The 1,153,433-nt window shown below is 37.7% G+C and overlaps 8 protein-coding genes, 2 long non-coding RNA genes, 2 other non-coding genes and 2 pseudogenes across 25 annotated transcripts; 8 read left to right on the top strand and 6 right to left on the bottom strand.

The window, feature by feature from the left end:
• Positions 1 to 187,904: 187,904 nt before the first annotated feature.
• On the bottom strand, positions 187,905 to 446,655 carry PHKB (phosphorylase kinase regulatory subunit beta). Of its 7 annotated transcripts, none has more exons than XM_042969771.1 (32): positions 446,454 to 446,538; positions 444,192 to 444,286; positions 401,746 to 401,835; positions 399,836 to 399,974; positions 379,877 to 379,976; positions 375,080 to 375,187; positions 371,370 to 371,450; positions 328,257 to 328,372; positions 296,197 to 296,260; positions 287,501 to 287,596; positions 286,029 to 286,226; positions 282,606 to 282,663; positions 281,980 to 282,057; positions 279,561 to 279,719; positions 269,301 to 269,395; positions 235,131 to 235,186; positions 234,513 to 234,606; positions 227,320 to 227,403; positions 226,679 to 226,783; positions 225,147 to 225,229; positions 224,853 to 224,943; positions 219,233 to 219,294; positions 218,984 to 219,146; positions 217,726 to 217,807; positions 215,770 to 215,827; positions 213,320 to 213,410; positions 210,306 to 210,508; positions 200,716 to 200,850; positions 195,472 to 195,601; positions 192,047 to 192,154; positions 189,330 to 189,470; positions 187,905 to 188,686 (listed from the first exon to the last, which is right to left on the bottom strand). In XM_042969771.1, exons 2-32 carry the CDS (start codon positions 444,244 to 444,246, stop codon positions 188,549 to 188,551), a joined length of 3,261 nt encoding a protein of 1,086 aa, XP_042825705.1. In that variant the 5' UTR covers positions 444,247 to 444,286; positions 446,454 to 446,538; the 3' UTR covers positions 187,905 to 188,548. The 7 variants fall into 7 exon arrangements, with proteins under 7 accessions (XP_042825705.1, XP_042825703.1, XP_042825707.1 ...); XM_042969769.1 differs by having other exon boundaries at positions 444,192 to 444,304; positions 446,454 to 446,532; XM_042969773.1 differs by having other exon boundaries at positions 444,192 to 444,281; positions 446,454 to 446,526.
• A 148-nt stretch (positions 446,656 to 446,803) lies between these two features.
• Positions 446,804 to 789,173, top strand: ITFG1 (integrin alpha FG-GAP repeat containing 1). The gene is made up of 18 exons (XM_007096707.3): positions 446,804 to 447,047; positions 448,759 to 448,831; positions 454,773 to 454,918; positions 456,747 to 456,804; positions 458,263 to 458,337; positions 483,442 to 483,536; positions 531,760 to 531,821; positions 547,028 to 547,109; positions 598,033 to 598,127; positions 600,360 to 600,532; positions 659,382 to 659,532; positions 662,302 to 662,410; positions 700,753 to 700,796; positions 725,275 to 725,353; positions 775,267 to 775,391; positions 782,165 to 782,247; positions 785,596 to 785,713; positions 788,953 to 789,173. The coding sequence occupies exons 1-18, from the start codon at positions 446,840 to 446,842 to the stop codon at positions 789,010 to 789,012; spliced, it is 1,836 nt and encodes a 611-aa protein (XP_007096769.1). The 5' UTR covers positions 446,804 to 446,839; the 3' UTR covers positions 789,013 to 789,173.
• LOC122234200 lies at positions 497,887 to 501,291 on the bottom strand. Its single transcript, XR_006211977.1, has 3 exons — positions 500,666 to 501,291; positions 500,404 to 500,474; positions 497,887 to 499,333 (listed from the first exon to the last, which is right to left on the bottom strand). It is a non-coding gene; the product is annotated as an uncharacterized LOC122234200 (long non-coding RNA).
• Positions 706,862 to 706,965, top strand: LOC122234449. Its single transcript, XR_006212237.1, has one exon. It is a non-coding gene; the product is annotated as a U6 spliceosomal RNA (small nuclear RNA).
• On the bottom strand, positions 775,298 to 800,337 carry LOC122234199. The gene is made up of 4 exons (XR_006211976.1): positions 800,237 to 800,337; positions 786,750 to 786,801; positions 782,722 to 782,823; positions 775,298 to 775,380 (listed from the first exon to the last, which is right to left on the bottom strand). It is a non-coding gene; the product is annotated as an uncharacterized LOC122234199 (long non-coding RNA).
• A 179-nt stretch (positions 800,338 to 800,516) lies between these two features.
• Positions 800,517 to 856,398, top strand: NETO2 (neuropilin and tolloid like 2). 2 transcript variants are annotated; one of them, XM_042969776.1, is made up of 9 exons: positions 800,517 to 800,922; positions 812,950 to 813,006; positions 815,763 to 815,903; positions 816,580 to 816,828; positions 820,640 to 820,663; positions 820,767 to 820,894; positions 837,697 to 837,925; positions 852,658 to 852,771; positions 854,559 to 856,398. In XM_042969776.1, exons 1-9 carry the CDS (start codon positions 800,889 to 800,891, stop codon positions 855,137 to 855,139), a joined length of 1,557 nt encoding a protein of 518 aa, XP_042825710.1. In that variant the 5' UTR covers positions 800,517 to 800,888; the 3' UTR covers positions 855,140 to 856,398. The 2 variants fall into 2 exon arrangements, with proteins under 2 accessions (XP_042825710.1, XP_042825709.1); XM_042969775.1 differs by having other exon boundaries at positions 820,640 to 820,684.
• A 63,922-nt stretch (positions 856,399 to 920,320) lies between these two features.
• On the top strand, positions 920,321 to 938,133 carry DNAJA2 (DnaJ heat shock protein family (Hsp40) member A2). Its single transcript, XM_007096709.3, has 9 exons — positions 920,321 to 920,498; positions 921,990 to 922,049; positions 922,334 to 922,557; positions 925,535 to 925,615; positions 925,867 to 926,000; positions 927,720 to 927,916; positions 935,296 to 935,440; positions 935,579 to 935,706; positions 936,298 to 938,133. Exons 1-9 carry the CDS (start codon positions 920,421 to 920,423, stop codon positions 936,487 to 936,489), a joined length of 1,239 nt encoding a protein of 412 aa, XP_007096771.1. The 5' UTR covers positions 920,321 to 920,420; the 3' UTR covers positions 936,490 to 938,133.
• Positions 938,134 to 959,166: 21,033 nt separating this feature from the next.
• On the bottom strand, positions 959,167 to 993,196 carry GPT2 (glutamic--pyruvic transaminase 2). Its single transcript, XM_042969248.1, has 12 exons — positions 993,106 to 993,196; positions 992,625 to 992,888; positions 985,065 to 985,154; positions 982,869 to 982,977; positions 978,157 to 978,290; positions 975,804 to 976,047; positions 971,888 to 971,967; positions 969,622 to 969,758; positions 966,027 to 966,201; positions 964,402 to 964,557; positions 963,201 to 963,313; positions 959,167 to 961,690 (listed from the first exon to the last, which is right to left on the bottom strand). The coding sequence occupies exons 2-12, from the start codon at positions 992,865 to 992,867 to the stop codon at positions 961,600 to 961,602; spliced, it is 1,572 nt and encodes a 523-aa protein (XP_042825182.1). The 5' UTR covers positions 992,868 to 992,888; positions 993,106 to 993,196; the 3' UTR covers positions 959,167 to 961,599.
• A 4,841-nt stretch (positions 993,197 to 998,037) lies between these two features.
• Positions 998,038 to 1,019,399, bottom strand: LOC102950653 (60S ribosomal protein L30-like). The gene is made up of 2 exons (XM_015544086.2): positions 1,019,308 to 1,019,399; positions 998,038 to 998,392 (listed from the first exon to the last, which is right to left on the bottom strand). Exons 1-2 carry the CDS (start codon positions 1,019,397 to 1,019,399, stop codon positions 998,038 to 998,040), a joined length of 447 nt encoding a protein of 148 aa, XP_015399572.2.
• Positions 1,019,400 to 1,019,526: 127 nt separating this feature from the next.
• On the top strand, positions 1,019,527 to 1,031,458 carry LOC107181039 (annotated as a pseudogene).
• Positions 1,031,459 to 1,047,340: 15,882 nt separating this feature from the next.
• LOC122234015 (histone-lysine N-methyltransferase SETMAR-like) lies at positions 1,047,341 to 1,102,423 on the top strand. 5 transcript variants are annotated; one of them, XM_042968154.1, is made up of 5 exons: positions 1,047,341 to 1,047,756; positions 1,081,153 to 1,081,249; positions 1,093,969 to 1,094,324; positions 1,101,966 to 1,102,142; positions 1,102,302 to 1,102,423. In XM_042968154.1, the coding sequence occupies exons 1-5, from the start codon at positions 1,047,691 to 1,047,693 to the stop codon at positions 1,102,329 to 1,102,331; spliced, it is 726 nt and encodes a 241-aa protein (XP_042824088.1). In that variant the 5' UTR covers positions 1,047,341 to 1,047,690; the 3' UTR covers positions 1,102,332 to 1,102,423. The 5 variants fall into 5 exon arrangements, with proteins under 5 accessions (XP_042824088.1, XP_042824085.1, XP_042824089.1 ...); XM_042968151.1 differs by having other exon boundaries at positions 1,101,966 to 1,102,423; XM_042968155.1 differs by lacking the exons at positions 1,101,966 to 1,102,142; positions 1,102,302 to 1,102,423 and adding an exon at positions 1,099,381 to 1,099,726.
• On the top strand, positions 1,089,885 to 1,092,474 carry LOC102969724 (annotated as a pseudogene).
• Positions 1,102,341 to 1,137,452, top strand: CE2H16orf87 (chromosome E2 C16orf87 homolog). 3 transcript variants are annotated; one of them, XM_042968157.1, is made up of 4 exons: positions 1,102,341 to 1,102,485; positions 1,111,277 to 1,111,373; positions 1,128,587 to 1,128,769; positions 1,135,439 to 1,137,452. In XM_042968157.1, exons 1-4 carry the CDS (start codon positions 1,102,420 to 1,102,422, stop codon positions 1,135,555 to 1,135,557), a joined length of 465 nt encoding a protein of 154 aa, XP_042824091.1. In that variant the 5' UTR covers positions 1,102,341 to 1,102,419; the 3' UTR covers positions 1,135,558 to 1,137,452. The 3 variants fall into 3 exon arrangements, with proteins under 3 accessions (XP_042824091.1, XP_042824092.1, XP_042824093.1); XM_042968158.1 differs by lacking the exon at positions 1,135,439 to 1,137,452 and adding an exon at positions 1,134,153 to 1,134,786; XM_042968159.1 differs by lacking the exon at positions 1,128,587 to 1,128,769.
• Positions 1,137,453 to 1,153,029: 15,577 nt separating this feature from the next.
• Positions 1,153,030 to 1,153,177, bottom strand: LOC122234402. Its single transcript, XR_006212197.1, has one exon. It is a non-coding gene; the product is annotated as a small nucleolar RNA SNORA57 (small nucleolar RNA).
• Between the last annotated feature and the right edge of the window lie 256 nt (positions 1,153,178 to 1,153,433).

The following is a 1,153,433-nucleotide window of genomic DNA, read 5'->3' as shown; positions in this document are numbered from 1 at the left end:
ATGACTAATTCATCCAAGAAACATCAATGGATGCTAAAATTAGTCCTTAAAATGTAACAAGGAACAGGATATTTACATAATATCAATGTATCTCCCTACAAAATACATTTATACAAAGTGTATAAATTACTAAAGATAAAAGAGTAGCTTTCTTTACAGTGGAAAAACTGGCAGACATCACCTTAATTAAGTAATCAGAGTTAACATTAGCAGTAATGGGACAAATCAACACATGTGCTCTCTGAGAGGATGCAGAGAGGAACGATATATCACCTCTGTGATATTTTGCCAAAGATGCATAATCTGGATCTAATCATGAAGAAATGTCAGACAAATGCAAATTGAAGGACACTTTACAAAATAACTCACCTGGGATCTTTGAAAGTGTTGAGATCATGAAAGTCAAGGAAAGACTGACAAACTGTTTCAGACTGAAAAAAAAAACTAAAGAGATATGACAACTAAATACAGTGAACTTAAACTGGATTATTTTGCTAGAAAAGATGTCTATTTTTGGTGCAATTGGTGAAATCTAATTGAGGGCTGTGACTTATAGGATAATTGCATCTCGGCATTAGCTTCCCAATTTTAAGGGTTATATTTGTGGTCATGAAGAGAATGTGCTTGTTTGTAGGAATTATAGTCAAATATTCAGGGGTGATGAGCTTCATGTCAACAACTTACTCTTCAATATGGAAAAAATATTATGTAAATTTCTTAAACTTATCTGTACATTTGAGGTTGGTTCATATTAAAGATTATTTTAGTTTAAAAAGAAAGTGACTATAAAATAAGTACAATGAAAACAAAATGTTAAATACTACATTGGGTTGCCTGCTAAGGGCTGGGAGCCTGAAGTCTCCACTCTCTTTTTTAAATGGAGATTAACAAGTGTTTGGTATTAAGGACATGCTTATTAGGGGTGCTTGGGTGGCTCAATAAGTTGAGCATAGGACTCTTCATTTCAGCTCAGGTGAGATCTCATGTGAGATTGAGCAGCCTGCTTGGGTTCTCTCCCTCTCTCTCTGCCACCGCCCCCCCCCCCCCCCCCCCCGCTCACTCATGCATGTGTGCACTGTCTCTCAAAATAAATAAATATTTTAAAAAGGACATAATTATAAAAAGATATTTTATTCTGCCATAAAAGAGTGAAAGAAATTAGAAAGGAAAATAACTTTCACTTGATAGGTTTGAATGTTATATAACCTTCTGTGTTTACTTAAAATCATTTCCTATGTCACTGTAAATGTTTGGTCTATTCTTTAGGAAACACTGGAATGCAGTGACCCAAATATATACTTAATAAATGCTGAGTAGATGTCTAAGGGTAACCTGCTTCTTCTTCTTTTTTTTTTAAAGAAGCACTATTTCTTTAAAATAGAGGAATGTGGGCAAAAATAATATTGTTAAGAGAAAGCCCCAAATTATCTCGAGACTTCACCCTATTTGTCTCATATTCTTTCACACCCAACCAAGGTAATGTTTAGTCTCCTTTTGTTAATACTCAATCTCTTAAACCCAGAGTGTCCATAGAATGTTTTACAGAGCCCCAGTCCCCAGTATTCAGCAGCCTATTGACATGTTCACTTATATATCCTACCCATATCACAATGCTTAAATATTCAAAACTAAGCATTTCTTTTTCCTATCTCTATCCCAAGTCTCAAATATGTCCCCCTTCCCCTCATGTCTGCCTTAGTGAGTAACACCTTCATACAACAGTTTTTCAAACTAGGACACAGGGCATCATTCTTGACACCTCTTTACTTCTTTTCACTACCCAGTAGACACTCTCCATAACTGAGTCCTATGAGCCTACCCTAGAATATATCATAGATGCACCCATGTTTCCCCAGAGTCACTGCCTCCATTCCAACCCAAACTCCTGACTGGCCATTCGACTTCCATTCCTGCCCTCTCCAATTTATTCTCCAGACTGCAGCCAGAGCTAATTTTTTTGAAAGATAAAACTGATCTTGTAACTCTCTTCCATAAAATCTTTCAAAGCTGCTCTAATATAATAGCCAGCAGCCACATGTGATTATTAAATTTAAATTAATTAAAATTAAATAAAAGTAAACATTCAGTTCTGTGTTGCACCAACCACATTTTGTGTGTTCAATAGTCACCTGTGGCAAGTGACTGCCATATTGAACAGCATAGACTATAGAACATAGGAACATTCAATTGGATAGTGCTGCTTCAAAGGTTTCCCACTGCTTTTGGACAAAGTTCAAACTTTTGTGAATATCTACAAGGCCCCTCATGACTGGATTTTAGCTCCTTTTCCAACTTTTTTAAATGCTTCTCCCCCAACTAGCCACCATACTCCAGTCATGTGGGATTTCTTCTCATTTCCTCAAATGGACAAATGGCTTGAGAGGGAAAGATGAGCAGGGGAGAGGCAGAGAGAGAGGGAGAGAGAGAATCCCAAGCAGGCTCTGCACTGTCAGCACAGAGCCTAATGTGGGGCTCAAACTCATGAACCGTGAGATTATGACCTCAGCCGAAACCAAGAGAGACACTTACCTGACTGAGCCACCCAGGTGTCCCCCACACACACACATCAAGAAACATTTTTAAAGCAGTTTTAGGTTTACAACAAAATTTAAGAAGAAGGAACAGAGATTTCCCATATACCCATGCCTCCATATATGCATAGCCTCTCCCATTCTTAACATCACATGGTACAATTTTTTTACCAAGGATAAAGCTACAGTGACATGTCATAATCACCTAGAGTCCTTAGTTTACCTTGGGTTTCGCTTTTGGTGATGTACATTCTATTGGTTTAAACAAATGTAAAATGTATAACGACATATCCACATGATAATATCATACAGAGTATATTCACTGCCCTAAAACTCCTCTGTGCTCTATCTATTCATCTAACTCCCACTCCCTGGCACTGATGTTTTTACTGTCTTCATAGTTTTGCCTTTTCCAGAATGTCATATAATTGAAATCATACAGCATGTAGCCATTTCAGTTTGCCTTCTTCCACTTACTAAGATACACTGAAGTTTCCTCCATGTCTATTCATAGCTTGATAGCTCAGTTCTTTTCAGTGCTGAATAAGATTCACTGTCTGGATGTGCCACAGTTTATGTATCCATTCACCTACTGAAGGACATCTTGGTTGCTTCCAAGTTTTGGCAAATACAAATAAAGCTGCTGTAAAAACATCCATATGCAGGTTTTTGTGTGGACATAAGTTTTCAACTCCTTTGCGTAAATACCAAGAAGCATGATTGTGGAATGTATGGCAAGCATATATTTACTTTTGTGAGAAACTGCCAAACAGTCCTCTAATGTGACTGTATACCTGCTTTTCTTTCTCTATGTCATTACCATATTCACAATGGTGATACGTTTAACTCTGTGTTTATGTAATGTCTACTTCCCTAATTCTGTAAAGAAAGACACCCTAATTTTTGCTTACCACTCTATTTCCATTGCACAACAGTGCCTGGCACATAAAATTTACTCATTATTTTCTGAACAAGAAGAAAGTAATTTTATAGCAATGCAATACTATAATCTACAGGTCTCTTTGGGGAATTAGGCTAGGTATAGGGTAGGTAGTAGAAATCAGGAAAACAATTTTCCACACATTTTCCTACCTTACTACTTCTTAACCATGAATTCTTGTTTCCAAGACTAGTTTTTTCTACTGAGGCAGTCCAGGAAAAGACTTTCTCTATTCTCTTGTCTTCATAATTCAGCATTAGTTCCTCATCTGTGAAATGGGGATACATTTTCTCTGCCTGATATCTGGGGCCACACTAGTAGATCTCTTTAGAGACATTTCTGCCCCAGCCTATAATTGTGTAATCTCTGTCTAGAAGGCTGGTTTCCCCCATAGGCAAATTTGTGACTAAGTAGCTTACTGCAGAGGTTAATTGCACAGAAAATGTGGTTTGCGGACCATCAACTTTTTTCCCTCCCATGTTTCTGCCATTAGGCTGCAATAAATGCTTGACTTAAATAAACCCTAAAAATATCAAGAAGGAAAAGAAAACAAGGAGAAATCTAATACCTGAAACACCCATAATCTGGACCATTTGCTGTGTAAAAGGGAGAGTTGATATTGCCCTAGAGAGAGAGCATGCGCTAATTGGAGCCATTCCTACACAGCATGATGAGTGAAACAAACCATCTCTCTTATAGAAGTACCCACCCCCTGGCAGGAGAGAGATGGGAGATAGGTCTCCTTAACATCACAAAACATCAGAGCTTGAGGGAATTTAGCAGACCTCAGGTTCAAGCACAAATGTTCACATTTGCAGAAGCAAGCCCTGAGGACTTGAACTCAGGTGTTTACACTTGCAATCCAGAGTCACTAAAAGGCAGCATTGCCACAGCACCAGATAATAGGGGGTTAAAGCTGATTGTGCATAAAGTCTCTTCACTGACTCCTACACCAAGTTTTCTGCATAGGAGTGACAGGAAAGGTATATATGATCATGATGCTGTCATCAGGATGTCAGGGGAAAGGTTCAATCCACACCAGCCCTGAGGCCTAACATCTGAATCTTGCTTTGGATGAAATCAGAGTCAGACATGCTCCATTTTTAAACTATACACCTACATCATGTCCTGAGTCAGCAAGACCTTTCTCTTACTCCTTTCCAAATGAGTGAGGGACTTAGGATCCTCATTTGGTCACAAATTCCTTCCTCATTACATATTTAATGCAAGGACCAGTTCTTTCCCTCTATGCCCTCAGGACTCTTAATTTGATGCCGGGGCCCAGGGCAGGAAAGTGGCTCTTTCCTATCACCATATCCATCCAACAGAATGATTGCAATTTACCTGATCTCCTACTTAGAAGCAGAGGATAGCCAAAGAAAAGACATTTCCTTCTCTTCCCTTCTCCCCTGGAATAATCAAGTTAGGCACTGGGGCTGGGGAAACAAGGGGCTTGGGCATGGAGAAATAAATATCAAAATAACTTTTTTTCTTTTTAAAAAACATTCACCTATTTTTGAAAGAGAGAGGGAATGCATGCATGAGAGGGAGAGGGGCAGAGAGAGAGGGGGACAGAGGATCCAAAATGGGCTCTGTGGTGACAGCAGAAAGCCTGATGCGGGGCTCAAACTCACGAACTGTGAGATCATGACCTGAGTCCAAGTCAGATGCTTAACTGACTGAGATGCTCAGGCACCCCTCAAAATAACTTTTATTTTTACTGAGATCTCATTCAGTCTGCAAATAATTCTGATCCAAAGTGGAAAATTGTCACAGTTTCAAAAATATGGTTTGGGAATCATGGTCAAAAAAGTCCCTGATAAAAGGACCACACATGAAAAATCACTAATTAAACATCCTCCCTCTCTCTCTCTCTCTCTGTCACACACACACACACACACACACACACACACACACACACAGAGTTATTCTTACAATACATTGCAACCTAGGAAATGGCTTCTCCATTGAAGAAATCTAATGATTTTTCTCAAAAGAAATATACTAGAATACATGGGCCATGCTGAAGGAATAAAGATATCCTAAATTAAGCACAGTGTGGTCATGAATTCAATTCTACCTGCCAGGGTCACTGGCTATAAACAGACAACTAGTGTTCTTTATTTTGCTACATAAACAGTGGCTTTTCATTGGATTTCCTGCTGCTAGTCTCTGAAAACCATTGCCTAGGCCACCAGCAGGGCTGCTAATTGAAGAGCTGAGCAGGTTTTTCCCCAAAAGTCAGGATGACATGGTGAAACTGGGCACATTGCCTCTGCTCCCCAAGCATCCTTTTGGAAAGCATGCTCTTCTAAACAGAAATGAAACTTGCAAGGCGCAGCAGACAGAAGGCTGAAGGTCAAGTGATAAATTCCAAGTGTTAAGACATGCTTTACTAACTAATCTTCTATGTTCCACCATGTCTCTGTGTATGTGAGGCAAAGCTGCTGGAGTGAAGAACAGAGATTCACAGGCTCAGGAAAAGCTAAAGAATTTGGGCCAGAACTGGAGGAAGGATGCTCTCTGACTAGGACCTACTTACTACTTGTTGAACACTTGCAATGTGCCAATTGGATTGATAAATGATAAATAGATGGTACCAGATAGACATGTAATATTTAATTTCACAAAGTAATATATATTTATATATATGCATATATGTACATATTTGTGTGTGTGTGTGTGTGTGTGTATACTTATGAGAAAATCAGACTTCAGGAAAGTTGACTAAGTATATTGGTTTGTCCCCACATCAGAACTTGAGAAAAGATTTGAGTGTAGTTACTTTATTTTAAGGTGATCCCAGTAAACAGGAGTAAGGGAGTGTAATATGAGGAAGGGAGAAAGAGCCAACATTGTTATTGAGCTAGTTCCTGCTGTGCAATGGGGCTCAATCCCACTAGAGAGTCTTTGAAGAACTGTGTAGGAATGTGCCTCAGAATTGTCCCTTCAAAGAATAAGAGGCTGGGCATTAATCCCTTGAACTTCTGGAATGTTCCACATTTGAGCTGAAAGAGGTCCCCTAGCTTTGGAGGAGACCTTTGAGGCAGGAAAGCTGATAGGCTGATTCAGCTGGCCTTTGAGAGAAATGTGTTCTGTATGTGTGTGGATCTGTATGTATGGCCATAATTACAGCTGAAATCAAAGCTGAGTGGAAATGATGCCAGTCACAAAAACCTGTTAGAGTTTCCAACCCGCCTGACTTCAAGACCCATGATCTTCGCACTCTATCATGGTATTTTTCTAGGACTGGGCATCAGCAGTGTCAGGACACCTTGTCTGTTCTAGGTATTCATCCTGTAGCCCATTCCTACAGTTCTTACTCTTAGGTAGAAGTCAAGCCTTAGTTGAAGACAATACAACATTTTCCCCATGCCAGGAGTTCTTACGGTTTGAGAGAGGATGCTAGAACAGCTCTTTTGAGGTATGCTAAATACACAGGTAATGAACTCTCCATCAATAAGATGTTCCATAAGCCCAGGATGAATGACATAAAGTCATAATGTGAATGTCTGCACCAGATGATGAATTAGATGTTAAAGGAAATTTCAGGATTAAATTCCAGTTCCAGGATTCTATTCCACTTTTTCATGGGGAGATTCATACCTATGCTTATATGTGCACATATGAATCATGTAAAATCATACTTATAAGGGAGCAAATTACAGTGTTTCACTTTTTTTTTTTTTTTATCCAACAATATACCTTATGGATTGTTTTAGTCAGTTTGGGCTGCCATAACAAAATGACATGGACTGGCAAGCTTAAAAAACAAATATTTATTTCTCACAGTTCTGGAGGTTGGGAAGTCCAAGAGCAAAGTGCCAGCAGATTTGGTGTCTAGTGAGAACCCACTTCCTGGTTTGAATATGGCTGTCTTCTCATTGTATCTTCACATGGCAGAGTGCAGAGAGAGAGGAAGCAAACTCTCTTCTGTCTTTTCTTATCAGGGCATTAATCTCATCATGTGGGCTCCATCCTCATGACCTAATTACCTCCCAAAGGATCCACTTCCAAATACTATCACATTGGGGATTAGGCTCAATATATGAATTCAAGGGGGGGTGGGGTGGGCACATTCAGTCCATAACACAGCTTAATCACTCTATATCAGCTTGTATCTATCTTAATATTTGGATATTGGCTCACTGTATAAGTAGTGGATGACTTATTTAACTAGGTCCTTCTTACATTTACATGGTTTCCAGTGTTTTGCTTCAGTGAACATCTTTACACATATATCATTTGTGAGGTATATCTTAGGATAAATTCCTAGTAATTTCTGGGAAAATTGGTATATGCATTTAAATTGATGGATATTGACAAAATTATCCTCCAAAGGGTGTCATACCAATTGATAATCATGTAAATATATGGCAGTGTGATATGAGGAAGGAAATATGTCACCAAAAATATGTCTCATCAATCTTTTGAACTCTAGGGAGACTTCTTTTTATTCTGATTATTTTTTACTAAGTGAAAAATGTTAGGAATTGGCATGAAATCATTGCTAGTCTTGGCACTGAAAATCACACATATGACCTTCATTTAGTGTCTGAACACTATTTCAGTTGTCTCTATATCCACCATCGTACCAGTTCTCTTTCAGTGTGTAACAAACCACTCCTTAGTGGCTGGAAACAATATTTATTTAACCCACAGTTCTGCAGGCTGACCATTTAAATATGGGCTCAACTGTTTGTTTCTTTTATCCTGGATGAGCTCACTCATGTAGGTCATGCTAGGTCAGCTCATCTCTGCTCCACATTGTCTCTCATCTTCCTGGAGCCTAGTTCGAGCTTGTTCGCATGGAAGCTAGCAGGATTTTTAAAGTGAGAGTGGAAACATGCAAGATGTCTTGAGGCTTAGCCTTAGAACTGGAACAATGTCTCTTCCATCACATTCTCTTGGTAAAAGCAAATCCCAAGGCCAGCCCAGACTTTTCCCATTGACCTTTTTTGGTGGAAGAAGCTACAAATTCTTAACTCTAGAATGAAGCCATGCATGATTATCTTGGGAACTTCTTTTGTTTTATAAATGAAGAAATGAGATTCACAGTGGATAGGTGACTTTTTCAAGGTCACACAGCTTTTAGAGGATATACCCCATTACCTGTAGTGGGTGAATACAAGTAGACAACACAGTAAAGGAATAAAATCAGTGAGTCAATCCAATGAGGAGGGCAAGATGAGTTATTGGTGCTGAGAATAATGAAAATTTCTGTTTCGTTTCCTTGCCCAGGGAAAGTCATGAAAAACTGCCCAGTCCATACTTCAAGCCACATTACTGCAGCTTTCCCTCAATGAGCCTATTCTTTATTAAGAATTAAATGATTTATAGCACAAAACCTGTAATTATAGGCATATTTTAAAGATCTCTTCAAGACAAATGGGGCAGGTATTGAAATTCTCTGATATGAGCCAATTTGGGTTTTTCAAAACAGAAAAAGGACACAAGGGATAGCAATTTTCAGTAAAGTTGTCATTTTTCATTAATATACCAAGAAGAATGTGGCAGTTCACTGCATGTAATTCATCTTTGTTCTTTTGTATACATTTTGATGAGCTTTCTTAAATTCCCTTGGTAAATAGCAGATATTATGGGATCTTTATTAAAACTTGGGAGCAGCTAAGCATAAAATTAAATATGACTAGTTTCCAACAAGCCCAACATTACCATTAATAGAAATGTTTCACCAACTCAGGTTGCACTTGTAGATTTTGCTGAGTTATATTTTTATACTTTACAGTTCTGATTTGAGATTAAGAAAAACAAGCTACCCCCATTAGACAGAGTACATAATTATAACAAGAAACAACAAAAATCTTTTATATTAACTATTCTGCAGAAACTACAGCCTTCAGCCACTTTTGCATCTAACCTCAGTGTTGAAAAGGTGTGCGTGCCCAGTGTACTATACATGTTTTGCCTTTTTTTTTAATTTAAAATTGTATCTGACACCTGAATTCTCATGGTAAAACTTAATACAACGTACAAGTAAGAATAAATATTCAAAGTGACCTTCACCCCTACATTTCCAGCCCCATGCACTTCAAATACAACTCACCTCCTAAAAGGTAACCATGATTTGCAATTTATTTTTTTATTTTTTTTTGTTTTTTTTATTTGCAATTTAGTATATAACTTTCTAGATATTTTTCTATCTATGCCTTCACATTTGTAACATAAACATGCTTTTTTGTTTTACATAACAACACTTTTCTTGAAACTTTTGTACTTAAATTCACTTTTTCACACTTAATCATATGACATAGAGATCTTTTCATGCTATTATATATAATTGTACATTTCTTTTACTGCTACATAGTAGTTCGTAACATGACAGGATCATAATTTGACCATCCTGCTATTGAGGACCCTATAGATAATTTCTGATCATTTTTTTACCACTATAAGTAGTGCTACAGTGAAAATTCATGTGCGTGTATGCACATGCACCAATGCTTGAGTGTTTCTGTAGTATAACTCCTTGAAATAGGATTGCCTGGTAGAGGCATTAGGCATGTTAACGTCAATAGATTTTTGTCAAATTACATCCTGAAAAGGCTGTACAAATTCTGTTCTGAGTTCAGTGCAGACAAGATTAGGCTCAGAAAACCCTGGAGTCAGATAGGCAGATTCACATCCAGCCACCACCACTTTCTAGGTAGATTCTTTGTGCCTCAGGTTCTTCATGCCTCCATTTACCCACTGCAAACATAAGACTTATGCACATCTTTAAAGGGTATTTGGGAGTTTTAAATCATAATGAATTGAAATGGAAGTTGTGGTCTAGGATGGGTACTCAGCTTTCCAAAAAACTAGTAATGTAGTTTTGAATAAAATATGCTCCAGAAAGCCAAACTTTATAGTAAGCAACTATAGTATACAACTATACTATATACTATATATATATATATATATATATATATATATATATATACTGGATTTTGATGTAGTCTTTGGACCGCAGGGGATTTTGATGTGGTCTTTGGACCGCATTTTAAGAATCAACTCATTACTAGGTACGTCCCAATTACGCTGATGAACCATTCTTGCTGAAAAGAATCCATTTCATATATTTAAATAGACAATTTCCCCTCCTTATTCCCAGCTGTTTGTCTTTATGCTTTACAGTAAGAGAGAGTAAGTCAGAAGCAGGGATTAGCATATCTGTATGTGTAATTTCTTAACCAGGCCTAGGAACCCCATAGACTTTGAGATATTTTTTGTTTTGAGACAGAGAAAATTTTATACCATAAGTTTATAATAATGATAATTGGTCTTGGAGAGAAATAGCCCTGCATTCAGCTGCTGAAAATGCCATATTTAATCAAATCTAAGATGCTAAGAAAGAAAAATGTTTGTCATTTGTAATTGTAAGATGTCTTCTATTGTAAATAGCATCCTAATTTCAGAGATGTTAAAATATGAGAAAATCTTCGTCTTAGAATTGATGAAATATAGAGATTTGTATGGGCTATTTTACATGCAAGGAGAGAAACACCAAATTATGCACAAGTATAAAAGATGATCATCAAACCATCTTCTGAAGGAAGGAGTCCAGTGGAGGCCCCTTGTTTGCCCAGCACCCAGGTAAGTCTGGGTATACACACTGGGGAGTAGGCAGAATTGCTATGCTTGATGGAAGATAGAGAAGTATAAAATTCTTGGAGGAATACCAGGAGATGGAAGAAAGGTGAGGATTCCGGGCACTGCAGGAAGAAGAACAAGAAGCTTTAAACACACAGACACATGCACACGGGTACATACACACACATGCCAGCACACGCATATTCATACATACACTCAGATATATACAGAGTCCCTTTGTAATATTCCTTAGGTGTGGGAAGTTCAATAAAAATCCCTCTCTCCTTCCCCTTGCCAGATCTTCAATAAAGTTAGCTTTGCTCGTTTATACTCTTCAGGTGAGTGGGTTCTTTCAGGATATTTAGATTTTGTTTCCATCTTGGTGGTAAGCAAAGACAAAGAAATTGCTGTCAGCTAGTTATCAGCATTGGGTTTTAACTTAATTCATAGGTGAGGAAACTTCACCAGAAGAGCTAAGTGGCTTGTCTGACATCATTTAATGTATCTGAATCCCTGTTAGACAGAGTACGGCACCCCTTGAATCCCTTCTGCTTCCAGATGTTGTCCTCCTTCCAAATTTAGGAAGTTGACCCTTCTGTAGGCTATATCTAATGTTTTGTTCATTAAAAGTGACTGTTCATTAAAAGTGGGGCAGAAACTTCTGGACTCCAAGAGACCCAGGACATTCAGTAAGTTATTCTGCTGCTCTTTTTTTTTTTTTTTTTTTTGTGCTCATACAATATTACATAATTTTTAGTCAGTCACAGTGGCTGCAGTCCTCTGAGATTTCTCTCTCTTTTCTCCCTATTGTCCATACAGGTATGTCCCCCCTGACCCTGGATTAAAGGTATGGGTAGTGATGGAAACAGAGTTTTGCTCACAACTGAGTATCGTGTGTGAAGAAGGAGCAGCATTTTGAGCACTCTTCTGAACCTCCCTATACTAGAGGACAAATGACTAGCCCTAGTGAGAGTCAAGCATCAGTCCAGGCATGACTTCTCTGTGAATGGACATAGCACAGTAACTTAGGCTGCAACTCCTGGTGCTTGGGTGCCCTCAGTTTAAGACTCCAACTGTCTTAATAGAGACCAGATCCATTGGTACTGATAATGTGGTTCTCAGCATTCATCCCAAAGGAGCCAAGCCATCAAGAAAACCTGTTCTACCTTTGCAAATTAGAAGGAATACTTAATAGTTCACATGAGGCAAATACAAAACCTGTAAACAGCTCTTTCAGGTTTAACAAGCTGAAGACTTAGCTGAATGTTTTCTGCAACTTGACTATTAGAAGTGACATCCACACAATAGAGTGTCACTCTTCTTAGCAGATCTTTTGTTTTCTCTGCTAATAAATGCAAGTGTCACATGGAATCCACTTTTTGTTTCATTTTCTGCAGCATAATGTAGAACTAAATCACCAGCACCCCAGTAGACTGCTAACATGCTCTCACAGGATGAATAGGGTCTCTGCAAAAGGATGCATTCCTCTGTGTACTGAATCCATTTTCTCACTGGGAAAATGGTGGAAGGAATGAGAAGAGTCATTTATAGACAGTCACACTAGTAGGTCTGTGCTGTTTGTTTTGATCAACATTATTGAGGTATAATGTACATTCAAAGGATTAGATCCATTTTAAGTGTTCAGGTTGGTAACTGACAAATATATGCACCCACATAACCATGCAATCAAAACATAGGGCATTAGCATAACCCTAGAAATTTCCCTTCTACCTCTTTGCAGCTAATCCTCACAAGACAGCCCCAGAAAATCACTTATCTGTTTCTCTTGCTGTAAATTAGATTTCCCTTTTTTTATAGTTTCCTGTAAATGAAACCATGTCACACATATTCTTTTGTGTCTGTCTTTTTCCCTCAGCATAATGTCTGTAAAGTTTGTTCCTTTTTTTGCTAGCATTGCACGAATGTATCACAATTTGTTTATCTGTTCATTAGGTAATGGGCATTTGGATTCTTTCCAGCTTGGATTATTATTATTAAAGCTGTTATGAGCTTTTGTGTACAACTGTTTGTGAGAAGTACGTTTTCATTTCTCTTGGGTAGTTATCTGAGTGGAATTGTTGGGTCACATTGTAAGAGCATTTTTAGCTTCACAAAATATTACCCACCTCATTTCCAGGATGCTTGCACTACTTTGTGGTTCTATATCAGTACTAACCCTTGGGATTTTCACTCTTTTTAACACCTCCTAGTGGGTGTGAAGAGGTATATCACAGTAGTTTTAATTTGCATTTCCTTGGAGACTAATGATATTGAACACATTTTCATGTGCTTTTTGGTCATTCTATATAGTATTAATTCAAATATTTTCTTTTTTTTTTTTGAGTTGTATCTCATTATTGAATTGTAAGAGTTCCTTATATATTCTGGATGCAGCTACTTTGCCAAATACATTTTACATATATTTTAGCCCAATCTGTGACTTGCCTTTTAAAATTCCTAAGGCTTTTTTTTTGAAAAGCACAGATTTTTAATTTTGATTAAATCCAAAGGTTTTTAAAAAAAAATTGTGTAAAAGCATAGCATGCCTAAGAAATCTTACCCCAGGGTTGTGAAAACTTTCTCCTATGTTTTCTTATAGAATTTTCATAGTTGTAGCTCTCATGTGTAAGTCTGTGATCCATTTGGAAAACACTTTGGAGTTTCTTATAAATTCAAACATATATTTTCCACATAACCCAGCAATTCCACTCCTATTATTCAAGAGCAATAAAAATATACACCACAGAAAGACTTGAATACAAATATTCACAGTAGCTTTATTCATCAGAGCCAAAAGCTATCAACATGCCAAATGTCCAGCAGTAAGTGAATTGATAAATAAATTATTTGTTATATCCTAATGTATATATTCAGCAACAGAAAGGAACAAATTACTCGTAAATACAATACTGAAGAATCTCATAGTTGGACTTAGTGAAAGAAGCCAGACACAAAAGATTAAATACTATACTATTTCATTTATGTGAAATTCTAGAGAAGGTAAAAATAACCTATAGTGATAGAAACCAGATCTGTGGTGGTAGATAGGCAGTTAGGATTTGGGCAGAAGGAGATTAGGAAGAGGTATGAGGAAACTTTTGGGAAGATGGAAATGTTCCAAGTTTTATTTGGCATGGTGGCTATATTTGTCAAATCATTGACTTGTATATTTAAAATATGTGAATTTTATTACATAAAATTTTATCTCAATAACACTGACTTAAATTTGACACTTACGAAATTTTGTAATTGTATTAGTCAGGGTTCTCCAGAGAAACAGAACCAATAGGATATATACAGAGAGATGTATATATGAGATTTAATACAGGAATTGTCTCATTTGGTTATGGAGACTGACAAGTTCCATTATCTGCCATCTGCAAGCTGGAGAACAAGGAAAGCTCAAATCTGAAGTCTCAAGAATTGGGGAGCAGTTGGTATAAGTCCCAGTTTGAGTCTGAAACCTTAAGAACCATGTGCCCTGAAGTCCAAGGACAGGAGAAGATGAATATCTCAGCTCAGGCAGAGAGAGCAAACTCACCCTTCCTCTACCTTTTTGTTCAATTCAGGCCATCAGTGGATAAGATAATGCCAACCCACATTGAGAAGGGCCTTCTGCTTTACTAAGTTCACCAATTCAAAAGCTAATGTCTTCTGGAAACACCCTCAGAGAGGTACCCAAAAATAGTGTTTCACCAGCTACATGGACAACTCTTAGACCAGCCAAGTTAACACATAAAATTAACCATCACACCTGTTTATTTGGAAGAATGCTATTTAACACATCTTCCTTCTTAGCCCTCAAGCTCTATTAAAGCCAAGAACCATGTATATTTTGCTTACCACTGAAACTCCAATACAGTGACTAGCAAATGGAAGGTATTCAACAAAGATTTGTTAAAAGGAGGAAAGAGGAGGACCTTATCATCTTATTCAGGAGAAACAATACAAGTAGTTAAATAACTGAGTGCAGAGTTGAATTCAAGTAAAAGGGAATAGGAGATCTGGGACAAGAGAATAAATCTGTGTGTTCTAATGCAGTTGAAGAAGACACTTTGAAATAGGTGAGTTTGAAAAATTAATAGAATTTGGAAAATAGGAGTATAGGAGACATGGAATTCCTGGTGGAGAAAACATCATGAATAAAGACGTTGTGGTAAATGAGTGATAAATAAGAAGGGAGCAGAGCTTCATGAATTTTCATCTCTCTCCCAGAATTTGCAGAAGAGACTCATCCTGCTACCCTAGACCCACACCGCAAATCCAGACCACTATCCTTCTCTGTCAACCTGTGCTGTGCGACCCCCCAGGTTGCTGCTGTAACAGAACATCCCACCCATGCTGAGAGTGGGATGACTTTGAACCTTTGTGCTGATAGTATGTGAGGCGCTGGTGCTTAATGGAAGTCCCAGGCCTGGGGCATGCAGTAAATGGGCTTCAGAGGGAGCATCTTGGGTCTTCTCCTCACTACACACACCGGAGACAGCAAATTACAAGCTGAAAATTCATTACATTTGTGAAAAACCTGAATTTATTTAGACAAAAGCAGATGGAGAGGATGGATAATCTCGTTACATTTCAGCACACTACACTTTATTCAGAAGAAATGAAACATAACGCATTATGCGTTCCTTTCTTTCCATCTGCTTTCCCTTCCCTAAGTTCAGGTTTATTATTAATATAATGAATTCGTCTTGCCTCCCTCTCAATTCCATTAGCCCGTACTCCTAATTAAGTTTTGTTCACATTGTCCTTTTCAACAGCTCAGAAACTCTCTTTCAATGTAGCTATTTTCCCCAGACCTCAAATCATTTCTACAGATGAACTGCTGCTACCAGACATATGAAATGTCTTAATCAAATTATAATTTCTCTCAAATGTTAAGAAATTATCTAGGGCTTCTGTTTCCCAAAACAGATCTGACTGACTTGAAGGACAGATTCTTCAAAAGATTGGGACCAACTCTTGACTTGGGTTGACTACACTTGACCCAGGGAAGGGGAGAATGGAGTCATCTTCCTTGGATTTCCAGGGTTTTGACCTTGGTCAGCTCACTATTAGCCAGAGCACTACTTTTCCCACTCTCCCCCAACCAATGCACTTTTTCCTCCAAATTTAATGGGTGCAGAAATTCTCTCAAGGAAAGTTCAAGCTTCAGGGACAGTAATGACAGATGAAAAGATTGTAAACCAGTGCTTAGAGGGACGTAGTGACTCAAAGACAAATCCCAGTTCTGCCCCACCTACTAGGGTGAACCTAGTCAAGTTAGTTTGTGGCTCCATTTTCTCAAGTGTCCAACAGGACTAATGATTCAAACCTACTTTCTAGAATTACTGGGAAGAGTAGATGTAAGAAAGTATGAAAAGCACTTATCACAGTGTCTGGTACATGAGTGCTAAATAAATATTAGTTGTCACAACTATGGCAGTCATTATGACCAGGTTACTATACAGGGAAAAGTTCAGGTCTCTGGCATTTGACCCCAACTTGTGCCTGCACACTCACTTCTGCACCCAAAGATTTAGAAAGTCAACCTATAACTAAAGTCACAGCCACTTACACCAAACATTAAAGAGACCAGCATTTCTCTCTTGGGTCAGTGCCACAGTCCATCCAACTGAGGAGGTCCCTCTGATAGGTTTACTGAGGGAGATTCAAGTATTATGATGATCCTCCTCCCAGAAGCCAAATCCCAGAGGAAGTTACTCTCTTCTACCTTATTTCAACCTCCCTCCAAAACTTTATGGTTTTGCTCAGAATCTCTATCTTGGGGCATTGTATTTCTCAGGCTGATAACACTAGGTTAGGCTGGTCTTTCATTTCTTTTTGTATCAAAGCTTCAAACACAGGTCCAGGAAGTCTTCTACTGGCATTGTGAAAATAGGCAAATAAGATCTGTTCACCTCTCTTTATGGAACTAGGATATGGATCACAGAGAAGCCATCCCTGCCTCTGGTCTTTCATTCCAATTGACTCCAGGAGCTCCATCACTGACCTCTGAAGTTGCAACAGCCCCAACATTGCAGCCTTGATTAATGAGCATTCTTGGAACTCTTTAGTCACTACCTGTCTTGTGCCTCAAGCAAGACACCTCTCTGACCAGGTGTTGTTCTTCTTCAAAGCAGGGGCAGAGCAAGCTGCCCACTGACCTGTGAGGCCAGTCACCCCTGAAGTCAGGGAACAGGAGAGTCACTCTCAACTTTATTACACCATTGAAAGGTTCCAGAATGAACCCACATAAACCACTGCTTGCTGGACTGGTGAGTGAGTTTTTTATGACTCTGTTCTTGGGCTCCTAGGAGAGAGCACATTTTCCCAAACTTAAATCTTCTAAATTGGAGTCGCCACCTTTAAAGGGTGAGCTGACCCAATGTCCTTGGTGGTCAAGGAAACTTCTAAGTGCAGAGGAAAAATTAACACCTTCTTTTTCACTCACTGGATGAAAAAGGCCATGTGTAGGTCAGAACATTGGCTCAAATCAAATTGTTGAAGTTGTTTGAGTTTATTTTTAGAGATAGAAAAATTGCAAAATGTCAGTCCCTTCTACTTCCTCCCACTGCTGAGGTCTCTCACTCATCCATCAAGTAGCTGTGTTTTGGCCTCAAAAACCTCCAGGATGAGCCTGCCTTCACCCCCACCCCCACCCCCCACCCCCAGGAATTGTCTGGCCACATTTGTCCAGAAAAGCCATATGCCTGCAAAACCCTCAGCTCCAGAAGGCAGGGAGCATGGACTGACTAAGGCAGGACAAAACATCACAGTCACTTCCCACCAGCACCTGTTCCTCTCTGCCCCCAGGATGTGCCCTCAGGCAGGCCAGCCCATTGCTCAGCACTGGGTGCTGTGGGAAGTAGAAAAAAGATGCAAGAATGTCTCTGACCTGGAAGAAGTGCTGGCAGGTGAGGATCCAGGGCACAGTCCTATGGAAATGACTTGAAGCTGCAGAAAATGATACAGCATGAAATCTGGGTCTCTGGAGCCAGACTCCCTGGGTTTGGATCCTGTATGTGCATGAAAATTGTGTTACCTTGGGAAGTTGCTTCCCATCTAAAACCTCATGAGGTTCTTATAAGGACTAAAAATTAGAACATGTATAATGTTTGTTACACACTTGGCTAAAAGCTCTTATTGGAAAGCTTAATCATCTCACATCCTTCCTCCACCAGCTTCCTACCACAGAGGGAACAAGATCCAGTCATGACTTACAAGTGCAGGCCCTGCACAATCTCACTCTGCTATCTCTCTAGCCTCATGTCCCCCACTCTCCTACTGTTCACTCAGCCCCAGGCACACTGACCTTCTTGTTGTCCCAATACAGAGACTTCCTCCCACCTCAGGGCCCTTGCTTGGCTGTTCTTCATCCAGATTGCTCTCACCACCCCAACCCATCCCCCATGTTCTCTTGGCTTATTCCTTAACTTCATTCAGCTAAGCCACCTCTTCCATGATCACTTTATCTAAAATAAAAAACATGCTGTCCCTGATGCTCTATCCCTTTACCCTCCTTTTACTTTTTTCATAGTACATCCCAACCTGAAATTATACTGTTTATTTATTTTGTACTATTCACTATAGTATCCTTAGAGTTGAGTCTGGAAGAGTATTTGACAAAAAGACTCTTGATGAGTGTTTGTTAATGAATGAGAAATAAATGATATGTAAGTACTCGATGAATGTTAGTTTCTTTTATTACTCCTGCAGCAGGTGCCTTGGCTATCCTGCTTCCCATTGCCCACTACGTCTGGTTTCAGCCACAGGTAGTGGATGGTCTTATGGCAGCCCTGACTTGTCTCTTGCTGGCTCTCACCTCAAGCACTCACAGATTTTCATTCTCTCCCAGAGTCTTCTCCCATACTCTGGGATTTCACTAGATCAGAACACAATTGTCGCCCCTGGTATGAGATTAGTGCCCCAGGGGCAAAATACAACTAACAGAGGCAGTAGCCTTCACTGCTCCCTTCACCCCACATGTCAGGCAGACATCCCTGGAAGGTGTTCTGCAGGTTATTTGGGAGGTTCTGGTGGAATCCACCCCAGTGCACATAACAATGATCTCAGTCATACATTATCATACTGTCTTTTCCTTACCTCCTGTCTTGCTCTCCCTAGTGCCTTACATGTCATCCCTGGGATCACCTCCCAAATGAAGCACCCACTCCCAAGTACTTGCCTCAGGCTCTGCTTTGGGGAGAATACCTGACATGGAGTCTAAAAGTGGCTTCAAGTGGGACACACAGAACATGACCAGGCTGTGGTAGATAAGTGGAGACGGCTTCCTGGAGGAAGTGAGCTCTCAATTTAATTTCAGAGAAGAGGAATATGAATTGTCAAATCAAAACAACAACAACACAAGTGAACAAACAAACAAAAGAACCCTTTTGGGCTGTAGAGATTAAACTCCCAAAGACTTAATACCAAAGAGCAGACCACGGACCACGAGGATTTTTCCTCTGGGAAGATAGTAACCATGGCTGCCAGTTTTCATGCTTTTCCATCTTCAGCCCTTCTTCATAGAGACAGAATTTATAAGAATGCTTTTGCCTTCCTAATGAAAATTTAGCCTTTCAAGTCTTATTAACTATAATGGGGAAAAAATACCTCAATCTCTTTTTTTCTGGAGGTAAGAGCAATGATATTAAATGATCCAATTTACCCATTTCTAATACCACTCTGGTCACTAATGAAGATGCATCTGCAGCATAATGTGTGGTTCACACGCAGGGCATCACTGCTCAGAGAGCATATTCTATGGAATAAGGAAACCGTGGATGCAAATTAAATTTTTGTGAATCAAATGTTGCTTTTCTCTTGATTCACAGGATTGTTTAAGAATCATAGTTTCTAACAAGCAGGGCCTAAGTGGAGGGCTTCCCCCCCTACTCCACCTCTCCTCACTGCCAGGTGGCTGACAGCCCATAAAGGAAATGCGTGCACAAGGGGAGAGCACCTTTGTCAAGTTTGATACAGTAATCAAAGCAGTATGGTATTGGCATAAAAACAGACACACTGACCAATGGAAGAGAAGACAGAGACCATAAATAAACCTACACATATATAGTCAATTCATTTATGACAAAGGAGGCAAGAATATACAGTGGGAAAAGAACAGTGTCTTCAATAATTGTTGTTGGGAAACTGGGACTGCTAGCTACATGCAAAACAACAAATAGTGGCTCACTATCTTACACCATATATAAAAATTAACTCAAATGTATCAAAGATTTGTATATAATACCTAAACCCATAAAACACCTACAAAAAAAGTACAGGCAGTAAGCTCCTTGACATTGTTCTTAGTGGCATTTTTTTTTCTTTTTGGATCTGACTCCAAAAGATAAGAGAAACAAAAGCAAAAATAAATAAGTGGGACTACGTCAAGCTAAAAAGCTCCTGCACAGTGAAGGAAATCATTAATAAAACAAAAAGGCAGCCTACTAAGTGGAAGAAGATATTGTCAAATCATATATCTGACAAGGGGTTAATATCCAAAATATATTTTATTTTTTTATTTTTTTTATATTTTTTTTAATGTTTATTTATTTTTGAGACAGAGAGAGACACAGCATGAGCAGGGAAGGGGCAGAGAGAGAGGGAGACCCAGAATGTGAAGCAGGCTCCAGGCTCTGAGCTGCCAGCACAGAGCCCGACGTGGGGCTCGAACTCACGAACTGTGAGATCATGACCTGAGCCGAAGTCAGACGCTTAACCGACTGAGCCACCCAGGCGCCCCTCCAAAATATATTTTAAAAACTCATACAATTCAATGACAAAAAACCCCAGTAATCCTAGTTAAAAAATGGGCAGAGGGTCTGAATGGACATTTCTCCAAAGAAGACCTACAAATGGCCAACAGACACATGGAAAAATGCTCAACATTGCTAATCTTCAGGGAAATGTAAATCAAAAGCACAATAAGATATCACATTATACCCATAATAATGGATATTATCAAAATACAAGAAATAAGAAATGTTGGTGAGAATGTAGAGAAAAAGGAACTTTTGTGCACTGTGGTAGAAATGCAAACTTGTGTAGCTACTCTGGAAAACAGTATGGAGGTTGCTCAAAAAGTTAAAAATAGAACTACCCTATCATCCAGCAAGTTCACTACTGGATATCTATCTGAAGAAAATAAAAACACTAGTTCAAAAAGATATATGCACCTTTATGTTCATTGCAGCATTATTTATAATAGTCAAGATACAGAAAGAACCTCAGTGTCCATCTTTGGATGAATAAATATTTCTCGAACAACTATGCAATGCCAGGTACTGGTATATAATTGTCACCTTTGACTAGCATTCTGTAGTTGCCTCTTAATGTTACATGCCTTATCTCATGTAATCGTCACAACAACCTTATTCCTATCCCCACTTTACAGATGAGGAAACAGATATAAAGAGGTTAAGTTCACAGGCAAAGTCACATAGCTACTAGCTGAGGAGATGAGATTCAGCCACGTAGACCCCAGAGCCACCTTTTTTGCCTAAACTCTAAACTCCCTCCCAAGGAGAGCAACTAAAATTCAAACCTGAGTAGTATGATTCCAAAACCTATGTTTTTGCTACTATGTCACCCGGTGACATAAGATTCACAAATGATATTATATACTTAGATGTGTTTATACTAAATATAGAGTTGTGGCTGCATTAGTAGATGCTCGGAACATAACTAAAATGGTAACCGTCATTTTCACAATTGAAGTCATCTGCCTGGTCTAAGGCCCATCACAAGTGAGAATTCTGACACCATGGTGTTTATGCCTCCTTGTTCCACTCACCCTAGAGGCATGCTGGATAAAAATTAAGACAGAATTCTGGGAGAAAAGCCCAATACATATGAGTCAAGAGTATATACCAAAACTTTGACCTGCTGGGAGACACTGGCTTGTCAGAGGGAGTCCAGTATCATAAGAACAAGGCATGAGATATGAGGCAGCTTCTCAAACTCAGGCTGTATGCACTTGTCCCTGCCTCAGACGAATCTTGCTCCCATGAGACGTCCAGCTGCCTTTGTGGTTCTGGCTTTAGTGGGAGCTCTGCATATAGTCCTCTTAAAATTAGCATCTATATAACAAACCCCAAATGAGTATCATTTCAAATGCTAATATGTGAGGTGAACAAAATAAAGGAGATGAAAAAATTCATCTGTATATATTTATTTGTAATGATACATGATGTCTGGTGTTTCAGGGAAGCCATTTTCTAAAAGGAAAGCTACCCATTATAACGTGAGTTGTCGGACAGCTGACTCAAAAGCTGAAGAGGCATGGGATTTTTCTGCATATTAAATGCACAATCAAAGAGCCATCTGCCCCAGATGATAGTGATGGAAATTGACAGACAATTCCATTAAGTATAATCTTCAAATTGAGACTTTCAGGAACAGCATGCAAGAAAAGGGTATGTTAAAGATTTATTATGCTTATAAACTATTTTTGTATAATTATTCAAAACAGACTGAGAGTAAATTATTTCATGAAATGTACTTGAAATGAGTGTGTACATTTAGGCCTTTAAAGTGTATGCATTTATTAAAGAGCTCTTAACATCCTGCTATTTTATTTGGCATGCAGTTTTTGTTTTTAAACATCAGTTAAGTATGTCTTTGTTTAGAGATATTTTTCAAACATTTTTATAGGAAATGGAAAACAAAATATGGCTGCTAATTTGGTAAAATTACATCTGGAAGGACAATGAACTCTGGGTGTGTGCTCTACCTATTTTATAAATGGTGCTATATCAAACAGTGGAGGCAGTCCGTATATTTTAAATATGATGGGAAATAAGTAAGACAGGAACTAGTATCTTTATATATTATTTATAATGCCCTAATCTCATGCTTTCAGGAACTTCTAGTCACATTCCTGTGCCATAATTCAAGCTACACTTCATTCACTTTCATATCTTCTTCCCCAGTGATCTTTCTCATCCCTTTGTGTCTCCAGGCAGATTCTGACACTTCTCATTACTTCATCCATTCCATCACTTTGTTTGATCTTGTAGGACTTGAGGGTACTGAAGCCTATTTCTCCTTCTTCTGAAGAGCTAGCTCTGAAATATTTGGATTTGATATATACAATTATACTCTTGAATCTGGTCCATTGTGTGCCTTCTGAGAGCACGTCCCTTTTCATGGAGGGAAGACCAGTGCCAAGGAAAGAGAAGTGCTGTGTGCTGTTCCTGTTCTATGGCCAAGCAATCCTTAAGAGTCTCTTATACCCTTCCTGTCTCCAGCTCTTGCATTCTCGAAGAAAGGAGACATAGTTCTCATGAATCTATCTTCTGGCAAACCTTTTGGAGGCTTACCACTAGCTATTAAAATAAATTCTCTTAGAATCAAATATCAGCTTAACTAAGAGAGAATGAAGAGGAAATGTGAATTAGGAGTTGTTGTACCACCAGAGTCAGCCACGAAGAGTGAGCCAGATTATTAATATTTTTTGTTTAATATTTAACAAACCAAGGTTCTCCACTTGCCAAAACTACTCCCTGGTTATAAATCTGGCCCAGATGGAATGAGAGGTTTCTTTTCCCTACTGCAGAATCTGATTTTTATTGTTCTCTTTGCAGTCCTATAAATTGTCCTATGCTCTAAATTTACTCTCTTCTCCATCCCAGTATACCAAACTCAACCTGTCCTTCACTTTGTCCTTGAGTTAAATAAATACCCAGTCATTGAAATAGTTAGGAGCATTTCCTACAGAGCCAGCAAGTCCTTTGCTGTTTTTTCCTCCTCTGTCTCATGGTGACTTCAGACACAAGGAAAGAATAGGAGCTTGTGACCAAATCAGAAGGTTAGAGCTGATAGAATCTTTGTAGATGTCAGCTGGGAAAACTGAAGCCCAGAGGGGAAGTGACTGAGCCAGGGTCACATGGCCAGCATGACCTGGGGCATATCTGCCAATATGGATGCATTAACTCTGGGATCTGGCTACCAGAGATCTAAGCCTGGTTCTACCTCTTGCTAGCTTAGTGTCTTCTTGGAGTCTCAGTTTCCCTACCCATAACTTAGGGATAATAACTGATACGTACCTGCTATGAGAGTTCTGTGGTATAATATAGGAATATAGGAAGAATCCAATCACAGTCCATGATTATTATTAAATGTAGAGTGACTATCCATTTCATTTAAAAAAAAAACTCTTTACCCAAATGTTGAACTCAATTTTCCTTTTTACCACCGTGGGATTTAGCATACCCACTTACTATTCTGCCTATAAAATTTGAGAATAATTGCTAAAGCAGCAATCTGCCATTCCTTCTGCCCCAGGTATTCCCAAATACATTAAATAATGTTCTCTCTTGCCCTTGGCAACTTGACAAACATGCAAAAAAATATGGGATACAGTCAAGGAAGAAAGGGAAAGGGAAATGAACTTCATAGGAGGGCAGTAGACAGAATGGGGAGGGAAGGAAAAAGAGAGCTCTACAGGAGCAGACAGAATTCCTTTCTGCCTAGAACTTAAGAAATCATCTAATCCATCCACTCACAATACATTTGGGGAAACTGAGGCACAGAAAGGGGATGCATCTCGCTGGGGCAAAGGTAGAATATAAACTCAGGATGCAGTTTTCCAAATGCTCTTCCCTCTGCCTACAATGCTTCTCATTCTGCACCACTGTCCCCATACCACCCTCTTGCCTAGTCAATGCCTATAAATTTTAAAATCTCAGCTCAAACATCCCTTCTTCTGGCAAGTGTTCTCTGACTTTCCCCCACCGCTTGATCCAGGCCCCGCTATGCACTCTCATAGCACCTGCCAACATGTTTCTTCCCCACGTCCCTATTCTCAACCCACCACACAGGACTGGTAATCTGCACCCCATAAACACATGAGTCAATTAGGGAGCAGGAAACACAGAGCATGTGCTCCACGTAGGATGCTTTTTACTACATCAGAGAAACATCTCCATATAATTCATTCATAAAGCAACAGACAGAAATAGTTTCCATTGATGCATCTTTCAATAGCAAGGTTCACATAGGATTCATTAAAGGACAGTGTTAATTGTGATGTTCCCTCCTGAGAGTCAATGTGACTCTTTCTCTACCCAGTTCCTTCTTTCAAGGCAAGCAGTGCTAAAGAGAACAAGAACTAATAAGCAAATCCATCAATTGTTCTAGAGCTTTATTTTTTTTTCTAACACTTGCTCTTATCACCCCAGACATACTTTATGTGGAACAAATTGATTAAAACATAAAAAGAGGATTCACTTTCTCTTAGGCTCTGTGGTATGTAGTTATTGGGATGTAAAAAGATCCAAGTGGCTTAACTAAATCCAAAAAAATCCATCTCCTACTGTCTTATCTTCAGCTGTAAAGTTTAAGCTCCTTGCTGAGAAGAGCAGAGGAAGAGAACTGACATTTATTGAGTTTCTACTACATGCTAAGCACTGGGTAAGACCATGTTCATCAAGATTATTCAGCTTGAATATTGCTCAACAAATATTTCAATATAGGCACTGTCATAGGGACTGGGGAGTCAGCAATGAAAAAACTAAAGTCCCTGCCACCGCTGAATTTCCAGTCCAGTAAGGGGAGACAGTAAGCCAAGGAAAACATGATATCATGTCAGATAGGAATGATTTCTATGTAGAGAATTGAAGCAGGTTGAAGACACAAGAGTGATGGGAGACATTTTGAGTTGAGGGTGTCAGGAAGGGCTTTCTGAGGAGGAAGCCCTGAAACAGTGGCCTGAATGATGTGAGCAAAAAGTCTCATGACTATTGGGAGGAAGAGCATTCTAGTCAGAGGAAGCAGCCAACACAGAGAGGTCCTGAAGTGAGACTATGTTTGAGTGCTGGAGAAACAGGGAGCAGGGCAATGTATGCCCAAGAAGCAAGACAATAAAGATTTAGAGACATGGACAAGGGCCAAATCACGTTGCCATGTTAAGAACTCTGGACTCTATTCCAAACTTCACAACAGTCTTTGGAGGGTTTTGAGTGAGGGCATGCCATGATCTGATTTACTTTTTACATGGTTGTGTGTCATTTAATCTTTGAAATAACCTTAAGAGAGAAGTAGCATTAACATCACTTTATAGAGGTAGGATTGCGGGTTGGGGAGATTAAATATCTTACCCAAGTTGGTACTGCTTGTTAATGGTAGATTTTCGACTCCAACTCACAGTCCTCAGCTTAAGGTTTTTCACACCTTCCCATATAATCTGAGGACAGGACCTGTGTCCTGAAGGATTTCGAAACATGGTCACAGCACCCAGCACAAAGCCACTGCCTGGTGGGTATTTCCTAAATGAATGCAGAAGACTCAAACTATCAAATTCCTGAGAAAGCTGGGTGTTTGGGTCATTGAAGGGGTAGATAGGGAGAATAAAGGGATTTTTATGATCAAAAAAGAGAATGAAAAACATTAAGATGTGCTTATCTGTTCTCTATTTCAGGCAATACCGTTCCATGGAAGAACATGATTTTTTTTCAGGGCTTCAGTGTTTACTTCATTTGATATTTAAATTTCTGTCTTCTACATACAGTTCTGTGTATACACACACACACACACACACACACACACACACACCAGCTTTAAACAGACAATTGCTTGCTGTTCAATCCAAAGGTCTACTGGAAATGACATCATTAAGATTTGAGTTTGCTCCTGATGGCTATTCACACACATCTATCATGTCTAAATGAGTAAACCATGACTGGATGGTGTGCCCTCCTTTTTCCATCTAACCCACCATAGAGTGGCTCCTTTTCCATCCTTTTCCCAGGGTCACTGAAAGAGAAAAGACCATTTTCAGGTGAGTACACATTATACATCCCACCTCTGACTCAAACCCACCCTGAATACCCCAAGGCTAGTCCCTCATAGTTGTCCCTGCAATAAAGATGAAGAAAAATAACTCCTGGGGTTAGGAACTGTCCTTGGTGCAATGCTAGTGAGCTAGGCTGGCTGCCCTTGCTCCCAGGAGACCATGGGCTTGTCTGGGGCAGGAGGCCAAACACATTCTCACACAAACATTAAATGGAAATGTGGAAAGGCACTGAAGGAAACAAACCAGAAATTCTTAGAGCTTCCAGCAGGGCCCTCACCCAATCTGGAGTGAAGGCATGGAGTGTTCTCTGATGAATGGCTTACAGAGCACAGGAGGGCATCAAGAAGATGAAGAGAAAAAGAAGGAACAATCCAGGCTGGGGGCTTTCTTGGAGCTCTGAAAAGGGCAGCATCAAGGGATGTGGGAGGAAGTGAAGAGGGCTATTGTGACTGGGTACAGAGACAGCACAGGAAGACTTCCAAAAGGAGGCAGGGACTTTCAGGGTCTGATCTCAGCATTGCCTTGCCCAGACTGAGTGTTGACACAGGCTCCAGGTAAGACAGCACAATAAACAAGCAAAAACAGGTTCGGGGAAATCCCAAAAGCTCCTGAGGCATCTAGACACAGTGGTTCTCCAATCCCGTAAGGAGACAGGGGGTGGAGAAGAATTTGCAAAGAAAGCCATTAATAGCACCTCCCCAGGGGGAGGAACTCCAGGTGAGGCTCCCAGGGAACCTGGCCATGAATAGTCCTTTACATCCCAGGGCTCCTGGATGAAATGAGAAGCAGTCATTAGCACAGCAAGCAACCCTCATCCTTCCTTCTCCATAATAACACTGTCACCAGAGAACGGAAAATTACCCTGACGTCTCTATATCTCTAAATTGCACTTTGGAGACAGACTGCCTAAGGCAAACAGACCCCGAGTGAAAACCTCCTGGCTAGACTTCCAAGCCAAGGACTAATAAATAACCCTGAAATATACAATCTGACTGCAGCTTTGCTCTGTAGCTCATGGCTTCTGCCCTAGGGAGGACTATGAATTGTGGGGCCTGACAGAAGAGTCAGAAATGTGGTGTCTGCCTGGTGGGTGGAGGACCTGCAAATTAACCCCAAGGTGGTGCCTTCAGAACAAATTGGCCCGTTTAGGCAAAGACTAACCTCTACTAGAGGAGCAGGCATGGAGGCAAGTCCTTCCGGGCATGAAAGGATCAACTCCAGCCCACAAAGTGCAGGATGAGACATCCTGCCTGAATGAGGGAGCTCTGTGAATCACAGAATGGAAGATTTTTAGCAGTGATTGAAAATGCTCATTAAGGGAGAGCCTGTGCAGCATTAAGTGAGCCCAATTGAAAGGTGTGAAATTTTCATAGTCTGTGTTTTTCTTTCTCAGTCAAAAACACTCTCAATTTGCCAAAGCACTTTTGCAATCATTTGTAAATTGGTCTGCCAGGGTCTCCGTGAGAATGTTAAATGACAAGAAAAGAATCAATATCTCATCGCTGACTTGAGAGTAGGCATCTGTGTAAAAAACAAGATGCAAAGCACCATAGAAGGATACAAAGATGTCAGTCTTCTGGGATGAAACATAGTTAAGCAAAAGGTGCCAAATGCCAAGCGAGAAAGAAGGATCTAAATAACTAATGCAAGTAAATCCAGCATAAGGCACCTATAAATGTTGAGGCTTTTTTTTTTTAATTTGATTTTGTCAGGCACTACTGAGAAGAATTACATCAAATAAGGATATCAAGAATAAATTGACTCACTGCAAAAAATTGTGATGTAAATTATAGAGAAAACACATGAACAACTTTGGAAACAGGAAATTTACAGAGAGTTAGGACAAAATCTGTTTCCTGGAAGAGGCACTGCTTTTGGGGTAGGGGCTGCTATTTGGGAGTCAACAATTGTTAACATTTGTTGGGTGTTAAGTACAACCCTTGTGGGTTTTTTGGGAACATTCAACAAACCCTATGAAATATGCAGATTATTATCCCTGTTCTGTCAATGAAGAAACTGTGGCACAGACAGGCTAACTATCTTATCCAAGGTCACACAGCAAATCAGGCCTGGGATTCTAGTCTCAGTCCCAGACTTGTTGCTATTCAAATCTACTTTTCATAATTTCCTAACCATTTGGCTCAGAAGAAAGGGAATATTGGAGGGGCTAGCCGATATTCCCACAAGAACAAGAAAGGAATAGTTAGATAGCTTTACCCAAGCAAACTGTTTTCTTTTTTTTTTTTTTTTTTTTTTTTTTCAACGTTTTTTATTTATTTTTGGGACAGAGAGAGACATAGCATGAACGGGGGAGGGGCAGAGAAAGAGGGAGACACAGAATCGGAAACAGGCTCCAGGCTCCGAGCCATCAGCCCAGAGCCTGACGCGGGGCTCGAACTCACGGACCGCGAGATCGTGACCTGGCTGAAGTCGGACGCTTAACCGACTGCGCCACCCAGGCGCCCCGCAAACTGTTTTCTGAGGGGAAAAATGAAATGCCATTGTGAAGAGAAAAGACTGGCATTGTTTCAGGCATGGACATCACTGAGGCTTTTTCCTTCCCCTCCATGCCAGTGTAGAGGCTTCAAGATTCTGGCTGGAACTTCAAAGATAATCCTTTGTTTTCTCTAAATGCAGTTATATTTAGCAAAATAAATATAAATTGGAAAGCAAGAGAGAGAAGTATTACTTATACATGTTCTTCTCAAGCTCCTTTAGGAAAAGGAAATTCAGCATAGTAATCATTTGAAATATTTTTAAATAATTGCACAATAACAAGGCAAGCAGCCAGAACATCCTCTTCTTTTTCAAGATACTATGACTCCTTCTGCATTTCTACTTCTTGGGGTAACAAACCATTGTCTCTTTTTATTTCTTTTCTATTTTAGAAAAGCTGTACAAATGCCTCTCAAGTTCATGTCATACTCTTCTAGCAAATTATCAGTGTCTCCTGAAATATTTCCTCAAACACTGTGAAGGCTGGTAATCATATTCTTCAAAAATAAACAGAACTTTTTTCTTTCTTTTTGGTTAATGGTTTTATAGCACTAGTGTCTTCTTTTTCCTCCAAACAAATTATGAATAAACTTCTCCATGACCATTTTCACGTTTTATATTAGAGGGAAGGTCTGGAGTGATTATTGACACAATTCAAGCCAACAGCCTCTACCAGTAGATGCCAATGACTCTGTTTTTCTATGTAGTTAGCAGCCACATTGCTTTTTTTTAATGGCTCTTTTGTTATGCAGACCTGCTTGGCAGTAAAGAAGGGCATTAAGTCAATTAATTGTGTTTGGATGCTGTGGGTCTTGTATTCGGTGAGCCAGCAGAGGATTATAAACTTGGCTGGGAGAAAAGGGTATCAGAGAGGGGGAAAGATTAGGTGGTTTTCTGGGGAAGGTACTGAAAGACAGCCCACTGCCCAAGTGACCCAGGTGTGAATTGAATAGTGATGGGGAGAAGACAGGCCTGCCAGAAAGAGCAGCCCTGGCTCCATGGGGATTTTCCTTTCCAACCAGCAACTAACTCAGTGCCTCCTTCAGGAGATCATGGGACACTCTCTTTTCTGGGTCTATCTTTCTCTTTTGTTTCCTTAGCCATTCAGAAAACCTTCTCCTTCACTCCCTCCTCTCCTTTTCTCCTCTTCTCACCTCCTCTGTCTCTGTCTTCTCTCTTACCTTTCTTTTATCACTAATGTTTTATAGGATATACTCCAATTGCCTGGCATTCCCCCCCCTCCCCTAGGATTTAATGTGCAATCTTTTGTTCTTCCAAACTGTTTTTGTTTCCAAGAGACAAAATACCTACCTTGTGTCATGTTCTCTTGTGTGTGACTAATGATAACAGAACAGTTATGAGCTGTATATATTTGTATTCTTGGAAAGCTTAAATTAGTACCATTTTTAATATAACAATTATATTAGCATAAATTGCTTCTAAAACAAAACATTTGAAAGCAAGTTAAATGGCTTAAATTATAGATGTCCAATGACTACTAAACCATTATAAAATAAAGATTTGTAAGTCTCAGTCCAAACTGTGGCACTATTTCTATTACCTAAATGTTTACAAGATGACTTCTGCCTTCTAAGAACTAAAGAATATCTGAGTGGGAAGAAACAACAAATGTCATCAAGGCCAATCAGTGCACCTGTTCTCATTTCTGATATTTATTTTCTGTGTTTTCTCTCTTGATATTTTTGATATAGCAATTAATATTAGTCATAAGATAAAAGGCTTTTTTTAAAGCTATAGATTATTGACATAATTGAACTAACTTTTAATAAACATTTACCTGGTGAATGAATGAATGGACAAGGTAGTTGGGTAGATGAATGGTGGCGGACAGATGGATGTATGGTGAGTAGATGGCTGGCTGGCTAGCTAGTAGATAGATAAAGGAGGATGGATGGGGGATAGATAGACGGATGATGGATATAAGCAGACTCTTCTAGTCATATCAGATCAATTGAGGAACACTACCATTAGGTTTGTTCGTTGTTCATCAAATGAGTCCCTGCTTTCTGCAAGACAAAAAGATGGTGGGTGTTTTGACACAATATGTAGGAGATATAGTCTAAGCCCTTAAAAAAGCTGCACTCGAATTCAGAAATAAGACAATATATAAGTTACAATACAATTTTAATTAAATGCAAAATTAGGTGGTATAAATTGTTCAGAGAAAACTTAGGTGGAAAAAGCAAAAAAGAATTACAAGTAAAGAATGAAGTATTCAGGGGAAGCCTTATAGAAGAGACCTAATCTGAGCAAGAGTTTAAAGGACAGATTAGGTTTGGACAAGTGGGAAGGAAAGGCCATTTCTAGGAAGTAACAAATGAAATTTGGTGGCACCAAGTCATTTCTCTTCTACCGATAGTTTTCCTGTTTAAACAGGAAAAGCCCTTAAGGGCTTTCAGCAGGAGGCATTATAACCTTGTCTTTTCTTTAATTGTACACTCAGTCCCTAGCACAGTATATTGCACACATTAGGATCTCAGCTGATACGGAGTGGATGAATGATGAAGAGATGAATGAAGAACTATACCCAAAGTCCCCATCCAGGATATGATCCCTTGTAGGGATTCTTGACATAAAACGAAGTTCAGCTATACCCTAGCTAGCATGGATTATATTTGATTAGACTCTTCCTGCAAAGAAGAGCCCTGAAAGCAAGTTTACAATATGGATTGACAATAGATAGATTAAATAAAATTTGTTCTCAGTAATAATGGAAAAAAATATTTTGTTTTACATTTTTCCAAGAGGAAACCTTTCATATTTTAGATGAATAGAAAAAGGCCAAAGGGAAAAATAGAGCCATGCTTTGACACAATCTTAATTAAATAGCCTCACTCCCAGCTTCTTAGAAAAATCAAATCTAGTAATATTTTGCTCACGGATTGTTCTTCAAGAGGATAATAACAAATCACTCCACTGGCTTTAGCCTTGCAACTGGCAATGTGCAGTAATTTAATTAGCTGATGTGCTGTATCAGCAATTTAGAGACTGCAATTGACTACTCAGACCTAAACAGGAAGCTTGACAGGGAAGTGGTAGGAAGTAATGTGGGGAATTTGTTAAAGACTTCAAGTGTTCTTAAGTAGTTGAACCTTGGATTCCTTAAAGTTTATCTCTTCTTGAAGTCCCTTTGAGAACCTTTAACTCCAAGACTGGAGAGAAAATTGAAAAAAGGAAAGAATATTATAGTCTCCAAGAAGATCCTGGCTGCCTCAGGTTCTTGGTATTGACCATACCTTCTGTTTAGAAGGTTCTTCCCACAGCAGCCGGACTTCCCTCACTTCTTCACTTCCCTCTGGCCCCTGCTCAAATGTCACCCCAATAGAGAGATTTTACTAGGTCATCCTATTTATTTTAACATTCCTTCTCATTTCTCTCCTTCCTGAACTCCTTTATTCTGCATACCCCTATACTGCCTTATGTTTTTTTCTACAGAACTTATTACCACATGATATAAAAATTTGTTTGTTGTGAGTTACCTCACATGAGAATAGATGGAGTAAAGACCTTGTCAGTTGATGGTTGTATTCAATACTTAACCTTCACTCAAGGCTGGAAGGCCCACAGAAAGCACTAATAACTGTTTCAGGACTAAAGGAATAGGTGCCTCATTAGTGCAATAGGTAGCGCTTCAGTCTCATAAGGACTAAAGGAGTGAATTCATTGCATTTTTGCCTTGCATAGTTAATCTCTTTACAGTGCTAAGTTGAAAGCAATGGCTCTAATAGGACTTGTAGTTAACATTTCTTGAATACCTACTGTAAGTGAGGCCCTGGGTTAGTCACCTCACATTCATTAGCTCATCCAATCTTCACAACAAATTTATACCCTTTTATAGGTGAGTTCACTCCTGCCACACAAAGGGAATTATATTCATGATCATCCTCTTAGTAGACCATGTATGTTGAAAGTAAAGAAACTACTTGGACTGAGTGATGATGATAAGCTGACATATAAAGTACTCACTATGTCTGGGCACTTTTCTGAGCACCCTACATTATACTGTACATCGTTAATTCATTTAATGTTCACCAAAGCCATATGAAGTAGCTCCTGATATTATCTCCATTTTACAGATCAGGAAAATGAGCCAGACAGAAATAACTTGTTCAAGGTCACACATTCAAACACAATGTCAGACTCCAGTACTGGAATCTGAGTCAGCTCCACAGATCCACAAGGACTTAGCAGGTGCTGTCAGAGGGGGTTTACAAAGGATCCAGAGACCAGAGCATTACTTTTCCCTGAATAAGCTTATATGATATTTACAGAAAAGTGTTCATTGAAGAGACCAGTAAAGGTGGAATCTTTACCAAAGGGGATTTTTATACCTAATAATCACTAGATAAGTGAAAAATTCATGCTCCATGGAGCTAAAAATTTGATCCCAAGGGGAATGGAAAAAGCAGTCCCTAAAATAAATAAATAAAAACAGACATGTAAGATAATCTTTATGCTAAATAATGTACATAACATAAAACACAAAATCTCCCAGTCCCTTGCATTTAGCTCAAGACTTTTTTTTAAATGAGTTTCTTTTACTTGCATCTAAGAAATTTCTTTTTCCACTTGAACTGCTGCAAAAAGCGCTAGTCAAAAAGAAAAGTTAGTGGGAATGAATTCAATAATATTTAGGGAGAAGTGAAATTAAATATTATTTGATGTCTCAATTCCTGGTTGGCCATACATAAGTTCCTGGCAGGGAGTTTACTTAGCTAAGCCTCAGGAAGCATGTTCAATGGGTTGTGATTTCACACACACACACACACACACACACACACGATGAGGGAGGAGAGATAGAAGGGAAAAAATAAAAAGTCTGAGTTCTCTAGTAGAATCAAGCATGTGGCTCAGAGACTATAGCTCAGACTTTGTGTCTATATTCATGTCACTCAGCCTACTAGAATCTTAATAACTTAAATATTAATAGTTATTTGTTGAGCACTTTCAATGAGCCCAGAACTATGCTAGGTGCTTTCTGATTATTATATCATTTAAATTCTCACAAGCCCATGAAAGAGATGAAGAAATTGGGGTCTAGAAAGGTGACAAAGATTAACCCCACCTTACAGCTGGTAACAGGTGCAGCTGAGATGTGCACTGTGGCAGATCTCACTCAAGAATCTGAGTTATCAGCAATGCCACAGTAGTGGTTAAGAATCCTTTTGGGGTAGCTTTAGCTCTCTTTAAATCCTACTCCCAAACCTCACAGAATGAGGTCAGATGAGAAACAGCTTTTCAAAATGAAGAATGGGCTCTTGTACCAGAATAGGTAATACTGGGAGAAGTGACAGATCCTTTCCAGCAGCTGTCAATTATGCAAGTCATAGATTTGTTTAGCAGGTCACTGGCCCTGAAATGATTGAAGAATAGTCAAGGGACACCATCCAGTTGTGATGACCTCCTGATAGTCCTAGGCATGGGTGTTCCATCTCAAGGCACAGCAACCCTAAAGACAAACCTCATGCTGCTCAGTGATGCTCAAGGCCACTTCTGCAGTGAAAGGAATGGCTTGTCACCTGACTTCTTGAGCATCTCCAGAGATGTTGTGATCTTGGAGGACACTGGAATAAGAAATACCTGCTACAGAGTCTTTCTGTCATTTCACTTTTGGGATAATTCAAGCATATTGTCTCAGGTTGAGCTTCTTCAGAAACAAATCCTGAGAGGATTATTTTTTCTAAAGTTCATTTATTTATTTTGAGAGAGAGAGAGAGAGAGAGATTGAGAGAGAAAGAGAGGGACAGAGATAGAGGAAGAGAGAATCCTAAGCAGGCTCTGCACTGTCATCATGGAGCCCGACATGGGGCTCAATCTCACAAACCATGAGATCATGACCTGAGCTGGAATCAAGTGTCAGATGCTTAATTCACCGAGCCACCCAGGTGCCCTGTGAGATGATTATTTAGTACAGTCACTTATTTGGGAGGTGATTCCAAGAAAACCAGGAGGAAAGCAAAGGGAAGGGAGCCAATGTGGAGTGTTTATGAACAGGTCCCACTGGGGTCAGCTGGGATTCAATCCTGCTGAGGGCCTCAGGCATCGCTTAGATTGTGCCTCAGATTCAGGGTATTTATCCACCAATTCCTGTCCATCATATTTTGAGAGCTGCTCCCAGGGGAAGCCCCCTGACATTTCTGGCCCACCCTATAGGTATGTGGAGAATGTTCAGGTGGCCAGAGAAAGCCCCAAGGAAAAGAATGACAGGTCAGAACAGCCCCAAGTTGTCTGGCTGGGGTGTGTGAAGACAGAACAGGCCCAGAGGAAGCAGGCCAGGTGCCAATGATGCCTGCCATAGGTACAGAATACTAGTTCTCTGCTATGCAAAAGGCAACAGACCGCATGTCAGCGAGAAACTGTAAGAGCTATTTAGCTCCAACCAATTGTTGGCCATGCAAGAAGATGGACCTAGTGTTTAAGAGAAACTACAAATCTAAGTTTTATTTGAAATCTTTTCATTTTCAAATATATCACTAATTAATTAAAACATTTAAAAAACACTATGCAGGCTAAACAAAGCTCATCTGCTGGTCCCAGTTTATAGCTTCTGATACAATAGGTACCTGTCACCTTACAAGGTCTTTATCACATCCCAGGAAAAAGCCCATCTTGAGGGAGGTTCCTGCATAGAGCACATCTCAGAGTTGTCCGATCTATTGATACAAAGTTTTGTCTTTTTCCCCAAGCCAACCAATTGTTTTGTGACACTACCACCTCCTGTAGGTGAGCCCCTCATCAGAGGGGTGGCAGCCTTAGATCAGGAGCTTCTGAAAGAATGAAGTTTTCCTATTCATTTTTCACCCCCCACACACAGATGGGAATTCTCAAGGGCAGTGACACCATCAATTGGTTTCTTCTAGCTCACATGCCAGGACATCTGCTTTCATAGCTTTCAACACTGTTCTTTTATTTAAGTAGGTGCCACTCCCAGTGTGGAGCCCAATGCGGGGCTCAAACTCATGACCCTGAGATCTGATCTAAGCTGAGATCAAGAGTCAGACACTTGACTGACTGAGCCACCCAGACTCCCCAACGCCATTCCAAAAAGAAGGGTTCAACAATCATCATGTGAATAATAAACATGACAGTGGTAATAAAAATTATTTTCCAGGCACCTACATACCACCATGCACCTCTTTAAATTTTCAGAGAGGCCATGGTCAGGGAATGAAGGCCAGACTTATTCACTCATTCAACAGATAATTATTAGTGCCCACTGTGTTCCAACCCATTAGTGCCACCTACTGTTCCGGGTGCAAGGCTGAACAAGATGGTGAGCTCCCTTCTCTCATGACACTTACATCTTATTCAGAGGAACACACACCTACATTGGAGAAGTTGAGAAAGCATCCCCATTAACTACCTATGGGACCTCCTTGATCAGGAGAGAGTAACACCCCCTGACCTGTTCACCCTACATATCTGTGTCCAGTTCAGGTGAGGTCATGGATGTGGAAGGAGTTGGGAAACTGAGGACAATGGAAGTATGTTCATCACTTGCCTGGTCTATCTCCTCAGCCTCTCCCAGGTATACCTTCTGATCACACAGGAGGAAGTGGTTGGGTAACATCTCCAGGGTTCACCCAGAAGTTACACCTGGGTTAGACAGCTGCTGTATCAGTGTTTAACATTCACAAGACAACAGACTCCCCTCCATAAAGATTCACTGTTTGACAGCAAATTAAGGTATTTTACCCTAAAAATTAGTTTTGGGGAATCTAAACCCAAGCATGAAGGCTTGGGTTTAGATTTTTCTTATAAAAGTGGGTTTAGGAAATTTTAAAGGTATTCAAAGATGAGAGTCTGGAAGTGTCATCTTGGCCACTCCCCATTTTACACCTGGGAACATTGAGGTCTAGAGAGAGGACCTGACTTGTCAGAGGTTGCCCAGCTGGTGAGAGCAGAGAAGAATAGGACCAGGACTTAGTCCAAAGCACTCTCCCCCACAAATGGCAAAAATGACCTTCTATGTGAATCATCTCACTCATTTAGTACATTCCTACTGAGCACCTTTTGATACACAGTCCTTAGGTAAGCACTCAGGACAAGAGATTTCTTAAAATAAGTTTCTCTGGTGCTTTTGCAGGGATTCTGATTCAGGAGTTCCAAAATGGGGCATGAGAACCTGTATTTATAAAAAAATGCCCCTGAATTATTCTGGGAGCCAGGCAAGCTGCAATACCAGCCTATCTTAGGATGCGGTTCTTATCCAAGCTAAACATGACCATCTTAAAGCACACATCCCTGGGACCCTCTCAAGTGACACTTCATAATAATTTCATTTTACCTGGATTTTCTGGGTGAGCCTGATGCACACCATGTGCCCAGGAACTCCTGACCACTGCTACAGAGGCCATACATCTGGATTCAAATCCCAGCTTCCCAATTACTGGCTGTGTCACCTGGGGTAAATGCACTTTTCTGCTGCAAACCACAAGGAGAAAGGCAATGGAACCTGTCTCTGAATGCTCTTGTGAGGATTAAATGAAATGATTCACGTTGAGCCCTTAGAGTAGCGTCTAGCATGTGGCACACAATGACTGTTAGCTATTATTTTATTTTATGTAGTCTGACAAACCTACACTTAACCAATAGGTAAAAACTCCATGTGAAGCTACAGTTCCATGGCCAAATGAAGACAAGTAAGGTTGGAAGAGAGCATGTAACCAAATGTTTAGTACTAAGCCAGAAAACAAAAGAGCTCTATACATATGGACTTTCAATATTGAACAAAGAGAACCTATTCTACATTGTGAAGACTTCCCTTCTCCACATCTAACTGCCAGTCTTTCTGTGTGTCCCCCCAACTTAGGGATGTGACCTACTACAAGCATTCCAGTAAAGGAAACGTTTGGAGTAACCTTTGCACTCAAGGCAAGGCACACATTATGGACTTCTCAGAAAATCCTCAAATCTTTCAAGGTTACCCACGAACACTGTTGAAGTGACAGGGATGCTCTGAATCAGGCCACTTTTTTTTTTTTTTTTTAGCAACTGTCCTAATCAGGGGTTACTGAGAACCATCCATTTGGTGCTCTGCAAAGAGACTATTCCATTTCAGGGAATAAAATTATTTCAAAGGAGCTAAGAAAATAAACACACTTTTCCTGTGTTAAAGCCTCTGCCTTCTTTGAACTTCTCATTTTTAGAATATCTCCACTGATAAGGACAAATGCAATTTTCACCATCAGTGGATCTGAACAGACAATTACATTAAGGCAAATAAGACAGGGTGAGGCCAATGATGTAAATCACATTGTGTGCATCTAATGTGCAAACAAACCCTCAGATAAAAATGAACCCTCAAAAAGCAGTCAACAATTATTATTCTTTTCTTCATCTAATCAGGATGCAATTTGCATAAACATTCCTCTACCTACTACCTCCAGAAAATCATTTGCTGGCATTGGAGGTCTGGGGAGAAGGTAGAATTCAGCCAATTTGCAAAAGAGTTTTTTCTAAGGAAACTGCTCAACCCCCTGGGAAGGTCTTACACACAGCTAACAAAGAGAATGTCCTCGCTATTACAGCATTTCAGGACCACAAGTCTTCCCCTTCGGTCCACCCCACAACCCAGTGAGCTTTACAAGAAAGATCTTCTCTTATCTTTATAATGGAAATAAAGCCAAGGTCAGGAGTGGTCTCACAGTAAGTGGCAGGACCAGAATTAGAGTCTTACTTTCCACTGGACCAGGCTAGGGCTGTCTCTAAGTCCATGCCCAGGGGATGAGCATTAGCTCATCTAGTAGATTCTCCCAGGCCTGATGCTGCTCTGACCCCTCAGCACAGAACCAAACAATGCTATAGAGTGAAGCAAGGAATTGGAAAGGGGCAGCAAAAACTGCACTCAGCGTCGCTAAGATTTACATTTTTGCAAGTGGCGTTTGAGCAAGCCAAGTGGGGGAAGCAAAAGGTCAAGCTCACAGAATAAACTCGTGTTGAGCTTTTGTGTTGCCAGAGAAAGGGAAAGAAATGATATTCAGGAAAAAGAGTGTCAGGGAAACCACGGGGAGGATAAGATGGAGCAAAGCATGAATGCACAGGCAGAGAAAGGCAACTGCCTGCTCTTTAAAACTCCCCAGTGCCTGGCATGAGAGAACAGAGACCCAGGCTGATATGCTTCTGAAAGGAAGCTGGAAGCTCATGGGGTATTTTTTGCAGGGCTTGCAGGCGTGGAGGTCAGTGTTTGATGAAGTTCTGAGGTGCCTAGCCAATGCTGGGGTGTACCAGTGTCACACAGAATGTAGGTTCTCCACAGCCCATCCCACTGCTTGGTCTCCAACATGCTTCTGCATCTGCTTGGCTCCTGAGGACACTTTTGCTGCTTGTCTGTGGAAGGGCCAAACATGAGGGTGCACATGGGACAGAGGGAGGAAGGAATTGGGGGAGAAGGTTCCAGTTTCTTGGGAGATTTGGCTTTCCCAGAGAAACAGGGAGAATCCATGAAAGAGTTCAGCCAGAGCAACCATGCTTTCTGCGGCTGTATATATCATCCCCAGCTTTAAAGAAGAAGAAGAAGAAGAAGAAGAAGAAGAAGAAGAAGAAGAAGAAGAATAGGGGGATGACAAAATGGTATCTATCATTTGTGGGGGAAAACAATAGCTTACAAACAACTGCCTATATTCTTACTAATGCCCTTTCCAGCTGTAAGATTCTCCCCTTTACAGCAAGAATAGGTCTGCTTCATTCTTCAGGAGAAGTGGGAATTAACATATTATCTGGGATTTTACATGATACTTGGAAAACATTGTTTAAAAATTATGCATTTATTTTAAAGTGCTATCTCATGTTTATAGCAACTGATGCTGGTTCTGCATTTATAATAGTGATATGAAATGCCATTTAAAAGTGAGTCATTTTCATTATTCAGTAATTATTAAGTAACAGTATGCATTGGACATGGAGTTGGCAAAAAGCATGCAGTCTGATTCCCAGCAGCTGGGGACTTGCTGTGCTCACCCTATCCATGGAGTGAGCTCAGCACTGGCATGGAAGCTAGCAGAGTGTCAGGCAGGCCACCCAGACCCACTGAGAGTCCTAGACCAAGTCACTGTGAAACAGTGGCTACCATGTGAGAATTCACAACTGGCCACTGCACACCTCCCATCCCAAGGACAGGGACAGGTTAAGACATGAGTCACAGGATGAGATAGCAAAGTCAAAGATCCTGCCCACAAAGGGTGGAGTAGGGAACATTGTGAGAGAAAAGAACAGATACCAACCTTTTGTGAGCTTACGTCTAACATATATTCTGCCTTCTAGCCAGGCTGGTCTAGCACTGTCCCATAACCATGCTGTTTATTTGCATCCCCATACTTTCATGTTTTCCTGCCAGAAATGACCTCTGCTCTCCACTCTGTCTTTCAGAACTCACATTCTACATTCTCCCTGAAACCTTCCTTGACCATTCTAATACTACAAATATTCTGGTGCCTCCCTTTGGCGTTTTCCATGCACTTATGTGTATTGCTCAACCTGCTTTCCCCCAGCAAGAAATGCACACTATTGATGATATGTTAGATAACTTAAGGGTAAACTGACTCAACCTCAAATAACATTAAATCACAGAGTGAGAAAGTTGATTCCTTTTTGCTTCTATGTCAGTGCACCTGATTAAGTCAAGAAGAAAGTCTTGGTGATACTAATGTGCTTTTAACAACACTTGCTAATCTTCCTTTTTAACAGAGAGGGAGCTCTGGATGAGAACCTTCATCTTGCGTTAATATCCATCTAGAACTTAATAGCATTATTTTGTTTTTATTGTATCTGTTTTTGTTTTGTTTTTTACATTAAGTCTGTGTTTAATTAAAGCAAAGTTATTCTGCTTTTTTTGCTTGGAATCATGATTTCTAAATCAATGTATTTAAATAAAATCTAATCAATTTGAAGAAAATATTATGTGGTAGCACATAACAATGCATTTATACATAAGGTGCCATGTGGACATGGCAAATATTTGGGAGTGCTATATCAAAGACTGAAATTTGGAAAACACTGTCAAATTTTTCCTGTGAACATCTGTTAATCTTCACATGGCAGGGGTCAACCAGAATGAGCATGAGTTAGAACTTGGCACCAGCCTGTCCTGGCCTCTTGATCCATTCCTTCATCACCTAGATACCATGGTCCACAGAATGTTCTCTTTCCAGTTCCAAAAACACCTCACTCATTCTTCTGTTAGGAATAATTAGGGTGCAGGTGACAGAAACAACCACCACCAACAAAACACAAACTGAGAGACAACAAATATACTGGAAGGAGAATAGGGACTTATAGAAACAAGAGATAGTTTCTAATTAAGGCATCCCCTGAATACCAAAAAGAGGAAGCACAAGAATTTCTGGCAGAATGAAGCCATCACTACCATGAAAGAGTCCTAATGGACCACACATCAGTGTGTCCCTCCCTCAAGATTCATAGCCTGGTGGTGGGTTCTAACTGGCTGAGCACAAGTCACAAGCAAGCCAGTGCACCATCTGCCAGAGGGAGGGAAGAAGAAAAACATTTTCCTCAGCTTCCACAGCCAGAGGCAGGGCACTGCCTCCTCCAAGACCATACTCAGTGGGAGAATTTCTCCAGCACAGGAGGATGGCTAGAAGCTGAACACCCAAAACATGGCAAATGTTCATTAAGACACACACACACCCTTGCCTATGCTCTGCATCTCATCCCTGTCCCACTTTGTAAAGTTCCTCTCTCTCTCAACCACCCTTTCTCTCGCAAGTATATTTAATTTCTCCCTCTGGTGGCCCTTTTCCTTTAGCCTATAAACATGTTTGAATCTCTCCCTTCATTAAAAAAAAAAAACTCCTTTACCAATTAACTGCCTATAATCTATTATCACCTAATCTTTCCCTACCAAGATTTGAGAAGCCATTCACTCACCACCTACACTTCCTCACTATCCGCTCACTGCTCATGCCCTTGCAGTCTGACTTCTGCCTCTTTCACCCTGGAACTTCCCTGAAACTACTTTCCAGAGTCCATGATGAACTTCTAATTATTCAATCTAAAGAGCAATTTCCAGTCTTAATGTCTCCCAGGCATTGATCACTCTCTGCTTTCCTGAAACACTCTTCCACCTTGGCTCTGGGGCACCTTCATCCATTTCTGCATGGAGTAACTGTGCATTAGTCATCACTACACACCAGAACAGGCACCGAGGTCAGAACTGGGGACTCACTAATAAGTAGGATACCCAGAGTCCGGCCCTGAAGCCACTAAGAATTCAGTGGGAAGACCAGTAAACAGGCCGATGTCATAACACTTGACATTGAGGCAGCAGATTGGGTTGTTGTCCCCAACTTTTCACTCTCTTCCTATAATGGAATTGTACATATGCCCATGTGCTCTGCCTTATGAATATGTGCTGTAGGTATTCCCTGCCCTCTGACTTTGGGCTTGACCATGTGGTTTGGTTTGGTCAATGGAATATGAGCAGACGTGAGAAGGTAGAGTCTTTAAATGTGCTCACACTGCTTGGCTTCTTGTACTTCTGCCACCTGCAGTGATAAAGAGGGTGTCTTCGAATGAGAGATATGAAGAACACATCTTGCCAACTTCAGTCTGTAGCAAAACTGCCCTAGATAACACCTCTACCCATGAGTAAGGAAATTAAATATTTCTGTGACTTGTTGAGGTTTGTCAGTTTGTTACACAACATTATAGTAGAAACCTGGCCCTCTGTGTGAAATCACTGACCCAATGGGAGCACAGAGGTGGAACCCAACCTTATTGTGGTTGATCAGGGAAGGAAGTGTTGATAACTAAGATGAACATGTAAACTCTGGTCAAGGGAAAGTTGAATGGGGGATGAAGGCAGCAAATGCACTGAGATGAGGGAATTCAGCAGGCTTGAAACATACCCGTTGTTTGCTTTGGCTAGAGCATGGACTGCAGTCTTGTCATCTACTTCTCTGGGCAATCGTAGCTAGTCCTGTGGCTTCCTTTATCATTTTTGTGCTGACTTTTAAAATATATCTCCAACTCAGACTTCTCCAACTGCCACTTCAAATGGGGCTCTCAACAGACAAATGAAAAGTTGCTCAACATCACTCATCATCAGGGAAATACAAATCAAAGCCACACTGAGATACCACCTCATGCCAGTTAGAGTGGCTACAAATAGACAAATCAGGAAACTACAGATGCTGGCAAGGATGTGGAGAAACGGGAACCCTCTTGCACTGTTGGTAGGAATGCAAACTGGTGCAGCCATTCTGGAAAACAGTGTGGAGGTTCCTCACAAAATTAAAAATAGAACTACCCTTCGACCCAGCAATAGCACTACTAGGAATTTACCCCAGGGACACAGGAGTGCTGATGAATAGGGGCACATGTACCCCAATGTTTATAGCAGCACTTTCAACAATAATCAAATTATGGAAAGAGCCTGAATGTCCATCAACTGATGAATGGATAAACAAGATGTGGTTTATATATTCAATGGAATACTACTTGGCAATGAGAAAGAATGAAATCATGCCATTTGCAGCAACATGGATAGAACTTGAAGGTATTATGCTGAGTGAAATAAGTCAGTCAGAGGACAGATATAATATGTTTTCACTCATATGTAGATCTTGAGAAACTTAACAGAAGACCATGGGAGAAGGGGAAGAGGGAAAATAGTTACAAACAGAGAGAAAGGGAGGCAAACCACAGGAATTCTTAAATACAAAGAACAAACTGAGGGTGGATGGTGGGCTGGGGGAGAGGGGAAAGTGGGTGATGGGCATTGAGGAAGGCACTTGTTGGGATGAGCACTGGGTGTTGTAAGTAAGTCAATTTGACAATAAATTAAATAAACTAATAAATAAGTTTTTTAAAATGGGGCTTTCATAGATACCATGTCCTAAGCTTTCTTTCTCAGCCCCCTTAGGCCTGCTATTACTGTGCTCCTAATCTCATCAATAACCATCCCAGCCAGGGGCCCTGGCCAGAAAGCGTAATCTCATCTCACAGTTACTTACCTCTCACCCAAGCCACATCCAATAGAGGATGAGGTTCTATTAAACATGGGTCTTTATCACCCACATTTGCTCCTCACTTTCCACACGTCTTTCCACTGCCAATATTCATAGCATTGGTGGACACTTTTACCTTGTTTCTGATTGTTAGAGGTGGCAAAACTATCAAATTGAGGGTTTTCCTTCTATTCTTAGCTTACTATGATTTTTTTAATATAAAACACATAGGTGTTGGTTTTATAAATTGTTTTTTTCCCCCTGAATTGATTGAAATGATCACATAGTGTTTATTCTTTAATCAGTTACTGAAGTAGATGTCTTGGGGCATCCATCAACCATACTTGGTCATGATGTAGTATACCTTTAACTCAATGCTTAATTTCATGGAGGGGTGGGTTTTGTTATCATTCCTGCATTGATTTCTCCCAGCCAACATCTCCAGCTCAGACTTTTTACATGCATGTTCATGGCCCATATAGACTTATGTCATTCATTCTTTGTAAGATTGTATATCACATGAAATATTTTAATAATACTATGATAAATTCAGACAATAGGTTAGAACCTTTGATACCATTTTCTATAATCCTGAAAGTGTGTGTATATGGTTAATGGCCACTGTATATGAATAAAAATAATGACAGAAATTACCCATTCTTTAATGACTTAGTAGAACTCACTTATTACATTATACTAGTATACTTTTAGGGATATATCTCTCATTGCCTTCCCAATTTCTTGCATGATTATTTGTATTCTCAGGTATTTTTTTAAATCTCTACTAAATTTGATCTTATTAATCAAGTTTAGTTATTTTCTATCTCATTAATAGAAATTAATTTTTATTGATTTTATTTAGCCTTTTAACTTTATTGGTTTATTTATTGTTTTTTCTAACTTCCTATGTTAAATATGAGTTCATTAATTTTCAATATTTCTCAGTTTCTAGTGTATGCTCTTAAAGCTACACATTATCCTCTGAGTACCATACTGGCCATCTCCCATTGTTTTTTATTTGTAGTCCTTTCATTGTCATTCATTAGAAATGGCTTGTAAACAATTTGGCAAAGCATTTCTCATTGTTTTTGGCTACTTTTGGGTATTGGCATTATGCAATAGGTAAAACTTTTTAAGTTTCTTATTGTAATTTTAATTGAGATTTTATAATTGAGAGTTTTTAGTTTAATTGGGAAGAATTCATATTAGATTTCCTAACAGTATGGTATGTATTGGGGCTCCTGGGTGGCTCAGTTGGTTAAGCATCTGACTTCAGCTCAAGTCATGATCTCACAGTCCATGAGTTCAAGCCCCGTGTTGGGCTGTATGCTGATGGCTGGGAGCCTGGAGACTGCTTCATATTCTGTGTCTCCCTCTCTCTCTGCCTGTCCCCTGCTCATTCTTTGTCTCTCTCTATCTCAAAAATAAAAAAAATATTTAAAAAAAATTTAAACAGTATGGTATGTATCTCCATTTATCTAGGTCTTCTTTCATGTCCTCAGTAAATTTTAGTGTTTCTCTTATGTAGGCCTTAATATTCAGTTTGTTCTTGCTTTTGTGAATGAGACCCTTTCCCCTTTATGTTTTTGAATTGGTTATTAATGATATAAGGATAACAATTTTTGTGGTGTTTGTATTTGACCATATTACCAAACACTTTTGAGAATTAATAGTTATTTGGCTTATTATCTTGCATTTTCTTCCAGGGAAAAGGCAATCAAACTATCTGCAAACTATTGTTCAAAGCAAGTGCTCAATAAATATTTGTGAAATTAACATTTGTTGACTTTCTGGGCTTGTCTTCCAGGCAGTATAGACAATCTTACACAATTTGGATGTCCTTTAAGAAACTTGCCCTACAGTAATCTTCAACTTTTCTGAATACACTCTGAATTTTCTCCACAAATTCTTTGTACCTCTGTGATTTATTTTACCACATTACACAAACTATTCTCTGACTTAATTTAGAAGAATCAGAATGTAAGGAATTCATGGAGCATTCTCACAAACATTGAAGCCTCAATGATAAATACTCTCATATTTCTGAAAGACCTTCTATATCATATGTAAGCATCAAAAGTGGAAGTGTCTCTATTCTTCCTCATTGCAAAAGGGAATTGTGGGAAAATGCTGCATCTTCTCTCAGAAAGCACAGAATGACCTTTTGGCTCTACATGCTCTTTCACACACAGACTCTTTCCATAGAGAAGGAGCAGAAAAAAGAAATACTGAAATTTACTTTAGTGGGCAGCACCAGTCCAGGAAGACTTGAAAGAGTTGAGAAACACAAACTGTCCTCCAACAGACAAATTTGCTTTTTCTATATTTGATTTAAGCAATCCAAACTTTAAAAAAATCAATGAGGGCTAGGGAGGAGAAAGGAGGCAGGAAAATGAGTCCTTTGAAAAATTCCTCTAGAGAGCCAGCTGAAGCCTATTAATATTAACAGGAGGCACCTCTACCCTTGGATGCATTTGGAGATTCATGGGCCGGCTCTAGGGAACCCTGCTGTGCATGGTTCTTTTTGAATGTTAGGAATGAAACCCAGAGCCTCTGAGTGAGACAGAAAAATGTCCATTTTCCTTTGTGTACACACGTTCTTAGGAAGCTGCCTGAGGCATAGAAAAGAAGAAGGAAAACAATGAGAATTTTTAACCACAGTTTGTTCCGTGGCAAGGAAAATCCTTATTTAAGAATCTTACAAGGTGAAGAATGAACAGGAGACAATTAAATAAAGTGCAAATTCATCTCAAAAAGTTATTTCTTTCTGAGATGGTCTCAATCACTGCTACTGCTTGGTGACTTGCAACCATTTGTACCCAAAGCAGTGCAGTGAAAGCAAAATGGAACCTCGGGGTCTAGACAGAAAATGAGTGGAGGGAAAGAAGACTTTAAAAAATTGAAAGAAAGGAAAAATAAATGGTTCAGCCATTCTCTTAGATACCTAAGGTTGCTTAGTAAGAATTCAGACTTGACCTTGAACACAAACAGATTCTCACCACTAAATGTCCAAACTCTTGGTCACACTGCTCTACTTTGAGTTCTCTGAAAAAGCCTACTTGTTTGCATGTCTCTGTCTGCCATGATCTCCCATTGCCTCTTAGCCTGCTAACTCCTACCAGTCTTTTGTTTTTTAGAAAGAGAGAGAGCACGAGTAAGGGAGAGGAACAGAGGGAGAGAGAGAGAGAGAGAGAGAGAGAGAGAGAGAGAGAGAGAATCTTAAGCAGAGCTCCATGCTCAGCATGGAGCCACATGCAGGGATCTGGCTAGGATCATGACCTGAGCCAAAACCCTGGGATCATGACCTGAGCCAAAGTCAAGAGTCAGATGCTTAACCTATGAGCCACCCAGGCACAGTCTTTAAGATCAGCTGAGATGTCACTTGCTCCAAAAATTCTCCTCTAATATTCAAGACCTCATGACTCCTTCTATTGTAGCATCTATCACACATGGTTATAATTGTCCACTTAGTTACCTGTCTTTTCTCCATAGACTCCGTGTCCATGGCACTGAATACTGCTCACCTGAAACAGTGCCTGGTACATGCTAAGAACTCAATAAATATTTCTTGAACGGAGTATAGACCAGCACAGCATTTCTGGAGGCAATAAGTCACCCTCTCACCCTGGGGCTGCATTTCTGTTTGAAATGAAAGCATTTTCAAGGTTAAATATATCCTGGACTCACATTTAATTGGCCAGCATCCCAAACACTAAATCATTTAGTTCCAGGAGGAAGATTTTTTTTCTCCCTCAGCAAACATTTCCTAAAGAAAAGTAGACGAGGTGACTGTTGGAAGAAAATGAAACATTACCATGGAGTGTGCAAAGACGTCCAAACACTGCCAAAGATGTCCCACGAGTTTGCCCACTCAGGGAATATCTATAAATATTTTCCTCGGTTAGGCTATTAAGACAAAATTATCTTGAAAACATCTTCTAAACATTAAGTCACAAATGTTTTCTAATAATTCGTTGCCCTTCTTAAAACTCCTTTCAACACTACTCGGTGTATCTCATTTCAGGACTGCATTGGAAATCTTTGGCCTTCCTTACCATCTCTCATAAGAAAAGGCAAACTTGAACAGTTAAACTTTAGGGTTTGGTCAAAACAGGCTTTAACCCTTAAATGAGGTATATTACTTTGCTAAGGCTGCCATAACAAAGGGCCACAAAAAAAAGGGGGGCACAGACTAGGTGACAACAACAGAAATGTACTTCCTCACAATTGTGGATGCTCAAAGTCTGAGACCAAGGTGTCAGTAGGCTGGTTTCTTCTGAAGCCTCTCTCTTAGCTTGCAAGTGGCCACCATTCCCCTGTGTCATCACATGGTCTTCCCTCTGCACATGTCTGCATCCAAATTTTCTCTTCTTATAAGGATATCAGTCATATTGGAATAGAAACCACCCTAATAACGTCATTTTAACTTAAATACCTTTTCAAAGTCTCTATGTTCAAATACAGTCACTTTTGGAGGTACTGGGGTTTAGAATCTCAACATAGGGATGGGGCTGGGGAGACACAATTCAGCTTCTACTTTCAGGATAGAGTTTATTTCCTCAGATATTTGTGGGCAGAAATGGAAGATACAGGAGCATAGATTCATTGGCTACATTTCTTCAAGAGTAAAAAGGGAAATGATCTCTGGTGGGAAGTCCCAAGAAGGGAAAAGCAGTGAGCTGATTCTTCCGTGATTTAGCAAGAATAAGAATAACTCAGACATTGTTGACTTTTATTTTAGATTCCCCTTTTTTTCCATTTCCAAAGTATCAAGACTCTGAGAACAAAGTGTAAGGTTGTCAGGGACAAATGAGGGATGACCTCTTCCGGTCTGTTCCCCATGACTGAGATGCCCATTATTAGCCCATCACTTTCCTCCAGGATTCAGGGTGAGGGTGAGGGACTGGTCCTCCCTAAGGAAGAGAATACAGAATGAAAAGTGACTTTTGGAAGTTGCAAATCACATCTGCCCTGACTTTGATTAAACACACTGCTGACTGTTTTTAGGAGATAAACAGTGTTTAATAAGATAGCCTAAACATGCCATCACTCTTCACCCAGACATGGAGATTTTTCTGAGCAGATGGGAAAGCAGGCTGTCACGAACATCACTTAGCCTCATTTGACAATAACAGGAAGACTTGGCAAGAAATGTCATGATGCCCAGAATGTGGCCCTGCAGTGGACATCTCTGAGTGCTCCTTGTGCTCTGTCTCAGGTCTACTTTACATGTTCAGAACACTCTGATTTTCCTTAGGGGAAAATCCCTGGTGTTCTTGCTCCTGAGAAATTGCCATAGATCCTGTCTTTTCCAAAGTTTTTTCATAATTACTTAGATTTTTGTGAACTATTTACATCTCCCACCCAGACCTCTCTCAAACTCCACTCATATATCCAACATAGGCATTTAGATAATTAGCAGACACCCAAAACTCCAATCTAGCTCCTGATCTTCCCCCTAAAGGTATTCTGGCCACAGCCTTCCCTATCTCATTGGTTAGCAATTTGATTCTTCCAGTCACTCAAGTCAATGACCTTGGAGCCATTTGTGTCTCCTGTCTTTCTCTCACCCTCCACATGCAACATATGAGGTCATCCTGAAGTATATTCAAAGCCTATTCAGAATCTAGCCCCTCACCACCTCCTGGCCACCATTATCTCTTGCAGGACTTATTGCAACTGCCTCATAATCGGCCTTCTTGCTTCTACAGCCTACTCTCCCAAAGTGTATCTTCCAAAGTGAAATTCAGAGCACATCACTCCTCTGTGCACACCTTCCAGGTTCACCATTTAACTCAGAGTGAAACCCAAAGTCCCTGCCATGGCTGGTAAGGGCCCAAATAGTTTGGGGACTCCTTTATCTCTCCAGCCTCCTCTATTGCCACCCTCCCCTCTCTCTGCTCCAGCACATGGCTCCGTTTGCTGCTCCTGGAACACACCAGGTATGTGTCTGCCTTCAAGAGCTCTGACTGGCATGGCTGATGCCTCACCAACTTCAAGCACCCCTTCTCAGTGTCGTCTGCCCTGGTCACCCTGCTAAAAGTGCAACCCCTGACACTTGCTTTGCTGTACTTTTGTTTGTTTTATTTAACATCACTTCTCATATATCCTGTAACTTATTTTTCCTCATTGTTTACTATCTGTCTGCCCAACAGCCCTTTCCCTTCCCCAGCAAGAGACTAAGTTCTATGAGCTCAGAGATCTTTGTCTGTTTTTTTTTTCTTCTCTGAAGTACCCCAACACCTAGAATAATGCCTGCCATATATTAGGTGCCCAATAGTTTTTCAGTGAATAATAATAAAGCACATACCCTTCCAATGAATCCTTTTTAATTCAATCTAGCCCAAGTCTGTTACTGTTGCTTGCAGTTCAGCTAAGAGAGTACCCTGCTCTGAGCAAACTGGTCCAAAAAGAAAACCTGTTATATATGTCCAAGTCTAAGAAAAATGATCAAAAACAGAAAGAAACAGAACAAATACATACTCTCTGCTTGTTTCTATATTGAATTCAGCTCTAACCTGAACAAGTGATCCTTTCTGCCTTCCATGTTGGTAAAAATCAGTGGAAAAATCACTGGACTTGGAAGCAGGAAACTCAGCAGAGTGCCTTGACCCTGCTGTTTATAAATGGTGTGATCTTGGGCATCACCCAGCCTGCTTAGACCTTAGTTTTTTCTTCTGTAGGGCAGAGCTAATAATGTCTATGCCTCAGGGTTGTTGCAAAGATTAAATGAGATAATGCATGTAACTCACAGCACAGGTCCTGGGTCTGAGGAGGGACCCCTACTCTCTGCCGTCGAGCGTCCCAGCATTGTAAGAGCATGAGCTCTGGGCCAGACAAGCCAGTTCAAATCCCACTTCCACCACTTATTTTGATGAACCGTGGACACATCATCTGGTCCTTCTGAGCCTCCATTGCTTCATCCTTCAAATGGGATAATAGAGTAACCTGCCTCAGAGGATGAGCAGAAGGGTCACTGATTCATGCCCATCAAGGATTGAGCACAGTGCCCAACATATGCTCAATAAATATTTGTTGTTGCTATGGCTGGGGCTCAGGAAAGGTTCCTTTTCCCTCCTGTGATGACAGCTCCAGCACGTGAGCCAGACCATTTATTTCTTTTCTATCCTTTGATGCCAACAATGACACAAAACTTGCCCCAACAACTTGGCTCCTCTGGAATATTTTGATGGGATAACAAAAAATGTGTTTCTTATGCTTTCTAAACCTACAGTCCTATGACTCCTGGCCCGGAACTGTCAAAATAAAATCGAAACACAGGTTTCATGCCAAGTCATCTTTGAGAGGGAGAGAGTTAGCATGCAATCCTTTTTTTCTCCCTGCACTGCCCCCCACCTCCACCCAACTCAGTTCTTTTGCCACAGCACACTGTGTCAGCCGTGCCTCAGAAGGCTGGTAAAACAATGACTTATTTTAGCTCCCTTGTCAGCGCACAAGGTAGTGTGTGGAGAAGCCCCATGGATAGAGACACATTAGAACAGTTCAGAAATGCCTATGAGCTGCCGTTTGGCCACATCAGGGCACTAGAGACAAAGGTTATGGATGCTGTGCCCTCATGACTGACTTGGAGTCACAGCTTATGAAAGCCTGCATGTTAATGAGGAATCAGAGCAGCTAAGGACAGACAAGGATTGCTGTCCACCTTGGAGAAGGTCTTGCAGGGCGATAAGAGTTGCCAGGGGCAGCATTTGGCTGCCAAACCATGTTGCCACATCATCATAGCTCCTTTGTCACTTCTGATTATGACATGAGTCCTGTAAAACAGACACCTTCTTGCCTCCTAAGACCTCAGAGTCAGGAATCTGTAAAACCAATTTTACCTCAAGCTCATACAAACACACCATTCCCAGGGCCTTTGCCCACCCTGTTTTGACCAGGAAGCCTGGACAATCATAGGTTAACCCTCCACATGAATAAACCGGACCCCTCTGAAAGCCACTGTGTTCTATCCATAAATTATCAGCTACACAAATGCAGACTTGTGGTTGACACAGAAACCACTCATTCAAATCTCCAGCAAGCATGTACATTTAGAGATAACTCACTGTCTTCCTGAGGTCCTCATTCTCACTTAGACAGGTTTATACTGGTCAGGACTCCTTGACTGCAGATGACAGAAACCCAACTGGAATTGGGTTAATCAAGGAAGGGGACATAGTGTCCTGTGATGGAGAAGCTTAGTGGTAGTCAGGCATCACTGGATCAACATGTCCAAAAACTACTGCCAGACAGACATGGGTTTCTCTGATTTATTCCATGCTACAAAGATGGATCCCAGCAGCTCCCCTTCCCAAGCTTGCATCATGCTGGTAGAGTCACCCTGAGACAGAGGTTTTCTTTGCTAATATGTCAGCAAAAATCCCAGCAAAAAATGGCCATGGTTCTGATTGGCCCTACTTGGATGACATGCTAACCCATGAACCAAGCACTGTGGCTAGAGGCACATAATGTTCTCACACAAAGCCAAATCCCATTTTGAGAGCTACTATTAATTTTCTATGATGTGCCAGGACTTTAAGCACTTTATCTCTTTATCAGTCCAGTTTCAGATGATGAAACAGAATTAAGGAGGTTAAATAACTTACCCAATGTCATATGCTGAAAATAGAGAAACCAAAATTTAGCCCTGTTCTTCTGAACTCCTTATCAGAGCACCAGTCTCCTTGCTGCTCTAGAGCAAGTGAAAGTGCTCACAGAATATGCATCCACTCCACAATTATTAGGCACCTACTCTGTGCTAGACACTGAGCCACGACATCAGTTACTACTGGAAGACCGTGAGGGCACTTTACACTCCAGGCACCAGCACTAGCTTCCTTGAGCCTCACATGGGCCCTTTCTGGGAAGTAAGCTGGTAGTACTAGGGTGAGACTAGGCTCATCAGGTACTCCTGGGTAGTAGGAATTCCCCAAAGAGGACTAAGTCGCAGTTTGCAACTTCTGCTCTTTCTGTTTGATTCACCCTTGAGAGGCTCACCATCTTAGGCGAGACAGAAGTGAAAAAAGGGTCACAAACTGTTTGGCCATATTTTCCTCATCCTATGTGGGTTTTTTTTCTAAATTGATTTATTGCCAATATTAAAAAGACAGGATGTTTTACATTCAATGCCACATTTTTACCTTCTAAACCTATGAGATGCGGCAATAACTGGCCATATTCACACATGGTGACATTCAGTGAGAACTGGCCACAACACTGGCTGCTGCTTTGGGGTAGGGCATGTGCTCCCTAGTTTTCTCTGGTCCCCTCCATTCCCTGCTTCCCTCCACCCAGTCTGCTTTACTCATTTACCTGTTAAGTGAGCAGAATGAATTAAATGCCAAAGAGCACAAACAAGAGTCTGTGGGCATGCAGAGAATGAAGCAATGGGTTCTGCATAGAGAAGAAATCAAAAAGAGGTTCCAGGAAGAGGTCAAGTTCAGGCCAGGCCTTAAAGGACCAGTAGGATTTTAAACACAAAAATCCTTGCCATATGTAAGGTAGGTTGTTATCATTAGCATGGAATGATGTGATGGTGTGGGGGAGGGGCATGGAGAAAGACACAGGCAGAATGCCCAGCTGAGATTTTGGGGAGTCCTGCCTACAGAAACAGTATTTTAGGAAATCAAACTATAGCATGCAAGCAAAGTGGAGACCAACGGGACTGAATTCTGCAGCATGTCTACCCGAGCCTCGAAGGAGCATCAGAATAGTTGCGGGAGCTCATGGGTCCAGAGATGCAGTTGAGTCCAGCTGTCCAGCCCATCCTATGGGCCAGGTTAGGGAGCCATGCTCCAAACTCAGCACCACCCCATTAATCTGTATAAATGTGACTGTATCCTCAGCAGGCTTGATAAGTGTCTTGACCCACATTCTGTTAGGATCAGGATCTCTTGCCTCTTCTTCCAACTTCTCTTCTGGCCACCCTGGATGCTTCTAAACCCCTAAGGTTCAGACACCTCAGCCCCACCCAGTGTCTCTCAGAAGAGAGAGAAGTACCCTAGCTGAATGTGGATTCCCAGGGTTTTGCATGGCCAGGGCCCTGCGAGGTGGATGAAGGCAGGGAAACAGGTGACCCTGTGCCCAGAACAGCTGGGTGATTTCTTCCAGTGCCCTTAGAGGGTTGGTAGAATTATCCCAAGTTTACAAAAGAGGATACTAGAGCTTGGAATGGTTAATGACCGTGACCCTGGGCACAGCCTCTCAGCTTCCATTTCATCCTCCAGATAATGAGGATAATTTACAAACCTTCCAGGTGGTTTTTGTGTGTGTGTGAAATTTAGAAATAGCGTGTAAAGTTCTGTCTTGATGCATTCATTTGTTTCAAATAATTAGGAAATGTCTTATACCCCAGGCATAGTGCTGGGCACAGAGTTACAACACTCAACAAGATAGACACAGTTCCTGCCTGTAGGGAGTTATAGTCAGTGTGTGTGTGTGTGTGTGTGTGTGTGTGTGTGTGTGCTGGGGTGAGGAGAGTGAAGAAAATGAGTGACAACCTCCAATACAGTACTTAAGTGACCATTGAGGAGTATTCAGGGATGATAATCCTGAATTTGGGAGTTCAGGAAGAATGTGCCATTTCAACATGGGGTTTACAAAACATTGAAAATCAATATGACTGGAGGAAATTGTGCCTGGGAGAGAGGTAAGATGGGAGAATGGGAAGAAGCATGGGCCTAGGGGAAGTCAGGTGAGGCAGGAATTTGTAGATTGTGTTCAGGAGTTGTACTTTATCCTAGGAGAACTAGGGTGTTGTTTTAAGTGTGCTGGGGAAGGGAATGAGGAGAAATGGGCGTTCCATGTAATAATTTTCCAACTGGTCCTTTGCACCACTGTGGTTCATTTCAATTTCACAGGCAAAACAATCCCATTAAAATGTCAGTAGGATCATGTCATGCTTCTGCTCAGTACTGTCCAAAAGCTCCCCATTTTCCCCTGTGTAAAAGCCGAAGTCCTCACAAGGCCCCCCGTGGCCTGGCCTGGTACGTCCCCACTCACTTCAGAAGACCTTCCCTGTAGCACTTTGCCTCTGGAGGCTGACTACACCTGGGATGCCCTCTCCACTTCCCCTCATGACCCTTACCTTCTCTGCACAAATCTCACCTTCCAGGTGAAGCTCACCATGAACGCCTATTTAGTACTGCAATCTGCTCCCGGGGTAACTCTAATGCCCGTCTTTATACCTTGCTTTGCTTTCTCTATAGCACTTCCCTCCTAATTGTCTATGCCTTCAAGCGAAAGACCAGAAGGCGGAAGTGGGACATGCTCAGCTTGTCACTGCTGCAATGACAGACATGATACACCAGGGGAGCCATGGGAATCTCTTTTGGTGCAGAGCAATAAATCCAACGTGCCCAAATACACCTGTGTTCCCAGTGCCCTCTGCCTGGGGGACGCTGACAATATTATAGGAATTACTGGTTTGTTGTGTTTATTTTGTCTCTTCTGGTTTCACAAAGGTAAGGCTGCTCTGACTGTTCTGTTAACTGATATATCCAAGGGCCTAGAACAATGTCTAATACACAGTAGAAGCCGAATTTGTATTTGTTGAAGGAATTAACTAAGTAATCCAAGAACTGACATGAGTTGGTGATTGGTTGGGAAAGGAGGCAAAGAGAGGAGTTACAGATGGCACCAGACTACTGGCTATGGTAATGGGTTGGCAGGGGGGTGGGGGTAGGGGAGAGTGTCACTTGCTAAGATGGAGAAGACTGTAAGATGGGCAGGTTTTGTGGGTGGGTGTGGAGGTGGGGAGAAACTGACAAGCTTGAACTATTTTCAGTCACTGAATCGTTAGCTCATCTTCCTGTGTCAGCCTCACCCACCTGCTTGCTGGGCTGCAATCGCACCCTTGTTCCTCCCAGGCATGCCTCAGTCCCCAGTGAGCTTCCCCAGCAGCACACATAATAACACAGTTGTAACATATGCCAGGCACCACTCTAAATGCTGGACACAGGGTATTTCATCTAGTTAACATACTTATGATTTTTAAAAATGAGGAAACCAAGGCACAAGGAGGGTAAGGAAACTGTGAGTGGCCAAGTTAGGATTTGAACATGGATGCAGCAACTTGAGGCTAAAACACTGTGGGACATCCAGCAGCCATGAATTCAGATGCCAGGAAACAAGGCAGGATTGAGGAGATGACATGGCACCAAGGCGAACTTGATTTTGGGGTGCAGCAAAGGAGGCTATTCTTTGTCTGTTAGGAGGGGGCAGTTTGCAACAAACACTACTCTGTGTCCCACAGGGAACCTCAAAGGCTGCCCAAAGCCCTCACAGCTGCTGGGTCTCATTCAGGCCTATCCCGCCCCACTGAATGAGTGAGCCCTGCTGGTTATGAAATAGGAAGGGACCAGTGCCTCTGACCCCATGCACCAACTGGGAAATTCATAAAAATTTAAAAATGAACCAAGCCCAGTCCTCTCCCCACCAGAGGAGAGCAGCTGAGATCTGAAAAACAGGGCTATTAACTCCATCAGGCACCCGAGTTGCCATGGATACCACCAACCCAGAATGACGCTTCTGCCCCTTGGTCCTGAAACTGCTTTGCGCTTCAGCCCTGACTCATGCTGGCAGAGAGGATTTTTCTCCCTTCCTCCCCAAAACTGGTCCCAAAAGTGCAAAAAGAAATTAAAGACTCAGAGCTAGAAGAGCTCGTTCTATTCCATGTGATCTTTTAAATCACTGACTTCTTTCAAAGTCTGTTGTGCATGATGCTAGTTGCATTCACATCAACACATCATGTGTGTGTGTACAACTCTGCTCTTACAAAGTATGCATCTATCTATTTCTACTAGAGTTGAAGATTAAATGCCTTGGAGGTCTGAAGAGAGGGAACGAAGAAGCAAATTAACTAGTTCAAATGTCAGTGTGTTTGCCTATTACAAAGATGGTCATTGGTGATCCCGAGGCTAAATTAAAATCACAGATATCGACACAGGAAAATGAAGCCAAACTTTGTCCTGGTGGTGAAGACTCTAAGTTCCTCCAATGCAGAGACAGTGATTGATCTTTGTGCCCCCCAGGACCTCACACAAAACTATGCCTATCACTGACATTCTCAATAAATATTTATCAGACAAGCATATTTGTTTTTTGTTTTTGTTTTTTCCTTAATTTGAGAGATAGAGAGAAAAACAACATGTGCAGGCATCAGTGGGGGAGGGGCAGAAAGAGAGAGGGAGAGAATCTTAAGCAGGCTCCATGCTCAGTGCAGAGCCTGACGTGGAGCTCAATCCCACATCCCTGAGATCATGACCTGAGCCAAAATCAAGAGTCCTCCAACTCAACCGACTGAGCCACCCAGGTGCCCCCAGCTCAGCATATTTGAATGCTCTGTTACCTTATCAAAAATTCCTCATTTCAGTTGAACTTCACAACTACATGAACTCAACATGAAGTACTAGTGTCCGACCCCAGCCAAAATCAGTAATGTAAAGGATAATCATCTAAAAGTGTCAGAGTGGAACTTTACATGAAATGTGCCAGTCCTAAGTGGCTTGATGGATGCACAGAGGAATGATAGATTGAGAGACATCCGAACAAGCAAATATAGCAGAATATCAATGATAAAATGCCCGGATTGGACAAATCTCAAAGGTCCTTTCCTTCCCCTAAATTCTGGTTTTATATTGATTTCCTCAGCACCCATCAGATATTTACTATAAAATGAAGATAAGTTGGCATTGGTCAGATAAGATCATTTAAGATTGAGCTTTGCAGCTAATCAGAAAAAAAGCTGAAGTGTATCAATCAGAGGCTAGCTTATGCTGTGGTAGCGAATAGCACTAAAATCTCAGGGCTTAAAACTACAAAGGTTTATCTCCTGCTCAGGCTCTGTGTTCCCTCCAGGTGAGCTGGGGGCTTTGCTTAGGCATCACCATCGACATTGTCATTTTTGTTGTTCTCACTCAGGGGTCAGTTGACAGAGAACTTCTGTACTGGCCTGAGGGAAAGAAGGAAGTCCAGCAAAGCACAGATGCCTCTTAGGCTCCTTCACATTTCATCAGCTAAAGCAAGTCATGTGGGGTTATGTGACCCAGGAGGGGTGCACGTCTGCTGCACAGTCACACAGTCCTTTTGGCAGAGTAATGAGCATGTTTTTTGCCCTTTCTCTCCTTTTAGATTGTAAGCTCCTTGAAGTCAGTCTCCATTTTTCCTCCTAATTATGCAAACTGTGTCTAAAGAATTCCCACCTCTTCGGACACCCACTAATTGGCCATCGACAGAGACTGAATTTCTAATAGCTTTACTCTCTGAGGAAAGAGGCACTTCTTTCTGCGAGATACCCTTATTTTGCCAGCTCCAGGATGAAATCCTGTGGACAGTGTTCCAGGTGGGTCTTAGAACCTGTGGAACAAAGGCCTGGTCTGACTTTCTTCGCCTGGTTAAGATTAGAGGCAGCAGTGGGACTGTCTCTCCTGGAAGCTCTCAACCTGACACTCTGCTATTGTGCCATTGCAGCAGGGAGCCGGGAAAGAGGGAACCATTTAAGGACCCCAGTGGCTCATGTGGAATTTCCACAAGACAAAGGTGATAATAAAAACTCAATGGAGTGGGACAACTGCAAGGGAGAATAGGATTAGCAGTCTCAGTTGGGGGTGGGGGGTGGGGATAGGGATTAAAAGAAACCCTGAGGTTTGTTTCCAAGGCCAAGATGTCATCTCCCCACTTGTGCGGCCCTCTCACCCCCAGTGACCTTTCTCTGGGCAGATGTCTTTGAGTCTATCTCATTGCAGTGCTGTCCAAGGCCAGGCCCCTCCTCAGAGGCCACTGAGCCAGATGATTCATGCTGTACAACCTGGTACATTCTGACACAGGCTTCTGTGAAAGCCAGCTTGGCTCTAAAGCAGCAAAGTACAAAGCCCTTTACAGCAAAAAGCCAAACAGGTACATAAATGAATCAATACTCAAACACTCAGCACATTCACACATATTTACTACAGAAACACACTGGCCAAGGCCCAGTACCTAGGCCCCTAACTGTGCTAGTCAATATCACTCGTCAATTAAGAACTAAAGGAGTTTTATCCTTCCTCCACAACACCCCAGACTCCTGGCTCATAAAATGGATTTCAAGTCAGTGTAAATAGCTTGCTTGCCCAGCAGCTGTGTTCCTGAAAAGTTTCTTGTAAATCAAATCCTCTTTTAAAATGCATGGAACTTTCTGCTTAAAAGGAACCCTGTGATTAATCCTTTTGTAAGGCAAAGAATCTTTCTGTAATATAAAAACACCACTACCACCTGCCCCCATCTCACTCTTCCTCTCCCTGCCACTCCGCCCCTCCTGGTGGTCACCTGCCCCTACCCACTCTATTCTGTAAGGTCAGCTCTAGGCATAAAGAACATTTTTAAAAGAGTGCTTATGTCTTTGTGACTTGGAAGCAAACCAAAGAACCATCTTTTTAACATGTATCTTACCAACATCCTGATAGAGAAGCCTGCAGAATATATATCACTTGTTTGCAGATACCACAATGTACAATCACCAGAAATGCTAATGAGCTCGGCTATGAAAGGAACGAGCTGATGTTCTCTGCAAGAATGCCTCATCATTCCTCACTCAGGATAAAACCGAAGACAGCATCTAGGAGGACAGGTGGAGACATGGTGAAGTCGCCTTCATTTCCCCTCCCCAGCTCACCCCATACCTGCTCTTGAAGACTGAAAAACAGAATAAATCATGCAAAATATTGTGATCCAAATGTCATTGGGGACATCAGTCTATAATTTTGCCCAAGGCTGGGGCCAAAGGGTTTGGCCCAGGGTTTCTCAATCTTTAGCTATTTGGGATTTTTACCATGGCCGTGTACCACCTGTAGCATGATTTACTAGATAATTTTAATTAAATTGACTCACTGCTTTTTACTTGGCCCCATGAGAAGCAATGAGATTCACGAATGCACAGGTTTAAGATGTAGGTATATTTTTTGGACACATTAAAATACATGTATAACTATTAAAAAAAAGTGTTCATCCAAGGTGCCACCTAAAAGTCACCCTGTAGGTCACTATTGATAAACACACCACACTTAGCCACTTTGCCAAGACTGGACTAAGTCTGGTTGAGTCATGAGAGTCTCAATTTCCTTACCTCTGTTTACATGCCTATGCCTACATGTGTTCAACAGGCATTACTGAGTATCTACTATACATGGGCTCTGTGCTAGGTGTAGGTGACAAGAGGAAGAGCCTTGTGCCTTTGGGAACTTATAAGTAGTGGAGGGAACAGGCTGAAAAAAGAGAGTCAAAACACAGTGTGTTATACAAAGAACTGTATAACTGTGTTATACAAAGAACAGACAAGGCGAAATGAACTCCCTGAGGATCAGGAGCCTTGAAGACAATATTTTGGGTGGACATTGAAGAATGGATGAGACTCCCTCTGATGGGAGGAGTGAAGTAAAGGTATTCCAGGAGACAGAACAGACATGTGCAAAGGCCAAGGGGCATGTGACTGACAGTATATGGTTAGAAGGGATGAGTGTTCTGGGAGCAGGAGAGGGGGCAGGTTCTAAAATAAAATCATAGAGGTCTTTCATATAGGACATTAGGTGATAATGTCCTCAAGGTTCACCATGTGGTTGCTTGTACCAGGATTTCCTCTCTTTTTAAGGCTGCATAATATTTCCTTGTGGGTTGTTATGGACTGAATTGTGTCTCCCCAAAATTCTTATGTTGAAGCTCCAACTTCCATGTGACTACATTTGGATATTGGGCCTTAAAAGAGGTAGTTAGGGTTAAATGAGATTATGAGGGTGGAGTTCTGATTCACCCTTAAGTAAAGGGAAGAGACACCAGGGAGGCATGGGCACAGGGAAAAGGCATTGTGAGGACACAGCAAGCTGGCAGCCTTCTGCAAACCAGAGAAGCCTCAGTAGAAACCAACCTTGCTTGCACCTTCTTCTTAGACTTCCAGCCTCCAGAACTGTGAGACAATAAATTTCTGGGGGCACCTGGGGTGGCTCAGTCGGTTGAGCATTCGACTTCGGCTCAGGTCATGATGTCATGGTTGGTGAGTTTGAGCCTCGCTCGGGCTCTTTGCTGTCAGCACAGAGCCTGCTTCAGATCCTCTGTCTCCCTCTCTCTCTCTCAAAAGTAAATACTAAAAGAATCTTTAAAAAAAAGAAAATAAATTTCTGTTGTTTAAGCCATTCAGTTTGTGGTATTTTGTTATGGCAGCCCTAGAAAATTAATACATATGTATATACTACATTTTGTTTATTCAATCATTTGTCAGTGGACATTTGGGCTGTTTTCATCTCATGGCTATAGGAAATAATGTTGCTATGAACATAGGGGTACAAATATCTCTTCAAGACCTTGCTTTCAATGCTATTGGATTTGTATCTAAAAGTGGAATTATTGGATCGTGTGATAATTCTATTTTTAATTTTTTGAGAAAACTCCATACTGTTTTCCAAAGAGTTCTAATTTCTCTACATCCTCACCAATATTTGTTATTTTGTGTTTTGTTTTGTTTTGTTCTTCTAATGTAGCCATACTAATGAGGGTGAGGAGATCACTCATTGTACTTTTGATTTGCATTTCACTAGTGATTAGTGATATTAAAAATCAGGGAACACCTGGGTGGCTCAGTCGCTTAAGTGGTGACTCTTAATCGGTTCTTGATCTCAGCTCAAGAACTGTGATCTCACAGTTCGTGGGATCGAGCCCTGCATCAGGCTCCATGCTGACAGCAAGTAGCCTGCTTGGGATTCTCTCTCTTTCTCTCTCTCTCTCAATCTCTCTCTCTCTCTCATTCTGCTCCTCCCCTGGTCACATGCTTTCTCTCAAAATAAATAAACATTTTAAAAAAATTCATGTTTTCATGTTAGACCATTTGTATATCAACTTTGGAGAAATGTCTACTCAAATCCTTTGCCAATTTTTAATCATGTTACTTGTTTTATGTTGTTGTTAAGTTGTAGCAATTCTTTATATATTCTGGATATTAGCCTCTTACCAGATACATGATTTGCAAATATTTTCTTCCATTCTGTATGTTGTCATTTCTGTTGATTGAGTCTTTTGATAAAGATAAGTTTGATGTAGTTCCATTTGTCCATTTTCACTTTTGTTGCCTATGCTTTTGGTGTCATATCAAAAAAATCATTGCCAAATCCACTGTTATGAAAAATTTCCCCTGTGTTTTCTTCTGGGAATGTTATAGTTTTGGATCTATATTTAGGTCTTTAATCCATTTGAGTTATTTTTTTTAATATGGTGTAAGGTAAGAATCCAATTTCATTCCATTGTATGTGCATATCATGTTTTCCTAAAACTATTTTTCCTTTCCCTATTAAGTGGTCTTGGCACTCTTGTCAAAAAATCATTTGACTGTATGCACAGAGGTGTACTTCTGGGCTCTATTCTATTCTGTCTTTCTATATGCCTGTCTTTCAGCTTTGTAGTATGTTTAGAAATCAGGAACCATGAGGCCTCCAACTTTATTCTTCTTTTTCAAGATTGTCTTGGCTTTTTGGGGTCCCTGGACATTCCACATGAATTTTAGCATGGATTTTTCTATTTCCATAAAAAGTGCCATTGAGATTTTGAGAGGGACTGCACTGAATCTACAGATTGCTTTGGAAGTATTGACATCTTAAAAAATATGGAGTCTCTCAGCCCATAAGCAAAAATATCTTTCCATTAATTTCTGTTTTCTTGCATCACTTTCAGTAATGTTTTGTAGTTTTTAGTGTATACATCTTTTATCTCCTTGGTTAGCTTTAAGTGTTTTATTCCTTTTCCATGCTATTGTAAATGGAACTGATTTCTTATTTTCCTTTTCTGATTGTTCATTGTTGATGTGTAGAAACATAGTTGACTTTTATGGGTTGATTTTGTATCCTATTATTTTGTTTAATTTATTATTAGTTCTAATACATGTTTTTGTAGAATCTTGAAGGTTTTCTACATATAATATCATGTCATCTTCAAACAAAGATAATTTTATGTCTTCCTTTCCAATTTGGATGACTTTATTTATTTTTCCTGGAGAATTGCTCTGGCTAGTAATTCTAGTACTTTGTTGAATGAAAGTGATGAGAGCAGGCATTCTTTTTTTTTTTTTTTTAATTTTTTTTTCAACGTTTTTAATTTATTTTTGGGACAGAGAGAGACAGAGCATGAACGGGGGAGGGGCAGAGAGAGAGGGAGACACAGAATCGGAAACAGGCTCCAGGCTCCGAGCCATCAGCCCAGAGCCTGACGCGGGGCTCGAACTCACGGACCGCGAGATCGTGACCTGGCTGAAGTCGGACGCTTAACCGACTGCGCCACCCAGGCGCCCCGAGAGCAGGCATTCTTATCTTACTCCTGATCTTAGAGGAAAAGCTTTGGGTCATTCACCATTGAGTATGATGTTAGTTGACATCTTTTCATACATATCCTTTATTATGTTGAAGTTATTTCACTTTATTCCTAATTTGTTGAGTGTTTTTATCATGAAGGGGTGTAGAATTTTATCACTGATTTTTTTGGATCAATTGAAATGGTCATGTGGGGTTTTCCCCTTCATTCTGGTAATGTCGTATATTAAATTGATTGGGTTTTTTTGTTCAACCATCCTTGATTTCAGGAATAAATCCAACTTGGTCACAGTGCATAATCATTTTAATATGGTGTTGATTTAAGCTTGCTAGTATTCTATTGGGGATTTTTGCAGCAGTAGTCATCAAAGACATTTTTATAAGCTTTTTGGATGTTTGGGGAAGTTTTATTTTTGTTTTTGCTTTTTGTTTGTTTTGTCTTATAGTATCTTTCTCTGGCCTTGATATCAGGGTAATCCTAGCCCCATGTAATGAATTTGGAAACTGCCCTCTTCTTCAGTTTTGTTTTTTTGTTTTGTTTTGTTTTTGCAAGAGTTTGAGGAGAACTGGTATTAATTCTTCTTTAAATATTTGACAGAATTCTCCAGTGATGTCATGATTCTGGGTTTCTTTGTTGGGAGGTTTTTGATTACTGCCTCAGTCTCACTAGTTTTAGGTCTATGTTGATTTTCTATTTCTACCTGATTCAATCTTGGTAGGTTATGTTTTTCTAGAAATTTATTCATTTCATTTAGATTATATAATTTGTTGCATTTAATTTTTCATGTTGCTCTCATAATTATTTTTGTTTCTGTGGCATTGCTTGTAATGTCCTCTCATTAATTTTGATTTTATTCATTTGAGTCTTCTCTCTCTTGTATTAAACTAGCTAAAGATTTGTCATTTTTGTTGATATTTTCAAAAAACTCTAAGGGCGCCTAGGTGGCTCAGTAAGTTGAGCATCTGACTTTGGCTCCAGTCATGATCTCACAGTTTGTGGGTTCGAGTCCCGCATTGGATTCTGTATCTCCCTCTCTCTCTGTCCCTCCCCTGCTCGCTCTCTGTCTCTCTGTCAAAATAAATAAACATTAAAGAATTAAAAAGAAAACCTCTTAGCTTCATTGATTTTTTTTTTCCTATTCTCTATTTACCCTTACTCTAATCTTTCATATTTTCTCTCTTCCACTAGATCTGGGTTTAGTTTGTTCTTCTTTTTCTAATTCTTTGAGGTGTAAGTTTAGGCTGTTGATTTGAGAGCCATTTCTCTTTTTTAATGTAAGCATTTATAGCTACAAACTTCCCTTTCAACTTTGATTTCACTGAATCCATAAATATATGTTGTGCTTTCATTTTCATTTGTCCTGAGATTTTCTAATTTCCCCTGTCATTTCTTCTTTAACCCATTGGTTGTTTTAAAAGTGTGGTGTTTGTATGGCCAACTCATCTTTGACAAAGCAGGAAAGAACATCCAATGGAAAAAAGACAGTCTCTTTAACAAATGGTGCTGGGAGAACTGGACAGCAACATGCAGAAGGTTGAAACTAGACCACTTTCTCACACCATTCACAAAAATAAACTCAAAATGGATAAAGGACCTGAATGTGAGACTGGAAACCATCAAAACCTTAGAGGAGAAAGCAGGAAAAGACCTCTCTGACCTCAGCCGTAGCAATCTCTTACTCGACACATCCCCAAAGGCAAGGGAATTAAAAGCAAAAGTGAATTACTGGGACCTTATGAAGATAAAAAGCTTCTGCACAGCAAAGGAAACAACCAACAAAACTAAAAGGCAACCAATGGAATGGGAAAAGATATTTGCAAATGACATATCGGACAAAGGGCTAGTATCCAAAATCTATAAAGAGCTCACCAAACTCCACACCTGAAAAACAAATAACCCAGTGAAGAAATGGGCAGAAAACATGAATAGACACTTCTCTAAAGAAGACATCCGGATGGCCAACAGGCACATGAAAAGATGTTCAACGTCGCTCCTTATCAGGGAAATACAAATCAAAACCACACTCAGATATAACCTCACGCCAGTCAGAGTGGCCAAAATAAACAAATCAGGAGACTATAGATGCTGGAGAGGATGTGGAGAAACGGGAACCCTCTTGCACTGTTGGTGGGAATGCAAATTGGTGCAGCCACTCTGGAAAGCAGTGTGGAAGTTCCTCAGAAAATTAAAAATAGACCTACCCTATGACCCAGCAATAGCACTGCTAGGAATTTATCCAAGGGATACAGGAGTACGGATGCATAGGGGCACTTGTACCCCAGTGTTTATAGCGGCACTCTCAACAATAGCCAAATTATGGAAAGAGCCTAAATGTCCATCAACTGATGAATGGATAAAGAAATTGTGGTTTATATACACAATGGAATACTACATGGCAATGAGAAAGAATGAAATCTGGCCTTTTGTAGCAATGTGGATGGAACTGGAGAGTGTGATGCTAAGTGAAATAAGCCATACAGAGAAAGACAGATACCATATGGTTTCACTCTTATGTGGATCCTGAGAAACTTAACAGAAACCCATGGGGGAGGGGAAGGAAAAAAAAAAAAAAGAGGTTAGAGTGGGAGAGAGCCAAAGCATAAGAGACTGTTAAAAACTGAGAACAAACTGAGGGTTGATGGGGGGTGGGAGGGAGGGTAGGGTGGGTGATGGGTATTGAGGAGGGCACCTTTTGGGATGAGCACTGGGTGTTGTATGGAAACCAATTTGACAATAAATTTCATATATTAAAAATAAATAAATAAAAATAAATAAAAGTGTGGTGTTTATTTTCCACATATTTGTGAATTTTCCAGCTTTCCTTCTGCTACTGATTTCTAATTTCACTCCACTGTGGTTAGAAAAGATACTCTGCATGGTTTCAGTTGTTTTAAAAATTTTAAGATACTGCAACGTCAATTAAAATTTTAGGAGTTGTTTTGTGGCTTAACAGGTGCTTGATCTGGAGAATGTTCCATACACACTTGAGCAGAATGTGTATTTTGCTGATTTGGGGTAGAGTGTTCTGTATGTCCCTTAGGTCTAATTGACTCATAATGTTATTCAACTCCTCTGTTTAATAACCTGATCTTCTATCAGGTTATTCTATCTGTTATTGAAAGTTTTCTATTATTACTCTAGCACTGTCTATTTCTCACTTCAGTTGTGCCAAGTTTGCTTCATATCTGTAGGACCTCTGATATTTGGTGCATATAGATTTATAATTGTTATATCTTCCTGGCAAATTGACCTTTTTTGTTATTATATAATGCCCAACTTGTCTCTTGTAACAATTTTTTTAATTTTTTTAACTTTTATTTATCTTTTTTTTAATATATGAAATTTATTGTCAAATTGATTTCCATACAACACCCAGTGCTCATCCCAAAGGATGCCCTCTTCAATACCCATCACCTACCCTCCCCTCCCTCCCACCCCCCATCAACCCTCAGTTTGTTCTCAGTTTTTAAGAGTCTCTTATGCTTTGTCTGTCTCCCACTCTAACCTCTTATAACAATTTTTTACTTAAATTCTGATATTAGGATAGATGCTCCTGCTCTCTTTTGGTTAATATTTGCAGGGAATATTTTTCTATCTTTTCACTTTCTGTGTATGTGTGTCTTTAGATCTAAAGTGAATCTCATACAAATGGCATTTAGTTGGAACTTGTTTAACTATCAGTTCGGCCTGTCATGTCTTTTGATTAGGAAGTTTAATCCATATATGTTTAAGGTAATCGCTGATAAGGAAGGATTTCTATTGCCATTTTAATTGTTTTCTGTGTATCTTCCAGCTTTCATGTCCCTTCTTTCCTTTCTTACTTACTTCCTTTGTATATCATTGATCTTTTTGTGGCGACTCCCTTCTCATTTCCTTTTGTGTATATTTCATAGATATTTTCTTTGTGGTTACTATTGTAATTACATAAAACATCTTAAAATTATAGCAATCTATTTTAAGCTAACAACAACTTAACTTTAATGACACACAAAGACTGCTCTTCTACAGCTCTACCCTCACCCCATTTCAAGTTACTGATGTCACAAATTACATCTTTATCTATTGTGTGCCCATTAATATAAATTTATAATTGTCTTTATGCTTTTTAAAACTTATATATAATAATTAGAAGGAGATTTATGCACCCAATTCAAATGCTACAGGCTGTATATTTTTTTGAATATTTACCTTTACCAGGGAACTTTACAGTCTCATGTAGCTTCATGTTAATGTCTAGCATCTTTTCATTTCAGCTTGAAGGATTCCTTGTAGCATTTATTGTGGGACAAGCCTAGTGGCAATGAACTTCCTCACCTTTTGCTCATCTGGAAAAGTCTTAATTTCTCTTTCATTTTTGAAGGACAGTTTCTGGATATAGTATTCTTGGTTGACATATTTTTTTTCTTTCTTTCAGTACTCTGAATATATCATCCTACTGCCTTCTGGCTTATAAAATTTCTGCTGAGAAATCCACTAATAATCTTGTGGAGACTCTCTTGTATATGATAATTCACTTTTCTCTTGCCAATCTCAAGATTCTCTCTTTGTTGTTGAAATTGACAGTTTGATTGTAATGTGTCTTGGTGTGGGAAATTTTGGGTTTATCCTACTTGAAATTATTTCACCTCTTGAATTTATGTCCATTTATTTTCCTCAAATTTGGAGACCTTTCAGACATTATATCTTCAAGTAAATTTTCTAGCCCTTTCTCTCTTCTCCTTCTGGGACCCCCATATTTATCTGTTTGATAGTGTTCCCTAAGTCCTTTAGACTCTCTCACTTTTTCCTGATTCTTTTCTTTTTTTGCTTCTCTGACTTGATAATTTCAAGTGACTTGTCTTCAAGTTTATTGATTTTTTTCTTTTGCCTGATCAAGTTTACTATTGAGCCCCTCTAGTAATTTTTTTAATTCAATTACTGTACCTTTGGGCTCCAGAAATTCTATTTGGTTCTCTTTTACAGTTTCTTTTTGTTAATATTCTCATTCTGCTCATGCACCTTTGTTCAGATTGATTTAGTTACCCATGTGTGTTCTCTTTTATCTCATGCAGCATTTTCAAGACAGTTGTTTTAAATTCTTTGTCAAGCAATTCAGAGATCTGTGTATCTCTAGGGCCAGTATCTGGTGATTTGTTTTATTCTTTTCATTTGTCTGAGTATCCCCAATTCTGTTTCCGTGTATTCCTTGTGATTTTTTGTTGAGGTTTGAGCATTTGACTAAACAGCCTCTTTATAGACTGATTTTGTACAAGGGAAGAACTTTACTAGTCAGCCTACCTTGAGATCCTGGGAGCTCTCAAAACTTTTTGTGGCATTCATAGTCTCTGTGCTTGTGTGTATAAATAGCAATATATTGCTATTTATATAGTGTCTCAGGAGGGGTGGGATATGATGGCCTGAAGCTTCTTACACCACCATCTTGCTCACATGACCCTCATCTATTGTTTTTTACACAAAGGTGAAAAGGCAATTCAATGGAGAAATCATAGTCTTTTCATTAAATTGTCTGTACTAATTGGGTATACATATGCAACAAAATGAATCTTTACCCATCCTTCATACCATGTACACAAATGTACAAATTGAATTATAAGCAAAATCATAAAACATACAACGATAAAATTTCTAGAAGAAAGGAGGAAAATCTCTGTGACCATGGGTTAGACAAAGGTTTTTTGGTATGATACAAAAACGTGATCCATAAAGAAAAATCTGATAAATTGGACTTCATCAAAATTTAAAACTTCTACTCTTCAAAAGAAAAGACATTTAATATAGTAGATTTTATGTAAATTAGAATGAATAGATGATATTGGTGTGAACTTAAGGTTTTTAAATATATATAAATTAATATGGAAATAAATATAGATGCAAACGTGTAAATATAAATTCCCTAACTCATCACTGTGAAGGCCTAGGATAGTGACACCCTAGTATCAATAGTCACACCAGATCTTGGTTTCTAAATACCATTCTTCTATAAAAGGACCAGGGGTCCTTGAAGAAATGATTTCTTTTAGGGCAGGATGAGGACAAGTACAAAATAAATCTAGGTGTTCAAATATTGATGGGGTCATGCCAAAGGGTCACAGAAGACATCTCAAAGGGGCTTCCACTCTTCAAATCTAAGATAATTAGTGCATCAAAATGAGCAATAGTAACAGGTTATAACTAATTTGCTAAATAAGAGATCAATTAACCCATATCAATGGACACAATAAATGAAAGTTTAAGGAGAAATAAAATATCAACCTAGTCTCAAAGTATCCACCAACCAAGAAAAATTTGTAAGTTACACAGGGAAAAAGAATAACTTTTGGGGCGCCTGGGTGGCTCAGTCGGTTAAGCGGCCGACTTCGGCTCAGGTCATGATCTCGCAGTCCGTGAGTTCGAGCCCCGCGTCGGGGTCTGTGCTGACAGCTCAGAGCCTGGAACCTGTTTCAGATTCTGTGTCTCCCTCTCTCTGACCCTCCCTCATTCATGCTTTGTCTCTCTCTGTCTCAAAAATAAATAAACATTAAAAAAAAATTAAAAAAAAAGAATAACTTTATAAATCCTAATAGGCAGCCCTTTATTAAGCGATCAAAGTTGACATCACCAGTAATGAGACAAGTCATCATGTGCCACCTTAAGGTACAATAAGACACACATTATATCCCTTCTGTCATACATAACCTGTCTAATCATGAGGAAATCAAAGATACATAAGCTGTCTAATCATGAGGAAACGTCAAACAAACCCAGATCAAGGGACGTTTTACAAAATAAGGGGTCTATAATCTTCAAAAGTGTCCAAATCTTAAAAATCAAGGAAGGACAGGCACTATTACAGTGTGAAGAAGACTAAATAGACATAACAACTAAATACATAATGCAATCCTGAGCTTCATCTTTTCACTAAAAAGGATGCTGAAACAAACTGGGAAAACTTGAAGTCTTAGGATTAAATTATAGTGATGTACCAATTTTAATTTCCTAAATTAGATGGTTGTATTATAGTTTTTGCAGTAACCACAATATTAAAGGGCAATGGAGCATCATATTAGCGACGTATTCTCAAATAATTTATATTGTTTTTACAACTTTATGAAAGTTTGAGGTTGTTTCAAAAAATGAAGGCTGACTGAATGATTGTTAACAGTTGTTCAGTTAAGGCTCAATGAAAATATAAGCATGGAGTTATCAGAGCCTTTACCAGAAAGAGGACAGGTTGGGGAAGGTGAAAACTGGCAGGACTCAGAAACTGTTGAGATAAAGGGGCAGCAATAGAGGTTGAGACTAAGATGACTGTCAGTTTTCGGGCCTGGAAGATTGAGAAGATATTGGTGCCCTGTTAGAAAAGAGAAAAGTGGAAATGCTTAAGTCAGGCAGAAGATTAGGGTTGAGTGAGGACAAGAATGAGTTTGTTTTTTGGATATTTTGGATATGTTGAGTTGAAAGAGTAGTTCACAGCCTGTTCAGACTCCAGGTTCCTCTGAGGATTTGGATAAGAACAGATGCTAAACACAGTATGTGTGTATTGGAGGGGGTTAGATCAATGCTGGGCTTGGCTTGTTCTGGGTCCACCTCCAATAACTGTCTGAATGTGCTGCATTCCCACTTGAGTTATCCTCTTTCCCAGCACCCTGATTGTCCACACCTGTGGGGAATGAGCCTAAATATATAACTGATTATTCTTGGAAGGTTGCCAAGAGTAAAAGCTAAAGCCAGAAACTCCCCAAGCTGTCTCCAGAGCATAATGTATTTTCAGCTCACACAAATCCCCTGTTGCCAAATGATCCATCAATGGCCTGGATAGTTAAAGAGATGGAATGCATTTTGGTTACACAAATGTGTCCTTTGATAACCTTGCTGTTTAGTTTCCTGTATAAAGGCAACTTGTGGCCCCAGTACCTTATCTTGGCGTTTGAGAGTCTCTCTACAATTTTGTAGCCCCATTTCCTTTCCTTTTCTAAGTCCCTATTGCAACCAGCCTGTCTCCTTTTCATTGTCAAACTTGTCTTGCATTTTCCCACTTTTGAGAGTTTACTCATCTTGTGGGTTGAAATTCAACTCATCATGTCCATTGAAAACATTGTGCTAGGCACTCCAGAGGCACTGAGTCAATGAAACCATGACCTGTGTCCTCAAGGAATTTGTAGTTACAATAGAAATAGAAGATACTATATGAGGGAGAGGAAAATCTTCATGAAGGCAGATATGCCAGAGGACAGAAATATGGAATCAAGGATGGACAGATGCTTACTTTTACAATTTTATATGAAGACATCAAACCAACCTGTTCCAAAATCTCCCATTTACAACTGGCTGTTCCCACCGCCTGGAGAGTACACATCATGTGCACCATCCTCACCACCCCTCATTCTTCATGCCTCAACTAAAAATAAACACTTTCCTCAGAGTAGCCTTTCCTGGTCCACTCCTACCACCAACTACACTACGATACACAAGATCTACATTCACGCTTCCTTTCTTTCTCATCAGGGAAAATGGCCAGGTGCATTATAAAGAATTGGAAGCAAAAGATTAAAAAAGTCTCAGAATCTCAGAGCCAGAATGGAGCTTAATCTTCCCAGCCCCTTGTGTGCAGATGAAGAAACTGAGGTTCAGATTGGGAAAGTAACTTACCATATTTGGCTTACCACATGGCAGTTCAAATGCTTTTGGTTGCAAAAAATATAAATCTCAACCCAAATTGGCTTACACAAAAAGAGAACCTATTGAATCATGTAGCCGAACCATCCAGGGGTATGTCTATCTTTAGATAAGACTTGATCTGGGACCCCAATGATGAGATTGATATCGGGATTAGTGTCTCTCTCTCTCTCTCTCTCTCTCTCTCTCTCTCTCACACACACACACACACACACACACACACGCACACACACATTCTCTCTCTCCCTCCCTCTCTCATTCTCCGGCTCTCCTATTGTGGTACCAAAATGGACCCTAAGACACCCCAGAACTACAACTACATATTTCCCCACTGGATTCCATTTCCCCAATAATTCAACCAATGCTCCAGAAGTTGGTTTTATTGGCCACAGCTTGGCCATCACCTGGCTTGGCATGTAGTATACCTCTGAAACCATCACTGTGGCCACTGCAATGGGATATGCAGACTTGTTTGAGGAAAACAGGGCCTAGCCCAAGAGCTGGAGGTAGAATCGGTTCACCCAAACCTCATGGCTGAGAAATGTTGGATGCTATTGTGAAGAGGAGAGAAAATCGATACAATCACAGTTGTCCATGACAGAAAGTTACTGGCAGAGTCAGGCCTATGAGCCTGATTCCCCAGATCTGTTTAATGATGTCATCACATTCTGGAAAAGCCAGCTAAGTTTCTGTGGCACCAAGACATCGCTACATAGCCAATGGAGCTTTGCATTCAAACAATTCTATACTGACTCTGGATTAGCAATGCTGAATTCACCATTCTTCAGGCAAAGAGAGTAACCCCAGGACCTGAGTCCAGACAGAGATGAGGTACAAGAAGAAAAGAAGTGATTAAAATAAGCTACAGACCTAAATCAGGAATGAAAAGTAGAGAACCTGGTAATAATTGTCCCACATGTGCTGCCAATGGAATTGAATCAGCATAATTGATTTGATCTACACAAAGTGAGACAGGTCTTCTGGAAAACTGCCCATGAGTAGATCAGCAAGACCTGTAATTGGCATATTAAGTGAAAATAAAGTGAGACTAAAGGTGGAGTTCTTCCAACCTGAAATACCCGGAGCAGAGACTGGCTTGTTGGAAGAGAACAGGAAGGATGGCAGGTGTGATTTATTCCATGGAAGGAAGAGAGCAGGAAGGATGGCAGGGGTCATGGTTCCCAGCTGGCTCCTTTGGGAATCTTTGTATATTGTATTAATAGTGAAGTTCACACAGAATACATTTTATTAATAGTAACATGCAATTTAAGATGTGCTTATTTCTTGTTTTAATCACAAAAATATTGCATCTGCTAATCCTCTTGGGGATTTCCAAGTCCCATAATGATAACCGCTTTTGGCACAAATACTATCACCAGATAAGCAGGAATGGCCCAAGTCTTTTGATAATTTTCATTTTCGTCATTCTTCAGTGTTCCCTTGGAGAGGAGGGCTATAGAGTTACGGGATAATTTTACCTTATGAGGACCCTTTTTTCTGGCATATACTCAATAAGAAGGAAAATTCCAATTATTTGGCAGATTAGATTCCCTAATCTAGTCCTGGCCTACCTTTTAAATTCAATCTCTCATTTCTCCTGTTCAGTCTCTATTGCAACAAATCCAGAGAAGAGTTTTATACAATTTTCATGTTTGTCTGATATGTTGTCTCATGCAGGCTGTATCCTTTACTGTTCCCACATCTATGGACTAGATTCAGATGTTGGCCTCCAGTTTGTAATCTCTGGATTAAAATTCCACCTTTTTAGTGAAGCCTCCTTTGGTTCCCAAGGAGAGGAGATGACCACTCTCTCCTTTGGAAACCTCATCATTTTGCCTCTCTCTCTCTCTCTCTCACCACTTGTTACATGTCCTGCCTGTGATTCACACATTCATCTTATTTTTTATGTTGATCTCTTGATTTCTAAGGCAGATATGACAGGTGATTCATCTCTGTAGTCCCATGATGCCTGGATGGATTTCTTGAAGATAATTCACAGGGCAGAAACTGTGTATATTTTATTAACTGCAGCATCTTGAACAAGTACAGTCAGATACCACATGAAGGATTTGAGGGTGAATAAATGGAGAGAGACCCTGGGTTCGTTCTCTGATGGGACTCCATAAAACCTTCTTTTCATTGCCCCATCCCTGAGCCTTTCACTGTGAAGGCTATTTGTCATCTAAAACCCAGAAGAACCTTCACTTACTAAATTACCATGACCCTGGACAGTTACTAATCTGTGAGGCAATTTCAAGCCAACATTCTTGGTGGCACTAATCATCTAGAAAAGTTATTGTGCAGTGACATCCAGCTGGTAACATGCCCTGGAGTGGGATATTCCCAAGAAAGTTGTCTAGATTAAAAAAAAAAAAGACTCTGAAGGCATCAGTTACAGAGTTAGATTCTGGTACTAGGGACCATTTGGGGGTTTCATTTTGTTTCTTTCTCCTGTGCTCCTGCTACCAACTCACACCAGGACTCCAGCTACCCAAACTGACCTACCCCTGTCCAAGGTGATAGTGCATCTCTCCAAAGCAAATGGCATACAGGAAGATCTGAAGACAAAAGACTCTTAGCTTCAGGCAAAACAAACCAGCAACCCATACGTGCCATTAAAATTAAAGTGGAAGAGTGCCTAGGTGGTTCATTTGGTTAAGTGCCCAACTCTTGATTTTGGCTCAGGTCATGATTTCACGGTTTGTGGATTTGAGCCCCATATCAGGCTCTGTGATAACTGTGTACCCTGCTCAGGATTCTTGCTCTCCCCCTCCCTCTGCCTCCCCCCCATTTCTCAAATTAAATAAATAAACATTAAAAAGTTAAATTAAATTAAAGTGGAATTTAGTGTTGTGTTAACAACTAAAAATATCTATTCTAGAGTTAAGGTTTAAGGTTTAGAACTAGCTACCTTAATTGAGGGACCTTGAGAAAGTTATCTGACCTCTCTGAAGCTTCAGTGAACCTATCTGTAAGGTGATGACAGCGATAGTGTCTACCATATAGAATTGTTTTCAAAATTCAGTGACATCATGCAAGGAAAGCTTCTAGCACAGTACCTGGCACATAATGGCATCAAAAATGTTAGCTGTTATTTTATCTGCTTTTATTCATCATTAGTAGTAAATTTCCTTGTGCTAAAATTCCTGACTGATAGCTAAGAAGAACCATGAGACAGGTTCTTAACCACCATCTTTCCTGAAACTGAAACACTCATAGGACATCAGGACCCCTCTTCTGCCTGCAGGAAGGTGTGTTCTCACACATCTTTGATAGAATGTCCCTTATCTTTTTGTCAGGCCCCCCTGATCTTTCATTCATAGATTCCAAGGATCAGAGCTAGAAATATCAGTTGGAAAATTGTGCCTCTGCATATTTTCAGGTATCATATACAGGATTGAACAAGAAGACCTTGAGAACTTTACTAACCCTAGGATTCAATGCTATCTCTTTTTTTTCACTCTTAATACTTTCTTACAGAAAAATGATTTGACAACATTGAAAAGCATCTAAAACACATTTCAGCTGGTGACTGCTTTGTGAAGCAGAGCATTCTGCAAAGCAAAAATCCCCAAAACTGTTATCTTTGGCTAATAGAAAAGGATTTCTAGTAAACACATTACCAACACCTATAAAACTCACACTTGAGAAGTCAAAGAAAATTCTATGTAGTAACTCTCATTTTAAAAAGGCATTCATTGAATTGCTAAGCTATATGCACCTTGAGCTGGATTAAGTTCAGAAGCAAAATATATTTTTTAAAAAAATACTTGCCTTCTGTCTTTTACTATACCATGCCTTCTGGCTTTGGAATGTGTCTTTTATCTTCTGGGGAGGATAGAATCTCTCATCCTAATCAAAGAGTACTTATTAGATGCGGTGGTATAATAATTTGTGTGCTCTATGTCACACTTTCCTGGAGAGAGCTTCCAAACCCTTGGGATTTCTTTTTTTTTTTTTTTTTAACTTTATTTAAATCCAAGTTAGTTAACATATAGTGTAATAATGGTTTCGAGAGTAGAATTTAGTGATTCGTCACTTACATATAACACCCAGTGCTCATCACAAGTTCCCTCCTTAGTACCCATCACCCATCTAGCCCATCCCCCACCCAACTCCCCTCCAGAAACCTGTGGTTTGTTCTCTGCATTCTTTTATGGTTTGCCTCTCTCTCTGTTTTTTTATCTTATTTTTCGTTCCCTTTCCCTATGTTCATCTGTTTTATTAAATTCCACATATGAGTGAAATCACATGGTATTTGTCTTTCTCTGACTTATTTCGCTTAGTATGATACATTATAGTTCCATCTACCCTTGGGATTTCTTAAGTGATAAGAGTGTCTTTGTTATGCTAATAAGGTGACTCTTGGTGGTTGCTTAAATAGCTTTAGGATGGAACTTGGTCACCATAAAAACCAGAAAGGTGATTAAAGGATAGTAACCTTGGGCCAGATCAATCTCTGGAGAAAAATACGGGCCTCGAGATTGAGTTCAATGACACGGGCCAAGAATTTAATCAATCCTTCCTATGTAATGAAACCAAATAAAAAGTCTGGATACCAAAAACATCGTGGAGGTTCCTCAAAAAATTAAAAATAGAACTACCCTTCAACCCAGCAATAGAACTACTAGGAATTTACCCAAGGGATACAGGAATGCTGATGCATAGGGACACATGTACCCCAATGTTTATAGCAGTGCTTTCAACAATAGCCAAATTATGGAAAGAGTTTAAAGGTCCATCAACTGATAAATGGATAAAGAAGATGTGGTTTATATATATAATGGAATACTACTTGGCAATGAGAAGGAATGAAATCCTGCCATTTGCAGCAACATGGATGGAACTGGAGGGTATTATGCTAAGTGAAATAAGTCAGTCAGAGAAAGACAGATATCATATGTTTTCACTCATATGTGGATCTTGAGAAACTTAACAGAAGACCATGGGGGAAGGGAAAGGGGAAAAAATAGTTACAAACAAAGAGGGAGGGAGGCAAACCACAAGAGACTCTTAAATACAGAGAACAAACTGAGGGTTGATGGGAGTGGGGGAGAGGGGAAAGTGGGTGATGGACATTGAGGAGGGCACTTGTTGGGATGAGCACTAGGTGTTGTATGGAAGCCAATTTGACAATAAATTATATTTTTAAAAAAAACTTCTGGATACCAAAGCTCAGTGGAGCTTCCTGGTTGGTGAACACGTTGATGTGCCAGGAAAGTGACATGGCCTAACTCCAGAAGAGGGCATAGAAGCTCTGTGTTCAGGACCCCACCAGATCTCGCCCTGTATAATGAAGTTGTAATTGTAAGTATAACACTTTCCTGAGTTCTAGGAGTCATTCTAGTGAATTATCAAACCTGAGAGTGTTGTGAGCACCCTCAAACTTATAGCCAGTTGGTCATAAGTACAGCCTGAGGACTCCTGAAGTGTGGCTGGGACCTCAAGCTCTGCTTTTCAAGTATTGTAGTGTTAATCAGATGTATTCTGAATGTGCTACCCAGGGGCCAGCTAAAGACCTGGATGGTGATCCACCACCAAAGTTCATTTGTCAAAGTAGTCAGTACACTATTTAAAATCAAATCCACCCATATACATCTTGGAGGTTGGGCCCAGGAGCTCACCCACAACAACTTTGTGGGATCTCTTTCTCAAGCTTCCTGCTCTTTACAACTCCACACTCTCTCCCAGGAGCACATTTCTATCCTCTGACTAGAAATCTAGTGTTTTTGTCTCCCTAGAGTGCTGTGCACTTCTCACCATTGGGTTTGTTTCCAAGGACAAATGGTGGAAGGACATATATAGAGAGAGAAGCAATGGATCCTCTCTTACTCTTCAGACACCAGTAGGGTTTAAGAGGAGGATTCATCTTCTTTAGTTTAGATGCCTGCCTGGTCACTGATGCCACCATTGCCTCCACCAAATTTCACTTTCAGGACGGGAGAGAAAAAGAAAAAATACAGGAAGTTTCCCCCATTCTCTGTCTAATACGAACTCCTCTTCCTATGCCTCTGACAAGAAAGGAGAGCTTCTCTTAGAGTGCTTTCTATCCATTCAATGAGCTGCTCCAGGATTCTGATGTGTTGGAACCAACACCAGAATATACGGAGGAGGGAAAAGGCAGGAAAATCACCAACATATCAATCTTACTTCAAGTTCATGTTTTCTTCCTCAGTCAGCCTGATATCATTTACTTTTTGGAGTCCTCAGATAGACATGCCATGTATTCTGCCCAGGGCTTTTACTTAACACTCAGTGGGAGAAACAGGATGGAGTGTGTTTACCCCATTGTAACTAGAAATACTTTGTGTATTTCTAAATTTTTGTATAAATTGTACCAGACTGTATCATTCACTTAATATTTTATTTAATTGCATATTACCATATTATCTCATATACACACATGTGTTAACTGCATTTCCTACCAATGAATGTTTGTTTCTAACTTTTTACTATTGCAGCATTGGAATGAACACTCTTGTACATATTTTCTTGTGTCCATGGTAAGAATTTTTCTAGAACATGTGCGTAGAATTGTCATTGCTGAGTAAAGAGATATATTCTATGTATTATAAAATACTCTCTAAAGTAGTTGTATCTGTAAGCACTCCTATTGGCAATGGATAGTCATTCTCTATTCTTCCCCCACATCCTTGCAAACAAATGTTATTAGATTTTTAAAATAATTTCCAGTCTGATGGGTGTGAAATGGTATCTTACGATTATTTTATTTTGTATTTCTCTTTTAAATCATTTTATGATTGCAAAAGTATATACTTACATTATAAAAGTAATACAGTTAATGAAGAAATACAAAAAACTTGAGACAAAATAAACAAGTATGAAGAAGGTTTTTTAAAAATCCGATACACCAAACTAATACAAGTGAAAATCTCAGAGGGGGAGGGCCAGTGCTTAGAACTGAGCACAGTGGTCAAAGGGGATTTAGCTCTTTTTTTTTTTTTTTTAAATAAAAAATGGTGTTTCTGGGTATTTCAGTCAGTTGAGTGTTGGACTCTTGATTTCAGCTCAGGTCATGATCCCAGGGTCATGGGATCAAGCTCTGTGTCAGGCTCCATGTTTAATGTGAAGCCTGCTTAGGACTCTCTTTCTTTCTCCCCCTCTGTCCGTCCCCCACTTAAGCTCTCTCTAAATTTTTTTTAAAAATGTATTAATGTATTTCTTATAATCAAAAATGAATTTACTATGTGTGGTGACAGATGTTAACTAGGTTTAGTGGTGATCACTTAGCAACATATACAAATATCAAATCATTATGTTGTACACCTGAAACTAACATAACTTTATATGTCAAATAGATCTCAATTTTTAAAATTAATTGAAAAATAAATTGTGATTATTTTGTTTGGCTATCTTTCCATTTTATATGTTATTATGTGTTATGTTATTACATAGATATGAATATACTATATTTGTAAACCAAAATCTTGAGTATTAGTAATCATGCCATAATAATTTATTTTTTAAAACTTTGTAAATGTTTTTAAAAATCTGCTAACAGAAGCTTTAGTTTTTAAGTTGAGACATAATTGACATTTAATAGTGTGTAAGTTTAAGGTATACAATGTGTTGATTGGCTACATTTATATGTAACTTGATGAATTTATATGTAACTTTATGCTACGTTTATGCAACTTTAAAGAATATGCAACTTTAAAGAATATAATAAACTGTGGTTGACTATAATCATAGTGCTAGGCATTAGATCTCCAGAACTTAGTCATCTTCTAACACTGTGACCAACATCTCCCCAATTTCACCATCTCCCATTCCCTCAGTTTCTATGATTCCCATGTAAATGAAATCATACAGCATTTGTCTTTCTTTCTGACTTATCTCACTGAGCATAATGTCTTCAAGATCCATCTATGTTGTCCCAAATGGCAAAATTTCCTTCTTTCTCATGGCTGAATAATATTCCAGTGTGTGTGTGTGTGTGTGTGTGTGTGTGACATCTCCTTTATCCGTTTATCCATTGACAGACACTTAGATTGTTTCCATATCTTGTCAACTATGAAGAATGCTACAAAAAAAAAAAACATGGGAGTTCAGATATCTCTTTGAGATATTGATTTCATTCCCTTGGGGTGTATGCTCAGAAGTATGATTGATGGATCATATGGCAGTTTTATTTACATTTTTTGAGGAACCTCCAAACTCAAACGGTTTTAAGGAACCTTTCCTTAATGGCTATAGCAATTTACATTCCTACCAACAGTTCACAAAAGTTTCTTTTCCTCCATGTCGTCACCAACACGTATTGCCTCTTGTCTTTTTGGTGATAACTATCCTAACAGGTATGAGGTGACATCTCATTGTGGTTTTGATTGACATTTTTCCTGATGATTAATGATGTTCAACATCTTTTCATGTATCTGTTGGCCATTTGTATGTCTTCTTTGGAAATGTGTGTATTCACTTTCTCTGCTCACTTTTAAGTTGGATTTTTGGGGTTTGTTGTTACTGAGTTGTACAAATTCCTTATATATTTTGATATTAACCTCTTATCCAATATAAGGTTTACAAGTATTTTCTACTATTCCATAGGTTATCTTTTCATATTGTTGATAATTTCTTTTGCTATGCAAACCCTTTTTAATTTGATGTAGTCCCACTTCTTTATTTTTTCTTTGTGTGTACGTGTGTGTGTGTGTGTGTGTGTGTGTGTGCTTTTGCTTCGTAACCCAAAAATTGTTGCCAAGACCTTACGTTTTCTTCTAGGAGTTTCATGGTTTCAGATCTTATGTTTAAATCTTTAATCCATTTTGTGTTAACTTTTGTGAGTGGTAGATAAGATTGGGGTCCAATTTCATTCTTCTGCATGTGATTGTCCAGTTTTCCCAACACCATTTATTTAAGAGACTATCATTTCTCCACTGAGTATACTTTGCTTCCTTGTCAAATATTAGTTGACCACATATGCAAGAGTTTAATTCTGGGCTCTCTATTACATTCCACTAGTCTATGTGTCTGTTTTTATGCCAGTACCATACTGTTTTAATTATTTTAGCTTTGAAGTATAGTTTGAAATCAGGAAGTGTGATACTTCTGGCTTTGTTCTTCTTTCTCACGATTGCCTTGATTATCAGTCTTTTATGGCTCCATACAAATTTAGCATTTTTTTCTATATCTGTGAAAAATGCCATTGGAATTTTGATAGGGATTGCAATGGAGATAGCTTTGGATAGTACAAACATTTTAACAATATTAATTCTTTTGACCCATGAACATAGGATATTTTTCCATTTGTGTGTGTCTTCTTCAATTTCTTTCACCAAAGTCTTGTAGTTTTCATTGTATAGATCTTTTGCTTCCTTGGTTAAGTTTAAGTACTTTATTGTTTTTGTAAACATCTTTAATGGTTGCACAAAGGCCCATCTGTGTATGTAAGTTATAATTTACTAACCATTCACTCCTAAAGGGCATTGGAGTTAGTTTCAGTTTTACCTCCTTGGCAGGGGAAATACCACTTCAAAGAACATCTTTGTCAACATTCTGGATAGTTTCCTTAAGTTAAATTCCCAGGACAGGAATTAACTTATTGAAGCATATAAACATTGCTAAGGCCTTTGATATATTCTGTCTTGTTGTTTTCAGAAAGATTGGGTTGCTTTAACCAGCAGTACATGAGAGCAGCTTATCAGGATTGGGAGGTTTTACTTTTTAACAATTCTCCAATTTCTTTTTTTAGGTTTCTCAGAAAGGAATTCTATAAAATAGTTCTTTAATTTGTCTAAGATATAGCTTCATTATAGAAAGAAGAAAGGGGTGTGTGTGTGTGTTTGTGTGTGACAGAGACAGAGACAGAGAGAGACAAAAAGAGAGATAGACACAAGAGAAATAGCACTCTTCTCCCAGCTAAAATAATGGCAGTGGGCAAACATTGAGTGAATCAGCTCCCAGGAAGGGCAGATAGAATAAAATCACTTACTTCTTGGCAGAAAGCTTTGTTTTTCAACTACATATTATTTCAATTGTCATGTTACTCTCTTAATCTGAGACCACCCTCCAAGCCCCAGCCACGTGTAGGCACAGAAACAAATGTTGTTGGTGTTGGCATCTGAGCTAAGTCCACTTGCTCCATCCTGCAAGAGAGTGGAAGAACCCGGAACTCCATCCTGTATGGGGAACTAACCTTTGTCCCAAACAACACAGAACGCTCATTTTATTTTACAAGACATTTTAAATACCTTGAGAAGTGCTTTTATCAAATGGTTGAATTCAAAACATTGTTTTATATTGTATAAACAAAAAACAGCTTTTTGCCCCCCAGGAAACACACTCACAATTGGTTTTTGTGGTGCTTGTCATTGCCGGCACCTTGCTTTTTACACATAATAATGCATGCTAGTGATTATTCCATGACAGTACAGAGATGGAGACCTCATTGCTTTATTTAGAAGCACATTTTTATATCGAGGTAAAGCACACAGAACATAAAACTAACCATCTTAACCATTTTAACTGTATAGTACAGTAGTGTTAACTATCTACACATGGTTGTACAACGGATCTAGGACTTATTTATCCTGCAAAACTGAAATTCTGTATCCATTGAACAACAGTTCCCTCCCCCTCCCCCAGGCCCTAGTAACCACCATTCTACTTCACTACAGGTTATTTTTGAAACATTCAGATCATATGAAAATCAAGCATACCTAAAATGTAGTCACACAAAGCAATTCATCATTCTAGAAGCCAGTATAAACCACTGAACATAGACCCACTTTGCAAAGATGAAAATAATTTGTGAGTTTACTACTGAGAATCCTGTTCACAATAATACTTCCAGTTTTTCACTATGCATATTTTTAAGTTATTGAGATAATAACATTTAGATAATTTTTATCTTGCTTTTTTACTTAACTTTTTAATGGAAGCATCTTACCTGCCTATCATCACTCATCATAGTGCTATTTTTAATAGCTGCACTATATATTTTAATTTATTCTTTGTCTTTTGTTATCTGGAGCGTTCCTATGAGGGAGGTACTTTGCTCATGTCCATTTTACAGATGAGACTGTTGCACAAAGTTTGGTATCCTATGTCAGGGATGAAAAAATTCATGATCTAAATAGTGATCCTTGACTGCAAACTGTGATTTCCATAGAAACTGAAGAATCCAAATAATCACTGTTTTAAAACCTCAGTTACCTTGTTTTAGTTGAGCTCATGTCCATTTCCATGGAAACAGAAGTGATAGCAGCAGAGGAGTGAGAATTGGCTTTAGTGAGCGTCAGAAACAATTGCTGCCTGAGAGCAAGACTGTCGCTTCCTAAATTGCACCTGCCCAGCCCGCGGCATAAGCCACACAGCTGGAGTTTATAGATTATTGACTTTGGAAAGTAAAAAGACTTCTGCCGTATTTGACACCCAACTCCCCAGCTAAGCCTCACCAGTCAGTCTAAATAATTTAGACAAAATTAGATTTGTTTTTATCCCAAATTTGCAGAGAGACTATGTAGCTGTCACCAATATTTTTAAGACAATTGATGACATTCTACTTCATTCATATGAAAAAAAGCTTACTTTTACCAAAATGTGCTTACTATTAGGTGACCTGTGTTCTGCATACAGCAACAGAGGGTAAGAATTTTGTTAACTATGGTTTCACTTTAAGAAATGATCACCTCTGGGGCGCCTGGGTGGCTCAGTCGGTTAAGCGTCCGACTTCGGCTCAGGTCATGATCTTGCGGTTCGTGAGTTCAAGCCCCGCGTCGGGCTCTGTGCTGACAGCTCAGAGCCTGGAGCCTGTTTCAGATTCTGTGTCTCCCTCTCTCTCTCTGACCCTCCCCCATTCATGCTCTGTCTCTCTCTGTCTCAAAAATAAATAAACGTTAAAAAAAAAAAATTAAAAAAAAAAATAAAAAAAAAAAATAAAAAAAAAATAAAAAAAAGAAATGATCACCTCTAACTTCAGGCACAAATATTTTCACGTTTTACCACAGAAGATTTAAAACGTCTACTAAACTAGATGGAATAAAGCATGGATTGGCAAATTTTGTCTCACAGGGCAAATCTGGCCTGCCACCTGCTTTGGTAAAGTTTTATTGGAATGCAGCCACATTTACACACTGTCCATGATTGCTTCCCTGCTACAAGAGCAGTGCTGGGTAGTTGCAACCAAGATTGGAGTCCTGAAAGCCTGAAATATTTACTATCTGGCTTTTTAACAGGAAGTGTACAGGCCGCTGATCTAATGAACCCCATCTATCCATCACGCAGCTGGAGCAACTCTCAACACATGAGAGGTGCACATGAGCAGGCGAGCTCTTCTAAGTCTCCCATTGTGCCATTTAAAAGGCACTCATTGATTTGTACAACATAAATACCAAGAGTTAAAAATAGTTGCAGCTACAAGGCATGATAATTAAATCAAGCAAATGTTGGGATAGCAACGTGGTCTTGCTGTCATCTCTCCCGCCCTCTTGCCTCATATCCCTCTAGTCTTGGCCTGAGGACAAAAGAGGGGATCAGAACCCAGGTCTGAGAGGATGTAAAGGTACTTCAGAGAGGTGCATGGCAGCTCAGAAGGGCAGGAAGAACTGAAAGCGAACAAGGACATCTCCAGAATCCTCTTTGCCTCACTGTAAGCTCTAGGAACCTGCCCAGCACACACTGCCAGCTCTGATTTCAAGATTCCTTTATGCCAAAACTTAGTATAGGCACAATGAGCCTGGTGGTGTGTGAATAGAACACCCAGGCAGCAGAGGAGGGCTCTGCTCTGTCCCCAGCGCTGTGCAATGTTGGGCATATCATTCACCAGCTCTGGGCAAATCAGTCCATGGGAGACTTGCTTTATCACAAATAAAGTGGCATCATCCCCGCTCTCAAAATTTGGAGGATCAGATGGGAGGGATGTGCATAAATGTGCTTTTTAGAACACTGCAGTTTGCCTCCTTGGTAGGGAGGGACAGCTTGTTGAGACCATCCAAAAGATACTCAAGACTCTGGAAGGAAATAAACTAACAACAACAAGACAAAGGGAGAAAACCCTTCCTTTGTTTTCCCCATGTCTTTTAACTTTTTTCAATGTGCTTTTAGACTTATCCATTTATTTTACCCTCAGATCCTGCCTTTAAGGCATGTAGGCAATTTATCTAAACCCACATTTTATAGATGAGAAATATGAGACACTGAGAAGTAAGCGCCATTTCTCAAGGCCACTTGAAGGCATGATAATGTTCACAGCACAGACGGCAAGAGCTCACCAATCAGACCTAGATTTCTGGCTCTAATACATGCCATTTCTGTCTTCTGGAACAAATTTCTTAACCCCTTTTTACCTCTTTTGTTTCTTCTGAAAAATGTGGATAATAGCTAACAGGTACTTAACAAATATTTTTTCCCAAAATGTGTATCTTGAGGGGAAAAAGCTTAACATGGTTTTTGTTTATGTGTTTGGGGCTTTTTATAGGAGAGGTATGTGGGGGAGACATGAAAGCAGAGTTCTGTCCTATCTCTGGGTGAGTTGTAAACATAGACTACTGCTTTGAATGACAAAGAAATATTCAGCATTTAAGAGAATCCTCTGTTCTGTTCTTGTCAAAACAGCAGCTCTAAATTATTAGACTACTTAGCCTGAGCTACTAAATGGACTTGACTTTTGGAAACTTAATCTTCACCCAAAACTTGAGCCTGATGACTTTTGGATTGGCTGAGTAAGGTGATATTCCCATCCAAAAGTTACTGAGGCATCAGGAATTCAGGGATATTCCTGCTCACAGGCTATAGGCCTCTCCAGCCATGATACCCCCCTTTTGGGATGCAGAGATTCTACAAGTTCCATGACAAAGATACCCAATGCAAACAGAGGCTAAGGTAGACCCACAAATGCTGTGGCACAAAATTAGCAGGACTGCAGGCTAGCACATAAATGGCCATGCACACAAACTATCAAAATCTTTCTGATCAACCTTCTGAGTCACATCTCTGCATTTTGTTTGCAATGGTGAGATTTTCTCCTCTTCAGCCTATTATCCTAGCATTCATTTGTCCTGTCAACACATCATAAATTGTTTATAATGCATCGCACCAGAACAGCACTGAAGTAATGAGAATAAATAGATCCTGATAGACATATTGCTACCCACCAAAATTGAACTGTTAAATAGCTCATGAATATTTAGAAAGTGTTGACTTGCTTCTCACCTCACAAGGCATTTGGGAAATTTTGCCACAAATAGGGATCTGCTGTTAGAAAGCCATGGAGAAGCGAGGAATAGAAAGAGTTGGGTGTGGGGCAGGTTCTAGGCTCTGTCATTAACTGGAACAACTGGTTGTGAGTTTATTTAGCAAGTCCGTTAAACTCTGTCTTTTAATTTGCTAATGAGAAAACTACCTCTAAGGTTTATTCTAGTTTTGAAATTCTAATTCTGGGTGAAATAGAGTCTTCTCCTCTGGGCCTCATGTGCCACAGCGCTTTGGGCCACTTGTTCTAGGCCAAGCCAACCAACACTGTGATGACCAACTGAGCCAAACTCAGCCTCAGCCTCACATGGACAGTGCCTTGCCTCAGGACTGCACTGCCTACCATCAGCCTCTTGTCCTGGGACTTCTCCACTTAGCACTGAGGTTAAAACACCCACACTGAAAGTACAAGGGCATTCAAGCCCTATTGGTCAAACATTGGACTGATGGGAGATGGGATCTGGCAGAAATTCTCCCTTACTCAGCCAGGTGGATTATTTTAAGAAGCATCTTTTTGTTTAGCATTGTAGAAGATGGCCCCATGAGATAGAGAAACCAGTTACACTTAGTAAGTGGTGGCCAGTTTTATCAAGACACCCTAATACTGGCTTTCTCTCCTCTGCCTCATTACCTTTGTCCCTCACTCCTGCTTCTTGGGATTTTATTCTCTAATAAAGAGTTAGTCCTTGAGCTTTGTCACAAGCTTTGCTCAGGGGAAACTGAGCTAAGATACTGAGAATATTCATGGATCAAATTAAGCAATGTGAGTTTATGATACAATGGAAATACCCAATGTTCTCTACTTGATTTGTGACAGTGTTAGAACAGAGCATCATTGGGCAATTTTGTCTATCTACCTAGAGAAAGAGATAAAGTTCCTTTCAGAAATTATCTTTAAATGAGGCAAGAAAAAGACATGGACTTTGTCATCACTGAGATTTCTATCTGAGTGGGGGGAAATAGCCAATATTCTTTCTTTCACTGCTGCCTTGGTTGGCTTGAACCCAATAAAACAATGATTCTTACCACTAGCTACCTCAGGCTTTGCCTGTCCTTACCATCACCATTCACTGCCAGCATATCTAAGGTTTTGATGTTGTCTATCTTTTGAAAATAATTCTGCCTGAAATTCTTAGACATTTCTTTGTGGCCTCACTAGGTTCCAGGTCATGAGAGAAAGTACAAGTTCCATTAGAAAACTGAATTCTAAGATCATACATAAAATAACCTCACTTCAGTATACTTTGGGTTATTGCCTTGGGTCCTGAAGATGCTCCCTGAGTTTGCACAAATGCATATTTTGATGCTTTGGTGCTACTATTGTCCTCTCCCCTGTATGCTTTCTCCTGTCTCAGACCCCACCTTCTTCTGGTTATAAACCTTGTTCCCTGCACAGGTTTGGGTATATGACTCAGGCCAGGCCAGTCTTAATGCTTTAACCTACTCCTTAAGCCAGAAATTGGTCCAGGGAAAGGTATTTGACCCAACCTAGGTCAATCAGAGTACTATTGTTTTTTTTCTTTTTTAATTTTTTAAATGTTTATTTATTTTTGATGAGAGAGAGAGAAAGAGAGAGGGGAAGGGGCAGAGAGAGAGGGAGACAGAGGATCCAAAGCAGGTTCTACACTGACAGTAGAGAGCCAAATGCGGGGCTTGATCTCACCAACTGCAAGATCATGACCTGAGCTGAAGTCAGACACTTAACCAACCGCCACCCAGGTGCCCTTGTTGTTTTTTCTTAATAGAACTGACATGAAAGACTCCCTTTTTCACTTTTTCACTTTTATATAAGTTTCAGAATTGTGATCCCAGAGTTTCCAGTAGTAGCATGATCACTGCCAAAACTTTTCTGATAATGCAAGAGAATAAAGCCAAGACAGAGAGAAAAACAAAGAGATGAATAGAAGAAGGCAAAGTCTTGGTATCAAGTCTTCAGCTCCAGTCTGAGTTTTGTGTATTCCTGCAATGTTTTCTTCCAGTATCATGTTACTAAATCCCTTGTTTGCAGCTGGCTGGAATTGGGTTTCTGTCACTTGCAATCAAAAGAATCTTGGTTAATATAGATGTGTACAAAAAGCAAAGCCCTTTCTCTACTTTAATACACCTTGCTATTTTTTTCTTTTTTGTGCAAAAGAATGAATTTGATGTAGAGATAGCAGGACCTTTCAGCTACCCTGTGAATTAGTTAAGCTGGATTTATGGATCATCTTTGGACTCTGATCTGTCATTCCTTTTTTCATGCCATGTACAAGTTTTATTTAGATGTCTACAAAAAACAGAATAGGAAGCCATAGCTTAAGATGACGAAGAAAAGTCAAACAAGCCAGTTTGTTCTGCTTTCTAATGCAAAATTTTGTCTGTGAGTATAGCAGATGGAGGAAAAACCCAAAATGTTCAAGTTTTATTTTTTTCTGATTCAGACACATTGTCAGGTAGATAGCCCATTCTTATTCTTTGGATGGAGGCTCTTCACTATGGACTTTCATGATCATTTATTCTCATATCTTTCAGAGGCACAGATAACTGAGTAATTACGCAGCATGGAATATCTAATTGTATTCAATAATTACATGGGAAGCTGCAGTGTGGAAAATAAAGAGTTACCAAAATAACACTTTGTTTCTGACAAAATGAGAGGAAAGTATAGTTCTGGCTCCAGCAGGAACAGCTGCCTGCCATGAGGCTAGTGCCCTTTCTGCTCATGTGGGCAGCTCTGCCGCCCATGTGCACAGATGTGAAACCGCCCAACACACTCTGAGAGCTGACTCTTGTGGCTGGGACATGTATTTCTCTGAAACAAATTATGTAGGCTCCTTTCATACTGAAAAAGGTTGTGTATCAAAAAATTGATTCTCAGACATCTGTCATTCTAGCTTCTGAAAAGTTTTCTTCAAAGATGTAAGCACTTCAGTATGGGGCCTTGCAGCTACCCTTCCTGATGTCTTAGTTATCCAGCTCTGGTGGACCTGCCGACCATGTGCTCTGGATCCCTGTGTGAGCCCTTTGCTCCAATAAACAGCAGGAAATCAAAATCCTTTACATTTGTATAGCACTGTCTGTCTTCTTGTCAAATTCCTTCCATTTTACTGTTGATTTCCACCCTATTTGGTTTATAAAGCAAGGATTATTATCACCATTTGATGGAGAAGAAACCTGTGGACCATGAAAAGGTCCAGGATGAGTTAAGATGGATCCTAACCCATACAGACAGCATGATATCCCTATTGCTACACACACACACACATACACACACACACATGCACATCAGTGGGAGGTATCAATTAGTAGTGATTATCTCCTGCCTGATTATTTCCCCCTGGAGATATGAGATTGTTCTCAGATCTTTCTTATCTTCACCATGGTTAATCCACCACTGAATAAAAAATTTAACTGTATTAATCAAAGTGTGAATCTATCTGTGATCTTCTTCCTTCCTGTAATCACTAGCCAATTTATAGTTGACTATAAATTATGTCAAACTTCACATCTTCATAAGAAGAAAAAATTCATAATGCTAGGCTATACCAGTCTACTTTGAGCCTCAGGATTCCTAGCATTGGTGTGTTAATTGCACAAAACTTAAAGTACCAAAAAGACCTTTAGAATATTCTTCTAAAGATGGTATAGAGTTAAGTAAGAAAATATAGATAAGGCACTAGATGGTCACTGAAAAAAGCAATTCTCTTCAATTATTATTAAATGAATACCAGCAAAATATTACCAAATATTTTGCAAAAAAATACTACCCCCAAATATTGCAAAGCCTCCTCTCATAAAATGTTTAAAGTCATTATGGTGAAACCTATCAAGGAGAAAACAAAGGCAGAGATGGCAGTTGAAGGCCGACATCCAAAATGAGGGAGGACTAGACCCCTGAGGGGTCTTGATATATCTTTGTGGTTTTGCACAATGAGAAATGTCACCACACAATAATAGTACTAGAGGGGTGGTGTTCAGAGATATCCCCACCTGCTCTGATGAAGCTTGGTGTCCACTAAGGGCCTAAGGTGGGTCTACCACTTAATGTCTGTGGGCCAGGCAAGCTGTGAGAAACTAAAACCTGAATTCATCAGACAGTGGGTCAGCAGAGAGATGCTGTCCCTGCTGCTCACTGTTCCATGACTTTCTAGCTAACTGGTTATTGTTCTTCTGGGTGCTTAGAGACCATTTCTGAGAGACACTTAGTAACTCACTAGCTTCAAAAGAAAAGGAAAAGAGGTGCTGAGTAAGGTTGTAAAGAAAATGGAAAGACAGTTTTCTGCTCAAAAAAGACAGTTTTAAAATGAGGGAACAGAGAGAGAGGGGTGAGAAAGAGAGAGAAACAGCCTTTATTTTCTTCATGTTTGGGGCATTATATTGTATATATTCAGATTGTCATTGTTGGTGTCTCAAGTCAACCCACATTGAGACAGAAGTGCCAGGACCATGCATAGATGCAGTAGGTGGATATCTACATAGTGTGATTTAAGGAGTGGGCAGGCTCCAGACCCTAAAATAGTTCTTCCTCTGGCTTCACAGGGCACATTAAGTAGTGATTGCTTCATGTTCCTCTCTGTTTAATGCAAATAACCGTGGGAAAGATAATGTATTGTTAGTCATTAAGCATTCATGTGATTTGCTTATTTCACCTCCCCACTAGATTCCTAAGAGATCCTGGTTCAAGATTACCTTGATTGGGGGACCTTGGTGGCTCAGTCGGTTAAGTGTCCGACTTCGGCTCAGGTCATGATCTCGTGGTTCATGAGTTCCAGCCCCGCGTCGGGCTTTGTGCTGACAGCTCAGAGCCTGGAGCCTGTTTCAGATTCTGTGTTTCCTTCTGTCTCTGCCCCTCCCCCACTTGCTCTCTCTCTCTCTCTCTCTCTCTCTCTCAAAAATAAAGATTAAAAAAATTTTTTTAATTAAAAAAAAAAGATTTACCTTGATTTAGGTACCTGTTTGTGATCTTGGGTAAGTCCATTAGCCTCAACGTGCCTCAGTTTCACCTGTTATACAGACACCATTGTTTGCCCCATCTGCCTCTTAGGACACTTGTAAGAATTGAAGGAAGTAATTTTAAGTAATAAAGCAACATAGGTACTAGTGAGTCATCATAGCTGGAATTGGAACAGCACTGGAAGCCTGAAGGAGAAGAACCTAAAAGGCAAGAACCACTTTTACAACCGAAGGATGCTTCCTGGACACATACATATTGTCTTAATAGCGATACCTTGTAATTTGAAGAAAGAGCATTGAATTTAGAAACAGAAGGCCTAGATTTCAAAACTCTCAAACAGGAAAGTAATAAAAGATCATGAGAAGGAAGTAAAGAAAAGAAAGATTCAAATGGCCTCAAATACTTTAAAAATATCCATCTCACCAATAATGTAAGAAAGGCAAATAAGAATGGCAAGATGTTATTTCCAACCATAAATTGTATTTATTTTATTTTATTATTATTTTTAAAATTTAAATCCAAGTTAGTTAACATATAGTGTAAGAATGATTTCAGGAATAGAATTTAGTGATTCATCACTTACATAAAACACCCAGTGCTCATTCCAACAAGTGTCTTCCTTAATGCCTATTGCCCATTTAGCTCATCCCCCACCCCAAAATCCTGCCAGCCACCCTCAGTTTGTTCTCTGTATTTAAGAGCCTTTTATGGTTTGTCTCTCTTTCTGTTTTTATATTATTTTTTCTTCCCTTCTCTTATCTTCATCTGTTGTGTTTCTTAAATTCCATATATGAGTGAAATCATGATGTTTGCCTTTCTCTGACTTATTTTGCTTAGCATAATGCACTCTAGTTCCATCCACGTCATTGCAAATGACAAAATTTCATTCTTTTCGACAGTTGAGTAATATTCCATTGTATATATATACCACATCTTATTTATCCACTTGTCACTCGATAGACATTTGAGCTCTTTCTATAATTTGGCTATTGTGGATAGTGCTGCTATAAACATGGGGGTGCATGTGCCCCTTCGAATCAACATTTTTGTACCCTTTAATACCTAGTAGTGCAATTGATGTGTTGTATGGTAGTTCTAGTTTTAATTTTTTGAGGAAACTCCATACTGTTTTCCAGAGTGACTGCACCAGTGCAAAAGTATTCCACTTTCTCCGCATCCTTGCCGACATCTGATGTTGGCTGAGTTGTTAATGTTAGCCATTCTGACAGGTGTAAGGTGGTATTTCATTGTGGTTTTGATTTGTATTTCCCTGATGATGAGTGATGTGGAGCATTTTTTCATGTGTCAGTTGGCCATCTGGATGTCTTCTTTGGGGAAGTGTCTATTCATGTCTTTTGCCCATTTCTTCACTGGATTATTTGGTTTTTGGGTGTTGAGTTTGATAAGATCTTTATAGATTTTGGATACTAACCCTTTATCTGATATGTCATTTGTAAATATCTTCTTCCATTCTGTCAGTTACCTTTTAGTTTTGCTGATTGTTTCTTTTGCTGTGCAGAAGCTTTTTATCTTGATGAGGTCCCAATAATTCATTTTTGCTTTTGTTTCCCTTGCCTCCTGAGACATGACAAATAAGAAGTCGCTGTGGCCAAGGTCAAAGAGGTTGTTGCCTATTTTCTCCTCTAGGATTTTGATTGCTTCCTGTCTTACATTTAGGTCTTTCATCCATTTTGAGTTCATTTTTGTGTACCTATAAATTAAAAAAAATTTTTTTTAAATAGTAATACTCACAGTGTATGAGTATTGAGGAAAATGAGGTGCCAATAGCTATACAAAGTGGACTATTGGATCAAAAGAACTTAAATTGTGTGATCCAGAAATTTTTCTTTCAGAATTTTTCTTGAGGAAATAAATAGGAATATGTATAAACATTTAGCTATGAGAGTTCTTATTAAAATATTGCTTATAATCACAAAGACAATAGAAATCATCTAAATGTGCAACAAAAATTGGTTATATAAAGTATGGTATAAACCCACAATCATATAGTATTCACCTCTTTTGAAAAGCTGTGAAAATATATTTACTAACATAGAAAAAGTATCTAATAATTTTCTAAGTGAAAAATATGGTTGTAAAACAGTGTACACAATATTAGATCATGTATCTTCTTTCCATCTATCTATGTATCTATATCAAGGAATATTAATCAAAATGCTAACAGTAGTTCTTTCTGGGTGTGGGAACTGTTTATCTGTCTTTTTGAAATTTCCACAATTAACTTTGTTTACATATGTAAAAAAATAGTTGTTTTAAGGGACATCTGTCAAGATGAAAGAAATTCCAATCAAAGTACAGGTTTGTAGATTCCAGCAAAGGATTCCAAGCGTATAAAATGTGGGGATAGCCACCTTCTTTACAAAGTTTACAAAACTCTCAGGAAGAAAACTAAGATATGTGTGAAAAGAGTTTTGAAACCCATAAATCTCTCTGTAGCATCAAAATGGATGATGGCAGAAATGTTATTTCCTATCAGTTGCCTGTTGAAAGAAAAATTGTTTCAGAACCACGAACAGTGAAGCTACTCAGTTACATTGAAAAACTCGGCCATACCAAAGCAAGTGAAGGAAGTTTTAACCAGGTTTTAAGTGCAGGTGTGTGTCATTTAATGCAGGAACTTATTTCATTAAAGTGGCTACCCAGAGTGATTTGTCAATCCACTCAGTCACTAAAATAACCCCTCTCTTCATAAGCATCTGCTACTCCTACCTCTGGTGTGAATAGGTAATGGCTGGCAAGAAATCCTATTATGCAGGGCTCTCTGGGAGCCTCATAATAGAGAGGACAGGATGCTCACAAGGAATTTGTTCAACAGCAACAACAACTACCTTTACCTCCTCAATAAAATGTAGTTCATTGCTTCATGTGAACACAATGAATTCCATAGTACAATGCTGCCACTGGTGTTGTACAACACCACCCATGGAGGGGCCCCCAAGCACCTTGAAGGGAACAGCGACACACATTTGTCAGTTCTCAGACTCCAACTACAGCTCCAGATTAGCAAGGCGTCTGGTACCAGAGCTAAGAAAGGGTCTGCACATCTAAAGATGAGGGAGAGGTGATGGGCTCCCTTCAGAGATATTCTCTGACTTCCAAATTTCTCCTCCCTTTTCCTGCTTCTACAAAGATCTGGACTTCACTTTTGAAGATGTTCATTCATTTCAAAGATGTTTAATGAGCACCTACTATGTGCCAGGCAGTGTTCTGGGCATGAGAGATACCAGCAGTGAAGAAGAAAGATAAGGTCCCTGCAATCAGAGAGTTTTACATCCTAGTGGGAGTTGACAGGTAGCACACAAATAACAAGATAATGATAAATGTTATAAATAAATGAAAAGATCAGCAAATAGAGAATGGCTTGGAATGGAAGACAGTTTGGAGTTAGGTGATAAAGGAAGACTTCTCAAAGTAGACCTGAAAAAATGGGAAGGAGGCAGCCATGGAAAATTTCCAAGGGAAAAGCATTCCAGGCAGTAGGAATGGTGGATGTGAGGCTCTGAGTTGTGAATGAGTCCGGTGTGTTCAGGGAATCAGGTTAGTAACCTGACAGTAAGGAGACAGTGGGATGAGTTGGAACCAGGGAGGCTGGCAGAAGCCAGATCTTGTAGACCCTTGTAGGCCATGGTGTAGAGTTGAAGTGTATTCCAAATGCAATGGGAGGCCAATTGGGAGGTTTTAAGATGGGGAATGACACTTGTGTTGTTGAGCGAACATATTTCAGTGACTTAAATCCACAAACATTCTTGATGGGTGTTAGCATCTTGATTGGAATCTATTGATCATATTCCTTTTCCCATTCCCATTGCAGTCCAGGAGGGGTGAAAGCACTGGATGTCTGAGGTTCTGAATGCAGGGAGAAGTCTTTCAAAAGGCAAAAACACATGTGCACCTGAGACCAAACAAAATTGCCAAGGACAGACCTTGGAAACAGATCCTCCAGCATGGTGAGAGAGAGAGAGACAGCCTTGGAATCAAACAGTACTGAATTCCAAATCTGATCCATCAGCCCTCCTACCTACTAACCTTGGGCAAACTCCGTCCTTAAAAGTTGGTTACAAAAGCACATAATATAGGTATCACTAAAGTGTTAGAAACTGAGTGTGTTCCCTCAAAATTTATATGTTGAAAGCCCCACCCCCAATGAGATAGTATAAGAATGGGACCTTTGGGAGGTAATCAGAATTAGATGATGTCATGGGGTTGGAGCCCTCATAATGGGATTAGTGCCCTTAGAAGGGTCACCAGAGAGCTTGCTTGCTTCCCCTCTCTGTTGTCCACCATGTGAGAATACAGTGAGAAGTTAGCAGCCTGCAATCCAGAAGAGTGCTCTCACAAGAACCTGATGGTGCTGGCACCTGGATCTGGGACTCTCAGCCTCCATAACTATAAGAAATACATTCTCATTGTTTATAAGCCACCCAGTCTATGGTATTCTGTTATAGCAGCCTAAAGTGGTGAACATTTGGAGGTGTACTGGAATTTATCTTGATTATCCTTGTGAATACCTGAATTGGCTACTGCACTAGAGGAGTGCTCTATGATTTAATTCAATATCATAACAACTGAGTGTTTACAATATGCCCAGAACTGTGTTAGGTGAGGGGGTTTCAAAATGAATGAGGCAGCAATAACAGCCACATGCTTCCATACACACTATTTTTCTCAGAAAGTGATGAAATTTTGGAAGCAGGCTTTGGCAAAGAAATCTTAAGCTAAAAATAACAGAGTGGATATTCCAAGCATTTTTAAATGTCTGTGTCACTCTCCACCAGTATGGAAGAGTATTGCTTTTTGGGATATCTTCTTGTTCTGAATTAATTAGCAAGGTGAGTTGGAATCCACATTTAATTCTTAGGGCATTTGGCAAGATGGCAGGAGTTCTGCAGTGTAAATTGTTTACAACTGATGCTAATGCCTGCTCATTTGATTTAATGTGTGGTGTGCTATTCAATTGCTCCTGGGGAGGTGGGAAGGGGGAGGATTTCTCCTAATAGTCAATCTTGTCCATAATTGCAATGTCTGCCTGCCAAATGAATTCACAAATATTAAAAAACAATTCTATGAAACAATGAATTGAGGAACCTGGAGAAAATTTGCCACAACATGAACAGGAATGTGGATGAAGAGGCAGAAGCTATATAGACTGCTAGAGAGAAGACGCCCTGCTGGAGTTGAGGGTCAAAAGTGAGGACCGAGTCCCAGGAAGGATTAGAGACAAAGGAAGTTATGTTAATTATAAAGAAAAAAATTGAAGGGAAGGAAGGAGGAGAGAGACTGTCCTTCTAACAAGAACTCTCCCACAGATTCTACCGGCCTTCCAGTGCCCCACCATAGCCATTCACATACTCAAAGCAAGGGAAATGCATTGTTGGGATGGAACATTCAGGGGCAAACACCACAATGATCGGATGTCTGACCAACTCCACATTTGCTACATCAAGTAAACAATTGGCACCTAGGTCCATGAATTAAAAATCCCGAACATACTTTGGCCCCCACTCCCAACCACAGCCTTGTCCTCAGTGACTTCCACTGATCTAGAGTAAACAGACTCCCATCCTTCTAACTCAGCTAACTAGGACAAAAAACATGTCTGGCCATAGCCATCTTTCCTCCAAAAGTTGGAATTTTTCTTTAAAGTTTTTAAGTTATCCTTTAAAAGTTAGCTAATCATGCCATTTGCATCAACATGGATGGAACTGGAAGGCATTATGCTAAGTGAAATAAGTCAGTTAGAGAAAGACAGATATATATTTTCACTCATATGTGGATCTTGAGACACTTAACAGCAAACATGGGGGAAGGGAAGGGGAAAAAATAGATACCAACAGAGAGGGGAGGAAGGCAAACCATAAGAGACTCTTAAATACAGAGAACAAACTGAGGGTTGATGGAGCGGTGGGGGAGAGGGGAAAATGGGTGATGGGCATTGAGGTGGGCACTTGTTGGGATCAGCACTGGGTGTTGTATGTAAGTGATGAGTTGCGAGAATCTACCCCAAAACAAGGAGCACACTGTACACACTGTATGTTGGCCAATTTGACAATAAATTATATTAAATCAATCAGTAAATCAATAAAAAATTTAAAAGTAATAAAAATTAAAAAAATAAAAGTTAGCTAATAGAGGAGACCAAAATGTTAATGTTTTCTGTCTTCTCCTAGTTTACCACTAACTATTTTATTTTCAGACTTCTGTCTGACAAAACAAATATGACTTTAAATAAGTGACACCTTAACAATCATTACAAAAATATCAATCAGGACATGGGTGAGGAGGTGTGACTATTTGGCAGTGGTCTTGGGGCTACTAACAAAATTCCAAAAATGACAAAAGAATCTTCAAGAATCTGTGGAGGAGATCTTGGCATCTGTGTCCAAGGAAGTATCTTCCAATGTAGTGAAAATATTGGGGTGGAACTCTAAGCCCAAGAACATTTGTCTTAGATCATTTCTCTGGAAAATAGACTCTGGAGATGGAGATTTACATGCTGAAAATGTATTTATTAGACAGTGTCTTAGGAATGAATACCTGTTAGGAGTGAAGGAAGGAGGAATGAGCAAGGAGAGAAGCTGAACTTTGTTGTGGATACCAAAAAAAGGCCTCAGCTGGCTCCATGTGGAGGTCTGGTGCTGGGAGGGCCCTTCAGCATTGTTCAGTCTCCAGGTAAGTGGGCTGGACCTCATTAACTAGTCAGTGGATGAGGGATACCTTCAGGAAGGGGCATGAACTTAGAGGAGGGCTTTCTTTGGCTGGGGACAATTCTCAGAGAGTGACTCAACTTAGAGCCAATGGCTGCCACACTTTCAACAGCTGGGGGAATGGCTTAGTCCTAAAGTGCAGATCTGGGCTGCAAGCCAGGGCATTTTTTATATCACTGAGGGCCAGTAGCATGCCTGGTTAGTCTGGGCTGGGAATCTGCCTTCACAGATTGCCTTCAAACATTTGAAATTTCCATCCTGCCTTCTTTCCTTGGATGAGATTCTTTTCCAGACAGTAGTCTGATTACTGATCCAAACTACATCTCTTACACACATTTCTATTCTCACTTTCTCAAGTTTCTCTTGTGGAGAGAAAGGTTTCATGATCTAGTGCATGTTGGCTCTCTCCTTATCCTCATTCCTCCATTCTAACAGCACTCAAAGGGTTTCTGAAGTTCTTGGCATTACACTCAGTCTGGGGCTTGCAAAGATAAAGAGGACACCAGCCGTCTCCATGAAGAGCCCACAGTGTGTTGAAGAAACAGTGAAAAAAAGATTTCAGAACAATGTGGCAAGAGCAGTGATAAATGTCATGAACAAATTTTTTTAGAAGGAATGACCAACTTCTGCTCAGAGAAAGCTTTCCTCTGGAACAGATGTTGAATCTTGGTTTTGAAAAGTGAGTTGAGGTCTTCCAGATGGGGAGATGGAAGTGAAATGTGAAGCAGGGCATGTACAGAGGTATGAGTAGGGTCTAGAGTCATTTAGGTTAGGGTTTGGGACCTATAAAATTTAGCATGGCTTGGGCATAGGGTGTGGAGTGTCTGTTGTGTCAAGCTAATAAATTCAGATTTTATTCTGTAAGAAATATGAAACTAATGTAATGGAGGTTTTCAAGTAGAGAATGACAAAATTTGATTTTTTATTCTTAAAATATTTAGTGGAATTGTGAAGTAGGGATATGAATGAAGGGGAACTTGCAAAAGGAGATCAGAAAAGAGACTTGTCACATTTTTATTACTAGATACTCAAAATACAAAAAAAAAAAAATAGATAATGTAATGAACATCTTATCCATACCAGATTCAACAAACCTCAACTTTTTAAGATATTTGTTTCAGGTCTTCTAAAAAGAAAAAAGAAAAAACTCAGAGACCCTGGTGGAGCCTCACTTGTAGCTCTCCCCTCAATACGGCCCTCCTCTCTTACTCAGCACCCTCCAGGTGAATGGCCTGTGATAGGAGACTTGGAACAATTCAGGGTGAAAATATAAGGGGTAGTTTAAGACAATGGCAACTATATAGAAGATGAGAGAACGGATTCAAAAAGTGTCTATATTATACACCTGAAACTAATATAACACTGTATGTTAGCTATACTGGGAAGAAAATAAAATAACATATAAAAAATAAAATAAAATAAAATAAAATAAAATAAAATAAAATAATAAAATAAATAAAATAAAATAAAAAAATAAAATAAAATAAAATAAAATAAAATAAAATAGAAAAAAAAAAACCACAAAGAAGCCTCCTGACGTGGAACTGACAAAATTTGAGGTGGATAGAATAAATGAAGGAGAAGAGGGTTGTCTGGGTCCTTTCAGGCTCCTATAACAGAATACCACAGACTACATGGCTTATAAACAACAGAATTTATTTCTCACAGTCTGGAGGCTGGAAGCCCAAGATGGTTGTGCCACCAGATTTGGTGTTTGGTAACCGCCCCCTTTCTGGTTCATAAACAAAGTGGTCTCACCTTGTTCTTGTCCTTGTCCTCACATGGTGGAAGGGACTAGGGATTTCTATGGGGTCTCTTTCATAAGGCCCTAATCCCATTCATGAGGGCTCTATGCTATATTTAAACACTTCCAAAGGCCCCATCTCCTAATACTGTCATCTGTGGGAGTTAGGGTTTTTAACATAGGAATTTGTGGTGTGGGGGTGGTAAAGGACACAAATACCTAGACCATGGCAAGGAAGAAAGGATAATTTCTAAGGTTTGGCTTGGATTACAATATAGCCTGTGATACCATTAATGAAACATGAAAATGAATGTGGCAAACCAGATTTGGAGAAAACAATGAAGAGTTCAGCTTGGGGTAGTTCTGGAACTCAAAAAAGAAGTCAGGGCTAGAAAAATGTTTCTGGTGTCCACACGGAAGTGATGTTCTAAACTTTGGTCACCTGTACCTTCTGTCTCCTTGTTTCAAATTTTTTCTTTATTGCAAACAGTATATAAATGTAGCCTCAGAGAGAATTGATTACCAGAACTGGAATTACAGAATTATAGGGAAAGGAACATTTGGCATCCGGGATTCGAACATACTTATGTGCAGGGATTCCTTTTGCAGCTCATTCTTGCCAGAATCAGCTATTACCATTTTGACAAACATTTACTAATCCGATAGTCAAAGAATGGTTCTCTTACTGTTGTTTAAATTTGCATGTCTTTGATTATACAGGAAGTTGCACATTTTTCCATATGTTTGTTTACTGCTTTGCATTTCTTATTTTGTGAATCATCTGTTCATGTCCTTTGCCCATTTATCTAGTTCAGTTTAAATGTTTTCATAATCAGTTTTAGGAGTTCTTTATATAACAAAGCTATTAACCCAATGTCATATGGCTTGCAAATATTTTTTCTCAGTGTGTTTGCCTTTTCATTTGACTTGTGGGTTTCATTTTTGCTTTACATACATATATTTTTTCATACTTATTCTTTTGTTTAAGATCTTTATGCACTCAACTTCTGAGCATGGTATGTAAGACCCTTTAGGGTTTGGTCCTTCTGCTTCTTCCCTGGAAATTCATCCCACAAAAAAATGCATGCTGTAGATGTCCTCAACTGCCTCCCGCTGTGTAAATGCAAAAAGCTCTCTCATACTTCTAGTCCGCAACACATATGCCCAGAACACATTTCCTGCCCCGTCAACCAAGATAACTTCTGGTCCTTCAGAATCCAGCTCCATCATCACCTTTAAGGCAGCGTCATGAAGTGGATGGTGCATGAATTCTGGAGTGAGAGGTTCTTAGTGGGATTCCCAGCTCTACAATTTCTTTACCTGTTAAGTGAGAATAATAGTGGTTACTCAAAATATTAAACATGGAGTTACTGTATAACCCAGAAATTCCATTCCTAAGCATAAATCCAAGAGAAATAAAAATATGCCTTCAAACAAAAACTTGTATACGAATGTTCATAGCAGCATTATTTACAATAGCCAAAATATGGAAACAACTCAGATGTCCATCAATTGATGAATGGGTAAGCCAAAATGTGGTATATCAACAAGATGGAATATTATTCAGGCACAGAAAGGGCTAAAATTACAGACATGCTACAACATGGGTGACCCTGGAAAACTTTATGTTAAGTGAAAGAAGTCAGACATTGAGAGCCACATATTGTATGATTGCATTTATATGAAATGTCCAGAATAGGCAAATTCATAGAGAAAGAAAGCAGAGATTACTGGTTTTTAGGAGGAATGGAGAGTGACAGGATTTCTTTTGGGGTGGTAAGAACATTTCGAATTAGATAGGGTGATGGTTGCACAACATTGTGAATGTACTAGAAGCTACTATATACCTTACTTAAAAATGCTTAAAATAGTGAATTTCATGTTATATAAAATTTACCTCCATGAAAAGAGAGTGCCTATTCCATAGTGAGATCATGTGACTGAAGGAAATTGAGTGTGTATGGAGCACATGGTATGGTTGGTCTGCTGTGCCAAGCTAACAGGGCACTTGGCATAGGAAATGGCACAGAGTGAGTGCCATCTCACTAAAAAGGGGACACACCTCTTGAAGCACTATTTACTCTCCTATAACCCAGCACCTATATGCATAGTAGCCTTTGCTTTATTTGTCTGGGGACTCCTTATGAGAAGGACTGGGTTGTGGTCAGCTATATGTCCCTGGTGCCCAACATGGGGTCTGGAGTATACATTTATTATTAGATAAGCTTAGAGAGTAACTGGGAATGAATCTGGATCTAAACCCCAGGAATATAGATGTCTGGTGACTATGAGTCTGAAGGGCCATCTGGAATCCCAGAATTGAGACAGATCAAAGATATCACTTTGTAATTCCAACTTTTATTACAGGAAGAAACCAAGACCTGAAAGGTTGTATAATATACTCACTCAGGTCACATGGGGGATGGAAAGGGAGGACTCCTTTCTGAGCACCACCCCCTTACACACACATACACTCAGCCCCTATAGGACTATGATTACTATAGTGGATTAAATTGTGTCTCTGAAAAATTCATATGTTGAAGCCCTAATCCTTAATGGGACTATATTTGGAGAGAAAGCCTTTAAAGAGGTCATTAAAGTTAAATGGGATCATAGGTGAAGCCCTAATTCAATATAATTTGTGTCTTTATAAGAAAAGGAAGAGATACAAGAATGTGTGTTCACAGAGAAAAGGCCAAGTAAGGACACAGTGAGAAGGTGCCATTTGCAAGCCAAGGAGAGAGGCCTCAGGAGACATCCACCTGCTAACACTCAGGTCTTGGACCTACAGCATCCAGGATTGTGAGAAATAAATGTTTGTTGGATAAGTCACCCAGTCTGTGGCATTTGTTATGGCAGCACAAGCAGATTAATATGGTCACCAAGAGGCTGTTGGATGCCTGCTCAGAAGTGTCTTACCCCAAGAAGAAGCCCCAAATGTTGAATCAAGGTGAAGGCAAATGCAAAGGGAGTGGAGTCTCCAGATGTTCCTATTCTCTTCCTTTCCTCTCACCTCCTGTCTTAGCCCACATCTGTGGCCTCTCTGACTACAGGAACATTTCTCTGGCATTGCTTAATGAAAGGAGAGCTGGCTCTGTGAAGAGCCAGGAAGGAGTAAGGTGGGACATATCTGAAGGCCAAAACCAACGTCCTGGCTTGTAATTCAGAGCAGCTTCCTCCTCCCACCCCTAGGGTGACCTTCTCCCTGTGAGTGGTTAATTAATCCCATGAATGGTTTAAGATACAGGCACTAAATTAAACAGATCATTTTCTATTGCAAATTCTCCTACTGTCTTAGTTACTTTTTATGCCTGAAATTAGTTTATTTTTAGTTAACACATTTTTAAAAAAAAAAACAGAATTAAATGCAAATCCTTAACAGAGCTTGTCTGACTCCTGTAATGCTTAACTACATAAAATTTTCAATGTATTATTTATACCAGATACGCTGCAGCTGAATTTTACACGTAAATGTTCAGAATTCCAAGTTCCTTAACTGGAAAAAAAAAAAAGAAGAAGAAGAAGAAGAAGAACATTTTCACTGCCACTTGCTTTCTCTCATCTTTTATTAAAGAGTCTGTTAACACTTTAAAATGTGGCCCTTATACACACCAGAGACTCCAAACCAAGTTAACATCTTGCTTTAATTCACAAAAGAATGAAAATTCAACATCTTAAAAATGTTCAACCTGTATGTAAATGCTCTAAGTGGAGAAAAATCAGCAAGAAATGTCCTGGGTCCTGAATAAGTACTCTCCTTACATTTAGGAAGACAAGAAAAGCTTGGCTTCTTCTAATAGCATCTATAATCTGTGAATTTGTACACTTAAAGTCAATTATTTAAGTCCTAAGTATGTGGTGAGACTCAATGAGAAATCAAACAGATAGACTGAGGCTCAAAATCTTCAGGCCAATTATAATCATGGAAGCAGTGATGCCAATGAGAGGCTAACCTGCCTCATAAAGAAGAACCAGGATGCGGGGAACAGCACCCACCATGCTGCAAGGAGAGGCAGAGCCAAGTTTCAGCAGTCAGTGAGCAGGGCTGGGTTGTGGGGGAGGAAGTCAAGAAATACCTCCCATCCCTATCCCCCACACTGAGAGAGAGAGAGAGAGAGAGAGGGAATGAAAGCCACACAGTTTCTGGAGAATGGGCTTGCTTGGGGTAGAGAATGGCTCTCCTAGCAGTTCTTCTGATCAGGAGAAGGAAGACTCAATTCTAGGTCACCTTTTTGCTCCAGCCATGTGATCCTGTTGTGTCCACATGATCTCAACAACCATATGAGTCTGTCTTTAGTCAAAGTGGTGATTGTTTGATGTTCCTTGAAATTCTGAGTTCTAGGAGTCTATGAGTTTGCATTAGGACCCTACAGCACTACAATAGGAGGATGCCAGGGAGATTCCTCTCTCTCCCTCTGACAGGTGATGGTATCCCCACAGGCCCCAGGAGTGACAGTCCTCAGAGGCAGTTTCTTCCCCAGCATGTGAAGACAAGAAGGACTTCTGAGTAGGCTGCATCCCTGGAGAGAACCGTCACTGTGCTGTCAGCTACTCAGACAGCATTTCCTGGAGGAGGTGGGTTGCAGGAGCAGGCAGCTAAAGAACTTTCAGTAAGAGTGAATGAAAAAGTCAAGAAGTCACAGAGAAGCCTGATGCAAAAGGGATGGGACTTTCTCCATAGAGGTAGAGAGGCTAAGAGATCAGACACACGCTGTAGGGAGCAGCTCCTGAGGTCAGCATGCTCTACAACCAGTGCAGGGCACAGAGGCACACGGATTCACATGGGGAGGTGTGTGTGTGTGTGTGTGTGTGTGTGTGTGTGTGGCCAGGCTGAGTGCACTCAATGCAAAAGTGGTCAATTTTTCCCAAAGGGCGAAGACTTGAACATTTTACTCCCAAGAGTCACAGGAAGGAAGCCCAAAGGGCTAGAAAGGGACCTTCCTGAATCATCAAAGTTCATGAGCCTGGAGAAATGAAAAAAACCCTATAATTACAAATACTAATCTAATAATAATAACAATATATAAAAATAAATAAAATAAATAAATAAAAAATAGCTCATGTTGAAGCACTTATATATGAAGAAATATACAAAGCACATTAGGTTTGTTTTGTCATTTGACCATCACAAAATTACTAAGATATAGATAATATTATACCGTATTTTAGATGACAACCTGGGGACATGGATGATTCAGTAATATGCCCATGACAACACAGTCAGGAAATTCCCAGACTGAGGTTTGATATCACAGAATCAAAGAGAATTTGAGTTTTAATCCTTATAAAAATTCTTTAAGCTTATTGTCATTGTTACCTCCTGCTGAGTTCCTCCTATACTTGCATAATAATACAAGTAAGTGGGTGTCTGTCTTAAGAAACAAGAAGGTGGGAGCTAGGGAGGTGTTGCCTTCAGGCAGCCAATTTTGGGTAAAGAAGTATTCCCTTCATGGGGGGTAAGGAAAGCACTGGGCAGAGACTCAGGGGCAGGATAAATGGTTACACTATCCATAAACTGTGTTCACAGCCCCCTTTCCTCAGATTAAGACTTCATTAAAATGGTAGAAACTGTTTACTACTGGGCTGCTATAGCATACGAAGTCCAGAAATTTGGGGGTTGGATCAGTCCTGGTCTGTTTGGAGCTGAATGTTTGTGTCTTCCCAAAATTCATATGGTAAAGCCCTAACTACCCCTGTACCATGGGGTGGTATTAGGAGGTGGGGTCTTTGGAGATAATTAGGTTTAGATTAGGTCACAAGAATGGAGCCCTCAGGATGGGATTAGCACCCTTAGAAGAAGAGAAAGAGACAAGAGACCTCTCTCTCCACGTGCTGGCAGAGAAGAGATCATGTGAACACACAGCAAGTACACAGTCATCTGCAAGCCAGGAGAAGAGCTCTCACCAAGAACTGAATCATCCAGCGCCTTGACCTTGGACTTCCCAGCCTCCAGAACTGTGAGAAATAAATGTGTGTTGTTTAAACCACCCTGTCTGTGGTATTTTGTTATGGCAGCCCAAGCTGACTAAGACAGGGTTCTTGGCTGTGAGCAACAAAAACAGAGAATCTGTTGAGGATTCCAGGACAGTTGTAGAATCCGTGCAACAGTGAACTTGGTAAAGCAGGAAACAAGAGGGTGTCACAATGCCAGGAGATGGGCATCAGGAAGCACAGCACCTTCTCACATCTGAAGAACCTACACAGGACAACAGTCACCCTCTCTGTGTGTTCTCTGCTCTGAGTCTGACTCCCAAGAAGTCATGTTCCATTGGCCAGTCCTCAGAAAACTAGGGTGGGGAGAGAAAGGCTCTGTCCTCAGTTTCTGCAATGGACACAGGACCTGAAACAGGCCTGTCCCTAAGGCAGCAAAATCCTGGGAAAGAGGAAACTTCCCGAGGAACCTGGGTGCTATTGGACAGGGAGATGAATTCTGGGAGGGCAGAAGTAAGAACACACAACTCAGATGTGAGATGTGAATGAACCTGAGCTGGGAGAGTCTGCTGCAAAGGCGAGCACCATCCTCCCTTGTCCACCCATCAGGGATGTAACCCCGCCCACTTCCAGATGCTGGAGCCTCTGAGTCCACAGGAAATCCCACCATCCAGGGGTATGGTTGTCTGTCCAGAGAGCAGAAGCCTGGAAGTAATGGAAGTGAAAACCAGGGAGATTCTAATCCAAAGGAAGCAGTAGGCAGGTCAGAAGGAACCCCAAGGAAGGTTCACCAAGATGGAGTGAATAAACCTACTCCAGGGAAACAAGGAGGTAAAAAGAAATCACTAAATTACACATTAAAATAAGACTTTTTAGCAGCATCTGGCAGGGTGCCAGGAACCCAAAGGCATCAACAGAGAGAAGCAAGCAGCACTCACCTGCCTCCTGAGGAGCCTCAGGAAGAGACAATCCCATCTTTCTCTATCTGTATACCTTTCTATCCCTGCCTGTAGAAGCCACTAATGCTTTTCTAAAGCCCATTACATTTCTGTTTTCACTTCCACTTGCCCTCCCTTTGCATTATTTTTTTCTCTTTCTCTCCCCAAGGCTATTGAATTTAGAAAACAGGGTGGGAAGGTTGTAGGCAGAGACTGAAAATAACTGAAGGTGGATAGGGACAGAGGACGTGGACAATGGGTATGATAAGTGAGCTTGCTGCAAGAGTTTGGAGACCTGGCCTCTCTTCCCAGTGATGGCCCTGACCCACCTCCCACCCTAGGCACTAGGCTGCATAAAGACTTCTGTTTCCTGCAAAACAGAAAAAGGTGTCCCTTCTCCCAGGTAGATGCAGCCTATGGACAGCCTGACTATCTAGTATAGATGATATTTCAGCTCTATTTACCTCTCTGCTCTGTTCCTTATACAGTGAAAAATCTGCAAAATTGGATGCGGCAACTCTGTTTAGTCAAGTTATTAACTTATGTGCCTCTATTTCCCCATCTATAAAAAGGGAATAATACCAGCCACCCCACTTGAATTGTAGATATGCATTCTTTTACCTTTTTTATGTTTGAAATATAATATACAAACAGAAAAGCAGATGAAATAAATGTACAATGACTGAGGGTTATTTCAGGGGAAAATGAAATAATGCCAGGGAAGAGATCTGGAGAGTTAAAAGTGCTAATTTAACTTTTATTGAGTCAGAGCCAAGGATTTTCACACTTTCAGAGTGAGAGTCTAGATTGAGTGTCTGCTTCCCATTCTTACTCAGTCCCTTCTGGGCTCTCCTAGGGGACTCCTGTCTCTCCTGAGTTAGGCCACAGTGGGGGCTCAGGGCTGAGGCAGTCAAGAGGGGTTGTCAAGAAGAATGATTAGCAGTAGTGGGGGACTCACCCCTTCCTCCTCCCAGCCTCAGTTGCTATTCTGTGGTGCTGGGTTTGTGGGCAGATGTTGCAGGAGTTGGCTGGCATAGCCTCCCTCCTCCTTTTCCTCCTCCCTACACAACCAAGTATGACTCACCATGGGGTGGGGAGCCTGAGTCACTCACCCACTCACACACCCAGCAACTCTCAACATCCCAGATAAGAACTTACAGGACAGAGTCAGATTGGCCTAACCCACTGCCTCTGAGCTGTGTGACCTGGGGGAGGTCACCTTACCTCTCTGAGCCTCCATGTCCACATCCACATGTCCTCCATGTCCACAGGAATAATAAGTCCTATTTCATAAGCTTATGACTGTTTTACATGAGATAAGCACTAGTCAGAAGCCAGCTATCATTATGATTGTGCAGAATTAGAATTCAGATCTCTTGGCAAACAGGCTTGCTGCTCTTCCTGACTCCATGTTGCTCATTATCCACCCCACACCCTGTGTGGGGTACTTCCAATAAAAGCTAGCTCTCCACCTTGCCCCTGGGAAGGAGCCACCAACAGAACTTCTTCTAGTCACCATGGCAATTTTTAATGAAAATAATCAACAGCTTGTAGGGGTAAGCAGCCATATGCTGATTCTGGCCTCTTTGAAAAACTCTCTTCTCCTTCTGACACCGAATGTGGTTGGAAAGAGGCTTTGCCCTCAGGAAATGTCTTTTTTCTTTACAGGAACAGGAAACAGCTCAATAGCAATATGTTCAGTGTTCATCCAGTATCTGGCAGAAGTCAATCCTTTCCTGGGTCTCTGGGAAGGAGTACCAGGACCTTCAACCCAACTCTCCTCATGCTTGCTCCGCATGGGCTGTGACAGCACAACAGCCACATTGGGTAGTTATCTGTGAACTATAGTTGAGTGCACTCCACCTCAGAGAAGCAGAAGATTGTCAAGAATCTCCCATCTCTAGGCCATCAAGTGGCCTTCAATATCATTTAAATGAAGGGCTTCATGCACTTCTGGGAGGACTCATCCATGGATGGATCCAGAGTGTTTGCTAAGTACCCTGAAATTATATGCAATATTTTATCTATGTGTGATATGTGAGTCATTTTAGGAAGAGAGTAGAAAGTTTTCACTGATTCTCATCATACATGGAGCATCATACACTCTAGCTCCATCCATATCATTGCGAGGCTCCACATCCCCCAAAATCTCAAGAATAAATGACCAAGAATCAGGAGTCAAGAGCACATACCAATAAGGACCACAAAGACAGTCTAAATGTATCAAACAGGTTAGGTGGAGATATGAAAGGGATACAGTGATCTGGAAGGCACATTCACATTTCAAAACATACATAGTAAAAGCAATTTTTTCTTCTAAAATTTTGTTTAAATTCTAGTTAGTTAACAAACAGTGCAATACTGGTTTCAGAAGTAGAATTCAGTGATTCATCACTTACATACAACACCCAGTGCTCATCACAATAAGTTCCCTCCTTAATGCCCATCACCCATCTAGCCCTTCCCCCACCTACCTCCCTTCATCAACCCTGTTTATTCTCTATCATTATGGTTTGTTTCCCTCCCTGTTCCCCACCCTTCCCATATGTTCATCTGTTTTGTTTCTTAAATTCCACATATGAGTAAAATCATGTGATATTTGTCTTTCTCTGACTGACTTACTTTGTTTAGCATCATACACTCTAGCTCCATCCATATCATTGCAAATGGCAAGATTTCATCTTTTTGATGGCTGAGTAATATTCCATTATGTTTATATACCACATCTTATTTATCCATTCATCAGTCAATGGACATTTGGGCTCTTTCTATAGTTTGGTTATTGTTGGTAATGTCTCTATAAACATTGGGGTGCATGTATCTCTTCAAATCTATATTTTTGTATCCTTTGAGTAAATACTTAATAGTGCAATTGCTGGATCATAGAGTAGTTCTATTTTTAACGTTTGAGGAAAATCCATACTGTTTTCCAGAGTGGCTGTGCCAGTTTGCACTCCCACCAAGAGTGCAAAAGTGTTCCCCCTTTCTTTGCATCCTCACCAACATTTGTTGTTTCTTGAGTTGTTAATTTTAACCATTCTGACAAGTGTGAGGCAGCAACTCATCATGGTTTTGATTCGTATTTCCCTAATGATGAGTGATGTTGAGCATCTTTTCCTGTGTTCATTAGTCATCTGGATCTCTTCTTTGGAAAAATACCTATTTATGTCTTCTGCACATTTCTTTACTGGATTATTTGTTTTTTCGGTGTTGAGTTTGATATGTTCTTTATAGATTTTGGATACTAACCCTTTATCAGATATGTCATTTGCAAATATCTTTTCCCATTCCATAGGCTGCCTTTTAGTTTTGTTGATTGTTTCCTTTGCTATGCAGAAGTTTTTTTATCTTGATGAGGCCCCAATAGTTCATTTTTCCTTTTGTTTCCCTTGCCTCCTGAGACATGTCTAGTAAGAAGTTGCGGCAGCCATGGTCAAAGAGGTTTGTGCCTGTTTTCTCCTCTAGGATTTTGATGGTTTCCCATCTCACATTTAGGTCTTTCATCCATTTTGAATTTATTTTTGTGGATGGTGTAAGAAAGTGGTCCAGTTTCATTCTTTTGCACGTCACTGTCCAGTTTTCCCAACACCATTTGTTGAAGAAACTGTCTTTTTTTTTTCTATTGGACATTTTTATCTGCTTTGTCAAATATCAGCTGACCATAGAGTTGTAGGTCCACTTCTGGTTTTTCTATTCTGCTCCATCATTCAATGTGTCTGTTTTTGTGCCAGTACCATACTGTCTTGATGACTACAGCTTTGTAATATAACTTGAAGTCTGAAATCATGAGGCCTCCTGCTTTGCTTTGTTTTTCAGGATTTCTTTGGCTATTTGGGGTCTTTTGTGGTTCCATACAAATTTTAGGATTGTTTGTTCTAGCTCTGTGAAAAATGCTGTTGGTATTTTGATAGGGATTGCATTAAATGTGTAGATTGCTTTGGATAGTATAGACATTTTACAATGTTTAGCAGCACTTTTTAGGACAAACAGAATATCTGGAACCAGATCTGGTCCATTGGCCCAGTGTGCAGACTCCACCAATCAATAAGAGAAAATATTTATCTAAAGTCTCAGAGCCATCTGGGGCCACACCACACCTGGACCCTCCCACACCCAGGTGGGGGTCTTTCTACAACACTTTTTGTCCACAACACTGCTCTTGTGTACTTAGAAGTGGAACAACAAAAGATTGGGCTTCGATATACCCTGTCACCAGAATAGAAGTAGGAATTAGGATGCCCAAGGAAGCCTGTCATCAAAAATGAACGTGCAGCTAGTTTTTGAAGGAAGGAGAAAAAATTATGTTTGACCAAGAAAATATAACTGAAACAGAGACCTGCAAGGCATTAAGAGTAAAAGTAAAAAGGGCCATCCAAAGCTTTTACTGAAACGTGTTATTGCCTAATTAACACAGAATGTTTTTAAGGGGACAGAGGCTTTTCAGGACAATAGTGCTCTCATGGGCATTGGATAGAAAGTTTTGAGGCAAATTTGTTTTTGAAATGGTTCCACCCAAAGATGCCAATGCCTGACTCACACCCTGTGCCAGACAGCAGCCCAGCCAGAGTGTTAGTCTCTATGGTCTGAGTCAGGAAAATAAAGGTGGATTTTATCCATCTCACCAGCTGTTTACATCCTGAAGAGAATGAGAGGCCAGTTAAATCCTTCCACAGGGAAATATGGCATTTCCAGGACCTTCCAGGTGACTGGATTGGCTTGGGACAGAGGGAGGGGTGGCCAAGGAGCATGGAGTGGACAGCTGAGGGGTGTCATTGAAAAGATAACATTCATCTTAGCCCAGCCTGCAGGCAAAGGCAGGGATAGTGTACCTGATTCATGACTGCAAGGAGTAGATCACAGAACACTACAAGTATGGGGAAGCCTGCACCCTTCCCTGCAGAAGTGGTAGTGCAGGGGAATAACATGAAGATATTAATGCAGCTGCCCCATCAAACTACCCTGACCAAGCAGGAGTAAGTGATTGTGGGATCTATGCCATTTATGACTACTCCTTACACAACGTTCACAAGTAATGTTCTCCTCTCCTGTCTTCTGTCTTTCTAGACTGAATTTTCTCCTTTGCCCCTCCAGGTCTCCTCTCCACACTGTGCTCTGTGCTGGGAGCCTGACCTGTGTCAGCCACATCAAGAGGCTTCCCTCTCAGCTGATGGGAGGCCCCAACAAATCAGTGACAGTGGGAAGGGAGGTCAAGGTGTTTACTCTCCCTCTCTGCAGGTCACCATACCTGGTTGCCAATTTAGTAGCATAATATTTATGAAAAAAGCTAGATATACACATATGTACAAATGCATAGGAAATTATTTGGAAGGGTTAAAAACACTGGTTAACTATGAAGAGGTTGGTAAGATTTGGTTGAAATAGGAGGTGAAGATAAACTTTTCTTCTTTAAGTATTCATGTTTGAAAATTTTTGATTAGCAGATATTTGAGATTTTTTTTGGTAACTCAAGAATTAAGTAATTTAATTGAACATTTGTTGCATTTTGTAATACCAAGGATCAACTCTCTTTCCAACAGCCCACAACTGCCTTTGGGGGCACTGTGGTTTGGCTCAAGCATTCCCACTGCATAAGACATACCTTTCTATACTGCAGAGGTTGGAGAGGTCAAATCTCTCCTCACAGTCTGGGGTTCTAGACATGGCTTAGCTTCCATCAGTTAGATACATTCATTTGAGACCCATTCAGAACAGTGTTTATGTGGACATGGAGTTTAAAGGAACAGGGTGTTCATTTTTTTGGCATGGATTACTGCTGAGGAAGCTATAGCTTTGGTGGTAACTTCCTGATTGGGCAGGGGCAGCAATTCCTTGGTTGGTCAGTGCTACAGTTTAGTTTTCTGATTTATTGCTGGAATATCAGCCTAGGCTTTTGTATTATTGTCTTAGGGCTCTCCAGAGAGGAGATCTCTTGAGAGATAGAGAGAGACAGAGAGACAAAGAGAAACAGAGAGAAAGAGGAAAGGAGAGAGAGAGAGAAAGAAAGAGAGAGAGATTTTTAATAAAGAATTGGTTACGTGATTATAAAGACTGGCAATTTCCAAGATTTGCAGGCTAAGTTGTAAACTGGAAACCCAGGAGAGATGATAGTTTAGTTCAGTCCGAATCAAGAAGCTTGAGAACAAGGAGAGCTGATCATGTGGTTCTTAAGGCAAGCAGAATTAAGACCCAGGAGCAGCCAATGTTTTACTTTGAGCCCAAACCCAGGAAAAAGCCAATATTCCAGCTTGAAAGCAATCAGGCAGGGAGCACTCTCTTTTACTTGGGGTCGGGGGTGCTGGCTTTTTGTTCTATTTGGGCTTTCAACTGATTGGATGAGGCCTACTCAGATTAGGGAGGGCAACCTGCTTTACTCAGTCTACCAGTTTAGATGTTAATCTCATCCAGAAGCACCCTCATGGCCCAGTAAAGTTAACACATAAAGTTAACAATCACAGTTCTGCTCATTAAGCCCTATAAATTATTCTGTGATATACCTATAGCTCTTAATCAATGTGTTTTCCTTAAACTAGCTTTGTGAGACTAAGAATTCCAAACATTAGAGTAAACCACAAGAGTGATTGCTTCAAGATCAAAAAAGTCCTCAAGGGGATGAAAATATGGAAGTATCTAAGTGATGTGATTGGGTTTGAAGACAGAAAATATCTAGTGACCTAGTGGTCCTTGGCTCCAAAGGTAAAAGTTATGAAGCCACTTGAAATCAAGAGTCTATTGACATCAGAACTTAGGTGGACAGAATGGCTGATGGGATATATCATCATGTACTCACAAAGAATGTAAGATATCTCTCACTGTATTAAAAACTTAAAGGGAAAAATTATAGGCTTTGAGCTATATACTTTTGGCTCAAAGCATGATAAGAGAGTTTTTATAACTACTACAAAAAAATCATTTTTTTATATATCCATAGGGTAGATATAAGCAAAAATGAGAAGCAAACTCTGACCCTATGGGCTGCCAAATTCATACACTTTTCTAACCCTTATGTGAGTGCTAAGACATTGAATGGGGGGAAATGGCACCTTGAGAACTGGATTGGTAATATTTGGGAGGAGTTAGCTGTCTTTGAATATTATCATCCCTGAAACCCCACTGATATCCCTTTTGCAGTAGATTCCATCTGAAGGTTGTGTTGCTTCAATTGAAGAGCCCATAATGACCTCACCTGAGGTGGTTACATTAGAAGGAGATCTTAATTCTCTTTAAATCCCACACCCAGCACTTCCCATTGTGTTTAGGCTGAACCCTAGACCTATTGGATCAAACTCAAAGTCAAATCCAGGTAAAGTCCAAAACACTAAAAATGAAGGCAGGATTTGCAAATTTATGAGCAAAAACTTGGGGGAAATGTAGGAAATAGATTCTGAAGGTGCTAAGCACAGAAGGCAGAAGAAGTTTCAGTTCAGGCTATATCTATCAATGTGAATGTTCTTACCAGAGACTCTGGATTCAGTGTGTTAGCTAGAGCTAATTGTGGTTGTTAAGTGTTTGCTTACTTGGTTGGGTAAAATTGGACTAATTGGTGACTGCACTGAATGTAGTATAAATGCCAGAAATTTCTTGGTATAATATAGCAGAAGAAATTCACAGACATGAGGATGGGAGTGTTGCTAGAGATTTATCATGTGTGACCAGCTCACACAATATTTTAGAATATTTTTTGAGGTGGCCCAGAGGAACCATCCTTCACTAAGCATTGAAAAATACATTACAGTTCCACACACCCAGACTTTGAATCAAGCTCATCTCCTCTTTCTCTATCGCACACCTAATCCATCAGGAAACCATGTTGGCTTTGCCTTCAAAATACATCCATAATCCAAACATGTCTCATCATGGCCACTTTCTGTGTCTTTCCTGGATTACTATACTAGGTTCCTGATTGGTCTTCCTGCTTTTTCCACTGTTGGTACCCTTCATATTGTCCTCCAACAGCTAACGTCAAACCATTCTGAATCTTTTCCCCACAATAACCAACTCTCCAATTTTCCAACACCATTCAGTGTCCTACAATTCTATTCAACTCTGACACTAACCACCCAGAGTTATCACAGACCCCACAAGTTAAGTGCTCAGTCTGACCAGACTACCTGCACTTCGGAAGCCATCTACAAACAGGATCCCTAGCCTACCCACATTTCTGCCCAGCAAACTACAAATTCAAGGGCTCCCATAACCTAGCCACCCTTCTCAAGTTTGACAATTGGAATTAGAATCAGAATTATACATAAAACTTAGGAAAGCACGGTACTTACTATTATAATTTTATTGTAAAGGATACAACTCAGGAGCAGCCACACAGAAGAGATGCACAGAGCAAGGTATGAGGGTGGGGGTACAGCACAGACCTTCCATGCTCTCTCCAGGCACTCTATCTTCTTAGCATATCAGTGTGATCACCAACCTGGATGCTCCTCTAGCTTAGAATTTTAATGTAGGCCTCATTATGTAAGCATTATTGATTAAGTCATTGGCCATTGGTGAATGAACTTAATCTCCAGTCCCACTCCTTCCCCAGAGGTGGGGGACAGTGGTGAAGTGAGATTGGAAGTTTTTATCCACTCTTATAGTCTCTGTCTTTTAATTGTATATTTAGACTTTCACATTTAGAGTAATTGTTTATATCATTTATTTCCACTATATTTATAACTTTTCTATTTGTTACCCTTGCTCTTTTTTTTCTTTTTCTGTCTTCCACTTATTTTTTCCTTTTGTGGTTTTAATTGAACATTTTATATGACTCCACTTTATCTCCTCTACTAGCATATTGGTTATACTTCTTTTTACATATTTTTAGTGGTTGCTCTAGAGGTTGCAATATACACTTTTGTCTAATCTAAGTCCACTTTCAAATAAAACTATACTGCTTCATGGGTAGTGCAAATAACTTGTAACAGAGTATTTCCAAATTCTCTCTCTCATCCCTTGTAACACCATAGTTATTTATTTCACTTATCTATAACCATAATCACCAAATTCATTATTGTTATTATTATTTTGAATAAACTCTTATCAGATCAGTTAAGAATTATAAAAATAAAAGATTTTATTTTACCTTTATTTATTCCTTTTCTATTGCTCATCCTCTCTTTATGTAGATTTATATCATTCCTTCTCTCTAAAGAACCTCTTTTAACATTTTTTTATGCAAGGCAGGTCTACTGGCAACAAATTCCCTCAATTCCCTCAGTTTCTATTGTCAAAGATAATGTTTATTTCTCCTCAATTTTTAAAGGGTAATTTTGCTTGTACAAAACTCTAGATTGGTGGCTTTTTTTTTTCTTTCAACACATTAAATATCTCACCCCACTCCTTATTTGCACAGCTTCTGAATCGAAGTTCAATGCAATTCTTATTCCTGTTTCTCTATAAGTTAAGTATTTTTGTCCCCTAGCCTTTTTCAAGATTTTCTCTTTCTCTTTATTTTTCTGTAGTTTGTATATGATATGCCTGGGTAGATATATATATATATATATATATATATATATATATATAGTATTTATCCTGCCTGAGTTTCCTGGATCTGTGGTTTGACATCTGTCATTAATTTTGGAAAATTCTCAAATATTATTGTTTCAAATATTTATCTCTTTCCCTACTAATATTTACAATATGTATATGTTACACTGTTTGTAAATATTGCACAGTTCATGGATAGTCTCCTCCATTTTATTTGTTCTTCCTTCTCTTTGCATCTCAGTTTTTGGAATTTCTATTGACATATCTTTAATTTGTCCTCCCTTCTTCTTGATTTGAGCTGATTTTTCTATTTTTTTTTTTTGAATCTTAAAGTGGGAGCTTAGATTATTGGTTTGAGATTTTTTCTGCTTTTCTAATGTATACATACAGTGCTATATTTCCATTTCTTCACTTCTTTAGCTGTGTTACACAAATTTTGATATGTTATATTTTCATTTTCATTCAGTTCAATGTATTTTTTGATCTGCTTAAGAACTTCCTATTTAGCAAATGGATTGTTTAGAAATACATTGTTTAGTTGCCAAATGTCTGGAGATTTTCCTGTTATCTTTCTCTTATTGATTTCTAGTTTGATTCTTTTCTGGTTGTACTCATACTCTGTATGACTTCAATTAAAAAATTTTTGGGGATTTGTTTTATGGCTCAAATTTGATCTTTCTTGGCATATGTTACAGGCACTTGAAAAGAATGTGAATTCTTCTGTTGTGGGTAGAAACTTCTATAAATATCTATTTATTCCTGGTAGTTGGTGATGCTGTTCAGTTCTTCTGTATGCTGACGTATTTTCTATCTAGTTGTTCTAGCACTTCTTGAGAGGTGTATTAAATCTCCAGTTATAACTGTGGATTTCTCTTTTAGTTCTATCAGTTTTTGTTTCACATATTTTGAAACTCTGTTGTTTGGATCATATACAGTAAGTAGACACTTTTATCATTATATAGCATCCCTCTCTGTCTCTGGTAATTTTCTTTGCCCTCAAGTCTACTTTATCTCATATTAATATAGCTATTTCAGTTTTCTTTTTATTAATTTTATGTAATATATCTTAATCTTTTTTTCTTTCAACCTATCTATATCATTATATTAAAAGTGAGTTTCTAAAAGGAATCCTCATGCTTTGCTGGTGACAATGTAAATTGGTGAAGCCACTATGGAAAACAGTACAGAAGTTCCTCAAAAAATTAAAAATAGAACTATCACATGATCCAGCAATTCCTCTTCAAGTATATACCAGAAGGAAACAAAAACACTAACTCATAAAGTTATCTGCAACCCCTATAACATTATTTACATTAGCCAAGATATAGAAGCAACCTAAATGGCCACTGATAAATAAAGAAAATGTGGTCTATATCCATAAGGATATATATTATTCAGCCATAAAAGAGAAGGGAAGTCTGCCATTTGCAACAACATAGGTGGATCTTGAGGGCCTTATGCTAAATGGAGTAAGTCAAACAAAGACAAATGCCACATGATTTTATTTATATTTGGCATCTAAAAAATCCCCTTGAATGCATAGACACACAGAGAACAGATTAGTGGTTAACAGAAGGGATGAGGGGTGGAGAGAAGGAGCTGATGAAAGTGGTCAAAACGTACAAACATCCAGCTATAAAATAAAAAAGTCCTGAGAATGTATAGCATGGTGACTATAGTTTACAATGCTGTATGGTATATTTGAAAGTTGCAAAGAAAAGAAATCCTAAAATTATTCATCACAAGGAAAATCATTTTTTGTAACTATATGAAGTAGTGGATATTGACTTATTGTGGTGATCGTTTTGCAGACTACTTGCCTGTCAAGTCACTATGCTGCACCCCTTAAACTTAGTGTTGTATGTCAATCTCAATAAAACTGGAAAAAATGATTCAAAAAGAAGTGCTTTTCTAGTAAGCATTGTGTCATTATCCAGCCTGCCAATCTCTTTTAATTGGATAATTAAGAACACCCTCCAGAAGATGGCGGCATAGGAGGACGCTGGGGTCACCGTGTCCTGCTGACCACTTAGATTCCACCTACACCTGCCTAAATAACCCAGAAAACTGCCAGAAGACTAGCAGAATGGATTCTCTGGAGCCAAGCACAGACGAGAGGCCCACAGAAGAAGATAGGAAGGGCGGAGAGGCGGTACACAATACACGGACTGGCGGGAAGGATCCGGGGCAGAGGGGCAGCCCACCGGCCAAGCAGAGGCCCCGGGTCTGGCTTGCAAAAGCGGAGGGGCTGGACAGAGTGTGTTCAGACAGCAAGCAGGACTCCACATCTGGGAGGTTATAAGTTAGCAGCTCTGCTCGGAGAGCAGGAAGGCTGGAGGAAAACAGGAGGGAGAGTTGAGCCCCAGACGACAGAGCTCAGCTTGGCGGGGAACAAAGGTGCTCACCAGCACCATCTCCCTCACCCATCCCCCAGCCAAAATCCCACAGGGAACCAGTTCCTGTCAGGGAACTTGCTTGCACCAAGCAAACACCCAATGCTGTGCTTCTGCGGATCCATCCCTCCAGCGGCAGGGGGGTCTGCCTCCCTCCCGGTGCCTCAGGGCCCCTCCCAAAGCGGATCACTGAAGCATAAGCAAGCTGAGCCTACCCCTCCCGCCCCTGTGCACGTTGCTGATCCACCCCAGCTAATAGCCAGATCCCCAGCACCACAAGTCTGGCAGTGTGCAAGTAGCCCAGACGGGCCACCCCACCCCACAGTGAATCCCTCCCCTATGAGAGGGGAAGAGAAGGTACACACCAGTCTGACTGTGGCCCCAGCAGTGCACTGGGGGAAGATATCAGGTCTGACTGTGGCACTGCCCACCAACACAAGTTATTCAAGACAGCACAGGGGAAGTGCCCTGCAGTTCCGCACCACTCCAGGGACTATCCAAAATGACGAAAGGGAAGAATTCACCTCAGAAGAATCTCCAGGAAATAACGACAGCTAATGAACTGATCAAAAATGATTTAAACAATATAACAGAGAGTGAATTTAGTATAATAGTCATAAAATTAATCGCTGGGCTTGAAAACAGTATAGAGGACAGCAGAGAATCTATTGCTACAGAGATCAAGGGACTAAGGAACAGCCAGGAGGAGCTAAAAAATGCTATCCATGAGCTGCAAAATAAAATGGAGACAACCATGCTCAGATTGAAGAGGCAGAGGAGAGAATAGGGGAAATAGAAGATAAAATTATGGAAAAAGAGGAAGCTGAGAAAAAGAGAGATGAAAAAAAAATCCAGGACTATGAGGGGAAAATTAGAGAACTAAGTGATGCACTAAAGAGAAATAATCTGAGTATAATTAGTACTCCAGAGGAGGAAGAGAGAGGAAAAGGTGCTGAAGGTGTACTTGAAGAAATAATAGCTGAGAACTTCCCGGATCTGGGGAAGGAAAAAGGCATTGGAATCCAAGAAGCACAGAGAACTCCCTTCAGACATAACTTGAATCCATCTTCTGCATGACATATCATAGTGAAACTGGCAAAATACAAGGATAAAGAGAAAATTCTAAAAGCAGCTAGGGATAAACGTGTCTAACATAAAAAGGAAGACTGAAAAGACTCGTGATGGATCTCTCTACTGAAACTTGGCAGGCCAGAAAGGAATGGCAGGAGATCTTCAATGTGATGAACAGAAAAAATATGCAGCCGAGACTCCTTTATCCAGCAAGTCTGTCATTTAGAATAGAAGGAGAGATAAAGGTAACAAACAAACAAACAAAAGAACAAACAAAAGATAAACAAAAAAAAAACTGAAGGAATTTGTCACCACGAAACCAGCCCTACAAGAGATCCTAAGGGGGATCCTGTGAGACAAAGTACCAGAGACATCGCTACAAGCATGAAACCTACAGACATCACAATGACTCTAAACCCATATCTTTCTATAATAACACTGAACGTAAATGGACTAAATGCACCAACCAAAAGACATAGGGTAGCAGAATGGATAAAAAAACAAGACCCATCTATTTGCTGTCTACAGGAGACTCATTAAAATGAGGACACCTCCTGATTGACACCTGAGGACACCTTCAGATTGAAAATGAGGGGATGGAGAACTATTTATCATGCTACTGGAAGTCAAAAGAAAGCTGGAGTAGCCATACTTATATCAGACAAACCAGACTTTCAGTTAAAGGCTGTAACAAGAGATGAAGACGAGCATTATATAATAATTACAGGGTCTATCCATCAGGAAGAGCTAACAATTATAAATGTCTATGCGCTGAATACCGGAGCCCCCAAATATATAAAACAATTACTCACAAACATAAGCAACCTTATTGATAAGAATGTGGTAATTGCAGGGGACTTTAACACTCCACTTACAGAAATGGATAGATCATCTAGACACACGGTCAATAAAGAAACAAGGGCCCTGAATGATACATTGGATCAGATGGACTTGACAGATATATTTAGAACTCTGCATCCCAAAGCAACAGAATATACTTTCTTCTCGAGTGCACATGGAACATTCTCCAAGATAGATCACATACTGGGTCACAAAACAGCCCTTCATAAGTATACAAGAATTGAAATCATACCATGCATACTTTCAGACCACAATGCTGTGAAGCTTGAAATCAACCACAGGAAAAAGTATGGAAAACCTCCAAAAGCATGGAGGTTAAAGAACACCCTGCTAAAGAATGAATGGGTCAACCAGGCAATTAGAGAAGAAATTAAAAGATATATGGAAACAAATGAAAATGAAAATACAACAATCCAAATGCTTTGGGATGCAGCAAAGGCAGTCTTGAGAGGAAAATACATTGCAATCCAGGCCTATCTCAAGAAACAAGAAACATCCCAAATACAAAATCTAACAACACACCTAAAGGAAATACAAGCAGAACAGCAAAGACAGCCTAAACCCAGCAGAAGAAGAAAAATAATAAAGATCAGAGCAGAAATAAACAATATAGAATCTTAAAAAAACTATAGAGCAGATCAATGAAACCAAGAGTTGGTTTTTTGAAAAAATAAAGTTGATAAACCTCTAGCAGGCTTCTCAAAAAGAAAAGGGAGATGACCCAAATAGATAAAATCATGAATGAAAATGGAATTATTACAACCAATCCCTCAGAAATAAAAGCAATTATCAGGGAATACTATGAAATATTATATGCCAACAAACTGGACAACCTGGAAGAAATGGACAAATTCCTAAACACCCACACACTTCCAAAACTCAATCAGAAGGAATTAGAAAGCTTGAACAGACCCATAACCACCAAGGAAATTGAATAAGTTATCAAAAATCTCCCAACAAATAAGAGTCCAGGACCAGATGGCTTCCCTGAGGAGTTCTACCAGACGTTTATTTATTTATTTATTTATTTATTTATTTATTTATTTTTTAACGTTTATTTATTTTTGAGACAGAGAGAGAGAGAGCATGAACAGGGGAGGGGCAGAGAAAGAGGGAGACACAGAATCTGAAACAGGTTCCAGGCTCTGAGCTGTCAGCACAGAGCTTGACGTGGGGCTCGAACTCACAGACTGTGAGATCATGACCTGAGCCGAAGTTGGACGCTTAACTGACTGAGCCACCTAGGCTCCCCTCTACCAGACGTTTAAAGCAGAGATCATACCTATCCTTCTCAAGCTGTTCCAAAAAATAGAAAGGGAAGGAAAACTTCCAGACTCATTCTATGAAGCCAGTATTACTTTGATTCCTAAACCAGAGACCCAGAAAAAAAAGAGAACTACAGGCCAATATCCCTGATGAATATGGATGCAAAAATTCTCAATAAGATACTAGCAAATCGAATTCAACAGCATATAAAAAGAATTATTCACCATGATCAAGTGGGATTCATTCCTGGGATGCAGGGCTGGTTCAACATTCGCAAATCAATCAACGTGATACATCACATTGATAAAAGAAAATATAAGAACCATATGATCCTGTCAATCGATGCAGAAAAAGCATTTGACAAAATACAGCATGCTCTCTTAATAAAAACCCTCAAGAAAGTTGGGATAGAAGGAACATACTTAAACATCATAAAAGCCATTTCTGAAAAGCCCACAGCTAACATAATCCTCAATGCGGAAACAGAGCCTTTTCGCTGAGATCAGGAACACGGCAGGGATGTCCACTCTCACTGCTGTTGTTTAACATAGTGTTGGAAGTTCTAGCATCAACAATCAGACAACAAAAGGAAATTAAAGGCATCAAAATTGGCAAAGATGAAGTTAAGCTTTCACTTTTTGCAGATGACATGATATTATACATGGAAAATCCGATAGACTCCACCAAAAGTCTGCTTGGACTGATACATGAATTTACCAAAGTTGCAAGATACAACATCAATGTACAGAAATCAGTTGCATTCTTATACACTCATAATGAAACAACAGAAAGACAAACAAACTGATCCCATTCACAATTGCACCAAGAAGCATAAAATACCTAGGAATAAATCTAACCAAAGATGTACAAGATCTGTATGCTGAAAACTATAGAAAGCTTATGAAGGAAATTGAAGAAGATATAAAGAAATGGAAAAACATTCCATGCTCATGGATTGGAACAATAAATATTGTCAAAATGTCAATACTACCCAAAGCTATCTACACATTCAATGCAATCCCAGTCAAAATTGCACCAGCATTCTTCTCGAAGCTAGAACAAGCAATCCTAAAATTCATATGGAACCACAAAAGGCCGCAAATAGCCAAAGTAATTTTGAAGAAGACCAAAGCAGGAGGCATCACAATCCCAGACTTTAGCCTCTACTACAAAGCTGTAATCATCAAGACAGCATGGTATTGGCACAAAAACAGACACATAGACCAATGGAATAGAATAGAAACCCCAGAACTAAACCCACAAACGTATGGCAACTAATCTTTGACAAAGCAGGAAAGAACATCCAATGGAAAAAAGACAGTCTCTTTAACAAATGGTGCTGGGGGAACTGGACACCAACATGCAGAAGGATGAAACTAGATCACTTTCTTACACCATTCACAAAAATAAACTCAAAATGGATAAAGGACCCAAATGTGAGACAGGAAACCATCAAAACCCTAGAGGAGAAAGCAGGAAAAGACCTCTCTGACCTCAGCCACAGCAATTTCTTAATTGACACCGCAAAGGCAAGGGAATTAAAAGCAAAAATGAACTACTGGGACCTCATGAAGATAAAAAGCTTCTGCACAGCAAAGGAAATATTCAACAAAACTAAAAGGTGACCAACAGAATGGGAAAAGATATTTGCAAATGACATATCGGACAAAGGGCTAGTATCCAAAATCTATAAAGAGCTCACCAAACTCCACACCTGAAAAACAAATAACCCAGTGAACAAATGGGCAGAAAACATGAATAGACACTTCTCTAAAGAAGACATCTGGATGGCCAACAGGCACATGAAAAGATGCTCAACGTCGCTCCTTATCAGGGAAATACAAATCAAAACCACACTCAGATATCACTTCACACCAGTCAGAGTGGCCAAAATGAACAAATCAGGGGACTGTAGATGCTGGAGAGGATGTGGAGAAACGGGAACCCTCTTGCACTGTTGGTGGGAATGCAAATTGGTGCAGCCACTCTGGAAAACAGTGTGGAAGTTCCTCAAAAAATTAAAAATAGACCTACCCTATGACCCAGCAATAGCACTGCTAGGAATTTACCCAAGGGATACAGGAGTACTGATGTATAGGGGCACTTGTACCCCAGTGTTTATAGCAGCACTCTCAACAATAGCCAAATTCTGAAAAGAGTCTAAATGTCCTTCTACTGATGAATGGATAAAGAAATTATGGTTTATATACACAATGGAATACTACATGGCAATGAGAAAGAATGAAATATGGCCCTTTGTAGCAACGTGGATGGAACTGGAGAGTGTTATGCTAAGTGAAATAAGCCATACAGAGAAAGATACCATATGTTTTCACTCTTATATGGATCCTGAGAAACTTAACAGAAGACCATGGGGGAGGGGAAGAAAAAAGAAGAGGTTAGAGAGAGAGGGAGCCAAAACATAAGAGACTCTTAAAAACTGAGAACAAACTGAAGGTTGATGGGGGGTGGGAGGGAGGGGAGGGTGGGCGATGGGTATTGAGGAGCGCACCTTTTGGGATGAGCACTGGGTGTTGTATGGAAACCAATTTAACAATAAATTTCATATATTGAAGAAAAATAAAGAAATAAATAAATTAAAAATAAAACTCAACACCCAAAAAACAAATAATCAAATTTAAAAATGGTCAGAGGACAGGAACAGACATTTTTCCAAAGAAGACATCCAGATGACACATGAAGATGCCTAACATTACTCATACTCAGGGAAATGTATGTCAAAACTACAATGAGATATCACCTCACACCTGTCAGAATGGCTGAAATCAACAACACAAGAGACAACAGATGCTGGTAAGGACATGGAGAAAAAGGAATTCTTGTGTACTCTTGGTAGAAATGCAAACTGGTGCAGCTGCTGTGGAAAACAGTGTGGAGATTCCTCAAAAAGTAAAAATAACACCACCCTACAATCCAGCAATTGCACTATTGGGTATTTGCCCAAAGAATACAAAACTATTTCAAAGGGATACATGCAACTCAGTGTTTATAGGAGCATTATTTACAATAGCCAAATTATGGAACCAGGTCAGCCCCATCAACTGAAGAATGGATAAAGAAGATAGATAGATAGATAGATGTAATGAAATATTATTCAGCCATAAAAAAGAATGAAAGCTTGGCATTGCAACAACATGGATGGATCCAGAGAGTATAATACTAAGTGAAATAAGTCAGCTAAAGAAAGACAAATACAATATGATTTCACACATATGTGGATCTTAAGAAACAAAACAGTGAGCAAGGAGAAAAAAAGAGAGAGAAAAAAACAAATCAAGAAACACTCTTAATTATAGAGAACAAACTGATGGTTACCAGAGAAGAGGTAGGTGGGGGCATGGGTGAAATAGGTGAGGGGGATTAAGGAGTACACTGGTCATAATAAGCACCAGATGATGTATGGTATTGTAGAATAACTATGTTGTACACCTGAAACTATTATAATATTGTATATTAACTAGAATTAAAATGAAAGTTTTTAAATTAAAAAATAAAAATTCAAAAAAATTGGATAATTAAAATTTAATTTGGATTATTCAGGACATTTATATTTAATGTAATTATTGATGTGTTAAGGTTTAAGTTGTTTTTTGTTTGTTTGTTTTCTGTTTGTTCTTTCCATTTTTTATTTCTCTAGTTTCTTTTCTCTGCCTTCCTGTGGGTTACCTCAACATTGTTTTAGAATTCCACTTTGATTGATCTATAGTGATTTTAAATTTATGAGTGTATTAAGTTCTTAGTATGGCTTCTTTAGTGGTTGCTCTAGGTGTAACATTTTATATACATAATTTGTCATAGTCTACTGGTATCATCATTTTACCAGTTTGAAGAACATATAGAAATTTCACCTCCTTTTACTTACTTTAAGCCCTACAATTTGTAATATAATTATCTTAAATGTTTGTCTTATATACATTTAGATCCACACCAGATAGTGTTATAATTTTGCTTCAAAAGTTAAACATCATTTTGAAAACTCAAGAGGAGAGGAAATTGTATTTTTTTTCTACTCATATTTTTCCTTTCTGATGTGCCTAGATTTTTGCTTTTATTATTTTCTTTATATTTAAAGAATTTTCTTTGGTCATTCTTTTAGGGTAAGTCTCCAGGCAACAAATTCTCTTACATACTTTATCTGAGAATATATTGATTTCCCCTTCATTCCGGAAAAATATTTTCATGGGATATAGGAATCTGCATTGATAATTTCAGCTCTTGGAAAATGTGCCACTTTTTTCTGACCTTTATTATTTCCTTTTTTTTTTTTAATTTTTTTAATGTTTACTTTTAAGAGAGAGAGAAGCAGAGCAGAGCATGAGCTGGGAAGGAACAGAGAGAGAGGGAAAAACAGAATCTGAAGCAGGCTCCAGGCTTTGAGCTGTCAGCATAGAGCCTGATGCGGGGTTCAAACCCATGAACCATGAGGTCATGACCTGAGCTGAAGTCGGATGCTTAACTGACTGAGCCAACCAGGTGTTCCAGACCTTCATTATTTCTTTTAGAAATCTGCTGTCATTCTAATTTTTTTTTTACATTTATTACCTTTGAGAGACAGAGAGAAATGGAGCATGAGTGGGGAAGGGGCAGAGAGAGGGAGACACAGAATCCGAAGCAGGCTCCAGGCTCCGAGCTGTCAGCACAGAGACAGACGCGGGGCTCAACTGTGATCTCAACTGTGAGATCATGACCTGAGCTAAAGTCAGACGCTCAACTGACTGAGCCCCCCAGGCGCTCCCTAATTTTTTTTTTTTTTATGGTTAAGGCGTGATATTTTTCTGACTTTCAAGACTTTGTCTTTTTCAGTTTAATTATGGTGTGTCTTGACATTGATTTTTTTGAGATTATCCCATTTGGAGTTTGTTCAGCTTGTTGAATCTGTAGGTTTACCTCTCTTGTCAAATTTGGGGAGTTTCCAGTCATTTTTTCTTTAGACACTTTTTTAGTCATGCTCTCTTTCTCCCTCCTTCAGAGACTCTGATGACACAAATGTTAGATCTTTTGTTATAGTCCCATAGATCGCTGAAGCTCTGTTCAATTGTTCTCACTCTATTTTCTCTCAAAATAGAGAGGTCTAAATCTGTTGTTTAGGTTGGGTGTTTTTATTTTTCTGTTTTCACTTACTCTTTCTTCTGTTCTCTCCATTCTGCTGTTGATCTTATCAACTGATTTTTTTTCTAATTATTGCATTTTTCAGTTCTAAAATTTGCATTTAATTGTTTTTTATAGTTCTATTTATTTACTGTTGCTTTCTATTTTTTCCCTTGTTACAAACATGTTCATAATTGCTCATTGAAGCATCCATATCATGGCTGCTTTCAAATCTTTGTCAGTTAATTCTAAAATTTCTGTCATTTTGGTGTTGACGTGTATTGATGACATTTTCATTCAATTTGGAATCTTTCTGTTCTTCCTGGTATGATGAGTGACTTTTTAGTTAAAAAATGGACATCTCCACATTTGTTATGAAACAGGATATTATTTACAATATTTTTTGGTGGGATTTTTTTGACACTGCTCTGGCAGGGGAATGGGGGCACTGCTTTGTTAGTACCAGATGGGAGTAGCAGTCTAGGTTCCCCACTCGGCGTCTGCTGACACCTGTGCATTGAGGGCTCCTCATTACTGCTGAGCAGCAGTGGGACTTCCAGCATCTTATGTGATCTCCACTGAAACTCTGGTGGGAGTAGCATCATTACCATTGGGCTACAGTGAAAGTCCTTACTCTCCACTAGTCCTGTTTTGACACCAATGAGTGTCTTTTAACTGCTGTGTGGAGTGGATATACAGGTGGTCCACTGATACCATAGGGGTTAGGCATCATTAGCTGCCAGCAAGCCACATTCCTACTTGGCCTTCCTTGACAACACCTTATTGGGTGTTGGGGTGCCTCTTTACAGCCTCATGAGGGTGGAAGTCTAGGCTCCCCACTATCTGTCTTTAGGTTAGTACACACCATTTTGATTCCTGAAGCTTTATAATAAGTCTAGAAACCAGGTAATAATGTCCTCTCTTTTTGTTCTTTTTCTTCAAAATAATTTTGGTTATTTCAGTTTCTTTGCATTTTTCCATAAACTTGTAAGTAAGTTTGTTCATTTCTACAAATAATGCCTGTAGGTTTTTATTGGGATTTAATTGAATCTGTAGATCAATTTGGGAAGAACTGATGATATCCTAATAATATTGAGTCTTCCAATGTCTAAAATGATATATCATTCCATTAATTTCTGTCAGCAATGTTTTGCAGCTTTTGGTGCACAGGTCTTGCACATACTTTGTCAATTTTGTCCCTAATATTTTTCATATGTTTTGATATTATAAGTGGTATCATTTTTTTAAATTTCTAATTAGATTTTTTATTCTAAGTATGTAGAAATACAGTTGACTTTTCTATACTGGTCTTGTACCCTGCAATTTGACTAAACTCACTTATTTGTTCAAATAGTTTTTGGGTAGATTCCATAGGATTATTTGCATAAATGATCATGCCATCTGCCAATAAAAAGTTAACCTCTTCTTTCTCAATATGGTTGCCTTTCATTTCTTTTTCTTGCCTTCTTGTGCTGGCTAAGACCTCCAACAAAATATTCAATAAAATTGGGGAGATTTTAGGAAGAAAGTATTCAGTTTTTCACTGTTAAATATGACATTTATATAAGGGTTTTTTGTAGGTGTCTTCTATCAGGTTAAGAAAATTCCCTTTATTACAAGTTTGGTGGGTTTTCTTTTATTTTTTATCATAACTAGATGATAGATTCTGTCAATTGATTTTTATGCATCTATTAAAATGTGGGGCTTTTTGTTTTCTGGTCTGTTCATAAATCATACATTGTTTATTTTCAAATGTTCAATGAGCTTTGCATTTCTGGCATAGGAATATATTTGTAAAGATACAGAAGCTATCTTTTGCAGGCAAGAGACTAAGATAGGAAAGCCCACCCTTCAAAAGAGATCCTCCTTTTTCCAGGAGGATGATGCTATCCAGGAGTGACAGAACAGAGCTGGCAGCAGTTAAATATTGCTGCTACCTGAGAATAGTAATAGACAGTGGAGTCCAAGTAGTAATTAGAAATATTTGAAATATTTGATGGAAGTCAATTGATCACTGGCGTCTCTAGGACCAAAACAGATGAACAGCTCTATAGTCCTTCTTGTTCAGTATGATTGAACATGCTATGTGTCTGGCAAAGAAGACTTACTTGAGTCAATATGAAGATAATCACAGCCCATTACTTAGTTCCAAGGATTGAATCAATTTATAGGCCTAGAATCCCTGGAATAAAGGGGAAGCCAGGAAACATTGAATATGAATGTTGATATAGCACAACTATGTACCAGAAATCTCCCTCCTTGCCATGGCAAATGTGTCTAGTGGCCAGGGTAACTGATCATAAAAGAAATGAAAATACTGAGATCATTCAGAAATTACTGGATTCCAGCTGTGAGTCTGTTCTAATTCCTGAAGATGTGGAGAAACAGGAACCCTCTTGCACTGTTGGTGGGAAGGCAAACTGGTGCAGTCACTCTGGAAAGCAGTATGGAGGTTCCTCAAAAAATTAACAATAGAACTACTCTATGACCCAGCAATTGCACTACTAGGTATTTACGCAAAGGATACAGGAGTGCTGATTCGAAGGGGCACATGCACCCCAATGTTTATAGTAGTGCTATTAACAGCCAAATTATGGAAAGAGCCCAGACATCTATCAACCAATGAATGGATGAAGAAGATGTGATATGCGTGCACACACACACACACACACACACACATACATTGGAATACTACTTGGCAATCAAAAAGAATGACATCTTGCCATTTGCAACAATGTGGATGGAACTAGAGTATATTATGATAAAAGTCAGGCAGAGAAAGACAAATATCATATGATTTCCCTCATATGTGGAATTTAAGACACAACAGATGAACATAGGGGATGGGAAGGAAAAATAAGATAAAAACAGACAGGGAGGCAAACCATAAGGTATTCTTAAATACAGTCAACAATCCAACTGGGGGTTTTTGGAAGGAAGCTGGTGGGGGTATGGGCTAAATGGGTGATGGGCATTAAGAAGGGAACTTGTTGGGATGAGCACTGTCATATATAAGAGATGAATCACTGAGTTCTACTCCTGAAGCCAAGACTACACTGTATGTTAACTAACTTGAATTTACATAAATAAATTCAAAATTTAAAAAAATTCTCCCTCTGTCTCATTTTTAAGTGAAAAGATACTTGGATGAAAGAAAGAAATTCCTGGAGCTCAGTCATTCCAGCTGTGGCACCCTATAAAGGAAACCACTATTTGTCCATTAATATCTATGCAACCATCTTCCATAGTAATGGAGTTGAATATGGGATGCAGCAACCCAGCTCTCATGATGCCAAATGACTAAGCTCTCAGAAACAGAATGAGAAGAACAATTCCTGCCTCACACATAAAAAACAAAAACAAAAACAAAAACAAAAACAAAGAGACCCAACCCTGAACTGTTCTTTCTCCCCTCCTGAGACAGGATTGGCAATGAGCAGAGGGACCTTAGAAGCGATATGTTGAAAACGTAAGCACTATCATAAACCTGAATCCTTGAATAGAGCACAGAACAAAGCTTCACCAACATTGGATCACACATCTTGGACTGTTGGGTGAAAAAGAAATTTATTTGTTTTTATAGCTACTTAATTACAGGATCTCTGTTATAATCCTAATACATTTCTAATAGTCAATTAATTTGCCTTGATCTCAGGTCTGATGTCCAGTCTTTATCAATTTTGTGACCTCTATAAATAATATAGTAATTACTGTTTTAAATACCTTCAGGGAAATAAATACCATAATCAGTATCCAGCCATTACATTACATAAAAAGAAATTACTTGATAGCCCTCTGAAAACAACTCTGTTAGAGGAAACACAAGTTCTGGCAGACACTACTAGTCATTGCCAGTATGTGTTCTCCTCTTTTCCCATAATAATTCACCCTCATTTAGCTGATCACATGGTTATAGAACTATAGGTACAGCTATAGGGCTAAATTATTGTCAATGAGATGTTAACAGAAGTGATATATGCAGCTTTCAGATTGTGCTCTTAAAATGTGGGGGGAATGCTCTCTCTTCTGACTGGAATGCAGTTCTGGTGTGTGACATGCTGTGCTAGTAGATGAGGTCAACTACTAGAGAGAGCAGAAAAATGACAGAAACAGCCTGGGTCCTTGACCGCATGGTCCCTAACACCTGGGACTGGTCCCGAACACCTGCTTGGAAAGAAAGAAAAAACTTCTACCTTGTTTAAAACACTTTGATTTGAGAGGGAATCTCATTAGAATGGCCAAAACAATGATGTAACTCATGTATAAATTATGCTCTCGAGTAAAACTGAGACATTAAAAAGGAAGCTAAACTGTGTGGATTGGAAGTCAGGAGAAGGGCTCTGGCTTCAACAGATCTGCTAACAAGGAGGTCAGTTCCCTTCTCTGAGCCTCAACTTCTCCATCTGAGAATGCAACACCTGCCAAGATGAACAGCTAATGAATACGCTGAGAACATAATGTGCTAAGCACAACAATGAAAAAGAATAGGCAAAATCAAGTCCTGCCAGCGGTGAACAAATCCTTGGAAAACATTAAAAACAAACAAAAAAAGCCATTCATATTATAGGGACAACTCCATCCCCCCCCCTTTCTGCTTTGATGTCATTCTCTAAGACATTTGTGTTTTTAAATAAATCTTACAGATTCAGTGCCAAAATTCCATCTGCCTCCTCCTGCTGAGAAGTCATAATGCCATGTTTATGACACCAGGCTCTGTTTCCATGGGGATGATTGTGTCAGTGTAATTCTAGCATTATGACTTCTGGGTATGTTTGAGAAGATGGTTGAAGGCAATGAAAAATCTTCGAATATACACATTTGTTGTTATTCTGATAACTCACAGCCACATGAATGATGATGCTGAAAATAGAGAGTAGGAACCAGACAGATGCTCACTGAAGGCTGAGATCATTTTTCTGACTGCTGAAAAGGTCATTTAACCCCTCAGCCCTTTCTTCTTGAAGTTTTCGTTCTGCTAATTTTTAATTTTTTTGTTAAGTTTTTAATAAAACATAATTTGCATGAAGCAACTGTCAAGCTTTATGTGTTCCATTTCACTGCCTAAATCGTTTAGCTGGGTGGGAACTGCATTAAGCTCAACCTGAATAATGGCTTCTATTATTTAAATCTATTATTTAAATTCAATTTTGCCAAGAAGCTATCACTCCTACTCTATCTGCAAATATGGAAACTTAAATGTAGAAGTTCCTCCTGAAATTTTCCATAGGGAAAAAAAGTCATCTTTTTAAATGCATGCCTTGAGCACTGCAAAATCTGTGAGCAAACAACTTTAAACAACCTATTTCTTTTTCATATCAAAATTGGGATTTTTAAAAATTTTGCTGATTGTAAAAGTAATTTGTGCTTACTATAAAAAACACTGAAGAATCTAATATAGAAAGCAAAGTGTACTCAAAATTGCTATACCTCAGAGAAACATTGTTTTGTCTTCATATTTTTCTAGATTTTTAAATATAAAGAAAAATCAATATTTATATATATCGAATCACATGATATTGTGGCAGACTTTGTTTTCCAAAGACAGCCACAGCAATATACCCATCCTGCATGTTTTTCTGCAAGTATCCTTATCACTCTCTCATTAAGAAACACTATTTCTCAGGGCACTTGGGTGGCTCAGTCAGTTGAGTGTCTGACTTCAGCTCAGGTCATGATCTCACTGTAGGAGAGTTCGAGCCCCACATGGGGCTCTGTGCTGACAGCTCAGAGCCTGGAGCCTGCTTCAGATTCTGTGTCTCCCTCTCTTTCTGCCCCTCCCCTACTGTGTTCTCAATCTCTCTCTCTCTCTCTCTTTCTCTCTCTCTCTCTCTCTTTCTGTCTCTCTCTCTCTCAAAATTAAATAAACTTTTTAAAAACTGCTGTTTTTCTACCCCCTGGAATCTGAGCAACTCTTTGGACTACTTCGATCAATTGAATAAGGCTACTGTGTTATACTAGTTCTGTGCATAGCCCTTAACTGGACTGGCAACTTCCACTCTCTTCTTCTTGGAAGCTGGACATCTTGTAAAAACAAGACTATCCTAAGACTGCCATGCTGTGAGGAAGCCCAAGGAGGCCTGGAGGATGAGATTCCTTGTTGAGAGATAAAGAAACCAAAGTTCACCAAGGCGGCAGTAAATTAAGTCATCTTGGAAATTGAAACTTTCATCCCAGCTGACCCAGCTGAATACATGTAACAAACCTTCCATCTGAGCCTTTTTTTCATTCCATGTACAGAATCATTGCAGAGTAAAATCATTTTTTTAAACTCAGAAGTTTCAGGGTTGAGTGTAACAAAGCAATTAGATAACCAAAGCATATTCTTTGAATATTTTTTATGTTAAAACAAATTAAATCCACCTTGTCTCTTTTAGTGGCTCTTATAGTATTTTATTATATGCATTTACCATATGTTAACTCATTCCTAATAATTATACTTTTAGACTGTTTTCCCTTTTATTTTTAATTTTTTAATGTTTATTAATTTTTGAGAGATAGAAAAACAGCATGAGCAGGGGATGGGGCAGAGAGAGAGGGAGACACAGAATCTGAAACATGTTCCAGGCTCTGAGCTATCAGCACAGAGCCTGATGTGAGGCTCAAACTCATGAACCCCGAGATCATGACGTGAGCTGAAGTTGGACTCAACCGACTGAGTCACCCAGGTACCCCTTCCCTTTTATTAATCATAAATAATACTGCAGGGAACATTTCTTTACCTATGCACATGTCTGATCATTTTCAAGGGTCCATTCCCCCCCCCTTTTTTTTTTTGATAAAGAGAAAGAGTGGACAAGAGACAAAGGAGGAAGAGAGAGAATCTTGAGCAGACTCTATGCCTAGCACAGAGCCTGATGTGGGGATCAATCTCAGGACTATGAGGTCATAACCTGAGCTGAGATTGAGAGCTCAATTGACAGAGCCACCCAGGCACCCCAAGGGTGAATTCTTTTAAGTCATATTACTGGGCCAAAAGATAATTCAAAACTTACACTTGATATCTAGCCTGATTATATTTCAGTACTGTACAAATTTATTCTCACACAAGGAACATATGAGAATTTCTCTTTTTCCCACACTTTCATCATCACCAGTCCCTATCAACATTTATAATCTTAATTAATTTGCATAAATTTATTTTTACTGATAATTTTCTTATAGCTTATAAATTTCTTGTTCATAAAGTCATTTCAAAGACATCTTAAAACTTAGTTACTTACTAAAAATAGAACTACCCTACTATCAAGCAATTGCACTATTAGGTATTTACCCAAAGGATACAAAAATACAGATTTGAAGGTGTACATGCATCTCAATGTTTATAGCACCATTATCAAAAAAATCACCATGATGGAGATAGCCCAAATGCCCATCAACTGACGAGTGGATAAAGAAGATGTGGTATGTACACACACACACACACACACACACACACACACACAATGGACTATTACTCAGCCATCAAAAATGAAATCTTGCCATTTACACGACATGAATGGTGCTAGAATGTATTATGCTAATCAAAATAAGTCAATCAGAATAAAACAATTATATGATTTCACTTATATGTGGAATTTAAGAAAAAACAGATAAACACATGGGAGGTGGGGAGAGAAGAGAGGGAAACAAACCACAAGGGGCTCTTAACAATAGAAAACAAACTGAGAATTGATGGAGGAAGGTGAATGGGAGATGAGCTAGATGGGTGAGGAGTATTAAAAAGGGCACTTGTTGTGATGAGCACTGGGTGTTGTATGTAAATGATAAATCACTGCATTCTACTCCTGAAAGCAATATTGCACTGTATGTTAATTTAAATTAAAAAAAAATTAGTTTCTTTATCCTGTATAAACAATTTCATAAATGTATATATAGTTAGACATTATTTCTTCTCACTAATATTTCCACTTCTTCTCCCCTTCCAGAGGAGCACAGGAGAAATAGATTTCCATAATTTCATGAATTTATATATGGCTATGTGCCCTGATTTGGAAAAAAAAAAAAAAGGAAATGACATGCATCAAATCCAGGCAAATTTTAATTGCTGGTACACAATTCTCCATTTTCTTTCTTCCTGAGCTGTAGCAATAATAAAAACACAAAGTTGATAGGAAGATTCTATAAAATCTAAGTGGCCTGGAGGTTTAAGCTAACCTGTTGAGAAAATTGCTCTGGAAAGTCTCCCAGACCCTCAGACTTTGTGTGAGCAAGAAGTAAATATTTTTTTATATTAATGCACTGAGATGTTGGACCATTTACTACTGGAGAATAAGCTAATCTATCCTGACTAATACAATACACATCTGATTATATAAATGCTTTCCAAATGCAGACTTTGTTGTTTGGCTTGCTTGTTGCTTGGCTCTACCCCTACCTTCATATATATCCACACAAATGACTTGGGTCACGTTGGTAGAAGGATTTAAAAATCTAGTGTGTATCCTTTCATATTTTTCCTTCATGCTCATAATACTATACAAATATATGTGGGATTTTAGTGTTTGCTTTACACAAAAAGAAAGAGGTATATATCTTGCATTTCTTGATCAACAAAAAGTGGTGAAATAAAGTCACCTACTATAGCTCTAATTCACTCATTTTACTGATTGCTGAATAAAATGTAGTACACACGCAACAGAATTTATTCAACCAGTCCCTTCTTGACCAAGCATCCACTTTAATCTAGTTTTGTGCCATTAGGAACAATGCTTCAATAAACACTTTAGTGCCCATGCCCCTTAATACATCTGCTTTTATTTCTATTGGCATTCTTGGGAGAAGCCTAGTAAGGTTAAATGATGTATGTGTTTTTATTTTTAATAAACGTTGCTATTTACTTCTGCCAAAGGCTATAACACTGCACATTTCCACCAGGAATATGAGAGTATTATTTTCTTTAAATTGCCAGGAGTATTAAGTGTGTAGCTCTTTCTAATGAATGTAAACTGCTATCTCATTGCTCTTTAAATTTGCATTCTCCTGGTTACCAGGGAATTTAAGCATCTTTTCATATATCTGTGACCATTTACGTTTGCTCTTCTATGACTTTTCCTTAGTCAATTATTTAACAGTGTTGTATTTTTCTTCTCAGTTTGGAGAAACACTTTGAATAATATGGACAGCTTACATCTTGTTTGCATTTGTATTACACTATTTTACCCCAATCAATTTATCCATTGATTTTAATTGCTCTTTTAACCACACAAGGTTATTACCATTTTTTATAGCACCCAAGTTTCTGCTCTTAAGTTCTCTTTGATCCCTACATTACAAGGTGTTCTTGCAAGAGTTGTTTTGGTTTTTTTTTTTTTTTTGGTTTTGATTTTTTATACTTGAGCATTTAAATCATGAGGAACCTATTTTTCCTTTTTTTTGATTTTTAAAAGTTAAAGTATAATTTATATAAAATTAAATGCATTTAAGTGTACAATTTGATGAATTGTGGTTAATTGTATATGATAAAGTAATTGCTTTATAGATGTAAAATAGTTTCATCACTTAAAATGTTTTCTTATGTCCCTTTATACCCCCTACCCTAGTCCCAGGCAACCACTGATCTATTTTCTGTTTTGCCTTTTTCTAAAATTTTGTATCAATGGAAATCATCCAGTATAGATTTCTGTGTTTGACTTCTTTCACTCACCATAATGTTTATGAGATTCAACGATGGTGCTGAATGCATTAATCTTTGGTTACTTTTTATTGTAGTGTAGAATTTCATAGTATAGATAAATCAAAATTTATTTATCCATTCACCAGTTTTTGTCTCTTATAGATTGTCCTGCTATAAACATTGCATACATGTCTCTGTGGATATAAATTTTTCTTTCTCTTGGGTAAATATCTAGAAGTGGAACTTCTGGGTCAAAAGGTAAGTGTATGTCATACAGTTAGGGATACTACCAGACTGTTTTTCAAAGTGATATAACATTTAGTATTTCAACAAGCAATTAATGAGACTTAACAATTATTCTATATCTTCACTAACATTTGTTATTGTCAATTTTTAATTCAGCCATTCTAGTATGCATGTCATTGTGTTTTTTAATTGACATTTCTGTGATAACTAATGATGTAGAGAATCTTTTCATATGCTTATGACTATTCATATATCTTCATTTGTAAAATATCTATTGACAATTTTGGTCCTTTCCTTTTGCTGGGATATTTGACTTCTTATTTTTGAGTTATAAGAGCTCTTTATGTATTCTAGATACAAGTCTTTTGTGTGATGTGTGTTTTGCAAAAAAATGTTCCCAGTATTTGGCTTGAACTTTTATTTTCTTAACTGTGTCTCTTAAAACCCAAAAGCTTTTCATCTGATGAATTCTATTTTATCACTTTTTAAATTTAAATTTTATGCTTTTTGTGTATTATTTAAGAAAACTTAGTATAACCAAAGGTCACAAAGATTTCTCCTATGCTTCCTTCCAGAGCTTTATAGGGTTGTTTTTGTTTGTGTTTTTGCTTTTGATAAAGAGAGGGAAAGAGATAGAGGGAGAGTAGGCAGAGGTATAAAGAGAGAGATAAAGAATCCCAAACAGGTTCTGCACCATCAGTGCAGAGCCTGATATGAGGCTCAAACTCACAAACTGTGAGATCATGACCTGAGCTGAAATCACAAGTCAGACACTTAACTGACTGAGCCACCCAGGTGCCCCAGAAGTTTTATACTTTTAATTCTTACACTTAGGTCTGTAATCCACTGGGAATAATTTTTGTATAATTTTAGGTAAGGATTGAGTTCTTTTTTTTATTTTTGCACATGAATGCACAAGTATTCCAGGACATTTTTTTAAAGTTTATTTATTTTGAGAAAGAAAGAGAGACAGAGAGAGGGAGGGGCAGAGACAGAGGGAGAGAGAGAATCCCAAGCAGACTCCACACTGTCAGCACAGAGCCCAATGAAGAGCTCAATCCCACAACTATGAGATCAAGACCTGAGCCAAAATTAAGAGTTGGACACCATCCAGGTGCCCCTCCAGCACATTTGTTAAAAAGCCTATCCTATGCTCCACTGACATGCCTTAACACTCATATAGCCATTTAAATGTGGTTCTGTTGGCCTTTGTTCTGTTCCACTGGTCTATATGACTGTCCTTATGCCAATCTGATTGTTATTGTTTTATAGTAAATTTTGAAATCAGGTAGTGTAAGTTTTCCAAATGGATTCTTCTTTTTCAAAATTATTTTAGCTTTTTATGTCTATTGCCTTTCTATATAAACTTTTAAATCTGTCACTTTCTTTAAAAAGTCTGTTGGTTTTTATCTTCTCAGATACTGGAGCATCCCAGATATAAAGTCCAAACTGGGAAAGGTGGCTATTGATGGGGCCCAGAGTAGATGGAATAACAAGAAATTGATTTCTTTTTCTGCCTGAAACACTAACAAATTGGACAAAATATATGAAAGAAGGTTTTTCAAGACATTGTACATCAAGTAAAGAAGGACACTGATCCCTTAAAGATGAGAAACAAATGAAATAACTATTACAGTTGCTCTAGCTATGGACTGGAGAGAATTTCTAGGTAGAAGCACCAGGAGGGGCAATTCACATGGAGCACAACTTCTTCCTAAGTTGAAAAGGATGGGGATCCAGGGATTCTAAGGCAGCTGGAATTAGCAGGGCAGGGTGTTGAAGAGGCAACAGCTACAAGGAAAAAAACTCTGAAGATCTAGGAGAGTCCCAGTCTTCTTCACACATGCATGTGAGAAAAGAACTAAAAGGATTAGGGGAGCAAGTCCTTGAAAACTACCAAGGGCCAGAATAGTGCCTGTTCAGACCGTCCAGAGTTGAAAATCCTTATACTTTAGTACTGGTAGAATGCTGAAGAGTTTTGCCTCAGTAGCAGGGAAAATTTTGTCCTTGACTAAACACTGCTCTGTGCCCTCCTAACAAAGCTGAAAGCCAGACTCAAAAGGATCAAATTATTTCCAAGTAACTTAACTGCCTCCCAAAATAAAGCTCAAGTATATTCATAGGAATACAATAATGTACATCATTCAACAAGGAAAAGTTCACAAAGCTATGGTATACATTCAAAACTTATGAAGCAAAGAGAGGGTCAAGAAGTTGGAGACAAAGGAGGGGAGCCTGATTGTCAAACCATGAGAGTACAGAGTTCTGAAACTACAGAATGGGTAGCTGGGTGATGCCATTTTCACCTCTCTGGTGCATGTGCATACACGCCTACACGCACCACAACAATCCACCCCAGTAAGCTAAGCAGTGCCATCTAGTGGAGAATGGAAACATTACATGAAGCTCCACCCAAATGGGCCAACAGTGCTCTTGAGGAACACCACAAGTCTCTCCACCTGCTTAGTTTACAGATTATAAAGTGCTTCGTAATTTGACTTCTAGGGGAAACTGGATGTAATTTGAATTTATTTCATTCTGTTCGCTGGTTCATCTATTTGATTTTTTTCTTTTTTCTTTCCTTTTCTTGAATACAGAAAGAGAAAAAAATCATTTTTATTTTCCATTTAAAAAAATTTTTTTAATGTTTTTATTTATTTTTGAGACAGAGAGAGACAGAGCATGAGCAGGGGAGGGGCAGAGAGAGAGGGAGACACAGAATCTGAAGCAGGCTCCAGGCTCTGAGCTGTCAGCACAGAGCCCAATGCGGGGCTTGAACTCACAGACTATGAGATCATGACCTGAACTGAAGTTGGACGCTTCACCGATTAAGCCACCCAGGCGCCCCTATTTTCCATTTTTTATATAAGAAAGATTTTTCTTTAATTGTTTCTACTATAATTTTCACTTCTTTGTAAATTTTTTATCTATATTACTTTCATCATCTCACTTTATTCTATTTTATTGTATTCATTTTCAAAATTTCAAATGTTTTTCGCTTTTTTCTTTCCCTTTTTTCTCTACTCTATCAAGCTTCTTTCAATAACCAGAACAAAATAAACATAAGATATAGCATCCTTTATTTGATTACTTTGGTGCTGTTTTTAATTTTTAATTGTTAGTTTTGTTTTTTACTTTATTAATTCCTTCCTTCAAAATGATGAAATGAAGGAAAAGAAAAGAAAGGACAGGAAGAAATGACAGCCAGGGACTTAACACAGATGTTTGAACCAGAATTTAAAATCACGATAATAAGAACACTAGCTGGGGTTGAAAATAGAATCACTTTCTGCAGAGATAAAAGTAAAACTAGTCAGGATGAAATAAAAAATGTTGTAACTGAGCTGTAATCTTGAATGGATGTCACAGCAGCACGGATGGATGAAGCAGAGCAGCGAGTCAGTGATATAGAGGACAAACTTTTGGAGAATAATGAAGCAGAAAAAAAGAAGGAGACTAAGGCAAAAGAATACAATATCAGAATTAAAGAACTCAGTGACTCACTAAAAGCAATAACATCAGAATTATAGGGGTCCCAGAAAATGAAAAGAGAGAGAAAAGGGGGTAGAAGTTTCATGTGAGCAAATCATAGCAGAAAACTTTCCTAACCTGGGTAAAGACACAAACATCAAAATCCAGGCAGTGCAGAGAACTCCTATTAAAATCAACAAAAACCAGCCATCGACAAGGCTTATCACAGTCAAATTCACAAAATACTCAGGCAAGGAAATAATCATGAAAGCAGCAAGGGGGAAAAAAGTCCTTAACCTGCAAGGAAAGACAGATCAGGTTTGCAGCAGACCTATCCACAGAAACTTGGCAGGCCAGAAAGGAGTAGCAGGATATATTCAATGTGCTGACCTGGAAAAATATGCAACCAAGAATTCTTTATCCAGAAAGACTGTCATTCAAAATAGAAGGAGAGAGAAAGAATTTCCCAGACAAACAAAAACTAAAGGAGTTTGTGACTACTAAACCAGCCCTGCAAAAAATTTTAAGGGGGACTCTCCAAGGGGAGATAAGATTAAAAAAACAAAAACAAAAACAAAAATACCAGCAGCAACAAAGACAAGCAAGGACAAAAGAACACCACCAGAAACTCCAGCTCTACAGGTAACATAATGGCAATAAATTCATATCTTTCAGCACTCACTCTAAACATCAATGGACTAAATGCTCCAATCAAAAGGCATGAGGTAACAGAATGGATAAGAAAATAAGATCCATCTATAGGCTGTTTACAAGAGACCCACTTTAGACCTAAAGACACCTTCAGATTGAAAGTAAGGAGATGGAGAACCATCTATCATGCTAATGGTCAACAAAAGAAAGCCGGAGTAGCCATACTTATATCAGACAATCTAGATTTTAAAATAGAGACTGTAACAAAAGATGAAGAAGGGCATCATATCATAATTAAGGGGTCTATCTACCAAGAAAACCTAACAATTTTAAACATTTATGCTTCAAACATGGAAACACCCAAGTATATAAGTCAATCACAAGCATAAAGAACCTCATTGATAATAATACCATAAGAGTAGGGGGCTTCAACACCTCACTTACAGCATGGACAGATCATCTAAACAGAAAATCAACAAGGAAACAATGCCTTTGAATGACACACTGCACCAGATGGACTTAACAGATATATTCAGAACATTTCATCCTAAAGCAGCAGAATATACATTCTTCTCAAGTGCACATGGAATGTTCTCCAGAATAGATCACATCCTGGGACATAAATCAGCCCTCAAAAACTACAAAAAGATTGAGATCATACTGTGCATAAATTCTGACCACAACACTATGAAATTCGAAATCAACCACACGAAAAAATTTGGAAAGATAACAAATACTTGGAGAATAAAGAACATCCTACTAAAGAATGAATGGGCTAACCAAGAAGTTAAACAGGAAATTAAAAAGTACAAGAAAGCCAATGAAAATGATAACACCACAACCCCAAACCACTGGGACACAGCAAAGGCAGTCATAAGAGGGAAGTATATAGCAATCCAGGCGTTCCTAAAGAAGGAAGAAAGGTGTCAGATATACAACCTAACCTTACAACTTAAAGAGCTGGAAAAAGAACAGCAAATAAAACCCCAAACCGGCAGAATACGGGAAATAATAAAGATTAGAGCAGAAATCAGTGCTTTCAAAACAAAAAAAACCCAAAAAACAAAAACCAGTAGAACAGATTAATGAAACCAGGATCTGGTTCTTTGAAAGAATTAACAAAATTGATAAACCCCTAGCCAGTTTGATCAAAAAGAAAAAAGACCCAAATAAATAAAATCAAGAATGAAAGAAGAGAGAGCACAACCAACACAGCAGAAATACAAACAATAATAAGAGAATATTATGAGCAATTATATGCCAATAAAATGGGTAATATGGAAGAAATGGACAAATCACTAGAAACATATACACTACCAAAGCTGAAACAGGAAGAAATAGAAAATTTGAACAGACCCATAACAAGTAAAGAAACAGAATTAGTAATCAAAACTCTCCCCAAAAAACAAGAGTCCAGGGCCACATGCCTTTCCAGGGGAATTCTACCAAACATTTAAAGAAGAGTTAACATCTATTCTTTTGAAGCTGTTCCAAAAAGCAGAAATAGAAGGAAAACTTCCAAACTCTTTCTATGAAGCCAGCATTACCTTGATTCCAAAACCAGACAAAGACCCCACTAAAAAGGAGAACAACAGACTAATTTTCCTGATGAACATGGATGCAAAATCCTCAACAAGATACTAACTAACCATATCCAACAATATATTAGAAGAATTATTCACCATGACCAAGTGGAATTTATACCTGAAATGCAAGGCTGGCTCAATATCTGCAAAACAATCAATGTGATACATCACATCAATAAAGAAAGGACAAGAACCACATGATCCTCTGAATAGATGCAGAGAAAGCATTTGATAAAATACAGCATGCTTTCTGGATAAAAACCCTCAAGAAAGTAGGGATAAAAAGATCATACCTCAAGATCCTAAAGCCATATATGAAAGACCCACCACTAATATCATCCTCAATGGGGAAAAACTGAAAGCTTTCCCCCTAAGGTCAGGAACACGACAGGGGTGCCCACTCTTACCACTGTTATTCAACATAGTATTGGAAGTGAGTCTCAGCAATCAGACAAAACAAAGGAATAAAAAGCATCCAAATCATCTAGGAGGGGGTCAAACTTTCACTCTTAGCAGATGACATGATATTCTATATGCAAAACCCAAAAAATTCCAAGAAACTGCTAAAACTGATCCATGTATTCAGCAAAGTCACAGGATATAAAATCAATGAACAGAAATCAGTTGCATTCCTATACACACATAATGAATTAACAGAAAGAGAAATCAAGGACTTGATCCCATTTACAATCGCACCAAAAAAACATAGAATACCTAGGAATAAATCTAACCAAAGAGATAAAAAATCTATACACTGAAAACTATAGAAAGCTTATGAAAGAAATTGAAGACACAGAAAAAAATGGAAAAATATTCCATGCTCCTGGATAGGAAGAAGAAATATTGTTAAAATGTCGATACTATCCAAAGCAATCTGCATATTCAATACAATTCCTATCAAAATAACAGCAGCATTCTTCACCAGCTAGAACAAAAAAAAAATCTTAAAATTTATATGGAACCAGAAAAGATTCTGAATAGCCAAAGCAATCTTGAGAAAGAAAACCAAAGCTGGAGGCATCACAATTCCGGACTTCAAGCTATACTACAAAGCTGTAATCATCACGACAGTATGGTACTGGCACAAGAACAGACACTCAGATCAATGGAACGGAACAGAGAACCCAGAAATGGACCTACAAACGTATGGCCAACTAATCTTTGACAAAGCAGGAAAGAATATCCAATGGAATAAAGACAGTCTTTTCAGCAAGTGGTCCTGGGAAAACTGGAAAGCAATATGCAGAAGAATGAACCTGGACCACTTTTCTTACACCATACACAAAAATAAACTCAAAATGGATGGAAGACCTAAACCTAAGACAGGAAGCCATCAAAATACTAGAGGAAAAAGTGGCAAAAACTTCTTTCACCTTGGCTGCAGCAATTTCTTACTCAACACATCTCCAGAGGCAAGGGAAACAAAAGCAAAAATGAACCACTGGAACCTCATCAAAATAAAAGACTTCTGCACAGTGAGGAAACAATCAGTGAAACTATAAGGCACCAACAGAATGGGGGAAGATATTTTCAGATGACATATCAGATAAAGGGTTAGTATCTGAAATCTATAAAGGTCTTATCATGCTCAACACCCAAAAACCAAATAATCCAGTGAAAAACTGGGAAAAAGACATGAATAGACCCTTCTCTAAAGAAGACATCCAGATGACTAACAGATACATGAAAAAATCTCAATATCACTCATCATCAGAGAAATACAAATTAAAGCCACAATGAGATATCACCTCACATTTAGTCAGAATGCTAAAATTAACAGTGCAGGCAACAATAGACGTTGGCGAGGATATGGAGAAAGAGGATCTCTTTTGCACTGTTGGTGGGAAAGCAAACGGGTGCAACCACTCTGGAAAATAGTATGAATATTCCTCAAAAAATTAAAAAATAGAACTACCCTATGACCCAGCAATTGCGCTACTAGGTATTTATCCAAGGGATACAGGTGTGCTGTTTTGAAGGGGCACATGCACCCCAATGTTTACAGTAGTGCTATTGGCAATAGCCAAAGTATGGAAAGAGCCCAAATGTCCATTGACAGATGAATGGATAAATAAGATGTGATATATAGATAGATAGATAGATATTCCTCAGCAATCAAAAAGAATGAAATCATGCCATTTGAGCCTACATGAATGGAACTAGAGGGTATTATGCTAAGTAAAATTAGTCAGAGAAGTCAAATATCATATGACTTCACTCATATGAGGACTTTAAGATACAAAACAGATGGGGGGCGCCTGGGTGGCTCAGTCGGTTAAGCGGCTGACTTTGGCTCAGGTCATGATCTCGCGGTCTGTGAGTTCGAGCCCCGCGTCGGGCTATGTGCTGACAGCTCAGAACCTGGAGCCTGTTTCAGATTCTGTGTCTCCCTCTCTCTGACCCTCCCCCGTTCATGCTCTGTCTCTCTCTGTCTCAAAAATAAATAAACGTTTAAAAAAAAAATTAAAGATACAAAACAGATGAACATAAGGGAAAGGAAGCAAAAATAACATAAAAACAGGGAGGGGGACAAAACATAAGAGAATCTTAAATATAGAGAACAGAGGGTTGCTGTAGGGGTTGTGTGTGGGGGGTGGGCTAAATGGGTAAGGGGCATGAAGGAAGACACTTGTTGGGATGGGCACTGGGTGTTATACATAGGGGATCAATCACTGGAATCTACTCCTGAAATCATTGGTGCAATATATGCTAATTAAATTGGATGTAAATTAAAATACATGCATACATACATAATTACAAAGCATGTGAAAAAGCAGAAAAAATATAACCCATTGTAAGGACAAAAGTAGATCAAATTTACCAGAAATGACACATATGATAGAGTTAGGAGATAAGGACATTAAAATAGTCATTATACCTGCATCCTGTATGTTCAAAAAGCTAGAGGAAGATTGAACATGATAAGTAGAGAAATGAGAAGTATTTCAAAATAACAACATATTGAAAACTGTTGAAAACAACAAAACTGTTTGTTTTTCAATCCTCTTTCTGTCCTTCTCCTTGGATAATTTTTTAAGTCTAACTTCAAATTCATCACATTTCCCTCTGTCATATCCATTTGGATTTTAAGGCCATCCAGTAAATTTTTAACTTCAGAAGGTGTATTTTTCATTTCTAGAATGTCTATTTGTTTCCTTTTACTGTGTCTATTTCCTCTCCTGAGATTTCCTTTTCCATGCTAAAGTTTTCACTAATTGAAAATGTTTTACTTTATCAAGGACAGTTATAATAGTCATTTAAATTACGTTGTCTGTTACAGCATCTGGTTCATCTTGAATGTCATGCTTGTATGATTTTTCTTCTCTTGAGAATATGTTCCATTTTTTAAATTATTTTAGATAATTTGGGATTATATCCTGAACATTATGAATGTTAAATCGTGAAAATTCTGGATCCTGTTATTTTCCTCTTATGAGTGTTTTTAGCAGATAATGTTCTTGCCTAGTTCTTAAACTTCAAATCTGTCCCTTGAGCAGTGACAGTAGTCTTGGTTCAGATCTTTTGTCTTTAGCTGAGCCGCTCTCAGTCTTCTGCATATGTGTAGTTTGAGAGCCAGAGATGTGGGTACATCACCATCCCCAACTCTCTTCAGTGTTCACAGGATTCCAGCTTCAACCTTCTGGTTCTTGAAAGAAGGCAAGTTTGTCCATGTGTACCCCCACAGCTGCTGTGTGCACCAGTGTGTGGAGCCACAGATAAGAATGTAGGGAGCATTTCATTTTCCCCACCCCAAGAAAATGTGCACTTCCCATTAGAATCTGTCAGCTTCTCTTCACTCACCCACACTTTCAGGTAATTTCTTTTTTTTTTAATATTTATTTATTTTTGAGACAATGTGAGAGACAGAGTGCAAGCAGCGGAGGGGCAGAGGGAGACACAATCCGAAGCAGGCTCCAGGCTCCAAGCTGTCAGCACAGAGCCCCATGCGGGGCTCGAACTCACAAACCATGATCATGACCTGAGCCGAAGTCAGATGCTTAATGGACTGAGCCACTCAGGTGCCCCAGGTCATTGCTTTTTGTATTAAGTCTATCTTTTATAATTTTTTTCTGTAGTGGAATGTGGACAGGTTACTTGGTATGGACTTAGTCCATAACAAACTTTTTTTTTAACCTGTGACAAATTTATCATTGGATATGGTATCAGATAAGATAACCCACCTTTTCCCATAGAAGTTACCATTTTTGTCATATGTTAAATTCTCAAGCATTGGTATTTATTTTAGAGTCTGTTTTTAATTTCTCTGATCCGTTCATTCTCATACAAGTACCACATTGGTTTAAATACAGTGACTTTGTGGCATATTAAAAAGCAAATCCTCTTCATGGTTATTCTTTGGGGCTTTCTAGGATATTCCTAGGTATTTATTCTTTTATGTATTTTCTAGAATTTCTTACCCATATTTTTAAAAGTATCTATATTACTAATTGAAATTGCATGGAGTTTCTATATTCAATTGGAATGAACCAACACTAACAAGAAGTCTTTATATTCAAGAATAAGTTTCTTGGAGAGACCTTTCCATTATCAGTAAGATTTTATAATTATCTTCAAATGGGTCAGTTCCTTTCTTTTAAATATATTCTAAACACTGTATCATCTGTTACTTATTTGATGCAAAAAAAAGGTTTTTATAGCAAATAGAGTCTAGCAATGGTTCTACAACTCATAAGCAAAATTGGCTGTTGACATTTTATATGAGAATTATCATTATTAGGTGTTAAAATTATGCTGTTTTGATAAAAAAGGTTCACATTTTTCCAATGATAAAACTTGAATAAAAGTTTAGTTTTTCCTATGATCATTATTTTATTCAAGTTTTCCAATTTCTGAGTCAAATTTAGTGATATCTACTTTGCTAGCAATGATCTATTTCCTTTAGGTCTTAAATTTGGATGTCATAGAGTTGCAGGCAAAATTCTTCTGTAAATTCTATTTTTATTTTGAGAGAGAAATCACATGCCAGTGGGGAAAGGGACAGAGAGAAAGAGAATTCCAAGCAGTCTCCACACTGTCAGCGCAGAAGCTGATGCAGGGCTCAATCCCACAAACAGTGGGATTATGTATGACCTGAGCTGAAATCAGGAGTTAGACGCTTAACTGACAGCCACCCAGACATCTCTCTTCTGTAAATTTTAAATGGTGATAGCCCCTTTACTCTTTCCAGATCTTGCCTATTTTTGCTCTCTGTCCCATCTTATTTATGCTTGCAAATGTTTCTGTTTTACATTTCCCCCCCCCCCCCAGCCCCCAAGGAACCACTTTCTGGATTTATTTATCTTTTCTTTTTTCTGTTTCATTGTTTCAGACTTTATCTCTATTAATTCCTTCTTCTTAATTACTAAGCTTATTTCTTTTCATAACTTTATATGATGAGTATTTTTTTACTTTATTTATTTATTTTTATATGAAATTTATTGTCAAATTGGTTTCCATACAACACCCAGTACTTATCCCAACAGGGGCCCTCCTCAATGCCCATCACCTACTTCAATAGACTTGTCTTTCTTCTTTAAAAATTAAGACACTTAAAGCTCTAGAGAATTCTGTTGTATTGGGTCATTTTATTTTACTAGCAATTTAAAAAATTTTCTCTCTGATTCAAGGTTTTCTAAAAGTATGTTTCTTAATTTCCAAGTAATTAAGATTTTTAAATCACTCTTTCATTATTATTTCCACATTTATTGGGTTATAATCAGAGAGTAAGGTGAAAAATTTTTAAGGTTTTCTTCATGGCCAAGTCCATTTTTTAAATATGTACATGAACATAGAAAAACTCCATTTTGCATTTGAAAGATACAAAGTTCTATCTATAGTTATCAAATCAAGTTTGAGTGTGATCAATTTCCACTATATGATTTCTTTAAAAAAATCTTTCTCACAGACTGGAGCCTACTGAAAGAATATCCAATTCCCAAAACTAGAACAAATTTGAGCAACAAAACAAATAGTAAGAAGTTATAACCTAAAATATAAAATAAAGCTTCATGAGTCCATACTAATACAAATAAATGATTGAATAAATAGGTAATTGGGGAAAGAATAGACAAATCTCCTGTGCAGAATTCCAAATAATTTATGTAACAACTTTACTCTCAAGGACATGGAGAATAACACCCACTTCTTAAGTGTGGGCTGTGCATGATGACTTTCTTCCTCAGAGTACAGTATGGAAGAAAGAGGGGGGGAAATAACCTTACAGTGGAGAAACATGACAAACACTACTTTATCCAGGTGGCCAAAGTTGACATCTACATGCTAAGTCACCCTGATAGTATATCCACCTTTATTTTTTAACATTTATTTATTTTGAGAGACAGAGAGAGACAGAGCATGAGTGGGGGAAGGGAAGAGAGAAAAGGAGACACAGAATCTGAAGTAGGCTCTAGGCTCTGAGCTGTCAGCACACAGCCCGACACAGGGCTTGGGTCCACAAACCATGAGATCACGACCTGAGTTGAATTCGGATGCTTAATTGAGTCACCCAAGTGCCCTTATAGTATGTCCCCTTGACCTGATCTAATAGGACATCACACTTTACCACTGTGATATTTCTCTCCAAGAACCATAACTCCAGTCTAATCATGAGAAAAAAAATCAGACAAATTCCACTTAAAGGACCCTTTACAAAATATCTGACTAGTACTCAAAACTGTCAAGATTGAGATATCAATAAAGAAGGCAGAATAAGGACTTACTACACCAAAGTTCTCCCTCCATAAAAGCCATGGGGAAAAACTGGCAAAAATGGTCAGAATCAACTTTCTTAAAACTCTGGAAACTAAAGGAACACTTGCTATAAATTTGAGAGCATTTAGCCAAAAAACAAAACAAAAAATGAAACAGAATCTCAGCAAAAGCAGCAAGTTTTGTCGCATTTTAACTTCTCATTTCCCACTCTTCAGCACTGTGGAGGCCGTGAAAAATAGTAGCCTGTATTCCTAGTATAAGAGGGAGCAAAATGGAGCTGGAGCTCTATCTCAAAGCCTTGTGACCAAAAAGGAATCATTATTTGATCAATTTGGTGGCTCCCTGGAAGACCTCACTCCAAAGGCTTGCCTTTATTTGATGTCACTCAAATCTAAAGTCAAGTGTTTTTAGCACTCAAGTGCTAAAATATTCTCCTTGGAAGACATTTGTCAAACATCTTTAAATGTTGGCTGCCTGAGGCAATGAATACTAGTTGGGTAAAACTATAGACTAATCAAAAAGTTTGAAAGAAAAAGCTGAGGAATAAGATGTCCATAAGGGCTAAAAGGTCATGTACATGTTTAGGGATATACACATGTTCAGGAAACACCAGACACTTGAGGAAAGTACTAAATTCTCACCACCGCTTGACTTTGAGGCAAGTGTAAGCAGCAAGTGAAGACCGAGACAAAGTTGGAACTCACTTTGGCTGAGTGTTGAAGACATTCCCAAACATGTACACAGAGCCCCCTTGGCAAATACCCATAGATTACAGGTTCTAGGCATTTAAGGAATCAGGAGAACAACTAGAAAATATCAATAAAAAGAAACTTTAGAAAGGAACCAAATAGAAAAGCTGGATTAAAGCATACTATCTGAAATTAAAAATTCACTAGATGGGCTCAGTATAAGATAAAAGGCAGATATAAAGAAGAAAAAGAATCAGAACATGAACATAGGTCAATTGAGTTTATTCTGTATGAAAATGTTTTTAAAAATGAAGCAAAATAAACAGAATCTCAAGGATATGTAAGGGTCTTTGATGGCACCATCAAGCATACCATCACAAGAATAATACAAATCCCAGAAAGAAAGAAGAGAAAGTAAGAGAAAAGGACAGAAAGAATATTTAAAGAAATAATGGGTGGAAACTTATCAAATATTGGTGAAAGAAATTAATATACACATAAAAAGCTCAATAAACTCCAAGTAAAAAATATATAAAGAGATCCACATCTAGATATCATAATCAACAGTTGAAAGCCAAAGACAAAAAGAGAATATGTAAAACAGCAAGTCGTAATTCATAAAAAGTGGTTGTCGATAAGATTAATGGTTGATTTCTCATCAGAAACCTTGGAGGCTAGAAGGCAATGGCATAGCATGTTGAAAGTGCTAAAACAAAAAAAACTTGTAAACCAAGAATTCTATATTCAGCAAAATTATTCTTCAAAAAATGAAAGGGAATTTTAGACATTCCCAGGAAAGCAAAAACTGTGAGTTTATTGCTTGCAGAATTAGAATTGTGCTACAAGAAGTATTGAAGAGAGTCCTTCAGGTTAAAATAAATGGACACTAGGCAGTACTTGAGTCCATATAAAGAAATAAAAAGCACTAGTAAAGTTAACTACATAGTTAAATATAAATGACATTACAAATGTATTTTTTATTTGTGACCCTTTTTTCTTGTCTTATTTAAAAAAAAAACTACATACAGCAAGAATTATAAACCTAGGTTGATGGGCACACTTTGTACAAAGATGTAATTTGTGACAATAACAGCATAAAGGAGTGAAGAAACAGAGCTTATATAGGAGGAAAGTTTTACATAAATTTAAATTAAGTTGATGTCGAAGTTAGATTATTATCAATTAAGACTGTTCATGGTAATTTTCAGGTAAGTTACTATGAAAATAATTCAAGAATATATATCTTTTTAGATAAGTTTCAAATGATTAAAGTTGGGAATGAAAGAGAGCACATTACTACCAACCTTACAGAAATAAAAGGGTGATAATGGAATACTATGAACAATTTATACCAACATATCATATAACTTAGGTGAAGTGGACACACTTCTAGAAAGAGGCAATTTAAAAACTGACTCAGGAAGAAATAGAAATTCTGAATGATAAGTTAAAGACTAAGTTACTAATCAAAATAATTCCCACAAAAAATTCTCAGAATCAGATCACTTCACTGGTTAATTCTACTAAACATTTAAAGAATATTTAATACTAATCTTCTCAAACTCCTTTAAAAAGGAAAGGAAGAAATACTGATTACTTTGATACCAAAACCAGACAGATACCATTATAAAAGAAAACTACATGAAAATATATGCAAAATCCTCAACAAAGTACTAGAAAACAGAATTCAGCAGCATATAGAAAGAATTATACATTATGAACAAATAGATTTTTATCCCAGGAATCTAAGATTGGCTTAACATCTGAACATAACATAATCAATATAACACACCATAACAATAGAATAATTTTTTAAAAACCACATAATCATCCTAATGGATGCAGAAAAACATTGAGAAAATTCAACATTCCTTCATGATTAACTAGGAAGAGACCTTCCTCAACCTTTCAAAGAGCATCTATGAAAAACACATAGTCAACATAATACTTACTGGTGAAAAAGTGAATGCTTTCCCAAAGATCAGGAGCAAAACATGGATGCCTGCTCTGATCACTTGTATTCAACATTGTACTAGAGGTTCTAGCCAGAGCAACTAGTCCAGAAAAAGAAATAAAAGTCATTCAGACGGGAAAAGAAGAAGTAAAACTATGTCTACATACAGATAATACGATCTTATAGAAAACTCTAAAAAATACATGCACACAAAAACTAGTAGACTAATAAATGTGTTCAGCAGGGTTGCAAGATAGAAGATCAATATGCAAAAACAATTGTATTTCTGTATACAGTTGACTCTTGAACAACACAGGTTTAAACTGTATGAGTCCACTTATATGTGGGTTTCATTTTTTATAAATACAGTATAGTACTGTAAGTGTATTTTCTCTTCCTTATGATTTTCTTAATTATATTTTATTTTCTCAAGCTTACTTTATTATAAGAATATGGTATATAATACATATACAAAATATGTGCTAATTGACTGTTTATGTCATTGGTAGGGCTTCCAGTCAACAGTAGGCTATTAGTAGTTAAGTTTTGGGGGAGTCAAAATATATACATAGATTTTTGACTGTATATGGCAGGGTTAGCATACCTGACTCCCATATGATTCAAAAGTCAACTGTACTTTCAATGAACAATTAAAAATGACATCAAGAAAAACAATTCTATTTATAATAGTATAAAAACAAATAAGATGCTTAGAAATAATTTAACAAAAATATGCAAAACTTGTACACTGAAAACTATGCAATGTTGAAGGAAATTAGTAGCAGTATTCATAATACTCATGAAATAGAAACCACCCCAATGTCCATCAATTGATGTTTGGATAAACAAAATGTGGTAAATACATACAGTGGATTGTTACTTGGTCATAAAAAGAAATGAAGTGCTGATATACAACATATGTGAATCTTTGCTAAGTAAGGCCATATATTATATATTCCATCTTTGTGAAATGTCCAGATTAGACAAATCCATAGAGACAGAAAGTAAATTAGTGATTGCATGGGGCTGAAGGGATAATAAGTTTGCTCAGGGAGGGTTGGGAGGACTAAAAAAAGAACAATGTTTATTTTTAGGGTTATTTAAATGTGATGATTGATTGCAGTAATAGTTATACAACTCTATAGATATACTAAAAAATATCGAATTTTATACTTCAAATGGTATGTAAATTGTATAATATATAAATTTTTTTTATTTTCATTTTCATTTTCATTTTTAATTTTATTTTTTTAATTTACATCCAAATTAGCATTTAGTGAAACAATGATTTCAGGAGTAGAGTCCTTAATGTCTCTTACCCATTTAGCCCATCCCCCTTCCCACAACCCCTACAGCAACCCTCTGTTCTCCATATTTAAGAGTCTCTTATGTTTTGTCCCCCCTCCCCTGTTTTTATATTATTTTTGATTCCCTTGCCTTGTGTTAATCTGTTCTGTGTCTTAAAGTCCTCATATGAGTGAAATCATATGATTTTTGTCTTTCTCTGACTGACTAATGTCACTTAGCATAATACCCTTTAGCTCCATCCACATAGTTGCAAATGGCAAGATTTCATTCTTTCTGATTGCTGAGTAATACTCCATTGTGTACCTATATACAACATCTTCTTTATCCATTCATTGATGGACATTTGGGCTCTTTCTATACTTTGGCTATTGTTGATAGTGCTGCTATAAACATTGGGGTGCATGTGCCCCTTCGAAACAGCACATCTGTATCCCTTGGATAAATACCTAGTAGTGCAATTGATGGGTCATAGAGTAGTTCTATTTTTAACTTTTTGAGGAACCTTCATACTGTTTTCCAGAGTGGCTGCACCAGCTTGCATTCCCACCAGCAATGCAAAAGACATCCTCTTTCTCCACATCCTCACCATCTGTTGTTGCCTGAGTTGTTAATGTTAGCCATTCTGACAGGTGTGAGGTGGTAGCACATTGTGGTTTTGATTTGTATTTCCCTAATGATGAGTGATGTGGGGCATTTTTTCATGTGTCGGTTGGCGATCTGGATGTCTTCTTTGGAGAAGTGTCTATTCATGTCTTTTGCCCATTTCTTCACTGGATTATTTGTTTTTTGGGTGTTGAGTTTGGTAAGTTCTTTACAGATTTTGGATACTAACCCTTTATCTGATATGTCATTTGCAAATATCTTCTCCCATTCTGTTGGTTGCCTTTTAGTTTTGCTGATTGTTTCCTTCACTGTGCAGAAGCTTTTTATTTTGATGAGGTCCCAATAGTTCATTTTTGCTTTTGTCTCCCTTGCCTCCGGAGACGTGATGAGTAAGACGTTGCTGCGGCCAAGATCAAAGAGGTTTTAGCCCGCTTTCTCCTTGAGGATTTTTATGGCTTCCTGTCTTATGTTTAGGTCTTTCATCCATTTTGAGTTTATTTTTGTGTATGGTGTAAGAAAGTGGTCCAGGTTCATTCTTCTGCATGTCGCTGTCCAGTTTTCCCAGGACCACTTGCTGAAGAGACTGTCTTTATTCCATTGGATATTCTTTCCTGCTTTGTCAAAGATTAGTTGGCCATATGTTTGTGGGTCCATTTCTGAGTTCTCTATTCTGTTCCATCGATCTGAGTGTCTGTTTTATGCCATGTATGGTATATAAATTATATCTCAGTAAAGCTGTTACAAAAACAAAACAAGTAAATAAACAATGGTCTAAGTCATCAAAAACAAGGAAATTCTGAGAAACTGTCATAGCTAAGAGGAGCCTGAAAACACATGATGAATAAATATAATCTGGTGTTCTGGATGGGATCCAGGTATAACTATACTCATATCAGATAAAATAGACTTTAAAGCAAAGACTGTGTGTGATAAAAGACAAAGAAGGGCATTCCATAATAATAAAGGGATCAATCCACCAAGAAGACATAACATTTGTAAATATGTAAGCACCCAAGATAAGAGCACCAAAATATATAAAGCAGATTAACAGACCTAAAAGGAGAAATTGACAGTGATACAATAATAGTAGAGGACTTTAATACCCACTTACATCAATGGATAGATCATCCAGACAGAAAGTCAATAAGGAAATATCCACCTTAAATGACACATTAAGCCAGATGGACATAATTGAATTATACTGAACATTCCATCCAAAACAGCAGAATACACATTCTTCTCAAGTGCGTATGCAGCATTCTCCAGGATAGATCATATATAAGGCCATAAAACAAGTCTCAGTAAATTCAAGAAGATAGAAATTTTATTTAAAAATGTTCTGTCTACAATGATATAAAACTAGAGATCAATTACAAGAAATAAACTAAAAAAAAGTGGAGATTTAACAACATACTACTGAACATGTTCAATAGGTCATTGAAGAAATCAAAGAAGCAATCAGAAAATACCTACAGACAAATGAAAACAGAAATACGACAAACCAAAATCTATGGGATACAGCACAGGCAGTTTTTTTTTAATTTCTTTATTCTGAGAGAGAGAGAGAATATGCAGAAGGGGCAGAGAGAGAGAGAGAGGAAGAGAAAGAGAATCCCAAGCAGGCTCTACACTATCAGCGCAGAGCTGGGTGCAGGGCTTGAACTCACAAACCTCAAGATCATGACCCAAGCCAAAATCAAGATCAGATGTCTAATTGACAAAGTCACACAGGCACCACAGCAAAGGCAGTTCTAAGAGGGAATTTCATAATTATACAGGCCTACATGAATAAACAAGACAAATATCAAATAAACAATCTAACTTTACACCTAAACAAACTAGAAAAAGAAAAACAAATTAAACCCAAAATTAGTAGAAAGAAAGAAATAATAAAAATCAGAATGGAAATAAATGTAATAGAGACTTAAAAGACAATAGAAAAAAATCAATGAATCTGAGAGCTGGTTCTTTGAAAAGATAAATAAAACTGATAAGCCTTAAGCTAGACTCATCAAGAAAAAAAGAGAGAAGGCACAAATAAAATTAGAAGTGAAAGAGAAGTTACAACTGATATCAAATAAATACAAAGGATTAAAATTGACTACTACGGACAGTAATGTGCCAGTAAATTGTACAACCTAGGAGAAACAGAAAAATTTCTAGAAACACAATCTTCCAAGACTGAATCATGAATAGAAAATTTGAATAAACTGATTGCTAACAAGGAGATTGAAACAGTTAAAAAAAAAACCCTCAACAAACAAAAGTCCAGGGCCAGATGGCTTTAGTGGTGAATTCTACCAAACATGCAAGATTGAATACCTATTCTTCTCAAGCATTTCCAAAAAACTGAAGTGAGGGAATGCTTCTAAACTCATTTTACAAGGCCAGCATTCCCTGATACCAAAAACATCACACACACACAAAAAAAGAAAATTATTAGCCAGTATGCCTGATGAATACAGATGCAAAAATCCTAGCAACATATTAGCAAACCAAATTGTTAAAATTTCCTTACTGCCCCAAGCAATATATAAATTCAGTGCAATTCCTATCAGAATTCCAATAGCATTGTTTCATAGAACTAGAGCAAATAATCCTAATATCTGTATGGAAACACAAAAGACCTGATGAGGCCAAAGTAATCTTGAGAAAGAAGAACAAAGCTGGAGGTATCATGCTCCCTGATTACAAACTATACCACAAAGCTATAGCAATCAAAACAGTATGATATTGCATAAAAACAGACATAGATCAGTAGAACAGAATAGAGAGCCCAGAAATAAACCAATGCATATATGGTTAGTTTACAGCAAAGGAGTCAAATATATAATGGGGTAAGGCCAGTTTCTTTGGTGGATGATGCTGGGAAAACTGGAAAACTACATGCAAAAGAATGAAATTGGACACCTTTGTACACCACATACAAAAAAAATAAGCCCAAAATGGATTAAAGACTGAAATGTAACTCCTGAAACCATGAAATTCCTAAAAGAATAGGCAGTAAACTCTTGGACATCAATCTCAGAAATATTTTTCTGTATCTGTCTTCCCAGGCAAGGGAAACAAAAGGAAAAATAAGCAATTGTGACTCATCAAACTAAAAAGATTTTGCATAGCGAAGGAAACCATCATCAAAAATGAAAAGGCAATGAATGGGAGAAGAGAATTGCAAATGATTATATCCAAGAAAGGGTAAATAAAAATACCTAAAGAATTCATAAAATTTAGCCTCAAAAATCATCGCCATCATCATCTGACTAAAAACGGGTAGAGAACTGAAGATACATTTTTCCAAAGAAGATACTCAGATGGCCAACAGACATAAAAAAGTGTTCAACATCACTAATCATTAGGGAAATGCAAACCAAAAACACAATGAGATATTACCTCATACCTGTCACAATGGCTAGTATCAAAAAAATAAGAAATACCAAGTATTGGTGGGGATTAGGAGGAAGATGGACCCTTCTGCACTGTTGATAGGAATATAAATTGGTGCAGCCACTGTAGAAAACAGTATGGAGGTTCCTCAAAAGATTGAAAATAGAGATTGTACTTCTCAGTATTTATCTGAAGAAAATAGGGGTGCCTGGGCGGCTCAGTTGGTTAAGTGTCCGACTTCGGCTCAGGTCATGATCTCGCAGTCCATGAGTTCAAGCCCCGTGTTGGGCTCTGTGCTGACAGCTTGGAGCCTGGAGCCTGTTTCAGATTCTGAGTCTCCCTCTCTCTCTGACCCTCCCCCATTCATGCTCTGCCTCTCTCTGTCTCAAAAATAAATAAACATTTAAAAAAATTTAAAAAAAAGAAAATAAAAACCTTAATTGGAAAAGATATATGCATCCCTGTGTTTATTGCAGCATTATTTATAATAGCTAAGATATGAAAGCAACCCAAATGTCCACTGATGAATGAATGGATAAAAAAGAAGTGGTATATATGTACAATGGAATATTACTTAGCCATAAAAAGGAATGAAATCTTGACATTTGCAACAATATGGATAAACTTAGATTGCATTATGCTAAGTAAAATAAGACAGAGAAAGACAAATATGTGCAATTTCACCTATATGTAGAATCTAAAAAAAGAATGAACAAACAAAAGAAAAACAGATTCATAAATACAAAGAACAAATTGATAGTTGCCAGAGGGGAAGAAGAGGGGGATAAGAGGAATAGATGAAGGGGATTAGAGGTACAAAATTCCAGTTATAAAATAAATACATCACAGGGAAAAGAAGTACAGCATAAGGAATATAGACAATAATGTAATAGCTTTGAATGGTGACAGAAGGTAACTGCACTTATTTTCTTGAGTATTTTTTAATGTATTTAATTGTCAAATCACTATGTTGTACACCTGAAACTAATACAATATTGTATGTCAAGTTTACTTTTATTAAAACTAAATATAAAGGAGCACCTGGGTGGCTCAGTTGGTTAAACATCCAACTTCGGCTCAGGTCATGATCTGCCAGTTCGTGAATTCGAGCTCTGTGTTGGGCTCTGTGCTGACAGCTCAGAGCCTGGAGCCTGCTCCAGATTCTGTGTCTCCCTCTCTCTCTGCCCCTACCCCACTTGCTCTCTCTCTCTCTCAAAAACAAATAAACATTTAAACAATTTTTATAAAAAATAAATATAAAAATTAAATTAAAAAAAAGATGGAAATAAGAAGTGTGGAAGAAAGACCAGAAAAGAGAAGACTTCTGTATTGTTTGTGGGAATGTAAATTGGTACAATCACTATGGAAAACATTATGGAGGTCTCTCGAAAAATTAAAACTAGAACTATCATATGCTTCAGCAATTCCATTTCTGGATATCTACCCAAAGGAACTCAAAATATTAATTTAAAAAGATATATGCACCCTGATGTTCATTGCAGCATTATTTACACAAGCCAAGATATGAAAACAACCTGAGTGTTCATCAATAGGTGAATGGATAAAAGAATATGTGATATATATATATATATACACACATATGTATACATGTATACATATGTATGTATACATACATATATACATATGTATACATGTATACATATGTATGTATACATACATATATATACATATGTATACATATATATATATATATATATATATGGAATACTACTCAGGGGATGCCAGGGAGAGGCAAAATGAATGAAGGAGACCAAGAGGTACAAACTTCACGTTATGAAATAAATCAAGTCATGGGGATGTAATGTAAGGCATAGGGAATACAGGCAATAATATGGTATTAATTTTGTGTGGTGACAGATGGTAACTAGACTTATTGTGGTGATTAGCTTGCAGCAGGCACAAATGTTGGGTCACTTTGTTGTACACATGAAATTAATGGAATATTATATGTCGATTATACTTCAGTTAAAATGATTAAATATATTGGTTAATTAATAGAGACAAATGTACCATAATACTGTTAAGATGTTAATAATAGGAGAAACTGAATGTGGGGTATAGGGGAACTCTCTATACTACACACAGTGCTTCTTTTATCTAAAACTATGCTAAAACTATAATTTACTTTTAAAACTATCATTACCAGGCACCTCGGTGGCTCTGTCAGTTAAGTGGCCAACTCTTGGTTTTGTGAGGTCATGATCTCACAGTTTGTGAGTTTGAGCCCCCCACGTCAGTCTCTGTGCTGACAATGCAGAGCCTATTTGGGATTCTCTCTACCTCTCCCCTGCTCGTGCTCTCTCTCTCACTCTGTCTCAGAATAAATAAACTTTAAAAAATAAAATAAAACTATCGTTAAGATTTTGAGAGAGATGGTTGAGTGCCCATTTTAAATTCTTTTCAGTTCTTCCTGACTATCTGTATTTAGTTACTATTATTTTTGGTACAAGCATATCTGATTTTATCATTACATAATATTCCTGTTGTATCCTGTTTAGTGTTTTAACCCTTAAGTTCCTCTTTGGTTTTAACTGAACTATTGTAGGGGGACCCATGGCACACACGGTTTCTACATGACCACGGTGACGTGGGATCTTTGCTCTGTTTTTACTTCATACCCTCACTCCCTCTTCTTCATAGTCTATTTCATACTCACCTCATTTAAGATTTCTGGAACTTTTCACTTCACCTGCATCTCTGCCTCCCAGCTCATCAATTTACTGAGCGTTTATCAGAATCCCCCCCCCCCACCACCATACACTTACTGTTTTCTCTTATTGCACAGCATCAATCCATCCATATATATTTATAGATATTCTGTCACTCACCTCATTTTCCTGGTTTTCCTCTATTCTTTTTTTGCACGTGTGTGGTTAGTCATTTCCTTATTCTTTTTCTTTAGATGAAGCATACAAAGCACAAAAAGAATATTTTTAGATCCGTTTTTGAAAGCATTCACTACTTCAGAAGTCACAAGGATCCTGAGTTTAAGGACAATTTAAGAAGTCACTAATGAAGAGAGTGATTCAAACTATCTGTTGATTTCTTCAGAAGAGTGCAAAGACCTATTTCCTGTCAAGAAAAGGTAGATGCTTCGTCTTCCATGAAAGACTCTTAAAAATCACCATGTGTGAAGGCAGAAACTTGAGGTTGCTGGAATTTGCCTGCTTGGAGTAGCCAGAAAGTGTTTAGAGCAAATGTTAATGTAATCAGCATAAGTGAAAGGGCAGTTTGGCTTTTCTGAAAGGGAGTGGTTAAGCACAATAGAGCAGAGTCCCACTCACTGGCTAAGGGAAGAGAGCCAGCTGTGCCAGCACAGGTAATAAGAGGCAGGTAGTCCTGCTCTCATTTCAGAGACCTCACCAAGCAGGATTTAGTTGTCTGCATAGCCTTGCTTGTGGAAAGAAGCCATGCCTCAATGAAAATGTATTCTTATTCTGGTACCACTCGGATTTATTTGAATGCATTGTTACGAGGGCCTGATTCTAAGTAAAGAAGGGAAGGAAGGGAAGGAGGAAAAAGGAGCCAGGGAGACATTTCCATGTCTTCTCCATGTGAATCCACTCGGCTTTTGTAGGAATCAAACCTAACCTGAGATTATTTGGGAGAAGGTACCACTTTTACTTTTCCAGAAAGAATGGCCAGTACCTATAGATTTAATACAAAGACAAATAGATAAGCTTTAGGACCCCTGACAAACTTAACTGAAGATTATACCCCAGAACAAATGGGATTTCAATATTTCCTCACTACATATGGATGTACATTCTCTCAGGCTTGTAAGTCACTGGTCTGTGCCCAATGACTCATTATAATTATTAGTACAATCACATTTTTTCAGATCTCAAGAAAGAGCCTTGGGGTATATTTAAACTTATAAGGTAGACTCATCATTTGGCCCTGTGCATTATAAAACATCTTGATCAAAGTCAGACAGGTGAGTCCTAGGACCAGGTGGGAGTATTCATATAGTCTTGTATGAGGCACTTTAGTTCCTTCTATCCTCAAATCTGCTCTCACCACGTCATTTGAATATACAACATCTGTGCCTTTGTTCTCAATTGCACTCTCTGATGGGAAGCTATACGACTTGATCTCTTACACATTATAGGTGTTTCATTAGGATTATCATTTGAAATAAGGAAAAATGGCACACTCTAGGGTGCCACATATTCAACATTTTATCTCTTCTCTTTAAAACAATCAGAGCTAAATGTTTTTACAGATAATCCCAGATCTCATTATAGGGGAGTAAACGCACGCTCTTGTGAACCACTTTTCAGATTTCTCAATAACCTGGCTTATTAACATTTTCCTCTTCTCTTTTCCCATTTTCACATTTCACCTAGTTTCCTCACCTTTTGAAATTCAGCAGGAGCATCTCTGCCTTGTGTACTTTTGGCTGAGTTCCCTTGAATTCATTTCCAGAGATGATTTCTGTGGGTTATTTACTTAATGCTACCCACACAGTCACACTCATAACCAAAAGTTTGCCTGTAGTGGGTTGTCAGGAAATGACATCTTTATGTCATTTTCATGCTTTGCATTGTGTTTTGGAGAGGAGAGAAATCAATGAAGCTAGTACCTGCTCCCTTTGCTTCATCCTCAGGTATTATTGTTATTATTACAGTTAACTCTGCAATTGGACCTTCCTCCTGTAAAGGGCAAAGATGCCTCATGAGTGAAGGAGTCCATAGACCTTCATGTCTGTCCCCTGCCTCTAGGTTGGGCTGGGGTCACTCTAGACTTCCGGATCATTAGTTCTGCCTCTCTGGTGGAAGGGTTCAACTTCCTGCTCAACTGCAGTAAGTTTTCTGAGAGTAACAGAAGCCTCTCAGGTCATCCTCCATGCTGAGCCATTCATAATCCCTTCCTCAGGAATATGGAGTGGGACTCGTAGCAAGATCCTCAGCATGTAAACCCAGTTATTGCTGGTGGCCATGTCTTACACCAGGTGAACTATAGAACAGAGGAAGCAAGGACATGGAATAAAGGAAGATGTGCAGAGGGCAGCCAGGATGAAGTCAAAGAGAAGGTCTGCCTTGATGACATCCATGTCCTTGAGTTTATTCTTTTCTGAAACCCAGCTGCATCGTGGATCCATGAGCTACCCATATATACTAAATTCCCCCTCAATTGTTTTCTCCCCTTAAAGAGATCCAGTAGGTTTCTGATGCAACCAATTAGGGTTCTTACTAATAAGCATATCTAAGTTTTAAGAAATTATTCTTCTTTTCCTCTCCTTTCACCTTTTCCCACTTCATTGCTTGGCTTTTGCCTTTATGGTTTTTGCTGAGCATGCACGTGTGCACTCATGTGTTGTGCCAGTCCATATGGAAAAAGATACATTTATACTATTCATAAACAAACACAGGGAAAAGCACTTCAAAGCCTCCCTTGGTGAATCACTTGCACCCTCTTATCAGGGGCAGTCGCTCTTCAGCGCTAATCTATGTGGAAATGCAGAGCTGGTATCATGAGATCATTTGCTTTTTTCATGAGAAATCAGAAATATGAATTTTTATGAGAAATCTCTCAATTTTGAAATGTTGACTCAATTTGTGTTTAAATATGCAATAGACCAACCAAAAAAAAAAAAAAAAAGCCCACAAAACTCTCTGTGGGCTGCTTGAGATCTTTAGATTCTTGTTTTTTGTAGTATGGTCTGAAAACCAACAGCATTGGCATCACTCAGGAACTCACTAAAAATGCAGAATCTCAGTCCCACCTTAAACCTGATGTATCTACATCTGAATCTCCAGGTCATTTGTCTGCATATCAAAGACTGAGACATCCTGGCTTAATCTATTTGTTCATAAATCGGGCTGTACGTTGAGATTACCCGAGGAGCTTTAAAAATATACTGATATCTGTTTTTCATTTCCAGGGATTCTGTTTTAATGAGTCTGGAACACAGCCTGGGCACTTTTTTAAAACTCCTCAGGTGATTTTAACATGTATCAAATGTCAGGAATTGCTAGTTTACCGCCGGATTCCCCTACTCTCTATTGCCTCTGAGATAACACACCCAGCAGTTCACTCAGACCTTATCTGCCTTGGTCAGTGAGTTGGCCACCCCTGGCCTGGAGTCTCAAGACACAACAACATGGATGGAGCTATAGGGTATACTGCTAAATGAAATAAGTCAGTCAGAGAAAGACAAATTCTATATGACTTCACTCATATATAGAATTTAAGAAAAAAATAAAGGAACAAAGGGAAAGAGAGAGAGAAACCAAGAAATAGACTCTTAACATGGAAAACAGATGGTTACCAGAAGGAAGGTGGGTGGGGGGATGGGTGAAATAGGTGATAGGGATTAAGTGTACTTGTCATGATGAGAACAGGGTGATGTAAGGAAGTGTTGAATCACTATATTATACACCTGAAATTAATATTACACTGTATCTTAACTATCCTGGAATAAAAATAAAATAAAATAAAACAAAATAAAATAAAATAAAATAAAAGACTTTCATGGTAGTTGCAAATTGAAGGTTCATGAATATTGCCAGATCTTTTTATTTTTCACTCAGAACACTGTTTCAAAAACATTTTTAATTTAATGGCACTAAATTAGAAGACAGGACTTTCTTAAATGCTGCAAAGAAATATTGAGTATAAACATCGTAGAAAAACTAAACTATTATAGCCAAAGAAAGCAATTACACAGAACAAAGATTCCAAACATACATTTAAGACCTGCATCTTAAATGATCTCAGGCATCTGAAAATCCTAGTTTTTTGAAAATGTAGCCAAATGAGAAGAGAGAGCAACAATAGCAAAATAACCAAGGTCAACCCCTGAGAGAAGGGACACCTAAAATTAGAATACAGGATAAACATTTTCTTTTAAATTATGACACCTAATTTTGCACTCTGATCATTGCTCCCACATTTCAGTAGCTAAAATATGATTTTTTGTTTGTATCTGTGTAAGATTTTCCCAGTGTGATAAACTGTAAACAAAAACCAAACCCATAATTCTTTACCTTCCTTGTACCCATGCTCTTTTCAATGTGACTTGCAGCCCCTCCCCTCCAGAGATAGAGTCTAATACTCCATCCTTTGAATCTGGGCTGGTGTGGTGAGTTCTTTTGCCCAACAGAGTAGGCAGAAGTGACACTGTGCATGTTCTGAACCTAAGCATCAAGAGACCCTGTTCACTGCTTCTCTGTCTTTGGATCCCTACTACTGCAGTGTGAGCAAGCTGGATTATCTGAACTTGGAGAAGACTCAAGGTCTTCCTAAACCAGCTGGCAGCCAGTTGACTCCCAACATTTAAGAAAGTCCAGCCAATATCTGCAGGTACCTATCTGACCCAGAGCTGACCAAAGGTGCATGAGCAAGCCCAGAGGAGAACAGAGAAATTACCCAACCAGTCCACAGAATCATGAGTTACATAAATGCTTGATTTTTTTTTTGGAGTGATTTGTTACATGGTAATATCTAAATGATATACTTAGCTCAGGGAATTGCCACTTAGATAGTAAATTTTTAAAGAGGGGCGCTGGATAGCTCAGACAGGGAATTTCCACTGAGATATTAAATTTCTTAGGAGGGGCGCTGAATAGCTCAGTCAGTTAAGCGATTGACTCCTGACTTGGGCTCAGGTCATGATCTCATGGCTCCTGAGCTTGAGCCCTGCATCAAGCTCTGTGCTGATAGCATGGAGCCTGCTTGGGATTCTCACTCCCTCTCTCTCTATCCCTCCCCCACTTCCTCTCTACCTCTCTCTCAAAATAAATAAACTTTAAAAATAAATTCCTAAAGAAATGGAGTCTATAGAAATAATTTAAAAAAATGGTTAAGCTAAGACCAAGAAAAGAATGACAAGGCTTTATCATCAACTTTGTCCCTCCATTGGGCCATATTGGTAATGCTGAATTACTTACCTAGGTCAAGGAGCTGAGCAAAAATGGAGCCAGCTCTTTGGAGGTGGTGCATATTCAGAGGATATCCCTAGTGACCAGCATCTGATAGTGATTTCTCTCTACTTCCTAATTCTACCATCACTACTACTCCTTTTATATTTCCAACCCCATGTTATTGAGCATCTTAATTTGGAGACTAAATTTAAATGTGAACAATGGCTCATATTCTGAATAACACTAAGTATATGGATTCAGACTTAGATAATTTCTATGACTTAGTAAGAATTACCATCTGAACCATACCTCTTTGCAGCACTGATCTATGCATCATTGTTCTCAGGTATGTCCATCTTGTAAAATTGGTATGATTTCCCAAACAATGGTAGCATTACATATCTTAAGGTTTTCTATAAACTTCCTAAGAAAACTGAACTGTTTCAGAAAAAAACTACTTTCAATATTCTCACTAGCTCTGAAAATCAGTTCAAAGTTGAGCTCAAATAGCAAAAGAATAGAAAAAAAAAGTCAGCATTTAAAAGATGCCACATGCACAACAGACTTGATGCTCCCCTCCTCTAACAAATTATGAGTGGTGTTCAATCATTTAACAGTAGACAGCTTTGTGGAAAAGAACATTATTCTGCATGTAGCTTCCTGTCATACAGGATGAAAGCCAGATTTCTGAAAACTCCTAGCCTTCATAGCTAACTTGAGTTTGTTAAGAAAGGAACAAAACCAGCCACATAATCCCAATTTCAGGCCGTCTGTGGCTTTTGAGGCTTTTAAGAAGCAGCCCAAAGATTAGCAAGATTCATAGTGAAAAGCCAGGTCTACATCAGTCTTAATTCCAGGTAAATAGAAAGCTTTCTTGTCAACTTTGCTTGCCTTTTCCCTCCTAATAGCGAGGCTAGTAAGCTAAGTACATGACCATGTGTATAGGTATTATGAGGAGCAGAGAAGCCATTTCCTATATAGTTACTGCTGTGAAGGAGCTAATAGGCTGACTAAGGAGACAAGAAGGACATACCTGAGATCAGTAGTGTATAGATCAATGCTGCTAGGAGGTGTGGTTCAGAAGGAGAATGGTACCAGAGTTACCAGAGCTAGGGGACAGCAGAGCCACTGTGAACTGGGCAGGTCAGGGAAGGCCATAGGAGAAATCAAGTAGTCCTCAAAGGACCCTGCCTGTTTGTTTATAACAGCATGGTTGAGATATCATTAACAAATAAAAATGTATATATTTAAGGTGTATAACTTGATGCTTTGATATATAGTGTGAATACTGTGAAATGATCACCACAAACAATCAAAATTAACATGTCACCTCACATAGTCACCATTTTCTTTTGTGTATGTGGGAAGAACACTGAAGTCTTCCCTCACTGCAAATGTCAAATATACACTTCAGTATACTATTCAGTATATACACTTCAGTATAGTCACCATGCTATACATTAGCTCTGCAGATCTTATTCATCTCGCATAACTGAAACTCTGCACTCCTTGAAAAGCCTCTCCCCATTTCCCCCTCCCCCAAAATTCCTGGCAATCACCATTCTTCTCTCAGCCTCTATGAGTCTCACTATTTTAGATTTCAAATATAAGTGAGATCAAGAGGATTCTGTCTTTCTGTGTCTGGCTTGTTTACTTAGCAAATGTCCTCCAGGTTTATCCACATGTTGTCACAAATGGGCAGATTTCCTTCTTTTTTAAGGCTAAGTAATATGCCAGTGTGCGTGTGTGTGTACACATATACACACATATTTTTTTTATCCATTCATCTGTTGATGGATATTTAAGTCATTTCCATATCTTGGCTATTGTGAATAATGCTACACTGAACATGGAAGTGCAGATATCTCTTCAAGATACTGATTTCATTTCCTCCGGATATATACTCAGAAGTGGGATTACTGTATCACATGACAGTTCTAGTTTTAATTTTTTTAAGTATAATTAATGCACTATGGTTATAGCAGCATTATTATCTATAATAGCCAAGATATAGAGGCAACTTAAATGTCCATTGACAGATGAATGGATAAAGAAGATACTATATATATTATACATACACAACAGAATATTACTCAGACATTAAAAACGAGGTCTTGCCATTTGTAACAACATGGATGGATCTAGAGGGTATAATGCTAAGTGAAATAAGTCAGAGAAATACAAATACCATATGATTTCACTGATACGTGGAATGTAAAAAGAAAAAAAACAAATGAACGACAACAAAAAGAGACCAAAAAAATAGACTCTTAATTATAGAGAACAAACTCATGGTTTCCAAAGGAGAGGTGGGTGGAGGGATAGGTAAAAGAGGTGAAGGAGATTAAGAGTACAGTTATCATGAGTACTGAGTAATGTGTAGAATTACTGAATCATTATATTGTACACCTGAAACTAATATAACACTGTATGTTAATTATACTTGAATTTAAAAAACAAAGCAAACAAACAAAAAAACAGACTCTTAAATACAAAAAATATCTGGTTGTTGCCAGAGGAGAGGTGGAGGGGGATGGGCAAAACATATTAAGGGGATTAAGAGGTACTAACTTGTAGTTATAAATAAGTCACAGAGATGAAAAGTACAGCATAGGGAATATAGTCAATAATATTATAATAACATTGTGTGGTGACTACACTTACCATGGTGAACATTGAGGTAATCTATAGAATTGTTGAATCATTATGTTGATAATTCTAGTTTTAATTTTTTTTCAGAGCCTCCATATTGTTTTCTATACGCCTCTACCAATATATATTCCCACTGACAGTGTTCAAGTGTTCCCATTTCTCCATATCCTCCCTGACACTTGTTATCTTTTGTCTTTTTGATAAGAGGCATCCTAACACGTGTGAGGTGGTATCTTATTTTGTTGAACATCTTTTCATGTATCTGTTGGCCATTTGTATGCAGGATCCTTTTTATTAAATACATATCTTTAGAGGTATGTCCTGGATATCTGTTTATTTATCCTCTCTCACACACACATGCACACACACACAGTGACAATGCTATATTTGTCTCATTGAATCATCCCTATCTCCTGAGAGGTAGGTCACTGTTGTCATTTCTTCACATTATCTTGAGCTGACATAATCTGGGATAGGTGAGCCCCCAGAGAAAGAAATGGTCCCAAGTGTAACCAATGAGACAAGAGCAACCCAGACATGTGACTCAGGATACACAACAAAAGCATTTTTTTATAAGTTCCTGTCAATACCAATTCTTAGAAAGCTTTCTATGGGATGCCATCTGGATGCATAAGTATCACCATGATAAAATAGTACTTACTTCCACCCTAGCCATGTACATATCTTATAATTATCTATACTCCCAAGTTTTCTGAGCATTTATTTTTAAAATTAAGGGAAACTTTATCTTTGCACATTTGGTTTTCAATACAATTGTAGCACATTTTCCAAAATAGCAAGTAATCTAAAAGTAATTTACATCTGAGCTAGGAATATGTTGAATTTTAAGGATACTTTCCTTCTTAACTTCCCGAATTGTGCTCTAATCTAGTAGTAAAATTAGTTAAATATTCAACTAGGCACAAACTGCATGATTAGAGAGGATAGCTGTGAGGGCTGGAAGGAAACCAGACTGATTTAAAATTTATCAAGAGATCATTTAATTCCATGCAATGACAATTTCCTGACTACCAAGGAACTGGTCATCATAATTCATTAAGACAGGACCCACATGGGGCTAGATTAAGGGGTGATCATTCAGAAGCCTCACTAGTTTTTACATACAAATGTAACCCCATAGTCTTAACAGCACAGACCAAACTACAGATGGCAATTTCACCTCGCAGGTTATTAAAATAAGCCTCTCTGAGCTTTATATAGCAGACAACTGCCTAGCCTTACTACAATCAACCTGAAATGTGCTGCACATTTCGCTGCCTTAATTAAAGGACACCAATCATCCAATTACACTGCATGATTTCTCAAGCCTCTCCTGAAACAAACCCCTAGAAAACCAGGAGGAAAAATAAAATTAAAGAAGGAAGCCCCAGGACTTCAATAGGCTTTAATCACAAAGGGTTCAATTTGCTCCTAGGTGTATGAGGGGTAGAAGTGAAACAAGGTTCTTCTTCTCCTGCATGGTCTTCACCAAGCAGAGGATGTGGTTCAGCCAAAGAAGGTAAATGTGAAGCTGCCCATGAATGCCTCATTGTGAAATCACACCTGGCCTCTCATTGTTTCTTACCCTCTAGGCTGACCAAGCTGGGTGGACTCACCTTGGCTACTAGAACATAAATCTTCGAGAGGAAACAGCTTACTTCACTGACATCATTCATTAGCAAGACTAGTCTTTACATTGGATAAAGTGACTTGTAAAAGGAATCTTTCACAGAATGTGTACATCCAAATGTCTCTAAACCAAGAGACATTTTAACATCCAAATGTTTTAAATGTTTTAGTTTAAAAACGAAGTATCCATGTAGAGGTTCCTCTTGAGAAATGTAAGTAGCATTTTCTGAATCTCTGCTCTGGCTGATACAACGTTGACAAAACACTCAGTGCATGTGATACCTTTACTTTTAACCACTCTATATGGGGACCTTGAAGTTCAGAGTGGGTCAATAATTTGGGACAGACAGGCAAGAGATAAGATGCAGAATAAGAAAATGCTGTTGGACAATTCGAGAAAACAAGTCTGGGGTTCAGTTCTTCCCAGAAAACTGAGACATGATTAAGAGCATGGACTCTGGAAGCAGACCAACTTGGGTTTGAATTCTAATTTTACCATTTATAACTCTATGACCTTGACAAAGCTGCGGAACCTGTGGAACCCCTCAGCTGTGGAACTGAGACTTGGTTTCTTCATCACTAAGATGGAGATACTCCCCTCTACCTTACAAAGTTGCAAGGGGGATTCAATTAAGTAATAATTCATGCAAAGTACTTAGCACATTACCTGACACACAACATATTCAGTCAATGCTGGCTATTATTATTTATTATATTATCTTCCTTGGTTTAATCTCCTTTCAATCCCTTTCTGGAGTAGCTTGAGAGCTTTAGCTAAAGCAACTTCCAACGGATGTGAAAAGCAACTGGAGATCATTTGCCATGATGGTGATAAAGCAGTAATTAAATGGGAATTACCACCCAAACTCAACCAGGCAGGAGGGATCGGGTAGGAAGTCTGGTCTATTGGTTTTTTGTTTTGTTTTGTTTTTGTTATTGTTTTTTATCAGAGGCAGAGCTGTGCTCTTGGTAATGCTGGAGCTGGAGGCAGAGGAATGTAGAGCTGGAGGCAGAGGAATGTGGAGCTGGAGGAAGTGGAAGCCTTATCACCTATGGCTTTCACTTTGATTGAGACTCCGTTCTTTGCACTGTACCCTTGAACAAGATGAACCTTGAACGCAGGGTGTGCTGTAAGAGACTCAATTTAGATCTGCTGGCTCCCCGGGCCAGCCATCTGCCACATCTGATTGGGGAGCAGAGACGAAATTAAATTGCTATGGCATTACTCCCCACTCCCTAAGAAACCCACTGAAGGATGGCAGCCTGGCCACTGCGGCCATTCATAGGGCAGACCATTCTGTGTTAATGGATCAGAAATAAGCAGGACAGCAAAACTTGGAGAGATGCATTTTTTGGTTTTTCGTGGAGAGACCTTGAGGAAAGACATCCCATAGCAAAGTGAGTAAAAGACATCAGAATTGGGGCATCTGGGTGGCTCAGTCAGTTAAGCATCTCTTGATTTCAGCTCATGTCATGATCTCCTGGTTCATGAGTTCAGTGTGGAACCTGCTTGGGATTCTCTCTCAGCTCTTCCCCCATCACGCTGTCTCTCACAGAGTACTAAGCTACTAATATGTGAGGCACCCTTCTAGGCACTGCAGAGCTTACAGAGCTGTAAGAGGGGGTGTGGAGGGGAATAAAATGAAGTGTTGGGACCAGATATGACAGAGTGTCACTTTCATGTACAAGCCACTGAACTAAGTGTTGTTTTTCCTATTTCACAGAGAGGAGCCTCAAACAGGGATAGAGAAAGAGTTGGTGTAATGTGTTTGTACATGCTCTCCCTCTGCCTCTTCAGAATTTATCTGGAAATGGGTAAATACATAGAGAAACCCAGATGTGTTCATGAAGCTGACATTTCAACAAATCTAAAGACTGCAACATAGAAAAGGAGATAAATATTTCCTATCATCTGTACCCATAGGCAAAGGGACGGGTGTGGTCTTGACAGTCCCTTCACTCTGCTTCTGGACCAAATGGGTTTCAGGACTCTCCCCTTAGAAGAGAGCTAGTCAGTTGCAGAGTACAGCTTTGGGACTTTTCCAACACACAATTTAGTAAGTCTGAACCCTATTCTGTAAACAGTGGGGATTCAAGAAATGTTTCTGAGCAGGAGGGGAACTGGTTGGATATGATGCTTGTAGGCAAGTTGGGCCTAAAAGATAAAACTCAGGTTTGCAAAGCTGGTGGGAAGAGGTAATTGGGAGGAGTGGAAATGAGAGGTTTTGAAGATGAAAATGCAAAGTGCAAATGGGTGGAAATTGCCTCTTGGCTCTGCCCTTAGGCAGCCTGCATGATGAATCCATGTCAATGAGGTTATATGGGTGAGAATGTCTGGAAAGGGGGCACTGAAGTTTCCCAAGCCCTGCTACATCATGTCTTGCTTTCCTTAGCTGGGAGAGGCCATACCCAGAGAACACCTTCTCCACTCACATTGACCAAAGACTCCTAAGAAAGGCAGAGACAGATGTCTTTTGCTGTTCCATCGTCTGAGTTCCTGTCCTTCCCTCTTGTGCCATCTTCTGATCCAGTGGTGGAGTTTAGCCACCAAAGCCTCCTTGCTGGTTCTTTGAAAAATTGGCAGAATCATGTCTTGCTTCTGAGGGACTATTATGAAAGCAATTTGATGATTAACTTTTTTTAATGTGCAGAATAGATTTTAAAATTGTCAGACCTATTACCGGACCCTGTCCCTGGGCTTCACTCAAAGCTAACCACGTGCTCTACTTTCTCCATCTATCATAGACCATAAAAGCTGGTTAAAGATCCATTTCCTCCTCCTGCCTCCCATTATTATTACCTTAGTTCTAACTGTCAAGAGACCTTGCTAAAGAAAAGAATGCTGTAATTCAGTATTAGGTTACTGGAAAACACTAGTGGGAGTTGAAAATCACAAGTAGGCAGAGAATAAAGTGGAACCAAAATTCATCATGCAGCCATTTTCGCCTCCCACACTCCACTCTGACCCAGACAGTACCTTTATTTGTGAAGAACATAAGGATGTGCTCCTTTACATCATAGGAAAAACATGATGGTTGGTTGCTGCAATTTTTAAGTGTAAAGATTTTTATTCCTCCCCTAGAAAAGAGCAATATGTTTTAAAATGCTTGGATCTCTTATCTGTAATCGGCAGAAAAAAAATTATAATTTAGTGTATTTGAGGATATGATGTTTGAACTAGATTCTAAAAGCAGACTACATGGCTAATTGAGAATTCTCTGCTTCTAAGAACCATGACAAATGTCACAGAAGAGCCTTGTCCAGCACTTTAATAAGAGGTCCCTAGAAGCCCTTAGGTGTTTACCCATCTCCTGACAGGGAGGCATAGAGAAAAGCAGCTTTTGGAGGTGGCTGGCTGGCTTCAGGCACCCAGCAATTTGGTGACAGTGGTTTTAAAGGTAGAATGTTAACTCTGCAAATATGGCCAAGTCATCTTAATTAAGGCCAGAGCCTCTTCATTAAAAAGAAATAGCACCTGAGTTTGGGAATCCAATATAAGTTGCCACAACAAATTGGAAAGGATGGAGGGCACTGATGAAATACACAGCTAAAGACACAAGATTTTTAGTTGCGTTTTCTTAAAGTTAGTCTCAACTTAAAGGCCAACTGGTTAACCAGTGCCAAAGGAGATGGTTTAGTGAGAGCTAGTATTTCTGGCCCTTGGCTGAGATGCTGGACAAACATCAACTGGCCTTGGCCTTACCAGGGGCTGTGCCTGTGTTTCCAACGCTGCAATGAGTCCTCCAAATTCTTCTTCACTCCGAGGCATTCACATCATCCCCTACACTCACTGCTTAAAACTGTCCAATGTCTTCCCACAGCACTTAGACTAAAAACAAAACCCCTAGCTGAGGGCTGCAGGGTCCCCACTTGATTTAGTTCCAGCCCTGCTCAAAACTCACATCTACCCATTCCCCTTTGTTCATGCTGGTCCAGCAACTCTGGACTTCTTTCTGTTCTATGCACACAACTAACATGTTCCAGCCCCAGGACCTTGGCATTTGAAGTTCCCTCCTCCTGAATTGCTCTTCTGTCTAATCAGGATGGCTGATGCCTTCCCATCATTTAGTTCAAATTCTACTTGCTCATAGAAGCCTTTCTGATGTTCCCTAAAATATTGTTTCTCCCTTCATAAGTCTCTAATCACTGTCCTGGTTTTGTTTCATTTTATCCTTAATCTCTGACATTATTGTATTTCTTGCCTTATTGTTCTGTCTCTCCACACTAGAATGTAAGCTCCTTGAGGACAGAGACCTCCCTTGTCCTGTTTGCCACTAGATCCCTAGTGCCTATAATGTGCTTAATCAAAATTTTTGAATGAATGAATGACTTTGTTAGGAGACTCACAACAATTAAAAATCTAGAAATAAATCGTTAAAGATCTCAGCAATTGGGCAAGTACATGTGGAAATATGCCAATCTGGCAGTATTGTATGGAGACTCCTGCATGTGTCTTGACCAAAGTCATTACTCCAGTTCCCCCAACCCTTGTGCTCCTGGATGGCATTTGATAGAAGACAGAAGTAATTTGTAGGAAATTGTTATATAGTAAAAAACCAGAAGTTCTAGCTTTCCCGCCCCAGAACTATTACATTCATTGGGGGGTATTTTTACCCAGAGATGCATCCTGCAATCAGCCCCATTAATATCCTACATAAACAAGCCACAAGGGGCTTCAGTTGGAAAGTCTTTTAGGTCTCAGGCAGTCTGCACAGGCAGTAATTTCAAAGTCAGAGTGATGCACTGCTTGGGAAAGGGATTTGTGATGAAAAGAAAAATTGCAATTGGAATCTCCTTCTGAAGTACACTTACCTACCTACTCTTCTTACACATCTATTTTGGTGTTGTCCCAGGCTGCCACATGCTCACCCAGGGAACACAAATAAGGCAGCTTTTCCAGCTATGATGCAAACTATGAGCATGCTCACTGGAGCATATTTTGTTTCATCTGGAGTCAGTGATAGAGAAAGGAGAGTAAAAAGAGATGGAACCAAATGGGATCAGACTCATTGTGTTTGGTTCCCTTTAGAATAATTCTAAAATAAATAAAGGTTAATGCTTTGTAGAAAGAAGGGTCTTTGGTCAGTTGGAATTCTCTCTGATGGCTCCCTCTGTGATTGATTTATATTGGTTACGGAATTTCCTCAGTGTTGACATGAATGTGTGTGGCACCTCTGTGGAGCCATACCAAACAACAAAGAAACCGGTCAGGAGATGTAAAACAGTAATGATAATGACAGTAATCAGCTGTGTTTCCTTAGGAACTGTAGGTAAGAACACTGTGTGGAGGACTGAGACACCTGACACCATTTCACTATATCTGCAGGTATAGGGTTGGCCTGGTGCTACCAGGCGCAGGCTTTCAGAGGGGAAATGCAAAAACTCCAGGTTCTGATGGGCTTGGAACCTCTAAACTCAGGGTCACGGCTTCCCCTTGCTGCGTGACAGAGGTCTAAGGGCATTTACGTAAAAAGTACTAAAATAATTAGGGTGGAATAGATCAAAGCCAACCTTTCTTTCCCAAATTAAAGAAAACACAAAACATTTAGAAAGCCAGACCCATTCAGAAGAACAGCCCTGGTATCCACTCACACTATACACCACGATTCAACCAATATTTAGGCACACACTATGTGCAAGGCACCCTGTTGTGTGCCAGGTTCTCAATGATAAACAAGATAGACAAGTTTCCTGCCTCCTCTAGAGCTTTCATTCTCATGTAAGGCTTTTTTTAAAGACTGCTTATTGAAATATAATTCACATACTGTACAATTCTCACATTTCAGGTGTACAATTTAATGGCTTTTCATATGTTCATGGAGTTGTTCAACCATCACCACAATAGGTTTTTTTAGGATAGCGTAAGGTTTTTAAGGAGCTAATCCCTTCATCAATTATTGAATTACAATTGTGATCATTGCTTCTACGTCTTTGAGAGAATGAAGCATGAAACATCAGGAGCTTTCTGGTCTTGAGGCTCCAAGAAGGCTTCCTGCAGAATGACAATTGAATTGAGGGCTGATGGCTGAATAGGAGAGAGCCTGACAAAAGGAGTGAAGTGAGGAGGCAGCAGAGAAAACAGGAGAAAGGCTTTGTGGTGAATCTGAGAAACACAAAAAAGAATTTTGAATTTTATCTTAGAACAATTGGTTTTCTACTTTTTAAGAGTCTCAAGTCTCCCTGCTCTCCCCTCAATACCCAAGCCCCCTTTAAGATTTTCATTCCCAAAAGTACATCCCCTGCTGATGGCTAGAAAATAGACTGAGGAAGGCAAGAGAGAAAACAGGAAGACTTGTTAAGAGTGTATCACATTAGTTCAGCTACAAGATGATGGTGGCCTAACTCAAAGGAAACAAGAGCAGTGAGTTAATATAAGGTCAATTGAGACCTGAATTACAAGACCTTAGTAACTGACTATGGTTGTGATGAATTCCAAATATGATGCCTCCGTGGCTGGGTATATGGATTATGGAAGGAAAACTGGAAGAAATCAGGATTTTAGGAGTTGGGAGAGAGATCATTATAGGTTTGATATTGGATATACTGACGATGAAGTGTCCATAGACTGAGCTGTCAAGTAGGTAGTTGAATATGGGTCTGGTGTCAGAGGTGAGATCTGGGTTAAAGATATAAACACAGGAGTCATTGTCGTATAGTAGGTTCTGGACCATTGATGTCCTACAAGCAAGACCACCCAGGAGGAGACAACAGAGTAGAATAGGGGGTCTTGGGTGAAGCCAAAGGGGAATGCCAACATTCCCCTGGTGGATAGAAGAGGATGAGCTGGTTAAAGCAGCTGAGAAGGAGCTTCCAGGGAGGAGGAGGTAAACCAGGAGATGTAGTGACCTGGAAACCAAAGGAAGATAGTGCTTTCAGGCAGGAGAGGTTGTTTAAACACTGCTGAAGGGATGAAGCCTAAAAAAATGTCCTTTGGACTTGGTCACATGAAAATTATTGGAGACCTTAGTAAGAGTCATTTCTGAGACAGGAGTGTGAAAAAATAGAATATGTGCATATTGTCTCGAGAAATTTGTTTGTGGATGGGAAGCGAAGAGAAGAAAGGTTATGTGGATGAAGGGCCATGTGGGGTGAGGGAGGAAGGTTTTTGTAAGCTGGGAGAATGTAAGCAAATGTTAATGTTAATAAGGATTCAGTAAAGAGTAGAACAGAAAGGAGATGACTGATGGGTAAAGTGCCTAAAAACACCAGAGGGGTGAGATCCCAGCATAGCTGCAGGGGTTGGCTGGGGTTGAAAGAGAAACCTGCTTATGTCCTGAGAAGCCTGAGGCAAACCCTGGTTTCAGCTATAGCCAGAGATGGAGCCATGCTGCGCTGGCAGCAAAAACGACATTCTAAAAAAGCCTCATTGGGTATCAATTGCTCTTCACCATGCACTGGTTGTTGGATGAGATTTCTTCTTGCCTGTCACCCCCCTCCCTGCTGACACACATACACACACACACACACACACACACACACACACACACACGCATGAATGTGCACTCATTAATCATGTGTTTTGGAAACAGAAACCTCATAGGAGACCCTACTTCTGCTTCCTGCCCAAAGGCTTTCTCTTGCACAGCTGAGACCTCAGTATACACTTCACACGTCAAAGCACCTTTTTACCATTCTTTCTGCTCTCAGAGTTCAGATTGTCCATCCTTCACCTTCTCAGGATGATAACAAATGGCCAGGTCCCATGGGCAGACCAACTGACACATAATAAGTGGTAAAAGGAGAGTTGGGAGCATAATATCACTCCAGAGAGGTGGTGTTTGCATCAGTGTTGCCCAAAGGCAACAAGATAGGCACTAAATGGAACAGTGGCAACAGAGAAGAATAGCTGCTGCCCCTCGGATCTACAAAATTCATAAAACCTCAGGCCTAAACTATGATAGAGGCAGCTGCCCCCTTTCTCTAATCACAGAATTCAGGTGGAATGGCCTTTGGGGCAACTCCAGTGTGGTTGCATGGTGGTGAGACCTGGGCTCCATGTTGGGCCACCACTTTAGGAGGAGGGGAACCACCCCAGAGCAGAGGCCCAGTGATTATGAGGGTAAAAGGAGATGGTGGCTGGGAAAGGTCCTTGAACAGGTGGCTAATATTGTCATGAATCATTATGTTGGAAGCATCTGGCAAAGATTCATATGGACCTCCGGCCTGCATGGGAGTTTTGGGCCAAAGGCCTATGTAGTCACTATTCTAGTACCAAATGGGCATATTCAAGTCAGTCTCCCATGTGTGCAACAAAACAGTCTCCCTGTACATAGTTGAAACTTCATTTTATAAGTTGTGTAATGGAATAACTACTATGCAGACCTGTTGTTTTATACCCAGAAACCTTCAATGACAATATGCTATATATTACAGTGTTATTTTTCAGTGCACTTTCTCATTTATCACCCCACTTTTTCCTCACAGTGGCCCTCTGAGGTTTCCCTCATGCATCTGATGAGGAGAGAGGAGCCAAGACCTATGGATGAACATGTGTTCCCTCCACTTCATAGTAAAGCAAGTGACAAAAGCAAGGGTTTGCTCCAGCTAATACTATGTGCTGCTGCCTTGGGTCTCTTCTTAGTTAAAGAATCTAAGGAAAAATTCACTGGCATAATGTATTTTAACCAAACGTTGCCAACTAAACTCTTGTCAAGGATACGGGGCACCGGGCCAAAAGTAGAAGGAATTGTGTTGAGATCATCCTCCACCTCCACAACAGAGAAAATTAATGGCCCTGCACTTGATGCATTTGGGAGAACCACTTAACTAACTGCTGACTCTGCTACTTCTAGTTATTTACTTCCCTGCTCAATAGAAGTTGAAAAATCACTTGTATTATTAATTTGCGTAAAATCTTCCAGTTTCAGAATGTGAGTCTAAAGCTATTTTTACAAAGTTGGAATTCTCAGCTTTTTGCTTTCAGATGACTATAGTCATTCATCAGTAATTCTCATAAACACTGAGATTACATTTTTTTACCTTTAATTTTCTAGATGAGATAAACATGTACAGGTAGACTGAATTTCTCTCTTGCTGAACAGTCATATATAAAACTACAAAAACAGCCCTTAGTCCCTATTTTCAGACAGCAAGACAGTAACATTTCCCTTTGGAAAAAATCCCATTCATAATAAATTTATTATTACTTGGCAGTGGGTGGAGACACCCAATTTATTCAGCCTTTACTGAATGCTAGGATGCAGAAGGCTTATATTCCATCTAAAGAAAGCATTGGCTTCATGAAATAATAAATGCACCAGTGGAGAGTCTATATTCTATAACTGTGTGGAATCTGTGGCATCCTTGGGCATGCCGAGACAGAGACTATTAGGAGGAGGAGGGGTCATGAGGATGGAAGAAAGAAATAAGAGAGAAGGATGGGAAGTATATATCAGGCAAGGAGACCACATCTGTGTCTGTTTTGAAGACTGTAAAGCCTGGACAGACTAAAAAAGTCAGAAAATAGAGAGTCATTGAAGGTTTATTTACAAGATGAACAAAGTGTTTACATTCAGTTTTGCAATGGCTAGAAGGGAATGGTAATCAGACTTGAGACCTCAAACTGCGTGAGTGGAGGATACAGTCCAAGTATTTGGCAGTGGTATAGTTCTAGGGTAAGAAAGTGATTCCCACATCCCCTGCCGGGGGGGATTCCAGGAAGAACAAAAGAACTGAAAAGGACATATGGGAGTATGAGAACATTTAGCAGGAGTCTCAGCTCCAGGTCGGGCCTCACCAGGATCAGGGAAAGGGTACAGGTAGAAGCCAAAACATAAGAGATTCTTAAAAACTGAGAACAAACTGAGAGTTGATGGGGGCTGGGGGTGGGAGGGAGGGTGGGTGATGTGTATTGAGGAGGGCACCTGTTGGAATGAGCACTGGGTGTTGTATGGAAACCAATTTGACAATAAATTTCATATTAAAAAAAAAAAAGAAAGACTTCTATCTCATCACCTTCTGCTCACACCATATAAAAGCCATAGTTTAAATCAAAGCCATGTTTGGTTATGAGACCATGGATCTTAAAAGGTTTTAAGTTTTAGATAGGAAGAGATGTCAATCTCTGCTGTCCCTGTCAATCAAATGTACCAGTCCGTGGGAATTCTGGAGTAGGGAAGTACGCCCCCCCAAGAGATAAGCTCCAGTCTCCTGGGTTCTAAAGAGAGCCAGTTACCCCTAATTGGCCTGGGGGCTCCATTAATGTGAGGAGGAGGGATGTAATGGAGCAGAAGCCAAATCAACAGAGGACACTGTTTCAACTTGCTTTTTCTTAGCCATTATTGTAAAAAAGATAGACAGACAGATGGCTTAAAAAATAAAATAAACCAGCTGTATAAGAAAGTGAGGCAAATAAATGTAGTGAGATAAGAGCCCAGATCTGAAATTATGCAGTCTCCTCATCTGTAAAATAGGAGTAATAACAGTACCTTAGAGAGACTTATGAGACTTATAAGGACTGAGGTGATATTTAAGGCAAGAGAATGGAGATGCTCTTTGAAAAACAGCACCTAGCAACACAGGGAGTGAAGGTATAAAGGAAAGGGGATGCACACAGTTACACAAATATAAGATGATTTGATAAAATGGTAAAGTTGAAGGGGCCTTTGCAGAAATCTAGCCCAACTCAGTCACTTTAAAGAGAAGGAAACTGAAGTTCAGAGAGCATCAGTGATAAGTCAAGTGGTCCACAATATCCAGAAAATGAGAGACCGGTGGCAGGAGACCAAGTTCTCAGATTCCCAGTTTTTGTCCTTTCTCACAGTGCTAAGCAGGAGACCAGGAAATGGCTGTGTGCAAGGTGAATGTTAATTAATATTGACCATGAGGATGAAATTGGCAATCGTGAACTTCTAAATTGGGGAAAAATAAACATGAGTCAAGGAATTTTGACTACTACTACTACTACACTTTGTCCTCTAACATAGGTCAATAAGAAACACCGACTAAAGCAAAACCAGAAAAATGTCTTTTAAATGAAACAGAGTCTCTTTAATTGAGGGTAGATTAATGATTTCAAAGGTTGGAAAGTCATTCTCCTATTTTTTTTTTTCAGGATAAGGAAGTAGTAGAAAAAATCAGATTCAAACATTTCTTTTCTGGTGGAATCATCCTGCTTCTTTTCAGCCCAGACTTGTGCATGAAGTTGACCAGAAGGAAAACTTCATCATGCTGCCAAATTTCTAAGGCGTGATCTGTGCTTTCATAATTTGCAGTATCTCCATCAAAAAACAATTGAATCTGAAGAGCTGGGAACGCGTGCCGCATGAAAGATTTCTGATTACAGCACCCACTCTCAGACTCAGAAAACATACACTTCTCTAAATGTTCCAAAACCCCTTATGAACTTGTCATCTTTACTGGTGGCTCAGCCAGTATTTGAACCAAAATTGCCACTTAAACCTGCCCGTGTAGTTCACTGTACTGAGTGCACAAGTTGGGAGAATTAATTACCCACCTCATGTTGTATTTCTCTACCAAACACAGGAACATGGCAGGGTGGGCACTTGATGGTGAGTGACTGATGTTATTGAATTTCTTTGTTCTCATTTTATTGTGGGCTCAAAAAGAAAGTGAAATACACTCATGCTGTGAACTTTTGTACTTATTTAGCACCGTTCAATGATTTCAGCAAGCTGTAACTAGGACCTGCCTTTTCTGTCACATGGATATGTCTCAGATGATCTTTTTGCAAGGAAGGAGGATTAAGGCAGATTCCAGTGTAAATGTACTTCTCTCAGAGCTGCAGGGTTTCCAGCAGTTTAGAAAAACTGCTCCCTTGTGTTCCCACTGTGTTGTTCAGTCGACACCTTACACATCACAGAGGAAGCAATGTTGTTGTAAAGTGGGCATAGGCTAGGGAAAAAAGTAGATGAGCTTGTTTCTTTATAAAGCATCTTTGAACCAGTCATATTACAAATTTGAGAATTTTCTAATGTATCATTAAAAAAATTTTAATTTCTTACACATTTGTGAAATAATTATTTCAATCTTCTAAATTCTAATTTTGTGATCTGGACTCTGTTCAGTCACTTACAATTTGTGGGACCTTGGAAAAAATGCTTAATCTCTGTTCCTCAGTTTCCTCATATGTAAAATGAGGGTACTAATAGCTGCTACTTCATAATATACATATAGCACTATATGCGTATATGTTTTATATGCATATTACATTTTAATATAAAGAACTAAGCCCAATGCATGGTAGATTACGTGCTCAGGAAATGTAAGCTATTATTAGCCCCTATTATTACTTGATTAGGTTAACTGGTGGCATAGTTATCTAAAGTTTTTTGTTTTTAAGCCAGCTATTGGATTTATTCTTTTTTTCTGTTCTTGAATTAGTTTCACTTGATCATTTTCTTTCTTGTGCTTTCCTTATTTTGCTTTAATTTTAAGATTTCTTGTAGTATTTAACCCCCATTCAATCTTATTTAGTACTATGTTTAGAACCATGAATTTTTGTCTGAATATGGTCATAGCCATCTTATATGTAGTAATTTGATATTCTGAAATTTCAATTTGGTTTCAATTTAGAATTTCAAAATTTACAAGAGGTTGGCTTTATTCTTTTCTATTTTGGTTATTAAACTGTGGCTTTTTTTTTCTTTTGCCAGACATAAGAATGCAGTCTTCACTATTTCTAATTTTGAAATGCATGGAGATTTTCTTTGGCACCTGGAATAAGGTCAGCTTCAAAATGTTTCAGGGAAACTAGAAGGAATAATCACAGTGGTTTGGATACAGATTAAATATTTATATATTAGTGATTATATTATTCCTATGCTATCATTATTTGTTTTCAGATTTCATTGGTCATAGGTAAGTTACTGATTATGTTTTTGTTTCTCCTTGCATTTTCAGATACTTTATGTATCTTGCCGTTGGTTAGAGTGAACTGCTAGAATAAATACAATGGCTCATACACATACTTGGTTTCATCATTTATATTTGGTTAAACAATTCTTTACATTACATTCTTTCTGTCTAAATAACTGGGATAGTTTCTGTGTCCTGATAGAATGCTGGCTCAGTGGTCAATGACAGGTGTTAGAGTAAGCAGAGTGGGGAGTGAAGGGGTACAAACTGGCCCACCACTAGACAGGAACTGACATGGAGGCAATTTGGCCATCTTCCACAAATGGCTACCACATTAACCTTGTTCAAAGTCATCCCAGCCCACAGGAATGGGCAAGGAGCACAGGGCCAGGGGGTGGAGGGTAGAGGGGGCAAGCATGGAGACTTATGGAACAGGCTTAGAAGTGGCATTACTTCTGCTCATATCTCATTAAGGAACATTCCACTAAAGTCACAAGGACATACTCCGTGGGGTAATAGAATGTGTGGTATATCTGAGCAGCCATATATGCACAACTGTAATTCTGTTACTATGGAAGTGGAGAATAGATTTTGATGGACGGCCAGAAATTTCTGCCATGATGTTGTTTAGTTTTGTATACAGATTTAGGCCATTTGAATTCTAGTACAAATGTAATGCTTTTTTACTTTTAATTAAAAGTGGTCTTACATTAAAGTAGAGAGCTGCAATGATAAGGGATCTGGACAGTGTCATTTTTGTTTTCTATCTTTTGCTAGTTGCTAGATGGTTAATTTTCTGAATGCTACCCACCCCTCCTACCAGGCACCTTCTGGTAATTTAAAACTGCTTGTATTTCAAATGGTAAACTTTAAAAAACTTTATTTCTTGATTATTAACTTTAAAAAATGAAGTGAATAATATGGCTTTCTGTGAAAAACAAGGAAATTAACTCACTTATAGTTCCTTCTCAGCCCCTACCGAGTTTTGTTAGCCTTCTGTATGATTTTCATCCCAGTCCATTAGTTACATCATTTTAAATTGCAAAGTTTTTCTTTCAGGTGACTCTTTTCTATAACTGTAAATTGCCTTGTTATTACTGTTAATTTTATATTTTAATGGATTAACAATTTATGAGTACTTCTTATGTATTTATTATGTTTTCTCCATTACTGCACTATTCACATCGATTCTCTTGGTTTATTGGATTTAGTCAAGTGTTATTTTCAAGAAAAATTCTCAGTGTTATGATTCCTGAGTTACTGTATATTTAAGAATTCTTTGCCTTTACAACTAGGTGGGAAAAAAAATCTTAGACCGCCCTTATTGTGTGACGTTGAACTGGTTTGAAATTGAGCCCCAGAAGATGATGTGTTTTTTTTTTTATTTCAACTTCTCCAAGATGTGTCAATGTTGTTCATTTTCAATCAAATTTTTCCAGAACAATGAAAGTTCTTCCTTATTTAGGAAAAACTTTTTGTCTTTGAATTTTTTTTTTCTTCTGTGTCAATCGTAGCTTTCTGTACCCATGGATACCAATTTTCTTTATGTTGGATCAACCTTCTCCACCCCCGTGTAGATCCTTTTCCATCATCAGTGACTCTGATTCTTTTTTTTTTTAACGTTTATTTTTGAGAGACAGAGTGTGAGTTGGGGAGGGGTAGAGAGAGAAGGAGACACAGAATCTAAAGCAGGCTCCAGGCTGAGCTGTCAGCACAGACCCCGACGCGGGGCTCTAACCCCTGAACCGCGAGATCATGACCTGAACCAAAGTCAGTCACTTAACCAACTGAGCCCCCCAGGTACCCCTACTCTGATTATTTCTTATGAAATAAGACCTTTTCACAGCCACAGGAATACTAGTAATGTCTGTCACTCTCTTCCCCTCCTGTCTTATTTTTCTTCATAGCATTTATTACTATGTGTTACTATGTCCCCAACACCAACTAGAACATAAACTCCACGAGGAGAGGAAATTTGTCCTTTTTTTCATTACCATGCCAGAACAGTGTCCAGCATATAGTTGATGCTCAATAAGTATTTGACTGAATTATCTCAAGCTCTCCCTGTATGTCAGCAATTCAGTTTTCAGTTATGTATATTTTGTTCTTTGCTGTTTCTAATTTATAAAACTTGTTTTGTCAGCTCTATTTTTCTATCTTATTGGTTGTCTTATTTTGTCTTTGATTTCTTCTTTCATCAATTCCTTTTCTCTTTAATTTCTTTGAGAGCTTTGAGCATAGAGAACGAGTTCCGTATCTGTTTTTTTTTTTTTCTATAGTATTTTTACATAGTTTATAGGTAGCTTCTTTCCTTCTTTCTCATGATTGGCACAAGCAACTTTGTGGGCACCTGGATACAGTGTGGGCAGTATTCTGAACCTTTTCCCAATCTGAGCTCTTTTGTTCTCTCCTAGCTATTTCCAGCTGAGTCCTCCTTCTCAGGCAGTAAGTAAGTGCCTAAGTTTACCCAGTTTAGAGGAACAATCGCATACTATAAGGCACCATCTTTGGAAACGGGATATGCCCTTGATTAGGCAGAGTGAATTCAGGTCTCATAGTATTAAAACAAAATTTCAGGGATGCCTGTGTGGCTCAGTCAGTTAAGCATCTGACTTGATTTCAGCTCAGGTCATGATCTCACACTTGTGAGATTGAGCCCCGTGTGGGACTCTGCACTGAGCATGGAGCCTGCTTGGGATTCTCTCTTTCTCCCTCTCTCTTTCTTCCCCTCCCCCACTCACTCTCTCTCAAAAGAAACATGTAAAAAAATAAAATACAATTTCAGAAAAAAAAAAAAAGGGTAGTCATAAATCTAATCACCACTGCCCATAAGCTCCCTCTCAGGCAACAAAACACGGGTCTGTGGTACTAGTTCTCGACTAGTATTCTTATAGATAATTGGTTCTGGGGATTGTGGTCACCCTTGCTCTTCATCTACCACCCTCCCAGATGAAAAATCAAAATGGCCACTCCCAATAGCAATTTACTTCCTTGGGGAGCACAACTATGGCAGTCATGCAGTTCGTGCACTGCACAAAGGTACTCAGTTGAGAGGGCAACAGGGGGACTGAAATCCAGTTTACACTTGGCTCTCTGACACACATGTCCTGGGATGGAGTTACATCTGTTAAGAGAAAGGACTTTTTCCTTTGCACAAAGGTGTTTAGCCCTGTGCCCACAGGGTTGAGTATGCCCCAAAAGGGTGCCTTTTTCTAACTCACACAGATATCACGTGGGTTGGCAGCAGCACTGTGGGAGATTAATGCCAGACGGTGATATGTGTAGTAGGGGAAGGACTTCCACCCTGGAAGGACATTTTCTGTCTTTCCCATAGACACTGACTCCCTTATCTGATTCCCTCCAAATGCATTAGGTTTTTCATAATTTATCTACTTGCCTTATCCCCACCTTGTACAGCTTCTGGAATGCCAGAGTATAGGAGCCAAATACAAATTCCAAGGAGTCTTTTGTCTTCCTGCTACTTTTCAGAGTTTATGGTATGAGGTTGTATTGCTTCCTCTGTTTGAATGCTGCTGGTGTTGTTTTGTTGATTCTTCCTCCCTCATTTCTCGTTCATGTTTTTAGTTTCTAAAATAGAGTAGTTTTATGATCTGGCTGCATACTAACATGCTACTTCCAGTCTCTCCTTGATTTAGATGTGGTATCTCTGTGCTGCCATAACTGTGCTCTTACACTTTTATATGCCATCTATTTAATATGCATGTTCATGAAGGGCTACAAGCATGTCTGAACCTACTCTTTAGAGTTCTGGTGAAAAGTTAAATTTATTCAGGTGTTCTAGAAATGTTATTTGGTGTCCATAAGGCACTGCAAGTTTATCACATATTGAGGATGACATCAAGATGATCCCACACTCTGATTTTTAAAATTGAAATACGACTTCTTCAGACTTAAATAAAATGGAAGGAAATCTGGAAAACACTATGTTTCTTAAAATGATAGCTCTGGAAATGTAGTTGAATTTGATATTCAGTCAGGAGTTTCCAACAGACGTTGCTAGTACAATAAACTTATACAGTGAATCTGCCATTGTGATAGAGGAAGCTTTAAATCAGATTTAAATCTTGTCATGCCTGGATAAATGTGCTAATATTTTCAGTCAGTCTCTCGTACAGCTGTTAAAACATTTTAGCTCTGTAGGTCAAATGGGACTTCTAAAATTCATATGAGTTCTGTGTTCTAATTCTCACTATATTTTGCTTCTCTAGTTAGAAAACAGACATTGCACCTGTTGGGATGAACACTGGGTGTTGTATGGAAACCAATTTGACAATAAATTTCATATATTTAAAAAAAAAAAGAAAACAGGGGCGCCTGGGTGGCGCAGTCGGTTAAGCGTCCGACTTCAGCCAGGTCACGATCTCGCGGTCCGTGAGTTCGAGCCCCGCGTCAGGCTCTGGGCTGATGGCTCGGAGCCTGGAGCCTGTTTCCGATTCTGCGTCTCCCTCTCTCTCTGCCTCTCCCCCGTTCATGCTCTGTCTCTCTCTGTCCCAAAAATAAATAAAAAACGTTGAAAAAAAAAGAAAACAGACATTGGCTTCTGTAGAGGTGTACATCAAGGATTACTGATCCCATCATATCTTTCAGTACAATAAATTTTGAGTTTCATCTAAATACAAAGTTGGTACATATGTCACAGATTCTGAATGCCTTCAGCAACATGGGAAAACTAGAATTCTGCATATGTAACATATAAGCAGGAAACTAAAACTCATTCAGGAAATATACATTTGCATTCGATGTTTGATTTCAATAAAGACAGTGACAGGTTTATGGCAACTTTGCTCAGCTTATCAGGCTTTTTAAAAATTCTTAAAAATACAACACTTTCCTTCCATTAGGCTTCAGCAAATATTAAATATTCCAGGGTTTTTTTTTTTTTCTTATTTCCAGTTTCTTCAGCTATGAAGTGTCAGTCCTCAATTCTCCATGGGTTTCCAGTTTAAGGTTTTTTGTATGTTTGTTTTTATAAACAAGGTTCATTATTATCTTTTCATAAACTCTCTTAATTTATGAAGTAATTATCTTCTTTGTCATATCGCTCTCCTTAAGATGTTCTGTAAGGTTAGATTTTACCTCATTCTTCTCAATTTTGCCAACCAGTGCATATATGATTTTTTATGCGAGATCCAGGCAGTACACTTCAAAGTTATGAGAAATGTGCCTGACTCTGCAATTTTTCCCATGTGCTGAAACATCCATTTATTTGATATCAATTTGACTTGTTACTGAAGCCACTTGTCCTATCTTTCTTAGGTCCTTTCAAGACTCTAAAAATGGGCTGCATTCTTTGTGTAACAAGTTTTACTTCTCTGGTGATACTTCCATAATAAGAATGGTCAGAAAAATGATTTTCCTTGGGTCCATGGCTCAAACTAATGGGCTGTACTATAACATTCAGTAAGGAAATAAATTGATAAAACTTAAATGTTTAATCTATTTTCTAATTTTACTAAAGTTTGCTTAAGTAAATTTCATAGCAAAATATGTGTAATGGTAGGTACCATATATTCTCTTCCATTCTATCTCCGAATCAATTAAATGGAAATATTCAGGAGTAATAAACTTAATATCGTGAACATGAGAACAAAAAGATATATCCAGATATATTCATTAATTCAGAAGTAAAATTTAATGATTTTCAATTTTTTTTACTAGTACAAACTAGGTTAACAGTCCATACTTCTGAAAAATCTTACATATGCCATATTTTTAGTAAGAGCTCAAAGAAAAATGTCTAATCAGGTATAGATTACACTGTATTTTAGTCCAACCCCTAAAGTCAGCACAAATACACAACTATAGTCATGTTTATAAGGTAAAAGTTGTACAATAGTTCTGTATACTAAAATTTCATCAACAATGCAGTTTTTGAGAATCAAAACATTAGCTGGCAGATTTGCTTTTATGATTTTTAATATCTTTTTTTAGTATAACAATGACACTAAGTTAAGTTCATCATTCTTTCAATATCCAGTATGCATCACTAGCTGAAAAATTCATTTTAATGGCAGTAAGGTGGGAATTTAGTCCAAAGAGCAAAGATTCATTTTGATGAGTTATTTGATCATAAAACACGCAGTAGTGAACTTTCAATTCATAAACTATTTCTATCATTCAGTAAAGATTATTATTGTAGTTGGCATAATAATCATCAGAACTTTTTTCCACCTAGTTACAGCATTTCTTACCATTAGATTGGCTATGGAGTGCAAGAGGTCCAGTGGCTCTGCCAAGGACGTGGCAACCACCTCACCAACATACTCAGTCCATACATTAATGGTGGCCTGAACCAAGCTTCAACACAAAACTTAACACACTACTAGAAAACATGTCTCAACAGAGCCTTTTACACCTTTCTCACTAGCTAACCAGACATGGGTCATCATTGCTTGGTTTGACTTCTCCTTCTAGCAGCAAATTCATCACAACCTTTGTCAAATAGCTGCATGTTCCTCTTTTTCCCAGTGGGGGAGTGTTGTAAAAGGAAGTCATGTCATCCTACAAAGGAAAACAGTAAGCAAGTCATTTGATTTTTTGTTTGTAAAGAGTTGACAGGTAGAATCAGTGTCAGCCTAGGGGGGAAAATAAATTCACAGAAAGATTTCCTTGTGGAAAACAGAATCTTGAGCTTTTCTTTCATTTTCCTAAGGCGTCTTCTCAGCATATAAAACAGACAGATGTTTTCAGTATTCTCTTTGCTGATAATTTTTATTTACTTAAAGAACCTTTTTACAGATGAGCATAAAATATTAAACAGAGAGCCTGGAAGGGACTATATTAGTAGTATACACAGAACCAAGGTAGCCTGTTACGCATTCCCATCCTCCCCAGAATTTAATTTCATAGCCTTCTGGAATCTATGGCTCCTTTCTGGTAAAACAATTTTAACTGCTAACTATATAAAGGAAATTTATGTCTTCCTAGTTTTCTTTTTAGTCAAAGCTTCATAGCTGAACTGACTAGTAATTAACTAAAACGTACCACTAATTCCTCAAATAAGCCAGACTTCCTCCCTGCCCCTCGAGTACTACATTTTGCACTCTATAAATCTGTTTTGTAAGTTAAATGATAAGAGATTAGGGATATTTTGAAGAGTTGAGACAATGGAAAAACTCTATAAAAGGCTGTTTTATCCACTTACTTGTTTTTCAACTTCCTTTAGTCGACTCTCATCTTTTTGAAATTCATGAAATGCTTCTTTCACCAGTTTGTCTAGATCTACTTTGTCTTGAAATTCTAGCTCAGGGTTTCTTTCCAGTACAATGGATACAACCATTAGTAACTAGAAGAGACAGACGTTGAAAGCCAATTATATGAACCATAAAAACAACACAGCCTGGACATGTTTTCATTCTTTAGTCAGACTAATGGGTGATCCTCATATTCCATAATGTGTTCTGCATGATGACAGGTTTTTGGATCATTGTGAATGGAATGTTTCTAATCTTTTAAAAAAAATTTTTTAATGTTTATTTATTTTTGAGAGAGAGAGAGAGAGAGTGACAGAGCTCGAGAAGGGAAGGGCCAGAGAGAGAGGGAGACACAGAACCTGAAGCAGGCTCCAGGCTCCGAGCTGTCAGCACAGAGCCCAATGCGGGGCTCGAACTCAGGGACTGAGAGATCATGACCTGAGCTGAAGTGAGACGCTTAACCGAATGAGACACCCAGGTGCTCCTGGAATCTTTCTAATCTTAAAAACTAGTAGCATAAGTTCTGTTTGGAAACTGCACATTTTTTTTCATTGTATATATCTTTATAGCTGAGCAGAAATGTTTTTTAGTTATTTAAATGAAACTAAGAACTTTGAAAAATGATTTTCCTAATCTTGTCTGTAGTACATAGTGCCCTGTTCACCCAAAGTGCCTGAACATTCTTGCCTTTGGGCATTAATCCTTGTTGGCAAAACACTAAAACCAGTGTCCAGCGGAGCGGAGGCTGCCCTAGAAGAGGTGGTAGGCAGCAAAGCCAAAGAAGGCAGGTGAGAGTTCAGTGGAGCCTCTAATCAAATGACTTGGAGCCCAGCACCCTAAAATTAGTATAATACTGTGACATCACAGTAGTTTCTCAGGGTATGGCTATGTTTTAAAAAATACACCTAACTCTGACCTCTTTGATATGAGTACTATTTGGTCTACATGTGTTAGTTTAATGCATAATCCTATTGTTTGTCTATCTCATACATTCATCCTAAGTACTAACATTCATTTTAATTTTTTTTTTCTTTTTTAGGGCACCTGGGTGGCTCAGTCGGTTAAGCATCCAACTTCAGATAAGGTCATGATATATGGTTTGTAGGTTCAAGCCCCACGTTGGGTTCTGTGCTGACAGCTGAGAGCTTGGAGCCTGCTTTGGATTCTGTGTCTCCCTCTCTCTCTGCCCCTCTCCAACTTCCACTGTCTCTTTCTTTCAAACTCTCCCTGTCTCTCTTACTTACAGAGTGTAAGTGGGAGAGGGGCAGAGAGAGGGGGAGATGCAGAATTTGAAGTAGGCTCCAGGCTCTGAGCTGTCAGCACAGAGCCCGATGCAGGGCTGAAACTCACAGATCACGAGATCATGACCTGAGCCAAAGTCAGACGCTTAACTGACTGAGCCACTCAGGTGCCCCACTGACATTTTTTTAGATGACAAACCATTATACACAAAGACTGTGTCTGAGTACACAATGCTTGGTAAAGACTTTCTGATCTTTATTATGCCTCCTACTTTGCATGTGGAACAGGAAAAAAGACCTCATAATCCCAAATTTGGGATTCTTCCTGACTGTACTTCAACTAAATGCTTCCAAAACAGAACCTGAAGGAACCAAAGGAAACACTTTCAGAAAAATTCAGGTATCAAAATGTGGAAAATCTTGGGGCAGAGATTTAGCCAGGAGAATATGAAGCGTTGCTCTAGTTCTGAAGAAAAATTTCTTCTGCAAAGGGACCCTCATTTTGGTCAACAAGAAGGACCTCCATGTCCATTGTAGGTCCCAGATGCTGGGCACTAAACACTGAAAGGCTAACAGCACAAGGAAGGCATTCACCTTTCCAATAAACCCATCTCTTTCTGACCCCAGACTGCCTGACTTCCCACATGCTGCTGATACTGTTTATGAATCCTGGCACATCTGAGATAGGATTGAATCTCACTCCACTCTGGCTGTAGGTCCAGACATGCTGCATTTCAGGTGCCACAACCAGTTTGGCATTTACTGAGATCTTCTGTATCACTAAGACATGTTACCTACCCACAAGAAACACAAAGTCTACTCAGAAAAAGACACAAAGTGAAGATGGACTATGTATTAAATCCATTCATTATGGGAATTCTCTATGTATTCAGCATAATGTTTTAAAATGGCAAAAGAGCACATGTATACACGTGCATGGATGTGTGTGTGTATTTGAGCATTTAACTTTATATAAAATAATGATACAGTACAAAATTACATGTATTCTCTGTTCACAGAGGATGTTTGGAAAGATGTCCCTCAAAATATCAACATCAGTGATCTATTGCTACTGGGTGTGGGGAATTTTTTTCTTTTCTGTAATTTTCTGAATTAAAACTTTATATAATAGTCATGTGCTATTTCTCTAAACAGAAAAAAAAAACCCTGAAATTAAAGCAAACAGGATAAGGTTGCTTCCTCTGTTTTTTAGTGGCATTCATGCACTTGCCATTGAAGGGCACTGAATTGTTCATGTACTTTGACTTGAGTCAAGGATGGCTATATCCTCCAGGAGGACTCAACTAGAGGAGATGGGGATAGGTAAGGAGTGGAATTCCTAGTCTCTTGGGCAGTTTCTTTTATGTTAGTTTTCAGGGAACAGATAGAAAGCATTTCTTCAGCAATCTACATTTCTAAATACAAACCTCCACAACAATCTGTCTGTACTTTGGCTGGTCAATATTCCCCAACATATCTTCAACAAGGAGAGAGAAATTCATCTCATACATGGTCATATCTGACAGGGTTGGTTGCTGAAAAACAATAACTCAATATTAACATGCATTCTTACACTGTGGTTTCCACCTAATAGAGGAATTTCATTTTCTCTTTTTTTTAAATTTTTGTTAATGTTTTTATTTATTTTTGAGACAGAGAGAGACAGAGCATGAGCAGGGGAGGGGCAGAGAGAGAGGGAGACACAGAATCTGAAGCAGGCTCCAGGCTCTGAGCTGTTAGCACAGAGCCCGATGCGGGGCTCGAACTCACAGACTGTGAGATCATGACCGGAGCTGAAGTCAGACGCTTAATCGACTGAGCCACCCAGGCGCCCCTTTTTAAAAAAAATTTTTTAATGGTTTTATTTATTTTTGACACAGAGAGAAACAGAGCATGAGCAGGGGAGGGGCAGAGAGAGAGGGAGACACAGAATCTGAAGCAAGGAATTTCATTTTCTAATCAACAATCTTTTTGAGTTTCTATAAAACCTTCGCATTTTCAGCTATATGACTGGATTTTATATATGTCAAACTACTGAAGCCAATCAGCTGACTATTGTGATAAATTAAACCTCCTGTTTTTAGTGGTTATCTTCACTATACAAGTGTTAAGAAAGAGGGGCTATCTTGGAAATCCACTTTAATACACAAAAGGAACAGCCAAAAATTGAGACAACAAATAGAGTACATATTGCTTTCAGAATTAACACAAGAAGTTATGCTTGCTGTCACACTTTACCATGTAAGTCACTTGCTACTGATTTACATCATTTCTGTGGCAGATCCTTTCTGAGCTGGCAGCATAGAAATGCATACAAATAAGCAAAAACAACATTATATGTAGAAATGGCAAGAAAACACAGAAAAAAAGCAAAACTAAAAGAATTTACTCTCTATATTTCATTTAAAACGAGAGTATTGCATAGTCTTCCACTCACTTTTTACAAACCAAATGAAAGCAGCAAATAAACTCAAATCCAAATCCAAATTTGGGCATGGTGGATAACTCTCAAAGGATTGAAGAGAAGGCTCTAAATGTTAGGTTTGTATGTTGGAAAGCAGATGTAGTCACCAGACTTATTACCAGAGATGAAGAAATGATGAGTCATACTTATTTGCTTCTACCTTGATGATTTACAGTGAACTTGATCGTAGCCTCAGAACAATGTGTATCTACTTACTACTCCAAATGGGACCTAGCAGGAAAGTTCCCTTGAAATCAAGTAACAGCAAAGTTGTTTGGCCTGGTATAATAATGCACCAGCCCTGTAATTCATTATGGTCTATCTACTGTATTCTGTATTCAATATAATCTAACATATTATTAATGTTTACAGGTAGTACCTAATTTGGGGAAAGTGAAGCCCATTTGTTGAACACAGTATTTATAATTGTTTATATGTCTAGCAATGGGATTAGTAGGGCTACAGAAGTTAAGGAAAATCCTGTCATGGTTTCATATCAATTTCCTTTTAATATATCACATTTGAAAAGTCACCTAGCTATTGTGCAACTATGATAAATCTAGAGAAGAAACATCAAACTTGCTTTATTTCCCACTCTCTGGAAGAACTTAGGGTAGGCAGTATAGCAGAAAAGTCAAGACAAAAGGCTTAGAAGTAAAATTACCGGGGATAGGGCAGGGGATAGGTGTCACACTCTGGGTCAGCTACTTCCTATGTATGACCTTGGGAAAATCACTTTGCTGGGCCTCATTTTCCTCATCTGTCAAGTGGGAATAATAAAGTACCTACACCAAAAGATTGTTGTGAGGATTTTAAAGGAGCACCTAAGAAAGTGTGTGTGTGTATGTGTGTGTGTGTGTGTGTGTGTATATATATATATATATATATATATATATATATATATATATATATATATAATATAAAAATACTTGACATGCACCTGCTGTTATTGATGTTAGGAAAGAGAGGAGACAAAATATAAGTGGTGGCCTGGGCAATCAGACAATTAAATGAAAATCTGGTAGGTATTAGTGGGGGCTGGGAAAGCAGCTAACAAAAAGGTTGCCACAGTCCACTGTATGTAGACACAAAGCCTAACAGAAGAAGCAGAGCATGAATAATGGAAGCCTGTTCCCTGCTCATAGGAGACAGTGCTGCTCCACCCAATTATCACAGAGCATCTGGGAAAGGAATAGGGCACCTATACTGGCAACCAAATACAACCACTCAGTAGTTTGTTAATAGTATAAACAATACTTTTTAACAGGTTTCATGCATTAAGAAAATAAGTCATAGATTCATAGTTCAAAATTTGAACGGTTAAAAAAGGTTTTCAGTGAAAAGCACACCCTGTGTCCTGTAACCACGGTTCCCTTTCCCTAAGGCAAAGAAAAGAATGTTACCAATTTCTTGTGGGTCCTTCCAGAAATACTCTGTGCATGTATGTATGTGTGTGTGTTTGTGTGTGTATAAACAAAATGAGTGTGGGTATGTGTATTTAAGAATACTATATTTGTATAAAGACCTTCATCAAAAATAATTTGATTGATGTTTCAACACAAAGAACAAATACAGTACTCCATTTCCAAAAAGCCTAATTATTCATGTTTGTGTATAAGCAGAATGAGTTAGATGTCAGTATTCAACAAAATAACTAAATCAAAGAAGCAGGCCAGTTCATATAACTTGGGAAACCATTTGAAGGAGGGGGCACTAATTCATTTGGACCAAAGGTAAATTATATCTTGAGTAAATTAAATGATTATCTCCTGACCTAATGAGTTATTACACTTTTCACATTCACTGATATTCACAGTCCTTTCCTTATCCATAGCATTACTAAGTCACCTTGCTTCTTAGTTCTGATTTGGTTATGTATTCTGAATGTATGTTTTACCAATTGTGAGGTCCCCTAGGCACTAGCCCACTATCAGCTGGTGGTAAAGAAGTACCACCATTCATAGCAATGCCAACAAATGCCAAGAAACCCTAAGTTCACTAATAAATAAGGGAAAGACAGTTGCTTGGCAAAAGGTTTGGGCACATGGTTCCTTTCAACACAGAGCTTCCCTGAAACATCTGAAATATAATACAAAATTGTTTTTGATTAAATACAAACTTTAAGCAAAATATCCATTTGGTAAAGCAAGGCTTTTGTATAGAGGGGCACTAAAATTAAAGTAACTCAGACTGGGAAAATATATTTCCAATCCAATTGATTAGATGTCTTACTTTCTAGTATTTCCTCCCTTCAGGTATCTGGATACCCTTCCTTTAAATACTCTTAAAAACCGGGATAAGCAGAAAGGCTATTTGCAATGCAGAGGGGGAAAGAATCCCCTATGCCCTTAGGTCCCTTTAAATGATACAAATATAATGGGGCTATACCTGTGGCAAATGCTTCCCAGCTACAATGATACCATTGGGAGTTCGCTCCAGGATCTGCCATACTCGGTCATAGAACCCAGCGGGAGTTCTATTCAAAGACCCATCAATCTGACGCCTGTTCAGCCAACATCTGTAGACCAAAAGAAAATGCCTCAGAGTTGAAAAACAAGCTTGTTCTGATAGAGAGCAGGGTTTTCAATATGGATTAATTGTTCCAATAGGGTAAGCAATAAAAGCCAAAATCCATCAATGATGCATATCTACCATGTGTTACAGAGGTTACTAAATATTTCATAGTGAAAACAGAGCTTGCAGGATAGGAGAAAATCCCCAAGATTTTAAAAAATTCAATAGGCAAAATGATATTCTCTAGTAAGTTATAAGGTTGCTCACTATGTGATCAAATAACTTCCTAATATGCAAAGAGGCTCCATTTAAAAACACAGAAGCAGCCAATTTTGAAATAACTTCATGCGGTCCTTATATGCAATAAAATATAACCTTCATGAAAGCATGGACATCATATGGCTTGATCACTCCTATATACCCCCCCCAGAAAGATGATTAATAAACATTTGATAAGTAATGAAGACTCAAAAAAGCATTATGTATCTAACGAAATATATCTTGTTTTAAACTTTAAACTTTACATTCATTTTCTATTTAAATATGGCCAAAGTACCAGTGCTGAAAAATCAGCTACAAAATCTTACATGTCACAGTAATCACACCATAGTGATAAGCCAAAATTCTAGATCTCTTATTTCCATGGATTAAGTATTACATCTTAAAGATATAATACTCATAAATTGCTAAAGATGCAGAACTTGCATAATTTGAAAAGAACATACAAATGACACAGTAGCATATTGTTCCAAAAGGTGAAGCTAGGAACAGATATATACTTTTTATACTTGGTATTAAAACAAGCATCAAATGAAATATACCATCAGCCACAAGGTAAGTATGTGACCAACAATATTTCTAGGTAGGAAAATGACTATGCAGGAGACAGTATACTGAAAAAGATTATTTTGGTTCTGATGGAAGAGGACCAATAAAAATTTAAAACTGCATAAATGAGTGAGGCATCTTTTTTGGATGCACAGATTTTTTTTGGCAGGCCCAGACTTGTGTGGCTCGGTTCAGTGCTATGCCAAAGAGAAAAAGCCCAGAGGTGTAGGGGTTCCTTGGTGATGTTTTACTTTGGATAATGGGTGTGCAAACTGAATACCCAGGACTCTGCATTTGATTTTTTTTCCTATCCCCTTTGTATGGCAACCAGAAAAAATGGTATTTTCAGAGTTCTATACAGTCATGATTAATATTATAAAAAGGAGATGTTTGCTTAGAACAACAAAATAGAAGTGTGTGAATACTCATAATGGAGATGAATTATTTTTGAGGACCTCTCTTTTGTTTTTATTTTTTGGCTTTTTACTTTGAAAAATTTTAGACTTACAGAAAAGTCAAAAAGTAATTCACAAAGTTCCTGTATACTCAGCTTCCCCTAGTCTGTTATAGTACATAACAACTATCAGAACCAGGAAATGAACATTGACACAATACTATTAGTTACGGATCTTATTCAAATTATGCCATTTTACCACTAAAGTCCTTGTTTTGGTCATGGGTCCAATCCAGGACCCCACACTGCATTTGATTTCCAAGTCCCCTTAGGTTCTTCCAATCTGTGACAGTTCCTCAATTTTCTTTCATCTTTCATGAATTTAACATTTTAGAAATGTCAGTTATTTTGTTGAATATTCCTCACTTTGGGTTTATCTGATGTTTTCTCATGATTAGAATTAGATTATGCATTTTTGGCAAGAATACCTGGAAGTAGTTGTGCCTTTTCAGTACATCATTGTCAGGGAATACATGATACTGATGTGTCTTATTCCTGGGATGCTATCCTTGATCATTTGACTAAGGTAGAGTCAACTGGGTTTCTTCATTATAAAGTTAATATTTTTCTTTTGCAATTAAAAAGTATCTTGAGTGGAAATACTTTTAAATTATATAAATTTTTCATTTCTCATCCTACTTCCACCCACTAAATTTGAGCATCCATTGATGGTTCTTGCTTGCAACAATTATTACTATTGTATTTGTCTAATGATGAGTTTCTATTTTCATCATTCCATCTACACTTATTAATTGGAATTCTACTATCAAGAAGAATCCCTTCTATCCCATTTATCTATTTATATCAGCATGGACTCTTGGACATTTATCCTATGGGTTCTTATTCAATACTATTATTATTTCTTTTCTTGCTCAAATTATCCTAGCTTTGGCCATTGAGCCTCCTCCAGTATGTCTCCAGTATCCTTCTAACACATTTCTATAATTTTTTGGAGCATTATCTTACTTCTGGTACCATAAGATGCTCTAGGCGCATCCTGTATTTTTCTTACCCCAGCCCTGGAATCAAACATTTTTTCCATGGAATGTTGGTTCCTCTTAAAAAATATTATTTAGAAATCAGTATCTGGGCACCAGGTTTGCTCACTGTTGTGTGAGTTTCACTGCTTCTGGGTCCTCTCAGTGGACAGAGCCAAAAAAGATACAGACGTATACTCACATATACACACATATCCACGTTTATTTCTGTAGCTGTCCATCTGTGTGAAAACCATGAATTCATACTGACATTTTCAATTTCAATCCACCACTACAGGGTATATTCTAATCCTTCCCCTTCACTCATTTCTAACTACATTCTCTGACAGAGAGAAATCCGGCTCTCATTACCCACAATATATTTACACAATATATACAGCAATTTCAAAATTACCAATCCCTACCTCTGTGAGGAAAAAAAAACCTTATTAACTAATAAGTACAGTATTTGTGTATAGCTCTTTTTTTTTTTCCTTTAGCTTTATAGTATCTAGAAATGTTTTCCAAAGGTACTTGGGTTAATTCTTTTCTTCTCCCCTCCTTTCAGGGTGGGAATATTATTCATTTGTAATACAGTTAGGTTCATTTGTTACTATTCGTATTGTTTTATTTTTTTTTCCACATTTGGATTAATTTTAATTATTTACATTTCAGGCATATAAAATATTACTAAAGTTTAAGAATCAGAGCTATTTTAAAAAGGTATATTCAGGGAATTACTGCTCTCTCATTCAGCCCTATTACCCTGTACCCAGCTGTCCTTTCTTTCCACCCTGTTCCCACCCACTCCCTGAAGGTAACCAGGGAGGTAGCCAGTCTCCTTAGTATCTGATTTAACCTTTCTGTATTTTTTCCATACAAATGAGGAGATAATCTTCTTTCTTACATGAAGAGTAGCATACTACAGATGATCTTTGCATTTTGTTGTTTTCATGTAACAATATAGCCTAGAAATGATTCCGTATCAGTTCAGAGACAACTCTCCTTGTTTTCACAGCTGCCTCATACCCTACTGTGTGCATGCGCCACAGCTTATTCAAATAATCTCCCATGTATGGGCATTTCGGTAATGGGTGTTCCAAAATTTATAATTATAAACAATGATGCAATGAGTAATATTGCATACATATGTATTTTCATATGGTTGGAAGCACATTTTCCGAATAGATTCCTGAAAGTCAAAGGGTAAATATACATGTAGACTTGTTTTAGATGTTGCCAAGTTCCCATACAGAAGGGCTGTGCCCACCAGCTATGTATGAGAGTGTCTCTTTCCCTACAGCCTCAGCAAATGTCTGTCATGCTGTTTAACTTTTGCCAGTCTGATAGATGAGAAATGGTATCCAATAGACGTTTTAATTTACATTTCTCCAATTATGACTTAGTTCAAACATCTTTTCAAATATCTAAGGTCCATTTTTTTTTATGTTTTAAAGGAATTGATTAATTGTATTTTTTTCCTGTTTATCTCTTGGGTTATTGGTTCTTTGTCCCATAGTTTTTAAGAATTCTTGGACATTAGCTCTTTATAGTCTATGTTTTGTTCCAGTTTCTCAGCTGTCTTCTGAAACTATTTTCTGCCATGCAAAATGATGTTTTAAATTTTTATATAGTCTTATTAATCTTTTAATGCCCCTAGATTTGAGCCAGAGTTAGAAAGCCTTTCCCATATTGAGGTTAAAGCAGAATTTACCCATGTCTTCTTTTAGCACTGGTATAGTTTCATTTTTTACATTCAGATATCAGATCTATTTAGAGTTTATTCTTGTGTATAGTATAAAGTATGGATTTGATTTTATCTTTTCCTAAATGGCTATCCAGTTGTCCCATCACTATTTATTTAAAAAGTTCATCCTTGACCCAGTAATATGAGACATCACCTTTATCACCTGTTAAATTTCCATATGTGTTTAGGTCTATTTCTGGACTTTCCATTCTGTTCAGCTGGCCTCTTTATGCGTTCATGTGCCAGCTTCACAATATTTTTATCACAGAGGCTCTACGGTATGTTTCCCTGTTAGGGCAAGTCCTCTGGTTATTCTTGCATGTTTGTTTCTCCATATGAAGTTTAGTATTAACTAGTCTAACTCCATAAACAGTTTGTTGGAATTTTTTTTGGAATTGCATGACATTTATAACTGATATCTTTTTAATGTTGAGTGTGCCTCTCTAAGAACAAAGATGTCTCTCCATTTGCTCAAATCTACTTTTATGGAAGACTTGTTTTCTAGGCATATAACTATACCACCTTAGAAAATATCAGGCACACAAATGGTGCTAATAAATGCTTGCCTAAATAATTATATTAAACTTCTTTCTGTAATAAAATGTTCTTCAATTCAATACATTGCATAAGTACTTGTTTTGCTCTTATTCTAAGCTTAGTACAAGTTAAGTCTATCAAATGGTTTAGCCCATTTGAAGAAGTTTATAGTCTACTTAGAGAGACAGAGTCCCAGGCAACTTATTTAAATAATGTTACCAAATGCAAATCTTCATGCCAAAATGTTGGGAGGAGATGGTGAGTGCTACAAAGGTTCAGAAAGGGAACTGACCAAAGTGGTATGGAGCATTACAGTTTGCACAAAATAATAATAATTAAGAAACACTGATAAACTATACCTGAAAAAAATAAAAATTAAAATCAACAGAAAATCCCAACTAAAGATAGACATTTTAATTAGCATCTCTATGTACACTGTCTACCTAGTAAGGTGACCTCTGATACTCTGCTGCATTTTATTTCTTATTACTATCTTATTAATTTTGTGTATATATCCAAGTATGATGTTACTGTAAATCCAGAATGTTCTATGGGTAATAAAAGGTTCTCATTACCCTCCATTCTGTTGAGGCTGAAGAATATCCAACAGAAGCTGTTTAACTTCACTAGGTGACAGCTGATACAAGTCTCTGGCTGGCTTGTCTCCACCACGGATCTGTAGTTCATACTCCATAGCATGAATGATCCACCTGAAACAAAAGAGGAGAAGCATGAATCAATAACTCTTGAAATAAAATCATCTCATGCTTCTCATGGCAATGCTTCTGTTAACAGCACTGACCCATTCAAAGGGGAATGAAGAAAAGGCCATCTGAATTTTCTAAACTGCTGATATAATTACTTCCATCAAGATTATGTGACATGATCAGATTCCTAAAAAAGAGGCCTGCTCTTGCATATGTGGTTAGGTAGTAAACATGAAAATAGGTAAGTACTTAAAGCATACTGTATACAATAGCTGCTACACTATTATTTTCATTATACTAGGTCTATGCAAAAAACAAATAGGATAAAAACAATTCATTTTAAGAAATGGGTTGAGATATGCTATTATAGAAATGTTTCTTTCCCAGGAAGGACACTTTCACCTATTTCCTTTATTTTGCAGTCAATCCCTTGTGATTGGAGGGCACAGAGAAGAACCTGACTTTGAAATACATGGACGCAGTTAGTTATAACTCAATCATACTAATATATTAGAGAACACACTTTATTTAACAAATACATTTCAGAAAGTCTTCTTTATAGATATTTAAATATAGATATTTAAATGCTGTCCATGTACCTATTCTTAAAGAATGTATCCTTTAATAGATATTTAAATGTTGTTCATAAAATATATATATATTTTTTTTATTGCAGAAGCTTTAATGTAATTACTTAGACAAGCATTTATGGAGTACTATTTGTGTGCCTTGTATTTTCCAAGGTCTAATATTTAATTATTTTATATGTAAGTTATTTTATTTTTTAATTCCAGAAGCTTTTAATAAGTACTTATACAGTTTCATCTCATTTCTTTCATTTGCTGTATTGTGAGAAAAGAACTCAGATAAACTAGTTATGCAAACCAAAGAAAATCATGGAATAATACTGTGCCTTAGGGAACCAGAACTCTACACACCATTAGGAAGAGCTAGGGAATTAGTTTTACACAGCAGATTCCTATGCTTTATCCTTAAATCCTTCGGCGAACACTTAACAAACAGAGACAGTGCAACTCAGCAGCTAGAAAGAAAACAGTGTGGTGGTTCCTTAAAACATTAAAACTAGATCTACCCTATGACCCAGCAATAGCACTGCTAGGAATTTATCCAAGGGATACAGGAGTGCTGATGCATAGGGGCACTTGTACCCCAGTGTTTATAGCAGCATTTTCAACAATTGCCAAATTATGGAAAGAGCCTAAATGTCCATCAACTGATGAATGGATAAAGAAATTGTGGTTTATATACACAATGGAATACTACGTGGCAATGAGAAAGAATGAAATCTGGCCTTTTGTAGCAACGTGGATGGAACTGGAGAGTGTTATGCTAAGTGAAATAAATCATACAGAGAAACACAGATACCATATGTTTTCACTCTTATGTGGATCCTGAGAAACTTAACAGAAGACTATGGGGAGGGAAAGGAAAAAGAAAAAGTTGAGAGAGGGAGGGAGCCAAAACGTAAGAGACTCTTACAAACTGAGAACAAACTGAGGGTTGATGGAGGGTGGAAGGGGGGGGGTAGGTGATGGGTATTGAGGAGGGCACCTGTTGGGATGAGCACTGGGTGTTGTATGGGAACCAATTTGACAGTAAATTTCATATTAAAAAAATAAGTAAGTAAAAAATAAATACAATTGTTTAAAAAAAATGAAACCAAAAAAAGGAGGTGTCATCTTCTAAAATAAGTAACTTAATTTTTAAATGCTACCATTCTAAAATCCTCCAAAACTTGAGTTATTAAAACTGAACATTACTTATCACATTTACCTTTTAAAATATTTAGTACCAGAAACAAAGATAGTTGGAGATATACAAATTTCCCTCAGGCTTCTTCCTTCTGTTTACAAAATCTCATCAGTTCTGTGAGCCAAATTATAGAAAACATTGCACTCAACAGTCACCAAAGAAACAAAGTGACCGTCTTTCATTCATTCCAGCACAAATGAATATAATTTATCTGTCAGATTATTAAAATACATTTATTCATTCAAAAATATTGTCCAAACTAATCTTTTTAGCTTGGAATTATTCAAAGGATTAAAACATAGCAAAAGTCTTAGACATAAACTACTATACAGCAGTCAGAGACAGAGAAAGTAAATTACCAAGTGAGTAACACAGTGCAAAAATTCAAAGACATTTAATCCATTTTTAGAACTACTAATACAAAAGGGCATCATTTCCTTTGCATGAGAATGTCTCACTTCTTACCCTCATTCCCACTAACAAAGTCATCAAATCTGATGTGACAATTCCAATGTAAAAGCACTTAACGCAAGATGGGGAAAGCAAGCAAGCAAGCAAGCAAATGTGGAAGTTCAAAAAAATGAAGGTTGTCCTTGGACCACATCCATATAAATTCAGTCTGTCTAAAGAACAAGGGACATGCCTTACTTGCCAATAAGCAAATGAGAAAGTGGCAGATACACACGACTGACCAGATCAACCTTCATATGTATCAAGGTTTGATTTGAGAATAATGAATTCTTCAGCGCTGCTGGAAAACTATGAAAAGGTGGAATAGTATTCCTATATAGTCCTAGGGATAACCTTATCCTTCTAAAAACTCTCTTGCTGTGAGGTTAGTAAGCATATTGTATATGTGTTTGTATTTTTCTTTCCAACATGCCCCAATCAAGGAGTGAAATATACAATGAAGTATATGGAAATCTGACATCATGGGTAAACCAGGACAGCTGACATTTTTTGAAAACATGCCATAAAGAATATAACTAATTCATAGCCAGAAACAATTTTAAAAATAATCATTTTAAGCCTATTTGAAGATACTCAGTGTTTGCCAAGTTTGCTGTTAAACAAGTGAATGAATAACTCTCTGCAAGCATTTACTAAGCCATATAAGAGGAGATGGGAAAATTGCAGGAAGGGACTTTTCTGCTTGATTCATATTAATACAGAGAGAGTGATGATTTCATAAGGCAAACTGAGCTTCCTATAGAAGCTGGAGAACAATGACTCACTCACTCTACCCCTGAAATAATCAGAATAGAGGTAGGGGAGCTCCATCATCTCACTTCCTCACCTCATATCAAATGTCAAAAACAAAGACCATTGAATGAGTATCAAGCCATGCTAACGAACTCAGAGCTCTAATTACCTCCTCTTTCCTTTACTGCACAAGCAATGTTACAGTCTAGTACCTATGACATCAACGGCCTTCTCTAAGCACCACATGTATGATCTACAAACTCAGTTGTGGGCATCAGAAGACAAGACATGCCTAAATCATAATTACTTACAGAGGATGTCCTGGCAGTATGAAAAGCAGAGATGAAAAAGGCTTGATAACATATATCCTCAGGGGTTATCTCCCACTAAAGCCTGACTGACAGACCTAGAGCAGAAAGCAGTTGATTGGAGGTCTTTACAGTAATGGGCCTGTCAGGAACTTGATCTATTTCAACATGAAAGCTGGAGCACAAATCAATAATGAGACAGCAAATCAAATCATTATCAGACTAGAATACCATTCCTGTGAGCAGGTTAATTTTGTTCACAGGAGTGCCTATCGCAGTAATGTTGAGAAATCGCACTGGCAGGATTAACCTTGGAAAAAAGAGAAAAGAAATACTGGTTTAAAGCAACTGAGGCAGTGGGTGATGTAAATAAATAAATTTAAAAAAAAAAACCCAAAACCTCAGAGAGAAAGGTTAAAACAGAGAGATAAAAGTATACATAGGGCTGAGGAGTTCCAGGTATGCGTGCTGTGACTAAGACAAATGTCCTTATATCTTATGTCCATTCAGCCTAGGATATAAGGCTGTGTTTGTATTTTTGGAATTTTGGGAAGAATATGGTGTTAAAAGCTAACTGAACTATCAATCTCTTTATTCATAATCAATAAGAGAAACAATAGTAAAAATTTTGATGTCAATGAGTCTGAAATGCTTTAATTAACTAAGGAAGTAAAACAAAGAATGTTTTCTATAACACTACCCCCTTTTTTTTTTAAATCATGCTGCAATCACGATAATACACAAACGGGTGACTTAGAGGAGCAACAAGTTCAACAATTTATAAGAAACTTGACATTCAAGGACCCTATAAATAAATAATTTGCTCATCATTAAGCAAACTAAAACCTTCCAGGAACTAATTCAAGGTAAATTCTTGTAAAGAAACATGTGTTTGCTGCTGGTAGTAAACTAACACTCAAGGAAGCCATTCACTTAAGGGAGCTGAGGTCTGAGTAAAACTGATTAGGATAAAATGCAATAAAAAGATATTAAAAAGATACAAAAAGATCTTTCAGAGGGACACTATCAAAAGCTCCACAGACAGGATAACTGTGCTGCTCTAATGTTGTCTACATCCCTAGAATAGAAACAAGGTTCCAAGACCTTTCTGTCAATGTGGTAGAAGAGCACTATGGGCACAGGTGTTTGCCAAGTATTTCATGAGGGAAGATCAAGTGATGGAGGGGTGAGACCATGTCAGATGGCAGCAGAGAATCCAAAAGGGATTTTGACTTAAGGTTTCTGTGTGAAATGCTTGGGGATCATCTGCACTGGGTTCTCAAGGAGAAACAACCATGGCAGAAAGGGATACCTTGAGGGTGAATGTATCTTGTGGGATCAGAGGGTCTTTGCAAGCCTAGGACTGGAAGATATGAGAAAGAGAGAGAGAGAGAGAGAGAGAGAGAGAGAATGAATGTGTGTTGGATGTGAGAGGTTCCTTCTTCTTGGGATTTATGGCATGTATAAAGATATCCCTAGAGTCACCTGTTCTCCAAAAGCCACATGATAGAGGACCTCAAATTACTCAATGTCACAGAAATAATGTTGAAGCTTTGCAAAACATTTTCACATTGCTTACCCAAAATCCCCACAATCCACTGAGGAAGTGAAAGCAGGGATAGCTTCCTTATTTTATAGACAAGAAAGCTGGAATAGGGGATGGGGAAACATGAACATTGGAGACATTCACTCTAGGTTCAATTCCTGGTTCATGGTCTTGTGACCTTGGGCAAGTTACTTTGCTAAATTTTCATTGCATCTTAATGCATTTCTTACAGTGTACAAAGGGCTAATTTAGAATCAATTCCAAATCATCCCCATTTGTTTGGTCTCATGATGAATAAAGGGGAAAAATCTCATTTCTCATATTAACTTCTAACTATTCAGGCTTTTTGGTGTGCCTCGCATTGTACAATGCTAAACTGTACTGATGCCAAATTAGAGGAGTGATAAACAAAAGACAAATAGCATCCGGAGCCAAAGTACATCCTAATTGCTACATGAATACTTGAACACAAAATGGGTCATAAGTGGAAATCATGTGGAAGACACCATAAAGGCCATAAGGTTTTAGAAAAACATCAACGCCTGTTTCCTGAGAAAACAGCAACAGTATACATAAGTGAAAGCACACACGAAGTACTTAAGATCAAAGAACAAGAACTTTGGAGTCAGGCAGATCTGGGTATAAATCTCACTTTGACATACTGGTTTGACTAAGACAGGTTATCTAAGCTCTGAATCCCGGTTTGTTGATTTTAAAATGGTACTAGTGCCTGCCTCAAACTTGTTGAATGGATTAATCAGATAATTTATGTGAGTATTTTAGCATATTGTGTAGTATATAATAGGCATTCAATAAATAATTTCTGTGGTTATGTTGGAAGAAGAGGAGGAAATAGTTTATCACAGTGAACTTCTGAGTGCACTAACCACATGTTTGTTATTTATATGGGTATCCCCTTAGATCCTTATTGGGAATGCTGTTTAGAGAGGTACCATTATAAGGCAACTCATACCATACTCTGATGTGATTAACTGTACCACTCAACTAATAAATGATGGTGAAAAGTGCTATATCCTTCTACCTTCTACATGTATGACTGCATTTTCATTTAACAAAGCCCTATTTAACTTGGTAATATCCTGAAGGACACAACTTGTACAAATCAAGGGTATTTATCAAAAGTAAAAGAGTCCTTTATTTCTTTATCTAATAAGCACAGAGATATGCTATCTTTTATTTTTCCTAAAATCCCCAACACTGTCTATCTGAATCTGCTATCTGAATTTGCTTATAACCTATATATTAAACAATGCTCAAATTTTATTGAGCTAGACCTGTGAGCTAGACCTGATACATACAGGAAGATAAGATGTGGTCCAAATCCTCAGCAGAAGTAAATTTCTCAAATACATTACACGTTTTTGAAAAAACAGACTTCTCTCCAACTGAAAATGTACCAGTATTTAGGGCTGACCCTGTGTGTCCCACGTGAGAGGGAAATACACATTAATGAGTTAGGCAGGGACACTATTAATACTCAAAATGGAAATATAATGCCATAATTAATTCCAGGATGAGGTTCAGGACAATGAATAATTAAAGTTTCACGGCAAATCTTCATTAGGAGGTTTTCTGCTATCATTAAATACTCAGTCACATGCTGCTGTCCTGACATTTTTATTTTGGGTGACACAGTTTAAGGAAAAAAGAGTATGTTATTTCTCATGGAAGGCACTAAACATATAGAGTAGCAGATACCAAAAAAACCCAAAAACAAACAAAAACAAAAACAAAACCAGGAAGAAAATTATTTTTAGAATAAATTAAACATATTTCATTTCCATGAAGAGAAAGAAGCTTCAGGTCAGATTTGAATTCAAGAAAGGAAATTCCAATGGGTTTTTGGAAGAAAATAAATTAGCCTAAAATGCTGAATAAGCAGTAAAGGAAAAGTACTAAAGGCTGAAAAACATAGCACTGGAAGTAAAATCTTGGGAAACCGTTAACTTTTACTCCAAGGCTTTGTTTAGACCTCTGCCAGGATGACTATCACTTAAAGAGGCTTTCCTGAATAGAACATTTATTACAAAGAATGTGCTTTGGAAGAGTTATAACCTTTGCTTCTCAGCTTCAGAGCAATGCCTGAGTCTGGGACAATAAAGTACTTTTAATATCTTGTATGGATACAGAGAATCACATTTCCTTTCATTTACCGACAACACACAGACAACATACATGAAAGACTCATTTCTGTATCCTTATATGTAGTCAAGAGGTTGGAGTTAAAAATACTAGAGCAAACACACCGAACAAATCAGGGTATGACTCAAAGTCTTTATAATTGATTTGGAATACCTCTAAATCTTTGAAAAGAACAATTTTAAGAGATAAAAATTAAGGTCAAGTTCTATGCTGAGTAAACTCCCTTCTTGATATCAAAAGAAAGGGGACCAAAGATTGGGAAATTCACCTGAAATATGTTATAATTGAAATCAGGCAAAAAGTTTAAAAATAATAATCTCAAATAAAAAACTTGAAATAAAACTGAAAAATATAACTTAAAAGTAGAAATCTAGAGAATATAACAGACACTAATTTTATTTCCATTTTTCAGATATTTCCCCATATATACATATATGTGTAGTATTATTATTTCTCTTTTATTAAAAAATGGAACAATACATTTGCAACTTAGTTACTGTTTCACTTAATTTATCTTGGACATTTATAAATGTCAGTATAGGCTTTCTCTTGTTACTTGTAATGGCTGCATGGCATTTTACTACATGGCTATCACAATTTATTTAAACAATTTGCTAGTGATGGATATGCAGCTTGTTCCCAATGTTTCACTCTTTCAAACACTGCTGGAATGAAGAATCCTGTAAAACAGGTCTAAATTCCTAGAATGAGAATTGTTGAAACAAGAGGTAGGCAGATCCTGCCAAATAAGCAACTAGTTTTTTTATATGTAATTTTTTGAAGGAAAAACTAGGTAATCATTTCTCATAAAGTGCTTCATACTCATGTGCAAAACTAAAACCTTAGTTGTAATAGTAAACAGACAATAAAGGTAGGAATGAGTAAGTCAAAATAGAGAAGAAATGGCACAAATGAAATGAAATGAAAGGCACAAATGAAAAGATAATCTAAGATTGAATTAGAAATAAATACAGCATAAACCCTGAATATAAAAGATATATCTATACTAAATGAAAAAAGAACATTAAAGGTAAAAAGATAGAAGACAGTATACTAAGCTAATAATGACAGAAAAAGAAAGCAGGTATGGCAGTAATATCAGTCAAAAAATAATTTGTTATGCACACTCAAGTATTTACAGATTGAATGATATGATGGATTTGTTTTAACCTAGAGGGGGTGTTGGTAGGGTGGGTCATAGGTAGGGCATAGGATGAAATTGTTGAAACTGAGTGAAAGTATGGGCACATAAGATTTTATTACTAGTCTCTATACTTTTGTAGATGTTTGAAATTAAAATATTTTTAAAAGAATTCAAGTAGAAAATAAATGGCACAAGGGAAGATATATTTTTAAAATTATAAAGTCCCACAAACAAACAAAAAAACCCTTTAAAATATACAAAACAAAACTGATAAAAATGCAAGGAGGGGATAAATCCATAACTAAAATGAGAAATTAATATGTTTCACCAAAAATCAAGTAGGATAGAAATAGTAAAAATACTAACAATACATTTATATAATTAGGAAGTTATACACTTATTCATACTCACACACACTCACATATATTTGTGTCTGACAGACTATATATTCTTTTTAAACACTTAAAGAACATCCCTCAATTGGCCATATATTAGATTACTCTATATGTGCAGTATTGTTTGATTCTTACAATTACAATATATTCATGTATGTTACAATAAAAATATGTTAAATAAAAGCATTTATACTTTATTTGGTTGTGGTAGTGTTTTAAAACATATTCTCTCATTTCATCTCACATAAAACAATGAGCCTGGTATGAAAGTGAGGCTAGAGAGGCTCAGCATCATTTATCTCAGGTCACTAAAGTGGTAAGTGGTGGCCAGGACCCACACTCAATTCTGAATGCTGAAGCCTCGTCAACTGGCCCTACGACACTGCCTCATAAAATTCTTGATTAAGAGGATTCAAGGTTGTCAGATCCTTACTTTTAATTTCTCCTCCAAACAGAACATTTATGATTTTAATAATTAAAAATTAGATTCTGGTAGAAAATGGATGCAGCAGAATATTGTTAAAAGAACAAAAATTTTACCCGAGTGTATATCTTCCTCACACCCAATTTTACTGAAAATCATTCTTCTCTTAAGCCTTATCCATTTTATTTATAGAAAGTTTTACAAGTATTATGCTTATGTTTTGTTGTTGTTTTCTTTTTAAAACATGATGTAGCTGTTTAAATCCCTGGAGCTTGATTTTACCAGAGAACAGTTACGTCGTTATGTCTAACATGGGAGTTAAAAAAACAGGAAGATTCTTTCAGTTCACATGTATTTATTTCTTCAAACCACCAGATGTTGCCTCTATTACTTCAGAGAAAGATGTGCTTTCCTAGATACGCACCAGGCCTGGGGTAGGCCAAGTCTGTTGGAGGACACCTTGAACAATTCTGTTTACGCAAACACAAAGCACTTTACTCACCCAATTCGTATTTTCAGCATGCCACTGAATAACTCAGGGTTATTGGAGATGATCCAGCCAATATGGATGACCAGTTCTTGCTGAATGACTGCCTCCCTTTCATCATGGGTATTACACTTGTAATAGATGATGTTCTTAATCACTCTTGGAGACAAAGGATTAGAGATAACCTCTTCTTCATGCCCAAAGGCACCCAGAGTTACCTATAAGTGGCAGAATTTTATTGCAAAAACTTCCTAGCTACTAAAAGATAAAAGAAAAAAAAAATCAAGGCTCAGGATGACTGGCAGGCTGAAATTACTCTATGCGAGCTAGGGAATTAGGTAGAATAACTGTTCCTGCTATTTATTAAAATGGCTTTCAAAGCGTGACTCCCACTGGAGTTCATGATGGCTCACAGTCTGGTCTAAAATATGAGGGCAGGTAAGGGTCCCAGTTAGGGGAGTGAAGGTGAGTGGATAAAAGCAGGGAAGGAATATAAATAACTATTAAGAGCAAATTATTCTGAATGACTTTAGTACTAGAAACTCCCCAGAGAAACCAAAATACATTGGATAGTTTTACTTTACTGCACAGTCTATACAATTTAGTATTTGAGAGTATATTTTTCACTTCTTTTATAGTTTCTCATGTGGAACTTTTGCTCTTTAACGCCACTATAACCTTTTCAAAGGCAGATGCAAGGTCATATGGTTCTAGTGTAGCCCCCACTTTTCTTGGCATAGTGTTAGGCACCTAGTGAGTATTAAAATACTTGTTGATGTATCTCTCACCTGTGGAGAGGGATAAATGAGGCTGCCCACAGGCCTAGGAAATGAGAAAGCACAGAGGGAAATGACAACAAATACTCAAAGCAGAGAGTGCTGCTGAAGCTGGCAAGAGGAATACTGGGTTTCTCTCTCTCCTCTCTCCTTGGCATCTTGTCTCCCAGAAGAGTCTGCCTTCCCCCTCATTACCCTTCTCCTTCTCTCTTCCATGGACAGTGCACGATTATAAGAGGCAGGAAAATGAAGAGCTTATCAAAGGGACCTTGTATTTTCAGAGATGAGGGGAGAGAGCAGAACATGGGGTCTTTTGCCCCTACTCTGTGATGGAGTGAAAACTGAGAACTGCTGGTTTATTATATCACAAGTGGTACCAACCAGTTAGTCCAAGTGCGATTACTTTTATTAAAATGTCAGTGTGTAAAGAAGAAAACAAATAGAAGGCACATTACTGCCTCTGGAAGCATTGACGACTAAACCACTATTTCATTCCGGAGAGCTTGAGGTGATCTGAAAGTGCTTTGTTTAAACAGTATTAACTTTCAGCATTTCATGAATCAGCGAATGCAAACTTTGAATGCTCCATTCTCATTTCTTTTTTGTAAAGGGGTAAGATGCAGTCAGTGAATGGACTTCATGCACCTGAACTATCAGCCTCCCAGGCTTACTCAGCTCTTAAGTGACTATTTCCCTGGGACATGTGATGGTCTGATGGGCAATGGTCCAGCCACAGCCTCAGGACAGGTTCCAAGGCTTCCGGGATATGGGGAGCAGAGTCTCAGGATCACAAGCTGCAAGCGCCTCTATATAATGCAAAGAATGGACATGACTAACCTACCCTTCTCCAAGTGTCAGGTGCCATTTGGAGATGACAAAGATCTCCAAAACCCTCTCATCTATTCATAGACAGTAGAATTAATTGTATTTTCAAATATACTACAGGGACCTAAAATCCAAGGTAAAATAGCTTCCCAAAGCCCATTTACTTTCTTTCAGAGGTGGTTCAGTCCAGGGCAACAGTATGAGACTATGGCTGGAGGTGAGGACTGTGGTGAGGAAGGGCACTGGATAAGGTACTTCCTGTACCTTGGTCTATGTAGCTGACAAATGAGGATGAAAATTCTACCTCTTAATAATTTGGAGAAAATAGAGATAATAATATACATGAAAGTGATTTAACTTTTTCTTAAGGGTTTTAATTAGTATTATTGCTTTGTTATTGTTATTAAATGCTACAGGATAAAATAACTTACTATTCTAACATTTCAAGCTGGATGTCAAGATGATATAATTTCAATGAATTAAGAGCCCTGAAATGTAAGCAATGGGCTGATTCTATTAAAGAAGGTTACAAGTATTTCATATTATTAAAGCTTATTATACCCCTAGGTTAACTGTCAGGAAAACACAATAAAGCACACACATTCCCAAAGAAGAGAAAAAAAGCAAACAGGTTTTCATTCCAACCAAATGGTGGTTCAGCCAGGTAATTAGAGTTTATAGAAAACAAAACAAGAAATGAGCAGCCACATTCCACATGCACAGGCTCAATTCAAGCCACATTCATCAAGTGCCTACTCCAAGCCAGACCCCATGCTGGGACAGGACCAGACCTGGGCCCTGACTTCCAGGGGTTCACAGCCTACCCTGGGGTAGAGAGACACACATTGAAATGAACTGGAATCCAGGGCAGATTGTGAGAAGTGTCATAGGCCTGTTTTGAGAACCCAGTGGAGAGAAGGGCCGCTGGTTCTGCGATGGTTCTGTGAGAAGGAGCTGCTGAGAGCTGTCCCTTGTGGGAGTGGAGGAGCTACAGGGAGACGTGGCTCAAAAGGTTAAGGATCTGGGGAGTCAGTGCATTTCTAAGGGTGAGAAGACTCTCATGTGGAGTAGAAGGAAAAATGTGCCCTTCACTATTCACCTGTCTTTGCCCTGCCTATCCTAAACCTGTCTGGAGTACCTCAGTAGGAATTAATCCATTTTCTGGGTCAGCATCTTCACTGATCTAAACACAGGAACTCAAAATCACAGCTCTAAGGTACAGCAGGAAAAAGGAGTGGTCTACTTAGTAACTGTGCATTTTTAAGACCAGGTTTTGCTTGGGGAAGGAGCCTTCTGTAGAAATGCTCGAGCCATTGTTAATATGGTTGAGAGGCCTAGAACACTGAGGCTTGCTAGATTTAAAAGCAAGAGTCCTATCCAGAAACTTGTGATTGTGACCAAGTGACAGTCTGAAAATCAGATACTTACCTGTTTTCCCTGCACTAAAACATTAGTAATGGATGGGGCCAGGCTGTCCACTACTTTACTTAAAAGACTTGCTGCACAGCGCACAACCGACCTGGGGGCAAAGAAGAGAGCACGCCAGAGGTTGACAAATCTAAAAGATGATGAATGAATGGGGTCCCTGATGGAAGAGACTGAAAAATGTGCAATTAGGTCCTCACATAATAATTTGGAGGAAATACTGAGCCTAAGACCCTGGACCTAACAGCTGAAGTCTCCCAGACTGCAGACCATCCAGAATTAGGGAGGGATTCCTCATCCTCACCTCTGTTACCAGCACTGTTCATGCCATTATCAATTTAAAAAAAAGAAAAAGGGGGCCTAACCATGCCTTTGATGAGGAGTAGGAGGAGGAATTAAGTGAGTATTCTGACTTTGCATTAAAAAATTCATTATTAAGTATGTCACTGGTAAATGTCATCTATTCCTATAACCACTTTAAATCATGTTTCTTTTGGTACCTAGATAACCAAATCCTTGGATTGGGGACTCTCTTAGTACTCAATTTTAGGAAGTGACACAATGAAATACCAGCATTTTTTTCCTGATAAAGCCAGAATGTTGGAGGACGGAATTCACACTGCTATTTTTACATTTCTGGAAAAGTCTCAGACTGTAGAGAGAACAGATTTTTTTAATGCATGGCACATGCAATATATAAGACATTTTTTCCCTCAAAAGTAAAATTCATGTGGAACTTCTAGATGAAAAAAATAAAATGAAAATATAGGTTTAAAACTGTTTTCCTATATTTCAGGATATCCATGGATGCTGTCCTATAAAAAGCATTTATATTCTTTAATCTCAACATAGATGGATGAGTAGAAAATTAAGTCAATAACTGATAAAGTTAGTGAAACAAACACTTCCTACTTTTAGAGACACTTTCGCCCACACACTTGAAGACCAAAAGACATACTTCACCCTCAGAATGCAAATAAGCCCACACGTTTCAAGCAGCTTGAGTTTTTCCACATTCTGTGTGTGTTACCTGTTTCCCATGTACCAGAAAAGTAGTAATGTGTGGGGCTATAGAGGAAGAAAATTTCTGGGTAAAGGCAGCCCCATAGCGTACCGCCAACCTGGATGTGTCAGTGGAAAGCCATAAAAGGGAAAATACAGTAAATAAACTTACAGGCATTTGTTCTTTTAAACATAACAGCACTCTAAATATGTGCTAGTTAATGCTTTATCTACAATCCAAGTATAATAACATAAAGCAAAAACAAGTCTGCTTAGCAAAAAATAAGACTATAGACCACATTTGAAACTTACTGGCTTAAAGAAACATCTATTGGCTTATATGCCTTACTGTGCTGAGAATTTACAGTGAAAATTTGAGATTTAGTGAGAGGATTATTATCTTATTTCTCCTGGGTTGGAATAATATATTTACAATAAATCATAGAGTTGAAATACCGCTAAGAAATTGTTTCGTCAAATCCCCTTAGTGATTAGAAATCTGAGGCTTATTGAGGTTATGAGAGTTTCTTATCACATTGCTTGAGATCTTTTTTTTTTCAAAATGAGATAATAATGGGTTGTTTAAAAAATACATGTACTCTTACTTTCAAAATGTTAGATTCTTCTAGTAAAATGGCTATAATTGCTTCCAAATACAGAGGGCTATGCATTTAGGCATACCTACCCCCACTGTGAATTGAAACAATTTTATCTCAACTTACCTAATTTTTTTTTCAGTCCCTGGGAGACTACTTTTGCAGAACATATTAGTTATTTTACATGAAGCAACTGTAATCACCGGGATTCATTCTAACTTAAGTGGTAAGAGAACAGCCTTCTATTATTTTTGCTTATGATTAAATGAACCATTGGTCTCTTTTCATGGCCTTCTATGACCACAGAATAGATTTCCTGAATACAAAGTAGAACCTAAAGCACATTGCTGGGACAGAGCAGGTGCGGTGTAGGAAAGACTCATTAGCATATCACTCCAGTGAATATGCTCTCTAGTTTCTATTCCTATGGAGGTCTTTATTCCCAGACATTATTTTTAATATCTTGGGAGAGCCATGATACAATGGAATGTAGGCAGGTCCTTAGAAAGTAGACAGAATCATGGCCATAACCTTGGAGTTTAAAAGTAAAAATTTGGGGCGCCTGGGTGGCCCAGTCAATTGAATGTCTGACTCTTGATTTCGGCTCAGGTGATGATCTCAGGGTTGTGGGATCAAGACCCACGTTGGGCTCTGCACTCAGCACGGAGCCTGCTTAGGTTTCTCTCTCTCTCTCCCTGTGCCCCTCTCCCTCGCTCACACTCTTTTTCTCTCTAAAATTAAAAAAGGGTAAAAATTTGGATAAATAACCATCTTTAAGATTGGTCTATTACCTTTATGCCTTTAAACATGACAACACAAAAAATAAAACATAATGACAAGGACACTGATACGAACCAAAGCTTTTTGCTGCCAGCTCTTCTATAGACTCTCTCAATGTGATCAGAAATGGTTCCTAGACATTAGATAATAAAGTCTTTGTTGAAAAAAAAAACCTTTTAATTAAATGCATAACATTTATTCTCCTTAAAAATATTACTCTTGAATTTCATTTTTATTCCACTAGAGTTAATACATGCACATCCATTAGTATTCTGAACTACTTGACATATTTAAATATGTAACCCAAATATATAGTGTGAATGTCCCAGCACTTGTTACTATTTACTTTGAGTATATGATTTTGGTGAGTACTTTATTTCTTGAAATTTATTGTCTTCTTAATTAATATGCAATCTAAATTTTTAACAATTAAAAATAAGTTATTTTAATTTACTAAAGAAAATAAACAGAATGCAGCAAATTGCACAAATACTATAGACTCTGAATATATATGATTCTTCATTTATTTGTTTCAGAAAACTTTTATAGAGACTCTGTTATGTGCATGATCCTTCCAATATACACTAGTCCAAAAGACACCACTGGACTTCATTCTTTGGCAATTTACATGTGGTCTGGCCTCAAGACTGGCTTGTCAACAATAAATTAATCATGGTGACAGGAGAGAGTAGCGAAAAGAAAACAAGGATAGAGAACAAGATCTTTATCATTTTACCATGAATATATTTTTTATAGCTTTATAACAAATTGGATAAAATTATATTCAGATTCTGTAGATGCTTATGATTTTCAATGTAAAAGATTTTATAGATTTAAAAACTCAATCTTTCAAATATCTAAGCAAAATATGAGTATTATTCCTGATTATAAAAATAGTTTAAAAAGTAATTCTCTCAGCATTTTCATTATAAACAATTTTATATAAACTTTGTTTTATTTTAAAGCACTACTAAAATAGCCATCCTGAATTCTAGGTTCCTAATAAAATGTTTGCCTTTTAAAAATCCTATTGTTTTAGTTAAAGTATGAATTTCAATCAATGTCCTCAATATAACTGGGATTCTGCTTATAGTTTCAAGACTAATTAAAAACATGAAGTCTTCTGTCTGAAATTTGTTGAAAGTTGTTCTGCCTTTACTCAGTTAAGAAAATTAGGACTATTCAGTTGACATGTATAATATTCAAGAAGTTTATCTCTTAGCTACAATAATGTAAAAACTAAGTAGACCTTATCTGAATACACAATTATGTTTGTTTACTACCAAAACTATAAGTCTTATTAATTACATTGCTGTTCAGAACACTGACTCAGTTTCTAATCCTAACCAAATCAACATGCCCCTTTAACAGAGGATTTTCAGATGAGCCAAAAACTTTGAGTATCTTGGAATGTATTCTATATTATTCTATATAATAAAATGACAGAAGCAGATCATGATATAGAATTCAAGACTCCCTTAGAGTGACTCAACATACAAGTGTGGGTTTCAGGGATAATTTGGTTACATCCTTAATGCAGAATGGACATGATTAGAAATGATTTATTTTTGTTAACAATGTTTAGAGCACAATTCTATTAAATATCATGTTCCATTTCAAATGGCTGCTGCAGACCATGAAGGAGCTAATTTTTATAGCTTTAATGATTCAATATTGTTCTTAAAAACAGACAGAAAATAAAACTGGAAACAGAAACTGTCAATAAACAACTATGAAAGAAGTCATCAAAGGTTAACAGTCACAGGCAGAATGAGGCTCTAACACCATTCAGACAATCAGAGAAACAATCAAGAATCACTGCATGAAAGCAATTTAGGAGTTCATACATCAGTCTATTCTACTCTAGGGGGTATGAATAAACATTTTCCATTTAAAGGTTAAAAAAAAGCATTTAATGGAGGATAAAATAACATAACATTTTAGTATCTATTCATAAGGTATATTTGATATATACCCAAGAATAGAGAGATCTCATTATTTAAAAATTTTCTGTTAGGCATGTATATTTACCTTCCTTGGTGATGAAGTTGGGGCCTTCTCTTTTGAGCAGTATACCCAGCAGGATGACTTGGCTAGCCAGACAACTGCAGTCCTAAAAACACAAATCACTGTGAGTAACTGGAATAAAATGGGTACAAAATTTACCACAGAAATGTAACCACATGATGCAGAGAGGAAATCTGCCATGGAATTGTTACTGATCTGCCAGATCTGCCAGATCAATTGTTACTGATATATTACCAAGCATCAGATGACATTACACAACTATTTATCTAAGGTGTCTTGGAGACAGAGAGGAGACAAGTTGGCTTCCTCATATGGTAGTATTTAATAATCAAATTTTCCAGTAAATAAGATAAGCAAGGGATAGAAAATGTCTACAAGCACTAATACTTGATTAATACTTGATTCTGTCACTCTCTGAGAAATTTGGCCACGCCACTCAACCATTCCCTTTTGTACATTGCTTATTCATAAGTGAGAGACCATGTTGCTATCAACCTATTATGAGGAGATGGATAAAAGAAGACGACATATATAGAGTGCTTTATATGTATTATGACACTATGCTATGTGTTTTATGCCTACCATATCATACTCATGGTAATGGAGATCTATAGATAATGTCAATCAATAACAAGGACTAATAATGTCTGGAAAGATATATATTTAACCTACATGCTCAAATTTGTGGTATAGCCCAACAAGATGTCATAGTATTTTAGTTCTATCATTAGAATTTCATTTCCTCGAATAACTACTATACTCCACTCTCGCACTACCTCTTTTAAAATGCAAATAATCTTAGGGAAGGTAAAAATTAAGTTGGTAACATAATATTCACATGGATGTGGTCATAGGATTGCTTTCCACAGTGACTGGAGAGACTTACAGCAAACATTAAGACCTAAACACTAGGGTAGGAGAGGAGATCTAAGTTGGGAAAAAGAAGGGAAGTGTACTAAAAGAGAAGTCTGGAGATCCCAAAGGGAATTATTCCTGATGTAACTTCTTTAATGGCTCGTACAATACCTTCATACCAAAGGCAACCCAATTTGTCCCTACTCCTTAAGCATGTTTAAGACATCCATGCTAATGTCTTAACAATGAGAACAATCTCTCTCATTACTGCCCCTAATATAGAGGGCCATCTACCCAGGCACTTTTATCTACCTTCTCTGAGAGGACAAAAGAAAGATGGCTTGCCCCTGAGAATTCCTGCCTGCCAACCTCACTCAGAGCCATGTGGGAAATACATCTTCCTCACATTCAGTTTTTGAAGAATTTCATGGGTGGGCTTGTTCTTCCATTCGGTAATGGCGACATCTGGTTGCTGTTCTAGTTCAGGAGTACTGGAGGTACTGCTTTGTCGTTTGACTTTTGAATGTTTGGGAAGTTCTAGTTCCTCAAAACTCTTAAATTCTGGAAGCCTAGAAATTAAAAGAAAAAGTTTCAGGTTTCCTGTATTTCTAATTCTAATTTCCTGCTTTTCTAATAAAAACCCAAAAGGACTTACTCTTCTGTGTCACTGATTCGTAGGAAGTCAAGTTGTTCTACTACAGCTCCAGATATTAGTGTCTGAAATGTAGTTGAGAAAAATCACAACTCTTAAATTCATGAAGCCATATACTTATAATCTGTAGTATGTAATACTTCAAAAAAGTTTACTTAAAAAACTACACACAACTCTTTTAAGTAATTTCTTAAATGAGCACTCTAAAATCAGATAAGTTTTCATATACAACAAAACCCTCTTAAAAAGAGATCACATAGGGGCACCTGGGTGGCTCAGTCAGTTAAGTGTCCAATTTTGGCTTAAGTCATGATCTCATGGTTTGTGAGTTTGAGCCCTGCATCAGGCTATGCACTGGCAGTGCGGAGCCTGCTTGGGATTCTCTCTCTCTGCCCCCCCACCCCCTCAAAATAAATAAATAAACTTAAAAAAGAAAAGAACATACAAATCAAGCTACAAGTTCATGGGTCATAATAAATAGGAAAGTCAACATGAAAGGAACTGTATTTTTTCTCTATTCTTAGAAGTGTGGGCATTTACTTTTAAGCTAGAATTAAAATTCAGTACCTATTAAAATGTTTAAAAATAGTGTGAAATAAAACAACTAGAAATGCTATAATTGTTTTGGGAAAAATGATGTGAAATTGCACTATGAATTCTGTTACCATAATATTTCAGGGACATCCAATGATGGGATACTGCCAATCTCCATTTTCAGGAACATTAAGGTGTTGATTATAGAGGCCAGTGCTTCTCTACATTCTGGCAACCCATATTGAGATTTTATTTTTCATTAGTTCCTGATTATAGGTTAGCAAACTAAATAAGGCCAAACTCAAACACAGTTTTTGTTGGTCCATGGTTCATGGGTAAAGAACATAAATGAATGATAACCCACAATGGTGTTTTTAGCAATATGTGTCATTTTTAATTATCTGATGAACTGTCAGATAAAATTGAGAAATGTACTGCATTAAAAAATCCATAAGATTATTATTTTAAAAATAAGGTTATTCTTTAATCAAAACTGTCTTATATATACTACTTTTTTTGTTTTCACACTATTCTTTTCAAATATGAAGCAACATGACACAGGAAATGTTTCACTTGTTGGCTAACCACCCAGAGTTGTGCTGCCTTCTCCTCTACTGGAAACTCATAAACAAAAGTAGATCATCAATCAACAAATACCCACTACAAATGTCAGGATAGACATATTACCAGCAATCATACTAAAGTCTCCTTGCAGAGTTTGAGTGAAGAAGGCCAAACATGCAACCGATCTGCACATTTTCATGTGGCCCAGCAATACTCAGGGTCTGAGAACAGCCTGTACCTGGGCAGATAGCAATGTTGAGCATAACAGAAGTCTGTTGAGTGATTATTTCCTAATATTCAGGCTTACATCTCCACATCTTACTCTCTGGTTTGTTAGACAAATATTTATTGAACACCTACCATGTTCCAGGCACTCAACTAGGTATTAAGAATATAGCAAGAATAAAATACACAAAATCCTTGCTTTCTTGAAATTGACCTTAGGTATGTGTAGGAAGTAGACAATATAAACAAAAAAACTAAATATGTTCTATCTGATGATGTTAAGGGCAAAGTAGAAATAAGAAAAGTAGAGGATGGGAAGTGGGGTGGGGGAGTAGGAGGAGGAAGGTTTGTCATTTTATACAGGTGACCAGAAAAGCCTTCTCTAGTAGGGTGACATGTAAACGGAGACTGAAGGAAAGATGGTAGTCAACAATATCGATCTTAAGGAAGGATGTGTTGGGCTGAGGGAATAGCAAGTGCAAAGGTCCTGAGGTAGAAGCATGCTTGATGTGCTTTAGGAGCAGTAAAGAGGAGAGTGTGGATAAAGTACAGTAGACAGGGAAGATCATTAGGAGATGAGGTCAGAAAAAAAGGTCCAGATCATGGACAGCACAAAGACCACTGGAAGGACTTTGGTTTTCATTTTAAGTGAGAGAAAGTCATTGGAGGCTTAGGATATGTGACATAATCTAACTGTCTTATGACCAGGCAGAGTATGAAGATGCTAACTGTCTTATGGCCAGTAGGAATTTAGGAAACTGCTGTAAAAATATAGGTGAGGTATGATGGTAACTTGGGCCATGATGTTAGTGTTAGAGGTGATGGAAAGTGGTTAGATTCTGGATATAATCTGAGGGTAGAGAAAACCAGATTTGATAATGGATTGTAAAAGTGTAAAGTATGAAAAAAAGAGAAGAATCAAGAATTATTTGATGCTCAAAGCTAATAGTTAATTCTGAAAACATAAGAAAAATCATTTTAATATTTTCTATTTTTAGTCTATCCACCCTATGTACTGATTAAGCCCATAAGGTAAATGTTAATAGGCAAATGTTAAATTCCATTAATAGTCTCTAGAGCTTTACATTTTTTTTAACATTTATTTATTATTGAGGGATGGAGAGACACAGAGTGTGAGCAGGAGAGGGGTAGAGAGAGGGGGAGACACAGAATCTGAAGTAGGCTCCAGGCTCTGAGCTGTCAGCACAGAGCCCGAAGTGGGGCTCGAACTCATGATCTGTGAGATCATGACCTGAGCCGAAGTCAGTTGCCTAACCAACTGAGCCACCCAGGCACCCCTCTAGAGCTTTAGATAAAAAAAAAATCAGTTTGTTAACAGAGGCTCCTAAATTAGTTTTATAAAAAAGCTTTACTAGGCATTAATACTTTAGTTCTGATGGTAATTAAATAACCTAATATTATTATATATATGTCAAATGAAATATAATATTCAAAAAGGTATCCTGCTCTGCAATACCTAATTCTATTCTATGAAGATCCTTTCTAGCTGAACATTCTACCGAAGACTGTACTCCATCCTGTCATCCTGCAACCTTACCTAGCTTTTTTCTTTTTCTTTTTTTTTTTTCTTCACTATTTTATCCCCAGTGCCTAGAGAGGGAGCTCAATCAATATCTGTTAAATCAGTGAACCAATATTTACACATTTCCTACAGAGAGAACAGTAGCGAGCAGATCACTCTGGGAATTCAGAGATGAATCAAACTTGGCCTGAAAGAGTTTTCAATCCACAGAGAGAAGCAGACACAAGAAACTAGCTACACCTAAATTAAGAGCTATAGCAAAGGTTCAAGCAAAATGCCACAGAAACACACTGGAATGAAAAATTAATTCAACCTTGGAGACTTCACTAAAGAGGTGACATTGACCTAAATTATAAAATTAAAGTATTTAGAAGGAAAAGAAAAAAGAAAAAAACAACAACAACTCTAGAATAGAATAACAGCATGAGCAGGAAAAAATTCCAATTACATTTAGGGATTTTGAAAGTACCCAGTATACTTGGGGAGTGGAAAGCAGGGCAAGGAATGAGCTAGATGGAAATATGCTGGGTGATGAAGCTATGAAGGGAGGCTGAGGCCCAGTGACAAGAGAACCCATGGATCACAGACTAAGGAAATTTGAAAGGACTTGATATGAAATCCAAGAGAAGCATATAGATGCTATTTTCATTTACTATATTAAAGAGAAGATGAAGGCTAGGGTGGGGGGGATGAGGGTTGTTGTTTAATAAGTATAAAGTTTCCATTCTACAAAATGAAAAGAAGCCTATTCTTTGGTTAAAGACTCTGTTCTCAAGGGTATGAGGCACAACAGAGATCAGTGGATACAAATATTCAACAGTAGACTAAGGTGAAAGACTACACAGTACTGTGGGACCCCCTGGCTTCTTCCCTAACCCTGTTCTCAGCACATGAAAGCAAAATGCATGCCATTCAGACAAAAAGTTAGATGACTATTTTGGAAACTGAAGAGCCTAAGAGAAAAAAATCTCCAGATACTGGCAGCTGGGGTTTCCCCCAACAAAAAGAGCCCTTGCCACCAGACTACCTGATAAATGACTTCATCATGACAAGAATCTTTGTTCCTAAACACAGAGATCCCAATAAACTTCTTATTCTTTCACTCTTAAAAATGAATGGATAGCTAAAGATTACCACATATCTGACAAATGCCTCCAACATGAAAATACTGAGTGCACACATGTGCGCATACACACACACACACACACACACACACACACAAAACAGAAAAAAGAAACCTGAAAGATATAAGGAGAAGAAGATTTCAAAAACTGTCTAGTTGGTAATCTCAGGAAGATGAATTATAATATCTAGAAAATAAAAACATGATATTATGAAAACGGAAAATTAAAACCGTGATAGTCAAAATACAAAACTTAACAGAGAAGCTGCATGATAAATATGAAAGAAATTTTTCCAGGAACCATGACAAAAAGACAACAGAATAGCAACAGAAAGTGACAGAAAATAACGAGGAAAGATATTTAAAAAACTAGATAAAAATCAATCAAATATGCAAAACACAAGCACTGGTGAATAAGTATGTAAACATGCCATTTGTAATATTACCTATATAGGTCCCTCTATAAATTTTCCTTTTTTCTTACTCAATATTGAGAACCGACTACATGAAAGACTCTACAAGATAATCACAATTCTTCATAGGAAATAAGTAAGGCACTTAAGTCCATGATGGACTACAATCCAAGTAGTTCATGTCAAAGGTCATAAAAGGATGTTCAGGAAGAGTACTGTTACTTTTGGCGTAGGTGATTTTGCAGAACTGGCCCTAAAGTTTGGTAAGATTTTACTTTTATTTTATTTTATTTTTTTTACTTTTTTATTTTATTTTATTTTATTTTATTTTATTTTATTTTATTTTATTTTATTTTATTTTATTTTTTAAGTTTATTTGAGAGAGAGAGAGTGAGAAAGAGAAAGCACATGTGTGAGTGTGAGCAGGGAAGAGGGGCAGAGAGAGAGGTGAGAGAGAATCCCAAGCAGGGTCTGTGTGCTGTCAACACAGAGCTCGACGTGGGGCTTGAAGCATGAACAGTGAGATCATGACCTGACCTGAAATCAAGAGTTGGACACTTAACCAACTGAGCCACCCAGGCGCTCCTAACATTTGTTAAGATTTTAAAGAGCAGACACCTTGAAAGAAGGAAGTTTATTCCAGGCAGAGGAAATGGCATGAGCAGAGGGGCAGAACCTCACAAAGTCAGAACACAGTAATTCATCTGTATTGGCTGAAACACAAAGTGTTTAGTAGGAGATAACTGGGCAGGGAGGCTGTTCTGGCTAATAGAGAACCACAAGGGGCTTTGTTATTTAGGAGTTGAGAAACAGTGCTGTGAGGTCCTGAAATGAACGGAGATTATCTCCAGGTTGGATATTACTGTGGAGCAGGGAAAAGAACACTGGACCAGGGAGTTAGGCAACTGGTACCTGTGCCTAAAGGCACAAGATTATATAGCAGGTCACTTCACTACTCTGGACACCAGCTTCCTCAACTGCAAAACAGAGGTTGGAGATGAGTTATTAAAGTCTAAAATTCAGGTTGGGAAACCACTCCAATTGTTCAACCATCAGATTGGAGGAATAAGATAAACAGATGGTTACAACACGAATAGGAAGGTAGGCACAAAATAAAAGCTTAAGACAAAATACTTAAACAGAACATATATGAAGAAATACAGCTGCATCTGTGCCTTACTTGTCATGAAAACAGAAACACACTGAAATTCAGAAGACTACCTGTAGACGATCAACATGAACTTTGACTCCTCCAACCATTCCCTTTTTAAAGGCTGCCAACATATCTAATATGGGGTTGAATCGGCTACCTCTAAAAAATATAAACAGACAAACAAAAGGTGCATTATTAACAACAGAATGAGAAAAAAATCTAATACTAAGTATCCTTTACATATGCAAGTCTCTCTGACACATGCTGACAAAGATATAAAAATAGGAGGAAGCCCTGCTGCCAAAGCGTTCACAGTCTTAAAGATGGAAGATGGGCATACCTCATTTCTTTCATCAACCTACCGTATATTGTCTTCCCGGATGAGAACAAGGAAAAGTGGGCGTCCATGCATTTTCCAGTATTGCTTAATGAACTGTAGTGCATTCTATCAAAACATAAGAGTGAGGTAGAATGTAATGACACCATATCTGAGCTGATCAGGATGTTTAATCAGTTGTGGCAAAGAGCCAAAAAAACTCTCATATATCAAGACAATTCAGAGTCAAACTCTGGGTAGGAGAGACTACATAGGTGTAGAAATGTTCTGATACATCCATGTTACAAGTATGAATATATACAAGTTAAGTTTGAAACTTTTTTGACTTTAAACTTTATTCTTAGAAGTAATCAGATTGCACATATTTTAAGGCTGCTTCTTTTTTGGTGGCCTAAAAAATACAATTCAAGAATGGTCCCAGAGGAAGAAAAAAAAAGAGAGAGAGAAATCAAGAAATTTACTCTTAACTGTAGAGAACAAACTGGTGGTTACCAGAGGGGAGGTGGGTGGGAGATGAAATGGGTGATGGAGATTAAGGAGTGTACTTGTTGTGATGAGCACCAGGTGATGTATGGAATTGCTGAATCACTATATTGTATACCTGAAACTAATATAACACTGTATGTTAACTATACTAGAATTACAATAAATACTTAAAAAAGAAAAAAAACAAAGAATGGTCCCAGGGAGGAAAAATCAACCCAGGGGTTGTCTCTTAAAAGATTAATCCTCACTCCACATTACTGTGCATTTATTACAGCAGGTAGAAGAACCTAGACAGAATCTATACAGACCATCAGAAATGTGGAAAGAGTTCTTTTTTTGACTCAATTTCTACTGTCATTGTCATCATCATCATATCAAAGACTTACATAACACTTCACTATATGTCAGGCACTATTCTGAGTGTTTTACATACTTATTTAATTCTCAGAATATCCTTATTATTATTCAGTTATACAGATGAGAAAAGAGACTTCTCTGTGTCTTGCCCAAGTAACTTGCCCAAGTAACCTGCCCAAGATCACACAGCTGGTAAATAAACAGTAGAGCCAATATCTTTAACAAATGGAATCTGGGTCTAGACTTCATGCTCTGAACCATGACTCTAAGCTTCTCTACTCTGCAAATGGAAAAGAGAGTGGAGGAAACTTTTAACTGACTGTGTGTTATGAGTCAGTTGAGGTTTTACTTGACATTCTTCATAAATAAAATTATCTTGCTAACTCAACTTTTGTTCAAAAAGAGATAAACTACTGCTGTCGTATGAACATGGCTCCCCTTCTGCTTTATAAACTATATATTTTCATTCCATTTGTAGAATGGTCTATCAAGCAAAGTCATACAACTTAATATAAAACACACTCCATCTATTACTCTAATGCTGCAAGCAATTTAACTCTTTCTCCAAAGCCACGCAGACATTGTTTTACTTTCATATTTTACACTGTGTTAACCCAGTGTCACAGACTCCAGGAGCACTCAATTTAATAACATATGATAAAATCAGTAGAAACAAAGTCATCCAATTTCAATAAAAAGGGGCTCTGAAACTACCTTTATGTCATCTATCAGCAGTAAAACATCTTGAGACATGTAGAAATCACTTAAGTCGAAGATGATAGGGTAACAAACCACAGTCTTTCCTAGAATGCGATAAATCTGTAAGAGATAATTAAAAAAAAAAATATATATATATACATATATATATATACACACACACACACATATATATACATGTGTATATATATATATATATGTATATGTATATATATATGTTATATGTATATTTATAACAGAACCAAAGACACAGGTACAGTAGCATAAGCCGTAATAAGAAATTAAAACTGATAATGAAATTTTAAAGTTTCTTGATTAGATCAGTAAGATCGGTATACTAATAGAGTAATCCATCTCTACTGTGATGGAAAAAGCCTCTGTTTGAATAAAAACTGTCATAATCAGGTATCCTACAATGTTCAGAAATAATATAGCAGTTAGATGCTTATTCATTCCTAGAAGCCTTCTGTGATATCATACAAAATAAACAGTAAGATTTACTCGTAGAAAATAATAATTCAGATAAGCAGCCTAAGTATATAATGAAATGTGAGAATGGATGCATAGCAGATTAAACATCATTTCATTCTGTGGTTTTATAATCTGAACACTGCTCCATAAGGAAATTTCATAACCACCTTTGATGTACCGAGGCAGCCAATGGGTCTATCCGGTCTTCCGGAGAGTCCTAATTTTTCATTGATACCCAGGTGGAAATAAGCCTGTAAGACATAAATTTATAAATTAGGCAAGAAGAATCCATGCTTTTCCTTTTTTGCCCCCTTTGTCCCCCTAATGCCCTAACTTCTGATCTTTCCAGAGGAAAAATGGCCAGGGAAACCTTATTCAATACATTTGTAGGAAAATAAGCCAGCCAATGATGTCAACTTAGATTTGGGGGCACTGAGAGATTTGAGAGCATATCTTTGCAGATCTGCAAAGCAACATTCTAAAATTTGACATTTTTCTTGTGCTATCATAAACGTACAACTTGCAGGGTTCTGTCCAATTCATAAAAGAACACAAAGAGGCAAATGTTTCCTGTGTAATAAAAAATCTGATGAAAGTTTTAAAATTCAGGGACTCACATCTCCTACTAGATTCCGACTTTCAAGTATTTCCCACAAAAATGGAAATGTCTTTATTGATTTTTTTGATAATATGAATTTTATGAAAAATGTAAGCCATGTGCTCCAAGTGAATGGTGCTGTTTACTCTCACAACCCTGTAGGTGATAAACTCTTGCACTTTGATGTATGTTGAAGGAAGTGCAATTCATTGTGTGAGCCCTAAAAAACACGTGAAGTATAGGCAGGGTTACAGATTTTTAAAAATACACAGATAAATATCCATATTACACACATAAATCAATATGTATATATGTTTACAGAAATGGGTTCATATACTATATATATCTCTTTGGTGTCCTACTTGTTAAAATTTAGTACTGTGGTGTTCCAGTTTCAAGATGGTAAACTGAGTGTATGCATTTACTGTACATTTCAATATTGAAATAATGGAAGAAATATAAAGACCCCAAAAAATATCTGTAGCCCTCACTACTGGAAAACAGAAAAGGGTGCCACAGTGGAGAAGAAACTTCTAGAATTTCTTCTTTTTTTTTTTTTAATTTTTATTTTTTTTTAAATTTTTTTTTTAACGTTTTTTTTTTTTTAATTTATTTTTGAGACAGAGACAGAGCATGAATGGGGGTGGGGCAGAGAGAGAGGGAGACACAGAATCGGAAGCAGGCTCCAGGCTCTGAGCCATCAGCCCAGAGCCTGATGCGGGGCTCGAACTCACGGACCGCGAGATCGCGACCTGAGCTGAAGTCGGACGCTTAACCGACTGAGCCACCCAGGCGCCCCTAGAATTTCTACAAAGTAAAAACAGATGGACTTGGAATAATTCAGTTGTTAATCAGTGCCAGAGCTGAGCATTTAATCCAATTAGAAGCCTCCTTACCCAATTCTATTTAACACCTATCCCTTGATGAAGGTAGTTCCCAACTTTTTGTTATTTCAAACCAATTCAATAAACATCTCTGGATGGTGTACTATTGTTTCTGTAGGATAATCTCCTAGACTTGCTGGATCAAAGAGAATATATGTTTTCTTTGCAATATAATGCCAGGTTGGTCACTGTGTAGAAATAATGGACCAATTTACATTGGCATTAACAGTGCATAGGCCTTTTTCTTGGGTCAAAATGATATTTCATCTTAAACTACTCAATTCAAATAATTTATGGTTGACCATTTTCCCATATATTTAATGGCTACTTGTATGTTCTATAAAGTTTTCCATTTGTTCCCTTTTCTATTGGGCACTTTTCATTCTTTTTTGATTTGTAAGAGGTCTTGGTATATTAAGAATATTACCTTTTGTATAAATATTTTACCCAATTCACTCATCTTCCATGTTGTGATGAAATGTGAGAATGTTTGCATAGTAGGTCAAACATCATTTCAGCATGTGGTATTTTAATCTAAACATTTTTCTACTAGGAAATTTCACAAAGCACCTTTGATATGCCAGGTTGATCTTCAGCTATATTTAGTCAAATTTGTCAATCATTTCCTTAATGGCTTTTTTAGCACTTGTATTATTCTAAGAATGGATTTTCACTCCAAACAGCTGTAAACTGCTCTTCAATTTTTTTCCTAGTGATTTTATGCTTAAATCATTTTTTAAAAAATAAGTAAAACTTTGGTTTGCATGACTAATTCATTCCAGAAACATGCTTGTAATCCCAAGCACTTGTATATCAAAGCAAATTTCAAGAACCATTGGCTCAGTTGTGATCATGTGACATTCAGCATCATGTAATACTCGTACTACAAGATACTGCTCATTTATAAGTTAAAATTTATTAGAAATACTTGCTTGTCTTGCTGAGCACATGTAGAACAAGTTATTTGCAATTCAAGGTTTTAAATACATTAAATCTTTAATCTGTCTGGAATTTATTTTTCTGTTTGATGAGGGGTAGAAATCTAACCTGTTTTCCTAAGTGGAAAATCAAACCAACTGTTTCTACATAATCTACTGATTATGATTTGAACTGACTTCAAATATCTACCTCACTATACACAAAATTAATGTCTCTTTGATTCTGCTATGGTGTACACTTCCGTGTCAGAGTTATGTCTGTGTCTCTTTCTCTTTCTGCATTGTTATCTCCCTACAGAACAGCATATCCTGGGTTGACGGGCACTCTGCCCGGCATATAGCTGGTGCTCAGCAAACACCTGATGGATGAATGAGGGAGCATGTCCTCCAGAGCTACATGTGCTGTGAAATCTGATTCTTGAATAGCACTGGTTTTACTGCCAGGAAAAGTACTATATAAGCATTAGGATATATAGCTGTACTGAAACTATCGCACATTATGCTAGATGGAAATTCCTTTCCCACAAATACTTTCAAATTTTCTGAAATAAATGTTCTAAACTATTTTAGATTTCTTCTATTGGACAAGTGACTAATAAACCATTTACAAGTTAAAATGGACCAATCTAGATTTCCTTTAAATACTACTCTATCACAGTAAAAGAGTTTTCCTTAACTTTCTGAACCACAGTACAGCAGGTCTATGACAGGTAAGTAGACAGACCTGGAATGCTCTCTGCATTCCCCTGTGCATATTATACTGTCCCCACATTGTACATATTCACACCATTTAATCCACTGAAATAGGATATAGTAATGGCTAAATGACCCAGAAGTACAGAAGTACTTCATCCTAGGTCTGCACTATATTCATATCCCCCATAAAGCAAAAACCACACCAATCACTGCATCATGAAACGTTAACCACACACGGTAAAAGCCCTGTCCTCACATACTCTTAAGTTGGTTGAAGGAGGGTGCAGCTCCTCAGAACAGAAAGATTAGCCATTGGCATAAGAATATGTGTATTAACTAAGATTTGCGGGAACATTTTTACTTTTAAAAGGTGGAATTATTATTGAACTGTGAATATATAGAACTGTGAAATCACTACAGTGTGCACTTGAAACTAATATAACACTGTATGTTAACTACACAGGAATTAAATTTTTTTTAATTATTTTTTTTTAAATTTACATCCAAATTAGCATATAGTGCAACAATGATTTCAGGAGTAGATTCCTTAATGCCCCTTACCCATTTAGCCCATTCCCCCTCCCACAACCCTTCCAGTAACCCTCTGTTTGTTCTCCATATTTAAGAGTCTCTTATGTTTTGTCCCCCTCCCTGTTTTTATATTATTTTTGTTTCCCTTCCCTTATGTTCATTTGTTTTGTCTCTTAAAGTCCTCATATGAGTGAAGTCATATGATATTTGTCCTCTAATTTCACTTACCATAATACTCTCTAGTTCTGTCCACATAGTTGCAAATGGCCAAGATTTCATTCTTTCTGATTGCCAAGTAATATTCCGTTGTATACATATATACCACATATTCTTTTTCCATTCATCCATCGATGGACATTTGGGCTCTTTCCATACTTTGGCTATTGTTGATAGTGCTGCTATAAACATTGGGGTGCATGTGCCCCTTCGAAACAGCATACCTGTATCCCTTGGATAAATACCTAGTAGTGCAATTGTTGGGTCATAGGGTAGTTCTATTTTTAACTTTTTGAGGAACCTCCATACTGTTTTCCAGAGTGGCTGCACCAGCTTGCATTCCCACCAGCAATGCAAAAGACATCCTCTTTCTCCACATCCTCATCAACATCTGTTGTTGCCTGAGTTGTTAATGTTAGCCATTCTGACAGGTATAAGGCGGTATCTCATTGTGGTTTTGATATGTATTTCCCTGATGATGAGTGATGTGGAGCATTTTTTCACGTGTCAATTGGCCATCTGGATGTCTTCTTTGGAGAAGTGTCTATTCATGTCTTTTGCCGTTTCTTCACTGGATTATGTTTTTGGGTGTTGAGTTTGATAAGTTCTTTATAGATTTTAGATACTATCCCTTTATCTGATATGTCGTTTGCAAGTATCTTCTCCCATTCCATCAATTGCCTTTTAGTTTTGCTGATTGTTTCCTTCGCTATGCAGAGACTTTTTATTTTGACGAGGTTCCAGTAGTTCATTTTTGCTTTTGTTTCCCTTGCCTCTGGAGATGTGTTGAGTAAGACGTTGCTGCGGCCAAGATCAAAGAGGTTTTAGCCTGCTTTCTCCTTGAGGATTTTGATGGCTTCCTGTCTTCTGTTTAGGTCTTTCATCCATTTTGAGTTTATTTTTGTGTATGGTGTAAGAAAGTGGTCCAGGTTCATTCCTCTGCATGTCGCTGTCCAGTTTTCCCAGCACCACTTGCTGAAGAGACTGTCTTTATTCCACTGGATATTCTTTCCTGCTTTGTCAAAGATTAGTTGGCCATATGTTTGTGGGTCCATTTCTGGATTCTCTATTCTGTTCCATTGATTTGAGTGTCTGTTCTTGTGCCAGTACCATACTGTCTTGATGATTACAGCTTTATAGTATAGCTTAAAGTCCAGGATTGTGATGCCTCCTATTTCAGTTTTCTTTTTTAAGCTTGCTTTGGCTATTTGGGGTCTTTTAAAATTCCATACAAATTTTAGGATTATTTGTTCTAGCTCTGTGAAGAAGGCTGGTATTACCTTGATAGGGATTGCATTGAATATGTAGATTGCCTTGGATAGTATCGACATTTTAACAATATTTGTTCTTCCTATCCAGGAGCATGGAATCTTTTTCCATTTTTTTGTGTTTTCTTCAATTTATTTCATAAGCTTTCTATAGTTTTCAGTACATAGATTTTTCACTCTTTGGTTAGATTTATTCCTAGGTATGTTATGGTTTTTGATGCAACTGTAAATGGGATCGATTCTTTGATTACTCTTTCTGTTGCTTCATTGTTAGTGAATAGGAATGCAACTGATTTCTGTGCATTGATTTTATATCCTGCAACTTTGCTGAGGAATTAAAACTTTTTTAAAGTTGGGCTTATAAGAAGCAATATATTAGGAAGTATATCTTAGAGGACAAATCCCAAAGAGCAGCTAGCTTGGAACATAGAGGCTGTAGCCACAGAAAATCTTCCATCTTGATACATGCTTAGGGAAGTTAGGCCCTTGGTTCCAAATCTTGTTTTAACCATACCACATACCCAAACTCTAAACCATTTGTTCATATCATCTTTAAAACAACAAAATATAAAATAAGTAAGGACCAGTTGTAAGTCTTCACCTTACCCTTAATGGAATGCTTTCTATCATTTCCACAGCACCCTGTATAAACTTATCAAAGTGGATTATAATTAGCTATTTTTCCTGTCATACTAATAGATTCAGAGTTCACTGAGAACAGGAACAGAGCATAGAGCCATTTTATCTGAGTGCCCGACACAAAACTCTGCACATAGCAGGTGTTCATTAATGAATGAATAAAATGCCACGTTTAAGTCATTTGGAGCCATGCTGGTCTTTTAAATCCTGACTGCATGTTGTCTGGTAGAATACAGACTCACCTAGCATAAAAAAGTTGCAATATAAATTAGGCCTGAAAAAAACAGATTCAGGTTAATTTGCTTTGAGCTCATGTTTATCAAAGAATAATAGTCTTTGTTACTATTCTCTGGAGCTTTCAGTGAAGAACCATAAAAAGTTTACCAGCAAACATAGCCTATAACTGAATGATAAATGCAGTGTACAGCCTTAGATTTTCTCCACTTCCATGCTGCCTCCTCTGCTTGTCTTGTGGATCCTCAGTTCCTCTCCTTTTCCACTCCAAACCCATTTACATCTTTGTGTGATTTTAAAGTGTTACCTACTCTAGGGATCCTTGCATTTCAGCGTTAGCTCTTTAATCAGGGTGGGAAGAGTTCTAAATTTGTTAAAGGAGGTTTAAGAGCTCTCAAAGATCTGGTGCTCTGGGTAATCTGACACCCAGATTCTGGTTTTGTTGCCAATGGATAGGGTCCTGTCTGATAAGCAGTGATGCTCTGAGGCCCTGCCTTCTCCCATGCAATGTGCACCTCACTTTCCTAAGCTTTTCTTCTTTGCTATAGCATCAAGGCTTTGACCACACACATGTATATCAATCTAAATGAGCTGACCTTGATCATTTGAGAGAGATAATTCTAAGTACTTACCCCAAACACTTCAGAGTTTGTTCCTGTAATGTTTTTAATAATTACTAAGTAAAAGTGGTAGTTTATAAATAACTAGTGGAAGTCAACAATTTCCTGTCCCTAATAGGCAGGAATATTCCTAAACAGGCATTTCTGAATATATCGGCAGAGCAGTGCATGCAAAAGACCTCAAAAGTCACCTTTTAATCCAATTCAGATACGTACTTAACTGCATACAAGATAAACTCAGATGTTACTTTACAATTACTTTGAAACCCAGCAAACCAAAAGTGTAGAATTACTTCAGACCTCAAATGATAAGGCAAGAGAAAAAGGGAAGTAATTATTACCAATAAATATTTACAAGGTTTCTTTAATAGTTAATGGAAGGGAAAATTATCAAATTCAACGTAAAGATTAATTTTACACACAAGTACTAAAATTAAGGTTAATTCATTATTCAAGTGCTCAGTCTAGGTCAGTAATAGACTTTAGAAGGGAGTAAGAATCAACAAGACTTATGAATATAATGTATATACATACAATTTAGGGTTTTTTTTTGTTTTTTTGTTTTTTTAATTAATAATGTCTGATAAAGTAGGTTTTTCAACTTAATTAGAAAGGCTTTTAGATTAATGACCCTATTTCAGAATCGGGCTTTAACTATGCCACCTGACTGTAAACTAAGTCTAATAATCATGCTCTAGCACCTCCACAAAGTCAACAAAGACGCAGAATCACTTACTTTCACCAGCTCCTGCTGAGCCCAAATCTGAATGGGCTCTACCTGTTGAGGTGTTTGAGTCTGAATACCATACGTGTTGAGGAAAACTTGAAGGCTAAAGAAAATAGAGAAAAAATGAGAGACATTTTTAGGCAATGCATGTAAAGTGTGGAGAATGGTGGAGGAGAAGGAGGAGGAGTGAGATGAGACTACACTAGCTTAGAGAACGTTTTCATTTATTAACACGAGCAATAAGCCATCTGCTCTGGGTTCCAGAGGCCCTCTTGGGTTCTTCACAAGGTATTAGATGGGAGCTCTGAGGGCTGGAAGAAAGAGTAAGCACTGATTTTGGGAATCTCCATTATTTGTTGCCCTAACTTCTCAAAACTACACCCTAGACAACACTGGCACAGGTCACAGTCTTTAATATTCACATCAACTAAAACAAAGTTATTTTTAATCATGAAAAGATTGTTGTTCTGGCACTTAAAGTAACATTAATGACAGACATCCTTGAAACCCTGTCAAGGGGTTTGTGAAATTAATCTCTCCCAAGAGACTCAATATTGCAACATAAAGCAATAAGCCCCCCAACCCCCCACTTCCCAAAGGAACACACCACCCATCTGGGTTTCATACCGTTGACTTTCTGCTATGAGTGCTACGTGAACTACCAAATCATTTTCCAGTGGGCCCTGTAATACAGAATAAGGGGTGGGGGGAACATTTTAAAAGATCCAGTCATCATCAGATACAATGAGAATCAAGGACAATATTAACCATCTCTAAGCAGTTCATTAAAATGATGAACACCTACTGGCTCCATGCAGTCACCTCTCTTTCCTTGCTCTCCACTACCTACTAATCAATTTGATGGTGTAGACAGAGTAATGGAACACCAAGGAACGGAAAGCCATAAATCTCACCGCTACCAGAGGGGCTAGCCTGTCAGGACTATTTTGAATGATGCATAAGAGTAGCCTGGGGACTGAGAGTCATTTTCCAGCATTTAACTCTGGAGGGAAAGGGAGGAACTAAAAATAAAAACCCAGCTTACGTATTCTCTATTAAAAATGATCGTGAGTTAAAACTGTTCATTTGGTATCTTAATCACATATAAGGGTATTCTCTTTCTTGTTAGCCAATTTTCCTTTGGCACCTATACATCAAAATAGCTTTATTCTAATATATAATTCCTATACTAGAGAATGAACTACCCAGTTGACTATGTAATTAACACTTTGTTCAATAAATACAAGCTGTTGGGCTTAATAGTTCTAATCAAAGATAGTGTTGGATATTTGCTACTCCTTTTTGTGTGTGTATGGAAAAGATTCACTATAGCATATATTATACACGGTTAAAATGAACCCAATTTTGAGCCTGTATTAATTAACAGAGAACATTAAGAAGCATCAATAAATTACAGTATTAGGAAGCTCTGAAAATACTGATCAAATATAATTCCTTTATAGTAATGAATCCAATATTCCCAATAGTATGCTGTAAAATGTTTGATTTACCATCAGTCAGTTACCCTCTATGGTATTCAATATGTCACTAGAATTTATGTATGATGGAAAGCAAGAAACACCAGAATACATATATTAGCAGTAAATATCCTACAATCAAAAGGATGGTTCCCAGAATCATCGTGAAAATGCATTTCAGGCAGACTTCCATGTGATTTAAATGAATATATAGGAGAAAATGAGATATAACAACCCAACAAAAATAAATATACATTAAAAATGCCATAAATTCTATTTTTATTTGATAAAGACCTTAAAAGTTAATGTTACTCAGAAGAATGAGAAAAAATTAATTATTCAGAATCTCATCAAGATTTCTAACACATTAAGTCTTATTTCTCTCAGATGAAATCTAGTATTTACTTCATCAAAAGGAGTAACCTTAGAGTGGGCAATTATCTACAATCTTCAAGACAATTAGAGATTCTTAAATAAAAAACAAATGAATACATATACAAGAATGCGGATGATATTTCAGTAACAATAAATAAGGCAGCTTACAGATCCTAATTGGCAAATTGGTATCTTCTTTTTGAATCACAGACCTGTTTAGGATAATGTTGTTTCCATTTGTATGACAGAGTACTTAGATCTAAAATTCTCCCTACACACGTTGAATCATAATGAGTATTTGGTTAGGGGACTATATTTGGTTGAAGAATTTTTTCATTGTAAAAACTCAGCATTTCAGAAATTTCTAATTCACAAACCTTCTATGCTGATCTTAGGCCTTCAACCACAGCCCAAGTGGGACCTTTCACCTCATTTCTACCCACAGACAGAATTCAGCATGTACAATCCCAACCCAGTAATTCTCTTCCTTTCATTGCCAAAATTGGAACCATCTTTTCTGTTTTCACCATTTTCGTCAAAGCACCAGCATTGTTGTCTAAACTAATGAAGTCTCTCTGAAAACATCCTAATAGGAGTTGTTAAATTCCATTTCTGAATGGTATTTCCCTTAATACTAGTATAATATTTTCTGCTTTTAGGTTTGTGAAGTGTACACATATACATATGCATACAGACACTGAAGGCCTGTATGGTACTGGTATTCTCCATTTTACCTGTATTTATGTACTCATCAAGGCATTCTAATATACAAGGCCTCATGTTAGGGCCTGATGTTGCAAGAGGAAAACAACCCAGTGTCCCTCCATGAGGAGTTTAGAGTATACTGGGACATATGAACAACAGGTATTTATTATCACATAAAAGTATTTCACTGATAGCTTCCTTTGGTAGTATAGATCTACCTTATTTTTGAAAAAATGGCTGTAGGGCATTACATTATATGGACATACCATAATTTATTTAAGGAATGTTTATTTTGGTGGACATTTATGTTGTTTCCAATATTTCACTTCTGCAGAGAATAATATAATAATGGTCCTTATCTTGGAGAATCGCTAAGGATTTAGGGAGAGAACAAACTGCTAAGCACAGTATTTGGCACATAACAAAAATAAAGGGCACTAATACTTGCTGCAGTTGTACTTATTATTTTCACAGCTATCCTAGGACAGCTGCTCCTCTCGTCCTTGTTGAGATTTGCTGTAATACCTGTGTCAACTTAAATCTCATTGGCTTCCATCATTCTAACACATTAGGACCATCCATTATCCCATTTTTGTATGGCTAGTTCTTCTCCAAAGAATTCCAAACATCTTTTAAAAGAAATCCTCAGGTGACTTACCACTTTCCAATTTTTTCTTTTATTTCTCAAACATAGACTACAGCTATTTTCTCACCTTTCTTGCCTCTATAATTCTGCACTTTGCCTTCCAACATACTTTGCCTTTAGAGACGGAAATCCTTACACTTAAGTCCTTGGTTTTCTACTCATTGCACTTCTCTTTCCTTGTCTCTCTCACCAAACTCAATCACTCTGTAGCTTTAGTTACCACCTCTAAGCAGATGATTTCATATTTATATTTCTAGTCTTACACTTTCTCTGAGTTCCAGTGCCCATATTTTTAAGTGCTTTCTGGACATTTTCTCTTGGCTATTTCCAAAGGTAAAAATTCTAAAATTCAACTCCTCACTAACCCTATCTCCACCCCAAACAAGCTCACTTCCAGCTCAGAATGTCAGAATCATCTTTGACTCCTGATTATTACCCTCCATATCCAATTTGTCACCAAAATCCTGTTAAATCTTTTCTTCATAAAGTGTCTTGAACATTCTTTTCTTTTCCTTTCTATAGCGATATTCAGGATTGGAAAGTACCAACAATAGCAACAAACACTTTATGTAACATTTGACATTCTATGTGCAGGGTATGGTACTAACAAACCATTATTTTATAATAACAAACCATTATTTCCATTTTCCAGGTAATAAAACTGACACAAAGAAAGCTTAAGTAACCTATCCAGCAAACAGCAAACAGCAGGGCTAGAATTGTGATGCAAGATCTTATGGAGAAGATGGCGCCATAGGAGGACGTTAGGCTCACCGCGTCCTACTGATCACTTAGATTCTACCCACATCTGCCTAAATAACCCAGAAAACTGACAGAAGACTAGCAGAATGGACTCTCTGGAGCCAAGCGTAGACAAGAGGCTGATGGAAGAAGGTAGGAAGGGCAGAGAGGTGGTGCATGCTAGACGGACTGGCGGGAGGGAGCCGGGGTGGTGGAGGGGCAGCCCCCCCCCACCCCTGCAAAGCAGAGCCCCTGAGTCTGACTTGCCAAAGGGGAGGGGCTGGACGGAGTGAGTTCTGACAGCCAGCAGGACTTAACATCTGGAATGTTATAAGTCAACAGTTCTGCTTGGACAGCAGGAGGGCAAGAGGACATCCGGGGGGAGAGGTGTTGAGCCCTGGAAGACAGAGCTCAGCTCGGCAGGGAACAAAGGCGCTGGCCAGCGCCATCTCCCTCTCCCATCCCATAGACAAAATCCCAAAAGGAACCAGCTCCCATCACCGAACTTACTTGCATAGCGCAAACACCCAACGCTGTGCTTCTCTGGACCCATCCCTCAGATGGGTCTGCCTGCCTGCCTCCCTCCTGGTGCTGCAGGGCCTCTCCCGCAGGGGACTACTGATGGCAAAGCCAGCTAAGCCTGCCCCTCCCACCCCTGTGCACCTTGCGGATCCACCCTGGCTAACATGCCAGATCACATCAAAGCAGCACCATAAGCCTGGGAGTGTGCAAGTAGCCCAGACAGGGGCCACACACTCCACAGAGAGTCCTGCCCCTGGGAGAGGGTAAGATAAGGTAAACACCAGTCTGACTGTGGGCTCAGTGGTGGGCAGGGGACAGACATCAGGTCTGACTGCGGCCCCGCCCACCAAAACAAGTTACTCCAGACAGCACAGGAAGTGCTCTGCAGTTCCTTGCCACTCCAGGGACTATTCTAAATGATGAAATGGAAGAATTCTGCTGAAAAGAAACTCCAGGAAGTAGCGACAGCTAACGAATTGATCAAAAACAATTTAAGCAATATAACAGAACAAGAATTGAGAATAATGGTCATAAAATTAATCACTGGGCTTGAAAAAAGTATAGAGGACAACAGGGAATCTATTGCTACAGAGATCAGGGGAGTAAGAAACACTCATGAGGAGCTAAAAAATAAAAATAAATGAGGTGCTATAAATGAGGCGCAAAATAAAATGGAGGCGACCACAACTCGGATTGAAGAGGCAGAGGAGAGAATAGGTGAATTAGAACATAAAATTATGGAAAAATGAGGAAGCTGAGAAAAAGAGAGATAAAAAAATCCAGGAGTCTGAGGGGAGAATTAGAGAACTAAGTGATGCAATCAAAAGGAACAATATCCGTATAATAGGAATTCCAGAAGAGGAAGAGAGAGAGAAAGGGGCTGAAGGTGTATTTGAACAAATCATGGCTGAGAACTTCCCTGATATGGGGAATGAAACAGGCATTGAAATCCAAGAGGCACAGAGAACTCCCTTCAGACATAACTTGAATCGATCTTCTGCACAACATATCATAGTGAAACTGGCAAAATACAAGGATAAAGAGAAAATTCTGAAAGCAGCTAGGGATAAACACGCTCTAACGTATAAAGGGAGAACGATAAGACTAGTGGCAGATCTATCTACTGAAACTTGGCAGGCCAGAAAGGAATGGCAGGAAATCTTCAATGTGATGAACAGAAAAAAATGTGCACCCGAGAATCATTTATCCAGCAAGTCTGTCATTCAGAATAGAAGGAGAGATAAAGGTCTTCCCAAACAAACAAACACTGAAGGAATTCATCACCATTAAACCAGCCCTACAAGAGATCCTAAGGGGGGTTCTGTGAGTGAAATGTTGCAAGGACCACAAAGGACCAGAGACATCACTACAAGCATGAAACCTACAGACATCACAATGACTCTAAACCCATATCTTTCTATAATAACATTGAATGTAAATGGACTAAATGCTCCAACCAAAAGACATAGGGTATCAGAATGGATAAAAAAAAACAAGACCCATCTATTTGCTGTCTGTCTAAAAGAGACACCTTTTAGACCTGAGGACACCTTCAGATTGAAAGTGAGGGGATGGAGAACTATTTATCATGCTACTGGAAGTCAAAAGAAAGCTGGAGTAGCCATACTTATATCAGACAAACTAGACTTTAAATTAAAGGCTGTAACAAGAGATGAAGAAGAGCATTATATAATAATTAGAGGGTCTATCTATCAGGAAGAGCTAACAATCATAAATGTCTATGAGCCGAATACGGGAGTCCCCAAATATATAAAACAATTAATCACAAACATAAGCAACCTTATTGATAAGAATGTGGTAATTGCAGGGGACGTTAATACGCCACTTACAACAATGGATAGATCATCTAGACACACGATCAATAAAGAAACAAGGGCCCTGAATGATACATTGGACCAGAAGGATTTGACAGATATATTTAGAACTCTGCATCCCAAAGCAACAGAATATACTTTCTTCTCGAGTGCATATGCAACATTCTCCAAGATAGATTACATACTGGGTCACAAAACAGCCCTTCATAAGTATACAAGAATTGAGATCCTACCACGCACACTTTCAGACCACAATGCTCAACCACAGGAAAAAGTCTGGAAAACCTCCAAAAACATGGAGGTTAAAGAACAACCTACTAAAGAATGATTGGGTCAACCAGGCAATTACAGAAGAAATTTAAAAATATATGGAAACAAATGAAAATGAAGATACAACAATCCAAACTCTTTGAGATGCAGCAAAGACAGTCCTGAAAGGAAAATAATTGCAGTCCAGGCCTATCTTAAGAAACAAGAAAAATCCCAAACACAAAATCTAACAGCACACCTAAAGGAAATAGAAGCAGAACAGTAAAGACACCCCAAACCCAGCAGAAGAAGAGAAATAATAAAGATCAGAGCAGAAATAAACAATATAGAATCTAAAAAAACTGTAGAGCAGATCAATGAAACCAAGAGTTGGCTTTTTGAAAAAATAAACAAAATTGATAAACCTCTAGGCAGGCTTCTCAAAAAGAAAAGGGAGATGACCCAAATTGATAAAATCATGAATGAAAATGGAATTATTACAACCAATCCCTCAGAAACACAAGCAATTATCAGGGAATACTATGAAAAATTATATGCCAATAAACTAGACAACCTGGAAGAAATGGACAAATTCCTAAGCACCCACGCACTTCCAAAACTCAAACAGAAAGAAATAGAAAACTTGAACGGACCCATAACCAGCGAAGAAATGGAATCAGTTATCAAAACTCTCCCAACAAATGAGTCCAGGACCAGATGGCTTCCCAGGGGAATTCTACCAGACATTTAAAGCAGAGATAATACCTATCCTTCTCAAGCTGTTCCAAAAAATAGGAAGGGAAGGAAAACTTCCAGACTCATTCTATGAAGCCAGCATTCCTTTGATTCCTAAACCAGATAGAGACCCAGCAAAAAAAGAGAACTACAGGCCAATATCCCTGATGAATATAGATGCAAAAATTCTCAATAAGATACTAGCAAATCGAATTCAACAGCATATAAAAAGAATTATTCACCATGATCAAGTGGGATTCATTCCTGGGATGCAGGGCTGGTTCAACATTCACAAATCAATGTGATACATCACATTAATAAAAGAAAAGATAAGAACCATATGACCCTGTCAATCGATGCAGAAAAAGCATTTGACAAAATTCAGCATCCTTTCTTAATAAAAACCCTCAAGAGAGTCGGGATAGAAGGAACATACTTAAACATCATAAAAGCCATTTATGAAAAGCCCACAGCTAATATCATCCTCAATGGGGAAAAACTGAGAGCTTTTTCCCTGAGATCAGGAACACGACAGGGATGTCCACTCTCACCACTGTTGTTTAACATAGTGTTGGAAGTGCTAGCATCAGTAATCAGGCAACAAGAGGAAATCAGAGGCATCAAAATTGGCAATGCTGGAAGTCAAGCTTTCACTTTATGCAGATGACATGATATGATACATGGAAAACCCAACAGACTCCACTAAAAGTCTCCTAGAACTGATACATGAATTCAGCAAAGTTGCAGGATACAAAATCAATGTAGAGAAATCAGTTGCATTCTTATACACTCATAATGAAGCAACAGAAAGACAAATAAACTGATCCCACTCACAATTGCATCAAGAAGCATAAAATACCTAGGAATAAACCTAACCAAAGATGTAAAGATCTGTATGCTGAAAACTTATAGAAAGCTTATGAAGGAAATTGAAGAAGATATAAAGAAATGGAAAACATTCCATGCTGATGGATTGGAAGAATAAATATTGTCAAAACGTCAATACTACCCAAAGCTATCTACACATTCAATGCACTCCCAATCAAAATTGCACCAGCATTCTTCTCGAAGCTAGAACAAGCAATCCTAAAATCTGTATGGAACCACAAAAGGCCCTGAATAGCCAAAGGAATTTTGAAGAAGAAGACAGGAGGCATCACAATCCCAGACTTTAGCCTCTACTACAACACTGTAATCATCAAGATAGCATGGTGTTGGCACAAAAACAGACACATAGACCAACGGAATAGAATAGAAACCCCAGAACTAGACCCACAAACGTATGGCCAACTAATCTTTGACAAAGCAGGAAAGACTATCCAATGGAAAAAAGACAGTCTCTTTAACAAATGGTGCTGGGAGAACTGGACAGCAACATGCAGAAGGTTGAAACTAGACCACTTTCTTACACAATTCACAAAAATAAACTCAAAATGGATAAAGGGCCTGAATGTGAGACAGGAAACCATCAAAACCCTAGAGGAGAAAGCAGGAAAAAATCTCTCTGATCTCAGCCGCAGCAATTTCTTACTTGACACATCCCCAAAGGCAAGGAAATTAAAAGCAAAAATGAACTATTGGGACCGTATGAAGATAAAAAGCTTCTGCACAGCAAAGGAAACAACCAACAAAACTAAAAGGCAACCAACGGAATGGGAAAAGATATTTGCAAATGACATATCAGACAAAGGGTTAGTATCCAAAATCTATAAAGAGCTCACCAAACTCCACACCCGAAAAACAAATAATCCAGTGAAGAAATGGGCAGAAAACATGAATAGACACTTCTCTAAAGAAGACATCCGGATGGCCAACAGGCACATGAAAAGATGTTAACATCGCTCCTCATCAGGGAAATACATATCAAAACCACACTCAGATACCACCTCATGCCAGTCAGAGTGGCTAAAATGAACAAATCAGGAGACTATAGATGCTGGAGAGGATGTGGAGAAACGGGAACCCTCTTGCACTGTTGGGTGGAATGCAAACTGATGCAGCCACTCTGGAAAACAGTGTGGAGGTTCCTCAAAACATTAAAATTAGATCTACCCTATGACCCAGCAATAGCACTGCTAGGAATTTACCCAAGGGATACAGGAGTGCTGATGCATAGGGGCACTTGTACCCCAATGTTGATAGCGGCACTCTCAACAATAGCCAAATTATGGAAAGAGCCTAAATGTCCATCAACTGATGAATGGATAAAGAAATTGTGGTTTATATACACAATGGAGTACTACATGGCAATGAGAAAGAATGAAATATGGCCTTTTGTAGCAACGTGGATGGAACTGGAGAGTGTGATGCTAAGTGAAATAAGTCATACAGAGAAAGATAGATACCATATGTTTTCACTCTTATGTGGATCCTGAGAAAGTTAACAGAAGACCATTGGGGAGGGGAAGGAAAAAAAAAAAAAAGAGGTTAGAGAGGGAGGGAGCCAAACCATAAGAGACTCTTAAAAACTGAGAACAAACTGAGGGTTGATGGGGGTGGAAGGGGGGGGTGGGTGATGGGTATTGAGGAGGGCATCTGTTGGGATGAGCACTGGGTGTTGTATGGAAACCAATTTGACAATAAATTTCATATTAAAAAAAATTTTTAAAAAGAGATCCAACAAGTTTGCAGATCTGTGCTCATATTCACTCATTTTGTCTCTCAGAGAGTGGAAAAGGGTGGGTGTTAAGACTGGAAAGATCCACATACAAATCCTATTTTATTACTTTATCCTGGCACTATCTGGGTCATCTAATAGATGCCTTAAATTTGTTATGGACAAGACTGAGCCACTGAATTCCATCTTTAGAATAACTCATCCGCAAAGTATTTCTTGTGTCTTTAAGGCCCCACACTATGTACTCATTTGATCTGGCAAATAATATGTAAGTCATTCTCAATTCCTTTTTCCTTCAAACCCTCTAAACAACAACAACAACAACAACAACAACAACAACAACAACAACAACATAACACTTATTGAGGACTATGTAACCATAGTAAATTACTCATTAAAACACCCATACTAGGTAGGTTCCTATTATTATTCTCATTTACTGATGAGACAACTGAAGCATGGAGTAGTTAAAAACTTAGCCAATATCACACAGATAATAAATGGAAAAGGGGGAATTCACATCTGGGCAATTTCATCTATCTCTTAAACATTATAGTGTCTGCCTATCTAATGTGTGAATTCACCAATCAGTTATATGGTTCCACTTGTAAAGCATGTCTCAAACACATCACTTCTGTCACAATCACCACTGCTACCAACCTCTACTCAAAGTCACCATGATCTTTCAGTTGATCAATTAACTGTGTAACTACCTCAGTCTTATCTCACCATGCACAGTGCCCCATCCTGCAAACAGCAATGAGGAGATTTTTTTCAAGAAGTGGCATTTGATGGGATGGGCACTGCGTGTTATATGTAAGTGATGAATCTCTGGGTTCTACTCCTAAAACCAATACTACACTGTATGTTAACTAACAAAAATTTAACTAAATAATTTTTTTTAAGTGTAAATCATACCATCTCACCACCACCTCACCCCACCCCACCTCCAGGCATACATACATGGACACTCTGTTTATAACTCTCCAGTGGTTTCCTATTGCCCACAGAATAAGAACCAAACTGCTTACCATTACCTACCATGGCTTGCATGACCTAGCTCCAAGCATACCTCTTCTTACTCATTCTTCCTCCCTTCCTTCACCATGTTTAAGCCACAAGGTGTTGTGTCTGTTGCTTGAAATGCCAGCTGTGTTCCTATCACTGGGCCTCTGCACTTGTTGAACTTCTGTTTGGAATGTTTTTCCTTCCAATTGTTTCGAGAATGCCTTTTTGTTATGCAGGTCTCAGCCATTATCCCTTCCACAGAAAGGCCTTCTCTCTAAGACAGCCAGCCCCTCTATCATTTTACCTTACTTATTTTGTCTACATCATAGTACTTGCCAGCTCCAGAAATTATATTACATTATTTACATAAATGCTCAGTGTTATTCATTCCCACCAGAAAGTAACTTCCTAAAGACAGGAACCTTGACCTATCTTATCCATTGTTATGCCCCAATTGCCTAGAAGAAAACCTGAGCATATAGTTGGTGCTTACTATTTGTTAAATGACTGCCCAAGCAAGTACCCAATTCTGTTTATCTCTAAAACAGGAATAATGATATGTAATATGCCTACCACACAGGGGGAGAATCAATAAAAAAATATTACTGATCTCCTAAACACATGATATTTACACTATTTGTTCTGTGATAATCTGTGTCAACTAATCTCGCTAAACCTGTTTCTTCACTGGTACACTGGAATAAAAGTATCTATTTCATAGGATTATGAAGATAATAGAGAGCACATATAAGCATTTAACACAGTATCTCACATATCCTCTTAAGTGTTCAAAAAACATTAGCCTTCTCATCAACTCCAGAAGTATAACCACAATCCTTGACTTTCTGTTTCATACTTGCCTCTGCCCATCTTCCACAATTTATGGTCAGGCTAATTTTCTTATATCAGTGATTTGCACAAAGGAAGTGGTCAAAAACTATTTGTTGAATGAATGAAGAAAAGGGAGGAAATATGGGTGAGTAAACATATATCTACGTAATGTTTACGATATCACTTCCATACTCTAAAACCAGTGCTTCCCAAATAAAGCCCCAACTTCCAGAAGACCTTTTACAATGTCACTGCTACCTATGGTTCCCTTATTTCTCTCCCATCTGTTTGCCTGAGAGCACTCCACTAAAAACAGTTCATTCTTGTCCATCTCAAGTTTCTGTCTACTGTTCTTCTGTTATTCTACATTTGAACTGCTCTTTTCTTCCTGTCTATACAGATCCTGACCCACTTTTTCAATAGTGTCCTCTATAAACTCCCCAAACATCAAGGTGCCCAGATATCTTCTGTTCCTGTCAGCAAGAGCAGATATTGTCTGTATGAGTCACTTGACAATATTCATACCATCTCATTGGAAGGCTTTTTGCATGGTTTTAAGTGGTCTATATAACTACAGAGTGAACCCCGTAAGGGGCCCATGTGTTCACTTTTCTTACCTAGCATGTATACACCACCTTATATTAAAAGAAAGACAGTGCTCACTTGGTGGTCTGAAAGAAGAATCTTGTTTTTTAAAGTATTGCTGTTTACATTTATTAATAATACACAAATCACTCCTTGAATACACACAAATATTTACATATATTGCTATTTTTAACAAAGGGAAATAATCATAACATAGTGTACACATTTATATAAGCCATCAAGAATGTACACAGGTCATTTTAATCACATGATTGAGGACCAACAACCTGTAGTTGGAAATATTCTAATTTAAAACTTTCACCTTTACAAATGAATCAAGTTAGGTTTAAAAGTTTTATTGTGATAAAAACCACATAACACAAAATTTACCATTTTAACCAGGTTTAAGTGTACAGTAGAAATTTTTATAGCACAACTTGCCTATAAGATAGGCACTACCTATATTAACACTAACTGATCTTGCTAAAAATTTAAACTATGATAATTAAAGCACTGCATGTACATCTGTCTAGATTCTAGTTTTTAAATTACCCAAATCAGGTCAAAGCAGCAAAGCTAGGAGATTTGCAGCTGGGAACTATAAATAAAACAGTGTAATACAACTTTCAAAGGGTATACAGAGAAACTTTAATGTGAATGTGCCCTAATGGTTTCCTTCCCCTTGTTCTGTTTTTAATTTAATTTTTCAACAGATAATTAATTTATATGGTTCAAAATTTCAAAATTATTTAAGTTTTCAGTGAAGTGTCTCTCCTTCCTACTTGTGGCCCCTGCAGATAATTAAGTTTTTTACAAATTGAAGTATTGTAACCCTATATAAAGCAAGGCTATCGGCACCATTTTTCCAACAGCATTTCCCCACTTTGTGTCTATGTGTCACACTTTGGTAATTCTCACAATATTTCGAATTTTCTCATTATTATTATAGTTGTTATGGTTACCTGTGATCAGTGATCTTTGATGTTATGATTGTAATTGTTTTGGGGTGCCACAAATTGTGTCCATAAAAGGCAGCAAATTTAACTGATAAATGTTGTGTGTGTTCTGACTGTTCCACTGACTGGCCTGTCTCTTTCCCTCTCCTCAGGCTTCCCTATTCCTTAAGATACAGCAATGTTGAAAGTAAGCTAATTGATAACCCTACAATTGCCTCTAAGTATGCAAGTAAAAGGAAGAGTCATATGTCTCTCATTTTAGACCAAAAGCTCGAAATGATTAAGTTCTGTGAGGAAGGCATATAAGACAGACTGAGAGCTGGGCCTCTTGTGCCAGTTAGTCAAGTTGTAAAAAAAAAAAAAAAAAGGAAAAGTTCTTGAAGGAAATGAAAAGTGCTATGCCACAAATGATCTGAAAGTGAAATAGCCTAATTGCTGATATGGAGAAAGTTTTAGTAGTCCTGATAGATCCAACCAGTCACAGCATTCGCTAAGCCAAAACCTAGTTCAGAACAAGGCCCTCAACTCTCTTCAATTCTAAGAAGGCAGAGAGAGATGAGGAAGCTGCAGAAGAAAAGTTTGAAGCTAGCAGAGGTTGTTTCACAAGGTTTAAGGAAAGAAGCCATCTTCATTACATCAAAGTGCAAAGTGAAGCAGCAAGTGCTGATGTAGAAACTGCAGTGAGTTTTCTGGAGGATCTAACTAACATAATTAATAAAGGTGGCTACAATAAACAACAGGTTTTCAGTGTAGATGAAACCACCTTCTATGTCATCTAAAACTTTGAAAGTTACTTAGAAGAAGTCAATGCCTGGCTTTAAAGCTCCAAAGGACAGGCTGATTCTCTTATTAGAAGCTAATGCAGCCGGTGACTTTAAATTGAAGCCAATGTGCATTTACCATTCTGAAAATCTTAGGGCCCTTAAGAATTATGCTAAATCTACTCTGCCTGTGCACTATAAATGGAACAACAAAAGCTGGATGACAGCCCATATGTTTACAACATGGGTTACTGAATATTTCAAGCCCACTGTTGAGATCTACTGCACAGAAAAAAAAGATTCCTTTCAAAATATAACTGCTCATTGGCCATGCACCTGGTCATCCAAGAGCTCTGATGATGTACAATGAGATTAATGTTTTCATGTATGTTAACACAACATCCATGGATCAAAGAGTAATTTTGACTTTCAAGTCTTCTTATTTAAGAAATACATTTCTTAAGGCTATAGATGCCATAGATAGTAATTCCTCTGGTGGGCCTGGGCAAAGTAAATGGAAAACCCTCTGGAAAGGATTCACCATTCTAGATGCCATCAAGAACATTCGTGATTCATGGGAAGGGGTCAAAATACAAACATGAAAAGGAGCTTGGAAGAAGTTTATTCCCACCCTCACAGATAACTTGGAGGGGTTCAAGACTTCAGTGGAGAAATATCTGCAGATGTGGTAGAAACAGCAAGAGAACTGAATGAGAAGTGGAGCCTGGAGATGGGACTGAATCTCTGCAATCTCATGATCAAACGTTAACAGATGACGAGTTGCTACTTATGATGATCAAAAAAGTGGTTTCTTGAGATGGAATTTATTCCTGGCAAAGATACTATAAAGATTGTTGAAATGACAACAAAGGATTTAGAATATTACATATACTAGTTGATAAAACAACAGCAGGGTTTGAGAGGATTGTTCCCAATTCTGAAAGAAGTCCTATGGTGGGTAAAATGCTACCAAACAGCATCACATGTTACAGAGAAACCATTATGAAAGAATCAATCAATGTGGCAAGCTTCATTATTGTCTTAGTTTAAGAAATAGCCAGTCACCCCAACCTTCAGCAACCACCGCCCTGATCAGGCAGCAGCCATCATGATCAAGGCAAGACTCTTCATCAGCAAAAAGATTACGATTTGCTAAAAGCTCAGCTGCTAATTATCATTTTTCAGCAATAAAGTATTTTTTAATTCAGGTATATTCAGTGTTGTTTTAGACATAATGCTATTGCACACTAAACAGACTACAGTATAGGTAAACATAACTTTTATATGCACTGGGAAACCAAAATTTCATTTGACTTGTTGCTGAGATATTTGGTTTATTGCAGTAGTCTGAAGCCAAACCCACAATATCTCTGAGGTATGCCTGCACAACTCATTCATGGAAATAACATGATTTATTAAAATTATTAATAAGATTTATATTATTATTTTATTGGTTATATTTGTTTTGAAGTCCAGTTTAGAATGTCAAAAAACTAGTATATCTTGATAGCCTGCTATGTATTATTTAAGAACTATGTTATATAGTGTCACAAGAATTCCCATATTTAAAGATCAGGAAATTGATATGGAGAAAGGTGAAATAATTTGTCAAAGGTCATATGTCTAGCCAGTGGTAGAGCTTAAACCTGACTGCAGGTATGTCTATGTCCAAAGTCAATATGGTACATGTCATAGTATATATTTCATAGATTATATGCTGACTGCTATTGTGGTTTGCAGTAGTCTGGGTTCTCCAGAAAGCAGAAATGATAGAGTGTGTGTCTGTGTAAAGAGCAGAAAAAGATTCACTATTAAGAACTGGTTCAGGGGATGCCTGGGTGTATCCGACTTCGGCTCAGGTAATGATCTCACGGTTCGTGGGTTCGAGCCCTATGTCAGGCTCTGCGCTGACAGCTAAGAGCCTGGAGCCTGCTTCGGATTCTCTTTCTCCCTCTCTCTCTGCTCCTCCCCCACTTGCACGTGCTCTCTCTCTCTCTCTCTCCCTCAAAAAATAAAATAAATAAACACTTAAAAAATTAAAATAAAAAATTTTAAAAGAAAGTGTTGGTTCAGGTAATTATGATGTCTGGTAATTTCCCAGATCTGCAGTGCAAGTCCCAGGAGAATTGATAGTATAGTTCATCTGCAGGCCAGGAGGCTCAATACTGAGTTCAAATCCAGAGGTAGGAAAAAAGCTGATGTCCCAGTTTCAAGGCCATCAGGCAGGGAGATTCCTCTCTTACTCATGGAAGGGTCAGCCTCTGTGTTCTATTCAGGCTTACATGGATGAAGTCTGCCCACATTAGGGAAAGCAATCTGACTTGCTTAGTCTGAGTTAAATGTTAATCTTGTCCCCAAATACTCTCACCCCCATCCAGAATGTCTGACCAGATATTTGGCACGGTGTGTGCCAGTCAAGCTGACACATAAAATTAACCATCACGTGGTTGCAGGAATGTGTTACAATCATGGGGGGCAGAGTGGCAAGCAAAAGCCATTGTGACCCAACAGTCCACTCTTCATCCATTTGAGATCAGGTTTTAAGAAAACTCAATTCCAACTGTTGTTTAAAAAATACCTATTTTTAATTTGCTTTTTGATAGCATATAATTCTTTTTTTTTCAATATATGAAATTTATTGTCAAATTGGTTTCCATACAACACCCAGTGCTCATCCCAAAAGGTGCCCTCCTCAATACCCATCACCCACCCACCCCTCCCTCCCACCCCCCATCAACCCTCAGCTTGTTCTCAGTTTTTAAGAGTCTCTTAAGATAGCATATAATTGTTACATTCTTGGCAATTAAATTTAAAAATTATCTCTTCTATTAAATAATGTATAACAGTATGTAGAATTCATAATTCTTACTTTTGGAACATTGTATTGAACCCTAGTCTAAGCCTTATTTTTTAAATGCCTTATGCTGCATAAAATCATCTATTGTGGTTGGCTTGAATGGGTCTTTTATTGAGAGAAGAGCAAGGGAGGAGGGAGAGAAGGAAATAAAAAAGAAGCCAACAAATAAATGGGTCACACCTCATCCAAGGCTGGTCTTGCCTCAAGGGTAGTGCACTTGAAACATTCTATGCCTCTGCTTTTGGGGCCTTACAGAAACTCATTTATGCTCATTAGCCTTCCTCAGTAGGTCCTGCCAATAGCCAGCATTTTTTCATTACATTCATTTTTCAGCAAAACCTCATTAGCTGAAGAAACCAAGCAGATGCTTTATACATCTCAGTTCCAACTGGAGACACTGCAACCGCAGTATTTTTCCTGTAGGAGCCAAGTAACAGGATACAGCAGTTTGAACACAGGCACATCCTGACTGGAACACATTGGCATCTTGTTCTGACATTTCCAACCAAGCCAAAGCAGCAACATGGAGAAAACTAATAGGGAAGCAGAGAAAAGATAAGTAGAAATACCTGAGGAATAACAACATCAAGCATGGTTAAAAAGCTAACCTCAGCTTAAGAGTAGAGCTGGCCAGGGAAAAAAATGGCCCTGTAGGATCCTTGTATTTATATGCTGCATTACTGATAATATAAGCTTCCTATTTAAGAGGAAAACAAATTAATTTTAAAAAGTATTCCCAGACCTCAGACACATAGGTTCAAATGCTGGAATGAATAAATTAGACAATGTCTTTTGACAGCAGGACATTCAATGAGTGCAATTATCTTGGAAGAGAATACTGATCATCACTTTGTCACAATGAATTGATTTGTAAAACTGTTTTCACTCCTCTGTAAGCACTTGCTATAACAGGATGTTTCTATATTTTTATCTTAAAGAAATGACAGTGTGAAAGATCTTGCTACTTCTTGGAAACAACGCTAAAATGACTACTCGACCCAGGTGGAGAAAGGCTGACTCATGGTGTTCATACAGCTTTAATCACAACCAGAGGGAAGAACATATTATAAGAACTTCTAGAAACACAGCATCAGGAAAGACTGGTAAGATGAAGTGAGACAGGGGAGGCAGAGGCAGAAGGGGGAAGCATAGTCTTCAAAACGCTACTCATTTTCCTCTCAGGGTTTCTGTTGTTTCAAAGTGCCTCAGGTCCTCAGTTACCACCAATGAAAGGCCTCTATATGGTTGACAAAAGGAAACCCCCTATTTGGATTCATGGAGGGAAAGGAAGCAAGTATATAGCAAACGAACTTGCTTTGGTTTTTCCCTTTGGGTATACTGAGTAGATTAGTTACCTGTTGTGTGAGCTGAAAATGTCAGATTTTTATCACCTGGGACTTGGGAAGTGGGTAATGAAAAAGGTATGAGGATGTCTATGAGAAAGACGAGGTGTCAGGACTCCACTTCAGACAGAGCAGTACTATTTTTTTTGTTGCTGTTGTTTTCTGTTTTTTTTTAATTTTAATTCCAGTATAATTAACATAGAGCAGCATAACTTTGAACTGTATATGCTGAGATTCTGCCTAAGATTTTGTGCTAAACAGGTTTCCTTGATAAAAATCAGTAATCCACTTGATGGATACGCACACTGGGGCCCAGACAGAAGAAATGGCAGACCCAGCAGCAGAATCCAGGTCTCTGGACTGATTTGGTCCAAAGTTCTCTCTACTATGTCAGACTGCTTCATCTTACCGTCTGTACAGTCAACATGTCAGTATGCTAGGGAAATGTCAAACACGCGATTCCACGTAGGAGTGGAAATGAATGGACATATGCAGTTACTGCAATGTGAAAGCCACCTAAGAAGCGTGGTTTAAAGGGAGAGGAATATAAAAACCTGTGCTACTTTGTCTTTCGGCATTATATACTCATCCCAAGGACAAGAAGTTTGGGCTGGTAAGACAGTGCAAGGGAGAAAGTGTGGCAAGATTAATAGCCACTGCATTAGAGATCAAACAGCGACAGAGGAATCCAGCAAGCCTTTAACTATATACAGCTGTCTTCACTGGTTGAGGCCAAAATGTTTCTCGTGTGGATTCTCAGTAAGTACCTGACTATGGAGGAGACACTCAACGATCACTCTTAGCAGAGTAAACCTAAATGTCTTCCATTGCTATTTAGCACAATTCAACAGTGTTGTGTACTAGGAATGCTCCTGCCTTAAAGGGTTTTCTCATTCGTTCATTCATCCAGACATCATGGCAGGCACCAGGGATGGCAGAAAGATGGATGAAGAAACACTAACCTTCATGAAGTTCCCATATAACAGAAAAGACAAACTATACATGGAGTTCAGTAGGATACTAAATACAGTGTGCTCTTAAAGGTTGCTCTGAGGGCAAAAGAGGGAGCATCTAATTTAGCCTTAGAGAAAGGAGAAGAAATTTATAGTAAAGGTATCTGAGGTGTTTGTTCTTAAAAGATAAAAACTTACCATTGATGAATTTATTTAGTAAATATTTATCTTCTATTATGTATCAGACAAATAAGACAAAGTCCTTCTCTCATGAAACTTACATTTCAGTGGTGGAGAAAAAATTAAAAAATAAATAAAATGTATAAATTATTAAATAATAAAAAACGATGATAAATGCCAGGATAAATGTAAAGGGTAATATAATAGAGTGACTGACGATAGGAGCTACTTTAGATTGATGATCAGAAAATAATCCTCTTAGGGGGTGTCATTAAATTTGAGACTGAATTCAGTAACAAAAAAGGAACAAGATGTGGTAATGAGCACTTCAGGCAGAAGGAATAGCGTGTGCAAAGGCCTTGAGATGGAAACACTTGAAAGATTTGAGGAACTGAGAGGAGAATGTTTGGAACAAAGCAGGCAAGCAAAAGAATGATAAGAGATTAAGGTGGAAGTCAGGCCTAGCAGGGCTTACTGAGTCAACAAGGTATTCAGTTTTCAACCAAGTGGAATGAAAAACTAGTGAAAGGGTTTCAAACAAAAAAAAGGGAATGGAATTTACATTTTTAGGATAATAGTATTAAATACATATATTGAACATACTATATAGGCCAGATCCTGCCCAAGCATTTTATCTATATTAACTTATATTATGATGGCTACCATATAGACATGGTTTGAAGATGGCAGGGTAGACACAAGGAGGTTAGCTGCAGGCTGTAGTTGAGAGATGATGGTGACATGGCTATAGCAATGGGAATGAAGGAGCAAATGGAAAGATTTCAAGAACATTTAGGAAATAGAATTGGCAGGACTGGATTTGGAAGGGGAGAAGTAGTCACATAAGCAGAGAGAAATCAAAAGCACTTCTATACTTTTATAGAGTTTAAAAGAAAGAGGGAGTATTCAATGGTGTTGAATGTCTTGGGGGCAAACAGAGTTAAATCTGAAAAGAGATCATTGGATATATCAATTAGAAGGTAATTAGTAACCTTTTGCATGTGGTTTTAGTGTAGTGGTGGTATAAGCAGCCTGATCCTGTACAATGAGTGACTGGGAGTTGAGAAAACAGGAGATGGTGGCAAGTACTTTCCCACAATGTCTGAATGGAAGAAGACAAGCGAAGTCAGAGGCACAGTTCTCTCTCTCTTCCCCTTCCCTGCTCATACTCTGTCTCTTTCTCTCTCAAAAATAAATTAAAAACATAAAAAAGTGGGGGGGGGGCACCTGGGTGGCTCAGTTAACCATCTGGCTTTGGCTCAGGTCATGATATTGTGGTACATGAGTTTGAACCCTGCGTCGGGCTCTGTGCTGACAGCTTAGAGCCTGGAGCCTGCTTCATGGATTCTGAGTCTTCCTCTCTCTCTGCCCCACTCCCACTCATACTCTGTCTCTTTCTCTCTCAAAAACAAATAAAAAACATTAAAAAAAAAGAGACATAGTTGAGGAAATATTTTTTTTAGGTCAAGAGACAATAAAACATGCTTATAGATTCAGAAGAAGAAATAAGTAGAAAAAGGTTGAAATATAGAAGAATGGATATCAACACAGAACAGGTTAAAGGTTGAGGGGGGAAAAGTTGGGTGACTTAATGCCTGGAATGGGGTTTTTTCTTAGACTTCTGGGATTCAGAAGAATAGTTCACTTCAGAATTAGCAGCAAGGATCTCAGCATATACTAGAATCCATTAGTCTAGTTTTAATCTTTATGTTTATAAACGCTTCTTAGAACTTAAAACTCTTATCTCCCACTTTTAACAATTTTGACCTAGGGCAACAGGAAAGGATCATGCTCTACTATATAGGATTATTCACTCTTCATTCCCATATTTAACTCATATCTTGGGCTGACTTTATTAGTTTCTTCAGTCTCTAATTAATAATATGATTAGAAGAGTCATAATCAGTGTCAATTATCTGACCATGCCACAGTGTCCCTTAAAATTCCTCTTCATAAAGCATCTGGCTCTCCTGACTATAGGCTCTCACTATGGAAGATGTTTTAAATAAGACTGATGAAAATAATAAGATGGTCACAAAAATAAATAAGGAGAAAAATAAAATATAAAGACTTTCCCATTAAAGTTCATGACATTTATGAAAATTATTAAATTATATGAAAATTATATGTATTATACGAATATTGCCTTCTCCTAGCTTCTGAAAGTGATTTTCAAAATATACATTTCTGGGACACCTGGGTGGCTCAGTTCAGTATCAACTCTTGGTTTCAGCTCAGATTATGGTCTCATGGTTTTGTGTGTGCGAACCCTGCATCAGGCACTGTGCTGACAGTACAAAGCTTGCTTGGGATTTTGTCTCTCCTTCTCTTTCTGCCCCTCCCCCACTTGTGCTGTCTCCATCTCTCTCAAAATAAATAAATAAATAAATTTAAACTAAAAAAAGATACATTTCTTGGGCCTTATATTCTGACGTTTCTAATTCAATTATTTTCTTAAAAAGTATGGTATGCAACAGGATAATGCAATCTGAAACAGGCAATGGACAATTAAGTTGTATCTACACCAAATCAAAACTATCAATATATGGGGGTGCTTGGGTGTAGCTGTGAGATCAAGCCCCATGTCAGGCTCCATGCAGGGTGTGGAGCCTGCTTAAGATTCTCTCTGCCCCTTCCCTGCTCACTTACTAGCTTCCTCTCTTTCAAAAAAAACAAAAAACCCTACCTATATATGATTAATTTTTAAAATGGAACTATATTCCAAATTTAAAAAAGAACCGGTCCAAATTAAAACATTGGCTTGAATGTATATAGGGATACTCTCAACTAGAGACATGCACAGAGATAAAAGGAATTTAACAGGTCAAATACTCAAATTTTAAGTTTTTCTAAGTTGAATATAATCTAAAAAATATATTCAAATTGTTCCTTACTTAATGAGGCCAATGCTTCCTTTATATCCTTTCTAATTCTTCACAAATTCGAACCGTATCTTCTGAAAAGTAGCCCAACTATAGTGTTTAATTAAGAGAAATTGTAAAAATGTATACAAGAACTATTTTACTATATGATGATAATCAACAAAGTCAAACTCTCTCTGACTACTCAAAAAACAAAAAAATGAAAAATCTTCCAAATTAGGAGAAAGCAAAAGAATGGCAGAAACTACATTCTGATTTCACATTACTACTGCTAAGTAACTGGCTGATAAATGAATATTTGTTAGCCTAGCTATATGCTACTTGTTGGCATGGAAGATGCAATACTATAAGAGATACTGCTTCCAACTAATCTAGCTAAGTCATAATTAAGGGATGATGAGAACACAAAAAATGTCATTAATAATAAATGATTAACAGTTAACAAACAATTAACAAATAATACATGAATAACAAGGATTCTCTGCTTAACCAAATTTTAGTCAGGCCCCTGAAACTTTTCCTAGGCTCATCCATGTGCTTCTTTGTAAAATAGTTTTTACAAGAAGCCTGCTAATGATATCTGATAATCCTTGATATCTGATCAGGCTCCTCATCTTCCACCATCCCTCAGGTGATGATGTCTGATAACACTGGCCTATCTTCAGCAAGAACCCTGTTTGGTTGGTTTAGCCAGAATCTTTCTTACCTGTGATGTTTCCTCTTAGTAACTTCCATCCACTGACCCCCCACCCTGCTCCTTAGCTATAAATTCCCACTTGCTCAAGCTGTATTTAGAATTGAGCGCACTCTCTCTCTCCTATTGTAAAACACCATTGCAATGGTCCCCATACATACTGTGATGGTCTGGAATAAAGTTTGCCTTATCATCTTTAATAAGCATCCCCAAATAGTTTTATTTTTTAATACCATGCAATAATGTATATTTTTTACCACACTGTATCCACCATATTCACCACCATACAACCATGTACGCCATAGTGTAAACATGGTGTACATGGCTCACCTGGCTACACTTCAATAACCCTGGGTTCCAGGTTTGGATCTGTAACTTTGTGACCTTAGACACGTCATTTCTCTTTGAATCCTTCCCTGTTCTATAAAATGAGGGAATTAAATAAGATACTCTTGATAATCTTAATATTCTCCTAATTCTCTTAATATTCTACCATGTATGTGAGGCACAGGCAATAAATATAAATATAAATATAAAACATAAAATCACAGATTTTGAGCTTTATCAGTGAAACAAGAAGAAATCAACTCCTCTTTGCTACAGAGTTATAGGTAGCTTCATGGCTTATCCAGACACATTTGATTAATAAATAAAACATTCTCAAATCTGAGCAAAGGTCTAAAACAATATGTTTGGATCATGTATGTCTTAGGGAAGGAACATTTTTGGAAAGTGATTTTTGATTTTATGATTTTTATTTACACTTGTAAACTTAAATTGCTTTACCTTATAATCTCTTGTCTTATTTTCATTAGCTAATGAATACTACGGAACATAAAATATTTCATATAGCAACAGAAAAGTAGTAAGTAGAGACCTTTTAATGAATAGCAAGTTAGCCACACCACTAGTTTTAAAAATGCTATAATGCTGTACTAAACATCGAATTTTAATCAGCTTTTATTAGGATAAACATCTAGAATAGAAATTATTAGGTGTTAGGTAAAGGAAACCTTGGTATAGCCAAATGAACAAAAAAAAAACCCACCATAAAGGGATTTAAGATAATATTTTATAGAAATAGTATGAAAAGTAACTTAGGATAAATGTTAGTGACTGCAAAACTGAATATCCAGTAAGGCTGTAAACACATAATAAAGAAAGACTATGCACAGTTATAGCCAAAGTGTTGAAAATATAATGTTTTCCTCCAGACTTTTCAGGATTCATTTCAGGATTTTATTTTCATTAAAGATAAAGTAATATTGTTTACAAAATAAATTATTTGGAGTAAAATAAAAATAGCATAATATTCATTTAGTTCTTATAATGTGTCAGGCATTTTGTTAAGAGCTCTATATACATTATTATTTTATCGTATATGACCACCGTAAGTTAGAAATGGTTATCACTACTTAATAGATGAGGAAAGTGAGGCTTAGAGAGATTAATTAAATTGTCCAAGGGCAACAGTTAATCAGTAGAAGAGACTGGTTTTATAGCTGGGCCTATATAATGCAAAGTCACTATACTATGTCACCTTCTTAAAAATTTATCATGTATATATGTGGTATTCTTTAATCTTCAGGAAGATAATTTGTGCAAAATTTTATGCACCTGCATTTTCGGAAAACAAAATATGAGTCCCCTCTTTTCTTCATGAATTTGAAAAATGAGAGACCAACAAGTGTACATGTTTGTAACTGAGATCTGTATAAATATGTACATGATTTAGTAAGTAAGTACTGACTTCCACTCTAAATTTAGAACTTCTGCACCTTGGAAAATAAGCTCTTATTATGACTAAAAATCATTCCTTTCATATTGGCCTTTTCTCCAAAGACTGTCAAAGTAGATCAATCCATTTTAATTGGAATATTAAATGTGCCAGTCTACTTCTCAGATTCAAAGCTTGGGTGTCACTGAAAATGATAAATGTGAAACTGAGTTCTCTTAAGGGTGCTTCAACACACGATCTGCTTTCTCATGATAATTATGCCATAAATGTAAAATACTGCTTCAAGTACCTGACCAAAAATACTCCTATTTTATTCACCAGTATGATGGCAAAAATACCTGGAACTCTCCCAGGACCTCATGAGTAAACATCACTCCTTGGGAAAGTAGGGGCTCCTGAAGCCCAGTCCTCTGGCTTAGAAGAGGGTGGCTTCTCATAATATGGGTCATTATATAAGAGGTGGTTAGAATAGGACTAAAGGGTTAAGTTTTTATTCAAAAATCAATAGATGTTTAAAATTTTAATAGACTCAAAATAAGAAAAAAGGGGAGTAGGAAAGTCACAGGTAAGTTCATAAATTTATTTATATTTTTGAAAAAATAAGATTTTTTTTTTCTCAGAATAAAATACTAGGAATATTGCTAGGCTCAGCAGGTTGGACTAGAGCAGGGGCATAAATTGAGACTGGCAGTAGGCTCACTAAAACAATACTAGATCATAATATTCCTGTACATCTTTATTTTTGACCAAAAGCCTTGCTTTTTTACTTGGATCTGTTTTTCCTCTTTTACATTTCAGCCATAACTTAAAGAAGTCTTCATCTTGTTGATGAAATATTTCATTATATCTCATGTCTATTATTGGAACTTTTAATTTTATTAAGTTCAGTGGGTTAATTAGAATGATGCTATTAAAAGTGTTTGAGCTTTTTTTTTTTTTTCCAATTTAACATTTTTCAGTTCTGGATATTTTTGATCAAGGCATTTGATTTTCATTGCCTCTGGTATAAATACCAGTTGATAGGAAACTCATTTCCCTTAAAGACTACAGACAGTATTACCTGAAGAGAACCTTTGTGTAGCTGTGGCATATGCAAGCTAGGCTTTCATAAGCATTTTTGATGTCTTGACTATTTTATTCTGTTTTATTATGATAATCAAAGAACTTCTGTTCAGTACTCAAATTTATTCCCATGCTTGTAGATAAATTTGGCTTTTTGGTTCCACACAAATACTTTCTTTCTTTGCCAAGCTAATGAAGTATAGTTTTGTTTCTTTTTTTTTTTAATCCTTTAAGTAGAAATTATGTCTAAATCTGGTTAAACTATTTGTGAGCATTAGAATGAACTGAACCAAATAAAACTGAACCTCATACAAAATTTCTTTAAATCACCTAAGATTAATAAATAAACCTCTAAAAACTGTGAACAGACATGAAACAAGAATAAAACAGAGAAGCAGGTATAAGTCCATATTGTAGGAGTGCTGTACAATGAGTCTACTAAATTAAGAGAGGCTTATAACCTTTTGTGGATTGGAGCAAACTCAGTTCCTGAACAGATGGTCTTCTACCATTTAGTCACTCTTTAACTCCCTACAATCTGGCTTCTGGGCACACTATCCACTAAAATCACTCAACGGTTACCAACAACCTAGGATCATGGAAGCCAGCAACAGAAGTGCTAGAAGTAGATTTACAAATCAAACCCAGACAAATAATTCTATAGATTAGAGAACTATACCTATAGTTATACCTAGAGAACATAACTATATAGAACATATAGTTCTATATAGAACTATATAGAACATAACCTAGAGAACTATACCTATACTATACCTAGAGAACATAACTATATAGATATGTTAGTAGACCTTCCCCAGATCACACTGCTGGTGAACCATGCAAGGTCTAAAGACTCTCACCTGAATTTCTGCCAGTGCTGTGCCATACTTCCCAGCCAACTAGGTAGACTGCCTTCTTGAATTGTTGTCTCAGAGTCAAAATCCTCCACATTTTCTCATCCATTGACACTGTTTTACCTTCTTGCTGGATTCCTTTGTTCTGCCCTTTCTTTGAACATCCCTTTATTCCAACATCTGTACTCCCTATACCCTGGCAAAAAACTAAGCCTCACGTCTGGCTCTCCAAGAATTGTCTGCTCTCATAGTTTCACTTTCCACCATGAACCATGTTAATAGTAACATAAACTTGTACCTTTTCTTTTAATTAACTGCTGGGTACCTCAATTAACTACCATGTCTACATTGGTACTACCAAAATGCAAATAAAATAGCTAACATTTGTTGAGTTCTTAACTATAAACCAGGAACTGTTCTAAGCTCTTTATCTGTATTAACTCATCTAATCCTTACCATAACTCTATGAGGTACTATTCTGATTTTACATGTAATGAAACTAAGGTACACAGAGGTTAATCAGCTTGCCCAAGCTTGGATTCAAACCCACACATTGTGTTTCCAGAAGCTGTGCTCTTCATTGTTTTGCTAGGCAGAATGTCCAGCAATAAGAAATCTCCTATTTAGGGGTGGCTGGGTGACTCCATCAGTTAAGCGTCCAACTCTTGATTTCAGCTTAGGTTATGATCTCACAGTTTGTGAGTTTGAGCCCCGCGTTGGGCTCTGTGCTGACAGTGCAGAGCCTGCTTGGGATTCTCTCTCTGCCCCCCTCTCTTTCTCTCTCTGTCCCTCCCCAGCTTGTGTGTACTTTCTCTCAAAATAAATAAACTTCTTTTTTAAAAAAGAAATCTATTTATATTCTTGAATATTAAAATAACATTTTCATATCATAATGCTGTTTTCTGTGACTCTTGATATTAGAATGGCTTGCTTATATAAAAATTCTGTTTAATTCCACATCTATTTCAAGAAAAAAGATCAATTTTTCTCAAATTGGCTTAAAAAAAAAAAAAAGAATCTCTGCCCCCTCCAACTCCTGGCTAGTCTTATGCTATTACCTGTTACACATGTTAGTTTCAGATAGAATCCTGCAAATCCTGCCAAAAGGAATTAAGTGATTTTTCCTATTTAACCAGAAATATTTTGTATTCTGATTAGTATTAACACACATTTCAAAGTAAAGTCCATTTGCTATACAACTCCAGAAACCTACCCCCCCAGTTGCTATAAATGGATGTCCTCTAGTTACCTTATTCCCAGTGGACAACTATAATGCAGAATATATTGAATCAGTGAAATGTACATAGTCAGCTGCTTAGTTTCTGCAGTAATCAGACCTCTTCCAAATATGAAGGAGCAGCAAAGGCTGGAAACAAATGGTCATTATCTCACATTAATAGGGTAGAGGCACTGCAGTGTGAACAATGAAAGCTTGCTAGCCTCCTGAAAGTACTTTCCTTTAGATAAGAAAGAGGGAAATCCCTAGGAAAATTACTAATGGTTAGACTTGTGCACTTGGTCTCATCCTAATGCTAGCAGGGAAGAAAAAAGTAACACTTAGACCCCCTTAATAATTATAAACGTTAAATATAATGTATTCGAGCCCACATTTTGTACTTAATTTTCAGATCATTTCCACAGGCCTAGAGGGCCTAGAGGGGCAGATGCAACTATTTTTCCGTGATGTGATACTGAGGTAGGCTGCTGAGGAAACAAGCTATTTCCTCTATTAATTCCTTTACACCATTACAAAAATCATTGCTTCCAAATGCCTGACACCTCTTCCTCCTTTCCTTCTTCAGTTAACACCTTCATTTTGGTTCTGCTACTTGACAAAAGTGTGACCTTGGAAAAACACTAACCCTCTCTAAGACTCACATTATCTATCTATAAAACTGGTATGATAATATTTATTTCAAAACTATTGAAATAACACATAATACATATAAAATTATTTGAACAGTGCTTATAAACAGTAGGAGCACAAAGAATAGTGATTATTTTCATTTCTCTCACTTCCTTTCTCTTGCCCTGTCAAAACCAAACTACAGTGATAGAAGACCAAGAAGAATATGATGTATCCTCTATTCTGAGGACCACTGCCAGACAGGAAGGCATGTAAATCAACAACTATAATAGTGTGGCAAGTGTTGTAATATGGAGTATGAAAAGGACCATAGGAAAGCAGGCTTAATGGCATAGTTTCCAAACCCATAAGACCTGTTTCCAGGGAGTAATTTATGGGATGACTGGATAATATGGTCTTTTGTATAATTTATCTTTTCCAAATCAAATGTGGCAGAGGAAAGCAAGGTAAGTGAAGCAGACAAGGTCACTCTATTTATAAGAATAAAGGACAGACTAACAGTTTGGGGTAAATTATTTTCTTTCAAATGTTTCTTTATCAGACAATTTGAATAATTTTCACATTTAATTTGCTTGGTTTGCATCTATTTGGGGCATCACAACTGCTTAATGAACATCTACTCTTGGGGAGACAAAGCTCCCAATCACATCTTCCTCACCTCTTGTTGAGGTGGTGGGGGGAGGAGACTACTTAATATACTGAGAATAACCAGACTATCATACAATATGTAATTAGATAAATGAAGATCATCGGGTTTGTGACAAAATAAATAGCAGGAAAAAAGAGAAACACCACATTAATGAAACACAAAAATAACCTTGGACATTATGCTTAGTGAAATAAACCAGACACAGGCAAATATTGTACTATTCCTCATATCTTATATGATGTGCCAATAGGTAAATTCATAGAGACAGAAAGTAGGATAGAGATTACCAGGGACTAGAGGGAGGGGAGAAGGGGGAATCATCATTTAAAGGTCACAGAGTTTTGTTAGGGATGATGAGAAAGTTTTGAATACAGATAGCAGTGATGGTTACACAACACTGGAATGTATTCAATACCACTAAACTGTACAATTATTAATGGTTAAAATGAGAAATATTAGGTAATGTATATTGCACCACAGTAATAAAAGAGACTTTAAAAGTCAGTTTGGAAATTGAACAAATGGCACTATGACGACTGAATATCCACATGCAAAGAATGAAACTGGATGCCTACCTCACATGGCATACAAAAATTAACTCAAAACGTATCAGAGACCTAAATGTAAGAGCTAAACCAATAAAATTCTTAGAAGAAAACAGACATAAATCTTTTTTTTTAACGTTTATTTTTGAGAGAGAGAGTTGAGAGCAGGGGAGGGGCAGCAAGAGAGATGGGAAAAGAGGATCTGCTCAGACAGCAGTGAGCCTGATGGGAGGCTTTTTTTTTTTTTTTTTTGTGAACATAGGCATAAATCTTGATGACCCTGGATTAGGTGATGGTTTCTTAGATATGATACCAGAAGCAAAAACAAAACAAAAAAAACAAAACAAAAAAACAAAAAACAGATATATGAAATGAAAAACTTCTGTGCTTCAAATGACACAATCAAGAAATTAGACTGCTAGTCTATGGAATGGGAGAAAATATTTGCAAATCATATAAGGGACTCATATCTAGAATAAAGAACATTTAAACAGAATAATAAAAAGACAAATAACCTAAGTTAAGAATGACCATAGTATCTTAAGAGCCATTTCTCCAAAGAAGATATATATACAAATTCCCAAAAAAACACATGAATAGATGCTCAACAACATTAGTAACTAGATGAATTCACCAGATAAATAGGTAAATAAAATGCGGTACACCCATATAATGGAATATTATTCAACCATAAAAAGGAATGAAGTACAGACACATGCTACAACATTGAAGAACTTTGGAAACATAATGTGAAGTGAAAAAAGCCAGGGACAAAATACCACATAGATGGGGGGGGATGGGTTAAATTGGTGATGGATATTAATGAGGGCACTTGTGATGAATACTGGGTGTTGTATGGAAGTGTTGAATCACTATATTGTACACCTGAAACTAATATAACATTGTATGTTAACTAACTAGAATTAAAACCTTAAAAAAGTTAATTCATAAAAAAAGAAATGTGTTTCATTAAAAAAATTTTTTTTAATGTTTATTTTTGACAGAGAGAGAGAGAGAGACAGAGCATGAGCAGGGGAGGGGCAGAGAGAGAGGGAGGCCCAGAATCTGAAGCAGGCTCCAGGCTCTGAGCTGTCAGCACTGAGCCTGACGCGGGGCTCGAACTCACAGACCACGAGACCATGACCTGAGCCAAAGTCAGACGCTCAACTGACTGAGCCACCCAGGCGCCCCTAAATGTGTTTCATTTTTAAACGACCTCATTGATATACGATTGCAATCCAAAAAGGTGTATATATTTAATGTATACAACTGGATGAGAAGAAACAAGTATACATCCAGAAATACTGGGTTTTAAATACTAGATCTGTGTGGAGAGATGATCATTAAGTAGTTGGAAATTCAAGGTTACATATTAGGAATCTAAATTAGATTCTAATTAGATCTAATTACAGATCTAAAATTAGAGACATCTGCATGAGAAGTCCACTATTTCCCATGACACACCTTCCTCCCACACATACCTGCAAGCACACTCAATCAAGTTAAACATTGACTACCTTCTATATAACAGGTGTTATGATATTATGATGATACTGAAGCTACAAAAATAAATTAAACGTGGTCTCTGACCTGTGGGAACTTACATACTAAGATCTCCAAAAGGTGGGGTTTTGGGGGAGGGGCTGTCAAAAGCTCACAATACTATCAAGCATATATGCTATTGTTTACAATGCTTTTCTTTCTACTCCTCTAAACTTGCTTATAAAAGGGGATTTGTTTTATTCTCTAAGTAACAGCAAAAGAAAACAGCAATTTCTGACTAGTAAGCAAGTAGTGGGGAGGGTCATCCCAGATGATACCATGTTTTTCCAACCCAAGTTTTTGTTTTTGTTTTTAAGTTTATTTATTTTGAGAGAGAGAGTGAGAGCAGAGAAGGGGCAGAGAGACAGGGAGAGAGAGAGATTCCGAACCAGGCTCTGCACTGACAGTGCAGAGTCCGACACAGGGCTTGAACCCACAGACCATGAAATCATGACCTGAGCCAAAATCAAGACTAAGATGCTTAACCAATGGAGTCATCCAGGTGCCTTTCCAACCCCAGTCTTAAACACAGGTAGAAAAGTACTTCCCTTTCATGAAATTAGTTTGCTATTATGGTATTTCTACAAAAATCAACAGCTCTCAATTTAGTCCTCAATGTTTCAGGTTTGTAATTTGCCAAAAGCCCTATGTATACTTGAAGAAGTAGACAATTCTACAGTTCTGGCACACTCCCTGCTTACTGGATTCTGGAAACTTCCTTCTGCCATAAACTTTCTGTGAAGGAATGAGTTGATTCAGTAGTCCTGGGCTGTTCAAACTCTGAACATTCCCAAGAAAACTATATTTGAAAGCTGGCTTCTTGGAATGTCCTGTCGGAGAAGAGTGTTTTTGCATGCTTAATTATGGCACTGGGCCATCCTGTTCCAGTTTGTCCAGGTGGTTTATGCTAACAATGTGATTTATGGTGAACATCTGTTTTTTTTTTTTTCCTCTGGGGAGCTAGAGCTTGAATAGCCAAGGTCAAACCTGCAGGTTCTACATGCCTACATGACTGACCCTCAGTAAAAACTGTACAGTCAAGCTTAAGCAGTTGGTTGGCAACACTTTGCAACTTTTACACATTGTTGCTGGGTAACTGTGTCTCACATAACTCCACTGGGAATGAACACTGGGAAGCTTATGACTGGTTTCCTCAAGACTTGCCCTGTGTTCCTCTGCTGATTTTACCCTGTATCCTTTCACTGTAATAAACCATAAGTGTAAGTATCACAGCTTCTGAGTCCTGTGAGTTCATCTAGTGAATCACTGAGGCAAAGGATAAATGGGGACCCCTGATATATCTTCCTTCAAAGTCAGGGATTTCTCTCATTCAGAAATTGTCTGAACTCTACTACTCCCTCTCTAACTTTTTTCATCATTTGGCAGGGTTTGAAGCACCTGGTCAAAGTCTGACCTGGTCAATAATGACCAAGAGGTCTCTAACATCAACCTTCAAAGCAGAGGGCTATGTCTGACCTCTTTATTTCATCAGTCCATGCCATCCAGTCCCAGCAATGGACAAGGTCATGCCTGGTCTTGGCTACCCCTTAAATGGCTGAGAAAGTGGCAACGGCCCCTCACCATTTTATTTTATTAAAAAAAATTTTTTTTTAATGTTTATTTTTGAGAGAGACAGAGAAAGCAGGAGAGGGAAAGGTCCAGAAAGAGGGAGACAGAGGATCTGAAGTAGGCTCTGTACAGTGAGCACAGAGTTTGATGCAGAGCTCAAACTCACAAACCATGAGATCATGACCTGAGCTGAAATCAAAGGTTGGTCACTTAACCAACTGAGCCACCCAGGTGCCCTGACACCTCACCATTTTATATATCACCAAGCTGCAACCAGGGTGGGGCATGATGGTTCCCAGCAATTTTCTGCTGTTAATCCTTGAAACATCTCCTTCTCAGGGACTGTACGCAACTCTGCACAGATGTGATCCCCATGAAGCTGCAGGAGAGAAGCCCTTGTCCTTACTCTATAGCAAGTCTTGTATGTAGGAATGTGGCTCCACCTGGGAGGCATGGCACAGATTATTTAGTAGCAACATTAGAAAATGTTTTCAATATAAGAAATAGAGTGAATTCTCCATAAAATCCACTCTCACTCACTTGTACTCTGATAAGCTTCATTGAGTAAGAAAGAAAGAGTTGGAGGTATACTGTATGTCAAAAATTACACATAACCCACAGCCTTCATTATATGTATCAAGCATGAAATAGCTGTTCAAATTGTTGATTTTGTTAGCTATGTGATTTTATGCTCTCTAGCTCCTGTCCCCACAACTCAAATCTGTGACCTATTACTTTATTTTCTAAGAAAAGTCTTTGAGATTTCATTACCCTAGAGAAGTGGGTCATACATGTGAAATGCTATATAAATGATAAATACTAGTCTTCAAATGGCTCAGTCACAGCACTGTGTAATATGAAGTTAAATGTATTCTCTATTTTACCATTTCTTCAAGTGAAATTGTGTATCTCAAATCTGTACAGAATGTATACTTGTAGTGTACTGACATGAGTGGTAACGAGGCCAAATCCTCACCTTACACAGGAGTCAACAAGGCAGTGAAAAATTTCTAACACATATTAACAGAAGGATTTTATGTTCTTGAGAAAATCTTAACATTTATTTATAAGTCTCCCAAATAGCTTCTCATCTATAAACCATTCAGAGTAATTACATATTTTGTTGAAGAGCAGCAAAAGAATCAGAGAAATAGTGTGATAGAATCTAATGGACCTGGCTGGCTTTCTCATTCTCTCATTAAAACAAGCATTTATGTTTGTGTGTGTGTGTGTGTGTGTGTGTGTGTGTGTGTGTTATGCATATGCATGTTTTTTTTTTTTAAATAAAAGGAGCATTTTTGATTTCATAAGCATATATTCCGGAAGTGCTGATGCTATTCTTGTTAAATAAATGTTAACTGCTTGGAATCCCAGGCACACACTCAGGTTCATTCCCTCTCTCCTCAGGCAGTTTCCATAATCTACAACATTTTCATTTTAACAGTCCTCATTACTGGTATCATTTAATACTTGAGGGTTTGCTCAAATCAACATCAATCTTGCTGATCCTGCAAACACTTATTTTGTTGACACAACACAGTCTGAATCCATTGCTACTAAATGTAAAAAAATTTAAATTATTCCTTCACCCAACATGTCACCAAGTACTAAGAACAACTCTGTCAGTTACTCAGTGCTGTCATAGAGACACAGCAATGGAGAAGACATTAAGCACAGGGCCTTTCATGGGACCCCACTTCCTTCAATAATAATGCCATCGCATCTGTCCCCTTGCCTACCCATACATAGTGCATCCTCCCAAAGACATTTATCACCTTAAACTCAACCACTGTGAAGATGAAAGTGTTTGCCTGGAAGACATCTTGTTGGACACATTTGACTCCTATTTATTCATTAACAAATAATCCTTTGCCACAAGTAAATCTTAAATAACCAGAAAAGAGAAAAGCCTTGCCTTCAAAAAAAGCAATAAAAACCCATTCAGAATAAAATTTCTTTTAAAATTAACTTTTAAATGTCTTTAGATGAGTCTAAATTAAGGAAAAAAATATCTTTACTTGATTGGAAAACCTCATGCTCACGTTGCGTTGATTCTGTAGTGGGATATAGCGCTGGACAGGATCAATGTCTTTAGGACTGATTAATTTATCAGCTGAAAAAAAGAGAAGAGAAATGACATTATCAAAAATGCATCTACACACTTTATAAACCAACTAGACCTAATGACCTAATAGACACTTCATCCAACAAGACCAGAATGTATATACTCCTCGATGCACATAGAACATCTTCCATATATGAGGCCATATAGAACAATCCTCAATAAATTTAAAGAATTAAAATTCTATAAAGTATGATTCTGACCACAAAAGAATGAAATTAGAATTCAATAAACAGGAGAAGTTTTAGAAATTCACAAATATGTGGAAACTAAATAACACACCATAACTAATGTGTCAAAGAAGAAAACAAATGGGAAATAAGAAGATACTTCTAATACATGTTCTGATAAGATGATTGAAAATGAAGACAAAATATACCAAAATTTATGGATGTAACTAAAGCAATGCTAGGAAGAAAATCTGGAGCTGTAAATGCCCATATTAAACAAGGGAGAAAAATTTCAAATCCACAACCTATCTTTCCATCTTCAGACAGTGGATAAAACTGAGAAAACTAAATCAAAAGCAAGCAGAAGGAAGGAAATAATAAAGATTAGAGTGGAAATTAATGAAATAGAATGTAGAAAAACAAAAGAGAATAATAAATAAAACTAAAAGTAGATTCCTGAAAAACTCAAAAGCTGACAAACCTTTAGCTAGACTGACAAAGAAAAAAAGAAAAAAGACTCAAATTACTAAATCAGGAATGGAAATTAAGAATATCCTTAAGGATTACAAGAGAATACTATGAACAAATGTATGCCAATAATTTAGATAACCCTGATGGATATGAACAAATTCCTAGAAATATACACATTACAAAAAGACTAACTCAAAAAAGAATAGGAAATATGAACAGATTTACAAGTAACTGAAACCTTCTGGGGCAGGGGGCGGGGGGGGGGGGGGGGGAAGGGGGTGGGGGTGGGGTGGTGAGAAGCAAAAGCCCAGGACCTGATGGCTTCATTGGTGAATTCTACCAAACAGTTAAAGAAGAAGTAAAACCAATCTATCACAAACGTTTCCAAAATAGTAGGGGAAATACTTCCCAACTCATTCTAAGAGGCCAGTATTACCCTAATAAAAAAATTATATTCACCACAAGAAAATTACAAATCCAAATCTCTTCTGAATATAGATAGAAAAATCTTCAACAAAAAAAAAAAAGTAGCAAACTAAATCCATTAACATATAAAAAAGATTACACACAATGACGAAGTGGGATTTATCCCACAAGTGCAAGGATAACTTAACTTCCCCAAATCAATTATTGTAGTAATACAATATCAACAGAATAAAGGACAAAAAAAAAAAAAAACAAACAAAAAACCCTACAAAATCATCTCAGTAGACACAGAAAATACATTTGACAAAATGCAACATTCTTTCATGATAAAAAGCATTCAACAAACTAGGATAGAATGAAACTTCCTTGACCTGATAAAGGGAATCTATAGCTAACATCATATTCAAAGGTAAGACTGAATGCTTTGCCCCAAAGATCAGGAATAAGACAATGATGTCAACTCCTGTCACTTTTATTCAACAGTGTATTGGAGGTTACAGCCAGAAAAGTCAAGACAGGCAAGAAAAAAATAATAATAGTCATCCAGATTGAAAGGAAGAATCTAAAGTAACTAAGATAATGTGCTACTAGGGGCACCTGGGTGGCTCAGTTGGCTCAGTGACCTGACTCTTGATTTCAGCTCGGGTCATGATCTTGTGGCTGGTGAGACTGTGTTGGGCTCTGCATTGACAGCACAGTGCCTACTTGGGATTCTCTCTCTTTCAATATAAATAAATAAACATTTAAATTATTATTATTTTGATTTGAGAGAGAGAGAGCATGAGTGGGGGAGAGGGGCAAAGGGAGGGAGCAAGGGACCGAGGGAGCGAGGGAGAGAGAGAGAGAGAGAGAGAGAGGGAGGGAGGGAGGGAGGGAGGGAGAGAGAGGGAAAATCTTAAGCAGGTTCCACACTCAGTACATAGCCCAACGTGGGGTTCAATCTCACAACCCTGGGCTCATGACCTGAGCTGAAATCAGGAGTCATACGTTTAACTGACTGAGTCATCTAGATGCCCCATTAAACAAATAAACATTTTTTTAAATTTTACAAAAAGGATAATGTGGTACTAGTATAAAGATAGATTAATGGAGTAGAAGTGAAAGTGTAGAAATAAATCCTTACATTTATGTTCCACTGAGTTTTGACAGCATGCCAAAACAATTCAGTGGGGGAAAAGAATAGGTTTTTTTCACAAATAGTGCTGGGACAACTCGATATTTATAGACAAAAGAATAAAGTTGGACTCCTTCATCAAATCATCTATAAAACTCAAAATAGATCAAAAGTTAAATATAAGACTAAAATTATAAAACTGTTAGAAGAAAATAATAGAGTAAACTTTTGTGACTTTGGATTAGGCAAAACTAAAAATCAAAACGTAAGTGACTAAAGAAAAAATGAGATAAACTCAATTTTGTCAAATTATAACCTTCTGGACCTCGAAAGACACCATCAAAAAAAGTGAAATGACAACTCACAGAATGGGAGAAAATATTTACAAACTGCGTATCTTGTAAGGGATTTCTGTCTTGAATATATATATTAAAAAAACTCTTATGATTCAATAATAAAAAGACAACACAATTTAAAAATGGCCACAGTATCTGAATAGACATTTCTCCAAAGGTATATAAATTACCAGTAAGCACGTAAAAAGATGCTCAACATTAGTCACTTGGGAAATGCTTATCAAAATCACAATGAGATACCACTTCATACCCATTAGGATGGCTATTGTCAAAAAAAGAAACAAGAACAAGGGTTGGAAAGGATGTAGGGAAATTGGAACCCTCACAAATTGCTGAATGGAATGCATATTGGGACAGTTACTTTGGAAATCAGTCTGAAATTGCTCAAAATGTTAAACACAGAGTTACCATATGACTCAGCAATTCTACCCCTAGGTATATACCTGAGAGAAAGAAAAACATGTCAAACAATAACTTGTACATGAAAGTTCACAGCAGCATGATTATAAAAGTAAAAAAAAAAAAAAAAAAAAGTGGAAATAATCCAAATGTCCACCACCGGATGAACAGATAAATCAAATGTGGTATATACATACAGTGGAAGATTATTTGGTCAGAAAAAAGAATTAAGCTGTTGATACATGAATGAACCTTGAAAACAACACATTATACGATTCAAGGTATATGAAATGTCCAGAATAGGCAAATACACAAGGATAAAATGTACATTAGTGAGTGTCCGGTGTTGGGGGAAACGGTGAAATGATTAGGGTTAAGTGGAGAGTGGGTAAGACATTTTTTGAGGGGTGATGTAAATATTCCAAAATTGATTGTGGTGATAGTTGTACAACTCTGAATGTATCAAAAAACCACTGAATTGTAAACCTTGAATAGGTTAAGATATAGTATGTAAATTATACCTAAATAAAGCTGTTCTAAAAAGAATGTATTCGCATTCTCTCAAGAAAGGAAACCAGTTCACGAAGGGGAGACAAAGTGCTTCCTGATACTAAATTCTAACATTTCTGAGACAGGGCATTTTTCAAAGGGCACTAACCAGCATGAAAACAATGTCTACTACTGCTATTGTTCTGTAAACACGGAAGCCCTTTTCATGTGGTAGTTCCTTGTGGCAACTTTTGATAAAGTCCAAGGACATAATAAGGAAGGCAATTTAGAGAGTTTGGAAGGGGAGGGTGTGGAGAAGGTACTCTGAGTCAGTGGTTCTCTGCTATCTTCTGTTGTAATGCACCTCAGATTCAGCACCAGAGGCTCAGTGTAGCAGGGATTCTCCATGGATGTGAAAAGGACTATGCTGAGAAGGGGTGGTGGGAACAAAACCTTGAAATGAAATTCTGCCTAACCTCATTGGAGTATAAGTTGACAGTATCTATGCAAATTTATAGCAGGCATACTCTGTCCCAGCAATTGCAAATCTGTAAGGCTATCTTAGTTACACTCAGACATGTAAAAGTTAATTGAATAATAACATAAAAAAAAGAATTTAACTTCTCCCAAAGTGAATCAGAACATTTTATTTTTGCTGCACTCAAGTTATGAAAATGTGCTACTTCATATTCGATCTTCAGTTCTATACTGACTACATAAAAATGACACCATGTTGAGTTTTGTTTAAATTCACCCATGTTTAATATTTAATTCAAAAAATACACCTCATTTTCCATAGCTTTTTAGATACTTCTTTTAGTCAGTGAATAATTCTGAAAAACAGAGCAGAGAGTCAACCACAAAAATGCTTGTAAATTTCTTTGCAGCTGTGGTAATGTTTCTCATTATACAGGTTTTTCTATTCTAGGGTAACTTTAGGGCACATAGTCAATGTTATCACCAAAGGTGTTTTTAGTAACTCCTGAAAGATGCTTTTAATAATATTAAAAGTGATATTACTAATAGCATGACAAGAAAAAGAAGGAGGAACAGCAATTGCAGCAGCCACAGAAGCCACCACAGCCACTGCCGCCTCTGCAACAGCAACCACAGCAACGTTTACACAGTGCTTCCTATGTTCCTGGCCTTGTTGGATTAATTAATTAATCAATTAATCATTAACCATCACAACATCCTTATCATTTTACAGATGACAAAATGGAGGCGTTGAGCAGCTAAGCAACTTGCACATGGCAGGTAAGTGACAGAGCTTAGATTCAAACACAGGCTATCTCTCTCTGGGGTCTACGTTCTTAGCCCATACTAATCCTGCCCTGTAAGAACACTGACACTGTATACAACACAGATGGAGAAGATACCAGGAGGAGAAAACATTAAACAAATAATTTAGATCTTGATATGTTATATTTTTCCTATTCAAATCAGGGAGCATATCACAGAACATTCCTCTCTCTCTGAAAAAAAAAAAATATACTTGTGCAAAATTTAAAACAAACCAATATAGGCTTAATTATGGCAAATATCGACATATAATTTCTATTTATTAATATCAGTGGAGCTCATGATGCAGGGTTGATTAGTACAGTGATATTCTAAATAACACCAAATTATTTCCCTATTTCATTCGTCTGATCATTGAGATGTGAAAAAATCTCCACTACCAACAAGCATTTTACATAATTAATGTTTCACTGTTTCTACAAAAATGAAATTCTATCTTTATTATTTTGTTATTTATAAATGATGACAGAAAAATGAAGAAATATTATATCCTTGGAAAGCATAAACGCTAATCTATTAAAATTGATATGAATCAAATAGTTAACAACATCTCTTGAAAAAGCTTATTTCTTGGCATTCCTTTCTCATTTCTCTATTTGTACCGTACCCGTGTATCTAGCTTAATGTTCCAATTTACACTATGTGCTCATCTATAACCCCACAGGTTGTTTGCTTCTTATTCATGGATATACCCCACTTTCCAGCACAGCACCTTCCATATAGTAGGCACTTAAGAGACTTATTAAACAAAATAATAAATTGGTGGATTAACAAATTCAGAAACATAATTGCTGTAATCATTGTTTTAATTTCCATAATGGTAAAAGTGACTAACTCCTTACAAAGGTCAGGTGAATAGACGTATTTTTTTTACTGCATTGCTTTTTATCATTCAGGAGGCAAAACAAGAGTTCCTCGCTGTGCTGATTCTATGGCACTGGCTTTTTGGTGAAAAAGGACAAGCCTGAAAGCACTTGTGCCTGACCAACTACAGAATATTTAAAATGAAAATAAGAGAACAAGGATAAAAGAGCAATGGCTTTCTACATTTCATTACAGTACGAAACCTCACAGATAACCAAGCATTTCTATAAATAGGGACAGCCATCTTTAAATCTTTATAAGACAGATTAGCTTCATTAATATTTGTATTTTTTATGCACAGAAATTTTATGAAATACACCTTGGGTTTACTTCAAACAATCATTATTAAGGGCAAAAAGAGAATATCAAGAAGAATTTTTGTTTCTTTAATAAAATGACAATTCAAAGGAAATTTAACAGAGCAAGTAATTTTTTTTATCATGACACAAAAATTACATAGGACACACTAAAATAGGCTCAGCAGATAATTTATGGGGTAAAATTATGTGCTTCAAAGACTGATTCTCAGCTGCAGTGACACATATTAGTAACACATGTATTAACAAATAAGCTAGAGAGAAAAAGAAAATGTAGATCCTCAACCTCATATGTTATACCAAAAAAAATCCAAAATTACCAATGTTTTTAACTCAATTAACTAACAGGGATAGACTTCCTAAAATCAAATGTTAAATTCCATGGTCAGAATTAAATTGAAAAACAATGATAGATCTAATTATATAAAAATTTCAAATTTCGTTCATCAAGAAACAGTGCAAAGTTAATTGGCAAACAACCCAGGAAAATACCAGAGAGGATTAGTATACCTAATACGTAAAACATTCATGCAGACTGTGAAGACCATAAAATTAAGGTTAAATGGGCAAAGCAAACTGGACAATTCACAGAGGACAAGAAATGACTAAGAAATATGTCTTTAACAATAAGCATGTAAATGAAAACAGTATACAAATTAATATCTTATTAAGTTAGCAAGGTTTTTATTTTTAATGATCATATTTGGTGCCATAAAGGTTACAGGTGACACAATCATCCTGCAAGTAAATCAGTAAAGTCCCAGTTGTGGGCTATGTGACCTTGGGTGAGTTGCTAAACTCTTCTAAACCTCAGTTATGACATACAGTATCCATCTCATAGAGAAGCTAGGAATAATACTTGTAATAATAGTCAGGATAATACTTGTAAAGGGCAGAGAACAGAATCAGACACATTTTAAGGCAAGTATTATTAGTATTTCTGGGAAACAGTCTGACAGTATATATGTAGTCTTCTCAGACTCTAGGCATCACTGCTTTTACATTCAATTTTACTAATATATTTAAGGGTGGGATCATAAATTTTTATACAAGTTTTCTAGCTCTAGTAGCAATTAAACTAAAAATTTTAGTTTTAAGAAAACTAGAGATTTATACAATAAGCTACAGGAAGAAAATTTCCTTGGGTGAAGCTATTAAAGTAATACTGTATTACACGTACTCTGAAGATGTTTTTAATGCACGCTGCACAGAAATCCCACATTAGGGCACTAGCAATCACACAGATAGCATGAAAAAGATAACAAAAGTGCTCAGAAATCCATGTCTTACTGCTTAAAGTTTCCTGAAGTGTAACAGCTGGGAAATCTCTTAGCAACCACAATGTAGAAATATATCTGTATACTCTTATCTGTTCGTTTTATCTTTAACTGATCAGTAACAAAACCATGTGCTATATTGAGTAAGGAGCCAACTGCATTTGAAGTCAAGAGACCAATGAAAATCAAGACCTCCTTTTCTTATGTCCTCATGCACACTAGGGGGCACTTGATCACTAACTTTAACTTTAAAAAAGCATTAGATTTCCAGACTTAATCAGTGGCTTTTACATCTGATGTCAATTGGACAAAAAAAAATACCATGAATGAAATCAAATGCAAGTGGACTTACCTTAGTTACAAACACTGTAATTAGGAAATAGTATATCAGAGTAATTAGGCTGCCCTCAGAGAGACAGAAATATTTCTTAGGTTGTCACATTTGATTCTTGCTATAGAGCTACTAGATATCAGTGACTAACATACAGTAGTCCTCTACAAATACCAGCTAAATCATGGAAAAGATCAATGATGAAGTAGCAACTAGCATCACCACATTTTCTTCATATATATATACACATATATATATATATGTATATATATATGTATATGTATATATATTCATTATATACACACACACATATATATATTCATTATATATTCATTCATTCATTCTTCATATATATATACATATATATATATATATATATATTCATACACACACACACACACACACACACACACACAAAAGCAAAATATTCTTATTAGATTTCACTGGATACAAACTGGCCTGAATTAGTGGAAGGCATATATTATAGAATATTTTCAAAGATTTACTGTTCTATTATTTTCAAGTAACTCCAATTAACTGCCCACAAAATGCTGTCAAGCAGATATCTAACCAAACCTCATTTAATGAATACATAAGACTTTGTAAGTAAATGTGACTGGAGTCTTAATAACATCCATAGAAGTTTGATGTTCTTGAGGCAAGGATGTAATAGTTAAGAGCAACTACATGACTGAATCTTCTGAGATATTATTCTTCTTAACCAGTGAGTTTGTTAACCAGATGACACACAGCTAGGTCAGAGTGATAATGAACACGGAGCATCTCCTTTTTTCAGTGGGAGAGAAAGTATGTGATCTCAGGGTTTCCAACACACCTACTGTATGTTCTCTGCTGCCTTTTTAGTAGCTCAGCAGGGAAAAGAGAAATTGACTATTTCTTTGAAGTTTTTCTTCCTTTTGGTCATGAAACAGAGATGAGAAGGCATGGCCTAAACTATTTCTGTTCACACTGGTCTTAACATAAGAAAATGCTATCTACACTCAAAATCTGTCTACATTCAATACATTTATTTCAGAGTAAGGAAGATCTAATGCTTTTTTACTGATTGATACTACTTTCAACCTTTTCCTTTTTAAAAGCCCAATTTGCTTATGTAGAATATAGTCAATTCTGCACTCCCAATTCATCAGCCTTCTCAATTTTATCTACAGGCTTTTCTCAAATAGCATTCTTTCTAGCACTCAATCCCAGACCAGATATAGAGCAAAAATCAGGACGATAAACGTTTAGATCTCAAATCCAATACCCCAAGTTCCAGTTTTCAACCTCAGAATCTGAAAAATTTCATCACGCTCATCTGTAATTTCCAAGCTGTAGTATATAGAAATTTATGATTCTGATATTAAAATTCTTTATCTTAGATAGGTTAACTACTTCTCTACTATAACATGTTTTATTTAGCTGTGAGTATCACCAGAAGGCTTCTTTGTATTCATGCTAGTGAGATGGAAATAACATTCTAACCAGAGATAACCTTGCCAACTTGGCTTGATTTTAAGAAATCTATTTCATGTATATATATTTTTTCTTTTGAAAAAATTGAAAAGCAAGACCTGTATAAATAATATCAACTCCTTATCAAAAAGTTGTCCCCTTAAAGAAGTAAATTTTTCTTCAGGTTCTTAAATTAGCATTAAGTATATATGGAGACCCAGAATATATAGTTAGGAAACAAGCAAATTGAAAACAGCATTAACTTGATTTTCTCTTCTTTGGTTAGCTTCTATCTGCTCCTTATATATCATTTGTGTAAAGTTTGAATTGGAAATCTGAAATACTCTTCCCTAATGGAATGTAAAAAAAGAAACCAAAGATGATTACTCTTACAACACAAACAAATTTAGCATTTATAGAATAATACTAGGAACAATAAAGACAATAACACTACTTCACACACTAAGCAGTTCTTTTAGTGCAGGTATATATACTATTTACAATCAGCCTGTTTCATAATTTATTTGCCATAAAGGAATTCTGACTCTAACATGATAGCCTTTTTGATGGGAATGCTAATAATATTCGAAATGTTAGCAAGCAATGATGCAGGAAGATGCATAATAATGCTTTTTTGTGTGTGTTCTTTAAATTAGCCTTCATCTCAATGTGTCCAAAGAGTACTCATATTTAGCAGAAGTTTTAGGATAAGCTGGAAAATAATTCTTAAAAAACTATGAATAATGGTCTAAGCTAACTGAGTAAATTGTCAATGTGTATTTATGAGAAGGAAGAGAACTTTGAGATAACCAATTCCTTTTGGCAAGTGGTTTACTAAAGCTATGACCAAGCATAAAATCAGAATTTTTTTTACATTATATAAAAGTAACTCAAAGTTCCCACAAATGGGAAATAAAACATAAAAACATAAAAAAACATAAAAATAAATGTTTATTTATTTATTTTGAGGGGGGAAGGGCAGAGAGAGAGGGAGAAAAAAATCTCAAGCAGGCACTATTATGTAGCCCAATATGGAGGTCGATCTCACAAACTATGAGATCATGACCTGAGCCAAAATCAAGAGTTGGATGCTTAACCAACTGAACCACCCAGGTGCCCTGAAACATACTTATTTCTAATAGCTTGATTACAAGGGAAAAAATCTTCCCAACATTCTCCACTTACCCAGAAGTTTTGCAATGATATAAAGGGCTTGTCCCCAAAGAAAGAGTTTTCCGTCACGGCCACAGTTGCTAGGAAATCGCTTTTGACTACCAGGGTTTCTTTTCTCATATTCTACAAAATCTGCTGGCACATAATAGTACTTTGGTATGACAGGATAACCTGTGGAGTTTTAAAATAAATATTTGAAATATAAAAATCAGTGTCCTCCTCAAATTTTCCCTTCAAGAAATTGCAATATTAGAAAGCAGAGAAATAGGTTGTAAAGGAGGTAACAGATTTGATAAGCTATAGAAAATTGGTAATTTTGGCTTTCAGAAATTGCCAGTGAAAAATGTGGATAAAGCTCCTTGATTTTAAAACACTAATTTGACAGCATATGTTATGCTTTAGCCAATAATGTGTACATAATCTCCTTTAACAACATTTAATTTTAACACCTTTAAATGAATTGATAAAAATACAGTAGGCAAACATTTAGAGCCATAGAAGCTATCTTTAATAGGATTAGTCTGTAGAAGCATTACAAATGAGATACTGTGTAATCCCAAATGAAGAATTATAACCCTGAGCCATTGCTTAAAGCAAAGGAATCCTCATTTTAAACATTAAATCCATTATCTACCATTCAATATCATTGAAGGGGAAAAAAAAATCCATTCTCTCCTTGACCGACCCATTTAAAAACATTCCTTGATAGAAACTAAAATTTATTATTCAAAGACTAAAATCTTTGTGGATGACATAAAAGGAAAAAAAAATAACAATAACATTCTAATACAATGCTACAGAAGACTTTGCACTATCAGCCCACAGTACACTTAATTTTCCTAATAAAATTGCACACATTTCTCTAAAATTTTCTTCCTTCATACATCCATCAATAGTTATATTTGTATCTAAAACCAGTAAAAAGGTCTATGATACACAAAGAATAGTTTGAAAATCACTCTCTGAACATGATAAAGACTGAACTGCTGTACACTGAACTACCACCTCAATGCATCAATAATCTACCACTGAATACTAACAATCTGATTCAAGGGATTTCAAATAGTATATTCATTATAACATGCATTACATTATATCTCACATTGGACAAATTACTATTTGTAGCATAAAGATATAAGTAACTGGTTTTATTTTTATTTATTTATTTATTTTTTTAAAATTTTTTAATGTTTTATTTATTTTTGAGACAGAGAGAGACAGAGCATGAACAGGGGAGGGTGAGAGAGAGAGAGGGAGACACAGAATCTGAAACAGGCTCCAGGCTCTGAGCTGTCAGCACAGAGCCCGATGCGGGGCTCGAACTCACGGACTGAGAGATCATGACCTGAGCCGAAGTCGGACGCTTAACCGACTGAGCCACCCAGGCGCCCCAGTAACTGGTTTTAAAATTTAATATTTATTTGGAATTCAATGTTTATCCACAAATATTTCACTGTTTTAACATTACAAGAATTTTCAAGGGTGAGCACATACTGTGAAGGTTTTGTTCTAAGGTACTTGTGGAAAACCGTAAAGAATATCACAAACTTCGTGTGAGGTAAGAACGGGCCCAATGCTATAATTGCAAGTTTGTACACCATGTCCATAAGACCACCCACTTTTTACCCACACATAATTTTTTTAATTTTCAGATAAATATGTTTTCAAAGTTGTTCACATATATATTATTTATTTATTTATTTATTTATTTAGTACATATTCTTATTTTATTAATACTTCCAAACCCCGAAGTATTTGGAGCTTCTTCTTTGGAATTCTTTGAGAATTAGTTTTTTAGTCATACTGACTATGGGCCCTACTGGTGTTTAACTAAAACCAACTAAAGACTCCTAAGAGTCTTTAAGCCATTTCTAAAATAGTAAATCTATCCTCAAAGGATGAGGCATTAGCACAAGGCAGACATTTAAAATAACATGCTAAAGATCAAAGAAACAACTCCAAAGAGGAGGCTGAATGTTTTTGGAAATGGTAGTACCTTTAGGCTAGGGCAGAGCCTCTTAAGGTAGCCCTCTGGAAGGGGCTGCATTTACCTGAACACAGCATTTCTGATGATCTGGACAAAAAATCGGTCACTCTATATTATTGTCACACTACACAGAGTGAAGGAGTTTTCATAGTAGGTAATCAGAATAAGAACCACTGCCCATCTGGCAAACTATTTTGCAACGATTATGGCCATAACCACCTAAATTTACTCCCCGTCCTTGTCTTGCCCAATGAACTCCTTTTATAAAGACAAACTTACATTAACCAATGAATAGATTATTCTTTATAATTCATTCAAGGCTCCATTCGTTTTTTCACTTTAATATAAATAGCTTTATTTAAAATGGCATCATTTAATGCATTACAAAGGAACATTAAGGAAATATCAGCAGGAAGAATTTCTTAAAAAACAATCCAACTATACCTTCTGTGGTCTGATGAAGTACTGGAGTCAAAAGATCCTGATATTCCTTTACTTGTTTGGGATTGCCTCTAAAAACTCCTAAAATGTAAAATATTAATCCAATAGCATCTGAGGATAAGCACCACAGAAATTTTACCTTAAAAAAAAGTCTAGTTATGATTATTTTGGTAATTTTGTATGTAAATGATAAAAATAAAATTGAAAAAAGGTAATGCAAATATGTATGACAGTATTCCAGAAAATTGATTTTAGTAGGTCATGTTAGCATTTAGAAGTGAAAATTGAATTTTAATTGAAATTTGTCTATTTTTAAGTATAAATGTTATGGATATTCACAATGTCACAGATTATAATATTCATTCATTATTACTATTCATAAAAAATTTTTCTTTGCAAATAGGAAAATATATTTGTATCATTTCTTAATAACTCCAAAGTATATTTTTTAATTCTTTAAATGATTTAATATTCACTCAGAAAGCAGAAGAATAGCATATAAAAATACAGAGCAGTTAACATCACTGAGGTATAGTCTATTTTGCTAGCTGAAAGGGTCATATTTCATCTGCTTTTCTTTAAACCACTTATATTCTATATCTTAAATTTCAGGAAAAAAGCTCACTTACCATCAATCATCATGTAAAGGAAAAATATGGGAAATTCACATTCAATGCCATCAAAGAGCTAAAACAGAACACAAAATATTAAAAACTTCACTAAAATTAATTAGAACAATTATAACAATGATGGTAATTAGAACAAATATATTAATTATATATATTGAACAATTGTAGTTAGGGTATACATAGATGATTTATATAGTAATAACAAAACTGGACTGATATAAGTAGCTTCATTGTTCTTTTAAAAAGAATTCTTAGAACTCTTATTATTCAAAACCACATTCATTTAATACATCACATACTAATCACTCATTCAATAAATATTTACTAAGTCCTTTGTAATGCCTGGCACCAACTAGAAAGGGGGCTATGAAGGCCTAAAAAGAGGGAACTTGCCCTCAAGGGCTCACAGCCTAGTGGGGAGTCAGGCATGTCAATAAACAACTGTAGTATCATATGAGATGTCTACACATGTTACATCAGGAACACAGGAAATGAAACACCTGAATCTGCCTAGGGTTGGAAGGGTTTATAAGAAAGGAGATACTTCAATTAATGCTTGATGGATTTCTCTGGGGAGATGAACTAAGGGAACTCCATGCAGAGAAAACAATACTACAAACCACAGACGTATAAGAAGACAAAGTTTGTTAGACTACCAGCAAGTCAGTATTTCTGGAACAAACAAGAAAGAAATCATGAAAGCTAATACCCAAGAGGTGGGGGGACCAGGCTAGCCAGATTAGAAAGGGCCTGGCAAGTAAAGTAATTAAGGATATCCAGAAGGAGGCAGTTGGATACACAGTAGGGCACTAAGAGGGAGAAGTATAGGTTAGGGATAGAGATCTGGAGTTAAGAGTGATAGCTGAAGCTATGATTGCATGAAAAGAGAATAGGACTAAGTAAGGATGGAACTCAGGAGAAGAGCAATGTTTAGGAGGTGGCAGAAGAAGAATCTGAAAAGGAACTAAGAAAGACAATGACAAAAGAGAATTAGGAAGAGAATAGGATCACAGAAAATGAAGAAAGTTCCAAGAAAGAGGTCTCCATTAAAGCATTCAAATGTCAAGGAGAGGTTCAGTGAAAATCATCCACTACCACCAGTGACCTAAACTAACTGAAACCAACACAGCTACTGGTAAATGCTGAAGAAGAGCTGGAGTGTAACATGAAGGAGTGAGTAGGAGGCAAACAAGGAGACACACCAAGAATAGACTATGCATTTCAAAAGTGTGGCTACAAAGAGAGAGGATTGGAGGCAGACAGGAGTAAGGTTTTTTGGGGTTTTTTTCTTCTAATTATGAACATCACTGTGTTTATGCTGAGGAAAAGAAGCTGATTGGAGTTGGGGGGAAAGCAAGACGAAGGAAAGGGAAAGTGAGGAAGATGAGGAGGATAAAAAGAAAAAGATAGAGACAGACATTCTTCTACCAGAGAAGAAAACAAATGATAGAGTAAGAGACCCAAGGAAGTAAAAGAGAACAGGTTAAGGTGCACATGTGGAGGGTTAGCCTTAGGATAAAGAACAGACAGCACCTTCTGTGAGACAAGAGAGATGAAGGTACGTATGGATGAAGGACAGATGGAATGGAGGATGTCAAACAGAAATGAAAGGCTATGGAGTGCCTGGGTGGTAGTCAGTTGAGCGTCTGACTTTGGCAAAGGTCATGATCTCGCTGCTGGTTGGTTTGAGCCCCATGTAGGGCTCTGTGCTGACCCCGTAGAGCCTGGAGCCTGCTTTGGATTCTGTGTCTCCCACTCTCTCTGCCCCTCCCCCATTGCGGTGTGTGTGTGTGTGTGTGTGTGTGTGTGTGTGTGTGTGTCTCAAAAATAAATAGGCATTAAAAAAAAAGGTGGCTCAGTCGGTTAAGCGCCTGACTTTGGCTCAGGTCATGATCTTGCGGTGGGTGAGTTTGAGCCTTGCATCAGGCTCTGTGCTGACAGCTCAGAGCCTAGAGTCTGTTTTGGATTCTGTGTCTCCCTCTCTCTGCCCTTCCCCCGCTCGCATTCTCTCTCTCTCTCTCTCTCTCTCTCAAAAATAAACAAATTAAAAAAAAAAATTTAAAAATGAAAAAACAGAGAAAAAAAAGAAATGAAAGGCTATGGAGTAAGAAGTAAAGTCTGAGAACTTGAACACAAATAGAAAAAAAAAAAAGCTGGAAAAGCTTGTAAGGGGAGTTCCTAGCAGAGTCACACAGCAGTACTGACAAGGAGTGAAATCAATGATGAGGACTGAACCAAGATGGGTGTTCTGAATCTGGGGTGGCATCTGTCCATGGTGCTGTGGCTTTCCGTGGTGGTGCTCAGCAGCAGGTACAGAAATAAGGAAACTCTGCTCGACTGACCCAAATTTGACAATATTCAGGGTAGTAGTTACAGCAAGTCCAATTCAAATGTAAGTGCTGTAAATCAGCTCAGAAATGTTATTAAATAGAGAAGAGATATCTGAAAGTGCTTAAGAGATAAATGGATCTTGTGACCCAACCTAGTAGACTGCTATAAAGTTTCAAATATGTACACAATAAAATGGCTCCTACTGCTTCTAGATGATAATTGTAAAATTAAGTAAAACGATAAATAGCTTGTCTAGTTGTCCGGCAAAACTATGTATTAAATATTAAAGAGTGGCACTTAATTGCCTAACAAATTACAAGGTACAATGTTGCCAAGACATTTTCTATATACAGATCCATGGGATCTTACTTACCTATCTTCAAAGTTAGGACCATGCTTACAAAAATAGTTTTCAGTGTATACCACCAAAGGGAATGCTCCCTTCGGCAGTACATATACCACTAAAGGGAAGTCTTTAGCAATGTGGATGGATGCTTACCCTTTCTTTGGGCTGTTATAATTTTCTGGACAGCTTAAAAATAGCTACAGTAAACCTAGATAAAGTGGTATGTATATGCACTTGAAATAACTGCTTTAAAACTAAATATTAAGAAGACTATATTTCAAAGGGAAATGTCTAAGTGAAACAGAAAAAAAAGAGCATTTGTTTAAAAGACTGAAAGCTGAATCACAAATAGATATTTCCTATTATATAAGGCAAACAATATGGAGCAGGCAGGCAAAGCACTGAAAGTGCAGTTAGAAAAATTATTCATCCAGTGAATCAACATGGCTCAATATTAGCAAATGGGCCTTACTACTAATAAGGCTAACACTTACTGAGTGCTTACTCTGTGTCAAGAACCATTTGAAGCACTTTTAGATATATGTTAACTCATTTAATCCTCATAAGAACTTCAATAATAGTATGATTATTTTACCAATGAAAAGTATTAAACACACAGAGGTTGATTAACTTGCCCAAGGCAAGATAGCTAGTAAGTGGCAGAGCCAGAATTCAAACCTAAGAAGCCTGTTTCCTGAATCAGTGCTTTTGACCACTCTGTTATGGTATGAAATATTTTTTGATACCTTAATTTCAGCTGGTTTGTAGTAGCGTCGGTTGGGATCTTCCAATGATGTTCTATAACCATCTCTCAAGAAACGCTTAAATCCATATTTTCCTTTTAATTTTCTAACTACTTTATCAAGTGTCTGGCTAAACAAAGCTTCATCATCCAGGGCAAATGCAGGATAACTGATGCAAGGTAGTAGGGCAGCATCTGTGTTCTGGGGGCAACAGGAAAAAGAAGGTAATGTAAGTGCCTGCAATGATATGATCAACACAGCCCAGTGAGAATCAGGGAGATGAAAAAGTCAATCAGCTTACATAACTGACAATGAGGACATACATTAGCAAACCTTACAGAGAAGATAAAAATTTATCCATTAATAAGGAGTATTTTCAAGATTTGACTGGACTCAAACTCTAAGGAAGTGTGTAAAAATTTAACACCGATAATTAGTAATTATAACTTAGTCTGTCATAACATTGGTTTATAATGGTGAAAACAGAAAACAATCTGAATGTCCCACAATTAGCTGAGTAAATTAGCAGTCATTAAAATTTATATTGTAGAAATGTTTATAGATGTGGAAATATGCCCATTCATAGAACTAGGTTATCAAGCATTATAAATAATATTCTTCCAGTTTTATAAAATAAAAATATCACATATGTACATAAAACTATGTGCAAACATACAGACCCAAATGTTGTCACCCTAAAAGTATAACTAAGTGGTAAAATGAGTGGATGTCACATTATTATATTTTTATTTGTGGGTTCTTTTTTTTTAATCATAATCTTATATTACTTCTATGAAATAGTTCTTTTTACGTAATTACATTATTTTATTTGGGATGTTTTCTAAGAACAGAGCCAAAAAAACCCTAGAAAAATCTATAATCAGGTACTATAGGCATATAAAAGTTTAAAGATGAATCACATGATTGAAAAGAAACAAAGAAGGTAATTTTATTCAAAAGAAATATAAATCATGAAAAACATTTTTCTAATATTCTATGACCAAAAAATTCATTTGGGTATAATGTTGCTACCCTCTCCTCCTCCCCCCCAAAATAGGTCTAGTTTTCTATAGTTCTACAAAGACTCAAGGACAAAATAGCTTTGTCCACAGCTCTGTTCACTTCCTAAACTAAACTTCCACAGGACAGCAGAGTGAGGGGCAACATTTATTCTCCTCACTTCCTCTCGCAACCTCTAACATTTTAAGCATTTTCTTGGGGGAAGCAATCATAAATGGTAGTTCATGTTAATTTATTATGACAATATCTTATGGCGCTTGGGTGACTCAGTCAGTTAAGCAACCAACTCCTGATATCAGCTCAGGTCATGATCTCACAATCATGAGATCAAGCCATGCATCAAGCTCCTCACTGAGCATGGAGTCTGCTTGGGATTCTCTCTCTTTCCCTCTCTCTCTGCCCCTCCCCCCTCAAAATAAATAAATAAACATTTAGAAAAAATAATAATATCTCACATGAGATCTTGATTCTCTGGGTAACAGTGAACACAAAGTTTGCCTATTGCGATTGTGAGCATCAAGATCCACAAATATAACCGACCAAGAACATCCCTGAAACAAGAGAGAAAAACACATTTCCTAAATCAAGAAAAAAGAACTTTTAGAATGCTGGACATTTTGACTGCAAGAAATTTCACAAAACTTCTAACATTTGTTGCATTTTAGAGTGACCTTACAGAAGATTTAATTTTCTTTCAATATTTTCAGTATTTCCCAAATTTTTTGCAATAAACATATCAATTTTATATAAAAATAAATATTATTTTTACATTTTCCATATTTCTCCTTAGTTTTCTTATAAATCAAAACATAGTGATTACAAGATAACTAATCAATTAAGGATATTTATTTTAATAAAGATAAAAATTGTTTAGCTAGCATTTTTGATAAGGAATAAAGCAAGAACTAATCAGAATTCATGAAATCTGAATTATACAGTCCTAAAAAGAACATTGATATGATCTAACTAAACAAAGTTAGATATAATCTATAATTAGAGACATAAAAAACTATTTGATTACAGTATAAAGGATAGGAGCATCTCTAATAATAATAATGCCACATAATGCTAGCTAATATTCATAATGTGAAGCACTGTTCTTCACATGGATTATCTCACTTAATCCCCAATATGTAGATATTATTATGCTCCTTTTAATGAAGAGGATGCTGACTCCTAGTTTAACAGAGGAAGGGTTCAAAAATCAGGTCTTTGACATAAAAGCTCATGTCTTAACATGAGTTACACAAATTTCCCACATTAAAATGTAACTTTCAAGTAAGAACCAAAAACTTTAACAGAAAAAAAGGTAACCAAAAAATGGCAATTGGTTTAATAACCAAGTTAAAAATAAATTACTGGGGTGCTCGGGTGGCTCAGTCTGTTGAGCATCCGACTTCAGCTCAGGTCATGATCTCACAGTTCGTGAGCTCGAGCCCCACATGGGGCTCTGTGCTGACAGCTTGGAACCTGGAGCCTGCTTCAGATTCTGTGTCTCCCTCTCTCTCTCTGCCCCATCCCCACTCATGCTCTGTCTCTCTCTGTCTCAAAAATAAATAAAAACATCTAAAAAAATTAATTAATTAATTAAAAAATAAATAAAACATTAAAAAAAATTTTTTGAATTTACTATTAGCACTTTTCATATTCAAGAGAATCGTCATAAGCAAATATGGCTTTTTTTGTTTTACTGGGGAGCTAAATATTTTCATAATGATAATAGGGTCAATTTATCAAGAAGATGAAACAATACTAAATTTTTATGTACCAAAAAAACAGAGCATCCAAATAAATGATGAAAACTGATAGACCTGAAAGGAGAAATAGACAAATCCACAATTGTAAGTTAGAGAATTTAATAACAATCTCTTAGTAATTGATAGAACAAATAGAAATTCTGTGAAAAAACAGTAGATATTAAACAAAACATTCAACTATCTTGACCTAATAGACAGGACATTCTACCAAACAACAGCAAAATACCCATTTTTTCTCATGTGTCCATGGAACATTTACAAAGACAAATCACATTTTGTGACATAAAATTAAAAGACATAACAAAATACAAGGTGTGGACCTTATTTGTATCCTGATTATCATGAATCTACTGGAAAAAAAAAACAAAACACCAAGAAGCAAAGGAGGAAATTTAAAAAGGTATTAAATCAATAATGAGTGTTAAAAAAAGAAAATGCAGGGAATGAAATTGGTATACAGAGACTGCTTCCATAATAAGACAATACTCAGAAAAATACATGGGGAAAGGAAGAAGAGAACTCTATAACTTTCATGTTACTTTAATATTACCCTCTAAATCTCATCCGAATTTACACCAGCCTCAAAGATGTATTCACCCTGAAACTGAAATATTTCGAATCAATCACCTAGACGGGCTCAAAATCTAGTACTACTACACTCTACATCAAAATATCAGATTCACTATATGTATGTTTTTCCTGTTAACCTGTTCATACGTGAATATTATCTCTAAAAATAGAATAATTTTTCATTCATGGTATCATTTATTAAATCTCTCTTAACTCTGATAAATTAATAAATAAAAAATGAATGAGTAAAGCTGACTCTCAACCATGAGATTAATGCTAAACTGTCCTTTCTATGATTTTAAAGTCTCAGCTTCTCATCTCCACCCACAAAACTGAGCTCACAAAGTAGCTGCCATTGTCAGAGTAAGTACTCTCTCCTTTGAGGAAAATAAACAAGAGAGAACTTGATCTCTTCTCTCAAGTAACTGACCCAGGTGACATATTCCTAAATAAGATGAATATTAAGCAAAACAAAAAGACTGCACATGGCAGTCAGTACAAAACTATATACCAAATGATTGGCTTAGATGAAAGAATACTAATGACAATAAACTTAAGTCAACAGGAGAAAAACAATAGGGAACCTGGGACACTTAATGGAGAAGGTAAAGTAGGATATGAATTTTGGGGAAAAGGAAGCTAGTAGGGTGGTTAGAACAAAATAGAGAAATAAATGGGCATGTGATGTTGGGAATCTGTGAGTATAGAAAATAGGACTTACAGTTTAATCTTAGGCTGATAATTAATAAAGTTAGTTGTATGCCAAATCAGTCTGCCTTGAACTGAATTTTTAAAAGATACAGTCTAAGTAGGGCAATCTTTTTAAGTAATAAAGTGAAATGACAAATCTGGCAATTCCTGTCCCTCTTTGATTAATATAAAGAGGAAACTTCTATTTTATGGGCACAAATAAATGGCTTATTTATCTAATTTCAAAGTATTGGTTGAGGTCTCTTCCTCTGCCAGCCTCTAAGAAATATGCACAAAAGGAAAAATAATCTCATAATGTTACCATATTTAAACACTGAGATCAAGGGTTGGTTAACTATACTGTTTAGCTAACTTCTTAAAAAATATAACATGCTGTAGATATATAACCCAGATTTACAGGAGAATAAAATTCATCCAAGGCCATGGGCTGCTATTCCTATTCAGAAACAACTTTATAAAAAAGCCATCAAGGAGAACATACATATGGAATTAATTATCACCTACTTTAAATTATCAGACATGTTAATTTTAGGACCATAAACTTCAAAGGAAGCTACATATGTCTCCATTACTTTCAACACTTTTCATAATATGAGCAATCTCTCTAGTCATCACCTTTTAGATTCTGGCCTCAGTGCATCTGTCAGTATCTTGATTTCTCCAACTAAAGACACAAATCTGAAAGGATGTTTATTATGCATATGTCACTGCAAAATATCTGATTAGCTTTGGATATTTTATTTTCACCTTCCATTTTCTGAAATCATTACATCTCTGCCATAACATCCCAGCTTCAGCTGAAGAACATATTTTAAGACAGATAGTTCAAACTTTAATCCCCAAATTGAGTTTCTGCAATTGTGTCCTAGTAAATAATACACTAGAATTTTAGTCAACCTGACTACTGTCATGGGGACTTGAGCTTTAGTGGTGGGTAAGAGCTGTACTGAGACATGTTCTCAAGGCTCCATGACCACAACAAACATTTCTGGGATGGTACCAAGGGTGATATCTATGACCATAAGACACTGATGATCTCTTTAGTCTCAATTCAAAGTGAAATGATTTGAAGAATTGTCTGAGCCTTTCTTTTCCCCATTAATCACTTCTCTGAACCTGAGTTAATGGGCTTGCTGCCCTCATCTAGCATCAAAGAATTAAACAGTGAAACTGGTCAATATATCTACTATACATGATATCTTTTCTATTCTTCTGAAAACAAAACCACACCACTCTAATCACACCACATCCTTCCCTAGTTCAGTATCAGACTGTCCTCTAGTTTTGTGGCAGATCCTGGCTAGTGGCATTCTTACAGAAAGGATATTTGCTGGTGGGCATTACCCCTCTGCACCATGGCTGTGGGTGGCATGGGTGTGTAAATAGCCAACGTTTTTAAAATATTTTTTAATTTAAAGTTTACTTATTTATTTTGAGAGACAGAAAGACAGAGTGAGAACAAGCAGAGGAGGCGCAGAGAGAGAGAATCCCAAGCAGGGATTCAATTTCACAAACCAAGAGATCATGACCTGAGCCAAGATTAAGAGTTGGACACTTAACTGACTGAGCCACCCAGAAGCCCCCAACTTTTTTTTAATGTTTATTTATTTATTTTGAGAGAGAAAGAGAAAGTACTAACAGGGAAGGGGCAGAGAGAGAGGGGGAGAAAGAATCCTAAGCAGGCTCCCCACTGTCAGCCCATGAGATCATGACCTGAGCCAAAATCAAGAGTCTGATGCTTAACCAACTGAACCACCCAGGTGCCAACTTTTATATACTGACCCAACAGGAACCTCCATAGCCCCTCCCACAAGCCAGGCTTCTTTTCTCTAACGAAAATCCTACTCACATACTGTTGAAGGAAATTTCAAACTACAGGGAAAGATGAGCCTGAGTGTTAATTTTCAGGGTTTCGGAAGAGCAGAGCTGAGACTTAGACTCAGGAATCACAACACTGTTGCTAACAATCTCTATGACATTTCCTGAGTGTAAAGTATGATTTATTTAAATATTTCTAATAATTTTTCTACATATTGTCACTATATTTTTATGGAATATATATTGAAACTATGATGAAATATATAATTCTTATATTTAGGGTTATATGAGTTATGCTTCTAAATGTTACAAATTAGCCTTTATTTTAAACTGATCAGTAAATAAACTGGGCCATTTTATCATATTTTCTTCTTAGATATTCTTTCGCAAAGGAAAATAAGTTTTGAAAATAGTTTCAGAGTGAATATTTAAATAATGGTTTTTTTTCTTGAATAATAAAGCAAGTCTGATATCAAAAAAAAGAAAAGAAGTAGAAAGATGATAATCATAATGAAAGCTAAAAGCTTATTCCACCTAATAATTTCCCATCAAAATAAAAGTTAACATCCATGTTATCTCTTACACCAAAGTACACTAAGGGTTAAAGGCAGGGCTTTCACATTGTTTGATAAGTGGATACTTCCTTCAAAAGTTCAATAATTAAGAAGAAAATGGTGTGGTCAAAAGGTATAAACTCTCAGTTATGAAATAAATATGGGAATGTGATATACAGCACGGTGACTGTAATTAATAACACTGTATTGTATATTTGAGTATTACTAAGGGAATAGATCTTAAAAGTTCCCACCACAAGAAAAAAAATTGTAACTATGTGTGTTGATGGATGTTAAACTAGACTTTAATGTGGTGATCATTTTGTAACATGTACAAATATCTAATCCTTATGTCACACACCTGAAATTAATGTTTTATATTAATTCTCTCAATACAAAATTTAATTTAATTTAAAAAATTAAGAACTTTTTGACTCTTAAGTGCCTTAAGAGTTTTCCAAGAAAAAGCACAGCTGTCACTTCTACAGGTGGAAAGCACTCAAGATCCAAGGTTTCCTGTACTAATATCTGATATTCCAGATTCATTACCAAGTGTCTTTGGTTTAATTCCCTGGTTTGCCTCTCTGTTTCATAACCTGTGAAAAGCCATCTCAACTCTGATCACTCAGAGAGAAGGGCCCTTCCAACTCCAAAGATCAATAACTCTCTAAGTTGCCACCAACAGGAAAAGCATTTTTTGAAAGCTCTGAATTAAAGACACATGATCAGGTCTTCCAAAACACTGTATCAATGGTTGTTAGAAATAACTGAGAATATACATGTGACCTGAAATCCCTCAAGTCTTGAAGAGGTTTCTTAGGGTTTTCATTTGAATAAAAACATTTTTTTGTTATATTAGTTATTTTTCTAACCACTGACTTTTAATTAGATCACAGCTCTTTAAAGTACACGAAGCAATATTATAAGATCATTAAACACTAAAAAGATTGCATGCACTTTTAAATGTGTTACTCTTTAGCAGGTACCTCTCTAATTTAATTGGTGTAGTGGTGGGAATTTGTAAAACTAGGATTCTCTCTGATATTATCCAAAAAAATGGAAGATGGAGAGGGATTTTACTTGCAGTAGGTAACATCTATGTGGCCACAGGAATAAGATATTATTTGCCCATTTGAAATAATCAAGAAATACTCAAGTCAGTGGACATTTGGTGCATGGCTCTGCTGTAAACATACATGAGCTAAACAAGGTCAAGAATGAACTCTGCTTAGAACAGTTATTCTCATCCTTGGCTGCACATTAGAATTCCTGGGCAGTACAGGAAAACCTCAAAACCAATGCTTCCCCCAGACCAATTCAATCAGAATTTCTAGGGGTAGAGCCCAGGCATCACCACTGTTTTTAAGATCCTCAAATAATTTCAATGTGCAGCCAAGATTGAGAAATTATGGCTGGGTAACAATACCAGCAGTATATTTATAACTCAAAATCAGAATGCATAAAAAAGCAATTCAGTGCTTTTAGAATTATGGCTAAGCAATCTATTAAAGCTTCCTGGGAAAAGCAGCCTGAAGGCAGAGCTCTGAAAAATGGGGTGTTAGAGATAGGGGTGTGGGTATCTAAGTAGGTGGAGGAGGTATACATAGTAGATACAGAAGTAACATATGCTACAACTCAGGTACATCAAAGGAGATGGCACAACTGCAAAAAAGAGCTGATCACTACTTCTTAACATCCAACCTAGACACACAACTCAGCCACTATTTGGTAGGCCATAGAGAACAGAAGAGCAAGACCTGCATCTTTCCAGACTTTAACACTACTGGTTTAGTCCATGACTCTTCTCAGTCCCCTTGAGATACTCTCTAGAGGTTTTTCAGTGCTTCTCTTCATTTCCTTTCTTTAGGATTACCAGTATTACCAGTAATTCATTAATAATAACAAGAGATTAACACTTATTGAGGGTTTAATCTTTGCCAAGCATTATGCTAATTAAGTTTTTTAATTGCATAAAAACCTTCTGAGTTAGGTCCTAGTATCATTATCTCTATCTTTTTAGATGAGGAAGATGAGACATAGATAAATAACTAGCCAAAGTTACAGAGCTCACAGGTGGGAGTACAGAGCACACAGTGATCCTGTTTTCTGACTCCGAAAACAATGTCATTCCTTTATGTCATACTGCTCTCCCAGTCCTTCCTTCCTATCTACCCCTATTTATCTACCTATCTCTCTATATATGTATTCTCTACATATTTATATTTACACACATAAATTCACATGTATATATATATTTATATACACACACTTTTCAATACACACACACACACACACACACATAGATAGATAGATAGATAGATAGATAGATAGATAGATAGATAGATATAGTGGGATTTTCTTGAGTATGTTGACTCTTCCAGAGAGACAGAAATGTTGGTACAAGGCAAGGGATCCTACAGTGCCAGGGGAACCAAGAATCTCCAGGAGAGGCATAATATTAATACTCATGATTTTCAGTAGGCTCACACACTGCTAAGTACCCATGATCTCTGATCCCTCCATTTCTCCAGCCAGAAGTCTTGAGAGAGGAAGAAGAGTATGGGAGTGGGTGATTTAGAGTCACCTCTTGGGAACCCAGAATGGGGTGTTGCTCTCCTTTTCCCAATCCTTTCATGTCTGTGCTCATTCTTCATTCTTCATGGACTGGATATAATCAGAGTCCATCCTCCAGAGGAAATGGGAGTGAGAAGAAAAGAGACTGCATATATAGGAAGGGGCAGAAAGGCAGTTGTGCTACCATACTCCAACTTGCAACTTTCTTAAATTAAAGACTTGAGGTGAACAGTATTATAACTGCTATAACAAAAACCATGTCACATTTTGCAATAACTTCCTAAAATGTATGTTCACTGACTTAGCATTTTAATAGCTTAGGGTTAATTATAGTATCAATTGGAAACTTCCTTTACTCTCCCATCTTAGAAATCTACAAAAATTGTTAACGAAATTTAGTTTACTCCTTGACCCAGAAAAGCAACCTGTATTCCTACATATTATTTCCTTCCATTTGACAACTCAGTCCATGGTCACTTGATCAGGTGCAGAAACTAGTTAAACATCTTATGAAAATTTAAGATAACCCTCAGGGTTTCCTTTTTATCCCAAAGAAAATGATATATTGACATAAAATTACAGCCAGCTGAAGGTTAAGCTAGGATCAAAGTTTCCAATTCTTTGGTTGCACACATTACACAAACTCCCTTATCCATGATATATATTGATACACATTAAGTTGAAATTAACATGGGAACTGACATGGAAAACATATGATTTATAATGTCAAGAATATTTTAAAATGTGAAAACTGGGGGTGCCTGGCTGACTCAGTTGGTACAGTATCAGACTCTTGATCTCAGGGTCTTGAGTTCAAGCCCCATGCTGGACATAGAACTTACTTAAAAAAAGAAAGAGAAATAAAAATGTGAAAGCTCAACAAGAGATATGAGAGAAAACTTATTGAACAAAGAAAATGACAATTCTTTATCAAAAGATATTTTTAAATTAAGCAATGTTTTTTAGTTAGAAAATTAAAATTTAACTGGCAAATCAAATTCAAAGGAAAGGTTGTTCAACTATGAGCAACTACATAAATTCCAGACATTCTTTGATCATAAGGAATGACTGGGTAAATGAATGGCTACATTAATTAATCATACTACTCAACAAAATAATCAAAATTTATTGTTGATATTGCTGTTTTTGTTTTTTGTTTCTTTTTACCTGGTTGCCAAAGAGGTTGAATCCATTAATTGCTTCTAGAGCTGCTTTTGCTAAGCCAACAGAGCTAAAAGGAAAAAGGAAATACTGTATAATTCTGATGTATCTGGCTACAAAATAACCATTATCTAATGAATATTCACAAGCAAGTTTCTTTATTATCACTTATAACAACTTCCATGAGAAAAATAATGTCTAAGAGACTTTAATCTGACATTTCACTATTTTAATTTTTCTTTTTTATGGTTAGTGATCTTCTGGGAAAAATATTTCTAAGTTCACCTTGATCTAGACAAATGGTCATACTGTTGGTGGGAGTAGTTTTAATCCCAGTATCATTTATATTCACTAACTCAAGAAAAAAAAGAAAGATGAACTTTAGAGGAAGGTGTATTATGATGACATGTACTCAGTAATAACCAGATTGGGCATCATTAGTTCAGATCAATTTAACAGAACTTTTCTGACATCAACTCTGAGCTTTAAAAAAGATCTTGCACGTCATACACTTACCAGAGTTTAATAGGAGTTTAATACAACCATTCAAATGCTCTTTGCTTAGGGTCCAATAAAATTGGCATTATTTTATGCTCAAAGAACAAATGATCACCACACCTCTCATTTCTTTGCTATACTCTTCTCTTTGTGTAAAATCTGTGCCCTTTTGGCTTCTCAAATGTCATATACAATAGTGCTAAAAAGTGGGAAGACCCCAATTTCATTAAATATGTGACACTGTCATCTTATAAATACCAACCTTTAAGTATTTTAGATCAAATACCTGGCTTATTTTACTTATTATAATTTCTTTCTTTTTTTTTTTTTACTTAAAGCAACTGCGTATGCCATTAATATCATTTAAAAGTCATGACCTGTCATCATTTAAATATTTCTTTAAAGCAGTGATTACAGTGCAGTAATCCCCAGAGCAGTGCAGTGTGGTCCCCAGAGCAGCAGCATTCCCTGGGAACTTGTTAGAAATGCCAGTTCTCACTCCTCTCTGGGAGTGGGACCCAACAGTGTTAAAAAGCCCTCTACATTCTTGAATATACTTTAAATTTGAGAAGCACTGTTTTAAGCTAATCATGTCATTGCCATCCATATTTTCTATGAGTTGTTTACATGAAATGTTCTCAAGTAAGACTACTACTTTTATTACCAGATAGGGAAATCTATTTTGAAAGAATAGAAAGAAGTGGGAAACTTATTTTGAAATATATGGATGGAAAGGTGGAGCAGACATAACTTTCCCTATTCCTTTCACTAAATATAACTAAAAACCTTGGACATTATGTAAGCAAACATAAAAAGGTTCAGAAAATGGGGGAAAAAGGCAGACTGGCTAAGAACCTCAGGATTTTAGGAACAACACTGTGGTAAACACCTTGAGTTTCCTTTTTGCCTCATATATAACAGACTTAACGAAGTCAACAACTAGGAAATGTCAGTAGGTACATTTAAAAAAGCCCCAACAAAAGCTTGCTCTCTCTAGCCAAAAACACGAGGAACAGGGAAGCCCAATAAAACAGAAAACTTTAGACAATAACCATTCAGAAAAAAACCGTGGTCCTTATCTCCACCCAGTCCTATAAAGGCTGAATGGGAAACCTAGACATCTACACTCCAGAGTCTATAATGAGGAACCATACCCAATCACCAACCCTCTCAGCTGTGGTGATATCAGAGATGTCCAAGAAAGAAGCCAAGACTTTTTATTCCCAGTGGGTAGTAAGAAGTTTCCCCTCCTCATACTGTGAGGATCACATGGAGAGCCTAGATTTCCACTCCTACCCATCAGTAATGAAATGAACCTCCCTGTCCTGCTGGAATGTCATCATAGGAGGTCCAATGGAGAGTTAGGTCTTTCACTAATGCCCAGCTCTAAGGCTATACCCTTTCCCTATCATATAAATGGAGGCCTGTTGGGAATAAGTAATGAAGCATTCCTATCCTTTCCAACCAGGAAGGTATCAGTGGAAGCCAACTGGGGAGCGATACATCCCACCCAGATCCAGAAGGAATGAAGACTCTCTATCTTGGGTGTCAACAAAAAACCTGGCAATACATTCTAAACTGGCAATAATAGAGTGATGCTCCTGTCCCCTTCCCCTACCAGAATGGTGTCAATAAAATACAGCTAAAGTAAAAGGTTAAAAAAAGATTCAGAGTTTTATAATATAATACCCAGATGTCCATGCTTTAATAAAAAAAAATCACTCATCATATCTAAAAACAGAAAGATCTCAAACTGAATGAAAAAGATAATAAATGCTAATGGAAGAGATGTTAGAATTATGGGACAAAATTTTAAAACAGCCATGATAAAAATGCTTCATTGAGCAATTATGAATATGAGTGAAACAAATGACAAGATAGAAAGCCTCAGCTAAGAAACAGGAAGTCTCAGCAAACCTCTTAGAACTGAAAAATACAATAATCAGAGCAAAAGGCTTAATGGACAGGATTGATGGCAGAATGGAGAAGACAGAAGAAAAAACAACTAGATTAAAAGATAAAACAATAGAAATTATCCAGTCTTAACAAAAGACTCTAAAAAACAATGAAAAGAGCCTCAGGGATCTATGGGACTGTAACAAAAAAATCTAACATTCAAGTCACTGGACTCCCTGAAGGAGAGGAGAAAAAGGGCAGGGCTAAAAAAAGTACTTGAAATTATGGCAGAAAACTTCCTAATTAGCAAATGACAAAAGCTACAGATTCGAGCAGCTAACTCAAACAGAATAAAATAAAAATATCTATGCTAGGACACACCATAGTTTTGAAAACTAATACAAATTAAAAATCTTGAAAGGGGGCACGTGGCTGGCTCAGTCTGTGGAGCTTGCCATTCTTGATCTCAGGTTAGTGAGTCTGAGCTACATGTTGGGTGTGGAGATTACTTAAAAACAAAAAAAAAATCTTTAAGAAAAAAAAAGTCTTGAAAGAAGCCTGGGAAAACACCTTAACTATAGGAGGAAAACAACTGAATAGCAGTGACTTGTTTTTCAGAAACCATGAAGGCTAAAAGGATGCGGCACAAAAGTTTTTAAGCACAGAAAGAAAAGGACTGTCAACCCAGAATCTTATACCAGTAAATATATTATTTTGTCTGTCTGTCTGTCTGTCTATCTATCTATCTATCTATCTATCTAGGCAAGACATTCTCAGATAAAAGAAAAATAAGAGATCTGTCACCAGCAGATCTACTCTAAAACTGTGATTAAAATAAGTTCTCAAAACAGAAAGGAAATGACAGAAAGAGAGAGGGAAAGAAATCAACCATCTTGGAACAATCAAAAAGGAAAAGGGAAGATGGTAAGCAAAAATATGTGTAAATACAATAGGCTTTTCTTCTATGTGATGGTTACAGCAAAAGTTGTAAAATTATGGTTCTAAATGTATGGGGAGGAAATGCTTAGGATATTTATATTATAAATGGGAGAGGGTAATATCACATAAAGGGAGGTAAGATTTCTGTATTTCCCTCCAACTGGTAAAACGATGATATCAATAAGTTGCATTGTTGTAAATGTAAATGTATCTGTATCTGTATATGTGTAATACCTACAACAAGCACCTAAAAGCTATATAAAAATATCCATTCAAATCTAATAGATATAAGTCAAAATGGAATTCTAAAAAATGTTCAAGAACTCACACGAAGGTAAGAAAAGAGAAATGAAAACAAGAGAAACACAAAACAAATAAAATAGAATGCCAGAATTAACTCCAAACATATCAGTAATTACATTAAATGTAAAAGGTTTAAATATGTCAATTAAAAGAAAGATTGGCAGTGTTTATTTAAAAACATGACCCAATTATATATTGTCTATTGGACACTCACTTCAAATATAACAATATAGGCAGATTGAAAGTAAAAGGATAAAAAAGAAATCTCATGCAAACATTACTTTACAACAAGAAAGAGTGACTATATCAGACAAAGTAGATATCAGAGCAAAGAAAATTACTACAAAGAGGGATATAATATAATGATGAAAAAAATCAATTCACCAAGAAAATATAGCAATATTCAATGTACATGCAGCAAATAAAAGAGCTGCACAACATGTGAAGCAAAACTGATAGAACTAAAAGGATAAATAGACAAAATCACAATTATAGGTGGCGACTTTAACACTTCTTTTTCAACAATGAGTAAAACAACTAGATATAAAATCAGCGAGGATACAGAAGGACCATTATACAGCAGAATCCAGTCAATATTTTTATAACATTCTTGCTATGGGCTGAATTATGTTCCCCCCCAATACACATACATTAAAGCCTTAACCTCCAATGTTATATATTTGAATATGGAGCCTTTAGAAGGTAATCACATTTAGATTAGATCATGAAGGGTCACCCTAATGATGGCATTGGTATCCCTACAAGAAGAGATGCCAGAGATAACCATCAGCAAACCAGAAAGAGAGTCTTCAACACAGAATCAAATTAGCTGGCACTTTGGTCTTGCCTTTGGACTTTCTAGTCTCTAGAACTATACAAAATAAATTTATATTATTTAAGCTATCCAGTCTATGGTATTTAATGATAGCCCAAGCTGACTAATAAAAATCTACATAACGAGAGTTGAGTATACCTTGTTTTTTTCAAGTGCCCACTAACATATACCAAGATAGACAATATCTTTGCCATAAATAAAACCTCAAAAATATAATGCTACTAAAATCACAATGTGTTCTCTGACTACAATGGCATCAAATTAGAATCAATAACACAAGGCAATAGGAAAATCTCCCAACAATTGTAAACAAAACAATACCTGTCCATCAACACAATCTACATGGGTGAAAGAGAAAGTCTCAAGTGAAATTAAAAAAAAAAAAAATACTGAACATGACCAGCAAAGAAATTGAATCAGTTATCAAAAATCTCCCAACAAATAAAAGTCCTGGGCCAGATGGCTTCCCAGGGGAATTCTACCAGACATTTAAAGAAGAGTTACTACCTATTCCTCTCAAAGTGTTCAAAAAGTAGAAATGGGAGGAAAGCTTCCCAACTCATTCTAAGAAGCCAGCATTACCTTGATTCCAAAATCTGACAAAGACCCCACTAAAAAGGGGAATTACAGACCAATATCCCTGATGAACCTGGATGCAAAAATTCTCAACAAGATACTAGTAAATTGAATTTGAGAGTACATTAAGAGATGACTCACCATTGTCAAGTGGGATTTATTCCTGGGCTGCAGGGCTGTTTCAATATTCACAAATCAATCAACATGATACACCACATTAGCAAAAGAAAGGATAAGAACTATAAGGTCCTTTCATTGGATGCAGAAAAAGCATTTGACAAAATACAGCATCCTTTTTGATTACAACCCTCAAGAAAGTAGGGGAAAAAAGAACATAACATTATAAAGGCCAGATATGAAAGGCCCACAGTTAATATCATCCTCAATGGGGGAAAACTGAGAGCTCTCCCCCTAGTCAGTAACACGAAGTGATGACCACTCTCACCACTGTTGTCCAACATAGTATTGGAAGTCCTACTCTGAGTAATCAGACAACAAAAAGAAATAAAAGGCATCCAAACTGGCAAAGAAGTCAAACTTTCACTTTTTGCAGATGACATGATACTCTACTTGGAATAACTGAAAGACACCACTAAAAATCTGCTAGCACTGATACGTGAATTCATCAAAGTCACAGGATATAAATCAATGAACAGAAATCAGTTGCATTTCTATACACCAATAATGAAGCACAAAAACAGAAATCAAGGAATTGATCCAATTTACAATTGCAACAAAAAACATAAGATACCTAGGAACAAATGTAACCAGAGCAGTATAAGATCTATACACTGAAAACTACAAAAAGCTTATGACAGAAATTGAGGAAGAGACAAAAAAATGGGAAAACATTCTGTGCTCATGTATTGGTAGAAAAATATTGTTAAGATGTCTATACTAGCCTACATATTCAATGCATGCCCTGTCAAAACTCCACCAGCATTCTTCACAAAACTAGAAGAAACAATCCTAAAATTTGTGTGGAACCAGAGAAGACCCCAGACAGCCAAAGTAATGTTGAAAAAGAAAACCAAAGCTGGAGGCATCACAATTCTGGATATTAAGCTGTATTACAAAGCTGTAATCATCAAGACAGTATGGCACTGGCAAAAAAAAAAAAACAAACAAAAAACCAACCAACAAACAAACAAACCAGACATAGATCAATGAAATGGAATATAAAACCAATAAATGGACCCACAAATGGATGGCCAAATAATGTTCAACAAAGCAGGAAAGAGTATCCAGTGGAAAAAAGATTGTCTCCTTAGTAAATGGTGTTGGGAAAACTGGACAGTGATGTGCAGAAAAATGAATGTGCACCACTTTCTTACACCATGCACAAAAATAAATTCAAAATGGATGAAAGACCTAAATGTCACACTGGAAACCAAAAAATCATAGAAGAGAAAACAGACAAAAGCCTCTCTGACCTCAGCCACAGTAACATTATACTGAGACGTGTCTCAGGAAACAAGAGTAATTAAAGCAAAAATGAGGAGAGGGGCCAAAATGGCGGGACAGAATGAAAAATTTTTCTTGGCGTCTCTCATCGCTGAAATGCAGCCAGATCAACACTAAACCATTTTGGATACCTAGAAGACTGCTTTCAGGATTAGCACAACAATCTGCACAACTTGAACCACAGAATTCAGCAGGTACACAGCATGGAGAGGTAAACTGGGGGAGAGAAAAGCCACAGAGGGCAAGGAACATTCTTATTTCAGAGACAAGATGGAGATGGGGAGTAGAGTACAGGAAAAGTACTCCCACCCAAAAAGCAGCTGGAGAGAAAAAGAAAAAGTCATAGTGGAAACATTGCAAGGGACTGAACAAAAAAAGGAGAAAGGAAAAGGAGAGGGTTTAAATTCCATTAAGACTGTGGAAACAGGGGGAGTGCAGAGTCTAAAACTCCACAGCTCAACCTTGTGGTGCTCTGGTGGAAAGGGTGAATCCTCGGGAGCAGACTGCGAGGTCCTCGGGGTCCTCAGGCCACACAGGGAGAGGCGGCTCCCCTGCTAGGAGGACATTTGGTAGAGGCAGTGCAGCACCCCCCCACACACAGGCAAAGGTACTAGTGGAACCCAGAAAAAGGCCACATTTGCTGGTATTGGAACAAGGACGTTAAGGGTGAAGCCTCTTGCCAGATGTGTGTTGTGATTTGTGATAATCCCTGAAACACTGCTGCTACACGATGGCACAAACATTTTATGGAGCGGGCTGGTGCCCAGCTGCAGTCACTGGGCCTTTGCAAGGACACGGTCTTGCAAATGTTTCTGGGGACAGGCCTGTACCTGGGCATTGATCAGCAAAACCCTCCCCCAGGGAGCCAAAATGGGTAAAAGCCCCAGTCACACAGAAGTGAGGGGTTGGGAAACACAGCCCCATCTGAAATAAAACACAGGAGGAAGGTGCAGCCTGGCAACCTGACGACTTGGTCATGGACAGTGTAGAAGCAGGGAGTGGACAGAAGCTGGAGACAAAGTATGGGTGCTTAAATGCTGGTGCAGGAGAGCACAGAGTTCTGAGACTAGAGACTGGGTAGTTGGGTGATGCCATTTTCACCCCTCCAGCACATGTGCATACACGCCTAGACAGAGGACTGTAATCCACCCCAGTAAGCTAAGCAGTACCATCTAGTGGTGAATGGAGCCATTACACTAAGCTCCACCCAAGTGGACCAACCACACTCTTGAAGAACAACACCGCAAGTCTCACTGCATGCTTAGTTTATGGACTATAAAGTGTTTCACAATTTGACTTCTATGGGAAACCAGATATAATTACAATCATATTTAATTCAGTTCAATGGCCCATCTATTCAATTTGTTTTCCTTTCTTTTCTTATTCTTGAATACAGAAAGAAAAAAAAAACTATTTTTAATTTCTATTTTTGTTAAAAATATTTTTCTTTAGATTTTTCCTACTATATTTTTCACTTTTTTGGAAATTTAAATTCTATTTTACTGACATGATTTCATTTTATTCTAATTTATTTTATCCATTTTTTCAAATTTTCAAACGTTTTCCTTTTTTGTCTTTTTTCCTTTTCCTTTTATTTTCTTTCCTTTTCTTTTCTATCTTCCCCTTTTTTCTCTAATCTATCAGGTCTTTTTCAACAACCTGACCAAAACACACCTAGGATCTAGCATTCTTTTTTTTTTTTTTTAATTTTTTTTAACGTTTATTTTTAAGACATAGACAGAGCATGAATTGGGGAGGGTCAGAGAGAGAGGGAGACACAGAATCTGAAGGAGGCTCCAGGCTCCGAGCTGTCAGCATAGAGCCTAATGCAGGGCTTGAACTCATGGACCATGAGATCATGACCTGAGCTGAAGTCAGACGCTTAACCGACTGAGCCACCAAGGCGCCCCTCTAGCATTCTTTATCTGATATTTTTGTGCTGTTTTTAATTTGTTAATTTGTATCTTTTTTTTTTTTTTTTAGTTTTTTAATACCTTTTCTTCCTTCAGAATGATGAAACAAAGGAATTCACCCTAAAAGAAAGACCAGGAAGAAATGACAGTCATGGTCTTAATCAAAACAGATACAACCAAGATGTCTGAACCAGAATTTACAATCACGATAATAAGAACACTGGCTGGGTTGAAAATAGATTAGAATCCCTTTCTGTAGAGATAAAAGAAGTAAACAGATGAAATTAAAAATGCTATACCTAAACTGCAATCAAGAATAGTTGTCACAGCGGCAACTATGGATTAAGCAGAGCAGCGAATCAGCAATATAGAGGACAAACTTACAACAATAATGAAGCAGAAAAAAAGAGAAAGCCTAAGACAAATGAGCACGATATAAGAATTAGAGAACTCGGAGCACCTGAGTGGCTCAGTCACTTCAGCGACCAACTTCAGCTCAGGTCATGATCTCACCATTTGTGACTTTGAGCCCCGCGTCAGGCTCTGTGCTGACAGCTCAGAGCCTGGAGCTGCTTTGGATTCTGCATCTCCCTCTCTCTCTGCCCCTCCCCTACTCACGTTCTGTCTATCTCTGTCTCTCAATAACAAATAAATGTTAAAAAAAATTTTTTTTAAATTAGCAAACTCAGTGACTCATTAAAAACGAAGAACATTAGAATCATAGAGTTCCCAGAAGATGAAGAGAGAGGAAAAAGGGGTAGAAGGGTTATGTGAGCAAATCATAGTGGAAAACTTTCCTAAGCTGGGGAAAGACACAGATCACAATTCAGAAAGCACTGAGGACTCCCATTAGATTCAACAAAAACTGACCATCCAATAGACATCTCATAGTCAAATTCACAAAATACTCAGGCAAAGAAAGAATCATGAAAGCAGCAAAAGAAAAAAGTCCTTAACCTACAAGGGAAGACAGATCAGGTTCATAGCAGACCTATCCACAGACACTTGGAAGGCCAGAAAGGAGTGGCAGGATATATTCAATGTGATGAATAAGAAAAATATGTAGCCAAGAAATCTTTATCCAGCAAGGCTGTCATTCAAAATAGGAGAGAAAAAAGTTTCCCAGACAAAAAAAAAAAAAAAAAAAAAAAAAAAAAATTAAAGGAGTTCATGACCACTAAACCAGCCCTGCAAGAAACTTTAAGGGGGCTCTCCGAGGGGACACAATGCCAAAAAACAACAACAACAACAACAACAACAACAACAACAACAAACAAAAAAAACCCAAAAAGACCAAAAGCAACAAAGACTACACAGGACCAGAGAACATCAACAGAAACTTCAATTCTACAGGCAACATAATGGCAATAAATTCATATGTTTCAATACTCACTCTAAATGTCAATGCTCACTCTAAACATTCCAATCAAAACTATAGGGTAACAGAAGGATAAGAAAACAAGATCCATCTATAGGCTGTTTACAAGAGACCCATTTAAGACCTAAAGACACTTTCAGATGGAAAGAAGGAAATGGAGAACCATCTATCATGCAAATGGTCACCAAAAGAAATCTGGAGAAGCCACAGTTATATCAGACAATCAAGATTTTAAAATAAAGACTGGAACAAGAGATGAAGAAGGGCATCATATCATAATTAAGGGGTATGTCCACCAAGAAGATGTAACTATTGTAAACACTTATGCTCCAAATGTAGAAGGTAAACATTTATGCTCCAACCATGGTGCCACCCAAATATATAAATCAATGAATCACCAACATAAAGAAACTCATTGATAATAATACCAAAATTGTAGGAGATTTCAACACCTCACTTACAGCAATGGATATATCATATAAACAGAAAATCACCAAGAAGACAACGGCTTTGAATGACACACTGGGCCGGATGCACTTAACAGATATACACAGAACATTTCATCCTAAAGCAGCAGAACACACATTCTTCTTCAGTGCACATGGAATGTTCTCCAGAATAGATCACATTTTGGACACAAATCAGCCCTCAACTAGTACAAAAAGATCAAGATTGTACCGTACATATTTTCAGACCACAACACTATGAAATTTGAAATCAACCACAAGAAAAAATTTGGAAAGATAACAAATATTTGGAGACTAAAGAACATCCTACTGAAGAATGAATGGGCTAACCAAGAAGTTAAAGAGGAAATTAAAAAGTACATGGAAGCCAATGAAGATGATAACATATAGCCCAAAACCTCTGGGATTTAGCAAAGGTAGTCATAAGAGGGAAGAATGTAACAATCCAGGCGTTCCTAAAGAAGAAAAAAGGTCTCAGATATACAACCTAACCTTATACCTTAAAGAGCTGGAAAAAGAACAGCAAATAAAACCCCAAACCAGTAAAAGACGGAAATATTAAGATTAGAGCAGAAATCAATGTATTGAAACAAACAAACAAACACAAAAAAAACCAGTAGAACAGATCCATGAAACCAGAAGCTGGTTCTTTGAAAGAATTAACAAAATTGATAAACCCCTAGCTAGTTTGATAAAAAAAAAAAAAAAAAAAAGGAAAGGAAAGCAACCAAATAAATAAAATCAAGAATGAAAGAAGAGAGACCACAATCAACATAGCAGAAATACAAACAATAATAAGAGAATATTATGAGCAATTACATGCCAATAAAATGGGCAATATAAAAGAAATGGACAAATTCCTAGAAACATATAAATTATCAAAATTGAAACAGGAAGAAACAGAAAATTTGAAGAGGCCCATAACCAGTAAAGAAATAGAATTAGTAATCAAAAATCTCCCCAAAAAACAAGAGTCCAGGGCCAGATGGCTTTCCAGGGGAATTCTACCAAACATTTGAAGAAGAGTTAACACCTGTTCTTTTGAAAAGAAGAAATGGAAGGAAAACTTCCAAACTCTTTCGATGAAGCCAGCGTTACCTTGATTCCAAAACACAGACCCCACTAAAAAGGGGAACTACACACCAATTTTGTGATGAACACAGATGCAAAAATCCTAAACAAGATATTAGCCAACCGGATCCAACAATCCATTAAAAGAATTATTCACCACGACCATGTGGGATTTACACCTGGGATACAGGCTTGGTTCAATATCTGCAAAACAATCAATGTGATACATCACATCGATAAAAGAAAGGACAAGAAGCACATGATCCTCTCAACAGATGCAGAGAATACATTTGACAAAATACAGCATCCTTCCTTGATAAAAACCCTCAAGAAAGTAGGGATAGAAGGATCATGCCTCGAGACCAATATCATCCTCAAAGAGGAAAACCCGAGAGCTCAGAAACACAACAGGGATGTCCACTCTCACCACTATTATTCAACATAGTATTGGAAGTCTTAGCCTCAGCAATCCGGCAACAGAATGGAATAAAAGGCATTCAAATTGGTGAAGAGGAAGTCAAAATTTCGCTTCATACATGACATGGTACTCTATATGGAAAACCCAAAAGATTCCACCAAAAAACTGATCCATGCATTTAGCAAAGGCACAGGTATAAAATCAATGCACAGAAATGGGTTTCATTCCTACACACCAATAATGAAGCAGCAGAAAGAGAAATCAAGGAATTAATCCTATTTAAAATTGCACCGAAAACTATAAAATACTTAGGAATAAATCTAACCAAAGAGGTGAAAAATCTGTACACTGAAAACTATAGAAAGCTTAGGAAACAAACTGAAGAGACGCACAAAAACAAAAAAAAGAAAAAAAGAAAAAGAAAAAGAAAAATATTCGATGCTCCTGGATACGAAGAACAAATATTGTCAAAATGTCGATACTACCCAAAGCAATCAACATATTGAATGCAATCCCTATCAAAATAACACCAGCATTCTTCACAGAGCTAAAACAGACAATCCTAAAATTTGTATGTAACCACAGAAGACCCAAATAGCCAAAGCAATCTTGAAAAAACACCGAAGCTAGAAGCATCACACTCACAGACTTCAAGACATATTACAAAGGTGTAACCATCGAGATAGTACACTACAGGCACAAAAACAGACACTGATCAATGAAATTATTCTAATGATCAATGGAACAGAATGGAGAACCCAGAAATGGACCCACAAACGTATCGCAAATTTGGTCTTTGACAAAGGAGGAAAGAATAGCCTATGGAATAAAGACCGTCTCTTCAGCAAGTGGTGCTGGGAAAACTGGACAGCGACATGCAGAAGAACGAACCTGGACCACTTTCTTACACCATACACAAAAATAAACTCAAAATGGATGAAAGACCTAAACAGAAGACAGGAAGCCATCAAACTCCTAGATGAGAAAACAGACAAAAATGTCTATGACCTTGGCTGTAGCAACTTCTTACTCATCACGTCTCCAGAGGCAAAGTAAACAAAAGCAAAAATGAACTATTGGGACCTCATCAAAATAAAAGCCTTCTGCACAGTGAAGGAAACAGTCAACTGATGGAAAGGGAGAAAATATTTGCAAATGATATCAGATAAGGTTTAGTATCCAAAATCTATAAAAAACTTATCACACTCAACACCCCAGAAAACAAATAACCCAATAAAGAAATGGGCAAAAGACATGAATAGAAACTTTTCCAAAGAAGACATTCAGATGGCCAACCGACACATGAAAAAATGCTCAACATCACTCATCAGGAAAATACAAATCAAAACCACAATGAGATATCACCTCACACCTGTCAGAATGGCTAACATTAACAACTCAGGCAACAACAGATGTTGGTGAAGATAAGGAGAAAGAGGATCTCTTTTGCACTGCTAGTGGGAATGCAAGCTGGTGCAGCCATGCTGGAAAACAGTATGGAGGTTCCTCAAAAAATTAAAAACAGAACTACCCTACGACTCAGCAATTGCACTACTAGGTATTTATCCAAAGATAGAAAAATGCTGATGAAGGGTCACATTCACTCCAATTTTTTATAGGAGTGCTATAAACAATAGCCAAATTATAGAAAAGCCCCAAATGTCCATCAACTGGTGAATGGATAAAGAGTATGTGGCAAACAGGGGGCCAACAGGGCAGAGAAGTAGGGGCATCTGAAGTTTCCTTGTCTCCCAAACACAGCAGTGTTGAAGCCAAAGGACTTTGAACTCCAAGAGTCTGTGCAGCAAAGTGACAGAAACGCATCTAAGGACCCACCAGGATAACCTGACAGGCCATAGGTGCATGATTGCAAACTGGGAGAGATAAAACTGGCAGCAGAGGAACAGAGGGGAGGGATCCCCTTCTGTGGAGAGACAAAGGTAAGAGAAAGAGAGGCTGGGGAAGCATAGGACTATATCTGGACAAGAGAAAAACCACGGACTGGGACAGAGAAAGATCAAATCTCTAACTGTGGGACTTTCTGTGGACTGGGGTGGGCTGCCCTGTCAACGCACCTGGGGAGGAGGGGAGGCCGACTCAGTCTTGGTAACTAGTTCAGAGGTGCAGTTCACAGTTGGAGAAAGCAACCCCTTCCCTGGAGTGCTGTGGGAAGAAAGTATATATCCGTTCAAAGGACAAAGACTGCCTGTGCTCGCCAGTCAGAGACCATATATCGGGCAGCACAGAACAGCACTTTCCCAAAACCAGAGCAGACAGAGTGTGAACCTTAAAGATATCAGGATTTTAATCCCAGCTGAACACCAGGAAGGTATGGGAGGCAGCAGAGTGAGACAACCACCTCCTTTGTGCCTGAAGAACAGTGAGCATGTTCTACACCCCCTTCTTTATTTTTCTTTCTTTTCGTAAAATTTTTATTGTTTCACATTTATTTACTTATTTGAGAGAGACAGAGAGAAAAAGAGAGAGAGACAGAGCACAAGCAGGGGAGGGGCAGAGAGAGAGACACACAGAATCCAAAACGGACTCCAGGCTCTGAGCTGTGAGCACAGAGCCCGACGCAGGGCTTGAACCCATGAACCATGACATCATGACCCAAGCCAAAGTTGAATGCTAAACCAATTGAGCCACCCAGGTGCCCCTATTTTCCCATCTCAGGATTAGGCTGCACAGTTTCTCTGTCTGGTCAGTTTTCTTTTCTTTATTCCCACCTCCTTCTTTATTTTACTTTCTCACTCTCTGTCTCTGGATTAAGCTGTATAGTTTCTCTCTCTGGTCAATTTTTCTTTTCTTTTCCTTTCTTTTTCCATTCACCTGTCATTTCATTCCTTATATGGGATAAGGGTTGTTCCACCAACACCACTTCTACCCTGTTGTTTACTTACACCTGGTGTTTCTGGTTTCTTGCGGTTTTTGTTTGTTTGTTTGCGTGTTTTTCTTTTCTGTTTGTTTTTTGATTGCCTGTTTTCCTTTCCAGGGCAACTTCAATGAACAAACCAAAGCACATCTCATGGGGGGTCCAAAACATCACTACGATTAAAGAGATAAAGTAACCAAAGTCACAAAAACAGACAGCAAGCAACACTCTCCAAAAAACAACTCCTGAAGGGCCAAGTCCTGGATAGTGTGTGACCCCTGTTTAATATAGTAGTGCTCACAGGTGCAGCACATGAACAAGCTTTCATGAACAAACACATAAGGGACAGAAAACTAGCCAAAATGACAAAACAGAAGAATTCTCCCCAAAAGAAATTCCAGGAAGACGGACAGCTGAAGAAATGATCAAACCAGATATAAACAATATAGCTGAACAAGAATTTAGAAAAATAGTCATAAAATTAATCGCTGGACTTGAACAAAAGCATAGAAGACAGCAGAAAATATACTGCTGCAGAAATCAAGGAACTAAAAAATAGTCATGATGAATTTTAAAATGCTGTAAATGAGGTGCAAAATAAACTAGAGGCAGTGACAGCGAGGATTGAAGAGGCAGAGGGGAGATTAAGTGAAATAGAAGATAAAATTATGGAAAAAGAGGAAGCTGTGAAAAAGAGAGGTAAAAAAATTCTGCACCAGGAGGGGAGAATTAGAGAACTAAGTGATTCAATGAAACGGAACAATATCCATATAATAGAAGTTCCAGAAGAAGAAGAAGAAGAAGAGAGAAAGGGGCCAAACGTGTACTTAACAAAGCATAGCTGAGAACTTCCCCAATCTGGGGAAGGAAACAGACATTGAAACTCAGGAGGCATAGAACACTCCCTTCAGACATAACTTGAATCGATGTGTACAACATATCATAGTGAAACTAGCAAAATACAAAGATAAAGAGAGAATTCTGAAAGCAGCTATGGACAAATGGGCCTTAACCTATAAGGGTAGACACATAAGGGTAGTAGCAGACCTATCCACTGAAACTTGTCAGGCCAGAAAGGAGTGGCAGGAAATTTTCAATGTGCTGAATAGGAAAAATATGCAGTCAAGAATCCTTTATCCAGGAAGCCTGTCATTCAGAATAGAAGGAGGGATCAAGGTTTTCCCAGACAAGCAAAAACTGAAGGAATTCATCACCACTAAACCAGCCCTACAAGAGATCCTAAGGGGGACTCTGTGAGTGGAATGTTGCAAAGACCAAAAAGGACCAGAGTCAGAACTACAAGCATGAAACCTACAGACATCAAAATGACTCTAAAACCATACCTTTCTATAATAACACTGAATGTAAATGGACTAAATGCTCCAACCAAAAGACATAGGGTATCAGAATGGATAAAAAATACAAGACCCATCTATTTGCTGTCTACAAGAGATAAATTTTAGACCCGAGGACACCTTCAGATTGAAAGTGAGGGGATGGAGAACAATCTATCATGCTACTGGAAGTCAAAAGAAAGCTGGGATAGCCATACTTATATCAGACAAACTATATTTTAATCTAAAGGCTATAACAAGAGATGAAGAAGGATATTATATCATAATTACAGGGTCTATCCATCAAGAAGAGCTAACAATTGTAAATGTTTATGCACCCAATTTGGTATCACCAAAATATATAAAACAATTATTCACAATCATAAGCAATCTTACTGGTAAGAATGTGGCAATTGCAGGGGACTTTAATACTCCACTTACAACAGTGGACAGATCATCTAGACAGAAGATCAATAAAGAAACAACGGCCCTGAATGACGCACTGGACCAGATGGATTTGACAGATATATTTGGAACTTTTCATCCTGAAGCAGCAGAATACTCATTCTTCCCGAGTGCACATGGAACACTCTTCAAGATAGATAACATACTGGGTCACAAAACAGCTCTCAATAAATACCAACGAATTGAGATCATACCATGCACACTTTCATATCAAAATGCTTTGAATTTTGAAATCAACCACAGGAAACAGTCTGGAAAACCTCCAAATGCATGGAGGTTAAAGAACATCCTACTAAAGATTGAATGGTTCAACCAGACAATTAAATAAGAAATTTAAAAATATATGGAAAGAAATGGAAACACAAAATTTAACACAAGAAAAATTAAAACACACAATCCAAACGGTTTGGGATGCAGCAAAGGCAGTCCTAGGAGGAAAATACATTGCAATCCAGGTCTATCTCAAGAAACAAAAAAAATCCCAAATACAAAATCTAACAGTCCACCTAAAGGAAGCAGAAAAACAAAGAAACCCCAAACCCAGTAGAAGAAGAGAAATAATAAAGATCAGAGAAGAAATAAACAATACAGAATCAAAAAAAAAAAAAAAAAACCAGAACAAATGAATGAAAGTAGGAGCTGTTTTTTTTTTTAAATAAACCAAATTGATAAATCCCTAGCCAGACTGCTCATAAAGAAGAGAGGACCCAAATAGAAAAAAATTACGAATGAAAATGGACTTATCACAACCAATCCCTCAGAAATACAAGCAATTATTAGAGAATACTATGAAAAATTATATGCTAACAAACTAGACACTCTGGAAGAAAGGGAAAAATTCCTAGACACCCACACACTAACAAAACTCAAATGAGAAGAAATCGAAAATTTGAACAGACCCATAACGGTGAAGAAATTGAATCAGTTATCAAAAATCTCCCAACAAATAAGAGTCCTGGCCAGATGGCTTCCCAGAGGATTCCTACCAGACATTTAAAGCAGAGGTAATACCTATCCTTCGCAAGCTGTTCCAAAAAATAGAAAAGGAAGGAAAACTTCCAGACTCATTCTATGAAGCCGGCATTACCTTGATTCCCAAACCAGACAGAGACCCACAAAAAAGGAGAATTACAGGCCAATATCACTGATGAACATGGAGACAAAAATTCTCAACAAGATACTAGCAAATCGAATTCAACAGCATATTAAAAGAATTATTCACCATGATCAAGTGGGATTCATTCCTGGGCTGCAGGGTTGGTTCAATATTCGCAAATCAACCAATGTGATACATCACATTACTAAAAGAAAGGATAAGAACCATATGATCCTGTCAATAGATACAGAAAGATCATTTGCAAAATACAGCATCCTTTCTTAACAAAAACCCTCAAGAAAGTCGGGATAGAAAGAACATACTTAAACATCATAAAAGCCATATATGAAAAGCCCACAGCTAATACCATCCTCAATGGAGAAAAACTGAGTTTTCTCACTGAGATCAGGAACATGACAGCGATGTCCATTCTCACCACTGTTGGTTAACATAGTGTTGGAAATCCTAGCATCAGCAATTAGACAAAAAAAGGAACTAAAAGGCATCCAAATTGTCAAAGAAGTCAAACTCTCACTTTTTGCAGATGGCATGGAAAAACGAAAGACTCCACCAAAAAGCTGCTAGATCTGATACATAAATTCAGCAAAGTTGCAGGATATAAAATCAATGTACAGAAACCGGTTGCATTTTTATACACCAATAATGAAGCAACAGAAAGACAAATAAAGAAACTGATCCCATTCGCAATTGCACCAAGAACCATAAAATACCTAGGGAATAAACCTAACCAAAGTTATAAAAGATCTATGTGCTGAAAACTATAGAAAACTTATGAGTGGTATTGGCATAAAAACAGACACATAGACCAATGGAATAGAATAGAAACCCCAGAACTAGACCCACAAACGTATGGCCAACTCATCTTTGACAAAGCAGGAAAGAACATCCAATGGAAAAAAGACAGTCTGTTTAACAAATGGTGCTGGGAGAACTGGACAGCAACATGCAGAAGGTTGAAACTCCACACACCATACCAAAAAGGTGTGGTTTCTCACACCATTCACAAAAATAAACTCAAAATGGATAAAGGACCTGAATGTGAGACAGGAAACCATCAAAACCTTAGAGGAGAAAGCAGGAAAAGATCTCTCTGACCTCAGCTGTAGCAATCTCTTACTCGGCACATCCCCAAAGGCAAGGGAATTAAAAGCAAAAGTGAATTACTGGGACCGTATGAAGATAAAAAGCTTCTGCACAGCAAAGGAAACAACCAACAAAACTAAAAGGCAACCAACGGAATGGGAAAAGATATTTGCAAATGACATATCGGACAAAAGGCTAGTATCCAAAATCTATAAAGCGCTCACCAAACTCCACACCCGAAAAACAAATAACCCAGTGAAGAAATGGGCAGAAAACATGAATAGACACTTCTCTAAAGAAGACATCCGGATGGCCAACAGGCACATGAAAAGATGTTCAACGTCGCTCCTTATCAGGGAAATACAAATCAAAACCACACTCAGATATCACCTCACGCCAGTCAGAGTGGCCAAAATGAACAAATCAGGAGACGATAGATGCTGGCGAGGATGTGGAGAAACAGGAACCCTCTTGCACTGTTGGTGGGAATGCAAATTGGTGCAGCCACTCTGGAAAGCAGTGTGGAGGTTCCTCAGAAAATTAAAAATAGACCTACCCTATGACCCAGCAATAGCACTGCTAGGAATTTATCCAAGGGATACAGGAGTACTGATGCATAGGGGCACTTGTACCCCAATGTTTATAGCAGCACTCTCAACAATAGCCAAATTATGGAAAGAGCCTAAATGTCCATCAACTGATGAATGGATAAAGAAATTGTGGTTTATATACACAATGGAATACTATGTGGCAATGAGAAAAAATGAAATATGGCCTTTTGTAGCAACGTGGATGGAACTGGAGAGTGTGATGCTAAGTGAAATAAGCCATACAGAGAAAGACAGATACCATATGGTTTCACTCTTATGTGGATCCTGAGAAACATAACAGAAACCCATGGGGGAGGGGAAGGAAAAAAAAAAAAGAGGTTAGAGTGGGAGAGAGCCAAAGTATAAGAGACTGTTAAAAACTGAGAACAAACTGAGGGTTGATGGGGGGTGGGAGGGAGGGTAGGGTGGGTGATGGGTATTGAGGAGGGCACCTTTTGGGATGAGTACTGGGTGTTGTATGGAAACCAATTTGACAGTAAATTTCATATATTAAATAAATAAATAAATAAATAAATAAATAAATAAATAAAAAAGAAAACTTATGAGTAAAATTGACGAAGACACATAGAAATGGAAAAACATTCCATGCTCATGGATTGGAAGAATATTGTTCAAATGTCAATACTACCCAAAGCAATCTACACATTCAATGCAATCCTAATCAAAATTGCACCAGGATTCTTCTCAAAGCTAGAACAAATAATCCTAAAATTTGTATGGAACCACAAAAGACCCCAAATAATTAAAGTAATATTGAAGAAGAAAACAAAACTGGGAGGCCTCACAATCCCAGACTTTAGCCTCTACTACAAAGCACAATCATCAAGACAGTGTAGTACTGGCACAAAAGCAGACACAAAGATCAATGGAATAGAGAACCCAGAAATAGACCCACAAATGTATGGTCACCTAATCTTTGACAAAGCAGGAAAGAGTATCCAGTGGGGGGGGAGGGACAGTCTCTTTAGCAAAAGTTGCTGGGAGAACTGGACAGCAATATGCAGAAGAATGAAACTAGACCACTTTCTTACATCATACAGAAAAATAAACTCAAAATGGATGAAAGACCTAAATGTGTGACAGGAAACCATCAAAACCCAAGAGTAGAAAGCAGGCAACACCCTATTTGACCTCAGCTGCAGCAATTTCTTGCTCAACATGTCTAAAGGCAAGGGACTTAAAAGCAAAAATGAACCGTTAGGACCTATCAAGATAAAAAGCTTCTGCACAGCAAAGGAAACAATCAACAAAACTAAGAGTCAACCAAGATGGAATGCGAAAAGATATTTGCAAATGACATATTGGATAAAGGGTTAGTATCCAAAATCTATAAAGAATTTAACCAAACTTAACACCCCAAAACAAATAATCTAGTGAAGAAATGGGAAGAAGACATTAATAGACACTTTCCAAAACATCCAGGTGGCGAACAGACACATGAAAAGATGCTCAACATCACTCATCATCAGGGAAATACAAATCAACACCACACCTAGATACCACCTCACACTGGTCAGAGTGGCTAAAATTAACAACTTAGGAAACAACAGATGCTGGTGAGGAAGTGGAGAAATGGGAACCCTCTTGCACTGTTGGTGGGAATGCAAACTGTTGCAGCTGCTCTGGAAAACAGTGTGGAGATTCCTCAAAAAATTAAAAATACAACTACCCTATGGCCCAGCAATAGCACTGCTAGCAATTTATCTAAGGGATACAGGGATACAGTTCAAGTGTCCTCAGTAAGCCTTGTTCAGTGACGGTAGCCAATGAGACAAGCAAGAAGAAAGTGGATATTATTGACTTGACTATAGAAAGCTCTTCTGATATAGAGGAAGACCCTCCTGCCAAAAGGAAATGCATCTTTATGTCAGAAACACAAAGCAGCCCAATCAAAGGGGTTCTCATGTATCAGCCATCTTCTGTAAGGGTGCCCAGTGTGACTTCGGTTGATCTGGCTGCTATTCCGCCTTCATTAGCAGACTACTCAGTACCATTCCACAACATGCCAATATCAAGCATGTCATCAGAATTTCCAGGAGAACAAAGAAGAAATGATATTAATAATGAACTGCAGCTTGGATCATCTTCTGATACTGTGCAACAATGAATTACAAAATAAAACAAAAAATTTGCATTTAAAAAAAATCAGGAGTGCTGATTCATAGGGGCACATGTACCCCAATGTATATAGCAGCTCTATCGACAATAGCCAAATTATGGAAAGAGCCTAAATGTCTATCAACTGATGAATGGATAAAGAAGATATGGTTTTTATATACAATGGAATACTACCTGGCAATGACAAAGGATGAAATCATGCTACTTGCAGCGTCATGGATGGAACTGGAAGGTGTTATGCTGAGTGAAATAAGTCAGTCAGAGAAGGACAGATATCATATGTTTTTACTCATATGTGGATCTTGAGAAACTGAACAGAAGACCATGGGGGTAGGGAAGGGAAAAAAATAGTTACAAACAGAGAGGAAGGGAGGCAAAGCATAAGAGACACTTAAATAAAGAGAACAAACTGAGAGTGGATGGGAGGGTGGGGGAGAGGGGGAAATGGGTGATGGGCACTGAGGAGGGCACTTGCTGGGATGAGCACTGGGTGTGGTATGTAAGTGATGAACCACGGGAATCGAATTCAAAAACCAAGAGCACACTTTACACACTGTATGTTAACCAATCTGACAGTAAATTATATTAAAATAAATAAATACATAAATAAATAAATAATAAATAAATAAATAAATAAATAAATAAATAAATAAATGTGTTATTTCCCTTAAAAGGAAAAAAGAATATGGTAAATGGGATATGACTCGGCAGTCAAAAACAATGAAATCTTACCACTTCCAACAACGTGGATTGAACTAGAGGGTATTATGCTAAGTAAAATAAGTCAGGCAGAGAAAGACAAATGTATGATTTCACGCATACACTGAATTCAAGAAGCACAATAGATGAACATAGGGGAAGTGAAGGAAAAATAAGATAAAAACAGAGATAGAGGTAAAATCATAAGAAACTCTTAAATACAGAGAAGAAACTGAGGGTGGCTGGAGGGGAGGTGTGTAGGGGGATGCGCTAAATAGGTGATGGGCATTTAAGGAGGGCACTTGGGATGAGCACTGTGTGTTATATGTAAGTGATTAATTGCAGGGTTCTAATCCTGAAAGCAACACTATACTGTATGTTAACTAACCTGAGTTTAAACAAATAAATTTTTTAAAAACTGGAAAAAAAGAAAATGAATATATAACATCAAAATTTGAGTAGAACAGCTAAAGGAGTGCTGAGAGGGAAATTTATAACACTAAACCCATATCCTAGAAAGAGAAAAAGCCTCAAATCAATTACCTATCTCCATCATAAAGAACTTAGAAAAAGAACAAAATAAACCCAAATCAAAAAGAAAAAATATATAGATAAGAACAGAAATCAATGAAATTCAAAACAGGAAAATAATAGAAAAAATCAGTGAAACAACTCATTCTTTGAAAAGCTAGTGAAAATTGACAAACCTCTAGCAGATCTGACAAAGAAATAAGATAAAAGATAGAAATGACCAATGTGAGGAATAAAAGGAAATATCATAAAAGACACAGTATACAGCAAAAATATAATAAAACACTGTAAATAATTCTATATACATGAATTTGACAACTTAGAAAAAAAATAATGAATTCTTAGAAAAAAATTACCACTACTCACCCATATGAAATAAATCATTTGAATAGTCCTATAACTTTTAAGGATATTTAATCCATAATTTCAAAATGGCCAAAAAAAAAGTTAATACCAAAATTCTATATACTCTCTTCCAGAAAACAGGAGAGAACTTTGGGGTTTATTTTATGAAGCTGGCATTACACCGATACCAAAACCAGACAAAGACAGTACCCAAAAAGACAACTATACACCAATATCCCTCACCTATATAGATATTAATATCCTTTTCAACAAATGACTAAACAATTTAGCAACATATGAAATGAATTATCACCATAACTGACCACGTAGACTTGATTCCAGAGACACAAGCCTGCTTCAGGAATCAAAACGCAATCAATATAAGCCATCATAATATTAACAGCCTAAAGAAGAAAAATCTCATGATTATATCAAATCTGTATAGTATTGGTGGAGGCACAGACATATAGAACCCCAAAATATACTGATAAAAATGTGCCCACTTTATTTTTAATAGCTCAAAGGCATTTCAATGGAAGAATGATAGTCTTTTTAACAAACACAAATGATTCTGGAACAACTGGACATTCTTAGATAAAAAAAGAAAAAAGAGCTTCAACCTTAGTCTCATCGAACCTTATAGATTATTAACTTAAAATGGATCGTGAACTTAAATATAAGACATAAAATTATACAACTCTTGGAAAACAAGCTGTTGGAGAAAATCTTAAGGATCAAGGGTCAGGCAAGGAGTTATCAGACTATTCCAATGTACAACCCATAAAAGGAAAACTTGATAAGTTGAATTTTGTTAAAATTAAAAATTTTTGCTCTGTGAAAGACTCTGTTAAGAGGATGCAAAGACACGATATACATTGGGAGAATATATTTGCAAAACACTTATCTGACAAAGGACTAGTATCTGGAATTACATTAAAAACTATCAAGAAATCTGGGTGCCTGGGTGGCTCAGTCGATTGTGTCAGACTTCAACTTAGATCATGATCTCACAGTTAGTCAGTTTGAGCCCTGCGTTGGGCTCTGTGCTGACAACTCAGATCCTGGACCCTGCTTTGGATTCTGTGTCTCCCTCTCTCTTTGCCCCTCCCCAGCTCTATCTCTCTCAAAAATAAAGAAACATGAAAAAAATTTAAAAAGCAAAACTATCAAGAAATCAATATTAAAAAAACAACCCAAGCAGAAAATGAACAAAAAACCCGAATGAAGAGACATGTCACTGAAGAGAATCTACAGATGGCAAATAAGCACATGAAAAGATCCAACATCATTATCCACTAGGAAATGCAAATTAAAGCCACAAGGAGATAGCACTATAAACCAATCTGAGTAACTAAAATAAAAAATAGTGATAACACCAAATGCTGGCAAAGATGCAAACAAATTGTATCATTTATACATTGCTGGTAGGAAAGTAAAATAGGACTCTGAAAAAAGTCTTACAGTTTCTTTGAAATCTAAATACGCAACTACCTACCGTCTGTATTATTGGGCATTCATCCTAGAAAACCAAAATCTTTTGTTCACACAAAAACCTGTAGAGAATCTTTCTGTTGTAGCTGCCTGCTTGTACCTTAGGTGCTATATCTAAAGTGTGACCTTGTCTAACCCAAGGTCACAATGATTTACAACTATGTTTTCTTCTAACAGTTTTACAGTTTTATCTCTTACATATAGGTCTTTGATCCATTTCCAATTAATTTTTGTATATGGTGTGAAGTAGGGATCCAAATTCACTCTTTTGCATGCAGATACCCAGTTGCCCCATCACCATTTGTTGAAAAGACTAGTGAATTGTCTGCACCTTCATCAAAATCAACTGACCACAAATATATGGATTTATTTCTGAACGGTCAATTCTATTCTACTGATCTCTATATCCGTTCTTAAGCCATCGTCACATTATTTAATTATTATAGCATATTATTGTATATATAATAAGCATAGTACAGTAGTAAACTTTGAAAATGAAAAGTGTGAGCCAACTTTGTTATTTCTCAAGATGGCTTTAGCTGTTCTGGGTTCCTTGCATTTCCACATGAATTTTAGGATCAGTTTGTCAATTTCTGCAAAAAGACAGTTGGATTTTGGTATAGATTACACAGAATACAGCATATCTTTCCATTTTTGTATGTTGTCTTTAATTTCTTTCAACATTTTTTTTTGTAGTTTTCAACGTACAAGCCTTATATTTCTTTCATTAACTCCTACTTCTAAAATGAGGACACATACTAAAGTCCCAAGAGATTAAATGTAAGTAGCTTTCAAATTCATCCTCACTCTGTCTTTGGTGAAATCTCTGTTCCCTACTGGAATCTATGCTGACCACTTTACCCCGGTTTTCAAGAACAAATGAGCCAATAATCTGGGTTTAAGATACTGTCCTGCTGACTCAAATCTGCAGTCTAGCATTTCACACAGGTTAAACAAATTTACATAACATTGCACATGGTACTGCTAGTATACTCAAGACAAGGAGAGTGGTCTCTTTTCATATCCAAGACATTTTAGAGCAATGACAAGACCTGGAACCTAAAGGGATTAAGTCCAAGTAAACTATATGTGGTGGTTTATGTACAAACACATGCATCTAACCTAGTAAAACCAGAAAACTTCCCCCTACACTGTGAGGTATGTGTTATTAAGATTGTTTTTTTCCCAATGTAACTTTCTTTCCCAATGTAACTGGTTAAATAATTGGACTTAATTGAAATTCACAAGTATTGTAATTTACTATTCAATGCTTATTTAAATCAAGTTATTCAGATATTCAAACATACTCCTAATGTGATTTACATTTTACTGGCAAATATAATACATTATGTTGTAAGAATTAAAAATAATTTACTGGCATAAGACACTCAGAAAATTAAGTTATTCTATGATTAGCAATTGAATATATTAATATTAGGGGACTATTATCAATAGAACATACACCAATTTGATTCTTGCAAGGTGTTACCTCAACATTCATTTAAAAGAACTAAAAGCTACATTTCTTGAGATATAGCTTGTAACAATGTGATTTGTTACATAAATCAAGTTTTACTAGACAAAGGATGGGTTTGGACAAAGTGATTTATAACTCACTGTGGAATCCAAAAAATGAACTGGCAAGCATGGGAACTAAATTCAGTCTCCTGCTTATTAACACTATGTTTTAACTCCCTGAGTTACCCAATCATACTGAAAGAACAAGGACTTTACACTACTATGGTTCTAATGGATGTTCATGAATTGTTCAGTGTGGTAAAAATTCATAAAATGAAGCAAAACAGATCGATAGTTGCTTGTATCATAACTCAATGACTAGAAAATGATGTAAAAAATAACTTAAAAAGACTAAGTAGTTACTTTAAATAACAGTGTATGGGAAAAAATGGTCACTAAAGGCATCTTAAATGGAGTAAAGTATCGTTATGATGGTTACTTATTTGATATTTTAATGATAACTTTCTTTATTGGAAAAGCCAAGAGAATAGAACATAAAACCATTAAAAAATAAAAAGCTTGAAAAATCACATTTAAATTCCTTGCTTCTAAGGTCTTCTTCATACTGCAAATACAAGATTTCACAAAGTGAAAAAAGGTAATTATGCTGTTAAATGTAAAGTTCTATTTAGGAGTCAACCTTTCAAAAACTTATCTTTCCATTTGGGTATATATCTGCATTACTAAGTTATTAAATACAGGTTTCCTTTTTGCTTCCCAATAACCAAAACAGTTCAAAGTTAGGTTTGAGATTAAATTCTTATTTTATAGAAGACTCCTTTCTTCTCCAAAACAAAGAGTTTTGGATAGGAATATCCTTACATAAATGAAGAGGGGGGAATATTAAGATTAAAACACCTAAATTAAACTTGGAGCGGCTGAGAAGACTACTTGGATACTTAACTCCAGGGGCTAAGAAGACTTATGCTACATTAAATATGTACCAAGATTACATTTGGAGGAAAATGCAATTAAATCAAAAAATAGGATTTTTAAGTGTATAGGAACTTACTAGAAGACTTAGAGATTGAACAGAAGAAGAGAGAATTATCTGATATAGTTCTAACCCCACTAGTAGCAACTGAAAGGAGCATGTTGCTTGAGGAAAGTAGGGTCAACAGTAAAACCAGAAGAAATGGGAACAGTTCCTTAGGAAACATTTTAAGAGAATCACTATAAGCTTAGGGCAATAGGTCCTTTTACTAAAGCCCTGAAAAGGGTAGTTTCTGCTAGAATGACATTCAGATAAATGTAATGAAATCACTTTTTACAAAAGAAACTTCTGGGATTTATCTAAGAAATACAAAATAATTAAGGAACTTGAACTAAAAGAGATAGATACCAGCAAACCTGGGACTGAAAAGGGCAGATTGGGAAGGGACGGACCAAAGCATTGAGCTAAATCAAACTTTAATGATTAAAGATATCTTTAAAACTTATCAAAATTTCACCAAGTTTGCACACCTATGTTATTTCAAACTTTAGAAAACTTTTTAAGACTTTAAATTACAACATGATCCAGTAGAAACAACTTTCATTTGAAGGCCAACCACCTGGAATCCAGTTCTAGCTGTACCACACAGTGATTTGCACTATTTAAGGTATATGGGAGGAGAATCACAAAACCTTCTAAACTTTAGCTTCCTCCCATAAAAGACAGTAATATGTTCCCTGTGTGGACTAAATAAAAAACATACTATAACTGTACAAAGACACAGATTGCAATGGTTAAAGAACACCTGAGTATGGATGCTGAAGAGGGAGCCTCTGACCTCAGAATACTATGTGAATGTGTAGTGAGGGCCCAGAGGTGGTAATCTTTTTTGCACAAGGTGTAGCTTAGAAGGGATGTGTGCAGTGTGGCAAGGAAAGGAAGAAACATTTCTCAAGCCAGTCACTTTGGCCAAGGCCTTGGTGAGCACCGGAACTAGTCAGATTGTGCTCTTTCTCTGATTCCTGCCAAGGAGACTGAATGGCCTAGAGATGAAGAGAGGCAAAGAAAGTCAGAAGACAGAGAAGTATGAGTTCTTATAGCAAGAATTATCGTATACTATTTCAGGATGTCTGAAATTATGGAACAGCTTAATGATATAAAAAGGATATTGTATTAAGTAGTAAAAAACACATACAACTAGGAAGAGATATTTCTGGGATGTCTCAGCAACAAGAGACAGAGTCCCAGGTTAGTAGCAGCTCTACATTCCACTACCCACGTGTAAGCAGAGGCTACCAGCCTCCTACCACCACTGCCATCACTGAGTCCATGAGTGCCATGAGGCTCAATTCTGCGATTTTACAACAGACTCTTTTGGCACCAGACATGACAACACCCAAAACACACATGTGGAGACCTGAGTTCAGTAATGTTTGGGGGAAAAGAAAAATGCTTAAAGTTCTTTTCTGGGGAATTGTAAAGTGATACACCATAGAAAAGTAGGAGAGCAATGTTAAATGTGTAAAACCCATCATCCAAATCCAAATGGCAAACTTCATTTCCCATCCATTTGAATAAAACAAACATGCCACAAATTAAGATTGATTTTGCAAGCAAAAGATAGCAAAGAACATTACATAATGATCTTCTGAGCCTTGAAATAAAATCCTTAATGATTCAATTTAAAGGTTGGCACTTCAATTACACATGTTGGAGTTTCTGGGTTTTTTCACTGGGGACATTCCAATACCCTCACTTTCTAGGGGTAATGTTAACTTTAACTCAAGGTACTTTCTGAGTTTACATTTTTTTTTTTTTTGTAAACAGGAAATCCCAAACTCTAAATATTTTATACTGAAAATGTCACTGGGTTCACATTGGAATATACAAAATAGTTAACAAAAAAGCAGAGAAGGGGGCTGATAAATCATAAATATTGTAAAGGTACATTTTAAAATATCATCTTTTCTAATTAGATCCACTTTTTCTTACAATTTGAATGATAATCTGGAGTGTTAAGAACTTAATTTGAATGATAGCTGAAATATAACTTTCTATTTATTTTCCTATTTTTAGTATTTTCCAGAATTTGTTTAATGTCTGAACTGAACTTTCCCACAAATCATTTCTCTACTTCACTGACTTCTTTTCTGATTGCTAGTATTCTGCTCTATACTTCAAAATGCCTCATATAAATCATAAAACTTATAGAAAAATGTGTGTACATTACTTTCCCAGAGTTAATAGGAAAAACCTCTTTGTTTCAATATTTGTTATTAACATATTCTGAAATGTGTGAGTACACCTGCATTCTAGTGCTTACTTCTGCTAGGTATTCAAATTATTTGTATATATTAACTTAATCATTATAGCAACTTCATAAAGTAGAAACTATTATTGTGTTCATTTTGTAGAGAAGGAAACTGAGGCATAGGGATAGTATACAGCTAATGACCCGGACCCAATTTTTAGTTTACTAATTATCTTATATCAGCTTAATTTTTGTGTGTGTGATTAGTCCTTGTATTCAAAAAAGTATATCCTCTTAACCAGTGTTTCCTACACTGTTTCTCTAGTTCATTTAAGTCTCACTGACCTAAACTGACCTATAGCTGATAACCATTAAGCTCTTAATAAGTTTTTTAGTGTGAATTGGATTGAGCTAATTAATTGAACTATACTTTTCTTTTTTTAATTCCAGTATAATTAACACAGTGTTATATTAGTTTAAGGTGCACAATATAATGACTCAATTATATACATTAGTCAGTTCTGATTAAGATATGTATACTCTTGGGGCATCTGACTGGCTCAGTCAGTAAAGGATGTGACTCTTAATGTCAGAGTCATAAATTCAAGGCCCACATTGGGCATGAGGCCTACTTAAAAAATAATTTTTAAAGGTATGTGTATTCTTAATTCTCTTTATTTGACCCATCCCCCCAGCCACCACTCCTCTAGCAACCACCAGTTTGTTCTCTGCATTTAAGAGTTGGTTTTTTGTTTTTCTCTTTTTGTTTTGTTTTGTAAATTCCATATATGAGTGATATCATATGGAATTTGTCTTTCTCTGACTTATTTCACTTAGCATGATACCTTCTGGGTCCATCCATGTTGTTGTGGATGGGAATATCTCATTCTTTTTTATGGCTGAATAACATCCCTATATATGTGTGTGTGTGTGTGTGTGTGTGTGTGTGTGTGTGCACGCACACACACACACAGCACATCATCTTTATTTATTCCTCTACCAATGGGCATTTGGGGTTTACATATCTTTACAAATTAGTGTTTTCATTTTCTTTGGGTAAATACTCAATAGTGGAGTTACTGGATCATATGGTAATTCTATTTTTAATTTTTTGAGGAACTCTATACTATTCTCCACAGAGGCTATACCAATTTGCATTCCCACCAACAGTACACAAGGATTCCTTTTTCTCCACATCTTTATCAATGCTTGTGGTTTATGTTTTTTATTTTAGCTATTCTGAAAGATGTAGAATGATATCTTATTGTGCTTTCAATTACCATTTCCCTGATAATTAGTGATGTTGACTATCTTATCATGTGACTGTTGGCCACATGTATGTCTTCTTTGAAAAACGTCTATTTTGATCCTCTGCCCATTTTTAAATCAAATTCTTTGTTTCTTTGGTGTTAAACTGTATAAGTTATTTATATATTTTGGATATTAACCCCTCATCAGACATGCCATTTGCAAATATCTTCTCCCATTCAGTACACTGCCTTTTTGTTGGTGGTTTCCTTCACTGGGCAAAACCTTTTTATTTTGGTGTAGTCCCAATAGTTTAACTTTGTTTTTGTTTCCCTTACCTCTAGAGACATATCTAGAAAAATGTTTCTATGGCTAATGTCAAAAATAACACTGTCCAGTTTTCCTTCCAGGACTCTTAGAGTTTCAGGCCTCACCATTTAGGTTTTTAATCCATTTTGAGATTATTTTTGTGTATTATGTAAGAAACTGATCCAGTTTCATTCTTTTCCAATGTGGCTTTCCATTTTTTCCAGTACCATTCGCATAACATTGTATATCCTTTCCCCCTCTGATGCAGGTTAATTGACCATATAAGTATGGATTTATTTCTGGGCTCTGTGTTCTGTTCCATTGATCTTTGTGTCTATTTCTGTGTCACTAGTATGCTGTTTTGGTTTTACAGCACTGTAGTATATCTTTAAATATGAAATTGTGATACCACCAGCTTTGTTCTTCTTTCTCAATATTTGGAGTATTTTGTAATTCCATAAAATTTTAGGATTATTTGTTTTAGTTCTGTGAAAAATGTCACTGGAATTTTGATAGGAATTACATCTGTAATTGTATCTGTAGATTTCTATGAGTAATACGGACATTATAACAATATTGGTTCTTCTAATCCATGAACATAGAATATCTTTCCTTTTTTTGTATGATTTTTAATTTCTTTCATCAGTGTTTTATACTTTTTGGAGTACAGGTCTTTCACTTCCTTGGTTAAGTTTATTCCTAGGTATTTTATTTATGGTGCAATTGAGCTATACTTCTCAGTTAAAAGATAACCTACCAGGCAAAAAATTTGGATATCTGAAAGGTACAGTCAGTTACTAAAGCTATTTCTCTCACCATAAGGAGTAAAGGAAATTAATACACCACTAACATCAGTCATCAGTTATCATTGTTTATCAAGCCCACTAAACCAGAACTCAAGATGTTGATCACACCACCTACAGAAAAAAAAAATGTTAAGTTTTATATGAAAGGTGTGAGTATCTGATTAGGATAAAAAAAAAATCAGCTCAACAGTATGGAAGGGAATTTTACATGAAATGTGTATACATTTGGTGTTTGACAATCCTAATATATTTGATCTTTCAAATGGCATCATTTCAAAAAGGAAAAAGAAAGATTTGGTTTAGCAGAAAGGCCAAGACTTGGATTGGAGGCTGATATGCATATACTGACATCATGAGAGGTTGGGAAAGATACCGTACTTTTTCTTGGACCTGTTTATGGGCACTGAGAGTAATTTCTTGCTTTAATTTTAAGTGAATTTTATCTGTTACCATATATAGAAAAATAAGAGATGAAAAGACAAATAATACAGTTGCAATCTAGTACTTTGATTTTTATTCAAATTCTACACATTTAGATAACAAAAAAAAAAACCACTCAAATCAGCAAATTACCTTGAATGTAGTTCTGTGCTGCCATTATTATATTTGCTGCCTCTTTCCCAGACACCAAAGTCAGGTACACGGTAAACTCTTTCTACACAAAATACCAGGTTTTGAATAAAAGATACCTAAAAGAAAAGAAAAGAAACATAAGGTCAAATGGAGTAACAGGCTCTTTAGATACTGATAAGAATATTAGATACCATTTGAAATCCAATTAGACACTTGCCTACCAACACTCTTTTAACATGTTCAGGGGAGTTCTGGGAAGATGGTGGCGCAGGAGGACACTGGGCTCATCTCACATAGATTCCACCCACATATGCCTAAATAACCCAGAAAACTGCCAGAAGTCTAGCAGAGCAGACTCTCCGGAGCCAAGCATAGACAAGAGGCCCATGGAAGAGGTTATGTGGACAGAGAGGTGATGCAGACTACAAGGATTGGCAGGAGGGAGCCAGAGCCGGAGAGGGGCAGCCTGCCTAGCAAGGTAGAGCCCCTGAAGTCTGGACTGCAAAAGCTAAGGGGCCAGACTCCATGAGTTCTGACAGCCAGCAGGACTTAATATCTGGAATGTTAAAAGGCAACAGCTTTGCTCTCAGAGAGCAGGGAAGGAGAGAGGACACCAGGAGGGAGAGTTGTTGAGCCCTGGAAGGACAGAGCAGGCGGGGGGACAAAGGCACTGGCAAGCACCATTTCTCTCTCCCATCCCCCAGCCAAAATTCCAAAGGGAACCAGTTCCCATCACTGAATTTCCTTGCACCGCACAAATACCCAATGCTTTGCTCCTGTGATTCCATCCCTCCCACGGGTCTGCCTTCCTCCTGGTGCAGCAGGGCCCCTCCCACAGCGGACCAGAGAAGGCAAAGCAAGCTGAGTCTGCCCCTCCTGCCCCTGTGCACCTTGCGGATCCATCCCTGCTGATATGTCCTTGGTCAGATCCCACAGAAGGAGCACCACAAGCCTGGCAGTGTGCAAGCAGCCCAGACAGGGGCCACACTAGTCCAAAGTGAGCCATACCCCTGGGAGAGGGGAAGGTAAGGTACATACCAGTCTGACTGTGGCCCAGTGGTGGGCTAGGGGCAGACATCTAGTCTGAGTGTGGCCCCGCCCACCAACACAAGTTTTTCCAGACACCACAAGGGAAGTGCCCTGCAGTTTGGAGCTACCGCAGGGCCTAGTCAAAATAACGAAATGGAAGAATTCTCCTCAAAAGAAACTCCAGAAGTAGCCACAGCTAACAAATTAAACCGATTTAAGCAATATAACGGAAAAAGAATTTAGAATAATAGTCATAAAATTAATCGCTGGTGTTGAAAAAAGCATAGAGGACAGCAGAGAATCTACTGCTACAGAGATCAAGGGACTAAAAAATAGTCACAAGGAATTAAAAAATGCTATAAATGAGGTGCAAAATAAAATGGGGGCGGCCATAGAACAGATTGAAGAGGCAGAGGAGAGAATAGGTGAATTACAAGATAAAATTATGGAAAAAGAGGAAGCTGAGAAAAAGAGAAAACTGAGAAAAAGAGATAAAAAAAAATCCAGAGGTATGAGGGGAGAATTAGAGAACTAAGTGATGCAATCAAAAGGAACAATATCTGTATCATAGGAATTCCACAACAAGAAGACAGAGAGAAATGGGCTGAAGGTGTACTTGAACAAATCATAGCTGAGACCTTCCCTGATCTGGGGAAGGAAACAGAAATCCAAGAGGTACAGAGAACGCCCTTCGGTGTAACTTGAATCGATCTTCTGCAGGACATATCACAGTGAAACTGACAAAAAAACAAGGATAAAGAGAATTCTGAAAGCAGCTAGGGATAAACAGGCCCTAACATACTAAGGTAGATAAAAAGGGCAGTAGCAGACCTATCTACTGAAACTTGGCAGGCCAGAAAGGAATGGCAGGAAAACTTCAATGTGATGAACAGAAAAAATATGCACCCGAGAATCCTTTATCCAGCAAGTCTGTCATTTAGAATAGAAGGAGAGATAAAGGTCTTCCCAAACAAACAAAAAATGAAGGAATTCATCACCACTAAACCAGCCTTACAAGAGATCCTAAGGGGGATTCTGTGAGTGAAATGTTGCAAGGACCACAAAGGACCAGAGACATCACTACAAGCATGAAACCTACAGACATCACAATGACTCTAAACCCATATCTTTCCGTAACACTGAACGTAAATGGACTAAATGCTCCAATGAAAAGACATAGGGTATCAAAATGGATAAAAAAACAAGACCCACCTATTTGCTGTCTACAAGAGACTCCTTTTAGACCTGAGGACACCTTTAGATTGAAAGTGAAGGGATGGAGAACCATCTATCATGCTACTGGAAGTCAAAAGAAAGCTGGAGTAGCCATACTTATATCAGACAAACTAGACTTTACATTAAAAGCTGTAACAAGAGATGAAGAAGGGCATTATAAATAATCACAGGGTCTATCCATCAGGAAGAGCTAACAATTATAAATGTCTATGCGCCGAATACGGGAGCCCACAAATATATAAAACAATTAATCACAAACATAAGCAACATTATTGATAAGAATGTGGTAATTGCAGGGGACTTTAACACTCCACTTACAACAATGGATAGACCATCTAGACACAGGATCAATAAAGAAACAAGGGCCCTGAATGATACATTGAATCAGATGGACTTGACAGACATATTTAGAACTCTGCATCCCAAAGCAAAAGAATATACTTTCTTCTTGAGTGCACATGGAACATTCACCAAGATAGATCACATACTTGGTCACAAAACAGCCCTTCATAAGTATACAAGAATTGAGATCCTACCATGCACACTTTCAGACCACAATGCTATGAAGCTTGAAATCAACCACAGGAAAAAGTATGGAAAACCTCCAAAAGCATGGAGGTTAAAAAACACCCTACTAAAGAATGAATGGGTCAACCAGGCAATTAGAAAAGAAATTGAAAAATATATGGAAAGAAATGAAAATGAAAATACAACAGTCCAAAACCTTTGGGATGTAACGAAGGCAGCCCTGAGAGGAAAATACATTGCAGTCCAGGCCTATCTCAAGACAAAGAAAAATCCCAAATACAGAATCTAACAGCACACCTAAAGGAAATAGAAGCAGAACAAGAAAGACACCCCAAACCCAGCAGAAGAAGAGAAATAATAAAGATCAGAGCAGAAATAAACAATATAGAATCTAAAAGAACTGTAGAGCAGATCAATGAAACCAAGAGTTGGCTTTTTGAAAAAATAAACAAAATTGATAAACCTCTAGGCAGGCTTCTCAAAAGGAAAAGGGAGATGACCCAAATTGATAAAATCATGAATGAAAATGGAATTATTACAACCAATCCCTCAGAAATACAAGCAATTATCAGGGAATACTATAAAAAATTATATGCCAATAAACTGGACAACCTGGAAGAAATGGACAAATTCCTAAGCACCCACGCACTTCCTAAACTCAAACAGGAAGAAATACAAAACTTGAGCACACCCATAACCAGCGAAGAAATTAAATCAGTTATCAAAAATCTCCCAACAAATAAGAGTCCAGGACCAGATGGCTTCCCAGGGGAACTCTACCAGACATTTAAAGCAGAGATAATACCTATCCTTCTCAAGCTGTTCCAAAAAATAGGAAGGGAAGGAAAACTTCCAGACTCATTCTATGAATCCAGCATTCCTTTGATTCCCAAACCAGACAGAGACCCAGCAAAAAAAGAGAACTACAGGCCAATGTCCCTGATGAATATAGATGCAAAAATTCTCAAAAATACTAGCAAATCGAATTCAACAGCATATAAAAAGAATTATTCACCAGGATCAAGTGGGATTCATTCCTGGGCTGCAGGGCTGGTTCAACATTCGCAAATCAATGTGATACATCACATTAATAAAAGAAAAGATAAGAACCATATGACCCTGTCAGTCGCAGAAAAAGCATTTGACAAAATTCAGCATCCTTTCTTAATAAAAACCCTCAAGAGAGTCGGGATAGAAGGAACATACTTAAACATCATAAAAGCCATTTACAAAAAAGCCCACAGCTAATATCATCCTCAATGGGGAAAAACTGAGAGCTTTTTCCCTGAGATCAGGAACACGATAGGGATATCCACTTTCACCGCTGTGGTTGAACATAGTGTTGGAAGTGCTAGCTAGCATCAGCAGACAACAAAAGGAAATCAAAGGCATCAAAATTGGCAAAGATGAAGTAGTCAAGCTTTCAATTTTTGCAGATGACATGATATTATACATGGAAAACCCGACAGACTCCACCAAAAGTCTACTAGAACTGATACATGAATTCAGCAAAGTCGCAGGATACAAAATCAATATAGAGAAATCAATTGCATTCTTATACACTAATAATGAAGCAACAGAAAGACAAATAAAGAAACTGATCCCATTCACAATTGCATCAAGAAGCATAAAATACCTGGGAATAAACCTAACCAAAGATGCATAAGATCTCTATGCTGAAAACTATAGAAAGCTTATGAAGGAAATTGAAGAAGATATAAAGAAATGGAAAAACATTCCGTGCTCACGGATTGGAAGAATAAATACTGTTAAAATGTCAATACTATCCAAAGCAATCTACACATTCAATGCAATTCCAATCAAAATTGCACTAGCATTCTTCTCAAAACTAGAACAAGCAATCCTAAAATCTGTATGGAACCACAAAAGGCCCTGAATAGCCAAAGGAATTTTGAAGAAGAAGACCAAAGCAGGAGGCATCACAATCCCAGACTTTAACCTCTACTACAAAGCTGTCATCATCACGACAGCATGGTATTGGCACAAAAACAGACACATAGACCAATGGAATAGAATACAAATCCCAGAATTGACCCACAAACGTATGGCCAACTAATCTTTGACAAAGCAGGAAAGACTATCCAATGGAAAAAAGACAGTCTCTTTAACAAATGGTGCTGGGAGAACTGGACAGCAACATGCAGAAGATTGAAACTAGACCACTTACTCACACCATTCACAAAAATAAACTCAAAATGGATAAAGGACCTGAATGTGAGACAGGAAACCATCGAAACCCTAGAGGAGAAAGCAGGAAAAGACCTCTTTGACCTCAGCCGCAGCAATTTCTTACTTGACACATCCCCAAAGGCAAGGGAATTAAAAGCAAAAATGAACTACTGGGACCTCATGAAGATAAAAAGCTTCTGCACTCCAAAGGAAACAATCAACAAAACTAAAAGCCAAACAACAGAATGGGAAAAGATATTTACAAATGACATAACAGACAAAGGGCTAGTATCCAAAATCTATAAAGAGCTCACCAAACTCCACACCCGAAAAATAAATAATCCAGTGAAGAAATGGGCAGAAGACATGAATAGACACTTCTCTAAAGAAGTAACCCAGATGGCCAACAAGCACATGAAAAGATGCTCAACGTTGCTCCTCATCAGGGAAATACAAATCAAAACGACACTCAGATAGCACCTCATGCCAGTCAGAACGGCTAAAATGAACAAATCAGGAGACTATAGATGCTGGGGAGGATGTGGAGAAACGGGAAGCCTCTTGCACTGTTGGTGGGAATGAAAACTGGTGCAGCCACTCTGGAAAACAGTGTGGAGGTTCCTCAAAAAATCAAAAATAGACCTACCCTATGACCCAGCAATAGCACTGCTGGAATTTACCCAAGGGATACAGGAGTGCTGATGCATAGGGGCACTTGTACCCCAATGTTTATAGCAGCACTTTGTCTCTCTTTTTTTTTTAAATGTTCATTTATTTATTTGTTTTCAATATATGAAGTTTATTGTCAAATTGGTTTCCATAGAACCCCCAGTGCTCATCCCAAAAGGTGCCCTGTTCAATACCCATCACCCACCCACCCCTCCCTCCCACCCCCCATCAACCCTCAGTTTGTTCTCAGTTTTTAAGAGTCTCTTATGCTTTGGTTCTCTTACACTCTAACCTCTTTTTTTTTTTTTCCTTCCCCTCCCCCATGGGTTTCTGTTAAGTTTCTCAGGATCCACATAAGAGTGAAACCATATGGTATCTGTCTTTCTCTGTATGGCTTATTTCACTTAGCATCACACTCTCCAGTTCCACCCACGTTGCTACAAAAGGCCATATTTCATTCTTTCTCATTGCCACGTAGTACTCCATTGTATATATAAACCACAATTTCTTTATCCATTCATCAGTTGATGGACATTTAGGCTCTTTCCATAATCTGGCTATTGTTGAGAGTGCTGCTATAAACATTGGGGTACAAGCGCCCCTATGCATCAGTACTCCTGTATCCCTTGGGTAAATTCCTAGCAGTGCTATTGCTGGGTCATAGGGTAGGTCTATTTTTGATTTTTTGAGGAACCTCCACACTGTTTTCCAGAGTGGCTGCACCAGTTTGCATTCCAAACAGTGCAAGAGGGTTCCCGTTTCTCCACATCCTCTCCAGCATCTATAGTCTCCTGATTTGTTCATTTTGGCCACTCTGACTGGCATGAGGTGATATCTGAGTGTCGTTTTGATTTGTATTTCCCTGATGAGGAGCGACGTTGAGCATCTTTTCATGTGCCTGTTGGCCATCCGGATGTCTTCTTCAGAGAAGTGTCTATTCATGTTTTCTGCCCACGTCTTCACTGGGTTATTTGTTTTTCGGGTGTGGAGTTTGGTGAGCTCTTTATAGGTTTTGGATACTAGCCCTTTGTCTGATATGTCATTTGCAAATATCTTTTCCCATTCCGTTGGTTGCCTTTTAGTTTTGTTGGTGGTTTCCTTTGCTGTGCAGAAGCTTTTTATCTTCATGAGGTCCCAGTAGTTCATTTTTGCTTTTAATTCCCTTGCCTTTGGGGATGTGTCAAGTAAGAAATTGCTACAGCTGAGGTCAGAGAGGTCTTTTCCTGCTTTCTCCTCTAGGGTTTCGATGGTTTCCTGTCTCACATTCAGGTCCTTTATCCATTTTGAGTTTATTTTTGTGAATGGTGTGAGAAAGTGGTCTAGTTTCAATCTTCTGCATGTTGCTGTCCAGTTCTCCCAGCACCATTTGTTAAAGAGACTGTCTTTTTTCCATTAGATATTCTCTCCTGCTTTGTCAAAGATTAGTTGGCCATATGTTTGTGGGTCTAGTTCTGGGGTTTCTATTCTATTCCATTGGTCTATGTGTCTGTTTTTGTGCCAATACCATGCTGTCGTGATGATGACAGCTTTGTAGTAGAGGTTTAAGTCTGGGATTGTGATGTCTCCTGCTTTGGTCTTCTTCTTCAAAATTCCTTTGGCTATTCGGGGCCTTTTGTGGTTCCATACAGATTTTAGGATTGCTTGTCCTAGTTTCGAGAAGAATGCTAGTGCAATTTTGATTGGGATTGCATTGAATGTGTAGATAGCTTTGGGTAGTATTGACATTTTGACAATATTTATTCTTCCAATCCATGAGCACGGAATGTTTTTCCATTTCTTTATACCTTCTTCAATTTCCTTCATAAGCTTTCTATAGTTTTCAGCATACAGATCTTGTACATCTTTGGTTAGATTTATCCCTAGGTATTTTATGCTTCTTGGTGCAATTGTGAATTGGATCAGTTTCTTTATTTGTCTTTCTGTTGATTCATTATTAGTGTATAAGAATGCAACTGATTTCTGTACATTGATTTTGTATCCTATAGCAGCACTTTCAACGATAGCCAAATTATGCAAAGAGGCTAAATGTCCATCAACTGATGAATGGATAAAGAAATTGTGGTTTATATACACAATGGAATACTACGTGGCAATGAGAAAGAATGAAATATGGCCTTTTGTAGCAATGTGGATGGAACTGGAAAGTGGTATGCTAAGTGAAATAAGTCATACAGAGAAAGACAGATACCATATGTTTTCACTCTTATGTGGATCCTAAGAAACTTACCAGAAGACCATGGGGGAGCGGATGGAAAAAGAAAAAAAGTTTAGAGAGGGAGGGAACCAAAACGTAACAGACTCTTAAAAACTGAGAACAAACTGAGGGTTCATGGGGGGTGGGAGGGAGGGAAGGGTGGGTTATGGGTATTGAGGAGGGCACCTGTTGGGATGAGCACTGGGTGTTGTATGGAAACCAATTTGACAATAAATTTCATATTAAAAATTGAAAAAAGAAATTGAATCAATAATAAATGAGTTTATAAGACAGAAAGCATCAGATCTAAACAGTTTATTAGTGAAGTCTATCAAATATTTAAAGAATAAATTATATCAATTCTCCACAATCTCTTTCGGAGGATAGGAACAGAAGGAATACTTCCTACTTCATTATATGAGCAATACCCTAATACCAAAAACAAGACAAATACGTTATTAAAAAACTAAAGGCCAGTATCTCTTATGAAGAGAGTTGCAAAAATCCTCAACAAAATGTTAGCAAATTGATTCCAAGAAAGTATAAAAATTATTACAGAACACAACCAATTGGGATTTATCTTAGGCATGAAAGCTGGTTCCCTATTAGAAAACCAATTAACATAGACATTACATAAACACTGTAAAAGTGAAAAATCATATGATCATCAGATGCAGAAAAGCATTTGAGAAAATCCAACATCATTCATCATAAAAAATCTCAAAAAATAGAGGGGAACTTTCACAGCTTGACAAAGATTGTCTATGAAAAACCTAAAATCATACTTAATGGTGAGAAACTTAATCCTTCTCACTAAAATCAGATGCAAGGCAAATATGTCCCTTCTTACCACTTGTTTCAACATTGTACCTCAAGTTCTTGCTAATGCAATAAGGCAAGAAAAGGAAATAAAAGGTACATGGATTGGGAAAGAAGGCATGTAACTGTTTTTCACCACAGGAGACATAATTGTCTATTTAGAAAAACCAAAGGAATCAACAAAGAAACTGGAACTAATAAGTGAATATAACAAGTTTTAGGATGTAAGTGTAATATACAAAAGTCAATTGCTCTCCTATATACCAACAACAAACAAATGGAATTTGAAATTAAAAACAGCACATCCACAAATGAAATACTTAGGTATACAGCTAACAAAATTTATACCAAGATTTATATGAAGAAAACTAAAAACTGATGAATGAAATCAAAGATGACTAAATAAATAGAAATGTTCCATGTTGGGTCAGGAAGACTCAATATTGTGAAGATATCACTTCTTCCTAAATCTATAAGCTCTATAAATCCCAATCCCAATACCAGCAAGTTATTTTATGGACATCAACAGATTCTTAAGTTGTATAATGAAGCAAAAGGCCCAAATGGCCAACTCTATGTTGAAAAACAACAAAATTGGAGAACTCATACTACCCAACTTCAAAAGCTATGGTAAAAAAAAATCTGTATAAAGCTGTGGTGGTCAAGATTGTGTGGTATAGGCAAAAGAATAAACAAATAAATCAATAAAACAAAATAGATATCCCCAAAACAGACCCCCATCAATACAGTCAATTGATCTGTAAGAAAGGAACAAAGGCAACATAATGGAACAAAGAGAGGCTCTTCAAATAATGGTGCTGGAATAAGTAGACATCCACAAGCAAACAAACAAAAAATAATCTAGAGCTAGACCTTACACCCTTTAAAAAAATTAACTTAAAAATGGATTATAAATCTAAATATAAAAGCTAAACCACAAAATTCCTAGAAAACAACATGGGAGAAAGTCTAGATGACCCTAGGTATAGTGCTGCCTTTTTATTTTTTAATTGTAATGTTTATTTATTTTGAGAGAGAGAGACAACAGGGGAGAAGCAGAGAGAGGGAGACAGAGGATCCCAAGCAGGCTCCACATTGTCAGCGTGGAGCCTGATGCAGGGCTCGAATTCATGAACAGTGAGTCATGATCTGAGTGGAAACCGAGTCAGTCGCTTAACTGACTGAGCTACTCAGGCACCCCATTGACGCCTTTTTAGATACAACATCAAAGAAATCATTCATGAAATAAATAATTGATAATCTGGACTTGAATACAATTTACAACTTCTGCTCTGTTAAAGACACTACCAAGAGAATGAGAACACAAGCCACAGATTGGGAGAAAATATTTGCAAAAGACACATCTGATAGAGCACTGCTAATCCGAATTGTATAAAGAACACTTAAAACTCAATAATAAGAAAACAACCAATCCAGGGGCGCCTGGGTGACTCAGTCAGTTGAGGGTCCCACTCTTGATTTTGGCTCAGGTATTGATCCCAGGATCATGGGACTGAGCCCTGCATTGGGCTCTGAATGGATTGTGGGGTCTACTTAAGATTCTCATTCTCTCTCCCCCTCTGCCCCTTGGCCACTCTCTCTCTCTCTCTCTCTCTCTCTCTCTCCTAAATTAAAGTTAATTAATAAAAAAAATAGAATTAAAAAAATAAAAACCAACTCAATTTTTTAAATGGACCAAAACTTTAACAAACATTGTATGTTTACAATGCATGCTTACAATTCTGTAATTTTGGGGATTCTAGCCTAGAATACTTATAACCCATACCTTCCTTTCTATATCCAAATACAAATATTTCCATTTGGATTTCCCATTAAACACTATGTTCCACAGTTTGTAAGCCCTTCTCAATTGTTTTTCTCTATGACACAACTGATTTTTCTTACTCTTGGTCTAGAAACATATTTTTGCTACTATGGCTTCTTAATCACCCATATCATTCTGACACCAAGTCCTGATATTTTTCACATCAGTTCTTTGGTCATGAAGATTTTGTGAATCTTGTGAATCTTGTGAATCATGTCTGACATTCAAACCTTCCTTAATCTTCCCACCCTATCCTCATGTGCCTCTGTATATATACTCTACTGTTTGACAGGAACATTAGATTCCAGTTGAGCTTGGTTTTGCTCATTTCCAAGTGAAACAGTTTTCTATGAATCTTTCTTCAATCCCATTTCAAACCTTTCCTCCCTGGTGAAGCCTTTGACTTCTTTTTCTTAAATCAAATTGCACTTAGAGTCAAGACCAGAGTTATTAATTTTCCTTTGTTTTATGTGATCTTCCCCCAACCTCTACTTACTATCCAGGTCTACCACCCTTTATTTGCAATACAAAAATCCCACAAACTCTGAAACCAGTTGTTTTTGTTTAACTCATTTGTCAAAATTCAGAAATGATATGAGGTTATCTGCCTTATTCATCCCACTTTATGTGAATATGTGTATGTCTTATGCAAAAATATTAATGTGCTGATGATGAGATTTTGCCCTAAACTGTGCTGGGGCCATTACATAAATAAGGTATCTTTTTTTTTTTAAGTTTTCATTTAAATTCCAGTTAATATAAAATGTAGTATTAGTTTCAGGTGTACAATATAGTGATTCAACACCTCCATACAACACTCATTGCTCATCACAACAAATGCCCTCCTTAATCTCCATCACCTATTTAACCCATCCCCCTATGCACCTCCCCTCTGGTAACCATCAGTTTGTTCTCTATAATTAAGACTCAGAAAAAGACATATGCCATATATTTTTATTCATTTGTGGAATTTAAGAAACAAATGAGCAAAGGGAAAAATACACAGAGAGAGGCAAATCAAGATTAAGGTACCTGATTTAAACAGTATTTCTTTTTTTAAAACCCAAATTAGGATATCTAAAACGTTTCTTCATATAAGGAATTAAGGACCTGTATAACTTTTTTTTTAATGTTTATTTATTTTTGAGAGAGACAGACAGAATGTGAGTGGGGGGCAGAGAGAGAGGGAGACACGGAATCCGAAGCAGGCTCCAGGCTCCAAGTGGTCAGCACAAAGCCTGACCCGGGGCTCAAACTCATAAACCGTGAGATCATGACCTGAGCCGAAGTCAGAAGGTCAACCGACTGAGCCACCCAGGCACCCAGAACCTGTATAACTTCTTTAAACTCAGAAACTGAGAACCAACTGAGGGTTGATTGGCGGTGGGAGATGGGTACTGAGGAGGGCACCGTTTGGGATGAGCACTGGGTGTTGTATGCAAACCAATTTGACAATAAATTTCATATTTAAACAAACAAACAAACAAAAAAACAAACTCAGAAACACACGTATGTTGTCTTCCACACAAAATGCTGTGGTTTCATAAGAAGGACTGGGCATTTGGAGGGATTGCTAGGATATGAAAATCAAGATCATAACCATTTATAAGGTCAGGGTATTTTGTGTACAAACTTCAATTCTGAACCCAGTTTATGTACCCAATGTTGTTAGCCCTTTGCTTCATCTTCATACCAATTTCTAGTTTGTGTTGCCTTACTTTGAAGATGTATCTTTGAAAGCCACTTTTGGAAAAAAGACTATAGAGAAAGATTTCTAATCTGAAAGAGCTGTAACAGTCATAATCAAATGTTTCCAGTGGCTTTTTCTGGATATGTTTAGCTTACCTATAAATAACTCAAATATCAGATATCATTTCAAAACAGTTAAATGTCAATGAAATGATCACAATTTTGGAGATGGTGAATTGGTATAACACTGTGCTTAAAAACAAAATCTTAATGGACTTAATAAAATTAAGGTATGTGTAATAAAAAAACAATGACAATTAGAGATTAAGAAGGCCTCACATTTAATAAGCAAATACAATTTTAATTAGTTTACCATAAATTCCAAAGGCAAAGAACAATTTAACTCTCTATGTCTATATATTATCAAACATAATATATATATATATGTGCATATAAATATATAAACATTTATAAGAGGACAAATTTGTGAATAAAAAAGTTAAGACACTATGGAGAAATCAGATAAGGAGGACTAATATTGCAAATAACTTAATTAAAAATCCTTAAAAATGAGGCTTTTGACAAATATTCACTAAAATAAAACAATTCAGATCATATGCCAAATGTAAGTTTAAATGATTTATTATACATGCTAAGTTAGCAATAATGAGTACTATGAAACTGATTTCTATTTACTGTTCCTTTCCTACTAGAAATATGTTAGAAGCCCCCTTTCCATAGTTTCAAAAAGATATTTATTTGTAAATTAAGTTTGCCTAAATACAAGTGCATATTGAAAGGGTTTTTCCATCCTGTATCTTGTAGTCATCTAAAGGTTTAAGGCTTTCATGATTTTACATACTCTTTGGAATGATTGAGCCCCTACCTTCAGGCAGTGGTTGCTAGGGAAGAAAAATGATGTAGGTGGCCTTAATTTATTTCACATATACCATCCTTGAAACCCAAGGTAAAGTGGTTTTAGTTCTGGCACAATACCTACCTACCAAAGCATATGCTACCAACGTGCCTGCACAGCAACCTCCTCAGCAATTGGTGTGTGAAAGTGAGTTCCACCTGGTTTTCTTTTTCCTCTTATGGTACTTTCAAAGCAAAAGCCTCCATTCTCGCTTTGCCCTGTTTTCTCTTCCCATTTTTTCTAATACTTAATTCTTTCTGTTGCTAAGTATCCTCAACAAAAATGATTCACAGTTCATGTAAATAGAACTCAATATTCTCACAGCAGGGGGACAAAAGGTTTTGAGACTAAATTCCAGTGTATTAGAATTTTCCATTAGAGTAACTTTCTACTAGGTAGGAGAAGCTTGAAAACTGAAGTCGATTTTCTTTTTTCAAGAGACTCCTAAATATGTTAATATACAAATAACACTGTTTTCTTTAATTTGCCTAGGCTCTACATACTGTGTACAAACTTAACCAAAAAGTTAAGGTTCAGAAGATGAAAAAAATTTTACTTTAGGGCATAGATTTTTCTATTCAAATTCTCATTTCTCAAAACGTTCACTCTTTAAAGTACTGCATAGGGATAGTTTACCTATCAGAAATGTCTTGATCTTCCAAAGAACTCAGTTAAAGGACTATATTTTTTAAGTTACACAACATTACACACATGCATAAAAAGCACAAAAAATAAATGACAGACACCCATGGAATCATTAACTAAATTTAACAAATGTTAACATGCTGCCTTCTCCGCTTTAGATCTTACTTTTAAGCACATGAAACAGAAACAGTTGAAGCTCTTATTCTATAGCCAAGTCCCTCCCACTTCTCCCAGAAGTAACTAGTAACCTGAAATTGGTGTAAATAATTCTTCATAATGTTTTCAAGCTTTTATCACATGCATATGAAGAACAGTTGTTTTTACATCTTGAAATTTTGTATAAATGGCATCACGCTATATATATGTATCCTTTTACAGCTTGACTTTTTTTTTAACTAACATTATTTTTTAAATTCATCCATGTTGATAGATGTGAATCTAATTGGTTTTAACACCTATATAATATTCCAATCATTTGACAATGCCACAATTCACTCATTTGTCTGCCTAAATATGGATATTTAGGTTAACAAATTTTTAAATTTTGGACTAATTTTAGACTTACACAGAAGTTAAAAAGAGTTCAGTTTCCATATATCCCTCATCTAGCTTTCTCTAATGTTAACATCTTATTATCTGAGATTAAATGATCAGAATCAAGAAATTAACATTAGTACAATACTATTAACTAAAGAATGTATTAGAATTTCATCTGTTTTTACTCATGTCATTCTGTTCCAGTATCCTAACCAGCATACTTCCTTGTTATATTTAGTTTGTAATTAGGGGAGTCTTAGTTTATTTTACCCTCACTCCTGGTTTTTTATGACCTTGACAGTTTTAAAGAATATTAACCAGTTATTTTATCACAATTTTAGTTTACCTAGTATTTTCTTAAAACTGGACTGAGGTTATGTACATTTGGCAACAGGTTATGCATTTTTGGCAAAAATGTGATAGAAATAATGTTGTGACTTTCTTAGTTCATCATAGCAGGGGGATGGTGACAATGTCTTCTTACAGGTGGTGATAACCCTGGTCACTTAGTTATAGTGGTTCCTACTGGGGTTCTCCTGTATAATGTTACTATCTTTCCCTCTGTAGTTAATAAATATATTAAGGGGAATGCTTTAAGACTATATAGATTGTTTCTCTTCATGTTTTCACCCGATAATTTTAGCAGTTATCAGTAAATCTTCCATATAATAATTATTACTGTAGCTCTTGCCTAAAGGTGATTTTATATTTCCCTGTTCACTTTTATTTATTATTTAGAATTCTACTGTAATAAATGTTTTATGTAACATTATTGCAATGAACATCTTAGTATGCTTCTAGGAAAGAGTTTCCTAACCATTGTGACAACATAGAAATGTTATTTGTACAACACACTGAAGTAACTGGACAAGACTCTTGACAGCCAGAAGTTACTATCCTGGGAGGTGACACAAAGAGCTTTAGGATGAAGGATTCAGTTCTTTAGCCTATCTTAACCAGTTTGTGGTATCCTAGTAGGAAAGTTCTGACCTAAGGTACATATCTGAAAGTTGAATCGCTGAAAGTTGAAGTGCTAAGTGCACTTTCAACTTTACTAGATGTTGTCAAAATGCCCTCCATAGTTTAAAAAAACCTATGACCAGGGCACCAGGGTGGTTCATTGGTTAAGCATCCAGCTCTTGACTCTGGTTCAGGTAATGATCTCACGGTTCGGGGGTTCAAGCCCAGCACTGGGGTCTCCATTGGCAGTACAGGGCCTGCTTGGGATTCTCTCTCTGCCCCTCCCCCACTCACATGCTCTGTCTCCCTCTCTCAAAATAAATAAACTTAATAAACACATAAATAATACCCCTTAAAAAGGGGAGAGAGGTGCCTGGGTGGCTCAGTTGGTTAAACATCTGACTGCAGCTCAGGTCATGATCTCATGGCTTGTGAGTTTTAGACCCCATCAGGCTTTGTGCTGACAGCTCACAGCCTGGAGCCTGCTTAGGATTCTGTCTCCCTATCTTTCTGCCGCTCCCCTGCTTGGACTGTCTCTCGCTCTCTCTTTCTCTCTCTCAAAAAAAAAAAAAAAAAAAAAAAGTTAAAAAATTTAAGAACAGGGGCGCCTGGGTGGCTCGGTCCGTTAAGCGTCCGACTTTGGCTCAGGTCATGATCTCACGGTCTGGGAGTTCGAGCCCCGCGCCGGGCTCTGTGCTGACCGCTCAGAGCCTGGAGCCTGTTTCAGATTCTGTGTCTCCCTCTCTCTCTGCCCCTCCCCTGTTCATGCTCTGTCTCTCTCTGTCTCAAAAATAAATAAACGTTAAACAAAATTTTTTTTTTAAATTTAAGAACAAAACAAACAAACAAAAAAACTTGTGACCAAGTTCTGACCAATAAGATTAAGCTAAAGTCACTGGGTCAGGTATCTAGATACTTTTTTTAAAGCCCATTCTTCTTTCCCAATTCTTATCTACTAGTATATACTGATACCTGGAAGAATAGCACCTTTTGTACAATTATTTGGATAAATGTCCAAATGCTAAAGATGGCAGAATAGGAGAAAAAGTAGGTCTATATCCTTATTGACATTGATCAGCTACTGTTAAAGCCCAGGACTTCCAACCTCCAAAACTGTTGGTTGGTGCATGAAATAAAATTTGTACCTGTTGAAACCATCTTTGTTGGGTTTTCTATTACTTATTGCCAAATGTAACTTAAATTATACATTATCCATGACTCATTTCACATTCTCATTTCTCCACCTTTCCTCTTTCTCCTCTCTCCCCCCGACAGCTGGAGTTGGTTTGCAACTTAGAATCTTAAAACTTCCCTGCCCACTCAATCAAAAGTAGTATATTTGTCATTCTTTATCAGATCATGCCATTTGAATTTGCTACATTGAATCTTATCTTTTATCTATTTTAGTAAGCTTTTGCCAACTTTCCCATCTAAAATTCAATTTCTGCAAGGCAGGGACCTTGTCTATCTTCATCGTTCTGTATCCCTACTGTCTAAAACAGTAATTTCTACATGATAGCAACTCAATCAATTTGTTGAATGGTTAAATGACCTAAAAACATTTTTTTAATGGGAAAAAAAGTAAGATTGGCCTAGAATTTTATTTTCCTCTGTCAAATTTTATAAAATTATACCAACTTCATGCATTCCTCAGAGGGTGAAAACTGGTTCTCAGAAGCAAAAAAATCTTAGATATTACAATAGGGTGTGGCCATGGAATGCTCAACTCTACCTTGACAGAACTCATTCCCTAATTTTTACATTAGAGAAAACTTAGTTTTTCCCCCCTCTTGAGGGCAATAACAACAAAAAGGTTAAGAAACACCATAATAGGTCTATTCTATTTTTCCCTTTCTTAAGTTAGTTTTAGTAACTGTATTAGTTTTCTAGGGCTTCGACAGCAACATGTCAGAGACTGGCAGGCTTAAACAATTTAGTTTCTCATAGTTATGGAGGCCATAAACCAAGAGCAGGGTATCAGCTGGTTTGGATTCTTCTAAGGCCTCTCTCCTTGACTTATAGGTGGGCCACCCTCTTGCTGCTTTGTCTCACATGGTTGTCCCTCTGATCACACATGTCCCTGTGTATGGTGTCTCTTTGTATGTTCAAATTTCCTCCTCTTTTTTTTTTTTAATTTTTTTTAACGTTTATTCATTTTTGTGAGACAGAGAGAGACAGAGCATGAGCGGGGAAGGGGCAGAGAGATGGAGACACAGAATCCGAAGCAGGTTCCAGGCTCTGAGCTGTCAGCACAAAGCCCGACACAGGGCTTGAACTCACGAACTGCGAAATCATGATCTGAGCAGAAGTTGGACGCTCAACAGACTGAGCCACCTAGGTGCCCCTCCAATTTCCTCTTCTTATAAAGACACCAGTCAGATTGTATTAGGGCTCATTCTGTGGGCCAGATTTAAACTTTCTTCTTTTGAGGCCTTATCTCCAAATTCATCTGCAACAATCCTATTTCCATATAAGACCACATTTTGAGATACTGGGGGTTAGGGTTTTAATATATGAATTTGGGGAGGGGTCGCAAATCAGCTTATAAAAGTAACCTATGGTTTTCCTAGAACACGTTCCATTTTGGATAATTTGGGTATTTATTGGCAAATAATTTCTTATGGTATATTCTCTCTCTTTAAATGTCTACTTACTTGTTGGGGCACCTGGATGGCTCAGTTGGTTAAGTGTCTGACTCTTGCTTTTGGCTCAAGTCATAATCTCACCATCCTGGGATCAAGCCCCATTACTGGTTCTGCACTGAGTATGGAGCCAGCTTGGGATTCTGTCTCTTCCCCTCTCTCATCCCCTCACCCCCCCATTGCATGCATGTACTGTCTTTCTCTCAAACATTTAAAAAAAAATTCTACTTATTTGTAGTTATACTCTCCTTTTCATTCCTAATATTACTCATCTGGTTGAGTATTCCTTTTCTGCTTGGCAAATTTTTAAGAGATTGGTTTAAGTTATTAACCTTAAAAAAATAGTTTGTGGTTTTGCTGAAAATCTCTATTCCAACTTCATATTTTATACCATTATTTCTATCTTTCTCACTTGCTTCCTTCTACTTTGTTTACTACAGTATTCTTTTTCTGAATTTAAAAGCAGGATACTTAACTTGCTAGCTTTTCATCATAACTCTTTACTAATATGTGTGTTCAAAGCTAAAAATTGCTTTGAATATTTAGTGGGCATCTTTACCTATTGACTTCTAAATGTAATGTGGTCAGAGAATATATCTACTTATTCTTTGGTATTCATTTGGTCTTTGTAGAGTTTTGTTGAGAATAACTGTGCTATTCAAATAATCTATATCATAACTTTTATTTTTTATCTCCTTTATCACTTTCTAAGTAAATGTGTTAAAAATCTCCTTCCTACCTGTTCTCTTAAATTTTTGCTTTATATATTTTGAGGATATACTATTAGGTTTGTACAGTACTATTGTATCCTTTAATCATTAAGTAATGCCAATCTTTATACCTTTACCTTAGATACACAGGGTAAAATAGACTGCTGTAAAAAGAAAACCCCCAAATACAATGGCATTTTAAGATATAATTGATTTCTTGTACAATATTGTATGTCCATGTGTGATATAGTTTTGGTTACTTCTTTGTTTTAATGTTGTCTTATCTCAATTTTGACGTGCTGGTTGGAGACTGGTCACTTCCAGTTCCTGTATAAGATAGAGGATTAAGTACTGATTAATAAGTTCATATCCTAACCACTTCTCTTATTGGGTTCTTACACTTTGTGCATTATACACCCACCCTAATTACATCAGGACTAGATACCATAAAAGTAGAGACAGACCCTACAGCTCCAGAAGTATTCAAATTAGCCAGTACACAGAAAGACTACAAAACCTACTAAATTCCACCCTGCTTGCTATACATATGCTGTCCCCAATAGTTGCAGCTTGTTACCCTGTCCTCAGCTATAACCCCCAGTGTGGCACTACATAGGGGCTTTCTCTCATTCAGAGCTGTAAACAAGAGTTGTGCCTTTCATCTGAGCATCACTATGTTGTTTCCAGCCATCAAAAACATTTTTTCCCCATTAAAAAAAACCTTTAAATTTTATAAAACACAGGTTAATGGGGCAGCTTAGTTCCACAATGTCATTTAGAGATCCAGATTTCCTCTATCATTTGTTTTATAATTCCCTAGGAGTTTTCTGGGTGGGGGAAGAGGGGAGGCAGGAGGGGAGAATTTATTTTTATCTACTTTGTGCAAGACAAAGTTTTGCACATGTTTTCCTCAATTTACATGATCAGTCGCCACTTCTTCAAATATTGCCTTTCCCCAATTCTCTCTACTCTTTATTCTTATGAAGCATAATTTGGACATTCTCATTCAATCCTCAATTACTCTTAAACCTTCTTTCATATTTTCTATCTTTTCACTTCTCTGTTCTCCCAGTACATATCTTCTAGTTCATAGATTCTATCTTTAGCAATGTCTAATCTACTCTTTAACATGTCCACTAACCTTTTAGTTATTCATAATTTTTATTTCTAATAATCACTTTTGGTTCTTTTTCATACACTATTTTAGACTCTTTATTTTGTCTCTAGAATATTAATATTTAACAATTTAAATATTTTTATTTTAGAGTTTCTTTCAAATATTTCTATTATCTAAAATTCATAGAGTGCAAGCTCTCCTATTTGCTGTACCTGGTTGTTTTGAATCATTTCTTCATGTAATTTGTAATCATTTGTAATTATTATTTGTATTATTTAACTCATTTCAGTGGATATGTACCTAAAAAGCAATTTTATCTTGTTTCAGACCCCATATCAGCACATGGCACAATCTACAGTCCCAGACAACAGTACCTTCCTATTCTCTGGGCCAGTGAGCAGAGGTTTTTTTGTTCTCCTTCCAGAGAAGACAGTTCTTTTCATGCATAGAATTCATATGTGACATCTCATCTTGAATTCGCCCAAGCCAGCATCTCTTGTTCCAGTGTAACTTTTTAAAAACTCAAGCCCCGGGCCCATAGGATCTATGATACAGTGGGAAGCCTGGGTGGCTCAGTCAGTTAAGGGTCCAGCTCTTGATTTCAGTTCAGGTCGTGATCTCATGATTTGTGAGCTTGAGCCCTGTGTCAGGCTCTGCAATGACAGCATGGAGCCTGCTTGGGGTTTCTGTCTCCCTCTCTCTCTGTCCCTTCCTTGTGTGCACATGTACTTTTTTTCTCTCTCTCAATATAAATAAACATTAAAAAAAAATCTATGTACCATGATCACAAAAATGGACTCAATCCTCCACCCTTCTTATCTAGACCCTTTGAAATATGATCTTATAGTTCCTTCCAATAAGAGGTCAGACACATGATTTACTTTGCCACCAGAATGTGGCAGAAGTGAGGGTGTACCAATTCTGAGCCTAGGTCAAGAAGCCTAACATGCTTCTACTCTTTCAGATCTCTTACTTTGCCTTGAGAATAATCCTAACTCCTTTCTGGGGGATGAAAGACCATGTGGAGCACAGATCGCTTACATCAGTCAATGCCATCTTAAATCAGCTATCTACCTGTCAACTAGCCACAACCTACATGAGTGAGCTCAGCCAAGACCAGCTGAGCCTGGTCACAACCAGCAGAATTGGCCAGCCAGTTATGGGAAAAAGTTGTAGATAAGACACTAAATTTGGGAGTGCTTTGTTAAGAAATTATAATAGTTAAGTGACACAATATATCTGAATCTATTAGGTTTCTGAGCTTACCCCTATCATCAGATCAAATGCTAATTTACTAATTTTGCCTGCATTTCTGGCATCTAGGGATTTTCTTTATTTCATTTGTGCTTGGTTACTTAGTTTTTGAAAATACATTTTGTTATAGTTTATCTAATCATATGTATTTTTGGAGTGAGAGAGGCTAAAAAATCAGCTTAGTCAGTTGTATTGTGACATTTACAGAAACATGACCAAATATCTCTTCTGATAGGTACCCTATCTTTCTGGTTGCCCCCAGAATTTACAAGTGAAACTTCTAGTTTTTCCTAGAGTAATCTATGTTCTTTCCCAAGTTTGGTGATTTCTAAATATTATTGCCTCTCCCTACTATATTCTTATTCCACTGCTTCACCCACCTATAATTCCTACACTGCCTTCAGATATCAACCTGGATGAGAAACTTCCTAGAAAAGAAAAACCTCCCTGATTTCCCAAGGTTGGATGTGTATCTTAGTCACCATTTTATCCCAATACCTACCACAGGTAATACATGAAAGGTCCACAAGAAATATTTGTTGAAAAAAATTGGCATATATTTAACATATCTATAAACACCAACAGAAAAGCCAATTACCTTTTCAATGCTTTGGCATTACTGAAGAAAAAGCCCTCCTTACCCTTAAACAGTGATCATTTGTGTGCATAAACATCAGGAATATTAAAATTAATAAATTAGTCTTTTCTCAACTGAAATGCACCCTTCTTTCTTCCCAAAATATTAAAATAATTTGTCTTTGATGAGGACTTAATCCTCTGTTATGCTGTTATAGGTGACAAGTGCAGGTGCATTCAACTGTACAGAACTTTCATCCAGGAATTTCAGAAAACAAAATTTTTGTCATCCTAACAAAAATTCTACTGGAAAGAAATCAGAACCCTTTTCCAGATTCAGGATACAGTACCCAAATAATATACCATTAAATACCAAATAATATAACTTGATCTAAAATTCCCATAAAAGGCCTTTACAAATTTTTAAGTGAGCCAAATAGAATTTTGAAATAGTAAAAAGAAAAATACTAAAGTCTCAAGATTTCCCAGTAAGGCATCCCAGGACATTAAATAACAATAAAGTAATTTCAGAACTGAAAGACAATACCCTCAAAGAGTATAATTCACAAATCAAGCATTTACATCCTAACTTTAGCACCTCATCTTATTATCAGCACTTCATTACCATAGTAGTTGAGAACACGCAACTAATAGTAAGGAAATCAAAATGCACTGATGCTGCAAAGAAATGGCTAAGAAACAATTAAAAAGAGGTAAGTCATTGAAAAGGTTTTTTTGTCACACTATAGGTTACTAAGGACTCTTTTCTTTTAATTCTTAATAAAAAATATAGGAAGAATATATATCCTAAATGCTGCTTAATTACGTGGAAAGATAATGGTTCAAAATTTCAATAACTTGCCTTCCTCTTACAGTAATTTGGAATAATTCTGAAAATTCAATTTTATGCTATGATTCAAGAATGATTATTCAGAATTTGCTTTGTAGCTCACCATGATATATTTTAGTTTGGCCAATGCAAGTGAATTCTAGTTCACAAGAAGTCATTTTATTGTACAAATAGAAATAATTGTCACAAATGATATTTTCCCAGGAAACAAGAAATTCCTTATATCTGAATCTAAAGTAAACGTCATACCACATAACAGATTAAAAACTTTTAGACAAGTAATTCAGCCATTCACTAAACTATCAGCGTTTCCTGATGAAAGAGAAGACTCTGACTATATGTGTATTTAACTTGTCTATAATGGTAAAGGTTACAACTCTTTACTTATTAAGTGTAAACATACTTGAAAAAATGATTATGAACAATTACTAATACTATATTTTTTTCCTATAACATGTCATATATAAAGTAAATCCATATTAACCAATGACCATTTTATATGGTTAATTTGTATAAATTTCTGCAATGAGAGAAGTGGCTATTCCATCTTACTATGTCTCATGAAATTACCAATACTTTTTCATCTATTTGTTTTATTTCAGTAATAACATTTGGGAATACATCTTTTGGCAACACTATTCTTTAATTAAGAAATCTATACCAACATACTGTAGTCCTAATTTTTTTAAGTTCCCCAAATTATAACATTATCTTGAAATGAGAAGCTATTGTAATAACAATTAAAAATCCATTTTAATCCTATTGAACATTGTTTAAATTTCCCCATCTCTCTTATCTCCTACGAACAGTACACACACACTGAAATAAAATTCAATTTCTAAATTTCAAAGCATGTATAGGAAACTAGGAACAAATTTTTATGTTTGGGAAATATTTTTATTTGGCTAACAAAAACAGAATATAATTGTTATTTTTAAATATTTGGAGACTGGATTGGGAAAGAGCTCAAGAGATCAGCTACACCAACCATATCTTTTTAGGTGTGTCCACGTCTAGCATCTATTCTACATAATTTAAAATGATGTAAGCACTACAAGGTGCTATTTTTCTAACAGTAACAAACCTGAATCCTCGCCCATGTCTGATAATTCCTTAGGTTAGAGCACTCCAACCTAGATGTAATATTGTAAAAAATATCTGTACTATGGATGATGACAATTTGTGTTTAATTCTTTCTATAATACGTCATAACCAAAATATCATAACACTATAATACAGTCTGAATTATGTGTACAAGTATCACCACAAGAAAAGGACAAATTTCCATTTGAGATATGAGAAAGGTTTCAGGAATGTGAACATTTCAAGAGACAGAATATGGGGCTGGAAGGCCATGGGGACACAGAATGGTAGCAATGGTTAGACAATGAATCTGATGACTGGAATAGTGCTCTAAAGAAAAAACTTTTTGTAACAAGTTAACATTTTATCTATTAAAAAACAGGTTAAGATTATATCCATATATAGTGGGATGTACAGTTGGCTTATGAGACACTAAATCTTTTATGAGTCACTACCAGAACAATTTAAAAAATGAAGTAGAATAACCTTTCTTTCATCAAGAAAAGCTGCGTTTTGGAGTAGAGAACAGGGGATGGGAAAATATCTCAAGGAAAATAATTTTCTGATTCTTGTACAAAATCATTTTATTACATTACAAAAATTCAATATACTTTAAACAAGCAAAGATAGGAAACAACCATGTGCAGTAACTAGGGTAGCCATTAGCCACATGTGTCTACTTGCCATGTAGTTAGTCTAAAGTAAAATGAACTTTCAGTGTAAAATACGTACCACTTTTGAAGACTTAACAAAAATTTAAGAATAGCTCCTTAATAATTGTTTATATTTATTACACGTTGAAATAAAGATATTTAAGTATATTGCATTAAGTAAAATACATTATAAAAACTAATTTTGTCTGCTGTTTTTAACGTAGCTACTGGAAATTTGAAATTACACACACAAGTGACTCACATTATATTTCTATTAAACAGACCAACTGTAGAGGCTGGAAAACAAACAAACAAATATAATTTCCCAGCCTGCCTCCTTAGCTAGAAGTAGCCTTATATAAGGCATAAGCAGGAGTGTGCTAGAGATTTTTGGGAAAGCCTTTGAGGTTTCTGATACAAAAGGCTATTTCAGATGAAAAATACCTAACATACCACTTCTATCAACCTTCTCCCTTCTTTTTTGTCATGATGCCAGTAATTATAGTAGCCATTCTGAGATAATAAAGAGAAACTAACAGACCAAGCAGCTAACTATCTCCAGGCATCATATTATACAAGAAAAACTAAGCACCTTTTCATTTAAGCCACCGTAGTAAATTCCCAAAAGATACAGGATGAATTAGTCTAACATTTCATGTTGAGCTATAATTTTAGAAAGGCCAAAATGAAAGATAAATTTCAATTATTCATAAGATAAACTTTATTAAGTATGACAACCCTAAATTTATTCAATAAAGCCACATACCCAGCAAACATTACAAAAGAATTTCTACATAATTACTTGAGAGTTCCATTTTAGTTTTCTAAAAATTCAAAGATACTAGTTTGGGCAGAAGTAAAAATTGACTGCCTAATAATGAAATCAGTGAAGTGATGAAAAAATCTCAAGGTAATAGTTAAATTTTAACAACTCCTCAAATATACTGCACCAAATAGGTACATATATTCAGCAAAAAAATCATTTATAACAATACTACTGTTATAAAAGAAACATAATGTCCATCAAACAATAGGTGCTACTACCACTGTCAAAACACACAACAGGTGTTCACTATACATTTGAGAATGAATGGACAGTAGGCACTTGTAGTTGCATATTTCTGACAGAGGGTATAGAATCTCAGATAGCTATTAAATGTGTTGTTATTCAGAAGTTTAAATGAGACAAAATGGTTGCAGAATATTGAAATTTTTTCTTAAATACAGTTAAAAATACATTGGGACTCCTGGGTTAACTGATCTTATGGAATGGCTAAACTGCAGGATAAAAAGCTGTTGGGAAAAAATGTATAAATAGAAAGTTACATTAAAAATAATTACAATGGGAATTCAACTCACAGAATTGCAATGGTAAAGAACTCAGAAAATCTAATCATCCATAAAAGCAATAAGAGTATGACAAAAATGAAAATCAACTTTTTCAGAACTCTAGAAATTAAACAAGACCTTACAACAATGTAAAGAACATTTAATCAAGAAAAATCTGTGAAATCTCAGTTGAGTGAGCTTTGGAACATATTAAATTGTCCTATTCCTACTGTCTATCCCAGCTCTTTTGCAGCCTGTGCCACACAATCATAGTAGTCAAGAAAATCAGCAAACTAGCAGCCACCAGAAAGGATATAACAAGTTTGAAACTCTTCCAAATCACCATCTCTGTGAACTGTCATTATTGAATTGTCTGGCAGCTTCTTAAAAATTGGCATCACAGAGCTTATCTTTAAATGACCTGAATCAGAGATTGCACAATGTGCACAGCTTTTGCCCTAGGCATATAACAAAAACAATCAGAGGCAATGATTAAGCACTGCAGCTGCCTGAAACAAACAAACAGAAAAAACCTTTCTTAAGATGGAAAATGAGCTGTACATAGAGGTTTTGAAAATCTCCAACATATTCCTAGAAAGCCAGGAGGCAGTGCACATTTTTAGGGTTATGCCTATAACCAGAAAAGATCTGAGATATAATTAATATCATCACTCTGGCTGAACTTGAGGCTCTGCAAAAGGATAAAATGTAGGCCAAAGGAGATATACTCTCTGTGAAAGCTCTCATGCTGTGCCTCAAACACACACAGAAGACCATGGGAAAGGCTAGGAGACTTATTTGTTCAAAGCCTTTAAGGATATTCTTGTCTTCAACTGACCCTTAGCTAACTGAGCAAAAATATCAATATCCACATATGACAAAGAATACAAAGTTCACAGAAATTTTTCGGGAAAGACACTAAACAATCAAATAACAGAAACACCATCAACACACCTTAAAGGAGGAGGATCAGATTACCAGAATTGATTCATTGTCCATATCTTAAATGTCCAGTTTTAACAAAAAAAATATATGAGGCATACAAAGAAACAAAACATTATGGCCCATATACCTGAATAGGAGAAATTTTAAGCGTCCCTGACAGGGGTGTCTGGGTGACTCAGTCACTTAAGTGTCTAACTCTTGATTTCAGCTCAGGTCATGATCTCACAGTTTTAAGATCAAGCCCCACAATGGGCTCCATGCTGGGCATGTAACCTTCTTAAGATTCTCTCTCTTCCTCTCTCCCTCTGCCCCTCTCCTGCTTATGTGGACACTCACTCTCTCTCTCAAAAAAAAAAAAAAAATTAAATATAAAAAAGTATCCCTGATAAAACCCAGACATTGGACATACTAGACAAAGACTTTAAATCAATTATTTTTAATTATTTAAAAAAAAAATTGAATTAAAAAAAAAAGTATCCCTGATAAAACCCAGACATTGGAATTACTAGACAAAGACTTTAAATCAATTTAATTAATTATTTTAAATCAATTATAATCAATTTATTTTAAGACTTTAAATCAATTATGCTCAAAGGGGTGAAGGAAACTATGCACAAAGAACCAAAGATAATTTGGTAAGAACAGTATCTCACAAATAGAGTCAATAAAGAGATAGAAACTACTAACAGGAACCAAAATTAAAATTTGAGTTGAAAGGATAAAAATGAAAAAAAAAGACAAAAATGAGAATAATGGTATTCAATAATTTTGCTACAATCACTCCAAGTAGTTCTCCAGTCACCAGGGAATGGAATTATAGATCAATAACAGAGAAAATTGGTACATTCACAAATACATGAAAATGAAAAAATACACTACTAAATAACCAATGAATCAAAGAAGAAATCACAAGGGAAATTAGATGAATGAACAGAATATAATAACGTATCAAAAATAATGACATGCAGCAGAGAAGGCTATAGAAAGAAATTTATAACTGAAAATGCCTATATTTGAAAAGCAGAACAAATCTCAACCCAATAATCTAACCTTCTATCTTAAGAACCTAGAATAAGAGCAAACAATTCCATACAAAGCAAATGGAAGTAAACAATTCCAACTAGAGGAGAAACAAATAAAATAGAGAATAGAAAAATAGGAGACAAAATTAATGAAACCAAAAAATTGGTCCTTTGAAAATATTAATAAAACCTGATAAACCTTTAGCTAGACTGATGAAAAAAAGAGGAAATATGATATACAATACTACAATAAAGAATGAAAGAGAATATACCAAAACCAACTCAAGAATAAGTAGAAAATCCAAATAGACATATAATAAGTAGACTGACTAAAAGCATAATAAAAAATTTTCCCATAAAGAATAGCCCAGCCCCATCTAGCTTCAGTGGTGAATTAGACCACATGTTTAAAGAATTAAAACCAACCCTTCATAAACTCTTCAAGAAAAGAGGAGGACACACTTCCTAACCCATTCTGTGAGGGCATTATTACACTAATACCAAGTCCAGACAGAGATGTCACAATAAAAAACAAATACAAAACAACAGCAACAAAGTACACATCAATATTCATTAAGAGTATCGATGTAGTGGGGCGCCTGGGTGGCGCCTCAGTCGGTTAAGCGTCCGACTTCAGCTCAGGTCACGATCTCACGGTCCGTGAGTTCGAGCCCCGCGTCGGGCTCTGGGCTGATGGCCCAGAGCCTGGAGCCTGCTTCCGATTCTGTGTCTCCCTCTCTCTCTGCTCCTCCCCCGTTCATGCTCTGTCTCTTTCTGTCTCAAAAATAAATAAACGTTAAAAAAATTTTTTTCTTAAATAAAAAAGAGTATTGATGTAGAAAATACACAAACAATACTAGCAAATGGAATACAACAATACATAAAAAAGGATCATATACCATGACCGAATACTTTTTATCCCAATTTTAGGTTGGTTTGAAATAAAAAAATCAATTGCTACAATATACCACATCAATAGAATAAAATACAAACCACATGATCATCTCAACAGATGCCAAAACAGCATATGAGAAATGAATGCTTTTTCATGATAGAAGCACCCAAGAAATTAGGAAGAGAAGAAAACTTGCTCAGCCTAATAAAGGGTATCTACAAAACAGTCCTTAGGTAACAGCATATGTCCCCCTAAAATCAGAAATAAAACAAGGATGCACACTCTTGTCACTTACATTTAACATTGTATTTGAGGATGTAGCCAGAGAAATTAGGTAAGTTAAAGGTTGAAAAGGCATTTGTTATTAGAAATTAATAAGTACACAATCACTATTTGAAAATGACATGGTATTCTATACAAAAAAATCCTCAGGAATCAATATACATTCCTTTCAGGTACACATGGAGCATTCTTCAGAATAGGTCACATATTAGGTGACCAAACAGGCCTCAACAAATACAAGAAGATTGAAATCATACCATCCACCTTTTCTCACCACAATGCTATGAAACTAGAAATCAACCACAAGAAAAACTCTGGAAAGACCACAAATACACGGAAGTTAGACAACATGCTTACTAAACAATGAATGGATCAACCAGGAAATCAAAGAAGAAATTTAAAAAAAATACGTGGGAAAAAATGAAAATACGCAATGGTCCAAAATCTTCGGGATGCAGCAAAAACAATCCTAAGAGGTGAGTAGATAGCAATACAGGCCTACCTCAAGGAGCAAGAAAAATCTCAGATAAACAACCTAACCTTATACCTAAAGGATACAGAAAAAGAACAACAAATGAAGCCTAAAACCAGCAGGAGGAAGGAAATAATAAAGATCAGAGTAGAAAAAAATGATCTACAAACCAAAAGAATAGATCAGTGAAACAAGGAGCTAGTTCTTTAAAAAAAAAAAAAAATGATACAATTGATAAACCACTAGCCAGACTTATTATAAAAACTATTAAAATGTACACAAGTTCAGCAAGGTTGCAGGATATAAGGTCAATTTAAAAAAATAAAGTATATGCTGAGAAACTTAACAGAAGACCATGGGGGAGGGGAAGAAAAAAAAAAAGAGAGGAAGGGAACTAAACCATAAGAGACTCTTAAAAACTGAGAATAAACTGAGGATTGATGGGGGGTGGGAGGGAGGGGAAAGTGGGTGATGGGCATTGAGGAGGGCACCTGTTGGGATGAGCACTGGGTGTTGTATGGAAACCAATTTGACAATAAATTTCATATTAAAAAAATAATAAAATGAAAAAAATCAATTATATTTCTATACACTTGGAATAAACAGTTTGAAAAGGAAATTAAGAAATTCCATTTACAATAGCATACAAAAAAATTCAGGAATAAATTTTAAAAAGAAAGGAAAACATATACTGAAAAATACAAAACCTCATTGGAAAAATTAAGGAAGATTTATGACACCTAAAGTACAGGTGGTGAGGAAAATTAGATAAACTGGATTTCACAAAAAGTTTTTTTTTAAATTTTATGCTTCAGAGGACACTATAAATGAAAAGAAATAAAATGAAAAGAAAACCCACAGAATAGAAGAAATGTTTGCAAATTATATATTTGATAAGGGTCTAGTATCCAGGATATATTTACAAAATCCTTATAAGTCAACAATTAAAAGACAAGCAACTCAATTAAAAAGGGGTAAATGATATGAATAGATAATTCCCACAGATAAGCAAATGACCAACACAATATAAAGGATGCTGAACATCAGTAGTAAGAAAAGAAATGCAAATCAAAACTATGAGATATCACTTCACACCCAACAGAATAGCTATAAAACAAAACAAAACAAAACACAAGAACAAACATTAGGAAGGACACAGAGAAAATAGATGCTCATACATTCCTGATGGGAATATAAAATGATGCATTGACTTTGGCAAACAGTGGCAATTCCTCATAAACATTAACTTCACTTATATGATCTAGCAATTCTACTTCTAGATATATATATCTAGGAGTACTGAAAACATACCTACACACAAACACTGCAACACAAATATCCATAGCAGCATTATTTGTAATAGTCAAAAAGTAGAAATCACCCAAATTTCTAGCAACTGATGGATGGTTAAACAAAATGTGGAATATATATACAATCTAACATATTTAGTCATAAAAATAAAGAATTGATACATGCTATAACAAGGATATATCTTGAAAATAGGCTAGATGAAAAAGCGACACACACAAAGTCAGGTGTTATATGAGTCCCTAAATATCAAATGTCCAAATGAACAAATCCATAGAGAGAAAAAGTAGATCAGTGGTTGACAGGGGGACAGGAGTAAAGGGAAATGGGGAATGACTGGTAATAAGTACCAGTTTTTCTTTTAGTTTCACAATTCAGTGAATACAGTAAAACAAAAAAAATGTTAAAACAATCAGTTATGAAGCACAATAGCCATGGAAGAAAACAAAAAGAAATTACAAAACTGACGAAAGAAAATAGATCATAAAAATAAAACCATAGGTAATCCATACATTGCAGCTATATCAGTTATATCAATCATGGAAGTTAATACAACAATAAAGGACAAAAAAGAAATTTTAAAAATGAGAATTTAAGTAGAAGACATTAATCTAAAAAAAAATCTGGGGCTCCTGGGTAGCTCAGTCTTTTGAGTGTCCAACTTCGGCTCCGGTCATGATCTCGCGGTTCATGAGTTCGAGCCCTGTGTCGGGCTCTGTGCTGACAGTGAAGAGCCTGGAGCCTGCTTCAGATTCTGTGTCCCCCTATCTCTCCGCCCCACCCCTGCTCGTGCTCTGTCTCTCCCTGTCTTTCAAAAATGAATAAACATAAAAAACAATTTTTTAAATTAAAAATTAAAAAAAATCGAATGCAAATTCTAGCATGAAAAAGTATGATACCTAAAATTAAAAATTCAATTAATAGGCTTCAGTAACCAATTAGATATATAAAGCATGTAAATAATGAATATGAAGCTAAACCAGCAAAAAGAAAAAAAAAAGTCCAAATCAAAGTAGAGATAGCAAAAAGGATAGGGAGAAGAATAGAAAAAAGGAGATGAAAGGATATGGGACAAGGTGTAACACATATATATTTGATGTTTCAAAGAAGGAAAATGGAAAAAAGAATGGAGCACAAGCAATATTTGAGTAGATACTAGCTGAGACTTTTCCAAATCTTATGAAAGACATTGAGCTTATTAAACTTGAAGACTTCTGTAAGTACCAAGAAAGATTATAAATACAAAGAATAGCACAACTAGCACATCTTAATAAAACTAATAAAAATCAAAAAGAAAAACATATCAAAGCCGCTCAAGAAGACAATGTTTTCATAGAAGCAACAAGAGGATTGCAGTTGATCTATATAAAAAAATGGAAGACAGAAGATAATGTAATGACATATTTAAAGTATTCAAAAAAATAACCTAAAATACATTTCAAAAATTAAATAAAAACAAAGATATTTTCAGAAAAATAATAAGTAAGGAATAGAGAATGATTCCAGACAGAATATCCTAGGAAAGAAAGATGATCATCATAACGGTACATATGAAGGTATATGTATATAAATGGATATACAGTTCTTTATTGTGGTATAGAGCAATAGTGCTAATGTTTTATGCAGTTTAAAATATATGTAGAATTAAAATAAATGCCAACAATAATATGGAATGCTAAAAGATGCTAAGGGTTTTGAATGGCCTGAAAGGATAGTATGATTTCTACAGTTACCACTAAAACAATAACAAAAGAAAGTCTAATGAATTAACAGAAGGAGGGATGCTACACTAATGAATACTTAATAAATGCAAAAGAATGTAAGAAAGGAGAAAAAAAGTACAAAGAATAGATGGAACCAACAACAAATAGAAATATGAAAAGACTGAAAACAAGATACATCAAAATTTACATTAAATTATAAATGAACTAAGTACTCCAATTAAAAGGAAAAGATTACAGACTGGATTTTAAAAACAGCAATAATTATATGATGCTTACAAAGGATACACTATGCAAATACTAATCAAAACAAACTGGTCTAGGTACATAAAGTAGATTGTAAGAAAGAAATTTTATGAGTTGAAACAGGACAGTCCCAACTCAACAAAAAAGTATAACAATTTAAAATCATATGCATGTAATTTTAAATATACATACATACACATATGTGTGTATACATACATAAGTCAAAACGTTTCAGAATTAAATGGAGAAAAACATTCACAATCATAGTAGGAGACTGAATGAACATAACAGAAAATTGCACGACACATAAAAGTTATAAATAGCCTGATTAACAGAGTATAGCCAGAAGTATCTTTGTCATGTTTCCAGGAAATACTAACCAATAATGACCATATGCTGGATCAGAAGCAAATCACAAAAAAATTTAAAGGATTGTAACTATATAGAATATGTTCTCTGACCACTGTAGATTTATACTAGAAGTCATATTAAAAAGACAGAAAATCTCTTCCAAGTGATTTCCACTTGGAAAGATTTCCAAGACAGAAAATCTTCTCCAAGTGTCTGGAAATTAAGAAATACATTTTTAAATAGCTCACTGGGAAACTGTGCATCATAATGGTGACTGGAAAATATTTTTACTGAATGATAATAAAAGTACTTTTAGAATACAACAGAGGGAATATTTAAAGTATTAAACATATACATTAGGCAGAAGAAAATCTAAAAATCAATGATCTGAACTTCCATATAAAGAAAAACCTTGAAAGGAGATAAATTAAATATAAGGAAAGAAGAAAGGAAATAAAGATATGAGTAGAAATGGATGAAACAAAAACATACAGTAGAGAAACTCAACAAGGCTAAAAAACTGGTTCTTTAAAAAGACTAATAAAACTGAAAAAACTGTAAGACCAATCAGAAAAGAGATATCACAAATTATCAAATTTAGGAACTGAAAATAGGACATCATTACAGAACCAACAATTGTTAAAATGATAAAAGGATATTATGAAAAAATTTATGCCAATGTATTTGAGGATTTAGATTGAAAGAAAATTTTCTTGTAAAACATAATTCACTGCACCTAAAACCCCCCACATAATGGGTCAGTAATAAGTGGAGCTGAGATCAGTAAAAGTACTAAATTATATTTGAAACTTTTTATTTCTTCAAGTCACCATATATTAAGAACTGTAATTTAATACTTGTTTTCTTTTTGTTAAAATTTTTTTTTTTAAGTTTATTTATTTTTGAGACAGAGAGAGACAGAGCATGAACGGGGGAGGGTCAGAGAGAGTGGGAGACACAGAATCAGAAGCAGGCTCCAGGCTCTGAGCCATCAGCCCAGAGCCTGATGCGGGGCTCGAACTCACGGACCGCGAGATCGTGACCTGAGCCGAAGTCGGACGCTTAACCGACTGAGCCACCCAGGCACCCCAGTACTTGTTTTCTTAAATATATGTTTAATAAAGGTCAAAGAAACAAAGTAAAAAAATATACTTGATTGTTTTAATATATTTTTTTTAAATTTTAAAATGTGAAGTTCAGTAAACTGGCATCACTAAAATTTGGTTAATAACACCCAGGAAGACTATAAGACGCCAAGACACCTCAGAAAAAGAGTACCTAAGAAGAAATAAAAGCATCTGGAAAACTAGGCTGCATCACAGCAAACATGACATAGCTATATTTTCTCATTTAACATTCACAACAAAAGAATATTGGAGTATGCTCAAATCTCTAAAATTTCTCATATATAAGGGGCTACTGGGTTCAATTTTCACATATAATTTTCCCATTTGGGTTAAAATAAACAAAAAGTGATAATATACACTCTGATTTGTTAGAAACGATTATGCTTGCTCATTAGTCTAACACAAAAAGCTCTAAATATTCTGACATCCAAAATAGTTTTTATCATTTATATATAAGCTATAAATTCCTGTAATTAAGATGACTAATACATGATGAAATATTCTTTCATACATAGGCAGGACTAAGGAATAATTTATTAAGTCACAATTGTGGTTTGCTGTACCTAAACTGTTAATGCAAACAATATTTTTTACCTAAACAGATGTCGTGCTGAATACCTGCTCTCCTGAGAGTTAGAAATTTGGTACTTGCTAGGTAGAAGGTGTTCACGTTACTAGACCCCAGTAAACACCTTGGGCAGTAACTCCCTAATGAGCTTACATGGTAGAGACAAGGTTTCAGATATGTTGTCACAATTTGATGCTGGAGGAATTAAGCATGTTCTGTGTGACTGCCTCACGAAAGGACTATTAAAAGCTTGAACCTGTTTTTTCCCAGGCTTTGCTTCATGTGCCTTTTCCTTTGGCTGAGTTTTCTTTATATTCTTTGTCTATAATAAATCTCATCCACGACTATGACAACATGACAAGTCCTGCGAGTTTTTCCAGGACTCTCTCATCAACTTAGGGGTGGCCTTTGGGACCCCTGACACAGCACTACTTATTTATTTTCAAGTTACATTGAAGTAAAATTACAAGAGGGCTAAGAATCTATAATCCAGTATGACTGACTTGGTTCAAAGTCTATCCCATTTCCATGATCTCTTTTCAAGAAAACTTCTCAGTAAAGTGATTTTCTTTTCTCCCCTTCTCCTCCAATCAGGGTTACTGTTCCCACTGAAACTTTTCCTATAAAGTTCACCAGTGACTTCAGTAATGTTTGCATCATTCTTACTTATGCCTGTTGTCGTGGAATAATTATTAATGGTGTCCTCTTTCACTATCAAAAATGTCCTGGTTAAAAAAGGAATTATGTGGTCACCCCATGAATGACTACAGTGCTAAAAACAATGATCAATTCTTAGTCCTCACCTTATTTGACCTCTGGACATTACTGGATAGTTGATTATTTCCTTTTCCTAGAAGCACTTTCTTTGGTTAGCTTCTAGGATACCCCATTCCCTTGTTTACCAGTGAGCTCTCCTCCTCAAACTGCTTTGCTGGATACTATTGTTATTTCCCATATCCAGTGTGCCCAGGGTTTACTCCTTCCCTCTTCTAGCTATAGTCATACTCCAAGTAATCTCATTTAGTCCCTTGGATTTAAACATCTGAATAATGACTCCCAAATTCATATTGCCACCCCTGCCTTCTCTCTTCGACTTCTAAGTAGGCTATCCACCTGCCCATGTGATCTCTCTTTTAGTGTCTAATAGGCACCTAAAATCCAACATATCTAAAACCAAGCTCCCAATTCCTACCCATATCACCACTACACAGCCAAACCTCTTCTCCCATCTTCTCTACTATGTCAGTTAATAATATTATCCAGTTTTTTTAGACCCACAAATGTTGTGTGATCTTTAACTTTTTCTCTCATACTACTTATCTAGCCCATAAGCTAATTTTGTTGGTACCACCTTTATTTCATATCAAAAATGAAATATCTTCCACTGCCATCATGCTAGTCCAAGCTATAAATATTCTTCCCCCTGGCTATTAAAATAACTGAACTGGTCTCCCTTATTCCAATCTTGCCCTCTTATAGTCTATTCTCCACATGGAAACCAAAGTAAACCCTTTAAAACATAACTCTAATCATACCACTAACTTAAAAGCTCCCATGGCATCCTACCACACTTGAAATAAAATTCCAAGTTCTCATCACAGCATCTGACTACTCAGAAGTAATCTCTACTACTCTCTGACCATCTACTCACTCCAATGATAAAACCTTCTAGCTATTCCTCAATCACAGCAACCACATTCAATCTTGAAGGCTTAACACTTTTCTTTTCCTCTTTGAAGTGTTCTTCCTCTTATATTTGCACAACTTGTTACCTTATTTCATGAAGGTATTTGCTCAAGTGTTCTTTTTCAGAAAAGCCTAAAACTCAGTAGAGTCCTGATAACTCTACTTAAAAAAGTTTTATAATTTTATTTCTATTTTCCCCTTACACTCAAATAATTTATATGTCACTACCTGATACTGGATATTTAATCATTTATTAATTCTATTTTCCTCACTAGAATGTGGACTTCATGACGTTAGAGACTAATCTCTTTTTTCACTGCCATTTTCTCAATGTTTAGTCCACTGTAGAAACTCAGTAAATATTTGTCAAATAATTGCATTATTCATGGAAGGGTGCATAAATGAATACAGGCATCTGTACATATATAAATCTGTAAGCCCTGAGTCTTACCAGCTGCCCACATTACTTGAACATGATGATGTCACTTGACATGTGTCATACATATCTGCTCAAGGTAAACAAAGATATAAGACTTACTGTCAGTATAGAAAATGACTCTATTGCCAGACCACACAGTTTAAATCCCAGCCCTGCCACTGACTGCAGAAAAGACCTTGGACAAGCCACTTACTGGCTCTTTGCATTACCTTTGTCATTCAAATGAAGATAGAAACTATACATACCTGATAGTGTTGAAAAGATTAAATGAATTTATATATATGCAAATCACTTTGAACAGTGACAACATATAATAAATGCTATACAAACGTTAGCTATTATTATTGCTATGTATAATTTTGAGAAATAAGAATAATAGTATCTTTCTATTTTTAGAGAAAAGTATCTGTAAATAGTTTGAGTAACATTCAGTTTTCTGTGTACATTGCTGACATGCAGGAACTAAGCATATCTTGTAACATCTCTAAAATTACTCAAAGAGATTTACTCTAACTTTTAAAAGACAGAGACCCCTCAAATTCAGCCTGTAAACCACTTCATACCAAAAAACAGCATCTATAACATAAAAGTAACTGTACAATAAACAGAAGCAAAAAAACTGCTAGTATTATAATAAAACATGCACACAACGCAAAAGTCAAAACTCAGTAAATAATAGGAGTAAGAAAAATAATGACTATTTTTAAAATTAAAAATAAGTTTTAGTGTGTGAGGAAAAAAAAATCGTATCATAAAAAAGTCTCTAACAAAGTTCAACTAAAACTATTGCTTAGAATGCTGGCTCCCAATCTTATCCAAATCCCACTAGGCTAGGTCATAAAAAACACTGTACTACCATCATGCTTTCTTGAATCACTTCCTGTGGAGGAAGCTACTTGCCATATTGTAAAGACACTCAAGCAACTCTTTGGAGAGGCCTCTTGCCAACAGCCATGTGAGTGAGTCACCTTACAGGTGGGTCCTCTAGCCTCAGGAAAACCTTCAACAACCTGACTGACAGCTTCAGTGCAACAAATGAGAGACTGCATCTCAGCACCACCCTGCATAGCTGCTCTCAAATTCCTAACCTACAAAAACTATCAGATAATAAATGTTTATTAATTTTAAGCCACTAAATTCTGAGATAATTTCTCATACGTCAGTAGAGACTTAATAGATTAAGAAAGAAATTCCATGAGTCATTCAATCTGAAAACATCTGAAAAAAGCTTCTAGGTCAGATGGTAGAAAGTATATTTGCAAAAAAAAAAGTAAATGACATGAGAGGCAGTCCTAAAGGAGACTCATCCAGGTCTCACATTGAATAAGCACATGCCTTTTGAACAGCATTTTTATTAGAAGACTTACAATCTGAAGAAGTAACTGACCATTCCTGAATAAACAAGTTTTCATTCATGGAAATAATATTCAAATATATTTGTCTAAATCATGGAAAGAGCCCAAATGTCCATCAACTGATAAATGGATAAAGAAGATGTGGTTTATATATACAATGGACTACTACTTGGCAACAAGAAACAGTGAAATCCTGCCATTTGCAACAATGTGGATGGAACTGGAGGGTATTATGCTAAGTGAAATATGTCAAAGAAAGACAGACATCATATTTTTTTGCTCATAAGTGGAACTTGAGAAACTTAACAGAAGACTACGGGGGACAGTTTCAAACAGAGAGGGAGGCAAACCCATTAGAGACTCTTAAATTCAGAGAACAAACTGAGGGTTAATGACAGGTGCAGGGAGAAGGAAAAATGGGTAACGGGCATTGAGGAGGACAACTGTTAGGATGAGCACTGGGTGTTGTATGTAAGTGATGAATCACAGGAATCTATATCCCTGAAACCAAGAGCACACTGTGTACACTGTATGTTAGCTAACTTGACAATAAATTATATTAAAATATAAGAGAACTGGAGCATGCAGGACTATTTTACAAACTTCTGTCAATTCAATTGGCTTGATAGACCATTCCAAGTATTACCCCCAATTAATTCTTATTTCTCCTTAAATTTTAAGATTGTAAGAAGACTGAGGTTAGTTTTTTTCTAAAATGATAGGACATTATGACTTGTGACCCATCGTTAAATAATACCAAAATTAGGGGCACCTGGGTGGATCATCGTTTAAGTGTCCAACTTGGGCTCAGGTCATGATCTCCCGGTTTGTAAGTTTGAGCCCTGCGTCGGGCTCTGTGCTGACAGCTCAGAGCCTGGAGCCTGTTTCAGATTCTGTGTCTCACTCTCTCTCTGCCCCTCCCCTGCTCATAGTCTATCTCTCTCTCCATGTCTCAAAAAATTAAAAAAATTTATTTAATAAATAATGTTTAATAATAAACATTAAGATAAAAATTTAATAAAATTTAATAATAAAAATTTAATAATAATAAATTAGTCATATAACAGCATGACACTGGAAAAGGGATATTAGAATCTATATGGGTAGTTTTTTCCACTTCCATGTATAAAGATTTATCCAATATAACATAACACTGAGACATATAATTAACAGATTTAATATCTTAATTAAAAACAAAAGCAAATCTAGGGGAGCATGGGTGGCTCAGTGGGTTAAGCATCTGACTTTGGCTCAGGTCATGATCTTGTGGTTTGTGAGTTCAAGTCCCACATCAGGCTCTGTGCTGACAATTCAGAGCCTGGAACCCGCTTCAGATTCTGTGTCTCCCTCTTTCTGCCCCTCCCCTGCTCATGCTCTCTCTCTCTCTCTCACTCAAAGAATAAATAAACATTAAAAAAAATTAAAAAATTAATAAATAAAAGCAAATCTAAAACTTAAGAAGGGAGAACAAAATTTTAACCTTGTATATCTTCACTTTCAAAGTCCTCTTTAATATTTATAGTTGTGGGGTCGCCAAACTGTGGTTTTCAACCTTTTAAGAAAAAATTATCTTAAACATAAAGGAAAAAATCATTTGTTATACAAATTGGGGGGTGGGTCCTTGATTTTTTAAATAAAATAAGTTTCTCTGGACCCATTTCTGAATGATTCTTGTTTCTTTTAATCTACTTTTAGGAAATTTATTTGTGGAAAATGTCATGAAACAGGACATTGAATTACATGTGGTAGTTCATTACATTTCTCCACTCCAACAAATGTGAGTTATCTCCATTAATAGAGGGAAGGACAGACTTAGGTGAACTTTATGGTGTATATATATATATATATATGGTATATATACATATACCATATATATATATATATATATGGTATATGTATATATACCATATATATATATATATATACATATATATATATATATATAAAAGACTTATAAACTTTTATTAAAATATGTAACTTTAACATACATTATGGGTTTCTGTCCAGATAAAGAAGAGAAAGCAAGTAAGAGTGCCAGGAAAGAACTATAGAAGGTTGCCTCTTTCACAGTTTTTTATTTATTTGTTTATTTTATTTAATTTTTTTAAAAAGTTTATTTATTTTGTGACAGAGAGACAGCGTGAGGAGGGGAGGAGCGGTGAGAGAGGGAGACACAGAATCCGAAGTAGGCTCCAGGTTCTGAGCTGTCAGCACACAGCCCATGCGGGACTCGAACTGACAGACCACGAGATCATGACCTGAGCCGAAGTCCTACGCTCAACTGACTGAGCCACTCAAGCACCCCCACGTTTTTTGTTTTTCTTTTTCCTTTAAATAAAAATCCAATTTGCAAAAGTTCATGGCAATACTTCTATAGACACCAATTTATACTGGGTAACCACAAGACATGGCACATGAAAATACGCTAATGTTCCTGCCTTTAGGAAATATGTTCCCCAGCAAGATTCATGGGCTCAAACACTGGCACTCACTATTTTACACACCACCGTAAGAAGCATACCCTTAAAACAATGGTCTTGGGGCGCCTGGGTGGCTCAATTGGTTAAGCGTCCAACTTAGGCTTAGGTCATTATCTCCCAGTTTGTGAGTTCGAGTCCCGCACCGGGATCTGTGCTGACAGCTCGGAACCTGGAGCCTGCTTCGGATTCTGTGTCTCCCCCTCTCTCTCTGCCCTTCCTATGCTTGTTCTGTGTCTCTCTGTCTCTCTCTCTTAAAAATAAATAAATAAACGTTAAAAAAAAAAAAGACAATGGCCTTTTCCTTAAGGAAATACAATATGGGTACAAAGTGTATAAAAACAAGTGAATCAGGAAAGATATGATGATAAGCTGTTAAATTAAGGAAAATGATTCATTAAAAAATAGGGGCGCCTGGGTAGCTCAGTCGGTTAAGCATCTGACTTCAGCTCAGGTCATGATCTTACAGTCTGCAAGTTCGAATCCCATGTCAGGCTCTGTGCTGACAGCTCAGAGATTGGAGACTGCTTCAGATTGTGTCTCCCTCTCTCTCTGCCCCTCATCTGCTCACACTCTCTCTCTTAAAAATAAACACACAAAAATTTTTTTTTAAATAAACCAAAGTGTCGACAGTATGTATATTAAGTGTCTGTGTGTGTGTGTTGGGTATGTATGTAAACTCTGTAGTCTTCAATCCTAAAAAAATAAAGATTTGGGTAAATTAAAAATTTGACAGTAAACAGAGAAAGGTCTATAGGTTGTCCTGAGATATGATGTGGTTGGGAATGAAGAAAAGAGGCAGGGCTACAAACCTGCCATTCGGGGTATAGGTTATAATTAAAAAGAAATGGTTCCAAGTTGTACTATCTTACAAAGGATTCACTTCTCTGAAATAATTAGAGAGAAGGAATTTCATTCTCTGAAAGATTCTATGCAGGACCATTTATTGCTTCTCGATATAATTTCTGACACAGTACATGCAAACTCAAGGAAAAAGATGGTGAGCCTCAATAACATGTTTTGTTATTCTAGGATTTTAAGTATACATGTTAAAGGCCTATTGAAATTTGTTACATAAAAATTTTATATCTACTGAATAAAAACTGTAAGGGTAAGGAAAAAAATAAGAAAAAAAAGAGAAAAGAAAGCTTAAGAAGAAGATATCAAAATTGCTTAAGTATATTCAAATCATATAAAAAAGAATGGAAAGGGTAAAGCAGTATCACATTTTTGAAAACTGTCAGTTGATAACTGAAGATTTAAAATGAACTATGGTAGTTATGGAGAAAGCAAAAAATAAAATGTTAAAAATTAAAAATTAAGACAAACTGCCAAACAAAACAATGTTACCACTAACTAAAGCAATCTTACCACTACTATCAGTGACATTACTGGGAAGCCACTTGCAATTTTCGATGTTAGTTGTTGCTTCTAATAATGGATATCTTGGAATTTCTTAGAAAAACTCTATGTGCTGGTTCTAGGAGCCTTTCTGTCCTTAGTCAGAATCAAGCTTCTTCCATTTGTTTTGTGTTTTAGGATGCTGCTTAAATTGGTCTGAAATAGGACTCTTCCACATCTTCCCCAACCCAAAATCTCTGAATACCACTATTTCACAATACTATAAAAACTGAGAACTATTTGGATGAAATAAAACATGTAATTCTTTGAGAGATCAAACAGAAGAAACCGTAAGTGGGTACTATTAATTACTTCTTTACTATTTATCTGAACATCTAAATAGACTCTCCTTACTATTAAAAAAACACAACTGGAAGGATGTAAAAGACTATACACTACTGGAGGACAGGACTACATATACCATTTCACAGCACCCTCACTGCAGTCCCATGATGACTGGGGTGTTAATTTTATAATACATTTGTTCTCCCTGAATGGATCATCGCACAGAAATAATAACAAGTATATATAGCATACCTGCTCTTTGATGGAGTCTTACTCTATGTACCATTTCAACAATAAAAACGTTTTGCTCCCACTGTGGCATATTTCAAAATGTGTCAGCATGCGCATCTGTTCAAGCATTAGTGCCTATGAAAGGGATGCTTTTCATCTTTTTAAATTTTCTAATAAGAACATTGTATTGATTTTTTAAAAAAACATCAAGAAACCTACCGAGGTTCCCACAAAAAAAAATATATAAGTATCTTTTTACTTTTAAAAAGATGGATTACAAAAAGTAACAATATGAAAAAAAAAAGACAAAAAAACTCTAAGAAAATTTGCAAATGCTATTTTACCTTCACTGTTACTAAAATTTTCTGAAAGTTACAAGTTTTTATTTCATTCAGATCACCTGAAGCAGAGACTTCATAGGTGTAAAGCTTTGCAATCTTCATATATTTCATTCATTTAAAAAAAATTTTTTTTAACGTTTGTTTATTTTTGAGACAGAGAGAGACAGAGCATGAATGGGGGAGGGTCAGAGAGAGGGAGACACAGAATCTGAAACAGGCTCCAGGCTCTGAGCTGTCAGCACAGAGCCCGACGCGGGGCTTGAACTCACTGACCGTGAGATCATGACCTGAGCCGAAGTCGGACGCTTAACCGACTGAGCCACCCAGGCGCCCCATTTCATTCATTTTTAAAGTGCTTCACATTGAAAATATAAACATTCTTGATCCCAGATCCAAAATCCAATATCTGATTATATGAATAAGTCATTTATAAAATAAGTTTTAAAAAGGAAAAGGAAAAAAGATATTTTCAGAGATGAAATTTAGTACTAGAATTTGGGAAATTCATACCTCATCAGTGTTATAGATAATCTGGAGTCCTGAGGAAATCATTTCCACAAGGTAAAGGAGATACAGTGACACTGTATTTATCTGAAAAACAATATTAAAAGGTTAAAGGAAATAACAGAAAGACTATGTTATGAAGGAGCTAAAATTACAAGTCATTTGCTCTAATAGTGGCAAATAAAAACTATTTCTTTTTTTAGTTCCTAATAAAATCCCAGCTTTGAATATAAAACTCTAAAATCCTCAAATTCCCTGTGATGGTTAATATCTGATTAGGAAAATGGCCACAAATAGAACTGTTAGCAACTGTTTCTGTAACATTTGTTTTAGAAGATTTATTTCCAAATTCTGAGTCTAACTTACCCTACTTTGAAGTAGTTTTGCCCCACAGGCAGCTATGTAATGTCAATTCATCTCAAATGTATGTAAATGAAAAAGTTATTTGGCACGTAAGACATTAGGACTTTGCCAGTACACCATAAATAATAGGCAGCAAATCTTGAAAACAGTCTTATTCTCAGAGAATGCACAGTTGATGTAAGCAACTGCAGGGACATACTGATTTTAATCAATGGTATAGCATAGAATTTAAAATATATTTATGAACAAATGAGTTTTATAAACAAATGACATTTTTTTCTTTTAGTCTGTCTATTAAAGATAGACATTATATGATAGAAAAGAAAATAAAGACAATAATGTCCACTTTAGCAAAAAAAGATTCTCACAAAAATCCTGAAGGGGATGTGTAAATTGTCTTAAGGAAACAAATAGTGAAAGATAAACACTACAACAAAGACAAACCTTGAATATATGCTAAAGAAGCCAGTCACAAAAGACCATATATTGTATGATTCCATGTATATAAAATTTACAGAATAGGAGTATTTATAGAAATAGAAAGACTGGTGATTGCCTAGGGCGGGGGGCTTTGTGGGAGATGGGGAGTGACTGCTAATGAGCACAGATTTCTTTATGGGATAATGAGAATATTCTGAAATTGACTATGATAGTGGTTGTACAACTCTGTATTATAAAAATCAATGAATTGTACACTTTAAATAGGTGAATTGTATGTTATATGAATTGTTTCTTAATAAAGCTGTTATATAATAAACAAACACATATATAGGAAACAGTAAAAAATTAGCTAGGAAAATGATTATTTAAAAACAAAGATAAAGCACAATGTAATTTTGTCCTTATGTGATTCTAACCCAGAAGATTATTACCCTCCCACAGCTTTGGTGTCTTGTACCTTCCTCAACTTTCCTCCAATCCTTACCAAGGAACTGACAGAAAGCTGGGGCAGAAAATTATTCGTGTCTGAGACGCCTTGGACAAAGCATGCCTGTGCTGTCAGGTGTGTTGGGTATCTCTGCCCAATCATCTTTGCCTTAGACATCTTTGTCACAAGCATTTTACTGCAAACATTATCAGTGTGTATATTTTCTCCACTAAACTAAATGGCCATGAGGCAATTTGGCCGTAAAAGATAAAAAAAATAACTGGTTGACAGTTTGATTTGACAGTTTGGTTTTATTTCTCCATTGATGTGAAACTCCCACTTTTATATTATATGTCTTATATTTTCATAATCATCTTTTTGTATTCCATACTTTTTGTATTATATAAATCTTAGACCTCATAATGGTCTATGTAATGACACAGAGTTTTGAACCCACATTTCCCAGAGAACCATCAAATGTCTAGGAATAAACATGTGACAAGATGCCAAGAACAAACAACAGGGTAGATGTCTTTCACAACGTAATGCAAAGACCAATTACAAATACGCACCCTAGTATTTGGAAACTGATATCCCTCTCAGTGAAGGAAGAAATTTTAGTGAATAATGAAAAAGTATAATGCCAAATGAGGAGAAAATCAACAAGTAAGAAAGATGTATTAACTCTGAACCAAAGATTTTGAAAAAAAATGCTCAGGTACATCCAAAAAATAAAACCAGTTATTTGCACAATGTTCCCATGAATCTATACATATTTTAAATGCATTTAGCATTTGGTATTTCACAAAAAAGACTTTTTAATTTTGTCATTCGTTTTTCATGTTATATTATGTCCTTTTTAATGTCCCTCTTTTATTTTTTGTGATTTTATCTTTCAAAGTAAAATTGCCTTACAGCCAATTAGTTATGCGGTGAAAATACATGCAGCGAAAATTCTTGCAGCAAAGATGCTCACTGAAACTACCTAAAACCACCACCAGGTCCTGGCAGAGTAGGTGGCTCTCTCAGGAAGCAGAACTATCTTAGATGTCTCCTGACTTCTCAGCATTCAAAGTCCAGTGGGTGTAAGGGTCTTGTCAAGGTCCAAGTAAGCCAGACAGAAAGATACAAGATTCTGGGTTTAGGTTTTTTAGACTGACATAAACTTTTGAATGGCCCTTCTCAGAACATGGTGGAAAAGAGCTTCAAACCACTGCCAGGTTTACCCAAATATTTTCTTACATGTAAACACTGATACTGGCCTATTAGAAATGACTTCAAAGAAATTTTATCACTATGGATAACCATTTACAAACTACACTTCCAAGAGCTCTTTGCTCTCATTTCTGGGATGCTTCTGTGAGAAAATATCATCAAGTGGCAAACTGTACAGAAACAGCCAAATAACAGGTTGACCAGCATTTATTTAAAATCTGCTATGAGCCAGGCACTAAGCTTAAATTCTGGGATACAAAAATAAATGAACCATTATCTTCTGGAAATCCTATTTCAAACAGTAAACATATTTGTCAAAGCAAAAGGTACATAAAACCTAATTATGTTATAATTATAAGGAGAAGGTAGAGCAACATATAATACTAATAATTCCCCAAGGAATTGGTTAGAAATAAGTGTAAGAGTTTCTGCCACATAGAAATGGGGACACTGTGCTTTCTATGTCTAAAGAAGTCATACTAAAGTAAGACATTTCAGATCTCTAGAGAGAGAGGGACTATAAAAAGGACATACTCTTATTTTAGTAAGGAATATATGAATGATAAGTATTCTGTCCTAAAGACAGCAGAACCAAATGATGAGAAGGAAGAAAACTCATTAAAGATAAATAGCATATATAATACTTATATCCTAAAAACAAGGCAACAGGATGTCCAGCTAAAAGAAGTACACAGATATGAGGAAAAAAAAGTGAAAACAAAACAAAATCCTACAGTGCATGGTTAGCCTAGGTATAAAATTTAATATACTATATAAGACAAAATTTATAGACTCCAGCAATGCCTTTTGGAATTACATTTTAGGGGTATGTTTATAGCTTTGTTGAAGGTTGATATATCAAAAATGAGCTGTCATGTAACAAAAATTTCTGATTTGCTGTTATATCACTGTCAACTGTCTTTTATTCCCTAGTTCCTACGTGTTGAAGTTCTTCTAAATTTTATAAGTACAAGCTTTTGTCATGGAAAGAACAGTGAGAGCCCTTCTTTTAGACAGTAATAATATTATAAACCATCCACTTGCCCTTTTTTGCTTGCAGACCAAGACCTCAGTCTGACTTAATGCTCAATCACAATAACTAACTCAGCCCTGGCAGTTTTCATTTCACTTCTCCATTTTATGGTTGGTTTTCTACTTTTATTTTAAACAATTTATGAAATCTATTTTATGAAATTTATAAATACCCTAAAATCTTCTACAACCTGAGTGTACACAGAGAAGAAGAAAACCTGTAGTCTTCTCCTTTTACCTGAAGATGGCCATATTCCTCATGGGAGAGGATCTCATCTCCCGTATGCACATTGAAAACAGAGTGAAGACAGGTTGCTGGGCGTGGGTCCTGCTTAAACTGCTGGACCTAGAATCAAACACAAAATTCAAATAGTACTCATAACTCACATTTTCATCCAACTTTAGAAGTTATAAATTATTTTTCATGAAACTTTTTAATGACGAAAGCTATAGCTTAAAAGCAGAGGACAGAGCAAAGCAGAAATGTTATTTTTTTCTAAAGAAAGAAAACAGAAAAAAACTCATAACTACTAATTTTAATAGTTAACATGATTGTTGAATATTTAATTATTTCACAAATAGCAAATAAAGTGTAGTAGGGACCTTGTTAATGCGGTAGCAATGGCTTTTGCAACCGTTTTGTATCATTTTATTTTAGAGTCAAATAATGGTTCAGTCTGTGGGACAGGATTTCAGTGATTACAACCCACTGTATTGCTATTTGAAAATGCTTCTATGATACTCAATGAAAAAGTGCTTCAGATCTCATTCTAATTCAGTTGGTGTTCAAAACTTCAAATGCTATTTCCTTCTCTAAGGATCACAAATTGTAACCTATGCTCCTTTCTTTTCATTTCCTTTGCCACATATACTCTCCTTACAAGGCACCAATTCCAAGAGAACATAGATCATACCTGTACTTATCAACTGCATATAAAATCAAACCATTTTAGAATACTAAGTAAATACTAAATGACCTAACAGCCTCCAAGGGAAAAAAAAAATCTATCTACTTTTTTAGGGCTTGTTCAATTCAATTTGGCAAACATTTTCTGATACCAATCATATGCCAAGTACTATGCCAGCCCTTGAAATTATGAGATGAATAAAAACAGAGAATGGATAGAATAAATCAAAGCTATATGTGAAGCTTTTCCTCCTTGAAAAGATATAAGTGATGATAATATCTGCATGGTTATGATTTTGTCTTGTTTCACTTGGCTAAGAAAGCACATGGAGCTATATTCTCTTCCTCACCTTCAAATTTCTTCTCATATTTAAAACTCTATCTCCAAAAAACACCTTCTTTTATGAAGTCCCTTCTGAACTGTACCTCAAATTCCTTTCCCTGGACTCCTACATCAGGGTGTTTATTCTTCAAAATTTCTTCTCTCTTTTTATACACTCTTACTATCTTTAAGCTTCTACAAGTTACACTATCCGATATAGAGCCACTAGCTACAGGCAACTAATTAAATTACAATTAAACAAAGTTTAGAAATTCAGTCCCTCATTTACACTGACTACATATCAAATAGCCGTATGTGCTTAGGGGCTTCTTCAAAGTTCAACACAGTAATACAGTGCATGTCTACCATCACAGAAAGTTCACTGGACACTACTGTGCTAAAGGGCTAATATATTTTTGCACACCCTCAAGAGCCCTGCAAATACTCCATAAACAAATGCATAGCCTTCCTTATGACTGAAGTCAAGAAACTGAAAGCAAGGCCCTACCATTAGATAGTTAGGAATGAGAGGATGAGGATGAAGGTAGAGATGTATATCTTCTATCTATAAAATGACCAAGACATCCAGTATTAACAGAAGAAGATGAGAAGGCTATCCATTCTCAGTATCTGAAACTGCTGGCTACAGTCTTAGTCTACACAAATAGAAATCAATGCGGTCACCCCTTTTACACTACCATGATTATTATCTCAAAGTGATGAACATTACTCTGGGCTCTCAGACAAAAATATGCTTAAATTAAAATAAAATACATTTTACCTATTGATAAAGATCTGAAAGAATAAGGTTTTTATTACTTTAAGAAAGTTATTACGACAGGGCACTGGGGTGGGTAAGTCATTTAAGTGTCCAACCCTTGATTTCAGTTCAGGTCATGGTCTTAACAGTTCATGAGATTGAGCCCTGTGAAGGGCTCTGCGCTGACAGCTTGGAGACTGTTTGGGATTCTCTCTCTCTCCGTCTGTCTCTACCCATCCCGTGCTTGTATGAGCTCTCTCTCTCAAAATAAGTAAATAAACATTAAAAAAAAAAGTTATTGCTACAGTTGATAACATAGTGTTTGTCATTTGTCTTCAAGATACACAAGTACCCAGTATGAGAATTTATATTATATTCAATCACTGTGCCAGGGGAAAAAAGAAGACCCAGACTATAGAAGCTTTGAAAATTAATGAGGCATTGTTATATGTGAATTGTAGAGAACAACTATTCTTGAAATCAGTAAAAAAAAACAAAAAAACAAAAAAACAAACAAAAAAAACAAGGGACATTAATCAGTATTTTATATGTTGGGCACCTGGAAAGTAAAAATAAAGAACAATTAAGGCAAAATTTTCTAAACCAAAAAAATCTAAAATAATGTTTTCTCAACTTGTATTTTTAGATTTTTCCTGGAAACTTAAATAATTGTGAATAAACAGCTTATCATTTATGAAAAGGTGAGTAATTTGTCATCCATTCTTAATTTATAGACCTAACACAGAATTTAGATGGGAATACCATCTCATAAGGGAATCCCAGAAGAATAAATTTTATAAAATTTTAATGACTTTTAATAAACTAGATACTACTCAGTAACATTTTAGACAAATTTTTTATATAGATAGCTAGGGACAGAAACGTTCATAGCCCATTATAAAGGAAATCCGTGCCTTCCAAACTACTCAAAGGAAATTGAATTTATTTTGAAAAATTCTGAATACTTCTCCCAGGGGTGGGGGTGGGGGTGGGGGTGGTGATGGTATTAGAAAATAGAATAAATGAGAGAATATGAACATTTAAAGGTAAAAAACAATTCCTAATATGACTAAGTAGGCATTAAGATAAGTAAGTGGAAAGATAATAATAGAAATCAGATCGCTCTACATTCTGCAAATCAAGGACAACTCTATTCATTCAAATGCATAATGAATTAAAATCTTTTCAGTAGTATTTTTAGAAAATGTGTCAGGAAGCATGTCATGATTTTACTTCAGAAGACAAAGAAAATAAACCTTGAAGTCAAATAAAAAATTATTGCTATAAATACACTTCACGTTAGTTTTACAAAAAAGGCAAAAAATATATATTTCACATTTTAAAATATGCAAACATATTTTAAATATTCTACTACATATTTCTACAGCTATAGAATCATGAAGAAAATGGTGGGCATCAATGAGGTGAAGGTTTGGTAGGAGGCAGTGAGCCGGGCATGTGTGGTTAAATCTCTGAGTCAGTCCTTCACAGTCACATGTGAATTATGAAAATATCCTTCATTCCTACTCTAGAAGGTTATGGGGATCAAAAAAGATTACAACAATAAAAATGCTTTAAAATATGTAAAACCCTGTATTTTGTGGTATGCATACATACCTAATCCTAATATGATCTACACCTTCTTACAACTCACATTTACTTTGTCTAACATCATAACTACACAAAGGAAAGAAATGTTAATTCTTTATAATTTAAGAAATTCAGGACAGATTAAGCTGTATTCAAAAGAACACATAATTGTGAAGATTGGTTAGTAAGGTTGAGTAATATTCAGAAAGGGATATTAACAATTGGTTAAGCCACAAAGACCCTTTTTTATCATCATTTCCTTCCTTTTGATAAACATTACTTATTTAAGTCTGTCAGCTTGCTTAATAAACATATGAAATTCACTGGTCTCACAATGTTTCCTTGAGAAAAAAGTTAATTCACAGACATTAGGCATTCATGAGATGATAAATGTGAAATAAACAGTAAACTTCCCACACTTAGGAAAAAAAAAATTAATCACAATTACTTCAATATATATGACATACTAGTTTAAGTCAAGTATGACAATATGATTTATTTCAAGCACTGAAAAACCTTTATAATAATGATTTGCAAAGTGAAATCTCAGTAGACAATTACAGGTTTGTTACATATCTCTATTATGAGCTGGTGAATAAATTTACTTTTTCTGCCAACTAACATTTTCTTGTTGCCACATTCTGATAGAGTATAATTTTTTTTTCAGTTTTGACTTCAGATACAGATCTTAAAAAAATATACAATCACAAAAACTTAATGTAATATTTACATAAAAACATAAAATATTAAGTGATAAAAACATAAAACATTCATAATTACTAATGTACATCTTTGCTACTGAATCATCAAACCTGGGGATGATCTTGGAGACTCATATACTCACTAATGTATATGGACCCAGGGACACAGATATGTAGGTAAGTAGGAGAATTATCATCTTATATTTGCATAGAATCTTAGACTTTTTATTATGTATATTATTTTAATAATAATTATTATAATTACTGATTTTTACGTATATTATTTTACTTTCCACAATATCCCTGTAAAATCTGCTATTTTCTCAGCCAAAAATTCCTGTCCTCTTTACATGTAAATGATGAAGTATTTTTAAAGTTCAATTACGCCAGGGCAAGCACATGTGCAAAAGGATTTGGATAAGAATTTTCTTAAGTAATATATTGGTTACAATTATGGATATTGTAACGTTCCTGAGAAACTGAGTCTTTATCAAGCAAACACCAGATCCAACATACAAACAAATTAAAGCCTAAATAACAATTCTCAGTCACCTCTTGCTTACGGTGTTTCTTTAATTTCAGTATTTCAAACCCTGGGCTGGGAAGGCAGGGCTGTTTTAAGCTATCTAGACTGCTCTAGGATGTGACTTTACCTTTTGAAAGTACATTCTTCTTTAGAAGATGCTATTGCTATACTGGTTAAATTAATCCTTCAGAACGATGTGAGAATTCCAGTCCACACTACAGTGTTTTACCTTATCGGCCTGACGCATATAGCAGTAGAGAATTCCTCTCATACATTTTATAGCCGAGTGCTCCAGCTCATGGGTCCTTCCCTTGTCATCATCAATGCGCCTGGGTAAGAGAGATAACTCATGAAACAAATTGGAAATGCATTTGAAAAGGAAGCAGAGCTTTCAGTAATTAAGTATTTAACTATCTGACTAATCCTATGTTCTGGCCACATCTACTAATTCTGTAACAGTGAAACTCCATTTTCCCAGCAGATGTAGAAATGCTGCAATAAAAAAAAAAAAAAGTCCTATGATGAAACTTGTGTTGATTTCTCCTTCTTTTAAGGAAGTTAGCCAATTGCTTCAAAATAGCATACAATATTTCTACACTGACTCGGCTAAAACTTTAAAGGATATTCTAAATTGGAAAAACCAACCAAAAGATTTTTTTTTTAATATGCTGTTACAGAGTAGAGGCGATTTTTAACACCAATCCCTTTAGGTTATGCAATGGTTTGATTCAAGGCAACACAGATTAATGTAGGCACATGCGTTCTTTGGTCTACCATGTGTTTAATAATGTCAAGGTGGGCACTTTAGTCAAAGATTCCTTTAAAAAAACACACATCCAGTATGACACATGATGTATTTGGGGAGTTTTATACTCTTGGGTCTTAGTTTAAAATCAATCGACCATTGTTTATATCTCTTGATTTTAAAAAGAAAAAAATCAGTTAAAATGTAACTATTTAGCAAGATGAAGATATTCTTCTAACTTTAGGTTCCTTTTTTACCATGGATCAAAAGGTAGATGACATTTAACCATGACTGAAAAATGAAAGTAACTTATTCATTGTTTCACTGAATCGTAACTAAAATATCTGGCACTCATCCTCCCTTGATAAAAAGTATCACCCGTCTCCTTAAAAAGTAGACTACAATTTCTTCCTATTCTAACTGCGAATCTCATCTACCACTATGAGAAAGAAGAATGATCATTTTAACATAGCACTGTCAATGTCAGACAAAAGTAAGCTGCTATTAGAATATCATTCCTCCCTCCAATGCAGGTACTGTAGTAAAACCACCATGACTTTGTTCTATGATCTATTTTTCTGTCTAATGTCCAACACAAGTGTTTTAATAGAGGCAAATTATAGCACAGGTAACAGTGGACCATACAAGAGAAAGAGCATACTTCGGGTAGAATAAACTCAATGAAATCTGTGTCCAATTCCAACCTCATCTAAAAATAAAACAAAATAAAATTCAAGTTTTTCTAAAATTGTCTTTTTTAAGTTTATTTATTTATTTTGAGAGAGAGAGAGAGAGCCAGGCAAAGAAAGAATCCCAAGGAGATTCCACCCTGACAGCCCCATTCAATGCAAGGCTCGAACTCACAAACTCTGAGATCACAACCTGAGCCAAAGTCAAGAGTCAGACACTTAACTGACAGAACCACCAGGCACCCCATAAAATTGTTTTTAAAATAATTTTCTGCCCCTAATTTTAATAAGCATTTAACCAAAACTAAAATATTCCAGAATAAATCAGCCACTATGAAGAGTTCTTCCCTTTTAATGAAGTTCCCCTATTTCTCCTTTCTTCACCAAATAAAGTAGAAACCAGAAGAATATTTCACTTCTGACTAAGAAAGTAAAACAAACAAACAAACAAACAAACAAAAAAACAGGTGCATTTGAGTAAAAACATTTAGGCTGCCAGGATATATTTATTACCTTTTCACAGATTTAAGGTGAATATGATGACCTGAAATAATTCCTTTATTTTCTACCAGGATCTAGCAATATTCCACTCTCCTTAATAAGCTCTGTGGAGGTAAACTCAAGTTTTAATATGATCTAATGAATACTTTTAATTCTAAAAAATGAATAAATGGAAGAATAATAATCCGTGAATTTACTTATCACACACTTCAAAAACATGTCCTCAAAACAAAGATTTTTGCCTTCATAACCATAATATTATCACCAACTCAAGGAATTATTGTTACTAAATTATCTAATATATATGCTATATCAAATTTACCCAAATATACCCAAGATATACCTTTTAGTATTTATTTCTAATGTGGGATACAATAAAAGATTGCATTTGAGTGCCATGTTTATTTTGTTGACTAATTTAACATTTTATTTCCTTTTTCTTTTTTTAAATGAAGTATGATTAACATACAGTGTTATATTAGTTTCAGGTGTATAATATAATGAGTCAACAATATGGTACTCAATATTCCTGAAGATAAGTGTATTCTTGATCTCCTTTATCTATTTCGCCTATCCCCCCCATCCACCTACCTCCTCTCTGGCAACTACCAGTTTGTTACCTGCATTTAAGAGTATGGTTTCTTGTTTGCCTCTTTTTTGTTTGTTCATTTATTTATTTGGTTTCTTAAATTCCACATATAAATAAATAAACCCACACTTATATGGTTGATTAATATACAACAAAGAAAGTAATAATGTGTAATTGGGAAAAGGCAGTCTCTTCAATAAATGGTGCCAGGAAAACTAAACAGTTACATGCAAAAGAATAAAACTGGACCAGTTCCTTACACTGCACACAAAAATAAACTCCAAATTAATTACTGTGAGACACAAAACCATAAACTTTTTTTTAATTAATTAATTAATTTTTAAAAATATGAAATTTATTATCAAATTGGTTTCCATACAACACACAGTACTCATTCCAACTGGTGCCCCCCTCAATACCCATCACCCACACTCCCATCCCTCCCAACCCCCATCAACCCTGTTTGTTCTCAGTTTTTAAGAGTCTCTTATATTTTGGCTCCCACCCTCTCTAACTGCTTTTTTTCCCCCCTCCCCCATGGTCTTCTGTTAAGTTTCTCAGGATCCACATAAGAGTGAAAACATATGGTATATGTATTTCCCTGTATAACTTACTTCACTTAGCATAAAACTCTCCAGTTCCATCCACGTTGCTACAAAAGGCCAGATTTCATTCTTTCTCATTGCCACATAGTATTCCATTGGGTATACAAATCACAATTTCTTTATCCATTCATCAATTGATGGACATTTAGCCTCTTTGCATAATTTGGCTATTGTTGAAAGTGCTGCTATAAACATTGGGTAGAAGTGCCCCTATGCATCAGTACTCCTGTATCCCTTGGGTAAATTCCTAGCAGTGCTATTGCTGGGTCAAAGGGTAGATCTATTTTTACTGTTTTCAGGAACATCCACACTGTTTTGAGAGCGACTGCACCGGTTTACATTCCCACCAACAGTGCAAGAGGGTTCCCATTTCTCTACATCCTCGCCAGCATCTATAGTCTCCTGATTTATTCATTTTGGCCATTCAGACTGGTGTGCAGTGGTAACTGAGTGTGGTTTTGACTTGTATTTCCCTTATAAGGAGCGACACTGAGCATCATTTCATGTGCCTGTTGGCCATCTGGATGCCCTCTTTAGAGAAGTGTCTACTCATGTCTTCTGCCCATTTCTTCACTGGATTATTTGTCTTTTGGGTGTGCAGTTTGGTGAGCTATTTATAGATTTTGGATACTAGCCCTTTGTCTGATATGTCATTTGCAAATATCTTTTCCCATTTGGTTGCTTGGCTTTTAGTTCTGTTGATTGTTTCCTTGGCAGTGCACAAGCTTGTCATCTTCATGAGGTCCCAACAGTTCATTTTTGCTTTTAATTCCCTAGCCTTTGGGGATATGTCATGTAAGAAATTACTATGGCTGAGGTCAGAGAGGTTTTCTCCTGCTTTCTCCTCTAGGGTTTTGATGGGTTCCTGTCTCACATTCAGGTCCTTTATCCATTTTGAGTTTACTTTTGTGAATGGTGTGAGAAAGTGGTCTAGATTCATCCTTATGCATGTTGCTGTCTGGTTTTCCCAACACCATTTGTTAAAGAGACTGTCTTTTTTCCATTGGATAGTCTTTCCTGCTTTGTCAAAAATTAGTTGGCCATACTTTCATGGGTCTAATTCTGGGGTTTCTATTCTATTCCATTGGTCTATGTGTCTGTTTTTGTGCAATACCATGCTGTCTTGATGATGACAGCTTTGTAGTAGAGGCTAAAGTCTGGGATTGTGATGCCTCCTGCTTTGGTTTCTTCTTCAAAATTACTTTGGCTATTCGGGGCCTTTTGTGGTTCCATATGAATTTTAGGATTGCTTGTTCTAGTTTTGAGAAGAATGCTGGTGCAATTTTGATTGGGACTGCACTGAATGTGTAGATAGCTTTGGGTAGTATTGACATTATAACAATGTTTATTCTTCCAATTACTGAGCACGGAATGGTTTCCATTTCTTTATGTCTTCTTCAATTTTCTTCATAACCATTCTATAGTTTTCAGCATACACATCTTATACTTCTTTGGTTAGGTTTATTCCTAGGTATTTTATGCTTCTTGGTGCAATTGTGAATGGGATCAATTTCTTTGTCTTTCTGTTGCTTCATTATTAGTGTTAAAAATGCAACTGATGGGGCGCCTGGGTGGCGCAGTCGGTTAAGCGTCTGACTTCAGCCAGGTCACGATCTCACGGTCCGTGAGTTCGAGCCCCGCGTCAGGCTCCGGGCTGATGGCTCGGAGCCTGGAGCCTGTTTCCGATTCTGTGTCTCCCTCTCTCTCTGCCCCTCCCCCGTTCATGCTCTGTCTCTCTCTGTCCCAAAAATAAATAAAAAACGTTGAAAAAAAAAATTAAAAAAAAAATGCAACTGATGAAGACATCCTGGGAAGATGGCGGCATAGGAGGATGCTAGGCTCACCATGCGTCCTGCTGACCACTTAGATTCCACCTATAGCTGCCTAAATAACCCAGAAAACCACCAGAAGACTAGCAGAACGGAGTCTCTGGAGCAAAGCGCAGACGAGAGGCCCACGGAAGAGGGTAGGAAGGGTGGCGAGGCGGTGGTGCGCTCCACGGACTGGCGGGAGGGAGCCGGGGCAGAGGGGCACCACCGGCCAAGCAGAGCCCGAGTCTGGCTTGCAAAAGCGGAGGGGCTGGACAGAGTGTGTTCCGACAGCAAGCAGGACTTGACATCTGAAAGGTTATAAGCTAACAGCTCTGCTCAGAGAGCGGGAGGGCTGGAGGACAATGGGAGGGAGAGTCGTTGAGCCCATGACGAAATAACTCATCTTGGCAGGGAACAAAGGTGCTCGCCAGCGCCATCTCCAACGTCCATTCCCCAGCCAAAATCCCAAAGGGAACCAGTTCCTGCCAGGGAACTTGCTTGCACCCCGCAAACACCCAACGCTGTGCATCTGTGGATCCATCCCTCCAGCAGTCTGACCCCCTCCCAAAGCGGATCTTCAATGGAAAAGCAAGCTGAGCCTGCCCCTCCCACCCCTGTGAACCTTGCCGATCCACCCCAGCTAATACACCAGATCCCCAGCACCACAAGCCTGGCAGTGTGCAAGTAGCCCAGACGGGCCACGCCACCCCGCAGTGAATCCCGCCCCTAGGAGAGGGGAAGAGAAGGCACACACCAATCTGACTGTGGCCCCAGCGGTGGGCTGGGGGAAGACATCAGGTCTGACTCCGCCCCGGCCAACAACGCAAGTTATTCAAGACAGCACAGGGGAAGTGCCCCGCAGTCCCGCACCACTCCAGGAACTGTCTAAAATGAACGGAAGAATTCCCCTCAGAAAAACGTCCAGGAAATAACGACAGCTAACAAACTGATCAAAAACGATTTAAACAATATAACAGAAAGTGAATTTAGTATAATAGTCATAAAATTAATCGCTGGCCTTGAAAACAGTATGAAGGACAGCAGAGTATCTCTTGCTACAGAGATCAAGGGACTAAGGAACGGCCAGGAGGAGCTAAAAAATGCTATCCATGAGCTGCAAAATAAAATGGAGACAACTACGGCTCGGATTGAACAGGCAGAGGAGAGAATAGGTAAACTAGAAGATAAAATTATGGAAAAAGAAGAAGCTGAGAAAAAGAAAGATAAAAAAAATCCAGGAGTTTGAGGGGAAAATTAGAGAACTAAGTGATGCACTAAAGAGAAATAATATACGCATAATTGGTATTCCAGAGGAGGAAGAGAGAGGGAAAGGTGCTGAAGGTGTACTTGAAGAAATAATAGCTGAGAACTTCCTGGATCCGGGGAAGGAAAAAGGCATTGAAATCCAAGAGGCACAGAGAACTCCCTTCAGAAGGAACTTGAATCAATCTTCTGCACGACATATCATAGTGAAACTGGGAAAATACAAGGATAAAGAGAATATTCTAAAAGCAGCCAGAGATAAACGTGCTGAAACATATAAAGGGAGACCTATAAGACTCGTGACTGAGCTCTCTACTGAAACTTGGCAGGCCAGAAAAGAATGGCAGGAGATCTTCCATGTGATGAACACAAAAAAATATACAGCCGAGAATCCTTTATCCAGCAAGTCTGTCATTTAGAATAGAAGGAGAGATAAAGGTCTTCCCAAACAAACAAAAACTGAAGGAATTCGTCGCCACCACACCAGCCCTACAAGAGATCCTAAGGGGGATCCTGTGAGACAAAGTACCACAGACATCGCTATAAGCATGAAACCTACGGACATCACAATGACTCTAAACCCTTATCTTTCTATAACACTGAATGTAAATGGACTAAATGCACCAACGAAAAGACATAGGGTATCAGAATGGATAAAAAAACAAGACCCATCTATTTGCTGTCTACAAGAGACTCATTTTAGACCTGAGGACACCTTTAGATTGAGAGTGAGGGGATGGAGAACTATTTATCATGCTACTGGAAGCCAAACGAAAGCTGGAGTAGCCACACTTATACCAAACAAACTACACTTTAAATTAAAGGCTGTAACAAGAGATGAAGAAGGGCATTATATAATAATTACAGGGTCTATCCATCAGGAAGAGCTAACAATTATAAATGTCTATGCGCCGAATACGGGAGCCCCCAAATATATAAAACTATTACTCATAAACATAAGGAACCTTATTGATAACAATGTGGTAATTGCAGGGGACTTTAACACTCCACTTACAGAAATGGATAGATCATCTAGACACACGGTCAATAAAGAAACAAGGGCCCTGAATGATATATTGGATTAGATGGACTTGACAGATATATTTAGAACTCTGCATCCCAAAGCAAAAGAATATACTTTCTTCTCGAGTGTACATGGAACATTCTCCAAGATAGATCACACACTGGGTCACAAAACAGCCCTTCATAAGTATACAAGAATTGAGATCGTACCATGCATACTTTCAGACCACAATGCTGTGAAGCTTGAAATCAACCACAGGAAAAAGTCTGGAAAACCTCCAAAAGCATGGAGGTTAAAGAACACCCTACTAAAGAATGAATGGGTCAACCAGGCAATTAGAAAAGAAATTAAAAAATATATGGAAACAAATGAAAATGAAAATACAACAATCCAAACGCTTTGGGATGCAGCGAAGGCAGTCCTGAGAGGAAAATACATTGCAATCCAGGTCCAACTCAAGGAACAAAAAAATCCCAAATACAAAATCTAACAGCACACCTAAAAGAAATAGAAGCAGAACAGTAAAGACACCCCAAACCCAGCAGCAGAAGAGAAATAATAAAGATCAGAAAAGAAATAAACAACATAGAATCTAAAAAAACTGTAGAGCAGATCAACGAAACCAAGAGTTGGTTTTTTGAAAAAATAAACAAAATTGACAAACCTCTAGCCAGGCTTCTCAAAAAGAAAAGGGAGATGACCCAAATAGATAAAATCATGAATGAAAATGGAATTATTACAACCAATCCCTCAGAGATACAAGCAATTATCAGGGAATACTATGAAAAAGTATATGCCAACAAACTGGACAACCTGGAAGAAATGGACAAATTCCTAAACACCCACAAGCTTCCAAAACTCAATCAGGAGGAAATAGAAAGCTTGAACAGACCCATAACCAGTGAAGAACTTGAATCAGTCATCAAAAATCTCCCGACAAATAATAGTCCAGGACCAGATGGCTTCCCAGGGGAGTTCTACCAGACGTTTAAAGCAGAGATAATACCCATCCTTCTCAAGCTATTCCAAGAAATAGAAAGGGAAGGAAAACTTCCAGACTCATTCTATGAAGCCAGCATTACTTTGATTCCTAAACCAGACAGAGACCCAGTAAAAAGAGAGACTACAGGCCAATATCCCTGATGAATATGGATGCAAAAATTCTCAATAAGATACTAGCAAATCGAATTCAACAGCATATAAAAAGAGTTATTCACCAGGATCAAGTGGGATTCATTCCTGGGATGCAGGGCTGGTTCAACATTCGCAAATCAATCAATGTGATACATCACATTAATAAAAGATAAGAACCATATGATCCTGTCAATCGATGCAGAAAAGCCATTTGACAAAATTCAGCAACGTTTCTTAACAAAAACCCTTGAGAAAGTCGGAATAGAAGGAACATACTTAAACATCATAAAAGCCATTTATGAAAAGCCCACAGCCAACATCATCCACAATGGGGAAAAACTGAGAGCTTTTTCCCTGAGATCAGGAACACGACAGGGATGTCCACTCTCACCACCGTTGTTTAACATAGTGTTGGAAGTTCTAGCATCAGCAACCAGACAACAAAAGGAAATCAAAGGCATCAAAATTGGCAAAGATGAAGTCAAGCTTTCACTTTTTGCAGATGACATATTATACATGGAAAATCCAAGGGACTCCTCCAAAAGCCTGCTAGAACTGATAAATGAATTTAGCAAAAATGCAGGATACAAAATCAATGTACAGAAATCAGTTGCATTCTTATACACTAATAATGAAGCAACAGAAAGACAAATAAAGAAATTGATCCAATTCACAATTCCACCAAGAAGCAAAAAATACCTAGGGATAAATCTAACCAAAGATGTACAAGATCTGTATGCTGAAAACTATAGAAAGCTTATGAAAGAAATTGAAGAAGGTATAGAGAAATGGAAAGACACTCCGTGCTTATGGATTGGAAGAATAAATATTGTCAAAATGTCAATACTACCCAAAGCTATCTACACATTCAATGCAATCCCAATCAAAATTGCACCAGCATTCTTCTCAAAACTAGAACAAGCAATCCTAAAATTCATATGGAACCACAAAAGGCCCCGAATAGCCAAAGTAATTTTGAAGAAGAAGACCAAAGCAGGAGGCATCACAATCCCAGACTTTAGCCTCTACTACAAAGCTGTCATCATCAAGACAGCATGGTATTGGCACAAAAACAGACACATAGACCAATGGAATAGAATAGAAACCCCAGAACTAGACCCACAAACGTATGGCCAACTAATTTTTGACAAAGCAGGAAAGACTATCCAATGGAAAAAAGACAGTCTCTTTAACAAATGGTCCTGGGAGAACTGGACAGCAACATGCAGAAGGATGAAACTAGACCACTTTCTTACACCAGTCACAAAAATAAACTCAAAATGGATAAAGGACCTGAATGTGAGACAGGAACCCATCAAAACCCTAGAGGAGAAAGCAGGAAAAGACCTCTCTGACCTCAGCCGTAGCAATTTCTTACTTGACACATCCCCAAAGGCAAGGGAATTAAAAGTAAAAATGAACTACTGGGACCTCATGAAGATAAAAAGCTTCTGCATAGCAAAGGAAACAACCAACAAAACTAAAAGGCAACCAACGGAATGGGAAAAGATATTTGCAAATGACATATCAGACAAAGGGCTAGTATCCAAAATCTATAAAGAGCTCATCAAACTGCACACCCAAAAAACAAATAACCCAGTGAAGAAATGGGCAGAAGACATGAGTAGACACTTCTCTAAAGAAGACATCCAGATGGCCAATAGGCACATGAAAAGATGCTCAACGTTGCTCCTCATCAGGGAAATACAAATCAAAACCACACTCAGATATCACCTCACGCCAGTCAGAGTGGCCAAAATGAACAAATCAGGAGACTATAGGGCTGAAGAGGATGTGGAGAAACGGGAACCCTCTTGCACTGTTGGTGGGAATGCAAATTGGTGCAGCCACTCTGGAAAACAGTGTGGAGGTTCCTCAGAAAATTAAAAATAGACCTACCCTATGACCCAGCAATAGCACTGCTAGGAATTTACCCAAGGGATACAGGAGTACTGATGCATAGGGGCACTTGTACCCCAATGTTTATAGCAGCACTCTCAACAATAGCCAAATTATGGAAAGAGCCTAAATGTCCATCAACTGATGAATGGATAAAGAAATTGTGGTTTATATACACAATGGAATACTACGTGGCAATGAGAAAGAATGAAATATGGCCCTTTGTAGCAACGTGAATGGAACTGGAGAGCGTGATGCTAAGTGAAATAAGCCATACAGAGAAAGACAGATACCATATGTTTTCACTCTTGTGTGGATCCTGAGAAACTTAACAGAAACCCATGGGGGAGGGGAAGGAAAGAAAAAAAAAAAGAGGTTAGAGTGGAAGAGAGCCAAAGCATAAGAGACTCTTACAAACTGAGAACAAACTGAGGGTTCATAGGGGGTGGGAAGGAAGGGAGGGTGGGTGATGGGTATTGAGGAGGGCACCTTTTGGGATGAGCACTGGGTGTTGTATGGAAACCAATTTGACAATAAACTTCATATATTGAAAAAAAATGTAACTGATTTCTGTACAATGATTTTGTATCCTGAGACATTGCTGAATTCATGTTATCAGTTCTAGCAGACTTTTGGTGGAGCCTATCGTGTTTTCCATTCATAATATCATGTCATCTGCAAAAAGTGAAATGTTGACATCATCATTGCCAATTTTGATGCCTTTGATTTTCTATTGTTGTCTGATTGCTGATGCTAGAACTTCCAACACTATGTTAAACAACAGCGTTGAGAGTGGACATCCCTGTCCTGTTCCTGACTTCGGGGGAAAAGCTCTCAGTTATTCCCCACTGAGGATGATATTAGCTGTGAGCTTTTCATAATTGGCTTTTATGATGTTTAAGTATGTTCCTTCTATCCCGACTTTCTCAAGGGTTTTTATTAAGAAAGGATGCTGGATTTTGTAAAATGCTTTTTCTGCATCGATAGAGAGGATCTTATGGTTCTTTTCTTTTATTAAAGTGATGTATCACATTGTTTTGCGATTGTTCAACCAGCCCTGCATCCCAGGAATGAATCCCACTTGATCGTGGTGAATAACTCTTTTTATATGCTGTTGAATTCGATTTGCTAGTATCTTATTGAGAATTTTTGCATCCATATTCATCAGGGACATTGGCCTGTAGTTCTCTTTTTTTGCTGGGTGTCTTTCTGGTTTAGGAATCAAAGTAATGCTGGCTTCATAGAATGAGTCTGGAAGTTTCCCTTCCCTTTTGATTTTCTGGAACAGCTTGAGAAGAATAGGTATTATCTCTGCTTTAAATGTATGGTAGAATTCCCTTGTGAAGCCATCTGGTCCTGGACTCGTATTTGTTGGGAGATTTTTGATAAGTGATTCAAGTTCTTCACTGGTTATGGGTCTGTTCAAGTTTTCTATTTCTTAGTGTTTGAGTTTTGGAAGTGTGTCAGTGCTTAGGAATTTGTCCATTTCTTCCATGTTGTCCAGTTTGTTGGCATATAATTTTTCATAGTATTCCCTGATAATTGCTTATATCTCTGAGGGATTGGTTGTAATAATTCCATTTTCATTCATGATTTTATCTATTTGGGTCATCTCCCTTTTCTTTTTGAGAAGCCTGGCTAGTGGTTTATCAATTTTGTTTATTTTTTCAAAAAACCAACTCTTCGTTTCATTGATCTGCTCTACAGTTTCTTTAGATGCTATATTGTTTAATTCTGCTCTGATCTTTATTATTTCTCTTCTTCTGCTGGGTTTGATGTGTCTTTACTGTTCTGCTTCTATTTCCTTTAGGTGTGCTGTTAGATTTTGTATTTGGGATTTTCCTTGTTTCTTGAGATAGTCCTGGACTGCAATTATTTTCCTCTCAGGACTGTCTTCGCTGCATCCCAAAGCGTTTGGATTGTTGCATTTTCATTTTCATTTGTTTCCATATATTTTTTAATTTCTTTTCTAATTGCCTGGTTGACCCATTCATTCTTTAGTAGGGTGTTCTTTAACCTCCATGCTTTTGGAGGTTTTCCAGACTTTTTCCTGTGGTTGATTTCAAGCTTCATAGCATTGTGGTCTGAAAGTATGCAAGGTATGATTTCAAATCTTGTATACTTATGAAGGGCTGTTTTGTGACCCAGTATGTGATCTATCTTGGGGAATGTTCAATGTGCACTCGAGAAGAAAGTATATTCTTTTGCTTTGGGATACAGAGTTCTAAATATATCTGTCAAGTCCATCTGATCCAATGTATCATTCAGGGCCCTTGTTTCTTATTGACCGTGTGTCTACATGATCTATCCATTTCTGTAAGTGTTAAAGTCCCCTGCAATTACCACATTCTTATCAATAAGGTTGCTTATGTTTGTAATTGTTTTATATATTTGGGGGCTCCCGTATTTGGCGAATAGACGCTTATAGTTATTAGCTCTTCCTGATGGATAGACCCTGTAATTATTATATAATGCACTTCTTCATCTCTTGTTACAGCCTTTAATTTAAAGTCAGTTTGTCTGATATAAGTATGGCTACTCCAGCTTTCTTTTGACTTCCAGTAGCATGATAGATAGTTCGCCATCCCCTCACTTTCAATCTGAAGGTGTCCTCAAGTCTAAAAGGAGTCTCTTTTTGTAGACAGCAAGTAGATGGGTCTTGGTTTTTTGACCATTCTGATACTGTATGTCTTTAGGTTGGAACATTTAGTCCATTTACATACAGTGTTATAGAATGATATGGGTTTAGAGTCATTGTGATGTCTGTAGGTTTCATGCTTGTAGTGATGTCTCTGGTCCTTTGTGGTCCTTGCAACATTTCACTCACAGAATCCCCCTTAGTATCTCTTGTAGGGCTGGTTTAGTGGTGATGAATTCCTTCATTTTTTTTTGAGAACACCTTTAACTCTCCTTCTATTCTGAATGACAGACTTGCTGGATAAAGGATTCTCGGCTGCATATTTTTTCTGTTCATCACATTGAGGATTTCCTGCCATTCGTTTCTGACCTGCCAAGTTTCATTAGATAGATCCATCACTAGTCTTATCAGTCTCCATTTATATGTTAGAGGGTCCTTATCCCTAGCTGCTTTCAGAATTTTCTCTTTATCCTGGTAGTTTGCCAGTTTTGTTATGATATGTCACACAGAAGATCAATTCAAGTTACGTGTGAAGACAGTTCTCTGTGCCTCTTGGATTTTAATGCCTGTTTCCTTCCCCAGATCATGGAATTTCTCAACTATGATTTGTTCAAGTAAACCTTCAGCACCTTTTTCTCTCTTCCTCTTCTGGAATATCTATTATATGGATATTGTTGTGCTTGATTGCATCACTTAATTCTCTAATTCCCCCCTCATACTCCTGGATTTTTTTATCTCTCTTTTTCTCAGCTTCCTCTTTCCATAATTTTATCTTCTAATTCACCTATTCTCTCCTCTCCCTCTTCAATCCGAGCTGCGGTCTCCATTTTATTTTGCACCTTGTTTATAGCATTTTTTAGCTCTTCCTGACAGTTTCTTAGTCCCCTGATCTCTGTAGCAATAGATTCTCTGCTCTCCTCTATACTTTTTCAAGCTCAGTGATTAATTTTATGATTATTATTCTATATTCATGGTCCGTTATATTGCTTAAATCGTTTTTGATCAGTTCGTTAGCTGTCGCTACTTCCTGGAGTTTCTTTTGAGAATTCTTCCATTTCATCATTTTGGATAGTCTCTGGAGGGGCGTGGAACTGTGGGGCATGTCCACTGTGCTGTCTGGAATAACTTGTGTTCGTTGGCGGGGCTGCAGTCAGACCTAATATCTGTCCCCAGCCCACAGCTAGGGCCACAGTCAGACTGGTGTGTACCTTTTCTTCCCCTCTCCCAGGGGCAGGTCTCACTGGAGTGGTGTGGCCCCTGTCTGGGCTACTTGCACACTCTCAGGCTTCGGTGCTGCTTTGATGGGATCTGGCATATTAGCCGGGGTGGATGGCAAGGTGTACAGGGGTGGGAGGGGCAGGCTTAGCTTGTTTTGCCCGGGTGGTCCCCTGTGGGCGGGGCCCTGCAGCACCAGGAGGCAGACAGAACAGTCTATGGATGGATCCATAGAAGCACAGCACTGGGTGTTTGCATGGTGCAGGCAAGTTCGGTGACCCTTTCTTCCCCACTGAGGTGAGCTCTGTCTTTCGGGGCTCAAATACTCTCTCTCCTGGTGTCCTCTTGCCCTCCTGCTCTCCGAGCCGAGCTGCTGACTTAACATTCCAGATGTTAAGTCCTGCTTGCTGTCAGAACTCACACATTCCAGCCCCTCCCCTTTTGCAAGTCAGACTGGGGCTCTGCCTTGCCAGGCGGGCTGCCCCTCCACCGCCCTGGCTCCTTCCCACCAGTCCGTGTAGCATGCACCGCCTCTCTGCCTTTCCTACGCTCTTCCATGGGCCTCTTGTCTATGCTTTGCTCCAGAGAGTCTGTTCTGCTAGTCTTCTGGCAGTTTTCTGGGTTATTTAGGCAGATGTGGGTGGAATCTAAGTGATCAGCAAGACGCGGTGAGCCCAGCATCCTTATATACCGCCATCTTCTCCTATTCCATCTTGAAACCATAAAACTCTTAGAAAAAAAACGTGGGCAACAAAGTTTTCAACAATGGCCATAGGAACATTTTTCTAAATATATTTCCTCAGGCAAGGGAACCAAAAGCAAGATTAAACCATTGGGAATGCCAAAATGAAAAGCTTTTGCACAGCAAAGGAAACCAGCAATGAGGCATAACAGCAACCTACTGAGTGGGACAATATATTTGCAAGTGATATCTTTGAGAAGGAGTTAATATCCAACATATATAAAGAACTTAACACAATTCAACACACAAAAACCAAATAGTTCAATTAAAAAATGGGCAGAGGACTGGAATGGATATTTTTCTAGAGAAGACCTACACACGGCCAACAGACACATGAAAAGGTCAGCGTCACCAATCATCAGAGAGTGCAAATTAAAACACAATGAGATATCATTTACATCTCTCAGAATGGCTAAAATCAAAATCACAAGAAATAACAATTGTTGGAGAGGATGTGGACACTTTGTGTGTCAGTGGAGGAAATGCAAATTGGTGCAGCTACTGTGAAAAACATTGTGGAGGTTCCTCAAAAATGTAAAAATAGAATTACCATATCATCCAGTAATTCTTCTACTTGGTATTTACCCAAAGAAAATGAAAAAACTTACTCAACAAGATATATGCACCCAACATTTTTTGTAGCATTGTTTACAATAGTAGCCTAGGTATAGAAAGAATCCAAGAGTCCAATCATTGATGAATGGTTAAAGAAGATGTAATATATGTACACACACACACATACACACACCCACATTACTCAGCCAGAAAAAGAATGAAATCTTGCTATTCACATTAACATGTAAATTTTCTATTTCTTCCTGCTTCAGTTTTGTTAGGTTATATGCATCTAAGAAATTTATACGTTTCTTCTAGGTAGCCCAGTGTGTTGGGAAATAGTCTTTCATAATATTCTCTTATAATCCTTTGTATTTCTGTGGTATTGGTTGTTATTTCTTCATTGCTGATTTTGAGCCCTTTTTTTTTTTTTTTTTTTGAGTCTGGCAAAAGGTCTACCTTCTTTGTTCATCTTTTCAAAGAACCACTTCCTGGTTTCATTAATTATTCTGCTTTGTTTTTAGTCTCTGTTTCATTTATTTCTACTCTAATCTTTATTATTTCCTTTCTTCTACTAGCTTTGTTCACTCTTCTTTTTCAAGCTCCATTCGTTGTAATATTAGGTTGTTTAGCTGAAATTTTTCTTAAGACAGACCTGCATTGCTTAAGATGGACTGCAATCACTCCTTTTCGAACAGGTTTTGCTTTATCCCCCAAATTTTGGACCATTCTGTTTTCATTTTCATTTGTCTGCATGTATTTTTTATTCTGTTTGTCCGTTGACCCATTTCTTATTTGTTAGAATGTTATTTAGTTTCCATGTATTTGTGCCCTTTCCAGATTTTTTCTTGTGATTACTTTCTATTTTCATATCGTTTTGGTCAGAAAAGATGCATAACATTATTTCAGTCTTTTTGAATTTATTGAGACTTCTTTGGTGACCTAACATGTGATATCTTTTGGAGACATTCCATGTGCACTTGAAAAGAATATGTATTCCACTGCTTTTGAATGGAATGTTCTGAATGTATCTGTTAGGCCCAATTGACCCAATGTGTCATTCAAGGCCACTGTTTCCTTGTTGATTTTCTGGCCAAATGATCTATCCATTGATATAAGCAGAGTGTTAAAGTCACCCACTATTATTGTATTCCTGTCAGTTTCTTCATTTATGTCCGTTAATAGTTGCTTTATGTATTTAGGTGGTAGCATGGTGGGTGCATAAATAGTTACAATTGTTATACCATCCTGTTGGACTGTTCCTTTTATCATTATGTAGTGTCCTTTATCTCTTATTATAGTCTTTGTATTAAAGTCTATTTTGTCTGATAAAAGTATCGCTACCCTATCTTTCTTTTAGCTTCCATTTGTATTATAAATGTTTCTCCATCCCTGTACATTCAAGTTTTCACTGAAAAATCAGCAGATAGCATTATGAGGTTTCCCTTATTTGTAACTGTTTTTTCTCTTGCTGCCTTTGAGATGTTTTGTTACTACTTTTTGCCATTTTAATATTATGTTTCTTGGTGTGAACCTCCTTAGGTAATTTCACTGCGGGCTCTCTGTGATCCCTGAATCTGGATATGTTTACTTCCCCAGATTTGGAAAGTTTTTGGTTTTATTTCTTTCTTTGATTTTATTTCTTCAAATACATTCTCTGTGCCCTTCCTCCTGGGATCCCTATAATGTGAACGTTATTACATGTGATGGGTGTTGCTGAATTCCCTTAACCTATTCTCATTTTTTAGTATATTTTTTTCTCTTATTATTCAGCCCAGTTGCTTTCCTTTATCCAGTCTTCCAGGTCGCTGATCCACTCTTCTGCCTCCTCTGATCTTCTACTGATTCCCTCTAGTGTATTTTTTATTTCAATTACGGACTTTTATATCTCTGACAGGTTCTTTTTTATATTTTATCTTCTGGAAGGTCTCACTGATATCCTCCACTCTTTTCTCAAATCCAGTGAGTATCTTTATGACCATTACTTTGAATTCTTAATTAGACATATTGCTTACTTCTATTTCATTTAGATCTTTTGTTGTGGTTTTGTCTTGTTCTTTCATTTGGGATATATTTCTCTGTCTCATTTTGTCTAACAATCTATTGGTTTTCATGTATTAGAAAAGTCAGCTGCATCTCCTGATCTCGAAAGTCATGGCCTTATGAAGAAGAGGTCCTGTAATGCCCTATAGCACAATGCTCTCTCTTTACCAGAACCAGGTACTTCAGGGGTATCTCCTATGTGGGTTGCATGTGCCCCACTGTTGTTAAGCCACATTTGCCTTCAGTTTTTTAGGCTACAATGGCTCACTTTGCCTGTTGTGGTTTCAGCAGGTAGGGTTTTGCTACCTGTTAAGAAGCCAATCTGTGGATGCATCAGGCTTCTATTTGGGTAGTGTCACCAGTTAGACCAGATGTCTGCCCTCAGCCCATCTGCTGGGGCTGGTTGCACTGACCTTAGGGGCGGTCTCCCTTCCTTGTCCTCTGACAAGTTTTCATTAGTGGTTGGGGCTAGCAGTCAAGCCAGATGGCTGTCCCCAGTCTGTCATCTGGAAATGCAGTCACACCGACCTGCAGGACACTCTCCCTGCTTTGTCCCCTGAAAGGCTTTCATTTGTGGGCAGGACCATCAGTCAGCACAGATGCCTGCACCCAGTCTATCTGCCAGGACCGCAGTCACACTGATTGGCAAGGCACTGTCTCTGTGCTGCTAGCTATAAATTTCAGCTGCTGGGGCTGTGGACTTGCTAGTGTGGATGGTTATCTTCCTCACTCCTCAGGGCAGGAGTCACTGTAAAATGGTGCCAGTCCCAGCCAGGGTTGCTTGCAGGGCGGGTTGGGGCAGGAGGTGCTTTGGAGACACACCTACCAAATGGGGCTGATCCCCAGGAGAACGCAGGGCAGGGTGCTTAGTACTAGCAGGATAAGTAGAAAGTGTTTGTGCTGGTTCTGCAAGTGTCCTGCTTTCTAGGCTACACAGGGGGAAAGAAATGGCACCTGACACCTCTTTTGTTCTCAGAAGAAGTCTCCTAAAGATCCTCAAGATCCTTGTCCCTCCAGCACTTGTTCTTACAAGAGTTATTTACATTAGTAAATAAATCTTTTTTATGAACACCCCACATGCTTTTCAAACTGTGTGACCACATTACTTCTTATGCTGGCTCTTTAAAGGCAGGTGTTCGGTTTCCTATCACCCTCCAGCTCTGCCAGAGCTAAACCTGCTAATTTTTAAAGGAAGAATTAAGCCTTGCTGATTGTAAAAACTCCAGAATTCAAGCCCCACTAGCTTTCAAAGTTTAATGTTATAGACAGCCATCTTCCCAGTGTGGGTCCCCTGTGCCTAGAGTGCCATGTGGAGCCTGATCCTTTCACTCCTCTGTGCTGGTGGTGTGCATCCCCTTTGTGGTTAGTCTCCCAGGGGGTCTGGCTCCCAACCATGTCTCTGCCCTTCCTACTCTTTTCGATGTGGCCTCCTCTCTACAGTTGACTGTGTAAAGTCTGTTCTGTCAGTCTTTTGGTCATTTTCAGAGTTAGTTACACTAATGTGGCTGTTATCTTGGGTGTTTGTGGGACAAAGTTACCTCAGGATCCTTCTGCTCTACCATCTTCCTGAATCATTTCTTTAGTCTTTCTTACTCTAAATTATATTCATAACTACTTTCTAATCTTCTCTGATAGCTACATTTTTTAAGAGTCCAGGCAAGTTGACTTATAAGTAGCCACAATTTGGCTTTGTCTGATTGTTTATTCATAGGTAGATCTATTTAATCATTTTGGTAAGAAGTCAACATGGGCAATGTGCACTTAGCACTGTGTCACAGTGAAGCAACTCCTGTCCTTACTAGCCTGACCATTTGGTTAAGGTATTGCTGGCATTCTCTGTACTACTCATAGGACCAGTATTAGCTTGACATTCAAGGAAACTGTACTGTGCTCACATAGAATGTTAGGAAATGCTTGTAGTGACATTAGCAAACAAGTGTGTTAAAGGCCATTACTTCATATTATCTCAGTATTTGATTTTCTAAGTGCAACACATCAATAATTTTCAACAGAGGACTCATGTTCACGTGAAAGATACAATTTTCAAATCAGAAGTACATGCATATGTTTCACTTTCAGAAAATTAATATTCAGAAACCTAATCTTAACAATGGTTAAAATGTTTATCTCTGATGGTGAGTCAGGACACACACACTGAATGTTTTCCATATATTACAAAATAAGAAGATATTTTGTATTGTAAAGGGATTTTTTTTAACTTTATAAAATAATTATTTGATTTACAACCAGATTTAACAAGTGATAAATATCTCCATGAATTGCATGGGGAAAAAAAACTAAACTAGAGTGGGGTGGGGTGCAGTGGGGGGTGTCCTGGCCCTGGCTCTATCATTAACTAGTTGTGTATTTTTGGAAAAATCTGTTAACTACCTGGGCCCCAGTTTTATCATCTGCAAAATTCAATCAACCATTAATCCTTCTGATTGAAAGCAAATAACTCAAAGAGAATGAGCAGATAATTCTGCCAAAAAGTAATGATGATTTAAAAACCTAACAGCTGAAAAAAATTTTGATCACAAGGTCATTAAACTGTTAGAACTAGTCTGGTGTAAATCCTTAGGAAAACTTAAAATTTGTTTAGAGGCCTTGAGCAGTCACAGATCACACACAATGAGTCATCAGCAGAGCCAAAATATAGATGCTCAGTTCAACGTGGGCCAACAAAACCCTATTATCCAGACTTACAGTTACTAGAAGAGCACACACCAGCTTACCTGTATGCAAGAGCCAAAGCCCAGGCCCCAGCAGCACAGTAAAGACTGTCTTGGATTTTTGCCTTCTGATCATCACCGCAAGTTTTAGTGGGAAAGAGACCTGTGGTTGGACTTTGATATAGCAGCAACGTTGACTTCACTGGAATGGAAGACAAGAAAAAGAATGAACTGTACAGCCATCATTTTCCCTTGGGCTGAAGATCTCAATCCTCTTTCGTTTCCTCATCCTACTGCTGATAATTCTGTTGTTCCTAAACATACCAATAGTATACAACTTTTTAGAATGCAGAAATTACTTCATGTAAGTCACTCCAGCACAAGTGGGAATCCACTCTGCAGGAAGGGTATTTCTACTTTTGAGGATAGGACTCAGCTAATTAGCAATTAAAAAGCTTTTAGCATATCATACTTAATGTCAGTAAGTGTTCTAACATCAGATACAGAAAAAAAAAGATCAATATCTTTTTATTATTGTTTTCAACAGAAGTTCAATAGGGAAACAAAACAAATGTACAACATAGAGTGGCATTAATGGGTAAATCCAAAGCCAGCTCCACTGCTAAATAAACCAGAATCCTATTTTCCATGATGACTAATTTGTGCCTAGACTTCTGAGAAATATATTCATTTTACATATTATACTATACAGGCTAGAGATATGTTTATCATTTCAAAACCAAATCCCATTCTCATATGACATGAAAACAAGTAAATAATTATTTTGAGAACATTTTACTTAAAAAAAAGTCTGACATTAATGTTTTATTACCTTTTATAAGAATCCTAAAATATAAAAATACACACACTAAAACTATATTTCCTAAAAGTGATTTTATTCCTAAATATAAATGATTTTCACCAAAATGCATTAAATTACTCTAATCTAGACTGACGTATGTCAACTACTTTTAGGACAGTTTTTCAAAGGTCCAAAGCATTCTTCTCCTTCACAGAGATTAAAGAATTAACTTTCTTCTTTTTCTCAGACAAACCTGACATTATCATTACCATTTCTTTTAGAATGTCAGGGTATTTATCATTTTTCCCAGAGGAAAGAATTGGTCCTTAAAGTCTCAAGTAAACAACTGACATTTCTTTAAAAAGGTATTTACATTTCTTCATCTAGTTATGGCTACAATGATAATAAAAGGGCCACATAAGAACATATTCTAGAATTTTAACTAAAATAAGATGAATTAAGGTTTTATATGAGGTTAACACAAACAGCAACAACAAAAAAAATCCTTATCTTAGAGAAATAAATAAATTAAATTTTATATTATTTGCCATACAAGGCCACATAAATGGCACAAGAAGCAAACTGGCAAAAATTAATAGGCTTTTCTAACTTACAGTCTGATGAACCAAGAGGAGTCCCATGCATACATATCTCAAAATTGCTTACTCACATTAAAAAGCAAAATTTGCCAGGCTGTTCTTGGCAAAACAAAACAACAACAAATATAACAGGTACTTAATATTAGTAATAGTAACCTGAGATTATCTTTTGTATCCCAAAGAATTAGTAATAGATATAAAAGGTTTAGGACTACTTAGAAACCATGTATGGGTAAATGAGTAAGCAAGGAATACTTTTACAAAATCTTTATGTAGGTAGTAATGAAGAAACAGCCTCCAGTTCTCAAATATAGTAAAGTTTAAGAGAGTAAAAAGACACAGAGGACACTGGTGACAGTTTTAAAATTATTCAAGGGACAGATATGATGTGCTGAAAATCTTTTATAGTCCCAGGGTCAAGATCCAATTGAAATATATAGCTGCCTAAGCAATGAAACTATCCCCACATCCAAATGAGAGATCATCATCATGCACGTAACATATGCAATATAAGGTAGAGTAAATACTAATCATAACTACCTAAGGACATGTTTTCCTCAAGTATTCCTTACCAATTCTGTAATAATGATCCAATTTATCCCACAGAGTTTCATTATCAGGTCTCGGAAGATTAATGCTTTTCAGAGGTTCATAAACGGAGCCTAAAAGAAAAATGAAAACCCATCAAATTCAGTCATTTTCACCAAGATAAACAAAACTTCTAAATAAATGAAAAAGCACTACTTAGCAATCTAATTTTCATTTTTATATGTGAACTAACACATTATATTACTGGTCAAATGTTTGGTAGGGGAAGGAGAGAGAAGAAATTGCCCTTGAAACAAGTACAGAAGGGTTCCAAATGTTATGGGAACACCCCCAACCCCCCAACACCTGGCAGTTACTATAGCTAATTCATATATATACTGGTCCCAACAACCCGAATACCACTAATACTTATGTGATAGTCCCTAGGTCAATAATTTCAGTTCCCTTTGAGAAATATCTACTTAAATGCCTTAAAATCCAAACCTTATTCTTCATGCTCATGATCAAGCAATTTTCTGCCAAATGATCATACCCCAAAAATCTCAAGAAAAAAGATAATACTGACATGCTCCAAAGTCATCCACTCCATGAATATTCAGAGAGTTTTCATACTAAAATTCTGAAGACTCTACTTACTCCTCGTTAGATAAAACTCATGCCATATTATCTGTACTAAAGCAGAAACCATTTCTACTTCTCATCCATGAAAACTACTCCAAGGTATTAACAGAGCATACTGCTCAGAAGCTGCAGAATACCCAATAATTATAATTTGCCACAAAATAGATACAGCAAATTGTTCACTTGACTGGTGCACATTCTCAACTGCTCACTGAAAGGAAGACCTCTGAACCTTCAGCCATCAGACTAAGTACTATCTCTCATTCTTTGTTAAAAGCACTCAAATTATAAACATCTCAAGGTCACAACGAATCCACAACTGGATTCAGGTAACGTACATCATATAATCCAACCACACAGCACAAGAATGGCCCTAAAATTTACCTGGGGGTGAGGGATGTGTTGGCATGCATTAAGAATCTTTTTTTTAAAGAAAATTAAAATTGCAATGTCCAGTATGCTAGTATAAAGCCAAGGTATTTGGAATCCCTTTATGTTTAGGGAGATAATAAACAAGGAAGTAATGAAAGGACCTATATATTAAGGCAATAATCTCATTAACTTATGTTGGAAAGAACGATGATTTGTGCATAAAATCAGCAATATAAAATGACTTCCTCTGAGTGAAGAGAATTTCTAAAAAAGAATCTTCACAATGACACCAACCAGAATTGCCCCATAGGTAAGAATGGGAAGGCCTATCAACACAGACAAGAAAGGTTCAGGACTCCTGCACAAGAGGTCAGGGCTTGGCCATGCCCTCTGCCTCCCTGCATTCAATAGCTCTGGGTAGGTGTTAAGTATACAGGCAGCCTGGCAGCTGGGAAAAAAAAATAATATGGCTACTGCTTACACATTAGATGCTAAGCTCTAGGAGTTTACACACTCTCAGTGAAGTTCATACAACAATTAATAAAATAAAATCAGGTACAAATCATCACAAGTTGTAAATTGGGGTACATATATAAAAAGATTAAAGAAGACACCTTTGCTGGGTGGAAGGATTGTGGATGAATGATATTTCCATTTTTTTTTTAGAGCTCTATTATTAGAAGAGCTAATATTTTGCTTTATATAAGAAAAATAACATCACCAGAAGTTACATGTACTTTCATTACATAAACAATACATGTGCATGTGAATAAAACTTGAAATAGAATATGCAAAATTGAAATCCACCGTTGTATCTACCATAATACTTGTGAGTTTATTTTGAAAGATTGTTTTAATGGATTTTAGGGTAAAAAATAAATACCTAAATAAATGTTAACATTTTAATAATCACCATTGTATTGCTTCTGAAGTAAATGCATAAAATTAAACAAGGATGTTCCACACAATTTATGGCAAACAGTACCAAAAATCTGAAGTCAAAGGAAAAGTAATCAATGGTAACATTTTAAACAAGAATTAGCCTGAAAAGGTTCAATGCAAATAAAAATGTGGAGAAAGCAATCAATAGAGCATGAATTCCCAAAGACAATGAGAAAGATGCAAAATAACAGAAAACACTATTAAATGTTTAGAGTTCAAAACGAAACGAAGCTTTTCGATGTAAATTTTTCCTTTTCATGTTTTTCCCATTTGTATTATGCCTATATTTAAACATCACAAAGTAAAATAAAAATTATCATTTCTCCAATTTGTAAAATGAGTTTAAACATGTCAATCTGATTTTTTAGCTGACAATTCTCTTGGTATTAGAAAAATACAATCTAGTCTCATTTCAGAGCACATTACTACCAAAGATATTCACTGACAAAGAACAATAATACAAGAGGCAGAGTAATATTCCAGTTTTATCACGTAAGAGGAAGGGTTATTTTATTTAAGAGATTAAACAAGGAATTTCCTAAGAAATTTCCATGAGACAAAAACAATACCAAGAATGCGCATAACCTTAACAAAGCTACAAACTTTCTGAATTTGGCACTATAAAACACCAACAAGGTTTCTAAGTGTTATGGAAGAGGCTCTTAAGCAATCACAAGACAGAACTGGTAATTCAAGTAGCAAACACTAAAAGAATAAAAATGAGGACTCAAAAGGGAAGTCAAGGTGGAAAGCGGATAAGCAAACCAAAACAATTTCAATACTCTATTATTTGGGCATACAATCTTTCATTATATGATTGAAAGCCCTTTAATACTGTACATACAAAAATGTTATTAATCAAGGCTTTGGTGAACCCTTAACTAACTTTATCATTTCTCCATGTATGGTGATAGATGAAGATAAATACCATTATTTGTTCTCAATTAATATATGCATTGTATGCATAAAACTCTGGACCATATATCCAGTAGGCCACCAGGACCCACAGATTAGTAGGAAAGGTAAGATAAAGTTTTGAAGAAGAGTAATATGAGTTAGAGTGTGGGTTCCTTAAAAAACAAAGGATAGGAAAATTCAGCATCCCTGTGGGGCTGAGGGAACAGGAAACTTCTATCTTGCAATCTTTGAAAATAAAAGCAATTTCAAACAATGCACTGCCATCTGAAAATGAAGAAAACAACTAAACATGAAGTCATAAACATATATACAAACTTGCAGATCCACTATCACAGCTCTAAAGCTGATACAAGGTCTTATGAAATAAGATGCTACATACCAAGGGGTTTGTTTGTTTTTTTAAGTGATACACATGAAAAGATATATAACTAACAGGGTAAATTTTATTGAACACTGATCCAAGTATGATCTTTCACAAGAGAGAGAATTTTATTATAAACCTAAATCTTTAGAAAGCCTACAGGATTCTGATTTTCTCCCTCAATTAAAATAATTTCTTTTCAGATTAAAAAAATATCTAACATTCCTAACCCTAAAACAAGCATCATTAACATTTTGGTACGTTCCTTTCAGGCATTTCTTTAAGCAATATATATAAACATACACAAAATTTACACATGGACTCATAACATACATGCTTTTTTTATCATGGACACTAGCCCTTTGCTCCCTTACCTCACCTCTTGCCCTCTTCTGTCCTCATTCCCATGTAAACATACTTTTTCCATATTTATCTAAAAAATATATATGCATCAATGAAGGAAGTCTTTTGTCGCTTGTTTTATAAAACTGGGGTCATGAAATAGACCCTTCCTTGCTTCCTGCTCCTCCCATTTGACAACACACATGGAAATCAAAAAAGGCAATGATTGTTTCTTTGACTGCTATATATTCCAGGGTATTGACACAGTATAATTTATTCAGTTATTCCCCTATCAAGAAGTATATACTTTTCTATTTTTGCCATCATAAACAATCCTGCAAAACATCCTTATGTGTACACAGATATAGCCAGTAGTATGCTAGAACCAATTAATGCTGGCTGAAAAGAGTTAACTGTTAAAGTTTTAGGAATTTTGGGAGCTGGTTATGAAACACATAAATGAAAATTAAATTATAAAAGCTTATAGATGAATAATTATTAAAACAAAGGTAATAAGTATTCAAAATTCATCACTTCCTAGTTTTACATTTTACTATGATATATGCTCTTGAATTGACTTATACCTATAGATCTGTACCGTGGAAATACCATATAATAGCATGTTACAACACATGTCTTTCCAACTCTGCATTCAGCGATGTCATGTAGATTTGAGTAGTTGTGACAAAAAACAAATGGTCTGCAAAGGCCTAAAATTTTTACCATCTTGCCCTTTATAAAAGAAGTTTACTCACCTCTAATTCCCAGAAGTACTAAATTAAGCAATAAGTGTACTTTTTACAAAATAATGGCAAATTGCATTTTTAAAGGCTAAAACAATTCACATGTCTACTAGATATAAATGCTCCTTACTTTTAAAAGTTTTTCCAATCTGATAAAAACAAAGTAGTTATCTCACTTTTGTTTTTCATTTCTCATACAATTAGTGAGTTTGAAAAATATTTACAGATTGGCCATTTGGATTTGCTCTTCTAGAAATTGCATACATCCTATTGCCATTTGCTACTGCTTTGTTAGTGTTTTTGTCATCAATTTCTAAAAGCTATTTAATATTTTGCTATTTTGCTACTTCATTTCAAATATTATCCCCTGAGTTTTCGTTAGTATACCAATACTACAATATAAAAAACTTTCAATAGTTAAATATATCTATCTTTCCTCACTTGGTTCTAGTTTTCCTTTCTGTTTAAAAAGGTTTTTGACAAAATGAGCAAAGGAGAAAAAAGAGAGAGAGAGAGAGAAAGGCAAACCAAGAAACAGACTCTTAACTATGGAGAACAAACTGGTGGTTACCAGAGGGAGAAGGGTGGGAGGATGGGTTAAACAGATAATGGGGATTAAGGAGTACACTTGTGATGAGCACCAGGTGTTCTATAGAAATGTTGAATATTATTGTACTAAACTATTGAACTATACTGTACACCTGAAATTAATATTACACTACATGTTAACAGAAATTTAAATAAGAACTTAAAAATAATAAATTAAAAATGGTTTTGACAATCTCTAGGTTACATAGTTGCCTCAACTTTCTTCTAAGCTTTTTATAATAAATCTCCCATTTAGGGAAATTTTGATCCACTGGGAATTTGTTTTCTAAAGTGCTTTTAAAGTAAATAGTGAGGCCCGGAATTTTAAAAAGATCAAATTGGTCTAATTTTTTTTTTTTTTTTTTTTTTTTTTTTTGGTTACAGAATACTGAATAGAAAGGTCCATTCATCCCAAATTATAAGCAGAGACCATCTCAAGTTATGGGATGCAAACAGACCATTTCTTCTTGAAATAATATAACTTAATTTTCAAAAGCTATATAAAAACTCTAGTGTCTGATAATGTAACATGTGGCCTACTTATACTTTCTCACAGTTACAATTTTATGCAAGATTTCAAACCTAACATGAACAAACAATATTTGCAAATAGCTTAAACAAGTCAGATTTTTGTGTAATTGCATTCATGTCTCTAAAAATATCACTGCCTCAGGGAACATATACAGATTTTTTTAAGTATTTTACGTAGCATTCGGTACTGAATATTGACACAAAGTTAAAACATAAACAGCATACTTTCATTTTTCTTTGGGTCTTGGATTCTAGCAGAAAAATACACAAATTTGTGAGTAGAATCCTAGCCCAAGGAAAGAATCAATCAGTATCTTCTTTCTGCATTTTATTATTGATTGATTGTCTACTTTGGAAATAGAGCAAGCTGAAATGTACCTGTTCTAATGATTCCAACTTTAGAATCTGCTCCTGCCTTAGCTAATTTACCATAAGCAACTAATTTTATAGATAGAGGACATGTTAAAAGTTGTGATTTTTCAGTTAGTAACAAGTATCTGAAAGCCTAAGGAGTAGTTTTTGAAGCCTGTGAAGTAGAGGCTAATAAACTAATAAGAAAGTATGTACAAAGAAGCAGTAAAAAACCAAAATCCCTGAGGTCCTGATGTCCAGGGTTGGTGAGTTTGAGCCCTTTGCATTGGGCTCTGTGCCCGCAGCACAGAGCCTGCTTGGGATGGTCTCTTCTCTCTCTTTCTTTCTCTCAAAAATAAATAAACATTTAAGTAGTAATATTTGGGGGGACCGGCAGAAGATGGCAGCATAGGAGGACTCTGGGCTCACCGCGCGTCCTGCTGATCACTTAGATTCCACCTACACCTGCCTAAATAACCCAGAAAACCACCAGAAGACTAGCAGAATGGAGTCTCTGGAGCCAACCGCAGACGAGAGGCCCACGGAAGAGGGTAGGAAGGGCTGAGAGGCGGTGCGCCCTGCACGAACTGGTGGGAGGGAGCCGGGGCAGAGGGGCAGCCCACCGGCCAAGCAGAGGCCCCGAGTCTGGCTTGCAAAAGCAGAGGGGCCGGACAGAGTGTGTTCCAACAGCAAGAGTGACTTAGCATCTGGGAGGTCATAAGTTAACAGCTCTGCTCGGAAAGCGGAAAGGCTGGAGGAAAAATGGAGGGAGAGTTGCTGAGCCCCGGGAGGACAGAGCGCAGTTTGGCGGGAAACAAAGGCGCTGCCAGCGCCATCTCCCTCGCCCATCCCCCAGCCAAAATCCCAAAGGGAACCAGTTCTTGCCAGGGAACTTGCTTGCTCCGGGCAAACACCCAACGCTGTAATTCTGCAGAGTCACCACTCGAGCAGTGGGTCTGACTCCCTCCCGCTGTCATAGGGCCCCTTCTGAAGTGGATCACCTAAGGAGAAGCGAGCTAAGCCTGCCCCTCCTGCCCCCGTGCACCTTGCCTACCCACCCCAGCTAATACGCCACAACACCAGCACCACAAGCATGGCAGTGTGCAAGTAGTCCAGACGGGCCACACCACCCCACAGTGAATCCCGCCCCTAGGAGAGGGGAAGAGAAGGCACACACCAGTCTGACTGTGGCCCCAGCGGTGGGCTGGGGGCAGACATCAGGTCTGACTGCGGCCCCGCCCACCAACTCCAGTTATACACCACAGCACAGGGGAAGTGCCCTGCAGGTCCGCACCACTCTAGGAACTATCCAAAATGACCACATGGAAAATTCCCCTCAAAAGAATCTCTAGGAAATAACAACAGCTAATGAACTGATCAAAAAGGATTTGAATAATATAACAGAAAGTGAATTTAGAAGAATAGTCATAAATTAATCGCTGGGCTTGAAAAGAGTATAGAGGACAGCAGAGAATCTATTGCTACAGAGATCAAGGGACTAAGGAACAGTCAGGAGGAGCTGAAACACACTTTAAACGAGATGCAAAATAAAATGGAAATGACCACGGTTCGGATTGAAGAGGCAGAGGAAAGAATATGTGAACTAGAAGATAAAATTATGGAAAAAGAGGAAGCTGAGAAAAAGAGATATAAAAAAATCCAGGAGTATGAGGGGAATATTAGAGAACTAAGTGATACACTAAAAAGAAATAATATACACATAATTGGTATCCCAGAGGAGGAAGAGAGAGGGAAAGGTGCTGAAGGTGTACTTGAAGAAATAATAGCTGAGAACTTCCCTGAACTAGGGAAGGAAAAAGGCATTGAAATCCAAGAGGCACAGAGAACTCCCTTCAGAAGGAACTTGAATCGATCTTCTACACGACATATCATAGTGAAACTGGCAAAATACAAGGATAAAGAGAAAATTCTGAAAGCAGAAAGGGATAAACATTCCCTAACATATAAAGGGAGACCTATAAGACTCGTGACTGATCTCTCTTTTGAAACTTGGCAGGCCAGAAAGGATTGGCAGGAGATCTTCAAGGTGTTGAGCAGAAAAAATATGCAGCCAAGAATCCTTTATCCAGCAAGTCTGTCATTTAGAATAGAAGGAGAGATAAAGGTCTTCCTAAACAAACAAAAACTGAAGGAATTCGTCACCAGTAAACCAGCCCTACAAGAGATCCTAAGGGGGATCCTGGGAGACAAAGTACCAGAGACATCGCTACAAACATAAAACATACAGACATCACAATGACTCTAAACCCATATCTTTCTATAATAACACTGATTGTAAATGGATTAAATGTGCCAACCAAAAGACTTAGGTATCAGAAAGGATAAAAAAACAAGACCCATCTATTTGCTGTCTACAAGAGACTCATTTTAGACCTGAGGACACCTTTAGATTGAGAGTGAGGGGATGGAGAACTATTTATCATGCTACTGGAAGCCAAACGAAAGCTGGAGTAGCCACACTTATACCAAACAAACTACACTTTAAATTAAAGGCTGTAACAAGAGATGAAGAAGGGCATTATATAATAATTACAGGGTCTATCCATCAGGAAGAGCTAACAATTATAAATGTCTATGCGCCGAATACGGGAGCCCCCAAATATATAAAACTATTACTCATAAACATAAGGAACCTTATTGATAACAATGTGGTAATTGCAGGGGACTTTAACACTCCACTTACAGAAATGGATAGATCATCTAGACACACAGTCAATAAAGAAACAAGGGCCCTGAATGATACATTGGATCAGATGGACTTGACAGATATATTTAGAACTCTGCAGCCCAAAGCAACTGAATATACTTTCTTCTCGAGTGCACATGGAACATTCTCCAAGATAGATCACATACTTGGTCACAAAACAGCCCTTCATAAGTATACAAGAATTGAGATCCTACCATGCACACTTTCAGACCACAATGCTATGAAGCTTGAAATCAACCACAGGAAAACGTCTGGAAAACCTCCAAAAGCATGGAGGTTAAAGAATACCCTACTAAAGAATGAGAGGGTCAACCAGGCAATTAGAGAAGAAATTGAAAAATATATGGAAACAAATGAAAATGAAAATGCAACAATCCAAACGCTTTGGGATGCAGCGAAGGCAGTCCTGAGAGGAAAATACATTGCAATCCAGGTCCAACTCAAGGAATAAGAAAAATCCCAAATACAAAATCTAACAGCACACCTAAAGGAAATAGAAGCAGAACAGCAAACACAGCCTAAACCCAGCAGAAGAAGAAAAATAATAAAGATCAGAGCAGAAATAAACAATAAAGAATCTAAAAAAAATGTACAGCAGATCAACAAAACCAAGAGTTGGTTTTTTGAAAAAATAAACAAAATTGACAAACCTCAGCCAGGCTTCTCAAAAAGGAAAGGGAGATGACCCAAATAGATAAAATCATGAATGAAAATGGAATTATTACAACCAATCCCTCAGAGATACAAGCAATTATCAGGGAATACTATGAAAAATTATATGCCAACAAATTGGACAACATGGAAGAAATGGACAAATTCCTAAACACCCACAAGCTTCCAAAACTCAATCAGGAGGAAATAGAAAGCTTGAACAGACCCATAACCAGCGAAAAAATTGAATCAGTCATCAAAAATCTCCTGACAAATAAGAGTCCAGGACCAGATGGCTTCCCAGGGGAGTTCTACCAGACGTTTAAAGCAGAGATAATACCTATCCTTCTCAAGCTATTCCAAAAAATAGAAAGGGAAGGAAAACTTCCAGACTCATTCTATGAAGCCAGCATTACTTTGATTCCTAAACCAGACAGAGACCCAGTAAAAAAAGAGAACTACAGGCCAATATCCCTGATGAATATGGATGCAAAAATTCTCAATAAGATACTAGCAAATCGAATTCAACAGCATATAAAAAGAATTATTCACCATGATCAAGTGGGATTCATTCCTGGGATGCAGGGCTGGTTCAACATTCGCAAATCTATCAACGTGATACATCACATTAATAAAGAAAAGTTAAGAACCGTATGATCCTGTTCATCGATGCAGAAAAGGCCTTTGACAAAATTCAGCACCCTTTCTTAATAAAAACCCTTGAGAAAGTCGGGATAGAAGGAACATACTTAAACATCATGAAAGCCATTTATGAAAAACCCACAGCTAACATCATCCTCAATGGGGAAAAACTGAGAGCTATTTCCCTGAGATCAGGAACACGACAGGGATGCCCACTCTCACCACTGTTGTTTAAGATAGTGTTGGAAATTCTAGCATCAGCAATCAGACAACAAAAAGAAATCAAAGGCATCAAAATTGGCAAAGATGAAGTCAAGCTTTCGCTTTTTGCAGATGACATGATACTATACATGGAAAATCCGATAGACTCCACCAAAAGTCTGCTAGAATTGATACATGAATTTAGCAAAGTTGCAGGATACAAAATCGATGTACAGAAATCAGTTGCATTCTTATACACTAATAATGAAGCAACAGAAAGACAAATAAAGAAACTGATCCCATTCACAATTGCATCAAGAAGCATAAAATACCTAGGGATAAATCTAACCAAAGATGTACAAGATCTGTATGCTGAAAACTATAGAAAGCTTATGAAGGAAATTGAAGAAGGTATAGAGAAATGGAAAGACACTCCGTGCTTATGGATTGGAAGAATAAATATTGTCAAAATGTCAATACTACCCAAAGCTATCTACACATTCAATGCAATCCCAATCAAAATTGCACCAGCATTCTTCTCAAAACTAGAACAAGCAATCCTAAAATTCATATGGAACCACAAAAGGCCCCGGATAGCCAAAGTAATTTTGAAGAAGACCAAAGCGGGAGGCATCACAATCCCAGACTTTAGCCTCTACTACAAACCTGTCATCATCAAGACAGCATGGTATTGGCACAAAAACAGACACATAGACCAATGGAATAGAATAGAAACCCCACAACTAGACCCACAAACATATGGCCAACTAATCTTTGACAAAGCAGGAAAGACTATCCAATGGAAAAAAGACAGTCTTTAACAAACGGTGCTGGGAGAACTGGACAGCAACATGCAGAAGGATGAAACTAGACCACTTTCTTACACCAGTCACAAAAATAAACTCAAAATGGATAAAGGACCTGAATGTGAGACAGGAAACCATCAAAACCCTAGAGGAGAAAGCAGGAAAAGACCTCTCTGACCTCAGCCGTAGCAATTTCTTACTTGACACATCCCCAAAGGCAAGGGAATTAAAAGCAAAAATGAATTACTGGGACCTTATGAAGATAAAAAGCTTCTGCATAGCAAAGGAAACCACCAACAAAACTAAAAGGCAACCAACGGAATGGGAAAAGATATTTGTAAATGACATATCGGACAAAGGGCTAGTATCCAAAATCTATAAAGAGCTCATCAAACTCCACACCCGAAAAACAAATAACCCAGTGAAGAGATGGGCAGAAAACATGAAAAGACACTTCTCTAAAGAAGACATCCGGATGGCCAACAGGCACATGAAAAGATGCTCAACGTCACTCCTCATCAGGGAAATACAAATCAAAACCACACTCAGATATCACCTCCCGCCAGTCAGAGTGGCCAAAATGAACAAATCAGGAGACTATAGATGCTGGAGAGGATGTGGAGAAACGGGAACCCTCTTGCACTGTTGGTGGGAATGCAAATTGGTGCAGCCACTCTGGAAAACAGTGTGGAGGTTCCTCAGAAAATTAAAAATAGACCTACCCTATGACCCAGCAATAGCACTGCTAGGAATTTACTCAAGGGATACAGGAGTACTGATGCATAGGGGCACTTGTACCCCAATGTTTATAGCAGTACTCTCAACAATAGCCAAATTATGGAAAGAGCCTAAATGTCCATCAACTGATGAATGGATAAAGAAATTGTGGTTTATATACACAATGGAGTACTACATGGCAATGAGAATGAAATATGGCCCTTTGTAGCAACGTGGATGGAACTGGAGAGTGTTATGCTAAGTGAAATAAGCCATACAGAGAAAGACAGATACCATATGTTTTCACTCTTGTGTGGATCTTGAGAAACTTAACAGAAACCCATGGGGGAGGGGAAGAAAAAAAAAAAAGAGGTTAGAGTGGGAGAGAACCAAAGCATAAGAGACTCTTAAAAACTGAGAACAAACTCAGGGTTGATGGGGGATGGGAGGGAGGGGAGGGGAGGTGACGGGTATTGAGGAGCACACCTTTTGGGATGAGCACTGCGTGTTGTATGGAAACCAATTTGACAATAAATTTCAAATATTGAAAAAAAAAACTGAGAACAAACTGAGGGTTGATGGGGGGTGGGAGGGAGGGGAGGGTGGGTGATAGGTATTGAGGAGGGCACCTTTTGGGATGAGCACTAGGTATTGTATGGAATCCAATTTGACAATAAATTTCATATATTGAATAAATACTTTTATACACTGATGTAGTGCAAAAAAATAAATAAAATAAAATAGTAAAAAAAAAAAAAAAAACAAAACCAAAATCCCTGAGTTAACATGTTACACAAATTAAGAACTAAGCAGAATCTGAAGACCCTGCCTTTTTAGAGGGTCAAATAGTTCCATACTCTCCATAAGATTTATATATTCTTTGTACTCAGATATGCATAAGTATATGCAAACCATTGTGTTTTATCAGTGAATTACTGATAAAAATCTGTGGTTTATCAGTAAATTACTAAAACATTAATTTTTGAGCTCCTAAGATAGCAAGAGTTCTCAGAGTACAATAATCTATACATTTATTCTATATAAATCTTTATGAGATACAATATATTTTCAAGAAACTTTGAAATTTAAGTTACATCATTAACTTCGGATGATGATTTCTTCATCTTTAAATTATTTTACTCCTCCAATGATAAAAACTAGAAGTATACTATATACTACTACAGAAGGGACAAGTTACTCCAATACATTCTCAACTCTATATCCCTGATAATAGTACTAAGAGGTACTCAATAAATATTTATTAAATTGAACTAGGTGAATCACATGATCAGAAAGAGGCCTTCTTGAATTCCCACAGAGTTAATTGTTCCATCTTCTACATTCTTATAACACATTGAAAATACTTTAATCATAGCTCTTCCTTTTCACGATACATTTTACTTACACTATTTGATTAATGTGTTATACTATACTGGAAGCAGATCAACGACAGAGACCACACCTAGTTAGTAGTAGATGGCAGTAAGGTTTGGTAGGAAGGAAGGAAAAGGAGAGAAGCTGACAAAAATGTGTTTCATGAAATTTTTGATGACTACTTTTACAACTTTATTCTCACAAGCTACCCTATCTCCTGTTACTGCCCCATCCACATCCTCTGATTTAATGATTATGTCCAACTTCTTCAGACTTCCATAATTAGACAAATTGGAAAACTTGTCTTACTAACTTTAGAATGAATACTGCTAACTTTTACAGTTAAAAGATTTAAATATACCATACATGGCTACACACTTCAAGCACCTTCAAGATGACCAATATCTCCTTGCAAAACAAAGAAACAAAACTTCAACCATGATTTTCTTTACTGTTAAGTTCCATCATGTGCATAAATTTAAAATATTAAGGAATAAACGTACCCCATGGGTGGGAATGAGTAAATTATGACACTTCAATGAAGTACCTTGAAACAGTTAAAGGAATAAGGTAGAATCTATTGACATATCATGAAACACTAAACAAATAGTGGGAAAAAGTAACATCACAGGATAAGATTTACAGTATGATACTACATGTTGCAAAACTAACCAAAAATAACTATACATGTGTGATGTTTACAAATGTAAATATACATAAAGATAACTAAGAACTTTAAAATGCCTAAAACGGATACACACCGAACTGTTAAAAATGTTACTACTGGGTAGGGGACAGTGATTTTTACTCTATATTTCTGATTGTCTAAATATTACATAAGATGGTATTCATTTACTACCTGCATAATTTTTTAAAATGAGAAATGGATGGGGTGCCTGGGTAGCTCAGTTGGTTAAGTGTCTGACTTCAGCTCAGGTCATGATCTCATGGTTTGTGAGTTCAAGCCCCGCGTTGGGCTCTGTGCTGACAGCTCAGAGCTTGGAGACTGCTTTGGATTCTGTGTCTCCCTCTCTCTCTGCCCCTCCCCCTGCGCACACTCTCTCTTTTCTCCCTCAAAGATAAATAAACATTAAAAAAAATTTAAATGCGAAATTTTGAACGCTTACTACTCTGCATTATATAAGATACTTTATATACATTGTCCTATTTCATCATCTGACAAAGCTCCGAGGTTGGCATGAAATTGAGTTACAAAGAAATCATTAATTGGCAGTGTGAATCTGAACACAGGGCTCTCTGAAGACAAACTGTATGTGTACTCTTCTCCCTATACAATGAAACCTCAAAATTATGAGCTTGCTCCAAAATAATATGTACATACACATACATATATATTTTTACTTAACCCCAATACGATCACAGTTCATTTGAACCCTCAACTTTTTATGTCTGTATGTTTCTCATGGTGAGTTAGATAAGAAACATTTTAAATGTAAAATATGAAATGGTAAATATGAAATAACACAACTTTATAAAAACGAAATAAAATTTGCCTGTTCAACTTACCCAAATAAGATGCGAAAAGGCCATTCTACTATTCCCATTTTATTTTTAATAAAAAGGTATTAAGTTCTTCCAGTGACCTTTATAAAAGGAGCACAACCTATAAAATCTATTTAAGGATATTAAATCCAGTTGATGTTTCATGTGTTGACCTTATGAATACCACTCAATTAGCGATTTCATTTTCCTTTCTTATTTATAGTCTAGAAGAATATCTTCCCATAATGTACCATGAACTTGTATAATTTCTGTGAGGTTATAGCTATATTCCAACAATTCTAATCTTTTTAAAAGTTTTTGGAACTCCTCTCTATGGAAAACGATGCATTCAGAAGTGCACAAGTTGTAAAGTTTTCTCAACAGTGGTTGTTTCTTTTACTGTTATAACCTCAGTGCCAACAGTGCTTGGCATACAGTAAGCACTCAATAAATATTTAATGAACAATGAAATTAATATCTTCTGATATCTAATATTTGCCAAAATTTACTCATAATCAACTGTAATGAATGAGATGATGTGTCAGGGTAGAAGAAGTTAGGTAAGACCCACTTATCAATTACCTAAGGTGTGACCATAAAGTAATTCAACTTGTTCTACTCTTTTGTTCTTCTATTGCTCATAAAGGAGGATCTGAATGAAATCATAAAAGGATACGACTAAAAAATGGTTTGGTCACTAGAATAAATGTATATAGCCTTACAAGTGGGTCACTTTATAAAAGATAATGCCAATCTGGATATATAAGATTTGTCAAGAGAAACCCAGAGGCATTATTTCATACTTATACTACAAGTAAAAATAATAAATTCCAAACTTCTAAGACTTAAATAATAGAGCTTTAGTTCAACATTAATTGAATTATACAGAGAAGGAAAAAGAACTTCACTATACACCATTCCCAATCTTTACAAGAAATATTTAGCTTTATTATGTCTTCTGTTACCATAGTGATAAAAGCATGTGATACTAGACATTATGCTACATCATAAGTTATTATACACAAGTCTGAAAGACATTATACTTTCAAGCCATTCAGTACTTAGAAAAGTGGGACTGAACCAATTCCCTTTATCATTTACATTTTGATGAAGCCTGGTCTGTATTTCTAGTCTTGGCAAAGTTCAGAAATGCATTTAATATGAATGTTATTACCACTAAGTAAAAACTGCCCTGATAACACTTTGTACAACAGGCGTGAATAGAGAAGTCTGGAATGTTAATTTAAAAAAATCATTATAAACTATGAATTAGCCAAGTAAGCTTACCATAGTAACAAAAACATTCACAACCAGAATAAAAGTAGAAGTACTACTAAAAGACAGTATAGAGTTGTAGATAATGAAAGCTAGTTAATTTGAAGTTTAGATAACTGGCCAAGTAAAGCAGCACAGAGATAGCACTGTTACTTCCTACAGTATATCCTCAGTCTTTGGTGATTTGCTCCAAGGCTGTCCAAAGAGTCTGTGTCAATGAACTGCCTTCTGTTAAGACCCACCTGCAATAAAATCACTAACTGACTGAACATTCTTGTATGGAATCCAAGCCATATCTTTTACAAGCCAACTTTTACTCTTTAGGGAATAAAGTTAAACCCCAAAGTTCAGTCAAGTAAAAGAGAGGTCTCTCTTGATTGCATCTTGATTGATTCAAGGATGAATGCTCCATACAGTGATTCTAAATCATCAATTTACATAAAAAATAACCTTTAAGAAATGGCAAAAAGATAACTGAGTGGAATTTGAACTGTAAATGTGATATTAAAGTACCCTTGGGGTGCTATATGTAGTTTAGTACCTATGTATTTATGCAGGAACTATAGAAAACCAAGATACCACTTTCACTAAACCAGAGGAAAAAGCATTACTTAGGGTAGAAGAGGGAGAAATGCCCCACTGAAATATTATCCTCTGCTACATAGGAGTGATGCTAACAGGTATTCAATAAAATTTTATAACCAAAATGAATAATTATTTCTGAAGCATGACTATTGAGCTCATCTTAATTTCAATAATAAGTCACTACCAACCTCCAAGTCTAATTCAGGGCCAAGTGTCAAACATCCAAGAAAGCATGCTTTCCGTGGGGAGACAAAGCTAAATGATAAGCTTCCTGAGATATGAGAAGCCAGATCCTTCTCACTTCCCACCCCTGCCTGCAAAATGACCACCACCATCAGGGGCTTCCACAAAGATCTTCAAACAGTCAGCACTTCGGTTTCTCAAACAAATACTTTTAGAAAACAAACTGGACTGTGGGGGAAAAAAATCAGCCTAACTTCCAGTGCTGACCAATTATTCCTCTCATTTCCATTCAATTGGCTAGACAACTCTCTAAAAATGGAGGGGGTCATTACATCCTGAACAGGGCTGTCTTTTGAAATGGAGACTACATGAACCCCTGGACATAGAAAGGATCACAAAATTTGGTCACTGAAATCATGTGTGATAAAGAAACTAGAAGGAAATGTGAGTAATACCCATTTTCAATAATATCTGTTAGAAAATTTGGCTTATGTTTTAATGTATAGAAATAGCCTCAAAATGAGAGCCCTGAACTAGCAACTCAAATGCTCCAGCTCAGCTTAGTAAAAGGACTTGGTCCAGGTAAATCCAGGCAGAGGTCAGAGACTGAAGTAGACCATAAAACTGGTAGAGGCAGAGAGCCATAGTAGTGAAAGGAGGCTACAGAAACAAGCCCTGGTCACACATAGGAACTATGGAGTTGTGCCCATTGGGAATCAGGGATGCTGATAATGACATATTTATCCAAAGACAAAGTTCAAGATTGGGAACATGAGGATGCCTAATTCAGAGCCCACAATCTAGAGTCTACAATGCAAGGCAGAGAAGAGATGAAGATGCTACAAAGAACTCTGCTCAGCAAGTATGGTCCTTTGTAGACTTTTGCTCCTCAAATGGTAATCTAACCACCAGCAGCAGGACCTTGCCTGGAAACACGTTAGAATCGCAGACTCTCAGGCTCCATCTTAGACCTGCTGAATGAGAGTCTCCATTTTAAAGAGACCCAAGGCTCTAAGGAAGTAGTAACTCCATCTTGTAAAAAAACAAGATAGAGGAGGGAAAGAGGGGATCAAAACCAAATGGCAGCTTGTTGTCTTAGGAAAATCCAGCTCTACAGAAAAATACAACCTTTAGGAAAAAACAATCTCTAGAAGGTAAGACTATGAACCAATTAATATATCTTGCTCACTGAGGTTTGCTTCAAGACTTTGAATCACTGTAATAACCAATCCAAAGTTATAATGCCATCAACTCTGCTCAATCCCAACCAATTCCTCATCTTGTAAGATCTGCCTTAAAATCACCCAGCCTAAGTTCTGAAACCCTATAAATATCCTCCCTTAACTATCCTGAAGTTAATGGTCAAGAGCCATTATATTCTGAAGCCGGATGGAATACGAACAAGCATCTGGTCTAAGCCCTTTATTTCCTGGAAAAATTCACAATTTGCTCAAAACTGCAGAGCTATTTAAGAACAGAATAACACAAGAAACAAGATCTTCTGACTCTCTCTTCAGGGTCTGATTTTTTTTTTAAATCTACATTATTTTCACCTCTATGTCCAGGGGAAGCATACTGTTTAATGTTAATATAATTTACCAGTATACCCAAACACCATACTTAAAGTAAGCTGTCAATAGGCAACATGCCAGACTGAATACAAATACACAAATCCACTTTTAACCCAAAGAGATCAAAAAGGTAAAGAATATAATCTCATTATTACCAGCACCATAATAAAAACAGCAAATATTATTAGAGCATTTGCCATGTGCAAAGTACTGTTAAGAGGTTTATATTAGTGATTTCATTCAATCCTCACAACCCTATTACGTAGGGACTATTATTATTTCCATTTTAAAGATTAAAAAATACCGAGGTAAGTGACTCTTCCAAAGTCTTACTGCTAGCAAGGGAGACAGCTAGGTCTTAAACACTGAAGTATGTTTTGGTTTTTTATTTCTTTCAGGTAAAACAAAACAAAGATGACTATATACTTATTATTTAAGGTCTTCTCTTGAAAATTTCATTTCTATGAAATAACACACATTCACAGAAATATATAAACTGCTTCCAAAAAAACATTTAAATCAGAAATACTGCTTTAACAATAATTTTGTCCAGGGGCGCCTGGGTGGCTCAGTCGCTTGAGCGTCTGACTTCGGCTCAGGTCATGATCTCACAGTTCGTGGGTTCCAGCCCCGCATCAGGCTCTGTGCTGACCACTTGCTCAGAGCCTGGAGCCTGCTTCAGATTCTGTGTCTCCTTCTCTCTCTGCCCCTCCCCCTTGTTCATGCTTTGTCTCACTCTGTTTCTCAAAAATAAATAAATGTAAAAAAAAAAAAAATTAAAAAAAAAAAACACAATAATTTTGTCCAAAGCACTAAGTTGTTTTCCAAACAATTCTAGTGTTGATCATTGTGCTTTGTCCATGTTAATCATGTAAATAATCTATACCAGACATTATACCTGACACACCTGTCCTTTACCTAGATTTCATTTCCCTTTACTTCTATTAGTTTAAGACAACTGCAGTGCACAAGAATAAAAAGGGCTCTCTTCTATGAGTTACATACATAACAACTGATAGGCTTGATCTGAAGAGGTCTAACATGAAAACAGATTTTTCTCTAGTGTATTATGTAGCACTGCATTTAAGATCTTTATAGAAATATAGTTTGTATCATTTTTTATTCTGAAAAATTTTGTACTTACTTTAGATGCCAACATTTAAGAGGCTAATTTCTTCCCAGTTCATTTAAAAGGGTATCATTTTATTGTGCTTCCACATTCCTAAAATTTAAATGCCAAGTTCAAAATTTTTGGTATCTTAGGTAAAGCTAATTAAATAGCACTTACCTCTCTTTGGGTGAAAAACTTAACATGCTACTGATGACTGACATTTTGATAACAATACTGTATAGATGCAAAACTATAGGATTTTTTACATTTTCCTTTCAAGGAAAGCAATATTCAGCACATAGAGACTGCTCGAGGTTTTTAAGCAAGGGACAAACGTTGTTTAAACCATGCAGTTGGGCCCTGGAGAAGCTGTCTACAAGTGAAGAAAACAATCAACAATGCCCAACTCAGGAAGTTATTACACTCTAAGGTCACTATTTTGCTTCACTTATTATATTTCTTTTTTGAATTTCAACTTTGAAACTTTTTAGATTTGACCAGTAAGGGAAATATATTTAGCACAAAATGTTATTACTCAAAAACAGCTAGAAAATCAATTCATCAAATTTTATTTACCAAACATAAAGGTGAAATCAGACAAAACAGACTGGTGACAAGTTCATTCTGTACCAAAATTGAACCAATTCTTTTTAGTATGATTCATTCAACTTAAGTCCCCAGCACCAAGCCTATATCAAGGGGCTACTGACACAAAACAACAACTAGTTCAGTCTGTTCTAAAGGAATTCATAACCCAGAAAGGAGATGGATATATAATTAATTACCTAATAGCAATTCAGTGGCATCAAAGCTAAAAGAAGCATGGACAAGGTGCCAAAGAACAAGTAGAGCAATTCACTGAAAACTCAGCTGCAGAGGAAAGGGGGAGTCAGAAAATATGTAAAGAAGAGATGATTGGGACAGAATAAAAGATTACAGGGGTAGACCACGTTTATAGAGAAAGGCTATTTAACATAGAGGGGAACTCACTATAAAGGTGCAGAAGCCAGAATGTGCCGCATTTGAGAGCTACAGATTAGTAGCACTACAGAGGAGAATGCAAGAGGGAGAGGAGAATGGAAAGTATCTGGAAATCTACCAGTGGAAGATGCTGAACAATAGGTTCTAGGTTAGCATTTTATCTTTTGGATAATGGAGAGCTATTAAAGAGGTTTAGACAAGACCACCATATGATCAAACCTTCAGAAAGATAACTCTGTTGGCACTGTGAAGGACTGCAAGGTCAGTGGTGAGCCCTTGGCCCAAGAGTCCACTTTTAGTTAAAACATTCATTCTAGAGTGTTGAATTAAAATAGTCACAGCAGGAAGGCAGAGGGGAGGAAAAATTCAAGAAATACTTAGTAAACAGAATAAATAAGACTATGGAAAGGCTTAAATTTGATATAGGTGTTAAGTAAAATATTAATACTGCATAGTGTGATACACAGGAGAAACAGTCCAGTGATAATTCGTAATCCCCAAATAGTTTTCATTTATTTAAATTATGATAATTAACTTTACATCCTGCTAAGATTTTTTTATCCTTATGGTTATTGTGCAAATGATTATTATCAAAGCTACAAGCCTATTGAGAATTGGGATTAAGTGGGTATAACAAATAATTGAGCTTCATTATATATTTCCATGAAAACAAGATAACATGACCAAACACAAGGATCTCTGAACTGACAGAAATGATAAAAACTGATAGATTCCACATGGTGGGGGTATTAAAACATGGCAGCATAGGAAGATCCTGAACTCACCTCCAACCATGGACACACCAAATCTGCAAGTGCATATGGAATACTTTCCCAGAAAACTAGCTCAACAACTCCTCAAAAATAAAGAATAAAAGGTCCACATCAAGGTAGGTGGGAGAGGCAGAGACATGGTCTCACCAAAAACGCCACCACCAGCGCAATAACCCAAAACCAGAGGGATCTCAAAAACACAGAGCTTCTCCCTGACGAACAAAAGCATTTGTACTCCATATCAGGACCCCAACCCTTAGGACATAACACCAGAGAGATAAGCACTCCAAATGTCTTCCTTTGAAAACCAAGAGAGTTTATGTCCTGGAGACCCAAAGAGATGTAGGGAAATGAGATTCCAGTCATACAGGGCTGCCTCAGACTTACTCACCCTATGACCCAGCACAAAACCAAGTTTGAAAAGTGCCTATACTGTATGTAGAGATTCATTTGTTTATCTTAAAATGTCTGACAAAGGAGTGGGGCCTGTTGGGACTCTCTGGGGATGGGGGTCATTTCAGGACTCCCCCTTTACCTTGCTAGTGCCAGTGCTATCATGCACCATTCCTAAGCTCTCCCTCCATCTTGATAGAGCTGTTAGACATGCACAGTAATAGCACTGTCCCATTGCTGCAGTTAAGTTGCCACGGTGCCCCACACCCGAGGCAACTCCCAGGGAGCAGGTGCACCCTGGCCCTGTATTCTCACACTGCCTCACTAGAGCTACCAGATGTGTGCTGACCCTATGGTCTCCTGCTGCCTTGCCTCAACTTGCAGGAACACTCTCCTGCTGTCTCACTAGTTGGAAAACACATCTCAGCCCTGGACTATTCTGCCACCTTACCAAAGCCAGCAGGCACACACAGTCCACATAGGAGATGCAAGTAGATCACTTGGTTCTGGAGGCCAGGGAGTCTTGCATATCTGGGCCCCATGGGACTGAAACTATTGGAAAGATAGTTCTCATCATGATGATACCCAAAGGGCACTGCACAGACAGCAGACTAAAGCACATCCCAAGTGTTTCCCTGAAAAGGGCCTATTTATTGGTCTTGGAACTTAAGCCTGAGGGGCAAGCGTCAGGTTTCCAACACATACAGAGGCTATGGAGGCGATCTCAGGAAACACAGGCTGGGGAAAACTATCTTTTCTTATTTCCTTGGCTTCACTACAGATCACTAATACCTAGCAGAAAGGGCTCATACGTTTGTCTGAGGCCCCAAATTTTGCACTTTTGCCCAGGGACACCTCTGAATCCCCAGGACAAGTAGCTAGCTAGGTCTGCAGCTCCACAAGACTGTACATATTTGCATACTTTAAAGGTTGCTGCCTGAGGGTCTACCACCCATTAAGCCTGAAACTAGTACTGACATTCAGCCTGAACCCAGGTGCTGACTGAGATCTCTCCCTTTGGAATACTGACAAGTCTTGGCATACCCCAACAACAGCAACCTATCAAGAATAAATTAGACGGCTTAGACAATCACACTGCCCAAGAGCTAGGGCAAGATTGAACCATAAGGTTTATCTACATGAGATAACTAGTCCAAGTCTGGGAGAAATAGCTACTTCACCTAACACAAACAAGAAACGAACAGAGACAGTCAAGAAAAATGAGAAAATAAAGGTATATGTTCCACACAGAACAAGATGAAACCTCAGGAAAAAAAACCTTAATGAAACAAAGATAAGTAACTTACCTGATGAAGAGTGCAAAGTAATGATCTCAAGAGAAGAATGGATGTATATACAGAGAACTTCAACAGATAGGAAATATAAAAACTACTAAACAAACAAACAAAAGTACCAAACAGCAGTGACAAAGTCGAAGAATATAATAAATGAACTAAAAATACTCTAGACGGGTTCAAAGCCAGACTAGATAATGTACAAGAAAGGATTAGTAAACTAGAATAGAGGCAGTGGAACCCACCAAAACAAAGCAGGAAAAAAAAAAAAAAAAAAGAAGTACAGATAGCTTAAGGGATCTATGGGACAACATCAAGTGGAATAATATTCACATTATAGGAGTCCCAGAAAGAGAAGAAAGAGATAAGGGATGAAAACTTATTTGAAGAAATAATGGTAGAAAACTTGCCTAACTTGGGGAAGGAAACAAACATCAAGATCCAGTTAAGCCTAGAAAGCTAAATTAAGATGAATCAAAAGAGAGCCACATTAAGACATTATAATTAAAATGCCAAAAGTTAGAGAATCTTAAAACCAGCAAAAGAAAATCAATTTCTTACATACAACGCAACCCCTATGAAACTATCAACAGAAACCCTGTAGGCCAGAAGTGAATGGATGACATATACAAAGGACTGAAAGGGAAAAATTTGCAATGAAAAATACTCTACCTAGAAGGTTAACATTCAGAATTGAAAGAGAGATAAAAGACTCTTCCAGACGAGAGAGAAAAAAAAAAAAAAAAAAGCTAAAGGAGTTCATCACCTCCATACCGGCCTTTCAAGAAATCTTAAAGGGACTTCCTTAACCTTAAAAGAAAGGTCACTAATTAGGAAAAGGAAAACATACGAAAGTAAAAAATTTCACTGGTAAAATAAACATACAAGTAAAAATAGTGGAAATTTATAAACCTAGTATGAAGGTTAAAAGTCAAAAGTAGTCAAAATGGCAATAACTACAATAATTATGACATACACACAAAAAAATGTAAAATATGATATCAAAACTATTAGAAAGTGTGGGGGAGTAAACACGTAGTTTTAGAATACATTTAATTTTATTTATCTATTTATTTTTTAATTTATATCCCAGTTAGTTAGCATATACAGCAAGAATGATTTCAGGACTAGATTCCAGTGATTCACCCACTATGTGTAACACCCAGTGCTCATCCCAACAAGTCTCTTCCTTAATGCCTCTTGCCCATAGAGTCCTTCCCACCACCAAAACCCCTCCAGCAACCCTCAGTCTGTTCTCTGTGTTTAAGTCTCTTATGTTTTGTACCCCTCCTTGTTTTTATATTGTTTTTGTGTCCCATCCCTTATGTTCACCTGTTTTGTATCTTAGATTCCTCATATAAGTAAAGCCATATGATATTTGTTTTTCTCTGACTGAATAATTTTGCTTAGCATAATACCCGCTACTTCCATCCATGTCATTGAAAATGGCAAGATTTCATTCTTTTTTGCTGAATAATAATCCATTGTGTACATATACCACATCTTCTTTACCCATTTATCTATCAGTGGATACTTGGGATGCTTCTGTAATTTGACTACTATAGTTAATGCTGCTATAAACATCAGAGTGCAAGTATCTGAATGAGTGTTTTCATATTCTTTGGGTAAATACCCAGTAGTACAATTACTGGATCATAAGGCAGTTCTATTTTTAATTTTTTGAGGAACTTGCATACTGTTTTCCAGAGTGGCTGCACCAGTTTGAATTCCCAACAATAGTGCAAAAGAGATCCTCTTTGTCCACATCCTCACCAACATCTGTTGTTGCCTGAGTTGTTCATGTTAGCCATTCTGACAGGTGTGAGATGGTATACCTTGAGGATTTTGAGGATTTTTTTTCTTAATTATTTTTTAATTTTTTTATTTCTTAAATTATTTTATTATTTTTTTTTTATACTTTACATTCAAATTAGTTAGCATGTAGTGAAACAATGATTTCAGGAGTAGATTCCTTAGTGCCCATTACCCATTTGGCCCATACCCCTCCAACAACCCCTCCAGTAACCCTCAATTGGTTTCATATTTATGAGTCTCAATGTTTTCTCCACCTCCCTGTTTTTATATTATTTTTGTTTCCCTTCCCTTATGTTCATCTGTTTTGTATCTTAAAGTCCTCATATGAGTGAAGTCATATGATATTTGTCTTTCTCTGACTAATTTCGCTTACCATAATACCCTCCAGTTCCATCCACATAGTTGCAAATGGCAAGATTTCATTCTTTTTGATTGCTGAGTAATACTCCATATATATATATATATATATATATATATATATATATATATATACACACACACATATATACACACACACACACATATATATATATATATATATACACACACACACACACACACACCACTTCTTTATCCATTCATCCATCGATAGACATTTGGGCTCTTTCCATACTTTGGCTATTGTTGATAATGCTGCTATAAACGTTGGGGTGCATGTGCCCCTTTGAAACAGCACAACTATCTCCCTTGGATAAATGCCTAGTAGTGCAATTGCTGGGTCATAGGGTAGTTCTATTTTTAGTTTTTTGAGGAACCTCCATACTTTTTTCCAGAGTAGCTGCACCACCTTGCATTCCCACCAGCAATGCAACAGAGAAACTCTTTCTCCACATCCTCACCAACATCTGGTGTTGCCTGAGTTGTTAAGGTTAGCCATTCTGACAGGTATAAGGTGGTATCTCATTATGGTTTTGATTTGTATTTCGCTGATGATGAGTGAAGTTCAGTACTTTTTCATGTGTCGGTTGCGAATCTGGATGTCTTCTTTGGAGAAGTGTCTATTCATGTCCTTTGCCAATTTCTTCACTGGATTATGTTTTTTGGTATTGAGTTTGATAAGTTCTTTATAGATTTTGGATACTAACCCTTTATCTGATATATCATTTGCGAATATCTTCTCCCATACTGTCAGTTGCCTTTTAGTTTTGCTGATTGTTTCCTTTGCCGTGGAAACTTTTTATTTTGATGAGGTCCCAATAGTCCATTTTTGCTTTTGTTTCCCTTGCCTCCAGAGAAGTATTGAGTAAGAAGTTGCAGTGGCTAAGAACAAAGAGGTTTTTGCCTGCTTTCTCCTCAAGGATTTTGATGGCTTCCTGTCTTCTGTTTAGGTCTTTCATCCATTTTGAGTTTATTTTTGTGTATGGTGTAAGAAAGTGGTCCAGGTTCATTCCTCTGCATGTTGCTGTCCAGTTTTCCCAGCACCACTTGCTGAAAAGACTGCCTTTATTCCATTGGATATTCTTTCCTGCTTTGTCAAAGATTAGTTGGCCATACATTTGTGGGTCCATTTCTGGGTTCTGTATTCTGGTCCATTGATCTGAGTGTTTGTTCTTCTGCCAGTACCATACTGTCTTGATGGTTACAGCCTTGTAGTATAGCTATACATATTGTGATGCTTCCTGCATTGGTTTTCATTTTCAAGATTGCTTTGGCTAATCGGGGTCTTTTCTGTTTCCATTTGATAGGGATTGCATTGAATATGTAGAGTGCTTTGAGTAGTATTGACATTTTAACAATATTTGTTCTTCCTATCCAGGAGCATGGAATATTTTTCCATTTTCTTGTGTCTTCTTCAATTTCTTACATAAGCTTTCTAAAGTTTTCAGTGTATAGATTTTTCGCCTGTTTGGTTAGATTTATTCCTAGCTATTTTATGGTTTTTGGTGCAATTGTAAATGGGACTGACTCCTTGATTTCTCTTTCTGTTGCTTCATTGTAGGTGTATAGGAATATGCAACGGATTTCTGTGCATTGATTTTATATCCTGCCATTTTGCTGAATTCATGAATCAGTTCCAGCAGTTTTTTGGTGGAATCTTTACGGTTTTCTATATAGAGTATCATGTCATCTGCAAAGACTGAAAGTTTGACCTCCTCCTGGCTGATTTGCATGCCTTTTATTTCTCTGTGTTGTCTGATTGGTGAGGCTATAACTTCCAACACTATGTTAAATAACAATGGTGAGAGTGGACATCCCTGTCTTGCTCCTAACCTTAGGGGGAAAGCTCTCAGTTTTTTCCCCATTGAGGATGATGTTAGTGTTGGGTCATTCATAAAAGGCTTTTATGATCTCGAGGTATGCTCCTTCTAGGCCTCCATTCTTGAGGGTTTTTATCAAGAAAGGATGTTTTATTTGTCAAATGCTTTCTCTGCATCTATTGAGACGATCATATGGTTCTTGTCCTTTCTTTTATTGATATGATGAATCACATTAATTGTTTTGCAGATATTGAACCAGCCTAGCGTCCCAGGTATAAATCCCACATGGTTGTGGTGAATAATTTTTTTAATGCATTGTTGGATCTGGTTGGCCAATATCTTGTTGAGGATTTTTGCATCCATGTTCATAAGGGAAATTGGTCTATAGTTGTCCTTTTTAGTGGGGTCTCTGTCTGGTTTTGGAATCAAGGTAATGCTGGCTTCATAGAAAGAGTTTGGAAGTTTCCCTTCCATTTCTATTTTTTGGAACAGCTTCAAGAGAATAGGTGTTAACTCTTCCTTAAATGTTTGGTAGAATTCCCCTGGAAAGCCATCTGGCCCTGGATCTTTATTTTTGGGAGATTTTTGATTACTAATGCAATTTCCTTACTAGTTATGGATCTGTTCAAATTTTCTATTTCTTCCTGTTTCAGTTTTGGTAGTGTATATGTTTCTAGGAATTTTTCCATTTCTTCCAGATTGCCCATTTTATTGGCATATAATTCCTCTTATATTTTCTTATTATTGTGTTTACTTCTGCTGCATTGGTTGTGATCTCTCCTCTTTCATTCTTGATTTTATTTATTTGGGCCCTTTCCATTTTCTTTTTGATCAAACTGACTAGTGGTTTATCAATTTTGTTAATTCTTTCAAAGAACCAGCTTCTGGTTTCATTGATCTGTTCTACTGTCTTTTTGGTTTTGATAGCATTAATTTCTGCTCTAATCTTTATTATTTCCTGTCTTCTGCTGGTTCTGGGATTTATTTGCTGTTCTTTTTCCAGCTCTTTAAGGCATAAGGTTAGGTTGTGTATCTGAGATATTTCTTTCTTCTTTAGGAAGGCCTGAATTGCTGTATAATTTCCTCTTATGACAGCCTTTGCTGTGTCCAAGAGGTTTTTGGCTGTGTGTTACCATTTTCATTGGGTTCCATGTACTTTTTACTTTCCTCTTCAATTTCTTGGTTAGCCCATTCATTCTTTAGTAGGATGTTCCAAGTATGTTACCTTTCCAAATTTTTTCTTGTGGTTGATTTCGAATTTCATAGTGTTGTGGTCTGAAAATATGCATGGACGATCTGGATCTTTTTGTACTTGATTAGGGCTGATTTGTGTACTAGTAAACGGTCTATTCCGGAGAAGGTTCCATGTGCACTGGAGAAGAACGTATATTCTGCTGCTTTAGCATAAAATGTTCTGAATATATCTGTTAAGTCCATCTGGTCCAGTGTGTCATTCAAAGCCTTGTTGATTTTTTGATTAGATGATCTGTCCACTGCTGTGAGTGAGTGGGGTGTTGAAGTCTCCTACTATTAAGGTATTACTATCGATGAGTTTCTTTATATTTGTGATTAATTGATTTATATATTTGGGTGCTCCCACATTTGGCACATAAATGTTTACAATTGTTAGGTCTTCTTGGTGGATAGACCCCTTGATTATGATATAATGCCCTTCTGCATCTCTTGATACAGTTTTTATTTAAAAGTTTAGATTGTCTGATATATGTATGGCTATTCTGACTTTCTTTTGTTGACAATTAGCATGATAGATGGTTCTCCATACACTTACGTTCAATCTGAAGGTGTCTTTAGGTCTAAAGTGGGTCTCTTGTAAACAGCATATAGATGGATCTTGTTTTCTTATTCATTCTGTTACCCAATGTCTTTTGATTGGCGCATTGAGTCCATTGGCATTAACAGTGAGTACTGAAAGATATGAATTTATTGCCATTATGATGCTTGTGGAGTTGGGAGTTTCTGGTGGTGTTCTCTGTTCCTTTCTATTCTTTGTCACCTTTGGTATTTATTTATTTTTATGTATTTTTTTTTTTTCATCTTTTCTCCCTTCAGAGAGTCCCCATTAAAATTTCTTGCAGAACTGGTTTAGTGGTCACAAACTCCTTTAATTTTTTTCTGGGAAACTTTTTCTCTCCCCTATTTTGAATGACAGCCTTGCTGGATAAAGAATTCTTGGCTGCATATTTTTATGATTCAGCACATTGAATATATCCTGCCACTCCTTTCTGGCCGGCCAGGTTTCTGTGGATAGGTCTGCTGCAAACCTGATCTGACTTCCTTTGTAGGTTAGGGACTTTTTTTCCCTTGATGCTCTCATGATTCTCTTCTTGCCGGATTATTTTGTGAATTTGACTATGATGTACCTTGTTGATGGTCGGTTTTTGTTGAATCTAATGGGGGTTCTCTGTTCTTCCTGGATTTTGATCTCTGTGTCTTTCCCCAGGTTAGGAAAGGTTTCCGCCATGATTTGCTCACATAACCCTTCTACCCCTATTTCTCTCTCTTCCTCTTTTGGGACCCCTATGATTCTGATGTTACTTTTAAATGAGTCACTGATTTCCCTAATTCTTAAATCATGCTCTTTTGCCTCAATCTCCCTCTTTTTTTTCTGTTTCATTATTCTCCATAAGTTTGTCCTCTATATTGCTGATTCCCTGTTCTGCCTCATCCATCCTTGCTGCTGCGGCATCCGTCCTTGATTGCAGCTCAGTTATGGCATTTTTTATTTCATCCTGACTAGTTTTTACTTCTTTTAACTCCGCAGAAAAGGATTCTAGTCTATTTTCCACTCCAGCTAGTATTCTTATCACCGTGATTCTAAATTCTGGATCAGACATCTTGCTTGTATCTGTGTTGGTTAAATCCCTGGCTGTCATTTCTTCATGCTCTTTCTTTTGGGGTGAATTCCTTCATTTTGTCATTTTGAAGGGAGAAAAGGAATTGGTGAGGGAGAAAAATTAAAATTATAAAAAATTAAAATTAAAAAAATTAAAATTAAAAAATTAAAAACACACAAAATCGAATCAATGATGCTAGATCCTAGTTGTGTTTTGGTCTGGGTGTTGAATGTGGTTTGATAGATTAGAGAGAAAAAAAAGGAAATCATTTGAGAATTTTAAAAAAGTGAGTACACTGATTTAGACTAACATAAAATGATGGAATATAGAATGTTAAAAAAGTTACACAAAAGAATATAGTAGAAAAAATTAAAGAAAATATTTTTAACAAATATTGAAAATAAAAATGAATTTTTTCTTTCTGTATTCAAGAAAAATAAATGAAAAAGAGAAAAAAAACGGAATCATTCAAAAATTTGAAAAAACGAATACACTGTAGTAGACTAAAATAAAATGATGAAAGTAAAATAGAATTTGAAAAAAATTATATAAAAGTAAAAAATATAGTAAAAAAATTAAAGAAAAATATTTTTAATAAAAATTGAAAATAATGAATTTTTTCTTTCGGAATTCAAGAAAGAGAAAAGAAGTGAAAAAGAGAAACAAAAGAAAAATGAATAGATGGACCCTTTTGGATCAACAGATCCACAGATGGACCCTATATGGATCAACAGATTGAAATATGACTAAAATTACTTCCTTTTCTCCTAGAAATCAGACTATGAAGCACTTTATAGTCCATAAACTAAGCAGGCAGTGAGACTTGTGTTCTTGAAGAACGAGGTTGGCCCAGTTGGGAGGCGCTTACCCAGTTGGGTAACGGCTCCCTTCTCCACTAGATGGCATTGCTAGCCTACTGGGGTGGATTGCTGCGGTGCTTGTAGGTGCGTATGTGCATGTGCGGGAGCAGTGAAAGTGGCGTCACCCAGCTACCCAGTTTCTAGTGTCAGAACTCTGTTCTCCCTGATCAGCCATCGCACACCCGTCCTCTGTCTTTAGCTTTGGTCCACTCTCCACTTTGTCACTGTCCGTGACCAAGCCCCAGTAAGTACCTCTCTTCCAAATTTTGTTTCAGATGCCACTGTTTTCCCCACCACCTAACGTCTGAAGGACTGCAGCTTTGACCTGTTCCGCCCCTCTGCGGTAGGGTCTCACCGAGCAATGGCCGAATGTCGGATACACCCAGGAAAGCTGGCTGGACCCTGCTGCTGCTGCTGGTGCACCAAGACTGTGGCCAGGTGCCAGCCAGCCCCAGAAAAAGTTCACGAGATAGTGTAAGCAGCAGCGTTTCAGGGATTATGTACAATCACAACACACATCTGGCACCAGGCTTCACCCTTAATCACCTTGTTCCAGCACCAGCGAATGCGGGCATTTCCTGGGGTCTACTGGGACCAGGGGTCCTCAACAATCTCTACCAAATGTACTTCCAGCAGTGGAACTGCTTTTCCCCGTGTGGTCCAAGAAGGTACCAGATCTCACACTGCTCCTGGGGATTCGCCCTTGCCACCAGTGCACCACCAACTATCGAGCTGTGGAGTTGCAGACTCTGCAATCCCCTTGTTTACAGGCTTAATGGAATTTAAACCCTCTTCTTTCTCCTTTCTCCCTTTTTAGTTTAGCCCTTGTGGCTGTTTCCAATTTTCCACTTTCTCTCTAGCTGCTCTTTGGGGAGGGGTACTTTTCCCGAATCACCAACCCCCCCCCCATCTCTGTCCTCTGTCTGCCCACAAAAGTGGCTCCCTGCCTGCAGCTGCTTCTTGCTCCCCAAGTTCACCTCTCCACGCCGGGTACCTGCTTAATTCTGTGGTTCAGGTTGCGCAGATTGTTGTGTTAATCCTCCAATCAGTGTTTTAGGTGTGCAGGATGGTTTAGTGTTGGTATGGATGTATTTCATGGATGCGAGACATACAAAAAACTTCCATGCTGTTCCGCCATGTTGGCTCCCCTCGGTTTCCCCTTGAGGTTTTAATTTGTATTTCTCTGATGTTGAGTGATATTGAGGATTTATTCATGTGTCTGCTAGCCATCCGGATGTCTTCTTTGGAAAAGTGTCTATTCATTTCTTTTGCCTATTTCTTCACTGGATTGTTTGTTTTTTGGGTGTTGAGTGTGATAAGTTCTCTATAGATCTTGGATACTAACCCTTTATTTGATATGTCATTTGCAAATATCTTCTCCCATTCCACTGGTTGTCTTTTAGTTTTGTTGACTGTTTTCTTTGCAGTGCAGAAGCTTTGTATTTTGATGAGGTCCCAATAGTTCATTCCCTTGCGTCTGGAGACATGTTGAGTAACAAGATGCTGCAGCTGAGGTCAAAGAGGTTTTTGCCTGCTTTCTCCCTGAGGATTTTGATGGCTTCCCGTCTTAGGTTTAGCACAGAAATTGGTTGCATTTCTATACATCAATAATGAAGCAAGAGAAAGTGAAATCAAGGAGTTGATCCTATTTACAATTGCACCAAAACCCACAAAAGTAAATAGGAATAAACGTAACCAAAGAGGTGAAAAAACTATACACTTAAAACCATTAGAAAGCTTATGAAAGAAATTGAAGACATAAAAAAATGGAAAAATATTCCATGCTCCTGGATTGGAACAACAAATATTGTTAAAATGTGAATACTACCCAAAGCACTCTACATATTCAATGCAATCCCTATCAAAATATATCAGCATTCTTCACAGAGCTAGAAAAAAACAATCCTAAAATTTTTATGGAACCAGAAAAGACCCTGAATAGCAAAAGCAATCCTGAGAAAGAAAACCAAAGCTGGAGGCATCACAATCCTGGACATCAAGATGTATTAAAAGCTGTAATCATGAAGACAGTATGGTACTGGCACAAAAACAGACACACAGATCAATGGAACAGAATAAAGAACCCACAAATGGACCCACAAAGGTTATGGCCAACTAATCTTTGACAAAGCAGGAAAGAATATCCAATGGAATAAAGACAGTCTCTTTAGCAAATGGTGTTTGGAAAACTGGACAACACGCAGTTGTATTTTGATTGATATTCCAATCAAAAGACACAAATATGAATGAATGGATTAAAACAAACAAACAAAAAAAACAAGACCCATCTATCAATATGACTTGTACAAGGGGTTAACCTCTGATGTAAGGACATACACAGACCAGAAGTGAAGGGATGGAACAAGATGTTTCATGCAAATGGAAAACAAAGAAAGCTGAGTGGTGCCTGGATGGCTCAGTGAGTTAAGCGTCCAACTTCAGCTCAGGTCATGATCTCACAGCTTGTGGGTTCGAGCTCTGCATTGGGCTCTGTGCTGAATGACATTTCAGAGCCTGGGGCCTGATTTGGAGTCTATATCTCCGTCTGTCTCTGCCCCTCCCCAGTTCGTGCTCCATCTTTATCTCAAAAATAAATAAACATTAAAAAAAAAAAAAAAAAACCAAAGCTGAGGCAGTTACACTTATATATGACAAAATACTTTATAACAAATCCATAATAAAAGATAAAGATGGGTATTACCTAATGCTAAGGCAATAAGACAATAAAACATTTGTAAATATTTATGCACCCAACATAGAAATACCTAAATATATAAAGCAGATGTTATCACACCTAAACCAAGAAATTGACAGCAATACAATATCAGGGAACATCAGCACCTCCACTTATATCAATGGACAGTTCCTCTAAATCACATGGGACATTTTCCAAAATAAATCATATGCTGGGTCACAAACACAAGGTTCAATAAATTAAAACTGTAATCATATCAAGCATGTTTTCTAAACATAATGATATGAAACAACTCCGTTACAAGAAGAAAACTAAAAAAAAATCACAAATATATGAAGATAAATAACACACTATAAAACAACAAATGGGTCAACACAGAAATCAAAGGAGAAATAAAAAAATACCTTGAACAAAATAAAAATGTAAATACAGCATGCTGAAGTCAAAAGAAGTTGCAAAAGCAGTTCTCAGTAAGAAGTTCATAATGATTAAGGCTTGCCTCAAAAAACAAGAAAAATCTCAATTAACAATCTAACTTTACACCTAAAGGAATTAGAAAAAGAACAAGCAAAGCCAAAGTTAGTAGAAGGAAGGTCATAATTAAGAGCAGAAATAAATGAAATAAAGATTTAAAAAGACAATAGAAAAGACCAATGAAACTAAGAGCTGTTTCTTGGAAAAAATAAACAAAATTAACCAACTTTTAGCTAGACTCAATAAGGAAAAAAGAGGGCTCAAATAAAATCAGAAATGAAAGAAGTTACAACTGTTATCAGACAAATACAAAAGATTGTAAGAGACTATTACTAATTACATGGCTACAAATGGGATAACCTAGAAGAAATGGATAATTCCTAGAAACAAAATCTTCCAACATAGAATCATGAATAGAAAATGCAAATAGAACAATGACTACTATGGAGAGTGAATCAATAACCAAAAACCTCCCAACAAACAAATGTCCAGTACCAGATGGCTTCACAGGTAAATTCTACCAAACGTTTAAAGAGTTAAAGAGTTAATACCTCTTCTTCTCAAACTATTCCAAAAAATAGAGGATGAAGGAAAACTTCCAAATTCATTCTGAGGCCAGCATTATCCTGATACGTACACCAGACAAAGACACTACAAAAAAACTACAGGCCAATATCTCTGACGAACATAGATATAAAAATCCTCAACAATTTCATGATGAAGTCACCTAACCAAATCTATACACCAAAATAGTCAAAACCTAACAGTGCTGACTACTTTGAAATCACTTAGCCATAGGATGTCCTGTTGTTCAAAACTTATTAAATACATTGTTTTTACTTAAAGAAAGAGAACATAGTAAGGCCACTACATTAAGACAACAAGGTCTATGGTCAAATTACACACATACATACACACACACACACACGAGTTAGTTGGGGCTTGTGGTTCCATAGTGTAGTGGTTATGACGTCTGCTTTACACATACACGAGTTAGTTGAGACATGCCAAAATTTCATCATAACGTACCAGTAAATACATCAGTAAATACATCAGTAAATTGTAATATATCACAAAACATTAGTAAAGTATATAAAAACATTTAAAATCAAAGATCATAGTACATTTAAAGGTTTATTTCTTCACCTTAATTTCTGAAGAATTAGATACATTTGCACAATTGCTATTAGGTTACAGACAAAAATTCATGAAAGAAATATATTCAGAAGACAGAAAAGAAAAAAAAAAAAGATGTGACTGAAATCCTTGTAAATCAAGAGCTGTTAAAAGTTCAGATGTAAATTACATAAACAATTAACTGTCCTATAAGCTGAAAACTTCATGGAAAAAATAGTCCACTGATTACAACCACAGCAAGCCAAGGTCATATTTTTGACAAACTGATTTTTTATAACTATAAGCAACCATTGGATGTTTATGACCAAGCTTTAAAAATTAATGCGAACACATAAAGAAAAAGATTTTAAATACATAGAAAATTCTTCACTGATTCAAGTTCAAAAGGAAGACTGAAATGCAAAAGGAACATCAGAAACACCTGATATGAGTATGTTTTCAAAACATACCAGGAAAGAACACATATATGATAAAATACAGTCCAAAACTCAACTGCCCAATTCTGAACCCTGTGCCTGTCCTTGTCAGAATACCTTCACAACTTTAGCAGTAAGACGCAGTCTACTATCCAAAAACTTCATGGCCATTCATCTCCATGAGTGGGACCTATGTATTTCTAAACATTCAGTCCTGAGCCATAAGACCTGAATCTTAAATGACCAAAAAGGAAGGCCATGGAAATGGTGTGAGGTTACTGATTTATTATTGCTTTATTAGCAAATACAACAATAAGCTTTTAAAATTTTTATATAACAAAGTAAAAACTAACGATGTGTATTTTGAAAGACAAGAACATATAAGACATACACCAGAACCTATAAAAATAGCCAATTTCAATTAAACACTTAGGATTCCCACTGTGGTTTATGGAAATCACTTAATATGCCATATCTGTGCACCTGTAAAAAGGAACTTCCTCAAGAAATTGGTGAAATATGAACTGGAAGGGAAGAAAGCTATGAAATCAAGAACTGAAAAATGAAGAATAATTCTTTTTAAAGGACTTAATATGTAGTCATATCATTGTTGGTAAAAAGTAACTAATAAAATCCATAGGAAAAAAAAGGAACAAAACAGAAAACAGGAACACTTTTTTTCATCTTTTAAAAACCACCTCCGGGGCGCCTGGGTGGCTCAGTCAGTTAAACATCTGACTTCGGCTCAGGTCATGATCTCACAGTTCTTGAATTCTAGCCCTGCATCCAGCTCTGTGCTGACAGCTCAGAGCCTGGAGCCTGCTTCGGATTCTGTGTCTCCCGCTCTCTCTCTCTCTCTCTGTCAGCAATAAACATTTTAAAAAACATTAAGAAACCACTGTAATCAAGGCATCCAAGGCCTAATGTGACAAAAATGAGAATAAGTGTGAATTTATTAAAAACAGAAAACTACAATGAACCATCAAAAAGTATTTACCAATTTTTCAAGACCACGTATATAACATACAATTTTCTGTTATTTGTTTTCTGCTCAAGAATTTGAAAATAAGCCCCCCTCCAAATACATAACAGACATCTCCTAACTGCGTTTAAGTGCTTACCAGTAAAGGGGCGCCTGGGTGGCTCAGTCAGTTAAGCGTCTGACTTCAGCTCAGGTCATGATCTCACGGTTCGTGGGTTTGAGTACCAGATCAGGCTCTACGCTGATATCTCAGAACCTGGAGCCTGCTTTGGATTTTGTATCTCCCTCTCTCTCTCTGCCCTTCCCTGCCTCACGCTCTGTCTCTCTCTCTCAAAAATTAATACACATTCAAAAACATTAAAAAGTAAATAAAAATAAAAGTCAGTCTGTTGAGTCAAAAATTATGTAATAAATGATAAATGGATTCTAATCAAGGGGGCCACATTTTCTGAATCTAGACTGATGACAGAGTCAATATATGTGTTTTCATGACCTAAAATGGACTGAGTGACCCACACACCTGGCACTGTGTCCTGTGCTAAGTGTCAAACAGAGATAGACATATAATACATGGTTTCTGCATCAGCTGCTCCCTACCTTTGCCCACTCTCCAATTTATTTTTTACTTAGTAGCCAGAGGATCTTCATAAAATGTTACTCAGTCTTATCACTGTATTACTTCAAATTTTCAATAGCTTTCCCTCTCATTTATAATAAAATCCAAGTATCTTCAAGGCTTCCAGTGCTCTGCCCATCCCAGCCATCTTCTCTCTCCTATTCCTGTCATTCACAATGCTTTGTCCTTTGGTCTTCTCAGTGCTCCTCAAATGTCCATCTCTATCAACCCCCAAGGTCCTAGCCTAGAACCCTCCTCACCCTAACTTCTTACTTGACTCCTATTTTCTCCTTCAGCTCAAATGTCACTTCCATAGAAGCATTCACTAATGTCCCACATTAATGCTGCAGGAGATGAGGAGCTGGTAAGTGGTATAAAGCAAAGGAGTAATGGTTAATTCCTTATTTTAGAAAAATCATCCAGACAGGAACTTGTACAATGGACTGGCTAGAGGTGATATGAGGGAGATGACAGCTATAGGCAGCGAAGTTAAGTAGGAAACAACTATAAGAGTCTCAGAGAGAAACAGAGATCATATGTATATAAGAACACTAAAGTCATCTTTGGCTCTGCATAAAGTTCCATCGGGCTATGAGCTCTCTAAGACCACTATTATATATTACAAACTTCCTATGACATTAGAGAGACCCCATAAACATTAGTTAATTTGAAATGAGTGTGAGAACATCAGTGAACATAACCAAGATGCAAACAATAATCACTGTCATTCATTTATTGAACATTTAGGCACTATGCATAATGAAGAAGGGGAAGGCAGCGGTGGTGAGGAGCAGTGGCTCTGCCAGAGTTTGTACTTTATGAGTTTACATCTCTGCGTTTTGGTTTTTTTCAAGAGCTAGTATATATGTCAAAGGACTGTTGTGAGATTTAAATGTAAAGCACTGAAAAGAACACTGCTTGTCACATGTCAAGTACTTAATAAAAATTAGCTACTAATAAAAATTAGTCACCGCTGTCAACATCATAATCATTATTTTTATTATTAGTACCACTACTACAATCACCAAGTACTTCAGAGACATTTCATCTTCACAAAAGAACTTAGGAAGGATATACTATTATCTCTACTACACAATGAGGGAAAGTAGGTACAAAACCAGTTTGCACAGTTTTTAAGCATCATACTGGGATCTGAGCCTAGTACTATGAGTCTAAAGTTTATATATTAAACACATTATGACACTGTCTCTCAAAAGGGGCAGGAGGGACTCAGTGTGATAAGTAATATAATTTTCTAAGCCATATGATTTACTGAATATTTACTATGCTCTAAGAGTTCTTCTAGGCTCTGAAGCATACAAGAGAAACAAAACAGGTTAAGTCTCTTCTCTCATGAGAAGGCAAGATAAGAGAAAAATATCAAACAGCGAGAAGTCCACCACAGAGATTCAGAATTAAGAGTGATGTGTCTGGGGGTCACTTAGATTAGATAGGCAGAAAAGGCCTTTCTAAGGAGATTTAAATTTAAGATGAGAACCTAAAAGACAATCAAAAGGGACAAGCACAAGGTACCAAACAAGAGGATAGAGAGCTTTCCAGACAGAGGAAATAGCTACTACAGAGAGTCTAAGTGAAACAAAACTGTGTCTTAAGCAAACTAAGCAAGTCAGCATGGCCAAACACCAGTGGGGGAGGAATGGAGTATTCCATGAGATGACAGAGGCAGGCAACAGCCAGGTGCCTTGGGGTCACTCAAGAGAAAGGAATGTGGATTTTATGCTTAAAGGTAATAAAGGATGATGGGAAAGTGACATGATCTGAATTAGGTTTAAAAGAAGCTACTCACTGCTGGATGGAAAACAGATTGTAGTAAGACAAAAATGTGAATTCTTTCCAGGCTATCTCAGTAGTTTAGACCAGAGATGAAAGTGCTTTAACTAGAGAGGCAGGAATACAGCTGGAGAAAAATAGACAGATTCTGGTGTACATTTCAGGAGATGGAGTACAAAGGATTTACAAATGAACTGAATAAAAAAGATGAAGGAAAAAGGGTTAACCTCTGTATTATAATGGTTTAGTTTACTGAGGTGACGAAAATTAGGGGAGGTACATGTTTGGGGTAGGAACAGGAGTTAGAAATAAGAGTACAGTTTTAGCCAGGTTTCATTTGAGATCCCCATCATATACCCATCTGGAAATGTTCAGTAGGCACCTGGATCAGAATCAGGAATCCTGGAAGTTCCTCTTATCCTTTCTGTTGCTTCATAGAAGACTGAAGATACAGAAAACATCAAGAGGAACATAGATTTTAGAATGTGAGTATAATGTGAGTATTCTGTAACAATCTACAACAGTGAGACAAGACCTTGTACTCCTCATGAAACTATTTCACTTATAGAAAATAAAGCATCATCTCTGCTGAGGATAATAATACAGAAAGAAAGTAAGCTTTAAGGTCAATGAGATTCATGCCAAGAGAGTTAACCCATATCATGTGGCCTCTATTTCTAAAATCTTATAAGATTATAGGGCAGGACCTACTAAGAAGAGATCGGAGCTCCCAGCAGGATAAAATTTATAAGTGTTTCTGAAAATTCCATCCTATCTGAAGGGAATCCATTGCATACCCAATACAAGACAAAAGTAAACCCTAACTGTACATAAAATAATGACTTCTCCCTGCTATCAGACAGGAGTTTCCATGGAAACTATCACAAAGAATTTCCTTAGATTTGTGATTACTGACAAAAACAAAATAGGCTTGGAGTCAAATGAGAACTAGATTCTGGGTAATCTGATTCAAGCTAATTGTCTTTTAGTGTGACAAGTTTTCTTAATCAAATGGCTACTTAGAGGGTAGATATCAAAATGAGAGAAACAGACAAGCAACCTTATCTGTTTTTGTGTAAGTCTTACTCTTAAATAGCTATCAGCAATATTGTAAAAGACCGTGTTAGGAAAGATAAGAACTAAAATTTATTGAGCAGCTATTAAATATCAAGTGTTTTGCACAATAATCCTTCCAGGCAAGTTTTATTACCCTTAAGTTTTATAGAGGAAGAAGCCAGTTCTCAAAGATGTAGAGTAACTTGCTCAAGATCAAACAGATAGTAAGCAACAGAGCCAGGAGGAGATTCAGGTTTAGCTGAACACAAAACATGTACACTTGCCTTGGGCTTTTTTAAAACGGTCTAAAACCCACAATGGTCCAGGAGCCCAAGCCTATGGTCTCTTTAAGCTATAAGAATATTACTGATTAACTACTGAATTAGGCTGAAAACAAGGCTATAATGTATAAAAAGAAGAGACATGTAAAATAAAGAAAGAGACATATAAAAACCAAAAGAACCAAAAAAGAAATAAGTAAAGGAAAAAAGTAAAGTCATGCTGATAAACTCACTTAGATGTTAATAAATTTAGGGAGCCAAGATAGAGTTGTGATACTTCATTTTAAGGAGTAACTTTTAAAATTATCATTTAAGAATAAAAGTAAAAATGCCAAGACATTTCTTAGCTCATAACAATTACCTCAAATAATTTAACTGCAATACCAAAGTGACTGCTATTGCTGCCTAACTCTGTCAACCTAACATATTGTGTAACTGTAGTAGTCACATGGAAAATGAAAGCAATCTGAGGTACTGCATGCTACACTCCTTCCCTAATTAGTTAATTATTTTCATTATGGAATTTGCCTATAAATTCATTGTCTTGTACATTTTACTCCAAGGTTCTTTAGATTCTTTAAAGAGAAACCTGGACCTCCACATTATCTCTTTGGATTTAAGCAGTCAAAACAAAAGAAATTCAACCAAAGCACACACTGACACATCAGCAGTCAGAGCACTACTTAACAAGCATGCACACACATAAACGCAGGATACACACTAAATTCAGTGAAGAGTAGAAACAAAGACAAAATAGTAGAAATAAATCCAAGAGGAATAAAGAGGGTTACAATGCATAAAACAATCTAGTTAACACCAGAAGTTAATTTTCCAAAATCAAGGTACTAGCTTCCATTTTTGCTAACACTGAATAGTGTCTAGCCAAAAGTACCAGGGAAAAGCTCCGCTGTCAACTGAGAACATACTTTTAAATAACTGTTAAATGAAATTATTCCTTAAAACACTCTCCTACAACAGTAATGTCCAAAGAACCATAATAGAAGAAAACAAATCAATTCCAATGCAATATTTCTCAATTAGTAAATAAACTATAAATGCAAACCACTCTAAGTATTTATTTTAACAGATGAAAGATTTAAGGATTTTTTTAGAGCCATTACTAAGTTTTGGTTAGGGGGACCCCCCCCCCAAAAAAAAGGTGTAAATGTTGAAAGTAATTTATAAGAAATCAGTTCTTTAAATGGCTTAAACTATGAAGTTTAGTATATTTCTATTTTGTTTCTTGGTGCATTCTATTTCAATTTAATAATATGGTACTGGAAACGCTTCTTGTGTATGCCTTCAAACACTCAATATAATGTTAAAGTACAGTTCTTAGGTTTTGAAATTTTCAAACTGTTGATGCATAAAAGCATATCTTTAGTATTCTGTTTCCCTATAACTGCTGAATGACTTTGCTAAGTGCTGGAAACCCACCAAGCCCTTATTAGGAAAGCCTAGATAGAAAAAGAGTCCAGAGCTTAAAATACAGAAAACACAGTCCAAAGATATATGTCCTCTTATTCTTAGTTCAAAGATTAAATCAGTAATCAACTGGCAATGTTACATATACCATTTTGTTATTTAGCAGATGACAACTGAAGATAAGGGTCATTTTTGGGCCTTAATAAAAGCTTTCCTTTATATCTGATTGTGATTCTTCTTTAAGCTCCTTCCTTTTTCATGATTTTCCTCCTCAATCTTGCCAAAACAGGATTTAAAATCTAAATGGAAATAAAAGGGGAACCACTGTCAGGATTTAGGCAGGCTCATCTCACATTTACCTGTTAATGAGTCCTGAGGCTCTGCTTAAGGCATATTTGAGACAAAAACCAGCCTCTTGACATTAGGCTTCTGCAGAGTGTTCCCTTAATGAACAGGTTTTAAATGGCCGAAATGAAACACAACCTACAGAAAAAAGCCCTAAAGACTTTAGTTGTGATTTTAGCTCTATGGCCATTAAACAAAGGCCTTTTTTTCCTCTGTAAAGGTAGACTAGATACATCAAAAGACCTGAGTTCCTAATGGGAATACAAAGGTGGTCTCTCTTGGATGCATGAACTTCCTTGAAATTGTTTTCAAAATCCTGGGCACTCATCAGGGGAGCAATCAGCTTTCATCAAGCTTGCTAAGGGTCTCATCAACATGACGGTCCATGTTAGTCTAAGAGCCATTGTGCAAATGCCTCCTCCAGCCCTTATACCAAAAAGCCATGGGCTGGAAGGCAGAGCAATGGCCTTGAAACATGATAGTCTGGAGACCTGGGGCAAATTGCTTCACCTTTGTGAGCTTCCATTTCTTGTCTATGAAATTGTATGTAAAAATACCTCTTTCACAAGGAGTTGATAAAGAGTAAATAATTGTAACCCTTACCAAAAACTGCTGATTTATAAAAGTTATCTCCATTATGCAATAAGACAATAATCACTGAAGAACCTTTTTAAGTACCCATTTTACAATTGAGTGTCCCAGTTACTGAGGAACTAACCCTGGTCAAACAGAGCTGATGTAAAGACAGGTTTCCAGTCTGCACTTCTCATGCCCTACACAACTCCACTACAGGCCACATTCAACACACAGTACAAACCTGAGCCTAATAACAGCAGAATTGGTACTCGGGCTTGGGACCACCAAAGAGGAAATAAAACTGAAATGACATTATGTGGTGACATCAACCTTCAGAATCAAAGATATCTAAAATTACCAAGTGACCCTTTTGGGGTCTACACACTTACCAGACCTTAAGAAAGCGGGTGGAGAAGAGACGATGGCATCAGGTGAGTTGGCCATTTCAAATTGTTGACTCTAATCATAAGCGTCGCAGGCTAAACTAGAGCAATTTTCAAAACTGTTTAGTGAAGGTTAGAAGCAATCAGCGTTAGATTAATTGAAAGCAGTGTGAGCAGTTATTAACATGATGCAGTGTGCAACAAAGGCAATAATTGAGGTTCATTTTAATTTTATTTTCTTTTTAATGACTTGAAAATTTGATTTTCTTTGCTTTGATAAATTACATTTGCTTATATGGATGAGGCAGGAAATACATAATATCCACTTATTAACATTACATAAGAGTGGCATCCTCTATTGAACAGTGCAGTGATTATGCTACTATGTAACAATGCTCAGAACTTTGCAGTGACATCTATATCAGAGCCAGGTTAGCCCAAGTTTCAAACTAGGCTGAGTTTATATATTCTTCTAAAAGTAACAAACAGAATCAGATTGGTTGTTTTCAATGACATAGGAAGTCAAGGATTCATTCAAGAAACCATATAGTCAATACCTTACAGAGTTAGAACCAGAAACCTCAATGAATTTGAATGACTTCAAATAGTATCTATCTCTTACTACAATGATATAAACAATATAGGAACATCCAACATTTATACTATGCATTTAACTACTTTGCACATGAAACTGGACTTAAGTGACTGCATTCAACAAAAGTTAAATAAAATTTGAGTTTTTTTCTCACTTAAGAAAGAGAAGGTAGGTTTTCAAAGCTCACTGTTATGACATGCAATTCAGAGAAAATAAAAACTGGAAAAGAAAATAAATCCTATATGCTTATTAAGAGGAAAGAGAAATGCTGTAAAATAGATGTGGAGGGCAGAGCTCAGTTCCCTGTTAAGAAAACTCAGGTTACTCACTTTGACCAGATATTATCAATCCAATTCCCTTTATAGCCCAAATAAACAATTGTTAGCAATCAATACTTCAATATGACACAAAAATTTTAAGTGTGAAACACAAATATAAACTATACCAACTATATTTACTCTTAAATGTACTAAGCAGTGTTAAAAAATTCTCTCATACTTCTGTGGTAGTTTTGCTATAATCTAAGTAAATAAGCGCAGAACTTTATAAATAAAGTTTAAAAACATAATGGATATTAGCAACAAAGATTGGATGAATTTCTCCTGTATTATTTATGAAATTAGATACTTTATTCAAATTTAAAAAAGGAAAACTACACAAGGGACAACCAAGAACTTCATAAATTGGGTAAAACCCCAAACATAATGGGGGCATATTAGCTGAGAAAAAAAAACCCTCTAGGGATAGATGCAAATACAGACTTAGTTTTCTAGGGCTATGCCTTTCCTTAACACTAGCATCTTTCAACACTGACAAATAGTAATATCAATCCTTTAAAAGGGAAGATTAAATGAACACTTGTCATCCCACCATCTTTTGTTTTGTAAGCACACTTTTAGCTCAAGATTACATACAGCCAGCCAGAAACGAGGGAAGTTTCAATCCTGTCTCTCAGAGGACTGATGGGCCCTAAGTGCTAACTTCAAAGACGTGACTTTGCAATTTGAACAAGTCAGTTCAGGACACTTCCAACTGTAGTAACTGCCTGCGCAGCGTCTTCTGACCTCGGTGGCTTTGGATTTGGGAGGCACAGCTGGGAACTTTGTGTCCTGAGGCCACTTGCCCAGGGAAGGAACCCGCTAGAGCCCTTAAGCACGCTCAACGTGACCCCCTTCATAGCCTAAGGCCCTGTCTCCACTCAATTTCTGCCACATAGTAATCGGCTAGGGCTCAGAACTTGTGAAGAACATAAAAGGGAGATATGAAATAAAGCAAAACTTTTTTGCTGGCAGTTTTCTAGGACCAGATCATAATCACATCTAAGAATGAAGCTATTTGATTTTTGAGGGACGACCCACTGTCTTTCCCAGGAACCTGGCAGCCGCCTGATTTCTAAAGAGTAAAACTCCAGCTTTGGTGGACACCACCACCTAATTTCTGAGCGAACACACACGAAATAGCGTTGGGGAAAAACACATGTAGTCGGGGGCACCACCAATTTGGGAGGTGGGGGTAAACATGAAGAGGAAGGCCGGGACCGCAGTCTGCTTTCTAAGGGGAAACACGCGGGCACAGGTTCAACTCCAGGACCCCGACCAGCCTCCCGCCCAAGGCGCTTGAGGGGGAACACCACCCTGGTGCAGGGGAGGGGGTGTCTCCCCAGCCAGCCAAACCTGAGCGCTTGGCCCGGGCTCTTCGCTCCAACACCTTCCAGTTCCCTTCAGCCATGAGCCCCGCCGCCCCCACCATCTCTCTCAGGCCGCCGCCTTTGCCACCGCCCCAAACGCCGACTGTCAGCTCCGCCCGGCCGGCCCCGCCCCCACGCACGACACTGTCGGGAGGCGCGCCGGCCGGAAGTGAACGCAGGGGCGATTTTCGACCCAGCTTCACGGCCTCCCAAGAGTCAGAGGTGTAGTTCTAAGGGAAAGTGAGAGGGGAGCCGGTGGCGGCTCGTACGGGCGGGGCGGCTGTGCGCTTTCTCTCTTGGTCGGCAGCACGGTGCTTTCCGGCTGCCGTGAAGCGCGGCACTGGGCCGGCGGGCGGGGGCCGAGGGGCTGCCATGGCGGCGGCGGGCCGGCTGCCGAGCTCCTGGGCGCTGCTGGCGCTGCTGCTTGGGGGGCTCGCACTGCTGGGAGTCGGGCCGGTCCCGGCGCGGGCGCTGCACAACGTCACAGCCGAGCTCTTTGGGGTCGAGGCCTGGGGCACCCTGGCGGCCTTCGGAGACCTCAACTCCGACAAGCAGACGGACCTCTTCGTGCTGCGGGAAAGTCAGTGCTTGCCCGGCCCTCCCTCTGTCCGCTGTCCCTGTGCCCCTCCCGGTGTACCCCACACCCTTAGCCCGGATGGCCACTCTTCCTGCATTTCCCAACCCTTCTCTCCCGACCCTGTCTCTCCCTTTATCTCCAGCATCCTTTGCAGTTTGCCCGTTCTCTCCATGTTTTCCAGCCCCTTGTCCTGGCCTGACCACCCCACAGTTTTATTTACCCACATAAGTCCTGGAAACACCCCAGTTTTGTTTTTTTTTTTCCTGAGAAGCCGTAGGCCTTCACCCACGTACCCCCTCCTCCGCATGGAATCACCTGCCTTTCAAAGTCCTTCCTGATTCCCAGGAGTCTTTGTAGCTTGCCTCTGCGTTCCCTCCTAAAGTCCTTTCGTTCCTTCCTGCTTTACTTCTTCAATTCTCCTTCCCCTTTCATAAACTGGAAAAGATGCAACTTGACAGTGTCTTCTCATAGGGGACTTTTACCTACCTCATTTGCCTTATTCACCTGCCCCTCCTCTTTTTCATGGTCCCAGCTTTCTTTGAACCTACTCCCCACTCCCCAACGCCCTAAACACTCCACAGCTCACACAAGCATTTTGCAGGGGCCACTGATAAACTCAGTGTCTCCTTGGGAAAAGATTCTCAAACTGTAGATTCTTCTCCCTCCTGAGCTGTCTAGTCTTTCATATGCACCTGACCTTTTCCTCACTTTGGTCACCACCGTTGTCTTCCAAATCTCTGCTTTCCTTGTCAACTCGAGGTTCTTAGGAGTTCTTTGCTTTAACTAAACATCACTAAACAAACTTTACTGTAAATTTTGATGCTGACCACGGGTATTAGAGGGTCTTAGCATTCTTTTGAGTACCCACAAAACTGGGTAGGTCAAGGCCATGAAGGAAGGAGGTGAAGCGGGTTTATACAGAACTCAACTAACAGGATCTTGGCTTAGGTTTCTTGGGCTCTTGCCACGATACCAGAACCCCCTGGGGACCCTGTATATTTTTCCTGTCTTTGTATGACTATGTATCTGTTGCAAGAAAGGTGCACACTATCAAACCCCTAGCTACTCCATCCAAACTGGATGCAGAGACTCTCCTCTTAACGTTAAAGATGGCTTGGGTTTAATTAAACCATTTCAAAAGTCTGTTCAATGAGTCCTCCTGAATGTATCCAATGAGTTCCAAAGATGCACCATCCTAGGGAATGGTTCCATAGGAGCCACAAGAGGAGGGTCTTGGAGGATACATCTTTTTCTTCTTAAGTATGTAGTCATGTCCTTGTTACTAGTCAGATACCTACAGTAGGAGTTCCTGTGTCCTTGGTGTGATGCATCTGCGTGATGAACTAAACAGCTTATAAGGGGTCATGTTCTTGGGGAAACAAGGCTTGACATATACTATAATTAAAAGGTATGTTCTTTACATGGTTAAGTCAACTGATCTGATTCCTGGCAAAAAGCCATTGGTTTCAGTTTGTTTTGACCAACTGTTCATCCTTCCTATTTCTCTGCTACTTTTTTAACATTGAATTTGTGATATACTATTAGGTATCTCCATTCCATTAGACATGTAGGACTCACCTTGAAAGGGCATAGTAACTAGAGTAAAATGAAAATGTTATTGTTAAGAACAGCACCCAGAAAAGCTTTTTGTAACTACTGATTGGAGGTGTTACCTAGAAACTTTTCTCTAATATCATGTATTCGCTTCTTTTAGGAAATGATTTAATCGTCTTTTTGGCAGACCAGAATGCACCCTATTTTAAACCCAAAGTAAAAATATCCTTGAAGTAAGTACAAATGTATCTGTTCCTATAAAAAACAATCATTACTGTAATGATTGATATGTAATAGCTAGTTGGGTTGTCTTTGAAATCAATTTTATTTAACTGTGTTGACACAAAACCACTAGTTATGAGGTGTGAGTAGCAAGTAATTAGTTAGGAAAAATAGTGAATATACCAAAGTTTAAAAGTCATTTACTTTTGAAAACAAATTAATAAATTTGAGTAGATCACATCTGTTCCTGCATAAACACCCTTCATTCTCTAGCAATATAGTACCCCTTCATGAATGTGTTGGGGATTGTCCCTCATCCTGAGTGTGCCGGTGGGAACACAGGCTTGTCAGGTCAACTATGTATTGAGGGTGAGAGGGGGGCTTCATTTGCACTGGGGAAGAGGTGTTCTAATTTCTTTTTGTTTGTTGACTTGTAGGTGATGAGTTTTTTAAGGTTTATTTTGAAGGAATTTAAATCAAGCAGAAGTCTTTAAATGTTCAAATAATAGTTCTTTCATTTATATGACTGGCATTGCCTGAAACTCAGTGATCTTCAGTAGTGAGCCAGCACAGTTTTGAAACATAGAAGCAAGGATTGATTGCTGGATGGTTCAAGGAAGAAGAAATGAGTTAGTGCATACTAAGGTGGAAGCTTCCAGAAAGTTACAAAATTTCAGTGAACTTCAGTACAATTTAGGTAAGGGCTTTCAAGTTTGGCGACACAGCATTAACAAGATGGCAGTAAGCATATTGTGAAGAGGAGGTGGAAAGATTTACCTAACAGAAGTGTAGGGTGTACTTTGGAGAGTTTTGGACCAAGAAGATGAGATTAGGGCAGACTAGGAACCTTCATAAATATCAGAAAGAGTTTGAACCCAATCCCATGAGAAGTGGAGAATGATAGGTTGTTGTTTAAAGGAGAGATGAAAAAACAACAGTATTTTAAGTTTATTTACTTGTTAACCATATGCAGGATGAATTGGTTTACAGAAAGATCAGAGGTTACTTAGGAAATGGTTTAAAAAAAATTTAAATTCCTTTGTGGGTTAATAACTGCCCAGAGTCTACAATATTTAAACTCACACTTATGTTTTAAAAAATGGCCTTAAGTTAGAACATTGAAAGGAAAGTTTTAAATGGACAAACAGAAACTTACCCTAGTGAGAAATTTTCCTACGTACTGGATATCAGCATGCTTGGAGTGGGAACAGAAAGATAAATATTATATACAAGAAATGACTTGCTTACAAATGATTTTTCTTGGAAAGAAATGTTTGAACTACAAAGGACTAGGGTTCCACTAAGTTAAAAAAAAAAATCCCAATTCATTTCATCTTCTTGATTAACAAATGCAGTGTTGTTTTCTATACTATTACAATTTAGAAACTTGTTTTTATTTTATTTATTTAGAATATCTTTCAAAGCATATGGGGCTTCTGGGTGGCTCAGTCAGTTAAGCATCCGATTCTTTGTTTCAGCTCAGGTCATAATCTCACGGGTTCACGGGTTCAAGCCCCGCTTTGGGCTCGGTGCTGACAGCACAGAGCCTGCATGGGATTCTCTCCTTCTCACTCCCTGCCCCTCCCCCCTCAAAAAAAACCCAAAAACCTAAAAGAATATTTTTCAAAGTATAAATAACTCTCCTTCATTCTTTACTTCCCCCGCTCCCTTGTTCCTTTCTCAGATGCAACCACTTTTAAAAACTTAAGCTATTTTTTTCTGGTGCTTATTTCCGTATTTTAAAATAAGCTTTTACACTGTAATCTCTTTAGTAATTATCTTTATCTCTTGGATTTTTGTTAGCATAGATGAGGGTTTACCATCTTTAAATTATATCATCTCAATTATCATTATATCATATTTTTAGTTAAATCAATAAACATTGTTTACATTTTGACCATGTAGATTCTGTGCACTTCAGAACCAAGAAGCATACATTATTTCATTTTTTTTTAAATTTTTTTTAATGTTTATTTATTTTTGAGAGAGAGAGAGAGAGAGAGCGCACGAGCAGGGGAGGTGTAGACAGAGAGAGGGAGACACAGAATCCAAAGCAGGCTCCAGGCTCTGAGCTGTCAGCACAGAGCCCAACGTGCTCGAACTCATAGACCACAAGATCATGACCCATGTCAAAGTCAGACGCCCAACCAGCTGAGCCACCCAGGCACCCCCGTATTTCATTTCTGTAGCGTTTTTCCTCCTGCTGTAAATGGTTGCTTTTTAAAATCAATTGCAGGGGCGCCTGGTGGCTCAGTTGGTCGAGCTTCCGACTCTTGATTTCAGCTCAGCTCATTATCTCACTCTTCATGGGATGGAGGCCTGAGTTGGGCTGCATGCTGACAGGAGGAGCCTGCTTAGGCTTCTCTCTCTCCTTTTCTTTCTGCCCCTCTCCCGCTCATGTGCACACTCACACTCCTTTTTTCTCCCTCTCAAAATAAATAAACTTGAAAACAATCAATTGCATAGTTTTCTGTGTACATATCCTTAATTTCTTGGTAGATGTTGCATATCGGCCAAATATCTATTGTACATTTTGTTTTCCCCTTTGAGTCCTATACACTTCTGCCCAATCAGTTCATTTTTAAGCCTTCTGCAAGGTTAGTATTTGGAGACTTTCCCTTTGCTGTTCTTTGTTGGATCCCTCTTTCTTGGATCCTGTGCCATTTTATTCTTAGCTTCTTCATTTACTTCCCTGGAATGCATCCTTTAGGAAATTCCTGAGATAGAATGTATGGTATGTTCAATGTCCCCCAATTTTTTTACTCTTAATAATTTCATTGGCCTATAGTCTTCTAGCTTCATGGGTTGCTATTTTAAAATCCATTGCTTTTCTTTCTTCTAATCCTTCTAATGTGACTTGTTTTATTTTTAATTTTGGAAGCTATTAGGGTCTCTCTATCCCTTTTGTTTTGGTATTTCATGATGTTGTACCTTGATATAGATTATTTTTTATTTATTATACTGGGTATTAAGTGGATCCCTTCAAACTGGAAGCTTCTATCTTGGGGGCTTTTTGAAATGTTCTTATTTCTTTAGTAATTTATTTGTTCTATCAGGATTCTTATCACTTTGTTATTGGACTGCTGAGTCCAACCTTTATTCCTTCATTTTATCTGTGTTTTTGTCATTTCATTTTGTTTCCCTTTCTAGGAAGTGTTCTCACTTTTATTTTAAGCCTTCTATTGAATTTTTTATTTTAGCTGTCATATTTTTTATCTCCAAGAAGTTTTCTTTGTTCTCTTATTATCCTTTTTTAAGCAGGCTGTTTCTTTTTGTTTTATGGACATACGTTCTTCTCTTATGTCTTCAAGTGTAATTTGAAGTTTCTTTATTCATCTTACTGTTTTGTTCAGATTCTTTATTGCTATTTTTTGGCTCTCTTTGATATTCATAGTTTTCTTCAAAAAGCAGGGATATCATATTTAAGAGTAAGGCAATAAAGAACTAATTGGAAAGTCTTTGCATGGTTGAACATGTCGCCTGTCTCTTGCCCTGTGGTCATGTTCCTGGCTGACTAGCAGTCCAGGAATAGGGTAGAGCTGGAGGAAGGGTCAAACTGTTCCTTCTGTAGACTTTCCATTAACCCCCTGTTTTTAGCTTATGGCTAAAACCTTACCCTCTGTTGTAATTTAACTCTCTAATGCATGATTAATAAACTCTGTGGTCCTTGTCTTGCTAAGAGAGAGAGACAGAGAAGGGACCGTCACTCACAATACAGACTTTCAGTTTAACCTGTATTCAGCCTTCTGCATCACTCTTGTGTTTCACAATTTCTGATGACTCCAAATTCTGAGCCTCTCAGGTGTTCTGGGCCAAAAGCTTTTCTTCTTAAGACTTTACCTTCAGACACTTTAGCTTACAGTTTCCTTGCCATTGTAAGTCCGTTATCAATATCTTCCTTCGTGATCTCTTTGTTTCTGAGGGGCTATACCTTTTTTGTTTTTAAAGTTCATTCCATATAATTTTAGTGGATTCTTTGAAAGAAGAAAAGATAAACACATGAGTTAATCTCATATCTTTAAATGCTTCTACTTTGTATTTTTACAATCATAAAGAAGCTGGGTATTTATGACAATAAAACCTTGATTAGGTTGGGGCGCCTGGGTGGCTCAGTCTGTTAAGCTTCCGACTTCAGCTCAGGTCATGATCTCATGGTTGGTGAGTTTGAGCCCCGGGTCCGGCTCTGTGCTGATAGATAGCTCAGAGCTTGGAGCCTGCTTCAGATTCTGTATCTCCCTCTCTGTCTGCCCCTACCCCGCTTGCACTCTGTCTCTCAAAAATAAGCAAACATTAAAAAATTTAAAAAGAAAAAGAAAAAAACCTATTGATTATGTTAAATTTCCATCTAATCCTTTGTAATATATTTCTATCTATTCCAGAATATTTTTAGCCCCAAATCATGAATATATATAGACAGGTATTACTGCCAAGTATGTGCAGTATATGTTATTGTGGATACATATGTACACATGCACATGAAGAGGCCTCCACCATTAGATATAGTTTGCTACTGTATCTCATAGTAGCGTGTATGGTTGCTGTATCATCATTTTTAAACACCAGGTATTTTTCATGGAAAAGTTAAAGTTTTATTGGAATTATTTGAGGAAATTGGCATTACCAAAATGATTTTATCATAATGAAAATCAATTTTAGAGACTGACACAATTTGAATTTCTAGCTACTAGTAGTTTGCTATTAGCTTTTAGGTTTAGCTACTTAATTGCTACAAACTTCAGTTTCCTAGTCCATTCAATAAGAATGACCGTACCTATTTCAGGTTTGGAAACTTATCAGTTAATAGCTGTTAAGCATTGATGTAATGTGTGGGACACAGTAGGTAGATGCATCATGATAAATCTATAGTATTGTTTTTCTTCACCCTATTTAACCTTTTCAGTATTTTTCTCATTTTCATCTTAAATAAAATCTGATATATATATTTTTAGAACTTTGATGGTATTTTCAAAATAATTATATATTTGAAAACTTGCTGCCTTGCTATTTGCTCTAAATGGAATTAAATATAAATTGAACACAAGGCCTATTTTTTTGGTTGGGTTATTCAAACTGCGTTATGACAAGACATGCTTTACGTTTTCAATGTTAATATAAATAAATTCAGAATTATTTCACTTTAATAACGTAGTATTAGGTATATGTGTTTTGACAGTATATTGCCAGGTTTAGTAAAAAGAACTTATTTTCCATTGTGAATATTGAATATCTTTCAGAAATAAAATGATTAATTTTCACTGTAAAATTTCAAATCTGCATTAAAATCCAAAATTAAATATTTCACAAATAATACCTTTTAACTGATAAAGTGACAGTGCTTTAACAATTGATTATGAGCTTCCATTTCTTTTTTTTTTTTTAAGTTTTTTTTTTAAAGTTTATTTATTTTTGAGAGAGAGACAGAGCACGAGCCAGGGAGGGACAGAGAGAGGGAGACACAGAATCTGAAGCAGGCTCCAGGCTCTGAGCTGTCAGCACAGAGCCTGATGCGAGGCTTAAACCCTTGAGCCGTGAGATCATGAACTGAGGTAAAGTCGGATGCTTAACCAACTGAGCCACCCAGGCACCCTGAGCCTCTATTTCTTATAAGCCAGCCAAATGCACTAGTGTCCTTGACAAAAGAACTAAGTAAAAGGACTATATTAAGCAGTGCATGAATGTAAAACTGTGCTTTCTTTTTTTTTTTTTAACTGTGCTTTCTTTTGAAATGTTTTAGATTTTTTATTTAAGATAGCTCTACCTTCATCCTGAATTATTTTGTAGACCAAGGAGGCTTACATACATGAAGGATAATAAGATATTAAAGATGAGAATAAAATTAATGTGAAACTTTAAATTTTGCATTGAAAATATTTGTATGTAGTACAGATATAGAGATGTTGTCCTTTTCTATTATAGACTGACTAGATACCTTAAAATGTGTGTTTCTTATAGGAATCACAGTGCATTGATAACAAGTGTAGTCCCGGGGGATTATGATGGAGACTCACAAATGGATGTCCTCCTGACGTATCTTCCCAAAAATCATGCCAGCAGTGAATTGGGAGCTGTTATCTTCTGGGGACAAAATCAAACATTAGGTGAATTTGTTTTAAGAGTTCTTAATATGTGTCTTTGGATATTAAAGGAAGAATATGCCTTTTATTCTTAGGTAAATGTAACAAAAATATTGTTCTGAAATCAGTTCAGTAATGCAGTTCTTAAGAGTCTCATTGTAGGGGCATCTTGGGTGGCTCAGTTGGTTGAGCATCCGACTTCAGCTCAGGTCATTTTCTCTCAGTTGTGAGTTCGAGCCCCACATCAGGCTCACTACTGTCAGCACAGGTCTGCTTCTGATCCTCTGTCCCCCTTTCTCTCTGCCCCTCCTCTGCTCCCTCCCTCTCTCTCACTCTTCAAAAATAAACATTTAAACTTAACAACAACAACAAAAAAATCAGTAATTGTAAAACTTTTTTAAAAGTCAATTTTTTTTATTTTGCAACCCAGGACTAGTCTGGGGTTGAACAAACTCTGCTCTTGCTAACTTAAGAGAGAGAATTATTAAAGGATTTTTATGGCCTATGGAATTATTGGGATGGCTAAAGAACACGTTCTAGGTTGACCTTTCAGGAACGATCCCCAAAGCCTTCAAGGAAGGCTTTTTACTGTCAGAACATGGCCAATTACACAATAACTATTAGGATGACATTGTGTCTGCTGTGACCCTCACCAGCCAAATGGTTACCCTGCACCCTGCCTCTTGATACTCACAAATTCAATGATCAGACACTGAGGTAGAAATAGCAGAGACACAGCTTTCATTTCACTCCTAGCTTCCAAAACTCAGAGTGTATCTGATTGTCAAGGCTTACATCTTATTCAGAATCTCAGATGCAAAGATACGTGAGAATAGTTATTTTGGTTTCTAGTCCCTCCCAGTACAGAAAAGCACAAAAAGGTTGTAGAGGAGATTGAGAGTCAGTCTACTATATCCACCCCTAAACTTTCAGAACTTATCTGAAAAACCAATTAATTATAACTAAATAGATGACTTTGTTCATGGGGCCAGTTTTCAGGGTGGGGTGGAAGGGATGCAGTTGTGTTTTTGGTAACATTTGAACTTAAGCAGTAGTTTCAATACTTCAAATTAATTCAGTCAATAAATATCTGAAGAAATAGTACCATGTGTAAAGCATTTTGTGTACATAAGCATGGATATTTTAGAATCAAGTAGTTTTGTGCATATTGCCAACTGCTAAATTTGTATTTAAAGAAAACTCACCTAAGATTTTTAGATTGCAGCCTCTAAAAAAAAGTTCTTGTAATGGTTTTAACTATAGAATGAACCCCATTGGTGTCTGGGTGGCTCACTGTGCTGCCGTTGCAGTGCCTGCTTGTGATTTTCTCTCTGCTCCTGCTCCACATATTCTCTCTCTCTCTCTCTCTCTCTCTCTCTCTCTCTCTCTCAAAATAAACTTAAAAAAAAGAATGAACCCCAGGATTTTGTCTTTACAAACTTGGATGTCTGTTTAAGTTAGATTTATAGTGTCTTGTTAATAGTAATTGTTGGAATTAATTAGAGATGAACGTTGAAAAGAATGCAGATATTTTACCCCAAGTGTAGATATCAAAAATCATAGGGGCTCCAGGGTGGCTCAGACAGTTAAGTGTCCAACTTCAGCTCAGGTCATGATCTCACAGTTCATGGGTTCAAGCCCTGCGTTGGACTCTGTGCTGATGACTTAGAGACTGCAGCCTAGTTTGGATTCTTTGTGTCCCTCTCTCTCTGCCCCTCCCCCACTCATGCTCTGTCTCTCTCTCCTCTCTCTGTCTCAAAAATGAATAACATTTTTTAAAAAAAATTTAAAATAATAGAAAGTGCCTTATATATATATATATATTTTTTTTTTTTTTTTTTTTTCTATACAGATCCTAACAATATGACTGTACTCAATAGGACTTTTCAAGATGAACCACTAATTATGGAGTAAGTATGTGCTTGCTACTGTTTGAATGATTTTAAACTTAAAAACATAAAATTTCTCACATAAGAGACTATTTTGCTACATGGCATTGACACTAAATTCATTCTCCCTTTGAAGGTGATAGAGGCTGGTACTTGATTAAATGATATTTATCTGTCATGATGGAGGGAAAAGAAAAATGAAATTCAGTATTTTGGAAAGAGGAAGAATTTTGTGTTTTTGTTTTTGCTTCAGTAGCTTTGAATATCTTCATTATGGATCTGTGTTGATTATAGCCATGTCATTACTCAAAGAATTAAGGTATCTGTTTCAGGGTAAAACTATTAGTGCTTGATTGATAGTTATGAATGGTATGGGATTTCTTCCAGAAATTTAGACAGATGTCTATATTAAGGAGAAACTTATCCTTTTTTAATTTATTAAAACAATTTTTTAAATATTTTTGAGAGAGAGAGAGCTGAGTGGGGAAGTGCAGAGAGAGGGAGACACAGAATCCAAAGCAGGCTCCAGGCTCTGAGCTGTCAGCACATAGCCTGACACAAGGCTCAAATTCAGGGACCGCAAGACCATGACCTGAGCCAAAGTCCGACGTTCAACCAACTGAGCCACCCAGGCGCCCCAGCTTATCCTTTTTATAAAGCTCTTCCTTAGTGTTATTATTCCTCACAGTACACTCATGTACCAGGATAAATGTAATCCAAATTCCTGTCAGAATTTTTGGTAATGACACAGAGATCATTTCGAGAGCTAAAGTAATGTACAGCCACATTCTTGTTTTCATTGTTGCCTTTCATACAGTTATTAAAATAATAATCATATACCAATAGGTCAGTGGCAATCAGAAGTCTGAACTATAAATCCATAAAGACCCTCAGCTTGATTTCATTTATAGTTGTGTATATTTTCATTGTTGTTGCAATAATCAATGGCCAGTATGAATTTTTATACCAGCTGGAAATTACTTTTGTGGGTTATTTCTCCTCAGCCCATCTAAACTAAACAGTTTGGGTCATGATTCTGAAACACGTACTGTTTTCTTACCACTCAAGAATAGGGTAGGTTATGCAGAAACTATAGACAACCCTAAGATTCCACAACAAAAGTTTATTTCTTACATCTAGTGTCTGTCCACTGTGGGTCAGTGGTAGGTTCTGCTCTGTGCCATCACTCAGGGTATATCAGAGGCTCCATCATCTGTGGAGCTGGACCGTCTGAAACACATGTCTCATTGCTACTACCAGCTTAAAGAGGGAGGGCTGGAGGTCCAGTAATAAATAACAAACACTTTGGCCTAGAAATAATACATGTCTGACACTTTTGCTGACATTTTATTGACTATAGCAGAAACTGGTGAGCATTGTGATTTCTACCACACCTCCCAAAGGTTATTTTCCTTTTAAAGCTGGAACATGAGAATTTTATGAAATAGCTGCTTAATGTTTTTAATGTTTTCTTTTCAGCTTCAATGGTGATTTAATTCCTGATGTATTTGGTGTTACAAATGAATCCAGCCAGCCACAGATATTATTGGGAGGGTGAGTAAACATGATTATAACCATGTAATTAATTGTACTTATTGCTGCTACAGGAACTATGTGTCTGTGTAAACTGATTGCTTTAACCATTAGGGAAAAACGTAGCTCATTGGAAATCCATGCTCTTAGAGATTTTTAAAAGGGCATTTGGTCGACATATAAGCTTTCTCACACAGTTTTGGATTTGATCTGCAACTGCTCTCTTTGTAGAGCCAGCTTAATCCATTTATCCTTCTGGAAATTAGAGATACAAACTTTACAGGTCCCAATTTGAATGTTCATTCATTGTTTTTTAGGAAAGATTTAATTTGAACAGAATGGATACCTGCAGTCTTGATTGGATTCTCCACATTAGTCATTTTATCTCTGAGCCTTTTACTGATAAGCCTGTTCCTTCTTCCTTTTATTTGTTCACTGAGCAATCAATAATTGCCCAAGAATGTAAACACTCCTCTGAGCTCTGGAAATTTTTCCAAGTATACTTTATCCTTGACTGACATGTATGCTGGGATTCTCTCACTATCCTTGTGTGCCATTCTTTCGAAAATCTGTTTGGAATTTTGCAATTCAAAGATATAATTCCTCTAGACTTAAAAAGAACTGGCCTCTTAACATTTATAACAAGATACTTTTCATGAGATCCCTTCAGCTTGGTTAATTTTTTCTGTATCTGATAAGCCAAAAATTTAGTTTAAGAATACGGAACACATTTACTTTTTTAACTTTCCAGTGAGTGTGGAGAACTACCTTTATCATTCTGTCTTTCCCAAGTGTTTGGAAATCTAACAAATTTCCTTTCTGTGTTTTGGAAAAGTTGTACATTTTTATATGTACCTTTTGAATTGTGGTTGATAAGCCCATAGATGAGTAAACTGTCAAAATTTAAGGTATTATGAGAAGAAAATGTTACATTTCCTATCACTTTTTCTAAAGGTTTTCTTTTAAAAATTTTTTTTAACGTTTATTTATTTTTGAGACAGAGAGAGACAGAGCATGAACGGGGGAGGGTCAGAGACAGAGGGGGAGACAGAATCTGAAACAGGCTCCAGGCTCTGAGCGGTCAGCACAGAGCCCAACGCAGGGCTCAAACTCATGGACCGCGAGATCATGACCTGAGCCAAAGTCGGATGCTTAACCGACTGAGCCACCCAGGCGCCCCTTTCTGAAGGTTTTCAATGAAGAATATGGGTGTTTTGATGCTAGGGAGAATGACCTTTGAAGGACTTACTGTGAATCTTGAATGAGAAACCTGTTTTTTCCCCCAAACTTTGAAAAAGTTTGAAGAGAGCCCTGCTCTAGAGACCAATTGGATGGAGATCTTGCTTGGTCTGTTGTGGCCCTGTCTAGGGGAACTGTGTGTGGGTGGGGTTGGAGGAAGGCACAGCCCACCCCTACCATGGCAAGCCCAGCTTATTTGCCTTGGGCTGGGACTATTCAGGAAGTTGTCTTTTTCATTTCCTCTCTTTAAAGGCATACATGTGGGGGGCGCCTGGCTGGCTCAGTCAGAAGAGTGTGCAATTCCAGTGTTGTGAGTTTGAGCCCCACATAGGTATAGAGATTACTTAAATAAAAACTTAAAAACACATAAGTAAATAAAGGCATACATGTGATTGAGAACATGATGGTAACTTCTGGCCTGCTTTGTTTCATGGTAATTTCTATTTTAGTCAAAGAAATACTTGGAATACCTTTAATATGTCATTTGATCTTTAGAAATTGAAAATTTTTAACAGCTGTTGTTATTAATTCAGAAAGGAAAGCTAATAATGTCTTTATGGATTTTCTACTTAATCCACAAGGAAACTATTTAGAGTATCATGTGATAGTGTCATGGCTTATTTACTTGTTCTGAATTCTGCATTCATTTTTTCTCTGTCGCTTCCTGAAAAACGATAGCTTTTAAAACTTATTCTACCTGGAGAATTCACTTTCACTTTTATTCACTTTTATTTTTTAGACATTATATTCTGACATACTTTAGTACGCTGGAGTAATATAGTAATATCCTGGTATTTTATGATATTTCTCATTTAAACTTTCATACAGATTAAACAATAATAGCTAACTGTATTATAAGTAACAAGTTTGTATCCAAGATATTTTAATTCCAGTTTAGAGAAAGAAATTATATAACTTGGCAGAAAAGAATTCCTGTCAGTAGCATTTTAGGATAACTATAGCCTGGCAATATCATGATTCAGATAACAGAAAGCTGAATATGTCCCTTTGGGAGCAAGCATTAATGTGTGACTAAAATAAGAAAATTATATTTAGGCCATACCACTTTTACAAATACAGACATATGTACAGGTACATAAGTGAAAAAGCCACAGCATTGACATTTGGGACTTTTCATGTGACCTCTGATTGGAAACCCAATCTTATTTATCAAGAAATCTAACCTAATTTTTGCAACTTAAATATTGTGTTTTATGGGCACAGTAGACCCAAGATTATCTTAAATTTAATTAAATTTTGCCAACACCTTAATTTTGTGGGAAATTTGCAATGATCTTTAAATAGAGTGCTAAATGCTCCCATAGGATTGTGCTGAAAAGCCCACAGCTTGTAACCTGGTCCAGTTAGGAATAAGAATAGGAGATTGCCCACAAGTAAAATTAGCATTACTGATTTGGCTGGAGTAAAAGTACATATGGTCAGTCTAAGAAGACAGTGATAATAGGCAAAAGAATCCCTTTTCATTGGCACAGTGGGGGCTATCTAACAGGGACAGGAAGGATGCTGAATCTACTGAGGTGCCAGAGATAACTGTGTTAAGTGGTCAAAGGTGAGGCTTTGGTTTGTGTCTCAACCCCACTTTATAATGACTTGAAATAGTAGTCATGTGTCATATTACTTAAAAATAACACCTACCCATTAAGTGTTATGGTGGCTTTTGCAATGATGTGAGGTCATGATCAATGAGCATTTTTTATAAAAGGGAGTTTGAAACTGATGTTGCAAAAACATTCAGAATATTAAGTATTGAAGTGAAAACATTTGTACTTGTAATTTTAATCAAAGTCAAATGTAATATTAGTCTTTTCAAATTCTGGGACTCCTGTACTGAGTTCAAACACATTTCTGGGTCAGGCCCAAGTTGTATACTGGGGAATATTAATGTAGGTATGTGATAAATACTTTGCCATACTCTGTTTACTTCACAAGTGATTGCATAAAAATTTTGAATGAATATTAGCGGCACTGAAAGCAGCCTTTTTTTTTTTTTTTTTTTTTTTTTTTTTTTAACGTTTATTTATTTTTGAGACAGAGAGAGACAGAGCATGAACGGGGGAGGGTCAGAGACAGAGGGAGACACATAATCTGAAACAGGCTCCAGGCTCTGAGCTGTCAGCACAGAGCCCGACGCGGGGCTCGAACTCACAGACCGTGAGATCATGACCTGAGCTGAAGTCGGACGCTTAACCGACCAAGCCACCCAGGCGCCCCGAAAGCAGCCATTTTTAACTGTTATGCAGATGAGTAATTTTCCTCCAATGCCAAAAAATATATATATTTTTTCTATTTAAATATAGTTAGCTAGTCTCAATCCAAGAGGTATAAATCCCTATTTTTCCATGTAATCTTTTCTCACTTTATACCAATTACTGACTTATTTAATCCCCTTCATTTTTACTGCTGCTCCTTTTGTTGGCTTGCTGATGCATTATGGAAAATATTGCAAATAATTGCCTTTAATGAAATGAAATGATATTGTGTTACAAATCTATTTTTTGAAAAAATATGAAAGTTAAAGATTTATGACACAAAAGGAACCAAATGATCATCAAGGCAGCTTTTAACTTTGTAATTAGCATTAGTATTCATAATCTTGACAATAAAAGCTTGAGATGATTCATATTTTCAGATATGAAAATACTCTTATTCCCCAAGTAGTCTTCACCCCTTCTCACCTTATACACCGTTTATATTTGGAACATTGTTTTTGAATGGACTGTATTAGAACTTGAGAAATTAGTTTAATATTGGTATTTCCTTAGAATCAGTACAACAGTTTTCTAACTTTCCTCTTTTCCTAAAGAAGCTTTTTTATTGGAGATAAATTCATTTATTTTCCCACTGTTTCTCATCTAAATCTTTTTCCTTTCAAAATTAAGCCACAGAAATAGTGAAAAGCTTTATGAGATGACAGAATTTTATATGGTGTGATTATTTCAAATGGCATGTTACTTAAGGATCCCTAATGTTATTTTTCTGGAGTCCCACCAGGAACTTTTTGAAAGAGAGAAAGCAGGGGAGAGGGGGAGAGGGAGAGAGAGAGAGAAAGAATCTTAAGCAGGCTCCATGTTCAGAGCAGAGCCCAACATACGGCTGAAAATCACGACCTTGGGATCATGACCTGAGCCAAAATCAAGATTGGGGCTTTATTTTCAGAGGCCTTTTCAGGGGTCAAATGACCCACAATTCTCTGGTGATTAATGATACTGTTTTGTTTGAGGTATTGGTTGGCAGTATTGTATGTAAGTGAATTTTTGTTTGTAAATGTATGATTTAAGATGTTTTGGGGTTTGTTTCTTTTTTTATTATTTTTAATTTATATCCAAGTTAGTTAACATATAGTGTAGTGATTTCAGGAATAGAATTTAGTGATACATCACTTACCTGTAACACCCAGTGCCCAACCCAGCAAGTGTCCTCAATGCCCCTTGCCCATTTAGCCCATCCCCCTACCCACCACCCCTCCAGCAACCCTCAGTTTGTTCTCTGTATTTAAGAGTCTCTTACAGTTTTTCTTCCTCCCAGTTTTTGTTATTTTTGCTTCCCTCCCCTTATGTTCATCTCTTCTGTATCTTAAATTCCACATATGAATGAAGTCATAAGATATTTGCCTTTGACTTATTTCGCTTAGCATAATACACTCTAGTTCCATCTATGTTGTTTTAAAAGGCAAGATTTCATTCTTTTTGATCACCAAGTAATATTCCATTATATACATACACATATATATAATGTCACATTTCATATGCAAAGTATATGCATTATGTGTATATGTGATCTATATATGTGTATATACATATATCACCTCTTCTTCATTCATCAATCAGTGAACATCTGGGCCCTTTCCATACTTTGGCTATTGTCAATAGTGCTGCTGTAAATATTGGGGTGCATGTGCCCCTTCAAAACAGCACTCCTGTATCCTTTGGATAAATACCTAGAAATGCAATTGCTGGTTCATAGAATAGTTCTATTTTCAATTTTTTGAAGAGCCTCCACACTGTTTTCCAGAGTGGCTGCACCACTTTGCATTCCCACCAGCAGTGCAAAAGGGTTCCCCTTTCTCCTCATCCTCACCAAAATCTATTGTTGCCCAAGTTGTTAATTTTAGCTGTTCTGACAGGTGTGAGGTGGTATCTCATTGTGGTTTTGATTTGTATTTAACTGATGATGGCTGTTGAGCATCTTTTCATGTGTCTGTTAGTCATCTGGATGTCTTCTTTGGAAAAGTATTTGTTCATGTCTTTTGCCCATTTCTTCACTGGATTATTTGTTTATTAGGTATTGTGATAAGTTCTTTATAGATTTTGGATAGTAACTCTTTATCTAATATTTCATTTGTAAATATCTTCTCCCATTCCATCAGTGGCCTTTTAGTTTTGCTGATTGTTTCCTTTGCCCTACAAAAGCTTTTTATCTTGATTAGGTCCCAATAGTTTATTTTTTCTTTTGTTTCCCTTGTCTCCTGAGACATGTCAAGTAAGAAGTTGCTGCAGCTGAGGTCAAAGACATTGTTGCCTGTTTTTCCTCTAGGATTTTGATGGCTTCCTGGGTCACATTTAGTTCTTTTCAACCATTTTGAGTTTTTTTGTATGTATGGTGTAAGAAAGTGGTCCAGTTTCATTCTTCTGCATGTCACTGTTCAGTTTTCCCCACACCATTTGCTGGAGAGTCTGTCTTTTTTCCATTGGATATTCTTTCCTGCTTTGTCAAAGATTAATTGTCCATACGTTTGTGGGTCCATTTCTGGGTTCTCTATTCTGTTCCATTGGTCTGTGTGTCTGTTTTTGTGCTAGTACCATACTGTCTTGATGATTACAACTTTGTAATACATCTTGAAATCTGGGATTGTGATGCCTCCGGCTTTGGTATTCTTTTTCAACATTACTTTGGCTATTTGGGGTCTTTTCTAGTTCCATACAAATGTTAGGATTGTATGTTCTAGCTCTGTGAAGAATGCTGGTGTTATTTTGATAGGGATTGCATTGGATGGGTAGATTGCTTTGGGAGCCTTGTAGAATGAGTTTGAAAGTTTTTCTTCCATTTCTATTTTTGGGAACATCTCCAAAAGAATAGGTGTTAACTCTTCTTTAAATGTTTGGTAGAATACCCCTGGAAAGCCATCCGGCCCTGGGCTGTTGTTTGTTGGGACATTGTTGATTACTGATTTAATCTCTTTACCGGTTATAATGGGTCTGTTCAGTTTTTCTCTTTCTTCCTATTACAGTTTTGGGAGTTTATATGTTTCTAGGAATTTGTCTATTTCTTCTATATTGCCCATTTTATTGGCATATATTTGCTCATAATGTTCCCTTATTATTGTTTGTATTTCTGCAGTGTTGTTTGTTTGTGATCTCTCCTCTTTCATTCATGATTTTATTTGGGTCCTTTCATTTTTCTTTTTGATCATTCTGGCTAGTTGTTTATCAATTTTGTTAATTTTTTCAAAGAATCAGCTCCTGTTCTGGTTTATTTATTTATTTATTTTTATTTTGATATCATTGAGTTCTGCTCCAATCTTTATTATTTCCCATCTTCTGCTGGTTTTGGGCTTTCTTTGCTGTTTTTTTCCATCTCTTTAAGGTGTAGTGATAGATTGTATATTTGAAACCTTTCTTCCTTCTTTAAGAACACCTGGATTGCTATATACTTCCCTCTTATGACTACCTTTGCTACATCCCAGAGTTTTTGGGCTGTCTTGTTTTCATTTTCATTGGCTTCCATGTACTTTTTAATTTCCTCTTTAATTTCTTGGTTAGCCCATTCATTCTTTAGTAGGATGTTCTTTAATCTCCAAGTATTCATGGTCTTTCCAAATTTTTTCTTGTGGTTGATTTTGAGTTTCATAGTGTTGTGGTCTGAAAATATGCAAGGTATGATTTTGATCTTTTTGTACTTGTCAGGGGCTGATTTGTGTCCCAGTATGTGATCTGTTCTGGAGAATATTCCATGTGCATTCGAGAAGAATGTGTATTCTGTTGCTTTAGGATGAAATGTTCTGAATATACCTGTTAAGTCCATCTGGTCCAGTGTATCATTGAAAGCCATTGTTTCCTTGTTGATTTTCTCCTTAGATTATCCGTCCTTTGCTGTAAGTGGGATATTGAAGTCCCCTACTATTACATTATTATTATCAGTGGGTCTATTTATGTTTGTGATTTAAGAGATTATTCTTAAGGTTTACTCACTTTGCTTTCAGTTAAATCTTACAATTTTTAGATATGTATTTGTAGTAATCATTCAGAAAGATAATCAACTTCTTTTGAGAAAGCATAGTTTTATAGTTTCTGTGCAAATTTTGATAGTAACAAGTCATTATGAATACTGATGATATTTTTAAATGTCGTGGCTTCAGCCTCTTTCCATTAGTATACATCAAAGTTTTGTTTCCTTCTTTGAGGGTAAACTATTTTTATATATCATTATTTCTTGCATATGTATTGAAAAAAGTGCACTTTAAAACAAGCATAGAATACACTAAACTGTATACTTAAAAATGATTGAGATGCTAAATTTGATGTCATGTACATTTCACATAGTAAAAAAAATTGGAAAAAGAAAAACATAGAGAAACTGTGGATACACAGACTTTGAGTAAGATTAGTAATACTATTCTAATTTAGTGTAAAATGAGTCAAAATAGTTTATTATTTCTGAAAATACGGGTTAAATCTCTTTCATTAGATTTCTATTACACTTTTATTTGCTATTCAAAATGCCCTACAAATACATGATTTTTACCAGTATGCAGGCCTAGGCTCTAAGCTGTAGTTGCTGAGTTCCACAATGGTCCTGAGTCAGTTCAGCTGTGCAGTCCTATGCTTCTCTTCAGACTTCCTATCCTGTTGTTGTCTCCCTGCCCTAGGAACTATAACAACTTGGCATGTCTCCTAGATATAATATTATGATGCATACCGTATGGAGGTAGGAATACTGGGACAAAGTAAGAATATGGCTGAAAAAAATCTCCATATTTTCTCCTACGGACGTGTTATTTCTGTGAGGTCCTTAAGATTTACCTGGTCCATCCCACACCTTTGAGTTCTAACACAGACCCAGAGTGTGTGAATGGCCCATCACATGTTGCCAGGGTAACTTTGTTCTCCAGTGATGCTTCTTGATCCACCTTCCCTAGATTCTGCTCCTCACTGTGCCCCTCCAGGAGAGGCATACCATGGGGTTGCACAGCTTATCTGAGACTTGGGGCTTGGGGTTGGATGAGCAAGGAAGAGAAAAAAGAAAACCTTAAACAGGCCTTTTGGTAACTCTGGGCTTGGCACTTTACCTCACTTGTCTTATATTTTTTTCTCACAGCAGATAATTTGTGTGGCTAAAGAGGCTCTTTCAGGGAGGCTGCTTAAAGAGGCTAATTCAGAGGTGAAGTGACCATTACAAGCTTAGAATATAAAAATAAGTGATAGATCTGGGATTTGAATCTTGGTCTTCCAAATTCTAAAGCCTGTACTCTTGCCTTTATTTCTGTACAGCCATTACCATTGCTGTAGTCACAGAGGGCCTTTGGTGGTGCTCCTACATGGCTGGCTTGGACTTCCTCATAGCATAGTGTCTGTTTTCTAAGAAGGAGCATTCTGAGAGGTGTAGGTAAAAGCTATAGATCTCTTCCAGATCCAGTCCTAGAAGTTAAACAGCATCACTTGTGCTGCATTCTATTAGTCAAAATAGATCAAGGAACTAGCTAAGATTCAAGGGGATTGGAGGATTATAGACTACCTGTATACGTGGGCATGGCAGAATTGAAATAATGTGATCATCTTTAGAAATACAACATAGTAGTCTGTGTGTATTTACTTTACCATAAGTGAAGACCTACCAACAAACATGCAAACAAATCATTTAAGTAAATCACTTTCTAGATCCTCAGGTTCAAAGGTACTCTTACCCAAAATTGATGTGCCTGAGAATGTACCTGTTTCCATTATAACTTTCTCCTCCTTCATATGAGGATGCCATATTCCTTACCCTTCCTAAATTTTACTGATGCATTTCCTGGAGAGTAAAAACCCATAGGGCACCAAACACAGCTATACTAAACTGTTTCCTGTATTTCTGTTTCATGATACCTCTGTCACTTAAGATGAAGCTTGGCTGCAGAAGGGAACATTTTGATCCACAGTGAGATATTCTGAATTCAGATGTGGTAGAATAGGGTTGTGGGAGTAATGACAGTTTTTGTTTTAATGACTTTGCCTCTTCCATTCCATGGCTATTGTCAAAAATCTGTTACTGTTGAGAGAGCCCTGGGAGAGCAAAGCAAAAAGCATCCGTAATAAATACTGAATTCCACAAAGCAGACCTTTCAGCTTTTCTTAGTACTCTGTCCCTAGGATACAACATTAACTGGAAGGAAGGTAGTTTCATCCCAATGTAGTTTTAGATGATGACAGTGATTATGTTATATGTGACTGGAATGTTCTCTTGGACTACCAAACGTATGGATAAAACTTTTACATAATTTCCTTCATATTTGGTATGCATTTTTCTGTCATGTAGCTGAAACCTATTTTATCAAATCATATCAAGAAAATTCCATTTAAAGTCAAGCATCTCATTATGTCTTTTTGGGATGTTTATTATTTTCTTTCTCTTAATAAAAATTAAATTTACATGCTGGCTCCTGAGCCAGGTAATTTTTTGCAGTATATACCTTTCTCATTTATTAAAGTCATAGGAAACATTTCTTCTATCGAAAGAAATGAGAAAAAACAGTGTTGTTTCTCATTTTTATACTCAATTTTTTTTATTTTTTTATATTCAACTTTTATTGAATTATTCCAGACCAGAGGTCAATATTCATGCACATTTAATGAAGAACTAACTTCTTTCACCATGCTTCTTGTATTATAAATTATTTTAGCTATATTGCATTGCTGTGTTAATTGAAAAACAGCGTGTTGCCTTACTGCCTTGTTTTTATTACCTATTTTATAAAAATAGGTCAGTTTTATAAGAACTATATTATTTTAATCTTGACTGCTTATACTTTTCTCAGCTTTTTTAATCATATTCCTTGAAAGATGTGTTAACACACACACACACGTGTGTGTGTATATATATATATATATATTTTTTTTTTTTTTTTTTTAAAGAGAGAAGGGGGGGTACAGTGAGAGAAAGAGGGAGAGCGGGAGAAATCCAAGAGGGTCAGAGAGAGAAAGAGAAAGAGAGAGGGAAAGGGAAAGGGACGCGGGACTCACCTGACATGGCACTTGTGCTCACCCACCTTGGGCTCGAGTTCACCCGACACGGGCTCAAACTCACAAACTATGAGATCATGACCTGAACCGAAGTCAAATGCTTAAGTGACTGAACCACTCAGACGCCCCCATATGTATTTGAATTGAAAAACTGAAGTCAGACTCTGATGGAAAATGACATTCATTTGGCAGTGAGAACTGGCTTTGCTGATTGGATTATACGGCAGACATTCTCCATAAATAGAATGAATTAATTCAGCAGTTCTAATTTGTTTTTTACTTTTATTATGGAAAATTTTAAAGGTATGCAAGGTACAGAGAATGGAACAATTAATTTGCTTATAATGTACCTGTCAGGCAGTTACACTTATTTATCAACACTTGGTCTGTCTTTTTTCTTTCACATCTTCCCCTCATTTCTCTCTTCTACCCACAGCCAAGATATTTTTAATGTATAAATATTTCAATATCTATTTATAAAGTATGTCTAATATTTTAAAAATATATAGTCTCAATATTTTTACCATACCTAAATAAGAATCATCTTCGGGGAGATGTTTTAAAACTTTATGAACGAGATTTCTTAGCATTTATATCTATAAAGATGAAGAGTAAGAATAGACTTTATACTGACTACTGTCTCATTCTAGTAACGTCATATTATTATAAGGATGAATAATGTATTTTAAAGTCCTGGTCATCTCTTCAAAAAATGCATTTCTAATAAAATTTTGACATTTTGCTTAATAAATTATCAAACTATATAATAGGTGTTTTCATCAGTTGTACACTAATAGTTAAAATAATTCAACTGCAAAGAGATCTCTTTTAATACTTGGATATATAAACAAAACCAACTTAAATACCAATTTTAATTTGTTTATCAATTTGTAGACATACATTTCTTCATAGATGTATGATAGATATAGTGACCAATAAAATTGCTTCAGATATGAAAACATTTTGGTTCATGATAAAGTTCTCTAAGAGATGGAATAGAATTACAAAGTCAAGGATAAAGGGAAAGATGTATAATTGAAGAAGACCTCATTCTCATATATTTTTTTTAAGTCTACTATAGTTAACACACAGTGTTTTATTAGTTTCAAGTATATAGTATAATGATTCGACAATTCTATATTCAGAGCTCATCAAGATAATTGTAATCAGGGTGCCTAGGTGGCTCAGTGGGTTAAGCATCCGACTTTGGCTCAAGTCATGATCTTGTGGTTCATGGGTTTGAGCCTCACTTCGGGCTCTATGCTGACAGCTCAGAGCTTGGAGCCTGCTTCAGATTCTGTGTCTTTCTCTCTCTGCCCCTCCCTCACTCGGGCTCTGTCTGTCTGTCTGTCTCTCTCTCTCTCTTTCAAAAATAAACATTTAAAAAAAAATGTAATCTCTTTTCACCTGTTGCACCCATCCTCCATCCCCCTCTGGTAACCGTCAGTTTATTTTTTATGTTTAAGAGTCTGGATTTTTTAATTTATTCTTTCCTTTTTTCTTTGGTTTGTTTCTTAAATTCCACATGTAACTGAAATCATGTATTTGTCTTTCTCTGATTGACTTAATTTTGTTTAGTATTACACTCTAGTTTCATCCATGTTGTTGCAGTAGGCAAGATTTCATTCTTTTTTAAGGCTGAATAATCTATTATATAAATATACCACATCTTTATCCATTCATCTATCAATGGGCACACTGGCTGCTTCCATAATTTCACCATTATAAATAATTCTGCAACAAATCTGGGGGTGTCTATATCTTTTCAAATTAGTGGTTTTGTATTCTTTGAGTACCCACTAGTACGATTACGGGTAGTTCTATTTTAATTTTTTGAGGAACCTCCATACTCTTTTCCATAGTGGCTGCACCTGTTGCATTCTTAGCAGCAGTACACAATGGTTCCTTTTTCTCCACATTTTTGTCAATACTTCTGTGAAAAATGCTGTTGGTATTTTCATAGGGATTGCCTGAAGTGTGTAGGGTGCTTTGGGTAGTATGGACTTTATAATCATATTGGTCCTTCCAATCCATTAACATGAACTATCTTTTATTTGTGTTGTCTTTAATTTCTTTCATCATGTTTTATAGTTTTCAGAGTACAGGTCTTTCACGTCCTTGATTAAGTTTATTCCTAGGTATTTTATTATTTTTGGTGCAATTGTAATTTGGATTGTTTTCCTAATTTCCCAATTTATCTTTCTGCTGCTCCATTATTAGTATATAGACGTACAACAGATTTCTGTGTATTGATTTTGTATCCCGTGACCTTACTGAGTTGATTTATCAATTCTAGTCTAGGCATTTTTTTCTATGTATAGTATCACGTCATTTGCAAATAGAGAAAGTTTTACTTCTTCCCTACTGCTTTGGATGCCTTTTATTCATAAACATAGTCTGATTGCTGTGGCTAGGACTACTATTGCTATGTTGAATAAAAGTAGTGAACAGCTTGTCTTGTTCCTAATCTTAGGGGAAAAGCTGTCAGTTTTTCACCATTGAATAGGATGTTAGCTGTGGGTTTTTCATATATGGCCTTTATTATATTAAAATATGTTCCCTCTAAACCTACTTAGTTGAGGTTTTTTATCATGAATAAATGTACCTTGTCAAATGCTTTTTCCACAGCTAATGAAATGATCATATAGTTTTTATCCTTTCTCTTATTGTGATATTGCCAATGTTGAACTCCTCTTGCATCCCACACTTGATTGTGGTAGATGATTTTTTTAATATGTTCTTGGATTCAGTTTGCTAATATTTTGTTGAAGATGTTTGCATCTATGTTCATCAGAGAATATTGATCTGTAGTTCTCTCACTCATTTTAAGTTTTTATTTAAATTCCAGTTAGTTACCCTAAAGTATAATATTAATTTTAGGTATACAATATAGTGATTCAATGATTCCATACATCACCCAGTGCTCATCACAACAAGTGCACTCCTTATTCCCCATCATCTATTTAACCCATTCCCTCACCCAGCTCCCTTCTGGTGACCATCAGTTTGTTCTGTATACTTAAGAGTCTGTTTCTTGGTTTGCCTCCTTCTCTTTTTTTTTTTTTCCCCCTTTGCTTTTTTGTTGTTTCTTAAATGCCACATCTGAGTGAAATCATATGGCACTTGTCTCTGACTTACTTCACTTAGCCTAATACTCTCTAGCTCCATCCATATTGTTTCAAATGACAAGATTCTGTTCTTTTTATGGGTAATATTCTATTGTATATACATACCACATCTTCTTTATCCATTCATCAGTTGACAGACATTTGGGCTGTTTCCATAATTTGCTATTGTACATAATGCTACTATACATGGGGATGTATGTATCCCTTTGAATTAATAGTTGTATATACTTTGGGTAAATAGCTAGTAGTGCAATTGCTGGATCATGGGGTAGTTGTATTTTTAACTTTTTGAGGAACTTCCATAGTGTTTTCCCGGGATGCACTGGCTTGCATTCCCACCAACAGTGCAAGAGAATCCCCCTTTTTCCACATCTTTGCCAACACCTGTTGTTTCTTGTGTTGTTGATTTTGCCATTCTGACAGGTTTGAGGTGATATCTCATTGTAGCTTTGATTTTATTTCCCTGGTAATCAGTGATGTAGAGCACTTTTTCATGTGTATGTTGTTGGAAATATGTGTACTCTTGTCTTTTGTCCATTTTTAGTTGGATTATTATTTTTTGAGTATTGAGTTGTATAAATTCTGTATATATTTTGGATAGTAACCGTTTAACAAATATGTCATTTGCAAATATCTTCTCCCATTCCATAGGCATGTTGGTTTTGTTGATTGTTTCCTTCACTGTGTAGAAGCTTTTTATTTTGATGAAGTCCCAATAGTTTACTTTTGCTTTTGCTTCCCTTGACTCAGGAGATGTATCTAGAAAGAAGTTTGTATGGCTGATATCAAAGAAGTTATCTCTAGGATTTTTATAGTTTCAGGTTTCACATTTAGGTCTTTAATCCTTTGAATTTATTTTTGTGTATGGTGTAAGTAAGTGGTCCAGTTTCATTCTTTTGCATGTTGCTTTCCAGTTTTCCTAACATCATTTGTTGAAGAGACTTGGATATTCCTTTTTGCTTTGTTGAAGATTAATTGACCATATAGTTGTGGGTTCATTTCTGTGTTTTTTTCTTCTGTTCTACTGACCTGTGTCTGTTTTTGTGCCAGTACAGACTGTTTTGATTACCACAGCTTTGTAATATAACTTGAAGTGCAGAATTGTGATGCCTCCTCCAGCTTTGCTTTTGCGTTGGTTATTTAGGGTCTTTTGTGGTTCCATACAAATTTTAGGATTGTTTGCTCTAGCTCTGTGAAAAATGTTGTTGCTAGTTTGATAGGGATTACATTAAATGTGTAGATTGTTCTGGGTAGTATAGACATTTTAACAGTATTTGTTCTTCTGATCTATAAGCATAGAATGTCTCTTTTCATTTCTTTGTGTTACCTTCAGTTTCTTTCATGAATGTTGTGTAGACGGTACAGGTCTTTAACTCTTTGTGTAGGTTTATTCCTACGTATCTTAGGGTTTTTGGTGCTGTTGTAAATGGGATAGATTCATTCATTTCTCTTTCTGCTGCTTCATTATTGGTATGTAGAAATGCAAAGATTTCTGTGTGTAGATTTTGTATCCTGCAACTTTACTGAATTTGTGTTACAGTTCTGGCAGTTTTTTGGTGGATTTTTTCATGTATTGTCTTGACTCAATTTGCTTATATTTTATTGAGAATTTTTGCATCTATGTTCATCAGGAATATTGGCTTTTTAAATTATTTTTAACATTTATTTATTATTGAGAGACAGAGAAAGACAGAGGATGAACAGGGGAGGGGCAGAAAGAGAAGGAGACACAGAATCCGAAGCAGGCTTCAGGCTCCAAGCTGTCAGGACAGAGCCCGATGCGGGGCTCAAAGTCATGAACCTTGAGATCATGACCTGAGCCAAAGTCAGACGCTTAACCGACTGAACCACCCAGGCGCCCCTCACCCTATGTCTTTTGATTGGAGTGTCAAGTCCACTTACATTCAAAGTAATTATTGATAGTTATGTACTTAGTTGCCATTTTATTCCTTGTTTTATGGTTGTTTTTGTAGTTATCTCCTTTCCTCTCTTGCTCTTTTCTCTCATGGCTAGTTGGCTTTGTTTAGTGGTATGCTTAGATTCCTTTCCCTTTATTTTTTGTAAATCTTTTTTCTGGTTTTTGATTTGTGGTTACCATTTGCTTTGTATGTAACATCTTCTGCATATAGCAGTCTATATTAAGCTGGTGCTCACTTAAGTTTGAACCATTGTTTGCTCCTCAGCCCCCCCCACCCCCACATTTTAGGTATGTGGTAAAGTATGCTTTACTCCCTTTTATTTTGTGAATCCCTTGACTGATTTTTACAATATACTTATTTTTCTGCTTTTGTGCTTCCTACTTTTCTTGCTATTACTTATATTCTATCCTTTCTATTCAAAGAGTCCCCTTAAAGATCTCTTGTGGGGCTGGTTTAATGGTCATGAATTCCTTAACTTTGAGAAACTTTTTATCTGTCCTTCTATCCTGAATGGTAGTCTTGTTGCATTCTTGGCTGAAGATTTTTCCATTCAGTACTTTGAATATATCATGCCATTCTCTGTGGCCTGCAAAGTTTCTGTTGAAAAATGAGCTGATAGCTTTATGGGGTTTCCTCTGTAACTGTTTTCTTTTTCTCGTTCTGCTTTTAAAATTCCCCCTAACTACTTTTTGTCATTTTAATATTATGTCATGGTGTGGACCTCTTTGGGTTTGTTTGTTTGTTGGGAGATCTCTGTGCCTTCTGAGTCTGAATATGTTTTCTTCCCCCACACTTGGGAAGTTTTCAGCTATTTATTCAGATAAAATTTCTGCCCCCTATTCTCTCTTTTCTTCTTCTGGGATCCTTATAATGGGAATGTTAGTACATTTGATGGTTGTTGCTGAGTTCCCTAAGTCTATTCTCATTTTGTATTATCTTTTTCCCTCTCTCCTGTTCAGTTTGCTTGCTTTCCATTACTCAGTCCTCCAAGTTGCTGATCTGGTCTTCTGCTTCCTCTACTCTACTATTGATTACTTCTAGTATATTTTTAATTTCAGTTATTGAGTCTGATTGGTTCTTTTTCATGGTTTCTGTCTCTTTGTTTAGGTTCTCATTGAGGTCCTCCACTCTTAAACCCAATGAGTATCTTTATGATCATTAGTTTAAATTCTCTATCAGTCATATTACTTATCTCTGTTTTGCTTAGGTGTCTTGCTGTGATTTGTCCTGTTCTTTCATTCAGGACATATTCCTCTCTCTTCTCATTTTGCCTAAATCTCCAGTCTGTTTCTATATGTTAGCAAAGTTAGCTACATCTCTTGCTCTTGAAAGTTGTGTCCTTATGAGGAAGAGGTCATGTAGTGTCCCCTGTTCACCAGAACCTAGCACTTCAGGAATTTCTCCTATTTGTGTTGCCTTTGCCCTGCTTTTGTGGCTGAGCCACTTTTGCCTTCAGTCCAGGCAATGGCTCTGTTGGTCTGTTGTGGGCAGTGTTTGGTCCCTGTGTTACTAGTTTAGTCAGACCAGGCATTTGTCAGAGGTGCAGTAACACCAAACTGCAGGATGCCATCCCTGTGTCCTCCCCTAAGAAGCTTTGATTGGTGGGCTGGGACTGCACACAGACCAGCTGTCTCTCTCCAGCCCACTGCTGGGTCCCTAATCTGACTGGTGTGTGTGGGATTATCTTTCCCCCTTTCTGAGGCAGAAGTTACTTTGGAGTTGTTCTGACTTTGGGCAGGACTGCTTGCACACTACCAGGCCTTTGGTTGTTTTGGGTGTGCACTGGCCAAGAGAGTATCTGAGGGTGTGGATCTGCAAAGTGTGTTGGAGTAGGACCTGCAGTTTTTGAGAGGTTTGCAGGCAGGTCCTTTGCAGGAGGGAAGCTGCAGTCACCAGTACTGAGGCCACCTGGTTTGGAGGGAACAGATCCACAAAGTATGTGGGGGCAGGTGTGCAGTGTTAGCAAGGTTTGTGTGGGTCCTCTGGGAGAAGGGACCTGTGGGAGCAGGACTTGTGGTATAAGCAAGTTAGATCGAGAGTGTTGGCACTGCACCAGTTCCCGCAGGTGGACATGTATTTATGCTGGGAAGTAGGAGAGGGAAATGGCACCTGCCATCCTCTTTGTTCCCAGAGAAGTCTCCCACGGAGGCCTGCCCCTCCAGCATACACTCTGAAATTAGTATAAACAAATCTCCCTTCTATATGACCCTGGCACTTTTCAAACTGCTGCTTCTGTGTTGTATCTCCTCAAGCTGTTTATTGTGCCGTGTTTTTAAGGGCAGTGACTCAGTTTTCTCTTGCCTTCCCAGTTCCCCCGGAGTAGAGACTCTAATTTTTGAGGTTTCAAGTTTTAATCCTGCTGGTTGTAAGAACTCATGAAATTTGGCCCTTCTGGTTTTCAAAGCCAAATGTTAGGGAGATTCTTCTTCTCTGTGGGAACTTCCTGTTGTGAGAGTCTGTTTATCTCCCTACAGTATCTCTCCCTCCTGTGAACAGTCCTGTGGGTCCTTTTGGCTCCCCACAGTGTCTCTGCATTTCCTATCTTCTTAGATGTGGCCACTTCTCTATATTTAATTTTGGAGTTCTGCCAATCTTTGGATTGTTTCCTGGGTTATTTACACTAATGTGAGTGTTATCTAGTTGTGTATGTGGGATGAGGTGAGTTTAGGGTACTCCTCCCCCAATTTTTCACGCCGTCTTTTTCATGTGATTTTTGTGTGTGTGGATGATGGTGAACAAAAATTCAGTATGGTATTTATATTCCACAGATATACTTTTAAGGATAATTATTTTAGGGGCGCCTGGGTGGCTCAGTCGGTTAAGCGCCCGACTTCAGCTCAGGTCACGATCTCGCGGTCCGTGAGTTCGAGCCCCCCGTCGGGCTCTGGGCCATCAGAGCCTGCTTCCGGTTCTGTGTCTCCCTCTCTCTCTGCCCCTCCCCCGTTCATGCTCTGTCTCTCTCTGTCTCGAAAAATAAATAAACGTTAAAAAAAAAAATTTAAAAAAAAAAAGAATAATTATTTTAGGAGCTCCTGAGTGGCTTAGTCGATTGAGCGTCCAACTCCTATTTTCAGCTCAGGTCATGATCTCATGGTTCATAAGTTCAGGCCCCACATCAGGCCCCACATAAGTTCAGGCCCCACAGTCTACTTGGTATTCTCTCTCTCCACCTCCCCTGCTCATGCTCTCTCTCTCTCTCTCTCTCAAAATAAATATATAAAACTTAAAAAAAATTTTTTTAAGTATATTTTATTTATTTTATTTTATTTTTTTTTATTTTTTAATATATGAAATTTACTGTCAAATTGGTTTCCATACAACACCCAGTGCTCATCCCAAAAGGTGCCCTCCGCAATACCCATCACCCACCCTGCCCTCCCTCCCACCCCCCATTAACCCTCAGTTTGTTCTCTAGCAACGTGGATGGAACTGGAGAGTGTGATGCTAAGTGAAATTAAGTATATTTTAAAATCTCAATAATTCTAATGGATTTGAAAGTTACATATTTATAGCTATTTAAACTGATGAAAATATTTAGATTACATTTTTTAAAAATGCACTTGAATGTGTGAAGGCATACATGGTTTTTAAAAATTACTTTGGAGCCTATCTTAGCAAAAATGTTTGAAGACCACTGGACTAAAGAACTAGGGAGCTTCATGAGGCATGCTAAGACCCATTTCCTGGTAACTGCTTCTATCTGGTTATCTAAAATAATGATAATTCAGTATAGACTGATCATTGAAAAGTGGGTGGATTACCAGTCATTTCAAAGAGCGGTTACCATAGGCAACCAAAAGCTACAGCTGACATTAATTACATTTAAATTCATCTTTTGATAAATGCTATTCTTTGTTATTAAGGGTAATGGTGCCCACAAATTAGAACACCTTGACATAATTATATTTCCTGTGGGGTTGGTAGGGAGCTAATAATTGGAATTTTCTACAGAGGTCAAGAAATGTCAACAAATAGACTCAGCATGGTTCAGAACTGCCCATTTTATCATCTCTGCTGTTTCTTCCTTTGTAATCAGAACAGTTTGTATTTGTGACCTTCACTTTCAAATGAAGTTGAGCACATATATGAGAAGATTATAGTTTATATGAACATAGTTGCTTCTAAAGATGGTATCTGTTGCTTCTTATTGAAAAAGTGATACACACAAAGAACAACAGTAAAAGTAGGGAGAGATTAGTTTTATTTTCAACTGTAAATTTTTAAACAATTGAATTCTGATATACAACTGTATGTACATTAAATTTTCAGCCATCTTACAGTGCTCCACAAAAAGAAATAATAGCTCTTCCCTTCTCCCCCCACAATATATATAGTATATATTTATATACACAATATATAATATAATATATATACAATATATATATAAAGTATAAGGATCAAGTTAACTGCCTTTTAAGAGACATTACTGTAAATTAACAGAGTATAGGCAACAAGTATAAAACTTAAAATACTCTGAAGACCTTGACTATTGATTTGAAATGTTCCAGAAAGCAAGATTACAATTAGTATTTTGTTACGAGTTGCAACTCAAATGTCTAAGGGGACCCAGAAGGAAACCAAAGTGAGCGAAGCAGTTTGAGAAGGTTGGGACTTCACCTGCCCATAAACACTATAGATCTGTCTAAAAAGAGCTAGTTGGTTACCTGACCAGGTATTTCAAGAGAAGCTGGAAATCCAGATTTTTATGTGAAATCTCATTTTTTAAATTTAAGCTTTACCAGTGAATTCAGAATATTTAAAACAATGTGTGAGCTAAATAAAACACATTTTCATGTTGAATTGGGCCTATAGTCTGCCACTTCATAATTTTTGCTTTATCACTCTTCTGGAATCTTTATTTGAAATGTACATTTTTGTCAAGTAGTTTCTAGGAGTTAGTTGAAGTTTTCCAAAAATTCTAATGGTAATTAATTTCAAAGCATACCTATAAAAAATTCTTTAGGGAATGAGATCGATAATTTCTCAGGTAGTAATTAAAAACAACCACATGATTAACTTTATTGAGCTCAATTCTATAGAAGCTTGTGTTTTTTAATTTACTTTTGGCCTGTAATTACAAACTTGTTGAGAACATTAGGAAACTCTTCTGAAATGACTTTGGGTTAAACTTGTAGAATTTCTCTAACCTGCATCTGATTATTTTGTTAGTAATTGAAAATACTTCAATGCTTAGAATTTAAAGAACTTATGAATAAATGGTCTATCTTAAAAAGAAATGAACCAGCCATTATTAAATTGGACTTGATTGAAATTATTTTAGGCATTTCTCATGTTGTGTAGTGTGAAAAAAGAACATGACATGAATGCTAATGCTGAATATGATTTCTCACTTTAATATTTTATTGCCATAACCTTTTATTATGGGATTTGGGTTAAAAAATAAAATCAAGGTATACGAACATTGCTTAGTTTTGTTTTTACTGTCTTGTTTAGTTAACAGATGAGACCTACTGTATGCTAAAAAATGTGGAAGAAGGCTATAGGGAAGAGGTTACTGTTTGTGGAACTTAGACCCTTTGTGTAGGGAGAATATTCTCCTGATGATTGTTATTCTTTCTCCCAGATTCCACCTGCCAAGAGCAAATTAGTCAATTTTTCTCTCTGCTTTCCCAATACATCAAAACCAAATTCAAATAAACCTTGTTTGCTCTCCAGTCAATTGGATGCTATGTTGACAATTAATTTGGACTTACTTAGCCTTAAATTTATCTTTGGAGATGACATCTGTGCTTCCATATTTCACTGGAACATGTTATTTTTTTTAAAAAGTAGCATGTTCTTACTAGAGGTAGAGAAGAATAGGTGATGCTACTTGAAAGTATAATGTAGTCCAGCAAGTTATTTGCTGTTTGGACCATGATTCATTTCAGCCACTACTTGGGAGCCATGTCCTGGTTAGGTGATATAGATAGAAATATTTCTGAATCAGGATATCCAGAGGAGCTTGCATCTTAAAACGTGCTATTAGTAGAGAAAAGTGTACACAGATACCACTAAGAAAAGTAAAGTGGGGCCTTCATAAATGGGAATCCCTTTGACACTGGAGTGTGTTCTACTGATGAGGAATAGAGAAATTATTTTATTTAAACTTCTTCTATAGTTCATAACAGTCTACTAGTGTAACCTTCATGGTTTTATAATTATTCTATGGTTGTATTAGGGGAAACTGGATGAGGAATATATGAAAAGTATGTACTATTTTTTTTATAATGAAATAAAATTTATATAACCTATAATTAGCTATATGAAGTATACAATTTAATGATATTTAGTATATTTACAATGTTTTACAACCATCACCTACTTCCAGTAGCTTTTCATCATTCTGAAAGGGAACCCTGTACCAATTAAGCAATCATTTTCCCTCCCCCCCACCCAGTCCTTGGCAACCACGAATCTACTTTCTCTCTATCTAAGTGAAATCTTACAGGATGTGACCTTTTGTGTCTGGCTTCTTTCACATAGCATAATGTGTTAACGGTTCATTCATGTTGTACCATGTATCAGTACTTTAGTTTTTTTATCACTGAATAATATTTTTTTAATGTTTATTTTTGAGAGAGCAGAGGAAGGACAGAGAGAGAGGAAGACAGAAGATCAGAAGCAGGCTCTGTGCTGATAGCAAAGAGCCCAATGCAGGGCTCAAACTCATGAACCGTGAGATCATGACCTGAGCCCAAGTCAAACACTTAACCGACTGAGCCACCCACATGCCTCTGACTGAATAATATTTCTATTGTATGAATAGATGGTATTTTGTTTATTCATTCATCCATTGGTGGACATTTAGGTTATTTCCAGGTTTTTGTGAATAGGCATTCATGTACTAGTATTTGTTTGAATACCTGTCTTCCATTGTTTTGGGTATATACCCAAGTGTAGAAATGCGATTATGTGTTAACTCTGTGTTCCACTTTTTGAAAGAACTTTTTGAAGAACTGTTTTCCACACTGTTTCCAAACTGTTTTCCACAACTAATGCACCATTTTATATTCCCACCAACAGTATATGAGATTTCCTATTTCTTCAACTCATCCCCAACACTTAACTTGGCTTTTGATTCTTGGCGATCATAGTGATTGTGAAGTGGTTTCTCGTTATGGTCTTCTTTTACAATTTCTTAATGACTAATGATGGTGAGCATCTTTTGACATGCTTAGTAGCTATTTGTGTATATTCTTAGGAGAAATATCTAGTGCTTTGCCCATTTTTTAATCAGGTTTTTATTATTGAGTTGTAAAAGTTCTGAATATAGTCTAGATATTAGATCTTTATCAGAGGTAAGATATTTGCAAGTATTTTTTCCCATTCTATGAAATTGTCTTTTCAGTTCCCTGATAGTATCCTCTGATGTACAAAGGTTTTTAATTTTGATTAACTTAATTCATCTGTTTCTTCTTTGGTGTTATATTAAAAATGGGTTTTGTTTTTTTTTTTAATATTTATTGGGAGAGTGCACATGGGGGAGGGGCAGAGAGAGAGTGGCAGAGGATCTGAAGTGGGCTCTGCACTGACTTGCTGACAGCAGCAAGCCTGATGTGAGGCTCAAACTCACAAACCATGAGATCATGACCTGACCTGAAGTTGGTGCTTAACCAGCTGAGCCACCCAGGTGCCCCTTTTTTGGTGTTATATTTAAAAAATCATTTCCAAATCCAAGGTCATGAACATTTTCCCATGCTTTCATTCAAGAGTTTTATAGTTTCAGCACTTTGATGCATTTTGAGTTAATTTTTGATATATGGTGTGAGGTAAGGTTTTAAATTTATTCTTTTGCTTGGCTCAAAATGTTGGGATTAATATTCATAAAAGGTAATCATTATCATTCTAAAGTGTCTTGAAAAAAGATCCATGATAATATTAAATCACTTTTTTATAATTAAAAGAATCAAAGACAAATATAAGAGTTAAATTATAAAATTATCAGGAGAAAGCGTGGGGCTAAATCTTTATGAACTTGGATTTTGAAATGGATTCTTAAATATGACAGCATAAGAACAATAAAAAGAAAAAATAGGATGAACTGGATTCATGAAAATTAAAACTTCTGTGTATCACAGGACACTATCAAGAAAGTAAGAAGACAATGTGCAGAGTGTGAGAACTCTTACAACTCAAAAATAAAACATTATATTTAATAATCTAATTTGAAAATAGGCAAAGGATTTGAATAGACCTTTCTCCAAAGAAGAGGATCAAATGGCCAATACACACATAAAAACATGCTCAACATCATTAACCACCAGGAAAATACAAATCAAAACCATGAGATACACACCCTCTAGCATAGCTATAATAAAACAAAAGGACAATAAATAATAAATGTTGATAAAGAGATGTAGATGTTGGAACCCTCTGACATTGCTAGTTAAAAACAATATGGTGAAGCCACTTGGTAAGAAAACAGTTTGATGGTTCTTCAAACAGTTAAGCATACAATTACCATGTGATCCAGCAATTCTTAGTTATATACCCAAAAAAACTTAAAACATATGTCCACATAAAAACTTATACATTGGGGCGCCTGGGTGGCTCAGTCGGTTAAGCGTCCGACTTCAGCTCAGGTCATGATCTCACAGTCTGTGAGTTCGAGCCCCGCATCAGGCTCTGTGCTGACAGCCCAGAGCCTGGAGCCTGTTTCTGATTCTGTGTCTCCCTCTCTCTCTGACCCTCCCCCGTTCATGCTCTGTCTCTCTCTGTCTCAAAAATAAATAAATAAATGTTAAAAAAAAAAAACAAAACAAAAAAAAACTTGTACATGAAATATTCATTACCCCATTATTTATAATAGCCAAGAGTGGAAACAAGTCAAATGTCCATCAACAGAAAAATGGATAAACAAAAAAATGTAGCCATACAGTGAAATATTATTCAGCCATTAAAGTACTGAAGTACTGACACATGCTACAACACGGATGAACCTGAAATTAGCATACTAAGTGAAAGAAACCAGACACAAAAGGTCACATTTTCTATGATTCCATTTATATGTAATATCCAGAATAGGGAAATCCAAGGTGATAGAAAGCAAATTACTGGTTGCCAAGGGCAGGAAGGAAAAGAGAATGGGAAGCAACTAATGGATACAGGGTTTCTTTTTGAGGTGATGAAATGTTTTCAAAGTCATTAGTGGTGATGGTTGCAAACTGTACTAAAAACTGCTGAATTGGATACTCTAAAAGAGTGAATTTTATGGTGTGAGAAATATCTCAACAAAAATCAATAAATTTTTAAAATATCTTACAGGCAAAGATTTTTCTGTTTATTTACTTATTTATTTATTTATTTTTAATGTTTATTTACTTTTGAGAGAGAGAGAGACAGACAGACAGAGAGAGAGTGTGAGCAGGAGAGGGTCACAGAGAGAGAGAGAGAGGGAGACACAGAATCTGAAGCAGGTTCCAGGCTCTGAGCTATCAGCACAGAGCCTGATGCAGGGCTTAAACTCACCAACAGTGAGATCAGAACTGAGCCGAAGTCGGACGCTTAACCGACTGAGCCACCCAGGCGCCCCGGAGATTTTTCTGTTTTAAAACAATGCTTATTTGATGTTTGCCTTAAGAAAATTATTTTTTTTTTTAGGAATTTGTCATGGCATCCTGCGTTGACCACTAAAAGTAAAATGCGAATTCCACATTCTCATTCATTTATTGATCTGACTGCAGATTTTACAGCAGGTAAGTTGCACATAAATGTAAAATATTTCTTTAGAACTGCCAAAGAATTATGAGATTTTATTTACTCTTTTCTTAGTAATAATTTCCTATTGAGGGCGCCTGGGTGGCTCAGTCGTTAAACTTCTGGGTTCAGCTCAGGTCATGAGTTCAAGTCCCACACTGGTTGAGCTCAAGCCCTGCTTCAGGTAAAACGAGCCCCAGGTGACCCTGACTTCTCTCTCTCTCCCCCCTCTCTCCCTCTCTCTGCCCCTTGTGGGATTCTCCCTCTGTCTCTCGCTGCCCCTAGCTCACTTGCACCCTCTCTTTCTCTCAAAAAAAAAAAAAAAAAAAAAAATCCTGTTGAATTGAATGTAAAAACCAAAATGTTACAAGGTTATAAGGAAGTTAATGATACTGAATACACATTAAAAGTACTAAATATAATAAATGAATCTTTACTTGTTATTTTTGGATTCTCCACTTATAACGAATTCATAAGTTAGACACCTGTTGCCCGATGTTTCTTTCCCTTTAATTGAAAAATTATTGACTAGGGGTACTACCCGGTGGCTCAGTTGGTTAAACATCTGCCTCTTGATTTCAACTCAGGTTATGATCTCACTGTTGTGAGATTGTGCCCCACTTCAGGCTCCATGCTGAGCGTGGAACTGCTTAAGATTCTGTCTCTCCCTCTCCCTTTACCCCTTCCCCATGTACATGTGCCCTCTCAAAAAAAGTAAAAATAAATAAAAATTAAAAATTAAAAAAATTATTGATAAATGCTCTAAATTTAATCATAAGAAAATATTTAGCTTATGAATTTAAAATTTTCAAAGGCTTTTTACAACTTTTTATTATGCAAAATTCTTTTTTTTTTTTAAGTTTATTTTGAGAGAGAGAGAGAGAGAGCACGTGTGCACAAGCAAGTAGGGGAGGGGCAGAGCGAGGGAGGGAGAGAGAGTATCCCAAGCAGGCTCTGCACTGTCAGCATAGAGCCCAACGTGGGGCTTGAACCCAGACTATGAGATCATGACCAGAGCTGAAACCAAGAGTCACTTAACTAACCGAGCCACCCAGGTGCCCTGTGGAAAATTCTAAACATACAAAAGTAGAATAATATGATATAGGCAATTATCTCTTAGCTTCAATAATTATCAGTGTGTGGCTATACTCAATTCATTATTACAACCATCCACAAGCCCCTGCTACCCAGGTAATTTCAAAGGGAATCCTGAATGTTGTTTCATTTCATTTGTAAATATTTTAATCTGTATCTCTAAATGATTAGGACTTCTTTATTTTTAACAAGATCATTTTCAGACCTAAAAAAATTAATAATTTCTTAATATCATCAAATACTCACTATTCAAAATGCCCCAGTTATCTCCTAAATGTTTTTATCAAATTGGGAGCTAAGCAAGGTACATAAAAACATTATTTGTATTGTAGGATGTCTCAAACTCTGGATTTTGCCAGTTCTTATCCCCATGGGGTTAGCATGTGACTCTGTCCCCTGTATTTCTTCAAAACCAGTAACAAGTAGTTAAATTTGGAGTCTTGATCAGAATTGGGCTTTTTTTTTTTTGTGGTTGTTGTTATCAAGAATACTTCCTAGGTAGTATTGCTGTTTCTTTCAGTTCATTAAGAGGTAGGTGATTTACCTTTTGTCTCTTTTGTGATGTTAAGGTTGATCAGTGGCTTCAGTTTTCCTCGGCATGGACCATTCATTATAATGCTCTCCTAATAGTGTCAGCAGCTGTTGATATTTATGGTCATGTCCATTATTTCAATAGGCGTTAACAAAATTGTGGCACCCTATCATTCATATGTATATTATCTGGAATTTTCTATTTTATAAAAAAGGCAACTTCCATCATTAGCTCTTTAGTCACCTGAGGTACAGTTGAGACAGGCAGGTTAAATGCTGGATTTTCCCCCCCTTCTCCTCATTTTTTTTCCAAATATTTTTAATGTGTTCTAATACTCATAAAATTTGCCATCTTAACCATTTTTAAATATACAGTTCAGAAGTATTAAATACACTCATAATGTTGACCTACAATGTAACTCTTTTCATTTTATAAAAGTGAAACTGTGCACTCATTAAGCAATGCTCATTCCCTTTCTTCACCCTCTAACAACACCTGTTCTATGTCCTGGCTCTGATTTTGACTACTCCTAAGTACATCAAATGAGTGAAATCATACAGTATTATTTTGTGACTGACTTAACTTCACTTAGCATAATGTCCTCAAGGTTCATCCATGTTATGGCATATGTCACAATTTCCTTCCTCCTTAAAGCTGAATACTTCATTATTACTCATAACGGATAATTATGAATAATGTGTATATTATATCCCACATTTTGCTGATTCGTTCATCCATTCATGGACATTTGGGTTACTTCCATGTTTTAGCTGTTGTGAATAATACTGCTATAGACATGAATGCACAAAAACGTCTCTTAGAAAACCTTTCAGTTGCTTTGGAAGTAGAATTGCTGGACCATATGGTAATTCTTATTTTTTTAGATTTTGAGGAACCACCATCACAGCAGCTACACCATTTTGCATTCCTACCAAGAGTGCACAAGGATTCCAATTTCTCTACATACTTGGCAACATTTGTTACTTTCTGTTTCTCATAGTAGCTATCCTAATGGGTGCGAGGTGGTATCTCATTATAGTTTTGATATGAATTTCCCTAATGATTAATAATGTTGAACATTCACATGTCCTTATTGGCCATTTGCATATCTCCTTTGTAGGAATGTTTATTCAAGTCCTTTGCCCATTTTTTAATTGGATTTTTTTTTTTTTTTTTTTTTGGTGTTGTCAAGTTTAAATTATTCTCTATTCAGAATATTTCTTCCTCACAGTTACATGAGTTGCAAATATTTTCTCTTATTTTGGGGGATGCCTTTTTTACTCCATTGATGGTGTCAATTTTCATTAAGTCCATCTTGTCTGTTGTTTCTTTGTTGTCTTGCCTTTGGTGTCTATCCAAGAAATCATTGCTAAGTCCAGTGTCATGAAGCTTTTGCCCTATATTTTCTCATAAGAGTTTTATACTTTTATCCCTTACTTTTAGAGCTTTTATCTATTTTGTGTTAACTTTTGTGTATGGTGTTAGATAAGGGTCCAGCCTCATTCTTTTGCATGGATACCCAGTTTTCCCAGCACCATTTATTGAAAAGATTTGGCATTTCCCCATTGAATGATCTTGGCACCCTTGTTAAAAGTCATTTGATGATGTATAGAAGGATTTCTTTTCAAAAAAAAAAAAAAAAGAAGAAGAAGGATTTCTTTTCTTTCTTTCTTTCTTTCTTTCTTTCTTTCTTTCTTTCTTTCTTTCTTTCTTTCTTTCTTTTTTTTGTAACGTTTATTTATTTTGGGAGAGAGAGAATCTCAAGTAGTCTCCACACTCAGCATGGAGCCTGACGCGGGCCTCTATCCCACGAACTGTGAGATCATGACCTGAGCCAAAATTAAGACTTGGACACTTAATCAGCTGAGCCACCCAGGTACCCCTAGTAGAATTTATTTCTGGGCTCTTTATTCTATTCCAGTGGTCTATATGTACATTTGTCTTTAAGCTAATACCACACTATTTTGATTATTATAGCTGTGTAGTAAATTTTGAAATCAGGAAGTGTGAGTTCTTCAACTTTGTTCTTTTTCAGAATTGTTTTGGCTATTTGGTGTCCTTTGAGATTCCATATGAATTTTAGGATAGGTTTTCCTGTTTTTGAAAAAAAATGCCCTTGCGAATTTGATAAGGATTATTCTGAATCTGTATCACTTTGGAGAATATTAACATCTTTTTTTATTTTTTAAAGTTTATTTACTTAGAGAGCATGCATTGGGGAGGGGCAGAGGGGCGGGGGGAGAGAGAATCCCAAGCAGTGTCTGTGCTGTCAGTGGGGCTCAAACCCACGAACCATGAGATCATGATTTTACCCACAGTCAAGAGTTGGATGCTCAACTGACTGAGCCATCCAGGCACCCGGGGTGATATTGACATCTTAACAATATTGTCTTCCAATCGATGAACATGGATTATGTTTCCATTTATTTATGTCTTTTAATGATTTATTTCAGCAGTGTTTATAATTTTCATACTTTGTCTTTCACCTCCTTGGTTAATCCCTAAGTATTTTATTCTTTTGATACTATTATAAATGAAGTGGTTTTCTTAATTTACTTTTTGGATTTTTTTATTGTCATTGTGTAGAAATGCAACCAATTTTTGTGTGTTAATTTTGCATCTTGCTATTTTTTGAATTCATTTATTAGTTCTGACACTTTTTGGTGGAATCTTTAAGGTTTTCTACAAATAAAATCATGTCATCTGTGAGCAGAAATAATTTTATTCCTCTTTTCTAATTGGATACCTTTTTAAAATTTTCCTCTTCATCCCATTTTTACCAGTTTTCAAACACCTATTCTGCTCTTCCAACATTGTTATACAGTTTTGCTAGAGCATTTTCATTATGAAGATAATATTTGCAAAGCCGAGAACATTTTAGTGCTCAGATACTTTGGATTTTAACTGATTTAACAAACATAACCACAAATTAAGCCATTTGCCCAGTAAGTTTTTTATAGTTCTAAGAGTTTAGGTTCGTGTGTGTGTGTGTGTGTGTGTGTGTGTGTGTGTGTGTGTATTCTGATTAGAAAGAGAAGAGAGAGTTTAAGAAAAGAGTGGGAGCTGGCACCTGGGTGGCTCTGTCGGTTAAGCATCCAAATTCGGCTCAGGTCATGATCTCATGGTTCCTGAGTTCAAGCCCCATGTCGGGCTCTGTGCTGACAGCTCAGAGCCTGGAGCCTGCTATGGATTCTGCCTCCTCTTTCTGCTCTTCCCCCTCTCACATGCTTGCTCGCTCTCTCTCCCACTCTCTCCCTCCCTCAAAAATAAATAAACATTTAAAAAAATTAATAAGAAGAAGATAAAAGAGAGGTTATTTTTAGTGTGGCTTACCTGGTATGCTAAACCATGTAAAAGCACAGTAATAAGGTTTGAGTATACTGCCATGCAAGTTGTTGTAAAAGCTTGTTTTTCAAGATAAGGAAAATCATTTGTTCTGGGCTCATTTTCTGTTCTCGCATTCTACACACACACTTTTTTTTTTCTTTTTTACAATTCGTTTTGCAGGAAGGATCTATCTTATTTAGGAGGTTTTAGAACTTAGGGGTTTTTTTTAGTAAAGTAATGTTAGACTTCCTTAAACAACATTGACTTTGCATTTAAGTAATTTTTAAAGAATTTTTGGCTATTCTTACACGGTCAGCAAAATCTACCTTAGAAATTTTGTGGTGAAACACATCAGAGCCGTTTGTTCACAGGAGGTCTTATTTTGAGCTAAGCAATCTATTATATAAAAAGTAAAGAAATTCTATTTGAGTAATCTTTCCAAAGTTAACTTAAAATATATGGGGAAATATTAAAAATTGTCATTGTTAGTCTTGTGTTATTCAAAACGTTATCTCTGTCTTTAAAATCATTTCAGCAAAGTTATTGAGTACCTGCTCCTCTACTCTTTGTTATGTGAAATACAAAGATGACAAGAAATGCTTTCAGTCATTAAAGAGCATTTAGTTTACTGGGAGAGACTTTACAAGTCTAGCCATGATACGTGGCAGAATAAAGTAAGTGCATAGTAGTTGCAAACTGTTATATAATAAGAGGGGTAGTAGGAAGAGATAGTCCCACTGCTTTTGGGACTGTTAGCTAAGAATTTGGCCAAAGGAAGAAGTGAGTTACATGCTTTTCGTTGTCCATCATATGTTCTATGTTCATTCCTTAGAAAATATAAAGCTTTTCCAAACAATTATCTCTAAAAGAAATTCTTGTTCTAAGTGAGACTTCCTATGGGAGACAAGACAAAATATGTAATATACTGAGTTCTCCATAACAAACATGTTTTAAACATTTTTGTTTATTAATTTTTTTGATAATTACCAAAACAGTGGCTTTTAATGACTCTTATCCATTGTATAGTTGTAACATATAGTTTATTTAATCCTTTTCTTTGAACAGTAGTTTCTAGGTTTTGTTTTGTTTTTAATTCTAAATGGACGTATGGTGCCTTATTTTGTATACATCTCTCATAAGTTCCTCAAGGAGAGTTCCTAGAAGTGGAATACCTGGTTAAACAAGAATAAAGATTTCTACAGTGAAACATTGCCACATTGCCCTCCTGAAGGCTTTAAGTGTGGTCTGGGTATCCCTCAGGATTCCCAAGACCCTTTTGGAGGGTCAATGAGGTCAAAAGAATTTTTATAAAAACCATAAGACATTATTGTTTTTCACCCTCATTCTCTCTCATTCTTTTCCCTGTCATTCTCTTTGATCTCCTTCTTTCTTAAGTAGATAGTTTATCAGAAACTTTAAAAAACATGTGTTCATTGTTCTCACATCCTGTGTGTGTGTTTATATATTGTTAATGTTTTTAGCATATCTGCTTAAATGGTGTGTGGCCAAATACCCAAGTTCAATAAATGTTTATTGAATAAATCTCCAACACAAATTTGGCAGAGTCTGCCCTGGACTTTTGACCATGTAAAATATGTTTTTCACATAATTGTAACTTCAGTAATCATGTATTTTAAATGCTAATTATTTTAATTAAGACCTTCCTATTTAAAAAAAAGGTGCTTCAATTTTTAATGTGGTAGATTATATCAATGTTTTATCTATTATATGATAGATACAGCTCACACAAACAAAAGCTCTTTAGGGTCCTCAGTAATTTTTTTTTGTATTTATTTATTTATTTTTTTTTAATTTATTTTCTTTTAATATGAAACTTATTGTCAAATTGGTTTCCATACAACATCCAGTGCTCACCCCAACTGGTGCCCTCCTCAATACCCATCACCCACCCTCCCCTCCCTCGCACCCCCCCATCAACCTTCAGTTTGTTCTCAGTTTTTAAGAGTCTCTTATGTTTTGGCTACCTCCCTCTCTAACCTTCCCCCCCCCTTCCCCTCCCCCATGGGTTTCTGTTAAGTTTCTCAGGATCCACATAAGAGTGAAAACATACGGTATCTGTGTTTCTCTGTATGACTTATTTCACTTAGCATCACACTCTCCAGTTCCATCCATGTTGCTACAAAAGGCCAGATTTCATTCTTTCTCATTCCCATGTAGTATTCCATTGTGTATAGAAACCACAATTTCTTTATCCATTCATCAGTTGATGGACATTTAGGCTCTTTCCAGAATTTGGCAATTGTTGAAAGTGCTGCTGTAAACATTGGGGTACAAGTGCCCCTATGCATCAGCACTCCTGTATCCCTTGGGTAAATTCCTAGCAGTGCTATTGCTGGGTCATAGGGTAGATCTATTTTTAATTTTTTGAGGAACCTCCACACTGTTTTCCAGAGCGGCTATACCAGTTTGCATTCCCACCAGCAGTGCAGAAGAGATCCTCTTTCTCTGCATCCTCGCCAACATCTGTTGTTGCCTGAGTTGTTAATGTTAGCCATTCTGACAGGTGTGAGGTGGTATCTCAGTGTGGTTTTGATTTGTATTTCCTTGATGATGAGTGATGTGGAGCATTTTTTCATGTGTTGGTTGGCCATCTGGATGTCTTCTTTAGAGAAGTGTCTATTCATGTCTTCTGCCCATTTCTTCACTGGATTATTTGTTTTTCGGGTGAGGAGTTTGGTGAGCTCTTTATAGATTTTGGATACTAGCCCTTTGTCCAATATGTCATTTGCAAATATCTTTTCCCATTCCATTGGTTGCCTTTTAGTTTTGTTGATTGTTTCCTTTGGAGTGCAGAAGATTTTTATCTTCATGAGGTCCCAGTAGTTCATTTTTGCTTCTAATTCCCTTGCCTTTGGGGATGTGTCAAGTAAGAAATTGCTGCGGTTGAGGTCAGAGAGGTTTTTTTCCTGCTTTCTCCTCAGTAATTTTTTAAGAGTGTAAAATCCAGAGGCCAAAAAGCTTGAGAACTGCTGCCCTAGTCAAATATTTTTTTTTTCTCATTCATCAATCACAATAATTACTTACTGATTTTTCTTCTATACAAGGCATTATGCTAGATACCAGGGGTTTAAAGATGAAAAACAAGATCACTAGACTCAAATGCAACAATAGCATGAACCTCAAGGACGTTATTATAGCAAGTCAGCACTTTATTTATGCTGGATTCAGAAGTTTAAATTTGATTTTTAAATACACTGATTTACATCTTAAATGTTTTAAAATGCAGCACAATTTCAGACCCAGGTGTTTGTCAGTGCTAAAGAGCATTTGCTTGTAGTGCATTTGGTGGAGCTATACAAGATTCTTTTTATCTTTCTTTCCTTGCAAATTCTTGGTGATCTCATGGTTTTAAGCATTATCCACATGCTAATGACTCCCAAATTTATATATCTCGAAGATAGATCTCCCTCTGAGCTCCAGAGTCACATATCCAACTGCGTGCCAACCATCTCCACATCTATGTCTCTGTCTGATAAGACATCAGTGTTTCCTAAACTGTATCCACAATCTTTCTCTTCAGAAGTTCTCAACCCCTAATCTTCCATCTCAGTGGTAGCCCCATCTTTCTTTACTCTGTCATAATGTTGAGAGTCATCCTTGCTGCCTCTTTCTGTCACACCCAACATCAGATCTGTCAGGAAATACTGCTCATTCTGCCTTAAAAATATATCCACAACCTGACCACTTCTTACCACCTGCACTGTAGTAGTCCTAGTTCAATACAATATCATTTCTTATTTGAATTATTCCAGTTACTATTCCTTTCCTTCTGCCTTTATCCCCCTACAGTCTGTTTTTAACACATGAGTTGTGATTCTTTAAAAATATACATCAGGTCATGTCACTCTTCTCAAAGTTTTTCGGTGGCTTCTTCATTAGATTTAGAGATCCAGCCAAAGTCTGTAAAGTGAACATAATTTTACCCACCATCACCTCTTCACCCTTCTGTTCTCTTTGCCCTTTGATACTTTGCATTAGCCACACTAACTTCCTTGATGTTCTTTAAACACTACAAAGCAAGGTCCAATTGCAGGGCTTCAGTCAAGTAACTATTTTCTCTGCCTGGAATATTATTCATCCAGAAACCTATATCACCTCCTTCAACTTATTTCTCCAAATCTACTTTGCTTCCTTCACATCTTCATTCGGATGTCATCTTATTTCTCATTGAGTCCTGCTGTATTCAGAATTGCAACTCAAAAGCACTCCCCTTTACCTTTGCTCTCCTTTAGTGTTTCCCCAAAGCCCTTTCCTTTGCTAAAATACTGTCTACTTATTTTCTTATTATATCTTCTCATACTACAACATAAAGTATATGAGGGTGGGGATTATTGTTTGTTCCCTCTGTTCACTAGAACAATCCTGGCACCAAATAGAAAGGTAAGGGTATCTGTTGATTAAATAGTCACAGGTTTAGCAACAGAACACAACCTGAAGACAGGTAACATATTAAAAATATGTGGTCAAACTGGCCCTAATTGGTAGGCCTCTTTCAGCTAAAGATTTAATGGCTAACAAAGGAAGCTCTTGAGGAAAATGTTATTTGTTTACAGAAGTTCAAACATAGATTGTTAAGTGGGTTCTCTTTTAAAACTCCATAAGGGTTTTCTAAGAACTATATACAAAGCTTGGAACTTTGGCCGTGGAAATTTTATCCAAGCAGATGTAGAAAATAATGGAGACATTTTCCTAAGAACTCTGTCCATTTTTTAAAAAATACAAAGTAAGCCATTTCAACTCTTAAGATACCATAAGGTTATCTTATAAATCCCTTCTAAATGCATTCATTTTGAACTGATTCAAATTCTGTCCTAAGTAATAGTTGATCTTTATCAGCAAAGATGAAGAGACCTGTTTACTAAAAATTGCAGTTGTTTCTGATGTTATCATCCTGGTCTCTGATAAGAATAGGGCACCAGGGAGACAAAATAATAGGAAATGTTTTTTTGTAAGCATCCTATAACTTGTTTGATACTTACACAGTTTGTTCTTAAACACTTCTGAGAGAGATTTTATAGAGATACTAGTCTGTTGTAGCAATATTACACTTGTTTATTTCATAACTATTAGTACCTATTTTTAGTAGGTGGGCTTAATCAGGAATGTCCGCCCCTTACCCAAAAAAAGTCTATTAAAGTACTGAATCTGTCATAATTTTTTTTAGTTTTCATCTGAAATAGTCAGGAATTAAGAATCATGACCATTTATTGAACACTTAAATGAATGTGGCCCTATTCTAAGCAGCTTAAGTATTATTTATTTAGTAAGTATTCACTTATTTGAACCTTACAACAACCTAATGGATCAAATTCTATTAATAAACTCACTATTATGAAACCAACATAGAGAGGTTAAGTAATTTCCCCAAAGTCACACCATGGAACCCAAGGAAGACTCTCTGCCTCTAAACATTATACATTTATATAACCATGTAGAGCTGTATTCTTAGCATTGTTGTGATCCTAAACCCCTTTGAGAATCTAGGGAAAGTTATGGAACCTCTGTGAAGAAAAATGCACATAAAAATAAAAGGTTTTGCTCATGAGCACCCTGACCCTATCTGTAAACTCCCTAGAAGGACCCCAGTGAAGAAGGAAATAATACACCTCATTTTACATAGTGACATTTAAACATTACAGACATATAATGCAGAAAACAAAGTCCCATATTACCTGAACCCTTAGATATTAACATTGTTATTGCTTTGGTCTGTGTTCACCACATTGTTTTTCTAAGCATATTTTATGCACAAAAGTGACTATATGAGATTTCTTTTGTGTTTTTTTTAATGATGTAAGAACTATATTAAAATCTAAATTCTCTATTCATCAGAAAATATCATTAAAATAAAATTAAGATATTTCCAACATACGTGACCAAGCATGATTGAGTTCCAAACTAAAGAATTTCTATAAATCAAGAAAAAAGACAGCTTACTAGAAAAATAGGCAAAAATACTGAGAGGCTTATCACAAAAGAACAAAAAGACTAGCAAATGTACATATTGGATGTCTGTAGAAATCAGAGAGGGGGACCTGAGTGGCTCAGTTGGTTGAGCATCCGACTCTTGGTTTTGGCTCAGGTCATGATATCACGGTTTGTGGGTTTGAGCCCTGCATCAGGCTCTTTGCTGACAGTGGTGCAGAGCCTCCTTGGGATTCTCTCTCTCCTTCTGTGTCTGCCCTTCCCCCGCACATGTGTGCTCTTTTTCTCAAACTTCTAAACAATCAGAGAAATTAAAATGAAAACCGTAACATTTTACACTCATCTGATCTGCAAAAATTATTGAGATTTCCCTCATTGCATAGTGAAAAAATTGCTATACACATTAACATGAATAAATCTCAGAATTAGTTCAGCAAAAAAAATGTCCAAGGAGAGATTTTAGGTAGATTTCAAAACTATGCAAAACCTTTATGGAGAAGGAGGAAGAAAAGATTCAGCAGAGATTTGCTGGATTTGAGTGGCAAAAGAGTGATCATTTTGTTGAGGGAGCAGAAGATATTTGAGTGTTTATTATGTGTATTTGATTGTTTATTATCTCACGAACTGTAAGATCATGACCTGAGCCTAAATCAAGAGTTGGATGCTTAACTGCTTGAGCCACACAGGTGCCCCAAGTGTTTATTATTCATTCTATCTTTGGTAGATTTTATTTGTATGACTTATTTCACAGTTTTAAAAATGATTGCCAAAAATGAGGGTCCAACTATATATACCATTTTCACAATTCTTTTTTTCACTTAATTTCTTAGAAACCTTTCTTCTATCTCAGTACTTTAGATTACTTCATCTACATCATAGCTGAATTATTTTTGTGTGAATATGTAATTCTTTTAACATGTTAAGTCTTGCCACTAAACATAGATTGGAAAGAATGCCAGTAATAAATGCTGCTTACTAAACCTTCTGGTTTGTGAAGGGATTCTCTGTGTTCATGTGGATTTTGCATATTGTCTGTAAATACCACTACCATCAATGGATTTAAGGCTTTTACTTTGTTGATTTAAAATTTAAATTTTATGTAGTCATGAAGACAGTATGATACTGACACAAGAACAGACACTCAGATCAATGGAACAGAATAGAGAACCCAGAAATGGACCCACAAACATATGGCCAACTAATCTTTGGCAAAGCAGGAAAAAATAGCTAATGAATAAAGACAGTCTCTTCAGCAAATGGTACTAGGAAAACTGGACAGCAACATGCAGAAAAATGAACCTAGACCACTATCTTACACCATACACAAAAATAAATTCAAAATGGATGAAAGATCTCCACATAAGACAGGAAACCAAACTCCTAGAGGAGAAATCAGGCAAAAACCTGGTCAACGGACCTCGGCCGCAGCAACTTCTTACTCAACACATCTCCGGAGGCAAAGGAAACAAAAGCAAAAATGAACTATTGGGACCTCATCAAAATAAAAAGCTTCTGCACAGCGAAGGAAACAATCAGCAAAACTAAAAGGCAGCCTACGGAATGGGAGAAGATATTTGCAAATGACATATCAGATAAAGTTTAGTATCCGAAATCTAGAAAGAACTTACCAAACTCAACACCCAAAAAGCAAATAATCCAATGAAGAAATGGGCAAAGACATGAATAGACACTTTTCCAAAGAAGACATCCAGATGGCTAACAGACACATGAACAAATGCTTCACATCACTCATCATCAGGGAAATACAAATCAAAACTACAATGAGCTACCACCTGTCAGAATGAACTCAGGCAACAATAGATGTTGGCGAGGATGCACAGAAAGAGGATCTCTTTTGCACTGCTGGTGGGAATGCACATTGGTACACCCACTGTGGAAAACAGTGTGGAGGTTCCTCAAAAAATTAGAAAGAACTACCCTACAGACCCAGCAATTGCACTACTAGATATTTATCCAAGGGATACAGGTGTGCTGTTTCAAAGGGGCACATGTACCCCAATGTTTATAGCAGCACTATCAACAATAGCCAAAGTATGGAAAGAGCCCAAATGTCCATCAATGGATAAATGGATAAAGAAGATGTGGTATATGTGTATACGACAGAGTATTACTCAGCAATCAAAAAGAATGAAATCTTGCCATTTGCAACTATGTGGATGGAGCTAGAGGGTATTATGCTAAGTGAAATTAGTCAGTCAGAGAAAGACAAAACTCATATGACTTTACTCATATGAGGACTTCAAGATACAAAACAGATGAACATAAGGGAAGGGAAGCAAAAATAATATAAAAACAGGGAGAGGGACAAAACATAAGAGACTCTTAAATATGGAGAACAAACAGAGGGTTGCTGGAGGGGTGGGGGAGGGGAGATGGGCTAAGTGGGTCAGGAGCATTAAGGAATCTACTCCTGAAATCATAATTGCATCATATGCTAACTAACTTGGGTGTAAATTAAACAGTAAATAATTTTTTTTAAATGCTTGATAAGTAAAACAAAAAAAGTATTAAATTTTAATAAAGTAAAAAAATAATATAAATTTTGTTGGTTTAAAGTTTACTTTTTAAAATTTTTTAATGTATATTTTTGAGAGAGAGAGAGGGAGAGGGAGGATGAGTGGGGAGGGCCAGAGAGAGAGGGAGACACAGAATCCAAAGCAGGCTCCAGGCTCTGAACTGTCAGCACAGAGCCCAAAGCGGGGCTCCAACTCATGAACCGCGAGATCATGACCTGAGCTGAAGTCGGATTCTTAACCAACTGAGCCACCCAGGCGCCCCTAAAGTTTATTTAAACTTCAAGTAAACACATGCTATAATGCCAGTGTACTGTTGTATGTAGCACTAAATCTTCTTTTGGCTTACTTAATAGAGCATTCTACATTTAGCACTGACTTCTTGTTTTCTTTTCCCAAATTTTTATTCTGGAAGTTTTCAAGCATGTACAACATATTTAGAAGACTATTAGAGTTAGAATACTCTTAGCCTAGATTGAACAATATTGAACATTTTGCTATATTTTAACATATATACACTCATTCATATATACATAAATAAAGTTTTCCTGAACTAATTGAATGTGAGTTGATGTTCTCATATACAACCATGATACTGTTATTACATCTAAGAAAATTAGTAGTTATTCCATGATGTCATTTAATAATCCATCTATATTCACATTTTACAGTTGTTTCAAAAACACCTTCATGGGGCGCCTGGGTGGCTCAGTCGGTTAAGTGTCCGACTTCAGCTCAGGTCACAATCTCATGGTCCGTGAGTTCAAGCCCCGCGTCGGACTCTGGGCTGATGGCTCAGAGCCTGGAGCCTGCTTCCGATTCTGTGTCTCCCTCTCTCTCTGCCCCTCCCCCGTTCATGCTCTGTCTCTCTCTGTCTCAAAAATAAATAAACTTAAAAACAAAAACAAAAACACCTTCATAACTACCTTTCTTTCTTTCCTATTTAGGATCCAATCAAAACTCACATATGTAGTTATTTTACTTTCTCTTAATCTAGCTACCACCTTGCCCCTCCCCTTTTTTTAATGATACTAACTTTCTAAATAGTCCACACCACTTGTATTACAGTATGCCCCACATTCTGTATTTATCTGGTTGCTTCCACATGGTGTTTAACTTTTGTACACCAACTTCTTATTGTAAAAAAATGGAAGGTACTCCAGTAAGCTCAGTGTGCTTTGACAAAGATGAACTTTTTTTGTAATTATGAAGAGAAAAGTAAAAATGCTATCAATACCACAAATGTTATCTTTAAAAAAAAAAGAAAGCAAGAAAGAAAAAGAAGGATCAAATGTAATGAGTGCTTATTATATTAGTTGTATTTCCATAGAGGGAGCAGTGTATTGGCCATAACCACTTTGTAGAGACTCTTCTCAAGTTCAATATATATATCAAACATTTTTAAGTTATCTTTTTCCTTACTATATTAGTACAATATATTATTTATTATATGGAAATAGCAACATGGAATTTCTTCCTTTGATTCAAATGGTTCTTGGTATTTGTTGCATGAAGTATGATTTTTTTCCTGTGCATTAACAACACAATTATATTTCAGTATGTGAGATATGTTGTAATCTGTTCATTGATCCTGTGCAAAGGTGTTTGATAGTCATGTTTTATGGTTCTAGAAATAAAAACATAATCTCCTTATATCCATGATCAATTAAGTCATTTAAATCATTAACTGATAAATTTACCCTATAAAAGCTGTTAAGATTAGACAAGATAATTGAAGTCATTTCTCCATTTGATACCATATTTCAGACATTTATAATCATAGGTTAAGTGAACGTTATTAAACAACCATGCACAATGGCTATGAGTGGCCAGAGCCAGGGTTCTATAGGGAGCGGTGTCTTGGCATCCAATGAGGTTGATCTTTGGGTTTTTCCCCTCACAGCCTTGGTTTTGGTCAAGTCTTTGTTAGTCTTTGAGACTGTCTCCCATTTGTAAAACTAGGGATTGTATCACCTAGCTTGAGGCAGTGGCTTTAGAGTGTTTCTGACTGAGAACGATAGTAAGAAAACATTTTACATCATAACCTGTATACACATAGTTGTACCATGTATACTTATAGGTATATACCTATACATGTAATAAACATTTTTACATAACAGATTTCACCCATACCGTGTGTGGTACACTTTATTTTAAAATGTTAATGAAATTGATTTCATGACCCAATAAAAGGTAATGGCCCTTGGTTGAAAACACTAAAGATTCAATTAGTTTCAGATTCTACTACCAAAATGATTCTACCGTTTTGGTCATTCAGTTAGCAAACATATCTTGAGCAGTTATCACATACCTGTGTGAACAGAACTGGCAGTCCCTAGCTTTTTGTTGTTTCCTGTAGCCCCTTGCGGAAGAGAGAAAATACACAAGAAAATGGGTCATTGTGAACTATCAACTAAACCACAAAGAAACACCTGGGCATGGTGTTTCATGTGGGTATGTGAAAGAATACCAGGGGGGATCAGCTTTATAATGGGCATAGGAGGCTGCAGAATGAGTGTATGGCTCAAACTGGAGAGAAAGGACAAAGGAAACCAGAGCAAGAGTGAGGGACGGCTTCAGTGAGGCTCTTGAAACTTGTCTTGACTAGACAAATTTGAAAACTGTGCTTTCAGTCGTGTCTCCTGAGGTCACTGATTTTTTGTAAATGATCCTCTTATAATTAAGCACATAAATAATTACTTCACAAAACACTTTCCCAAATGATTTTAATCTTTAACTGTCTGTTCTATTTAATAACCATCCCCATAGGTCAACACCCCCACCTCATTTCAGGCACCAGTCCCCGAGTCATACCTACTGCTTATCTCCCAGAATTCCTACCACAATCCCCTGTCCTTTTGATTCTGATTTAATCTCTAGGCACTATCTGACACAACTTTTCTATCTTTATAATATTTGCTTTCTTAAATGGGCTTGCTTTCCTTTTAGAACCCACTATGGGCTCCTCTTTGTCTCTCTGACTCATAGATGTTGGGTAAGGCTCAGGATTTTGTCCTCAGCCCTCTTCCCTTTTTACACTAAACACTCTTCTTGGGCACTTTATTGATTGTTTGTTCACTTCCTTGGCTTAAATCAGTTACATTAGTTATGCCCCCAACTCCCAAATTTATGTCTCCTATCCTGATCTCTCTTACAGATTTTACCATTCCTGTAATTCACAGGCATTTCAAACTCCACATGCCCCAAATAGAACATGTTATATTACCTTCCAAACCTCCTCATTCTGCTTTGCTTTCTATCTTGTCTCCCTGGTGGTCAAGCTATTTACAAGAATCATTCTTATTCCCTCTCTTTCTCACTCTTACTTCCAGTTACCAAATCCTCCTGACTTTGCCTCCTAACAGCCTTTTGAAACCACTATTTCACCTACCCAGGTTTACACCATATTATATTATATCTTACTTACTATACCTTAACAGCCTTCCAACTTGGTCTCATAGTCACCAGTGTCCTTCTCTCAAGTCCAGTGTTCAGATAAAATCCTAAAGTAGAGATTTGATCTTAATCACACCCTTATTAAAATCTCTTAGTGACACCTCATAACCATCAGGAAGAATTTTGTGCTCCTGATCACAGCACCCAAGGGCCTCCCTAGTCTAGTCCCTGCTGTGTGTTACCGCCATCTGAGCTCTCTCTAAACCCCCTCTTTGTGTTCCTGCCACATGGAACTTACATGCTATTTCTTCTGCCCAAAACACTCTGAACTCCCATGCCTCTGTTCAACTGGCTGACTTTTACATATCCTTCAGCTCTCAACTGAGCGCTCCCTTTTTTGGGGGGAAGCTGTCTCTGACCCCCAGTGTAACAGCTAATACTCTGTCATAATTGCTTGTTTACTTGTCCTTTTCCTGTAGGAGATTGTCAGCTCTTAACAAGAGTTGTCTGCTCTGTTTATCGTTTTAGCCCCAGCTCCTGACACAGGGCTTGTGCCTAGCAATTGCCTATTTGAATGATGAAGGAAAGAATGAAAGTGAGAAAAATCCATAAAGGCAGACAGTGTCGCATTGTGTTTAAGAATACAGGCTTTGGAGTCCAGTAGGTCTGGGTTTTAATCCTGCCTTTACCACTGACCACCTGAACAAATTATTTCACATAAGCTTCAAACCCCCCAAATGAGGATGTTAACATTTCCTACATTGTAGGGTAAGGGATAAAATTAGAGAACACATGAAGAGTATCTACCATAGTGCCTGTAGCATAACAAATACAGGATAAGGTAGACTTCAACCTGCATTACAAAACTGTAATCATCAAGACGGTATGGTACTGGCACAAGAACAGACACTCAGATCAGTGGAACAGGATAGAGAACCCAGAAATGGACCCTTAAATGTATGGCCAACTGATCTTTGGCAAAGCAGGAAAGAATATCCAATAGAATAAAGACCGTCTCTTCAGCAAGTGGTGCTGGGAAAACTGGACAGCGATATGCAGAAGAATGAACCTGGACCACTTTCTTACACCATACACAAAAATAAATTCAAAATGGATGAAAGACCTAAATGTAAGACAGGAAGCCATCAAAATCCCCAAGGAGAAATTAGGCAAAAACCTCTTTGATCTTAGCCACAGCAACTTCTTACTCAACACATCTGCGGAGGCAAGGGGAACAAAAGCAAAAATGAACTATTGGGACCTCATCAAAATAAAAAGCTTCTGCACAGCGAAGGAAACAATCAACAAAACTAAAAGGCAACCAACAGAATGGGAGAAGATATTTGCAGATAAAGGGTTAGTATCCAAAATCTATAAAGAACTTATCAAACTCAACACCCAAAAAGCAAATAATCCAGTGAAGAAATGGGCAAAATACATGAATAGACACTTCTCCAAAGAAGACATCCAGATGGCCAACTGACATATGAAAAATGCTCTACATCACTCATCATCAGGGAAACACAAGTCAAAACCACACTGAGCTACCACCTCACACCTGTCAGAATGGCTAACATTAACAACTCAGGCAACAACAGATGTTGGCGAGGATGCGGAGAAAGAGGATCTCTTTTGCATTGTTGGTGGGAAAACACTATGGAGGTTTCTCAAAAAACTAAAAATAGAACTACCCTACGACCCAGCAATTGCACTACTAGGTATTTATCCACAGGATACAGGTGTGCTATTTCGAAGGGACATATGCACCCCAATGTTATAGCAGCACTATCAACAATAGCCAAAGTATGGAAGTGTGGAAAGAGCCCAAATGTCCATCGATGGATGAATGGATAAAGAAGATGTGGTGTGTGTGTGTGTGTGTGTGTGTGTGTGTGTGTGTGTGTGTATGATGGAGTATTACTCAGTAATCAAAAAGAATGAAATCTTGCCATTTGCAACTATGTGGATGGAACTGGAGGATACTATTGTAAGTGAAATTCGTCAGTCAGAGAAAGACAAATATCATGGCTTCACTCATATGAGGACTTTAAGAGACAAAACAGATGAACATAAGGGAAGGGAAACAAAAATAATATAAAAACAGGGAGGGGGACAAAACATCAGAGACTCTTAAATATGGAGAACAGAGGGTTACTGGTGGGGTTGTGGGAGGGGGATGGGCTAAACGGGTAAGGGGCATTAAGGAATCTACTCCTGAAATCATTGTTGCACTATATGCTAACTAATTTGGATGTAAATTTTTAAAAAATAAAATAAAATAACAGTGTTTTTCTTACAGAAGAAAAGTGAATTGTAGCTCTCTGTTAAAATCCACCTACCAGTATTATTGCATTTAATTTTTATTTCATGTTCATTGGACTTATTATCTATAATTTTGTTATACAGATTAATTTACTTGCACTTTGGTAACATGTCTTATATTCTTTGCAATGTCAGAGTAGCCCTAGCCCTCAAAATTTGATCTGTGCATAGGGAAACTCTTATCTGAGCTATGAAAATTATAGGGAGAATAGCTCTCTCTCCTTCCTGATGTGGAAAGTTCCATTGTAAATTTTATTTAGTCTGATGCATACATGTAGTTTGAAAAATTGGGCTTCTCTTTCTGATTAATGTTCACCAAAACATTGTCTGGTAAACAAGCTCTCCGTAAGTATGGAAAGAGCACCATTGAAATCATATTAGCTCTTAAATGTCACTAAGGCTCCATTTGGTGCACTGAGAAGGAATAAGTGACACTTTGGCATTATGGCTATCATTGTGCCAGCAGATTAAATTCTTTACCTGTCAGAAAGGATCTGATTTATTTGGGGTCATTATTGCCTTAGTAACCTTATTTGGTGTCTAGTTTATTTTCAGGGAGAGGAATAGAAACAGCAACCTGAATCAAGGTAATATTTTGTTCTTAGAAACAGATTGCCTTGGTTATGTTCAGCCTTTTATAAATTACCATCATTATAGAACGTAACTGAAGTGAGCCAAACAGCTTACCAAAGAGCTAAAAAATTTAGGAAGCTTGAGTTAGTGATTTTCTTCTTGAAGAGAAGGAATTAAAATGAAGAATAGTGACCCATGTTTTAGCTTTCGTATTTCCAAAATTGAGCAGTACAGTTTGCAGTCAATTTTTCAGGAAGTATTTGCATATTTCTTATATTAATTAAGGCCTTTTTTTCTTTTCCCTCATCATGCTTCCTGCCATTTTTTGTTCCTCAGCACCTCTAACTAAACATTGGAAATGACGAAAGAGGAAATAAAGCTTTTTCACATTTTCTCTATTTTTAGTAGGTATAGGTGGTGGGGTGGTGGTTTAAAGTTTGAACTTCAGGCTAGCCTGCTGTGTGTGCCTGGTCAACTGTGGGACATAGTGTCTCTCCTGTCAAGGATGTGAGACCTCACTGAAGTGTTACGGTTAGAGTCATGCTTACAAAGTGCTTGTAAACTGAAAAGAAATTACTGTCAAGGCCCCAGTCATGCAAACCTCCCAAGTCAGTGATACTGTGTCATTGTTTTTTCTCAGAGACCTGGAGTAGCTCCTCTTTGTCCTCTAAGTTAGACGCTGGTTCCCTAGGGTGCATGCTGTGTAGCCCTCGCCTCAGATCCAGCTTTAATCCCGGAGTTCCCCTGCTGCTGTCCTGCACTGAGCATGCACTAGTTTTCCTCATTGCCATGCCTTTGCCTATGCTCTTTCTCCTACCTCACAGTTTCTCAACCATAGTGTTATTGACATATGGAGCTGGTTAATCCTCTGTTGTGAGGAGCCGTCATGTGCACTGTAGGAGGTTTAGCAGTATTCCTGGTCTCTACCTCTAAATACCAGTAGTAATAAAAAAAAAAAAAAATATCTTCAGACTTCACCATACGTCCCCTGGGAAGCAAATGACATGCACAAATTATGTCTGCCCTAAATTTCTGCACATTTATTCCTTTGAGGCTTCTGCCACCTAGCTATACCAACCATCTTCCATTTTTCATGGCTAACACCTAACAGTTTGCTAGTTTACTGGAGGTATAATGCCTCCCAGACAGTTACCTAAGTGTTGCCATAATTTCAGATGATTTCATGGTCCACAGAGATGACCCCAACCCAGCATCATAACCTTCCCACCTCAGCTACTTCAGTTAACTCCCTGTACCTTGCAGGTACCAGAAAATATACTGTCCCAAGAGTCACTAATCATATGTCCCACTCTCCCACTACCACCTCCTGCCCTTCTAGGCTGCCTGCCTAAGTGCCCTCCCTTCAACATTTCTTGTATCTTACTGAGATCTCTGCTGCTTTATATCCACCCATCCCCCTCTCACTTCCACCTCCCTCCCTGTCCATGATACATCGTTACAGTCTCTTGCAAATACCCTTAATTTATATCATTTCTAACATTCCAACACTCTAATCCTGGCCAAACCCAGTTATTTCTCCAAGAAAAACATTAAATCATTGAGTTGGGGGGTCTGTTCTTGATCTCAATCAGACATTCTAAAGTCAAGCCCTCATTTTATTCTCTCATATTTCCTGAACTTTTTCTTCACTCTGTCACAGTTTAAAATTGGTCTCTTGTCATCCTGATACATGGCAGGTGATCTGTCCTGTTCCTCTCGCCTTCCTCCTCCCTGCCTCCAACTACCTTGGGAGAAGAAAGCCATGCACACATTTCAACAACCGCCAACAGCTGTACCTGTTCCATTTTGGCAATGTATTTGCTCTGAATGGCTTCAATGACAAATATAGACCTCCCCCCACAGACGCCCATATTCTTAAGAAAATAAAAAGAGACCGTTGAACGTTTTCTGCTACTATCAAGCAGGCTGAACAAAATATTCTTTGGATAACTGAGTAGATGTAAATTGGGTCATCAGATATCTAAAACATTAGGCAGTCTTTTACCAGGAGACGGATATGACATTTAGTAGCAGATTATGTTCCATGGTTTGATGTTTCTTCACACCTGCTTTCTGAATATAGATGTGTTCTTAATCTGATATCCAGGATCACATACTGCTGACGATAGACACAGCGCAGTAATATTGTATTTTCTACATAAATGGAAGGAAGTTTATGAAACTCAGGTTTTTTGGACAACATTATGAAATTGGGTATTTATATTATTAATAGAACTTTAGAAATTTCATTTTAAAGCAGTGTTTGGTACCCTTAGATACTCAGCTCTTACTATACAATAATGAAAATAAAATTACATGTTTTGCTCTATTATACAGTGCTTGTGAAGTAGTCAGGTACCCTAAACAGTGATTCTTAATTATCTGAAGATGTCTTTCAATCTTTGTCTGTAATTGACAAAATTGTGCTGCCATTTTAACTTTTCCTAGTTACCTTTTCATTGGTTTAGATTGTAACATAGACTTTTTTTTTTTTTAAGATTATTTCTCTATTTTGGGAGAGAGAAGGAGAGAGAGAATCCCAAGTGGGCTCTGCATAAGCAGCTCAGAGCCCCACGTGGGTCTCGAACTTGCAAACCATGAGACCATGACCTGAGCTGAAACCAAGAGTCAGACACTCAATTGACTGAGCCACCCACACACCCCTATAGTATAGACTTTTAAAACAAGTTTGTTCAGGGTGCCTGGGTGGCTTAGTCAGTCGAGCGACCTACTTAGGCTCAGGTCATGATCTCACGGTTTGTGAGTTCAAGTCCCCCATCGGGCTCTGTGCTGACCGCTCAGAGCCTAGAGCCTGCTTCTGATTCTGTGTCTCCCTCTCTCTCTTCCCCTCCCCCACTCATGCTCTCTCTCTGTCTCAGAAATAAAACATTTAAAAAATTTAAAGAAATAAAACAAGTTTCTTTACTTGGGCACTTCACTAGTGTCTTTTACACTTCATGGCATCTCCAAGCCTCACATATTATGCCAAAAAACTTAAATGATTGTGGTAGTTCATCATGTTTTAATATCCTGTGTAGTAATGTACATTAAGTACCTAAAATTTTTTGAACTGTCATCTACTTATATTCAACATGAACTAAGTCAGTTTCTATCCATTATAGTTGGTGTACTATGAACTTAAAGGCTATTAATTAACATTGGGGTGCCTGAGTGGCTCAGTCAGTTAAGCGTCCGACTTCGACTCAGTCATGATCTCATGGTTTGTGAGTTTGAGCCCCGCATCTGTCTCTGGGCTGGCAGCTCGGAGCCTGGAGTCGGCTTCGGATTCTGTGTCTCCCTCTGTCTGCCCCTCCTCTTCTTGCACTCTGTCTCTGGCATTGTCTCTAAAATAAATAAACATTAAAAAAAACATGTTTAAAAAAAGGCTATTAACATTAAATGTCATGGGCCTTGAAACTGTTACATTGGTACAGTTAAGAAGATTTTAAAATTAACATTTAAATTAAGTCACTTAAAAATGTTTTGACCAAGAAGTATACATTTATCTTTGTAGAAATTGTCTATACTCATAATGGATTCTGCATATTGTATATTAACAAGTAAAACAGAAATGCCCAAAAGGAAATATTTAGTTGCACCATGGCTGCCTTTTCCCCAAAACGAAGACAGCCAGTTTTCCATTGATGTTTTGTGGAAAGCTACCCGAAATTATGGAGTAAGAAGAAACTGTAATTTTTATTGACTGAAGAATACATTGCACTCTTCTAGCACAAAGATCTTGGTATCATTCATGTCAGTTGGGTGCTTTGAAAATACTTGAGAATGCTTTTAGTATCCATGTTTAGAAATACAAAGTAATTAAAATGTATGGTGAAATAAAGTATATAGCATTACTTTTTACAAATTAAGAGGCCATCGTTTTTTTCTTTTTTAATATGATTTTTGAAAGAACTTAAATTACAGTGCTTCTGGCAAATAATAGGACCTAGCCCTTCCACTCTAGGAAAACACATAGTGCCTGGGACACAGCATCTGGTCAGCATTCTCAAAGACAGTGTTTTTTGGTTTTCTCCTTCCACCCCACCCCCCATGGCCTAAGGCGCAAAAAATTTTTGTTTCTGAAATAAACTCTAGAATCAGTCTTTGCAGGTGAGTCATAACAGATTTAAAACAAAGCAGTCAGGAGAGCAGAGCATGCTGAGATAGTACTGTTGACTCCGGAGAGTTTTGCAAGCTATCAGCTGACGTAAAAGTATTTATTAATTCCAAACAATTTTTAAATGGTGATCTGTTGAAAGGATCAATAGATGCAGAAAAGCTTTTGACAAAATACAGCATCCTTTCTTGATAAAGCCCTCAAACAGTAGGGATAGAAGGAATATATCTCAACATTATAAAAGCCACATATATGAAAAGCCCATGGCTAATATCATCTTCAGTGGGGAAAAACTGAAAGCTTTCCCCTGAAGGTCAGGAACACAACAGGGATGTCCACCCTTACCACTGTCGTGCAACATAGTACTGGAGGTCCTAACTTCAGCAGTCAAACAACAAAAAGAAATAAATGGCATACAAATTGCAAAGAAGTCCAACTTCTACTCTTCACAGATGTCATGATATTCAACCTGGAAAACCCGAAACCACCAAAAACCTGCTATAACTGGTATGTGAATTCAGCAAAGTTGCAGGATATAAAATCAACATCAGTTGCATCAGTTGCATTTCTATACACCAATAATTTCTGTATACCAATAATGAAGCAGAGAAACAGAAATCAAGGAATTGATCCCATTTACAATTGCACCAGAAACCTTAAGATACCTAGGAATAAATCTAACCAAAGATGCAAAAGATCTGTATGCTGAAAACTATAGAAAGCTTATGAAAGAAATTGAAGAAGACACAAAAAAAGGTAGAAACATTCCATGCTCATGGATTGGAAGAACAAATATTGTTAAAATGTAAATACTACCCAAAGCAATCTACATATTCAGTGCAATACCTATTAAAATCACACCAGCATTCTTCACAGAGATAGAACAAACAATCCTAAAATTTGTATGGAACCAGAAAAGACCCTGAATAGCCAGATTAATGTTGAAAAAGAAAACCCAAGCGGGAGGGATCACAATTCTGGACTTTAAGCTGTATTACAAAGCTGTAATCATCAAGACAGTATGGTACTGGCACAAAAACAGATATATAGATCAGTGGAACAGAATAGAGAACTCAGAAATGGACCCACAAATGTATGGCCATTTAATCTTTGACAAACTAGGAAAGAGTATCCACTGGAAAAAAGACAGTCTCTTCAACAAATGGTGTTGGGAGAACTGGACAGTGAGAAGAATGTACCTGGACCACTTTCTAACACCATACACAAAAATAAACTCAAAATGGATGAAAGACCTAAATGTCAGGCAGGAAACCTTCAAAATCCTAGAGGAGAAAGAAGGCAACAACCTTTTTGACCTCAGCCACAGCAACTTCTTAGTAGACATGTCGCAGATGACAAGGGAAACAAAAGCAAAAATGAACTTTTGGGACCTCATCAAGATAAAAAGCTTCTACACAGCGTAGGAAACAACAAAACTTGAAGGAAAGTGATGGAATGGGAGAAGATATTTGCAAACGACATATCAGATAAAGGGTTAGTATCCAAAATCTATAAAGAACTTAAACTCAACACCCAAAAAGCAAATAATCCAGTGAAGAAATGGGCAAAAGACATGAATATACATTTCTCCAAAGAAGACATCCAGATGGCCAACCAACACATGAAAAAATGCTCCACATCACTCATCATCAGGGAAATACAAATCAAAACCACAATGAGCTACCACCTCACACCTGTCAGAATGGCTAAAATGAACAACCCAGGAACCAACAGATATTGGTGAAGACGCGGAGAAAGAGGATCTCTTTTGCACTGTTGGTGGGAATGCAAACTGGTACAACCACTCTGGAAAAGAGTATGATGGTTCCTCAAAAACTTAAAAATAGAACTACTCTATGACCCAGCAATTGCGCTACTAAATATTTATCCAAAGGATACAAAACTCCTGATTCAAAGGGACACATGCACCCAATGTTTATAGCAGTGCTATGAACAATAGCCAAATTATTGAAAGAGCCCAAACATCCATCGACTGATGAATGGATAAAGAAGATTTGGTGAGTACACACATGTATACACACACACACACACACACACACACACACACATGCTCACTTACACACAAACAATGGAATACTACTTGGCATTCAAATAGAATGAAATTGTGCTATTTGCAGCAACATGGATGGAACTAAAATATGATGGAACTAAAAATAATCAGACATAGAAAGACAACATGATTTCACTTATCTGTGGAATTTAAGGAACACAACAGATGAACATAGGGGAAGGGAAAGACAAATAAGATAAAACCAGAGAGAGAGGCAAACCATGAGTGACTCTTAAATATAGAGAACAAACTAGGGGTTGCTAGAGGGGAGGTTTGTTGGGGGGAGGGGTGCTAAATGGGTGATGGGCATTAAGGAGAGCACTTGTTGGGTTGAGTACTGGGAGTTATATGTAAGGGATGAGTCACTGGGTTCTACTCCTGAAATCAATACTATACTGTATGTTAACTAAATTAAATTGAAAGAAATAAATTTAAAATCAAAAAATAAAAATAAATAAAATGATGACCTGAATGCCAAACTCATGCATACTGTTTTTTCCTTAAAACCAGCATGGAATATATCTGCAAGACAGCACATTTATATCTTACTTTTAAATGTATTTGTCCTCTTAAGCCAAAGTTAATTTTTTTGTGATCATTATAAATATATTGCAGATGAAAGAAATGAATGGGTTCTCTTACAAAAACATTTAGTGTATGAATTGCTAAACATAAAATAATGAGGTTTTAAAGCCTGCTCCTAGTGAGTAAATTCCTCCCTATTGCTCACAGAAGCATTACTAGTATTTGTACTAGAATAAATGGTAATTCCAGCTTGCATACCAAAGTATATAAAATGTTTAATCGGCCAAAGGATGAATCCTAATCCTTTTGGTAATTGAGAACTCCACCTACCTAAAGGGATTTGAATTAAAAGCTATATATTTTAAATGACACTGAACTATTAATGTGTTATGGTTGCCCATGGTTTTGTTAATCCCCAAAACATAAAACAGCCAAATATTTGATGAAGTTTGTTCTAATTCCACGGTCTTGTATTTAATAACTAGCTTTATATTTATCGTGACATGAAATTACTCTTTTTTTCCAAAAATTTTAAATCTTTGTATTTTATTTATACACATAAGATAAAATTTACCACCTATTTTTATTTAGTTGTTTTTAGTAATTATATACAAGCAATTTTATTTTATTTTATTTTATTTTATTTTATTTTATTTTATTTTATTTTATTTTATTTTATTTTATCTAATAATTTATATTTTATAAAATACATCGAAGTTAGCACGTGGTGCAACAATGATTTCAGGAGTAGATTCTTTAATGCCCCTTACCCATTTAGCCCATGCTCCCTCCCACAACCCCTCCAGCAACGCTCTGTTTGTTCTCTATGTTTAAGAGTCTCTTATGTTTTGTCTCCCACCCTGTTTTTATATTATTTTTGCTTCCCTTCCCTTATGTTCATCTTTTTTGTATCTTAGTGTTCTCATATGAGTGAAGTCATATGGAATTTGTCTTCCATAATACCCTCCAGTTCTGTCTATGTAGTTGCAAATGGCAAGATTTCATTCTTTTTGATTGCCGAGTAATACTCTGTCGTATATATATATATATACACAACACATCTTCCTTATCCATTCATCCATTGATGGACATTTGGGCTCTTTCCATACTTTGGCTATTGTTGATAGTGCTGCTATAAACATTGGGGTGCATGTGCCCCTTCAAAACAGCATACCTGTATCCCTTGGACAAATAACTGCTAGTGCAATTGCTGGGTCGTAGGGTAGTTCTATTTTTAATTTTTTGAGGAACCTCCATACTGTTTTCCAGAGTGGCTGCACCAGCTTGCATTCCCACCAGCAGTGCAAAGGAGATCCTCTTTCTCCACATCCTCGCCAACATCTGGTGTTGTCTGAGTTGTTCATGTTAGCCATTCTGACAGGTGTGAGGTGGTAGCTCATTGTGGTTTTGATTTGTATTCCCCTGATGATGAGCAATGTTGAGTACTTTTTTCATGTATCGGGTGGCCATCTGGGTGTCTTCTTTGGAGAAGTGTCTGTTCATGTCTTTTGCCTATTTCTTCACTGGATTATTTGCTTTTTGGGTGTTGAGTTTGATAAGTTCTTTATAGATTTGGATACTAACCCTTTATCTGATATGTCGATTGCAAATATCTTCTCCCATTCCATCGGTTGCCTTTTAGTTTTGCTAATTGTTTCCTTTGCTGTGCAGAAGCTTTTTGTTTTGATGAGGTCCCAATAGTTCATTTTTGCTTTGGTTTCTCTTGCCTCCAGAGACATGTTGAGTAAGAAGTTGCTGCGACCAAGTTCAGAAAGGTTTTTGCCTGCTTTTTCCTCAAGGATTTTGATGGCTTCCTGTCTTACGTTTAGGGCTTTCATCCATTTTGAGTTTATTTGTGTATATACCACCTATTTGTAATTAACTTTTCATAGATATTAAATCCATTCATAATCTGGACCTACCATCACTGCAGTCCTCCCATAATTCTAAACATCTTGTAAAACTGAAACTCTAGGGGTACCTGGGTGGCTCAGTTGATTAAGCACCTGACTTCACCTCAGGTCATGATTTCATGGTTCATGGGTTCAAGCCCCATATCAGGCTCCACACTGGTGCAGACCCTGTTAGGATTCTTGCTCTGTCCTCTCTCTTTACTGCTCCCCCATTTGCTCTTTCTCTCTCAAAATAAATAAACTGAAGAAAAAAAAAAAAAAACCTGAAACTCTATATACATCAAACACTAACTTATTCTCCTCTTATTCCAGCCCCTAGCAACTACCATTCTACTTTATGACTCTATGATTTTGACTATTCTAAGTCCCTCATTAACTGGAATCATGAAGTATTTGCCTTTTTATGACCAGCTTATTTTACTTACCATTATATTCTCAAGATTCATCCATGTTGTAGCATATGTCAGAATTCCCTTTCTTTTTAAGGCTTTATAATATTCGATTATAGGTAGATACCACATTTTGCTTACCCCCCCCCCTTCGAAGATGGACAATACTTGGGTACTTAACATGTTTTGGCTTGTGAATAATGCTGTTATGAACATGGGTATACAAACATACCCTGGTGACCTTGTTTTTAATTCTTTTAGGTATATACCCAGAAGTGCAATTGCTGGATACTGTGGTAATTCTATTTTTAGATTTTTGAGGAACTTGCCATCACAGCAGCTTTGCCATTTTACATTCCCACCAACAGTGCACAAGGGTTCCAGTTTTTCCACCTACTTGCTGACACTTGTTATTTTCTGTTTCTTTCCACAGTAGCCATCCTAATAGTGCAAAGTGATATTTCGTTCTAGTTTTGATTTGCATTTCTGTAATGTTTAGTGGTGTTAAGCATATTTTTATGTACTTATTGACCATTTGCATATTTTCTTTGAAGAAGTATTTATTCAAATCCTTTGCACATTGCTTAATCAGGCTGTTTTTCTTACTTCTATTGTTAAGCTTTGAGAGCTTTTTATGTACTTGAAATATTACTCCCTCATCAGATACCTGATTTGCAAACATATTCTCCCCGTCTGTAGGATGCCTTTATAGTCTATTAGTATTGTCAATGCAAAAATGTTTTTTAAAAATTTATGAAGTCCCGTATATCTGTTGTTTCTTTTGTTGTAATATTATTTTCCAATCCAGGAACATGGCATGTTTTTCCGTTTGTTTGTCTTCTTAATGATTTCTTTAAGCATTATTTTATAGTTTTCATTTCACAGGTCGTTTACCTCCTTGGTTAAGTTAAATCCTGAGTATTATATTTTTTTGATTCTATTGTAAATGAAACTGCATTCTTAATTTTCTTGTTAGATTGTTCATTGTTAGTGTATACTAATACTATTGACTTTGGCATGTTTTTTTGTATACTGCTACTTTGCTAAGTTCATTTATTAGTTCCAATATTTTTTGTGGCATATTTATGGTTTTCAACAAGTAAGATCTTACATCTGTGAACATAGACAGTTTTACTTCTTTTCTAATTGGATGCCTCTCATTTCTTTTTCTTGCCTAATTGCTCTGGGTAGAACATCTAGGACTCTGTTGAACAGAAGTGGTGATAGTGATCATCCTTACTTTGATCCTTCAGCTTAGAGAAATGCTTTCAGTCTTTTACGAATATAATGTTGACTGTGGGCTTTTCATGTTTAGCTTTTATTTATGTTGAAGTAGTTTCTATTTCTAGGTTAGATGTTTATCATGAAATGGTACTGAATTTTGTGAAAGGCTTTTTCAGCATCAATTGAGTTGACCATGTATCCTTTTTTTTTTCATTCTGTTAATATGGTATATTATATTGATCAGTTTTTGTATGTTGAACCATCCTTGTGTTATAGGAATAAATCCCACTTGACCATGGTTTATAGTCTGTTTACTATGCTACTGAATTTGATTTGCTGAATTTTCTGAAGACTTTTCCATCAGTGTTCATAAAGGATATTGGCTTGCAGTTTTTTATTTTTATTTTTTTCTTGTAGTGTCTTTTTGTCCAGCCTTCATATCAGATAATGCCAGCCTCATAGAATGAATTAGAAAATGCTCCCTTCCCTGCATCCCAGGAATGAATCCCACTTGATCATGGTGAATAATTCTTTTTATATGCTGTTGAATTCGATTTGCTAGTATCTTATTGAGAATTTTTGCATCCATATTCATCAGAGATATTGGCCTGTAGTTCTCTTTTTTTACTGGGTCTCTGTCTGGTTTAGGAATCAAAGTCATACTAGCTTCATAGAATGAGTCTGGAAGTTTTCCTTCCCTTTCTATTTTTGGAATAGCTTGAGAAGGATAGGTATTATCTCTGCTTTAAACGTCTGGTAGAACTCCCCTGGGAAGCCATCTGGTCCTGGACTCTTATTTGTCGGGAGATTTTTGATGACTGATTCAATTTCTTCGCTGGTTATGGGTCTGTTCAAGCTTTCTGTTTCCTCCTGATTGAGTTTTGGAAGCTTGTGGGTGTTTAGGAATTTGTCCATTTCTTCCAGGTTGTCCAGTTTGTTGGCATATACTTTTTCATAGTATTCCCTGATAATTGCTTGTATCTCTGAGGGATTGGTTGTAATAATTCCATTTTCATTCATGATTTTATCTATTTGGGTCATCTCCCTTTTCTTTTTGAGAAGCCTGCCTAGAGGTTTATCAATTTTGTTTATTTTTTCAAAAAACCAACTCTTGGTTTCGTTGATCTGCTCTACAGTTTTTTTAGATTCTATGTTGTTTATTTCTGTTCTGATCTTTATTATTTCTCTTCTTCTGCTGGGTTTAGGCTGTCTTTACTGTTCTGCTTCTATTTCCTTTAGGTGTGCTGTTAGATTTTGTATTTGGGATTTTTCTTGTTCCTTGAGTTGGACCTGGATTGCAATGTATTTTCCTCTCAGGACTGCCTTCGCTGCATCCCAAAGCGTTTGGATTGTTGTATTTTCATTTTCATTTGTTTCCATATATTTTTTTAATTTCTTCTCATTGCCTGGTTGACCCATTCATTCTTTAGTAGGGTGTTCTTTAACCTCCATGCTTTTGGAGGTTTTCCAGACGTTTTCCTGTGGTTGATTTCAAGCTTCATAGCATTGTGGTCTGAAAGTATGCATGGTATGATTTCAATTCTTGTATACTTATGAAGGGCTGTTTGTGACCAAGTATGCGATGTATCTTGGAGAATGTTCCATGTGCACTCGAGAAGAAAGTATATTCTGTTGCTTTGGGATGCAGAGTTCTAAATATATCTGTCAAGTCCATCTGATCCAATGTATCATTCAGGGCCCTTGTTTCTTTATTGACTGTGTGTCTAGATGATCTATCCATTTCTGTAAGTGGGGTGTTAAAGTCCCCTGCAATTACCACATTCTTATCAATAAGGTTGCTTATGTTTGTGAGTAATAGTTTTATATATTTGGGGGTTCCGGTATTCGGCGCATAGACATTTATAATTGTTAGCTCTTCCTGATGGATAGACCCTGTAATTATTATATAATGCCCTTCTTCATCTCTTGTTACAGCCTTTAATTTAAAGTCTAGTTTGTCTGATATAAGTATGGCTACTCCAGCTTTCTTTTGACTTCCAGTAGCATGATAAATAGTTCTCCATCCCCTCACTCTCAATCTAAAGGTGTCCTCAGGTCTAAAATGAGTCTCTTGTAGACAGCAAATAGATGGGTCTTGTTTTTTTATCCATTCTGATACCCTATGTCTTTTGGTTGGCGCATTTAATCCATTTACATTCAGTGTTATTATAGAAAGATACGGGTTTAGAGTCATTGTGATGTCTGTATGTTTTATGCTTGTAGTGATGTCTCTGGTACTTTGTCTCCCAGGATCCCCCTTAGGATCTCTTGTAGGGCTGGTTTCGTGGTGACAAATTCCTTCAGTTTTTGTTTGTTTGGGAAGACCTTTATCTTTCCTTCTATTCTAAATGACAGACTTGCTGGATAAAGGATTCTCGGCTGCATATTTTTTTTTCTGTTCATCACATTGAAGATCTCCTACCATTCCTTTCTGGCCTGCCAAGTTTCAGTAGAGATCAGTCATGAGTCTTATAGGTCTCCCTTTATATGTTACAGCACGTTTATCTCTAGCTGCTTTCAGAATTTTCTCTTTATCCTTGTATTTTGCCAGTTTCACTATGATATGTCATGCAGAAGATTGATTCAAGTTCCTTCTGAAGGGAGTTCTCTGTGCCTCTTGGATTTCAATGCCTTTTTCCTTCCCCAGATCCACGAAGTTCTCAGTTATTATTTCTTCAAGTACACCTTCAGCACCTTTCCCTCTCTCTTCCTCCTCTGGAATACCAATTATGCGTATATTATTTCTCTTTAGTGCATCACTTAGTTCTCTAATTTTCCCCTCATACTCCAGGATTTTTTTATCTCTCTTTTTCTCAGCTTCTTCTTTTTCCATAATTTTATCTTCTAGTTCCCCTATTCTCTTCTCTGCCTCTTCAATCTGAGCCGTAGTTGTCTCAATTTTATTTTGCAGTTCATTGATCGCATTTTTTAGCTCCTCCTGGCTGTTCCTTAGTCCCTTGATCTCTGTAGCAAGAGATTCTCTGCTGTCCTTTATATGTTTTCAAGCCCAGCGATTAATTTTATGACTGTTATTCTAAATTCACTTTCTGTTATATTGTTTAAATCATTTTTGATCAGTTCATTAGCTGTTGTTATTTTCTGGACGTTTTTCTGAGGGGAATTCTTCTGTTTGGTCATTTTGGATACTCCCTGGAGTGGTGCGGGACTGCGTGCACTTCCCCTGTGCTGTCTTGAAAAACTTGCGTTGGTGGGCGGGGCTGCAGTCAGACCTGATGTCTGCCCCCAGCCCACCGCTGGGACCACAGTCAGACTGGTGTGTGCCTTCTCTTCCCCTTTCCTAGGGGCGGGAATCACTGTGGGGTGGTGTGGCCCGTCTGGGCTACTTGCACATTGCCAGGCTTGTGGTGCTGGGGATCTGGCGTATTAGCTGGGTGGATCGGCAAGGTGCAAGGGGGCCGAAGGGGCAGTCTCAGCTCGCTTTTTCTTCAGAGATCCACTTCGGGAGGGGCTCTGCGGCACCGGGCGGGAGTCAGACCCACCGGAGAGACGGATCTGCAGAAGCACAGCGTTGGGTGTTTGCATGGTGCAAGCAAGTTCCCTGGCAGGAACTGGTTCCCTTTGGGATTTTGGCTGGGGGGTGGGCGAGGGAGATGGCGCTGGCGAGCACCTTTGTTCCCTGCCAAGCTGAGCTCTGTGGTCCGGGGCTCAACAACTCTCCCTCCCGTTGTCCTTCAGCCCTGCCGTTCTCTGAGCAGAGCTATTAGCTTATAACCTTCCAGATGTCAAGTCCCGCTTGCTGTCGGAACACACTCCATCAGGCCCCTCCGCTTTTGCCAGCCAGACTCAGTGTCTCTGCTTGGCCGGCGGGCCGCCCCTCCTCCCCGGTTCCCTCCCGCCAGTCTGTGGAGCGCGCACTGTCTCTCCGCCCTTCCTACCCTCTTCCATGGGCCTCTGGTCTGCGCTTGGCTCCGGAGACTCAGTTCTGCTAGTCTTCTGGCGGTTTTCTGGGTTGTTCAGGCAGCTGTAGGTGGAATCTAAGTGATCAGCAGGACGCGCGGTGAGCCCAGCGTCCTCCTACGCAGCCATCTTCCCAGGATCCATTTAGCATTTTGAATGTATTGGTGCACTGCCTTCTGGCCTCCCAGTATTTCTGATTAGAAATCTGCTTTTAATCTTATTTAGGATCTCTTGTGTGTGATTAATTGCTTTCAAGATTCTCTCTTTGACTTTGTCTTTTGAAAGTTTTGATTATAATGTCTTGGTGTGGCTCCTTTTGAATTCATCTCTTTTTTTGGAGTTCATTGGACATCTTGGATGTTTATATTCATGTCTTTCGTCAAATTAAGGAATTTTTTAACCATTAGTTCTTTAAATTTTCTCTTTGCCCCTTCCTTTCTTCTTCTCCTTTAGAGACTTCCACAGTGTCCCACAGACCCCTTAGAGATTATGCCTTTTTCTTCAATCTTTTATCTCTGTGTTATTCAGACTTAGTAATTTCCACTATCCTTTCTTCAAGTTCAATGCCTTTTTTTTTTTTTTCCTTCTGCCTGCTCAGATCTGCTTTTGATTCCCTCTGGTGGATGTTTTATCAGTTACTGTCTTTTTACGTCTAAAATTTTATGGCAGTTTATTTTTAGGTTTTCTCTTTATTGATGTTTCCATTTTGTTCAGATATTGTTTTGACATTCTGAACATCTTCCTATAGTTCTTTGAACATCTTTAAGATCGTTGTTTTAAAGTCTTTGTTTACTAGATCTGCCAAGAGGTCTTTTTCAGGGACAGTTTCTGTTTTTTGGGTTTTTTTTTTTTTTTCCTTTAAATGGGCTATACTTTACTTTTTCTTTGTATGCATTGTGAATTCTTACTAAACACTGGACATTTGAATCTAATAATGTTTTAACCCTTGAAACCAGATTCTTCCCCTTACCCAGGCTAACTGGTTTTTGTTGTTGTTATTGTTTATTGTTTTTGATTGTTGTAGGCTCTCTCAGTGCCAAGGGTCAACCTGAGGTGTAAACTTAAAGTCTTTTCAGGTTTCTTTTGGGCCTGAGCCTTTCCCTGAGCATGCATGGTCACTTTTTAATTTTTCCCGTATATTCAGTTGTTTTTTAATGTCCTAGTCTTTAATGTATGGTTCCTAAATTGGGAAAAAAAAAAAAAAGAGAAAAATGCGGGTGGGGAAACTAACCCTTTAGATCCCCTGAAGTCACTGTAGCTGAAAGTGGGGGGGATGCATCAGTGAGGGCAGTTACAACAACAATGGCTACCCTCTTCTTTGCCTTAACCTCTGTGATCAGATACAGCAATAAGTGATCAGAGAATAGATTCCCGGTATTTGGAGGACAGGATCCTCTTTGCCATCCCCAGCTTCTGCAAACTGTTGATGTTGCTTCAGGAACAGGCGCACACTACCTTCCATGGAGCTGGGAATGAGAGATGAATGGCTGATACTGGGCTGGGAGCTGAAATAGACCAAACTTAACTGCAGTTTACCATCCATGCATTCCTCTGGAAATTGTAAGCCTTTGATAGACTACAGAATTCCAAAATAATTACATGAGACAGATTCTGCCAGTGTAGTTGTTGTCTTGGTGGCGAGACAGGTTCTTGGTGCTTCCTACTTTGCCATCTTCCCAGAATCATTTCCCCTATAGTCACTCTTAACTGAATAAACTTGAAAAGATCAATTCTGTAAGCAGTTATAGAAAACGAAATTTGCCTGCTGCCTCTTTGCCATTCTTTCTTGTAGGATCTTTCTAATCTACCACAGACCTTCTCTTGAACTCCCAGAATACTTGAACACCAGCACAGCCCTTTGGATTGTGTGTATTGTGTGTGCGGTGTATCATTACATTACCGATTATTTAATTATGCTGGAGGAATAAAGGCTCATGCACCCTGAAGTATGACATAGTCAGAAAAGGAGCAGATACATTAGGTGGATGTGTCCTTGGCTGTTGTTAGAGATCAAGGAAACTCTGGGGACCAGGTGACCTTCCTTATTTCATCCTGAGCATCTAAGCTCCAGTTGTCCTAAAATCACAGTGACACCACTTTTCTACTAGCTCTGCTCCTGTGTATTGTTTTACTTTTCCCTCTACTGGTTAGCTGGTTTTGCTCCTCAGAGGCTACAGCTTTTGACGTGTACACAGTGACCCTGGGATGACAGTAGTTTTAGTGGGGCTATCTTTGTCTCTCTCCCTGATCACACTCAACTCTTAGGCTAATTGCCAGCTGATTGCTCTGTTATTATTTTTTTAATCTTTATTTTTGAGAGAGAGAATGAATGAATGAATGAATGAATGAATGAATGAATGCAAGCAGGGGCAGAGCAGAGAGAGAGGGTGATACAGAATCTGAAGCAGGCTCCAGGTTCTGAGCTGTCATCACAGAACCCAACAGGGCTCAAACTCACAAACCGCAAGTTCATGAACTGAGTCGAAGTCAGACACTTAACCGACTGAGCCATGCAGGTGCCCCTACCTTGGGCATAAATTGCTCCATAGTCTCATGTAATTAACTTTGGACTTCCTTGCAGGTTAGTTTATGTCAGTGTTTTAGGTTGTTTACACCCCAGAAAGGCTCTTATTTCTTCTTTCCGTAATTCTCTCTGCTAAGTTATCCTGTGTGTGGTTTAGGATGTTTCTTTCTTGAAGACTGATAGCCTACTCTTAATTGCTTTTTTTTTCATTGGTTTTGAGTGTGCCCTTAGGCTTGAACTTCCCAACTTTCTGTTTCAAATAAAGTCAGTTTTTTAGACAAGAGCTTGGGAGCTCTCTGTGTGCCTCCTGCCTCTCCTCCTAGGTAAAATCTTTCAGCCATGGCTCCAGAGTTGGGAGCCAAGACAGTGATTCTGCAAGTGACATACCTGCTTTAGGAGCAGAGCACAGGTTGAGGATGGTAGCTTCTGATCCTCTTGGCTTACCTCTGTAGCATAGAACCAACACCCTACAAATGAGCTGTGGTGCAGGTGATCAGAGCACCACTATTTTAAATGTGCTCTGCCTTGGGAAGATCCTCCTAAGGAGGAGGCCAAGTTGAAAAGAGATCCCCTGACATCTCAGCTACTCTCACTTGAAATTTAGCCTCTGGAACAATTGCTGGGAGAGGTAAAAAAAAAAAAAAAAAAAATACTGGCACCTGCCCCTCCCGAGAACATACCACAACCCTTGATTACTCTAGAAGAATAAATTGGTATAGAGGAATAGATTGTTTGGTAGCTGGGGAGAAAGCGAACCCTCTGTTTTGGCTCCATACCTGCCTAGAGCAGAGTTTTCTGTCACACTGACCTAGGATGGGAAGGGAAAGAGCTGGTTGTGGTTCAGATGCCACAGATCTCACTATTCTTATTGAGTTTTAGTATATTTTTTTTATGAGATGTTTCTCCATCTGCTGACGGCTTTTTATAACAATGTCCAGAGACTTTCAGCAGCTGTGGGTTTTTTTAATGATTTTTTCCCCCTGGGTTTTTTTCCCTGCTTGTTTTGCTGGGGAGCAGGTCTATGACACTACCTCCTCATGCTGTGATCCAGAGATGGAACTTTCACATTTAGTAGGCATTTGCCAACCTTAAGGAGTCCATCATAATGCCAGACCATGGTTTTTGTTTAAGCCTATGGCCTTGAATTTTGTTGTTTGCTTTTTCTGGTGGGGCTTTTTCAGGATAAGGTTTATAATGATGTTATATGGGATTCTGTCATTTTAGAGATTATTCTGTAAGTAAATATGATAAATTTACAAAGCATCATTAGAACTTTCCTATCTGGCTTAACAAGCCTTTCCTTTTCTTAATTTTGACAGTGTTTTAATTAGGTTTTTAGTTTTAAATAATGAAGTTCTGATTCTCATGTAAGGCCCTTTAACATTAAAAAAGAAAGGTTAACTCTCTTCTTACTGATGTGAACACTCTTAACATGACCTATAAATAACATTCTGCTATTACAATGGGCAGAGAAGACATACTTAAAAAAAGGTTAATTAGAGGTTTAATAGACACCGTAAAGTTTACTATTTGCATTACAACTGTCCACTTTCCATATCACTAAATATGTATTTTTGGAGCTAACATAAAGTTTTTAAAATTATTTCGTGTAGCTATTTGAAAGGAAGCTTTAATGCATTTAATATACAATTAATTTTTATGTTTACTCCCTACAGTGCTTGTTTCTACTTCACAAATACATTTGTAATGTCACATGTGAGATTTGGGTACTATTTTAATCAAATTCCATAATCTTGAGGAAATTATTTACTTCTCAGAATTACCATTAACTTCAGATTTTGTATAGCTGGAATGGGTATATGAGCAATTTTTGTAATTATCAAGCATACTTAGTATGTATGTTATATCAGTAATATAAGCTTTACCTAATACTTGTTTCTGAATAAGAGAAGGCTGTATGTCTCATTATTTTAATTGCTTTAACTTGAAGTTTTTTAATTATCTGATTGTTTGGTTTTAACTTATTCCATATATGAGGAGTTTTAATACAATAAAACATCATGTGTTGGTAATGTTAGCACTTCACTGATGTGAGTATTGTAACTTCTAAAAGTAATTACCTGTTAAGTTTCTGACCATACAAATGTCACCTTCTCAGTGAAGCCCTCCCCAAATTCATCTAAGCAGTCAGTGAGTATCTCTGTCAACTCAGTTCCCATGGTACACATGTATAATTCTAGCACAGCCATCACCAGACGTTATTTGTCTTTCTACATCTGTCTCCCCCACAGACAAGTTCCTCAAAAGTAAGGAGTACGCCCCCTTTGTGTTTATCTAATACCTAATTAAGTCCCAAGTGTATCAGAGGTGCTCAAAAGATGTTGAACAAGTGGGTGGATATGATATGAAAGAAATCTTAAAGATCATTTAGTTTAACCACTTCATTTTATAGGCAAGGAAATGAAGCCCAGAGAGGTTAATGCTTTACTTTACTTTTTCCAACTTGCTGGAATTTATTACACTTTAAGCATTTTATCACCACACTGCTCTATATTTAGCAAAAGTATTCCCATCTAATATGTTCCAGAAATGTGATGCATAGAAAACATATAAATGAATTCTCTCATGAGGGTCACTGTTATTCTAGTTTGCAGAAAGTTCTTCTGTGGTGCTTTGAAGGAGACTAGGATGGGGGCGCCTGGGTGGCTCAGTCGGTCAAGCATCTGACTTCAGCTCAGGTCATGATCTTGCGGTTCATGAGTTCGAACCCTGCACTTTCAGTGCACAGCCTGCTTGGGATTCTCTCTCTGCCCCACCCCCACTTTCACTCACTTGCTCTGTCTCAAAATTAATTAATAAACTTAAAGAAAAAAAATCCCTATAAGAAAGAGACTGGGACCAGGTAAGAAGAGAAGCTGGCACACAATTGAAGAGTTCCTAAATGGGATGGGGCATAACTGCCTACTGTTAGAAGTTTGCTTTTGAGTGACTATGAGCATTTCAAATAATTCCTTTTGTATGGTAAACTGTCCTACACATGGATTTACAAGAGCAATAATCTGATGAACTCTTCTGACCATATGTATTGTGTTTTGCAGTTCAGTCTGACATAGCCATTATTAGAGAGATCAACAGCTTCCACTCATAAATTTTAGAGCATTCATCACCTTGATTGAATCATGCCACTTGAGAATTAAATTACTTTCAAGTTGAATTTGATTTTAAATGTCTAGCAACTGTTTTTGTGAGCAAAATTGAGGTTTCTTCTCTAACCCGAACCCCCTGAGTAGGAGAAGCCCATTGTGTAGCGAAAATTAAGAATTCTATTAAAAATGATACAACTCAGGAGACAGAAATCTATAAAGGATACATTTGTGGTCCTTTAAAGGTCCTTTAACATCATTATAGACTGACACACAATATTTTTTTCTTTATGCTTCTACACATAAATTGGGTTTTTTTTTTTTTTAGCTTTTATTGAAATTCCAGTTAACATACAGCTTAATACTAGTTTCAGTAAAATTTAGTGATTCATCACTTACGTATGACACACAGTGCTCATCACAAGTGCCCTCCTTAATACCCATTACCCATTGAACCCACCCCCAACCCACCTCCCCTCCCCTTCATTATTCTCTATAGTTCAGAGTCTATTTTATGATTTGCCTGTCTCTTTTTTACCTCTATGTTCATTTGTTTTGTTTCTTAAATTCCACATATGACTGAAATCATATGGTATTTGTGTTTCTCTAACTTACTGAGCATAATACTCTCTAGCTCAGTTCATATCATTGCAAATGGCAAAATTTTATTTTTTGATGGCTGAGTAATATTCCATTGTGTATATATATATACCACAACTTCTTTATTCTTCAGTTGATGGACATTTGAGCTCTTTCCATACTTTGGCTATTGTTGATAATGTTGCTATAAACATCAGGGTGCGTGTATCCCTTGAAACAATATTTTCATATCCTTTGGGTAAATACACAGTACTACAATTGCTGGATCATAGGGCAGGTCTATTTTTAACTTTTTGAGGAACCTCCATGCTGTTTTTCAGAGTGGCTGCACCAGTTTGCATTCCCACCAACAGTGTAAGAGGGATCTCCTTTCTCCACATCCTTGCCAACATCTGTAGCTTAATCTTTTTATTCAGAGGAAATAAGTACTCAAAACTCCAACATGTCATGTAAGTGCTGTGTAGGCAACTGTTGAATAATTAGCAACTATGACGTCTTCATAAATTTGTAAATGAGACAAGTGGATGTGATAAGAAAGGCTCAGGATTTTGGAATAAAAGGACTAATGGAAGTAGATTCCCTTATTGTATAAGTCAGGTGGATGCAGGTTGATGTCATAGCCCTGAGAAAAAACATCAGGCCAAATGCAGTTCTAAGATTTGTGTTATAAAACATTCATTTCAAATTTACTTTAATGACAGTTAATGGAAAATCTGAAAATCTTAGTGGTGATTAATACCAGGTTCTTGTTCTCCAGTTCTTTCCATCATTAAGTATTATCATCTCTAATGAATTCTTTACCTTCTGAAACATAGAGAACTCTTCTAGAAGATGAAGTGTCTTCTCATATTGGAATTTTGAATCATAATGTCTGTTCACCCATAGAAACATAAGATTTAAAACATTAAAACTGCACACTCTCTTGGATTCTTTTAAGACCCTGACCTCTTAGGAGTAGAGGAAATACGTGACTTCAATTGAAATATATGTATAAAACACTAAAATTCAGAACATTGCTAAGACTTACTATTAACTTATCATAATTACCTTGAGCACATTTCTCTTAAATATTCAACATGCAAGTTCTGAAAAACAAATATCCTGTGGTAAAAAATGTAAGTAAAATATATCTTCATTTGTTAATAATCCTCGTCAAAGGAAAATTATAATCCCCTTAAACATTCAATTTCAGGGTACTTACTAGGCCTCTCTCATCATTTGTTGCCAGCAGCCTATTACTTCAAGTTTATTTTTTCACCTGAGATTTTTGTGTTCCTACACAATCTGTAATAAATAAATTCAAGGTTTTTTTTTTTTCTTTCTTTCCTTACAACAAAAGTACTTCTGGTAAAGATTTCACTGATGAGGGAAGGTGGGCAGGAGTTGTTTATTGTTTACCCATGATTTTGGGCTTCCACTCTTATAATGTGTTGCTGTGTTCCAGAGTGTGCTAAGTCTTTGTTATCTTGTGTATATACTCTTAAGTTGGAGGTAGTCAGAGCTCTCTGCTAAGTATAGTGAATCTTCATATGGGGCCCAGTGTTTCAGGATAGGAAAAAGAAAGGGAAGTCTAGATAAAAGGTTATGAACTTAAAAAATTGAAAAATGATTCCTAGAAATGTATACTTTTTCCTAAGAACACTGTCTTGTGAATGGACACCCATTTAAACAGCTTCCTCATGTCTTATTAAATTATTGCATCTGTACAGAATATGATTTAGCAGTATTATTTGATATAGGGAAATATAAGAAGGAGGGTTGCTTCTGTGTAAACAGATATATAAGCAAAGCAGTCATCTATCAAAGGTTTCAATCTAGTACCTGTGGCTGAAACTGGAGTCTGCAGACATGTTTCTGATTTTGTGCCTCTACTGCTTAAAATATTTTGAATTAGATTTCAATATTTTTAAAATATAATTTTTCATATTTAAGGAAACCATATTTCCATACCTGCCATTGCCTGGAGCTAATTAGTTGCTGTCCTCTTTGGTCAGTGATAGGCGCTTGTTACTTCTTTTAGGTCTCCTACTTCCCACTGTATCATCCATCCTGAGACCAATATAGTCTCAGGTGTTAAAAGTGGGGCATTTGATCATCTTGGTTGTACTAGGGCCTGCTAACTTATTTAATTTGGGGCATCGTGCCTAACAGTGTGTGAGTTGATGACCTCGGAACCACAGAGTGCAAACTGCTGCTGGGAAGGGGAAGAGCTCATTTGTCTTCACAATTTCAGCTGTCATATGGCTTTCAGTGTGCTTTTCTTTGAACAAGTGGAAGCAGGGGAAATCTGCTTTTATTCTACACTCTTATGCTGATCTTTGCTATAACCAGGCCTGAGATATACTGGACAGTATTATAGAACAGATGTAAACATGAGCTTAGCATGTCCTCCTGGCTCAAGCATTGAAACAGCACAAACTATGATATTGCTTTGAACCATTCTTTGTGGAAATATCTGATGCGATGCTTCCAGGAAATACTAAAAATGTTTTATTAACTATATTTTTCCAAATAAACCATAATATATACTCCTTTGGAAATATAGTGACTTTCACTATTCAAGGAGAGTTTCTTCATGCAGGAAGTCTAAATGACATTATGAATACTTTTTAAACATTTCCACCAAAATATGTTTTTAAACCATCAAGACTTAACACTGAAAGGGTACAGTGCCAGAAATTACAGTTTTTAACCTCTTCCTTCATATCATACATAGTATATGGAAAGGGTGTTAGGTGCCCATTACCATCAAACTTTAAACTTTAATCACAGTCATAAAACTTCGCATTTTTCCTAACATGGTTTAGTTTGCATAGTCAAACTTCCAATTTAAGTTTTTAAAACTCCTAAGTGGGCTTCCTTTTGATGCCAACTTTAACCAGAAGCCTTTTCATTTGAAAAGAAGACTGCACTGCACTTAGCAATGTTTAAAAATGCAGTAGCTTACTCCTTTCAAGCTGTGAATGGAGATAATTGAAGCAGTACCATTTGATGTTTTTGTACACACTTACTTGACTATGAGTCTGTGTTTTCTGGAGAAGAATGCATGTGCATTGAATAGTTTCACTATTTTACGTGTTACAAGATTTTAATGAAAAAGGATTTAATTGAGTTTGGGGTTTATGTCCTGAATTTTTCACTAACTCATGATGTGATCTTTTGTTAAAGATTATTTCTTCAAGTGAGTACCAGTGATGTCAGCTATCATCATACTGTTTCTATTAGCATTTTAAAAATTAGCTTCCAAGACAGGAAAGGCAAATCCAGATCCAGAGTATGGTCTACTCCTATAAAGTGAATTGCTGCCTCTTCTAGGATGGAAGGGATCCAATGTAGTCACCTTGTCCCCAACTCTTTATTCTGCTCCACCCCATACTCCACTCCCTACTCCACCCTTTACCCCATCTTGATCAAGCACTCTCAGAGTATAGTCTCATGCATACTGTCCTAGCTCCTACCACTAAATGTTAGCTAGGTCCTGGACTTAATTCAGGCTATAGTTTTTTCCTTTTCATGTCTATCCCATTCCTGGCCAGATTATTATGTAATTTGACCCCACTTTTTGGCATAGTGGCCAGGAGAGAAGATGAGACAGACTGTAGGAAGTGGGAAGCATGTTGCCTAATGGCAGCAGAATCTTCTCCATCATCTTTAAACAAGGGAGAACACTAGCATTTAGGAGAAACTTCATCATTTTCAAACAGGAGCCTTTAACAGTTCCTAATCCATGAAACAAGTATCATTCTTTCCTAAGTAGGGCCCTAACCTTGCTTAAGGTTAAGACCTGCTTAGGTTGAGAATTTAACCTTCTTGGGAGCTCTTTTACTCTTATCATTAAATCCTGGTCTTGGTCTTCAGCCCATGTTTGCCCTCCTACTGCAGGAGATGAGAACCTCTAGATGCTACCCAAGAGAGGCCCTCTGGCTTTCACACATAGCTTTTAATTTGTGAGCAGTCATTGTTAGCCTTTGGTCTCTCCTGTATTTCCTCAGGTAAGCTTAGCAACACCTATCTAATTCCACTGTCCTTCTGATTAGTATTTACCCCTTTTTCTCAAAAAGCCTGAATGATCACACCCTCTAGTGCATTCCTTTCCACTGGAATATCATCCCAATTATACCAGTAAAAGATAGTATGGCCATCTGTGCACTGCTTACCCCTGTGAAAGAATCCTTATTGGCAGTCCCTTGTTAGGTGATCCAACTCCAAAATCTTAGTATCTGCTTTCTCAGATCTCTTGGTATCAGTTGTTGTAGACTGCATTTCCTAGGATGTAGGCTCTGAGCTGGAAACTAGTGTGCAAGAAGTTTAATTTTAGGGACTGCTCTGGTAGTTGGTACTGCTGGAGGAAAAGGGAAGGAAGCAGAGTTGGGCCATGATTTAGTGTCAATAAAAGCCTCAACTGACCTTGGGCTTCTGAATGTGCAGTGGCCCTGAAGAGTTGTCCTGAGTTATGGTGAGAGGGTCTAGCCTTTATTTCTCTGAACTGATTAGTTATTGGATGCAGGCCAGGCTACAACGTTTGGCAGAGTAGCTCTTTTCACCCAAAGCTGTTCCAGAAAGGGCGACTACAAAGGGCTGTCTTCCAGTAGCATTTCCAGCAGCTGAAGTAATAAGTCCTTCATCCTAAGAGGGGACCTGGGTGGCATGTCACAGCACCCACTACAGTTTCATTGGGAACATTTCCTTTCATTATATCGTGTGGATTACTCTCAACCATGTAGGAGGGTGAGAACTTTGTTGCTTTGTTGACTAAAATTTTTTTCTAGCTATTATTTCGTTCTCATTTCATTCAGAGTCAGAGGTGATTCTTCATATTGAATTGTTAAAAATTGTCTCTTTTTCTCCACATAATGAATCATTTATTTTTCCTATAACCTTTTTTATACAATTGAATAGGGAAAAGATTTTTTTAATCTGTTTTACAAGGTACTTCTAATCCTTCATCTCACTTTACTGTATTCCAAAATCTTAGTAAATACCCCATGAAGCTATGAAAATAGAATCAGCAAAAATTGTGGTTATAGTTGTTCAATTTTCTAACTATGAATGAAAGAGCAAAAAGCTCTTAAGTTATAACCTTTTATACAAATATATTGAGACAAGTGCAACACCAACAGAAAAAAAAAAAAAAAACATTTTGTGTTATTTTTCCAGGAATGATGAGAGGTTGCTGGTAACCATCCACCCCTCCCTTCTAAATATCCCTGCATGGCCATTCATGGTAATGAAATAGCTCTTCCAATCCAACAAAGCTAACTGGTTTATCAAGGCCACAAGTCTATGATCCCTCATCAGAAAGATGCCTTCTCATCTATTCTCAAATGCATTAAGAATTTCAACAGTGTAATGCTTTCTGTTTGAACAAATTCACCTCTGTTATATAATAATAGCATAATTATCCCTTTTTTTATGTCTTTCAAATAGCTCAGAGCTTGCACTGACATGGCTCTAAGTGATTCTTAGAAATCTCTGTGGCTGTTAATCCCTAATCACTTCCTTAACCTGATCACCCACCTTTTCAGATAATATAAAAATTAACAGCTTTTAAACATTTTTAAGACTGTAGTCACTATAATCAGTCATACTTAATTTTAATGAAATGCTTTAACAGAAGACCATTCTTTTCCCAAGACTCTTTAAAAAGGCAATAGAGTAACTATTTCTAGTTTAGTTTTTGTATCTGCAAGAACCACTATATATGTTGAATAACTAAATGATTCAATATATATATATATAACTATAGTTATATACATATAACTATATGTATCAGTTCAGAGTTCATATCAGTTCATATAACTATATGAATCAGTTCAGAGAAATAAAGGCTAGACCCTCTCACCATAACTCAATATATAACTATAGTTATATATATATATATATTGAATCATTTAGTTATTCAACTAAATGATTATATATTTAGTATATATATATATATATACACATACACACACACACTGTATACAGTGGTATATGTAAAGATATATATGGTATCATTTAATTATTAAACAGTCATTTGAGCACATATTATTTCCAAGCGCATAGGAACCACAAAGATAAAAACCAGTTAGGCATGACTCCTCCTTCAAGCAACTCAGGAAAGACAGATGTGAAATCGAAATATCATGGTATCTTGTAATAACCCTTGACAGATATCATAGTGGAATAACAATGGAGGGAAAGCTGTGCCTAGAGAGAGGAGTGGCCTCAGGAATGGTGGGGATACCAGATGGCTATGATGTAAAAGGGTACTACAGAGAGTCAGTTTCATGTAAGGGAGTAGCAGGACATGAGCATGGAAGCTTAGGTAAGTAGGCCTTTTTCACAGGGGGAGAAGAGATCCTGGAGGAGAAGGAATGAGATCAAATTTGCACTTCTGATTTTTCATCATGCTGATGGTAATGTGGAGGGCGTATGGAAGGAAGAGAGCATGTTGGCTGTAGGTATATCATCTCACAAATCTCAGGTATTCTATGGGATTTTTCCTAAATGAGTCTGGAAATAGACACTCACTGGGAGTGTATGTTTGATGGAGTAATGAAATTACCTTCATTAAAGACTACATTTGTATGTCCACAGGCAAAGCATCTTAGTGTAAAAATAAACACAGAGAAAAACATTGACATAAAGAATAGTTCCACTTACTTGTAATCAGGAGTTTGAGTATAACAAATTCTCACAATGAAGAATATTCCTTAGTTTTTTGGGGATTCTATGAAAATTATTATTATTATAACTATTATATAAATTAGCTTCATGAAATTCATATGAAAGCTCTACAGAAAACACATTAAAATGTGAAGGATATTTCCCTTAAACGTATTTAATGGTGCAAAAAAAAGAAAAAAACGTTTCTTTAAAATAGTCATGGTCTGCATATCACTGAGTTAATTCCCATTTTTAAAGCATAGAAGAATAATGTTATTTTAATATTCCTGAGTCAACTCATCATTTTTAAATTTTGTATATTCATTAAGTAAAATTGTCATTATGCAAATATAATAAATACTGCACTAGAATAGATTTGCAGTTCACCTGACCTTTGTTAGTAGGATGTTAGATTTGACTGTCAACCTATTCTTCAATAAATTTTATTAAAATCTTGCACTTTCCAATAAAACAGTTTTGTTTAGTTGGACTATATAAGGACAATTCTGTTCAAAATTTGAATATAATTTGTTGTTCATCTAACATGAGTACTAAATATTTTTGTGCTAAAATACTGTTATTTAAAATAATTCTGAAACCCAGCTATGACATATAAGGAAACATAGCTTTTAAGTTGAGAAAGCACAATGTGATTCTGACTAGAATATTTTTTTTTAATATAGTCTACCTTAACCTAAAAATGTGTGTCATAAAAAGGTTAGTATGCATGGCCACTCTTATTTTTTTTAATTCAAAAATGAAAATTTTTATTATTTTTTAACTTTAAAAAAATTTTAACATAATTTATTGTCAAATTGGCTTCCATACAACACCCAGTGCTCATCCTAACAAGTGCCCTCCTCAATGCCCATCACCCACTTTCCCTGCTCCCACCCCCCATCAACCCTCAGTTTGTTCTCTGTATTTAAGAGCCTCTTATGGCATAACCACTCTTAAAAATAAAGAATGCTTGGGGCACCTGGATGGCTCAGTCGATTAAGCATCTGACTTCAGCTCAGGTAATGATCTCATGGTTCGTGAGTTCAAAGTTTGAGCCCCGCATCGGGCTTCTACCATTAGCGCAGAGCCTGCTTCAGATCCTCTGTCCCCCTCACTTTCTGCCCCTCTCCTGTCCATTCATTCTCTCTCTCTCTCTCTCTCTCTCTCTCTCTCTCTCTCTCTCTCTCTCTCTCTCTGTCTCCCAAAATATAAATAAATATTTTAAAAAGAAAGAAAGAATGCTTTTGAAGGATTAACACCAAATTCACCCTTTAAATACATTTTCCTTAATTTACAAGTACAGGATCATCAGCTTGCTTTCTTTGATGGGATCAAGCTCCTTAAAATATAGTTTAAAATATGTTTAAGTACAACTGTATTAACTATTTTTATGTATTGCATTTCTTCCTATTTTAAATGTACACATCAGTAACAACACTTACAATTCTATTATTTTCCTTCTAGATTTGTTCCTCACGACATTGTCTGCCTCTAGTACCTTCCAGTTTGAGATATGGGAAAATGTGGTAAGAAATCTTTTCTTTGAAGCATTTTTAAATGATGGCTTTCAGTAAAAGCACACAATTTTAGAAAATAAAATGAAAGTAATCACTTGGTTGGTTGGTTTCAACAATAAATAGAACAACTTTAAGAGCCTTTGGTTGCATTGCTGCATTCAAACTGCTGAATATTGCTGAAGGAAATGATTCATTCAGCATCAATTCCTCTGCAGGTTTTTAGGCATGACTGCCAATTAAACCAATCAGTCTGCCCTAATGTGAATGTTAACAGGGCCCCTGCTAGGCTGTCAGCTGTTGAGAGAGGTTACTATCATTTAATTTGTCAGCATGATGGTTTATTGAAAAAAACCCTTTTTTAAAAGACTAATTTTTCCTCTTTGCCTTCAGGCTTATATAAAATAATAAGAACAACACACACTAAACTGACTGCCAACTTGACCAGGATTAAGGAGTCTTTCCCAATATATATATATTTTTAATTGCAAGTAGAAGACTCCCAAACTGATGATTTTATTTTATTTTACTTTTAGCTTGATGTAGATTGTATGAAATATTAATTAATGAAGAATAGAACACTCTAAGTCTTAAAATTGAATTTCATGCTATGTAACAGAAGACAGGATTTGAGGACAGGCCAAATTGGCCAACTGACTTTCATCAAGTAATGGTCAAGTATTGAACCTGACTTTCCTCATATGCAAAACGAGAATAAGAGTGTCTGCTTCATGTAATGTGAAAGTGAAGATTAAATGAAACAATGTGTGTGAAGTGCCAGGTACCCAGTAGACACTTAACAAATTGTAATTTTAGATCTCTCAATTTCTCATCTATTTACTGATGATTGTGTTTTATTCAATTCAAATTAAACCCATAACATTTTACATTTTTTATTAAATATGGATGGAAAATAAGCATATCTCAAAAAATGTTTAGTACAAGTTTGTGGAAGGAAGTTCATTATTAGCCTTCAAGTAAAGGATAGTAATTGATGTTGGTCGTGACTCAAATTTCTTCATAGAAGGAAACTAGGATGAGTGGAGAAGCTATGTGTAGATAAGAGCAGGACTTCTAAATGCTACTTCTACAGTAAACAACTTGATCCTTCTTTTTTCTTAACATGGGAAAAGTGAGAAATATAACTAACCCAGAACGATTTATTTTTGTTTACTTTTTAAAAAATTAATTATATTTCTTCTACTGATATTAGAAATATGATTGTTATATACTTAATTATTACTATAAATTAAATCTCCCACTGCTGGGGGATATTTGTTTTTTAGGTGGACTTGAAAACAATACCTAAAGTGAATCTTGAGGTATTAGATATGAGAAAATCAATCATTTTGATTAATCTATATCCATATGGAGGACAAAAAGCCTCATTGCACATAAATATAAGGTGTAATAAAATTATGAAATACTTTTAACTGTTTGATATCCTCTCAGCCTAGGCTGATTTTCTTTTGCCCTAGGTTAGATTTTTTTTTAACTTAAGTATAATTAACATTCAGTGTTATGTTCATTTCAGGTGTACAGTATGATGATTCAGCAACTCTATACACTTCTAAGTGCTTATCAGGATAATTGTACTGTTAATCCCCTTATCTATGTCAGGCATCCCCTCACCCACCTCCCCTCTGGCAAATACTAGTTTGTTCTCTATATTAAAGAGGCTATTTTTAATTTCTCTCATTTTCTTTATGCATTTGTTTCTTAAATTCCACGTATGAGTAAAATCATATGATATTTGTCTTTCTCTGACTAATGTTTTTTTTATCATTATACCCTCCAGAGTCATCCATATTATTGCAAACGGCAAGATCTCATTTGTATTTATGGATGAGTAATATTCCATTGCATATATACAACACCTCTTCTTTATCTATCTGTGAATGGATACTTGGGTTGCTTCCATATCTTGGCTATTGTAAATACTGATGCAATAAACATAGGGGTGCATATATCTTTTCAAATTAGTACTTTTATTTTCTTTGGGTTGATACCTAGAGTGGAATCCTTGGGCCATATGGTAATTCTATTTTTAACTTTTTGAAGAACTTCTATGCTGTTTTCCACAGTACCTGCATCTATTTGCATTACAGTCAATACACAGAGCGTTCCTTTTTTTCCCACATCCTTGCCAACACTTGTTATTTCTTACGTTTTTTATTTTAACCATTCTGACAGGTGTAAAATGATCTAATGATCATTTTAATTTCCATGATGATTAGTGATGTTGAACATCTTTTAAGTGTCTGTTGGCCATTTATTTCTTCTTTGGAAAAATGTCCATTCAGTTCCTCTGCCCATTTTTAAATCAAATTTTTGGGTTTTTTGATGTTGAGTTATATAAGGTATTTACATATTTTGGATAACAACCCCTTTTTGGATATCATTTCCTATTATATCCCGTTGGATAACTTCTCCCATTCAGTAAGTTGCCTTTTTGATTTGGTGATGGTTTCCTTTACTGTGCAAAAGCTTTTGATTTTTGGTATAGTCTCAATAGTTTAATTTCGCTTTTGTCTATCTTGCTTGAGGAGAGATATCTAGAAAAATATTGCTACAGCCAATGTCAAAGCAGTTGCCACATGTTTTCTTCCAAGGAATTTTATGGTTTCAGGTCTCACATTTAGGTCTTTAAACTGTTTTGAATTTAATTTTTCTGTATGGTGTAAGAAGGTGGTCAGTTTCACTCTTTTGCATTTAGCTGTCCAGTTTTCACAATACCATTTGTTGAAGAGACTTTCTTTTTCCCATTATATATTCTTACTTGAACATATAAGTGTGGGTTTATATCTGGACTATATTCTGTTCCATTAATCTATGTGTTTATTTTTGTGCCAGTGCCACACTGCTTTGATTACTATAGCTTTGTACTCTATTTTGAAATCTGCGATTGTGATATCTCTAGCTTTCTTCTTCTTTCTCAAGATTGCTTTGGCTATTTGGGGTCTTTTTTTCATTCCATACAAATTTAGGATTGTTTGTTCTAGTTCTGTGATAAATGTTATTTGTATTTTGATAGGGATTGCATTAAATCTGTAGACTGTATAATGGAAATTATAACAATAGTGGGTCTTCCAATCCACAAGCATGGAATACCTTTCCATTTGTTTGTGTCATCAGTTTCTTTCATCAGAGTTTTATAGTTTTTGGAGTACAGGTCGTTCACCTTATTGGATATGTATATTTCTAAGTATTTTATTATTTTTGGTGCAGTTGTAAAAGAGATTGTTTTCTTAACTTCTCCTGCTGCTACTCCATTATTAGGGTATGTAAATGCAACAGGTGTCTGTATATTAATTTTATATCCTGTGACTTTACTGAATTCATTTATAAGTTCTAGTAGATTTTTGGTACATATTTTAGTAGGTTTTTTTTTTCTATACGTATCATCTGCAAATAGTGAAAATTTTACTTCTTACCAATTTGGATGATTTGGATGTCTTAGTGCCATGGCTAGGATTTCCAGTACTATGTTGAATAAAAGTGATGACTGGATATCCTTGTCTTCTTCCTGATCTTAGAGAAAAGCTCAGCATTTCATCATTGCATATATTACCCATGAGTTTTTCGTATATGACCTGTATTTTGTTGAGGTAGGTTTCCTCTAAAACTGCTTTGTTGAGAGTTTTTATCTTGCATAGATGTTGTACATTCTCAAATGCTTGCTGTGTATTTGCTGATATGATCACATGGTTTTCATCCTTTCTCTTGTTAATGTGACATATCATATGAACTGCTTTGAAAATATTAAACCACCCTTGCATCTCTGGAATAAATCCTCTTAATCATGGTGAATGATTTTATATGTATATTGGATTCGGTTTGCTAATATTTTGTTGAGGACCTTTCCATCTATGCTCATCAGAGTTAGTGTCCTATAATTTTCATTGTTTGCAGTGTCTTTTTCTGGTTTTGGTATCAGGGTAATGCTGGCCTCATAGAATGAATTGGATGGCTTTCCTTTCTCATCTGTTTTTTGGAATAGTTTGAGAAGATTAGGTATTAACTCTTCTTTTAATGTTTGGTAGAATTCATCTGTGAAGCCATCTGGTTCTGGACTTCTGTTTGTTGGGAGTTTTTTGGATATTGATTCAATTTCACTGGTAGTAATCAGTATGGTCAAATTTTCTATTTCTTCCCGATTCAGTTTTAAGAAGTTATAGTTTCTAGGAATTTATCCATTTCTTCTAGGTTGTCCAATTTGTTGACATATAATTTTTCACACACTCTTCTCTTATAATCCTTTGTATTTCTGTGGCATCACTTGTTATTTCTCCTCTTTCATTTCTTTTTATTATTTATTTAAATTTTAGTTAACATACATTGCAATATTGATTTCAGGAGCAGAATTCAGTGATTTATCACTTATATATAACACCCAGTGGTCATCACAACAAGTGCCCTCCTTTTAATACTCATCACCCATATAGCCCATCTCCCCCACAGTTCCCTCCCTCAACCCACAGTTTGTTCTCTATCGTTAAGACATCGTTTGTTGTATTGTCTCATGCGGTTTGTTTCCCTCTCTCCTTTTTCTGCTTCCTGTTTGTTCATCTGTTTTGTTTCTTAAATTCCACATACGAGTAAAGTCACATGGTATTTGTCTTTCTCTGATTAACTTATTTCACTTAGCATTTTACTTTCTAGCTCCATCCACATTGTTGCAAGATTTCATTCTTTTTGATGGTTGAGTTCTATTCCATTGTATATATATACTACATCCTCTTTATGTATTCATTAGTCAATAGACATTTGGGCTCTTTCATAGTTTGGCTATTGTTGATATTGCTGCTATAAAAACATTGGGGTGCCTGCATCTACTCAAATCTGTATTTTTGTATCCTTTGGGTATACCTAATAGTACACTTGCTAGATCATAGGTAGTTCTATTTTTAGTTCTTTGAGAAACCTCCCATACTGTTTTGCACAGTGGCTGCACCAGTTTGTGCTCCCACCAGCAGTGCAAGAGGGTTCCCCTTTCTCTGCATCCTTGCCAACACCTGTTGTCTCTTGTGTTGTTAATTTTAGCCATTCTGACAAGTGTGTGGTGATAATCTCATCATGGTTTTGATTTGCATTTCTCTGATGATAAGTGATGCTGAGCATCTTTTCATGTGTCAGCCATCTGAATGTCTTCTTTGGAAAAATGTCTATTCATGGCTTCTGCCCATTTCATACCTGAGTTGTTTGTTTTTTGGAGTGTTCAGTTTGATAAGTTCTTTGTAGATTTTGATACTAACCCTTCATCAGATACGTTGTTTGCAAATATAGTCTCCCATTCCGTTGGCTGCCTTTTCGTTTTGTTTCCTTTGCTGTCCTTTTTATCTTGATGAAGTCCTAATAGTTCATGTTTTCTTTTTTTTCCCTTTCCTTTGGTGACATGTCTGATAAGTTCATGTGTTCGAAGTCAGAGAGGTGGCTACTTGTGTTCTTTTCTAGGATTTTGATGATTTCCTGTCTCGCATTTAGGTCTTTCATCCATTTTTGTGTATGGTTTAAGAAAGTGGTTTAGTTTCACTCTTCTGCATGTGGCCATGCACTCCTCTTTCATTTCTGATTTTTTATGCCTCTGGCTAAAGATTTATCAATATTTGTTGATCTTTTTAATATATCAGCTTCTGGTTTCATTGATCTCTTGTTTTTTAATCTCTATTTCATTTACTTCTGCTCTAATCTTTATTAATTCCTCTACTGGTTTGGGATTTTATTTGTTTTTATTTTCTAGCTCCTTTAGGTGTAAGGTTAGGTTGCTTATTTGAGATTTTTCTTGTTTCTCGAGGCATCTATTACTATAAACTTCCTGCTTAAAACCGCTTTTGCTACATCCCCAACATTTTGGATTCTTGTGTTTTCATGGTCATTTGTCTGCAGTATTTTTTTATTTTCTCTTTGATTTCTTCCTTGACCCATTCATTGTTTAGTAGCATATCACTTAGCTTCCATGTATTTGTGTCCTTTCCAGATTCTTTCTTGTGATTTATTTCTAGTTTCATGAGGTTGTAGTCAGAAAAGATACATGATGTGCTTCCAGTCTATTTGAATTTATTGAGACCCAGTATGTGATCTAATCTGGAGAATGGTCCATGTGCACTTGAAAAGAATGAGTATTCCACTGCTTTAGGTCCATCCAGTATGTCATTCAACGCTATTGCTTCTTTGTTGATTTTCTGTCTGGATGATCTATCCATTGATGTAGGTGGAGTGTTAAAGCTCCCTATTATTGTATTCCTGTTGATTTTTCCTGTATGTCTGTAAGTATTTGCTTTATGTATTTAGGTACTACCATGTGGGGTACATAAATATTTACAATTAGCTGTATCATACTCTTCTTGGGTTGTTCGCTTTATCATTATGTAGTGCCCTTCTTTGTCTCTTGTTGCAGTCTTTGTGTTTGGTTTTGTTTTTTTTTAAGTTTATTTAATGGGGGGTGGAGGGAAGGTGAAAGTGGGTGATGGGCATTGAGGAGGGCACTTTTTGGGATGAGCACTGGGTGTTGTATGGAAACCAATTTGACAATTTCATATAAAAAATAAAATAAGTTTATTCATTTATTTTGAGAGAAACTGACACAGTGCTGGTGGGGGAGGGTCAGAGAGAGAATGAGAGAGAATCCCAAGCAGGCCCCATGCTGCCAGTGCAGAGCCTGATGCAGGACTCAAACCCATGAAACAGTGAGATCGTGACCTGAGCCTAAACCAAGAGTCTGACGCTTAACCCACTGAGGCACCCAGGCACCCCTACAGTCTTTTATTTAATGTCTCTTTTCTTTGATATAAGTTTTACTACCGCAGTTTTCTTTTCACTTGCATTTGCATGGTAAATGGTTTTCCTCACTTTACTAAATTTCAATCTGCATGTGTTTTTAGGTCTAAAATGAGTCTCTTATAGGCAACAGATAGCTGCGTCTTGCCTTTCTACACATTCTGTCACCCTGTGTCTTTTAGTTGCAGTAGTCAGTCCATTTACATTCAGTGTAATTATTGATAAGTATGTACTTACTGCCATTTTGTTACTTGTTTTATGTCTGTTTCTGTAGTTCTTCTCTGTTCCTTTCTTCTTTTGTTGTCTTTCCTGGTGGTTTGATGGGTTTCTTTAGTGATATGCTTGGATTACTTATTCTTTATTTTTTGTGTATATTTTTTGTGTAATGTTTTGATTACATGGTTACCTTTAGGCTTATATATAACATCTTATGCATACAATACTGTGTATTGAATTGATGGTCACTTAAATTTAAACCATTCTAAAAGCACTAAATTTTTACTCCCCACCCCCCGCTATGTTTTACATACATGACATCATACGTTTCATCCTATTTTATTTTTTTTTTTTAATGTTTATTTCTTTTTGAGAGAGAGAGACAAAGAGTGTGAGCAGGAGAGGGGCAGAGAGAGGGAGACACAGAATCTGAAGCAGACTCCAGGCTCAGAGCTGTCAGCACAGAACCCAACATGGGACTCAAACTCACGAACAGTGAGATCATGACCTCAGTTGAAGTGGACACTCACCGACTGAGCCACCCAGGTGCCCCATCATTCTTTTATTTTGAGTCCCTTGACTGGTTTTTACACATATAATTGATTTTACTGCTTTTTTTTTCCCTTTAACTTTTGTACTGGTGTTATAAGTGATTAATCTGCTTTCCTTATGTTTGTATTTACCTGTGAATTTTTTCCTTTCATAATTTTCTTACTCCTAATTATTATGGCCTTCTCTCTCCATTCATAGATTGCCTTTAACATTTCTCAGAAGGCTCAGTGTTGATGAACTCCTTTAACTTTTGTGTGTCTAGGAAACATTTTATCTCTCTTTCTCTTCTGAATGTTAACTTTGTTGGGTAGAATATTCTTGGTTGCAGGTTTTTCCTTTCAGTACTTTGAATATATCATTCCACTCCCTTTTGACCTGCAAACTTTCGGCTGGCAAATAAGCTTATAAGCCTTATGTGGTTTCCCTTGAATGTAACTGTTTTCTCTTACTGCTTTTAAAATTCTCTCTTTATCAGTACTTTATGCCATTTTAATTATTATGTGTATTATTATGAACCTGCTTGGGTTGATTTTGTTGGGGGCTTTCTGTGCCTCCCGAATCTGGATGTCTGTTTTCTTCACCAAATTAGGGATGTTTTCAGCTATTATTTTTTCAAATAAATTTTCTGCCCCTTTGTCTCTTCTCTATCTGGGATGCCTATAATGCAAATATTATTACACTTGATGATGTCACTGACTTCCATAAGTCTATTCTCATTTTTTATTATTCTTCTTTCTCTCTGCTGTTCAGCTTGGTTGCTTTCCATTACTGTCTTCCGGGTCACTAATTTGTTCTTCTCTCTCCTCTGATCTTCTGTTAATTCCCTCTAGTGCTTTTATAATTTCAGTTATTATCTTCTTGTTCTCTAATTGGTTCTTTTTTATATTTTCAATCTCTTTTTGAATGTCTCACTAAGGTTCTACACTCTTTTCTCAAGTCCAGTGAGTGTCTTTATGACGATTACTTTGAATTCTTTATGAGGCATATTGTTTATCTCCATTTCATTTAGATCTTTTGCTGTGGCTTTATATCTTTCATTTAAGAAATATTCCTATGTTTCTTCATTTTGTCTGACTCTCTGTTATATATTAGAGAAGTCGGGTATATTAGGGAAGTTTCCTGGTCTTGCAAATCATGGCAGCCTTCAGAATTAAACCTAGTAAAGCAATGTAGTAGGGGAAAACCTTCAAGAAGAGACCAGATATTTATTTGGTCTCTTCTATTATTGTTTTCTTTTAAAGAAAGTTAATAAAGTAAGTGATGGGCAGTAGAGACTAAGGGCTGTTCTTGCAGTAAAACAGCTGGATCAATAAGATACCCATATTGACAATTAATAAGTCACTGGTACAGTTAAGGGAAATGTAGACTTAGTATTAACTAGTTTAAATAAAGTGTAGATTTTGTTAAATGGAGGATTATTTTCAGTTAGAGATTGGACAGACAATTTGTAGGATACACTAGTTGACCAAAAAAAACCCTCCAAATATCTATAAAGCCATATTAGGTAGTAGAGCTAGAGCTTTAGCAAATCTCATTAGAATGTGAATTGTGTACACAGTCCCATGCCCGTGCTCTGGGAGGCACAGAAATGAATGGAGCTTATAGGCCAAGAAGGCTAAGTATGGGCAGCTCTGGCTGGTATAATGAGGTATACAAACCTCATGCTACAAGTAGCTCAGAGACAGAGCAGTTGCTTCTGTTTGGTCTACCGAGGATCATCAGGGAAGACTCCATAAAGATGTGGTATTTGAAATGGCCAGTTCAAATGAGCAGAATGTTAGTGGTTGGAAGTGAGAGAAAGAAAGAGATGGGGAAGGAAGTACACAGGAACCCAGGACATATTCAGAGAGTTGAACATGGCTGGTTTGGCCCAGAGCATGAAAAGATACTGGAAGGTAAGATAAGAAGAATTGGTTTAGACAAGATCAGCAGAAGCTTTGACTTCTAAACTAAGTAATTTAATCTTTTAAATATTTATTGAGAAGCTTTTAAACCTTTTAGGACTGAAGGTGAGATGAACAGAGTTCTCATTGTTGCCATTATCTTACTACTGTAGATCAGATAAGTTTGCATGGAAAATCTGGAAGCAGGGAGATAACTTAGGTGGAATTTACTATAACCTGGGAAAGAGGTGAATGATTAAAGGAATAAAGTATTGGGAATGGCCTAGAAGGGATAAATATGAAAAATATTTATCAATGCAAGGGTAATTTGTGTTTTGTACTAGTGACCAGTTAGAGAAAAGACAAATGAAATATCTAATTTGAGGTAGGGAAAAAAAATTATTTCAGATAAGAGATATATCAAGAAGGCAATTAGTAATGTAGGAGTAGACAGAGAAAGATAAATATCATATGACTTCACTCATATGAGGGCTTTAACAGACAAAACAGATGAACATAAGGGAAGGGAAACAAAAATAATATAAAAACAGGGAGGGAAACAAAACATCAGAGACTCTTAAATATGGAGAACAAACAGAGGGTTACTGGAGGGATTGTGGGAGGGGGCATGGGCCAAATGCGTAAGGGGCATTAAGGAATCTACTCCTGAAATCATTGTTGCATCATGTGCTACCTAACTTGGAACTAAATTTTTAAAAAAATTTTTTAATTAAAAAAAAAAAAAAGAAATATTCGGACTAGAGTTCAAGGAAGAGACTAGGTAAATGTCACAAAGGAAAAGACTAAGGACAAAAATGGCAAAGCCAGACCCTTGGGTAATACCTACCACCCTTTATGTCAGAACTTATAGTCTTGACACTATTATCATTTGGGGCCAGATAATTCTTTATCATAGAGTTCCATCTTATGCATTGTAGGTTGTTTATCAGTATCTCTGACTTCTACTCACTTAGATGCTAGTAGCTACCTCCGATTTTGACAATCAAAAAGATCTCCAGACATTGCCCAGTGTCCTTGGAGAACAAAATCAACCCCCGTTGAGAATCATTGCTTTATATGAATAAAGATGTAAACACAAAATAGTCATCAGATATTACTTCTTGGTCGTTTTCTCAAACATTGTAAATATAACAATTTTAACATTAAATATTAAAACATATAGGCCAATGCATGGGTAGCCATCTATAAAAAAAGATACTTGTTATAACATTGCACCTGTGGTTGGAATTTAAGCAGAAACTGGCAGGTAGTGTCCTCTGTCACTGGCAGTGGGTTAGCTGCTTCAATGGCAGATGGTAGTGTTTGTAGCAGGAATAGTGGTATTATTATTAGTGTTCCTACTAGTGATAATAGTTAATGTTTACTAAATCCATACTGTCTGCATATATTCTACTAAGCACTTTATATGGACTATCTCACTAATCTTCACAAAACTTTGTAAAAATACATTTTCAAGATAAGTAAACAGATGCTTTTAGAGTAGAGCTAACTTATTTTGACCTGAAAGCTAGCAAACAGTGGAGCCAGAAGTTCAACTAGGAAATCTGTTTCTCAAATTTCTACCTATAAGTCATTCGTTGTACAGACAAAAGGAAAGGCAAAAGACATAGCTGCAGCAGAACCCCTAATGGCTTCAACAGTGAAGACCAGTGAGAACAGCATGGTAAAGAATGAGACCAAGTGTAGTGCATTCATGTCAAATAGCAGTCCATGAAAAAGGTACTCGGAGCTCCTAAGCATAGGACTGCCATTATAAAAATACTATATAAGTGCCTAATAACGCTACATTTTGTAGAATACTTTCTAATCTGTCATTGCATTGATACCATATAGAACCCTCGAGTAGACCATATGTTTATCCCCTTCTAAGGGCTTAGAGCTGAGACCCACAACAGTAAGTGGCTGTTCCAAAGTGATACAACTTACCAATGAAAGCGGAACTAGAACCCCTGTCATCTAACTCTACATCCAGTGCCCTTTCCATTAGTCTATTCTGCTCTCTAGGTATGAAAGAGTCTTGATTATATGCTAGTATTTCCTACGTTAGATAGGTACAAATAATTTCATGTTTGAAAATAAGTATGGACAAAACAGGAAAGAATATCCAATGGAATAAAGACAGTCTCTTCACCAAGTGCTGCTGGGAAAACTGAACAGCAACATGCAGAAGAATGAACATGGACCACTTTCTTATACCATACACAAAAATAAACTCAAAATGAATGAAAGATCTAAATGTAAGACAGGAAGCCATCAAAATCCTCGAGGAGAAAGCAGGCAAAAACCTCTTTGATCTTGGCTGCAGCAACTTCTTACTCAACATGTCTCTGGAGGCAAGGGAAACAAAAGCAAAAATGAACTTTTGGGACCTCATCAAAATAAAAAGCTTCTGCACAGCAAAGGAAACAATCAGTAAAACTAAAAGGCAACCGATGGAATGGGAGAAGATATTTGCAAACGACATATCAGATAAAGGGTTAGTATCCAAAATCTATAAAGAACTTATCAAACTCAACATCCAAAAAACAAGTAATCCAGTGAAGAAATGGGCAAAAGACATGAATAGACACTTCTCCAAAGAAGACATCCAGATAGCCAACCGACACATGAAAAAATGCTGCACATCCTCATCATCAGGGAAATACAAATCAAAACCACAATGAGCTACCACCTCACACCTGTTAGAATGGCTAACATTAACAACTCAGGCAACAACAGATGTTGGCAAGGATGTGGAGAAAGAGGATGTCTTTTGCATTGTTGGTGGGAATGCAAGCTGGTGCAGCCACTCTGGAAAACAGTATGGAGGTTCCTCAAAAGATTAAAAATAGAACTACCCTATGACCCAGCAATTGCACTACTAGGTATTTATCCAAGGGATACAGATGTGCTGTTTCAAAGGGACACATGCACCCCCATGTTTATAGCAGCACTATCAACAATAGCCAAAGTAAGGAAAGAGCCCAAATGTCCATCGATGGGTGAATGGATAAAGAAGATGTGGTATATATATACAATGGAGTATTACTTGGCAATCAAAAAGAATGAAATCTTGCTATTTGCAACTACGTGAATGGAACTGAAGGGTATTATGCTAAGCAAAATTAGTCAGAGAAAGGCAAATATCATATGACTTCACTCATATGAGGACTTTAAGAGACAAAACAGATGAACACAAGGGAAGGGAAACAAAAATAATATAAAAACAGGGAGGGGGACAAAACATAAGAGACTCTTAAATATGGAGAACAAGCAGAGGGTTACTGGAGGGGTTGTGGGAGGGGGGTTGGGCTAAATGGATAGGGGGCATTAAGGAATCTACTCCTGAAATCACTGTTGCACTATCTGCTAACTAATTTGGATTTAAATTTAAAAAAAATAAAGTTAAAAGTGAAAATAAGTATGGTCATACTTCACTTTAAAATGTGTTATCTATTAAGAGTAATAACATGTTGATAAAGTTTATAGAATCATTGTTATCAAATATTAAATATGTAAATGATACTAATCTGAATTGAGATTGAGTTATATACTTTTCTATTACCAATTAGAGCAAAGAATAAGTAATGATAATAAAGGGAAGTTAAATCTGATAAAGTACTATCTTCCCCTAATTATGTCATATATATATAATGTATTCTGCATGCTTTCACTGTAGCAAGAATATGTTCTTTTTCCCCAGTGACTGAAAGGAACTATTGCTTTTGTTCTACTGAGGTTTGGGGTTAATATGGCATCTTAGACATGGGAGACCATCACCTGGGAAGTACTCAGTGTTTCTTGATGGAAATGCACCATGAGGTTATATCCAGAAACACTTCTACATATACTTATTAAGTTTAAAAGAACTTCACTGGAGTAATTTTTTCACTTGAATCAGTATAATGAGTTGGCATTCCTCTTTATGTTAACGTGAAGCTGATGTAGTTTAAAAGAGATTTTCTATTTATCCTAGAACCATTATGTCCACTCTACAGAGTGAACATATGCTATGATGTTTCTAAAGTGCAAAGGCAGTGGGAACTTCAGTCAGAGATTTGGCACCTTTGATATATCTCTAGTGTAACTTCAGGTACTCCATAAGACTGGAGGGGAATCATAAGTTTAAGACACTGTGTAAATAAGATTTCTATAGAAGCATCATTCAAAAAGTATATCAGATACTTTAGTAATCGTAGGGGAAACATGTTTCTGCATGCAGATAACACTGTTAAAATGATTGGAAAATACTTGATTTTGTCACAAGACAAATCTTACCCACTTACTCATGTTCCTCGAGCATTTGGTCTTCATGTTTTCATTGCAGCAGTGCCTTTCTCTAAAATAGCAGAAGTGACTCCTTATAAAATTAACTTGCAAATCTGCAGTATCCTTAGGAGAAAATTTTTTTAATTTTTATAATATTTTTCAACATATAGTTATCTATATAAAGTATATAGTAATCAAAGTCAGTATGTCAAATAGTAGAAATGTCAATGATAAAAAGAATGCTCTGTATAGAAGTGCTCCAAATTCAGTTTTTTGGTTGATTTTTCTGGTGTTGTAATCTAAAATTGTAGAAAAGGAGGGCACCTGGGTGCCCAACTCTTGATTTTGGCTCAGGTCAAATCCCACGGTCATGGATTCAGGGTCCATGTTGGGCTCTGCAGTTAACGTAGAGCCTGCTTAAGATTCTCTCTCTCTCTCTCTCTCTCTCTCTCTCTCTCTCTCTCTCTCTCTCTCTCTCTGTCTCTCTCCCCTGCTTGTGCTGTATAAATGAATGAATGAATAAATAAAATTATAGAAAGGAAAGGCAATTCTCCATTTGGAAAGAGTAACTGAAACAAAGGATCTCTAATGGATTTTCTTTCTTGTTTAGCTTAGCAGAGCTCTCCTTAGCACCTACCAGTTGTTGTAATCCTTTGTTCCCTTTTCACAATGATACAGAAACTTGAGTTGAGTTGCTAATGAATGGCCCTTTAAGGATCCATGGAATTATCATCTCATTTGAATCTTTTTTTTTTTTTGAGAGTGAGAGAAAGAGATCTCACAGAAGCCAGGGAGAGGGTCATGGGTTGGGGGAGAGATAGGGAGAGAGAGAGAGACAGAGAAAGAGAAAGAATGAATCATAAGAATAAGGTTCCATGCTCAGTGCAGAGCCTGATGTAGGGCTCTGTCTCACAACCTTGGGATCATGACCTGAGCCAAAATCAAAAGTCAGATGCTCAGCCAACTGAGCCACCCAGTCACCCCTCATCTCATTTGAATCTTGATATTTTTTAATTGTACCCAATAGAAGTCTTCTTCCTTTGAAATCTATAAAACAGTGTCTTTGCTACTTGCTTGTACCACTTATGTGTTACCTTCAGAAGTTCTATTTTCTTGACATATCTTATCTCCCAATTGAACTGGAAGCTCTCTGAAGGTAGGATCTATTTTTTATACTTCTTTATATTTCCAAATATAAAGAATATACCAAGTACACTACTATTTCCACAGTACTTGAAAGGAGAAGACACTCATGTCTGAAATTATAATGAAGATTTAGTAAAGAATATAACACCAGAAGGCAAGGAAAGCACTCCAGGCAATTTTTATCAACTCACAGCAGTTGCTTTTTCTTTCTTTTTTTTTTATGGTAAAAGTAGAACAGGAAAGTGAATAGTTTTTTTGTAGTACAACAAAAGCCTTAAATTATTTATTTCCGTGCCTCAGTTAAAATGCTTTGTTTCACACTTGACAGATGAATGGATTATAATAGGCTAATCCAAACTTTTCTGCCGTTAACAGGATGGAAATTTCTCTGTCAATACTGTATTTGAAAAACCTCAAAATATGGTGGTGATTGGACAGTCAGCATTTGCAGACTTTGGTAAGATTCTTTTCATCTTTCAAATTCTACCCCTTTCTCTAACCTAGTCATACTAATTTCCCATACCTGAATATAATTGTATTGTCTTCAGAACTATTGAAGATTTAAAAGGTGTCTTTTCCAGTATTATACATGGCATGTGGTCAATTCCTTAACACAAGAAGGGGCCATTTATGACATTTATGTTTAAAGTATAATTTGAACTTAAGGGTCTCCTATTTGCAGGAGTAACATGCAAAACAAGGAAGTCTGTTGAGGCTTTTCTAAAGGATACCAACTAGTGATTATTGTGAAGTCTTCATACATTTCTAAATGATGGAACAAAAAAAATTGGGAGTTAACCTGACCTCTTGAAACTTGAATACTAAAAACCATTTCTATTTACATCATAATTTCAAAGAACAGTAACATCTATTGTGAATTTGCCAGATGAGGACACATGAATCTCTGTTTTCCTTAAGATTCTACACTGTAAATCAAGTTCACTTTGGTTAGGAACTTCCAAAGCATGTATGCCTCTTTCATCATTTGTCAGTTATTATTAAAAAGGATTTTGTATTAGATAGTAGTCTAGATGACCACTACCTAGGAGTTTAAAGCCCACTCTCCTCCTACTTTTCCTTCATTCTGCCAATAAATACCTCAGCTTCTTCCTCAGAATCCAGATGACATGTCACCATGCCCAGAGGCCTCAGCTTCCTCATTTGTCAAATTTCAATGACAATTGTATCCACCTCCCAAGACTATAGTGAGGAACACAATGTGAATAAAGTACACTATTGGGCACATAGTAATATGACAATAAATTACTGTATAACATCTTTTCATTGGACTTACCTGTTTTTTTGTTGTCATTACTGCTCTTTGCTCAGTTGGCTCAATCAGCTCTTTGTTCAGTGTCATAGAAATGAATCCCAAGGCAGCTATAACAAGTTTAATAGTGTTATTTGAGGGGCACCTGGCTGCCTCAGTCAGTTAAGCGCTGGTCTCTTCATTTCGGGTCAGGTCATAATCTCGTGGTTCGTGAGATTAAGCCTCATGTCAGGTTCTGCAACAGTGCAGAGCCTGCTTGGGATTCTCTCCCTCCTTCTCTCTCTGCCCCTTCGTATGTGTGCATGTGTGCGTGCACACTCTCTCAAAAATAAATAAATAAACTTTAAAAAATAGTGTTACTTGATGGAAATATCAACATCTCTATGTTGTACTGTATTTTAGTTTGGTTATGTTGCATGTTACTTTCATTTTGAGCTTTTTTCTGGTTCCTGATTTACATATAGTCTTTAATAAGCAAATAGTGAAGTTATACATGAAAATTTTTTTAAATTTGCTGACTGACTTGATAAACTGGATTGATGACAAATCCTTTTGCAAGTCTTCCTCTAGAAAAAAAAAGTATATATGCATTATATAATTTTCAAGGGTACACATACCTCCCTTAACTCTAGTTAAGAACTTCTATTTGTGTTATGATCATGTGTTTTATATAAGTGCCTTGACTTTAACAACATTATTGGTAGCTTTTCTTAAAATTTATTTAAATTTGACTAACCATAGACTTTTACATGCAGGTATTGTTCAAATGTGCAGAATATAGGATATAGCCCATTAAGAAACATAACTATATTTCCCCACTATTTTTAATGACTTTAGGTAGCATATCAGTAAACACTTTTATTTATTTTCTTTTAATATGAAATTTATTTTCAGATTGGTTTCCCTACAACACCCAGTGCTCATCCCAACTGGTGCCCTCCTCAATACCCATCACCCACCTACCCCTCCCTCCCACCCCATCAACTCTCAGTTGGTTCTCAGTTTTTAAGAGTCTCTTATGCTTTGGCTCTCTCCCTCTCTAAGCTGTTTTTTTTTCTTCCCCTCCCCCATGGTCTTCTGTTACGTTTCTCAGGATCCACATAAGAGTGAAAACATATGGTATCTGTCTTTCTCTGTATGACTTATTTCATTTAGCATAACACTCTCCAGTTCTATCCACGTTACTACAAAAGGCCATATTTCATTCTTTCTCATTGCCACGTAGTATTCCATTGTATATATAAACCACAATTTCTTTAGCCATTCATCAGTTGATGGACATTTAGGCTCTTTCCATAATTTGGCTATTGTTGAAAGTGCTGCTATAAACATTGAGGTACAAGTGCCCCTATGCATCAGTACTCCTGTATCCCTTGGGTAAATTCCTAGCAGTGCCATTGCTGGGTCATAGGGTAGATCTATTTTTAATTTTTTGAGGAACCTCCACACTATTTTCCAGAGCGGCTGTACCAGTTTGTATTCCCACCAACAGTGCAAGAGGGTTCCCATTTCGCCACATCCTTGCCAGCATCTATAGTCTCCTGATTTGTTCATTTGACCACTTTGCATGGCATGAGGTGATATCTGAGTGTGCTTTTGATTTGTATTTCCCTGATGAGGAGCGACGTTGAGCATCTTTTCATGTGCCTGGTGGCCATCCGGATGTCTTCTTTAGAGAAGTGTCTATTCATGTTTTCTGACCATTTCTTCACTGGATTATTTGTTTTTCAGGTGTGGAGTTGGTGAGCTCTTTATAGATTTTGGATACTAACCCTTTATCTGATATGTCATTTGCAAATATCTTTTCCCATTCTGTTGGTTGCCTTTTAGTTTTGTTGATTGTTTCCTTTGCTGCGTAGAAGCCTTTTATCTCATGAGATCCCAATAGTTCATTTTTGCTTTTAATTTCCTTGCCTTTGGGGATGTGTCAAGTAAGAAATTGCTGTGGCTGAGGTCAAAGAGGTTTTTTCCTGCATTCTCCTTTAGGGTTTTGATGGTTTCCTGTCTCACATTCGGGTCCTTTATCCATTTTGAGTTTGTTTTTGTGAATGGTGTAAGAAAGTGGTCTAGTTTCATCCTTCTGCATGTTGCTCTCCAGTTCTCCCAGCACCATTTGTTAAAGAGACTGTCTTTTTTCCATTGGATATTCTTTCCTGCTTTGTCAAAGATAAGTTGGCCGTACTTTTGTGGATCTAATTCTGGGGTTCTATTCTATTCTATTGGTCTGTGTGTCTGTTTTTGTGCCAATACCATACTGTCTTGATGATGACAGCTTTGTACTAGAGGCTAAAGTCTGGAATTGTGATGGCTCCCGCTTTGATCTTCTTCTTCAATATTACTTTGGCTATTCAAGGTCTTCGTGGTTCCATAAAAATTTTAGGATTGCTTGTTCTAGCTTCGAGAAGAATGCTGGTGCAATTTTGATTGGAATTGCATTGAATGTGTAGATAGCTTTGGGTAGTATTGACATTTTAACAATATTTACTCTTCCAATCCATGAGCATGGAATGTTATTCCATTTCTTTGTATCTTCTTCAATTTCCTTCATAAGCTTTCTATAGCTTTCAGCATACAGATCTTTTACATCTTTGGTTAGATTTATTCCTAGGTATTTTATGCTTCTTGGTGCAATTGTCAATGGGATCAGTTTCTTTATTTGTCTTTCTTTTGCTCATTATTAGTGTATAAGAATGCAACTGATTTCTGTACATTGATTTTGTATCCTGCGACTTTGCTGAATTCACGTGTCAGTTCTAGCAGACCTTTGGTGGAGTCTATCAGGTTTTCCACGTATAATATCATGTCATCTGCAAAAAGTGAAAGCTTGACTTCATCTTTGCCAGTTTTGATGCCTTTGATTTCATTTTGTTATCTGATTGCTGATGCTAGCACTTCCAACACTATGTTAAACAACAGCGGTGAGATTGGGCATCCCTGTCGTGTTCCTGATCTCAGGGGGAAAGCTCTCAATTTTCCCCCATTGAGGATGATATTAACTGTGGGTTTTTAATGAATGGCTTTGATGATGTTTAAGTATGTTCCTTCTATCCTGACTTTCTCGAGCGTTTTTATTAAGAAGGGATGCTGAATTTTATCAAATGTTTTTTCTGCATCAATTGACAGGATCATATGGTTCTTATCTTTTCTTTTATTAATGTGATGTATCACACTGATTGATTTGCAAATGTTGAACCAGCCCTGCAGCCCAGGAATGAATCCCACTTGATCTCATTTGATCATGGTGAATAATTCTTTTTATATGCTGTTGAATTCAATTTACTAGTATCTTATTGAGAATTTTTGCATCCATATTCATCAGAGATATTGGCCTGTACTTCTTTTTTGTTTTCCTGGGTGTCTGTCTGGTTTAGGAATCAAAGTAATACTGGCTTTATAGAATGAGTCTGGAAGTTTCCCTTCCCTTTCTATTTTCAGGAACAGCTTGAGAAGAGTAGGTATTATCTCTGCTTTAAATGTCTAGTAGAATTCCCCTGGGAAGCCATCTGGTCCTACACTCTTAATTTGTTGGGAGAGTTTTGATAACTGATTCATTTTCTTTGCTGGTTATGGGTCTGATCAAGCTTTCTATTTCTTCCTGTTTGAATTTTGAATGTGTGTGGGTGCTTGGGATTTTGTCCATTTCTTCCAGGTTGTCCAGTTTGTTGGCATATAATATTTCATAGTATTCCCTGATAATTGCTTGTATTTCTGAGGGATTGGTTGTAAAAATTCCATTTTGATTCATGATTTTATCAATTTGGGTCATCTCCCTTTTCTTTTTGAGAAGCCTGCCTAGAGGTTTATCACTTTTGTTTATTTTTTCAAAAAGCCAACTCTTGGTTTCATTGATCTGCTCTACAGTTTTTTCAGATTCTATATTGTTTTATTTCTGTTCTGATCTTTATTATTTCTCTTCTTCTGCTGAGTTTGGGGTATCTTTGCTGTTCTGCTTCTATTTCCTTTAGGTGTGCTGTTAGATTTTGTATTTGGGATTTTTCTTGTGTCTTCAGATAGGCCTGGATTGCAATGTAATTTCCTCTCAGGACTGCCTTCGCTGCATCCCAAAGCGTTTGGATTGTTGTATTTTCATTTTCGTTTGTTTACGTATATTTTTTAATTTCTTCTCTAATTGCCTGGTTGACCTATTCATTCTTTAGTAGGGTGTTTTTGACCTCTGTGCTTTTGGAGGTTTTCCAGACTTTTTCCTGTGGTTGATTTCAAGCTCCATAGCATTGTGGTCTGAAAGTGTGCATGGTAGGATCTCAATTCTTTTATACTTACGATGTGATTTGTCTTGGAGAATGTTCCATGTGTACTCGAGAAGAAAGTATATTCTGTTGCTTTAGTATGCAGAGTTCTAAATATATTGTCAAGTCCATCTGATCCAATGTATCATTCAGGGCCCTTGTTTCTTTATTGCTCCTGTGTCTAGATGATCTATCCATTGTTGTAAGTGGAGTATTAAAGTCCCCTGCAATTACCACATTCTTATCAATAAGGTTGCTTATGTTTGTGATTAATTGTTTTATATATTTGGGGGCTCCCATATTTGGCGCATAGACATTTATAATTTTAGCTCTTCCTGATGGATAGACCCTGTAATTATTATATAATGCCCTTCTTCCTCTCTTGTTACAGACTTTAATTTAAAGTGTAGTTTGTCTGATATAAGTATGGCTACTTCAGCTTTCTTTTGACTTCCAGTAGCATGATAGATGGTTCTCCATCCCTTCACTTTCAATCTGAAGGTGTCCTCAGGTCTAAAATTTATCTCTTGTAGACAGCAAATAGATGGGTCTTGTATTTTTTTATCCACTCTGATACCCTATGTCTTTTGGTTGGAGCATTTAGTCCATATACATTCAGTGTTATTATAGAATGATATGGGTTTAGAGTCATTGTGATGTCTGTAGGTTTCATGCTTGTAGTGATGTCTCTGGTCATTTGTGGTCCTTGCAACATTTCACTCACAGAATCCCTTTAGGATCTCTTGTAGGGCTGGTTTAGTGGTGATGAATTCCTTCAGTTTTTGTTTGTTTGGGAAGACCTTTATCTCTCCTTCTATTCTGAATGACAGACTTGCTGGATAAAGGATTCTTGGCTGCATATTTTTTCCTGTTCAACACATTGAAGATTTCCTGCCATTCCTTTCTGGCCTTCCAAGTTTCAGTAAATAAGTCTGCTACTAGCCTTATGGGTCTCCCTTTATATGTTAGAGTGTGTTTATCCCTAGCTGCTTTCAGAATTTTCTCTTTATCCTTGTGTTTTGCCAGTTTCACTATGATATGTCATGCAGAAGATCCATTCAAGTTGCATCTGAAGGGAGTTCTCTGTGCCTCTTGGAATTCAATGCCTTTTTCCTTCCCCAGATCAGGGAAGTTCTCAGCTATGATTCGTTCAAGTACATCTTCAGCCCCTTTCTCTCACTTCCTCTTCTTCTGGAATTCCCATGATATGGATATTGTTCCGCATGATTGAATCACTTAGTTCTCGAATTCTTCGCTCATACTCCTGGATTTTTTTATCTCTCTTTTTCTCAACTTCCTCTTGTTCCATAATTTTATCTTCTTATTCACCTGTTCTCTCCTATGCCTCTTCAATCCGAGCTGTGGTCATCTCCATTTTATTTTGCACCTTGTTTATAGCATTTTTTAGCTTCTCATGACTATTTCTTAGTCCCTTAATCTCTGTAGCAATAGATTCTCTGCTGTCGTCTATCTTATTTTCAAACCCATCGGTTAATTTTATGACTATTATTCTAAATTCTTGTTCCGTTATGTTGCTTAAATCATTTTTGATCAGTTCGTTAGGTCTCGCTACTTCCTGGAGTTTCTTTTGAGCAGAATTCTTCCGTTTCGTCATTTTGGATAGTCCCTGGAGTGGCACGGATCTGCAGGGCACTTCCCCTGTGCTGTCTGGAGTAATTTGTGTTAGTGGGCGGGGCCACAGTCAGACCTGATGTCTGTCCCCAGCCCACCGCTGAAGCCACAGTCAGACTGGTGTGTACCTTATCTTCCCCTCTCCCAGGGGCAGGACTCACTGTGGAGTGGTGTGGCCCCTGTCTGGGCTACTTGCACACTCCCAGGCTTGTGGTGCTGCTTTGATGGGATCTGGTGTATTAGCTGGGGTGGATCCGCAAGGTGTTCAGGGGTGGGAGGGGCAGGTTTAGCTTGCTTTGCTCTTGGTGGTCCCCTGCGGGAGGGGCCCTTTAGCACCGGGAGGGAGGCAGGCAGGCAGACCCATCGGAGGGATGGGTCCAGAGAAGCACAGCGTTGGGTGTTTGCGCTGTGCAAGCAAGTTCGGTGATGGGAACTGGTTCCCTTTGGGATTTCGTGTGGGATGGGAGAGGGAGATGGCCCTGGCCAGCGCCTTTGTTCCCTGCCGAGCTGAGCTCTGTCTTCCAGGGCTCAACACCTTTCCCTCCGGGTGTCCTCTCACCCTCCCGCTCTCCGAGCAGAGCTGTTGACTTATAACATTCCAGATGGTAAGTCCTGCTGGCTCTCAGAACTCACAAAGTCCAGCCCCTCTGTTTTTGCTAGCCAGATTAGGGGATTCCGCCTTGCTGGGCAGGCTGCCCCTCCACCACCCCGTCTCCCTCCCGCCAGTCCGTGTAGCACGCACCGCCTCTCTGCCCTTCCTACCCTCTTCTGTGAGCCTCTTGTCTACACCTGGCTCCACAGAGTCTGTTCTGCTAGTCTTCTGGCAGCTTTCTGGGTTATTTAGGCAGATATGGGTGGAATCTAACTGATCAGCAGGATGAGGTGAGCCTAGTGTCCTCCTGCGCCACCATCTTCCAAACCTCTCCCTGCTAAACACTTTTAATATATCAGTAAACCCTAAGTAAATATCCATAATGTCTTTTAAAACATCCATGTATTTTTAGTTGAGTATTATTAAAAAACAAGACTGCTAATGAGTGCAGAAAAGCAAATGGCATTGAATAAGGTTATGAATATTAATATAAACAAAATATACATTTTCTAAACATTAGAATACATCTGTGAATTGCATCCTGCCCTCCATCCTCAACTCCTTCTCCACCTGCACTCTCTTAGAACCAAGTCAAGTTTGACTGACAGCCAGGAAGTCAGCATGATTTCAGAAATTCACCATTTACCAAATAGATAAAAAAAAAAAAATAAAAGCACATGCTGGAATAAATGATGGAGCTCACAGGAAGAATCCTGTACCAGAAAAGAGGGTTTAAATGGCTCCCAGTTCACTTAAGTTGTCTAGGAACAGAAGGTTTTTTTACAGCTATGATGAAGTTTTTAGCTGCTAATAAAAAATATTTTGTTAAAGATTAAAAAAATCTACTTTAAACTTAGGCTATTCGGGTATAGAATAAGGGTAGGGTGATTTGAAATCACACAAATCAAGAGTCTTTACCAAAAAATCAACAGAGTAATTGTTCAGACTAATTATGTTGTTTATTTCCTTTATAAGACAAATTCTATACCAGAAATTAGCTAAATAAAACACCATAGAGTATTATGCAGCTGATGAAAATGATGGTTATGAAGATTCTGTTCGAAGTAAAGAACAGAGCAGTGTTACACAATGTAATCATCTGAAACAAAACCAGACTAGAAAAAATATTTCAGACTGATAGTCATGGTTATGTGAAAGCAAGTTAATAGGTTATCTTATTCCCTGTGTTTCATATTTTCTGTTATATAGTCAGACTGATTTAATATATGAGCTTAATTATGAAAAAGTTAATTATGGAAGGGTAATAATTAGCAATGGCAAGAAAGATAGCAAAGTATGTGCTTAACGTGTTGTTAGATATTTTTGTCATACTATTTCTAACTAAGTTCATATATTAAGTGATCCTATCCTCTGAGTTGCATGAAATCTTCTTTAGAGTGGTCATATACTTTAACAAGATCTTTAACTCCTACAAATAAAATACAAAACTTAGACCTTTGTTATGTTTCAAATACTATACTGAATGCCATGTAAGAATGCAGAGATTTTTAAGATAAGGTCCTTGCCTTTAAGTAATTTGTAGTCTTGGGACGCCTGGGTGGCTCAGTCAGTTGGGCATCTGACTTACGCTCAGGTCATGATCTCTCAGTTCACGAGCTCAAGCCCTGCATTGGGCTCTGTGCTGACGGCTCAGAGCCTGAAGCCTGCTTTGAATTCTGTCTCCCGCTTTCTCTGCCCTTCCCCCGTTCATTCTCTCTCTCTGTCTCTGTCTCTGTCTCTGTCTCTGTCTCTCTCTCTCTCTCTCTCTCGATAATGAATAAACATAAAAATATTCAATAAAAAAATAAATTTGTGGCTCAGTCTGTTAAGCATCCAACTTTGGCACAGGTCCTGATTTCGCAGTTCGTAAGTTCAAGCCCTGTGTCAAGCTCTGTGCTGACAGCTCAGCCTGGAGCCTGCATTGGATTCTGTGTCTCCTCTCTTTGCCCCTACCCCACTCATGCTCTTTCTCTCTCAAAAATAAATAAACATTAAGAAGAAAGAACAAAATTTGTAGTCTTGTGCACCTGGGTGGCTCAGTCAGTTGGGCACCTGGTTCTTAGTTTTGGCTTAGGTCACAATCTCATGGGTTCGTGGAATTGAGCCCTGCACTGGCAGTGCAGAGACTGCTTGGGATTCTTTCCCTTGCTCATGCATGCATACTCACATGCTCTGTCTCTAAATAAATAAACTTAAAATATATTTTTTCAAATATATATATATATGTGTGTGTGTGTGTGTATATTTATATACATATATATATATGTGTGTGTGTATATATATATATATATATAGATAGATAGATAGATATAGTCTAATTTGGAAAACAAAAGACAAATTTGAAAAAGCACAGGAATAAAAAAACAACTACCATAATGTAAGAGACACCAGACCGTATTTCACTGTTAATTACAGAATTAATGCCATAGACAAGATATAAAGTCTTATGGCAAATTGAATCACTTTAGGCTAAGAAAGGGTAGGAAGGTTCATGGAAGATGTGAGATTTTGGACTGGACTTTGAAACAACTCTGATGTTTGGTTAAAAATATATAGAGGTATAAAAACAGGGTGTGGTTAGTGACTAGTGAATACACCACTTAGGCTTGAATAGAGTTTCTGTAAAAATGTAAAAACATAAAAATGGACTGGGAACACATTGAATTACCAAATGAGTAGCAGGTGAACAAATGTTAATTGTGTTCAGTGAAAGCAGTGGGAAGTAGTAGAGCAGTTTTGGACATCTCTGTGTTAATACCTTTTTTAAATTAACTTCAGAAAGTAAAGTTAAAACCTTCTGGTCTTTTAGGGCATGCAGAAGGTATTGCTCCTTAGGCATAGAATAGGAATTCAGGTGGAAATTACTAGAATCTCTAAGATGCTTGAGATTTTTATATCAAAAGGGAGGCACATTTAAAGTTTAAAATACAGGTTTTAATGGGGGTAAAAACCAGTCAGGAGACAGGTCAAGGCATGAGGTGTTAAGAGCATGCACTTAACTACATCAATTAATGGAGGAACAAGTGTGAGAAACATAAAGAAACAATCAGTCAATTTAGTGATTGATTTGACTCTAGTGAATTAAAAAAAAAAAAAAAATCCCTGAATGACTAAAAGAATTATTTTCTATACCATCCTTCATAGAGATAGGTAATTAGGAGAGAAAGCTTGTTTGGATACTTAGAGATACTTTAGAGTCATCACATTAATTATACTAATAAGACAACAAAGCGGGAACATTTAAGAAACCTAGTTTCAGGAATACAGCAAGGCAAGTTTAAAAGTCCTCCAAGAGCTAAGTAGTCAAGACCTGAAGGGGGTATAAACAGCTTTACAGAGGAATAAGGAGGGAGAAAAACAAGCACTACAAGGTGGTCAGAAACCACTGACAATATTATGACCAAGAAAAGGCCTTTTCATTTACAGGTCACAAGGGCACTAATGGCCTAAAAGGTATTGTCTGCAGAACTTGGTTACCCTTGATATTTCAAGATATCAAACCCTTTAAATATTGTGCTGGTTGAGACCAAATATTCAATTGAGTATTCCCTTGCCTAGCCCAGGAAATAATCATTGATAATCTTAAAGTGAAAGAGAAAAAGCAAGAAACCTCAAAATCAAATTATTTTATGAAGTCTAGATGCTACTAGATAAAAATTAGATTTTAATCCAAATTAACCATGGTAGAACTGAAATGCTTAGTTCAAAGTAACATGACAGTTATATTTTCTCTTGTTTTACAGTTAGATATATATTTAATAACAAGCTGTTAAAATTATTTCTTGTTAGTCCTTGATTTGGTAATAAAAGTAAATCAGATGAGCCATGTATGGAAATTTAAATTTATTATTTAGCCTGAGTGCTAATGGAGAGCTGAATGTTCATATTCTCTTTTACAAAAGAATTTTGAAAATTAAATGCCTTCAAGTAGATGATGATCATACTATAAAAGAGGTTGTACAGGGGAAAGTTCTAGGTGTTATGTTTTCTGGGCCTATTTTCAGTATGAGTCATTTAAGACTACCTTTTATTTCAAAGACTTAATAGTGGAGTCTGTTTGTTTGTTTGTTTCACACACTTGTAAACTGGCTACTCTTTTGTTAAGTAGCTTTATTTGTTTTTTCATCAAAAAGTGACACTGAATTCCAATTGAGAATAATCAGTAAAAGAAAAAAAAATGCTTGAGGTTTCAGACACTCTCTTTTAAATGTACTACCATAGCACCTTCATTGTCAATCAGAATTTATTAAGTAGATTCAAATACAGAATATTTTCATATATGGAGTATGGACAAATTAGATATAATTCTTAGATTGAAGGAATTTGAAATATAATACTTGTATTCCTTTGAATGAATTTATGATACAAACATATCAATCAAATAGTTTATTCTTTAAAATTGTATGGTGATCACTTATTTTTCCATTCAGTTTTCTTCCTGTTTTATACCAAAAGATATATAATATGTTAATGTATTCAAAAAATATTTTTTGAGTGCCTACTGTTTGGACTGCTCTATTCTAGCTACTTGGCATATACCACAAGTGAAGCATACGAGAACCCTGTCCTTATGAAGTTTACATTTGTTTGAGGAGAGAAAGTCAAGAAGAATTCATTAAATTAGTAAGGTGTTTTTAGAAAGTGGTAAGAGCTTTGAAGAAATAAAGTATTGTAATGGGAAGTGAGAGGGGCTATGTTCTGTAGCTGATTAGAGGTCGTATTTGACCCAAGGTGAAGTCACATGAGGTTTTGGGAAACTGTTCCATGTAGAGATAACACCTAAGCAAATGTTGAAGGAACAAAAAGAAGTATGGCACTTGGCCAGGTCTTTAGAGCCTTGTAGACCAAAGTAAAGACTTTGGATTTTATTCGAAATGTAATTGGAAGCTTCAAGAAGACTTGTTAGTAGGATATGCAATTAACCAGGCAAAAGATATGATGACTTGGACCTGTGTAATCATTAGGAGATAAGAGAAGAGGTCATACTTAGGAGATGTTGGAGACAAAGTTGATGGGACTTACTGATTGATATTGGAGGGAAGAGAAGAAGAAAGGATGACTTACAGGTTTGGGGCTTGAACAACTGTCTGGATATTGATACCATTCACCAAGGTAGAAAAGGAGTAGAAAGAGGAAGTTCTGTTAATAGTTCTGTTTTGGACATGTTAAGTTTGAGATGTCTGTTCCACACTAAAACAAGATACAAATGGGAGATACAAGCTCTGGAGAGGCACAGAGTTGGGTATCATCGTATCCTTGTTAAAATGCCTTTTAGATGATGGATGAGGGGTAAATGAAGGAGTACCTGCCCAAAGTATCCCACCTTTCTTCCTAATTGTATAAAAATGTAACTGTATTCCAGCCATATTGGCCTCTTTGTATCCTTCAGACAGGCCAGGCATGGTTTCCCCAGAGGGCTTCTGCCCTTGCTCATTCCTCTCTGTAGAATGTTCTTTCTCCAGATATTTCTCATGGGTCACTCCCTCACAACCTTCTATTCTTGCTAAAATAATGCCCATTGCAGGCTACCTTCTCTGATCACTGTATTTAAATTCTACCCTTCCCCCCCCCCCCCCAGCACTCCTATGTCCTTTCCCTCTTTATTTTTCTCCATAGCATTGAACAGTGGCATATGCTGCATTTTACTCTTGTACTCACTAGAATATCCTCCATTGTTGTGTTTTGTCCACTGCTATATTTCATGCCTGGAGCAGTGCCAGTCACTTTGTAAATTCTCAATGAATAATTTTGAATGAATAATTTAATTAAATGAAAATATATTCTAGTTGATTTAACTAATTGGTTTTTAAGAATTGGGCCCAAATTTAGGATATATTTTAAGTATCTTTAACCCTAATCCTACTAAACCAGAACTTCTAAGTGTCATTTACATGATGAGGACTGATCTAACATTATATTTGCTCATTTTGATTAAAGCTAAGTGCTTGAACTAAAAAGTGTTCTGAATCTTTAAAATAGATGGGTGCTGGGGTGTAGTCGGCTAAGCATCCAGCTCTTGATTTTGACTCAGGTAATGATCTCATGGTTCATGGGTTTGAGCCCTGCATCGGGCTCTGTGCTGATGGTGTGGAGCCTGCTTAGCATTCTCTCCCTCTCTCTCTGCACCCCCTGCTCACTCACTCCCTTCTCTCAAAAATAAATAAATAAACTTTAAAGAATAAAATGAAATAGATAAGTGCTGATTTCAGTGGGAGACATCCTGGGTTCTTACAGATTTTTATTCTTAGTCCTTGTATTTCTGTTTTTCTAATTCGTGAATTCTGCCAGCATGTATTATCTATAGTATTTATATTATTTAACACTGAAACAAGTGTATTTGAACAGCTTCTCACTATTTTTTTTTATCTTTCTAGACATGATTAAAGTAAAAGCAACCAATTTAAACATTTTTCTCTCTAACCTGCTAGACCTTGGTTCCCCTCCACCTGACCTGTCCCTATCACAGCAAAGATAATACTGTTACAAATTTTTGATAAAACTAAAATATTTTATATGCACACATTGCCATTTGGAGCCTAAAGTGAATAGATGTTTTTGGAATATTCTAAGTCCAGTTTGTTCCATTCCATGTCACTATGGTGATTGCACTGCAATGGTTGCCATAGCAAAAGTGATTATTCTCTGAGTTTCTACTTTCTAGCAAAGACTCAGGCATCTATCTTGGTGAGTCATGGATGCCAGATGTGATTCTGATAAAATATTTTGAATGCTTTTTGATTGGAATGGTAATTTATATACAAATTATAAAATTGCTGCTTCAGAGTCCTGATTTTATACATACTCAGCATTTAAAGCAGAGTTAAAGCTGTATTCATTTCTTTTAAGATACACAAGCATGAGGAAAAACCAGGACCCTAAATCCCTAAAGCCTTTATGTACAGGTTTGTGTATGTAATATGAATTTTTGCCTTTGTAGGTAAGAAGGTTTTTAGTAAAACTATACCTCTGAAGACATTCTATATTCTCAGAACTACAGTTTTTATTTTTTTAATTATGCAAGGTATTAGAGTGTATAATTCACCCTTTGAATATTAAAAATTCTGTAGGATAATTATTTTACATTATTACATTTCTATTTGTAATTGAACGGATGATATTCTTGCTACTTTCTGATATAACCCACAACTTAATTGGGACACTTGTCTCTCTAAGCCTGTCTCAATTAGTAGAATGAATCTTTGCTAAGTAGAGCAATCCATGTGACTGCTCTATGAACTTCAGCAGGCATTTTTTTCCTTATTTGATTGCCACAGTACTAGGAAAGTGATTATTGCAGGGTCTTGCCTATTCTTAGATCTTGTAGTTACATACCACCTGGGAAAGACGAAAGACAGTGAAATTTATTCCTCTTTGGTATATTACACCTGAGGGGAATTCTCTGCTATCAGAGCAATAAAGAAGGCTGAGAATAAATTATGAAGGTCCCAGTGCCACCCCCTTTCTAAATGTCCTGTTCCATTTTCAAACAACTTAGGCTTTCATTTCAAACCCGTTTTCATCCATCAAAATGCTGCTTTTTCATTCTGTGTAAATGCCCCATCCATTCATAAGCAAAAGCAAAGATGTAATTCTTTGATGTAGGTAGGTACACAGCTCTTCTGTGCTTAACCCTCACCCACTAAAGAGTTGAGTGATGGATTGGATGGAAGGATGGATGGATGGGTAGTTAGCTAGATAGTAGATGAGTAGTGGATGGATGGATGGGTAAAAGTACCTTTTGTGACAATCCTTGGTCCAGAGCAATCCATTCCCATAGCAGCTCTCACAAAGCAATGCCATCTTCCTATTCTGTCCAGCAGCAGCAAGTCATTCCTTTTTATTCCCTATCACATACAGAGATGAATGGTATTATCTGTACTTAAACTGCTCCTTCCTTATCATTTTACCTCAATAATTAATTTATTTATTTTTGAATTTACATCCAAGTTAGCATATACTGCAACAATGATTCCAGGAGTAGATTCCTTAGTCCCCCTAGCCCATTTAGCCCATCCCCCCTCCGACAACCACTCCAGCAACCCTCTGTTTGTTCTCTGTATTTAAGAGTCTCTTATATTTTGTCCACCTCCCTACTTTTATATTATTTTTGCTTCCCTTCCCTTATGTTCATCTGTTTTGAATCTTAAAATCGTCATATGAGTGAAGTCATATATTTGTTTTTCTCTGACTAATTTTGCTTAGCAAAAAACCCTCTAGTTCCATCCATATAATTGTGAATGGCAAGATTTCATTCTTTTTGATTGCCAAGTAATATTCCATTGTATATGTGTATGTGTGTGTGTGTGTGTGTATATATATATATGTGTGTGTGTGTATATATATGTGTGTGTAGTATATACATATATATATATGAATGTATATACACACGCATACATACATACCATATCTTCTTTATGCATTCACCCATCGATAGGCAATTGGACTCTTTGCATACTTTGGCTATTGTTGATAGTGCTGCTATAAACATTGGGGTGCATGTGCCCCTTCAAAACAGCATACCTGTATCCCTTGGATAAATTACTACTAGTGCAATTTCTGGGTCATAGGGTAGTTCTATTTTTAATCTTTTGAGGAACCTCCATACTGTTTTCCAGAGTGGCTGCACCAGCTTGCATTCCCACCAAAAATTCAAAAGACATCCTCTTTCTCCACATCCTTGCCAACATCTGTTGTTGTCTGAGTTGTTAATGTTAGCCATTCTGATAGGTGTGAGGTGATAGCTCATTGTGGTTTTGATTTGTATTTCCCTGATGATGAGGGATGTGCAGCATTTTTTCATGTGTCGGTTGGCCATCTGGATGTCTTCTTTGGAGAAGTGTCTGTTCATGACTTTTGCCCATTTCTTCACTGGATTATTTGTTTTTTGGGTGTTGAGTTTGATAAGTTCTTTATAGATTTTGGATACTAACCCTTTATCTGATATGTCGTTTGCAAATATCTTCTCCCATTTTGTTGGTTGCCTTTAGTTTTGTTGATTGTTTCCTTCACTGTGCAGAAGCTTTTTATTTTGATGAGGTCCCAATAGTTCACTTTTGCTTTTGTTTACCTTGCTTCCAGAAATGCGTTGAGTAAAAAGTTGCTGTGGCCGAGGTCAAGAGGTTTTTGCCTGCTTTCTCCTTGAGGATTTTGATGGCTTCCTGTCTTACATTTAGGTCTTTCATCCATTTGAGTTTATTTTTGTGTATGGTGTAAGAAAGTGGTCCAGGTTCATTTTTCTACATGTCGTTGTCCAGTTTTCCCAGCACCACTTGCTGAAGAAACTGTCTTTATTCCATTGGATATTCTTTTCTACTTTGTCAAAGATCAGTTGGCCATACGTTTGTGAGTCCATTTCTGGGTTCTTTATTCTGTTTCATTGATCTGAGTGTCTTGTTTTTGTGCCTGTACCATACTGTCTTGATTACAGCTTTTTAATACAGCTTGAAGTCCAGGATCATGCTGCCTCCAGCTTTGGTTTTCTTTTTCAAGATTGCTTTGGCTATTCAGGGTCTTTTCTGGTTCCATACAAATTTTAGGATTGTGTGTTCTAGCTCTGTGAAGAGTGCTGGTGTTATTTTGATAGGGATTGCATTGAATATGTAGATTGCTTTGGGCAGTATTGACATTTTAACAATATTTGTTCTTCCTATCCAGGAGCATGGAATATTTTTCCATTTTCTTGTGTCTTCAATTTCTTTCATAAGCTTTCTATAGTTTTCAGTTACAGATTTCTCACCTCTTCACCTAGATTTATTCCTAGGTATCTTATGATTTTTGATGCAATTGTAAATGGGATCAATTCCTTGATTTCTCTTTCTGTTGCTTCATTATGGGTGTATAGGAATGCACTGATTTCTGTGCATTGATTTTATATCCTGCGACTTTGCTGAATTCATGCATCAGCTCTAGCAGTTTTTTGGTGGAATCTTTTGGGTTTTCATGTAGAGTATCATGTCATCTGCAAAGAGTGAAAGTTTGATCTCCACCTGGCCAATTTGGATGCTTTTTATTTCTTTGTGTTGTCTGATTGGTGAGGCTAAGACTTCCAATACTATGTTGAATAACTGTGGTGAGAGTGGACATCCCTGTCTTTTCCTGACCTTAGGGGGAAAGCTCTCAGTTATTCCCCATTGAGGATGATATTAGACGTAGGTCTTTCATAAATGACTTTTATGATCTCGAGGTATGAGCCTTCTATCCCTACTTTCTTGAGAGTTTTTATCAAGAAAGGATGCTGTATTTTGTCAAATGCTTTCTCTGCATCTATTGAGAGGATCGTGCAGTTCCTGTCATTTCTTTTATTGATGCGATGAATCGCATTAGTTGTTTTGCAGATATTGAACCAGCCCTGCATCCCAGGTATAAATCCCACTTGGCTGTTGTGAATAATTTTTTTTAATGTATTGTTGGATCTGGTTGGCGAATATCTTGTTGAGTTTTGCATCCGTGTTCATCAGGGAAATTGGTCTATAGTTCTCCTTTTTAGTGGGGTCTCTGTCTGGTTTTGGAATCAAGGTAATGCTGGCTTCATAGGAAGAGTTTGGAAGTTTTCTTTCCATTTCTATTTTTTGGAACAGCTTCAAGAGAATAGGTGTTAACTCTTCCTTAAATGTTTGGTAGAATTCCCCTTGGAAAGCCATCTGGCTTTGGACTCTTGTTTTTTAGAGACTTTTGATTACTAATTCAATTTCTTTACTGGTTATGAGGCCGTTCAAATTTTCTGTTTCTTCCTTTTTCAGTTTTGGTAGTTTATATGTTTTACGAATTTGTCCATTTCTTCCAGATTACCCATTTTATTGGCATATAATTGCACATAATTTCATATTAGTTTGTATTTCTGCTGTGTTGTTATCTCTCCACTTTCATTCTTGATTTTATTTCTTTAGGTGCTTTCCTTCTTTTTGATCAAACTGGCTAGGGGTTTATCAATTTGTTAATTCTTTCAAAGAACCAGCTTCTGGTTTCATTGATAAGTTCTACTGTTTTTTTTATTTCAATAGCATTAATTTCTGCTCTAATCTTTATTATTTCCTGTCTTCTGCTGGTTTTCGGTTTTATTTGCTGTTCTTTTTCCCGCTCTTTAAGGTGTAAGGTTAGGTTGTGTATCTGAGACCTTTGTTCCTTCTTTAGGAATGCCTGGATTACTATATACTTCCCTCTTATGCCTGTCTTTGCTGTGTCCCAGAGGTTTTGGGCTGTGTTGTTATCATTTTCATTGGCTTCTATGTACTTTTTAATTTCCTCTTTAACTTCTTGGCTAGCCCATTCATTCTTTAGTAAGATGTTCTTTAGTCTCCCAAGTATTTGTTATATTTCCAAATTTTTTCTTGTGGTTAATTTCGAGTTTCGTAGCCTTGTGGTCTGAAAATATGCACGGTATGATCTCAGTTTTTCCGTACTTGTTGAGGGCTGATTTGTGTCCCAGTATGTGATCTCTTCTGGAGAACATTCCATGTGCACTGGAGAAGAATGCATATTCCACTGCTTTAGGATGAAATGTTCTAATGTATCTGTTAAGTCCATCTGGTCCAGTGTGTCATTCAAAGCCTTTGTTTCCTTGTTGATTTTGTGTTTAGAAAATCTACGCATTGTTTTCAGTGGGGTGTTTAAGTCCTGTACTATTCTTGTATTCTATCAATGAGGTGGGTTTTTTTTTGTTTTTTGTTTTTATGTTTGTGATTAGTTCATTTGTATATTTGAGTGCTCTCACATTTGGAGCATATATGTTTACAATTGTTAGGTCTTGGTGGATAGACCCCTTAATTTTGATATAATGTCCTTCTTCCTCTCTTGTTACATTTTTTATTTTGAAGTCTAGATTGTCTGATATATGTATGGCTACTCCGGCTTTCTTTTGTCAACCATTAGCATGATAGATGGTTCTCCATCCCCTTACTTTCAATCTGAAGGTGTCTTTAGGTCTAAAGTGGGTCTTTTGTAAACAGCATATAGATGGATCTTGTTTTCTTATCCATTCTGTTACCCTATGTCTTTTGATTGGAGCATTTAGTCCAATGACGTTTAGAGTGAGTACTAAAAGATATGAATTTATTGCCATTATGTTGCCTGTAGAGTTAGAGTTTCTGGTGTTCTCTGGTCCTTTTCTAGTCTTTGTTGCTTTTGGTCTTTTTTTTTTTTTTTTTTTTTTTTTTGTCTTTTCTCCCCTCAGAGAGTCCCCTTTAAAGTTTTTTGCAGGGCTGGTTTAGTGGTCACAAACTCCTTTAATTTTTGTTTGTCTGGGAAACTTTTTATCTCTCCTATTTTGAATGACAGCCTTGCTGGATAAAGAATTCTTGGCTCCATAGTTTTCCAATTCAGCACATTGAATATATCCTGTCAGTCCTTTCTGGCCTGCCAGGTTTCTGTGGGTAGGTCTGCTGCAAACCTGATCTGTCTTCCTTTGTGGGTTAAGGACTGTTTTTCCCTTGCTGCTTTCATGATTCTTTCCTTGCCTGAATATTTTGTGAATTTGGCTATGATTTGCCTTGTTGATGATCAGTTTTTGTAATATCTAATGGGAGTCCTTTGTGCTTCCTGGATTTTGATGTCTGTGTCTTTCCCTAGGTTAGGAAAGTTTTCTGCTATGATTTCCTCACATTACCCTTCTACCCCATTTTCTCTCTCTTCCTCTTCTGGGACCCCTTTGATTCTGATGTTGTTCCTTTTTAATGAGGCAATGATTTCCCTAATTCTTAAATTGTGCTCTTTTGCCTTAGTCTCCCTCTTTTTTCTGCTTCATTATTCTCCATAAGTTTATCCTCTATATCCCTGATTCACTGCTCTGCCTCATCCATCCTTGCCACATCCATTCGAGATAACAGCTCAGTTATAGCATTTTTTATTTCCTCCTCACTAGGTTTTACTTCTTTTATCTCCTCAGAAAGGTCTTCTAATCTATTTTCAATCCCAGGTAGTATTCTTATTATCGATTGTAAATTCTGGTTTATACATCTTGCTTATATCTCTGTTGATTAAGTCCCTGGCTGTCATTTCTTCCTGCTCTTTCTTTTAGGGTGAATTCCTTCATTTTGTCATTTTGAAGGAAGCAAAGGAAATAATAAGGTTAAAAAAATTAACAACAACACAAAAAAATCAATGATACTAGAACCTACGTGTGTTTTGGTCTGGTTGTTGAAAGGACCTTGATAGATTAGAGAAAAAAGGGAAAGATAAGAAAAGGAAAAGAAAGAAAAAAAAGGAAAAGGTTTGAAAAACATGAATACAATGAAATAGAATAAAATGAAATTATGGAAGTAAAATAAAATTTGAAAAAATTATGAAAACAAAAAATATAGTAGAAAATTTTAAAGAAAAATATTTTTAATAAAAATTGAAAATGAAAATATATTTTTTCTCTTTCTGTATTCAAGAATATGAAAAGAAAATAAAAAGAAAAAAAACTGAATAGATAGACCAGTGAACAGACTGAAATACAATTGAAATTACATCGGTTTCCCCTAGAAGTCAAATTATGAAGCACTTTTATTATTTACAATAAAATTTTTTTTATTCTTTATTGATAGAGAGACAGAGTACGAGTGGGGAAGGAACAGATAGAAAGGGAGACACAGAATCTGAAGCAGGATCCAAGCTCTTAGTTCTCAGCACAGAGCCCAACGCAGGGCTTAAACTCACAAACTGTAAGATCATGACCTGAGCCGAAGTCAGACTTTTAACTGACTGAGCCACCCAGGTACCCCAAACTGTGAAGCAACTTATAGTCTGTAAACTCAGCAGGTGGAGAGAGTTGTGATCTCTGAAGAGCAAGGTTGGCCAGTTGGGCAGGGCTTAGTGTAATTGCTCCGTTCTCCACAAGATGGCACTGCTTAGCTTACTGGGGTGGATTGTCGCACTGGTAGGTGTGTATGCGCATGCGTGGGAGGGGTAAAAATGGGGTTACCCAGCTACCCAGTCTGTTGTATCAGAAGTCCGTTCTCCTCGAGCAACAGTTACGCACCTTCCCTTTGTCTCCAATTTCTGTCTACTCCCTGCTTTTATAGTCTGTGTCCAAGCCGTCAGGTTGCCAGGCAGCACCTCCCTCCTGAGTTTTATCTCAGATGTGGCTGTTTCCCAACCCCTCACTTCTGAGGGACTGCAGATTTGACCTGTTCTGACCCTCTGGGGGAGGGTGTCACTGAGCAATGACCAGGTGTCCACCTGACCCCAGAAACGTTCATGGGACCGTGCTGCTGCTAATGCCCCAAGACTGAGGCTGGATCCCATCCCGCCCCAGAAAAAGTTCACACAATAGTGTAGCAGCAGCGTTTGAGGGATTATGGAAAATCATAACACACATCTAGGACTAGGCTTCCCCCTTAATGTCCTTGTTCCAGCACCAGTGAATGTGGTTGTTCTCCAGGGTCCGCTGGGACCTTTGCCTGTAGAGTGACTGCACAGCCTCTACCAAATGTCCTCCCTGCAGGGAAACCGCCTCTCCCTGTGTGGCCCGAGAACCCCTCAGACCTCACTCTCTGCTCCTGGGGATTTGCCCTTTCCACCAGAGCTCCTCCAGGTAAAGAGCTGCAGAGTTTCAGACTCTGCGCTCCCCCTGTTTAGAGTCTTAATGGAATTTATACCCTCTTCTTTCTCCTTTCTCCCTTTTTTTTTTTCGGTCCCACCGGCTGTTTCCACTTTTCCACTTTCTCTCCAGCTGCTTTTGAGGGGGTGGGGGGTGGGGGGGAGAGGGGGAGGTGCTTTTCCCATACTCTTCCCCCATCTCCGTCCTCTCTCCACAAGCAAAAACAGCTACTTGTCCTCCTCCACTGCTTCTCACTCCCCCAGTTCACCTCTCCACGCTGCCTATCTGCTGTGTTCTGTGGTTCAGGTTGTGCAGATTGTTGTGTTAATCCTCAAATTAGTTTTCTAGGTGTGCAGGATGGTTTAGTGTTGTTTTGAGTGTATTTCATGGACTTCAGACACAAAAAAAACTTCCATGCTGCTCTGCCATCTTGGCTCCTCCCCCTTGTATTCTTAATTTAATCATAGGAAAGTTTCAAGTTCTTGTTACTTAGTGACATTTAAGGATTTAACAGTTTAGTATTTTCCAAATGTTTGTTTACTTCTTTTCATAATACTTAACAGTACTTAACTTATTTGGCAGGAACTTTTACATTTATCTCAGTTAATCCTCCCAGAGTTTACTGAGGTAAGCAGTATTATTTATCCTCATTATACAGATGTAGTAACAGGGGTTCAGAGAAGTTATAAAACTTGCCCAAGGGCACAGAGCTGGTAAGTGGCAGAGCTGGGACATCATTCTTTTCTTTGTCTCACAAGCTATGCTCTTAAATACTATATACCTCTTCTTTTGCATTACATATTAAAATATGGGACCATCCTTGTTGATGGCCACGAACAATGACCTCCTCGTATGTGCTGTTTCAGTTTTATAAAATTGTATAGTATGTTAATGGTGAATCTCTTCATTATCTGACAATTTTCCCAAGTAATTATCCATCTCAAAAATATGATTATGTGTATCAATGATTCTAACATATATAACATATATAATGCTTATGGATTCCAGAAAAAGAAAATCAACACAAGAATTGGTGATTTTGGTTTAAAAACTCACTGTATATATTAGTATCACTTGAATTAACAACTTTTCAGAATATATCTATCAAGTATAATAAATTTTTAGTTATTATTAGTGCAAAGCTATTAATTTTCTGAGTACTTTTGGGAGGTCATTTCCTAGAAATGAGCTCCTCGATCTCCCTTTGATTTTTATTGTTCCCCGTACTACAGTTGTTTATGGTTTTCAGCTACATGTCTATACTATTTAGTCACTTCTAAATTGTAACTCATCCTTTGAAAGCAGGATTTCTCTAAATGTATTCAAATACATTCTTTCGTATATAAATTCTTAGTTTGTATTTTTTAAATCAAGAATGTTTTGCTTCATATTATACAAATGATTTTTTTTTCTTTCCTTCTCCTTTGATTTAGTAGTCTTTATTTGAAACTTCGGTTATCTGTCACGTATTAAGGATGTCCATTAAGTCTACATCTCATATAATCTTTTCAAAATAAGCTGTCATTATGTAAATTTTAATTCATTACTTATTTATTTTAATTAATTTATTTTTATAGATGCAGGTCCCTGTTGACACATGCTTCTTTTGATTTTATTGAAGCATAATTGACATACAATGTTATATTAGTTTCAGGTGTACAACATATTGATTCAAAAATTCTGTACATTATTGGGGACACCTGGGTGACTCAGTCAGTTGGGCATCCGACTTCAGCTCAGGTCATGATCTCACTGTTTGTGGGTTCGAGCCCCATGTCGGGTTCTGTGCTGACAGCTCAGAGCCTAGAGCCTGCTTCAGATTCTGTGCCTCCCTCTCTCTCTGCTCCTCCCCTATTCATGCTGTCTCTCTCTGTCTCGCAAAAATAAAATAAAACATTAAAAAAATTTTTTCTAATTCTATACATCATTGAATGCTTGCTGTACTTTCCATCTCCATGGTTTATTTACATTACAACTTGGGATTTGTACATCTTAATCCCCATTATCTGTTTCATCATCTTCCCACTCACCTCCCCTCTGGCAACCAATTTGTTCTCTACATTTAAGAGTCTGGGTTTTCTGTTGGGTTTTTTTGTTTTTTAATTCAACACAAAAGTAAAATCCTACATTATTTATCTTTCTCTCTCTGACTTAACTTCACTTAGCATAGTTCCCTCTAGGTCCATATATATTGTCACAAATGGCAAGATTTCATTCTTTTTTGTGGATGAGTAATACTGCACTGTGGATGAGTGTGTGTGTGTGTGTGTGTGTGTGTGTACCACATCTCTTCATGTATTCATGTATCATGGACACCTGGCTTGCTTCCGTATCTTGGCTATTATAATAATGCTGCAGTAAACATAGGGGTATACATCTCCTTTTGAATCAGCATTTTGTTTTCTTTGGGTAAATAACCAGTAGTGTAATTAATGGATCGTATGGTATTTCTGTTTTTAATTTTTTGTGGAACTCCTGTACTGTTTTCCACATGATTGTACCAGTTTACATTCCTACCAACAGTACAAGAGTTCTTTTTTCTCCATATCCTTGCCAACATTTGTTATTTCTTATTTTTTTAATACTAGCCTTTCTGATTGGTGTAAGATGATACCTGTTGTGGTTTGGATTTGCTTGATAGTGATGTTGAGCATCTTTTCATGTGTCTGTTGGTCATCTGAATGCCTTCTTAGGGAAAATGTCCATTCAGGTCCTCTGCCCATTTCTAATTGGATTATGTATTTATATGGTGTTGAGTTGTATAAGTTATATAGAATCCCTTATTGGATTTATCATTTATAAATATCTTCTCCCATTCAATTAGTTGCCTTTTTGTTGGGTTGGTCATTTCCTTTGTTGTGTAAAAGCTTACTATTTTGCTATAGTCCCAATAGTTTATGTTTTCCTTTGTTTCCCTACCTGAAGAGACATATCCATAAATATGTAGCTAAGGCCAGTGTCCAAGAGATTACTGCCTGTGTTTTAGGAGATTTATGGTTTCAAGTGACATTTAGGTCTTTCATCCATTTTGAGTTTATTCTTTGTGTATACATATGTTGTAAGAAAGTGGTCCAGTTTAATTTACTGATATGTATGTATCAGATTTTCCCAACACCATTTATTGAAAAGGCTCTTTTTTCCATTATATATTCTTGTCTCCTTTATCATAGATTAATTGACCATCTAGGTATGGTTTTATTTCTGGGCTCTCTATCCTGTTCCATTGATTTGTGTCTGTTTTTGTGCCAGTACCATACTGTTTTGATTACTGTAGCTTGTAATATATCTTGAAATCTGAGATTGTGATACCTCCAACTTTCTTCTTCTTTCTCAACATTGCTTTGGCTATTTCAAGTGTTTTCTGGTTCCATACACATTTTAGGATTGTTCGAGTTCTGTGAAAAATTTCATTTGTATTTTGATGGGAATTGCACTGAATCTATAGGTTACTTTGGGTATGGTTGACATGTTAATGATATCAATTCTTCCAATACATGAATATGGAATATCTTCCCATTTCTTTCTTCTGTCTTTGATTTCTTTCATCAGTGTCCTAGAGTTTTCACAGTATAGGTCTTTCACTTCCTTGGTTAACTTTGATCCTGTGTATTTTATTCCTGGAGCGTTTGTAAATGGAATTGATTTCTTAATAGCTCTTTTTGCTACTTCATTATTAGTGTATAGAAATATTAACATATTTCTATATTTTCATTTTTATCCTGCAACTTTGTTAAATGGATTTATCAGTTCTGATAGCTTTTTGGTGGACTCATTAGGGTTTTCTATATATAGTATAATGTCATCTGCAAATAGTAGCAGTTTTACTTCTTCCCTACCAATCTGGATGTCTTCTCTATCTTATCTAATTGCTGTAGCTAGGACTTCCAGCACTGTGTTGAGTAAAAGTGTTGAGAGTACACATCCTTGTCTTCCTGATCTTAGGAGAAAAGCTTTCAGTTTTCACCACTGAATATGATGTTAGCTGTGGGATTTTCATATATGGCCTTTATTATGTTGAGTTATGTTCCCTGTAAACCCATTTTGTGAGAGTTTTTATCATGAATGTGTGTTACACTTTGTCACATACATTTTCTATATATATTGAGTTAATCATAATGGTTTTTATTTTTCCTTTTGTTAATGTTATATATCACATTGATTGATTTGCAAATATTGAACCACCCTTGTATCCCTGAAATATATCCCACCTGATTGTGGTGAATGATTTTTTTTAAATGTATTGCTGAATTCAATTTGCTAATATTTTGTTGAGGATCTTTGCGTCTGTGTTCATCAGAGATACTGGACTGTACCTTTCTTTTTTTTCTAGTGTCTTTGTCTAGTTTTGGTACCAGAGTAATACTGGACTTGTAAGTTTTCCTTTTCTATTTTTTGGAATAGTTTTTAAAAAAAAGAGGTATAATTTTTCTTTAAATGTTTGGTAGATTCACCTGGACTTTTGTTTGTTGGAAGTTTTGTTATTAGTGATTCAGTTTCATTACTAGTAATCCATCTGTTCAGATTTTCTATTTCTCCCTGATTCAATTTTGGAAGTTTTTATGTTTCCAGGAATTTATCTATTTCTTCTTGGTTGTCCATTTTGTTTGTCATATAATTTTTCATAATATTCTCTTAGAATTCTTTGTATTTGTATAGTGTCAGTTTTACTTCTTCTCCTTCATTTCTTACTTTATTTGAGCCCTTTTTTTTTTCTTGGTGAGTGACTAAAGGTTTATCAATTTTATCTTTTCAAAGAGCCATCTCTTGATTTCATTGATCTTATCCATTGATTTTCTAGTCTCTGTTTCATTTATTTCTGATCTAATCCTTATTATTTCCTTCTACTAGTTTTGGCTTTATTCTTTTTCTAGCTCCTTTAGGTATAAGGTTAGGTGGTTTATTTGAGATTTTTCTTGTTTCTTGATGTAACCCTACATTGCTCTAAGCATCCCTGTTAGAATACTTTTACTGAGTCCCAAAGACTATAGACTATTGTGTTTTTATTTTCATTTGTCTCCATGCGTTTTTTTATTTCCTCTTTGATTTCATCTCTGACCCATTCATTGTTTAGAGGCATGCATTTAGTCTCTGGTGTTTGTGTTTTTTATTTTTCTTTTTTAATTTTTTCATGTTTATTTACTTATTTTTTGAGAGAGAGAGAGAAAGAGCAAACCAGGAAGGGCAGAGAGAGAGGGAGAGAGAAATCCCAAGCAGGCTCGGTGCTTTCAGTGCAGAGCCCAGTGAGGGGCTTGAACTCACAAACCATGAGATCATGACCTGAGCTGAAACCACCAGTCAGACCCTTAACCAACTGAGCCACCCAAGCGCCCCATGTTTTTCCAAATTTTTTTCTTGTGATTAATTTCTAGTTTCATACTGTCATGGTCAGAAAAGAAGCTTGGCATGATGTCAGTCTTAAATTTATTGAGGCTTGTTTTGTGGTCTCACGTGATCTGTCTTGGAGAATGTTCCACATGTATTTTAAAAGAATGTATTCTGCTGGTTTTGGATGGAGTGTTCTATTAGGTCCACCTGGTCTAATGTGTCATTCAAATCCACTGTTGCCTCATTGATTTTCTGTCTGTGTAGATGATCTATCCATTGGTGTAAATGGGGTGTTAAAGTCTCCTATTATTATTGCATTATGTATTTGCTTTATCTATGTACTCCAGTATTGGGTGTGTAATACTTCTAACTGTTCTGTCCTCTTGTTGGATTGTTCTCTTTGTCATTTTGTAGTGCCATTTGTCTCTTGCTACTGTCTTTGACTTACAGTTTGTTTTGTCTGATATAAATATTGCTACCCTTGCTTTTTTTTTTTTTTCTGCTTCCATTTGTGTGGAATATCTTTTTCTATCCCTTCCCTTTGAGTCTTTGTGTCTTTAGGACTGAAATGAGTCTATTGTAGGCAATATAAACTGCAAGTTTTCAAACAGTAGCATATTGTATGATAAATGAAAGCAGCAGAGAATAGGACTGTAGTAAATTGTATATAAGACATTTTTGAAATCAGTCATGAACCTATTAAAGGTGATTGAGGACTTGTAAAGAAAATATATAATTTGTTTTTTATTTTAACTCCTTCACAAATCGCTTATAATGGTACTATTTTGTTATTAAAGATTTGTCTTAGGCTTTCTTTTTTTTTTATTAAAAAAAATTTCTTTTTAATGTTTATTTTTGAGACAGAAAGAGATAGAGCCTGACCAGGGGAGGGACAGAGAGAGGGAGACACAGAGTCTGAAGCAGGCTCCAGGCTCTGAGCTGTAAGCACAGAGCCCGATGCGGGGCACCAACTCACAAACCACAAGATCTTGACCTGAGTCGAAGTCAGACACTTAACCAACTGTCACCCAGGTGCCCCTTTGTTTTCATTTTTTTTAATGTTTATTTATTTTTGAAAGAAAGACAGAGTGCAAGCAAGGGAGGGGCAGAGAGAGAGAGAAAGAGAGAGAGACAGAATCTGAAGCAGGCTTCAGTCTCTGAGCTGTCACCACAGAGCCCTACACAGGGTTCAAACTCACAAACTGCAAGATCATGACCAGAGCTGAAATCAGATGCTTAACCGACTGAGCCATCCAGGTGCCCCTTAGGCTTTCAATTCATATAGGTCTAGATTCAAAGTTCAGTTCTGGGTAAGTTATTCAAACTCTAACCAACTACTTTCTCATGTATAATATGGGATTATAACTAGGTCTATGAGAAACATAAAACAAAATGATATTTTAGTTGCTTTAGTGACTTCCACATGGTTCATTCTGAACAAATATGAGCTGAAATAATATTTTAGACCATTTACTTATAGTTTAATATCCTCTTTATTCAGTATATTCTTCAAAAGATGAAGAGAGGAGTTCCTAGTACAAAATCATTCTTTAAAACCTTTCTCCTTTTTCCTCTACTGCTCCCAGAATATCTACCTAAAATTTTACCGCCTCTTCACTGCCCTGTATTCCTCAAATCACCAAAATGCATGTGTCTTACTCCCTTCATATTTCTTTAAACTGTCCTTTTCAGGGGCGCCTGGGTGGCTCTGTCGGTTAAGCGTCTGACTCCGGCTCAGGTCATGATCTCACTGTCTGTGAGTTCAAGCCCTGCGTCAAGCTCTGTGCTGACAGCTCAGAGCCTGGAGCCTGTTTCAGATTCTGTGTCTCCCTCTCTCTCTGCCCCTCCCCTGTTCACGCTCTGTCTCTCTCTGTCTCAAAAATAAATAAACGTTAAAGAAAAAATTTTAAACTGTCCTTTTCAGTGGATACTTACTGAAAGATTACTGATCTTCCACTTCTATTCTTGTGCCTCTCCAAACCATTCTCCACTGTGTAGTGCTCCTTCTACACAAAATAAATCTGAAATCCTTGAATAAAGAAAATAAATAAATTTTATAAAATAAAACTAAAATCCTTGAAAAACTCCCTGTGCCCTTAGGATAAGGTCCAGTGTTCACTATGGCACACCAGGCAGGCTCTTTTAGATCAGGCTTCTCTTTACTTAACTACAGCAAGACTTTACAGACACAGTGATGTGTGTACACTCCCCCAAATATAGCATACTCCTTTTCCTATTTCATTTCCAAGCCTTTGTATGTGGGATTTCCTTCCCTGGAATCCCCTTCCTCCTCTTTCATACTTGATCCCTACTTACTTTTCAGGTCTTAATTAATAGTTATACTTAGCAAACTAACCACAGTACCTATAATAGGCTCTCTGAAAGTGTTTGCTGGATAGATAAATAAGCTGCTTACTTATACCTGATCGATTAAGTGATTATATGAGATAGAGTTTCAAGTTAGAGGGACTTGCCAATTTCTGTTTGCTCCTGCTGTACCTGCTCTGTTTTAACACCTGCTGTACTCATGCAATGATTAATTTACTTGTGTTTCCCCCACTTACCGAGAAGTTTTTTTTGCAGACAGAGAATGACTTTTCATATTTATAATTTAGTGTCTAGAATAATGTTACCACACAATAAACACTTAGTAAATGTTTGATGAATAATTCCTTTGAGAGGAGTTTGCTTAAATAAATCCTTTAAAAGTTTTAACACCTTTATTTTGGTATAACTTGCATGCCATGAAAGTCTTCCATTTTAATTAAAAGTGTAAAGTTCAGTGGGTTTTAGTAAAGTGTGATACAGTTGTGCAAGCATGACCTCAATCCCAATTCTGGAATACTTTTATTACCCAAAAAGTTTCCTCATGCACATAGGTAGTCTGCACTCACCCCTAGCCCCAGACAACCACTAATCTGTTTTTTTAGTTGTGGTTAAATATGACTTACAAATATTTTTCTTTTATTCTGTAGACTGTGTTTTAATTTTGGTAATGGTTTCCTTTGCTGTACAGATGCTTCTTAATTTGATGTAATCCAACTTGCTTATTTCTGCTTTTGTTGCCTTTGCTTTTGGTGTCAAAAAAATTATTGATTGATTGATTGATTGTTGGTATATAGAAACACAACCAGTTTTTTTCTTAGTTGATCTTGTGCTCTGCCACTTCCCTACTACATCCATTGTTCATGCATTGTTACATCCTATATCTTTTTTGTGGGTCCTTTGGGTGTTTCTCCATGTAGCATCATATCTGGAAATAGAGTTTTATTTCTTACTTTTGATTTTGAAAGCCATTTATTTCTTTTCTTATCTAATTGTTCTGGCTAGAACTTCCGGTAGTGTTGAATAGCAGTGGTGAAAGTGGGCATCCTTATCTTCTTCCTGAACTTAGGGGAAAAGTTTTCACCATTGAGTATGATGTTAGCTGTGGGTTTTCTTAAATGCTCTTTATCAAGTTAAGAAAGTTCCCTTCTAGGCACTGGGTGGACTCAGGCCACAACCTCACCATTCATGACCTCGAGCCCTGCATTGGACTCCATGTGCTGACAGCACAGAGCCTGCTTGGGATTCTCTTTCTCTCCCTCTCTGCCCCTCCTCTGCTCATGCTGCTGTCTCTCTTTCTCTCAACATAAATAAATTTTAAAAAAAGAAAGAAAGTTCCCTTCTCTTCATAGTTTTTGAGAAATTTTATCAAGAATGTTAGATTTTATCAGATGCCTTTCCTGTGTCACGTGAGATGGTCATGTGGGTGTTCATTCTTTACCATTATTATGTATTACCTTAATTCATTTTCTTATGTTGTGTCACCCCTTGCCTTCCTGGCATAAATACCACTTACTCATGGTATATAGTCATTTTAATATGTTGTTGGATTTTGTTTCTTGGTATTTTATTGAATTCTGCACCAAAAATCATAAGGAATATTGATCTGTAATGTTCATTGATATCTTTGTCTGACTTTGGTATCAGGGTAATTCTAGTCTCATACAATGACTTAGAAAGTGTTCCTTCTTTTATTGTTTGTATGAGTTTGAGAATTTGGTGTTAATTCTATAAATATTAACAAAATTCACCAGAGAGGCCATCTGCTTTAATTTTGTTTAGATGGAAAGTTTTTGGTTAGTGATTCAGTCTTTTTACCTGTTATAGGTTTGGTGTGATTTTCTATTTCTTCTTGACTCAGTTTAGGTAATTTGTCTGTTTCTCAGAATTTGTTCATTTCATCTAGATTATCTGATTTGTTTTTGCCATAAAATTGTTCAAAATATTCTCTTACACCGCTTTTTATTTCTCACTTTCATAACTGATTTTATTGATTTGCATCTTCTCTCTTTTCAGTCTCACTAAAGTTTTGTCAATTCTTTTGATCTTTTCAAAAAGCAACTTTTAGTTTCATTGATCTTATTTTCTGTCTTCTGTTTTCTTTACACTATACCCTTTATTTTCTTTCTTTTTCTTGCTTTTGGAGTAGTTTGCTTTTTTTCTTATTCCTCCAAGCATGTATTTAGGCTACTGATTTGAGATCTTTATTCTTTTTTAGGGTAGACATTATATCTATAGCTATAAATTACCTCTGAGCACTGCCTTCACTGTATCCCATAAGTTTGGGTATGCTATGTTTTCATTTTCATTCATCTCTTACGTACTTTCTAATTTCCCTAGTGATTCTCCTTTGATCCACTGGTAGTTTAAAAATATGTTGTTTAATTTTCACATATTTGTGAATACTTCTGTATTCCATCAGTATTGATTTCTAGCTTCATTCTGTTGTGCTCAGAGAAGATAATCTGTATGATTTCAGTTTTTTTAAATTGAGATTTGTTTTGTGGGCCGACATGTGATCTATCCTGGACAATGTTCCATGTGCACTTGAGGAGAATATATATTCTCCTATTGTTGGTTAGATTGTTTTATACATTTCTGTTAGGTCTGTTTTTTTTAGTGTTGTATAACTCCTCCTTTTCCTTTTTAATCTTCTGTCTAGGTGTTGTGTTCATTACAGAAAGTACAGTACTGAAGCCTCCAACTACTATAGAATTATCTCTTTTCTCAGTTCTGTCAAAGATTGCTCCATTTGTTTTGGGGCTATATATTTATTATATGTTTACATTTATTATATTTTCTTTGTGAACTTACCTTTTCTTCATTATATAACATCTTTTGTCTCTTTCAACCATTTTCGACTTACAGGCTATTTTCTCTTATATGAATATAGTCTCTCCAGCTCACTCTGGTTATTCTTCCACTTTGGTGGAATATCTTTCTCGGTCCTTTCACTTTCAACTTATTTGTATCTTTAGATGTATGCTGTCTCTTACAGATAACATATAGGTAGACCATGTTTTTTGTTATTGTTTCTTGTCGTTCGCTTTGTTTTTTAATCCATTTTGCCAGTCTCTGCCTTTTGATTGGAGAGTTTAATTCAAGTACACTTAAAGTGATTGATAAAGAAGGTCTTTCTTCTACCATTATGCTATTTGTTTATTTAACTGTATTGTCCCCGTATCTTTTCTTTTTATGTTTAGTTGACTTGCAGTGAACTTTTTTGATTCCCTTCTTATTTCAATCTATATGGATTCTGTAGATTTTTGTGTGTTTATATTACCATGGGGATTACAATTAAGAACCAAAAATTATATTATCTAGTTTGAATTGAAACCAACCTAACATTATAATGTACAAAAACTCTTGCCCATATACAACTCTGTCCCTCCCTTTATTTTGCTGTCCCAGATTACACGTATATAATGCATGCCAAATAACATAGTTGTATAAGTATTTTAATGTATTTGCCTTTTAAATCATGTAGGCAATAAAAAGTAGAGTCAAAAAAGATTCAGTAATACTGGTTTTTATATTTGCCCAGGTATTTATGTTTACCAAAAATCTTTTTCCTTCATATAGCTTTGGATTATTATCTAGTGTTCCCTCATTTATCTCCTAAGTCAGATCTAATGATAACAGACTCAGCCTCTGGTTATCTGGGAGTACCTTAATTTGTCCCTCAATTTTGAAGGACTGTTTTGTCAAATATAGAATTCATGAGTAACAGTGTTTTTTTTTTCCGCTAGTGTTTTAAATATGTTGTCCCACTACCCTGTGACCTCCGTGGTTTCTGATGAGAAAGATTGCTAATTTTATTAAGTCTCCCTTCTTCATCATGAGTTGCTTTTCTCTTACTGCTTTTAAGGTTTTCCCTTTATTATTGGCTTTTGACAATTTTATTATAGTGGGTCTCCTTGAGAGTATCCTACTCGGAATTTGCTAAGCTTCAGATTCATGTCTTTCCTCAAATTTGAGAAGTATTTGGCCATTATTTCTTCAAATGTTTCTTCTGTTACTCCCCCTCTGTACCCTGTCTTCTATAATGCCTGTGTTGATCCACAGATGGAATCCCACTTGTCGCTTAGGCTCTATTCACTTTTCTTCATCTTTTATTTTTCTATTTTTCAGACTTATTAATGTCAATTGTCCTATCTTCAAGTTGACTATTCTCCTTCCTACTCACATCTGATGTTGAACTTCTCTAGTGAACCTTTCATTTCAATTATTGTATTTTTCAGTTCCAAATATCTGTTTGGTTCCTTTCTGTAATATCTTTAGATACTCTCAACTTCTTTATACATCATTTTTCTGATTTCTTTTAGTTCTGTGTTGTTGTTGTTGTTGTTGTTTTTTTTTTTTTTTTTTTTTTTTTTTTTGTTTTGTTTTTTACCCCTTTGAGAATATAAAGACATTTGTTTTAAAGTGTTTGTCTACTGAGTCTGTCTGGGTTTCCTTCAGGACAGTTTCCATTAGTTACTTTGGTTTCTTTGAATGGGCTGTCCTTTTCTGTTTCTTTGAATCCTGTGTGGGTTTTTGTTGTTGTTTAAACTGGATACTTGATTATTATTATGTGATAACTGAAAATCAGATTCTTAACCCTTTCCCAGAGTTCTAGTCTGAAGCAGTCCATTTGTTTAGGTACTTTTCCAGACTTTTCACAAAAACTGTGCTCTTTGTCATGTACACTCACTAAAGTCTCTATACCTTTAGCTCATGTTCTTCTGGTATTTGACAGATGTCCTTGAATACCAGGAGCTTAAAAAAAAAAAAAAAAAAAAAACAGAAACAAACAAACAAAAAAAACCCCACTTCTAGTCTTCACATATTAGCTCTATGCTAAGTCATTCCTTCAAATCTTAGCCAGGCTTCCACTGAGTCTATGGAGCAACCCAGAGTGAAAACTTTGGGTTACTTTTATTTTGGGTCTTTTCTAAGCATGTGTCTTGCTCTAGCTATGTAGCTTTCTAAATCAATCACATCTATCCCTCACCCAAGTACTTTTAAATTTCACAAAGAATCTCTTTCATATTTTCCTCCCATGACTTAGGCAGCCAACTGTATCTTACCCACACATCTGTGGGCCTTGCAGTGTTTTTAAACAGTGCCTGCTGCTTTTCTGGCCTGAGTTTCAAGTTAGCCAAAAATACCAGAAGCATCTTGCATATGTCTTTCAGGGAGCCCTTAGGTTAAAATAGACACAGTAATTTGCAGATAAGGTCTGTCCTTGACGCTGGATCCAGGGTCTCATGCTGGGAATGCAAGCCATCACTATTTCAGCACTGCTGTCACACTGAGAGGGATAGGGCAGGGACAGGTAGAAGTGCCACAAACTTTATCGACCATTTTTAACTTGTCTTTTTTATAAATCGGAGTTTTCTTGGTTGCTGTCAACATTTGACTGTTTTTAACATTCTGACAAAGTTGTTTCTGTAAGTTCTGTTTGTGATTATTTTATTTGGTTGGTTGGTTGTTTATTTGGAGTTGTTTGTTTTTAAGTATGTCTATGACGGAACAGAGCCTAGATAGAGCTGCCTAGCCTGCCATCTTGCTGATGTCATTTGATTTACTTAGTCTTTATAGTTTTGCCTATTTTAGAAATTGTATATAAATGGAATCATACAATATTTCTGGATTTTTACAGTTAGCATCATGTTTCCGAAGTTCATTCATGTTGTAGTGTGTATTAGTAATTTGATCCTTTTTATTGCTTGGTGGGATTCCATTCCCTGAGTGTACCATATTTCATGTGTCACCTATTGACAAATATTTTAGAATGTTTTCAGTTTGGAGCTGTTAGAATAATACTATGAAAATTTGGTTAAAAGACTGTGTAGATATGTGGCTTCATTTTTCTATGGTTATAACTAGGAGTAAAATTACTAGGTATCTATAATAAGTATATGCTTAACTTTTATGAAGTTGCCAAACTGTTCTATAAAGTGGCTATATCTTTTTTAAGTTATTACCCACAGTGTATAAGGGTTACAATTTCTCTTGTAACACTTAGTGTTGTGATTCTTTTTTCTTATAATAATTCTGTTGAGTGCATAGTGATTTCTTATGCCTTTTATTTGCATTTCCAATATGACTAATGATGCTGAGCATTTTTATATGTTTATTTGCCATTTATATATTTTATTTAGTGAAATATCTATTCCAGTCTTTTGTCCATTTTTTATAAATTGGTTGTCTGTCTTACTAAGTTGTAGGACTTCTTTGTATATTCGCAACACAAATCGTATTTCAGATACATGATTTGATGGTCTTTTCTCTCAGTCTGTGGCTTATCTTTCTCTTTATTTTCCTAATAGAGTCTTTAGAAGAGCAAAAGTTTTACATTTTTCTAATGTCTAATTTGTCAGATTTTGCTTTTATTCATCATGCTTTTAGTGTCATATCTAAGAAATCTTTGTCCAACCCAAGAACAGAAACATTTTCTCCTAGGTTTTCTTCTATAAGTTTTCTATTTTTACCTGTTACATTTAGGTCTATGATTCATTTCTTTTTTTTTTTAATATGAAATTTATTGTCAAATTGGTTTCCATACAACACCCAGTGCTCATCCCAACAGGTGTCCTCCTCAATGCCCATCACTCACCCTCCCTTCCCTCCCACCCCTCATCAACCCTCAGATTATTCTGTTTTTTAAGAGTCACTTATGGTTTGGCCCCCTGTATCTCTATGATTCATTTCAAAATAAGGTCTTGAATGTTATGTTTATCAACAACATGTATTTTTTATCATCTCAGAACGTTGTATTATTTAGAGTATTGTCTAATCATAGTATTTGTGTGTAAGGAAAGCAGTATCATAGTATCATAAAATGGAGTCTTTTAGAGAGATTATACTAACTAATGTTGACTGATGATTATTTGCCATAGCTCAGAATGAGGAAGAAGCTGCAGAAATTTCTTGGGTGTCAGAGTTGAAATTACCTAGACCCAATGTCAGCATTGCAATTTAGCTGACAGTTCTTCACCCACATAAAGATACATAATTTGCCTGGAAACATGGTTTTAAGAAATGAGTCATACACACACACACACACACACACACACACACAAAACCTCTGTAATTACTTGGTCTGGGATTTTTTTAACATTCATTGCACCTACACTTAAGTATTAATGTAGAATGAAAGGTATTTCCTATAGCCATAACTCATCAGACAGGGAAATGACATCATTTATCAAGGAAACAAGAAAAAATATACTCCTATGTTAAGAAGAGGGTCTTTGGATGGGAGTAACATTAGTGCATTTCATTGTCTTAGCAAAATCAGTGATTAACCACATGAAATGGAACACAATTGAAATCCTCTTCACATGCTAACACTTCTATCACAATACCTAGTAGTGGGCCATTGTAGCAATATGGTGAATGCTGTGTCTTAAATGTTACTGTAATTATTTAATAAAGTACTATTTAATCTATAGTGAAGTCATGTAAGATGTGGGTTTCACAATTGTTAACTTTTGAAATCTTAATTAGAGCCATTGGGGTTTTCAAAGTTTAATATTGTTTAGTAAATGCCCAGTCAGTGAGGAAGAATACATTTATTTTCCTGTTCCCAGGACAAAGTAAAGTGGACCAATTCCTTAAAGCAATAATGAGGTCTCATGTCCACACTTGTTGAGATGAGCACTGGATATTATTTGTAAATGATGAATTACTAAATTCTAGTCCTGAAACCAATACTACACTATATATTAACTAACTTGAATTTGAATTTAAAAATTTAATTTAATTTAATTTTTAAAAAAGTCTCATGTCCACTTGGCTTGTTTTGTGGATTAGAAAATTGAATATATGAACTAAAGTAACTTACCTATGGCCTTAAAATCAGACAGTTTTTGGTATGAATCCCTGCTCCTCTCCTAACTAACTGTATGAACTTATCAAAGTTACTTGACCATTTACTATTGTGGTTAATAAATACAGTGTTAATATATTTTGCTAAATCAAATATTTTAGAACAAGTGTTCACATTTCTTACACCTGAACTGATCAACTCAGAATAAGATGTAAAGTTATATTTGAGAATGTATTCATTACTGTCCACTCCCTTAAAATCCAGAGAAAACAGTATTCCCTACCTGTTTGCTAGGTCTCTAAATATGGTTGAACTTTTGAAAGTGTCAGTTTCAGTAAAGGAAGGAGACAGTCTTAGATAATAAACTTACACTTGATTTCAAATCCCAAGTTACCTCCTCCTTTTTCCTGGCTTTTTCCCTGTGTGATTAACATAGCCAAGCATCATTATCCCATCTATAAAATAAGAATAATATTGTTTACTTTATTGTGTTTTTTTTATTCAGAAAAATGTGATAGTGTGTATTAAAAAAAAAAAAAAAAAAACCTCCACTAGGACTTAGCATATGTTAAGAAATTATCTGTTCTCTTCCCCTGTCCACTCCAAGACATACCCTTCCTTTGTATCAGAGTGGGGTAAAAAAGTTGAGAACTGCAGCTTTAGGCATGGTGTTTTTATTTTTTTCAGTGTTTATGAACACAACTGAAATAATTGTTTATAAATGTGATAGTAAATGATGTTTCAATTATTTCATAGGTGAATAACCCTCTAAATCACTCTGGTACCTTTAAATAAATGCTGTTCTAATGGAGAAGGTAGTTGGAAAGATGATGTCAATATTCTGGATGTTATACAGTGACTTATGCCTAACAAATTGAATAATTATCTGGTTCTGACCATTTCCAAATAGAGCCTGCATGGTTGAAGGAACATGTGACTGGAGTCAAGTCTTTGCTCTCCCTCTCCATGTAACGCAAGAAAAATAATTTAATCTTTCTGAGACTTAGTATTCCCATCCTTAAATGTAGAGATAAAGGACATAATTTCTATGACCCTTTATATTTCTATTATATAATTTATCAATATATATCAACATAATATATTATCAATATATTATCAATATAATAATTTATCAATATAATTTATCAGTATATAAATCAATTAAGAAATTAATGTAGTCAGGGGCGCCTGGGTGGCTCAGTAGGTTAAGCATCCGACTTCAGCTCAGGTCATAATCTCGCCCTTTTTGAATTTGAGCCCTGTCGGGCTCTGTGCTGATAGCTCAGAGCCTGGAGCCTGCTTTGGATTCTGTGTCTCCCTCTCTCTCTGCCCCTCCCCCACTCTGCTCTGTCTCTCTCTGTCTCAAAAATAAAACATTTTAAAAAAAAAGAAATTGATCTAGTCAAGCTGATTGCTATATTCTGTTGACTATTTAAAAAAAGGGGTTAATAATTAGGAAAATATGTGTATAAATCACTGGTGTTATGAGGGATCCTTATACTTCTTAATAGGTAAATATTTTACTTTTAATTAATGCCCATGAAATAATTACAGGGATCACAGCTTGCTGTAGAATTCATTGTTCAGTTCACTTTGCTTATGTACTTAGCAACTTCATAGAGTTTGATTCCCTGTTTCTCATTTGCAAGGATGGGTAATAAAGATTTTAATCTTGAAAATGAGTATCTTGTGAGAGTAATGGTATTATCACTGTTGCCAGTGTTTATTTCATCTATCCCCATCCTTCTGACAGGAAGTTCACAGCCAATCAGTGAAACAGAATTCAGCCAAAGCTAGAAAAAGCAGTCTTTCAGACATTCCATACAGAAGAATCTATTATGAATATTATTAGGTGGAAAATCGTACTTCTTAAAGATAAGGAGCCAGGACTTGAGAGCTTGATGTCCTAATAACTTGTTGGGTATTAATAAAGATGCATATTTGGTTGTTTAATAGCCGTCCTAAATAAATTATGGCCTCAGTGGAAATTATAACTACTCTGTAGTTGTGAAGGGGATTAAAGATGTTTATCTTCTAAGAAAAGTGCTAATTAGCTCCTTGATTGTACAACCAAATGACTAAAATCCTCTAAAGTATTTTTTCATGAAAATTTCAAAATTAGCATGACTAGAGCATTTATTTTTTAAAGAATATTTCATATTCATCTACATATTTCTGAAATTTGTCCTTTTTCAGTACTTCTAAACTAGTCCACGTTTATTTAAAATATTGCCAGTTATAAAAATGTCTCAAAGGTGAATATTCCAAAGATATATATTTCAATGAAGGGTGAGTGTAGCAAAAGTTGTCAGAAAACCCTAATTAGTGGTTATTATTGATGCCCATGTTAATGGGAGCCATCTCCCATTAAGCTTGTATGTGCCAAGCATTATGCAAATGGCAGTGGCTAGGAATAGTGGCTCCAGAGTCAGTCTGCCTCGGTTTTAACTATTCTGGCTCTGCCTCTCACTACTCTTACTCGGTGTTTTTGAGGAAGTTACTTTATCTTTGTTGTTTGTTTTTTTTCAATTTAAATTAGGGTTTTTTTTTTTTTTTGAGAGAGAGCATGAGCACAACGGGGTGGGGGGTGGGGGGGTAGTGGAGGGACAGAGAGAGGGGTAGATCGCAAGCAGGCTCCACACTGTCAGCACGCAGCCGGATGCAGGACTCGACCTCAGAAACTGTGAGATCATGACTGAGCTGAAACCAAGAGTCGGATGCTTAATCGACTGAACCACCCAAGTGCCCCAATCTTTTTTTTTTTTTTAATGTTTACTTATTTTGAGAGAGAGAGAGAGAGCGTGTGTATGTGTGCACAAGCAGAGAAAGGGCAGAGAGAGAAGGAGAGAGAGAGAATCCTAAGCAGGCTCCACACTCAGCATGGAGCCAAACATGGGGCTCAATCTCACAGCTGTGAGATTGTGACCTAAGCCAAAATCAAGCTGGACACATAACTCACTAAGTCACCCAGGCACCCGAAAAATTAAAATGTCCTATTTTTTAATTTGTCTTAGTTCTTGCTTTCAAAACCATGTATAATTTCATATATTTATGTAATCGTGAATATTCTGGAAAAATTTTACTGTGTACGTATGTAGCTAAATAAACGCACAATGTTCAGTTTTGGTAAGAAATGGTAAAAGAAATATAATTTTACAGCGTATTTAATAATTAGCATAAAATAATAGAGTTTTAGATTTAATCCTAAGAATCTTAAAAATAACCTGGTTGAACCTTCCTCTCTTCACTCTCTTCCCAACTTCAGAAAGTAAAATAAGGCCATTGCCATCTAGAATATTAGAGAGACATTTCCACTACCTACTGGTAACTGGGCTTGAATTAGTCCTCTTTACCCTATTACCTCCTACTCACCAAAACAGTTGGTTTTTATGTCTATTCACATAATAGAGCAGGGGAAACTCAGAACAGGAGGTGGAATAGGTCATGACTTCTGTAAAATTCTTAATAAGAAAAAAAATCATGAAGAAGTGGTAGTCAAAGAATCAGTGTATTCAGCAAATCAGAAAGCATCAGCAGATAAGTATCCTGCAGATATTATTGAAGCCTAATAGATATTTAGGTATTGAAATAATAACAAAAAATATTTTATCGTTTCAATAAGAACAAATAATAGAATTGACAAAAGAAAACTAAGTCATTATGAAAGTCCTATTTGAGACTAGCTACTCACAAAGCCTATATTTTAAAGCAAATTTGATTAACTTTGTATATTCTTGGTCCCACTTCATGCTTTCAAGCATAACCATGTCTGATAGTAACCAGCAACATCTTAAAGAATTATAATTTTTCTGCTTTGATCATTTTCATATTCTTTGACAATATGTGTTTAACAGTGAAATTTTGTTAAGTCCCTGGTACTTTCTAGACTCATATTCAATCACATAAGTATATTAATACTAGGTTTATATGAACATAGTTAAAAATCAACCTGTATGCTATTTAACATGTAAAATAAAATTTAGTAAACTGATGTATGTATTCATAATTCTGTCATTTTGTCATTTAAAAATGATTATTTTGAAGAAATTAAGTTTATTCCTTTTACATATGTGATAATATTCTTTTTTTTCCTGTTTTCTTTAAATTTTTTTTTTTTTTTTTTAGCGTTTATTTATTTTTGAGACAGAGAGAGACAAAGCATGAACGGGGGAGGGTCAGAGAGAGGGAGACACAGAATCTGAAACAGGCTCCAGGCTCTGAGCTATCAGCACAGAGCCCGACGCGGGGCTCGAACTCACGGACCGCGAGATCATGACCTGGGCGAAGCCGGCCGCTTAACCGACTGAGCCACCCAGGCGCCCCTCCTCTTGTTTTCTTAAGTAATATAGTGGCTGTTTCTCACTGTCATAGTTTGGTTTATGAGTATTTTTTTAAGCTAAAGAAATTAAGTATTTTAATTCATGCCCTCTTTTCTTATACAATTCATCGTTTGTTTTTTTAATATTTATTTATTTTGAGAGAGAGAGAGAGAGAGCAAGGGAGAGGGAGAGAGAGAATCCCAAGCAGGTTCCACACTGTCAGCAGAGAGCTGGATATGGGGCTCAATCCTATGAACCATGAGATCATGACCTGAACCAATATTAACAAAATGAACTCATCACTTTGAGGTAAACAAATTCAGATGTTTAACCAACTAAGCCACCCAGGCACCCCATCATTTATTTTAAAAATCTGAATTTTGTTTTCTTAAAATAATCTAATCTGGCTATTACAGATTTTGTATCAGATTCAATTTATTTCTGTGTCAGTAATTTCTCTAATGTTAATGATGTGTTCTGAAAAATATAAAATCATAAGCTTCATATATTACAATGGAAGTAAAAAGGAAATGATTTTTGGTAAATGGTTTTTTACTTTAGCATGCATATTTCGAGCTTTTTATTAATAATCACAAAAAATGTAGTTTAATATGTGAATACATTATCTGTCATATGTCTTACAAGTCTCTTGACAAATGTGATAGAAAAGCTGTTACTTCTACTTATATTCTTTGTCTATTTTAGCAAGAAATAAAATTTTAAAAACCCTGTACAGAAATCTTTCAGCCTTGGGTCGCCCATGCTAAAAGTTAAAGCCTTGAATTCCATTTAGAACCTTCTACCATTAATTAGTCATATGACTTGTGGTATTTATATCCTATGCATGGTATACCCATCCATGAGTAAATTTTCCACATGGTGGAAAGAGTCATTTTGACTTATTCTCCATTTGAGCTGTCGTGACATGTTCTACTCTGTAACTCAGAAATTTCTGATTTATTTTTGTTATTGAACTCAGAGTTCCAGGTTATAAATCTGAATATTCAATGATTCTACTTATGATTTTTTTCTCCATCTATGGAGTAATATCCTAAATTGTTACTTTCATTTTTCATGACCTGATGTTTCAGTGTGTCCTACTGTGGAAGCATTAAGTGGTTCCCAGAAATGAGAACTCTGAAGGAAAAAGTAGTCCTTCTAGGAGTTATGCCCTTTTTTTTTTTTTTTTTTTTTTTTTTATTATTGTGTTGCCTGCCAGCACAGTATACCACTGTCCTAAGTAGGTACAGTATATCACTGTGATAGAGGGGATATATAGGTATAATATACTACTTTATGGTTATTTACTGTTTTACAATATTTCCCAAATTCCTTCACCCACATTTAATCCTCACAATGACCCCAGATGGTAGATAAATAATACAGAGATGAGTTTCCTGAAAACTGGATTATTCAGTAAGTGGTGTGGGAAACTGGATATATCTCTAAAAAAAGTACAGTGGGATCATAACTCACAGCTTAAGCCAGAATAAATTCTAGGTGAATCAAAGACCTGAAAACAAAAAGTGTCCCTAAGTACTGTGAATTTAAAAGCAAACTTCTAACTTATAAGCAAACATAGATGCTACAAAGAAAAATATTAATAAATCATAGACAATAAGTTTCTAATGTAGAATGGACTCCTGCAAATTGGCAAGAAAAGGCCAACAACATTATTAATAAGGAAACTAAAAATTGGGGCACCTGGGTGGCTCAGTTGGTTAAGCATCCGACTGCAGCTCAGGTCATGATCTCGCGGTTCATGAATTAAAGCCCCAGTCCAGGGTCTGTGCTGACAGCTCAGAGCCTGGAACCTGCTTTGGATTCTGTGTCTCCCTCTCTCTCTGCCCCTCCCCCCCCTCTGTCTCTGTCTCAAATAAATATTAATAAAAAATTTTAAAGAATGTTTTTGATGAAGCAAGCAAAAAAATCATAGTTTTATTAGATCTTGACTCTTGAGTACACATCTTTTTAATAGTCTTTGTTGGAAAATAAGTCCATAAAACTTTTTGCTATACAGAATATGGTGGTTGTCTTGATGAAAAGCATTGGAGATATTGAATTGTAAGCTGAATTAACCACCCCCCTCCCTTTTTTTTAACATGACACTTGAAACAAATGATAAACTATGGTTATTCACATTTGGGGTTTGGTAGACATTTTCTCTAAAATGAACAAAATGAACTCATCACTTTGAGGTAACAACTGACAGGAAGGTACCAATGATAAAATTTAATATTTCAAGCAAAAATTGGGATTTTAGAAAATTGTAATCTATCATGAACTGACAGCTTCCCAATTCCTAAAGACTTTCTTGAGGAGATTTATGGTGATATTAACAAATGGGAATGTTTGATATTATATAATGAAATGTTTCAACATTTGGAAAATCTCCATAACTCAGTGAATCAGTATTTTCTAAATGTTTGATAGTGGTTTTATAAAGTCATGCAATGGTAAAATATCCATTCAAAATGCAAAATAAATTGTTGGATTTTAATTAACAGTAGGAAAACTTCATTGCTATGGCTCTAGATTCTTCATTGCAACTAACCTTTAAGAAAATATTACTTGTTGAATTTTTGTGGTAATATGAAAGAATATCCAGAGTTTTCTGAAAAAACTATTGAAATACTTCTTCCAGGTATATATTTTTATGTTTGTCAACCAAAACAACAGATTGAGTACAAAAGTAGCATGAAAATCCAGCTTTTTTCTAATAAGCCGAATAATGCCACTCTTCTTACAAAATGTTTTTTTTTTTTTTGGAAAATACAGTAGTTACTTTTCATGAAAATGTTATTTGTGCTCACATGTAGATTTATGGTTGTTATTTTTAACTTAATATTTAAATTCCTCAGTCTTAATTTCTAATGTGATTAATAACCCATGGATATAATCCACATAAACAGCTTGTTGGGGTCCACAGCTTTTGAGTTTTTAAGAATTTTGAGACTAAAAAGTTTGAGAACTACTCCTTTATGGAGATTGAAATAAAAACTTTAAGTTCATTATAACCATTGAAACAGTAATTTCCATTTTAGGAATTTATATTACAGATATAATCTCAAAAGATGAGGTAATAAATGTACAAAGTGATTCATTGTTATATTCTGATCAAAAGATCAGAAACAACCTAGTGTTTGCCCATCAATAGAGGCTATGTTGAGGTATATCCATATAATGTAATGCTGTGTCACAGATGAGACACATACAGATTTATCAATGTGCAAAGATCTCAACGATACATTAAATCAAAAATTCAAGGTGCCGGGGCGCCTGGGTGGCTCAGTCGGTTAAGCGGCCGACTTCGGCTCAGGTCATGATCTCGCGGTCCATGAGTTCGAACCCAGCGTCGGGCTCTGTGCTGACAGCTCAGAGCCTGGAGCCTGTTTCAGATTCTGTGTCTCCCTCTCTCTGACCCTCCCCCATTCATGCTCTGTCTCTCTCTGTCTCAAAAATAAATAAACGTTAAAAAAAAAAAATTCAAGGTGCCAAAAACTATGTAGACTACACTGCCTTTTGTACAAAATTATATGTAGTATATGTATATGCATATGTTATCTGTTAAAGGATACACAAGGGCACCTGGGTGGCTCAGTTGGTTGAGCGTCCGACTTCGGCTCAAGTCATGATCTCATGGTTTGTGGGTTCAAGCCCCGCATCAGGCTTTGTGATGACAGCTCGGAGACTGGAGCCTGCTCCAGATTCTGTGTCTCCCTCTCTCTCTCTCTCTCTGCCCTTCCCCCACTCATGCTCTGCCTCTCTCTTTGAAAAATAAATAAACATTAATTTTTTTTTAAAAAAAAGGATAAACAAGAAACTGCTTGTGGCTGCCACTCTGGAGGGGACCTAGCAACAAAAATAGGAGGAAGACATTTCAAAAACAACTGAATACTCTTTGAACAGTTATAAAAATATTAAAAAAAAAAAAAAAAGAAAAGAAATGCTGCACTTGTTCCCAAAAAGTCCTAATATTTTAAGATTGTTTTTCAGTTTCTTTCCCAAAACCACATGACAAATTACTTATTAGGAGCTAAATCAGGTTAAGAATCCAAATCTGTCTAATCCTGGTTCTACTTTCTTTCTATTATATTAAAATTTACACACACTCTCATGGAGTAGGAAGACATTCACAGAAAACAGTTATTTTATGTAGTAGTAATTGTTTTGTTGCCATAATGAGTTGACCTGCACAAGAGACACAATAATTTGTAGAAGATTAGATGGACTCAGTCCCAAGAGGCTAGATGGAAGAAAGCTCCTGAGGAAGGAAGGGATACATACTAAAGCGTTAATGGAGGGGCTCCTGGGTGGCTTAGTTGGTTGAGGGTCTGACTTGGCTCAGGTCATGATTGACCCCACAGTCCGTGGGTTTGAGCCTATGTCAGGCTCTGTGCTGACAGCTCAGAACCTGGAACCTGTTTCGAATTCTGTCTCCCTCTCTCTCTGCCCCTCCCCTGTTCGTGTTCTTTCTCTCTCTCAAAATCAAATAAACATAAAAAATGGGGGGAGGCAGCTAATGGAATTTGATTAGCAAGAGGAGTTTATTCAGGACAGAAGTAGGGATCCATGTAGCACCCCCTGGTACCCCTGGGAGACCATTGTAAATACCTTGGAGCCGTGGTTCCCACACCTTCCCATGCATCAAGATCAACCAGAAAGCGTATGAAAACACAGATTGCTGGCCCCACTCTCCAAGGTTCTGATTCATTAGATCTGGACAGGGGCTTAAGATTTCACATTTCTAACAAGTTCCCAGGTGATACTTAGGCTATGGGGACTGAGACTCCACTTTGAGAATCACTGCATTAGAGAAACTGTGCTGTTCGAAGTTGGATAGGTAATATGTGATCTGGGGCCAGAACAATGAATTGTAATTTTTTTAAATGATACCAAAGGTCACTTAACTTCAAGAGACTGAAATATTATAAATTTTTAAGAAGACAAGTAATATATATGTTACCCTTTCTTATGTATATCTTCTTAATCCCCTGCTAGTTAAAAATAAAAATTATTATATAAAAGTTCATTATACATTTTTATGAAAACAGTAACTTAATTTTAGTATCTTCTTGGTTTTAAAGTTAAAATTTCTTAGAAAAATCTCTTTGAATCATTACATTTATTTCAGTAAGTTACTTATCTGTTTTTAAGGGAGAATTTCATTTAAAAATTGGCTAAGGTCAACATCAAATGGAAATTAACATGTGTTCAATGTGCACTGTAGTCTCTAGTGGTCAGCCATTCCAAAGGTCAATTTTTACACTGCAGTTTATAAAATAATCAAAATACCATTCCTTCTGTTATATTTTCTGTTGAGTCTTTGAGAAGTGATGTTAGCCTTCAAGAAAACTTGAGATATGTAGTGTACTGAAGTCCTGGGGAGAGGGGAATACAAAGTTACCAATTCCTGGGACTTCTTTAAAGAATGTATCCAAGTTTGGGCACCTGGGTGGCTTAGTTGGTTAAGTGGCTGGGTTAGGCTCAGGTCATGATTTCATGGTTCAGGCCCCATATTGGGCTCTGTGCTGACAGCTCAGAACCTAGAGCCTGCTTCTGATTCTGTGTCTTCCTCTCTCTCTACCCCTCCCCCGCTCACGCTCTGTCTCTCTCTGTCTCTCAAAAACTGAATAAACGTTAAAAAGAATTTTTTTTAAGGAATGTGTCCAACTTTACAGACTGGAACCTCTATCAGCATGATTTCTTCATGGTCTACTCAAAATCACATTATTCTTAGAGAATTTGCTTAAATCAAAATTATTTCCTAGTCTTGGGCCTTTGATTCATGTAAAATTTATTTTTCTGAAACTATTTCCTTCCCTAGGTACAAAAGTTAAAGTATTATTAAAGTTTTGTTTTGTTTTGTTTTTGTTTTTTTTATTTTATTTTTTTATATTTTATTTTATTTTTTTAAAACATTTATTTTTTTTAATATGAAATTTATTGTCAAAATGGTTTCCATACAACCCCCAGTGTTCATCCCAACAGGTGCCCTCCTCAATACCCATCAAAAACAATTTAAGCAATATAATGAAACAAGAATTTAGAATAATAATCATAAAATTAATTGCTGGGTTTGAAAAAGCATAGAGGACAGAAGAGAATCTATTGATACAGAGATCAAGGGACTAAGAAATAGTCATGAGGAGCTAAAAAATGCTATAAATGAGGTGCAAAATAAAATGGAGGCAGCCATAGCACAGACTGAAGAGGCAGAGGAGAGAATAGGTGAATTAGAAGATAAAATTATGGAAAAGAGGAAGTTGTTTTTGTTTTTTGTTTTTTGGTTTTTTTTGAGTAAAAGGCTACTGTAGTCTGAGATAAAAAGGTTATGCAGATTATAAGACAGTGGCTATGGTAATAGTCTAGATTAAAGAAGGCTAAAAATTAAAAACTAAATGCAGGGGTGCCTGGGTGGCTCAGTTGGTTAAGCATCTGATTCTTGATGCTTAGGTCACAATCTCACATTTGGTGAGTTCTAGCCCCACATCAGGCTCTTCACTAATAGCACAGAGCCTGCGTGGGATTTTTGCTCCCTCTCTCTCTCTGCCCCTCCCTTGCTAGTGTGTGTTCTTTCTCTTTCTCTATCTCTCTCAAAATAAATAAATAAACTTAAAAAAAAAAAAAAAACAACTAAATGCAATTCCTACCCCTATATTAGATAGGTAAGAGGCAAAAATGCTATAAAGGACATTGTTAAGTCAGTGGATAAAATTGGAATATAGATAGTACATTAGGTAAAAGTATTTGTGTGAATTGATGAACTGATAACTACTGTGGTTATGTCAGAGAATATCCCTTTTCCTAGGAAACAAACACTCAATTATTTAGGGGTAAAGGGCCATAATGTATGTAATTATGTATGTAGTCAGCAGAAGATTGATTTCATAGAGCATACAAATGTTAAAACAAATGGGGTGAAATGGTAACAATAGGAATATCTGGATAAAGGGTTTACAGGCATTCCATCCACTATTTTCATTGTTATAATTTTAAGTTTAAATTATTTTCAAATAAAATGTAACAGACAACCTGCAGAAAAGTGAAACGTGTGATTTAAATGTTTGTTTTCTTTAGGAAAGAAAACTTTCCTCTGGATGTGAAGTTGAACTCTCAGGAAGCTTTTCTATTTCCCTAAATATCAAAAAATAGCACTTAGAGAGGGTACAAGGAGCATTCTCTGATTAAGTTCTCAATTTCTAAGACCATATCTATAAAATATTGCTGATAATTTATACTAAAAGATATAATTATGAGTTATCACTTGAGTTTATTTTATGTTTATTACATGGTTACTTGCCAGCATTAAGTATTAGCTAAGTCATGGTTGAAATACTTGTAGGAAATAGGAAACTACTTGGAAGAAAGACCAACTAGGGGGAAATCAAAGTGTAAATCAGAATCTAATCTGAGTATTTTGCCATTGGGTAAAAATGAAGGGCAGAGACTTGGTAATGGTCTTCTAATTGGTCCCCCATTAATTTGCGATACAATGGTTTGGCTTTTAATGATGTCGATGATATTACTAGAACCTATTTATAAATCACATTTTTCACTTAACTCATTCTTACTTAGCTGGCTCTTTTTTATTCTTTTTTTTAACCGTGACAGATATTTATGCCCTTGGAAAGTCTTCTTCTTTCCAAGTATTTGTCTAGAGTTGTACCTCTTTCTCTCAGCTTCTTTCTCAGTAATCCAAATCTATACATTGTCAAATCACAGATGTTCTCTATACTTTCCGTTGTCAATTCATCTATTTTATTTGATGTTTTACTCCTCTGTGTAAGGGTATATTATCACAAATGATATTAATCATAAGGATCATAAGTAATTAAACCATGAAATTAAATGAAAGAAATTTATTTTTCACTATGCTGTGCCTTTTTCCTTGCTGAGGTCAGCTTCCATTGGCTAGATTTTCAACCCACTCAGCCTAAAATTCTTTTTTCCTTTGTGAATATATTACTGAAGACTTGATAGGCTTGTTTAAATTCTGTATTTCTCTTAATATGTAAGTGTACACAAGGATGAATATTTCTTTATTGTTAATCCTTATTATCTCCTTCCATCTGAAGGTACTTACCTCAGACACACACTGTATATAAAACCATAGCAAATAAGTCAGTGAATAAAGCAATACAAAATTTAAAATCCAAATGACTATTCTACTGTGCATGTCACTGTAGAGATTTAGCTCTAGGACATCAAAATCTATAAACTGCAGTAAACTCTATCAGGTAAGGGGCAGTAGATAGGAGAGAGGTTCCTCAGTAACCTCATTTCTATTTTTTTTTAATTTTCTTTAATATTTATTTTTGAGAGAGAGAGAGACAGAACACAAGTGGGGGAGGGTCAGAGAGAGAGGGAGACACAGAATCTGAAGCAACTTCCAGGCTCTGGGCTGTCAGCACAGAGCCCATCATGGGGCTTGAACCCCCAAACTGCGAGACCATGAACTGAGCTGAAGTCAGATGCTCAAACGACTGATCCACCCAGGTGCCTCAGTAACCTCATTTCTGAAGGTCTTCGCAAAACACTGTGCAGTTTTTTAACCAATCAGCCAGAAATGACATCTGTATTCTCTTCATTTGCCTTTTTATTGATAAAAATTAATTGGTGCTTTTTAGAAGCCAGGGGGCTGAGAGTTTTATAACTCTTAAATTGAAGTTCATACTATATAAAAGACACTTAAGAATATGTGTAAAGACACATTTAAAATAAGCCATATAATAACGAGTTACTATTGACATGCTTGTTTTTCTCCTGTGGCAGCTATGATAATTATGTAAATAAATCAAAACCCATGTTGTTTAAAAATTGATGATTTTAACATTGAAGCCTGAAAATGGGGTCTTTTTCCAACATTGGATAAATTTTTAACTACATTAAAGTGAGCAATTTAAAACAAGATAAATCTAGGAGCACCTGGATGGCTTAGTGTGTTGAGTCTGACTCTTGATTTTAGCTCAGGTCCTGATTTCTCAGTTTGTAGGTTTGAGCCCTGTGTCATACTCTGAGCTGACAGTGCAGAGCCTGCTTGGGATTCTCTCTCTCCCTCTCTCTCTACCCCTTTCCCACTTATGCCCGCACTCTTTCTGTCAAGAATAAATAAATTTTTTAAAAATAAAAATAAAACAAGATATAATCCAGGTAATAGGTAGCAAGGGCCAGAGTAATTGTTTTAATTGAATCACATTTATTACAAAGTCATCCGTCACATTCTTCCATTTATGCAGATTGATGCAGACTTTGACCAAATAGGAAATGTAACCTGCTGTACAAGCACACTTTATTTTGTAGCTGTTAATGGACTCTCAAAGTTTCTTTTGGCAGATGGAGATGGACACATGGATCACTTACTGCCAGGCTGTGAAGATAAAAACTGCCAGAAAAGCATCATTTACTTAGCAAGATCTGGAACAAAGCAGGTATACCAGCTCGTTTTTTAATGTCAGTAGAGTTACCTTCTTGAAGAAAATCTTCAGAGATTTGAAAAAGTATCTGAAGAATCACACACAGAGAAACCAAAGTAAATCATTGACTTCCTCATTTTAATTTAATGAAAGGCATATAAATCTTGTGTTTGTTTATTGAGGGGGGAAAGCACTGTTACAGTCATTTCTGGTGAAGAAAACCTATTATTGTTCCTATAATTAAATGATCCATTAGCATTTTATAGGCCGGGAATATGATAAAATGCACTGCAACTATAATAAAAGGTTATGGAAAATAACATCACATCTATTGTCAAGGCTAATCTTGTCTTTATTTGTGCATATAAATCAGTTTCATTCTCTCATGCTGACTTTTTACCTGTGGCTTATAGGTAAACAATTTAGAATCTGATAGTCATAGCAGAAGATTAATGTGGGAATGATAGGTTGTAACACTGAGAATTCTTCCATATTGATATCACTAGAAAAAGAAAGCCAGTAATATAGTAGTAGAATTAATCAGCTTTGTTTTTTATCTTAGGGTGATAAATGATAGAATAACATATTGACTTTTATCGCCCTTATACATAAGAAACCACATTTTATACTAAGACACTAAAGAAAAATCTTCAGTCAACAGTCTATAAACATTTACTATACCCATAAGTTTTATTATCCTAAAGTTTTTAAAGTTTTGAATTACTGAAAACATGAGGTCAAGTAACACCTAATAATTGATTCATATGTATAAGTAAACACAGTAATTATAGCCTGGCTTCAAGTGACAGACTACTATGAGAATATTTTCAAATTATACAGTAATCTCTCTCTGGGAAAATAAATGTCACAGTTCTTTAGTGACTCATAAGGATGTCATATTAATAAAACATCTTTTTACTTTTTAGACCTTAATATGTTTACCTTAATAGGAATATTTTATCCTCATTAATAATCTGTCAACCTCTTCAGAAATTTGTGATAACTTGGCACTTTGTGAAATTTCCCATCTCCTACCAAAAGAAACTATTTTTTTCAAAGTCAAGTGAATCATTAAAACATGTTGATGTTACATAATACTTTTTTCCTTCTAGGGAAGACTGAAAAGTTGATTAAAGATGTAAATAAGTTTTTTTAAACAGCTTGTTTTCTATAAATATGTTCTCTATTAGCTATTTTTTTTCTTTTTCCTTGGCAAAATATGCTTTCTTTGGAAAACCTAGAAAATGTTTGGGATACCGTATGTACTAAACCCTTTCCAAGAAGCCATTTTTAGTATAGTTTGACTTGGAGACACATAAAGAGTCACCTGTTTAAAAAAAAAAATATTTAGTCATGTTTGTCCTACTGTCACTTCAAGCCAGCTGCACCTATTTGCATATCTTCAGAGTGTATGCCAGTATTCATGCTCTTAACTAATTATGGGCATAGTTATAATTTTAATGGTATGATTTCCACTCTTCAGATTTTAGTTTGCGTTAGGTTATCAAAAGTAAAGATTAGGGCATTCAAAAAAGAAATGGATTCCCGAAAGCTGTTTTTGAAATCAACCCTATGCTCTCTGTTGTCTTCATTATAATCAATATAGAAATAAAAAATTTACTAAAAATGTAGCTTCCAGCTGTTTTGGTGACAAAGCTCATCCCCCTGGGCAGGCAGAGCTTCTTCAGGGCTGGTGCTGGTGTTATTAGGAAAGCCTCAAAACTCTTGGCTCTGAAGATGGTAACTGAAGTCATCATCATGTGTAAGAGGCAAAGCAGGGGAACAAGGGAGACTCCGTCATCTTCTAACTTTCTTCCTAAGCTGGTCCTCCTAAAAGGACATCAGTATTAGATGATATTACAGTTTGCTGTAATTTTTAAAAAATACTCACTTGAGATTACATTTCCACTCAACACAGGTTTAAAATGGGGGATTCAACTATCAGAATCAGCATCAGTTCAAACGTTAAGAGTCTGTGATTTTGTGAAAAACCTTCAAAGGCTCTATGTGCCAGTTTAAGGAAAAAATTACCAGTAATGAATTTTAAAGGGGACTTTACTTTTCCAGAGTGTCAATTACTGTTCTTAAAAGTAAATTATAATACTCTAGCATATTGTAGAAATAAAGAAATTGAAGTAAGATGACGCTTATCTTGAGGACTTTTAATGGATCATTTGTTTTGCAAATGGTGAATTTTTTTTTCTCAAGTAACTATAAAATCTGACCTTTTCCCTCTTGATTCCATAGTGGGTTCCAGTCCTACGGGAGTTCAGCAACAAGGGCACACTCTGGGGCTTTGTGCCATTTGTGCATGAACAACGACCAACAGAAATACCAATTCCAATTACCCTTCATATTGGAGACTACAACATGGATGGCTATCCAGATGCTCTTGCCATACTGAAGAATACATCCGGAAGGTATGGAAATTAAGTGAAAAATATTGTAAAAAATATCTGCACTTTGATACTTTGTTAACTGAATAGCACCTAAATATGGTAGAGTGCCTTAAATAAGGAACATGTTGAGCTTAGTTCGTGTTTCTTTACCCTGTACCTGAATTACCAATTGTTTAGAATACCTGTTGTGTTCCGTAGATTTAATTTCTGTAGAACAGAGGTGAACATCTAATCTAAAATACAAAGCTCATTTTTGATTCAACAAAACTTTATTGTTAAAAAGCCAAAATTTTTTTCTTTTAATGACTGCAATTTAATATTCAATTCATTAAATATTAACTGAGCCTTATTTATGTGCAATTACACATGATCGTTACAGTCAAGAAGTTTTCCATTCTGGAGGTAGAGACAGGCTTATAAGCAAGTAATTGCAGTACAATGTATTACATTCAATAATAGAGGCATATACAAAGGACAGAATGATTGGTACCCTTTATTTTTTGTGTTTTTTTCCTGGAAATAGTTGAATTTATTTTTTATTTTAATTCTGTATTTGAGTATAGTTGACACACAATGTTATGGTAATTTCAGGTGTACAACATAGTGATTTGACAAGTTTGTACCTTATGTTATTCTCACAATGTAGCTACCACCTGTCACAACACTATGCGGTATTCCTTATGCTGTGCCTTTTATTCCCATGACTTATTCATTCCATAACCAGAAGCCTTTATCTCCCAGAACCCTCCACTCATAGGCCAAAATTTTTGAAAAACAGTTACATTTTCAGACTGAAAACCCTCATGATTAAGAGCTGAGCCTAGGATGAGAGTACTAATTGTATCTGTGTTGTGTAGTTGTAGTGAAGATTAAATGAGATAAACATAAATGAAGCAATTAGTACCTAGCACATGCAGACTTTCAGTGAGTTACCTTACTGTTGCTTGTTTATAATGGCAATGAAAATTCAAACATGATTTTATATATATATATATGTGTATTTATATATATACAATAATAGTGTATTTATCACATTATCAGTGACTTTGAGTACTGCAGCTCCTTTTTGTTTCCTTAAGTAGAGGTACCAGTAGGTAAACCAAAATAGTTAAATTTATAATTAGCCTGAGTCTTTGCAGATTCTATAAATATGATCCTTCCTAAATTTTAATACCTTATTGTTTTTTTCCTATCACAATTAATTCTCTTTCTTGGCCCTTATTGTTTATTATCTCCTACATCATATCTATCCATAATTTTTCCTCTGTGCATTAATTCATTTGTTGACTCCGGAATTAGTGATAATTCAGCTTCACATTTTCTACCAGGCTTATGATGCAATACTGCTTCCCTGGAAAAAATCAGATTTATTGTTGCTTTTAGCACCAAACAGTGTCATCTAGAGATCTGATTCTTAGAGAAACATATATTATTAGTGAATGTCCCTAAATATTTATAGACAATTATGGAGAATCTATACTTAAACTTTCTAAGAATTTGATTTGAAATTATAATTGCTCTAAGTTATGTTTACAGAATTTTCCAGTCATGATCATCATGCTTCATAATGCAGAGTATGTACATTCAGAACCTATATGTGTGAGACAGATTTAATGTAACCAAATGAATCTCTGAACTCAATGTGATTATTATTCCTTTTTAAGGTATAGTGGCATGTAAAAACAAAGAAATGTAAAATTGCTTTATTCTGGACATTAATCTTATTCAAAAGAATAAGAAATTCCATCCCAAATTGATTAAGTCTGTGATTACTCATCCTTAGAGGAATATCCAAACAATTTTTGTTTTTGTCATAAAGGATTTTTTTTTTTATTTTTAAACTAGTGAGTTGTATTTTGTTGTTGTTATTTTTTTTTAACCCAGTATAGTTAAATACAGTGTTATATTAGTTTCAGGTATGCAATATAGTGATTCAACACTTCTATACAACACCTGGTGCTCATCACAAGTGTTCTCCTTAATCTATGTCACCTATTTCACCCACCCCCGGTAACCATCCATTTGTTCTCTTACTTAAGAGTCTGTAGCTTGGTTTGTCTCTCTCTCTTTTATTTTCTTTGATCATTTGTTCCATTTCTTAAATACCACTTATGAGTGAAATCATACGGTATTTGTCTTTCTCTGACTGACTTACTTCATTTAGCATTATACTCTCTAGTTCTATCTTGCAAATGGCAAGATTTCATTCTTCTTATGGCTGAATATTCATGTGTATATATATTGCTATAAAAGTTTTTATTAATATTTTCTCTTTTAAACCATCAAATATTTAACTTAAGTTCCTTTACCATTCAGAAATAATGATGGTATCCACAGCTAATTCAGCAGAGAACAGTATAACTCCACAGAAGACATAATGTAAGAGGCAGTCAGTCATAGACACTTGATGCTTTTATAAAGGCAACTGTTTAAAACTGGGATTTCTCTTTGGTTCTTTTGGCGTAGATGAGAATTGAAGGTTAGATTTTAGTAGGATAGATTTTAACATCTCATTTTTCATTAAATCACTAAATGAAAAATAGCCTTATCCTTGAAAGGGAGATGTGTGTCCAGGAGAATTCAGCATAATATATTCCTTAAAACAGAAGAAGGAAAAAAGGCACCTGGGTGGCTCAGTCAGTTAAGCATTCAACTCTTGATTTCTGCTCAGGTCATGATCTCATGCTTTGTGTGATCAAGCCCTTTGTTGGGCTCTGTGCTGACAGCATGGAGCCTGCTTGGAATTCTCTCTCTCCTTCTTTCTCTGCCTCTGCTTCCCACTCTCAAATTAAATAAACAGACTTTTAAAAAAGGGGTTGGGGAGATATATTGTGCATGATAATTCTTTCCTGTGTGAATTTACTTTTATCTAAAAAGCATTTTAGGGGCGCCTGGGTGGCTCAGTCGGTTAAGCGGCCGACTTCGGCTCAGGTCACGATCTCATAGTCCGTGAGTTCGAGCCCCGCGTCGGGCTCTGTGCTGACAGCTCAGAGCCCGGAGCCTGCTTCAGATTCTGTGTCTCCCTCTCTCTGACCCTCCCCCGTTCATGCTCTGTCTCTCTCTGTCTCAAAAATAAATAAATAAACATTAAAAAAAAATTTTTTTTAAAAATAAAAAAAAATAAAAAAAAAATAAATAAATAAAAAAATAAAAAGCATTTTATAATTTTTAACTGCTATCAAGATTGGTGTGTTGCTGAAAATTAGTGCAGGGTGATGGTTCTAATTTGAAGGGTTGCTACCTGGAGAATTTGGTCTCCTTTTTTTTTCTTTTTTTTTGCAGTTTTTAAAAATGAGGTAGACATTATGCAGAAAGAATAAAATCCACAACATGTAATTCATGAAGAGAAATTCTGAAACCATAGTTTGTTAACTTGTGTGTTTTTGTTTTGAGAAGAGAGTTGTTTAGATTTGTTTTTTCTCTTATACAAAAGGCCTAATGTATCATGAGTTAATCTTTAAAATCATAGCACATGAAAAACTTCTCTATTAGTGACATTTTATAGAAGCAGCCTGGTCTGAGATCAGTCATTTTACATATATGCCACCACTGACTGAAAACCCTGTTTTTTTCCCTTGGCTATCCCATTGATACTCAGTTGCCCTTAGTTTATTGTCATATTCTACGTATAGTCATGTCTTAATTCTCTGAATTTTCATTTTATTGAGAGAAGAAAGGAAAACTTAAAATGACATTGTTGTGCCAGAGACAGAGGCACTGCTGGGCACCATTGCTGCATTGCTTACTAAACCCCAGGTTACACATGCCCCAGCCAGAAACATCCCCATAGCTCCACCCTGCTAAGCCTGGCCAGCAGGCATGCCCCAGCCTGGCACTCCTTCAGCCCAACCTTCTAAACCCAACTGGTACTCTTACACAGCCTGCCCCCACTAAATCTGATTAGCAGATATGCCTGGCCTGACATAACTCCTGGGACCACCCCACCAAAGTTGGCGAGTAGGCTTACCTCCGTCTGCACTTTCACATAGTCCCACCAAAGCCAGGGCATGTGCATAGTCCATATAGGTAATGCCTCTTGAACACCTGACTCTGGTAGCCAGGGAAGCTTGCCTTTCTAGGCCTCATGGGACTAAAACAATGGGAGAGACAGTTTTTGGCAGGCTGCCACATCCAGGGCTCTGCACAGACAGTAGACTGAAACACACTACTACTCTTCCTACCACTTAGTAGCTGTTTCTCCTAATACATAGAAACAAGCACAGGGATTCAAGCAAATGAGGAAACAGATGAGTGGAAAAATAAGATAAAACCCAAAACAAACCTTATTAAAATGGAGATAAGTAATTTACCTGATAAAGTAATGTTTACATAGATGTTCACCAATCTCAGAAGAATGGATGAACACAAAGAGAACTTCAACAAAGAGATAGAGAAAATATGAGGAAGTACCAAACAAATCAAAATAGTCATTGAAATCAACTTTTAAGCAAAAAATAAAAATAAGCCTAAAAAAGCAAAATAGAGCTTAAATATAAAAACAAAATATTTCTAGTAAGTGTTTAATAAATTATTTTAATGTTTATTCATTTTTTGAGAGTGAGAGGCATACACAGAGTGCAGGCGGGGAGGGACAGAAAGGGAGACATAGAATCCCAAGCAGTCTCCAGGCTCTGAGCTTTTAGCACAGAGCCGGAAGTGGGGCTTGAACTCACGAACTTCAAGATCATGACCTGAGCTGAAGCTGAACGCTTAACCTACACAGGTGATCCTCTAATAGTAAGTGTTTTTTAAGACTAAATATTTCCTATGTACTTGACTTCAGACCACATATTTTGATAATTGGTGCTTTCACCGTTCTTTTGTTTGTTTAATTATAAGTTTCCATTAACCTAAGAGTTATTTTTAAAAGCTTTCCTAAATGTTCACATAAATATGTTTGGGAAGTTGTTTTGTATTGTTTTGAGGTTTGGATCTATATTTTTATTGTTTCTTCTTAAAGTTGCTTCATTGCATACAGAATTGTGTCTTGTGCAACATGTTTTGAAATTTGTTAAGATTTTCTGGTACTTTGATAGCCTGATGAATGATTATTTGAAATATCATTCATGTTAAGAACGTTATTTAAATCCGGGCGCCTGGGTGGCTCAGTCGGTTAAATGTCCGACTTCAGCTCAGGTCATGATCTCACGGTTCGCGAGTTCGAGCCCCGCGTTGGGCTCTGTGCTGATAGCTCAGAGCCCGGAGCCTGCTTCAGATTCTGTATCTCCCTCTCTCTCTCTGCCCCTCCCCCACTCATGCTCTGTCTCTCTCTCTCTCTCTCTCTCTCTCTCTCTCTCAAAAATAAACATATAAAAAAAAATTTTTTTAAATAATGTTATTTAAATCTTCTATATACTCTTACATATTTTTCTTTACTTTTAAAAGTATGTTAATCCTTCACTAGGATTAACAGTCTTTTTTGTTTTGTTTTTTGGGTTTTTTTTTATTTTTTTTAATTTACATACAAATTAGTTAGCATATAGTGCAACAATGATTTCAGGAGTAGATTCCTTAGTGCCCCTTACCCATTTCACCCATCCCCCCTCCCACAACCCCTCCAGTAGCCCTCAGTTTGTTCTCCATATTTATGAGTCTCTTCTGTATAGTCCCCCTCCCTGTTTTTATATTATTTTTGTTTTCCTTCCCTTATGTTCATCTGTTTTGTCTCTTAAAGGCCTCATATGAGTGAAGTCATGTGATTTTGTCTTTCTCTGACTAATTTCACTTAGCATAATACCCTCCAGTTCATCCACGTAGTTGCAAATGGCACGGTTTCATTCTTTTTGATTGCCGAGTAATACTACATCGTATACATATATACCACATCTTCTTTATCCATTCATACATCGATGGACATTTGGGCTGTTTCCATACTTTGGCTACTGTTGATAGTGCTGCTATAAACATGGAGGTGCATGTGTCCCTTCGAAACAGCACACCTGTATCCTGTGGATAAATGCCTAGTAGTACAATTGCTGGGTCTAGGGTAGTTCTATTTTTAGTTTTTTGAGGAACCTCCATACTGTTTTCCAGAGTGGCTGCACCAGCTTGCATTCCCACCAACAATGCAAAAGACATCCTCTTTCTCCGCATCCTCGCCAACATCTATTGTTGCCTGAGTTGTTAATGTTAGCCATTCTGACAGGTATATGGTGGTATCTCGTGGTTTTGACTTGTATTTCCTGATGATGACTGATGTGGAGCATTTTTTCATGTGTTGGTTGGCCATATGGATGTCTTCTTTGGAAAAGTGTCTATTCATGCCTTTTGCCCTTTTCTTCACTGGATTATTTGTTTTTTGGGTGTGGAGTTTGGTAAGTTCTTTATAGATTTTGGATGCTAATCCTTTATCTGATATGTCGTTTGCAAATATCTTCTCCCATTCTGTCAGTTGCCTTTTAGTTTTGCTGATTGTGTCCTTCACTGTGCAGAAGCTTTTTATTTTGATGAGGTCCCAGTAGTTCATTTTTGGGATTAACAATCTTAACCATCATAATTAACAGTTGTCAGCTTCTCAGTTTTTCATTTGAAAAATGCAGCTTTGATTATTAGGTGCATAAGGCTTTTTGCATATTTTGTCTTCCTCACTTCTTATATAATCATGAAATATAGGGATGTTTCCTTTTAATTTTTTTTACTTTGATTTCTTTTTTGTAATATCAAATTTATATGCTATTTCTTTTCCTAAGCATTTACCACACATATATTTCTATCCCTTTATTTTCCATTTTTAAGTGCCAAAATATCACATAAGGAAAAAGTTACATTTGATAAAATGCAAAAACCTTAAATGTATAATTGGATGAGTTTTGATAACATTTGATAACTAGTACTCCAATTAAAATACAAAAACATTTTCATCACCCCAGAAAATCTCTCATGCTTCCCTTCTGGTTAATCCCCAGCCTCATAGGTAACCAATATTTTGATTTCCAGCAAGATAGGTTGGCTTTGCCTGTTCTTGAACCACAGAATACTGCAGAGAGTGTTTACAAAAGACCTAAGAAAAAATGTAGAGAGAAAATATTCATGCATCATAGTACTCAATATTGCTAGAAAGTCAGTTCTTTTCACCTAGATCTATAGATTGAATGCAATTCTCATCAAATTCCCAACAAGCTTTTTTGAAAAAATGTATACACTGATTCTAATAGTTATGTGAAAAAAAATAGATTAGCTAGATTAAAAAATTAAAATTAAAAGCTAGATTAGCCAAAATTTTCTTGACAACAATAACAAAGATGGAGGACTCATGCCACTTTAAGACTTGCTATGAAGCTGTAGTAATCAAGACCTTGTGTGTTTACATAATAGATACTTACAGAGATCAGTGGAACATAAAAGAGAGTCTAGAAATAGAGCTATACATATTATAAAAAATTGACTTTTTTGCATAGATGCCAAGGCAGTTCATTGAGGAACGTACATGAAAGGCCAATAAATATATGAGAAAATGTTCTACATGTTACCAATGGATAATTAGAGAAATAAAATTAAACCCATTATATATTTTTCACACCCATTAGCATGGTTGCAGTTAAAACTACCAATAACATGGGGGTGCTTGGGTGGCTCAGTCGCTTCAGCATCTGACTCTCGATTTTGGCTCAAGTCATGATCCCAGAGTCATGGAATCAAGCCCTACCTTGGGCTTTGTGCTGGGTGTGGAATCTTTTTAAGATCCTCACTCTCTCTTTCCTTCCCCTCCCCTTCCCCTCTCCCCTGTTAGTGGGCACACTCTCTGTCTCTGTCTCTCTAAAATAAAAACAAAAAACAAAAACTACCAATAACACCAAATGTTGGTGAGAATATAGAACATCTGAAACTCTCATATATTTTTTTATAGGAATGCAAAATTGAACATTAATTTTGAAAAACTCTGACAGTTTCTAATGACCTTAAACACCTATTTTTCCTACAACACAGTCATTCTATTCCTAGGTACTTATGCAAGAGAAATGAAAACTTAAGTTTACCAAAAGACTTACAAAAATTGTTCATGGTATATTTATTTATAATAGCATCAAATTGGAAGCAAATCAAAGGTACATTAACAAGAAAATAGATAAGTGATGGCATATTTATACAACTTAGTGATATCTATAATAAAAAAGAGAATAAATTACTGAAGAAGCAACATGAATGAATCTTAAAAATCTTAGGTGAAATAAAAAAGGGAATATATGATGGAAAGGGAATTTTTTAAAACTATTATTCTCTGTCTTTTAATAGTAGAATATAATCCATTTCAAGAAATACAATTTAGTGGATAAAACCTAGATTTAGATTCTGGCTCTACTGTTTATTGGCTGTGTGATCATGGCAGCTACCGACCTGTGTCTTAGTTTTAATATGTGTTAACGAGAATAATAATAGTACCTATGTCATGAAGTTACTGTGAGGATCAAATGGGTTAACATATGCAAAGGACTTAAGAACACTTCATGGCACAATGTAAGTTCTATGTGTATCTGTTATTTTAATTATTTAATAATATTATGTGGTCACACATGTTTGCTTTATTTCTGCCATTTTATGTTTTGTATTCATTATGTTTTTTCTTGTTTTTTTCCCCTTCTTTTCTCTCTTCTGTTGGATCATTTAAATATTTCTTCTTTTATAGTTCCTAACATGGTTTATATATTATAAATTTTATTTCTGTTGTAGTGGTTATACTTTAATGTTTAGTCTGTATTTTTAAATTTTATTTTTAAATGAACTACTGAAGACACATTAATACTTACAGAACTTTTAGCACACATTCAGTTCTCTCTTTCCCCACTCCACTCACTCCCCATTCAGTGATATCATCACCATTTATTTACTTATTTTAACATTTGTTGCTATAATTATTTACACTTGGCTATAAAGTTTAGTAGTTTCTTTGATCACCATTGAACATGGTGTGGTCCATTCTTTCTTTGATTCATGTATTATTTTTCTAGATATGTTATCAAATAATTCTATAAGCAAGAGTATAAAGAGTCTTTCTGACTTTCCATGTCTGAAAACTTATTTTCCTCTAGCTGGAATGCTAACTTAGAAGAGTATAGGATTCTGGCGTTAAAATCATTTTATTTTATATACACTTGATCTTAGCCAAAAGGCCGAGAAGCAATCATTTTATTTTATATAAATAAACAACATTTATTTAATTTAACAATTAAATTCCAATTCTTAATTTTGCTAGTGAAAAGTCTGTTGTTAATCTGATTGTTGTCAAATTGGCTAACATACAGTGTGTAAAGTGTGCTCTTGGTTTTTGGGATAGATTCCGGTGGTTCATCACTTACATATAATACCCAGTGCTCATCCCAAAGTGCCCTCCTCAATGTCCAAAACCCATTTTGCCCTCTCCCCAATCCCCCCATCCACCCTCAGTTTGTTCTCTTTATCTAAGTGTTTCTTATGGTTTGCCTCCCTCCCTCTCTGTAACTATTTTTCCCCTACCATTCCCCCATAATCTATTGTTAAGTTTCTCAAGATCCATATGAGTGAAGACATATCTGTCTTTTTCTGCCTGATTTATTTCAATTAGCATAATACCTTCCAGTTCCCTCCAAGTTGCTGCAAATGTCAGTATTTCATTCTTTCTCATTGCCAAGTAGTATTCCATTGTATATATAAACCACATCTTTACCCATTCATCAGTTGATAGACATTTGGGCTCTTTCAATTTGGCTATTGTTGAAAGTGCTGCTGTAAACACTGGGGTACATGTGCCTCTGTGAGTCAGCACTCCTGTATCCTTTGCATAAATTGCTAGTAGTGCTATGGCTGGGTCTAGAGTAGTTCTATTTTTAATTTTTTGAGGAACCTCCACACTGTTCTCTAGAGCAGCTGTACCAGTTTGCATTCCCACCAAAAGTGCAAGAGGGTTCCCGTTTCTCCACATCCACGCCAGCATCTGTTGTTTCCTCAGTTGTTAATTTTCACCACTCTGACCAGTGTGAGGTGGTATCTCAGTTTTGATTTGGTTTTGATTTGTATTTTCTTGACGATGAGTGACGTTGAGCATCATTCATGTGTCTGTTGGCCATCTGGATGTCTTCTTTGGAAAAGTTTCTTTTCATGTCTTCTTCCCATTTCTTCACTGGATTATTTGCTTTTCGGGTGTGGAGTTGGTGAGTTCTTTCTAGATTTTGGATACTAATCCTTTATCCGATAGGACATTTGCAAATATCTTTTCCCATTCTGTCGGTTGCCTTTTAGTTTTGTTGATTGTTTCCTTTGCAGTGCAGAAGGTTTTTATCTTGATGAGGTCCCAATAGTTCATTTTTGCTTTTAATTCCCTTGCCTTTGGAGATGTGTCGAGCAAGAAATTGCTGCAGCTGAGGTCAAAGAGATTGTTCCCTGCTTTCTCCTCTAGGGTTTTCATGGTTTCCTGTCTCACATTTAGGTCTTTCCTCCAGTTTGAATTTATTTTTTGTGTATGGTATAAAAAAGTGGTCTAGCTTCATTTTCAGTATGTTGCTGTCCAGTTGTCTCAGCACCATTTGCTAAAGAGACTTTTTTCCATTGGATGCTCTTTCCTGCTTTATCAAAGATTAGTTGGCCATACATTTGTGGGTCCATTTCTGTGTTCTTTATGCTGTTCCATTGATCTCTTTGTCTGTTTTCGTGCCAGTACTGTACGGTCTTGATGATTAGCCTTTGTAGTAGAGGCAAAAGTCTGGGATTGTGATGCCTCCCACTTTGGTTTTCTTTTTCAATATTACTTTGGCTATTTAGGGACTTTTGTGGTTCCATACAGATTTTAGGATTTTTTGTTCTAGCTTTGGGACAATTTTGATTGGGATTGCATTTAATGTGTAGATTGCTTTGGGTAGTATTGACATTTTAACAATGTTTATTCTTCCAACCCATAAGCATAGAATGTTTTTTTCCATTTCTTTGTTTCGTCTTCAATTTCCTTCATAAGTTTTCTATACTTTTCAACATATACATCTTTTATACCTTTGGTTAGGTTTATTGCTAGGTATTTTATGCTTCTTGGTGCAATTGTAAATGGAATCAGTTTCCTTTTTTTTAATTTTTTTAATGTTTATTTTTGAGAGAGAGAGACACAGAGTGTGAGCAGGGGAGTTGCAGAGAGAGAGGGAAACACAGAATCTGAAGCAGGCTTCAGACTCTGAGCTGTCAGCACAGAGCCCGATGTGGGGCTCAAACCCACGAGCTGTGAGATTATGACCTCAACCGACAGCCACCCAGCCGCCCTGGGATCAGTTTCTTGATTTCTCTTTCTGTTGCCTCATTTTTGGTGTATAAAAATGCAACCAATTTCTGTACATTGATTTTGTACCCTGTGACGTTGCTGAATTCAGGTATCAGTTCTAGCAGCCTTTTGGTGGAGTCTTACGGGTTTTCCATATAGAGTATCATGTCATCTGCAAAAAGTGAAAGTTTTACTTCTTCTTTGCCAATTTTGATACCTTTTATTTCATTTTGTTCTCTGATTGCTGATGCTAGGACTTCCAACACTATGTTAAATAACAGTGGTGAGAGTGGACATCCCTGTCATGTTCCTGATCTCAAGGGGAAAGCTCTCAGTTTTTCCCCATTGAAGATGATATTAACTGTGGACTTTTCATATATAGCTTTTATGGTGTTTAGGTATGTTCCTTCTATCCTAGCATTCTTGAGGGCTTTTATTAAGAAATGATGCTGTGTTTTGTCAGATGCTTTTTCTGCATCTGTTGACAGGATCATATGGTCCTTATCCTTTCTTTTAGTAATGTGTTGTATCACACCGATGGATTTGTGAATATTGAACCAGCCCTGCAGCCCAGGAATGAATCCGACTTGATCATAGTGAATAATTCTTTTTATATGCTGTTCAATTTGATTTGCCTAGTATCTTGTTAAGAATTATTACATCCATGTTCATCAGGGATATTGGCCTGTAATTCTCCTTTTTTGTGGGTCTCTGTCTGGTTTGGGAACCAAGTTAATGCTGGCTTCATAGGATGAGTCCAGTAGTTTTCCTTTCATTTCTGTTTTTTGGAACAGCTTGAGAAGGATAGGTATTAACTGCTTTAAGTGTCTGGTAGAATTCCCCTGGGAAGCCATCTGACCCAGGACTCTTATTTGTTGGGAGATTTTTGATAACTGATTCAATTTCTTCTGTGGTTATGGGTCTCTTCAAATTTTCTATTTCTTCCCATTTAAGTTTTGGTAGTGTGTGGGTGTCTAGGAATTTGTCCATTTCTTCCAGATTTTCCAGCTTGTTGGCATATAATTTTTCATAGTATTCTGATAATTGCTTATATGTCTTAGTGATTGGTTGTGATAAGTCCATTTTCATTCGTGATATTATCTATTTGGGTCCTCTGTCTTTTCTTTTTAAGAAGTCGGCTAGGAGTTCATCAATTTTGTTTATTTCTTAAAAAAAAAAAAACAGCTCTTAGTTTCATTGATCTGTTCTGTTTTTGTTTTGTTTTGTTTTGTATTGTTTGGATTCTATATTGTTTATTTCTGCTCTGATCTTATTATTTCTCTTCTGCTGGCCTTGCAGTTTCTTTGCTGTTGTACTTTTAGTTCCTTTAGTTGTGCTGTTAGATTTTGTACTTGGGATTTTTTTGTTTCCTGAGATAGGCCTGATGCAATGTATTTTCCTCTTAGGACTGCCTTTGCTGCATCCCAAAAGGTTTGGACTGTTGTGTTTTCATTTTCATTTGTTTCCATACATTTTTTTATTTCTCCTCTAATTGCCTGCTTGACCCTTTCATTCTTTAGCAGGATGTTCTTTAAACTCCATGCGTTTGGAGGTTTTCTAAACTTTTTCCTGTGGTTGATTTGAAGTTTCATAGTATTATGATCTGAAAATGTGCATGGTATGATCTCAATTCTTTTACATTTATTGAGGGCTGTTTTGTGACCCAGTATGTGATCTATCTTGGAGAATTTTCCATGCGCACTTGAGAAGAATGTGTATTCTGCTTTAGGATGAAAAGTTCTGAATATACCTGTCAAGTCCATCTGGTTCACTGTATTATTCAGGGCCATTGTTTCTTTATTCGTTGTCTGTCTAGATGATCTGTCCATTGTTGTAAGTGGAGTATTAAAGTCCCCTGCAGTTACCACATTCTTACCAATAAGATTGCTTATGTTTGTGATTGTTTTATATATTTGGGTGCTGCTGAATTAGGTGCATAAACATAAGTGTGAGCTTTTCTTGATGGATAGACCCTGTAATTATGGTATAATGTCCTTCTTCGTCTCTTGTTACAACCTTTAGTTTAAAATCTAGTTTGTCTGATATAAGTATGGCTATTTCAGCTTTCTTTTGACTTTCATTAGCATGATAGATGGTTCTTCATCCCCTCACTTTCAATCTGAAGGTATCCTCAGGTCTAAAATGAGTCCCTTGTAGACAGCAAATAGATAGGTCTTGTTTTTTTATCCATTTTGGTACCCTGTGTCTTTTGATTGGAGCGTTTAGTCCATTTACATTTAGTGTTATTATTGAAAGACATGGATTTAGAGTCATTGTGTTATCTGTAGGTTTCATGCTTGTAGTGATGTCTCTGGTCCTTTGTGGTCTTTGCAACATTCCACTCACAGAGTCCCCCTTAGGATCTCTTGTAGGGCTGGTTTAGTGGAGATGAACTCCTTCAGTTTTTGTTTGGGAAAACCTTTATCTCTCCTTCTATTCTGAATGAGAGGCTTGCTGGATAAAGGATTCTTGGCTGCATATTTTTCCTGTTCATCACATTGAATATTTCCTGCCACTCCCTTCTGGCCTGCCAAGTTTCAGTAGATAGGTCTGCTACTACCTGTATGTGTCTGTTCTTGTAGGTTAAGGCCCATTTGTTCCTAGCTGCTTTCAGAATTCTCTCTTTATCTTTGTAATTTGCCAGTTTCACTATGATGTGTCTATTCAGGTTACATCTGAAGGGAGTTCTCTGTGCCTCCTGGATTTCAAGGTCTGTTTCCTTCCCTAGATCAGGGACGTTCTCAGCTATGATTTGTTCAAGCACACCCTCCACCCCTTTCTTCTTCTGGAACTCCTATGATATGGATATTATTACGTTTCATTGAATCACTTAGTTCTCTATTTCTCCCCTTGTAATCCAAAATTTTTTTTCTCACTTTTTCTCAGCTTCATCTTTTTCCATGATTTTATCTTGTATTTCACTTACTCTCTCCTCTGCCTCTTCAGTCCTAGCTGTCACCACCTCTAGTTTATTTTGCACCTCATTTACAGCATTTTTTTAATTCATCATGACTATTTTTTAGTCCCTTGATCTCTGCAGCAGTAGATTATCTGCTGTCTTCTATGCTTTTTTCAAGCCCAGTGATTAATCTCATGACTTATTATTCTAAACTCTTGTTCAGTTATATAGTTTATATCTGTTTTGGTCAATTCTTTAGTTGTCATTTTTTCCTGGAATTTCTTTTGAGAATTCTTCTGCTTCATCATTTTAGCTAGTTTTCTGTTCCTTATGTGTTTTGAAAGCTTGTTATGTGTCCTGCACCTGTGAGCACTACTATATTAAAGAGGGGTCATGCACTGTCCAGGGCTAGGCCCTTCAGGAGGTAGTTTTTTTGGAAGGTGTTACTTGCTCTCTGTTGTTGTTACTCTGGTTGGTTTGTCTCCCTACTCATAGTGATGTTTTGGACCCTCCACCAGGTGTGCTTTGATTTGTTGGCTAAAGTAGCCCTGGAAAAGAAAAAAAAATAAACAAAAACACACCAGCTACAGCAAAACAACAGGGTGGGGGCGTTGTTGATGGAAGAGGCCTTATCCCATACAAAGAGAGAAATGACAGGGGCAGCGGGGGGAAAGAAAATTGACCGGGCAGAGAAACTATATGGCTTAATCCAGAGTAAAAGAGAGAGAGAGGGAGAGGAAAATAAGGAAGGAGATACAGAACAGGTATAAACAGAATAAATTAAATAAGTCTGCCTTAACAAACCAACAACCAGAATAACTAGACTAGAGGAGGGAAGAAATAAGGACAAAAGGAAGAAAATTATAAATATAAATATAAATATATAAAATAAGAATTGTCCAAGAATTAAATCAGGAAGTGAAAAACCACTGGGTGCCTTGGAACCAGTGACAGCGCTGGTCTGGAGGAGGGTTTTTCTGGTTAATCACTGTCAATCCTGCTGCAGTTACCAGGCATGGAGGGGCGTGGTTTGGTGTAAGCTGATCCCGCCTCCTCTGTGGGCCTGCTGTCAGTTCCATGAAGCCCCACCTTGTTGGTGATAAGGAGAAAAATGGCGACACCTCAGTCTCCTCCATGGACCCGGTGTCCCAAACCACTCTGTTCAGGAAGTTCTCATAGTGTGGCAGGTGCGAACGAGGTGATTTGTCCTGCTCCCACTGACTCCCAGCCTCCCTGGCACTTGGCTGGGATTTAAACCTACATGTCTTAAAGAGTCCCACTCCATGCGCCCCGGTTCTAGGGAAGAGCCGCCCTGTGCCGCCTCACAGTGCGGCATGCACGGTTTGTCCCGCTCCGCCGACTCCCAACTCGCCTCTCTGGTGCTCACCTGGGATTTAAATCCCAGTGTCTTAAAGGGTCCCACTCTGTGTACCCCAGTTCTGGGTAAGTGCCACTCCGCATCTCTGAGTTATGGCCTCTGGCTGGCGGGCATAGGCAGTCTTTGTCCTTTGAACAGTTATATACCTTCTTCCCACAGCACTCCAGGGAGGGGCTTATTTTTTCCCACTGCAGACTGCGCCTCTGAACTACTTACCAAGCCTGGGGCTGGCTCCCCTCCTCTCCAGGTGCATGAACAGGGCAGCCGGCCCCAGTGTGGAGAAAGCCCAGCAGTTAGAGATTGGATCTTTGTCCATCCTGGTTCATGGTGTTTCTCTTGTCCAGATACAGTCCTACGCTTCCCCAGCCTCTCATTCTCTTTCCGTTGTCTCTCCACAGAAGGGGATCCTTCCCATCCATACCTACACGGCCCGTTTTAGCTCTCCCAATTTAGAATCATGCACCTATGGTCTGCCAGGTTGTCCCCGTGGGCCCCTGGAGATGTGTTTGCCACTCTGTAGCCCGGACTCTTCGAATTCAAAGCCTTTTTGGCCTCAACACTGCTGTGTTTGAGGTACTTGGCACTTTCAGGTCCCTGTACTTATCCGCCATGTTGGATCTGTCTCCGTGTTAAATTTCTTTTTGTGACTTGTATCTTTTCTTTGAATCTCTTGACTCTTTCTTGTTTGCTTGTTCATTTTTTTCTTAAGCATTTGTTAGAACAAATGCACGAACTTCTAGATCCGTCTTTTGTTGTTCATCTCATCCCCTCACATTTTTGTGTGCTGAGTTCTAGAAAAATATCTGGCTCAATTCACTACCTTCATTACAGAAATGAATGGGACAGAATTTTAGTTTTCATTAATACAGATTATTAATCACCACTATGAAAATAACTCATAAAGTATGACTGACAGTGGATAAAGAGCATCATTTTTATAAGTATTTTATATGAATAGGGCAACACGCATCATTAATTTCAAAGAGTAGTAGATAATGTATGAATGTATATAGTAGTCTTTCAAGGCAGACTATGTTGATAAATTTTATTATTTACACAGGATTACTACCAAGATAAATTCAATAAGTAATTCAATATAACTGATGAGTACATTGCTAACTTTGTTTTTGCATAAAATTATACTGTTATAGAGTAAGTTAAGCTTTCTAACTATTGAATCATCAGCATATATACAATTAACTTTTATAAATGGTTAGGAGGTGCTAGGAATAATGTACTTAAATCCATTTTATTTCATTTAAATCAGCTTGCTTACTAGAAAAGTAGCCACAGTTTCATGACCTCTAAGGAACAGTTACAGTGTCCTTCAAAAGAGCAGTAACATGGAAGATTTTTATCTCCTATTTTTGTAATTCTTACCAGCTATATCAGTTAGACTCATGGCGGTAGAAACTGGCACTACGGAATCCATTTCTCAGGATGACAGAACGGAAAATGCCTCTCCTATTAGTCCATGAATAAGACAGGTCTTACATTCGGACTTCTCTGTTATGTATGTACTTGGAGTCAGATATATTAATAAAAGAAGAAATAAAATATACACTTTTTCCACTACATTATATATCACATAAGCTTAAAAGAAAAGTTTAATTCTAAATGCAGCTTACAAGAGAAAGACAAAATCATAGACTTTGGATTCCAGTTTAAATGTTAGTGGTGCCACTTAGGAGTTCTGTTTCCGTCAGCAAGTTATTTATCTTATCTATCTCCAAATCTATAAAATAAGTATGGTTTTACCTCCCCTACAAATTGCTTGTGAGGATTGTATGAAATACCACTCCATTCCCCCTTCCCTCTCAAGCTTACCTTACTAAGAAGCCTATATTTAAATTAGACTGTTTAAAGCACCATCAGGCACTTTGGTGGCTCAGTTGGTGAAGTGTCCAACTCTTGATTTCAGCTCAGGGCATGATCTCACAGTTCATGAGTTCAAGCCCCGCCTCAGTCTCCATGCTGACAGGGTGGAGCCTGCCTGGGATTTTCACTCTCTCTCTCCCTCTCCTTCTCCTCCACTGCACGTGCACTATCTCTCTCCCTCTTTCTCTCTCTCTCTCTCTCTCTCTCTCTCTCTCTCTCTCAAAATGAATAAATAAACCTTTAAAATATATATATATATATATATATATATATATATATATATATATATATATGTTTGTTTTTTTTTAGCTAGACTGTCAATAACATGAATGTTGACTTTAGTTCCACAAGGCCTGTAACAGCTAAGTAACCTCTGATCTATAAACCCCACAGGATTTATATTGTCAGGCAAAGAACTGATGGCTAATTTTGAACCATAACAACTCCTAAACCCAAATTTATGTGTTAGAAATTTAAAATATGTAAGTTAAAACATATCAATCTAAGCATATAATGTAAATTTTTTTTCAAATCTAAGTGGTTTAGTCAGATTAGAATCTTTCAAAAGACAGTATATTTATGTAGAAAACAGCAGTCTCAAAATTATCTCTCACAAGTTGAATGTTTTAACTAAAGGTAGAATTGTTTCTTCTATTGAGTTTAAAAAGTAACTTAAAAATTTCCAAGTCTTTCCAGATCTTCCATATGCAGGCTTTTTTCCACAAGGCTGATAGATTAAATGCTACAGTGGGTCACTGTTTTCAGTATTATTACACATTAATTAAAACAAAAAAAATCTATGGTGGCAAGATCCTTTTTGTGTAAATCTATCACCTTTTCTCATTTTCTTCATGAGCAAATAGAAAGGGACAGTCATAAAGAATATGCAACAAAAATATATATTAGCACTGCTACCCATTGTCTTTGTATCTTTGACATTAAATTAAATCTAAATAGAATTTTTTAAAGCTGGGCTGTTTTTTTTTTACAGAGGGGAGGCCTGATTCAGACTTTTCATCCTCAGTATCCACAATATGCAAACATACCAAATGTAGACCAGGCAGCAAAGCAGCAGGGCACACAGGATGAGAATTAGATGTGATGAAAACATTTATCTTAGCATCCGGACTTTGGGTCATCATTTCCTCATCTGTGAAATGAAGCAAATACTTGTGCTGTGTTACAGAGAAGTTGTCTAAACAAGATAATATGTATGCAAAAGAAAACTACAAAATGCTTTATTAAGTTAAATCTTTATTTTAATGTTTAATTTCTTGGTAACAGTTTTTTACTACTCTAAGCAAGTATTTACAGTGCTTTAATTCATAACATTTAGAGATTGCAGTCTTGAACGTTGGGGTATAATCTCCTTTAGTTATATATTAGGCATTCACATTGCTAAAAAAAATAATAATAATAATAAAACCAAATAAGATAGATCATGGCTAAAGAAGAGGTCTATTCCTTGGTAATACTTCTATTAATTGAAATATTTGGGAGACATGCAGACTTTTTACAAGAAAAATTCAGATTTCTCTACTCTTGTAGATATGAACACAAGTTTTGACTCTAATGTTTCTGTTAATTAAAAAAAACCTAATACAAATTTTGACTCTAACACTTCTGTTAATAGTAAAATTCCTATATGTGTGTGTGTGTGTGTGTATGTATGTATGTATATATATATATATATATATATATATATATATATATATATATATTTACATTTATTTATTTTTGAGAGAGCACGAGCAGGGGAGGGGCAGAGAGAGAAGGAGACACAGAATCTGAAGCAGGCTTCAGGCTCTTGAGCAAGAGTTCAGCACAGAGCCCGACACAGGGCTCAAACCCACAAACCGTGAGATCATGACCTGAGCCAAAGTCGGACATTTAACCAACTGAGCCACCCAGGCATCCCTGTTAATAGTAAAATTCTAATACAACTTCCTGGCAAGTAGGATTTGTAAAGAACAGAATAATAGCCAATATATTTTAATAGAGGTTGCCTTTTATCTTATTTATTCTTATGCTTCTTTTCAAATATTCTGCATGACAGCATTACATTTTTAATGAGACACAGTTTTTCATTGTGAAAAGTCACTTGGAGAAACTAGATATGGTCACATTCATATGGTTGGCTCCCTCCTCAGTACCTTTCATCCACGTAAAAATAACCTAATGGAGTGAGTTGAGAGGGCAGTTCTGAGCTTGTCAAATACTATAATCTGGTAATAAAAAATCTGGCTGGTTCTGGTCAACCAATAAGGCGAGACCTGTTAATATTTGAACTGGGATCTTTGAAAAATTTGTTCGAAGTATGCATCAGTTAAAGATGAGATTGTTCTCAAATTGATACTCTGTCACATCATTCAGGCATTCTCTATATTCTTGTCATTTATCATTTGTCAGTCATATAAAATATTTAGCCAGAAGAAATTAGAAATATTACTAGTCCATAATAGAAGTTACTTATTTTCACTCTAAATCAAAACAGACTCACTAAAGCATTGACTTTACTTTACTTTTGCCTTTACTTTATTGTAATATATTAATCCCTATTTTCTTCAGTTTTAATCAGTTGTCTTTGAATGTAAATACATTTCAAGAATCACCTTTGATTCTTAGTTGATATGGGCAGGAGGATTGTCTAATGGGCATTGTTTTCTTTTGTCTTGTTGTTTGTTTTGTTCCCATTGTCTTTTAGGAATTCTCTCTAGTCATGAATTTTACTTACCTTTATAAAGGCATATAGATGGGCACCTGGGTCGCTCAGTCCATTAAGTGTCCAACTCTTGATTTTGTCTCAGGTCATGACCTCACAGTTCATGAGTTCAAGCCCCATGTTGGCCTCTTTGCTGATGGTGCAGAGCCTGCTTGGGATTTTCTCTCTCTTTCTCTCTCTCTCTCTCTCTCTCTCTCTCTCTCTGCCCCTCTTCCTCTCTAAATAAATAAATAAATAAATAAATAAATAAATAAATAAATGCATATAGAGGGTTCAAAGGAAATTTAAAAACATGTTGTCCATTTCCCTCATTTATGAGTTAATTAGGGCTCAGAGAGGTTAAGTGACTTAGCTAAGATCACTCAATTAGTAGTAAAAGTGAGTAGATTACTTAAGTATTTCTGGATCCAGTCTATTGAACTTTCCATTTGATTTGGCTATTTGTTCATTCCTTTCCTACACTTGGAAAGGAGCATTATGCTAGGATCTGAGGATACAGGAGGAAGACATACATATCCTCATCCTCATGGTGTTTCAGTCTAAGTGCACAATTCTTTTAAACAGTTAAATGCTATGAAGGAATAGTGCAAGGTATAATGAAAATGTAAAACGGCGTCATTTCTCCTATTCTAGAAGGATTCAAACAGGAAGATTTCCCTGAGGAAGTGATGTTAACAGTTGAAGTTGCTATGTATGTATACCACTGTATAAGGCAGAGGAAAAGTAAATTGAGACATTAATCCTATCCATGAGTTCTAATAGAAGTTAATACTCACTTTTCATCTTAAAAACAAACTGTGAATCTTATACAAAGATCTACAAATAGCCAATACACATGAAAACATGCTCGACATCATTTTTCATTAGCAAAATAGAAATCAAAGCCATAATGAAATACCACTGAAAGAAGTACTGATACTACCACATGGATGAATCTTGAAAACATCATGCTAAGCTAATGAAGCCAAACACAGAGGCCCATATATATGATTCAACTTATTTAAAATTTCCAGAATAGGTACATCTATGATACAGAAAAAGGATTAATGGTTATCAGGAGGTAGGGGCAGAGAGGAATTGGGACTGACTGCGAATAGGTATGGAGTTTCTTTTTGGGGTGATGGAAATATTTTGGAATTAGATAGTGGTGATGATTGCACGCCTAAGTGAATATATTAAAAACCCCACTTACTTATACACTTTAAAATTTTATCATATGTGAGTTATATCCATGGATTATACCATGCACATGAATTTTTTTCAAAGATATGTACAAAAATACTACATTTATTTCTCTTGTGCCTCTAAGGAACACAAAGAATAATTCTAATTAGAGTGGATGTGGGGATGGTGGGCATAGTTTACCTGCCTCCTTCTGAAATGATCTAACTGGTGGTTGAAGATGAAAGAGGTAGCAAAAATTATTATGAAAACATCTGTCACCTGTTTACAGGATGGCTGTATTATACATTGCAACTGAAAAATATATCAGAAAAATTAAAATTGAGTTTTTTCTATCAGCATTAAAACATTTGTGAGTGTGAGGAAACAATACTATTTCTAAAGCTACTATGTAATGAACACAGTGTCTGCTTAAATAAGTTGCATACAACTGTGACTAGAGAAACGTGGTATATTTTATAGGTTCTGTATTTATAGGTTTTTGCTAGGATGTTAGGATACTTTCGTACCACTTTATCATTTATTTTTTATAGATGTATAATTGTTTCATACCCTTATTAATACACATACCATAAAACTGACCCATTTAAAGTATACAGTTTGATAGCTTTAGCTAAATCCATAGAGTTCTGTGTCCATCACCACAATCAATTTTAGAAAGTATTTATTTCCCCCACAGAGAAACCCATATAACTCTAAGCTATTACCACTCCCCAGACCTCCAACCCAAGGCAACAATAGGCAACTACTAATCTACTTTCCATCTCTATAGATTTGCCTATTCTGGGCATTTGACATAAATGGAATCACACAATGTGTTTCTTTCTGGTTTCTTTCACTTACCATAGTGTTTTCAGGGCTTACCCATGTTATAGCATGTATCAGTACTTCTTTCTTTTTACTGCCAAATAATATTCCACAGTATAAATATAACACATTTTATTTATCCAAGCTTCAAGTCATGGCTGACATAATATCGTAGAAGGATACCAAGAATGACACTGTATTGTATATTAGCGTATTACCACAAACAGAGTATTTTATGAAAACATTTATTCCGTTATAATTGTAGAGGTCAGAAATCTAAAATTAGTTTCACTGGAATAGCATCAGAGTGTTAGCAATGCTAGCTCTCTCTGGAAACTGTAGGGAAGAATCTGTTCCTTGCCTTTTCCAAATTCTCAAGACTGCCAACATTCCTTGGTTCATGGCCCCTTCCTCCATTGTCAGAGCCAACAGTGTAGTAACTTTGTATTAGTGTTCTCCAGAGAAATGGACCAAGTAGGATATGTATAGATAGATGGTGAGAGAGAGAGATTTATTATAAAGTAATTGGCTCACATGATAATAGAGGCTAGCAAGTCCCAAGATAAGCAGTTAGCAAGCTCAAGGCCCAGAGGGCCTTGTGTAGTTTCAGTCTTAGTCTTAAGGCCTGAATACCAGGAAAGTTGATTGTATAAGTTCCAGTCCAAATTCCAACATGCTCAAGACCCAAGAGGAGCCAGTGTTTCAGTCCAGATCCAAAGGCCAGAAAAGACCAATGTCTTAGCTCAAGGAGGAGTTCCCTTTAACTCAGCCTTTTTTATTCAGATCTTCAGTTGATGGGATGAGGCCCACACACATTAGAGATGGCAATCTACTTTATGCAGTCTACCAATTTGAATGTTAATCTCATCCAGAAACATTCTTACAGACATACCAAGAATAATGTTCAACCAAATATCTGGGCACCCCATGGCCCAGTCAAGTTGATAACTCACATTTAACTATCATGTCTTCTCTCCTTTCTGGTCTACTTCTATTTTTATATCGTCTCCTCACATTCCCTCCCTCCTTCTTCCCTTTTATAAGGAAAGAATGTTGTATTCTTTGGAGGGCCATTATTCATTCTACCAATCTGCCCTCTGGCCTACCAAATATTCACCCTCATCCTGTGTGCAAAATATATTCACTGCATTTCAACATCCCCAAAAGTCTCAGTTCATTACAGCATCAAATCAAGTTCAGAATGTCATCTAAGTCTCAGCTCAAAAGTCCCAAATCTCATATAAATTAGGTACATGTAAGGCTGTCGCTGTAAGTGACCCTTAGGGCACAATTGTTTTCCATCTGCGAACCTGTGAAACTAGAAAACAAATAATTTGTTACCAAAATACAACGGTAGGACAATCATGGGATAATAATTTTAGACATTCCCATTTTTTAAAGGAATTTTTCTCCTTTTTAAGGGAGAAAACTAAAGGGGAAAAGGAATGGTTTGGTCTCAAGCAACTACAAAATCCAATCCAGCATACTACCAGGTTTCAGGGCCTAGGACCAATCCTCCATGGCCCTCAGCTCCATCCACTGGGCTCATGGGCTCATCCTTGGAGTCATCCCTTGTTTTCACAAAGAGTACCACATGTTTGCGGCTGAGTAATTTCATTGACCTGTTTCCTGGCTGTAGGATTTTAAGAGTCTGACACCCCTCTTTCACTTAATCCTCTCACTCTTCCTTTCCATCCTCCCTGACAGTGTTTCTGTTGGTATAACATTCTCAGTAACCCTGTGCATCTCCTGCATGTGTCTAAGGAATTCTCTCCATTAGACAAAAGACTTCTCCACAAATCTTTTTTTGTGCAAGCCCACCCATTTTTGGCTTCTGAGAAGACTAAAGGGACAAGTCACACACCTGATCTCTGCAGAGAGCCCTATTTGTGATTGAATGCTTTGATCTTTGATCCTTCCAAGATACTAGCAAAATATTGCTCAGGGACATTTTTGGCATTCTTTCTAAAGCATGCTTTCCTGACAGTGAATCTTAATTTAAGTGTCTTTTGCAACCTGCATTGGCTGAAAATTTCCCAAATCACCAAGTTCTGGGGTTTAACCGTTCTCTCCTCACTTTATCTTTCATCTCCCATCTTACTATAAGCAGTAGAGCCAAGTTTTACCTTCAAAACTCTTCAAAATCTCCTCAGTTAAATGTCCACATTCATCACTTGCTATTCTGCTTTCCATATAATAGTAAGACACAACTAAGCTTCCCTCCCAATAGTATGGTCCTCACCTCTTTCTGAGCCCTTACCAGTAAGTAGAGCTTTTAATGTCCATGTTCCTGCCAATAATCTGTTCATGATGACTTAGATATTCTGTAAAAAGATACAGATGTTCTTGATTATGTTTCTCACATCCTTCTCAGCCTTCACTACCAATCTTTAACATCCATATTTATACAAACAGCCGTCTGTTCAAGGCAACGTAGACTTTTTCTATCATGTTCCAGCCTCTACCAATTACCCAATTTTAAAGCCACTTTCAGGGGTGCCTGGGTGGCGCAGTCGGTTAAGCGTCCGACTTCAGCCAGGTCACGATCTCGCGGTCCGTGAGTTCGAGCCCCACGTCAGGCTCGGAGGCTCTGATGGCTCGGAGCCTGGAGCCTGTTTCTGATTCTGTGTCTCCCTCTCTCTCTGCCCCTCCCCCGTTCGTGCTCTGTCTCTCTCTGTCCCAAAAATAAATAAAAAACGTTGAAAAAAAAAAAAGCCACTTTCACATCTTTAGATATTTGTTACAGCACCATCCCCCTTCTGGTACCAAAATATTTATTAATTTACTATTGCCACTAATTTACTGATATATTACTGATATGTTACCACAAACTTACCAGCCTAAAACAACACAGTTTTAAACACAATTTATTCTGCAACAATTCTGGAAGTCAGAATTTCTTTTTAAGCTAAAAACAAGTGTTACCAGGGCTAGTTCCTTCTGGAGGCTCGAGTGGAGAATTTATTCTTTCCATTAGAGCTTCTGGAAGCTATCCTCATTCTACGAACGTCCACATCAGCAGTTCTCCGAGCCCCTCATCGCATCACCTTCTTCCTCTCTGCTTCTGACCTCACCGTGGCCTTCTAGCTCTAACTTTGATCTCCCTCCCTCTCATGAGTGCCATTGTGATTACAGTGGGCCCACCCAGATAACACAAGATAATCTCCACACCTCAAGATCCTTAACTTGATCACTTCTGAAAGTTCTTTCTGCCATATGAGCTAACCTATACAGAGGTCCTGGGGATTACAATGTGAGCATCTTTGGGTGGCCATTATTCTGTCTTCCTCAAGTTGTATATTGGTACATTTTTCTCAGATAACTGCTAATTTTACTGAGCACTGATGATGTGTCCTGGTGCTTTGATAAGAGGTTTATTTTATTTTTTTTTTTGATAACAGGTTTAAATATGGTATTTCATTTAATCCTCACTGCTATCCCAAAAAGCTGGTACTGTTGTTACCCCGTTTTATCAATGAGCAAAACAAGGTTGTCACAGAATGAAGTGAATACAAATGACAGCATATATGAGATGGTGGATGGTATTTAAAATACTAAGTTTTCAAAACCTAGTGGAATAGCCAAACCAGTCTTAAAAGAAGAACAAAGTTGGCGGTCTCAAACTTCCTGATTTCAAAACTTACAAACCATAGTAATCAGAACAGTATGTTACTGGCATAATGGCAGACAATAAGATAGAAAATCTAGAAATAAACCTTCATATATATGGCCAAATTATTTTTAACAAAGATGGCAGTACCGTTCAAGAGAAAGGACAGTTTTTTTCAATAAATAGTGTTGGGAAAACAATATCCACATGCAAAAAGAAAAAATTGGCCCCTTACTTTATACTGTATTCAAAACTAACTCAAAATTAATCAAAATCTAAAGATAAGAGCTAAAACTATAGAACGTTTAGATAAAAACAGGAAAAAATATTCACAACTTTGGATTTGGCAATTACTTCTTGGATATGACTGTGCCAAAAGCATAGGCAACAAAGGCAAAAAACAGACTAATGGAACTACATCAGAATGATAAATTTTTGTGCATTAAAGGACACTGTCAACAGAGTGAGAAGGCAACCCAAAGAATGTGAGAAAATGCTTAATAAATAAGGGATTAATATCTGTAATATATAAAGAACTCCCAACAGATCAACACAACACAAAAACATAAAACAGACAAGGGACTTGGACAAACATTTCTCCAAAGAAAATATACAGATGGCCAACAACCACATGAAAAGATGCCTAACGTCATGAAGCACTAAGGAAAATCAAATCAAAGCCTTAATAATATACCACTTCACATGAGTTAGGATGGCTATTATTTTAAAAAGAAAGGAACAAATTTTGGCGAGGAGGTGGAAAAATCAGAACACTTGTGCATTTCTGGTGAGAATGTAAACTGTAGCTGTTATGAAAAACAGTATGATGTTTCCTTAGAAAATTAAAAATAAAATTACCATATGATCCAGCAATTCCATTTCTGGGTATACGAAGGTATTGGACACCAGCAAATATTTGTATACCACTTTCACAGCAGCACAACAGCCAAGGAGAAAGCAATCCATGAAACCATCAACAGATGAATGAATAACAAAACGTGGTGGGTAACAGTGGAATATTATCAGCCTTAAAAAAAGGAAATTTTCTCACACGTTACAATATGCATGAGTCCTGAAAACATGCTAAGTGAAATGCCAGTCACCAAAGGACAAATACTATACGATTCTACTTATATGAAGTACCTACATAGTCAAATTCATAGAAACAGAAAGTAGAATTGTGGTTACCAGGAGCTGAGGGGAGTGAAGAAACCGTGTTTAATGCATACAGTTTCAGTTTTTGAAGATGAAAAAAGTTCTGGAGATGGATAATGATGATGATTGCATACCACTGTGAATGTACATGAAGCTACTGAACTGTATACTTTAAAATTGTTAAAATGATCGATTATTTATATTTTCCTCAACATATAGTAGAATATTAAGAATGTTATCTACATCTGCAAAACTGAAGGCATTTTAATGTATATAATATAGGAGAGGGAAAAAAAACTCAGTCTTATAATAACCTTGAAAATACCTAAAATATTCTTGTAATCAACTAAACTGATATATATGGGTTTTTTTCTTCTAAATCTTTGTATTATTTTAGTTTGTGAAGGTATCTTGTCTCTTATGCAAGTTATATTTGTTCACGTATTCATTCACTTAGAAAATAAATAGTGCTGGGAATTTTTTTCAGGTGTTAGAGCAAGAACAAAAAAAGACAAAGCTCTTGCCTCTCATTAGGCTTTACCTTCTAGTGGTAGGGGCTGAGGCCAAGATGTCTACTTTAATTTAGGTTTGTCAAATAAGGAATTGCCAAAGTAATAACATTTGAGATTAAGCTCAAATTATAAGAAGGAGATATTCACATGAGAACTACTTAACATCATAAAACCTGATCAGTAATTTACGTATTGAACAAATTTTGTTGAGGATGTACCATATTCTTGGCCCTCTTGTATACTTGGAAAATAACAGCATGAAATTAATAGAATACCTAATTTCCTAGGATTGACATTATAATGGAAAGAGCAGATTACAAATATATGTAAATATAAAATGTGAAAAATAAATGCCAAGAAAAACAAAATTAAGCAAGGTAATATGTCACAGAGTAGAAGGAGAGGACAGTGAAAACATGGTAGATAATTTTGGACATAGAAATCAGGTGATGCCTTCTTGTGGAGGTGACATTTGAGCAGAAACCTGAATTCAATGAGCAAGAAGTCATGGGACTATCTAGTTAAAGAACACTGTGAGTAGAGGAAAAAGGTCCTGAAATACCATGTTAGAATATTCTGCGAAAGTGAGTGTGGCTGGAGTGAGTAATCCAGAAAACTATAGGAAATGAGGCCAGAGAAATAGAAGCCTCATGATTTATAGTTTTATGGGCAATAGTCAGGCTTTGGATTTTACTTGAAGTATCATAGGACCATTTTAGAGGATTTGAAAAGATACAGGGTTTAAGTTTTAAAAGAATCATTTCTGATTATTCTTGCTACTGTTTGGAGAATGGGCTTAGGTGAGGTTGAGCAAGATTTGAATAAGGGAGACCAATTAGGAGGCTGTTGCACAACTATAGATAAGAGATAGTGGTGACTAAAGTTGATAGCAGTGAAGGTATGGGACAGTGATAAGTTTTGCTAATATATTTGAAGGTAGAACCAACACGTGTCTTATGAATTGGATGTAAAGTCTAAGAGAATGAGAGGAGCCCTGACTAGCTGGTTGAATGGGGGTACCATTTCCTGATAAGGGGAGCAGTAGGGGGAAGCAGTTTGGGGCACTGAAGAAAGGATTATGTAGATCTGTTTTGGATATGCTTTGGTTGGAATGTTCATTAACCACCCCAGAAGAGTTGTTGTATAGATAGCTAGATATGTAAAAAGAAGCTCAGGAGAGATCATTCAAAGCTGTGTTTGAAAAAAAAAAAAAACAAAAATGAAGGATCAGCTTATATATAATATTTAAAACTTTAAGATTGAATGAGATAATTTAGGGAATTGGTATAGCTAGAGAAGTAGTATCATAACTGAGTTATAGAGCCCTCAACATTTACAAGTTACAAACAAGAAGTAGCTAGCAAGAGACTGAGGAGGTGTGGCCAGTGGAGAAAACCATCAGTACTGCTCTCTCAATGAGAAGAACCACTAAACAAAAAATCAGCAAGATATAAAAGAATTGGGCAGTGCTATTACCCAAGATCTAATTCCCATTTACAGAGGGATTCATGCAACAGTGGAAGAATACACATTCTTTTCATGTGACCATATGGAACATTTACCAAGATAAAACATACCTAAATAGATTTACCTGTACAACATATGACCATGATGGAATTAAACTAGAAGTCAATTAAAGATAACAGGAAAGTCTCTGAACACTTGGAAATTAAACAACACACTTCTAAATAGTATGTTGGTCAAAGAGGAAGTCTGAAGGAAAATTTTTAAATGTAGTGAACTAAATGAAAAAATACAACATATTAAAATCTGTGGGATACAAACAAAGCAATTCTTATGAGAAAATTTACAGCACTAAATACAATAGAAAAGAATAGAGAAAGAAAGCAAAATAAACTCAAAGCAGACAGAAGGAAGGAAATAATTCAGATAAAGAATTCAATAAAATTTAAAACAGTAAAACAGTAGATATAGTCAAATCAAAAGCTGGTTCTTTGAGGGATGTCTGGGTGGCCCAGTCAGTTAACATCCGATGTTTGATTTCAGCTCAGGTCATGATTCCAGGGTAGTGGGATCAAGCACCATGTTGGGCTCCCACTGAGCGTGGAGTCTGCTTAAGATTCTCTCCCTCCCAGGGGCAACTGGTTGGCTCAGTCAGTTAAGCGTCCAACTTTGGCTCAGGTCATGATCTCATGGTTCATGGATTCGAGCCGAATCCGGCTCTGTGCTGCCCCTCCCCCACTTGTGCTTTGTCTCTCTGTGTCTCAAAAATAAATACACATTAAAAAAAATTTTTTTAAAGATTCTCTCCCTCCTTCCCTTTCTCCCCCTCCCTCATTTGCATGCATACACACTTGCTCTCTCTCTAAAAAATTTTCAAAAAAAATTGTTTTAAAAATTTCTTAAAGCTGGTTATTTGAAAAGATTAGTAATCTTCTAAACAAAACTGATTTAAAAAAAAAAAAAAGAGAAGTGATAGAAAATACCAATAATAAAAAAGAGGCTGTCACTACAGACCTCACAGACTTTTATAGGATAATAAGAGATGACTGAACAACTCAACATGCACAAATTGACCTTGAATATAATGGATCAATTCTTTGAAAACTGCAAACTACCAAAACTCACCCAAAGTGAAGTAGATGATATTAACCATTGTATAACTGTTTTTAAAATCCATCTTTTTTGTAGAAGCCTTCTGAAAAAGGAACCTCCAGATCAAGATGGTTTCACTGACAGAGTCAACTCATTTTAAGAGACCTACATTACCTTGATACCAAATTACAGAATCCAAAAAGTAAAACTACAAATATCCTTCATGAAGAATGCAAAATTACCAAGCAAAGTATTACCAAATTAAATCTTTTTGATTCTCAATATCAGTTGAGTGTCCCCAATAATTCAGTCCTGTTCTGACACAAACTACTAGGGGTTAGTTTAGACTGCACAGGTTTAAGGGTTCAGTCTCATGGGAATGCTCTTAACTTCAGATGCCAGTTGCAAGTCCCAGTCTCTAGACACTTCAGCCTGACTTGGCTACAAATTCGAGGATTCCTACCACACCCATGACTTTCAGGTTTGATAATTTGTTAGAACCACTTACAGAACTCGTGAAAATGTTATACTTACTATTGGTTTATTACTAATACAAATTAATAGCCAGATACAGAGGTATGTAAGTCAAAGTCCAAGCACAGGAGCCTCTGACCCCATGGAGTTGAAGTGAACCACCCTAATGGTATGTCGTTATGTTAACCAATTTGGATGTCCTCTGAACCCTGTTGATTAGGGGTTTTATGGAGTTTTCCTTGTTTAGGCATGATTAAGTCATTGGCCATTATTGATTTACCCTAGTTTCTGTCCCTCTCCTTCCTGGAGGTTCCAAGGCTTATTCTTTCTGGCATCTAACCCCATCCTGAAGGCGTAGAGAGGCCACACCAAGAGTCATTTCATTAGGATAGACTAAGAGGTTTGTGTTGAATAGCAAAAAATGCTTCTGTCAACAGGAAATTCCAAAGGTTTTAGGCACTCTGTGCAAAGAACAGGACATGTATTTTCTGTTATGTCACACAATTCCAGCATTGTATCAAAAGAATAGTATCACAACCAATACAAATTAAAACCACAATGAGATACCACCTCACACCAGTCAGAATGGCTGAATTAACAACTCGGGCAACAACAGATGTTGGCAAGGATGCAGATAAAGAGGATCTCTTTTGCACTGCTAGTGAGAATGTAAACTGGTGCAGCCACTCTGGAAAACAATGAAGGTTCCTCAAAAAATTAAAAATAGAACTCCCCTACAACCCAGCAATTGCACTACTAGGTATTTATCCAAGGGATACAAGTGTTCTGTTTTAGAGGGTCACATGCACCCAATGTTTATAGCAGCACTGTCAACAATAGCTAAAGTATGGAAAGAACCCAAATGTCCATCAACAGATGAATGGATAAAGAAGAGGTGGTATATATACATACACACACACACACACACACACACACACACACACACACACAATGGAGTATTACTTAGCAATCAAAAAGAATGAATCTTGCCATTTGCAACAATGTGGATGGAACTAGAGTGTATTGTGCTAAGTGAAATTAGAGAAAGACAAATACTATATGACTTCACACATTAGGAATTTAAGATACAAAACAGATGAGCATAAGGGAAGGGAAGCAAAACTAATATGAAAAAAAGGAGGAGGACAAAACGTAAGAGACTCTTAAATACAGAGAACAAACTGAGGGTTGCTGGAGGGGTTATGGGTGGGGGGGGTGGGGTAAATGGGTAGGGGCATTAAGGACAACACGTTGGGATGAGCACTGAGTGTTATACATAGAGGATGAATCAATGGAGCCTGCTCCTGAAATCATTATTGCACTATATGCTAACTAACTTGGGTGTTAATTAATTAATTAATTAATTAACTTTGAAAAAAAACTTTAAATAATAAACTATCCCCAAAATGATTGCTTAAAAAAAAAAAAAGAATGTCATGACCAACTAGAGTTTATTCTATGAATGCAGGGTTGGTTTCATATTCAAAAATTGTTATAGTGTTCCATTTACTACTCTAAATGAGGAAAAATCATGTCAATTAACATAGAAAGGTCATTTGACAAAATCCAGCAATCATTCATGATATGAACTCACAGAAATAAGGGAACACAGGGAATTTTGTCAACTTGATAAAGAACTAGAAAAAATCTGCAGTTAATCCTATACTTAATGGTGAAAGGCAGACTAATGGTTTCTCCTTAAATTGGAAAAAAAGCAAATATGTGTACTCTTAACAATCAATCTCATTAAACACATTACTGGAAATCTTTCCCTGTGCAGTAAGGCAAGAAAAGGAAATTGGAAAGGAAGAAATTAAAATTCCTTTATTGTAGATGACATGATTGTGTAGAAAATTTAGAAGTATGAAGGAAAAAAAAAACCTCATGTAATAAAGAGTTTTGGAAACTTGCAGGTTATGGGATCGATATTTTTTTTAAAAATGTATATACTGGCAACTACCAGTTGGAAACAGCAATGAACAATAGAATGCAGTTTAAACTAGAAAAACCAGAGACACCTGTGTGGCTCAGTTGGTTAAGTATCCAACTCTTGATTTCAGCTCAGGTCATGATATCCAACTTTTGATTTCAGCTCAGATCATGATCTCATGGTTCGTGAGATCAAGCCCTGCATTGGGTTCTGCACTGACAGAACAGAGCATGCTTTGGATTCTCTTTCTCCCTCTCTCTGCCCCTCCCTCTCTCACTCTCTCAAAATAAAAGAAATAAATTAAAATTAAATAAAATAGAAGAACAAGATTCTTAAATATAAATAAAAGTAAGTATCTATATGCCAGTAACTCCAAAATGCTAATGAAAGAAATCAAAGAAGACTGAATGAAGAGACATGACATTGTTGTTTTGGAAAACCTAACAGCAAAGATATTGTTTCTCTCCATCTCCCCATAGATTTAATGTCATTCCTATCAAAATCCAATAGGATTTTTTAGAAAAACTGATTATAACTTATGTGGAAAGACAAAAGAGCAAGAATAGCCGAATCTGTTTTGAAAAAGAAGAAAATTGTTGGAATCACAGTACCTAAGTAGAAGATTTTACTATACAGTAACAGTAGTATTGGCAAAGCAATAGATAGGTCAAAGATCACATAGATAAGTGAAACTGGTTATAAAGTTGGACTAGTACACCAAACTGATTTTTGACAAAAAGTGCAGTAGCATTTCAGTGATGAAATCATTGTCTTTTCAACAAAAGGTATTGAATCAATTGGACATCCATAGGCAAAAATGAAGAGTCACCTTGACCCCAAACTTCACACATTATATGAAAATTAATTCAAAATGACCATAAATATAAGTGTAAAATGTAAAACTTTTAGAAGAGTACAGAGAAAATTTTTGTGACCTAGAGTTAATTGAAGAGCTCTTACACATAACATCAAAAAAAGAAAAAGTTAATAAAAGAACAAAACTGGAGCACCTGTGTGGCTCATTTGGCTAAGCATCTGACTCTTGATTTCAGCTCAGGTCATGATCTCATGAATCATGAGATCGAGCCCCCCATACAGCTCTGTGCTGACAGTGCAGAGCCTGTTTTCCCTCTCTCTCTGCCCCTCCCCTGCTCACTCTCTCTCTCAAAATAAATAAATAAACATTAGGAGGGGCGCCTGGGAGGCTCAGTCAGTTGAGCATCCGACTTCTGCTCAGGTCATGATCTCGCAGTCTGTGAGTTCAAGCCCAACATCGGGCTCTGTGCTGACAGCTCAGAGCCTGGAGCCTGCTTCCGATTCTGTGTCTGCCTCTCTCTCTGCCCCTCCCCCGCTCATGCACGCTTTCTCGCTCTCTCAAAAATAAACATTAAATTTTTTTTTTTTTTAATTAGGAAAAAAAGGAGCGCCTGGGTGGCTCAGTCGGTTAAGCGTCCGACTTCAGCTTAGGTCACGATCTCGTGGTCCGTGAGTTCGAGCCAGGCGTCGGGCTCTGGGCTGATGGCTCAGAGCCTGGAGCCTGCTTCCGATTCTGTGTCTCCCTCTCTCTGCTCCTCCCCCGTTCATGCTCTGTCTCTCTCTGTCCCAAAAATAAATAAACGTTAAAAAAAAATTAAGAAAAAAACAAAACTGGGAAGTTGATCTTTATCAAAATTCAAAAATTTTGCTTCACAAAAGATATTGTTAAAGGGATTTTTTTAAGCCACAGACTAGGAGAAAATATTTGCATATCTCATACTCAAAAAGGACTTGTGTTCATAATATACGAAGAACTCTAAACTCAATAGTAAGCAAAGAGTAAGATTCAGAATATAGCCTGGTTCCTAAAATTTTTATGTGGGCTAAACCTAGAATAAAGAAATTTCCAGGTTTTCATAAGTACTCACCATTTCTTAAGTTATCCTCTTATAGATTGTACATAGCTTTGCTGTCAGTGAGTATTTAGTGTGATGTTGATTTCTATTAGCTGATAGTCATCACTGTTTCAACTCTAGTTGCTGGGTTATTTTCCCCTCATGTATTGTATCACTCTCCCTTCCTCCCCATTACCACTACTGGTTTTTGCCTGCAGTAGCAGCATCAGAAATTCCAGAATATTACTTCCACAATTTTTTCCTATGCAGAAATATTTTTTATCTAAGCCTGAGTGTGACAGGTCTGTTTCAGAATAGCAGCCAAATTTCTGTTCAGGCAGGGATATAGAAAGAAGGCTCCTTGCCTCCTTTACCTTCTCTTCTTGTAGTCTTTCTCCCATTCCACCTGGACTCTGGGCACTTGTGCATAATCTTCCATTTAGAGTATGGAATGAGGTAGCAATACTTGCCTGGTCTGTTTCTGAATCAGACTGACTAAACCAATCCTTATGTCTGGTAAGAAATTTGTAAATGACTTCTTCCATTCATCTGGCAAATCTCTGCTACTCTACGAAATCGTAGCTTTTTGTCACATTTGCTTCACATCATTGAAATACAGCTGACTCCTCTGTGAATGTTGTGTTCTCTCTCATGATTTGTGTATCTTTTATTTACATGTATTAATGCACTGACACTTTTATACATAGAATCTCCCATTTGTAATCTATTATTTGCTTTAAACAAACCCTACAAACAGTACTGTGGACCCACAAATGAATGGGTATAAATGTTAGCTCTTCTTTAGACAGTGGCAATATCAAGAAACAAGGAGAGGAAGGTATTTGAATAAATATTTGATATAAAGTTGAAACATTTCTTCTGCCTTTTTCTTGTATATAATTTTGGGACACCTAAGATATACATTCTTATTGATTATAGGCAATTCTGAGCTTGAACTGGAAATGTAAGCTCCCTCCCAAATCTAAGAGCTAAAATGAACGTGTGCACATCACGCAGCCATCTCCTCACAGAATAATAAATGTAAATAATATACTCTTCAAAACACAGCTTTGTTATTGTAGTGTGTGTTTTGTGTATGTACTAATTCTTCCAAATTCACTATGTATTTTACATTACAGCACACCTGAATTTGGTCTAGCCACAGTTCAATTGCTCAGTAGCCATCTGTGGCCTACTTGCTGCCATATGAGACAGCACAGTTTTGAACTAAATCATCTCATTACTAACAGCCTGGAAATTCAAATTTGTAGCTACAAGTCTAATTTCATTTTTTTTACCACTTAATATTGGATATTAAAATGGTCATACCTTTAAGTTCCTAGGTGTTGTACTCATTGTAAATATATATTTTATGTTTAATTTTTATAACTGAGAAATAAAAATGCATGGATTGTATTTCTAATAAATAAGCAAACTGGTTTTAATATAATTTTGTGTCCTTTATGACCTATGTGGTTCAATTAAATACAAAATCTAAAATGTTTTTATATTTTATTGTGTATAAGCTACCATAATATTAATGATAACCACTAGCACTCAATAGACCCTTCCTATGGAACAAAATATTACAGAGTGGGGTAATTATATCCAGTTTAATATTAGAAATGTTTATGTAATATAAATACAGATTATTTTATATGTAGTCTAAGCTTACTTGATCTTATTCAATAATACTGATACATCCAATGGCCATAAAGGTATTTTCCTGTATTTATCATAAAACTTTAACATTTTTTCCATATCACATGTAGGCTTTTAATCTACCAAAAATGTATTTTTGTGTATTGCATACATTAAAGGGATCTAATTATATTCTTCTTAGATAACTAATTGTCCCCATATTTATTTAGTCTCTTTTACCCCACTGATTTTAATGCCACGTTTGTCATATATCAAGTTGCTTTATATGCATGGTTCTATTTCTGTGCCTTCTATTTTTGTGCCTTATCTTGTTTGTCACTCTCTGTGCTGATTACACATTGTGTTAATTATTGTAGCTATAAGATAAGTTTTGATATCTGATAGAGAAAATGTTCCTGTGTGATTTCTTCCTTCAGAATTATCTTGATTATTCTTGTCCCTTTGTTTATCCACAGAAATTTAAAAATTAATTTTTCTTACCTGACTAAAAAATTATGTTGGGACTTGGATTGATATGATTACATTGTATTTACTGATCAATTTGTGATGAGTTGACATATTTGTGATTTTCAGTCTTTCAGTTCATAACCTTTATTCATATTTTCCTTAAATATTCTGTAGGAATATTTTGAAATTACCTTCATAAAACTGCTACACATCTCTCATTAAATTGCCCCTTAATAGCTTAGAGATTTTGTTGTTACTGTGAATAAGATTTTTCTATTAATTTTCTAATGATTATCATTGGTATATGACAAGACTTGAATTAGATGTGTAGATCTTGTGTTCACCAATCTTGCCTTATTCTTTTATTCTTATAGTTTATATATTCTGTTGGATTTCCCATGTATATAATCATTTCACTTGAAAATAAGGATAGTTAGTTCTCTTGCTATAGAATTGTTATAACACTTCTTTCTTTTGTTGGTCTTACTCCATTGGCCACGATTCTCATTACATTGTTGAGTAGTAATGGTGTTGTCTGGCATCATTTCTTTGTTCATGATGATACATTATGTTTCTATTCAAAAGAATAGAAACTTATTAATATGAAACAGAAACTGGCATTATTTAGTAGAGTAAATGTAAGTACAGTATAGTATTCTTTTATTTTAAGTATTTTTCAAATTACAGAAATTTAGAAAGTACAAATGAAAAATAAAAGGAGGAGTTAAGATGGCGGAGAATTAGGGAGATCCTAGGCTTGCCTCATCCCTTGAACATAGCTCGATAAATATCAAATCATTTTGAATACCCAAGAAATCCATCTGAGGACTGAGAGAGCAAATATGCACAACTAAAGGTGAAAAAACCACCACGTCATGGAAGGTAGGAACTGCAAAGAGTTGATTTGAGGCATGGAAGACATGCAATTGCTGCAATGGGAAGGGAGCCCTGATCACAGAAAGAGAAGCAAGAAAGAAAGAGAAAGTAGAATTGCACGCAGAGAATTGCACAAGAAAAACTCTTCCCCAAAACTGTCAGCTAAGGAAAAGAGAGAGGAGGACTATATCAAGTTGTTATGAACAGTGAAACACAGAGTCTGAAATTTTGGAGGTCTGTGACATTGCCAGGGTGGTGCCTGGCAGCCTTACCACTGCTCTCATGAGGAAGGAGGGCATGGTCCAAGGATCCCCTGGGTACCATGGGGAGAGGAAGTTCCCCTGCTTGGAGTGCATTTGGGAGAGGGAGCGTGACCTCTCGAGGGGTGAGGGACCCAGTGGGCACCAGTGAACTACCCTCTTTTCTAGCATAGGAATATAGGCTATGGCTGAGGGCTGCAAGTCTTGGTGCCAGCCAGCTCTCTGCTGTGCTTTGCCATAAACAACAGGCTGCTGCATAGTCTCACAACTGATTTCTGAAACAAACTGGTAGGCGGCCACATGGCAGCAAGACCCTCCCCCATGGGATAGACATGGGACCAAAGTGTACAGATCTCTACAATTTGGAGTTTTGGAACCCAGCTGTGCAATCTGAGATAAAGTACAGGAGTGCTGCACCACCTAGCAGGCAGACAAATCAGACACAGGCAGCATGAAGGCACGTATCCTGACAGAGGCCAGGGACACAGGAGAAGTCCTTGTTTGCTCTTCTATGAAGGCTTCCTGAGGGGTGGCACAGGTGAGCTCCCCACTCCAGGGATGACAGAGCATGGCCACGCCATTTTCACCACCACCCCTCCCCCATCAGCACTGACCATATATCACTTCAGTGAGAAAAATAGCACCACCAAGTGGAAGCTGGAGCCCTTTACACCAAGCCCTACCAACCTGCACCCTGCAGGCTCATATACTCTAAGGCAAGCCCACTTGACAATCAGGTCAACAGGGCCTGCCCCCAGAACACCAGCACAAACCTTTCACAGGAGCCAAGTCTACTGAGCATAGAGTGCTGCGAAGCTTCTACTCTAGGGAAAATAGGATCTAGTTTCCTTTTTGTTTTTATTTTTTAAATTTCTTTTAATTTTTCTTATTTTTTATTATATATATTTGCTTTTATTTTTTGGATCTAGCTTTTCATAAGCATAACAAAACATACCTATGATCTAGCTTTTTTTTTTTTTCCTGGACAAAATGACAAGGTGAAGTAATTCACCCCAAAACAAAGAACAGGAAGTAGGAGTAACAACCAGGGATTTAATCAATACAGATATAAGTAGGATGTCTGAATTACAATTTAAAACAACAATTATAAGCATACTAACTAGGCTTGAAAAAAGTGTAGAAGATGCTAGAGACTCCCTTACTACAAAGATAAAAGAACTAAAATCTAGTCAGGCCAAAATTAAAAATGCTATAACTGAGATGCAAACCCAAATAGATGCCATGACAACAAGCGTGGATGAAGCAGAGGAATGAATCACTAATATAGAAGATAAAATTATGGGAAATAATGAAGCTTAAAAGTAAAGGGAAAGAAAGGTATTGGATCACAAAGGTAGATTTAGGGAACTCACTGACTTCTTAAAACATAGTAACATTTGTATTCTAGGAGTCCAGAAGATGAAAAGAGAGGAAAAGGAGCAGAAGTTTATTTTAGCATATTGTAGATGAAAACTTCCCTAATCTCGGGAAGGATACAGACTTCAAAATCCAAGAAGCACCAAGAACTCACATTAGATTCAACAAAAGCTGGCCATTGCCAAGACACAGACACGGAGAGACTCCTGAAATCAGCAAGGGAAAAACACCCTTAACCTACGAGGAAGGACAGATCAGGTTCACAGCAGATCTACAAAAACATAGGAGGCCAGAGTGAATGGCAGGATATATTCACTATGCTGAATTGGAAAAATATGCAGCCAAGATTAGTTTATCCAGCAAGGCTGTCATTCAGAATGAGAAATAAAGAGTTTCCCAGACAATCAAAAACAAAAGGAGTTCATGACCACTAAACCAGCCTTGTAAGAAATAAAAGGTGATTATTTAAGTGGAGGGAAGAAAAGACAAAAAGCAACAAAGACTAAAAACAGAGAAGATCTCCAGAAACAGTGACTCTACAACTAACACAATGGCACTAAATTCATACCTTTCAGTAATCATTCTGAATATAAATGGACTAAATGCTCCAATCAAAAGACATAGGATATCAGAATGGATTAAAAAAATAAGACTCATTTATATGCTGCCTACACAGGAACTCATTTTAGACCTAGACACCTGCATACTGAAAGTGAGGGGTTGGAAAAGCATCTATCATGCAAAGGATGTCAAAAAAACACCAGAGGGGTGCCTGGGTGGCTTACTGGGTTGAGCGTCCAACTCTTGATATCAGCTCAGGCCAATGATCCCAGGATCATGGGATCAAGCCAGGCATCAGATTCTGCACTGATCATGGAGCCTGCTCATAATTGTCTCCGTCCCTCCCTCGTTCTCCCTCCCTCCCCCTCTCTCTCTGGTAAAAAAAAAAAAGAAAAAGTAAAGTAAAAAAGAAAAAGAAAACCAGAGTACCCATACTTTATCATACAAACTAAATTTTAAAACAAAGACCCTAGGAGCAGCTGGGTAGCTCAGTAGGTTGAACATCCAACTTCAGCTCAGGTCATGATCTCGCAGTTCGTGATTTCAAGCCCCGTGTGGGGCTTTGTGTTGACAGCTCAGAGCCTGGAACCTGCTTTGGATTCTGCATCTCCCTCTCTCTGCCCCTCCCCTGTTCGCACACTGTCTCTCTCTCTCTCTCTCTCTCTCTCTCTCTCTCTCTCTCTCTCTCAAAAAATAAACACTAAAAAAAAAAAAAGATTGTAACAAGGGATGAAGATGGGCATTACATCGTAATTAAGGGGTCTATCCATCAAGAAGATCTAACCATTGTAAATAATTATGCCCCTAACAGGAAGTACCCAGATCAATTAATAATAAACATAAAGAAACTCATTCATAATAATACAATAATAGTAGGGGGCTTTATCACCCTACTTATAGCAATGGACAGAACATCAACAAGGAAATAATGGCTTTGAGTGACACATTGCACCAGATGGACTTAACAGGTATATTCAGAACATTTCATCCTATAGCCACGTTCTTTTCAAGTGCGCATGAAATATGCTCCAGAATAGATCACATACTGGGTCACAAATCAGTCCTTAACAAGCACAAAAAGATCAAGATCATACCATGCATATTTTCTGACCACAATGCTATGAAACTTGAAGTCAACCACAATAAAAAATTTGAAAAGACCACAGATACACAGAGGTTAAAAAACTAAAAACTGAATGGGATAACCAGGGAATTAAAGGATGAAATTAAAAAGTACATGGAAACAAATGAAAATGAAAACATGACAGTCTAAAACTTTTGGAATGCAGCAAAACCAGTCCTAAGAAGGAAGTATTTTACAATATAGGTCTACATCAAGAAGCAAGAAAAGTCTCAAACACAACCTAATCTTACACCTAAAGGAGGTAGAAAAGGAACAGCAAATAAAGCCTAAAGTCAGCAGAAGAAGGAAAATAATACAGATTAGAGCAGAAATAAATGACATAGAAACAAACAAAAAACAGATCAGGTCAACAAAATGAGCTGGTTCTTTGAAATAATAACATTGATAACCTCCTAGCCAAACTTACCAAAAAGAAAAGAGAAAGGACACAAATAAATAAAATCACAAATGAAAGAGGGATCACAGTCAACACCACAGAAATACAAACAATTATAGAGAATATTATGAAAAACTATATACCAACAAACTGGGTAATCTGGAAGAAATGGACAAATTCCTGGAAACATACAAACCACCAAAACTGAAACAGGAAGAAATAGAAAATCTGTACATAACCAGCAAAGGAACTGAATTCATAATCAAAGATCTCCCAACAAACTAAAGCCCAGAGCCAGATGGCTTCCCAGGGGACTTCTACCAGACATTTAAAGAAGAGTTTAATACCTATTCCTTTCAAACCATTCCAAAAAAATAGATATGGAAGGAAAGTTTCCAAACTCCTATGAGGCCACCATTACCTTGATTCCAAAACCAAAGACCCCACTAAAAAGGAGAATTACAGGACAATCTCCCTGATGGACAGGTATACAAAAATTCCTAAAAAGGTACTAGCAAGTCAAATCCAAAAGTACATTAAAAAAATTACCATGATCAAATGGGATTTATTCCTGGGCTACAGAGCTGGTTCAACATTCACAAATAAATCACATTAATAAAAAAATTATAAGAACCATATGATCCTCTGAATAGATGCGGCAAAAGCATTTGACAAAATACAGCATCCATTCTTGATAACAGCCCTCAACAAAGTATGGATAGTTGGAAAATACCTCTACATCATAAAGGCCACATACTAAAGACCTACCATTAATATCCTCAATGGGGATAAACTGACAGCTTTTCCTCCTCAGTCAGGAACAAGACAGGGATGTCCATTCTTACCACTGCTGTTTAATATAGTACTAGAAGTCTTGACTCACTAATCAGACAACAAAAAGAAATAAAGACATCCAAACTGGCAAGGAAGAGTTAAACTTTCACTATTTGAAGACAACATGATACTCTATGTAGAAAACCCAAAAGACTGCCAAATAATTGCCAGAAAGACTCCGCCAAATAATTGCTAGAACTAGTACATGAATTCAACAATGTCTCAGGATATAAAATCAACGTACAGGGGCACTTGGTGGCTCAGTTGGTTAGGCGCCCAACTTCAGCTCAGGTCATGATCTTGCAGTTTGTGAGTTTGAGCCCCATGTCGTGCTCTGTGCTGACGGCTCGGAGCCTGGAGCCTGCTTTGGATTCTGTGTCTCCTTCTATCTCTGCCCCTCCCCCACTTGTGCTCTATCTCTATCAAAAATAAATAAATATTTAAAAAATTTTAAATCAATGTACAGAAATCTGTTGTGTTTCTAGACACCAATAATGAAGCAGCAGAAAATGAAATCATGGAAAGGATCTCATTTACAATTGCACCAAAAACAATTAGATACCCAAAGAGGTAAAAGATCTGTCCTCTGGAAACTACAGAATTCTTATGAAAGAAATTGAAGAGGACACAAATGCAAAAGCATTCAGTGCTCGTGGGTTGAAAGAGCAAGCATTATTAAAATGTCTGTACCACCCAAGGCAATCTACACATTTAATGCAATCCCCATCAAAGTACCACCAGTAAATATCACAGATCTAGAACAAACAACCCCAAAATTTGTATGGGATCACAAAACACCCCAAATAGCCAAAGCAATCCTGAAAAAGAAAAGCAAATCTGGATATATCACAATTCCAGATGTCAAAATACATGACAAAGCTGTAGTCATCAAGACAGTATGTAGTCATCAAGACATAGATAAAATGGAACAGATTAGAGAACCCAAAAATGGACCCACAACTATAATCTACTAATCTTCAACAATGCATGAAAGAATATCCAATGGAAAAAGGTCTCTTCAGAAAATGGAGCTGGGGAAACTGGACAGCAACACACAGGAGAATGAAATTGGCCAACTTACTTATACTATACACAAAAACAAATTCAAAGTGGATGAAAGACCTAAATGTTATACAGGAGACCATCAAAATCCTGGAAGAGAAAAAAGGCAGCAACCTGTCTGACCTCGGCCAGAGCAACTTCTTATTTGACATGTCTCCAGAGGCAAGGGAAACAAAAGCAAAAAATGAACTATTGGGACTTCATCAAAATAAAAAAACTTCTGCACAGCAAAGGCAACAATCAACAAAACTAAAAGGCAGCCAACAGAATGGGAGGAGATATTTGCAAATGACATAACCAGATACAGGGTTATTATCCAAAATCTATAATGAACTTATCAAACTCAGCACCCAAAAACAAATAATCCAGTGAAGAAATGGGTAGAAGACATGAATAGACACTTTTCTAAAGAAGACATCCAGATGGCTAATAGACACATGAAAGGATGCTCCACATCACTCATCATCAGGGAAATACAAATCAAAACCACAATGCAGCACCACCTCACACCCATCAGAATGGCCAAAATTAACAACACAAGACACAACATATGTTGATGAGGATGCAGAGAAAGGGGAACCCTCTTGCACTGTTGGTAGGAATGCAAATTGGTGCAGCCACTCTGGAAAACTGTATGGAGGTTCTTCAAAAAGTTAAAAATAAAACTACTCCATGACCCAGCAATTGTACTATTAGGTATTACCTAAAGATACAAAAATACAGATTTGAAGGGGTACATGCATCCCAGTGTTTATAGAAATATTACACAAATGGCCAAACTACGGACAGAGCCCAAGTGTCCATCAACTGATGAATGGATAAAGATATGGGATATATATACAATGGAATATTATTCAGCCATCAAAACGAATGAAGTCTTGCCATTTGTAACAGCATGGATGGAGCTAGAGTGCATTATGCTAAGTGAAATAAATCAGTCAGAGACAGACAAATACCATATTAGTTCACTCATATATGGGATTTAAGAAACAAAACAGATGAACATATTGGAGGGGGGAGGAAAGCAAAGAGGGAAACAAACCATAGAGACTCTTAATAATAAAGAACAAACAATGATAGAGGGTGATGGAGGGATGTGGGTGGGAGATGGACTAGATAGATGATTGATATTTAGGAGGGCACTTGTTATGATGAGCACTGAGTATTGTATGTAAGTGATGAATCACAGAATGCTACTCCTGAAACGAATATTGCACTGTATGTTAACTAACTAGAACTTAAAGAAAATTTTGAAAAAGAAAAAAAAACTAAATTAAAAGCACCCATAATGACATCATCCACAGATGATCACTATTTGCATTTTGGTCTATGGCAGAATCATAATTTAGGCTTGGAAATCAGTCTGAAAAAGGCAAAATTACTCTTGAAAATTCATTAAATCACCCATAAATGTATGTATGTGTATGTGTATTTGTATATGGATTTGTGTAATCCATGTTAACACATAATATATATTGTGAAATGAAATAGAAAATACATATGAAAATGCATTTCTCTAGCCTTTTTACTATATTTCTGGAATTATTGAACAGCATATATATTAATCTCTCAGTCTGTGAAGCATTATACATATAGTAGAATTTAGGACCTTAAATGTGTGTGTGTGTGTGTGTATCAACTCCAGTATGTAAATGATGTTCACTCCACTGACTTGAGCACTTGTGCTTGTTTAAGGTACAACTCCATCATATGAAAAGGTACCATATTTTATAAATATCTATTTTTGTATATTTGCTTGCATTTTGGTTTAGACTCATGATTGGCATTTCACAGAAGATGCCCTTTATAATGCAAAAACAGCAATTTAAGAAATATAACAGCAGAGAAGAGGCCTCAGATTTTCACATTCCAAGAATGTATAGTATTCATTCTTAGTCCTTTCAGGAAGTGGACAACTAATGTCAACTAAACAAAGGAGAATAACATCAAAAGATTTAGGAACATGAATCCATGCAAGGGAAACTATTAAAATAACAGAAATCTGGTATATAAAACCCATGTTAACTTTTAAAATGCTTTTTAAATGTTTTTAGGTCTTAGAAACTCCTTCCCTCCCTTCCGAATAAGTGAACATCAAAAGCCAAGCAGATCACCAAAGTGAGAATAGAACATATTTGTCATTTTTCATATGCTATAGACTTTGAAATAGAGTTCTAAAGGGCAAAGGAGAAACCATGGACTGACCAAATCCAGGCTCCTTTTTTTATCATAACTGAGGTATTTAAATACACTTCCTCAGGTTTTTTCCCATTGAACATAAAGTGAACTCATGGTCTTTCCCACAGTAGTTCAAGACTCTACATTTTCAACCACTTATTATTTGTTAGCATGATTAGCCTAACACGGGAGTCATAGTTAATATTTTCTATAAAGTTTCCTTATCATCGGTATGCCATTACCTGGCAGTTTTAAAGCCATCATTATCCCAAGAACAGAGAATTTTATCTTACTTTTGAGTAATGGTAAAAAGTAACTTAAGATGATGAACTTAAATCTTAAGTTTGGTCACTTAGGGTCACTCAAGGCCAAGAAAGACCTGACTAGGAAAAAGTTTTCAGTTTTATAGAAGCACTAATTGTGTTACATCTGCTTTTTCTTTCAAAGTTTTAGTTAATTATCTAAATGTTTTGTCCTCTGCTTAATAAAGGGTTTAATAGGTGATTATATACACAGTCCTGGTTTAATCTTATTTTAATGCATTCTCATTGATGGGACAATGCCCTTTTTTAAAGATACATAATTATCTTAACTCAGCATGTTATCAGACTGTTCCCAAGAAGATAAAATTGAACTTAAATGTGATTAGTTCTTTTGTCTCACAGGTAATCAAGTACTTTGGATTTCTTATCTTTCATGAACTAATGGACATTTCACAGTTGGCTTTAGAATGTGATGTAAAAAGAAAATATGCCTGGTGCCAATACAGTTTGTTTTCCTTGATTGAATTTCATTGGTATCCCCAAATACAAATGAATATGACTGATATTTATCTAAAAACAATACATACAGATGAATCAGTTGTCCAAAGAAGCCATCTTCATAGAATAGGCATTTCTTTACTGATGTTTAAAACACTTCAAAAATTCTTCTGTAATAATTGCCTATATGGGAAGTGACTACTAATGGGTATGGGATTTTATGTGAGCATGATGAAAATAATCTCAAATTTGGTAATGCCAATGGTTGTATAACCTTATGAATATACTACACTACTAAATTGAACACTTTAAAATGGTGAATTTTTTGATGTGTGAATTATATTTCAATAAAAATAAGTCCATTAAAGAGTCAGGTTTACATAAGTCTCACTGCTTCATACATACTTTGATTTTGTACAAATATTATACTAACGAACCTATTTACTGACCTTAATAATAATACCTAAGTTCACATTTACTGCTCACATTGAAGATTTACCATCACTGAAGATCACAGAAGACTCAGCAGTTTCTGACGGCATACTCAAAGAGGAATCACATAGCTGTAAGCAATGACATTGAAATAAGTGTAGAGCATTACTAGGAGCTTACCTGGAGGATGCAAGATTTGTGTGTTCTGAGATTGCTTTTTTATAAAAATGAGTCATATCAACTTGTCACTTTCAGTCTTTTCTTGTGCAACAATCCAAGGCTAGTCTGGGCTTTGTCAGGTATCTCAGTAGGCAGACCAGAGAAATATTTGACTGTCTTCAGATTCAGAGTGTTATTGGGGGTAAAGTCCATTGGGGGTAAGGTAAGCTACATCTCCACCATTTTCCTTTGTTTCTAACTTATTTGGTCACTTCTAAAATAGAGAAACTTAGGAGAAACAGGCTTAACAATAAATTAAGTTTTAGTGTTTATTTTTCTTATTACAAAAGCATTACTTATAAACTTTTACTTAAATATTTATTGAGTGCCTATTGTATTGAAGCAGACTTTGGATGCTGAAGATACAAGTGTGAATAAGAGAGATAAATTTGTGAAAGGTAGGCAATAAACAAGCAAATCAAAAATAGGAAAAATATAAAGTAGTGCTAAGATTATGCAGTGAATTAAAATAGGTGATGTGAGAATGACTGGGGACTGTAAGAAAATACTGTTTTCTGCTTACTACAGAAATATAAGTACATATCAAAAGAAATAAAGTAAAACATGCCTAAAACCCTGCCTACCAAGAGACAACCACCATTAATCTTGGGTATGTATCCATCTTGGGTATGTATCCTTCCAAAACCTGCTCTAAGTCTCTGTGTGCTCACGAGTGTGTGTATGAGTATGTGCATGGTGTTCCATTTGTATTACAAAACAAGATCATACCATTAATACTGTTTTGTGACATGTTTTCTCACTTAACGTATTATGAACAATTTTATGTCAATAATTACTTTTGTAATATTTTAATAATTGTAAAATAATCCATTGGGTTGGTTTAACCAATCTTTAGTAATTGAATGCTTGCACTGTCATACAGCATAATTCAAAAAAAATCACATGAGATGTTGTATTTAGCTAAAGTTCACATATTCAAAGAAATCATTTCTAATGTTGAATGACATGTTCTCTCAATCACTGGGTTTTGGTTTTTGTTTTTTTTTTTGTTTTACCCTTTATCTGCCCCCAAGGACATTCTACAAGGTGGAATCTTCAGCTGTTGACACTTCTTAACTGTATTTCTCTCCTGGGCTATTCCATTCAGATTTATAGCACAAGTTATCTTAACCTCTAAGTGAATAACTCCCAGATCTGTATCTCACACCTTGTCTTGTCTGTCATGTAGATATCCAACCATAATCATAGTTCCCCTTCTCTTTACATCCAACCCTTGCTCATAATCCCCAGTTTACTACAAAGATATTATCATGGCCCCAATCATTTTAGCCTAGAAAAGTTAAATTACCTTTCTTTTCCATCATCACTGCCACCTCCCTGGATCAAGTCACTTTGTCCCTACCTAGAGTTACTGTAATAGTTTCCTCATCGATTTCTCTGTCCCTCTGTGATGCCATCTCCATTTCAATTCCATCTGGATCCTCTGGATCTTTGCATCCTTTGTCTTCAAAATCTTCTCATTCCACCCTCTTTCCTTTATTCTTTAAGTAATTGCAAGTCTCTCCAGAATTAAAAAAAAAAAAAAATGTGACTCTGGACAATCTCTACTATAATCACTTCAGATTCACCTGTCATTTTAGCGTCAGCCCACTCCACTCTACTAAATATCTCATTCAGCCCCAATGACCTCTAACTGACAAATCCAGTGAGCACTTAGTCTTTATGTCACCAGATTCTTGCCTACTGTTGGTTGTTGATGGTTTACTCCTAAAATTCTTCTGGTTCTCTCTGTACCCTCTCTAACTGCTCCTATACCATCTCTTCTGAGAACCCCTTTTCCTCTGGGCCACTGTAACTACTGGTGTTTCTTGGGGTTGCATTCTCAGCCCTTTGTTCTCCTGCCTGTTCATCACCTACTTTGGCTATTCTAAATGCCACTTATAAGCTTAGGACTTTTAAATCCCTTTGTCTAGACCTTATACCTGTGTGTATTAGTGCCTGATAGATCTTCCCCTGAAAGCTGTACCTATGGCACCCCAAACCTGAAAGTATCTTCTCTCCCCGAAACCTGTTCATAGTGTACTGTTTATCTCAGGTGGTGGTACCATCACTTACATTATTCAAACCAGAAATGTGGAGGTCGTCCTTCATTTCCCTCTTTCCTCATTTCCTCTTTCCCTTTCCCCTACATCTAAACCAGAACTGGTATAATTTCCTAACATATCCTTGTTCCTTTTGCATGTGTACTTTATAAATTGTGTTATATCCATGAATTTCTCATTCTTAAAGTCTGAATATCCTGTTTTTGCTCTCACCCAACTAACAATTAAAATGATCACATTTTATATTTCATTTTTCATAATAAAAAAATACATATAATAACTAGAAAGAAGGTGCTGTAGCAGCTACCAAGTTGGCCAGTATAAAGTACATCTTTGAATAAAGATATATTAAAACATGGCAAAATCTTTTCTAACCAATAATTTAACAGGAACAGTTAGCAGTAAGTTTTATATCCTGTTAAGTTTTGCCTTTCAGTTGGCCTTGCTCTACAAAAACATGCTTGCTTCCTCCTTTCATTCAAGAAACATTTTCTGTGCCCACTGAATCTTACATCCTAGGTGCTGTTTGGGGAATAAATGTATTGCTTTTACCCAGAGCCCAAGTGAACTTTGTTCTGGATATCAAATTTATCATCTCTTTTGAATATCTCCAGTTGTAAGTCTGTATTACAGAAAGACTTCAATAATTTTTAGTGTTTCAAAGTGGAAGTTTTACTTTGTTATATTAGCTTAGCCAAGGATTCTGCATTTACCAGTAGCTGGCAGCATGGTTTCAGAGCAGCAATTCAAAAATAAAAGAATTATTTTATTTTTAGAGTATGCCTAATGGACATATTTGTGTTTCTTAATTTGTATTTCTTCTGTGTGTAGAGCTGCCTTTCTTAAGGTTTACACAGAAAGATAGACATACCCTCAAAATGAAGGTCTTTTCCTTCCATATGAACCTAGGCTGATAATGAAATTGGGGAATTAAGAGGAAGAGAGTTAAGGACAATCTAGAAGAGCAGAACTCACTGGAGATAGAAATGACTAAAGTGGACACACAAGCTCTAAGAGCAGCCAGGGAGAAAATCAAACTTCAAGTTAAATGATCCATCAGCTACCTTTCTTAATGAGAAATAAGACAGATGCACACAGCATATTAACATCCTAGAATAAACCAAACTTTGTCAAGTGGTAATGTATCAAGAAACACTACCAATTTTATAGACTTGAAAGAGAAATTAAAACCAGACTCAAAAGGCTGCATGCTAGATGTGCAAATACCAGCCTATTCAGAGAAAGGGCATTTGATATGTGCATTTTACATGTTTATGTCTTTTAAACATTTCCCATGGATTTTTTAATGGGTTAAAACTTTCTGCTATTCTGGGTTTTTTTATTAACATAAGTTTTATTGAGATAGAATTCACACACTATACAATTCACCCATTGCCTCTATATTCAGTGGCTTTTAGTATATTTAGAGTTGCGTATCCATCACCACAATCACTATTAGAACATTTTCATTACCCTGAAAAGAAGCCCCACGTACCTTAGTCAGTCTCCAGTCTCACCAGCCCTAGAAAACCACTCATCTACTCTCTCTCTCTTTCTCTCTCTTTCTCTCTCTCTCTCTCTCTCTCTCTCTCTCGTTTTACCTATTCTGGTCATTTCATATAAATGCAATCAAATAATACATGATATTCTATGACTGGCTTGTTTGACTTGGAATAATGGGTCCAGGTTCATCTATTCGGTAGCATGTTTTTCATACCACTATTTCATTTCTTTCTGTTGTTGAATATATTCCATTGTATGTATTTACCACATTTTATTCATTCATCTAGTGAATGTGACATATGAGTTGTCTCTACTTTTTGGCTATTATGAATAATACTACTATCAACATTCATATATAAGTTTTTGTGCAGACATGTTTTCATTTCTCTTGAGATATACCTGGAAGTGGAATGGAGCTCTGTGTTTAACCATTTGAGGAACTACCAGAATGTTTTCCAAAGCAGCAGCACCATTTTACTTTTCCCCCAGCTGTGTATGAGGGTTCCAGCTTCTCCACAGCCTCACCGGCATTTGTCTTTTTTATTATAGCTATCCTAATGAGTATGAAATATTATGTCATTGTGGTTTGAAGTTTCCTGATGACTAATGATTTTGAGCTTTTCATGTGCTTCTTGGCCGTTTGTATATCTTCCTTTGATAGTTGTCCATTTATTTATTTATTTTAATATTTATTTATTTTGTGAGAGAGGGAAGAGAGAAAGAATCCCACCTGGGCTCCACACTGTCAGCCCAGAGACCTACAAGAGGCACAGTCTCACAAACCATAAGATCATGACCTGAGCTGAAATCAAGAGTCAAATGCTTAATTAACCAAATGAGCCACCCAAACAATAATTGTCCATTTAGATCCTTTGCCCACATTTACAATATAGGTATTTGCTTTTGTATCATTGAGATACAAGAATTCTTGGGGCACCTGGTGGCTCAGTCACTTAAGCATCCAACTGTATCAAACCCTATGCTGGGCTCTGCACTGACAGCACAGAGTCTGCTCAGGATTGTCTCTATCCTACTCTCTTTGCCCCTCCCTCACTCATGCTTTCTCTCTTTCTCTCTCCAAATAAATAAATAAATAAATAAATAAATAAATAAATAAATTTTAAAAATTCTTTGTATCTTCTACATACAAGTCCCTTTTGTTAGATACATGATTTGCAAAAATTGGCTCTCAGCCTGTGAATCATCTTTTCACTTTCTTGATGGTATCATTTGAGGCACAAATGTTTTTCGTTTGAATGATGCCAAGATTAGTTTTTCTTTTCTTGCTTGTGTTTCATTTTTTGTCATGAAGGAGTAACATTTTTTAAAAGCTTCATTGAGGTTTAATTGACAAAGTAAAGTGCGTGTCTTTAAAGTGTGTACATTGATAAGTTTTGACATATACCACCTATGAAAATAATACTACAGTCAAGATAAAGAACATATACACAACCCATACGTTTCTTTTTAACCCTTGGTAAGCTACTCTTCCACTCCTTCTACCCTTCCCTCATCCCACAGGCAACCACCAATCTTCTTTTCATCTCTGTAGATTAGATTGCATTTTCTATTTTGTATCAGTGAAATCGTGGATTTTATGCTTTTTTATGTCTGGGTTCTCTCACTCTGCATTATAATATTGAGATTCATCCATGCTGTTAACATGTATCTTAGTTCATTGTTGCTTATAGCTGAGGAGTATTCCATTGTACAGGTATATCACAATTTGCTTATTATATCCATTTACATGTTGCCGGACATTGGGTTCTTACCAGGTCTGTTTGTTAAAAATAGTCTACTATGATCACTCTTATAAAAGTCATGCAAGCTTTTATTTGTCTTGGGCAAATGTCAAGGAATGGAATGTTTGGTCTTTTGGAAGGTGCACATTTAATTTTTTGGTTCACATTTTCAACATTGGTATGGTCAGTCTTTTTAATTTCAGCTATTTTGTTTGTAGTGTAGTTCTTTGTAGTATTAATTTCAGTTCCTCTAATAACTGATGATTATTTAACATATTTTCATGTAATTATTTGCTTTTCATAGATCTTTGGTAAAGTGTCTGTTCAGATCTTTTGCCTTTTATTTGAGACATTTGTTCGTTCTCTCTCTCTCTCTCTCTCTCTCTCTCTTTTATAGACAAAGAATGTATGTATGAGAGCTGGGGAGGGGGGCAGAGGGAGAGAGAGAGAATCTTAAGCAGGCCCCACACTGACCATGGAGCTTAATCCCACAAGCTTAGGATCATGAGCTGAGCCAAAATCAAGAGTCAGACCCTTAACCAACAAGCCATACAGGTGCCCCAGGATATTTGTTTTCTCAGCTGAGTTGTGAAAGCTCTCTGTATACAAATCCTTTATTACTATTATTTGCAAATATTTTCTTTCATCTCTAGCTTATCCCTTTGTTCTCTGAACAGTGTCTTTTAAAGGGCAAGAAGTGCTTAACTTTTTAAAAATTCATACATGGGCTGTGGTTTTTAGTGTCATATCTAAGAAAGAAATCTTTACCTAACTCAGTCACAAAGATTTTCTCGTGTGCCTTCTTGTAGTATTTTTTTATAGTCCTACATTTTATATTTAGGTCTGTGATCCATTTTGAGTTAATATTTCTGTATGGATCCAAGTTTCTTTTTTTGTAAACTGTTCCAGCACCATTTATTGAAAAGAATTCCAAAAAAAAAAAAGAAAAGAAAGAAAGGAAAGGAAAAGAAAAAAAAAAAAAGAAGAGGAACATCTGGGTGGCTCAGTTGGTTAAGCATCCGACTTCGGCTCAGGTCATGATCTCAGGTCATGATCTCACGATCCATGGGTTCGAGCCCTATGTCGCGCTCTGGAGCCTGGACCCTGCTTCAGATTCTGTGTCTCCCTCTTTCTTTGCCCCTCCCCCACTCGTACTCTGTCTCTCTCTTGAAACTAAAAAGAAAGAAAGAAGAAAGAATTCCTTTTTCTACTCAATTGCTTTTGTACTTCGATGAAAGCCAGTTGGCCATATGTATATCAGTGGGTATATTTCTTCACTCTATTCTGTTCTGATGTTCCTCTTTGCAACAGAACCACAGCTATTTCACTGTTGTTTGTTTATATGAGTAGTAAATTCAGACAGTGTAAGTCCTCAAACTTTACTCTTTTTCAAAATTATTTTAGCTATTTTAGATCCTTGGCATTTTCTATTGTATTTTAGGCTGTTTTTCAATTTTTGCAAAAAAAAAAAAAAAAGTCTGCTGAAATTTTGTTTGATATTATAGTACCTCTCACCCCTTCTCCATGAGAAGTATGTTCCAAGACCCCCCAATGTATACCTGAAACTGCTGATAGCACTGAGCCCTATATATACTATTTTTTCCTATATATATAGAACTATGAGAAAGTTTAATTTGTAAATTAAGCATAGTCGATTAACAATAATAACTAATAATAAAATAGAATTATAATGTACTATAATGTTTAAGTTAGGTGAATATGGTCTCTGTCTCTCAAAATATCTTATTGTACTCTACTCACCCTTGTGATAATCATCTGATTTGTCAATTATATTGGTACAAGTTTTTCGTGACATTTCTTTATTATCTTTTTAATACCAGTAAACTCTGTACTGGTGTTACCTCTCTTATTCAGGATAGTTGTATTTTGTGTCTTCTTCCATTTCATTTGGAGGTTTATCAAGTTATCAAGTTTATCAAAGTTATTCTTCACAAAAAACCATCTTTTGGTTTCATTGATTTTCTGTACTGTTTTTGTTTTCTACTTAATTGCTTTTCTCTGTGTCATTATTTCCTGTCTTCTTATTTCACTATTCATTTGCTCTTCTAGTTCCACTGTCTTAAGAAAGAAACTGAGGTCATTCGAGACTTTTCTTCTTTCCTAGCGAAGTATCTAATGTTATAAATTTCCCTCTAAATACTGTTTTAGTGACATAATACAAATCTTGATATGTGTGTCTTCATTTTTGTCCAATTCAAAGTACTTTGTAATTTCCCTTTTGATCCCTTCTTTTACCAGTAGATTTTTAGTAGCATTTAACTTCCAAATATTTTTGAATGTCACTGTTGCTGATTGCTCTTTTCTTTTTTTCCAGCCTTATGACATATAGTTTACATATTACATTGTATGAATTTAAGATGTGCAAATATGATAAACATACATGTATATTGCAAAATGTTTACTACATTAAGATTAGTTAACATTCTTCATCTCAGGTAATTACCATTTTCTTATCCTTGTTGTTATAGTGAGAACATTAAAGCTTTACTCTCATAACAGTTTTCAGTATACAGTACAGTACTGTTAACTATCATCACCATGCTGTACATTAGATCCCCTGAACTTAATCATCCTATAACTGAAAATTTATATTCTTTGACCAACATCTCCCATTTCCCCCTACTCCTTGGCTGCTGGCAACTACCATGCTGCTTTCTGTTTCTAAGAGTTCAGTGTTTTTAGATTCTACATGTGAAATCATACAGTATTTGTCTTCCTGTGTCTGGCTTATTTCACTTAGTGTAATGTCCCCCAGGTTCAAATGTTTCAAATGTCAGGATTTCTTTCTTTTTTAAGTCTGAGTAATTTTCCAGCACACACACACGCATACATACACACACACACACACACACACACACACACACACACACACCACCCCATTCTCTCCATTCATCAACTGATGGACATTCAGATTGTTTCCATATTTTAGCTACTGTAAATACTGCTGTGGCAAACATGGGAGTTCAGATATCTCTTTGAGATTCTGATTTTAGATCCTTTCAGTATATAAGTGGGATTGCTGCATCATATGGTAGTTCTGTGTTTAGTTTTTCGAGGAGCCTCCATACCATTTGTCATAGCGGCTGTACCATTTTCCACTCCCACCAGCAGTGTTGCCTTTTCCCTTTTCTGCCTTCATTTGAATTAGATGAGCATTTTTTATGAGTCCATTTTGTCTTTTTTGTTAAATTATTAACTTTATCTTGTCATTTTAGTGGATGCATCTTTAACTTATCCCAGTCTCTCTCCAAACAATATCATACCACTTCTCATACAGTTGAAAAACCACACAATATAGCACATTTTCATTTCTCCCCTTCTGACCTTGGTGCTGTTGTTTCACATGTTTTACATCTACTTATATCATTCATGTCACACTGTGTTGTTTAATTATCTGTTACCTTTAAAGAGATTTAAACAATAAAAAATATTTATTTGCCTATATATTTAACATTTTCACTGCTTTGTATAAATGTAATATTCATCTGGTTTCATTTTCCATCTGCACAATGGACTTTAACATTTCTTACAGTGCCATGAAGAAAAATATTGACATAAATGACTGTAATATTATAAACCTTTCAGTGAAGAACACCATAAATTTTTAAAACAAAATAAAAGGCTGGGGCAAAACGTTTATAACATATCAGTAATAATTACAGCACGTATAGCAATAATAATAATAGCATATGTTGAATGTGTGCTGTGCTGTGTTCCAGGTACTACACTGAACTATTTATTCTGTACTTTTTAATTTAATCCTTAAAACAACCTTTTGAATTAATATACTGTTTTTACCCTTACGTTACAAACAAGGATGTCAGAGTAACAGGTAAGTTGTTAGGGTCCCTAACATTCAGAGATGTCCTGAAAATCAATAATTAATAAAAATATATTAAAGTGCCAGTTCCCAGAAGAAGCACAAATAGCTGATATATATGAAAGTAATACTCAGCTTCTCTTATAATCTGGAGAATGAGATTTTTAAGCTACCCACCTGGCAAGCATAGGAAGCAATAACACTAACATTGGCAAAATATGAAGAGTGATATACCCATACACTAGAAGTACAAATTGGTGCATTTTTTAGAGGACCATTTCACTTAACCTATGGATATATAAAATATGCATATTGTTTGACCACATAACTATCATTTGGAAATTTATGTACAAATTCCCAAGGGAGAATAACATATTTATAGGTGTGTGAATGAGTGGCATGCTGCAACGGAAAACTATTGAAGACTACTTATCAATAGCAGGGTGTTAAAATGAATGAATGATGGCTTAGCCATATTGTGGAGTAGCCATTGGAAAGAATGCACATGTGGAAAAACAGGCAATTTGATGGGCTACTGCTGGGAGATACAAACTAGTACAACTTCTCTGAGGGGTCTTTTCAAAATAGATATCAGAAGTCTTCATTCAGACTATATCCCTTTCTGCCTGTGTATGCTGTATTATGGGACATAAAGAAATCAGTTGCAGAAGAATCTGTATAGTAGAACCTAAATAGGTTTTTTTAAGGATATATATACTTACATATTTGTACGTTTCTAGAAGGTTTGGAAACATGCATACCAAATTAGTAACAATGGTTATCCCTAGAAAAGAAGAATTTTGTTTTTTAAAGTCTCTGTTACTTGAATTTAGCAATAACTTTGTAATAGTTTTGAAAAAACAGTTTTTAAAAAGATACATGTGTTGTAATTGACAAGAACACATCAAGAGACAGACTCTAAATAAGCAAGATCATTTCTTCTCATAGATTTCAAACCCAAATGGATCAAGGTTTTTCCTTCCTGTGCTTAAATGAAATTTTATTTATAAAAGTGAGATGTTGGACTGTGCCTGTAGGTTCAGTAAAACTTTAAAGGACTGAAATTTTACAGACCCCAAGTTCAATACTGCAAAACCAAGGTAGTTAGTGAGCATTGAGACAAGAACCATGGTACATGGCATTTATACTCTTCACAAACTCATAACAAAAATTAAAATGACATTTTAAATTGTACAATGTTGTAGATTATATTGTGTATTTTAAGTTGCAGCCAGAGTTATAATAATGAAATCCACACATTCACTTTGAAACAGGAAATTAGTACAGCACAGTCACTCAAAAGGTTGACCAGTATGATACTATGGTTACAGAAGATTGTAGAAATGCTACCTTTATCACATGTCCTCATGTTTTAATATGATCTCCTAATAACAAACTAGAATAGTCTTCATTTCCGTGAAATATCTAGTAAAATTACATGGCTAAAAAGGTACGATGGATAAATTACCTGGGAAGAATATTACAAATTATAATTTAAAAATCACTTACTACACAGGAGACAAAGAAGAAATGATTATTCCTTCTGTTATATGTTAGGTCTTGAGCAAAGTCACCTCATTGCTTTCCAGGTAATTGTTACAACCTGGGAGGGTTTTTTTCCTTTGTTAATTATTCTAAACTATTTGTGTTGGAATTTTTTATCTAGAATAATTTGAAGTCAATTATATATTTAGTACATTATACAAATTGAATATTTTATACATAGGTTCCCTTACTGTGTTGAACAGAAAGAAATTTTCCTCATTTTTTTTTCTTTTCCAAAGTGTCCAGATTCAGGCTAATACCCAAAGTTGTATTTTCATATGGAAAAAAGGAAATATCTTTTTAGTTTTATTTAAAATAACTATTAGAGAAAATTGAGCACTAGTAAAGTTTAATACCTTTAGCCTATTACTTTTTGCATAAGTAGAGGGAAGTAAAGAACTATATACATTGGGAAATGCCTATAATAGGAACCATCACATAAAATCACACTGCAAAAGTTACTTCTATTTCTAAAGGAAATATTTTTGCATGGCATGGTATTGCACTATAGAAATAAGAATGGTGATAACAAGGGCGCCTGGGTGGCTCGGTCGGTTAAGCGGCCGACTTCGGCTCAGGTCACGATCTCACAGTCCATGAGTTCGAGCCCTGCGTCGGGCTCTGTGCTGACAGCTCAGAGCCTGGAGCCTGTTTCAGATTCTGTGTCTCCCTCTTTCTCTGCTCCTCCCCCGTTCATGCTCTGTCTCTCTCTGTCTCAAAAATAAATAAACGTTAAAAAAAAATTTAAAAAAAAAAAAAGAATGGTGATAACAAACACTTTCACTGAGATCTAACTGGATAACAAGAATTGTTCTAAGTATTTTGCATTCAGTATTTCATTTTATTTTTATAACAATCCTATAATATAACAACTCTTTTTATAATTCTTGACTCTTTTAAAGTTTATTTATTTTTGAGAGAGAGGGAGAGAGTGTGAGCAGGGGAGCAGCAGAGAGAGAGGGAGAGAAAGACAGAATCCCAAGCAGGCTTCATGCTATTAGCAGAGTCTGACATGAGGCTCCGTCTCATGAACCATGAGATCATGACCTGAGCTGAAACCAAGAGTCAGATGCTTAACCTACTGAGCCACCCAGGCACCCCTAATATAAGTACTCATTGCTCAGTTTACAAATAAGGATAGGAGTCTTCAGGAGATTAACTAATTTACTCAAGGTTAATAACAGCTAAATGACAGTCAGAATTTGAATCCACATAATCTGCCTCCAGAATCTAAGCTCAAAACCACTTTGCCTATAGAGCCACATATAAAAGGGAAGATTTCATAACCGTACAAAGTACAGTGCTTTTGTCTGAAAGGACCTAAGCAATATCCACCCTACTGCCTGTCTGGAAGTGGAAATTCTATCATTGTAGATTCACTGCTTTGGGTTTTACAAGACTTGGGGATATCAGGTGGTTCCATTTAAAATGCAAATATTCATTTGGGGAGTTATACACATCAGAAGGGATAATGGCAGTGTCCAGGAACTCAGAAATGGAACCACATGGTCAATGGCTATGGATTAGCAAGGGAAGAAAGAGGGATGGACCTGGAAACTCCACATAAGAGGAGAGGCTTGCAACCAATTAGCCTCAGGATTTTTGTCAAAGGCTCACAAAGTATAGCCAACAATTTCAGTTTTTTATGACACAGTAAAATAATAAAATGTGGAGCTTTTTTCATACCATTTCACTATATACCATTTATCATATCTTTGATTCTAGGACATACAGCACAGCTGATGCAACACAGCAATGGTGTGTTATATTAACTAAATGCCTTTCCTTTATCTTACAGCAATCAGCAGGCCTTTTTACTGGAGAATGTTCCATGTAATAACGCAAGCTGTGAAGGGGCACATCGTATGTTTAAAGTCTACTGGGAGCTGATGGACCTAAATCAAATCAGAGATGCCATGGTTGCCACCTTCTTTGACATTTATGAAGATGTGAGTTCAGAGGTCTCCTGCATGTTTGGAGTCTAATTGCCGTCCACTTCATCTCACTTTCACTTCACCATGTTTGACCAGAAAATGTAGATGAGATAATGAAAGCTAATGAGTTAATTAAAGAAAGCCCCTTTTAATGTTAGATGGCACAGGGAACAAATTTATCGACACCGCTAGCTGATCAGTACAGTGAAATATGAAAACGCCTTTATCTCATTTTGTGCCTATTTAGATTAAGCCACTAGAGAATCATGCTGTGAGACGGGCAAATGTGTATATGCACCAGTAGACAAAAGCACAGCCAACAGATAACAGGGTCTTAAACCTGTACAAGATCACAGAAGAGTGAATGAAGTACTACTCCCTTTTAACTTTGTGAACTATTGCCAAGGATTCCTATGATTCTATCTGCAGTTGCCAGGTGACAATGAAAGGCCCTCAGGGCACTGGTTTCCTCCAGTCTAATTTGAAAAGCCAGTTTACCATGCAGAAAAATAATAAATTCTGATACCAAATGTATTAAATTCCAGAGTTAATATATCACAGTATATCCTTGTAAAATAATGTGATTATTTAAAAAATCCATCCCATGTCTTTTTAAGAGAGTCTTAAATACAGAGAACCAACTGAGGGTACATGGGGGAGTGGGGGAGAGGGGAAAATGGGTGATGGGTGTTGAGGAGGGCACTTGTTGGGATGAGCACTGGGTGTTGTATGCAAGCCAATTTGGCCATAAATTATATTAAAAAAAAAAATTCAGTGCCCATCAGGACATTTATGTCTCCTAACCCCATTTTTGGTTTGGTTTGGTTTGGTTTGGTTTAGTTTGGTTTGTAAATAAATAACTAAATAACTACATAAGGGGAAAAAACTCAAGAGAATTGTCTACAAATAAATTTTTAATTTTTGCACATAAAAAACATCATAAATGAAATTTAAATTGTTTTTAAATCTGGGGAAAAAATTATTTATGAAAGACTCAAATAACTAATATCTTTAATATAAGAAGGGTTTATGCAAACTGATATAAGTCACCAAAAACTCCCACTGGAAAAACAGAACATAGTGAATTTACAGAAAAAACATATGTGGCTAACATATGAAAAAATATGATAAATGATCAGTTTGATTAAGAATCAGTGGAATGAACTGCACTTGTGGCAAGCATAGCATAAGGTATACAGTGGCTGAGTCACTGTGTTGTACCCCTGAAACTAATGTAACATTGTGTGTCAGGTATACTCAGAAAAAGTTTAATAAATAAATAAATAAATAATAGTGAAATGGAATTTAAATGAGCACACCTTTTCCCCCCAGTATAATCAGCAAAGCCTCCCTCTTTTTTACAGAAAAGTAATGTTAATATGCCGTGGTTACCAGGACAGTTAAAAAGGTGCTCTCTTTCTCTGACGGTTGGAAACAATTTGGCCTTCCGTTTCATAGGCCTTTAAAAATTCATGCAAATATGACTAGAAAGAAATTTACTAAAATGTTAACAGCTATCTCCAGGGATTAAAATTACAGATTTTTTTCATTTTGTTTATATTTTACTATTTCCAAGGTTTTGTTTTGGTTTTTTTAACACGGGGAATTTTTTTTTTTTTTTTTTTTTTTATAATTTATTGTCGAGTTAGCTAGCATACAGTGTAAACAATGTGCTCTTGGCTTTGGGAGTAGAGTCCCATGATTCATCACTTACATATGACACCCAGTGCTCATCCCAACAAGTGTCCTCCTCAATGCCCATCACCCATTTTCCCCTCTCCCCTACCCCTACCCCCTACCAATCAACCCTCAATTTGTTCTCTGTATTTAAGAGTCTCTTATGGTTTGCCTTCCTCTCTGTTTGAAACTAGTTTTTTCCCCTTCCCTTCCTCCATGGTCTTCTGTTACATTTCTCAAATTCTGCATATGAGTGAAAACAGATGTTATCTGGCTTTCTCTGACTGACTTTACTTAACCACATCGAGATATCACCTCACACTGGTCAGAGTGGCTAAAATTAACAACTCAGGAAAAAACAGATGCTGGCAAGGATGTCGAGGAACGGGAACCCTCTTGCACTCTTGGTGGGAAAGCAAACTGGTGCAGCCACTCTGGAAAATAGTGTGAAGGTTCCTCAAAATATTAAAAATAGAATTACCCTACAACCCAGCAATAGCACTACTAGGAATTTATCTAAAGAATACAGGAGTACTAATTCATAGGGGAACATGGACCCCAATGAGCAAAAGCCAAATATGGAAAGAGCACAAATGCCCATCAACTGATGAATGGATAAAGAAGATGTGGTTTATATATACAATGGAATACTACTTGGCAATGAGAAGGAATGAAATCTTGCCATTAGCAACAACGTGGATTGAACTGGAGGGTATTGTGCCAAGGTCTTTCTTTTTTTAAGTTTTTATTTAAATTCCAGTTAGTTGACAAAGAGTATAATATTAATTTCAAATGTACCCTATAGTAATTCAGCATTTCCATATATCACCTGGTGCTCATCACAAGTGCCCTCCTTAATCCCCATCACCTATTTCCCCCATTACCCCACCAACCTCCCCTCTGGTAACCATCAGTTTGTCCTCTATAGTTAAGAGTATGTTTCTTGGTTTGCCCCTCTCTAAGGTTTTATACTTTTAATAATATTTTTATTTTAAACATCAAGTTGAATAAATAAGGTTTAAACTTACATGATAAACATACATGTATTTTCATTAGTTTTTCAGTCTGCTGGTTTGTTCTTATGACTTTTGTTTATGTTTTTTCCAGGGAATCTTGGACATTGTAGTACTAAGTAAAGGATATACAAAGAATGATTTTTCCATCCATACACTAAAAAATAACTTTGAAGCAGATGCTTATTTTGTTAAAGTCATTGGTGAGTATTTGTTTCATATGTTTTATTATTAATTATTAACATTTATTTTTGTATTCCGTCTGTCAACTCAAAGTTTCCAAAGAATAAGGGCACACCCCTATGTGTGTTACACACACAACTCTCCAAATCAGGAAATCAACTTTGTTACAACACTACCATCCTATACACAGACTCTTCAAACTTTTCCAGTTGTCCTAACAATGATTTTTTTTTCTGTTTCAGGATTCTATAAAGGAATTCCCTCTTTAATTGTCACATCTTTGCAGACTTCTTCAATATGGAATAATTCCTTTTTTAGATCCTTATCAGTTTTAAAGAATACAGGCCTTCTTCTGTACCATAACCCTGTTTCTTCTCTTTCCACTCAGGTCATACATTCTTTGCAGAAATTCTACTGCATAGAATTGCATAACCAGTGCTGTGCATTTCTCAGTGCATTATATCAGGAAGCACATGATGTTGGTCTATCTCACCACCAAAATGTTTACCTTGAGCTTCTGATCATCTTAGTGACCACCAGGACTCTCCACCTTAAATTCACTCTTTTCCCTCTTTGTGATTGCCTTCTCTAAGATAGTTGTCAAAGAGTAATTCTCTATTTCCAACATTCTTTCCACATTTATAGTTGGCATTCTACTATAAGGAAGATCTTTTGCTTCTCTCCCATGTATTTATGTATTCATTTATCAGTATAGATCTATGTATTCATATTTATTTATTCAATAAATAAAATCATTTCCTTTAATGTTAAAAGTATTCCCAGTAGAAGCAGTAGGAGCTCCTTCAGGCTGGCTCCTATATCTATTTTACATGTTCTCTGGGATAGACAGATATTCCAGACTCCTCTTATTCTTACCTTGCCCTAAGTCTAGAATCTTCTCTCTCCCAAGGATCCCCATTTCCTTTTGTAAAAGATGGTATTTAAAAGCCATGTTCTAAATTTTCAGTGCGCTGGTTGTTTCTGAGTTGTCATTTCTTCTAGCTTCTCTCAATGGACAGAGCAGGAAATACAGATATGGCTTTATATACTCAACACACAAATATACATATCTATAACTATATGTGTGTATGTATATATGTGTATACATCACCTTCACTTACTATAAAACCATGAACTTAATGCCATTACTTCCATTTCGGATCCAACACAGCATGTCAAGACTTCTTTCTAATCTTTTCTGTCTGTATATATCTTCTCTAGCAGTGAGAAACCCGGCTCCCACTTTCCTCTGTATATTTATTTATTTGTTCATTGTTACCTGTTCCCAACCATGCTAACCATCTCCTCCAGCTGACACGTATGTTCACCAGAGATCTTTTACATTTTTTAGGTGATTATAAATGCTGTGTTTTTAAGTTTGGCTTCCACATGTTTGTTTTTAGTAATTAGTAATGCAATTGATTTTTTTGTGTGTTAGTCTTGTATACTGCAATCTTGCTCAACTTCTTTATTGACTCTAGGAGGTTTTTTTAAGATTCAATAGGATTTTCTACATGGACAATTATGTTATCTACAAAGAGAGTCTTTTTTTTTTTTTTTTTTTTTTTTAGTGTTTATTTTTTGAGACAGAGAGACAGATGCAAGCAGGGGAGGGGCAGAGAGAGGGAAACACAGAATTGGATGCAGGCTCCAGGCTCTGAGCTGTCAGCACAGAGCCTAACCTGGGGCTCAGACTCATAAACCACAAGATCATCATGTGAGCCGAAGTTGGATGCTTAGCCAACTGAGCCATCCAGGCACCCCAGAGAGAGACAGTTCTATTTCTTCTTTCCAATCTATGCCTTTTTTGTTTTTCTTTTCCTGGCTAAAATTTCCATTACTATGTTGAAAAGATTGGTGGGAGTGGACATCCTTGCCTTGCTTTTGATCTTGGGGGAAAGCATTCCTTCTTTCACCATTAATTATGATATTATTAGCTATTGGGTTTTGTAGATGCTCTCTATTGTGTTAAGGAAGTTTACCCTATTTCTAGTTTTCTGAGAGTTTTATCATGAATTGCTATGGGAAATTACTGTTTTTGTGTTACTATTATAGTCAACACTAAGATAGCCATCAAGAGCAGTCATTTGTTAATGAAGTGACACATACTTCATATAAGTATTACAGTTTTAAAATGGGCATAAGTAGCTGAATACAGAAAAGCAACAGAATAATGAATGAATATTGGGAAATTTATTTTGAGAAATGAAAATGACAGAAAATATAATTTTCCTTTTTAATCAGCAAATTCATTCTTATTTGAATGAACTAAGAGTGACTCCCGTCTTCATTACTACTGCAGTCGCAGAATATGGATATATGAGTCTACCCATTTCTATACTTTTTATCCATGTGACTGTATGCTCTCATTTGCCATTTTGAAGGGAATATTATTTGGCTATCTTAGAGCTAAAAAAAATTTAAATTATCCTGTATGTTGTCATGTTATTAACTTACATAGTTTAAAGTGTTTTTTTTCAGCGATTTTCCTTCAACTTTAATCCTCTAGATAAAAAGGCAAGGAATCCTTAAAATTTTTGCTGACACTAAATGTATATGTAATTAAAATAACTCGTTTTCAATCAATTGAATTGAAACAAGCACTGTTAAAGTAAGAGTTTAGAATTTGGTCCCCCACAGATACATAACTAAGTCTAGTACAGCCATCAACTAATGCAGACTCTGGTTGCCAAGGGGAGATTCAACAAAAGCATACATCTTAAAATATCTCTTCTGTGCCCTAGAATTATCATTTGTCAATGACAGCATACTCCTAGTCCCCATTTATTTTAATATAACATAATCTCCTTTCCACCCCCAACTCCCATCTATTCCAGGCTATTTGAGAAGCACTCTGAAATCTATATTTAGGTCACTTGCTTACCATCTTTTTCTCATAGTATGCTATGGTAGTTGAAACGACTTGAAAGTAGTATCTGTGCCTTATTTGTCTTTGATTCCCCAGTGCCTTACACAGGGCCTGGCTTATAGGAGGCATTTAGGAAATTTATGTTAAACAATTGGCCAGCTACTTTTCAAGGCATGAATTGGCTATCTGAATTATTTTTTTAATTTTTTTTTTGAGAGAGAGAAAATACGAATGGGGGAGGGGAAGAGAGAGGATGAGAGAGAGAATCCCAAGCAGGCTCCAAATTGTCAATGAAGAGCCGGATGCAGAGCCTGAACTCACAAACCATGAGATCATAATCTGAGCCAAAACTAAGAGTTGGACATTTTACCAACTTGAGCCACCCAGACATCCCTGGCTATCTTAATTTAAAAGTATTCCCTCTTGGCACAAAAACAGACACTCAGATCAATGGAACAGAATAGATAACCCAGAAATGGATCCACAAACATATGACCAACTAATCTTTGACAAAGCAGGAAAGAATATCCAATGGAATAAAGACAGTCTCTTCAGAAGTGGTGCTGGGAAAACTGGACAGCAACATGCAGAAGAATGAACCTGGACCACTTTCTTACACCATACACAAAAATAAACTCAAAATGGATGAAAGACCTAAACAGAAGACAGGAAGCCATCAAAATCCTCAAGGAGAAAGCAGGCAAAAACCTCTTTGATCTTGGCCACAGCAACTTCTTACTCAACACATCTCCAGAGGCAAGGGAAATAAAAGCAAAAATGAACTACTGGGACCTCATCAAACTAAAAAGCTTCTGCACAGAGAAGGAAACAAGCAGCAAAACTAAAAGGCAACTGGAAGAATGGGAGAAGATATTTGCAAACAACATATCAGATAAAGGGTTAGTATCCAAACTCTATAAAGAACTTACCAAACTCCACACCCAAAAAACAAATAATCCAGTGAAGAAATGGGCAAAAGGCATGAATAGACACTTCTCCAAAGAAGACATCCAGATGGCCAACTGGCACATGAAAAAATGCTCAACATTACTCATCATCAGTGAAATACAAATTAAAACCACAATGAGATACCACCTGACACCTGTCAGAATGGCTAACATTAGCAACTCAGGCAACAACAGATGTTGGCGAGGATGTGGAGAAAGAGGATCTCCTTTGCATTGCTGGTGGGAATGCGAACTGGTGCAGCCACTCTGGAAAAACAGTATGGAGGTTCCTCAAAAAATTAAAGAACTACCCTATGACCCAGCAATTGCACTACCAGTTATTTATCCAAGGGATATAGGTATGCTGTTTTGAAGGGGCACGTGCACCTCAATGTTTATAGCAGCACTATCAACAATAGCCAAAGTATGGAAAGAGCCCAAATGTCCATCGATGGGTGAATGGATAAGGAAGATGTATTGTATATATATACGATGGAGTATTACTCACCAATCAAAAAGAATGAAATCTTGCTGTTTGCAACTACGTGGATGAACTAAAGGGTATTATGCTAAGCAAAATTAGTCAGAGAAAGACAAATATCATATGACTTCACTCATATGAGGACTTTAAGACACAGAACAGATGAACATAAGGGAAAGGGAACAAAAATAATATAAAAACAGGGAGGGGGACAAAACATAAGAGACTCTTAAATAAGGAGAACAAACAGAGGGTTACTGGAGGGGTTGTGGGATGTTGGATGGGCTAAATGGGTAAGGGGCATTAAGGAATCTACTCCTGAGATTATTGTTATACTATATGCTAACTAATTTGGATGTAAATTTAAAAAATATTAAAAATAAAATTAACATAATATAACATAACATAACATAACATAACATAAAAGTATTCCCTCTTGGGGCACCTGAGTGGCTCAGAGGGACAACTGGGTGGCTCAGTTGGTTAAGCGTCCAACTTTGGCTCAGGTCATGATCTCACAGCTTGTGGGTTTGCGATGGGCTCTGTGCTGACAGCTCAGAGCCTAGAGATGCTTTGAATTCTGTGTCTTCCCCTCTCTCTGCTCCTTCCCCACTCAAGTGTGCTCTCTCATTCTCTCTCTCAAAAATAAATAAATGTGAAAAAAAAAATTTTAAGACAATAAAAGTATTCCCCCTAGTACCCAATGGTGCTAGGGCCTAATGCCTGATGCCTCAGGCCCATGTTCTGTCTCTAGGAAGCATTCTACCAAAAGATGAAACTCCATTTCAAGGACATGTTTGCACCTTTACCTGTTCTCTGATGTCAGAGCTATAGCTAGTCAATAGTTCATTTCTTGAAAAGAGAATATTTAACCTTAGTGAGCTAGTTACTCTGCCCTGGCTTAAGTTCTCACATCTACCTATCTTTTAGGATTCTCTGTGACTAGAAATACTTAATTTCCCAGGCTTATAAACGAAAAATGTACAGAAAGAACATCATGCAATGAGTAAGAGAGAGGTTCTCTCTCATGACCTTAATGGGATGCTGTGAAAATCATCTTTTTATTCCAACCTAGAATAAATGTTATTTGTCTCAAAAATTTATATTGAAACTCACAGTAATAATTCTCTTTTTTTTTCTGTGTAATTAGATAGCTGTACTATTTGTGTCCTTGATTTGAGTTTTGCCAGTGTACTTTGAAGAAACTATTTTCTCAAGTTTAAAGTTTCCAAAAAACCACAGATTTATTGCTTAGTTCATCTGAATTTGAAGTGTTTTTGTGTGTCTGTATGGATTAAAAATTAACGGTTTCTACAATAGATGTTACTCATTGAGCAGTAAGGAAGAATTCCAGTGAAAGGGGTATTAATTTGTATATGGTTAGGACAAATCAGGTTCACCCTTGCATTCAGCAGGTTGTTTTATTCAAGCCTTAAAACTACTTTTCTACTAAAAATTACTTGTTTTGTGCTCTTGAAAAAATATGATTGAGTTTTTGTGATATACTCCCAAATCTGAGTTAGTGTGAGGGCATGTGATGCTGTTGCTTCCCTTGCTGATTCCTGTAGACTCTTTCCTAGAGCAGAGATTGTCAGTGAAATAAAGTTAAATTAGAGCATAAGATTTTCCTACAGTGATAAGGGATCCAGATCCCTACTCATAATAATAATAATGATAATAAAGTAATAATAACAATAATAATAATAATAATGCTAAAGAAAGGAGGCAGTTTCTCATATGAAGCAAAAACCGGTCTCACATTTTTTTTTATATTGATCATTTGGAAATTGTCCATGTGGAAAATACATACATATAGTGTAGGATCTTCAGTCCTTCCTTTGTTTATTTACATTTTTAGAAATTACAGAACAATCAGAATCTTAGATATGGGAAAGGCCTTAGAAGGCATCTTGCCCAAGTCTACCCTAATGCAGCACCTCAGCCAGCATCTGCTTGAATGCCTTGCAGTAAAGCTCACCTCCTCATAAAGGAACACACACTTCTTTTATGAGTCAATATAGTTGCCAGAATATTTATTCTGTATGAAGTAGAATGTGCATAGTTTACTTCTGTTGATACTAATGTCTGATGTATAGCAGGCCCTGGAGAAATATCTGTTGAATAACAAAACAATTAGTCCTGATGAAATCTTTGCAGTTTTTATCTTTAGAGTAGACCACAAATACAGTAACAGAATACATGAATACATGATGGTACTGCTCAGGAAAAAGTAAACTTATTTAAACAATTAAATAATGAAACAAACTACATGAAAATGGAATGACATGGTTGAGGTGTTTCTTTAAAGTAATCCAGGGAAGTAGGAAATGGAGGGTAGATTTAACAAGATTGGCTATGTGTTGTTGACCACTGAACTTGTGTGAAGTGTGAGTGGGGTCCTTTGTATATTTCTAATTTTGTATAATTTGAAAAATTCCATGTAAACAGTTTAAATACCTAAAAGTCTCTTGAGAATCTGTGGCCTGTGACTTCCTAGCCTGAGTCAGGATGGGGGGACCACTGGATAGCACTGGCATCTAATTAACAGTATCCTGAAGAAAGTTTTCTCCACACATCTCCAAGCTCAGACCCAGAGCCAAGTTGGTGCAGGAGGTTTTAGTTTTAGAAAACAAGGTAACTTTACATGAAAGATATTAACATAAATATTAATAACATACTTTACAAAAAGGTCATGGGAAATGAGGTACCAATTTGAAGCAATCATTTGGGAAAAATAACCTTCTAGTTGTTTTGGAATGCCCTTCCACTCTTTCCTTTGATTATTAGTTTTTGGCCTTAAGTCAGACACTTACTAGTATATAATTATCCTTTCAAAGCCGTCTAAAATGTCCACCATTGATTTTGCTCTAAAATTGCACTGTTACTCTAATGTTCAAACTAGCCTGTGCTAAAAGTCACTGTTTTTCAGTTAAGGACATTCAAGAAATTGGCAAGGGAAAAGTAAAACTCCCTTGAATCAGAATTGATTCCTAGCTCTTTTTCCTCTTTTGTCAGCTGCACTGGAAGGTTCTGCATTCTAATTCAGTGCTACCAGGACTTAACTCCAATTTCTAACAAATATCTGACCCTGTTTCCCTCACACTTTTATAATTGTAAGTGTGTTTACTTTTACTTCCCAAGTGAGATGACACATTTAGAAAGGTTTTACTTCCCTGCTTGTTTCAAGATTCTGTTGAAATAATATGGAAGTGTTTTTTCTGGTGATTAATTCAGTTTTAATTTTGTGCCTTCTGTTTTGCAAATTCTTTCTTAATAATTCAAAACCATGTTATCAATGATTATTTAAACTTAACAAGTTTTACCAGCTTTATTGCTACCATTTTACTTACATGCCACCCCTTGCCCTTACTTTTTTTGAATTCCTGTCTCTTTTTTTTTTTTAATTTTTTTTTAATGTTTATTTATCTTTGAGAGACAGAGCATGAGCAGGGATGGGGCAGAGAGAGGGAGACACAGAATCTGAAGCAGGCTCCAGGCTCCGAGCTGTCAGCACAGAGCCCAACGCGGGGCTCGAACTCATGAACCGTGAGATCATGACCTTAACTAAAGTCGGACGCTCAACCAACTGGCCACCCAGGCACCCCATGAATTTCTATCTCTTTTGATAGAGTACTTCCTCGGATGATTTTCAGAAAGTTGTACATAGGTTAATATATTTTCTGAGTACTATTATGTCTTAAAATATTTTTTGTCTTGCTCTTACATATCAATGCTAATTTTGCTAATATAGAATTTTATAAACATTGTGCTGTTTACTTCTTGCAAATAGTATGGTAATCTTTGAATTCTCTCCTTTTCCTTGCTTAGGTAGGGATCATTTATATCATGTATATGATCATTTACATGATTTCTCACTTTGGCTTTCCTTCTCTTAAGCTGTTGTTTTTCTTCTTGTGTCTGATAACTTTTCTATGCCTTTGCCTATATTTCTAGAAAGAATTAGTGTTGGTAGGTAATATGGTAGGAAAAGCACATGTGTCACATACAATTCTGGCCAGCAGATGATTGCCACTACTCCCTTTCTCCTCTCCCCATGCAGGAGCTCCTTGGGGCTCTAAAGCTGGGAGCAGGCACCTGAAGTGGAACAAATATTTTGAACAAGATGGTGTCTTCAGGGTCCTCAAATAACATAGCACAAGTGATGCATTGGTGGTGAACTGCACCCACCTCTGTGAGAATCACTAGCAAGGGACATTATAAGAGTCTCTGACTTACTCATTCCTCTGTCCTCAACCTAGGAGATCATCAGATTCTTTGAGTCTGAACAGAGTTGTGCTTTCCAGTGGGAAGAAAAGAAGGGGAGTTACAGGGAGGCACAGCTGCTTTCCTGAGCCTTTTGTGTCATTTCACCAAGTGGTTTCAGAGGTTTCTTTTTTTTGGCAACACTCTAAAATTATTTAGAACACTGTCTAGGAGAACCAGCAAATCCCCCACTTTCATTAGCTAGTAGGAACCTCCAGGTGACAGATACACTTATTCCCTGTGTGAGCCACACAGTTCCAGGGGTCCTTTGTCTCCTCCTGAATACCTGGCCCCATCATGGCTTGCCCTTGTTCTCTTTCACAGCTCTGAGTCAGGATCTCTCATTGATCTACTAGAGAGTCCATCCTCTAGTGCCCTATTGACTCTCTGACCTGGTCAGCATTAATTGCCTATTTTCTCAATATTATTTACCTATTTAAAACCCTTTAGAAATTCCTCAAAATAGCTGCCATTGATCACTGAACACTTTTATTTTCAGATTTATTTAATCATGGTAGTGATATTTAGGGAATTAAGGAAGGTAAATATATGTTTTGTATATTAAATTATTTGCTAAAAGTTTTTCAGACATATTTACCTAGAACCACATATGTTTTTAAATGTCAGACCTCTCCTGAATTTAGCATAAAATTTAATAATTTTATATGTGTATAAAAATATGTGTATAAAGTTATATGTGTATAAAACATATGCCTACCACATTTAATAACTGCACATGTAGAGAACAAGATCAAAATTACTTGAAAGATTAGTCATTTTTTACTTTCTGTATCTAAATTCTTTACAATGAGCATATGATTTTTTAATTAAAAAAATGAAAGATAGGTAATTAAACATAAACATTTTTCCACAAAATGTCTCAAATAATGTCTAAATAACAGGAATAGCTAGGAGGGGAGCCTTTATTTCACACATGATATTTGATTATGATATTTGCTTTGTATTCACATGTCTTAAAGAAACAAAAATGAAAGACATTTTCAGAGAATAAATATGAGGAGTCATCTATAATCCAGGCAAGGATTTTTCATTTTAAATGCTACTAAAACCATTATACAGTATTGACCTTTATAGCTTTGACTTTTTGCTACTCATCCTTCTCCCAGCCTGCACAGTGGTTTAGTGTTACAGTATTTATGCATGATTATTGCTGCTTTTTGGTTTTGACATTTGTGTGAAGCAGCTAACGTAAACTTTAAATAAGCTATACTGTCACTGTACTATCACTAGATTCACTAAGCTATACTTTGAATATAAATTCTTTAAATATACATTCGTTTTTTTAATTTTTTTTATTAAAAAAATTTTTTTAACGTTTATTTATTTTTGAGGCAGAGAGAGACAGAGCATGAACAGGGGAGGGGCAGAGAGAGAGGGAGACACAGAATCGGAAGCAGGCTCCAGGCTCTGAGCCATCAGCCGAGAGCCCGACGCAGGGCTCAAACTCATGGACCCTGAGATGGTGACCTGAGCTGAAGTCGGAGGCTTAACCGACTGAGCCACCCAGGCGCCCCTAAATATACATTCTTAAATATACTGTAAGAATACATGACTTGTAACATATAATGTTTTTTAACATGAAATCTTTTTCTCAATATAATTTGTCAAATTGGTTTCCATACAACACCCATGCTCATCCCAACAAGTACCCTCCTCAATGCCCATCACCCACTTTTCCTTTCCTCCACCCCCTCCATCAACCCTCAGTTTGTTCTCAGTATTTAACAGTCTCTTATGGTTGGCCTCCCTCCCTCTCTGTGACTCTTTTTTTTTTCTCCTTCCCTACCCCCATGGTCTTCTGTTAAATTTCTCAAGATCCACATATGAGTGAAAACATATGGTATCTTTCTCTGACTTATTTCACTTAGCATAATACCCTCCAGTTCCATCCACATTGCTGCAAATGGCCAGATTTCATTCTTTCTCATTACCAAGTAGTATTCCATTCTGCATATAAACCACATCTTCTTTATCCATTCATCAGTCGATGGACATTTAGGGTCTTTCCAAATTTGGCTATTGTTGAAAGTGCTACTCTAAACATTGCAGTATATGTGCCCCTATGCATCAGCACTCCTGTATCCCTTGGGTAAATTCCTAGCAGTGCTATTGCTGGGTCATAGGGTACATCTATTTTTAATTTTTTGAGGAACCTCCACACTGTTTTCCAGAATGGCTGCACCAGTTTGCATTCCCACCAATAGTGCAAGAGGGTTCCTGTTTCTCCACATCCTCATCAGCATTTGCAGTGTCCTGATTTGTTCATTTTAGCCACTCTGACCACTGTGAGGTAGTATCTCAGTGTGGTTGTATTTCCCTGATGATGAGTGACGTTGAGCATCTTTTTATGTGTCTGTTGGCCATCTGGATGTCTTCTTTGGAAAAGTGTCTCTTTATGTCTTCTGCCCATTTCTTCACTGGATTCTTTGTTTTTTGGGTGTGGAGTTTGGTGAGTTCTTTATAGATGTTGGATACTAGCCCTTTATCTGATTTGCAAATACCTTTTCCCATTCAGTTGGTTGCCTTTTAGTTTTGTTAATTGTTTCCTTTGCAGTACAGAAGCTTTTTATCTTCATGAGGTCCCAATAGTTCATTTTTGCTTTTAATTCTCTTCCTTTGGAGATATGTCAAGGAAGAAATTGCTGCAGCTGAGGTCAAAGAGGTTTTTTCCTGTTTTCTCCTCCAGGGTTTTTATGGTGTCCTGTCTCACATTCAGGTCCTTCATCCATTTTGAGTTTATTTTTGTGAATGGTGTAAGAAAGTGATCTAATTTCATTCTTCTGCATGTCACTGTCCCGTTCTCCCAGCACCATTTGTTAAAGAGACTGTCTTTTTTCCATTGGATACTCTTTCCTGCTTTGTCAAAGATTAGTTGGCCATACATTTCTGGGTCCAATTCTGGGTTCTCTCTTCTATTCCATTGGTCTATGTGTCTGTTTTTGTGCCAATACCATCCTGTCTTTATGATTACAGCTATGTAGTAGAGGCTAAAGTCTGGGATTGTGATGCCTCCCACTTTGGTTTCTCTTTCAATATTACTTTGGCTATTCAGGGTCTTCTGTGGTTCCAAACAAATTTTAGGATTGTTTGTTCTAGCTTTGAGAAGAATGCTGGTACAATTTTGATTGGGTTCACATCGAATGTGTAGATTGCTTTGGGTAGTATTGACATTTTAACAATATTTATTCTTCCAATCCATGAGCATGGAAGGTTTTTCCATTTCATTGTGTCTTCTTCAGTTTCCTTCATAAGGTTTCTATAGTTTTCAACAGACAGATCTTTTACATCTTTGGTTAGGCTTATTCCTAGGTATTTTATAGTTCTTGGTGCAATTGTGAATGGGATCAGTTTCTTTATTTCTTTTTCTGTTGCTTCACTATTGGTGTATAAAAATGCAACCAATTTCTGTACATTGATTTTGTACCCTGTGACCTTGCTGAATTCATGTCTCAGTTCTAGCAGACTTCTAGTGGAGTCTTTTGGGTTTTCCGTGTGGAGTATCATGTCATCCGCAAAAAGTGAAAGTTTGACTTCTTCTTTGCCAATTTGGATGCCTTTGATTTCTTTTTGTTCTCTGATTGCTGATGCTAGGACTTCCAACACTATGTTAAATAACAGTGGTGAGAGTGGACATCCCTGTCATGTTCCTGATCTCAGGGGGAAAGCTCTCAGTTTTTCCCCACTGAGGATGACATTAGCTGTGATTAGCTTTTCATAAAAGGCTTTTATGATGTTTAACTATGTTCCTTCTATTCTGACTTTCCTGAGGGTTTTTATTAAGAAAGGATGTTGTGTTTCGTCAGATGCTTTTTCTGCATCTATTGACAGGATCATATGGTTCTTATCCTTTCTGTTAGTAATGTGATGTATCACATTGATGGATTTGTGACTGTTGAACCAGCCCTGCAGCCCAGTAATGAATCCTACTTGATCATGGTAAATAATTCTTTTGAATTATTTATGCTGTTGAATTTTATTTGGTAGTGTCTTGTTGAGAATTTTTGCATCCATATTCATCAGGGATATTGGCCTGTAGTTCTCTTTTTTGCTGAGTCTCTGTCTGGTTTGAGAATCAAAGTAATGTTGGCTTCATAGAATGAGTCTGGAAGTTTTCCTTCCATTTCTATTTTTGGAACAACTTGAGAAGGATAGGTATTAACTCTGCTTGAAATGTCTGGTAGAATTCCCCACGGAAGCCATCTGGTCCAGGCTCTTATTTGTTGGGAGATTTTTGATAACTGATTCAATTTCTTCACTGTTATGGGTCTGTTCAAATTTTCTATTTCTTCTCGTTTGAATTTTCATAGTGTGTGGATGTTTAGGAATTTGTCCATTTCTTCCAGGTTTCCAGCTTGTTGACCTATAACTTTTCATAGTATTCCCTGTAATATCTTGTGTTTCTGAGGGATGGGTTGTGATAAGTCCATTTTCATTCATGATTTTATCTATTTGAGTCCTCTGTCTTTTCTCTTTGAGAAGCCTGGCTAGAGGTGTATCAGTTTTGTTTATTTTTTCAAAAAACCAACTCTTGGTTTCATTGATCTGTTCTACTGTTTTTTTATATTGTTTATTTCTGCTCTGATCTTTATTATTTCTCTTCTGCTGGGTTTGAGGTGTCTTTGCTGTTTTATTTCTAGTTCCTTTGGGTGTGCTGTTAGATTTTGTATTTGGGATTTTTCTTGTTTCTTGAGATCAGCCTGGATTGCAATGTATTTTCCTCTCAGGATTGCCTTAGCTGCACCCCAAAGTGTTTGGACTGTTGTGTTTTCATTTTCATTTGTTTCCATATATTTTTTAATTTCTCCTCTAATTAACTAGTTGACCCATTCATTCTTTAGTAGGGTGTTCTTTAAACTCCATGCATTTAGAGGTTTTCCAGACTTTTTCCTGTGGTTGATTTCAAGTTTCATAGCATTGTGATGTGTAAGTGTGCATGGTATGATCTCAATTCTTTTATACTTATTGAGGGCTGTTTTGTGACCCCGTATGTGATCTATCTTGGAGAATGTTCCATGTGCACTCGACAAGAAGGTGTATTCTGCTGCTTTAGGATGAAAACTTCTAAATATATCTGTCAAGTCCATCTGATCCAATGTATCATTCAGGGTCATTGTTTCTTTATTGATCCTGTGTCTAGGTGATCTGTCCATTGTTGTAAATGGAGTATTAAATTCCCCTACAGTTACCACATTCTTACCAATAAGATTGCTTATGTTTGTGATTAATTGTTTTGTATATTTGGGTGCTGACGAATTCAGTGCATAGACATTATAATTGTTAGCTCTTCCTGATGGATAGACCCTGTAAACATTATATGATGCCCTTCTTCATCTCTTGTTACAGCCTTTAATTTAAAGTCAGTTTGTCTGATATAAGTATGGCTACTCCAGCTTTCTTTTGACTTCCAGTAGCATGATACATAGTTCTCCATCTCCTCACTTTCAGTCTGAAGGTGGCCTCAGGTCTGAAATGAGGACTTGTTTTTTTTTATCCATTCTGATAACCTGTTTCTTTTGATTGGAGCATTTAGTATTTACATTCAGTGCTATTATTGAAAGAATTGGATTTAGAGTCATTGTGTTATCTGTAGGTTTCATGCTTGTAGTGATATCTCTGGTCCTTCGTGGTCTTTGCAACATTTCACTCACAGAGTCCCCCTTAGGATCTCTTAGGACTGGTTTAGTAGTGATGAACTTCAGTTTTTGTTTGTTTGGGAAAACCTTTATCTCTCCTTCTATTCTGAATGACAGGCTTGCTGGATAAAGGATTCTTGGCTGCTTTTTTTTTTTTTTTTTTTCTGTTCATCATATTGAAGATTTCCTGCCATTCCTTTCTGGCCTACCAAGTTTCAGTAGATAGGTCTGCTACTACTATTATGTGTCTACCTTTGTAAGTTAGAGCCTGTTTATCCCCAGCTGCTTTCAGAATTTTCTCTTTATCATTGTATTTTGCCAGTTTCACTCTGATATGTCGTGCAGAAGATCGATTCAAGTTACGATCTGAAGGGAGTTCTCTGTGCCTCTTGGATTTCAATGCCTGTTTCCTTCCCCGGATCAGGGAAGTTCTCAACTATGATTTGTTCAATTACACCTTCAGCCTTCTCTCTCTTTGTCTTCTGGAATTCCTATGATATGGATATTGTTCCATTTTATTGAATCACTTAATTCTCTAATTCTCCCCTCGTGATCCTGGATTTTTTTATCTCTCTTTTTCTCAGCTTCCTCTTTTTTCCATAATTTTATCATCTAAAATACCTATTCTCCCCTCTGCCTCTTCATTCCACTCTGTGGCTATCTCCATTTTATTTTGCACCTCATTTACAGCATTTTTAATTCCTTGTGACTATTTTTTAGTCCCTTGATCTCTGCAGGAATAGATTCTCTGCTGTCTTCTATGCTTTTTTTTCAAGCCCAGTGATTAATGTTATGACTGTTATTCTAAATTCTTGTTCAGTTATGTTGCTTATATCTGTTTTAATCAATTCTTTAGCTGTCACTTCTTCCTGGAATTTCTTTTGAGGAGAATTCTTCTGTTTCATCATTTTAGCTAGTTTTCTGTCTCTTAGGAGTTTTAAAAGCTTGTTAAGTGCTCTGCACCTGCGAGTCTGCTATATTAAAGGGGGGGATCATACACTATCCAGGGCCTGGCTCTTCAGGAGGTGTTTTTTGGAGAGTGTTACTTGCTCTCTGTTGTTGTGAATTTGGTTATTTTATTTCCCTACTCATAGTGATGTTTTGGACTCTCTACCAGGTATGCTTTGATTTGTTCCTTGGAGTAGTCCTGGAAAGGAAAACAGACAGACAGACCATCAGGAAACAAAAACACGCAAACACACAAAACAAACAAACAAACAAAAACTAAAAACTAAAAACAATCCAAAAGCTAAAACCAGAAACACCAGCTACAAGTAAAGAATGGGGTGGAGGCGGTGCTGATGGAAGAGCACATACAAAGAGAGAGAAATGAGAGGGACGGGGCCAGGGGGGTGGGGGGAGAAAAAATAAACATTGACCAGGCAGAGAGTCTAAAAGGCTTAATCCTGAGAAAAGGGAAAATAAGGATGGAGGCAGGGAAAAAGGAAGATAAAGTTACCCAAAGAAACTATATTACTTGGCTTGATTATTCCAGAGAGAGAGAAAGGAAAGGAAAGAAAGGAGGTGTAGAACATGTATCAAAAGAATGGATTAAATATGTCTGTTTAAACAAACCAATAATCAGAGTACCCAGCCTAGAGGACGGAAGAGATAAGAAGGAGAAATGGAAGGGCGAATGTCTCTATATAACAAGAATTGTCCTAGAATTAATCCAGGCAATGCAGCAGCACTAGTCTGGAGGAGGGGTCCGTCTGGTTCCACATCATGTATCCCACTCCAGTAGATATGCAGTTACCTGGCTTGGAGGGACGTGGTTTGGTGTAGGCTGGTCCTGCCTCCACTCTGGGCCCCATGGTGGATCCCTGAGGCCCCGCCTTGGTGGTGGTGGGTAGAAAAATGACAACCCCCACCCCACCCCAGTCTCTTCTCCACCACCCGGCGTCCTAAATCACTCCTTTGGAAATGCCTTCACAGTGCCACAAGTGCAAATGAGGCTGTCTGTCTCTCTCCACCCATTCCTGTGCTCCATTGCTTGGCTGGGATTTCAACTCCTTCTCTGTGAGCCCCAGCAGTGGGGAAATATCTCCCAATATGTGGTCCTGGCTGGTTTTGTCCTGTGCCACAGCACTTCAGGGTAGGGTACTGGTTTCTCCTGCTGCAGACTGCACCCATGACCTACTACCAAACCCAGAGGTGGCTCCCCTCCTCCCCAGGTGCACGAACAGGGCAGCCAGCCCCAGTCTGAAGAAAGCCCTGCAGTTAGAGATGGGATCCCTCTCTGTCCTGGTCCGAGGTTTTTTTCTCTTGTCCAGATACAGTCCTACACTTCCCCAGCCAGTCTTTCTCTTCCCTTTGTCTCTCTGCAGAAGGGGATCCCTCCCTTCCATTCCTTTGTGGCCCATTTTATCTCCCCCAGTTCGCAGTCACCCACCTATGGCCCGTCAGGTTGTCCTGGTTTCTCCCTGGTAGACTCAGTCTCTTTTCCTCCCAGACTCTAAGTGTTCAAAGTCCTTTGGCTTCAGCCCTTCTTTTTTTGAGAGACACAGGAAGTATGATACCCCTACTTCTCCGCCATGTTGGCCTCTCCTGTTTAACATGAAATCTTAAGATCCTAAGCATTGTCGAAGCACCTGGCTGGTTCAGTCCACAGAGCATGCAGCTCTTGATCTCAGGGTTGTGAGGTTGAGCCCCATGTTGGGTGTAGAAATTACTTAAAAATAAAAAATCTTTAAAAAATAAAAAAGATCCTGGGGCACCTGGGTGGCTCAGTCGATTAACCATCCAACTTCAGCTCAGGTCATGATCTGGCTGCTTGTGAGTTCAAGCCCCACATTGGGCTCTGTGCTGACAGCTCAGAGCCTGGAGCCTGCTTCAGATTCTGTGTCCCTCTCTCACTCTGCTCCTCCCTGACTCATACTCTATCAAGAATAAATAAAACATTAAAAAAAAAAAAGATCCTAAGCATTGTCATTTTAAAGAAAAGTTATGAATTATACATCCCATTAGTCATGTTTTAAACTAATTTAATCACTAATAACCAGCACTTCAAATAGCTCATTAAGTATTTTAATTACAAGTTTTCATGTAATTCTGTGAATAGACTGTCATCTATATTCCATTAATCTTTTTAAAACAGTTTATTTAAAAGGGTATTATAAAATGTTACAATAAATCTAAATAGTATTTCACAATATGGTCACAAATACATACTAATAATTTACAAAAGCTTATGAAACTAATTAGACTGTGGTTAGCCAAGTTCAGCTAGTTAGTAGGAAAACATTCACTGACATCTGAAATGGGAAACAGAGACACTTAAAAACCAGTAAACAGGGGGCACCTGGGTGGCTCAGTCAGTTAAGCGACCAACTCTTGATTTCTGCTCATGTCATGATCCCACAGTTTGTGAGTTCAAGTTCTGCTTCTAATTCTCTCTCTTCCTTTATCCCTGCCCCTCCCCCCATTCTCAAAATAAATAAATAAACTTAAAACAAATTAAAAAAAAAAAAAAAACAACAGTCCTTGCCTTCAAGAAGCTCACAGTGGTGAAAAACACAAGTAGTAGAAGGCTGGAATTGTATACCTGTAATTTCGTTTTCCATTTGGGCTCTTATTTTAGCACATCTTCCCAGTTGTTGTTGCAGCTGCTTAAGATAAATGTTTTACTTCACTTAAAACCATATGCTGTTATATAAAAAGTAAAACTGTCTCACTTCTGGGAAGTGAGCTTTTGCTGTAATAATAATAAATTCTGCCTTGGAGCGTTCAGGACTAGTTGGTGTTTTTTTTTTCTTTTCTTCTTTTTCTTCTTTTTTTTTTTTTCCTCACTAAAAGCATAAAGGATGGAATTTTTATTCTGATGTCACTGTGGAAATTACATTGTTGCAATGATTTAATAGACTACTGGTACTTTTTACCTCTTAAGCTTCACATTATAGAGTCTTAAAATTGTAATTTCAGGGTGACATTTGTAAAAATGCCATCAGATTCTACCCTTTTACTTCCTTGATTATGCAAGAGAATTTTAAAACATTGTTCCTTTTTATATTGGTAAACTTTTGGTTTAGCACTTGTTTCTTTTTCTGATTACAAAATAAGGCAGCCTATTATAAAACATTTGGAATATCTGGAGAAGTATTTTTTAAAAGCTATGCCCTTTGCCACTTATTAGATATAAATACTATCAGCACTGACCATTCTGCTTGCTTTTGGTGGTTCCCAAAGTTTCAAGCACATAAAAAAGAAGCTGTGGCAGTGAAAACTGATACTTTTATTTTAATTGTATTTATTTATTTACTTACTTACCTATGTTTTATTTATTTATTTATTTGTTTGTTTGTTTGTTTGTTTATATCCAAGTTAGTTAGCATATACTGCAGTGATTTCAGGAGTAGATTCCAGTGATTCATCTCCTATGTATAACACCCAGTGCTCATCCAAACAAGTGTCTTCCTTAATGCTGCTTACCCATTTAGCCCACAACCTCTCCAGCAACCCTCAGTTTGTTCTCTGTATTTGAGTCTCTTATGTTTTGTCCCCCTCCTTGTTTTTGTATTATTTTTTCTTAAATATTAGAAATATATTCTTTTTTTCTTCCCTTCCCTTATGTTCATCTGTTTTGTATCTTAAAGTCCTCATATGAGTGAAGTCATATGATATTTTTCTCTGATTGACTAATTTCACATAACATAATACCCTCCAGTTCCACATAGTTGCAAATGGCAAGAATTCATTATTTTTGATTGTCAGGTAATACTGCAGTGTGTGTGTATATATATATATATATATATATATATACATACATATATATATATATATATATATATATATATATATATATATATGCATGCCACATCTTCTTTATCCATTCATCCGTCGATGGACATTTGGGCTCTTTCCATACTTTGGCTAGTGTCAATAGAATTGCTATAAACATTGGGGTGCATATGCCCCTTCGAAACAGCATATCTGTATCCCTTGGATAAATACCTAGTAGTGCAATTGCTGGGTGTAGGGTAGTTTATTTTTAACATTCTGAGGAACCTCCATACTGTTTTCCAGAGTGGCTGCACCACCTTGCATTGCCACCAACAATGCAAAAGAGATCCTCTTTCTCTGCAACCTCACCAACATCTGTTGTTGCCTATGTTGTTCATTTTAGCCATCCTGACTGGTGTGAGGTGGTATCTCCTTGTGGTTTTAATTTGTATTTCAGTGATGATGAGTGATGTTGAGCATTTTTTCATGTGTCTGTTAGCCATCTGAGTGTCTTCTCTGGAGAAGTGTCTTTTGCCCATTTCTTCACTGGATTATTTGTTTTTTGGTGTGGAGTTTGATAAGTTCTTTATAGATTTTGGATACTACCCTTTATCTGATATGTTATTTGCAACTATCTTCTCCCATTCTTCCGGTTGCCTTTTAGTTTTGCTGCTTGTTTCCTTCTCTGTGCAGAAGCTTTTTAGTTTGATGAGGTCCCAATAGTTCATTTTTGCTTTTGTTTCCCTTGCCTCTGGAGACGTGTTGAGTAAGAAGTTGCTGCAGCCAAGATCAAAGAGGTTTTTGCCTGCTTTCTCCTTGAGGATTTTGGTGGCTTCCTGTCTTACATTTAAGTCTTTCATCCATTTTGAGTTCATTTTTGTGTATGGTGTAAGAAGTCATCCAGGTTCATTTTACTGCATGTCACTGTCTAGTTTTCCCAATACCATTTGCTGAAGAGACAGTCTTTACTCCATTTGGATATTCTTTCCTGCTTTGTCAAAGATTAGTTGACCGTAAGTTTGTGGGTCCATTTCTGGATTCTCTATTCTATACCATTGGTCTATGTGTCTCTTTTGTACCAGTACCGTACTGTCTTGATGATTAAAGCTTTGTAATACATCTTGAAGTCTGGGATAGTGATCCCTCCAGCTTTGGTTTTCTTTTTCAGGATTACTGAAATTCAGAATTCTCAGCAGCATTTAATGCACTTCTTCCTTTCTTTTGGAGAAGTTGTATGTAATTTTAATAAGCTATGATTTAAACTGTACTGATGAGCCTATCACATAAATATACAGAAAAATGTAGTAGAGAAATAAAAATATTCCTAATATAGCCTGTACATTTGAAGAAACCTAATACTTTTCAGAATTTTTTAATGCTTTATTTATTTTTGAGAGAGAAAGTGTGAGCAGGGGAGGGGCAGAGAGAGGGGGGGACAGAGAATCTGAAGCAGGCTCTGTGCTGACAGTAGTGAGCTGAATGCAGGGCTCAAACTCAAGAGAACCATGAGATCATGACTATTAACTCAAGAGAGGAAGAAAATAGAAGTATATATGTGAGTATGTGTGTCCCTTTCTGATGGGAAACCTAAAGGGGAAATGGATTTAGTGATACAGCCAAAGTTAAAAGTAAAATTCCACTCTTCTATAATATTCTTTGAAAAAGCAGTGTAATTGCTGAATGTAGCTAAAGGCATTTCTTTTTTACTGCCTCATGTCAAACATACAGAGGTAGTAAAGCCCAGAACCATACACTCTAACTAAGTCTGCCTTCCCTCCTTCAGTAACCAGGTAGATGTCACTAGAAATAGTCAGGCTGTTCTGTAGATGAAATAATTCATTCAGGCTAAGAACAGGTTAACTTTTATAATAGTATTTAGGAGTTCTGAATTCCTAATTAAACAATATTATCAACCAGAATATTAATTAGGCCCAAGGATTGTTACCATTCCTTCTTGTAACTGTGCTTATAGAAAACAAGGAAATGCATATTTGTATTATGTAGACATTTCCTTTTATAAGACATATATATGTATAGTATGTAGACATATATTTATGATATGTATATAGGTATGATACATTTAAATCTTATTTTGATTCTATTGCTATAATATGAAACTTCAAATTTGACAGAGGAAGTCTTGTAAAGAAACAAAAACAGATACAGGAACCCAATTTTTAGCTTGCTATATACAAAATGAAAAAGACTATTATATAATTTTGAGTAAATACTGTCAACTATGCTAAACAAGACACAGACAGTTTATCTCGTACAGAAAATAAAATAATCCACCGGTTCATCGATTTTTCCATCTCCCGTAAAAGTAGGATAATGTGTTTTTTAAATGAGTTAGTGTCTAGTGGCCACGTGTTCTTTCATAAAAGCTCCCTTCGTTTTGTGACCTTGAGTGGTGTACTGGCCCAAGCTTCAGTTTCCTTTTCTGTAAAAAGAAGGTGGTGGGGGCCAACTAAATTCATCTCACAATCTTGCTGTGAGGATAAAGGAAGAGCATATATGAAAGCAAATTTCTGTTCAGAGTTTGGCACTTTCCAGATCAGTGAATGTTTACTAAAAAGATGCTTGATAACCTTTATGAAGGATAATTTCAGTATATACTCCAAAAGCTTTAGGATTAAACCCGAATATAGTTTTAATTCTATACAATTATCCCAGGAAAATTATCAGAGATATGCCAAAGATTTGTGTATAATGCCCCATGTCTGTAAAGATGATCATCCCAGTGGTGTTTTTAAGAGGAAAAGAGTTGGATTATAGAGTAGAGGAGAACCTAAATGTCCTAATAAGAATGGATGTGTGTTTTTATGCATATACCTATCTATACTACAGTGATGTACAATACAGTTGTGTGGTAGAAGCATATTTAATACTATGGGAAAAGTTTATATTATATTAACCAAAAAGAAGGTTACAAAATTATGTATAGCATGATTTCAGATGTGTACATTTTTTAAAGTATGTATATTAGTCCACTCAGGCTGCTATAACAAAGGACCATACACAGGTTGGGCAGGTTGAACAAGACGAATTTGCTTCTCACAGTTCTAGAGGCTGGAAATTCCAAGATCAAGGTGCCAGCAAAATAGGTTTTACTCCTATTTTGAGCAAGTTCTTTCATGTCTCTTCTTATAAGGACACTAAACCCATCAGATCTGTACTGCACCCTTATGACTTCATTTAACCTTAATTTTTCCTTAGAAGCCCCATCACCAAATACAGCAACAATAGAGGTTAGAACTTCAACATATGAACTTTGTGGGGAACACATTCAGTCTGTAATAGTGACAAATTGGTAATAATATCTGAATGGTTGGGTCACAATTGATTTTTATTTTCTTCTTCTTGTCTACATTTTTAATTTTTTTTTCTATAGTGTATTCAAAATATTCAGAAAAGTGTGTAGACAATGGATGATTAGTAGATTAGTGGTTGCTTTGGGCTGGAGGTGGAAATAGGAGGACTAGGGCATGATCACTAAAGGATACAGGGTTTCTTTTTAGAAGTGATAAAAAGTGATTATGATGGTGGTCACACAACTCTGGGAATATACTAAAGACCACTGAATAGGACACTGTAAGTGGGTGACTGCTATGGTGTGTGAATTATATCTCAAGGCTTTTACAAAATGTGTGTGTGTGTGTGTATGCACATGCACACACGTAAGGGGTTTTGATAATAGATCTGTTTATTAGCACTTCCAGTCACCATACACAGTATGTTCACCCACATGGCACATTATTGTCTTGGCTTTTGACTACTAAGTTTTTTTCAGTGAAAAAACTACCATTTATATAACAAACACTTATTGTTAACAAGAATTTCTCTATTTGAAAGAGGAAGATGTATACCTGTACTATAGCTAAAAACCAGTGAAAAGTACTTTATACTCAAATTAGATGTGCTATAAGATTAATATCAACGAAGGTTTCTGTGAAGATGATAGGTGAGAACCTAGTTCCAGAAAGATGGAATGGAATAACCAAAATGGGAAATAACACAACATTCCAGGTGGAAGGCCATGATCAGAAAGTAAGAAATAGAAATTAACTCACCTTCTTGCATGGTGTTAAAGATCAATAAGGGAAAATATTGATGATATCCACTGATGAATGGGCATATATGGCAAAGAGAATATTGTTAGTGACCCAATAACTGCAGAAACTTACTGTATTACTCACTGTTCTCCAGAGAAACAGGACCAATAGACTATGAGAGAGAGAGAGATTATCCCACCAGCATAATGAATTGATTCATGCAATGTTGGAAGCTGCCAAGTCTTCCATAATTTGGAATCTGGACACTCTGTAAACTGTCCCAGTTTGAGTCACAAAGCCAGCAGGCAGCTATAGAATTAGGAAAAACCAGTGTCCCACTTTGTCAGGCAGGAAAACCTCATGTTCTTTTTTTTTTCTTAAATGTTAATTTTTTACAAAGAGAGAGACAGAATGTGAATGGGGGAGGGGCAAAGAGAGAGGAAGACACAGAATCTGAAGCAGGCTCCAGGCTCCGAGCCATCAGCACAGATAGCTCAGATGTGGGGCTCCAACCCACGAACCGTGAGATCATGACCTGAGCTGAAGTTGGATGCTTAACTGACTGAGCCACCCAGGGGTCCCTGGAAAACCTCATGTTCTAGTGTATAGGCTGTCTGTTGGGAGACTTCTTACTTAGGAAAGGGTCAGACTTTTGTTCTATTCAAGCCTTCAACTGATTGGATGGAGCCCATCCACAGTATGAAGAACAATCTCTTTCACTAATTTTTTTTTCAATATATGAAATTTATTGTCAAATTGGTTTCCATACAACACCCAGTGCTCATCCCAAAAGGTGCCCTCCTCAATACCCATCACCCACCCTACCCTCCCTCCCACCCCCCATCAACCCTCAGTTTGTTCTCAGTTTTTAAGGGTCTCTTATGCTTTGGCTCTCTTCCACTCTAACCTCTTTTTTTTTTTTTCCTTCCCCTCCCCCATGGGTTTCTGTTAAGTTTCTCAGGATCCACATAAGAGTGAAAACATATGATATCTGTCTTTCTCTGTATGGCTTATTTCACTTAGCATAATACTCTCCAGTTCCATCCATGTTGCTACAAAGGGCCATATTTCATTCTTTCTCATTGCCATGTAGTACTCCATTGTGTATATAAACCACAATTTCTTTATCCATTCATCAGTTGATGGACATTTAGACTCTTTCCATCATTTGGCTGTTGTTGAGAGTGCTGCTATAAACATTGGGGTATAAGTGCCCCTATACATCAGTACTCCTGTATCCCTTGGGTAAATTCCTAGCAGTGCTACTGCTGCGTCATAGGGTAGGTCTATTTTTAATTTTTTGAGGAACCTCCACACTGTTTTCCAGAGTGGCTGCACCAATTTGCATTCCCACCAACAGTGAAAGAGGGTTCCCATTTTTCCACATCCTCTCCAGCATCTATAGTCTCCTGATTTGTTCATTTTGGCCACTCTGACTGGTGTAAGGTGATATCTCAGTATGGTTTTGATTTGTATTTCCCTGATGAGGAGGACATCTTTTCATGTGCCTGTTGGCCATCCAGATGTCTTCTTTAGAGAAGTGTCTATTCATGTTTTCTGCCCACTTCTTCACTGGATTATTTGTTTTTTGGGTGTGGAGTTTGGTGAGCTCTTTATAGATTTTGGATACTAGCCCTTTGTCCGATATGTCATTTGCAAATATCTTTTCCCATTCCATTGGTCGCCTTTTATTTTGTTGATTGTTTCCTTTGCTGTGCAGAAGCTTTTTATCTTCATAAGGTCCCAGTAGTTCATTTTTGCTTTTAATTCCCTTGCCTTTGGGGATGTGTCAAGTAAGAGATTGCTGCGGCTGAGGTCAGAGGTGTCTTTTCCTGCTTTCTCCTCTAGGGTTTTGATGGTTTCCTGTCTCACTTCAGGTCCTTTATCCATTTTGAGTTTATTTTTGTGAATGGTGTGAGAAAGTGGTCTAGTTTCATCCTTCTGCATGTTGCTGTCCAGTTCTCCCAGCACCATTTGTTAAAGAGACTGTCTTTTTTCCATTAGATATTCTCTCCTGCTTTGTCAAAGATTAGTTGGCCATACATTTGTGGGTCTAGTTGTGGGGTTTCTATTCTATTCCATTGGTCTATGTGTCTGTTTTTGTGCCAATACCATGCTGTCTTGATGATGACAGCTTTGTAGTAGAGGCTAAAGTCTGGGATTGTGATGCCTCCTGCTTTGGTCTTCTTCTTCAAAATTACTTTGGCTATTTGGGGCCTTTTGTGGTTCCATATGAATTTTAGCATTGCTTGTTCTAGCTTCGATAAGAATGCTGGTGCAATTTTGATTGGGATTGCATTGAATGTGTAGATAGCTTTGGGTAGTATTGACATTTGACAATATTTATTCTTCCAATCCATGAGCATGGAATGTTTTCCCATTTCTTTATATCTTCTTCAATTTCCTTCATTAGCTTTCTACAGTTTTCAACATACAGATCTTTTACATCTTTTGTTAGATTTATCCCTAGGTATTTTATGCTTCTTGGTGCAATTGTGAATGGGATCAGTTTATTTGTCTTTCTGTTTCTTCATTATTAGTGTATAAGAATGCAACTGATTACTGTACATTGATTTTGTATCCTGCAAATTTGCTAAATTCATGTACCAGTTCTAGCAGACTTTTGGTGGAGTCTATCAGATATCCCATGTATAATATCATGTCATCTGCAAAAAGTGAAAGCTTAACTTCATCTTTGCCAATTTTGATGCCTTTGATTTCCTTTTGTTGTCTGATTGCTGTTGGGTCACTTCCAACACTATGTGAAACAACAGCGGTGAGAGTGGACATCGCTGTTGTGTTCCTGATCTCAGGGAGAAAGCTCTCAGTTTTTACCCATTGAGGATGATGTTAGCTGTGGGCTTTTCATAAATGGCTTCATGATGTTTAAGTATGTTCCTTCTATCCCGACTTTCTCGAGGGTTTTTATTAAGAAACGATGCTGAATTTTGTCAAATGCTTTTTCTGCATCGATTGACAGGATCATATGGTTCTTTTCTTTTATTAATGTGATGTATCACGTTGATTGATTTGAGAATGTTGAACCAGCCCTGCATCCCAGGAATGAATCCCACTTGATCATGGTGAATAATTCTTTTTATATGCTATTGAATTCAATTTGCTAGTATCTTATTGAGGATTTTTGCATCCATATTCATCAGGGATATTGGCCTGTAGTTCACTTTTTTGCTGAGTCTCTGTCTGGTTTGGGAATCAAAGGAATGCTGGATTCATAGAGTGAGTCTGGAAATTTTCCTTCCCTTTCTATTTTTTGGAACAACTTGAGAAGAATAGGTATTATCTCTGCTTTAGCTGTCTGTTAGAATTTCCCAGAGAAGCCACCTGGTCCTGGACTCTTCTTTGGTGGGAGAGTTTTAATAACTGGTTCCATTTCCTCACTGGTTATGGGTCTGTTCAAGCTTTTTATTTCCTCCTGATTGAGTTTTGGAAGTGTGTGGGTGCTTAGGAATTTGTCCATTTCTTCCAGGTTGTCCCGTTTGTTGGCATATACTTTTTCATAGTATTCCCTGATAATTGCTTGTATTTCTGAGGGATTGGTTGTAATAATTCCATTTTGATTCATGATTTTATCTATTTGGGTCATCTCCCTTTTCTTTTTGAGAAGCCTGCCTAGAGGTTTATCAATTTTGTTTATCTTTTCAAAAAGCCAACTCCTGGTTTCCTTGATCTGCTCTACAGTTTTTTTAGATTCTATATTGTTTATTTCTGCTCTGATCTTTATTATTTCTCTTCTTCTGCTGGGTTTAGGCTGTCTTTGCTGTTCTGCTTCTATTTCCTTTAGGTGTGCTGTTAGATTTTATATTTGGGATTTTTCTTGTTTCTTGAGATAGGCCTGGATTGCAATGTATTTTCCTCCCAGGACTGCCTTTTCTGCATCCCAAAGCGTTTGCATTGTTGTATTTTCATTTTCATTTGTTTCCATGTATTTTTTAATTTCTTCTCTAATTGCCTGGTTGACCCATTCATTCTTTAGTACGGTGTTCTTTAACGGCCATGCTTTTGGAGGTTTTCCAGACTTTTTCCTGTGGTTGATTTCAAGCTTCATAGCATTGTGGTCTGAAAGTATACATGTTATGATCTCAATTCTTGTATACTTATGAAGGGCTGTTTTGTGACCCCGTATGTGATATTGGAGAATGTTCCATGTGCACTCGAGAAGAAAGTATATTCTGTTGCTTTGGGATGCAGAGTTCTAAATATATCTGTCAAGTCCATCTGATCCAATGTATCATTCAGGGTCCTTGTTTCTTTATTGACCATGTGTCTAGATGATCTATCCATTGCTGTGAGTGGGGTATTAAGGTCCCCTGCAATTCCCACATTCTTATCGATAAGGTTGCTTATGTATGTGAGTAATTGTTTTATATATTTGTTTTATATATTTGGGGGCTCCGGTATTCGGCGCATAGACATTTATAATTGTTAGCTTTTCCTGATGGATAGACCCTGTAATTATTATATAATGCCCTTCTCCATCTCTTGTTACAGCCTTTAATTTAAAGTCCAGTTTGTCTAAGTATGGCTACTCCAGCTTTCTTTTGACTTCCAGTAGCATGATAAGTAGTTCTCCATCCCCTCACTTTCAATCTGAAGGTGTCCTCAGGTCTAAAATGAGTCTCTTGTAGACAGCAAATAAATGGGTCTTGTTTTTTTTTTTATCCATTCTGATACCCTATGTCTTTGGTTGGCTCATTTAGTCCATTTATGTTCAGTGTTATTATAGAAAGATATGGGTTTAGAGTCATTGTGATGTCTGTAGGTTTCATGCTTGTAGCGATGTCTCTGGTACTTTGTCTCACAGGATCCCCCCTTAGGATCTCTTGTAGGGCTGGTTTAGTGGTGACGAATTCCTTCAGTTTTTGTTTGTTTGGGAAGACCTTTATCTCTCCTTCTATTCTAAATGACAGACTTGCTGATAAAGGATTCTCGGCTGCATATTTTTTCTGTTAATCACATTGAAGATTTCCTGCCATTCCTTTCTGGCCTGCCAAGTTTCAGTAGAGAGATCGGTCATGAGTCTTATCAGTCTCCCTTTATATGTTAGAACATATTTATCCCTAGCTGCTTTCAGAATTTTCTCTTCATCCTTGTATTTTGCCAGTTTCACTATGATATGTCGTGCAGAAGATCGATTCAAGTTATGTCTGAAGGGAGTTCTCTGTGCCTCTTGGATTTCAATGCCTTTTTCTTTCCCCAGATCAGGGACGTTCTCAGCTATTATTTCTTCAAGTACACCTTCAGCGCCTTTCCCTCTCTCTTCCTCCTCTGGAATACCAATTATGCGTAGATTATTTCTCTTTAGTGTATCACTTAGTTCTCTAATTTTCCCCTTATACTCCTGGATTTTTTTATCTCTCTTTTTCTCAGCTTCTTCTTTTTCCATAATTTTATCTTCTAGTTCACCTATTCTCTCCTCTGCCTCTTCAATCCGAGCTGTGGTCATCTCCATTTCAATTTTGCAACTCATTGATAGCATTTTTTAGCTCCTCCTGGCTGTCCTTAGTCCCTTGATCTCTGTAGCAGTAGATTCTCTGCTGTCCTCTATACTGTTTTCAAGCCCAGCAATTAATTTTATGAGTATTATTCTAAATTCACTTTCTGTTATATTGTTGTATCCTTTTTGATCAGTTCGTTAGCTGTTGTTATTTCCTGGAGATTCTTTTGAGGTGAGTTCTTCTGTTTGGTCATTTTGGATAGGTCCTGGAGTGGGGCAGAACTGCAGGGCACTTCCCCTGTGCTGTCTTGAATAACTTGCGTTGGTGGGTGGGGCCGCATTCAGACCTGATGTCTGCCCCCAGCCCACCGCTGGGGCCACAGTCAGACTGGTGTGTACCTTCTCTTCCCCTCTCATAGGGGAGGGATTCACTGTGGGGTGGGGTGGCCCGTCTGGGCTACTTGCACACTGCCAGACTTGTGGTGCTGGGGATCTGGCGTATTAGCTGGGGTGGTTCAGCAAGGTGCACAGGGGCAGGGTAGGCTCAGCTTGTTTATGCTTCAGTGATCCACTTTGGGAGGGGCCCTGAGGCACCGGGAGGGAGTCAGACCCGCTGCCGCTGGAGGGATGGATCCGCAGAAGCATAGCAGTTGGGTGTTTGCTCAGTGCAAGCAAGTTCCCTGACAGGAACTGGTCCCCTTTGGGATTTTGGCTGGGGGATGGGTGAGGGAGATGGTGCCGGCGAGCGCCTTTGTTCCCCACCAAGCTGAGCTTTGTCGTCTGGGGCTCAACAACTCTCCCTCCTGTTGTCTCCAGCCTTTCCGCTCTCCAAGCAGAGCTGTTAACTTATAACCTCCCAGATGTTAAGTCCCGCTTGCTGTCAGAACACACTCCATCTGGCCCCTCCGCTTTTGCAAGCCAGACTTGGGGCCTCTGCTTGGCTGGCAGGCTGCCCCACCACCCTGGCTCCCTCCCCCCAGTCCGTGTAGCGCGCACCACTTCTGCGCCCTTCCTACCCTCTTCTATGGGCCTCTCCTCTGTGCTTGGCTCTGGAGAATCCGTTCTGCTAGTCTTCTGGCGGTTTTCTGGGTTATTTAGGCAGGTGTAGGTGGAATCTAAGTGATCAGCAGGACATGGTAAGCCCAGCGTCCAGCTGCGCCGCCATCTTCCTTTTTCTTGTCTCTCTCTTTCACTCATTTTACCAATTAAATGTTAATCTCACCCAAAACTTCTCTCACAGAAACATCTAGAATAATTTTTGGCCAATCATCTAGGCACCCCATGGCCTGGTCAAGTTTACGCAAAAAACTATCACACTCTTTACATTTTTCATCAAAGAGAGCCTTTGTTAACACAATTGTGTGAATTAAGAAGACAGATTTTGCAGCAGTGTTCAGAGGAAAAAAAATAGATGTGCATAATGAAAAATTCAATCCCAGGGTAACCACCTTGGCATACAGTCAGATAGGTGTGAAGTGATAAGAAAGGTAATAGTGATGGGGTTACAAAGGAAATATGGTGAAAGTCTACAGCTTGGTGAAATTTTACATAGGTATACCCCCTTCTACCACACCTAGATCAAGATAAAATATTTGCCATACCCTAGAAGGTCCTCCAAGCCAGTCAGTACTCCCCTGCAAAAGTATAACCACTGTCCTGATCTCTGTCACCGTAGAATCATTTTCCCTTTTCTGAATGTCACGTAAAAGCAAGAATACAGGATTGTACCCTTTGCATCTGGCTTCTTTTGCTCAGCATTATGTCTGTGAGATTTATCCAACACATACGTTTGCAAATAGAATGTTACTAAACATGTTTCCCTGCATCTTGTTTTTTTTTTACCTCAGTGAGAGAGTATAAACACCCTTTCAAGTTAGGACTTACCAGGTCTTTTTTCACTCTTTTAATAACTCCATGCCATTCCATAATACTATGGATATTCCACAGTTTACCCAATGTTTCCTCTCAGCAGACACATAGGTGGTTTCCAGGCATGAAATCGATAAGCTGAGGGGGGTGTGTTTTTAATGTTAATAGATAATACCAAATTATCGTTCCCACAATATACACACATTTATATTCCCACCAGCATATGACACTGTCCAGCATATATTCATCTGAGAGCTCTAAGTTTTTATTTCATTAATAAGTTTGGTTTTTAAAATAAGTAATACATGATAACAATGAAAAAAATTCAAGAGTATATAGTGAAAAATTAGTCTCCCTTTAACCTGTCTCCCAATGATCCAATTCCTATTCCCAAAGACAAGTTCTTTGCATCGCTCCAAGATATTTTATGTGTATATGAGCTTATATGTGTATATACTTTTATTGTACATAAATGGTTGTTCTAGGCTTTACTTTCTCCACTTAACAACATATCTTCAAGATTATACTACAGTAATGTAATCTAGAGCAGCCTCATTATTTTAACTGATAGCATCAGTTATTCATTCATTATTTCTACTGAATAGTATCACATAGTATGGATAGGACATAATTTAATGAGTTCTTTTAATTTTTTTTTTTTAACGTTTATTTTTGAGACAGAGAGAGACAGAGCATGAACGGGGGATGGGCAGATAGAGAGGGAGACACAGAACCGGAAGCAGGCTCCAGACTCTGAGCCATCAGCCCAGAGCCCGATGCGGGGCTTGAACTCACGGTCTGTGAGATCTTGACCTGAGCTGAAGTCGGACGCTTAACCGACTAAGCCACCCAGGCGCCCCAGAGTTCTTTTAAAGTAGATATCAAGGCTATTTCAATCTCTTATTGTTATTATAAATAATGCCACAGAGAATATCCTGTAGGATAAATTTCTAAAAATGGAATTATTAAAAAATAGCATGTGCATCTTTTAAATAAACATATTATTGAAATATACATACAGAAAAGTATATCTAAGTACACAGGTCTGTAAATTTTCACAAAATAAATGTACTCATGTAATTACACCTAATCAAGAAACACATAACCAGTAATCAGAAGCTTCCTCATGCCACCTTATTAGTTACTAACCCTCTTCACCTAAAAGTATCCACTATTTTAATTTTAAACACCATAGATTAATTCTGCCCAGTTTCGGACTTTGTAGCTCGAATGTGTATGTGTATATATATATACATACATACACATACACGTACACACACACACACACACACACACACACTACAGTATAGTATAGGATGTCCCTTCATAGAAATTGTATCAGCTTATACTTTCACCTGCAGTATATAAGAATGCATATTTCCTAATACCTTCACCAACCCAACGGGTTATTAACTTTTTTAGTTTTGCCAGTCATGTAAGTGAAAGTATTGTCTCTTTTATTTTGTGTCTTTCTTATACTGAGTAAATTTCAGCATCTTTTCATATGTGTGAGAGCCATCTGTATTTTTATTTTTACAAACAGTCCTTACCCTTTTTCATTGTCTTATTTATAAATGCACCATAGTATATATTAGGGAAGTTAACCCTTTGTGACATGTGTTGCAAGTATTTTTCCTAGTTTGTCATTTGTCTTTGATTTTATTGTTTTTCCTGCAGACATTTTTCTCAGCCTTTTATTTTGTGCCTGTTAGGTATAAAATGGATTTTTTTTCCCCTGACTAGTAAGGTTGAGTGTTTTCATGGCTTTTGATTATTTGCATTTTCTTTCTGGATATTGCTTCTTGATATCCTTTGTTTCTATTGGATTATGATCTTTGAACTCACACCTAGAAGATCTTTGTATATGAGCAACAGTATGCCTTTGTAATGTATGTTTAAAAGAAAGTTTACCCCTTCATTAGTTTTTAAATTTTTATGGTATCTTTTTTATTTTGTAACAGCTTTGAGATATAATTCATGTACCATACTATTCACCCATTTGAAGTGTACACTTAAGTGGCTTTGAGCTTATTCACAGAATTATGCAACCATCACCATAATACATTTTAAAAATGTTTATTACCACAGAAGCCCTTTAGTAATCACTCTCAATCCCCTGTCCCCACCCCATCCTACCCCAGCCCTAGGCAGCCACTACTTTCTGTGTCCATAAATTTGCCTATCCCAGACATTTCATATAAATGGAATCATATAAAGTGTAGTCTTTTGTGACTGACTTCGTTCATTTACCATACATAATGTTTTTAAGATCCATCCATATTGTAGCATTATCAGTACTTTATTCCTTTTAATTGCCAAATAATATTTCATTATATGAATATACCACATCTTATTTATTCATCAGCTGATGACTTTGGGCAATTATGAATACTACTACTGTGAACATTCATGTCAATTTTTCATGTGGACATATGTTTTCATTTCTCTACTTTAATACCTCTTGAGATATACATAGGAATGGAATTGCTGGGTTAAATGGGAACTCTGTGTTTATCCTTTTAAGGAATTGCCAGGTTGTTTTCCAAAGCAGCTCAACCATTTTATATTCCTACCAGAAATGTTTGAGGGACCTATTTCTCTACATCCTTACCAACATTATTATTTGACTTTTTTATTGTACCCATCCTAATTAGTATGAAATGGTATCTTGGGAGTTTATTTCATTTTGTTTTGTTACCATCTTAACCATTTTTTTTATTGTGGTAAAAAAAAAACACATAAAATTTACTATCTTACCTTTTTTTAATGTACAGTTTGGTAGTGTTAAGTATATTCATGTTGTTGAACAGATCTCCAGAACTTTTGCGTCTTGCACAAATGAAACTCTATACCCATTTATCAACTGCCCCTCTTCTCCTCACCCTTAGCCACCATTCTGCTTTTTGTTTCTGTGAATTTCACTGTTAGATACCTTGCATAATGGAATCATACAGTATTTGTCTTTTTGTGACTGGCTTGTTTCACTTAGCATAATGTCTTCAAGGTTCATTCATGTTGTAACATGTGACAGGATTTCTTCTTAAAGCTGAATAAGGTTCCATTGTGTATATATATACCACATTTTATTTATTTCCACTTACTTGTCAGACATTTATTGGGTTACTTCCGCCTCTTGGATATTGCAAATGTGCGTTGCATTGTGGATGTGGTTTGGTTTCCCTGATTGCTAATGATGCTGAGCATCTTTTCCTGAGCTTTGTATATCTCTGTATCTACTTTGGAAAAGTGCCTATTCAGATGCTTTGCCCAATTTTTAATTGGCCTGTCTTTCTATTAAAATATAAGAGTTCTCTAAAATCTATAAAGAACTTATCAAACTCAACACCCAAAAACCAAATAATCCAGTGAAGAAATGGGCAAAAAACGTGAATAGACACTTCTCCAAAGAAAACATCCAGGTGGCTAACCGAAACATGAAAAAAATGCTCAACTTCACTCATCATCAGGGAAATACAAATCAAAACCACAATGAGATACCACCTCACACCTGTCAGAATGGCTAACATTAACAACTCAGGCAACAACAGATGTTGGCGAGGATGCAGAGAAAGAGGATCTCTTTTGGATTGTTGCTGGCAATGCAAGCTGGTGTGGCCACTCTGGAAAACAGTATGGAGGTTCCTCAAAAAACTAAAAATAGAACTACCCTACGACCCAGCAACTGCGCTACTAGTTATTTATCCAAGGGATAAAGGTGTGCTGTTTCAAAGGGACACGTGCACCCCAATGTTTATGGCAGCACTATCAACAATAGCCAAATTATGGAAAAAGCCCAAATGTCCATCGATGGATGAATGGATAAAGAAGATGTGGTGTGTGTGTGTGTGTGTGTGTGTGTGTGTGTGTGTATAATCTATATATATATATATATATACATATATATATGTATATATATATATGCACATACATACAATGGAGTATTACTCAGCAATCAAAAAGAATGAAATCTTGCCATTTGCAACTACGTGGATGGAACAGGAGAGTATTATGCTAAGTGAAATTAGTCAATCAGAGAAACACAAATATCATACGACTTCACTCATATGAGGACTTTAAGAGACAAAACAGATGTACATAAGGGAAGGGAAACAAAATAATATAAAAACAGGGAGGGGGACAAAACATAAGAGACTCATAAATATGGAGAACAAACTGAGGGTTACTGGAGGGGTTGTGGGAGGGGGGATGGGCTAAATGGGTAAAGGGCACTAAGGAATCTACTCCTGAAATCATTGCTGTACTATATGCTAACTAATTTGGGTGTAAATTTTTTAAAAAATTAAAATTAAAAAAATAAGAGTTATTTATATTATTTGTGTCTTTGCCAGATATAATTTTTATGTTATGAGTTAAAATCTATGTTTATTTTCCACCAAGTAGCCAACTATCCAGGACCATTTATTGAATAATCCATGTTTTTCCTCCTTCAACAGGTACTTATTGAGCAAATATGTTGGGTTAGACCCTGAGAAAATAAGGAGAAAATGATGCAGAGCTTACATACTAGTTCAAAGACAGACTTGTGAGAAAATAATTACTATTCAGCAAGATAATGATTTTAATGAAGTTTATGAAAATCATTTTGTGACAAGAAGAAAAGAATGACCAGTATCTGCCTGGAGTTGAGGGAAGAGAGGAACAAAGAAAAAGTTAGGTCATGGAAAGTTTGAGAATAAAAGAGAACCAGGCACTGTGCTATGATAAGAAACTTAAATAATGAAAACTGTTTTCCAAATATAAAACGTTTAGTTTACTGTCTTCTCTGATTGTAGTTCATGTAAGTGCACTATAGTCAACAAACAGGTATCTTCTTTGTGGTGAAGTATGCCATGCTTATTTTCTGGTGTCCTGTATATACTGTATAGACCTTATATATACTTTATATACCTAACCTAAGTAACATACCTTTTTCCTATGGATATGTTTGAATGAAAAATTTACAGTTTTTTTTGAAATAATTCATGTTTACCAAGCACAACTGTATGCCATCCCTCTTTAATGCATAACATATAGAATATTTAATAGCACATAATGGCCACTTTCTTTTTTTTTCTTTTTTTTTTTTTAAGTTAAATCCAAGTTAGTTAACATATAGTGTAATAATGATTTCAGGAATAAATTTAGTGATTTATCACTTACATATAACATCCAGTGCTCAACCCAACAAGTGCCCTCCTTAGTACCCATCACCCATTTAGCCCATCTCCCCACCCAACACCCCAGCAGCAACCCTCAGTTTGCTCTCTGTATTTAAGAGTCTCTTATGGTTTGTCTCCCTCTCTGTTTTATATTATTTTTGCTTCCCTTCCCGTGTTCATCTGTTTTGTTTCTTATATTGCACATATGAGTGAAATCCTGTGATATTTGTCTTTCTCTGACTTATTTTGGTTAGCATAATACACTCTAGTTCCATCCATGTTGTTGCAAATTGCAAGATTTCATTCTTTTTGATTGCCACGTAACATTCCATTGTATATATATACCACATCTTCTTTATCCATTTGTCACTCAGTAGACATTTGGGCTCTTTCCATAATTTGGCTATTGTCGATAGTGCTGCTATAAACATTGGGGGCATGTACCCCTTCAAATCAGTGTTTTTGTATCCTTTAATACCTAGTAGTGCAATTGCTGAGTCATAGGGTAGTCCTATTTTTAGAATTTTGAGGACCCTCCATATTGCTTTCCAGAGTGGCTACACCAGTTTGTATTCCCACCAGCAGTACAAAAGCACTTCGTCTTTCTCCACGTCCTTGCCAACATCTGTTGTTGCCTGAGTTGTTAATGTTAGCCATTCTGACATGTGTGAGGTGGTATTTCATTGTGGTTTTGATTTATATTTCCCTGATGATGAGTGATGTTGAGCATCTTTTTATGTGTCTATTAGCCATCTGGATGTCTTCTTTGGAAAAGTGTCTATTCATGTCTTTTGCCCATTTCTTCACTGGATTATTTGTGTTTTGGGTGTTGAGTTTGATAAATTCTTCATAGATTTTGGATACTAACCCTGTATCTGATATGTCATTTGCAAATATCTTCTCCTATTCCATCGGTTGCCTTTTAGTTTTGCTGATTGTTTCCTTCACTGTGCAGAAGCTTTTTATTTTGATGAGGTCCCAGTAGTTCATTTTTGCTTTTGTTTCCCTTGCCTCTGGACACATGTCAAGTAAGAAGTTGCTGCAACTGAGGACAAAGAGATTGTTGCCTATTTCCTCCTCTAGGATTTTGATGGTTTCCTCTCTTACATTTAGGTCTTTCATCCATTTTGAGTTTATTTTTGTGCATGGTGTAAGAAAGTGGTCCAGGTTCATTCTTCTGCATGTTGCTGTCCAGTTTTCCCAGCACCATTTGCTGAAGAGACTGTCTTTTTTCCATTGGATACACCTTCCTGCTTTGTCAAAGATTAGTTGACCATGTTTGTGAGTCTATTTCTGGGTTCTCTTTCCTGTTCCATTGATCTGTGTGTCTGTTTTCGTGCCAGTACCATACTGTCTTGATGATTACAGCTTTGTAAAACAGCTTGAAGTCCGGAAATGTGATGCTTCCAGCTTTGGTTTTCTTTTTCAACATTGCTTTGGCTATTCAGGGTCTTCTGTGGTTCCATACAAATTTTAAGATTATTTGTTCTAGCTCTGTAAAGAATGCTGGTGTTATTTTGATAGGGATTGCATTGAATATGTAGATTGCTTTGGGTGGTATCGACATTTTAACTGCATTTGTTCTTCAGTCCATGAGCGTGGAATGTTTTTCCATTTCTTTGCGTCTTCAATTTCTTTCATAAGCATTCTATAGTTTTCAGTGTATAGATTTTTCACCTCTTTAGTTAGGTTTATTCCTAGGTATTTTATGGGTTTTGGTGCAATTGTAAATGAGATAAACTCCTTGATTTCTGTTTCTGCTGCTTCTTTTGGTGTATAGAAATGCAACTGATTTCTGTGCATTGATTTTATGTCCTGTGACTTTGCTGAATTCATGTATCAGTTCTAGCAGTTTTTTGTGGAATCCTTTGGGTTTTCCACAAAGAGTATCCTGTCATCTGTGAAGAGTGAAAGTTTGACTTCCTCCTTGCCAATTTGGATGTCTTTTATTTCTGTTTCTTTTTTTTTTTTTTAACATTTATTCATTTTTTTGAGAGACAGAGAGCAGGGGAGGGGAAGGAGCTGAGAGAGAGGGAGACACAGAATCCGATGCAAGCTCTAGGCTCTGAACTGACAGCACAGAGCCTGACATGGGGCTCAAACTCACGGACCATGAGATCATGACCTGAGCCGAAGTTGGATACTTAACGACTGAGCCACCCCTGATGTCTTTTATTTCTTTTTGTTGTCTGATTGCTGAGGTTAGGACTTTCAACACTGTGTTGAATAAAGTTACAGGAGTGGTAATGTCCACTTTCTTATAGAGGTATCACTTCACATGAAGAGGTGGTAATATAATTATATTTCAAAACTCATGTTACTTATATAAAGAATATTCAGATACTCTAACCTTTTCTTTTTTGGTGATTATAGAATAAATGTGTCATTAAATTATTTTTATGTATTTGTTATAGACCCGTCAATTCTTTATAGTTGTGTTCTCCATAATAGTTATCAAGGGTGCCCAAAATCTTTGACCCAACAACTTTGACTAGATAAGTGGAAAAAAGTCTAATATGAGATATAAAATGTTTTTCTCAGCATACATTTTAATTGGTTTGCATTTAGCACTTCTGTCAGATTCTAAGTCTTATACTTGGAAACTAGAACCAACAGTAGGTATAGTATGATATAAATATAATTAATTATTTCACCTATATATTTCACAAAACATTAGCATCTTAACTGCTTAATAAAAGCTTTTAAAATATCAGTATAAAATAAACAATAGAAACTTGATTTACTCAGATCTAAAGGAATTGATTTGGTTTCTGCCTGTGATTATGATTCAGTAGAGCATGTTAATAGATTATAGGGGAAAAATTAGAGTTAACTTTAAATATAAGCTAAAGTAATAATATAGTAGTAATAGCCTTTTCTTTATTTTTCCACAGTTCTTAGTGGTCTGTGTTCTAATGACTGTCCTCGTAAGATAACAGTAAGTAAACAAATCTCAGTTGTAAAATTTTCAGTGAAAATATTCTGCATAATAGATACTCACAAAATACTTATAAGTTACATTCAAATTGTTATTATTTAGAAGTGATTAAAGTATCCTTTAGTGCTCAAAAAACTTTACTGAGAATAAAATACCTTGTCTAAAAGATTCTCACTTCAAGGTTCACCTCCTTTATGAAGGCTTTTCTGATACCTTCCTGTAATTTCTTGGCATAAGGCATACTACCGCCATTTTAGCATATATAATACTTGAGCTCACGTCTCTATATTAAAAGCCTCTCTATACTAGACTGGCATCCCTTAAGGTCAAGAACCCTCTCATCATGTATACCTGGTACATAACCGAAGGTCAAGCATATAGTAAATAATGATTTTTTTTGGTATAGTCTTAATATTGACTTTCTGTGCTTCAGTGAAATAACAAAGTGTAAAAATAATTAGGCTTAGTTTTTTAAATTGCCAGTTCATATAAATTATAATAAGAATATTATATTGTGTATGGGTGTGGGTGTATCCCTGCTTGGGTCCTCATAATAACCTTGTTTCATGAGGAATTACCCCCCATGTAAAGATGAGGAAACTAAAGCTTAGTGAAATTAAATTATCTAATCATAGAGCTATGAAGTACTGGAACTAGAGCACAAAGCTAGGTGTTCTGGTTATAGTCTCACACTTTTACTACCCCAGTTAAGCACTGCAAGACCAACACTTTGTGTATGGTTGGGAAACTTCACATATTTGAGACATGTGGAAACAGACCCTAACCCAGAGATTTGCATGCAGAGATTTAATTTAGACTCAACTCCAAAGCAACAGCTATTGGCCCTTCAGAAATGGCTCAAATAGAGGCAGAGAAGCCAGGCGTTTGTATTCCTGCTTTAATCAGACTTTGCCTGCAGGCAGTCTCCAGGAAAGGCTTATAGCTAGTAGGAGCCAGCTCTCTTTGGCTGAAAACAGTGTCCAGGTAGGAACCCGGCTGTGAGCTATCAGCAGCCAACACTTTGAGGAGCTCAGGGAATAAGTGCCTCAGTCCTGAAGAAAATATCTGGACAATGCATCACATCTTTTATGAATGTATATGAGTGCCTGGTCAAGTCCGTCTGCTTTCATATCATTATAAAAATGTAGATGTATATAGTAGGGGAGGCTATGGGGAGGGGAATGCAGAAGATGTATGAGAACTCTCTGTACCTTCTACTTAATTTGGCTATGAATCTAAAACTGCTCTAAACAAGAAAGTCTGTTTTTTAAAAATTTTAACGTATAGATGTAATTAATCAGAGGCTTAAGATTAACTTGGTGATTTAGGTATTGTCTACCTAATCTGTGAATTATTCAATTCCTCTTGCTTCCTGTCATTGACCATATTCATTACATGGTCAAGCAAAGAACTGTGAAACATTGAAATGAAACCCACTCATTTTACCTATAAGTTCTGACAGAAAAGTGGATAGGAAAGGCTGTATGATTAAAGCAGCTGCAGGTAATACTTCTGAGATCAATAATGTCCCCATTCTCTTTATCTTAAAATAAAAGCAACTTTAATTGTATGGAGAACTTTCATTTAGAAAGTCACATAAATTGGGGTGCCTGGGTGGCTCAGTCGATTAAGTGTCCAACTTCAGCTCAGGTCATGATCCCCCGGTTTGTGGGTTCGAGCCCTGCATCAGGCTCTGTGCTGACAGCCTGGAGCCTGCTTCAGATTCTGTGTCTCCTCCTCTCTCTTCCCCTTTCCTGCTCACACTCTGTGTCTCTCTGTCTCTCAATAATAAATAAACGTTTAAAAAAAATTTTTTTAGAAAGTCACATAAGTAAAATTCACCATGCAGAGAGATGTTCTTACGATGATTACTCCAACAGTCCTGCACCTTTGGGCTTTTTTTTTGTGACAGATCTGCCTCCCATTCGTCCATTTATTATTTTCTTTGAAATTCAGATCCTGCTGAACTGCCTTCACATATATCATTTTCCTGCCCCACTGATATCACAAATCACAATTTTATGACAACCTAAAAGAAACAAATGCACACTATACTTCCCCAGTTTTCCATATATCAAATGTATGCCCTCTTGTATTTTATGAAAAAGTAGGCCTTCTTCATATTGCTTTGTACTGAACATAGTATAAAGTTTTACATCAGGTATATGACCCTATGTGAAACTAAGAGGGAAAATGTACCTACCACATGAGTACTTTACCACTTGAGTTAATTTATGAGTTGGATAGCTCTTGTGCTACTAATATGTTCCCACCTGATACAGGCAGCCTATTTGATAACATGAAGAAAGGAAGGAATTATTCAAATCAGAAACCAATCCCACCCAAATTCCTTCATCTCCATTTTGAAAACCCCTGGTCATACTCTGGACCTTATCTACCAGAACTATTTTACTTTAGAAATTTTTTTATTGTTTGTTTGTTTATTTATTTATTTTGAGAGAGAGGCATGCAGGCGAGCAGGGGAGGGGCAGAGAGAAAGGAAGAGAGAAACTCCCAGCAGGCTTCATGCTGTCAGCCCAGAGCCCAACTCAGGGCTTCATCTCACAAAGTGTGAGATCATGACCTGACCTAAAATCAAGAGTCAGAGGCTTAACCTACTGAGCTACCCAGGTACCCTACTTTTGAAATTTTAATGCCATCCATTCAGCTATTTGACTACAAACTGTTTTCCAGCCTTCTCTTTCCCATTACTACACCTGTTCAACTTTAAGGCTGTTCATCTCTTGACCTGTAATCAGCCCACTCCTGCCTTTACCCTCCTCGTTTAGCTACCATACATCAACCTCACTCCTGCCATTACTTTTAACTCCCATTAAGCACTCTCCTTCTACTGTACCTGCCTAGCAAAATTATAGCCCTGGGTTAGTCCAAGCTATTTACCTTCTTCAGTCCTAGACCTAGGCTCCTGGGCATTTCTAAAAAAAATAATAAACATACTTGCATATTGGTACCACCACTAGTTCATAGTCTTTACCTGAAATGAGCATTCTTAATTGTATCATAGTCTTATATAGATTCCTAGTCATCTTTTCGCCCATTCCTTTTCTCTGATTACTTTCAGGACTTTCTCTTTGTCTTGGGTTTTCTGCTGATTGAATATGATATGCATAGATAAATATAGGTTTTTAGTATTTTTCCTGTTTGGTGTTCTCTAAGCTTCCGGGATCTGTGGTTTGATATCTGTTACTAATTTTGGAAAATTGTCATGTTATTTCAAACATTTCTTTCTATTCCTTTCTCTCCTTCTCCTTCCAGTAATCCAGTGACACATATGTTACACCTTTGTCCCACAGTTCTGTTCAATTTTTTCAATAGTTTTTCTCTGTTTCAGTTTTGGAAGTTTCTATTGCTAGATCTTCAAGCTCACTGATCCTTTGTTCAGCCGTATCCAGGCTTTCTTCATTTTAATTATTTCTGTCATTTCTGTTTGATTCTTAAGAGTTTCCATCTCTCTGCTTGTATTAACAGTCTGTTTTTGCATGCTGTCTATGTTTTCCAGTAGAGCCCTTAATGTATCAATCATAGTTCTTTTAAATTTCTGGTCTGCTAATTCTAACATTCTGCTATATCTGAATCTGGTACCAATGCTTGCTTTGTCCATTCAAACTTTGTTTTCTGCCTTTTAGCATGCCTTGAAATTTTTTGTTGAAAATCGGATATTATATATTGGGTGAAAGGAACTAAGGTAGATGGGCCTTTAGCATGAGGTTTTATGTTTATCCAGCTAGGATAACTCTAACAACTGTGTTTACTGTTTGCAGTAGCTATGCTGTCAGAGGAAGCAGTTTTCTCCAGTGTCTTTTTTCTTCCCTATTGTCTTTGTGTTTTTCTCCCACTTCTTAAACAGGGTCTGAGGCTTGCAGTGCTTTTAGCTATAATCCCATTATAAGACAGAAGCCCAGTTGATGTGGTGGTAAGGAGCAAGAGTTAGAAAATGCATCCTATACTCCTATGATTAGGTCTCAGGCTTTTAGTGAGCCTGTGTCCCTGGGATGTGGCATACACATGTGCTTCTTCTTAGCTTCCCCTCCCCCATGGGCAAGACAGGAAGGCCAGAAAGGGCTAAAGTTAGGCATTTCCTTTCCCCCAGGTTAAACCCAGGTCACTTAAGATCTGGTAAAATAGTTTTCCTTGAGGGTAAGGTGTTAAGAACCAAGGGCTCTGGGCCTATGTCAGAATGCTTACTTCCCCTCCCTGTGCTAGAAGCATGAGAGTTCTGACCCAATCTTACCCCTGAGAATCTGGTGGGACTTCTGGAGGTAAAACTCAAAAGCGTGGGGCTCCTCTAAGACTGTTTACCTCCCTCTTCCAGAGTTTGAATTCTCAAACTAGTTCCTATTGAGCTTCCAGCAATTTTTCCATTACAGTTTAAGTGTCCTACCAGTACTAGCTCCAGTTTCAGTCATCTGCATCTAGGCCTCTGCTCCCAGTAAGCTGTGATTCTGTATCCACCCCTCTCTCCAGTGTCAGGGTAGCAGTTTGCCCTGTGACCTGAGTTCTCTGAATCTAAGGAGAATTGTTTTACTTCAGCTTTTTTGTTCTTTTTCTGAGGAGTTAGGACTTCCAAGCTCTTTACAGGTCAGACCAGAAACTCTCCTCATATTTTTTCTTTAAAGATTTTTTTTAAGTAAATTTATTTTGAGAGAGCAGGAGAAGGGGAGAGAGAGAGAGAGGGAGAGAGAGAATCCCAAGCAGGCTTCATACTGTCAGCGTAGAGCCTGACGTGGGGCTCAATGTCATGAACTATTAAAGCATGACCTGAGCTAAAATCAAAAGTCAGATGCTTAACTGTCTGAGGCACCCAAGAGCCCCTCTCCTTGCATTTTTATCAGTATTGCTTTATTTTTCCTTGTTATAGCTTTATTACAACATAACTGACATGCAATAAGCTGTACATAATGAATATATTCAATTTGATGTTATGATGTATATATTATATATATATACACAATATATATATTTATTTGGATATATATATCCATTATATATGGATATATCATGCCAATATAATGAAACACTATATCTAAAAGTTCTTTTGTGCCCCTTGGCTATCCCTCCTTCTCACCTTCCCTGACCCTCCTCCCTATGCTACTTACTTTTCCTCAGTCACCACTGATAGCTTCTCTGTGAGTGTTGCTTTACTTTAAAAGTTGTTCTTGTTACTTCATGGCTTTTATCAATATGTCTTCCTCTGTGTCATTTATTGTTCTTTTCCTTGAAATTTGTTTAACTTTTTTTAAAATTTGAACATCTATAGAAGTATAGGTTAATATAATAAAACTCCTTGTGTCCATACTACCATCCAGCTTCAGCACTATCATCATATACCACCACTTACTAATTCCATTCACAGCCCCTCTTACGCTATTTTAAGGAAAATCCATTATGTCTTATATTCTGTAAATACTTCCATGTATATCTCTCTAAGATAAGGACTTTTTACATGTTAGACCAGAAACTCCCATTTTTTCATAAAAACTATTTTATATCCTTTCCAGCATCTTCTTAAATCCATCCCCACGTTCATTTCTCAGTCATTGACCTAGATTCCTACTTCAAAGGGAAAATAAGAATGTAAAATCAGAATTTCTTCAACTGTGTTCAGTAACTTTGGGGAAGTTATATAACTCCTATTAAGCCTTATTCTCCACATCTGTATAATGGGGAACTAATTGTATGCATTTATGTTAGCTTCCTATTCCTGCTGTAACAAATTACCATAAATTTAGTGGCCTCAAACAGCACAAATATATCCTTTTACAGTTGTGGAAGTCAAAAATACAAATACGCTTCACAGAGCAGGACTCCATTCCTTTGGAGGCTTTAAGGAGAATCCATTCCCTTGCCCTTAACTTCTCAAGGCCACCTATATTCCTTGGCTTATGGCCCTTCTATCCATCTCTAAATCCAACCATGTAGCATCTTCGTACCACTGACCCTAACCCAATCCTGCCTTCCTCTTTCACTTATAAGGACTGTAGTGATTACATTGGGTCCATCTGGACAATCCAAGATAATCTCTCCATCTCAAGACCCTTAATCATGTGTTTGCTTCAGCAACACATATACTAAAATTGGAGTGATACAGAGATTAGCATCGCTCCTGGGTAAGAGCGACATGCAAATTCATGAAGCATTCCACATTCTTAAGGGAAAAAAATCCTTAATCACATTGGCAAATTCCCTTTTGCAATATAAGATTATCAACAGGTTTTGGGAGCTAGGATGTGAACATCTTTAGGGGACCATTATTCTGCCTACTACACTACCTCCTAAGGTTTTTATTAGGATTAGAAGAATTAATGTAGGCAAATCAGAGCAGAGGTCTAATACACAATAAATACTCAAAAAGTGTATCTGCTATTCTTTGTCAATGGTAATGGTTATTTCCCTGCCTCTATAACATCCCTGTATTAGCAAGGATAATGAGTTCCAAATTTTTGAGAAATGCTGGTGTTCTGTTTGCCTTCAAGATAAGACTAGAGGTCTATTTGACTTCATGACTTTTTTTCTTATAATGTAAATCTTTTTTGATATATATCACAAATTTATGAAATATGGATATCTATTTTTAGTGAGAGCTACCATAAGCATCTGTGAATCTAAAGAGTATTTTTATTCCTATTTCCTGATTTTTCTCTTTAAATACCAAACTAATTTTTTTAATCTTTTATTCACAATTTAACATATATTGTGGGGACGGCTGGGTGGTTCAGTAGGTTAAGCATCCGACTCCAGCTCAGGTCATGATCTCACGGTCTGTGAGTTTGAGCCCTGGGTCAGGCTCTGTGCTGACAGCTCAGAGCCTGGAGCCTGCTTCAGATTCTGTGTCTCCCTCTCTCTCTGCCCCTCCCCTGCTCATGCTCTGTCTCTGTCTCAAAAATAAATAAAAAAATAAATAAATAAAATAAAATAAATAAAAACATTTTAAAAATAATAACATATACTGTGTTAGTAGAGATTATAGCTTCTTTCTCTGTCAATTGGTAATTCTTTTAACCAAAGCCTGCTGACTTTTCCTGCTTTATGGATTATGAGTCTATAAGCAGGCATATGAGTGTTCTCATTGAACAAAGGGTTGGAAATAGTCCTTTAATCTGCTATACACAAAAAGAATCCATGCATATTCCTTTTAAGTAGTTTCATGAGGACAGAGGAAGGATCTGTTTTGCCTGTCTGTATGTCCTAGAACATAGCACAGGGCCCGTGCTTACCAGTTTCAGTTATCTTCTATAGCACTAAATATAATCTCTTCATCCACACCCATCCCTTTTGCTATTTCTTTTTATTAATCAATGTACTAATTATGCTGTGAGTTCCACATCCTTCTCAGAGACCTCATTCCATTGTTTATTCTACCTAGCCTGTGTATTCAACCTCCGCCTCTCTGTTGCTGCCTTCCCTTCAGCATTTAAGGAGCACCCAAGTCTCTCTTATCTGCAAGAGCAAATATGCATATTTTCCAGAATCTCACATCCTCTCCAGCTATTACCTAATCTCGGTTTTCTCTGCTCAGTCAAATTTATTAAGTTGTCCACCATTGGATCTCTCCCAATTAGTTACTTCCATATCCTTAACCGACTGTCATAATCTAGCATTTGACCTGAGGCCTGGTTCTCCTGACCACTCCTAGGAACACTCTCCTTTCCTTGGTTTCCTTTATTTTCACCCTTTCTGGCTCCCTTCCACTTCTCTGGCCATTCTCCCTTTTCCTTTATGGACATTTACTCTGCCCATCTGGAAATGCAGGTGCTCCTCAGGCTCTCACTCTAGGTTCTCTTCTCACTCTACTCTCTTAGTTATCTCAGTCTCTCCCCTATTTGTTTGGTGGGTGTTTTGTTTTGTTTTGTTTTGGGGTGCTTGTTTTTGCCATTTGTATACTGATCACTCCCAAACCTGTTTTCCAGCCATCTCTCCTGAGCTTCAGACCTCTATATCTGAGTGTCTTACAGGGACTGATAAAACTGAAATCCAGTGTTTCCCCACAAAAACTCAGTCCACTTCCTATGTTCCCTTTCTCAGTTACTTTCTCCTTTCCCTTACCCCCCAGATCTACTAGGTTATTGGTCTCAACCCCTAAATATCCTTCCTCTATCCAATCATCATTTAGTCCAGGTTATCATTGTTCTTGCTTTTCATGCCTGACTGTTGGGAGTTATCTGAGCCATCCTTCAAAAAGGTACCCCAGTGATCTTTCTAAAATACAGCCCTTCAGTGGCTTCTCTTTGTCCTTGAAAAATGGTCCAAACCTAGTTAGACCTAGTTTGACCTAGCTTGAGCTTTTGTTTACCTCTTCAGCCATATTCCTTGCCATTTCTCCTCACACCCACTCCCAGCTCTCTCAGCCACACATAACTACTTGTTCTGCCATTCTGTCTCATCTCCAGCCTCTTGCATGTTTTTTCTCTGTCCTGAAGCCTCCTCTTCTCCACCTTCTCCTAGATTCCTTCATGTGACCTTCAGGTCACCTTTCAGACAGTATTTCCTCTGAGAATCATTCCTGGGCTCCCCACTGACATAGGTCTGGATATACCATCTGTTGTTTCTTAGCACCCTATGCATAGTCCTGCTACTTACCACTTCTGTATTTGGTGAGTTATCTGTGTTCAGCCCTTGAAGGAGACTGGGTCTTGTTTATTATTCTGTACTTACTCCCTAACACAGTGGCCTGACACATAGTAGCACAATAAATATTTATGTATGAATAAATGAGCTTTTCCTAAAATTTGGTTTCCTTTTTTTTTATGGGCCTTCATTGATAAATTTACCATACCACCTCTTAACCACAATCACAATCCACATACCACCTCTTAACCACAATCACTTAACATATTCATTGCTAAGTTTGAACATTTGCAGAATAAATTACAAGCTATTCACAAGAGAAATGCATTCTGCAAAGCCCTGATATAAAGGGAAAACATCCTTTATTTATGCTCTCAGAGATACCTCATTATGAGACAGATGTTTCAGTTGTTACTACAAACAGATTTTTAATATATGTAGCAGAACAAGATGTATCTTTAACATTTTTTTTCATCTTTTCAATCAGAAATATTCTCAGGCTTGTATTTGTTCTGTGTAGGAATAATATGAGAAAGTATAAGCCAAGTAAGTTTCTCTTTGTCTTTATTTTAAGGAAAATAATCTGATTTAGTACTTTTACCTTCCCATCTTTAAAAGACACTAGTCTTTGCTACAACAAATATTTATTGATCAAAACAGATTTATGTATTTGATATCTTTTTAAACTATTATTCTACCTTTAATTCTAAGTATTTGCCTTTTTATCACACCTGACAGTGGCAATATCATCTTTCTTCTACCAAGGATAGAAAAAAATTGAAATTTTTCTGCATTTAATGTCCTTTTGTAGTCCTTTACAAAGGGAAAAGTTCCTTGCATTTTTAACAGGAAAATAACCAAAATTAAATAAATAATTTACTGAATTTAATGTCTTGAAGAAATAAGTAAGAAATAATAGAAAAAATTCAATATTGAACTAAATTAGGCAATACAGTTAACACTAATGAAAATAAGGAAAAATATCCATGAGTGTCTATAAAAACATGAACAAGATAAAAAAATTACCTGTGAGAAAAATAAATCCATATGTAAGTCACCTATTTTTCTAACATTTTAGAATCATAAACTTTATATTGCATAGTTAAACCTAATATTGATTTTAGCTAACACAATGTGTCTTACAAGTTCTTCCAGTTTAGTTTTACCATCCAGAGCCAGTGATGTAAAATATACTGTAGTCTCCAAGTAGGAGCCCAAGACCTTAAAACAAATCCTTAGATAATCAGGCACTTAACAGTGACATAAACCCCCCCCCCCCAAAAAAACCCCAAGATTCGTCTAGGCTACTTAAAAAGATAGTCTAATGAAGAAAAGAAATGTATTCCAACCCTGATTTTCTATAATTCAACAGGCATACAGAGGACAGTTAGTTTAAAACAATCTGTATAATACAGCACCCAAACAGTGTTGCATCAATATGACACATCCTAGAACAAGAAAAATGAGCCAAATATAGTCCTTGTTTACTTCTAGAATGGAAAACTTGAGAGATCACTAATATTTTTTCATTTAACTTCTCTGAATTCTCTCAAACGAATATCAGACATGACATTTAAAAGGAAAGTTGGGACAATGTGAGAGATTTGTACTAAGATTTTCACACAGAAAGTGAACTTACTAGATGATGGGGTATAGGGCTCAGCATTCCAGAGGAATAGCTAATGTCTTTTTTCTTACCAAAATTTATGAAATCAATTTATGAAATGTTTTCAACAAATATGTTTCTGCCTTGAAAATAAAAACTGAAACTACTGTAAAATTTATGTTAACTATACTTCAATTTAAAAACGAAAATAGGCAATTACAACATGACTTCTTCTAATGACAGAAGGAGGCTTCGTCTCCTAAGTCAGAAGTTGGCAAACTGTAAAAGACCAGAGAGTAAATAGTTTCAGCTTTGTGTGGGTCACATGGTCTCCATCTCAACTACTCAACTCTAAAGTAAAAGCAGCCATAGACAATATGTAAACAATGAGCAAAAATCTGTGTTCCAATAAAAATTTATAAAAACAGGATGCAGGCCAGGTTTGCCACAGGGGCCATTGTTTGGCAATGCTTACCCAGGGTTATACACTCAATGACTGACTGCTTTACCACTTACTCAGCCTGATTCAAAACATCATTGTACAAATGTCATGTTAAGTGAGGTGTGTCCAGGAAAGTGTGAGTAAATTCTTGGGCTTTGCAGTGAATCCAAGAGAAAAAATGCTCCTGTATGATCTGAGACCCCAAAATACACAGAATATGAAATCACAATATACTAGATATCATTGCTGAAAACAGGAGGTTTGGTCACCCACACGTATGACACAGTCCCTCCCTTCCCCCAACTCTTCAGAACATGGAACACCACTCTTTTATACAATTCAAGCCAGAAATGCCTGGTGGTGTACCTTATGTTTGGGCTGGCACCTGTGAGTATAACTGTCAATCCATTAAGGCTTATTTGTGCTTCCTATCTAAGTTTCCAGAGCCTTCACTCTCAAACAGCACTTCTCAAAAACCATGGTTTGTGACCTAAACTGTATGTACCACACCCTGATGTGAAATTTTCAGGCCACATTAAAACATGGTTGTGCACAATTTCCAGAAATTTCTGTGGAGAGTTGATCTGCCTGTGTGTAGATATGGCATCATGCCTTCAATCTTACTATTACGGGCTCTCTAAAACCCTCACATTCCAGTATAAAAAAGAAGATTCAGAATCACTGGGAACTGGGTCATAATCGTGAGGCACTTATAAACATCATTCCACACAAAAAAAGTTGCCAAACCAGAAGCAAGGACAAGATGTAAGACATAAAGGACCAATGATTTTTTTATGACTGAGGAGGTCATTCATGTATTCAGTCAGTATTTATTTATTCACTTCCTGCTATGTTCTAGGTGCTACATGAGACAAAAATCACTGCCCTCATGGAGATCACAGTCTAGTACACTAGTACAGCATACTAGTAGAATGAGATATTTGAGCTGGGAGTGGCCTTTATATTGCACAGCTCCAGGGTTTCACCATTCATGTCACAGTCTGTGTCAGTGGCACCCCCTAGAGTGGTAAAATGGACAACCTGTAGAGTCTTCCATGGTGACCATGACTTGATTCTTGAAAGACTAGGATTTTAGTAGGTACAGAAGCAGAAGGAGGGCAGTCCAGGTAGAGGAAAATAGTATATGCGAAGGCATCATTTATTTAGTGCCTAAGGTTGATGTGGCTGTAGGCCCTGGGGCTATTAAGAGTAAATTCTTGTGACCTGAATTATAAAACCACATCATTCCTTCAGTCATTGAAAAAAAATAGTTGTTAAGCACTTACCATGATCCAGGCTCCACTATAAAACATTGGGATACAGCAGTGAACAAATCCAAAATTGTACCCAACCTCATGGAATTCACAATCCAAGACCATATGAAGAATTACAAGAATGATGAGCACTTCAGTAGTAAAGTACCCAGCGTTAGGAGTGCTTATAACTGGGCGAACATACCCAATTCAGGTAGTTAAAAATTGGAGGGATGGGAGAGGAATGGATGGGGTAAAAGCATAAAAGAGGGGAATGGGCTTGGATTGTTTAGGAAATCAAATGTCCACAGCAAAAACAATTCAAGAGTGTCTTCAAAGAAAGTGGGCAGCTCGAAAAAAAAAGACATTTAATACACTTCTTGCTAATCCTGGATGTTAGGTCTCCATAGGAATGTGTAGGGGGGAACGTTGACCTCAGTGTGAATTCTGTAGGGGGGAGGAATTTCAAAGAGGAAACAGTTCATTTTATAGAAACTAGTATGCATTTGTTTCATTAAGCAAGAACTCTTAACACTTAGACAACCAAGATTACTGTACCACTTACTACAGGTTACATCCTCAAAAGTGTGTCTGTAAACTTCAGATGAAACTCAGGACCTCCAAAGCAGCACCAGGTCCATTCCTAGACCCTGACTCAGCCTTCTTCCCCCACTTACAAACCAGGGGAAAAAAAAACAAAACAAAAAACCTGTGTCTTTTTCTGTTCAATTCAGGAACTTAGATGTCTTACTGTAAAAAGGAAGAAACTCTCGTGAAATGTTGAAGAACTCCATAATTACTCACTTAATATAGGAAGTGATAAAAAAGAGATTGTTTACTTTATGTATTGTTACAAGTCTTCCCATTTATAGTAAGTACCTTTTCCTTATCCCATGTATGTGGAAAACATTTCTAAACGTTAAAACACCTCATTGGCACATATAAACCTTATGGTAGAGTGATCATCCATATCAGACAAACTACTTAGAATTTTATAATTTCTGCCTTATTGTTCTTTCTGTTGAATAGAACAGGGGCAAGAAAACACCATCCAGTGGACAGATCCAGCTTCCTGACTGTTTTTGTGAATTAAGTATTATTGGTACACGGCCGCACTCATTTATTTACATATTATCTATGGCTACTTTAATGCTATATCAAAGTAACTGGCAATGCAAGACTTCATGGTCCACAAAGCCTAAAATATTTACTGTCTATCTGGCTCTATAGATAAAATGTTTGCAGACATCTGGGCAGAATAACAACAATAGAAAGTAAAAGTTACTCTCATCTTTCTCTGATTAACTAAACTTTTTAAGCTAGCACCCTAAATATCCATTCAGTCAAATATTTGCTGTTTCAGAGATGTTCCCTCCAAATCATTTTAAACTATCTCTTGTGAAACTATACAAGCTATAAGATTCTCTCATTTGAAATACTCTGATTTAGTGCTCAAGATAGGAGTGCTCCCATCTACATGATTGTTCTTTCTCTCAATTTAAATCACTTGCAAATTAAAATTTGCTTGCAAATTTAATAAAGGTTATTTAATGCTGAAATATCCACATTTTCTTATTTATACTACTTGCTTCCTTGCTTGTCAAGGGAATTCTACTCCCACACATATTCCAACAAGACCCTACACTTCACTTATATACCTATCTGATAGCCTTAAGTTTGCCCTTAAGAGGAAAAGGTCACACTATTTTGTAGTTACAGATGAAAATTGAGTATGCTCAAGTCATAATAGTATAGGCCATGTGAAAGCACTTACACAATAAATGCTTTCAGATCATGCCTTTTAAGAGCTAAATAATTTAAAGTAAATAAACATTTCATATTATATCACACAATTCAGAAAGCTTAATGATTCCCAACTTGAATCTCTCTGCCTTTCAAATCTGCGAAATTTCAATTCTATGAACTCTCATTTTACTGCTTTGCAAAATTTGTGTTGGTTAAGAAAGGTGCATTGCTACTATAAAAAAAAAAAAAAAAAAAATCCGCACCACTACAAGCAATTGAAAAGAATGAGAAGTGTCTCAGTGTTTTCTGTGTACCCAACTGAATCAATGGTTTTATTCTCTTGTATTGAATCAAATCCAATCATTAAACAAAAACTTAGGGTATGCTAAATACTCTCATAAGCTGATAATATTTATAAAGTATACAAAATGTAGTCCTAGTAGAGAAGTGGGGTCCCCAAACAACCAGCATCAGCATCTCTGGAAAGTGTAAGAAATGCACATTCCCAAGGGCTCACCCAGACATGTGGAATAAGAACATCTGGGGATGCACTCAATCCATCTGTATTTTAACAGTCACTCCAGGTGTTCAGTGCTTTCTAAAGTTTGAAAGTCCAGTGCACAGCCCTGGACATTGGGAAAGGGATTTACTATAGGCCATCTTTGTCTTACACAGCAATTATGTATACTTGGAAGTGGAATTTTATTCCAAAGATAAATTCTTGCAAAGAAATTATTCATGTAGTTTTAAAATCCTACAATAAAAAAAAACAAGAAGGTGAACTTGATAAATGTTTCTGGTTATAATCAAAATAATTTTGCTCACTTAATAGTTCAACATAATTGAAAAGGAGATTTCATTACCAAAATTAAAAAACAATAATGTGTACATATTGAATACTTACTGTGTGCCAGGCACTGTTCTAATTATTTTACACATATTTGCTCAGTCTTCACTATAATCCTATGAGAGAGGTACTGTGATTATCCTTAATTTAAGATGAGGGAACTGAAACAGGGAGGAGTTAAGTAACCTGCCGAAGATCACACAGAAAATAAATTAAAGAGGAGAAATTTGAATCCATATTGTCTGACTCTAAAAACTACATTGTTATTCTCAGGATTTGAAAAGCTAATACCTAAAATACTCTCAATATATGAAATATATGGAATAACTCACAGGCCTAAAATTATTGTATTAATCAGCTCTAACTACCATTACAAAATACAATAGAAATTTATGTTCTCACAGTTATGGAACCTGGAAGTCTAAGATCAGGGTACCAGTATGGTCACGTTTTGATGGAGGCTCTCTTCCTGGCTTGCCAAGGGTCACCTTCTTGCTTTGTGTTCATATGGCCTTTCTAGGTTTGAGCACATGGAGAGAGAGAGAGCAAGCTCTGTGGTGTCTCGAGGGTTCCACTCTCATAACCTCTCTAACCCTAATTACCTTCCAGATATCAGCACATTAGGAGTTGTGGCTTCAACATATAAATTTGGGGTGGAGACAAACATTCAGTCCATAACAGAACAAAAATCCATTTCAGAGGAGGTGTGAAGAAGAAATTAATGTGAAACTCACAGATGTGTTATCATCATTCCTGATTGACATTCCCATAGTTTGGGCTCCTGGCATATTACCTTTTCAGGTTTTACCTAAAGGAATTTAAGATGTGTGCATAAATACTTACATGAACTAGAGGAATTATTTCAGAAATTCTTAATAAAGATATGTAAAAGATACTAAAGATATAGCAATACTCCTAGCACTTCTACTGTATTAGAAGAGACACAGGGTAAAAATTATTCCAAGTATCTTGGCACTCAGTGTAAGCATGATCATTTTTTAGTATATTCTGTACTGAGTATTCATACAAATGCCAAGTGGCACTATCTTGGGGAAGAAAAAAAAACAACTCTGAAACATGTGTAATGCTATGACATATAGAGTAAGAGACCAAAAAGATTTATAGGCAGAGGTATCAGTCATCATTTCAAATGGGGAAGGCAAAGCAGGATTTATTACTCATTATGTACACAGTGGTTTTAAAACTTCTTGGTCTAAGGACCCCAAAGAGTTTTCTTTGAGTTATGTCTATCACTACTACTCTATTTGAAATTAAAAACAAATAATTGCTGGGGCGCCTGGGTGGCTCAGTCGGTTGGGCGGCCGACTTCGGCTCAGGTCATGATCTCGCAGTCTGTGAGTTCGAGCCCCGCGTCGGGCTCTGTGCTGACAGCTCAGAGCCTGGAGCCTGTTTCAGATTCTGTGTCTCCCTCTCTCTGACCCTCCCCCGTTCATGCTCTGTCTCTCTCTGTCTCAAAAATAAATAAACGTTAAAAAAAAAATTTTTTTTAAAAACAAAAACAAATAATTGCTAATATTTCTATTAATTCATTTAAAAATAACAATAAACCCATTGTATGTTAACATAACCTATATTTTATGAAAAAATTAACTATACCTTCCAAATTAAAAAATTAGTGGAGTGGCATTGCTTTACATTTTTTTTTAAATCTCTTTAATGTCTGGCATAATAGAAGACAGAAGATTCTTCTATCTCTTTTTGCATTCAGTTTTTTGTTGTTTTCGTTGAAATACTTGAAAAAAATTTTACTTCTCACACATATATAGTAGAAAATGGGGAAGTTTGATTTCCTGTTCAGATTAATACTATACTGAGGCTGAACAAGTGGCAGTTATTGACAGGTTGCTTGTAGTGAGGAATTTTAAACCATATCAATGAATTTTTCTTGCTCTGTTACGTTACCCACTGGTTATTTACAAGTCGGTTGAATAATTTTCCATACATTTGTGAATTTACATTTATTGAGGCTTGTTTTATGGTCTACTACTTGGTTCCCCCTGGAGAATGTTCTATGTGTGCTTGATAAGAATATGCATTCTGCTGGAGGTGAGTGCAGTGTTCTTTCCACATCTGCTACATCTAAATGATTTATAGTATTAAGTCATCTATTTCCTTGTTGATCTTCTGCCTCATTGTACTATACATTAATAAAACTGGTTTTTTGATAATTATAATAGTATCCAGCCATTATTGTTGAATTATTTATTTCTCCCATCAATTCTTTATGTATTTTGGAACTCTGTTGTTAGGTACATTTATAATTATGTCTCCTTTTGGGGTGCCTGGCTGGCTCAGTCGGTTGAGTATCCATCTTCGGCTCAGGTCATGATCTCATGGTCTGTGAGTTCGAGCCCCATGTCAGGCTCTGTGCTGACAGCTCAGAGCCTGGAGCCTGCTTCAGATTCTGTGTCTCCCTCTCTCTCTGCCCCTCCTGCTCATGCTCTGTTTCTCTGTCAAAAATAAATGAACATTTAAAAAATGTATAATTATATCTCCTTTTATCATTATAAAATGTCCTTTTTGTCTCTAGTAACAAATTTCCTCTTAAAGTGTATTTTGTCTTAAAGTGTTGTATGGCCACTCCAGCTCTAATTGGGTTACCATTTAGATGGGATTTTAAATCCCTTGTTTCTTATACTCTATTTTTTTAACTTATTTTCTTAGTAGTTTCTCTCAGAATTAGTTTCCATCTTAGAAACAATCTATTTAATTCATATTAATGCCAACTTAATTTCAATAGCATAAAAAAAACTTTGCTCCAGTATACCTCAGTTTACTCCCCCCTCTTTTGTTCTTTTGTTGTCATACAAATTACATCTTCATGCATTATGTGCCAACAACATGGTTTTTTAATTAATTACTTGCTAAGTGAAATAAGTCAGAGAAAGAGACATCATATGTTTTCACTCATATGTGGAATTTAAGAAACTTAACAGAAGACCATGGGGGGAAAGGAAGGGGAAAAAATAGTTTCAAAAGAGAGGGAGGCAACCATAAGAGACTCTTAAATACGGAGAACAAATTGAGGGTTAATGGGGACAGGGGAGAGGGGAAAATGGGTGATGGGCGTTGAGGATGGCACTTGTTGGGATGAGCACTGGGTGTTATATGTAAGTGATGAATCATGGGAATCTACTTCCAAAGCCAAGGGCACACTGTATCATACTGTGTGTTAGCTAACTTAACAATAAATTATATTTTTAAAAAAATAAAAATAAAGTAAAAAATAAAGACGTGTTTTTTATACTATATTTCCCCACATTCAAGCTAACTCAAATAAACCTTATTTGCCCCCTCTCCCAAAAAAAACCACAATGAACCACAATGACATACCTCCTCACACCTGTTAGAATGGCTAAAATTAACAACTCAGGCAACAACAGATGTTGGCAAGGATGCAGACAAAGAGGATCTCCTTTGCACTGCTGGTGGGAATGCAAACTGGTGCAGTCATTCTGGAAGACATGGATGTTCCTGAAAAAATTAAAAATAGAACTACCCTATGACCCAGCAGTTGCACTACTAGGTATACAGGAGTGCTGATTCGAAGGGATTCATGCACGTCAATGTTTATAGCAGCAGTATCAACAATGGCCAAAGTATGGAAAGAGCCCAAATGTCCATCGACAGATGAATGGATAAAGAAGGTGTGTGTGTGTATACCCACACACACACACACACACACACACACACACACACACACACATAATGGAATATTACGTGACGATAAAAAAAATGAAATCTTGCTATTTGCAACAATGTGGAGGGAACTAGAGTGTATTACGCTAAGCGAAATAAGTCAGAGAAAGACAAATACATGATTTCACTCATCTGTGGAATTTAAGAAACAAAACAGATGAACATAGTGAAGGAAAGCAAAAGTAATAAAAATTAAAAAAAAACAGAAGGAGACAAACCATAAGAGACTCATAAATACAGAGAACAAACTGAGGGTTGATGGTGGGGTGTTGGGTAGGAGGATGGGCTAACATGGGCGATGAGCATTACAAAGGGCACTTGTTGGGTTGAGCACTGGGTGTTATATGTAAGTAATGAATCACTAAAGTCTATTCCTGAAATAATTATTACACTATATGTTAAGAAACTTGGATTTAAATTTTTTTTAAATAAACTTTTAACGTTTATTTTTATTTTTGAGACAGAGAGAGACTGAGCATGAATGGGGGAGGGTCAGAGAGAGGGAGACACAGAATCTGAAACAGGCTCCAGGCTCTGAGCTGTCAGCACAGAGCCCGACGCGGGGCTCGAACTCACAGACTGCGAGATCATGACCTGAGCCGAAGTCGGACGCTTAGCCGACTGAGCCACCCAGGCACCCCTAAATTTTAAAAAATAATAAAAAAATAAAAATAAAATCTCTGCCTAGTAAGTCAAACATCTAGGCTGCCTTGGGGGCAATTTCTACTGACTGCTTTTCTTCCCTCTATGTATGAACCAAACTCTCCTATTTGTGTCATAATTTTCTGTTAAAAACCAGACATTTTATATAATGGAGATCTCTCCCCTGGGTTTGTTGTTTTTGGTGTTTGTTGTTGTTGCTCCTGTTTTTTCAGTGATTTTCCTGGGCTAATACTTTAAAGTCTCTATTGTGTGTAGCCACTGAAGTCCCTACTCAGCCTAAGAGTCAGATATAATTGGATAGACATTTCCTTAAATGAGATATTAGATGAGAGATTAGGGCCTTTGTGGTCTTTTGTCTGGAAACAGTGTTACATGTGTGTGGACTGCTAGTCTCCAGAAATATGTCAGAGCTTTTCAAAGCCCGTCTTTGAACATCTTGTTCACATTTTGCTTTTTAAGATTTGGTCAACCTCTCATTAGCCCAAACTGATATCAAATAAGCAATTGCTAATGATCGTTTTTAATAAATGTTCCAGTGTGATAGGGCTATCCACCCAGAGCAAGTTCTCAGTCTTTCCAAATAAAGATAGTTAGAATAGAGCTTTGGTGAAAACTGCCAGACACAGCAAATAGTGACATTTCTCTGTGGATGAGGCTTTGGGAGCTCCCAACCTGTTCTGCCCCTCTATTAGCTGCTATGCTTTCATTTTCACGCTAATGTAGTTGCAGAGCTGCTGATTTCAAAGCCTACTTCAGAGCTAGGGAAAGGGTTATAGGAATAGGACAAATTAAAATGCAGCAAAGTGCACTATTCTTAACAATATTCAGTTCTTTTCTTGAAGTTCTTTTCTTTTCAGATGCTTGCAAAACTTTGATTTCCAGAGTCCTGAAAGGATTTGACAATTTTTTTTTTACCAGTGTTCTCATTGCTTTTATGAAGGAGATTTTTGAGGTCCTTACTATACCATTCTAGAAGTGATTCTCCTCTATTATTTTAAAATCCATTGGTCTGTCTTGTACTTTGAATCTTCTTTTATCCATGAATGATTTAATAACATCATGCATTGGTCATTTGGAAAATACTGGTTTACCAAGTTATGCAGATCTTCCCAATATTAACATATTTCATTATATAATATTTTAAAATCACACTTGTTAGGGGTGCCTGGGAGGCTAAGTCAGTTAAGTGTCCAACTCTTGATCTCAGCTCAAGTCTTGATCTCAGGGTCATGAGTTTAAGCCCAGCATTGAGCTTCACACTGGACCTGAAGCCTACTAAAAAATTTAATTAAATAAATAAATAAAATAAAATCATACTTGTTATATCACCACTGATCGCATAGGAAAAGTTGTTAAGTTTTTAATATTTCAGGCTCACAGTGGTGGATACAAGTCTTCTAAAATTCCAATTTTCAGGGCACCTAGGTGGCTCGCTCAGTCCATTGAGTGTCCATCTCTTGATTTCAGCTCAGGTCATGATCCCGGGTTGTGGAATTGAGCCTCGCATCAGGCTCCATGCTAAGCATGGAAACTGCTTAAGATATTTCTCTCTCTCTCCCTCTCTCTCTCTCTCTCTTCCCCCCCTTCCCCCCCACCCCTGCCCCCTCCCTTACTTACGCTCGCTCTCTAAAATTTAAAAAATAAATAAAATTCCAATTTTCATTGAGAAGCTCAAATTTTATCATTAGCCACGAATACTGCCAGTCATTTTCCTACAAATGACAGACTTGCCTTGTCATTTTCAAGAAAATGTTGGCTAAATTGAAATACCTAATGAACAACCATAGTTTAGTGCCACTGCTGATTATTCACCCTTTTTACAGTGGGACCTTAGGACATCCCAGGGACCCAGGGACCTTCCACCATAGTCAGAACTATTGTATGGAGGAATTGAATCTGGATTTCAATATCAAAGTGACCGACCCATGGTGAGAAGTGAAATTCAGCTTTAAGACTCATAATAGTGATTTGCTGACCTTATTTTTTAAATGAATATAGAACAAGAGAGAAAAACATGCCTAAGTAAATCTGTAAAATAAGGTACTGTGGATAATAGTATGAAATTTTTCAAGTGTGAAGTACAAAAAATAGTCTAGAATACATTTGGGGAAGTTCACTGAAAACACTGCTTATATTCAAGATACCAGTATTCCAGCACATAGATGAGACCATGGGTAATGAAGTAAATTTGAGGTTGTAACACAGTGATAAATGTAGCCTCATAAATATTATTTCAAGCTTCAGTGGGATGAGACAAGAGTAAATTATGAAAGGGCATACCCTATTCCAAAGAAATAAACCTAGGAGAGATGAAATAATTCATATTAAGAAGTGTATACCACATTAGCAATGTTTGTTGCTAAGCATGTGAAGCAACATTCAGCTAGTAGGAGTGTAAACCTGTATTACCACTTTAGAAGAGAGAGAGAGAGAGAGAGAAAGAAAGAAAGGGAAAGAAAGAAAGAAAGAAATGGCACTACTTGTGATGAGCACCTGGTGTTGTATGGAAGCGTTGAATCACTATATTGTACACCTGAAACTAATATTACACTGTACATTAACTAACTGGAATTTAAATTAAAACTTAAAATAACAACAACAGTAATAATAATAATAATATTGCTACCTACCAACATAGGGGAAAAAACAGAAGGAAATATTGAATATCTATTCAAAGAGTGTTTAGAGCCCCAAATCCTCTCCTTGCCTCAGCTTTGTAGATGGCTTCCATGTCTATTCTCACCCCAGCAGAAGTTTGGGGTTTTATTCTCTGAGGAGGTTGTTCAACTGCAGCATGCCAGGCACATAGCGTAACCCAAACCTTACCCCTAACCTAACACTTAGCCCCTAACCCCTAAACCTAACTCTATGGAAAGGTCTCTGAACTGCAGGATGCCAGGCACATACCTTTACCCTGGCCCTAATCCTAACCCTAACCCTGGCCCTAACTCTAACCCTATATTTGAGAGGATAAAAAGTAGATGTGTTATCTATGTAATGGAATATTAGTCATAAAAAATAATGAAATCTTGCTATTTGCAATGACATGGATGGAACTAGAGGTTATTATGGTAAGCAAAATAAGTCAGAGAAAGACGAATACCATATGATTTCACTGATGTGGAATTTAAGAAACAAAGGAGAAAGGGTAGGGCGGGGGAGGGGGGGTGGGAGAAATGAGAAAGGCATACTAAGAATCAGACTTTTAATGATAGAGAACAAACTGGTTACCAGATGGGAAGTGGGTAGGGCAATGGGTGAAATAGGAGATGGGGATTAAGGAGTGCACTTGTGATGAACAACAGGTGTTGTATGGAAGTGTTGGATAACTATATTGTACACCTGAAACTAATATCACACTGTATGTTAACTGGAATTTAAATAAAAACTTTTTTTAAAAAACTGGCACTACCTAGTACACTTGAAGATGCACTCATATCCTCTGACTTTACAATTCTGCTCTGGGTACATAACCCCTGATAAATGTTATTAGCACTTGTGCATCAGGTGACATACATAAGAATGCCATGTTTATCATGGCAAAAAAAAGGAAACAAGTGCCAATCAACAATAGAATGAAAAATATACCCTAATCATAGAATGGCATATTCCAAAGCAGTGAAAATGAACTATATAGCTACATGCTTAATCATGAATACGTCTCAAAATAATGTATTTTAAAAAGCAAGTTTTAAAAAAACAGAAAGATACATACAGTATTGTTCTATTTACATAAAAATTTAAAACAAGCATAACCAAATATATTTTAACACATTTGCATAAATGATAAAACTATAAAGTAAAAAGGAATAATTGCATGAAGATAATTCCATAGTGTAACTTCTATAAAACTACCTGTAGTTGCTTTAAAATTGTGCATATCTAAAGAACAACGCTTTCTCTTGCCCGTTTGCAAAAGAGTCTTAGTCTTTCTTTCATTGAAGTAATATATGTTGTACAAAGTGTACAAATATTTTTTTTTTCCTCCAGAAAAGGACTTCACTGGGGCTCCTGGGTGGCTCAGTCAGTTGAGCACCCAACTTCAGCTCAGGTCATGATCTCATGGCTTGTGGGTTCAAGCCCCACCTCGGGCTCTGTGCTGACGGCTCAGAGCCCAGAGCCTGCTTCAGATTCTGTGTCTCCCTCTCTCTTTGCCCCTCCCCTGCTCACGCTCTCACTCTTTCTCTCTCAAAAATAAATACATATTAAAAAAATATTTTAAGAAAAAAAAGGACTTCATTGATAAGTTTGTTGTTAGTAGTTGTATTACTCATGAATCTTTTACTCAGTTATATCTTATGAATAATTCCATTCTTAGAGCAACCTGTTTTCTCATGACCATTGAAAGTCCATAGACTTCTAACACTCTTAAAATATCAATCAGGTAATTGTCATATCAATTAAATCCATTATTTCTGGCCTGTCATCCTGGAGGAAAATCTTTTCTAGCACATCATTAGACCATCTACATATCTTAGTTAACTTTTCTCTACTTTAGTGGGAAGAACAGTAGAATTTTGAATTCTGTGAAGTGTTCAAAGAATTTCTTAATCATTTTGTCATCTCCTCTTAGGATACCCATTAAAGACATTGGTTTCTTTGTACTCTATTTAATTAGTGTTGATATATAAAGAGAATAAATCATTGTATCAATGTTCCAGAAGTAAGGAACAATAAATACACAAATTGGAGCCAAACATCGTGACTGTAACTAGGCTCTGCCAGTTGTGTTTTCCTAAACTGGAAAATAATGTATTCTCTTAAGTCTAGCATAAGAGAAGAAATGTGGTGGAACTATTCATTAATATTTTCCAATCTATTATAATTATTATGGATGGATTTTATTCATTTTGATATTTATTTTGGGAAAATGTAAACTATGTCCAATCCATCCCAGAACAGAAAAGGAATTCCATACTCAACAGAAATGTCATAATAAGACTCTCGTAACTCTATTCTAGGTGGAACCAAAAGTAGTAAATTTTGCTTAAAATATTCACATTAATATAATAAAGAATAATATTAGATGTTAGAAATATACAATAAAATAACTATAAATGCAACTATGAAATCATTTAAAGTGTTGAGAATTTTCTACTAACAGAGGTTTTCTTTTTTTTATTTAAAAAAAAATTTTTTTAACGTTTATTTATTTTTGAGACAGAGAGAGACAAAGCATGAATGGGGGAGGGTCAGGTAGAGGGAGACACAGAATCTGAAACAGGCTCCAGTCTCTGAGCTGTCAGCACAGAGCCCGACGCGGGGCTCGAACTCATTGACCCTGAGATCATGACCTGAGCCAAAGTCGGCCGCTTAACCGACTGAGCCACCCAGGCGCCCCACAGAGGTTTTCTTTTGAATACTTAACAGGTTGTCTACTTAAGGAAATGTTCTCTAACTGCTATATATGTATGTATGTGTGTGTATATATACACACACATACATACATATATACATACATATATATGTATATATATATAATATACATAATATATAACATATATTCTATATAATAATTATTGTAAAACTGTTTTAATTTATTTGTAAGAGATTTGTCTGAAACTTCAAATGACTTACTTTTGTAGGCTTAACTATTTATTCCTTTTTTATTGCAGCCCTTTGGAGTAAATCAGCCTGGACCTTATATCATGTATACAACTGTAGATGCAAATGGATATCTGAAAAATGGTTCAGGTAAGACTTGATACAATATCCATAATACACAAAAACACCTTCAATCAATATATTGGCAAGGTAAGCTGGATGACAAAAATTATCATCATGTTTTCACACCAGAAACTGTGCCCATCAGATTACAAAAAGATCCTTATGATAAATATACTAACGTTCATTCCTCATATATCCCGATTATGAGCCATATTGGAGCCAAATCATTATCCTCACTTTTCAGTTGAAGTAACAGAGAAATTGGGAGACATTACCTGAGTTATTTTGACCAAGATGTGAAGTGGTAACTTAGTTAACAAAGCTATTCTTAGAAGTAAAAATTAGGAATCCAGTCTACAACCTAGACTAATTCTAGTTTTCTCATATGTGAAATAGAAGCTACAATGTTATATATAGGTTTTTTAATATGTGATTATAAATAAAAACTTCTAGTTGTATATTTGAATAAATAATAAAGGGAAATGCAATCAAAACAAAAAAGAAATAAGACTAAGCAAAGGATGTCCGTTTTTGACAGATGGCTAGCTGACTGAGAGGAGGTCCAAATCATAGTAAATACAACTGTTCTAATTTCAATTCCCTAAATAAGAAAAGGAACCCTAACATATTAATGGGCTTCTTTGAGATTCCTAGAGTCCTAACCATGAATAAGTATAAAAAGAGTTGCTGTTACTCGTCCATTTTTATGCACCAAAAAAAGGAAGAATCCGTATATGACCATTCTCTTTTTACATAATGGCTTAACAATAAATGAAATATAAAAGAATGAGTTTCCTTTTTAGCTAATTATACACACTTAAGACTCTCAATTATAATACTGCTTCAGCATAGAAACATTCCATAAAACAAAAGCTGTTTAGTAAAATTCACGGAGAAATTGACAAACATGACTAAAAACAAATACTTTAATAAGTACATCATTGTTAGTCAAGATTATTTGAATAAGGATATAGACAATTTGAACAAATTACTTATCTATGTTTTAGTTCAGATACATATCAAACTGTACAAAAAAGTTCCTGGGACCAGTTGGTTTTATCTTTTATCAGTTAATTCTGTTTGAGTTTTAACATGTAGATAATTTAATTGCTAGGTAAGCTGTTCCAGAGCACATGAAAAAAAGATGTACTTATTTCATTTAATGAAGTAAGTATAAATAACTTAGGCAATCAGTCTTTCACTAACCCTCCTTCAAAAACTGGAAATAAACTCTCTTCCCACCAAACGTCAGTAGAACTTGATGGTGTACCTCTCTTATAACACCTACCACACTCTACCTTGTGTCAATAGTTCTATATCTGTCTTATCTCCCATTAGACTATAGACTCATTAAAGACTGGTTCTATACCTAATTTTGTCTTTATGTGCTTTGCCCTTTCTAGGACACCCAAGTATTGGTTGAAATGCTAACATAAAACCAGTTCAAGGATTTATATTTCTTTAAAATAAGATTTGAGACAGAAAACTTGAACAGAAAGCTTAACCAAAATAGATTATAGTGACAGTTCATAACTGGTTGCAAAAACAATTTCTTCATCTAACATAAAGTAGTATAAACTATTGAAAAAACTGAATTAAAATTAATAGATCTGTGTTTATTATTATAAAGCCTCTACTTTATGCTGGCCACTATTGCAAACTCACTCTATGGTATCTCATTGAATTTCACAGCACCCTTGCATGGCAGCCCTCAGTCTACACCTGAGGATGCTGAGGCTCCGGGAGCTCAAGTAATTTAGCTGTTTCAGTCAGCTCTTAACTAGTAGAGCTGGACTTAAACTCAGCACTAACTACAAAACCTACACATTCTTTTATTTTTCTTTCTTATAATGTATTTATAAAGTCAAGTGAATTACCATTCAGTGTAGTATTGGTTTCAGGAGTAGAACCCAGTGATTCATCACTTACATATAACACCCAGTGCTCATCCCAACAAGTGCCCTCCTTAATGCCCATCAATCCTTCCACCCACCTCCTCTCCAGGAACCCTCAGTTTGTTCTCTGTATTTTACAGTCTCTTATGGTTTGGCTCCCTCTCTGTTGTTAACATATTTTTCCTTCCCTTCCCCTATGTTCATCTGTTGTGTTTCTCAGATTCCACATATGAGTGAAATTGTACATTTGTCTTTCCCTGCCTGACTTACTTCTCTTAGCATAATACACTCCAGTTCTATCCATGTGGTTGCAAATGGAAAGATTGCATTCTTTTTGCTTGCTGAGTAGTATTCCATTATACACACACACACACACACACATACCATATCTTCTCTATCCATTCATCAGTCGATGGGACATTTGGTCTTTTTTCATAATTAGGCTATTGTTGGTACTGCTGCCATAAACATTGGGATGCATGTATCCCTTCAAATCAGCATTTTTGTATGCTTTGGATAAATACCTAGTAGTACAGTTGCTGGATCATAGGGTAGTACTATTTTTAATTTTTTGAGGAACCTCCATAGTGTTTTCCAGAATGGCTGCACCAGTTTGCATTCCCCCCAGTAGTGCAGAAGGGTTCCCCTTTCTCTCAATCCTTACCAACATCTGTTGTTTCCTGAGTTGTTAATTTTAGCCATTCTGACAGGTGTGAGGTGGTTTCTCAGTGTGGTTTTGATTTGTATTTCCCTGTTGATGAGTGATATTGAACTGGAAGTCCTAGCCTCGGCAATCAGACAACAAAAAGAAATAAAAGGCATCCAAATTGGGAAAAAAGAAGTCAAACTATCACTCCTTGCAGATGACATGATACTCTACATGGAAAACCTGAAAGACTCCACCAAAAAACTGCTAGAACTGATACATGAATTCAGCAAAGTCACAGGCTATAAAATCAATGTACAGAAATCGGTTGCATTTCTATACATCAATAATGAAGCAGCAGAAACAGAAAGTAAGGAATCGATCCCATTTACAATTGCACCAAAAAACATAAATGACCTAGGAATAAACCTATCCAAAGAGGTAAAAGATGTGTATGCTGAAAACTATAGAAAGCTTATGAAAGAAACTGAAGAACACACGAAGAAATGGAAAAACATTCCATGCTCATGGATTGAAAGAACAAATATTGTTAAAATGTCAATACTACCCAAAGCAATCTACATATTCAATACAATCTCTATCAAAATAACACCAGCATTCTTCACAGACTAGAACAAACAATCCTAAAATCTGTTTGAAACCAGAAAAGACCCTGAATAGACAAAGCAATCCTGAAAAAGAAAACCAAAGCTGGAAGCATCACAATTCTGGACTTTAAGCTGTATTACAAAGCTGTAATCATAAAGACAGTATGGTACTGGCACAAAAACAGACACATAGATCAATGGAACAGAATAGAGAACCCAGTAATGGACATATATAGATGGCCAACTAATCTTCAACAAAGCAGGAAAGAGTATCCAGTAGAAAAAAGACAGTCTCTTCAGCAAATTGTGTTGGGAAAACTGGACAGTGACATGCAGAAGAATGAACTTGGACCGCTTTCTTACACCATGCACAAAAATAAACTCAAAATGGATGAAAGACCTAAATGTAAGACAGGAAACCACCAAAATCCTAGAGGAGAAAACAGGCAGCAACCTTTTTGACCTTGGCTGCAGCAGTTTCTTACCTGACATGTCTCCAGAGGCAAGGGAAATAAAAGCAAAAATGAACTATTGGGACTTCATCAAGATAAAAACTTCTGCACAGCAAAGGAAACAATCAACAAAGCTAAAAGGCAACTGACAGAATGAGAGAAGGTATTTAGAAATGACATATCAGATAAAGGGTTAGTATCCAAAATCTATAAGGAACTTCTCAAACTCAACACCTCAAAAACAAGTAATCCAATGAAGAAATGGCCAGCAGACATGAAATGACACTTTTCCAAAGAAGACATCCAGATGACTACCAGACATGAAAAGATGCTACAAAACCTGTACATTCTTAATACTACTACAATATTTTTAAGTGTCATCTTGTAAAAAGCTTAGGGTATCCTAAAAAGAGGAAATTATCCCTAATAATCTTTGTTTCATTTCTGTTTTAACCATGGTAACTGTGTAAAGTGAAAATGACTAAATTTAATAAACATAAACTGTTGTTTTATGATGTTTTGGTTTTGGTTTAGGCTTAAGACTTTGTACTTAATGATTTGTGTTTTGTAGTGATTTCAGAAACAGCATTTAAATAATGGGTACATCCTTTGACTTTCTAGGAGGTTGCTGATCCTACTTTATTTAGTAGTTAAGTGACAGGAGGAGTCAATTTACCAGTGATGCTTTTTTGTTTGTTTTGTGTTTTGATCAGGATAAATTGAATTTTATTGTGCTTTCCAAGTCTTGGTTTTATTTTAAAGAACATTCTGAAAGGCTCTTTATATAGGAGCTCCCAGCAGCATTAAAGTGAATGTAAAATAGTAAAGTTAATGCTAGTTCATATCAGTGAGCAAGTATTGCTTCAGCTTTGATCTTCCCACAATTTATATATATATATATATATATATATATATATATATATATATATATGATTTATTGTCAAGTTACCTAACATACAGTGTATACAGTATGTTCTTGATTTTAGGCGTAGATTCCTATGATTGATCACTTACATACAACACCCAGTGCTCATCCCAACAAGTGCCCTCCTCAATACCTATCACCCGTTTTCACCCTGCCCCTCTACCCCCCACCATCAACCCTCACGTTGTTCTCTGTATCTAAGAGTCCCTTATGGTTTGCCTCCCTCTCTGTTTGAAGCTATTTTTCCCCTTCCCCTCTCCTATGGTCTTCTGTTAAGTTTCTACAATTCCACATATGAGTGAAAACATATATCTGTCTTTTTCTGACTTATTTCACTTAGCATAATACCTCCCTTTCCATCCATGTTGTTGCAAATGTCAGGATTTCATTCTTTCTCATTGCCAAGAGTATTCCATTGTGTATATAAGCCACATCTTCTTTATCCATTCATCAGTTGATGGACATTTAGGCTCTTTCCATAATTTTGCTATTGTTGAGAGCACTGCTATAAACATTGGGGTACATGTACCCCTATGCATCAGCACTCCTGTATCCCTTGGATATTCTATTTTTAATTTTTTGAGGACCCTCTGTACTGCTTTCCAGACTGGCTGCACTAGTTTGCATTCCCACCAGTTCCCGTTTCTCCACATCCTTGCCAGCATCTGTTGTTGCCTGAGTTGTTAATTTTAGCCATGAGGTCGTATCTCAATGTGGTTTTGATTTGTATTTCCCTGATGATGAGTGATGTTGAGCATCTTTTCATGTGTCTGTTGGCCATCTGGATGTCTTCTTTAGAAAAGTGTCTATTCATGTCTTCTGCCCATTTCTACACTGGTTATTTGTTTTTCGGGTGTTGAGTTTGGGTAAGTTCTTTATAGATTTTGGACATGAGCCCTTTATCCAATATGTCATTTGCAAATATCTTCTCCCATTCCATTGGTTGCCTTTTCCTTTGCTGTGCAGAAGCTTTTTATCTTGATGAGGTTACAGTAGTTCATTTTTGCTTTTATTTCCCTTGCCTTCAGAGATGTGTCAAATTGACCAGTGATTCTAACAAACTGCTTGATGTTGTTTCTAAGGGACATTGTTACTATCTTTTATGGCCTTAGGACTTGAGGATACTCTTCAGTAATAATAATAGCCAACAGTGATTAGTACTTACTCTGACCAGGCATTGTACAAAGCATTGTACATGGATGTTCTGATTTGTAATACTGGGCATAAAATTTCCTTTCAGCTATATATAGTGCATAAAGCTTTTAAATGTAAATACATAAGAATTAAAAAAGCACTCTAGTGGGGCGCCTGGGTGGCTCAGTTGGTTAAGCATCCGACTTGGGCTCAGGTCATGATCTCCTGGTTCGTGAGTTCGAGCCCTGCATCAGGCTCTGTGCTGACAGCTCGGAGCCTGGAGTCTGCTTCAGATTCTGTGTCTCCCTCTCTCTCTGCCCTTCGCCTGCTCATGCTCTGTCTCTTTCTCAAAAATAAATAAACATTTTTTAAAAAATTTTAAAAAGCACTCTAGTATCATAATAGTACATATATTGGTACATAAGGAAGAGGAGAAAAATTCTCAGTAAAACAAGGAAATGTTATGATTCTGGTATTCTGCTTTTGCATTTCTTTTTTCCTTGATTTAATGAACATAGATTTCCATTTTCCTAATACATTCTGAAGAAGATAATAGATGTACCTTAAAATTTCTAATATTTCTAACATTCTTCATTTAAGACAAAGAAATTACACTTTCAACAGTTAAGACTATAGTAAATTCAGGTATTTTAACCAAAGAATTAAAATAATTAAATTAAAATGTATGACCAGATTGTTTTATTAAATGTGTTTTTACTATATTAATTTTGGTATCCTTGAACTTTTTCCATGTAAGCAAAAATACTTTTGAAAGTTTTTCAATAATTCATAGAACAGGCATTCTATGTAAAAAACCAAAAAGAATGGTTTAGTTACATTCGTAGGTTAGAAAACCCAATATTCATAGGCTAAACACTAGGAACCAAATAGTACACTCTGCCAAATATTACGTGACTATTGTTATTCCTTTATATTAAAGTAGGTAGTAAGAAGTACTTATTCTTTAATCTGTAAATATTTTAGAATTTATTTTAGTGATATATGAATAATTTAGTAGATGAGATGGAATGGGTGTTTGTTATTAAGAGTTAAATTATCTTGGGATGCCTGGGTGGCTCAGTCAGTTGAGCGTCCGACTTTGGCTCAGGTCATGATCTCACAGTTTGTGAGTTCAAGCCCTGCATCGGGCTCTGTGCTGACAGCTCAGGGCCTGGAGACTGCTTCAGATTCTGTGTCTCCCTCTCTCTACCCCTCCTCTGCTCGCACTCTGTCTGTCTCTCAAAAATAAACATTTAAAAAAAATTTTTTAAAGAGTTAAATTATCTTTCTCACCTAGGAAGATATCATTTAATACACTCAAGTAGTTTAAGAAAGGAGATACTAGTGTTCTAAAGACTTCTTAAAATGGAAAACAGAAAAAAATTATTCCATAACATTGGCCAACTCAGGCTTAGTTCTCAGATTCAAAAACTAAATGTTAAGAACAAAAATATACAGATTCAAACCTTGTAATCAATTTTTTAAATCTCTGCTATGTTTCACAAGCTAATTGATATTCTTTAAGGTTCTCCTAGCATTAATTCTTCTCATACTCTACCCTGTGAGTGGATAGTTATTTCAAAGGCTGCTATGCAGTTTGTAACTATTAAATGAAATATAATAGGAAAGCACTTAGAATCAGTTATTACCTCAGACAGAAATCTTAAATCTGTGGCAGTGCTCAACAACAAAAACAAACACAATTCAAAAATGGACAAAACTTGGGTAGATAACTCTCCATAAAAGATATACCAATGATTAATAATACTTGAAAAGATGTTCAATAAAACTGATCATTGGAGAAATACAAATCAAAACCATAATGAGATTCTACCTCACACTTATTAGGATGACTACTAACCAAACAAAAATGCAGAAAGTAACAAGCATTGGTAAGGATGCAGAGAAATAGAACCCTGTGCTATAGGCATATGCTATAGGCAGAAATTTATATTCCCCCAAAATTCCTGTGGAAATCCTAATATCCAGGGTATTAGAAGATGGGGCCTTTGGAAAGTGATTAATGCCCTTATAAAAGAAGCCCTGGAGAATTGCCTCCCCCTTCCCATCATGTGAGGACACAGCAAGAAGGCTCTGACTATGAACCAGGAAGCAGACTCTCACCAGAATACAATCATGCTAGTTTCTTGATCTCTGACCTCCCAGCCTCCAGAACAGTGCAAAATATATTACTGTTGTTTATAAGCTACCTAGCCTATGGCATTTTTTTCTATAGTGGTCTGAACAGACAGACATGACAATAATGTAAATGGTGCAGCCGCTATGTAAAACAGAATGACAGTTCTCACAAAATTAAACAGAATTTACTATATGATCCAGCAGTCTCACTCTGGGTATATACCCAAAAGAATTTTAAACAAGGTCTCCAAAATATATTTGTAAACCCATGTTCATAGCAGCTTGATTCACAATTGCCAAAAGGTGAAAGCAACCCAAGTGTAGATTAACAGATGAATGGATAGAGAACTTGTAGGGAAAATGGCAGAATAGGATGATCCTGGGCTCAACTTGTCCCAAGGATACAAGTAGATAATCCTCACATCAATGTAAATAATCCAGAAGATAACCCAAAGACTGGCAGAACAGACTCTCCACAGTTAAATGTACAGAAGAGGTCACATCCAAGAGGGTAGGAAGGACAGAGATGTGGTCTGGAGCTAAATGGACCTGCAGGACTGGCTTTAGGAAGGAGGGACCCAGCAGCTCAGAGAAGGGAAAGAAACATTCACTCACACCAAGCACCCCAGGCACAGAAGACTAATCCTCATAACGTGGCTTTGAAAAACAGAGGGACATAATTTCACAAACTCTTGCAGTCATTGGGGCTTCACATCTGGCAGTTTAAAAATCAGCAGATTCGGGGACCTATAACTTTCATCAAATTCTAACTATTTGTTGAGCATAACTATCTGTTGTGTTTAAAGTGGTTAATAATAGGAGAGTTTAAGAGACAGTGCATTTGAGCCACCTGGGTGGCTCAGTCGGTTAAACATCTGATTCCTGATTTTGGTTCAGGTTGTGCTGTCACAGTCATGAGATCAAGCCCCATGTCAAGCCCTGTCTGGCTCTGTGCTGAGTGTGGAGCCTGCTTGGGATGTTCTCTCTCTCTCTGCCTCTGCCTCTCCCTCACTTGCACTGTCTCTCTCTCTCTCTCTCAAAAAAAAATAAATAAATAACAACAAAAACAAAAAACACAGCACATTGAGCCCTAGAAGAGCCAGCAGGGCAGTGGGAAATTGAGTCCCCCACCCTTGAGGAGAGAGCACAAACAGCCCAAGGGGATACAGCATAGAAGCAAGTTTCAAAATGCATTGGGTATATGGGAGAAAGATTTGTTACTAATCTCAGAGTATAACCTGGAGGGTCAGGAATCATTGGGAGACTTCTCCAGGAACAGTGAAGCTGGTGTACACCATTTCCCTCAATTTCCCCTAGATACACAGATACCCACGCAAAACAGGAAAGCACCAACATACCCCACCTAGCTTGCTAACAGTGTGCCCCACCCCCGCGTTCTCCTGTGAACCCACCCCACCTTGTCCAGAATCCATCCAAAGTGGTGCCACAAGCCTGACAGTATGCAAGCAGCCTCGACAGGCCAGCACCACTCTATAAAGTGACTCCTGCCCCTGGTAGAAAGAAAGATAACCAAGCATACCAGTCCAGCTATGGCCCCAGCAGTGAGCTAAGGACAGAGAGCTGGTCTGGCTGCAGGCCCCACCCACCACCCAAAACTTCTCAGGGGACAACACAGGAAAAGTGCTGGGTAGTTTGCTGCTACTCCGTCTCTGGCAAACACCAGCTATGACTCAACTCAAGGCCAAGGCAACCCCAAACTGGCCGACTAACAACAGGACCAAAACCTGCCCACAACAGCCAAAAAAAAAAAAAAAAAAAAAAAAACCATTTCAGACAACTGGATTGAAAGCAAATGCAGCTTAGCCACAACAGTAGGTGCACACAGCACATACAGAAGACACCCCTGAAGTGCCAGGTTCTGGTGAACAGGAGACATTGCAATGCAAGACCCTACAGGATCTCTTCTTCCTAAGGCCACTACTTTCAAGGCAGGAGCTATAGCTGACTTTGCTAACACATAGAAACAGACTCAGATATTTAGACAAAATAAGGAGACAGGAGAACATATCCCAGATGAAAGAACAGGACAAAATCACAGCAAGAACACTGAACCAAACAGAGATAAGTTATATGCCTGATAGGTCATTTAAAGTAGTGGTCATGAAGGTATTCACTGAACTGGAGAAAAGCCTGGAGGTTCTTAGTGAGACCCTTAACAAAGAGGTTTAAAAAATATGAAAAAGAACCAATCAGACATGAAGAACTCAATAACTGAAATGAAAAATACACTAGAGGGAATGAAGCAGAAGAATGTGTCAGTGACCTAAAGGACATGGTAATGGAAAGCATGCTGAACAGAAGAGAGGAAAAAATAACAATAATAAGTGAAAAGAGACTTAGGGAACCTTAGAACATCATTAAGAAGAATAACATTCGCAAAAGGAGGAGAGAGAAAAGGGGGCAGAAAATGTATTTGAAGAAATAACATCTGAAAACTTCAGAAATCTAGGGAAGGAAACAGAAATGCACATCCATGAGGCACAGAGTGCCCTCAACCCATGGAGGTCCACACTAAGACATATGGTAGTTAAAATGGCAAAGAGTAGCAATAAAGATAATTTTTAAAGCAGAAAGGGGAAATAAAACAGTTATATACAAGGTAAACCCCATAAGGCTATCGGCTGATTTTACAGCAGAAACTTTATAGGCCAGAAGGGAGTGGAATGATATATTCAAACTGCTGAAAGAAAAGTCCAGCAAGGCTCTCATTCAGAATAGAAGGAGAGATACTTTCCCGAGACAAACATAAATTAAAGGAATTCATGACACTAAAACAGCTCTATAAGAAATGTTAAAGGGGATTCTTTGAGTGGAAAGGAAAGACCATAAGTAAGAGTAAGAAAAGAAGGAAGCATAAAGGCAGTAAAATTAAGAATATCTATAAAAATCAGTCAAAGGATTCAGAAAATAAAAGGATTTGAAATATGATACCATATACCTAAAATGTGAAGGGAAAAGAATAAAGAATGGATTCAAACTTAAGTGACCATCAACTTAATGTAGCCTGCTATATACCTAAAATGTTATATATGAAACTAATGGTAACCACACATCAAAAACCAGTAATAGATATGCAAAAAAAATAAAGAGAAAGGTTTCCAAATATATCACTAAAGAAAGCCAACAAACCATGAGAGAAGAGGGCAAGCGAAAAAAAGAACAGAGAAGAACTACCAGAACAACCATAAAACAAGTAACAAAATGACAAAAAGTACATACTTATCAATAATTACTTTGAATGTAAATGGACTAAGCACTCCAATCAAAAGACATAAGGTGACCGAATGGATAAAAAAGCAAGACCCACCTATATGATGCCTAGAAGAGACTCAGTACAAACACATGAAGGTTGAAAGGGAAGGAATGGAAAAGCATTTATCATGCAAATGAAAGTGAAAATAAAGCCAGGGTAGCAATACTTATATTGGACAAAATAGACTTCAAAACAAAGACAGTTAATAGACAAAGAAGGACAGTATATAATCATAAAGGGAACAATCCAACAAGACGTTGAAACAATTATAAATATTAGTGCACTCAACATGAGAGCACCTAAATACATAAATCAGCTAATAACAAACATAAAGCAAGTAATTAATAGTAATACAATAATTTTAGGGGACTTGAACACCCCACTTAAAACATTGGACAGATCATCCAAACAGAAAATCAACAAGGAAACAGTGGCTTTGAATGATACACTGGATCAAATGGATCTAACAGATATATTTAGAACAATCCATCCTAAAACAGCAGAATACACAGTCCTTCAAGTGCACATGGAACATTCTCCAGAATAGATCACATATTAGGCCCCAAAACAAGTCTCAACAAATTTAGAAAGATTGAAGTCATACAATGTATCTTTTCTAACCACAGCACTATGAAACTAGAAATCAACCAAAAGAAAAAATCTGAAAGAACACAAACCCATGGAAGTTAAATAACATGCTACTAAACAATGAATGGGTCAACCAAGAAATAAAAGAGGAAATCCAAATACATGGGGAAAAAAATGAAAATGAAAACACAACCCAATCAGGGAGGTTTATAGCAATACAGTTCTACCTCAAGAAACAAGAAAAATCTTAAACCTATCAACACCTAAAGTTGCCAGAAAAAAAATAACAAACAAACCCCAAAACTAGTTGAAGGAAATAATAGATTAAAAGCAGAAACAAATGAAATAGAAACTAAAAATGAAATACAACATGTCAATGAAATTCAGGAGCTGGTACTCTGAAAAAATCAACAGAATTGATGAACATTTAACCATACTAATCAAGAAAAAGAGAACTCAAATAAACAAAATAAGAAATAAAAAAGAAGAAATAATAACCAGCATCACAGAAATACAAAGGATTGTAATAGAATATTATGAAAAATTATATCACAAACTGGACAACCTTGAAGAAATTGATAAATTCCTAGAAACCTATAATCTCCCAAATCTGAAGCAGGAAGAAACAGAAAATTTGAACAGACCAATTACCAGCAATGAAATTGAATCAGGATTCAAAACTCCCAACAAACAGAAGTCTAGGAACAGAAAGCTTCACAGGTGAATTCTACCAAACATTTAAAGAAGAGTTAATTCCTATTCTTCTCAATCTATTCCAAAAAATAGAAGAGGAGGGAAAGCTAGGATTACCCTGACACCAAAACCAGGCAAAGGCACTACAAAAAAAGAGAACTACTGTCCAATATCTCTAATGAACATATATGCAAAAATCCTCAACAAAATATTGATGAGCTGAATCCAACAATACATTAAAAAATCATTCGCCACAATCAACTGGGATTTATTCCTGTATAGCATGTTTTACTATTTGCAAATCAATCAGTGTGACACATCACATCAATATGAGAAAGGATAACATATGGTCATTTCAGTAGATACATGAAAAGCATTTAACAAAGTACAACATCCATTCATTATTATAAAAAAAAAAAAACCCTCAACAAAGTAGGGTTAAAGGGAACATACCTCAACATAATAAAGGCCATGTATGAAAAACCCACAGAGAACATCATAATCAATGGGGGGAAACTGAGAGCTATTCCCCTAAGATAAGGAACAAGAAAAGGATTCCACTCTCTCCACTTGTATTCAACATAGTACTGGAAATCCTAGCCACAGCAATAAGACAAGAAAAAGAAGTAAGAGGCATCTCAATTGGTAAAGAATAAGTAAAATATTCACTGTTTGCAGATGATTTGATCATATATGTAGAAAATCCTAAAGACTCCACAACTAGAACTAATAAATATCAATTCAATAAGGTCAAACAATACAAAATCAATGTACATAAATCTGTTGCATTTCTATACAACAGAAAGAGAAATTAAGAAAACAATTCCATTTACAATTACACCAAAAACAATAAAATAGCTAGAAATAAACTTAATTAAGGGGGTGAAAGACAGCATCTTTTTTTCCTCTAAAGTGCTACTTCAGATAGTAAATTCAATAACTTCGCTAAAAGAAATACTTTTATACTTTGATAGCTTCTAGTTTCTTCACATTTGTTTATAACTCTATTACAGCTTTTTTTGTTTAATTATTTCCTTCCTTGCTTGTTCTTAAAGGAGGTATGCACACACTCATCACTTGTACCAAGTAGTGTAAAAGTGCAATGAGGTTTAGTGATAACTGACAGGGAGAGAAACAGCAGAATACATGGCCCTCTGTCCTCTCACTATATTACAGCAAGGCACACCTTAATCAACTGTAGTGGGATGCACCATGGAGAATGCTCCAGTAGAAGATAAAATGTCCAGAGAATGTATTTTTTACAGATCTTGGAAGAAAATGAGGAATGTCTAGATGAAAAGAGAAATTCCTGGTTAAGGAAAATGGCCTTCTTAGAAAGGAAAAATCTCTGGAACTAAGCTTCAGTTATTAGCTTGTTCTTTTATTGATCAAACTCAGACCTGCTGAGCCAACTTCTTACTAGGTTGTCAAAAGGTAGGAGAAAATGAACCCAGAGCCATCTAGATTTGCCTCTCCTCTTTTGCCCTTAAATTATAAGCTCCTCAATTTTCAAATATTTTCCCTTTTTTTATATTTATTTTTGTTTTTTAATTTACATCCAAGTTAGTATATAGTGCAATAATGATTTCAGAAGTAGAATCCGGTGATGTATCCCCTACATATAATACCAAGTGCTCATCCCAATAAGTGTACTCCTTAATGCCCCTTGCCCACTTAGCCCATCCCCCTACTCCAAACCCCTCCAGCAACCCTCAGTTTGTTCTCTATATCAAATCTTGTCCCAATTCATCTTTTTGTTTGCAGTGCCATAAAGTGTCTGGCAGATAATATTATTTAGGCAAGTAGATAGAAAGGGGGAATCCTAACTAAATATTCATAAATTTTATACTATTTGTGTATTTTATAGTCTATGGCAGGATTTCTCAAATTAGCACTATTGACATTTTGGGCCAGATAATTTTTTGTTGTGGGTGTTGTTCTGTTTATTATAGGTTGTTTAGCAGCCTTTCTGGCCTCAACCCATTAGGTTCCACTAACACCCTCTGGTCATGACAAACAAAAATGTCTCCAAAGAAGGACAAAGTGAGAGGAATCACACTTTTTGACTTAAAGCTATATTATAAAGTTATAGTAACCAAAACAGTATGGAACTGACATAAAAATAGACACATAGACCAGTGGAACAGAATGGAAAGCCCAGAAATAAAGCCCCACATACATGGTCAACTAACATTTGACAAGGGAGCCAAGAATACTTAGCAGAGGAAATAATGATCTTTTCAATAAATGATGTTGGGAACACTGGTTATTCACTTGTGAAAGAATGGAACTATACTCCTGTCTTATAACACTCACCAAAATTAACTCAAATTGGACTAAAACTTAAATATAAGACTGGAAACCATAAAACTAGAAGAAAACACAGGAAAAAAGCTCTTTGACATGGGTCTTGGCAATGGCTTTTTGGGTCTGATACCTAAAGTACAAACAAAAAAAAAAATCAAAATTAAACAAAGTAAATGTAGGACTATATCAAACTAAAAAGCTTCAAAAGAAGTGATCAACAAAATGAAAAGATAGCCTCAGAATGGGAAAAAAATATTTGCAAATCATATATAAGGAGTTAATATCCAATATATATATAGAACTCATACAACTCAATAGCAAAATAACAAGTAATCCAATTTAAAAATGGACAATGGAGCTGAATAGACACTTTTCCAAAAAAGGTATACTGATGACCAACAGGTACATGAAAAGGTGCTCAACGTAATTAATCATCAGGAAATGCAAATCAAAAGCATAATGAGACATCACCTCATGCCTGTTAGAATGGCCATCATCAAAATGATGAGAGATAACAAATGCTGGTAAGGATATAGAGAAGAGGGAACCCTCTTGCCCTGTTGGTAGCACTGTACATTGGTGCAGCCACTATAGAAAACAGTATGGAGTTTCCGGAAAATAATTAAAAATAGAACTACCAGATGATCCAGCAATTCCACTTCTGAGAATATGTCTGAAGGAAATTAAAATACTATGTCAAAGACATATTTGCTCCCTATGTATACAGCAGCATTATGTGCAGTACCCAAGATATGAAAACAACCCTAAGTGTCCATCAGCAGAGAATGGATAAAGAAGTTGTAGCATGTGTGTACACACACACACACACACACACACACACACAAATTGACTATTATTCAGCCATAAAAAAAGAAGGAAAGCCTGACATTTGTGACAACATGGATGGACCTTGAGGGCATTATGCTAAATGAAATAAGTAAGACAGAAAGATAAATACTCCATGATCTGGGGCACCTGGGTGACTCAGTCTGTTGAGTGTTCGACTTAGCTCAGGTCATGATCTCACAATTCATGAGTTGGAGCCCCACATCGGGCTTGCTGCTGTCAGCCTGTCAGCTGCTTCAGATCCTTTGTCCCCCTCTCTCTGCCCCTCCCCTGCTTGTGCCCTCCCCAGAATAAATGAATATTTTTTTTAATTTTTTAACATTTATTTATTGTTGAGAGACAGAGAGAGAGCATGAGCAGGGAAGGGGCAGAGAGAGAGGGAGACACAGAATCTGAAGCAAGTTCCAGGCTCTGGGCTGTCAGCACAGAGCCTGATGTGGGGCTCGAACTCACAAACTGTGAGATCATGACCTGAGCTGAAGTCAGACACTTAACCAACTGAGCTACCCAGGTGCCCCTAAATGAATATATTTTTTTAAAAAACACTGTATGATCTCACATATAAGTGGAGTCTTAAAAAAACAACTAAAAAAAAAACTTCATAGGAAAAGAGATCAGATTTATGGCTGGAGTGAGGGAGAATCGGAGGAATGTGGTCAAAAGGTATGAACTTCCAGTTATAAGTGCTAGAGATGTAAGATACAACATGATAGCTATAATTAACACTGCTGTATGGTATATTTGAATGTTACGAGATTAGATCCTAAGAGTTCGTATCACAAGAAAAGAACTTTTTCTTTATGTATCTATTTGAGATTATAGATGTTAACTGAACTTATTGTGGTAATCATTTTACAGTTTAAGTCAAGTTATTATGCTATATACCTTGAACTCTGTGTCAATTATATCTCAGTAAAACTGGGGGGAAAATGTCTCCAGACATGATCTTTCTACCTAGTTCCAGGATTTTAGTTATACTTAGCAGGAGGAATTAGGAAACATGAATCCACTATTAGTATCTTCACAGAAGGGAAAGTTTAGCCTGAGTGATTTTAATCCAGAAGGAATGGAAAAAAAAAAACTTTCTGGTCTATACGTTGCCAGTTCCTCTTGCCACAATTGAGGTTTAGTTTCTCAAATGAGAGAATGACAGTGGTAGATCTAGGGGGTGGGGGCAGTGGCAAAGGCATACAACAACCTGAAACTTGTGTGTCTTAACCTCACTTTCATGACACAGCTGACTTGGTTTCTACATCTGTCACTTTTTAAGCTTCTAGAATAAAAATATATACAGGGGTGCCTGGGTGGCTCAGTCGGTTGAGCATCTGTCCAACTCTTGATACTCTTGATTTTGGCTCAGGTCATGATCCCAGGGTCATGGGTTGAGCCCTGCATTGGGCTCCACACTGAGCATGGAGCCTGCTTAGGATTCTCTCTCACTCTTGCTTTCGCTCTCACTCTCCCTCTGGTCCTCTCCTATACTTGCTCTCACTTTCTAATAAAAAAAAAAATAGTTATCTATCTAATAAAACTTCATTTATACAATACTACCAAGCAATTTGTTTATTGATTCATTTGTCTCATTCATGTATGTGAGAAGGGGAACATTATATAAAAATAATATATCATGGAACCAAAAATGAAGGAATTTCTGATTAATGAGCTATGGTACTCAGATGTTAACAGTATTTGACAGTCTCATTTGAAATCTACCAGTTGTGTAGTGGACTGTTTGGCATTGCAATTAATTAGACTCATTTTATTAAGAGCACTATTTAAAAATGTTTATTTTCTAGGATATACTTTGTTTTAACATCATCATTCTTATATAAGTATTTTAACTTAGTACGGTAGAAAAGATCAATATGAGCATAGTACAATTTCCAGGTAATTACCAAGGACGAAAAACAAGTACCTTTATGTGTGTACCTCTATCCATTGATACTTATGACAATTAATATACTATATTATTAATAATAGAAATTATTTTAGCAGTTAAAATGGAAAATTGGAATGTCTGTGTGGAAGACACCTAGGGAAAGATATGTACTCTTATTGTTAAGCATGTTTCAGGCATAAAAGTCTTACTCTGTTTACATTAACTAAAGTTTTCTCATTAGTCATATTGTTTTAAGTTGAAATAAAATAGTTGACTGTAAGGCATATTGCTAATATATAAATGGCACCTCCGTTTCTTTTGGTTTTTAGCATAGTGACTGCAACTCTGCTGTAGTTTACCCAACAGATCAGAACTGTACCATAAAACCATAAATCTTAGCTACAGCAGAAAAGTACAAAATCCTTAAAATTCAAGTGCCCAGCAAGAAAAATGTCACCACCAACAAGCTGTACACATTAAAAGGATCAAGAAATCTGAAATAATTTTACTTAGTTCTGCATATATTTTTTGATTAGTATATTTTAATTCATATTCTACAACTGAATCTACATTCATATATGATTAAGTTGCCACAGGACTAACAAAAATTAAAAAGCAGGATCATGACACATGTATTTGACCCTATTAGAAAAGAAATGAGCTCTAAAATAGATTTCTAATTCATCTAGAAAAAGGTTTAAGCATATCTTTTATGAAATACATACATTAATGGATTTGTTAATAAAATATCCATTTTTAAGACGGGACAATGAAGAGAAATATTCAATTCAGAATTGGAGAAAAAAATTTCTTTTGGCAAACCAAAACCAGTGATTTTCTCTACTACGATAGTAGTGTGTGGCTCATTGTAATCATAAACTGAAAACTAGTTTTGTAAATTTTAAAAGTCAATTAGAATGTTCTTTGGGTTCTATGAAATGTTGGGTGCATAAATATTTACAGTTGTTAGGTCTTCTTATTAGATTGTCCCCTTTATGACTATATAATAATGCCCTTCATTGTCTCTTTTTACAGTCTTTGTTTTAAAGTCTAGTTTGTCCAATATAGGTATTGCTACTCTGGCTTTCTTTTGACATCTATTTGCATGATAAATGTTTCTCTATTCCCTCACTTTCAATCTGCAGGTATCTTTAGATGTAAAATGAGTCTCTTGTAGGCAGCGTATAGATAGGTCTTGTCTTTTTAATCCATTCTGACACCCTTTGTCTTTTGATGAGAGCATTGTCCATTTATATTCAAAGATAGATATGTATTTATTGCATTTTATTTGTTTCTTGTTGTTTCTGGAGATTTTCTCTGATCCTTTCTTGTCTGTCACTTTTGGTCTCTCCTTTGCATTCAAGGAGTTTCCTTTAATATTTTCTTGCAGAGTTGGTTTAGTGTTCAGAACTCCTTTAGTTTTTGTTTGTCTGAGAAACTCTTTATCTCTCCTTCTATTCTGAATGGTAGCCTTGCTGGATAGATAGAGTATTCTTGGCTGCAGATTTTTCCCATTCAGCACTTTGAATATATCGTGACACTCATTTCTAGCTTGCCACGTTTCTGTTGAAAAATCTCCAGCTAGCCTTATGGGTTTTTCCTTGTGAGTTAACTTCTTTTGTCTTGCTGCTTTTAAGATTTTTTCTTTATCACTATATTTTGCAAATTTAATTACAATATGTCATGGTGTTGGCCTGATTTTACTGATTTTGATGGTAGTTTCTGTGGCTCCTAGATCTGGATATTTTTTTCCTTTCCCAGATTAGGGAATTTTTCAGTCAGTAGTGCATGCGATGCTTGATCTCAGGTTTGTGAATTCAAGCCCCACATTAGGTATAGAGAGTACTTTAAAAAAATAAAATCTTTAAAAAAAAAAAAAAAAGAAGTATGAAATATATTCATTATCCTCAAAAAGTCTACAGTTTATTTGGACAGATAACAAGAAAAAATAACCTGATTTTTTTTTTAGTTTTTATTTAAATTCCAGTTAGTTAACATAATCTACAATGTGTTAGTTTCAGGTGTACAATTTAGTGTTTCAACACTTACAAACACCCAGTGCTTATCACTCACAAGTGTCCTCCTTAATCCCCACCACCCATTCAACCCATCCCCCCACCCACCCTCCCTCTGCTAACCATCAGTTTGTTCTCTATAGTCAAGAGTCTGCTTCTTGGTTTGCCTCTCTCTTTTTTCCCCCTATGATAGTTTGTTCTGTTTTCTTAAATTCCACATATGAGTGAAAGTGTATCAAATTTAATTTTCTCTAACTTATTTCACTTATTAGCATAATACTCTCTAGCTCTATTCCTGTCTTTGCAAATGGCAAAATTTCATTCTTTTTGATGGCTGAGAATATTCCATTGTGTATATACATACCACATCTTCTTTATCCATTCATCAGTCAATGGACACTGGGGCTCTTTCCATAATTTGGCTATTGTTGATAATGCTGCTATAACATGATAACCAACTAATAAAGGATTTGTCAGAAGACAAATAACTTTCTGGAAGATGATGACTTCACTGTTCACTGGCCCTTTCTTCTATGAGATTTATGTATCTAGAGTGGAGTCATAAGAAAGACAAGGATTCCTTATCATTACTTATAAGACTTCCTAGAAATTTGATGCCCTTGACCTTATTTGCCTGGATAACTGAGCAGGATAGTTTGCCAGTTGCTATGTGCAAAAATATTAAGATGTAGTTGCTACCATGAGGAACTTTATTTTTCATATAAAGCTAAACATAAATATTTTCAAATATCTTCATAGGTAGTAATTACAAAGCAATAAGTGTCAAATTAATGGCAAACAGTAAGTGCTATAGAAGTTCAAAGAAAAAGGGATGCCTGGGTGGCTCAGTCAGTTAAGCATCCGTCTTCGCCTCAGGTCATGATCTCACAGTTCGTGAGTTCAAGCCCCATGTCAGCCTCTGTGCTGACAGCTCAGAGCCTGGAGCCTGCTTCAGATTCTATGTCTCCCTGTCTCTCTGCCCCTGCCCGTTCATGCTCGCTCTCTCTCTCTCAAAAATAAACATAAAAAAAAAAAGAAGTTCAAAGAAAGAAAAGATCATTGTGGACTGATTGACAGGTAACACTTTGTGGAGGAAGTCTTCATTTGAAGGATTGGTACAACATGTATCAGGAAAAATGAAGAAGAAGAAAGGTAAAGGGGGCGCCTGAGTGGCTCAGTTGGTTGAGCTTCCTACTCTTGATCTCAGCTCAGGTCATGATCTCACAGTTGGGGAGTTTGAGCTCATGTCCGGCTTGTGCTGACAGTGGCGCAGAGCCTGCTTCAGATTCTGTGTCTTCTTCTCTCTCTGCCCCTACCCTGCTCATGCGTGCTCTCGCTCTCTCTCTCTCTCTCTCTCTCTCAAAAACAAACATTAAAAAGAAGAAGAAGGTTGAAGTAGTATTATAAAAGTCAAAGTATGAGAAATGTGACCTTATTAGGAAAGTACAAAAACACAAAAAGAAAATAATTTAACAATTAATAAAATCTTGTTCTGTTTTTTGAAATCTATACCACACACAAAAGCTATAATATCTTTGAATATTTCCTTTTACTTTCTTAAGTGCATTGAGGAAAATCTCTAGTATCCCAGACAGATGTTCCCATTGATTTCATTTAGTTGTTCTAGCATCTTTGTATAACTTGGAAAAATAGCCAGGAATTTAGTATAGTTATTGCTCTTTTTTTAATATTTTTTAATGTTTATTTATCTTTGAGAGAGAGAGAGAGACAGAGTCAGAGAATGAGTTGGGGAGGGGCAGAGAGAGAGGGAGACACAGAATCTGAAGCGGGCTCCAGGCTCTGAGCTGTCAGCACAGAGCCCAATGCAGGGCTCGAACTCATGAACCGTGAGATCATGACCTGAGCCTAAGTCAGATGCTTAACCGACTGAACCACCCAGGCATCCCTGAAATTTAGTATGGTTATTGTTCTTTACACAAAATATTTGTTATTTCTAAGTTTAAGTTAGAGAGTTTACTAACCATTACAATATATGTTACTTAATTAGCCATATTCACAGTATGTAGTAACTGGGAATATGAGTCCTATTTAATTTATTTCAAGGATTTTATATTTTTTAAAAATCAATAAACAATCTTACAATATGCCTGGTTGCCCAGTTCTTGAAATAAATTTTTAAAGAAAGAAAGAATGAATGAATGATGAACAAATGAATGAAAAATCTCCTTTTAACAAGTTCAGTGTTGGAGACTTTCTGTTTCTAGTCCAACAGGCTTGGAATTCATACTCCCACCCTCACTCCAAAAAAAGGTGAAAATAAAAATCAACAAGTCCTCTTAGACTCATAAAAAAATTGAGAACACAAAGCAAACCACTGCCCCCAAAACTGGAAAGGAGGCAAATACATAGAATCACAGCGTAATAGAGCAGATGTCACAGTGAGGCCAGCAAGAACAATTAAAGGTAATTGACTAATTGCTGGAGATGGAGTTTGAGACTAGTTTAAGAGATTAAAAAGTCCTGGAGGTCCAGACTTAGGGGACCTCGCACTTTCATGAGTTTCACATCTAGGAGCCATACCAGTTTCTTGGGGTCAAAATCTGGAAAAAAAATCTCCTTGTGCTGCTGTTGGAAGAGGGGGAAATTAAACATTTTTAAAGACTCCCAGAGCTACTGTTCATGTTAACAAAGCCCTGATCTCAGGGGAAATTTTTATACAACAACCTAATCAACTTAGGTTTTTAGATCTTACTTAACCGGTTTAAGAGAAGTGAAATACCCACCTCTAGCCCCATCTTGTCTTCCTGTCTCACCATCGGGAATGGATGAAGGTTGAGGGGAAGGGACCTGAGAAACACATGTAAAGGGTCATAGACTTTCTTAAAGAGTGAGACCTAATTGTAGACCTATAGAACACTTCATCTTTCCCCCAACATCTTACCACAACATTAACCAGGCTCCTGTATAACAGGGGATTACAGGTGAGCAAGGATCAAGCCCTTTTAAAAAAGAGTCTCTAAGGAAGTCTAAAGATAACAAAGAAGACGAAAACAGGACACTAAAGGAAATTTTAGCCTCTGACACCCACAGCTACAGCAACCAAGAATTGCAGCCTAACTCATACCTTGATAAACATAAAGCCTCACACTATACATGACCAGTTTTCAACAAAAATCAAAAGGCATGCTAAATGGCAAAAAACAAACAAAAACGGCAATTTGAATAGACAAAGCAAGCATCAGAACCACAATCAGTTATGACAGAGAATTTGGAATTGTAAGACTGGGAATTTAAAATAACTGTGATTAATATCCTAAGGGCTCAAACAGAAAAAAAGGAAATGCTAGAAACCAAAAGCACCATAACAGAAATTAAGAATGCCATGGTTGAAGAAAGAATCGGTAAGCTTGAAGAAGTCAATAGAAACTTCCCAAACTAAAAATCAGAGAGAAAAAGAAAAAACTGTCATTTAGCTTAATGACCACCGAGGTGTAAACTGCTACACCAATGGCCCCCAATAACTCATAATATAGGCCCTTCCCATATTGACTTTGCTTAACCAAAAAGATATGAGCAAACATGACACAAGTAGAACCTTGATAACTCTTACATTAGATACTTGCCCTTTTGGAATGCTGTCCTGAGATTGCATGTAAAGAAGCCAGTCTAGTCTCCTAGAGAATTTAAGCCTAAAAGGAGAGAGACCTACTCAGCCATCCCAGCCAACCTACCGGCTGAATGCAGCCATAATAGTGAGCCCGGTCAAAACCAGCAGAAACTTCCCAGCCATAAGAAATAAAATGGTTATAGTTGTAAGCCACCAAACTTTTGGTCGGTTTGTTATAAAACAATAAATACTAAACGAAGTGTGTTCTGCTTTCCTTAAGAGCCAAATATGAAAGAATTTACAGAGGTGGACCTGTCAACAACAAAAAAAAAAGGTGTGTTGGGTAATTGCAGACATAAGGAGACAGGAAAGGGAAAGAAATATACAGAAGCAGAAGGTGAGAACTTAAGAGTTTAAGAGAACACGCTTCCTGACAGTCACAACTTTCATCACGTTCTCCAGAAAGAAGCTGCATGTGAAAGAAAGGACTTTGGTAAAGGAAAAACTATAAGGTACTTTTGTTTTATCTATATTATAGCCAGGTGATTGTCTCCAAGTCTCTCCAAGTTGATTAACATATGATACCTACACTGGAGTTTTGAGGAAGATGGCGTAGGAGGACGCTGTGCTTACTGTGTCCTGCTGATCACTTAGATTCCACACACATCTGCATAAATAACCCAGAAAACTGCCAGAAGACTAGCAGAATGGACTCTCTGGAGCCAAGCATAGACAAGAGGCCCACGGAAGAGGGTAGGAAGGACGGAGAGGCTGTGCGCAATACAGGGACTGGTGGGAGGGAGCCAGGGCAGTGGAGGAGCAGCCCGCCAGGCAAGGCAGAGCACCCGAGTCTGACTTGCAAAAGCGGAGGAGCGGAATGGAGTGTGTTCTGACAGCCAGCAGGACCTAACATCTGGAATGTTATAAGTCAACAGCTCTGCTCAGAGAGCGGGATGGCTAGAGGACAACGGGAGGGAGAGGTGTTGAGCCCCGGGGCACAGAACTCAGCTCCGCAGGGAACAATGGCGCTGGGAAGCGCCATCTCCCTCGCCCATCCCCCAGCCAAACTCCCAAAAGGAACCAGTGCTGTCACCGAACTTGCTTGCACCATGCAAACACCCAACGGCTGTGCTTCTGTGGATCCATCCTTCCGATGGTCTGCCTCCCTCCCGGTGCAGCACTGCCCCTCCCACAGCAGACGACCAAAGGCAAAGTAAGCTGAGCCTGCCCCTCCCACCCCTGTGCACCTTGTGGATCCAACCTGGCTAATACGCCAGATCCTACAGAAGCAGCAGCAGCATAAGCCTGAGAGTGTGCAAGAAGCCCAGACAGGGGCCACACCAGTCCACAGTGAGTCCTGACCCCGGGAGAGGGGAAGATAAGGTACACACCAGTCTGACTGTGGCCCCAGCGGTGGGCTTGGGGCAGACATCAGGTCTGACTGTGGCCCTGCCCACCAACACAAGTTACTCCAGACAGCACAGGGGAAGAGCCCTGCAGTTCCGCACCACTCCAGGTACACCACTCCAAAATGACGAAATGGAAGAATTCTCAACAGAAACTGCAGGAAGTAGTGACAGCTAACAAACTGATCAAAAACGATTTAAGCAATATAACAGAAAATGAATGTAAAATAATAGACATAAAATTAATCGCTGGGCTTAAAAAAAGTATAGAGGACAGCAAAGAATCTATTGCTACAGAGATCAAGGGACTAAGAAACAGTCAGGAGGGGCTAAAAATGCTATAAATTAGGTGCAAAATAAAATGGAGGTGACCACAGCTCGGATTGAAGAGGCAGAGGGGAGAATAGGTGAATAAGAAGAAAAAATTATGGAAAAAGAGGAAGCTGAGAAAAAGAAAAAAAATCCAGGAGTACGAGGGGAGAATTAGAGAACTAAGTGATGCTATGAAACACAATAATATACGTATAATAGGGATTCCAGAGGAGGGAGAGAGAGAGAAAGTTGCTGAAGGTGTACTTGAAGAAATAATAGCTGAGAACTTCCCTGATCTGGGGAAGGAAAAAGGCATTGAAATCCAAGAGGCACAGAGAACCCCCTTCAGACGTAACTTGAATTGATCTTCTGCACGACATATCAGAGTGAAACTGGCAAAATACAAGGATAAAGAGAAAATTCTGAAAGCAGCTACAGATAAACATGCTCTAACATATAAAGGGAGATCAATAAGACTAGTGACGTATCTATCTACTGAAACTTGGCAGGCCAGAAAGGAATGGCAGGAAATCTTCAATATGATGAACAGAAAAAAAAAAAAAGCAGCCAAGAATTCTTTATCCAGCAAGTCTGTCATTCAGAATAGAAGGAGAGGTAAAGATTTTCCCAAACAAACAAAAACTGAAGGAATTCATCACCACTAAACCAGCCCCACAAGAGATCCTAAGAGGGATTCTGTGAGTGAAATGTTGCAAGGACCACAAAGGACCAGAGACATCACTACAAGCATGAAACCTAGAGACATCACAATGACTCTAAACCCATATCTTTCTATAATAACACTGAATGTAAATGGACTAAATGCTCCAACCAAAAGATACAGGGTATCAGAGTGGATAAAAAAAACAAGACCCATCTATTTGCTGTCTACAAGAGACTCCTTTTAGACCTGAGGACACCTTCAGACTGAAAGTAAGGGGATAGAGAACTATCTATCATGCTACTGGAAGTCAAAAGAAAGCTGGAGTAGCCATACTTATATCAGACAAACTAGACTTTAAATTAAAGGCTGTAACAAGAGATGAAGAAGGGCATTATATAATAAAAGGGTCTATCCATCAGGAAGAGCTAACAATTATAAATGTCTATGCGCCAAATACGGGAGCCCCCAAATATATAAAACAATTTATCACAAACATAAGCAACCTTATTGATAAGAATGTGGTAATTGCAGGGGACTTTAATACTCCACTTACAACAATGGATAGATCATCTAGACACAGGATCAATAAAGAAACAAAGGCCCTGAATGATACATTGGATCAGATGGACTTGAAAAATATATCTAGAACTCTGCATCCCAAAGCAACAAAATATACTTTCTTCTTGAGTGCACACGGAACATTCTCCAAGATAGATCACACACGGGGTCACAAAACAGCCCTTCATAAGTATACAAGAATTGAGATCATACCATGTATACTTTCAGACCACAATGCTATGAAGCTTGAAATCAACCACAGGAAAAAGTCTGGAAAACCTCCAAAAGCATGGCCGTTAAAGAACACCCTACTAAAGAATGAATGGGTCAACCAGGCAATTAGAGAAGAAATTAAAAAATATATGGAAACAAACGAAAATGAAAATACAACAATCCAAATGCTTTGGGATGCAGCGAAGGCAGTCCTGAGAGGAAAATACATTGCAATCCAGGCCTATCTCAAGAAACAAGAAAAATCCCAAATACAAAATCTAACAGCACACCTAAAGGAAATAGAAGCAGAACAGCAAAGACAGCCTAAATCAGCAGAAGAAGAGAAATAATAAAGATCAGAGCAGAAATAAACAATAGAGAATCTAAAAAAACTGTAGAGCAGATCAATGAAAGCAAGAGTTGGCTTTTTGAAAAAATAAACAAAATTGATAAACCTCTAGGCAGGCTTCTCAAAAAGGGAGATGACCCAAATTGATAAAATCACGAATGAAAATGGAATTATTACAACCAATCCCTCAAAAATACAAGCAATTATCAGGGAATACTATGAAAAATTATATGCCAACAAACTGGACAACCTGGAAGAAATGGACAAATTCCTAAGCACCCACACAGTTCCAAAACTCAAACAGGAAGAAATAGAAAACTTGAACGGACCCATAACCAGCGAAGAAATGGAATCAGTTATCAAAACTCTCCCAACAAAGAAGAGTCCAGGACCAGATGGCTTCCCTGGGGAATTCTAACAGACATTTAAAGCAGAGATAATACCTATTCTTCTCAAGCTGTTCCAAAAAATATAAAGGGAAGGAAAACTTCCAGACTCATTCTATGAATCCAGCATTCCTTTGATTCCCAAACCAGACAGAGACTCAGCAAAAAAGAGAACTACAGGCCAATATCCCTGATGAATATGGATGCAAAAATTCTCAACAAGATACAAGCAAATCGAATTCAACAGCATATAAAAAGAATTATTCACCATGATCAAGTGGGATTCATTCCTGGGATGCAGGGCTGGTTCAACATTTGCAAATCAATCAATGTGATACATCACATTAATAAAAGAAAACATAAGAACCATATGATCCTGTCAATCGATGCAGAAAAAGCATTTGACAAAATACAGCATCCTTTCTTAATAAAAACCCTCGAGAAAGTCGGCATAGAAGGAACATACTTAAACATCATAAAGCCATTTATGAAAGCCCACAGCTTAAATCATCCTCAATGGGGAAAAACTGAGAGCTTTTTCCCTGAGATCAGGAACACAACAGGGATGTCCACTCTCACCGCTGTTGTTTCACATAGTGTTGGAAGTGCTAGCATCAGCAATCAGACAACAAAAGGAAATCAAAGGCATCAAAATTGGCAAAGATGAAGTTAAGCTTTCGCTTTTTGCAGATGACATGATATTATACATGGAAAATCCGATAGACTCCACCAGAAGTCTGCTAGAACTGATACATGAATTTAGCAAATTTGCAGGATACAAAATCAATGTACAGAAATCAGTTGCATTCTTATACACTAATAATGAAGCAACAGAAAAACAAGTAAAGAAACTGATCCCATTCAAAATTGCACCAAGAAGCATAAAATACCTAGGAATAAACCTAACCAAAGATGTAAAAGATCTGTATGCTGAAAACTGTAGAAAGCTTATGAAGGAAATTGAAGACATAAAGAAATGGAAAAACATTCCATGCTCATGGATTGGAAGAATATTGTTAAAATGTCAATACTCCCCAAAGCAATCTACATATTCAATGCAATCCCAATCAAAATTGCACCAGCATTCTTCTCAAAGCTAGAACAAGCAATCCTAAAATTCATATGGAACCACAAAAGACCCCGAATAGCCAAAGTAATATTGAGGAAGAAGACCAAAGCAGGAGGCATCACAATCCCAGACTTTAGCCTTTACTACACAGCTGTCATCATCAAGACAGCATGGTATTGGCACAAAAACAGACACATGGACCAATGGAATAGAATAGAAACCCCAGAATTAGACCCACAAACGTATGGCCAACTAATCTTTGACAAAGCAGGAAAGAATATCCAATGGAAAAAAGACAGTCTCTTTAACAAATGGTGCTGGGAGAACTGGACAGCAACATACAGAAAGATGAAACTAGACCACTTTCTCACACCATTCACAAAAATAAACTCAAAATGGATGAAGGACCTGAAGGTGAGACAGGAAACCATCAAAACCCTAGAGGAGAAAGCAGGAAAAGACACCTCTGACCTCAGCCGCAGCAATTTCTTACTTGACACATCCCCAAAGGCAAGGGAATTAAAAGCAAAAATGAACTATTGGGACCTCATGAAGATAAAAGGCTTCTGCACAGCAAAGGAAACAATCAACAAAACTAAAAGGCAACCAACGGAATGGGAAAAGATATTTGCATATGACATATTGGACAAAGGGCTAGTATCCAAAATCTATAAAGAGCTCACCAAACTCCTCACCTGAAAAACAAATAATCCAGTAAAGAAATGGGCAGAAAACATGAATAGACATTTCTCTAAAGAAGACATCCAGATGGCCAGCAGGCACATGAAAAGTTGCTCAATGTCACTCTTCATCAGGGAAATACAAATGAAAACCACACTCAAATATCACCTCACGCCAGTCAGAGTGGCTAAAATGAACAAATCAGGAGACTATAGATGCTGGCGAGGATGTGGAGAAACAGGAACCTTCTTTCACTGTTGGTGGGAATGCAAACTGGTACAGCCACTCTGGAAAACAGTGTGGAGGTTCCTCAAAAAATTAAAAATAGATGTACCCTATGACCCAGCAGTAGCACTGCTAGGAATTTACCCATGGGATACAGGAGTGCTGATGCATAGGAGCACTTGTACCCCAATGTTTATAGCAGCACTCTCAACAATAGCCAAATTATGGAAAGAGCCTAAATGTCCATCAACTGATGAGTGGATAAAGAAAGTGTGGTTTATATACACAATGGAATACTACGTGGCAATGAGAAAGAATGAAATCTGGCCTTTTGTAGCAATGTGGTTGGAACTGGAGATCTCGAGTTATGCTAAGTGAAATAAGTCATACAGAGAAAGACAGGTACCATATGTTTTCACTTTTATGTGGATCCTGGGAAACTTAACAGAAGTCCAAGGGGGAGGGGAAGAAAAAAAAAAAGGTTAGAGAGGGAGAGGGCCAAAGCGTAAGAGACTCTTAAAACTGAGAACAAACTGAGGGTTGGTGGAGGGAGAGAAGGGTGGGTGATGGGTATTGAGGAGGGCACCAGTTGGAATGACCACTGGGTGTTGTATGGAAACCAATTTGACAATAAATTTCATATTTAAAAAAATATGATACCTACCTAGTCTAATAAACACTTTTAAATCACATATTTCAGTGAAACACCTAACTTGCAAATAAAAAAACCTCTCCCCTTTGGTTTATTAAGTAGCTTTGCATCTTCTATCACTATTTTAGAACTAAGCAGTTTTACTTTATTGTGCTTTTTTATTTACACTACCAAGAAACTGCAGTTTTTACTAATATGCCACGGCCAAATGGTTTGCCTCTCAGAGAGAGGTCTCCAACATGAAAAATAATATGCACTAAAGCATAAGCCAGGCTTTCCCATTTAGCTCATTTATACCACTTTGTCCACTTTGGAAACCAGAGTTTATCTTTCTAATCCAGAGAATGACAGCTGAAACATAATTGTACATAACCTCAGAAAAGTTTACCTCCCTAATGCAACTCTGTAGGAGCACTGATCATTACATTAGACATTCACAGTCACACCTAATGCAATTTGGCTTTATGAGACTTGTGGATTTATTTTATTGTTTCCCTTCACGTTATTTTTTACATGCATTGACTGTGGTTTTTATCATTCCTTCATTAGATGCTATGAGCATTAAACTGTAGAAAAACAGTTATCAAAGTCAAACTACTCAGTTCCTAAAAAAGTTAAGTACAGACTTATCATTTGAACCATTAATTCCACTCCTTGGAATAATATTCCCAAGAGAATAGAAAATGTAAGTCATGCAAAAACTTGTATATGAATGTTCATAGCATTATCATAATAGCTAAAAAGTATAAATGAACCAAATGCCCTTTAATAAATGGGTAAACAAAATGTGGCATATCCATACAGTGGAACATTATCCAGCCATAAAAACATGATTCATACTATAACATGGATGAACCTTGTAAAACATTCTCAGTGAAAGAAGTCACTCACAAAAGACTGCATATTATACAATTCCATTTATAAAAGATCTAGAATAGGGAAATCCATAGAGATAGAAAGGGACCAAGGCTTACTAGAGACTCGGGGAAGGAAAAAATGGGAAATGACTGCAAATAGTTACAGGGTTCCTTTTTTGTAGTGATGAAAATGTCCTGGAATTAGTGGTGACAGTTATATAACCTTGCGACTATACTGGAAACCACTGAATTGTACACGTTAAAGTGGTGGACATTGGGGCATGTGAATTATATATCAATTTAACAAAAAGGAAAGTTAAAACGATATTCTCAATTTATAATTGGGAAGCAGGTTGACACGAAGTTTGAACCAGATTTCCAAGCTTCCTGATTTATTACAAAAGACAAATTAAAAGAACTTCCAAGAAAAATTGGTGTTACACTATTTTTCAGGACTAGGAAGTTGAATTTAACCTAAGAAAAACAAAAACTAGGAAGAATGATTATATAATAAATAACAGCTAACATGTGTATAGTGCTTTACAGTTTCCAAAGCACTTTTATCTACCATTAAAAATTACGGGGCGCCCGGGTGGCTCAGTCGGTTGAGCATCTGACTTCAGCTCAGGTCATGATCTCGCAGCCCATGGGTTCGAGCTCCGCGTCAGGCTCTGTGCTGACAGCTCAGAGCCTGGAGCCTGTTTCAGATTCTGTGTTTCCCTCTCTCTCTGACCCTCCCCCGTTCATGCTGTCTCTCCCTGTCTCAAAAATAAATAAATGTTAAAAAAAAAAAATTACGTACCAGTGTGGTAATTACTTCACCAAGTCCATGAATAAGTGGTATTGTAATTCTAATTTTAAGAATGAAGAAACATTCAAGTTATATTTTTCAGTTATATCTTTAAGGATTTCCAGGTCAGGGTTTGTCTCTTTTTCATCTCTGTGTAAAAGGCATATATAGTATGCATTCAATATATGTTTTGGGAATAAATAGACACATTAAGTCTTAGAGAAGTCCAGGAACTTTCTAAAAATCAAACAAAGCAGTGTTAAAACACCATCTTTGGTCTTCAAATCCTATGTGCTTTCCATAATACCACATCACAAGCCTCCTGTGTTAAGGAATACATTCGTTCAAGTGCCAGTTGTTAAGCTGTTGTCAGGTTATTATTAAAATGAATGTCTTTTTTTAATATAATGTATTGTCAAGTTAGCTATCATACAGTGTAAACAGTGTGCCCTTGGCTTTGGGAATACATTCCCATGATTCATCGCTTACATACAATACACAGTGCTCATCCCAACAAGTGCCCTCCTCACTGCCCATCACCCATTTTGCCTACCCCCCCAATGCCCTTTTTTTGTTCTCTGCAAAATGAATGTCTTCAACAGTAATCATTGATATGGTGTATTGTGTAAGACCTCAGGAAAACCTGAAGTTAAACAATTATACAAATTAGACTTTATTATTTACTACCAGATCTTCCGCTCAGTACAACAGATATTTACCAAGTGCCTGTTAGGTGTCAGCCACTATGCTATACCCTAGAAATAGGGCATAAAAAGGAATACATCACTAGACTGAAAACACCTCAGCACCTCTTTTCATGGAGCTATTTTCAATCTAGTAGGAGGTTCTCCCACGTATTTTATCACTTTATCCTTGTCGGTTATCTAGAAGCTGAGTTCAGATATAATTCAAAATACTCCAAAGGAATAACAGTCAAATGTCAGTGGATTCCATCACTCTCCATTATAAGTCACCCATCAACTACCAGGAAAAGAGGCCAACAGTTCTTTAAAGAATTTTTCCATAGCTGTACTCCTTTAACTTCTGAAATCCAGGAATTTAGCATTTGAGCATGTAACCTCACAAATGTCCATATACTATTCACTTAAGATAATGCAGGATGTTTCTTCTACATCCACATTCTAGAGCACCTTAGTAACATCACATACTTTTTAAAAGGTATTAACAACTTTCTCTGCTTGGATTTATGCCTTCCTATGAAGACAGGCTATTTCTTATTCTTAAGCTGATTACTAAATTGGACTATTAAAAAACAGGAATATGCATATAGTGACATTAAATTAACACGTCTCAGATTTGTAATTTGGCCATACATTGGTTAAGGTGCTTCTCCAGGCAGTCACAAACTTGGTGATTAGTGAACATCCACTTACTGGAAACTAGATTTTTCCCAAAGTTCAATAAAATGATGTGCTTTAGTCATATAATCCAGTAGGAGGTTTTACCATCAAGAAAAAAAAAACTGCTTCATTTCTTTTTTTCTGTGTGGGTAGCCATCCATTTAATTAAAATCAATGAATTTTAAAACAAAAATAAGAAGTTAAGCTCCAATTTGGTAAATGTTTTAAATGTCAAGTGACTAAGGCTGAAATGTACCCAATTTTTAAAATGAAATATCAATACTTTATTATTCTCTCCAAAATTTCTCTCCAAAATTTCTCCTTACCTTCCAAATCTATTGTGTCTTCTTTTTATACAACTTCAAATTCTGGTGTCAGATTATAGTATGGTATTGAGAAATACAGGTAAGTGTAGACTGTTGACAACAAGTAGCTTTTTCATAATTAACTGTGTTCTGTATTTAGGAATTAGCTATCTCTCCCTATAGCTGGCTAAACACTTCAGCAATGAATTTAAATGTTAAAAATCATCACTGTTTTGACTCTTAACTATAGAGAACAAACTAGTGGTTACCAGAGGGTTAGCAGTGGTGGGGGGTGGGGAGGACCGGGGAAATAGGTGATGGGGATTAAAAGTACACTTATCATGATGAGTACCAGGTGTTGTATGGAAGTGTTGAATCATTATATTGTACACCTGAAACTACTATAGCACTGTATGTTAATTCTACTGGAATTTTTAAAAAAAGAATAAAAGAGGGACGCCTGAGTGACTCAGTCAGTTAAGCATCCAACTTCAGCTCAGGTCATGATCTCATGGTTCTGTGAGTTCAAACCCCGCATTGGGTTCTGTGCAGACAGAGCCGACTTTGAGCCTGGAGCCAACTTCAGATTCTGTGTCTGCCTGTCTCTCCCTCTGCCCTACCTGCCTTGTGCTCTATCTATATCTCTCAAAAAAAAAAAAAATTTTTTTTTAAATTTTTTAAAGAATAAAAGATTCAAACAAGTATTTTAAAAATCATCACTATTTTAATCCATTTTAGCACTTGTTTTCTTAACTGCTAGACTTTCTGGCTAGGATATCTGATTTGGTAAATTTTACAATGAAACTTATCATATGAAATAATACAAATTTTTACCTCAGGCTGTCATTTACATACCAGGGACTGTGATAACTATTTTAGCCAGTAATATTTTATTACCTATATCAGAAACTTATTCTGTTAGCTATTAAAATATACCAGCAGCAAGGGAAAGCAAGTGAGAATGTATTTTTTAATTTTTAATTTTACCATTTATCAAGACTTTAAATCCACTGATTTTTATAGAATCCTAATCATTCTTGACAACTTTGTTATGAGGGGGGAAAAAAAACATCAGTACCTGGAACAGTCCCTTTCTCCATCTCTTTGCCCTGCCAGGAAGAGATGGTATATCTACATCACCTAATGAACAGAGAACATATTGATTAAAGGAACATCTCTTACTTAACAGTGGAAAGACTCAAGATAGAGTGACATTATACCAAAAGCATGATTCTCTTAAGCAGCTAGACAATTGGAAACAGGCCATTAAAGAGTACATACCAATGAGTAAGAGGAAACACTGCTGGCCAAATAATTTATAGAAGAGTTCCTATATAATGAAATAGAGTTAATATTAAATCTATTGGGGCGCCTGGGTGGCTTAGTCGGTTGAGCGTCCAACTTCGGCTCAGGTCATGATCTCATAGTCTGTGAGTTCGAGCCCTGCATCGGGCTCCGTGCTGACAGCTCAGAGCCTGGAGCCTGTTTCGGATTCTGTGTCTCCCTCTCTCTCTGACCTTCCCCCGTTCATGCTCTGTCTCTCTCTGTCTCAAAAAAAAATAAACGTTAATAAAAAAAATAAAAAAATATTAAATCTATTTAGAAGCATATTTTTCTTTATAAATCTTACCTTCATTTTTCTTAACCTTGACCACTCATGTTATTATCCAATTTCTCAACATTACAGGTTTTCCTTGTAGAGAAACATTGTCCCCTACCTGATATTCTCATATAGGAGAATATATTTCCTTGTTATAGGAAATAGAATTTACTAATTCTTAGAATCTCCATAATTCTTATAGGAAAATAGAATTTATCATGCATACCACATGACACAAAAATATGATGATATTTCTTTTTATAATCCCCCTATAAGCAATGAAACTAGTCCTAAAATTTTCACTCTGCCCTTTTAACTGTCTTGAGTGAGCCAGAGAACCTGAGTTTATTCTAGTGTAGATCAAGGGCTAATCCATATCCAGAGCACAGTCTTTTTCATAATCGAATCCTGCATGGATATAATTGGATTAAACTCTTGAGCAAGTTGGTGCCTGTAGAAGATCAACAAAATACACCAGCCTCATCTCCCAGAATTCCTTAAAAAGACAGAACATCACAAAGCCCACATGCCACAACCATTAAATATGGCCTTACAGCCTGGGTTTACAAAACTTAACAAATGTCATGTTAACTGGAACAACAAACAGATTCCCAGACCATATCCTGGGATATCACAAATACTATACAGATCCAAACAGTAAAAGATCAAATGTCATTGGAGGGGGTTATTCTGTGTCATTAGAAACCCTTTTTATAGAGCAGTAAGACAAACATCACACTTCTTTTTCAACTGAAAATAAGATCATAGGTGATGATGAAGGGTGTGGGATTTGGAATTAGGCTGCCAAAAATAAAGCCCTACCTCCACCATTTAGTCAAATTGCTTAACCTCTTGATTTCCTCACGATAAAGTAGAGATAATAATAGTACCTATTCACATGCAATTATTGTTAACAAATAACATACAAGAAGCACTTGCCACGGTTTTTGGCATATTGGGCACATTTTTTTAATGTCTATTTATCTTTGAGAGAGAGAGACAGAGACAGACAGAGAGTGGAGGGGTGGGGGCAGAGAGAGAAGGAGACACAGAATCTGAAGGAGGCTCCAGGCTCTGAGCTGTCAGCACAGAGCCCAACGCAGGGCTTGAACTCACAGACCATGAGATCATGACCTGAGCCGAAGTCAGGCGCTCAACCGACCAAGCCACCCAGGTGCCCCAAATCAGACACATTTAATAGCTGTTAATTCTTATTGCTTACAGAGTGTATTTAATTTTCATATTTTGTCCTTTCTTGGTGTTCTTCATCTCCATTTTAATTGATGTCAATGTACTATTGTTTCAGAGCCATCCATCTGAGATAATGAATACTTCTCAGAACAATTCCTCTCCCAAGAAGAGGCATATTTTTCTCCAAAGTTGCATAAAAATTTGGGTGTTTGAATGTGTTCTTTTATCTCATTTTTATAGAGATGCTATTTTTCCTCAAGCCAGGGCAGTGCCAGAGGAGTTACACACATTACTGTTAGATGCCAATTCCCTGTGGCTTAAACCCTTGCAGGGAGATAGAATTCAATGTCCTTTTGACTCAGAATCACACAGACACACACACACACCAAGAAAGATAAAATTTCAGTGGTTTTTCCCCCCTTCAGCTAGTGACTTTTCCCTTCCACTCTTCCCACCTCTTATGTCAGCATATATACATTATTTAAGATATCAGAGCTACAGTTATGATAAAAGTTAATATCTAGTACTCTTAAACAATGAAGTTGGCTTCAATATTTTACCTCAAAACCAAGTGAAATTTATCTCCTGTCCTACCTTCTTACTTAATTCAGAATTTTAAATTACAGCATAATCTATTTTACAGTGGCATTCAGAATTGCCAGTCAGAATTGCATGTCAGTATAATATTCTCCTGGGGAATAAAAACGAATCAACTTTAAAAACTGTTAATTTTTTAATTACATAAATGTCTGTTTGAACTGTTTTTTGAAAGTCCAATTATGATGCAGGCATAAAAGAACCTGCAGGCATTTGAATCTGGTGGCTGGAGTATCACAAATGCATTTTATGTATTTACCTTTAGGTAGACAATCTTTCTGTACTGGTTATCTATGTGATATAAACTGACATAGTATTTTTGAGCAGGGAGTACATTACAAGACTCAGGTCTGATGTATTTGGAGGGTAAAATTTCCTTCATGTATTCATTCATTTGTTGAGCACATATGTACTGAGTGCCTAATGTATGCCTAGCCTGTTCTAGTCTCTTCTAATATGGAAATAAATAAAACAGACCTAAAATTTACCCCTCATGGAGATTACATCCTAGTAGGGGGAGAGAGGTAATAAACATAATTAAGTAATATATTTAACACTATTTAGTTGTTAGGAAGTGATAAGAACTGTGGGGCAGGAGAAAATAAAGCCAGGATCAATTTTGTGTAGAGTGGCCAAAGTGGGCCTCTCTGAGAAAGGGTCAATTTGAACAAAGATTTGAAGGAGATAAGAGAGTTAGACATAAAGTTATATTATTCTTTTGAATAAGAATATTTTTTTGAAAATATGAATTTTGAATATTTGAATTTTGAATATTATTATTTTGAATATTATTATTCTTTTGAAAAGTTATTATTCTTTTGAAGAATATTCTTGACAAAGGAGAAAGCCAGTGTCAAGCCTGGAAGGTATAAGCATTCCTGTAATTTCCAAGAAACTGAAAAGACCAGTGTCTTAGAAAAGAAGGAAGGGAGATTAAGGAGTAGAAGGTGAAACGGAGTTAAATGAGGAGTGGGGAATGTAAACTAGGTAGGACAAATCTTTATTCTGAGTGAAGTAGTAACAATAGGAAGAACAACAGCTAAAGCAAAGAAACCAAATAGAAAACAATTAAAATAATTCAGGCCAGAGATGATATGTAGCTTGGATCAAGGTGACAGCAATGAAGTTAGAAATGTGTTTGCATTGTGGACATACATATATTTGACTTCTTGGCAGACTGTGTATATATGAGGGAGGGAAAGTACTGTAACTACAGGGTTACCAGTCCAAGTAAGTAGAAATACAGACTTACATAACTGAGGAGTTCTAGTTCTGAGTATATACCCCAAAAGAACTGAAAGCTGGGTCTCAAAGTGATATTTGTACATTAATGTACATATTAATCCAAATGTCTATCAGTGGATGAATGGCTAAATAAAGTATATACATACAAGGAATATTATTCAGCCATTAAAAGGAGTAAAGTACTGATAATTGCTACAATTTATATAGGTCTTGAAAACATTAAACTACGTGCAAGAAGCCAGACACAAATGGTAACGTGTTGTATGATTCCTTTTATATGATACATGAGACTGAGAGCAGATTAGAGGTTACGAGAGGAGAAGGGAATGGGGAGTTTTTACTTAATGAGTATGGTTATATTTATGGGGTGATGAAATGTTTGGAGACTAGAGAAAGCTGGTGGTTGCACAACATTGTGAATATACTAAGGACCACCTAATTTTTATACTTTAAAGTAGTTAATTGTACATTATGTGAATTTCACCCTAAAAAAAAAAAATAATGAAATGGAGTGTAATAGGTGCTTTCATTGAAAACTAGTAGATACAACCTCATTTTAGAAATCGGGTTTTCTTTTTTGTATCATTATCCAGGTGTCCCACCGCACTTTGTTGAAGAGACTGTTCTTTTATCTAATGAATGTTCTACTCCATGATCCAGTATTCCACATATAGGAATATAAAAAACTAATCTACATGCAGACAAATATTGATGTGCAGAGATATTCACTAAAGAATTATTTACAATGGTGAAAGACTAATCACTTCTTGGTCTTTTGGCTCTATTCTTATCAGTTTAATGTAATAGTGAAAAATAAAGAGAAATCCATCATCTCCAACAATAGATTTTTTTTAATTTTTTTTTTAAATTTACATCCAAGTTAGCATAAAGAGCAACAATGATTTCAGGAATAGATTCCTTAATGCCCCTTACCCATTTAGCCCATCCCCCTTCCCACAGCCCCTCCAGCAACCCTCTGTTTCTTCTCCATATTTAAGAGTCTCCTATGTTTTGTCCCCCTCCCTGTTTTTATATTATTTTTGCTTCCCTTCCCTTATGTTCATCTGTTTTTTATCTTAAAGTCCTCATATGAGTGAAGTCATATGATATTTGTCTTTCTCTGACTAATTTCACTTAGTATAATACCCTCTAGTTCCATCCACATAGTTGCAAATGGCAAGATTTCATTCTTTTTGATTGTCAAGTAATACTCCATAGTATATATGTATGTGTGCCTGTAGAGTTGGGAGTTTCTGATGGTGTTCTCTGGTCCTTTCTAGTCTTTGTTGCTTTTGGTCTGTTTTTGTTTTTCTGTCTTTTCTCCCCTGAGAGAGTCCCCCATAAAATTTCTTGCAGGGCTGATTTAGTGGTCACAAACTCCTGTAATTTTTCTTTGTCTGAAAAACTTTTAATCTCTCCTATTTTGAATTATAAAGAATTCTTGGATAAAGTATTCTTGGCTCCATAGTTTCCGATTCAGCACATTGAATATATCCTGCTACTCCTTTCTGGCCTACCAGGTTTCTCTGAATAGGTCTGGTTCAAACCTGATCTGTCTTCCCTTGTAGGTTAAGCACTGTTTTTTCCTTGTTGCTTTCATGATTCTTTCCTTGCCTGAGTATTTTGTGAATTTGACTATGATATGCCTTGTTGATGATAAGTTTTTGTAATATTTAATGGGAGTCCCTTGTGCATCCTGGATTTTGATGTCTGTGTCTTTTCCCAGGTTAGGAAAGTTTTCTGCTATGATTTCCTCACATTACCCTTCTACCTACCCTGTTTTCTCTCTCTTCCTCTTCTGGAACCCCTATGATTCTGATGTTGTTCCTTTTTAATGAGTCACTGATTTCTCTAATTCTTAAATTGTGCTCTTTTGCCTTAGTCTACCTCTTTTTTTCTGCTTCATTATTCTCCGTAAGTTTATCCTCTATATCGCTGATTTGCTTCTCTGTCTCATCCATCCTTGCCACCATGGCATGCATTTGAGATTGCAGTTCAGTTATAGCATTTTTTTATTTCATCCTGACTAGCTTTTACTTCTTTTATCTCCACAGAGAGGGATTCTAATCTATTTTTGACCCCAGTTAGTATTCTTATTATCATGATTCTAAATTCTGGTTCAGACATCTTGCTTGTATCTGTGTTGAGTCCCTGGCTGTCATTTCTACTGCTCTTTATTTTTTGGGTAAATTCCTTCATTTCATCATTTCGAAGGAAGAAAAGAATTAATAAAGCAAAAAAATTAAAATTAAAAGATGAAAACCAACATATACACATAAAAGAATCAAATAAATGATGCTAGATCCTAGGTGTGTTTTGGTCTGGTTGTTGAAAGGAGCTTGACAGATTAGAGAAAAAAGGGAAAAAAAAAAAAAGGAAAACATTTGAAAATTTGAAAAACTGAATACATTGAAATAGAATAAAATGATGGGGCACCTGGGTGGCTCAGTCAGTTAAGCGTCCGACTTCAGCTCAGGTCACTATCTTGCGGTCTGTGAGTTCGAGCCCCGCGTTGGGCTCTGGGCTGACCGCTCAGAGCCTGGAGCCTGCTTCCGATTCTGTGTCTCCCTCTCTCTCTGACCCTCCCCCATTCATGCTCTGTCTCTGTCTCAAAAATAAATAAACTTAAAAAAAAATTTTTTTTAAAAAGAAATAGAATAAAAGGAAATGATGGAAGTAAAATAGAATTTGAAAAATTTACAAGAAAGTGAAAAATACAGGAGAAAAAATATTTTTAATAAAAATTGAAAATGAAAATAAATTTTTTCTCTTTCTGTATTCAAGAAACAAAAAAGAAAAACAAAAGAAAAGTAAAATTAAATAGATGGACCAGTGAACAGACTGAAATACGATTGAAATTACATCATTTTCCCCTAGAAGTGAAACTATGAAGCAAGTATAGTCCGTAAACTAAGCAGGCAGAGAGACTTGTGCTCCTGAAAGCAAGGTTGGCCCAGTTGGGCAGGGCTTAGTGTAAGGGGTCTGTTCTCCACTAGATGGCGCTGCATAGCTTACTGGAATGGATTGCTGTGGTGCTTGTAGATGTGTATGCGCATGCGCGGGAGGGCTGAAAATGGTGTCACCCAGATATCCAGTTTCTAGTATCGGAACTCTGTTCTCCCAGATCAGCAATCACACACCCATCCTTTGTCTCTGGCTTCCATCCACTCCCTGATTCTACACTGTCTGTGACCAAGCCATCATTTTGCCAGGCGGTGCCTCCCTCCTGAGTTTTATTTCAGATGTGACTGTGTTTCCCAACCCCTCACTTCTGAGGGACTGTGGCTTTGTCCTGCGCAGACCTTCTGGGGAGGATCTCACCAAGCAATGGCCAGGTGCCAGCCACACCCAGGAATGTTCCTGGGACCATGCTGTTTGTTGCCAATGCCCAGAGACTACAGCTGATTGCCAGCCCACCCCAGAATATGTTCACATGATCATGTAGCAGCAGTGTTTCAGGGATTATGTAAAATCTCAACACACATCTGGCACCAGTCTTTACCCTCAACGATCTTGTTCCAGTACCAGCAAATGTGGTTGTTCTCCAGGGTCTACTGGCACATTTGCCTGTGGGGGGCCACACAGCCTATACCAGATTTCCTCCCCACTGGGGAACCACCTCTCCCCTGTGGCTCAAGGACTCCTGGACCTCACTCTGCTCCTGGGGATTCTTCCTTCCCAGCAGAGCACCACCAGGTATCAAGCTGTGGAGTTTCAGACGCTGTGCTCCCCCTGTTTATAGTCTCAGTGGATTTTAAACACTCTCCTTTCTCTTTTGTCCCTTTTTAGTTCAGTCCCTGTGGCTGTTTCCACTTTTCTAATTTCTCTTCAGCTGCTTTTTTTTGGGGGGAGGGGGGTTTCCAATACTCTCCCCCTGTTTCTATCCTCTCTCCACAAGCAAAAATAGCTCCCTGCCCTCCGTGGTTTCTCTCTCACCCAGTTCACCTCTCTGTGCCGCATACCTGCCGAGTTCTGTGGTTCAGGTTGTGCAGATTGTTGTGTTAATCCTCAAATCAGTTTTCTAGGTGTGCCGGATGGTTTAGTGTTGATCTGGCTGTATTTCATGGACTTGAGACACAAAAAAAACCTCCATGCTGTTCCACCATCTTGGCTCCTCCCTCTCCAACAGTAGATTTTTAAAATGATGATATTAGAGAATTAATGTAGGGAATAAAATTATGGTCTTTTTTAACATTCCTCTTTTTTCTTTTTTTAAAGTATACATATGGTAACATAGCATTGTTTTATAAGTCTCTAAGCTTATAAGTTGACACATCATGTCACAGCAATGTATTTTCTATCTTTGTTAAGGCAATGGACAGCAAATACAAAGTTACATCCACAGTTCATGTTCTTATCCTCCATTAGCTCTTCACATAGCTTTTAAGAATTTTTTACAAGATTTACAAACTGGCAGAGAGGACACTTAAACAAAAGCAGTAATCATACATGTCATTAAGTTAGTTTTGAAGGAAAATGAATTGGATTTTTGTGTAATGCAATGGTCTTGAATTCATCACCAAGGCAATCTCATGTAGTGAAGAGAACACTAATAGGAAGTTAAAAGTATACTCAGTCGGTTAAGCATCCTACTTCAGCTCAGGTAATAATCTCAGAGCCCCACATTAGGCTCTATGCTGACAGCTCAGAGTCTGGAGCCTGCTTTGGATTCTGTATCTCCCTCTCTCTCTGCCCCTCCCCTGCTCACATTCGCTCGCTCTCTCTCTCTCTCTCTCTCTAAAATAACAAATAAACATTAAACAAAAATTTTTAAGTATATTCGTGGGCTGACTCTAACACAGACTACCAGTGAAATCTTGAGAAATTAACTTTGGAGTGTCTTAAGATTTTCATCTTTCCCTTTCTTGCTAGTTTCACTGAGTAATGTAATCCCAAAGAGAAATATATATGAAAGGAATTATAAAGTTATTACAAGATGTCATTCTGTTTACTTCAAAAAAGAGTCTTCATGTGATGAGTCTTAATCATTGTCTTTTTCACTCTTCATGAAAAAAGTTGACTTCCATATGTTGATAAATATTTTCAAGATACTGCTTTACTAAGATTTTTTTTAAGTAGAGTGACTAATATTACACTGTATGTTAACTGGAATTTTTTTTATTTTTTATTTTTAAAAATTTACATCCAAATTAGTTACCATATAGTGCAACAATGATTTCAGGAGTAGATTCCTTAGTGCCCCTTACCCATTTAGCCCAATCCCCTCCCATAACTCCTCCAGTAACCCTCAGTTTTTTTCTCCATATTTATAAGTCTCTTCTATTTTGTCCCTCTCCCTGTTTTTGTATTAGTTTCCCTTCCCTTATGTTCATCTATTTTGTCTCTTAAAGTCGTCATATGAATGAAGTCATATGATTTTTGTCTTTCTCTGACTGACTAACTTCACTTAGCATAATACCCTCCAGTTCCATCCACATAGTTGCAAATGGCAAGGTTTCATTATTTTTGATTGCCAAGTAATACTCCATTGTATATATATACCACATCTTCTTTATCCATTCATCCATTGATGGGCATTTGGGCTCTTTCCATACTTTGACTATTGTTGATAGTGCTGCCATAAACATGGGGGTGCATGTGTCCCTTCAAAACAGCATACCTGTATCCCTTGGATAAATGCCTAGTAGTGCAATTGCTGGGTCATGGGGTAGTTCTATTTTTAGCTTTTTGAGGAACCTCCATACTGTTTTCCAGAGTGGCTGCACCAGCTTGCATTCCCACCAACAATGCAAAAGAGATCCTCTTTCTCCACATCCTCACCAACATCTGTTGTTGCCTGAGTTGTTAATGTTAGCCATTCTGACAGGTATAAAGTAGTATCTCATTGTGGTTTTAATTTGTATGTCGATGATGAGTGATTTGGAGCATTTTTTCATGTGTCTATTAGCCATCTGAGTGTCTTCTCTGGAGAAGTGTCTATTCATGTCTTTTGCCCATTTCTTCACTGGATTATGTTTTTTAGGTGTTGAGTTTGATAAGTTCTTTACAGATTTTGGATACTAACTCTTTATCTGATATGTCATTTGCAAATATCTTCTCCCATTCTGTTGGTTGCCTTTTAGTTTTGCTGATTGTTTCCTTCTCTGTGCAGAAGTTTAGTTTAGTTTAGTTTAGTTTAGTTTAGTTTAGTTTGATGAGGTCCCAGTAGTTCATTTTTGCTTAAAATTATGTTTTTGATCATGTCTGTGTAGATTTTAGAAAAAATAATTTTTAAAGGCATTTATAATAATAAATGTCTTTTAACTGTTACTTTGGTTTTCTCTTAATGGGATTTCAGTTTTACAATGATCTTTCTGCTTACCTATTTTTAAAGAATTTTAATAACATGAAAAAATATTCATAAAATAATACTGAGTGAAAAGCAACAATATCAAACTATGCTAATGTGTTTATCTGTGCATGCATATACCTAGGGAAAAAAATTACATGATTGAAAGTATGTTAAAATAATAATTATGTCTTCATTTTGAGATTTTGGATAATTTTATGCTAATTATTTTTAATAGTTTTTAAGTTTCCTTATTTTTTTTAACAATTTTTTATTGCTTTATTTTTGAGAGCGAGAGTGTTGGGGGGGGAGGGGCAGAGAGTGAGGGAGACACAGAATCTGAAGCAGGCTCCAGTCTCTGAGCTGTCAGCAAAGAGCCCAATGCAGGTCTCAGATTCATGAACCGCGAGATCATGACATGATCCAAAGTCAGCTGCTTAACCAACTGACCCACCCACATGCCACATGTTTTCTTACTAAACATACTCTTTTAATTTGAAATTTATGTTATTAACAGAGTACTCTTGATAAATGTTCTTATTTTTGGTTCTTTACAGCAAGGTAATTATAGGAAAATAATTTATGTGAGTAGTTTGATGTCTATTAAGTCAGTCTTTGCTGGTACTGTAGCAAAATCCATACATATTTGATTTTTACTTCAACCATGTAATAATAAATTTTATCTTAACAAATACAGCTAACCTGCATTTAGTGTTTACCAGGCAGGGCAAGATACTTTTAAGCATTCTCATTCAATAAGCATAACTCCATAAGGCAGACTAATTCTTCTAATTTGCAATTCATTATATTGCTTTACAATTTTATATACATTAACCTTTTTTAAATGCCTATACGTAAGTTCACTCTTTCCATTATACATTTCTATTTCTAACATAAGAACTATATAATAAATCATGTATACTTTCAAATTATTTCATATTTCTAGGTAATGTTAGTGATGTTAAGAGAGTCCCACTAAATATTAAAAATTTTAGATATTAGTCTTATCCTTTATTTTTTTTTAATTTTTATATTTTTAGAGATAGACAACACTAGTGGAGGAGGGGTAGAGAGAGAGGGAAACATAGAATTCGAAGCAGGCTCCAAGCTCTGAGCTGTCTGCACAGAGCCCAACATGGGGCTCGACATGGGAACCACGAGATCATGACCTCAGCCAAGGTCAGCCACTTAACATACTGAGCCACACAGGCACCCCAGTCTTAGTGTTTAAATGTTCAGCTTAATTATGTAACAAACACCTAGAAAATATATATACTCATAGGGAGAGATTGACTTTTGGAATGCCAGTGTGAGGACTACATGAACCTGCTCTCCCCAAAAAGCGAAATAAAAATACTGGCCAAACAACTAGTATCAACCACTTCAGAATTTAAGAAATTAACCAAAGCAATAGAATGGAGTGTGTCTGTATGTATCCAAGACCTACTAATCCTCACTAAGACAGCAGGATCTGTGGCACTTTTACTTCAGGCTATTCCCATCTGAACTACCTTCTCTACTGAGCAGTACAGCAGCAAGGAAAAGCTAGCAGCCTCACAGTCAGTGGACAGGACTGACCTTTGGAGCTCCATTAAAATTCCGATCCCCATAGCACTGTCCATATTTTATCTAAACTAGCAACTCCTTGGAAAATCCCCATTCTCAGGATTTGGGGGCTGTTTGATTTGACTCAGAGTTCAGTCCAGCAGTAAAAAATAAAATTTATTTTAAAAATTTGTAAAAGCCCTATCCCTGGGGCATTACCAAAAAGAACAATCATCTGCTGGCAAAATCTAAGCTACCTAGGCCTATGATTTCAGATGTAGTGAAACAAGAACCTGTTCAATGTATAAAAGGAAATCTTGAGGAACAAAATGACTTTGAAAAACTCCAATATTTTCATAGGGATCTATATGGCTGTGAACATGCCTAGAAATGAAACTACCTCATTCAAATACTACCTTGTGGCCCTGCTTAAGCAATGCATGAAAGATAAAATTAATCTGTAAACTGCCTGAAGTTTGAAGGAATACTTCCACACACAAATCCCCCAAAGTGTGGAAGACATATAGACAAGATATTTAAAGAAATCTTGTGACCAGTCATTGCTGACTCAAGTATATCCCCTAGGAAGCCAGGCTTAAGATAAAAACTTTAAAAATAAGAAAATAAAATAACTTTGTGGCAGGGAATGAAGGATCTATAGAATTCATCCAGGAAACTCACTGAACAAATGAGCGCCACCAACAAAGAAAAACCAACAAATCCTTGAAAGGAGATGGTTGATACCACAGTCATTATATTATCTAAGAAATCCACTTTCAACCAAAAATTATATGACATGCAAAGAAACAGGAAATTATGCCACAAACACATTTTTTTAAAAATAACAGAAAATGTACCCAAAGATATTGGACATAGTTGACAGAATCTATAAAGTTGGTATTATAAATATGTTGAAAGAACTAAAAGAAGCCAGGATTGAAGAATTAGGGATAAATATGACAACTATGTCTCAGTAAATAGAAAATGGAAATAAGGAGATAAAGATCATCTTAAAAATCAAATAGAAATTCTGGAAATGGAAATTGAAGAGAAAAATTCAGCAGAGGACTCAACAGATTTGAGTTGACAAAAGAATAAGCAAACTTGAATAGGATCAAACTTGAATACTAATTTCTGTATACAGGAAGTATATACAGCCTGAGTTATAGAAGAAAAAAAAAAAAACTCAGAGACCTATGGACCCACCATCAAGCATACCAACATATGTATAAGGGGATTCATAAAAGGAAAAGAGAAAAAGAAAGGGGCAAAATAAATATCTGAAGCAATAATGGCCAAAAGCACCTAAATTTGATGAAAAGCATTAATATGCACATATAAGAAGCCCAGCAAATTCTAAGAAGAGATCCACGCATAGTCAAACTGTCAAAAAACAAAGACAAAAATTCTATTGATAGCAGCAAGAGAGATGCTACTTATCACATATATGAGAGCCTCAATAAGATCAACAGCTGACTTATCAACAAACACCATAGAGGCCAGAGGAGGAGGATATATGCTAAAGGTGGGGGTGGGGGGGGACTGTCAGTGAAGAATTCTATATGTGGCAAAACAATTCTTCAAAAATGAAGAAATTTAGACATTCCTAGATAAACAAAACAGACAATTCAGGGGCACCTGGGTGGCTCAGTCAGTTGAGTGTCCAACTTTTGTTTTCTGCTCAAGTCTTGATCCCATGATTGTGGGATCAAGCCCCTGCATTGGGCTCTGTACTGAATGTGGAGCCTGCTTGAGATTCTCTCTCTCTCTCTCTCTCTCTCTCTCTCTCTCTCCCTCCCTCCCTCCCTCCCTCTCTCTCTCTCTCTCTCTCTCTGTTTCTCTCTCTCTGTTTCTCTCTCTCTCTCCCTCTTAATCTCTCTAAAATAAAGATTAAAAAAAATTTTTTTTAAACAGACAATTCATCACTACCAGGCCAGCCCTAAAAGAAATGCTAAAGGGAGCCCTTCAGGCTGAGCTTAGAGGACAACTAGACAGTAATTCAAATCCACACAATTAAGTAAAAACACCAGTAAGACTATAGATAAATAGAAAATATGGTAATGTCTCTTATTTCCTATCTGACTTAAAAGTGCATAAAGTAATCATGTAAATCTGTGTTGATGAGCTGATTATGTATAAAAATATAACATATAATAAGAGCACAAAGGAAAGGGGAGGACAATAGCTATACTGGAGCAAAGTTGTTATATGCACTAGGAATTAAGTTAATTAATATGTTAATTGTAATCTCTATGGCAACCATGAAGAAAATAATTCAAAAACTATAAAAGAAATAACTAGGGAATTAAAATAGTATACTAAAATAATTTAACAAAGTAGTAGTGCCTTTAATTCAAAAGACATAAAACATGTACAAAACTAATAGTAAATGGGAGACATAAATCCTGCCTTATCAGCAATCAAACTAAGTGTAATTGGAATAAACACTCCTATCAAAAGGCAGAGATTGGTAGAATGGATAATATATGACTCAATTATGTGCCATCTACAAAAGACACTTTAGGTTCAAAGATACAAATAAGTTTGGGGAGGGGGGGGTGCCTGTCTGGCTCAGTGACTCTCAATCTCAGGATTGTAAGCTTGAGCCCCACACTGGGTATACAGATTACTTTAAAAAATAATATCTTTTTTAAAAAAGATACAAATAACTTGAAAGTAAAAAGATGGGGGAAATTATGCCATGCAAAAAGTAACCAAAAGAGAGCTGGAGTGGCCATTCTAGTATCAGACTAAACTGGACTTTAAGACAAAAATTGTTACTAGAGACAAAGAAGGACGTTTTATAATGACCATAAAAAGGGTAATCCATAAGGAAGCTATAAGAACTATAAAGACATAGGCACCTAACTACAGAGCACCCCAAATACATGAAGAATTGAGGACAGAAATTGATAATTCAAAATAAATTATTGGAGACTTTAATACTGCACTTTCAATAATGGATCAAATCAGGCATAAGATTGTTAAGGAAAGAGAAAATGACACTACAAACCAACAAAACCTAACAGAACTGTACAGAACACTCCACCCAACAACAGCAGAATATGCATTCTTCCCAAACGCACATGGAACATTCTCCAAAATAGACTGACCATATGCTAGGTCATAAAACAAGCCTCAATAAATTTAAAAGAATTGAAATCATCCTAGGTATGTTCCCTAACTACAATGGGATGCTATTAGAAATCAATAATAATTTGAAAATTCACAAATATGTGGAAATTAAACAACAGACTCCTAAAAAACCAATAGGTCAAATAAATCACAAGGGAAACTAGAAAATACTTAGGTGCATGAAAACACAAACACAACATACCAAAATATATAGGCTGCAGCTAAACCAGTTCTTAGAGGAAAATTTATTGATGTAAGTGCCTATATTAAGGAATAGGAAAAATATGAAACTGATAACCACCTTAAGAAACTACCTGGGGCACCTGGGGTGGCTCAGTCTGTTACGCATCTGACTTTTGGTTTCAGCTCAGGTCATGACCTCACACAGTTCATGAGTTCGAGCCCCACATGAGGCTCCGTGCTGGTGGTGCAGAGCCTGCTTGGGGTCTCTCTCTCTCTCTGCTCCTCCCCTGCTTGTGTGCTACCTCTCTCTCTCTTTCTCTCTCTCTCTCTCTCTCTAAATAAATAAATAAACTGGAAGGAAGGAAGGAAGGAAGGAAGGAAGGAAGGAAGGAAGGAAGGAAGGAAGGAAAAGGAAGGAATTAGCCAAGGAAAAGGAAACTAAGCCCAAAGCAAGCAGAAGCCAAGAAATGAGAGAAAATAAGAAGGGAAGAAAAACATAAAGAAAACCAATTGAAAGATTTTTTTAAGATTAACAAAATTTACAAACCTTTAGCTAGACTGACAAAAAAAAAAAAAGAGAAGACTCAAATTGCTAAAGTCCATAATGAAAGAGGATACTATTACCAACCTTAACAGAAAAGGAAGCTACATAAATAGCCAATAACACTTGAAAAGCAGCTCAGCATCATTAGGCATTAGGTAAATGCAAAAACAGCCACAATGAGAAATACCACTTCACAACCACTGGGATGGCTATGATCAAAAAGACAGAGGAAGCATTAGCAAGGATGTGGAAAACTTGGAACCTTCATACATTATTGGTGGGAATACAGAATATAGAATGCTGTGGCCATTTTAGAAAACTAGTTGACACAAAGACTTGTATGTGAATGTTCACACAGCAGCATTATTCATAAAAAGACCACACATTGTATGATTGTATTTATATGAATCTCTAGAAGAGGCAAATCTATAGAGAAACTGATTAGTGATTACCCATAGCTGAAAGAGTAAAGGTTAGAAATAGGAGTAACTTCTAATGGGTATGGGATTTCTTTTTGGGTGATGAAAATGTTCTAAAATTTGTGGTTATAGTTCAACAACATTTTTAATATACTCAAAAACACTAACTACACATTTTAAGTTGGTGATGTTTATGGTATGTGAATTATATCTCAATAAACCTGCTTTCTTTGAAAAGTGAATCATTAATGTTAATAATCGAGACATTTCATTTCACATTTTTATCCTTAAAGAATTAAGTTCTGGCACCTAAATTATTAACATTTTTATCATTTTAATGTTTGATTAGAGCAATGTTTACAAAGATGCTTTTTTTTTTTTTTTAATAAATGTAGCTGGACAACTCAGCCAGTCAGCACATTTAGCTCTCCAACTACCATACAATGTACTTGGTTTAGGTCGAAGTGCAAATTTTCTTGATCATCTTTATGTTGGCATTCCCCGTCCATCTGGAGAGAAGGTGAGTAAAAATTTATTTTGTTTACAATGAATCTGTGTTTTAACATTCACTATTTAGTATTTGAATTCAACAATTTGAATATTTGAATTCAAATAATTCAAACTTTTTTAATCTCTTTAAAGAGATGTAGAAAAATAGACATAATGACTTAAGAAAAAGAAATAGTGATCTATCTAAACTTGCCTTACATAGAACACGTCATAATTAGAAGATATAGTTTTCTAGCATCTCTCTCATAAACCTCATGACCCCCTATCCCTCTTTTCTCCTTTTTTTCTTCATCTTGAATATCTAACATAATATGTATTTTATTTTGTTTGTCATACTCCACCTCCACTCGAATTTTAGCTTCAAGCAGCATTTGTACATAGCACTTTGAACAATGCCTGCTACACTGTTGAATAAGTATTTGTTGAATTAATAAATCTGTGAGACAGAAATATAATCCTTCAAAAGATTAAAAAAAAAAAAATTGCCACCAGGGCACAGGAGCCCTATTTGGTGCTTATTATATATCAATTTAGCTTAATCCATACATAGGATTTCAGTTAATCAAGGAGCACTTAAGCTTTTTCCTTAATTATTTATAATAATAATTGGGGTTTTTTTGGTTTTTGGGTTTTTTTAATATGAAATTTATTGTCAAATTGGTTTCCATACAATAGCCAGTGCTCATCCCAACAGGTGCCCCCCCAATGCCCATCACCCACTTTCCCCTCCCTTCCACCCCCCATCAACCCTCAGTTTATTCTACTTTTAAAAGTCTCTTGGGGCGCCTGGGTGGCGCAGTCGGTTGAGCGTCCGACTTCGGCCAGGTCACGATCTCGCGGTCCGTGAGTTCGAGCCCCGCGTCGGGCTCTGGGCTGATGGCTCGGAGCCTGGAGCCTGTTTCCGATTCTGTGTCTCCCTCTCTCTCTGCCCCTCCCCCGTTCATGCTCTGTCTCTCTCTGTCCCAAAAATAAATAAAAAACATTGAAAAAAAAAAAAAAAAAGTCTCTTATGGTTTGGCTCCCTACCTCTCTAACTTTTTTTTTCCCCTTCCCCTCCCCCATGGGCTTCTGTTAAGTTTCTCAGGATCCACATAAGAGTGAAAATATATGGTATCTGCTTTCTCTGTATGACTTATTTCACTTAACATAACACTTTCCAGTTGCATCCACATTGTACAAAAGGCCATATTTCATTCTTTCTTATTGCCAAATAGTATTCCATTGCATATATAAACTAACATTTCTTTATCAATTAATCAGTTGATGGACATTTAGGCTCTTTCCGTAATTTGGCTATTGTTGAAAGTGCTGCTATAAACATTGGGGTACAAGTGCACCTATGCATCAGCACTCCTGTATCCCTTGGGTAAATTCCTAGCAGTGCTATTGCTGGGTCATAGGGTAGGTCTATTTTTAATTTTTTGAGGAACCTCCACACTCTTCCAGAGCAGCTGCACCAGTTTGCATTCCCACCAACACTGCAAGAGGGTTCCCATTTCTCCACATCCTCGCCAGCATCTATAGTCTCCTTATTTGTTCATTTTAGCCACTCTGACTGGCGTGAGGTGGTATCTGAGTGTGGTTTTGATTTGTATTTCCCTGATGAGAAGCGACATTGAGTATCTTTTCATGTGCCTGTTGGCCATCTGGATGTCTTCTTTAGAGAAGTGTCTATTCATGTCTTCTGCCCATTTCTTCACTGGATTATTTGTTTTTTGGGTGAGGAGTTTGGTGAGGTCTTTATAGATTTTGGATACTAGCCCTTTGTCCGATATGTCATTTGCAAATATCTTTTCCCATTCCGTTGGTTGCCTTTTAGTTTTGTTGATTGTTTACTTTGCGGTGCAGAAGCCTTTTATCTCATGAGGTCCCAATAGTTCATTTTTGCTTTTAATTCCCTTGCCTTTGGAGATGTGTCAAGTAAGAAATTGCTGCGGCTGAGGTCAGAGAGGTTTTTTTCCTGCTTTCTACTCTAGGGTTTTGATGGTTTCCTGTCTCACCTTCAGGTCCTTCATCCATTTTGAGTTTATTTTTGTGTATGGTGTAAGAAAGTGGTCTAGTTTAATTCTACTGCATGTTGCTGTCCACTTCTCCCAGCACCATTTGTTAAAGAGACTGTCTTTTTTCCATTGGATATTCTTTCCTGCTTTGTCAAATATTACTTGGCCGTACTTTTGTGGACCCAATTCTGGAGTCTCTATTCTATTCCATATGTCTATGTGTCTGTTTTTGTGCCAATACCATGCTGCCTTGATGATTACAGCTTTGTAGTAGAGGCTAAAGTCTGGGATTGGGATGCCTCCCACTTTGGTCTTTTTCAATATTACTTTGGCTATTCAGGGTCTTTTGTGGTTCCATACAAATTTTAGGATTGCTTGTTCTAGCTTCGATAAGAATGCTGGTGCAATTTTGATTGGGATTGCATTGAATGTGTAGATTGCTTTGGGTAGTATTGACATTCAAACAATATTTATTCTTCTAATCCATGAGCATGAAATATTTTTCCATTTCATTGTATCTTCTTCGATTTCCTTCATAAGTTTTCTATAGTTTTCAGCATACAGATCTTTGTGATTCTTAGTTCAGTTGTAAATGGGATCGGTTTCTTTGTCTTTCTGTTGCTTCATTGTTAGTGTAAAGGAATGCAACTGATTTCTGTACATTAATTTTGTATCCTGCGACTTTGCTGAATTCATGTATCACTTCTAGCAGACTTTCGGTGGAGTCTGTTGGGTTTTCCATATATAGTATCATGTCATCTGCAAAAAGTGAAAGCTTGACTTCATCTTTGACAATTTTGATGCCTTTGATTTCCTTTTGTTGTCTGATTGCTGATGCTAGCACTTCCAACACTATGTGAAACAACAGCGGTGAGAGTGGACATCCCTGTTGTGTTCCTGATCTCAGGGAGAAAGCTCTCAGTTTTTCCCCATTGAGGATGATTTAAGCTGTGGGCTTTCATAAATGGCTTTATGATGTTTAAGTATGTTCCTTCTATGCCGACTTTCTCGAGGGTTTTTATTAAGAAAGGATGCTGTATTTTGTCAAATGCTTTTTCTGCATCGATTGACAGGATCATATGGTTCTTATGTTTTCTTTTATTAATGTGATGTATCACATTGATTGATTTGCGAATGTTGAACCAGCCCTGCATCCCAGGAATGAATCCCACTTGATCATGGTGAATAATTCTTTTTATATGCTGTTGAATTCGATTTGCTAGTATCTTGTTGAGGATTTTTGCATCCATATTCATCAGGGATATTGGCCTGTAGTTCTCTTTTTTGCTGAGTCTTTGTCTGGTTTGGGAATCAAAGGAATGCTGGCTTCATGGAGTGAGTCTGGAAGTTTTCTTCCCTTTCCATTTTTTGGAACAGCTTGAGAAGGATAGGTATTATCTCTGCTTTAAATGTCTGTTAGAATTCCCCAGGGAAGCCATCTGGTCCTGGACTCTTCTTTGTTGGGAGAGTTTTGATAACTGATTCCATTTCTTGCTGGTTATGGGTCCGTTCAAGTGTTCTATTTTTTCCTGTTTGAGTTTTGGAACTGTGTGGGTGCTTAGGAATTTCTCCATTTCTTCCAGGTTGTCCAGTTTGTTGGCATATAGTTTTTCATAGTATTCCCTAATAATTGCTTGTATTTCTGAGGGATTGGTTGTAATAAGTCCATTTTCATTCGTGATTTTATCAATTTGGGTCGTCTCCCTTTTTGAGAAGCCTGCCTAGAGGTTTATCAATTTTATTTTTTCACAAAGCCAACTCTTGCTCTCATTGATCTGCTCTACAGTTTTTTTAGATTCTATATTGTTTAATTCTGCTCTGATCTTTATTATTTCTCTTCTTCTGCTGGGTTTGGGTGTCTTTGCTGTTCTGCTTCTATTTCCTTTAGGTGTGCTGTTAGATTTTGTATTTGGGATTTTTCTTGTTTCTTGAGATAGGCCTGGATTGCAATGTATTTTCCTCTCAGGACTGCCTTCGCTGCATCCCAAAGCATTTGGATTGTTGTATTTTCATTTTCGTTTGTTTCCATATATTTTTTAATTTCTTCTCTAATTGCCTGGTTGACCCATTCATTCTTTAGTAGGGTGTTCTTTAACCTCCATGCTTTTGGAGGTTTTCCAGACTTTTTCCTGTGGTTGATTTCAAATTTCATAGCATCGTGGTCTGAAAGTGTGCATGGTATGATCTCAATTCTTGTATACTTATGAAGGGCTGTTTTGTGACCCCGTATGTGATCTATCTTGGAGAATGTTCCATATGCACTCAAGAAGAAAGTATATTTTGTTGCTTTGGGATGCAGAGTTCTAAATATATCTGTCAAGTCCATCTGATCCAATGTATCATTCAGGGCCATTGTTTCTTTATTGATCCTGTGTCTAGATGATCTATCCATTGCTGTAAGTGGGGTATTAAAGTCCCCTGCAATTACCACATTCTTATCAATAAGGTTGCTCATGTTTGTGATTGTTTTACACATTTGGGGCCTCCTTATTCGGAACATAGATTTACAATTGTTAGCTCTTCCTGATGGATAGACCCTGTGATTATTATATAATGCCCTTCTTCATCTCTTTTTACTTTTAATTTAAAGTCTAGTTTGTCTGATATAAGTATGGCTACTCCAGCTTTCTTTTGACTTCCAGTAGCATGATAGATAGTTCTCCATCCCCTCACTTTCAATCTGAAGGTGTCCTCAGGTCTAAAATGAATCTCTTATCGACAGCAAATAGATGGGTCTTGTTTTTTTTTGTCCATTCTGACACCCTATATCTTTTGGTTGGAGCATTCAGTCCATTTACATTCAGTGTTATTATAGAAAGATATGGGTTTAGAGTCATTGTGATGTCTCTAGGTTTCATGCTTGTAGTGATGTCTCTGGTCCTTTGTGGTCCTTGCAACATTTCACTCACAGAATCCCCCTTAGGATCTCTTGTGGGGCTGGTTTAGTGGTGATGAATTCCTTCAGTTTTGTTTGTTTGGGGAAATCTTTATCTGTCCTTCTATTCTGAATGACAGGCTTGCTGGATAAAGGATTCTTGGCTGCTTTCTTTTTTTTTTTTTTTTTTTCTGTTCATCATATTGAAGATTTCCTGCCATTCCTTTCTGGCCTGCCAAGTTTCAGTAGATTGGTCTGCTACTACTATTATGTGTCTACCTTTGTAAGTTAGAGCCTGTTTATCCCTAGCTGCTTTCAGAATTTTCTCTTTATCCTTGTATTTTGCCAGTTTCACTCTGATATGTCGTGCAGATGATCAATTCAAGTTACGTCTGAAGGGGGTTTTCTGTGCCTCTTTGATTTCAATGCCTTTTTCCTTCCCCAGATCAGAGAAGGTCTCAGCTATGATTTGTTCAAGTACACCTTCAGCCCCTTTTTCTCTTTCCTCCTTCTGGAATTCCCATGATATGGATATTGTTCCGTTTCATTGCATCACTTAGTTCTCTAATTCTCCCCTCATACTCCTGGATTTTTTTATCTCTCTTTTTCTCAGCTTCCTCTTTTTCCATAATTTTATCTTCTAATTCACCTATTCTCTCCTCTGCCTCTTCAATCCGTGCTATGGCGCCTCCATTTATTTTTCACCTCATTTATAGCATTTTTTAATTCATCTCTGTAGCAATAGATTCTCCGATAGCCTCTATGCTTTCTTCAAGCCCAGTGATTAATTTTATGACCATTATTATAAATTCTTATTCCATTATATTGTTTAAATCAGTTTTGATTAATTCATTAGCTGTCGCTACTTCCTGGACCTTCTTTTGAGGAGAGTTCTTCCATTTTGTTATTTTGGGTAGTCCCTGTGGTAACTCCAAACTATAGGCCACTTCTTGTGCTATCAGGAGTAACTTGTGTGGTGGGCGAGGCCGCAGTCAGACCCGATGTCTGTCCCCAGCTCACCGCTGGGGCCACAGTCATACTGGTGTGTACCTTACCTTACCTTCTCCCAAGGGCAGGACTCACTGTGGAGTGGTGTGGCCCCTGTCTGGGCTACTTGCACACTGCCAGGCTTGTGCTGCTGCTTCAATGGGATATGGCCAAGGGCGTATTAGCCGGGGTGGATCTTCAAGGTGCACAGGGGCGGGAGGGGCAGGCTTAGCTAGGTTTGCCATGGGTGGTCCCCTGTGGGAGAAACCCTGCAGCACAGGGAGGGAGGTAGGCCCGTCAGAGGCGTGGATCCACAGAAGAACAGCGTTGGGCATTTGCACAGTGCAAGCAAGTTTGGTGAGGGGAACTGGTTCCCTTTGGAATTTCAGCTGGGAGATGGGAGAGGGAAATGGCACTTCCCAGTGCCTTTGTCTCCCGCCAAGCTGAGCTCTGTGTTCTGGGGCTCAACAACTCTCCCTTCCAGTGTCCTCTTGCCCTCCCCGCTCTCTGAGAGCAGAGCTGTTGACTTTTGACATTCCAGATGGTAAGTCCCACTGGCTGTCAGAACTCATAGGGTCCGGCCCCTCTGCTTTTGCAAGCCAGACTTCGGGGGCTCTGCCTTGCCAGGTGGGCTGCCCCTCCACCACCCCAGCTCCCTCCTACCAGTCCGTGTAGCACGCACTGCCTCTCTGCCCTTCCTACCCTCTTCCATGGGCCTCTTGTCTACGCTTGGCTCTGGAGAGTCTGTTCGACTAGTCTTCTGGCAGTTTTCTGGGTTATTTAGGCAGATGTGGGTGGAATCGAAGCGATCAGCAGGACGAGGTGAGCCCAGTGTCCTCCTATGCCGCCATCTTCGATTTAATCTAATAATTGTTTTTAAAGTATACTAGATGTTAAATGTTCTTAACATTCTTTTTCCAGTCTGTACGAAAACAAGAGTGGACTGCAATCATTCCAAATTCCCAGCTAATTGTCATTCCATATCCTCACAATGTTCCTCGAAGGTAATGCCCTTGCTTGAACTGATTTTGGTAAAAATACTGTCAATTCAGAATCATAGAAACAGTTACATCTTTTAAAAACTCTGTCTCTATTCCCTGTGTTCCCATGAGTGCCATCATTTAATTTGCTTACAGCAAACCTTAAATGACTAAACATTCCTACACAAAAGGTCCCTGACTTTTTTTATGGAAAACAAATTAAACCCTATTAGAAAAACAGCAGGTTAACTAATTAGGGATTTATATATATTCTGATTAAATAAACTGATCTTCAGTTCACTAGCTATAAATTCTAAGATTTCAGAGTGCTGAATTTTTCAATAAGCATTGATCTTTTTAATAAATGCTTAGAGAAGTGGTATATATCCCACAGTGGTTAGGCACACGTTTTGGAGTCAAACAGACCTAAGCTAGAAACTAAGACCTGCTGCTGATGGTCAATTTCTGCATTTGTGAAGTGGGAAGTAGAACACCTACCTTAAAAAGATGAAGATGAAATATGTTTAAGACAGTGCCCAGCATAGAGTAAATTTTCAGTGAAAGGTAGATGTTTTTTATCTTTAGCAGAATATATTCCTCCTGTAAAAATAGCATTTAAATCTAACTCCTTATCTTTGTTCATTTTTCTTTAAAATACTAGATTCATTCCATCATTTTTAAAAAGTAGGTAATGAAAGTATTCACTAACACTTGTTTCATTGGAAAGAATACAAGTTGTCCTTAAAGTTAGTCTGATATCAGTTTTGGAAAATAACCAAAGAGGAAGGGTGTAATTTATCTATGAATATGTAACCAGCAGGGTGCTGTTTTGTTACATTTCTTCTCAAAATCCAGGCTGTATTGTTCTTTATTAAATTTTTCAATGGAATATATTGAATGGTTTGCTAGAACCAGCTCATGCCATCTCATGAGCTGATGGTATGCATCTTTTTCCCACTCTGTTCAGTGAGGTAACATTAAAATCAGCTATGATGGGAGTATTTACAACATGAAAATTGGCAACTGCCAATAGGTCTTTTTTCCCCACCCCAGAGAGCCACTTTACCAGCTCACTACAGGATATATTTTATGGTAGATTTAAGGGCTTTAGAAGCAAACTACTTAAGAAAACAACTTTATCACAACATTAGGCATGAAATAAGATAACATCAGTAGAGGGGCACCTGGCTAGCTCCGCCAGTGGACCACATGACTGGATTTTGGGGTTGTGGGTCAAGCCCCATGTTGGGTGTAGAGATTACTTAAAAATAAAATCTTTTTAAAAGGAGAGAACATCTCTAGAAACAGTTATAGCCTGAGTTCAGATATTTTTTAATGAGTCTATATTATGTGTTTGTTACTTTTTTATACATGAAATTTATAACAAAACTAAAAAATCTGCACTATGCATAGGAAGCTATATAAATTATGGTACTTCTATATGGTCTAATATCGTGACACAGAACAATCTCTTAAAATAGAGTGGTAAGCAAAAGACAATAAAAGGCAAATGCATTTAGAATATGTACAATAAGCAACCATTTGTGATTTGAAGAAGATATTTGTGCATATATGTCTATGTATGTATAGAATATCTCTGGAAGGATATGCAGGAAATTGGTAAGAATTGATTGCTTCTGAATAAGAAACTAAACATTGGCCTTTTGTCCATATTTTTTCTTACCAAGATTTTTTTCTTACGTCTTTTCATTTTTTTGTTGTTTATTTTAAAAGAACTGCCAAAAAAATCTCATGAAAGAACTTTTTTTTTTTTAAGTATGAAGTAAGGTACTGAGAATAACTAACCTCAACTAACAGTATTCATTTTCTTAGTTTTCTTACTTTTGAATTTTGGAAAATTCTGTTACAGTTTTCTTTTATAATCTCAACATTTTTCATGTTTCTCTTCCTCTTTCTGAAGAAATGTTCTTTTCAAATTTATGTACATAATAAAAACGTTAAATGATTTTAGTTTGAGGTGTATTTTGAGATTTATTGACTAGAGGCTAACTTACAGATCAATAGATTTTAATTATCCCAAAATAAGTCAATTACTACTTGCTATTCATTGGAATGATCTTACTTTTATTAAACTTTTAAAATAAAAATAGGCTAAATATATTTTTTAAAAATCCATGTATATGCTTCCTATAAGAGACTCCCCTCAGATGTAAAGTCACACATACTGAAAGTCAAAGGAAGGAAAAAAGATGTTTCATGCAAATGGAAAGAAAAAGAAGCTGGATAGCTATATACATATATATATATATATATATATATACACACACACACACATATATACATATATGTATATATATACATATATATACATATATGTATATGTATATGTGTACATATATATGTATATATATACATATATGATATATCATATATATATATATATCAGACAAAATATTTTAAAACAAAGACTTTAATAAAAGACAAAGAAGGGCATTACATAATAACACAAGAGTCAAAAAAACCCAGAGGATATAATAATTGTAAATATTTACGCACCCAGCATAGGAGCACCTAAATATATAAAGCAACCATTAACAGACCTAAAGGGAGAAATTGACAGTAATACAATAATAGTAGGTGACTTTAAAATGAAAATATATCCATCATCTATTTTCAGGGAGAATAAAATTCTTTGTATATAACCACCTGCAATGTTGGTGATATAGACCTTAAGCTTTTCAAGGTTTGCAAGTGCCATATTATGTAGACTGTTTTAGAGAAAGAGCTAGTTCTATTTATGCTAAAGTCTGTATATTGTCATTAACACTGAGGGACTAAAAGTGATTTTGTAAGAAGTCTCAATGTCATTGTGGTAATGTAAACCCTCCAACATGGCACAGAAATGGTAGAAGTGTTTTTACACAAGCCATCTATCTATACCCACTTAGTTATATGGCTGTTTTAGTTGGCCATAGTACATACATGAACAAGGATCAGAAAATAAGGTGACATGATATCAAAATTATATAGTCTTGAAGTTCAAGGTTGCAAATTCAGCAAGTAAATCAAGACATAAAAACAATCTCTAAGATTGTCCTAAGTACCCTTAATAAGTTCACTTAAGAATAATTCTCACAGGATCAAAGAAAAATAATGAAGCATCTCATCAAAAATTCTATTCTGTTTCAGTTCTCTGAGTGAAATCTGAACTCTGCAGGATCATTAATATTCTTAGCCCTATCTAAATTTAAGTGCTGTTGTTTTATTTATAGTGAATGGATAGTTGGGAGAATGAATTAATTGATGAATCAACTGTTTCATTAATTAATAGCTATTTGCTTTTGGGTCTCAGTAGAATTTTGTGATTTTTCATTTAAATGTGTAATTTTAATGATTCTGTTTTATCTACAGCTGGAGTGCCAAGCTGTACCTTACACCAAGTAACATCGTCCTACTTACTGCTATAGCTCTCATCGGTGTCTGTGTTTTCATCTTGGCAATAATTGGCATTTTACATTGGCAGGAAAAGGTTTGTTCATTTAAATGAAACATTAACTTTTGTTAACTTAGAATAGTAATACATTGCTCTCTAAAAACATTATATTTTAAACTTTTTTCAAATAACTAAGATTTTCTGATTTTTCACATTCTGTCCATAATGTCATCTTACTGATAATTTCTTTCATCCTCTCAACTTACAAATGTCTCTTAACAATTCATACAAATCACAGAAAATTATTTTAAAACTTCAGTGCTGTATAATAGTAATAAAATGATCACCCAAAAATTACCAGAAATATAGAAAAACTTAATTAGAAACAATTTCATAAAGTCCTGAAAAATAATTTTTTTAACAAGCCTGTGTTTATGATCTACTTAGAGCCATGAACCCTTTTTTCCAGGAATAACAGCTATCTCTATATAAAGAATTGAAACACAGACAAGTTAAATGATTTTCTCAAGGTTTGGATGGGAAGTAACAACTAAAGTGATAAACATCTTTTCTATTTGTAAAGTATTCTTTGCACTAAACATATTTCTATTCTTTAGTATAACTCCTAAATAATTAAAAACAACAGTCCAAAAACATAGTTTTTCTTTATACAGTGTTTGTGAGAAGGAAAGAAGAGGCTATCACATAAATTTACTAGCAGTTGAGATATAAATTGAAAAACCAATTTCTATGAAAATGTGAATATGAATTAAATACATGTGTTAATAGGAATATATATTAAAGTATATAACTAGCAGGTTCCAACAATGTTCCCCAAAAAAGTCTTCTTTGTGTCATACAACTGTTTTCTTTTTTTTTTTTTTTTTTTGTAACTACTCTCTTTGGATTGTCATGCCCATTATAATTATTTTTTATTAACTAAATTTACCATGTGTTTTAGCTGTTTTAACTTATGAAAAAGAGAAAAATTTAACTGTTCTGATAAATTTTCATAGGTTTGTCTCTCCCCAAAAATTACTCCTTTCCATCAAAAATGATAACAGAAACTTACATATTCAGTTAATTTTAAGATTGCAACTTAAGAAGTAAAATAAAGGGCGATCCTACATACTTTTTTTCCAGAAGTATCAGAACACAGTCTGAAGTATTAAATAGCTCTAGACCTATAAAGGAAAGGAAATTAATTTCATTAATTCCTCAGATCATCTGATTACAGGATAAACATTGTGGACTTATAATAATGATTCAGTGACCGAAAATTGAAGTTTTAAATACAGATGTGGATTTAACCATATATGCTCCACTCTGGTACTGTGGTTCTTCTACCTTTCTGACCACTTCTCTTTCACCTATGCTGGGTGCTCCCTTCTACCATTTCCTAACCATAGTGTCTGCCTTAGGGTGTCTTCTTTGTACAGTTTTCCTGCCAATTTTATCCAAAGGCATAACTTCACACTATTACTTCAAATACCCCTAACACTCATCTCTCCCTAAAGGTCTCTTCCCCCATTTCTAGCTGTCTCCATGACATCTCTACCTAGATCACTTATAAGCACCATAAAACCAGTATTGTAGGGGCACCTGGGTGGCTCAGTTGGTTAAGCCCTTTGACTCTGGATTTCAACTCAGGTCATGATCTCACAGTTTGTGGGATCAAGCCCCAGTGGAGGGCTCTGCGCTGGATGTGGAGACTGCTTAGGATTCTCTCTCCCTCTCTCTCTCTGGCCCTTCTCCGCTTGTACACTTTCTCTGTCTCAAAAGGAATAAACTTAAAAAACAAACAATATTGTAAAGCTTTGTCTTCTTTCCTACTTAACTATAAAATTTGATCAGTTGCCCCACTGATTCAGATTCCATAGCAATCCCTGCAGCTGACCCCACATCTGCATTCTTACTCCCAGGGGCTTTAGGTTCAGCTCTTTGTTAGGTCCTGCCTGGTCTCCCGGAGTTCATTCTTTCCCTTTCCACTTCATTGATTGCACTGCTGCCATATTATTCATCATCAAGTTTAGCCTTAATCATGTCACTCCTCTGTTCAAAAATCTCTTGCCTAAAATCTGTAAACTCCTTAGTCTATCATTCTTAGAACTTCCATAGGACTCCACCATATACCTTTCCAACCTTATTTGTTACCAGTTGCTTTCAAGTATTCCATGCTTCTGCCCCACTTGGCATGATTATACCTATTTCATGCCCAGTTTGGAATGAATGCCCCTCCCCCTCATTTCCATGACTACTATCTTTTCAAAGCTTTCCCTTTCCTCACTCCAACCTAGAAGTAATCTCTCTCCCAGAATATTAGTGACATTTTTCACTTTTTTTTTCCTGAAATACAGTTAATTCAATCTGGTTTGCTTTTTTCTTTCTAGGCTTTAAGTTCCTTGAGAACAAGATACAAAACTGAGGATTTTTCTAATCCCTCAAAATACCAAGCACAGTACTTTGCTGGGAGTGGAAGGTCAATGAATATATGCTAAATCAATAGGTTAATGCAAAAATAATTAACGTACTTTGCTTAGATTTGCTTATAGTGTTAAGAATGGGAAAAATAGTTGGGGTGCCTGGGTGGTTCAGTTGGTTAGGCTTCCAACTCTTGGCTTTGGCTCAGGTCATGATCTCACAGTTGATGAGTTCAAGCCCCACATCAGGCTCTGCACTGATAGTGTAGAGCCTGTTTGGGATTCCCTCTCTTTCTCTTTCTCTGCCCCTACCCCGCTGGCACTGTCTCTGTCTCTCTCAAAATAAATAAACTTTATTAAAAAATAAAATAAGAAAGAATGGGAAAAATAGTTAATTCCATCCTTGTAGAATTAAATGTTTACTACTACTTTCAAATAAATAATAAATGATAACCAACTCAGTATTTAAGGAAAAGGAACATTTCTTGTTGGGTTTTTTTGTTGTTTTTTTTTTAGTTTTTGTTTGTTTTGTTTTGTTTTCTTGAGTTTATTATCCCTTTAAAAGAAAATCTATCTTCCCCCTGGACAGTACTTTGTTTTTTTAATTGTATTTTTTACTTATTAAAATTTACATCCAAATTAGTTAACATATAGTGCAACAATCAGGAGTAGATTCCTTAGTGCTCCTTACCCATTTAGCCCATTCTAGTTGGTTTTTCAATTCAGTTAGTGGGTTCTTAATTATAAAATAGCTACTGTAAACTACAAAAATTTCATAACATTATTACATAATAAAATCACATCGTTTACCTACTACTAGCTTAGAGGTTTAAGATTTTTTTAATTAACATTTCAGAAATGGCTTTTATTGACATTTTCCTATCATTTATAACCTAGTCTAAAATTCTTTTTCAGAAAGCAGATGATAGAGAAAAACGACAAGAAGCCCATCGGTTTCATTTTGATGCTATGTGACTTGCCTTTAATATTATGTGATGGAACAGCTATTCACTTGATTAACTGAAATACTAAATTTGGCTGATAGAAGAAAATAGGGGATTTTGAATATTATTTATAAATGATGTATCCTTTGGTAATTATTGAAAAGTATTCAAATAAATATGGTCTGAATGTGTCACAAGGTCTTTTTTTAAAGCACTTTGTATACAAAGATTTGGGTTATTTAAATGTGCTGTATGTTTTTGTTCCTTTGTGGAATGTGTTGCATGTACTCAGGTGTTTATGTATTTATAATCTTATTAGAATAATGATGATGGAAAAAGACATGTATAAATAAAAATAAATGAGCAGGGATTTTTGTGTTCCACTTGAATTGGTCTTGCTTTTTCTTCTAACTGCAAATTATACTTTTGTGAATGTATCACAGATAAAGTTATTTCACCTTCACCACAGTGGGCCAGGAATCACTCACTGAGGGCACACAGGGTAGTGATTGGGTACTCTGGCTTTGGAATTGCAGTCCAACAGACTTGCCTTAAATTTCCAGTTCCACCAGTCACAAGGTGATTGAATTTGGCTAATTGCTTAATCTGTGAGCCTCAGTTTTCTTGTTTACAAATGGGGCTAAGAATACTACTTACTTGAGTTTGTAAACATCAAATGGGATGATGAATGTGAAGTGCTCAGCTTGGTGCCTAGCACAGAGTTAGTGCTCAATTAAGTGGTAGTTGTCATTGTTACTATTTTTAGATTTGCTTTTTACAGACTTCTACAACTAATTATCAAAATATATAGACTCAATAGAATTTTATTTTCAGGCATGAAGAAATCATATTCTTTGGAAAGCCTAAATTCTTAGGGTGGTTGACATCCATCTTATATAACAATTTATTACTTGCTCATATTAACTACAAATGATAGTACCCTCCAAGAATTAACGTGCACTAAAAATTTTCTTTTGAATACTGATCCTAATCATGTGATAATGAAGAGTATTTGATTTCTTGAAAGGAAACTGCTGTAGATAGCATCTGAGAATGCAAATCTTCAACCACATTTTTATTCTCAAAAGCATTCTCCAATTTACACTCACACTTGAATGCAAATTTTTGTGAACTTCACCTCACCAAAAAGTTACCCTAAGATTTAAACCTAAGACTGGGAAAAGTTTATATGTCAGTGCTAATGATTGTCTAATGTGCAAATGGACATATGATGCCTATAAAACACAAAAACTTACCCCCCAAAATTTAATTTTTTTCTTTGTGTTATTTTTTTCTTCACAATTCACTGGGAATGGCATGTGTATAAGTGGTTTACTTTGTGTATCTATGCATGTTAATATGTCTCCTTAATAAATACTGTGTATTGAAACAAAGTATTTTGGTGAATTTGTAAATATTTTGTAACTAATTATAAAGTCTAAATCACCTTCTGGACCATGAGACAGAGGAAAATTGATTCACCCATTGCCTCCTTGTGAGTTCATGCAAGATAAGAATCCCCTGACTACAGTACTTAGTTAAATTCACTAAATAGTTATCAACAGCAATACTGTGCCAGGCACTATTCCACGCTGTCCCTAAAGACTGTTAGGCTGAGTATCTATAAATTGATACAGCATGAGGTTTAAAACTCACTTGGGAGTCAGGATATATGGAGGAGTAGTGTTATAAGCAAACCAAATGTTAAAAAGAAAAAAAGAAGAGAAAGGAATACTTCACAATTCCTTTAATAAGGTCAATATTTCCCTAACACTAAAACCAAGTACATTACAAGAAAATAAAACTACAGGCCAATATAGATGCAAAACTCAACAGAACATTAGTTAATTGTATCCAGAAATATGTAGACAGATAACATGTAATAATCAAGTGGGTTTCCTCCAGAATGCAAAACTAATTTCACTATTTGAGGTAAAAAAAAAAAAAAGCAGTATAACTCACCATACTAATAAATCAGAAAAACCATCTTTTATCCTCTCAATAGACACAGAAGGAAAATTTAACAAATCTAACATCATTCCTGATTAAAAAAAAAAAAAAATCTAGGCAAACTATGAATAGAACTTCCTTCACCTTAAGGGGCATTTTTTTTTTTTTTTTTTATCTGCAGCTAATGATGTTTTTTAAACCTGAGCTAATCTGCTCACATACTTAATGGTGAGAGACCAAATGCTTTCTCCCAATGACTAGGAACAAGGCAAGGATGTCCTCTCCCACTGATAGCTTTCCACATAGTCCTGGAAATCTTAATAATCCAAGAAAATGAAACAAAAGGCATACAGATTGAAAAGGAAGAAATAAAACTGTCCCTATTAGATGACATGAGTGCCTAGAAAATTCCCAGGAATCTACACACCCACACAACCTCCTAGAACTAAGTGAATTCAGCAAATTCGTGGTCAACACAATCATTTTTTTTAAGTTTATTTATCTTTCAGAGAGAGAGAGAGAGAGAGAGAGATGGAGTGTAAGTGGAGGGAGGGCAGAGAGAGAGAGGGAGACAATCTGAAGCAGCCTCCATGCTCTGAGCTGTCAGCACAGAGCCCAATGCGGGGCTTGAACCCATGAACCATGAGATCATGACCTGAGCTGAAGTCAGATGCTTAAATGACTGAGCCCCCTAGGTGCCCCAACACAATCATTTCTATATAAACACAATGAAACTCTTATGTGGAACTATTAACAAAGCATGCATGGGATCTGTATGCAGAAAACTATAAAATGCTGATGAAAGAAATCAAGGAAGACTTGAATGTAAAGACTGTGTTTATGGGTTGGAAGATTCGATCAAGCAAAGATGTAACACTCCCCAAAGTGATCTATAGATTTAATCCTTATCAAAATCCCAGCAGTTGTTGTTGTTTTTGTAGAAATAGACAAGATTATTGTAAAATTTACATAAAAGAGTAAAGGAACTAAAGTAGCTTAAAATAATTTTGAAAAAGAAGGCAAAGTTGGAGGAATCAAACTATCTGATTTTAAGACTTACAATAAGTCTTAGAATAAATTTATAGAAATCAAGATAGTGTGGTATTGACAAATAAATAGAAGAGCAATGGAACAAAGTAGAGGGTCCAGAAAGAAACCCACACAAATATAGCCATTTGATCTTTGACAAAAGTGTAAAAGTGATTAGGTGGAAGACAGTCTTTTCAACAGATAGTGCTTGAATAATTGGTCAGATATATGCAAAGAGAAAAAAGGGACCTTGACCTAAATTTTCATACCTTATATGATAAATAACAAAAATACCTAATATGATAATATGATCATAAACTTAAGTGTAAAGCATAAAACTATAAGACTGTTAGAAGAAAACATAGAAGAATATCTTCATGAACTGGGGTTAGGCAAAGTGTTGTTAAAAATGACACCAAAAGTATGATCCATAAAAGAAAATATTGACAAATTTGACTTCATCTAAATTAAAAACATTTTCTTTGCCAAACACTTTCAAGAGTATGAATAGACAAGCTGCATATGGGAAGAAAATATTTACGAATCATATATCCGAAAATGGGCTTGTATCCAGAATGCATAGTAAACTCTCAAAAGTCAACAATAAATTAAAATATATACAATTTAAAACTGGGCAAGACACATTACTAAAAAAGATATGCAAATGGCAACTAATCAGATGAAAAGATTTCCCACATTAGCTGTTAGGTAAAAGAATATTAAGAATCATGAAAAGATACCATTACACACCTATTATAACAGCTAAAACAAAAAATACTGACAATTCCAAGTGCTGACATGGATGAGGAACAACTGGAGCAAACTGGAATTCTCACATATTCCTGGTAGGAATATAAAAGAATAAAGCGACTCTGGAGAACACTTTGGTAGTTTCTAAAATCAAACACATTTTTATATATGCATTGAATATATAATTTATATCAGATACAAAATAGATTTTAAAACAGGTAACATTTATAAGAGCATCAAATAAAGTCAATTATACAGGAATCAATAACACAAGTTGCATCACATCTCAGTGGGGTTTATAAAACTTTCTTGAGGAAAATTAAAGAAATCTTCAATAAATGTACATCTATACCATATTTGTGGACAGGATGACAAAGTATTGTCAAGATGTCAAATCATCTCCAACTCCACTCAATATCCCAACAGATTTTTGTTGTTGTTGCTGCTAAACTTGATAAGCTGTTTATAAAATGCATATGGAGTGCTCGCTTCGGCAGCACATATACTAAAATGCATATGGAAATACAAAGGGCCAAGAATAGCCAAGACTATCTCGAAAAAGAACAAGAACTTACTCTATCAGATATCAAAACTTAATATAAAGTTATAATGATTAATACAGTGTAGTATTAGCAAAGAGACCGGTGGATTCAAGACCTAAATGTGAAATGCAAGTTTATAAGCTTTTAGTATTTTTAACATACATAAATAAGTTCATGATCCTGGGGTAGGGATGGGTTTCTTATTCAAGTCACTCATAATACTATAAAGTAAAATTTTATATGTATAGAGCATATTAAAATTAATATCTTCCATTCACCACAAGAAAAGCCATAAAATTAAAGAAAATATTTCAACACATGTAAGTGATTAGTATCCAAAATAAAGAAATTCTACAAAATGATTTTAAAAGCCCAGTAAAAAAATTGGGCAAAAGTTTTGAACAGGTCATTCACCAAAAAAAGAAATCCAAGTAGCCAATAAACATATAAAAAGGTGTTCAAATTAAGGGAATGCAAATTAAGCAAACAAAACATCAGAAACAGGAACAAATTGGTGGCTGCCACAGAAGAGGGAGTGAGGGGATGGGCAAAATAGGTAAAGGGGATTAAGAGGTACAAACTTCCAGTTCCACAATAACTGTTATGGGATGAAATGTACATCAGAGAGAGTACGGTCCATAAGATTATAATAATGGTCACAGATGGTATCTACATTTATCATGGTGAACATTTTGTAACGTATACAATGATCAAATCACTATGTTGTACATCTTAAACTAATACTGTATGTCAGCTATACCTCAATTTAAAAAAAGGAGAGGGGCAACTGAGTGGCTCCATCAGTTAGGCGTCCGACTTTGGCTCAGGTCATGATCTCGCGGTTGTGAGTTCGAGCCCCGCATCCGGCTCTGTGCTGACCGCTTGGAGCCTGGAGCCTGCTTCAGATTCTGTGTCTCCCTCTCTCTCTGCCCCTCCCCCGCTCACACTCTGTTCCTCTCTCTCTCTCTCTCTCTCTCGCAAAAATAAAACGTTTAAAAAAATTTTAAAAAGGAGAAAAATAGTTATGTTACATGAGAAAAAAAAAAGGAAGGAAATGATGAAGAATAGTAATAAACTCTGGGGAAATGAGAAGATTATAATCAGGCACAAGCACTTGGGGAGCTTCAGGGTATAAGTGAAGCTTTATTTCTTGATCTAGGTGGTGTTTACATGGCACTTAGCTTTATAATTAACAAACATACATATTTGTTTCAGACAGTTCTCTGAATATTATATTTCACAATTTTTTTTCCTTTTCAAATTTTTATTTAAATTCTAGTTAGTTAACATACCTTGCAATATTGGTTTCAGGAGTAGAATTCAGTGATTGATCACTCACATACAATACCCAGTGCTCATCACAAGTGCCCTCCTTAGTATCCATCACCCATCTAGCCCATCTCCCACCTACCTCTCTTTGTCAATCCTGTTTGTTCTTTTTTAATGTTTATTTTGGAGAGAGAGAGGGAAAGCATGAGCAGGGGAGGGGCAGAAAGAGGGGGGACAGAGGATCTGAAGCGGGCTCCATGCTGATAGCAGTGAGCCCAACATGGGGCTCAAACTCATGAACAAACCCCCAGATCATTACCTGAGCTGAAGTAGGATGCTCAACCGACTGAGCTACCCAGGTGCCCCTGTTCTCTGTCTTTAAGAGACAGAGAACTGTCTTTCTCTCTCTTCTTTCGCCCACACCCCCTTTCCCATATGTTCATCTGTTTTGTTTCTTAAATTCCACATATGAGTGAAATCATAGGGTATTCGTCTTTCTCTGGCTGCCTTATTTCACTTAGCATAACACACTCTAGCTCCATCCACGTTGTTGCAAATGGCAAGATTTCATTCTTTTTAATGGCTGAGTAATATTTACTGCATATATACTATATATATATATATATATATATATATATAGTATATATACTGCATATATACTATATATATATATATATATATATAGTATATATATATATATACTACATCTTCTTTATGCATTCATCAGTCAATGGACATTTAGGCTGTTTCCATAGTTCGCTATTGTTGATAATGCTGCTATAAACATCAGGGTTCATGTACCCCTTTGAATCTGTATTTTTGTATCCTTTGGGCAAATATCTAATAGTGCAGTTGCTGGATTGTAGGGTAGTTCTATTTTTAACTTCTTGAGAAACCTCCATACTGTCTTCCAAGTAGCTGCACCAGTTTGCATTCCCACTACCAGTGCAAGAGTGTTCCCCTTTCTCCCCATCCTCGCCATCATCTGTTGTTTCTTGTGTTAATTTTAACCATTTTGACAGGTGTGAGTTGGTATCTCATCGTGGTTTTGATTTGTATTTTCCTGATGATGAGCAATGTTGAGCATCTTTCCATGTGTCTATTAGCCATTTGGATGTCTTCTTTGGAATAATGTCCATTCATGTCTTCTGCCCATTTATTAACTGGATTATTTGGTTTTGGGGTGTTGAGTTTAGGTTCTTTATAAATTTTGGATACTAACCCTTTATCAGATATGTCATTTTATTTCACAACTTTGAAGATACTCTTACAAAAGTTTCCCAAAGATCCTTTTGTAGATCACATATCTATAAATATAAGTTTCATTATAAATCTTATGTATTTTATAGCATAAAAAATAGTTTTGAGATTTTTGTTAATAAAAAAATAATTTAGATACTTCCTTACAAGAATTGAAGAACACCAATATATAGTTGAATATATACACATTCTAATCACACTAGCATTAATAGCATAGGATATAAAGCAGCACAAATATTATTCAGTCATTAAGCTGAACATATAGGAAAGTTCTATTATCTATCAAACATTACCAAATAACTATATAAAGAATTTTAGTTTAATTATGGTTTCATGTTGTACAAATAATCCAGCATTCATTTCAGCTTGTTATAAACAGGTTTAAGCATAAGGTAAATAGATACTCCAAAATGGGATTTTGGCTTTTAAGAAAATGATACCATATATGTTAGCAATGTTATTCTAAGGACGATCATTAAGACCTTTTTTAGTTTTTCACAATCAAATGAAAGTAAATGGTTGATCAGAAATTCTCCTGATAAAGTTGAAATACTTTTGTACTGGTGGTAGGCAGTATTTCTTAAAAACTTCCTTGCTTCGGAATTACAAAAGTAGAAATTTGGAAACAAGTGTAGTGTAGGTGACAGTGTTACTGAAAGAACTGGTTTTGACTCCCTGGAAGCAGCTCTTCTTCAAGATCGGTAACAAAGGAATAATTTTGGTTCATGAAGGTATAAGTATATGGACTGAATTGTGCCTAATATGAGTATATGGACTGAATTGTGTCCCCCAAATCCATATGTTGAAGCTTAAACCCTCAGTGTGATACAGATGGAGAAGGGCTTTTGAGAATGTAATTAAAGTTATATGAGGTCATAAAGGGTGGGACCTTAATGCAGTCTGAGGTGTCTTTATAACTGGAAGAAACATTTACAGTGCACAGAGAAAGGGCCATGTGAAGCCACAGCGAGAAGTCTGCAGTCTGCAGGCCAGGAAGAGAAGACTTACCAGAAACCAACCCTATGTGCACATTTATCTTAGACTTCCAGCCTCCAGAACTGTGAGAAAATATATTTCTATTGTTTAAGCTACCCAGTATGTGGTATTTTGTTATGGCAGCCCAAGCAGACTAATACAGTGGGTTAAAATTTTTTTTAAGTTCCTCTTTTCTGTCCCTACAGTTGTATAATTACAATGAAATCTTCATCTATGATATTGTTTTTCACTAAATTTCACCATCATTGTTGCCATATCCACATGCTATATGAAAAGCAGTGTAAGACCCCCTATGCTACTTTAGTATGAAAAAAATGTTTCTGTACATCACCTTGGTTATGTGTAAATTCCTGTCTTCCTGAATCATATCTCTGTATTAGTCTGCTCAGGCTTCCCTAACAAAATGCCATACACTGAGTGGCTTTAGCAGCATTTATTTTCTCCTGGTTCTGGAGGCAGAAGTCCCATTTCAAGGCTCTAGCCATTTGGGTTTCTGGTGAGAACTCTTCCTGGCTGGTAGACTGCCACCTTGTCACTTTGTCCTCACAGGTCATTTCCTCTGTGTTGGAGTGTAAAGGAGAAAGGATCACTCCCTGGTGTCTCTTCTTTAAGGATACTAATCTGATCAGATAGAGCCCCCTCCTCATTTAACCTTAGAGGTCCCATCTCCAAATATAGTCATACTGGGGAGTAGGACTTCAACATATGAATTCTAAGGGAAACAAACATTCAGTCCATAAAAATCTCTAAACAGAACCACCAACCTTCCTAGGCTATCATTTAATAAGATGTTAGAGCTCCCAAACTCTAGTGAAAAAGAGAGACAACAAAAAGCTGTTCAGGGTGTGCCTGGGTGGCTCAATCAGTTAAGGGTCCAAATTTGGTTCAGGTCATGATCTCACCATTCATGAATTCAAGCCCCGCATCAGGCTCTGTGCTGACAGCAGGGCCTGGAGCCTGCTTCAGATTCTGTGTCTCCCCGCCCCTGCTTGCTCTCGCTCTCTCTCTCTCTCTCTTTTTTAAACAAAAAAAAAAAAAAGCTGTTCAGTATACACTGAGATAAAATGATGTATTTTTTATGACTCATTTTCCTAGTAAGTCAGTGCTACATACTATTCAAGTGCAACAGGGAACCTGGTCGGAGAAAAGCCAACTTAAACCATAGGAATGAGTGGTGCCTGGGTGGCTCAGGTGGTTAAACATCTGACTTCAGCTCAGGTCACGATCTCACAGGTTCGTGAGTTCCATGCACTGGCAGCGTGGAGCCTGCTTTGGATCCTTTGTCTCCCTTCCTCTCTGCCCCTCCCCTGCTCACACACTCTCTCTCTCAAAAACAAGTAAACATTTTTTTAAAAATAATATATAAACTAGGAATGATTCTGTGAGGAGTTGGAGAAGTTACATCTACGCCTTGGAAGATCGGGCAGGATGCAATGAAGGCAGAGTCCCCAGTCACCTGGGAATTGGCAGGTAACCTAGAAACAGACTTGAGTGCTACTGGGTGGTCTTCTGAGAGAAACTAATTCAAATACAGAAGTCTCCAACTGAGACATATGCAAAGTGCTTTCCTTTTGATTAACATATGGCCACACAGTAGTCCCAACCATGATTGTGCTTTATCACATTCCTTGAAAAATGTACTACAATTATACTAGTACAGCCAAAAGATAGGTGTCTTAAAGGGAGCCAAAAATGAACATCCCCAATCTATAGCCAATATCCTAGAGGAAAAAACTTTTTTAGGTTTCATCAAAATGATACTACCAGTAAGAGCTACCAGGCCAAATGTGAGTACTGTGTATACACTTTTTAAATCACTACAGTTGCTCTAATACCCTCCCCGCTTTTACTATATCCTCAGTGAACTGCCAGATTAATCTTTCCAGAACTATATTACTCCACTATTAAAAACTATGCCTCTGGCCCCTGAATCAAGCACAAACCCCTCTGCCTAGCATTCAAGCAAGAATTTCATATTCTATCTTTACTACCAGACACAGCACTTGCCCCAAATGCAATGCTAACACTTGCTCCTTGCCTGACTTGAAAGCTCTTCTGCCTTCTCTCCTCTCCACTTGCCATCCACACACAGCCTTTCCATTCTTTGTGTGTCATCTCCTTCATGAAGTATTCTCTGATGACATCACACACACTGATTCTTCCTTCAGTCAACAACTATGCATTAAGAAACCTATTCTGTTCCAGAAGTTGAGAGGACTCCTTCCTCCTAATTCTTTTTGTCCACATTTGTCTGTGACTTAAATTTAATACTTACTACTGTCCTAGTCTTCCAATATGTCACTTTATACTTGTGGGAAAGGATCTTGAATGTTTTATTTACTAGTTGGTTCACAAGTGATTTGTGATTTGTAGGTGATTTGTCTTGGGAACCCAAACATACACATCTTTTATACCTCCCATAGCACATGGCAAAAGACCAAATATCTTGCTATTAATTTCTGTTAAATATGTTTTTACTTGCAAACCTTGTGAATACTTACTTTTGTGCCTTTCTTGGAGGGACAGAAGGAAAAAGAGCTTGGCATCCTGGAAGAGTTTTTTTCGGTTGCCTAACATTGTCCTTAACTATAATTTGTTAGACAAGTATTTGTGGAGTTCCTACTGGAGGTCACATACAGGCACAAATATTCTATTATGGTAAGTAGAGTCTTAATCACAGCCTTAAGTCCCCAGCACCTATTATGGTTTTCTGCATAGTTAACTCAGTAAGCATGTGTTGAGCGTCTCTATGAATGTAGCCTCCTGCCCTCAAGCAGTTCATATTTTAGTGGTGTAGGGGTAAATGGGAAATAGGTGATGAACAAAAAAACAAGTAGAAGAGCTAGGTAATTTCAGAGCATAACAATTACTATGGAGAAAATAAAACAAGATATATTAATACAGTTTGCTAATTTGGATTTTTTTTAGCAGCAGAGTAGAGCAACCCCATCAACATGGCTTAGTGGACAATGCCGCAGCTTTTCCAGGTTCACAACCCTTTCTCCCTTGCTGTGTGGCTCTGGACAAATTACTTAACCTTTCTGGCCTCGTTATTCCCACTCTCTAACAGTACCTACCGCATGAGTTGGGTGTAAGGATTAAAAAGAGTTGATATGCATAGTGTTTGGCATTCTGCCTGGCAACCTGGGAAGTGCTCAGGAAATGCTAATAATCCCCAAGGCCGTCAGGTTAACTTACCTGACGCTAAGGGAAGGTGAGAGCCTCAAGCGCCCCCTGCCCCTGAGCCCCGCCCAGATCCACGCCCCCTGCCCAAAGCAGATAGTCCAGCAGGGGCAAACTGGGGCAGAGTTTTGACCTTGAGCTGAGCCCTAAGAGGCCGAGGGGTCGGATCCCCTTTCTATCTGAGAGGGCGCGCGGAGATGGCCAGGTGGGGAAGGGCTGCGGGGCTCCCCGTTCCCTCCCTGGGGCCAGAGGCCTCGAGGGCTCGGACCTGCTTACCCCGGACGCCCTGCGGCGGCGGGGAATCGGCCGGGCTCTCCCTCAGCGCCGGCCTCTCTGGATCAGCGGTTCGCAGCCGAAGGGGTCGAGACGGCGGCGCCCCGCACCCCCTCGCCCCGCCCCCAGCTCAACGGTCGCCGGCGCGCAGCCCTCCCAGGGCGCGAGGCCGCGGGCGGGCCCGCCAGGCGATTGGCCGGGAGGGTGCGAGGGGCACGCGGGCGGAGGCGGGGGGCGGGCACATGCGCGCAGGCGGCGCGGCCGGCACGCGGCGCTCGCGCTCCCCGCTTAAATGAGCCTGGGCTCCCAGCGCCCGCCACTTCGGAGGGGTCCGCGCCGCGGCCGCAGGCGGGGCGGCCAGCGTCGGTGCCGTGCCTCTCGCCAGCGCGCCTCGCCTCCGGGGCGGTCAATGGGACGGAGCGTCACGGAGCAGAAGGTGCCGCCCGTCGGGGGGCTCGGGCAGCGCGTGAGCCCGCCGGGGTGCTCGAGCATGGCGGGCCGCAGGACCTGAGCCGTGCCCCGCGGGGAGGTATCCTGGTGGCCAGCGATGGGGACCGAGCGGGACTGCCGCCGCACCGGGCCGTGAGGGCCGCCGCCGCCGCCTCCTCCTAGCCGCCGCCTCGGCCCCTCGCGAAGCGCCGGGCAGCTCGGGAATATGGCCCTGGAGCAGCTCTGCGCGGTCCTCAAAGGTAAGCGCCCGGGGCCGCGGACGGCGCCCCCTGCGGGCCGAGACCGGCGTCTTCGCGTCCCTCCCTGGAGCCGGGCGCCCGACGCGCCTCTTTGTCTGGTCCGCGCGGACCGCCAAGCCCTCGCGCCCGCCCGGGATCGATTTGCTCTCCGAGCGCCTCTCCCCTACGCTCTGTGTGTCTGACAGGCTCCGGGGGCACTGGTAGGAACAAACGGGAGATCAGGAAGCGGCGGCCCGGCGGGGCCCTCCGAGCTGTGTCCTCGCGCCTCTTTCTTAAAATTCCTCGCATCGCTTTGCAAAGTTGTGGGGTTCGTGTAAGTGGGGCGAAGACTGGTCTGTTTTCAGCATTTAATGACAGAAAGTCATTCCACACAAACAATAAAAGCCCCAGCCGAGGAGTCGCGGAGCGGCTCTCCAAAAGCCCCGCGATGGCGGGTGGCGGAACGGCCTGCGGGCCGGGCCGGGTCCCACCTGCTGCGGCCGCGGAGGCTGCGGCACCACTGCGGGCGCCGCGACCCGAGTCTGCCCGGCCCGGAGCTCTCTGCTCGTGGCCGCGCCCCGGCGCTTCCCAGGACCTCGGAATACCGTGCTGCTGTCGTGTAGTTCTTTTGATTTGTTGTGCCGGGAATTAAAACAGTGGACTTGCCAAGTGCACAAAGCTCTCAAACGTGCTGTAGCTGCTTTGCATTTTCCTGAAGGTGTCATTTTAGATTAAAATTTATATACATAGGTAATTAAGATTGTGATACAAAGTTGCTTCCGAAACTCGGACTGAATAAGTCCTTTTTTCAGTCGTCAGAGGAAAACACCACCACACAAAAAAAAGGGCTTCCCTTTTTCCCTACCGATTTAAATTAAAAACTGAATAGCTGTAACGTTTGTAATGTTATGAAATATTCTCTTTTTCATACTGGGTAAGGAGTTAAGGTATTGTATTAGCAGTGTCATATATAGCTTATTGTATGCTGATATTTGTACAGTGACAGATGTTGGGTGTTTTTTCCCATTCCATATTAATACTTTTCTCAAAATTTGTTTATTAGAAAATTCAGTCTAATTTTGATTTTAATTTTAATTGGATAAATTACCTGGTCTCCAGACATACCTAAATTCATAATTGAGATTTGAGCAGTTTAATTTAAAATGCTTAACTAGCCAACTGTATGCTTACAGATACAGTTTGTACTAAGGTAACCTAGGACTTTCTACCTTGTGAATATTTCATGTCACCCCATAAATTCTTAGTGATTCCTTTATTATGTTACAATTTAAAACCCTGAGGTTAATTTCATGTAGTTTTCCTATCTGTAAATCCTAATTTACATAGCCATTCCTTGGAAATTAAGATCCTCTTTTACTCTTTCAAAATAAATCACATAAGCACAGTAAGATTTCTGATAGTCCTCATGATCCAAATTTGCTTCATTGTTCTGATTGCTTTAAAGTTATCAACATCATGACAGTCCATCTGGGTAGCCTCCTTGGGGAGAAATCAGTTAGCCCTGTTATACAGCTCTTCCTGCTGAACTTGAGGGAACTGAGCTGGATAGGAGAGAATCTCTGGTCCTCCTGAATGGTGAAGGGATTCGCAGCTTTTCTGCCTATGCCTTTGTCGTTGGTACACAGTGCCCTCTCTGGCCACTGTGATGAAGCATTTTTAGTTGTTGCACCTTTGAGGAAAGGATTCTGTGGTGATGACAGAGCTAACAGTGAAAACAATGTAGTATCTGGCTTTTCTTTTTTAAAGTACACTAAAACCTACACTAGTTTTACATGCTGAAGTATTTTTAAAATTCAAATTAAGTTGTTGTAGGCTTACTAGAGATGAAACAAGCTATTTTTAAGTCTGCTAAAGTGTATGTGTGTGTGCACGCGCTCTTGTAAATATGGGAAATTGGTCTGGAAAGATTAAAGAAATTAACAAAAGTTGATTCTGAGAAAGGAATCTGGGAGACAGAGACCAAAGTGAGGGGAACACTTCTATTTCACTGCATGCCCATTTGTACCACTTGATTTTTTTTTTAAACCAAGTAAGTGTGTTACCTATACAAAAATTGGCATTTTTAATTAAAAAAATTATCAGGGGCACCTGGGTGGCTCAGTCGGTTAAGTGTCGGACTTCGGCTCAGGTCATGATCTCACAGCTTGTGAGTTCGAGCCCCGTGTTGGGCTCTGTGCTGACAGTTCAGAGCCTGGAGCCTCTTCAGGTTCTGTGTCTTTCTCTCTCTGCCCCTCCCCCACTCACACTCTGTGTCTGTCTCTCAAAAATAAATAAACGTTAAAAAAAATTTTTTTTAATTATCTTTTGGAAAAATATTGGAATCCTGCCATTCACTGTGTGCATGAAGGCATAAAAAGCAGCCTTTAAGTGTTCTGTAAGGTGAATTGTTTCAATGCTGAAGAGGTTCTTATCAGAGGCAGTTCTTAGTATTTGCATAATTACAGATATTACCTACCTAAAGCCTTGTTCGGAATATTATGGTCAATTTCTACTAAAACAAATCATCCATAATGAGTGTGTGAGATTTTAAATGGAAGGTAATTTTCTTTAAGATGCCATTGATTCTTTTTGTTTTACTCTCAGCAGTGAGAACAAAAGGATAACTTGTACTAGGCTTTTTAAATCTTTCACATGTTATTACTGAATAGTTCACTTTTAACTGTTTGCGATCACTCCAGGTCTTATAAAATTTAACTTTCTGCCAAAGTTAAGTAAACATCATAGTCACATGAAAATACTGCATTAGTATTATAAACCCATTTTTTACTGTTTTATTCACTCTGCACACTTCTGGAGAAACCTATTAGACTCCGTTATATTTAAATCTGTATAAACTGAGGTTAAATTTATTGTGTAATAGCATAAATATCCCTCTATGCTATATTTTTAAAATCATAAATATCCCTCAACACTGTATTTTTAAAATCTTAGACTGGCAAAAATTAACTCCTGTCTTTCATTCTTACACCTCATCCAAAAATGTAAACCATACCAAAATAAGTACAGTACTGGAAACCTGTCCCTTTAATAGTGAAGTCTTTAAGCACAGTCTTGTTAAAAATTAGCTTTTCAGCTTTTCCCCCCAGGAGTTGAAGAAAATGTTTTAATGCTGAAAACTGAAAAGTATGAGTAAACACTGGTTTTATTGTAGTAAATCCTCAAACTAGAATCCAGTGTATTTGTGTTTTGAAACCATGATCACCTGTTAGAGAAAACATGCAGCCCTGTAATACAGACACACATGCATTATAAAACAAATTCAAACCAAAACCACCTTCAGTCCTTTTTGGAATAAGATAGAAAAAGATAAACTGTAAGTAAAATTCATATCTAAAGTTTTAAAACAATCCCAAGTTCTCCTCTTGGTTATTACCTATTCAGAGTCTCCTGCAGTTTTTTTTCCAGTCTCATTTTTGAATTATGCTCCTGCACAGTAATTGTTGACATTTAAAAAAATGTATCCCTGAATCACTTTGAGATCCCAGTTATTATGGTCTTCAAGTTGGAAAGGGGAACCAAAGATGTTATCCAGCCCACTGGTTTCCAAACTTAGGTTAACAGGAGAGCTACCTCAAAGGAACCCTTATGAGGAGGTACTTAAAAACTAAACAAAGACAATAGATAAGAGCAAGTTTGCTCTAATTGGTGAGGGACCTCACCCTCTCAAAGGCTCATCAGAGTGGCCCCCCAAAACTGATACTTTTTAATGTGTTTGTTATATTACAAAATTGTAGTTCACTAATCTGAAAGTTCAGTTCTTCCTAGGCAAAATGATATTAAAACATGTTGGTTTAAATATGCCTAGAGTAGCATGTTGGAAATTACAGCACTAGTGTGTGAGAAGACTCACTCTTTAAAATGTGATCTGGTCACATTAAAATTTGATGGTAGTTTCTGTGGATGTCTAAAGAAGGCTCTTGTAAAATGAGAAGATACAAAACTGCTGTCTGCAGAGCATTTGGCCAGCAAAGAGGTTGTCACATTCTGCAGGAAAGAAAGTACTGCTACAGTTAATCTTTGTTAAAGTGGTTGGCAGTGGGATTAGCATATGTAGGCTGGAGTGATCCCAGAGTTTGCCAAGATCCATCTTCTTTGTGTCTTTTTTTTTTTGAAAAAATGTTTTAATGTTTACTAATTTTTGAGAGAGAGAGCGAGACACAGAATCCGAAGCAAGCTCCAGGCTCTGAGCTGTCAGCATGGAGTCCGATGTAGGGCTCGAACTCAGGAACTGTGAGATTATGACCTGAGCCAAAGTCAGACACTTAACCAATTGAGCCACCCAGGCACCCAAATCCGTCTTCTTCCTTAACTAATAATAATAAGTAAAATTGAGTTTGATTACATTTGGGTACTCCATCCTGTGGAACACAGTTTATTGAAAACAAGTTACTGCTACCTCAAGTAGCATTTGGACTCTCATCAAACTCCATTCTGCTCTCATTATAGAGCAGTAAAGAGTTAGGTGGTTTTTACATCATGGCATCTCATGATAGATTCTACAAACCTTAAGTGCTTAAAACAAGAAGGCTTATTGGAAAGAGGCACACTCAATTACTAACAAGTAAATTGAGCCAGCTTGAGGAAAGTAAGAGTAGTGACTAGATATCTGAAAAGAAAAAAAAAAAAAATCAATTATTTTCCTGTCCCTGACATATGCTCAGATAAAAGAAGCTGGGTCATCTGTGTGATTACTGTTAACCAAGATGTGTGCTGCTTAGTTTGTTAATGCAGGGCTCTCTGTACTATGTTGTAGTCAACAGAAAAGACATAATCAGGATCATGCTTAGTCATTTCATGTATTCATCTAATTTTTATTGAATGCTATTGTGGGCCAGACAGTCTTCTAGTCACTAGAGAGGCATCAGTGAATCAGACAATGCTCCTCTTTCTAGTAAGAAGAGACAAATAATAAGCAAGAAAATACCAAGTCATATAAATAGTAATTAAAATATTTATATAATAAAGTAGGATGAAGGAGAAAATGTAGAGTTTCTTTAGAAGTCAGTCACAAAACCTGAATGACCAGAAGGACCCAGCCATGCAGAGAGATTCTAGGCAAAAGGAATAAACTAGTCCCTAAAGTAAGAATTAGCTTGGTGTATAGAAGTAATGAGAAGAAGGCCTGTGTAGCCATTGGTAGCAATCGGGAGGTCAGATGCTAGATCATGTAGGACCTCTGAAGTCAGAGTAAAGAGTATTGGATTTATTCTAAATGTAATGGGACTGTATTGAAAGATTTTATGAAAGGCTCTGATACGATCTGGTTTATGTCTTGAAAGGATCACTGGCTGCTGAGTACAGAATAGATTATAGGGAACTGTGGCAGGAATAGCCAGTTGTCTCCCAATATCCATTTTATAATTCAGTAATTCTCTGAATTTTAATTAAGCCCGTGAACACCCAACAGAAAGACTAGATTTTCCAGCTTTCCATAGGGTTAAGTGTGGTCATGTGACTAAGTTTGGCCAATTACATGTGTGTGCAACTTTGGGAAAGTGATGGTGTTTTTGTTCAGTTAAAAATTTTATTTTGAAATCACTGTAGATTCTGGGCAAATGTCTTTTAAAGGAAGGAGGAATGTCCTGTGTCACTTCTTCATTTTTGCTGACACAGGAGTGAGTAGCTATAATGAAGATATACTGACCGGCACTCTGGCGTACATATTGGACCATAAGATGAACTTGGAATTAAAATCAGCTACAACTGGGGCACCTGGGTGGCTCAGTCGGTTGAGCATCCGACTTGGGCTCAGGGCATGATATCGCAGTTCGTGAGTTTGAGCCCCTTGTTGGGCTCAGAGCCTGGAGCCTGCTTCAGATTCTGTGTTCCCCCCTCCCTCCCCACCCCACCCCACCCCTGCTTGTGCTCTTTCTCTTTCAAAAATGAATAAACATTTTAAAAATTTTTTAAAAAAATTTTTAAATCATCTACAACTGAATAAAATAGAAGATCCCTAGTAATGATATAGCCTTCACTCTAGCCCTTGACTACTTACCTCCACAGTTTGTATACTTGGCAGAAATATATTCTATGTTGTGTAAACTGTGCAAAATCAGTAAAAGAAAACCAGGCAGAGATTGAGAACTGTTAAATAGTCACAGAAGTGAAAAATCTGAATGCTATCAAATAAAATTAATTTTGAAAGCGCATGTCTTAAACAGTGCAAAGGTACTCTAGTGGAAGCAAAGGGTGATCCATGGCAAGTGCAGATGCCCAGAAATAAGAAGTATTTATAGGAACATTATAAGAATAGGTAGCAGAGCGTTCAGCAACATTTCCAAAACCAACTCATCAACTCCTTTTTGCTAGTCCCCTACCCTGCCACATCCATTTTGGCCCAAACTTGCCCCTGCCATCACCAGTGGAGAAAATGGGCAGCCTCTTTCCATTTCTTACAGTCTACCATCATTCTCTTATTGTAGTAGTTGGTTTGCAAAGTATGTTCCCAGGGCCAGAAGCTTTTAGCATCAATGGGGGACTTCCTTGTTAAAATGCAAGTTCTCAAGCCCCAACCCAGACCTACTGGGTCAAAATCTCTGGAGGCACCCACCCCCACCACCCCACTCCAAAATCTGTGTTTTAATAAGTTCTCTGGGTGATTATCTTTTACACTGCACGCTACTGTCCCGATGATTGATTCAGTTCTCACACCTGGAAGTAGACTTGCTGGGTGGGATTTGTGCATTTTTAAACTGGTATATTATTACCAGATTAACCTCCAAAAAGGTATGCCAGTTTACAGTCCAGTGACAGTGTATGTCAGTTTTCTATATCCTGACCAACAATAGAATCTGCCTTTTTTTTATATTAGGCTAAATTTTTGCATTTTTAAAAAATTTATTTGAGAAGCATGCATGCAAGCTGGGGAGAGGGACAGGAGGAGAGAGAGAGACTGAGACAGAAAGAATCTTAGGCAGGCTCTACTCCATGGGCTCAATCCCATGACCCTAGGATCATGACCTGAGCCCAAATCAAGAATCAGACAGTCAACTGACTGAGCCACCCAGGTGTCCTTCATTGTTTTTGGTTTTGGCACATTTTTCTTATGGCATAATCTTTTTTTCTCAGTTATTTGTAATTTTTATTTGTTTGTCTTTGGTACATGAAGGTGTTCTCCACCCAAAAATATACATAGATAATTCAACTTTTTGTTTTTTCAATATGGTGTTTATTTTTCTATTTAGCTTGAAGGAACAGACCTACTTTTTTTTTTTTTAATAATTAACAAGTTATCCCAGAATCATTTCACCAAGAGTTTCAAATACCATACATATAATAAATTGTGGTGTGTGTGTGTGTATGTATGTATATTTATTTATTTATTTATTTATTTATTTATTTTATTTCATTTCTTCAGCTTTTTCTTCCATCTTCTTATCTTTAAGCTTGAGAATAAGGACCAGGGCTGCTTGCTTCATTGCTGTAGCCTCAAGGACTGACCACTGCCTGTAATACAGTGGGGGCTGGATATGTTTGTTGACGGATCATCTGTTTCTTCCTATACCATTACTACATTTTGAATTCCTATAGCTTTGCAATAAGTATGTATTATTTTTATGTATTTTATGTCTTTTATTTTTTAATTTTTCTTGGGCCGTATGAAAAAGCTTTTAAGATGAGTTATTAGCAACATTTTAAGTCCTCCAGAAAACTAAGATTTTGATTAAAACATTAAATATGTAACTTATTGGGAAGAATTGTTACCTTCACATTGTTTTATTATCCAAAACCTATAGTCACTCCGTTGTATTAAATTTGTTTACTTGTTTGTTTGTTTGTTTTAGTCTTACTTTCTTCTTCTAATAGGTGTAATAATTTCCTAGTAATTCTCTTGAGACTTCTAGGTTTTAAGTAACATTATCTATACATAATAATTTTGTCTCCTTTCCAGTATTGCATTGGCCAGAGTTTCCACTGTTAAGTAACAGTGGAAAGAATAAACTTGATCTTGATTTTTATAGTTCAGGGTAAGGCCTTTAAACTGAAAGCCCTGGGGAGAAGACTCTGCATAGAGCTAATAGGACAGTTTTTCAAAGTAAAAGGAGTAGCATTGAGGACTGGTATTTAACACCTTGAATAGCATCTGTCTTTATCATTTAAGTCTTCATTTTTAAGTCAGGTCTGTACACACATTACAAGGCCTTGCCTAAACTCCAGAACTAGAGGTATGGGCATAAATAATGAGCATTCCCTCTTTTAAGCATCAAATCACAAACCCTTCTTTATGTAATTAAACTGTATGGTTAAGGAGTTTAGAATTTTTATTTTGGCATGGATTTCTACCTTAATGAATTAGTGCCTTCTTGGGTACATTATCTTTTAATTTGAAGTGTGTGGTATTTCTGGATTTGAGAAATTATTGATCCTTTTGGTAAGAGGAAGAAGGGAACAGTGGCACATAGTTGGGGCTAAAGACAGAACAAAGCAGCATGGCACTGCTTCTTATAGTTAAATAATTCCAGTGTTTGGCATTAATGGAGTTTGTTTTAATATCCCAGCCTTGTTATAATAAGCAATTTGCAAAGATCCTATTATACAACTGGGAGGAAACTATGTTTATTATGATAAGGAATTTAGAATGATTAGTAGTCACAACTGTGTCACTAAATATTTCTATCCCTGATTGTTATGCAGATTCACCGTATTCTTTATATATCATTTCTATATTCAGTAGCATAGCTCATTTGGTTTATTGAGTTGTGAATATTTTTTTTTAAAGATTTTGGGGAAAAAAATTGTGAGCCACCCTCTAAATAGAGTAGAAAAGAATAATAGGTTTATTTGGGCTTATAATTGTATTTTTAAAATGATCTGCCTTAGTTGCACACTCTGTAAAATTCTTAAGTCCATATTTTATGTAGCCAAATTATTGGTCATTATGTAATAATGAACTAGCATAGTTCATCCCTTTGCCATAGCTTCACTCTTGCTCTCCTGGATTCAGTTTGTTGATTCCTTACTTGCCCTTTCTGCCTGGCTTTGTGTTACTTATATGCCATGAATTATAAATGTGAGGACTAGTAAATTGTTATGTCTGTGATTCGGGAGGAAAGGTATACTGAGCACAAAATTTTGATCAGTTGTGTATCATCTGAATGATAGCCTTGGGAAGTAGTGTCCTCTAACAAGATACGAATTGATACAAATGGATGTGTTATTTGCTGAATTGTCAGATACCTAATATTACCCTAGGTTTTTCTTTTTGATTACACATATTCTGTTTTTAAAAAAACACGTTTCAATTCTCTGTTCTTCAAACTCTGATCCAGTGAAGAGTTGTGAAGAGTTTGAAGGGAGGATTGATTGTCCTACATAACAGGAGGTCTTCAACACTACTAGCCACCAAAGAAAAGGAAGAGGAAATTAAAGGTGCTGACAGAAGACAGAGGAGACAAAGGTCAGCAAGGATACAGGAAACTAAAGATGAAGATGCCAAGCAATTAGATTTTAAGATGTAAACAACTGAATGGCAAGAATTATCTTTTTACTTTGGTGACTTGGGAAGTAGATACTCAATACATGCTGTTGCGTGACTGTCTACCAGTCACTTAACTAGCAACCTATTCAATGCCCCCATCTCTCTCCTTGCTTTCATCCTGTAAGTCACCAATTACAATTAACTCGACATCTGAATCATGTTATAAATTCTTTCCTCCTTTCCATTTCCACTACCACTGCTCTGCTTAGAGATCTCATCATCTTTGCTTCCATTTTGAATATCCTTCTCCCTTCTCTTTTTTTAAATTTTTTTTTAATGTTTAATATTTTTTAGAGAGATAGAGACAGAGACCAAGCAGGAAAGGGGCAGAGAGAGAGGGAGGCACAGAATCGGAAGCAGGCTCTAGGCTCTGAGCTGTCAGCACAGAGCCCAATGCGGGGCTCCAATTCACAGACCGTGAGATCATGACCTGAGCCGTAGTCGGCCACCCAACTGACTGAGCCACCCAGGCACCCCCTTCTCCCCTCTCTTTAAAAGTTTACCCTTCATACAACCATCAGGATCATTGGTCAAAAACACAGATGTGATAATGTCACACTGTACTTTAAAAACTCACAATGACTTCTCATTATAGTCAAAAGTCCAAACTCTTCAGCATGCTTGTCAAGACTTTTAACATCAGACTTCATTCTATTTGTCACCTGATACACGACTGGTCCTCCACATGCTCATCCTGCTGTATAGAACTCAGAGTTTGCTGACCTGCCATAAGCAAGTGCTCGCCCGTGGTTTTGTCTAAGCTGTTTCTTTCTCTGTATCCTGGGTTGAGGTACTGTAAGGTACAAATAGAATATACCATCTATTTCTGAAATTTTCCCATTTTATTCCTCTTCACCCTCAGCAGAATGAATGGTTCCCATCCCTGCTTCCATTATGCTTTCTGTATAAATCCTGTTAAACTTCTTTTCACCTTGTATTGTAAACTATCATTGACAATAGACTAAAGGACAGTAGTTTCCTGTCTATCATTTATGTAACAGAGTGCCTAGCATGTAACCAGTGCTACACCAGTGCTATCATCTCATTTAATCTTCACAACAGCCTTTTGAGGTTAGTGCTACTAGTACAACATCCCCATTTTACAAATAAGTAAACTGAGTTAAAAAGGCCTCACAGGGGGCGCCTGGGTGGCTCAGTCGGTTAAGCGTCCGACTTCAGCTCAGGTCACGATCTCGCGGTCCGTGAGTTCGAGCCCCACGTCGGGCTCTGGGCTGATGGCTCAGAGCCTGGAGCCTGCTTCCGATTCTGTGTCTCCCTCTCTCTCTGCCCGTCCCCCGTTCATGCTCTGTCTCTCTCTGTCTCAAAAATAAATAAAACGTTAAAAAAAAAAAAAAAATTAAAAAAAAAAAAAAAAGCCTCACAGGAAAAAAAAAAAAAAAAAAAAGGCCTCACAGCTGGTACACAGCAAAACTTGAACTTCAACCTGTATCCACCGAACTCGTAATGTCCATAGTCTTAAATATTTTGCCATATTTCTCCCCCAACATCTGTGCATCCTCAGTGCCTGCTATCCTTGACAGTAGGTACTCTGTAAGTGCTTATTGACTGAATGAATAATAAAAATTCCAGTTCACAAGATTTTGAAGCAAGTGAACTTTACATTGAAAGGGACAGAGAAAGCTATCCATGCACCATTCATAAAAATAAAATGTTTAAAAGAATCATCAAAATACATACATACACAAAACAATTCAATGTGACTGGGTCTCAGAAATGTTCAACTCGGGGGGGGAAAGCTTCATTTTCTTTTTTTTTTTTTTTTTAATTTTTTTTTTTAACGTTTATTTATTTTTGAGACAGAGAGAGAAAGAGCATGAACGGGGGAGGGTCAGAGAGAGGGAGACACAGAATCCGAAACAGGCTCCAGGCACTGAGCTGTCAGCACAGAGCCCGACGTGGGGCTCGAACTCACGGACCGCGAGATCGTGACCTGAGCTGAAGTCTGCCTAAAGCTTCATTTTCTAAATATGCTGGCTTTTGTAACACAGGACACAGCATAGTTATGTGCAGCTATAAAACATCTTGAATTGATTTCTGGGAGACTGCTGCCCCCTTACTTCCATCTTAATTATAAGTGCTCTCACAATCACTAATTGAACTTTGGTATACTACATTGCAGAGCCAGCCATAGAATGCACGTAAACCCTTTGAGATGGAGTACAACAAATGTATACAATATAGTCTATATTTACTTTATAGTATTTATATAGTAAATATAAATTAGGGCAAACAAAGTTTGTTGCAAAAAAACTGTGTTTTTAATCGATCACAAATTGAAAAATGCTGTAAATGCCATACACTATTAGTGTTTGTGTAAATGAGTACAGTATCAATCGTGTTTTTTCTTGGGTTAACTGTGAAATAGTAAATCAGAACACAACATTTAGACCTTAAAAATCTTGAGAATGAATGTTAGCAAGAAAGAGAGGGCTTGATTAATCTTTTTTTTATCATCTGATTTTCCTTAAAAATTTAGTAAGATGATATGGATTCACTTTTTTAACTTTTCTTTTCTGTCATTTCTCTAGTGTTGTTAATAACAATACTTGTAGTCGAAGGGATTGCTGTGGCCCAAAAGACCCAAGGTAAAGTACTTACAGTGATAACTTACCACTTATCCAGGACAGTGGGATGGCTTATAGGAAGGGATTGCAACTTTTGAATACTATTTCCATAGTCCCTCTGGGTGTTCCAATGACCTAAGGCTTTCTGTCAACCTATCAGCCTCAATTTAACTGGGTTCAGCTGCAGTTAACTAAATTGTCAACATAAAGTCTTGCCCTGATTGATAAATTTTTTAAATTGGCATTACTAGTGGTTCCTAGCACACTATGGATTATATCCAGAAATTAAATGAGATTTGTGCTTATCACTCAGCAAAAATAAAAATCCCTTTTTTCAGGGTAGACAAGTGAAATATTTCCATCAGTATCTTATTCAAAGCCCTGTAACCTGTTCTGATTGTCCTTGTTTATGAAAGAAGATAAGCTAGTGTGATTTTTGAACCAGATTTTCATGCCAGGGTTTAATACACTTTCTGATTTACTTTTTATTTTCCTCTAAGTTATACATACATGTGACAAAAATCAAAGCATTCAAAACTTAAGGATGAAAAGGCAGTCCTCCATCCTATGCTACTCTACTTGCTTCTCCATGGAGATAACCAGTATTTTAGCTGAATCTTTTGGAATTTTGCTGCATATTACTAAATAATATGTTATACTGTTAATTCTTAATTATTTCAGTCTTAGGTATTAGATAATGATTTTCTACCACAGAAGATGAGAATTTAGCTCTTTCATGCATTTTCTACCCCCTAGTATATACAAATGTTCTGTTACTTTCCTTCCATACCACCTGTCTCAGTGTAATTGTGTCGTAATTCTGGTCACCTCTGTATTCAGAATTTACATTAAGTCACTCATGAAACTTTATCCATATGAAAATTTTGTCTTTTAATTTAGGAAATTTTTATTTCCTTTTTTCCTTGTTTAAATTTTTTTTAAGATTTTGTTTTTTTAAGTAATCTCTATACCCCCCATGAGACTCAAACTCCCAACCCCAGGATCAAGAATCACATGCTGTACTGCCTGAGCCAGTTTGGCACCCTTTAATTTCTTAAATTATCTTTCTCTATTTTTTTCTATTCTATCTTTAAGAAACTTCTATTTAGTTATGGGGTATTTTTGTTATTATTTTCTGTTTTCCACCTGTCTTTCTACTCTGTTTTCTTCTCAGTAGTCTCTATTGAGACTTCTTCAACTTCATCCTCTAAACCGGAAACTGGAAAACTTTTTCTTTAAAGAACCAGATAATATTTAAAACTTTACAGCCTTACAGTCTCAGAAGCAACTATACACTTTTGCTCTTGTAGTGTGAAAGTAGCTATGGACAGTAGGCATGTGAGTGGAAAAGGATGTCTTCCACTGTAATCTTTATCTACAGAAACAGGGCACAGGCCATTTATAGTTCTCTTCATTAAACTTTCTATTAATTTTTCATTTCTTTTATTTTTAGAAGCTTTTTGTTTTCCAAATATTCTTAAAGTATTCTTGTTCTTATAGATATACTCTCTTTCTCTAAGGAGATTAAATGTTTGTGTGTGTGTGTGTGTGTGTGTGTGTGTGTGTGTGTTTGTTTTTGTTTTTTGGTTTTTTTTTACATCTTTGTTTCCTCAGCTTTGCTTTCTTTTTTTTATTCATTTTTCATATTAGAGGATTTCCTCAAATATGGTGATCCCTGAATATCCACTTATTTATGAGAAGAGCACTAAAATCTGATCATTAGCTGTCTGCAAGTGTGGGAAAGACTTGTTAACTGTGGCCCTCACTGGTGAATGACCCAACACTGGGGAATTCCTGAGTCTGCATTCTTGCTTGGGTCTCGATTTCTTTGGAGTGTTTAGAGTCCCTAGAGAGGAAGCTTTCCATTTCCTGCTTAGAAGCTTTAAGGGAGTTGAGCAGGGGAAGAGGCTGGGAATGCCATCCACTGTGTTAACATTCCTGAGTCTCTTTGTTTGCAGGTTGGTCTTGTCACCGTCAGCTGTTCCTGGTGCTTCCTAATGTAGTAACCCTGCTTTTCTGCAAAGGAATAACCTCATTTTCTGATGTGATAGAGTAGCAGCTACCTGGTTTTGTGAAGTAGGGGAGAGTATTAGAAATCAGATTGATTCTAAATACACCTTTACCCAAGCCTCATATTTTTAAAAAGCACAATTTTACCACCACCTGTCAACCCCTGTCCTGCTTCCAGAGATATCAGGCACTGCCAGTTGTTATTGCACCTACGTTTAGACCTCTTTAAAGGTTTATTTATGCCCTTAAAACATCCTTTACTGTTAAGTGGAGTTTGAGGATAGAGAACTAAATACATGTGTTTAATCTACAGTTTTCAACCAAAATCCTTTGTAATCTTTGGATCCTATTTGGCTTTTGTGTTAAACTAAATATAGAGGCACCACAATAGAGATAAACCCCTGGGATCCTTTTATTTTTATTTTTATTTTTATGTCAGAACTGAATTTTATAGAGTTGTACTGATTTATCAGATTCTCCCACACGGTTTTGCCCTTGTAAAATCTAAGCATTTTATTTCCCTGCTCTCCTACAGGGTAAACTTGTCCTCTAGCAGCAAGTTCTTCTCACCAGCACAGCATACAATCTTACCTTTCTCTCACTTCACTGTGTTGTTTTTTGTGCTAAACTTAGTGGTGGTTCTTGCAAAATTATATACAGTATATGTGTAACATTTAGTGAGCAAATGTGTAGTTAAATTGTGGGGAAAAGAGAATACTATTCTCTTTTGCTGTAATTCATGTTTTAAATGTGATTTTTTCCCTAAGATGGACAAAATATTGGAATCAAGCATGTTCCTGCAACCCAGTGTGGCATTTGGGTTCGAACCAGCAATGGAGGTCATTTTGCTTCGCCAAATTATCCTGACTCTTATCCACCAAACAAGGAGTGTATCTACATTTTGGAAGGTATCTGACCAATTTCTATCTTTTAATGGATGAATTTTTACTTTTTTGTAAAACTAAGTACATAGGTAAGATGCCCAGTTTGAGCCAGTTTGAACAAAATCTAAAAACATGTATTTGAATTAAACGCTAGTAATTTTAAATATTTCTGAGTACTGAACACATTAACAAACACATTAACAAACACATTAACAATACATTAACAATTAAAAAATTGAAATTTATAGGAATTTTGAATCTCTTAAAATATAATTCAACCAGATGCGTTGGTATATATGAGAAACTTCTCTGTTAAGACTTAAATTTACTGGCATCTCTTATCATGCTTTACGCAAACTTATGTCCATAGTTACATTAGTTCATTTCTTCTGTTTTTCTATTCATTGTATATTGTATCTCATGTACTCAGCATTAGCTTTTCTACTGTAATTTTAAATACATTTAACTAATTTAATGAACAGCATATGCCAAAGGGAAAGATTGCTACAGTTCTACAAAGTAGCATTGCTACTATTGATATAAAATATAACATCAGTTATGAATTTTATACATAACAATCCTCATTATGATGCTCCTCTGTGAAATAGTAGGTAGTTGTTTTGCTTTCCCCACTTTTGTCAGGACATTTATTACTTTTCTTTGTTTGTGTTGCCCTGATTTGCTTGCTCTTATTTTCTAGCTGCTCCACGTCAAAGAATAGAGTTGACCTTTGATGAACATTATTATATAGAACCATCATTTGAATGTCGGTTTGACCACTTGGAAGTTCGAGATGGGCCATTTGGTTTCTCTCCACTTATAGATCGATATTGTGGTGTGAAAAGCCCTCCACTAATTAGATCAACAGGGAGGTTTATGTGGATTAAGTTTAGTTCTGATGAAGAACTTGAAGGACTGGGATTTCGAGCAAAATATTCATTTATTCCAGGTAATGAAGTTATCTTTTCAGTGGGTCTCACTCTGGTTTTAGAATCTTATGTATATAAAAGAGAATTTAGTCAAGTTAGTCAAATTAAGGTTTTAAAAAAATTAACAAGGCCAGAGGGAAATCACTCTGTGAATAAATAAACCCAAAAATTGGAAATAGAACTATATCACTTGAATTTGAAGCATTTCATAGATGGTAACACATTTTTCTTAGATTTATTTATGTTTTATAGTGTTTATCAAGGGTGAAAAATCAAGATAAATACACTTTAAAAATAATACAGCAAATTGTCTTAATTTCATAATCCTTACCAAAAATTATTTTGGCAGCTTTTTGCATTGGAATGATTGAATTAACCCCTCATTTGAATAAGTAGTCTCTAAGAAGTATTGAGCAATAGAAAAAATATTGCTCTGCACTTGGAGGTGAAAAGATCTGGGTTTGAATCCTTTCTCTGCTACCTAATAGCTATAAGACTTTAGGCACAGTTGTGCCTGACAGTTGCTATTTGTCAAATGGGAGTACCTGATGTATTAGTTCCCTAAGGCTGCCTTAACTAATTAACTACAAATTTAGCAGCTGAAAACAGTGGAATTTTATTCTCTTGAGTTCTGGAGGGCAGAAAACCCAGGAGCGCCACCTTTTTTTCCGGGAACTCTAGGGGAGAATCCATTCCTCACCTCTTGTAGCTTCTGGGGGCTGCCCCAGCGTTCCTGGATTTGTGGCCACATCGCTCCAGTCCCTGCCTCCATGTTCACATCACCCTCTGTTCTCAAAATCCTTAACTTAGTCACATCTTTTGTTTTGTAATATTCAACTTTTTTTTTTTTAACCACATAATATTATCAGGTTCTGAGGATTCAAATTAGGGTCTCCATTCAGCCCACTCCACCAGTCTTCCCTATCCTGTGGTATGTATAAACACTGTGAGAATTGTAAAGCCTCTCTGGTGTAAAACCATGCATATCCCTAATACGGAAACACAAAGATCTACAAGTTATTGCTCCTGTCTTCAAACAACTTAGAGACTGAAACAATGAAAAAGTAACATCAATTATATAATCTTTTTGCTATTATGTTTTTGTAAGAAATTTGTTAATTAAAAAAACACATATCTAAATGAAAAAATATCCATAATCTTACCATCTTCTATATAAAAAACCACTGTTAACAATTTGGTATGTATCCCTTCAGATATTGTTCTGTATCTCTTTTTGTCTTACATAACTGAGACCATGTATCTATATTACCTGCTTTTTTTGCCTAAACAACATAATCAACTTTTTTTTTTGTCAGTAAACATTATGGGAATTTTTAAGCATTGTTTCAATATTTATGTTCTCAATACCAAAAGGATAACATTTTTAGAAAGTAAAATTTACCTCTAGACTTTTATTTTTTAGGGCAGTTTTAGGTTCCCAGCAAAACTAAGCAGGAAGTACAGAGTTACCATATACCTCCAACCCCGCACAAACACAGCTGCCTCCATAATCAACATCCTGCTCCTTGAGTGGTCCATTTGCTACAGTCAGTGAACCCACACTGACACAACATCACCCAAAGTTCATAGTTTACATTGATTAGGTTCACTCTTGGTGTTGGGTGTTCTGTGTGTTTAGACAAATGTATGACAATGTGTGTCTACCATTTCAGTATCATACCAAGTATTCCCACTGCCCTAAAAATCCTGTGCTCCGCCTATTCATTCCTCCCCCTAGCTCTTGGCAAGCACTGATCTTTACTGTCTCCATAGTTTTGCCCTTTCCAGAATTTAAAATAATTTTAAATAATTACAGAGTTATCAAACTTAATTTGAAAGTTCATATAGGACCTATATACACCACACTGCCAGAATGAAAAAACTGCTAGTTTAAAACATCTCAGAATCTTTAAATAGCCTGCAAAACCTATTTCAATCACAGTTTATTGTATTTAGCTGGGTGCTCAATTCTTGTTAAAATTGTTTTTTATTACAGATACTTTATGCATGGTTACCATATTGAAAAAAAAAAAGTAGGGGAGAAACTTTTAGCTTGAGTATACATCTCAGACTTTTCTTTTTTAACTTAATAAACTAAATCAACCTTGCTGAAAGGGGTCAGTGACATTTGAGCTCTTTTGCAGAGAAATATCAAAGACAAATTTAATTAAACAGCATTGGAGTAAAAAGTCATAGGAACTACCTGCCAGATGAATCAGAGTTTATTCGTGTGTAGGCAAGAATTCTAGAATTTTGTCATTATTGCACTAAAATTTCCAGAATTATCCCAGTTGCTACTTCCAGGAAGTAGCAATACATTAAGAGTCCTCTGCCTCAACAAATATCACCAATAGCTTAAAGAATTCCATTTAAAACATACTAATTTCTCAGTAGTAGTAGTAGTCATCTTCTTGATTTTATTGATCCCTATTGAAAAATTTATTTTATAAATATGATTTTAAATACCTAGACACAACCATAATTAGCCAATTATGCATTACCTATTTATTTTGATATTTTTTTCTTCAGTGGTAAAACTGTGGCATCCTTACCCACATTATAAAGGCAACATGGTGGTAGGGTAAGAAAAATTGTCTGGAGAATTGCAATCTAGTCCTGACTTTGCCATTGTATATATGGTCTAAGAAAATCATTATCTCTCTCATTCAGTTTCCTCATCTATAAAATAGAATATTACATAGTTTTCCTGATGTTGCTATAATTAGCATAGTGGGTGTAGAAATTCTGAAGTACTATAAAATCCTACACATTTTCTTCTAATTTGTCTATATTTTAGCCACAATCCATATAAAATTGCTCTCATAATACATAAACTAATAGAAAAAGAGCTACTTTTCTTTAAAGTGAGAATCTTTACATATTAAAAAGCCTGATTTTTAATATTTAAAAACAGTATTAAGAGCATTGTTTTTGACTTTTTTTTTTGTTTCAGGTATTCTAAACCAGTTTGTAAAGATTTGATTCATATTTAAGATTTTTTAAGCCTTTTTGACACCAAAATATCGTTACTTCAGTTAATTGGTTTAGTTCATAAAAACAAATACCCGACCAGTTAACTTTAATCAGTTATTTGATATATGCTGTTGGTTCTCAGTCTTCTATGAACTACTTCATAGGGCAGAATACCCTGTATATCAGCTAGTCATTTTTTCCCTGCCATTTTGAAAACACAGCTCACTAGCTACTTCTTTGTATATGTGTTGAATTACAAATAACTTACAAAATTCACAATTTTAATCCTTTTTAAGTGTACAAGTACATGTCAAGTACATTTATTAAAATGTTGTGCAGTGGTCACCACTATCCATTTCCAGAACTGTTTTGTTAACCCAAGCTGGAACTCTGTATCCATTAAACACTAACTGTCCATTCCCCCTTTCCTCCAGCTTCTGGTACTTACTGTCTCTATGAATTTGACTAACCTAGGATTCTCAGGGTTCATCCATGTTGTAGTTTGTGTCAGAATTTCATTTCTTTGTTAGGCTGAATAATACTCCATTGTGTTGTATATACATTCATTCATCCCTCAGTGGACTAGCTATCGCAATTGACAGAGAGTTCTGAGTTTCCAGGTGACATAAATAAGTTATTCATGATGGGATCAGAAGTATAAATATTAGCATTTTAAAAAACATTGCTCCTATAAACAAACACCTAAGCATGCCCAGAAACAGTGATCTGTAATCTACACCAATGAAAGCTTTCTCTTGCTCTGCTATTAAATTAGCATTAGATAGAACTTAAGACATTAAGCCTTAAAGTAACTAAACTATCTCAATGCCAATGACTTTCTTCTTTTTTCTGTTACAGATCCAGACTTTACTTACCTAGGAGGTATTTTAAATCCTATCCCAGGTTTAGTATATCACCTCTTTTTCCTCATGGCATTTTGATCAGTCTTATTTTCCTTTGAACATCATTCAACTTTTCTTTCTAGATTGCCAGTTTGAGCTCTCGGGAGCTGATGGAATAGTGCGTTCTAGTCAGGTAGAACAAGAAGAGAAAACAAAACCTGGCCAAGCAGTTGATTGCATATGGACAATTAAAGCTACTCCAAAAGCCAAGGTATTATTATGTACTGAGTCACTTTAGAAAAGAACGTAACAAGACATTGAATTGCATAATATATTTTTTTGATTCCTGCAGATACTTACTATTGTATAAACTGATACTACAAGTTTTTAAAAATTGATTTTATTGCAATCAGATTGGGCATCACAGCATTATTATAGTTAAGTAAACTACAATATAAATTCAGGAATATCACACAAATTTTGAGATTCTTAAAATCTCTGTATTCCTAAGTGGAAAGTACAAGTGTTGATCCATACGATCATAGATTCTTAAAAAAAAATGTTATAAGGAGGAAAAATAGACCTCAAGAGGTTGAAGTGTCTTATCAAGGTTCTCAGAGTTGGTCATAGTGTCAAAACCAAAACACAAATATAGTGAGTCTCAGTTCTGTGTTCTTTCTTTCCATGCTGTCTTGTGCTAACGATGTAGCACTATGATTGGAAAGTACCACAGGGAAGGATGTTTTTAAATAACTCTGACAGATTGAGATTGGTTGCTAACTACTTTTGCAAAAAAGCTTTTAATTTATACTTCTAGGAATATTCACAGTTAAAATTATATTTAATGTGGATACATGTGAAAAGAGAGGGTGAGGATAAGAGAACAAACCTTTAAAGAATTATGAAAATCAAATTTAGAGTTAAGGTAATATGATGGATTAGATTATATGAAAACTTACCTGTTACAAAACACCTAGAAATATTGGGTAAAATACAACAGATACTCTTTTAAAAGCATAGGTAAGATTTCCAAAGATAATTCTTAATGGACTAGAAATGAAGAGAGATAACTATAAACCAGAGTAATAAACTGAAAACTGAAATCGATGGTACAAATGCCTCTTGCTGATTTCAGTACACTCTGACTATTCACCGGAAGACATGCCAGGAGCTTGGTGTTAACGGCCACGGTGAGACAGAAAAGGCCTGGGGTTTGTGTTTGTGAGATCCCTCACATAAAGCTGGAACTCTCAAAGAGAGATAATTGCTATGAAGTGGTAGATTAGAAAAAAAACTTCCACTAACATGGGTTGATAATGAAGAAGCTTATCTTTCCAGGCTCAGTCTCAGGGATAAGGCTGGGGTCTCCCCTAAAATTTTTACCTAGAAACCTGTTTATATTAGAGGTTGGGATGTATGTAATTTACATTCCATGCCCAATCCAGGAACCAGTTAGTCTAAAAATTAACAAAATCGTCCTGACCTCAAATAACCTTTTTATAGACACAGGGCAAAAATAAATACAAAATAACCATGGAGGCTACAGGATTGCCACCAGTAAAATACCGCTGAAGGTATGCTCACAACCCAAAATTAGAAAACAAGTAGAGCTTGGGTGGTGCAGTTGGTTAAGCATCCAACTTCTGCGGAGGTCATGATCTCATTGTTCATGAGTTTGAGCCCTGCATTGGGCTCCATGCTCACAGCTCAGAGCCTGGAGCCTGCTTGGGTTTCTGTGTCTCCCTCTCTCTCTCTGCCCCTCCCCTGCCTGTATTCTGTCTCTCTCTCAAAAATAAACATTAAAAAAAAAAAAAAGAAAAAAAGAAAACATAAGCAGACAACTCACCACAAGTGAATTAGCAGGCATAACAGCGAGGAGTTTCTTAGATCCTTAAGAACGTAAGTGTTTTAAGTATCTTATAAGAAGGAATCAAAAAGATGAGAAAGAAAAATGACCCAAGTACACTTTTAAAATAACCAGGTAAAACTTCTTGAAGTAAAAGGTATAGTTATTAAAGGATAGATCTGAGAAAATTACCCAGGGGGTGGGGTAGTGGCAGTTTATCAAGAAAATGTTAAAGCTGGGGCACCTGGGTGGCTCAGTAAGTTCATCCGACTTTGGCTCAGTTCATGATCTCATGGTTCATGAGTTCAAGCCCCATGCCAGGCTGTAGCTTGGAACCTACTTCCAATTCTCTATCTCCCTCTCTTTCTGTCTTCCCCTGCTCATGCTCTCTCCCTCCATCTCTCTCTCTCTCTCTCTCTCTCTCTCAAAAATAAATAAACCAAAGAAACAAAAAGAAAAGAAGATGTTCAAGCTGACAAAAAACATTGACACAAAGTGATACCCAAAGCAATAAAAAAGTTTTAATTGACACCTACCTATATTGGCCACCATAGACAATGAGACATCTTTAAAACAACTAGAGATAAAAAAGAGGTATCAGAATCCTTAACAGCAAAATAGAAGCCAGAAGATACTAATGTCCTTAAAGTGCTAAGAAAAAAATAACTGCCAAGCTAAAATTCTAAAATTCAGTACTCAACTATCATTTAAGAATATGGGCAAAATTAAAATATCTCTGAGCACAAATAATAAATGGACCAAATACTACAGTTAAAATCCAAGTGTATCCTGTTTTAGGATAACTATGGAAAATTTTGAAATAACAAAAATAGAAAAGAAATAGCACAAATACCAAAAGATATCTGATATAGCTATTAAAATACAAATCAAGGATGTCACCAATTTGCAAGGAAGATAATAATTTTAAATTTTATCTATTAATATGGCCTCAAAATGTACAAAACATGAATTGATAGTTGCTGAGCAAAACTGACAGACCCACAATTATAGTGGGTAATTAATTTCACCTCTCAGTAATTAAGCATACAAAAAAATTAGTAAGGCTCAGAAGATTTAAATAATGCAGTATGCCTGATAAGACATGGTACTTTACTTCCAACATCCAGAAAATAAGCATTTTCTACAAGCATGCATGAGACATTTATAAAATCTGATCCATACGCTAAAACTAAAAACAGAAGTCTGAAATATGTACCAGTGCTTAGTTTCATGCAGAGCATCCTCTGACAAAAATACACATAAATTGGGAACCAGTAACCAAAAGATACCTTTAAAACCCTTATGTTTAGAAATTTAATAATATGCCAGCTAGTATTTAATAGGTCACAGAAGAAATCAGGACATAAATTTAAACAGATTTAAAACTCAGTAATATTGAAAATACTACATATCAAAATGTGTGGTATGCAGCTAAAAGTACTTTAAGGGAGTTTTATAAATGCTTATTTTAGAAGAAAAAAAAGATTTAAATTTAATAAGCTAAGATTCAACTCAAGAAGTTAGAAGAATGACCAGAGGAATCCAAAGAAATGGTAATAATGAAAGCAGAAATAAACAGTATTTTAAAACAAAGTTATAAAAAGAATCAACAAAACCAAAAGCTGGCCATTTGTAAAAGATTACTATAGACACACCTCTGCCAAGATTGATTTAGAAAAAAAGACCTAAATAATATTGAAATGGAAACGGTCATGAATCATCTACAGCAGAGATTAAAAACCATCATAAGACAAACTATGAAGAAGACCTGCTAAACAACAACAACAAAAAACCTGAGTGTTTCTTAAATAAATGACAAGGTAGGAAAACACAGCAGTAGAATCTACACATTAAAAGAAATATAAAAGTCAAATGAACTTGTGTGTTCAAGCAAACTGTAAAAGAAGGAAACATTAAAAGACATAAGTCTGAACACTGGTATTTGATAATGAAGAATTTGGTTTGATAATAGTACTGAGATTATTTTTTAAGTGGTCAATAGCAATACACCTAGAACTGTTGACGTGTGAATCTCTCTGGGATTTGTCTCAGTATGTGAGAGGCAGAAGTGGGAGGGGTATTACAGTTCAAGCAAGACTGGCTGAATTAATAACTTAGGAGATGGGGCATGAGTTTAGGATACTATTTTGTCCGCTTTTGCACATTTGAAATTTTCCATAATCAAACTGTTTTAGACTAGAAGATGATACTAAGAGTAATTCTTTGCTGATAAATTTGCAAACCATCTAAATGGACAGTTTCCTGAAACATATGTGTGTACATACGTATTTACATACATATATATGTTTACCAAAATTAATTAAATAGAAAACCTGAATAAATCTTACCAAATTATCAAAATTGATTTTTTACTTAAAATAGGTAAACAGAAAAATTGGTCGGGGTGCCTGGGTGGCTTAGTTGGTTAAGTGTCCAACTTCAGCTCAGGTCATGATCTCACAGTTTGTGAGTTCGAGCCCCACTTTGGGCTCTGCGCTGACAGCACGGGGCCTGCTTGGGATTTCTCTCCCTTTCTTTCTAAATAAATAAATAAATAAACTAAAAGAAAAAAGAAAAATTGGTCACGTTAGATTTTACCAAATAGTCAAGGAACATGTTACATAATAAAAATTGAAGAAAAAAGAACATTCCCCTAGCCTGTTCTATCAGAGCTAAATAGCATGAGAGAATTATACACCAGGATTATTTATAATGGTTTTGTTTTAAAAGTCATGACCTAGAAATTGTTGGACAGTTTAATATTAGAAAATCAAATGATATAGTTTCCCATATTAACAGATTAAAGGAGAAAATCCAGTTATCAATGGATGCAGAGGAAATATTCAGTGAAACTTAAAACCTATCGATAAAAAAACCGTTGGTAAGTCCAGCATAGAAGAATGTCTTCAGCATGATGAAGAGTATCTACCAAAACCCTAATTCAAACGTTGTAATTAATGGTGAAACCTTAGAAGTATTTCCTTTAAAGTCAGGAACAAGTCAGGAATGTCTGTTGTCATTGTTTTATTTGCTAGTGTTCTGAAATCCTGGTTGGGGCATCAAAATGAGAGAAAAAAAGTTCATCAATTATAAAGATCAACTGCTTTTCTCTACTAAAGCCAAAAGCAGTTAGAAAATCAAACTTTTTAAAGCACTATTTACAATAAGAACAAATCATAAGGTACTAGGAAGCAAATTTTTAAATTGAAATGCATAAAAGAAGGCCTACAGAAATGGGGGAGAGAGGGAGATCATTTTCATGGATGGGAAGATTCAGTATCACAAAAATGTTCATTGTTCTCTAATTTATCAATTTAAAGTAATTCCATTCCAAATCCCAGGAGGGCTTTCTAGGGAAGTTGGCAAGCTAATTCTAGAATTCACATAGAAGAGGAAAGCATTCAGAAGAACCGTAACAGTTTTGAATAAAAACAAGTGGAGATACTTACCCTTCAAGATAAAGTTGTGGCAGTTGGATAGAATGCATTTGTCAGTGGAATATACAAACTAATAAAATTGAGTTAAGTATCTAAAGGTAAAACTACACATATATGGTGGTTGCCAGAGGGGAGGTGGGTGAGGGAATAGGTGAAGTAGACAAAAGAAATTAAGAGGTACAGACTTCCAGTTATAAAATAAATAAGTCACAGGCATGAAAGGTATAGTATAGGGAATATAGTAATACTGTAATAATGTTTGGTGACTACACTTACTGTGTTGAGCACTGAGTAATGTATAGAATTGTTGAATCACTGTATTGTACTCCTGAAAATATTATAATAAAGTGAGTCAAATGAATTTTTTAGTTTCCCAGTGCATCTAAACTGTACTTTGATCTGTTAAGTGTGCAATAGTATTAAGTCTAGAACAACAGTGTATGTGCCTTAATTCAAAAATACTGTATTGCTAAAAAATGCTAATAACCAGGATATGAGCTTTCAGTGAATCATAGTCTTTTTGCTGCCTCGATATTGATGGCTGCAGGGTGGTGGCTGCTGAAGGCTGCGGTGACTGTGACAATTCCTTAAAATAAGACAACAATGAATTTGCTGTGATTGACTCTCCTTTCAAAAATGATTTCTCTGCAGCATGCGATGCTGTTTGGGAGCATTTTACCCACAGTAGAACTTCTTTTAAAATGGAGTCAATCCTCTCAAGCCCTCCCACTGCTTTATCAACTAAATTCATGTAATATTCTGAATTCTCTGTTCTCATTCCAATAGTCTTCACAGCATCTTCACCGGGAGTACACTCCATCTGAAGAAATCACTTTCTTTGCTCATCCATGAGAAACTTCATCTGTTAGAGTTTTATCATGAGATGGTTGCAATTCAAATATAATAATACCAAAGTTTGAAATAGTGTGAGAATTACCAAGTGTGATCCAGAGAGACAAAAATGAGCAAATGCTGTTGGAAAAATGGCACTGATAGACTTGCATCATTGATGCAGGGTTGCCAAAAACTTTGAATATGTTAAAAAAAAAAAAAAAAATGCAGTATCTGTGAAGCAAGATGAAATAAGGTATGCCTCTCTTTTTGTGGAAAGGCCACTGAGAACAATGGACTGGAACACTACTTGCACACTTCTTTTGTATATATTTTTATAAGTGGATTTTTCTGAAACATCACCCATTAACTAGTTTACTCCATATTGAGTATTCATGGGTTAGGGTGGTCTTTAACATGTTTTCCTTTAACTTTCTTATATCATCTGTTTAGTCATTTAGTTTAACACAATTTTATTTATTATTTCTTTTAATGTTTATTTTTGAGAGAGAGAGGGACACAGTGTGAGCAGGGGAGGGGCAAAAAGAGGGAGACACAGAATCTGAAGCAGGCTTCAGGCTCTGAGCTGTCAGCACAGAGCCCGAAACAGGGCTTGAACCCACAGAACGGTGAGAGCATGACCTGAGCTGAAGTCCGACACTTAACTGCCTGAGCCACCCTGCTGCCTCAGGAGGTTGAGTGTCGGACTTCAGCTCAGGTCATGCTCTCACCGTTCGTGAGTTCAGGCTCCACATAAGGCTTTGCGTTGACAGCATGGAGCCTGCTTCAGATTTCTCTGTTTCCCTCTCTGTCTGCCCCTCCCCTCCTTGCTCACTCTCTCTCAAAAATAAACATTAAAAAATTGTTTTGAAAAAGTAACATTCTCCAATATTCAGTATTCCAAATAACACTCCTAAGAATTTATGAATCTCGAATTATTTCTTCATGAAGTACTTCAAAGACAAGGTCTAAGAAATATTAATTTCTTAAACATTTATTTTTTACCTTTTTAAAAGAGAGTACATGGGCAAGACAGGGAGAGGGGCAAAGGGAGAAAGAATCTTAAGCAGGCTCCACACTCAGTGCGGAGCCTGACACGGGGCTCAATCCCACAACCCTGGGATCATGACCTGAGCCGAAATTAAGGGTCAGACACTCAACTGAGCCACCCAGGCAACCCTAATTTTCTTAAACATTTAAATAATTATTAAATATTGTCACATGAAAAAATAAAAACTATTACAGGAATAGAGGAAGCCTCATATGTTCCCTTTAGCTTTCCTACATACCCTTAGTTCGAGTTTTATAATTTCTATACAATTTTGTATTTTCATATTTATGTACTATAAAAATATATACTATTCTGTATATTTTTAAATTTTTTATCAATTGTAGAAATAAATCACCGTTCTCTTTTTAGACATTTAATTTGCTTTCACATTTTAATATATTAAATAGTACTGCTATAAACATTTTTGTATTTTCATTATGCCCATGTATGATGACTTCATTTGGTTATATAGCTAGAAGTGTAGTTTTGTGTTGTAGGACATGACCATCTTTAGCTTTACCAGAGCATGCCAAAGGCTGCCAAAGTGTTAGTGGCAATTTATTCTTTTAAGAGTATTTTCATTACTCAATCCTTGCTGACACTTGGTCATATCAAGTAACATACAGTCAAATTTTTTGACCGATGCTCAGAGTCATTTGACAGCCACCATAATCAAGAACCATTCCATTACCCCAATGAAATTATCTTGGTCTCTTCCTTTGCAGTCAAAACCCGTCTTTAATCTTGATCCCTGGCAACTAATTATCTTTTACTGTTCTATAGTTTTACCATTTCCAAACGTCCTATAATTAGAATCACACAGTATGTATGAGTCTGAATTCTTTTGTTTAGTATGATGTGCTTGAGATTCTTCTGTTATTACATGTACCAGTAGTTCATTTCTTTTACTGATGAACAGATTTTATGATGTGGATATACTATAGTTTATTCTTAACAGCTGAAGAACATGGGGACTGTTTCCAGTTTTTTTTATTATTGATAAAACTTCTATACACATTTCTGTACAGGCTGTTTTGTGTAAACACGTTTTTAATTTTTCTGGATATTCATCCAGGAGACTGCTGATTCACATGGTAGCTTTATAAGAAACCACCAAGCTGTTTTCCAGAGTGGTTATATTGTTTTGCATTTCTTTCCACAAGGAATGTTACCAGATTTTCAATTGCTCTACGTAAGTTCTAAGCACTTGGTATTATCAGCTGTTTGTTTTTTTTTTTTTTATAGTTACTCTAATGAAGATATAATGCTATGGGTTTTAATTTGCAAATTTGCAATGTCTAAATCTTTAGTGGTGTTGGCTATGCCCATTTTAAGACTGAGTAGTTTTCTTACTATTCACTTTTGAGTTCTGGGTTAAGTCTTTTGGCAAGTAATATACAAATATTTTCTCTCAGTTGGTGGCTCTTTTTACTCAACAGTGTCTTTCACAGAGAAAAAGTTTAATGCAGTCAAGTTATTCATTTTTTAATGAATTTTCCTTTAATGTATCTAAGAACTCTTTGCCTGACCCAAAGTTATAATTTTTTCCTATATTTCCTTCTGAAAGTTATATAATTTTATATTTTTATGACCCATTTTGAGTTAATTTTTGTATAAGGTATTGTGTATAGCCCAAGGTTTGTTTTCTTTCTTTCTTTCTTTCTTTCTTTCTTTCTTTCGCTTATGGATGTCTGACTTTTCCAGCACCATTTGTTGAAGACTATCCTTTCTCCATTATTGCTTTTGTACCTCCGTTAAAAGAATAATAATAACTTCATTTGTAAGAATCTATTTCTGGGCTCTGTTCTGTTTCCCTGGATCTGTGTGTCTGTCCTTTTGTCAGTTCCACACTGTTTTGATTATTGGAGCTTTAAAGTCTACACTCTGGCACTCGACAGCTTCCAGTATGGTGCTGAATGGGAGTTACCTTGTTATTGATTTTGAGGGGGAAAGCATTCAGGTTTTCACCATTAAGTATGGTGTGAGCTCTGGGTTTTTGTAGATACCCTTTACCAGATTACAGAAGTTCTGCTGTTTTTCTAAGATTTTCATCATGAATGGATGTTGATTAATAGATTAAAGTGATCATGTATCTTCTCTCTTTTAGTCTGTTTATAATGGAGACTTATATTGATTCTTCATAATTTAAACCAGCCTTGGATACCTGGGATGAACCATATTTGGTTGTGATTATGTAAAAGTATTACCATTTTTCTATGTTGCTGGATTAGATTGGCTAATATTTTATTGAGGATTTTTGCATCTATTTTCTGGAGTGATGGTTCTGATACCATTTCCAACTTGTGGGCTTTTTTCCCTTATACCACCAAGCAGTTCTCAGACACCAACTGGGTGTCCAGTGATTCAACTCAGTTCTGACAGTATCTACCCTGAGATGGCATCAGATTCCTAGGGTTAGGGGCTCAGTCCCACAAGTCTGGCCTCCACTTCAGATGCCATTCTTATATCCAGGTTGTCACCTGTGCTTCTGACCAACTGGTTATAAATCAGAGGTTTCTATGAGCCCCTTCTTGAGTTTGATTAATTTGCTAGAGCCACTTAGAAAACTCAGGAAACCAGTTTGCTTACTTAAATTGCCAGTTAATTACAGAGCATATTAAAGGATAAAAATCAACAGCTAGATGAAAAAATACAGGTGAGGCCCTGAACAAAGGAGCTTCTGTACCCATGGAGTATGGGGTTTAGCACAATGGCATATGGAAACATTCTGGTTCACCAACTTGAAAGCTCTTGAAACCTTTTCCTTTTGAGTTTTTTTATGGAGGCCTTATTACATAAGCATGGCTAATTAAATCATCAGCTGTCAGCCCTGGCCCTCTCTTCTCCCTAGAAGTTGGGGTGGAACTGAAAGTGTAAACCCTCAATTCATGGTTATTTACCCCAGTGACCAGCCCCCATCTTTAGGGGATTTCCAAAAGTTACCTAACATAAATAATTGTTGAAAGGGCCACAAGACACCCATTTCAACTTTATGGCTCTAGAACATTTTCAGGAACTGAGGACAAGAGACCAAATACAACAAAAGATCCTCCCATTGCTCCTATTGCTCAGGAAATTCCAAGGGTTTGGGGAGCTCTGAGCCAGAAACAGAGATGAAGATGAAATATATATATTTTATTATAAAACACAGTATGACAGCAGAAATACTGATCAGTAGTTTCCTTATGTCTTTGGTAAAAGAATTGGCATAACTTTTTCCTTGCATGGTTGGTATAATTTAACCGTGAATTCACCTAGGCCTGGAGCTTTTTTTGTAAGGTTTTTAACTATGAATTCATTATTTTTGATAAATGATATGGCCATTCAGGTTACATATTTTTCTTAGAAATGTTTGGGCAGTTTGTCCCTTTTAAGGAATTTGTCCATTTCATCTGAGTCATCTGATTTGGGGGCATAGAACTGTTTACTGTATTTTTTTTATTGTTTTGTTTGAAACATTTTATTTCTAAGTAATCTCTACACTCAACATGGGGTCGAACTTACAACCCCAAGATCAAGAGATGTATGCCCCACCAACTAAGCCAGTCAGGCACCCCCTTTTTTCACTCTTCTTAATGTTGGTAGGGTCTGTAGTGATATTCTCTTTTTTTCTTTCTTTTTCTTTTTAAGCTTATTTAATTTGAGAGGGAGTGAGAGAATCCCAAGGAGGCTCTGCACTGTCAGCACAGAGGCTGATGCAGGGCTTAAACCCATGCATGAACCATGAGATCATGACCTGAGCCAACATCCAGAGTCAGATTCTTAGCCAGCTGAGTCACTCAGGCGCCCCATCCTCTTTTTTTTTATTCTTGATGGTTTATATTTATCCAGATATTTTACCATATCTGCTTCCTTTCATTCATAAAGTTCTAGGATTCATTCTAGTAGCCTTTCTCTTTTACCTAAGAACTTCCTTTAGGGGTGCCTGGGTGGCTTGGTCCGTTGCGTGTCCAACTTCTGGCTCAGGTCATGATCTCAAGGTTCATGAGTTCCTTCTTGTGAGTTTGAGCCCTGCACCTGCTGACAGTAGAGAGTCCACTTCCGATCCTCTGTCCCCCTCTATCTCTGCCCCTCTCCTGCTTGTTCGTTCTGTGTCTCAAATAAACAAATAAATAAATAACTAGCTTCCTTTAGCATTTCTTTTATAGCAGGTCTGTATACAGCAAACTCTGAGTCTCTTACATCTTCACCCGGGTGTGTTATTTGCCCTCGTTCCTGAAAGAACATGTTTGCTGTATATAAAATTCTAAAGTTTACAGGTTCTCTTTTTCAATATTTAAAAATTTTGATGGACTGCCTTTGGCACTGATTTCTGAAGAGCAATCCACAGCCATTCAAATTGTTCCCTTCTACAAAATGCATCATTTTTCTCTGTCAGTTCTCAAGTCTTTGATTTTGATTTTTGATGTGTGTAGGCCTTGGTTTTTGTTTGCTTTTATCCTGTTTTATGTTTGCTGAGCTTTTTGAATCTAAATTTTTGTCTTTCACTAAACTTGGACAGTTTTAGCAATTATTTCTTCAAATATTTTTTTCTGTAAGAATCTCTTCTCCTGAGACTTAAGGGACATGAATTTTAAGCCTTCTGAAATTGTTCCACAAGTCCCTGAGGCTCTGTTCATATGTTCTCAACCCTTTTTACTCAGTATCTGAGATTCTCAGGAGTCCTCTTCCATTTTACTGACTTCACTCTGCCATCCCCATTCTCCTGTTGGGCCCATACAGTGGATTCTTTTTTTTAGTTTCAGACATTGTATTTTTCAATTTCAGTTCTAAGATTTCCACTTGGTTCTTTAACAATTTCTATTTCTCTCCTATAATCTGTCTACTCCTTTAGCGTTTGCCTTTACCTCACGGAGCATGTTTATATTGTTGCTTTAAAGGCGTTGACAAGAAAAAATTTTAAAAAATTAAAAAAAAAAAAAGGGCGCCTGGGTGGCTTGGTCGGTTAAGCGTCCAACTTCGGCTCAGGTCATGATCTCGCGGTCTGTGAGTTCGAGCCCCGCGTCGGGCTCTGTGCTGACAGCTCAGAGCCTGGAGCCTGTTTCAGATTCTGTGTCTCCCTCTCTATCTGCCCCTCCCCTGTTCATGCTCTGTCTCTCTCTGTCTCATAAATAAACGTTAAAAAAAAAAAAATTAAAAAAAAAAATAAAGGCGTTGACAGTTCCAATATCTGGATCCTGTTAGGATTGAGATCTGTTGACTATTTTTTCATTTCAGAATTAATCCCATTTCCTGGGTCTTTATATGTAATTTTTTATTATGTCTTGGATATTTTCAATATAACATTGTGAGACTCTGGGTCCTGTTAAAAATACCTGGAAAATGTTGGCTTTTGTTATTATTTATTTTATTTTTGTCAGACAGTCTACCCAGTTAGATTCAGATTGCATGTACCATGTCATTTCGTGTGGGTGGTGGTTCCAGCATTTGTTGAGTTTTGGGGGCCTTTGCTGTGCTGTGGAGGCTTACCCAGGGGATGTCCTGCTCAGGTACTTGAATTTGGTTTCTCAACATCTTTGTCATGTTTCTTTAGTTCTGTTTCATGAATATGCAGGTAAGCCAGATAGGTATGCCATGAATATGTAGGGAAGCCAGAATTAGTGCTTTTTCTTTAGTTCTCTGCTCTCCAAGACTCCTTCACATTCTCCAGATAACGTTTCCTTTTCTCATTTCCTCTTGTGGCTGAAAAGTTTCTTCAGTGTTTCTGCCTCCTGACCTGTGAGTTTTGAGTGACTAAGAGAGAGAGGGGGAAAAATGGGGTGGGGGAACTCCCTCCCTCCACACTCTCTTGACATCATCATATTCTTTTCTTAGTTCTGCTAGTTCAGGAGATGGGATTTCTCTTGGGGTTTCAGTTGCTGCTGTAGCTGCTGCATGCAAATCTGTGACTGGTGCTGACCCTGGGCAGAGCTGGTAGAGTGGGAAAAACAAACCAGACACACACACACACACACACACACACACACACACCCCTCGTCCCAATTTCTTAGTCTTCTGGCTGGAGTGCTTTCTCTGAGTTCATTGTCTGTTTTTTGCTGTGAGTTCCATGAATCCGCCCAGGACACAAAGGAGAAAGAAAAAACTGAATCTCACCTCCTTTATGGGTCATTCAAGTTTGACTTCCTTCAAGGCCCATCTTTTACTTTCCAGAATCTTCATGTAGTTGCTTTTCACATTTTATTCTGAGTTTTTAGTTAAGCCATACTGTTTCATCTTGGGTGGTTCTGGAAGTCCATTTATTTAATGTAGTAAAATTGATTATTTTTATCTTTATGGTTTATACTTTGTGTCTTCTATGTTTGTTTTTAATAAACTTTCCTAACCATAGGTTGTAGAACTACACTTATGTATTTTGATCTGTGTGCTTTGGTTTTAACATTTAAGGATTGATTTTATGTCAACTATAAGATAAGGATCTAATGTCAGTAGTTGTACTGCCTATTATCAAGGATCTCCTTTTCATCTGGAATGCTATACAGGCACACTTCATTTTACTGCATTTTTTACAAATTAAAGATCCAAGACTTCAGGGAAGAAGTATCTACAAATGTGGTGGAAACAGCAAGAGAACTAGAATTAGAAGTGGAACCTAGAGGTGGGACTGAATCTCTGCAACTCATGATAGAACTTTAACAGATGAGTTGCTTCTTATGATGAGCAAGAAAGTGGTTTCTTGAGATGGAATCTCTTCCTGGTGAAGATACAGTGAAGATTCTTGAAACGGCAACAGAGGATTCACAATATTACATGACTTAGTTGATAAAGTAGTGGCAGGGTTTGAGAGGATTGACTCCATTTTAAAAGAAGTTCTGCTGTGGGTAAAATGCTACCAAACAGTATTGCATGCTGCAGAGAAATCATTTGTGTGAGGAGTCAATTGATGCAGCCAACTTCATTGTTGCCTTATTTTAAGATATCACGGTCACCCCAGCCTAACATTGAGGCAGGATCCTCCACCAGCAAAAAGATAATGACTTGCTGAAAGCTCAGATGCTGGTTATCATTTTTTTTTAGCAATAAGGTATTTTTGAATTAAGGAATGTACATTTTTTTAGACTTAATGTTATTGCATGCTTAACAGACTACTGTGCAAGCCAACTTTTATATGCCAGTTTTGGGAACCAAAAAATGCATTTGACTCACTTTATTGTAGTATTCACTTGATTGTGGTCTGGAACCAAACATGCAGTACCTCCAAGATATGTCCATAGTTGCTTTCTGAGGATGTCATTGCATTTCTTTTGGAGTCTTCAGGAGTTCCAGTAGACTGCATCCCCTTTTACCTCCACACTGAGAATGTGGAGATTCAAAATAGCTCCTTTATTACAACAAAGGCTAGAGGAAGCAGCTTAGTGAGAGAGTCATATTAGACTTGCTAGTTCCTTACCCACCAGTTGTACTTCCCACCTAAATCTAGCCTGGACTATCCCAGCCCAAGGAAAGTTTGCATCTGCAGAAGAAACCCACTAAGGTCGCTGCTTCCTACTTGGTGGTCCAGGGAAAGAGAGACCAGACTCCCCACCATCAAAGTAACTCCACCTCCCTGGGGAAGGTGTAGGAGTGGGATAAGAGATGAGCATTTAGTAGATTTGTTGCCATGCAGTCTGGGTGAGAGAAGAGTATATGTGCCCCCCTCCCACCTATTTCAATTTGTTAGGTTCATACTGTTAGAAATATTTTCTGAAAATTAGTTGAACTAAACTTATTTCAGTATTTTGCTACACTCAGAAAAGAATGTCATTATCATAGGACTTAAAACTTTTGGCTTAAAAAGTTAAAGAGCATTTACTGTGGTCTTGTGTAGTACCATGTTTCTTTGGATTACAGAAAAGATTAAATACTTCAGACTTCTTTATTTTTCTTATATTTAGCTCTACCAGTTCATAGTTTTATAAGCCTAGCCATGTATTCATTACTTGCTATGAGCAAGAATTACACTAGATATAATTAGCACATGATTCTCTCATTGGAAGACCTTACAGTATAATAGGGAAGGCAAATAATTACTGTATTGATGAAACTTGCTCACTACCACAGAACCATGGACAGAATGCTTTGGTTATGTAAACAATGGAATTAATGAGAATAAATGATATATTTAAGGAAACCTATTGCTTATATGTAATACATTTATAAAGGTTTTATGAGGTTTTGAAATGGTGATCCTACTTAGTTACCAATTTTCCACTGTTCTCTTGGAAGTAGCAAACTGGTCATTTCAAATAAGCTAAAGTTATTTGGTTGAAATTTAACCCTTTGAGCTATATTTTTTTTGTTTGCTTAGTTTTGTACCATCAAGATATTTTAGAGAGATCTATGACATTACGTTTTTGTTATATGAAGTCTTTTATTTTTTTTTTAAGTTTATTTATTTTAAGAGCGAGAGAGAGCTGGGAGGGGCAGAGAGAGAGGAAGAGAGAATCCCAAGCAGGCTCTGTGTTGTCAGTGCATAGCCCAACACAGGGCTCAAACCCATGAACTGTGAGATTGTGATCTGAGCCGAAACCAAGAGTCAGATGCTTAACTGATTTAGCCACCCAGGTGCCCCAAGTCTTTTGAATTAAAAGACAGCTGGCTCAGTTGGTAGAGCATGTGACTTTTGGTCTCGGGGTTGTGAGTTCAGGCCCCTGTTGGGTGTAAAGATTACTTAAAATCTTTGAACGAAAATTTCATATATTGAAAAAAATAAAATAAAATAATAAAATAAAAGGAAAGATAAATATCTAAGAAAAAAAATCTTTGAACGAATGAATGAATAGAAAGGGAGGGAGGGAGGTGGCATCACATTGCTACCTCAGAGATAGAAACTAGATTGAATACTCATTATATGTCTTTAATGTCAATCAGAGGAAGTCTGTATTCTCTAGTCACTAAAATTTTAATTGTAGAATCACATAGGAGTAACTAGAGCAAAAAGTGAACTGTGCTTGTGCCTGCATGAAAGGCATCCCAGACAGTGGGAAGAACACAAATGTTAGAGTCAGTCCAGCCTAGGTCAGATCTTCACCCTGAGTAACCTTGGACAAATTCCTTAATCTATCTGAGTCTTCATTTTCTCCTTGCCTGTAAAGAATAATAGTTACTTCATTCAGTTATTTTAGAGATAAGCACAATGTCCTCCTAAACCCACAACCTGAACATTAATGCGCACAGTCCTTCTAAGCCTACAATCTAAAGGAAATCTTTAAACAAGAGTGGACCAAGCATATTTTAAGAACTTAGTGCCAGGTGGCAAGCTGCCTATAAAATTTCAAGAAAAAGAGTGCTAATCAAATTAGAATACTAATAGTGCTTATTTTGGTACTACAGTTTACATCTTCCTGACAGAAACCTTAGAAATTGTCATTTATGGGGTGAAATTTTAAAGCCACTTAAATGTGCAGTATAGAATAAGGGTAAATAAATGACAGGACATCATGGGAATGTTTATGGTTATGAAGAGTATAGGTAATAGAAAAATGGTTTTGATGTGTTACATGAAAAACCAGGTTGTATATACCTTACTACTAAACTTGGGCTTTAAAAACATGAAGAAAAACTTTTAAAAAACTACATTTGTTATGAGGGATTCTTTTATTTTCCCAATCTGTCAGTACCACAAGATTGCTTTCATAATAAGGAAACTAAGACAACCAGTGAGCCTCATGGAACAAAAAGTTTCTTCTCTTTATAGATCAAACACAAACTTAAGATTCCTTAAATGCTTAGTTCCATTAAGACAAAGAAAGAGGCCAAAGAGTGTCTTAGTCTTTTAACTGCTTAGGCCCCAGCCTTTTGTCTGTTGTTAGATTTATCTGTTTATCTGTCAGCTACTGTAATCTTGTCTACCATGTTCATTGGATAGCAGAACTAGAAAATTCAAATTTATATTTTCAAAAGCAGTGTTTTTCTCTGTTTTAATGTTACAGATTTATTTGAGGTTCCTAGATTATCAAATGGAGCACTCAAATGAATGCAAGAGAAATTTCGTTGCAGTTTATGATGGAAGCAGTTCTATTGAAAACCTGAAGGCCAAGTTTTGCAGCACTGTGGCCAATGATGTCATGCTGAAAACAGGAGTTGGAGTGATCCGAATGTGGGCAGATGAAGGTAGTCGGCTAAGCAGGTTCAGAATGCTCTTTACTTCCTTTGTGGAGCGTAAGTAAATCCTATAGCATTGAGATCTTTTACATAATTTTCATTTATTCAGAATTCAGTTCTATTTTCTTTTGGCAAAGACTAGTAACAGGATGTAGAAATAACTAAGTCTTAGCCCCTATTCTCAAGGAATTAACTGTCCTGGATGAAAAACCATGTTAATACATTAAATTGGAGCACTACCTTAGTATAAAGGTGTAAATGTGATAGGGAATGCAGAGAGTGGAGACTTCTTTCAAGATTTAAAAAATTATCAGTAGTAGTAATTCAGCGTGGTGAATAATTATGAATCTACCAAACCATGCTCATCAAAGATCTAGATAGGCTGTTTTTTTCTAACTTTTTATTTTTAAATAATTTTAAGCATATAGAACGTTATGAAAATAGTAGAGTTTTCATATGCCTTTCACTCAGGTTCCCCTAATAATGTAGTAAAACTGAAAAATAACACTGACTCAGTATTATTGACCAGTATATAGACCTTATCTACATGTCACTAGTTTTCCCATTAATGTCCACATTGCATTTACTTTCATCTGTCCTTTAGTGTCCTCCATCTGTGACAGTTCCTCAGTCTTTAATGACCTTAATACTTTTGAAGGGTATTGGCCATTTATTTAGCCGATTGTCAGTTTAGGTTTGTCTGATGTTTTCTCATGGATTCATTTGAAGTTACGTATTTCTGTCAGTACCCCAGAAATCACATTATATCTTTCTCAGTGTATCACACCAGTGAGGCAGGGGTACATAATGTGGATTTGTCTGACATTAACTTCAGTCACTTGCTTAACGTGCTGTCAGGTTCCTCCACTATAAAGTTACTGATTTTTTCATCTTAATTAATAATTCTCTTTGAGACTATGTAATATCCTTTTTCTCACTGTTGTTAGTTTCTCATGTAATAGGTATTCCTGTAGTGTTTACCTAATGGGAGTTTTCTGTTTCCATTATTCCTTCTACCCTTATTAATTGTAATTAAACTGTGAGAAAGAGCTGTTTTTCCCCCTCATTTATCTATTCAGTTATTTATATCAGTATGAGTTTATGGATTTTTATTTTATGCCATTATTATAATTATATATGATATATAATTATTATAGTACTAACATTATTTTGTTGCTCAGAATCCCAGCTTTGGCCACTGGGAGCTCCTTCAAGTTGTCTCCTTTATCCTTTTGATGTGCCTTTAAAAAAAAAAAAATCACTTTCTTACTTTCTGTTACCACAAGATGGCCCAGGCTCAACTGTGTTTTCCCTGGTCCAGCCCTAGAACCAACCATATTTCCAAGAAGCTCTTTCCTTCTCTTAAAGAAAACATTCAGAAAACACTTTTTTTTTTGTTTTTTAATAGAAATCATAATGAATCTGTGGATTGCTTTTGAGTAGTATTGTCATCTTAATATTAAGTCTTCAGTCCATGAACCCAGGATGTCTTCCCATTTATTTGTTGTCTTTAATTTCTTTCAACAGTGTTTTGTATTCTTTAGTATACAGGTCTTGCATCTCCTTGGTTACATTTATTCCTAAGAATTTTTTTGTTTAATGCTGTTATAAAGGAATTATTTTCTTTTCCAGTTTTTCATTGTTAGTGTGTAGAAATGCTCCTGACTTTTGTCTTTTGTATGCTGTTTTTTGTATCCTATAACTTTACTGGATTAGCTCTGTGTGTGTCTGTGTGTGTGTAATCTTGTTAGGGTTTTCTACATATAAGATCATGTTATCTGCAAACAGATAATTTTACATTTTCCTGTCCCATTTGGATGCTTTTTATTGCCTTTTCTCGCCTAATTGCTCTCGCTAGAATGTCTAGTACTATGTTGAATAGAAGTGAAAGGAGACATCCTTGTCTTGTTTCTGATCTTAAGAGAAAAGCTTTCAACCTTTCACCATTGAGTATGGTGTTAGCTGTGGGGTTTTCATATATGGCCTTTATCACATTGAGGAAATTTTCTTCTGGCCCTAGTTTATTAAGTGTTTTCATCATGAAATTTTGTCAAATGCTTTTTCTGATTCAGTTGAGATGATCATGTCATTTTTTCCCTCTTCATTCTGTTAATGTGGGGTGTTACATTGATTTTTGTATGTGGAACTGTTTTTGTGTTCCAGGAATAAGTCCCACTTGGTCATGGTGTATAATCCTTTTAATATGTTGTTGAATTCAGTGCCAGTATTTTGTTGAGAATTTTTGCATCAATATGCATAAAGAGGTATTGGTCTGTAGTTCAATTTCTTGTAGTATCTTTGTCTGGCTGTGGTATCAGGGTTATGCTGATCCATAGAATAAGTAAGAAGTGATCCTTTCTCTTCAGCTTTCTGAAAGAGTTTGAGAATTGACATTCTGTAAACATTTGGTAGAATTCATCAGTGAGGCCATTCAGTGCAGGGCTTTTCTTTGTTGGGAAATAGTTTGATTACTGATTCAATATTCTTGCTAGTTAGAGATCTGTTCAGATTTCCTGTTTGGTTTTTATTCAATTTTGGTAGAATGTATGTTTCTAGGAATTTGTCTATTTCGTCTAGATTAGTAGTTTATTGGTGTAGAATTGTTGTTAGTATCCTCTTCTAATCCTTTTTATATCTATAAGATCTGTAATAATGTCTCCACTTGCATTTCTGATTTTAGTAATTTGAGTCATTTTATCTCTGTTTCTTTTTTTCCTTAATCATTGTAACTAAAGTTTGCCAATTTTGTTGATCTCGTCAAAGAACCATTTTTTGGTTTTTTCTTCAGTTTTTCTATTCTCTCTCTTTATAATTTCAGTACTACTGACAAAGGCATAGAACTTTGAGTTTAGTTTGCTCTTCCTTTTCTGGCTCTTTAAGGTTAAGTTAATGGTTCCAGATCTTTCTCCTTTTTTAATGTAGGCATTTATAGCTATAAATTTCTTTCTTAGCACTGTTTCATTGCTTCTCATAAGTTTTGGTATGCTGTGTTTTCATTTTCTTTGGTCTCAGGTATTATCTAATTTTCCCTTGTGATTTCTTCTTTGACTAGTTGGTTAAGAGGGTGTAGTTTAATTCCCACATGTTTACAAATTTTCTAGTTTTTATTTTGTGACTGATACCTAGTTTTACTTCATTGTGATTGGAAAAGAAACTTTGTATGATATCAGTCTTTTAAGATTTTTGTGTGTATATGGCTGGCCTAACATATGGTCCATCCTGGACAAAGTTCCTTATACATGAGAAAAATGTATATTTTGCTGTTGCTAGGTGGAATTTTCTTTATATATCTATTAGGTCCTCCAGTTGACTTATAGTGTTATTCTTTCATTTGGTTATTTATCTTCTGTTTGGTTGTTGTATCCATTATTAAAAGTGGGATATTGAAGTTTCCAGCCATTATTGTAGAATATCTAATTCTCCCTTAAAATTCTGTTAGTGTTTCCTTCTTATAATTTAGGGGTCTGATATTTTATTTATTTATATATTTTTATGATTGTTGTATTTTCTTGATGAATCCCTTTTACCAATCTACATTGTCCCTTTTTATCATTTGCAACAGTCAATACCCTGACATTAAAGTCTATTTTTGTCTGATATTTGTATAGCCACCCCAGCTCTCTCTTTGGTTAACTGTTTGCATGGAATATCTTTCTCCATTTTTTTTTTCTTTTTTTTTTTTTTATTTTCAACCAATTTGTATCTTTAAATCTAAAGTGAGTCTTTTGTAGAACAGTATATAGTTGGATCTAGGGGGTTTTTTGTTATCTATTCTGCCAATCTCTGCTGTTTGAATAGAGGGTTAACTCATTTACATTAACAGTAATTACTAAGGTGGAAGGACTTCTACACTTTTGCTATTTGTTTTCTAAATGTCTTAAAGCTTTTTCTCCCTCATTTTCTTCATTACAACCTCCTTTTGTGGTTAATTGATTTTTTGTGGCAACACAGTTGAATTTCCTTTTGTGTATATTCAGAAATTTTCTTTGTAGTTATAATGGGGTTTTCTCTTTATCTTAGTTAAGTCTTTAAAAGTCATCTTTACTAATTTGTGAGCATGTGAGAATTTTTTCATCTTAAAGGATGTTGTAGCTCACTGTAGATACTAATCCAGCTTAAAAGTGGAAGAACTCTGAGGACAGATTTTAGGATTCTTCCCTTAAATTCCTGATAATTCACATGAACAAATCCCAAGGAAAAATTGGTTCTATTGCCTTTCTATCTCCTGTAAAAGTCCAAGTGACTTGTCAGTACTTTTGATAATTATTTTGATTTTGCTTATTATAAGTGTAAATCATATTACATTACCTTCGATTTAAAAAAAAAAAAAAAAACTGTCTTCAAGGGGTGCCTAGGTGGCTCAGTTGGTTAAGCATCTGGCTTTACCTCAGGTCATGATCTCATGGCTTGTGAGTTCGAATCCCACATCAGGTTCTGTGCTGACAGCTCAGAGCCTGGAGCCTGCTTCAGATTCTGTGTCTCCTTCTTTCTCCCTCTGCCCCTCCCGCTCACTCTCGCGTTCTCTCTCTCTCTCTCTCTCTCTCTCTCTCTCTCTCTCTCTCTCTCTCTCAAAAGTAAACATTAAAAAAGTTTTTTTAAACTGATTTCAAAAATACCTTCATGTTTTTGGCTTGGCTTTAAGTGGCCTTTAACTTTAATCTACATTTGGAGAGAGCTGATTAGCCTCTCTGACTAATCCCTTTCCTCACAGTCACCTCTGTATGAAGAAAATTACCATTTAAAGATTTATCCAGACTGCCCCAAGATAGTTTAGTGTGTATGTTCACATCATATATATTTTTAAAATAACTGGTATATATTGTCCTCATAAGAGAAGGAAATATTTTCGCCTTTATAGCCTAAGTGAATAGAGTAAAATGGTAAACTATATGATTTTTGCAAGTCAAAATTTGTAAATATAAAGGTGTAAGAGTAAGATACTATCAGATATTTTCCTTCAGAAATTTAGGAATTAGTACTTTTTCCCTTTACTTGTAATTTCAAAATATTGTTCCATGGATTCTATATTAATATCATGATTGTATGTGACCTACACAAGCTTTATTATAGCTGAACTCTTCTGTCTGTAATTTTACAAGACTTGATGAATTGCCGGATGGGCAGTTGGGTTATGAAGCCAATTTAGCCAACCAGCCTTCCTACCTGCCTTCCATTCATTTATTTAACATTTATCATACAAGATGCTATTTGCTATGAAGATACAGAAATGGATGAAACATTCCCTGCTCTAAAGGATCTTATTATAGTCACTTAGGTGAGGTGACATAGATGCAAATGAGGCAGTTACAGGATTGACTATGACAATGACTGAGACAGAAAACAAAGTGCTTCCTGATTAAATATCCAGGTTACTTCTAGCAGGCAGCATTGATTATGGAGCAAGTAATCCTTGAAGGTAGGACCTTGGAGTTTATCCTTGAGATTTTAGAAGGTAGAAATGTTGGATAATTGAGGTTGCTATTCCAAACAGGCCACAGAATGAACAAAAGCATGGAGCCAATTTGGACCACAATAAGTAGTAGAAGAAAGAAGAGAGAAAAATGAGTCAAAAGGTAGATTAGAGGGGCACCTGGGTGGCCCATTCAGTTAAGCATTTGACTCTTGATCTTGGCTCAGGTCATGATATCACAGTTCATGAGTTTGAGCCCCATACTGGGCTCTGCACTGTCAGTGTGGAGCCTGCTTGGAATTCTCTTTCCTTCTTTCTCTGCCCCTCCCCTGCTCATGCTCTCTCTTTCAAAATTAATAAATAAACTTAAAAAAAATTTTTTTACAAAGGCTAAAATTAGAGCTCATGGAGCACCTGTATAGCTCAGTCAGTTGAGCATCAACTTGATTTCTGTCCCTATCTTACTTGTGCTCTTGCTTTTTCTCACTCTATCTCAAAACAAAGAAATAAACTTAAAAAAAAATTAAAAACTGAAAAAAAAAAGGTAGATTAGGGTTGCCTGGGTAGCTCAGTTGGTTGAGCGTCTGACTCTTGCTCTCAGCTCAGGTCTTGATCTCCAGGCCATGAGTTCAGTCCTTGCTTTAGGCTCCGCACTGGGCATGGAGCCTAGCTGGAGTTAGAAAGCCTTTAAATTAAAGGGTAAAAGTAGGAGCACCTGAGTAGCCCAGGCAGTTGAGCACCTGACTCTTGGTTTTGGCTCAGGTCATGATCTCATGGTTTGTGACATCAAGCCCCACATCGGGCTCTGTGCTGACAGTGTGGAGCCTGCTTAGGATTCTCTCCTTCCCTCTCTCTGCCCCTCCTCTACTCATGCTCTTTATTTCAAAATGAAAAAATGAACTTAAAAAAATTTTTTTTTAGGAAGACAAAAACTAGAGTTCATGACGTAGCTCAGTCTGTTGAGCGTCCGCCTCTTAATTTCTGCTGAGGTCAAGATCCCAGGGTCGTGGGATTGAGCTTTGTGTTGGGCTCCACACTGAGCATAGAGTCTGCTAAGATTTCATTCATTCTCTCTCTCCCCCTTCCTCCCTCCCTTTGCCTGTCTCCCCAGCTTGTGTGTGCATGAATACACACTCTCTAGAATAAAATAAAATAAAATTAGAATTCATGTTATAAGCTTTGGGGAGTTTTGAAGGGTCTTGTACTATAAGATGATGTAATCAGGGCTGTGCTTTAATTGGGGCGTGGAGGTCTTAGGAGGCTAACTTCCATAGTCAGAGGGGGAGACCAGGAAGGTCTGAACCAGAGCAGTGACAGAAGAAAGAAGAGTTGTGGAGGTAGACTACACAAGATTTGGGGACTGATCAAAATGAGTCAAAGGTACCTACAGTTAGGGTCTGATTGACTTAGAAAGTGAAAATTGGACAGATGAAGGGAAAAAGCTTTGAGTTATTTTGGATTTAGTGAGTTTCTCAAGTAGTGGGAAATGTTGAGCTCAGCAGTGATACTTGCATGGAGTATACTGCTGCCGCTGCTTGTTGCCCTATTGATGGATATCAACTGTGTCCAGAAAATTTTTATCAACTTTTCAAACTTGAAAAAAACAGCTATGTAAAGGCTGCTTCACTATTTCAAATGACTACAAAGCAGTGCTTGATACAAAGATACAGTTAAAGTTAGCAAGAAAGCCTTTCAGCCATTTTCCTTTCTCCTCGTCTTATTTATTCCCAACATCTTGTACCTGTGTTTTCCAACAGTGCCCATCAGCCACATGTAGCTATTGAACACTCATAATGTGGCCCATCTAAATTGAAATGTGCTATAATTATGAAGATTTATTCTGAATTTCAAAGACTTGATAAGAAATAATGTAAAATATCTCCTTATATTTTATATACGTGTTAAATGAGAATATTTTGGATATTGTTTCAGGGCTCCCTAACACCACCCACATGGTAGGTGATTTGCTAGAAGGACTCACAGGACTCAGCATACATTTGAATACTCACAGCTAAAATTTATTACAGTGAAAGGATATAGGATCAACAAAGGAAAAATACTGTCTGAGTCTGGAGAAATCCTTTCACAGACTTCCTTATCCTCTCTCCCTCCCATGAAGGGCATACTAAGCATGTGCATTTCTTAAGCAACAAAAAATGCAGTAACATGTACGTTTCTGCCCAGAGAACCCACTTAGAGCTCAGCACCCAAGTTTTTATTGAGGGCTAGGCACATAGGCACCATCTATCTGCCTTGCCTGTACCAAAATTGTAGGCTCACGAAAGGAAAGAAGGTATATGGCATAAATGATGTTGTTCACACCAACTCTGGGCACCATGAACCTTACCAGTCAGGGAATGGAGGAAAGTCAAGTTCTCAGTTGCCAAAACTAAGGGCCAAACTTGCACACAGACCCTTCTAAAGGTAGCAGCCTCAGTCCTTCTGTATTTCTCTTTTCTGCAAAGATATATGAGGTTAAATAAGCTACTAGTGAAATTAATTCTACTTGTTTCTTTCTAAATATCTTTTTTATTGTGGCTACTTGTTCATATTTTGCCTTACATTATATTTTGGGTAACACTGGTCTAAATCTTAAATGCAAAATTATTCTCTGATGTGTTTTAGTTAAGGTATTTCTGTATCTGCACTAGTGATGTCTCCATCAGTACAAATCTGATAAGTAAACAGGTGAAAAGCCTCCCTCAAGTGATATCTTTACAATAATTAAATATAAAACTAAGTTAAAGGTTGCAATAGACTTAGCTCCATATCCTAAATTTAGCTTTATTATCCATGAAGAACAAGAAAACCACCCCTCCAAAAAACAAATGTCATATGTATGTGATCAAAGTAAAGGATTTTATAAGTTTTCTAAAACAAAAGTCCTGGTTTGGAAATCTCCTTTTTTTTATTTAATGTTTATTTATTTTGAGAGAGGGAGGGATGGAGGGAGTGGGGGAGGGGTAGAGAGAAAGGACAGGGAGAGAATCCTAAGCAAGCTCCATGTTGTCAGCTTGGAGCCTGACATGGAGCTTGAACCCGTGAACCGTGAGGTGATGACCTGAGCCGAAATCAAGAGTCAAATGCTTAACCAACTGAGCCACCCAGGTGCCCAGGAAATCTCCTTTTAATCACATTAGAGAGCTCCAAACCATACATTTTTATATGCTCATCATTAATTCAAATTGTTAAACTTTTTTGTTTTTCTCTAAACTGTTAACAATTTGTAACTGTTATGAATCCATCCATGAAAACAATCAATATTTCAGAAAAGGTTTACATAAATGGACTAAATCTGCATGAGATACACTTCATACCTACCCATTGTGGATTACAGATATGACTAAAATAATATAACTTGGCTAAAGTGAAAGATACAGAATAACAGTCAGTCAATATGTTTGACCTCTTCCCAAGCACTGAATACTAATATACACCTCACTCTTTCAGACAGGATATGGTTTTAGGAAGATAATTTCTAGGACTACAACCATGAAAGCAACAGAAGTTATTTTTGTCAAAATAAATCCATAATGTGATTTTCAGTGACATACTGCCTATAGGCCCCTGCAGGCCTAGTTGAAGGACAGACCATCTTTCAGCATCATTGCCACATCTCATGGGAAGGGAAGAGGGGCTGAAACCATAACCCTTCTTCTTTCTCATGCCATGATCCAGTAGTGAGTAAAAGGGAAAAGAGAAAGTCCTCAGGCTAGAAGTAGAAAATAGTTCATAACTGGCACTATTTTTGCTATTCTCTTTGCCCTTTACTTATAAATTGCTATAATTCAGCCATTTTTTATAGTTTTTAATTGAAGCATGTCATTAGCATCCCAGGTCAATAACTGATACTTTGATTCTCATCATAAACAGCTATGCTTACCCACTGAAAATCCATAGAGCTTAATACATCTGTAATTATGAATATAATGTATTTCTACAAAACAAAACCTGATATCACTGCTGCTTTCTAATTGCTTTAAATCATGTGGGGAGCAATTGTAAAGAATTCTATAAAATAAAAACCTCATGAGGGTGTTTTCTACTTACTGTTTAGTCAGTGAGAAACTCTAAGCAGAAAACCTGTCTTTTTTTTTTTTTTGCCACTTTTGAACCATAAAGAGAATCCAAATGTGGTCACACAATGTTCTATGGATAAACTTAAAGAGCTAATGATAGTTTGACTCAAAATCAGCATGCCTAGAAGCCACAGTACTTACAACCTCACTCAGCTTGTCTTGAAAATAGCTTCTGTTCCCTGTATTCTCATTTGTGAACTGGATAAGATAGGTAAAATTAGAGGTCAGCAGGTAATATGATATAGTATGTATTAGGATTGTTGTATGATACATAAACAAAAAGCCAGAAAACTCCAGTTTTTAGAAGTGAGAAATTCAAAAATACTGTGTGTTCTCTAGGCCATTTGTTATGTTAAACTGCACACATGGGTGTAATATAATTTTATAATATACATGACACAACTGAAGTGGGTTACCAGCTAAGTTTGTACTTAAATAAAATACCACCATACTGGTTTTTTTTTAATTTATTCATTTTAAGAGAGAGAGCACGCAAGCAGAGGAGGGGCAGAGGAGAGAATCCCAAGCAGGCTCTGCATTGTCAGTTCAGAGCCCAAAGTGGGGCTCGATCCCACAAACCGTGAGATCATGACTGAGCCAAACTCAAGGGCCCAACACTTACCTGACTGAGCCACCCAAGCACCCCATCATCATATGTTTTCTTTGGCTTTTCTGCCCTCAACCTAATGGCTTATTCATGTAACTCGTATGTATTGCCCTTGTAAGTTTTGAAACCATCAAACATTTTTTTTAAGAATCATGAAATATTACTTAATAGTTTAAATGATACATGTGATGGGTTCAGTCTCTGAGTAAATTACTTGTTATATACATGATACTTCTAAGAATAGAATTATCCACATGATTGAAACCACTAATTTCATAGTCTCATTGATTTTAGAACCAGAAGTCTGAGATAACAGTCTATCCCCTTCATTTAAAAAGAGGAAACAGCGACCCAAGGAGTTAGTTAAAATCTCAAAGTAGACAGGTTAACTAATAACAGAAACAATTTTTCTTAATTACTAATCCATTTTTTTTCCATTCTCTGCTTCATAGCATGATTTCCCAAGCTATTCACAGTTCTTAGCTATTTTAGATTCTTTAGTTATCAGAGCCACCTAAGGGTTATTATACTTAAACTGGAGTGGGTAAGTACCCAGCAAATAAGCAAGCCTAAAAGTTTAGTGCACTGAATAATTAACTGTATATAAACGTCATGCCTACATTCCATTTAATTTATAGTAGGGAGGGAGGAAAGATAAACACATCCTAGTTCATAATGATTAACCATAGATAAGCCTGCTGAACTAGAACTTGGGTGAATATTACTTTTGGGGGATTCTTCCTTAAAAAGAGATTTTAGGGGTGCCTGAGTGATTCAGTTGGTAAGGCATCTGACTCTTGATTTTGACTCGGGTCATGATCTCACATTTGTGAGATCGAGCCCTGCGTTGTGCTCTGCACTGACAGTGCAGGGCCTGCTTGGGATTCTTCCTCTCTCTCTCTCTCTGTCTCTCTCTGTCTCTGTCTCCCTCTCTCTCTCTCTCTCTCTCTGCCCTCCCCTCTATCTCAATAAATAAATAAATAAACAGTCTTTTAAAAAAAGAGAGCTTATATTTGCTCTCTAATAGCAAAGCAATTTTGGATGTTATTTTAATTGACAAATAATTGACATTCATTCAGTGGATGATATTCTATTCAGTGACTTGATATTTACATACATTATGAAATGATCACCACCATAAGTCTAGGTTCCATCTGTCACCATACAAAATTGTTATAATATTATTGACTGTATTCCCTAAGCTGTACATTATATTCCCATGACTTACTTGTTTTATAACTTGAAGACTGTTCCTCTTAATCCCCTTCCCCTATTTCATCCTATCTCACCCCCGCACCCCTACTTCCTTCTGGCAACCATTAGTTCTCTGTTTCTGAGTCTTTCTGTTTTGTTTGTACATTTGTTTTATTTTTTAGATTCCACATATAAATGAAATCATCAGTATTTGTTTTTCTCTGACTTATTTCACTTAGCATAATACCCTTTAGGTCCATCCGTGTTGTCACACATGACAAGATTTCATTCCTTTTTATGGTTCAGTAATACTCCATTGTATGTATGTGTGTGTATACACATACACGCACATTTTTGATTCATCCATGGATGGGCACTTAGGTTGCTTATATATCTTAGCTATTATAAATAATGATGTAATGAACAGAGGGGTGCATACATCTTTTTGAATTAGTATTTTGATTTTCTTCAGATATATACCCAAAAGTGGAATTGCTGGATTATATGGTAATTCTATTTTTAACTTTTTGAGGAACCTTTATACTGTTTGGAGAAACTTTATACTGGTGCAGGGGCTGCACCAATATACATTCTCACCAACAGTGCATGAAGGTTCCCTTTTTTCCACATCTCCACTGACACTTATTTCTTGTCTTTCACGACAGCCATTCTGACAGGTGTGAAGTGATATCTCATTGTGGTTTTGATTTGCATTTCCCTGATGATTAGTGATGCAATGGATGTTGTCTATTGACCTACATTATAAGTCTAATAAATATTTGATAAATATCAGATGATATTTTAGGGTTTCCTAGGGACCCAATAAATACCTGTTTCTGTAGTCCATTTTCAGAGCCAAACTGAGAAATAGACAAAGGGGTCAGGCAGGTGGATACCAAACTGTCAGGTTTTTGTTTTCTATGTGTGTGTTGGTTTTTTGTTTGTTTGTTTTTTATCAGACTGTCAGTTTTATTACTGATGATGCAGTTGGACAATGTGGTTAGGTATTCCAAAGCTTCCTATGATTGTAACCTAAAGATAGGGCCTTCTCTTTAGAGGGAAAGAAATACTAACTTCATTATTGTTTTAATAAGGTTCATTGTATATTTATTTTTAAAAAGATACTTTTAGGGAAGAAATTCAGTTATTAATCTCATAAAATTTTAGATATTTCTTTTCATCTTGAAAAGAAACTTTTTTTTAATATTAATGTATTTTCAGAGAGAGAAAGCATGTGCTCTCACACGTGAGATGGGAGGGGCAGAAAAAGAGCAAGAGAATCCCAAGCAGGCTCCTCACTGTCAGCCCAGAGCCCACAAACTGTGAGATCATGACCTGAGCCAAAATCAAGAGTCAGGTGCTTAACCAACTGAGCCACTCAGGCACACCTTGAAAAGAAACTTTTAAAAAGAAAATATAAAAAATATTTTCACTCTTAGGTGGATCCTGAGAAACTTAACAGAAACCCATGGGGGAGGGGAGGGAAAAAAAAAGAGGTTAGAGTGGGAGAGAGAGCCAAAGCGTAAGAGACTCTTAAAAACTGAGAACAAACTGAGGGTTGATGGGGGGTGGGAGGGAGGGGAGGGGAGGTGATGGGCATTGAAGAGGGCATCTTTTGGGATGAGCACTGGGTGTTGTATGGAAACTAATTTGACAATAAATTTCATATAATAAAAAATAAAAAAAATATTTGAAGCCTGTCAGTATAATAGAGAGTGGTACTCAGTTTTCCTCCCTTGATGTGACATGTATCTTCTTAAAATAAATGTAGAATTTTTTAGACAGGAAATACATTGTGTTTAAGTATATTTTTGGAAATCAAAATGGTTAGTTGATTTTTAGGAGCTTCTGTCATAATTCTGCAGTCTTTTTGAGTGGAAGAAAAAATAAGCTATCCTTCTTGACTTTCAGATTTGTGTGTGTGTGTGTCTTTACACTGAAATACACGTTATTACTATGCTGGTACTTTTGTCTCTGATCTAAGACTTTATTTCCTAACTAAAGTAAACACACTGAGTCATAATCTAGTGTAACAAATTTTTACACAAACAAGGAGAAGTGTTAGATAGAAGCACATATACAGTATGACTGGAACACAGGGGTCCCTAGCTGCCTAGGAGAATTGAGGGAATCTTCACAGACAAGGCAACATTTTGGATGATCTTGAAAGATGAGTAGATGGTCACCAGGAAGGGAAAGGAGGAAGGAGACATTTCAGGCTGAAAGAACAGTTTATACAAAATACAAAATTACATGGTATATGTTCCAAAATCTTTGTTGTTTTAAAAAATATTAATGTTAAAATTCTAAAGAGTTATTTTTTTGTGTGGTAAAATCTCTATAACATAAAATTCGCCATTTTAACCATTTTTGAGTATATAGTTTGGTGGCATTAGGTACATTCACATTTTTCTGCAACCATCCCCACCATCCATCTCCAGAACTTTTTTATCACTCCCAACTGAAACTCTCCCATTAAACACTCCCCATTTCCCTCTTCCTCCAGGTTCTGGTAGCTATTGCGCTTTTTTTATGTCAATGAGTTGACTGCTCCAGGTACCATATATATACCCGGAATCCTACAATATTTGTTCTTTTGTGTCTGGCTTCCTTCAAGCATAATGAATGTCAAGATTTATCTATGTTGTAGCATTTGCCAGAATTTCCTTCTGAGTTTTAACACTGAATAATATTTCATTAGATATGTGTACACCACATTGTGGTTATCCATTCATCCATCAACAGATATTCAGATTATTTCTACCTTTTGGTGGAATGATGCTGCTGTGTGCTTGTCAATATTGCTGCCATGAACATGGCTGTACATTATGTGTTTGAATCTTTGCTTTTAGTTGTTTGAGATATGTACCTAGAAATAGAATTGCTGCAGCACATGGTAATCTGTGTAAATTTCTGAGGAAACTCCATAGTGTTTGCACAGCAACTGTACCATTTTACATTTCCCTCAGCAATGCACCAAGGGTTCCAGTGTCTCCACATCCTCACCAACATTTTCTTCTAACAGTTTGGAATGCTACCAGGCTATGTACTACTTCCTTGAGAACCATGGCAAATATATTCATATTACATTAAAAATGACACTTGGGGGGGCGCCTGGGTGGCTCAGTCGATCGAGCGTCCGACTTCGGCTCAGGTCATGATCTCTTGGTCTGTGAGTTCGAGCCCCGCGTCGGGCTCTGTGCTGCCGGCTCAGAGCCTGGAGCCTGCTTCGGATTCTGTGTCTCCCTCTCTCTCTGACTCACCCCAGCTCATGCTCTGTCTCACTCTCTCTGTCGAAAATAAATAAAACATTAAAAAAAAATTTTTTTTTTAAAAATGACACTTGGGCACCCTTAAGTAAAAGTTTAGGTGAGACCATATCAGAGAGTATTGGCCTTTGTCTTATTGTTTATATAGTAGGAGTGTATTCATGAAACAAGTTTAAGTGTAAATAAACCAAAATGAGTTCTTAGCAACAAATTGTTTTTCTTTCCTGCAGCTCCCTGCACAGGTAGCACTTTCTTTTGCCACAGCAACATGTGCATCAATAATTCTTTAGTCTGTAATGGTGTTCAGAACTGTGCATACCCTTGGGATGAAAATCATTGTAAAGGTGAGTGCAATGGCAAAGGCCAACCTTTTTGAAAGAAAAGTGACCATTGCCCTTCATTAAGAAAGACTTAAAATGCCCTTTTCTACAACTGTACTTAGCAATAGCTGCTTTGGCAGAAATGGAAACATAAAATATAAATGTTTGTTTTAAATAGAGTGTAGACCTCTGTTATGTGGTGAAAGTAAAGAAAAATACTTATTCTCAACAAAAGCATTCATTTTTATGTACTGTGTTTTTTAAGTTGTTCAAAAGTCTGCTCTAATATTTCTTTCATTATTTTCTTATTCATATTGTAAAGATACCTTATTCTCAGAATAATTTAGAAAGTTACCTAAAATAGTAGTATTTTTTAAATTATATACAAATGCTGTTTAATAAATATTGATGCATTCAGTCTTAAAAAGCAGCAAAAACAGGGGCGCCTGGGTGGCTCAGTCGGTTGAGCGTCCGACTTCGGCTCAGGTCATGATCTCACAGTTTGTAAGTTCGAGCCCCGCATCAGGCTCTGTGCTGACCGCTTGCTCAGAGCCTGGAGCCTGCTTCAGATTCTGTGTCTCCTTCTCTCTCTGCCCCTCCCCCGCTCACGCTTTGTCTCACTCTGTTTCTCAAAAATAAATCAATGTAAAAAAAAAAACTTAAGCAGCAAAAACAGACTTGTAAGAACCGCTTTTTTTCATTTTATAAAATTTCCTATGCTCTATTTCTAGTGTATATCTAAGGTAAATGTGACTTGTGGTAATAGTTGAATATCTACAAACATTATCAACTCACTGTCTCAGTCCTAAAGTTTACCTCCCTTTTATTCTCCAAAAGCTCAGTAAATATCTTACTGTGAAAAGTTAATGTGATCTGATACGGCTGTCTTAAGTACTTGAAGTAATTTAAGGTAATCATTCAAATGTAGATTGTGATAATAACATCCCTAAGTGGGTTAGCCTGATCACTTTAGTTCTCTCCTGCTGATGGCGGTTAGTGGAGATACTGTGGATATACCTCAACATGGCAGTTTATCAGAAATACCATAGGGGAGCCTGGGTGGCTCAGTCAGTTAAATATCCAACTCTTGATTTCAGCATGGGTCATGATCTCATGGTTTGTTCATGAGATCAAGCCCCACGATGGGCTCTGCCCTGAGAGTACAGAGCCTGCTTGGGTTTTTCTGTCTTCCTCTCTCTCTACCCCTCCTCTGCTCGTGAACACTCTCTCCCTCTCAAAATAAGTAAGCATTAAAAAAAAAAAAAAAAAGATATGCCATAGAACAGAAAGCTAAACTTGATAGAATAAGAGTATTTGTTTGGTATTTTCCTTTTTTGTTTATTTATTTTGAGAGAGAGCACATGTGCGTGCATGAGCTGGGGGAGGGGAGGGGACAGAGAAAGAGAGAGAATCCCAAGCAAGCTTCCTTCCTGTCAGCACAGAGCCCAACATGGGGCTGGACCCCACAAACTGCGATCATGACCTGAGCCAAAATCAGGAATCGGACACTTAACCAACTGAGCCACCCAGGCGCCCCTGGCATTTTCTTTATGTTCATGTATTTAATTTAATTTGCAAGAACCAAGTCCTTTTTCTTTTATGTAATCTATCTAGCCATATTACGATTGGCTAATTTAACCAGAAATCATAATGGTATTGTTTTATTTGTTCAAAAACCTAATTTTAGGTGGCATCATCTGTGGTCTGTTTGACCCATGTGTTCTGCTTTACCTAAAAATACCTTACCAGTTTGGGACAGGGCTCATTAATGAATTTTGAAAGCCTCATTGTTTCTCTTTCTCTTTCTGCAGAAAAGAAAAAAGCAGGACTATTTGAACAAATCACTAAAACTCATGGAACAATTATTGGCATTACATCAGGGATTGTCTTGGTCCTTCTCATTATTTCTATTTTAGTACAAGTGAAACAGCCTCGAAAAAAGGTCATGGCTTGCAAAACTGCTTTTAATAAAACTGGATTTCAGGAAGTGTTTGATCCTCCTCATTATGAACTGTTTTCACTAAGGGACAAAGAGATTTCTGCAGACCTAGCCGACCTGTCAGAAGAACTGGACAACTACCAGAAGATGCGGCGCTCCTCCACCGCCTCCCGGTGCATTCATGACCATCACTGCGGATCGCAAGCATCCAGTGTCAAACAAAGCAGGACCAACCTGAGTTCCATGGAACTGCCTTTCCGAAATGATTTTGCACAACCACAGCCAATGAAAACATTTAATAGCACCTTCAAAAAGAGTAGCTACACTTTCAAACAGGCACATGAGTGCCCTGAACAGGCCCTAGAAGACAGAGTAATGGAGGAGATTCCTTGTGAAATTTATGTCAGGGGGCGAGATGATTCTGCACAAGCATCCATATCCATCGATTTTTAATCTTCTACAAAAGGAGACATTAATTATTAAGTATGTACGTATGCAGCCTACAGAGCACCCATTCTCTCCAGCAGCCAACCCTTTTCTCCTGTCGAAACTAGGAAGACCTTCGTTTCCCATTAATCTATTGTAATGGTGAAGTTTTTATTATCTCAGGCAGTCTATATGTTAAGCCAACCAAGGAACTTACTCCATTCAGTGAAAAAAATAATAATCATTTATTGCTTGATGTCACATAAACAAAGTACCAGTTAAATAGCATTTAAAGAGTGAAGTAGTTCTGCTGAGCCAGGCTCAGGCTGCTTCAGGAATACTGCCCTTGATTGATACAGTTTGTCAATATTGTGATCCCACAATAAGTTTAAAAATAAGATTTTTCTTTACATTCCTTTTGTTTTTCTTTTCTCTAAATTTAATTTGTTTTATAAGTTTGTGATTTTACCATTTTGGTTTCTTGCTAAATATAAGTGGTTATCATACCACACATATTTCAATACAGGCATTTGTTCTAGAATTTTTCAAAATATAACTAGTTACTGTGGTAAGTGCCAATTAAGACCCGGAGTTCTGTTTCGCCCATCTGTTTCTTGACTAATTTCTATACTGCTGCCTTTTAGTTACTGGATTTTTAGTCTTTATTTTTTCTGAATGGTAAATGATATGATTTATCGCCTTTAGGTCCTATCTTGTCTTACTTATACTAGAAGAATTCATAATCCTAGGATGTATGCACCCTTGCCAGTTATGACTAAAAACTTAAGGATTAAAATTTCTGAAAATCCTTTGAAATTTCCCAAATTTGGTCACATTCAGTGATAGCCCATTCATTCCTGTGAGCAAAGTCATTTAATTCATTTTGGAAGAAGCCTGTAATTATGTTTATTTCCAGCATTTCTCACCACCAGATTTGTGTTCCCTGTTATTTTTATAAGAAGATGATTTTGCTCCCTTTATATTGGTTTATCTTATAGCGTATGGTAACCAAGGTTGTGTGAGAGTAAAAGGAGAATTCCTAAGAAACTGTAAAAGCCCTCAGATGGCTTCGTACTTGGGATAGTACATTTTTCTAGTTCTTACCAAGAATAACAACTTCCACTTTTTTTTAAACTGCACTTTTGACCTTATGTTTTTTATGGTATATAAACAATAATTTATAAACATGATATAAAAACTCATTGTGTTTTTTTAGACTTTTGATATTATTTGATACTGTACAAAACTTTATTAAATCAAGATTAAAGACCTACATGACGGATTTATTTCAGTGTTCACATTAGTGGCTTTGTATACAAGTATGCTGTGATGGAGCTCCACGTTATAACTCATTGTAAAGACCTTGGTAATGTGTACATAGCTTTGGTTTTTTTTTGTTACTGCATTTAGTTTATGATAAATTTTTCACTGTGTGTTATTTATTCCAAATCACTACACAAATCTTATATTAAAATATACATTGTTACATGATTCTTCAATCATGTTATTACACTGAGATTTTGGATCTTAAAAAATATATGAAAAGGAACCATTTATCAAATTATAACTAATACAGACATGCCGTTTAAAAGAGATAAATTCTCATTTTTGATATATTTTGTAGTAAATTCTTAGTGAAACGAGAAATTGAAGTTTCATGGAATTTCATTGATTTTTTAAGATATCACATCCATGCATTTTCTCAGATTAGTGAAAACTGGGACCTTAAATATTATACATCTATGATACCCCTTCAACATATTTCTTATCACATTTTTTATTTTTTTAAATATAATATCCAGGAGATACGAAAACCTATACATAGTATATTTATGATTTAAGTTGTTTTTTAAGTCAGCATAATTTCCTGTTCTAAAAATAGAATTTGGGAAGGTAGAAAGACTTAATGAATGTAGTATTCATTGAACTAATGAACCAGAGCCAGATTAGATAGAAATTCTTTCAGTAGCTATGTTGAATAGGCATTCTAGTATTAGTAGCCAGCTAACATTTGAACTGCATAGTAATTGTTTAGTATAATAATAACTGTGATCTCATTCTTCATGATGAAGGAAAGCTAGCATATTTTCTGTGTAAAATCACCTGCATTATAAAAACAGCTGTTAAATTCATCTTTAACACCTACCTTATAGTAGAAAATAATACAGTATGCTTCATGAGAGTCACTTGTAACTATATTTTTATTTTTATTTTTGAAATTTGTATCCTATTTTCTTTTAAAAGGTCGTGAAGAGGCCTACAAAATAGAGCCTTTAAAGAAGACATTTAACATTAAAAGAGCACAAAAGTACATAGTTTCAGGCAACTCAGCAAGTAAATCTTGGACAACAGAGTTTGTTCTAAATTTTCTGGCTACTGAAACAAAAGAAATAGTTTTTGTTTTCCACAGTAGACAACCCAAACTTACTTGCAGTTTTCTCTTCAACTAAAGAAAGAGAGGGTCTCTATACAGAACAACATTTCCTCTGAATTGAAAGAAAAAAAAAAAAAAGCAAAATGCAGAGAGAAGTCTAAATAGTAAATCTTTATGTAGTGAAGGTACCTCTTAATTTGGTCCAGGATCAGGGGTTTCTGATGAGTTAGTCTGTCTGCAGGGGTAGAACTGAAGAGCCAGATGATCAATATTAGCTAAGCCAGCCTTAAACTGCCATGTATTGTATGCCTTCATTGAACTATAGATGGGGACTAGGCCTCATTTATTTTTTAGTCAAACATTTATTTGGCAGTACACCATAGGAAGAGAAGAGAATGGAACTAATTTTTAGGCATTATTACCAGCATAATGCTAATTGCTGCATATGTAGTCTATCATTTTTGAGGTCAGTGAGAAAACTTGACAAATTGTTTACTAAAGTAAAAGCCATAAATTTTAGTAATGGAGATGAACTTCAGCCATCTTGTGGAAGTTATTACACCCTTCATAGAGAATGTAGTAGCCAGTTGTTAAACATACAGTGGAAAATACAAATCTGGAGGGGAGAATATCTTCAATTCAGGAGCAGCATTAAGGGCACCTCTACTATACTGTTGTTACCTTTCATCTGTGATCCTGAGTTTAGCACAAGATACCAACCCTCAAGTGCCCAGAAATTGCAGGAAACCTACGAATCCCAACATCTAAAGTATGTATGAATGAAGTGTGATGTACCTTTTGTGGGGGGAAATGTTCAACCTAAAGGTTTAACAAAAAGCAAAGGATTTTCCACATTTCACATCACAAAAGAGATTAAAAAGGCTTTGTTAACTCTGGATGACAGGTCTTGTGTCTTTGTCATGTTACATGCAATTATTAGGCATTAAAAGGACCTCCTAAGTGTCTACTTCTGAACATTTTTATAGTTGTGCAATTGTCAGATGTGCGGGATGCTTTCTGGCTTCAGGAGTGTGTCAACTGAGGAGACAGAATAGGAAAAAAGCCAGTTGTGATTCCAGGAGTGATTCTCAAAGGGGATTATGCCCTCTTACAAAATGGTGTGTGCTATGTTGTTCATGATTAGAAGGAATCTAGTTTGGGGTTTTTTTAAGATCCTAAGAAAGATGATCTGCTCCAGCTTTATTAATGAGAATTCTGAGGCCCAGAAAAGAGGAGAGAGTACCCACATCTCAGAACTAGTCCCATGTTCTTTCCTTGCCTTTGCTGTTTTTCCCTGCTTTAGCTGGCTGGAAGTTTTAAAGGTCAAACAGTTCTAAACAGCAGCCCAGATGTTCCATGTAAGCTTGTCTACCACTCTGATTTAAAATGTAATTTATTCTATAATTTTTTCAAAGCATTATATTTTACCTTTTTTTAATCTATGTAACACTATTCTACAATTTTGTTGCCATGACTTCTTGGCATCTGCAAACTGCAAGACAATTACTGTGAATTCTTAATAAACAATGTTAATTTATAGGCTTGGCACTAGATAAAAACAGCTTCAGTGTTTTGCTTTTGTGATTTTTTTTAATCTAAAGGAAATAATGTATACTCCAGAAATTAAAGATGTATGTGCTATTATCTCTTGAGTTTGTAGAATGATTTGAGTTCTGAGCCATTATGACAAGTTGACCTCAGATATCTTTTTAGGTCCCTGCAAAATCAGTATTCCATGTTTTATATACCTCTACTAATAACAAAAATTCTGAATTTTTTTTGAGTAACTTTTTCATATATTTCTGTGATTGGTTTAATGACTACAAAAGCCCAAAAAGCTAAATGGTTTTTTTAAAGCAATTAATTTTTTTAGAGTTGAACTTCCAGACCATATAAGAATTCTTCTATGTTTAATCCTGGGTTTGACACTTCACAGTAGGGAATATGACCCTTGAGCTGGAAACAAAACTTGTGTTTTGTTTTCCTTGCTTGTCTCAATTTGCAAAGTCTCCAGAAGTGGCAAAGAAGCCTTATTTCCTTATAGGGTGAAGTTGGCATTTCCTATCCAGTAGCTTTCCTATCCAGTACCAAAGCTTTACTTTGATAAAGTAATCTTAGTTATGATAAAAAAAAAAATAATAAGAGCATCCTCAGGCTGTTACACCATTTAAGTTTCCAGGTTAATCTTAAGCTAAAAGAAAAAGAAAAGAACTTTTTAAAGGAGAATATGTGTTCGATTGCCTGCAAATACAGTCTGCTACACCCAGTCACTAAAGTGGCAGCGAGGACTTCCAGAGTGGGCTATCAGAACACACCGTCCTTTTGAGGTGTGGAACGCAACCGTCACAGCCACTGCTCAGCAAGAATGGATGAGTAGATTTCACTGAGAAGAAAGCAACAGAAGGCAAAAAAACTCGTTTGAGTTTTACAATCATATAGACAAAGATCAAGGAGCAAAGAAAGACAAGAAAAAGCAGTTAACACTGGTCTGTCTCTGCAAATAGTTACAGAGCAATTTTACTTTCTGTGTTATTTAGGATCAAGAAACAGCATTTATCTGAAAGTGCTCTCACCTGCCAAGCTTTGTCATACTCTGTAACATCTGGTGCCAGCAGGCCACTCAGCGGGTACATACTTTATTGAAACATTTTGAGTAACGGCTGATTGCTAGAAGGAATTTTCATCAGAAATCTAGGTATTGAACCATGCTTTAATGACTGTCCTGTCGTATTAAACAGTGTTTCAGAGAAATAACAACTTTTGAGCCAAAATATAGTCACATGAATTGTAGGGGAGTTCTTTCTAGACCCTCAGAAGACAGTTTAGCTCTGAAAATGCATCCAACTAACAATAGTAAACTTGCTGTAACTGCCCCTGTTTTTCACGTTCATAGTCTAAAGGCAATCTTACTTCCTCATTCATTTTTAATATAAAAAAGATGAATAAAGCTTGTGGTAGGAGGCTTCTAGGTTGACTCCCAGGGATTCTGCCTCCTGGTGTTCACAATCTTTTGTCATCCCCTGCCTTGCATGTGAGCTGGATCTGGGGACCTGCTTCTAATGAATAGAATGTGCCAAAAGTGACCTCTCACTTCTGAGATTAGGTGACAGACTGGCTTCTGTCTTGCTCACACACTAGTAGTTTTGTGATTTTCTGCCCAGATGGAAGTCAGATGTGATGTGCTGAGATGCTCTTTGGAGAGGTCCATGTGACAAGAAACGGGGATTTCCAGCCTACAGTTAACATGGTACAGAGGTCCTCAATCCAACCACCTGTAAAGAATTGAAATTCTGCCAGCAACACATCTGGAAGAAGGTGCTCTCCACACTGGAGCCTTGAGATGACCACAGACAACACCATGATTGCAACCTGTGAAAGACCTTGAATGCCACCAAGATAGCTGATGCAGATATCCAAGATAACAGGTGTTGTTTTAAGCTGAATTTTGGAGTAACTTGTTATGCAGCCATAGATAACTAATACAAAGCTAGAAAAGGACAATGGCATATCCCAATTCGATCCCAGGGGGGAAAAATAGTTGATGAAAATTTAACATGATGTTTTAGGTCTGCAAAAGAACCTGAAAGCAATGGGCATATCATCTCGCATCTGGCAGCATGGAATAAGAAGAGTTGGTCTTCCAACATGAGTACCTGTCAGCTATCTTAGCCTCCCTAGCCACAGATAAAAACACTTAACTAGATCCATTGTCTCCCAAGTATGGCAAAATACTGAAATTTGATTCTACATTTGAAATGTAGGTTAGATTAAATGAAATCCTAACCCTTGAATAGTGCCCCTTTTAAGTGACTCATCAAGTTTCTGAGGAAAATGAATTTATCTAGAAATGTATAAAGAATAAAGTTCTATTCAGATTCTGTATCATGCTCCCATAATTCAGTCAACATCTTCCACATTTCCATCACAGTTTCTAGACTGCAGGGCTGGTTACAACTCTATATTACATGAAAAGGTGACTCTTGGAACAACTGGTTTTCCCAAAAGCAATGGAACGCCCCTCCAAAAAAAAAAAAAGGTGGAGGGGACTGTCACGGAGAAAAGAAATACAAGCATTTCATGTCCAGAACCACCCTATTCTCAAATGAGAAATGTGGCCAAAAACACTTCTATATAGAGATTTTTCTGTTGTGATAAAAAGATTTCCTGAGAAAACGCTTTTTTTTTTTTTTTTTTTTTTTTTTTTTTACTCTGCTTTATTTTGGCCAAAATATGATTGAAAGACCAACCCTGGAAAGTTTTTCTTTCTAAAATTGTTTTCAATAACTGGCTGACAGCCACCAGCTACCTGCTATGAAGATAAAGTTCTATCTTTAATTGTATCTGTGTTTAAATTTTTCCTTTGAGTTTGAAGCTGACTTTGCTGACATTGTTTTGCCCTGTGGGTATAATTGTGTCCCAAATCCTTTTCTAATATAAATCCATCAAACCTTAGCCTCTAGAAATAGGATAGTACCTGTTCCTTGTACTCTGATCTCTGCAAAAGCATCAAAAGGATCTCTGGTTGGGGACCTGGGTAGTTCAGTTGGTTAAGCATCTGACTCTTGGTTTCAGCTTAGGTCATGACCTCACAGTTCGTGAGTTAGAGCCCCACATCAGAGTCTGTGCTGACATTGTGGAGACTGCTTTGGATCCTCTTTCCCTCTCCCTCTCTCTCTCAAAATAAATAAATAAACTTAAAAAAAAAAAAAGAATCTCTGGTCTTCCCCATCCTGCCATTTTTAATTGCTAGATAGCAGTCAGTGAGTGTGCTGCTTGAAACTTCATTTTCTGTGGGATTAGAAGTGCCTGCCTTTCTACTAGGGGCTCTTGTTTTGTTTTGTTTTCCTATTACCACAAATGCTCACAGATTTTTTAAGAAAATACTAAAACACGAAACCAGTTCCCTGAAGAAACTCCCAAGTCTGTCAGTGAAAAAGAAAGGAACTTCCCTAAACAGTACAGGTAGTAGTAGGCTAAAACGTATGCAGAAAAACTGCCTTTATCAAAAGCCATGTCTTAAAGGATGTGCTGGAGAATGCTTCTATTCTAAGCTGGCATTCTCACCCCTTCACCTGGAAAAACAGCTTGCTTTTCTTCCCCTCATCAGGTAAGCATAGAAAGTGATTGCACACTGTTTATAATTGCAGGTTTACATAAACTCACAATTCAAGAGCATTGATTTGTTGGACTGTAATCTACACTTTAACACACTGAGCTGCATTTAGGCAGCATGCCAGATGTGTAAAGTCAGAATTTAATGATGACATTTCAGTAGCAGCTCCAGAATTTAGTACAGTATCACTGTTGAATACTAATGTGCCACTAACAAGAAAACAAGAGAACAAACAGCTTCTTTCTCAGTTACCTTTTTGTCCCTTCTTGGAGATGGAGAAAATGAAAGTGATTATTTCATAGAAACTTCGTATATAAATTCCAGTCAAACTCATCCCATAGTAGTTGTTGCTCTGCTCATGGCGCTTTATCAATCAACCAAAGGTAAATTAATTTTTAACACTACCTATTTACAAAGTTCATGTTTTTCCTGAAGACTTTATCAAGCATTTTTACTTTCTGAAAATAATTATGTACATGAAAAGTACTGAGGATGAAGTCACCATCTGATATCATTTCTCCTTCTCATGATTTACAAAATGGAGTTTCATTTTCTTTTAAATGGAAGGGAGAGGGAGAAAAATCTATTTTGAAAAAAATAATTTGCTTATTCTAAAAGAATGGGATATCTCAAACTTATCACCATTAACATTTACAGCCAGATAATTCTCTGTTATGGGCGGAAAGTTCTGCATACTGTGAGATGTTTACCAGCATTCCTGCCCTCTACCCACTAGGTCCCAATAGCATCACCCCCATTTGTGACAGCCAAAAATGTCTTCAGTTATGGCCACATGTCCCCTGGAGAGAGGGCTCAAATAAACCTTGATTGAGAATCACTGCTGTAGAGAGATTAAAGGGTTTGAAAAATAATAACCAGAAGCTGTTGAATTCTATTTTAAAGAAATACTTCAGACTTCTGAAAAGGTATAAAAAATAAAGGGCACCCAACATTTAAAAAAAAAAAAAACAAGGGAGGTAGAGGTGCCTGGGTGGCTCTCGGTTAAATGTCTGACTTCGGCTTAGCTCGTGCTCTCGTAGTCCCTAAATTCAAGCCCTGCATCAGGCTTTCTGCTGTCAGCATGGAGCCCAGATCGGATCCTCTGTCTCCCTCTCTCTCTGCCCCTCCTGCTCATGCTCCTGTTCTCATTCTCTCTCTCTCTCTCTCTCTCTCTCTCTCTCTCTCTCTCTCTCAAAAATAAACATTAAAAAAAAGAGTAAAAAAAAAAAAAGAATAGTGAGCACCCCATACCCGGATCCCTGCTTAATACTTTCCAGTTTCACCTCCCTCTCTCCAGCCCTATCCCTCAGAGTTCCTGAATTTGGTTTTTATCATTCCCATGTCTATATTGTTTAGAAGTTAAATACCTATGTCTTACTTTTGTGACTGACCTTCACATTATCTCATGTATGCATCAAGTCTGAAATTAATATATCTACTATCTTTCTGAACAGAACAAGAATCATATAATGCCTTATTTCCAGTTACCACCTTCCATCTTACAGGTATTTTAATTCTAATTTGTTTTTTATATATCCCCAAAATGGTCAATATTTTTATGTTTATATTGAATATTTAAACTTTGCTCTATGGTTTTCAATTCATTTGCTCTTCATATCTTCTTGCATCCCAGACCTTACATCTGGCTCACTTTCCTTCTGCTTTCCTTTGGAAGTTATTTATAGACACTCTGCCTAGTGATCTGTCCAATTTTTGCTTTTCTGAAAATTTATCTGGGTATAAAAGTCTACATTGACAGTTATTTTCTCTCAGTGTTTAGATGATCTGGCTTTTTTATTTTAAGTTTATGTATTTATTTTGAGGGAGAGAGAGAGAGAAGAAGAAGAAGAAGAAAGAGCGAGCGAGCGAGAGAGAGAGAGAGAGAGAGAGAGAATGAGCAGGGGAGGGGCAGAGAGAAAGGGAGAGAGAGAATCCCAAGCAAGTTCTGCACTGTCAGTGTGGAGCCTGGCACAGGGCTCAAACTCATGATCCAGGAGATCATGACCTGAACCAAAACCAAGAGTTGGATGCTTAACCAACTGAGTCATCCAGGCACCCCTGGCTTCTTTTATAAATCTAAATTCTTTTATTTATAACCTCTTTTCCCTCTTAATAATTGTACAATATTCTTTTCTATTCTGTCACTTCCTATAGTATATCTACATATGGACTTATTTTATATTATTCTTGTGGTTCCATATGATTCCATTGTAGAAAATTTTATCTTTCATGTCTCTTAATCTCTCAGTATTTCCATCCCTTCATATTTTCCATGTGCTACATATTCTGTTTTGTTGTATCTAACTTCTATTTAACTCACAGTAGTTGGTTTTCTTGGGTTCCAATGAGTGTTTAACTTGAACTATTATATTGACTATTTCTAGAAATTCCATTTAGTTCTTTTCTAAAACTATCTGCTCCTTTTTATGGTATCCTTTTCTTTTCTTGTGTTTTTATTCTCTTTTCTCCTTTAAACAATTTTATATTCTGTATTCCATAATTTCATTACCAAACTTTCTTGAGAGTTTTAGTTATTTATTCTTTCTGTTGACTTATGCACGTGGTACTTGGTTTTCATGGGTGGCTTGGCTGTTAACTTTCTTTTTATTGTGAATACATCTGTGAAAAGGCTTTATAACTGTGGGAATCTGATGAAGACAGGTGTGAGTATATTGCATCCACAAAGGATTTGCATTTGCTTCTGTGAGATGTCTCCAGGGTTCTTTCAACCCATGATGACTTTAGATTAGTTTCTCATATTGGGATTTTCAAAACCCACAGATACTATGAAATTCTTTATTAATTCTATTAAAGTATAATTGCCATTCAACAAAATGCATATAATTAAGTGCCTAGTTGGATGAGTTTTAATAAATATGCACACCTCTGTAGGCACATACAAATCAAGATATAAAACCCCAAAAGATTCCCTGAGCACCTTCCCCTAACCCCTCACATCACTGATTTGCTTTCTGTCACTATAGTGTAGATTTATATTTCCAAGAGTTTTCTAAAAATGGAATTGTATGTTATGTATTCTTTTATGTCTGGCTCTTTTACTCAAGATAATGTTCCCATTGATCTATGTTGCTGTGTGTATCAATAGTGCATAGCTTTTTATTGCTGAGTGTATTCCATAGTTGAGTATACCCCAATCTATTTATTCTTTTGTTGAACATATGGATTGTTTTCCATTTTGGCTATAATAATGCCTCTGTGTACATTCACATTCAAGTCTTGGTGTGGACATATATGTTTACATCTCATATCAATATCAAAGAGTAGGATTGCTAGATTATGTCTACATACATGTTGAACATTTTAAGAAATTGCCAAATTGTTTTCCCAAAATTGTTGTACCATTTTACAACCTCACCAGCAATGTATGAAATTTCCATCTGCTCTACTGCATACTAATCTACTTAGTATGATTAGTCTTTTTAATTTTAACCATGCTAATGAGTATGATACCACATTGTTTTAATTTCTATTTCCCTGATGACTAGTGATGTTGTGCTTTTTTACATGTGCTTACATATCTTCTTTGGTTAGGCTTTTATACAAATATTTTGGCAAAATTTTTTAGATTGGCTTGTGTTCTTTTCATGGTGCAATAATAGTTATATATATACTGAATACAAGTCTTATATCAGATATATGCATTGTGAAATTTTCCTGGTTTTTATTCTCCTTCTTTTCTTTAAACATTTAAACATAATTATATTCTGTATTCAGTAATTCATTGTTTAAATTTCTAATTGTTGCTGATAAATTGAAATGCAATTGATTTTTTTGTACACTGACTTTATTCCCAAGATGGCAAAACTCACTTATTCTATTAGCATTTTATAGATTCCTTTAGATTTTCTATATATACAAACATAACATCTGTGAGTAAAAGCAGTTTTACATGATGCATGCATTTTATTTCTTTTTCTTGCCTTCTACACTGGCTAAGGCTCTCAGTAAGATTTTGGATAGAAATGTGGGAGTAGATATCCTTTTATTGTTCTTGATCTTGGAGGGAAAGCATTCTGTCTTTCACCATTTAATATTACTTTGATATACATTTTTCATTGATGCTTTTTATCAGGTTGATGAAGTTCTCTTCTATTTACACTTTACTAAGGGATTTTATTACATAGAATTTTATCCAGTGCTATTTTGACATCTATTGAGATGATCTTATGGTTTTTCTCTTTTTTATACAGTAAATTACATTGGTTGATTTTCCAAATGATTAACAAATTTTGCATTCCTTGGATAAATTCACTTGTAATAGTGTATATTATACTTTGTATATACTGCTAGATTTGATTTCTCATAGTTTGTTAATGATTTTTTGCATCTATGTTGATGAGAAATATTGGTTTATAAAGTTTCTTGTGATGTCTTTGACTTCAGTGTAAGGGCAATTCTGGCCCACGAAATGAGTTGGGAAGTATTTTACTTCCTCCTGCATTTTCTGATTTTGCATAGAATTAGTATTATTTCAGCCTTAAATGTTTGATAAAATTTACCAGTGAAGCTATGACTAAACCTGTTTAAAGATTTTTAATAGGAAATTCACTTTAAAGATTGATACCGGGCTATTTTGTTTTTCTGTTTCCTTTTGGGGTTGTTCTGGAATTCAAAGAATTTGGGCATTTCATTTAGGTTGATTTTATTGGAATAAAATTAGTATAAAATCTCCTTTTTATCCTTTAGATTTCTGTGGATCTCTTGTGATGTCCCCTCCTTTGTTCTTAGTATATGTGTTGCCAAAGCAATCCTCTTATTTTTTTTTTTTTTCATTTCAGTATAGTTAACATACAGTGTTATATTAGTTTCAGGTGTACAATATAGTGATTCAACAATTCCATACATCACCCAGTGCTCATCATGACAAGTGCTCTTCTTAATCCCCATCACCTATTTCACACACACCCCCACTCACCTCCCCTCTGGTAACCATCAGTTTGTTCTCTATAGTTAAAAGTCTGTTTCTTGATTTGTCTCTGTCTCTCTTTATTTTCCTTTGTTCATGTGTTTTGTTTCTTAAATGCCACACATGAGTCAAATTGTATGGTATTTATCTTTGTCTAAATGACTTATTTTGCTTAGCATTATACTCTCTTGCAACATCTGTGTCATTTCAAATGGCAAGATTTCATTCTTTTTATGGCTAAAAAAATATTCCATTGTTTATAAATATCACATCTTCTTTATCCATTCATCTATCAATGGACACTGGGCTGCTTCCATAATTTAGCTATTATAAATATTGCTGCCATAAATATAGGGGTGCATATATCCCTTTAGATTACTGTTTTTGTGTTTTTTGAGTAGATATCCAGTAATGTATTAATGGATTGTAGGATAGTTCTATTTTTAATTTTTTGAGGAAGTTCCATACTGTTTTTCACAGTGGCTGCACCAGTTTGCCTTCCCACCAATAGTGCAAGGTTTCCTTTTTCTCCCTTGAGAGCCAACAGTTGTTGTTCCTTGCGTTTTTTATTTTAGCCATTCTGACAGGTGTGAAGTGACACCTTATTGTAGTTTTGATTTGCATTTCCCTGATGATGAGTGGTGTTGAGCATCTTTTCATGTGTCTGTTGTCAATCTGGATGTCTTCTTTGGAGAAATATCTGTTCATGTCTTCTGCCCATTTTGTAATTGGATTATTTGCTTTTTGTGTTGAATTGTATACGTTTTTATATATTTTGGATACTAACCCTTTATCAGATATGTCATCTGCAAATATCTTCTCCTATTCAGTATTGCTTTTTAATTTTGTTGATTCCTCCTTTGTTCTCAATATTAGAAATTCCTCATTTTCCCTTTATCAGTCCAGGTAGATTGCAACTTTATTGATTTTTACCAAGGTCCAGCCTTTGATTTAATTGATTTTCTCTATTGTTTGTCTATTTTCTATTTATTGACTTCACTTCTATAGTTTTATTTTCTCCTTTCTACTTGATTTCAGCTTGATTTGTTATTTTTCTAGCTGCTTAAGGTGGAAGCTTTGATCATTGGCTTTAGACTTTTCTATTATTAGCAATATTTCCATTACTGATTTCTAGTTTAATTCTTGTGTGGTTAAAAATACACCCCTTGTGTGATCTTTGTCATTTTAATTTATTAAAATTCATTTTATGGCCCAGAATATGGTTTCTCTTGGTAAATATTTTATGTGAAAGTTAAAAGAATTTGTGTTGTGTAGTTACTGAGTGTAGCAGTCTATAAATATCATTTGGCATAGTTGGTTGAAAGTCTTCATTGCATTATTGAAGTCTTCAATATATCTATTGCTTTTTAATCAATTATTTTTTTAATGTTTTTTGATTTTTTTTTTATTCTTGAGAGAGAGAGAGAAAGAGAGAGAGAGAGAGAGAGAGAGAGCATGAGCAGGGGAGAGGCAGAGCCAGAGGGACACAGAATTGAAAGCAAGCTCCAGGCTTTGAGCTGTCAGCACAGAGCCCAATGTGGGGCTCAAACTCACAAGCCATGAGATCATGGCTTGAACTCACAAGCCATGAGATTATGACCTGAGCTGAAGTCAGACACTTTACTGACTGAGCCACCCAGGGGCCCCTTTAATCAATTATTAAGGGAAGTGTTTTGAAATCTCAAACTATAACTGTAGATTTGCCTATTTCTTCTTTCACTTCTGTCATTTTCTGTTTCAAGAATTTTGAAGTTCTTTTATATGCATAACTCATATAAGATTATCTTCTTGTTGGGAATGCAAGCTGGTGCAGCCAGTCTGGAAAACAGTATGGAGGTTCCTCAAAAAACTAAAAATAGAACTACCCTATGGCCCAGAAATTGCACTACTAGGCATTTATCCATGGGATACACGTGTGCTGTTTCAAAAGGACACATGCACCCGCATGTTTATAACAGCATTGTCAACAATAGCCAAAGTATGGAAAGAGCCCAAATGTCTGTTCATCGATGGATGAATGGATAAAAAAGATGTGGTATATATATACAATGGAGTATTACTCGGCAATCAAAAAGAATGAAATCTTGCCATTTGCAACTACGTGGATGGAACTGGAAGGTATTATGCTAAGTGAAATTAGTCAGAGGAAGACAAAAATCACATGACTTCACTCATATGAGGACTTTAAGAGACAAAACAGATGAACATAAGGGAAGGGAAACAAAAATAATATAAAAACAGGGAGGGGGACAAAACAGAAGAGACTCATAAATATGGAGAACAAACTAAGGGTTACTGGAGGGGTTGTGGGAGGGGGTGTGGGCTAAATTGGTAAGGGGCACTAAGGAATCTACTCCTGAAATCATTGTTGCACTATATGGTAACTAATTTGGATGTAAATTTTTGAAAATAAATAAATAAATAAAATTAATTAAAAAAAGAGTATCTTCTTGTTGAATTGACCCCTTTATCATTATGAAATTATCCACTTTATCCTTGACAATGTAATGATTATAGACCTTCAAGTTAAATCCTTGATAATGCAGACCATTCACATTTAATGTAATTATTGATATAATTAGGTTTTAATTTACCATCTTGCTATCCATTTTCTATGTGTACCATCTGTCCCATCCACTCTTTTTTTTAATGTTTATTTTTTGAGAGAAAGACAGAGACAGAGCATGAGGGGGGCGGGGAGCAGAGAGAGAGGGAGTCACAGAATCTGAAACAGGCTCCAGGCTCTGAGCTATCAGCACAGAGCCTGACATGGGGCTCGACCTCACAAACCATGAGATCATGACCTGAGCCCAAATCAGATGCTTAACCGACTGAGCCACCCAGATGCCCCCTGTCCCATCCACTCTTTATTCATTTTTCTTTTCCTGGCTTCTTTTGTGTTAGACTGGTTTTTTTTTCTTTATTTTTACATTTTATTTTTACTTAAGGGCTTATTAGCTATTATAGCTTTGCTTCTTTTTAAGTGGTTGTTCTAGGGTTTTCAATACACATTTTTAACTTATACAGTCTACCTTCAAATAATTTTATTTCCCTTCACATGTAATATATGAACCTTATACCAGCAGCATTCCTTTTTTCCCTTCCATCCTTTCCACTTTTGTTGTTATATATTTTACTAAAACCCCACAATACATTGTTACTACTTTGCTTTAAGTATTCAATTATCTTTTTAATTCTCTATTCTATTCTATTCTATTTTTGTGTGAGAGCATGGATGGAGGAATGGCAGAGGGAGAGGGAGAGAGAGAGAAAGAGAGAGAGAGAGAGAGAGAGAGAGAGAGAGAATCTTAAGTAGGCTCCACACTAGGTGTGAAGCCCCCACACAGGGCTTGATCTCACAACTGATGAGATCATGGCCTGAGAGTTAATCAAGAGTTAAAATCTTAACTGGCTGAGCCACCCAGGCACCCCTCAATTATCTTTTCTTTTTTAAATATGTTAGTTATTGAAAGGAGATCTCTTACATTTAGCCACATATTTACTATTTCATACACTCTTTGTGAAGATTCAAGTGTCTATTTGGTATCATTTTCTTCCTGCTTGAAGAACTCCTGTACAATTTGTAGTATAGGTCTCATGGGGTTTGTCTGAAAAAGTATTTTTGGAACACATGTTTGCTGGTTATATAATTCTAAGGTGACAGATTTTTCTTGTCTTTCAGCAATTTAAAGATGGATTATTATTGTCTTCTGGCTTGCATCATTTCTGGCAGGAAGTCTGTGGCCATTTGTTGTTTCTATATATACTAAGTCTCTTTTTCTGACTGCTTTTACAATTTTCTCTTTATCACCTGATCACTTCATCCTGGTGGGATTCACAACTTCTGCTGACCCCTTAGAACACTCGAGAGGCCCAGTAGAACATTGGTTAGAAGTCTTAATTTTTTTGTTGTTGTTGCTCAGATATGACCGGTTGACTGGTTTGCAACGAAATTATCACAGTAGCATTTATATTTGCAAATGCCAACAAATCAAGCCAAAAGTCACTTGCACATTTATATCTGTGGGAATATTCAGAAAATCCTCCTTCCAATGTTAAGGAAAAACAAGACCTACCAGTGGTTAAAGTGGTAAAAACAGAAACAAAAACAAATTTTACTCAGGAACTATTGGAATCAAGAAAAAGAGATTTCAATATTGAACTGGGTTCAACTCCAAATACAACGTGGACAATTAAATATTTGTAGCCAAGGAACAGAGTGGGGTTAGTGGATGAAAAATTACTAACAGGAAATATCAAAGGGAAGGACAAATTCTAGTAAATACACTTGAACAGGATTCTTGCTGAGGGCAGACCAAAATGATAAGACATCACTTGGGGGGATGGAAGCAGGTGAAGAATTTGATCTGAGATTGATGGTGACCAGATGTCAAGTGTGGGGGGATTCTCTGTAAGCTAATTTAGCAAGTTTACTGCTACAAATAGGTGAGGCAGCCCCAGTGAGGACAGACACTAAGGTAGAGGCCTCATGACCTTAGAGAAGTTGACTACAGGTTAGTTGAGGAGGGAGACTTTGTTGCCTAGAGCGGCAGAATACACCTCTTTTCAAGTGCAATGAGGCATTCCCCAGGGTAGACCACATGATAGACACAAAACAATTCTTAACAAATTTAAGAAGACTGAAATCATACAAACAACTTTTTTCAACCATGATAAAATGAAACTAAAATGAATAGCAGAAGGAAAACTGGAAAATCCATAGAAATGTGGAAATTAAACAACATAGTCTTAAACAACTGTGGGTCAAAGAAGAACTCACAAAGGAAATTATAAAGTAGCTTGAGACACATGAAAATAAAAACACAACCTATTAAAATCTTAAGGAATGAAGTGAAAGCAGTGCCAAGAGAAAAGTTTATGGCCATAAATGCTTACATCAAAAAAGATCTCAAATCAACTACCTAACTTCACATCTCAAGAAACTAGAAAAATAACAAACCAAACCCAAAGTTAGCAAACAGTATTACTAATGATTAGAGCAGAGATAAACCAAATACAGAGTAGGAAAAACATCCTCTTTCATTTCTTCTTATGAATTTTATGCAACTGAAAGCTCTAAGTTGGTCATAGCCCTCTCAGCATTTCTATCCTAGAAAGTACACACCACAAAGCCTATTCCCCCAGTTCTATATCCTCACCTTGATGATGAAATCTAGACATATCCCAGAACCCATTAAACTGGCCTTGAGCCCCTTATCTCTTGCTTTTTCTATGATGTTCTTAAGGAAATCTAAGGATACACTGTTCTTGCCTCCAATAAGTACCAAGGCTCAAAGAAATTTAAAAAAAAAAAGCACATGTAAGAAACAACAAATGCTGGATTTATTGACACTGAAAGGAATCAAGCCAGAAGGCTTTCTGAAGTGTTCTGTGCACTTTCCTGAAGGAGGAGAGTGACAATGTGATGAGAAGGTGGGCAGGCTTCCCAGACAATGGGAAGACAGTCTCTGACTGCAGGGGAATCCTCAAGGTGGCAACAAACTGGAAGCCTGTTGCATCCCTGACTACATGGGACCAGCTCTCTTCCTGCACCTCTACCAGACAGAGGACTGCACAAGCCTTCCCTGGGATGTCCCATTCATCCGGGCATGCTTTAAAAAAAAAAAAGAAAAAAAGAAGCCTGAGATAATAAAGCAAGTAGGATATGGATGCCACATTATTAATTCTGATTGCTCAGAATATGCTTATATACTTTCATACACATCGAGACTCCAGGATCTCATGCCATTACACCTTTTCATAGTGCTGAGCTGGAGATGAAAGGGAATAGAACAAGCTCCAAGGAAACCAGAAGAGATGAAAGGATCACAGTTTCTTCAAATAACTCCAAAGGCTTGAGAGACTCAAATTCTGATTGATGGAGTGAATGCTTCAGAGCATATCAGCAATCAATAAGACAGAGAGCAACTCCAGAGAGCCTTGAATAAGTAATCAGCAAGACCTAGTCCCAAAAGATTGGGGTTCTCTTGATCTTGGTCAGTGTGCTGGGAGTGCTACATACTTGGGGAGAATGTTCCTGCTCATCAGAGACAGAATGGACAAAATTACAGAATGATTACACAACTATCTTCCCACATTTACAAACAAAGCATTTGTATTAGTCAGGACTCTTTGACTTGGAAATAACAGCCTAATACAATTCAGTTAAGAAAAAAAATTCAGTTAAGCAAAAAAAAAAAAAAAAGGAAAATTACATGGCTCACATGGCTGGGAAGAATACTGGGGAAACCCACATAATTCAGAAGTCCTGTAAGAACAAGAGCTTCAGGGACTGGAACCCAGAACTTGACACTTGCAGGTTCATCTGTGCATCTCTTGATATTGATCTCATTCTCTCTCCCTGCAAGCAGGCTTCCTCCATATGGCAAGCACACATTTACATCCTTCCAGCCTTGATTCCAAAGACGAAGCCCCAAGAAGAATCTAATGGGCCCAGCTGAGATCACTTGCCAATTACTGAACCAACAAAGGCAGTGGGTTGGAATACCTAGGGAGAAGACTTTCCTGAAGAAAAAGGGAGTAAGGGCACTATTACTGGAAGGGGAGAGCAGTCAGAGCCTACCTGCTGTGGGCCAACATAATGCTCCGTTGGCTCTTCCATGCACTTTGTCTTCATCCTCGCCACACTTCCTGCTCAAATCGCTCCATGTAATCTCCTGGATGCTAGCTTTGCTTTTAGGGCATGGAGTGGGTCCAATAAAGAAAATTATTCCCTGGGGTGCCTGGGTGGCTCAGTCAGTTAAGCATCCACCTTCGGCTCAGGTCGTGATCTTATGGTCCATGGGTTCGAGCCCCGTGTCGGGCTCTGTGCTGACAGCTGGGAGCCTGGAGCCTGCTTCGGATTCTGTGTCTCTGTCTCTCTCTGCCCTTCCCCTGCTCGTGCTCTGTCTCTCTCTCTCTCTCTGTCAAAAATAAATAAACATTTTTAAAAATGGCTTAAAAAAATTCCCCAAGACAAATGGATGGTACCCCCAGAAGGCCAGGATTGAGATAAGTTGCCTAAGTAATTCAGGGAAAGAATTGGGCCAGGCAGTGTGGCAGTATAGACAGGGCATAAAATGTTAATATAATTAAATGTTTATTGAGCACTTACCAAGATTTGTTAAGTACTTACTATATAACAAACATCTCTCTGCTTTTTCTTTACATTAGGTGATAACTGAAGTTTAGGGAAGCTAATGAACATTAAAAGGTCATATAACTACTAACTGGCAGGGCTGGAGCTCCAGAGCCCATTCTCTCAACCAGTTTGCTATATTGCCTCCCCAGCTAAACTAGATAGACGTCAAAAGATTTGGGTCTAAAATATAAATGGGTGGGTGTATTGGGGTGGGTACTTGTCACTTTCACATACTTTCTAGATTTTCTTTCATGAACATATGTTACTTCTATAATTAAAAGCAAAAATGTATTGTCCAGGAAACAGAGAAGCCTAGGCTATGGCTGTGAATCTACCCTTAACTCACGCACCAATAGTGACAACATATCTATCCCCTCTTGGCCTCCGATTTCCAGCTCACATCTATGATTGCTGGTGGTTCAGATTTCCTGGGAACTTATCTGACCTCCTCTCCCAGGCAAGGGAGGGGATCAGCTTCTGGAACTAAGGGTAGGAAGGCTGGACCTGTGGATGCAAAATGCAAAACAAGGGGAATCAGATCAGGGTAGCCCAGAAAGCCAAAAAGTTTCAGGCATATAGCCCAAGGCTTAGGGAAAGGACAACAACTGTATGTGAAGGACAAATTACTAGACAAGGCAAGACATCCCAGCCAGTACCAGGAGAGACTCTCACTGAGTCAACACAGGGGCTGGGAGTGTGAACATCTATACCCCTTTCATTTGGGGAACCCCTTCCTGCTGCATGCAGACTTGATGGGACTGTCAAGGAGCCTATCCCTCCTGGGCTGGGTGTGAGAAGGACTAAGGATGGATGAAGGAAATTCTTCCTTATCGAGACACCTCACTGTTTCTGATATCATATTCCCAGAGCTGTACTCATCCTCTCAGTCTCAAAGACTGCTTCTTCCACTTCTCTTCTACTTAAGTGTGTAAGTTAGCCAGAGTCAGTTTCTCTTGCTTGTAACCAGAGAACCCTAATAAATACAGCTGCCTTTCTTTCTTTGGCTAATATAACTTTGCTCTGTCAATTTAGCATCAGTAAGTGCTAAGTGCCAAGATCTGTGCTGAGGACTTCCACACACATCAAGAGAGAAAATCCATGTGTGCAGAGTCAGTCATCTGGGATCCAGTGTTGAGTAACTTCTGGGTGCCTGAAGAAAGCTTAACAACAGGGACTAAAAAAATCAGCTTACCATGAGATTTGTCCCTTCTGTGGTCAGATCCCAGCATCCTGCCTGGGCCACAGTTTATGTCCCAAACCATAGTTTTCTTACCCAACCTCCCAGCCGATACCTGAGTGTAGCTTCATATCCCTCATTTTCTCTCTGGCTTTTGATCTCAAACCTGTGCTTGAGGCTGCTGCTCTTCCTGGACTGGCTTCCGTCTTCCCTCTCCAACTGTGACTTGAATTTTCACTCATTCATTCAGCAAATGTTGAGTTACCAACTGCCAGGCATAAAGGATCCCATTGTGAATTAGACAGACATGGTCCCTGTCCTCACGAATGTAGAAGCTCTTCGAGCAGGCTGATTTAAACAAGCAATTTTTTTTTTAATGTGATGAGTGATGTAGAGGAATTAGAAGGACCAGCAGGAGCACAGGGCAAGGTCCTAAGCCTAGCCTAGAGCTTGGGAAAGGTCTCCACGAATAGAAGTGAGTTTGAACATATGATTTCAAAGCAGAAAATTTTGAGTTTTCAGCATCTGGGAGACACCCAGGTGACTGTCTTGCACTTTGGGTTGTGTCTCCCACCCAGACCCAATTCAGTGCCCAGGATCCCAGCAACACAGATCTCTCTCAAAAATAATAAATAAATATTTTTAAAAAATTTAAAAAAATAAAGATAAAAAATAAAAAGGTTACAAAAATATCAGAACTGATAGTTACACAATGACACCTGAGAGAGGTGCAAATATTCAATTTTAAATGTAATTCAAAGAATACTCATGTTTTCTCCACACCAACACACAGCTGGAAAACAGAAATAACATGTGTCTGGTGTCCATAGACAGAGCTCTGGGCGGCCTGAAGTAGCCAGCAGCCCACACTCTCCACCAGTGGGCCAGCCTCATCTGTTACTGGTGATCTCCTATTCAATAATTTCATTTTCTCAAGTCAGTGCCATGTCAGCCTGAGGCTGGAACAGCCAGTAGAAGCAGTGACATTATTGGAATTTTAATCTCACTTGTTGGAGGGTAGGAAGTGAAGGAGTTGTCCCCCTTTTCCAGCCCACTGCCCTCCTGGGTCACAGGGAGGCCCACATTTCCCCTGCTGTTGGCCTTGATGAATTATTTTAGTAATTTTTCATTACATGTGAATTTCAGCAAAGGAGAAAATGCTGACAAGTGAAATGAAAATAACACATTTCCAACCACTCAGAGATTACCACTGTGGCTCCTTAGTGTACATCCTTCCAGACCTTTTCTGCACATAGACATATACGTGTATTATTTTTACCAAAATGAAGTCAAACTATAGCTATTTATTTTTTCTCCCAGTTGTTATTTGGAAAAATTTCAAACTCACAAGAAGTTGAAGAACTAATATAATGAGCATTTGTAAGCTAGATTTGTGATCCTAGATTCATGAATTGGTACCATTTTGCAGCAATTGTTTTGTCTCTGTCTCTATTTCCAGTATATATGGGTTTCTATGTAGTTACATATGTATCTACATCCATGTATCTGGATATCTATATAGGGAGATCTGTATAGATAATATAGCAACACAGATATGTAGATATATGTGAACCATTTGAGACTAAGTTGACCTCTCTCTATGAAATACTTTAACCTGTTTCCCAAGAACAAGGACAGTCTGCTTATACCACCACCCAGCAATTGCCATATTCAACAATGTTAACACAGAAACAATACTATTAACTAATATACAGCCCTTAGTCAAAATTTCCTAATTGTCCAATGCAGTCCTTTAGAGTTGGTGTCACAGGTTGAGTTCTTTGGATGGACACATCGAGATGGAGTATAGGTTGCAAGATGTTCATCTGGGATCAACTCCTGTGAAAGGAAGCAGTAGGAAGCATGATCGGGTAGAGGAAGACATGAAGTGTTGCATGAGAGCTGATGAAGACTCAGTCTACCCAATGGAGATTCTCTGGAGTTAGAACTGCCCATCAGAAGGTCCTGTGTGGAGCCAGAGTGGGCTTTGTGGTCCCTCTTGAATCAGTCACTCCCTGGGATCACCCTGGGAAGGGCATGAGCTGGAACAGATCCGAAGGAGCTGTCTGCTGACTACTCTTCCTCCAGTTGGGCAGCAAGTCCTGAGGGAACATCTGGGTAGCACAAAGCTAGACTTTCTTTTTTTTTTTTTCTTTAAAATCTGGGTCTAATCAAGGGTCACTAGTTGGACTAAGTTGTCCATCTTCTTTATCTTTTTTATTTTTATTTTTTTAATGTTTATTTACTTTTGAAAGAGAGACAGAGACAGAGACAGAGCTCAAGAGGGGAAGGGCCTGAGAGAGAGGGAGACACAGAATCCGAAGCAGGCTCCAGGCTCTGAGATGTCAGCACAGAGCCTGACACGGGGCTCGAACTCACGAACCACGAGATCATGACCTGAGCTGAAGTTGGATGCTTAACCGACTGAGCCACCCAGGCACCCCTTCTTTATCTTTTTTAAAATATTTATTTATTTTGAGAGAGAGAGAGAGCTACAGTGAGGGAGAGGGGCAGGGAGAGATGGGGAGAGAGAATCTCAAGCAGGCTCCACACTGTCAGCGCAGAGCCTGATGAGGAGCTCGAACTCATGAACCATGAGATCTTGACCTGAGCCAAGATTAAGAGTCAGATGTTTAACTGACAGAACCACCCAGGTGCCTCTGTCCATCTTCTTTAAATTATATTTCCCGGTTTTTTTTTTAATGATATTAACATTTTGAATGGCCCAGTCAATTGTTCTATGGAATGTCTTTCAATTTGGATTTGTCTGATACAAACCTATTTTGTTTCCTAACCTATTTTGTTCAGTTAACAGTCTCCCTTCCATTTTAGTAAATGTTCATATCATGTGAACATTGTTCATGTGAACAAACAACAATCAGATTTTCCCACCTGCTTACAGCCACTTCACCAAACCAGTGTCCAATCCAGGACCACCAATTGCACCTGATACCTTCCTTAGGTCTCCTGTAATCTAGCACAGTATTCCTTTTATGTGATTAAACTTGGTGGAGAGACTGGACCACTTGCCCTGCAGAGTTCCATGTCCTCTTGGTTGTCTGGTTGCTTTAGTGCAATGTCCTTTAGTTGGGTCCTCCACTTGAGGAATTCAAGTGAAACATTTGGGGCTCTAAAATATCATAGATGATGTTGTATACTTTGTGAGACACACATAATCTGATAGATGTCCACAATGGGCCTTGAAACATGGGTTTTAACTGGGTTTTAAATGCCCACTGTTCCCCTCTCCTCTGTTCACAGCTCACTGTCCCTCTCTAGCTGTTTAATAGAAGGGAATGTGTCCATTCACACCCCATGCTCCCCAATAGGGGGTAGCAAATGTGGGAAAGAGAGGTAAGAGTGGTGAGGAAAGCCCCTGGAGGCAGGTCTGTGCTTTTATCCAATCCAGACACTATCCTCGATTTTCTGTTTGATTTTAGGTAAGCCCCTTGACCTCTCATCTTCTACCAAAACCATAAATACATCATTCCCTGTCCTGCCTAGATTGGTGGCAGTGAACAGACTCCCAGGGAGTATAGATGTAGAAATGCTTTTCAAACTGGAACACATAAGGTGTGAGGGACTCTTCACACCAGGAGGGCTGGACAGGGACCAGATAATCCCCATGATGTGATCATTGGAGCTGTATCGGTCACCAGTCACAGGGCATTCCTGACCTGCAGTAGGTGGGCCAGAGGAAATATAAGCCATACATATACCCTTGTACCTGACCTTCATGATTTTCACCGTCCCAAGCAGATTGGCATCTTATTCAGCCCACCCTTGGGATGCAGGAAGCCAAGTCTCAGAGAAGGTTATAAACCAGTCTGCACAACTCAATCTCCCATCAGTAAGAGCCTCAGAAGTCAAGAATAAAGAGGCTTCAGATCCCCAAAGACTGAGCTCTAGAAACCTGAGCTACAAACCACCACTGGCAGAGTGGCCTGGATTTGCAGTTAGGCCAGGCCATCTTGGGTGTCAGGGCCCCTCAGGGTCAGCAGGAGCAGCCTACACATGCTAAGGACCCCACACAGCTTGGAAGCAAGCATTGCCCAGCAGCTCTGCCCCAGGCAAGGAGGCCCAGAAAGAGGTTGAGCCAGAGCCCAGGAGGACAGTGACTCCTTATAGACTGGGTGTAAAATGAGGACAGGAAGCTGTAGCTCAGGCCTTGGGGACCCAGGGGGGAAGTTCATTCTTCCCTCCACCCAGAGTTTTAGGGGATGGAGAGGCTTGAAATGGGGAGCTGCTTGTGTCTCATAACCAGCCTTCTAGTCATTAAATATTGTAACTATAATTCCTGCCTGCTTTGACAGGTTGTAAACTAGCAGTGCCCTGGGGTTTTTTAAATTTTGTTTCTTTTTTTTCTCATTCATTTCATATCTGGAAGCTTGTACCTCCCACTCTCCTTCACTCCTTTTTGCCCATTCCCTCTGGCAGCCATCAATTTGTTCTCTGCATTTATGGGTCTGTTTCTGCTTGTTTGTTTGTTTTGTCAAACCTGTTTCATTTAGCCAATAAAGTGTTGTTGCTTTCCCATGAACCTGAGTGCCATCAGGCTTTCTCCAGTGTGCCGTCAGCACTGCCACCCGCACGGGTGCCATCCTGTGCTCAGTGTTATGTTACTACAAGCCCAGTCTCTGGATGACTTGAGATTGCGATCCCACTTTAAGTCTTGCCTCCCAGGCCAGCAGTAGTGATGGCCCCAGGGTGAAATCTGAGACCTTGGTGCCCACCAGGGAGCTGCTACTCAGCCTAAATGCCTCTCTGCTGTACTGCTACTGCCTGTGATCCTTGAGACTCATCCTTGAGGGTAAATGCAAAAACTCCCTTGGGAAAGGGGGAGGCACATTATCTCACTAACAGCTTGGTACAGATTGATTAATCAAATACCAGAAGAGAGAAAGGAAGGGAATTGGCATCTATTAAGAGTTTGCCCTATACTAAGTACTGGATATACTATCCCATTTGGCCTCCCAACACTACTACAAGATAGAGGTTATCCCTGTTACATGGACTAGATCAAAATAAATTAGCTTCCCCTGAATTGGACTGAGGAAATTCCATAGGAGCCTGGGGCCAACTTTTCTCAAAAGACTTGTAAAATGGGGAGGAGAGAGATCCTGAAAAGCACTTGTTAGATTCCTGACATTCAGGGAAGCCCAGGAGTGGGACGAGAAGGCAGGGAAACTCTCCATGGTAATTCATGGATTGGGAGCCCCCAGAGGCATGGCCACAGGCTGGGTCTAGAGCAAAGGCCAGGAGCAGATTCATGGCCATCTTCACCTACCCCTTCCCTCCAGACCCAAGATGGCTGTGGCTTCCTTTCTCAGAAATTCCAAGGCCCCAAATGGTCAGCATTACCAGTCCTACCAGAGCACAGGGGTTGAGCCATGCACCACACTAGTGACTGAGGGTTCAGCTGAAGACTCAGCTTCAGTGCACTTTGCCTTCACTATGGTTCCTCTGCAGGGCACAGGACTTACAGACCCCACTGCCAGGGGGCCATCAAAGCTAGAGGTCTGCCCTTCTGTCCCCCATGCCCCCAGACATGGCTAGACAGGAGAGGCTCAGGAGACCCTGGACACTGTGGTGAAAGGGAATAAGACTGCCGTCCCTGCCACACCACATTCTTCCTGGGGGACACCAAGCAAGGTCCTAGCTTATGACTCATGGTTTGAAGAGACAGAAACTTGGGGCACCTGGGTAGCTCAGCTGGTTAAGTGTCCAACTCTTGGTTTGTGCTCAGGTCATGATCTCACAGTTCATGAGTTCAAGCCCCACATCATGCTCTATGTTGACAACACAGAGCCTGCTTGGGATTCTCTCTCCCTCCTCTCTGACCCTCCTCCACTTGTGTACACACGCACTTTTTTTCTCTCTATCTCTCAAAATAAATAAATAAACATTAAAAAAAGAGAGACAGAAACCAGAAAAGGGGGGACACTGGGGCTTCTCACCACCCATGTGCCTCAGGGACAATTAGAACAAAGGACTCAAATACCACAGGGTGTTGCCCGCCCCTCCCTGCCCCATCACTGCATCTGCCTTCCTGACTTCTTCCATGTCAGCCATCACCAGAAGGGGACTGCTCCCCTGCTTTAGCTCCAACCTGACAAGTCCCAGAGAGGGACTTTAATTGGCCAAGCTCAAGTCAGTTGCCCATTCCTGGCCCAGTCAGGTTTGTCAAGGGCCACATGACAAAGGCAGAGCCACTGGCCACCTATGTGTCTACATCACTCTTAGAGAAAAAGATTCACTAGGAACCAGGAAGCCACTCCAATCAGTGTCTGTTACACTTCTCTGAGACAATTTCCTCACGAACGAATGAGGCTAATGTCAATGCCTACTTCATGGCTGTTATTTTTGAGATAGTATGTATGTAAAGCGTTTGGTGCCTGGAAGTACTCAACAAAGGTTAGCTTTATGATTGTTGCTGTTGCTGTTAATAGGATTTGCTCTGGCTGAGGGAGAATTGAGACTCCCACTGAGAAGGCCATTAGTCCTGCCTGAGCCTGGTTCTCCTGAGACCACACATTGGCCCTGAGTTCGAGCACACGGACATGCCTGAGGCAGGCAGTGAGGCCCTCCTTACCTGCACATGCCTCCCAGGCCTCAGTTTCACTGTCCATCAAATAGGACAATGATCCAGATTTGCTTTCCTCTGCTACAGTTGTGAGGAAAAGCAGGACAACGCGAGTGGAAGGGAAAATTGCAAAGTCTTATTAGCAGTTTATTATTGCTGTTATTAATTATCATCTCCAGAAAACTGTTGGGATTATGAGCCTGTGTTTTCTTCTTGTTTTCTCTAATGACCATTACAATGAAGAAAGCCAAAAAAGACAATTTGCTAATGCCAACTACTAAATTATGCAAAACCAGATCTGCTAATGAATTTCTCCCCTCTGGCTACTGATGCTGATTAGTTTTTTCTGTTGCCTTGTTGGAAGGAGAAGGAAAGAAGGGGCCCTGGAGTTCATTGTCCCTCCTCCACACCAGTCAGCCATCTGCCTGCACACGCACCCTGGCAAGGGCCTCATAACATGTGACTCCCCATCCTGAGGGGCATCAAGGGGGCAGAATAGACTTTTTGAATCAAGTAGTTTTTCTCTTTTTCAGTTTGAATAGAATCAAATAGCTTGTCTAATAAGGAAGAAAAAGGCCACTATTGAATTAATGTAAGCCCACAAATGACTTCTCTCTCTGCTCTATTTCTGAAGACTATTTATAGATCCAAATCCCATCACTGAAAATGAGGGACACGTCCCCCCTCCCCCATCTTCCCCTACTCCTGCCCCAGCTCCTGGAGGATGACAGTCTTTGGGGAAGTTCCGGTGAGGCTTTGGGTGATGGGTAGCGCACACACCCTCTCATCAGCTTCCTTCTGACAATGGCAGCTTCTTCCCTCCTGACTATGAGCCCCTCCAGGGCAGAGGCTGGACCTACATGCCCAGGGCCAGGCCAAGGCTGGGCACTGGGCAGGCCTCACATCCATCTGTTAGTTGTACTTTATCGCAAGTGAAGAAACACCTTTGGCTTTCCTAGGACAAAGAAGGTAATTTACCTGAAAGATCCAGGCAGCTTATAGATGAAGAGAAAGGGCTACATGAACTTTTCCAGCTTTGGAACAGCCTGGGGACCCAGGTGACAGGAACTGTATTCTTAGGGCACAAATCTTCTCTAGGTATTTTTTAGGACAGGTAGTTCAAACCCCATGTCACTGTGTGACCTTGGACAAGTTTCTTCATCTCTCTGGGTTATTCTTATTCTGTGAAATGGAGATCACAGAGCCTTCCTATAACCCAGATGCCAGTTATAGCATATATATATGCTGTTCTTTGAAATTTAAATTGAGCTTGTGGGGGCCTCAGATCACTTGTCAATGAGAAATCCAATATTTGTCCCCAAGATCTGCGATTCCTTGGGGATGGTTGCACTCAGGGTCCCCTCCTGCCCCTGCTGGTGTCTGCAATTTGAGTAAGACTCTTGTCTCATTCCCATGTCTGTTCTTGTGTCTCTGCTAATGCTGATGCCAACATGCAACTCAGCGCTTCCCCAGACACTCCAACCAATCTCTACTGAAATGGAGGTGGGGGGGAAAGAAGATTTACACGGCCACTCACAAATGACATATAATGACATATGAGACTGTTTTCAAAGACACTGGGGCAGTGTAGCCTAGCAGTTAAGAGTTCAGACTGACAGCCAGATGGTGTTGGCTCAAATACCAGCACTACCACTTACTGAGCATGTGATGTGCTCAGTAATCCCTGCAGAATGGAGGATTAAATCATTTTGTAAGGTACATGTGTATACTAGAGAAAGAACTTAGGATGGTGCCCAGTACAGAATAAGTCTGTGTAAGGGTTACTAATTATTACTAAGAATCAGCTTCCTGCCATTTTGTCCCTCATTTCCCACCCTACCTCCTGACTTCTCTTCACTACCCCACCCCAACCCAAAATCTCCTTGCATTTCTTTTTTTTTTTAATATTATTCATTTGGGGGAGAGAACAAGTGGGGGAGGGGCAGAGAAAGGGGAACAGAGGATCCGAAGTGGGCTCTATGCTGACAGACAATTTGGGGCTTGAACTCATGAACCATGAGACCATGATCTGAGCCAAAGTTGTATGCTCAACCCACTGAGCCACCCAGGTGCCCCTCCTTGCATTTCTTATATAGAGCAATGGACGATCTCTTTGCTTCATTGTCACCTTCCAAACCAGGATATTGCCTTCCACCTTCAAACTGTTTTATGAAAGAATCTCCTCACACAGCTAACTATATCCTCAGTGGTGAAAAGCTGAAAGTTCTTCCTCTAAGATCAAGAACAAGAAAAGAATGGCCACTCTTGCCACTCTTTTTTCCATATAGTATTAGAAGTCCTAGACACAGCAATTAGGCAAGAAAAGGAAACAAAAAGCATCCAAATTAGAAAGGAATTTTTACTTAAAAACTGTCACTATTTGCAGATAACATGATATTATACAGAGAAAACCTTAAAGATTCCACCAAAAACCACTAGAACTAATAAATGAATTCAGTAAAGTTGCAGGATACAAAATCAATATGCAAAAATCTGTTAGTTTCTGTAAACTAATAACCAACTATCAGAAGAAGAAAGTAAGAAATCCATCCGATTTCCAATTGCATCAAAAACAACAAAATACCTAGGAATAAATTTAACCAAGGAGGTAAAAGCCCTGTAATCTGAAAACTATAAGACATTGATGAAAAAATTAAAGACAACACAAATAAAAGAAAGCTATACTGTGCTCATGGATTAGAAGAATTAACATTGTTAAAATGTCCATACTATCCAAAGCAATCTACAGATTCAATGCAATCCCCAACAAAATACCAATGGCATTTTTCATCGAAATAGAACAAATAATCCTAAATTTGTATGGATCCACAAAAGATCCCAAATAGCCAAAGAAATCTTGAGAAAGAAGAGCAAAGCTGGAGATACCACACTCTCAGATTTCAAATCATAATACAAAGCAATAGTGATCAAAAGAGTATGGCACTGGCACAAAAACAGACAATGGAACAGAATAGGGTCTGAAAGTATACACACACTTATATGGTCATTAATCTGTGACAAGAGGCAAGAATATACAATGGGGAAAAGACAGTATCTCCAACAAATGGTGCTGGGAAAACAGGATAGCTACATGCAAAAGAATGAGACTGGACTACTTTTTCCAGTGTCTTGCTTGGGAGATGTGCAGAAATATGAGAGACCCATTTGAGGATTGTCTCCTAACACTCAACTGCTCTGGCTCCTTCCAGCATCTGCTGCTTCCGTCACCAGCAGAGATGCCAGGCTGCCCAAAGTGCCAGAGGACCTGAGGTGTGGCCTGAGAGGGAGACCATGGTGCTGCCAGGAGTTCAGCCCACCACCAGTTCTCCTCTGCTCTTTGCTTCCCAGTCTTATTCTCTGCTCCCCTATACCCTCTCTCATTTTATTTCATTCTCTCTTCATTGCTTCTTCTTTGATTCTTCTTGCTTTTTGTGTATCTCTTCTACTTCTTTTCTCTTTCTTCCTTTCTGGATGATTTTTTTGTCTGGATCTGTGAGCAAACTTTAAAAATTAAATAAATACAAGCCACAAATGTGAGAAAAGGAACAAGTGAGGCTCATCCACAATCCCCTACCCAGAGGTAACCACAGTGAACATTTTGGGCAACACCTCCCAAAATTTTCTCTACATATATGTGCATGTGTATCAACATGCTTACTACCAGCTGGGATCCTGTGTAGATGGAGCTCACTCTGCCTAGGTACTCTAGACAAGGGAAGGCCTGTGGAGGGGCTGGGAGGAGAAAGACTTTCTCTCCTTTGAAAAGGGGAACAAGAAGGTAACCTGGAATCATTGCTGACTGCCCAAGGCCTTAATCTTCCAGGATACTAGAGGATCCTGGGTCTCCTTTCCTAGGCCCATTGCTATCAGAGTTATCAGGAATAGAGGCAAGTCAGGGAGAGAGCTTAGCCATTAGAGTCCTCAGGGATGGGGCCTGTGGCAGAGAACACATGTGCATCCCCAGCCCTGAGCAGGCTTCCAGGAGGAGGCAAGGCCTGAAGGCACAGAGAAGCCTCTGAATTATGGAGCAGAGGTCAGATTATAGGGTATGTGTAGGGGGGAGGTGTAATATGTCTGTGTATGTGTATATGTGTGTGCACACACTCCCACAGACTTTCAGTTCCAGTCCCAGCAGCCACTGCGGGGGGAGGGAGGCTGCCACAGCCACACAACTGCCTTTCCTTTTACTCCAATCTGAGCTGACTCCCATTCTCAGATGGGGAGACCTTCAATCCCACCCTAGGTTGAACTGGGAGGGCAGCCAGGCCAGATGCACTGGGAGAACCTATGGTGTTGGTGAGAGGCATTTATGTTGTTCATAAATTTTCACAATACAAACAATAGATTTCCAAGGTCTTTAAAGTACAAGAATTTCAATTTTTTAAAGTTTATTTATTTTGAGAAAGAGAGAGGAGGGAAGGGGAGAGAGAGAGAGGGGGGGGGAGAGAATCTCACTAAGAGTGCAGAGCCTGACACAGGGATCGATCAAACCCATACACCATGAGATTATGACCTGAGCTGAAACCAACAGTCAAATGCTTAGCTGACTGAGCCACCCTGGTGCGCTAAGAACTTTTTTTAATGTTTATTTTTGGGAGAAAGAGAGAGAGAAAGAGTTGGGGAGAGGGGTAGAGAGACAGGGGGACAAAGGATCTGAAGTGGGATCTGTGCTGACAGCAGAGAACTCGATGTTCATGAACTCATGAACCATGAAGTCATGACCTGAGCAGAAACCAAGAGTTAGACACTTAACCAAGGGAGACACCCAGGCACTACTAAAGTATAAAATTTCAGACAGTAGCCACGATCATAGAATAGTGTCAGACATTCTCCCTTATTCTGCCCCCACTCTAATTCCATTCACTGCATAGGTGACCGTTGAAAATAGTTTAGTTAGTGTCCTCTCAGAGGATTATTCTTCCCATAAACAAAAATATATGCCCACATGAAATCTTGTTTTTCAACACACCAGTCTGGTGTGTTCTGTAACTTCCTTTGTTTACCTCCCCACTCAACAAGTCAGTGGAATATGACTAGGTGACATTAGGACATGACAAACTTTCTACAAACATCCATGAACATGCCTGAGAGCTAGGCACTCACACTGCTGTGATCCAGAGAAGGCAGTTTCCTGAGTGGACACCTGGGCTTGGAACCACCCTCACCACTCCCCAGCTGCGTGACCTTGAAGGGTCAGTCAACCTCCCTGAGTACCTACCTGTGACGCTGTCGTGAGGGTTACGTGATAATCTATGTGGAAAGTTTGGCAGAGTTCCCAGCACACTGAGGACCCTAAATTATGGAAAAACACTGTGATGATCTCAAAACCCACAAAGCCATGAGAACAGTGGTACAGCCTTCCGTGGTCCAGAGGTGCTGAGCCTCTTTGCCCCTTCAAACATCAGCTTGTTTCCAGTTTTTCCTCACCTCATTAATTCATTCCTCAAACAAGATCACTTTCTCCTGTTACGTTTCTCAAATCACTACATTTGAAGCATTTGCTTGAAAAAGAGGCCAAATGAATGTACTCACTACTGAGTCACCTTGGGCAGCACTTGGGATCTCTGACCTTGCTTCCTGTCTCTAAATCAAAGAAAAAAATAATCTTGCCTCTGCCTCTGCCCTCGGTTGCCTAGAGGACAAATACAAAAGCTCCTGTAAAAATGCTTTATTAACTGTGAAGCCCTATAGAGACCCTTGAGGGAATCTTGTGGCATACATGCTGTGGCCCTACTAGAATGTTCCTCCTGGGATGGCAGAGACTGTGGGCTCAGTAAATGCTTGTTGAATAATGAATGAAACTTCTCTCCTGCAAATAAGAAAATTATGGCCCTAGGGTCTCTAGAATGTTTAACAGGGGAAAGAGGATAGAGGAAATGCTGATCACACCCAGAGTGTGTGTCCTCTCTTGTATTCTCACCTCTTTCCTCCCTCCGTCCCTCCCTCCATCTGTTCTACCCTCCTTCCTTCCTTCCCCTCTCCCTCCCTCCCTTCCCTTCTTCCTTCTTTTCATCCTTCCTTCTTTCCTTCCTTTCTTTCTTCTTTCCTTCCTCCATCCTTCCCTTCCTTGCTCCCTTCCTTCCTTCCTTCCTTTCTTCTCCCTTCCTTCCTTCTTCTCTACCCCCTTCCTTCTTCCTCCCTCTCTTCCCACATTTCCTGGGCACCCTCAGAAAGGCGGGCCTTACACTATGCGCTGGGGGTTCTCTTCTGACCTGAGAAGGTGCTGTCTTGGCTCTCATGAGACTTTCAGCAAGACCCTTCATTGACAAGGAGGAGGGGATGTACCCTTGGTTTTCTCTCCTCTTTGACATGGTTTCAGAGCAAAAAAAATGGGAAACTCTGCCGGGTGAGGCTCAGTCGGTTTTCCCTCCCCTCGGTGGAGGAAAATCATTTCACAAGCCAGCCCGCCCTCTGGTGGCCAGAGTTAGGAACCAGCAGTGTTGATTTCTATTCACCAGACTTTCCAACAGAGGATACGCTCTGGAATATGCTCTGGAGGCTGTGGTAACTGGCCTGAACCCAGCTTCATGGCAGCCCCTGCCCTCATTCTCCTTGATCGCCAGGTACAGCCCTTCCTTCAAAGTGCCCCTGCAAGACCACCTCCTCCTAGAACCTTCCACCCAGCCCACAATCAAGTCATTGTACTTGGCCCTTCTTGTAACAATGTTGCAAATGCATGTATCCCCTCTGTCCCACTGAGTGAGAGGTTCTCCAGGGCCCACCCTGCCAGCTCATCTCACCCCCAAAGAGTCTAGCATGGGGCTCTCCTTCATGTGAGTGCTCAGGCCATTTCTAAAAACTAAATGAATGAGTTTCAAGTAGACCAGAGAAGGGCCACTGGGAGGGTCTGGGTTCAAGGCTGGGGCCACAGGCCTGAGGGTGCTGAGGGTGATCTCCCAGAGGCTGGTTATTAGGTTGTCAGATGAAAACATTGGACAGCCCAGTTCAATCTGAATGTCACATAAACAGCAAATGAAAAATTCTTTTAGTATAAGTATGTCCCAAATATTGCATGGACATAATAAAACTAAAAATTTGTTTTGCTGTGTATCTGAAATTAGAATTTAACAAATAGCCTGTATTTTTATTTGCTAAATCTGGCAACCCTCCTGACCCTCTAGCAAAGGCCCTAAGGGGGTGGGGTGGGGAAGGCTGGGCAAGCAGGTCCCAGAGAAGCTGGGACAGGCAGAGGGGCTGATCTAAATCCAGTTTGGGGCCAGAGATAAAATAGCAATGCAAACTTCACATTTTTACCTGGAATTTACATTCACACCATGGGGATATGAGCTGTTGAAAACAAGGAGAACCTTACCTATTCTCAAGGCTCTGCTCAAATATCCCCAGTCCCCAGTCTTCCCTGGGACCCCTCCAACCACAAGGGGCCTTCCCTCCATTGTCTTCAAACTTGTGTCTGCAGGACACAGGGAGCAGACCCTTAAGGGCTGAAGTTGGGTCTCCTTCTGTATTTCCCCCAAGGCACATGGAGGTGTCACTATCTGTATGAAATGGATTAATGAAAGTTGTAACCAGGTAGTTAGTACCTGCCTGTGTCACTTGCCAGCTATTTCCTCACTGTAAATTGGGAATAATAACCACACCTACCTTATAAGTTAGTTAATTGATGTAAAGTCCCTTGAATTAAACCTGGAAACAAAGCCAATGATGGAGTAATGTTAGCTCTTACCTTTATAATTATTGCTGGAACACTGCCTACCGAGAGGTGACCACTGACTTTTCTCCTGGAATAGTGCGACATTCCAGTTCTCTCCCACATTTGATAATAGCACCTGTAATAGTCACAAAGCATTTTGGGGAGATCTCCTTCACTTCTTGAGCAAGGGTTCAAGCTAGTCTCATGAACACAATGTGATACCACATTCCCTCAGCAAAACAATCTCTTGGCCCCATTTCCCTGTGACCATGGCTGTGCATCTATGTTTCTAGCAATATTAGAACCCATTTGTAATGATTTATGGTAATTACACTGGACAAGAGTTTGATGGCTATTAGTCCTCTCTATTTGGCTGAAAACATTTGAAGCATGAAGCTACAGGAGACAATCAGCACCAGCAGCATTATGAAACATCCTTGTATTTGGAACCAATTTAGAGTGTCATTTTTTATACCACAGATTATCCATCCTTGGAGTCCAAGTCCTTGGTATCTGTGTTCTCACCCACTCTGGTATCAAGAGGACAGATAGAAGCAGCAGGTCTGCCCTGGGGGAGGGCAGCCAGGCAGCCACCAGCCACCCCAGAACTGAGTTCCCAGGAACACCAGGGCAACCTAATGCTCCACCTTTTCCCCAGCATTGCACCATCTCCAGTTTACAGCAAGATACCAGGACAAATGGAAATGCCACCTAAAGTCTTGCCTCGATGCCCCTTCTCCCTCCCTTCACTTCCAGAGTGAACAGGACAGCAGGACTGTTATTAGGCCAATGCATACCAACACCATATACTGGCTATTTTGGGGTGGTGTTCATGTCAAACCTAATGCTCAAGATTTAAATATCATCACTGAGTAAAACAGGCATGAAATTATAATAAATAAGAGGCTCTCAGGCTGTATTTCTGCCATGTCAAAATAGCTGGATTAAAAAAAAATAAGATTGGGTGCCTGGGTGGCATCATTAAGCATCTGACTTCAGTTCAGGTCGTGATCTCACACTTCATGAGTTCAAGTCCCATATCGGGTAAGCTTGTACCCCGCTTCATGTAAAACATGAGCCCTGCTTCCAGTGAGCCCTGCTTCTCCCTCTCTCCCTGTCTTCCTCTCTCTTTCTGTCCCTTGTGTGATTCTCTCTCTCTCTCTCTCTCTCTCTCTCTCTCTCTCTGCTTCTTGCTCACTTGTGCCCTCTCTCTCAAAAAAAAAAAAAAAAGGTAAAAAAATTAGGGACGCCTGAGTGGTTCAGTCAGTTAAGAGTCCAGAGCTTGGTTTGGGCTCAGGTGAGTTCCAGCCCTTTGTTGGGCTCAGCATTGAGTGTGGAACCTGTGTAAGATTCTCTCTCTGCCCTTCTCCTGCTCATACTAATGTGTGTGTGTGTGCACGAGCACTGTCTCTCTCCTCCACACCCTCTCTCTCTCATTCTCTCTCTGTCTCTCAAAAACATAAAAAAAGAAAAAAGAAAAAAAGTAAAAAAATTAATGAACAGGCTAGATGTTTAATTTTCCACAATGACAAATAGAATACATTCATCATTTTTGCCACTTTCCAAAAGTTCTAATGGAGATGTGCACTCTGGCCTTTTTTCAAATTGCTTCAACTGGCCCACACCAAAACCTGGGAGGTAGTTTCATGTATGTATAGTCTTTCAAGCACAAGAAAAGTAGAAAGACTCTGCCCAAGAAGACCTGAAGTAAAGCCATAAGCATGCAAGATGGAGGCCCTAGCCTGTGCCTGGACTTTCCCTGTGGTGGGCTCCTGGGGCCCTCCCATTGCCCCTTGGGAAGATTTCTCACCCTAAAAGGGAGAGCAGTGAGTGTTTGAAGAGAAAAAATAATAAGGAAGCAATTACTGGGCCAAGGAGCCCAGGGTTGCCTGGGACTGGCAGGTCCAACTCATTTATCTTCCTCTTTATTTGGAAACTCAGACTGACTTTAATGGTCAGAAATACAGTGACTTCCAGGAGCCTCTCTTGACACAAATGGAGCCTGGGTGCCCTGTCTTTAAATAGGCATTAAAGTATGCAGAAGTATCCGTGTCATCTGGACACCCACACACTAAGTTTTGAACACTTTCATTGCTCCTGGTAATGAGATTCTGTAAAACTCTAGCCATTTCAATGTCCCCATTTGGGAAGAAAATTCATTGTTTTAATATTTACTGGTAAACTTAGGGTTTTATTTGCACAGAGAAAATCCATGAAACAGAAACTGGAGATAAGGATGGAAAATGATTTCAGTATTGGTACAGGTGATTTTATAACTTCCTTTTGCCTCTGTCCACCCCTGGCCTGTCTTGGGGAGTGTTCAGGGGGGCACGGCAAGAGGTCATCCTGACTTTGATGGTTTTAGAGGATCTGCTCTCTGCTTCCACCAAGGCTGGGACAAGAAGATACTTACAGGAGCCTGGGCAGGACGATGGCTCTAGCTGCCCCCCTGGAGAGGCCATCAGTGCAGGTGGCCCATAACTGCCCTGGCTCAGAGGCCAGGGCCTGAGGAGCAGAGGCTGAGGGAGCAGATTTTAGTTGTAGTTAACTAAGTGCCTCCAGTGCCAGCCTGTGGCCTGGCCTCAGCCTGTGGACTGCAGATATCAGGCATCTCACAGCCCTGTCTACCCTCCCCAGGCACTTTTGCCCATGCCATAGCCAGTATTGTCTCTAAGCCTAAGAGCCAAAACTCCAAATGCCTTCTTGACAGCTCCATGTGAATGAGTCAAGCTCAACACATTCAGACCAAAGTGAGTTGCTTCCCTGACCTGTCCCCACCTGCTCCCCTTTGGTGTTCCCTGTCTCAAGTTTCCTCTGACCTTCCAATGCCTAAGCTAGAGACCTAGAAGTCACCTCATGTCTCTTTGGACCACCCCCCATCCTCAGCGCCTACAGCAGATGCTGTTGGTATCCAGCCTATGTCCCTCAGGACTGAGCACCTCTGGTCATTGGCAATGGTTCTCATCTTCTAACTGCCAGGATCTGCATGAAGAAGTCAGGGAAAGCCATTCTTCCTAGGCAAGGCAGGCTGGAAGTGCCAGGAAGTTCAACCTCTCCAGGAGCAGCCTTCAAATAATGACCAATGGCTCCCTCATCTCTCATCTATCTCAACCCTCATCTCTCTGATGAAATTTATACTATTTCCCCAAGGTTCCCACAGGATCAAGTCCAAAGGCAGGACAGGTTTCATGGGTATGCAACATAGCTGCCTAAGTCACCAGTGCGAAAAGGCCCTATGCTTGGCCAAACACTCTGCTGCCATTATTTTTAAATTCTTAATAAATTATGAGCAACAGGCCTCACATTTTCATGTTGCACTAGGCCCTGCAAATAATGCAGCTGGTCCTGCCCATGGGGTAGCTGGCTTGGGAAAGCACTAGCTGTCTGCCCTCCTCCCTTCCCTCTCTTCCCCTCTTTCCCATCAGTATTTGCTGACCCCCAAATACTCCACTTGAAGTCAAATAGTTGTATCAGAGTTTACTTCTGGGGAAAGCCAACCCATGACTCTCCTGAATTTTCATTTCCTCTTTTTTTTTTTTTTTTTTTTTCATTTTCATTTCTCCTCAATCTGTCTGCTGCCCTGTGTTTGTTCTCACCTTGCCAGGATACTACTTGTTGCCTGGAGCACTGCAGTGGCCTCTCAACATTCTCTCCATGTCCTCTTTGTTCCCTCCAATTCCTTTTCCACAGTAGCCAGAAGGTTGGTTGGTTGGTTGGTTGAACATAAAGCTAGCTAATCATGTCACTTTCCTGTTTGAAATGCTTAAATGGTTAATTGCTGAATCTGGATGATGGTGCATAGGGGTCTGTTATTTTCTTCTGCTACCGTATATATTTTTAAATTTCAATAATAAAAGGGAAATTAAAAACAAAAATCTCAACTGCTTCCCATTGCTTTTATGATAACAAACAAAATCATTTTGGTCTGAGAGGCCCTGCATGATCTGGTGATTCTTGCTTTCTTGTTCTCTGCACAGCAGCTATGCTGGCCTTTCTTTTTCTCAGTGTTTCTTTTTGCCCCAGGGCTTTTGCACGTGCCCTGTGCCCTCTACCAAGAATGCCTTTTCTCTTCAAATTCCTCACTCCCCTTCAATACTCCTTTGTTTAGTTATTTAACCTTTCTGTTTCTCAGTTTTTCCTCATCTTTAAAACAAGAATAATAATAGTACCTACCTCACAAGGTTTCCTCATAAGATTGTTATTAGGATGAAAGTGCCTGGCACAAAGCAAACACTCAATAAACACCAGCTATTATTAGTGTAAAATCAATGCTGCTTCCTCTAGCATTTGAATAAAATGGACAATCCAGGAAGCCATGTTTATTCTGTGGCTACAAATGCCCCTGAGTTCCTTTAATTTCTGTACCCTGAGGAAGATCCTGGGCCAGCAAGGTGCTGTCAGGGGGATCCTGCAGGCTATCCTCCACCCAATTCTGGTGAGAATGAAGTGAACCTTGAAGATATCCAGGGTGAGCATGAAGCATGATCAAGTGCTTGGGGGACCCCATACAACAGATGTCCCTCAATGAATCAGAAGCCCTGAGGCTTAAGCCAGCCTGCTCAACTGGTTCCATCCAACTGCTATTGGCCTTTGATTGGGCAGCCACATACTTACAGGTTCACTGTGAGGTTATCATAACTCACCAGGATGTCAAGTACTTCCTCTTTGTGATTTAGCCAGCTTCTTGACCTGCCATGTTGCCATCTAATTATGGTTTAATTAAGTATCACCATGTCCACGGAAATCCCAAAGGCCATCGTGTGCTGGAATTAGGAAGGAGATGACAGCCCACAGTTACTGCTATATATTAAATGTTTGTATCCCCACAAAATTCATATGTTGATATACTAAGACCCAAAGTGATAGTATTAGGAAATGGGGCCTTTGGGAGGTGATTAGGGTATGAGGGTGGCGCCCTCATGAATGGAATTAGTGCCCTCATAAAAGAGGCTCCAGAGAGCACCCATGCCCCTTTCGCCAATGTGAGGTTGCAGCAAGAAGACTGTCAGCTATGAACCAGGAAGAGGACTGTCCCCAGAAACCAAATCTGCTGGCACCTTGACCTTAGACTTCCCAGCCCCTAGAACCGTGAGAAGTAAATATTTGTTGTTTAATTCACTCAGTCTATGGTATTTTTATTATGGTAGCCCAAGTGGACTAATACAGTTACCAAATACCCAATAATGTCCAGCCTCTGCACCAACCCTCTGAGATCTTTAGCATCTCATTGATTCACCCCAAAGTTGCTCTTCTTAGAGGTTCTGAGGCTAAGAAAGCTCGAAACATGCTCAGAGTCACAAAACAAGATCTGCCTAGTCTTTTTTTTTAAATTTTTTTTAATGTTTATTTATTTTTGAGACAGAGAGAGAGCAGGAATGGGGGAGGGTCAGAGAGAGAGGGAGACACAGAATCTGAAGCAGGCTCCAGGCTCTGAGCTGTCAGCACAGAGACTGACGTGGGACACGAACTCACGGACTGTGAGATCATGACCCGAGCCAAAGTCGGACGCTTAACCGACTGAGCCACCCAGGCGCCCCAAGATCTGCCTAGTCTTAAGCTTGAACTCTTTCTCTAAGGTCCAGTGTATCCCAAACTCAAGATTCCTGGGCCCCACCCTCCCACCCCTAATTCAGTAAATCTAGGGGAAAGCCTAAGAATTTGTATTTTAAAAGTTCCCAGGGTGACTGAAGATCAGCTAGGTTTGAGGACCATGTATGAGGAGCCACTGTATTTCCCCAAATCCAAACAAAATGGCCCCCAAAGCCTCAGTTTGTAGACTTGGCCCAATTTTACCACTTACTTTGAACAAATGAGTTAACTAGTTTCATGCCTGCATATTCCAAATCAAGCCTTTTACCATCTCCATCTAGAAAGTCCTTTATTGACTAAATCTCTGTCCCAAGATAGCATTTATTCTGTAACCACATGCACCTCTAGCCCTGTGCCCCTCTCTTGCCATAGCATCCTAGAAGCAGAAATGGAGCACCTATCACCTCATCTGCACAGAGAGACACTGAATGTGTGCCTCAGCCCAGCACACGTGGCTTGATAGGAAAAAACCACTTTTTTGTTCTCCAATTTTACAGCAACAATTTTGGCTCCTGGAGATTTGTAGGCTCCCTTCTGGCAGGAAGATTAGACCAAGAGCTGCATTAAAGATACAGTTCTGTGTCCTTCAAGGCATTAATAGACTGGAATCATGTTGGCACTTTCTAGAGCAGAACCATCTCTGCAGTAAGAGCTGTGAGTCTGAACCAATTCAGGAGAGAAGTTGCTGCTTGTGAAAAGGAGAGTTGCTGAGCTTATAAATGGATTTTTTATGAATTTGTTTCCCTACTTCTGATTTCACCACTGGAGCATGCTTCTAACAAATGCCTTTACCAATTCAAAACTTGGGCTTATGATAAGAACCACTTTTAATAAGTCAAGGAATCTATTTAAATCATGGTTTATTTCACACAGACTGTATTTCTCTCTATTCAAAGAATATACCCACTTTGAGTTCCACCAGCATCCACATAAAGCCTTAAGGAACAATAACTAACAATAGCTAAAATAAATATTTAAATCCTCTGTTAAAAATAATAATAATAATATAGCTGTACTTAAACATTTAAAAATACATTGTTGGCTCTTCTGATTTTTCTCATTCCTTCAGAGTTGGACAGAAAATATATAAAAAAATGTTCCACGGAATTAAAAATTTTTTTAAACTGTTGGGAAAGGCAGATAAAATTATTACTACCATGTAAATGATGCCAAAACATATCAATGAAGAGCACAACATAGTCCATTAACTCTTTTCTATACCATGTCAAGAAACCTGTTTGGTCTCTCCCCACTGAATTGTGATTTTTCTTAATAAATGGATTCTATTTGCCTGATTAGCATTAAGACTGTATTTGTATCAACTTCTATTAGCGCAGTTGACTTAACTCCTTACCTGTATGGCACCAGTTGAATAATGCGTGGAGTGTGGGAGCTTGTCTGGACATCCCATCATTTGGCTCCATGATCCAAAATCATGCCAGGTCACTGTGCTAGGATTTAGCCACTGTGGTCTTTTTGTTAGGGTTACTAGACAGACACCATATGGACGTGAACAAAAGGTACACTGAGGAGGGGGCAGAATCGAAGCTGGGATAGAGACAGGCAGAGAGGGTTCTCCAAGAGGGGAGTTTGTAGCCATGTCTTGAAGGATGAATAAGAAAACAAGTGGCAGATCATATTGTCTCATGGACCAAATTAACCAGCTAACTGATGCACAGTAACTTCATTAGATGCTGCAGAGCCTGTGTAGTATTGAGTCCTCTCTCCTTACAAACATCCTCTCTTCTTGAGGAAAGTGTTTCTGGCAGATTTCCCCTGGCTCACATCCTCAACTTCCTGTTCTCAGTTTCCGACATTGCCTTTGCTAACCCTGTGAACTGCTCCACGTAGCACAGGACTAAGTGGGCAGCTAGCTGGTCAGCAAACTGTGTGACTCTGCCCAGTAGTCATTTTTAGCTCTTCTAATCTTTCTTCCTATGTCAACCCACAACCGTTTAATCCAGTGTCCTGTGCAGACATCCAGTGGTCTGCCAAGCCCTGGGGGACAGAGTGCTATGGAAGAATCTTCCAGGTAATAAGGGTTTCTGTGGTTTGAGCCTTTCTTTGTCCAGGCATCTAAAAAGGGCTGGCTTCTTTTGTTAGGGCTGCCCAAAGCATTCCTAAATCCTTCCTGATGGCCCTCTGTGTATGGTGAGCTCTCCTTTAAGAACGCTAAATTTATGAAAACCTGAACTGACAAAGCAAACACCTCAAGGGCACATTTGGTTTGTCAATGCTGCTCAGCATCCTGGGTGCTTCCTGAGTCCAGAGATTTATGAATTTTATCAAGTCTATTATTTTTCCACAGGGTAATTTCTCACATTAATTATCTCAACTTCCTCTCTCTCTCTCTCTCTCTCTCTATATATATATATACACACATATACACATACACACATATATATATACACATATATATACATATATATACACATATATATATACATATATATACATATATATACACACATATATACACACATATACATATACACACATATATATATACACATATATATATACACACATATACATATACATATATATATATTTAAGAAAAAAGAAATTTGGATGTTTAAGTGCTCAATTTGTTCTTTTTTTTTTCATCCAGAGCCTTGACAAGATAAACCCCCATGCTTGGGTAGATGAGCAATGTTTTTGGTCCCCTAATCACAGAGATGCAGCCATTCCAGACCACAGGTTTATGCAGTAGTTAAGTTCAACCCCTCACCACTTGTGGCTGGAGGCCCACTGTGGCCAATAAAATGTTTGGGCAATATCCAGATCCACTGTCTCCTGGGCCATCATGTCACTAACTTGCATGGGTACCACTCTGGTATGAGTTTCCCTTTATTGTTGGCACTTGGGGAAATTCTCTTTCTTTATTTTCAGTTTAGCCTTGGATTTGAACTTTTTAAAAATATATATATATGTTTTTTAATGTTTATTTATTTATTTTGAGAGGGAGAGAGAGAGCACAAGCAGGGGAGGGACAGAAAGAGAGGGAGACAGAGAGAATCCCAAATAGGCTCTGCACTGTCAGCACAGAGACCAATCCTGGGCTTGAACCCATGAACCTTGAGATCATAACCTGAGCTGAAGTTGGATGCTTAACCTCTGAGCCACCCAGGCACCTCTGATTTAATTTTTTTAATTATTTCTGAAGGAGAGAGAGAGAGACAGAGCATGAGTGGGGGAGGAGCAGAGAGAGAGGGAGACACAGAATTCGAAGCAGGCTCCAGGCTCTATGCTGTCAGCACAGAGCCCAATGTGGGGCTCGAACCCATGAACTGTGAGATCATGACCCGAGCTGAAGTCGGATGCTCAACCAACTGAGCTACCTAGGCACCCCGATTTAATATTTTTAAAAGTGAATTAAATTACAACCAAGAAAATCTTTGAGTCAGCCATAAGGACCTGTGCAGTTGTTATGTTGAGCTTTCTTACAGGCAAAGGGAAATGGGAAATGTATAAGGTTCTTTTTTTTTTTTTATTTCATTTATTTTTTTAAAATTTACATCCAAATTAGTTAGCATATAGTGAAACAATGATTTCAAGAGTAGATTCCTTAATGCCCCTTACCCATTTAGCCCATCCCCCCTCCCACAACCCTTCCAGTAACCCTCTGTTCTCCATATTGAAGAGCCTCTTATGTTTTGTCCCATCCCTGTTTTTATATTTTTTTGATTACAGCTTTGTAATACATCTTGAAGTCCAGGATTGTGATGCCTTCCAGGAGGCAATTTCTGTTAGTGATAACAGTTTCTTCTGCATCATCTCAGACATTTCCTATGCACATATAAATACATATGTCCCCATTTTATACACAGATTTCCCATTTTCACCAAATTTTAATAAAAGTTGTACCAAGAAGCAGATTGCTTTACTAATTTACCTTGTTTGGCTAAAGCAAATTTCATGTTAGAAAAATTTCATTAAAACACTTTCTGCTTCTTCTGTATTCTTATTTATTCTTCAGTTTTGCTTCTTACATTTCCAAGTCGTTCCCCCACCCCCACCCTGGGATCACATATTAAGGGGTTTAAACTTTAGATCACAAAATAAATGACTCATTACCAATAAGCAATACAACACCACACATTATTCATTTCAGACTCTGACCATAGCTGTGTGTAGGCAGGGATGTTTTAGGATTTCAGCTTCACAGTGCTGTAGGCTTTGGTAAAAACCAGATCAATTTACATTTTGTATTGGGCACGCAATTGGAGTGTGCAAGAAAAAGAACTTTTTCTGTTGTTCTATAACTCAATTTCCATCACGACCCTTATTTGACTGAGGTTGTGGAAATGTGGAATTCCTCCCTTTCCTGTGGTTGTATCTAAGCTCTAGAGGCTTTTGTCATACCAGGAAGTTGGAGTTTGTTGCCTACTAGTTGTCCAAGGAGCCGTCCCTCCCCCCATCTGCCTGATCCTGGTGGTGGCATAGCACGGTCCACACTATAGTGAATGGCACCTGGGCCATTCTGCCGCTGCTTCCGTTGCTGTGTCTGGGCTTGGGAAGTAACTGTGTCTCTCCATACCCACATCTGCCCAGACTATGTGACCATTTCCTCTCTAGGGTTTTGCAACTTTCCCAAGAAGCATGGCACAAATCTATTGTTCTCAGATTCTTGGGATTTAGTATGCTTCTTTCTGCACTTCCCACTGGTGAACATTGGACCCCCTTTATCCAGATTTCACTCGGGTCTAAACCTTCATCACTTTCCCTGCCCCTCTTATCCCTTTCCCCCAATCTATCAGCCCTCAGTCTTTGTCTTAGTCTGGGACAGATGGACATGGGGAGGGGGTGAATAGCAAACAGGTAGAAGGAGCCATTATCCTGCTGCAGTGCTACTGCTCTGTTAGCATTGCTTTTAGGTTTCTATCACTGCCCAGCTGGCCCTCCCTTCCACCTACATTTGACCCCAGCTGGCCCCAGCACATCAGCCCCCTCCTGTTACATCATATAAAGGAAAATCCATAAGATGTGCTCTATTTTGCATTATTTTCCAGGGGGCTCTTTTCACTAAAATTTGGTGTTCTTTTTTCAATCTCACTTCCTAGGGTTAAAAGGGACTTGGTAAGCCCTAACCAGAGGGCCATAGAATCTGTTCTTAGTCTACTCCTGAAGACAGAAGCCCTAATGAGAATAGCTGAGAAGACTCAGGCAGGAGGCTGAGCTGCCAGGCCCAGGAAGTGGCCTGGATCAACTCTTTGATACCAGGAAATGAACAATTTCAGGGTGGGAGCAGTGTCCACCTATGTCTCCCCAAGTCATACTGGTCCTCTTTACTTTCTGGACAATTGGTCTTTGTGATTTCTTGCCTTCAAACCAACTTTCCAGATCTCCACTAATTCCTGCTGACTTTAGACACAAGGATATAAAAAAAATCATTAGGCTAATCGACAGCATATATGATTCTTTTTTTATTATTTATTTATTTATTTTGAGAGAGAGAGTGAGCATGAGCAGGGGAGGAGCAGAGAGAAAGGGAAAGAAAGAGAATCCCAAGCAGGCTCCACATTATTAATCCAGAGGTCTACATGGGGATCTTGGTGTTCATGAGATCATTACCTGACCCAAAATCAAGAGTCAGACGCTTAACCAGCTGAGCCACACAGATGTCCCTGTATATGACTTTTGATTCAGGGCTCTAAGACGCATCAGCAGATAATTTTAGAAATACTTAAGACAAAATGAATTTCTTATAACAAGTAGAGAAAAAGTAGGATATATATGCTATTAAGCTGAAAACAATCCATTCTTTTTTTGTTGTTATATAGTATTATCATAGATTAACCTTTTTAGGAAAATGTGAAAATATGTACAGTTTTGTTCACCATGGCATAAACATTAAAATTTCAGTGTCCAGTATAGTCCAGGAAGTTGGGCTGAGAATCTACATCTCTGTCATGTTGGGTAGGCTCTGTCTTCTTAGCAGCAAAGTCTCACATCTAACTGTGCTGTCATTGTGATAAAGGATGCAGAAAGGCCACTTTACTTCTTTCAATACCATTGATCATACTGCATTCATCTGAGAACTGATGTTGTCCAGTCACAATTACGCTTCAAACGGAGAAGACATTCAGCATGTAATCTAAAGTCACTAGGGCTGTGTAGTATCCCAACAGCAAAGGTAGGTGCTGGTTAGGAAGTGACTGTACTTCTTGCCATAAGTACCAACAACCCCAAATTTTGGTTGGCACCTTCAAGAGTATTATTCCAAAGGTAGCACACTTACAATAAAACATTAATTTCTTTATCACTTTTTCTAAATATGTGTAGAGTGATCGCTTTAAATTCATTTTATGGAAGGTTTGTACAAAGTTCATTTTGCTACATAGCTTTAGTTATTTTTTCTTTCTCTTTATGACACTTCAAAGAAAATCACTTAGACCAGGAAAGTATTTTATATTCTACATCAGGACTTGGAAATTCAATTAGCTGCAGAGAGGCATGAATGGGGGTAAACTGAGTGTCTTACAATTTAGATTGATAAGGATTGTGGCATTGTGGAGTATTTGTACAACTAGATGAAGGAAGACGCTTTTCAGGTATGGCTAATTGCAGCCAGGTGGAAATATGAGACTCGTATTGTCAGAACTGTTTTAAGAGAATATGGAAATCTAGACTTTCATGTGAAAAAGTTCTAAGTTATATGGGACCTACCAAAACAAATCTGTGTTATATTCGGCCTATGGGTCACCAGGTTGCAACTTCTATTTTAGACTTTCTCGTTTACACTCCTTTTGTTATAAAAATGAACCCATAAGACTCTATAGGCAAGTATAGGCAAATCAAGACAGACAATAGAGAATTTATTTTTAAAACAGGAAAAAGAGTAAGAAATTAAAACTCCTCCCAAATGATGGCAATATTGACACCTTTTTTCAGAGAATAAGAATAGAGGAAAATTTTTCACTAAAAAAATTTACACATCTTTTAGAAAAGGACATAAGAAAAGCTGCTTGAGGTACCCTTGGAAAATCTGAATACATTCTAGCCACTAATTGCAGAGAAAATACCTTTGAGGATACTAATGGGATTTAAAAGTTATTTTTATAATTTCCATTTAACTAAAACAATCCACTCCAAATCTTGGCAGATTAACAAATGTAGCATTGATTTATTATTACTCTTTCCATCAGACTTCAGTCTTAAGGTTGTAATCATTTCTATTGTTCTTTAAGAACTGATAAATGAGGGATTAAGGATTCCACTTTCTGGGTTTTTAAAAAATTAAATAATAAATCAAGTGCCAAAGTCTAGAAGACAATGGGATCGTAAATAACAAATATTAGGACTATATGGTCTCAAACCACTTGAGAAGAATGATATGGTTCTTTCCATTAGCATTATAAAATAAATGTATGAAGGAAAAAGGTTTTGGTACCTAAGCACATGATAGATGTTTCAAAGTTATTTTATGAATTATTTTAATATAACTTGGATAAAAATACTCACAGGAATTGAAAAGTGGCTGAAAGGGCATAAATGGAAGGACACTGATAAATGGCAAGTAGGACTAATCAGTCCTACCATAGTGTTTGTTAAAGGCCCAGATAAGGAACAGACCAAGTAGAGTCTCTAATGGAGCAGACACCCAGAAGGAACAAATATTTGGCTATCCTTTTTTGGGAAAAAGGTCGGGTTAATAAACTGTTTATTTTAGAATAGCTTTAGATTTAGAGAAAAGTTGTAAAGATAGCACAGAGAGTTCACATAAACCCCTCAACCAATTTCCCCATTGCTAGCATCCTAAGTTGCCATGGTATATCTGTCATAGCTAAGAAACCAACTTGGAATGATTGACTAAACTCCAGACTTTATTCTGATTTCACTTATTGTTCTACTAATGTCTTTTTTCTGTTCCAAAGTAACACCCAGAATATCATGTTACATTTAGTTGTCCAGCTTCCTTACTCTTGTCTGGTCTATGACAGTTTCTCAGTCTTTCCTTGTTTTTCCTGACTGGGACAGTTTTGAGAATTACTGATCATGTACTTTGTCCCCCAATTTGGATTTGTCTGATTATTTTCTTAGATATGGAATTATGCATTTTTAGGAAGAACATCACGGAGGTGAAATAACCTTTTCATCACATACTATCAGGGTACATGCTATCAACATGACTTATTGGTGATGTTAACCTTGATTACCAGGCTTAGGTAGTGTTTCCACATTTCTCCACTGTAAAGTTACTCTCCTGTGCCCCCGTACTCTATTCTTGGAAGAAAATCACTAAATGCAGCCCACTCTGGTGCTGGGGTGGAGGTTATGCTCCATTTCCCAAGGAGGGGTGGTTATCAATATAAATTCTTTGGCAAGGAAGATTTGTCTCTTCTCCTCTACTTATTTATTTATTCAATTGTTTATTTATATCACTATGGACTCCTATATATTTATTTTATATTTTGGGGTTTTTTTAGTTTTTAAAAAATGTTTAATGTTTATTTTTGAGAGAGAGAGAGAGAGAGAGAGAGAATTAGCGGGGGAAGGGCAGAGAGAGAGACACATACAGAATCCAAAGTAGGCTCCAGGCTCTGAGCTGTCATCACAGAGCCTGACGCAGGGCTTGAACTCACCAGCTGAGAGATCATGACCTGAGCCAAAGCTGGATGCTCAACTGATACACCCAGGCAGCCCAAGACCTGATTTCTTTTATTAGAGAATGGTGTTTAGAAAACAAGATCTCAGTATTGGATGTGCTCATTGCTACTAAGGCTCTCTCTGTGGGCAAAGCTAAGAAAAATATAGATGTGTACCAGATCATGTATGCACACACTCTGTAATTACTTCTGTATCAATCACTCTGTGACTATATTAAGCTACCCATGATGATAACCATCCTTTTGAATATATACTTCTACAACACCAAATACAATAAATTTCCTGTTATCTGACATGGTCAAGGAAGGCAGTGCCCTGATTAACCAATTCTTCTAGATAAATAAGAGCTATTAAATGAGACCTACATGTGTTCTCAATTTTCCAAGAATTGGGCTAAAACATTAAAATGATTTCTATGGTAATAACACATTTGTATTGCACTTACAGTGTGCCTGGCACTTTACAGCTATTACACATTTAGTCTTCCTAACTCTTCAAGTAGGTACTGTTACCATCCCAGTTCTATAGATGAAGAAACTGAAGTGCAGAGCAGTGAATTTGCCTCAGGTTACACAGTAAGCGGTCAAGCAGCCGTCAGAATCAACTATGCTATACCTCCTTAGCAAGTTTTAGTCTTTGAGGTTTCAGGAGACAATGTAGAGTTGTGATTCTGTGCATCAGTGCCACGTGTTCTGCAGATGCACAGATATGCCACAAAACAAGGTTATGATTTATTGAACACCAAGTAACGAAGAGTTTTGTTTTATTTTTGGTTATCTTGAATTGCCAAATTTTCTACAATTAAGTATATTAAGTAAAAGCTGTAAGCATCATACACATAGGTAGAATAACAGTAGCTGGCTATACCTCCTCATCAGAGACTCTCCCTCCATATCCAATACTGGAAGATCAGTGTTTAATTTCAATAAGATAAAAGTTTTTATTATACTTTATACATTTCCATTTTTTTTTATAAGAAGAACCTTGGGGAAAAACTGAGAGCTTTCTTCCTAAGGTCAGGAACAAGGCAAGGATGTCCACTCTCGCCATTGTTATTCAACAGAGTATTGGAAGTCAGCCTCAGCAATCAGACAAAGAAATAAAGGCATCCAAATCAGCCAGGAGGAGGTCAAACTTTCACTCTTCACAGATGACATGATACTCTGTATGAAAAACCCAAAAGATTCCACCAAAAAACCTGCTAGAACTGATCCATGAATTCAGCAAAGTTGCAGAATATAAAACCAATACACAGAAATCGGTTGCATTCCTGTACACCAATAATGAAGCAACAGAAAGAGAAATCACGGAATTGATGCCATTTACAATTGCACCAAAACCCATAAAATACCTAGGAATAAATCTAACCAAAGAGGTGAAAAATCTATACACTGAAAACTATAGAAAGATTATGAAAGAAATTGAAGAAGATACAAAAAATGGAAAAATATTCCATGCTTCTGGATTAGAAGAACAAATATTGTTAAAACGTCGATAACTGCCCAAAGCAATCTACATATTCAGTGAAATACCTATCAAAATAACAGCAGCATTCTTCACAGAGCTAGAACAAGCAATCCTAAAATTTGTATGGAAGCAGAAGAGACCCTGAATAGCCAAAGCAATCTTGAAAAAGAAAACCAAAGCTGGAGGCATCACAATCAGACTTCAAGGTGTATTATAAAGCTGTAATCATCAAGACAGTATGGTACTGGCACAAAAACAGACACTCAGATCAATGGAACAGAATAGAGAACCCAGAAATGGACCCACAAACATATGGCCAACTAATCTTTGACAAAGCAGGAAAGAATATCCAGTGAAATAAAGACAGTCTCTTCAGCAAGTGGTATTGGGAAAACTGGACAGCTACATGCAGAAAAATGAACTTGGACCACTTTCTTACACCATACACAAAAATAAACTCAAAATGGATGAAAGACCTAAACAGAAGACAGGAAGCCATCAAAATCCTCAAGGAGAAAGCAGGCAAAAACCTCTTTGACCTTGGCTGCAGCAACTTCTTACTCATCACGTCTCCAGAGGCAAGGGAAACAAAAGCAAAAATGAACTATTGGGACCTCATCAAGATAAAAAGTTCGGCACAGCAAAGGAAACAATCAGCAAAACTAAAAGGCAACCAATGGAGTGGGAGAAGATATTTGCAAATGACATATCAGATAAAGGGTTAGTATCTGAAATCTATAAAGAACTTCTCAAACTCCACACCCAAAAAACAAATAATCCAGTGAAGAAATAAGCAAAAGACATGAATAGACACTTCTCCAAAGAAGACATCCAGATGGTCAACCGACACATGAAAAGATGCTCCACATCACTCATCATCAGGGAAATACAAATCAAAACTACAATGAGATACCACCTCACACCTGTCAGAATGGCTAACATTAACAACTCAGGCAACAACAGATGTTGGTGAAGATGAGGAGAAAGAGGATCTCTTTTGCATTGTTGGTGGCAATGCAAGGTGGTACAGCCACTCTAGAAAACAGTATGGAGTTTCCTGAAAAAGTTAAAAATAGAACTACCCTATGACCCAGCAATTGCACTACTAGGTATTTATCCAAGAGATACAGGTATGCTGTTTCAAAGGGGCACATGCACCCCAAAGTATACAGCAGCGCTATCAACAATAGCCAAAGTATGGAAAGAGCCCAAATGTCCATCGACAGATGAATGGATAAAGAAGATGTGGTATATACATACAAGGAGTATTACTTGGCAATCAAAAAGAATGAAATCTTAAGAGACTCAAATACTGAGAACAAACTGAGGGTTGATGGGGGTTAGGGGAGAGGGAAAGTGGGTGATGGGCATTAAGGAGGGCACCTGTTGGGATGAGCACTGGGTGTTGTATGGAAACCAATTTGACAATAAATTTCATATAATAAATAAATAAATAAATAGGAATTACATTCCCACCCCTCCCTACCTATTTTGGTTTCAGTTTTAACACTAGGCCAGGATGTCATTTTAATACACAGTCTTTCTACCATGTGAAATAAATATATATTTAAAAAAAATTTTTTTACATTTATTCATTTTTGAGAGACAGAGAGAGGCAGAGCACAAGCAGGGGAAGGGCAGAGAGAGAGGGAGACACAGAATCTGAAGCAGGCTCCAGGCTCCCAGCTATCAGCATAGAGCCTGACACAGGGCTCGAACTCACAAACCGTGAGATCATGACCTGAGCCGAAGTCGGATACACAACCGACTGAGCCACCCAGGTGCCCCAAATATATATTACATTTTAAAAAAAGAATGAAATCTTGCCATTTTCAACAACGTGGACAGAACTAGAGTGTATTATGCCAAGTGAAGTTAGTCCATCAGAGAAAGACAAATATCATATGACTTCACGCATATGTGGAATTTAAGATACAAAACAGATGAACATAAGGGAAGGGAAGCAAAAATAATATGAAAACAGGGAGGGGGACAAAACATAAAAGACTCTTAAATATAGAGAACAAACTGAGGGTAGCTGGAGAGGTTGTGGGTGGGGGGATGGGCTAAATGGGCAAGTAACATTAAGGAAGACACTTGTTGGGATAAGCACTGGGTATTACACATAGGGAATGAATCACTGGAATCTACTCCTGAAATCATTATTGCACAATGTGCTAACAACTTGGATGTAAATAAAAATTATAATAATAATAAATAAAAAAAAAAAAAGAAAGAAAGAAAGAAAGAAAGAAGAAAGAAAGAAAGAAAGAAAGAAAGAAAGAAATTGCCTCCTGGAGGACAAGGCTAAGGGTCTGGAGTGAGAGAGAAATAATTCGTTACTCATGAATGTATTAATTTATTTTTCAAAGTTTATTTATTTTGAGAGTGTATGCACACATGTGAGTGGGGGGCGGGGGGGATGGAATGGGCAGAGAGAGAGGGAAAGAGAGAATCCCAAGCAGGCTCTGCACTATCAGTGCAGAGCCCAACGTGGGGCTCGATATGCTGAACCGTGAGATCATGACCCGACCCGAGATCAAGAGTCTGTCACTTAACCACTGAGCCACACAGACACCCCTGTATTACTTTAATATTAAAAGGAAAATCAGCAATTAGTCAAAACAAAAGCCAAAGCCAGTGGTAACTCAACAGCTATTTATTAGAGAATAGGTAAAGGAAACTAGTGAGCAAAGAGAGTAGGACAGAGTAGGACACCAGAATTGGGGGCATGCAGCTCCCACAGCTGCACAGTTCCTGGTCCCAGGTTCCTGGAAAGTGGTTCCTGGTCTGGGAACTCAGGGGTCAAACCTTGTAAATCCTTGTAATAAAACTTGCTTTACTTAAATAAGTTCAGGGGGACCTCTGTTCCTTGCCACCCAAAGAACCCTAACTGAAATCACCAATCCCTTGGGAAGAAAGGCTAATTTGAAAACAAAATGTCTAAATCAGGTACTCCCAGCTCATCTACTTTCATTATTAGCAATGGGAAGGAGTCTAACTCACATTTTTACTCTGCATTTTTCACCCTTTACGGCTAGGCAAGAGAGTTGTCTCTTTTCTGCTAGATCTTGGCCATGATTCTAATAGATGGACTGAATTCTGTATCATATCACTAATAGGCTCTATTCTGTCTTTATAGTTATTGATATGATGATGCATTTCATTTAGTAATGTATTTCAGTTGGAAATGGATTTTGTGATCTTCGTGATCCATTTAAACCCTTCAAAAGTTAAAAGAAGGTAGAATGTATATGGTAATTGGATGGGAATGACCTGCTGAAATAGAAAAATATTTTCTTTCAATGAGACTGTTAGAAGAAGCTTTCTTGAAGGAAACAAAAACAAAAACTAATCAACCAAGCCCACTGAATACATTCTTCCCTCAAAGAGCAGTATGGCAGGGGAGCCTGGGTGGCTCAGTCGGTTAAGCGGCCAACTTCAGCTCAGGTCATGATCTCACAGTCCGTGAGTTCGAGCCCCGCGTCGGGCTCTGTGCTGACAGCTCGGAGCCTGGAGCTTGTTTCAGATTCTGTGTCTCCCTCTCTCTGACCCTCCCCTGTTCATGCTCTGTCTCTCCCTGTCTCAAAAATAAATAAAACGTTAAAAAAATTTTTTTTAAAAAGAGCAGTATGGCAGTAGGGCCAGTTCCCTCACCTTCCTTCTGGTCTCAGCTCAATTGTTTTCTAGTGAGGTCCTCCCTGGCTACCCTATTTAAGATAGCTTCTCCCACCCCTAGTCTCATGCTTTCCCAGCACTCTGTAGCCCCATTCTGTCTTTTTCCCTTAGCTTTTGACACTATCAGATATTCTCTTTTGTATTTCTTCCCCCCACCCCAATTCTGAAATACAAGCTCTATGAAAGCAAGAAATTTGCTGTTTTATTCATGAATGTATCTCTAGTCTCTAGCACTGTGTCTAACAGAGTAAGTGCTCAACAAAAATTTGTGGAAAGATTGAAATCACAATGGCTGGATGTTGAAAAGAAGATACACATGGGTTATAAAAATCTGCATACATACTACCTTCTGTGCATCTGACATAAATACTTGTGCTGTATAGATGACACTTACAAACAGAAATCAAGTGACTGTACTTTAGGAGGAATACTAGGTTTGGCAGGCATAGATTTTACCTTTACAAACACCATGTCTACAGGTTTCACTGGGATTATGTTAATGCCACGAAATCTTTTAGACCAAATTTGAATCTTCTACCTGCTGAGTGATTTGGGCATATGTCTTATTTAGCCTTTTAAGATAAAGGTGGTTGATATTCTTTATAGTATGGCTGATGTGGTAAAGATTTATATAAAATTTTATAAATAGGTCTTCCCAAAGTGACTGCTTTTTAAATACTCCACATATTTCCTGAGGTGAAAATTCAAAAGACTTAAGGCTATTTGGGAAGAAAAATGTCTGCTGGGCAGAGTTCAGTACTTTCAGGAGGAGAATGTGAATAATTGCTGGGGATGGAAAGACAATGAAAGGTTTCCACTGTGTTTCCATTATCAGATGTTGTAGGGGAGGTGGGAAATGAAAGAGGTCCAAAAAGATTTAGTTTTATTTTCCTTCAAAATTGATATAACTCTGATAGCCAGTCACCAAATTGAATTTGACAAGTACTTTAGAAGCCACTTCATTGCTGGTTTAAGAGTAGAGAGGCATGAAATAACATGAGTGGATAGAAATGGAAAACGAGTTCAGGGTGAAATAAGGGAGAGTGTGTTTGTGATGGGAGCAACTGGAAGGATGAGGGCATTAGGAGAGAAAGTGGAAGTGCTAGCACAATGGGGAGGTGGAGGCTTGTGTGTGTTCAGGGCCACTTTTGTGATTTACAAACTGTTTTTTAAAATTTATTTTTAACATTTGCGGGACAGAGAGAGAGACAGAGCATGAGAAGGCGAGGGGCAGAGAGAGAGGGAGACTAGGAATCTGAAGCAGGCTCCAGGCTCCACACTGTCAGCACAGAACCCGACATGGGGCTTGAACTCACGAACCATGAGGAAGTCAGATGCTTAACTGACTGAGCCACCCAGGTATCCCTATGCTTTACAAACTTCTTAAAACGGAACATGGAAACTTAGAAGAAATCAAACTTATTATAAAACAAATCCTCAAATGCATGTCTTATAATTGATAGGGAACACATTAATAATACAAGGTCAATAGGAATCTAAAGGAATTTTTATTGAATTACAACATACACAATAAAAGCACAAGAGCAGATGTTTCTGAGCAACACAGAACCCCGGTCTCATTTGTAATGTGTATATTTTTTAACACAAAAAAACTTTGTGTTTATATTATAGACAAAAAGATTTAAATGGAAACTCATATGGAAAATGCCTGGAAACATAATACATTCAAAATTCATAATACAAAATTCATTCACTCCGCAAACATGTACTGTCTAGACCAGGTACTCTGATAGGAAATAAAGACAAAAGCCATAAATCCTACTCATTAAGAGCCTAAAGTCTACTGGGTTAGACACTCAAGTTGCACATAATCCAGTGTGGTAAATACCAGCATGCACATGTCCCAAAGTTAAGAAATTCAGTGGGGCATGCATTACTTTTTTTCAGGGAGTTTTATATTTTTGCTTTACACACATGTGAACAGTATTTCAATGCAAACTCAGACTCCCCTGAACTCTTTTTCAATGAGGTCTAACTTTTTGACTTCTTAATTTACCTCTACTTTGTCCAATTTAAACAAGAATCCTGATAAATCAGTTAACCAGAACCCTCCCCCCACCCCATCCTTCATATTTGATCACCCTCAATATGTAATCAGGTTCCTCATCCTCCACCATCCCCCAGATGATGTATGATCATCCTGGCCTGCCTTCAGCAGGAATCTTGTTAGGTCAGTTTAGCTGGAATCTCCCCTTACCTCAAATGTGTCCTCTTAGTAATTTTCATTCCACTGACCCCACCCTATTCCTTGGCTATAAATTCCCACTTGTCCATGTTCTATTCAGAGTTGAGCCCAATCTCTCTGTCAAACTGCAACATTCTACTCAAGTGGTTACTATACCTATCACACAATAGTGCTCCCCCCACTATGAATAAAGTCTTCCTTATCATGCTTTGACAAGAGAGATGTAGTTCCTGCTCCCATGAAACATATAGAAAAATGGGAAGGAATTTTTAAATTGCTTTCACATTCAGAATACTTACTACAAAACATAAGAACCACAGTCTTTGGCCTGCACATATCTACAGATGGCATTTCCCTTACCCTTATAGAGCATTTTGGAACCTAACAATTACTGTTTATCTCCCATCTTCAAAGAGCAATGGAACCACATTCACTTCTCAATATCCATCCAGTTCAGGAATCTAATTGCTGGAGAACAGGCAGTGTTGAAATTTCATGGTGCATGGTCTTTGAGGAAAAAGGTCATGCCCATTCTATAGCACCTAGCAAGAATGAGCATTCAATAACTGTTATTGTTATTTGATGACAACTTGCAGCAATTCCCAGAGCAACTTTTAGGGGAGTGGTCACAACTAACATTTAGAACTTCATTAATCCTGCCAGGAAAAGAGACAAAAGAACTCAAGAAATTCTTGTAGGAGCTAGGTGGCACTTCACCTTAGGCCACCACTGAAATGATGGCTTTCTAGATAAGGTGGGCCATTCATTTATGACCCTTCTCAGTCTGCCAGTCCACTAATCTGCCAGATAAAAAGCATCTAAATGGCCTATTTTTGGTTTCCCTAAATAAAATTTCAGAATGGGATCTTCTTTCCAAGAAGACACAGTATTTTGACATGGTTTCTTTTGGAGGAAAAGAGGTTTTCCATCACTGAGACCAATATTCCTCTGGATTCCTTCTATGTATTTTTCCAGTTTGACCTGAGTAGCTTGTTTCTTAGCAGGAAAGATCTGCTAGCCAAGTCCACAGCTAAACCACAGCTAAAGTAGTCTCCATTACGTTGACCTAGAAACTGTAATTCAAAGCTACTGTTCTTTCAGTTTCAAGGTATCCTTCCCTGAATCATAGGAGAAAGCTAATAACTTCAAGCTCAAAGGGCAAATGTTGATGCTGATGGCTGTTGGCTTTATATAGCCCCCCGGGAGCTCTTTAATTCCATGATATTTAAAAGTAATGCCTTCTGTTCCAAAGAAAATTTGAAAATTTCTTTTGATTAAAGCAACTTCCTTTACAAATTAAACTACTAAAAATAAATTCAAAACTTGATTCAGCCTTATAGATGTCCCTTAAGAAATGGATCTTATTTTCTAAAAGTTGGGAAATAATAACTTCTAAGGCACTTTCATCTTTGGCACAGATACATACCTTAATTACCAGATAACAAGTGCCTATCAATAAAGAATTAATCATGGTATAGTCTCACAAAGTATGTTCCTATAAAAAAATTAGAAAAAAATGAAATAAGTCTATATACTGATATAGAATTTTCAGGATTCATTAGGTGATCAAAGCCAATGCTGAGAAGTACATTTAGTATTCTAATTTTCATATTAACAAAAAGTGGAGATAGAATATAAATATTTGTTTGACTTGTATAAAGAAACAATAGAAGGGGGTGTCTGGATGGCTCTGTCAGTTGAGCTTTTGACTCTTGATATGGGCTCAGGTTGTGATCTCACAGTCATGGGATGGAGCCCGGCATCAGGCTCCATGCTGAGAGGAGCCTACTTATGATTCTCTTTCCCTCTCTCTCTGCCCCTCCCTCCCCCCTTTCCTTTCCTCTCTGTCCCTCCTCTGCTCAAGGTGCTTGTGTGCTTTCTCTTTCAAAATAAATATAAACTTAAAAGAAAAATGGAAGGATAAGTTAAGAAATATAGGCAATGGGGTGAGGTAATCTTGTTAGCAAGATGTCTACATTTATGGACTTATATGTGTAAGAACCATTCAAGTTGAGATAGATAATCCTAGAAAACAGTTGATCCCAAAAGTCATTTAATGAAATTTTTCTATTGTAGATTAAATCAAGTACTTTTTTTTCCTTTCTCATTTGAGGAACTGGTTAATCCTTCTGACCCAGATATTTAGAAAGAAAGGATTAGGACTCTTGATTAGGCTAGAATTGAAAAAATATCTGATACCCTTTAATATAATTAAAGTTCTGTAATAAATCATCTTGGGTTTATGAAGCATATCACACCAGATCTGAAAAGGTTTCAAAGCAATACTGGCTGGTACTAGAAATTTAAATTCCTGTGGATTGGGTCCCAAATTATCATAAGGCTAAAATTCTTCCTCTAGAATTCACCATCCATCAAATTTCCTATAGCTCCATCCCCTTTTCTGAACTTACCTTTGCCTTCTTGTTCAAAGAAAAACCTGTAGGCCACTCAAACTGTGCCTGTTTTTCCTCCTTACCCCTGGGCTTCCTGCCCTCTAATCTCTGGACTTGAATGCTACCGCAGGATAACTGCTACAAAAGTATCCCAGCCCTGACTTACTCCCTGAGTTCCAAGTGATTCAGTCTGATTCCTTAGCCTACGGCTCTAGTTAAATATTAGAATTTCAAATTTAACTAGATAGAATATAATTCATATAACCAGCAAATCTGTGTTTTGTTTTGTTTTGTTTTTTTTATCTCTTAGGCTCTTTTTTATCCCCTTAGTCTTTTTTATCTATGTAAATGACTCTATCAGCAGCTTAGCCTCAAGTCAAAACTCTAGACATCATCTTCTCTTCTTTTCAATATCCACATTAAAACAATCAGTGAGTCATATAGGGCCATGACCCATAATCTATTTAACAATGTCAATTTACCACATTCTTGTTAAAATCTGTCAAAAATTATCATTTCTCCCCTGCAAACTCTCAAAGTCCTACTATTCTCACTAATGGTCTCCACTTTGCTAAATCCAATCCTGGTGTGGTTGACAGATTGTTAGAATCAAGAGTCTTAGAGGGAATGGAAAGCTAGTCAGTAAATGGGACTAAGGGTAGTTTGGCAACGATCGAGTCCTAAAACTATGAGAGTAAGTAGTTCCAAGGCAGTGTAGGACAAGATCATTGGATTTGAGTTGTAATAACTGAGAGGTCAGGGTGTTGGAAGGATCATTTACACATATATTTCAGGCCAAGAATTAAGACAGTGGTAGAGATGGAGAGAGTGAGCCAAGAGCTAAAATTTTTGAGAAATATGGGGGAATGACTCTAAGGGTTAATAAATTGACGATGCATTATGGAGTAGTAGGTGATATAGTCTGGTGACTAGATAGTAAAACTTTGTTTTTGGAATGCAGGAGGGAGAAATATATGGAAACAGCTTTGAGGATTATCCATCCTACCTCCAAGCCTTACTTCTGAGATATATACCAAATCCATTCATTCCTCTCCATTTTCACTTTTGTCATCCTACTCCAGATTGTCTACCTTTCTCTCTCCTGGGTCCCTGCATTTAAGCTTCCTAATTGGTTTCCTTAATCCTTATTTAACAACATTTTATTTTGTGTATCTTTGATACTGTGATTTTACTTTGATGAAATTCACCAAGAAAGAAGGTGCCTGATAAAAAAAACTGAATCCAAGATTGTGACTACCTTAATGACTAAATCAGAATTGAATAAGCTTTATGTATGCTATTCATTTTTTTGTTTTTTGTAAACTATGATTTTTTTTTCTGATTAAACAATCACGAGACCTCTTAGCACTATGTGTAGGAGAAAGATTTGACACTTAAATGTCACTATAGATTTTGGATGTTTTTCCTAATCTATATTATCAATTGTTTAATAACAATTATTGTAATGTTTAAGGCATGGAAATTTTATTAAGCAAATTCATAGCTTTGGAGTATTTTAAGAATTGTACTCCAGAACAAAATTATATGTTCTTCATGTTTGAAACTGACAGAAATACTATCAATATTCTAGAAATGTATCCTACAGGAGCAACAAAAAGTATACACAAAAATTAGACTATAAGCTCATATAAGTATTGTTTACAACGTTTTTAAAAAAGGGTAAACAATCTAAGTGTTCAAAAACAGAATCACCTTAGACTTTAAAAAAAAAATACAATGCCCTACCCTGTTTCTGATCAATTCAGTCAGGACGTCTGGGAGGAGAGACTTAGGCACTGCCATTTTTAAAAAGCTTCTCTAGGGGGTTCTAATATGCAGTTATTCAATGCACCATCCTAGATAAATTTACCCAGCCTTACCTCTCTATACACCACCAATACGTTGAAGGGGTTCCAAATTTACATCTTTAACCTGAAACACTCCCCATTCAAATTCCATTGTTATAAACCCAACTATTTGTTTAACATTGCTCCATGAATATCTAATAAGCATCTCTAATTTAACATGAACTTTTATTTTTACCACACTCCCATTTCCAACAAACATTTAATTCTGTCAGCTCCAAGTTCAAAATACATCTAGAATCCAACCAATCCTCACCAACCCCCACCTCTTCTATCTTGCCCACTTCATGTCTCAGCCTGGGTTTTATTGCAATAGCTTCTCAGCACAGCTATCAGAGTGATACATTTAAAATGGTAACTTAGGTCTTTCCTCTGCTCACAACCTTTTAATGGTTTCTCATCACAGAATAAAATGGACCTAATTAGGGGTGCCTGAGTGGCTTGATCGGTTGGGCATCCGACTTCGGCTCAGGTCATGATCTCACGGTCAGGGAGTTCGAGCCCTGCGTCGGGCTCTGTGCTGACAGCTCAGAGCCTGGAGCCTGTTTCAGATTCTGTGTCTCCCTCTCTCTCTGCTCCTCCCCAGTTCATGCTCTGTCTCTCTCTGTCTCAAAAATAAATAAAAGTTAAAAAAAAATTAAAAATAAAATAAAATGGACCTAATTGGGTCTCTCACAACTTGTGATTTTACCACCTCTCCTTCCACTATCTCCCTAACATGCTGTACCCAGCCATATTTGCCTCCTTCCTGTAAGTAAGACAGGCCTGTTCTGCCTTAGGGCCTTGGCAGGCCCACTGCCTGGGAGGTTGCTCAAATATCCTCACTTCTTTTAGACTGAAATGCAAATGTAACCTTATCAATTAAGTCTTCCCCATATACCCTAAATAAAAATAATATCCAATCCCAAAACTCTCTATCCCTTTTCCTTTTCTCCAGAGTACATATTGCCATATGATATACCATATATTTGTTTACTGTCTTCCCCCCTAGATAGAAGTTGAGGGCAGGGATTTTATTTATGACTATATCCCTAACCCTGATAATGTCTGATACATTATGGGCCCTAATATATATCTGATGATGAATGAATACGTAGAGATATTTTCTCCACTATTTTTTCCCAAACAGTTAGATAGCTAAACATCCATTCTTATGCTTACTATACCATTGCAATTTATAAGTAAATTGAACCTTTACAGTGTGCTAATTGATATGGAAAAGTTTGACATGACATGGTTTGACAGGTTAGCAGTGGGGCTATACACCATATACAATCATATACACATATGTGTATATATATTTGTGTGTGTATATGTATGTAAATATTTGTACGTATATAAATATTTGTATGTATACACCATATACAACCATGTTGCTCCATTACTGAACAATCTAGTTGAGGAACTGCAAAGAATTTAGTGATCCGAACCCCACAATTTTTCTCCCCAGAGTACCAACAATCATCAATTCTGTAGTCTTAATATCTTCATGACAAGAGCCATTAGCACTTTCTTTTGTATCCCCTGAAAAATATTTTAACTGGCATCACCTGCCCTGTACATTCAAAACTAATTAGATAAAAAGCTGAAAGCAAAACTGTCTGAACTGCCTAAATCATATATACAGGGCTATCTGCAAAGTAATGGATTACATAGTCTGTATTGTGTTAGTTGTGAACAGTAGGAATAGCCTTAAAACTCTTACAGTTCATACACTTTGTCCCTAGTCCTTACCCACCACCTCCTCCCCACCCCAACCCCGCACAATTACACCAAATTATTAAAAATTTTAAAAAGGAATTGAATATAAGCCTGGCAGAAATCTGAAATCACTAGAGCCTCCAACTTTAAATCATTTGCCTACTGAGAGCAGCCCTCAGATGACTGTGACTCAGCATTTTATGGTGCCTGACACATGAAATGAGATAAAGGTCTTGTTCCCTTCATGGCATTAGTTAAATATGGAGCTAAAATAAAAGAGCTACCTTAAAAACACAAAGCCAGTGGCTGAAACATTATAGTGCTCACAATGACACAGGTTTGACTCAGTATGTGATGACAGGGAGGAGAGCATGTGTCAGCTGAAACACACAGAACTGTTCTGAAATAACTTGTTGACCTATAAAATTAGCAAATAACCATACTGACTACAATGAACACTCAGCAATGGAGAAAATATAAGTAAATGAAAACAAAATTAAAATATGAACTATGGTGCTGGCTTAGAGACAGGTAAAAAAAAAAAAACAAAAAAAACTTTGAGCTAAGGAGGGAATTTACCCAGCTACTCTTCAATAGAATATCAGAAACTAAAATTGAACTAAATGAGGATTTTTTCCTTCTTGTAAAAAAAAAAAAAGTTTGAGTAAAACTGAAACAGAAAAGTCCAGCTCTTTTTGACTCTTTATGGGCAAAAAAAAAAAAAAAAAAAAAAAAGATGAAAATAAGGTAAACTACATGAAGGTTGCAATAATGACCCAGTTTTCAGTTCATATTCTCAGGTGGAGCAGGAACTGTTGAATGAAGAAGAAAGTATGGTAATTGGTAAGCTGGGAGATCTGGAGAGGTGAGATCATGAAAAAGGACTGAGGGGCATTCCACATAGGCAAGGAGGAAGCTGGGGAATCCCGCTCAGGAAGCCAGGTATTTAAACGAATGAAGACAAAACGAATAGACAGATATGGAAACAGCCTACAGGCAAATGGGTAAAAACCAACTGCTAATATAGTTGGTTTTAGCTCCTGTTCTAAGTATGCTACTAACTCTTTTAATCCTGAAAAAAAGCCAATGACATAAATACTATTAAATCTAACTTGACACGTGAGGCAATAGCCTCAGAAAAATTAAGTAACTTGTTCAAGGTCACATTGTAATAAATGGCAGAATCAGGCCACCAACCCACATAATCTAACTCCACTACAACTTTACACTGCTTTTTATGAATGTCTCAAAATGTGAAAAGGAAGTGGGGAAACTGAAATTACTGAGGCCTTTACTGCATTCAAAACCAGACCCTGTGGGGTACAGAAGAATGAATTTCCCCTGAGTAACCTACAGCCTATTAATGGAGTTCAGACTCACACCAAAATACTATTTAAATTGCACATCAGACCCATCTAGGAGAGGCACAAACTTAAAGTAGTGTAAACTCAGATGAGACAGTGGTATTCACCGGATTGGGGAATCAAAGAAGACTTCACTGAAAGAACAGCATTTGGGGTAGGATTTGAAGAAAAGGGAAGAGTTAGGTGGAAACAGTATGATGACTTCCCATCAATTACTCCCCAGGGTTTTCAGGATAAATTTTAAACTCCTGGGCATGGTACTCCAGGCCCTCAACTAGGTCTGGAGGAATGCCGAGGAAGAGAGCTTAGCCTGAGTGAGATAATTATGTTGGAGTCTTTACCACCAGTTCAGGTTGCAAAGGATCAGAACATTTTATTTTCCTGTCCATAAATCGTTAGTGAGTTGAAGGCAGGCACTAGGGCTTATTCTCTTGTAACACCCCTCCCCCAGTCCGTGTCTGTACCATCACAGCACGTGGTAGGTGCACTGCAAACATTTTGAAAAGCGAATATAAATCAACGGGCATCAATCACCAGGTGATTTTGTGTCCTGTCAGGCTGCCTTATACCATCTAGAATTCTGGTGTTTGCTAATTGTAAAGCTATCAAGTTAGAGACTTAAACACATGACCCAGACCCAACGGGTCGGCCTTAATTTGGATCCCGAAGCCACAAACAAATTGTGAAAAGACAATTTGTGATTAAGGCAATTGTGAAAATCTGAACATGGACTAAATGTGATGACGTGATTATGCCTTAAAAACTCATGTTAGAGACATATATATTTATGTTTATGAATAAAACGGTTTCCCTTAAAACACTTAAGATTAAGGAGTATGAGGCTGGAGGAGATGAAACAAAATCGGTAAAATGTAGCTAACTGTTGTACTCCTCGGTGTAACATACTACCTTTGTTGAGTGTTTAAAAATTCCTTAATACAAAACAAACACGCAGACAGAAAGACACGCACACCCACCCCCAGGAGCTGTTTTTCTCGTAGCCCCGAGGGAACTAGACGCAGAGTCCACCTGCGGCATCTCGGATTCAGAGGACGACCTCAACGGGGCCTCCCGCGGGGGCCCGGCCCGGTTTTCTCGCCCGCCGGATTCGAAGCTGACCAAGGGGACAGCCTCTTCATCCCCTCAGTACCCTCCATTAACGCCTTTCGCAGGGAGCTGAATCCTTGGAAAGCGCAGATCACTGTTGTCTCAGTTTCCCAGGGCTTGGACCCTGAGCAAAAGCGAGCCCACCGCAAGCTCGGTCACCACCACGACCCTCAACAGTCGCTGCCGAGCGCTCGGGGCGGACTCTGCGTAGCGACGTCACGGCGCGCCGTGCGCCGGGTCAAAGTTCAGCTCCGCCCCTCTTCCCCCTCGCTGTCTTCCTCGGCCTGCGCTGCCGCCGACGCCGCTGTGGGCCTGGCTGCGCTCCGTCGCCTTCTCCTCTGAGCGCTTCTCAGCCGGCCGCCATGGCGAACGTGGCCGACACTAAGCTGTACGACATTCTGGGCGTCCCACCTGGTGCCAGCGAGAACGAGCTGAAGAAGGTAGTGGGGAGCGGGACGGGCCAGGCAGGGTGTGGGGGGCGCGGGCCTGCGTGGCTGGGGTTGGCCAGGCCGCGCTACGGGGCTGCCCACGAGCCGGCGCCGGACGCGGCGGGCCCAGGCTGGGGGGCGGTGGCGGCGAGACCGGCCTCGGCTGACCTTGGGCTGTCGGCCCCGCCCGCCCGCAAATGCAGCAAATGAAGCAAATGAAACCCACCCCTGCGCAAACACCAGAAGAACGCTTCCTTCCTGTCTCCCCCGGCGGGCGCCGGAGGTTGGGCGCTCCCGGGAGGCTGCAGCCAGCTCGGCCCTCCCCGCGCGGAGGTCACCACCCTGGAAAAACAGGTTGGACAGAGGCGCGCAGCGCATCTCGCCCCGGGAGAGAAGTTGTCCACGTCGTGGTAGTCGGCGTCGGAGCCGAGTCGGGGCTGGGTCTAGGGTCTGGCGGGAGGGTTGAGGCCGCCCCCGTCGGTGCCTCCGGGCAGTGGGGGATGTTTCCTGGGTGCCGCGGCCGCAGGAGCACCTCGCTCTTTTCCTCCTCCGCTCACAGACCCTTGGGTCTGTGTTCGGATGTATTGTTCTGTGGGCAGGTAACCTAGATGTTCTGTATCCGCTTCGGGAATAAGCCGTGGGTCTCGGCCAAACACCTGAGTGCACACTAACTAAAAATAAATATAAGACCTTATTGTTGTTTGTAGTGCTGCGAATCTTTGATCTAAGGATTTCAAGGCACTTGCGGCATTTGATTAAACCCTGTACCGTCTTCCCTGATTTTAGAGTATCCAGATTTGTAAGCTGAGAAAAAATGAGAATGCTCCTTAGGCACTGGGACCAATACAGTTGAGAGTAAAATGGACTTCCTGTTACCTTACCGGAAATGCTAGTCTGTATTATATAATTTCATGTGTCTGTGAATAAAGACTTAAGTGCTGTATATCCCAGCCACCTAAAATGTATGCAACTTCGCGAAGACTGAGGTCACTCCAATTAATTAAGACCCTAATAAATCCACCACATGAAATATTAAAAGCTTCTCCTGGCTTTTTCCTGGTATTTCAACTAGAGGAAAGGCAGGAGCTATCCTGAGCAGAGATTCTTCGTTTAATTTTTAGTAGTAATGTTTTGCAGTTTGCTAAGCTTGACAGTCATTTCTTGAGTTCATTGGAGTCATCTTGGTCTGGTTACTGGCCATCAAAGTCATTTGACAATAGTGAAGATGCAGAATTTTCCAGTATTTTGGTTTTTCTCTGGCATTGTTCAAGTATAGCTGCTGTCTGCTTTTTTGGATCAAGATAGTGAGTAAACAGTATTGGGATGGATAAATTAGTAATTATGAATCTAGATGCCAAACAGTCTTAGTGAATAAAAGATAATTTTTAGAAGGTTCTGATTTTAGAACAATTGCGTCTCAGAAAAATGGATATTTAGTACTCACAAATCTTTAAAGCAGATTTTCTATGTAACCTTTTTTAAAAATTCTCTTTTTTATTGAAGGCATACAGAAAGTTAGCCAAGGAATATCATCCTGATAAGAATCCAAATGCTGGTGACAAAGTAAGTTGACACTTTTCCCCATGAGGTTTCAGTTTTAAATTGCCCTCCTTAAAAACAGGAACGTTGTAAGAAAAGTCCCATCTATGCCTGTAGAGCCAAATCTTTACGTTAAGAATATTTTGGTTTTGTAATGGGAATGCCCGCATTCCGGGCAGAGGGAGGTAGGACCAGAATCAAACCAAATGTAATTTGTAGCTTTTCTTTTAGATTCCAGATTCCCTTAACCTTTCCCCCACTCATCTTCCTGAGAACCCAATTGTTTTCCTTGTTACTTTTCTTTATAGTTCAAAGAAATAAGTTTTGCATATGAAGTACTGTCAAATCCTGAGAAACGTGAATTATATGACAGATATGGAGAACAAGGTCTTCGGGAAGGTAGCGGCGGAGGTGGTGGCATGGATGATATTTTCTCTCACATTTTTGGTGGGGGATTGTTCGGCTTTATGGGCAATCAGAGTAGAAGTCGAAATGGCAGAAGAAGAGGAGAAGACATGATGCATCCACTTAAGTAAATATCTTTTTTCTTTCTTAAAAAAATATTAAGTACTACTTTTTCATGTAGTAATGCTCAGTAAAGAGAAATGTATTAAAAATGTTCATCCTTTGTCAGAAAAAAAAAATCTTCCATGTCCTTGCTATCTTCTTTGGGTGACTAAATTGAATTTGGTAACCTAGGTGTTTGTACTTTGCTACAGATCTGAAAGTATGGTGTTTTTAGTGAGTAGGTAGGTGGTTTTGTTATATGCGTCTGAAGCTGCTTTTACTAAATGATTTAAAATTTCAATTATGAAGATTATTTGCTTTTTAAGTATTTAAACTTTACAAGTTACTTTTTGTTTAAAAACTTACAAAGTGAGTGACTCTCTGACTAGTTTGTTTACACTGTTACAGTCACTCATTACTTGATCCTCAGTGTGAACTCTCCTAAATTGGTTTCCATGGAGCTTGCTGGCTTCAAGCCTGACATTAACCTGCCAACATATGAATGGTGTCTGACCTTGATCTTAGACTGCTAACCACCGATGGCCCTCTACAGTATGAAAATAGCTATTTTACTTTGCAAAGTTTGTGAGGTCTTTTTATCCTCTTCACGAACCAATAAGGGTTTTACTAGCAAATGCTAGAGACTTGACTTTCATCGTTTATTTAAAATATTTCATATTACCTAAGTTATATATTTGAGTAGATTAGAGGAAGTGCAAACTGTTACATTGTTTGAATCTCATTCTCAAATTTGTTTGTATTTTAAAAGAATTTATCCTCAGAAATTATCATTAGGATATTATTCGAAGAGTAATACTTGTATGGTGTGTGTTCTTTTTTCTTTGATACAGAAGTGATCTAAGAAGTAAATAGGATCAAGAGAGTGCTTGCTGTACCTTAATAAATTCTTAATATTCTCCTTAAAATTTTTTTCAAATTATATAGTAAATGCCGGTTTTAATACTACTTAGAATTTACCTGTTGTTACATTTCATTTTGGGTGGCTTTATAATATTCCATTCCATGTTTTATTTAATCATTCACCTTTTCTATAAGCTGTTGCTAATATTTTTCTGTAATGAGTAACTGCTTTGAGTGTCTTTATATACAGCTTTGTCTCTTCTTGGCAGAGATTCCCAGGCAGGCATCAGTATTTTGAGGCTGATAAATACAACTAAATTGCCTTGTAAAGGATTGTGCCAGTTTAGCACCATTGGTGGATAGTGCCAGCTTGGCCAGACGGTTACCCACATTTTTTGTCCATTGGCCATGTTGAAGTGCGTATTTTTCTGGCCTCTTAGATAGTGGTTTTGCATACTGATTGCAATTTAATATACAAGGAGGAAAAGACGTACCTGTTTTTTTTTTTTTTCTGTAAATGATTTGGTTAAAGATTGTTATGAGTACTAAAAGAAAGATGCAGCCAATTGCTTTTGTCTAAGATTAAGCTGTAGCTATGTCATTATTTGCAAGTGTTGATAATGTTTTGTCCCTAAGTGTCTTATTCTTATACTGCCTAGAATGTGTACAAATATTAGCTTGAAATAATGATTTTGGGAAAGTTTGAATACCACAAAATAAATATTATGGGTGCTTTGCAAATTACTTTTAACTATTGTTCCTCTATTTTAAAGTAAATCTTTACTGCTGAAAGAAATTTAAAAACACAATGAGATGGGTAAAAAAAGCACATTAAAAGCATTGCTTTCAGATCCTAAATGAATAGTGTTAAAAAAAAAATGTTTTTTTAATTTAAAAATTAAATTAGGAAAGACCCACCCCCACCCCATGCAGGGCTTTGAACTCATGAACCTTGAGATCATGACCTGAGCCGAAGGTGAACACTTAACTGACTGAGCCTGCCAGGCGCCCCTGAATAGTGTTTTTGAGACTTGATATACATAGATTTTTTTTGAGGTTGGTTTGGAAATAAATGGCCCTATAATTCATCTGCTGTATAAAGGTAGTTGGGTTTTATCAGTTGTGTATTTTTAATAGGCTTATAAGCTCTGCCTTTTTTTATAAATGTCTATTTATTTTGAGAGAGAGAGAGAGACCATGCATATGAGCAGGGGAGGGGTGGGGGAGAGAGAGAGAGACAGAGACAGAGACAGAGACACAGAGAGAGAGAAAGAAAGAATATGAATCCCAAGCAGGCTTCGTGTTCAGTGTGGAGCCTGATGCTGGGGCTTGATTTCACAAACCATGAGATCATGACCTGAGCCAAAATGAAAAGTTGGAAGCTTAGCCGACTGAGCCACTCAAGCGCCCCTAAACCTCCCTATTTTGATCATAGACCCCTTTGAAAGTTTGGTAAAAGTTAATTCAAATATATAATTTTGCTTATAAGTCAGTGGTTTCTTAAGACCTCTAAAACTTCTGTCTCTCTTGAAAACCTGTTCTTTTCCTCCTGTCACACTGTTGACAAGGTCACTTTTTTTTGTTTGTTTTGTTTTTGAGACATATACAATCTAAGTTGCATATAACTCCCATAAGTTGTAATGTAACTTTGTAGCTTTTCTAAAATTTGTCCTTGAGGGGAACAGAGTCTTTAGTAGAGCATGGATTCTGGAGCCAAACTGCCTGTGTGATCAAGTAAAGCAAGTTAACCTCTCTAGGCTCAGTTTTGTCTTGTAAGATGAGGATAATAATTGTACCACATTCACAGGGTTGGATTAGATGGAGGGGCTCCTGCTTGAGGCCAGAAGAAGGTTGATCCTTGAGTTTGTGCAGTTATCAACTTTATCAGAAAATGCAGCATAGTAAATTGTTGGCCCGATCCTGTAGGTTCTGGTTTTGACACCATATATACTGTCCATAACCATAAAATCCTTCTGTTAATTTGAGCCACAAAATAAAACCTTAGTTGACTTAGTGTAAGATGTTTTTTAATTCTTTGTTTTAAAAGGCTGTAGTGGAATTTGCTGTGTCAGCTGTCATGTATATCTTGTATTTAGGAGAACTTGGCAAAATTTGATTGAATCTAATTCTTTTCTCCCCAGAGTATCTTTAGAAGATCTGTATAATGGCAAGACAACCAAACTACAACTTAGCAAGAATGTACTCTGTAGTGCATGCAGTGGGTAAGTGTGTGTTCTAGTTTATAAGATGCATTTCATCTGATCTTTCAGTGGTACATTTAGTCTCTACCAGGTAAAAATTGTTTATGATTTAAACTACCCAACTCAACATTTTCTGATACTTCTGAAAGTCCATTTAAATACTGGTCATTGGGTGTTGAGAAGATGAAGTTGAAAAGCACAATTCTTGTTTTCCATGACCTGTTGGAATGGTCTATGGGCAAAAATCTAATTTACACTTTTGCTTGCTTTAGCCAAGGTGGAAAGTCTGGAGCTGTTCAGAAGTGTAGTGCTTGTCGGGGTCGAGGTGTACGCATTATGATAAGACAGCTGGCTCCGGGAATGGTACAACAGATGCAGTCTGTGTGTTCTGACTGTAATGGAGAAGGTATGCATGCCAGTACTTCTCTGCTTTTATGTTGAAATGGATTGGGAATGCAGGAATTGGAGAGGCTTATATTTTTTCTTTTTAACATGTGTATTCATACAGTTCCAAAAGAATAAATGAAAATAATTATTATGTATAGGCCCAATGAACACAAATAGTAAGTTTACGTTATGTTCAGTGAAATGTTAGTCTTTTTTAGTTCCAAAAGGATGGGCAAAGTTTTTTGTCCCTTTATATTTTTAAAGGTTATATTTGAGAAAGAGGGAGATAGCAACAGATTGTACTGTAAGCTGCTAGCTTTTAAGGGTAGTTACAGGGATTGAAGTCCTTCTCACAGAAGTAAATACTTTAGGCTTTGAATGTCTTTGAAATACTTAGGCTCAGAATGGTTTTTGAAACTACTACTCACCCCTATCCTTGTAATGCTTTTATAGCCACAGACAATATATAACTAAATGGGCATGACTGACTTCCAGCTAAACATTTCTTAGAAAAACAAGGGCATACCCTATTTGGCCTGTGGGTTTTAGTTTGCCAGACCGTGTTGTAGAGCAGTGCTATCTAATAAAATTTTTCTACAATAACGGAAAAATACTGTATATGCAATGTCTAGTATGGTAACCATTAGCCACCTGTGGCTATTGAGTACTTGAAATTTAGCTAGTGTAACTGAGTAACTGAATTTTTAATTATAATTAATTTAAACTTTAAATAGCCACAAATGGTTGGTGGCTACCACACTGAAAACAGTTCTAGAGCATGTTTTTCCAAATTGCTCCAGGAAGTGATGAGATAATGGAGAAACTACATATTATATTCCCTTCCTGTAAAGTCTCAGTGCACTTTCCCTTATTAAAGTTTCTAACAGTTTCTGCCATCAAGAACCAAGTTTACTGAAATCTTTTCCCGTGTACCATTACCATTGTGAGGAACTGGTGTTCTACAGAACATACTTTTTGAAAGCAGTGTTCTAGAAACAGTCCCTGAGGTCATTAATTATATGTGTCATCTAAGCATTAATGTGTGCCAATAATCAGCCATCAAAAATCAATGATATTTTTTCATAATAAGTTATGTACAACTTCATGTTTACTTCATTATACCACTAATTAAATGTTTCAGAAGAATGCATAGAAAAGCTGTGTTGTTCTAAACATGGTATGGAGATACTCAGTGTCAGATAAAATTTAGCCATCTCTTCTTTGGTTTTGGAAATTGTCAATGATAGTGCACCTAAATAAAAGGAAGATCCATAATAGGACACCTGAGCAGGGGTTAGTCTATGAAATAAATAAAATCCAGTACCGATTATACAATGTAATAATGATCCATAAAGGGTATTTAAATTTTTATTTGGGTTGTCTCTGACAGAGTTAAACCTATATGAAACTAAGACTGAAAACAAAAAATGAAGAAGCACTTGTAGAAGCTTTAGCATTTGACCACACATTTTGTTTCCTTGTTGATCCTTGGACTTTGTTTTAAATTTAGGAGATGAGTCAGCCAAGAAAGTGTATTTTAAAATACATTATACTCTGAAATAGAGGAGACTGGGTAGTAAGATGCAAGTTTCTGTTACTAAGAAAGATAGTTTAAACAAAACTTTAGATAGCAGTTAGATTCAGAACGTTTATTTAATGAATAAAAGCATTATCAAGATGTATCTTAAGAGTGCAGTATGGTTCTCTTGCTGGAAGTTTGAATGACCTCTCTTTCTAGGAGAGGTAATTAATGAGAAGGACCGCTGTAAAAAATGTGAAGGCAAGAAGGTGATTAAAGAAGTGAAGATTCTTGAAGTCCACGTAGACAAAGGCATGAAACATGGACAGAGAATTACATTCACTGGGGAAGCAGATCAGGCCCCAGGAGTGGAACCAGGAGACATTGTTCTTTTGCTCCAAGAGAAGGAACATGAGGTAATTTCCTTTTTGTTTGTTTGATTTTTGTTTTATGCAGAAATGAGTCTTTTGCTCAAGGTACGGGTTAGATCTTTTTGGGTTCTCTGGAACAACTTTGAACTTAAATGAAGTTGTTAAGTGCTTGGGCTGAGTTCATAAGAACTGACTAGTAGACCAACAAGCCAGGTGCAGTCAGAAGCACTGAAAAGGAGTCAGTTTTGGTTGCAGCTCAGCCATTGATTACACTGTAATCGTAAGTAATCCTGTTGTTTCTGTACCCCAGTTTCCTTATTTTATGAAAATAAGGGCATTGGACCAGATGATCTAAGGCAGCTTATTTTTCATTGTGAAACTCCTTTGATTGGTGTTGAATGGTGGATAGATAGGGCTTCAGTCCTCAGTGCTTTTCTGTTGAATTGTTTTACATGTTGGTTTAACCACGTGACCTTTTCTTGATAGAAAAAGTACTTCAGTTTAAAAAAAATTTATTCTGTTCTTATGTTGTATTTTAGGTACAAGGCATAATTAACTGGTCCAACGATGTGGTCTAGTGTATATTCTTTTGATTATACCATTGCACCTCTATTTTCTGATGTGCCATATAGTATAGTATGAGCCTTTATTTTTTTTACGAGCCTATTGTTATTTTTCTTTGTTTAATGTTTATTAATTTTTGAGAGAGGGCATGCTAGCAGAGGAGGGACAGAGAGAGAGGGAGACACAGAATCCGAAGCAGGTTCCAGGCTCTGAGCTGTCAGCACAGAGCCTGACGTGGGGCTTGAACCCACAAACCATTGAGATCATGACCTGGGCCAAAGTCGGACACTTAACTGACTGAGCCACCCAGGTGCCCCTGTGAACCTTTATTCTTTTTTTTTTTTTTTTTTTAATAACTTATTGTCACATTAGCTAACATATAGTGTATACAGTGTAGTCTTGGCTTTGGGAGTAGATTTCTCATGATTCATCACTTACATGAAACACCCAGTGCTCATCCCAACAAGTGCCCTCCTCAGTGCCCATCTTCCATTTTCCCCAACTCCCCAGCCCCATCAACCCTCAGTTCTCTGTATAATACCCTCCAGGGGTGCCTGGGTGGTTCAGTGGGTTAAGTGTCCGACTTCAGCTCAGGTCATCATCTCGCCGTTTGTGAGTTCCAGCCCCACGTCAGGCTCTGTACTGACAGCTCAGAGCCTGGAGCCTGCTTCAGATCCCGTGTCTTCCTCTCTGTCTCTGTCCCTCCCCCACTCACTCTCTGTCTCTCTCCAAAATAAATAAACATTAAAAAAAATTAAACATATGATTATAAAAATAAAAACAGTTCCTCCAGTTCCATCCATTTTGCAAATGGCAAGATTTCATTCTTTTCCATCGCTGAGTAGTAGTCCATTGCGTGTGTGTATGTATGTATGTATGTATGTATGTATGTAGATACATACACACCCCACGTCTTCTTTATCCATTCATCAGTTGATGGACATTTGGGCTCTTTCCATACTTTGGCTACTGTTGATAGCTCTGCTATAATAGCACATGCTCTTCACATGTGCCCCTGTGAATCAGCACTCCTGTACCTTTTGGATAAATTTCTAGTAGTGCTATTGCTGGGTTATAGGGTAATTCTATTTTTTAACTTTTTGAGGCACCTCCACACTGTTTTCCAGAGTGACTGCACCAGTTTGTATTCCCACCAAAAGTGCAAGAGGGTCCCCTTTTCTCCATATCCTCGCCAACATCTGTTTCCTCAGTTGTTAATTTTAGCCACTCTAACTGGTGTGAGGTGGTATCTCAGTGTGGTTTTGATTTGTATTTCCCTGATAATGAGTGATGTTGAGCATCTTTTCATGTGTCTGTTAGCCATCTGTATATCTTCTTTGGAAAAGTATCTATTCATGTCTTTCATTTTTTGATGGGATTACTTCAGGTGTTGAGTTTTGTAAATTCTTTATAGATTTTTGATACTAACCCTTTATCTTATATGTCATTTGCAAATATCTTGTCCCGTTCCATTGGTTGCCTTTTAGTTTTGTTGATTGTTTCCTTTGCTGTGCAGAAGCTTTTTATCTTTATCTTGATGAGGTCTCAATAGTTCATTTTTGCTTTCGTTTCCCTTGCCTCTGGAAACCTGTCAATTAAGAAGTTGCTGCGGCTCAGGTCAAAGAGGTTGCTGCCTGTTTTCTCTTCTAGGATTTTGATGGTTTCCTGTCTCATGTTTAGGTCTTTCATCCATTTTGAATTTATTTTTGTGTATGGTGTAAGACAGTGGTCCAGGTTCATTCTTCTGCATGTTGCCGTCCAGTTCTCCCAGCACCATTTGCTAAAGAGATTGTCTTTTTTCCATTGGATATTCTTTCCTGCTTTGTCAAAAATTAGTTGGTCATACATTTGTGGGTACATTTCTGGGTTCTCTATTCTATTCCATTGGTTTATGTGCCTGTTTTTGTGCCAGTACCATCCTGTCTTGATGATTACAGCTTTGTAGTAGAGGCTAAAGTCCAGGATTGTGATGCCTTCTGCTTTGGTTTTCTTTTTCAACATTACTTTGGCTATTTCGGGTCTTTTGTGGTTCCATACAAATTTTAGGATTGTTTGCTCTAGCTCTGAGAAGAATGCTGGTGCTATTTCAATTGGGATTACATTGACTGTGTAGACTGCTTTGGGTGGTATTGACATTTTAACAATAATTTGTTCTTCCAGTCCATGAGCGTGGAATGTTTTTCCATTTCTTTGTGTCTTCATTTTCTTTCCTAAGCTTTCTATAGTTTTCAGTGTGCAGATCTTTTACCTCTTTGGTTAGGTTTATTCCTAGGTACTTTATGGTTCTTGGTGCAGTTGTAAAAAGCCTTTATTCTTGAAAGCTGTATCTGGAGCTATTCAGGAAACTTGTTTAGTAATCACCCAGATTCTTGACTATAAAAGCCTTTGACGGGGTTCTGGCATTACTTGATCTCATTGACTTGAGTTTCTCTGAAGGTCTTTATATCACAAGTCAACACTTTATTAGTTTACACTAAAAATTTCTCCCATTTGATGGTGATTTCTACAAATAAATTTTGAAAATCACGGGGTGCCTGGGTGGCTCAGTCAGTTGAGTGTCTGGCTCTTAATTTGGGGTAAGATTATAATCTCATGGTCATGAGATCGAGGCCTGTGTTGACACAGAGACTGCTTGGGATTCTCTCCCTCCCTCTCCCTATCCTCACTCTCTCTCTCAAAGTAAATAAATAAAACTTAAAGAATCGAATCTAATAGAGAATAAAGCCATATTGATTCTGGGAATTTGATTAGATCAATTCCCATGCTAGGTTGTGGTTTGCTCTCCTTTGTTTTTCTCAGGGCAAATTTCTTGCCTTGGCAAAACTATAAATTACTATCTACATCTAGGCCCTTTGTGGATATTGCTAATCCTGCAAATAGCAAGGGCTTCTTGATTGCTAAAAAACAATAATTCCTAGAATTCTGCCTTAAGGTCTTATAGGTTGAAATATTTGTAACTCTAGATTCTCTGTTAATTGGTATTTTAGCTACTTCCTCATTTGTTCAGTCATGCCTTTCATGCACACCACCATACAAAGGATGAAGGCAGAAAGATAGCCAAGTAATTGAGATGTTTATAAGCTTTATAGTATGCTTGGGTATAAACTGTATTTTGAGATGGTTCAGATAACACGTGGGTATTTTCGTTGCTATATCGTTGGAACAGTTACCAGATGATGTGTGGCACTGTAGTAGCGGGAGAGTAATGGGGAAGTTAAGTAATGCTTATTTGGCGGAGAGTTTTTGGTATGTCAGACTGATGGTGAAACCTTTTTTTTTTTTTTTTAACCCCTACATTCATTCTTTAATGTTGCTACATAATTAAAAAAAAAAAAATGTTTATTTTGAGAGAGAGCACAGGTGGGGGAGGGGCAGAAAGAAAGAGAATGAGAATCCTCCAAGCAGGCCCTGTACTAACAGCGTGGAGCTCCATCTCAGGAACTGTGAGATCATGACCTGAGCCAAAATCAGGAGTATAATGCCTAACTGAGCTACCCAGATGTTTCTAATGTTGCTACATAATTAAATGGAAATTTTTTAAATGAAGATTACTGGATTTGGAGATAAGGACTTAAGTTCTGACTCCCCATTTACTAGCTTTGGGATCCCTGGGCTTGGCTTGGCTTTATTAAATACAAAGATAGGCCTCTCTTAGAAGGATATTGTAGAATCAAATGAGATCATGAATAAGCTACTTTTCTTTCTTAAGGCTATGGGAAGGTATTTGGAAGAAGGTCACCTCTTAAAATTGTTGGAAGGTGTGGAATTGCATGGAATTTCCAACAGACAGCAGATGTAACTGTGTAAAGTAGAAAATAAAAGATGGTAGAGGTTAGAGTGGAAGTTCAGCTAGAAAGAGGTCAAAGATTTGGTTTTATTATGACCAATAAAGTAAATTTGAGCCCAGGGTGGGATTTAGGCATCTTGTTTCATTTATACCACTGAAAATATTAACCTCCTTTTTTTTTTTTTTTTTTATAATGTTTATTCATTTTTGAGACACAGAGTGCAGGCAGGGAAGGGGCAGAGAGAGAGGGAGACACAGAATCCAAAGCAGGCTCCAGGCTCTGAGCTGTCAGCACAGAGCCCGATGTGGGGCTCAAACCCATGAACTGTGAGATTATGACCTGAGCTGAAGTTGGACACTCAACCGAATGAGCCACCCAGATGCCCCAAAAATATTAACCCTCTAAGAAAAGTTGGGTAGTCTCAACTAGTTCATGAAAAAGCTTGTAGTTATTTTGTTAGGGGCTTTTTTTTTTCTTTTATTTTCTCCCCCCCACTTCCCAACACTTGTGCTGAAGGAATTATGAGGCCATGAGATTAGGGTGGGTGCTGTTAGCTGAAACAGTATAAATCTTCTGATCAAAAAACATTTGATTTTGAGAGTGCAGTAAATCATGTGTATTCATCTTTCAGTACAGGTGTGTATCTGTTCTGGTGTTATGGCTACCATTGTGCATTTGCATAGCAAAAAATCACCATATCTGGTGATGTTAGTCCCTTCTCTGTTCTCTGTACCTTTGTTTTCCAGAAATTCTTACTGCTTTTAAGTCTTTTACTATCTGGTTCTTGGTTTTTAATTAGTTTTTTATTTATTTTTGAGAGAGAGTATGCGTAAGCGGGTGAGGGACAGAGAGAGGAAGATAGAATCTGAAGCAGGTTCCAGGCTCCAAAGTTATCAGCACAGAACCTGATGTGGGGCTCGAACTCATGAACTATGATATCATGACCTGAGCTGAAGTCAAACACAACTGACACTAAACAAAAGGACACTCAACCGACTGAGCCACCCAGGGGCCTCTAATTAACATGGTTTTTAAAAAATTCCTGAGTGTCCTTGCTTGTTTATTCTGTTTGAATTTTAGCACCAAGTTTTCTAATCTACTCACCTGTCCACTAGTCCCTGCCGCCACCCCCCGTCGCCCTGATATCATTTTTAATTGGAATCACTTTAAGTTGAGCTCTCCTATCCAGGAGCATGGTGTCCTTCTTATTCCTTTTTTTTTTTTTTTTTTTTTTTTTTTAAGTTTATTTTGAGAGAGAGAGTCGGGGGGGAGGGGAGGGAGAATCCCAAGCACCTCATTGTCAGCGCTCGAACTCACAAACCATGAGATCATGGCCTGAGCCAAAATCTAGAGTCAGGTGCTTAACTGACTCAGCCACCCAGGTGCCCCTTGTTCCCTATTTCTAATGTAGTTTTAACCAAAGGATATTTGGTTATAGATGATTCTTGGAACAATAATAAGATGTTTAGAAACACTAACATTTTATAGATATTAAAGCGTTAAAACATTCTGCATTGAAGAATCCTTATTGAACTTAATTTTTTCACCCATTGTGAGAAATACTTAAAGAAATGCACATAGGTAATATACATTCAGTGGTTCTCAACTTTTACTTACATTAGAATCACCTGGTGTTTCTTTTTTTTTTAATTTTTTTTTTTTTAACGTTTATTTTTGAGACAGAGCATGAATGTGGGAGGGTCAGAGAGAGAGAGAGGGAGACACAGAATCTGAAACAGGCTCCAGGCTCTGCACTGTCAGCACAGAGCCCAAAGAGGGGCTCGAACTCATGGACCTGGGCCGAAGTCGGACGCTTAACCGACTGAGCCACCCAGGTGCCCCTGAATCACCTGGTGTTAAAAAACTACAGATTACTAGGCCCTACCTCCATAGTTTCTGATGCAGTAGGTATGGGGTGTGGCCCAAGAATGTGCATTCCTAACAAGTTTCCTGGTGCTGCTGAGGCTGCTGGTTCAGGACCACTGATCCAAGATAATGGTTTGAGATTAACTTTTCTTCATGGGTAAATTTAGGAGGATAATTTAGGAAAAGAGGATATCTTTTTAGATTTCCACTTTTCCCTGAATTAGCCAGCATTGTTTTTTTGGAAGAGACTATTTTGTATTGAAAAAAATCTTAGTGACCTTTCATTGTAAATTTTGTTTCATCCTAAATCTCAAAGGCTAAGTATAGATATTTGTAAATTTTTTTTTTTTTGAAAGAGAGTGTATGCGAGCAGGGGAGGAGCAGAGAGAGGTAGAGAATCTTAAGCAGGCTCCACACTCCTCACAGAACCTGAAGTAGGGCTTGATCTCAACCATGAGAAGGACCTGAGCCGAAATCAAAAGTCAGACACTTAACTTACTGAGCCACCCAGGTGCCCTGATCTTTGTAAATTCTAATAAGCAAAAATTGGAAGTCAGGTATGTGTGAAGTTGGATATATTTTTCCTATACGTTAAAAGCTCAGAAACATATTTGATGTTTCTTGAATAATCATTGCATTACCTAGTCAATAGGCTTATAGTGTAATTAGGCACCCTTAGCATTTGCTGTTTGATGTACATTCACCTAAGCAAATTTTGAATTTTAGATGAGATAAAACTTCTTTGTACGTGTGTGTGAGCCCGTTTACTGGCTGAACATTACTGGTTGAACTTTATGTTGAATTTGGACTCTCCCCTTTACCTGTTAGGATCACGTCTGGGGAACAGTCCTAAGGTGAACCTGTTCTACAGAATCTTACTGGACTGTCTGCACCATTTTTTTTGCTTAGAGGCAGAGTCAGGAAATGGGCCACAATTGCAGAATATACCTGGTTCTGTTTTTTGGAGCCTCAGCCTGCCTTATGAGCCATTGTTTTCTTGATTCCAGTGCTTTTCTGACAGAAGTTTCTAGCATATTAAGTGAAAATAGCTAGGTTTCCTTATGTAAATTTAGGGAATTAGGGATGATGACAGTTTGGTTTTTACTATGAATGGTAGAATTAAGGTTTTGAAATTATTTCAAGGAGCACAGCACAACAGGTCATGGCTCCGTACTTTTTAAAATGTTTTGTGTGGTTTATTTGTAGGTGTTCCAGAGAGACGGGAATGATTTGCACATGACATACAAGATAGGACTTGTTGAAGCTTTGTGTGGATTTCAGTTCACATTTAAACACCTTGATGGACGTCAGATTGTGGTGAAATACCCCCCTGGAAAAGTAATTGAACCAGGTAGATCTTGATTTTTGTTTGATCCGGGATTCCATGTGTTCTTTTGTGATTTTTAGTTTTTTATAGCTAGTGACTCTCAAAAGAATTATTGAGTACCTTCTTGAATAAATTCTAAATAGTTTCCTTTTTACTCAATAGGATGTGTCCGTGTAGTTCGAGGTGAAGGAATGCCACAGTATCGTAATCCCTTTGAAAAAGGTGATCTATACATAAAGTTTGATGTGCAGTTTCCTGAAAACAACTGGATCAACCCAGACAAGCTTTCTGTAAGTGTTCTCTAAGCAGCAGATAACTTAAAGTTTAATAATAGTTGTTTTTCTTTGTCACCGTTCATTTGTTTTTAGTGCTAAGATTGGAACACATAATTTATAAAATTTTACTTTTTTAACATTTGAGTGATTGTTGGGCCGTTCTGGTGGTTATTAAACGCGAGGCTTGCTGGTGTAAATGTTGACAGGGCCAAGCAGGGAATAGTAAAGAAGTAAAGCAGACTGGGTATGAGTTGGTGTTGGGAGGATTGAGGCTCTCTGGAGACCAGATCCCTCACCTGAAAAGGCATCCAACATATCATAGTAGTATGCCAGCTTAGCATCTTTTAGCTGTTCTATGTGGGAAGGCACGTCTCATGTGAAATCTTTCAGTGTTTTAATGTTGGGAACTAATTCTGGCTTTTTATTTTCTAAGTTGGGTTGTACAAAAGATTTCTGCAGATTTGGCCTGTGTGTCATCAGTTTGTGATCTCTGGCTTAAAGTGCACATAGGTTGACCTATCTTAACTCTAAAGCATATATCTTGGATTGTATCCAAAGGAAAGTTGAAGATATTTCCCAGCTAATCTGTGTTTTGTTTTAATGAAGGAACTAGAAGACCTTCTGCCATCTAGACCAGAAGTTCCAAACATCATTGGAGATACAGAGGAGGTAGAGCTTCAAGAATTTGATAGCACTCGGGGCTCAGGAGGTGGTCAGAGGCGTGAAGCCTATAATGATAGCTCTGATGAAGAAAGCAGCAGCCATCATGGACCAGGAGTGCAATGTGCCCATCAGTAAACTCTGCAAACAAATTGCACAGGTGGATTTTCTTTCCACATTTGCTCGGTTTGCTTTCAGCGATCCAGCTGGAGTGTCTGGTCAATCCAGATGAACTGATGGACATCTGTTGGTCTATGTGTAACTTTTAAAATTGGTATAGTATCTACAGAGTGTATAATTTAAACTAACCACAAAGCTTTACATCTTCATTTTGACTGTTCTGTAGCAGAATAAAGCACTTGAAAGGAAACAAGACTCCCTTTCACACATGGGTTATAAGTTTCAGTCCTGGTATCTGTGCTTGATTTTTATCAGTTTTGTGTAGATTTTATGTTCATATTTTAAATCCAAATCCCACATTGTAAAGTTTGTGTACAATTTGTCCTGAAGCTTTGTGTTTGGCTGCACCTGCGTAAGCTGCTACAAATAGAATAAAGAATTTCATAGCCTGTATCTATCATTTAGATGCATGGAAAAATGGGCTTTGCACACAATGGGTTTGGAGCTGACTGGGAACAATGGAGAAAATAACATTAGCTGTGGTTGTAAAATTTTTTTTGTTTGTTTGTTTTGTTTTTCTTTCCCCCCCCTTTTTTTTTTAACCATCTTGTGAAAGGTTTCTGAGACTCAATAATAAAAAGCAGTTGGTATAAATTATTCTTTGTGTCACATTTCTAGAAGGAAGAACATACTTTGAACTGTAAAATGTATCTTTAAACTGGAGAATGTATCCTTCATTCTGGTTCTTAAGCAGCCCTTAAAAGCCCATTGGCCTGAAGCTTATGCTTCAGGTACATGCCCATTTTATAGTTTTAAAAGGCAAAAAGAAAGTTTGACATGTTGGTAAAAACAGGCTTTATTGGCTTCAACTGATGCTTTGTACAGTCAAGGACATCTGAGTTCTGTAACTCATAAGTTATAATCCTGAGCATTGGGGCCAGGTTAACCTAGCCTCTGTATTTCCCCACCACCTCCCCCTTTTAAAAATAAGGTAACAGCAAATCAATATTAGAACCATGTCTGCATAGAACCTGTTAAAATGCTCTGTTTTCATTAAATGTTAAGTTAAAGATTCTCTGTCTCCATTAAGTTGAATATTTGAAATTGGGGGAAGCATCGATTACTAATGTTTTATAGAAAAGTAAGACTCTTAGGCTGGTATGAGAAAAATCAGGTAAAACTACTATGAAAAGGATGTTGTGTTGCTCTTTCCATCTTCTACTACCTTTTCATTCCCAGAGTAGATATTTTTAGAACACACTTTAATTTTAGGGAAAAGAGACATCAGTTATACATTTTACATTTGTAAAAGAACAAATGGGGAAAACTGAAAACTAAAAAATGTATTATGCCATCCCTGAGCCTAAATACAGTACTTGTAGTTTATTTCTAGGCCTACTAGATAACCTGAATGGTGGGTGGGTGGGGGTGGGGGTGGAATGTTAGGAAGTGTCCTGGCATTAATCAAGGCCTGTGAGGATTAAATTATTGCCCTATCCACTCTACCTCCATTGTACAAAAAATATTTTACAACCAGCCTGGGCAAGATTCAACAGCATAGTAGTTTTGTATCCAAGGTTACTTCCCCACAACCACTTTAAGGTTAAGAAATGCAGTGGCAATATGAAGTTTGTAGCCTTTCCAATAAAGGTTTATAAAACATTAGAGTTGTTCAGTGTAGTCTTTCTTTTAATTCTACTCAGGTTTTTTGGCCATAGCAAAGACAACCATATTGAAGGAGAATAAAACCTTGTTGAGATCTGTTATTTCACTCAGTTGTGCTCTGCTTTTGTAGAGCACCTGTTTACAGAATAAGCATGTATAGTATCAACAGCACAAAGAGTCTTTTCAGTAACTTTATTGAAGTAATTCATAAGCCATTAAATCTACCTTTTTATAAAAGGTGTATGACTCAGTCGTTACCAGTATATTTCTAGGGTTTGCAACAACCACCACAGTCTAATTCCAGAACATTTTCATTGCCCTAGAAAAGAAACGCCAAGGGGTGCCTGGGGGGCTCAGTAGGTGAAGTGTCCAACTTCTCACATCATGATCATGGCTCGTGAGTTCGAACTCCGCATCTGGCACTGTGCTGACAGCTCAGAGTCTGGAAACTGGGTTTCTGTGTCTCCCTCCCTGCCCCTCCCCTGCTTGCATTCTGTCTCTCAGAAGTGAATAAACATTTAAAAGAATTAAGAGACCCCAAATCCATTAGCAGTCACTCCCCATTCCATTCCCCACCTCCCATTTCTAAGGATTTGTCTGTTGGACATTTTATATAAAATGGAGTCAACAATATGTGGTCTTTTGTAACCTGTTCATTATGTTTTCAAGGTTTATCCCTGTCCTAGTACGTATCAGTTCATTTTTATTGCCAGTCTATTATATAGCTAGCAATACCACGCATTTGTTTTCACATCTATCAATAATGAATTATTTTAGATCTATACCCAGGAGTGGAATTGCTGGGTCACATGGTCTTTAATCTTTAGAAAAACTGCCAAATTTTTCCAAAAAGCCTGCACCATCTTATAGTCCTACCAGCAATATATGAGATTTCAATGTTTCCACATTAACTGCCAACACTTGTTAGTATCTGGCTTTATTATAGCCACCTTAGTGGGTAATGAAGCGGTTTTTGCCTTTGTCTAATGTCTAATGATGTTAGGCATCTTTTCATGTGCTTACTAGCTATTTGTATATCTTTAGAGAAATGTATTCAAACCCTTTGCACCATACTTTATTCAGATTTTCTTAGTTTTTGTCTTTTTCTGTTCCAGGATATATTACATTTAGTCATGCCTTTGTAGGCTCCTCTTTACTGTGACACTTATCAGACTTGCTTTGTTTTTGATGACCAACACAATTTTGAGGAATACTGATTAAGTTTTCTACAGAATGTCCCTTGATTACACGTGTAAAGTTGTTTCTTAAATCACTAGCTGTAGGAATGAATTAGTATAAAGAAAAACCTGTTTGCTCATAACACTTCTGACAGTACCTGGGGTTGGTGTGGACCCCCCAGGTTAAAGTCTCAGTCCCACAAGACTGCCCTTACCTCAGTGTCCATCATCAGTCCCAGGTTGTTGCCTGTACTTCTAACTGGTAATAAATTGGGTTACCCACAACTGCCACTTCAGGTTTGATAATTTGCTACACTCATAGAAAACACTAAAGGATATATAGGTCAGTTACAAAGGATACAACTCAGGAGCTCCCAAAGGGAAGAGATGAATAGGGCAAGGGATGTGGAGTTTCCATGTCCTTTCTGAGCACATCACTCTCCCAGCACCTTGATGTGTTGTTCACCAATTTGAAGCTATCCGGAACCTGTCCTTTAGGATTTTTGTGGAGGTTCCATTACATAGGCATAATTGATTAAGTTCATTGGCCATTTATGGGTTTATTTTTGTTGTCTCATTCAACTTTTGTTTTAATGGGTCTCAAGATTGACAGATTTTTGGCTAAATTGTTTCCATTAAGAAGTACTTATTTTAAAAATTAATAACCTAAAACTGCCACGCACACACAAAACACGGGTCACAAAACATTCTCCTTTTCTTCTGAACATTTTATGATGCATTGTTATAATTAACCTGTCTTTTACAATTAAACTTGAATGGTGTCATGAAAGTAGTGGACCAGGAGGCAGCTGGGCAGCTGGAGCTGGCAAGGTCACAACTATGCCCAGAGAGCTCACAAGGCTAAAAGAATATTATCCCTGATACCTGCCACCCTAATCTTAATCAGTGGTGAAAGAATGGTCTCAGAACTGTGTCATCGGCCATTTGTGATTGGACTTAATCTTCAGCCTCTCTCTCAGGCTGGAGGTGGGACTGAAAGTTCCACCCCTGTAATCATGTGGTTGTTTCCTCTGGTAACCAGCTCCCAGCGTGTCCTACAAGAGTCATCTTATTAGCATAAACTCAGGTATGGTTGAAAGGATCTTATTATGAATAAAAAACACACTCCTCCCACTCCTAGGCACTCCTCCCACTCCTATCAGGAAATTCCAAGGGTTTTAAGAGCTCTATGCCAGGAACCAAGAATAAAGACCAAATGCGTGTATTTTTATTCTACCACAATCTCACAGTATTATCTCAGTGAAACACTTCAGCACACACTGCTGCCTGTTAAAACTCTGTAAAGGCACATGTGTAAAACTTGCTTCTAACAGACCTGCTTGCATGAATGAATCAGTCTAGTGTTCTTTCAGTGAAACATTGAGAAAGCTTGCTCCTACCATCTGCATACCATTTGCTTAGTTGTTGAATTCCAGTATACGTGTATAGTGGTAGCAGAACTATAAACACATGCCCACATGGGAAACAACTTTATCAACTAGCGTGGAGTACTAAGAATAGTTCCCTCTACCTTTAATTTTATAGATATCATTTCCAAAGTGACTTAGGTCAGCAACCTCACCCTCTCCAGGGAGACTGTTTATGTTTGTAACATACTTAAGTTTTGTTGTGCTCTGCATTTCATCCTATGAACAACCCCCACCACCTCCTAGATGAGTTTTTTAAATCTGCATACATTAAACATCATTGTACTATAAAGTTCAGTGTTTTGATAAATGCATTGTCATGTATCTACTATTACAATGTCAAACGGAATAGTGTGGCCACCCTAAAATAAATCCTGTGCTTCACCTATTCAACTGCCCCTCCCTGCTCCCGAACCCATGGCAACCACTTCTTACTGTTTGCTTTTCCAGAATTTCATATAATTGGAGTGAGCCAATTGTAACCTTTCCAGACTGAATTTCACTTAGCAATATCCATTTAAGATTCATGCAATATCTTTTTGTGGCTTGATAACTCATTTCTTATAATTGCTGAATAAGATTCTATTGTATGGATGTACCACAGTTTATCTTTTTTTTCATTTTTTTAATGTTTTATTTTATTTACTTTTGAGAGAGAGAGAGGCAGAGTACAAGCGGGGGAGGGACAGAGAGAGAGAGGGAGACAAGGAATCCAAAGGCTCCAGGCTCTGAGCTATCAGCACAGAGCCTGACGCGGGGCTTGAACCTACAAACTGTGAGATCATGACCTGAGCTGAAGTCGGACACTTAAGTGACTGAGCCACCCAGGTGCCCCCAACAGTTTATCTTTTATTAAGACACTTGATTTGCAAAATCTTTTTCCCATTACATGGGCTGTCTTCACTTTCTTAATAGTGTCCTTTGAAGCACAAAGATTCTTAATTTTTAAGCCCAATTTATCTTTTTTTTTCTTTTGTTACTTGTCCTTCTGAGACGTATAAAGAATTTTAACTAAAATGTATAACACTGGAGTTGAAACCTTCAGTGTTTATTTTGGTATAGTAGCTACTGTTTTGCATACAACAGTCATCTGGTTCTGGTGAGTAGGAAGGACATTGTAGATACTGCCTGGTAACTGATATTTTACTTGGGAAGCCCACATGAAGTTACAGTTAACAATTGTATCAATTAGGGGCACCTGGGTGGCTCAGTGGGTTAAGCATCCGCTTTTGGCTCAGGTCATGATCTCACAGCTTGTGCGTTTGAGCCCCACCTTGAGCTCTGTGCTGACGGCTCGGAGCCTGGAGCCTGCTTTGGATTCTGGGTCTCCCTCTCTCTTTCTCTCTGCCCCTCCCCCGTTCATGCTCTATCTCTCTCTGTCTCTCAATAATAAACATTAAAAAAATTTTTTTTTAAAACAATTGTATCAACTAGGTCTTGTGTATTTTTCCTCAAGTACTACTTATAGTACTCATTTTCTTGTCTCTCCTTGCCAACTCATTTACTTTGTCCATACAGAGTAAGTTAGATCTATAAACCTGGACTTTTTTGGCTTGCTATTTTGCAATTCTTATGTTCTTTCAGTGTCAAGTAAACACATTTATATTAATATAAATAGCTGGAGTTTGATTACAAAGAGATACATGTAATCTAATAATTACTCCAAAAGTCTTGTGATTAATTCATCTCCAGTTGCAAGGGATTTGATAAAATTCTGAAGCAGACTTAGTCTGGCACAGCCTTCTAGAGAACGTTGTATGATTCTTGTTTGTTTTTAATTTCTGAAAGTTCAGTTAAATCTCTGGCCAAAGTGAACCTATGGCCAGTACCCCCATGACTCAGGCTAAAGAGAAGGACCTGAGGAAGCTCTTCAGCAGTGGAAGGTTGAGGACCTTCAATTAGTGGTGTATTTTACCAGTCTATGTGTGACCAGCTAATCCCCTCTTGTGATCTAAAAATTATTGGGGCGCCTGGGTGGCTCAGTTGGTTAAGCGTCCAACTTCGGCTCAGGTCATGATCTCGCGGTCTGTGGGTTCGAGCCCCGCATCGGTCTCTGTGCTGACAGCTCAGAGCCTGGAGCCTGTTTCAGATTCTATGCCTCCCTCTTCCTCTGACCCTCCCCTGTTCATGCTCACTCTCTGTCTCAAAAATAAATAAATGTTAAAAAAAAATTTAAAAATTATGTTTTCAGGGAAGCACATGATCATTAAAAAATGAGATGTGAAAAAATGAATAAACTGCTTTCCTCAAATACCATACTAATGAGACTATCAATACAAACAGATCAGTCTTTATTCTTCAAGACTTTTTTTGGGGGGCGCCTGGGTGGCTCAGTTGGTTAGGCGACCGACTTCGGCTCAGGTCATGATCTCACAGTTTGTGAGTTCCAGCCCCGCGTCGGGCTCTGTGCTGACAGCTCAGAGCCTGGAGCCTGCTTCAGATTCTGTGTCTCCCCGTCTCTCTGCCTCCTCCCCTGCTCACACTCTGTGTCTCTCTGTCTGTCAATAATAAATAAATGTTAATTTAAAAAAAAAAAGACTTTTTTTTTTAATACACATAGTACCAAACGTCCCATCTTTAGTCCTCTTCTCAGATACAGTCACTTTTACCATTTTTCATGTGTGTGTTTGTGCAAATGGGATACAACTTCTTTAACAACTTTTCTTTGGTCTTTTTATTCCTTTGCTATATTTGTATACTAATACATAATGGTCTATGTCTTCTTTTTAACGACCTCACAGTTCTGATGTTTGAATGAACCATCATCCAATTCTCTATTGGTAATGTTGACCTTAAAAATAGCCAGTTAAAATGAGTTTATTTGTGAAATAGCAGAAGAATGGCAATTCAGGACATGCAAGCTATGGCAAAACATAGGCAAGTCTGGAGAATAAAGGAGGAAAATGTTACTTTATAGAGAAAATGAGGAAGCTAGGAGGGGCTGCTTTGAACAAGTCTATTGGAGGAAAGCAAGACTTTAGGGTGGTGATGATTTCTCATTGGCTGAGTTGTGGTTAGTTTCTCACTAGCTGGGCTGTTGCTGGGCAAGGAGAAAATCCTCACTCTTGCTGGGGGCAGTAATGTGAACCTCTTGCTCAGGAATGTGAAGTAAGCTGTGACAGAAAGTTTCTGTATGAGAGGTCCCCATTCAGATTTCCTGACTCCATTTTTTTTTTTTTTTTTTAAGTAGGCTTCACACCCAACATAGAGCCCAACAGGGGGGCTTGAACTCAAGGACCCTGAGATCTAGACCTGAGCTGAGATCAAAAGTCAGCCACTTAACCAACTGTACCACTTAGGTGCCACTCTTGACTTCATTCTAAATGAGATTTTCCCTCATTACTTTTCACAATAGATATTTGGATTGCTTCCAATTATGTCTTATTGGAAGCAGTAATATGGATAATAACACCATAAATATGTCTTTGTGTATTTTTTTACATTTATTTATTTATTTAGAGAGTGTGCACAAGTGAAAGAGGTGCAGAGAGAGAGGGGGAGAGAGTCCCAAGCAGACTCCATGCTGTCAGCACAGAGCCTGATGTGGGCTTGATCTCATGCACCAAGAGATGATAACCTGAGCCGAAATCAAGAGTCAGACGCTTAACCGACTGAGCCACCCAGGTGCTCATCTTTGTGCATTTGTACACAAACCACCGATTATAAAGTTAAGCTTCTAATGCATTGAATGCTGGCTCATAGTAAAACCTAAATAAATACTTATTTTTAAAAAGTTTGTTTGTTTGTTAATTTATTTATTTATTTATTTATTTTGAGAGTGAGAGAGCATTAGCAGGGGAAGGGTAGAGAGAGATGGGGGAGAGAATCAGTCTCTGCACCATGAGCACGGAGCCCGATGTGGTGCTCAAACTGACGAACTGTAAGATCATGACCTGAGCTGAAATCAAGAGTCAAATGCTTAACTGACTGAGCTACCCAGGCGCCCTTAAATAAATACTTATTGAACGAAAGGAGTGCCTCTTGACCTTCTGAATCTAATCTGGAAGATATGAAATAATGACTTAAAATCTCTGAAAAAGGACTCTAGAGAATAATATATCCCTCTTAGAACACTAGATTTGGAGGACAGAACCAAAATGAGTCTCTCAACCTCTTCAGTACCAAAGACCTCATGCTGAAATATTTTGCTTGCCAAACAAATTATGGTTACTTACATTTTTACTTTATTAAGGCACAATTTTCAGTCCTAAAAGGTATGATGTAACTCACAGTAGAACCAAAACCATAAAATGGGGATCTATATTTCAAGTGGTCTACTTAACTTTAGAAGTCACAAGATTCAGTCAAGGAGAATGCCTGAGAATGCCACTTCCTGAGACACTATAGATAATCCTTCAGTGAAATACCCAACTAAAGATGGCTCAGTGCCAAGCCTTATGAACTAATACTGATATCATTGAGAATTGGGCTTCCCTTATGCGCAATTGATTTCAGCTAGACTAAAGTCTCCAAGGCTTTGGCCTTGCTTGGGCACCTAAAAGCAAAATGAGGGTTGAGCTCTTTCTTTGAAGACATAGTTGATCTCTTGTTCCCAATGCTCTTAACGAGCAGGCTCTACAAACAAGACTCTATATGGGTAGCAGTGGCATGATAGACATGGTGACACTTCATCCCATTCTCTTTCTCACCATGTTGATCCAGGAATGTCTTATAGCTAAAGCTCCTTAAGTTCTAGGTCCTCTCTGGCTTGGTCCTAGACATTAGTCAGTAGCTAGATACCCAGAATTATTATCTTAGGAAAGACAGTATTGCATCTTCCCAATGTATCCCAATAATCCAGACATGTCCATTGTAGTGGTCCCATTACAGGAATTTATGCTTTGAATGTTTCATTTTTTGCTATCGAAGAGAAGAGATTCAACTATAGGTGAACCTATGTAGCTATAGGTTAGGCTCTTGTCACAGCTTATGTTGATGCAAAGTTCTAATACTTCAAGGATGGAGAAGCAGTAATCCACTGGCCAGCTATGCCTCTCCTTTAGAAACTTTGACTCCTTATGATTAAAATGGCTTTGGTCTCAAAGAGTTTGTCCACAGAGTTTCCTTGTCATTCCTCATATTTACTCACAGAAGACTAATGACTACATTTCTTCAACACAAGATTCAGCAAACTAATATCTGGTCCACATAAAGTTCTTAGAATGCCTTTGCCAATGGTATACATATTTATCTGACCAAGACACTTCAAAACATAAGTACATAATGGTTGATTAACATTCTGCTAACACTGATCAGTACATACTTACATCTAAAACATTTTGTGATTGCAATTAACAAAGACACACCAGTCGTAAGAAGCAGTGAGACCCATCTTGTGTACAATATGTATACACTATCTTGTATCATTGAAAGTCCAAGAGTCTTGATCCATGGACAATCATGGCTCCAGATGTCTGCCTAAGAAATTAGAGCTGGCACAAAAGAAATCAGCTTATAAAGAAGTAAAATCTCAGCACACAGGCTCCCCAGGATTCAGTATCCCCTTCTTTAAGGTCCTGAATTTGAACTCCCGATATAGTAGATCCACAGAGAGAAAGAACCTCCCTTTGTCATATCCACATAGACTAGATCCCTAGCCCAGCTAGTCAACATTATTTTGTTTGTTTGAAGAGGACAGAAAATGCAGAGTATGTCAGGAGCATTAAAGGCTTATAAGTCTTTTCTATATTATAGCATTTTCTATATTTTGGCAACTTTCTTTCAATCTCCTCTCTTTAGGTTTTTATAAACAAAGTTTTATTGGAACACAGGCATACTCATTTTTTTTTTTACATATTTTATATGGTACTTTTATGCTACAATGGCAGGGTTGACTAGTCACAACAGAGACCATATAGTCTATAAGGCCTAAAATATTTACTATCTGATCCTATACAGGAAAAGTTTGCCCAGTTCTGCCCCAAGAGACCTTCCTCACTCTCAGTTCTTGTGATTAGACCCAGTTTAGTTAGGTTTTCTGTCATTTGACAACTGACTGAAGCCTGCCTGATACAAATCTATCTCCTGGCAGGGCCTAAAATACATGACCAGAACAGCAGCAATGGTCCTTTCCCATCAATGATGGATGGGACTGTATGTTCCTTTGACCAGAAGCTGTTACTTGTTTTCTGCCAACAGGATCAAATACTTGATATTGGGAGTTTCCCCCCCAAATCCCAGGTGTATGGTCACAATCTGATTAAGATAATATATATATATATATAATATATACATATATATATATATAATATATATAGTATATACAGTATACTTATAGTATTAAGATACTATACACACACACACACACAGTATAAAAGGATAAAGAATATACACATATATTTGGTGAGAGAGGAATAGTGCTGTGGACTAACAGGCTTAACAAGATGGAAGCTTGCTGCCTTCATATGCCAGGTTGAGGATGGTGTCATAATAACCAACAAACTTCATGGAATGATTGATATGTGCCAATAGTTTACATGTGTTACATCATATGAAACCCACATCAACCCTGTAAAGTAGAAAATTATCTTGCCCCAGTTGTAAACTGTAAGATAAGGAAAACACATCTCAGAGATATTAAGGGATTTCATAAAGGTTACATAGCCAATAGGTAATGAAGAGGGGATGCTAATTCAAGTCCAAACTTCAAGGACTTGCTCTTCTACCTGATGCTATACAACCAAGTCAGTAACCCTGTAAAAGCAACAATTCTTTCTCCATAATTTGAGCAAAAGTCCCGAGTGGGGCTCTCGTTGGCTTGTGTGGGACATATGCCATCCTTAAACCTGTCACTGGGGTCAGGGTTGCTGGGCTTGGGTTGCATCCCCAACCGTGATCCTGGGCAGGTGCGGGCGGGGGGGCATGTTCATCTAAATTACATGACCCAGACAATGCCAGTGCATGTCCATATAGAAAGGGCTTGGGAATGGAAGGTGATGGCATTTTATGTGTTTGAGAAACATCAGTTGTCCTCATTTGTTGGGGGTGGGCAGGGAGGTAGTGTTGCCTCTACTCTTGGCCTTGGTGCTTCTGTCCTTCTCCAATGTCATCTTTGACCAGTTGAAATGTTGGGAGGTCATCCCTAGAGTACCTTTTTTTTTTTTTAATGTTTATTTATTTTTTTTGAGAGAGAGAGAGCAGCAGGGGACGGGCAGAGAGAGAGGGAGACAGAAGAAGACACAGAACCCAAAGCAGGCTACATGTTCTGAGCTCTCAGCACAGAGCCAGACGCGGGCCTCATCAAACTCATGATCCACGAGATCATGACCTGAGGCAAAGTCAGACACTTAACTGACTAAGCCACCCCGGCACCCCAATAGAGCACCTTTTCTGACAGACCAATGTGTATCTATTCAGGGATGGGAGTTGGAGGCAGCATCTGGACCTGAGGCACTCTGAATTAGGATCTCCACAATCTCTGAGGAAAGTCAGTTGTTAAACATCTCAGTTTCCTTTATTTTTATTTTTTTATTTTTTTTTAGATTTTATTTTTAAGCAATCCCTACACTCATTGTGGGGCTGGAATCCAGAAACCCGAGATCAAGAGTGACATGTTCCAGTGACTGAGCCAGCCAGGCATCCCTCAGTTTCCTTCTGATCAGGTCCTCAAAGCCAATCAAAATGTCAAAATAACCCCAAGGCTTATGAGGATGTACAGGAATGCACCAGAAAGAATCATCTGTAGGCTAAGAAACTTGTCCAGTGAGTAATAAAGAAAGAATGTCTACCACCCATCTCACCTCCCTCTATGCACAGGATCTCTAAATTGATAGAGTCATATAACTGGCATATGTCCAGGGGATCTGTTAAGTGTTACTGGGTACCAGACACTGTTTAGGAGCTGTATGGCCAGGTGTTTGACACTTTCATCTTATGAAGCTGAAATAGGAAGTTCAAGATGGGCTCGGCTGCTAATTTTGTGAGGGTTTGCTTTAAAACAAAACAAAACAAAACAAAACAAAAACTGCCTGTGGGGATCCTGTAGGTGACCAGCTCCCCCTGGTGCTTAAACAGGTTTTTATCTGGAAATCCCCGTTGAGGTCTTTATATTAGGGAAAGATTGCTGTGCTACAAGATTCAATACAAGAATGTTCCCTGAAAGATCATTCATGTTTGTGAGAAATTAGAAATTACCCGAATATGCCCCATTAAATTTTGTTACATCCACTCAATGCATCATATGTACTTGTTAAAACACAATGTTTTAAAGAATGCTTCATGACATGATGTTAAATATATAATAGCAAATGCATTCAATATGGTACTATTTAAAAAAATATGTGCTTTCAAAAGTGTTCTGACAGGAGGTACACAAAGTTGAAAATAATGGTTTTCTCTGTTTCACATTTATATATGTTTAAAGACATTTTTATTATGAAAATACTCACCTGAGTAGAATTATATAATGAACTGCTCTACATCCATTGCCCCAATTCATTATCAATATTTGGCCATCCTTGCTTCACCTGTTTTGTTTTTAAAAACTGACCTCTCAGGGCGCCTGGGTGGTTCAGTCGGTTGACTGTCAGACTCTTACTCAAGTCATGATCCCATGGCTCATGAGTTCAAGCCCCACATTCAGGCTCTCTGCTGTCAGCCTGGAGCCTGATTTGGAACCTCTGTCTCCCTGCCTTGCCCCTCCCTTGCTTGTGCTCTCTTTCAAAAATATTTAAAAAATGAACTTTCTCTTGAGGTATTTTATCTTACTTAAAAAAGATGTTTTTAATGTTTTTATTTATTTTTGAGAGAGACAGAGACAGAATGTGAGTGGGTTAGGGGCAGAGAGAGAGGGAGACATGGAATCCAAAGCAGGCTCCAGGCTCCTAGCTGTCGGCACAGAGTCCGACACAGGGCTCGAACTCACGAGCCATGAGATCATGTCCTGAGCCGAAGTCGGACGCTTAACTGACTGATCCACCCAGGAGCCCCACTTTTTAATATTTATTTATTTTTGAGAGAGAGAGAGAGAGAGAGAGAGAGCGCAGGGGAGAGGCAGAGGCAGGGGGGACAGAGGATCTGAAGTGGGCTCTGTGCTCACAAACCGTGAGTTCACAGAGCCAACATCTCCTAAAAGCAAATATCAGATATCACTGGGTTTTATCCCTACATACTTCAACCTGCACCTTTATTTTATTTTTTTAACGTTTATTTATTTTTGAGAAAGAAGGGGTGGGGAGGGGGAGGGGGAGAGGGAGACACAAAATCTGAAGCAGGCTCCAGTCTCAGAGCTGTCAGCACAGAGCCTGACACAGGGCTTGAACCCACAAACAATGAGATCATGACCTGTGCCAAAGTTGGACTTCCAACTGACTGAGCCACCCAGGCGCCCCAAGATGCATCTTTAAAAAGGACATTTCTTGTGTGTTTACAATGCCATTATCACACTTAACAAAATGTCCACTAAGCCCTTTGCATTCTGCACTACCCAGATTATAGTCATACTGTCATAAATGATTTTCTCTTCTTTTTTCTTATCTGTGTCTTCTAATTTTTTATGATAAACACAACATCTATTATTTAAAAGAAACAATTTTTAAAAATGAAAAATTCTGGGGTGCCTGGGTGGCTCATTTGGTTGAGCATCTGACTTTGGCTCAGGTCATGATCTCACAGTTTGTGGGTTCGAACCCCGTGTCAGGCTCTGTGCTGACAGCTCGGAGCCTGGAGCCTGCTTCAGATTCTGTGTCTCCCTCTCTCTCTGTCCCTCCCCTGCTTGTACTGTGTCTCTCTCAAAATTAAATAAACATTAAAAAAAAATTTTTTTTAATGAAAAATTCTGGGGTGCCTGGGTGGCTCTGTTGGTTAAGCATTCAACTTCGGTTCAGGTCACGATCTCACAGTTTGTGAATTCGAGCCTGCATTAGGCTCAGTGATGACAACATGCAATCTGCTTCAGATTCTGTCTCCCTCTCTCTCTGCCCCTGCCCTCCCTCTCAAAAATAAATAAATATTTTTTAAAAAAAGAAAAATTCTTTGGTTTACACATTTTCCCCCCTCAGAAACACACTGATTACATTAAGCAATTAAATACTAAATCTGATGGATACAGCAATGCTGTAAAGACAAATAAAGGCTTGCAACTTTTTAGCAGTGTAATGATGCTTCAGACTTCTTAAGAATTTTCTCCTTAAGTATTTAGGACAGAATAATAGCATTATAGGGGAAAATCCCTTGTCTGTAAGAGAGATGCAGAGCCTGAGAGATGGAAATCAAGAGAGACAGTGAGGGAGAAAGTGAGGGAGAAAGTGAGGGAGACTGATTCCCATAACAGATATTATGTAGATACAGTTCTATCTCAAGGTTACCCAGTAGGTTCCTGTTCTCTGCTCAAAATACAAGCCAGTAATTCCACTTCTGGGTATTTACCCAATGAAAACAAAAACACTAATTTGAAAAGATGTATGCACTCCTATGTTTACTGCAGCATTATTTACAACAACCAAGATTTGGAAGCAACCTAAGTGTCCATCCACATATGAATGGATAAAGAAGATGTGATAAATACACACACACACACACACACACACACACACACACACACACACAGTAAAACTAGGGATTGTTAGTAACTTGTTCTGCGAGTGTTCTGCAAGACAAGCAAATATTTCTAATAAATTTTAACTTGATAAATGAGCTATGTCTTGGAATATGAATAGTACATGATGCTGACCATCACATGATCACAACTGAGCCAATGGTTCTTGAAATTCGCTTTGATATACAAATGCTTTGGATTACAACATGTTTCCAGAAAGAATTATGCTTGCAAACCAAGGTTTTACTGTGTGTGTGCATGTGTATATGTGGAATATCACATATATGGAATATATATATATATATATAATGGAATATCACTCAGCCACAGTAAACGATGAGATCTTACCATTCACAAAAACATAGATGGACCAAGAGGGTATTATGCTAAGTGAACTAAGACAGAGAAAGACAAATACCATATGATTTCACTTATATGTGGAATCTAAAAAAACAGAACAAATGAACAAACAAAAAGCAGAAATAGACTCATATGCAGAGAACAAACTGGTGTTGTCAGAGGAGAGAGGATAGGGGGATAAGTGAAATAGGTGAAGGGATTAAGAAGCATAAACTTCCAGTTATAAATTAAATAAATCATGAGGATGAAAAGTACTGCATAGGGAATATCATTAATAATATTATAATAACTTTATGTGTTACTGGTAACTACAAATAGTAACTGATAACTATGTTGATTGCAGTGAGCAATGCGTAATGTATAGAACTGTCAAATCACTGTTGAACATCTGAAACTCATAATATGGTATGTCAACTATACTTCAATAATAAAAAAAATTCCACACAATCTACTTTTAAACAGCCGAAACCAGACCCATCTTCACTTCCGACAAAAGTGGCAACAGTTGTGGATGGCTTTAGTCACACCATTTCCTTCTCCCAGCTCTCTTTGCTAAAAATCAGGCTGAGTAGTTTGAGCATCTATAGTCCACATATATATAATCCCTCTGTATATACTGAGATGTAGTTTGTCTGAAAGTAGTAGAAACAACTCCAGCTAATTTTGACAAAAGGGAGGGTTTACTGACCCTTAAAATATAAGAAATCAGAAGTTCAGGGATATTGCTAAGCTTTTGGGCCATAGACTCTCATCTCTGGTTTTCTACAAATGTCAGTTTGGCTGAAAATCCCTTTTCCTCCATGAAACAAGATCCATGTTGTCTTTGGAGTTCGAGTTTCATGGGTTGTTTTTGTTTTTATTTATTTGTTTTAATAATTTCAGTTTTTGGAGAGTTAGACTCTGTTTCAAGTTAGAAAATCCTGGGAATGGACTTACTGCCCATCCAAAGACCAAGGGTTTGGCAGGTTTACCTAAGATCAGCTCCCTTACTTGGGGGAGGGAAGAATATTCCCAGGAAATAGATGGGGTGAGTCTGATCAGACAATACTGCAGATGTCCATCACATGTGGCAAGTGCAATTGCTAATCCTAGTTAATAGTGTATCTTGAGGTACCTGGGTGGCTCAGTCAGTTGAACGTCTGTCTGACTCTTGATTTCAGCTCAGGGGTGTAGGATCAAGCCTTGCATCAGCCTCTGCATTGAGCGTGGAGCCTGCTTGGGATTCTCTCTCTCCCTCTACCCCTCCCCTGCTCGTGCTCTCGGTCTAAAAAAAAAAAAAATAGTGTATCTTGAATGACTTTTCATGTCAGTAGATATAGATGTTTAACAGTTAAACTGGTTTAACAGTTACATGGTATTCCTTTGAAGAGATACACCAATTCATTATTAATGGATACTTATGTCTTCCCACCCCTTTTGCTATGGCCAACAATGCTGCCTAGAACATCCCTGTACTTGTATCTTTCACATGTGGGAAATGTTCTAGGATACATTCCTACAGGTAGAATTTTTAGATCAAGGAACATATGCATTCCCCCTGCCCCAATTAAGTCTGTTGGGTTATAATTTACATACAGTGGAATACACAGGTCATAAGTGGACCGTTCTATATGTTTTGACAAATGAATACAGTGGTGTAACCCACAGCTCTATGAAGACATGGAACAGGACTTTGTTCCAGGCCATGATGGAGTAACAGCGACTGGACTTACCTGACTACCTTAATCAACTAAAAAATTGGAGAAAAAAAACCCTACAAAACAATAGGTGAGGCATTAAACAATAGGCAGCACAAGATAGTGTTGGGAGATGAGAAACAAATGGAGCAAGCTGCAGGGTGCCCCAGCTTTCTGCCTAGCAAAAGGTTTTAGGCCACAGTGTAGGGAGGAGAATCCCAAACAAAGCCTTTTCATACAACGCTTTCGAGGACATGTGTTTTTATTTCTCTTGGATGAATTCCCATCTAGGAGTGGCATTGCTGGGTCATAGAGTAGATGTAGGTTTAACTTTGTTAGGAAGCTACCAGTTTTCCAAAGTGATTGGATTATTTTTCACTCCCATGATCAAGATTTTGATCACTCCACCTCCCTGACATTTGATACTGTCATTCTTTTTCATTTTAGCCATTCCAGTGGTATCTTAGTACTTTTAATTTGCATTCCTTTTGAGCACCGATGATATTGAACATTTTTCCATGTGCTTATTGGCCATTTGTATATTTCCTTTTGTTAAATGTCTGTTCAAGTCTTTCCTTTGGTTTTTAATAGGGTTGTTTGTCTTGTTACTGACGTTTTAAAGTTCTTTATATATTCTTGATACAAGTCCTTTATGAGATTTATGTTCTGAGAATGTCTTCTCTCTCTCTGAGCCTTGCTTTTTCATTTCTTAATGGTGTTCTTTAAAAAACAGAAGTTTTTATTTTGATATGGTTCAATTTATCAATTTTTTCTTTTATGATTTGTGCTTTTCTGTCCTAAGAAATATTTATCTACCTCAAAGTGGCAAAGATGTTCTCTTATGTTTTCTTCTAGAAGATTTATAGTTTAGCTCACATTTTAGGTCTGTACCATTTGTTGAAGAGACTTTTCTTTCCCATTGTATTGCTTTGTCTTCTTTTAATGTTTACTCATTTTTTGAGAGACAGCATGCATGTGCAAGTGGGGGAGGGGCAGGCAGACAGAGAGGGAGACAGAAGATCTTCCATGCTGACAGCAGAGAGCCAGATGCGGGGCTTGAACTCATGAACCATGAGATCATGACCTGAGCTGAAGCTGAATGCTTAACCAACTGAGCCACCCAGGTACCTCTCCTTGTACTGCTTTGTATCAAGAGTTATTTTAAATGTCAATACAAGTGTATCAAAGATATATATTTACATATGTGAGTGTGTGGTCTTTTTTTATGCTACAGTGACAAATGTATGAGTCTATATCTAGTCTCTATTCTGTTCTTTTGTCTGTCCTTTCAGTAACACCATACTGTCTTGGTTCCTATAGTAGGCATATATATGTTTACCATTGACAGTGCCACATTGCTCTTCCAAAAGGTTGTACAAATTCACACTCCTACCAATATGTATCCCCACTCTTACTAGCATGGGTCATTATTAAGCTTCTAAATCGTGGGACCGTGTCTTATTCACTGCTGTGTTCCCATTACTGAGCACTGTACCCAGCATGAATGACAAGAAGCTCTAACATATCTGTGAATGTTGCTAACACTTATTAAGCTGCCCTAGTGGGTAACAAGATGAGACAATCAAGCTAAACTCCAGGCAGATGTTTCTGAAAGCCCAAAAGATTGTGTCTTTAGATTAGGGTGGAGTAACACAACAGCAGAAATAATAGCTAAATCTCACAGTGTTCACTATGTACATACATGTTGTCCTTGTTGTCATGGCTCAGATGCCACCCATTACAGCTAGATTCCAAGCAGCTAGAGGAGAGCACAAGGAAGAAAAGGGACAAAGGGGAGGTAGCCTTCTGCTAAGGGAAGTTCCCAGCAGCTGCCACGTGACGCTATTTATGTCCCATTGAATTTGTAGCCATATATAGAAGAAAGGGAAGCTGAGAAATGTACCTTTCTCTTACCTTTGTACCAGTTCTTAACTTCTCAGGTCTGTTCTTCTGTCATGTGCGACCAGAAAAACCCTAACTTACATACTCTGTACCCTTGAGTGGGGTTTTGGCACCCAATGTGTGTCCTATGAGGCTGACTCAAAAGATTGGGGTCACCCTGTTTTGAAGTTTTAAGTCAGCAATGGCAAACAGCAGTTTACCTTAACCACAAAGGAATAAAGGCCCACAGAGGTCCTTTGAGGGAGGGCACAACCCCATGTAAATGCCAAGGAGCCCAGTAATTTCAGTTCTTAACTGGCACCAGCCAGTCAAGATGGACCCACACCAAAAACAAATGTCCAGTTACAATGTCCAGTTGTAAAAAGTGATTTTTAAATTGGACTTACCTTATAAAGACTCCAGTGTAACTGGACTCAAGGCATTTTTATTTCAGAAACCATGACTAAAAAAAAAAAAAAGTTACCACAGACAAAAAAATAACCAGTGTACTCTGCCTCATAGAATATGTTCAGAAGTTTTGGCAAATGGTCCTCACTGATTCTGTCATTTTCATATTGTATCTGGCATATTGTCCCATTCAATTTCAACATTATCAAACATAGGTCATATCAACACTACTCTAAACTGGAGATAATCATGGAAAATGCTCAATAAATGAGGCTACTTGCCAGGAAATATGCTAAATCATACACATACACACAATTTCCCCCCATTTAATCCTCATAATTATCCTATTACTCCATGAGTTGGTATTATTAGCTCTACTTTACAGATGGGAACAGGGGCACAATGATCCCACAACTGGTAAGAGCTAGAGCCTAGGTGTGCACCATGGTCTACCCTACTCTGGACTCTGCCCTTGGGAGGAAGCCCTTGAAACTCATGGCAAACACTGAGTCCTAAGAATGTTCCACAAGAAGCCTAAATACAAGGGCAAGGGAGGTGTGATACCCTCTTAATGTGAGGATGCTAGTTATGCAGCATTATTTTTAAAAACCAAGAACAATATACAATCTAAATGCTTAAGAGTGCAGTTAACTAAATGATGGGATCCTCCACAGAATTGGTAAGGTGACCATCCAAACTGCTCATCAGGCACCTTTATTAGCATGTTGTGATGCTGAGGGAGTAAACAGGATTCAAACCACACACACACATACACACCTCAACCACATTAAAAATATTCTCAGGAACCACCTCACACCTGTCAGAATGGCTAACATTAACAACTCAGGCAACAACAGAGGTTGGCGAGGATGCAGAGAAAGAGGATCTCTTTTGCACTGCTGGTGGGAATGCAAGCTGGTGCAGCCACTCTGAAAAACAGTATGGATGTTCCTGAAAAAATTAAAAATAGAACTACCTTATGACCCAGTAATAGCACTACTAGGTATTTATCCACGGGATACAGGTGTGCTGTTTCGAAGGGACACATGCACCCCAATGTTTATAGCAGCACTATCAACAATAGCCAAAGTATGGAACAGCCCAAATGTCCACTGATGGATGAATGGATAAGGAAGATGTGGTATATATACAATGGAGTATTACTTGGCAATCAAAAAGAATGAAATCTTGCCATTTGCAACTATGTGGATGGAGCTACAGGGTATTATGCTAAGCGAAGTTAGAGAAAGACATATGACTTCACTCATATGAGGACTTTAAGACACAGAACAGATGGACACAAGAGAAGGGAAACAAAAATAATATAAAAACAGGGAGGAGGACAAAACATAAGAGACTCTTCAATATGGAGAACAAACTGAAGGTAGCTGGAGGGGTTTTGTGTGTAGGGATGGGCGAAATGGGTAAGGGGCATTAAGGAATCTACTCCTGAAATCATTGTTGCACTATATGCTAACTTGGATGTAAATTTTAAAATGAATATATATATATATATATATATATATATATATATATATATATATTCTCTCAAGAAAAGGACAGTAAGGAAATCTCCCAGAATGTTAGGCTTCTAATTAACTTTGGTTAGGGGATTTCAAGTTTTCTGAACTTTTCTTTCTTTTCTAACTTTTCCACACAAACATGTTCACTTTGCTAATCAGATTATTTTTTGAGTTTTACACTTTTGTGGAATGTATACTTTTGTGGTCTGAACTTGTCAGTTTTCACTAGGATTCTGGATGTTTAAATATCTTCAAAATCTTTAATATCTTTAAAATCTTCAACATTTCATATCTTCAAAAGGACTTCAAGGGGATGCCGCAGTATGTGCATTCAGAACAAGGCAGATGAAATTGGGGAGACAAAAAACGTCAGTATGGTTTTTTAAGTGGGAGAATGAAATTTTAATAAGAAACTCTAGATGACCTGTGCCTCTTAAGGAGCTGAGCAGTGGCAGTAAATTCCATCTTCTTTGTTTCTTAGGGAGAGGGGTGTCTCCTGGCTTGGGGGCAGGATGAAAGCCAAAGATATCTGGCTCTCAGAAAGTACCAATCCTTAAATTGGTAGAGAACAGCATCATCCCCTTCTCCTATGCCTGACCCACATGCTTCTTTTAAGCCCAGCAAACTAGGTGGATTGAATTTGAGTACTCAACTGTCTGGTGGCCATTGCACGTATGGCTTTTTGAGGACAGTGATATTAGCTTTGACTCCCTGTTTCCTAGAAGTCCATGGCTCATGGTACTTATCAAACATTTGCTGACAGCTTTCTAGGTGTGTTACAGCAAACCATACCAAAAATAATATTGAATAATAAGTCTTTTCTAACCCCTACTTAATAAACTCTCTGTATAATAGCTACACAAAGTTTAGTCTCCAGGCAAGTTGTATATGTTTCCATGTAAATGAATGATGAGGGAAGATGCAGAGAACATCTCTAGTTCCTTTGGTTATCAACCAGTAAGGACCCTCAACACACCCTAAACACACCATTCTCTCCCCCAGTCCTCTCTAAAGAGCCACATATAGTAAATGAAGTCCCCTATCCTACAGAGAGCAGCTCCTCCAATGGCTCTGATGGGGCTGGTGACTCTAAGCCCCTCTTCTGCCTCACCAGCAAGCACAGGGCCAGCCAAATCACCCTGGACCAGAGACTGATTCAGGGAAGGACACGGACAAAGGTAGCCAATCAAAGTCCTTCCTTGGAATTTTTCAACATGGAGCTGGACAAGACAGGCTTTGCATTTAACAAAGTGAACAGGAGAACCTAAGCCAGCTTCCCTCCAGGACTTCAATAAATTCCTCTTTCCTACTTCAGGCTATTCTGAGTAGGTTTCCATTTCTTCCAACTGAAAGAATCCTACCTTTTTCCATTTTCCAATTCTTTTATGTTTATTTAAATAGATAAATAAGGGGGTGAGGGGCAGAGAGGGAGCGAGAGAATCCCAAGCAGGCTCCATACTCTCAGCTTGGGACCCGATCCCACGAACTGGGAGATCATGACCTGAGCTGAAACTAAGAGTCAGATGCTCAACTGACTGAGCCACCCTGAGCCACCCAGGCACCCCTCCAATTCTTTTTTAATAAAAACATAGAAATTTTAGTTTTGAGTGAAAAATAGTTTTGAATTCAAAACCACACATCAAAACTGATGTAGATCTGGGAAAGCCTAGGGAAAAGGAATGAAATCCCTTGTATCAATGACTCCTTTCCCCCACTGACCTTGCTGTGCTTCTCGAGCTTCTCCTGACCACTGTGAAGAGGATGTTCATTCTGATTCCACCAGACAGACAAGGTCTGTATTCATTTTAACAACATCCCATTTCAAGAATCTATGTTTTCCTACCTCAAGCAACAAAAAGCAGCTCAGGGTCCTGAGGGTTGACACCTAAAAGGAAACGGAAGCTGAGAAATGGTGAGAGAAGTTTGTAGCATTTGAGGAAAATGTTCATTCTAGTGCTAGGACCATTAAATTACAAAGAGTGAAGATGTATAATTAGTGGTATCTGTTTGACTTTTAAACTACAAGGAAAGTTAAACACCATCACCATTTTGGACATGTATTTTATTGTTTAGAAATTTCCAGCAGAGCTATCATTAAGTACCTTTGTCAGGAGATGCCTATGAGAATCTAAATTGGGAAACAGGGACAGGCAGGCCTGTCAGCTCTTCCTGCAAAATCACACAACACTGGGACAGCAACATGCTGGGCCTCAGGGTATGAGGTGATCAACCACCAGAGGTACAGTCTGGCATTCCCCATGTGCGGACCTAGATGAACAACAAAAAACTTTGCAGGTGTAGATTTAAGTGCGACCCCAAATGACAAATGACTTTCTCTGACGGTACCCAAACAAGATGCCAGAATAAAGTCTGTAAAAAATCAAATCTATCATGATCAGCAATCCTACCCTGAATGAAGTTAACCTCCTAAACCAGCTGACCTATTACATTTTTATTTTAAAAGCAAACCAAGTGCATACAGCGTCTTTTAAAAAATCATGTAAACGTTGCAAAGTTTTTATGTTATTTATAATCTGAAGAGATTTATAAAAAACTACTAGACTCGTTAAGACTACAAATACTAACCCCTCATCCCCTCATGAAAAAAGCAATTGTTACAAAAATATAAAAAATAGACTAGCTTCTACTATGTAACCTCTCCACCAGAAACCTCACAACTCTGGGACACATTCTGGTTGATGTGCCATCCAACAAGCACAAGTGCAATTTTCTCAATTTTTAAGGAAGGAAAAGTTCCCAAACATTCCCTTTGTTACTGTAGATTGTGGCTACTTTCTTCACAGGAACTGTAATGTTAGCAAGTAGGGGCAGTCTGTAGTGTTCTATCATATTCCCCTGCACGGGCCCAAGCGTGGAAATTACAGCATAGGAGGCTGCCTTCAAAGTTCACTTCTCTTCATTTTTGTCTCTCCAGCTCCTTTGATTCCAATTTGGGACTTGCTGGGCCCCCAGGCTCTATAGCTGGCCTTGGCTTCCCTCACTGCCCACTGGGGAAGGCCAATGGTAGGAAGGGTCTCTTAATGAAGGGGCTCTCAGATAAGCCTGCTGCTCCCATGGCACCCACTTGTTTTCAAAGTGTGGGTCAGGCCCTGACCCAGGTTTGCTAATGGCAGGGAAGCAGCAGGCCTGATGGAGGATACTCCCCTGGCTGGAGACATGACTGATGCTACAGCACAGTCTGCAGAGTCTGGGAGGGGAGCCAGCAGCAAAGTGAGGCAAAATGCTTGGCATTAAGTTAAAATACTTTTATAAACTTCGAATCCAATTACATGTACTCGCCCACAGCAGCCAAGCTACCAGGCACTTTGACCAGTTATCAGCTAGGAAATGGACTGAATTTGATTTGAAACAACACACACTACAGGAGGGGATTGGTTGGGCTTGATTGGTCAAGTCCTTGAGGATGCCCCTCCCTCATTTGTGGACATCTTCAGTGTTTCCTTGTCCCTGCTGTCACCAACAGAGGGCGATGTGTGGAAATCAAGCCCTTGGTAGAAAACAGCTATTGGCTAAGGGCAGGATGGATCCACACATCAGCAGGCAGAATGTCTCCATGCGACTGGGATAGGCTGTACCCTGTGTCCCTGAAGTCCAGGAAGACCTCCCAGATGGGGGTCCCAACCTAAGCATGCTTAAGGGAACGTTTCACCCCCAAAGCCCTCATTACCTGTTGCTCAATTACCTGTTGCAGAGTCCTCACTACCTGATGTGCGCTCCCAAGTGGAGACCTGGTTCAACTTGGAGCCTGGCTTGCACCCACTCTTCCCCTGCAGAACGCTTTGACTTGGCCATTGCCCCCCGTACCTGTCACAACCTAGCCTGGCATCTAGTCCAACCCACATGCTACTGCTTTCACCATTCTTGTCTGAGAGATAGGCTGTCTGCCTACAAGCCAGAATGGTGGGCCCTCTCTGAGCCTCTAGTAGACTTCCAGGCTCTCCTGTTTGAAGAACTAGATTTTCACACCGCTAATGGTTTTATTTCACAGATCACGGTGGTGAGTTTAGGATTTCCACTTCTTGCCATGGTTATCATACATTTCCCAGCACCTTCGTGTTTCTTCAGATCTGAAACATCTCACCCAACATACATACCCTGGTTGTTTTAAACCCCAAATAGCCTCTCCAATAGCACAATAATGGATTCAGAGAACACCGGCCACATGTGCTGAGCAAGTCCCCTCTACTTTGGTTGCTTAAAAAAACAAAAAACAAACAAACAAACAAAAACAGGGCTTCTGAGATATCCCCAATTCACATTTGCTCAGAAGAGAAGTGCTCCCAACATCAAGGCACAAAGAAAGAAGTCTCTTGGGGAAAAATGACAACAAAAGCCACCAGTGGCCTTTGTGAGGCCTGAGGCAGAGTTGCTGGGGAAGGCAAGTTCAGTCTGGTGTGGGCGGGCCATCAGGAGGAAGGCCTGACAACTGTGTCTCCCTTTGGGCCCGAGCAATCCTCATGCGTACTTCTCCAGGAACTTTATGTGAAAGTCCTTCACCTTCTGTAGAACTGTTTTCAGCTTCTCCACCGGAGGGAGGATGGTCATTCTGTCAGGAAAGAAGATAGCATCAGCCTGGACATAAGTTGTTCTGGAAAAGGGGAGAGGAATGAACCTGGCAGCTCCTTCCTTCAGTTGCAGTTGTGACAATGTGGGCAAACAGTGTGGGAGGGGGAAGGCTTGTCTCGTCCACTGCGATAACACCAGCCCCTGGACAAAACCTGGAACTTGTTGACTTGTTGAACCACCTCCTGCCCGAATTTGTACATTTACTTTTAACTCAAGTAACATGTATGACCAAAAGCAGTAAGATGCCGGCAGCATTTAATCTCACTAACACATCCACCCATTATCACAGAAGGCCCATGCAACATTCTGACCTGTGTATACAACTTCCTCTAGAGCATGACTTGGTGTTTCCTGCAGATACAGAGCAAGATGTTCTTCCTGCTAGGTGGGCCTTTTTAAAATTTCTCTTTTGGGGTGCCTGGGTGGCTCAGTAGGTTAAGCATCTGACTCTTGATTTTGGCTCAGGTTAGTGAATTCAAGCCCCATATTGGGCTCTGTGCTGACAGTGTGGAGCCTGCTTGGGATTCTCTGTCTCCCTCTCTCTGCTCCTCCCCTGCTTGCTCTCTCTCTCAAAAAAAAAAAAAAAAAAAAAAAAAAAAAAAAAAAAAAACTCTCTTACAGTGAGAACCTCCAGTTACAACTCTCCCTCCAGAAGAACTCCCAAGTTGCCATAGTAACTAATACTTCCTCTAATACTGTTGGTTTGCTTCACCACCTTAAAGTCAGCCCTCTGGATTTAACCGTTTTTTTGAATGAGCCGTGAACTGCCAAGGTGGACCTCACTAGGGTAGAAAGGCCAACCAGACACGTTTGTCCATCCAGGGCACACTGCCTACAACCTGAGTCAGGACTTGGCTCCAGGTGCTAACTAAGCTCATGACATTTCTTTTTTTAGCATCTGCTGCAGGAGACATCTGAGAGCACCAAGCGTGGAGAAGATGCTGTCCTGTTAGAACTGGCTTCAGTGGGGAAACCTGGGCCGAGCTGCTCTAGCCTGCTCTGCTCCTGGGGTTGCCATCCACACAGGGGCAGAGTTGGCACACCCTGTGAAATGTGTCACAGTAAGTGAAACCAATTCCATTGTTTTAGATGTGGCATCTCTGCAGACTTTTGGATAAGCTACTGAGCACCTGGGTACTGCAAGCTGCTATCATGGAGTTGGAAAAGGACATGGAAATAAAGAAGAAAACACCCCACTGGGGACACTTTGGATAGTATGTGACAGATGGAGGCAATGGAGGGGGGGACAGAGTGGTCAAGGAGATGACCTTGGAATCTACCCATAGTTTTCCTTAATCCCCAGACCCAGGTCTTGGCTTGGCTCTGCAACAGGACAGAATGGGAGTGGGCAGGGCGGGTGGTTTGCCACAGTGAGTTTGGGGCTGCACACACCTCAGTGTCTGAAGCCAGACTGTGTTCTATGATAACACAGGTTGTCTTTTCCAAGACAAACTTGGGACCAGTCCCCTGGCACAGAGAGGCAGCAGTACCTGAAGTGGTAGGTGCCTTCCCTCTGCCCGAAGCCGCTGCCAGGTACAACACAGATGCCAGTCTCCTCAAGGAGCTTCATGCAGTAGAACATGTCGGGGGCCATTTTATGGGCCTGTGGGAGCAGGGCAGGACTGAAAGTTCATTTACGGCTTTGCACTGCACAAACACACCACTGAACACTCAAAGTCAAATACAATGGAAACGGCAGGTTCTTTCCCGTGACAGGGCTCATCCACCCTCCCTGCAAGGACCAGGGTGGGACACTGGAAACTGCTAGAAGCTGGGGTCTGCGGGCTACTTCAGGATGGCCATGGGCTGTGGTACTTCGCTCTCTGCCCAGGACTGAGAGTCTCTTTCCTTTGTGCCCCACAGCCAGGCAGTATCTCCGCAAGCCTTGATGGTGGTCCCCTATATATATGCCAAGCTGTATAACCTCTGACAACATGGCCCTGAGGTCTGTGCCCAGGGGGACTTTTAGGGAACAGCAGCTTGGGGGCTCTGTTCATAGTGCTTCTTGCACCTTGGTTTTTACTACCTGGGGTACCTGTTAAATGGCTTCTCAGGCACCAGGGATTCTGACTCAGCAGGTCTGAGTGAGTGGGGGAGGGCCCAGATTCTGAATGTTTAACAAGGTATTGAGGAGGTTTAAGGGACACAAGGACAACACTTTCAGAAACACTGCTCTGGCTTCTGATCCTTAAAGTAGGCAGATGTCTATGGCACGGCCTGAAAACTTGTTGCAAACACAGAATCTCGGCCCCTTCACAGACTTCCTGAACCATCACTGGCATTTTAACAAGGTCCCTAGGTGATTTTGTGTTGACATTCAAGGACTGAGAAGTGCTGCTCTAGGGCAGTTGCTGCGCAGAAGAGACGGCTGTCACTGCTTCCCCAGCGTGGGTTCAGTTTTAAATGCATCATGTCATGCTTGGGCACCTGCCTTCAGAACACTGGAGGTAACAGAGCCCAGATCAGCACCACTCGCCTGGGGCTGACCTCATCGCTGCCCCTTCACCACAGCATGCTGCAGGGCTGGGCCTCCGGGGGCCCATCATCTTTATGCTATAAGCACCATCTGGCCGAGGGGTCCGAAAAATTCCGAGCCTCCAGAACCAGCACTTTTGCTCCCCAAGGCAAGAGCCAACCCCCAACCCAGCAATTCCAAGCGAACCCAGTGAGCCCCGGCCCAGCACCCCAAACCTGAGCTGCTTCCACGGCTTTGCTGGGGATGAAGATCCGAGGAAAGGCATACATAGCTCCCTGCAAGGGGTTGCAGTGAATTCCTGGGACTTGGTTAAACAGGTCTTCTGTCAGCTTAGCCTTTTTGGCCAGATTACCCAGGACAGACTCTTTCTCCTGATGAGACACAGAAAACAAGAGTCAGCACCTCTGGGCATCATGGAATGGCTCTAGCTACTGGAAACTGTCCCTTCAACACGGAGGGGAATGGGGTGGCCTGGTAAAAAGTGAGCCTGTGTGTGCAGGAACACAGCAAATCAAGGAGGTGGGTGACACATTCCTCTGCAGGAACTTCTCTGGGTGCTCAGCCCAAAAGGCTATTGTGGGCCCTGAGGCCCATAAGTGCAGGGAGTTCTGGGAAAAAGGTAGGTCCTGGGTAACTTGTGTCATGGCTTCTATTCTCTTACCAGGAAGGAGGTTATTTCTCAAAATGAGAAAACCTTGTCCCTGCCCAGCGGTCTGAGTGGACCTGGCCCTGGATAGAGAGCCCTAGAACATGCTTCTAGGAGATGGCCCAACCACTTCATTTTGGGGGGCCACTTTCAATCCATGTGGTATGCATAGGGCATGTGACTCAGGCAAAGCAAATCACTGGCTGGCTCAGAGGTGCACATGTGTCAGTCCAGGACTTCTGCAAGTACTGTTGGAACAGGGGATGGAAGCTGTGGCCTGAAAATGAAGGAAACATGGTCTACACACACAGTGGAATATTACTTAGCCTTCCAAAGGAAGCCCAGTCTAACACATGCTACAACACAGATGTACCTTGAGGACATTATGCTGAGTGAAATAAACCAGTCACAAAAGACAAATACTGTATGGTTCCACTTAGATGAAGTACCTAGAGTCGTCATGTTCATAGAGACAGAAAGTAGAACAGAGGTTAGTCACCAGGGGCTGGGGGGGACGGAGAAATGGGGAATTAGTGTTTAATAGGTATAGAGTTTCAGTTTGGGATGAGGAAAAGGTTCTGGAGATCGATGGTGGTGATGGGTGCACAACAATGTGAGTGTATTTTATGTTCAGTGAAAAATGATTAAAATGGTAAATTTTATGTTCTGTGTATTTTACCACAATTTTAAAAAAAAATGTGAGCCTAGAATGGCTGGGAACTGACTGTTTGGTTACATGACCCATAAATTCCTTTGTGTGTAAACTAGTTAAAGTCGGGTTTTTGTCACTTGCAATGAATGGAAAGGGTCTAACTGGATTACTTTGAGCTGTGAGAACATCTGGTTGGGCCAAAGACAGGCCTATGGCCTAGAACCAATGCCACACCCATCCTTTTCTCCTTTTTAGTTTAGTAACAGAATCCTCCAGGGATGCCTGCCCATCTATGGTGCTCACAGGGGATGAAGGGGTAGGGGTCTCCCACCCACATGCATGGACAGTCCTCCACTTCAGAACACAGCCCAACTACATTTTCACACTGAACCTCATGGGGTGGTTTAGGCATCAAGAGGAACCATGAGCACCCGTCAGAGGTGTGGAGAGAGGCTGGCCATGGTGATCCTGAATACACCATGAATACCCATGATGCTTGTTGTGGCAGGGATGCAGATGGGCCACAGAACACAGCAACTCACCCTGTGGAACAGCTCAAAGGACTCCTCTCCAGGCACTGGGGGGTTCACAACGATGTCCATGGCAGCCTGCCCGGACACGGGCGGGCACAGTCGCACAGAGAGCAGCTTCACCAGCTGGCCTTTGATCTCAGGGTGCAGGTTGATCACCTCCATGTAGCCTCCTCGGTAGCCACACCTGCAGGTTGAAGATGGGGAGAGGACCCACCAGTCACAGAGAGGCCTCAACTAAATGCAATCCGGTCAGCCAGAATGTTCTGTAATCATCCCCATTCCTAATGCTGAGTGGTCAGATGTGGCCAAGTTCTTCCCAATGGAAGGTGAACGGGAGTGACATGAGCAAATTCCACATCACTTCCTTACAAGAAAAAAGTATGCTCTCTTCTTTTTCCTTCTTTCCCCCCATTTCCTGAGAAATGGAGACAATGGAGCAGCAGCCTCAGTGCCAGAGATGGATGCCACATGTTGATATGGCAGAACTGTCCTACCAGCCTAGTCCTGGAATGACCTCGTGGAGCACAGCCTGTCCTGGACTTCTCCTACCTTTGGTCTGTTATGTCAAAGAGAGATCCACTTGTTTTAGCCACTATATTTTTGGGCCTCTTTGTTAAAGCCGCTTAGCCTGAGTCCTAACTAATACACTAGCCTCTGTTCTAAAGGGGCACATGATTCAAGCCTGCACAGGCTCCAGGGGTAGGTACCTGATTCACTGGAGCTTATGAACCTAGTCTGAGGACTTTTGCTGGTCCTCTTCTGAAAACAAAGCTAACCTACAGGAGAGCAGAGCTGAGAAAGACAATGAGACAAAGCAAGAAATCAGGGACAGAGTCCCACTGACATCTTTAAGATTCCTAGACTTTTTACTGATATTAATTTTTTTAAAAAAACCTCTTTGGTGAAAGTCAGTTCAAGTTTAGTTTCCATCACTAAATCACCACCATTACTATCACCACTGATATAGATATTTGATATAGACTGAAATCACAGGAAAGTAAGATGAAATCTGCAAGGAGTTAAAACAAAACAAAAAAAAACCCAAAAACTTTCGAACCTGAATCTGCCCCAGCAGTCACACTTTCTGGAGGTGTACCTCCTTCTCTGGACTGTGATAGATAACGTTCAGACTAAGACTGCAGAAATGCAAACTCCTTGAGGTGGGTACCCAGTCTTACCTTCCTCTGTATACTCCACACCCTCAACCTCAGAAGACCTGACACAGTGAAACACTCAATAAAATGCCACTGGACTGGGATGCCTGGGTGGCTCAGTCGGTTGAGCGTCCGACTTCGGCTCAGGTCACGATCTCACAGCTCGTGGGTTCGAGCCCCGCGTCGGGCTCTGTGCTGACAGCTCAGAGCCTGGAGCCTGCTTCTGCTTCTGTGTCTCCCTCTCTCTCTGCCCCTAACCCACTCACATTCTGTCTGTCTCTCTCAAAAATAAATAAACATTAAAAAAAAAAATGCCACTGGAATTAGGCTGCAGAACTGAACTGGCAAAGGCCAGTTCCCATCTCATCTCTTGACTGGACTTTCCAAGGCAAGAAGATAAATTCTAGTATTGCAGAAAGGTTTCCCATAACAAAGGCTGAAAGAAACAACTTTCTGCTTAATCCTCTGCTGATGAGCAGAAAACCAAGTTGAGAAGAGCAGTCTAATCCCAGGTAATCAGGATCTGAAGACTACAGGTCATAACTCAGGATACCAACATCCAGAAGACTGTTAAAAACAATAATCAATAGCACAGATGGAGACACGACTAAGTATGTGATAAAAACACCTGAGTTTGAAAAAAGACTTAATAGAGAACAGACTTGTTTAGGAAAAGAGCTACATAGCACACAAAAGTCTAGCAGAGATAAAGCACTGCTATTAGTATAGACCAGAAAGACCAGCATAAATTAACCCCTGCCTACATCAAATAAAGCCAGCTGGGCAATCATCCCAATGATGCAGCTCCATCAACCTGGCCAAAATATTCCTCCAAGCTTCATGGTTCCATTGGCCTTCAGCTTAACAAGGGAGAACCTGACAGCTGGCGCATAAAAGAACCCCCACAAAGTTGGTGGATGAATGCCCTTAGCTGTAAACTCACTAGTCTTTCCTTCTCATTCTCTTCTTCAGGTTCCTCCTCTTCTCCCCCAGCTTCTGAGCAGTGAGGGCCTAAACCAGTCCCTGGTCTACCTAGGGTCTACCTCGCTCCTTGTGAGATGTCCAGGTTCAGAGATCTAACAACTCATTCACTGAACCTCCCAAACTTAAATCAGCTGGCTATCAGCCCTGAGCTGGGGACTCACACATCCATCTCCATCTGGACATGCAATGAGCATTTGCAAATTCAACACGTCAAAAACCCAACTCCCAATCTTTCCCCCAAACCTACTTCACCCACAGCCTTCCTCATCCATTGATGGCTAGCTACTTCATCCTTCCCGTTGTTTGAATAAAAAGCCTGGGAATCATTCTTGATTCCTCTGTCTCACAATCATCTTCTCCATCAAGCCACTCCTGTCCACTCTACCTTCAAATATATCCAGGATTCAGCGTCTTCTCCCCATCTCGATCCTGGCCCACGGTCATATATATACCTCGCCTGGCTATAACAGCCTCTTGACTGGTCTCTGTTCCTGCCCTCACCAGACAGCAAACAGACAGTGTCCAGTAAAACTTAAGTCAGGTGAGTTCATGCCTCTGCTATAATCCTCCAACAGATCCCATCTCACTCTGAGTAAAAGTAAAAAATAACCTAAGTAGCCCAGATGATCTGGCCTCTTGTGACTTCTTTGGCCTCCATGTCTGCTACTTTCCCCCTCACTTACTCTTTTCCAGTTTCCTTGCTACTCCTTGAATATTCCAGGCATGCCTCAGGGCCTTCACACATGCTATTCTCTTATCTTAGAATGTTCCTCCCTCAGATACCTGCATAGCTCCCTCTTTCCTCCTCAATAACTCTACCCCCACCACCCGCATTCCCATTTCTTCTCTATTTTTGTCCACTTGACACATGATTTTATTCATTTGTCTACTGCCTCTCTCTTCACTAGAACATAAGCTGTTAGGGCAGGGACTGCTGTGGTTTGCTCACTGCTGTATCCTCAGTGCCGAGATCAGTATTGGACTCAGAGCAGGTCATCAAAAAGTATTAGCTGAATGAACAAATACAGGATTGAAGCGGACTCTCTGGCCCCAGTGCTAGGGTGAGGTACACATACAGCTTGGCCCTGACGCCATCTGTCCACTCAACCTGCCTTCTCCAGCCCCTCAGATTTCAGTCAATGTTGGAGCAACAGTAAACGGGCTGGCAGAAAACACTAGTGTTGGAAGCTGCTGTAGGTCTTGCTTTCATTTGCATTGTTTATTGCAGTCAGGTTTCTTTCAAGCATGACCTTATTTTGTATGGGCCTCTGCACAAGGCTGTCCTGCTGTCCTCACATCACAGGGCTTCCCCTTGGGGAGATGTGGCCTGTCTCCTGCTTCTAAGGTCAGCAGAGGCCATAGATAAGGACGACCTTCTCTGTCCAGGTTGAGTGTGGGGCAGGGCAGAGGGGATCTGGTATGGGGCAGGCCCAGAGGCAGTGGGAGGAAGGTGGGGGCCAACATACTCGCCCATGTAGCCCTTGGAGGTAGAGTGGAAGGAGGCGAGCTCCACGTTGCTGGAGTACTCAGGCCCCATCTCATAAAGCACCTTCTTAAAGGAGTGGAATTTGCAGTCCGGAGAGTACACATTGTCCTGGTACACCTGGGGGAACAGGGACACAGGGACAGTCACCCATATTCCCCGAGAGGCCTGAACCCATGTAGGAAGGGCACAGGTGCTCAGGGTCAACCTGCAGTCAGGCTGTGTGCTACAAAGCCCATTCCAGGAATAAGGCAGATGTGCCCAAAGGAACCTTATAGAACACACAAGGAGAAAAGCTTTGAGTTGTATGCCCACTTGATTTCTCCCATTCACCCACACTCACCTCCACCCAACTTTCAGATCTCCTTTCTACCTCATCTGACCAGTGACAATGTCAGGACTCCTACTTGCCCAAGCAAGTTTCCTCCCTGAATGTTTACTTCTTTCCATAAGATTAATAATGAAAGTTCAGGGGCACCTCTGTGGCTCAGTCGGTGAAGCGTCTGACTGGCTCAGGTCATGATCTTACTGTTCATGAGTTCGAGCCCCATGTCAGGCTCTGTGCTGACAGCTCAGAGCCTGGAGCCTGCTTCAGATTCTGTGTCTCCCTCTCTCTGCCCCTCCCCTGCTCTCTCTCTGTCGCTCTCTCTCAAAAATAAAAATTTTAAAAGTTTTAAAAAAATAATTGAAGCAGTTCATGGAGCTATCCTCTGACCTCTGTACTTGAAGAGCTGAACGTGTTGCTCTCCTGGCTTTTTACGACACCTACCCCCTTTGGAACTACTGTTTTTCTATTCATTTCACTGCCAGCTTTCCCACTAGACTATACACATGAATGGCACCCACATATGCTTTGTTTTTCCCTGTCCACATAGTCCACACTCAGCAGGCAAGCACCTTCCTCTGTCCTTGGAGATGAACTTCCTCATGCCCTCCTCTTCCTGGACCTCAAGGGGAGGAGTTTAGTGCACGAAGTCACTCTGCTGCCCCTTCTCTCCTTTAGAAATGAAGATTTTTAACACCTGACACAAATATAACCCTGTATGTTAACTCTACTGGAATTTAAAAAAAAGAGAGAGAGAGAAAGGAAGATTTTTAGCCCATCTATTAATCATGGCAACAATTTGGTGGGTAAGTTGTGTGTGTGTGTGTGTGTGTGTGTGTGTGTGTGTGTGTGCTAATGAGCAAAGAAATGAAACCAGGGTGCTAGAAGCTACCACTAACCAGAATCATGCAGAAATGAAGAAGTGAAATAGAATCTGACAGGCCTTGAGTTTCTTCCTTGCAAGAAAAAAATGGGGAGCCTTGGCTCCAGAACTGAGGTTCAAGGAGTGGCAACCATGAAATTAAAATTTCCCCACCTCCCTTCACAGGCTGCAGTGAGGACTAAATGAGATGGTAGATATGGAAGCACAGGAGGCACAGGAACACAGCATTATGTCCACCCAGCATCCACTCTCCCTTCCTGAGAGAGAGTCCCCTGATTTCCCCTTGGGGAACACTGCTCCCTGCTCTTAGGGAAGACAGCCTGCCCCTTGTATGGGGCCCGGTCAATGTGCATATTGCAACCATCAGCCACAGTGATTGGTTCAGCAGTGGGTGTGTGACCCAAGCTGTGTGATTCAGGCTCAACTCTGAGACTTTTGCTAGAATCACCAGGAAGAAATTCTCTTTCTAGGCTGGGAAGATAGCAATGTTGTGAGGCCTAAGTGGAAGGAGAGTGAATCTGAGGGATATGGTTTGTGTCCCTGAACTTAGCCCCACACCTTTACCCCACTGTTGTTTTTCAAGTTTATTTATTTATTCTGAGAGAGAGAGAGCATGACCAGGCAGGAAGGTGAGGGGTGGGGGGGAGCGGTGGCAGAGAGGGAGGGAAAGAATCCAAAGCAGGCTCCACTATCAGCATAGAGCCCAATGCAGGGGTCTATCTCACAAACCCCGAGATCATGACCTGAGCCAAAATCAAGAGTCAGATGCTTAACCTACTGAGCCACCCAGATGCCCCTCTTTTAAAGTTTAAAGTGGTTTGGGTTAACTTTCTGAAATTTATAATCAAGAATCCAACCGAATAGAGGGATGATTTAGGTCACAGTTTCACAGGTTGTTAACATCCTCCTCCTTGGTTAGAATCACTCCTCCAACACCTAGAAATTTCCCTGTGGTACAGAACAGTCAGGCCTGGCTCCCTCCCCCTGGAAGAGAAAGCTCAGCCTCACTCCTCACGGAGGAGAGAGCTGGGCAACTCTTACCTCATCAGCCAGAAGAAAGAGCTTCTCTTCCCAGGCAAAGTGAATCACATCTTCTATGCACTTTCTGCTTTGGACCTGACCTAAAAAATCCCCAACAAAACCAGAATGCAGTTTGTAATGCTGTTTAAATTGTCCCTAGGACAAGAATCCCACCCAGAATCACTCAGGTGTCCTGTGTTCCTGCATGACCCTTAGGGACCACCCTAGTTGCTGTGCCTAATAGGGTGTAGTCAACCTCTAGGGACTCCCAAGTCTCAGCCCCATCTGTCTGACTCACTTATGCCAGGTATGTGGAGGGAGAAGTGTTTCACACTCAACTTTCTTGTTATTCTTATGAGAGGTGTGTGTGGGTGGGTGGCGGGGTATGTTTGTGTTGGAGGATAGTGTCTTAAGGAGAAGGAAGATAAAACTGAAGGGGTTAAATCAATAATCTCTGAGCCCCCCTTACCACACACCAATAGCAACTGACGAAGAGAATCACACTGGCTGATGGACAGTTACCACAACTTCCCAGAGAGGCACACACAAGTTCCATGAGGCAGGGACATGGTCTGTATGGCTCATCGGGTATCCTCAAAGCCCATACTCAGCAGGTGCTCGGTAAATATTTGCAAAGTAAGCACAAAATGAACAAGCCTGTGTGCCAGCTCTGGTGTCTCCTGTTCGTGGCCATGTGGGAGTTATGTATCACTGATGATGATGGAGAACACTCTGCAGTCTTCCCTTTTAAGGTCTACCTTTGAGCACTTGACTCAACACAAACAGTGGAAATAATCAGCACCCGTTTAACAGAAATGAGCACAAATAGCAAAATATTACTCTACCCGTTCACCAGAAATGCCATGGGCTTAGATGGGGAAGAAACAAATGCAGCAAGATGGAGATGGAAACTTTCCCCAGTGTTTCCTGAGACCTGCTATGGGTGTGGCACTGGGGGTATCAGCGGTGCTCACATACCTTCCGGAAAAACACCCAGAATCCCAGTAAGTCAGAATACTTACTGACTTAGTAAAGAAACAGCATTTTTAAAGATGTATATGTATGTGTCTCTATGCATATCACATATAACTCTGTAAGTATGTGTATATGTATGCAGAGGTACTATTTATATACGTAGAATATGTAACCTTTTTGTTAAAAATAAAAATACCTATAGTCTTCTCTGTGTGAGAATATCAAGGACATGTATGGAAAAAAATAGATATATCTTATAAGAGCACAGTATGATTCAGCCAGGATCTCAGCTTTGAACTATCAAAGCAATGAACCAATTATTTTACTAAAGCTCAATTCCTTTGTGAAAGGTCCAGCTTTTTCTTGCCAAGCAAGCACCAAACCAGGCTTCCTCTGAAGTTCAGGGTTCTGGGATTCTGGAAAGGAGACAGCCCGGGATTCTACAAGGAACCAACTACTCTTCCCACTGACAGCCAGGTGCTGGCTCCCCAGGGGGCTGAGTCTGCCTGCAAACCCTACTGGGCTTGCCCTTCCATGCCTCTGATCCCACACACTATCCTGTTAGAATGCAAGCAAAGATTTGAGCAGCAAGAATATCAAAACCATGTGCACATAATGCCAAGGAGAGTGCAAAGAGGAAGTAAACAAGGACCAGGGCCTCAGAAAGCCTGCAGCTCAATAGAGGGAACGGACACACCATATATAAATAATTCCACTGATGTGTGCAACGCAACCCTGAGGATAAGGACAGAGCTTATTTCTCTCCAGTGTCTGGGAGTCACTCAGAACATGCCTCTAAGCCAATGGGTGGACAAATACATACAGTGTTGTAGAAGGGACAGTCATAAATGGCTTTAGAGGGCCAAGGCACAGCTATGCCCAGCAGGGGGAGATATGAGACCACCTCATAGAAGAGATGGCTTTGACACAGAAGGCTGGAGAGGGGTCTTCCAAGTGCCTCTCACCAGAGGCCAGGCCAAAGGAAATTTCCCACAACCCAAAGAGAAAATCTGTTGCTTTGTTTGCCCAGTGTCCTTCCCTCCTTTGAGTGACAGAGCTCAGCTATTCTATGGGGAACTGCTTCTCTTTGCACTCCAGCAGGGCCAAGGGACACAGACCTGGCCACAGTCTTGGTGATTTGACTGGTGTAGGAATGGGCAGATGACCTAAGCTGGGCCAAAGTGAGTCTGGCCTGGAATTTTTGTTAAAACTATGGGTGAGGCTCTCTGCTGAGGTTGCTCAGCTGGTGGGCCATGGCTGGGGCTGCTGAAGGTCACACCAAGGACAGATCCTTCCTGAGAAGGACTCCAACTGAGACCTGGGAAATGGACCAAGATTCCTATGACAATGATGCTGATTCAGGTGTGCTCCTTCACCCCTGGACTTTACAGTTCTATGACCCAATTGCAATCTTGAGCTGGGTTTCTATCTTAGAACCCAGAGACCTGGTTTAATATCCCAGTCCATTTTGACACCTTTCAGCCCAAGTGGTCAGTGTGTGGTCCAGACAAGATATATGGCCATCACAGGGAGTTTCTATTTTTCATCCCCCATCTTCCAAGAGCTCACCAATTTTCACACATTTCAGACCCCAGAAAGCAACACCAGCCTCTGCCCACTTACAGTTATTCTAAAAATTACTCATATTAATATACACTCCCATGATCCCTTTACCTAAAATAGTAAAGTCTCTGATGCAATTATTTCTTCCCAGAGAACCAGGTGAAAAGATATGCATAAACACCTGGCCTTAAAAGTTACCAACCCTCTAATATAAACTAGGTATACAGAGTATTTCCCAAGATGTAGGAACTGTTACTTCAAGTTGGGACCAGCAGCAACAGCATCACCTGGGAGCTCATTAGAAATACAAACTCTCATGCCCCAACTTAGCCCAGTTACATCAGAATCTCTTGGAGCGGGGTCCAGCAGTTTGCTTTTTAACAAGCTTAAGTCTGAGAACTACTGTCCTAACGTGGTGGTTCTCATCATCAGCTGTGGGGAATATTGATGCCTGGGCCCGATCCCCAGAGATTCTGGGATGCAGCCATGACTTTGGCATTTTTAAAAGCTCCTTTTGTGATTCTAATGTGCAACCAGGATTGAGAACCCAGCTGTAGTCATTTTCCTATTGCATTAGAGCTAGAATCTGCATTCCTACCCCCAGGGAGCTGATGTAAATAAATGAGTGTTACAGCCAGGCGCACCCATTTTCTGCACTCAGGAATTCAAGTGGTGCTTTCAGCTGATTGAAGCATCATTTAATGTTCCAAAGAAGCAGATTCCACAATCAACTCCAACGCGTTTTGGCCCTGACCCAATTTATCTCAACAAAGGAGGAAAGAGGAGCCCTTGTTCTCAGCATCCAAATAGCACTGGGGGCAAATGAAGCCAGCAGCCCAGAAAGATCCAAACATGCAGGGCTGGACTTTTTTTGTTTTTTTTAAAGAAAAATATGCAAAATTAGGAGCGATTTTCAACTTCTGGAAACAGGTTTTTTCAGTTTGTTTGCTTTTGTTTTTAATATGGCATTTCCTTTCCAGGTCTCAAAGTACACAGTAACGCTGTGTTAAAGAAAAAACCGCACACACCAGCATTCTGAAAACTGGTTCAGAAAAACAACTAGGAGTAAAGGTAAAATGAGGCCTATGATTAATGGTGACGGGTTGTAAGTAACCTCAAGGAGATTCTTTGCAAATGTAAGAATGGGAGAAAGAAAAACAAAACCAAAAAACTGGTCTTAATAATAATGCAACCCTGTCCAAAAAATATGCCTGCATTTGCTCATCTCCTAAGGTGGCCTGTGGCAGATTTTATGGCTTTATGTTAACAAATCTGGAACTAGATTGGGAAAGGGGAGCAAAGAGAACGTCACATTATTTAACTCTTTCGTGTCCAGACCTGTAGTACACCGGCTGCCCTACCCCTACTCCCCAATAAAGTGGCGAAGCGAAGCACAGACCTGTGGGGTTCCCAGGGTTGATGATGCACAGCACCTTGGGGTCACAGTGGTCTTTGGCCTCCTGCACAGCCCGCCGGAGCTCATTCACATTTAGGGCCCAGCAGTTCTCCTCATCCAGGTAATAGTTCACCTGGATGGCATCGAGCTCAGAAATGACGGCCGAGTAGAGGGGGTACTGTGGGATGGGGATCATGACGCCGGTCCGTGACTTGCCGCCCCCGGAGACCAGGATCTTCAGGATTGTCTGCAATAGAGAAGCCATGTCTTCCAAGAATACTGCCACCTTGCACCCTTTGGGGGCTGCCAGGCAGATACTCCAGGAAGCCCCACTTCTAGCCTTTCACCAGCCACCCTGCTGCCTGCCTGCAGTGCAGTCCACATGAGCCCCTTGGCTTCCCTGAGCCTCACTTTCTCCATGTGTAAAATGAGGTCTGCTATGAGGAATAAGCAAAATGAAATGCTTTAACGTTCTCAGCACAGTAGTTAAAAGACTCAATGCTTCTACTTTTTAAAGAGGTCTTCTAAAGCAGTGGTCTACAACCTGGCTGTCTCGGAATAATATTGTGACCTCAGCCCTTAACCTCATTCTGTCTGTCCTGGTGGGGATGGGCAGTGGAAATCTGTCTTGTTAGTAATTACCATTGTCCAAGGTTGGACAGACCCCTGAACAAGGAAAGGATTGTCAAACTGGGAGAAAATACCCATCTACTATCAGCAGGTGGTGCTTCAACCTGGTTGTCTCCACAGCTGTCTCCACAGCTCAAGGTTTGCAGGACTCCTGAGAAACCAGGTCATGTGAGTCCTGTGGGCTACCGGTGGACATGGCAGTAGTTCATAAGAAACCCTCTTCTGTCAGAGCCCCCACCTTACACACAGGCTCAGTTCCTTGCTGCAAGAACGCCACCAAATTAAGAAGCTCAACAACTTGATTCTTTTCCCTAAATCTTGAAGACACCTTCCTCCCCTGCTCCAGGACCTCTGGGTGTATGTGGGTTTCTCTGGGAATTACAAGGGGCTCTGACAACAGAACACAATGGAATATGCTGCGGTTGAAGACCTGAGCCTCAACACTCAAATTCCAAATTCCACAAGAGGCTGACTTAAAGCCTGCAGACCACTTAACATTACTGGGCCTGTTTCCTCACAGTCTCCAGTAAGAGTTTAAAGCATCTGAAAGGTTTTGGGAAAGGATGAAAGCACTCAGTAAACATTAGAAACAAGAGCCTTGGAGGTCAAAATACAAAGATAACCATTTAAAAGAAAGATCAGCACACACTCCCTGAGGAGGGAAAATAAGTGAATTGAAGGCGCCTAGCACTGATTAGGCACAGGAAGAGGCATGCTACATGGGAATGGACCACAGGTCCCTCAGACCCAGGACTTCAGGCCCCTTCTGCTAAGCACACTTTAATACCAGCCCCTCTTCACTCCATCCACAGCTGACCCGCAGCCCAAGTCACCTCTTCCCCCTCCTCCTCCTCATCCCGATCATGCCCCTTCCCTGCCAAAGTTAAAACTTAACACAAATCTAATTATCTCCATGTCCTTACAGCACTCCCCTCACCTTCAAATCCTTCAATGGACATTGTTACTAGGACAATGACCTAAATCCTAACATGGCCACAAAAGCCCTATAGGACTAGGGCTCCAGTTGCCTCCCTAGCCCATTTCTGGAAACTGGCCCTTGCTACAGGTGCTCATTCACTTCATCTCTCCATTTCCAAACATAAAGCCTCCTTCCAGCTCACAGCCTCTGCACATGTTGACCTTCTGTCCCAAACACACCCTGACCCCTGCCTCCCCTGTTCACACCTATATATCCTCCAGATCTCTGCTCAGCCATCCTTGTAGAAACATTTCTGCCCCCTGACAGCCACCCCTGCCACCTGCTGCCCCTCCTGTAGCATTTTGTCCTGTTCACTCAGAAGAGAAACTGAAAGCGTGTGATGAGACATTTATTTGATATGAAGGCTAGTCTGATCCAACACGAGTATGTAAACAGAGGCCAAACGTGTTTGGTTGCCACCATCTCCCCAGCACCTGGTACAGTGCTTGGCAGAGAAGGGACACCAGTATGTACTAAGTGAGAGAAAGGCCAATGCACCCTTGAGTGCCCATGGCTCTTCTCCAGCTGGATCTGCAGGTGTGCACTCTGGAGGGAAACCAAGGCTGCAGGAATATCCAGCTTCAAGATGACTGAATGGGGTAAGGACAGCAGGATGGGGGACACAGCAGGAACCAGAGGGTAGCCAACCCCTCCCTCTCAGGCCCATCCCCCGGCTGGTAGGCTCACACGCTTGGCCCTAGCATGCAAGGCTATTCTTCACATGGGTGAACATTAGATAACACGTACAGAAATGCCGTCACTGGCACCAGTGGTCAGGTAAATGTTGTCTGGGTCTGCAGGCACACCGCCATCTCTCCTGGTAATGTAGGCAGCCACGTCTTCACGGATGCAATTGACACCCTGGCTAGCACTGTAAGAGCCTGTAAGACAGCAAACAAGACAGTGACTAGAGAGGCATGGTAACTGGTGCTATGGAGTCAGTGAAATCTATATAATTAGCTAGGGTGGGGTTGGGAAGGTCTTGGAAGGGACCCAACTCCCACTACTCTAGGCTGTGGAATGGTGGCAAGCTGTTTAATCACCTATCTGGGCTTCATCCACCCACCCTCTCATCCAACCATCCACCTGCCATCCATCCATCTGCATATTTGTTCATCTACCCACCCACCCCCCCATTCATCCACTCAGTATTCACTGAGAACCCATTATATGCCAAGCATTATTCTAGGCCCTGGCTTCCAATCAGTTAAATGTGCCCATACCTGTTTTATCTACCCTTGTGGGATTTATACACGTTCTACAATAGTATAAATCATTACAGCTGGGCTTGCTATGTCTTTATCACCTCTGCCTACACACAGTTCCACAGAACCTGGAAGAATGGGTCAACCCAAAATGGCACCAGCTGCCAGCCCCAGGAGTCCAGATCCCTGATTGGTACTAACCACAGATCCCTGGGGCTGCTGGGCATGACTCCCCTACCCCCACCCATGTCAACAATATCCTTAGGCTATCATTTGGATTAAAATCCAGACTACCATTTACATTTAGTTCAAAAACAGGCAAAACTAATTTACGGTGCTGGAAGGTAGAAGAACAGTGGTGACCACTCTGGGGGGGTGGTATGACTGCCAAGGGGCACAAAGGAGCCTTTCTGCAGCACTGGAAATGTTCAATGTCTTGATCTGGGTGGGGGTTACACAGGTGTGTACATGTGCAAAAACTATTTGAGCTGTACATTAATATTTGTGCATTTTACTATAGGTTTGCTATACTTCAAATAAAGAGTTTGTTGGGTTTTTCTGTTTTTTTTTTTTTTTAGGTCAAACCACTATGTTTTTAGAAAGAATTTGGAAATAGGTAGCTGCACATGCACAAGATCTGGTAGGAGTCTCAAAATGGTGAGCTGAACTCTCTGGGGAAGTGAAGAGGAGGCTAGGGGTCAGAGGTGGGAGGCAGAGTTTTCATTCTATATCCTTTGATACCATTTACATTTTATACCACATTTAAAAAGAACCAGCCTATTCCTTCTAAGTCTACTGCAAAACCACCACCAGGAGGCAGGACAGGGCTTCTTTGGGCCTCAGTGGATATCAGTCCAGGCCCTGCACCCTGGAGGCTCTGCTGAAGAAGGCCAGGCAGGCTCTGCCTCAGCCTGTGTGTGAAACTGGCTCACACTTCCCCTCTGACAAGCTATAAAATGGAGGGTTTGGAAAAGAGGGGAGGCTGGGCCAATTCTCTAAAGTTCACAAGGCAAACATTAACATGTATCAAATCTGGGTGGTAGGTATAAAGTCTTTTGTTACATTACTTTGGGTATTCTGTTGCATTGAAATATTTTGTAAATTAAAAACAGTGGGGAAGTACAAATGCTGGTGTTAGAGAATTCTCCCTTTACTGAGTGACTTACTTATTGCTGAACTCCCATCCTCAGAAACTTGCTAGGGCTCCCTATTTTCCTAAGCCTTCTCTTAATGCTCTCTTCACTCCATGGGCCATTTGCCATGGGATGAAGCCTCCCCTTCCTTCTTGCCTCTAGTTCATCCACTTCCTTGAATTCCCAGGCCTTCTGCCATCCGCAAATGCCCTGTTCCAGTAGGCCATGACCTTCCAACCCTTTTCCTTTAACTTTTCTGTTATGCTCCAAACCACACTAGTCCTTCAAAGCTCTAATCTAGTCTCTCTCCAGGGGGCCTGTCATAAAGATACTGCCCCACCCCCAGCCTCTCTCCTGACCTGCAATTTCTCCAGTTATTTATGAAGCCCTGCCTCCCCATCTTGAATATAAGTTCCCTGAGGGCAGGGGCCAGATTCTTCTGTGCATCTCTGCTACAGCACCTATCCCCCTGCCTGGTCTACCCCAGCTTGGGACCCACTGCCCTCAGGCTGATGGCAACCTGCCTCCCATGGCCTACAAACTGGCACCATCACCACTACCAAACTTCCCAGCCCCATCACATACCGCCCCATCCAGACCTCTTCACCCAGTTCCTAAACCTCAGGGCCTTTGCACACACCATTTCTTCTGATGCATTGCAGGTTCTCTATTACTCACCCTCCACATGAATTTGAGACGTATTTGCTCCTTAAACCCTCCCTGGACATTAGAATCCCTTGTTAAAGCCCCATAACTCTCTGCTCTTTCTCCAAGAACTCATGAAAACTAGAACATTTTTTGTTGTCAATTCTTTTTAATGTTTGTTTCTCCCAAATCTGACAGTGAGCTTTGTGAGCATGGAAATTCCATTCACCTGGTTCACCAGTGTCCCTCAATGCCTAGAGCATGCTCAGGGAGGACTAGATAAGGGCTAGATTCCACCTTAATCCTACCTAAGATCCAAGATACAACTTGAGAGCGGAATTACTTGTCAAACAGATAATAAAGGAAACTCTAGTAAGAAGTAATTTTAAAGGGCATGATAAAAACATCTGGGTGAGCTTTAAGACCTTGTATGTGTATTTAATAATCCCCACTTGGGTCAGGGTAGCCCTGGGTACTGACATTTTCTATTTCCTTTACCCTTATGGGCAGGCAGGTTGTTAGGCTGCCCAAGGCTTAGGTGACAGAGCACCACTCCCTGATGATACTGCCCTGCCCTCAGCAATGGACAGGAACTGGTAGCAACCTCCAGGGACAGGGCTTCTCCATACCTGACAAGGGGGGTTAGCACATATCTCAACCTTCTTCACAAGCCTAGGAGATGAGTACAAAGTATTTCCTAGTTCAAGGATGAGGAGAGGGGCTCAGAGAGCACCTACCTCACCTATCCTCATAAGGTCCTCAGAAAAAACTCAGTGCAGGTCCCCAAAACCCCAAAGGCCAACTTTCCTCTTGCTACAATACCCCAAGAGGAGACTCACAGGAACATGGCTTCTCAAACTCCTTTCCATAGCCTGGCTGACAGAGTTGCAAAACTTGATGAAGTTTCCTCCATGAAACAAAGAACTCCTCCCCCTTCCCCAGACATTCCCACCAGACACGCAGAAGGCAAACACTCCCTCCTCCTCTCTCCTTGCAGCTTCCAAGAGTCTTAGGCCCATGGCCAAGGGGTCTTTGAGAAGCACCTTTGTCCTCTGGGCTGGGCAGAGGGTGCAGAAGGAAAAGAGCTTGGAGGCCGGGCCTCTGGGCTTATTGGGCAGCTCTCTACCAGCTTGTGGTTTAGGCCTTGCCACACAAGGTGCTGGCCCACACCCTACCCAGGCTGATGGGCAGGAAGCAAGGGGCAGCTGGCCCCTTCCTGAGAAGGACACCATTAAGGACAGTGACCAGGGCACCTAGGTGGCTCAGTCAGTTAACCGTCTGACTTCGGCTCAGGTCATGATCTCATGGTTCATGAGTTTGAGTCCCGCATTAGGTCTCTGTGCTGATAGCTCAAAGCCTGGAGCCTGCTTCAGATTCTGTGTCTCCCTCTCTCTGCCTCTCCCCACCCTCTCAAAAATAAACAAACATTTAAAAAAAAAAAAAAAAAAAAAAGGACAGTAACAGACTTGGACAGAGGGCTGGTGGGGTAACCATGGCAAGGAAAGCAAGCATAGGGCTCTCAATAAAGGGAAAGAGCAGAAAAAGGGAGTGGAGAGGCAGGGAGATGGCAGAGAGGCCAAAGGTAGCTGATCCTCTGCTGAACAAGCCATAAGAATCCTTCTTCCACATTCTAGAACATTTAGGCATGTGTCCTAAAAAAGCTCTAAGAACAACTGTTTTTCCTGTAGTGAGGAAAGCTGGATCTCCTGTGTAGGTGCTGGGCAAAGGAATGGGGCAAAAACAAACAGAACAAAGAACATAAGATGAGAACAAAGAGCCAGAGGGCCAGAGGCCGGAAATCCATCTCAGCAGCAAAGGGAGAGAGAATATCATTTTCACATGTACAGGGGCCAACTTCTGGGGCCTCCCTCCATGGAGCCCTCTGGTGCCTAGTATGCCCCCTCAATAAGGAGGCAGATGGCTGGACATGGGCTTCCGACAGAGAGGACCAGAGGCTGGGGTGGCGGAAGCACAACCAGAAGGAAGGAAGCCACCAAACAGGGGTCACAGGCATCTCACAGCACTTCCCTTCCCCCGTAACTGACTGCCACTTGCTGGATGCTGGGCAGGGGCCACAGACAGGCAAGAAGGCTAGACAAAGCCACACACTGCACCCAACTGCCTGTCAGTGAGGCCAATCACTGGGTTAAACCCTCTCCTCTGACAGAGGGCTCAGCTATCCAAGATGGCTCCCAGGTGTAACACCAAAACCCAGGCAAATGTAGGCTCTTGTACCTGATGTGCCCCGGCTTACCAAAGAGGGCATTGACCTCACTGCCTTGCTAACAGGAGGTTAGCAGAGCACAGACAAGAAGAAGAACACTATTTTTCCCTTTACTCTGCAGGTCACCATCCCATGCACATTCACACACTCACTCACATGAATAACTCTCCATTCGGGGTCAGGGCCCAAGCCCACGCTCAGAGCACACTTTCATTTCACACCCTCTGGGACCTGGCCAGTTGGGGGCCTCACCCAGGCTGTTTCCACCACAAGCCTGTAGGATCCTCCGGGCTCGTTTCTTAGCATCTTCTGGGAAGCTGGGGCTGTCCAACAGGTTTGGGTAGGTACAGAGTGCCATCACCTGGGGGAAAAGAGGCATGGCTGGGCTCTCAGCACCACCCCCCCCACCCCAGAGCCCCAGGAGGGGTATGAAGATGACAACTCAGGGATGTGTGGCAGATGTGCTCCACAAGGGTTCCAGCTGGCAGGAGCTTGGGGGCAGGTGGGGGAGGAGCACACTGGGCTCTCATGCTGAAAGGTGGGGTACATCAGGACCTGGGCTTGGGGCCCATAGGGGGTCTTCCAGAAGAGGATCCATGGGACAGAATGAGCCTGTTACTCAGTCCCTGGCACCAACTCTTCCAAAGAGGACAGTAGTCCACACACCAGGGGGCTCCTGAGAAGGGGCGAGAACTGAGCAAGCAGGTGAGCCCCAACTGACAGGAACATAGACCCCTTCCTAACTCACAGACTGACTGTCCCTGATCCCCGTGCCCCAGGCCCCCTCCCCCTTTCTCACCATCATCACCTTTCCTGGCCAGAATTGAAAGCCGGTCAGCTTTCTCATCTCTATAACAGAGAAAATCACCCTAACTTCACAAATTAAGAGGATTAATCAAGGAAATGTTTGCAAAAGTGCTGGTAAACCCCAGCTCACTGGGCAAGTCTAAGCTGGCAGCTTAGGAACTGTGCCAGGACCACTAAGGGGAGGAGGGTGCTCACAGCTCTGACCCCAGCTGGGTGACTTCAGGCAGGTGCTGGCTTCTTGGAGCCTCATTCTTCTTCATTTGTACAAGGGCAGTGACCCAGCCCTCCTCCCAGGGGCACTTGTGAAGAAGAAAGGAGATGCGTGAAGGCTGCAGGAGGCCAGCATCAGGTGGGAGAGGCTGGGCTTGCCAAGGCAGAGCAGGGTTTGGGAGCATGTCAGCCAGACAGAAAGGCTGAGGCAACAGGAACCTCTTCATGCCCAGAGTCCCAGGCATGTGTGGGGAACATCTTTTGCCTCTCCCCTTCAAAGCTGCATGATTCCAGGACAACCAGGGCCCCCCAGCCTCCTCCTGCCTCCACTTCCCTGGCTGAGCTGCTCTATTTGGTCTGATCCATTTCTCCATCCTGGGCCCAGTTTGGGTCTTATATTCACAGTCAGCTGGCATGCTCCTGAGGTTAGCAGCAGTGGCCACAGCAGGGGAGGCCAATGGATGTCCTTCAGGTCAGTGTCAGCCTCGGTTCTTTTCCTCATACCCTATGTGTGCTCCCTGAGCTAAGGTCCCCCAGCACCCCCACACCCCTCCACCAAGAGCTGGGCAGGGTCGCCCCTCCCTGTATCGCCCCCTGCAGCAGGAGACACAGGCTGAGAAAAGAACTGGGGACTTCAGTGCTCAGCTTCCCTGCCTGCCTGACCCTGTGAACCTTAACCACACAAGGACCATATTTTGCTCCAAAAAGGGCCCCAATTCTCCTCTAGGAAACAGCTTTCATCACAGCTGGTCTCCAGTCTCTGTTCAGGAGGCCCTATGGCATTCTCACACCCTATTTTTACCCCTCCAGCCTATCAATCCCACAATTTGAGCTCATGCAGCATCCTTGTGGTTGGTGCTCAAAATGAAACATTAACACCTGCCTCCCGGAGACCTCAGGCACAAGCTGGGTCACATCAGCAAGGCAGCCAGGAGAGCAGCAGCTGACAGTGATCACCAACCCCACATTCTCCTGCTGGGCTAGGGATGAGCGTTTTACACTCATCATTGCACTGAGGCCCCCAGCTGTGCTCCAAGGCAATGCTCTGGTGATCTCCACTTGCTCAAAGCCACACAGCTGGTAAATGGCAGAGTTAACACTTAAATTCGGGGTGTCTCACTTGGGAAGCTGTATCTGGACTCCCACATACCACCTCCCAGCCCATTGGGACTCTACCTCTCCAGGCTGCCTCTCTGATGCCCTCAGCAACCAAGCTCCAAATTCAGTATCCAAGACCATGGACTGTGGAAAGGCATGCCTGGGAGCCTTGTACACTAGAGTAACCCCAAAATGAGTCTAGGAATTCTAGACAACTTTGGAAGGAGAAGAGGTTGAAGGAGAGACCCAGGGGACATCAGAGAAATGGGCTGGCTCTACCAGTCTCTAGTTCCTTGCTCTCCCAGCAGCTTCTGCTCCTGAGGGCCAGCTTACCTGTCGGAGGAAGGTTATTGGCTGCTGGCCCATGGCCTGGGCATCCCCAATGTTGGCACGGATGACCTCAGTGAATGGTTTCTTGATACCCTGAATAGAGAGAAGGCAACAGGTGGTTACTTGGAGACTCTCAGATCCTGGATTCCAGAGGCCAAGCAATGCCCCCACAGGATATTAATAAACACTCCTAATTTGAGCCTTAGCAGGTGTCGGGCATAGTGCCAAGCCCTTGACATGGCTAGCCCCATTTAACCTTAACCACCATTCCCATGAAGAAGAACTAGTATTAATCTCATTTTACAAATGAGGAAAATGAGGCTTCAAAGGTTAAGAAACTTGCCTGAGGTCATTCCAAGATCACTCTTCTTAACCACTATGCTCACTGCACAGCACCACTCCCCCTCCTTCTGAGAAGGCTGAAAGAGCTCTCCAGGGCTGCCATAGCACCCTGAGGCAGCTGCAGGTCCAGGGCCAGCCAGCTGTGGCCTGGGAGGGATGCCTAAAAGAGGGCCTTGGGGCAAAAGTGGTGGAAGGCAGGGGTCAGCAGCAGAGGCTGCCAAACGTCAGGGAGAGGCTCCCACTACTCGTCCCCAAGTGCAGCTCTACCTTGACAGCCTAAATAAATAGCAGGGGCACTAAGGCCACCCTCCCCTCCAGAAGACCCCAATCAGCAGGGACCTCTCAGGTTGTTCCCTTGCAACCTGATTTTGCAGAATAAAAAATGTGGGCTGATTTTTACTTTAAAAAAAAAAAAAGCATCAGGGATAGAAAGACTGGCTGATGAGAAAACTCATGGCCACTGCCTGAACAATGTGTTCAGCACAGGAAGGAGGTCCCAGAGAGGAGGAACTCAGAGACCCCACCAACGGCAACGTCACTGGGGGTGACTGAAGGGGTCAGTCCTGGCTGACGTAAAGGGGAAAATGCACTTTGGATGGAGGACTGTGGGGATCTAGAAATGTGGGGATTCCACAGAGCTCCTTGATAAGTCCAGAATTAGCCACTGGAAGAGTAAGAATCAGTAGCAGGTTCCAGGACCTCCCAGAGCGGCTGAAGGATTATCCGAGACAAACAGTACGAAAGCACTTGGCAGAGTACAAACATCATCATCTTACAAAGCCAGACCAAGGACGAGGCTGAGAGGGTCGTGGTGGAGGAAGAAGGAGGTGGGGCAAGGAGGTGGCAGGACCGAGGGGTGGCCTGGGTAGAAGGCCTGGCCACCTTCCCATCTCCAGCTGCCCTTTCCTCAAGGGCATGCTAAACACAAATTTTAAACATACAATTCTATGGCTTTGACGCTTCTCTCCATTTCACACAATGTGTGAATAAAAGCACCTTTAGAAAACTTCCCCTTTTTTCAAATCAGTAATGTATACTTTAAGTAAAAAACAGTGGCACACAAGTTTTCCTGACCCTCATCTGCCACCCCTAAGACCCTCCTCTATAGAAATTCTCTGGCTGCTCTGGAGCAAAGAGGGATGGGTGGCTGAGGAGGGTGTCCCATAAATGGCCCTAGACTAGAAGGGCTTAAACAGGGCTTGATAAGTCGCCAAAAGCTTCTGTGGGGGAAAGCTCCCTTTTAATTCCCTTGTGTTCCTTCTGCGGAGCTCTTTGGAGGTGGCCAATATGGAAAGAGGTCCCAGGGTGAATGGGAGAAGCAGCCAAAGGGTCCTGAGGGCCAAGGCATGGGGTGACACCACCTTCTGCTCCAGGGATAGGACAGGAGTGAGAGCACGCACCTTAGAGACAGGCAGTGAGACATGCAGCCTCAGGGCTTGCCCCACAGATGGGAGGCAAGAGGCTGGGGATGGGGGAGGGACCCAGGCCATTGTGTGCAAAGGGGCAGGCCTGACCCAGCCCTTGGCACTGGCCTGGGCTCCTGGCAGAGGTCCCCTCTATCCGCCTGACTGAATTACATAGTTCTCTAGGCTCAGCCAGCTGAACACAGGTGATTTCCATGGTATGGGCATAGTCCATTCTTTGGTAGGGAGTAACTCGGTCACAGTCGAGGGCCAAGAACAAACATGCAGCTGCGGGCCCTCAGCCAACCCAATGCAGGGAGGGAATGATGCCTGGAACAGAGCACTGGATGTCCCTTTCCCGTGCCCTCCGTCTGCACTGCTCAACCAATTCAGGGCCTGCTGACAAGGAGCCTGGGAACACTGAACATCTTTCTTGGGTCTGGGTACCCACAGACCCCAGACACTTTGCTGTGATGGATGTTTTGGGGGGTGCGGTGGAAAACTGGCTCCCGTGAATGGGCCTGCCCAAAAGGCCACCATATAGAGGAAACTTCTGGGCAGACTTCTGTATCTGGACACTCAAGATCTACATGGAATGGGAAATACCAAGGAGCAAGGGACAGACTCCTGCTCACAGTGACTCATCCAGGTCTGACAGACACACCCAATGCTAACCTTGCTTCAACCCCGCCCAGGAGCCTGCCAGGTCAGCACTAGCAACCTAGTTTCCTCTCACAGTATCCTAGAGCCCATCTAGATAATCCACCTGCATATATTCAGCTCAGAGCTGCCTCCCCGTGCAGCAATGAGATGAAGGTCCCACCCAGGCGAGCTCCTTTCCCAACATTCAGCTTAGGTAAGGATCAGGGGAGTAGGCCCCTGGGTTCTTAGGGATGCATATTTCAGCAGGTGTTAGCAGGGAGAAAGATTATCATTGTCTTCCCAGCTTACAGGCCCAGCATCACCATGAGGGCTGAGGGGATGACAGATGATTTTTTTTTTTAAGTTTATTTTATTTTGAGAGAGAGAACAGGCAGAGAGAGAGAGAGAGAGAGAGAGAGAGAGAGAGAGAGAGAGAGAATCCCAAGGAGGCTCTGTACTATCAGCACAGAGCCTGATGCGGGGCTCAAATTTACAAACTGTGAGAAACCTGAGCTGAAATCAAGAGTCGGACGCTTAACTGACTGAGCCACCCAGGCACCCTGGATGACAGATGATTCAAACAGGCACATGGCAGTTTCCTTGAGCGAGTGATGGCTCCTGTCATTTCATGTGACACGTGGGTGGAAAGGCTTGGTAGGACAGTTTTTCCCCAGATAATTTCCTTCTCATTCAACAAATACTTATGGATTGCCCATGCCCAGTGACAGGAATGAGCAAAACAGGAGACACTACCACCCTTCAGAGCCCAGGCTGGTAACGAATAACACGTGGGTGCAGGAAAGGGAGAGAAGGCACAGCAAGTACCAGGCCAGGAACACCATGTGAAAAGACCCTGAGGCGGTGGACAGGACTAGGGCAGGCAGGAAGTCCTACAGACAGCCCCAGAAGGAGGCCCCAGAGACAAACTCAAACGAGTCCCCACTGTCCCTGAAAACAGGTGCATTTCACAAGTGAGGAAACTGAGGCTCAGCACTGGGTCTGGTCCCAACCATTGTGGAAAGACAAACAAAGCTAGAAGAAACCCAGCTGAAGCTATAAATGCCCACAATTAAGAGACTAGATGGGAGCTCCAACGGCTGAGTTTCCTAACCACGAAAGCAGGGAAGGCTGGGTGTAGGATTCTGAACTCTGGGGGTCTGTGGGAGGGTCAACCATAGAAACTGAGACTCACAGGGCAGAAGTAGGGATGAAAGATGAATGAGCTCCAAATAGGATAATTCATGACAGCAAGGCTAAGGCCCAGGAAAGACAGAGCAAACCCCACAGAATGCACATTCCCAGACCCAAAGAGGTTCAGCACAAAGGCAAGGACAGGGGTCCATTGGTGCCTCTCCTCAAGCAACTCTCATTAGTTTGAGAAAACGGCTCTTAAGAGTTCTAACCGGCTTCTAGCTGTTTTCAAAGCATTGTTACTGACATTGCAAACTAGGCTTTAGGAGAAATATTTTGCAAAGGAATAAACTGAGGCCAAGGTAGTCTGAAAGACCTGTCTGAGGCCCACAGCACATAAAACCAAAGCCCAGGGTATAGGTCTATGATGACTTGAGCAGGGTGGGTGGTAGAAGATTCATCCTATTATAAGCCCACACTACACATTTATTTTATTTATCTTTATTTTTTGTTTTTTATTTTTGAGAGAAAGAGAGAGAGAGCATGCGTGCATGCCCATGCACAGTGGGGGAGAGGCAGAGAGAGAGAGACACACACAGAATCCAAAGCAGGCTCCAGGGCTTGAGCTATCAGCACAGAGCTTGACACAGGGCTCAAACCAATGAACTGTGGGATCATGACCTGAGCTGAAATCAGATGCTTAACCTACTGAGCCATGCAGGTGCCCCATCTTTATTTTAGAGAGAGAGAGAGCATGCACGCAAGTGGGGAAGAGAGAGAATCCCAAGCAGATTCCATGCTCAGCATGGAGCCCAATGCAGGGCTCGATCCCATGACTCTGGCTGGGATCATGGCCTGAGCTGAAATCAGGCATTGGACACTCAGGCGCCCCTACCTACACATTTATTTTAAAGTAGCATCTAAACTCTGAAGAAAATGACCAATTAGATTTCACCACCTGTGCTTGGAATAGCCAGGGTTTTCAATCTTAGTTCTTAGCTGACTATAACCATGTGTTATAGCACCCCCATTTTTTACCAGGGTTTAGATGAGCACACACTGATGTTAACAGTCATAACCAGTTTTTCCCTCTATGAATGTTTTGCCTCAACTGTATGTACTTTACAAATAGAAGTAAAGCCATTCCTCTGTCTCTACTTGTGCCAACTTCCTCCCCTCCTGCAGTAAAGGAAAAAAGAAGTAGGTTGAGGAAGAACTGACAGATCTTTTCAAAACTCCTGCTAATTGCAGCTTATTTTTAAGTGCCGCTCCCAGCTAACAGCAGGATCTGAAAAGCTAACAGTGTCCCCCCCTTGGAGCTGCTGTCAGGGAGAAACAAGGCCTCCCTGAGAGCACACAGACTGGAGAATGGCGCCTTTCATACCCACTTAGCCAACCTCCCCCCTCCTTCAGGCTTTCCTGAGGATTCTCCCCTCTATCACAGAAGGAAGAAGGATGGGACTCGCCCATCAAGCCACCCCAAAGTCAAACACCAGAACCATGTGTCCAGCCAAACAGTGGGTAGTGTTTGCAGAGCACATGGTGAAATAATTCCATAAGGTAGCATAATGGCCAGGACACCTTCAGATGGACAAGATGGTACAAAAGTCAGGGCGGGGGACTTTGGGCCCACAAGCCACCTCTTTCCTCTTACAGACCAGGGAAACCAAAGCCCAGAGAGCATAGGAGATTCACCCAAGTCACCCTACTCCCTGCAAACCCTTGCTCATCCCATCTCTACCCAATCAAACCCTTTATAACATCAGTCCAGTTTCAGTCACTGCAATACAAAACAGAGGTAGAAAAAAAAATGAAGCTGTGCCAAGCCCAGCCCTCTCCCCACCACCCCCCCACCCTGCATGCCAAAAAAGACTGGGAAAACATGGCTCTCTCAGAAGGCGCCCTGTGTAAGCTAGTAAAGTGGACAGAGGTGGTCTCCCAAAATGAAAGGTTTAGGTGAGGCTATGCCAGCTTGGTCGAGCTATGTCTCCAGCACCTAGACTGGGAAACAGAGACTCGGATGAAGTGAGAATAAAACACGAAGAGATGGGCTTGAATGAAAACACCAGACGATGCAAAGTGGACACAAAACACCTCAACTCACTCAGGAGTAGGCCATGGGAGTGTAGGGTGTCTATACCAGAAATCACAGGTGTTTCTGGCTTAAATGACCAATAAATTTGTCCACCTCAATCATGGAACCATATCCTACTGGAAACCCTTGATGGTTCCCCCACTTCACACCACAAAACTTTGCACCATAAAGTCCTGAGCCCAGCACCCAAGACTCCAGTCCCCCTTTTCTGTCTCATTCATCTCTCATATGCCCCTGCCATAGCGCTCTTCCAACAGCACCATCCCCTTCCACAAATGCCCAAAACTTCCCAACCTTCTGTCTTTGCTCACAGCCCTGCTCCCACATGGAATGCTCTTACATTTTTCTCTGCTAAAAAATCCCACCAATCTTTAAAAAATTGGGGGAGGAGAGGCTCGGGCCCAGAGAACCGTATGGCAGTCAACCTCCTGAAGGCAAAGACAGGGCCCCTTTCTGTCCTAATCATCCTCCTACTTCATGAAGCCCACAACCAAGCTGTTATTTAGCAAAAGATAGATAGGGATAATCCCTGGAACCCCTACCAGCTCTGGAATCCGAGAAATTAGCTGTAAAGTGATAAACCAGGAACAATCTAATCTCAGCTTTGTTTTAACAGGAAGACTGTTGTCTCCAGAACCGTCACCTCCAGTCAGCCAGATATCAACAAGAAGCAGAGCAGCAAAACTCATGTTTTCTGCCCCTGGCCCATAGAAACTGAGCCAGCCTCCTTTAAGCCAAACCCCAATCAAACCCCTACCCAAGGAGTCAGAGGGAGACACTGGACTCTGATTCGTCCAGCTCATTAATTTCAGTCAGGAGAACTGGGCATTCCACCGTAGCATTTTCCCATGCATTCAAGGGACAGTAAGTAATCAACTTGCCCCCCAGTCATCCAGTTCTAGTGCCTCTGAGAGCAAGATCAAGGAACCCACCCCCACCCCCCTTCTGGGTTAGAACTATCTTAAGCAAGCAGCTATTTCATCAGATCTTACAAATCTTAGGAGTGTTTACATTTTTTTTTTTTTTTTTACATTGCCTCTCTTGACATGGCCTCCTAAATTCCACTCAGATTAGAACTGGTGTCCTACAGGGGCATCTCTCACAAACACCCAGTCACCCGGTTGGAAGGAGGGAGAAATCACCCCTGGGGATGTGGTCACTTTACAGCAACTATGAACTAAAGCCATGATCCTAGCCAGCCAGCCACTGAGATGAAAAAAGTCCCAGAGCCATCCTACCAAAGGCCCCAAAGGCCCAAGATTTTGACTACTCACTAGGGATGAATGTGTCCTCAGAAAACAAAATGTGGTGGCTAATCAAGGTTCCAGTGAGGGGCCTAAAGGAAGGAATTGTTCAGGATCCTCCTCCACACTTCTACTCTTGTCATGAAATCATTACTGGCAGAATGACCCAAAAGGTCTCAGACGGAAAGGAAAAGGCTTTGGGAACAAACCCAAGTCTTAGAGCCTTCCTCCTTCTCCTCCAACCTAACTTGATATCCTTCCCACCACTCTCATCCAGCACCCCCTTACACCGCTCCTCCCTTTTACTTTCTTCAAAGCACTATTCACTATCTGAAATTCCCGTCTATTTCTTTACTGCTTGTTGTTGCCCTCCCCCCATGGATCTTGGTTTCACTTGGGTAGGACAGTCACATAACGTGCAGTGCCTGGCACTACAGTCGCTCAATTACAACTGATGAATTCAATTCAACAAGTGAACGGTATCTAAGGGCCTTACTTTGTGCCAGGTGCCTGGCACTACTGGATGAAGGGATGGGAGATGGACATTCTTCTTTTAGCCAACCAAGGAGCTGGCCACAGGGGTGGGAGTGAGTCAAGCGGGTGGACCCCAGGCGCAGGCAGCTACTGCTCTCCCCCTACCCCACTTCAGCTCCCCTTGGGCCCTACTAGGGCCCTCCCACCCCGCTAGCCCGGCGCCCGCACTCACCCGCTGCAGCTCGAGCTCTATCTCACCCGCCTTGAGCACGATGGGTCCCCGCACCGCGTACTCCACAGCCTTCACCTGCGGGTTCATGGACTCGAGCGTAAGGATGCGCTCGCGCCGGCTCCGCTCCGGTCGCACCTTGAGCACCGCGGAGGCCTCGGCGGCCGCGCTGCTCTGACTACGGCCCCACGGGCCTGGAGTCCGGGGGCAACAGCCCAGCCGGACCAGTGCCGCTGCCCGCTGCATCGCGCGCCCGCCCAGGAAAACCTTGGCACAAAAAGAAAAAGAACGAACACGTCGTGCACAATCCAAGGCAAGCACCAGTGCCCCCGCCCCCAAACCCAGCCAAGGGCCTTTTCAGCGAGCAGTGCCAGCCTGGCTCCGGGGCTGGGTGCCCATCCCCCGGCGACTCGGACCCTCCACCGCGCCACTGCAGAGCCTAGCAGTTTTGCAAAAGCTGCACCTAACGCATGCATCAACGTGCCTGTCGCCACCGCCTGGCCACCCCTCGCCGTGCCCCGCTAGCGCGCGCGCTTAAAACTGGTCCCGGGCTCCGGCACCAGCAGCCGCATCTCAGCGCCCCAAGCCCGCACAGCCCGGCCCCCAGCGATCGCACACCCACAGCCGGCGGATCCGCCCCGGGCCTGCCCACTGACTCCTGGGCCTTGTAGTTCCCCCAGTCTGCTTCCGGAGCTGGTGTGGGGGGCTGGATCAACTACAAGTCCCAAAGTGCCCCGCGCCGGCCCGATAGGGGGCCGGGCAAGAGGCGGGAACGGTCTTCGGAAGCTGCCCGAGTGGGAGGGGGCAGCCTCTTTGTCCTCGCTGAGGGTGCTGAGAGTTGGGCTGCGGCCAGAGTTGGGCTGGGGCCAGCCAGGGGCTGTTCTTTCAGCCTTCTGCGAATTTAGAGGTATTTGCAGCGTCTCCTTGGAGGGCATCCCGCCTTCCCACAGCCCCTCCCCCCACTACCCAATACCTGCGAGGAGGCAGGCTGAGAGATGGTGCAGTCCTCGTCCGGAGTTTCATCATCCAGGGCCCTACAGTGGCTGGTAGGTTAGGAGTTTGGGACTTCACTGCCACTCTTAACCCCTTCTGAATGTGGGTTTCCTTGTTAGAAAAGCGGAGGTCTGAACCTAGATTTTAAGGGTTATTGTGAGAATTAAAGGACCAGCACCTGGCAGGTACCAGGTGGTCAGGCTTTTCCTGACTACTCCGTCTGGAGTCTGTCCCCACCGTCATTGCCTCTTTATTTCCTTGCAAGCATCTGAAATTATCGTATTTATATACTTCTTACTGACTTGTTAAGCTCCATTCACCACGTAAGCTCCAGAAGGGCAGTTTTCTTTGTTCATCCTATTCATATGGCACCTGTAAAGTTTCCTGGCACATAGTAGGCACTAGTAAATATTTGAAGAATGACTGCTCAGCATAGGATAGCTATTATTTTTGGCAAAGATATTGACAGGCAGAGGCACCCTGGCTCCCTGAGGGTGGGCAAGAATAGGACTGGAAGACACCAGGTCTGAGACCCCAAAATCCAGGGAGTATGTGAGAAAAGTCACTGTCCCTCTCTGGGCCTCAGATTCTCTATCTGCAAAGTAAATTGGATTAAGTAACCCGTAAGGTCCCTTCCCATTGTGGAAACACTGCCTAGGTGTTTTTCAGGTAGAAAAACAGCCCAAAGCTCCCTCACCCCAATAAACACACACACTGACAGTAGATGTGTGAAAGTAGGAGGGGGGGAGGGGAACTTAAAAAACACGGCAGTGTAGGGGCACCTGGGTGGCTCAGTCAGTTAAGCAACCAGCTCTTGGTTTCTGTTCAGGTCATGATCTCACTATTGTGAGTGTGGGTGTCCTCACTCAGCGTGGAGCCTGCCTGGGATTCTCTCCCTCCCTCCCTCTCTCTGTGCCCCTCTTCTTGTGCTTTCTCTCTCTCTTTCTCTCAAAATAAATTAGCAAACTTTAAAAACAAAAAACCCTCCATAGCAGTGTAGGGGAGAAGGTACTGGAAAATCCAAGTTTAAATGTAGCTACATATAGTCCCTTACCTCTTGATTGACTTTGAGCATGTTACCTAGCCTTTGTAAGCTTAGTTTTACGTCATGGGGCTGTGAAGAAAGTTCAGTGAGGTAACTGAAAAAGCCAAAAGTTTGGAACCTAGTGCTGTGGGTCACTCCTATTCATCCTTGTCAAGAGAATGCCATATACCTGGATTAAATAAATTGATTACCAATAAAAGGGTAAATGGGATGGAGAGAGCAGCAGAAACCAAAAATCTCTCTGAATATTCCTATTAGCAAACTGGCTTGCCCACCAAGGACCCTGGAAGTTTATTTGGGCGTCTCATCAATGGTTCCACCTCCAGCACCTATGTCTATACTGTCTTCTTCCTGGTTTCGGTCTCAGTGGCCAAGTATTCAGTTTCCAGGTAAAAGATTTCCCCCCAGGGAGTTTGGCTTCCCTAAGGACTACACTGCCTTCAACGTCATGTTCTCACCTGCTCTGCCCAGTTGTGGAGAAACACACCCACACACCCCTCCACCTCTAAACACACTTAACCTTGACCTGCATATGATGTCAACACAGTCCCTCACTGTTCACCCAAGGGTTGGTGAACTTCCTGTTGTCTCCACCCCTGATCAGAAGGGGCAGAGGAGGTAGAAGGAAGGGCAGGCATAGAGGGGAACACAAATCTATTTGCACAACTGGGAAAAACAATGCCTAGCACACAGTCCATCTACGTGGGCTCCCACGTCATCATGGTAGAAAACAAGTTAGTGTCCCAATTATGTCCTTTGCCAACCTGTCACGATTACATGAAAAGAAAGCTCCCTTTCTTTCCTGTGAACCACGCTTTACAATCTGCAAAGCACTTGCCTATCTATCACTGCATTTGAACCTGATCGACATCAATGAAGTGAAAAAGGCAGGCATTATCCCCATCTTACAGGTGAAGCTCAAAGAGATTAAGTGACTTATTCAGATGGCACAGCTAAGTGTAGAGCAGGGACTGTGATTTCTAACCCAGTGATGTAGCCCATACCTGCAGGGACCAGGCTCGTATAGCTCTCTGGGTTTGGAAATTTGCACTGACATTGCAATGCACTGGGCCCTTAAAAGGCTTATGGGTGGTAGTTGTGGTGATGTTGATGGTGGTAATAGTGTGAACTTTGCCTTTACTTTGCCCTTTAGACCAGATTGGTGTGGGGCAGGAGCAGGCTCCTAAATATTAAAGATAAAACCTGAAATAGTCATGAATGTCCTCCCTGTGAGCTGGATGAGAACTCCAAATACACAGCAAGCTCTTGATGATCCACACAATTGGGAAAGTCATTTGTTTGCAAGACATGGTACGAGTCTTCATTTCTTAACAAGTTTTTACTTCATTCCTTACCATGTACCAGGTACTGGCCTGAGCTCTGGGACTATAGTGAGTCACACAGATGGTCCTTGCCTGCACAAACATATAGTGTCTTAGGAAAGACAGACATCCGTTAGATAATCACACACACACAAGCATGTGATTACAAACTGTGATAACTACTGGGGAGAAAAAGGACAGAGTTTTATGAGCACTTATAGCCCAGAGGTCTGAGTGAAGGTTTCCCAGAGGACGAAGCCTATGAACTACCCAGAAGCCTGTCAGGATGATAAGGGATAGCAGTACTGACCCATGTGGTAGACATGGGGATGTGCCCTCACCCATCAAGGAAAAACTTGCCTAAAAAATAGGAGGGGAGAACTTGCCTTCAACCAAGGGGTGTGGTTAGCAGACAGCCTCTACCTGTCAGTGCCATCAGTGTCAGCCTCACTTGCACAGAACTGCTTTGCCTGAGGTTGCCATCACACCCTAACTGGAGAAGCCTAAACTTAGTGACAGAGCAAGACTCAGCAAGTGCTGGAGCAATATTTGCTCCAAGCCTTCCCCAGGAGGTTGGCTGAGGCTTTGGCAAGCCTGCTTCATGGCTTTTCTTTCTCTGCCCAATCCTGCTTCCTCCCACTTCCTCTTATAGAAGTAGATCCCTAATATCCATCTTGCACTTCACATTCCATCTCTGTCAGTGATGAGGCAGACAACATCCCAGGCCAGGGACTGGTGAGGAGCTCCAAGGAGGCTAAGGTGACTGTAGAGCAGACAGTGAGGAAGAGGGGCAGAGCTAGAAGACAAGGGTCAGAGGTGAGTGGTGTTGGACAGGTGGCCTAGGTCCTAAATGTAAGAATTTCAGTTTTCATCCTAAGAACAATTAGAAGCCTCTGGAAAGCTTAAAGTAGGGGAGTGACACAATCCTATTTATGTTTAAATTCTGCTGCATGAAGATGGATTGTAGAGGGTGCAAGAGGATGGATTGTGGTACCAGCAAGGTCCACTGTTGGCCTGGACTGAAGAATGGATGATGAGAAATAGGCTCTTCTGCATCTCCAATCTGGTCTAAAGGGCAAAGTAAAGGCATATTACCTTTCACACAGAAGTTCTCTGTCGAATCAATGAATGGAGTAGACTCTACAAGGTCCGAGCTCTCTACAAGGTCCATGCTCTCAAGGTCCTTGCAGTCCAGCAGGAGATGGGCAGTGCATAGTAAGTGTTAAGAGTAGCCCCCAAGAGTGCAGAGCAGCCAGTCCTTGTAGTCAGTGAGGGCCAGAACAGAAGGTGAGAGGATCTTCCAAGAGCAGATGCGCATTATGGTGCTGGAGTGAGAGATGGCTGACATTCCAGAATGTCAAATCATGCTCAAGTTGGGTGCTCGGGTGACTTAAGGGTAATTCTTGGTCTCTTGCTCCCAAGGACACTTGGGGAGCTCAGTAGAAGTTAGTGCCCTTAATAATCAAATGCCTTGATCCAGAGCAGTGATTCTAAAGTGTTATTGAGGAGCCCCTGATTGTTTCCTTAAAATGCAGATTCCAGAGTTGTACTTGGATTTGTTGGTTCTGAAACTCCAGGGTGGGTTTACCCAGGGTTTTCCTATAATCAGTATTTTGATGTGCACTAAAGTTTGAGAACCACAGGTGCAAGGCAAGGCTTGGCAGTATCATAGTGGAAAAAGCATAGATCAGAAAGTTCTGAATTCTGGTTCCAAATTTGTCTCTAACCTGTTGTATGTATGACCTTGAGCCAGCACTGTCCTCTTCTTGGGCCTTAGCCTCCTCATCTGCAGAACAACCTGCATTTCTACCTGATTTCTAAGTTACTGGCTCTAGCTTGAAGATATTTCAGCCTCCTCTTCAAGCCCAACTGACTCCCTCAGTCACAGCTGCAGCCTATGCTCACTGATTCTCAGTTTCCTTACCTGTCAGTAAGGTGATGACAGTGTCTTCCTCAGACCTTTAATCCTTCCTGAGAGGATTAAAAAAAAAATTTTTTTAACACTGTTTTTAAAACAAGCTCTGGTCAGTTTTATTAAAGAAAAGTTTTGCATGATTTACTTTTCACCAATCTGTTCTGGCATGCTTCTAATGACATCAGAATCACCTGGATCAATGCTAGTCAGAGTGCTTACTCTGTAATATTTCTTCCATGCTGTGCTCAAATTAATATTATTGCCACTGTAGTGATGGGCGCCAGTTTTAGCCAACATGCCACAGTATTCTATCTCAGATTTCCTCAAGGCTGGGCAGTTGTTGGCGAGGACAACCAGTTTCACTTTGCCATATCTGATTATTTTCAGAGTCTGCTTGTACCCCAGCATGTACTTTCCACTTGTCATAACGAGTTGGAAACTAGAATTGACCAACTCCAGCGACTTTTTCATCTTCTTTGCTGCCACTATCTTCCTGCTTTAGGTGTGAATCAGCCCCAACCAAGATGCCCGGGAATGACAAGACTAAAATGATTTTTTTCTTTTTTTCTTTCTTTCTTCCTTCCTTCTTTCCTTCCTCCCTCCCTCCCTCCCTCTCTTTCTTTCTCTCTTTCTTTCTTTCTTTCTTTCTTTCTTTCTTCCTCTTTCTTTTTTCTTTCTTTCTTTCTTTCTTTCTTTCTTTCTTTCTTTCTTTCTTTCTTTCTTTCTTTCTTTCTAAGTAGGCTCTATGCCCAACATGGAGCTTGAATTCATGATCCCTGGATTAAGAGTTGCATGCTTTATAGACTGAGCCAGCCAGGTGCCCCTAAAATGATATTTTTAAACTTCTTTTTTTTAAATGGATATTAGGATAGATTTGAAAATCTGAAAGAATAAACAGTCCATTGTTAATGATGGTTATCTTTGAGTGGTGGGCTTATTGATGACTAATTTTTCCTTTTGCTTAACATACTGTCAATGTTTTAAAAAATAATGATAAGGGGCACCTGGGTGGCTTAGTTGGTTAAGCGGCCAACTCTTGATTTTGGCTCAGGCTATGCTCTCACAGTTTATGGATTGGAGCCCTGTGTGGGCCTCTGTGCTGACAGCGTGGATCCTGCTTGGGATTCTCTTTCCCCCTCTCTCTGCACTCCCCTACTAGTGCTCTCTCTCTTTCTCTCTCTCAAAATAAATAAATTTTAAAAAACTTAAAAAGGTCATGACCTCACTGTTTGTAGGTTCAAGCCCTGTATCCGGCTCCATGCTGACAGTGAGGAGCCAGCTTTGGATCCTCTGTCTCCCTCTCTGCCCCTCCCCTGCTCTCTATGTCTCTCCAAATAATAATAATAATAATAATAATAATAATAATAATAATAAATAAAATAAAATTTAAAAATGCTCAAAATAGTAAATTTTATGTATATTTTACCATAATAAAAAGTAATCACAAGGATTTCCTGTATGTTGCAAGAAAATTTTTTTTTTTTACTTATTTAGAGAGAGAGACAGCAAGAATGAAAGGGGATGGGGCAGAGACAGAGGTGAGAGAGAGAGAGAAGATGTGGGGCTCAAAGTCACCAACTGTGAGATCATGACCTGAGCAGAAATCAGAAGCTATTGACTGAGGCACCCAGGTGCCCCACAGGAAAGTTTAAAAAGGGAAACAGTGTAACTCTTAGACTGTTGTGGTGTTATTTCAGAGATGGCTACTGTGAGTGGATCTGGGAGCATTTGCTCAGGCTTCTCCATCTCCCTCTGTCTCTGCCACAAACCAGTCAGCTTCTATCCTTGCTCCTCATGGTTCCCTTTCTACATAAAGGTCATTTTTTTAAAAAGTCAGTGTTGAGATTTGAGGAGAAAATTAGCAGGGAATTTCATTGAGATCCATCTGCTCTGAGTCAATTTGAGGCAAATTATTGCCTCCCTAACAAGCAAATATTAGTTGAGTTGAGCTAATAGCCAGGACACACGTATCAGTAAAGCTTTCGAAATGACCTGCAAAGTGGGTTAAAGATAAACTTGTAAAGATACAAAGCCAAGCTAGACAAGGCAACTGGCATGTTCAACATAAGTGTAATTTACAGAGATTGAGACAGAATAAAGACATTTCACAAAAGCAATATTTACAGTTCAGTATTGCATTGACAACATGTCAAAGCAGAGGCAGAATGTTGTGGTCTTAGCAGCCAAATCAAAAAAATCCAGAAAGTACTGAACATGAGGAGAGGAAATGGTAGAAAAGCAAAGGAGAAAGAGCAATTGTATAAGCTTCAGGAGCAAATACAGCCTCTTTCATTCAGTGTATTTGTTGTTCCACATTCCTTGATTTCTTGCTTCCTGGTCCTGCGGGGGTATGAGGACTCTGACTTTACTTTTTCCATGAAGGACATTTGGGAGACTTCAGAAACAGTCCAAGAGACCAATATAAAGAAAACCCTTAGCAGCAAACTCAGTGATTTTAGCTATTCAGTGCCTTAAAGCACAGACAAAATATTAAGCAATGCTTGAATCAGTATCTCCAGCTGGTTTATTCTCCAACTTTTCCCATATATTTTCTTCATGAAGCCACATAATCTTTCACCTAGAGAGGCTTGCAAAATAGTTTCAGGACCTAGGAACTTAGGAGAAAAAAATATTTATGCAAGGTCTTATGCTTTGAAAAAAAAACTTTTAATGTTTATTTTTTTATTAAAAAATTTTTTTTTACATTTATTTATTTTTGAGAGACAGAGCACAAGTGGGGGAGGGCAGAGAGAGAAAGAGACACAGAATCCGAAGCAGGCTTCAGGCTCTGAGCTGTCAGCAAGAGCCCAATGTGGGCCTCAAACTCACAAACCATGAGATCATGACCTGAGCCAAAGTCAGAAGCTTAAACGACAGCCACCCAGGTGCCCTGCAAGGCCTTGTTTTGTAGTTCTCATTTATTCTTTTAGATTAAAAAAAAAAAAAAGTATACTTTCAACTTCATGTGTTTTTTTTGTTGTTGTTTTTTTGTTTTCTTTTTGGGGGGTTTTGTTGTTGTTGGTTTTTTTTTTTTTGAGAGAGAGTGCATGCACAGGGCAGAGGGGCAGAGAGAGAGAATCCCAAGCAGGCTTCGTGCTGTGAGCACAAGCTTGTTGGGGGCTTGAACTCGGTAACTGTGAGATCATGACCTGAGCTAAAACCAAGAGTCGGAGGCTTAACCAACTGAGCCACCCAGGCACCCCTCTTTTAGCTTTTAAATTCTAGCTCTTGTTCATTCTTCAGACTCTTCTGTGTTTTAAGAAATTTTAAGAAAGGAAATCTGTTTCTTGTTTTATGCCTGGGGACACAGGCACAGATATTTACCTAGAACATTATCTGTGATTTGGGTTTGGCACAAAGCTTTCTTTATTAATAATATTTTTTAATTATAGCTAATATTTATTAAGCATTTTAAATGTGTCAGGTTCTGTATTAAGCACTCTACTGCATTGTCTCATACAAGCTTCAGAACAACCCAATGACATACTTACTACTATGATCCCCATTACATAGACAGGAATACTGATGTTCAGAAAGATTGGGCTACTTGTGACAATCACATAGCTAATAAGTGGCAGAGCTGAAATTTGAACCTAAGACTTCAAAGGCTCAGTCCCACAAGACTGCTCCCACTTTGACACTAGTCACAAGTAGAGTCTCCAAGCTACCTGCACTCTGCCTAAACAACTACAAACTCAAGCGTTCCTGAGACACTCCACTCAGGCTCAATAATTCTCTAGAATGACTCACAGAACTCAGGAAAGCACTATACTTATGATTACAATTGTATGATAAAGAATACAACTCAGGAGTAGCTAAATGGAAGAGATGAACAGGGCAAAGTATGGGCGGGTGCGACGGCACAGAGCTTCCATGCCCTCTTTGGGCGAGCCAGCTATGATAGGAAAAGATAGGATTTAGTAGGCAGAGAGGGAAAGATTATGACGTGAGGTCCCTGGGTGGGGAAAAACACATGTTTTGGAACAATGCTGGGAGCATCTGACCACAGCAAAGCTCGTTGGGCATAAAGTTCCTCTTAAGAATGTAACAGATATCATCTACTCCCCCTCAGGTTTCCCTCAAGAATTTGACAAAAGACCTGACTAAAAATAAGTAGTAGATCATAAAACATCTATAAGTAGACCCACAAGGAATGATGTGGCCATAGGCCACCCCTCATACGATGGAAATGAGCCAATCAGGAATGGACAACCCAGCACCTAGAGCTATCAAGCCAATAAGGGAAGAACCCGAGAAGGAACAAGGGGGAAGGGATGGAGAGTGACCAGAACCTTATAAAACATGGACCCTTGCCTGTAGTCAAAGGCATTCACTTTCAAATACCCCCTCTCTGCAAAAAGAGCTTTCCTACTATTCCTTTCTGACCTTATACTCTAATAAGCTTTTTCCTGCTTCTCATCCTGTGTCCACCTCTTCATTCTTCAAAGTGGTGAGACAACAAAACCTGGGTATTGAGGTAAAAAATCCTACAGCATTTCTTTGGGGGCTTGTCTGGGATATCAATGTCTTCCAACCATAAGTAAAGAGTAGCCAGCACCCCCCCCCCTTTTCTATCATAAATAAAACTCTCAAACTAAATAATGGGCACCTGATCTCCCAATATAATTGGGAATGTCAGTGTGGTGGAGCCCCAATTTCCTTTTGAGAAAAAGTTCTGGATGCATGGGCTCAGGGGAGGCCAAACAGCAACTGATGGGTCCTGACCAAGGTGACTTTTTGATGGATGCTTGAAGGCCTTTGGCAGGACCTGATCCCTGATCATCCATTTGGGTAACCAGTGGAATTCTCTTTCTGTCTTGGCCAGCCTCTCCCTTTGGGAAATGGGTGGAAGAGCCCAGGACTGATCCCTTGGATATTCTCCAGGAGTTATCTGGATGACTTCCAAGGGGTCTTACTCACAAGTTTCCTAACTACAGTGGAAGGCAGTCCTGTGCTTGCTTCCTTTTTTGACACTCTGGCATGGCTCACCTCCCAGGTCCCCATTTTTTGGATCTTTGATTTTCAAATGTCTCTTCCAGAGCAGAGAGCAGCACTGACTTCCATGCCACCTGGGCTCACCACCCTCCTCCTGCCCCTGATGTCCATGGAGTGGATGGGAGAGAAGACATTTGGCAGGCTCCCTCAAGATGCAGATGATAATTAGAGCCAACTGTCTCTGGTTAGTCTACCTCGGGATGGGGACTTTAAGTAAGGAATATTCCCAAGCAGCTGCCAAAACTCCTTTTGTTTCTAGGAACTTCCCCATCTTTTCTGGCCTGACAAGGACTGCCCATTTCCACTTGTTGGTGGGAGAAGAAAAATATCTGCATCTGCTCATCTGTCTGAGCTGACAGGCTGCAGGACCAGGAGACCGCTCTCTTAGCCCTCTGGGCTTTTATCTGTGTCCAGGCTTCTTTATGAACCTCACCTCTTCATCTTCCCCTCTCTATTCCTGTTTCTGCCCCACCTTGGGTGCGGCCTACAAACTGGTTCTTATACAATCCTTGGTGCCTCAGGGACCACTGGCTCTAACTCCTCCTTTGCTGTCCAGGGGCAAAAAAAACCCCCTTACTTGTACCGCTTACTTCAGATTTCCCCACTGGTGCCCCAGATAAAAATTAACAATGGTGAACAAATTGATTGACTTTTAAATGGACACAGGTGGAACATATTCAGTATTTAAACAGATTTTAGTTTATTGGTTTAATTAAGATAGACATTCGGTTAAGCGTCCGACTTCGGCTCAGGTCACGATCTCACGGTCAGTGAGTTCGAGCCCCGCGTCCGGCTCTGGGCTGATGGCTCAGAGCCTGGAGCCTGCTTCAGATTCTGTGTTTCCCTCTCTCTCTGCCCCTCCCCCGTTCATGCTGTGTCTCTCTCTGTCTCAAAAATAAATAAACATTAAAAAAAATTTAAAAAAAAACAAACATCTTTAAGATAGACATGTCTTTAGAGTTATCAGCACTAAATCCAAAAAACTTTTTCTACCTAGGTTTACTGAAGGTCAAATAAGCTCATGTTATGTCTGTCACAGTTTGCTAGCAAAAAGATGACTTAAAATGATAGTTAATTTGGTCTGTCTCAAAGTTTTCATGGGTAATCATTAAGATAGATAGCTTTCAGGTCTTTGATAACCTGAAACTATTAACTTTTTCTTGGATGATAAACTGGATTAAATTCATTGGACATTTAGGCCTCTTCCAAATTGGATGGAATGCTGAAACATTATTTACTAAACATAGGTTTGTGCTTTTGACTTATTGCAGAAAAACTAAGGATATTTGGGTCTGTTGGAAAACATGCTTTGTGCTTTATTGATTCATAAGTTTGCCATTTAAGGAATTCTGATGTAACAGTTCACTGGTTACTACTGAGTTTTCACTGGAGACTAAGGTTTCTAAGAGTTAAAATTCTATAGATGTGGTTAAGACTGATGGATATAAGGAAAGCAACTCTGTATATAGAAAAGTAGATGTGTAAGAACAACATAAGGAATGGAAATACATTTTTGTTGAAGTAAAAGGAAGTAATTTTGTCCTAAAGTGAAACTGGTTCTTTGGAGAGAGATGGCTTGGGACAAAATTTGGATGCAAAGAAAAGTTGTAGAAGGTTCATGAAGGGAAATCTTTGGAAAGGAATTTTATGTGTGGTCAGGATGGACTAAGGTTAAAATGATATACACTGATATAAGATTATAATTGCCCCTCCTTTGATCCAAAAACTGGGGAAATGACAGTGATACCCTCACTGCTGGCCTCCAAATGCTCCACATGTGTGTTGTTTCTGCAAAGCAGAGGAATGGATGCACCCCATGCCTGAAGGATGGATGACTATGACATGAAGGCCTTTTACCAGGACACATGGGAGCCATTTTGTTACACTTAGCTCAGTGTATGCTGACTTGTACCAATCTAGTGACTTTAAAATGGACACCCATATAGCTGGAACATATTTATGTGGGCATTGCTGAAAGGAGCAGGGGACTAGACCTTGACTTTGGCCCTTACAGCACCCCCCTTCAACAGCTGATGATCGATATGTAAATTGCTGTTGGGCCAAAATAAAATTAGTGCATCCTTCTACAACCAAGGGAGTCTTGCTTGTAGTAGATACCCCCAAAGTCCTGCAGGTGGGAAATGGAGGGGTAGGAAAAAGTGAGGAAGACAGGCCAGCTCTTGGAGGTAGGGTCAAGCCCGGGTAAACGTACCTCCCAGCACCTCACGAGACTGACAGGGCTTATGGCTGCCATTCACATAGCCAGCCAAAATGCAGGGCCAGGAGATGAAGTTTCTCCTGGCCAACAATTGGGGTCAGGAGATGAGTTTTCTCCTGGCCAGTCATAGGAAATTGAGATAAGGGATGCCTTTTCCCCTTTTTTCTATAGCTGAGCAATTCCCCAACCAAGGCCAAACTCCTTTGGGATGCATTCTGAAAAAGCAACTCACTTTCTTTTGCCTGAGTACAAATTGGAGGAGGAAACCTGGCCGCCAGGGGGAAATACCAATTATAGTACTATCCTACAATTGGACTTGTTTTGTAAACATGAGGGGAAATGGGGAGAAGTCCCCTATGTTTGATGTTTTGGGGCTTTAAGAGAAAAATTGGGACATGTGTATGCAATGCAAGGTCAACCCTGGCTTATTGGCAGCCCTTTCCAAGGTCCAGAAATCAGGAGAAGAAACAATTAAGGGCCCATTACCTGTACCCAAAGCAGACCTAGAGAAGGAGGAAGGGAAATCCACCTCAACTTCCTCCTCCTTGGGTCCTCGATCTATATATCCAGACTTAAAAGAAAAAAACCCACAAATGTGCATTTCTGCTCCCTGCTGCCCACCTTACTCAGGCCCTCCCCATAATGTAACAGGTGTGTTTCCCCTACAAGAAGTTAGAGTGCCAGGAGAAGGGACACAAAGAGGCACCACTATGATAAGATTACAAGTACCTTTTTCATTACAAGATTCAAGACAGATAAAAGGAGATCTAGGTAAATTTTCTGATGATCCAGGTAAGTATATAGAGGCCTTTCAGAATATCACATATGTTTTTGAGTTGACCTGGAAAGATACAGGTCAGACTCTTAATGCTGAAACATGGGGTTCTGGTAGCGGTTGAGAGATATGGGGATGAGCAACTCATTAATTATCATGGGCCAATTATGTGGCCTTTCAGGGCACTGGAAATGAGAATGTCCTCAGAGGGGACAATTGAAGTCGAAACCCATAAGCCACGCCCCTTGTGTGGAGACAGTCACTGGAGATCTGAATGCCTTCAGGGACCTCAATCTGCAAGGGCTCAGATAACCAATGTCCCTGAAAGGGACTGATGCTGCCCAGGGTTCTTTACAGTGGCTCCCCCCAACCAATTACTTATTGGAAATCCAGAACCTCAGGTAACTCTAGATATAGAAGGAAAAATGGTTGATTTCCTTCTTGACACTGGAGCCACATTTTTTGTCCTTTCCACCTCCTGGCCAACTATCCAAATGCAGTGTAACTATTAGAGGCATCTCCAGAAAATTTAAGACTAAATTTTTTTTCTCAGCCACTGGGGTGCATATGGGGAGACTTGATTTATTCACATTCTTTTTTGATAATGCCAGAGAGCCTCACTCCCTTGCTAGAAAGAGACATTATGACTAAATTAGAAACTACAGAAACTATGACTGAATTAGAAACTACTAGCTCCAGGACAGACAAACAATTGCCTAAACTTACAGCAATCTGGATATCAAAGGTCAATCTTTCCTTGAGGTAAAATTACACCTGATGGAGTTGTTCCTATAGAAACTGGATGGCCAAAGGAAGATTTGAAGATTGAGAACCAAAATCTAGTTCAGGTACTTAGTTATTCTAATCAACACTATTACAAGATCCAAATAAGTATGGGAAAGAGAGGAAAAACTATAGTCAAATTAATAAAAAATATGACCAGACACGCCAGGGATTTTTTTGATGGCTGCAATGTGTCTTTCCTTCCTATGGTGTGGCTTCCTCCCTAGGAGGCATTACATTTGGAATATTGATGTTTGTTGGTCTAATATTCTTTTTGTATGTCATTTGTAGATGCTGTTTCATATGCCAAAAAAAAATAAGACATCCAACAAAATTTTGCTAGTGCAGATTTTCCAAACACCCTCCCATTATATCAGACATCTGGATCAACCGCTGAACCTGCCCTGACTGTCTTTCTGTCATCACCCACCCCTCCCTGCCCGCCCTTCAGCAGGAAGCAGTTAAGATCTGTTGGTCTTGTCCCAATTCCTAAAGGCAGTTAGGGGTCAAGGGGTCACATGTTCAGAGAGGGGAATAGCTGGGAGCATCTGACCACAGCAAAGCCCCTTGGGCATAAGGTTCCTCTTAAGAATGTAAGACACATCTCCTCCCCCTAAGATTCCCCTCAGGAATTTGACAAAGACCTGACTAAAAATAAGTAATAGACCATAAAACGTATGACCCACAAGGAACAGTATGGCCATAGACCACCCCTCATACAATGGAAATGAGCCAATCAGGAATGGACAACCCAGCACCTAGAGCTATCAAGCCAAAAAGGGTAGAACCTGAGAAGGATCAAGGAGGAAGGAAAGGAGAGGACGACCAGAAAAACAAGGACCCTTGCCTATAGTTGCAGGCATTCACTTTCAATGCCTCCTCTCTGTAAAGAGAGCTTTTCTACTATTCTTCCTTTCTGATCTCATACTCTAATAAACTTTTGCAAGCTGCTCTTTCTGTGTCCACCTCTTCATTCTTTGAAGCAGCGAGACAACGAACACTGGGTATTGAGGTAAAAAATCCTGCAACACATCCTCCCAGCAAATCAATATTCACCAACCCACAAGCTCCCCTAGCCTCCTTGTTTCAGTTTTTATCAAGGCTTCATTAGATAGGCATGATTGATTACATCATTGACCATTGGTGATTGAACTCAGTGTCTAGACTCACTCACCTCCCTGGAATTTGCTGAAAGTTCCAATCCTCTAATCATGGTGCATGGCCAGCTCCTCCCTTGAAATTATCTAAGGGCTCACCTTCAGCCACCTTCTTAGCATAAACTCAGATATGGTTAAGAGGGACTCATTATGAATAACTAAAGACACTCCTATTACTCATGATATTCCAAGGGTTTTAGAAGCTCTGTGCCGGGAACTGAGAACAAAGACCACATATGTTTTGTTTTATCATTTCATTTTACTTTTTTTCATCATCATAAGTGTCTCTTTAATCCCTATCACCTATTTCATCCACATCCCCACCCACCTCCCCTCTGGTAACCATCAGTTTGTTTTCTGTAGTAAAGAGTCTGTCTCTGCGGCACCTGGGTGGCTCAGTTGGTTAAGCAGCCGACTTCGGCTCAGGTCATGATCTCACAGTCCGTGAGTTCGAGCCCCGTGTCGGGCTCTGTGCTGCCAGCTCAGAGCCTGGAGCCTGTTTCAGATTCTGTGTCTCCCTCTCTCTGACCCTCCCCCGTTCATGCTCTGTCTCTCTCTGTCTCAAAAATAAATAAATGTTAAAAAAAATTTTTTTTTAAAAAGTCTGTTTCTTGGTTTGTCTGTCTTTTTTTCTTTGCTCATTTGTTTCTTAAATTCCACATATGAGTGACATCATATAGTATTTATCTTTTTCTGACTGACATTTCGCTTAGCATTATACTCTCTAGCTCTATCCATGTCATTACAAATGGCAAGATTTCATTATTTTTTTATGGCTGAATAATATTCCATTATATATATAGGGATGCCTGGGTGGCTTTAGTTGGTTAAGCTCCCAACTCTTGATATCGGTTCAGATCTTAATCTCATGGTCATGGGATGGAACCCCACATTAGGCTCCACACTGAGCACAGAGCCTGCTTGGGATTCTCTCTCTTTACCTCTCTCTCTGACCCTCCCCCCTCTCAAAATAAGTAAACATTAAAAAATATTTCATTATATATATTAATATATATATCTATATATATTATATATATATTAATCTATATATCTCATTATATATAATATAATAATATATATATTATATATATATTAATCTATATATCTCATTATATATAATATAATAATATATATATTATATATATATATTACAGCACCCCATAACAGTCTATTTTTTTTTTTTAACGTTTATTTTTGAGACAGAGAGAGACAGAGCATGAAGGGGGGAGGGGCAGAGAGAGAAGGAGACACAGAATCGGAAGCAGGCTCCAGGCTCTGAGCCATCAGCCCAGAGCCCGACGCGGGGCTCGAACTCACGGACCGCGAGATCGTGACCTGAGCTGAAGTCGGACGCTTAACCGACTGCGCCACCCAGGCGCCCCAGTCTATTTTTAAATTGATACCAACTTAACTATAATCACATACAAAAACTCTACTTCTATATGGCTCCATCTTCCCAAACTTTATATTATTAATGTCAAAATTCCATCTTTATATATTCTGTACCCATTATATGGATTTATAATTATTCATAAGGAGGAACTGGAAGCAAGTCTATACTTAGAGAACCAGTACCGTGGTCTTCCAGTTTCAAGGTGCTAGTTCTGGGCCCTAGCTTTTCTTTCTTGCCTCAGACTCAGGCCCTCAGCATGCTGGATTTGATACCTGACTAGGCACTTTGATCACAAGTGCAGAGCTCCTCTTTCTCAGGACACAGAGGACAGAAGCTTTTGAAAATTTTGGAAAAATAGAGCATAGAATAATAACATATCTGAGAAAAAGGCAAATTCTACAAAGACTTGTACTAGTCTAGAGCACCCATGTCCCTACTGTAGTCAGGGTCTCACAGAGGTCAAGAAAGGCTCCAGCTAATTCCATTATTTAAGGGTCACTTTAATTAAGGAGGAAAAAAGGCCAAAGCAGGGTATAACAATTGTGGTATCCTTTTATTTATTTATTTAGTAAACTTTTTCATGTAAAAATGCTCAAACTCATAGAAAAGTAGGACATTCATATATCCACCAAGATTCAGCAACTGTTAACATTTTTGCTATATTTGATTCATTTATATATAAATAATTCATCAAATCAAAGATGACACTGATTGTAAGACACCCCATTATTTTACATGAAAATAAAATAAAACACTGCTATTAATTGTTTAAACACCACCAATCTCTAAGATACATTCCAATTTTTAGGGATATTAAGATATAAAAAAAGAAATGTGTCTAAAGATTGTGTGTTACATAACTCCACTATATGAAGTCCTACATCAGGTAAAACTGATCTATGGTGAAAGAGATAATCAGAACAGTGGCTCCCTCAGTGAGGGGCTGGAGAGAAGATTGATTTGGAAAAGGCAGGAGGAAATGTTCTGAGGAAAATATTCTGTATTTTGATAGAATAATGGCATTTATCAAAACTCATTTCTTTGTAAGATTTAACATCTGTATATAATACATAATACTATATTTATTATATCTCAGAAATTAAAATAACAAAATGTGACTTGACATTGATTTTTGTTTTTGCTAAAGCATTTAAAAGGTAAATTAAAGTAAATTCTTCATGGGGAAAAACTGAGAGCTTTTTCCCTGAGATCAGGAACACGACAGGGATGTCCACTCTCACCGCTGTTGTCTAACATAGTGTTGGAAGTTCTAGCATCAGCAATCAGACAACAAAAGGAAATCAAAGGCATCAAAATTGGCAAAGATAAAGTCAAGCTTTCACTTTTTGCAGATGACATGATATTATACATGGAAAATCCGATAGACTCCACCAAAAGTCTGCTAGAACTGATACATGAATTTAGCAAAGTTGCAGGATACAAAATCAATGTACAGAAATCAGTTGCATTCTTATACACTAATAATGAAGCAACAGAAAGACAAATAAAGAAACTGATGCCATTCACAATTGCACCAAGAAGCATAAAATACCTAGGAATAAACCTAACCAAAGATGTAAAAGATCTGTATGCTGAAAACTATAGAAAGCTTATGAAGGAAATTGAAGAAGGTATAAAGAAATGGAAAAATATTCTGTGCTCATGGATTGGAAGAATAAATATTGTCAAAATGTCAATACTACCCAAAGCTATCTACACATTCAATGCAATCCCAATCAAAATTGCACCAGCATTCTTCTCGAAACTAGAACAAGCAACCCTAAAATTCATATGGAACCACAAAAGGCCCCGAATAGCCTTTTGAAGGCTATTTTGAATTTTGAAGAAGAAGACCAAAGCAGGAGGCATCACAATCCCAGACTTTAGCCTCTACTACAAAGCTGTCATCATCAAGACAGCATGGTATTGGCCCAAAAACAGACACATAGACCAATGGAATAGAATAGAAACCCCAGAACTAGACCCACAAACGTATGGCCAACTAATCTTTGACAAAGCAGGAAAGAACATCCAATGGAAAAAAGACAGTCTCTTTAACAAATGGTGCTGGGAGAACTGGACACCAACATGCAGAAGATTGAAACTAGATCACTTTCTCACACCATTCACAAAAATAAACTCAAAATGGATAAAGGACCTGAATGTGAGACTGGAGACCATCAAAACCCTAGAGGAGAAAGCAGGAAAAGACCTCTCTGACCTCAGCCATAGCAATTTCTTACTTGACACATCCCCAAAGGCAAGGGAATTAAAAGCAAAAATGAACTATTGGGACCTTATGAAGATAAAAAGCTTCTGCACAGCAAAGGAAACCACCAACAAAACTAAAAGGCAACCAACAGAATGGGAAAAGATATTTGCAAATGACATATTGGACAAAGGGCTAGTATCCAAAATCTATAAAGAGCTCACCAAACTCCACACCCGAAAAATAAATAACCCAGTGAAGAAATGGGCAGAAAACATGAATAGACACTTCTCAAAAGAAGACATCCAGATGGCCAACAGGCACATGAAAAGATGCTCCATGTCGCTCCTCATCAGGGAAATACAAATCAAAACCACACTCAGATATCACCTCACGCCAATCAGAGTGGCCAAAATGAACAAATCAGGAGACTATAGATGCTGGCGAGGATGTGGAGAAACGGGAACCCTCTTGCACTGTTGGTGGGAATGCAAATTGGTGCAGCCACTCTGGAAAACAGTGTGGAGGTTCCTCAAAAAATTAAAAATAGACCTACCCTATGACCCAGCAATAGCACTGCTAGGAATTTACCCAAGGGATACAGGAGTACTGATGCATAGGGGCACTTGTACCCCAATGTTTATAGCAGCACTCTCAACAATAGCCAGATTATGGAAAGAGCCTAAATGTCCATCAACTGATGAATGGATAAAGAAATTGTGGTTTATATACACAATGGAGTACTACGTGGCAATGGGAAAGAATGAAATATGGCCGTTTGTAGCAACGTGGATGGAACTGGAGAGTGTTATGCTAAGTGAAATAAGCCATACAGAGAAAGACAGTTACCATATGGTTTCACTCTTATGTGGATCCTGAGAAACTAACAGAAACCCATGGGGGAGGGGAAGAAAAAAAAAAAAGAGGTTAGAGTGGAAGAGAGCCAAAGCATAAGAGACTCTTAAAAACTGAGAACAAACTGAGGGTTGAGGGGAGGGTGGGTGATGGGTATTGAGGAGGGCATCTTTTGGGATGAGCACTGGATGTTGTATGGAAACCAATTTGACAATAAACTTCATATATTGAAAAAATAATAATAAAGTAAATTCTTCAGCATGCATCTCCAAAAAATAAGAACATTCTACTATATAACTGCAATGCCCTTATTTCATACCTAAAAATTTAACAACAATAGTTTCCTAATATTATCTTTGGTTCATATTCAAATTTCTCTAAATGTAATTGTCTAATGTTTTATTTTACTTTTTTGAAAGAGAGCACGCACATGTGCCTGTGAGCAAGTGGTGGGGGGCATAGGGAGATGGAGAGAGAGAATCTTGAGCAGGCTCCATGCTTAGCATGGAGCCTGATGTGGGGCTTGATCTCATGATTGTGAGATCATGACCTGAGCTGAGATTAAGAGTTGGCCGCTTAAACTGACTGAGCCACTCAGGTGCCCCTATGTTTGTTGTTTTTAAGCTTTTTTTTAATTTTAATTTTTAAATTTTATTTGAGAGAGAGAGAGAAAGAGAGCAATGTAGAGGGGCAGAGGGGGAGAGAGAGAGAGAGAAAGAGAGAGAGAGAGAGAGAGAGAGAGAATCCTCAACAGGCTCCATGACCAGCAAGGAGCCCAACATGGGCCTGGATCCCATGATCCTGGGATCATGACCTGAGCCCAAATCAAGAGTCAGATGCTCAACTGACTGAGCCACCCAGGTGCCCCTTAAAAGTTTTATTAAAAAATAAAACACATATACAGAAAACTATACCAATCATAACATATGGCTTTGAAAATTAACATAAAGTGAACACTCTTATAACCACCACTTACAATAAGAGATGGAACTTTGCCGGCCACTCAGAAGTAATTCATGTTTCATCTTAATCACAACCAACCCTTTTTCAAAATGACTACAATTCTGGGCAAGATTCCCTGAGTTTTGGCATGTTGATAGCAGGTTGTTTGTTTCTGTGCCCTTTATACTCAGTTGGATACAAAATCTTTGGCTCACATTTTCTTTCCTTGATATGTTAAATATGTGACTCTATTTTCTTCCAGCATAAAGAATTGCTGTTGAAAGTCTAGTGGAAATCTAATTTTCTTTCCATTATAATTCATTTGGCCTTTTGGCCTAGATACAAAAAAGGATCAATTTTATTCTTTCTCTTTGAAGTTTAGAATATGTCTTAGTGTTTGTCTTTCTGGGTCAATATTTTCAGTTTTAAGGGGTGCCTTTTCAAAATGTAGTTTAAAATCTTTATTTTAAGAAAGTTTTCTTGAATAATTATTTTTACTATTTGTCATGTTGTTGCCTTGGTTTGGTTTTCATTTGCAGTAACCCCTAAAAAACATGTTCTATATTATTTACATGTCTTCAATGTTTGTCACTTTCTATCAAATCTTCTTTCTCTTTATTCTTTAAAAGCTTTCTTTTTTCACCTTCTACTTCTCATATAAGGCAATATCTATAGTCTATATATACTCTTGTTTCTTTCTGGTTTAGTTTTATTTCTGAAATCACTTTTATTCTGAATTTTCCTTAAGTTTTGTCACTTAACTGCAATATTTTTCTAGTTCTGATTCATGTTAATCTTTGATACCTTGTATCTTTTCAAGTATCTTTTAGCTAGTTTTGAAATACTAGTTTATATTTTTCATCAATTTTGTGGAAGGGAACTTGGTCAATTAGCTTTAGGAATCCATGTTGTTTAAACTGCTCCAGCCTCTTCAGATCTTATCGGAGACCCCTTGTACTCATCCAATATTGGAACAGGCAAACCGTCTGTTGCTTCATCTGCTTTGCTTGAATCAGCCCATTCTGCCTTCCATAAATACAATTTTGCCATCCCATCAGTTGCCCTGTTTCTTCCCTCTGCTTTCTCCTGTATCAATGTGAATATAATGCAGATTTTGTAATACTGGTACTAGTTGTCCTCACTCTCTTGAGTTTTTAAATTTTGTGGGGACACCTTGTCATTTGACCTTGTTGTCCACAGTTGTTTTTGGTTTCACTATCTAGTTACTGTCTGCTGTTTTTTGTTTTTGTTTTTTTGTTTTTTTTTGGATGGGGAGGGGATTCAGGGAGATTAAAAAACCGCCACTGCTGTCTCTTTCTAGAATTGTCGGGGGTGGGGGTGTGGGTGGGAAATGTGCCAGGAGAGCTCAGGAAGCAAATTATATTTTCATCCAGGACCATGTGCCTAAACCACAGTTAAGTGTGAATAGGAGAAGATGGGTCCCCGGAAGCAAGCTATCATATTTTTGAACTCTATATCAAAAAAGAGGAAACAACAGATGTTCACTACAGTGTTTTATGTAACATTTCATTTGAGGGATTCTACTATTAAAAAAAAAAGAAAGGTATGATAGCTCTTCCTCAGCACTGTCTGTAGGAGGTGGCAGAGGTCTCCTACTTCATCATAGTCACCCTCAGACCTCTGGTGAAACCTGAGATCATTAAAAAGAGGACCAAGAAGTTCATCTGGTACCAGTCAGACCCATATGTCAAAATTAAGTGAAACTAGTAGAAACCCAGAGCCATAGGGTGCTCAGAAGATTCAAGGGCTAGATCTTGATGCCCAACATTGGTTAAGGGAGCAATAAGAAAACAAAGCACATGCCGCCTGGTGGCTTCCAGAAGTTCCTAGTCTGAACTGTCAAAGAGCTTGAAGTGTTGCTAATGTGTAACAAATCTTACTGTGCAGAGAGTGCTTACAATGTCTCCTCCAAGAACCACAAAGCCATTAGGGAAAAAGCAGCTCAGCTGGCCATCAGAATCACCAATCGTGGCTCCAGGTTGTGTAGTGAAGAAAATGAATAGACATACAGCTTATGTGCACATATTTGTGTTAATAACACCATAAAACTACCAAAAAAAGTATGATAATACTTGTCTAAGATAATGCAATTACATGACTTGTCCTTTAACCCTATTTTAAAGTTAACTTTTAATTATATGAATGACTTACAAATACATTCCTTTATAAGAGATTAACACGAACATAAGGCTAAAGTCCTCTTTGACCAGCTCACCAATCCAAATCCCCTGGCTATTTTTTTGATGCCTAGCTGACTTTGCCCTATCTTCAACAAACTTCTGGTCCACAACCTTCTGCCCTGCTGACAGAGCATTTAAAGTCATTTTGACATTAACTAAAGTTAAATGTAATGATGAAAATGAACCTGCTAATAGCCATTTGGGGAGGATTATCTGTGCTGTTTTCCATTTGTACAAAAAATGTAAAACTTGAGAATGGTTGAGAATTTAAGAAATTTTGCTCTTTCTCTGTTCTAGAGCATGGTGAGAGCCTTAGACATTGTTCTATCTTTGATCAGCAAATCTTACTATTCCACCACAGTATTGGTAACTAATGGGCTTTTGGGCTCCCCTTTCATAAGGTTTGTGGAGATTGTTTTGATTATAGTGCATTATGATTCAAGTTGCAAAAAACCGTACTCATATTGGCTATTAAAAAGGGATACACTGGTTCATGGAACCACACAGTGTGGAGGTATTTGACACTTCAAGAGTCACTGGATTCAGGGCCCCAATGGGCTCACGGCAATACTATGCCTTACTCAACTTCAGGGGCTCCCATTATATTGCATGGCATGAGCTCAACACTAGGTACTCTTGGCAATGCCCCCATAGTCCTGGGCTGGGAGGTCTTCTCTTTGTTCTGCTTTCTCTGTTGACTCCCTCTTAGTGGTCTCTCTTCATAGCAGTAAAGTGCTGTAGTAACTCGTCTCCCCACACTCCCCACTTGCTCCTCAGGAGAGAACAGAGGACTTCTTTCTCCCAAAGGCCCCAGGAAAAATTCCATCATGATTCACTGGCTCTGATTGGGTCACAGTCCCAGCTCTGAGCCAATCACTGAGGTCAGGAGAAAACTGATGTGCTGATTGGCTCATGCCTAATCAAGGTTGGCAGCTTCTTTAGCATCTCTTGAATGGTAGCGGTGAGTAGGAGGACACCAGGAATGGTTAACAGAGTGGGGCTGTGACAAGGAATGGTTCCATCTGACTTAGATGGCACCCTCTCTTACAAGGCAACATATCATAGCAGTTGGGAGTGTTGACTATGGAGCCTAATGACCTTGGTTCCAAAATTGACATAACCATTTAAGAGTTATGTGACCTTGGGAAATTACCAAACCTCTTTGGGCCTCAGTTTCTTCATCTGAAAAGTAGGGGATGACAGCAATACCCCCCATAAGATTGTGCGACATAAAATTGATTATATATGCATAAAACACTTAGAATAGAGAAAGGCATGGGATAAGATCTAAAGTCTTTGCCATTATTGACAGATTTAATGATCCTGAGGAGAAAGTAGGGGAAATATTCCGTACAGCAAGTCTTCAATAAAGGGTAGTGTTCCTTTAATCTAAGGTGGGATAAGCTAAGATAAAGTGACTGGAAGTGACCCCTTTCATCAACTCATCCATCTTAGTTTGGAAAGATATGCTTCCAGGTTCCATGCATGTGCATGATGAGGTATGGCTTGCATTGAGGAGATCGGGGGGTGAGGGCATCACTGTAGAATGCCATTAAGAGCAACTCATTGTGAGATTTGATTCACATTGTTCTAGAACTTTAGACTCTGATTCATGATTCCGCTCCCAGCCTTGGGAGCAGCAACCACTTCAGTTTGTGATGCAACATGCTGACTTATAAACCATTTATAGCTCTCCTCCATACTTAACACAGCCATCCCACAAATGACTCAGGTTGCAACTAGAGGGGAAACTGGGGACTGTGACTGAACTTTCTCTATAATGGAGTGTAAATTGTCCTTTTGAATAGTGCCTTTTTCATAAATCTCAGGTCTCGAACATGGTAATTAAGAGAAGCCTGAGAAACAAAAGAGGCTTGTGTTCCAGGCCTTCTTTTCAAATCCCCAATGTTGAATTCTCTGTGCCTGTGTCTCCGCCTGGCATTTGATTTCTCCCAACAGCCTCCTCCCACCCTTTTCTTAGTAACAATCTCAGATCCTGGCAGCAAATGGCATGCAAAGCTGGGCACATTTTTATTCTACGCAGACAGCGTTATATAAATCTTCTTGCTTTAAAGTAATTTCTTTTGCCCTTTATTTCTTTTGTGTGCCTTTGGGAGTCTGCTTGGATTCTTAATGGGCCATATCCCTGGCTGGCTTTGCTCGTGCTTTTAAGCAGAACGATGGATTCCAATGACTTTCATACAGGCATTCACACATTTAATGAAGACCTACTATGTGGCAGTTGCTGATGTAATCAGAAGGCTCCTCCCTATCCTTTTAAGCTAGTTTTTCTGTCCAACAAACTCTACTTTAGAACTGCCCCCTTTTCTTTTCTTTTCTTTTCTTTTCTTTTCTTTTCTTTTCTTTTCTTTCCTTTTCTTTCTTTCACTTTCTTTTCTTTTCTTCTTTTTTTAAAAGGCACAGTCTTAGCTAAAAGGCCTAATTCCTATATGGTTATCCCTATTCTGGGTGGCTAATGAAATGAGATCAAGGCCATCAATTCTCCCAGGACTGTATCAGGCTATGTTACATTTCCCTGTTTTCTAACATTATTCTAAGTGCATCTTCCTCCTGTCATTCATCTTGCTTATTTTCCTAAAGTTAGGTCAACATCGTGACTCTTCAGGAAAACATTCCTGGATCCTTCTGATTTATATGTTCCTCCCCTAGACTCCCTTGGGTCCACCCTTCTTGGAGAAAGCATTGCAGTTGGACTGTGAGCAGTGATTTACTCGGCTATCTCCTTCACTAGCATAGAAGCCAGGCAGGGACCGTGTCTGATTGGACTTACTATCTCCAGTGGATGAATCAACACATATTTACTAAGTACCTACTGTACCAGTGACTGTACTAGGCTCTTGGGACAACAAGATGTTATTTCTTTGAAGATTACAATCTCATAGAAAGATACACACTAGGTTAATAGTTACACGTCATTATACAATCTTGAACTGATCAGTGCTTTGAAGGAAAAAAACAGGATATTAGGAGACTGTGTGGTAGGAGGACACAGAGGTTGGATAAACAGGACTTTTGCCTGAGTAGGAGTGCAGAGGGAAAGCTAGGAGGGCTTTCTGTCAGGAGACTTTGAGGTGTACTGAATGAGTCAGTAGATTGTGAGTAGGGGAGAGAGGAAAGGGAACTAGGCTGCTTGGTCATCATGGGCATCTGCTGACTTGGCTTGTCCTGTGTCCCTTCTCCAGGTGATATTACCCTGATTTTTCTTCTTGGGGATCTAAGCCTTCCTTATTTTCATTCTCACCGCTGCCTTCTTTTAGTAATAGGCATTTGACTAGTGATCATGTGATTAGTCTAGGGATGAATTTGGACCTCAGTCAAGTCTGGGAGTCTCAGCAAAACTATTCTTTTAGTGCTTGGGGGTTTGTACTCAAAAGAAAAGGGAAAAAGATAGATGAAGACAGGTAGATTCTTGATGATTTTTTTTCAGCACCTGGATCCAGCCATACCTAAAACTCATGTGTCTAATGAGTTTAATAATTGTGTCTAAATTCACATATGGTTCTCAAAGCTATTGGCTAAACCTCCCATCTTTTTATTTGGCTTAAGCTCATTTTCACAGGGCTTCAGTGACTTGCAACTAAAAGTGTCTTTATTAATACAATGATTTTAACTGATGTTACTCATTTGCTAAAGCCAAAAGGGCGTGGGGGAGGCCAGCCAAAGCAATCGTGGAGGTCAGTTAGCTAGAAGGAGAGGCAGCTGAAATACACTAATATTTCCTGTACTGACAGGGATTCCCCCAAGCCTTTATATTCTACATTCTCTTCCTCAGAGATCCAGACCCTTGGGTGTGCATCAGTGTTTAATGTCTAGTAACAGATGCACTGAGGGAGAGCTGCTATAGGGAGATACAAATACAAACCTTCCCAGGCTCTGGCAAGGCAGGTGGTCTGGTACCTGAGGTGCTGGAAAACCACAAGCTGCCTCTGTGTTGGAGGAATGAGGAACAACCATGATTTAAGAGTGGAGAGCTGGCAGGCAAACTGGTTTTTGCTGGACCTGCAGAGCCAGGCAAGCTGGGTCGGTCAGTGGCTTCTGTGAGCAATGGCACTGGTGGGTCATGTCCGCCATCTAGCGCCAGATGTCACCTTTTGCAAGTTGTTTACTGGCTGTTTCCAGCTGGAAGGTTTTTGAGGGCCAGTTGGAAGGAGGAGGTCACTACCTCTGTCTTTACATCAGGAAGAAACTCAAAATCAGATTTTCTGTATTATCTCCAATTTACCTTCTTGCACTCCCAGAGCCTAACTGATTGGATAGGGGAAAAGGGCAATCATCTCACAATGTTAAACTTCTGTCTCATTTCAAACCTCTAGGGTACTATGAATTTTATAGATAGACCAGATAGATTTGATAGATAGATAGATAGATAAGATAGGTGGGTGGGTGGATGGATGGATGGATGGATGAATGGATAGATGGATAGACGGATGGTTGGGTGGATAGGTAATTAAAAAAATAAATCCTGTAATGGTCATATTTATGATTCAGTGTTCTGGCAAGAAACAGCACACTCCAAAGCAGTACCTGGGGAGAGTTTAATGAAAGGGCTACTTACAAAGGAGTGAGAAGGAACCCAGGGAAACAATCAAGACCTGGGGAAGCATGCTAGAGTTAGTGGCAGTAGGAAGCAGCTACAACCCATAGGCCTGATGGAACAAAAAGAGGGAGAGGACCCAGCAGAATCTGCTCTATGGAAGAGGCCACTTGACAGGTGCTGTGGTCCCAGCTGCTGGTTCTTGACTGGGTTCCTGAGAAGCACACTAAGAAGAGGATTCATCTGTAAGTAATTTATTAAGGAAGTACTCCCAGGGCAGATGGGAAGTGAAGTGTGAGAAGCAGGGCAGCACAGGTGAGAAATCCAGGCAAAGTGTGATCCCAGGCAAAGTCCTCTGGAGGGTAGTTTCAGCCTGATGCTATAGGGGAGTTTTGGAGGGTAGGTTATGTTTCAGAAGACCTGCCTAGAGGCAGAGAGCCTTAGCATTTAAACCCTCAACCTGATAGTCACCAGTTAGGTGGGAGGGGAGGAAGCATGGGAGTCACCTAGGTCCTAGACTTTCTGAATGTTCAGTTAGGGTGAAGGGGTAGTTTTGAGGCTCTGCAAACACTGCCTTAACATAGCTGTAGGTGCTGGATGTTAGAAGAACACACTGAAAATCAGTTCAAAGGGATCTAAAGGGATCTGGGTGAAGCAAAGACATCTGTCTCATGTGGGGATGGGAGCTGGTGAAATGTGGGATGTCAGATGACTCCTGAAGGAGGAAGACACAGATGGTTTTGAAGTACAAAAGGATTGTTTGGGGGGAAGGAAGGTAATGCCTGTGAAAAATAAAGGGAGAGCCTGAGAACACAGTCATATCTGACAGTCAGCCAATCCCATGGGAACTCTGGAGCAAACACTGATCATGAGAGGGGTCATGCACTGGGCAGCAGTGACTTGTTGCCATGTCTAGTCATTGCCTGGTAGTTGACTAGGAAAGGCAAAATCCTGAAGGTGGCACAACAGGAGGCTGTCTCCTTGCAGCTGAATAGCAACTTCTTTTAGAAGGGAGATCCAAACAGAGCACCTCCACAGCTGCCACACTTAATGAAATGTAGCATATTTGGTTGCCTCAGCCATCTCCTAACACTAAGAAGGAAGAGCCTGCCCACAAGGAGTATAGGTACAAGGGGCAGAGAGAGAAACATGAGAGAAACGTGGCCCTTGTGGTTCACATGAGTACATAGATCCAGCTGTGCCTGACACCCATAATATGCTTGACTTTTTTGGTTATGTGAACTAATAAATACTCTGCTTAAGTCATTTTGAGTTTGGGTTTTCTGTTTCAGCAAAAGAAAGATTCCTGATTCATACATTCCCTGAGCTTCACTTAACTGTAAATGAGGTTCATGATACCACTTGGCAGGGTTTGAGTTGAAAGAGGGACAATTAATGTAAAGCACAGGCACAGAGTAGATGCCCAATAAATAGCACTTAATATTATGAGAGGAAAAAGCAAAGGGCGCAAAGCAAGGTATGGACACCCCTGGAGGCACCTCTGTGTCCAGGGTAGGCCAGTGGGCTGAGTTCAGCGCTCAGTAAGGATAGTGCCTGGTTGGGCTGTCCAGTGGGGCCCAGCTGTAAAGCAGGACTGGCCTCTTGAGTCACTGTGACCCTGTGGCTTTTCTGCAATGAGTGTTCCCTGACCCAGTGCATTATTGTCCACGTAGGAGTAAAAACAAGTCTTCTTTCTAGCCAAAGATGAGGATTGTCATCCTCTTTTTCTTTACCTGGACAGTCTTTGAATTTATTTTTGTTACTGTTGATTGTAAACTATGTAAATGGTTCTTTTGTGGAAGTATGTAAAGTTTATAATAAAATAAAAAGAATAAACGTGACCACATTTGCAGCATTGTGTTGATTCCAAAGCTTTGGGGAAAAACAACAACAAAACAAGAAAGAACAGAGACTTCTAATTTATAACCCAAGAACTATTTTCAGTTTTCTGAGAGAAATGGGAAATTTTATATTTTAAAAATCTGCTGGGCTTCCCACTGGTCTTCTTCTCTTCTCCCACCAAAAATTTCAAAGCTTTAAAAGACTTCTTAGTAGAGACTCTGTGTTCTGAATGTTACAATGACAGCAGTAGAGGTGGAGGCTGCTACATCTCATTTCTCCTAATCTCCCCGGGGAAGTTCATGTCCTAATTATTACAGAGAGCAAAAAGTGGCTTTGAATAGCTATTTTGGTTCATCGAGCACTTAATACCTGTTATTAAAGAAGCTCCTACCTGGTCTGATTGCTTATTGTGAGACTAGAGCACCTACAGTTACTTTAATAGCATGCATGACAGCTCTTGGGTAAAGTAGGTAACATCAAAAGCCAGTGGAAAGTGGAGTCCTCTGGCACCTGCTCTGGTTCTTTCTTTCTGTCTTCAAGTCAAGGAGAGACTAGATGATTTCGACTGGTTTTTCTCATTTTTCTTAGGGCTTGGGGGACCACAAAAGCCCATCTTTATGTCACTTCCCTTGTGGTGCCATCCCCAGCATGCCCTGGCAGAATTAATTATTGCTTCCTTTGGTATCTGTGGTAGCCAGCATCCAGAATGGCCTCCAATGATACCTGCTTCCTGGGTTACATGCCCTTACTTAGTACCATCCTACACTGAATGAGGCTGACCTGTGTGACCAATAGGATATTGCAGAAATGAGCATATAACTTCTGAAGTTAGGCCATAAAAGACATTGTGGAATCTTTCTTGTTCTCTCTTGGATCACTTGCCCTGTGGAAGTTTAGCTGCTGTGTCATTAAAAGACAGTAGTTTTAAAAGATGTCCACAGATTCTTTGATACATCTCTCTTCAGGAAATGGAGCTTAATTCCTTTCTCCTTAAGTGTGACTGGACTTGTTGGCTCACTTCTAATGAACAGAATATAGCAGACATAATGATTTGTGATTTCTGAGATTTAGTCATGAAAGGAATCACAACTTTACCCTTGCTGTCTCTCTTAGACTATGTGATCTGAGGGGAAATTCCCTGACATGAGGACACTCAAACATCCCTGTGGATAGATCCATGAAGCAGGGAACTGGGACTGCCTGTTGACAACTATGGGAGTGAGTCTTCCAGGAGGCATAACCTGCAGCTCTGGTCAAGGCTACAGATGGCTGGGTTCTAGCTGACGACTTGACTACAACGTCTTCATGAAAGATTCTATGCCAGAATCACCCAGCTAAGCTGCTCCTAAATTTATAATCATTTAAGTTTTAATTAAGTCTTAAAAAATATATGTAATTTATTATTATCAGCTAAATTAGAGGAGGAAAATTTACTTATTTTTCACCCTAATATGACAAAAGAAACTTTACTGTTTTTGGTTTGGTTTTGCCAAGAAAAGCCAAAGTTAACAGTCAAGAGCTAAGACTGTAGTATATTATTTGTGGAGGTATACTGCTTAATGAAACAATAAAACTATAAAAATGTAAATGACTTTACATACAAAACACAAAGAAGGGGCACCTGGCTGGCTCAGGCAGTAGAACATGCGACTTTTGATCTTGGGGTCATGAGTTCTGGCCCCACGCTGGGGGTAGAGATTATTAAACAAATACATAAATAAATATTTTTAAAAACCATAAAGAAATAAATTCAAAACCAAAATAATCTTTTTAGAAATCAGGGGGTAATTGACATATAACATTGTATGAGTTTCAAGTATACAACATAATGACTGTATATGTATATATTGCTAAATGATCACCACGGCAAGTCTTCAGTGTGGTCCCTGCCCCACCCCGCCCTCACCTCCGCTGAGGGCTCTGCTGTTTTGAGAGAAATACACCAGTGAGAGCTGGGGCTCCTTCCCAGGAAGAACTTAGGCTCACTTTGGTTTGTTTCCAGGGTGGGGTTATTTTAGAGATTCCTCCCCGCCCCCCCCTACCCCACGCCTCCCTCTCCTGGCTTTGCTTGAATCTTGGCTGTTGGCGGCTCAGAGTGGGTGGGGTAGGGCGGGGGGTGGCCAGGGGTGCCCCATAGGGGCCCTGACCCTGTTGCTGTGTCCTCCTCTCTCCTCTTCCTGCTGCCCATGAGGGTCCCTGGACTAGCTGGGCCTGGGACCAAGGTGTCTGGACAGGCGGCTTGTTTGGAGAAGTGGCTGTTGGTGGAAGGCTGGGTGTCCCTACTTGACTCACCTCTTTGGTCAAAATAAAAAGAATTATCTCAGGTCAGAAAAAAAAATACAGGAGGTGGCTGAGATGCCAGCAGCTCCAAGGGCAGGGGAGGGGGTGGTAGGGTGGGTAGAGTGGCGCCAAGCGCAGCAGGGGTGAAGGTGGCAGCCGGTGGCCAGCAGGCAGCATAGGTCGCATTCTCCTTGCTCCTAGGCCATGGGTGCCAGGGCAGCAGGGCAGCATGGACAATAAGTCAAGACAACTAGACAATAAGTCTAGTTAATATCTGTCACCATACAGTTACAAAATCTTTTTTTTTCTTTTCAAGATAATCTTTTAAAATAAATATTATTGGATTAAAAAGACAACAGAAAAATAGTGCAACTCCTTTTGAAAAAAACAGTTTGACAGTTCCTTAAAACATGAAACATAAGGGGAGGTTTCAAGATAGCAGACTAGGAAGATCCTGATCTCACCTCTTCCCATGGACACAACAAATCTCCACCTACGTTCAGAATAATTGCCTCTGAAGACGACCTAGAACCTGGATGGACAGACCCTCCCAGCAAGGGATGGCACTGAGATGGGTAGAAGAGGCAGAGATGTGGCTATGCTAAGGAAAAAAAACTACACACCAGGTACAGCACTCCACTGTCAGGAGGGATCTCAAATGTACAGAAATTTTCCCTGAGGAGTGAGATATTCGAGCTCCAGATCAGGCACCCCAAACCTTAACTCTACACAAGAGAGATGATCTGGCAAAAAGCTATCTTTGAAAACTAACAGGGAATACTTCAAGGAAAACTATAGAACTATAGGGAAATGCACTTTTGAAGGGCTTGTGTGCAGACTCACTTGACCTAGAAACTAGCACAAAAACATCAGATGGAAAAGTACATAGATCACAGGTGAAGGAGACCCACTTATGAATGAGAGAACCAGCTGGAAAGGCAGGAGGCAGGAGGCAGCTGGGTCTCTCTCTGGGGATTGAAACTGGCAGCAACCATTTTTGCTACGTAATTCTGCTCTGCTGGTCCCAGCAGTGATGGCTGCCATTTTGGAATCTCCTTCTAAATTGCTAATGCCTTGGGGTATGACTTGCTGAAAGCATCACACAACCCTGTGTGTTGGCTGGGCCTCACAATCGACAGAATGATAACTCTGCCCACAGCACACCAGCAACAGTCAAAACTGGTCTTTATAGTTAGCTGAGACAGGAGCCATACCCCCCACCAGTGTACCCAAAGCACCTATGGCTCTGCCATACTACAAAGGCGACACAATTGGAGCAGCTGGCTCTGGTGGCCAGGGATTGTACTTCCGGGTCCCACAGGACATCTTTAATATAAGGCCATTCCTTCAAGACTGGGATACTTAGCTGTACTACCTAATACACAGAAACAAACACACAAAGTTAGGCAAAATGAAGAAAGAGAGGAATATGTTCTAAATGAAAGAACGAGATGAAATCTTAGAAAAAAACTAAATGAAGTGAAGATAAGCAATATACCTGATAAAGAGTTTAAAGTAATGGTCATAAAGATGCTTACCAAACTCAGGAGAAGAATAAACATAGGGAAAACTTCAACAAAGATAGAAAATATGAGAAAGTATCAATCAGAGCTGAAGACTACAACAGAAATAAACAATACACTAGAGGGAATCAACAGCAGATTAAAAGATGCAGAAGAACAAATCAGTGATCTGGAAGACAGGGTAGTGCAAATCACCAAAACTGAACAGCAAAAAGAAAAAAGTATCTTTAAAAATGAGGATAGTTTAAAGACAACTACCAGGAATCACAGAGACTGCCACACAAGATGAATGCAGAGATCCACACCAAGACACACACTGCAACTAAAATGTCAGAAAGTAAAGATGAAGAGAGAATCTTAAAAGCAGCAAAAGAAAAGCAAATAGTTATATATAAGGGAAACTTATGTATAAGGGAAGCTGATTTTCTAGCAGAAACTTTGCAAGCTAGAAGAAAGTGGGACAATATATTCCAAGTACTTAAAGGAAAAAAACTTATAACCAAGGAAATTCTACCCAGCAAGATTATCATTCAGAATTGAAAGGGAGATAGAAAGTTTCTCAGACAAACAAAAGCTAAAGGATTTCATCAGCACCAAATGTGCTTTACAAGAAACATTAAAGGGATTTCTTTAAATGGAAAAGAAAAGGCCATAACTGGACACAATAAAATAAATGAAAGAAAAAATTCTAACTGGTAGAGGCAAACATATAGAAAAGGTAGTGGATCAACACTTATAAAACTAGTATGAGAGTTAAGAGACAAAAGTAGTAAAAGCCAATACATCTACATTAATTAGATAAGAAATACATTAAATAAAAACATGTAAATTATGACATCAAAACACTAAAAGTGTAGTGTTTTCGGAATGTTTTTGAACATAAATGACCACAAAATTAAACATTTTTTTTCATATTCATTTTTGAGAAAGAGAAAGACACACACAGAATATGAGTGGGGGAGGCGCAGAGAGAGAAGGAAACACAGAATCCTAAGCCAGCTCCAGGCTCTGAGCTGTCAGCACAGAGCCTGATGCGGCGCTCAAACTCGTGAACCATGAGATCATGGCCTGAGCCGAAGTTGGATGCTCAACTGACGGAGCCACCCAGGTGCCCCTAAATGACCACCAACTTAAAATAGACTGCTACATTACACAGGTTGTTATGTAATCCAGTCAAAAGACAGAAGGTGGCTAAATGGATAAAAAATATGCTGCCTATAAGAGACTCACTTCAGATCCAAAGACACACACAGAAGGAATGAGGGATGGGAATGGAAAGGAAAAGAAAGTAGGGATAACAATAATTATATCAGACAAAATATACTTTCGACAAAGGCTGTAATAATTGACAAAGAATGGCATTATATAATGATAAAGGGATCAAACCACAAGAAGAGATAACACTTATAAATATTTATGTGCCCACAATAGGAGCACCTAAATATATAAGCAAATATTAACAGACAAAAAGAGAGAAATTGACAGCAATATGATAATAGTAGGGAACTTTAAAACCCTACTCACATCAATGGATGGATCATCCAAACAGAAGATTAATAAGGAAACATTAACCTTGAGAACATCAATGGATAGAAGAGTACAATGGATTGAGAGAGAACATCAATGGATGGATCATCCAGACAGAAGATTAATAAGGTTGGGGTTGTGGGAGGGGGGATGGGCTAAGTGGGCTAAATGGGTAAGGGGCACTAAGGAATCTACTCCTGAAATCATTGTTGAACTATATGCTAACTAATTTGGATGTAAATTAAAAAAAATAAATAATAAAACAGGTTAATAAAATAAATAAATAAATAAATAAATAAATAAATAAATAAGAAAAAAAGAAGATTAATCAGGAAACATTAACCTTGAACAACACATTAGAACAAATAGACTTAATCTCTCTCAGAGAAAAGTCCTTCTAGGAACAGTAGAATACACATTCTTCTCAAGTGCACATGGGACATTCTCCAGGATAAATCACATATTAGGCAACAAAACAGTGTCAATAAATTTAAGAAGAGTAAATTAAGAAGATTAAAATTATATCAAGCATCTTTTTCAACCACAGTGCATGAAACTAGAAATGAACTACAAGAAGAAAAGTGGAAAATAACACCAACATGTGAAGACCAAACAACATGCTTCCAAACAACCAATGAGTCAATGAAGAAATCAACCAGGAAATAAAAAGTACTTTGGGGCAAATGAAAATGAAAACACAACACTCCAAACTGTATGGGATGCAGCAAAAACAGTTGTAAGAAGGAATTTTGTAGCAATAAAGGTCCCACCTCAAGAACAAGAAAAATCTCAAATAAACAATTTAACTTTACATTTAAAGGAGCTAGAAAAAGAAGAACAAATAAAGTTCTAGCTACAGCAATTAGATAAGAAAAAAAGAATAAAAGGCATCCAGAAGAGCAGCAGGAACTGCTGCCCAAACCACATCTCCTAACCAGAGAGTTGTGCAAAGCCTCAGTTCAGTTGAAGTAGTATCAGGTCTCATTTAACAAGCAAACCAGAGCACACCTAGTTAAAACTTGCCACATTCTGGCCAAAGACCAAGCACTGCCCATTGCAGGCAAAGAGAGCCCCTGAAGGAGACTGACCTGAGGGACAGAGCAGCCAAAACACAACACCAGGATGCACAGAGCACACACCAGAGACAATCCTGGAAGAGCCAGGCCCTGGACACTATACAATCTCTTCTTCAAAAGGCCATTACTTCAGGAGCAGGAAACACAATGGGATTTTCTAACACAGAGAAGAAGGCAGAGACTTAGACAAAATGTCAAAACAGAGGAATTCATCCCAAATGGAAGAACAAGATAAGGTCATGGCCAGAGATCTAAGCAAAACCGATATAAGTGGCATGCCTGATGGAGAATTTAAAGCAACAATCATAAGGATACTTGCTGGGCTTAAGAAAAGAATAGAAGACATCAGGGAGACCCTTACCACAGAGATAAAAGTTAAAAAAGAATCAGTCAAAAATGAAGAATACAATAACTGAGATTGGAAACAGGCTTGATGCAATGAACAGCAGACTGGAAGAAGCAAAGGAAAAAAAAAGTAACATAGAAGACAAAATAATAGAAAATAATGAAACTGAACAAAAGAGAGAAAGAATAATTATGGAACACAAGAATAGACTTAGGGAACTTAGTGACTCCATCAAATGTCACTAACATTCAAATGTCACATTACATTTATAGGATTATTATAGGAGTCCCAGAAGAAGAGAGAAAAAGAGGCAAAAAAATTTAACTATTAGTTAAAAACTTCCCTAATGTAGGAAAGGAAACAGACATCCAGATCCAGGAGGCACAGAGAACTCCTATAACATCCATGGTCAAGATATTGTAATTAAATTTGCAAAATATAGTGATAATGAAAAAAATCTCAAAAGCAGCAAGACAAAAGAATTCCTTAACTTACAAGGGAGAACCCATAATGCTAGCTGTAGATTTCTCAACAGAAAGTTGGCAGGTCAGAAGGGAGTGGCATGATATGCATAAGAAAAATCTCTAGCCAAGAATACTCTATCCAGCAAGGCTATCATTCAGAATAGAAGGAGAGATAGTTTCCTAGACAAACAAAAACTAAAGGAGTTTGTGACCACTACACCAACTCTGCAAGAAATATTAAAGGGGATTCTGAGTGGAAAGGAAAGACCAAAAGTGAGAAAGACAAGAAAGGATCAGAGAAAAATCTCAAGAAACAATGACAAAACAAGTAATAAAATTCACTAAATGTATATTTATCAATAATTATTTTGATTCTAAATGGACTAAACATTCAAAGACATATGGTATCAGAACAGATAAAAAAAAGAACCAACCAAGGGCCATTTATATGCTGCTAAAAGAGATTCATTTTAGACCTAAAGACACCTGCAAATCGAAAGTCAGGGAATGGAGAAACATTAATCATGCAAATGGATGTCAAAAGAAAGCCAGAGTAGCAATACTTATATCAGATGAACTAGACTTTAAAACAAAGACTGTAACAAGAGATGATAATAAACAAGAAGATTTAACAATTATAAATATTTATACACCCAACAATAAGGCACTCAAATATAAAACAAACAATTAGAACAAACATAAAGGAACTAATTGATAATAATACAATAATAAATAGTAGGGGAGTTTAACACCCCACTTATAGCAATGGACAGACAGATCATCTAAACAGAAAATCAATAAACAATAACATTCAATGACACACTGGACCAGATGGACTTAACAGATATATTGAGAACATTCTACCCTAAAACAGCAGAATACACATTCTTTTCAGGTGCACATGGAACACTCTCCAAAATATATCACATACTAGGTCACCAATCAGGCCTCAACAAACAAAAAGATACCAAAACACTGTGAAACTTGAAGTCAGCAAGAAGAAAAATTTGGAAAGACCACAAAGACATGGAGGTTAAACAACACGCTACTAAACAATGAATGGGTCAACCAGGAAATCAAAGAAGAAATTTAAAAAAAAAACATGGAAATAAATGAAAATGAAAACAGCACAGTCTAACTCCTTTGGGATGCAGCTAAAGAGAGAAGTAAATAGCAATACAGGCCTACCTTAAGAAGCAACAAAAATCTCATATAAACAACCTAACCTTACACCCAAAGGAGCTAGGAAAAAAAAAAAAAAAAAAAGAACAACAAATGAAGCCTATAGCTAGCAGAAGGAAGGAAATAATAAAGATTAGAGCAAAAATAAATGATATAGAACAAACAAACAAAAAAACCAATAGAACATATGAATGAAATCAGGAGATGGTTCTTTGAAAAAATTAATAGTTGATAAACCCTTAGCCACACTTATCAAAAGGAAAAGAGAAAGGACCCAAATAAATAAAATCACAAGTGAGAGAAGAGAAATAACAACCAACACCACAGAAATACAAACAATTGTGAGGGAATATTATGAAAAACTATATGCCAACAAATTGGACAATCTAGAAGAAATGGATGAATTCCTGGAAACATATAAATGACCAATATTGAAACAGGAAGAAATAGAAAACTTGAACAGATTGATAACCAGCAAAGAAACTGAATCAGTAATCAAAACATCTCCCAACAAACAAAAGTACAGGGCCAGATGTCTTCACGGGGGAATTCTACCAAACATTTAAAGAAGAGTTAATACCTTTCTTCTCGAACTATTCCAAAATAATAGAAAAGGAAGGAAAACTTCCAAATTCATTTTATGATGCCACATTAGCCTCATATCAAAATCAGATAAAGAATCCACTAGAAAAGAGAACTACAGGCCTTGCAGACACTGCCACCCTGGAGCCACCTGCGGTTCCCAGCTATGGTCAACCTCACTGTTCTTCAACATTGCTGTAGACAGTGAGCACTTGGGCCGTGTCTCCTTTCAGCTGTTTGCAGACAAAGTCCAAAGACAGCAGAAAACTTTTGTACTGTAAGCACTGGGGAGAAAATATTGGTTATAAAGGTTCCTGCTTTCACAGGATTATTCCAGCATTTATGTGCCTGGGTGGTACCTTCACGTGCCATAATGGCATTGCTGGCAAGTCCGTCTATGGGGAGAAATCTGATGATAAGAATTTCATTCTGAAGCATACAAGTCCTGGCATCTTGTCTATGGCAAATGCTGGACCCAACACAAATGGTTTCCGGTTTTTCATCTGCACTGCCAAGACCTAGTGGTTGGATGGCAAGAATGTGGTCTTTGGCAAGGTGAAAGAGTGCATGAATATTGCGGAAGCCATGGAGCACTTTGGGCCCAGGAATGGCAAGACCAGCAAAAAGATAACTATTGCTAACTGTGCACAAATCTAATAAATTTGACTTGTGTTTTATCTTAACGTCCAGACCATTCCTGTACCTCAAGAGGGCACCCTTTTGTCCCCATCTGCTTGAAATATCCTATAATCTTTGTGCTCTCACTGCAGTTCTATGGGTTCCATATTTTCCTTATTCCCTTCCAAGTCTAGCTGGATTGCAGAGTTAAGTTCATGATTATTGAATAAAAACAAAAAAACAACAACAGCAAAAAGAACTACAAGCCAATATCCCTGATAAACATTGGTAAAAAAAATTCTAAATAAAGTACGAGCATACTGATTCCAACAACTTGTTTATTTTTAAAGTTTATTTAGTTTGAGAGAGAGAGGGAGAGAGGGAGAGAGAACATGAGCAATGGAGGAGAAGAGAGAGAGAGAGAGAGAGAGAGAGAGAGAGAGAGAGAGAGAGAATCCCAAGCAGGTTTTGCACTGTCAGCACAGAGCCCAATATGGGGCATGAAGTCATGAAATGTGAGATCATGACCCAAGCCAAAACCAAGAGTCAGATGCTCAACTGATTGAGCCACTCAGATGTCCCCCAATAATACATTTAAAAAATCAATCACCACCATCAAGTGGGATTTATTCTTGAGATGCAGCAGTGATTCAATATTCACAAGGCAATCAGTGTGATACAACACATTAATAAATGAAAGGGTAAGAACATTATAATCATTTCAATAGATGCAGAAAAAGTATATAACAAAATGTAACATCCATTCATGATAGAAACCATCAACAGAGTAGGTTTAGAGGGAATATACCTCAACATAATAAAGACCATATATGAAAAACCCACAGCGAATATCATCCTTAATGGGGAAAAACTGAGAGCTTTTCTTCTATGGTCAGAAATGAGATAAGGATGTCCACTCTCACCACTGTATTCAACATAGTACTAGAAGTCATAGCCACAACAATCAGACAACGTAAAGAGAAAAGAAGGCATCCATATTGGCAAGGAAGAAGTAAAACTATTTGCAGATGACATGATACTCTATATAGAAAACCCCAAAGAACTGTTAGAAGTGATATACAAGTTCAGTAAAGGTGCAAGATACAAAATCAACATACAGAAACCTGTTACATTTCTATACACCAATAATGAAGCAGCAGAAAGAGAAATTAAGGAATCAATCCCATTTATAATTGTACCCAAACCAATTCGATACCTAGGAATAAATACCTAGCTAAACAGGCAAAAGACCTGTATTCTGAAAACTATAAACATTCATGAAAGAAATTCAAGATGATGCCAAGAAATGGAAAAATATCCCATGCTCAAGTGTTGGGAGAACAAATGTTGTTAAAATGCCTATACTACCCAAAGCAATCTATACATTTAATGCAATTCCTATCAAATACCAACAGCATTTTCATGGAGCTAGAATAAGCAATCCTAAAATTTGTATAGAATTACAAAAGACTTCGAATAGCCAAAGCAACCTAGAAAAAGCAAAGCAAAGCTGGAAGCATCACAATTCCAGACTTCAAGTTATAGTAGTGAACAAAACAGTAAGGTCCTGTCACAAAAACAGACACATAGATCAATGGAACGGAATAGAAAACCCAGAAACGAACCCACGATTATATGGCCAACTAATTTTCAACAAAACAGAAAAGAATATCCAATGGGAAAAAGTCTCTTTAACAAATGATTTAAGGAAAACTGGACAGAAATATGCAAAAGAATGAAACTGGGCCACTTTCTTACACCATACACAAAAACAATTTCAAGATGGATTAAAGACCTAAATGCGAGACCTGAAATCATAAAAATCCTAGAGACGAACACAGGCAGTAATGTTTTTAACATTGGCCATAACAACTTTTTTCTAGATATGTCTACTGAGGCAGGGGAAACAAAAGCAAAAATAAACTATTGGGATTTCATCAAAATAAAAACTTCTGCACAGTGAAGGAAACAATCAACAAAGCTAAAAGGCAAACTATAGGATGGGAGAAGATATTTGCAAATGACATATCTCATAAAAAGTTCATATCCAAAATATGCAAAGAACTTCTCAAACTTAACACCCCAAAAATGAATAATCCAATTAAAAATGGGCAAATTATAAAAGTAGATTTTTCCAAAGAAGACACACAGATGGACAACAGACACCTGAAAAGATGCTCAACATCACTCATCATCAGGGAAGTACAAATCAAAACTGCAATGAATATTGCCTCACATTTGTCAGAATGGCTAAAATCAACAACACAAAAAACAACAGGGGTTGGCAAGAATGCAAGAAAGGGGAACACTTTTGCACTGCTGGTGGGAATGCAAACTGGTGCAGCCACTCTGGAAAACAGAATGAAGTTTCCTCAAAGAGTTAAAAATAGAACTATCTTATGATCTAGCAATTGCACTACTAGATATTTACCCAAAGAATACAAAAACGCTTATTCAAAGGGATATATGCACCCTGGTGTTTATAGCAGCTTTATCTATAATAGCTAAATTATGGAAACAGCCTAAGTGTCCATTGACTGATGAATGGATAAAGAAGATGTGGTATATGTATGTATATATACATATATATGTATATGTAATATGGAGTAATATGGAATATTGCTCAGTCATCAAAAAAATAAAATCTTGGGGCGCCTGGGTGGCTCAGTCAGTTAAGCATCCGACTTCGGCTCAGGTCATGATCTCGCAGTCCGTGAGTTCGAGCCCCGCGTCGGGCTCTGTGCTGACAGCTCGGAGCCTGGAGCCTGTCTCGGATTCTGTGTCTCCCTCTCTCTCTGACCCTCCCGGCTTCATGCTCTGTCTCTCTCTGTCTCAAAAGTAAATAAATATTAAAAAATAAATAAATAAAATCTTGCCATTTGCAATGACATGGATGGAGCTAGGGAGTATAATGCTAAGGGAAAAAAGTCAGAGAAAGACAAATACCATATGATTTCATTCATATGTGGAATTTAAGAAAGAAAACAAATGAGCACGGGGGAAAAGAGAGAGACAAACCAAGAAATAGACTATTAAAAAAAAATTAAATTTATTTTAGAGAGCACGTGCAAGCAGGGGAAAGGGACAGAGACAGAGAGAGAATCTCAAGCAGGCTCCACGCTCAGTGTAGAGCTGAACATGGGGCTCAATCCTACAATCCCAGGACCATGACCTGAGCTAAAATCAAGAGTCAGATGCCCAACTGACTGAGCCACCCATGTGGTGTGAAATAGGCTCTTAACTATAGACAGCAAACTAATGGTTGCCAGAGGGAGATAGTGGGGGAGATGGGTTAAATAGGTGATGGGGATAAAGGAGTGTACTTGTTGCGATGAGCACTGGGTGTTCAATGGAAGTGTTGAATCACTACATTGTATACCTGAAACTACTATTACACTGTATGTTAACTAACTGGAATTTAAAATAAAAACTTAAAAAAACAAAACAAACAAAATTCATAGATGCAGAGAACAGATGTGGTTGTCAGGGGGGAGGAGATGTGGGGGGGTGGGCAAAATGGGAAAAAGTGGTCCAGACGTATAAATTTCTAGTTATAAAATAAATCAAGAGGATGTAATGTACAGTATGGTAACTACAGCCAATAATATTGAATTGCATATTATGTAACTTTATATGGTGACAAGAAGATACTAGACTTGTGGTGATTATTTGGCAGTGTACACAAATATCAAATCATTATGTTGTACATCTGAAACTAATATAATGTTATATATTAATTATATACCTCAATAAGAAAAAAACAAGGAACAATGGTACTGCAAAACAAACCAAAACCCACAAAATGACAATAGTAAGTACTTACCTACAATAATTACTTTAAAAATAATGAATTAAGTTATCCCATCAAAAGACATAATGGCTGAATTGTTAAAAAAAAATAAACATGATTCAATGATATGTTGCCTATAAGACATCCACTTTAGCTCTAAAGGTGCACATAGACTAAGATTAAAGGGATAGAGAAAGATAATTCAAGCAAGTGGTAAACAAAAGAAAGCAAGGGAGCTATTCTTATACAAGTAAAAATAGACTTTAAGCAAAAAATGGTCAAAAGAGACCAAAAGTCATTATATAATGATAAAAGGGTCAATCCACTAAGAAGACATAAAACTGCTACTTTTTATGTGTCTATTATCAGAGTATCTAAAAATATAAAGCAAATACTAACAGAACTGAAAAGAGAAATACACAACAATATAATAATAGTTGAGGACTTAATTTTTTAATTTTTATTTAAAAAATTCATTTGTAAGTAACCTCTGAACCCAACATGGGGCTTGAACTCACAACCCTGAGATCAAGTGTTGCACGTTCCACTGACAGCCAGCCAGTTGCCCCAATAGTTAAGGACTTTAATACTCTACTCTCAACAATGGGTAGGTCAACCAGACAGAGAATCAATAAGGAAACAGTGTATTTAAAAAAAATTTTTTTTAACATTTATTTATTTTTGAGACAGAGCATGAACAGGGGAGGGGCAGAGAGAGCAGGAGACACAGAATCGGAAGGCTCCAGGCTCTGAGCCATCAGCCCAGAGCCTGATATGGGGCTCGAACTCATGGACTGCGAGATCGTGACCTGAGGTGAAGTCGGACGCTCAACCGACTGAGCCACCGAGGCGCCACAGGAAGCAGTGTATTTGAACAACACTATAGGACAAATGGATTTACCAGACATCTAAAACCCCATCCATCCAACAAAAACAACCACCACCACCACAACAACAGAATACATATTCTTCTCAAGCACACATGGAGTATTTTCCAGGATAAATCAAATGTTGAGCCACAAAACAAGTCTTAGCAGATTTTGAAAATGTTTATTTATTTATTGTGAGAGAAAGAGAAAGAGAGAGAGCGTCCTCATGAGTGGGGGATGGGCAGAGAGAGAGAATCCCAAGCAGTTTCCATGCTCAGTGTGGAGCCCAACGCAGGGCTCTATCCCACCACCATAAGATCACGACCTGAGCTGATATCAAGAGTTGGACGCTTAACTGACTGAGTCATCCAGGCGCCCTAAGTCTTAGCAAATTTAAGAAAATTGAAAACATTCCAAGTTTCTTCACTGACCACAATGGTGTGGAACTAGATATCAGGAAAACTGGAAAATTCACAAATACATGGAAGTTAAACAACATATTCCCAAACAATGGATCAAAGCAGAAATTAAAAGAGAAATCAAAAAGTATCTTGATACAAATAAAATGGAAACACAATATACCAAAACTAATGGGATGCAGTGAAAGTAGTTCTAAGAGGGAAGTTTATATATATAAGCATACAACAAGAAAATAGAAACATATCAAACAACCTAATTTTACACGTAAGGAACTAGAAAAAGAACAAACTAAGCCCACAGTTAGCAGAAGGAAGGAGATACCAAAGATAAGAGCAGAAACAAATGAAATAAAGGAAAAACAATAGAAAAGATCAATGAAACTGAGTTAGTTCTTTGAAAAGGTAAACAAAACTGACAATCTTTTAGCTAGACTGCCTGAGAGAGATTGAGAGAGAGAGAGAGAGAGAGAGAGAGAGAGAGAGAGAGAGAAGAGAACACAAAGCAATGGAATCATGAATAAAAGAAGAGACATAACAATTGATACCACAAAAATACAAAGGATCATAAGACACATGAACAACTAAATGCCAACAAACTGGACAACTTAGAAGAAATGGATAAATTCCTAGAAACATGCAATCTACCAAAACTGAATTAGAAAGAACAGAAAATCTGAGCAATGAGTAAGGAAATTGAGTAAGTACTTCAAAAACATTGTGACAAAGAAGAGCTCAGGACCAAATGGTTTAACTAGTGAGTTCTACTAAACATTTAAAGAAGAATTAATACCAATATTTCTCAAACTCTTCCAAAAAAATTGAAGAGGAAGGAAAACTTCCAAACTTATCTTATGAATCAAACATTACTCTGATGTCAAAACCAGATAAGGCTTGGGGCGCCTGGGTGGCTCAGTCGGTTAAGTGTACGACTTCGGCTCAGGTCATGATCTCACGATCCGGGAGTTCGAGCCCCGCGTCGGGCTCTGTGCTGACAGCTCAGAGCCTGGAGCCTGCTTCGGATTCTGTGTCTCCCTCTCTCTCAGGCCCTCCTCCATTCATGCTCTGTCTCTCTCTGTCTCAAAAATAAATAAACATTAAAAAAAATAAAAAAAAAAACCCAGATAAGGCTTGATGACAACTACAAGCCAATATCCTTGATCCTTACAAAAATTCTCAACATACTAGCAAACCAAATTAAGCAATACAGTAAAAGGTCACATACCATGATTTAGTGGAATTCATACTTGGAATGCAAGGATGGTTCAACATATACAAATCAATACATATGATACATTGCATTAGAAGTATGAGATTGAAAAATCATATGGTCATCTCAGTAGATACAGAAAAAGCATTTGAAAAAATTCAATATCCATTCATGATAAAAAAAAAAAAACTCTCAACAAATTAGGTGTAGAAGGAACCTACCTAACCATGACAAAGACCATATACGATAAGCCTATAGCTACCATCATACTCAATGGTGAAAGGTTAAAGCTTTTCTTCTAAGATCAGGAATAAGACAAGGGTGCCCACTCAGACCACTTCTACTCAACATAGTATTGGAAGTTCTAGCCAGAGCAGACAGACAAGAAAAAGAAATAAAAGTTACCAAAAATGGAAAGGAAAACTAAAATTGTCTCTATTTGCAGATGATTTTATATATAGAAAATCCTAGAGACTCAACCAAAAGACTTAGATTTAATCAACAAATTCAGTATAGTTGCAGAAATCAGTGGTGTTTCAATACAGTATCAATGAATTTTCAGAAAAGGAAAAAAAGCAAACAATCCCATTGACAATACATCAAAAACAAAATACTTAGGAATAAATTTAACCAAGAGGCAAAACAAAAAGACGTTGATAAAAGAAATTAAAGAAGGCACAGTAAGTGGAAAAATATTTGGTGTTCATGGATTGGAATAATTAATATTGTTAAAATGTCCATACTACCCAAAACATTCAAAGCAATCCTTATTAAGATTTCATATGAGGAACCACAAAAGTCCCTGAATAGGCAAGCCAATCCTGGGAAAAAAGGGAAATGCTGGAAGCACCACACTTCCTCATTTCAAACTATATTACAAATGTATAGTATCAAAACAGTATAGTACTGGCATAAAAATAGACACATAGTCAATGTAATAGAATGAAGAGCCCAGAAATAATTCCATGCATTTATAATCAACTAATATTTGGCAAGGGAGCCAAAAATACTCAATGGAGAAAACACAGTCTCTTTAACAAATGGTGCTGTGAAAATTGGATATTTACTTGCAGAAGACCCCTATCTCACACTACTCACAAAAATTAACCTGAAATGGATTAAAGACTTAAATGTAAGACCTGAAACCATATATCTCCTATATTAAAAAATAGGGAAAAACTTGTTGACATGGGTCTTCACAATGATTTTTTGGATATGACTCCTAAAGCAAAAGCAACAAAATAATAAATAAGTAGGACTACATTAAACTAAAAAGTTTATACACAGCAAAACAAACAATTAACAAAATGAAAAGGCAATCTAGGAATGGGAAAAAAATATTTGCTAACCACATATCCAATGATGGGTTAACAGCCAAATATATAAAGAATTCATTCATGTAATTCATTAGCAAGCCCCCCCCCCAAATAATCCAACTAAAAATGGGCAAAGGCCAGAATAGATATTTTTCCAAAGAGTATATATGAATGGCTAACACATGCATGAAAACGTGCTCAACATTAGACCTGAACAAACATCTCTCCAAAGATGATATATAGATGTCAAACAAGAATATGCAAAAATGCTCCACATCATATGTCATTAGGGAAATTCAAATTAAACCAATGAAATTCCACTACACGTCTGTTAGAATAGCTAAAATCCATAACACTGATAACACCCAATGCAGCAACAGGAACTCTTACTTGTTGCTGGTGGAAATCAAAACTATACAGCCACTTTTGAAAGCAGTTTGGCAGTTTCTTACAAAACTAAACATACTCTTGGTGTATGATCCAGGAATTGAGCTCATTGGCATTTCCCCAAGTGACTTCGAAACTTACGTCCATACAAAACCTGTGCCTGGATGCCTATAACAGCTGAATTCATAATTGCCAAAACTTGGAAGCAAGCAAGATGTTCTTCAATGGGTGAATGGATAAATAAAATGTGGTACGTTTAGGTGATGGAATATTATCCAGCGCTAAAAAGAAATGAGCTATCAAGCCCTAAAAAGACATGGAGAAAACTTTAATGCATATTATTCAGTGAAAGAAGTCAATCTGAGAAATGTACATACTGTATGATTCCAACGATATGACCTTCTGGAAAAGGCAAAACTAAGGAGACAGTAAAAAGATCAGTTGGTGTTAAGGGTTAAGGGGGAGGTGGGATGAATGAAACATAGATGATTTTTAGGGCAGTGAAATTATTCTGTATGATACTATAATGGTGGATATGTCATTACACATTGTTCAAACCTACAGAATGTATAATACCAAGAATGAACCATAATCTGAACTACGAACTTTGGGTGATAGTGATGTCTATTATAATAAATAGGTTATTCTGTTGACAGATTTTGACCATGGGGAAAGCTCTGTGGATGGGGAGGACAGAGTATGTGTGGAAAATCTGTGTACCTGCTGCTTATTTTTTTGTAAACCTAAAATTGCTCCAAAAAATGGTCTATTTAAAAAAAGAAATTATACTCTATATACCCTATAAATAAAAAAATCAATGTTAGTTATAACAGAAAGTAACTCTTCCTTCTTTCCTTCCTTTCTTCCTTCCTTCCTTCCTTCCCTTCTTCCTTCCATCCTTCATTCCTTCCTGCCTTCCTTCCCCCTCCTTTCTTCCTTTCTTCCTTTCTTCCTGAACAATCCAGTCCAAAACCATCAGGTGAGTCTAAGCAAGTTAAGTCTGTGTGGGTTGAGGAAAAGAGTGAGACAGTGAGAGGTTGCACAAATAAAGGTAGGAGGACATCCCTGCAGCAAGGGGTGGAATGTCAGAGTCTGCAAATGGGGATGGGGACATTTGTGCTGAAGGCCCGGTACAAGGTGTTGAAGTCTGAGAAAAATGAAGAATGTAATAGAAGGGTCCATGGGCGATTGGGTTTCAAGTGGGAAAAAGAAGGCAACCATGGTAACTCAATGTGGAGTGTTGAAGATCTACCTGGCTAGAGAGGGCATCCATAAAGTGGAGTGGTAGCAGCCAGCACAGGGTTCGGGTTTAGGCAGGGTGAGGAGAGTAACTGTGTGTATGGGGATAGCAGCAGCAGCTGGTGTGATGTGTTAGAGCCTGAGAAGGGTGAGAAGCACATATGCAATGGGAATGGAGGAGGTATGAGTCAGTATAAGATGTCAAAGCCCAAGTAGGATCAGAAGGTCATATGGACAAATACTGTATGATCTTACTTATATGTGGAATCTTACAGAAACAGAGAATTAACTGGTAATTACCAATGGTGGGTGGTGGTGGGGGGTGGGAATGAGGGAAGGAGTGAAGGAGATTGAAAGATATAAGCTTCAAGCTATAAGATAAATAAGTTTTGGAGATGTAATGTATAGCCTGTTGACTATAATTAACAACACTGTATTGTATATTTGAAAGTTCCCAAGAAAGTAGATTTTAAAAGTTCTCATCACAAGAAAAAATTGTAAACATGTGGGGTAATAGATATTAAACTTATTGTGGTAATTATTTTGCAATGTATACATATATCAAATCACTATGTTGTATACCTTAAACTTATATGACGTTACATGTCAATTACATTTCGATAAAACTAGAAAAAATCTACCAAAATATTTCCTCTCCACCCTCCCCTGAGACCCTAGTAGCTACCATTTTGCCTTCTGTATTTATGAATTTGAGTAATCTAGGTATCTTATATAAATGGAGTTGTTACACAGTATTTGTGCTTTTGTGTTTGGCTTACTTTTTTAGTTTATTTATTTATTTTGAGAGATAAAGAGAGAGAGAGAGAGAGAGAGAGAGAGAGAGAGAGAATCAGTGGGGGAGGGGCAGAGAATCAAAGCAGGCTTTGTGCTGACAGCAGTGACCCTGATATGGGGCTCAAACTCACAAACTGTGAGATCATGACCTGAGCCAAAGTCAGACGCTTAACTGACTGAGCCACCCAGGTGCTCCTGTGTCTGGCTTATTTAAGCATGATCTTTTATTTATTCAGGATCTATCCATGCTATAGCACATATCAAAATGTCGTTCCTTTTTATGACTGAAGAAATATTCTATTGTATGTATATACCATATTTTCTTTGTCCATTCTTTCATTGAATGCACATTTGGATTATTTCCACCTTTTGGTTATTGCAATGAATGGTGCTATGAAAATTAGTATAAAAATATCTGTTTGAGTCCGTTCTTCAAATTCTTTTGTGTATATACCTAAATATGAAATTGCTGCATCAAATGGTAACGCTATGTTGAAGTTTTTAAGGGAAGCTCAATACTGTTTTCCATGGCAGCTGCACCATTTTATATTCCCAGCAGCAATGCATAAGGGTTCCAATTTCTCCCATTCACACTGGCACTTGCTGTTTTTTGTTGAGTGTTTTTATCATGAAAAGGTGTTGATTTTGTTAACATGCTTTTTCTGCCTCAAATTGGCATGTGTTTTTCTCCTCCTTCTTTCTATTAATCTGGTACATTCCATTTTTCCAGATTTATTGAGATAGAATTGACAATTAAAATTGTATACGTATACCATGTATAATGTGGTGATTTGATTTATGTATACTTTGTGAAATGATTACCACAATCAGAGTAATTAACATATCCATCATATTACATAGTTTATGTTACCTTTTATTTTAGAAGAGAGAATGCTTACAAACTACTCTCTTAGGGGCGCCTGGGTGGCTCAGTTGGTTAAGCATCTGACTCATGATTTTGGGTCAGGTCATAATCTTTCCATCTGAGATTGAATCCCATGTCAGGCTCCATGCTGACCGTGTGGCTGTGGAGCTCTCTCACGTGCACTCTCTCTCTCTCAGTCTCAATCTCTCTTAAAAAAAAAAAAAAAAGATTTACTCTGTTAGGGGTGTGCCCGACCAGCTCAGTTGGTAGAGCATGTGACTCTTGATCTTGGGGTTGTGGGTATGAGCCCTCATGTTGGGTATGGAGATTGCTTAAAAATAAAATCTCAAAAAAAAGAAAGAAAAAATCTTGTTTAAAAAAATTTACTCTCTTAGCAAGTTTCAAGCACACAATACAGTATTATTAACTATAGCCACCATGATTCATGATGTATGTACATTAGATCCATAAAACTTATCTTACAACTGAAAGCTTGTACATTTTGATGAGCATCTTTCCACTTTCCCTATTCCCCAGATCCTGCCATTCTACTATCTGTTTCTGTGATTTAGAACTTTTTATGTTTTTTGTTTGTTTGTTTGTTTTTGTTTTAGATTCCACATGTTTAGAGATCATATGGTATTTGTATTTACCTGTTTGGCTTATTTCACTGAGCATTGTGTCTTCGAAGTTCATACATATAGTTGCAAATAGCAGGATTTCCTTTTTTCTCATGGTTGAATAACATTCACGTGAGGCTTACATAAAGCATCTTATAGTTATTACAGTGTATTCTAAGGTGATAACAACTTAACTCTGATTGCATACAAAAACTACCCTTTTACTCCATTTTGCCTCTGATGTTACAGTGTCCGTCTTTTTTTTTTTTTTTTTTTTTTTTTTGAGAGTTCATGGGAGGGGCAGAAAGAGAGGAAGAGAGAGAGAGAGAGAGAGAGAGAGAGAGAGAGAGAGAGATTGAATCCCAAGCAGGCTCTGCATTGTAAGTGCAGAGCCCAACATGGGGCCCAAACCCATGAACTGCAAGATCATGACCTGAGCCAAAACCAAGAGTCAGACGCCTGGGGGACTGAGTCACCCAGGCATTCCACAATATCTGTTTTTTTATATTGTGTATCCATCAATAAACTATTGTAGCAATAGTTATTTAATGCTTTGTCCTTTAATCTTTGCATTAGAGTTAAGTGATTTATACAACACCACACTATAGTGTGAGAGTACTTACTATATTCTTACCTTTACCAGTATGTTTTATTCTTTCGTATGTTTTCATGTTAATAGCATCCTTTCATTTCAGATTAAGGAATTCCTTTCAGCATTTGCTATGGCAAGTCTAGTGATGATTAACTCCCTCAGACTTTTTCAGGGAAAATCTTTATCTCTCCTTCAATTATGAATGACAGCTTTGCCAGGTAATGTATTCTTGGTTGGCAGTTTTTTTTTCCTCTCAGCATTTTGATTTTTCATCTCACTCTATCCTGGCCTGTGGTGTTTGTGTTGAGGATGACACTGATAGCCTTATGGAGTTTACCTTGTATGTGGGATTTTTTTTTTTTTGCTTTTAATATTTCCTCTTTGTTTTGAGACTGTTTTATTATAATGTATTGTAGAAGATATCTTTGGGTTGAATATATTTGGGGACCTATGAACTTCATGAATTTGGATGCCCATCTCTTTCCAGAAATGGGAAGTTCTCAGGCATTCTTTCTTTTTTTAAAAAACATTTTTTTAATGTTTATTTTTGAAACAGAGATACAGTATGTAAGAGTAGGGGGGAGCAGAGAAAGAGGGGGGCAGAGGATCCAAAGCGGGCTCTGCACTGACAACAGTGTGGGGCTTGAACTCCCGAACCTTGAGATCATGACCTGAGCTGAAGTCAGATGCTTAATCAACTAAGCCACCCAGGTGCCCTCTCTAGCATTATTTCTTTAAATAAGCTTTCTGTCCCTTTCTCCCTCTCTTTTCCTGCTAGTACTCCTAAAATACAGAAATTGTTTCAATTGATGCAATTTTATAATCCATGTAGTAGTCTTTCTTCAGTCTTTTTCATTCTTTTTGTTGTTGGTGATCTCCTCTAAATAAATAATTTCATGTGATTTGTCTTCGAGTTGAGATTCTTTCCCTTTATCAAGACAGTTGTTGGTGTTCTCTACTGCAATTTTCATTTTATTTGGTGTGGTCTTCAGGTCAAGAATTTCTGTTTAGTTCTGTTTTGTGATTTCTATCTCTCTGTTAAACTTCTTATTTTGTTCATGTGTTGTTTTCCTGATTTTAATGAATTGTTTTTCTTTGTTTCTTTGTAGGCTGCTGAGCTTCCTTAAAGCAACTATTTTGAATTTTTTATCATTCAAATCATAGATCTCCATTTCTTTTGGGGTTGGTTAGTAAAAAATCAATTTGTTCCTTTGCTCCTTTGTTGGTTTCATTTTCCCTTGATTTTTCATGTTCCTTCAAGTGTTGGATTACTGCCTTTGCATTTGAAGTAGTAACTTCTTCCAGTCTTTATTGTCTGTCTTTGAAAGAGAAATAATTTCTGTCAGCCTGTTTAGGGATTCTCAGATTTTCTCAGACCATTCCTATAGGTATGCCTGCTCCACACTTCTTGTCCCGTGTGTGTGTGTGTGTGTGTGTGTGTGTGTGTGTGTGGCATTCTTAAGATTATATGCCTTCTTTCTGCAAAACTAGACCTAGTGCTGACAGCTTCAGCGTTACTTTTCCTAGGGCAGTGGTGAATATTCAAGTTTGTTTGCTTTCTCAGAATCTTGCAGAGTTGGACCAATTTTCTGTGCGTGTTCATGAGCTCTCTGCCAATCTTGCACTTGCCATTCGCAGGGGCACACATGGGGAACTGGCCACAAGATGTGTGTGCAGGGGATTATGTGGGTGAGGCATAGAGAGCATTAGGGATGCCTGTGGGCCATTTGGGGGAGTCTGCAGGCAAGATCCCTCTAGTGATTTGTGGTGGCCCTTGTAATGAAGTCCACAAAGCAGTTAGTATGTTCTATGTCTCTTAGAGCGGTGCACTCTAAGTCCTGCCTGCTCTGCTCCCAGCCTCTCCTCACCTTCAGTTGTGCAGCTTACCTCAGTATTCCAGATGGGGTGAGAAAGAGATGGGCATCTTTGGCAGTGTTGCCCACACTGGGGAATCTGGGTACTCACTCACATGCTCTCACTTTCTGCTATGGGAGAAATTGCAGGCCAAGGGGTTCTTCTTAGTATTGAGCTGTGCTATCTTGGGGGAATGGGGACACAGATAAAGTAAACCTATTTATTTTACTTTCTTCAATGGATCCAATCTTTGTTTTTGTTTTTTCTTTCTCCCAGGATGTGCTAGAACTTCTCCACTGGACTCCTGGACTCCCATAAAGGGGGAGTATCACAAAGGATACTCTCATTTGCTGGCGTTGTCAAAATCAGGGTTCTTTGAGGGGAAGACGTTAGAAAACTATCACTCCTGTGGTTTATTACATTAAATGGTTTTTGTATGTAGAACCATCCGGGCACTCTGGGAAATAATCTCACTTGGTCATGACATAACTCTTTTTTGTTTTTTGAAACATGTTATCATATTAGAAAAGGGTTTTTTTTTTTTTGATCTATAAATCTTTTAACATGTGCTGAGTTTAGTTTGCTAGTATTTTGTGGACAAGATTTGGATCTTAATATTTTAATGGAAGGAAAGAATGCAACATAAGGCAGTTAGGATGGAAAAACAAAAATTTAAGTTAGAAAGTTGGGGGAACAGAGATTTTACATATTATTTTTATATATTAAAAACATCAATAAAAGAAACAATGAATTTGACATTGCACACCTATGAAAATTGTAATTAAATATTTTACAAATATGATAGAACAGTTTCAACCATACTTTCCTTCAAAAGAAGATTGCCACATAGGAAAATCATGAATCTGGAATCCATTTCTTTTTATGGAAAGATATTTAAAATTTTAATTACAATATGGGATAAACTGTTGGAACTGGCCACTTAAGAGGACCGAATACGAATTTTGAAAAAAAAAAAAAATCATCAGTTAATTTTAGATAAAGGGTAAGAATGAACCACGAATTTACTGAAGTTGCTTTAAAATCAGTTCTTCCATTCCCATTAACATACCATCATGAGACAGTTTTCCTACAATGAGAAATTAGAAATAGTTTAGATATAAAATTTCCTCTGCCTTTATCAATCCAATCTACTTTAGATAAATTACCACACAAGAAAAAATATATGTCACATTGAAAGCTTTAAGTATTCGTACACAATGGATTCATTCATTCAGAGTATGCTTACAGGCATTTATTAAGAGAATAGAAATTTCACTCACACCTTTGCTTTAGTTACAACTGTAGAACAAAAACAGTGTAATAGCCATTTACTATAATAAATGCTGATTGGCAAATTTTCTCAAAGTGTACAGTTTTTAAAATTATTTTCTGTTTGTCCTGATTGTTTGCTGAAATGTAATTTTGTCTGTTGAATTTCACATTTAAAAAATGAATTTGTATTTTGTATAATTTTTTCCATTTCAGTTTACGTGTAATTTATTCTTATCTTAATTTAGTTAAGTATCAGCGATTGACGGATTAAGAAAGAAAAAACGGGTCCTTCATCTTGGACGAAGTAGCGCTGGTGTAAATACCTAAAGTGTGCTCCTAGACAGCATACTGCATTTTATTCAAATTCGCCTGATAGTGGGCCTTAGGCAATTATTTATTAAATAAATGAATGAATTTTCAATCTTGAACGCTAGGTCCACACTGTTAATCAGATGTCTATTACAGTCTCTCAATGATTACAGTTGCTGACATTTTTGAAGTTATTAAATGCCTTCACCTATGCTAGGCGCTTTTTCTTCCACCACCTTCACGCAAGTTCTCCTTTCTCCCCGGGGAGAGGGCGTGCCCAGCACCACGACCCGCCTTATCTGTGCATTCGTTGGTGGATCCCGAGGCCTGTTACTGCCGAGTCCCGCCCAAACCACGCCCCCACGCATTCCGCAGGACCAGGAGAAGGCGTGGTCATTGTGGCGCTGGACCTTCCAGACCGTCTCCTCTCCTAAGAATCGGGACGCGCTCGAAGGCCGGCGCTGTGAGGGTGGGAGTGCATTCCGCGGTCCCACGGAGTCGGCGCGAGAGGCCCGCGACCGCCGCTGGCGCACACCGCGCCCAGCTGCCCCGGCACGCGGCCTCCGCGCGAGTTCGCGCACGCACGCGCGCGCGCACCTGCCCAAGCCTCGGCCTGGGCAGCGGGGACCCGCCTGGCGGAGGCTGGGCCGCTGAGGTACGAGGGGAGGAGCCCGAGCTGTGGCGCTGTTGTCGCTCCCGTCGCCGTCGCCGCCACTGCCGCCGCCCCCGAGAGGAGCATGTCTGCAACTCGAGCCAAGAAAGTGAAGATGGCCACCAAATCGTGCCCCGAGTGCGACCAACAGGTGGGCGCTGAGGGCCGGCCGGGCGGGTGCGCGGGCGGGCGGCCTTTGCTGGCGACCGTTGGCTGTGGAGAGGCCGCCTCGCCGGGTCCGGGAGGCCGAGCGGGCGGGCGGGCCCTTGGGCTCGGGGACTACAGTGGGAGCCCGGAACGGGCCGGGCTGAGCCGAGGAGGTGCCAGGGAGGCGCTCAGGCTCGCAGTCCGGCCGGCGACAGCCGGGCGACTGTGTGCGCGGGAGAGAGGCGTGGGTTTGTCTAGAGCCGACGAGGCGCCCTGTCCGGACCCTCCCCGAGTCGCCTGGCCGGCTCCGGGTGACAGCGGCGGGAGCGCGGGGACAGCGGCCCAAGTGGACGAGCACGGCCCTTTCAGTCCCCTTCTGCCCCGACGAGAATGCCCGATGTGCCCGGCTCCAGGCTCCTGGGTTCTGGCTCCGAAAGCCGCTCCTGCCACGCAGAGTTGCTTTGTTCCTGTCAGATGTATATGGTGACAAAAAGAGCCGCAGCCATAATGACATTTTCCGTTTAGATTTCAGTAATTTGGTGATCTTAATGTTCTTTTAATACTTTTCATAACCCAAATAATCATTTGTTAATTTGTTTTAAATTTTTAATAGAACACCATTAACTACCAAGTTATGTTAAAGCCCTGTTTCTTAAAATAGTATGTGTCTAAATTTTTTAAAAATGAATTTGCCATTCTTACCTGTATGTGGTTTCTTGAATTTTTAATACCTGATTTATAAACCAAGTTCACAAGGTCATGCAATGGCTTTATGACCACCAGTGCTCTAGTGCAGGTAGCCACTCAGGCTTATCCCAGGCCCCTGGGCCCAGTTATAAAAGCTCCGTGCAATCAGAATAGCATCAGAATTGTGGTCCGTGAGGATCCTCATAGCATACTAAGGACTATCTCTGCCTTTCCAGACAGCTCAGATATGGAAGCAAACAAACAAACAAAAACAAAAAAAACACAAAACCCCCCAAAACCCTTCTAGTGGTTGCAAGACTTACCATGGCTTAGAAATTTCATGTTTCTTAGCCCATGAGTAAGAACTTTGCTTCCAAGATTTTGCAGGGAATGGTGTGATTATATTGTACTTAGGGAGGCCTAAAACGGTAGCTTCTCATCAGGTACCTTCCAGTCCAAATGCCTTATTAAGGGGCCATTTTTACCATAGCAATATTGCCTAATAACACTACTCGATTAGGCTGACAGGATCAAGAGTGCTAGACTTACCCAAAGTTTTTTTTTTTTTTCCCCTCAGGAAGGACTTCTGTGAGCACTTTACTAACATGTCATAATCCTATGAAGTTTTTTTTTTCTCTTGTTCTATAAAATTTGGCTATTCTTAACTAGAAAAAGTAGAAATTCATTTAAAACTGCAATTAAAACTATTGGTAAGACATCTTTTATGCCAAAATGAAGTGTCTATCTTTTCAAAATAGTTACCTCTCTTTTTACCTCCCTCTATTGCCTTGGCAATAGAAATTTACTGCCTCCTCTAAAAATTTCTCTCAGTAGTTTGTTGTAGTTTTCATTGTACAGGTTTTGCACATATTTTGTGAATTTATCCTTATGAATTCAACTTTTTGGGTGCTATTTTGAGTGGAATTGTTTGAAAATTTTTGTTTTATGTCTATTATTCACATATAGAAATACAATTGATTTTTTTCATTGTGGTAAAAAAGATTAAATTCACCCTTTAAACTATGTTAAAGGGTCTACTTTAGTAGTATTAATATATTTACAGTGTTGTGCAATCATCACCATTATCTAATTCCAGAACATTTTTATCACTCTGAAGTGAGACCTTGTTTCCATTAAGCAGTCACTCCCTATTCCACCCTGCTTCCAGCCCCTAGCAACCACTAATTTGCTTTCTGTATCTATGGATTTGCCTCTTCTTGATATTTCTTATATAGATGAAATTGTATAATATATACCCTTTGATATCTGATTCCGTTAATTAGGCATTTAGTTTGTCTATATTCTAGCATATGTCTGTACTTTGTTTCTTTTTATGGCCAAATAACATTCCATTGTATGGATATATCACATATTGTTATTCATTATTGACGGGCATTTCAGTTGTTTCTACCTTATAGCTATTGTGAATAGGCTTCTGTGAACATTCACATACAAGTTTTTGTTTTAATATCTGTTTTTATTTCTTTTATTATATTCACAGGAGTGAAATTGCATGGTTATGTGGTGATTCTGTGTTTAACTTATTTAACTGCTTACCTGTTTTCCATAGCCATTGCTCTATTTTACATTCCTACCAACACTGTACATGGGTTCTAATTTTTCCACACCCTCAGCAACAGTGGTATTTTTGTTTTTAAAAAATTATTACAAAGAATGACACTGTATAATTTTAAAGGGAACAATTCAACAAGAAAACACAACAGTTGTAAATTTTTATACACCCAACATAGAAACACTCAAATACTTAAAAGCAGTTAATAACATAAAAGAACTAATTGATAGTAATACACTAATAGTAAGGGACTTCATTCCCCACTTACATCAGTGGATAGATCATCCAAACAGAAAATCAGAAGGAAACAGTGGCTTTGAATGACACATTGGACCAGATGGATTTAACATATATATTCAGAACATTCCATCCTACAACAGCAGGACACATACTCTTTTCTTTGTTTCTTTGTTTCTTTCTTTTTCAAATTTTTAATGTTTGTTTATTTTAGAGAGACAGAGTGCAAAAGGGGGAGGGGCAGAGAGAGACACAGAATCTGAAGCAGGCTCCAGGTTCCAAGCTGTCAACACAGAGCCTGATGTGGGGCTCAAACTCATGAACTGTGAGATCATGACCTGAGCTAAAGTCAGATGCTTGCCCAACTGAGCCAGGTGCCCTGGATACATGTTCTTTTAAAGTACACGTGGAATATTCTTCAGAACAGAACACCTATTAGGCCAAAAAACTGATCTCAAATTCAAAAATATCACATGTATCTTTTCTTTCTTTCCTTCTTTCTTTCTTTCTTTCTTTCTTTCTTTCTTTCTTTCTTTCTTTCTTTCTTTCTTTCACTTAATTTATTTGGAGAGAGAGCACAAGTGAGAGAGGGAGGGAGAGGCAGAGAGAGGGAGAGAGAAAGAATTCCAAACAGGCTGTGTTGACACAGTGCAGAGCCCAGCATGGGGTTCAAACCCATAAACTGTGAGCTCGTGATCTGAGCCAAAATCAAGAGTTGGTTGCTTAACTCAGCCACCCAAGGGCCCCACTATGCACCTTTTCTGACCACAACACTGTACAACTAGAATCATTCACAAGAAAAAAACCTGGAAAGAACACAAATTCATGGAGGTTAAATAACGTGCTACTAAACAATGAATGGGTCAAATGAGAAATCAAAGAGGAAATTAAAAAATATACGGAGACACTTGAACATGAGAACATGATGGTCCAAAATCTTTAGGATGCAGCAAAAGCTTTTCTGAGAGGGCAGTTTGTAGCAATACAGGCCTGTCTCAGAAAGCGAGAAAAAACTCAACCTAACCTTACATCTAAAGAAGGAGTTAGAAATAGAAGAACAAACAAAACCCAAAACCAGTAGAAGGAAATAATAAAGATTAGAGCAGAAAAAAAGAAAATAGAGCCAAATAAAAACCAGTAGAACATCATTAAACCAGTATCTTTGAAAACATCAACAAAATTGATAAACTTTTCTCTTTTTTTTCTGGAAAAAAAGAGGACTTAAATAAACAAGATCAGAAATAAAAGAGGAGAAATAACACCACAGAAATACAAAGGATTATAAGAGAACATTATGAAAAATTATATGCCAACAAATTAAACAATCTAGAAGAAATGGATAAACTCCTAGAAACATAAACTGCCAACAATAGAAATGGGAAGAAATAGAAAATTTGAACAGACCCGCAACCAGCAAAGAAATGGAATCGGTAATCAAAAGTCTCCCAACAAACAAAAGTCCAGGACCAGATAGCTTCCCAGGGGAATTTCTACCAAACATTTAAAGAATAGTTAATACCTATTCTCAAACTGTTGTAAAAAGTAGAGGAGGAAGGAAAGCTTCCATATTGAGTCTGTGAGGCCACCGTTATCCCGACACCAAAACCAGACAAAGATGCTACAGAAAAAAGAGAAGTATAGGCCAGTATCTCAACAAAATAGTAGTGAACCGAATCCATCAATACATTAAAGAAATCATTCACCATAATCAAGTGGGATTTATTCCTAGGATGCAAGTGTGGTTCAATCAATGTATAAGTCAATCAATGTGATACATCCATAAGAGAAAGGATAAAAACCATATGATTATTCTAATAGATGCAGAAAAAGCATTCGACAAAGTACAACATGCATTCATGATAGAAAGCCTCCACAAAGTAGGTCTAGAGGGAACATACCTCAACATATAAAGGCCATATATGAAAAACCCACAGTCAACATCATATTCAGTGGGGAAAAACTGAAAGCTTTTCCCCTAAGGTCAGGAGCAAGACAAGAATGTCCACTCTCCCCACTTGTATTCAACATAGTTCTGGAAAAGATACCCAAATTGATAAGAAAAAAGTAAAACTTTTCCTATTTGTAGTTGACATGATACTATGTATAGAAACTGCTAAAGACTCTACCAAAAAAACTACTAGAATACAAAATCAATATACGCTACAAATTAAGCATTTCTATATGCTACAAATGAAGCAACTTACAGTGAAATTAAGAAAACAGTCCTGAGTGTTGAGTCTGGTAAGTTCTTTATAGATTTTGGATACTAACCCTTTATTCATTATGTCATTTGTGAATATCTTCTCCCATTCTGTCGGTTGCCTTTTAGTTTTGTTGATTGTTTCCTTTGCTGTGTAGAAGCTTTTTATCTCGATGAGGTTCCAATGGTTCATTTTTGCTTTTATTGTCCTTGCCTTCGGAGATGTGTCGAGTAAGAAGTTGCTGTGGCTGAGGTCAAAGAGGTTGTTGCTTGTTTTCTCCTCTAGGTTTTTAATGGTTTGCTGTCTTATTTAGGTCTTTCATCCATTTTGAGTTTACTTTTGTGTATGGTGTAAGAAAGTGGTCCAGTTCTCCCAGCACCATTTGCTAAAGAGATTGTCTTTTTTTCCATTGGATACTTCTTCCTGCTTTGTCAAAGATTAGCTGGCCACACATTTTGGGGGTCCATTTCTGGATTCTCCATTCTATTCCATTGGTCTGTGTGTCTGTTTTTGTGCCAATACCATCCTGTCTTGATGATTACAGCTTTGTAGTAGAGGCTAAAGTCTGGGATTGTGATGCCAGCTTTGGTTTTCTTTTTCAACATTACTTTGGCTATTTGGGGTCTTTTGTGGTTCCATATAAATTTTAGGGCTGTTTGTTCTAGCTTTGAGAAGAATGTTGGTGCAATTTTGATTGGGATTGCATTGAATGTGTAGATTGCTTTGGGAAGTATTGACATTTTAATAATGTTTGTTCTTCCAATCCATGAGCATGAATGTTTTTCCGTTTCTTTGTGTCTTCTTCAATTTCTTTGATAAGTTTTCTATAGTTTTCAGCCTACAGATCTTTTACCTCTTTAGTTAGGTTTATTCCTAGGTATTTTATGGTTTTTGGTACAGTTGTAAATGGGATTGGTTTCTTGATTTCCCTTTCTGTTGCTTCTTTATTGGTGTGTAGAAATGGAACCGATTTCTGTACATTGATATTGTATCCTGTGACTTTGCTGAATTCATGTATCAGTTCTAGCAGCTTTTTGGTGGAGTCTTTCAGGTTTTGTAGAGTATCATGTCTTCTGCAAAAATTGAAAGTTTGACTTCTTTGCCAATTTGGATGCCTTTTATTTTATTTTGTTGTCTGATTACTGAGGCTAGTACTTCCAATACTATGTTAAACAACAGTGGTAAGAGTGGACATCCCTGTCGTGTTCCTGATCTCAGGGGGAAAGCTCTCAGTTTTTCTCCATTGAGGATATTAGCTGTGGGCTTTTCATATATGGCTTTTATGATGTTAAGGTATGTTCCTTCTATCCCAACTTTCTTGAGGGTTTTTAAGAAAGTATGCTGTATTTTGTCAAATGGTTTTTCTGCATCTATTGACAGGATCATATCGTTCTTACCCTTCTATTAATGTGGGGTGTCACATTGATTGATTTATGAATATTGAACCAGCCCTGCAGCCCAGGAATAAATCCCACTTGATCATGGTGAATAATTCTTTTAAAATACTGTTGAATTCGATTTGCTAGTATCTTGTTGAGAATTTTTGCTTTATGTTCATCATGGATATTGGCCTCTAATTCTCATTTTTAGTGGGGTCTCAGTCTGGTTTGGGAATCAAGGTAATGCTGACTTCATAGGATGAGTCCGGAAGCTGTCCTTCCATTTCTATTTTTTGGAACAGCTTGAGAAGGATAGGTATTAACTCTGCTTTAAATGTCTGGTAGAATTGCTCCGGGAAGCCATCTGGCCCAGGACTGTTATATGTTGGGAGATTTTTTGATAACTAATTCCATTTCTTCACTCGTTATGGGTCTGTTCTAATTTTCTGTTTCTTCCTGTTTCAGTTTTGGTAGTGTGTGGGTATTTAGGAATTTTTCCATTTCTTCCCGGTTGTCCAGTTTGTTGGTATATAATTTTTCATAGTAGTCTCTAAGAATTGTTTGTATTTCTGTGGTATTGGTTGTGATCTCTCCTCTTTCATTCGTGATTTTATCTATTTGGGTTCTTTTTTCTTTTTGAGAAGTCTGGCTAGGGGTTTATCAATTTTGTTTATTCTTTCAAAAAACCAGCTTTTAGGGGTGCCTGGGTTGCTCAGTCGGTTAAGTGTCCGACTTCAGCTCAGGTCACGATCTCGCGATCTCGCGGTCCGTGAGTTCGAGCCCCGCCTTGGGCTCTGGGCTGATGGCTCAGAGCCTGGAGCCTGCTTCCGATTCTGTGTCTCCCTCTCTCTCTGCTCCTCCCCCGTTCATGCTCTGTCTCTCTCTCTGTCTCAAAAATAAATAAACGTTAAAAAAAAAAATTAAAAAAACCAGCTTTTAGATTCATTGATCTGTTCTATTGTGGTTTTTTTTATTTGTATTTATTTCTGCTCTAATCTTTATTATTTCTCTTCTGCTGCTGGCTTTGGGGTTTCTTTGCTGTTCTGCTTCTTGTTCCTTTAGGTGTGCAGTTAGGTTTTCTATTTGGGATTTTTCTTGTTTCTTGAGATAGGCCTGGATTGGAATGTATTTTCCCCTTAGGACTGCCTTTGCTGCATCCCAGATGGTTTGGACTGTCATGTTTTGATTTTAATTTGCTTCCATATATTTTTAAATTTCTTCTTTAATTGACAGGTTGACTTACTCATTCTTCAGTAGAATGTTCTTTAATCTCCATGCATTTGGAGGCTTTCCAAATATTTTCTTGTGGTTGATTTCAAGTTTCATAGTATTGTGATCTGGAAATATGCATGGTATGATCTCAATTCTTTTGTATTTATTGAGGGCTGTTTTGTGACACAGTATGTGATCTATCTTGGAGAATGTTCCATGTGCACTCAAGAAGAATGTGTATTCTCCTACTTTTGGATGAAAAGTTCTAAATATCTGTCAAGTCTATCTGGTCTGGTGTATCATTCAAGTCCATTGTTTATTGATTTTCTGCCTAGATGATCTGTCCATTGCTATAAGTGAAGTATTAAAGTCCTCTGCAATTACCATATTTTTACCAATAAGATTATTTGTGATTAATTGAGTTACATATTTGGGTGCTTAAAAGTTGGGGGCATAAACATTTATTTGTTAGCTCTTCTTGATGGCTAGACCCTGTAATTACGATATAATGTCCTTCTTCATCTCTTGTTACAGCCTTTAGTTAAAATCTAGTTTGTCTAATATAGGTATGGCTACTCCAGCTTTGTTTTAACTCCCTGTAGCATGATAGATGGTTCTCCATCCTCTCACTTTCAATCTGAAGGTGTTCTCAGGTCTAAAATGAGTCTCTTGTATGGGGGCCTGGGTGGCTCGGTTGGCTAAGCATCCGACTCTTGGTTTCGGCTCAGGTCATGATCTCATCGTTTTGTGTGTTCTAGCCCCATGTCTGGCTCCTCCTTGCTGACGGTGCAGAGCCTGCTTGGGATTCTTTGTCTCCTTCTCTCTCTGCCCATTCCCCCACTCACAATGTTTCTGTCCTCAAAATAAATAAACTTAAAAAAATTTTTTTTGATGAGTCTCTTGTAGACAGCATACAGATAGATCTTGCTTTTTTATCCATTCTGATACTCTGTGTCTTTTGTTTGGGGCATTTAGTCCATTTACATCCAGAGCTATTATTGAAAGATATGGATTTAGTGTCATTGTGTTATCTGTAGGTTTCATGCTTGTGGTGATGTCTCTGGTCCTTTGTAGTGTTTGCAGCGTTCCACTCACAGAGTCCCCCTTAGGATCTCTTGCAGGGATGGGTTAGTGGTCATGAACTCCATCAGTTTTTGTTTGTCTGGGAAAACCTTTTTCTCTCCTTCTATTCTGAATGACAGCTTTGCTGGATGAAGGATTCCTGGCTGCATATTCTTTCTATTCAGCACATTGAATATTTCCTGCCACTCCCTTCTGGCCTGCCAAGTTTCAGTGGATAGGTCTGCTACTACCCTTATGTGTCAACCCTTTTAGGTTAAGGCCTGTTTGTCCATAGCTGCTTTCAGAATTTTCTCTTTATCTTTGTATTTTGCCTGTTTCACTATGATATGCCATGGAGAAGACCTATTCTTGTTAAATTTGAAGGAAGTTCTCTCTGCCTCCTGGATTTGGATGTCTGCCTCCTTGCCCAGATTAGTGAAGTTCTCTGCTATAAATTGTTCAAGTAAACCTTCTGCCTGTCTCTCTTTTCTTCTGGAACTCCTATGATACTTGATATTACTACGTTTCATTGAATCACTTAGTTTTCTAATTCTTCCCTCATGGTCTAGTATTTTCTTATCTCTTTCTCAGCTTCATCATTTTCCATAATTTTATCTTGTTTCACTTATTCTCCCCTCTGCTTCCTCCATCCTTGATGTCACTGCATCTAGTTCATTTTGTACCTCATTTGCAGCATTTCTTAATTCGTCATGACTATTTCTTATCCTTGATCTCTGCAGCAGTAGATTCTCTGCTGTCTTCTATGCTTTTTTCAAGCCCAGCTATTAATTTTATGACTATTATTCTAAATTCTTGGTCAGATACATTGTTTATATTTGTTTTCAGCAATTCTCTTGCAAGGGAAATAAAAGTAAAAATGAACTTTTGGGACCTAATCAAGATAAAAAGCTCCTGCACTGCAAAGGAAACAACAAAACTAAAAGGCAGTCGACAGAATGGGAGAAGATATTTACAAATGACATAATGAATAAAGGGTTAGTATCCAAAATCTATAAAGAATTTACCAAACTCAACAGCTGAAAAACAATTCAGTGAAGAAATGGGCAGAAGACAGGAACAGACACTTTTCCAAAGAAGACATCCAGATAGCCAACAGAAACATGAAGTGATGCTCAACATCACTCATCATCAGGGAAATACAGATCAAAGCCACACTGAGATACCACCTCATACCAGTCAGAGTGGCTAAAATTAACAACTCAGGAAACAACACGTTGGCAAGGTTGTGGAGAATCGGGAACCCTCCTGCACTGTTGGTGGGAATGTAAACTGGTGCAGCTGCTCTAGAAAACAGTGTGAAGGTTCCTCAAATAATTAAAAGTAGAACTATCCTATGACCCAGGAATAGCACTGCTAGGAATTTATCCAAAGGATACAGGAATGCTGATTCATAGGGGCACTTGTACACCAATGTTTATAAATTGCTTTCAACAATAGCCAAATCATGGGAAGAGCCCAAATGTCCATGAATGGATAAAGAAGATGTGGTTTATATATACAATGGAATTCTTCTTGGCAATGAGAAAGAATGAAATTCTTCCATTTGCAACAATGTGGATAGAACTGGAGGGTATTATGCTAAGTGAAATAAGTCAGTTACAGAAAGACAGATATCATATATTTTCACTCATGTGGAACTCAAGAAGCTTAACAAGACCATGGGGGAAGGGGAAAAAATAGTTTCAAGCAGAGGGAGGCAAACCATAATAGACCCTGAAATACAGAGAAGAAACTGAGGGTTGATGGGAGGGTGGGAGAGAGGGGAAAAGGGAGGATGGGCATTGAGGAGGGCATGTTTTGGGATGAGCCCTGGGTATTGTATGTAAGCGACGAATCATAGAAATCTACCCCTGAAACCAAAAGCACACTCTACACAGTATGTTAGATAACTTGACAATAAAGTATTTAAGAAAAATATACTTCAGTAACAAATGTTTGAAATCAGAAGTGGTTATTTTTTTTCTAAGACGCATTACTACTAAAGTAATGCGAGTTTTCATCCTGTGTGAAACAGCTGGACCATTATGAGATCACATTAGCACTAATTGATATTTTTTATGCAGTTTTTGCTAACCCAGCTTCATTGGACTCAAAAGGATTTTTGAAATCCATAATAAAGGCTGTTTTGTAATCTTATCATGATTCTCTTGAATCAGGTTACTGTCTGATTTCTCTGTAACAATATTTTCTTGAAACTCTCAGTGAAGTCAATATTAGTTTTTTTTTTTTTTTTTTTTTTAAATAGACCTGGAATGGGGCGCCTGGGTGGTGCAGTTGGTTAAGCGTCCGACTTCAGCCAGGTCACGATCTCGCGGTCCGTGAGTTCGAGCCCCGCATCAGGCTCTGGGCTGATGGCTCGGAGCCTGGAGCCTGTTTCCGATTCTGTGTCTCCCTCTCTCTCTGCCCCTCCCCCGTTCATGCTCTGTCTCTCTCTGTCCCAAAAAAAAAAAAAAAAAAAAAGTTGAAAAAAAAAATAGACCTGGAACAATAGTATTTTATGTTTTATTTGCTATAATATTATCATGTTTATGTTAATATGTATATGTATATGATATATATCATACTGTTAATAATTTCTTCTGAGGAGCTTCAATTTTTATAATGTCTGTATTTGAATCTATTATAATAATCTCATGTGTTTCAAAAAAATAAACAGTCCCGTTTACAATGGCCCAAAACAACAAAATACCTAGAATAAATTTAAGGAGGTAAAAGACTTGTACTCTGAGAACTGTAAAATAATTTATGAAAGAAATTGTAGATGACACAAATAAATGGAAAGATATTCCATGCTCATGAACTGGAGGAACCAATATTATAAAAATGTTTACCCTACCCAAAACAATCTACAGATTTAATGCAATCCCTATCAAAATACCACCATCATTCCCTATCAGAATACCAACAGCATTTTTCACAGAACTAGAACAAATAATCCTAAAATTTGTATGGAACCACAAAAGACCCCAATAGCCAAAGTAGTCTTGAAAAAGAATGAAACTGGAGGTTTCACAATACCAGATTTCAAGATATACTACAAAGAATAGAAAGCCCAGAAACAAAGCCACAAATATATGATCAATTAATGTTTGATGAAGGAGGCAAGAATGTATAATGGGAGAGACCATCTCTTCAGCATATGGTGTTGGGAAGACTGGACCACTCTCTTATGCCATAAACAGAAATAAACTAATAATGGATTAAAGATATAAATGCAGTTCCTGAAACCATAAAAACCCTAGAAGGGAGTACAGGCAGTAATGTCTCTAACATTGATAATAGCAACATTTTTCTAGATATGTCTCCTGAGTCAAGGAAAACAAAAGCAAAAATAAACTATTGGGACTACATTAAAATAAAAAATTTATGTACAGTAAAGGAAACAGTCAGCAAAACTACAAGAGAACTTACTGAATGGCAGAAGATATTTGCAAATGATATATCTGATATAGGGTTAGTATGCAAAATATATAAAGAACTGATACAACTCAATGCCCAAAAAACAAATAATCCAATTAAAAAGTGGGCAGAAGACATTAACAGACATTTCCCCAAAGAGGAAATCCAGATGGCCATCATACACATAAAAAGATACTCAGCGTCTCTCATCATCAGAGAAATGCAAATCAAAACTACAGTGAGATATCACCTCACACCTGTCAGAATGGCTAAAATAAAAAAACTTAAGAAACAAGTGTTGGCGAGGATATGGAGAAAAAGGAACCCTCTTGACTGTTGGTTGGAGTGCAAATTGGTGCAGCCACTGTGGAAAACAACATGGAGGTTCCTCACAAAGTTAAAAATAGAACTACTCTAGGATCTACCAATTGCACTACCAAATATTTACTCAAAGAATATGAAAACACTAATTAGAAAAGTTATATACACCTCTTTATTTATTATATTTACAATAGCCAAGATCTGGAAGCAGCTCAAGTGCTTATCAGCAGATGAATAGATAAAGAAGTGATGTATACACGTACATACATACATACGTACACACAGAATATTATTGTCATAAAAAAGAATGAAATCTAGCTGTTTGCAACAACATGGAGCTAGAGAGTATAATGCTAAATGAAATAAGTCAGAGTAAGACAAATATTGTATGATTTCATTCATGTGGGATTTAAGAAACAACAAAGAAAAGAGAAAAAAAACCAGACTCTTCAACTATAAAGAACAAAGTGATGGTTGCCAGAGAGGAGGTAGTTGAGGAGATGGGTGAAATAGGTGAAGGGGATTAAGGGTACACTTGTGGTGGACACTGAGTAATGTATAGGAATGTTGAATCACTGTATTATACATCTGGAACTAGTATAACACTGTAAAAAGTAAAAATAAAAATTATAGTCATCCTAGTGTGTGTGAAATAGGATATCATTTTGGCTTTGATTTGCATTTTCATAACAAATAAGGACATTGAACATCTTTCCATGTGCTTGTTGGCCATTTATGTATCTTTTTAGAGAGACATCTATTCAAGTTTGTTGTCCATTTTTAAATTGGCTTGTTAATTGGGTTTTTCTTTTTGTTGTTGTAAGAGTGTTTGTATATTCTGGATATAGATGCTTTTCGGATATATGATTTACAAATATTTGCAAAAACTATGGGTTGTATTTTACTTTCTTATAGTGTCCTTTGATGCACAAACATTTTTTATTTTGATGAATGCCTATTTTTTCTTTTGTTGCTTGTGCTTTTGGTGTCATAATGAAGAAACCATCACCAAACCCAGGGTCATGAAGATTTACTTCTTTTATCGTCTGAGGGGTTTATTATTTTAGTTATGTTTACTTCCAAGATTCATTTTGAATTAATTTTTGTATGGAGTGTGAGGTAAGGGTTTAGCTTCATTCTTTTGTTTGCAGATATCCAGCTGTTCAAACTCCCATTTGTTGAAGACTATTTTTTCCTCATTGAATGGCCTTGACACTGTTGTCGAAAATCAAGCTACCATAGACATATGGGTTTATTTCTGGATTGTCACTTCTGTTCTGTTAATCTATATGTCTGTTCTTGTTCTTATGCCAGTACTACAGTGTGTGTCTGTCTGTATGTGTGTAATTGATTCACAGGATTTTTGAAAAGACTTTTAAATTGAGGTATAATTGACAAATAACATGATACTAGTTTTAGGTGTATGTATCAAATCACATAATTATTTGATATTTGTACATATTGCAAAAATACCACCACTGTGGTTTTAGGTTCATAGCAAAATTGAGAGGAAGGTACAGGAATTCCCCATATGCCTTCTGCCCCCACATATGCATAGCCTCTCCATTGTCAACATCTCCCATCAGAGTGGTAGATTTGTTACAACTGATAAACTTCTATTATCATACCATTATCACCCAAAGTTTGTAGTTTACATTATGGCTTACTTTTTGGTGTTGGACATTCTTTGGGTTTGGACAAATGTATAATGACATTATCCACCATTACAGTATCTTATGGGATGTTTTTACTGCCTTTTGCTTCATGTATTCTTTCCTCCATCCCTGAACCCCTGTCAACCACTGATCTTCTTACTGTCTCTGTAGTTTTGCCTTTTTCAGAATGTCATATAGTTGGACTCATACAGTGTGTAGCCTTTTTCAGATTGGTTTCTTTTACTTAATAATATGCACTGAAGGTTTCTGCATGTCTTTTCATGGGTTGATACCTCATTTCTTTTAAGTGCAGAGTAATACTCCATTATCTGAAAGTACCACAGTTTAACCATTCACTTAGTGAGGGACATTTTGGTTGCTTGCAAGTTTTGGCAATTATGAATAATTAAGCTGCTGTAAATGTGTGCAGGTTTTGTGTGCATATAAGTTTTTAATTCTTTGAGTTAAATACCAAGAAATATGATTGCTGGATAGTATGGTAAGAGTATGTTTAGTTTTGTAAGAAACTGCCAAACTGTCTTCCATAGTGGCTGTAGCATTTTTCGTTCCCACTAGCAATGAATGAAAATTCCTATTGCTCTACATTCCTGTTAGCATTTGATGTCCAGAGTTTAGGTTGTTTTAGTTAGCATTTCCCTGATAACATAAGATGTGGAGCATCTTTTCATATGCTTATATGCCATCTGTATATGCTTTAGTCAGGTGTCTTTTAAGGTCTTTGGCCCATTTTTAAAATCAGCCTGGTCTTTTTTTTTTTTCCCCCTTATTGCTGAGTTTTAAGAATTGTATGTATACTTTAAGTAGCACTCCTTTATGAGATATGTGTCTTGCAAATATTTTCTCCCAGTCTGTGGCTGGTCTTTTTATTTGCTTGACAGTGTCTTTTGCAGAGCAGAAAAATTTAATTTTAATGATGTCTAGCTTATCAGTTCTTTCATGATTGTGCCTTTGGTGTCTTATCTAATGTTTATTTATTTTGAGAGAGAGAGAGAGAGGAGGGGGGAGGGAGAGAGGGAGAGAGAGGGTGAGCACAAGGGCATGAGTGGGGAAGGGGCAGAGAAAGAGGAAGAGAGAATCCTAAGCAGGCTCCATGTTGACTGTGCGGGGCTTGATCTGAAGAACTGTGAGATCATGACCTGAGCCAAAATCAAGACTTGGATGCCCGAACAACTGAGCCACCCAGGTGCCCTTCGTGTCATATCTAAAAAGTCATCACCAGTGAAAGTCATCTAGATTGTCTCATATGTTATCTTTTAGGAGTTTTATAGTTTTGTGTTTTACATTTAGGTCTGTGATCCATTTTGAGTTAATTTTTTATTTTGTGAAGAATGTAAAGTCTGTGTTTAGATTTTTAGGTTTGTCGTTTTTGTTTGTTTTGCTCTGGATGTCTAGTTCTGGCACCATTTGTTGAAAAGATTATCTTTGCTCCATTGTATTGCTTTTGCTTTCTTTTTGGTCAAGGATCACTTGACTAATTTATGTGTGTCTATTTTTGACCTCTCTATTCTGTTTCATTGATTTATTTGTCTGTTCTTTCACCAATACTACACTGTTGTAATTACTGTATCTTTATAGTCAGTCTTGAAGTTGGGTAGTGTCAGTCCTTCAACCTTGTTCTTAACATTGTGTTGGTTATTCTGGGTCTTTTGCCTCTATATAAAGTTTAGAATCAGTTTATCAATATTCACAAAATAACTTGCTGGGAATTTGGTTGGGATTGTATTGAATCTTTAGGGAAAAAATGGTATCTTGACACATTGAGTTTTCTTATCCATGAACATGGAATATCTATATATTTAGTTCTTTGATTTTTTTTTTATTAGAGTTTCATAGTTTTCCTCATAGTTTCCTCATATGGACTTTGTACATACATACTTTGTAGTATGAATACTTTGTAGTATGTAGACTGAAGTCTTTCATTTTTTTGGCATGCTAATGTAAAGGTATTATGTTTTTAATATTAAATTCCAGTTCATTGTTGGTATGTGGAAAAGTGATGGACTTTTTAATATTATCCTTGTATGCTATAACCTTGTAATAGTAGCTTATTTCACTGAAGAGATTTGTGGTCAATTCTTTTGTATTTCTACGTAGACATGTCATTTGAAAACAGAGTTTTATTTTTATTTTTTCCTTCTGAATCAGTATACCTTTTATTTTCTTTTCTTGCCTTATTGCATTACTAGGACTTCCAATTTGATGTTGAAAAGGAGTGGTGAGACGGGACATTCTTGCCTTGTTCCTGACCTTATTGGGAGAGCTTCTAGTTACCTGTAGCATTTTTTGTTTGTTTTTTGTTTGTTTGTTTGGTAGATAGTGTTTATTAAGTGGAGGATTCCCTTGTATTCCTAGCTTATGGAAAGTTTTTATCATGAATGGGAGTTGGGTTTGCTCAATTGCTTTTTCTTCATCTACTGATATGATCATGTGATTTTTCTTTAGGTTGTTGATGTGGTAAATTACATTAATTAATTCTTAAGTGTTGAACTAGCTTTGTATACCTCAGATAAATCCCACTTGGTTGTGGTATATAGTTTTTTTTTTTTAATACATTGTTGGATTTGATTAGTTAATACTTTGTTGAGAGTTTTTACATCTGTGTTCATGAGATATATTGGTTTGTAGTTTTCTTGTCCGTAGTTTTCAGTCTTTGTCTGGTTTTGATATTAGAGTGATGCTGGCCTCATAGAATGACTTAGGATGTAATTTCTCTGCTTCTATCTTCTGAAAGAGATTACAGAGAATTAGTATAATTTCTTTCTTAAATGTTTGGTAGACTTTACCAGTGAACCTCTTTGTGCTTGGTGCTGTTTTTGAAGGTTATTATTTATTGATTCAGTTTTTTTTAGTAGATATAGGCCTGTTCAGATTGTCTATTTTTTTGTGTGTGAGTTTTGACAGATTGTGTCTTTCAAGGAGTTTCATTTCTTTGAAATTGCCATTTCACCTAGGTTATCAAATTTGTGGGCATAGAGCTATACATAGGTATTCCTTTATTATCCTTGTAACATCCATGGTAATGTCCATCCATAGTGATGTTCCCTCTTTCATTTCTGACTTTAGTCATTTGTGTCCTCCCTTTTTCTTAGTTAGCCTGGTTACAGACTTAATGTCTTTTTCAAAGAACCAGCTCTGGTTTTATTGATATTTTCTGTTGGTTTCCTGTTTCAGTTTAACTGATTCCTGCTCTGATGTTTGTCTTTTTTTGCTTGCTTAACTTTTTCTTTTTTTACTATTTTCCTCTGGAGAAGCTTATTGATTTCAGATGTCTTTTCTAATATATGCATTTAATGCTGTAAGTTTCCCTGTAAGCACTGATTTTGCTGCATCACACAAATTTTGATGTTTTTATTTTCATTTAGTTCAAAATATTTAAAATTTCTCTTGAGATTTCTTTTTTGACCTATATGTTATTTCAAGTTGTGTGGTTTAATCCCCATGTATTTTGTGATTTTCTAGTTACCATTCCGTTATTGATTTCTAATCTAATTCCATTGTAGTCTGACAGACATTGTATGCTTTCTATTCACTTAAACTTGTTAAAGTGTGTTTTATGGCCCAGAATGTGATATATCTTGGTGATTGTTCTATGTGAACTTTGGAAGAAAAGTATTCTGTTGTTGTATGAAGTATTCTTCTGTTGTTGTACAGCTGTTATGGTCTGAATGTTTGTGTTGTCCTGAATTCATATGTTGAAATCCTAACCTCCAAAGGTGATGAAATCTTGATACCAATACCCTGATACCCAAAGATATTAGTAGGTGGGGCCTCTGGGAGATGAATAGGTTGTGAGAGTGGAGCCCTCATGAATGGAATTCATGTTCTCTTAAAGGAGATCCCATAGAACTCCCCAGACCTTCTGCTATATGAAGACATACTGAGGAGTCTGCTATGAGCTAGGGAGTGGGTTCTCATAAAAATGTGACCATGCTGTTACCTTGATCTTAGACTTCCTAGCCTCCAGGCATGTGAGGAATACATTTCTGTCATTTTTAAGGTACCCAGTGTGTGATATTTTGTTATAGCAGCTCAAGTGGACTAAGACAGATGTCCATTATATCCAGTTGATTGAAGGCATTATTGAGTCAACTGTGTGTCCTTCCTAATTTTCTGCCTGTGGGAAGGCAAAAAATCCCATTTTTGTTGGAGGGGTAGTGAAATCTTCAACTGTAATAGTGGATTTGTCAGTTTTTGCCTATGTAGATTGATGCTCTGTTGTTAGGCACATAACACATTATGGATTGTTACGTCTTGTTGGAAAGTTTACTTTATCATTATGTAATGCTCTTCTTTATCCCTGATAACTTTACTTGCTCTGAAGTCTGCTCTATCTGAAATTAATATAGCTACTCCTGCTTTTCTTTTGTTAGTGTGATTAATTTTTCTCTATCCATTTACTTGTAAATCTATGTATTTTTATGTTTAGAAGGGGTTTCTTGTAGACAGTGTATTTTGGTATTTTGGTTTGTCTACTTGGTAGACAGTGGGTTTTGGTTTTTGATCCACTCCAGTTTGTCTGTTAATTGGTAGATTGAGACCATTGATGTTCAAAGTGATTATTGTTAGAGTTTGGTTAATATATACATTATTTGTTATTGTTTTCTGCTTTTATTGCTTTTATTCTTTGTTTCTGTTTTTGCCTTACACTTTTTGTGTGTGTGGTTTTTATTGGACATTATATAAAATTTCATTTCTCTCTTTAAGCATATCACTTATGCTTTTTGATTGGTTGCCTCATAGTTTGAAATCAGCATTTACAACTAATCCAAGTCCACTTTCAAATAATACTCTGCTGTTTCATGAGTAGTGTGATTGCCTTATAACAAAATAACAGTGATTCTCCTAACCTTTGTATTATTGCTATCTATGGTTCATGAGTATATATGTATATATTTATACATATGTATCATATGTGTCTATGTCTACATATACATATAATCATACCCACACATATACATATACAGAATAAATATAAGCATATGCAATTGTATATATTGTTATAATTGTTATTCTGAAGAGACTGTTAGATTAGGAAATATAAGTTTCATACTTATATTTATAGTTCTATGATGTATACTTCTATGCATCTCATTTATACCTCTATGATGCTCTTGTTTTCTTTATATATAGTACATCCAAGTTTCTGATCCTATTATTTTCCTTTTCTCTAAAGAACTTCATTTAACATTTCATGCAGGACAAGTCTACTGGCAACAAATTGCCTTAAGTTTTGTTTGCCTGTGGAAAGTATTTCTCCTTCACTTTTGAAGGATAAAATCCTTAGTTTGAAGGCATATTTCTATTTGAATATATTATACTTAAGAAAATTTAGAATCATTATTTATAGGAATGCTACAAACAAGAAAAAGCTATAAAATTTCAGTTTCTTTATAACATTCTCTGTGGAGGACTGTATTTCAGAGACATCTGAATCAGTCTTGAGAGGTGATAATTAGTTCAGTTGCAAAAATGTCACAATAAACATTTTCATTAAGTAATGGAAATCAAGCTACTAATTGAATGCGAATTTGTGTCTCATTTAACTAGAATAGTCTTTGCTAGTTCTGAATGTGGGCATATATGATATTCTTGGTAATCTATTTTAAGTAAATGAATTAATATCTTTGAACTTGTAAAATAAGGACTTGGGGGTGGCACCTGGGTGGCTCAGTTGGTTAAGCATCTGACTCTTTGTTTCAGCTCAGGTCATGATTTCCCAGTTTGTGAGTTCAAGCCCTGTGTTGGGCTCTGTGCTGTTAGTGCGAAGCCTGCTCAGGATTCTCTCTCTCTGGCCCTCCTCTCGCTCATGCTCTCTCTCTCAAAATAAATAAATGAACTTTAAAAGTGAAAAAAAAAAAGGATTTGGATATATCAAGAGTACAGTTGTATCTTATAAATCAGTTACTAAAGTTCTTTCTCTTTAATAGAAGCTGGAGATCTGCTTTCTCAGTATTTTTGCTGAAGAGAAAGATCTCTACCAGAATTCGTTAGGTTAGTTTTTTGTTTTTTTTTTACTTATGCACTTTATTTTTGTAATTTATTTTTTATGAAGTTTTTATTTTAATTCCAGTATAGTTACCATATACATATATTAGTTTCAGGTGTATAATATAGTGACTCGATAATTCTATACATAGTGCTCATCACAATAAGTGTACTCTTTAGTATCCATCACCTATTTCACCCATCTCCTCACTCACCTCCCCCTTGGCAACCATCAGTTTGTTCTCTATAGTTAAGAGTCTGTTTCTTGGTTTGTCTCTCTCTCTTTCTTTTTTTCCTTTGTTTTGTTTCTTAAATTCCACACGAGTGAAATTATATGGTACTTGTCTTTTTCTGATTGCTCATTTTGCTTAGCATTTTATACTCTCTAGTTCTGTCCACATCATTGCAAATGCCAAAATTTCTTTCTTTTTTATGGCAGAAAAATATTCTGTAACACACACACACACAACACTCCAGTACTTGATCCGTTTATCAGTTGATGGACACTGGGACTGTCTCCATACTTTGGCTATTGTAGATAATGCTGCTATAAACAGTGGGATGCATGTATCCCTTTGAGTAAATATTTTTGTATTGTTTGGTTAAATACCTAGCAGTGCAATTACTGGATTGTAGGGAAGTTCTATTTTTAACTTTTTGAGGAACCTCCATACTGTTTTCCAGAGTTGACTGTACTAATTTCCATTCCCACCAACAGTGCAGGAAGATTCCCCTTTCTCCACATTCTCACCAACACCTGTTGTTTCTTGTGTTGTTGATTTTAGCCATTCTGACAGGTTGTGAAGTGGTATTTCATTGCAGCTTTGATCTGTATTTCCTTGATATTGAGCATCTTTTCAGATGTGTCTGTTGGCCATCTGTATGTCTTTGGAAAAATGTGTATTCATGTTGTCTGCCCATTTTTAATTGGATTTTTCATTTTTGGAGTGTTAAATTTTATGAGTTCTTTATATATTTTGGGTATATATTTTGGATATGTATATTATGAAAAGTTATATGGCAACTAATTGGATAACCTCGAAGAAATGGATAAATTTCTAAAAACATAATTCCCCAAAATGGAATCAGGAAGAAATAGAAAATTTGAATAGACTTGTTACCAGTAATGAAATAGAATTAGTAATCAAAAAACTCCCAAGAAACAAAAGTCCAAGACCTTCTTCACCTTGACAGGTGAATTCTACCAAGCATTTAAAGAAGAGTTAATACCTATTATTCTCAAACTATTCCAAAATATAGAAGAGAAAGGAAAACTCCCAAATTCATTCTGTGGTTCCTGATATAAAAATCTGACAAAGATACTACAAGAAAAGAGAACTACAGGTTGATATCTCTGATGAACAGATATAAACGTCCTCAACAAAATATTAGTGAACCTAATCCAACAATACATTAAAGAAATCATTCACCATGATCAAGTAGGATTTATTCCTGGGATGCAAGGGTGGTTCAATATTTGTAAGTCAATCAGTGTGATACATTACATCCATAAGAGACAGGATAAAAACCAAATAATTATTTCAATAGATGCAGAAAAAGCATTTGACAAAGTACAACATCCATTCATGATAAAAACCTACAAAGTAGGTCTAGAGGAAACATACTTCAACATAACAAAAGCCTTATGTGAAAAACCCTCAGTGAACATCATACTCAATGGGGAAAAACTGAGAGCTTTTCCCTTAAGGTCAGGAGCAAGACAAGAATGTCCACTCTCGCCACTTTTATACGAGAAAGTACTGGAAGATCTAGCTACAGCAATTAGACAGCTTAATTAATTTTAAATAATTTAATTGGACAAAATGTATATGTTCTAGTGTATGAGACATCTTGAAAATACATGAGTATAAAGCACTACTAGTAAGCTTTATTCAAGAAAAACAGAATAGATATTTTTAAAAAATGTTTATTTATTTTTGAGAGAGAGTGTGCAAGCATGAGCGGGGGAGGGATAGAGAGAGAGACAGAATTTGAAGCAGACTCTGCGCTGTTAGCGCAAAACCCAGTGTGGGGCTCGAACCTATGAATCGTGAGATCATGACCTGAGCCGAAGTCCTGCCCTCAACTGACTGAGCCACCCAGGTGCCTTGAGAATGGACATTTTTACATATTGAATTATAGTTTTCTGAATGTACTTCTTTTTAAAAAAATTTTTTTAATGTTTATTTTTGATAGAGAGACAGAATGTGAGCAGAAGAGGGGTAGAGAGAGAGGGAGACACAGAATCCGAAGCAGGCTCCAGACTCTGAGTTGTCAGCACAGAGCCTGATGCAGGGCTCCAACTCATGAGCGGTGAGATCGTGACCTGAGCCAGAGTCAGCTACTTAACCGACTGAGCCACCCAGGCTCCCCTGATTGTATTTATTCTTGTTTGTGCTGTTTTGTTGAAAATCTTTTCTGGTTTTTGGTGAATAATTCTTGATTAAAGGATTGTCATTAGTGAAACTATTTGCGAGCAATATTTTTTTTTTCTTTTCAAATTTTTATTTAAATTCTAGTTGGTTAACATATAGTGCAATATTGGTTTCAGGAGTAGAATTCAGTGATTCATCACTTACATTCAACACCGAGTGCTCATCATGTGAGCAATATCTTTAAAAGTTGTTTTTAAAAAAAAAAGTTATAGAGAGGGAGGGAGGAAAACCATAAGAGACTTTTAAATACAGAGAACAAACTGAGGGTTGATGGGGGGTGGAGGAGAGGGGAAAATGGGTGATGGGCATTGAGGAGGGCACTTGTTGGGATGACCACTGGGTGTTGTATGGAAGCCAATTTGACAAATTATATTTAAAAAATAATAAAAAAATAAAAGTTTTTCTTTTTTGCAGGGGTTTAAATATTGAAATATAAAATGTTTGAATAAAACCACAGTGGATTGTATCAAATTGATATCCTGTTTGTGATATCAATATATGTATATATTATATATATATGATATCAACATATATCTATATATGCATATGTACGTATACATATTTACACATGTATATTATGTATACATATAGATAATAGTTTTGCAAAGTGTTACTATTGGAGGAAACTAGGCAAGTGGATAAGGGTTTCTTGATAGTATTTCTTGTAATTGCATCTGATCTTATAATTTCCTTAAATAAAAAGTAAACAAAAAAGCAAAAAAGCCAAAAAATGATATGATGAAAGACTTCTATTTTTTTGCCAAGATGGAGTAACAGAGACCAGATTTTTTCTCCTAATTGTAACATCCATAAAAAACAGATGAAACGTTTGAAATAATGGATTTCAGGACATTGGACATCAGGTAATGAAGGATAGTGACTCACAGAATTGAGAAACAAATTAGATGAGCCATATAATTGCCCTGACGTACTGCCCTAAGAGAATTTCTGGCTGTGGCACAGGGAAAAATACTTCAGGAGTAGCACCACAGACTCAGTTGAGGAGACAGCCAAAAGTCCAGAGAGACCTAAGAAACAAAAGGTTGAAACATGTCCACAGTTTAACCCAATTAGAAGTTCAAAATTTGCTGTTAGATTTTGTGCAATGAAAAGATGAAAGGGTTGATTGTTTTGTGTGTCTGTACAGCATAGGTTCTGGGTTAACTTTAACATCTGCTGAAGGGTATGAGTGGTAAACCTTTTTAGCCTAAGTTGATACTGGGGCTCAAATTACAGTTATACCTGGGATCCTACTAAATTTAAACAAAGTGTCCCTATAGTTTTAAAGGAGTTACAAAATATAGAGAATAAATAGTTATGTCTCATCTTAACTGTCAAAACTATTGCTGCCTAAATTCCCTATAGCCATAATGTATATTGCCATAAAATATCTCAGAGTGGGCACGGATGCTCAGACCCATCAAGTAATATATTAAAATTAGTCTGTTGGAGTGTCTGGGTGGCTCAGTCAGTTAAGCGTCCAACTTTGGCTCAGGTCATGATCTTGCAGTTTGTGAGTTCGAGCACTGCATTGGGGTCTCTGTTGTCAGCACAGAGCCCTCTCTCTCTCTGCCTCTCACCTGCTCATACTTGCTCTCTCTCAAAAATAAATAAACATTCAAAAATTATAAAATTAGTCTGTGGCACTTATAATTAGCTTTACCAAATGGGGCTCTATGACCCCCATTAAAATAGTTAATATTGGCCCAATATAAATTAAAACAGGGACTTGATGGATTGAAGGTACACAAGACTTGTTTAAAGAACAGCGTTTATCTTCACTGCTTCTCTACCTCATTGCCCAATTTTACCTGATTTTTAATTTTGTGGATTACCACAACCTTAATTTTGTGGCTCTACCCATTAAGGCCTCTATGATCAATATTACTGAAATTACTGATTGCATCCAATCAATGTCTCATAAGTATTTTGCATAGATTTGGCTAACCTGTTCTGGTCAGTGCCTATTTCAAGAATCTCTCAACCATGGTTTGCCTTCACCTTCAAATAAACATAATACACCTTTACCTAGCTTCCTATGGATATGTCAACAACCTTGCCATTGCACACAGTCTTTACAGGCAAGATGTTAAAGCACCACATTTCTCTAGAAGCACAGGTATGACATCCCAGTGATGATATCCTCCTCCAAGGAGATTGATTTGACACACTTATTCAGGACATACAGATACTTACAAAGGATTCCAGAGAAAGGGCATGGGCCATTACCCTACACATAATAGAAGTCTTTGTTATCTTGGTTAAATACCTGAAAAATTATTTGGTTTGCTGAGAACAGCTCTATTGCTGATACTATCAAGGAATAACTATTGACCCTCTCAGCAATATTCAAACAAGCGTAATATCTTTGGGGCTCTTTTGGATTCTGAAGCCAGTGTATTCCTCATTTACAAATTATTCTTAAGCCCATTTATTGTGTTACTTATAGATACCTTGAATGGAGACTCTACAACAAAGTGTTTTAGAATTTGTTGAAATTGCAATGTAACAGACACTCCCATAGTGCCCCAAAGACCTCTTTACTGTAGAAGTGTTAGCAACCTCCTCCTATGTCTCCTGGAATCTCTAGACCGTCCATTATGGCCATAAGTTGTCTGTAAGCTTCTGATGCAAGAAACTGCCCTTCTTGGCCCCATGGTATACACCATTATCAGTAATTGTTGGCTACATACTAATTTTCCTGGAAAATAGAGGCTCTGAGCCCATTACCGTCTTTTCTCAGCTGCCCACTATGCCTTAGGTCATGGAGGTAGCAACCTGTAAGCTCAATATAGCCTCAAAGTCTCCTTGTGAAGACCAAAATAGAACCACCATATAGCCAAACCTGAGCCCTCTGGCATATTCCACCTGTAGGACGGTTGGTCTCCCTTTTTCTCAGTCTTTTGTCAGATGCCACAGTGCTGGAGGGCATCACCCCTTTACTGGACCCCTTAGATACTTAAGGAACTCCTTGGGATCAACTGAGTGTGCAGCAAAGGGAGTTTGTACAGTTTTCTATGACATCACAGTTGTTGGAGCCCATGGGAAAGCTGCTGCTGTCCATTTCTTAAGCGGGATGTTGCTGACCAAAGACAGGACTTGGGGCACCTTGGTGGCTCAGATGATTATGCATCTGACTCTTGGTTTCCACTCAGGTTATGATCTCAGTTCATGGGTTTGAGCCCCATGTCAGGCTTCACAGCTGACAGCTCAGAGCCTGCTTGGGATTCTCTCTCTCTCCCTCTCTCTCTGCCCCTCCCTTGCTCACGCTATCTCTGTCTCTCTCAAAGTAAATAAATAAACTTAAAAAAAAAATTAAGGGGCACCTGGGTGGCTCAGTTGGTTAAGCACTGACTTCGGCTCAGGTCATGATCTCACTGTTTGTGAGTTCGAGCCCCATGTCAGGCTCTGTGCTGACAGCTCAGAGCCTGGAGCCTGTTTCAGATTCTGTGTCTCCCTTTCTCTCTGCCCCTCTCCCACTCATGGTCTGTCTCTCTTTCTCAAAAATAAATAAACATTAAAAATTAATAAAAAAATTAAAAAGGCAGGACTCAAGGGTCAGCACAAGTGGCCAAATTTCAGGCAATTATCTTAGCACTAGATGCTCTGTCCAGCAGTCAACTCTGTATTTTTATTGCCAATGGTCTGGCCGTCTGGTCTTGCCAATGGCAGCAACAACTCCTTACCCAAGGTTGGCCCTTTGGGGTAAAGAATTTTGGGAATTTCTTACATCACAGACACCCAAAATATAAATCAAACATTTCTCTGCACATACTAAAGCCACAGTACAAGGCCTCACTAAGGCATTCCTTATCCCAGTTGTAGTTCTAGACATTATTGGTAGTGACCAAGGCACTCTTTTTACTTCTCAAAATACACAATGCATTCAGCAAAATCCTCACCTCCTTTACTCGTCTCAGGCTATACAAGAGACCTTACATATTGCCATAATGGTTTGCTTAAACAAGTTCATGTTCAATTAAGTAAAACAGCTGATTTCAACCATCAGGTAAATGTCAGGAGTAAATTTTAATAAAATGCCTGACTCCCATTTTTTGATCAAGTTTGATTGCAGATGGCTTTGAAACCCCAACATTTCTTTCTCCTGCTGGCCACATTTTGGCAAGTTGATCAGAAAGCCTGGATACTCCCTCCTTTCATGCCAACAGAGCATTCAAACCATGTCAACCACAGTTGCTCTCCTGTAGGAGAGCAATCCTTCCCCCTAACTGCGGTAAAAATGGAACTAACCTCCTTTCCTTACTTCTCAAGTCTTTTGGACCTGCTTGGGATCTTTCCCTGTTCTCCCCCAAACCCTCATTACCAAAGCCTTTTCATACCCTCCTGGTACATGGGTAGCATCATCAGTGCCAACATCTGAACCAAATTTTGGATATGAGATCCATGTGCCTCTGCAGGGTGACCACAGTAGTAGAAAAAGGATTTTTTTTTCCAACAGGCGATGGTAGAATAATTAGATATGCACATGTAAAAAATCCCCCCCAAAAACAAACTTTTTCCCAATTGTTTTTTATTGTGGTAAGATATATGATGTAAAATTTATCATCTTAGCTATCTTTAAGTGTACAGTTCAGTGGTATTAAGTTCATTCATATTATTGTGCACCAATCACCACTGTCCATCTCCAGAATAGTTTTCATCTTGAAAGCTGAAACTCTATACCCATTAAACAATAACTTCCATTGGCCCCTCCACCCAGCCCCTGGAAACTACCCATCTATTTTCTTTTTAAAAATTTTTAAAAAATATTTATTTTTGAGAGAGAGAGACAGAGACAGAGACAGAGTGTGACCAGGGGAGGGGCAGAGAGAGAGGGAGACCTGGAACCCGAAGCAGCTCCAGGCTCTGAGCTGTCAGCACAGAGCCCGACGTGGAGCTCGAACTCACAGACTGAGATCATGACCTGAGCCAAAGTTGGATGCTTAAATGACCAAGCCATCCAGGTGCCCCTACCCATCTATTTTCTGTCTCTATTAATTTGACTGCTATAGGTCCTTCCTGTAAATGGAGTCATACTGTGTGTATCTTGTGTAAATGGCTTACTTCACTTAAACGTCCCTAATGGTTCATGTTACAGCAAGTTTTGGAAAAGTTTGAGGACTGGTGTTAGTTCTTCTTTAAATGTTTGGTAGAATTTGCCAGGAAGCCATCAGGTCCAGGACTTTTCTTTGTTTAGAGATTTTTGATTACTGATTCAGTTTCCTTACTAGTAGGTCTGTTAAATATTCCATTTTTTCATGATTTAGTCTTGCTAGGTTTTGTGTTTCTAGGAATTGGTCTATTTCATCTATGTTATCCAGTTCATTAGCATACTGTTCATAGTACTGTCTTATAATTCTTTTTATTTCTATAGAATCAGTAGTAACCACCCCCTCCCCCCCCCCCCCCCCCCCCCCACCGGCCACTTTTGTTTCTGATTTAGTATAAGCATGCTTTGGAGATATTATGGGTTCAGTTCCCAGACCACTGCAATAAAGTGAATGTTACAATAAAGCAAGCCAGATGAATTTTTAGGTTTCCCAAGGCATATAAAAGTTATGTTTATATTATACTGTAGTCTATTAAGTGTGCAGTAGCATTTGTCTAACAATACAATGTATATACCTTAATTAAAAAATACTTCATTTAGGGCACCTGGGTGGCTCAGTTGGTTGAGCATCTGAGCCTTGATTTTGGCTCAAGTCATGATCCCAGGGTCATGGGATTAAGCCCTGCATGTTGGGTTCTGCTCAGAGCATGGAGCCTGCTTAAAATTCTCTCTTCTTCTGCCCTTCTCCCTTACTTGCACACTCTCTCTCTCTCTTTAATAAAAAGAAGTACTTCATTGCTCAAAAATGCTAACCATCATCTGAGCTTTCAGTGAGTTGTGATCTTTTTGCTGGTGGAAGGTTTTGCCTTGATGTTGATAGCTGTTGATTAATCAGGGTAGTGATTGCTGGAGGTTCAGGTAACTGTGGCAGTTTCTTAAAATAAGACAACAATGAAGTTCTTCCTTTCACAGTTTCTCTGTAGCATGCAATGCTGTGAATAGCATTTACCCATAGTAAAACTTCTTTCAAAATTGGAGTCAGTCCTTTTTTTAATTAATTTATTTTGAGAGAGGGAGCAAGCAGGGGAGGGGCAGAGGAAGAGAGAGAGAGAATCTCAGGAAGTTTCCATGCTGCCAGAGTGGAGCCCGACATGGGGCTCAACCTCACGAACCGTGAGATTATGACCTGAGCTGAAACCAAGAGTTGCACACTTAACCAACTGAGCCACCCAGATGTCCCTAGTGTCCAAACTGTTAGCACAGAGCCTGACACTAACAGTGAGATTATGACCTGAACCAAAGTCGGACGCTTACCGAGCTGCCCAGACACTCCTGAATCATGAATGTTCTTGAGATAGCATCCAGAATGGTGAATTTTTTCCATAAGGTTTTCAATTCATTTTTCCTAGATCCATCAGGGGAATCACTGTCTATGGGAGCTAGAGCCTTACAAAATGTATTTCTTGAATAAGAAGACTTGAAAGTCAAAATAGCTCCTTGATCCATGGGCTGCAGCATGTATGTTGTGTTAGCAGGCATGAAAACATTAGTGTCACTGTACATCTCCATCAGAGCTCTCGGATGATCAGGTGCATTGTCAATGAACAGTGATACTTTGAACGGAATCTTTTCTGTGGGCTTAAACTATTCAGTAAACCATGTGGTAAACAGGTGTGCTCTCTAGGCTTGGTTTTTCCATTTATAGAGCATAGGCAGATTTAGTATAATTCTTAAGGGCCCTAGGATCTTTGAAATGGTAAATGAGCATTGTCTTCAACTTACAGTCACTAGATGCATTAGCCTACAAGGAACCCAGCCTGTCTTTTGAGGCTATGAAAGTCCTAGATGGCATCTTGTTCCAATATAAGGCTGTTTCATCTACACTGAAAATCTGTTATTTAGTGTAGCCACCTTCATTAATTATCTTAGCTAGATCTTCCAGATAACCAACCCACTGCTGCTTCTCCATCAGCACTTGCTGCTTCACTTTGTACTGTTATGTTATGGACCTGGCTTCTTTCCTTAAACCTCATGAACCAACCTCTACTAGCTTCAGACTTCTGCAACTTCCTTTCCTCTCTCAGCATTCATAGAATTGAAGAAAGTTAGGGCCTTGCTCTGAATTAGCCTTTGGCTTAAGGGAATGTTGTGGTTGGTTTGATCTTCTATCCACACCACTAAAACTTTCTGCATATGAGCTATAGGGCTGTTTCACTTTCTTATCATTCATGTGTTCACTGGAGTAGTACCATTTCCCTCAAGAATTTTTTTTAATGCATTTTGAATTTGGCTGTTTGGTGCAAGAGGCCTAGCTTTTGGCTTGTGTTGGCTTTTGACATGCCTTTCTCACTAAGCTTAATCATTTCTAGCTTTGGATTTAAAGCGAGATATGTGACTTTTCCTTTGACTTGAATACTTAAAGGCCGTTATAGGGTTATTAACTGACCTGATTTCAATATTGTTGTGTCTTAGGGTATAGGGAGGCCTGAGGAGAGGGAGATAGAAGGGAGAATGGCTATTTGGTGGAACATTCAGAACACACACATTTATCAGTTAAATTTGCTGTCTTACATGGGTGTGGTTTCAGGGCATCCCAGAACAATTCAAATAGTAACATCAAAGATCACTGATCTCAGATTGCCATAACAAAGATAATAATGAAAAAGTTTGAAATATTTCAAGAATTACCACAATGTGACAAAGATACAAAGTGAGCCAATGCTATTGGAAAATGGTGCTGGTAGACTTGCAGGGTTGCCATAAACCTTCAATATGTAAAAAAGAGTATCTGTGAAGTACAGTAAAACAAAGTGTAATAAAATGAGGTATGTCTGTAATTAAGTCTTCTCTTTTTTGTCTCTAGTGAAAGGCTTGTCAATTTTGTTCATCTTTTCAAAGAAACCAACTTTTGTTTCATTGATTTTCTTTGTTGTTTCTCTATTCTCTATTTTATTTATTTCTAATCTATATTATATCCTCTTTTATGCTGGCTTTGGGTTTTGTTTGCTCTTTTCTTTCTAGTTCTTTAAGTGGTAAAGTTAGGTTGTTGATTTGAGATCTTCTTTCTTAACATAACAGCTATAACTACAGCTATAACTTTCCTCCTTAGCATTGCCTTCACTGTGTCCCATGAGTTTTGGTAGGTTGTATTTTTGTTTTCATTCATCTCTGTGTTTTCTCATTTTCCTTATCATTTCTTTTTTTATCCATTTATTATTTCAGAATATGTTGTTTAATTTCCACAAGTTTATGAATTTGCTAGTTTTCCTTTCTGTTGTTGATTTCTAACTTCATCCTGTTGTGGTTGAATATCTGTCTTAAAAAATGAACTTTAATCCTTACCATGTGCCATATACAAATAATATTTCAAGATGGATTGTAGACCTACGTGAAAAATTTTAAACTATTGAACTTCTAGAAAATACTATAAAAACTGTGAACTTAAGTTAGGCAATTGTTTGTTAATTACAACACCAAAAGCATGACCCATAAAAGAAAAAAAGATAAACTGGGCTTAATCAAAATTAAAACTTTAGTTCTTTGAAAATCTCTGTTCAGAGAAAGGAGACACAAACAGATAAAAACCTTTGCAAAGCATGTATGTAATAGAAGACTTATATCCAGAATATGTAAAGGTTTCTCAAAGGTTAATATTAAGAAACAAACAACCCAATTAAAAAATAGGCAAAAATTTGAATAGAAACTTCACCAGAGTAGATGTATAGTAGATAGCAAGTAAGCTCATGGAGAAATGCTCAGTAGCATTAGGGATATGCATATTATCACAAGGAAACCCTACTGGAATGACTAAAGTTAAAACACTGAGCATACCAACTATTGATGAGGAGGAACTAGACCTCTTATACACTGCTGTTGGAATGTAAAATGGTCCAACCACTTTGGGAAATAGTTTGGTAGTTTTCTCAAAAAGTTAAATCTACCTTATGATCCAGCCATTCCACTTATAGCTATTTATTCAAGAGAAAAAAATGTGTATGTATATACAAAGACTTTGCGTGAAAGTTCATAGCAGCTTTATTTGTAATAACTAAAAAACTGAAAACAGTCAAAACGTACATCAGCAAGGTAGGTAGATAAACTGTGGTATGTCTTTATGGAATAATATTCAGCAATGAAAGATATGAACTTGTTACATGCAACAGCATGGAAAAATCTCAAAATAATTATGCTGAGTGAAAGAAGCTAAACAAAAAAAGCATGTACTTATGATTCCATTTATATAAGACTCTAGAAAATTCAAATTGATCTGTAGTGGTAGAATGGTGATCAGTAGTTGCTTGGGAATATTGAAGGTGCTAAGGAGAGGCAGGAGGGTAGATTACAAAGGCACATGAAACTTGGGGATGATGGATATATTCACTGTCTTGATTGTGGTGATGGTTTCATGGGCATATATAATTGTTAAAACTTGTCTAATTGTGCATTTAAAATATGTATAGTTTATTGCATGTTTCTTATAACTTAATAAAGCTGTTAAATGACATAATCATTTTTTCACTTAGAAATATGTGGGGGTGCCTGGGTGGCTCAGTCAGTTGAGCACCCGACTTTGGCTCAGGTCATGATCTGGTGGTCCTTGAGTTCGAGGTCTACTTTGGGCTTTGTGCTGACAGCTCAGAGTCTGGAAACTGCGTCGGATTCTGTGTGTGTCTCTCTCTCTGCACCTACTGTTTGTGCTGTCTCTCTCTCTCTCAAAAATAAACATTAAAAAAATTAAAGAAAAAAACCATTCTCTCTTCCTCTTCCCCTCACCCCCTCATGTGTGCCTGCCTGCTCTCTCTCTCTAAAAAATTAAATAAATAGGGGTGCCTGGGTGGCTCAGTCGGCTGAGCGTCCAACTTCGGCTCAGGTCATGGTCTCACAGTTTGTGAGTTCAAGCCCCACGTCGGGCTCTGTGCTAACAAACAGCTCAGAGCCTGGAGCCTGCTTCGGATTCTGTGTGTCTGTCTCCCCCTCCCCTGCTCATGCTCTGTCTCTCTCTGTCTCTTAAAAATAAATAAATGTTAAAAATAATTTTTAAAAAATTAAATAAAGATATGTAAAGATCATGACTTACTTCTGGTAGTAAAGACTTTAGAAAAGAAAACAGAAAACCCGCAGGGCTTATGAGATTTGTTCAAGGTTTTTCCTCAACCAGAGACTAGGAGAACCTATGTTTGGCATCTTTTTTGTAGTCTTCCACCTTCTTTCCCTTAAACTGGCTATTGTAAATGGTCCTTTTCCAGTAATTGGTACTGGCCCTCTTCCTCTCTCATGTTCAAACTCTTGAAGGCAGATTTTTTTTTTTAGTATTTTCTAGAAGTTTCATTTTGAAATATTATTTTTATATGGCATAAGGTAAGAATCAAAGTTCATTTTTTAAAGACATATCATTCAGAGTATTTTTCCACAACAGGGTGAAGTTAGAAATCAACAACAGAAAGAAAAACTAGCAAACTCATAAATTTATAGAAATTAAACAACATACCCTGAAATAACCAATGGACCAAAAAATAAAAGACAAAAAAAAATTTTTTTTGAGAGAGATAGAGAGAGTACAAGCAGGGGTGGGGTAGAGAGAGAGAGAGAGAGAGAGAGAGAGGGAAAGAGAAATCCCAAGCAGGCTCTCTGCTGTCAGTCCAGAGCCCAATGCTGGGCTTGAACTCACGAACTGTAAGATCATGACCTGAGCTGAAACCAAGACTGAGCCACCCAGGTGCCCCTCTTTCCTCCCTTTAAAATGTCTTTGTTTTTTTTGAAATACATTCCCCTGCCAGCATTGTAGAACAGGCCAACAGCCTCTCATACTGGAATTAATGTAATAGTTTCCTAACCAGTTGTTTTCTTCTAATCTAATCCATGTTGTAAATATTCTGAGACATTTTAGGAAATAGTTTTATTTTATCTTTTTTTCTTTACATTCTTCCTGTGGCCACTTATATTAGTGTTATTAAACATTCACCATATGCATGGAACAGTAAAGGACTAGGAGAATGGGATGGGTATGATTTCCTATCTTGAGTAATTTTTATGAGGAGGTGGAGTTTAAATAAAAATGAGATTTCTACCTTTGAGTAATTTATTGTTTAGTTAAAGAGACCACATAAACACTTGATAAGTAAAATAGTAATATATTTTTTTCCTTTTTCTTCCCCCTTCCAGGTTCCTGTTGCATGTAAATCTTGTCCCTGTGGTTATATATTTATTAATAGGAAACTTCTAAAAGTAAAACACTCAGAGAAATCATCACCTTTTACAGGTAATTGAGAGAGTTTACCACCTTTCTGTCTTTTGTGGTTTCTTTTATATAAAGTTAAAATTAATTTTTGTGAGTTAATTTTTTTTTTTTTTTTTTTTTGCTGGTGAAGTTACAATACTAAAATCTGTTGAAGTACATTTTGGTTTTTATTAGATACAGCAAGTTGTTTACATTGGTTTGTTCAACCAATTTAAATGTTAACTCCTTTACTGATAAATTTTGTAACAAATTTTAATGAGAAATTTTAATTAGAAAATATTAACTGAAAGAAAGGAAACTTTGATTTTAGTATTAGAATTTTTTAGTACCAGTTATTTTTTTCAGTTCACGGATTTAGACTAGCTAAAGAGCTGCTGACTTCAATTTTATTTGAGTTTGTAACTTTCTCTTTAAAGTTAGAAATCTGGATTTATGCCATAAGTGTAGTGAGAGATAGGTTTTTGTTACTCTTATTTTTTGCTTGATAAAATCACATTTGTAATAATAGTCAACCCAAAATGGCAATACATTTATTATCAACAATTATTGAGTGCCTAACGTATGCCAGGTACTATATATTTTGGGCATACAGTAAGAAATCTACTACCAAGACAGGTTCAGTGTTGTCATAATGGTTGAAGGTATATGTAGAGGTATATACATATGGGATATATGGGGAAAATATCAGTAATAAGTGCTGAGTAAGAAATTAAAATAGGGTACTGTCCTAGAGGTTAATTGGAAGGCTGCTTTTGATGAAATGTTCCAGGGAATGCATCTCTGAGGAGGAGATATTTTATAAGGTCTGAATAGATGAAGGAAAACCAGGGAAAGCAAATTCTAGACAGAGGGAAAACAAAGGCAGGATTTATTCCAGGAATGCAGGATTGGTTCAATATGAGGGAACCTATTAGTGTTATATACCATGTTATTAACTATAAAGAAAAAATAATACAGTTATCTCAGTAGATACTAAGAAAACCTTTGGCAAAAATAAGTACCCATTCATGATAGAGACACTCAAGAAAATAGGAATTGAAGACTACTTAAAAAAAATTTTTTTTAATGTTTGTTTATTTTTGAGAGGAGAGAGTGACAGAGCATGAGTGGGGGAGGGGCAGAGAGAGACAGGGACACAGAATCTGAAGCAGGCTCCAGGCTCTGAGCTGTCAGTACAGAGCCCGATGAGGGGCTTGAACCCATGAACTGCAAGACCATGCCCTGAGCTGAAGTCAGATGTTTAACCAACTAAGCCACCTAGGCGCCCCTTGAATACTACTTTTTTAACTTGATGAAGTATACATCTTAGCATTAAAACTATATCTTATTTAAAAAGGGGAAACACTACAGGCATCTCCATTAATGTCAAGAACAAGCATCCACGCTATCTTCACTACTGTTCGGCATTTTGTTAGAGGTAAATTAGCCAAGGGAATTAAATTAAGAGAAATCAGTAAGAGGCATAAAAACGGGTAAAGAACAAGTAGAACAATATCTCTTTGCAGATCATAGTATAGCTGTGCTCCAGAGAATCAATAATAAACTAACTCCTACAATAAAGAATTCAGTGAAGGATCAGGATTTAAAATTAACATATAAAAATCAACTTTCATATATACAGATAGCTTAAACTGAACATAATGTTAGAGGAAAGCCCATTTACAATAGCAACATGGAGGATTAAATGTTTAGAATAAATTTAATAAGAAAGGTATAAAATCTATACAAGGAAAATTGAAAACACTCCTAAAAGACACTAAAGCAGATTTAAACAAATGGTAAAATGTCCTTTGTTGTTGAATACGATGATTCAACATCATAAAAGTGTTAATCCTCCCTGGTTAATTTATAAAATCAGTGCAATGTTAATAAAAATCCTATTAAGTTGTTTTATGGAGTCAGACAAGCTGATTTTAAGGTTCATATGGAAAAACAAACATGCAAAAATAGCCAGGAAAATCATCAATTGATTTTAGTAAAGGTCCTAAAGAAATTAAATGGGAAATAATAGTCTTTTCAATAAATAGTATTGGAATACCATGCTGAGTACGCAAAAGAATGAAGATGGGGACCTGTCTTATGCCACACATAAAAATTAATTCAGAATAGATCATAAACCTAAATATAAGAGCTAATGAAACTAAAAGCATAGCAGTACATCTCAGTGACTTTGGGTTAGGCAGTGTTTTCTTAAATATGACACCCAGAGCTCAAATGATACATACATACATACATACATAGGATGATATCAAAATTCAAAACTTTTTTTTGCTGCAGATGATATCAAGAAAGTAGAAAGACAACTCACAGGATGGAAAAAACTATTTGCAAATCACATATCTTATAAGGAACTTATATCTTGAATGTATAAAGAATTCTTATTCCTCAATAATAAAAAGAAATAATCCAATTTAAAAAATGGACAAAAGATTTGAATAGAATTGGTCCAAAGGAGATATACAAATGACCAACAACTATACCAAAATATTTTTGTTAGTCATTAGAGAAATGCAAATCAAAATCATGAGATATCACTTGACACCACTAAGATGCAATAATAAAGACAGAAAATAACAAGTATTGGTGAGGAAGTGGAAAAGTTGAAACACTCATATATTGCTATTAGGAGTGTAAAATGGTGCAGTCACTTTGAAAACAATCTGTCAGTTCCTCAAATGGTTAAATACACAATTATAATATGATCCAGCAATTCCATTCTTAGGTATAAACCCAAGAGACTGAAAACAGAAGTGGACACAAAACCTTTGTGAATGTTATTAGCAGCATTATTCACAATAGCTAAAAAGTGGAAACAGTCCTGATGTCCATCAACTGATAATCAACAAATGTGATATATCCATATAATAGAGTATTATTTGACATAAAAAGAAAGGAAGTATTGGTATATGCTACAACATGAATGATTTGAAAATGTGCTATGTGAGAGAAGTCAGTTACAAAAGATCACATACTTTATGATTCCAATTATAAGAAATGTTCACATAAGCAGATATATAAACAGACTAATATTAACAGATATATAAATAGAATAATGGTTTAGGGCTGGGAAAGGGTTAGAGGGAGAATGGGGAACAGTTGTTAATTAGTACAGAGCTTCTTTTGGAAGAGGAAAAGTGTCCTAAAATTGGATTCAAAACCCTGTGAGTGTAACAGAAATCACCAAATTGTACATTTTAAATAGGAAAATTGTATGGGATGTGAATTATATCTCAATAAAACTGATTTTAGAAATAGCCAGGAAAACACTTTTTTTTTTAGATTTTTAAAAATATAAATTATCGTCAAATTGGCTTCCATACAACACCCCGTGCTCATCCCAACAAGTGCCCTCCTCAATACCCATCACCCACTTTCCCCTCTCCCTCACCCCCCATCAACCTTCAGTTTGTTCTCTGTATTTAAGAGTGTCTTATGGTTTTTCTCCCTCCCTCTGTTTGTAACTCCCCCCCCCCCCTTCCCCCATGGTCTTCTGTTAAGTTTCTCAAGATCCACGTATGAGTGAAAACATATGGTATCTGTCTTTCTCTGACAGACTTATTTCATATAGCATAATACCCACCAGTGTTCCATCCATGTTGCTGCAAATGGCAGGATTTCATTCTTTCTCATTGCCAAGTAGTAATCCATTGTATTTATAAACCACATCTTTATTCATTCATCAGTTGATGGACATTTAGACTCTTTCCATAATTTAGCTATTATTGAAAGTGCTGCCATAAACATTGGGGTATGTGTGCCCCTATGCATCAGCACTCCTGTATCCCTTGGGTAAATTCCTAGCAGTGCTATTGCTGGGTCATAGGGTAATTGTATCTTTAATTTTTTTGAGGAACTTCCACACTGTTTTCCAGAGTGGCTGCACCAGTTTGCATTCCCACCAATAGTGCCAGAGGGTTCCTGTTTCTCCACATCCACGCCAGCATCTATAGTCTCCTTATTTGTTCATTTTAGCCATTCTGACCGGTGTGAGGTGGTATCTCAATGTGGCTTTGATTTGTATTTCCCTGATGATGAGTGGCGTGGAGCATTGTTTCATGTGTCTGTAGACCATCTGGATGTTTTCTTTGGAAAAGTGTCTATTTATGTCTTCTGCCCATTTCTTCACTGGATTATTTGTTTTTTGGGTGTGGAGTTTGGTGAGTTCTTTATAGATTTTGAATTCTAGCACTTTATCCAATATGCCATTTACAAATATCTTTTCTCATTCTGTTGGTTGCCTTTTAGTTTTGTTGATTGTTTTCTTTGCAGTGCAGAAACTTTTTATCTTGATGAGGTCCCAATAGTTCATTTTTGCTTTTAATTCCCTTGCCTTTGGAGATGTGTTGAGTAAGAAATTGCTGTGGCTGAGGTCAAAGGTTGTTGCCTGCTTTCTCTTCTAGGGTTTTGATGGTTTCCTGTGTCACATTCAGTTTCTTCATCCATTTTGAGTTTATTTTTGTGTATCGTGTTAAGAAAGTAGTCTAGTTTCATTCTTCGGCATGTTGCTGTCCAGTTCTCCCAGCACCATTTGTTGAAGAGACAGTCTTTTTTTCCACTGGATACTCTTTCCTGCTTTGTCAAAGATTAGTTGGCCATACATTTGTGGGTCCAGTTCTGGGTTCTCTATTCTATTCTATTGGTCTGTGTGTCTGTTTTTGTGCCAATAGTATACTGTCTGGACTATTATAGCTTTGTAGTAGAGGCTAAAGTCTGGGATTGTGATGCCTCCTGCTTTGGTTTTCTTCTTCAATATTACTTTTAGCCAGGAAAACACTTAAAAAGAGAAACTTTAAAAAAAAAAACTATAAGGGTTGAATAGCCTTATTAATTAAAACATTGTAGCATTGGCAGGGACAAATAAACCAGTGGAAAAGAATAAAAAGTGCAGAATTAGACCCAAATTCATATGGAAAGTTAGTATATGAGAAAGGTAGTATTTAAAATTACTAGGGTAAAGATAGACCTTTTCTTCTTCTCATTTTTATTGTGGTAAAATACATACAATATTTATCATTTTAACCATTTAAGTGTACAGTTAAGTGGAATTAAAAACATTCACATTTCTGTGTAGTCATCATTGCTATTTATACTTAAAACTTTTTTATCATCCCCAACATAAACCCTGTACCCATTAAACAATCTCTTCCTCCCCACTCCACCACCACACCTCCCCCAAATCCCTGGCAGTCTCTCCTTTGTGTCTCTGTAAATGTGCTTTTTCCAGGTATCTCATATATAAGTGGAATCATATAATATTTGTCCTTCTGTGTTTGGCTTATTTTACTAAGCATAATGTTTGCAAGGCCTGTCTATGTTGTAGCATATATGAAAATTTCATTACTTTTTATGGCTGAATAATTACCATTTTATGTACATACTACATTTTTTAATCCATTCATCTGATAGACAGTAGGGTTGTTGTAATGAACATTGGTGTACAGATATGTGTTCGAATCCCTAATTTCAGTTCTTTTGGATATATACCTAGGAGTGGAATTGCTGGGTCATATAGTAGTTTTGTGTTTAACCTTTTGAGGAAACGTAAAACTCTTTTCCACAGTGGTTGCACTATTTTACATTCCCACAAGCAATGCATGAGGGTTCCAGTTTTTCTATATTCGTACCAGCATTTGTCATTTTCCAATTTTTTTTTAAATAACCTAATCCTAGTAGGTGTGAACTGTTATCTTACTGGGTTTTGATATGCATTTCCCTAAACACTAGCAATGTTAAGCATCTTTTCTGGTTCTTATTGGCCATTTGTATTTCTTCTTTGGAGAAATGTCTATTCAACTCCTTTACCCATTTTTAATTAGGTTGTTTTGGTTGTTTGTTAAGTTATAGAAACTCTTCATATATTTTCAGTATTAATCCCTTGTCAGAAGTATGATTTGCAAGTATTTTTTTCCATTCTGCAGGTTGTCTTTTCACTTTTTTAATAGTGTCCTTTGATGCACAAAATTCTTAATTTTAATGAGATCCAACTTACCTAATTTTTTTTTATTTTTATTGTTAATTGTGGTAACATACAAAAAATATAAAATTTGCCATCCTATTTTTAAGTATATAGTTCAGTAGTATTAGGTACTTTCACATCTTTTACTGTTGATCTCCAGAACTTTTTCATCTTCTAAAACTGAAACTCTATAGCCTTAAACAACAACTCCCATTCTTCCCTCGCCCCTGTCCCCACTAACTTCTATTCTACTTTCCATCTCTAAGAATATGACTATTCTAGGTATGTCAGTTAAGTAGAATCACACAATATTTGTCTTTTTGTGACTGGTTTATTTCACTTAGCATCATGTGTTCATGGTTCATCTGTGTTGTAGGATGTATCAGAATCTCCTTTCTCTTTTCTGTTGTTTGGGGCGGGGGGAGGAGCAGAGGGAGAGAGAGAATCTTAAGCAGGCTCCACACTCAGCATGGATCCTGACATGGGGCTCGATCCCACGACCTTAGGATCATGACCTGAGCCAAAATCAAGAGTCAGACGCTCAACCTACTGAGTCATCCAGGCACCCCAGAACTTCCTTTCTTTTTAAGGCTGAATAATATTCCATTGTATGCAATTACCACATTTTCTTTATCCATTTATTGGTTGATAGACACTTGGGTTGTTTCCACCTTTTGGCCATTGTGAATAATGATGCTGTGATTGTGGGTATATAAATACCTCTTTGAGACTCTGTATTCAGTTCTTTTGGATATATTCCCAGAAATGGAATTATTGGATCATATGGTAATTCTGTTCTTAATTTTTTGAGAAACCAACATGAATGTTTTCCATAGAGACTTGTACCATTTTTTGTTCCCACCAGCTGTGCCCAAGTGTTCCAGTTTCTCTGTATCTTTGCTAACATTTATTATTTTCTCTCGTTAGTAGCTGTCCTTTTGGGTGTGAGTTGATACCTCATTGTGGTTTTGATTTGCATTTCCTTAATGATTAATGATGTTGGCCATCTTTTCAAATCCTTGTTGACCTTGTATATATTTTTGTTTGAGAAACATTTATTCTAGTGCTGTTTGCTCATTTTAAAATCAGGCTATTTGTGGGGCACCTCGATGGCTCAGTTGGTTAAGCATCTGACTTTGGCTCAGGTCACGGTCTTGTGGTTCGTGGGTTTGAGTCCCGTGTTGAGTCAGCTGTGCTGACGGCTCAGAGCCTGGAGCCTGCTTCAGATTCTGTGTCTCCCTCTCTTTGCTCCTCCTTCCCTGCTTGTGCTCTGACTCTCTCTGTGTCTCAAAAAAATAAACATTAAAAAAAATTTTTTTTTTAATCAGGCTATTTGTATTTTGTTGTTGAGTTGTAGGAGTTCTTTATATATTCTGGATATTTACCCCTTATCAGATTCGTGATTTGCAAATATTCTATTCTGTGGGTTGCCTTTTCACTGTTAACTGTGTTTTTTTTCCCAGAAATTTTAAATTTTGATGCAGTCCAGTTTACCTGTTTTTACTTTTGTTGTCATATCCATTAAACTGTTGTCAAATCCAGTGCCATGAAGATTTTCCTCAATGTTCTCTTAAAGACTTTTGTAATTTTAGTTTTTACATTTAGGTCTTTGATCCATTTTTGAATTAATTTTTGTATAAGGTCTGGGTTAGGGTCCAACTTCATTCTTTTGCATGTGATATACAGTTTTCCCAGTACTATTTGTTGAAAAACCATCCTTTCCCACTAAATGGTCTTGACACCCTTGTCGAAAATCAGTTGACCATATGTGTGAGGGTTTCTTTCTAGTCCATTGTTCTTTATGTTTGTTCTTATGCCCATATTGTTTTAATTATTGTGGCTTTGTAGTTAGTTTCAAAGTTGGGAAGTGTGGGTTCTCCAGCTTTATTCCTTTACAAGATTATTTTGGTTATTCAGGGCCCCTTGTGATTCCGTATAAAAATAAGGATCTGCTTTTCCATTTCTGCCAAAAAGGCTGTTGGACTTTTGATGGGGATTATATTGAATTTATAGATTGCTTGGGTAATACTGACATCTTAATGATGTTAAGTCTTCCTATCTATGAGTATGATTGTCTTTTCATTTATTTAGATCTTGCTTGATTTCTTTCAGCAGTGTGTTCAGCATAAAATCTTAAGTCCTTGGTTAGATTCATTCCTAAGTATTTTATTGGAATTGCTTTTTTAGTTTTCTCTTCAAGTTATTCATCCCTGGTGTATAAAAACAGAGTTGATTTTTATTCTTGTATCTGACAACTTTGCTGAAGTTTGGAAAGTTTTTGGAAACTTTTTTTGGAAATGATCTACTTTTTTTCATGGAACAATGAATGATCCACTTTTAGCATTTCCCAAATGGCTACCCACTTGTCCCTGCACTATTATTAAAAGAGCCATTGTTATCTACCATTAACATAAGTTAATTCCTCTATAGTTGGTATGTAGGCTTGCTAACTGTGACTTAAAATCCAGAAGCATTAAAAGAAAAGGTTGATAAATTTCACTAAGTTAAATTCTTGCATAACAAAAAAAAAAATCCCGTAAATAAAAGTTTTTCAAAGAGAAACTGGGGGAAAATATTCATAATATATACCCATAAAAAGGACAATACTTTTTATATTTAAATAGCTTTTAAAATTTGAGGGACAAAAGCTTTTCAGGTTGCAGTGCCAGGCAGTGAGGAGCTCTTGCCCCACTGGTAGCTATGTAGTCCAAGGGCCCTCTACAGTCCATGCAGGTCCTTGGACACAGGAAGGTGGCCAGTGCACATCCTGGTGCATTGCAAACAGGGCAATGGCCTTATCCAGGTGAATGGACAGTCCCTGGAGATGATCCATCAGTGCACACTACAGTACAAGCTGCTGGAACCTGTTGTGCTTCTGGGCAAGGAATGATTTCCTGGGGTGGATGTCTGAGTCTGCGTGAACAGTGGTAGTTACGTGGTCTGAGTTTGCACAGTTCACCAGTACCAGCTCCAAAGCCCTGGTGTACTTATTACTAGAAATATGTGGATGAGGCTTCCAAGAAGGAGCTCACAGACATCCCCGTCCAGTATGACTGGACCCTGCTGGTGGTAGTGGATCCCCATTGCAGCAAATCCAAAAAGTTTGGAGGCTCTGGTACCCATACTTCCTACCAGAAATCCTATTGATAAGCCCATTGTGAAGATCAGAGTTCACCTTGGTAATGAACAGTGGTTGTGAGATTTAAGGTTTTGAAATAAAACAAAACAAAAAATTTGAGTTTGGGACAGAGTTCCAAAAACCTGTTGTAAAAATGTGAATCAGACATGAAGGGACAACTCAAAAAAGTAAGACATAGCAATGGCCTAAAGTATATGAAAAAAGTTCAAATTCACTCATAATTATAGAAATGCAAATTAAAATAATACCTATCAATGACAAAAATTTTAAAATATGACCGTATACTTCGTTGGTGAAGCTGTGAAGATATGGATACTCCTATACATTGCTGTTGAGAGTGTGAATTGTTACAATCCTTTGGAAGGGAAATTTGGTAATACCTAAAAATATGTATTTGTTAATTTTTTGACCATTTCTGGGATTTTACCATGAAGATACACCTCCAACAATATAAAAATGCATACATACAAGATACTCACTGCATCAAAGTAGTGTAATGTAATTGCAAAATGTTGGAAACAGTCTAAATGCCCATACATAGCAAAGTGATTAAACTATGGTATGTCCATGCAGTGGAATAATGGAGCTGTAAAAAAAGAATGAGAATTATCTATATCAATTGATACGGAGTGTTGCCAGGATAATATGCTGTTAAGTGACAAAAGTAAAGCACAGGAGTATCCATAGTATACTATTCTTTTGTGTAAGAAAGAAGGAGATAATAAGACAGTACATACACATCTGCTCATTTGTATAGAATCCGTACTGGGAGGATAAACTGGAAACTAAAGTGATTGGTAACCTATAGGGGGTAGGTGGGAAAGGGGTGCATAAAAGTGGGGTGATGGGAACTAGGTATCAGGAATGAGGAAGGAGTGACATTAAAGGGGATGGAGGAAGAAAAGAGCTTTATTCCAAGTTTTTTTCGAAAATAACATCTTCACCGGATACTGTAATGTTAAAAAGAACTGCACATTAATGCTGTAATCTAGTCAGTAAATGTATTTCTTACAGGGGCATAGATCAGCAATTCTGAAACTGCCTTATGTGTGTACTCAAACTGAATAGGTAAATGTTTTAAATAACAAGAACTGGGTTCTCATAAATAAAGAAAAGAGAAGGCTAAAATGAACTCTGTTGGTTTGGGTTTGGTTTGGTATCTGAGATATCAATATATGTGTGGGTTGTTATGCATGTTTCCTACCAATGTCCACTGAGAGTGACTAAAAGGTATGACACCCCAATAGTAATGAATAAACCTAGGATCCAGTTTTTTATTTCTAAGTAAATATTTTATTTCCTCAAATAAAAGGAACCAGGGCTCCTTGGAGAAGTTGTTGATTCTAGGACTGAGAGAAAATACTAAAGGTGCCTGGGACACCTTGATGTGTGCCAGGTAATAACAAAATGCTTTTAAAAAGGCAGGGGGATATTGTTGAAAAAACATGGGAGTCAACCGGAAAGAGTTCTAATGGCCGAAGCTGGAGCAATTTGAGGAAAAGAAATAATGAAATCACTGGATTATAATTCATAGAATAATGTAAATATCCATGAGTCCATACTGATACAGATAAAAAAAATGGGGAAAATGAACAATTCTCGCTTATAGTAAAATTCCAATTAAAACTGTGGAAAGATGTAAGATATGAGGAAAATAGAAAAGAAATACTAGCTAAACACAGTAATAATTATTACAGACAAGATCCACCAACTGATTGTAAAATTAGTGAGTGAAAATTTGAGAAGTAAAACTCATATAGATTCAAAGAATGTCCCCCAAAATATATCTTCATTAATCACAAAGGGAAAGATAGTAAATTTATCAGAATGAAACCTGCTAAAATTTATCTTAATAAATCGCTTAATAAATGATCAAGGTGAACATCACAATAATAAAACATATTGATATCATGAAACCCATGATGTGATGCACTGGGAAGGATTCATCATTTCTGTGTACTCTTGCCAAAATGTATAACCTTAGTCCAGTCATCAGCCAAACCCAAATGAGATATATTTGACAGAGTAAACCAATCAGTAGTCTTTAAGAGTCATGATCACGAAAAATAAGGGAAGACTGTAGCATTGTCAGAGATTGGAAGAAACAAGATATGACAACTAAATATAATGTGGGAGTTTTTTCTTTCACAATGGCCTGTTCTTGCTGAATGAAATCTATTTCTTTGTTTTCTCTTTGAACATTAAAGGCATGTTTCAAAATGTCATATTCTGACATCTTAAAATGTCTGTTTTAGATTGTTCCATTATTTGTATATAGTTCTGAGATGAAGAGTATGAATTCTATTCATGTGTCCCTTCCCCACTGTGCTCTTTTAATGTTTCCCACTTTTTTGCATTTGGGAAATTCTCTATTGCTTTTGGATTTAGCTCTGTATTAAAACAAGTTTTGTTTTTTGGTTATATCTCAATTAGTATGTCTGAAGTGGGATGTTATGCTTCTTGCATTTATTAAATCTACTATATTGATGGAAAACCTTTCTCCCCTATTCCTGTTCCATTTATGAACAATAGGGTAATTGCTTTCAGTGTATTAGGGACTAAATAAAGTTACTCACTTTCCTAATATTTATCATGTAGTTAAATATATGGGGTGCTTTTTTGTTTTTTGGTAACTATTTTATGGTTGAGGTCAGAATTTTTTTCTGCTTTTGTAATAGATTATTGATTTATTTGAAATAGTTTAGAACTTAAGTGAGGGTAGAAAGGAATAGAAACCTTTTCCATTTCCACTTTGCCATCTTGGAAGCGTAGGGGAGGAAAAAGGCAGAAAAGTTAGTATTGGAGGAATATGTACTTACAAAGGGCTGGAATTAAAGCTGCTGAAAAGGAAAACTTCCCCCTTCTTACCGCAATATATTCCCAGATTTGAATTCTGCTGAACCTTTCTCTCTCTCTCTGTAACCCTTTGGTAGGTTAGGTCACATGTATGTTATGGTTATAGTTTTAAAAAGTACACTGTACAGTGGACCCTAGTGCCATTTAAATACATGACTGCCAGGGGAAATGTGAACTTAGGCAAACAGTTCTTTCATATACCTAAAATACTATTTATATTCATTTACACCAAAATTAAGTATGAAGCCAAAGAAAGTGAAACAGAGAGGTGAAAGAAGAAAAATTCCGTAGTAAATAAGGATTTAGAATGTGTAAAGAATGTGTGAAGTAGCATTCAGATCATGTGAAACAGGGAAGAGGAACACCTAAAAATACTCTGTCAGAAAACATAAGAAACAGGTATTTATCAACCCATTATGGGAGATTTTTTTTCTAAGCATTAAACTTATCTGAAATCTTAATTTGATAGTAGAGAAAAAATTGTGTGGCATTGAGTTCCTAGATTTAAAAGCACAACTTATATTTTAGTTCAAAATCATTTCTTTTATGGTAATGCTTATAAAATTGCTGGAAATTTTATTCCTACTGTAAAGTCATCTGCCTGATATAAACTGATGGCAGCAGAACACAGTGATAAAAAACGTGTGTTCTCCAGATGAAATTTCTGATATTTGATTGGTAAAGTTGATATCAGGTCTGTTTTCAGGTGTGTTGTTTAGTATTCGTAATGATATTATGGTATTCAGTTTTCTTTGATGGCTGAGTTTTTATTGTTTATTTCTTCCACAGAAGTGGACTGTACCATATCTTTGAAAGATTTGCGAATACTGTTTTTATATGAATTTAAACTAGGACATAGTGCAGCCACAGCAAGTAGAAACATCAATTCTGTCTTTGGAGAAGGCTCTGTTAGTGAAAGGACTATCCGGTGGTGGTTTGAAAAATTTCGTTCTGGGGATCTGAGTCTGAAAAATGAGCCTCGAGGGAGACCCAAATCTGTTTTAAATGAAGATCAATTGAGAGCCATGGTGGAAGCTAACCCCAAAATGGCAATTCGAGGCCTTGCAGCAGACTTAGGAGTTTCTGCTACAACAATTTCTCGACATCTGGCTGCAATAGGAAAGGTGAAAAAGTTGGACAAATGGGTAGGTACCACACCAACTGATGGATGATCATATATGGAGATGATTAGAGATGTGCTCATACCTTAGGATTTGAAAGAGCAGAGACCTATTCTGGAGAGGATCATAAGCTTTGACAAAAAATGAAAGTGGTCTGGACAATGGTTGGATGTTGATGAAGTTCCCAAACGTGTTAAAACTATCGCTGCAACCAAAATGAAGGTTCTAGTAATGATGGTGATCTGCAGAGAGAATATTTATTACTTTTAGCCCAGGCAAAACTAACAGTAGCATCTTACTGTCAAGAAGTTGAAATTATGTATAAAAATCGATTTAAAAGCACTCTGCATTGGTTAACAGACATGGACCTATGCTTTTCCATGACAACATTTGACCACTGAAATTGCGGACCACCATAGGGAATAACTGAATTGGGCCAAGAACTTTTGCCACATCCATCACACTCACCTAACCTTTTTTCAACAGATTACCACCTTTTTCATCATTTGGAAGTCTAAGAAACAGAACATTCTCCAATAGAGAACAGTAATTGAAGGATTTGAATAAATGTTAACAATGCTGAACTTTATTAATATGTAATTTAGTATTTGGAAAAATTTATCATTTTGGGAAAGCAGTTATTGCTAGCAGCACATATTTTGGTTGAATGAAACTTTTCTTTTTCTGAAAAATATAACATTTTCATTTTTATATAAAGGCAGTTTCATATGGTTCAACCTAGTATCTTCCCAGACCCTGGCAGAACATGAAGACTGAAAGGTACCTAATGTACTGGAAAACTACAAGCTACCCCTGAGTTTTGGGCTTCTTCATTGGAGGAATGTAGAACAACCCAGAGTGTATATATGTTTGAAAGATGCTTAGGAGTCAGCCATGCAAATATCTGGGTATAAAGAAGGTTTTAGAGAGATGAACAGCCTCAACAGAAACTTTCAGGCTCTGAGAAAATATTTTTTGAATAAAGAAATGAAAGCATGTTTCTAACACCAAAAGCCATGAACACAATAGACATGGCACAGTGGTGCTTTTGAGTGGTAGTACTTACTGTCACACAACCAATCCCTTTCATATGTTTTCCATTCTTACTCTTTATTTTTAAAAAAGTGTAAGTGGCCTGTCAGAGACCATAATTAATGGGCTCTTTATGATTTTATAGCTAGATTGCAGTTACTCCTTGTGGCTTCCAGGGATTAAGTTGGCATAAAGATAACTGATGGTCCTCTTCCTGCCTTTCTCCCTCCTGACAACTTGCTGTGTCTATCCTATGAAGGAGAGTTAGGGAATCCTAAAAGCTAAGAGGTGAGAGAAGGACATCCTGGAATGGATCTTACTTGAAGAGAGAGACAGAAAGAGGGAAGAAGGGAGACAATTGGAGGGAAAGATGGAATGGAAATTACCTAAAGTAGAATTGACTGTGAGCTAAAAGATTAAAGACCATGGGATGCATTACTATAAATTAAAAATAAAGATGTCCCTTTCTTTGGGTAACAGTCCTGCGCTATGACAGAGGCTTTGTGAGCAGAGTGCCTTTCAGTTCTAATTTACTCCCCTGGCTGGATGCCCTGGTCTGGAGTCACCTGCTTATTTTACTGCCCCATCCTTGGATTGTCAAGAAATCTATTGAGTGTTTTTGTGGACTCTTGCTTACTCTCAAGAGAGAATGAAGCCTGAGATTTAGCTCAGACTGATAAGGTAACCAGGCTAAAACCAGAAGTATGGGAAGGACTTTATATGAAAGGCAGCAAGTACAAGGGTGAGGTCAAATGGTCACAGAGGGTTGCCCAATGTGAAAGAAAGTGGTGTTGTATAGTTACTTAGTCTGAGTAGTAGTTGCTTTATGGCCATTCATCCTTTCCTCAATTCTCAGACCCCTTGTCAGACTTCAGAGTTGGATCCTAGACTTTTGTCTAAAACAGTTGGTGGATATCCTTGTTCAGCCCAAATGAGTGGTTTGGGGATGGGTAGGCAACCCAAAAAGAAGCAGTGAAATGTGATGAGACATGGAAAGGAGCAGTTATAGAATGTTCAGTTATCCTAGCAATCATCACCTCCAAGAAGGGGTGTAGACTTGAGAGGCAGAAATGGGTCCTGGATTGAGTTGTGCCTTTACTACTATTAGTATATATTTTGGTTATGTGAGATGGCAAGTACCCTTTTTGCTTAAACCGTTTTGGAGAGCTGGGCTATTTTGGCAGAAGAAAGATTCCTGACTGATACTCTCCCCTGAGCCTTACTAAACTGTAAAATGAAGTTCATGATACCACCTTGCAGGGGTTGGGGATCAAGAGGGACAATGTAAAGCACAGGCATGGAGTAGATGCCCAATAAGTAGTATTTAATACTATGAAAAGTAAAAGCAGAAGAAACAAAGTAAGGTGTGTGGGATACCTCTGGAGGCCCCTCTGTGTCCACGGTAGCCAGTTGGGGTGAGTTCAGTGCTCACTGAGGCCGGTGCCTGGCTTGGACTGTCCAGAGGTACCCAGCTGTAGAAGAGGGATGACTTCTTCAGTCACTTTGAGCCTGTGGCTTTTCTGTAGTAAGTAGCAACTACAACTTTTTTTTTTTTTAAGATTATTTTGAGAGAGATGTGTGAGACCACAAGTGGGGAAAAGGCAGAGAGAGAGGGAGAGAGAGAATCCCAAGCAGCTAACAGTGCAGAGTCCAACACGAGGCTCCATCTCACAAACTGTACAATCATGACCTGAGCCAAAATCAAGAGTTGAACACTCAACTGACTGAGCCACCTAGGTGCCCTGGAACTACAGCTTTAAATTTATAACTGGAAGCTATATTAGATTTTCAAGAAAAATGAGAAATTTTATACACATAAAGTCCTGCCAAGCATCCCATCTTATTCTCCTTTCCTAGGGGAAAAAAAAAAAAAGAAAAAAAAGCTTTAAGAGGTTCCTTGGTAGAAACTTTGGTTTGAGTGTCAAAGGAGTGAGATGGAAGCTGCTACATCTCACCTCCCTGCCATTCCCTGGCTTGGGTCCTTATTACAAAAGGAAATATGAAGTGGCTTTGAGTCACTTACGTGACTCTTGATCTTAGGGTCGTGAGTTAGAGCCCTGTGTTGGGGGTAGAGTTTACTTAAAACAAAAAAACAAAGTGGCTCTGAATAGCCATTTTGGTTTATTAAGTACGTAGTAACCGTTATTAAAGAAGCTCCTGCCTGGTCTGATTGCTTATTGTGAGACTAGAGCACCTACAGTTACTTTAATAGCATGCATAAAAGATCTTGGGTAAAGTTAGAGATAGGATCAAAAGCCAGTGCAAAGTAGACTGTTCCAGGACCTGTCAGTAGGTTGGACTCTCTCTTCTTTCTGTTGGTGCTTTGGCCACAGAGCTTCCTTTCACTTCCTTTTATCTCAGCTAATTTGTCCATGCTGCTACTGTTCTTCACCTTATTAACTCTACCTCTCATGCACATTTCCCCCAGGATGTCTTACCTGATTACCCCACCCCACTACAGGTCAGGTCCCCTTGTCAATGGCTTTAGAGCCCCAGTATGGTTCCTTCGTAACTGTGATCACAGTAGTTACATGTTTATTGGTGTGATAGTATATGTTTGTCATCTTCTCTGTTGATTATAAGATTCACAACAGCAGGGACTTTTTTCCTCACAAGATTATACCCCCATCAAGAGCACAAGGTCCAGCACATGGTAGGTACCTAGTAAATGTTTATCAAATGAATAAGTGTTAGGGCCAGTGTCATTCACTTTATAGAAAATCCTTGTTTTGGTATCAGTGTAAGTAAGGAATATGTGGATAAGACATAATTGAAAACCTAATGAACAGTGGCTTAAATACGTAGGTTTTGTTTCCTGTAACTTATGAACATTTTCAAACATAAAAACAAAATACCTGAATTTTACAGTGAACACCTGTATGCCAGCCACCTAAATTGACATTACTTTACTTTATGATTATACTTTATCACTTTACCTACCCACATAGCTATCCTTTTTTTTATGCATTTCAATGTAAAGTTGCAGGCATTAGCACATTTCACCCTTAATACTTTAGCATACATATCATTACCTAGAGTTAAATATTTGTTTAAAGTTCTTGTTCTCATAAATTTAAATTTGATAAAATGCCCAAATCTTAATTGTACTCTTCAGTATGTTTTGACAAATGCAAACACTTGTGTAATACAAATCCCTGTCGAAGATACAGACTATTACTATCATCCCAGAAAGTTCTCTCATACCCCTTTTCATTTTATCCCCACTCTTACAAGACCCCAAGAGGCAAAATAACTGCTCTGATTTTTTTTCTACCATGGAATAGTTCTGCCTGTTCTAGAATTACACATAAGTAGAATTGTGCAGGATGTGCTCTTTTGTGTAAGGCTTCTTTTACTAAGCATAATGTTTTTGAAATTAACCCATTTTGTGTGTATCAATGTTTCATTCCTTTGAAAAGCTGATTAGTATTCCATGAAACAAATATAACAATTTATCTATTTACCTGTTTGATGGACATTTGTGGGTTTTTTTTTTTTTCAGTTTGAGCCTATTTTGAATAAAGCTGTTATGAATATTCTTGCACAAGTCTTTTTGTGGACATATCTTTTGTATCTTTTGGATAAATATCTAAGATTGGAAATACTGGGTCATAGGCATATGTATATATCTAGTTTTCCTAGACCTTTTCCCAAAGTGATTACACTATTTTATACCCTCCATTCTCACTAACATTTGATGTCACTCTTTTTATCTATTCTGGTGGGTGTGGAGCTGTATCTTATTTTGAGCTACTTTCCCCCTTTCACATTATAAGGAAAATAGGGAGGCAGGCTATGACTGGAGTAGGCACTTAACAGTGCTATCGGGGACCCATGCACTTTGTTCATCCTTAGTGGACTTTGATTATAGTTCTATGGATGGCTTCTGAGGTAGTCAGCCCATTGAGTGTGGGCTGGGTTTTGTGACTAGCTTAGTGACTAGAATACAGCAGAAGCAATGAGATGCCATTTTTGAGATTAAGTTATAAAAAGAGTGTGGCTTCTGTCGTGATCATTCTCTCATACTTTTTGGGATTACTCATTCTAGGGAAAGCCAAATTGCTATATTGTGAGGCAGCTCACAATTGCCATGTTGTGAAGAGATGATGTGATAAGGGACAGTCTGCCAACAATCAAAAGAGTGAGCGTAGAAATAGATCTCCTTTTGGTTGAGCATTCAGATGGGATTGCAGAACCACACCTGGATTCCTAACCCAGAGAAACCGAGGTAATGTTTGTTGTTCTGAGCCACCAAGTTTTGGGGTACTTTGTTATGTAACAATAGGTAACTAATATGACACCTCATTGTCTCATCCTAAGATGGCTTTTTGTACCTTCAGGGTCTCTTGTTCATGCCCCAGACAGTAAGAAAAAGTATGAAGGGCAAAGGACAAAGAGTTTTTTTTAATATGAATCTGTTCATTTAAAAAAAAAAATTAACCTTTATTTATTTTTGCAAGAAATAGAGCAGAAGCAGGAGAGGGGCAGAGAGAGGGAGACAGAATCAGAAGCAGGCTCCAAGCTCCGAGCCGTCAGCACAGAGCCTGACGCGGGGCTGGAACCCACAAGTGGTGAGATCATGACCTGAGCCAAAGTTGGACGCTCAGCCGACTGAGCCACCCAGGCGCCCCAAATCTGTTCATTTTTATCAGGAACTCAGAACCTTTCCAGAAAATCCCACCTCAGCAGACTTTGGTTTATATCTTTTTGGCCAGATAACGCCACTCAGCAGACTGGTTTGTATCTTACTGACCAGATAACTCCACATGACCACTTTTAGCTAGAAGGCATCTAGAGAGAAGCAGGGACCTAGATGGAGTTTGTGTCAGCCAACTGTCAGTGTCTGCCACATTAACCATTTTGGAAACCCCATAGAGTTAAAGACATTAAAAGACCTCTTCATTAACACCTACCCCAGCCAAGTGAGCTTTTGAGGAAATTTCCAGAAAAAGGAAATGAAACTTTCAGAAAACTCCTCAGGGCTTGGATTGCAGGGCCTAGGTTTCTGATTCGTGTCCCACCCCATTCTTGGAAAACTGCAGCACTATCTTCCATGGCTCCTTCTAGTCCTCCAGTCCTTTGCAATAGATACTTCAGACCTATCCTGGGAATACTTCTGATAACTCTCTGCCACAGCAAAATGGCTTCTCAAGTTTTGCTAACATTATGGCCTTCATATTTTTTTAGTCCCTCTCCTCTCCTTTAGTGACCTTTCTTTTCTCCTGTCTCAGGTCTGATAACTTAAATTTTGCTGGACCAATCATTCTCAAATTCAAATCGAATCGTGTTACTCCAACTTAAAACCCTTATTGCCCCATTGTCCTCAGGATGAATCCTGAACTTCCCATGGTAGCGAAGACCCTGCATAACTGGATATAGCACACCTCCCCAGCACTTTGCCCTGCACTTGGTATTCCCACACCAAATTGCTTACTTTCTCTGCCCCATCTGCCTGAGACCTCCACTTGACATCCTTAGGGATTCAGCTGTGGAGATGACTTTTCTAGAAAGCTTTCTAGGACTTCTAACTCCCTCAACAGTGGGGCAGGTGACCTCTTAAGTAGCTCAGTAGTTGTTACAAATTCTTTTCCCTTTATGGGGGAAAAGGCCATACCAGGTTGATCTAGTAGAAATTTCAAATAATATGAATTGAATGGATATATGAATGATAGGGAATGAAAAATAAGTCTTCCTATTCCTGCTGTCCATTTCCTTTTCTCCAGTTTCAAGTATAAATACATTTTCATATTATTTTTATAAGGTGTTCTGTACCTTGTTTTTCCAATTAACACTTGTTTTAAAATTTTTTCTTAATATTTATTTTTGAGAAAGCACAAGCAGGAGAGGGGCAGAGAGATGGAGACAAAGAATTCGAAGCAGACTTCAGGCCCTGAGCTGTCAGCACAGAGCCCTACGCAGAGCTTGAACTCATGAACCTTGAGATCATGACCTAAGCCGAAGTTGGATGCTTAAGGTGCTCCAACACTGTATTTTGGAGACCATTATATCACTTCATACAGATCTATCTCATTCTTTAAAGAACTGCAGCGATATTCTGTTGCGTGCATGCCTTAATTTGCCCAAGCAATTTGTTGTCCTACACCTGGACTGTTTCTGATTTTCTCTGACAAGCAGAGACGCAAAGTGCAATATCTTTGCACAAATGGATTTGAGTACAGGTGGAAAATATCTTTTCCACTATTAGGGGTGAATTGCTAGATTATGGGGCTAGGTCAATGGCTATGTGGATTTAAAATTTTGGTATGAAGTTCTAAATAGTCAACCGATTTACTCTTCCTATCAACCGCCCAGTTCTGCTGTATTCTAATATTAGGCCATGTACCACAGTAGTCTGCATATTTTTTGAGGGCAGGCACTTCCTAGTATTCACATTTGTCTGGCTGGCAGAATTAGCTTTCAATATTTGAGTTAACGTTGAATTTTGTATCTCTTAGCGCCGATTCTAGGCTTGACGTACAGCAGACTCAGCAGGTGTCTATTACAATTCCTCAATAATTAGAGTGGCTAACGTTCACTGAAGTGTATTAAATGCCGCGACTTGCGCTAAGCGCGCTTTCTCTTCCACCACTTTCACTCACGATCTTCTTCCTCCCGGGGGGAGGGGGTGTCCAGCACCACGACCCGCCTTATCTGTGCATTCGTTGGCCGATCCCGACGCCCGTTACTGCTGAGCCACGCCCAAGCCACGCCCCCACGCATTCCGCAGGGCCAGGAGAAGGCGTTGGTCATTGTGGACCTTCGAGACCGTCTCTTCTCGTGAGAATCTGGACACGCTCGAAGACCGGCGCCGTGAGTGTGGGAGCGCGTCTCGCGGGCCCGCGGAGTCGACGCGAGAGGCCTGCGGCCGCTGCTGGTGCATGCCACCGCCCCCCCTCCCCCGGCACGCAGGCTCCGTGCGAATTCGCGCACGCGCGCGCGCACCCGCCCAACCCTTGGTCTGGCCAGCAGGGACCCGCCTGGCGGAGGCAGGGCCGATGAGGTACTAGGGGAGGAGCCCGAGCTGCTGCCGCTGCCGCCGCCGCCGTCGCCGCCGCTGCTGCCACTGCCTCCGCACCCGGAGAGGAGCATGTCTGCAACTCGAGCCAAGAAAGTGAAGATGGCCACCAAATCGTGCCCCGAGTGCGACCAACAGGTGGGCGCAGAGGACCGGGCGAGTGCGCGGGCGGGCGGCCGTTGGCTGTGGAGAGGCCGCCTCGCCGGGTTCGGGAGGCCGAGTGGACGGGCCGCTTGGGCTCGGGGGCTACAGTGGAAGCCCGGAACGGGCCGGGCTGAGCCGAGGGGGTGCCAGGGAGGCGCTCAGGGTCGCAGTCCGGCCGGTGCCCACCTGGCAGCGTCAGCCAGGCGACTGTGTGCGCGGGAGGGAGGCGTGGGTTTGTCTGGAGCCTGTCCGGACCCTCCCCGAGTCGCCTGGCCGGCTCCGGTTGACAGCGGCGGGAGTGTGGGGGCAGCGGCCCAAGTGGACGAGCACGGCCCCTTCAGCTCCCTTTCTGCCCGACGAGAATGCCCGATGTGCCCGGCTCCAGGCTCCTGGGTTCTGGCTCCGAAAGCGGCTCCTGCCACGCAGGGTTGCTTTGTTCACATAAGATGTGTACAGTGAACCCCCAAAACTGTTCTGCCGCGAGCTAGGCGGAGGCTTAATGTGACAAAAGGGGCCGCAATGCAATGGTTTCAAGTTTAGGCGAATTTGGACAATTTTTTTCTTCTAAATATATATTCCTTATAGTTTTGAGGGAAATAAAAGTGAATCTTTACATTGTTTTTTGTGAAACATTATTGAATAACGCCCCCATTGAAGCCCTTGTCTTCTGGGCGCTCCTCACTTCCCCCACCCGCCCTCGTATCCGCTGTTAAAAATTTGGCGTTTCTGCTTCCAGATCTTTTAAAAAATTTGTATGTAGTTTTATGAATTTTAAATGACTTCTTTCTGCACAGAATTAATAGTGACAGCTGTAATTTTTAAAATCGCATTTTACTGTTTGTTAGTTTTATGCATGCCTCATTGTTTACTAGAATAATGGACGTTCCTCTAAGTCTTACAATCTATTGAGTTAAAACTCTCAATAAAACCATCTGAAGGCCCTTATTACATGCCAGTGTGCAGATCTGGGTGTGATTTTTTTCTTTTCTACTGAGGCAGTTTTTTCAAAATGACTACCTTTCTCCCCCCCTTTTCTTTAAAAAAAAAAAATGTTTTTCTTTAAAACAGGAGCAGTATGGCTCCAGTAAATAGCTGGAGAGCTTTTTAAAAAAATAACATGCTGATGTTAGTGCATTCTTTAAGAGCAATCTCGTACGTTGATCTAATCTAGTAAAAGAAAACATTACATGTTTCAGTATATTTTATGAGCAGTGATAGAAATTTAAGGAAGGAAGATTGTGTAAGGAGAATTAGTTTATTGATCTTTTGAGTTTATTGGGTATGCAGTATAAAAACAATTTAGCCATGTTTTTTGAAGTAAAGTTAAACTTCTATTCTTACCATTAAAATTTGTTAAATCTGACAAAATTGGATTTTGTGATTTAAGTCTCTTTGCTAGATAATATCAATATTTAAATCATTTCCATTTGTTCTAATGAACTGCAGTATAAGGTTTACATGGTATGCTTTATGCATTCCAGTTTTTGTAGGGCACAAGTTATTGCAAGTCTTGACCTTGTTTTACTTGGCATAATGGAATCTTTTGGGAAAAATAACCTGTTTTTAATATCCTGGTTAAAGAAAAAGGAAAGGATAATAAACTTGTTAGGAGTCCCCTTAATTGTTCAGCAAAATGTGATGAGCATTTTATTTGTAAACATACATTAATTTTGTCACACACACACAAAACTCCCCCCCCCCCCCAGCTGCCATTACAAAATACCATAGATAAGGTGGCTCAAACAGTAGTAATTTATTTTTTCACAGTTCTAGAGGTTGGGAGTCCCAGATCCTCGCAGAGAGTGAGCTTTCTGGTTCTGTTCTTTTTTTATAAGGGCACTAATGCCATCATGAGGGCCCCACTCTCGGGACTTTAAACCTGATTATCTAATCTCCAAATACCTTCAGATTAGGGGTTAGCATTTCAATTTATGAATTTTGGGAGGGACACGATTCAGTCCACAGCAAGCTACTATATAATTTAAAATGTTGGTTTTGTTTTTTATTCTAAATATTTAAGAGAATATAATATACATGAGGACTAATTAAAATTTTTGGTGATTTTTGGGGCTCCTGGATGGCTCAGTGAGTTAAGGGTGCCACTCTTGATTTTGGCTCAGGTCATGATTTCATGGTTTGTGAGTTCCATTCGAGCCTTGGGCTCTGCACTGACAGTGAGGCACCTGCTTGGGATTCTTTCTCTCTTTCTCTCTGCCCCTCCCCTGCACCTGTGCTCTCTCAAAAATAAATAAACATTAAAAAAAACCTTTTGGTGATTCTTAAAAATGATTTATCTTTTACTAAAAGCAACTGGATTGAAGGCAACAAAAGATTAATTTTAAATTTCTAATTATTGGAGAATACAATCTTCCAATGGTTACAAATGAGAAAAAAATTATAATCTAGAAAGCCATTTTTTAAAAAAAAAAATTTTTTTTTTCAACGTTTATTTTTGAGACAGAGAGAGACAGAGCATGAACAGGAGAGGGGCAGGGAGAGAGGGAGACACGGAATCTGAAACAGGCTCCAGGCTCTGAGCTGTCAGCACAGAGCCTGACGCGGGGCTCCAACTCACGGGCCGTGAGATCATGACCTGAGCCGAAGTCGGACGCCCAACCGACCAAACCACCCAGGCGCCCCTAGAAAGCCATTTTTTAAAAAAGTATTTATTTATTTTGAGAGAGAGTTCATGTATGCGTGTGTGGGAGGGGCATAGAGCAAGAAGGAGAGAGAAAATCCCAAGCGGGCTCTGTGCTGTCAGCACAGAGCCCGTATGTTCTGTTTCTGTGTGTGTAAAAGTTTAAAAACAGGTACAGAGATCAAGAAAGACATAGATTTTCAGTTGCTTTGTAACATACCCTTTATATCCTGTATTGAAAATACAGTTCTGAAACATCTAAACCACAATACTTTTCATTTTCGAGAGGTTTCACATCAAGTAGCTCAAATTATTGAACCATCTTGTATATAGGAATATTCAAGATTCTTATTAGTTGTCTGGTATCTTTTGTATATGTGTCTGTTTTTGCCTTAAATTTTTTTAATAAAGCAGTTTTTTTTCCATTTATCGGAAATGTTATGTGTTATGTTGCAAACGTGTCCACTGTAGGTCACTTTGGTTCTGTTAGCAAGGAAATGTAAATGAGTTCTCTGTAGTGTGGTTATTTTGAACTTTTGAAAATCAATGAAACAATATAGAACCAGGGTCTTGTTTTTGCACTTGTTTTTTTACCCGATGCGGGGCTTGAACTCGTTAACTGCAAGATCATGACCTGAGCCAAAGTCAGACACTTAACTGACTGAGCCACCCAGGGCCCCTATTTTTACCTTTTCTACTTGTAAACAATCTGAATGCACTTTACAAGGGATAAATTGATACACAATAAGTCATCAGTAAACAAACTTTAGGTTTTTTATTATTTTTTTTATTTTAAAATGCTGAGAGTATAGCATTAGAACTTTTGTTAGTATCATCTTTGTCATTACAACTGAAATTTGAAGGAAATTTAGGATTTTTTTGTTTAAAATCCAAATTGTACTATAAAAGAGCAATATTACTGAAGTCCACCCTATTTAATATTCTTTTTCTAGGATCTGGGTTTTGGTGGTGGTTGGTTGTGTTTTTATCAGAGTTGGGATTAGGGGAAGGACAACTTTCCATTTAAAAGGGACTTTAGGGTAACTTAGCTCAGGCGCATGAATGTTTCTAGTCCTAAAACATTTACTAAGGGATGAAAATCCACCTATCTATTGGTGTTTGTACATTCTTTATCCCAAAGGCAAATGTACATGTCTCACTTAAGTGCAGCCCTCTGTTAATTCTGGATATGGGTTGATATATTATTCTTGTGTATAAGACAGAGACCTAAATTTATATTTGTTCGGTTTTAGTGACTGGAAGAATATGCTTGCTGAGTAGCAAAAGACCTTTTGAGCAAGAAAATCATGTTTCTGTGTTTTTTGGATAGCACTAATTTAAAATAGTTTACAGTACAGTGAATTACCTTAATAGTGTAAGTGTAAAGGAAATGAGTCAGTACCTTTGAATTTGATTTCTGTGAAGATGTGAAATTTTAAAATGACAAACATCTATTTTGGGTACATTTTACAGTAGTAAAAAATGTAACATTACATTTTCTGTCCTGGTTTGAAAGAATCTCATCATATTCTTGATAAAGCATGCTGTTTGAGCTATCTGGAGTTCGATTATTTTTATAGGATTCATTGTGATTTTTCTGAAATTGCAAACTAGAGATCCTTTGTTTAGTATTTTCATGTAAAAAAATTCTATCAAAATATTAATTTAGCTTAATCAGATCAAGTATTTATATTTTAGACCATGAAGCATTTTTCATATATATGGATAAAAAGCTTTATAATTGTAGCTAAGCTTTCACACAGGCAAAACAATGGGCAAATGGAATTTATCTTGAAAAGTAAATTACAATTTTCTGACCATAATTATTCTGAGTACTTTTTATTGAGATTACTTTCTGGTTTTTGGTGAACATGTCTTGATTTCAGGGATCATTAAGGCTAGTATTAGTGAAATGACTATGCAAAATCAAACTTTTAAAAATGATTTTTAATAATATTTGGCTTTTGAAAAATCATTATAGACTTGACATGGAGAAAGCCGCTTGTAAGTAATTTACACATTTGGAAACAGAAGGTTGGGGGCGCCTGGATGGCTCAGTCGGTAAAGCATTTGACTTTGGCTCAGGTCATGATCTCAGGGCTCATGGGTTCAGGCCCCGTGTTGGGCTCTGTGCTGACAGAGCAGAGCCTGGAGCCTGCTTCGGATTCTGTGTCTCCCTCTCTTTCTGCCCCTCCCGCTCGGGCTTGAGCGTGCTCTTTCTCTCGCTCTCTCTCTCTCTCTCAAATAAATAAAAATATTAAAAGAAAAAAGATCCTAGATCTTGACTCCTACATTCTCTTTTGTTTGTGCTATACTTTTGCCCTTCAAAGTGATTGTTGTGAACTACTCTTTTTTGTCAGTGGCAATTGGCATCTTACCCTCTCATTTTAGAACCCGAGTCATTTTCAGTACTTTCCCTTTAAAAAAATGGTTTTAACAGAAGTATATTTGGCAGCATTACATTAGTTTCAGGTGTACATTATAATATTTTGATAGTATAGGTTAAGATGTGTTCACCATAAATGTAGCTACCGTCTGTCACCCTAGGAGTCTATTCCAGTACCATTGACTGTATTCCTTGTGGTGTGCCTTTCAACCCAGTGACTTTACTTTGTTCTATAATTGGAAGCCTAAACATCCCATTCTCCTTTACCCATTTTGCCCATACCCCTACCTATGCCCCACCCCAAAGGGGCCATCAATTTGTTCTCTGTATTTATGTGTCTGTTTCTGCTTTTGTTTGTTTGTTGATTTGTTTTTTGGATTCCACATATAAGTGAAATCATATGATATTTGTGTTTCTCTGACTTATTTCACTTAGCATAATATTTTCTTTTTTTTTAATGTTTGTTTATTTTTGAGAGAGAGAGAGAGAGAGAGGAACAGAGAGAGAAGAGAGAAAGAATCCCAACCAGGCTCTGTGCTGTCAGTGCAGAGCCCGACATGGGGCTCAAACCCATGAACTGTGAGATCATGACCTGAGCCAAAATCAAGAGTTGGACACTTTCTCGACTGAGCCACACAAGCGCCCCAGCATAATATTTTCAAGGTCCATCCATGTTGTCACAACTGGCAAAATCTCATTCTTTTTATGTCTGAGTAATACTCCTGTGTGTATGTGTGTGTGTGTCACAACTTCTTCATCCATTTATCTGTGGATGGACACTTGGGTTGGATATCTTGGCTATTGTAAATAATGCTGTAATAAAGATGCCTATGTCTTATCAAATTAGCGTATTCCAGTCGGGCCCTCATTCTTATGCTGGGATTTCTTTAATTACTTTCTAACCATGTTCTCTTTTCTAACTGGTTCTAATAAACTGCTTTCAAACATGTATTTTATTTTATTATTTATTATTTTTTATTTTTTTTTCAATATATGAAGTTTATTGTCAAATTGGTTTCCATACAACACGCAGTGCTCATCCCAAAAGGTGCCCTCCTCAATACCCATCACCCACCCTCCCCTCCCTCCCACCCCCCATCAACCCTCAGTTCTCAGTTTTTAAGAGTCTCTTATGCTTTGGCTCTCTTCCACTCTAACCTCTTTTTTTTTTTTTTTCCTTCCCCTCCCCCATGGGTTTCTGTTAAGTTTCTCAGGATCCACATAAGAGTGAAACCATATGGTATCTGTCTTTCTCTGTATGGCTTATTTCACTTAGCATAACACTCTGCAGTTCCATCCATGTTGCTACAAAGGGCCATATTTCATTCTTTCCCATTGCCACGTAGTACTCCATTGTGTATATAAACCACAATTTTTTATCCGTTCATCAGTTGATGGACATTTAGGCTCTTTCCATAATTTGGCTATTGTTGAGAGTGCTGCTATAAACATTGGGGTACAAGTGCCCCTATGCATCAGTACTCCTGTATCCCTTGGGTAAATTCCTAGCAGTGCTATTGCTGGGTCATAGGGTAGGTCTATTTTTAATTTTTTGAGGAACCTCCATACTGTTTTCCAGAGTGGCTGCACCAATTTGCATTCCCACCAACAGTGCAAGAGGGTTCCCTTTTCTCCACATCCTCTCCAGCATCTATAGTCTCCTGATTTGTTCATTTTGGCCACTCTGATTGGCGTGAGGTGATATCTGAGTGTGGTTTTGATTTGTATTTCCCTGATGAGGAGTGACGTTGAGCATCTTTTCATGTGCCTGTTGGCCATCTGGATGTCTTCTTTTGAGAAGTGTCTATTCATGTTTTCTGCCCATTTCTTCACTGGGTTATTTGTTTTTTGGGTGTGGAGTTTGGTGAGCTCTTTATAGATTTTGGATACTAGCCCTTTGTCCAATATGTCATTTGCAAATATCTTTTCCCATTCCGTTGGTTGCCTTTTAGTTTTGTTGGTGGTTTCCTTTGCTGTGCAGAAGCTTTTTATCTTCATAAGGTCCCAGTAGTTCATTTTTGCTTTTAATTCCCTTGCCTTTGGGGATGTGTCAAGTAAGAAATTGCTGCGGCTGAGGTCAGAGAGGTCTTTTCCTGCTTTCTCCTCTAGGGTTTTGATGGTTTCCAGTCTCACATTCAGGTCCTTTATCCATTTTGAGTTTATTTTTGTGAATGGTGTGAGAAAGTGATCTAGTTTCAATCTTCTGCATGTTGGTGTCCAGTTCTCCCAGCACCATTTGTTAAAGAGACTGTCTTTTTTCCATTGGATGTTCTTTCCTGCTTTGTCAAAGATTAGTTGGCCATACGTTTGTGGGTCTAGTTCTGGGGTTTCTATTCTATTCCATTGGTCTATGTGTCTGTTTTTGTGCCAATACTATGCTGTCTTGATGATGACAGCTTTGTAGTAGAGGCTAAAGTCTGGGATTGTGATGCCTCCTGCTTTGGTCTTCTTCTTCAAAATTACTTTGGCTATTCGGGGCCTTTTGTGGTTCCATATGAATTTTAGGGTTGCTTGTTCTAGTTTCGAGAAGAATGCTGGTGCAATTTTGATTGGGATTGCATTGAATGTGTAGATAGCTTTGGGTAGTACTGACATTTTGACAATGTTTATTCTTCCAATCCATGAGCACGGAATGTTTTTCCATTTCTTTATACCTTCTTCAATTACCTTCATAAGCTTTCTGTAGTTTTCAGCATACAGATCTTTTACATCTTTGGTTAGGTTTATTCCTAGGTATTTTATGCTTCTTGGTGCAATTGTGAATGGCATCAGTTTCTTTATTTGTCTTTCTGTTGCTTCATTGTTAGTGTATAAGAATGCAACTGATTTCTGTACATTGATTTTGTATCCTGCAACTTTCCTAAATTCATGTGTCAGTTCTAACAGACTTCTGGTGGAGTCTGTCGGATTTTCCATGTGTAATATCATGTCATCTGCAAAAAGTGAAAGCTTCATCTTTGCCAATTTTGATGCCTTTGATTTCCTTTTGTTGTCTGATTGCTGATGCTAGAACTTCCAACACTATGTTAAACAACAGCGGTGAGAGTGGACATCCCTGTCGTGTTCCTGATCTCAGGGAAAAAGCTCTCAGTTTTTCTCCATTGAGGACGATGTTAGCTGTGGGCTTTTCATAAATGGCTTTTATGATGTTTAAGTATGTTCCTTCTATCCCGACTTTCTCGAGGGTTTTTATTAAGAAAGGTTGCTGAATTTTGTCAAATGGCTTTTCTGCATCGATTGACAGGATCATATGGTTCTTATATTTTCTTTTATCAATGTGATGTATCACGTTGATTGATTTGCGAATGTTGAACCAGCCCTGCATCCCAGGAATGAATCCCACTTGATCATGGTGAATAATTCTTTTTATATGCTGTTGAATTCGATTTGCTAGTATCTTATTGAGAATTTTTACATCCATATTCATCAGGGATATTGGCTCAAACATATATTTTAGAAAATACTACCTCTTATCCCACATTTTTTTCCCTTGCTCTGATTCTGTTATGGTGTTCTATGGGTTACTGTCATCAGCACATGTTTATCATGCATTTTCTATATGCATGGTATTTTAAAGCATTAGGAGAATGTAACGATGTATAGGACATAATACCAGTGTCAATTTGTTGTAAGGGGGTGGGGTTTAAATAAATCTATGATCCCTACTTCAATAATTTATCATTCAGTTCAGGAGACTACATAAACACTGAGAAGTTCAATAGAAGAATAGTAATAATACACTTTTTCTTATTTTTGTACAGGTTCCTGTTGCATGTAAATCGTGTCCCTGTGGTTACATATTTATTAGCAGAAAACTTTTAAATGCAAAACACCCAGAAAAATCACCACCTTCTACAGGTAATTGTGAAAGTTTACCACATATTTAGCTTTTTGATGTAGAAATGTAAAACTAATTTTTGTGAATTTAGTATTTACATCTCTGTTGAAGTTAAAAATTAAAACCTATTAAAGTATGCCTTTGGTTCTTATTAGCTGTTGGAAATCAGTTTATGACATTAGTTTGCCCTTCATTCCATTTAAATGTTAACTCCCTTATAATGCTGATGAATCTGTTTATTATTGGAGGATGTGTCTCGACATAGAAGAGTTTTAAAGAAGGGAGTGATCTGATCTGATTTTTACAAATTAAATAGTTTAATTAAGGTATAATTGATATTCAATAAATAGCACATATTTAAAGTGTACAGTCTGATAGGTTGTGTCATATCATTACACCTGTCATCAAAATCAAGGTAATGAAAATGTCCATCTTTCCAAAAGTTTTCTAGTTCCCCTTTGTTACTCTCTTCTTGCTACCTTCACCCCCACAAAACCACTGATGTGTTTTCTGTCACTATTCTTAGAACTTTATATAAATAGAATCATACAGTATGTACTCTTTTTTTGCCTGGCTTTCACTGAGCATAATTTAAGATCCAGCCATATTGTTGTGTTTATCAATAAGAATCAATTGCTTTTTACTGCTCACTAGTAATTTTTGTATGGCTATGTGACAGTATGTTGTTTATTCACTGGTTGATGGACATTTGGTTTTACCCCCTCAGTGCTGGTAAAATTTATAACAACTTTCAAGTTTTTTTTTTTTTTAACTAGTAACTGGAAAAATATAACTTGATTTTGATGTGAATATAAGTTTTAGACATATTGGTTATTTTTTATAATTCTCTCATTTAGAATATCTAAAAAATAATTTTGTTGGAGTTTTACTTTCCCATTAATGTAGACAAATTGGATTTATTCAGTGAGTATATTTATTAAAAGATGAAATTTTGTTGTTTATCCTTGCGTGATATTAGAAGAGTGATGATCTCCAAATAAAAGTAAATTGATTACAAATAAATTTTGAGTGACTGCTATATGCTAGGCATTGTTCTAAGCCTTGGGCGTAAAGTAATGAATGAAATCTGTCAAGGGAGGTTCACTGCTGTCATGGAGCTTACATTCTTGTGGGCATGAGATAGACAATGAACAAATAAAAAGGGCAGTTACTGGCTTGTGATAAATGCCTTGTAGGAAATTAAAATAGATTGCTGTCCTAGTATGTGACTAGAAGGCTACTTTTGATTGAGTGACTGGAGAAGGCCTCTCTGAGAAGGGACATTTAAACTGAGGCTGAATTGGCACAAGGGGCTAGCCCTGATAAGATCAAGAACATTCTTGACAGATGAAATAGCAAATGCAAAAATTTTAGAGCTGAAAAAATTTTGGTGTATTTTAGGAACAAAAAGGCCAGTGTGGTTGCAGTGTAGACAGTAAGAGCAGGGGAATGTGGGAGATGAGGCCAGAGGGATAGGCAGGGGCCAGATTGCATACAGTTTTGTAAACCAGAGTAAGAAGTTTTGGATTTTGTTCTTAAAATGTGAGGAGAAACTATTCCTCGGATGTGGGATGGAGTGAGGTAAAGGTAGCATGATCTGATTTGCCTTTCAGAAATAACCATTTTGGCTGTTGTCTAGAGAAAGGTGTACAAGACAGAAGTGGGCTATTGCAGTATGTTAACTGAGTGAAAATACTAAGAGAGTGGTTAGGTTATAGTAGCAGATGATTCAAGAATTATTTACATTTATGTCTGTGAGAGGTCTGCTTATTCTAGGAGTCAAGAAAATTATTTAATTCCATTTCTGCCTCTGTTTAAGTTTGTTCCCATTCATTATGAGAATAAAGGCTTTGCTGGATTAGTTATACAAGAGTCATCCAGAGAGCTTGTTAAAAATGGGTTCTCCTGAGTCATATTCTCTAAAGAGTTTGGTTCAGGTATGGAAATCCTGGAATGATTCATTCAGTAGATTTCTGGGTGGTGTGTCAACTCAGTTCTGGGTCTCCAAAATGAGTAAGACATAGTTTGTGCCCCTTAGCGGGACAAATGTGTTAATTTTTTTTATTCAACAAATATTTTTGAGCTCCTTCTGTATACCAATGGCTCAGGTGAGAAATGAGATAAAGAAGAAACCCAGCAAGGATAGAGAGAAGGGACAGATGCTGCAATTAAGGAATTGGAATCACTTGAACCAGAGGGAAGACTTTTACAGTGACTCCCAATGACTTGAATTACTGGTTAGAAAAGGAATATAAAAAGGAAGACAAGTTTTGAGGGAAAGATGAAGAATTTAGTTTTGGATGTGGTTGTGAAATATCCCTGTGGGTTATTTTTTTCCCCATTGGACATAGAGTTTGAAGCTTAGGGAATAGCCGCAACTGGAGATAAATCTCTTTTTTTATGCTTATTTACTAATTTTGAGAGAGAGTGCACACATGAGTGCACGTGCACTCCTGAGCAGGGGAGGGGTAGAGGGAGAGAGCGGGAATCCCAAGCAGGCTCCAAGCCCATCCTGAGCCCTATGCAGGGCTCCATCTCACAGTGTGAGATCCTGACCTGAGCTGAAATCAAGAGTTGGATGCTTAATGGACTGAGCCACTCAGGTGCCCCTGGAGATAAATCTTGTTTTGTTTTTTTTTTTAATATTTGTTTATTTTTGACAGACAGAGGCAGAGCATGAGCACGGGAGGGGCAGAGAGAGTGGAAGACAGAGAATCTGAAGCAGGCTCCAGGCCTGCTGACAGCATAGCTCCCAACTTGGGGCTGGAACTCACCCGCTGTGAGATCAAGACTTGAGGCGAAGTCGTTGGACTGAGCCATCCTGGCGACCCTGGAGATAAATCTTTTGAGCCATTAGTGAATGGTAGTTGTCATCATGGAAATGGAGGAGATTGTGCCCTAGGGTCTATAGGGTAGGAAAAGGAAGGAGTTCAGAGACTGAACTCTGGCAAACTCCAGTCATAAATGGTGGAGGTTGTTAGGGAGTTCAGGTCAACTGAGAAGATGTACATGTACATGTCAGCTGTAGGGGAACAAACAAAAGAGAGTGGTGGTACTTAAGTCATGGTGATAAATAAGAGGCAGTTCATTATTATTTTACATTTGGAATTTCCTGAGGTTCTGTTGTTTAATAAAAAGTGGCCTCGTGACCTTGAAGTAAAGATGAGACAATAAAGCCTAGAAATTCCCTGGAGGAGGAAGAGGAACCAGCAAAAGAAACAAAAAATAGTTAAAAAAATGGAGGAACATCAGAAGTAGACTGTGCCGTAGAAACCAAAGGAGGAAAAGGTTTTAAGGAGAAAGGTTAAGGATATTCAAAGCCTAGAAAACAGTTTGGTATAGTACAAACATGGGAGTTGGAAACCTTGGCTTCAGATTCAGATTCCAATTTTGTCACTCTCTAACAAGTTAATTAACCCCTGAGTGGCTGCTACTTACTTGCATGTAAGGTAGATTTATAGTATCAACTGTAGAGGATTGAAGTGCAGATGCAGTGCATATAAAAATGGCTAATGTAAACAAAGTTTAGTATGTTATAGGTACTCAGTAAATGTTCATTTTTACAATTAAATTTCTTAAAAGTAAGATTTACCTTGGTTAGTTTGTAGTATGTGGGAGATTGAGAAGAGTATAATTTTTAAAATGTCTACAGTTACCAAGTACTTGATGAACATTGGTCAATGGGATCCAAAACATTTCAGTTTTAATAAGAATTTATAAAATAAAAAATGAAAATGGACAATATAATATATATCTGGAAGGATAATGAATTTCACTAATAATTAGGGAAATGCAGTTGAAATAAAATACCATTCTTTTTACCCATATTCTGACAAAAATGTAAAGGATTTCCAAGTACTTTTATGAATATGGTGGAATGAGTACTTTCATACTAGTGGTGAGGTTATAAAACACCACAGCCTTTTTGCAGAACAGTCTGACAGTAGTTGTTAAAAGATTTAAATGCACATAACTTAGAATCTAGACTTCTTTATCAATAGGTATGTAACCTGGAGATAGTTGTTTATAATACACAATGAAATACTTAACTAGGATTTTCAGGCAACAGTGTTTATAATAGGAAAAGTGAAGCCAGATATTATCAATGGGGAGTGATTAAGTAGGGTACGTCTTTTAGGGAACAATAGTATATGCTAATTAGAGAGAATGGTGCAAATTGTTATGTATTGACATGGAAAAATCTCTAAAAGTTAATTTAAGAAAAAAAGTACAGGGCGTGCCTGAGTGGCTCTGTAAGTTAAACATCCAGCTCACGACTTTGGCTCAGGTCATCATCTCACAGTTGGTGGGTTTGAGCCCTGTGTCAGGCACTGCTTGGGTTTTCCTCTCTCTCTCTCCCTTTCGCTCTCCCTCCCTTTCTCCCTCCCTTTCTGCCCCTCCCCCACTCGTGCCGCGTGTGTGTGTGTGTGTGTGTGTGTGTGTGTGTGTGTGTGTGTCTCTCTCTCTCTCTCTCTCTCTCAAAATAAATAAACTTTAATACTTAAAAAAAAATACAAAACGATACTTGCATGAACTTTTTTTTACAGAAGTTTTTTTTTCTTGTAATGAGAACTTTAAATATTTACTCTTAGTAACTTCCAAATATGCAATAGAGTATTATTAACTATAGTCACCATGTTGTATGTTACTTGTCATGACTTATTTATATTGTTGTTAGAAACTTGTACTTTGTATATTGTATAGTGTTACTGGAAGCTTATAGGACCCTCTTCAACCCAGATCACCCCCCACCCCACCCCATCCCCGCAAACCTGCCAAGTCTCACCTCTGGCAACCACCAATCTGTTCTGTTATTTATGAGTTTAGGTTTGTTTTTTAAGATTTCACATATAAGTGGGATTATATGGTATTTATCTTCCTTTGTCTAACATATCACTTAGCATATCGCCATCCATGTTGCCAAAAATGGCAAGATTTTATTCTGTCAATTCTGTTTTACGACTGAATAATACTCCACATAATCTTTATCCATTCATCCATCAGTGGACACTTTAGATTGTTTCCAAATCTTGGCTATTGTAAATAATGCTGCAATGAACATGGGGTGCATGTATCTTTTCAAGTTAGTATTTTCTTTGGATAAATACCCAGAAGTAGAATTGCTGTATCATGTGGTAGTTCTATTTTCCATTTGTTTTTAATTTTAAGACCCCACAAAATGATTTCTACATGGGTAGATCACTAAATAAGAAGGGAGGAATCAAGGAAGACTTTTACTTACACAAACATTTAAAACAGGAAAGAGAGCCATCTGTAAAGTTCAGATTGCAGTTATTTTAAAAATGAAATCAAAGCTGTAGAAGATAATCTTAAATTTCAGTGGGTTGAATTTTTTTTTTAATTTTTTAAATGTTTATTTTGAGAGAGAGAGAGAGACAAAGCATGAGCAGGGGAGGGGAGAGGTAGAGGGAGAGACAGAATCTGAAGCAGGCTCCAGGCTCTGAGCTGTCAGCACAGAGCCTGATGTGGGGCTCGAACTCACAGACCGGGAGATCATGACCTAAGCCAAAGTTGGATGTTTAACCAAGCTACTCAGGTGTCCCGAAATTTCTGTTGTAAGTTTCTGACATGTAGGAGGAAAATTAGCTGCTAAGTCAAATAGATTTATCTAAGCTTAAATTGCTTAAAACTCAAATTTTTTCAAATATACTAATTATCTGTGTATCTTCATAGCACAGTAGAAATAGGGAGGTAGGACATTACCTACATAGAACTTTATCTAGCTGAAAATACATTTAAATAAAATTTATTATGGAAATTAAAGGATTTTTACAAGTTTTTTAATTTTGATAAGGGGAAAAGATGAGTGTTATAAATAAATCTGTATTAAGATGGAGTACCTGGGTGGGTCAGTTGGTTAAGCTTCTGACTTCAGCTCAGGTCATAATCTCATAGTTTTGTGAGTTAAAGCCCTGTGTTGGGTCTGTGATGACAGCTCAGAGCCTGGAGCCTGTTTCAGATTCTGTGTCTCCTCCTCTCCCTGCCCCTCCCCTGCTCACACTGCTCACACTCTGTCTCTCTCAAAAATAAACAAACATTAAAAAAATTTTAAAAAAAAGAAATGCTCAGTGTTTTGTATGAGTGCATAGAACCAAAAGACAATTAATTATTCTTTGATAACTTTCCAAATGAGTTAGGTCTGTGTTATTCCTTGTATTCTTTTTAGGGGGGCAGTAGTAAATGGAGGTAGGTTTTTAAAAATTAACTGTCTTGGGACACCTGGGTGGCTCAGCTGGTTAAGCGTCTGACTTCGGCTCAGGTCATGATCTCACGGTCTGTGAGTTTGAGCCCCACGTCGGGCTCTGTGCTGACAGTTCAGAGCCTGGAGCCTGCTTCAGATTCTGTGTCTCCCTCTTTCTCTGCCCCTCCCCTGCTCATGTCCTGTCTCTCTCTGTCTCAAAAATAAATAAAAACATTAAAAAAATTAAAAAAAATTAACTGTCTTGTTAATGTAGGATTTCATTTCTAAATTGGATGGTTGCCTAAGAGTTTAAAAAATAGATATTGGAGAGGATGCAGAGAAGGAGGATCTCTTTTGCACTGCTGGTGGGAATACAAACTGGTATAGCCACTTTGGAAAACAGTATGGAGGTTCCTCAAAAAATTAAAAATAGAGATACCCTATGACCCAGCAATTGCACTACTAGGTATTTGTCCAAAGGATACAGGTGTGCTGTTTCGAAGGAGCACATGCACCCCAATGTTTATAGCTATTGACAATAGCCAGTTTGGAAAGAGCCCAAATGTCCACTGACAGATGAATGGATAAAGAAGATGTGGTATATATATACAATGGAGTATTACTTAGCAATCAAAAACGGTGAAATCTTGCCATTTGCAGCTACGTGGATGGAACTAGAGGGTATTATGCTAAGCAAAAGTAGTCAGAAAAAGATAAATGTCATATGACTTCACCCATATAAGGAATTTAAGATACAAACAGATGAACATAAGGGAAGGGAAGCAAAAATAATATAAAAACAGGGAGGGGAACAAAACATAAGCGACTCTTAGAGAACAAACAGAGGGTTGCTGGAGGGGTTGTGGGAGGGAGAATGGGCTGAATGGGTAAGGGGCATTAAGGAAGACACTTGTTGGGATGAGCACTGGGTGTTACACATAGGGGTTGAATCACTGGAATCTACTCCTGAAATCATTGTTGCATTATATGCTAACTAACTTGGATGTAAATTTAAAAATAAATGAATTAAAAGAGAAAAAAAATAGTTTTATGATTAAGTCTTAAACTATTGATTTGAAGCAATTTCTTTAAAAAAAGGTTAAAGAGTAGGTCTATTTTTAATGATGCATAGGGGCACTTGTACCCCAATGTTTATAGCAGCACTCTCAACAATAGCCAAATTATGGAAAGAGCCTAAATGTCCATCAACTGATGAATGGATAAAGAAATTGTGGTTTATATACACAATGGAATACTACGTGGCAATGAGAAAGAATGAAATATGGCCTTTTGTAGCAACGTGGATGGAACTGGAGAGTGTGATGCTAAGTGAAATAAGCCATACAGAGAAAGACAGATACCATATGGTTTCACTCTTATGTGGATCCTGAGAAACTTAACAGAAACCCATGGGGGAGGGGAAGGAAAAAAAAAAAAAAGAGGTTAGAGTGGGAGAGAGCCAAAGCATTAGAGACTGTTAAAAACTGAGAACAAACTGAGGGTTGATGGGGGGGTGGGAGGGAGGGGAGGGTGGGTGATGGGTATTGAGGAGGGCACCTTTTGGGATGAGCACTGGGTGTTGTATGGAAACCAATTTGACAATAAATTTCATATATTTAAAAAAAAAAAGTTAAAGAAGGGGTCTCTGTCTGGCTCAGTCGGTGGAGCATTAGGACTCTTGTTTTGGGTAAATTTGAGCCCCACATTGGGTGTAGAGATTACCTAAAAAAAAAAATCTTAAAAAAATAAAAAGATTAAATGAGAAAAACTATATATCCTAAAATTGAGAGTATCTGTACTATAGACCAAACCTTGAGCACCAAATATTGTTCAAATATTTGATCAGTCACCAAAAATTTTGATAGAAACAATTTTTGGCGAGAACAAACTCTGCTTTATCCAGATGTTTAAATTTGTTTTTTCTGATGGTTATTCTGGGTGTTTTGTCATATCAGGGGTGCCATTTTGCATTTAATAATTATGGATGTGCCTTTTTCCTTCTAAAATTTTAATTATAAAAACTATAAAGATAGGAGTCTGGGTGGCTCAGTTGGTCAAGCGGCAGACTGTTGACAGACTGCTGACAGCTCAGAGGCTGGAGCCTGCTTCAGATTCTGTATCTCCCCTTCTCTCTCTTCCCCTCCCCCACTTACTCTCTTTCTTTCTCCTTCAAAAATAAACATTAATAAATAAATAAACTGTATATTTCTTCAGGTTAAGCTTAGGCAGATAAATAACCTCCTCAGTTTTAATTGAGAAGGAAAAAACGGATTAAAAAAATTAAACTTTTCAAATTATTCTCTAGGATAAGTTAATAGAGGCTGATAAATAAGCCAAGAAGTCTATAAATAACATTCACTTTTAGTTAAGAAAAAAAGTGAAATGATTATTGCCAATTGATTGCCAGTACCTTTTATAAACCCAGTGATTGAATATTAATTCAGTAGTAAGTGATCCTCAACTCTGAATTACTTGACAATGAAGGTTTGGTTTTGTTATTTCAGAAAACATTGTTTCTTATATGCTAATCACTTAAAATTGCTATACATTCATATATGAGACATGGCTTTAAGTTTTTGTTTTGCCTTTTGATGGAAGAATGCATAGCTTTATATATCTGTACCTATACATTTAGGTTCTTAATCATATAGTTTGTATAATGATGCAGTATTTATTTTTAGGGCTCTTATAGAATCTTCTGACTTCGTCTAATTAAGACTGGCTGATTTTAGGTCTGCTGCATAGCTGTCATACTGAGACTTGTTTCCTTTGTACTCTTAGGATAATTCCACTTCTTCTTATGTACCATTTTTTTTTTTTTAACTCATGTGCTTTTATTTCTGAAATAAATTTTCCAGAAAATTGTTTTAGGCCTGTAAAAAAATTTTCTTATAAAAGATATGTGGTGGTACATTTCCTGTTTTCCATTGTGTGGAAGGCCTTTCCTTTGTACTCACATTTAAATGTCATTCTCATTCTTCCTCAGTCCTTTCCATATGAGGGCTCAAATCTTCAGTTTAGGGCAGTTTTTACCCAGTATTTCTTTTTCTCCATTCGTTTTTCTCTTCCTCCTGGCATACTTACTGCATACTTACTGTATGATACATCAGGATTACCATCCACAGAGACTAACACTGGACTGGACAAATAGGGTTTTTTCCACTATGTAGTAAAGAAAGGTGAAGTTGGCACTATGGGACTAATGATTCAATGATATCATCAAGGACGTGGGCTCTTCTCTTTCTTCTGTCCTGACATGGCTTTCATCTTCATTGTTAACAAGATAGCTATTGTACCTCCACGCATCCTATAAGCATTCCAAGTAGGAAGAAAAGGGAAGGGCAGAGGGACAAAGGGACATGCCAGCTATGCTTACCCCCTTAAAAAAAATCTTTTGGCAACCTCACCCAATTCCACATGCTTGTTAATGGCCAGAACAAAATTCTATGTCCACTTCATCTGCAGGAGAGTCTTAGAATGTGTATATTTTAGCTGGGCCCATTGCTGTCTTGAATAGAACATTCTGTTCTTAATGAAGAGGGGGAGAATGAATATTGGGTAGATAATTAATAATTATGTCATGGGTGAATATTAGATTTATTCGATCTTCATTTCTCTTCACTTACTTTTCACCTATTGTCTTTTTTGTTTTTTGGTGTTCCAGGAAATTTCATGGATTTCCCTTTCTAGATCTATAATTCTGTCTTCAGTCAGACATGTCCATTATTTAGTTTCTCTTTTGCATTTTAATTTTGAATAGTTCATCTTGTTTTCTGATTTCTTTTTCATTGAATCTTATTTTTTTCATATTATTCATTGTGGTGAATTACACATAACATAAAATTAGTATTTTAATCATTTTAAGCATTAAGTACATTCATATTGTATACCTAACCATCACCACTATTAATCTCCAGGACTCTTTTCATCTTCCCAAACTGAAAGGCCATACCCATTAAACAGTAACTCTCCGTTCCCCTTCCCCACTGCCTCAGGCAAAGATATATATATCTTGTACCTGTGAATTTGACTAGTGTAGTTATTTCCTATTTGGAATCACACAGTATTTGCCTTTTTGTGTCTGGCTTTTTCACTTAGCATTAATGTCTTTAAATATCATCCATGTTGTAGCATGTGTCAGAATTTCCTTTTTAAATAATACTTCATTGTGTGTATGTACTACATTTTGTTTATTCATGCCTTGATGGACACTTGAGTTGCTTCCACCTCTTGGCTATTGTCAATAATGCTGCTGTGAACATTGTTGTTCAAATATCTGTTTGATTCCCTGTTTTCTTTTGTATATATGCCCAGAAGTGGAATTGCTGGGTCATAGGGTATTTTTGTGTATATGGTAATGCCATATCATTTTCCACCGCAGCTGCACTATTTTATGTTACCAGCAGCAGTGCCTGAAGTTTCCAATTCCTCCACATCCTCACCAATGCGTATTTTTTAAAAATTTTTTTTTTTTAACGTTTATTTATTTTTGAGACAGAGACAGAGCATGAACGGGGGAGGATCAGAGAGAGAGAGGGAGACACAGAATCTGAAACAGGCTCCAGGCTCTGAGCTGTCAGCACAGAGCCCGACACGGGGCTTGAACTCATGAACCGCGAGATCATGACCTGAGCTGAAGTCGGACGCTTAACCGACTGAGCCACCCAGGCGCCCCACCAATGCGTATTTTATATGCTTTTGATAATAGCCATTGTAATCAGTATGAAGTGATAACTTGTGGTTTTGATTTGCGTTTCTCTAATGATTAGTGATGTTGAACATCTTTTCATTTGCCGGTCATCTTTGGACAAATGTCTATTCAAGTTCTTTGCTCATTTTTGAATTGGATTGTTATTGAGTTGTATAAGTTCTTTTTATTCTGGATATTAATCCTTCATCTGATACACATGTACAAATATTTCCTCCTATTCCATAAGTTGCCTTTTTTCTCTGTTGATAGTGTCCTTTGATGTACAAAAGTTTTAAATTTTAATGAAATCCAAGTTGTCTGTTTTTTCTTTGTTGCCTATACTACTTTTGAGGTCATATCCAAAAAATCATTGCCAAGTCCAGTGTTAAGAAGCTTTTCCCTTTTTGTTCTAAGCATTTTATAGTTCTAGCTGTTATATTTAGGTCTTCATTCCATTTTGAGTTAATTTTTGTATATGGTATAAAATAAGGGTCCAATTACATTTATTTGCATGTGGATATCCAGTTGTCCCAGTATGACTTGAAAATATTATCTTTTTCTCCTTGAATCGTCTTGGCACTGTTATTGAAAATCATTTGACCATATATTCAAGGATTTATTTCTGGGCTCTCTATTTTATTCTGTTGGTCTGTATATCTGTCATACTGCAGTACCACACTTTTTTGATTACTGTAGCTTATTAGTGAGTTTTGAAATCAGGAAATATGAGACCTCTGACATTGTTTTTCAAGATTCTTTTAGCTATTTTGGATCGCTTGAGAGTCCATATGAATTTTAGGATTGAGCTTTCTATTTCTGTAAAAGAATCTTATTCTTAATGATATAAAGTCCAATCAGGTCTCTCTAAAGTTATGCATTAGAATGTTTTAAAGATGGTTTTGTCTTGTTTTTTGTGTTTTTTTTTTAAATGTTTATTTATTTTTGAAGGAGAGAGAGCGTGAGCGTGGGAGGGGCCGAGAAAGAGGGAGACACAGAATCTGAAACAGGCTCAAGGCTCTGAGCTGTCAGCACAGAGCCCGACGCGGGGCTTGAACTCACCGACTGTGAGATCACGACCTGAGCCGAAGTTGGACGCTTAACTGACTGAGCCACCCAGACACCCCTTGTCTTGTTTTTTGAACTACCTTTCTTCCTCCTATTTTATTTTGTTCTTCCTCTATTACACTTTTCATTTTCCTTAAATTGCTGGTAATCCTTAATTGCCTGTTGATATTTATAAATGAAGGATTTGATTTATCAGTGTAGGATTTGATTTATCAGTGTAGATAATTAGCATGACTATCGTACACACTGTTTTAAAGGTCTGTTTTGACCACAGATCTCTTTAGTGTACCGTTGGGAGGAGCTTATTGGCAGGCTTTTGGATGTAAATTATACGAGCTGAGTGATCCTGTTGAATTCCATGATTGCCAAAATAAGGAAAGCTTCATTCTGGGAGAGAATGCAAAATCCCTTATAGTACTTCATTTTTTAAATTTTTATTTATTTTGAGAGAGAAATAGAGAGCAAGTGGGGGAGGGGCAGAGAGAGAGGGGGACACAATACTAAGTAGGTCCCAAGCTCTTAGCGCAAAACCCAATTCAGGGCTTGAATTTACAACTATGAGATCGTGTCCTGAGCTGAAATCAAGTCTGTTGCTTAACCAACTGAGTCGCCCAGGCGCCCCAGTATTTCATTTCTATGAGGAGTTGCCATTTGTTTCTTTCTTCTATGTTTTGGAGGTTCCTTATGTCAGTTCTTAGGCCCAACTGTTCTGCAATAGTCCTGTAGGTATTCCGATGATTACTCATGGCTTGCTCTCCCTTACTGTACTTTTTGATCTGTCCTGGGAGTATTTTTGGGAAGAACACCTCTGCCTTCTACAGGAGCCATCTTTTGTTTCTAGTTTAGATTATAGTTTCTTCTATTCTGGTTTCTTAATCAGAATCTGTGAGCTCGCCAGTTGGCTGAAACTCTGTAATTTCAGGTGATTGATAGCATCCTTTCCTTGTTTCCAGCACTACAGATTTATTTTCCTTTTTCCCTTTCCCCTTTACCCATGTTTATTCTCATTTCAGTGGGATTTTCCACAAAGGGGGGGGGGTGGTAGATGCTTGTGCTCAGTCTGATTTTATTTATTTAGCACTACTTAATCTGTGTAAGTAATGTTCTCGATCTGTGAATGAGACAAAGGCCTCCCAGCTTTCATAGAGTTTATATTCCAATGGGGGATTGAGCATATAAATAAATAACAGATTATAGTAGTAGTGGATTATAAAAAGTAATATGGGGGGCGCCTGGGTGGCTCAGTCGGTTAAGCGTCTGACTTCGGCTCAGGTCGCAATCTCGCGGTATGTGAGTTCGAGCCCCGCATCGGGCTCTGTGCTGACTGCTCAGAGCCTGGAGCCTGTTTCGGATTCTGTGTCTCCCTCTCTCTGTGACCCTCCCCCATTCATGCTCTGTCTCTCTCTGTCTCAAAAATAAATAAACGTTAAAAAAAAAAAATTTTTTTTTTTAAATAAAAAAAAGTAATATGGACTGTGAGACACAGAGTCTTATTTATAAATTGACAATTTGAAGTAAATAAGTGGCTTCATTAAAAGTTTTGGGAAGAGCTTTAGGCAGAAGGATTAGCAAATGCAGAGACTTAAGGGGAGGAAGGAACTTGTTTTAATTAAAGGGAGGCATGTCTGGAGTGTAGTGAACAAAGTGTCTAGCACTATGAGAAGATTGGAGAGAGGCAAATGTCAGGTCTTATAGGCACTTGTAGTCTCTCATAAGGAAATTTAACTTTATTTTTTAATACAATGAAAAGCTAATGAAAGATTTTAGAAGGGCAGCTATATGGTTTGAATATTTTAAAGATAATTTTGGCAGCTACAAAATATATTAGGTGTGGATGTTGACCATAGAGGCAAAGAGATAAAGTAATTGTAGATATATTTTGCAGAGAATACCTGTGGACTTTTGTGATGATAGGAAACAAGATGAGTCACAGATAACTACAAATTATTTGGCTTTTGCACCTGGGTGGTACTATCTAGTAATATAAGGAAGCTTTGGAGGAGGGAAAATCAAGTTATTTTTTTGATACATTTGAAATGCTTGTAAGATATTAGAGTGAAGCTGTCAGGTAGGCAGTTGGAGCTTTGGAAAGATATCAGTTGAAAGTATAAATTTTGGAACCGTTTGGGTCTATGGATTATCTAGAGTGTAAGTAAGAGAAGAGAGCTCAGGTCAGAGTCCCAGGGCTTTAATATTAAAGGTGAGAACCTGGTGGAGGAAAAGACAGAAGCCTGAAAATCAAGTGAAGAATAATTTAAGGAAAAGTATAGTCATCTTTGTTGAATTTTCTTTCTTTTTTTTTTTTTTAAGTTTATTTTGAGAGAGCGGGAGAGGGGCAGAGAGAGAGAGGGAGACAGAATCTCAAGCAGGCCCTGTGCTATCAGTGCAGAGCCTGATGTGGGGCTCAAACTCATGAGCCAAAGTTGGGTGCTTAACTGACTAAGCCACCCAGGTGCCTCTTCTTCTTCTTTCTTCTTTTTTCTTTCTTCTCCTCCCTCCTCCCCCTCCTCCTTTTTAATGTTTATTTATTTTTGGGAGAGAGAGTATGTTCCTCCTCCTCCTCCTCCTTTTTAATGTTTATTTATTTTGGGGAGAGAGAGTGTGTTACTTCTCCTCCTCCTCCTCCTTTTTAATGTTTATTTTGGGGAGAGAGAGTATGTGTGTGTGCATGAAGGAACTGCAGGGAGAGGGGGACAGAGGATCTGAAGTGGGCTCTATGCTGACAGCAGACCAGCCCCATATGGGTCTCGAACTCACAAACCAAGATCATGACCTGAGCTGAAGTCAGATGCATAACCGACTGAGCCACCCAGGCACCCCTATCTTTGTTGAATTTTTTAGGGATGGTATTAAGATGATTAAAGAAAGATGCTGTTAGATTTGATAACGAATGGTATTAAGATGATTAAAGAGAAACTGTTAGATTTGTTAACAGATGTTTGTCCTTCTGGATGATCAGTTTCATTGATTGGGGAACTGTATTGGAATGGATTGATGAGGGAATGGGAGGTTGAGAAACTGAAGACAGAAAGTACAGATATCTCTTTTTTTGAGAAGTTTGGCTAATAATTTAGAAGTTAGCAGAGATGAGTGGGTAGGTGGAAAAACAAACCTAAATTCATTGTTGAACTTCAAAAGGCATACCAGAAGCTTTACCTGTCACTATTTCCTTGATTTTTTTAGAAGTTTTCTAAGCACACACAGAGGAGAAAATGGCCAACCTGTCCCCATTAACACCCACATTTACTCCTTCCCTTGCATATTATTTTTAAGCAAATATCATGTAATTTCAGTTGTAAATATTTCATTATATGTTTCTAAAAGACAGATCTTTAAAAACATAAGCACAATTAAAATTAACAATTCCTTAATATTAAATACCCAACTGGTGTTGAAATTTTCAGGTGTCTCATAAATGGTCTTAAAAACTTAAAAAAAAAAGTTTTAAAAACCAAATTCCATGTTACATATGGACAATATCTTTTTTAGCTCTCTTTTATCCGTTGTTTTCTTTTTTTTGTTTTTCCTTGCAAATTATATGTTAAAGATACTGTCATTTTTACATTTGGATGTGCTGTTTGGGTCTTTATGGTGTAGGAATATAGGATCACACATTCCTCCAGTGACTTGTTTTTCCTGTAAATTGTAATTTGGATTCAAAGGCTTGATTTTCTTGACAAGATGATATTCTGTCAGGAGGTTCATTAAAGCCTGCTTGTCTCTGTTTTTCTGATGTTAGCAGCTATTTATGTTTAGTACTTACATCCTTTAGTTCATTTCTGGTTGAAAACAGCTATACTTTGATTTTATCATTTTTTCTTCATTTTTTATCCACAATAATCCTTAAATGAGAAACTTCTCTTTATCTGTTGTTTTGTTATCCAGTAAATGGTACAGTTTGAATTCTGTCTCTTTAAGTTTTCAAAATACTCAGTTGGTTCATTAGCATCTTCCTATCCTGGTCAAGTAGTTTTTGCTTTTGTTTTTGTATTTAATGTCATGTGCTTGTAGTTTTCAGTATATTTGATGTTTCAGCTTTACAGTTACTATTTTTATTGATGCTCAAGTTGTCCTGCAGTGGTCAGGCCTTTTCCAGTTGCCCTTGAATCCTTTAACAAGCCTGGTTGTCTTTGATAACTTGAAGTCTGGAATAATTAAATGTTCTTGCATCATCTGATATGTCTGAGGTTAGAATTAATTTTCTAAAGATATGGCATTTGGAAATAATCATTACTATTTTTTTAATTTTACACTAGCCTATTAAGCATAATTATATTACAGTCTTTTAAATTATTCTCTTTACTTCTTGGGATATGAATTTTATTTATTTTGGCCCTTCACCATTGTGGTTTAGCCATTTGGGGAATTCTCTTTGTTGCTTTTTTTTTTTTTTTAATGTTTATTTTTGAGAGAGACAGAGAGACAGAGCACAAGTTGGGAGGGGCAGAGAGACAGAGACAGACACCGGGCTGCAATTCACAAGCCATGAGATCATGACCTGAAGTCAGATGTTTAATCGACTGAGCCACCCAGGTGCCCCTTCTCTTTGTTGCTTTTGAGTTCAGATGTATTAAAGCACATTTTTGTTTTTTAAAATTTGTCTTCTCCAACGTTTTGAGTTGTTTGGAGTGAGAAGGATCGCTTCTTGCATTATTTAAATCATCATATTGAGTAAAGTTCCCCTATTGCTATTCCATTTAGGGATCCACATGCTCTGAGAATGTCAGAAATGACCTCATCTCTGGCTAAAATGAAAACTACTTATTCCCTAGTGTTTTTATATTTTTCTGTGGATGCCTTCTGTTTGCTTTTTGTTGGTAACCTTAATTAATATATTATGGTTAAGGTCAGTTTTGCTTCTGTGTATTTGACATATTTCAATCTATAATTTGAGTAGGGGGCAAAACGAAATGTTTTGTTTTGTTTTTCCTTTTGTAATACTTGACCATTTTTAGTTTGGAAGCAGAGAGAAGGAATAAGGCAGAAAGATCTCTGTGGAACTGTGTGAATATGTAGGGACTGAAATTAACTGTGCCAAATAAAGAAACTGGTCTTCTATTAAAATTCCTCCTACCTCATGAGTTAATGTGGATCTCAATTTGAATTTCTTTTTTCCTATGTGGGTGTCAGGAGCATAGATGTAACAGTTGTAGTTTTATAAATTATGCCAGACAGCAAACTTTAGTGCTATTTAGAAAGAAAAAGAAGACAATGAGAACTTGGGCAAACAGTTCTTGCTAAGCCCTAAAATATATCACTTTTATTCATCCATACAGAAAACAAGCATGAGGCCAAGAGGAGGCGAACAGAGAGAGTTAGGCGAGAGAAGATAAATTCTACAGTAAATAAGGATTTAGAAAACAGAAAGAGGTCTCGAAGTAACAGCCATTCAGATCATATCAGACGAGGAAGAGGAAGACCTAAAACTGCATCTGCCAAAAAACATGAGGAAGAAAGAGGTATGAATAAATCCAAGCAGTTTTTTTTTTTTCAAATATTAAAATTTTTCTAGAGCCTTAATTAGATAGTAGTAAAGAAAGTGTTTGGTAGGCATTGAGCTCCTAGACTTAAAATCACAACTCATATTTTATTTTTAAAATTTTTAGAAGTTTATTTATTTTGAGAAAGAGAGAGCCTGAGCAGAAAGGGGCAGAGAGAGGGGGGGAGCAAGAATCCCAAGCAGCCCATGTACTGACAGCACAGAGCCCGATGCAGGGCTTGATCTCATGAACTGTGAGATCATAACCTGAACCCAAATCAAGGGTAGGATATTTAACCAACTGAGCCATCCAGGTGCCCCACAACTCATATTTTAGTTTGAAAATATTTCCTCCAGGATAGATGCTTGTTTAAAAAAAAAAAAAAATCAGAGTTTAATTTTCAAAATCTAAAGGCTTAAATTAGGTAAAATTCACCTTGCTATAAACTGATGATAGCAGAGGGGCACCTGGGTGGCTTAGTCAGTTAAAGGTCCAACTTTGGCTCAGGTCATGATCTCACAGTTGGTGAGTTTGAGCCCCGTGTCAGGGTCTGTACTGACAGAGCCTGGAGCCTGCTTCAAATTCTGTGTCTGTCTCTCTCTGCCCCTCCCTTGCTCATGCTCTCTTTCTCTCTCTTTGAAAAATAAATAAACATTAAAAAAATTTTAAAAAACTGATGATAGTAAGAGTTCAGAGATAATAATTTTCATATGACACCCAGAGAAGCCTATTAAAATGGGTGTTTTTTACTTATTTGTTTTTAAAGATAAATCTGAGTTCCATTAGACTTCAAACTGTTATACTACAAGTTTTAAAATTTTTCTATTGAAAGTATTCTTTAGTATGAATTTTTAAATTGTTCATTGTGTCCTCCCTGCTTTGAGGCAGCTTTTGGATAGTTAGGTAAATTCTTCTTCGTCCAAAATGTATTTATATTTCTCCTTACATGTCTTCTCCTTCTGATAAGTAGTATGTCTACCAGTAACTTGTTTTTATGATTAACTAAAATTTCATCTTCTCTTTTTATACATCTTCTAAAAAACTTTTTACCATGGAAATTTCAAAGATGACACAAGAGAGACTAGACTAGATGATGAACCCCCATGTGGCCATGAATATCTTTTGAAATTGAGACTGTCAAACCTGTAATTAATGGAAAAAGGGATAGTTGCTCTTTTTAATTACTTAAAAAACCTGTATCAAAATAATTTCATATTCAGTGAAATGCATTAATAATTTCTTGCTGGTGAGTTATACTTTGCTTTTTCAGGCATTCGTTTTTAGGTATTCAAGCATAAGCACAAATTTGTTTTATTTTAGACATCTGAGCTTTTTTTTTTTTTTTTTTTACCTGTTTACCATTTCTCCCTGCTTTGTATGCTTTTTTTTTAAGTTTATTTTGAGAGACAGCGTGTGGGCATGCGCTCCTTTGCATGAGTGGGGGAGGGGCAGAGAGAAGAAGAGACAGAATCCCAAGCAGGCCCTGCACTGCCCAACCATGAAATCATGACCTGAGCTGAGATCAGACACTTAACCGACTGAGCCACCCAAGTGGCCCTCTGTATGCTTTTATTTGAATAAAGTTACTACTGTTAGGGAAAATAAATTTACTGTAAAAATAAATTATATATGGTTTCTTAGCACTGTATAGCTAAAAGGATAAGGTTTATATCATATTTGTATTCTTTGAAGTATACTTAAATACTCCTTAATTCCATGGGTAATTTTACTCCCATTTTCTTTCCTTCTCTTATGCTGCTCTTCCGGAGACTTTGAGTTATTTTCTAAACATGAATGTGGTTTTTTGGGGTTTTTGTGTTTAAAAAAAAATTTTTTTTTTAACGTTTATTTATTATTGAGAGACAGAGACAGAGCATGAGCAGGGGAGGGGCAGAGAGAGGAGGAGACACAGAATCCAAAGCAAGCTCCAGGCTCCAAGCTGTCAGCACAGAGCCTGACACAGGGCTCAAACACAAACTGCAAGATCATGACCTGAGCTGAAGTTGGACGCTTAACTGACTGAGCCACCCAGGCGCCCTTGAATATATTTTTTAATGGGGTGGTCAGAAAATCTGTGCTAAAACCTGTTTCAGAAGGGAAACTAGGTAAAGAAAAGGCAACAGGAGGGAAAAAAAAAGAGGGAAATACTGCTTGACCCAGAAAACAGAACATACTTTTCAGTTGAAGTAAAGGGAATATAACCCAAAGAATGGAAAAGGAATGCTTCTGGTGGTGAGAGGAGATGAGAAAACAGATAATGATGGTCTTTTAGTTGGAGAAATGAAGTCTACTGATAGTTGTGCTAGGACTCTGTATGTACAGGTCTGAATTTTTATTTCATGTTAACTTGAGAAAGGAATTTACTTAGCTATAAATTCTTTTTTCAGGTATTTTCAGCTTATGGTAGAAAAATCTTGAGCTATTTCTAGAGTAAGATATGCTTTTGATTTATTTTTAATACAAACAGGAAGATGCTCAAAGCAGTTTTTGTAGAATAAACTGGAATCTTAATGTAGGCCAGGAGGGCGACGGGGGAGGAGTAGAATCTTTTAATGTAGTCCAGGAGTCTGAGGGGGGAGGAGGTCAGCAAACTTTTTCTGTAAAGAGCCAGATAATAAATATTTTAGACGTTGTGGGCCATACGGTCTTCTGTTGCAGCTACTCTGCCCTGTCATTGTAGCTGGAAAGCAGCCATAGACAATATGTAAATGAACGGGCATGGCTCTGTTCCACTAAGACTTTATAAAAACAGGTGGCAGGCCAGATTTGACCTTGGACTGTATTTTACCAACCCTTGAGGCAGACCATGTTCCCTAAATATAATAGGGATAAGAAATATGAACTTTTGAAATATCTGTGTATTTAAAATAGACTTCTGTCATATGCTTCTTAGTATTAAGTAGCTATTTAATTCCATTTTTATTGATTCCTTGCTCATTGGGTGCTTAAAAAGAAGCAAGCTTTACCTTTAATAAGGAAAACCTGACAGTATGTCTAAAAACACATTTTTAATTGACTGTGTTTTCTGTATTTCAAAAAAGAATAGGAAGAAGAGAGTGGGAAAGGGAAGCTTGTTAGACATCTAGATAACAACCTATTTTTATACAATCATAAAAACAAACCATTAAAATTTTTTGGTTGGTTTAAGATAAGTTTTTATTTTGTATGAGGGGAGTAGGATTATTTTGAATATTAGTAATGTTGAGTGACATTTTTATTAAAATATAATGGGCAATTCTGAATATCTTATTAATGAACATAAGAGATTAATGTAGAGTTCAAGTTAAAGTTGGTAGATTGAATAACCACACCTTGCTCTCCACCATCTTCAACTCCTAGTAATATTATAGTAAAGGGACTTTTTTTTTTTAAAGGACCAAATACCACAAGGACAAGGAATGGGAAAAGCAGTAGAATTCTGGAAAGTGATCACTGCTTTAGTAGACCCATGAAACCTAAATTGTAAGCTCCTTTGGGGAAAACTAAGAAAGAAACTGATTTTTATTACACAACTGCCTTAAGGTCAGGAATTTGTACATCAGTTAGGTCTGGAAGTGTAGAGGTGAAGGTGAGGTTAAAAACGAGATTGCTTGGAAGTCTGTTTTTTAATGGCCTGGTAGGGCTGTTTACATCATTTTCCCCTCCTTCCAAATTTATCCTTTGAAAAAGGTCAGACAAAACAGAGTCTCTGATTTAGGGAACACCAGGTGTCATTGAGGGCAGGGGTACTGTATTAAGATCAGGAAGACTATGTGAGAATTGGAGATGATAAATAATACTGAGTTCTATACTCAGGCTTTTATCTCCCAGGTAAGAAAGAAATTAGTAGTATCTTCTCTAGGAAATGTGAAAAACCCAAGAGAAAAAGCCTAAAATAAAGATAGTTTCATTAGGGATTTCACAAAGAAATGGCCTATTCAGATCACCCTAAATTAGTGATCAGAGTCAGGCTCCACAATGTATATGAGCTAATCAGCTTTTTGGATCCCACTCATAAATATGAGCAAATTATCAAGAATTACCCAGGTTGGGGCACCTGGATAGCTCAGTTGGTTAAACGTCTGACTCTTGATGTTGGCTCAGGTCATGATTTCATGGTTTGTGAGATTGAGTCCTGCGATGGGCTCTGTGCTGACAACAGGGATCCTGCTTGGAATTCTTTCTCTCCCCCTCTCTCTGCTTCTCCCCAGCTTGTGTGCGCATGTGTTCTCTGAAAGCATCTATACGGAAGGCTAAGACCATATCAACAGGAAAAAACAATAGCTTGGATAAAACAAGTTTTTGCATGAATGAGAAAAAATTAAAACTATCATTAATGTTCGTGGCAAGAGGAGATATTGTAGTCATGAAACAAGAACAAGATGATATTTAAATAGAAAAAGCACGTGTCAAAAAGTACCTAGAAAATGAACTTTAAATCTCAAACAATATGCATATAAAGATTTGCAGATGAAAAACTTTAACAGGTTTATTGGCAGAATTAAAGAATTGTACTAGAACCTAGAGCAGTAGAAAAAGAGATGAAAATATAGAATGGGAATGATAAATTTAGAGGACCAGTTTGAGGTCAGCATCAATAAATAACTGATGTTCCAAAAAAGAACATAGAAGATGGGGGAGAAGGAAGTCATCGATGAAATAATTCAAGAAATTTTTCCACCTGAAGGACATTGAGTTTCCACATTGAAATGGCCCACCAAATTCCCAGACCAGTGAATGGTTAAAAGTAGAGATCATGCTGAAACTGAAACGTACTATCATAAATCCTATCTCTTGTTAAAGGAAAACCCCTTCAAGTGCTCAAGGGAAAAAGAGGAAATCAAGATAGCATTTGGAATTAATATAATGCAGTACTACCCAGCAAGGAACAAACTACTTACATATGAACAGCATCAGTGAATTTTAAAAATGTGTTGAATGAGAGAAGCTAGACACAAAACAGTTCATGCTGTATAATGCCATATATAAGTTCAAGAACAGGCAAATGAATCTCTGGCGATGGAACAGTAGTTGCTGATGAGGTGGGGGAAGCAGTGACTGGAAAGGAACATGAGGAATTTCCTGTATATTAATGATTGAGGGTGTGGGTTATGTAGGTGTATATTTTGTTAGAACTCATCCAATTGTACACTTAAGATCTGTGTATTTCATTGTATGCATATTTAGCAATAATTTTTTAAATAACTGTACAAAAAGGTACTGGCTTTTTTAAAAAAAATAGTGACACCATTAGAAGACATACTAAGAGGGAATCTATGACTTTTTAGTTGCCCACACTATGGATTAGCATGAAGGTAGTCTAAAGCCAATTTCTAACATTCAGAGTCTCAAAATTTTTGCTACCTGTACTCCCCTTTCTCAGGAAGCTACTGCAAGATACATGACATCCAAAGGAAGAAGTAAACCAAGAAAATGTCCTGGCATCCAGGACACAGAGTCCAACTCGAGAGAAAGATGGTTATATCCAGCATGATGTTGAAGAGAGATCTCAATGATAATTAATTGTGTAGCAGGTCCAGAAAGCAACCATTTCAGATTGGAGCAGAAGACTTGGAGAGACTTCTTCAAGAAGATAAAATTGATATAATGCCTAATATGTGTAAACATCCTGAAAGATCTATACAACTTGGAGAGAGTTTGGGTTCAATTAGTAATGAAAATTAACCAGATGGAAAAAGAGAATCTCTTCAGGGGGAAAAAAAAACAATGTGCAGTAAAAGTGAAATCATTTACATAGTTAGAATAATATAAACATTGAATATTGGTCTCATCAAAATTGTGATACAACTGAATTCTAACTTTCTCTGGTGGAAGGTCAATTAATAATGCCTAAAACCACGAAGTAGCATCATATAAAAATGTTGCTTAGAGAGGCAAAAACAAAAAAAAACAACTGAGAAAAAAAATAGTTGCATTTGGAGAGTGAAAAATGTACATGTGGGGAGGAGGACTTCTGTTTTTTGTGATAAGTTTTATAAAAGTGATTTGAATCTAAACTTATGTATGTGTTTAACTTTGCTTAAAAAAGCCAAAATAAAACAAGTAAACAAAAAAAAAACCAGACAAAAATAGAATCTTAGAAGACCCCAAAAAAAAGAATTTGGCAGAATGTGTACAAAGATATTTATTGTGATTTTAGCTGGCTCAGGAGATAATATATAGGTTGTTTTTATTTCAACTTTCTACCATGAACTTGGGTTACATTTGTAATCAGGAGGGTGAAATTAGAATTAAATGTAGGTTATTCTTATTTGTTGAAGAAGTTAGTATATTCATCAAGGTACTGTTGGTGTTCAGAAGGGAACATCTTTAGGATGAGGAAATTTATTTTGATTGGGACAGTGAGCACTCATCCTAGTGAAGAGAAAGAAATACTTGAGATTTTTACAGAAATGATGTAGATACATGAACAGTGTGTATAGAAATATATACAGTTTCCATTTAGTTCATGGCATTTCAGTAACTCCTTTGTGTAATTTCTAAAAATTTTCAGTTTAGTAGCATGATACTATATAACACTTAATATACAGTGTTAGTATTATATATAATGTTTATTATCATCTAAAGAAATACTTGAAAGCTTTAAGTATTTTTTTAATGACTGAATTTACTGCCTTTATATTAAGCTTTCTCTTTTTCTTTTAACAGAGAAACAGGAAAAGGAAATTGACATCTATGCTAACCTCTCTGATGAAAAGGCTTTCGTGTTTTCAGTCGCCTTGGCAGAAATAAATAGAAAAATTATCAATCAAAGACTTATTCTCTGATATTTGTCTGCACAATGTGTTGAAACTTTCTTCAGGATTACATCAGCAAATTCTCAAACAGTTGTGGACTCTCAGGAGCATTCTGACTGCATCAATAAGGGCCATTGATTGTTTTTTTTCCCCTGTCATTTAGCCTGTGCCACACTTTGGGAGCAAAGCTGTAGGCTTGGACTGTTCTGGGATTTCCTTGTTTACCAAGGAGTATTGTCAGTGTTTTGTGTTTGGGATATAAGTAAGTATATTTACCAAAAACAAAAACAAACAAAAACAAAAACAATGGATGGCTGTTAAAGGGTAAAGGGATAGGGGGTGGGAGTGGAAGAATGAAAACTAGGGAAATAAAATGCTTGTTAGTTTTCAGGTTTGCCACCAGAGATGCAATATTTTAAGTACTTGGAAAAAGAGTGACTTTTAAAAATATATATTTCAGATTTTCAGCAGTAACAGATTGCATATATACAGTTCATTTACTTTTAATAAATTGGCAATTGATATTTTATTGAATGGGGAATTAAGAATATAAACTGTAAATTTTGTCTTGATTTTTTTCTTGGCCTTTATTTTTATGACTTAAGGTATGAGTTATATTTTGGGAGATACTTTCTAGACATTTGGGAAGTTTGGGTGCTATATGAAGAAAAACATTTAAGGATATATCATACTTCAGATATAAACAACTTGTTTTCTTGAATGTAATTTATTTATTGGTTTAAAAAAAACCTTTTCTGCTCTCAAGATGGTGCCTGTTAACCTAAACATAAGATATATTTATTACATACAAAATATTTCTTAGCCACTTTTAAGCAGTAATGTTTTATCTGAATGGATGTTCATTTATCCATCCTGATAATTATTTAAATTGTTACTTAACCTCACTCTGGAAAAAAAATAAACCTTAATATTGAAACTAATAGATTAATAGTGTGGTATAAGTTTGTGCTCTATGAAGTTGTGAACTATGTTTAATAAATTCTTAGTTTTTCTAGTCATAAATGATAACTGTTTATAGCTGATTTATTTTATACTAGATGCTTTTGCATTTTTTGCATATCAATTTAACATTCAAATTTGACCGTAACTTCCCTTATTTCAGGTACCTCCCTCTCCCACCCCAGTGGCCAAATCTGTTTGGAAGTCCAGAAGCCCTATTAGTGAAGGTAGTCATCAGCCAGATTTAACTTTAAGAGAATTTCCCTTTCAGTTTCAATAGTAGCATTGGCAGCTTCATCCTGCATCTCCCATCACCTCCCAAAAGAAAAAAAGATTCACATTTTTTATTTCATTTAAATGGTAGCCAGCAGAGGGAGCTTAAGAGGTACTCTAGGTAGGATGCAGAATTATTCTAAGAATTTTCTAAGAATTCCTTTACCCTCAATCCCCCTATTTACCTGCAGGTACTACTACAATTATCTTGTATGCATTTTAAAGCTCTAGTAATAAAGTTTATTCCCAAGCATGCTAATGTGATTTTATCTTTGAAATATAAGAAAACTATTTTTAATTTGACAAAAATAATATCTAAAATGCTTGTGAGTATATATATGTCCTCAGAAAAAGGGAGAAAAGCTTAGGAGTAGGCATCTCTTTAAAGAATTATTGATGTCAGAATCTATCCATTTAAAGCTGGAGACCTTAGAGGAAAGTCATGTTAAAATAGTCATGTATACAATAAGGGTGGAGACTGGTGACTAGGCTGGAACTTGCCATGTAAAGAGATAATTTATTTCAGATGCTCATAAGGTTAAATCATTGTCTTATTTAAAAAGTTCTTTGGCAGAGGGACAAATTAAGCTTCTCCTATTTGTGATGTAACCTATTTAAAAAATTTCTCTAAAAATTGTATTCTCTGATATGTTTATAATCTCATTATAAAGCTGAATTTGTCTAAAAATGTTGTAATGGCCTCAGAATGTATTACTTGTTATTGGTGTTTAAGAAGCCTTTATTATCAGCAGATATCCTAAGAACATAATTGTAGTAATTTAATTATATAATCCAAAATTTATTCTGCTCTAATATCTGTAAGTGATATGATTATTCAGAATGCCCTAAAATGATTCCATAATTAGATTAGGTCCATTGAAGATATGTTCATTCTTAAATGTGAACAAAATTAAATACAAGGTATTTGGGAGTTGTTAGGTTAAACTATACAAATTTGTATGTTTACCTCCCCCACCCAATCCCATTGTATTCCAGAGTGTTTTCATTGCGGGGTGGGGGGGGGGGGACACTTAAATTTTTGAGATTTAATTTTTTTTTTTTAACAACACTTCTTACATTTTTATGGGCAGAGAATCCTTCGGTTGTACTTAATGTAAGTTATTTAAGGAAATCCTGCAAATTATTTCTTCTGTAGCAATCACTGGAAATGATCAAACAGCTTGAGACAATTTACATCATGATGACATAAAATATAAAATTATAAATGACTTAAAAGTTTAGCCAGAATAAATGCATACTTTTTGAAACTTCAAAAGTACTTTAAAAAATAATGCTCAGTATGTCATGACATTTGTGGTGTTTGCTAAAAGTAATATGTACGTGTTTTTTCTGAGATAAGAATTCAAATTGAAAAGTGTTCGACTTTCTAAACTATGGTAATTGCATTTGATTCTCTAATTCTAACTGCAAAACTTTTTACCTTTTTTTGATAATTTTTACATTCAACATGCATATGTTTATCCTTTAAATTTGGAGAAATTAAGCTCTCATGTACTTCATATGAAAATATTAATCAAATTTGATTCTGCATACAAAAATAAGCTGTGGATAGAATTTTTAAATTTTTTGTGCAAATGTAGTTGGGTTTCCATTTTTTTCATCTTTGATTCCTGTTTTTCTAAGCCTTGTTTTTATATTTGGGTATATGTATCTATATATGCATGTACACATATATATTTTACTTTTTCTAGTCGTTCTTATGTGCTGGTTTTTTTTAATGTTTTATTTATTTATTTTGAGAGAGAGGAGCACAAGCAGGGGAGGAGTAGAGAGAGAGGGAGAGTGAATTCCAAGCAGACTCCACTCTGTCAGTGTAGATCACAACCTGAACTGAAATCAAGAGTCAGACAGTTAACGTACTGAGCCACCCAGGCGCCCCTCTTTTGTGCTGTTTTAATCCACTTAGTTTATTAGTGTTCATTGCTCAAGGGTTACAACTATAATAATAATGAGTATCATAACCTACAAAGCAAACTCTCTGGAACGAAAAGTATGAGGTACATAATAGACTCTGTGCTAGACTGGAATAATTCTTTTTATCACAAACATTTTCCTTTGTATTATTAAGGAATCTTTTATCCTCTTACCATTAAGAGTGTCATTCCCCTCCCCCTTAATGTTTTTTCAGTGTGCTTTTTATTTCTTTGCCTTATTACACTGGCAAGGACCTCAGTACAATATTGAAAAAGAATGGTGAGAGAGGAAGATACTTGCCTTGATTCCAGTCCTGGGGAAAACATACTCAGTCTTACACCATTAAGTATGGTGTTTGCCATAGGTTTTGTGCTGTAAAATGCCCCTTATTAAATTGAGGAAATTCCCTTCTTATTGGCTGAGAGTTCTTATTTTGAACATTTGTTGAATTTTGTCAGATGGTTTTTTCCATGTAAACTGATGATTTTTCCTTTAGAAAACTTATTTTTCCCTTCAGAATGTTAATATAGTGGGTCACATTGATTTTGATTATTTCTTTATTATCACTCCTTTTTTTTAGTTTACTTTTATTTTTTTATTTTTAATTTTTTTTAATGTTTACTTATTTTTGAGAGAGAGAGAGAGAGAGAGAGAGACAAAATGCAAGTGGGTTGGGACAGAGAAAGAGAGGGAGGCACAGAATCTGAAGCAGGCTCCACGCTCTGAGCTGTCAGCACGGAGCCTGACGCAGGGCTCAAACTCACCAGCTGTGAGATCATGACCTGAGCTGAAGTCGGACGCTCAACCGACTGAGCCACCCAGGCGCCCCATTAAGTTTATTTTTATTTTTGAGAGAGAGAGGGAGAGAGGGCATGAGTGCAGAAGGAGCAGAGAGAGAGGGAGACACAGAATCCAAAGCAGGCTCCAGGCTCTGAGCTGTCAACACAGAGCCCAACACGGGGCTTAAACTCATGAACCGTGAGATCATGACCTGAATCATAGTTGGACGTTTAACCAACTGAGCCACCCAGGTGCCCTAGGCTGACAGTTCTTAGAGCACATTAAAAACTCCCTCACTTCCTTCTGGCCTCCATGACTTACAAGAAATATGCAGCCATTCAAATAATTTTTCATCCTTTTAAAGCATTATTATTTTTTGGCTGCTTTCAGCACTTTTTGTCCTTTTTATCAGTTTGATTATGATATGTCTGGGTATGGCTTTTTCTGGCTTTTTATTTTCTGTGTGAGGTTTTGTGAGCTTCTTGAATGTGTAAGTACATATCTTTCATCAAATACATAAAATTCTTAGCTATTCAGATATTTTTGCTGTTCTACCTCCTTTCTCAAACTCTGACTGAGACTCCAAAGATTTTAGACTTTTTGGTATTGTCTCACAGATCCCAAGGGCTCCCTTCATTTATTTTTTTCGTTTTTTACTGCTCTGTTTGGATCAGATAGTTTCCAATTGGATAGTTTTGGATAGTCAAGTTTACTGACTCCCCTTTTATCTCCAGTCTGCTTAGTTCATCCAGTGAATTTTTATTTTTGTAATTTTTTATTTCTATAATTGCCATTTGACTTTTCTTTAGATTTTATATTCCCTTTCTGAAACTTTCTATCTTTTCATTTGTTTCAAAAATGTTCACTTTGGGGCGCCTGGGTGGCTCAGTCAGTTGAGTGACTGACTCTTGATTTTGGCTCAGTTTGTGAATTCAGGGTAATGAGATTGAGCCCCGCATTGTGGAGCCTGCTTAGGATTCCCTCTACGCACTGGTGCGTGCACTCTCTTCCCAAAAGAAAAAAAAATGATTGCCTTTAGTGTATGATTATAATAGCTGCCTTAACATCTTTTCTCTGGTTATGCTAAAATTTGTGTCCTGTCATAATTGGTTTCTGTTGATTTTTGAGTTGAAGTTTTCTTAGTTCTTTGTGTTGTAAGTGATATTGGACTTTATCTTTGGTATTTCAAATATTGTATATGAATCTCTGGGTAACTAAGAACAGTAGTCAGCCAAGTGGTTCAGGCTGCACATTTTGATGGAACCTCTAGTTCCAGTATCCGTTCAGTTTCTAAGTGATTGCAGTACTATTTAGATCAGTTCTGCATGTGTACTACTCTGGCAAGTCAGACCTAGTTCTACTGTGTAACTCCCTTCTCAAAACTTGTGCTGTGTTATTTAGGGTCAGATCCATTGCATACACAGCTCAGAGGTAAGCCCAATAAATCACAACTCTGGGATCACACTCTTCATTTTCCTATTTTTTACAGTCTTGACACTTTCTGGCTCATTAGAACCTCCCTTCTCAGTCTTTCATCTAAAAAGCTGAGGCTTTAGTTTCTTCCTTCTGCTGTACACTTCCGGGGACTGCATCTGTGGTGAAAAGGTAACAAGGCAGGGAAGAAAAGCAATGGGGATTTACCCACACTTGGGATCATAACTCATGGTGCAAGAGAAGGGATCCATTTACTCTGAATGCTCTGAGATTTAAGTGCCTTACCAGGTGTGTTTGCTGTGGTATATCATCTGGGACCTGGAGTGATGAAAAAGGGAGAAAACAAGGGGGAGGAAAAAAAAAGACATGACCCACCCTCTCTGACCTTTAGGAGTTTCCCACTCTTGAGATTAGAAGGGGAGGGCTTCTGTTGGCTTCTTTTGTGTGCATTTGGTGCATACTTCCATGGAAGTTCACATTCAGACTGCCTTTGGCTCCAAGCTAGGCAGTAACTAGAGGATTATAAAGTCTTTGCCAGTTCTGTGGAATTTAGAATTTGGGTCTGCTTTCCTAATTTGTCTGCTACTAGTATTTATATTTCAGAGTCTTCAGGATATGCTCCATGCATTCTTTCCAGGATTTAAAGTTATATTCAGTGGGAGAGGCAGGTGTATCCTTACTCTTATTTGCCTTAGAATTGGAGCCTCACAGTTGTTGTTTTTTGTTTTGTTTTGTTTCAGTTCAAATAAGATCAGGTGCACCTGGGTGGCTCAGTCGATTAAGTGTTTGACTCTTGGTTTTAGCTCAGGTTATGATCTTAGTCATGAGATCAAGTCCCATGTCAGGCTCCACGCCCAGCGTGGGATTTTCTCTCTCCTCCCCTGCTTGTGTACATGCTCTCTCTCTTAACAACAACAAACAAGATCATATGTCACTACCTACAATATGTCTTGGAGTTCTTCCTATGTCTCATAGAGTTCTTTACTTTGGAACTTTATGAAGATAATGTTGAGTTAACTGGACTCCTTCCATAAATAAGAAATACTACATATGTGTGGATAAATGTAGCTAAAGTATAATAGATTCAGGAACCACTTTCCAATTTTTCTTTAAGAAAATAGTAATTTTTGACTGTGGTAAAAAGACTTATTCTGGTCCAGTCTACAGTCTCTATTATATAACAACTCATGATTTACATTCTAGAGTGTTATTTTATATCTTAGCATACTCATAAGTTGTAATCTTTGAGTAATGGCCAGAATTGTTGCCCTCCAATATGCTTTGCAAAATAGTAGCTATATGATGCTGCATCTCTAATCCGAGTGTTCTCTTTGATGACAGTATGTGCTATGGCAGTGGTCTTCAAGCTGGGAAATAAAAACACTTTCCACAGGGATGCAAAGGTCCTGATAATTTTTAAATATATTTTGAGATAAAATTCGCATACCATACAATTCACCCAAAGTACACCTTTGGTATGTTATGATAAGAAATTGTGGTAAAACAGGCATAACAAAATTTCCATTTTAACTACTTTTTTAAGTTTATTTTTGAGAGGGAGTGAGAGCAGGGGAGGGGCAGAGAGGGAGAGAGAGAAAGAGAATATCAAGCAGGTTCTGCATGTTAACTGCAGAGCCCAACATGGAGCTCGATCTCACAACCGTGAGATCATGACACGAACTGAAGTCAAGAGTCGGATGCTTAACCAACTGAGCCACACAGGCACCCCTATTTTAACCATTTTTAAGTGTACAATTTAGGGGCACTACATCCACAGTGGCAATCATTGTAAAACTTTCGTCACCCCAAATAAAAGCTCTGTAACTATTAGGCAATAGCTTACCATTCCCCCTTTCCCTAGCCCATGGTAAGCTTTAATCTACTTTCTCCAAATTTGCTTATTCTAGATATTTCATATGAGTGGAATCATATAATATTTGTCCTTCTTTTCTCCAGCTTATTTCACTTGGCACGATTTTTTCAAGACATCCATGTTGTATCCTATATCAAAACTTCATTACTTTTTATGGATGAATAATACTCCATTTTATGTGTATACTACATTTTCATTTATCCATTCATTTGTTGATAGATCCTTTGGTTCCACTGACATACAAGTTTATGTTGGAGTCCCTCTTTCAGTTCCTTTGGTTATAAACCTAGGGGTGGAATTGTTGGATCATATGGTAGTTTTATATTTAGCTTTTTGAGGAACTATTTTCCATAGTGGTAACTGTCTGCACCAGTTTACATTCTCACCAGCAATGTACATAATTCAGCAATTTCTCTACATCCTTGCCAACACTTGTTTTTTTTGTTTTTTTATTATTATTGTTATAGCTATCCTAGTAGTGGTATCTCATTGTAGTTTTTATTTGCATCTGCCTAACCACTGATGATGCTGAAGATCTTCATGTGCATATTAACCATTTTCATATCTTTGGGAAAATGTCCATTCAACTCCTTTGCACATTTCAAACTGGGTTGTCTTTTTGTTGTAGGAGTTCTTTATATCTTCTGCATATTAAACCTGTATCAGATAGGTGATTGGTAAATATTTCCTCTCATCGTATAGATTATCTTTTTACTTTTTTTTGTCTTTTTACTTTCTTAATAGTGTCCTTGATGGACATGTTTTAATTTTTTTTCATGAAATGCCTGTTTAATTTTTATTGAAATATAATTAAGATACAATGTCATGTTTCAGATATACAACATTGATTTGACAGTTCTATACATTACTCAGTGCTCGCCACAGTAAGTGTAGTCACCATCTCTTACCATAATGTTATAATGGTATTATTTATTAACTAAATTCCCTATGCTGTGCTTTTTATCTCCATGACTTATTTATTTTATAACTGTAGGTTTTTACCTCTTAATCTCTCCCCTTTATCTGTTCCGCCCTTCCATTCACTTACCTCTCCTCTGGCAACAACCAGTTCTCTGTATTAAAGAGTGTTTTATTTGTTCATTTGTTTGGTTTTAGAGTCCACATGTAAGTGTAATCGTGTGGTCTTTGTCCAAAAGTTTTTAATCTTGATGCTTAGGTTACCTACTTTTTGTTGTTGCTTGTGCTATAATGTTTTATTTATAAATCCATTGCCAAATCCAAGGTCATAAAGATTTACCCCTATGTTTTCTTCCAGGTGCTTTTTGGTTTTAGCTCTTCTATTTAGTTTGTTGGTCCATTTTCAGTTAATGTTTTTTAATATTTATTTATTTTTTCTTTAAAAAAAAAATTTTTTTTTAACGTTTATTTATTTTTGAGACATAGAGCATGAACAGGGGAGGGTCAGAGAAAGAGGGAGACACAGAATCCGAAACAGGCTCCAGGCCCTGAGCTGTCAGCCCAGAGCCCGACGCAGGGCTCGAACCCACGGACCGCGAGATCACGACCTGAGCCGAAGTCAGACGCCTAACCGACTGAGCCACCCAGGCACCCCAATATTTATTTATTTTGAGAGAGAGTGCAAGTGGGGAAGGGGCAGAAAGAAAGGGAGAGAAAGAATCCCAAGCAGGCTCCATGCTTAATGCGGAGCCCAATGTAGAACTTGATCTCATGGCCACGAGATTGGCCTATAATTTTCTTGTAGTGTTCTATGGTTTTGGTAATGCTGGCCTTGTAAAATGACTTTGGAAATGTTCCCTCTTCATCTTTTTGGAAGAGTTTGGGAAGGGTTGGTATTCTTTAGATGTTTGGTAGAATTCAGCAGTAAAGCCATATGGTTCTGGAATTTTCTTTGGAGTTTTTTACTGACTCAGTAACTATCTTTCTAGTAACTGGACTGCTCAGATTTTCTATTTCTTCATATTTAGCCTTGGTAAATTGAATATTTCTAGACATTTATCCATTTCTTCCAGGTTGCCCAATTTGTAAGTGTGTAATTGTTCATTGTAGTCTATTCTGGTCTTTTGTACTTCTGTGAAATCAATTGTAATGTCTCCTCTTTAATTTCTAATTTTATTTGAGTCCTTTCTCTCTCTTCGTAAGTCTAGCTAAAGGTTTCTGTATTTTGTTTGTTTTCAAAAACCAGCTTAGTTTTGTTTGATCTTTTGACTTCTCCTTTGACTCATTGGTTGTTCAGGAGCATGTTTAATCTCTACATATTTGTGAATTTCCAGCTTTCTTCCTGTTAACTAATTTCTGCTTTTATACTGTTGTGGTTGGAAAAGATACTTGGACTGATTTTAATCTTCTTAAATTTGATAAGACCTATTTGTGCCTATTATGTGATCTATCTTAGAGAGTGTTCACTGTGATTTTGAGAATAATGTGTATTCTGCTGTTGGATGTTCTGCATCTGTTTGTTAGGTCCCTTTGGTCTATAGGATGGTTCAAGTTTAATGTTTCCTTGTTGGTTTTCTGTTGGATGATCTATCCATTGTTGAAAGTGAGGTATGGAAGTCCCCTACTATTATTGTACTTTTTGTCTGTTGCTCCTTCAGATCTGATAGTATTTGCTTAATATATTTAGGTTCTTTGATGTTTGGTGCATATATATTTATGGATGTTATGTATTCTTGATGAATTTACTCCCTTATTATATAATGACTATCTTTGTCTCTTGTTACTGTTTTTGGCTTAAAGTTTATTTTGTCTGAGGGAGGGAGCCAAGATGGCGGAACAGCATGGAAGTTCTTTGTGTGTCTCGTGTCCATGAAATACAGCCAGACTAACACTAAACCATCCTGCACACCTAGAAAACTGATCTGAGGATTAACACAACAATCTGCATAACCTGAACCACAGAATTCAGCAGGTATGCGACGTGGAGAGGTGAACTTGGGGAGAGAGAAGCCACGGACGGCAGGGAGGTGCTTTTGTGTGTGGAGAGAGGATGGAGACAGAAAAGCACCCCTCCCCAAAAACAGCTGGAGAGAAAGTGGAAAATTGGAAACAGTCGCAGGGACTGAACTAAAAAGGGAGAAGGGAGAAAGGAGAAAGGAGAAGGTTTAAAATGCATCAAGACTGTAAACAGGGAGCACAGTCTGCAACTCTGAAGCTTGATACCTGGTGGTGCTCTGGTGGGAAGGGCAAATCCCCAGGAGCAGAGTGCAGTCCGGGAGGTTCTTGGGCCACACAGGGTGAAGTGGTTCCACTGTTGGAAGGACATTTGGTACAGGCTGTGAGGCACCCTAGGCCCAGCAGACCCGAGAAGGGCCACATTCGCTGGTGCTGGAACAAGGTCGTTAACGGTGAATCCTGGTGCCAGATATGTGTTGTGATTTTCCATAATCCCTGAAATGCTGCTGCTACACTATCTTGCAGCTTTTTCTGGGGTGGGCTGGGACCCAGCTGCAGTCTCTGGGCATTGGCAGCAGCATGGTACTGTGAACTTTCCTGGGTGCAACCGGCATTTGTCCATTGCTCAGTGAGACCCTCCACAGAGGGGCAGAATGGGTCAAAGCTGCAGTCCCTCAGAAGCAAGGGGCTGGGGAAAACAGCTGCATCTGAGACAAAATGCAGGAAAGAGGTACTACTTGGGGCTTGGTCATGGACAGTGTAAAATCGGGGACTGGACGAAAGCTGAAGACAAAGGACGGGTGTGCAATTGCTGATCAGGGAGAACAGAGTTCAATACTAGAGACTGGGTAGCTGGGTGACACCATTTTCACTGCTTCTATGCATGCACATATGTGCCTACAAGCGCCACAACAATCCATCCCAGTAGGTTAGCAGCGCCATCTAGTAGAGAAGGGAGCTGCTACACTAACCCCTGCCCAACTGGGCCAACCTCGATCTTCAGGAACACAAGTCTCTCCGCCTGCTCAGTTTATGGACTATAAAGCGCTTCATAGTCTGACTTCTAGGGGAAAATGAAGTAATTTCAGTTGTACTTCAGTCTGTTAGCAGGTCCATCTATTCAATTTTCTTTCCTCTTTTTACTTTTTTCTTTTTATCTCTTTTTCATTTCATTTCTTTTTCATGAATACAGAAAGAGAAAAAATTCTTTTCATTTTCAATTTTTATTACACATATTTTTCTTTAATTTTTTTTACGATACTTTTTACTTTTGTGTAAATTTTTTCAAATTCTATTTTAATTCCATTGTTTTATTTTACTCTACTTCAGTGTATTTATTTTTTCAAATTTTCAAACGATTTCCTTTTTTGTCTTTTTTCTTTTTCATTTCTTTTTCTTGAATACAGAAAGAAAAAAATAATTTTCAATTTTATTAAAAATATTTTTATTTAATTTTTTTTCTAATATATTTTTTACTTCTGTGTAAATTTTTTTCAATTCTAGTTTGCTTCCATCATTTCATTTTAGTCTACTTTAAGTGTATTCATTTTTTCAAAATTTCAAATGATTTCCTTTTTTTTTTCTTCGTTCCCCTTTTTTCTCTATCAAGCCACTTTCAACACCCAGACCAAAACACACCTAGGATCAATCATCATTTATTCGATTTTTTGTGTGTCTGTTTAATTTTTTAATTTTAATATTTTTTTAATTTTAATTTTAAAAATTTTTTCTACCTTTTCTCCCTTAAAAATGATGAAACGAAGGATCACCCCCAAAAAAAGAGCAGGAAGAAACGACAGCCAGGGACTTAACCAACACAGATACAAGCAAGATGTCTGAACCAGAATTTAGAATCACAATAATAAGAATACTAGCTGGAGACGAAAATAGATTAGAATCCCTGTCTACAGAGATAAAATAAGTAAAAACTAGTCAGAATGAAATTAAAAAATGCTATAACTAAGCTGCAATCATGGATGGATGCCGTGGTGGCAAGGATGGATGAGGCAGAACAGAGAATCAGCGATATAGAGGACAAACTTATAGAGAATAACAAAGCAGAAAAAAAGAGGGAGATTAAGGCAAAAGAGCACGATTTAAGAATCAGAGAAATCAGTGAGTCATTAAAAAGGAACAACATCAGAATCACAGGGGTCCCAGAGGAGGAAGAGAGAGATATAGGGGTAGAAGGGTTATGTGAGCAAATCATAGCAGAAAACATTCCTAACCTGGGGAAAGAGACATCAAAATCCAGGAAGCACAGAGGACCCCCATTCGATCCAACAAAAACCGACCATCAACAAGGTTTATCATAGTCAAATTCACAAAATAGGCAAGGAGAGAATCATGAAAGCAGCAAGGGAAAAAACGTCCCTAACCTACAAGGGAAGACAGATCAGGTTTGCGACAGACCTATCCACAGAAACCTGGCAGGCCAGAAAGGAGTGGCAGGATATATTCAGTGTGCTGAATCAGAAAAATGTGCAGCCAAGAATTCTTTATCCAGTAAGGCTGTCATTCAAAATAGAAGGAGAGATAAAAAGTTTCCCAGACAAACAAAAATTAAAGGAGTTTGTGACCACTAAACCAGCCCTGCAAGAAATTTTAAGGGCGACTCTCTGAAGAAAAGATGAAAAAAAAAAAAAAAAAGACCAAAAGGAAAAAGACTAGAAAAGACCAGAGAACACCACCAGAAACTCCAACTATACAAACATCATAGTGACAATAAACTCATATCTTTCAGTATTCACTCTAAACGTCAATGGACTGAATGCTGCAATAAAAAGACATAGGGTAACAGAATGGATAAGAAAACAAGATACATCTCTATGCTATCTACAGGAGACCCCCTTTAGACCTAAAGACACCTTCATATTGAAAGTAAGAGGATGGAGAACCATCTATCATGCCAATGGTCAATAAAAGAAAGCCAGAGTAGCCATACTTAAATCAGATAATCTAAACTTCAAAAGAAAGACTGTATCAAGAGATGCAGAAGGGCATTATATCATAATCAAGGGGTCTATCAACCAAGAAGACCTAACAATTGTAAACATTTATGCAATAAATGTGGAAGCACCAAATATATAAATCACAAACATAAAGATTCTCATCAATAGTAATACCATAATAGTAGGAGACTTCAACACCCCACTCACAGCAATGGACAGATCATCTAAACAGAAAATCAACAAGGGAACAATGGCTTTTGATGACACAATGGACCAGATGAACTTAACAGATATATTCAGAACATTTCATCCTAAAGCAGCAGAATATACATTCTTCTCAAGTGCACATGGAACGTTCTCCAGGATAAACCATATACTGGGACACAAATCAGCCCTAAGTAAGTACAAAGAGATTAAGATCATACCGTGCATATTTTCAGACCACAATGGTATGAAACTTGAAATCAACCACAAGAAAAAATTTGGAAAGGTAACAAATACTTGGAGACTGAAGAACATCCTACTAAAGAATGAATGGGCTAACCAAGAAGTTAAAGAGGAAATTAAAAATTATATGGAAGCCAATGAAAATGATAACACCACAAGCCAAACCTCTGGGATGCAGCAAAGGTGGTCATAAGAGGAAAGTATATAGCAATCCAGGCCTTCCTAAAGAAGGAAGAAAAATCTCAGACACACAACCTAACCTTACACCTTAAGGAGCTGGAAAAACAACAGCAAATAAAACCAAAAACCAGCAGAAGACAGGAAATAATAAAGATTGGAGCAGAAATTGATGCTATTGAAACAAACAAACAAACAAACAAACAAAAAACCAGTAGAACAGATCAATGAAACCAGAAGCTGGTTCTTTGAAAGAATTAACAAAATTGATAAACCTCTCGCCAGTTTGATCAAAAAGAGAAAGGAAAGGACCCAAATAAATAAAATCAAGAATGAAAGAGGAGAGATCACAACCAACACTGCAGAAATTAAAACAATAATATGAGATTATGAGCAATTATATGCCAATAAAATGGGCAATCTGGAAGAATTAGACAAATTCCTAGAAACATATACATACCAAAACTGAAACAGGAAGAAATAGAAAATTTGAACAGACCCATAACAAGTAAAGAAAGAGAAGTACTAATCAAAAATCTCCCCAAAAAACAAGAGTCCAGGGCCAGATGGCTTGCCAGGGGAATTCTACCAAACATTTAAAGAAGAGTTAACACCTATTCTATTGAAGCTGGTCCAAAAAGTAGAAATGGAAGGAAAACTTCCAAACTCTTTCTATGAAGCCAGCATTACCCTGATCCCAAAGCCAGAAAGAGACCCCACTAAGAAAGAACTATAGACCAATCTCCCTGATGAACATGGATGCAAAAATCCTCAACAAGATATTAGCCAACTGGATCCAACAATACATTAAAAAAATTATTCACCACGACCAAGTGGGATTTATACCTGGGATGCAGGGCTGGCTCAATATCCACAAAACAATTAATGTGATTCATCACATCAATAAAATAAAGGACAAGAACCATATGATCCTCTCAATAGATGCAGAGAAAGCATTTGACAAAATACAGCATCCTTTCTTGATAAAAACCCTCAGAAACGTAGGGATAGAAGGAACATACCTCAAGATCATAAAAGCCATATACGAAAGACCCAATGCTAATATCATCCTCAATGGGGAAAAACCGAGAGCTTTCCCCGTAAGGTCAGGAACAAGACAGGGATGTCCACTCTCACCACTGTTATTCAACATAGTATTGGAAGTCTTAGCCTCTGCAATCAGACAACACAAAGAAATAAACATCCACATCAGCCAGAAGGAGGTCAAACTTTCACTCTTGGCAGATGACATGATACTCTATATGGAAAACCAAAGATTCCACCAGAAAACTGCAAGAATTGATTCATGAATTCAGCAAAGTTGCAGGATATAAAATCAATGCACAGAAATTGGTTTCATTCCTATACACCAACAATGAAGCGACAGAAAGAGAAATCAAGGAATTGAAGTCATTTACAGTTGCACCAAAAACCATAAAATACCTAGGAATAAATCTAACCAAAGAGGTGAAAAATATATACACTGAAAACTATAGGAAGCTTATGAAAGCAATTGAAGAAGACACAAAAAAAAAAAAATGGAAAAAGATTCCATGCTCCTGCATAGGAAGAACAAATATTGTTAAAATGTCAATACTACCCAAAGCAATCTACATATTCAATGCAATCCCTAACAAACTAACACCAGCATTCTTCACAGAGCTAGAACAAATAATCCTAAAATTTGTAAGGAACCAGAAAAGACCCCAAATAGCCAAAGTGATCTTGAAAAGGAAAACCAAAGCAGGAGGCATCACAATCCCAGACTTCAAGGTGTATTACAAAGCTGTAATCATGAAGACAGTATGGCACTAGCACAAGAACAGACTCTCAGATCAGTGGAACAGAATAGAGAACACACAAATGGACCCGCAAACATATGGCTAATTAATCATCTTTGACAAAACAGGAAAGAATATCCAATGGAATAAAAACAGTCTCTTCAGCAAGTGGTGCTGGGAAAACTGGACAGCGACATGCAGAAGAATGAACCTGGACCACTTTCTTACACCATACACAAAAATAAACTCAAAATGCATGAAAGACCTAAATGGAAGACAGGAAGCCATCATAATCCTTGAGGAGAAAGCAGGCAGAAACCTCTTTGATCTTGGCTGCAGCAACTTCTTACTCAACACGTCTCTGGAGGCAAGGGAAACAAAAGCAAAAATGAACTTTTGGGACCTCATCAAAATAAAAATCTTCTGCACAGCGAAGGAAACAATCAGCAAAACTAAAAGGCAACCGATGGAATAGGAGAAGATATTTGCAAGCGACATATCAGTGAAAGGGTTATCCAAAATCTATAAAGAACTTATCAAACTCAACACCCCAAAAACAAATAATCCAGTGAAGAAATGGGCCAGAGACATGAATAGACACTTCTCCAAAGAAGACATCCAGATGGCCAACCGACACATGAAAAAATGCTCCACATCACTCATCATCAGGGAAATCCAAACCAAAACCACAATGAGATACCACCTCACACCTGTCAGAATGACTAACATTAACAACTCAGGCAACAACAGATGTTGGTGAGGATGTGGAGAAAGAGGATCTCTTTTGCATTTTTGGTGGGAATGCAAGCTGGTGCAGCCACTCTGGATAACAGTATGGAGGTTCCTCAAAAAACTAAAAATAGAACTACCCTACGACCCAGCAATTGCACTACTAGGTATTTATCCAAGGGACACAAGTGTGCTGTTTCGAAGGGACACATGCACCCCAATGTTTGTAGCAGCACTACCAACAATAGCCAAAGTATGGAAAGAGCCCAAATGTCCATTGATGGATGAACAGATAAAGAAGATGGTGTGTATATATATATATATATATATATATATATATATATATATATACACAATTGAATATTACTCGGGAGTCAAAAAGAATGAAATCTTGCTATTTGCAACTATGTGGATGAAACTGGAGGGTATTATGCTAAGTGAAATTAGTCAGAGAAAGACAAATATCATATGACTTCACTCATATGAGGACTTTAAGAGACAAAACAGATGAACATAAGGGAACGGAAACAAAAAGAATATAAAATCAGGGAGGGAGACAAAACATAAGAGACTCGTAAATATGGAGAACAACTAGAGGGTTACTGGAGGGGGTGTGGGAAGGGATGGGCTAAATGGGTAAGGGGCATTAAGGGATCTACTCTGAAATCATTTTTGCACTATATGTAATTTGGATGTAAAATTAAAAAAATAAAATTAAGAAAAGAAATGTCAAAACAAAAGTTTATTTTATCTGATATTAGTATAGATCTCCTTGCTCTCCTTTGGTTTTCACTTGCATGGACTATCTTTTACCATCTTTTCACTTTGAATCTATGTATGTCCTTAGAGTTGAGGTGAGTCTTTTTAAGTAGCATATTGTTGGGTCTTGTTTCTTTTTAATTCATCTAGCCATTCCATGGCTTTTGATTGTAGAAATCAATCCATCAACGTTTATTTATTTATTTTCAATACATCAACATTTAGAGTATTTATTGATAGCTAAGGATTTGCTAATTCCATCTTCTTATTTTCTGTTTTGTGGTTCCATTTTCTTCTTCATTTCTTGGTGACTTCCTTTGTAAGTTGATGTTTTTCATAGTATGTTTTGATTTCCTTTCCTTTATTGTTTGTGTATCTCTTATAGATTTTTGTTTTGTGGTTACCATGAAGTTTATATAACACATCTTACAGATCTAATAGTCTGTTTTCTGTGAATATTTGGTTATATACAAATAGTCTATCCTTTTGCACCCCCCCCTTTTTTTTTGTTTTTGTTTTTTTTCTATTGCAGTGCTCCTGCACTTGAAGATATAACCCTTAGGCTGGAAGCCCCAGGCAACAAAGACACGACAGCGAGGAGGCTGGAGGCTTTTCCCTCTGCCTCTGTACATTAGGGAGACTGGGACTACATACCAACCCCCAACTAGAAAAGGAGGGTGCACAGGCCCTGCCCAGGACCCCTGGAAGGTCATGTAGCTCCACAACCTAAATATGCACCTACTCTGCCTCTGTCCCTCAAAAGCTCCCCTTTTACATTTCTGATGTCACTATTTACATTTTGCTTATTGTGTATTCATTAAATTGTTTAAGCTATAACTATTTTTAATACCTTTGTTTTTAAATCTTTATTCTAGAGTTAATTAGCACATATTACAGTATTAAAGTATTTTGAATCTGTCTTTATGTTTACTT

Source organism: Panthera tigris, chromosome E2, assembly GCF_018350195.1.
Source record: "Panthera tigris isolate Pti1 chromosome E2, P.tigris_Pti1_mat1.1, whole genome shotgun sequence".
Lineage (NCBI taxonomy): Eukaryota > Metazoa > Chordata > Mammalia > Carnivora > Felidae > Panthera > Panthera tigris.
Note: the sequence above shows the minus strand (reverse complement) of the source record. Positions and strands in the feature narration are given on the sequence as shown.

Coding starts and splice junctions, on each gene's coding strand:
- DNAJA2 (XM_007096709.3), top strand. CDS start 920,421: ATGGCGAACGTGGCCGACACTAAGCTGTACGACATTCTGGGCGTCCCA. Junction 935,441..935,578: donor TGGAAAAGTAATTGAACCAG/GTAGATCTTGAT, acceptor TTTACTCAATAG/GATGTGTCCGTGTAGTTCGA. Junction 935,707..936,297: donor TCAACCCAGACAAGCTTTCT/GTAAGTGTTCTC, acceptor GTTTTAATGAAG/GAACTAGAAGACCTTCTGCC.
- LOC102950653 (XM_015544086.2), bottom strand. CDS start 1,019,399: ATGGTTGTTCCTCATTCCTCCAACACAGAGGCAGCTTGTGGTTTTCCA. Junction 998,393..1,019,307: donor CCTTGCCAGAGCCTGGGAAG/GTTTGTATTTGT, acceptor TCACACCTAAAG/CAGGAAGATAGTGGCAGCAA.
- LOC122234015 (XM_042968151.1), top strand. CDS start 1,047,691: ATGTCTGCAACTCGAGCCAAGAAAGTGAAGATGGCCACCAAATCGTGC. Junction 1,047,757..1,081,152: donor GCCCCGAGTGCGACCAACAG/GTGGGCGCTGAG, acceptor TCCCCCTTCCAG/GTTCCTGTTGCATGTAAATC. Junction 1,081,250..1,093,968: donor GAAATCATCACCTTTTACAG/GTAATTGAGAGA, acceptor TTTCTTCCACAG/AAGTGGACTGTACCATATCT.
- PHKB (XM_007096703.3), bottom strand. CDS start 446,529: ATGGTGGGGGCGGCGGGGCTCATGGCTGAAGGGAACTGGAAGGTGTTG. Junction 371,451..375,079: donor AGGAATATGGCCATCTTCAG/GTAAAAGGAGAA, acceptor ATTGTTTTTCAG/ATAAATACAGTGTCACTGTA. Junction 192,155..195,471: donor CTGGGAAGCATTTGCCACAG/GTATAGCCCCAT, acceptor ATTGTTTTTCAG/CAACCAACCCTGTCAGATAT.
- ITFG1 (XM_007096707.3), top strand. CDS start 446,840: ATGGCGGCGGCGGGCCGGCTGCCGAGCTCCTGGGCGCTGCTGGCGCTG. Junction 547,110..598,032: donor GTCAGCATTTGCAGACTTTG/GTAAGATTCTTT, acceptor TTCTTTTGGCAG/ATGGAGATGGACACATGGAT. Junction 600,533..659,381: donor CTGAAGAATACATCCGGAAG/GTATGGAAATTA, acceptor TTTATCTTACAG/CAATCAGCAGGCCTTTTTAC.
- GPT2 (XM_042969248.1), bottom strand. CDS start 992,867: ATGCAGCGGGCAGCGGCACTGGTCCGGCTGGGCTGTTGCCCCCGGACT. Junction 985,155..992,624: donor TAGAGCTCGAGCTGCAGCGG/GTGAGTGCGGGC, acceptor CTCTCTATTCAG/GGTATCAAGAAACCATTCAC. Junction 963,314..964,401: donor AAGCCGTGGAAGCAGCTCAG/GTTTGGGGTGCT, acceptor CTGCTCCCACAG/GCCCATAAAATGGCCCCCGA.
- CE2H16orf87 (XM_042968157.1), top strand. CDS start 1,102,420: ATGTCTGCAACTCGAGCCAAGAAAGTGAAGATGGCCACCAAATCGTGC. Junction 1,102,486..1,111,276: donor GCCCCGAGTGCGACCAACAG/GTGGGCGCAGAG, acceptor ATTTTTGTACAG/GTTCCTGTTGCATGTAAATC. Junction 1,111,374..1,128,586: donor AAAATCACCACCTTCTACAG/GTAATTGTGAAA, acceptor TCATCCATACAG/AAAACAAGCATGAGGCCAAG.
- NETO2 (XM_042969775.1), top strand. CDS start 800,889: ATGGCCCTGGAGCAGCTCTGCGCGGTCCTCAAAG. Junction 800,923..812,949: donor GCTCTGCGCGGTCCTCAAAG/GTAAGCGCCCGG, acceptor TCATTTCTCTAG/TGTTGTTAATAACAATACTT. Junction 813,007..815,762: donor TGTGGCCCAAAAGACCCAAG/GTAAAGTACTTA, acceptor TTTTTCCCTAAG/ATGGACAAAATATTGGAATC.